Source organism: Triturus cristatus, chromosome 9 (genome assembly GCF_964204655.1).
Source record: "Triturus cristatus chromosome 9, aTriCri1.1, whole genome shotgun sequence".
Lineage (NCBI taxonomy): Eukaryota > Metazoa > Chordata > Amphibia > Caudata > Salamandridae > Triturus > Triturus cristatus.
Window position 1 is genome coordinate 913,591,839 of NC_140592.1, and position 975,175 is coordinate 914,567,013.

General features: G+C 44.1%; 1 protein-coding gene across 2 annotated transcripts; it reads left to right on the top strand.

The window, feature by feature from the left end:
* The first annotated feature begins 472,268 nt into the window (after nucleotides 1-472,268).
* Nucleotides 472,269-951,720, top strand: CLMN (calmin). 2 transcript variants are annotated; one of them, XM_085626456.1, is made up of 13 exons: nucleotides 472,269-473,655; nucleotides 702,740-702,801; nucleotides 724,694-724,789; nucleotides 728,470-728,553; nucleotides 809,224-809,316; nucleotides 853,321-853,511; nucleotides 862,541-862,734; nucleotides 893,186-893,268; nucleotides 894,924-896,315; nucleotides 922,991-923,166; nucleotides 932,848-932,908; nucleotides 935,287-935,351; nucleotides 946,171-951,720. In XM_085626456.1, exons 1-13 carry the CDS (start codon nucleotides 473,574-473,576, stop codon nucleotides 946,349-946,351), a joined length of 2,760 nt encoding a protein of 919 aa, XP_085482582.1. In that variant the 5' UTR covers nucleotides 472,269-473,573; the 3' UTR covers nucleotides 946,352-951,720. The 2 variants fall into 2 exon arrangements, with proteins under 2 accessions (XP_085482582.1, XP_085482583.1); XM_085626457.1 differs by lacking the exon at nucleotides 472,269-473,655 and adding an exon at nucleotides 558,101-558,289.
* Nucleotides 951,721-975,175: the final 23,455 nt, after the last annotated feature.

Sequence of the window (975,175 nt, forward strand, 5' to 3'; positions counted from 1 at the left end):
TCTCTCAGGGCCTAGTGGGCCTGAAGGGGTAGGCAGAGTGGGTGAAGCAGCAGTTGAGGGTGGACCTGGGGGTGGAATTCCCCCGGCCCAAACTCTGCTGCTGACCAGACTGATGACAATGATCAGGATCTGGTGACCACAGCTCAACTGGATGAGGATGATGAGGATGAGCCCAATGCTCCCCTCTTTGCCCCTCCAGGAAGAGTTGAAATTAGGGTTAGAAGGAATAGGTCTCTCTCAAGGGGGTCTGTTCAGTCTACCTCATCGGTAGGAACCTCTGTTTCTTCTCACAGAGGGAGGGAAATCTCCCAGGAGAGGAGAGAGAGACTGCTGAAGCATGAGCAAGATATGTTTAACCTCAGAAAGCAGCAGATGGCCCTAGATAGGGAAGTCCTAGAGCTCTGTAGAGCTAGCAAAAAGGAGGGACTAGAGTCCCTTGGTGGCAGCAATTTCCCTAGAGATAGGGAGAGGTCGTATGACCATAGAAACCTAAGTAAGATTGTCCCTCCCTACCAGAGTGGGGATGACATCCACAAATGGATAACTGCCTTGGAGATGGCCTGTAAAGTACAGAGGGCAGTGGGCAGCAATCTTATGACTCCTTTGCAGACAAAGGTAGAAATAAGCTCCTCACTGTAAGAGAAGAGGATGCTGATGATTACCAGGTCTTGAAAAGTGCACTGATAGATGGGTTTGGCCTAACCACTGAACACTACAGGTTAAAGTTCAGGGATACCCAAAAGGCACAAAATCAAGACTGGGTGGACTTTGTTGACTGTGCTGCTAAGGCTCTGGAAGGTTGGTTATTGGGCAGTAAAGTGTGTGACTTCATAGGATTGTACAATCTGATAATGATGGAGCAGATTCTTAATAACTGTCAAAATCAGCTGCTGCACCATTACCTGGTAGACTCTGATCTGACCTCTCCCCAAGAATTGGGAAAGAAGGCAGACAAATGGGTCAGAACCAGGGTGAGGCAGAAGGTACAAAACCAAGGTGGCGACCCAAAGAAGCAAGATTCTAAGAACTCTGACAAGGGTGGGGAAAAGGGTAAAGACCAGAAGTCTTAACAAGGTCCTCAAAAATCTTCTTCGGTGGGGATTCACAGGCTAACAAAGGAAAAGGCCTAAAGAAACCATGGTGCAAAGTCTGTAAGCAAAAGACACACTGGACCAGTGATTGCACCAAGTCCAAAGAGAATACTCCAGCCCCCACCAATGCCCCTAAGGCATCTGCTCCCCCTAGTGCAGTTACAATTGGTGGTGGGAATACACAAGCCAAGGGTTTAGTAGGGTTTAGTAGGGTTGACCCTGGGTACTGAGTTGGGCTCTGGCCTAGTCAGAGAAACCACTCAGGCTGTTCTTGTCTGTGATGGGGGCATGGATATGACCCCCTCTGTGAGTCCCAGTAACTTGGGCAAGTACAGGCAACAGCCTTTAATCAATGGAGTAGAGGCTTTGGCATTCAGGGACACAGGAGCAAGTGTCACTATGGTGACAAAAGATCTTGTGGATCCTGGGCAGATTATACTTGGTGAAATGTACCAAGTGACCAATGCTAGCAATGTCAGAACAGACCATTCTCTGGCAGTTGTTAACTTCTCCTTGGGAGGGGTAACTGGCCTTAAGAAGGTTGTGGTGAGTGCAGACCTACCAGTCGAATGCTTGCTTGGCAATGATCTAGAGACTTCAGCTTGGGCAGAAGTTGAGCTCAGGACTCATGCAGAAATGCTGGCCATCCCTGCAGATGTGTTTGCTGTGACAAGGTCAAAGGCCAAAATGTCTGACACGGAATAGGCCTTGGATTCTGGAATAGTGGCCCAAGTGCCATCCAAGAGGAGGAGCAGAAGGGTTCAGGCAGAGCCTTCCCCCCGACTCAGAAGGAGGATCAGTCTCTTGAGAGAGATGATCACAGTCCTGAAGGAGGAACTGTTCCAGAGGAGCTTGAGCCTGATCAGGTTGAGTTCTTAAGGACAGGGGGCCCTTCCAGGGCAGATCTGAGCCAGGAGCAGCAGAGCTGCCCCTCTCTTGAACCCCTCAGACAGCAAGCTGCTGCTGAGGCTGCTGGGAGTGCTAGTGGTACCCATAAGGTGTATTGGGATGATGGACTCCTGTACTCAGAGTATAGAGACCCCAAGTCTGGTGCCACCAGGAGGTTGGTTATACCTCTGAAGTTCAGGGGCTTCCTATTGGCCCTAGCCCATGATATCCCTTTAGCAGGTCACCTGGGCCAGAACAAGACTTGGGACAGACTTGTCCCTCACTTTTACTGGCCCCACATGTCTGAAGACACAAAGAAGTTTTGTTGCTCCTGTGTAACCTGCCAAGCCAGTGGCAAAGCAGGTGGCACTACAAAGGCCCCCCTGATACCACTACCTGTGGTAGGGGTGCCCTTTGAAAGGGTAGGGATTGACATTGTTGGTCCCATGGATCCCCAAACAGCATCTGGGCACAGGTTTATCCTGGTAATAGTGGATCATGCTACCAGGTACCCAGAAGCTATTCCCCTTAGGACCACTACAGCACCTGTGGTGGCAAGGACCCTGTTGGGAGTTTTCTCAAGAGTGGGTTTTCCTAAGGAGGTGGTATCAGACAGAGGGGCCAACTTCATGTCTGGTTACTTAAGGGCAATGTGGAAGGAGTGTGGAGTGATTTACAAATTCACCACACCCTATCACCCACAATGCAATGGTTTGGTTGAAAGGTTCAACAAAACCTTAAAGGGCTTGATTAAAGGGCTCCCAGAAAAGCTTAGGCTAAGATGGGACATTCTCTTGCCCTGCCTTTTGTTTGCATACAGGGAGGTGCCACAAAAGGGGGTTGGCTACAGCCACTTTGAACTTTTGTTTGGTCACCCTATCAGGGGTCCATTGTGTTTGGTGAAGGAAGGATGGGAGTTACCGCTCAAGCCCCCAAAGCAAGACATGATGGACTATGTACTTGGTCTCCGCTCCAGGATGGCTGAGTACATGAAAAAGGCAACTAAAAACCTTGAGGCTAGCCGGGAACTGCAAAAAGCCTGGCATGACCAAAAGGATGTACTGACTGTTTACCAGCCAGGACAGAAAGTGTGGGTATAGGAGCCTGTGGCCCCAGCAGCTCTCCAAGACAAGTGGCGTGGACCCCACACTATTGTTGAACAGAAGAGAGAGGTTACCCACTTAGTAGACCTAGGAACTCCCAGGAGTCCCCACAGGGTTCTCCATGTCAACAGGCTAAAGCCATATGTAGACAGGGCTGACGTGTGCTTGCTCATGGCTACTGATGAGGGACAGGAGGGCGAGAGTGACCCACTCCCTGACCTCCTCTCACAGAACCCTGATGATGGGTCAGTTGATGGTGTGTCCTTGGCAGGCAGCCTCACTGCCCAGCAGCAAACTGATTGCAGAGAGGTGCTCAATCAGTTCAGAAACATGTTTTCTCTGACTCCAAGTCAGACTACCTGGTGCACTCATGAAGTGGACACTGGGGACAGTCTGACTATTAAAAATAAGATTTATAGGCAACCTGACCATGGCAGGGACTGTATTCGGACAGAAGTCCAGAAAATGTTGGATTTGGGAGTTATTGAACCCTCAGATAGCCCTTGGGCTAGTTCAGTGGTCCTTGTGCCAAAACCTCACACCTGTGGTGGGAAAAGAGAGATGAGGTTTTGTGTGGACTTCAGGGGTCTCAATGCAGTCACTAGGATTGATGCCTATTCAATTCCAAGGGCAGATGAGGTTATAGATACTTTGGCCTCAGCCAAGTACCTTAGCACATTTGACTTGACAGCTGGCTACTGGCAGATCAGACTAGCTGATGATGCAAAGCCAAAAACAGCATTTTTGACCCCCCAGTGGGAACTACCAATTTGTGGTGATGCCCTTTGGTTTGAAGAATGCACCTGCCACTTACCAAAGGTTGGTGAATAAAGTTCTCACAGGTCTGGAAGCCTACAGTGCGGCTTATCGAGATGATATTGCTGTCTTTAGCTCCACCTGGCAGGATAACCTGGTCCACCTAAGGAATGATTCGGAGGCCCTGAAAAAGGCAGGCCTCACTATCAAGGCCACCAAGTGCCAGATAGGGCAGAGTCTGGTTGTGTACCTGGGCCACCTTGTAGGTGGGGGCCAGGTTCAACAACTGCAGAGCAAAATCCAGACCATCATGGACTGGGTTGCTCCAACTACCCAGACTCAGGTGAGAGCCTTCTTAATCCTGACTGGGTACTATAAGAGATTTGTCAAGGGGTATGGATCAATAGTGACACCCCCTGAATGACTTAACTTCTAAGAAAATGCCCAAAAAGGTTCAGTGGACAGCTAGATGTCAAAAGGCATTTGATGACCTGAAGCAGGCCATGTGCACTGCTCCCATTCTACGGAGTCCTGATTACTCCAAGAAGTTGATTGTCCAAACAGATGCATCTGAATTGGGGGTAGGGGCTGTACTGTCACAATTGAATGATGAAGGTCTGGATCAGCCAGTAGCTTTCATAAGCAGAAGGCTGACACCTAGAGAGAAACGTTGGTCAGCCATTGAGAGGGAGGCCTTTGCTGTGGTTTGGGTTCTGAAGAAGTTGAGGCCATACTTGTTTGGTACTCACTTCCTTGTTCAGACAGACCATAAGCCCCTCTTATGGCTAAAACAAATGAAGGGTGAAACCCCCAAACTGCTTAGGTGGTCCATTTTCCTACAGGGGATGGACTTTGCAGTGGAACATATACCTGGGAGTAACCATGCCAATGCAGATGGACTCTCTAGGTATTTCCACTTAGAACATGAAGACTCAACTAGTCAAAGTTAGTTTAATGTCCATGCGTTTGGGGGGGTGGGGGGGTTGTGTAGGAGAGTAGGATCTGCTTCACAAGGGTACCCCCACTTTTTGCTGGTGTTTCACTGTTTTTCGACCTTAGTCGGGCTGTGGCCCTGCTTATCAGGACCCCAGCCTACCTGTTTCCTCTCTAAAATGGTTTCCATGTCCATTAGGTACATTTCTAATTGGATTCTGGAGTGCCTTATAAGCCCCTAGTATATGGTATACTATGTACCTAGGGCATAGGTACCTTAGAGGCCTACCAAGGGCTGAAGCATGTATTATGCCACTCCTGGGAAGCACTCCAAAATGACACCACAGGTCTGCTACTGCAGCCTGGGTAAGGTGGTGCTTGCACCCCTTACTGTGTTATAGGCTACCTATATCACTACCGTTGCACACACATATAAAACCTATAAGTCATTCCTATAGCAGGGCTTAACAATTCTGAAGGCAGAGCGCTTGGTTTTTATGTGAGAGGTTGCCCCTGCATGAGCAGAGCCCCTCTGCAGCATTCGGAGTACCTCCTATGATGCTGTTTGTGGTGCAGCCTGACCATATACTCTTAAGTGCATTATAACCTCGCGGTAAATTCTAACTTTGGACTTGCTGCACGGAAACATGTTGTGTTTGGTGTCAAACGCTTTGGAATACTACACCCCCACCCAGTTCTGGCAGCGGGGGTAGCATTCCACCCTTCTAGAGGGAGAGACATGTTCACACTGGTCTACCTGGTATAGACTTTCTAAAGCCCTGGCATCACAAAATGGATGCCACTGCCACAGACACGGGTCTGGCCTCCTGCTGCTGCCCGAAACACCGACAGGGGAGGCCTGGACAATAGGTTTCCTGTCCCAGGGAGGTGTAACCACCTCCCCAGACAGGCAGATGTGTATTGGGGCTGGGCGGGAGCACTCTCTGGTGCTTTGAAGTCCTGCACTAGGGGCACACTTGGTGTCCCTGTGCATAGTCCAGTTCAAACCGGTTTCAGGAGCTACCTGCCCTAGCTCTGGCATGAAACTGGACGAAGGAAATGGGTGTAACCACCCCTCTTTCCAAACCCTCCCATAGGTGGGTCCCTAGAGTATGTCCAACCCCCAATCTTAGTATAAGTATGGGAACCCAGTCCTTGCGACTTTAGATTACCCTGGATGAAACGCTGCAACATATATCCTGGACCTTTGACTTTCTATTTCGACTAGAAGACGGAAGAAATCTCCCTTGGGGTCAAGGAGTGACTCCCCTGCTTGGCAGGCACCAAAGAAGCAACTGTCCGGTCTGCAATTCTGAAGTTCCCGCCGGATGCTAAAGTCTCTGCATCCCCAGATGTAGATTTCCAGACTTCCCCGAGGCTACCCTGAGTCCACAGCAAAGCTGAGGCCCGTGGCTATCGTGGGTGACATGGAACCGTGACCCCTGGACACCGTGATCTTTTGCTGATCCATCATCTTCCTGGTCTTCCTCGAAGTTGTGCTTTAGGCTGCAAGTAGCCCCAGCCTTGAGAACCTCCTGCTCTGAAGATTTCTGGCCTCCACTCCACGAGTGACCCGTGGGCCAGTTTCAAGTGTGACCGCTTGAGGCTCCTTCGCGATCACTAGCCCATTGGCTAGTGGGTCCCCACGAAGGCGACTCCTCTTTTGATTGGGCTTTCCTGTTTGCTCCAGATGTGCCCCGACTTACCCTCGCTGGGTGAGTCCCCCAGACCTTGCTGGTCTGCACCGACGTCCTTTTTCTATTTCCAAGTGACTTGCCATTGCCAAGGCTTGTTGGGTCCAATCTGGTCGCCAACACCGCAGCATCCTGACAGACTTCGTGTGACAGCTCGAATCCAGCTTCTGGTTGTCGTCGACACCTCCTGGACCTCGTGGCTGAAGAATCAAGACACCCGTCAACTCACCTGAAGCACCCAACATCTGTGGGCATTGGACTATCGGGCCCTTGGTCACTGGTAAGTGACCCAGACTCTGTCCCCTCTGCTTTCAGGTTCCTTCCCTCCTAGATCAAGGCTTGGATCTCTCCGGCACTTCTCCTCTTCCCGGCAGCAGCACTTCCTGAGCAGCTTCCATTGAAAACAGCGACGCAGCCCGACACCATTTGACACCTATGCACCCGGCTTCCCTGGGTAAGGTAACTCGAGTACTCCAGTGCTCCCATGGGTGTTGGCCCTAGACACCTCTAAGTCCAAAAGGGTTCATTCATAGTCATCCTCTAAGTGTCTTAAACTCTTAATTTCCAACTGCGACTTTCCCCATAGAAGTAAACTGCGATTCGTGGCTGTGTTCTCACACTGTACGCGTCCCCTGTGGGTCCCCTGTGTCACTACCTTGGGTGGTTCCTTGGGGTCCCAGCGATTCTACAGTCTCTATGCCTTGTGTCTCGTTCAGTCGTGGTTCTTATACCACTTTATTGGTATATGGTTTGGTACGCCCCTAGGGCCCAAACGTGTATTTGTGCTTTTACTGTTGAATACTGACTTGTAACTTAAGTACTTCGAACTCCAGTCTCATAAAGAGACTAGAGGGGGGTGTTTTATCTTAAATACATATATTTTAAATATATACCTGGTGTGGTTGTCCTTTCATTTGATTATTCAAGAGATTCTAGACTGGTAAAACAAGCTGCTTTACAGTCCTTCAAGACTTGGCCTGAAGGCTGCTCTCCATAGCTACAACTAGGATAGCTTTCAATAAAGGTTGTCTTTAACCTATCACCATAAGGGGTTGTTTGGACTGATACAAGGTGCCCACTATAACTAGTGGACAGCATATATCAGTCCAACTTCTCACATGGTCCGTCAAATTTTCGAGCGGTTGGTCACCCTATGTCCAAATATCTGTCAGACAAAACAGTGATGTTTCGGTAGGCCGGGCCGCAGGTCTAGTAACATGCATTAGGATTGTATTCTAAAATCTGTAGGCGTTAAAGCTGCCTGGAAATCATTAGCCCACTACCGATACCAGTAGAGTTGGCGAGTAGGCCTGTCTGGAGAGTGAAGCGGCCCCAGCTCTGTGCGTAGGTGGGCCCTGAAGTACAAGAAGCTGTACACACCGGTCAATCTGCTGGAACCCAGCGTGTTCGAAACATGTTCTGTGCCTGGCCAGATGTGGGGTACAGCAAGTCTGTGCGCAGGAGGCAGGGCTGCAACGTGACTGGCTTCCGTGCACAGAAAGCAGCTATTCACGAGGCTAAACCTACCCACAGTACGCATTAATATTAATAATATCTACCTTATGATTGTATCCGGGGCAAAAGTCACAAGGTAATTTCCTTTTATCTGGGACCAATATAATAAAACATAGTTTCTGTGGTGTCATCAAACGGTTAAAGATCATGTGATGTAATTTAATGTGATTACATCATTATCCAAATTGGTGGTTTTCAAACCAAAAAAATCCTACCTCTTTTTGATCACCAAGCATTGGCAAAAATGCGTCATACGTGCTTTCGAGGAATAGGCCCATATGTGTCACGAACTGAAAAGGAGGTCTTGCAATATATACACATCCCCGTCTGCTTTCTGTGCAGATGCTCTCATAAAGTGATTAGGCAACCCATTTTATTACCTCGTCTCAAGCTGCCCTTGGTACCGCACATAGTCTTCTATTCTGGGTTTTCCCAGCCTCAGCCTGGAGTGCTGTGCCTCCTAGCTGCTTGATCTGAAATTGTTCTAAAGTTGTGCATTCACACCTTTACGTGCTAGCACCATGCATACATGCATCATGAGCAAGCCATGCACCTTGTCTGGGAGCACGTGCACACCTCAGTGAGTGATGTGGATCCGAATCTGCTCTTGCAGTCTATTTCCTACCGCGGGGCCCAGTCATTTTTGCATTGTTTGTTCTTTGCTGCTATAAACTCCCGATCTCCTTTTCTGCAGCTTGAGTAGCTCTAATGAATGAATAAGTGCAGCTTAAATAGTTATTTGTTATACATACTGATAGATAGGACAGGAAAGTAAGAATCAGCGCAGTATTTGAATTCATTTGCGACTCCCCCCCACTCGGGGAAAGGGTGCGGCTGACTCCAACTGAAACCGACTGAATCCACAGCCAGTGTATCATTCAGTAGTATAGTGCAGAGACAGTTGAAGTCTACGAGCATTCACATGTTTATACACATGCAGTACAAATAAGCGGAGAGACTCTCCCTTAGCAGTACCGGGGTATGGTACCCTTACACCGTAACCCAGGGTCCTACGCCCAGGAAAGGAGGAATGGTAGCAGTAGGAGTGTGATTAGAATATCGCTCAGGAGAAGAAAAACAATGCAGGCCGGCGGTAATGTGCAACGTAACAGAAAAAATTAGAAGTCTGCTAACAAGTCAGGCATTGTATATTAACAACATGTCATTGATATCAAAGAAACAAATCTGGTAATGGCTCTAGGGAAGCACAGGTCCAATAGACACGAACGTGAGGAACAATAACAGGCACTAAGATATCAGTGAAATGAAAATAGCAAGAACAATATTATTGTAAACCAGGGGAATGACTGTGCTACTCTCGCGCCCTGCCCTGCACGAGAATTCCGCCCACCAAGTCCACGGTGAACCTCTGGGAGACAGACTGAGCGCGTGCACAACCGGAGCTTCCAGAACGGTGAGCGAGGGAAAGTAAGTGCACATCGCCTGCCCTCTGTGCACGCGTGCACATATCCTGTCCCCCTTCGGCAAAGAAACCAACAACAGTAGATCTCACCAAGACAAGCAGCGCATGCGCTGCGTCGCTAGGCGAGACCTAAAAATCACTACCAGAGGAGACAGTGCTTAATTTGTAAAAAATAAGTTCCGTGGTCCTTCTCAGAAGACCACTGCAGCCTGCGCCGCCCATACCCTGCCAGCGCTGCAAATGACAATCCCAACATAACACCTAACCATCGCACAAGTGTGAGCATTCAGACTATTCCAGGCCACACAAAGCTATGAGAATGGCATGAGAGGATGGTATTATTAACTTTCAATGTCTATTGACTTAATAAACACAGTTGTTGTGCTCATTACAAAATTAAAAAGACAACGCCACCATGTGGTGGACTGTTAATAGAGCTGTGCTGACAATTAAGTGCCGGTGCCCAGCACCAGAAACCACCGGCACAAATTAAGCACTAAGAGGAGGAGACATTGCCGGTGAGATGCCGGCCGAAGGTAGCCGATGGTGCGAACAGAGGAGAAGGGGCTTGAGGTGAAAGCGGATCTGCTGGATGCACACAGACTGCAAAGACGAGGCACATTTTGACCCTTTCAAATTCTCCCATGTCCTTCACCAGTAAACACGGGGGTTGGCTTTATTCCTTCCCGTGCTGGGGCAAACTGGGCAAGCAACTTCTATCCAGGGGTGCAGCAGGTTCAGAGGCATGGGCCCAGAAACCTGAGGGGGCCCATTGATCCCTATTTATTGCTGTATTTCTGAGTTCAAACATTGACCAGGAGGCCCATTTCCTTCCTCGCAGTAGGACCCATGAAACGCTGTCTATGCCACTGCTTCCACTGGATAAATGAAAGTGAGAACTCATCTAGTCAAAACAGGAAAGCACAGGATGCCACGTCGGCCAGTGTCAAACATGGACTGGTAAACCCTGTCCTATTGAAGGATGAGTTACTGGGGGCAGGCATTGATAAGGTGCATGACCCGCAGACAGAGGACAGGAGACTACAACCTTCAAATAGGTCTTTTCTTCTGAAACATGCAATACAGAGCACTAAATATCCTTTTACGAGGCTTGACATCCAGGATGCCTTTTTTCACCCCCCCCCCCCCATCCATTGCAGAAACTATTTGTTACAGACATAGTAACAAAGTATAGAGACAGCTCTATTAATCTAATTAAAGATAACCCATTTGGTCTGTCATGAGCTCTAAGTGTATCCACAAATCAGTTTTAATCGGTTGTAGGTCTACTGCTTGTAAGGTGTTTGCAAATATATCCATATGTGGGCAATAGCCCAATTTCTTTCCCTTCTTTTTCCGAGCAATACTCGGCCGATGAGCCCATAACATGGTCAAAACCAGTCCTGGGTTGCTAGTGTTCTGGTTAGGGAGGACCTGGCCTGGCAGTTCGGGTGGACTGTTCCCATTGGAGCAGAGTCTAGACTGGCTATCATATACCTGGTTCCAAACTGAGGTGACAAGGTGTGCAAAATAACAAAGGATTGGGATGAGTAATTAATTACCTGTGGCTGAGATTAGTACAACCATTCAATCCATCATTTGGTTTCCCAATCGGTAATTTGAGACCTCAACTAGTGGTTCATTCCTTAGAATCTCAAACAAGCATTGGTAAATGCATCAGGTTTCGCCTATGTGATTAGTAATAAGCTCTTTTTTTATTGTAAGTTGTAGCTTGCTGAGTAGTTGTACAATATAAGTTACATAAAGTCTGTTAAGGTGTTATGTATGACTTGTTTATGTGCAAAAAGGCAATATATTGTGCTGTTACTAGTGGTATAGTGCAGGTAAGTAATAGCAATATTTTGAAAAATGAAGTGAAAAAGAAATAATAGAATTTAATTGATGTAACAGCAATATTATGTGTTTAGAGGAGTTCTGAAAACTTCTAGGCCTAGGTCCTCTGCACCTGCTGCACCATTCAAACTATGCCCCTAGTGCCTGCAAGATAACTGCATTTGTGACTGCCTGTTTAGTTGTAAAATATAGCAATATTTGGTGTTTAGAGGAGTTATGACAACTTTTGGCCCCAGTGCCACTGCACCTACTGCACCATTCAACTCATGATCCTATTGCCTGGAAGGTAACTGCACTTCTGACTGCATTTATTTAAAATGTATTTGCCCCGTTAGACCCTCCAATATATGTACCCAGTGGACAACAGCCTCCATAGGTTTCCAATACTAATGATGTGGAAATAACCATTTTTATGGCTGTTGTTGTTTATTTTTGACTGGCTGTAAAAGGAATCCAAATTGTCTAATGTTACATTCGGTACTTAATGTATGTTTTGTTATACATGTTTGTTCTATTACTTGAGCAATTTTGTGTGTAAAGGTTAAATGTTGTAGGTAGTCTGTCTTTTTGAAGGACATGTTCTAATAATGCTTGGATATGCTAAAATAGATGAAAATAGAAGTAAAAAAAATACTTTAGACCAAATGAAGTAACAAAATGGTCTCAGTCTGTTTGAACAGTAAACAGCTTCATAGATTGGTGGTTAGGTACTTTTTTGTATAAAAATTTGTAGAGGCCCGACCTGACCTCCAGTAGGGCCAAACCCCTTGTCTGCTTAAAACTTGTCTACGCATGGTATTTTGCACAGGAAGGGTACAATTCTTGTAAAAAAAGCGCTATGGGGCTAAGGTGTGTGTGCGGTTCTCAGCAGCTGAAATCAGCGCTGGCACTAGGGAGAGGGGAGGAGAGCACCATATCTCTGAAAATATGGTGCTCTCCTGCTCCCTTCCTGTCACGCAACGTAGCAAAGCCTCTTTGGGTGCTGCACTGCGTTGCGTGTTTTTTTTAAATCTGCACCTTGGTGTTTAAAGGAGTTCTGGCTACTTTTGGCCCCAGCACCACTGCACCTGCAGCACCATTGAAATCATGGCCCTAGTGCCTGCTACATAACTGCACTTGTAACTGCCTGTTTAGTAGTAAATGTTTGCAATATTCAGCATTTAGTGGGGTCCCTAGAGCTTTTGGCCCTGGTGCCTCTTCTCCACCATTTAAAATATGACCCTGTTGTCTGCAAGGTAATTGGACTTGTAACTTCCTGTTTAGTAGTAAAGTATAGCAACATTAGGTGTTTAGTGGGGTGTCTAGAGCTTTTGGGCCGTGTGCTACTGCACCTGCTGCACCATTCACATCAAATTGTGACCCTATTGCCTGCTAGATAAATGCACTAGTGGCTGTCTTGTTTAGTAGTAAATGTTTGCAATAATCTCAGTTTAGTGGGGTCCCTAGAGCTTTTGGCCCTTGAGCCACTGCACCTGTAGCACCATCAAGTCCCTTTTAACTGCAAGGTAACAGCAACTGTGACTGCCTGTTTAGTAGTCAAATATAGCAATTTATGTGTATTACAGGATTTCTGACAACTTTTGGGCCCGGTTCTTACTGCACCTGCTGCACCATTCAAATCATGGCACTGTTGTCTGCAAGGTAACTGATTGCCTGTGTAAGAATAACATATAACAATATTAGGTGCTTGGTGGGGCGTGTGGAGCATTTGGTCCCAGTGCCACTGCACCTGCTGAAAATTGAAATCATGACCCTAGAGATTGCTAGATGACTACACTTGTGACTGCCTGTTTAGTCAATCCCCTTTTAACTGCAAGGTAACTGCAATTATGACTGCCTGTATAGTAGTAAAATATAGCAATAGTAGGTGTTTAGAGGAGTTCTGACAACGTTTGACCCCAGTGCCACTGCACCTACTACACTATTCAAATCATGACCCTATTGCCTGGAAGGTAACAGTACGTGTGACTGCCTGTTTAGTAGTAGAATATTGCAATATTTGGTGTTTAGAGGTGTTCCTAGAGCTTTGGGCCCCGGTGTCACTGCACCTGCTGCAGCATTGAAATCATGACCCTAGTGCCTGCAATGTAACTGCACTTGTGATTGCTTATTAAGTAGTTAAATATAGTGATGTTTGGGGGTAGATTTTGAAACATTTTGCTCTGGGTTAGGATCACAAAAGGGACGCTAACCAGCGCAATATTAATTTTTGGGAATTTACTCTTTAGCGCAAAACTTATTGATAACTGCACTTGTGACTGCCTGTTTAGTAATAAAATGTAGCAATATTCTGTGTTTAGTGGGGGTCCCTAGAGCTTTTGGCCCTGGTGCCACTGCACCTGCTGCCCCATTCAAATCATGACCCTGTTGTCTGCAAGGCAACTGCACCTGTTATTGCCTGTTTAGGAATAAAATATAATTATAGCAGGTGTTTATTGGGGCGCCTGAAGCATTTTGTCCCGGTGCCACTGCACCTGCTGCACCATTGAAATCATGACCCTAGCGCTTGCTAGATAACTGCACTTGTGACTGCCTGTTTAGTTTTAAAATATAGCAATATTAGGTGCTTAGAGGAGTTATGACAACTTTTGGGCCCTTTACCACTGCAACTGCTGCACCATTCAAATCATGATCCTGTTGTCTGCAAGGTAACTGCACTTGTGACCAGTGTTCCCTGAAATCTGCACGCACGCGCGCACACCTCTGTGCCGCCAAGCGCGCAGTGTCGAGTGTGAAGCCCGCACATCCTGGGTGAGCATTCGCGCCGCACGCTTTTAAATCGCGAGCGGCGCGAAAAACGGTAATTTGCTGATTGCGGGAAGCCTATGCCACATTTATTTATTAATGGAGCGCTGCTGAGGGCTCTTTGTGGGCCTTTGTGAAAATATTTGTTAATTTCAACACCGTCATGCATAACAAATATTTTCACAATGGCTCACAATCAGCCCCCAGCCGCGCATCTATTAAGAGAAGAAATGCAACAAGTTCAAAAGCACGACGTGTGCTTTACATGTCGTGCTTTTGGACTTGATGCATGTCTTGTCTTAATGAAACACGACTGCGGGCTGATTGTAGGCCATTGTGAAGGTCCCTTGCTTCCTGCCCAGACGAGACAAGGAAGGTGTCCGCTTCTGCACTGACGCTGGCAGCTGCGCCACCTCTTTCTTACTCTTATTCCCTCTCTGTCTGTCTAGCTCCTCCTCACTTACCGAAAACCGTGACTCAAGAAATGGTTCTCACTCTCTTTCTTCCTGTCGTTCATTTGTTCCCCTGTGAAATGGATGCAAAAAAGAAAACCACTTTTGCTGGAAATGCCGTTTTGACATTTTTCTATTCCAAAGTGCAGCCTCGGAAATAAAAGGTTCAAAATATGAAAAATCAATAACTAAACAAAGCAAGACGAAGTGTTCTTAAAGTGGCCAGATCGGTTTTATTCAAACCCCAAAAACATTAGCGTCACTTTACTGAGTTTGCCAGTCAAGTGCTGTTTTTCCCCGGTGGGGAAGTGCGCCAAACCTGGAGGTACTGTAATACCTGGTTGATGGGTGGATTCGAAAACAAAATGTGTACGGCGGCTTTGTGTTCACGAATGTGGTCTTTTTAAACCCTACTGCTTACGTTTTGTGAGCATATAAGCAGTGGACATTGAAATGGGTCCTTTCTGAGCCCTGTAGTTTTCAGGCAGAAGCACTCACTGATTTCTGAATAGTGAGTGTAAAAGCGTTAAATTCACCATGTTGTTCCTGCTTACATTTCGCATGCTTTATTTAATCTTTCATTCCCTATGAGTGTTTGCTTCTTCCAGGATGTTGTTACTTTTTCCTGTAGGGAGTATATAGCTCTTGCCTAGTGCGTAATTTGAATTGAGTCGCATCCAGTTGTTTATAGCAGGTCAAATTGGATTGTAGTTGAAGGCAGTGTGAATTTCTCTCAGTGGGGCAGTATGGTGTTCAGAGAGGGAGCGGATGTAGTACTGGGGGCAGAGCTGCCACATTTAGAACTGGGGAACTAGGTTCAGCCTTCATGAGCAGTCCCCCAGACCACTCTCCTGAGGGAGCACATTTCCATGCTAGACCTTAGAAGGCCCTGCAAATCCGGAAAAGCCCTGGTGTCTTAACACCAGCAGGTGGACCCTAGCTGTGGCAAGTGTGGGTTCACCTTGAAGGCTTACCCACCATAATCCATACTGAAGTTCACCTCCAGTCTTGCAGGCAGGCCTACGAAGTAGCGGACCCTAGAGCAACAGTGACTCTGTCACTGAGGTCACAGGATCCCCGGAGAAGAGTTGGCTCTAGGGCAGTGCGACCGGTGTGACTGCAACGGGTGCTGACTTTGAGTGGGGGCGTTGTATATTGTGGTTTTAAAAGCACTTGCTGCCTCCTTCCTGGCCTACAGCAATTTTCGGTAATAATAGAAATGTCATGATAACTCCGGTGAATAAAAGTCTTCCTAGAGCGAGTTCGGAGTTTTGTCTAGTGGAAGTTTTGACTCATGGAAAGATAGCGCAGAGGTTTTTTTAATTTTTTTAAATTAATTTATTTCAATTTCAGATTCAAAAAGAACACATATAGATGGTTATGCTGTAGCAATTGATGACACATTAACAGTTCGTACACTCGGGGTGGCAGGAGATATTGACAATGAATTAGATGACAATCGTAGACACACAAACACTTGATAGTAATCAATCAGGTATACAATGTGGCAGTAGAGGATTACAGTACATTAATGACATGAGCAATCAGACATCAGTGACAGTCAACAGGTATGCAGTTAGCGGGACCCAAATATCACGAGGTTTGGAAGTGCTAGGCAATTCCTCAGCATAGATAGCGCAGATGGTTAATGTGCCTGCTGCTAAGAACATGTACCATGCCCATCACAAAGTGCACATATTGTAAATAGGTCAGTGGGTTACTGCTTTTGTCAGTAAGATTATTTTGCTACTTGAAGTTTATAACTTAAAATCCTAACAAAGAACAGTGAGCTATTAACTTTCATCTTAGAGCTGCATACAGACTGCAAGGTATAACCTAGAGCTTTATGTTTTTTTTCCCTAAGCCTTTTATTATCCTAATGTTGCGAAAAGTGTTCATTTGGATAGAAATCAATAACGATTATTAAAATGACCCCCAATCATGGTATTAAGTTTTAAATTCTGAGTTTGTGTTTCTCCGGATCAATCACTATTAAACTATACTGCCTACTAATATGGTTGTCATGTGACTCCTACACCTTGTAGTCCTTTGTCTTATGTAACATTTCCCATACAGTGATTTACACACGTAAAATTGATTGTCTCTGTGTATATTGCTGACAACAGAAAATACATGGCTCGGAAACAAATGGCTTGTGCCTCCACGTTTAAGCATATTTGGGACATTCTGTGATTAGAAACATATCCCACTTTGTGAATTTATTTTAATGTCAATAACTCATATTAATCGTTAAATAATCAAGTGTATCCATTGGTTGAATTACATAGCATAATAAGCTGTAACTGGTCAGTGAAATGCCAAACAAATACTAAAGATTGGGATGTTTTGCAATCCTGGCCACACCTCTAACTCCACCCACTGATCCAATCATCAGGTTATTCCCGCCTTCTGATTCTCCGCCCACAGTTCCCCTACTTTTTTTTCCCCACTTCGACCACTGATCTGGATGCAATGACAGAAGAAGCAAAATATCAGTCGGGTGGCACACTATTCTAAGCACAGATTTTTCGCTTAATTGCTTTTAAGCCATGCCCTTAATTGCATCGGTCATGTCCCTTTGATAAACCCCCCTAGTTTTTTCATTCAACTTAAAGCCCGGGTCTACACGCTCGGTCGGGTTCTTGGCGCATATAACCTTGGCTGCAGCGCACAGAGACCTTACTCTGCCGCACATAGAGGAAATAAATTAGAGGGAACATTGCTTGTGACTACCTGTTTAGTAGTAGAATATAGCAATTTTAGGTGTTTAGTGGGGTGCCTAAAGCTTTTGGTCCTGGTGTCACTGTACCTGCTGCACCATAAAAAGCATTACCTGTTGTCTGAAAGGTAACTGCACTTGTGACTGCCTGTTTAGTTTTAAATGTTAGCAATAATCTAGGTTTAGTGAGGTCTCTAGAGCTTTTGGCCCCAGTGCTGCTGCACCATTCAAAACAAGTCTCTTTTAACTGCAAGGTAACTGCAATTGTGACTGCCTGTTTAGTAGTCAAATATAGCAATATTACGGACCCTATTCACAAAGGTAAACTGAGATGAAAGTCTAACTTTACGACTTTTGGTATTCACAAAGGGCATTTATGACTAGTAAATGCCCTTTGTGAATACCGAAAGTCGTAAAGTTAGACTTTCATTTCATATTACCTTTGTGAATTAGGTCCTATGTGTTTAGAGGAGTTCTGACAACTTTTGGGCCCGGTGATGCTGCACCTGATGCACCATTCAAATCATGACCCTGTTGTCTGCAAGGTAAATGGACTTGCGGCTGCCTGTTTAGTATTAAAATATAGCATACCTCTTGTATATTAACTTTATTTTTATCACACAATGTTTATTACAACATTTAGAATTTGATCATAGTGACCAAATAGATTAAGTTGAAAAAATCAATCCGATAATGCTTACAAAGTGAAAAGAAAGGTACTGAGGCATGAAGAGAAAATGCCAAAAACATTCTAAGGTTAAAGCATCTGCTTTACACAACTAAGTAATAACAAGCATTGGCATAGCCAATAGGTCTCGCATTTATACGAGTTTGAGCTATTGGCATTGTAAGTGACTATGCCTTTTATTTATGTTTTGGTTTTAAAAATATAAATAAAAGGCATTGTCATTTTCAATGCAAATAGCTTAAACTCTTGCAAAAGTCCAGGTGCAAGTAAGGACTGGGGAGGAGGGGAGACGACTTGCTAGAACATGCACTCTCATGGAGCACAACATCAATAAAATGTAAATTATCTCCCAAAGCCTTCACTGTGCTGTATAATGGCTATCACTTGTAGATGGGAGAATATTATTACTAGCGATCACTTGAGCTGAATCCTTTCTTGTACATATGACTGCAGAGTGGCCCAAGTAAACCTGCTTATATACTCTAGTTTGGGAAGAAGAGAAATAGATCGACCCCCTCCACTTGTCTCTTTGACACCGATTGCAACTTAATAAGGCACTTGCCACCTGTGCTGTTGTAAAAAATTATGTAACACACTTGGAAAAGCAAACCGTGTGCTGGAAGCAGTACAAACCTGGAGTTCTTATCAGAGAGGGCAGGTAGGTACCTGTCTGAATAACATGCTTGTCCATGAATTCGGACACAACAGATGCCCAGAGGATTGCGGTCCTTCCTGTACAAAGAATTCAAGTTTTTACTCGCGACATGGAGGCACCTATTTCAAAATACTCACATTTTCTTTACTTAGTAGAAACACACACCGTAATAAAGACCGATGCGGCACAATGACTTGCAGTGTCAGGTGTAAAAACCCATACATGTGGCGATATAAACGAGCAATAGACTATGCAAAAAAGATTAATGCACTCTTATAGCGATATAACAAATGGAAAACACCTATAACGTGAAAAAGAAAAGATGAATGACTAATTAATACGGGCGTATATTACTAACAGCCACACACACCTGTAAAATGCACACAAAAAAACAGTCCAAACAATTTGGCAAGTACAGGATATCGCAGAACTTCAAGGATGTGAGGATTAAGGGGAGTTACCTGCTGTTACTGTGCAATAAAGAAGCAAACAATAGGCAGCTCAGTGTGATGTTGTATAAGCACACATCACACCGCTGTGCTATCTTTGAAAGTCTATGGCTCCGAGTGTGCCGATACGGTTATTTGGGTTAAGGCTTTGGGAAGGTGTACCGCTCCCCGCTCTCGAGGCAGTTCACCTGTGATGTCCGTGCCCAGGGGTAGGTTTCTGTGCCTTCCTGCCTTTGCTGCACTCTGCCATTGCTAGAGTGAAGGCTCGCATTCCGAGTGGGGGGAGGGAGGGCTCCTAATGCGAAGCGGGAGGGGGGGAGTAAATTAACTTCAAGACGTATACCACGGTGTGCAAAAAAAATAGAGAGGGGGCTCTTAATGCGAAGCGGGGGGAGAAAAAACTTCAAGGAGCACGCCATGGCCTGCTAAAGTTTGTTGCACTCTGCCATTTCTAAAGTGATAGCGTGCATACAGAGTGGAGGGGAGATAAAAATGTACTGATCCCGAGGACGTTTACCTGCGATAACCGTGCCCAGGGGTAGGTTTCCACGCCGTCCTGCCTTTGTTGCACTCTGCCATTTGTACAGTGAAAGCACACATATGGGGGGCTCTTAATGCTAAGCCGGAGGTGAGGAAGCAAAAGAGCTCCAAGGAGCATGAGTGAGTGCTACTCATGACAGATATAGGAGCACCACTCCTGAGCCATGGGCAGTGAGTACTACTATTGAGACTGGGGCAGTGAATACCACTTCTGGGAGGGGCGCAGTGACAACCAACCCTGAGAGAAATAGGCAGTGACTACCACTCCTGAGAGAGACAGATGCAGTGGGTACCACTCATGAGAGAGAGAGAGACAGGGCAGTGAGTACCTCCTCTGACAGGGACACAGCAGCGGCGAGGACCACACGAGAGAAGGGCACGCGGGCAGTGGGTTTCACATCCGAAGAGAAGATGGCGTTTGCGTACCAAGCCAGAGGGAGATACAGCATCTATGAGTGCCACACCTGAAGGGACCCGGCGTGGGCAGTACCAGACTAGAGGTGAACACAGGCGCACTGATTTCCACACGAGAGGCACGCGGCTGTGAGCATCACATCTGAGAGGTGCGGTCGGTGAGAGCCAAGCCGGAGAGGAACACGGGGACAGAAAGCACCATACCAGTGAGGGAAAGAGAGACAGTCAGTATCTCACACCAAACGAAGGAAGGGGGTGACCACTCCAGGAAGGGACGCAAGGTCAGTGAAAACCACTCTTGTGAGAGACACAGGGGCACTGAGTTACATGCCGAGTACCTCACATCAAAGGATGCAATTTAGTAAGAGACAGCACCCGAGAGAGGCACAGGGGAAGTGAATATCAAAATTTAAGGTAGATACGGGGGCACTGAGTACCACACTTGAGAGAGACACGGGGACAGTGAGTGCCACTCATGAGAGAGACACAGAGGCAGTGAGTATCAGAAAAGGAAGTGAGAGAGACAGAGGCGGAGAGAATACAGATAAGAGCAGAGAGAAAGAGACAGGAAGAAGACATTCGCAGAGACAAAAGAAATAGAGAGGGAAAGTAAAAGAGGACGAGAGTGAGAGGGGTGAAACTGAAGCTCAGAGAGACAAGCGCGCGCGCCTCGCGCTGAAAGTTTAAACAAGCTAATTAAAACAAGTAGCAGGCGGCAGCGAAAGCGATTTTGCGATCGCTATTGTTGGTACTGGGGAGCCATGGACCAATCTCGGCGTCAGCTCAAAAGCCTGTGATTCTGGGCGAATCCCTTAATCTCCCAATGCCTAGAAATAACAAACACACGAAAAGAACAAGCGCGCACTGAAGCTGACGAAGTGGGAGGGGGAGTGGGGGCGGGCACGCAGGCTGCCAAATGGTGCGATGAATCACGGCTAAAGTGAAAGCAAACAAGTGGTTGCAGGACTCCAAATGGTGCGCGCGCCCGGACGGGTCACATGCACTGTAGTTGGAGGCCTGCAAAGCCACTGTTTGCACTTCCAAAACGCGCTTACTATAAGTCTCGCCAGAGCAGCGCTAAAGCGCTGGTCAGGCGAGACCTAAAAAGCAAGCATTCCAGCAAGGAAAGAGATCATATCTTGACAGTGAATGGGACTTAAACAGTTTGGACAGCTTTATTAGAAGTATCCTAAATGATTGCTGCCAGGGGAAGTTAACAAAAAAAAGAAGTTCCACACAAACACGAATGAACACAGTAATTTGGAAATGGGAACTGATAAGAGCCCCCTTTTAAGATATATTAAATACAAGAGATTTTACAAGCACAGCGCAAGCGCTGTGCAGGCAAAACCTAAAAAGAATCATCATTGCTTCATGTGATTCCCTTAATCCTAACAATGGATGGGCCCCTATGAAAGGGAAGGAGACAAAGGGGAGCTTGTTTTGATCAGATTCTCTTCAGTCTTCGAACTAGAGAGAGGTATTGGCAATTCCAGAGGGCTCTACAAATATTTTCCCACACACTGAAGGAAAGGCCTTGATTTCCTGATTTAATTTGACTAAAACAGAATACTGGCAAAGTAAACAATTTTTTGTTTTTACTGAGTGCCTGCAGAAAGTGGGTAAGCTTTTGTATATCCTCATATTGTAAGGACTGAGACAAGGAAGACGTGTGAAGGGGTAAGTACCTATTACTAATTGGTAATCTTATTAACTGATCCAGAGTCCTTACCATCATAGTTCTGGTTCCCTTCCTTCCCTCACTCACTCCATTTTCTTCATCACTCAATCTAGCTTGTCCGACTTGCAAGAGGTGGGAGATGTGGAAGGATGGAAGTTGGGTTTGTTATTGAAAATAGAAGTTACTTCTTTTTCTGTTTTTCTATCTAGAGCTTGGTAAACAACCTGTCTCAATGGGCAGGGCAACTAATATTATAAGGACTGTGACAGGGAGAGCCTGGGTCAGGGTAATCAAGATTACTCTTAAGTAATAGGTTATTTTCCCGCATTGAAATACATTCAAAACATTTTGGCATTACCTGTAATGCCACTTCCTGTGACAGCATTCATGCAGAGCCAGCATCCACTTACTTTGAGATTTATGCCATAAATCTGTCCGTCATTCCCAGTCCAGAAGATGTAGAAGTTGCTGCTCATGTTCATAACTTTAGGGCAGTCAATGACTGGTGACTGGAGGAGGGAAAATCTAGTCTTGTAAAGCAGAAAAAAACTGTTAGCATTATAGTGAATATTGTTTCGACCATTTTATTTATTTGATTTTTAAAAATATATTTATAAAGTATGCCGCTCCCGTTAAGTCTAGACCCAAGCGAAATTTTAATTATGCTGGTATAATCAGAGTAATTTGGGTAGTTGTGCATTACTCTTTGACGTGGACTTACTGACAATAATGCGATTCTGCTTGCTCTCAGAATTAAGAGTACTTTGAAGGAAAACAATCCTACCGAGAGAGATTATTTAGTGGCCAGGAGCGGCCGCTTATTATTTGTGTTCTGCTACATTTAGCTCTATTTCTCCATGCAAAATACATCCTCACATCCATTTTGGACATGAGGGTGAATTCGGCGCTAAAAAAATTGCGTTAGAAGCCGGAATTAAGTTGGAGGGAGAATTCTACACCAACAGCACATTAGGCAATATTTCTTCTTTTGGATACGAGAGGGGCATTGTATGATAAGAAAATAGCACTAAATGCAGGTTAGGTGAAAATCGTACCCCAAGAGCACATTGAGCTAGCGTGAGTGGTTGCTCGAGTTTTCTTTTCATGTTTTGTTGCATTTAGCACTATTTCTAAGGACAAAATGCATTCTCGCACCCATTTTTCTGCGTGATTTCTCTTCACTTGTGTTAGACCTGGCACCATTGGCGTGGGTCTCCCTTCCATCTTTCGCTTTTGTCTCCTCTCTGTTTGCTGGTGTTAGATGCTCTGGGCGCTGTGCCACTGCCATTCAGTGCCACAGCGCGCATGCTCCTTAGTATAAAATGACTGTCTCAATTGGTATTCCCCTAACCCTAGCTGACCCAGGGAACATGTTTGAAGAATCGAATTTGGTATGCCTGAGCTCAGAATATTAGAGTGTGTCTTTTGGTGGGGATCATTTTTATATTCGGTGTGTGGGAGTTCCACTTTTGAGAAGTGGGTATTTTCTTGCCTAAAGTCTTCCCGTGGGCTCTTCTGTTGTGTGTATTGGTTGTCTGGTTTTCGAGGGATTGAACAGAGAGATCTGCAGTTGGAGTATGGGGAGGGGTGACCCTTTGATCTGAGCAGGGCTGTGCCAGGCAAGGTGAATGATGGCTCCACCTCCCACTGTGCGTCTGATGGCAGACCCCCTCTTCCTGAAAGGCAGGATGCCACCTCGTAAACAACATGCTCCAGGACGACCCCGAATTGGTTCTGGCTGGGTTCAGTGACTTGTGACTTTTGAGAACAAAGACTTTTGGGGTATAAATATCTGTGCTAAAACCCCTACATAGTGTGTTACTTCAGGATGTCAAGAAGAACCTCTATCCGTGTAACTAGAGGAAAAGGACTTGGAATCTTTTATCTATCTTGCTGAAGCAACTACCCAAGGGTCTGATTTGAGCTTAGGAAGATGGTAGGCGTGGCGAAAGAGAAAAAGTGGATTACGACCAAGGAGGCAGAGTTCTTGGTCATTGACAAGCCAAGAACCCCTGCCTTCTACATTTTACCTAAAATCCACAAGCCACAGCGCCCCCCGCCTGGCCGACCCATTGTTTCAGGGATCCAGTCGGTGTTAGAGCCCCTTTCGCAATTCGCCGACTTTTTTCTGAGGGAGTCGGTTGTCAACCAGCAATCCTTTGTCAAAGACACAACAGACATCCTGAACATCTTGGAGGATTTTCATTTTGACTCAGGCAACGAACTTATGGTTACCATTGATATAGAGTCACTCTATACTTGCATACCACAAGATGCTGCGTTGGTGGCAGCAACGCATGCTCTTAAGGGACAAGAGTGGTTCTATGATGCTCCACAATCCTTCGTGCTACAGTGCATTGAACTCGCCCTGACACGGAATTATTTCTGTTATAAAGATAACATGTTCCTTCAAACTACAGGTACCTCAATGGGCGCGACGATGGCGCCCAGTCTGGCCTGCATCTATGTCGGCCAGTTTGAGGAACACGTCATATACCATCAGTCTAACCCCTTCCAGAGTAACATCCGCCTCTGGAAGAGGTACATAGATGACGTGTTTTGCATCTGGTCTGGACAAGAGGATGGGTTACTGGAGTTCCTTAACTGGCTCAACCATCAGGACCCTAGCCTCAGGTTCACATGGAATTACAGTAGCCAGACAGAAGTATATCTTGATCTAGATATCTATGAAGAAGGGGGCAGATTATGTTCCAGAGTACATCAAAAACCCACGGATAAGAATTCCCTCCTGTCCTACAACTCATATCACCCCAGAGCGCTCAGGGATAATTTACCCGTGGGACAGTTCCTTCGGTACCGTAGGAACTGTTCATCTACTACAACATTCTTGGACCAATCAGAAGAACTCTGTGCCAAACTTGAGATGAGGCAGTATCCTCTTAAGATCATTAGACAGGCTAAAAAAAGAGCAATGAACACCCCTCGGAGTGTTTTGCTTCAGAAAAATGAAAAAACAAGAGAAGACTGCCTACCTGTGGTTATGACGTTTGATCCTCTAGCCACACAGATTCGCCAGTCCATACGAAAACATTGGGTATTATTGTCTACCAAGGATTTCATCATGCCTCCCCCCTAGGTTTGCTTTTAAAAGATCTAGCAACCTGGGGGATAAACTTGTACACACACATGTAAAAATGGCACAGAGGCCGACAGAGTCGTCTATCCCTCCAGGACACTATCCATGTGGATGTTGCTCTGTGTGTGGATTGACTAAGAAAACCCAGAGTGTCTCCCTAAATTCAGGAAAAATCTGGTACTTGAAGTATTTTAGCAATTGCAATACCACGAATGTGGTCTACAGACTGACTTGCCAATGTAACCTTCAATATATAGGGCTTACAACGAGGAAGGTGAAGGTCAGAATGCAGGAACATCTTAGCACAATCAGAGCAGGCAAGCTTACGACTAAACTGGTACAACACTGTCATGATACCAAGCACACCTTCACGTGGGTGGTCCTTGAGAAAATAACGGGTACACCCCAAAATGTTGAAGATCTGCTGGCCTCAAAAGAAGCCAGATGTATTTTCCAGGAGAAGTCCGACCAATTTGGGCTAAATGACCAAATTGAGTGGGGGAAGGCAAGCTACTGAGTGGTTGTAAGATGGAACTAAACTTACTATTGGGTGATTTGTTACGGCCTTATCAACTCCTTCTGCCTATCCGTTGTCTGTTCTGACTAGGTCTGTAGGGGTGGAACTATGAGATAACATCTATTAGTTTGATAATCTCAATACCTCTACTCAATAAAAATAAATAATATTTCAACAGATGAACAAGACATATATCCTATAATGGTAGGGTTCATTTAGATCGGAGCTACACATTGAGGGATACACATACAAACCACAATAGATAAGAGTAGAAGAAATAAGTCAGAGGTGCATCCAATAGAGATTGAATACAGCACCATCAGATAGAACTCCCCTGAGAATGATAAGAGCGATGTAACAGGGACTTGAAAGCAGTAACTTCATTGGCTTGTAGAAAGTTAAGTCACTTATTTTACCAGTCAAAGATGGCGCCCATAGTGGTAAAAGTAAGGAATGGAGATATATGGGGAAGCGCATAGGTAGCATCCCACTAAGAATTACCAACGAGTCCTCCGGAGAGGAACCCCAGTGGGTATTTTCCATACCGTTGCCCAGGACATAACCATATGTAAGAAACACTGAATAGAGACTGTCATGTGTAAGTGCCTAATTTTTATCCGGAATTCACAACCTCCCCAATTTAAAATGGCCACCCTGAGAATGATAAAGGCGATGGAATAGGGACCTGAAACTAGTAACCTTATTGGCTTGTAGAAAGTTAAGTCACTTATTTTACCAGTCAAAGATGGCGCCCATAGTGGTAAAAGAAAAGTATGGAGACATGTAGGGAAGCGTACATGTAGCGACCCACTAAGAATCAGCAACGAGTCCTCCGGAGAGAAACCCCAGTGGGTATTTTCCAAACTGTTGGCCAGGATATAACCATATATATAAGAAATATTGAATAGAGACTGGCACGTGTAAGTGCTTAATATTGATCCTGTATTCACAATCCCCCCAATCCAAAATGGCGCGTGTAAGTGTTACGCAAGATGGTAGGCGTTCCCTGGATAGGAATATAATCAGATGCGGGAACAGAACACATCTGACCGGCGGAGAAAAGGAGCTCCGTGAGGCTTTGGGTGGTAAGGAGGTGTGAGTGAGAAGGAGGGGGCTCTATGTGATGCAGACTACTCCATTTACCTACGATCCTGTTTGTAAATGATTTATAAATACTTTCCATGGGTAAAACTGTGACCATACCTTTGAAAAAATGGGGGCGGAAGTACTACGGAACTGTGGCCGTTAGCCAGAGTTAAAAAAAAAAACCCTCTTAATGCCTGTGTGTTGTTGTACATATCGAAGTTTTGAGATAATTACAGGCCGCCAGGGAGTGTATAAATAAGGGTCCCCCCCTTGTTCCCAGTAGTGAGGGCGCTGTGTTTTACGAGTGAGAATACACCAGTCTGTATGAATGCATACCGGGCACTTTTAATTCCAGCGCTGATTAGTATGTAGTGAAACAACAAAAGGAGAGGGTTCCATAAGAGCAACAATAATAACAAGGGGCCCGCTGTATCCGTGAGAGGTCTTATGGTGCCGGTATGATTATGAAAACAAGAGAAATTTGACTATATCGAAATTGCCCCATCTATAGATTGGCATTACAGCTGAATGCTGAACCACCACAAGGACTCACACAAGGAGCTCGAGGGTGATCTATAGGAACGAGCTGGTACGCGAGGCCATGGCTCAATAAGGGTAATTGATGGATCCAAATGAGAGATATATATCCATCCATGTAGAATGGGATGTGGAAATGGTTGAGTGTTATGTGTCTTTTACTTTTGGCAGTCCCCGAATGAAACTCTAAGAAGTGTCCCTGACGTGTGCCAAGCGACTGTATTTGCCCTGACGAAATCGCTACAAACACATTTGGCGATGAAACATGTTGCCACTACATAATGGTATGCATATTAAGCAACCTTTTTAAGCTTTGAATTGGGTGCACATCTAAGGAAGAATAAAGTTTGAACCTATAGAGGGTGCATCTGCTTCATTTTTTACTTTCATTCTTTATCCTCACTATTCAGTCGTACTTTGGTATGTGATTTCTTCACCACTTACCTTCACATTTTTGGGTTTATCTTTGTGGACACTTTGTTTAATATTTTTTGGAGCGTGAGGGCAACCGATGATGACAAGAGTGGGCAGAGCTGATGAGTACCAATCAGCAGGCTCAATTGGTGTTGCGCATGTGAGGTGCCATCTCGCCTCGCTCACATTTTTTCTTACACACATTTTTTTCTTACACACATTTTTCCATAACTGGAAAAATACCCGGTGTATTTTACATGAGCCCTTACACCGTGAGGCTCATTGGGGAGACTGCCTGAAGTAAAATCCTTTATAAATCAAAAACTGAAGGTGGCTAGCTTGTTGGTGACTACCTCAAATTTAAAATACGGGGAGTACAAGATACCTAAAGTGATAGGGCTTGAACCACAGCTTATGGCCATTATACCTTCTAAGACCTAGGCCTGTGTAGATAAATATCTGATTTGAGCTTGCCTTCTGCCGAAGTCTCAGGGACATTAGACTTCACCCATCAGCCTTCTGAATTCCCATTGAGGGGGATTCTACTCGCAGCTGAGGTTTCTGTCGAGAATTCCAGAACCTCTGGGTCTACTGCGGGGAACGCGGGCTGAAAATCATCGCTATTGTCATTGTGGGCCCCTGCAGCTGAGGAGCTGTTGCCGCTGAGAGCCCGCATTTGCCTGTGGTACGAAATTATCGCTATCGCTATTGTGGGCTGCTGCAGCTGAGGAGCTGTTGCCGCTGAAAGCCCACATTTACCTGTGCTACGAAAATTATCGCTATCGCTATCGCTATTGTGAGCCGCTGCAGCTGAGGAGCTGTTGCCGCTGAGAGCCCACATGTGCCTGTGCTACGAACATCATCGCTATCGCTATTGTGGGCCGTTGCCGCTGAGGAGCTATTGCCGCTGAGATCCCGTCTTTGCCTGTGCTACGAGAATCATCGCTATCGCTATTGAGGGGCCGCTGCAGCTGAGGAGCTGTTGCCGCTGAGAGCCCGCATCTGTTTGTGCAACGAGAATCATCGCTATCACTATTGTGGGCCGCTGCAGCTGAGGAGCTGTGCCGCTGAGTGCCCACCTTTAATCCCCACCTCAGGATCATCGTGAGTGCACGCCGCGGACCGCCGCAGCTGGGAGCTGTGGCCGCTGCGAGTCCGCCTGTCAACCTCGCGGCTTCCTCACGAAGCTGCGTGCCGTGCCCCTTTCAACTTCTGGTACATTGTGTATCATGGGTCGCATAGACCCCGGCCACGAACTAAGTTTGTTTCACCCGCTTGTGATTGCTGTGATTGCTTTTTAAGTGATTCCATATTTAAGTGCATTGTGGCTCCTTGATCGCTTTTGAGCCGTGTTTTAAGCCTATATAAAGATTCTTATTTTTCCGATAACTACTTCTGTGGTGTCCCTTTGTAGTGTCTTCACTGCGTTATTGTGTATGGTCATAAACGCTTCACACACTGCCTCTGAGATAGGCCTGTCTGCTCGTGCTACGTTATCACAGGGTTGAGCAGGGGTTATCAAAGGATGTAGCCCCCTTACTCTGACTTAGGAAGAAGGGTCCCTATTTGGACATTGGTGCCAGCCACTGCCCACTAGAGATCCCCATTTATAACAACTGGATTATGCAATTTATGCTCCCCCAGTTAAGACTGTCTTTCTGCTGAAGAAGCTCAAGTCTGGCATGAACCAGTCTGCATGCCATATCCTGGTGGTAAAATCACACTATGCACATATGCACATCGGATGAGCATTCCAGTGTTTGGCTCCTAAAGAGGGAAAGAAACAGCTTCTTTGCCAGACTCTACAAATCCTAGGAACCGACAGGTACTGAAAAGAGGAAGAGCAAGTGTTCTGCTAGGAGCTTATTGAGTAAAAAGATTGTCATAGAAAAATAAAACCTTTGCCAAAGAAGTCTTACGATAGATGCAAAGACACTTAAACTATGAATACTTGACAACAGGGAGCCAGTGGAGCAAAGACGGTTAGGGAGTATATGGACTGAAGATCGCCATGGAAGGCTCCGTAGCAAACAAGACACTACATTCAGATATTATGCAAGCAATGAATAGGATGCAGTAAACCAGACATGACCCAATTGTCGCCTGGCTTACCAGAAAGTGACAAGCAAGTAGGGCAGGATTTACTTTATAATTCTCAGATCTAGAAGAAATGTCCTGAAACTTTAAGTACTTGAGGCATCTGATTGAAAATTAAGTCCATGTTAAGGAATGTGGCTTCTGATGTCAGTGCAGTGCCAAGGTTAAAAAAACACCCAGTAGTAGACTTGTTGGACATGGGTGGAGCCCACATTTAAAGCCTAAGACTTGTTAGAATTTAGTTTTAATGTGTTGCCATTCAGTTTTCAAGGCTGATCCCTGCAAGATTGTGATTGTCATCGTCTCAAGATAATCTGCACGTCATCTGCACATGTCATAAGTGAGAGTTCAAAGGTGTGAGTGGGAGAAGCTAGAGCACCAACGCATGAATTATACAGGGTCATACTAAGGGAGGAGCCCTGAGGAACTCCACAGTTCAATGGTAGAAAGGTGGACTGTTAAGGAGGGATTGTAAGTGCTTGGGGGTGGCTTGTAGGCGAAGAAGACACCCAGTTCAAGGCCAAAGATCTGACCCCTGCATCAACCAATGGAATAAGACACTGCGCCCCGGGCTGTAGAACGGTCCAATAGGATTGAGGCAGCCACGCCACACAGATCCGCAATGGTTCTTGGCTGGCCCAAACCAAAGACTAGTGCTACCTCGGTGCCATGGATGGTCCTGAACTTTGGTTCAGACGGATCAAGCTGCTGGTTAAAGCTGAAGGCGGGCAGCTGTCAGTTTATCTTCGGTCTGCTACTTTTACGGCGAAAGGAAGAAGTGAGATGGGATGACAGTTAATGAGAACTTTAGAGCTGGCTTTAAAAGAGAGACAACAACGGCTTCTTCCCACACTTTGGGAACTTGGGCACAATCTAATGACTGATTTCAATGCCTTTATTAACAAGCGCTAAAGAATTGGCACATGGTGCGTGACATTAGGGTGCCAAGGGTCCGAAGAGACCTGGGGGCATATTTACAAGCTGGCGGTAAAAAATTATCGCCGCTTTTACGGCCGTTTTCGGCCGAAAAGCGGCGATAATTTTATCGCTTAATTAGCAAGGCCACGCTAACGCGTGAAACCTTGCTTTAGCGTCAGGTTTCCTAACGCCCAACTTTGCATCTCTAATGAGATGCAAAGTGGGCGTTCCTGACCTAACATGACAGGAGAAATGTCGCTAAGCGACATTTCTCCTATCATCAAGCCCCACGCTATGAAGCATAGCGTTAGGAAAAGTAGCGATAACCCCTGTTATCGCTACTTTCCTTACGCCTGCTTCAGGACTGACTTAGCCATGATATCCTATGGAAGGTGGATATCATGGCTAAATTTGTGAGTCCCTATCAGCAAGCTAACGCCACACTACGTGAGATTATCGCTGGGTTTCCAGCGATAATCTCACGTTAGACAGTTAGCGTGAGGATTTTGATCGCTGAGGAGATAAGCGTTGCTAATAGCACGCTATCTCAGCGATAAAAATCCACGTTACCCGGTGATAATTATCCTCACGCTAAGAGCGCTGAGCGATAATTATCGCCGGGTGTTGCTGATATGCCCCCTGGATCCTTAAATACAGAAAAGCACTTCTCAATGATCTGATGTCACAAGTTAGACCCCCAGGAAGAGGCAGACTCTGCCTTCCATCCTACTGAGGTCGTTAAAATGTGCACCACTCATTTTGTAATAACTATTATTTACAGTGCTTGGAAATAGCAGAGTGTGGTATGAAGCGCTGCACATAAAATGAAGTTAATTTAAATTATTAATACTCCTCTGCTACAGCGTCTGAGCAATAACGTGCCAATGCGGGAACACGTGTGCCAGCTGCTCTGAAAGCATTTTAGGTGCAGTGACTAAACTCTTTGATGCCTTAATGTCCACAAGGAGAAAAGGAAACGGTCATTAAAAATGCATTTCGTGACAGAACGTGAAATCAGATTACGACATAGCCGCATTTTAATTGGATAGGATGCAATGGCCGTGGGCCAAATTTAAGACTTACTTAATAATATGCATCCCGACGGATGTTGCAATGAAGGGCACCATGCGGCGTGAGGTCAACACAGCCTCAGGACAGACTGAAAGGTGTGGAAATGGGCCCGCTTCATTTTTTTTAAAATAAAAACAGGTTGCCTCATTTTTGCTAAATCCCTTGATTCTGCCGGCTTCCAGAGACGGGACGCACACCCGATTACACAGGCAGACGCGCATTCTGCTGGGGCAGAGCCCAGCCCAAGTCTCATCCGTTCTTACTTCCGCATTTGCTCTGATTAAAGATGTTTTTCTAATCCTCTTCAGCAGATGACCCTAACAGATGCCACCGGGGATGCGCCGGCCCCGCCGTGGCCCTCCGATCCCTGCTCCCCACGCGCCGGTACAGTTAATAAATTGGGTTAATAGACTCGTCTCCGCGAACAGGAACGTTTATGGATTTGGTGTTGGAGAAATGTGGGATAAGCATTTCACAATGTGCGTTAGGAGCCCAGCTTTCACATCTGGAACAAATCAAGGGCCTAGTGAGGGTTTCATGCTTTTCACCCTGAAAACAAAAACAGAATTCGTCTTTATGTTCGAGGCTCCTTGACTGACATGATGGGCAAATAAACAAAGGGTTTTGCTAGCTTCTAAGCATGTTGTTCTTACAGTTGGGTCTTGAATGCATAAACGCGCTGTCTGTTCATTCTTGCATCTGTCTCTGACTCGGTCTCCCTCAGTTACTTACTTTGGGCACAGTGAACGCTTGTCAGCCCAAGCAGTGACCTAACGCAAAATAATGCCCCCTCCAGTGCAAAATGTAAACAGGAGCCCCTGAGTCTCCTAGACCTCACAGATATTTATGTATTTATTTATTTATTGGCCTTGACCTGAATGGCTCCCCACCCCTCAAAAGCAACCCCCCACCCATGTCGCAGGGCCTTGCGTTACATGTGCAAATGGCAAGATTTACCAGTTCAAGGTAAACAAAAAATGAAAGCTTTGGTGTCAAGGACATCAAACCTGGGCTTCTATTGGAGTTCTCTAGGGCATATTATCAAGACCCTTATCGCCGCTTTAGCGGCAGTTTCCTGCCGCTAAAGCGGCGATAATGTTTGTGCCGTGCTTGATAATATGGCCCTTAAATCCTTGTAATCATTCTCAGTATCACCCCGCAACCAGAGGTATTACAGAGGCCCATGTGGTACAGGGGCCATAAACTCTTCAGAGTGGCCCCAGTCAGTAACGGCTGGCAGGGAATGAGAGTGGAGGGGTGGGTACAAAATATTTTTAAAAAACACTTACCTACTTGCCGCATCTCGGGTCCTCAGTTGTCTCTCCACCGTCGTCCCTCGTCGTCTCTCTGTGGCCAGAACCACGAAGCACACAAGCTCCCTCAGCTAATCACAACGCTGCAATGCAGCAATTTTGAGTACAACACTGCAATGCAGCGCTGTGATTGGTCTGAGCGCCGTGGCTCTGCGCTCAGATGGGGAATGGAAGGCAGGGCATGTTCGCCACCAGGCTGTGTAAAGCAGCCTGGTGGGAAACATTCAAAGTGCGCAGGACTGTTTGCCCGGCCCAAGAGGGCTGGCGCAGCAGTCATGCGCACTTTGGAGTGAAGCAACCACTCCTCGTCCCGGACTTCACTGAAACCCAGCCCCGCGTCGCCCAACCTGGCTGATACTGAAAATAAAATGATAACATTTTATTTTGCTTTTACACTGCACCGAGAGCAGTGGGGCGACCCTCCTCTGTCTTAGCAGAAGATCCCCCACTGGCCCCAGTCCACCCGAGGCCAATGAATATCTGTGAGGTATGGGAGACTCTGGGGCCCCTTCACATTCTGAAGGAGGGGGGGCTCCATCATTTTACTTTAAGCCACTGCCCACAACGATGTAATATTGCACTTGAGTAAAGCCCGCTCATGGGGCAGGTTCGGGTAGATCCACAAAATGTGCAAGTTTGTGAATATTCTCCAATTTTTACTGACTTGTTACCACCATGGAAATGATTTCAGATTCATTTGCTCTCGAAAAAGGCACACTCTTTATAGTTGGAATGGAAAGCCCCCCCAAATCTGCAAAGGTGATGCGGGAGGGCTTTCTTCAAGGATAAAAATATTAGTGCACTATGTACAATTACACTAACGGAAATTACTCTGCATAGTGGTAACTGCTAATCCATAAAACGCTTTTCAAGAGCGCCCCAGAGACATGTGAATGCCCAGACCCAGCATGTGAGCTCTTAGACTCCGGGTGTAGATTCGCTCTTTTTTAAGAATCAAGCCTTTTATGTTATGCTGCAGTGGGAAATAAAGACACCTGAAGAAAATAGGCAGATCAGCCTTTTTAAGGAACACGTGTTGCTACTTTTATAAGAATGCATCACTTAACACGCAACCAGAGATTTTACATATATCTATTATGTTTCTTATGTTTGAAAAGCTTTATTAGCAAACAATAACATGAGTAACATACCAGCAATACATGGAAAAATTCAAAAACAGAAATATAACAAGAGAAGTGGCTGGCATTTGTAAGAGAATAATAAAAGCAATTTTGGGGATTTTATATAAGGAGGGAAGGAGGAGAGAGGGAGGCAAAGAAGGGGAAAGGGAAGGAGAGGGGAGGGAATACCAATATTATGATATAAAGAAATAAAACAGGGAGGCATATTGAATTGCATAATGTAGATAAATACATATGAGTTGTCAAATGGATAAATACTTATATCAACTCAAAAGGATGAAGAAAAAAAATAAAGAACAGAGATAATAACATTCAAGGGGGTTTAAAATTCTCAGAAGTTAGATCTGAGGGACTTTTTAGAGCAATTTGATCTAAATAGGTGATAAGAGGCAACCAAAAGAGATCTGTATTAATCGATGGTTTACAAGAGGAGGTGAAAGCCACATCAAGTCTATGAAAATGACAAAGGTAATTCCACCAATGTTGTATAGAAAGTTTCGTGAAAGTTTTCCAATTGAAGGAGATGTGTTGAAAGGCTAGAGCAAGCATGAGATCAAAAAGACCATGGTTATGTGAGGCAAGGTCTAAAGAGTCAGAGAGGCTACCAGCAAAGAGGAGGGGGATAGAATAAGGAATGGAAATTATAAATATTTGAGAGATGTATTACCAGACTTTCCCCCAAAAGTTGGAAACTGTAGGACATAGAAAGAGAAGATGAAGGAGGTCAGTATTAGAAGAACCCCAAGTCCAACAGTTAGAGTCAGCAGTGGACGAAAAACGTGCTAAAGAGGCAGGGGAGTGATAGAGTCTGTGATAAAGGAAAAACATAGATTGGGTAAGAGAAGCAGAACGAGAAATTTTTAAAGATCTAGACCAAAGTTTATCCCAAAAGATGATAGACCATTCGCATCCCAGGTCCGCTTCCCAAGAAAGTTCCAACTTAGTTTTAGTGTGGTCTGGATTGGGGGCTAAAATGAATTTGTATATGAGAGAGGCTATGGATCGACTGAGGAGTATATGGAGAAGAGAACTTTGGATGCCAGATGAGGGAGAAGAGGGGAGGGAATAGAAAATGTCAAGAATAATCGCCATAAGAGTAGTAAACTTCTGTAAAAAAGAACGAGGGCAATGGAATAAGGATTGAAATTGGGGAAAGGAGCAGGGTGTGAAACTCCATCAAAAAGATGTTTAACCCATAGAATACCTTTCAATCTCCACGCTTTCCAAAAAATAGGCCTATTATTGAGAAGGATAAGCGAATTATGTCAAATAGGGGAGTCTACAAAAGATTCATGGGAAATATTAGTAGAGTGGATCAAAGGCTTCAAGAGGGAGCAGTATGTTTAAATAAGGGAGGAGAAGTATGAGAGTGTTTGGCAGAAAAACGTATAGCTTCTATGAGAGAAAAGGGTAATAATAGAGTTTGTTCAATGGATAGCCAAATGGGAGAAAACGGGGAGGCATCTGACATGAGCCATTTTAAGGCATGACGAAGGGAAAAGGACTTATGATAACGACGAAAATCCGGGAAATTCACCCCACCATTAGACTTTGGTTTTCGAAGAGAAGATAAAGCAATTCTGGCTTTTTTATCTTTCCAAAGAAATTAAGACAAACATGAGTCAATACATTTAAAATGGATAGCGGGAATGTGAACGGAGAGTATGGGAAGTATATAAATTAAAATTGGAGCAATCATCATCTTAATCGAGTCCAACTGACCCCACCAAGAAAGAAAAAGAGGGTTCCAAGAAGAAAGTAATTTCTCAATTCGAGCTAAGGCTGCGGACATATTCAATTTAATTGAAGAGGTGATGGAATTGGAGAACCATATGTCTAAATATTTAATTTTGGAACTGTTCCAAGCAAACCCAGTAGAAGAGAAGGAATGGGGAAAACAGAATTTAGTGAGAGGGAGAATTTTAGTCTTATCTGAGTTAATTTTATAACCGGAGGCTTGTGAAAAGGATTCAAATTCAAGTAATAAAGGAGGAATGAAGGAGCAGAAATAAATAAAAGAATATCATCTGCATACGCAGAAAGCTTCAACTGATGATCACTATAAGGAAAGCCGGAAATAGTCATTGTTACGGATAGAAGACAAGAAGGGTTCAAGGGCTAGAACAAAAAGAAGAGGGGATAAAGGACAGCCTTGACGAACGCCACGTTGGAGAGAAAAATAAGATGAGACCCGACCATTAACTATGACAGAGGCTTTAGGAGCGGAATATAGTAAGGAGATAAGTGATATGAATTTAAGACCAAAACCATGTCAGTGTAACGACGCAAATAAAAAGGACCAGTTTACCCTATCGAAAGCTTTCTCTGCATCGACAGAGATAGCAGCCAAGGAAGTAGAGAGGGAGGGAACTTTATTTAAAACATTGAGAAAAAGACGAGAGTTATCAGAAGTTAGCCTTCCCTTCACAAAACCACACTGCTCTTTACAAATAAGATGAGGCATGAGAGGATCTAAACGTAAAGCAAGTAGCTTAGCAAACAATTTATAATCAACATTAACTAAAGAGAATGTCTGATAATTTTTACAGAATTTAGTATCATGACCCTCTTTAGGAATAAGGCAAATAGTGGCTTCCTGAAAGGTGCCCTCTGTCTTACCAACTAAATAAAATGAATGTAAAAGCGTTAAAAGTTTCGGGAGTAACAAATCAGAAAAATGTAAATAAAATTCCACAGGAAATCCATCTGGGCCAGGCGTTTTCCCTTTAGTGAGAGTATTTAAAGCAGTGGAGAGTTCATTAAGAGAAAGATCATTATCAAGGTCATGAAAATTAAGATTGGAAGTAGTGGGAGTGGGAAGTTTATCAAGATAAGTCTGAATGAGAGAAGAGGAGGGGGAGATTCTGGTGTGTATAGATTTTGATAAAAAAGTTTGAATTCATCGAGTAGTTCCTGATCTTTATGGAGAAGGGAGTTATTTGAAGAGTAAATAGAGTCTATAAGAGTGCGCTCTTTGCGTGTTTTGAGGTGATTTGCTAAAAGTTTCCCTGCTTTATTATGACCACCATAGTAACGGGTGCTACTACGAAGAAGTATTGATGACGCGTTGTCAGTAGTGGCTTTGTTGAAAGAAAGCTTAGCTCGTATCAATTCAGGTGAGATGGAATTTTTTGACGAACTATAAAACTCATGTTCCAGAAGTTTAATATGAGCCAAGGTAGATTTCCTTTGCTGCAGAAAGCTTTTCTTTTTCTTTGAAACAAAATCAATGATGTAACCTCTTGCCGTGGCTATAAAAGAGTCCCAGATGACATGGGGGAGGAGCTGGGGTCGCAGTTAAGTTCAAATAATTCGTTAACAAAAGAGTGAATGGAGGAGGAGAAGAGAGGATTGGTAAGAAGAGAGTTATTAAAACGCCATCGAGAGGATTTTGGATGTGGAGGGAGTAAATCAAGACTTGCTACAACTGGGGCATGATCAGAAATGACTATGGGTTCAATAGAGGAAGACAATAGATTTTGAGACAGGGACTGAGAAAAAAAGATATTGTCTAAACGAGAAAGAGAAGCATGAGGAGGAGAGGAAAAAGAGTAATCAAGAATATTGGGGTGAGAAAGTCTCCAAGAGTCAATGAGATGTGTCTGAGAGATGGTATCAAGGAATTATTTGTGAGTCTTATGTCGGACTGTAGACTTGCGATCAAGAAATGGATCTACAATTTGGTTGCAGTCACCACCTAAAATAAATAAATCATCACAAAATTGAATGCATTTTTGTGTAATCAATGGCCAAAAAGAACAACCAGGCTGTGTGGGACCATAAACATTAAAAACAGTTAGAGGAACATAATTAATTAACAATTTGGCTAGTATCCATCTACCTTCCGTGTCATTTTGTTGCGATAAAACTTTACATTTCAGTTTCTTATGGCATAGAATGATAACACAATTTTTCTTAATTTGCAGACGGAGGGAATAGAACCGTACCCATCCAGCTTCTTTTTAACTTAAGTGATTCAGTATCTGTGAGATGGGTCTCCTGTAGAAAAACTATATCTGGTTTGTACGAAGCAAGGTGGGAAAGGATTCTCTGTCTTTTAATAGGATTGATAAAATCCTTTACATTCCAGGAGATAACTCTGAATGTAAAAACATTAAATTTTCATACAGAACCAAATATGCAATTATAGAAAAATGAGAGAGTAAACAAACATAGAATAGGGAAAGGAAATTAGGGAAGAAAAAAGGGAAACAGAAGGCAAAGGAGAAACACAAGGAGAGACAGTACATGTCCATAAAGGACTACTGAAAGTAACATACCTGAGGGGAACGGAGACAAGAAAGGACTGGGGCAATGGCGACGAACGAAAGATGAGACGTCCGAACCAAGGAGTCCGGTCACACCAGAATGCACATGAGAATGCAGACGGATCAAACAACAATAAACATGACAAACGGAACCTGTATGAAGATAAAAGGGAATTAAGAGGGTATAAAGTTAATAAAGAATTAATGGAAGAAATATGTCAGACTAAACTGAGGAACACAGATAATAGATATGAGCTATGAAAATGAAAATTAGAATAAGAGAATAATATTGAAAAAGAAAATAAAGGAAGAGAGAGTAAATCATGAGAATTGAAACATGCAGAATAAACAAACAGGGAGAATTTAACAGAGAACAAATATGAGCATAAACATAAATGACTCATATATTAACAGTATGAAAGCGATGATAGTCCTGGTAATATTGACAGAACAAGTCAGCCCATGGGAGGGTTAGAAGTATCCATGTTGGACGAAGTATGGGAATGAATACATTTCTTAAGATCCACAGGGTCTTCAAAGGACAAAGTTCAATTTTGAAAATTCACTTTAAAGATACAAGGGTGAAAAAGGCCATAGCGAGCACCCATTGAACGAAGAGGAGGACGGAGATTAAGAAATTCTTTTAGTCTGGCTGCTGTAACATTGGAGACATCTTGAGAGAGAAAGACTTTCTGACCTAGCCAAGAGATTTGTCGTTTGGCTCTGGCTGCAGAAAGAACAGAGAGCAGATTGGTAAATTTCAGGAAGTGGATAATAACACCCCGGGGTCTGGCCGAAGGTGAGGAGAGTGAAGGACGTGGGCCAAGTCTATGAGCTCTCTGAATATTCGGCATTGTTCAAGTAGGCATATCAAGCAGTTTTGGTAGAAAGGAGGAGAAAAAGGTGACAGGGTCTTCTCCTTCCAAAGCCTCCGGTAATCCATAGATGCGTAGGTTATTCCTCCTGATACAGTTTTCCAAATCCTCAGTGTGATGTTGAAGTTTGCGAACTTCCTTTTCCAAAGATTAAAGTCTTTGAGAATCCTCCTGAACCGACGAGAGTTGCTGTTCCATTGCAGAGACCCTGTTCTCCATTGAAGATTATTTTTCTTCCAGAAATTGCATCTTGCTGTTTGTTTCTTCCACGAACAGGCGTAAGGCGCGGATTTCCTCTAATAACAATTCCAACGAGGTAGTAGGAGAAGACTTGTCAGGAGATGGAGGGTCCTGTTTCAGTCATTTAGGAGTGGAAGTAGGTGGATTTGACTTATGTGGCGTCGATTGTGATGCTTGAGAACGAGCAGAAGGTACTCCAGCCATATTTATAGTGGAGGTGGGAGTAGCAGATGTAGTGGAAAAAGAATGCGCAGGTGTCGCTGAGGAAGAAAATTTAGGCACAAAAACAAACTGTGGTTTACGTAATCTGCCCATAAATGAGTGACAGACCAATAAAAGAGGCTGTAATGTGACTAAAAATTATCACGAAGGAGAGTAATAGTCCATTGCAAACCTAGGCGCTGACACCAGGAAAAGTAACTTAAGTGTGCGCAACATTATGGAATATGAAGCCCACGGTGAAAAAGAGGCACATAACACGAACTAATAACGTTCAGTTAGGCAAATAACATTGAGAAACATGTCAGCGAGAGGAATATTGACATCTTGAAGAGAAAACATCCAAAAATCAAAGCAGCATTGTGGAAGACTAAGAGATTTTATCATAGGTTATGATAAAAATATATGTCCAATAATTGTTCAGTCAGGTAGAGTGATAATCAGCTACACTGAGGAAAGTGTAATGTCTAGGACATTTTTGAAAACTAGTCACTCAATTAAGAAAAAGAGCTTACTGAGTTGTGAAATGTCTTGAAAAAGTACACATGCTGCAGTTGCTAATGTGTCCAAAGCAAATTCATTGCAGGGTATAAGGCGAATTCGCTTCTACGTCATGGAGCGCTGACAGAAGTCGGTAGTGCAGCCTCAAAATGGCGGTCGTGTGAGGGAGAACTGCATACAAAAGAAATAATGAGAAGCGCGACGTGCTTATTCTTGTAAAACCCCTCACCCGACTCTCGGCATGTTCCGATTTGCGGTGTGCCAAATTCCGCTGGTGAGGAATGCGAGAAGACACACTCACGGCTTCTTTTGCGTCCCAGAGCGGCGGAGCTCCAAGCTCAGGCGGCCATCTTACGCGGCACCGAGACCACGCCCCCATCTATTATGTTTCTAATACTGTAAGATTGCATAGTGCAGAACTGGGCTTCGATGTATATATATTTGCAAAGTGAAAGAATATTTTACATGTATTATAGCCTATAGCCCACTGCCGAGAGTTCTACCAAAGACTCAGGTGACCCAGATGTGTCTAGCATAATATTATATAACAAGAGATACACTCTCCAGTACAACTTCCTATATGTGGATAACAAGGGGTCAGAAATGCAATACGTGTACTTTAGGGTACAGCACATATATTACACACAGGCATCACATGATATACTGCTTAACCCCTTGCTTTCATCTGCTGTTTCTTGGCATTAGGATGTGGAGAAAGATCACATTACTTTAGTTGACATGCTTTGTGTCAAAACCTATGGTTTATGCACTGGCGTACCCCAGACATACTCCCTATGCATATTTTACCAAGAGAAAGGTGCAAAAAGGTTTGGATGATGCACGTGGGTCAACATTTGGTGCAAAATAGCTTTTGTGTGTGAATGTTGATCTGTCGCTGCAGTTTGTGCTGATTTGCATCACACAAGTGCCAGCACAAATCTTTAGTATACACGGGCCCAGCTTTGGAATATAAACTGCTGGGTCTTGCATGCTGCAGACATGACAAAGGCGACAGGAATCACTGAGATTCTGCCCATAATTGTCTTGCATTAGCATTGTGTCCCCATGGGACCAGTCCTGGTGCCAGCAATTTCCTTTACTCTGCCAGAACCTCCAGGAGGATAGTATTTCTTGGAATTCCTTAACTACGGCTGAAGATCCAAGGTGACACACCAAACTTCAGTGTCTTATATAGTGGTTGACTGACTTGACCAGAATGCTAATGTATGTCAGACTGATTGCTCTGTATGAATGAATGAATCAATACAAATGAGAAATAGAAGCAACAGTTAAGTAAGATTTCCCAATAAAGTAAGAAATAAGCACCATTTATATTGACAAAAGAGATGCCCTCTTCCTTTATCAGGTCTTTCTTCAACGTGCAACATATTGATGCACTATGTACAATTACACTGATAGAAATGTTTTCACTGGATTAAGTGGTTCAAAAGTGAATACGTTTCTATAAATTTAAAAATAAAAGTTCCAGAAATTCAAGGTCGAAGTGACAGAACATTAAAAAATAATTTGGCATGATGGTTGATGTTAAAAATTGGGGGGCATATTTACGAGAGACATGCGTCATGCATGACGCAAAGCTTCAAGTCATATTCAGGAAGCCATGCAAAGCCACTTTGCTTGGCTTTGAATGGCTTCATAAATATGGAGTAATGCAACGTTATGCAAATTGCTGTATTGCATTACTCTGTGCAAGGTAGGCATACCATTGGCGTTGCGGTGGGTGTTCCCCTGCAAATCCCATGGCTTTTTGACACATTAAAATCTGGGAATGCGCCAAAAAGATGCACCTCCCCAGGTGAGGTGTAACAAGAAGAAATATATTTATTTCTCCTCATTTTTCATCTTTCTGTGATTGCTTTATTCTGCAGCACACATAGAAAGAGGATAGCACCTCTCAGGATTCTTTTGTGCAGGAAGCTGCCCCTTCTTGTACAAAAAACAATCCTGCCTAATGTAGGTGTGCTTGCCCAGTATCAATATCATGGGTACACCATGTAGTGAGCCCTGGGGTAAGGGAGAACAAAGAAGCAAACTGCCCCAGCAACTGGCAGCAGTCTCTCAGTTGATCTAGGGTCAGTGTAGGGGAGAGGCTGACAACCTCTACTAAGCAATCCTGCTCCTTGGAAGATAGGAGGTTGGGGAAAGGTTCACTCTCCTCTTCCCCCCTATCATCAGTAGCCAAGAGCATGGTAATCTTAGCCCGCTCAAAGTGGGGCTTGAGGCGGTTCAGATGCAGGAACCTCAAAGGTTTCCTAGGAGTCTTGAGGTCCACCAAGTAGGTGACATCACTCTTCACTCTTGGGCTTTTTCACCTCAACAGGACCAGACCAATGGTCTTGCAGTGCCTGGGGCTCTACTGGCTCTATTACCCATTTGTTTTTACCAGGTTGAAACTCAAACAGGTTGATATTCTGGTCATAACACAGTTTCATGTTCTCCTGGCCAGCTTCCAGCTTCTGCTGTGCAAGCTTGCAGAAGTGGGAACTCTGTTTGCAGAATGCCAGCATGTAGATAACTTCTAGGCCTGGGCGGTGAGCTCCTCTCAGTTCACAAAGTTTGTGGATTTTTCTGCACTCCGCGGCGCTTGTGAAGTGCAGAAAACTCCGCTGCAGTAGAGTTTTTCCCCTGCTTCCGCTTGCCATCAGTAAGTTGGCGAGTGTGAGCTGCCGCTCGAGTAGAATTTACACTCGAGCGGCAGGAAGATCAGAGTGAACTGCAGTTTTTTGTCACTACGCGGAACTCTGTGAACTCCGCCCAGACCTAATAACTACATCCTCGGGTGGCTTCTTGGGAGCTTGGGAGCTTGCTCCCAGCCTTGCTTAACCAAACTGAAAGGTCCTCTAACAGGGTGACCATATAGAAGTTCAAAAGGGATGAAGCTAACCTGCTTCTGTGGTATCTCCCTGTAGGCAAACAAAGGCATGGCAGGAGGAAGTCCCACTTTCTCCTCATGGGTTCGGGTAGACCCATAATCATGCCTTTAAGGGTATGGTTGAACCTTTCAACCAACCCATTGGCTTGGAGGTGGTAAGGGGTGGTGAACTTATAGGTCACCCACACTCCGTCCACATGGTATTCATGTAGTTGGACATGAAGTTAGTACCCCGGTCAGATACTACTTCCTTAGGGAAACCCACATGGGCAAAGATCCCCATCAGTGCCCTGCCCACAACAGGCTCAATCACTGTCCTCAAGGTGATAGCTTTCAGGTACCGGGTGGCATGGCCCACCAAGACCAGAACAAATCTGTTGCCGAAGACTGTCTTGGGATCCAGAGACCCCACAATGTTGATGCCACCCCTGATCAAAAGGGGTGCTAACAACATTAAAAGGTTGCAGGGGGGGGCTTGCATTTACCATCTGATTTGTCACTTGCCTGGCAGGTAGGACAGGACCTACAGAATGCATCTGAGGCCTTTCTCATTTGAGTCCAATAAAAGTGGGTGACAAGCATGTCAAAGGTCTTGTCTTGCCCCAAATGACCTGCCAGTGGCACATCATGAGCCAGACCCAGTAGGAAGGTCCCGAAGCACTGGAGTACGACCAACACATCTGTGGCACCAAGCTCAGGAGACCTAGGCTCACTGTACAGTAGATCCTTCTCCCAGTAAATTAGGTGCTTACCAGATGCATCACCAGCTGCCTGGGTCTCAGCCTGCTGCCGAAGACACACACAAGTATGGCACTCCTTTTGCTCCTTGCAGTACTCTTCCCTGGATGACCCCCAGTTGGTCAGCTCAGGCAGGTTCCCCAGTTCAGCCACATCTTCCCCACTAGGTACTGAAGCATCTTCCTCAGGTTCCGCTTCCTCCAAGACCGTGGAAATGTTGTGAACAGGTTTACTGTGCCCCTTGCCCTTCTTCTTTTTGGCAGGTACCTGCACCATTCTTCCAGGCTCCAGGTCCTTCTGACTATTCTCTCAAGCTGCCATGGACTGTGTGGTCAGGCACACCTACTCAGGCAATGCCATCATCTCCAAGTGTGACCTGTGCTCCACCTCCTTCCAGATGGTGTGCTCCAGGTCATTGCCCAGCAGACAATCCACAGGCATGGACAGACTCACAGTTACTTTAAGCAGACCTGAGACCCCCCCCCACCCCATTAAAAGGGAACCAGTGCCACTGAGTCGTGACTCTCACAGTTGTCAGCAGCAGCAACTTGGTGGAACGCATTAGGGATTACCTGCTCCAAAGACACCAGATGACACTTGACAGTGGTCATGCTGGCGCCTGTGTCTCTCAGAACTTCCACACTCTGCCCAGTGATTGACACCCAATGACTATTCTTCCTAGTATTGTCAGGCATGTGGGTTTTTTGTACCATCTCTCCATCACCCAGGGACACTAGGGTCAATGTTACACTCCCAAAATGATCTGGGACAATGTCCTCCCCAAGCGCTAGACTAGCCAACCCCAGTAACTGCCCACCGGTGGGGGGCTGAGACCACTTGGTATACCTGGCATCCCCTTTATAGTGCCCATCTTGCCAACAATCATAGCACTTCAAGGGAGCCTTCCCTGCAGATCTAATCTCAGGATCTATTTTCTTTTCTTATCAGCAGGGGGAAGGGAACCCTGACCCACATAAATAGTTTGGGGCCCTTTAGAGAACTCCTTGTTCTTTTTGTTCCCCCTCCTTCTTCTGATGAGGACCCTGCTCACCCTTGTGGTGATCACCCAGATACCTTCCTATGGACTCTGGTGCTGACCCAGCTGTCCACCTTCTTAGCAAGCTCTCTGGGGTCAGTGAGCTTACTATCAACAAGGTGTTGGCGCAGATCTGGAAAGCAAAGACCGAACATATGCTCTGTTGCAAACAAAATAAACAGTCCAATGTGATCTTTTACCTTACTGCCCTTCATCCAACCATCCAGTGCTTTGCAAAAGGAACCCACACAATCCACACAGGTCTTTTGGGAAAGTTTATGACTATCGCAAAAATGTTGTCTATATTTTTCTAGGGTCAAATCAAACTTCCTGATTAGGGCCTCCATCATGGGGGGATACCTCATCCTGTCACTCCCCTCACTAGAAATATGTCTCCAAAGACTAGCCTCCCAATCTGCCTAAGGACCTTGTGCATTTGGAGTGCAATTTGATAGGCCCTAAATCATCTGTCTATGTCGTCTCCCACCACAAAATCAGTCACCAGACCCTTGAGTATGTGGAACCTCCTGTCAGAAGGCACAGAAGAATTACTGCCAACATTACTTCTGGACTCGACCTGTCTGGCATTCATGTCAGAGCTCTCAGACACGACTCCTGAGCCGACATAATTTTCTTCTCCTCCATGGCCAATCTATTTCTTTGTTCCTCTATCCAGCCTTCTCTCATTTAAGTTTTTTTGACATGCATGTACCTCTGACACCATTGATCACAAAAAAATATTTTTCCTGCTAGCCTTTTTAATGACTGCGGTTTGAAAATATATTATTTTGCTTTCTTGTTATTTTCAAGGCTGAGTGAACACAACTTCAGTTTTCAAGACAATTGTTCTACATATAAAATTGTGACAAATATATACATTTATACAGTGACTTATAGATATTTTATACAAAAAACAAAGAAGAAAACAAACAAATGAGGAATTCTTGACAATAATAGGTTGTCCGATTTTCTATATCTCTAGATACTGAAGCAAATTAATTCCTCTAGTTCCTGAAATTAGTGAGGTCCTGGGCAGAGTCAAATGCTAGTGACACAGTAATTAAAGGGAGCACTAGACTTTTTTGATGTTTACTGTTGTTCACTTTTTTGGGGGGATCTCTCCCAATATTTTCTGGATCTCTGCCTGATAGCCAACGCGTTTCGACCTGTAGCTCCAGGGACCTATATTATGTTTGTGAGGTCGTCTTCAGGGCTGTTGTACGGTTAGGGTCGGACATCTATTCCTGTGTGGACAAGAATGTGACTGTTTTAGTGTTTGTACTTAAATAGGACGTTGTAAACACTGGGATATTGTAGGGACTTACGTGCACTCAGATGGTGGAGACTTGTCGACTTTGTCTTACAGTTCTTGGTTCCAGTTGACCAACTTTCTCAATGGGATTCGTCTTTGTTTTAAAGCGACTGGTTGTTCTCTATGGACCTGCAAAGGGGGGGGTGGGGGGAAGTTTTGAGTATGTAATCAAGGGTGACAGAGGGGTTTATTCCTGTTGTGACTGTCCTCGTGCAGTTATTTATTGATAACATTTCTAGTGAGATAGTGCCTTGTGGGGGCGTGGCTATGCCGTCTGTTGGAGACCCTCACTTGACTTGCAAGACTTAGTGCCCTGTGTTGGTTACTGAAAGTAATAACCGGTGGTGAAGCGGTGAACGCCTAGATTAAAGTGCCGGATGCTATACCCTTACGGATTGGTTCCTGGTGTAGTAACAAATCTCACGTGGTGACCGATTTTGTTACTGACGTCGGAGTTAAATAGTTGCGGGTTCTATAAAGCCCCGTGTTTGTTAGTAAATTGTGCACGTTTCGGTATCTCATACCTTTTCCTTGGTTGTTGAGTAACGAGCCGTCTTCTCGTGCGGTGTCGTTCTTTTTTCTTTTTCTTCTTCGGCGTCTTCCTTTCTTTACGGTTCCGGCATTTCTATGTGGCTCTGAGTCCCTTCTACGTGTTGGGAGGTTCTTAAGGGGTTTCCGGCGTGCTTGCGTAGGACGTCGTCATGGTGACAGGGTTGTTTATGTTTTTCCAGGAAGTCAAAGATTAAATAAAGCTTTAACGTATCGTTTCAGGGCAAGTTTTTCTTTGTTTTATGAGGAATTTCTCATTGGCCCACCTGTTGCCTTTTTCTGTCTTCGTGTTAAATTAAAAACGGGTTGCAGTTGTCACGTTCGCTTGGTGTTGGTATAGGCTTGTTGGTGGGGAGTTGTTGGAGGGGAAGGCTTGTGGACAAATCGGATGGTTCAACTGTTTTGAAGTGTGTTGCGAACTGGGGTTCCAGACGACACCTCACCTGAAGCTCATCAGTAGAAAGTCACTTTGTACCATCATCAAGTGACAACAATTGTGAGAAACACCCAAAAAAACCTCAGTGCTCCTCGCAACACACTTCAAAACAGTTGAACCAAAGAAAAACTTGCCCTGAAACGATACGTTAAAGCTTTATTTAATCTTTGACTTCCTGGAAAAACATAAACAACCCTGTCACCATGACGACGTCCTACGCAAGCACGCCGGAAACCCCTTAAGAACCTCCCAACACGTAGAAGGGACTCAGAGCCACATAGAAATGCCGGAACCGTAAAGAAAGGAAGACGCCGAAGAAGAAAAAGAAAAAAGAACGACACCGCACGAGAAGACGGCTCGTTACTCAACAACCAAGGAAAAGGTATGAGATACCGAAACGTGCACAATTTACTAACAAACACGGGGCTTTATAGAACCCGCAACTATTTAACTCCGACGTCAGTAACAAAATCGGTCACCACGTGAGATTTGTTACTACACCAGGAACCAATCCGTAAGGGTATAGCATCCGGCACTTTAATCTAGGCGTTCACCGCTTCACCACCGGTTATTACTTTCAGTAACCAACACAGGGCACTAAGTCTTGCAAGTCAAGTGAGGGTCTCCAACAGACGGCATAGCCACGCCCCCACAAGGCACTATCTCACTAGAAATGTTATCAATAAATAACTGCACGAGGACAGTCACGACAGGAATAAACCCCTCTGTCACCCTTGATTACATACTCAAAACTTCCCCCCACCCCCCCCTTTGCAGGTCCATAGAGAACAACCAGTCGCTTTAAAACAAAGACGAATCCCATTGAGAAAGTTGGTCAACTGGAACCAAGAACTGTAAGACAAAGTCGACAAGTCTCCACCATCTGAGTGCACGTAAGTCCCTACAATATCCCAGTGTTTACAACGTCCTATTTAAGTACAAACACTAAAACAGTCACATTCTTGTCCACACAGGAATAGATGTCCGACCCTAACCGTACAACAGCCCTGAAGACGACCTCACAAACATAATATAGGTCCCTGGAGCTACAGGTCGAAACGCGTTGGCTATCAGGCAGAGATCCAGAAAATATTGGGAGAGATCCCCCCCAAAAAAAGTGAACAACAGTAAACATCAAAAAAGTCTAGTGCTCCCTTTAATTACTGTGTCACTAGCATTTGACTCTGCCCAGGACCTCACTAATTTCAGGAACTAGAGGAATTAATTTGCTTCAGTTTCTAGAGATATAGAAAATCGGACAACCTATTATTGTCAAGAATTCCTCATTTGTTTGTTTTCTTCTTTGTTTTTTGTATAAAATATCTATAAGTCACTGTATAAATGTATATATTTGTCACAATTTTATATGTAGAACAATTGTCTTGAAAACTGAAGTTGTGTTCACTCAGCCTTGAAAATAACAAGAAAGCAAAATAATATATTTTCAAACCGCAGTCATTAAAAAGGCTAGCAGGAAAAATAATTTTTTGTGATCAATGGTGTCAGAGGTACATGCATGTCAAAAAAAGTTAATATAGATTCCAGCCTCTGATCACCTCATAGAATCCCCCCCAACTTTTGTTTACTCCTTCTCTCATTTAAGGCTCTTTCCACATCCAATGTGAGCTTAGCCAGCTCCAATTTTAATTTCCTCTCCTCCCTCCTGTCCTCCATCTCCTCTGGGGACAGGCCTTTGGATGATACTCTGCTATCTGCCCTGGAATGAATCACCACTCCTGGAAGTAGGTTGCCCTCCTCCTCCACAGACAGCGGTCAAAGGCCTCCTCTTACCAGTGCCTTTTGCAACTCCACCTTCCTGGTGGTGCTCTTTACAGGAAGCCCCAGTACTTGCAGAAATCCTTGAGCTGGGCCACAGTGTAACCCTCAGGTTTGGTCAGCTCAAACTCCATTCAGGGGCAAATGTAGAACCTACAATCAGAAACATGATGTTAGGAAAAAATGCCAGTGGGCATCAGAGACAATTGATTTGAATTGGTCAAGATGTGGGTAGTAGTGTACACAAAAATTATGTCATGTACTGCACAAACACCAGTCCCATCCTCACTGCCTATCACCAATGTTAGAAATTGGGTCGCTAATTGGGTGAGGTTTGCACCCTGACTAAGTAGGAAGCAGAATCCAAGTCAGGGTAAGTCGGACACACAACCTAAATTAACCTGCACTCACCCTCTGGTTGCTTGGCACCGAGCAGTTAGACTTAACTTAAGAAAAATACAGAGTATTTATCTGAGTTAAACAAGGCCAAAATGACAAAAAGTCAATATGTAGAACTCGAGATATGAATTTTTGAAGATTAAATTCCAAAATAGTTCTTAGAAGTCAATGGCTTGAGGTTGCGCTAGACCAGGGCAAATCCAAAGTTCAGGCAGACCACGATGGAGGACAGGCTGGCTACTGGACGCAAGCAGGCCACAAAAGCGAAATCTATTCACAGGGATAAACAGTAAACATGTTAAATAATTTTCGTGCTTTAAACTGAGATACACATATGGTCAAGTTGTAAAATAATAAGAATTTGGAATAGCTTTACACATTTAAACACAAAATAAAAGTCCCTGTGTGGCTCTGTTTTTATACTGGAGTGGAGTAGTGAATTGCCCAGAAATTAACCTAATTTTGTTTAAGAATAATAAATTCTACAGAAACTGGATCGCCAGTAAGTCATGTCGGAAGTGTTATGCTTCTTTTGCCGGTACAAAAAAACTAAGTTATGTAAGTGAAAGATACTGTAGTAACACTTCTCCAGTGGTCTTAGATAGGAATGTGGGCACCAACAATATATTGTTCTAAATCGTTTATGTTTTATCTTAAGGACACAGTCCATGAAGAAAGAGCAATCCAAACTGCTTATGCTCCACTATCACCGGAGGCAAATGGGCCAACATCTTCCTGTTTATACAAGATTATGCCTCCTCCTCTGCAGAGAACAAAGGGGCACATGCATCAAGCATTTTTGTATTCGCAAACGGGCCAATTTGCAGAATCGGTCTGTTTGTGAACATAAAAAATACTTTTTAGATACAGCAAACCCATTTTGCGATTCAGTAACCTGTGATTTTTGTAATTCCTGAGGTAGGTCATTTGCGATCCCGTAGGAATCGCAGAAAGTGTTCAACACACTTTCATGCGTGCTGTTTTGCAATTTCCTAATTGCGAATCGCAATGATTCGCAATTAGGGAATCACAAAATGGTGTGTTAATGCATCTGGCCCTAAATGCATATCCCAGCACAATCTATCTATCTATCTATCTATCTATCTATCTATCTATCTATCTATCTATCTATCTATCTATCTATCTATCTATCTATCTATCTATCTATCTATCTATCTATCTATCTATCTATCTATCTATCTATCTATCTATCTATCTATCTATCTATCTATCGATCGATCGATCGATCGATCAATCTATTCACTGAAACAACCTAAAGGTTAAAGTGACATTATAGTTAGGTATAAAGTTCAGTGACAATGTAATGTTTTAAACAAAAATAACCAACTGAAACCAATCAGTTATAGTTACTAGAGATAACTATATGATGTAATTTCAAATATTACAGTGATGTTGTCATGTCATGAACGGTCTAATATGTGGGAAATTTGCAGTGCATGGTTAGGGCATAAGTTATAGTTAACTTAGAGCCCAATTTATCAAGTCTTGAGATCATTATGACTGGTGAATTTCAGTGTTTTGTTTTAGTTTAAAACGTTACGTTGTCACTCAAAATTTTAACCTAACTATAATGTCACTTGAACCTTGGTTGTTTCCAGTTTATTACTAGGTTTCTTTTTAATGTAAAGTAATATTTTATTACCATCGGTAAAGCCAAATCGCCCACCGTGCATGGCCTTCGCCTTGCAGCTAGGCCCTGCAGCTAACCCCGCAGGAAGTAATTGCCATGCCGCGGACAGCTGTGAGCAGCATGGGATTGGGCGCACAGCTTGGTGTGTGCCCAGGTTCTGCGTCCAACCCATTGGAACAGCCCTCCTCCCTAAACTACTTCAGGACCCAGAGACCCCATCCGGGGCCTTTTTTCTAATTAAGGGGAGGGGGCACAATAGTGGCCCAGGTACCCCTTTCCTTGGGGTCAAAAGATATTTCTAAAGTGGAGGGGCATGCAAACACCTCCCCTAGCCATAAGGGGCTGCAGTGACTCTATCCCCTTGGGCCTTTAAGGGTCAGGAGGCACAGCCCCCTCCCTGATCCAATAGTGGGCCCGGAGACCTCACCCTCTGAGGAATTCTTTTTTATAAAAGAGGAGGGGGCCATGTGTCCTTCTCCCATAGCCTATAGTAACCCTTGGGAGCCCATCCATCGGGGTAAAAATATATTTCTAAAGTGAAGGGGGCATGCAGTCACCTCCCTGAGCCACAAGGAGCCCAGGAACCCCATGCCCTTGGGCCTTCTTTTTTTATAAAAGGGGAGAGGGCCGTGCAGCCCCCCTCCCCTAACTTATAGTGTCCCCAGGACCTCAGGTGCTTCTAGGAGGGTGCCTCTATGCCCACCCATGACACCAACCAACCAATATGTTGAGGGCCACGGCAGGAGCCCCAGGGCCCCCAGGCCCCAGCCGGCTCTCTTCTTGCATTCATCCTGGTTGCTGCGGGCGCCACCATTTCTCCCTCTTAGAAGACCAGCAATTTTTGTTTGCTCCTGCCCAAATTTTCTTTCCCGCAAATGAATTGGCAGGGAAAGAAAAGTCTACTCCCACCCAGTGGGAACATTTTTAAAAGTCTACTCTGAGTGGGAGCAGACATGCTTTATCTGCCCACGCTCTTGATGCTCATGAAACTGTGTCCGAGGGTTGGGATGCCAGTGGCCTTCACAGACTTGGGGAGAGGGGGCGTGTCTCCTACTCCCCTTTGGGGTCCTCGGAGTGTATTAAGAGCCAAGGAGGAGGGTCAGGTGCCACTCCCCTTTTTAATGATATTCGGCCCAAGGGGATGAAGTACCTGGAACCTTTTCAGGCTTGGGGAGAGAGGTGCCATAAGCCCAACCACCCATATTTTTTCCTATTCAGTCCCAGGGGATGGAGTCCCAGGGCCAGAACTGGCTCACGGAGGGGGACCCACTAACTCACACCCCCTCCCAAATATTATATGTGAAGAACCATGGACCCTGGCCTACCCCATGGGACCAAATACAGTATAAAACTCCAGTAGGCAGGAGTCCCACTGGATCGTGGCTTTTTGTTTAAAAAAAAAAGTTACTTCGGCACTATTTTGACTCCCCCACAAGGCCTTCGAGGTGGGGTATCTGTACTCAGCCCCACTTATGTTTTATTTAATGAAATGCAGGAAAGTGGATTAAGCCCCCGAGTCATGTAATGGCTGCCTGCAACATTTGTCTTCATGTTGCAGGCAGCCAATAAGAGTGCTCGCTCCCGTGAGAATGTGTCTCTCATGGGAAGAAATTGGTCCAAGGAAAACAAGCATTGGCATAGCCAATAGGTCTCGCCTTTGGGACCTTATCAGTGTTTAGCCATGCAACAGTTGCATAACTAAATATTTATAAGGTCCCAAAAGCGAGACCTATTGGCTGTGCGGCCGTGAAAGTGAAAGTGATCGCGATCAAACATCAAAGCGTGAAAGTAATTGCGGTTAAGCACGGTGTGCGCGCCCGCACACATGCACTGTGGGTCTAGGCTGGCCGGGTAGCACTTTTTGGAGCCCTCTCAATAAGTCTCTCCAGACCAGCGCATGCGCTGGGTCAGACGAGACCTAAAAATGCCCTTGCCCAATCAGAATTCTCTATTTTTTTAATTCTGTTCAAGGAACTCTTGCAAGAACAGTCCTGATATCCAAATATATTCGTACCTTAATTTCTCAGAAACTACTGAATCAGAAAATGCTTGACCAAGATCTAGCTTCCTACCAAATTTGGTGTAATTCCGCTTAGTAGTTTTTGTGGTAGTGCTGTTAAAAAAGTCTATGGATGGTGATTTTGCACTTTGAGACCCCCCTCACCATTTTTCTCAGGCCTGCTTGATGGATCAATACAAACTTTCCATGAAGTAGTTACAAAAGAGAATCTTTTTGACAATTTCTATTAAGATTCGTCATACAGCGCAATATTATTATGAAACCAAAAAAGGCATTTCCTATGGAAACGCAGAGCTAACTAAACTATAACTACCGCATGGCACACGTGGCCACAGGGTAATATATATATATATATATTACCTACTGGCGGTCGCCAGTAGGTAGTTATAGTTAGGACCACGTTTCCATAGGAAAACCTCAACATTCTATTTTGAATAACTTTGGCGCCGGTCGACGAATCCTCGCGAATTTCTCAAAATAGGTGGGGCGCTACGCTCCGCTCCTACCCTGAAAGTCTCGGGGGGATCCGTCAAGCGGGGGCTGAGATAAAAGGGGGGTCCCAAAACGCGTTTTTCCCATGCATTTTTCCATAGGACCTTTAGAACGAGCTACAGCCCGAACGGCTGAACAGAATTACTCAAAATTTGGCAGAGAGGTAGTCCCTAGGTCAAGGAAGTGCCTTTTGTAGGTTTGGTGTAAATCTGTTCAGTAGATTCTGAGAAAATAGCCTTTAAATCAATATATATATCTGAGCCCGCTTACGGTACGCTTACCGTACGCTTACCGTAAGCGTACGGTGGCGTGCGCGAGCGCGATTCTGATTGGCTCTTAGATCTTAGTAAACATTCGAATCGGCCAAAACCAGGAAGCGGCGGCCGCCATTTTCTGTGTTTCACTCTGAAAAAAAAAGAGTGAAAACAAGAAAAGGGGGCAAGGAGGAGAGTTACAGACCCCCTAACATTTGTAAGGGGGTCAAAGAAGGACAGAAAAGTACAAAAAAAACATTTATTGATTTTTTAAAAAATCACGGGGTACGCGTACGGTAAGCTTACGGTAAGCGTACGGTCAAAAAAAATAAAAATGAATAAATGAAATGACGAATTAAGAGTTTAGAAATTAGGGAGCTCTAAAAAGAGCTGTTGTGTTTATGAAGTCATTTTTTTAGTGGTACCTACAAGTAAGTACCGATGCAGAGTCTAAGGTTCAAGAGGAAGACTCTGTTCCCTTCATCATTGAAGTGCACACCATCTCCTCTATAAATGTCTTGCATGTCATAACGCAAGTTGTTGTGGTAAATGGCACCCATACCATAGTCACGGAGGAAAGCAGAAACAGATTTGTTGACGTGCTTTCTTGCTTTGTCAATCTGCGGACAGAAATGATTGGACCAGTTCCATTTTTGCCTTTGGCATATGTTGGAAAACACAAAGGCAGTTTTAGGGAAAAGTGTAAACAGTTGTGCAAAGGTGTCCTTCATAAGCATTTCCAGACCTACCCCAGTCAAAGTGCCTAGGTCATTGCCACCACAGTGCACTATTATGAGGTCAGGGTGTTGGATTTGAATGAAGGATTTCACCAATGGCATCAATTGGTGCCACTTTAACCCTCTCTGACCAATCCATTTAATGTCTACATTTGGCAAAGCAAGGTCTCTCACCATACCTGTTTTCTCTGCAAACTTTTCACTCCCGAAGACATAGCTGTGCCCTACAATCCACACTGTGAACATCTTCAAAGGAGAACTGGATGCACTCAGGAGGTGTCTTTCAGTAGAATGGCAATATGAAAAGAAAGACAGTTTGGAAATGGAGGCATACATATTTTTAACAAAACAAAAAGAACTGATTGGCTGTTTCATACCATTCTAGAAAAAAAACTAGGCTGTATGTGTAAATTAATAGAAGCATGTTTTGTATTGGTACAAAAAAATGTGTAACCAAAGAACAGTACTATGGATTTGCTGTAAGGTTTGAAAAGTCAAGCACTCTTGCTCTGTGGAATTGAAACATTGTGTGGCGAACTTCTGACCTAACTCCACACAGCAGTGTTCCATGAGCTGTTGCTATGGTAGCAGGCAGAAGTCAAGTTGGGGGAAGGGTACTAGGAAGAAGTCAAGTTGGGGGAAGGGTACTTTTGGAAAAGGGTTGGTTTTCAACCAATAGAAATGTGTGATTACATTTGAAAAAAAGGGGGAAGCACTGAGATTTGAAACTTACAAGTATATGTGTGGAAAAAAAGAGGGAAAGTTTGCCATTATCTGGTTCTGCTGAGAGGAGAGAGGTGAACACAACAGAGATCCTGGCTCTGATAATCTGCTGTTTGAGTGTCACATTTCTTTCACAACTAACTAATTTTAAAGGTGAGTTTACAGTTTGAGAGGGGATGTATGTGGTAACTTAAGAAATGAATAATAGAAATGGGAATTGTTTTTGTTGTAGTTACACATGGTGGTTTCATAATGTGTCAGTCTGTAAAAGTGATTTACACTTGCCCCGAAAAAAAAAAGAGCAGTAAGTGTGCTTTCAAATTGGCAAAGAAATTTCGTTTTGGGACTAATGTGAAAACATGACTCTGTGTGCATAGAGGAATTATAGGCAGAGATTTATTGCGTCTTGCTCTCGTGATTTCACAGTTGCATTAGATGGAAAGGGGGAGCGAATTTTTGGGGGAAGAAGCAGAGTCTTAGCACACACCCATGTGCTTGCCATGTATAGTCATGCACAGTATTTACAAGCGAGTGGGGTTTTCAGGTTTCAGTCTGTAATGCAAATACATTCAGCATCACTAAGGCTGGTTGCCCTTGCTGGAGTGTAGGCAGTCACCGAGAATACACATGGTGGTGGTCTGAAAAAACAGCTTGGACATGTGCATTGAAATAAATCAAAAAAAAAGGTTTCATAATGTGTCAGTCTGTAAAAGTGATTTCCAATTGTAAAAAGTGATTTTCACTTGCCCCGAAAAAAAAAAGAGCAGTAAGTGTGCTTTCAAATTGGCAAAGAAATTTCGTTTTGTGACTAATGTGAAAACATGACTCTGTGTGCATAGAGGAATTATAGGCAGAGATTTATTGCGTCTTGCTCTGGTGATTTCACAGTTGCATTAGATGGAAAGGGGGAGCGAATTTTTGGGGGAAGAAGCAGAGTCTTAGCACACACCCATGTGCTTGCCATGTATAGTCATGCACAGTATTTACAAGCGAGTGGGGTTTTCAGGTTTCAGTCTGTAATGCAAATACATTCAGCATCACTAAGGCTGGTTGCCCTTGCTGGAGTGTAGGCAGTCACCGAGAATACACATGGTGGTGGTCTGAAAAAACAGTTTGGACATGTGCATTTAAATAAATTAAAAAAAAAGGTTTCATAATGTGTCAGTCTGTAAAAGTGATTTTCACTTGGCCCGGAAAAAAAAAGAGCAGTAAGTGTGCTTTCAAATTGGCAAAGAAATTTCGTTTTGTGACTAATGTGAAAACATGACTCTGTGTGCATAGAGGAATTATAGGCAGAGATTTATTGCGTCTTGCTCTGGTGATTTCACAGTTGCATTAGATGGAAAGGGGGAGCGAATTTTTGGGGGAAGAAGCAGAGTCTTAGCACACACCCATGTGCTTGCCATGTATAGTCATGCACAGTATTTACAAGCGAGTGGGGTTTTCAGGTTTCAGTCTGTAATGCAAATACATTCAGCATCACTAAGGCTGGTTGCCCTTGCTGGAGTGTAGGCAGTCACCGAGAATACACATGGTGGTGGTCTGAAAAAACAGCTTGGACATGTGCATTTAAATAAATCAAAAAAAGTGGTTTCATAATGTGTCAGTCTGTAAAAGTGATTTCCAATTGTAAAAAGTGATTTTCACTTGCGCCGAAAAAAAAAAGAGCAGTAAGTGTGCTTTCAAATTGGCAAAGAAATTTCGTTTTGGGACTAATGTGAAAACATGACTCTGTGTGCATAGAGGAATTATAGGCAGAGATTTATTGCGTCTTGCTCTGGTGATTTCACAGTTGCATTAGATGGAAAGGGGGAGCGAATTTTTGGGGGAAGAAGCAGAGTCTTAGCACACACCCATGTGCTTGCCATGTATAGTCATGCACAGTATTTACAAGCGAGTGGGGTTTTCAGGTTTCAGTCTGTAATGCAAATACATTCAGCATCACTAAGGCTGGTTGCCCTTGCTGGAGTGTAGGCAGTCACCGAGAATACACATGGTGGTGGTCTGAAAAAACAGTTTGGACATGTGCATTTAAATAAATTAAAAAAAAAGGTTTCATAATGTGTCAGTCTGTAAAAGTGATTTTCACTTGGCCCGGAAAAAAAAAGAGCAGTAAGTGTGCTTTCAAATTGGCAAAGAAATTTCGTTTTGTGACTAATGTGAAAACATGACTCTGTGTGCATAGAGGAATTATAGGCAGAGATTTATTGCGTCTTGCTCTGGTGATTTCACAGTTGCATTAGATGGAAAGGGGGAGCGAATTTTTTGGGGAAGAAGCAGAGTCTTAGCACACACCCATGTGCTTGCCATGTATAGTCATGCACAGTATTTACAAGCGAGTGGGGTTTTCAGGTTTCAGTCTGTAATGCAAATACATTCAGCATCACTAAGGCTGGTTGCCCTTGCTGGAGTGTAGGCAGTCACCGAGAATACACATGGTGGTGGTCTGAAAAAACAGCTTGGACATGTGCATTTAAATAAATCAAAAAAAGTGGTTTCATAATGTGTCAGTCTGTAAAAGTGATTTCCAATTGTAAAAAGTGATTTTCACTTGCGCCGAAAAAAAAAAGAGCAGTAAGTGTGCTTTCAAATTGGCAAAGAAATTTCGTTTTGGGACTAATGTGAAAACATGACTCTGTGTGCATAGAGGAATTATAGGCAGAGATTTATTGCGTCTTGCTCTGGTGATTTCACAGTTGCATTAGATGGAAAGGGGGAGCGAATTTTTGGGGGAAGAAGCAGAGTCTTAGCACACACCCATGTGCTTGCCATGTATAGTCATGCACAGTATTTACAAGCGAGTGGGGTTTTCAGGTTTCAGTCTGTAATGCAAATACATTCAGCATCACTAAGGCTGGTTGCCCTTGCTGGAGTGTAGGCAGTCACCGAGAATACACATGGTGGTGGTCTGAAAAAACAGTTTGGACATGTGCATTTAAATAAATTAAAAAAAAAGGTTTCATAATGTGTCAGTCTGTAAAAGTGATTTTCACTTGGCCCGGAAAAAAAAAGAGCAGTAAGTGTGCTTTCAAATTGGCAAAGAAATTTCGTTTTGTGACTAATGTGAAAACATGACTCTGTGTGCATAGAGGAATTATAGGCAGAGATTTATTGCGTCTTGCTCTGGTGATTTCACAGTTGCATTAGATGGAAAGGGGGAGCGAATTTTTGGGGGAAGAAGCAGAGTCTTAGCACACACCCATGTGCTTGCCATGTATAGTCATGCACAGTATTTACAAGCGAGTGGGGTTTTCAGGTTTCAGTCTGTAATGCAAATACATTCAGCATCACTAAGGCTGGTTGCCCTTGCTGGAGTGTAGGCAGTCACCGAGAATACACATGGTGGTGGTCTGAAAAAACAGCTTGGACATGTGCATTTAAATAAATCAAAAAAAGTGGTTTCATAATGTGTCAGTCTGTAAAAGTGATTTCCAATTGTAAAAAGTGATTTTCACTTGCGCCGAAAAAAAAAAGAGCAGTAAGTGTGCTTTCAAATTGGCAAAGAAATTTCGTTTTGGGACTAATGTGAAAACATGACTCTGTGTGCATAGAGGAATTATAGGCAGAGATTTATTGCGTCTTGCTCTGGTGATTTCACAGTTGCATTAGATGGAAAGGGGGAGCGAATTTTTGGGGGAAGAAGCAGAGTCTTAGCACACACCCATGTGCTTGCCATGTATAGTCATGCACAGTATTTACAAGCGAGTGGGGTTTTCAGGTTTCAGTCTGTAATGCAAATACATTCAGCATCACTAAGGCTGGTTGCCCTTGCTGAAGTGTAGGCAGTCACCGAGAATACACATGGTGGTGGTCTGAAAAAACAGCTTGGACATGTGCATTTAAATAAATCAAAAAAAGTGGTTTCATAATGTGTCAGTCTGTAAAAGTGATTTCCAATTGTAAAAAGTGATTTTCACTTGCGCCAAAAAAAAAAAGAGCAGTAAGTGTGCTTTCAAATTGGCAAAGAAATTTCGTTTTGGGACTAATGTGAAAACATGACTCTGTGTGCATAGAGGAATTATAGGCAGAGATTTATTGCGTCTTGCTCTGGTGATTTCACAGTTGCATTAGATGGAAAGGGGGAGCGAATTTTGGGGGGAAGAAGCAGAGTCTTAGCACACACCCATGTGCTTGCCATGTATAGTCATGCACAGTATTTACAAGCGAGTGGGGTTTTCAGGTTTAAGTCTGTAATGCAAATACATTCAGCATCACTAAGGCTGGTTGCCCTTGCTGGAGTGTAGGCAGTCACCGAGAATACACATGGTGGTGGTCTGAAAAAACAGCTTGGACATGTGCATTTAAATAAATAAAAAAAAAAAGGTTTCATAATGTGTCAGTCTGTAAAAGTGATTTCCAATTGTAAAAAGTGATTTTCACTTGCCCCGAAAAAAAAAAGAGCAGTAAGTGTGCTTTCAAATTGGCAAAGAAATTTCGTTTTGGGACTAATGTGAAAACATGACTCTGTGTGCAGAGAGGAATTATAGGCAGAGATTTATTGCGTCTTGCTCTGGTGATTTCACAGTTGCATTAGATGGAAAGGGGGAGCGAATTTTTGGGGGAAGAAGCAGAGTCTTAGCACACACCCATGTGCTTGCCATGTATAGTCATGCACAGTATTTACAAGCGAGTGGGGTTTTCAGGTTTCAGTCTCTAATGCAAATACATTCAGCATCACTAAGGCTGGTTGCCCTTGCTGGAGTGTAGGCAGTCACCGAGAATACACATGGTGGTGGTCTGAAAAAACAGCTTGGACATGTGCATTTAAATAAATCAAAAAAAGTGGTTTCATAATGTGTCAGTCTGTAAAAGTGATTTCCAATTGTAAAAAGTGATTTTCACTTGCGCCGAAAAAAAAAAGAGCAGTAAGTGTGCTTTCAAATTGGCAAAGAAATTTCGTTTTGGGACTAATGTGAAAACATGACTCTGTGTGCATAGAGGAATTATAGGCAGAGATTTATTGCGCCTTGCTCTGGTGATTTCACAGTTGCATTAGATGGAAAGGGGGAGCGAATTTTTGGGGGAAGAAGCAGAGTCTTAGCACACACCCATGTGCTTGCCATGTATAGTCATGCACAGTATTTACAAGCGAGTGGGGTTTTCAGGTTTCAGTCTGTAATGCAAATACATTCAGCTTCACTAAGGCTGGTTGCCCTTGCTGGAGTGTAGCACTCTGGACATGGGCTTTTTAAAAAATCTGAAAAGTGGTTTCATAATGTGACAGTTTGTAAAAGTGATTTTCACTTGCCCAAAAAAAAGAGCAGTTTGTTTGCATTCAAATTGGCAAAGAAATTTCGTTTTGTGACTATTGTGAAAAGAAATGTAGTAATATATTTAAATACAATAAAGGATTTTTTTTTAGTTTTTTTCAGGTATTGCTGAAGAACAGTGAACAAAATTTAAGATGCCTACAAAATCTAGAGTTCAAAAAACGCTAAAAAAAAAACTATATTTGAAGACAACTGGAGGACCAAAGTTAGTAGAAGATGCTCATGTTGGGAAAAAGAAAAAATCTTCTGGTAAGCAGAAAAAACAATTTCTTAAAAAAATATTCAAAACAAAGAAAAATGTACAAAATGTCTGTCCTGGAAAGAATGTAACAAAACGAAGAGAACAGCAAAAAATTGAGAATTTAGTTAATGCAAATATACCTTCTGCAACTGAAAAGTTTTACATAAACAGAAAAACAGCGTTTAAAGAGATACGTAGAAAAATGTTTCAGAGAAGAGTTATGTCCAATTTGATAAAGGATGTGAAGAAATATAAGCAAAAGGCAAAATATTACAAGAGAAAAAAAGAAATTGAAGCCATTGCAGCAAAAGCATTAGAATTAAAAAGGAAACTATTCATATTAATTTTGAATAGGATGCGTACATTAGATAAAATGGTTAATGTACTGAAATCACAAAGCAAAAGCAAAAGAGTAGTGAACAGAACAAACTTTTGTAAAGTGTTTTTAGGAAAGTGGATGCATAGTTCAAGTAGTGAACCTTTTTTTAATGAAGAGAGCTATTTTCAAAGTAATAGTTTGCTGCATGCAGTTGACACCAGAGGTCGTTCATACGAAGTAAAAAATGGTTGCATAATGGAGAAGGAGATAATGGTTCCAAGAGATGAGGTACAAGTGATGGCAGATGAGGCAATGGGGAGACGTCCTAAAGCCCCAGTGTACACTTGGAATTGTAGTAGTATTTGCACTGTGCGTCAGGAATCTATTGACAGATTTCGAGAGTTTCTAAGAGAATATAGTAAAAAAAGTGTAAAACAGAAGATTAAGGTGCTTCAAAGTCTGGATCCATGCAGAGTGAGAGAGAATACTGGTTTGCAGGGTCATTCTCTGGCTTGTCTATCTAGAAAAGTGTGCAATAGTGTTTTCCATCATTTTAGGATGCTGGCTGTTCATCATACTGAAATGAGAAAGTTTGTGAGACGGTTGTATTTTGCCAAAAGTCCAGCAATAAAGTTAAATGAATTGAATAGGGCTCTGTTCCGAGGAACGGTATCAGATGTAGAGAAGGTTGTTGATGAAATTCAGTTTTGTTACTTTGGTCCTGAACAAAACAGTGCAGAGAAGGACACAGTAAATGAGGAAGAAGTGGAAGAGAATGTAGAACCTTCTGTAAGTAAGACATTTAATGATCACATAACAAAATTTGCAATAGTCTCTAATGAAAGACCAAATGTTACTTGTATTTGTTGCCGCAGAACTCATTATAGAAAACAAACTAGGAATGTTGATCTCTACAGAAAGAGTGAAAATGAAGATAATTATAAGTGGAAGGATTTTGCCACATATATATTTCTTGAAAATTGTTTTGAATTGGGTGAAGATCAGCGTATTTGTAAATACTGTTACAACAAGTTAGAGGAAAATAGAATGCCGACCATAGCTGTACATAATAATTTAGAATTGGATGCTATTCCTGCTGAACTTTCTGAATTAAATACATATGAGTCTATACTCATTCAATGTGTTCATCCGTTCCAGACCATAGTACGTATGGAGCCCAAAACTGGTAAATTACCTCCTTCAGATTTACTGAGAGGTTTAAAAGGTAGAGTGGTGTATTTGCCCTTGGATTTGAAAAAAAATATGGAAACTATTGATGCGGATACTTTGGAAACTGAACCATTAATTATTCTGGTTAATGGTGTACCTACAAAGAATAAGAAGATTTGGCAGGAGCTGGTAGATGTGCGGAAAGTACAAAGAGCAAATTTGTATTTGAAAAAAAATAACAAATGGTATGAACCAATTTATATAGAAGAAGAAGAAGAAGACGAAGATTTTCAAGAAGACACAGAAACACCAACTGGACAAATTGAAAAAGTGGACAAGACAAAGGAAGAAGAAATTTATGAACATTTTAGCATACATCCTCTTCATTCGAAAGAAGTTATGGGAGACAATATTGATCTCTTTCAGATGAAGAAAGCAAAAGGAACTCCCGTGAGTGTATGGGAGGAGAGCTTGGAAGCTCGATGTTTTCCCCAGCTGTTTCCTACGGGAAAAGGAGGACGATACGATGAACGTCCAGAACAGATTCCAGCTTCAGAGTATCGGACTACAAGACTATATGCTGAAGATCCCAGATTTCGACAAAGTATTCCTTATTTGTTCCATCTTTTATTTGAAAGCGACTTGTCTGCACTGTCTTATGCAGTAAATCACATTTTAAAAAGTGGAGTACATTTACAAAATGTGTCTGCTAAGGATTTTATGGAGAAAGTGCAGCACCGAGATGATCATTTGGAAACACAACTGATCAATCTGATGGCTTGTCAGCGTGGGACAAATGAATATTGGTACCGACGCCATGGTGAACTAAAATGCATGTTACGCAATTTAGGAACACCAACATGGTTCCTTACCCTAAGCTGTGCCGAGTACGCTTGGGATGATTTACTGGATTTTCTACGAGAGGCCAATTCAAACATTAAAAACATCGAATACAAGACAGCAGGAGAACTGTGCTCATTGGATCCGGTTAATGTTTGCAGATATTTCAATCATAGATTTGAGGCTATGATGTCCTTCATCTGCAATAAAAAAAATCCACCCCTTGGAGAAGTAGTGGATTTCTTTTGGAGAAAGAGAGTACCAGGCAAGAGGTGCTCCTCATATTCATATGCTGTTGTGGATCAAGGATGCCCCAAAGTTTGGAACAGATACTGATGAAGCAGTGTTATCTTACATTGAAGAATATGCAACATGTGGTATACCAAAAAGCACAGAAGAGAACAAGTTAAAGGAGCAAGTTTTACGTTTCCAAAGTCATCGGTGTGGAAAATACTGTCGACGGAAATACAAGAGCAAAGAAAAATACTACACTAAATGTCGATTTGGATTTCCTAGACCTGTTCTTTCAAATGGAAGAGTAAACAGTTTTATGTCAGCTGTGAGACATACTATCACAAGAAAATCACCTAAGAATACCTACAACCTTAAAAGAAAAGAAGAATCAAAAAATATAAATGACTACAACCCAGTCATTTTATCCATGTGGAACGCTAACATGGATATACAGTATGTAGCTGACAATTCCATTGCTGTTGCACGATATGTAACGTCTTACATTACGAAATCAGAAAAAACAGAATTGAAGGAAATGTGGGAAGAGATTTCTCACGAGAAGACTGTCAGTAAGAAGCTGTACAGTTTCAGTTTGAAGATGTTATCGCATCGAGAAATTGGATCCTACGAATGTTCAGATAGGTTATCTTCTGCAAGTCTCTACTCGAAGTCAAGAAGAATAATTTGGGCAAGTTTAGGCCTTGCAGCAATGAGAAATCGGGTACTGAAATCTGTTGGAGAAATTGAATATTTGGCCGAGAATGACCCAGAAAGTACAGATATATTGAAAACAAACATGTTGGACACATATTATCCCAAGAGAAGTCATCATCTGGAGAACATGTGTCTCTATGAAGTGTTGCAGAACTACATTTATTCACGGAAAGCTGCAGAAGACATTAATAATGGAAAATATAAAGTTGTTGGTGAAGAAGGATGTTTGGTGAAGCAAACCAAAGGAAGTTTGATAAATCACCGGAAGCTGAGTTGCGACACTACCGACAAGAAAGAATTTTACTACTTGGCTCTTTTACAGTTGTTTAAACCATGGCGTACAGAGGATGAACTACTGGGAGAATTTCAAAGCTATGAGGATTCATTTAATGCTTGCAAAGACAGCATACAATGCAATACATTCACAACTTATCTGCAAATGTTAAATGAAGAAATTGAACAGGAAACTACAATTGCAGCAGAAATAGCTAGAGACAGTTCTCAGGACAGCCAAAGTTCAGGAACACACAGTCAAGATCCCCTAGGACAACCAATCGTTGAAAATGAAGCATCAATAGCCATGAATGAAGTGGAAACGGCTATGAATCAAGCTCAAGAAGAATTTATAGACTTAGAAAATTTGGAAAGACAACTGAATCAAGAGCAGCAACAAATTTATGAAGAGATCAAAAACAAAATTGATCACGGATTTCTACATGTAAAAAAAGAGTGCTCATGCACATCATTTCATCCAATCAGGATGTATGTAAGCGGACAAGCTGGCACTGGAAAAAGTTTCCTAATTAAAGTCATCAGAAGCTACCTAAAGCAAAAAACGGATTCTACTTTGTCTTGTGTGGTTACTGCTCCAACTGGGTTAGCAGCATATAACATAAAAGGAATCACCTTACATCGTTTGCTAATGTTACCAGTGGAGCATGAGAACAAAATACAATTCAACAAGCTAACTGGAGAAGCATCCTTGGAAGTTTCACGAGTATTGAAGAAGATGCAAGTTCTCATTATTGATGAGGTGAGCATGGTATCAAACTTAATGCTTGCCTTTGTGCATTTAAGAATGCAGCAAATTTTGAAGACAGACTATGACGTGTTATTTGGTGGAAAACACGTCATAGTTTTTGGAGATCTTTTGCAACTTACTCCAGTTAAAGGACAACCAGTGTTTAATACTGTGACACATGAAGACACGAAGAAGTCATTGGGAAGCATCGGAAATACAAATATTTGGTCCTTCTTTGAGTACAAGGAACTTACAACTAATATGAGGCAAGCAAACGATGAAGAATATGGAAGTATTCTGAAAGATATCAGAATTGGACTACTCACAGAAGTTGGCAAAAAAGCATTACAGAGTCGGCTGCTACATAATTTATTTCCAAAGGAAGAAATAGTTGCAGAGAAAATATACAAGAATATTGCAGAAAACAAAAGTGTCATCTGCTTAATGCCAACTCTACGTGAATGCTCAATATTCAATGAGGAGCTTTTGAAATTGGAAAAGGAAGAGATCAGGAAATTGGAAGCAGTGGACAAAATTGAGGATGGAAGAATTACTGTCACAGTAACAGGCAAACTGAAAAATAAATTGGACTCACTAGAGAAGAACATCTCCAAAACAGCTGGATTAGAAAAAAATCTATATGTTTGCATGAACTGTAGAGTGTTTTTAAGGAGAAATTTGGATGTTGAGAAAGGTTTAGTTAATGGAGCGATGGGAAGAGTTGTGGGTTTTATTAATTATCAGAAAAAAGAAGGAATTGAATGTTTAAAAATAAAATTTGATCAGATAGATGAAGTTAAAGATATTTGTCGTTGTACAGTTCGTTTTATGCTTGTGAAAGACTTATATGTACGTAGGAAGCAGTTTCCATTTTCTCTAGCATATGCTGTAACTATTCACAAGTCTCAAGGATTGACTGTAGATTGTGCATTTGTGAACATTGGTTCAACTGTGTTCAAAGAAGGTATGGCATATGTTGCTTTGTCACGAGTCAAAACATTATCAGGTTTATTCATGATAGACTTTGAAGAATCAAAAGTTAGTGCTGATACAAATTGTGTAAAGGAGTATAATAGATTAAGAAGAAGCTATGCTCCTCATTTAGGTCAGTATCCTGTGTTGGAGAAACGTGTAGTTTCTCGTAAAAGGAAAAATGAGAATATCTGTAGTGAAGATGTAGAGAAGAGGAAAAAAAAGAGGAGTGATGTAATTGCAAGCAAAAAGAAAAAGGAAAATGAAGAACAGGTTGTAGGATGTCATTTTGAAAATAGCTCTGGTGTCAACTGCTACGCAAATGTAGTGCTGAATGTTGCATTTTATCTGGAAAGTTTGCAAGAGCAGATAATAGTAAATCAGGGAAAAAGATTCTGTTCAGAGCTGAGTCTCCTTTTTCAAAAGCTGAGTAAAGATAAAACTCAAATAGAAAGTGCTACTGACATTAGAAAACTTTTAGATGTATGTTCAGGACGAACACAGTTTTCTCAAAATGAACAGCAAGATGCACATGAATTTTTGATGTATTTTCTTCAGGTAGTGGAAGAAGAAGGAGTTCCCATTGACATTTTTTTTGGTCTCTCTTATAAATGGGAACATAGTTGTGATAATTGTTATAATATAAGTGGCTCTATTGTTGATAATGAAAGGTTTATTTATTTGACATTGCCAGAGAGTAAAACAGTCACTTTTGCAAAAATTAGTTAAAGATGCTAATCATAGCATGAAATGTGGTGAGTGTAATTCTGACATGTTTTCAACATTAATTTTAAAGGAATACGGACAGTATGTAATTTTAATGATGCAACGATGTAGAGCTGATGGTTCAAAATTGGATACTTTAATAAAGAAGTTTACAGGACAGCAATTATTTGCAATAATTTTCCATGATGGACCTACTGTTACTTCTGGACATTACACAGTTTATCTTAAATGTGAAAAAGGCTGGACACTGTGTAATGATTCTCAATTGATTTTCAAACAACGTTTGCCTTTTGATTTAGCAAATTCATATCTAATCTTCCTGAAACCTAAATTTTAGAGAGACTTGGCAAGATCTGGACAAAACAATTTTACCATTTTACTGGATTACCATTGCAATTTTGTAAAAAAAATTTTTTTTAAATTATCATTTGGCCTAATGGAAAGATAACCAATTGTAATGTGGACTTTTTTAATTTTTAATGAAATTTTGAAAAACCAATAATTTTGAGATTATCGGTAACTTCTGCACATTTTATATTTTGGAATGTTATTGGACTGCCATTGGAAATTTTTTCAAAAATGATTTAAAAAATTACTATTTGGCCATGTGGAAAAGTAACCAATTCTATTGTGGACTAAATAAATTAATCAAAAAATTTTCGTGATCCAAAATGTTACAGAGAATCTGTGAGATCTGGACAAATTAAACTTTAGAATTTTATTGGATTACCGTTGGTAATTTAATCCAAACAAAAATTTAAAATTACTATTTGGCCTAAAGGAAATGAAATCAGATGTTTTTTGGAGTTATTTGAGATATAATATTGTGATTATACTTCTGAAACAAACATATCAGACGGTATTTTAAAGGAATAAGTATTGGTATTATGCATTTCTATAATGTTAAGTTTAAGTAAAAAAAGAATCAGGGCTTTTTTAATACAATCTTTGTGATTGGTATTTTTTTTTGCCCGCTGTAAAATGATGAATGCAATTGCTTTCACAATTTATAGTGAAATGCAATATATTCTGAAAACAGCAAAAATAAGGCAAAAATATTTTTTGGGAAAAAATGTAAATATGTGTACTGTATTATAAAAAGTTTTAAAAATATTAATACTTTTTACTTTTTTTCCAGATAGATATAGAAAATTTACGAAAACTACAAACATTTTTAAAACTATTTTTTAAAAAAGAAATGAATAAATATTTTTTCAGTGAGTATGGTAAGTCAATAATAATAATTGTAGTCTCTCAAGGTCAATGTAATGTCATAAATGATTTTTAGTGTTTTTAAAAAAAAAAAAAAAAAGTACGCGCACCGTACGCGTATGGTAAAAAAAATAAAAAAAAGTTTTTAAAAACATATGTAAAAAAAAGATGAAAGATAAGGTTGGCTCTTAAAAGAACCGTTGTGTTCATGCAGGGACAGAGGAAAGAAAGATTGGGAATATTAGACGGTACGACAAGTGTGCTGATCTATTTTACTGTTCACCAGGGAAACACTGGTCTCCCTATAAGTAATTAGATCGTGACAAGTGGCGCACCGTACTTCAACCCTCGCAAACCGAGGGTTAATTTCCAGAGGGCCAGCAAAAGGAGATTCTCCCCCCACAGATGAAGTGCTCACCTGACCTGCAGAAGAAGGAGTCAGCCCTGCAGATGATGGTCCAGGCTGAGCTGCTGTGGATGTACTGGCTCGTCTTTCTGAAGAGTTACCTCCAAAAAGATGACCATGTGTCCTTCTGTGTACATCCTGGAGGTGTCTCTTCATGGTGTGATTCCCAAAGGAATACTTCCTGTCAGGATTACCTCTAGAAAGTACACGCTGACACAGCCTGCAAGTAACTAAGGGTGCATTCACCTTTTGCTGGCCTTCAGGAAAAGTAAAATAATCCCAAACATAAGAAGGCTCTATTTTTGAATGTGTGTATCAAAGGTTATATTAGGGTGAGAGGAGGTCTGCCACTCTATCACAAGGATGATGTCATCAGTGAGGTCATCATTGATGTCATTTGAGATGTCATCAGTGATGTCATGAGTGATGTCACTGACCATGTCATGAGTGATGTAATATGTGACGTCATCAGCAGTGCATTGCGGGCGCGCGAGTTATAGTTAGCTGAACTAACTATAACGGGGCAATTTCATTGGTTTTTTACGAGTAAAATGTCCAGCTAACTATAACATGTGTGAAACCTATGGTTTTTTCACTGAATTTCTAAGGTTTTTTAAATGCTAATTCCTAACTATAACGTGTGTGAAACCCATGGTTTTTTCAGTGAATATATATATATATATATATATATATATATATATATATATATATATATTCGTGTGTGTGTATAATATATATATATGTATATATATATTGTATATATATATCCATATATATATATATATTCACTGAAAAAACCATAGGTTTCACACATGTTATAGTTAGCGGAAATTTTACTGATAAAAAACCAATGAAATTCCCCCGTTATAGTTAGTGCAGGCAACTATAACTCACGCGACCGCAATCCTCTGCTGATGCTAATACTGTATTTAGACACTTATTTGCCCATGTCTTCTTCCATACATTTTTAGCTATACATATATTACAAATATTTTTTTTTCATAAAGACACATATGTCATCAGCAGAAGATTGCGGTCGCGTGAGTTATAGTTGCCTGCACTAACTATAACGGGGGAATTTCATTGGTTTTTTATCAGTAAAATTTCCGCTAACTATAACATGTGTGAAACCTATGGTTTTTTCAGTGAATTTGCAAGGTTTTTTAAATGCTAATTCCTAACTATAACGTGTGTGAAACTTATGGTTTTTTCAGTGAATTTGTACGGTTTTTTAAATGCTAAGTTACTTTACGCCATTCGTGGCGTGCGCGTCCACTTAACGCAGTTCGTTCCGTGCGCACACGGTGCGCTTCGCGCACCGCGCGCCCACTTTACGCAGTTAGTGCCGTGCACGCACGGTGGGCACGCGGTGCGCTACGCGCACCGCGTGCCCACGTTACGCACCGTGCGCACATGGAGGACATATTATGCACTTCCTTGTGATAGGTAATCTGTTAAATTTAATTTGTAAGTGATGACAATAATATGCCATGCACAGAGAGTGTTTTTTTTTTTTATTACAATTTTTAGCGTAAGCGCACCGTACGCGTACGGTAAGCGTAATCGGCGAAATTTTCAAAAAATAAAAATTTACCGTTTTTGGCCTTGGGGGATCTTTGAGGACTCAACTAACATGGCTATGTGCATGGGCGCTGTCTAAACAGCCCCTTTATATGTTTTTTGCCTTTGTTTACAGCCCCCCCCCTCAGAGTGCGAGAGAGAAAATGGCGGCCGCCGCTTCCTGGTTTCGACCGATTCGAATGTTTACTTAGATGTAACAGCCAATCAGAATCGCGCTCGCGCACGCCACCGTACGCGTACGGTAAGCTTACGGTAAGCGTACCGTAAGCTGGCTCAGATATATATATTCATTTAAAGGCTATTTTCTCAGAATCTACTGAACAGATTTACACCAAACCTACAAAAGGCACTTCCTTGACCTGAGGACTACCTCTCTGCCAAATTTCTAGTAATTCTGTTCAGCCGTTCGGGCTGTAGCCCTGTCTAAAGGTCCTATGGAAAAATGCATGGGAAAAACGCGTTTTGGGACCCCCTTTTATCTCAGCCCCCGCTTGACGAATCCCCCCGAGATTTTCAGGGTAGGAGCGGAGCGTAGCGCCCCACCTATTTTGAGAAATTCGCGAGGATTCGTCAACCGGCGCCAAAGTTATTCAAAATAGAATGTTGCGGATTTCCTATGGAAACAGGGTCCTAACTATAACTACCTACTGGCGACCGCCAGTAGGTAATATATATATATCCAGTTTTGCTGCTCACTTCGCTCCCCAATCCTCGAGATAACAAAGCAGGCGCGGACCACAGTTCTGTGCAGATAATTTTATTTTTCGCTAGTCGGCCATGACGCGTTTCGGTCCCTCCCGGACCTTGATCACATGACAACGCTTCTTGGCTTCAGCCGCCATTTTATAGTAATTCAAAGTGCAAGTGCAAGTGCAAAAAACGCAATAGAGAGCAACGAAATCCTCGATTTATCATAAACAGTAAAAAAATACTTAAATGATATTAACATGTTTGATCAGTAAAATGTGTTAAAATACTTTGTTTTTTCGCTAGACCTAGTGTAAATTATTCTAGAGTCAGGCTTTGATATAATAAAAGGCTAATGCCTAATATCACTCAATTTAAAAGCATTTAAAACCACATAAATGAATAATCGCATGAAGGTGCATAAAATTCGAATGTGCTTCAATAGCTCTAAGCAATTTTTTCTAATACAACAAAGATATATAATACACATTAATTATACTGGCGTGTCCCGTACAGTATTGCCGAATTTCAAACATAATTACATAAATGCATGATGACTTAGTTCTAAATTCAATACCTTGTACTTTGCACAGGAGCGTAAACTAGGAAATGTTGCTCAACTATTCATTGATGCTAATCTAAATGGTGCAATGTAACACACGTGTTAGCTATAATGACCAAAGAATGAAGAAATATATATGTATATATGGACTTGTAAAACATTAATTAAAGTGCTAGTGCATGTAGCCTATTTTAGCTGGTTTTTCTTTTATAGGTATAGGCAAAATCCAAGGTTTGTAAAAAATCCTATAAAAACTTTAAAATCTTTATAAAAATCTTTTCTTCCCCCAAAAGGATTTGTAAAAGCACCGGGCTTCAAGTTGCAGCAAGTATTTGGTCCCATTAAATACCTGTCTATCTTTTAGTTTGATTTACTAGAAACCAGGAGAAACATATTGCCTGGATCTGGATTGTTTATTGGCTTTGGGCAGAAATGTAATTCAATTGTCATACTTATTTGATCTGCCTTAACCAGTTAGATGCAGGTGTAAAGGTCCTCGGTGGCGTTCAGACCTCCTGGTATCTTGCTATCCAGATTTAAAATGTAGTGGGTCTCCAGTTTGCGTAATGCACCTTCTCTATCCCCTCCTCTTCTGTTTTTAGGTACCATATCAATAAGGTAATAGGATAGGTGCTTGGTGTCGCTATTGTGAAGTTCCTGAAAATGTCTAGCGACAGGGTAAGAGGGGTCCCTATTGGTGATGGCTCTGAGGTGTTGTAAGATTCTTTTATGTGGCGGGAGTTTTGTGCTGCCTACATATTTAAGGTTGCATGTACATTCTAAAATGTATATTACGTGGTCAGATTTGCAGTGTAGAGCTTGCTTTATTTCCACCTCTTTATCGCTAAATGGCATTTTATACATTTTCCTGCTTGTTCCATGAATGCATGCTTTGCAGTTTTTGCATGTTGTAAATCCCTTTCTCTGAGAGAGCCAATTACCAGAGTCCTGTACTTCAGTGCTACTGGTTACCAGACTATTGCTAACTGATGGAGCCCTTCTGAAGGTTAAGCCCAATCTTTTAGGCAATAGTGATCCTATTACTGGATCGTCAAGTACTATTGCCCAGTTCCGCTGCACTATGTTTCTAATGGTTTTGTGTTGTAGATTGTATGTGGTGATAAGTCGCAAGTCATAGATGGAGTCGTTTTTGGGTTTCGTATCTAAAAGTGGCTCTCTTTCTAGATTCAATGTTTTAGCGATTGCTGAATCAAGGATTTTTTCATTATACCCTCTCGCTAAAAATCTTGTTTTGCATTCTGATTGAGCCTTTTGCAGATCAAGAGCACAACTACAAATTCTTTTGATTCTTAGCATTTCCCCGTAGGGAATGCTATTAATCAAATGTCGTGGATGGAAACTTGACCAATGTAATAGTGAATTTCCTGCCGTTGGTTTTCTGAAAAGTTTTGTTTCCAGTCTACCATTCATAACAAACAGCTCTACATCTAGGAAATTGATCTTGAATTTATCTATTGTTGCTGTAAAGCTTAAGTTGATCTCATTGGTGTTTAAACTTTTAGCAAAATCATAAGCATCCTCTGAAAGGCCATCCCAAACTAAAAAAATATCATCAATGTATCTATAGAACAATTTTACATGTTTTTCCACCATCAAACTGTGTGTCACCCCGAGGACCAGCTCCTCCCACCAGCCCATGTGTAAACATGCATAGCTGGGAGAGAAGCTGGCCCCCATCGCAACACCACGCGTCTGCTGGTAGACAGTTTTATCAAATAGAAAAACATTGTTGTTCAAACAAAATTGAGTCAAATCACTTAGCATCATACTGTGTGCGGAAAGGCTTGGCTTCCCTTTACTGAGGAAATGTTCTAGTGCTCTTAAACCATCCCTGTGTTTTATACTCGTGTATAGGGATACCACGTCCAAAGTCATAAGCAGATAACTGTCTTGCCATTTGAAATTGTTGATTTTTTGCAAGAAATTGCTGGTATCCCTTATATACGTAGGCAATGCCTGTACCAGTTCCTGCAGAAAAAAATCTATGTACTGGCTTGCATTTTCCAATAGACTGTTCTGAGCCGAAATAATAGGTCGACCAGGTGGGTTCTTGGCATCCTTATGAATTTTGGGGATTAAATATATATTAGGTATAGTAGGATTTTCTTTGTACATAAATTTGTATTCATCCATGGTTAGTGTTCCCGCACTTTTCCAGGCCAATAATTTTGTATAAAAATCATTTTGTATTGCTTTTAGGGCGCCCCAATTGCTGGTTTTATAGCAGGTTCTGTCATTTAGATGTGATAATGCCTCCTTCATATATTGTGTCCTGCCCCATAAGACAATGTTGCCCCCTTTGTCCGCACTTCTTACAATCACATTTTTGTTGCTTTGTATTTTTGTCAGTAGTTGTTTGAGTTTCCTGTCTTTGGGATGCCATTTCGATTTGCTTTGCATGATCTTGTAATTTAATTTTATATATATATATATATATATATATATATATATATATATATATATATATATATATATATATTATCTACTGGCGGTCGCCAGTAGATAGTTATAGTTAGGACCGTGTTTCCGTAGGAAATCCGCAACATTCTATTTGGAATAACTTTGGCGCTGGTTGACGAATCCTCGCAAAATTTTCAGAATAGGTGGGGCGCTCCGCTCCTACTCTGAAAGTCTCGGGGTGATTCGTCAAGCGGGGGCCGAGAAAAAGGGGGTCCCAAAACATGTTTTCCCTAAGCATTTATCCATAGGGACCTTTAGTCCAAGGTACAGCCCGAACGGCTGAACAGAATTACTTGAAATTTGGCAGTCCTCAGGTCAGGGAAGTGCCTTTTGCAGGTCTGGTGTCAATCTGTTCAGTAGTTCCTGAGAAAATCAAAAGTAAAATCAGACTCAGGTGACCCAGATGTGTCTAGCATAATATTATATATATTATATTATATATTATATAACAAGAGATACACTCTCCAGTACAACTTCCTATATGTGGATAACAGGGGGTCAGAAATGCAATTAGCATTGTGTCCCCATGGGACCAGTCCTGGTGCCAGCAATATCCTTTACTCTGCCAGAACCTCCAGGAGGATAGTATTTCTTGGAATTCCTTAACTACGGCTGAAGATCCAAGGTGACTCACCAAACTTCAGTGTCTTATATAGTGGTTGACTGACTTGACCAGAATGCTAATGTATGTCAGACTGATTGCTCTGTATGAATGAATGAATCAATACAAATGAGAAATAGAAGCAACAGTTAAGTAAGATTTCCCAATAAAGTAAGAAATAAGCACCATTTATATTGACAAAAGAGATGCCCTCTTCCTTTATCAGGTCTTTCTTCAACGTGCAACATATTGATGCACTATGTACAATTACACTGATAGAAATGTTTTCACTGGATTAAGTGGTTCAAAAGTGAATACGTTTCTATAAATTTAAAAATAAAAGTTCCAGAAATTCAAGGTCGAAGTGACAGAACATTAAAAAATAATTTGGCATGATGGTTGATGTTAAAAATTGGGGGGCATATTTACGAGAGACATGCGTCATGCATGACGCAAAGCTTCAAGTCATATTCAGGAAGCCATGCAAAGCCACTTTGCTTGGCTTTGAATGGCTTTATAAATATGGAGTAATGCAACGTTATGCAAATTGCTGTATTGCATTACTCTGTGCAAGGTAGGCATACCATTGGCGTTGCGGTGGGTGTTCCCCTGCAAATCCCATGGCTTTTTGACACATTAAAACCTGGGAATGCGCCAAAAAGATGCACCTCCCCAGGTGAGGTGTAACAAGAAGAAATATATTTATTTCTCCTCATTTTTCATCTTTCTGTGATTGCTTTATTCTGCAGCACACATAGAAAGAGGATAGCACCTCTCAGGATTCTTTTGTGCAGGAAGCTGCCCCTTCTTGTACAAAAAACAATCCTGCCTAATGTAGGTGTGCTTGCCCAGTATCAATATCATGGGTACACCATGTAGTGAGCCCTGGGGTAAGGGAGAACAAAGAAGCAAACTGCCCCAGCAACTGGCAGCAGTCTCTCAGTTGATCTAGGGTCAGTGTAGGGGAGAGGCTGACAACCTCTACTAAGCAATCCTGCTCCTTGGAAGATAGGAGGTTGGGGAAAGGTTCACTCTCCTCTTCCCCCCTATCATCAGTAGCCAAGAGCATGGTAATCTTAGCCCGCTCAAAGTGGGGCTTGAGGCGGTTCAGATGCAGGAACCTCAAAGGTTTCCTAGGAGTCTTGAGGTCCACCAAGTAGGTGACATCACTCTTCACTCTTGGGCTTTTTCACCTCAACAGGACCAGACCAATGGTCTTGCAGTGCCTGGGGCTCTACTGGCTCTATTACCCATTTGTTTTTACCAGGTTGAAACTCAAACAGGTTGATATTCTGGTCATAACACAGTTTCATGTTCTCCTGGCCAGCTTCCAGCTTCTGCTGTGCAAGCTTGCAGAAGTGGGCACTCTGTTTGCAGAATGCCAGCATGTAGATAACTTCTAGGCCTGGGCGGTGAGCTCCTCTCAGTTCACAAAGTTTGTGGATTTTTCTGCACTCTGCGGCGCTTGTGAAGTGCAGAAAACTCCGCTGCAGTAGAGTTTTTCCCCTGCTTCCGCTTGCCATCAGTAAGTTGGCGAGTGTGAGCTGCCGCTCGAGTAGAATTTACACTCGAGCGGCAGGAAGATCAGAGTGAACTGCAGTTTTTTGTCACTACGCGGAACTCTGTGAACTCCGCCCAGACCTAATAACTACATCCTCGGGTGGCTTCTTGGGAGCTTGGGAGCTTGCTCCCAGCCTTGCTTAACCAAACTGAAAGGTCCTCTAACAGGGTGACCATATAGAAGTTCAAAAGGGATGAAGCTAACCTGCTTCTGTGGTATCTCCCTGTAGGCAAACAAAGGCATGGCAGGAGGAAGTCCCACTTTCTCCTCATGGGTTCGGGTAGACCCATAATCATGCCTTTAAGGGTATGGTTGAACCTTTCAACCAACCCATTGGCTTGGAGGTGGTAAGGGGTGGTGAACTTATAGGTCACCCACACTCCGTCCACATGGTATTCATGTAGTTGGACATGAAGTTAGTACCCCGGTCAGATACTACTTCCTTGGGGAAACCCACATGGGCAAAGATCCCCATCAGTGCCCTGCCCACAACAGGCTCAATCACTGTCCTCAAGGTGATAGCTTTCAGGTACCGGGTGGCATGGCCCACCAAGACCAGAACAAATCTGTTGCCGAAGACTGTCTTGGGATCCAGAGACCCCACAATGTTGATGCCACCCCTGATCAAAAGGGGTGCTAACAACATTAAAAGGTTGCAGGGGGGGGCTTGCATTTACCATCTGATTTGCCACTTGCCTGGCAGGTAGGACAGGACCTACAGAATGCATCTGAGGCCTTTCTCATTTGAGTCCAATAAAAGTGGGTGACAAGCATGTCAAAGGTCTTGTCTTGCCCCAAATGACCTGCCAGTGGCACATCATGAGCCAGAGCCAGTAGGAAGGTCCCGAAGCACTGGAGTACGACCAACACATCTGTGGCACCAAGCTCAGGAGACCTAGGCTCACTGTACAGTAGATCCTTCTCCCAGTAAATTAGGTGCTACCAGATGCATCACCAGCTGCCTGGGTCTCAGCCTGCTGCCGAAGACACACACAAGTATGGCACTCCTTTTGCTCCTTGCAGTACTCTTCCCTGGATGACCCCCAGTTGGTCAGCTCAGGCAGGTTCCCCAGTTCAGCCACATCTTCCCCACTAGGTACTGAAGCATCTTCCTCAGGTTCCGCTTCCTCCAAGACCGTGGAAATGTTGTGAACAGGTTTACTGTGCCCCTTGCCCTTCTTCTTTTTGGCAGGTACCTGCACCATTCTTCCAGGCTCCAGGTCCTTCTGACTATTCTCTCAAGCTGCCATGGACTGTGTGGTCAGGCACACCTACTCAGGCAATGCCATCATCTCCAAGTGTGACCTGTGCTCCACCTCCTTCCAGATGGTGTGCTCCAGGTCATTGCCCAGCAGACAATCCACAGGCATGGACAGACTCACAGTTACTTTAAGCAGACCTGAGACCCCCCCACCCCATTAAAAGGGAACCAGTGCCACTGAGTCGTGACTCTCACAGTTGTCAGCAGCAGCAACTTGGTGGAACGCATTAGGGATTACCTGCTCCAAAGACACCAGATGACACCTGACAGTTGTCATGCTGGCGCCTGTGTCTCTCAGAACTTCCACACTCTGCCCAGTGATTGACACCCAATGACTATTCTTCCTAGTATTGTCAGGCATGTGGGTTTTTTGTACCATCTCTCCATCACCCAGGGACACTAGGGTCAATGTTACACTCCCAAAATGATCTGGGACAATGTCCTACCCAAGCGCTAGACTAGCCAACCCCAGTAACTGCCCACCGGTGGGGGGCTGAGACCACTTGGTATACCTGGCATCCCCTTTATAGTGCCCATCTTGCCAACAATCATAGCACTTCAAGGGAGCCTTCCCTGCAGATCTAATCTCAGGATCTATTTTCTTTTCTTATCAGCAGGGGGAAGGGAACCCTGACCCACATAAATAGTTTGGGGCCCTTTAGAGAACTCCTTGTTCTTTTTGTTCCCCCTACTTCTTCTGATGAGGACCCTGCTCACCCTTGTGGTGATCACCCAGATACCTTCCTATGGACTCTGGTGCTGACCCAGCTGTCCACCTTCTTAGCAAGCTCTCTGGGGTCAGTGAGCTTACTATCAACAAGGTGTTGGCGCAGATCTGGAAAGCAAAGACCGAGCATATGCTCTGTTGCAAACAAAATAAACAGTCCAATGTGATCTTTTACCTTACTGCCCTTCATCCAACCATCCAGTGCTTTGCAAAAGGAACCCACACAATCCACACAGGTCTTTTGGGAAAGTTTATGACTATCGCAAAAATGTTGTCTATATTTTTCTAGGGTCAAATCAAACTTCCTGATTAGGGCCTCCATCATGGGGGGATACCTCATCCTGTCACTCCCCTCACTAGAAATATGTCTCCAAAGACTAGCCTCCCAATCTGCCTAAGGACCTTGTGCATTTGGAGTGCAATTTTATAGGCCCTAAATCATCTGTCTATGTCGTCTCCCACCACAAAATCAGTCACCAGACCCTTGAGTATGTGGAACCTCCTGTCAGAAGGCACAGAAGAATTACTGCCAACATTACTTCTGGACTTGACCTGTCTGGCATTCATGTCAGAGCTCTCAGACACGACTCCTGAGCCGACATAATTTTCTTCTCCTCCATGGCCAATCTATTTCTTTGTTCCTCTATCCAGCCTTCTCTCATTTAAGGCTCTTTCCACATCCAATGTGAGCTTAGCCAGCTCCAATTTTAATTTCCTCTCCTCCCTCCTGTCCTCCAGCTCCTCTGGGGACAGGCCTTTGGATGATACTCTGCTATCTGCCCTGGAATGAATCACCACTCCTGGAAGTAGGTTGCCCTCCTCCTCCACAGACAGCGGTCAAAGGCCTCCTCTTACCAGTGCCTTTTGCAACTCCACCTTCCTGGTGGTGCTCTTTACAGGAAGCCCCAGTACTTGCAGAAATCCTTGAGCTGGGCCACAGTGTAACCCTCAGGTAGGTTTGGTCAGCTCAAACTCCATTCAGGGGCAAATGTAGAACCTACAATCAGAAACATGATGTTAGGAAAAAATGCCAGTGGGCATCAGAGACAATTGATTTGAATTGGTCAAGATGTGGGTAGTAGTGTACACAAAAATTATGTCATGTACTGCACAAACACCAGTCCCATCCTCACTGCCTATCACCAATGTTAGAAATTGGGTCGCTAATTGGGTGAGGTTTGCACCCTGACTAAGTAGGAAGCAGAATCCTAGTCAGGGTAAGTCGGACACACAACCTAAATTAACCTGCACTCACCCTCTGGTTGCTTGGCACCGAGCAGTTAGACTTAACTTAAGAAAAATACAGAGTATTTATCTGAGTTAAACAAGGCCAAAATGACAAAAAGTCAATATGTAGAACTCGAGATATGAATTTTTGAAGATTAAATTCCAAAATAGTTCTTAGAAGTCAATGGCTTGAGGTTGCGCTAGACCAGGGCAAATCCAAAGTTCAGGCAGACCACGATGGAGGACAGGCTGGCTACTGGACGCAAGCAGGCCACAAAAGCGAAATCTATTCACAGGGATAAACAGTAAAACATGTTAAATAATTTTCGTGCCTTAAACTGAGATACACATATGGTCAAGTTGTAAAATAATAAGAATTTGGAATAGCTTTACACATTTAAACACAAAATAAAAGTCCCTGTGTGGCTCTGTTTTTATACTGGAGTGGAGTAGTGAATTGCCCAGAAATTAACCTAATTTTGTTTAAGAATAATAAATTCTACAGAAACTGGATCGCCAGTAAGTCATGTCGGAAGTGTTATGCTTCTTTTGCCGGTACAAAAAAACTAAGTTATGTAAGTGAAAGATACTGTAGTAACACTTCTCCAGTGGTCTTACATAGGAATGTGGGCACCAACAATATATTGTTCTAAATCGTTTATGTTTTATCTTAAGGACACAGTCCATGAAGAAAGAGCAATCCAAACTGCTTATGCTCCACTATCACCGGAGGCAAATGGGCCAACATCTTCCTGTTTATACAAGATTATGCCTCCTCCTCTGCAGAGAACAAAGGGGCACATGCATCAAGCATTTTTGTATTCGCAAATGGGCCAATTTGCAGAATCGGTCTGTTTGTGAACGTAAAAAATACTTTTTAGATACAGCAAACCCATTTTGCGATTCAGTAACCTGTGATTTTTGTAATTCCTGAGGTAGATCATTTGCGATCCCGTAGGAATCGCAGAAAGTGTTCAACACACTTTCATGCGTGCTGTTTTGCAATTTCCTAATTGCGAATCGCAATGATTCGCAATTAGGGAATCACAAAATGGTGTGTTAATGCATCTGGCCCTAAATGCATATCCCAGCACAATCTATCTATCTATCTATCTATCTATCTATCTATCTATCTATCTATCTATCTATCTATCTATCTATCTATCTATCTATCTATCTATCTATCTATCGATCGATCGATCGATCGATCAATCTATTCACTGAAACAACCTAAAGGTTAAAGTGATATTATAGTTAGGTATAAAGTTCAGTGACAATGTAATGTTTTAAACAAAAATAACCAACTGAAACCAATCAGTTATAGTTACTAGAGATAACTATATGATGTAATTTCAAATATTACAGTGATGTTGTCATGTCATGAACGGTCTAATATGTGGGAAATTTGCAGTGCATGGTGAGGGCATAAGTTATAGTTAACTTAGAGCCCAATTTATCAAGTCTTGAGATCATTATGACTGGTGAATTTCAGTGTTTTGTTTTAGTTTAAAACGTTACGTTGTCACACAAAATTTTAACCTAACTATAATGTCACTTGAACCTTTGTTGTTTCCAGTTTATTACTAGGTTTCTTTTTAATGTAAAGTAATATTTTATTACCATCGGTAAAGCCAAATCGCCCACCGTGCATGGCCTTCGCCTTGCAGCTAGGCCCTGCAGCTAACCCCGCAGGAAGTAATTGCCATGCCGCGGACAGCTGTGAGCAGCATGGGATTGGGCGCACAGCTTGGTGTGTGCCCAGGTTCTGCATCCAACCCATTGGAACAGCCCTCCTCCCTAAACTACTTCAGGACCCAGGGACCCCATCCGGGGCCTTTTTTCTAATTAAGGGGAGGGGGCACAATAGTGGCCCAGGTACCCCTTTCCTTGGGGTCAAAAGATATTTCTAAAGTGGAGGGGCATGCAAACACCTCCCCTAGCCATAAGGGGCTGCAGTGACTCTATCCCCTTGGGCCTTTAAGGGTCAGGAGGCACAGCCCCCTCCCTGATCCAATAGTGGGCCCGGAGACCTCACCCTCTGGGGAATTCTTTTTTATAAAAGAGGAGGGGGCCATGTGTCCTTCTCCCATAGCCTATAGTAACCCTGGGGAGCCCATCCATCGGGGTAAAAAGATATTTCTAAAGTGAAGGGGGCATGCAGTCACCTCCCTGAGCCACAAGGAGCCCAGGAACCCCATGCCCTTGGGCCTTCTTTTTTTATAAAAGGGGAGAGGGCCGTGCAGCCCCCCTCCCCTAACTTATAGTGTCCCCAGGACCTCAGGTGCTTCTAGGAGGGTGCCTCTATGCCCACCCATGACACCAACCAACCAATATGTTGAGGGCCACGGCAGGAGCCCCAGGGCCCCCAGGCCCCAGCCGGCTCTCTTCTTGCATTCATCCTGGTTGCTGCGGGCGCCACCATTTCTCCCTCTTAGAAGACCAGCAATTTTTGTTTGCTCCTGCCCAAATTTTCTTTCCCGCAAATGAATTGGCAGGGAAAGAAAAGTCTACTCCCACCCAGTGGGAACATTTTTAAAAGTCTACTCTGAGTGGGAGCAGACATGCTTTATCTGCCCACGCTCTTGATGCTCATGAAACTGTGTCCGAGGGTTGGGATGCCAGTGGCCTTCACAGACTTGGGGAGAGGGGGCGTGTCTCCTACTCCCCTTTGGGGTCCTCGGAGTGTATTAAGAGCCAAGGAGGAGGGTCAGATGCCACTCCCCTTTTTAATGATATTCGGCCCAAGGGGATGAAGTACCTGGAACCTTTTCAGGCTTGGGGAGAGAGGTGCCATAAGCCCAACCACCCATATTTTTTCCTATTCAGTCCCAGGGGATGGAGTCCCAGGGCCAGAACTGGCTCACGGAGGGGGACCCACTAACTCACACCCCCTCCCAAATATTATATGTGAAGAACCATGGACCCTGGCCTACCCCATGGGACCAAATAAAGTATAAAACTCCAGTAGGCAGGAGTCCCACTGGATCGTGGCTTTTTGTTTAAAAAAAAAGTTACTTCGGCACTATTTTGACTCCCCCACAAGGCCTTCGAGGTGGGGTATCTGTACTCAGCCCCACTTATGTTTTATTTAATGAAATGCAGGAAAGTGGATTAAGTCCCCGAGTCATGTAATGGCTGCCTGCAACATTTGTCTTCATGTTGCAGGCAGCCAATAAGAGTGCTCGCTCCCGTGAGAATGTGTCTCTCATGGGAAGAAATTGGTCCAAGGAAAACAAGCATTGGCATAGCCAATAGGTCTCGCCTTTGGGACCTTATCAGTGTTTAGCCATGCAACAGTTGCATAACTAAATATTTATAAGGTCCCAAAAGCGAGACCTATTGGCTATGCCTCGCGGCCGTGCGGCCGTGAAAGTGAAAGTGATCGCGATTAAACATCAAAGCGTGAAAGTAATTGCGGTTAAGCACGGTGTGCGTGCCCGCACACATGCACTGTGGGTCTAGGCTGGCCGGGTAGCACTTTTTGGAGCCCTCTCAATAAGTCTCTCCAGACCAGCGCATGCGCTGGGTCAGACGAGACCTAAAAATGCCCTTGCCCAATCAGAATTCTCTATTTTTTTAATTCTGTTCAAGGAACTCTTGCAAGAACTGTCCTGATATCCAAATATATTCGTACCTTAATTTCTCAGAAACTACTGAATCAGAAAATGCTTGACCAAGATCTAGCTTCCTACCAAATTTGGTGTAATTCCGCTTAGTAGTTTTTGTGGTAGTGCTGTTAAAAAAGTCTATGGATGGTGATTTTGCACTTTGAGACCCCCCTCACCATTTTTCTCAGGCCTGCTTGATGGATCAATACAAACTTTCCATGAAGTAGTTACAAAAGAGAATCTTTTTGACAATTTCTATTAAGATTCGTCATACAGCGCAATATTATTATGAAACCAAAAAAGGCATTTCCTATGGAAACGCAGAGCTAACTAAACTATAACTACCGCATGGCACACGTGGCCACGGGGTAATATATATATATATATATATATATATATATATATATATTCGTGTGTGTGTATAATATATATATATGTGTATATATATATATTGCATATATATATCCATATATATATATATATTCACTGAAAAAACCATAGGTTTCAGACATGTTATAGTTAGCGGAAATTTTACTGATAAAAAACCAATGAAATTCCCCCGTTATAGTTAGTGCAGGCAACTATAACTCACGCGACCGCAATCCTCTGCTGATGCTAATACTGTATTTAGACACTTATTTGCCCATGTCTTCTTCCATAAATTTTTAGCTATACATATATTACAAATATTTTTTTTTCATAAAGACACATATGTCATCAGCAGTTGATTGCGGTCGCGTGAGTTATAGTTGCCTGCACTAACTATAACGGGGGAATTTCATTGGTTTTTTATCAGTAAAATTTCCGCTAACTATAACATGTCTGAAACCTATGGTTTTTTCAGTGAATTTGCAAGGTTTTTTAAATGCTAATTCCTAACTATAACGTGTGTGAAACCTATGGTTTTTTCAGTGAATTTGTACGGTTTTTTAAATGCTAAGTTACTTTACGCCATTCGTGGCGTGCACGCCCACTTAACGCAGTTCGTTCCGTGCGCGCCATGCGTGCACAGTGAGCACGCGGTGCGCTTCGCGCACCGCGCGCCCACTTTACGCAGTTAGTGCCGTACACGCAAGGTGGGCACGCAGTGCGCTACGCGCACCGCGTGCCCACGTTACGCACCGTGCGCACATGGAGGACATATTATGCGCTTCCTTGTGATAGGTAATCTGTTAAATTTAATTTGTAAGTGATGACAATAATATGCCATGCACAGAGAGTGTTTTTTTTTTTTTATTAAAATTTTTAGCGTAAGCGCACCGTACGCGTACGGTAAGCGTAATCGGCGAAATTTTCAACAAAATTTTTTTTACCGTTTTTGGCCTTGGGGGATCTTTGAGGACTCAACTAACATGGCTATGTGCATGGGCGCTGTCTAAACAGCCCCTTTATATGTTTTTTGCCTTTGTTTACAGCCCCCCCCTCAGAGTGCGAGAGAGAAAATGGCGGCCGCCGCTTCCTGGTTTCGACCGATTCGAATGTTTACTTAGATGTAACAGCCAATCAGAATCGCGCTCGCGCACGCCACCGTACGCGTACGGTAAGCTTACGGTAAGCGTACCGTAAGCTGGCTCAGATATATATATTGATTTAAAGGCTATTTTCTCAGAATCTACTGAACAGATTTTCTCCAAACCTACAAAAGGCACTTCCTTGACCTGAGGACTACCTCTCTGCCAAATTTCTAGTAATTCTGTTCAGCCGTTCGGGCTGTAGCCCTGTCTAAAGGTCCTATGGAAAAATGCATGGGAAAAACGCGTTTTGGGACCCCCCTTTTATCTCAGCCCCCGCTTGACGAATGCCCCCGAGACTTTCAGGGTAGGAGCGGAGCATAGCACCCCACCTATTTTGAGAAATTCGCGAGGATTCGTCGACCGGCGCCAAAGTTATTCAAAATAGAATGTTGCGGATTTCCTATGGAAACAGGGTCCTAACTATAACTACCTACTGGCGACCGCCAGTAGGTAATAGATAGTTATTGTTAGGACCGTGTTTCCATAGGAAATCCGCAACATTCTATTTGGAATAACTTTGGGCCGGTTGACGAATCCTCGCAAAATTTTCAAAATAGGTGGGGCGCTCCGCTCCGCTCCTACTCTGAAAGTCTCGGGGTGATTCGTCAAGCGGGGGCCGAGAAAAAGGGGGTCCCAAAACATGTTTTCCCTATGCATTTTTCCATAGGGACCTTTAGTCCAAGGTACAGCCCGAACGGCTGAACAGAATTACTTGAAATTTGGCAGAGAGGTAGCCCTCAGGTCAGGGAAGTGCCTTTTGCAGGTCTGGTGTCAATCTGTTCAGTAGTTCCTGAGAAAATCAAAAGTAAAATCATATATATATGTGGGCGGAGCCTAATATATATATATATATATATATATATATATATATATATATATATATATATATATCACCTCACTCCGCATTACTTTGGAATTCACTCTCCCAGCACGGACATGGACCATCGTTTTGGTGCAAAATTAATTTATTGCAATGCTGCCATAACGTTTTGGCTCGTCTGAGCCTTGATCACATGACGTGACATGACCCCTCTTTCTACACCTCTTTTGCCTTTTTCTGTACCATTCTTATGTCTTTCTGCCCACCTGTTCCCTCTTTCTGCACCCCTTTTGCCTGTTTCTGTAACTCTCTTGCCTCTTTCTACAGTTCTCTTGCCTCATTCTGCACCTCACTTGCCTCTTTTTGCACCTCTGTTGGTTCTTTTGCACGGCTCTTGTTTCTTTCTGCACCTCTCTTGCAAATGTATGCACCTCTCTTGCCTCTTTCCACATCCCTTTTACCTGTTTCAGCACATTTCTTGCCTCTGTCTGCACCTCTGTTCCCTCTTTCTGTACCTCTTTTGCCTGTTTCTGCATCTCTCTTGCCTCTTTCTGCACGTTTCTTACCTCTTTCTGCACCCCTGTTGCTTCATTCTGCACTTTCCATGCTTCTTTCTGCATCTGTCTTTCTTCTTTCTGCACCCCTGTTGTCTCTTTCTGCACTCGTCTTCCCTTTTTCTGTACCTTTCTTGCCTGTTTCTGCATCTCACTTGCCTCTTTCTGCACTTTTCTTGTTTCTTTCTACACCTCTGTTGCTTCTTTCAGCAATTCTCTTGTATCTTTCTGCACTTCACTTGCTTGTTTCTGCACCTTAGTTGCCTCTTTCTGCACTTCACTTTCTTCTTTCTGCACCCTCTTGACTCTTTGGGCACCTCTGTTGCTTCTTTCTGCACCCCTCCTGCCTCTTTCTACACCCCTCTTCCCTCTTTGTGCAACTCTCTTGCCTCTTTCTACACATCTCTTCCCTCTTTCTGCAACACTCTTGCCTCTTTCAGCACCTCTTTTGCTTCTTTCTGCAAATCTCTTCCTTCTTTCTGCACCCCTCGTGCCTCCTTCTGCACCTTGGTTGCTTCTTTCTGCACTTCTCTTGGTTCTTTCTGCACTGCTCTTACCTCTTTCTGCATCCCTCTTGCCTCTTTGAGCACCTCTTTTGCTTCTTTTTGCACTTCCGTTTCCTCTTTCTGAACCCCTCTTGCCTCTTTGTGCACCTCTCCTACCTTTTTCTGCACCCCTCTTGCCTCTTTTTGTACCTCTGTTGGTTCTTTCTGCGCTGCTCTAGCTTCTTTCTGCAGCTCACTTGCCTCCTGCACTTCTCTTGCTTCTTTCTACAGCTCTGTTGCTTCTTTCAGCAATTCTCTTGCCTCTTTCTTCACTTCTCTTCCATCTTTCTGTACCCCTCCTGCCTCTTTCTGTACCTCTCTTGCCTCTCTACGCACCTCTCTTGCCTCTTTCTGCACTTCACTTGCTTCTTTCTGCACCTCTCTAGCCTCTTTCAGAACCTCTGTTACTTCTCTCTGCACTTCTCTTGCCTCTTTCTGCACCTCTGAGTTAGAGGTAGTTTTAATCCCCCTGCCCTATTATGTACTAGGGCATTACAGGGGAGGTCATGCCAGTCAGTGGGGTACCCCAACCCATAGTGTACCCTAGTGCATGTAGGTGTTTTCACTATATTCTAAGTGTCTTTCAGCATAGCACTGGCTCCAGGCCTGGTTAGTCACAGTCAGTTATCACCAGTACCAGTCAGCAAAAAGTTGGGGGCACAGGATGACCTTGCAACAAGGCCTCTTTCTGTACCACTGTTGGTTCTTTCTGCAGATCTCTTGCTTCTTTCTACACCTTTCTTTGTCCTTCTGGAGTTCTGTTGCCTCTTTCTGCATTTCTCTTGCTTTTTTCTGCGCCTTTCTTCCTTCTGCACATGTCCTACCTCTGTAGGCATAGTTAGAAATTAGCATTTAAAAAACCTTTGAAATTCACTGAAAAAACCATAGGTTTAAGGGACATTATAGTTACAAATTAGCGTTTAAAAAACCTTAGAAATTCACTGAAAAAATCATAGGTTTCAGGCACGTTATAGTTAGAAATTAGCATTTAAAAAACCTTAGAAATTCCCTCAAAAAACCATAGGTTTCAGGGTCATTATAGTTAAAAATTATCATTTAAAACACCTTTGAAATTCACTGAAAAAATATAGGTTTCAGGGACATTATAGTTAGAAATTAGCATTTAAAAACCATAGAAATTCACAGAAAAAACCACAGGTTTCAGGGACGTTATAGTTAGTTGGACATTTCACTCGTACAAAACCAGCTAAATTGGCCATTATAGTTAGTTGAGCTTAGTATAACTAGCGCCCCCACAATGCACTGCTGATGACATCACATATTACATCACTCATGCTCATGAGATGGTCACTCACATCACTGATGACATCACTGATGACATATCAATTGGCATCACTGATGAGATCATCCACTTGATCCTCTGATGCACCTCCTCACAGCCTAATATAACCTTTGATACACCCACTCTAAAATACAGACTGCCATTCTTGAAACCCTAGACACACCATTACCAGTTACTACATACCCACTCACTGATTCCTAGGTCTACACACACATCTACTCACTCACCCACACAGTCACTCATACAGGCAGTCACTCATCAATACAGCCACTATCATATGCACTCATATACCTATACGGACACTCACACACACCCACTCACCCATAGAGTTACTTACACAGCTAGTTAGCCATGCAAAGAATCAATCACACTCCCATTTACGCACCTATACAGTTATACACACACCACCTCACTTTTTCACACAGATACTAACACATACTTACTCTGTTATACAATCACTGACACAAGTACACGCTCATCCACACAGCCACTCTCACAATCACTCACTCTCACATATAGTCATTTATACACTCCAACACTCACATATACTGCCTTTGACATATGTAGTTACTCACACATATACCACTGAGACATCCATTCACTCACCAACACAGGCATACACACACTCACCCACCCATACAGCCCCTCACAGATGCACTCTTGAACCTATACACCCAGTAAATCACCCACTCACACATCCATGCAGTGAGTCACACATGCCCCACCCACCCACACAGACACTCAGGCACCCATACAGATACTCAGACAACAAATCAATAACCCATATAGACACTCATGTAGCTGCTCACCAACCCATGCAATGCTTACACACCAACAGACAGACTGATACATACATTCACACAGTTTAGTCACTAACCCATGCATTCAGTAGGATACATTTAATCACTCACTGATACAGTCAGTCACACACCTACCAAATCTTCCATTCAGAGAGTCATACACCCACTCATTCTTTAATACACCTTGGCCTATATATATATATATAAAACATATTTAAACTTTACAGAAACACACAGTCACTGGATGATGTCATCAGTGATGTCATTTGAAATGTCATCAGTGATGTCATCAGTGATGTCACTGACCATGTCATGAGTTATGTAATATGTGATGTCATCAGCAGTGCATTGCAGGGGCGCGAGTTAAACTTAGCTCAACTAACTATAGCAGCCAAATTTCTCTGGTTTTCTACGAGTGAAATGTCCAACTAACTATAACCTTCCTCAAACCTGTGTTTTTTTCAGTGAATATATATATATATATATGTGTGTGTGTGTGTGTGTGTGTGTGTGTGTGTATATATATATATATATATATTGTGGACAAATTGTGATTAACATTTGTGTTTCAACATATTTGCCCAAGGAGTATGTTTTCCATGTCTATTGTTTGTAAAACCATGTGCCGACTGTTTAAAAACATGGTAATTATTGGTGCCAAGGCAGTAGTCACTGCCGAGACATGTTACAGTCAAAAGAAATAAACGTTTGAGAAGAAATTACCTACCCTGCTGTGTCATTGTTCGGTCATTCATTTTTTAACTGGAATTAGTATATATATATATATATATGCTCTTCAATGCGGCTTGGATTCGGATCGCTCAGCAGCGGGTGCGAGTGTTGGGCCAAGCCAGTGGCCAAAAATCAATTTTAAAGCAAATGACACTCGCACTCAGGAACCTTGCAAATATTTATTCTTAACAGAGTTCCCTTCTGTTACACCGACGCGTTTCAGCCCTGTCGGCCTTGTTCACGGTAGGTGACACCATTTCCTGTTACATTTTAAAGCATTTCCTATACAACGTAGTGAGCCCCATAGAATTCTGGGAACTGAAGTTTTTTTTCAAATGTTGAAAATAAATTTAGGTAATCACCTCGTAACAGTGAGAAGCAAATTAATTGAGTTTCCCAAAACAACAAAAGGCATTTGGACAGTTGTTAGTAACTGCAACAGTATTGATTAATGGAAAATAATTTCACAATGCTTTTTTAGATAAACTATACTGCTCAAAGAATCTGTTTTTCAATGTATGAATGCTAAATGTTCCAGTTCTATAAGTAGCCTGGTTACAGAACATTTGAAATGGCAATGTATAGCAATTTGTAATAGGTGTTTCGTAAACTGGCATTAGTGGCCAGTTTAATGTTCCAGAGAGTATCTAAAATTTTGTGAGTAATCAGAGGATCTGCAAAAGCAATAAGTAGCTATTTTCAAAAAGATAGGGAAAGGGAGTTGCAAGGATGGATACGTATGCAAAGAATCCTTATATAGCACAGTCCAGCTAGAGGTGTACATAAAGTTCCTCGTCCAAGTTCATCCCTCTCGGGTGTTTGGTCCGAAGTCGGATTATGTATTTCGATTCGAGTTGTCTCTCAGTCTCAAGAATGTTCGCTATTTCTTTTGATTCCTTGGAATAATCCAATATTAATCGAATTGTTGTGTTTTCTGAGTGATTCACACTTCTGTTAGTTAATTTGTTAGTCTTTTGACGGTTCTCATCAAGGATGTCCTCTCTTCTTTTTTCATTAGCTCGTTTCCAACATCTTTGGATAGTTCCTTTTTGGTATCCTCGGTGCGTAAATCTATTGGCTGTGTTGTTGCTTTGTTTTTCCCATTCTCTTTCTTCCGAGCAAATTCTCCGTAAACGCAAAAATTCCCCGTATGGGATGTTGTTCTTAACCGAAGATTGGTGAAAACTAGTTGCATGCAATGTTGCATTTGTTGAAGTTTCTTTCCTATGCAGTGTGGTTTCTAATTTGTTGTCCACGAAGTAAATTTCCGTGTCTAAGAAGATTACTTTTTCTTTGCTGATATTGTATGTGAATCTTATGTTTGCTTCTGTGGAGTTAAGAATTTTGAAATATTCCTCAAATTCTGCTGTTGTCCCATCCCATATTATTAAAAGTTCATCGATGTATCTTAACCATTTCATCACTTTGTTGACATATTTATCATTTTGGGGGTGCCATGCTATTTCTTGCTCCCACCAACCCATGGTGAGGCAGGCATATCCGGGACTAAAAGAAAACCCCATTGCACATCCTTTGATTTGTAAAAAGATTTCTTCTCCAAAAAGGAAAGTATTCTGAGTGAGACACAAATGGATCATGTCCATTAACATCTGGTTGTGCTGTTTGAGTTTTATGTCGCGCTCTTTGAGAAAATAACGGCATGCTAGTAATCCAATGTCATGTTCAATGTTTGTATAAAGTGACGTGACGTCCATTGTAATTAGCATGTAGGATGGTTGCCATGGTAGTTCTTGTAGGTGTCTCAGTAGGTCAGTGGTGTCTTTCAAATATGAGCTTAGGTTGAAAACAAAAGGCATCAAAAAATGGTCGATGTAATTCGCTACTGGTTCCATAAGTGAGCCTTTGGCAGACACTATTGGTCGGCCTGGTGGTTTCAATGGGTTCTTATGTACTTTTGGTAAAAAATAAATTGTCGCCATTATGGGGTGTTCAGTGCTCAGGAATTTTCTTTCGTCGTCATCAATTAAATTCAGTTGTTGCCATCTTTGTATTTCCTTGTCTAGATGTTCCTTGAAGACTCGTGTTGGATTCCTATCTAGTTTCTTGTAGTATTCTTGGTTCTTAAGTTGTGAATGTGCCTCTGCCACATAGTCTGGGGTATCCATTATAACGATGTTTCCACCCTTATCTGCCATTTTAATGATTATCGATTTGTCTTCCATTAATTCTTTGAGGGCCAGTCTTTCTTCTTGTTTCAGGTTGTCTCGAAATTTTGTTCCTCTTATTTTATACATCTCCTGTACAACTGCTTCCTGGAAAATGTCGATTTTGTTGCCAGGGGGTAGTTGGGGATAGAAACGTGAAGGAGGTTTTTTCCCACTTAGGCCTGCTCCTATTTGTGGGCATGCTGTGGATTCTTCAATGATGTCTGTTTTTTCCATTATATCCAGGTTTACCAAGGTTAAAAGAGCCGGCATGTCCGTCGTTTTTAGGATTGGTTCTTCTATCTTAGATGGTGTTTTTGTTTTCCGTGTTGCAGTGTGTTTCATCAGATCTTGATTTTCTTTGAAGAGTTTTGCAAGTTTGATTTTCATTATGTATTTATATATATCAATCCGTGTTTGTGCTAAATCCATCGATTGAGTTGGGCAGAAATTAATCCCATGTTTTAGTAAGGATGTTTCATTGTTGGATAGAGAGCGTTTTGATAGATTCATAATGACTAACTCCTCTTTATCATCTGATTCATCTGTCCAATTTATTTTGATGTCTTCTGACGCATGCTTCTGGTTTTTGTCCCCATTTCTTCTGATCCAGTTTTTCCTTTTTCCTCTTCTTGTTGGTTTCTTGGTGTTGATACCGGTGTTCGTGGGGTCCATCTGCGACCTCTTCCCCTTCCGCGTGTGGTTCGGAACTAATTTTGATTTTGTTCCCACGATCTCTGTTGGAGAACTAATCTCATGTCTCCTAAAAATCTGCTTGTCGTTTGTTCTTCAGTTTGTTCCCCATCGTTGTCACTCGCGCCTGTTGAGGTTAATGACGTAAGACTTGAGGAGCTTGGTGCCTCCGTTGTTGTTCTACCCTGATTTTTAAATATGTCAAATTTTTTCGCATATGTGAATATGCGTCCTTGCGCATAATCTTCTTTATCCCTTTGGAATTTTGACTGTTTTCTCATTTTTACCACCTCCTCGTGTTTTTCTACATATTTTTCCAGGTCTTCTTTTAGTTTGATCATTTCAGTGTTCATTTCTACGGATGCTAGATCTTTTTCCAATCGTGATAGCTCCTCTTTGATTTTTAGTAACGCTACTTCAATGTGTTTGATCAAAATAGCAATGAGGCCTAGTGATGAATTCAACACAAACTCTCCCCATTCTTGTAATAATTCATTACTTGCGTCTTGTTGGCTGGGCATTAGTGATATTCTAAGTCCTCTTGGGACCCTCTGTACTTCCAGGTATTTTTTTTAAGTTGTCAACTCCCACCATTTATTGATCTCCTTTTTGCTCAACCTTTCCCACATCTTTAGTTTACTCCGTATATCCATTTTTTTGGGGTCACCATTCTTTTCCTTAGAGTTCCGACCCTGTGATGTTGTTTCCTGCTCAAAAAAGGAAGCCAGGTTTTCGTTCCGTTTTGCATCTCGTTTTTCCATAATTCTTCGTTAAATGACTGGAAATAATCCTGATTGAGTTTTAGTTCAGCTTTTGGGGATTATATAGACTGTCCCTGTAGAGAGCAACTCTGATTTGCTACTGATTATTATTCTCGCTGCTTCCCTTTTGGATGTTAGTATTGCGATTCTTATACCAGTGCCAATCTTAACTCTCAAACGGGGAATAACCAGCTTAAAGTCCGAACACGTCCTTGGATTCACGTGGTTTGCCCAGCCGAATGCCTAATGCGGTAGAGAAAAGCTTACCTTCACCCTCCGATGTCAGCTTGCAATCTCCACCACTTCGGCGTCACGGGCTGTACCGCAAATCCACTTCAGGACAGATAGCTGGCGTGCACCGGGTCCAACTTTCTGATATAAATCCAAAACAGCTCCGTTCGTAGGACCCCTGGCGCGACTTTATCCAGTGCAGTGCTGTGGCCGAGCCATGCCGTATTGTATCATCCAACGATTTACTTCGCAGTAAACCAATTAGCACGCACTCACAGTCTGTTAAAATTATCCCAAGTTCTTTATTTTCCTTTAGTAGGTCTCCAGTCTCAAAATCAACCAACGCGTTTCGCCATCCACCGATGGCTTGATCACGGTTAGCATTGTACATTTCATTTACCCAATAAGAACATTTGTTGTTAGTCATGTGGGTGTTGATGTCACACCTTCCTCAACATGGAATTCTGGTATATGTAGTTTTTCACCATACATTATTGACAATTCATTTGCTACTACAACCAATAGTTATGCGAGTTTTTAAGATTGACGCTTGTGTGGTAACCCATCATATTTTAGTCTGATCCACCATTGCGGTTGAGTTTTTTATATGTGAGTTATCCAAAGCGTGTTTTATTAAGCCATGTTTGATTGGTATATGTGTAAGTCACTTGTTCCATTTTATTATGCATTAGTGCCATTGGTATTAGTCACTTAGAGTTAATTCACATACGGTTTTAGGTCCCTTGCCGCTTTATATTTATAACAAAGAACCGGTTCTCAATTGGGTTTCACAGGGAACCCATTGTTTTATGAGTGAAGTTTCACTGATTAAATTCAAGGTCACCAAATCATATTAGTGTGATACCCTCTAGTGGGTTAATCCTCCCAATTTAATTTAAAGGTAATTTGGTTTATATCCCCTCTAGTGGGGAGAGACTCTCGCCGGTTGAATGCAAACTAGTTCTCACTAACTAGAAAAAATATATATTATGTCTGTATGGTGTCGACCCACACCCAAAGGGTGATTTTAATGTGTATTAATTACATATATGTGTTTTTTTGTATGTGTTTTTTTGTATAAGTGTGTGTGTTTTGTGTTTTTTCCTATAGATGTGACTATCAAAAGGTTAAAAAATCATTTGTGCCTTAAAACCGGCTTCCCTTCCTGTTCACAGGTATCCCAAAATTTTAAGCAACATAGTAACTCGCTGTTTCTACAAATGAACGTACAGTTCCTCACTTTGATTGAGGCCCCATGGCATAAAGGTCCTGAAATTTAGAATCTGGTATGATTCTCTCCGTCTTAAAGTTTTTTCCCGGTCACCCCCTCTTTCATGTAGGGGTATAGTTTCCAGGGCATAAAAACATAGGGATTTCCAATCTCCTCCGTGGTTGGTCTCCATATGTTTCGCCACTGCATTACTCCTATCTTTGTTGACTGTGGCTCTGACGTGTTCCAAGATTCTCTTTTTGAGTTCGCATTTCGTGCTTCCTATATACTTCAGTGAGCACGGACACTCGATTACATATACCACAAACTGTCAGATTGCCAAAAACATAACAGAAGTAAAATTACCAAACGAAAAGATGTGGCAGATAAAAGAATTAATCACATGCAAAAGCCAGTTTGTGGTATATGTAATCGAGTGTCCGTGCTCACTGAAGTATATAGGAAGCACGAAATGCGAACTCAAAAAGAGAATCTTGGAACACGTCAGAGCCACAGTCAACAAAGATAGGAGTAATGCAGTGGCGAAACATATGGAGACCAACCACGGAGGAGATTGGAAATCCCTATGTTTTTATGCCCTGGAAACTATACCCCTACATGAAAGAGGGGGTGACCGGGAAAAAACTTTAAGACGGAGAGAATCATACCAGATTCTAAATTTCAGGACCTTTATGCCATGGGGCCTCAATCAAAGTGAGGAACTGTATGTTCATTTGTAGAAACAGCGAGTTACTATGTTGCTTAAAATTTTGGGATACCTGTGAACAGGAAGGGAAGCCGGTTTTAAGGCACAAATGATTTTTTAACCTTTTGATAGTCACATCTATAGGAAAAAACACAAAACACACACACTTATACAAAAAAACACATACAAAAAAACACATATATGTAATTAATACACATTAAAATCACCCTTTGGGTGCGGGTCGACACCATACAGACATAATATATATTTTTTCTAGTTAGTGAGAACTAGTTTGCATTCAACCGGCGAGAGTCTCTCCCCACTAGAGGGGATATAAACCAAATTACCTTTAAATTAAATTGGGAGGATTAACCCACTAGAGGGTATCACACTAATATGATTTGGTGACCTTGAATTTAATCAGTGAAACTTCACTCATAAAACAATGGGTTCCCTGTGAAACCCAATTGAGAACCGGTTCTCTGTTATAAATATAAAGCGGCAAGGGACCTAAAACCGTATGTGAATTAACTCCAAGTGACTAATACCAATGGCACTAATGCATAATAAAATGGAACAAGTGACTTACACATATACCAATCAAACATGGCTTAATAAAACACGCTTTGGATAACTCACATATAAAAAACTCAACCGCAATGGTGGCTCAGACTAAAATATGATGGGTTACCACACAAGCGTCAATCTTAAAAACTCGCATAACTATTGGTTGTAGTAGCAAATGAATTGTCAATAATGTATGGTGAAAAACTACATATACCAGAATTCCATGTTGAGGAAGGTGTGACATCAACACCCACATGACTAACAACAAATGTTCTTATTGGGTAAATGAAATGTACAATGCTAACCGTGATCAAGCCATCGGTGGATGGCGAAACGCGTTGGTTGATTTTGAGACTGGAGACCTACTAAAGGAAAATAAAGAACTTGGGATAATTTGAACAGACTGTGAGTGCGTGCTAATTGGTTTACTGCGAAGTAAATCGTTGGATGATATATATATATATATATATGAATAAACAAATGCCCAAGCATATCCAGATGCACTCGTCTGCTGTTGATTTATCAAAAAAAGCGGACAGCCATTTCGCACCAGAAAGTTTTTGGAGCGCCCAACGCGTTTCAAAGTTCATTCAACTTCTTCATCAGGGGCATAGCATGAAAACATTAGGAGCGGCCAGCCTGCAATTATATATTGTCCCGCCCTGAGTGGGTGTGGCTTAGTGCCCAGGTGCACGCTGGATAGTGTAGTTACCCTCAGTGGGTTCCGTCTGTTTCATGGCAAGAGTAGAGATATACCTTGTTTAAGGCTCTGGATTGATCGCTGTCCTGTTAAAGCCACAACAGTAGCGCCGATACGAACGGGAAAGGTTTCCCTCGCAGCCTCTCTTCTGTTTGTCGAGATGGTGCAATCTGGCGCGGCAGGGCTGCCGCGTAGTAAATGAATAAACAAATGCCCAAGCATATCCAGATGCACTCGTCTGCTGTTGATTTATTAAAAAAGGCGGACAGCCATTTCGCACCAGAAAGTTTTTGGAGCACCCAACGCGTTTCAAAGTTCATTCAACTTCTTCATCAGGGTTGAAGAATAATGCTTGGGCATTTGTTTAAAAAAATATATATATATATGTATATATATCATTATATATCGACAAATACTTCCACGCCTCACAGTGAAAGAAATCCAGGACTCACAAAGGTGCTGTTTTGAAATTTTATTAAAGGCAAGGTAAAGTCTCAACGCGTTTCGCTAAAAGCTTGGTCATGGTTATGGCGAAAACTTTGTTCCGACCTCCTTTTATTGACATGCTTCTTTTAGTTAGAGAAACAGAAATAGGACTGTTGTTGAAAGCATGAAATTCATAATTACAGACAAGTGCCATTTTAGAGTAGTTGTTTGTAAATAAATAAATACAAATCACAAACTCATTCAATAAACAACCAAAAAATAAATTGTTGCAAATATTGTAATTGCCAAAATTATCAACTTCGTAACTATAAATTGGCAAATTTGGCGGCATGTTACATGATCGTAGTACCCCGCCCAAGTGGGCGATGCAATATAACTCTTCATTAACTTCATTCTTTTATCAGAAGAGAATATCAATTGTTACTGTTTCAACGCAATGAAGCAACATAATACATATATGCCTTAAAAAAATATAACTAGATAATCAGAAACGTCCCGCCCCAGTGGGCTAAGACAAATATATAGTCCTTGGCTTTTCAACCCAAAATCTATCTTACAGTAACGTTAGACGTTAATTCAAGAGCATGCCACAACTTAAAGCCTTTAGGCCTCTTGTATTCGTAGTCCTGGTCATCATCTTTCACTAATTCAATAAGCATAATCAATAAGGCCGGAGGTAACTGAAAAAGGAAAAAAAGAGAACATCTTGTATACTGTATGTTCTTAAATATAAAATCCAAAATCTAACAGAGTAGTTATTCTATAAGTGCACAGCCATCTCCCCAGCAATGAGTTGGTGCAGATTAACCAAGAAGTACAGATAGTAGCCTTATATGACAAACTCGAGAAGCTACATAAGAAAGAACTGGCAAAATGGTGGGAGGCTGAATCCCTCCAAAAGTATATCGATGTGGGCCATGTGCCGAGAGGGTTACGTATTTACATAGTTCCGACCTATGAAAACCCGGACCCAGAAATGTTGGAAGAGTGGGCGGGTAATTCAAAAGAATGCTCTGTGATTATGATGCAGATCATTATAAAATACGCCCTTAAAGATCGTGCTAAGATCTTCGAAGAAATTGATAAAATCTGTGAGGAGTTACATAAGCTGATCTCAAAAGAGGCATTTGAAGAATGTAACGTTAAGATCCAGCTGAAACTAGATAAACTGGAAGAAGAAATTACGAGCAAAAAACAAAGAAAATTCATTAGAGTCTTGAAAGACTGCCAGGCTGGAAGAACACTTACATTCCACAAAAAATATGATCATCTATTTTCAGAAAACGCAATGCCCAAAATGAGTGAGCCATCCAATATCACATCAAGGGGAGAGATTACTGAAGAAAGCGACGTTTCTGAAGTAATACATCCGATGTATCCGTGGAGACACTGGCTCAAAATGTGCCAACCACTGCCATGGGGAAGAGTAACTTTCTCAAACAATTTTAGATGATCACTAGAGCAAAACAAAATCAAGTACAAGGAGAACAGGATTTTTGTTGTGGCCGGGGACGCGGCACACGAGGAAAAACGAGAGGGCGAGGAGGAACCGCAGAAATAAAGAAGCATGGACAAGGAGACGAAAAAGGAGAGAACGGCAAGTCAGTGGCTTGGTCTACCAGAGCCAAGAGAGGTGCAAGATGACTGTAGTCAACTTATGGGACCGTAAGTTATCCTCCTCAGACATTGAATTACTTTCTTTAGGACTTTCTTTTTATCCTTCTAGACATCTAGACTATGTACAGACCCGCATCGATATATTTTGTTTTTTACAAAAACTTAAATTGAAGAAATGGTTTTCTACAAAGGCTTTAACTGGTGGGACAGTGGTACCTCACCAAGAGGCAGAGACACTTTGTATTTCTGATATCGATATGTTACATACTATGGCTGAACTCAATGAGAACGTTGCTCATCATGAAGACGCCCTTATTAATTTAGATGTACTGCAACTGCAGGTGGACACAATGGAGTCCAGTAAGTTTAATCCTAAATCTATATTCACACCAAACATTCACTGTGATGCAATAGAGGTGTTTGAAAAAAGTGTCACTCAGGATCTTAAAAAAATTGGGTATGAGATGGTAGGCAGAGCCAAGACAAATCTAAATAATGCAAAGCTTAAAGCTAGTCAAGATCTTAAGAATAATCAATCTATTATTATCAGATGTTCTGATAAAGGTGGAAATGTTGTTGTTTGGAGCAAAAATCAGTATGTAGAGGAAGGTATACGTCAGCTCAGTGATCCCCTGTGTTACATATTGAGTAATAAATCAGAGGTTCTGGCATCATACTCAAGGTACAATTAAATAGTAGTAGACTGGAAAAATCAGGGTTTACTAGAATGGAAGGAATTTCTGAGTCTGTATTGTAAACATCCAAAATTGCCCATTATGTATTTATTTCCGAAGCTACACAAAAACAAGGAGAAACCACCTGGGAGGCCTATTGTGTCATCAATGGGCTCTCAACTTGAAATAACTTCAAAATGTATTTATCATTACTTGAGACCATTTGTTTGTGCATTACCAGCTTACCTTAAAGATACAACTCACTTTTTGACACTCATAGATAGTGTGGTTTGGGAGGATTTTTTACTGTTTACACTTGACGTAACCAGTCTTTACACTAGTATCCCACATGACCGGGGGCTCCAGGCCATGAGATATTTTTTAAGAACAAGACCTATTTCACTACTTTTGCACACAGAAATGTTGTTAAACATGATTAGATACTGTTTAACCAACAATTATTTTCTTTTTAACAACAGCATCTTCAAACAGATACAAGGGACAGCAATGGGCACCTGCTTGGCCCCCAGCTATGCTAATTTTTTCATGGTCTGGTGGGAGGAGCAGGTGTCCCAAAGTTGGGAGATGCACGGTGACAAGATTGTGACATGGGCACGATTTACAGATGATATTTTCCTAATTTGGAAAGGGGATGAATCCTCAGTCAATCTATTTATAAAGGGGCTCAATACTAATGACAAGAATCTGACTTTCATCTCACATATCAGTAAGACACAGATAGTGTTTCTGGATGTTGAGGTACAAGTACAAGACAGAACATTAGTCACCAAATTACACAGAAAGAAAACTGCTGGTAACAGTCTCCTCAATGCACAAAGCGCACATCCATCTAGCTTAATACAGAGCATTCCGTATGGAGAGCTGTTAAGAGCAAAACGGAATTGCAGTACCCAAGGAGAATATGAAAAAGAAAAGTGAATTTCTAAGGTATTTTTTAAATTCTATTTCCTAACTATAACTTCCCTGTAACCTTTGTTTTTTGTGAATTTCTATAGTTTTCCAATGTTATTTCCTAGCTATGACATCCCTGTAACCTTTGATTTTTAGTGAATTTCAGTAATAGGATATCTCAAAAAAGAGTGGGGGTCTAAGGGATATGGTTTAAGGACTCAAACAGTTTGTAATCCCCAATTCAACATGTACATATAAGAAAAACTGTGAGTCAAAAATAGTTTTATGACCTTAACGCTACCACTCAGTGAATACTGATACAAATCTAACTGCTGTCAAAAATGTCCAAAATGTCCCAATGGGTATGTGTATGCATGAGAAAGATTCCCATCACCCACGACAAGTGGCTCGCTTCATCATTTGGGAACCTAGGAACTTCACCAGAGAACCATCCTCTACCAGATGAACGTAGATACTGGTTCAATGTGTGTCCCAAATGTATCTGTCAGTATATTGTCTGAATCGAGGGAGACCACGGTAAAGACGATAAGGGGTGATGTATGCAGTGCACGTGATAAGGAAAATGATGATTAAAATTGGTTATCAAGGCACAAATATGTTTTTATTAGAGTGCTCCCTTGATACCAAAATAAAATAAAACAGTGCTATGACAGTTTAAACAAATAACTGTGTTGGAAAAGACTGGTCTACATGTTTCAGCTCTCGGATAGATTATATCCCAGCTTTCGTCAGGACCAGAAAGCTACTGCAAAGTTGTGGTGTATTTAATACAAAAATCTCATAAATCATACAACCTGGACCTTGTTCCTGGTACAGGGAAAATACCCGAATACTTCTGGGTATGCGCCTCACCCCACCTGGCAACTGCTCAGGTTAGAAGGCACCGCTCTCTCCGTCAGTACCTCTCGCGGCTGCTGAGCGGGTATTTTCCCTGTACCAGGAACAAGGTCCAGGTTGTATGATTTATGAGATTTTTGTATTAAATACACCACAACTTTGCAGTAGCTTTCTGGTCCTGACGAAAGCTGGGATATAATCTATCCGAGAGCTGAAACATGTAGACCAGTCTTTTCCAACACAGTTATTTGTTTAACCTGTCATAGCACTGTTTTATTTTATTTTGGTATCAAGGTAGCACTCTAATAAAAACATATTTGTGCCTTGATAACCAATTTTAATCATCACTTTCCTTATCACGTGCACTGCATACATCACCCCTTATCATCTTTACCGTGGTCTCCCTCGATTCAGACAATATACCGACAGATACATTTGGGACACACATTGAACCAGTATCTACGTTCATCTGGTAGAGGATGGTTCTCTGGTGAAGTTCCTAGGTTCCCAAATGATGAAGCAAGCCACTTGTCGTGGGTGATGGGAATCTTTCTCATGCATACACATACCCATTGGGACACTTTGGACATTTTTGACAGCAGTTAGATTTGTATCAGTATTCACTGAGTGGTAGCGTTAAGGTCATAAAACTATTTTTGACTCACAGTTTTTCTTATATATACATATTTTAGTGAATTTCACCATTTTCTTTAATAGAAATTGTACTATAATTTCACCTATAAGTTCAATTAACTTTACTACTACATGTTATTTACATATTCACTCTTATAATACAGTTTAAAAGTAACGATTAACAAATCAAGGTAAGGTAACTTACATAGTTTTTCTAGAAATTCAATACCCCAAGGGATAGATTTTCCAACATTGTGTGCTGGGTCAGCATTACAAAAGTAACGCTAATCAGCACAAAATGATTTTCTAGTTCCTAGCACATCTTCCTCTTCAAGAGTGAAGAGGAAAACACACTAGGTACAAGATCTCTAGTACGGCGTGAGGGACTCTCAAAAGGATACTTGACAATGGACATTTGGACTATGGCTACTACCTCAAGTACGCTGATCCTTTTCTTTTAATGTTTGGTGTTATCATGCACAACCAGGATACAATCATTTCATTTCTGTAACTACAGCCCTGAAGAAGCCCTTGTTTATGGTCGAAACGCATTGGCTGTGCCTGTATGCCCGATAAAGAAGAATTTTGACTGTAAAAGAGAATAATAAATTATTCTGTTCAAACTGGGAACTGTGGACTCAAATTGTTGGAACTCAGATTCTTCACTGTCTGTGATTTGATTGCCTCTCATCATTTTTTGATATATTTGTCTCTGATCTATGGTCATGTTGCAGCTGGTCATTTGAGGTGGGCAATATAGAATTTGTTACTTGTGTGTGACTATACTTGGTGGTGCAGTAATTTGAACCTGGCTGCCATTCTGTGTTCTATATTTGAAAGCCTATCTGTGTTTCACAATATACTTATTTATTTTATGAGTTTGGCAATGCTACTCAGCCACCGCGATAACACCGTCGTTCCGCTGCGATGCCAGGAACACACCCAAAACTCAATATCTCATTGGATACAGTGGGGCAGATTTACAAGGAACTGACGCATCTACATAGATGGGTCAGTTTCCTAGCGCCACAATCAAATGTCCTTGCGCCTCCATGGATGCGCTGTATTTAAAATACAGTGCTCCATGACGCAAGATTTAACAGATGCGACAGACATTCTGACGCATCTGTTGCCCAAAAGCCACTCATTTCTGGAGTTGTGTCGCAAGCACGACGCAACTTCAGCAATGTATTTTGAGGCCTGTACTTACTGTACTGCGTCACTTCTCACGCCTGCTTTAGGCAGGTGTAAGGTTTTGACGCAGTGGCATCCTTAAAGTAACGCAGTTCAATCTTGTAGATTTCACTGCGTCACTTCTACGACGCATTCCTGCATGGTAACGCCCTCCCTGCATACATTATAGCTGATGCAGGTATAATGTGACGCAGGGCTTTACAATGTGACGCATCTCTCTAGATGCGTCACGTTGTAAATAGACCACATTGTGTGTACCGTCATTGCGTCAAAAAAGGTGATGCAATGGTGGCGCAAGGATGCGCAAGGGGCTTGTAAATCTGCCCCAGTAATTCTCCACCCATGCACATTGCAACCCACAACCTAAATTAGTTATTTGGGTTTCACATATCTCTGAAGACAGACTCAAAAGCACGGCTACATTACTTTTTTCAATTTCCTCCAAAAGAAAACAGTTGCAACATCATGATGTCTTCTGAAGAAGAAGGAAACGAAAAGAGGAATGAAATGAAAAGAGGATTTATTGAGAGCGATAGCTACCCTGACACGTCCCAGCGCTAACGGACAAGGCGTGTGGGTGAGAATTGCGACACTTAGTCTGGTTTATTAAAGAGCAAGGTTTTTAGCTGTTTACAAAAGGAGAGCAGGTTGGGCTCTGATCGGAGATGGAGGGGGAGGGCGTTCCATAGTTTGGCCGAGTTATAGGAGAATGAGCGGCCCCCACATCTAACTCTTTTGATCCTGGGGACAGTGGTAAGGAAAGAGGAGATTGATCTGAGTTGTCTGTTTGGTATGTAGGGGATGGCCAGTGATTGATTAATGAGAGCGCCGGTTTTCCAAAAGGCTCGATGGATGATGCATAGGCTCTTGAATTCAATTCTTTGCCTTACTGGTAGCCAATGAAGATTCTTCAGTCCAGATTTGATGGAGAGTCGACGAGGAATCTGGAGGAGGGTACGGGCTGCTCAATTTTGGATGACCTGGAGCTTGTGTAGAGTGGCCTGAGGGGCCCCCAGGTAAAGGGCATTCCCAAAGTCGAGGCGCGACAGGATTAGACCTTGGATCATAATTTGTGTTGCCTGGAAGGGTAAAAGAGGAAGGATTTTACGAATGAGCCTGAGCAGACCAAAGCACGTCGCTGAGAGTTTGGCTGCTTGGCAACTAAAGTTAAGAGATTTGTCCAGCCAGATGCCTAGGCTCTTGATTGTATCCTTGGTTGTAGGGGCGGATCCGAGGCAGGTGGGCCATAGGTGATCGATGGTAGGATTGGGGGAGTTACCTAGGGGCATCAGCTCGGTCTTGTCTCCATTCAATTTGAGACAAGACGATGTCATCCATGAGTATACTGCTTCCAAACAGTCCCTCAGATGGTTGGGTGCGGTGTGTAGTTGGTTAAGGGCCACCACTAGCTGAGTATCGTCCGCATAGGTGATTATTTTTATTTCAAAAGGACGGACAATCTCAGCTAGGGGGCTCATGTATATGTTGAAGAGCGTAGGGCTCAAGGAAGAGCCCTGCGGCACTCCGCAACCGAGAGGCTTACTAGGGAAGATGGTTTCGCCCTCGAAGACCCTAAATGAACGATCTGAAAGGAAAGACTCGAGCCAGGCAAAAGCGTTCTCGGAGACTCCTAGGCTCGCGAGTCTTTGCAGTAAGATGTTATGGTTTACAGTGTCGAAGGCGGCACTTAGGTCGAGGAGGATGATGGCGGCAGATCCTCCTTGATCCATGATCTTCTTTGCCCCTTCTGTAACTGCAATGAGGGCAGTTTCGGTCCCATGCATGGGACGCAATGCCGTCTGGGAGGGGTCGAGTAGGTGATTATTTTCTAGGAATTCAACCAGAGCGTTGTTGACGTGTTTTTCAAGGATCTTGCTTAGCCATGGTAGTAGGGAGATTGGTCGATAGTTCACTGGGTTGTCTGGGTCCAGGTTGGATTTTTTAAGGAGAGCTTTCACCATGGCCTGCTTCCAGGGGGGCGGGACAGTCCCAGTGGACAACGAGGCATTAAGCAAGTTGAGGATGGTAGGTAGAATGTGGTTGGTTATTGTCAGCAGATTGCATGGAGGTGCTGGGTCGTTGGGAAGCCGAATTTCACCTGACGCATGATGGTTTCTAGTGAGGTTGAATCAAAGTGTGGAAGGTTCCTGAGTGTTACTGGGGCACGAAGTCCCAGCTCACGCAGCTTGGTGGGTGGGATGGGGGGCTGGATGTGGGGGAAGGAGGTGTAGATGGTTTGTATTTTTTGAAAAAAATACTCAGCCAGGTTATTACAGCGGGTTTGTACATTGAGGGGGTTAAGGGGTTTGTCTGGTAGCTTAAGGAGGGTTTTCACGATTTGATATATTTCCTTAGGCTTAGAGGCAGCTGTATTGATTTTATTTTCGAAAAAGGTTGCTTGCGCGATCTGAATTTCATTTTTGTATGTTCTTATTGCGGCTCTGTAAGCTGTTTTCACGGAGGGAGAGAAATCCATTCGCCATTTCCTTTCGAGTTTTTAACAGAGGCGTTTCTTTTCCCGTAAGCCAGGGGAGTACCAGTGCTACGCTTGGATTCAGTGCGTATTAAGGGAAGCACGGAGTCAAGTGAATTTGAGATCCATTTATTATAATTTTCATTAGCTAGAGGGGGATCGGAGGTGTTGGGTGGTATGGAGGTCTCGAGACTCGTTACCCAATCAGACTGGGAAAGTTTTGGCCAGTTGCGTTTCGTGTGGATAACTGTAGTGGGGGGAGGGTGAGAGAGTGGATTTAGCCAGGAGAAGGGAATGAGGAAATGGTCTGTCCAGGGCAAGGGGAGAGGGGTTCCTACTGAGAGCTCTGTGCAGTTGCTGAAGATGGGATCAAGGAGATGCCCTTTGGCATGGGTGGGTTTTTGCACTAGCTGTTTAAGCTGAAGTGCAGAGAGGCTGATAGACAGTTTCAGGGCGGTGTGGTCCGTGGCATCATCAAGTTGGATGTTGAGATCTCCTAGGAGAGTAAAGTTAGTTGTGTTACAGGCTAGATTGGCTAGAGTATAAGGCAGGGAGTGTAGGAATTGACCCAAGGTCCCAGGAGGGCGGTATATAAGTATCCCTGAGAACGTGCTTGTGGGCGAAAAGTCTATGGAAAAGGAGAGGCTTTCACAGTCAGGTATAGGGTTAGTAGGGCTGCGGCACCCAAAGGAGTCTTTATAGATGACTGCTAGGCCGCCACCTCTTCCCGTTATGCGCTCTTCACGTAAGATTTTATATCCTTGAGGTAGAGCCTGAATAAGGTCAGGTTCCAAATCGGAATGAAGCCAGGTCTCGGTTAAAAATAAGATATCTGGTTTAAGTTCTTCTAGGAGCATGGATATCTCTGTAGTGTGCTTGGGGAGTGACCTGCAGTTCAGGAGGAACATGTTCCGCTGTGAGGTTTTGATTGGGGGGTCAGGGAGAGGCAGAAATCCACAGTGTGGGCAGACTGTGTATTTGTGTGCCGGATTCCAGGTAGAGAGGCAAGGAGTAGCTGTCTTTCCTCTTAGTTTCAGTAAGGAGTTGGGGCTGTAGCTTCTAGTGTGGGTAAATAACCAGGCAGGGGTCAAGGCCCCAGACCCCGGACGGCCGCGGACAGGCGCAGACGAGCGTGCCTTTGGCGCGCCGCCGGCGCGCCCGCTGCGCGTAGCGTATGGCATGAAGCTTTTATGCAGCTGACTATGAGAGTGCAGGATGTGACGTAGCGCCCTCCTCCCCTCTAGCCCGGAAGTTGTTGCTGTGACCGTGCCTCCCTCCACATCAATCGGGATGAATTCCCGTGGTGGACCGGGGAGAATGCCGGTGTCGGGTGTCCAAGGCTGCAGAAGTGCGAGTGAGTGGTTCAAATGGTTTTAAAACATTAGATTCTTGATAGTTTTTAAAAGCAGTTCAGCGATTATTTAAAAAGAGCAGCACATGAAATTTACAAAGAGGAAGGTACCGTGAATGAAACTAAATGAGTATTCTATCACAGCGCGCGTCCGCTGCGCGTAGCATATGGCATGAAGCTTTTATGCAGCTGACTATCAGAGTGCAGGATGTGACGTAGCGCCCTCCTCCCCTCTAGCCCGGAAGTTGTTGATGTGACCGCGCCTCCCTCCACATCAATCGGGATGAATTCCCGTGGTGGACCGGGGAGAATGCGGGTGTCGGGTGTCCAAGGGTGCAGAAGTGCGAGTAAGTGGTTCAAATGGTTTTAAAACATTAGATTCTTGACAGTTTTTAAAAGCAGTTCGGCGATTATTTAAAAAGAGCAGCACATGAAATTTACAAAGAGGAAGGTACCGTGAATGAAACTAAATGAGTATTCATTCTCACGAGGGGAAGAAGAAGAAGATCACTTTCCACCTCCAAAAAAAGCCTCTGACATATGGAAGCTCTTCTCCATCCCATTTGGAGAAAAGACAGTTGTCGCAAAATTGTGTAGTGCAACATATGCAACAAAAAACTGTCAAAAGGTAAAGGGAAGGAGTACTCACATGGTATGTCCTCCATGTGTAAACATCTTAAAACGTAAAACTATTCATGCAATGATGTAAAATAGAAAGATGCGAGAGAAGGGGACCATCTGTGGCACCTTTAGCACAGGACAAGTTGATTACTAACCCCACTGTGTCATGGAAACTCCCAGGCATGGCCACTCATTGTGGCAAATGCCATATGCCTGTGGGGCTGAAAATGTCATCTATTGCTGAGTTCATGGATTCTGCGAACAACCACAACACTTAATTCTTTTTCATCTCACTGTTCCACCTTCCATTCCTCTTAAAGACTGAAGCCAGCTGCTTCTTCCAAGTTGCCTACTTTTCCTTCTTTTACTTTTGTTCCGTAAAAAAAATCCCCCCAAAATATAAAACTTTTTATAAAAAAATTCAACCCACAAAAAGCAGTTCTTTTTAGAACCACTTCATCCGGTCAAAGAAAGAGCTGAATACATGTTTTATGTTTATTTTTGTACAACTCTGTGTTTAAGTGTGTGTGAGTTTTTCCTGTGTATATATCTATCATACACTGCATAAGTGAAAATCAAATTAGCACATCTAAGTATTTTAATTTTCACCAAGGGGAGTAAGCCTATACGTTATTAAAGATGACACCAGCAAACGTTTTGCAATGTCATCTAGAATACTAAAATACAAGTGGATTTGTAAATGGCTGTATTGGTGTCTCAGTGAATGTGTGGCAGATTAAATGGTTGTACCAGTACTTGTGTAAGTGACTCTCTGAGTGTGTGATTAGCTGTGTGGTTCTATCAATGGGTATGTAAATGGTGGCTGTGTGGGTGTGTGAATGAGTGTGTGAGTGTCTGCATGGTTGTATGAGTCTATGTGAGTAGATGTGTGCATGCGTAAATGGGTGTGAAACATTGGCAATGTGAGAGGATGTTTGTGAGGGGCTGTGTGGGTGCATCAGTGTCTGGGTGAGCGTCTTTATGGGTATGTTAGTGAGGATGTAAATGTCTATATAGATGTGTAAGTGGATGTGAGAGTGGTTGTGTTAGTGTGTAAGTGTGTGTGTGAGTGTGTGAGTGGGTGTGTAAGTGGCTGTGTGGGTCCATGAGTAAGTGTGTTACTGGTGGTATGTGTGTTCATGGGTGTGCAAGTGTGTGAATAGGTCTGTGAGTGCCTGTGTGGGTCTGTGAGTGGATGTGTGACTGCTTCTCTGGGTCTGTAAGTGGGTGTATGTGATGGGTGTGTTAGTGTTTGTGTGAGTCTCTGACTAGGTGGGTGAGTGGCTATATTGGTGCCTGAGTGGGTGTCCGAGTGGTTTCCTTGGTCTCTCAGTGGGTGTGTGAATGGCTGTATGGGAGTGTGTCAGTGGGTGTCCGAGTGGTTGTGCAAGTTTGTGTGTGTCAGTGTGTGGTTGGTGTGTAAATGGGTGTGTAAGTGGTTGAGTGGGTCTTGAGTATGTGTGTAACTAGCTATATAATTGTGTAAATGGGTGTGTGAGCTGGTGTGTGAGTGGTTGTGGCGGTCTGTGAGTGGATGTGTGACTCCTTCTCTCAGTCTGTAAGTGGGTGTGTGAGTGGCTGTATGAGTGTGTAAACCAGTGTGTGAGTAGTTTATGGGTCTCTGACTGGGTATGTGAGTGACTGTATGAGTGTCTGATTGGGTGTGTGACTGGGTTTCTCAGTCTCCGACTAGGTTTGTGAATGGCTGTACAGGTGTATGAGTGGGTGTGTGGATGTGTGAGTAGGTGTGTTTGTACAGGGGTGTGAGAGAGTGTGTGAGTGGGTCTTTGAGAGGGTGTTTTTTTAATTGGGGGCTGGATCTATGGATCCATCATGGATTTGAATCCAGGGATCCATTGCGGATTCACACATGGGCCACACTGAGCACCACAGTGGATCCAAACATTTTTAGGCAATGTCTTGCCCATGAAGGGTTCCTCACAGACCTCTCTAACAGTCCCATGGTGTCAGGATACCTCTACCTTGACCCCTTATATCCTATTTCTACTTTATCCCCCCAGCAACTTTTCTCTCAGGTTTCGGACAGCCAATCACGGCATTGCTATTGGTGCGTGAATACACGGATCCACTGCAGTGGATCCACATCTCTAGATATACATAAATATTTTTTCTCTAATAACTCCAAAACTACTGAACAGATTTACACGATATTACAAAGAGTGCTTTTTCTGGACCAAGATCTAGCTTTCTGCCAAATTTGGGGTAATTCTGTCCAGTGGTTCGGGTTGAAGTCATTTCTAATATCTCTAAGGTAAATTGAATGGGGAAAACACCCATCTACCTCTGTGTGCATTTACAGTACACCACTCACCTGCGGACACAGCTAATTGTCTGTATATAAGGGCAGCCAATAACCTCTGTACAGTAGAAATGCATTTCACCTTATATGTAGTTTTCCTCGTTCTAATACAAGGGCAGATTTCTAAGCCACTCATTGGGATAACCACTGCCTCCTCTACATGCAACTCTAAAAAAAGAAAACTATTCTGCTTGATTCTTTAGCAAGACAACAGGTTTGTAAGTACTGGGTAAAGAGATCTCTTCCCCAATTCTGAGTCTGGAAGTGGGCAATGAAACACACATATTTATTGCACATAATATCCAGTAACAGCACTAATCCTGTTTCAGGCGGTGTATGCTGTATGATTCGAATAATCCTGGAAATCTTTTGTTGAACAGTCCCATGATTCCCCTCCCCACCCTCATTCTAGATCTTAGATTCCTGCCCAATGAGACCTTTTTATGGTCTGGCATGACAGTGTAGATGTTGACCAGACAATTATGTGAGCATCATTAGAAAGGGGCTTTGGATTCACCCACATGTTGAAAGCCAGGAGTACATGTTTTTAATGGGCAGAAGTTGTGCGCTTCCAAAAAAATGTGCTTGCTCTAAAAACACAGCTGTGGTCATTTTGTTTATTTATTCAGCTGCCTGAGGTTGAATTTTCAGGGACACACACACAACACTGTTATGCTATTAAAGTATCTTAGATAACTTATGGTGCTTTCTGTGGCAGCAGCGCAGATGGGAGGAGAGCAGTCATTACCTTTCATGGATTTTTAGGTGTGTCTTGACATTGCATTCATAAGCCAGATCTATTGGCATTGCCAATGCTTGTTAGTAACAATAGGCCTGAATGTTCCCTTGATAGGCCTTGGATATGGAAGACAAGGAAGGACCAACAAATAAAAAAACAAAAAAACAGGATAACACCTTTAGCCAGTAGAAGACCACCTCATTGTTTTTCTGTACAACTAGACCGCGCCACTCACCTGCACATGTAGACAACGCCGCTTGCGTTTAACCCCTTGAGTGCCCCGCCCTTTCCACGCCCTGTGCCGGGCGTTTCATTAGCGGGCGGGGCTCATGACGAGATAGTCTCGTCATGGGCACAGCGCAACCGCGGCCCATGACGAGACCATCTCGTCATGGGCACTCAAGAGGTTAAGCACCGTTGTGTCTGGCTTGTTCAACACTTACTCATTGTGCTGGAACTGAAAGCCACATTTCTCCTTGCCCATCAGGATAGATGCTCTCTCCTCTCCTTGAAGCACTACTCCCTGTTGCGATGAGTAGTCTTTTACAAACTAATTGCCTCAATTTAGACTCAGTTGACAGCCCGGTATGCCGGTTTCATGTTGACATAAATTGATCCAAGATCACACATCAACGCTTCTCTCGAGATGTCTAATCCATTTGTAATTTTCCAAATCCTTGAGAGCCCTGGAAATAAGCGCAGCCCTTTATCTTAAATATGTGAAAGATGATCTGGATGATTTACGAATACAAGCTAGGGAACATGCACGTTTAAATCTGAAAAAAAACATATATTGTGGGGTCAGGAATGTTTGTCTCGAACACAAACCCATGTTGCTGCACATAACCGCCTCTGGAGACCTGTGGTTTTCCAGTGGATAGATGGAAATTGGGAAGAAGGTGAAAACTGTGTAGAAAAACTACAACACATGACTAAAATGATTTATATATTAGTCAGTTGTCATATTTGACGAATAAAGTGCGTGACACAGAACAAATAGAGGAGCCATGGCAACCGCATAAACACATTGAATCATTTAAGACTGATACATTACAATAAGTTGCAACAGAATCTTATCTGGTTTGAAGCTAAGCAGATGTTCCTCCCTGCCTAGACCAAACCTACTGTTATAAATTGTTTGGCTTGGAAGCAGTCTTCCTGCAGATCACACCGAGGTGTAAAGGGGAAGCTGGGCTCCACACAGAGGGAGATGTTTTGATGGGCTGCGATGATTGCTGTTCTCTTTCAGACTCGAAGTCCCAGTGCCAGGAGTGATTTTGCATAGCTGATTTGCATCCGACCAGAAGAAGAGGCCTTAAGGACAAATATTGACACTTTGCTTTTCTACTGAAATTACTGTGATGAGTCCAAGACCCCGACTGTTGGCAAAATAGCAGCAGATTAGCAGCATAGTCGTGAAATGCAGCGGGCGTACAAGGAGGCGCAGACGATTTGTAAATAAAAAACACACAAAGGCAAAGGGGGCTTCTTTTTCTTCATAGGAATTTTGGTTAGTGCTCTAGAAAGCTAAAATGAGGACACATTTTCTATTAGTTCTTAAATATCTTCCTCAACCATTTCAGTAAAACATTCTGACACGCAGAAGGAAACATGCACTTCCACCACCAGCTGTAGTCTGTCAGTTACCTCCCCAGTAACCAACTTCAGCATCACCACAAAGTTCTAATAAACAACAAGAGGTCGAAAATGTTATATACAAGACAAAAGTGAGGCACTCCTGAATGCCATTTTTTTAAAAATAGGAGAAGTTGAATATAAAGCCTTCCCTCAGGAGCAGGCTGAAGTAAATGAGAATGAAGAGGTTTGTGCAGGTATGAAACCAGCAAGTTACATTTTGAGTGGCAGAGTGGGTTTTAGTCATTTGAGGCATCATCTATTTTTAAAGGGGCTAAAGAGAGAAGCCTCTGCACAAGCAGCATCTCTTTTACACAACTGTTTTCTCGGCCTACCCATCTTCTCAGTGATTAACAGCTCCCTCATTTTAATCAAAGGTTTAACTTTAAATGAGATAAAAAATACAAAATGTTTGTGTAATTCCATGCAGCCAATATTTGTGCCTCTAGGAGATAATAATACTTAGGGAAACACATGGAGAATACCACTATTGACCCCCCCCCCCCCCCCACCCTCGCCCATCGTTCTTTGGCCCCAGCATGATGGACCTGCATGAAACTTGTGATGAGAAACGCAGCCTTGGATGTACTTTTGTTTGGTGCATATTCACCAACTAGCACCACAGTTATTGAAAAAAACTAAATATGCCTTTTCAATGGATAATCTGACCTATATCCATCTGTGTAATAGACATATTTGTGAATCAGACACGCAACTCGTTTCAGCTAAAACTCCAGGGGATGGGGTACCTGGGACACATAGGTAACTAGGGAAGGAGGGATACACGTACCCCTCCCCTTTAAAAAAAAACAATTGGCCACGTGGGATGGTGCCCCTAGGGCCTATAGAAGGTGCGGGGAGGCAGGGCTGTATGCCTCTCCCCAAAAAATAAATATCTGGCCCTGGGGCACAGGGTCCCCCGGGCCCATTCATTGTTTGGGAAGTGAAGCCACACATCAACTCCCCAGTAATAAAAATTGAGTTGGTCCTGGGGGTTGGGGTCCTCAGGGCCATGAAATGGCTTGGGAGGAGGGCCAGTTGCCCCCTCCCTAAAATTAAAAATAAAATAAAACACAAAAGGGAATGTGAAATGAGTGGAATAGCCGTTCAATTCACTTTCACTGCTCCAGCTGGGGAGCGCGCTATAATACCCTGCAAGGGCATGTTTAAAAAATATTTATTGGATCCTGGTGGTGCCCTTTCAAAGGGACAGGGGTGCCAACAAGTATTTTTAATAATGTTGTGAGGGGGCTGTAGGACAGTAGTATCTGCTTCTTATGGTTACCCCCACTTTTTGCTGATTTCACACTGTTTTTGGCCTAGTCTGACTGGGATCCTGCTATTCAGGACCCCAGTCTATTTGCTATCTCCTTTAAATTGATACGCATGTCATATAGGTACACTCCAGATTGGATTCTGGGCTACCCTTATCAGTCCCTAGTATATGGTTCCCCATGTACCCAGGGCATAGGTACCCCAGGGGCCCCCATGGGCTGAAGCCTGTATTATACCACCCCTGAGAGGCTATTCAAATTGACACAACCAGCCTACTACAGCAGACTGTGTAAGCTGGTGCTTGCACCACTTACTTAAGATATAGGTTCACTATATCTATCTAAATCACTACACTTAAGTACCTATCAGTCACCCCTATGGCAGGCCTTAACAATCCTGAAGGCAGGGTGCTGGGTTTTACGTGAGAGGGTGCCCCTGCATGAGCAGAGCCCCTCTGCAGCCTTTGGAGACCATTCTCCGGGGTTGTCTGTGATGCAGCCAGACATGTATGTTTAAGTGCTTTATAACCTCAAGGTAAATGCTAACTTTAAAACGGCTGCTTAGAAACATGACGTGTTTGGTGTCAAACACCTTAGAATCATACCTCCACACCAGTAACTGGTGTGGGGGGTATGATTCCACTCTTCCAAAGGAACATACATGGATCACCGGTCTACCTAGTACTAGCTTTCTCGACCTGGGCAGCACAAAATGGACGCTGCCAGCCACAGACATGATTCTGCTCTCTCTAGCTGCTGAGCCAAGCTTGAGCAGAGGAAGGCATGACAATAGGCATCCTGTCACAGGGAGGTGTGACCACCTCCCAGACAGGATTTAGTGTATTGGGGCTGGGTGGGTGCACTCTCGGAGTGCCTGAAAGTCTGCCCTGGGGGCACATTTAGTGTCCCTGTGCATAGTCCAGCTCAAACCAGTTCTGGGAGCCATTCGCTCCTGCTCTGGCGTGAAACTGGACGAAGGACATGGGTGTAGCCACCCCTCTGTTCTGCCCCTCCCCTATGAGGTTCCACAGAATCTTACCAACCCCTTCCCTAATTACCTCACATATTACATCACACATGATATGTTCTGTGACATCATTGATAATATCAATGCAACATTTGAAATTACATCATTGATGATAAGACTGTGCATGGCAATGGATTATAGAAGGTAGCATTGTCCTTGGGGATTCATTTAGGATCTAAGGATAGCCCTATTTGGTCACTACAAATTCTTAAATAGGGATAACGACAACCCCCCTATTGTCCTTGCTGTTTTGATCAGGACTAAAAACAGGACCTTCATGCTAAGAAATTTCTCAGAAATGGTATCCACGGGCTCAAGTGGCGCTACTTCAAGGCTTGATAACACAGATGGTAGAGCCCAAGGAGGAAATGGATTCTTAGCCTTTGGACGTAGAAGGGACTAAAGACTCAATTGTGGACCAATCATCCCAAGAACCATCACAAGATTTAATGGATGACCATTGCAATCTGATGGTGGTTTCAGACAACCCTTGTCAAAACCATCCTATAAGAATTGTAGAATGTCAGGAATTGAGTCCAGTATAGGTGATATGTCTCCAGAGGTACACCACTTATAGAAAGATGACCAGTGATGATTATAGGCCCTATTTCTAAATGCCCTCCTTGAGACCTGGAGAGATTTGGACACAGAACTGATATTTCTTCATTCATGTACCCCTTACTTTCAATTTCTAGACTGATAATTGTAGTCTGGTCAGTGCTCCTACAGAAAGAGAAGGATGGTTCAGAGAACATGGTGACAGTGGTAGAATCCATGCCTACTACAATGCTAACTGGAATAGTAAAGGCAATCAAATACTTTCTGTTGAATGTGAAAGAACAACTACTATCTACACCGTCTCCTTCTGCAACCTTGCTAATAACACGGGGATCAAAAGAATTGGTGGAGCCGCATAAAGACGTTTGTCCGGCCATAGATTAATTGAGCATCCACCCCTATTGCTCAAGTTTTCTGATATCTCAGATAATACTCTGGGGTCTAAGACTTGCCCTGGTTCACAAAAAGACCTAAGAGGGGAACTCTGCACCACCACCTGTGACATATCTCTTGAATTATGGTGTAAACAAGAAAGAATTCCATAGCAGAAGGGAAAACTCTGCTTAGGCAATCTGCCTGTGAATTAAAAGCCCCTTGATATATACAGCCATTAGGTACAGCAAATTGAGTTCACCCCAGAAACAAATTTGTCAGGTCAACTGATTCCGTGTGAAGTAGCCTGTGCTAAATTGGTGGTTTGAGTGGACATAGTCGCCATGTTGTCTGTCAATAATATGAAGGCCCTGCCCTGGAGTTGGAGAGAAAAATTATGAACAGCCATCCAAGAAACCATCATCTCCCTCAAATTAAATGCTCTCCAAAGACCTGAAAAGCCTGATTGCCCATGACAGCCCTCCAACCTAAATAGCTGTGTCAGATGTGATCACCACTGGGCTGGGATAACTGAACATAGTCCACTGTAATAGAGTAGATGGACACATCCACCACTACAGACACTGACTGAGTTGGCCACAGGAATTAGGTGTTCGTAATTCTGTAGGGTCCTAATAGTTCAGAATCTGAAGGCATGCCCAAAGAACGACGTCCAGAGTTGCTACCTAAAAACAAAGAAGTAAAGTATACAGAACTAAGTACAATATTAGGCGTCTGAGATCAAGGTAGTTAGAAGAGCAAAAAGAAACAATGAGGACAATATTCATCATGTCTCTCTGGACTCGCAACCACTGTCTCACTGGACTTAGGCCACAGGTCTGCTAGTCGATGCTGTGACTTCACCCTTCTGGCCTCTGGAAGGGAAACTACTCCGAGAGAGGTGTTGAATACTGCTCCTATGTAATTCAGGTTCTGGCACAGTGTTAAATGTGATTTTATCCAGTTGAACAAAAACCCCAAACTCTGAAGTAAATGCACTGTGGTATCATTATCTTTCAACGCCTGCTCCAGAGTTGGAGTCTGGAATAAGAGGTTGTCTAAGTAATGATGGACCATTTTTATTATAGAATGTAACAGTCCTATAACCAGAGTCAGCCCCTTTGTAAAGAACCTGGGAGATGTCTTTAGACCAAACAGCAAAACCCGAAGATGATAATGTTGGGGATTGAGAGCGAATGATTCCATTGTGAGGGATCAAGAGCGAATATGAGAAATCTCTAATGTAAGGGGTGAGATAGGGATGTGTAGAAATGCAACCTGAAGGTCTATTTTTGAGAAACAACTCCCTTTGGAAATCGGTGAAATCACCTGTGGAAGAGTATTCACTTTGAAGCGAGCATTTGGAATGAAGGTACTGGGAAACCTCAGATCTTTTATTATTCTGTAGTCCCCATTGGGTTTCTGTACTGGAATTACACAAGAGTAGCATTGCTTCCCCCTTTCCTTGTTTGGAACAGGAATGATTGCCTTCTTGCTGACTAGAAGAGAGATAATGCTGGCAAGAGATTTCATCACCTCCATGTCCCGAGGCCATAGGGTCCTTATAAAATGCAGTTTAGGGAAGAGAGTTAGTACCTCAATGGAATAACCTTCTGAAATGAATTGGCGAAACCACTTGTCCGTGATCACCTCTTTCCACCTGCCCTGGAAATGAAGCCGATGACCTCCAACCGGATCTCAGACATCTTAGCAGTCGGTTGCCTAATGCTGTACAATTATATTGCAGGCACATCAGCCATTTATAGATTTTACTTTCTGAGTCGGACTTGGGCCGGATGTAGTTCGCTCAATAGGTAAGATGGAGCTTTTTATATTGGCTGGAAGAACTGAGCTAGGCGCAGAGGGTCGTATTAATAAGATTATATGACTGGAGACCCAAGCCATGACAGGTCCGATGAAGGCGTGTCGTTATCTATTTATCTATTTTTGCTTAAGAACTGTTGGAACTACTGAATAAAAAATGATTGTATGCCCCTGGCAAACTGATTATTCTTTGTATCTTTCTCTTTTAACATTTTGCAGGCATAATTAGACTTAGTTAGTCTTTGCCTGCAGCTATTTCCAAAGAAAAGTGGTAGGTCACGGTGAATGACCAGTGGAGTACACTAGATGACCACGTATGCATATTTTGGTCACAAATTGGGAAACATCCAATCAGTTCGGTAGGTGCAACACTGTTGTAATATACGATGGGTTTGTTGCTAAACTTGTAAAACGATACATGATGTAATTTAGGTTTTGACCATTGGTTACTTTTTAGTAGGGAAAATGGGGAATGCTTTCTATAAATGCTCTGACGCTGACTCCTTTGCTTTAACAATGGGGATACAATGTATTAATCTTGCTTCTCCCGAAATGAACTGTGTCTAATTTATGGGTAACAATGCATTGATCATATAGAGGGTCCAAATCAGACATTAGTGATAATGTCATTAAGTAGTGACTATGCTATTTGGAAATGATATAAATACAACAAAAGTGAATGATGTTAAATCACTTTTAATAAGTTACAATTATCTGTGAGGTTTCTAGGCTAAAAATGAGAGCCCTGTCAATTTTTTGTTTTTATGCTATGTTATCAATCATATGTATATAATGAATTATATGTATTGAAATATGCATTTCATTACAGTGTATTATATATGTGTTTTTAAATGTTGTTTTACAGCCCTGATGAAGTTCTTGGCATAGAACGAAACGCGTTGGCTGTTTTGCTGTTTGCTGTACAATTGTCAACATTGTAATGAAGAATAAAGAAACTTTGATTTTTCTTAACACTGGTCGGACATTCGTATATTTACTCCTCTATGGATTCTTTTGTAAGGTGGTGCAACCTACAGTTGTTACAAGTGTATTTTTGGTTATTCTAACCGCCCCTAGAGGAACGGCAGAGGCAGTGGAGTTGCACACAGTGTGAGCATAAGGCTCTGTGTCTGGTTCAAACTTTTGGGGAGATTATATCAAGAGGTAGGTGCATCACAAAACCTGGGGAGTTTTTGTATAGGTTGGCTGTTCCCTTGCTGCTTTATAGTCAGTAATACTGCTTATGTGGGTCCTTACTTCCTAACTGACAAGAAGAGGTATTAGAATGTACACCCTTGGGTTGAAATCTTGAAAGATTGTGATAAAAATTATTTCTCTTCCTCCTGTAATCGTCATACCTCTTACTACCCCCTTTGCCAGATCTATGATTGTAAGGGAAAGCTGAGTGAGCTTTTGGAATTTTAGAAACATTCTGAACACCGCTTCCAATTCTTCACCAAACACTCTGGGGTATATTAACAAGAATTGCTGCTAACCAGATTTTGCCTTAGTTAGCGGCAATTTTCTTAACGCTGTCTATCGCTGAAAACGACCGCCCTGTTATCGACGTATTTATAATACATCACTACATGGCGATAGTATCAGCTAGCCGCAGCGAAAACTGCCACTAACACTAGTGTCAAGGCAATAAAAAATGTGACGTTAGCGAGAGAAATCTGTCGAATGGCCATTTAGCAGCAAAAAATTCATGTTAGTCAGCCCAACTTTTCAAGCCTCTAGAGGCAGAAATAGCCTATAAATACAGCTGTAATGAAAAAAATAAAATAAAACCAATGGAATGCAGAATGGAGCAGCCAGGGTCAAGTTCAGCACAGTTCAATAACCCCCCAAACCTCCTCAATAGCCAGGATGACCAGCCAGAGTTCCAGGGAAAGAGGAAATGCAGAATCAGGGCCTAATTTATGAAAAGTGGCGCTTTGCTGGGGAAAACCAGTGATTCAGCACTTTTCATAGCGCTATCCTTGCAACACCATGGCTGCCGATGCCTGGAAGTGCAGACAGTGTCCGGGGCCCAGAGGCCCCGCTGGGCCTGCGTCTGAGACCCAAAGTGGTAGGTGGCGGGCAGTGGAGTCGCTGCGGCTTGATGGTGGAAGCGGGCCGTGCCGGACCCAACCCTGTGGGCTGTGGTGGAAGACTTTGAGGCATCAGCGATCTCCCATACCTGGTGGCGAAGTCTAGCAGGTCGCATGGAGACACTTTGCTGACCTGTGTGAGAACATCGCCTGGCGCACCTTGGAATTCTGATTGGTAGAGGCGCTCCTGCGCACTGACGTAGGGAGCTCTGCATTTCATAATACGCACCACCACTACACCGGGATGCCCGGAGGAGTTTGCCAATGTTGGACCTTGCCTCTCTACATCACAGTCCGGAGGACGTGGTGCTGCTCGGACGCTGTGGAGGGTGGAACCCCTGAGCTGCACTGAACTTGTGTGGCGGGAGCGCTGCAATTTCCCACCTATGGGGGCCCTGTTTCATCACCTGCATCAGGAGGTTCCCCAGTGGACTTGGCGGCTACTGCTGTACCAAGGCCTCTTAAATCCCGCCTGGCTGAGGCTCCTGCTGGCTGGGTCACAGATACAGAGAGAGCGTGGCCGATTGAGCTCCAATGTCAATGTCCAGGTGAGGAGAAGGTGGGACACAGAGCAGAGGTGGCCCGGGGGTCGAGTCGGGCCCAGGCTTAGCGCCAGTGGGTGACGCACACCGTGTCCTGAGCAATCCCTTAACTGCGGCTGACCAACATCACTGAAGGCACCACACAAGACTGGTGGGGGACTCCACTAACTGGCTATAGTCGCTAATATCGGCCGTTGGTGGTGGCAGGTACCAGGGGCATGGGGTCGTTTCAGGACCAGGCCCTTGAGAGTGCCTCTTCATCTGCCATCACTCACTGGGGCGCTAGGGAACACGGAATCTGGTTGCCACTGTTAGATTGGAGGAGGCTACTGGGTGGTGCTGCCTTTTCTCGCCCCTTTGTAGTGAGCTCTTGGGTGTACAGGGGAATTCCTCGGTGCCGCCTAAACGAAGATTCCTGGCTTGCATACACCTGACTGGAGGAGAGGGGCCGGCTGACTACACTGCACTGCACTGCATGTTATACATAGTGCCTGGGCATCTGGCGTAATGATGGCCCGCATGCAGACGGGAGCTGCGTCAACATTTGGCCACTCCTCTGTGTCGGTGAACCAAGCGGCTGGGGATCGCTGGCTGCCGGGGCCGGTACCAGGGGACAGCTAGGACTCCAAACTAGACTCTGTACTCGCAGCGGGTACCTCCCTCAAACAGATAGACACTTCCTTTGAGGGCCGCATAGACAAAATCACAGTGGACAGCACCCTGGAATGCGCAGATCATCACAAGCTGACTTACAAGGAACACGACATTGAGCAAGAACTGGCCAAAGTCCATCTGAGTACCCGGAGTGCAGCTTTGGAGGTGTAGCAGCTAATGGCACAAGCTAAGTCACTTGAAAGAACAGTGGAGAATGTGGAGGGCCGCTCCCAGCGTAGCAACCTAATGGTGTTGGGTCTGCCTGAGGAAGCATAAGGGGCTGATGTAGTGGCATATACTGAGACATGGTTGTGTGACCTACTGCCAGCAGGTGCACTCTCCCCATTCCTTGTTGTGGAGCTGGCACATCGATTGCCGGCAAGCTACACTTTGCCAGGAAAGGTCCTAGACCCTTTCTCTTCCGCCTCCTACAGAGATCGTGACGATGTCCTGAGGTAGGTATGCAAGCTCAGGGAGGTGAAAGTGGATAACGCCACGTTTGTTTTCTTCCCTGACTATGCCACAGGGGTGCAGAGGCAGAGGGGCTCATCTCTAGGGGTTAAGCGATGCCTCCGAGAGTTGGACATCAAATACTCCCTCTTATACCCATAAAGGCTGCGAGTGATCTCAGATGTTGACACGCAAATCATTGACACCGCTAAACAGTGCTGGACCTGACTGCAATCTACTGGTTGCCAGGTGCTGCGGACAGGGAGTAAAGGGTCTGCGCAACAAGCTGTCAATCGTGGAACCAGTTGTACTTGGAGGCGTAGGCATCCCCACCACAACTACAAGCCACCCCCAATCTGCAGCAGGTTGTACAAGAGATGCGGAAGGAGCTGCATGCGGCGCAGGCGATGCGCAATCGCACTCAGAGACAGGATACCAACACTTCCCCCTTAATGCTCCCCCGTGATCATACATTACAGAGTCCGTGCAGCCCTCGGATGTGACTCCTCAGATGGCAGATAACCTAATTTAATGTTGACTGGTTGTGCATCTCTCCTTCTTCCACGGTTACAGACAGCTCCGGAGAGTCTCTGGCTTTCACCGCTCCTGGGTCACCAGCTTCCTGTTGCTGAAGTTCCGGTCTACTGAGGTCAGCACTTAGAGGGGATCAGGTCCAGTTTTCACCCAAAGGTAACGGAGCAGTTGTCCTGGTGAGCGATGCATGTCAGGGGTGGTGGAGGTGGTCTCCTTGGTGCTCCTAGCTGCAATGGCATGTGGTCCATGGCGCCGTTGACCTTGCCAAGGATGAATTGTGGGAGTTCTTCGATTATCCAAGGGCCTCATTTATTAGGCCCTAGGGGCCCACTTGCAACACTTTGACGTCACATGTTTGACGGTTGCACAATGTGCCACACCATATTTACAAGGCCATGCAGGGCCACTTTACGTGGCTTTTCATGGACTTGTAACATGTGCCCCTTTCACGCATTAAACAGTGTGAAAGGGGCGTTCCATGCAGTGGCGGCCGGCATGGCTCGCTGGTGGCAGGGTGGGTGGTCACGGGGAGGGTCTCCAGGGATTGCAGGGGGGGTTGCGATTGCGGGAATCATTGCATAATAAAAAATAAATGAAAAAACAAATATAACTTAGCTCGCCACCGGGTCCTAAGTCTCTGTTCCTGCTCTCCTCGAGGAACAGAAAGCACAGTCAGGCCCCACTGACCAATCACAACGCTGCAATGCAGCATTGTGATTTGTTTTGAGTGTCCTGGTTCGACGCTCAATCGGAGAATGGGGGCCTGGGCATATTCTCCACGCAGGCTGTAATGCAGCCTTCATGGAGAACAGGGAAAGTGCGCATGATTGGTTTGGGCGGCCCGAAAGTGCAGATCAAACAGTCATTGCACACTTAGGAGTGGGCAAACCACTCCTCCCCTGCCCTGCTCCGAGAGCAGAGCAGCCCCACCCCGCACGCAAAGCAGCGCATACATAAAATGATAATAACTGAAAGTTATTATCATTTTATGTTTCTACTTCTCGCACTGCTTGAAAGCAGTGGGGCGATGCTCCTCTGCCATGCCGGAGGAGCCGCCACTGGCTCAATGGGTGTTGCTGAGGGCATTCCCACGCCAACCCAATCGAATCTGAAGCATTCCCAGGTTAACGAGAAACCGTAAACCTTCGGAATGCGTCAGAATCTAATACCACCCTAAGGGTGACGTTTGTGAGGCACTATGAGGAGAAATGTTTTCCTTTCTCCTCTTTTTTTCACTTTTTCCATGTGTGCAGCATTCTGCAGCACACAGAGAAAGAGAAAATAACCTTGATTGATAGGTTTTGTGCAGGTAGGCGTCCCTTCCTGCACAATGTCAATCAACTCTGCAACATAGTCACCCTTGCACCTTGGCGCAAGGTTGCCTGCATTGGCGCATGGCAGCCATTGTGCATCAACGTAGGGGAAAAATACAGGGGGGCTTATTCATGAGCCCCTTCAGACAGCTTAACGCCACCAGTACGTCATTTTCTTGACGTATTTTCAGCATGAATTTTGCACCACGTTGCGCCGTATTTACAAAGTGACGCATCTAAGCATAAGCGTGACCTTGTAAAGCCCTGTGCCACATTATACCTGCATCAGGTATGATGTATGCAGGGTGTACATTCCCAGACAACAAAGCCTCGTAGGAGTGGCGCAGTGCAATATATCAGTTTATACTGTGACAATTCTAGGACGCCACTCTGTCAAAACCTTATGCCTGCCGCATAGCGTTGTGTCATGCTTGCGACACAACTGCAGCAATACATGACTTTAGCGTAGACAGATACGTCAGGATTCCAGACGCATCAGATATTGATTGTGACATGGAGAGCCGTACAGTAAATAAGGCACATCCATGGTGTAGCAAGAAGGGCGAAGTGAATAGTGTTGCAACGCTGTTTTGTTGCAGCGATGCAACAATTTTCATGAATGAGGCCCAGGAATGCACCCTATCTTATTGATAGGGTGCATTCTTGACCTTTTGTTCTGGCACAGGGCAGGGCAGCAATATTCCTTGCAGCACTGTCCAGCACACAAACATCTTATATGTTGCCTCTAATTGGACTTAGCGGACGTTTTTTTGGTTTGGCAACATACAAGGAATTCCTTGTAAATGACGTGTAGTGTGTTTAGCAGCAGTTTTTTCACAGGAACGCCTACCTAGCATCTAATTTTCAATAAGTCCCGCTAACAGAAGTGACGATCTTGAAAATTCCCGTGTACGCAGGAAAATTGCGGCAACTTGTAAATAAGGCGATAAAAAAGCTGCTGTAACGTCAAAAAATTGACGCTACTGTGGCGTTAATTTCTTGTAAATATGCCCCTCTATTACCAGAGTGGGGCATTCTTAATAGGCATCTCTTCTAGAAATCATCTGCTTTCCAACTTCTCAGATATAAATGATTCTTGGTAGCCATTGATCCCGCTTTTACTATAGGGTAAGCTCTCAGGTTATCGAACATTAAATCAGAGAGTTATTTGGCCGCAAGCTTGAGTGAAATCCTCTCCTTCTTGGATGGAGAAGAGAGAGTCTAAAAATACTTTAAAAAGATTGGGACATGTAAGGTATGTAGATATGTAAAAAGAATTTTGGTGGGAATTTGCTTTCCAGCACAGAACTTGCCCAGGTATGGTATTTTGTTTTTACAAAACCTATGCTAGACTCATGCACACACCCTAGTGCTATGGCGCTAAGGTGTGTGCATGGCGCTCAGCAGCTGAAATCAGCAGCGGCGCTAGGGAGAGGGGAGGAGAGAGCCATGTCTCTGAAGATATGGCAATCTCCTTCTCCCTCCCTGTCACGCAACGCAGCACAGCCTCTTTAGGTGCTGTGCTGCGTTGCGTTTATTTTTAAAAAATCTGCCCCAAGTGTTTCTGTTGGACTTGGTCCTTCTGGCAGGTTCATCCCTGAACTTTTTGCCCTCAGCTCTGACATATTGGTAGTGATTTTTGGCCTCTGCGCACTTTAGCACTGTGGCCCAGTGTAAAGTGCGTGCGCTCTCTGAGTGCGTGTGGTGAGATTGGCCTGCCCTCCCATAGGAATACATGGGGGATATGTGTGTCCATGGTAATTCCTGATGTGAGTGGAGTGCAGGGTCGAGTTTAGTATGTGTAAACTCGTGAGAAAAAATGCTGTGCGATGGTGTGCGCAGATTATTGTGACTAGTGGAGAAGTGCCACTTTTAGAAGTTGGCATTTCTGTGTGCAGTGTGTCTGCCTGCCTGATGTGGAGTACATGACTGGCTTGTGATTGACAGGTTCTGGATGGTGTGGGGAATTCCAGGAGCCAGGGTGAGTCAGCCCAGTGGTGAATGGAGAGATCTGCATGTAGATGAGAGGGAGGAGTTGCACCTGGGACCTGAATAGGACTGTGCCTTCCCTCCACAATGCTGGCTCCGTCCCCTGTGGTGCATCTGAGCACCTAGCCCCCACCTAACAAAGGAGAGAGGAGCTGAGCAAAACAAAGTGCTCCAAAGCTCCCCCAAACCAGTTGCATCTGGTTTCCCCCCAGCCCTGTGCTGTGTCACAAAGGAAATAGTGGTATAAATATAGGGGGCTGTGACCCCATGAAAATGTTCTGCTTTTGGATCCTGACAGAGGGGGGCTTGCTGCTGGTGGGGCCCAGGAGGGACCGCCATGGGGGCTGCCTCTCTGCTGGAGGACCCTGTGTGCTGGCCCCTGGGCCCTGCATTTCCCCCTGATGCCTAAAGGACTTCTTGGAACCCTTTTGCTTGTTTATTCTTTCCACAGGACCTTTTTGGTTGCTGTCCTAGCGCCCTGAGAGCGCTTTATTTCTATTACAGCAAAGCGCTGTGATTGTCCGAAGGAGGAGCGCTTTAATTGCATGGCCCCCAGGAAAAAGGAGCGCGAGGGCTCCGCAGCACAAAGCTGTGTGTGCAGGAGCGAATCCCCGGAATAGGGATTCCCCCGCGTTTTGCCTGCAATCACGGGTGCCCACCCCGCTTATTTTTATATTAAAAATTCCGGGTGCCCACCCTGCTTATGGAGCGCCATTGCGGGTGTCCACCCCACTTCTGCCGATATTTTTAGCCGAGGGAGCCTACCCCTCATTGCCGCCAAAGAACCCGAGCGTCAACGCCGTCTGCGGTCCGCCTGGTTGTGGGCGGGGCCTGGCGGACGGAAGCGGAAGAGGAGATGTCCAGGGAGGCGCCTGGTCTCGAGGAGCTACCGTGTGAAAAAGGAAGCCCCGCGCGCCGGCCTGGAGGAAAGTTGTCTGGAGCCTTGCGGGCTCCGGGAATGAAGTAAAAGTCCCGGGTCCCAGGAGGGGGTCCGGGTGAACAAGATAGGGTGGCAGAGGCCGCCGATAGCAGTGCGGGGCTCCCAGTAGTGAAGGGAAGCCCCGCGCCGCAGAAGAGGTACTGCCGTGTTGATGCCGGGTGAAGGAGGCAGACCGCCGCCTACGAGCAGAAAGAGCCGGTGAGTGGCCCTGGGGCTCTGGTGTGCTGGTGCCTGTTCCAGGCACGTTAACGGTACTGGGCGGCCCGTCTCGCAGAGGGCTGCCCCAGCGAGAGTGCAGAGTTTCTGTGGAGACTCGGTGTGGGGCCAGTGAGGGCCCTGTGTCAGTCAGAGCTGCCCCGTCTAGCAGCGGGCCGCTCCAACGTGGGGTACAATTGTTTTTAGAGCCTAGGTGGCTCCAACGATTGCACCATTATTTTATAGAGGGCCCAGAGGGGCCCAGGCTTCTCCCCGTGTGGGGGCCTCATTGAGTCCAGCGGCACAGTGGTGCCCGCGTTTTTGCTGATCCCAGCTGCCCTGCGAGAGTGCAGGCAACTGCAATGTTTTTGCGCAGTTATTTCAGAGTGTCCCTGAGAGGGACAGAAGTGGCACAGAGGTGCTAGGCCTTCACCATTATTTCCCAGCTGCCCAGCAAGTAGTGGGCAGCTGCACCGTTTAGGTGCACAGTTCTTTGGGGACATGGTTGAAGTTAGGAGTGAGATACACTCCTTTGCCCCTGACCTTCACAGCCGAGCAGCACTTAGTACCAGCTGCTACGTTGGGAGGAGGGTAGTCATTACCCAACATGGATTTTTAGGTGTGTCTTGACAGTGCCTTCATAAGCCAGACCTATTGGCATTGCCAATGGTTTTTAGTAACAATAGGCCTGAACGTTCCCTTGATAGGTCTTGGAGATGGTAGACAAGAGATGATCTAGGAAGGACCAACAAATAAAAACAGGATAACACCTTCAGCCAGTAGAAAACCACCTAATTTTTCTGTACAACTAGACCACAACACTCACCTGCAACATGGAGACAACGCTGCCTGTGTTTAAGCAGCAGAAGCACATTTTCTTGATATAAAAGACAGTTGTGTCTGGCTTGTTCAACACTTACTCATTGTGTTGGAACTGAAGGACACATTTCTCCTTGCCCATCAGGATAGATGCTCTCTCCTCTCCTTGAAGCACTACTACCTGTTGTGATGAGTAGTCTTTTACAAAACAAAAATGCCTCAATTTAGACTCAATTGACAGCCCGGTACACTGGTTTCATGTTGACATAAACAGATCCAAGATCACACATCAACGCTTCTCTCAAGGGGGCATATTTACAATGTCTGGCGCATCTCTGCAAATCAGCAGGGATGCGCCAGAATAGATGCGACATGCAATTCTCCCCTTGCGCCACAACGGATGCTTCGCATTTACAATGTGGCGCACCGTGGCGCAAGGATAGGCAGATGCGTGTCGCATCTTGTGGCGTAAGGGCGGCGCATTGCTGGAGTCATGTCGCAAGCGCGTCACAACTCCAGCAATGCACAGTGGGAGCCCATACTTAACGTGGTGCATCACTCCTTACGCCTGCTTGAAGCAGGCGTAAGGGTTTGACGCAGTGGAGTCGTAAATTCTTGTAGATTTCACTGTGTCAGTTTTACAAGGCTTTCCTGTAAGGGAACGCCCACCCTGCGACGGAACGCTAACATGAAACCTGACGCAGGTTTCATTTGGCGCAGTGCTTTACAACGTGACGCAACTGCCTAGATGTGTCACGTTGTAAATAAGTTGCAACGTGGCGCATGGTTTATGCCGCCACTGTGTCACAGAAGTGAAGCAACGGCGGTGCAAATGTGTCGCAAGGGGCGTGTAAATCCCCCCCAGATGTCTAATCCATTTGTTATTTTCCAAATCCTTCAGAGCCCTGGAAGTAAGTGCAGCCCACATGCAACCCTTTATCCAAAGTATGTGACAGATGATCTGGATGATTTATGAATACAAGCTAGGGAACATGCACGTTTAAATCTGAAAAAAAACATATATTGTGGGGTCAGGAATATTTGTCTCAAACACAAACTCATGTCGCAACACATAACGTCCTCTGGAGACCAGTGTTTTTCCAGACTATCAATGGATATTGGGAAGAAGGTGAAAACTGTGTAGAAAAAAACTGCAATACATTGACTAAAATATGATATATATATTATTCAATTGTCATATTTGGCAAATAAAGTGCCCGATACAGAAGAAATGGAGGAGCCATGGCAACCGTATAAACACATTGAATCATTTAAGACTGATACATTACAATAAGTTGCAACAGAATCTTATCTGGTTTGAAGCTAAGCAGATGTTCCTCCCTGCCTAGACCAAACCTACTGTTATAAATTGTTTGGCTTGGAAGCAGTCTTCCTGCAGATCACTCCGAGGTGTAAGGGGGAAGCTGGGCTCCACACAGAGGGAGATGTTTTGATGGGCTGTGATGATTGCTGTTCTCTTTCAGACTCGAAGTCCCAGTGCCAGGAGTGATTTTGCATAGCTGATTTGCATCCGACCAGAAGAAGAGGCCTTAAGGAAAAATATTGACACTTGGCATTTCTACTGAAATTACTGTGATGAGTCCAAGACCTCAGCTGTTGGAAGAATAGCAGCAGATCAGCAGCATAGTCTTGCAATACAGGGGGTTCACAGGGAGGAGTTGACCTTTTATCAATAAAAAAAAACAGAGGCAAAGGGGGCTTCTTTTTCTGCATAGAAATTATAGTTAGTGCTCTAGAAAGCTACAATGAGGACACATTTTCTATGCTTTCTCAAATATATTCCTCAGCCATTTCAGTAAAACATTTTGACACGCAGAATGAAATATGCACTTCCAACACCAGCTGTAGTCTGTCAGTTGCCTCCCTAGTAACCAACTAGAGTGTCACCACTGAGTTCAAATGAAAACAAGCTCTAAAATGGTATATTCAAAACAAAAGTGAGGCACTCCTGAATGAATTTTTTTTTAAGTAGGACAAGTTGAATTTATAGCCTTTTCTGAGAAGCAGGCTGAAGTAAATGAGCATAAAGATGTTTGTGCAGGTATGAAACCAGCAAGTTAAAAGTGTGAGTGTCGGAGTGGGTTTTAGTCATTTGAGGCATCATCTATTTTTAAAGGGGCTAAAGAGAGAAGCATCTGCACAAGCAGCATCTCCTTTGCACAACTGTTTACTCAGCCTACCCATCTTCTCAGTGATTAACAACTCCCTTATTTTTTATCAAAGGTTAAACTTTAACTACTAGTGGAGTAGTGTGGTTCACTGGTTAGAGGCAGCAGACCCGGAAGCAGAAGACGGCCCGGGACCAGGGTTCAATTCCCGACGCGGCAGGGTCTTGGACCAGGGCCAGCGGTCTCGATAATTCTCGCCTCGGTGCCTACTCTAACCAGGGATCACACTCGGCAACTCTGGGCATTAGCTTGCCTCATCTCCACAACGGCCCCCCACATTCGCCGGGGATGCCTGGTTTCACCTTGGAGATACCCATGAGGGACCATCTCACAGGGATAGCCAGGACGGGTTCCCCAGCGGTCTACAGCGCCACGACGCCTCGGCAGCAGTGCGCTTTACAAAAAACACATACATACATACATACTTAGGCTAAAAATCAAAACAGTTTGGGCCATATTCTCAAGGAGCTATCGCTGAGTTAACTGCACTTTATCACAGACAAAGTCACGATACATTTATTACCCATTCACAAGCTGGTGCCAACAGCCCATATCACCAGTTTACCTGCGATAAAGCCGCGACAACACCACTCCGCAACATTCTCAACGACCAGCCAGATCGGCGAAAAGACCATGAAACATGTGATAAGGTGCGTTAGCAGCAGAAAATTAACACTTGCTCTGACCTGGTGCCAAGTCGGACGGCAGCCTGCACCACAAAAGTGAGCACAGCCCAGAGCCACACCTGAAGAACAATAGATGCCATGGAGCCACTGAACACGCGTGCCAGACACCCAAGAGGGCCACAACATCCACCGCCCCCACCCCCAGGACCTCCCCCCCCCCCCCCCAGGGCCCCACCCCTGACACCCCCCAACTCCCCCGGACCAAGACACTGCACATCAAAGGCGTGAAAACATGAACAAAAGCACCTGCCTGATGTTGCACAATTGCAACAATCAACATACATGTGAGCACTGAAACCCTGATTCACACATTCACCATTGAAGGACCAAGCCAAACGGCACATCCTAATTTGTCACCAAACAACTATTTTGAAGAGTCATGGCGGGGCATCCCTTGACAATCTGTGACTCACAGCCTGCAAGACAATATCCAAGATAAGAAGGTGTGTCAGGCACTCATCAAAGGACAGGGAGAGAGAGAGAAAGAAAGAGAGAGACTAAACAAGGTGCACAAGGCCAATCGGGCTCTTGACCCATGCAAACATGCCAACAGCTGCGTGTGTCCAGAAATCTGTGCACCCCAGATCACAAGCCTGGCATCAAAGTCAGCGCGAATTCCACATTACATTTAGGAAATGCAGGCAGTAGCCAGACTGAAATCAGGAATGAAATCCCCTTTGTTCCACGGCACAAGGCTGAAGGTCAACCTCACCCCCCACCTTGGTCCTGAATGCGGCTAGCACACCCTGTGTGAGATACCATACCAGCCTCCGACGACTCCCACACCACGGACTGCACTAATGAAACACCAATGTGCCAATACCCCACACACACTCATCCCTGCATGACCTACAACTGCAAGGGATGCCCCTGACACATTGGCTAAAAACTACCCATACGTCCAAACGTTGCACACACATACGACTCATTGCCCAGAGCTGTGGCATATCGTCCACCACCCTTCTGCCGGTCTGAGGAGTGCCGGTGCCACGAGCCCAACAAACGCAATGGCAGGCATTCCCGGGCACATGCACATCCCCTGTCATGTGGAACTGTACCATGCAAGAATGCTGCATCTGTTGGGATCCCTGACACTGGCAGTGTTGCAAATCAGTTTCCGTCTGAGTTTCCGTCTTGCCTAAGTCACCTGCGTCCAGCCCTATTTCCACTGTCGATCATGCACATTCGAGTGTCCCATGGAGGTCTGCCTATCCAACGCACTGGTAGCTGAATTGGATTATGACCTGACAGTGCGCCCCCTGTTGGCCCACGACCAGGAGTGTCACCGTGATAGCCATACATGGGATGCACTGATCTCTGGCGTATGTGCTGGCAGTTGCGCATGGGAGATTACCCAAATCCTTGTGTGCAGTGACCACATTGAGGCGCTCCCCTATTGGGCTGTGTTGCAGATTGGGGAAACGGCGTGGACTGAGCACATCTGCCCAGACCAGTTAATGGATTGGCTGACCCTGGTGTTCCTAGAACCCGACAACGACGTTTTATTGGAACACATTGCACATGAAGCTGTGCTGGCATTCATGGACGAGTAACTACGTTCCTGCAGCCACATCGGATTGTCACCCACAGCACAGGTTCCAACACCTTGTTGCATCGTGGGGAATGCTCACATATCCCACCACAACAGAGGACATATCTGCATTTATCTGTACTCTGATGGCATGTGCGTGGAACTACGCATGTGTACACACACCAGTGCAAGGTGATGCAGTTCCATGATCGGAGCAGCACAGCGTCGTTTGGCAACGTTACCAATTCGGACACATAGCTGGGGGGAGAGCACACACATGGCAACACAGTGACCGTGTCCGAGTCCTGTTCAAGCACTTGAACAGGACCCGCTCCATCTCACCGGAAGGCTCGCATTCATTGCAATTCGATCGGACCAATTACAAAATCCGCCCGGCACCTGAATCCTTGAGGTCCCGGTAAAATGAATTAAGAACGTTTCTCAAGCCTCCTGCTATGACAAAGGGCCCCACTAGGATGCAGTAACTTGCACTTGAATCTCTCGTGATCAGTAAACTAAAATTCTACCTTATATCTACACTGACAATTATAGATGCTCATTTTTGTCCTGAAGATGAACTCAACTAACTGAGTTCGAAACGTCGTCGACCGCTCACAACATGAACCCCTCATATTAAGTTTAAAAGAAAGTGGTTCAACTCCTGTTGTCAATGCGATGTCTTCTTTTAAAGTTCACTTTCACTTTTTATGTCACGCTTACTGTCACTGAATATGTGAGCATCTGAATTTACTTCATTGTATAATAAATATCTGTTATACCTTGACCTTCTTGTCCCTGTTCTATATTAACTATCGCTCTCTCTTTTCAAAATTAATTTCAAAAAACCTTTATTTAAACGTTTACCTTTTTAAGGTTTTTCCTATCCTGGACCTTTTTAGGCCATTTAGAACCACTGTGTCTCTATTCAATTCATGAACATCTGCCTACGTTGGGGGGTTGTGAGATTGTTGTTAATGTGCAATGGGGACACAGCTAGTACTCACCTTCACAGTCATCCAATTGGCTATATGTCTCAGGGATAAACATGCGCATTGATATCATTCACAAGGGTGTACCTTCTTGTGCAATCATTGTCCCTACATCCAGCCATACTTTCATACATGAGTGAACATAGTCATGACACATCTGTGTGATTTTGAATGTTTTATTCACATTCTGGTGAATGACGGAGCTGGAGCTGTACATGGCCATCCAAGCCCACATTACATGGAAGCCCAGTGGTGGGCCAACAAGAGTCCTTTGGGGATTGATAGCTGATTTGGAAGAGGGAGAGTGCAGTCGGCAGCATGATTGCTGTGTAACTGTCAAGCAGTGAAGAAGTGGCAGTCCATGTCAGGATCTGGGTGGATGTCGCAGAGTGTTCTGGGGGTCAGTGGAAGGTGTTGTCCAAGGGCATGATGCATAGGGCAGAACCAGGCTGGGACAGGCCATCTGGCAATGATGGATGCTACTACCTCCTTCCTCACACATCAATTGCCATCCACGTCTTACTCCTCTGATACTTCTTCTGTGTCCAGTGTGTCTGGTGCGTGTGGCGGTGTAATGGCTGCATCACTGGGTGCCACTGACACATCTGGGTGCGAAGGTGATGGGGCTGCATCACTGTGTGCCACTGACACATCAGGGGTCGGAGCAGTGTGTGTCGAAGTTCCCTCTGCAGTTATCTGGGACTGGCTCAGTGGCAGCAATGGCAAGATGATGAACTGCAGGGCATGGAAGATCCCAGCTACTTCTCGCTGGTGTTTAGCCATGGCAGATGTACTTCCAGCCTGCATCTGCTCCATGGTCTCCATTGTCCTCTGCATCTGTGCCAACTCTGTGCTTTCATCGCTGGTGCCTGTCTGACTAGACAATTCCTGTATCCGAGTAATGGCCCCAGTGAGGTCAGCCAAGGATTGTCGGTGAGCATGGTGCGGACAGGGGGTGTCCGTTAGGGACTGTACGCGGTCCTTGAGGGGACTCAGACACCCACATATTGCATCAAGTTAGGCTGCCACGAGCTCGAAACCCACCCGCTGCTGATCAGCCAACTCCACCTGGCAACCCAACACACAGTGTTGAAATTCCATGCATTGTTCGTGGGGGTCCAGGGGCCAGCCGTGGTGGTGTGTATTTCCTGCTGTGTGGTCTGTGCAGGTGGTGGGGTCACCTTGAGGCAGCTGGCCTGCCTTGCTCCTGGGGGTGGGCTGCGGAGGCTGTCCATTATCCATTTGAGGGTGTCTTGACATATGTGCAGGTTGTCCTCTTCATCATCTATGATGGGGTTTGTGGTCTGCTCTGCAGTAAGTGTTGATTGTCCCTCTGCAATGTTAAGGAGAGATGCAGGTTGACAGAGTTTCCGAATTACGTTGACGCTTAGCAGATGTTTACATACAGACTGAATGACAAGGCACATTGTGACTGTTTTGGTGGAGCTGGCTATTTGTTGGCAGACAGTGGGATTTTCGACTACATGATAGATGTGTGGTAGTACCCGTACATTATCATCACACAGTGACAGGCAATGCCAGATGTGAGTGGACAGTTACTAGGCACACGCGGAACCTGTTGTGTCCTCTGTTCTGCAGTGTAGGTGTTGCACTTTGTACCACATTGTCATCGGATGTGCTGTTATTGCTATGTGTGCGTGCTGCAGTGTGCCACGGGGATGAGGGACATGTTCAACAGTCACTGTGCGTGTGCAGTGTGCTACACATGATTGTGCATGTGTGCCATTGGGCCCATCTCCCCCGTCCATCCAGTCCCTGGTCGTTACTCACTCTGTTGATGTTGGGTCAGGTCATATCGAGCTGTGTCCATGCCCCAACTCCTGCCACCATCTCCACGCTGATGACTGTGGCCACCATTTCCTCCAGCTCATCCAGCTCCTCCTGTGGCGCAGGACACCCACCTCCAGTCGCCCTTGCTGCCTTCCTGTTGGCACCGAGCTTCTCCTTGGTTTGGCTGTGCACTTCATGCCAGCGCCTCTTGACCTCCTCCATTGACCTACTCTACACTCCGACTGCATTGACGTTGTTGATGGTGGACTGCCATATTTCCGTTTGAGTTGCCAGTGCCGCAGTGGAGGTGATGAACAGTTGTTGATGGTGTTCTATCACCTCCGTGACAATGATCCAGTCTCCCCAAGGACTGAACCCCGTCTTCCTCTTCTCCTTGCCCTTCCCCGAATACGGGGTTCCAGGCTGGTCCTCCGTGGGGCTTGTGGAGTTCAGATTGTCCTCTGCACTCAGTCCGGGTGCATCCATGGTGCTATGCAGTTCGATTTTCTTTTTTTTTGGTGCTTTTATAGTGCATTTTCACATATGACGCATGGGAAGTGCAAGCCTGTTGCTGGTTATCGCTGATTTTGGTATCGCACTTTGGGGCATCACAACTTTGTGGGCGTTCTTGGTTCGCATTTTTGCGGAGTGGCCTTGATTTTGATGCAGCCATTTGACGAGCTGTCTGGTCACTATCACATAGTACCGTCGTGTTGTGAATACTTGGTTAACGAGGCGTAAATATCCCGCGGTTGACTACGATGTTGTAGGTTGCGTTAAGTTACTTTTGCGATGTTTATCACACGTTCTTGCGAATATGCCCCTTTGTGTAATTCCATGCAGCTATTATTTGTGCCTAAAGGAGAAAATAATACTTTGGGAAAAACATGGGGAACGCTGCTCCCCCCCCCCCGTTCTTTGGCCCTAGCATGATGGACCTTGAAACACACCTTAGATGTACTTTTGTTTGGTAAATTTCCTGCAGATTTACCAACTAGCGCCAAAGTTATTGAAAAAACAAAATAAGCCTTTTCAATGGATAATCTGACCTGTGTTATATGCATATTTGTGAATCAGACTGTCAACCTATTTCAGCTAAAACTCCAGGAGATGGGCTCCCTGAGACACATAGGTGGCTAGGGAAGGATGGATACACATATCCATCCCCTTTAAAAAAGAAATTGACCATGTGAGATGGTGTCCCTAGGGCCTATAGAAGGTGCAGGAGGAGGGCTGCATGCCTGTCCCCCAAAAATAAATGTCGGTCCCCAGGGCCCGTTTCATTGCTTGGGAAGTGGGGCCACACATCGACTCCCCAGTAATAAAAATGGAATCGGTCCTGTCGGTTGGGGTCCCCAGGACCATGAAATGACTTGAGTGGAGAGCACTTGCCCCCTCCGCAAATAGAAAATAAAGTAAAACATTTCACTTTCACTGCTCCAGCTGGGGAGCGCGCTATAATACCCTGCAAGGACATGTTTAAAAAATATTTATTCAATCCTGGTGGTGTCCTTAGAAGGGGCTGGGGTACTAACAAGTATTTTTTGAATGTTGTGGGCTGCTGTGAGTGCAGCAGCCCCCAAGCAACATTAAAAAAGCACAGCAAGTCTCTTGGGATATTGATTCCATGACCCCTGGGCAGCGTACTATATTTTTTTAAAGCGCTCCAAGCTGGAGCTGTATGCTCTTCAGCTGGAGAGCAGGGACACCTTTCTGTGGGTTCTAAGGTTGCCTTTCATGGCCTCAAAATGTTAACAAAGACTCAAAGACGTTGATTTTTTTTTATTTTTTAAATAAGGCCATATTAAAAATATTTTATGACAATCACTTTTGTTAACCATTGTAATGTGTGAATTTATAAAATATTCATTTGATTATCATTCTTGATGACTTTTTCAGAAAGACAATATGTCTTCTTTATATATGTTTATGTTCTGACCCCGTGATAAGGCCAGCAGTCCAGCTTTTTATATTATGGTGTTCTGACCCTTTAGCAAAGTCAGTAGGTCTGCCTTACTTTAAATGACACGCTTTATATTGTTACATCACATACTCAGTCATGTGCGCCCGTGGGTGTTGGGTGCAGGTCGGGCCCTGTGCTCAACCTCCAGCCCATGCACAGCCAGGGATTGGGTGCTAGCAGGGCATTGAGCGCTAGTCCTAGCCTTGGCCAGGCCCTTCGCCCAACTCCACACCACACATGGGGATGGACATCATACTTTATGTTAATAAAACAGAGAAATTCAATGAAAAAAACAAATGTTAAAGATGTGTTACAGTGAGATGAAAATCTGAATTAAACATACCAGTTTGAACGAACAAAACCACTGAAATTCACCAGTTATACTTATCTTAAATAACTGTAACTCATGCCCTTAAGTACCTATGGCCCATGCCCTTGCCAAGCACTGCTAATTACCTCACATATTACATCACTCATGATATGTTCTGGGACAATAATATCAATGCAACATCTGAAATGACATCATTGATGACAAGACTGTGCATGGCTTATAGAAGGTAGCATTGACCTTGGGGATACATTTGGGTTCTAAGGATAGCCCTCTTTGGTCACCACAAATTCTTAAATAGGGATAACAACAACTCCTCTATTGTCCTTTCTGTTGTGATCATGACCAAAAACATGACCTTCATGCTAAGACATTTCTCAAAAATGGTTTCCAAGGCCTCAAGTGGTGCTACCTCAAGGCTTGATAACACAAACGGTAGATCCCAAGGAGAAAAAGGATTCTTAAACTTTGGAAGTAGAAGGGAAACACCTCTAAACAGCTTTGAGACCAAAGACTCAATTGTGGGCAAATCATCCCAAGATCCTTCAAGAGATTTAATGGATGACCATTGCAATCTAATGATGGTCACAGACAACCCTTGTCAAAACCATCCTGTAAGAATTGTAGAATGTCAGGAGTTGAGTCCAGTATAGGTGATATGTCTCCAGAGGTACATCACTTATAGAAAGATGACCAGTGATGATTATAGGCCCTATTTATAAATACCCTCCTTGAGACCTGTGGAGATTTATTCATGTACCCCTTCCTTTAAATTTCTAGACTGATAATCTTAGTCTGATCAGGGCTACTACAGAAAGAGAAGGACGGCTCAGCAGACATGGTGACAGTGGTAGAATCCATGTCTACTACAATGCTAACTGGAATAGTAAAGGCAACCAAATCCTCCTCGTCAAACATGGAAGAACAACTATCACCTACACCGTCTCCTTCAGCAGCCTTGCTAATAACATGGAGATCAAAGGAATCAGTGGAAACGCATAAAGAAGTTCATCTAGCCATAGATGGAAAGTGCATCCACCCCTACTGCTCGAGTCTTCTGATATCTCAGGAAATACTCTGGGGTCTAAGAATTGCCCTGATTCACAAAAAGACCTAAATGGGGAACCCCTCACCCCACACCTGTGACATATCTCTTGAATAATGGTCTGAACCAGAAAGAATTACTATAGAAGAAGGAAAAACCCTGCTCAGATATCCTGCCTGTGAATTTAACATCCCCTTGATATATACAGCCATTAGATACAGCAAATTGAGGTTTGCCCCAGAAACATATTTGTTGGGTCAACTGATTCAGTGTGAAGTAACCTGTGCTAAATTGATGATTTAAGTGGACATAGTCACCATGCTGTCTGTCCTTAATATCAAGGCCCTGCCCTGGAGTTGGAGAGGGAAAGTATGAGCAGCCATCCAAATAGCCATCATCTCCCTCAAATTGAATGATCTCCAAAGACCTGAAAAGCCTGATCATCCATGAGAGCCCTCCAACCTAAACCGCTGTGTCAGATGTGGACTCCACTGGGTTGGGATAATTGAACATACTCCAGTGTAATAGAGTAGATGGACTCATTCACCACTGCAGACACTGACTGAGTCGGTCACAGTAATTAGGTCTTGCTGTACTTAGGCAACAGGTCTGCTAGTCGATGCTGTAACTTCACCCTTCTGGCCTCTGGTAGGGAAACTACTCCAAGAGAGGTGTTGAATACTGCTCCTATGTAATTCAGGTTCTGGCACTGTGTTAAATGGGATTTCATCCAGTTGAACAAAAACCCCAAACTCTGGAGTAAATGCATTTTGATATCAGTATCTTTCTATGCCTTCTCCAGAGTTGGAGTCTGGATTAAGAGGTTGTCTAAGTAAGGATGGGCCAATATTATTACAGAATGTAACAGTCTTATAACCAGACTCAGCTCCTTCGTAAAGAACCTGGGAAAGGTCTCGAGATCAAACAGCAAAAGCTTGAAATGCTAATTTTGGGACTCGAGAGCAAGTGATGCCAATGTTGGGGATCAAGAGCGAATATGAAAAATCTCTGATGTAAGGGCGAGATAGGGATGTGAAGTACACAACCTGGAGGTCTATTTCTGACCAACAGTTCCCTTTGCAAATTGGTGGAATCACCTGCAGAAGAGTATTCATTTTGAAGCAAACATTTGGAATAAAGGTATGGAGGAACTCCAGATCTATGATCATTCTATGGTCCCCAGTGGTTTTCTGTACTGGAAATAAACAAGAGTAGCATTGCTTCCCCCGTTCCTGGGCCGGAACAGGAATGATTGCCTTCTTGCTGACTAGAAGAGAGATAATGCTGGCAAGAGATTTAATCTTTTCCATATCCTGAGGCCATAGGGTCCTTACAAAATGCAGTTTAGGGAAGAGAGGAAACACTTCAATGGAATAACCTTCTGAAATGATTTGGCGAACCCAATTGTCCGTGATCACCTCTTTCCACCTGCACTGGAAATAAAGCAGATGGCCTCCAACCGGATCTGAGACATCTTGGCATAGTCAGGAATACTGCTTATGTGTGCCCTTAGTTCCTAACTGACAAGAAGAGGTATTAGAATGAGCGTCCTTGGGTTGAAATCTTGAAAGATTGTGATACAAATTAGTTTTCTTCCTACTGTAATTGTCATACCTCTTTCTACCCCCTCCTCCAGATCTCTGCTTGTTAGGGAACAGCTGAGTAAGCTTTTGGAATTTTTAAAGACATTCTTAATACCGCTTCCAATTCTTCACCAAACACTCTATTACCAGAGTAGGGCATTCTTAATAGGCAACTCTTCTAAGGTGCATCTGCCTTCTAACTTCTCAGATATAAATGACTCTTGTAGCCATTGCTCTCACATATACTATAGCGGAAGCTCTCAGGTTATCGAACATTAAATCAGGTAGGCATTTGGTCGGAATCTTGGTTATTCCCAGGAGTTGAGTGAAATCCTCTCCTTCTTGGATCATAGAAGAGAGAGTCTAAAAATGCTTAACAAGAGATTGGGACATTGTTCAAAAGTGGGTTATTAGTAGTGGTTAATATATGTCTACCACTGGCAATAAGACCACTAACACAATATAGGGCTCAGTATAGGTCTTAGAAAATTATTCCCATGCTCAACCCTTGGCAGCTTGGCTGCGAGCAGACAGGCTTAACTTAAAAGACAGGTATGTAAAGCATTTAAAAACACCAATTCAGTAAATAATTAGGACACAACACACAATAAAAACCCAAAAACAATTTATAAACATAGGAAATATTTGTATCTTTAACCCCTTGCGCGCTGCTCAAATTACCCCGTGGTGCGGGCAAATTAATGATTGGGCGGGGTTCAGCTGGCCCCCTGCCGTCCGCCGCTCACGCCCACTGTGACGTCGGACGGCCAGGGGCCGTCCAACACATGGAAGGAGTTAAAATGACACTAAAACTAAAACAATCCAATGTAGGGAACGGGAGATATGAATTTTTAAAGATTTAGCACCATATAGCACATAGAAACCTATAGCACCTTTTGGGACATCTGTCCATGCAAGGCTGGGACAAAGTTTCAGGCCGAGTCCGATGGAGCGTCTTGCACGTCTACCCCTCGCGGTAGGTCTCGGTCAAAGTTTTTTCCTTCTGACTTAGAAATGTTTCTGGAGCTTTACTTCCTGGGGTCCCTTGAAGCTCTCAGCCAGTCCGGATTAGGTGAGGGTTCGCCGGCTTGCCTTGCGAAGAGCTCCTGGTTAAACTTAAGTCAGACCTCCGGAGCTTTCCAGTGGGATGAACCATGGATCCAGGTCAGCTCGCGGTTAAAGGTGGGCTACTTGACTCTCGCAGTGTGTCCCGGTCACCTCTCCTATGTTCAGACTCAGAAACCTTTACTGAGCTTTTTCTTGCGGGGTCCCTCAATGCTCTTTACCAGGCTGGATTCGGTGAGGGTTCCCCCGGCTTGGGTTTCAGCCAACTTCCAGTCAAACTCTGGAAGTCAGACCTCTGGAGCTTTTCAGCTGGACAAACTTCTGCTGCAGGCCAGCTCACTGTTGAGGATACAAAACCCAGATCTGTTGACTGGGTGTGAGTGTTTGATTGGTTCTGATGCTCCGTCCATCACCACCCCCTTTTGTACCACTGTTGAGGATAACCAGCTTGGCTGGCCAGGTCGAGTCGGTCCACTTATTGAGCTTTTTTACAAAGTTGCTCCAAACTTCAGGAACTTCTTCCTGAAGTTCCTTTGTGGGTCCCAAAGTGTCCAAAACTTACTCCAAGGATCTGGAAGCTCCAAGATGGTCCTTGAAAGTTTGGGACTTACCTTCCCAACAATCCACTGGGACTGAACCCTTACAACTCCACTGTTAGTACTCCAGGCTGGGGATTCTTGGTGATAATGGTCCAGGTGAGCTCTGTTAACATGAATCTTGCCGGGAGTCCACTCTGTAGTCCTTTTGAAGCAGGTTTGATCCACAGGGCTGTAGTTCCAGATTGTGCAGCAGGCACAGTCAGTCAGAGGTTTTGGGCCTAGTTGGTACAAATCAAACTTCCAGCATGGATCCTTCTTCTTCCTTAAGTTTCAAGCAGCAGATCTAAGAGGCTCTGATCTCTCAGATACTTATTCCAAGTTTTCTGGGTCAAGCGGGAGGGCACTCCTGTTCAATGAGGTGTAGGACAACACCCCAGGGTATGACCGTATCCTCCAAAGTATGGCACAATAGTCTCCCAGAGAGCACCATTTCTACTAAAATTCAACATGGCTGATTTTCCAGTAGAGGGAGAAGAGCTCGCTAAACACACCTCCAGGACGGTTAATTTCCATAGTCTCTCCCCCTTGCATCTGGTCAATTCTTCCTTAATCTCACCATCTGGCTGAGTTCAAAGAATAGGGGTGTGAATTAAACTGGCCTCTCCTGCCTGTCTCCTCCTTCTATTGAAGAATATTTTTTACAACCCCTCCCCCAGGCTCTGGCATTCCTATGGCCAGCACCTTCTCCACCCAGAGGGGCTCCCTAACCCCAGGGATCATTTTTCACCTCTTCAAAGCAGCCTGGCTAATCCACTTAACTCTGGCCAACCAGGTCAGAGCACTGGAAGGCTGAATATTGTCTTACAGACAATAAAGTCTTATAACTTATTGTCAATACATTTTAGGATAAGTTCAACAATAGCATATTGTTGGATTTATCAATACCATTCTACTGAGTCCTTGAATGATATTTTTATGACCACCCTTTCTTTAGTTTTTAATCAATAAAGTCAAGTCAAAAGATACTTTATTTGGCCACTAAAAGCCATAAAAGCAACATTTAAAAAACAAAATTCACAGAAAAAGATCAAATGTAGTGTATCCTGCTCAGAAAAGTTGTCGCGAGGACATGGCTTTAAGGCACGAGGTTTCGCATAGCCTTTGGGAAAGGCTAATAGCCTAGTTACCCGGTTCAAATTGAATCTGGTTAACACGAAGAGATGGTGCACATTAGTAACCAGTGACAAGTAAGGCTGTTCATGTGGGCTCTGACTCAGTGTAATGAACCTTCTCACAGTGGGCTTGGCTAATTCCTTGCCCTCCCTTATTCCCTGCCACATGAACAGAAACTGATGTTTGATGTCGCTGATGGCTACTGGACCTAAGCGCCTGGGTTGGAATACTGGGCGGGGCAGCCTAACCACTTCATTTGCCCCATTATGTACTTTAGCCAAGGGATGGTTAAGGCCCCCCTCATGTGCAGTGCAATCTGCTACAACAAGTTGGGTTAAAGTAGGGGTGGGACAGGACCAGAATCTCAGCCAGCACAGCGGGGGCGCAACGGTAATAAGGTCAGAGATGTACCCCAAACCAAGCTCCTGGTGTAAAATAAACACCGACGTGGTGGGGGGGATGGCAAAAAGTTTGCAAATGAATTCATTTTCTGCCCCCTGAATGTCCCTTACATCTTTGTTACCGCAGACATTGCTCCCGTACATGGCCATGGGGATACATTTTTCTCTGTACACCTTAAGCAGGGCGGGCACGTGCTTTGACCCCAGCCTTTTTGCAAAATCCATAGTAGCCCCTGCTGCTCTTGCCAAGACATTCTTTTTGTGTAATCTTTGCGCAGCAGTGGTTCTTCGGTCATCAAACAACACCCCCAAAATAAGGGAAGCTTGACACTTTTGTTAATTCTGCCCCTTTACAAAAAAACGTGCACCTAGCAGCCTTTTGGGTACCTATCGTCATGGTATGGGATAAAAAAAATTAGTGGCCAGACCAAGTGAATCCATAAAATCTATAAAAACATGTTAAAGTTTTTGAAGACCTACAGCAGTTCTGGCGAATAGCACCGCGCCGTCCGTGTACAAGAGTGCAGGTATCAACTTAGAACCAGCTCTTGGGATGTCTTTGCAGCTGGATGATAGGAGGTCCCCTAGGTTATTGATATAAAGCGTAAAAAGCAGGGGGGCCAAAATGCACCCCTGCCGGACCCCTCTCCTAACCTCCCAGGAGTCCGGCACAGTGGTGTTATTGTGGGCGGCATGTAGGAAGGCCACCAGATCTGAGTCCAGACCCAGATCCCGGAGAGTCAGCCACAGCTTGGATCTGTTTACATGGTCAAATGCTGATGCTGGGTCCATGAAAGCCATATGCAAGGTATCCTTCTTAGCAATTGTATATTACCCGACCACCAGGTACAGGTCAATACATTGATCAAGTGTCACTTTTCCTTGCCTAAAACCATACTGCAGATGAGAAATAACATTAAAATTATCTAGCCACAGTGATAAACTATCCAAGATCACTTTTCCCATGATTTTGGCCGCTGAGTCTAAAAGTGGAATAGGTCGGTAACATGCGGGGTTATCCCTTGAGCCCTTTTTAAAAATAGGAATGATACTAGCCTTGGCCCAGGAAGAAGGGAAGCCATATGTATAGGCCGCATTGAAGACCCTTGCCAAAATCATAGCCCAAGCCACAGGGTCAGCCATATACAGGTCTGGAGTGACCCCATCCGGGCCCGAAGCTTTCCCCTCCGTCCATCACCACCCCCTTTTGTACCACTGTTGAGGATAACCAGCTTGGCTGGCCAGGTCGAGTCGGTCCACTTATTGAGCTTTTTTACAAAGTTGCTCCAAACTTCAGGAACTTCTTCCTGAAGTTCCTTTGTGGGTCCCAAAGTGTCCAAAACTTACTCCAAGGATCTGGAAGCTCCAAGATGGTCCTTGAAAGTTTGGGACTTACCTTCCCAACAATCCACTGGGACTGAACCCTTACAACTCCACTGTTAGTACTCCAGGCTGGGGATTCTTGGTGATAATGGTCCAGGTGAGCTCTGTTAACATGAATCTTGCCAGGAGTCCACTCTGTAGTCCTTTTGAAGCAGGTTTGATCCACAGGGCTGTAGTTCCAGATTGTGCAGCAGGCACAGTCAGTCAGAGGTTTTGGGCCTAGTTGGTACAAATCAAACTTCCAGCATGGATCCTTCTTCTTCCTTAAGTTTCACGCAGTAGATCTAAGAGGCTCTGATCTCTCAGATACTTATTCCAAGTTTTCTGGGTCAAGCGGGAGGGCACTCCTGTTCAATGAGGTGTAGGACAACACCCCAGGGTATGACCGTATCCTCCAAAGTATGGCACAATAGTCTCCCAGAGAGCACCATTTCTACTAAAATTCAACATGGCTGATTTTCCAGTAGAGGGAGAAGAGCTAGCTAAACACACCTCCAGGACGGTTAATTTCCATAGTCTCTCCCCCTTGCATCTGGTCATTTCTTCCTTAATCTCACCATCTGGCTGAGTTCAAAGAATAGGGGTGTGAATTAAACTGGCCTCTCCTGCCTGTCTCCTCCTTCTATTGAAGAATATTTTTTACAACCCCTCCCCCAGGCTCTGGCATTCCTATGTCCAACACCTTCTCCACCCAGAGGGGCTCCCTAACCCCAGGGATCATTTTTCACCTCTTCAAAGCAGCCTGGCTAATCCACTTAACTCTGGCCAACCAGGTCAGAGCACTGGAAGGCTGAATATTGTCTTACAGACAATAAAGTCTTATAACTTATTGTCAATACATTTTAGGATAAGTTCAACAATAGCATATTGTTGGATTTATCAATACCATTCTACTGAGTCCTTGAATGATATTTTTATGACCACCCTTTCTTTAGTTTTTAATCAATAAAGTCAAGTCAAAAGATACTTTATTTGGCCACTAAAAGCCATAAAAGCAACATTTAAAAAACATAAAATTCACAGAAAAAGATCAAATGTAGTGTATCCTGCTCAGAAAAGTTGTCGCGAGGACATGGCTTTAAGGCACGAGGTTTCGCATAGCCTTTGGGAAAGGCTAATAGCCTAGTTACCCGGTTCAAATTGAATCTGGTTAACACGAAGAGATGGTGCACATTAGTAACCAGTGACAAGTAAGGCTGTTCATGTGGGCTCTGACTCAGTGTAATGAACCTTCTCACAGTGGGCTTGGCTAATTCCTTGCCCTCCCTTATTCCCTGCCACATGAACAGAAACTGATGTTTGATGTCGCTGATGGCTACTGGACCTAAGCGCCTGGGTTGGAATACTGGGCGGGGCAGCCTAACCACTTCATTTGCCCCATTATGTACTTTAGCCAAGGGATGGTTAAGGCCCCCCTCATGTGCAGTGCAATCTGCTACAACAAGTTGGGTTAAAGTAGGGGTGGGACAGGACCAGAATCTCAGCCAGCACAGCGGGGGCGCAACGGTAATAAGGTCAGAGATGTACCCCAAACCAAGCTCCTGGTGTAAAATAAACACCGACGTGGTGGGGGGGATGGCAAAAAGTTTGCAAATGAATTCATTTTCTGCCCCCTGAATGTCCCTTACATCTTTGTTACCGCAGACATTGCTCCCGTACATGGCCATGGGGATACATTTTTCTCTGTACACCTTAAGCAGGGCGGGCACGTGCTTTGACCCCAGCCTTTTTGCAAAATCCATAGTAGCCCCTGCTGCTCTTGCCAAGACATTCTTTTTGTGTAATCTTTGCGCAGCAGTGGTTCTTCGGTCATCAAACAACACCCCCAAAATAAGGGAAGGTTGACACTTTTGTTAATTCTGCCCCTTTACAAAAAAACGTGCACCTAGCAGCCTTTTGGGTACCTATCGTCATGGTATGGGATAAAAAAAATTAGTGGCCAGACCAAGTGAATCCATAAAATCTATAAAAACATGTTAAAGTTTTTGAAGACCTACAGCAGTTCTGGCGAATAGCACCGCGCCGTCCGTGTACAAGAGTGCAGGTATCAACTTAGAACCAGCTCTTGGGATGTCTTTGCAGCTGGATGATAGGAGGTCCCCTAGGTTATTGATATAAAGCGTAAAAAGCAGGGGGGCCAAAATGCACCCCTGCCGGACCCCTCTCCTAACCTCCCAGGAGTCCGGCACAGTGGTGTTATTGTGGGCGGCATGTAGGAAGGCCACCAGATCTGAGTCCAGACCCAGATCCCGGAGAGTCAGCCACAGCTTGGATCTGTTTACATGGTCAAATGCTGATGCTGGGTCCATGAAAGCCATATGCAAGGTATCCTTCTTAGCAATTGTATATTACCCGACCACCAGGTACAGGTCAATACATTGATCAAGTGTCACTTTTCCTTGCCTAAAACCATACTGCAGATGAGAAATAACATTAAAATTATCTAGCCACAGTGATAAACTATCCAAGATCACTTTTCCCATGATTTTGGCCGCTGAGTCTAAAAGTGAAATAGGTCGGTAACATGCGGGGTTATCCCTTGAGCCCTTTTTAAAAATAGGAATGATACTAGCCTTGGCCCAGGAAGAAGGGAAGCCATATGTATAGGCCGCATTGAAGACCCTTGCCAAAATCATAGCCCAAGCCACAGGGTCAGCCATATACAGGTCTGGAGTGACCCCATCCGGGCCCGAAGCTTTCCCCCCAGATGTAGACAGAATAGCTTTATCAACCTCGTCTGTGCTAAAATGAAGTGATGCGCTAGCTGAGCCGGGATCCCATTGTACCTTAGGCCATTCTAGTCCGTCCCCACTGTAAATTCCTTCAAAATGCTTAACACAGCACGCCGCGGCTATAGTGCAGTCTGTGCTAGAGCAAGCTGTGTCGGAGAAGTGGGGGCTATTAACTACGGCCTAAAACATTGAGCTATCAGACAGCACACTTACTTCACCAAGAGCCTCCCAGGCCTGTTCCCTAATGAGCTTTTTCCTCTCCTGGACTGCAGACTTGTAGGAGAGCCTAAAAGTCCTGACCTCAGCCTCATCCCTCAGTACTAGTTTGAGTGCCGACAATAACTTACTATGAGCCTTAGTACAGGTGCTATCAAACCACCTCTCTTGCCCTTGGGCCTTTAGCCCTGTTCTTAGTAGTTAAACTGGTGGCTATCTGTTTGGTTAGCCTGTCAAAAGCATCTAAAACAGCTCTATCCTGTGTGTTAGTGTCCATACATAGTGACATCTCTGGGGCACACTCAGCATACAAATTACCCAGAAAGCTTTCCTGTATCACCTTCTCCCACGTCAGCCTACGTGCTTGATCTTTGGTGCCAATGTCCGCGTTTGAGACGCTCCTGCCTTCTGCTCCATATAAGGTGGAGGAGTATACCAGTTTCAGCGTAAGGAGATTATGATCACTATGGGTGCTCCAAGAAACGCTCAGTTTATCAACTGCCGGGACTAGGGGTGCAGAGAGCATTATAAAATCAATAGTGCTGGAGCAGCCCCTGTCTGAGTAAGTGGAAACAGGAGTGTTCGCCTCTGTTTGCTCTAAGCAACACAGATTGTTAGCCAAGAGGAGACTTTCCATGTAAGTGTCTGAGGCCGAGTGTTCAAAGTGTGTAGTCATTGGTAAGAAGTCACCCTGGTCCTTTGTGACAATACAATTGAGGTGACATTGGTGAATATTAAAGTCACCTAGGAGTATAAACTCATAATAAGAGTGTTTCCTCTCCCCAAAATGTTCGAGAAACCCCTTTAGAGCTGCTAAGTGTTCCGTCTCAGAAAATGACTACTAACAGGGGAGGATGATTCTTAAACAACAGCTCCGCTGCTAACAGATGGGGAGAATGACACTATATTAATCTAGTTTTACAGGGTTGGTCAAGTGAGACCAATAAAAGGAGACCCCTTTGCTCTTCCCAAGCTCTCAGTGGTGTCCCATGTTTCCTGTAAGGCAATTATGTGACAGGATAAGAGGGATCTCTGCCATAGCACATCATCTCTTTTCAACCCTAAGCCTACTATATTCCAGGACAGTATCTTCATACAAGAGGGAGCAGGGTTGTTAGGTGTTGACTTAGGTGTGGAGGCAGGCACTAACTTGGAAGGTGAAACAGATAGATTAATGACTGAAACAATAGACCTATTGCCCTGCGGCTCTGTCTGGACAGGTGTTAGTGAGTCGTTTTCGTCAAGCCCCTGTACACTTAACAAGGGTTCAAATCTATTAACCAGGGAGAGAACTGGTCCAGTGTTGCTGCCCTGGGCAGACTTAACTTGTCTAGGAACAGGTTACCAGAGATGGTTTGAAAAAAGCTGGTTAGGGGGGTAAAAATACGGAAGCGGGACAAACCTGATTGATGATTTAGAGCTACTCCTGAACTGACATTGAATGAGCGCTTTAGTTTGTGCAGGTTGTCTAACATTAATTATGACACAGTCCCCTTCCATGTTTTTCCCAATCCTACGACCTACCCATCCCGCTCTATATTGGGAGATAGATTTTGGCCATTAACCACATTTGTGTTGCACCAGTGAGTGACCTTATGCATGAGGTCCAAGGTGGATTCTGTCGAGCTTTGCGAAAGTTGAGGGACTTCAAATAAGACTACAGCCAAAGAAGCTGATCCTGGGCCAGGTCTAGTATACGTTGGCTACCAGATTGTGTCATGGCAGGTCTGTTTGAGATGGATATATCAGTTGAGCCCCCCCCCCCCCCCCAGATGGTCGAGCCCCTTGTATTTGCGCTCTCTGTAGTACAGGGGCCAAGTTGCTGATTGCACGGCAATTCCTGGGCCCATGAGTAGCCCCCGGCCGGTGACATTGCATTTTGTGTCGCCTGGTTCAGTCTACCAAGGCTACCAAGCATGGTTGGAGGTGCCTCGATGTCGGACAGCCGTGCTGGAACGGGCCTAGCACGGAAGAGAGTCCCTCCCCTTACAGGCTCCGTCCCAGTGGAAAGACAGGGTGCCCTTGGGAGAAGAGTGTCAAGCCTTGCCTCTACATCCTCCAGCTTTTGCCGTAAAGGTGCAATGAGTGTGTTGAACATGGATTCTAACCTGGGATAAAAAGTGTCTAAAAGTGGTTCAAAGTTGGTGCTAACTGGTGGTATTGTCTTATCCTGTAAAGTGTTCCGGGGGTGTTAGACCTGTCAGCCCTTTGGCTGTTCCCTCCTCATTTTTTTCCTTTACCCTCTAATTTTTCTGTCCACTCGTTTTGGGTGTTGACGTAGAGGCTCTGGGTGCCCCATTTTCACTAATTGAGGGTGAGGCGCAAGGTGCTTCTCTAAAATGGAGGGTGGATGGGGGCTTCTCCACAAAATGGTGGCCTAAACTGTCACCTCAGTTCCTGGGCCATAGGCTGTCATGAGGGGTTCCAGAACCTTCTGGATCACTCTGGCCAGTCAGGGCCCAGGCTATATATAGAGGTGAGGGGCGGCGGCCATTTTAGGTGTAGTAGGTGTAGTAGGTGTGAGGTGAGGTAGTCAGGAGCCAGGCACCTGAGTGGGGAGGTAGGTGCGCTAGAGGAGGGGAATTGACCGTACTTAGGGCATGCTTTTCACCCCTTGGATGACGCTGCCCCTACCTTGTGACCTAACCCTGCCTGTAGCCTCTGACCCTGGTACCACACCAACCTTATGGGCTCTATGCCTGGTCAGGACCCCTGAAGGGAATAGGGGAAGAGAGTTATCATCACTGGCCAAATCGTCTACATTCCTGCGGTTGTCCGGAGTCCTGTCAAACCCAGAACTAGTAACTGACAGCTGTTCTTTACTGAATAGGAATGTGACCAGCACCACAGATCCAGGAAATTTGCTGTCCGGGTTGACTGCCTCTGAGCTGCAGATCACCCCCTTAACTTTGGCCACCCCCGTTGGAGACCCCCCTAAGGAATCACTCACTGCTGTGGCCCAAGGCCCGTGGGAACGTCCCTCCTGTCGTTGGGGACTTGTGAGGAGGACTGGGGCCCCACCGCTACCGTTGTAGCTCTTGAAGCGCGGCCCGCTGTGAGGAGAAAGAGCCGCCGAAGTTCCCCGTAGGCCGCGCTAGGCCTGAGGCTCAGGAACTCAGATCACGTGACGGGGCGGACTGCGATACGCCGCCCCTGCCGCTGCGCGATTTGCTGACCGGGCCGTGCCCCCGCAGGTCGCGCTGCCATAGGCGACCGCGGGCGTGAACCCTGGAAGAGTGAAGGATGCGGAGCTACGTACCTCAGCCCCCCCTCAGCTGAACTGCGACTGTGGGCAAAGGCCCTCGGCCCGGACATCGCCGGGAGGCCAAAGAACGCTCGTGAAGGCCTAGGATAGGCCGAAGAATAAGGTAACCCCCAGGGGAGGGCGGGAGACTCGAGTGAGGTCCGGAGCATGCCCCTCCCCTGGGGGGGGGGGAAGAAACAGTACACCCTTCGTCTAGACTGCGGGGCAGGCACCGGAGTAGGGAAGGGTTTTGTGGAAGAAAGGGGTGAACTGGCCAAACCTGCTTCAGTCTGCCTAATATAATGACTGGAAGTTAATGCCCTCAGCCCAGGCTCAAGGGGAATGTAATGAGTGGCACTCCTATGAGGTCGGAAGTTTAGCGATCTAGGGAATCAGCCATTTGGTGCTTCACTACATTGTAAGAGTTAGCAGAGACATAAAATGCCAGGTTTCAGGCTTGAAGGTAATGCCATACATGTAGCACTGTGGAGTTGCTAAGTGCAGCGCTAGGTTGGACTGCCAATTCAAGCCACAATGAAATGTTTAATTTCTGATGTAAATTATATAAGTATTGATTGACTTCGCTTAAAAGAGTACTGCCAATTCAAGCCACAATTAAATGTTTAATTTCTGATGTGAATTATATAAGCACTAATTGACTTCGCTTAAAAGAGTACTGCCAATACTAGCCATAATGAAATGTTTTATATCTGATGTGAATATATAAGCACTGATTGAATCTGCTTGAAAGAAGAGAAGTACATGAAATAAAGAAAGATAAAGCTTTTCTAGCTTTTCTAACCATTTGGTGTAGCGTCATTTTTAGTGGTGGTACGCTGGAGTGTGAAGTGAGTGTGATGCAGGCACACCATGTTTCTCGGGCATAGGACTTTCCACTTTAGCCAAGCTACCCTAGGACGTTAGGTCCAACAAGTTGGTGTTCAGTGGTGGGATTCTGAGCTTGTGCTTGCGTCCACTCATTAGCAATTCAGTGTGCGCCACGCACCCTTCACCGGATTTTTGTTTTTATTGGAGTTTTCTCCAGGTTGTCTCCCTGATTGGATTTTTTGGATTTTCCAAAATTATCCCTGTCCTGTGGTGGGTTTTTATTCTTTTATTTAAAAAAAATTAGAAAAAAAGAAGGTTCATCTTACCCTCTGAGTCCTGTTCCACATTGTTTAGGGCCCCATCTGGCGGGATGGAGTTTGAGCTGGATAGGCTAGATGAGTATACTGTAACCCAGCTAAAGGAATTCTGCCAGGAGAGGGGGGTATTTTTCAAGCAGGGAGCAAAGAAGGTGGAGCTCCAGACTAGCTTGAGAGCCTGGGTGATGGCCCACCATAGCGGGGAACGGGAGGAGGAGGGACCGGAACCGGACACCACGGAAGGGACAGAATCACTGAGAGCAGCAATATGGATGCAGGACCCAGGGCCCCTTCAAGGGCCAGTAGTAGCGCTTCAGGGGGAAGCCTGTCTTTGGCTGATTTAGCCGACAGGAGGGAGGAGAGGCAATTCAGGATGGAATTAGCCCGCTTGGAGAAGGAGAGGGAAGAGCGGAGGTTCCTTCATGAGCTCCATTTGAAGGAATTGGATCTCAAGGCCCTTCAGTTCGGGGCCCCCAGTAGTCCTGTTGGTGGCAGCGTACAGAAAGAAGTCACCAGGGAACCTAGACCCCACTTGCCAAAGGATGTAGTTGCCAGCTACGGTTTTGGGGACGACATCGCCAAGTGGTTGGCTGCCTATGAGGTCTCCTTACGAGCCCATGGGATCCCGGAAGCTCAGTGGGGGGGTGGTCTGTACAGGTACATGCCTCCGGTGGGGAGGGATGCCCTTTTAGCCCTAGAACAACGGGAACAGACCAACTACCCCACCATGAAGGTTGCCTTGATTAGGAAATTTGGGCTGACCCCTGAGAAGTACAGACAGAGATTCTGGGGTAGCCAAAAGTTGGCCACCCAGAACTGGGTGGACTTCCTGGACTACGCCAAAAAGGCTTTGGAGGGCTGGGTGCAGGGCAGCGAGGTAAAAGACTAAGAGGGCTTTTATAACCTGATCTTGAGGGAGCACCTCCTCGAGAAAAGTTTTCTGGAGCTGCGTCAACACCTGGTGGACAGCAAGCTAACTAATCCTAGGAAGCTTGCAGAGGAGGCGGACATCTGGGCTAGTACCCGGGTGTCCTCAAAAGGGACTGGGGGAATTTCCAAGGGACTGGTCAGGGCGCCCCCCAGAAGAAAGAGGGGGGAGACAAAAAGAAGGAGTTCCCTAAAAGCCACCAAAAGAGTTTGCAGGGAAAGGGATCAGGATTCCCTCCTAAGGTTGGCCCCCACAAACCCCCTTATCCTGACTGTGGTCAGCAGCCTAGGGTTGTCCGTTGTTATGAGTGTGGCGAGATTGGGCACTACAAGGGGGACACCAAGTGTCCCAAGAGACCACACCCTCCCACTGGAGGAAAGACCCCTGGGGTGGCGAGTGTAGTGCTCGGGGAGGAGTTGCCCCTAGATAAGGGAGGTGAGTGGGCAGGGCTAACATTAGTATCCCTGGGAGATTGCGAGATGGTTCCTAAGACCCATGTGCCCTCGAATACTACCAAGTACAGGCAATGGGTCACCATCAATGCCCAGAGGGTGGAGGCTCTGAGGGACACAGGAGCCAGCATGACTATGGTAAGGAGTAAGCTGGTGTCCCCAGAGCAGGTGGTTCCCAACGTAGTCCGCTCGGTTGTGATGGCTGACAACCGAGAGGGTCACTATCCGGTGGCCCAGATTCCCTTTGAGTGGGGAGGGGTTGCGGGTCCTCTACGAGTTGCGGTAAGCCCTGCCATGCCGGTCGACTGTCTGTTGGGGAATGACCTTGAACATACGGCATGGAAGGAGGTCGAGTTCAAGGCTCATATGGAGATGTTGGGGTCGCCTGAGTGGACTTGTGCCAACACGCGGTCCGTGACTGCCCATAGGGGGAGTTCACAGAGGTTGGAGCCTGGGACAAAGGACCAACCAGCTGCCAGAAAGGGTAAACAGGGACAGGGGAAGCCTGCCCCGGCATCTGCACCTCAGAAGGTGGATGGGGCAACTGAGGTGGCCCCGGAGTCCACAGAGGGGGGTGTGACTTCCCTGGAGGGCTTACCTACCCCTGTAGAATGGCAGGTGGAGGGAGGACCTACCAGGGAGGAGTTTTGTCGGGCCCAGAAGGAGTGCCCCACCCTTGAGGGCTTACGGCGGCAGGCTGAAGCCCAGGCATCGGGTAACAATTCGGGGAACTTCCACATATATTGGGAAGATGGTCTCCTCTATAGCGAACCCAAGGCTCCGGTGCATGGATCATCCCGGGCCTTGGTGGTTCCCCAACGTTACCGAGCCTTCCTTTTGGAATTGGCTCATGAGATACCCTTGGCGGGACACCTGGGACAGGACAAGACCTTTTCTCGGCTTGTCCCTCACTTCTACTGGCCTCAGATGAGGATTACGTCCGACACTTTTTGTAGGACGTGTGTTACCTGCCAAGCTAGTGGGAAAACAGGGGTGAAGCTGAAGGCTCCCCTGGAACCACTGCCTGTCGTTGGCATCCACTTTGAAAGGGTGGGCATCGACATTGTTGGGCCATTGGATCCACCAACGTCTGCCGGGAACAGGTTTATCCTGGTTCTGGTGGATTATGCCACCCGGTACCCAGAGGCTATCCCTCTGAGGACCATTACTGCACCTGCGGTGGCACGGGCTCTGGTGGGGATTTTCACCCGGATGTGGTTCCCCAAGGAAGTTGTGTCGGACAGAGGTTCCAACTTCATGTCGGCATACATGCGGGCTATGTGGAAGGAGTGTGGAGTCACTTACCGGTTCTCCACCCCTTATCACCCCCAGGCCAATGGTCTGGTGGAGAGGTTTAACAAAACCTTAAAGGGCATGATCAGGAGTCTGCCCGAGAGCCTGCGGAGGAAATGGGACGTCCTTCTACCTTGTTTACTGTTTTCCTACAGGGAAGTACCGCAGAAGGGAGTGGGCTTCAGCCCCTTCGAGCTGTTGTATGGACACCCTGTTCGTGGACCCCTCAGCCTGGTGAAGGATGGATGGGAAAAGACTCCCAGAAAACTTCCCCCGGATGTAGTGAGCTACATGCTGGCCTTTTGTAGCCAAATGGCTAGGTTGTGGAAGCAAGCTTCCGAAAACCTAGAAGCCAGCCAGACGGTCATGAAGGAATGGTATGACCGAAATGCTCACCCGGTGGAGCTGAAGCCTGGCCAGAAGGTGTGGGTTATGGAACCTGGAGAGCTTAGCGCCCTCCAGGATCGCTGGTCAGGCCCCTTTGAGGTGATTGAGAAGAAGGGCAAGGTCACCTATGTGATGGATCTTAAGACCCCCAGGCAGCCCCATCGGGTGCTCCATGTCAACTGCCTCAAGACCCACCAAGAGAGATCAGAGGTCACTTTGATGATGGTGACTGATGGGTCAGAGGAAGAGGAAAGTGAACCTCTCCCTGATCTTTTTGCGTCCCAAGAGAAGGATGGGTCGGTAGAGGGAGTGATCCTCTCACCATCTCTAACTCCCGAACAGCGGAGAGACTGCCGCCAGGTTTTGGAGCAGTACCCTTCGCTGTTCTCACTTATCCCGGGAAGGACTCATCTGTGTACCCATGATGTGGACACAGGGGACAGCCCACCTGTGAAGTCCAAGTCCTACCGCTTGTCGGATAAGGTGAAGGCTAGCATCCATGGTGAAGTCACCAAGATGCTGGAGCTGGGAGTGATTGAACCTTCAAGCAGTCCCTGGTCCAGTCCGGTGGTACTGGTACCCAAAGCTGCCCCGCCGGGCACTACCCCAGAACTCCGGTTCTGTGTGGATTACAGGGGACTGAACTCTGTGACAAAGACCGATGCTCATCCTATCCCGAGGGCGGATGAGCTCATTGACCGGTTGGGAGCTGCCCAATATCTGAGTACCTTTGACCTTACATCTCGGTACTGGCAGATCTCCCTGACAGATGGAGCAAAGGAAAGGTCAGCCTTCTCCACACCTGAGGGTCACTACCAGTTCTGCGTGATGCCCTTCGGGCTCAAGAACGCCCCTGCCACTTTTCAGCGGCTGGTGAACCAGGTCCTCTCCGGGATGGAGGCTTTCTCGGTTGCTTACCTGGATGACATCGCCGTCTTCAGCAGCATCTGGGAGGACCATTTGTGTCACCTTCAGGCTGTCCTTCAGGCCCTGCAGCAGGCGGGGCTGACGATCAAGGCTAGTCAGTGCAAGATCGGGCAGGGGTCGGTAGTGTACCTCGGTCACTTGGTGGGTCGGGGCAAGGTGCAACCCCTCCAGGCCAAGATCGAAACCATCATGGCCTGGGAACCCCCCAAGACTCAGACGGAGGTCCGAGCCTTTCTGGGCCTCACCGGTTACTACCGACGCTTCGTCAAGGGGTATGGTACTATCGTGGCTCCCTTGACTGAGCTGACATCTAAGAAGCACCCTCGATGGGTAGTCTGGACCGAGGTGTGTCAACGAGCCTTTGACACCTTGAAACAAGCGATGTGTGCGGCACCTGTCCTCAGGGCCCCTGACTTCTCCAAAGAATTTATCGTCCAAACGGATGCGTCGGAGCATGGCATCGGGGCAGTGCTGTCGCAACTCAATGAGGAGGGTCTAGACCAACCTGTGGTCTTCCTATCTAGGAGACTACTCCCCCGGGAACAGAGGTGGAGTGCGATAGAGAGGGAGGCTTTTGCGGTGGTGTGGGCTCTGAAGAAGTTGCGGCCATACCTGTTTGGCTCGCACTTCCTGGTTCAGACAGACCACCGGCCCCTCAGGTGGCTGATGCAAATGAGGGGCGAGAATCCTAAGCTATTGAGGTGGTCCATCTCCCTACAGGGAATAGACTTTAGGGTGGAACATCGCCCAGGAGTGGACCACGCCAATGCTGACGGTCTCTCTAGGTATTTCCGCCTTAGTGAGGAGAACTCCCAAGGGATTGGGTAGCTTTCCCCACTTTCAGCTGGGGGGGATGCGTGTTAGACCTGTCAGCCCTTTGGCTGTTCCCTCCTCATTTTTTTCCTTTACCCTCTAATTTTTCTGTCCACTAGTTTTTTTTGGGTGTTGACGTAGAGGCTCTGGGTGCCCCATTTTCACTAATTGAGGGTGAGGCGCAAGGTGCTTCTCTAAAATGGAGGGTGGATGAGGGCTTCTCCACAAAATGGTGGCCTAAACTGTCACCTCAGTTCCTGGGCCATAGGCTGTCATGAGGGGTTCCAGAACCTTCTGGATCACTCTGGCCAGTAAGGGCCCAGGCTATATATAGAGGTGAGGGGCGGTCGCCATTTTAGGTGTAGTAGGTGTAGTAGGTGTAGTAGGTGTGAGGTGAGGTAGTCAGGAGCCAGGCACCTGAGTGGGGGGGGAGGTGCGCTAGAGGAGGGGAATTGACCGTACTTAGGGCCTGCTTTTCCCCCCTTGGATGACGCTGCCCTCTACCTTGTGACCTAACCCTGCCTGTAGCCTCTGACCCTGGAACCACACCAACCTTATGGGCTCTATGCCTGGTCAGGACCCCTGAAGGGAATAGGGGAAGAGAGTTATCATCACTGGCCAAATCGTCTACATTCCTGCGGTTGTCCGGAGTCATGTCAAACCCAGAACTAGTAACTGACAGCTGTTCTTTACTGAATAGGAATGTGACCAGCACCACAGATCCAGGAAATTTGCTGTCCGGGTTGACTGCCTCTGAGCTGCAGATCACCCCCTTAACTTTGGCCACCCCCGTTGGAGACCCCCCTAAGGAATCACTCACCGCTGTGGCCCGAGGCCCGTGGGAACGTCCCTCCTGTCGTTGGGGACTTGTGAGGAGGACTGGGGCCCCACCGCTACCGTTGTAGCTATTGAAGCGCGGCCCGCTGTGAGGAGAGAGAGCCGCCGAAGTTCCCCGTAGGCCGCGCTAGGCCTGAGGCTCAGGAACTCGGATCACGTGACGGGGGCGGACTGCGAAACGCCGCCCCCGCCGCTGCGCGATTTGCTGACCGGGCCGTGCCCCCGCAGGTCGCGCTGCCATAGGCGACCGCGGGCGTGAACCCTGGAAGAGTGAAGGAAGCGGAGCTCCGTACCTCAGCCCCCCCTCAGCTGAACTGCGACTGTGTGCAAAGGCCCTCGGCCCGGACATCGCCGGGAGGCCAAAGAACGCTCGTGAAGGCCTATGATAGGCCGAAGAATGAGGTAACCCCAGGGGAGGGCAGGAGACTAGAGTGAGGTCCGGAGCCCCTCCCCTGGGGGGGGGGGGGGAAAGAAACAGTACACCCTTCGTCTAGACTGCGGGGCAGGCACCGGAGTAGGGAAGGGTTTTGTGGAAGAAAGGGGTGAACTGGCCAACCCTGCTCCAGTCTGCCTAATATAATGACTGGAAGTTAATGCCCTCAGCCCAGGCTCAAAGGGAATGTAATGAGTGGCACTCCTATGAGGTCGGAAGTTTAGCGATCTAGGGAATCAGCCATTTGGTGCTTCACTACATTGTAAGAGTTAGCAGAGACATAAAATGCCAGGTTTCAGGCTTGAAGGTAATACCATACATGTAGCACTGTGGAGTCGCTAAGTGCAGCGCTAGGTTGGACTGCCAATTCAAGCCACAATGAAATGTTTTATTTCTGATGTAAATTATATAAGTATTGATTAACTTCGCTTAAAAGAGTACTGCCAATTCAAGCCACAATGAAATGTTTAATTTCTGATGTGAATTATATAAGCACTAATTGACTTCGCTTAAAAGAGTACTGCCAATACTAGCCATAATGAAATGTTTTATATCTGATGTGAATATATAAGCACTGATTGAATCTGCTTGAAAGAAGAGAAGTACATGAAATAAAGAAAGATAAAGCTTTTCTACCTTTTCTAACCATTTGGTGTAGCGTCATTTTTAGTGGTGGTACGCTGGAGTGTGAAGTGAATGTGATGCAGGCACAACATGTTTCTCGGGCATAGGCCTTTCCACTTTAGCCAAGCTACCCTAGGACGTTAGGTCCAACAGGGGGCTTTTTTGCAGCCAGTTCTCTTCCTCATAGTAGAGGGACTGTCCAGAACTGTGTAATCTCCCACTGTAAGCAAAGGCCGGCTCAGCGTAAGAAACCACCATGCGTGGGAGTGCAGGGGAGGATAGGGCCAGGCCAGGAGTTGCCCCTTCGGCTCCACCATTCTCCACTGCAGTTAAATCTTGGGCAATTTTCCCAGTCTCCAGAGAGAGCCTCCTTTCAGTCAGGGCTATCTCCTTTGATATAACATTAGCTTCCCTAGTTAGGAAGGAGTCAATGGTCGTTACTGTGTTAACCCCAGTGTTGCCCCCTGATGCCCCAACAGCTGTTTTCCTTTTAACCATAGTTAGTGAGCCTTAGATCACAAGCCCCAATAACAATCTATGCAAACGGACCAGAGAAGCAGGTTACACACTCACTTAGCTGTAATGGGCTTCAAACAAAGTAGCGGACTAGGGAATACTATTAAACAAAAGAAAAGAAAAAATAACAGTACCTTAGCCCTTGTGTCAGACCAGACAAAAAAGCCAAGGGACCTGGCCCAGCCCAGGCTCTGCAGGCCGGTGACAGATGCAGACGGGCCCGCTCTTGGCCCGGGCTTTGCCCGGGCAAGCACCCGGGCGCGTCCTGCTCTGCACAATCCCCTATCCGAATTTGTTGGTGCCTCCTGGCGCAAAGTGACTGGCGTTGCATTGGCGGTGTCAGCTGCCGCAAAGAGTGCTGGGCGTATGGGGCTGCCCCCTCCTCCAACAGTGTATGGCGTCCAGCGCTGTGGGAGCCCCAAGCCGAATTTGTAGGCGCCTCCTGGCACAAAGTGACTGGTGATGCGTTGGCGGCGTCAGCTGCAGCAAGGAGTGCTGAGGGTATGGTCCTGCCCCCTCCTTCAACAGTGTACAGGCATCCCTTGCTGCGGGAGACCCAAGATGAATTTGTAGGCGCCTCCTGGCGCAAAGTGACTGGGGTTTCGTTGGCGGTGCCAGCTGCTGCAAGGAGTGCTGGGCGTGTGGTCCTGCCCCCTCCTCCAACAGTGTATAGGCATCCCCATAGTCAATAACTTCTTGCCATGTTAACTTGGGTGGCTGGGGATCCGCAATGGGAAATTGAACCGGGCAATTTCTGTACCACCAGGGCTTCTAAAGCATCTTTTATAAGGACCCTGCCTATATCTACATGACCCCCACCCCTGCAACACCTAGGGGAGACTTTAGGGGTTCTGAATATGTACACATATTGCAGACCCTCACTCCACAATGCTCCTAGCATAAACGTTGATTTTGGGAATCACTTTACCAATGTGGAGAGTGAAATGTGCAATTTCCCTAAATCCACGGCATATAAAACTCATTTTATAAGGGTCCTATAATACCTGCCCCCACCACTGGGACACCTAAGGGAGACCCAGAAGGTGCCTAATATGCCAAAACATTGTAGTTTATTAATTTTGTAAGTGCCCCACACACCAAAGTCGAGTTTGGGCACAATTTGCATTTTAAAAGCAATCCTGCAACACAGGGCTGCTCTTAAACTGACCACAGGCCTCAGCTGTGCCCACATGCAAGTACAGACAGGGCAGCTGGCCTCTAAACTGCCATGCCCTATTATATACCAGGGACTTAAAGGTAGTTCTGATCCCACTGCCCTATTATTTACTAGGCCCTTATAGGGGCAGTCATGCCAATCATAAGGGTACCCTAACCCATAGTGTACCCCAGTGCATGTAGGTGTTTCCGCTGTATTAGAAGAGTCTTTGCAGCATAGCACTGGCCCTGGTTAGGCAGAGCACAGGCTTTGGAAGGCAATGCGCCCCCGTAAACAAAATACACATGTCATCAACAACGAAAATAACAGTTGAGAAAGAAAGCCTTGGCAAGGCCATAAAAAATGCAAATGTGGGCAGAAAAACCTAGTACACAGACAATATGAAGACTACCAAATAGAAAAACATGCGATGATGCTGATATTATCAATTTATTTATTAAATATATATTTTTTCTTTAGGAAACATTATTTGTTAATAAATATAAACAATTTTGTAAAAAACATTACATGTGTCGAAAAATATACAGAAAATATATTTTACCCGTTGTCACAAGTTTTCAGTGAATACAATTTTCAAACATCAATCCAAAAGTTTGTTTGATGATTTGTTTTTATCAATAAAGTCACATCTAGAGATTAGACAAACATATCGTGTGTAATATCCATTCAAGTTGTCATGATGAAATAGAACAACTGGCGGTATGTTGGCACTACGCTCGTTTAGGCGAAGCCTTCATCAGGGTTCCATCACAGTATACACTGAAAAAAAAAAACAACAGGACTAGATTTTAATGCCCACTGCCTATACATGATAAATATGTCTTTATACAGTTCAGTAAAACCAATAAATGAAACACTAGTCCATGCGTTTTGTGCCACATGAGCTTGCACATGATAAAGAACAGAATACCATATCCATATTGAAAAAAAGTATACACCCAAGTGCGCGTAAAGATTGTGCAAGTTTAAAAAGCTCTGAAGAAGAAGAATTAGGTAAAGATTGAACCCTTTCATGCTTTCATGCTGTCCCGCCTTCCAAGTGTTGTTTATATTCCACACTTTGTTTTGAAGATATGTAATGTAATGTGCGTTATAAAACTGAAATAGAAATCACATGTTTGAGCACATCAGAATGAGAATAAAGTACCGATATTATGATGGTTCCTCAAAACTAAAGAACACTTAATGTGATAGGGGGGATGTCATCCTAGGAAGGAACCTAATCCTATAAAGATACAAAATTGTAGATACATAATAAGGCCAAGAGCGAATTGCTTTGTGTCTATGGTTACTGAGATAGAGCGTGAAGCAGACCAAAAGACTAAGGTGATACTGTTATCTTAAGTTAATGGTTTGCTAGTTCTAATATTTGCTCCCTCTAGTCTTGCAAAAATTATGTTCCTTATGGTTCTGAGATATATAGGATCCAACGGACGAAGATACGGCCAAACGAGGTTCTAATGAACTACAGCGAATGAAAAAAGAACAATAAAAGTAAGAACTAATCTAGGCCGAAATGGACTATACATATTCACTATTCCTGATATGTCTATATCTCATTTACTACTTACCATCAATAGAAGAGGAACTGGTGAGAGATGAAAAGATATAGTACCCTAATGGGGGGGTGTTTTCACGATCATTGTCATGGACTGGAACGATATCAAATGTACCATTCAATAGATAGAATATACTATTAGTGGGTCAGATCACTAGATGTCATAGTACATATTTACCTGTAACTAATGCATATTAGACAACATATGCACTACTCCAATCAGTAATATATGATGTAATGATTACTGAGAACAAATCCTCAGTGTAGAATGGTGGCAGTACGTCCTGTCTTAGATGTAGTTGTACACTAAACAGAGATAGAAAGATGGAAAACACAATGAAAACACTAGATGTGCACTAGGAGCATGATAACCTGAGAGTAATATAAGACTGCTCTACAGGGTGATCAGGTGCTTAAATAAGGCAAAATGTGACCGGGCATGATGACCAATAAAAGGCCACACCAAGGCATAATTATGAATGGTATCATTAGTGCTCATGAAAGAGCCTTATTAAAAAGCCCTATAATACTCTAAAGGGATTCCTGACTAGTTTTTTATTCAAACCCTTTTTCCAATAAGGGAAACGACCTATGGAGTGCTTTGTCAATAAACTAGTCTATATAATTATAATGAGGTAATTAATCGGCCCCAAAGATATGTTTATTGAACGTCTTTTCCAGAGACCGCCACCTCTCTCTGTATTCTTATGACATCTGCAAGCGTTTGTTTTTAATTTTTTGTTTATTCACAGGACTTGGTTGTCTGTTCTTAGTCTTTAAAGTTCTTTCAATATTCTTTTCTTTTTTCGATTATTTTTCACTTTTTCCTTTTTTTTGGTTATTCCTTTGACATTTGTCTTTATTCACTCATTTATAAATTGAATTAGGTCAAATCTTCAAACCTTTGGGTTCTCAGATGAGGACTTTGCATCCATGGTTGGGGCCATAACTAGTTTTGGTCAAGAGACAGCAACCAATCTGGATAAGAATGATGACATTACAAAACTGTTAGCATTGAAAAATAAAATAAAACTTATCAAATTGCATCAACATTATATGTTAGAGTACTGAAGGGCAGGAGTGATCCCTCAGGGGCTGAGGGTTAAGAATGTGCCAGGCTTATTTGTCCAGATTAAACATTTTCTGGAGCATTGGTCGCAAATCGCTGCACCCAAGATCTCATGATGCTGATCGTGGAAACAGTAAAAATCATACAGCAGCTTACTTAGAGCTGGAGAGTAAGATTAAAATTACATTAGCTTCAGAGGAAGCTAAAAAGAAGCTAGAAGATATTGACCGAGATTTGAACTCCTACACGGAGTACCTAACAAAAAGAAAAACAGACTAATTGAAAAAAGATGTCCGTCTCTTCAGTAAGGAAAACACATACCCTTATTTGACTGAGAATTGCTATAATCAAACTGATCAAACACATAATGAACAATTCTCTAATAGGCAATATAATCGGAAAGTGGATACATTTTCGGACACTTCAGATTCCGATAATGAGAACCCAACTAATCAGTTTGACCAAAGAGGTAATCATTCTAATGCCAGAGCTCAACAATCTGCACAGCCTTTTTTAGGGAGAAGCTTCACAAGGAGAGGCAATTGGCGAACACAGTACCAGCCGAGATACCGGGGCAATCAGCAGATGGACTACAGCCAGTATCTAGTGACACGCAACGCACAGTACTGGAGCGAATAAAGACGATTCAGATCTTTAATCTCAGTACCTCTAGTCTTGCGCCAGCTACTCATACATTACTCTGCAAAGGTTTATCGTATGTCCCACACTCTGGATTGAATAAGTTTGAGCTGTTCACTAATTTGCTGGCCTTCTTTAAAAAGGTCCGTCTTAGAACCTTTTTCTCTCAGTGTGCCAACATAGTTACCCAGAATAATACTTCGGGTTTAGCATTAGCATCATCCTTTACTCCTTCAGTGGACATACTTCCACCAGAAGTAGCAGTCTACGAACAAGTAGTATAAGAGAAGATTGTTTCAGCAACTAAACATGTCCCCAAAACACCATACAATCTAAACCATGAGGAATATCAAGCCCTGGTGGATCTGAAACAGACTCCATCAATCACTATCAGGAACTGTGACAAAGGTGGGGGTATAGTGATCCTTGACACTTCTACATATATTACTAACATGGAAGATATGTTAGGTGATACTGTGTTCTACCAGCGGATCATACGTGACCCTACTATGTCACCAAAAATAAAATCCAAAGACTTACAAATAAGGCTTTAAAGGAAAATCACATATGCGAAAAAGAACTGGCATATTTGAATGTACAGAATCCCAAGATGGCAAGTATCTATGGAGTTCCTAAGATACACAAAAATGAAACAGATCCACCTTATAGACCCATTGTGACCACTATAGGTTTCATCACCGAACCATTATCCAAGTATATTGATGCTATGCTTTGCCCTCACATGCCCCAAACACCTTCCTATGTCCAAGAAACCAGGCATATTATCAATCTCATAGAAGAGACAACTTTCTATGCAAATTCCCAATTACTGGTCACCTTGGACATAGAAGCTCTGTATAGCAATATACATATCCAAGGAGCATTAGAGGCAGTGAGCTGGTTCATCATAATGGACATGAATTTTTCAGGTCCAAAACTTTTCATCTGGAATGACTACAAGTAGTACTAGAAGACAATGTCTTTGAATTCAATGGTCAACTTTACAAACAGAACAAAGGAGTCAGTATGGGGTCCTCTTGTGACCCCACAGTGGCTAATATATATATGGCCCAGTTTGAAAGAAGATTAATCTACAATGAAGTAGCACCATTCTTCGAATCAGTAACCAAATGGCCTCGATACATTAATGATATCTTCTTTATTTGGATAGAGACATCTGAGACATTGTTGGGATTTCTAGAATGGCTTAATCTTTGCGATAGCAACATTAATTTCACAGGTAACTCAAGCAGAACTCATGTACAATGTCTAGACATAATCATCAAAGACGTAGAAGGAACACTAGGAGTGGACCTTTACACTAAGCCGACAGCACGCAATACCTTGCAGCATTACACTAGCTTCCACCCACCAGCCCAATAAAACAGTATACCCTTTGGCCAATTTCTTTGCCTACACCGTAACTGTACCAGTATCAAAGATTTCGATCTTAAGTTGGTTACAATGAAGGAGAAATTCTTAGCGTGGGGTTACCCCAAAAAACTGGTGAGGGACTCAATGAAAAGAGCCATATACTATGACAGACAGCATCTACTTAACAATCGCACTGAAAAAACGAATTCCTCCATTGTATTAGTAACAAGACACTCTATGATCAATGAAAGGATTAGACAAGCAGTCTGTTCAAGCTGGCATATTCTCAACATCAATAAACAACAAAAAGACAAATCACCCAAATCACTATTTGCCTATCGCAGAAATAAAAATCTGAAAGACCATGTGGTCCATTCCAGAATGAAATGCAAAAATAACTTTGCACAAAGATCTATCGAAGGACCACAACCAGTCATTGGGAACTTTCGTTGTAGCATATGTAAAGCCTGTCCGCTTGCTATGGAAACATCTGAACTACAGTACAATAGTCATAACATAAAATCCATGGGACTGACTAATTGCATGACAAAAGATGTCATCTATCTACTGCTGTGCCCATGTAATTTGGGAAATTTGAGGAAACATCATGTTCTCTGAACCAAAATAACGGCTGCCCTATTGTCCAGCATTATATAGACAAGAACCAAACTCTACAAGATGTACAATGGTTAATATTAGAAAAGATCCTAAATAAACCAGGTGTCAACAATGAAGTGATCAAGAAACGTAGGGAAATTTATTGGATTTTTCTGCTTAAAACAACTAAACATGGACTTAATCAGGAGATTCCGTGGGATCAAGCCATCAAATGTAACAGTTGAACATATTTTACATGCATACAATACCTGTTGAGACCTCACGGTAATGCAGGCCTTTTAGGCGGGTATTCTGTTGATATCTTCAGGAGCCTCCCAGGTGGATACCTTTTTCCTATTTTGCTTTCATATTGGCCATGTTCTAACCCGATTTATCACTAATTTCTTGTTTTTGCAATTAACATACTATAGAGCACTGGTTGTCATTCTATTTTTTTGATTGGTGTCATATTAGCTACATCCAATTAAGTTTGCCCATTGATTACCATTGAGTAGTAGGGCATCTATGGACCATTCATATCGCTTTTAAAGAAAAAGGCTGAGGTTTCAACATTGTGGGTATCATTGTATTTATGGGTTTGGTCCCAACATACATGTTGGCTAGAAGATGTTTAACATGGCATGTCTTCTTATGGATAAACTGTGGACCATACTTCTAGAACTCTTTAGTGGTGTGGTCATCCACGTTTATTCAGTTGACACAGTTGTTTCTTATTTACAATTCATAATTCCTCAAATGGAGCTTGTCACTACTCAGCTTTGGACAACCACACAAATATACGCTGTACTTTCACATACACCTATGTGGATATAGCCCAGATGTTTTACTGAGGGTACAGTCTAGATATATCCCCTTGTTCTGCATAGTCATGCCCGTGTACATCATTACTAAATTGGTTGACATGCATTACCATTAAATCGGTTAACGTGAATTAGCTAACATATATCACCTTTGTATTCGTCACCATTAATGGTCAGAATATAAGGTATTGTAGTGCATCCGGCCCAATGTCAGAGTCTGGACTCCCTGGGCCTACAACGTGTATGTACTGTTGTGAATTTTTAGATTGTTGTATGGGTCTTCACTACATATTGCTTGACGTCCCCCATATAGACGCCGGGGCATTATACCACTAAGATGGCCGCCATGAGGGGTTCCCGCTTGACGTTTTCCACTTTCTAGATGGGCGGAGTGCGTAGAAGTATATCTGGGTCAATTCCGGTATTTAAACACTTACAGTAAATGGCAGGCGCAGAGGGAGACGTTACCTGTTTGATGACATGAATACCCAACGCTGGAGGATTGGTAGGTAATGTTGTTGCATGCCGACAATTATAGTTAGACTGCAGCCTCAGACCACTTTGAGCAAAGACTATATGGACAAGGATATCTGTTTGAAATTTATCATCTTGATGTCTGCCTTTATCGCACATTCTTCTGCTAATGCACAACAATGTCAGCGTACGAGCTGTACTATGTCTGTTGACAATACGCTTGCAGATGTCATAAGAATACAGAGAGATGTGGCGGTCTCTGGAAAAGAGGTTCAATAAACATATCTTTGGGGCCGATTGATAACCTTGTTATAATTATATAGACTATGGGGCCGATTCCGATCCGGGTCGGAAGGGCACCGAACGCGATCCAGCTGGAAAAACTACGAGCCGTATGTGTGTTTTCCGGCCGACTCGTACAGCTGTACGAGCGAGCAAGTACGATGCGAGCTACGTGAAATTCACCGACTGACTCGTTTCCGGGTCTGAACCGCTCCGTACGTTTCGGTCGTAAGCTAACCGTGACGTGCAATGGATGCGATTTACAACCGAGCCAGTACGATGCATGGGTGGGACAGCCTGTGCGAGCCGGAGTGTCCGGCATGCAAAAGCTCCTGGAGTCGGACTTCGGGGGTCCGTGTCAGACCCCCTGACACCCGCAGCCCTACGACTTGGACACAGGGGGAGACCTATGGGTCTCCCCAACACAGGCATGCACGGTGCGGATGGCACCGACGTGTACCCACTGTAGGGGGCGCACTTGTTTGAGACGTACCAATTCAATCAATGGGAGCGCATGTACACGTAGTACAACTGGCTCCCATTGACTTCTATGGGAGTCCGACAGAACCGAGTCCGACAGCATACGTGCGCATCGTACTCACTCGGTCGGACTGTAGGGGTCCGGCTTGGTAGGAAAACACTCCGGTTCCGACTCGGTCGGAGTGCTTTCCGACCCGGATCGTAATCGGCCCCTATATATTGACAAAGAACTACATAGATCATATATTACCGATTGGAGTAGTACATATGTCATCTAATATGCATTAGGAACAGGTAAATATGTACTATGTCATCTAGTGATCTGCCCCACTTATTGTATATTCTAACTATTGAATGGTTCATTTGATATCGTTCCAGGCCATGACAATAATCGTGAAAACACCCCCCTATTAGGGTACTACATCTTTTCATCTCTCACCAGTTCCTCCTCTATTGATGGTAAGTAGTAAATGAGATATAGACATATCAGGAATAGTGAATATGTATAGTCCATTTCGGCCTAGATTAGTTCTTACTTTTATTGTTCTGTTTTTCATTCGCCGTAGTTCATTAGAACCTCTTTTGGCCACATCTTCGTCCGTTGGATCCTATATATCTCGGAACCGTAAGGAACATCATTTTAGCATGACTAGAGACAGCAAATATTAGAACTAGCAAACCATTACCTTAAGGTAGCAGTTTCACCTTAGCATTTTAGTATGTGTCATGCTCTATCTCGGTAACCATAGACACAAAACAATTCGCTCTTGGGCTTATTATGTATCTGCAATTTTGTATCTTTATAGGATTTGATTCCTTCCTAGGATGACATCCCCCCCATCACATTAAGGGGTCGATTCCGATCCTGTATTTTCTTTTCCCGTACGACTCGTATCCGTATTTTTTTCCATACGAATCGTACAAGTCACGTCCGACCCGTGAAGTACGATCCGTACGGGAAAAAGTACATACGGATCGGCCCGATCCGTATGAATTGTAGCGGGAAAATTAGTACGAGACAGACCCGGACACTTCTCCGTACAAATCGTCAAAATGAAGTCCGACCGTACTAGTACGATCCGAACCGGCGTTACAATTTACGATTCGTACGGAAAACGTCCCGTACATGGGGAATGACTTTGGCCGCTATGAAGCGAAGTTTGTACGCACTGTACCCCCAGCGCGAATGTATGGTGCGTACCCCCAGCACGTAGGTATGCACCGTACCCCCAGCGCGTAGGCACGCACCGTACCGCCAGTGCGAATGTACGGTGCGTACACCCAGCGCGTATGTACGCACCGTACCGCCAGTGCGAATGTACGGTGCGTACCCCCAACATCGCGTATGTACGGTGGATGATGCGGGTATGCGATGTTGCGGGTACGCACCGTACATTTGCTATGGGGGTACGGTGCGTACATACCCGCTGGGGGTACGCACCATACATACGTGCTGGCGGTCTAAGCACCCACACTGTACAGAAGCAATGGGGTGTACGCACCATACATAGCAATGTCCGTGTACGCACCGTACATACACAGCGCATAGGGGTGTGTGGCTGTTCGACTCATACCTCTGTACCGTACAGAACCACGGACACTGTAAAACAGCACAAGGAGGGCCTATTCGACTCGCACAACACCACAAAACACGTCTACACTGCACAAAAAAAAGAAAAGGACTGACCTGGTCACATCCAAACAGGCAACCTCACAACCACCCCTTATAACACACCCACCAAAAATTGAAACTGAGCCCCACCCACAAATGGACCAATAAAAAGGGACCACACACACAAACCATGAGCCTTTGCAACAGACTCACCACTGCTACAGAGCACACACAAACCACTGCACCCATCCACCTAAACATATACACCTACACACACACCCCTTCACACACACACCCTCTCCACATTCACACACACACCGTCACAATCAGACCCACACACCCACAACAATCCACACCCTCACCCCACACCATGCCCACCAACAAGAATCCAAAGTTCACAAGGGAGAAGCTGGACATCCTTGTTAATGGAGTCATCAGAGTCGAGCCACAGCTCTTTGGAACATTGGTCAGACAGACCAGCATAGCTGAAAAATCACGCCTGTGGCAGAGGATCGTCGAGAGGGTGAATTCTGTCGCACCCATCAGAAGGACCAGGAATGAATGCCAAGCCAGGTGGTACGATCTGCGGAGGGCGGTCAAGAGAAAAATGAATGAAGAGCACGCCCAGACCAACATCACTGGAGGTGACACGCTCCGCAGACCAGTACATTACCATCCCTGGGAGGAGAAGGTGATGGCCATGTTTCCGCCGGTGGGAGTACATTGACTCCATGGACCTTCAGAGCCTGGTGAGTACACAAACCACTTACGCAACATGGGGGTAATGGCATCCACACCCCAACTACACCTAGTGCATGCAACTACCCCCAAGCCCTCACCCGCCAGAAGCACAGTCACAAACAACGCGAATGCCAATAACATGTGTATGCCCCATTGAGAAAGCAAGGCCATGCCATGTCCCATGCTACACGAAGCACCAACTCAAGAATGGATGTCCCGTATACTGGGAGGGTGGGTGCACCAAAACGCATGTTTGAATTCCAAATCAGACACAATTGCCCTCATCCCATATGGCCCAGCTACATAACCATGCACCATGCGCAATGCACAGGGATTGGGAAAGTACTGGCAAGATAGCTCACACTTGGCCCTGGTGTAGGCAGCACAAGGCCCTCCTGTGACCAGTGCAAACACAAACACCAACACAACAAGGTCAGATATCTAGGATAGGATCTCACACTCACTGTCATGGCAGCATGCTCCATGGGGGGACAGCTACATCACCTGGGAGCCCCAGGGCCAAATCACACTACACCCACCAGCAGGCCCTGTCACACACACCCCTTACACAATCACACACCACCAGGACAGGCAATGGATTTACCCACTGCCACAATGGACATGTAACACAACAACACCAATACATAGCCGAAGAAGCATCCAAGCCACAAATGGACATGTCAAAGACTCAGGCGAACATATCAATCTGTCCCCCGCAACATACCCATACACAAGTGAACATTGAGGAGAATGCTAGGCACATACAACTACCTGGATGAACTGTGCCAACTTGAATGTGTATGAAACATGCATGTTGCATTAAACAGCTTTAACATTGTCTCTCTCTCACACACAGGGCAATGTGATGAACATCCCCCCAACAATGGGGGGGAAGAATCACAGTCACAGGCTCGGGAGGAACCGGATCCCACCAGCAGCGACGCCTCTCAACACTCCGCGGATGACCCCGACCGACCTGGACCCTCTGGTGTCCAAGCCCCTGCAGCACCTGGTTCAGGAACATCTGTGCCAACCACCACCCCCATTCCTGCCACATCACAGGAGACACCCAGGAGCCCTGCCCGCAGTGAACAGAGCCAGTCTGGCCAGGAGGGACAAGGTGCGGCGGGCACCCAGGAGGAGGCAGACAACACCGCCACTGCCATCCCTCAGGGGTCCTGTCGACCCGATGTGCCCACAACGGCAGGCCCGGCTCGTGTGGGCAGGGGTGGCGGGAGTGGAGGCAGGCGGAGGCGAGAACCTGACCAGTCAGCTGAAGGGACCGGTATGTCACACATCCGCAACATCATGGAGGCATACCGGCGTGACACCAGGGAGATCAGCCAGGTAGTGGTGACCCTCACAGAGATCAAAAATCAGCAGACCGAGCAACACACCAGTCAACAACACCAAGGACGGATGGAGGCAAGACTGGCTGAGCTCCTGGTGGTGCACAGGGACATAAGCCATTCACCCCTTCGGATCGCCGACAACATGGGCAACCCTCCCTGTGACACCAGGCACAGATCAGCACCAGCCACAGGGAGGGAGGAGGAGGAGGATTCGTCCGACGGAGCGTCCCAAACATCGTCAAGGCCTGCATCTGAGGGTCCCCGGAGGAAGGTTGGTCGTCCACGGAAAAGACCGTGAGAGGCAGCGGGCCATCCAACACTCCCAGGTCACCTGGCCAGGCACCTGGCCTTCATGTGCGACCACATCACCCCATTGACTGACATCATCTGCCACATGGACTTGCTGGTCACAGTCTGACCAATGATGTCAAACACTGTGGGCTGGACTCTGATGACTTCAAATGCCAAGGATCCCATCTCCCCCTGTGAACTTTGGATTCTATGGTCCCTGCATTTCCCCTTTTTCTGTGCACAAATCACGCCCCAGAGTTCGAAATTAAAAATTTAATTATTGAAATTTCTTGTTGCTGTCATTTAGCATGAGTCCACAACCTACGTGTGGGGATATGTTAAAGTATGCCTGTGTGTGGAACTAACTCCAGCCATCCATACACTTGGATCTGAGTCTGGTGGAGGACACACATGGCTCACAATGTATCGCAAAATGCAGACATGGAGCCTAACACTCACCCGTGATGGCCTCAAGCTGCTGAGCGAGGGCTTGCTATATTGCTCTGACAGACAAATTTGGTAGAGTTACATGAAGGTGTAGAGGCTATGGGTCATGTTGATGTGCCCGGGGAGGGAGTACCAGGTCTGCTTTGCGAAGTGGGATAACTATCTCCTGCATGCAGAGGTTATGTGGATTTGATGAATGGTGGCCAGGGCAAGGTGGGCTGCATGGAGTAGGGCCAACGGGGTGTTGGATGACACACGTCCAAGGTCGATTTGGGTCAGGGGTTGTGGACTGCCTCCTGAGTGTGGTTGAGGAGTCTGAAGGTGATCCTGCAGCACACAGTGAGCCATTGTACCTATCTCAGGTGGACGGTGATGTGGCTGGGGCGGGGGATGTTGCAGATGAGGTGTGCGGATGCACCCTGGATGTGGATAAGTTCTGCTGCATATTTGCTGTTGTCCTCTGTAGAGGCCGGTGCTGTATTTGAGCCGGCTGGCGTCCTTGACCAGGGGGACGGTCTGTCTTGCCTTGGAGTGGATATATCTGGGGGCCATCAGCAGCATGTGGAGGGTGTTGCAGCATGAGGTACAGATGTTGGTGAGTTGCATGTTAATTGTGAGCGATGGGTCCATGATGAACACCAGCTTGCCTGCGTGGCCACTGGGTGCTGGTGCGGTGCACAGACCAGTGGTACACAAGGAGTTGACCCAGCCGTAAGGGGACAATCCTCAGATGATGACCTCTGTCACGTTCAAGTCCAGCCTCAGATGGCTGATGTTCAGCCATTCATCAACGGATCTCATGCCTTCGTGAAGTTTGGATCTGTCAATGGCTGGCTCTTTGGTGAGTTTGAGGAGCAGCTGGGTGTCAATGGCATACCAGATGATGATGAGGTTGTGTGTGCATGTGATGGTGGAGAGGGGGGTCATGGAGACATTGAAGATCGTCACGCTGAGGGAAGAGCCCTGTGGCATGGGCCAGATGCCCCCAGTGTACTACATGTTGCAGGGTGGAGGCAGACTCCCTGGGCCTTGCTGGTGAACTACTTCCTGAGTGAATCCTGGGCCCTCCTCTGGATACCACTGTTGGAGATGTGTGAGCTGACAGTGTGGTAGCACATGGTGTAGAATGGCGTTGAGAGGACAAGGGTTGTGGGCTCACCATTGGTGAGCAGGGCAAAGTAGTCGTTGGTGTTGGCAATGATGACGGTTGCAGTGGTGTGATTACTGTGTAAAACGGTCGGGTGCCAGTTGGCTGGAGCTGGTTGCATGTAGGAAATTGGACAGTTGCTAGTTGAGTGTCTTCCTGGTGACATTTGCTGGGTAGGGAAGTAGGCTGATGTACCAGGAGATCCTGCGGTACTGCCGTCCGTTGTTTAAGAAGGGCCTGGGGCTCTGCATGCCACCTGCAGCCATGGAATGTGGCTAGCTCAAATGAGAAATTCATGACGCGCAGGACGTGGGCTTCAAGGATGGCGAATGATGTAGTTGAGAAGTTGTGTGGGAAGGGGCCTGATGGAGAGCCAGAGTGGATGGTGCACATGATCCCGGTTGTGTACTTGCTGCTGATGGGAGTCCATGACCTGAGGGGGGTTTGTCCAGCGGAAAATAGTGCTGTCTGCCTCTGTGTGCCAAGGCTCTTGTCTATGGCCATGAGCTTGCAGTGGTACAAAGTAGCAAGGGATGGGATCTGCCTTGCAAGGGTGGGGTGTCTTGGATGGAGATCTGCTGTCAGTTCACTCACAATGCTGAAGAGCTCCTTGATGTTGCGTGTTTGGGTGTCTCGGCACTATCTGAAGGATCTCCACTTGTCCTTGCTGAAGATATGGTGATGGCTGTGTGTGGTGTTTTCCAGGGCTGTAAGGAAAATGATGGCTCTTTGTGTTGCAAGGTTCGCACAAGAGTCCGGGTAGGTCTGTAGGAGTCCAGTAGGTCTGCCTTGTCCCAGGTGCCTTAACTGTTGTTGTGCTCCACAGGAAAGTCCGTCAATGTGGCTAGATTGATGGATCAGTTGCTGATCCAGTGTGTGAGTTTGCAGGGTGTGGCGGTGGTGTTGTTTTGAGTGTCCCACACAGCTTTTCTGTGGCGACTTACATCTGGCATCTGTGAGGGATCGGTAGCGGGGTGAGTGGCACTGTGTTGCTTGTTGGAGACTTGGATTCAAATGTTGATGGACCAATGATGTATGGTGGTGTGTGTCCCCTCCAGCAAGAAGTTACTGGCCCCCAGCCACATGAAGCCTGTGGAGACGAGGGCCTGCGTGCAGATGTACGTGTTGATGGCTTAGCGGAATTGTGGATGTAGGCCTGCAGATCTGTAGATGAGTTTTACTCCGAGGGTTGCTAGGGAGTTGCTGCGAACCCGGACTTGTGACTCTGAGGGTGTACTTGTCAATAATTACCTATTCAGCCCCCGGGATTGGTGTTGGCATCCCTGCGGGTGATCTTGTATCCGTCTGAGATAGCAATGAAGACGTCTTGTGCTGAGGATGCTTTTGTCCAGGTTACTGTCATGAAGGTGATGTGTGGGGCTGTAGTGTTGAGGAGGTAACAGAGTCCAATGGCGTGCTGGTGGATGGAGCGGGTGTGGAGTAGGAGGCACCTAACCTGGATGGAATGACAGGGTCTGGGAGGCTGGGCAGCGCTGTGTAGGCAGTTGGAGTAGCACACTCAGCATGCGAAGGTGTCGTGTGTGTGCTTAGGGGTTGCCTGATGGCAGGAGGATGATTGTCACAAGGACATTGCTTGGAGAGTGGCTGCAGCATGAGCCTGTTGTGTGATGTGGGTCATGCAAAGACTAGAGGGTCGTGCACTGTGCATGTTGCAGACGGTCTGGCCTTTTGCACAGCGCTGGGGCTACAGTGGCACAGAAAAGCTGCTGGCTGCATTACAAATGGGTGGAAGGGGAAGGGCTGAGCATTTCTGAGGCATGGAGGTTGCAGAATCAGGGCACTTGGAGTGGCGGAGCTGCAGGTGAGGCAGCAGCAGGCGGAAGGGGTTAGAAATCATGCAAAAATCAACACACAAAGACAAGGAGGTCTGCAAGGCACAATGCAACAGGTGTATGTCAAGGAAGGAGTGTCAGCTCACTCATGGGTCACTCCCAGAAAGTGTATGATCAATCACCATAAATGACAGACACTGTGTCAGGCAACAAAATTCGGAGATGCGCAAAGGAGATACACCATCAGCAGGCATTCACGTCCCGTTGTGGGCAGCAACCTGCACAAATACATACATAACCAGGCACGTCATGCACAATAGAGATCATTAGCTATGAAGCACTGCATGCATGTTGCCAATGTACACATACACTCATATGCTCAATCTTTGTCAATTCTGCCATAGATGACGCATGCAAACTGGTAAGAGATCTGCAGTGACCGAGATGAGGCACTTTGGATTGTGCTGAACACCTTTATTCCACATACACACACAAAGTGATATGCCTCCATATTAACAGACTCACACGTCAGTTGACAGAACAAGTGGGACATACGCTGGACACCCCCTTCACAACACGGATGATGTCAATCCCAATGAACTGGCACACAAGGTAAGGGGATGAGCAGAACACATCCTGCTGCACACTGAGAGGCTGCAATTCCCCATAGAGCATGTTGTTGTGATGTCCCCCACTATGTCCACCCGTAGCCTCTGCAATGTTTCAGAGCCAAGGTACACACACATTGAAGCCTTCATAAGACGCCATATTCCACTACAGATGGCTGTCAAGAAGGCTGACTATCATGTCATGGGAGTGATGCTACATGTCATATGCTCCATGGTGAGAAGACATGTATGCATGGTACCACAACATGCACAGAAGCAGTCACCGCACATTCACAACCTGTATCACCACAAAAAAGCCTTGCTACAATACCTACCCAAACTGACATTTCCACATGTCCGTGCATGGAACGCTGATTCAGCACAGGTTGCAATACACACGAGGAATAGCAGGAGGACAACGATGACATAACCAGACAACAGGTGCCAAATACCTGGGAATGACAGACACACGAGAAGTCACCAAAAAAAGATTCTCAACGCACACATGGAAGTGTACAAAACAGCAACAATGTTGGACACATGTAAATTGCCAATCAAGTCTCTCTGCAAAACTGTGTTGCATGACATCATCACTCGAGTGACACATCAGAACACACATCCAAGTCACTGTGCATTCAGTCAGCTGGACACACACATTGCAACACATGCCACTCATCGCTACAAGCTTGCAGACTCATAGCCAGTGACTCACCATTATGAGAAGAAGTTGCGTATGAGCTGACTCCGGATATCATCCCCCTCCTCCTCATCATCACTAGCCTCGTGACCAAGCCCTTGATCCTCCACGGGTGGATGCTCCTGCTCATCTGGATCCAGGATGAGTGGCACTGCCTTCTCAACTGCCATGTTGTGCAGCATGCAGCACACAATGAAGATTTTGCAGACCTTCTCCGGGGCATAAGGGAGGGACCCGCCTGTCTTGTCCAGGCACCGGAATCGGCTCTTCAGGAGTCCAAACGTCCTCTCAATCACTCGCCTGGTCTGGCCGTGTGCATCGTTGTACCGGTGATCTGCAGCTGTTCTTGGGTTGCGGAGAGGTGCCAGCAGCCATGGCATGTTGGGATAGCCAGAGTCCCCTACATGGAAACACCATGTAAATAAGTTGGTTATGAGATGCCGTAAGAGACAAAGATACCGCAACACATAGGACAAAAAGACTATACCCACCAATAAGACATGCTTGTTCGTTGTGCAGCCGCAGCATCATTGGTGGCACCCTGCTACGCCTCATGATGTAGGCATTGTGCGCTGATCCTGGAAAACGTGCACAGACATGGGAAATCAGCATGTTAGCAAGACACACCACAAGGGCATTTATCGAGTGGCTTTGTTTGCGGTTGCGATAGGCTTGTTCCTGTGCGTGTGGTGGTACAAAAGCCACATGTGTACCATCAATGGACCCAATTACATGGGGCATCCCACCCAGGGCATAGAAATCCCCCTTGACATCCCTCAAACCCTCTGGACTTGGAAATTTGATGAATTCATCAAGGTGCTCCAACATGGCTGCTAAAACATCACTCAGGACACGGCTGAACATAGTCTGAGACATCCCACCCACATCAGCTATGGTCAATTGAAACGTACCTGTTGCAAAAAAATTTAAGGCTGCCATCACCTTCATCTTGGGGGTCAGCGCAGTAGGATACCTGTGTTGCTGTTGGAGGTGTGGTGCCAGCCTGTTTGTCAGGTCCTCAATCAACTGTTGAGTGAATCTGTAATGGCAGATGCAGGAACGTTCCATCATGACACCCAAGTCTGGCATTAGTCTTGGGACAGGTGGTGCCCTGCAAAACATAGTTTAGAGGAATGAAGATTGAGAGTCGGCAAACATCAATGTCAATGAACATAGCACATGCTACACTGCTAATACACATCAGGTAACTATGGAGTCGGGTGTGTAAAATACATCCAGGACACAGATGGCAGCTTGCTGGCAATCCTACAAAATGCATGATACACCTGTTGATTGTCAAGTCAACATGACATGCCCTGAAAAGATTTGGGGGCCAATCTGAGTGAAGAGCCACAGATATGACCGGAGTGACACACAACCACATAGCTGCATTTGAAGGATGTCATCTCATCTAGACAGCTGACTGCAAGGCACATGCACAGGTCACATGGAATGTCTGAATGTACATGTCAAACACAGTGCGATGAAGGGGTACACGTGACAACACAAAGACACTGCCATTGAGACGACAAACACATGTATGACTGAAAATATATGATGTCCCATGCACACAGACCCTACAGCCTTGGGAATCCACATGTGGCATGGTGTGCGTAGATGTGTTACATGCCCATCTCCACACAGACCCCTGTTGGATGCACCAACAGCAGATGCCATTGACGGGACACTGACATGAAGCTCATGGGAACACATGACACACAGCCGACATAGTCCCAAAGGGGCACGCTGATCGTGACAGGTCAGTTCATAAGTGTCCCTGTCCCTGGCATCAGGAGACAGGTGCGGGTGTTGATGACTGTGCCACCCACTGCTGCTATGCATGACACAGTTGGACTACAGACACACATGTGGCACGTGTCAAGGTGATGTGTGCCACATCATGCCCCATCACACATGACATGTGTCCACAGGTCAGAACACATCAATTGTGCACCGAGATGGAAGGACCTGTGCAAGATCACAGGCTAACACACCTAGGGCCTGCACCTGAAAGTATGCAATGATAAGTACTTGATGGACATCCATGTGCGACTCGTAGCCCTCCATTCCTGGAATGTGTACGGCTGTATCACCATTGTAAGCGTGTGAAATGCGTACACGTACGTGTAGGCACTGTTAGTACATGTACGTGTACAACTGGTGCATACACGGAAGTGTACAACTGGTGCGTACACGAACGTGTACAGGTACGTGTAGGCACTGGTAGTACACGTACGTGTACAACTGGTGCATACACGAACGTGCACAACTGTTGCGTACACATACGTGTACTACCAGTGCCTACACGTACTTGTACACGTACGTGTATGCACCAGTGGTACACGTACGTGTACTACCAGTGCCTACACATACATGTACACATACGTGTACGCACCAGTTGTACACGTATGTGTACAACTGGTGCGTACACGGACGTGTACAAGTACGTGTAGGCACTGGTAGTACACGTACATGTACAACTGGTGCGTACACGGACGTGTACAACTGGTGCTTACACGTACGTGTACTACCAGTGCCTACACGTACTTGTACACGTCCGTGTATGCACCAATTGTACATGTACGTGTACAACTGGTGCGTACACTTATGTGTACAGGTACGTGTAGGCACTGGTAGTACACGTACGTGTACCACTGGTGCGTACAGGGACGTGCACAAGTACGTGTAGGCACTGGTAGTACAAGTATGTGTACAACTGGTGCGTACACGTACGTGTACCACTGGTGCGTACACGTACGTGTACAAGTACGTGTAGGCACTGGTAGTACATGTACATGTACCACTGGTGTGTACACAGACGTGTACCACTGGTGCGTACACATACGTGTACAAATACATGTAGGCACTGGTAGTACACGTACGTGTACCACTGGTGCGTACACGGACGTGTACAAGTACGTGTAGGCACTGGTAGTACACGTACATGTACAACTGGTGCTTACACATGTGTACAACTGGTGCGTACACGGACGTGTACAGGTACGTCTAGGCACTGGTAGTACACGTACGTGTACCACTGGTGCGTACACGTACGTGTACTACCAGTGCCTACACGTACATGTACACGTACGTGTATGCACCAGTTGTACACGTACGTGTACGCACCAGTTGTACACGTACGTGTACTAACAGTGCCTACATGTACGTGTACTAACAGTGCCTACACATACGTGTCAAACGCACTGTGCAACTCGTGCCATAGGGGTACGTGTGAAACGCACCGTACCTGTGTGTGGCTTTCACATTTACATAGGGGACACATAAGGGACAGGTATTAGGCCCTAAATGCATGCAGGTTGCCATGGATACCAAGTTTTGTCTTCAAATTTTTCCATCAGGTGTCCTGGAAAAGTCAGTTGGCCACAATATACAATGTTGCAAAGTGGTTGTTGACTTGACATGATGCTCTAAATTTGAACGATGCAAATGCTGTCACTGGTGTATGTTTAAAGGGATTGGAGTAAACGTAAGATTCGAATGATTCAGTCCAATCACTATGTACTCCTCAAAATGAATGGCCCTCAGCAAGCCAGATATAAGGCAGCCAGAAGCCATGAGAGGGCACTTGCCTGCACAACTTTCCTGTCGACAACATTGCTGCTGTCTCTGCTTCCCTGGACCATGTCTCGTGCTGTGGAGAGGGCCCAGCCATTCACCCTGGAGGAGAATCAGGCCCTGCTGGATGTCCTCCTCCCACAGTACACCAGCCTGTATGGGAGACCAGGGGAGCAGGTGAGTTCTGAGTCCACTACCTTTGCCTATGCACCTGTTGTGTGACAGTCAATATTGTGTCCAGGTGGGACTGACATGCAATGTTGTTCAGAGTGTGTCCCGGGGGGGGGCATGCTTATGTCACTCATGCAGTGCATCATGTAGTTCCTGTGTGCACTCCTCACTTGCATGGTGCTTACAGTGACTTTCACTGCATAGTGCATGAGATATTCAGCCTGACTAATCCTTGGGGGCTTTTCTTCATGTTGTCCTGAGATGATTCAGTGTTCCCCCCGGTGTGACAGGTGACTGTACCCACAGATGTGTATGAGTTGGGTGGACCTGTGGTGAGAGTGTCAAAATGACGTGTACGACCTCATGGACATTAACGTGTGTGAATGTTCCTTGTCATGTGGGTGAGCGTCTATGTGAAGTGTTGCACCACAGCTGCATGTTGAAGGCTACTGATCTAACCATCTGATGTGACAAGTGAGCCGTGCTTTGTGTCTCCCCCCTGGCAAATGGCACATGTGCAGAGTGAGGGTTGTATCCGCTGTAGTCAATGACAGGCCAGTGCTCAGTGGCTGGGTGTGTCTGTCTAGTCTGCTGAGGGTGCGTCAGTGGAGTGGGACATGTGACTGCATGGCACTTGCTGCCCATCAGCCTGCTGTTGCATGTGCTGCACAGTGTGTGGCATTTTCATTGAGTGTTTTGCACCCCTCATGCCACCTGTAGACTTTCAATGCCATGTACTGCATTGGCACTTGCACACAGGATGTTAGACCTGGCACCATTGGCATGGGTCACCCTTCCATTTTTGTCTGTGCCTCAATGTATTTTTGTGCTGGTGTTAGCTGCTCAGGGCCCTGTGCCACTGCCATCCAGTGCCACAGGGCAAGTGCTCCCTATGGGAAAATGTATTATGTGAATTGACTTCCATGTTTGGCTATTTGGTTTACTATCAGTCCCTAGTAGGGGTGCACCAGGGGTGCCAAGGGCTTGTATATCCAAATGCTGCTAGTGGGCTTGCAGCACTGGCTGTGCCACCCACAGAAGCAGCCTGGTAAAATGTGTCTAAGGTCTGCCATTGCAGAACCTGCATGAAGTCTGGTACTGTCATGCTGACTGGGCAAGTGTCCCCACTTGCCAGTCTCTAAAACCTTCCCTTACCTTCATGTTAGTCACCTCTATGGTAGGCCCTAGGGCAGGGTGCATTGTAAGGATAAGGTAGGACATGCCCGGAGGTGTGTGGCATGTCCTAATAGTGAATTACAGCCATTTTTGTTTTTCACTATTGTAAGGCTACCTGCTCTCCATAGGCCAGAATGGGCTGCTAGATTATAACACTCTATAATCCTAGCAGGCTCAGGAAGCATGGTAGAAATTCATGTTTAGTTTGCCTGAACTCAGAATAATAAAATACATCTTTTAGCAAAGGTTATTTTAATATCCTGGGTTTGCAAATGCTACTTTTAGAAAGTTAGCCTTTGCGTGCCTAACCATTTCAGTCTGCCTCTGGAGGGGAGGGCTATCTTCTTTGTGTGTAGCTTGAGTGACAGGGCTGGGAAGTTCCAGGAGACAGGCTGGGGCTACCAGGTGGTGAATAGAGAGATTACACCAGGATGGGTGGGAGGAGTGCACCTTGACTCTGAATAGGGCATTGCTCTGCCACCACAATGCTGGCTCCACCCCCTGGGGAGCATCTGATGTCTCTGCCCTGCCTGCTGAAAGAAGAAGCCAGAGTCCCAACAACAAAGTGCTCCTCACTGAAAAGAACTGGACTGGGATTATGCAAAGGCCCCCCTGGCCTGTAAGGACAAAAGAAACTTGGTATAAATGTAGGAGCCCTGCTCCTAAGAAATCAGATCCTGATTGAACCACGAAGAAACTCTGCCTAACCAGACGGACCTGGAAGAAGCTGAAGGAGGAGTAAATTTCCCTGACCTGGGGATTGGCCTGCAGTTGGTGCCTTGCTGAGAAAGGAGAGGAAAGGACTAAGAGAGACTTTGCACTTTGTTTCAACAATCTCCAAGGGCTTGGAAGAAGAGCTTGCCCCCTGAACTGAGTCCCAGGACCATTGGACTCATCTGCCTTCCAAAACTGAGTTGCCTGGACAATTCTTGCTTGTTTACCGCTGGATTTGGCCCCAGTACGACTCGTACCCCATCCGCCGCGAAGCCGTGTCTTTGCCGCCCGGCACCGTGTGTCTACGCTGATCCAAAAGCGTTAGTACGCGCCGTATCCCTCCCGGCCGCATCACACCTAACCTTCCCCGCCGATTCGAGACGTACAACCCTGGCTGCCGGGGACCCTACAACACCAAGGTACTTTGTTCTGTTCGCACCGCAGCGTGCACGCCACAGACCCCGGAGTCCGCAACGATTGTTTGACTCGTACTTTCCTTGTTTTTAATGCCAACGAGTCGCACATCCAGGTACGAACCTTACAGAGCCTTGAACGAAGCGTAATTGACTAAAAGAAGCCTATTTTTGTATTTTAAGCCTTTTTACAAGAACATTGAACTTTAAAATAATACTGTGGTCATTTTATTCGTTATTCTGGTCTTGTGCTAAGCCTTATATAAAGAGAACTATTTTTGATACAACCTTGACTGGTGTCCATTTGTGGTGTGTCATTGCATTACTGCATGTGTTCACAAATGCTTAACCTATTACGCCCTGAGAATAGTCTTGACAGCTTGCGCCACACTACCTAAAGGGTGAGCAGGGGTTATTTGAAAGGGTGATCCCCTTACTCTGACTTAGAATTGAGAGTCCCTGCTTGTCGCAAGTGCATACCTGTGCCAACTAGAGATTCCCAATTCTAACATTGGTGGTCAGCGGTGAGGATTTAAATTTGCATTTGTGATTCATGTACAGTAATTGAGTGAACATCATGTAGTGAGTTCAGACCGATAACGCAGCCACACAGTATCGATTTTTGTTTTTGCTGAAGAATCTCCACTGTAAGAAACCATGCCTAGCTCAGTCAATGGAGGCAGGGTGACCTCTATATTCTCTGGGGTTGATGACATAGATTGGGAGGGGAAGGCACTGATGAGGTGCACAAGTGAAGTCTTGAAAGGATACCTCTCCAAGTACAGAATTAACCAAACTGGATTGAAAAACAAGGAGCAGTACACAAAGGCGCTGAGGGCCTGGTATGAATCAAAGTTCCCAGAGAATGTGCTGGAGGTGATACCCCCAGAAGGTGCTTCTGAGCCTGGCAGAGGCCTGTCGCCAGAGGAGATGGCCGACAGGATTGCTGCAAGAGCACATGAAGTGGAGATGGCAAAACTTCAAATGGAAATGGAAAGACAAAGGCTGGCCATGGAGCATGAGGTAAAAATGAGGGAGTTGGATCTCAAGGCCAAGAGTTTAGACCGCTCTCCCTCTGGTGGCAGCAATTTAACAGAGTCAAGGGTGCACATTCCTAAAGATGTAGTGAAAGAATATTATAAGCAGGATGATATTGGGCAGTGGTTTAGGGCCTATGAAGTAGCCATGTCCTCCCACCGGGTCCCTGAGAGAGATTGGGGAGCGGGGTTGTGGGGAAGGTTTCTGAGTGAGGGGCGGGACACACTGCTGGATCTCCCCTCTGATGTCACCACATCCTATCCACACATGAAGGAAGCTCTGATGACAAGGTATGGGTTAACTCCTGAATTGTACAGGCAGAGGTTTAGGGATTGCACCAAGAAACCTGGTACCACTTATGTAGAATATGGGACTTTTTTTTCCAGAGCGCTAGATGGTTGGGTGAAGGGTAGCAAAGTGAATGATTACCAAGGGCTGTTTGATCTAATTGCATGGGAGCACTTGTCTGATAATTGTTTTCCTGAGCTACGCCTGCACCTGATCGATAGCAAGCTGACTAACCCTAGGAAGCTTGCTGAGGAGGCGGACCGCTGGATCAGCACCAGGGTCCACAAGGGTCCCGTGGGAGGCCCTGCCAAAGGTGGTCAGGGTCCCCAGCAGAAGAGTGGGGGGGACAAGGGTAAACAGAGGGAGTTCTACAGAGGGCCCCAAAGTAATTCCCAGGGGAACCAAGGGAAAGGTTCTCAGCCACCCCCACCCCCGAAGCAGACCGGGGCCCCGACAGGTAACCCTGTTCAAAGAGGGCCCCCCCAGATGTTACAAGTGTAACAACCTGGGGCACTATTCCATGGATCCCAAGTGCCCCATGTTTGGTAAACCAGCACCCCCTGGTGCTCCACCCCCCAAGCAGGTGGCTAGTGTAGCCTTTGGGAGGGAGGTAGATGTCCAAGGGGAGGGGGATCCCGTACAGATGACCCTAGTCTCATTAGGAGACAGTGAGATGGTCGCTGAGGCCCAACTGCCCCCCAATACTCAAAAGTATGGGCAGTGGGTGACCATAAATGGCAAAAGGGTGGGAGCTCTTAGAGATACAGGAGCCAGTGTGCCTGCTGTCAAGCAACACCTGGTGTCTCAAGAGCAGGTGGTCCCACACGCATTCTGCCGTGTTGTCAACGCTGACAACACAGAGAGTCATTGTTCAATGGCTCAAGTTCCCTTTGAGTGGGGGGGGGGCTCTGGTACTCTGCAAGTCGCTGTGAGAACTGCCATGCCTGTTGATTGTCTCCTAGGGAATGATTTGGAGAGCTCCCTTTGGGAAAAGGTGGAGAAGACAACTCACCTGCGGATGGTGGGTTTACCTGATTGGGCGTGCGTGACCACCCGGTCGACGGCAGCCAGTAGGGGTGTTGAAGGGACCCTGGAGCCTGAAGGAGAGGCCCAGGAACCGGCCTTAGGGAGAGGGCGCAGGAGGCACAGGAAACCGGCTCCTACCGTTACAACACGGCCCAGGAGGAAGCAGACCTTGAGGGGGATGCCCTGGAGCCTACCGGGGAACAGATAGCCGAACTGGGGGACCTGCCTAAGCTGACCCATTGGCAGCAAGAAGGAGGCCCCACCATGGAGGAATTCTGCAGGGAGCAGAAAGAGTGCCCCTCTCTAGTGGGTATGCGGCAGCAGGCTGCAGCCCAGGCCAATGATTTTGTGAGACTCATTAGTTGTCGTTGATACAAACTAACGAGTGTCAAGACGTCCAGACCTCCGTGGGCCCATGTATATGTACTTTCTGCAACACAATCTATTTCTGACAGTGGCTCCTCCGAAAAGATGCCAGCTTCTTCAATGACAGTGTCAATGTACTTTTGTATGCACTGCCTTGTGCAACATCTTGCATGCAGGCACATCAGTGTTCTTTAAGCAAAATGGCCAATTGGCACATCCCAAACATGTAGATTGGTTGAAGTTGTGTGAGTCCCAAGGTACCAACATTTGTTAGTTTTGTGTTCCAAGGGACTTACAGGTCTCTGAGTGTGGTGACACCTTGAGTATTGAGGTGTGTTAGTTTACCTTGAGTGCACCACTCCTGTTTATTTCAGGGTACACAAGAGGTGTCATGACTTCATTGTATTGCTGTGCTCACCGGTTCACAGACACTAACTTCTCAGTGTATTGCTCATTCAAGTAGTGGCCTTTTGTGTATTGAGTTTCCTGGTGTAAAGTGGCATGGTGGGTCTACCAACTGGGCAGTACAGGGCTTACATATGTGCGGAGTAATCCAGCTGTTACTCATGATGCATTGCCTGATATGCACTGTGACCTATTGTTCTTGTGCTCATGTGTCAGATGTATACAGGTCACTGATGCTTTCTGGTTTCTTCTCCTTGCCCACAGCATCATCATCCACACGCGAGTGAGACAACGGCATGGACCTTGAGGAGGGACCCAGCGACAGTGCCACCAGTGCTGTGGAGTCAGCAGGAGACAGTGGCACGGAGGGCGAGGGGAGTCAGTCGGAGGACCTGTCCGGAGGCGAGAGCATGTACGACACCGACGGGTCCCAGGCTGACATCCTTGAGGAGGCGGAGGATGCAACAACATCTGGCAGCATCCCACCATCTGTACCCGCCTCCTCCATTGCCATCTCCGCCCTCCCAGTTGCTCCCGTCCCTTCTGTCTGTGCACGGTCCCACCGTGTCTCCTTCAGACCAGGCAACGCAGCCCCTGCCCCTGTCACCCCTGCTGCCCTCAGTGAAGAGTCTGTGGACATACTGCACCCGTTGCAGGTTGGTCAGGCATCGATGCTGCATGTCCTCCATGAACACACTAGACTGCTCACACAGTTGGTGTCGTTCGTGGAGGGCATGTCATCAACGATGACTGAGCAACGCAGGTTTCTGCGGTCCATGGACTCTTCACTGAAGGAAGCAGTGTCTTTCCTGTGGCGCTCCGTCCCCCCCTACCCCGGACCCATCCACACTGCCCTCTCCCATGCCTGTCCAAAGCACACACAGACAGTCACAGGCACACACCACAACAGACACATCCAGCACACCCCCAACTAAGGCACAGCGCACACCTCCTGGCACGCACACTCAGGGGGATGTAGTCACACCCACAGGGTCTGGGGGCAAACGGCAGACATGCAGCCACAGTCAGAGTCTGCAGTCCTCACGACCCACTTCCTCCAAATCCACTCCCCTTAGCTCCCCTGCAAAGACATCACCCAAAGTGATAGACAGGGCTAGTCAGTCTCTCAGCCCCACTGTGACACCACCCCGCAAGCGGTTGAGGAATTCTCCGGCCAGGGGAGTTAAGTCCCCCGATGTCCACCACCTCCTCCGAGAACGCTGCACCCCATCCCTCGGATACTCCCCCCTCCGTTGGCCCTGGTGTTCGTTCCGGTGCAGGGGTTCCTCTGGACGCCCTGGCTGCAGTGTGCAGCGAGCTGCTCACCACCACCTTTGGCGCTGCACCACCCCCTGTGGTGGATACGTCCAGCCCTGCACCCACCACACCTACCCAACCCACTCCTGTCCCTGCGGTGCCTGGTACTCCCACTGATGATGCCCCCCCCCCTGGGTCGACAACCCTTGAGGTGACTTTGTGCAGGCAAGGTAGGGGTGGTCACACTCGCATACGTCCACCTTTGGACTCAAACTATGGACTGGCCATTGGCCTTTGTAAATAGTGTTTTATTACAAGTTCTTTTTTTTGTGTGCTGAATAAAGCCTTTTCTTTTAGTTTCCACACTATTGCATTTCAGGTACTTGATGTTGGTGATGAGGCCCATGAAGTTGGTGTTCTGGTAATGTGTTAGGGTTCTGAGAAATGTTTTAGTATGATGGTCATGAGGTGGACCATGGTGTCTGTGTACCATCTCAATGTCTGTGAAAATATTAATTGGTAGTGTGTGTTCCTTTGGATTGTGAGACATTGTCCCAGGAAGTGTTCCTTCCTCTGTGGCACCTGACATGTTCCCTGCAAACAGTTGCACAATTGTTGTGCTGACCTATGTCAACATATCCTTTGTTGGTGACGGATCCCTTCACCAATGGCCATGCATGCTCACCGATGTCTCCTGCTAACTCGTCTGTGCCATCCTTGCCAGTCACTGTACTTGTGTTTTGTGTATGTAGGAATGGCATCAGGGAGCAATTGGCCCTTTTCAGCACTATGCATGTGTGTAATCACGGCCTAACACACAAATGGCACGTGTAATGCAGGGTATTTGGGAACCTGACTCACAATTGTGGGCATTGTATCGAGTGGCAGTGAACCCTATTCCTTACATGAGAGACATCATCTGGGTGGCTGGACCAGCACCTGGACATTCCTATCACTCCTGTGATGTGCGTGACAGTGTGTGTTCCCCTTGGCTAACTTATGTTAGTATGCATTTCCATGACTATACAGTCTGTTGGCATTAAATCCGGGTGTGTATTGTGGGGCATCCGCCATGGGTGGGTATACATGTGTTGTATGTCCTGACACCCACATGTGGTGTGTCATGCAGTGTGTGAATGACATCCATCCTCCTGGGAGTGGGGCACTGCTGGGAGTGATATGCACCCACCCCTCATATGTCTGGGCAATGCTGGGAGTCCTCTGCACCCACCACTCATATGTCTGGGCACTGCTGGGAGTGATATGCACCCACCCCTCATATGTCTGGGCACTGCTGAGAGGCCTCTGCACCCACCCCTCATATGTCTGGGCACTGCTGGGAGTCCTCTGCACCCACCCCTCATATGTCTGGGCACTGCTGGGAGTGATATGCACCCACCCCTCATATGTCTGGGCACTGCTGGGAGGCCTCTGCACCCACCCCTCATATGTCTGGGCACTGCTGGGAGTCCTCTGCACCCACCCCTCATATGTCTGTGCACTGCTGGGAGGCCTCTGCACCCACCCCGCATATGTCTGGGCACTGCTGGGAGCCCTCTGCACCCACCCCTCATATGTCTGGGCACTGCTGGGAGTGATATGCAACCACCCCTCATATGTCTGGGCACTGCTGGTAGTGATATACACCCACCCCTCATATGTCTGGGCACTGCTGGTAGTGATATGCACCCACCCCTCATATGTCTGGGCACTGCTGGTAATGATATACACCCACCCCTCATATGTCTGGGCACTGCTGGTAGTCCTCTGCACCCACCCCTCATATGTCTGGGCACTGCTGGGAGGCCTCTGCACCTACCCCTCATATGTCTGGGCACTGCTGGGAGTCCTCTGCACCCACCCCTCATATGTCTGGGTACTGCTGGGAGTCCTCTGCACCCACCCCTCATATGTCTGGGCACTGCTGGGAGTCCTCTGCACCCACCCCTCATATGTCTGGGCACTGCTGGGAGGCCTCGGCACCCACCCCTCATATGTCTGGGCACTGCTGGGAGGCCTCTGCACCCACCCCTCATATGTCTGGTCACTGCTGGGAGTCCTCTGCACCCACCCCTCATATGTCTGGGCACTGCTGGGAGTGATATGCACCCACCCCTCATATGTCTGGGCACTGCTGGGAGTATTATGCACCCACCCCTCATATGTCTGGGCACTGCTGGGAGGCCTCTGCACCCACCCCTCATATGTCTGGGCACTGCTGGGAGTCCTCTGCACCCACCCCTCATATGTCTGGGCACTGCTGGGAGGCCTCTGCACCCACCCCTCATATGTCTGGGCACTGCTGGGAGTGATATGCACCCACCCCTCATATGTCTGAGCACTGCTGGGAGTCCTCTGCACCCACCCCTCATATGTCTGGGCACTGCTGGGAGTGATATGCACTGACCCCTCATATGTCTGGGCACTGCTGGGAGTCCTCTGCACCCACCCCTCATATGTCTGGGCACTGCTGGGAGTGATATGCACCCACCCCTCATATGTCTGGGCACTGCTGGGAGTCCTCTGCACCCACCCCTCATATGTCTGGGCACTGCTGGGAGGCCTCTGCACCCACCTCTCATATGTCTGGGCACTGCTGGGAGTCCTCTGCACCCACCCCTCATATGTCTTGGCACTGCTGGGAGTGATATGCACCCACCCCTCATATGTCTGGGCACTGCTGGGAGTGATATGCACCCACCCCTCATATGTCTGGGCACTGCTGGGAGTATTATGCACCCACCCCTCATATGTCTGGGCACTGCTGGGAGGCCTCTGCACCCACCCCTCATATGTCTGGGCACTGCTGGGAGTCCTCTGCACCCACCCCTCATATGTCTGGGCACTGCTGGGAGTGATATGCACCCACCCCTCATATCTCTGGGCACTGCTGGGAGTCCTCTGCACCCACCCCTCATATGTCTGGACACTGCTGGGAGGCCTCTGCACCCACCCCTCATATGTCTGGGCACTGCTGGGAGGCCTCTGCACCCACCCCTCATATGTCTGGGCACTGCTGGGAGTCCTCTGCACCCACCCCTCATATGTCTGGGCACTGCTGGTAGTCCTCTGCACCGACCCACGCACCCCCTTGGACCTGTACACTGCTGGCCAGGACCTACACACACATCAATTTGTAGGTAACATGCTGGGCCAGTCCTCTACGCCCACATTCCTGGCATGTGTACGCCTCGTATCCAAATTTTCCTGCTGCCGTAACGGGGTACGTGTGGTACGGACCGTACCCACGCATGTATGCATGGGTACGGTCCATACCTGGTTAATCATGGGGCCGTAGGGGTACGCACCGTACCCACGTATTCATGCGTGGGTACAGTCTGTACCTGATTAATTATGGGGCCGTAGGGGTACGCACCGTACCCACGCATTCATGCGTGGGTACGGTCCGTACCTGAGTACTCATGGGGCCGTAGGGGTACGCACCGTACCCACGCATTCATGCGTGGGTACGGTCCGTACCTGAGGACTCATGGGGCCGTAGGGGTACGCACCGTACCCATGCATTCATGCATGGGTACGGTCCGTACCTGAGGACTCATGGGGCCGTAGGGGTACGCACCATACCCACGTATTCATGCGTGGGTACGGTCCGTCCCACTGTTGTCATGGCGCCATAGGGGTATGTGTGGTACGCATGTTGTTCTCACCTTCTGCGGCGTGTGCGTCGGGTGCGGTGCACCAGGTCGTAGGCCAAGAGGACCGGGATGACACGTACGATGGTGTCATGGCTGTACGTCGCGTACTGGGTCTCCGTGGCGTTGCCGTTCACGTCGGACTCTGCTTTTCCGGCTGTGTTTGGCTCCCGTAAACAAAGAGCCGTACGGAGTGACGTCGGTACGAATCGTACTAGCTGGGCCGGAAAACGCTGGGGAAATACGTACGGACGTCGCGTACAGGCATTTCCGGATCGGAGTCGTGGGTATTTTTTAGCTGTACGGTCTTTTGTACGATTCGTACAGAAAAAGGCTTTCTGTACGAATCGTACTTCCTAGGATGTGAAATGAGTTTACCTGGTACGAGTCGTATGGGGAAAACGCTCCGTATGACTATTCGTAGGGCCTTTTTACAGGATCGGAATCGACCCCCAAGTGTTCGCTAGTTTAGAGGAACCATCATAATATCGGTACTTTATTCTCATTCTTATGTGCTCTAGCATGTGATTTCTATTTCAGTTTTATAAAGCACCTCTTTCATATCTTCAAAAAAAAGTGTGGAATATAAACAACACTTGGAAGGTGGGACAGCATGAAAGGGTTCAATCTTTACCTAATTCTTCTTCTTCAGAGCTTTTTAAACTTGCACAATCTTTACGGGCACTTGGGTGTATACTTTTTTTAATATGGATATGGTATTCTGGTCTTTATCACATGCAATCTCATGTGGCACACAACGCATGGACTAGTGTTGCATGAATTGGTCTTACAGAACTGTATATAGACTTATTTATCATGTATAGGCAGTGGGCATTAAAATCTAGGCCTGTTGTTGCTTTTTGTTTTTCCAGTGTATACTATCATGGAACCCTGACGAAGGCTTCGCTGAAATGCGCGTAGTGCCAACATACCACCAGTTGTTCTATTTCATTATGACATCTTGAATATATATTACACAAGATATGGTTGTCTAACCTCTAGATGCGACTTTATTGATAAAAACAAATCATCAAACAAAATTTCGGATTGATGTATGAAAGTTGGATTCACTGAAAACTTGTGACAACGGGTAAAATATACTTTGTGGATATTTTGTGGATATTTTTCAACACATGTAATGTTGCTACAAAATTTGTATATTTATTAACAAATAATGTTTCCTCAGGTAAAAAATATATTTAATAAATAAATTGATAATATCAGCATCATCGCATGTTTTTCTATTTGGTACTCATTACATTGTCTGTGTCCTGGATTTTTCTGCCCCCATTTGCATTTTTTATCGCCCTGCCAAGGCTTTCTTTCTCAATAGGCAGAGCTCAGGTACAGTCAGAGTCAGTTACCACCGATACCTGTGATCATAAATGGGGGGGGAGGGGGGGTGCCCAGGGCACAAGGATGACTTTGCAACAGACATTTAATTTGTTGTTGTGGGAAGCTGCTTTTACCTGTCAGGAGGAGGAAGGGTGACTGTGTTGTGCATCACCCAGACACTGTGGGACGATATTTTTTCTCCTTATCCCCGGCATCGCTGGAGGTGCCATTTTGGTTTAGTGCGCACTCCAGCTATCAAGAGGGTGCATTATCGGCACTCAAAACCAGGACTGTGGCACAGACGCGCCGTCTTATGCGAGTTTTCATTTAGTTAGTGCCGTGCTTACTGGCTGTTTTAAAATAATTTTATCTGTCCTGTTATTAATTTGTTGTTGGAGGAAGCTACTTTTAACTGTCAGGAGGAGGGAGGGTGATTTTTTGGTGCTTTGCCCGCACACTGCGGGCCAACATTATTGCTCTTTCTCCCTGGCATACCTGGAGGTGCCATTTTGGTTTAGTGCGCACTCCAGCTGTCAAGGGGGCAGAACATCAGCACTCAAAACCAAAGGCAAGACACTCTGCGCCCATCAGCATCCCATTAGTGGCCAGCGCCAGCCACTATGCCCAAATTATGGTAGATCAGGGGAACCGTGTATGCTATACTTCAGATGCACTGGTCGCTCTACGTCCCAGGCCAGCTTCCATGCCGTGCCTGGGTGCAGACAATGTAATTTATTCCTTTGTCTGCTCTTCATGTGGCTGGGCTATAATGGATAGCTCTAGCGACATACAACTCCCTTTGCCAGTTGATAAATTGGATAAGACTTTTGTGGCCTCTCTTCTTAATGTACTCTCAGAAACATGCTATTAATATATTTGCTATATTGCATGATGACTCTCTTCCCCTATGCTGGCCATGGCCATTCCCCTGAATATTAAGTAAATTCCATTAACCTCCCACGTGGGAGGGGTGGAGGCATTGCTTTTAAACAGAAATATACTTGCTCAACTTTTGAGCTCAATGAATTGTTTGGTGCAGAAGCTTTAGACTTCTGCCTTACCTTAACTCCCCAGCAGTCTGTAGGTGCATTCCTCAACTCTTTAAGTGATACCCTCTCTCTCTGCGCTATAAAGTATTCTCACTTTCTGGTCATGGGACATTTTAACATTCATATGGACCATTTGACTAACAATGACATAATACGAGTACGGGAGACTTTTTTCTCCCTCAATTTGACTGACTTCATTAACCAACCTACCCATGATGGTGGTCACTCAATTGATTTGGTGTTTTCTAGCCAAAAGCTGTGTATGTGGGACCCTCTTCCTCTATCTTGAACAGACCATTGTTTGATTAAATTTAGTTGGCCAGTCTTTACTGTCAATGGCTTCTCTATATCTTTAATTAGAGCAGCTTTGCCTTTTAGGGCCTATAACAAAATTCAAAAAAGCATGCTTCTGGCTTTGCTTAGCACGTCCACACCCAAGTTAACTGGTAAAATAGAGGCTGATAATGGTAGGCTGGACTGTTGAATCTGTGAATCTGTTAATTTATATTCCCCTCATAAGATCAAAAAGCAGGTGAGAAATGGACCTTTTTCCCCCTGGTTTACTGAAGCACTGTCTGATGAAAAGAAACGTTGTAAAAAAGCCGAAACAGAGCGGCGCAAGGAGTAGAAGGAAATATCATTCCCTGCTTAAAACTACAAAATAAGAATACTTTGAGAGCATGATTGAAAAGGTAGGCAATATGTCTTGCAAAGTATTTAAGATCGTGAACAGCTTTACGTCCCCAACAGCTTGTTCAAGAGAAGGTCCTCGATCTCATGAATGGTACAATAAGCTGGTCTCCTTTTTTCAGGACAAAGTTATGAATCTCCAATTAAGCCTGGCTCGCCCCCTGTCAGAGCCTAGGGACTCCTTTCCCTATGGAGAGGCGACTAATGATGTGATGAGGTGCTCCCGTTCATCCTTTGCACCCTTTTCCGTTGAGGAATCCTTAGCTGCCATTTTACATCTTAAATCGGGCTCTCTCCCTGAGCCCTGCCCAATAGTGTTCTAGTTATGGCAGCAGAGGCAATTAATCTGTGGGTAAACATGTTATTGAATGAGTCACAGGCCACTGCGAAAGTCCCCAGAGACTGGAAACAGGTAAAGATCCTGCCGCTGCTGAAGAAGCATTCAGCTGACCCTAATTTGCCCAGCAACTGTAGGCTCATCTCCCTGCTGCCTGCAGTCTCCAAGACACTGGAAAAATCAATGAACAGGCAGCTTTCTGGATATTTGGAGAAGAATAACCTTCTATATTTGAGTCAATCAGGTTTTAGGAAGAACTTAAGCACCAAGACAACCTTATTAGAGGTGACTGAGGAAATTAAAGGTTCATTGGATGTGACAGGCAGGGCGGCGCTGATCCTGCTGGATATGTCTACCACCTTTGATACCCTCCACCCATTCTTTACTTCTAGACCTTCTCGCAAGGATTGGAGTGAAGAATCATACCCTTAACTGGCTTTCCTCATTTTTAGAGAATAGAGAACAGGAGGTTTGGCTGCTTCCGTTTGTCTCTGGCAACAGGTCTATTTCATTCGGGGTTCTGCAGGGCTGAGCCCATAGCCCTATGTTGTTTAATGTGTATCTTACCCCTCTTGCTTTAATTGTTGAGTCATTTGGTGCTAAGATTGTGTTTTATGTTGATGACATGCAGATTCTCATCTCCTTTGAGGAAGGGAAGGACCTGGCTCTTGAATCTATCAAATCTTGCCTTACAGCCGTTTTTGCCTGGCTACATCAGAATCAGCTGATGTACAATACTGATAAAACTGAAATTCTTTTTTTTTGGCACCTCAGTGCCCTCTAACTGGTCCCGTTGCTGGCCAGATAATTCCATCCCACCTGCGTCTTATACAGACACAGCCGGGAACCTGGGAGTTAAGTTTGACAGGTGCCTGCCTTTCTTACCCCCAGATCAGTGCAGTGACTGGCATGTGCTTTGGTACAGTAGGGTGTTGAAAAAATGTCAGCCTCTTCTGTCCTTCTCTGCCAGGAAAATTATTATCCAGGCTCTCATTTCAACTTGCCGTGAATATGCTAATGCCTTATATCTTGGCCAGTCATGATATGCCACCCATAGATTGCAAATGGTACAAAACGCTGCAGCGCGCCTCCAACTGAATCTATCGAAGAGAGCGAGGATCTCGAGTCATCGCTCCTCTCTGCACTGGCTCCCAGTAAAGAAGAGAATCTTGTTTAAAGCCTTGATACTGATTTTTTGTGCTCTCAATAACATTGGCCCAGGATATCTGGCTTTCCCTTTTCTGTTTTATACTGCTGCAAGGAGCCTACAGTCTTCTCAGCTGGACTTGGCCAAAGTGCGGAGAGTGAGACTGTCAAGGATCAGAGGTTGCTCCTTTTCCTTGCCAGGGCCATCTGCATGGAACTCTTTCCCGTTACATCTGAGACAGGAAACCTCAGAACCTGGTTTTAGGAAAGAATAAAAACCTGGTTATTCACTATGTAATCTGTCTTGCTCTTGGATTAGCACTGCTACACTCCTAGGTGCATCTGTGAGCTTAATAAATCTGTTTCATCATCATCATCATCATAAGATGTGTGTACTCTTAAGTGCATTCTTCAACTTTTTGTCTTCTGGGTCTGACAAGGCTTGGTCTTCTGGCAATGAGGACAGCTTACTGATAAGGCTAGCTAAGAGAGGGTCTACTGAATTTTTATGTGGTTCAGTTTCATCCTTATCCAGAGTATAAAGTCTACCCATGGACCTTGGAACAGAGACTCAGGGCCAAATTTATCAAAGAGTTGTGTCACCCATGTGCCACGCAATGGGGCGCAAGAGCGATGCAACCCTTAAATTAGATTTATCAAGCCTTCAAAGCCACCTTGCATGGCTCAGGGTGGCTTGATAAATCCGCAGTAACGCAAGGCAGCGCAAATCACTGCGTTGCATTACTGTGCCCCAGGGACGTGTTCCATGGGTGGAGCATGGGTTTTCCCACGCATCAACCCATGGACTTTGACACGTTCCTAGATTTACCGTTACTGGTAGATCTGAGAATGCACCAAAATGCTATGCATGCCAGGGAGAAATATATTTCTCCTCGGTTTTTCCTATTTCTATGTTGGCTGCATTCTGCAGAAAACATAGAAAGAGGAAAATGCCCCAGGGGACAGTTTTTGTGCATAAAAGTGTCCCTTCCTGCACAAAAACAATCCTGTTTACAGTGCAGGCACCCTTGAACCATGGTGCACGGGTACCTGCATTGAAGTTAGGCAGCTCGTTGTGAACCAACACAGGGTAAAGACAGGAATGAGCAGTATAATATTATGGCGAATTCTTGCCCTTTCCCTATCCCGCAGCCCAGCAAGGTGGCTTGCTGGGCTGCATGATTTTTTTATATATATGCCCCTCAATATTTTTCCTTCCACTCTCTCTTTAAAATGTTCATAATAGCTGGAATAATTTGGACCTTAGAAACTAGAGGGTTTTACAATTGACGAAAGAAATCACTGTTAGTTCCCTGTAACCCTTTCTCCGTGGGCAACTGTAAATTAGATGAAAGGTAAGGTGTTGTTGGCTTAAGGTCATCCTTCTGTATATACTTCCCCCTAGCAGTAAGAGATTCTTCCAAAATTCCTTTGCCACTTTATTGCAGTAAGGGGATGCCCAGGAAGAGACAGCTGTTGAAGAGGAGACAGAAAAAGCTGACCTCTCAGATGAAGCAGGAGAAACAGGAGAAGAAGAGAGTCTGTCCCGTTGCCAATTAAATGCCTCAGAAAGAGATTTAGCCAAGCTCTGCATCTCCTTCTTTTAGAGAAAATTAGTTTTCCTAGAGGCAACATGATGCAGATTCCCGCTGACCAGAAGGATCAGGAGAACTCTAACAACTCTTCAGCGCATTTACCCATTGTGACTATCACACACAGGAGAGGAGTATGAGAGCAAGCCCTACAAAGTCTACTAGGATCCTAAACCCTAGGTGGTTAACACACTACCAGAAAAGGAAATATAATGTTTTATTTTCATCCACTCTCCTAATAAACAAGCATTGGCAAAGCCAATAGGTTGCACCTCTGCAAGAGCTATTGGTTTAACCTATTTTAGCTGTGTAGTACAGCAGTGTGGTTGTACAGTTTTTATAACATTTTAATAAAAAGTGTTATGATATGGTGAGTATTGTTGCATTACTTATTAAGGCCGGATGGATGGTGTACAACCAAACCATCCTATAATCAGCAGTTGAAATGAAGAACAGATGACTGTAAGAATTAAGGACACCAACTTACAAATTAAAATGTAGTTGTGGCATTGAAGCATTTCCTGTAACCAACCTGTAAAGAAAATCTAAACTATGATGGATTGACACTTCAAAGATCCACAAATGTAATAAAACAATAACACACTGGCTACATAAGCAAACAGCAAAGTGTTCACCTTACACTAGCATAAACAGCTCCGTCAGATTCTTCAGCCTGATTGTCATTTTCTTTAAAGTTGCATGTGCAGAACATTTAGTGGTTTTACTGTCCAATGTTAGATTTCTTTTAACTTTGAGGGAATAAACATTGTTAATAAAAAACATAGCCACCAAATAAAAAAATAAAAAAATAACCATGATGTGTATTCATTGTGTAATTTACTGCCTTGCTCCTCTAAAATGTTCTTTGTGCTCTGCTGTGTTTTCCAGTTAGACATTCATGCACCGGTTACTTACCGGTTATCTTCATTACTCCGAGTCCAGGTCTTCCCCACCACAGTTTTCACTAGATCCACTAGCTGTACAATTGTTGAAATGTTTTTGTTGAAGAGGCCTAGACCAAAGGCTGCGCCACCATCATGGAACTTACCATTGGTTTTAAGAGCTCTACAAGGGCCACTGTTTGAACCTTTGGAGTCGGTGTTTTTGGTGGCTATTTCTTCAGTCAGGTGAATAGATGAGTTAGGTTTGTTCTTGAGGTTAGAAATGTTTTCGAGAGTACTGTCTGACAAAGTAATTTGGAAATCTAATTCTACTTTCATGCCTAAGGTGCCCTCTGACTTTCACAGGTCTGGGGCAGTGACTCTACCAGTGTTTTTCTCCAATCCAAAATCTAAGGAAGAAGCTTTGATGTATTTGTTAGATGTGAAGAAAGCATTGTTGATCTACCTTAACACAACAGAGAGTTTGAGAAAGGTCGACAGTTTGTTTGAGAAATTTGGTGCAGTAAGAAATGGATTGAAACACTCAAATTCTACATTGAGTGGATGGATTACGCAAGTAATTTTGTTCTGGGAGATCAACTAGGGCTTTGCCCACTTCCTGGGCTGCATTCAAATGTGTCTCAATAGCGGAGATTTGCAATGCAGCCACATGGTCATCTCCTCATACTCTCATGGAACGCTATCGGTTGGAAGTAGGAGGTGGGGTTTCTATGTCTTTTGATACTTCTGTATTGAATTCAAGTATAGTTTGATATGTATGTGATGGAACATATTTTGGTACATTAGATTATAAGCTAACTTGTGCAGGTAGTCTCCATGAGTAAGTGTTTGCTTTGGGGTAATTTATGAAGCCTATTCTAGCTCTTGGTATCAGCTCATTGACTAAATACTGGGACAAGGAAGACGGACGAGGAGGTATTGCCCCAGTAATCTTTCACAGTATGGTTTCCCATCCCTTCCAGCCCTGTATTGGGTGGCTTTTTTTTGTTTTATAGGCTTTTGGAAAAAGGATTTGTGTTGAAACAATTTCCTTCTTATGCAAGTGAGGGGGAAGAGGAAGTCGGTCGTCTTGGAGGGATCGGAAGATGGTATGACAACTTTGCTTTGGAGTTTTCTGTCATGGAGGCTAATGCTCATTGAGTAAATACTGGGACAAGGAAGACGGACGAAGAGGTAATGCCTAAATGCTCATAGGCGTGTAGCTATTTAGTTCATAATGTGCACAATTTAAGCAACCAACTCTTTAAGTTCAAGAAAAGTTTATTGATAAATATAAAGGTGTCTATGAAAAATACATAATAAGAACCTCATATCAGTACATTTAGAAGATGCTACAATGAGAAAATACGAATCAGACTTATAAATGACAACATATTGGATACAAGTAATACAAATAAAATCTGAGTATCAGTAAATTATATAAGATATTAGAAATGATTAGGGGATCAGGGGGGTTTAAGGACTTCTTGTTGTGCAGGTTGTAATTGAGAGAAACTCTTGGCACTTGTATCCAGAAAAGACGTGACCGGCGACCACAAATCCAAACGTTTCGTTGCCAAATTTATAGGATGAACAAAAGTAGTATCTAATCTATGATTGTGACAGACAGCAACCAACTCTTAACATGTGCACACGGAACCCGAGAATCAAGTTCAAGAGTGTTATTGCTTGGGCTGTTACATCATGAAATGGGGCTAGTAAAGCAGATGGTTCACGCCAAGCATGTTATTTTATTATTTGCTAACATGGTGCTCTATGCATTCCTTTGTGAGAGTTGAATGGGAGGCTGAGGAATAAAATATTGTCGCGGATTTTGACAGGCATCTGGACACTTTGAAGTGTGCGTATGGTCATTTGCATGCTAATAGTCTTGGGAAGCATGAGGCTCTGATTGTTTCCTGTAGCTATTGCAGCATCGTACAATACCAGACATTTTTTGAACTTCATTCCAGTTTCCAAAAATATGAATATTAAAACATCAAGTAGTATGTGACTTGGGGGCATATTATCAAGCCAGGCGATAAAATTATCGCCGCTTTAGCGGCAGAAAACTGCCGCTAAAACGGCGATAATGGGCTTGATAATATGCTCTATGGAATTCCAATTGAAGCCCATGTTCGATGTCCTTCACATCTAACATGGGCTTCAATTGGAATTCCATAGAGCATATTATCAAGCCCATTATCGCCGTTTTAGCGGCAGTTTTCTGGCGCTAAAGCGACGATAATTTTATCGCCTGGCTTGATAATATGCCCCCAAGGGAGACTGGAAGGAACATTCGGAAAAAAATCAGGAAGGAAAAGAAAGTTTACCCGATCAGTAAGTGTCCACAAGTACTTGTTTTCCGGGTTGCAAAAGCAAATAAATATGTATATTTAAATAATGTTTTCACTTTAAGTGTGCCCTGGAGGAATGCTGCAAGCAAGCATTACTAACAGTAAGGGATCGAAGCTGCGATCCAACCAGACGAAATGCTGAAGAGAGTCTGACAGTGCCTGTGAAGTAATTAAACAGGATCTGGTGGAAAGACGCTGCCAGCAACATAGAAAACGGGCTAGCAATGCAGCCACCAGGCAGCGCACATTAAGGAAGACTGTCATATGAGAACGATGGCGGTCATGATTTAAAGAGGAGCATCTCGTGCTGTTCGTGCATTTCTGTTACTAGGAAAATACAGAAAGCAAAGTATTAAATTACGCAAACACTGTAAACTGAATAGTGTTGTGACTTGTATTCTCATTATGCATCCTTTCCCTTAATGACCTGTTCCCTGCTGCTCCGCCAGTGTGGATGTGGTGTGTATGGAATGTTGGAACGCTTGATGAGGTAGTGGAATGCTGGAGTGCCTGGTGTGGGTGACAGAGAGACAGATGGAGTGTGTGGGCTTCCTGGTGGGGCTCAACTTTATATCTTCTACTTACCATCCAAACCTCCAACTAAGCTTAATAAGCCTCTTACTTATTAACTACTTCATGGCTACCTCTGGACTTCTTTTGGATTGTAACAAATAGCAATAGTATTACTAACCATGGTGCACATGCATCAACAAATCCAATAGCGATTCCTTAATAGCGATAAATAAGGAATCGTTATTAAGGAATCGCTTTTCAGGATGCATCAACAGATTCGGCAAAAATTAGCGATTCCTTAAAAATCGCAAATATTTACCGAATCAACAATAGCGAGTACAGCAAACACCAAAATAGCTATTAGCGATATCGGTAATAGCGAAATCGCTAATACCGATCCCGGTAATAGCGAAATCGGTAATAGCGAAATCGCAAATAGCGATTTCGCAAAAACGGGTCGCTCTGGGAACGATCTAATGACATCACAACCAGGAAGTACAGCAGCCCCACCCTCATTCACTCGGCAGAGGAGCAAACAGGAGCAGGAACTGGAGACAGCCTGAGCCCAGTGATACACCACTGACAGGACTACCACCCTACCCAACCAGGATGGAGAAAGAAGCACCAGCCAGCGCAGAATCTGCCAGAAAGAGAAAGCGCAAGTTCTCCGACCAGGAACTGGAGCACCTGATCGAGGGGGTGAGCAGCAAACACGATCAGCTGTTCGGGAAGCTGTCCCTAAAGGTGCCAGAGGCTGAAAAACGTCGCATATGGCTGCGCATCAGAGAGAGGGTCAATGCGGTGGGTGTGACGCCACGCAGCATCGACGATTTAAGAAAGAGGTGGTACGACCTCAGGAAGCGGGCCAAGGAGAGGATCGCTGAAAGGCTCCAGGAGGCTGGCAGAACAGGAGGGGGACCATCTACAGTGCCAGAAAACACTGCCCTGGAGGAGCTGGTAGAAGGGACCATTGAGCCAGAGGCCGTCGTGGGAGTCACACAGATGGACACCTCTGGCGCAGCCACAAGTGCCCAAGGTAAGATGCATGTCTGTGCCCATACTCAGCATTGCGTACAACCATTCCCAAACCCCCAGCACGATCACAGTGTGCATGCAGAATTGCCCCTCACATCTTCACTCATAACAATAGTGCATCATGGGAGTCGTAGTCATGTCAGGCCGGTGTGCATGTACTGGGAGAAAAAACATACTTTAGTCAAGAAATCCGTAGAAGCTAGAAATAGACTTTAATTAAGTGAATCATAGTAGGACATGTATGTAGCAAAAAACACCTTAGTAGTAACAATCCCACTAACCATGCACTGTTTCACACACAGATGCATCTCCTGGCGACTCCGACGACAGCGGCAGGCTCATCATATCAGAGACACCAGACGATTCGGACGTCGATACTCCGGCAGAGCCGCATTCACCTCCTCCTCCACCACCACCACCACCTGCTGATGCGCCAACTGCAACGAGACAGCGGAGACGCAGGTCACAAGTCCCACCCATGCAGGTGATGGATGCATGTCAGACACCTGCTACACCATCGGGCCAAAGTCCAGCATTCGTCACACTGCCTGCAGCACCACCAGCACGTATCCGACTCCCACTGCGCCGCAGGTCTCTGCGCAGTACGCCATATGTAGGCGAAGATGCAAGCTCCCCAAATGGTGGCATTGAAGAACAGATGCTGCGGATCCAGCGCCTACAGGGGAGACACATGGCTACCATCAGCAGTCACATAGCGCGCCTGGCAAAACAAATGCGCACCCTGACTGCGGCAGTGAGGGACATGACCACTGTGGTGGCAGAGGGTAATGGGAACCTGAGGGAGGACATACAGGAACTCACCCGTGCCATGAGAGCAGGGCATGACAGCGAGAGAAGGAGGCACCGGCAGAACTTGCTCCAGTCCGCAGCCTCTACAAAGGCCATCACTAGGCTGTGCAACAGCACAGCTGTTTTGTCATGCTGCTCAGTGTCACTGCAGGTGGACCTGGGCCATTATTGCGGTGATGTTGCCAAGGCCCTAGGCCAGGTGACCGCTGCAGTGGAACACCTGCAGAGCGGTACTTTCAGTGCTAGCGCATTGGGAGGGGAGGACGGCAGTGAGGCTGCCTCAAGTGTGAGCAGTGTTTCCGTGGCAGAGGCCAGCACCAGGAGGCGCAGTTCGCGCTGCTCCACAGCCACAGGGACAGGCCGTGGTGAGGTAGAGGGGACACCTGAAAGGAGGCTGGGCGTTCGTGGCAGGGTCCTCTCCTATTTGACACTTGCACACCCGTGACTACAACGGGCATGTTTTGTTACACTTGTTTTGGGGAGCTCTTATTTTGTATCATGTCTGCCCGCACATGCCTCAGTGCTCCTGTGCATTAAACAGTAGCGCCACAAATGCAATCGTCATTGTTCATTCTTACCTGGATCAGAAATGATGTTGCGTGATGTATGTCCGCCTCCTTTGCCCCTCAGCTGTGTTAGGGACGTGGGCCTGTCAGTGTTGTGCGGGTGGTTGGTCATCCCGGTAGCCATCATTCCTGTCCACCTCTATGGGTATACCCCTTCTGGTAGCGATGTTGTGCAGCATGGCACATACAGCTACAATCCTGCAGCAGGTGTCAGGTTTGTATTGCATGGCACCGCCAGTCTTGTGTAAGATTCTAAAGCGACTCTTCAGAATCCCAAAGGTCCTCTCTATTACATTCCTGGTGCTTATGTGGGCCGCGTTGTATCGTTGCTCCTGTGGTGTTGCTGGATTGATGTAGGGCGTGAGTATGTATTCCCGCAGGGCGTATGCACTGTCACCTAAAAGATGGAAGTAAAGGCTTAGCAACGGTGATGTATATACATGTGTGGTGATCATGTTTGGAAGAGGTATGTATACGTACCAAGCAGAAGTCCCTCTCCAAATTCTCCGTTGAGTAGGCGCCTGTGGATGCCACTGTGCCGGAATATGTAGGAGTCGTGTGTGCTCCCCGGAATTTGGGCCACTAGGTCCGTTATGATGTGCTTGGCATCGCACACAAACTGCACGTTGATTGAGTGGTATGACTTCCGGTTACGGAATATGTACTCATTGGCAGAGGGTGGACAGATGGGGACATGCGTGCAGTCGATGCATCCAATGACATGGGGGAAATGGGCCACCTGGTAGAATGCCTGTTTGTTGCGGTCCAACTGCCGTGGGGTTGTGGGGAAGCTGATGTGCGTGTGGATCATTGTCAGCATGGCATCTATGAATTTGTTGAAGAAGCGTGAGAGTGCGCTTTGCGATACGCCTCCGGCTACGGCGATGACCCCCTGGAAACTTCCTGAGGCCAGTAGGTGCAGGCTGCATAGGACCTGGACGTGCGCAGGTATTTCATTGGTCCGATGTGTCTGGTGCTGCAGTAGTGGCTGGAGGTCTGCAATTAGGCGCATGATCATGGCACGATTCAGTCGGTACTTGTCGTACACCTCATCCTCATTCTGTCCTAGCAATGTGATACGCACTCTGAAGACTCGCCCCTGGACCCTTCTCCTGCGCTGTCTTGCTGCATTGATTCGCATCCTCCTTGCTAGCATGTAGAGGGCTGCCATTTTGTGCAAGCCAACAGGGTCTCCAGGGACACTTTTAAGGGCTTACTGATTGGTGCCATCTGTGGCAAAAAAAAAATGTTTTCTCTCCTTTTTTTATTTTTTTGTAACTTTACCTCCAGGTTCTGATTCCCCTTAATCTGCTCTTGCAAAATAGCGATTTTGTTTTTTTTCGCTATTTGCGATTTTTGATGCATTGAGTAGCGATTCGTTATTAGCCATTGGCACTTGCCGGTAGCTAATGGTTGTTTCGGTGATAGCGATTTCGGTATTTTGCGAATTTTCGTTTTGCGGGTTGGTTATTAGCGATTCTTTATTTTTCCGGTAAATTATTTAGCGATTCTTTATTTTTTCCAGATTCGTGTTGATGCATTGGGATTCGGTTTTTGACACTCGCTAACGGCTGATTTTACCGATTCGCTATTTTACCAAATGGATTTTTGCTTGATGCATGTACCAGCATATTCTTTAATACTTTTCATTTTTTGTGCAGAATTTGCATTTAACATTAACATAAAAATTTCCCAAAATAGATGCATTTATGTAAACAACTATTCACATGGATTTTATAGAAAATGGAAAATCTATAATACCTATACTTGGTTTTCTCAAAAATCTCTTGTAACTAGATAATCAATAGCTTTGTTCCATGGGAGATATTGTAAAGCCCTTTTTCGATCTTTACAAATGAGCCAATTAAGGCAAATAAACACAATAAATCCAGGCACTAGCAAAACCAGCAAGAGGCAGCTGGGAATCATCAAAAATGGATCAGATTTATTTTTGCAGTAAAGTGAAAGCAAAAAATACAAGCATTGGCAACGAAGGCAGGGGTGACAAAGAGATAGTACCTCAATCAAAGCGCAAGTAGCGGAGGGACACTAATTAAGTGGAATCAATCTGTACTTGGGCCATGCTTCACAAAAAGAAACGGAAGTGATGCTTTGGCTGCATTGGGCCAATTAGGAGTCAGCAAATAAGAGTGACACTGATCCAACAAATGGTAAGCAATGGGCGGGCTCCAAGCTCTTTATTAAATAACAAATGTCTTGCAAGTGAGAGCGCATTCACTAAAACATGCTGACGCAGGCTCAACCTAAAAACTGTACCTAATAGAGAATATTGAGACAATTATTGTAGTCCACCCTGACAGCTTCAAATATGCAACAACATTGTCAATATATAAGAGGCAAGGTCCCCACAGCCGCTGTAACATCCAGAGAGAGAGAGAGAAGAACAAGTATGACCGGAGAATTTCCAGAAAGCTAACACTCCCCCATTCTCCACTTTAAGATCCGTAGAGAAGGTAGGGAGGAGCGGGCCTGTACACCCCTGAGAGAGAAGGCATGTTGAAGCAATGCGGATCTGGGAACAGGGGTTCTGTGAACCACTGAACCAGGGAAAGTGGGCAGGGATTAACAAAGCATGTTATTATTTGAGCAAGCCACATCGCAGTCATTCTACCATGTATCTTGCCATTAGGCAGAGCAATGAAGTAGAGTGATATGACTCATTATGCTCAAGAGTTTTATCTTTTTTGCAGAACATCGCAATACAGGCCTGGTTCTATGACTGTGGCAGGAGTCCCTGTAAGAAATTGGGCTATTGATTGAGGGGGGTGAAACCCTACCCAAGCAACAGCCGCAATCCTAGTCAGGGTGAACCACAAGTCACCAAATTAACCTGTGCGTAATCTTCTGCTAGCTTAGCACAAAAGCAGTCAGGCTTCAAGTAGAGGCAATGTGTAAAGCAGCACTCAAACAATCCTGAAATGAAAATGCAACTAAGGAAAAATCTCATCCCAATTTAGATAAATAGAGTAAAATTTAATAAAGTATTCAACACCAATATGACAAAAAACCCAATGGGTAGAACCAGAATCATGAATTGTTAACGTTTATAGTTCAATCCAGCGAATAAAAGGTCAAAGCACTAACCGTGGACCTCTAGACCATGGAAGTTGAAAGTTATGGCCGACCGCGATGGAGTGCAGTTCGGATAAAAGAAGAGGATTGGGCCCGGTCTTGGCTTACCTTTGGACTTAGAAACATTTCAAAGAAAAATGCCTGAGGAAGTAAAGTTCAATGGGGCAAGGCAGCTAGCGGTGTCCGAGGAGGAGGCATCATCATCGGGAAGCCACTGGTTGAAGTGATGGTGCAGATTTCTTAGTTTTTACTTAGTCTCAGTTTTGAAAGTCAAAGATCTCCAGCGGGATAAATCTGCAGGCTGTATCCCATGTGGGCTCCAGGAGGCCGGAAACCCACCCAGAAAGGAGCCCCTGCACAGGATTTGCTGCTGTGGAGCAGAACACAGTGGGAGGTACTGTGAAATTGGGCCGATCACCCACGCACCTTGGTGGATTGGCAAGCAGAAAGTCTGGGTCTCCTCTTGGTTCTCAGGGCCCTTGCTGGCTGAAAATATTCCCAGTCCCAAGTTTTGGTTTTTGGCTGTTTGCGCACCTTTAGCACCACTTCCAAGGGTCCTGGACTGGGTGGGCACCACTTGGAGGGTAGGACTCACTTCAGGCTGGGCCAAGGTGCACTTTGAAAGTTGCTGGCGGCCAGCAAACTAGCCCTTGTAGTCAGTCTGATGGTCCTTGGTTCTGGCAGAAAAGCAGCTCTCAAGCAGCAGGGCAGTCCTCTGAACTACTGTATTTTAGATGGAGACCTACAGTTAGATCCGGTTAGAAGAAAAAAGGATTTTTTCTTCCTATATAAGGGATGTTGTTAAAAGTTTTTAGTGGGCAAATTATAGCACTGTGGCTATATTTGTGTGAGGCCTGTTACAGGGTACCAAGGAGCACCAAGAAAATCTCTCTGCAATGAGGGTGAGTGAAAAGAAAAATGACATGTCAGGCCGCAAGTTATAGGTGCATAATTAGGCTTATGTCAAGATGGGCTTTCATTCTAATAGAACCTTTATCCTATCCCCTTTAAGTTTAGGGATGTTCCTCTGTGCACAGCTTAAAGGTGGCAATAAATTGGTTATTTCATTAATGCACAGTCTTTGAAAAAAATTGGATGTATAAACAAAATGTTCAAAACAAGTTGAAATAATAATTGTTTTATTTTTCATAGAATTATATTAAAGAGCTGAATTAAAAGAATTAGCAAATTCATGCATTTTGTTGTATTATTGTGGTACTCAAAACAATAATTATGCATATTCATAGTCCATGTTCAAAGTACCCACCTGCATTTTAGGTCCACATAGGTCCTTCATCCAGGGAAATTGTATTTCAGAGTGAACATTCTGTAAAGGAAAAACAAATGGTTACTGATAAAGAAATCAGTCATAAAATGCATGTAGTATGACTGAGGCTGGTAGAAGGTATGTGCACTGCTGGAGCAGAGTTTTCTTTTAGAAAATTCTGGGGCTTTTGAAGCTCTGGCATGTCTATGCGTTTTATTAATTTATTAATAATTAACAATTAATTATTTGTCTTGTGCAAGTGTGTTTTACTAATCAACCCGTTTGTCCTAACACAAGAGAAAGTTACATGAGGGTTAGCTTATTTGTGCTGTTTTGTATTTACAATAACGTGCAAGTTTTCATGTTTAAACGTTGCTGTGTGCTATTTATTTTGAGCACAAAACGCTGTCTGAATTAATGCTTTTTATGTCGCAAAGCTAGATAAATGCATACACATAAGGGTATTAGTGGGGTTTACACTGTTTAATCATTATGCTGTAGTAACGTTGTTTTTATTTCTTTTAATTGAGATGGTCTATTGTGGCCTATGGAGGCCTAATCCATGATGGCTAATTTTGAGAGCCTGGCCTCGAGTGAATATGTGAAAGACGTGACGAGAGAGACCCCTGCTGGAAAAAGGTCGAAGACAACTGACCATGGTCCTTCTATGAAATTTTCCATGAGGACGGCAGCAGCTTTGGGTGTTCTCCAAGAAAAGTGAAAGTGTCCTTGGCAATCTCGAAAGACAAAGGAGCCTTAGAGGGAAACTCTGAACTGTGGCTCGATGGCCGAGGAGAAACCGGATTAAATGTGTTACATGTTTTATTTTCTTGGTTCCTGTTCCGTAGTTCACGTCTTGTGACTTTTCCTGAGCGGAGATTTCCAGATGTAGCAATGATACATTTCTTCCTTCTCGTTCTGCTCAGTGATACAGTTTATTCAGCCAACTTTATGTGTGTTTCTATTGTATTTTTCACTATAAAAACTGTTAGTTTAGGGAGGGCTCTCCCCACTCTTTTGGCCACCTTCACGCGTTGCTGAGGATTGATGCTGAGGACTCTGTCTTGACAGACTTTACCGAGAGACTGGTCCTGACTCGTTCTGACACTTAGTTAGAATAGGTAACTATGAGAAATGATTTATTCTGATTTACTTTGACTAATTTTAGATAAAGCAATATAACTTTAAAACATGGTGTTGAATATTCTTTCTTGTCAATTATTGAGTATATTTTGATTATTGTTGTATAGATTGTATAGAGTATGATTAAGGATAACCACTATAATTAGGTCCTATCGTCCTAGATATAGATGCAGGGTTTTCTTCCCACAGGTCTTATGCTGGTAGAGTATTTGAGCGTATGTTAGTGTAATGGGCCCTAGCGTATGATGAATGTATGTGCGTGTAACTGTGAAATTACTCTATCCGTGGTAGTGGGTTTATTTTAGGTACCCTGATCTCTATCAATTTCTCTGGTAGCAGAGGATGGTTTAGATGGTTGTCTTGATCTGATAAGATAAGATTGCTTGTAAATTAGCTTATTGATTATTGATTTATTTTGATGTTGTTGGTATATGTACTAATACTATATGTTGGAGTCGTAATGTTGAGTTATATGTAGTGCTTCTGGAACTTGGAAGCTGGAAGCAGTTCCGTAGTAGGGCAGAGGAAGGTGTATATGCTGCTCTCGGGAAAGACGGGATTGTAAGGAATTACGTGTGACAATTGAAGTTGCGCGTTCACATTGTCTGGGTTCGGAATCAGTGACATCGTCGTATGTTACTATTAGAATATATTTCTAGTATATAAGGAGTGTGTATGATAGTGAAGGTTATCTATGAGACTCTGGTCTTAAGTCCCAGGGATCCGTAAGGATTGCCGTTAAAGCTTATCGCGGGAGGAATAATAGGTATTCTCTGAGCTTGTTTGAGGAACTGGGCAGAGGTAAGCTGCTTAGTTGTTGAGTTACAATTCTGTACAGAGACAGATTGTGCTGTTCTCGGGAAGCAGGATTCTGTGTGCATGTACTATATTTTTCTCGTGTGAATGTGCGTGAATGCATATACATTTATTGACTGTAAGACTCTTTGGATAAGTCCTAAAGGAAACAGTTATGCGATGTATGAAAGTTGTTGATTCTTGAGAAATAGACTCTCTTTTACTATTCTGTGGTTAGCGAAGGAGACAATGGAGATGTTTTTATATTGTAACTAATAGATTTTGTAGAAATTTTGACACACGAAGTCTACTAAGAGTTTTTTGTAAAGGAGGGGTAGACGAGTGACAGGGACAGGAGACAGAGACTGCAGCGACTGTTGACGTCAGAAGGTCCGCGCACTGATTGGATAGTGAATCAGAATAGGGTTCGCGCTGGGATTGGTGCGTTAGTGTGAGTCGTGCAGGGATTGGAAGAGCTGTTTTAGTGACGTAGACGCTCCAGGATTGGTGCGTTAGTGTGAGTCGCGCTGCTATTGGTTGAAGACGCGTATTGTATATTTATAATACGGAAAGAGTAGAGAGTTTTAGTAAGCGCTAAAATGTATTATCAAGAGGAGAAAAAGAAAAAGACGTTCTTTGGAAAAGTTAAAAAGTGGTTTAGCAAGGATAAAGAGGTTAAAACGAGAGAGGGTGAGTTGTTACCTCCAGCGAAAACACCTGCATCCTTCATGGCTGCGAAATATGGATTACATACCTGTATATGGTTGCAGAATTGGGTTAGGTATACTAAAGAAGATGGTGTTCTAGCATTTCCAGAACATGGTTCATTTAATTTGGCCGTGTTGAGAAATTTACGGGAAAAGAAGTTATGCTTAGACCCGAAGCCGAGACCTACGCAGTTCGAGGCTTTAGTGGAATGGGAAGAGGAAGTTCATGACCGAGAAAAGCAAAGGTCTGGAGGGTATTACAGGTACATGTTTGGGAGGAGACATGATCGTGAAACACATCATGATCGAATGAAAAGATGGCGAGATGCTAGTATGACAGAGGGATTATATCCAATGAGAACAGTTGAAGCTTCTGCTCCTTCGACAGAAAGAGTTTCTGAGTCAGATATGAGAAGATATGGAGAGTATGAGGATGAGGTCTTAAATGACATGATTTACAAGAGACCACCTCCATATAGACCAGAACCAGATGAGAGTACACCAGTTGTTTCTCCGATAAGAGATACAGTTGAGAAAGAAAAAATGACACCTGAATCAAGAGGTAGTAGTTCTTTCAGGGAGAGAGAGAATCGAGGTAGTGAGGAAAATGCTAGAAAATTAGCAAAGACGACAACAGAACTGACTGAGAAAATTAGGGAGTTAACGAAGAATCTGGAAGCTGTTACGGTGCCTGTAACAATAGGTCCAGTTATGCCTGTGTTTGATAAACAGAGAGCAGGTGAGAAAGGACTAGTAATTCCATATATTGCAAATGAATCGACAAATTCAGTTGGTCCTTCAGGAGATTCAGATAAAAGAACAGGGAGAAGTGACCTGAGACAAACCAGACATGATACATGTAGTGAACTATTGGATGTTAGTGAACCTAGTTGTTCAGGGATGCCGATTTTAGAACCGCAGAAAAAAGTGGTTCCAGTGAGAAAAACTGCTGAAATAACAGTTGATGATTTGAATGATTGGATGAAGGTTCTTCAGAAAAAGGACAAGGATTCACAAGTTATTGATGTGGTTAAGTTACGTATAGAATTAGAAGAGCTTGTGACAGGAACAGTTCCAACAGAAATCCTGAAGAGTCATCATGATGGTGAATTAATGTTTATGTGCAAGAGCATAACATGGAGAGCAAGAAATACTCATGATAGACTAAGAGCAATAGCAAATGAGCAAGGAGTTGACATTGATAGATTAAAGGCTTTGCAGAAAACGTACAGGATGGATTTCACAGAAAAGGACATAGAAAATTTGAATACTTCTGGTAGAACAGGACAGATTAAAGAAATGGTGGCATTATTGCGAAGATGGGGTGATGTAGAAAAGTGGAAGGATAGGTGGTATAAGAAAAGAGAGGAATCTGAAGATAGAACAACTTATTCAGCATTTCCAGTGAGAGAAAAAGAGAAACCAGTGGAGAATTATCCCATGAGAGAAATACCTGGAGGAGGATATGTACATGTTCCATGGACCAGACAGGATATTTTATCATTTACGAATGATTTCCCTCGATTGAGAGAAAAGCCCGTTGAGTGGTATAGGCAGGTAGATAGGTTTGTGAAGTTGTCAAAAGTGCTGTGGGTTGACCTGAATAGTCTGTTTGATATAATTGTTCCAGCAGACTTGTGGACTGAGTGTAAAATAGTTGTGAGTTGGCCTACTGAGGAGTATCCAAGAGATTCAAGAACAGGGGCACCAGATCCAGAGGTAATGAGGAAGTATGATCAGGTGATGGTATACCTGAAGAGTAAAGTTCCTCCAAAAGAGACAGACTGGGTTAAGATAGATCGAACACAACAGGAAGCAAAAGAATCAGTTCATGCTTTTTACGAGAGGCTAATACTGGCATTTAAACAATTCAGTGGAGATGAACATCTGGGTGACAAAGATTTGAGTCACTTTGTATACAGATTTGTATATGGCCTAAGACCTGAAATTGGTGAGAGAATTCGTGAACACACAGTGGATTGGCAGAGTAAAAAAGTAGATGAGATTCTGAGACATACAAAATACTTTAGTGATGAAATTGAAGCAAAACAAAGAAAGCTGAAAGAGAAAGCGATGTGGGCACAAGTGAAAGTTGCGGAAAGACAGGAAGCACAGTTGGTGGAACAGGCAAATAATCCAGGAAATAATGGAGGAAATAGACCGAGATTTGCAGGAAAAGGAAGGGGAAGTCTTGAGGAAGCCATAAAGAAGTTCCTTTGTCACAACTGTGGCCAGCTGGGACATTGGAGATCTGAATGTCCTAATCCACCATTAAATGAGGGTAAATCCTTAAATCAACAGGTGCAGAATGATGGGAATAACCAGCAGCAACAACAGCAGAAAGTTGTGAGACAGCAGAGTCAAGAGCCAAAACCGCCCTTACCGCAGAATAGAGGGGTACAAAAGTACAATCAGGACTCAGGATTCTTCAATGATGAGCAGGTAAACAAACCGAGACGTACTAACAAAGTACAGCAGTACTTGTTAAAAAGTGAAGGGAGTGAGTCTGAGGGTGATTATTGACGGTGCCGAGGAGAGGAAGAAGAGTGCATACTTGGTGCAACTCTAGAAATAGACCAGGCAGGACCATTTGTGGATGGGAAAATAAATGAGGAGGGTGTTACTTTTTTGGTAGACACAGGTGCAACAAGATCAACTGTCAGGTCAACAGATGTTAGAAATCTTCCTCTCTCGGATGAAGCAATCCAAGTAGTTGGTGTAGCCAATACACAAATCAGAACACGTCTTACTGAACTAGTAAGAGTACAGATAGGGAAATTTTCAGACATGCATAGATTTATTGTCTGTGACACGAGTCCAGTGAACTTGTTAGGTAGGGACTTATTGTGTAAAATGAATTGCACAATTTTTTGTACACCAGATGGAATAGCTTTTGAGACACCAGATGATGATGTTTTCTACCGAATGACTCTAGAAAATAGAGAAAATGAGTTAATTGGTGCATTTCCAGTGTTCAATCCGGAGGATTTGCCTCAAGTGCTGAGGGACACAGTGAAAAGAGCAGTTTGGGATTTTACAGGAGAGGATGTGGGATTGATGAATAATGTAGATCCAGTGAAAATTGCAGTGAAAGAGGGAATTACATATCCTAACATTCCTCAGTACAAAATGACACCAGAAATAATTGAAGGGATAACTCCTATAATTGAGAAAATGATTCAGCAAGGAGTCCTAAGAGAACTATTGAGTAGTCCGTGTAATTCACCGATAATGGGACTGAAAAAGCCCAATGGCAAGTTCAGGATCGTGCAGGATCTGAGAAAAGTTAATCAAATTGTGGTGGCATGTTGTCCCATTGTGCCAAATCCATCAGTGATTTTGTATCAAATTCCACATGATGCTGAGTGGTATACAGTGATTGATTTGTGTCATGCGTTCTTTTCAATTCCATTGCATCATGACAGCCAGCCGATTTTTGCATTTAGGTTTGGCCAGCGTATTTTAGCATGGTGTCGTATCCCACAGGGGTATACGGAGAGTCCTTCGATATTCAATCAATTATTGAAAAAATCGTTGGAAAGTCTAATCATGCCTGAGAGCTCAGTGCTAGTACAATATATTGATGACCTACTTGTGGCATCAAAGACACGTGAAGCTTGTGAAGTGGATACCATAGCTTTACTGAATCATCTGGCAGATGGAGGGTTAAAGGTATCTCCAGCCAAATTGCAATTTTGCAAGAAAGAGGTTCATTATCTTGGACATAATATTGAAAAAGGTCTGAGAAAAGTGACTACTGATAGAATCAGAATAATCAGAGAAATGAAAGCTCCAAAGACCCAGAGAGAAGTGAGAATGTTCCTGGGTATGGTGGGATATTGTCGTCAGTGGATAATTAATTTTTCCCTGATAGCTAAGCCATTGATTAAATTGACAAAAAGTGAAATGACAGATCTGTTGGATCTGGATGCAGAACAATTGGCAGCATTTGAAGAGCTCAAAACTAAAATGTGTGAGGCCCCAGCTTTGGGTATGCCTGACTACGAAAAAGAATTTGAATTGTACTGCAGTGAGAGAAATGGATGTGCACTTTCAGTGTTAATCCAGAAACATGGGCAATTGAGAAGGCCTATTGCATACTTCTCATCGACACTTGACACTGTAGCCGTGGGGTTACCAGGTTGTCTGAAAGCTGTGGCTGCGACATGCAGAAGCCTGGAACAGAGTGAGGGGATCATAATGGGGTATCCTGTAAGGGTATTCGTACCTCACAATGTGGCAATTCTTTTGACAAGAAGCAGAACTCAGCATATGTCACATAGTCGGCTGACTAAGTACGAAAAAGTGATTCTGGGAGCATCAAATGTGACTCTTGAGAGATGTGTGAATGTGAATCCAGCGACACTCTTGCCGGATATTGAAAATGTGGGTATAAAGATGGAAGATGATCATGATTGTTTGGATGTGCTTGAGTACTGTACAAAACCGAGACCAGACATAAGGGATCTTCCCTTACCTGAGAATGACCATGTGTTGTTTGTGGATGGATCATGCCTGAGAAATGATAATGGAGTGCTATGTGCAGCATATGCAGTGTGCAAAGTTTCAGAGGTTATGGAAGCATCACCATTGAAAGGAGTGAAATCTGCGCAAGTTGCTGAACTAGTGGCATTGACAAAAGCTTGTGAGATTGGGAAAGACTTGAGAACAACCGTGTTGACAGATAGTCAGTATGGATTTGGAGTGGTGCATGACTTTGGCCAACTGTGGCTACAAAGAGGTTTCTTGACATCGGGTGGAACTCCGATAAAGAATGCTGAGTTGATTGGAAAATTGCTTGAGGCGATACAGCTGCCTAAAGAGTTAGCGGTTGTAAAATGTGCTGCACATGGTTCAGGGGATGATTTTATCACTGTTGGTAACAGGTATGCCAACGATGTGGCGCAGTATTGCGCCAAAACAAACCAATCGATTAACAGGGATAGGATGGAAGAAATGTCTTTTCTTTCTGTGATGTTTACTAATGTCCTAGAAACGTGGGATGAAGTAAAGCAGTTACAAGATGAGGCAGGAGAGGAAGAGAAACAAGATTGGGTTAAGGCAGGATGTGCTCCAAGAGAAACAGACCATGTTTGGGTCTACAGAGATGGCAGACCAGTAATGCCAAACTCAATTTTGTCGTCAATGGCAAGGATGTATCATGGCCAGGGACATCTGGGGAGGGACGCGATGGTAAGGTCCTTTAAACAAACCTGGTACAATGCAAAGTTTAGGACAATTGCGGAGAGCATCTGTCAAAGGTGTTTGATTTGTCAGCAATTTAACACAGGGAAAAAGACAGTGGTAAGTCTAGGGACAATTGGTAGAGAAGGAGGTCCTTTTACAAGAATGCAGATTGATTTCATTGAAATGCCCCAAGTGAACAGACTGAGGTATGTTCTAGTGGTAGTCTGTTTGTTTTCAAGGTGGGTGGAAGCTTACCCGACTAGAAGAAATGATGGATTAACAGTGGCAAAATTGCTGTTGAGGGAATTGATTCCTAGGTACGGGTTTCCAGTTACAGTTGAGTCTGACAGAGGTAGACACTTTCAAAATGAACTCATAGGTTTGATTTGTGAAGCATTGAAAATACAGCAGAAGTTACATTGTGCATACCGACCAGAGGCTTCTGGTGTGGTTGAGCAGATCAATGGCACAATCAAGAATAGAATTGGAAAGATGTGTTTAGCCACTGGCATGAAATGGCCAGATGTGTTACCTCTAGTCCTGATGACAATGAGATCTACTCCAGATAGAACTACAGGTTTGAGCCCGCATGAAATAATTATGGGACGTGCAATGCACCATGCATTCGTGCCTGTAAATAAATTGGTGGCAATAACTGATGACATGATTTTGGATTACTGTAAAGGCCTGGCTGACGCAGTTCATTCTGTGTTTCACCAGATTGGAGAAGAAGCTACCACACTTGAGAAGAAACAAGCCCATGATCTGAGTCCAGGTGACTGGGTGAGGATTAAGGTGCACAGAAGAAGAAATTGCTTAATTCCAAGGTGGGGAAGGCCGAGACAAGTCATTCTGACTACAACGACTGCAGTAAAGTGTGCTGGAGTAAAGCACTGGGTACATGCAAGTCATACTCTGAGAGTTCCAAGCCCGAGAGAGGGAACTGGTGAAGAGTATTATGAAGAGTCAGATTCCAGTGATGGTGAAGATCCTGAAGATACGGAATCAGTGAGAAAAGAAGCAGAGAGAGCTTCAAGAGATTCACTGCGAGTATCAGAGGGAAAATCAAATTCTGTTACGGAGCCTGAAGTTTCGAGTAGCAGTGGAGAAAAAAGAAAAGAAAAGAGAAATCACACAGAGACTACTCCTGAATCAGAAGAGGAGGAGATTGAAGAACCACTTGAGATTATTCTTGAAGAAACAGGGTCAGAAGAAGATAGAGAGGGACAGATTGCGGAAGACTCCCGAGGAGGTGTAGGGAACATTGATGAGGAGCTAGGTGAAGGGACAAGTAGACAGCAAGAAGATTGTGTGTCGGAGACCCGAGGAGGGACAGAAGTAGGGAAGTCTCTAACAGTGGTGAAAAAATCTGTGGAGAAAAGAAAAGCTACTGGGAAACGGAAACAAGAGGCACTTGAAACAGATGATGAAGATGAACAAAGAGAAGGTCGAGTTCTGAGAAAGAGAACTTCAATTGGAGAGAAGAGTGTTAAAGAATTGAGGCCGAAAAAGGTTGTGAAAGGAGATCGTTGGCCTAACAACCGAGTGAAAAGGGTGAGATACAGAGTAATAAGAGCAAATTCATCAAAAGCTGAACAAGTGAATGAAGTATCAAGCCAAACTTCGAGAGCTGAAGAAAAAGAATCAAAGAAATCAAAAGAACGAGTAGAAATAAGAAGAGTTAAAAGACCCAACCAAAAGTACAGATCACCGGAATGGTCTTATGTGACACTGTCTGAAGAAGGAAAAGAAGAAACAGTGACTCGAGATAATCCGGAAGTGGTCTTGAGAAAAGTGGTTGAGGAAGATACTGGTGAAATTCTGAAAGTACTTTTGACTGACATTGGAGAAGAGTCGAGTACTGAGGATTCCGACGTTGGAGATCTGATACAATTTGATGTTGAAGAAATTGAGGTGAAGAATGACAAGTATCCAAACTGAGTGAAAGAAGGATTCACTTGGATCAAGTGAACGAAGAGATCATTTGGATAAACTGAAAGCTGAAGAATTGTTGGAGAATTGAAGAAGTTCGAACAGTAGTGGAGTAGTAGAGGCTAAACTAAAACTAAAATGGCTAACATAGAGGAAAATAGAAATAGATGTGCCTTTTTTAAGAGGTGGTGCAGAATGTGCTGCTGTTGTACTGGATTATTAATGCTTCTATGGGGTGTTTTAATTTTATTAGTAACTTTTAAGGTTGAATTTGGAATGGACACAGAAAACATGACTAATATAGAAAAGAATTCACAAAAAGTAGTTCCAATTAGAAGTAGTAGTTACATACACAAAGATAGGTCGATTAATAATTTTTCTAGTAACGTTTTTTCTAAACTGTTATATGAATATGTGAAGACGATGGAAGTGAGGGATTGCTATGTCTGCATGCAGTTACCTGCATCCGTTTCAGAGGGTGTTACTTATCACCATTTGCCAGCTACATATGGTATTTCTTGTAGTATTTTAAGTAGTGTTTTTTATTTGTTAGGGAAAATAGATTATAAGATGTCTAACAGAGATAGTATTTTTGGGCACTTGCCAATGAATAAGGAGCTGAATCCAGCTAAAGAAGCTAACACTTTTGGTGAGATTTTTATTGAAGAAAAAGGACTAACATTAGATTACATTTTTAAGAATAATTTAACTTGCAGTTTGAAAGGAGAGGAGAAAGCTTTCCTGGATATGGTTGAGGAAAGGAGAGTGAACATGCATGAAAAAGAGGGAAAATATGAAGTGAGTGAGACAATTTGGGACATTGAGATGGGAAAAGAGTTAAGGAATGGGGCTAGTCCAACTTTGGCTCTAGATGCACCGCAGAAGGGTAAACTATGCATTACCAGAAGGAAATCTCAATATGATACATATTTTGTGGGAACTAGTGAGTGCCATGATACATACTTCATTGCGACAGGTTGGGGTTTCAGAGATGGAGAAGATACGATTTTTCCAGGAGTGTACTATGTTTGTGGGAACAAGGCTTATTACAAGTTGCCTGACCATTGGTATGGCACATGTTATGTGGGCCTGGTTTTTCCTAAGATTTTTCATACAGATAAAGTAAAAGATGTAGAAGATATTAACTTATTAACACGTTTTAAGAGGGAAACTTGGTCTGAAATTGTGGGTGATATTTTTGGGGTTTTGATTCCAGCAGTGGGAATTTCTTTGAATGCTTATGGAATTCGGAAACTGTCCACAGTGGTTGATCGCTTATCGACAAATACCGCAGGAGGGTTTCTTTTGGTGAATACGGAATTAAGTGCCGTACGTGCCATGTCTATGCAAAATCGACTTGCCCTTGATATTCTTTTGGCCAAGGAGGGTGGAGTTTGTGGAATTTTGAAAGTTCAACATTGTTGCACTTACATTCCTGACGAAAGTAAAGACTTGAAGGTCTATATCAAAAATATTACTGATTTGCATGAAGAATTAGTACCACTTGAAACTGGGAGTTTATGGACTAAAATAGCTAATAAGATGATAGCTGTTAAGGATTTTATTGCTAAAATAGGTAGTACTATAATAGGTAGAGTATTGTTTCCTTTGTCTTGTAAAAAGGTCGAAGACAACTGACCATGGTCCTTCTATGAAATTTTCCATGAGGACGGCAGCAGCTTTGGGTGTTCTCCAAGAAAAGTGAAAGTGTCCTTGGCAATCTCGAAAGACAAAGGAGCCTTAGAGGGAAACTTTGAACTGTGGCTTGATGGCCGAGGAGAAACCGGATTAAATGTGTTACATGTTTTATTTTCTTGGTTCCTGTTCCGTAGTTCACGTCTTGTGACTTTTCCTGAGCGGAGATTTCCAGATGTAGCAATGATACATTTCTTCCTTCTCGTTCTGCTCAGTGATACAGTTTATTCAGCCAACTTTATGTGTGTTTCTATTGTATTTTTCACTATAAAAACTGTTAGTTTAGGGAGGGCTCTCCCCACTCTTTTGGCCACCTTCACGCGTTGCTGAGGATTGATGCTGAGGACTCTGTCTTGACAGACTTTACCGAGAGACTGGTCCTGACTCGTTCTGACACTTAGTTAGAATAGGTAACTATGAGAAATGATTTATTCTGATTTACTTTGACTAATTTTAGATAAAGCAATATAACTTTAAAACATGGTGTTGAATATTCTTTCTTGTCAATTATTGAGTATATTTTGATTATTGTTGTATAGATTGTATAGAGTATGATTAAGGATAACCACTATAATTAGGTCCTATCGTCCTAGATATAGATGCAGGGTTTTCTTCCCACAGGTCTTATGCTGGTAGAGTATTTGAGCGTATGTTAGTGTAATGGGCCCTAGCGTATGATGAATGTATGTGCGTGTAACTGTGAAATTACTCTATCCGTGGTAGTGGGTTTATTTTAGGTACCCTGATCTCTATCAGCACCGTAACAGAATGGATGAGAACTCGTTAAGTGCAGAAGTGCTAATAACAAGCATTAATTATGTACTCCATCTTTCAATTCTCTATTTTAAAAATCATTGAGTAAGCGACACGCGTAAATGTAAAGTATCTGTGGGGTGGAAGTATGCATTGCAAGTCCTTTTAATAAGCTTTGGAAACAGTGTTGTAATAGAATAGGAAAATATTTGAATACCTGAGGTATTGTGTAGAGGTACAGCGTCATATTGAAGCACACAGAATGTATAATATTGCAAACTCCCTCTTGACAATTGTGAATGTAAGAAAGACTTATTTGTGAACTCTGCATTGCCTGCACAATGTCCCTCCAATGTCAGCCACCCTGCACCTAAAACAACAAGCATTTGCAATGCAATAGTTCTCGCATTTGCGAGAGTCTAAGCTATTGGCATTGAAAATGCCACGCCTTTTTATGTATGTTTTAAAAACCAACAAATAAGTAAAACATCATTGCCATTTAGAATGCCAATAGCTTAAACTCTTGCAAATGTGAGACCTTATGCATTGCAAATGCTTGTTTTTTTCAGTTTTGTACAGCGCGATCTCGACCGAAGGTATTGGAGCACTTAACATGAGCACTAGTTACATTACCCAAGGACACATTCATTTTTATTAGGCACCATGAGATTACGTGATTTGCCCAGAATCCCAGGATGTTGAGCCGAAGCAGAGACTCGAACCTGGTTCCCCACCTCCAAAGTAGACAGATCTAGCCGTTACTCCACAGCGGTAGCACTTGATGATGGTGGAAGCCGTGCATCAGCCTTGCCCTTCTTAATACCCTGAAAATAGTTTCTCTCCATTATGCTCTTTGGAGAGCTGTGCCACCAACATCGTATCAAGCGCCACCTTTGCACCATAACCCCAACTGAACATCTTGTGTGAACCTTCCTATCCTCAGGTTTCACGTAGCTGCATATTTTGTGCTTCAGTTGGCTAAGCCATTGCCTACAAGTGTCCCTTGTCAGCACAGTTTATTTAGCAGAAGACACACTTTCCTTTGTGTACCACTCTGCCTACTCAGAAGGCAACAAAGAATAGAGAGTGCATCAGCCATCAAACGTTTCACCGACACCTGCATCACATCATTCATTACAGCTCCCCAAGCACTTCACCAGCTCCCTATGACTAAGTGATCATCCTCTAAAGCACTATGCATTGCCCACAGGGAGATCCATGAACTTGGACCACCAACGTTCCGTGATACATTAAAAAACAGAACCCCCACTTAATGCCTCTCCCTTAAAAGGATGCACATTGGTGGAACTTTGACCTCCATGCAGGGAGCAAAATTGTGGAACGCTTGCCTCACAAAGATAATACACACACATGACCATCTGTAATTCATGATGGCAATAAGGACCTGGGTGTTCCCTAATAGAGGAACTCACTAGAAGCACAGTCATTCACTACAGTATGAGCATACAAAAATAAGTCGCTCACTCATTTTTTATCGACATAGCAACATTGCAACACAATTAGTGCAACCCTCTGTTCAACATACGTGAAAATAAAACCCTGCCTTCCTACTGCAAAACATACACTCTACAAACCAAACTCAACAATGGTATGTATATAAGCGTCTCTATCTCTCAGTATTTTTCGCTTCATTCTACTATTCAGCGTTGCTACATATATATCACTTCAGGACTGGAGCACCCTGCATACTACCGCAGCTGACACCAATGTTTTTTCCACATAGGCTGCTCTATAAACCCAAAATCTTCCAACCAAGACTACCCAACATAAGAACATGCCACCTGTCTGCCAAGAATCACTTGGTGCACAGCCACCATTAAAGTTTTAAGCTATTTATTTATTGTTAGAAATGGGGGTCTCTAGTGGGCAGGGGTTTGCACCTTTGTCCAAGTAGGGACCCTTTTTCTAGTCAGGATAAGGGAGTTACACTCCTAAAATAACTCCTGCTCACCCCCTTGGTAGCTTGGCACAAGCAGTCAGGCTTATCTTAGAGGCAGTGTGGAAAGCCTTTGCACATAACCAACAGAAATACAGTGAAAACACTACAAAAGGACGCCACAGCTGTTTTAGAAAAATATCCAATATTTTACGTACTTAAAACAAGACCAAAGCGATAAAAATCCACAATACAGTACTTAAAAAGGTTTACTTTACAAAAATACTTGAAAAACACAGTTCGTACGAGTCGGTAGCTCCGTCCGAGGCTACCGTGAGCTGAAAACAACAGAGTCTAACACTTCCAGCTGACCGCGTCAGTACGGGCCAGCGAAAGCGTGAACAGACTCGGTAACAATACCTTTCTCGTTGCGGCTGACACATTGGTGCAAGGCGGTCGTGGCAACTATCGCGGTTGCGTTGCAAAATGGAAGCGGTGCAGGGTGCTGTGTCCTGTCAATGCAGTGCAGGCAGCGGCTCGGTGATGACCGTCCAGACGGCGGCGGTGAGACCAAGGCTTATGGTGCAGGGCGAGACGGTGCTCGATGCGGTGCTGGCAGGTTGTGGTGCAGACGACAGAGCCGGTTAGCAGGAGCTAGTGTCGGTCGGCCAAGACGGCTGTGTGGGGTGAGGCGGTGTGTCATGAAACTTACGAGCGGTGGCCCAGCCATGATGCGGTCACAGGTGTCGATGTCAGCAGCAGCGACGGAGTTGGTGAAACCAGGATGGCGAAGTAAAGCGAGGCGGTGCGGAGTGCGGTGCCCACAGGTTATGGTGCAATCAGCAGCTCGGTGGCGTTGGCATCGGTTGTCGGCGTCAGTGAGACCAGGGTTGCGGTGCGAGATGCGGTCAGTGCGATCTGTGGTTCCATCAAGACACAGGGCCAGTTAAGGAGTCAGTGACGGAGTCGGTTGCGTTTCCCTTCTCTGTGGCAGCTGAAACAGCGGTTCCAGAAGCGGTACCCAGAGGTTGGTGAAGTCTTTGCAGTCCCTGAGACTTCAGAACATGTGGTAAGCTCTATTTCAGGCCCTTGGAGATACTCAATAAAGGAGTTGCAGAAAGTTCAGTCCAGTCCTTTCACTGCCCAAGACAGAAGCAGCCACTGCAGCCCAACACAGCAAAACACTCAGCAAAGTGGTAGTTTCTCCTCACAGCTTCTCTAGCTCTTCTTCTTGGCAGTCTTCTTGGGTCCAAAAGAGTTCTAACGTTCTGGGGTCTGGGCTCCAATATTTATAACACACAATCCTTTGTTCCCTGGAGGCAGAGAGTGTCTTTGCCCGGCCAGAGCCAACTCTGTCCTCCCTGGTGCAGCTTCCTGGCAGGAGGTGGAGACAGCATTGTCAGAGGCAGACCAGCCCCATTCAGGTGAAAGGAAATCTCCTCCCCCTACTCGAAATGCAGCCCAGGTCTATTCAGCCCAGCCCTTACTCATCAGGTTCTCTGGAGCCACTGCTCCTCCCCAGTCCCTATTATCCAAAAGACAGACATGCAATACACAAACCTAGCAGAGGAACACTGGATGGCTAAGCAAGAAAACACCTACTTTCCAAAAGTGGTATTTTCAAACACAGAATGTAAAAATCACCCTCACTAAAAGATGCATTTTAACATTCTGAATTCAGGCATTCTAAAACTGTATTTTCTTACCTTGTTCTCAGGTGTATTTATGTTTATAAAATGTTATAAGCAAGCTCCCCATTCTGTCCTATAGTAACAGGTAGCTTTGCAATAGTCAAAGACAAAATTGGCAGTAGTTCACTATTAGGACATGCCACACACACCAGGACATGTCCTACCTTTCACATACACTGCACCCTGCCCACAGGGATACCTTGGGCCTACGTTAGGTGTGACTAATATGTAAGAAAAGGGAAGGGTATGGCCTGGCAAGTGGGTGCACTTTCCCAGTCGACATGGCAGTACTAAACTGCACACAGATACTGCAGTGGCAGATCTGAGTTATCTTTTCAGGGCTACTCATGTGGGTGGCACAATCAGTGCTGCTGGCCCACTAGTAGTATTTGATTTACAGGCCCTGGCACATTCAGTGCACTTTACTAGGGACTAGCTAGTAAATCGAATATGCCAATCATGGAAACACCAATCCATAATAACAATTTAGAATAGGCGCACTGGCACTTTAACCCTGAACAGTAGTGGGAAAGTGCACAGAGACACTAAACCAGCAAAAACAGAGTTAAAACCAGGAGGTCAGAAAGCAAAAAGACAGGGGAAACACAGCAAAAGATGCCAACTCTAACAAATGTCCCCTCCAGCTGAAATTAGGGGGAACTACCAAAACTCCTGGGAGTTCTCTTCACTAAGACGGAAGAACCTAGACAGACCATCTGCGTTCCCTGTAGGGAGATGGACCTCCTCAACCGTTTTGGGTTCTCACCCCTCATTTGCATCAACCATCTGAGGGGCCTATGGTCTGTCTGAACCTGGAAGTGAGTCCCAAACAGGTAAGGTCTTAGCTTCTTCAGCGCCCAGACCAGAGCAAAAGCTTCTCTTTCTATGGTACTCCGCCTCTGTTCCCTGGAGAGTAGCCTACAGGCTGGTCTAGGCCCCCTTTGTTTGTTAAGTTGTGAAAACACCGCTCCCACACCATGCTCTGAAGCGTCAGTCTTCACGACGAATTCCTTGGAGAAGTCAGGTGCCTTGAGCATGGGCGTCTCCTGCAATAATGCCACCTGAACATTCCACCTATCCAGGGATGCTAATACTGTACGAATCTTCTTTGGACAGTTAAGGCCGCGCTCATTCCAGGTTGTCGTGTGACCCAGCGAAGATAGACCAATTTGAGATCCGACCAACCCTTTACTCCCAGGCTCACATATAGTACAGTTCACAAGTGCCGACAACCTCCAACATACCCCCCCCCCCCAAACTCCCCACCCACTTTGGCATACCCAACTTGCCAAAGCCATCCCAATGTGAACAAAAAAGTCCCCAACATACAGAACCAAGATAATGCATAGAGTGGGGTGCTCCCATACAGGGAGGTACAAGAGGGCTACTGTCCTCCCACAAAGCAGGAGGTGGCTGATCAGGTCTAATAACTATGCAAAGATCAAACAATGACTACTACGTTTCAAAGCATCCTGCCGAAACACATATAAGGTGTTATCCCACTGCAGGCCATGCCCGTACAGTGACCAATAACTCAAACGGGAATATTACAATGAGGAGCTGCCACCACTGTGATGGCTGATAGAGAAGGCTTATTTTAACTGTCCCATTGCTAACATCATAGCTCCTCCTCTTCAGGACCGGACCTGCCCTCTTGTCGTCGCCATTTCAACTGTTTGGCGTACTCCATCGCCTGCCTTGGGGGAGGTGAAAACCTTGAAGTTCCCCTCCGGCTACACACGCAGGCGCGCAGGATACATAATCGCATAGGGGATGCTTTCAGACTGATGGAATTTTTTTACTGTTCCAAACTCCCGGCGCGCAGATTGAACTACGACAGTAAAATCTGGGAAAAATGACAGCGTGTTGCCCTGATGACAAATAGTGCCCTTATCCCTGACCAACCTCAGAATGGCATCTCGGTCCCGGTAGTTCAATACCCGGGCGCACTGCCAAGGACCGATGGGCACGCTCGATAATAAACATGGAGGACAGGTTCTCGGGGCCAAATATCTCCTTAATCAGACCCTTGACAAAGGACTCCATCCTGCCCGTATTCGTGGATTCGGGAAGACCTGTAATCCGAATGTTGTTTCGTTCTTGGCCTGAATGAGCGCCAATACCTTTTCCATATCTGGGGCCTCATGTAGGTAGCCAAATACCGGTCGGTAACGGCCGATTTTCGGTAAATATGCCGTTACCGACCGGTATTCAGACAAGTGAGATGTAGGAGTCCAAAAACCACTTTTCGGTAAATATGAGGCGGTAAATACCGATTCATATATTCCGAATTCTAAAATACCGATTCAAATTTACCGAATACAAAATTAACGAATCGGTAAACATGAAGTGGTAAATATGAAGTGGTAAAATTTTAAAATGACATGTAGGAGCACTCGGTAATTAAGAAATCCTGTAAATTCGTTAAATAAGAGTCGGTAATTAACACGGATGAAAAGCAGGTGGTAACCATCAACAATGGATAAATGCAAACCCAAAATGCTACAGCGTGGACAACATGGCCGCTATGTACGTCATTGCAAGGCGCCTACGTCTACAGGCAGCAGGACTGAGGGTGTGGCGACGGGAGGAACAAATCTACAGACAGCGCATCACACTATTCCAGCTGACTGATGCAGAGATACATGAGAGGTACAGGCTAGACCCCGAAACCATCATGGACTTAATCAGGGACCTACACCCACGCCTGGACCAGCCAATAAGAAGGGCGCACGCCATACCCCCACATGTGCAGGTGCTCTGCAGCCTACATCTGCTGGCATCCGGCAGTTATCAGGTGGTGATAGCTGCGGTGGGTGGGGTATCCCAGAGTTGCCTGTCACGTTTCTTCAGGAAGTTTCTGGATGCCATGATGCAGAGAATGCACCACTACATCAGCTTCCCCAACACACAGGCTGCACTGCAGAAAACAAAAACAGACTTTTATCACATGGCACAGTTCCCCCATGTCATCGGCTGTATTGATGGTACACACATCCCAATCTGTCCACCAGCTGATACAGAGCACATCTACAGGAACAGGAAGTCCACCCACTCCATCAATGTGCAGGTGATCTGTGATGCAGGGAACATCATCACAGATATTGTTGCAAAGTTTCCTGGGAGCACCCACGACTCTTACATCTTCCAGAATAGTGGGATATACACACGACTGAGTGCCGGAGAATTTGGAGAGGGATACCTGCTAGGTAAGTAACAGTGACGCCCCTTGAAACCTGCAAATCATAGTGTCATGAGGCATGTTACTGATGGTTCCCTTTCACTCATCCAGGCGACAGTGCATATGCATGCCGGTCATTCATCCTCACTCCCTACCTACACCCAGCAACCCAGAGTGAGAGACGATACAACGTGGCACACAAAACAACACGCAATGTGGTGGAGCGCACGTTTGGACTACTGAAGAGCAGGTTCCGCTGCCTGCACAAGAGCGGAGGCGCACGCCAGTACAAACCCATCACCTGCTGCAAGATTATTGCCACTTGTGCAATGCTGCACAACCTTGCCACGAAAAAAGGGACAGATGTGGAACTAACATATCATGAGGACAACGAGGATGAGTCAGGCCAGCCAGAGGGCAACGCAGCTAGAGTGCCAACTGCAATCGATGGGAGAGAGAGACGGGCAGAGATCACAGCCAACTATTTCTGAGTAAGTAAGGGGACACAGCGAGTTGTGAGAAGTCATGACGTAGTTTTAATGTGGCACCACGCCATGAACACATGAACAGGCCAATCTGGCAATATACCATCTATACAAGTAGTATGTCCAGGGTTACGTCACCCAATGGGAAGTGGCAAAGCAGGGCAACATCAATGTTTGCGCATACGCGCTGCAGTGGTGGGTTGCACGGCCTGTGCATCCTCACTAGAGCCAACCCCAAGCCGCCTGCTGCTCCTGCGTGCTTCTGGGACGGGGGGTGTGATGCTGCTGCTGGTGTCGATGCTCTCCGCAGCATCCCCTGCAGCAGTTGTCGACGCCTGACTAGGCAATAGCACCCCTAGTGCACTTGTCACCTGCACCATCCCCCGAGACAGGTCGCTGCAGCACTGTGTGAGGCCCTCCTGCATCGTCACAGAGCGCCGGCACAGTAGAGAAGTCGCAGTTGCCAGACGGTTGAGTGCCCTGCTGGTGGTGTCCCTTCTCTGGCGTTCCCGGCGCTGTGCTTCGATGTCAGCATCTAGTTTGCTGCACAACTGCTGGATAGACTGGGACATGTCCCGAATGCCCGCAGCCATGCCGCTAATGTTAGTGTCCATGTTGACTAATGTTGTCGTCATCACCCGCATGTGCCTCTGGACTGACATGACTGCCTTTGATTGCAGGCGCTGTTGCTTTAACATTTGGCCCTCGAGCCCCAAGAAGACACCATGGCCGTCAGTGGGTGCTGGTGGACTCTGGACACGCGACCTGCGGCGCCCTCTTGCTTCCGTCTGTGCTGCCTGTGAGGTGTGGGGCACAGTGGCATGGCTCCCTTCCTGGGGCCCGGTGCGGTCTTCTGGTCCCATGCTGTCGTCTGACGAGGTGTCTAAGGCTCGTAGCCTGGCTGCTGGACGCCTCCTCATTCTCACGCCTGCAAGCGGGGATGTGGCTGGTGATTCGAACATGAGTGGCGATGCTGGCTCTGGTGGTGGTGATGCTGGCTCTGGGTGAGGTGATGCTGGCTCTGTGTGCGGCGAGGCTGGCTGTGTAGGTGGTGCGGCTGCCAGTGGGCCTGCTCCCTGGTCTGAACATGTGCTGGCTTGCGGCGATATATGTGGCCGGTGTGCCGTCTCTCCTGCAGCATGCCCTGTCCTGCATGGTGTCACATCTGTGGACAGAAATACAACATTGGCTCAGTGTCCCCGAAGGGCTGCATTGCATGCGTCACAATAAATCATTTCACATTCCAATATGTCCCCTGTCTCCTTGTGCCTCGAGTGCGTGACATGCCTTGTTGCCCTGTAACATTTACGTCATGGTTAGTGTTGCCCTGACTACATCTCCCGGAATGCATTGCCTGTCTGCACTGACACGTGTGGACTGCAGTGTGATTCTCGATTCACAATTGGGGGATGTGGGATAGGGGTTGGGGGGGCTACATTGCTGTGCTTTCGTCTTACCTTGGTGTGTTGCGGCTCTGGCAGAGCTGTCGGCGTCCCCAAGTCCCACGACGCTCTCTTGCTCGATTGTGGCCGCCACCAGCTCCTCCAGTTCGGTGAGGGCAGGTGCCCTGTTGGTTCCACCTCCGGTCTGGCTGGCCTCCTTCTGGATGTCGCCCATCTTCCTCTTGGTTACAATCCGGAGGTCATACCAGCGCTTTTTGAGTACCTCAATGTCCCTGTGGGTCACTCCCACAGCATTGACCTGCGCCTGGATGGCCAGCCATATGTTGCGCTTTTCCACCTCAGGCACTTGCAGGGATTGCCTTCCGAACAGCTTGTGGTGCTGCTTCACCACCTCCTCCACCAGCACCTGGAGTTCCTTGGGGCTAAATTTCAGCTTCCTCCTCCTTTCCCCTCCGTCTTTCTGTGTTCTCTGGCTGGACATGCTGTTCGTTTACCCGCTCGCACATGCAACGGCTCCTTGCCTCTCCTCTGCACTCCAAGCCTCTCCAGGGTCGGCTGATTATGTACACCTGCCTGGGTGTGGCCACTTCGGCTAATTTTGTACACCTGCCTGGGTGTGGCCTGTTCCTTGTTGGGTGGGCTGTCGTTGCACTTGATTAGCTGTTTCGTCAAGTCATGTGATTTTCTTTACCGAATCCGTACATGCCGATTCGGTATTTTCCGATTCGGTATATACCACCTCGGTATTTTCCGAGTCGGTATATACCACCTCGGTATTTTCCGAGTCGGTATATACCACCTCGGTATTTTCCGATTCGGTATATACCACCTCGGTATTTACCGATTCGGTCATTTCCGATTCTTAATTACCGAATGTTACCGATTCGGTAACAGTTACCGAATTTTTACCTACATGTAACTTACCGATTCTTATTTACCGATTCGGTACGGCTCGGTATTTTAGAACCGGTAAAATTTATTTACCTACATGAGGCCCTTAGTGTCTTGTTGGCAACCTTACTCAGACCATCTTCTGTGGTGGAGACCCTCTGCTCCACCTCCCCCATTTGTGCGTTCTGATTCTCCAACTGCGCAGCCATATGGTCCAACCTGTTAGTGATGGTGGACATGCAACCCTTGATGGACTGGAGGCTCCTTTGCATGGCCAGTAATGTGGTTTTGATCTTAGTCGGGCCCTCCCCCTGAGCTTCCGCCTCAGAGTCCGACGCCGCCGCTCCTCCGTCAGGTTCTGGCCACCACCAGGCCCCCAGCGCACCAATTATGCCTTCGCCAGCAGTGGGGGGGGCGGTCACCCAAGGCATGGCGAGCAGTGCATGGTTAGTGATGCAGCGATTTGGTGCAGATATTGGTCGGATAGGGGATCACCCGGGCTGAGCAGTACTAATGTGCGGCCATCTTGCCTGGCGCCCTTAAGTGCCCCCCGTGCCAAGTCTTTTTGAACATCCAATTTCCTGTTTGTGGCCCATGGTTCTGTAACTAAAGGGAAAAGGTATTTCAACGACTACTCTGAGGAGGTGGGTAAGTCAGGCAATTGCTCAAGCCTATTTAGTGGAAGGTGAATCACTTCCTGGGAACATTCAGGGACACTCCACTAGATCAGTCTCTGCCTCTTGGGCGGAAGCTGGAGGTATTTCTTTGGTTGAAATATGTAGAGCTGCTGTGAGGTCATCATACCACACTTTCATCAAGCACTATATTGTTGATTTATACAGATCAGATAATATTTTTTGGTTCTGCTGTTCTGGCTTCTGCAATGAAGTAATTGGTGGCCAGAATAAAATGTGTCATGCATTTAAATGATGGTGCTTGTTTTTTTTTACTTGAGAGATCCTTATATTTAGTACTGGGACAAGGGGGACTCCATTAGGGAGTAATGAACCTTTTAATTACCAGTAATCTTCATTAACCCGATTAGGAGTCCTCTTCGTCCCAGTCTACTTCCCTCCCAGTGTTGCACCCCTATTCTTTACTTGCTATTGTGACAGGAGGAGGGTTGGGGGAAGGGTTTATATATATGAATACAGACAAAGAGGAAGGATTATTAAAAAGCACTAGCCTGCTTAAAAGTTTGTTTGTAGGGGGCGCTAGAGATTCAGCTAACAAGATGGCTGCACTCCCGTGAGGCTCTGTTAGCCCGGGAACATAATCCACCAAAATCCACCTTACTAAAGTGGCGAAAACTGCCCATAAGCACCAGATGCCCAATGTGACCATGCAAGCCATGATCATATCCCTGCTCAAACCGGGTAAAGACGCCAGCAACTGAGAGGCCTACAGACCCCTGTTGCTCATCAACTGTGTTGCCAAGATCCTAGCCAAAGTCGTTGCAAATAGGTTGACATTACTTATGGATGGCCTGGTCCTCCCAGACCAGGCAGGTTTCATACTCTGCAGGGCCACATCCCATAATCTGCGCACAGCATTTGCGTTACTGCACAACATTGACCCGGAGATTAGCGCAGAAGGAATTTTTTTGGATGCCTGAAGGTCTTTGACTCCCTGGAATGGGACTACATGTTCACAATCCTGGGCAGAATGGGGCTTCCCCAGCCATTCCTGGCATGGATAAGGCTGTTGTATGCCCAGCCTGAAGCTATTATATAGATTAACGGCCTGTGCTCCACTCCGACCCCATCATGCGAGGCACACGCCAGGGCTGCCCTTTGTCCTCATTGCTTTTCGCCCTCGCCATTGAACCCCTTGCGGCCAAAGTACTGAAACATCATAGGGAGTATGTCATACTATATCCCACACATCAGATACTAATATCACTGTATGCTGACGATGTCACTCTTTATTTACAAGAGCCACAGATTAGCCTCAACCTGATCCTGCGCGAGATTTCATCAGATTTGGTTCCCTCTCCTGGATAGAGATCAACTGGAGCAAATCACAGATTTTCCCACTCACACCCAACACTGGTCAATTTACCTCTTAACGCATGTGAACCTAAGCAGCAGTACGCTAGAAATTACATGCACATCCACATTACACATTTTCTATTTAGTCATTCACATCAGTTATAGGAATGCTTATTTCGCCTGATAATCCTATAGTGCTCTCAAACCAAGGTTCCCCCTCTGCTTTTAGGAGGAACAATCGACCCGTCGAAGAGCCCGAAGGGTATTCAACTAAGGTCACCACATTAGTAACAAATCAGTTGAGGCAGATTATAGGTATTAGTTAAACATATGTTTTATGTAATCAAAGTAGATAGAAATTTAAAGTCCACAAAAAGATCCAAGATGTTATTCGATTTTCATTATTTATTTTTCTTTCTTGTATTGTCCAAGTATCATTACAAAACATAACAGCCGACACGTGTTTCGTCCATCCGGACTTTTTCAAGGCTGTGAACAAATAGATACAAATATACAAATTACATCAAGAGTGTTCGCAATATGACTGTTTGGGATAGGGGTCCCCTGTGAGATACAGTAAAGGATCCACATGATTTATACCTAATTAATAATAGGGATGAAAATAACGTTTGGCTATGGTGGGTACTGATGGATAGATATTTTTGGCTAGGTATTACCTAGTGATATTTGACCACTGCATATAACTATTGGGACAACAGCCTTAGTATTATCAGGAAACGGGAATTTGGTTCCCAAGTGGTCCCACACTTGAGGCTATTTAATGATTGTTCAATTGGTAATGTCTGGGCCAAGTTTATGGCCATTGATATGGGAAGGAGATGACGTGATTCTTTTTAAACACACCGTGTGTCTTTTGATATACAGGTGTATTATTACCTGCTGGATACGGCGATAATTCGGCCGTTAAATAACCGATTACGACTGAGTGAACTGTTCAGCTTACAAGAAAGATATCCATCATAATGGGATTTTGACCTGCCTAACAATAAGACTTAACTAGTGAGAAAAGGAGTGACTGTACTTCTAATCCAACAAACACGTGGAGAAACACTGTTTTTTCAGCAAGGTTAGTCGTGGATTATGACTTTTTGAACACTTAGTGTTTTTATTAATTTGTGCAATATAGTTGAACCCCAACAAGATCAAGATGTTTTTTCTGGTGGTGGCTCTCTACTTCTCAATGCTAAACCTTTTCATCAGGATTGTAACCTTTTTAAACCAATACTTTGACACTAGCCCCTCATGCTAATTGAGTGTCAAGATAAAATAAATTGATATAATATAAATCTATGTTAATCGGTCTTTATGGAAGAGAATTTTATTGTTATTATTGCCTTTTTAATCATTAAATGCTGCACAATAAGTGTTTTTATGTGTTTTGTAATTTGTATATTTGTATCTATTTGTTCACAGCCTTGAAAAAGTCCGGATGGACGAAACACGTGTCGGCTGTTATGTTTTGTAATGATACTTGGACAATACAAGAAAGAAAAATAAATAATGAAAATCGAATAACATCTTGGTTCTTTTTGTGGACTTTAAATTTCTCTCTACTTTGATTACATAAAACATATGTTTAACTAATACCTATAATCTGCCTCAACTGATTTGTTACTACTGTTCAATTTACCCTTGACTTCCCATTGAAATGGTGGGTAAGGAAAATAAAATACCTAGGCATGATAATAACCAGAAATAAAGAAGAAACGCTCCGTGCAAACTATGGCACTGCTGTCGAAACCATCACCAACTGGGTGACTCAATGGAACGCAATGCCATTCTCCCTGGCTGGCAGGGTGGCCCTGATGAAAATGATCATACTACCTAAATTATTATATTTATTCACTAATATACCGTATAACCGGGGGCGCCCCTTCTTTGACACCCTTCGCTCACTACTCATCAGACTAGCATGGGGTGGGAAACAGCCCGAGTGGGATGGCGGACCATGACACAACAATTCTCCAATGGGGCTTTGAGGCCTCAGATATGGAGGTATATTTTCTGGTGGCTCCAGCCCATTACGCAATATATTGGCTTCACCCACCACCCTCTATGCCACATCTGGCCATTGATCAGGGATATAGGACTCTCACGCCCACAACCTCCTTTCTAGGAACACGCGTCCATAGTGAGGGGGTAGCGCACCACACAGTAACCTGTACCAACCACGCATGGGAACGCCTAGCTAGAATAGTGGGCAAACCGGTACAGTATTCCCCACTTTTGCCCCTCCCATATCTTGCGTGGGCACCAGTCATTCACGAGGCTATGTGCCGTGAGATGCTCCGTAGAAAAAACCTAAACTGCTGGGGCGACCTCTACCAGGAGGGGGTATTTGGGGAGCGGCCGGAACTACTGACCGGGGACAATGTCACCCCTCTGGAGATATTTCTATACATAAGACTGAAACACGATCTTAGAGCCAATGTCCCGGGATTCCCTCAGGAACCTCCCACTCTAGAAACACAGCATACCCTATTTAAAATGGCTGGACCGGCGCACGCAGTGTCCAGATTATATCGGGTCGCACTGCTTGAGAGAACACAGCTGAACCGCGGGGCCAGGGAGGCGTGGGATCTTGACCTGGAACTGCCTCTGACAAATGGACAGTGTACATACTGCTGCACACAGACGGAAGCTATCATAGCGAGCAGTCGCTTACGAATCATACATTTCAAATATCTACACCGAACTTATTATACACCCACGCAGCTGCACAAGTACAAATTGAGAAATGATGACCTATGTGGGATATGTCGACAGGCCGGGTCGGGTTTCTTACACCTTGCTTGGCAATGTCACAAAGTTCATGGGTATTGGTGCGAGGTGATCGCTGCTCTATCCCAACTGATAGACACCTCTCTTCCTGTGTCCCCCCTATTGGCACTTCTGGGCTACACGGCTGAAATACAAGCACCACACAGAAAAGGTGTAGCAATGGGACTATTACTGGCTAAACGGAGGGTGGCATGTAGATGGGGCAGAGGGCGGGCCCCCAAATATAAGGAATGATTAACGGATCTTGTTTATTGTAAGGACCAGTTAACGACCTGTGCAGAGCTCCTGCCAGCCTTGTCTCGCCAAAGAGACATCTGTAAGCCTCTGATGGATTATCTTAGGGTACACTTGATCTGAACCTGTGTGCTCTGGATTTGGGTGCCCGAACTGGACATTGAGGTGATGGCCCCTGCGGATGGGGAGAAACTCATGATAATTGTATTTTATCTAAACCAAAGGGGATGATGGATGGAGTGTTGAACAATGCAAGAACTCACCCCCAGTCAACAGCTCTGGGTTTAATCCATCATCATTATTTAGCTCACTCCTCCACCCCAGTTCAGACATGGCATATGCAAATCAGTCTGACCCTGTGCCTCATGGGAACAGTCCAGCCCGAACTGCCAAGCCATGTCTTCCCTGGACTGGAAACAAGCATCCTGGGACCGGTTTCTGGCTAATCAGCCGTCATCAGCCAGGCTAGCTTGAATCCAGTGGCAAAGTGAGCAAGGGACCCACGTCTGGGCATACCCTGCCAACTTAGGGCGAACAAAGCAAAACCAAAGGGGATGATGGACGGAGTGTTGAACAATGCAATAACTCACCCCCAGTCAACTGATCTGGGTTTAATCCATCATCATTCTTTAGCTCACTCCGCCACCCCAGTTCAGACATGACCATATGCAAATCAGTTTGACCCTGTGCCTCATGGGAACAGTCCAGCCTGAACTGCCAAGCCATGTCTTCCCTGGACCGGAAACAAGCATCCTGGGACCGGTTTCTGGCTAATCAGCCGTCATCAGCCAGGCTAGCTTGAATCCAGTGGCAAAGTGAGCAAGGGACCCACATCTGGGCATACCCTGCCAACTTAGGGCGAACAAAGCAAAACCAAAGGGGATGATGGACGGAGTGTTGAACAATGCAATAACTCACCCCTAGCCAACTGATCTGGGTTTAATCCATCATCATTCTTTAGCTCACTCCGCTATCCCAGTTCAGACATGACCATATGCAAATCAGTCTGACCCTGTGCCCCATGGGAACAGTCCAGCCCGAACTGCCAAGCCATGTCTTCCCTAGACCGGAAACAAGCATCCTGGGACCGGTTTCTGGCTAATCAGCCGTCATCAGCCAGGCTAGCTTGAATCCAGTGGCAAAGTGAGCAAGTGACCCACGTCTGGGCATACCCTGCCAACTTAGGGCGAACAAAGCAAAACCAAAGGGGATGATGGACGGAGTGTTGAACAATGCAAGAACTCACCCCCAGTCAACTGATCTGGGTTTAATCCATCATCATTCTTTAGCTCACTCCACCACCCCAGTTCAGACATGGCCATATGCTAATCAGTCTGACCCTGTGCCTCATGGGAACAGTCCAGCCCGAACTGCCATGCCATGTCTACCCTGGACCGGAAACAAGCATCCTGGGACTGGTTTCTGGCTAATCAGTCATCATCAGCCAGGCTACCTTGAATCCAGTGGCAAAGTGAGCAAGGGACCCACGTCTGGGCATACCCTGCCAACTTAGGTTTTGAATTGTATTTTATCTGCCTGCCTGTACAGCTTTAGGAGCCACCTGGGGATGCGGCACTGTCTCACAGAGCTGTGCCCATATTATAGTGAGGATCTGTGCCTCATCAACGAATCCTTGTCAAAATGATGTTGCGATCTGATGTAGATACTATACTGCAGTATGACCATTTGAAGTATATATTCTTATTGTCCGTGCTATGCATCTATATGTCGCATAGATGTATGTTTTTACATTTATGTAAGTTGGAAAACTTAATAAATAAAGGAATAAAAAAAACGTTTGTTTGTAGCATGTGTAGGGGGCTGCCAGGGAGGCAGAGCGCCTCATTTCCTAGTACGGGGATGAGGAGCACTCATAAGACAGGGAAACGCACTCACCCAGGGAAGAGGAAGCCCGCCCTGATGCTAGTCTGCTACTTTAAACAAACAGAGCCCCATAAACAATGGGAAAAGAGAAGAACACCCGAGGACCATGTAAAGCCGACAAGAAACCCGGGCCTGATGAACAGTGGTGACAATGAGGAAAAACCCAATGGCAGCTGAAAGAAGAAGCAGTGGCCTGGCAGAGACCAGTGAGGAGAGGACATCTCCTCGGAGAGAGAAGCCCCACCAGCAACAGCACTTGAGACGCTTCGCCGGAGCAAGGAAGAAGGCTAGGGGGACCCATCTCTCCGCGTACTGGACAATCAACAGCCCACAGAGGGGTTGTGACTCACCAGGTGTGCATCTGACTGGCATTGCTCTAATACTAAACCTTCCCCTACTCTTACATTTAACCCTGGGAAGCTTCCTGGAAAACAAAGGGAAGGTGAAGAAGAAAGCAGGTAAGAATACTGAGGGGTTGGTGACATCAAGGGGAACAAAGCAATCACATTTATAAAGCCACTTGAAGTAATCTGGTCTCTACATCACTGTAGCACACATTTGGTTTGCAATAACATTTTAAACCCAAAAGGGTAGAAGGAAACCTAGCTAAATCACACAGAAAGGGTAACAACAAACCCAGTAAGTTTTCTGTGGGAACTGCATATTGTTTGCCATGTGCCCCTTGGGGAGACTTGAAAGAGGTTGTCTAGCCCAGCTGCATAACAAACCTAGGAACGTACAGGAGTGTCATGTTTAGGTTGTTTCTTTTTTCTTTCTTTTGCTTTTCTTTCTCCCTCCAAACTACAAGAAGTGTAATCTGCCCCTAGAATTATTTTCCCTGAAGACAGGGTGGCAGCTCATATCCATTAGAGGTTAATCTATATTTAAAGAACCAACAGAAGACTTAAGTAGTAAAACACCTTCTGTTCTGGCTATATTTTTCCACTAATACCCACAGCGGGACTGGGAACAGCAATCAATCCTGGCACATAGCTGCTTCACCGGCCCCAGGAGCATTGGGTGCTAGTGAGTAGCACCGCTCCCACTTTTGTTACAGGGGGCCGGTATTGCAGCACTGCTGCAAAACCGACCTCCGGCCCATCGGGGAAACGCCCGGTGCCCTCTATGGCCAGTCTGGCCTTGCTGGAACCCACTATATACTTTTAGAGGTTTGTGGAAGGTGTGAAGGGCCTCCAGCTGACAGTTCACTCCAAAGACTTAGGAGAAGGGAGTAAAGAAAGAACGTTATCAGAGAAGCAATCCTACCCCGAGTCCGGCATACGGGGCACGTATTTACGTTCGCTGAGAAACAATAAAACAACACATATTTACCAGGCACACCAAGTTGCTCATCTTCTTTTGAACAACATTGCACGGTGAAAAAAACGAAGTGTACCTTTTTGTAGTGGTGGATGCAGACTGGAATAGGAGAGTAAAGTGCTGGACCCTTTTTAAAAACAAATGACAACAGTATTAGATGCAGCACTGAGCAGCTATCAGCAGGTAAATGGAAAAGTTAGAGTGTGACCCAGTGGTTAGTTTGTAAAAAAAATAAGTGCCAGGGCCCTCGTCAGGAGGTCACTTCTGCTTGCACCACCCATTGCCATTCTCTGACAATTACAGTAACAACCAACTACTAACCATCTCACTCGTACAAGTGTGACAATTCTGACTATAATTCAGGTATTAGTGATTTTTTATGTATATTGAACTAATAAACAACTGTTGGTTTGCTGGTCTCCAAATTAGACAAACAGCGCCACCATGTGCCAGACTGTAATAGCTGCCTGTGTTGGCTAAGAGCCAGTGCCGAGCACCAGAAACCACAGGCTCAAATTAAGCACTGGTGTGACCTAAGTAAAAAACATGGGCCAGCATGAAGTTCGGGAGTGTCTTTAACGATATTTACACATGTTTATGTAAACCCCTTCAGCGCTGCGCGGATTCCCCCGCGGTGCTGAAGGGTTCGAGCGCGGGCGGGGCCATGACGGAACGGTTCCGTCATGAGCACAGCTCAACCGATGCTCATGACGGAACCGTTCCATCATGAGCATGGAAGGGGTTAAAGGAAAGAGAGAGAAAGGAGGAAGTCCCTAATAATCAGGTGAAACAATAGGCACTATGTCTATAGAATGGGAATCACAGAAAGGCAAAAAAAACAAGCAATTCCAATGCAATAGGTCTCGCATTTACGAGAGTTTGAGCTATTGGCTTTGTAAACGACAATGGCTTTTATTTATGTCTTGGTTTTTTAAACATAAATAAAAGGCCTTGTAATTTACAATCAATAGCATAAACATTTGCAAATGCGAGACCTATTGCATTCCGAATGCTTGAAGGCACCCTGAGTTGCCCCTTTCTGTCTTCCATGGTCCCTGAAGATCTCCCAATTTGCTATGAGTTAAATAAACAAGCCGGTGGTCACAACTGTGCATAAGAGACCCTCGTGCAGTAAGACAAACTCATTGAAGAAAATAGTGCTTACATACTAAAGAAGATGTACCGTGTAACAACCGAAGTAAAGGTGCCAGTCGTCATGGGAGGTTACAAATGAAGACGAGGCGGTACTAAGGAGGGACTAACAAGCCTAATAATGAATCAGAAGTAAGCATTTAGGAAAGATAATGACACAAGCCAATGACAAATATGGGCGGAGAGTGGGCGGGGCTTCAAATACATACTCCAATACAGCACGTCTCGCAGAGCATCGCATGCACTGCCCAGGTTCGACCTAAAAAGGGTCAATTTGAGACCATCAAGCAATCATATTCAACATGAGAGAAGGAATAAACTATATAAGCACACAATAGCTTTGAATTATGCAATAAATCTCTGAAAATAAAATTTTATTTTAAGCCAAATGTATATATTGCAAAAGATGATTGCTGCAGATTGATAACAGAGTAGAAGCAAGTGCTATATACAAAATAAAATGTTTAAGGGCCAAATCTTACAATGGAGAACACAGCTCACTATAGGGATTTAGGGTTTCAAGGGGGTCCGAAAAAGATTCTGATGGGGTCGACCAATCACTTATAAGTCATAACCAGCTCGGTCAGATTGAAAAAGGAGGTTGAACTTGGCTTGTGGGAGGAAAACTGCGTCATGTCAATGAGAGGTTTGAGAAGCCCTACAATTAGCATTAGGTCAAATAAAAGCACAAGTGGAACTCCTGCAAGTGAAGCTCACTTAGAGAAAGGCCAGTCAGTGCATATTACAAATTGTTACTTTACTGAAATACAGAACTGCTTTCTGTTTCATCAAAGTGTGCATGCCGAAGTATATGACGACCTCTTGGAGATGCACTACCAGTCTCTTATACTGCTTTCACAGACCTCCCCGCTCACTCATTGCGAGTTAGACTTACACATTTAAAGGTAGGGTTGGGCTTAACTCACAGCAAACTAAGGGGCATATTTATCAAGCCAGGCGATAAAATTATCGCCGCTTTAGCAGAAGAAAACTGCCGCTAAAACGGCGATAATGGGCTTGATAATATGCTCAATGGAATTCCAATTGAAGCCCATGTTAGACGTCCTTCACATTTAACATGGGCTCCAATTGGAATTCCATTGAGCATATTATCAAGCCCATTATCGCCGTTTCAGCGGCAGTTTTCTGCTGCAAAGCGGCGATAATTTTATCGCCTGGCTTGATATTATGCCCCTAAATACTACATCTGGTCGAAGTGCTAAACCTGAACTCAAAATGGGTCTCTTTTCAGGCGGTCTGCTGTGTGCACTTACTCCTGGGAAATGTAAGGCTTTTACAAGCAATCCCATCTCAGGGAGCACTTTCCTACAGACCCCTTTGTTTGATGGGAGAAGCTGCTTTAGTTCCATCAGTTTGCTACGCTGCTATGTTTGTAAGCAATAAGACTACTTTAGCGAGATTTTTCTGCTATTCTTTTCATTCCACAGTTATTTAGATTTTTTTTTGCATTTCACCAATGTTACTTCTTGCCTTGTCAATACAACAAAAAAAAGCAGCCGCCATTGTTTCCATTAGTGTCAACAAACAAAATAGTGCTTACCCAGTAGATAAAGAAGACCATGTAACGAGCCAAGTAAAAGGTCCAGTCCTTATGGGCGGTAACAAATGGAGACAAGGCGGTACCAAGGAGGGACTAGCAAGCCAGCATTTACAAAAGGCAATTAAAAATATGGGCGGAGAGTGGGAGGGACTTCCACTGCATACCCTATTATAGCATGCCTCGCAGAGCGAGTAGTGCAAGCGCGCTGCCGCTAGGCTCAACCTAAAAAAACGATGGAAAACCCGTAATACTTACTAGTACATACAAAGTCCCTTTTTGTGTTTAGAAGAGAAAGGAGTAAAGCGCACCCCCTAATGATTCGGAGGAACAATGGGTGTCATGTTTTAAGAACGAAAATACTAGAAGGCAAGGGAAACAAGAAGGTAGAGATACTTTAGGTACGAAAATAGTTATATGTATATAAATTGCCACAGAGATAATAGATTTCACAAACAAGGGCAGTGTATACACGTATATAAATGTCCCTAACACTAAACTGGACGATATACCATAAATATATGAAAATTGAAACAGGAGTGGAGCATGTCTCCCAATGAATAAGAGGAATGGAATGCCTTATGGTGGAAGTATGAGAATCCCAGCAAGACCAAGGTAGGCTGCATATTTTAAAAATTAAACCAATACAACAAAGAGATTAAAATAAAAGAAAAGCTCACTTCAGTTCATATCCCAGCAGAGAGGTTTTGACTTAAATAAAAGAAATATTCAGTATTTGGGAGCCTCTGCAGAGAGGTCAAGATTTATGCATTGAAAAAAGCTGCATTTGACTCCTAGACGGGACAGGTAGCACCTCAGGAAAGGATTAGGTGAAGCTCCCTCAAGAGAGGAAAAACCTTCAGAAGCTCACGATACTATCAACAGGGGCACACAGAAGACTTCACTATTTGGGGCTGCTGTTAGACCTCCATGTTAAATCAATGGGGCGCTGCCAGGTAGTGATAGTGAAATTGACTTCACTTATTACTGTCTGACTTATAGCTTTGAGGAAAAAATGTGGCATAATGTGTGGTGACAATATTACCACACTTTTTTGCAAATGTTTCCACAACGTAATTGCAAGTTTTTTGATGGCGGTGATGTAACACATATTCCTCCATGCAAATGCTTTTATCACATGACATGAGGTAAACCTACATGTCAACACACCACTAATGGGAAAGTATTGATGAAATAGGATGCCACACAATTTTAATAATGAGAAAGTGAAGTCTCAATTGGAAGAGATATCTGCTATCCAATTGGATAATTGAATAATGAGCAAGTTCTTAAACATTTAAAACAGTTGGATAGCTAATTCTTTAGATGAGGTTGTACCCTCTAAAATAGATGCTACCTATTGGAAACTACCTTCGCTCCTTGGTATTCCCATGACTTGATTCTTGCCCAAAAATGTGTTTTTAAAAAGGTAAATATCATGGAGGTGCACACACTCTGAAGCTGAGAAAAAAGCCTATACACTTGAACTATACTTTGATTTATGACACCAGATGCAATTATTCCCAACCTAAAATTCTTTAGTCCAGCAGGTCTTTAAAAGCACTTTGTCGAGTATATAACTCCTTGATAAATCATAAATCTCCATAGCTAAAACCATCCCTAGGCAAACATTTTCAGAGCTTTCTGACCTTTTCTATGATAAAATAGCTGTACTTTTATCATTCTTTACACCAGTGACTTCTATAGAAGAAACTCACGTAAATGAAGCTCTCCCACTTAAGTTCTGGTCCAATTTTATACCTTTAACTAAGGAGGTTGTTATTGCTATAATTACACCAATTTAGTCTGGATCACTACTTGACCCTTAGCCTTCTAAGGTTTTTAAAGCACTAGGATCCACAAATGCTCCCAATAAAAACCATGATTTGCATTAAATTATTAAGGGACGGGGTTTTGTAAAACTGCATTTATAACTCTGCTCTTAAAGAAAGACAATCTTGATCCTGACACTCCTGCTAGTTGTCCCCATTAAGCTTTTACAGTTTTTTTTTTTACCATGATTCTGGAAAGTTACATAAACACTCACTTATCATGGTTTATCGAGGAACATAAAATACTTGGGGGCATATGTATGAAAGGAAAAATTAGTCGCAAACGCTGCGAATCGCAAAAAACAGCGTTTGCGACTGATTTTTCGCTATTTCATATGTATGACACAGTTCCACACAGAAAACCAAGAAATTGCTAAATTAGCGATTTCTTAGGCTGCGAAACATTGAAACTGCGATTTTACTTGCGAATACTTCATTTGCGATTTCTTAGCTTAGCGAAAATCGCAAACAAGAAATCAAAAACTAAGAAATCGCTAGCGCATGTAAGAAAAAATCGCTAATTGCGATTTCACGAAATTCACAATTTAAGAAATCGCAATTAACACCAATTGCTTGCAGGTGGTAAACTGGTGCAAGGTACATAAACCACCCCACAATGCAACAGACCCACCCACAATGGCAGCAATGTTCGTGATAGCCAGGAGGCTGCATATTCGGGCCCTTGCTCAGAGGAGAATGAGACAGGAACGCATATTCAGGCTGCACATCACCCTGTTCCAGCACACTGAAGAGGACATCTATGACAAGTACAGACTGCACCCACAGACCATAATGGACCTGATTGAGGAGCTGAAACCCTATGTCACGATCCGAGCGCACCGACCCCGCCACAAAGTACCCGGAAGAACTACAGGTCCCAGAGGCAACGCGGCCACCCGATCACGTAATCTCTTTTCGGCGAATAAAAGACCGCAGCCAACCCGGGGGCGTTGCCTATGATTCTTACATTCATCAACGGCTCCCCGACTGCCAGCCTTCGCGGTTTCCAGCCCGCCAACCTTTGCAGCAATCCGGAGCTTCTAGCGGCCCACGCGGCCTCTGCCTTCCTGTGCCGACGACATCGCCGACGCCTTCGCAGAGAGGGGTGTGTCTCAGGTTCCATCGTCAACCCTTGCAGATGCCTCTCTTCCAGATCCGCAATCCGCCGTAATCCTTACGGCCATCAACCAGACGGAATCCCTGCTCTCCCTCTACGCCCACGGATTTCCGGGCTCGCCCACTCCTCAGAGTGCGCTCCTCTGCTCACGTCAGTATCGTGAGTATTTGAGTAGCAGCGCGAACATCTCTGCCGGGAATCTCCCGCAACTCCTTCTGCTTTCTTTGCTTACTGTTTGTAAACCCCTCATAACAAACGGGTGAAATCCGAGCTGATCGCTCTACTTCCTCCCTCCAGGCGAAGGGTGAGGAGGAGAGAACCTTCCTGGCTGGCGCTCCTCCGCTCACGGAGTTCCGAGCGTGGAAGTAGTAGCGCCACTCCGTGACCCACGAGACCTCCGTCTACAGCGTGAAGGTACCAGGGTTGTTACCCTATCAGAGAGCTATCGGGAAGGGTACGGGGGGTCCTCGTTCCTCTTCTCACCCTGTGCTTCTTCTCTTCCAGGTCTCTCTTTCCCGGCTGTTCCTATCCCGTTTTCCCTCGCTCACCCGTCTCCCTAGTCCGCGTGTCTCATACATACTCCGGGCTGGGGACGGATGGGAGGGGGGCCTTACTTAGCATGAGTGCCATCCCGAGGAGGAGATCGCAGATACCTGTGACAGAATCATAGGCACACGAATTACCTCTCCTCTTGATAGCACTGATCACTTGCAATGGCCACGTTGGACGATGTGTTAGCTGCTTTAGCGCAAGTCCAGCTGGAGTTAGCAACATCACGAGCGGAAACCGCAGCCTTGCATACACGCCTGGACCGCCTCCAACGAAACCCGTTTGACGCGGGGCCTGTACTCCCGTCCTCGACCCCGCAAGTAGTGGTGGAAATGCCTTCTCACGTTCCGTTGGCCCCTCCGGAGAGATTCCAGGGAGATATCCAGAAGGTCCAAGTCTTCATGACCCAGGTGCTCTTGCACTTCCACTGCAAGCCCAAACTGTTCCTCACGAACCAGGCCAGAGTGGCGTTTCTGATTTCCTATTTGACGGGAGAAGCGGCGCAATGGGCTGTCCCCATCGTTCGCCGGGATGACGCACTCCTGTATGACTGGGACACTTTTCGTCAGGAGTTCGAGAAGACTTTCGACCGTCGGGCGGATACCTTCTCTGCGGATCGAGACCTCCTTGATCTACGCCAACATAGGATTTTTCTGGGGTACGTCAATAGCTTCCGACGATTAGTAGCGGAAACGGATTGGCCCGAACAGAAGCAGGCCGCTATCTTCTACCGCGGACTCACCGAGGACCTGAAGGACGTTATCGCACAGATAGACCCTCAGCCCAGCACATGCTCGGCCATGATCGAACTGGCCTCTCGATTGGAATACCGGCTCAGAGAAAGAAAAGGGGAAGACAAGCGCAAGGATAAAACACCTATGTCCTTAGAACACCCTCGCTTGCAGGAACCAGCCTCCCCGAGACCGGTTCCCATGGACATCGGAGCGGTGAGAGCTTCCCTTACCCTCAGCGAAAGGGACCACCGGCGCACACAGGGTCTCTGTTTGTATTGTGGCAAGAAAGGCCATTTCCTGAGGGAATGCCCCGTCCGCCCAAAGAACAGCCGACCTCGGGTGGGACAAGCCGCCACAGTAACCAGCAATGGACCGGTGGGAAACCTGAACGCTTGAAGGAGCAAGAAGGGGCCCCTTCAAGCTGTCATCACGTCCCTTCTCTGGAAGCAGACGCCTCCATAGAGCCAGACCACTTCTATCTAACCGTGCTCCTAGCCATAGGTCCAGAAACCCACCAAGTACGGGCCATGATCGACTCTGGAGCAACGGGCTGCTTCATGGATAACTATGAAGCCCACCGGTTGGGGATACCGCTGGTGGCGAAGGACACCCCTGAACTGGTCTATGCCGTGGACGGCAAGGAGCTGGAATCCGGTCCCATACGGTATACCACACCCACCTTAAGTGTGTCCATTGGAGAAGACCATAGCGAAAGACTCGCGTTCAACATCATCCAAGCGCCCCGATGCCATCTTATCCTTGGATTGCCTTGGTTACGTCGTCACGAGCCCCGGATACATTGGGCTACCAACTCTGTAACCTTCTGCTCCCTCTTTTGCCGCACGCGGTGTCAACGCCGTGAGGTTGCTCCGGTCCCTAACGAACCACAGGCCCACCACGTAGCTACAGCTGCAGAGAAGGACGTGGAACTCCCTCTATGTTACCACCACTACAAAGGAGTGTTTGATAAGCAGAAAGCCGAGGTTCTCCCTCCACATCGCGACTACGACTGTAGGATCGACCTCACCCCGGGAGCCGCTGTTCCGTGTAGCAGGGTGTACGCTCTCACAAGTCCAGAAACCAGTCATCTCCGGGACTATCTTGATACCTACCTTCGGTTGGGGTTCATTCGCCCTTCCAGATCGCCCGCAGCGTCCCCCCTCTTCTTTATACCGAAGGCCAATGGGGAACTACGCTGCTGCATAGACTATCGCGCCCTCAACGCCATGACCATAAAAAACCAATACCCGCTACCACTGATCACGGTTTTGTTGGAACAGGTGCGAGGTGCGCGAATATACACCAAGCTAGACCTCCAGGGGGCATACCACCTGGTGCGAATGCGAGAGGGGGATGAGTGGAAGACGGCTTTCAAAACAAGATTCGGCCTGTTCGAATATCTGGTGATGCCCTTCGGGCTCTGCAACGCCCCAGCCGCCTTCCAGTTCTTTTTGAACGAAGTATTGAGGGATTTTCTAGACCTCTATGTAGTGGTGTACATAGACGATATCCTCATCTTTTCATCCTCGGAAGAAGAACACGTGGGCCATGTAACATCGGTGTTGCAGGCCTTAGAAAGACACCACCTTTTTTGTAAACTTACGAAATGCGAATTCCATATCACCACGGTGGAGTTCCTTGGTGTCCTACTTACCCCCGATGGACAAGTCATGACTGACCGCAAGGTCCCGGCGGTAACCCGATGGCCCCCGCCGAAAACAGTGAAGGAGGTCCAAAGCTTTCTTGGCTTCTCAAACTTTTATCGGCGTTTTATACACCACTTCTCACAAATGGTGACACCACTCACGAAACTAACTCGGAAAGGAGTCCCCTTCCGCTGGTCGTCGGAAGCCCAGACAGCGTTTGACCGGCTCAAAGACGCCTTCACCACCGCTCCCATCTTGCGCCATGCGCAACCAGATCTTCCGTTCATAGTGGAAGCAGACGCATCAGATGAAGCAGTGGGAGCCATTCTTTCCCAACGCCACCCCAATACGGGTCAACTACACCCAGTGGCCTTTATGTCCAGGAAGTTGAATCCAGCGGAACGTAATTACACCGTCTCCGAGAAGGAATTACTTGCCATCAAAGACGCGTTCCTGGAATGGCGCCATTGGCTAATGGGGGCCCAACATCAGGTGACGGTGTTCACGGACCACCGCAACCTCCAGTTCCTGCGGTCAGCCCGACACCTCTCTCCCAGGCAGAAGTGATGGGTGCTCTTATTTGCGGAATACCACTTCGTGGTCACCTACCGACCAGGGACGCAGAACAAAAAGGCCGATGCCCTCTCAAGACAAACCCTCTCGCACCTCCCGTTAGCAACACCGGATCAGCCCATCCTGTCACCGGAACAAGTCATCGGCAACACGCACACCGAACCGTTCCTGCAAGGAGTGAAGCGAGGGATACGCACATGTGCATGGTCCACATGGCTGAAAGGACATAGAGAATGGCGAATGCACCACGGTCTCCCGATAAACGGTTCTCGGATACTGATTCCTACGCTCAAACTCCGCAAACTCGTCTTTTCCTGGTGTCACGACCTACCGTGTGCTGGTCATACGGGAGGCACCAAGACGCTGGAGAAAGTGATGCGACATTTCTGGTGGCCCTCCGTTCGACCAGACGTGTTGCAGTGGGTGAAGGAATGTGCTGTTTGCGCCCAGATGAAAAGCGACCACCAAAAGTCCCAAGGTCTTCTGATGCCACTACCCACTCCTCTGAACCCCTGGGAACGCATATCCATAGACTTTGTGGTGGGGCTACCGAAAGACCAAGGGTGCACAGCCATAATTGTAGTCGTCGACTATCTGACGAAGATGGGACATTTTATAGCCTGCAAACAGGTGCCCACGGCGGGAGCATTAGCGAAACTCCTCTTGCAACACGTGGTGAGACTTCACGGATTACCGACGGGGATTGTTTCCGACAGAGGGTCGCAGTTTACTGCACGGATTTGGAAGGTATGGTGTGAAGCGCTGGGTATTCACTCCTCCCTCTCTACGAGCTTCCACCCACAGACAGACGGGCAAACGGAGAAACTGAATCAGACACTCAAGCAGTACCTGCGATGCTACGCTGATCAAGCCGCAGACACCTGGGTGGACTTACTATGGGTGGCTGAGGTGGCATACAACAACGCACATCACTCCTCCACTCAGCAGTCTCCGTTCTTTCTCGCCACGGCGTTCCATCCCCGCTTCATCCCCTTCCTTCTCCCACGAGAAAACATCTGCCTTCCTGATCTCCAGAGCCGGCTTCACTCCATACGCTCGGCCCTGAAAAAAGCCCGTTCACATCTCCGGCTTGCCAAGGCCCGATACAAAGCACAGGCGGATAAACACCGCAGACCCCCGCCGGTGTACCGCAAGGGGGACAGGGTATGGCTGTCCACAAAGAACCTCCGGTTTCGGAAACCCAGTATATTCAACCCGAAATACATAGGACCCTACCCGGTAGTCAAACACATAAACCCCGTAGCGGTGCAACTACGGCTTCCAACACACATGCACATCCACCCGGTGTTCCACGTCTCTCTCCTCAAACCCTCGCGCTGTCCAGCGCGGAGGGCTCCTGCTCCGGTGTGGATCAACCATGATCGGGAGTACGTGGTTCGCCGAGTGCTGGACTCCAAACTGCTGAGGGGGAAGATATGGTACCTCTTGTCATGGAAGGGGTACGGTCCTGAAGAAGACTCTTGGGAGCCCGCATCCGCGGTGCACGCCGACCGTCTGGTGGCGGACTTTCACCGTCGCTGTCCAACCAAGCCCGGGGGCCCGGGGGCGGCGGTGACGGGGTAAAGGGGGATGTGCTGTCACGATCCGAGCGCACCGACCCCGCCACAAAGTACCCGGAAGAACTACAGGTCCCAGAGGCAACGCGGCCACCCGATCACGTAATCTCTTTTCGGCGAATAAAAGACCGCAGCCAACCCGGGGGCGTTGCCTATGATTCTTACATTCATCAACGGCTCCCCGACTGCCAGCCTTCGCGGTTTCCAGCCCGCCAACCTTTGCAGCAATCCGGAGCTTCTAGCGGCCCACGCGGCCTCTGCCTTCCTGTGCCGACGACATCGCCGACGCCTTCGCAGAGAGGGGTGTGTCTCAGGTTCCATCGTCAACCCTTGCAGACGCCTCTCTTCCAGATCCACAATCCGCCGTAATCCTTACGGCCATCAACCAGACGGAATCCCTGCTCTCCCTCTACGCCCACGGATTTCCGGGCTCGCCCACTCCTCAGAGTGCGCTCCTCTGCTCACGTCAGTATCGTGAGTATTTGAGTAGCAGCGCGAACATCTCTGCCGGGAATCTCCCGCAACTCCTTCTGCTTTCTTTGCTTACTGTTTGTAAACCCCTCATAACAAACGGGTGAAATCCGAGCTGATCGCTCTACTTCCTCCCTCCAGGCGAAGGGTGAGGAGGAGAGAACCTTCCTGGCTGGCGCTCCTCCGCTCACGGAGTTCCGAGCGTGGAAGTAGTAGCGCCACTCCGTGACCCACGAGACCTCCGTCTACAGCGTGAAGGTACCAGGGTTGTTACCCTATCAGAGAGCTATCGGGAAGGGTACGGGGGGTCCTCGTTCCTCTTCTCACCCTGTGCTTCTTCTCTTCCAGGTCTCTCTTTCCCGGCTGTTCCTATCCCGTTTTCCCTCGCTCACCCGTCTCCCTAGTCCGCGTGTCTCATACATACTCCGGGCTGGGGACGGATGGGAGGGGGGCCTTACTTAGCATCAGTGCCATCCCGAGGAGGAGATCGCAGATACCTGTGACACCCTATTTGAAGCACCCTACACGCAGGACACAAACAATTCCCACACATGTGCAGGTCCTGTGCTCCCTGCACCTCCTGGCGTCAGGGAGTTTTCAACGTGTAATAGCGGAGGTTGGTGGGGTGTCACAGAGTGCACTGTCGCGTTTCTTCCATGCCTTCCTAGATGCAATGCTGCAGAGGCTCTCACATCACATTTACTTCCCCACCACCCAACAGGCATTACAGCAAACAAAACTGGACTTCTTCCAGATTGCACGTTTCCCCCACGTCATTGGCTGCATTGACGGGACCCATGTGGCCATCACACCCCCAGCAGCAACTGAATATGTCTACAGGAATCGGAAATGCTACCATTCCCTCAATATACAGATTGTGTGCAACGCTAAGTATCTCATCACAGACATCGTACCCAAATACCCCGGCAGTACACATGACTCTTTCATCTTCAGACACAGTGGAATACACAGACGTCTGAGTGCTGGAGAGTTTGGGGAGGGGTACCTGCTAGGTAAATACATGGCACACAGCAATACATCCACTACATCACTTGAGGGGGGGGACATTGACTTACCTATTGTGTTTGTCCATGCAGGTGACAGTGCCTATGCAGTGCGCGACTTCATCCTGACCCCATATCTGGATCCTGCAAATGCTAGTGAGAGGAGCTACAACAGGGCACACAGATCTACACGCTGCGTCATTGAGCGAACCTTTGGAATCCTGAAGAGCCGCTTCAGGTGCCTGCATAAAAGTGGAGGCGCACTGCAATACAGCCCTGAGACCTGCTGTAAAATCGTTGCAAGCTGTGCAATGCTACATAACATGGCAATGAGGAAAGGCACCACAATTGATGTGACCGATACAGACACATCGGATGACGAGCGCCCTGCTCCCCCTGCCAGACCTGCAGCAGGAGTTGGGGCAGCTGCTGGACGCCAGAGACGGACAGAGATCACACAAAACTACTTCTAGGTGAGTAATGATGAAATGAGACAACAAAGCTTGATGAAGTGTCAAGTGTTTAATCACACTTCACATGTAAGAAATAGTAGCTGTCCCCAGCACATGGTGTGCACACAGTGCAGGTAAGGCACAAGTAATTGTGCAAACAGCATTTTCAGGTTAATGCACCCGTGTTGCAGTGAGTGTCCCCGCAGATGTTCACCTCCTTCGGTGACGTCCAGGCTGAGTGCCCCCCATGGTGTTCCCTTGGCCTGCACCCTGTCTGGCACTGCGGCGTCTCTCCCCTGGCAAGGTGGGAGTGAGGCTGCTGCGACTTGAGGTGTCCTCACTCTCGGAAGAGGCCATTAGTGCGCTGCCACCAGCATTGGCTGTCTGCAGCTGCTCCACAGCAGTGGTTACCTGCGCAAGCCCTCGGGCAATATCCTGGCAGCAATGTGCCATGTCGACCTGCATTGTTACGCTTCTGCGTGTGAGGGTGCTGGTGGTGGTGCAGAGGCGGTTCACGGCCTTTGTGTTATTGTGTAGGCGTGCATTTGCACGTCGGCCAGCCCTGTCATTTGCAGCTTGGGTGTGCCTCAAAGTGGCACAGAGCTCATGGATTGCCCCTGCCATGTTCTTCTGGTCCTTGTGTATGCGGCATAGCTGCCGATTAATTGACCGCAGTGCTTTGCTTTGCAGGCGCTGTTCCTGCAGCATGCTCTGTTCCAGGCCTGAGAACACGGACCCTTCTGCTTCAGTTGCAGTGCTGCTCCTGGGCCTTGATCTGGATGTCTCCTGTGGTCTTATCCTTGGCGTTTGTGTGTCATGACTGGGCATATGTGAAACACCCTGTCTCCCCCCTTTTCTCCTGTCGGTGTCATCCCCTGTGGCAGGTACTTTGTCCTCAAATGGAGGCAGTGGGGGCACATGTGCGCGCTTCCTGCGCTGGATTGGCTGCTGCTCTGTGTCATCGCTGGAGTCCGCAGGGTCTGCAGGCTCCTCTCCCTCTGCGCTGTCTTCTTGTGCCATGCCATGTGCTGTGGATGTTAAGGGGACTACATGAGTTTGTGTTATTGTCTGCATTTAGCAATCAATAAAGTTACTACTTTTTTTTGGCTAACCTCTGACACTGTATCATTCACTTATCCCCAACCCACATGTTGCATTTAATTTCGTTAGTGTCATGGACACACAGTCAGACACAGTACTACGAGTCCCATGATGCATTGCTGGGTGTGCTGTAAGACCTGGCCTGGATTTACATTTTGGGAGTTTACTATGTGCATTTGGGGAAGTGTGCAAGGGATGGGGAGGAGTGCAGATTGATTTTGTATGCATCTTACCTTGACTGCTGGATGCAGGGTCGGAGCTGTCTATGTCAGCCACACCACCAACGCTCTCAGGCAGGAGAGTAGACTCCACGAACTCCTCATGGGGGGTTGGCTGCTCTGCAGTGGATGGTCCTCCTCCAGTCTGATTGGCGTCCTTCAGTCTGGCTGCCACCCTCTCCTTGGACCTCTGGCGCATGTCGTACCACCGCTTGCGCAGCTCTTCAATGGTACGTGTGGTGACTCCCACTGCATTCACCTTACTCTGTATCTCTAGCCAGATTTTCTTCTTCCTGGCCTCTGGGACACGCAGTGCCTTCTTGCTGAAGAGGAGCTCATGGCTGCAGACCATCTCCTCAATGAGGACCTCCTGCTCCTTTTCAGAAAACTTATGTTTTCTCTTCCTTTTCTCTGCATCCTTGCCCTGCTGTTGTTTGGTGGAATCCATTGCTGGTTGCACTCTCCTGGGATGCCTCCTCACACTCCCCAAGCAGCCTCTGGGTGTGGCTCAGGTGAGCAGGTGCAGGAATTCACTCCAGTTTCCTGTTTGTGATGTCATCAGGCTGCACCTGGCTTGCAGATTCCCGTTTTTGCGATTTCTTAATTAGCGAATTTCGCTATTAAGAAATCGCAAAGCGGGTGTCTGAGAATTATTTGCGAGTTTTAAGGAATCGCAAATGATTAGCGATTAATTTTTTACATCCCGTTTAGCGAATCTGAATTTGCGAATCACAAAATATCGCAAATTAGGATTCGCTAAACGGGAGTTTGATACATATGCCCCTTAGTCATCATCAATCTGGTTTTAGACCCACTCTTTTCACTGAGCTTACAACGGTCTCAAATGATTTTTGTATGATTCTGGATGAGTGGAATTCAGTGGCTCTCATCCTTGATTTGTTGGCTGCATTCAACATGGCTGCACATGGTAATTTGTTGGAAAAGCTTAGTGCCATTGGCATTCAGGGTAACGTTTTAAGGTGGTTTGAATCTTTTTTGCAGAATCAAACACAGACATTGCAGCCGGCTTCCTATTATTACAATGTCAAAAATCTTTACTGCGCGGTCCCGCAAGGATCTGCACTTAGCCCCACCCTTTTTAATATGTATGTCACTCCAATAGCTGATCTTTGGTTTTTAGTTTCATGGGTATGCGGATGATCCCAAATAATAATTACAATGAAAGGAAACCTGAACCACCTAAAAAAAAAAAAAACATTGTTTTGTACAAGTGGCTACCTGGATGACAATTGTCTCCAACTTAATTCGGATAAAGCAGAAATATTATTGCTTGGTAATGCTTCTTGTTGGTCTACGGAGTGGTGCTCTGAATCAGGATTGTGCCCCAAGCAGACTATTGCTGCTCGGAATCTGGGGTTTGTGTTTGACTCCAAGTTGTCCTTTGAATAATAATAGTATAGAGGAAAGGTCATTAGTAACAAAAAAATGTATAAAATCACTTTCTAAGACTTCAATTGAAATGATATCATTTTTTATTTCTGTCATATCTTTACATAATACAACTAAATAATAATCCCTTCGAATGAGTCAATTTGTGTTTTGCCTTCTTTTTTACAGTTATAATGAGTGCTTGAAATGGAAGCATAGAAGTGCAGGTACTCCTTTTCCGAAACATCTGTTTGCTGCTGAGAAGTGTCTGTGCGCTCCGCACTCCCATTAAAAGCAGTGGAGCACTTCTGAGACGTGCCGGTACTATCCCTTTCAAATTAAAGAAGTACAGGTACTGAGTGCCTAATGATACCTGCGTATTTAAAGCACTGATTTTAGGGTCAGATGTATGAAGCATTTTACTGGTCGCCGTTTGCGACTGTTAAAATGCATTTCGCAAAGTACAGAAGGCAAAATGCAACTCGGTAACTTGTTACCAAACCGCATTTTGCTTCTGTGATTCGGTATTAGGAAGGGGGTTGTTTAGGGCGTCCCTTCCTAATACCGAATATTACTGGTATGTATGAATGTTTTGGGAATGCAGTCGCAAAACGTTCACAGTTACCACCAACTTCAAGTTTGTGGTAACCCATTCGCAAATGGGAAGGGGTTCCTAAGGGACTCCTTCCCCTTTATGAATGTGGACGCCCAAAAATTTTAAGAGCAAGCAGTGGTCCCACGGACCACTGCCTATTTTAAAAAAATGAAAAGGTAGCTTTTCATTTTTATTTTTGAAATGCATCCTATTTTCCTTTAAGGAAAACGCGCTGCATTACCAAAAACAAACTTGTTTTATTTAAAAAGCAATCACCGACATGGTGGTCTGCTGACCCTAGCAGGCCACCATACCTGTGATTGTAGCCATTCACAATGGGTCGTAAATTGTGACCTCCTCGTGAATATTGCGATGAGGCAGGTCCATTTGCGAGCCACTACAAATCACTAAAAGTATCAGACATTGTTGTACATCACAGTTTGCCATTTCCTACTAGCGAATCGCTAAAATTCGCTATTAGGAAATCGCGAATACGCAATTTCGTACATCTGGCCATTAGTGCCTTTAAAATCGTCTATGAGGTGTTCTCTTTGATTACAGATTTTCTCACTGTTTCTAGTGGAATGAAACAGTAAGGATCTTGGTACACACCTTCATGAAAGCTAATGAAAGTCTTACACAGGGGACCAGGAGCGACCTTCCGGAAATCCGGCCTAGCCAAGGAAAATATGTCAGAGCTCGTGACTGTGCCTGAAAAGGAACCAGATTTCTGTGGAAAAAACATGAAACCTCAGCCTCCGAAGAGCCGAGTCCGAGAGCATAGCGTCAATAAAATAAGCGAGGAAAACGTGCAGTAGACCTCCGAAGGCAATTACATTCACAAGCAATCCAATAAAGGCCCCAGAACAAACAGCCCAGAGGCCCTTAATGCATAAGCCGTGCTGCATTAAAACGCAAAGCCAGCCTGCGGGGAGGAGGTGAAACAAACACTAGACTCACAGGGAAAAAACGGAGCAAGCGCCCCTGTGCATCGAGAAGGGAAGGAGGCAGTAATGTGATAAAACAGCCGGGATACATACATAACTGGGCCACGCCAGGAAATCACCATTTGTGGCATGAAGAGATTCGCCTTCAGCGGGCAAGAAACGTAGGAAAGGATCCACGAGAGTGAAATGGCGGAGCACAGACCGTCAGTAGTAAAACATAAGGGAGAAACTGAACATAAAGGAACTGGACATGATCCTGGTAATTGATTAGACACAGGGACCTCGTATGTTATCCGTATATTAACACATCTGGTGGTTTGCAAGTCAAACTCTTTCTTTTAAGACTGATTTGAATTAACTCAAAATAATGCCCACCTGGCTTGAAGTAAGTGTTTATTAATGTAATCAATGGATTCCTATGCTCTCCCATGCTGCTCCCAAATGCTGGCAACTATACAGAATGAGAGTATTCCATAGGTGGTACCTTATGTCCCACAGCAGGAACTGCTTTGTGACAATGTAACCAAACCATGTTGCTATTAGGGCTCTGGCTAAGGGCAGGAAGAGCAGAACATCAGCATTAAAAGCAGCTCCCCCTCTTTCATTGTGAACATCCCTGTCCAATCTCCACCCCATACTAAATTTGTTGGCTTAAAAAAAAATAACCAGCTTTGAGAGCGAAGTTTATTACTTTACATTCTGTTGCTACGAAGTCATCAACCCTGCCCACCATAACTTCTCATAAAAATTCTGTAGCGTTATCCTCCCTTTCCAAACACTTTCAGGGTTCCCTCATCATTGTAAGATCGCAGATTCACCCTGTTGTAGGCCTTACATTTAGCCTCCATTTTGGCTTTCCGTTTTAACTTTGCATCTTTTTCTAAGAGTGGTTTTCACATATCTACCCCTGATATGAGAATGTGCCACACACACATTTATTCCTGTTAGGCATTGTAGCTCTGTAGTCTTCACAATTAGTTCCAGGGTCACAGAATTAGAAAATGATGCCTTTGATACATTTTTGTGCTGTAGGAGATGACTCTTGCTCCCCAGACTAACTAAATATGCTGTCCTGCACCTCTGACACAGTAAGATAAGGATGGTTTATTATTTAAACAGCATTCATGCTGAATTCAGTGAGAGACACTGCAAGCCAAAGTTATTATGGAAACTGCTGTGAGTTGTGACCTGCTAGCCCGACCTTCATCCTGAGAAGGAAGATAGCAGTGCGAGAGAAGTTTGCAGTCCTGCAAACTTAGGGGCATATTTATTAAAAAATCATGCAGTGCAGCTAGTCACCTTGCTGCACTGCGCTGAGTGATAGGGAAAGGGCAGGAATGCACCGTATGTAACATCATACAAAGCTTTTCACTCTTTTCCCTGAACTGGTGCACAATGTGTTGCCTATCATCAACGCAGGCACCCTTGCACCATCGTGCAAGAGTGCCTGTGTTGTTCGCAGGATTGTTTTTGTGCAGACATCTTCCTGCACAAAAAATTCCTCTGAGGCATTTTCCTCTCTCGATGTGTGCTGCAGAATGCAACACACTTAGAAAGAGAAAGTAATGAGGAGAAATAAAGATATTTCTCCTTGTTACAACTCACCTGGGGATGTGTAGCATTTGATGCATTAAGAGGTCCACCATTAATGGAAAATCTGAGAATGCACCAAAATCCATGGCGGATGCATGGGAACGCCCAAGCTCCACCCATGGAACACCTCCCTGGGGCAGAGTAACACAACACAGAGATTTTCGCTGTGTTGCATTACTCTGGATTTATCAAGGTACGCAAGACCACGCAAGGTGGCCTGGCATGGCTTGATAAATCTAACTTGAGAGTTGCAGCATTCTTGCGCCCTGTTGTGTGGCGCAAGGGTGATGTAACTCTTTAATTATTATGCCCCTTAGATGGGTGCATTTGTTAATGCATTGGGGTCTGCTTCCTGACACATAATATCAAGGTATGGATTTAGATCATTCCAACAGGTCTGGCATAAGGGTACTCCGGCTATGCTCTCTCTATATTAGATATATCAGTGAAACTTAGGAGTAACATTAGTAACAATTAACATGGTTGAATTGTTTGTGTTTTTCACCATTCTAATAATGCTCATAACAATTTTGTGTCTCATCTGTCTAATAATTGCAACTCATCTTTTATTTACAAGAATGAGAGCTTTTCAATAAGCATTTGAAAATGCAATATCGTTTCTTTTCCTCGTAAAACCTTGGGCATGCAAAAGTGTCAAATGAAAGGGTTAGATCTGTTTCCACAAATTCATTGGGAATCAGAGTGGTCATGTTCAAGTACCAGTAACATCTGTATCTTTGAAAGGTTAGGGGCTTAGATGTGGTAATGTGAGCTAACCCAAACCTACATTTACTGATGACATTAGTAGACTCAGTTTCTATATTGTGAAGTTTTGTTGACCTAATACACTGTCCTACTAAATGTGCTGAATCCATATAACTACCCCTTATCCTAAACAATAGCTACCTCTTCCTTGCCATCGTTGAGACATGATTCTATAACACTGCAGTGACTCCTAAAGCCAGTCTTCTCCCACTGCATTATAACATCTTGGCAAAACACAGAGATCAGGTTCCACGACTTTTGCTTGTTCTCGTCTATCTTAATTCACTCTCTCACACTCTCTTTCTCTTTCATGCTCTCCCTCTCTTAAAAAGCTGCAAGGACCTTCTTATAACCCATTTAAGCATCTGCTTAAATGCTTCTGGGTGAGACCAGCCACAATCCTAACCATGCCCATTGCTGTGTGGTTATCAACTGTCCCTGTCTAGCTACCTGCCAATGTGATCTCTGTGGCTCATTCAGCATGTTCTAACTTCTTTGTCAAGTTTTTATCTAGATGATTTAAACACTTTGGCTGGTTATCCAACTAATGCATGTAGCCAGACGATTATTGAAGAAATTGATTTATTTGGCCTTACACAATTGAACTAAGTCATGTGGAAGCCCCAATCTCTACTTATTATTCTTCATCATATCTTAGCTCCAGATCATTGAGCTCAATAGCTCTCTTAAATTGATCACTATCTAAGAAAATGTTACATTGATAATGAGCTGCACAGTAGACCTAAGAATTCCTCCAACATTGGCTAGCTCTTCATGGTAAATTTTCAATAATCATCAATTGAAATATTAAAGCAGAACATTAGAGAGACATTGGAACGAAACAGCATCATTATCCAATCATGTGGCCACCGTGCCCACTACAGTGGCTATGAATCTGCATGCGCCAAAGCAAAGCAAAAATGTTTCCAGGTCCACATTGCTAATTCTTCAAACACTGCCAGAGAACTGCTTGCCATCTATTAGTAGATGGTGTCTCTTAGTTCCTTCTCTAATATTTATCTTTAAAACGGCACCTTAAGGGCTTGCATTGCCATCACTTCTCCATGGGGCTTGGAGCACTGCTTTGGCCCTCATATAGCTTCCTGTACGAGCCCTTTCTGTGAGTCAATACCCAACTCTGAACTTGGCATGGGTAACAACTTGGTACCCTTCAAAAAATCCTTTCCTTCTTGCTAACGTCATCAATCTTGGAATCCTACCACTCCCAATGAGCATCACTATCCTAATCAGTAACCCCATTTTCAGTGCAGTCATGGGCCAGGCCCTTAAACATTCACTCTTTACACCCATACAAAAAATTAAATTGTAGACCCTGTCAATCTATCAAACTACAGACCTATTTCCAGCCTTTCTTTAGTTACAAAGACATTTGAAGCTGCTGTCGCCTCTAACTGTCCTCCCACCTGGAGTCAAATGGCCTCATAGTGAATTTTAGTCAAGCTTCACAGTCCTTAGGGTGCAGAGACACTCTCTTATACATCAGGGAAGACATTTATTCCAGGTCCAAGCCCAACATTTTGCTGTTATCCTTCTAGACCTATCAACCACATTTGATATCATTGACCATCAGGTGCTCATTGAAGAACAGCCTTTGTCAGCTTGCATTAGTGATATTGCATTTTCATGGTTTGATTCCTCCAAACCGTACTCATCAAGGCAATGTAAGCTCATTCATCTCCATAAAAGCTGATATCAAATGTTCATGCCTCAGGGCTCTGCCACGAATTTCAGCAAAAGAGGGTTCTCTAAAGGGCAACATTAAACCCTACATTATTGCATGCCTTCACTAATGAATTTGTCATTATTCAAGACTGTTACAGAAATAATTTACAAAGAAAACTTAATATAGATTATTGCAAAAAACAGCTCTTTAAGGCTACATTAGCACTATTCATTTATAAAGTGATGCCAAAGAACAAGGGGCCATACGAACAAATTTGAGGGATTGCGATGTCCTAATTGTGATCCTTTTGCGACGTGCAACTAGGAAATTGCAATTCATAATGTACAAAAACGTATAACTTGTAAATAGTGTTTCCTAATGAGGGTCGCAATAGACCTATCAATAATAATGAGTTAAGTTGCAATTTATGACCCATTAGGAATTGCAGCCATCATGGGCAAAGTGGCCTGCTGGGATCAGCAGACCACCATGTCTGTGATTGCTTTTTAATAAAGCAATCTTTTTGTTGTTTAAATGGATTTACTTGCTTTCAACAAGCATCCTTCACATTTAAGCAATGCATGCACTCACAATATATATATCCACCAGTAGTACATGCACATGCAGTATCCATTCACTTCATTGGTGGATAAAGAATCATAGGAGACGGGGAGAAAACTTTCTTAAAATAAAGAAGAGGCCAGTAGACTTCTCTTCAATGCAGGCAATAGGGAGAAGGCCTGCCTTGCACTATTATCTCTTTGCTGCTACCAATGTCAGTCATCTACAGCCCGGGCGATGACAGTAGTCACTCTCCTAATAAAGGAAGTCACACAAGAAGGACTAGAATGGCATTGCTACTACTTAGACTGGAAGTTTACTCTCCTTTCAACTCGCTGCTGCACAAAGAATCTCAGATAATATGTCATGCCTTGTCCTCTTGCTGCAAGTGGACTTATCTAATGCACCTCCTTAGTTGACCCATATTATGTTTGATATGGACACCAACTTATTCCTGGATTTTTAGTCAACAACACATGGCATTGTGGGGCTTATATTACAGCTTTTATCATTGCAAGTACCAGCTAAGAAATGCAAGAACGCGAAGCGTTAATCTGTAAAAAAAAATCAAGATTGGCTGCATGTGTCTTGCATGACACAGGGACACTTGCCAGCTAAGCTATGCTTTCTAAACAGTCTTAGAGTTACAACCTCATCTCAACTGCCAGGCGTGGGACAATAATCTGGGGAAGAATCAATTAGTTTGCAAGCGGGGTGCAGCCTGTAACTAATGTTAAAAGAGAGCTGACTAACTCTGTACAGAAGAAGTCAAGGATGTGAAGGGACTCAATGAGTTTATGTGATGACACAGGATATGACCTACATGGAGAGACGAAGAACGAGGTCAAAGGTCCATATGTGTGGCCATGCAGAAGCGGTATCAATGGCTGTGGGAGTGGGTGTCCCAGGATCACCCCAAAAAGAATTCCCATAAGTGGTCTTGTACAAAGAAGCAACAAAGTGGTGTGACAACCGCAAGAGGCCGTTTGGGCTGGACTGTTCCTATTTGTGCAGGAACAAGATTTTTCATATGGCCATGTATAATCTGAGGTGGAATGGTGACAAAAAGGACAATGGACTGGGATGTGCCGGAGTAATTACAGTGGCTGGGATTAATTCAAGCATTCCACCTATCACTTTTGTGTTTACTTCAGTGATAACCACAACTGGCAAACCAGTTGGGCTTTCAAAAACCTCCAAGTTCTGAAATATTCACAAGAATGTCTGAGGAGTCTCTACACTGTTATTGGAGAATGCACCTGTTTGGAAAGGGTGTTTCAGATTGGGCCAGAGGAAGACCCAAACGAGAAGATGTACACCTGCTCTTGCTCTCGGTCCACATGCGGACATCCAACTGACTAGTGCTGATGCTGCCCTCACCTACAGAAGGTTACAGGTGACACCCTAGCATGGGTTATGAACCCCATTGGCTGAGCCGAGGCCACCACAACAGCATCCCCACTGGGTTGGCCATTCAAGGCGGCAACCGATGACAGTGACACGCACTGGCAGTGCTTGTGGAAGGACTTCATGATCTCTACCGCCAGGACTTCTCCCTGAAAGGGAGGGGAAAAGTGTACTAGACTGGGGACCAATTGATTATTTGATTGGGGCCACCAATGACCAGAGCTGCAGGCAGGGTGATCAATTCTGGTTCCAGCAGTAAGGTTAGGCTCCTCTACACCAGTGGTAAACGACTCTGATTGACTCCATCTGAACCCTGCAACCCCTGGCTAACAGGTTGCTCCTGAAAAATTCCGTCATGGCTCTGTCCCCTTCTGCTGCTCTCTGTACTCAATGTTGCCAAGATATACAACTTTTCTAAGGGTCAACCAATAAGTCGACTATACCAACAGAATAAAGAGGAAGGGAGATGGAGAGTAGGAGAGAAGGTCGAGAGAAAGAAAGAGAGGTCCTATAGTCACGTGGCATTTGGAAATAATTTGTGCATGTAAGGCGGCATCCTTCAGAGCATACATTTACACTAGGGACATTTACCCTAAAGAAAGGCATACAATATAAACTAATACAATAAGAATATTCACAGACCCTAAGTTGTGATGGGATCTGGGGTAAGCTTTCTAGTGTAACAAAGGAGAGGCACCTAAAAATACAGTTGTCGATGGTATGATTTTTTTTTTATCCCTCAGAAGAATAGAAAAAAAATAAACATGGCAGCTCTTGGCGATGTAAACATGTGAGCGTAGAAAATCACCTGCTCTTTCCATACTTTAGAAAGGCAAATACAATTATTTTTTTCTCGAGAACATTCTTCCTTTGATCAAGAGGTGGCAGTGTTTGATAACAGCAATATATCTATTTTACTTTGTGAGTTCTGCATGACCTATTTATTCCCAGTGTGATGTTAAAGTGTCTGAGAAACATAACTTGAGCCGAAAATATTTTTTGGGGAAGATGCGTCGTTATAGCGCCTGGTTACCACAGAAGGGTGTGACGCTGCGCAAGAAATGCATAATATGCCATATTTTGTATAATTGTATGGCATAACATAAAGTATAACAAAATATCACACAGCATACATAACACAGAATAAGAAACGATGAAATAGAATAAGATTACTAAAGGTGGGTGAACCAGCAAATTAACAGGAGAGCCCCAAGAAGGGGCCAGATGTCTAAAACATGTTTCCAGTCACAAACACCCTGATTCGGAGTTAGTGACCGTACAAATGTTTTTTTAAATGTAATAATCCCATTTAAGAAACCTGTAAACTTTTACTGATTCATAAAATGGGATTGCAACCCCATACCGGTCCAGTATTTGGAAGGGATGTATTGTTTATGTCCCTTCGAAAGACTGTGGGGCTTATTTACAAGCCCCTTGCGCCGCTGGTGCGTCACTTTTTTGTGACCAATTTGACTGACTTCCGAGTTGGCACCTGGTTATGTATTCCCCAAACCCTTTCCCTTTCTGAATAAAGTTTGTTGGGGAGTAGGCAGTTGTTCAGGGGACCAGACCCAATTCTCAAACACTTAAAAATCAGAGAAAATGCTTACTTTATTGAAAGGCAATCACAGACATGGTGGTCTGCACTTCATTAATATCCATGAGGTGGGTTGGATTGTAACCCTCTCTTAATTGTAATTTAGGTAACCAACTTATTAGTACATAGGTTGGTTCGTAAAATTCTTTACAGGTTGCAAAAATGTGGCTGCAAATCGGAATCAGGTTTTTGCAACCAGTAATTAGTGCATTGGGTCCTAACAGCCCTATCTTGATCTGAACCAACAACACATTTGGCATGAATATTGTACAAGAAGCAGCATGTAAAAATACAATAAAGGCTTCTGAGTACAAAAAGTGTATTTGTAACACATGGATGCATTTCACTTTAGAGCAATAGATTGTACCACTTCAATAAGCAGCATACATGACAATTAGCATTTATGAAAAGTAATGGCTTCTTAACATGAACAAAGAAACAATCATGCCCCCCCCCCCCACCAGCACCCATAGGGCAATGACATTAGCGAAAAGGCAAGTCATTTTTCATGTGTAGCCTAAACGTGGCCAGGGTTGTTATTATACGTGAAGCAACATTAAAGTCTATTAAAACATTTACAGGAGAAATATTTGTTCAGCACACACCTTGAACTGGTGTATTTCAAGATGCTCTCAAATGTGATGATAAAGGAAAAAGAAGCACAGTCAAAGGTAATTGCCTATGATCACATAGTTTGGTCACGCAGGGCAGTGGCCACACAATTCTATCACGAGATGGGTGTTCCTATTTTTTGCCACCCATTTAATCCAAACTTAACGTGTTATCTTTCGTTCTTTAGAGAACTACATCTGTATGCTGTAATCAAATTAAAACCAGAAGACTTTCTATGAAAATATGATTTGGGGGAGGCAGAAACCACTCGAAGGCTTGGCTCAAGGTTCCAAGAGGACCTAGAGCGGAGCAAGGCATCTGACTCAAGTCTGCCTCATACTTTCAGTGGCTCACCAACTTCTAAACTTAACATAACATAACTAACATAACAAAAAACACATAATATAACATACCATAACAAACATAGCATAACATAACATAACATGGCATGTTTGTTGGATATATAAGGCTTGATAAGACAAAGATGGTGTTGTCTTCTACTGAATTGTATTAAAACATCTGTAGGACACAAAAGTGACATGGTTTGTGGTGATTAGAAAGAAACTAGAGAGGGCACTTACTAGTAATCATATTACTCTGAATACATTCTTCTTAATTCTAGTCACTACAAAAGGAGCTGAGTCCTTCCTCCCTGGACAGATACTCGATGCCCTTATCACTTTCAATAAAAATACTATCTCCATGGATAGGTGGATAAAGAACCACTGACCCAGAAGACATTATGAATTCGTAAGGTATAGTTAGACCTTAAAGTGATAATTTACACGTAGGGGCGTGGCTTGGCCGGCTGCAAGATGGCCGCACTCTGAGTGGGCTCTGCAGGCCAAGCTTCACAATCCAACAAAATCCTGCAGGCATCTTCACCTTACCTGCACTTTGATGCTGTTTCCTGACTCAGCTAAGTGAGAGGCACTGATTGATCCCATCGCTGCTCCTCGGCCGGGTCCTGCAGCCGAGAGGCACCGTCTGCAGCCGGCGCTGGGCCCACGCATCGGCTCCCGCGAGGGTCGGCCCTTCCCCCTCCGGGGCCATAAGGGGCTCCTGGTGCCACTTACTGCCGGTGGATGATCTGGGGACGGCGCTCTGCAACATCCAGTGAGTGGCGTCGCCTCTGCGGTTGATGCTGGGGGGTTGGGGGCCCGCGAGTTGTACTGCCCGGCCCGAGGCACCGCAGCTTAAGCGCCATTGTTTTTTCACCCCCCTTGGCCACATCCCACGGCGGTCACGGACACCCGGGCCCGGTGACAGGAGCGGTGGGCCCCCGCGTCTCCTTGATTGTGCGGCCCCAGCTTGGCGTGCGCCCGTTCTACCGTCCTCCTTCCAGCCCCGCTGAGTGGACTCTGTCTGCCGCCGAGCAGCCCTGCACCTGGTTCGCCTGGTGGCCTGTTGGGTCTGGGTTTCATCGCCCATGGTCCCAGACTCACCCCGCACGCTGTATAGCGGGGGTCGGACCTTGGGCACACAGAGGCGCTGACTTTGATGTTCCCTGGCGGGACCTTGCTGAGGAGGATTGATGCTGTGGCCTGGCGGGCCGACACTGATACCGGTGCTGTTTCTTGCTCTCGGCCATTGTGGCCTGTGCACGCGGCTCTCCGCGCGGAGTGCCTCTCTACCCCCACTGATGGTGCCTGGGGTTCTGTGTGTTCCTTAGGTAGCGCTGGCCCGGGGACTCACCTGCTTTTCCTCTCCACACCTAGCCCTGCTTACCCCTACTGGCCTGGCCGCCTGCAACTTGAGGAGCGTCATCAAGCCGTTTTGCCCTCACCACGTGGTGGCCTGGGCTTGCTGCCCGGCGCACGGTGAGCGCCCACCGTTAGTTCATCATCACGGCGTCAGCTCTTCCCCTCTTGCTCCGCACTGATCTGCCGTGGGGACGCACCGGCGGGGGTGGGTGTTCCCTCGTTAAGGACTACCTGCCTATCTGCCTCTCGCCCTACCTTGCCTCCTATGACCTTGTGGGGTGGACTACACGCCTAAGGTTTGCCTACCTGTTGTTGGCTGGGGCCCCTGCCGGCCTCCCTCATTTGCCCGCCGTCTAAAAGGGATGACGCTCTAGCGTGTCACTGTCTGCTCTGCCGCTCCACTGCCTTTGCGGTCCCTTGCACTTCATAACACCCTTGTGTTCACCTCCTCTGCAGGCTTACCAACCACTACAGCAGTCGGGAGGCGCATCCCCTACATCCTTCGCAGCTATCCTGATACAGAACCCCCACGTCCGCCCTGCCACTCAACATGGGGAAGACCGACCCAAAGCAGCCTAAGATCGCCTTTGACCTCCGTAGGTCCTCCCGACAGGACGGCACCAGTTCTGAGGGTGGCGACTCTGCTGCCACCATGGATGCGCCTCCCACTCGTGATGACGACCTCAAAGCAATCATGCTCGACGTAAAGTCAATGGTTACTGGAATCGTGACCCAGCTGGACCAACTCTCCGCCCGCCTGGACTCAGTAAAAGCCTGTATGGACTCCCATGATCATCGTCTACTCCATGTTGAGTCCAGGGTATCTGACATCGAGGATTCCGCTACTCAAGATCATCAAAAATTGCCCCAAATGGACAAAATCGTAGCTGTTATCCAGGAGAAAAATGAGGACTTGGAAGCGCGCTCCCGTCGGAGCAATCTCCGCATCACGGGTCTTCCGGAATCCACTAACATCTCCCGCATGGAGGACTTCGTGGAGCAGCTGGTTAAGGAACTCTTCGGTGACGTCCTCTCCCCAGTGTTCATTGTGGAGCGTGTTCATCGCTCTCTCAGCCCCCGTCCTGGTCCGGGCTGCCTCCACGTCCCATTATCGCAAAACTGTTAAATTACAGGGACCGGGATGCCATACTTTGCGCGGCACGAGAGAGGGGTACCATCACCCACCAAGGCAACTCACTCTCTTTTTATACAGATTATACCCTCAATGTCCAGGCGGCCCGGCGTGAATTCCTACCTGCTAAGCGAATTCTACAGAAACACAAGGTCTCCTATTCCCTGGCCTACCCGGCGAAATTGAGAGTCCGTCAGGGTGCAAAAACGCTTGTTTTTCCCGATCCCAGGGGGGCCCTGGCATTCGCCAAGAAACTCGAAAAATCGGCACGTTCGCCATCATCTAGATCTCTGCCAGATGCCGCTGATCGCCTTAGTGACAATGACTGAAGTGCTGTAACCTGTTCAATGTTTCTTTCTGGAAGATGTCTGTTGCTACTTTAGCTTGGCCACCCTGCTTTACTGCAGGGGAGTACGCCTAGCCCTGCCATGCCCCTACGGGATAATTCCCTATTGGCCTAGTTGTGGGTTCCCGGGGTGGGGTGGGTTGGAATCTCAGCCTGATTGGGGGGTTGGAGTGGGTGTGGGGTTGGGGGTCCTTCTGTTGTTCTTTTTTGGTTGAAGAATTCAGGGGGGTAGGCCCGGGGGGGATTGTTTATGTTCACATTTGGTCATCCCCTGCTCTGTCAAATCCTTTTTTTTTTCTTTTTTTAAATTTTTTTAAAGTTTTATTAAAATCAACATTGATAATTTCATAATTACATTCATAGAAATTTTAGTCAATACATAATCAATACATAAGGAATACCTCAGTCAAACCCAATTAATTATTGGGGCCCATAGTGCTAACCCAAATTTCTTTTTTCTTCTGCCTTTGAGTTTATACAAAGCAATTTCCAAGTTATACAAAGCTAACAATTTAGCCTTCCAAATAGAGAAAGACGGTGAATCCGGACTTAGCCATTGGGAGGTGATACATAAACGGAAGACAGCCATACATAAAAGCAAAAACCCCTTCTCAGGAGTTGAACGCTTCCTAATATTTACCCCAAACTCATATCCAAATAACACTAATTGAGGTGTAATATCAACAAGCACTCCCAGAGCTGAATTCAGAAAACATTTTACCTCCTTCAGCAAAGGGGCCAGTACAGGACATTCATAAAACATATGCACCGAATCAGCTGCTCTCGAGGCACATCGAGGACAAACAACCCCCGACTGTTCTCCCATTTAGCTATCTTCGCTGGGGAATAGTATAGATCGAAAATAGCCATATAACATTGGCTTTTGAAACTACCTGATAAAAGAACGGCATCCACCAGGCCCAGTACAAGCTGTAAGTCAATACCTACTACCCCCAACCTTCTATCCCAACGTTGCTCAAAGTGTATAAGGTCATCCTGCTGGGTTGCCATTATAAGTTTAGAAAGTTGAGAAATCTTACATCTCCCCTTTATAGACTCCAATATCAAGTTCTTTTCCAGACTAATACGCCCTCTTAAATTAAGTTTCTCTAAAAAACTTCGAATTTGAAAATATTTAAAGAAGTCCGAGCGTTGCAGCCCAAACTTCTCCTGAAGTTCATAAAACGACATCATTTGATTATTTAAAAAGAGGTCACCAATAGTTCTGATCCCCTGAATATTCCATCTCAGAATAGTTGAGTCGCAAAAGATTACAGGGAGCTTCCCTGTTATTCCTAGAGGCATATAACAATTATATTCCTTTAAAATAAAGTGTTTACAAACTTTGCGCCAGACTGCAGCTGCAGCCCCAAGAATCTTAAAACGGGTTCTTTTATAATAACTTGGCTCAAAAAACTTAGAAAATAAATACCTAGCTTCAGGCCCCATAATAAGCTCATATATAGAAGGAAAAACAGCTGGGTCTTTATACATCTGTGTACCAAAAAACAATATCCCCATATGCTGGAGCATCGCAGCCCAATAATAATAACGAAATTGGGGGATATCCAACCCCCCCCTTGCTCTTGGTAAATTGAGCCGATTAAAAGCTCTCCTTGTCCTCTTATAACCCCATATGAAACGAGAGCACATTCTTTCTAGCCTTATAAAGATTGAAGTGGGTAACAAAAGTGGGATCGTACGAAATAGATAAAGAAATTTAGGAAAAACAACCATCTTAATAACATTGCACCTGCCATAAAGAGACAGGTGCAAATAATCCAAATTCTCTAACATTTTATTGAACGAGGCTAATATTGGATCGAAATTTAAATTAACAATAGTTTGTACCTTTGAGGCAATTTTGATGCCCAAATAGACAGCCTCTGTCACTGTGTTAACACCTGTCAAAACCTCTGTACCCGTAAAAAGGACTTGTGTCTTTTGTAAGTTCAATTTGTAGCCTGACACGGCACCGAACTCCGAAGTCAAAATTTCGATACGTCTCATCATTTTGACCACGTCCCCTGTAACAACAGCCACATCATCTGCGTAAGCTAATACTTTAACAGATTCCTGCATAGGTTTAACTGACATAATCTCTGGGTCTTGCTCGATTTTGATCAACAGAGGCTCAATATAAAGAGCAAAAAGAAGGGGAGAGCAGGGGCAGCCCTGACGAGTGCCCCTGTAGATCTTAAACTCCTCAGAGTACTTCCCGGATATACGAACTGTCGCAGCAGGGCGGATATAAAGAGCTTGCGCTGCCTTGATAAAGGGTATTGGGAAACCTTTCCATAAGAGAACCGCCCATAAAAAGTCCCAGGAGACCCTGTTGAATGCCTTCTCGGCATTCAACAGGGCCACCCCTATTGAAGCTTCAGAAACCTGAGCCCAATCCAAAAGAGATATTATTCGGTGGACATGGTCAGTAGTGCCTCTCCCCGCTATAAACCCATGCTGACGTTGTGAGACTAGGGGTGCAATAACCTTCCCTAGCCTTCTAGCAATAAGCTTGGAAAAGATCTTGCTGTCTGAATTAATTAACGTAATTGGGCGATAGGAGGCCGGTTCAAGCGCATCCTTCCCTTTCTTTTTAAAGACTATTATGGTTGTCTTAGACCATCAATCCGGTATTAAACCATTAAATGCCTGCTGAAATAGAGAGAGCAACCCCTCGCGCAATTCAGCCTGAAAAATACTGTAAAACTCCAAGGGGATCATATCCGGCCCCATCGCTTTCCCCTGAGGTAAAGATGCCATCGCCAACTCAATTTCCTCCCAGATTATTGAAGTGGAGAGCATATCCTTCTGGGCCGGCCCTAAACATGAAGAGGGGATTTCCTCCAAATACTCCCCCGAGTCCATAGTATTATCGTTTTCATACAGCTTTTGATAGAAGTTTTTGAACACCTTCCGGACCCCAGCCTCCGTTTCTTGTAATGAACCATCTCTATCCTTGATTTTATCAATCTTAGTTTGCATCTGTTTTTGCCGTAATCTATTGGCCAACACCTTCCCCACCTGCTCCCCATATTCATAACATTCCCTTCGGAAAGTCTGATATTTAACAGCTGCTTCGTCAGCATAATGCTGAAAAATTAGAGACCTCCGTATAGCCACGTTATTTTGGGATACCGAAACGTCCGACCTATCCTTAATCTTTTGAGCTAGCTCACATTCCGCCATACTTAAATCTAGAATGCGTTGTTCCAGTATATGTTTCATAGTTTTACGCTTCTGTACCACAAATCTCAAGGTTTCCCCTCTTACACCGGCCTTAAATGTGTCCCAGACCACTGTGTCTGGGGCCGAATTTTTATTAACAAAAAAGAAACCTTGCAGCCAGAACTTGATATGATCCCGGTACTCCTGATCAAATAGTAGTTTCAAAGGTCCAATTGGACATCGGAGAAGGCGCAACAGAAATTTCAAATTTTAACACAAGGGGATTATGGTCCGAGATTAGTCTCGGCAGCAGAGTAATTGTGACTTTTTCCAATATTGCAGATGAGACCCATATATAGTCGAGCCAAAACTGTTTATTGTGGGGAGCAGAATAGAAAATATAGCCCAGCTGTCCTTTATTAAGCCTGCTCCAAGCGTCGTATAGACCCTGATTCCTAGCTAAGTTACACAGAGTCCTATAAACTCTTGGCTTTCTCCCCACATACGATAAACCTGAATTAATATCGACTGACTCATCCAAATGTATATTTAGATTCCCACATAGTATGACAGGTTGGGGCCACATAGAAAGTTCCAGATTAAGGAGGTCATACATTTCAGGTTCGTCCAGGTTTGGCCCATAAACTGAGCAAATAGTTAATACCTCCATATTTCCAAACATTGCCTCAATGATCACCCACCTACCCCACTTATCCTCCTTATATTTCTTACAGGACAGTACCCCCATCTTGCAAAGAATTGCCACACCCCTAGTATTAGTAGATTGTTTTGAGCACGCAATCAACTCCATCCCCAGTTTTTTAAGCCACGCCCTATTGGCCCAAGCAATGTGCGTCTCCTGGAGACAGAGAATATCCCAAGAAAGTCCTCTAGCTATCTTTGCCAAAACCTGCCTTTTTTTTAAATCGTTCAGTCCACAAATATTTAAAGTACAAAATGATATTGTTTTCATGTTGTTCTTTCAAATTTGAACATTTACCCCCAGCTACATATATGGACCTTGCCCCAGGTCCCCTACACCTATCTTAAAAAGTACAGACATAGCTATGTTGCTAATTATTTTATAAAGAAAAACCTCTTGTCTCAAACAAAATAACATCAAAAAATATATCAATGCTGATTTTTTTTTACACCCCATCACCACCCCATGCACGAACCCCCAACACCACCCATACCCCCACCCCTTCCAACTACCCCCTCCCATCCCACCCCTACCCATCCCATGAAGCACTAGGACAATAGTCCCGGTAGATGAAGAGTCGGGCTACCCACCTCCCCCCCTCGGCCCCCTCCTACAATGCTAGAAACCAATCCAATCTAATCGTATATCAACCAAAAAAAAAAGAAAAGAAGAACATTCTATATCTAAACTACGCAGTTTCAATATCCCAAGACATTATAGATGCTTAAATTAAAACCAAATACAATGTAGATTTTTGACAAGTCCTAAGTCCGTGAAAGAAGTAACTATAGATTGTGCAGAAATTCCTTAGCAGAGCATTCTTCCGTGAACACTGATGACAGTCCCTTGACGACGACTTTAAGCTTCGCCGGATTCTGTAAAAAAACCTGCGCTCCTTTTCCTTGGAACTTCGGGATGCCCTGTCGAAGTCTCCACCGGAGGTCCACCGTTGCCTGACAAAAGTCCGGGCGTACAAAGAATTCGCACCCCCTGGCCTGGGCTTTCTTAGTGGGACGGGCCATATCATAAAGAGCTTCTCGTGCCAAAAAATGATTTAATGAAATTAAAATAGCTCTTGGGAGGAGGTTTTCTTGACCCACCGGTTTCCTCTGATGGAATGGGAACCGGTGGGCCCTCTGGACCTCTGCCTTCCAGTCCCAGCTAGTGACCTCCGGAAAGGCCTCAGACAAAAGTTCGGCTACAAACTTCCGAGGGTCTGATCCCTCCTTCCCCTCAGGAACCCCAAGAATTCTAAGATTATTGCGCCTTAGCCTATTTTCAATGTCCGTGATTTTCCATAGGTAGTCATCCCTATGAGCATTCAAAGCTGCAATCTCTTTTTTTTGAGACACCACATCGTCCTCTAGTGTTGAAATCCGCGTCTCGGCTTCTCCAATTCTTATGGCAGTATCTGCGCATGACTTAGCAACCCTACGAAGGGAGTTCTGCACTTTCCTTAAAACATTCTGGGTGTGAAGACTTTCTGCCTGCGCCTCTGCTCTATGCGCCACAATAACATCATAGTTGGTGTCCAATGTAACTTTCCGATGCTCACGGCCGATAGGATCAGCAGTACCAGATAGCGGAGGCATTATAAAGGGCTGAGTATTAATTTGAGGGTTAGGCGAGTTTAAGTAGGCCCAGTTTGAGGAATCATCGGACCCTTGTAAACTCCCCATGGCGGATAACTTTCCTCGAACACCATCCTCAGACATTTGCTTAGCTTCAGCTGCCAATCCATCACCTGTCTCCTCTGTCCCTGAACTTCCTCCGTCTAACCAATCTTTCACCAGGCTTTCGACTGAAGAGCGGTCGGACAGCGAATAGAAGTCTTCTCCAATCGAGACTTTATCCAGAACTTCAGTGCCGCATCCCCCAGATTGCACGGCACCTAACGTCGGTCCAAAGTTCCCTAGAGACTCACCATGTTCTCTATCCTTCACTCGCTCGGTGGCCTTCGCACCCATAGAGATCTGATGTCCATCACCGGGATCCCCTTCACTTTGCAGGGTTATAGGAATCGTGCTCGTAGCCGTCTGAGCCTGCAACAGAACTACAGCTCCCAAAATGCCTTTTTCTGGGTTCTCAACAACAGGCTCCGCGCTCCGACAACTAGCCTCGGTTCCCGGTAGCACTCGCGTTAATGCCACTGGGACTGCACCTTTTTTTTTCTATTGTAATCTTCGTGGGGAGAGGGGTTGGGTTGGGGTGGGGGTATCAGGGGTTTTATTCCCTCCTCAAAGTTTTGGGTTCTGTTGGGCCATTTTTTGGTCAATTTTCATAGTCTTATTGTGTTCAGATTGCGACATTGCACTATGCTCCTTGCCTTCCTCTGCAATAAGTATGCCGATAACATTCTCCTATGTACACACTGTTCTTCTAGTCCCCCCCTCCGGTTGGACGCACTCACCTGGTCTTTGCTTTTTGGGAGTTTCTTCTGTCCATTGGCCTGTCCCGCTAGTCTGTTTCATATTAATTGCATCACTGACTGAGGACGCTTCCCTCGTTTTCCTGCCAGCTGACATTATCACCTTGCAACACACCATCTGCATCTGCCTGCGGTATCTCCCACTCGCGCTGCATACCACTATACTCAGATCCACTACGACATGACTGATACTATCTGCTGGACTTGGAATGTTCATGGATTGAATGACCACCGTAAGGCCAGGCTCATCCACTCTCACTTACAGCGTCATAGGGTGGACATATGTTTTTTACAAGAGATGCACCTCACGTCCGGGTCCCTCTCTAGACTCAAGGCCCGTTACTGGGGGGAATCACACTCCTCGTTTTACTCCTCATATGCAAGGGGGGTTTCCATTTTGATCCGCAGGGGCCTTCCCTGGCAGACTGTTCAGGCACTAACTGATCCCGATGGTAGATACGTAATTCTGCATGGTTCCCAGTTATCTCAACCCGTGACGATCGCTGCAGTCTATGGTCCAAATTCGGATGATCCAGACTTTTTTAATCACATATGGCACCTCATCTCCTCTTGCGGCCCAGCAGCCGTTCTCTGGGGGGGGGATTTTAACGTTACTTTTTCGGCGGCACTCAACCGGTCTGGTCTCCACTCTTCCCACCCGCGCACTACTTCAACTCTCACGTCCCTACTCGGGCAGAGAGTTGGTCCAGCTGGGTCGCGATTCCATTAGCATGGCGTCATATGCGGCCTGATGCCCGAGAGGGAACCTGTGTCACCGGAGCCAGGGGCTGCTGGTCGCTCATTGATTTTTGGTTACCCTCCCCAGATGTCCTCCTTTGTCTCATTGACGCGACTCATATGGCACGCACTTTTTCGGACCATGCACCGGTTCAGATTAGCATCCGCGTCCCCCACTCCCTACAGCGTGCATTCACATGGCGACTTCCTCTGAACACGCTCTGCAATACTGTCTTCTGTGTGGATATCCAAACTGCCATCACCAATTATTTTGAACAAAACGTGGGTTCCGTAGAGTCTGCTTCTGTACTCTGGGAAGGCTTCAAGACTGTCATACAGGGTGAGTGCATCTCCAAACAGGCCGGCGTCCTTCGTTCCATCCGCTCCACTCTTGCAAAGTTGGGGGCTGAAATTAAGGCATGGGACGCGGCCCAGGCCGCATGCCCCAGGCCCGAGACCCTCGCGCTTATACGACAGAAACACACAGAATTTTCTGAAGAAGCTGACAGAGAGCTTTCCTTTCTAGGCAGAGAGGGCCGAGCTCGTCGCTTCGGTGAGGGGGAACGTCCTGGACGGACTTTAGCAAACCTCTTACGCCCTCCTCATGCTGCATCGTATATTACGGCTCTCTGCGACGGGGGCTCCGCTAGAACCACTTCCCAGGAGGAGCTTAAGACCCGCTTCATGGATTTCTATTCGCAGCTCTACACTGCTGGCTACCCCCCCTCTCACGTGAGGCCTTCGAACAATACTTCGAGACCATCTTGTTGGTCTGGCTAGAAGACTATCATCGGGAATTTTTAGATGTGCCATTCACTAGGGAGGAGATACTCGCTGCCATTAGTAGCTTGCCCGGGGACAAGGCCCCTGGCCTGGACAGTCTTCCAGCCTCTTTTTACAAAACATACGCTTCCTTCTTAGAACCACACTTGGTGGGTATGTACAACGAATCCTTTGATAATGGCCTCTTCCCTCAGTCTCTTTGTGAGGCCATGATAACGCTGCTCCTTAAGCCTGATAAGTCAGCCGACTGCCGCGATTCCTATCGCCCCCTCTCTCTTATTAACACTGATAATAAAAATTTTACTTAATTGATCTCCTCTCGCCTTTTATTACTCATGCCCCTCATTGCCCTTCCGGACCAATCTGGCTTTATTCCCGGCAGAGCCACCTCGCACAACCTCCAAACAATTATTTCCGTTCTACACCAGATTAACCCCAGCCTCCCCGCCGTGGCTGCCCTGCTGGATGCTACAAAGGCGTTCGACACGCTTGAATGGCCTTTCTTATTCTTTTTCCTACCGCGCATGGGCTTCAGCAATATCTTTGTATGTAAGAGAATGTTTCTCTACACTAGCCCTTCGGCTCGTCTCCGAATTAATGGACAGATCTCCAACCCCAGCAGTATTGAACGCGGCACTCGGCAGGGGTGCCCTCTATCACCCATGCTTTTTGCTATTGCGATGGAGCCCCTTGCGGCCAGACTTCGGCAGCACCACACTCAGAGGGGCATAGGTTTTTCAGCCCGCTCCCTCTTTGTCTCCATGTACGCGGATGATATAACCTTGTATGCTCATCATCCCCAAGACAATCTTAGCCCTCTTGTCTGGGAAATCATACAATTTGGCGGACTGTCTGGTATACAAGTTAACTGGAGCAAGTCCGTGTTGTTCCCTCTTACTGATGCCACCAGCCCATTTATGCCGGACTTTCCCTTTGTGTGGGCCTCCGGTCCCACCCGCTATCTGGGCATCTGGCTGAGTAGGGATTTGGACGAACTCTGGAGATCCAACTTCGGGTGTGCAGTGGACTGGCTGGAGTCCAAGGTTCCGAATTGGAGTCGACTTCCGTTATCTTTTGCCGGTCGGATTGCTATTGCCAAGATGGTGGTTCTGCCGAAATTCCTCTATTTGTTCTTGAACATCCCTATCCTCCTTACATCTCATTTCTTTCGCAAACTGCGTTCCTTAATCATTTCACTCGTCTGGGCGGGTAAACAACCAAGAGTCGCATATGATATTCTCAATCTCCCTATGTCGGTCGGTAGTATGGGCGCTCCTGACTTCAAGCTTTATGCCTTATGCGCTCAGGCCAGCTTTCTGCACTTCTGGATCCATCCCTCTCCTTATCAGCCACACGTGGCTGTTGAGACGGATATTGCATCCCCCTGGCCGCTGACCACGGCATTATTTGCTCCGGCGGTGCGCCCGCGTGCGGAGGTGAACACGGTCGAGACACTGCACTGGGCCTGGTCTGGCCTGCGCCGGCTCTCCAATCTCTCGATGCTCTCTGCTAACGCCATGCCGATAGTGCATCACCCTGACTTTCCTCCTCTGCAGCCTTCTGGCATGTCCAGACATGCGTCGCGTTTGGGCTTGCTGACAGTAGCAGACTTATATCCATGGAACACGTTTTATTCTCTTCCCGATTCTTCTGGCCCGCTGGACACACTTTTGTTTTACCAGTTGCGTGCCATCTGCCAGGAGCTGCACTCTACATTCCCCCAGCCTCCGCCCACGATGCCGGCTCTGGATTTTATATACACATCCACGTCTCCACACAAAATAGTCACTAAATTATATGCCATCACGTTGTCGTCCACTTCCATCTCTACAGATCGAGCGCGCGATGCGTGGGGCGCGGACCTGGCATGGACATCGCGCAGGCTGACTGGCTCTATTGCTGCAATCAGACAAAGAAACTGTCACCAAACTACAGGCTTCGTCTGATACATTTTAAGTATTTACACAAACTGTACCGCACTCCAGCCCAGCTCCACAAACTCAGACTCATACCCAGTGACACTGTGCCGCCCTTTGCCGCGGACTTTGCTATTTTATCATGGTTATGCCCTATGGTGTCTGAGTATTGGCAGGCGGATCTCAGAAATTACTTGTGTGACGGTGCAGCCTGATCCCCCCGTGTCTGCTGGGCTTTGTCAAATTCTGTCCAGATGCTTCTCGCCGCTTGATTGCGATGCTGCTGGTCCTTGCCAGGCGTAGGGTGGCCATGTGCTGGGGTCGCAGACCTGCGCCAAGGGTTGACTGGCTGGAGGACGCCTCTAGGTGTCAGATCTTGCTGTTGGAATTTTGGGATTTACTGCCCGCGAGGTCCCGTCCTACTGACATATGGAGACCCTTAGTGACATACCTCCATTCCCGAGCCCCTCCCAGCGGCGCTGCCTCTCCCAAACTCCCCGCCGGCACCCCGCCCGCGGCAGCCGCCGTTGTTGGTCAGTAATCGCCTTCCTTTCCTTTTTTGCCCCCCCCAGTCCGCAGCACTGTTCACTAGCGCTGTAGCCGCACTCACGACCCCCTTGGGGGGAGGGACTTAATGGGTAATTTTGTTGTATTTCCAGTATCACAACGATTTTGCTTCTTGCAGGGAGGAGTGTCTTTACATTCATGATGCTTGACTTGGAACTTATTGTGTACATTGCTCTGAACTGTTGCACAATGTAATGTGTTTGTTTTGAATTTCCCTAATAAAGGTTTTGAAAATCAAAAAAAAAAAGTGATAATTTACACACCATCTACAAGCTACTATAACTCTCACACTTCCGAACACAGTGTTGTCAACTCGTTAGCCACACTATAATAACTAGAAAGAGTAAATCAAGTTATCCTAATTATAACTATGTTTTAACCTATGTTATTTCATGATATATATATATGTGTATGTGTATGTTAGAAATTGGGTCCCTAGTTGGCAGAGGTCTTCACCCTCTCCCAGTAAGAACCACAATTCTAGTCATGGTAAGCTAGATACACACTTTAAATTAACCCGTGCTCACCCTACGGTGGCTTAGCACAGAGCAAGCAGACTTAACTTAAGAGGCAATGTGTAGAGTATTTGTGCAACACACACACACAGACATATATACACACACAGTAACACAATGAAAACACCACAAAAAGAATCTACACAGGTTTAGAAAAGTTGAGAATATTTATTTCAGTAAAACAAGACCAAAATGACAAAGATCCAATCAGACCAAGTCAGGATATGAATTTTTAAAGAATGAATGTAAAAATAGTGCTTAGAAGACAATAGCGCTAAAAGGTTACTTGAAGTTGCTAGGGACCGGGGTAAATCCAAAGTTCAGGCCGACCACGATGGAGGGCAGGCCGGCTAAGAGAGTCACACGGGTGCGGCTGAAAAAGTACCTTGGATGGAGCAAAGCGTTCACGCAGAGGGTAAAACGTGTCAAACTTTTCCATGCAGTCAGGTCACTGGGTTGTTGTCGACCGACATTTAGTTGCGGGAAATGCTGCTTCGAGCATCGCAGAACGTCATCGAACCACACAGGTTGTGGAACCTCGGTCGTCAAACAGCCTCTGCGTCGGCATCGAAAGCCGATAAGTCAGTTCCGATCAGCGTAAAGTTAACAATGCATCAGTTTTGTAGCAGAACAGCTGGAGAACCCACTTCTGAGGCCCAAGACTGGAAGGGGCGCCTCAGGCAGGGTTGGACTCACAGATGGCAGAGCCCAGCAGCACTAGCAGGATTGTAGGAAGTCATTTGTCTCCCTGAGACTTCAAAATAAGAGGTAAGCCAGCAAGCACTTGGGGTCACTCTGGGTTCAATTGAGATGGGTCCACTCCTTATCATCAGCAGGGCAGAGATCAGCAGGCAGCAGGGCAGCTCAGCAAAGCACAGAAGTAGTTCCTCAGAGCAGTTAGCCAAGGCAAAGTGGCAATCCTTACAGCACAGCAGTCTTTACTGCAGCAGAATTTTTCCCTGGTACAGTAGTGTACTAATTTGGTAGGGTCAGAGTCCCAGTACTAATATCCAAATGTACCGTTGAAGTGGGGAATGACTTCAAAACAGCTCCTTGAAGTGCACAGGTTCCCTTTCATCCCAGCCCCACAAACTCACTGAATAACACAGTGTACAAACAGGGCCATTAGCCTGTTGTAATTGTTTTGTTGACTAGCTGTGCATGGCAGGTTGCAACGTTGTAAAGTGTGAACAGTCTGCACCACCATTGTTTCTTTTATAAATCAAGGACTGGTTAATTGTGTTTTGTCCTGTTTTGTCACTTCATTGCATATGCACTCGTCTAACGCCAAATTTGTTGTTGTTATTGATGTTTTTTTTAATCATTATATATACTGTTCTTCTTTGTGACATGAGGTTAATTTTGTCAGCGTATGTTTCAAAAGCAAATGAACAAAGAAAAGGTGTAATAAAGACACCAAAACCACTCTAGTTGTCAAAGTGTTTTTTGTTTAAATGTATTAATTTAAAGTGCACGCCCAAACAATTTTCTGTCCAAAATTATTGTTGAGGCCTAGTTTGGGTGTAGGTATAGGCCCAACCCCCCATCGTTTAAAAAGCAGGCCCACTAGTAGCATTCAGGTTACAGGCTCTGGGTATATGGTATACTGCTTTATAAGGTACTTATAAGTAAACTAAATATGCTAATCAGGTATATACTAATGTCACCAAGTTTAGGGGAGAAGCACATGCACTTTAGCATGGTTAGCGGTGGTAAATTGCTCAGAGTCCTAAGGCCAACAAACTGATACAGAATAAAGTGGAGATAAGCAGGCAAAACGTTGAAGAAAGACCACCCTAAGGATGACAGGCCTAAAAATATATATATATTAAAAAGCAACCCCAAATGTATATAAACATCCAAAGGGAAAGGGCACGGATTCCAAAAGTAAAGTGCTCCAATATTTATAGCTCAGTCATGTCTATGACGCGTTTCAGCCAGCACGAGTGGCCTTGATCACATATAACGCGCTGCGGCATTGTTAACCATTTAAACATTTCTAAATCCCACGTGATAAACCATGTAAACGGCATTGAGGAAAGCCTAACAAAGCAGTACCCTTTGCTTGTTGGAAAAGACAGACTACTAGCATTTCACAATTTCATACATAGAAGACATAATAAACGTTTATAATACATAACATATCTAAACTGAAGACCTTTGAAAATATAAAGAGCATAAATGCTCAGACTTCAAAGGAACACATATTGAACAAATATATCACAGTCTAAAATTTATAAGTATGAAATTGCCTCAAAGTTCCTGTTATATTAAATAAGCTTATTATGTTGTATAAAAGATCTCAGTATCAGTTTGCCAATAAGAAGTACATTGCTGGATATCTCTAAAAGGAGTAGCAGATGTAGAGCACCCATACTCAAAGATATGTTCAATGCAATTCATATGGTCTCATTCTACTAAGGCCTAATGCCTAAAATCTCAACATACATTTCTAAAATGTTAACCGTAAAAAGTGCGAAGTGCTTCCAACGTGCTAAGTGTAATACAGTACAGTGTAACTTGAAAGAAGGTTTAAGTAGATCAGAAATCTTAAACTTTCATATTTAAAAGTTCTTATAATACATAACAGTATACATATATATTCTCATAATCCAACAGCTCAAAATTCATCTGAAGAAAGGATCCTAATATTGCATTATCCAATTCAATAGAATTAGGTCTATAAATATGTAAGCATAACCTGTATAAATATATTAGTAGAAACATTTGTAAAAATATTCATAAAACACATTTATAAAAATGTATGCAAATCCTCACTGTTGTTAAGGCCATAAAGAGTTTTGGAATCCAACACTACAATGAATCGTGACTCCAGTCACGGGAGCATTTTTCCTCTGTTCCCGCCTCTTCTCTGAGGCGGCACTGCTCCAATCACATAATATTTTAGACAACTGAGGTCATTGTGTTTTAGTTTAAAATGCCTTGCTACTGGATATGTGGGGTCTGAATTTACTATAGCCATCAAATGCTGTAAAATCCTCATGTGCACCTGCAGCTTCATGCTGCCCACATAACGCAGCCCACAGGATCACTCAAAGATATACATTGCAAAATCAGTTCGGAAGTTGTAGACACCCTTCAATTCCGCTGGTTTTGGATTAAATGCTGTTGTATAATTCGAAGTGTTGACACAAAATCTGCAGGCCCTGTATGTACTACATTTGTAAAATCCTTTCTTTGCTGAAAGCTAATTTGTCTTGGCAACTAAATCAGGGCTGTTCTTAACCAGAGTACTTCTCATAGAAGGTGCTCGTCGGAAGGTAAGTGTAGGCTTATCAGGTAATCGTTGGCCGAAAACAGCATCAGTTAAAATGATAGGTCATTGGTTATTAATAATGGATCTTATCTTGCTTTCCTCCCTGCTGTAGGAGGTGATAAGTCTAACCTCAGACTCTTCACCCTTACTTGCTGATATATATGAATATATATATATATATATCTATACATCTATATCTATCTCTTTATATCTATATCTATATTTATATATATATACATATATATATATACACACAAAGGTAGTGCCTCCCAGCTGTGCCTCCATCTCCTTTGCTTGTGGCTGGCGTGTGTACAGGTGTAGGAAACCCGCAAACATCAAAATCCAGAACTTTGCCAATATCCAAAGAAATACATGCGCTCTCCAGACGTAGCTATCTTCATAACTATTTAATGTGCAGGCAGTGAACACTCGAGAACACAAGTTCCCTTGGTCATGAGTAATCCTCATTATGTGAAAGACCCATACATGTAGATTTTCATGAGTTCATAAAAACAAAGAAGGGACCACAATTAATGTAATTATCAGCAAAAGTGCAGGCGCCATCTTTGAATGGACATACATGCAATAGTTGTAACTTAAACATAATCACATTTAAATACCTCAAAGGAACACTATTGTACAGGGCTATTCCAAACCTTGTGCATGTGAAGTAAACAAATAAAATTTGCATGCCATAGCATAGATTAAAATGAAAATAAATTTAAAAGGTTAATTCAATATCCTCATGGGTCCATTACTCTCCCAATACATCTTAGAGAGAAGACCCAAACAGAGAGTAGAGAGTTACATCACCCTCCTAGCCAACCATTATGTCACTTATACCAATGTGATAAGCAGCTCAACATGCCCCAGTTGGCCAACAAATCCCTTTCTCATTTTGCCCCCTTTGGGGTCATGAGGCATCCTATGCTTCACCAACGAAGAATGCAATATAAATGTAGGGTAAGGCACTTTACAGTGCCTGACATTTACAACATGGCCCCCTGTAAGATCATACTGCGCCAAAGTAGGCAGGTGAGATATGTTTCAACGGACAACAAACCATATCTGCTATACATTATAATGTGCTGAGTGAACCCAATATAAGTCAAAGAAAATATATTACAACTTAATAACATTGGAAATCAAATCAGATGGGTTGGCACACATCTATTCAAATATCATATTCTGCTTCTCAGTTTTTATGTTCTCTCTCTAATCACATAGTACATACGGATGGCAGGACTCTGGTACACTGTCATTTTGGTTGTACCCTCTCTGAACCACAATCTTAGAGACAACCACCTTTGCTGAAATAGCTCTTGCATCCTTTATATAGTCCCTTTTCAGATCTTGCTGTAAAAATAGAACAGACTACATACCATCCTATGCCTGTACATAGATATAACTCAGAATTGATCATTGTGAGCTCTTCCCCCCATTTAACAGTAAACCCAACAGAAGTTCTAAGCAAAGAATAGGTGAATATAAACAAGATTGTTCTTGTTTAACTCATCCAGACGCTTATTTGACTCCATGGTTTCCCCACCAAAAACAGTACACCTGGGAATGAACATAAGAAAAACAATGGTTAAAAACAAATACAGAGAGAATACAAAGTTTTCTATAAATGTTCAGTCTAGAGAGATGCAGTGATTATGAAGACATATCGACTTGAAGCAAAACATTTCTGGTACAGAAACCCAAACTCATGAACAAACCCATTTACCCTAAATGCACTGCTAATTCCTCATCTGCGTTTAGACCCAGAGGTTGTTTGTATTAAACCCTATGATATACTGGGATTCCAAACTCCTTAGGGTATGAACTCTGTCAACCACCGGATGCTTGCAGGGACCTGGTCAAAGGCAAAATAGTGTATCAAATCTGCCCTCCTTTTGTAAAATTCTTTTAAATGTGTTGCCACTGGGTATTGCCTGTCGTTGTATGTGATTGTCAACATATCTTCTAAAATGAGTTTCCTGACCCTATGTATTGTGCTGTCAAAATAGTAAGGACTGCACAGGCATTTCAAAGCATAGACACAGAACTCAGAATTGCAGGTTAGGCCTTTGGAGACAGTAAACGTCTGGGGAATGCCATTCATCTTAAATGAGCGTACATCTACACTAGACCTACAAGCTCTGCAATTCCTGTATGTCACGAATCCTGCACTCCTTATGCTGACCCTAGATTCCCCTTGGTTAATGACCATATTACTGCAAAGTAGATCTTTAAAGGATTTGCTCTATCAGTATGTAACCTTTGGATGCAATGTTACATGTTTGGCAATGTTATCATCAGTGCAAAGGACATGCCAGTGCTTGTTAAGTACTTTTCTCACTTAATTGGCTTGTTTACTGAAAGTGGTAATGAACCTGATAGGTTCTACCGATCCTGCCGTAACCTCTTTTTTTGAGACAAGGAGCGCTTCCCTTTTCAGCAAATTTACTTTGCTCTCAGCATCTTTCAGTATATTAGCATCATATCCTCTCACATGGAATCTTCCCAACATGATCCCCTTCTCCTTTTCAAAGTCACCATCTTTACTGTAATTTCACCAGGCACAAATTGGCTGCCATAGGTCATACTGCTGATCAGATAGCTAGGATTAGAGTTGGAAGCATGCTGAATACTGTTGCCGGCTGTTTCTTTTCTAAATACTGCGGTCTCAATGCATGAATTTCTGATGGTTAATTTTAAATCAAGGAACTCTATATTGTCTCTGCTAATGTCGCTTGTGAGTCCGAGGTTTGCCATATTAGAATTTAATTCTTCAACAAACTGCAATGTAAGTTCTGTAGATCCCTGCCAAATGACAAAGGTATTGTCAATGTAGCAGGCCCAGAGCACTACGTGTTCATCGTATACATGGATGTTACGCATGGTTTTAATTAACTGTACAATACAATTGACTATGACTATGACTACTTAACCACTGCATACATTTCTCTCCCAGTTACTTTTGCCCAATTTCCATTTCACTCACAATTCCCTTTAGAGATATGTGTGTGCCGGTGGGTCCACAATAACCTTAGGAGTTAATCTTGGCCCTAGAGGTCTTGCTTCACGTAATTGAGCCAATCGGACTCACACACCGAACATCAATGACCTGTAAAACAAATCCCGGACCTGCAAACACGGGGTCCTACCTATATGATAGCAATCTGGCACAGGGATACAACTACCAGGACAAATTGAAACCTGCCATTTTCCCTAAACGTCTCAAACACTGTATATGTTCATTTATTGAAAGCACAACGTGATCGTCTAAAGTGAAAGGCGCACAACAGCATTACAAAGTCACATTTGAGTTGCCAGTGCACTAGAAAGACAAGTGTGTGGGCTTGCCATGTATAACAGCAGGCGCTTTGGAGTTTCAGTTTGGCACCACGTCCTAGCACACTGTTGATATACAACCACTTCCTTAGTTAATCCTGCTGCTTGCATATTATGGCTATGAAAAGAAAATATATTTAAGGTGACCGTACTAAAATTAAGTTGCCTATTATATAAAAAAAAGCACCACAGCATATGGACAAGATGTCTGGATGTCCATGGTAAGTATTGTATGTGACATTTGCTACTTACAGGTGAGATGTCTGGTAAAATGACACATTAAATTATATATCACATTACACAGGTGTTAGAAATGTGCCCTTTTTGCTGAACCCTATTTTTGCTGGCACTAGACCTCTGTGCAATGTGCCAATGCAAACCATTGTAAAGGGCTTGTGCTCCTCCTTTTAATATGGTAACACCTGATTTGTTAATTTAATTTTCCTGTAAGTCCCTAGTATATGGTACTAAGTGTACTCAGGACCTGTAAATTAAATGCTGCCAGAGGACTGGAGCACACATTGTGTCATCCACTGCAGTGGCACTGTAAAGCGTGTCTCTAGGTCTATCATTGTAGCCTAGCTGCGCAGTTTTAATCTGCAAATTTACCGGTCAAAATAACACCAATTGACAGGCCTAAACCTTCCTTTTAAATATTACCAGCAAACCTAAGCAGCCTTACTGCTGATAAGGTGGGGTGCATAGCATTTAAAAGTAGGACATGTAAAATTGTAATGTTCCACATGTCCCTACAGTGAAAAAGCCTAAATCTATTTCACTGTGGCAAGCCTGACTGCTTCCATAGGAAAGCACTGGATTACATTATGACAGTTTATAATGATAATTGTGGTTTGGTAGCAGCTAGAAAAATATTTCAAGGACTCTTTAATAGTTACATAAAATCCAATTTAATGATGACGTTGAATTTTACCTATTAAAGAAAAGATACCCTAGAAAGTTACTTGTTCCCTGCCTACAGCCTTAAAGGCTTCTCTGTGACTTCCCTCTGTCACCTGGCTGCTGATGGCTCCCCCACTGGGAGGTGTGAACTGCTCATAGAACAGGGACAATGGGCTATGAGTGTGGGGATATGTTGATTGACAGGTCTGCTGGGTTTATTCATATGACATTAGGAGTGCACTTCAAAGGAGTGAAACAAGATGCCAAAAACATTTGTGTGTATTTACTTTCTGAATGCTGAACTTTGTTCTACCACTGAGTTTGTTGGGACTGCTTTAAACTGTATTTTAGTGTTAGATTTGAGAGGACACTAGAATTACCATAGTACACTTTCCCCCCCACACACACACCCAGCCATCAGAGCACAAGTTTAGTGTTACCAAAGACTTTGGCCATCTTTAAAATGCCCAAACTGGTTAGGGTTTGTCCTGGGAACCTTTACTCCATTTGTTAGGGCGCCCTCAGGGGTCATTCCAACCCATTAGCTCGTGCCAGGCATAAATGTGGCATTGCAAGGCACCCATTTCTTTACACTCCTGGACCTGTCAATGATCAGAAGAGGACTGAACCTGCTGTCTGAGACCGGAGAACAGCCTGAAAGGCTGGATCTGCTCTCCCTCTTGTACCCAGAACAAAGAAGTGGACTCGAAGGGTCATAAGATTGACCTCAGGTTAAAGCTACACGGACACAACAAGCTATGAGAGGCCTTTTCCTGCAGCTGCCATGCTGACCAGTGGCAGCTGAATCTGGACTGGACCTTTCTATTGGCCTCTTCCTGATACTCTGTGAGTCTCTAAGGGCCTATTCTGAGGTCCTGGGGAGCTTTAGATGTGTACTCCTGTGGTGGATTGGGACTTAAAGTTAGAAGGTAAAATCTTTTGACCAGGACGAATCTGATTGCTGTATCCGCCTGCAATCACTTACGGTCAATGTCAAAGTGTGCATCGGTCCTGTTCTACTGAGACCATCAACTGTCATTGGCACATTGCACTTCTTAAATTTTTTTAAATTCATGTCTCTTGTTCCCCTTATCATATTTGTGTCATTTTGTTTATTACATTTTACTCTATTTTTCTAATTCATTTTGGGATTTTTGTTGTTTTGCATTTAGACTTTATTACTGTTTTAGTACTGCAAAAATATTTTACACATTGCCTCTAAGTTAAGGCTGCCTGCGCTGTGCCATAGCTACCAGTGGATTGAGCTCAAATAATTTTAGTGACTTTAAGGGTTCACCCGACAGGAACTATGATTATTAATTGAGGTGGGTACTTACCCTCCTCAACTAATAAACCAGTTTTTTTTACAACAGGCCTCATGCCAGATAAAATTACATTTTATCCTACATATTTTTCAAGCTCTCCCTTTTGGCTAGTCTGAGATACTTGAAACTGTATTGGCGTACCCACATTTTCAAGGCATTTCCAATTCTAAAACTAGTTAATTGAGATTTTGCATTAAATTACATGTTTGCCAGATAATTTAAACACTATTTTAGTTGAGTCCACTAAAGTTATGACAAATGTTGCTTAACTAGAGGTATCCACTTGCTAATTGGCTTGCCAGAGAAAACCCTAAGTGGAATTTCTTTCTTTGCCATACTCAGATGTCCTGAGTGGCGAGCCCATTGGATTTGTAGGAAGTAAATCTGACTGCTGATTCCAAGCCCTGCATGTGATGGCCTCCTAGCATTCTAGAAGCTTCCCTTCCAAAGTACAAAGAATAGAAGAACAAGGTAAGGGATGGCTCATGCCCTCAGGCAAAGACCATTGTCATTTTGGGAGTTAAGGGACATAGGCTTAGGGATTTGCACTGTCCGAAACAAACTTTCCTAGAACTTTATCATGTTACTGTGTAGGTAAAGTGGGTGCTGATTACCTCAGGGAAAGCTCATGATTGGTACACTTTAGGCTTAGGAATTGCACCAATTTAGGCAGGATTTTCCCAATATATTGCTAAGCTGGGCACGCTGAACCTTGAACAAGCTTTGCAGAAAGAGGACTTCTTTATGCCCTTTCTAAGAGAACGGGAAAAAAAATCATATATAGTGAGTCCTTGCTTACCTGAAGACGTGATGCCCACCAAGGACATAACACATCTTATCATGCTGCCAACGTGTATCAACAAAACAAGATAAAGATGATGAGATGGTCCTTCTTGAAATATCCACAAGATGCTCTTTAGAATAACCAGTTAGCCAGCTGCAGAACAGATATGTCCTGCTATGGGGTTTAAACAGAAAATGCTCGCACCCTGTTGAAACCCTGTGTTATGAAAGACAAACCTTCCAAACCTTGGTTCAGCAAAATGCAAGCATTACAATAGACATGAAGAAAAGAAATGGAGTTGCACACAGTTGCAAGAAGGCCTATCCTCTCTAAACATCTCTGTACCACTCAAAGGCAGCTCGCCACAGAGGTTAAGGCTGGCTCTGCAAGTGTGTCTTCAGTAAAACCTGCAACAGATACAGGATTATTCTCAAGATCATCAATCACTGTGAAAACATCACAACAAATGTCCATTCACTCCTCCCAGGCACCAACAACTTATTCAAATATATTTAAAATACACTTACTCCTGATATTTCCAAGTTGATCCCTCCTGGCAACATACACAAATAGGCTAATTCCAATAGCTGATGAACAGCATATTATAAGGGTGATATCATCTTGTCATTTGTTCGTGAAGGAGATAGCTGGAAAACCACTGACAGGGCTACTGAACATCATCAATGCATCCTTTGTCCCATGTACTTTACTCAACCTCAAACTTGGTTCCAGATATTCTCACAAACTATTACTATGTTATGCACTTACCATTTCTGAGAAAGATCACTAAGAAGTCCATTGCAGCCCAGATTCATGAAAATATCTAGTGCAACATCCTCTTGCAGTGCTACAGTCTAGCTTCAAGACACACTGCAGCATAGAGACCAGCATTTGTGTGGTTGACAATGCACTTCAGATCATAGATAACAGCAACCCTTGCCAACTCCTCCTACTTAACCTCATATCAGCCTTCAATACCCTTGCTCATCAGGTCCTTCTTGAGTCTTTAATCTTGATTTGGCTTTTAAGACAATTTCCTGAGATGGCTTAGGTGCTATTGAAGGGCCATATGGGTTCTTTTATGACTGATGCACAAAGCTATTTACTACAACACCCCCGTTTACCTGTCAAAACAAAATTATACTATCTGGTTTGAATCTGACCCTTAGAAGATCTAACACCCTCGTGTGAAACCTCCCAAATTTAAAAAGAAAAGAACCTACAATCGTGCATTCTCTGGTCTTGCACCAAGAATATGGAATGCTCTCCCTCCCGAGATCAGATCTAACCCTCTACCTCCTCATTCAAAAAAACAAGTCAAATGGTTACTCCTGAATAACCATCTACAGCAATAGTCCTGAAGCCAACATAGCAACTTTTATTTCTTGTTGATACTCTTTGACATCTCTTTCAATGTTGCATTTTTTGCTTCTGCACATTCTCCATAAGATTGGTTGCTCTTCTGCTCTTTACATGTCCCACAAGATGGGCTGTTGCTTTTGTTTTGTATTTGTGCTTGTTAAGGTCCTTCATAGTGTTGTGTTCATGCCTTGACCTCCTTTCGCTTCTGCTCCTTTGTACAGCGATCTGATACCTGTACGGGGTCATATTCGTGCTTTTGTAAAACTTTTCAAATAAATAAATGTATGAGCCCATCCCAATGATATGTGGTGCCCCAAAGGATGTGTCCAACTTGTCAGTGATCTTCAACTTATACTTGGAACCCTTGGTAGTCCTACTGGAAGAGGAATTCAAGTGCGTCAAGTGTGAAGGAGTTAGCCGGACTCTTAGACCAATTGCAGGGGGACGATTTTTCACTGGACAACTTGATTGTGCTAAGGGATTTTAACTGTCATTTATGTTCAAACATTGGGCAAAACACTGGGGTTACTTCCACATGTATGCAAGCAGAAGAATGGCACATGGAACACTTTGGGGAGGGTCAGGAACTAAAGGCTCTATTAAATAACTATGACCTAATGTTTACACTCCAAAAGCCCGTAATACCACCCATTAGTCTTTATCCGCCTACCGATAAAGGAAGGGGATGTACATCCAACAGTGACTACATTTTTGTGTCTTCAGCGTTGACACACATTATAACATCTTTTAGGACTATAGAAAGTCCTTTCAATGATCATAACCCTCTGGTTATGGGGATGCGGACTCAGTGACTGAAAATAGCCAATAGTTGGTGGGTGGAAGGGACATTAAAGTCAATGGACCAGGGGAGGCGTTTGCGATGGTCACAGGTGGATAGTAATGCTTGTTATATATCCCTTTTTAAAGAGAGGCAACAGGAGGTTCTGAAGTGCCTAGATATCTCACCATCAGAGGAGGATGTCCCCAGATCTTTTGACACCATAGCAAAGTCAGTGAGGATTTTTCTAACTGTCCCAGTAGTCACCTCTCATCCAGATAACCCAAGGTGGTTCGACAGGGAATACTCCCAAGCACTGAGGTCCCTTAAAGCGGCGCTGAAAGAGACACCCCGTAGCAGATCAAAGGTGGCTAATTGTCATAGTACTTATAAAAAAAGTTCTAAAGGAAAGGAGGTCAGTCTTACAAAAACAGGCTTGGGACGAAGTGGTCGAGGTTAGTGAGTTGAAAGATAGTTCTCTATATTGGAGTGTTATTAATAGACCCCGCTTCTCTGAACCTGACAAACCATTCATTTGTCATCACATCACACAAGATCGGTGGAAGAGCCACTTCCAATCAGTCTATAATTTTCATCTCTAAAGCTGTGTATGGGAGTGAAATTTGGGGCTATAAGGGTATGGGGGAGCTTCAGACGATGCACAATAAAGACCTGAGACAACTATTAAAGGTTCCTCAAGGTACCCCCGCATATTCACTCCACGAAGAACTCGGAGTGAGGCATGTGGCGGATTTAGTTGCAGTTAAACCCCTGCACTTTCGGCTGAATATTTGAGCAAAGGAGGAGGCCTCCCTTAACCATGAGATAATCCTGGATTGCCTCTCAGTGGAGCACTCCCTTAGAATACCGTGCCTAAGATATATTAACCCCTTAACCGCAGCGCAAATTCTCCCGCGGTGCGGGAGAAATAAAGAGCGGGCGAGGCTGCGACGGCCAACGGACGTGTGCAGCACCAGGGAGGTAGTGCTTGCGTCGGCCATTGGCCGACGCAAGCACCAAACGGGTTAAAGATACGTTGTGCAGTCTTGGAAGATCAGACATGTTTGCAAATTTTAGATCAGTGAAGAAAGGGGACAAAAAACTAATCAATGATCTTTTTTTAAAACATTTTTAGCATGGAACGAGAAGATAAGAAATTGCTAAAACCGTCAGTTAGAGTGCATGTGTTAGTGAAACCAGTGCAAGAAATAGAACACTATCTTAGTGTAATAACCAGTGCTTATAACCGCATTTTAGTCACTCGTTTTAGATTCAATATGTTCCATCATCTAGTGCCTGTCCCTATCGGAATTATAGCATGAACTGAAGATAGAGGACCCTGTGGCTACGACAATAGGTCTCCCCAGGACATTTTACATTTTGTTTTTTATGCAAATATTTAATGCATCCCTGGTGACTGTATCGTATATACCATATTTAAAAGACATGGGTTTTAGACAGGCTCGAATTGCGCTTTTGCACATGCAACATCTGCAGACTGAGCGCACTTTATTTGTGGTTACACACTTTTTAAGAGCAATGGTGAGATCCAGGAAATCTCAGAACGATTAGGATTAAGGGGTGTTTTCTGTAAATTGCAATATGTTTAAAATAGGCCTCCAGAAAAAACTGCGAGTTCTGAGATTTATGTATAAGTTAATATATTGTATCTTTAATGGCTGTATGCTATGCCGAATAAAGATTGTATTTATTATTATTATTATTATACTGGAAGACATGGATGTCAGCCTTCCTCATTACACAGATGATACCCAGCTCTCCTTGAGAGTCTCCTCTAGCTCGGCCGGCCCCCCGGGGCTTGGGGGTACCGCCGAGCTCTTTGCCAGGGCCGGTTTTCAGCCGATGTCACAGGGCCGATTTTGCAGCTATGCTGCAAAACGGCCCTGTAACAAAAACGGCCCCCAGGGGCTCAAAACCGGACCCCACCCGTGCGGCGCACCGGGGGATTGCCCGGTGCCCGCCACGGCCAGTCCGGCGCTGGCTCCTATTCATCAGAAGATGCTTAAGGCCTATGAAAAGCTGACACTACACAGGACAGAGGGACTGATTTATTGCTTGAGGACCACATGCCATCTGTCAGGGTGGCAGAACACTTCAAAGGGCTTTAAAAGTTGTGCAGAAGGAACACTGCCAGACTGGAATCCAGGAAATGAAAGAGGAAAACAGAGAAGTGCCAAGTGTTCTTCTGCTGTGCTCTGACCACATACAACTTCATCCACATTGAAGTCCGCCAAGCAAAATCTGTATTTCGATCAGAAAAGAGCACACAACTCTACCCTTCAAAGTAATACCTTATTACAAGGCCCACTGAAAGCCTGCCGCCGTGTCCTCTGCTGGAGCTCTAACCCCATTCCCAGCCCAGCACCCCTCCATGGGACCTTAGCCTATCCATCTCAGTTGTTGATTTGCCTGCTGCCCCTGTTCATCTCACCTCACCTTTCATTGCTGTAACCTGCCCAACATCGACCCCAAAACCTCCACCAAGAGAAGGTCAGGGTGTTCTACGCACCAGTAGTGGCTGGAAGGGAATGAGGGTGGAGGGGCGGGGGGAGACTGGGTGGCGGGGGTTGGGGGGGACAAAATAATAAAATAAAAATACCACTTACCTTTTCCGCCTAGCGCATCTCTCCTCTGCTTCTCCAGTGAGTCCCGGAACCAGGAAGCACCCAAGCTCCCCTAAGCCAATCACAACGCTGCAATGCAGTGTTGTGATTGGTCTATGTGCCATGGATCAGCGCTCAGATGGGGTCCTGGGGCCAGGGCATGTTCCCCACCAGTCTGTGTAATGCAGCCTAGGGGGGAACATGCAAAGTGTGCATGACTGTTTGGCCGGGCCAAGATGGCCGGCCAAGCAGTCTTGCGCACCTAGAGTGTGCAAACCACTTCTTCCCCTGTGCCTCCAGCCCTGTACCACCCTAACCCAGGCCAGACCCTGCAAAAAATAAAATTATAATAACAATGCTATTATCATTTTATTTTTCCATGCTCAAAGAGCAGTGGGGTGACGCTCCTCCGGCTTAGCGGGTGAGCCGCCCCTGCTTTTCACTCTTTATTAGGCATCGCTTTTTGCTTAAATTAGATCACGTGAGCTGTGTGAAACAGATTCCGTTTCATGAATTCGACGTGGCATGAAGAAGACAAAGAGGAGTAACAGTACTACTTAAGGAAGGATAATGTTAGAGCTATTTTAATTATTATTTTTTTTTTTGCGGATTTTTTATATCGCGCAAACTCAACCCGAAGGTTTTAGAGCGCTTTACACTAGCACCAGTTACATTACACAGGGCCACGTTCATAATTTTTAGACAGGGGGAAATAAGGAATTTGCCCAGAATGGATCACAGGCTGTTAAACCGACATTAAGTTTCGAACCTGGTTCTCTAGCTGCAAAGTTGGCAGCTCTGTGACTGTCCATAGTACCACATCCAAGGGCCGTAGCCACGGTGGGGCCCAGTAGGGCCCGGCACCCCCATCTTGATGCATTGTCCCCCCAAACGTTCCTGGCAGTGGACAGATAAGAAGGAGCACTCAGTAGCACCCAGGCATTTTTTGCATCTTGAGAAACAGTGTAAGCTAAAGTGTGCTCCAGTTAAGAATAAATACTTATTTAAAAAAAAAAGCTTATCATTCTTTTTTCTGATGATGAAAGAATCAGTTTTCCTCTTCCATTTAAACACTCCGATTTCAGACCGTCATGATTTGACTTTCAGTAAGTGGCTGGGAACTGTACAAATAACAAGTGTAATACATGCAATCTCGACTACAGTAAGACCAAGAAGTTCACATTGGTATGGTAGCTAGGAATTAAAATGCAGTTGTGCCTGGGAATCACTTTCAGGAATGCATGAACTGCGGATTAGAATTAAAAAAGCAATGCAGGGCTACATTAAATATGGGTTTGGGACACAATGTTAGAATTCATAAAATGTAGATTGGACTTTGGAAAACAATTGCATTGAATTGTACTGTTTTTTACGTTGCAAGGAGCCTGTCCCTCGCAGAGCCTAAAATCGCGTTTCTGGGTGGTTTGGTTTCATTATTTATACACAGCTTCATACCAGTGATAAGTATATTGAAGAATGCAATGTGTATCAATTGCTTGGTGCATGGTTGAAAGGGTGGTTCTGTGGTTTGACCTTTATTGGACATGTTAGGTGAAGGGTGTGAGGTATGATAGGAGAGGCTCAAAATCCTGTGATTCCGGGCAATTCACTTAATCTCTCTGTGCCTAAAATAAATACATAAATGTGACATTGTTAATGCAACTGGTGCTCATGTATAGCACTCCAATACCTTCGGGTTGAGTTTGTGAGATATAAAACTGCAAAAATTAAAGAATATTAAAAATAAAAAAATGAAAATATGATGACATAGTGGGCACATGTCACATGGAGTGTATCTGCACATAAGTGTTGCAGATGGTGTAAGAAAGACTCAGCCCCACCTGCATGTACTCTATATTGGAATCCACTGTTGATGAGCATCAGAAGAGTCCATTATGGTATATGGCGCTCACCAACTACCAACCGGAGACCATATGTATTTTTGAAGCATTTTTAAATCACCTAGTAGTATTATAAATGGGATAATGTTTCCCTGCCGTACATTATAAGGATATTGCAAGTCACCAAGGAGTCCATATAGAGGAGCAATGCCGAAGGACAAGTATATGATCGCCCTTCCTTCAAACATCTTAAATCCTTGGGCCCAGATAATCAAAAATGTTACACAATGAAGCATAGCAACCAAAGATGCTGCACTGTCTCACGTAACAAAGAGAAAGGAGAAAAGTGCCATATCTGCACAGATATGGGACTCTCCTCCCCTCTCCCTGGAAGGGCACCTTTCCAGTACAAAATACTATGCTTAGATTAACTTTAAAATCTTTCCCACTTTGGATGTATGCTGTGCAGTGCAGCACACATGCAAAGTGGGAAACATTAAGAGAAACAAAAGCATTTCTCAGTTTTAACGCCTGTTTCACAGGGGCATTATTTTTTGGCACATAACTCAGCCTACTATCATTAGTAGATAGGGTTTTACAGCAAAAAACATGGGTGGCTGCATGAGAACGCTCATATACAACCCATGCAATGCCCCCTTTACAGTACAGCACACATGTGAAGTGGGAACAGTTAGGAGAAATGAAAGTATTTCTCCTTTTTAACGCCTACAACCCATGCAACACCCCCCATTGCAAAGTAATGCAAAGCTAAGGGCTTCTTTGTGTTTCCTTGAAGAAACTCAAGTTTTGTGCTGGAAAGAAAATTTAAAAACTAAATTGTACAGGTTTGTGTCACTTTTGTGGCACAAAAGCAGAAGAGAGGAGTTGGCCTAACGGCTAGGGCGCTTGACCTCGGAACTGGGTTCGAGTCTCGGTAATGACACTGAACATCCTGTGATTCTGGGCAAATCACTTAATCTCCCCATGCCTAACAAAAAAATGAATGTGTCTTATGTAACGTAACTGGTGCTATGTAAAGCGCTCTGATACCTGATTGGATTCGGGTCAAGTTCGCTCTAGTATAAAACTCTGCAAAAAAAAAAATGTTTGGTTATCTTGGCTTTGGTGTCTTGCTCTTTCATGTTCATTACAGGTAAGAAGTATAAAAGCAGAATCTGTAGTGCGAAATTAAGCACACCAAATGCAAATATGATTGTTTTCAAAAATATAATAGAATCATTTTAATGCAAGTCAGGGTAAAAAGGCTGTGGATCAGATTGTGTGGAAACTTTTTTTATTTTATTATTGAGCAGAAAAAACAGGTCATACAGAAAAAAATCATACATAATTAATTAAAATATTGGTACAAGATTAAATAGCACTTCATACTAAATAGGCTTATATTTCATCTCACACTGAATAGCATAAATTCATATTACATATCCAACAATACCTATAGAAAAAGACAAATCACATACAAATAAGACCATCAAACATCGCTAAAAGCATTTTCTCTCACCTCTACAAAAGATATCCCATATCAATTTGCGTTAGCGGCCAGAGCGTAGTCCACCCATGTAGCCGTAAATCTACAGAGTGCCCCTACCCTCTTTGTGTATGGCTCTTCAAATTGATAGGTCCGATCCAACTTAGAGAGCCACTAACCCATTGTCGGCACCTTCAACGATCTCCAATTTAGCAACACCAGAGATCTAGCTACCGCTATTGCGAGGTAAATAAAGTATTGCCGAAATTTTGGCAGCTGCAATCCTTGTGAAAAACCATATCGAGCCAATGATGTTGATGGGGGAAATCACCATAGACATACAATGGCTAATAAACCTAAAGACCTCCTCCCAAAAGAACTGTAGTCTAGGACATGTAAAAAATGTATGTACCCATCCTCCCGCCCCCTCCATATTACATCTAAAACATTGGTTAGGAGTTGACGAGAACAATTTATGCAGCCTGAGAGGTGTATAGTATGCCAGCCATCTAGACAAAAAGGACATTCTCTTAAAATTGGACGCCCTCAAAGCTTTATTCCCAAACTCACATAATAACTGCCATTACTTGCTATTAAACCGACAATTCGTTCTTGCGCAATTTTTGGGAGCATCTCCACAATGAGGTTATTATTCGCACCCTGGCATAGTACCCGATACCAATTTCCAACAACGCACACGTTCTTCTCAAAGAATATTTTTAGAATTACTTTTACCGTCTTATTAATCATTGTTTAATTATTCTTAAGGAAGCCTGTGATTTGCATAAAGCTCAACCACAAGCCTCGACTTTGGGGTTCAAATTGCAGAGCAAATGATTCCCACATTATCAACTGGGTATAATTATAAAAAACGTCTAGCTTCCAGAACCCTAGATTGTTATAGGACTGTAACACTCATTGAGTAAGCTGTAAACCCCATATCTCACAATCTTGAGGTATATGCGTGACATATTGGAACATTATAAGCTTTATAGAATTACTGGGTACCTGTTGCAATTGAAAATATGACCCTATATCTTGTTTTCTTAAGTAATTTCATTGTGCGTAGAAAAACTGGTAGCTTAATTGCATTCTCTTTTAGCATATAGTTTAAGATAAAATTATCGAATTTCGGAGAAGGTGCAGCCAGTTGAGTTAGTAGACTAAGTAATGCGGCTCGGTAGTAGGTGGAAAAATGGGGTGATGCTAAACCCCCCTGCTCTGTATGTAATTGCAGAATGGCTAGTTTAACCCTTGGTTATTTTTTTGCCCATATAAACTCACGGATAGCTTTAGCCAACTCCTTAAAGTATGAAATTAGTATTTTCAAAGGAAGATTTAAAAACAGAAATACAAACAGAGAGAGTATTGACATTTTAACTAGGGAAACTCGTCCCACTTATGTCAAAGGAAGTATTGTCCATCTTTCTAAAAGCCTTTTTACCTTTGTAAGGGTATATCCATAATTTAATTGAAACAATTGAGAAAAGTCACCCGTAGCATATAATCCCAAATATTTTATAGGTCAGAATGGGAAGATTTGTAGCCCTGTTGGGAGTTCAGCCTCTGAAGAGTTAAACAAAAGAAGATCCGTTTTAGCCTGATTCACTTTATATTCCCCCAGAGCTGTAAACGCATGGATTTCCCTCAATGCAGCCTGAATATTAGCCTTCTGTGCCTTCAAATATAAAATCATATCATCAGCGAATAGCTTGAATTTTGCCATCCCCGTTATAGGGGCCAGGATTGATGCATTAGAGCGGTTTTTTACCGCAAGTGGCTCAATAAAAAGAGAGAATAAGAGGGGGATAGAAGGCAACCCTGTCTGGTGCCGCACCTAATCACCACCTCTCCCACCGGTTCTGCATTGATAATTATCTTTGCAACAGCCTCCTTATATATTTCCCCTAACATTGCTATCAAGCGGGCCGGAAAAACGAACTTCCCTAAAATAAAAGAAAGAGCCTGCCAGTCAACAAGATCGAATGCTTTTTCCGCATCCATCATTAAAATAGCCTCTTTATCATTCTTCACTGAAAAATAATCTATCGCCTGTATTAAAAAGAAGGTATTGGCTGCCATTGATCTACCAGGCAGGAATCATGTTGGATCCTCATGTATCACTTGTTGTGAACAGCACGAGATCCTGTTTGCCCAGATTTTCAATACAATCTTGTAGTCTACATTAAATAAACTTATCGGGGGATTGGAGCTTGGGTCGTTCGAGTCCTTATCTTTTTTTAAGAATTGTAATCACCACTGACTCCTTAAATCTATCAGAAATAGAAGTCCCTTCCTGCATTTGATTATACAAGCTCTTCTAAAAACATCTTATATACTTCCACCGAAATTCCATCATTGCCACTTTCCTTAGCGCTAGCCATCCCTTTTACCGTTTTGATCAGTTCTGAAAGTTCAATCGGTTTAATCAAGGCAGCGATAGTAATTTCAAGTACCTGGAATTCGGTGAAGTAGCTCTCCAGATACTGTGGCTCTACTATCTGGACTGCAGCATAAATATGCTTAAAATGGGATACAAATATTTCAGCAATCCTATCTTTGTCACCTACCAGATTTGCAGTGGTGGGGTCTCTTATTTGTGAGATGAATTGCCTACTCTGTTATGTTTTGGTAGACCATGCTGAAAATGTACCTATAAACTGACTGTTGAAACGCCTTACTCCCAGAGATCTCTACCAGGATAGAAGAAAAAATAATTGCTCTTTTTCTTTCAATAATTCCTGCTGTAACACCTTCTCATCGAGGTCTGTTAGGGGCAGAGAGTTAAGATCCGCCCTCGCTCGATCCACTGCTTTTTGTAGTGATTCTATCTCCCATTGCCTCTGCTTATATGTGTTAGCTTTATATGCAATCACTTGCCTCGAAAAGAGGCCTTAAAAGCTTCCCACACCATAAAACCTGGGGTTGTATTAATATTCATTTTAAAAAATCAAAGTGGCACCGGGTATTGATTCTTTGGGGGGGGGGGTACGTAGGCGTATCACCAAGGAAACTATAGAGTGGTCCGAAAAAGAGCTAGCAAACATTTTGGACTCCCCTCTATCGAATTGCTTATTTATCAAAAAGAAGTCAAGTCGTGCAGCTGTTTTAAACTTTGTGGAGTAACATGTAAAATGTGTACAACTTGGGTGATCTACCCGCCAGGGATCTATTAAAGCAAAACCTTCTTTCACGATTATTAATAATTTTGCAGTCCTTGGTTTTAGCTGCTGTTTAGCCTTATTTGAAGTGTCTAGACCTAAATCTTGTATAAAATGTAACCCCCCCCCCCCTAATTATAGGGCAGCGGGCTTTTATTATCATATCATATATCTGTTTTAAGGCATTGGTATCATAAAAAATTGGCCCATAATAATTTAGAAAAATGAAGCGAACCCCGGTGACCAAAACCTCAATCCAAATTCATCTTGCTTCATCATCCTGGATCACTTCTCTCACCACCCAATCCAGTCTAGATGAGAAAAAAATACCCACCCCGTGCTGCCCTATTGGCTGAGGCAAAGTATGCTTGAGAATTCTTCCTAGGGTATGATAAATTGGGGGTACTGGACTTAAGATGCATTTCCTGCAGAAAAATCACCTGAGGAGAAAACGAGCCCAGCTATTTTAACACTGCCCCCCTTTTACGAGCATTTAGAAGACCATTTACATTGCACAAAATTATCTTTCCCGTTTGGGACATTCTTTGAAATTAAGCATCATACAGATACTCATCACAGAAGTACTTGGTATTCCCCATTTCATGTAGCTGTGCTTGTTGGAGTAGGCTCAAACCCCTTGCTACCATATTTGTCCCAGCTAGCACCCTATCCCCTACTCTTATTCCAAACTTGTACCATGCCCATTTCTGACCTGCTGTTTTTCTGCTCTTTTTTTGCTGCTTCACCAAATGTCCCCTCACATCTCCCCTCGTCCACCACCCAAGACCCACCTGAAGAAGGGAATGGCCCTGAACTTCCTTCCTCAGCCCTCCCAGCAATCAATGGCGACTTGACCTGGTGCCTAACCACACGACTATACACCCTCCCCCTCCATGATACTTAACCTGCCTCTTTGACAACAACAACAAAAAAACACCCTCTGAAAAAAAAGTGCTGGAATTATAAAAAGAGAAAGTGATTGTGCTTCTTATACCTATACAGGCTAAAAGATAGCCATCTGTAGCTTATATTGTAATCCGAAATCTAATACTTTGTTGTATAGATAGAATAGAAACCCACTTAAAGAGATACAACCCGGCAAGATTGTATTTTATATAGCATGTTTGCACTACCTTGGGTCCAACCGAAGTTCATAAATCCTAAAAGAACCCTTATATACAATATCCTGCCAGAAAAAAAGTGTAATGTGCCAGTTCAGAGCATTATTATAAAACCTCTGCAGACCTGGAATACAATAAAACTTATACTATAAAACTACGTATTGGCCATAAAGAGAAATTGAGACAATATATAAAAAAAAAGAAAGTGCGAAGTGAAACGTGACTACAGTATATAAAGTGCAAAGTGCGAGGAATTGCACCTACTTAATTTTGCAGGAGATCATACATAAAAAGGACTTGATATGTTGAACTAATCTTCAAGTTCATACAGCTTTTTGCATCCCGCAACAAACTAACCCACCCCCATATATTTCTACTTTCCACTTGGTTGAGTTGCCTTTTGTAACATCGCTTGAACTTCCTCGAAAGTGGAGCAGAGATGGAACTGGCCTTTAAATAGAACTTTCATTTTAGATTGATAAACGATAGAGGCCTGTGTACCAGCACTCTTAAATTGGCCAATCAACCCCACAAAGTATCTCCGCCGCCGCGCTGCAAACGCTGACATATCAGAGAACACCCTCACCCTGGCCCCACCAGATAGAACAATATCCTTCTTTTGTATTGCCCTACTAAGAATGACCTCGCTAATGCGGAAGTCACAAAAACCTGTGATCATTGTTCTTGGGTATTTAGCCTCTGAGAGGGAACCCTGTGAGCCCTCATTATGGTAAGGTCCTCCGGTGCGTTCTCAAGTATGTGTTCTCTGATCAGCCTTTCCTATACAACAAGGAGTTGGACTGTCCTGTGGTATCCCTGTAAAGCACAGATTTGATAGCCTCACATAGTTCTCCATTTCGTCCATCCTCAGTTGTGGAGCCTGCAGCTTTTTCTGAAGAAAAGCAATATGGGAGTCACAGGTCAAAGAGTGGTCCTCAATATCTGATACTCGTTGCGCCAATCCTTTCATTCACTTTGTTGTACCATACTCTTGATTTTATCTAGCCTTTGATGTACTAAAGTAAGTCCCTGGGCCTGAGAGGTTTTACAATCTCGTATTTCCACTAGAAGAGTTTCAAAGAGCTGTTGCGTTTGGTGCATCAAAGCCATTGAGGACTGGCTATCCATCTCTCTCTCCCTAGGTTGCCCAGATGGCATCTCAACCATCTCCTGGTCTTTAGCCCTAGCCTCCATTGATAGACCCTTAGATACCTGAGTGAATGAGAGACACAAGCAACCTGATATTGCTACATCATAGGGACATTTCCCTGTTTCCCACTGCCCCCTTGGAGCAGGGTCACCGCCAGGCAAGATTTCAGGAGAGTGTAGCGCCAGAGAATCCCTAGATGATATTCCGCCTGGCATCTGGCCTATAGATTGTAAATTAGAGTCCTCATGTAGTGCTTTATGATTTTTTTTAAATAAATTGTAGTCCTTATGGGAGTCGTCCACCGCTTTCACTTTCTTCCTCTTGCCGAGTGCCTTTGGTGCGGCCTCTTGTGCGGCCACTGCATCACTTCTAGTATCCTAAGTCTCCTGCTGATTAATGGAGGGCTTTGGATCCTTCACCTCCCGTGACTTTGAAATACTCCCTGTGACCATGGCATTTTCTACACCAACAACCGCCTTGGTGGTAGCGAGCTCAGGAGGGGAAACTAGAAACGCCAATATCTGGTGAGAAAGACCAGGGGATATTTGCTCCATTTAATTATTTACAGCCCCACCTTTCTTCTGGGAATTTTTTTCTCTCCTTGCTGCGAGGACGTGTGATGGCGCTGCTTTCTTTTTAGCCCTCTGAGTTAGAGATGAGGAAATCGGGCTATGGGTCCTGCTCCTACTCCTGTACCCCTCAAGACCATTTGCTGCATAATTCACCATCCAGACCTAGTAATAGTTTATGCGTTATTCCTCCACCATATGGGCAAGCTGTCCTCTGGCTTTTACGAAATTTCCTTCCTTGTGCAAAACTGTTGCCCCCTTATCGCCAAGGCACTCCTAACAAAAGTGTGTTTTGCCTCAGAGACCCCAGCTGGGCAGGACAGGTCTGGTGGGGGGACTCCCCGACCAAGGAAGACCTCCTTACCTCAGCGCTGTGACAGGGAGATTCCTTTCTCTCATCTCAGAGCAACTCCCAACTTTTGGCTTCAAATCATCATTGCTCCCAGGTCCCAGGGACCGACATTGACGTTTTTTTTAATTTTCGTTGCAGGCTACTGCAACCGCCAGAACGTATAGCAGCCTCGTGGCTCCTGGCTGGTGTTCTAACCCAGAAGCAGCCTCTCACTGCGTACGTGCCATCTGAGAGGAGGGGGAGGAACTTGGCGTGCGCTCAGCAGCGAGGCATCGGGCTCTCCCTCGCCACCGGTGATTTAATTTTCAGATTGTCGGGAAACTTCATGACATTCTAACTTTCTTGCAATGACATACAGTGTGGAAAAAAATAAACGCCTTGGCATGAATATCTCTTCATTGCTGTGACCTTTTATTTTTAGAAAAATATATCAAAAGGAATAGCCAGCTCCCATTTTCATTGGTTGAACTGCCTTTCATACTGGCTGCTGGCAGCAGGCATTCTAATGGCGGAACTCAACTGTAGTAACTTATAGTTGAGCAGCTATGTTGTTTCTTTATTATAGATGACTAGATGCCTTCCAACTAAACAGTTATAAAGAAATTAGGCATGGGACTTTCTACAGGGATTGGAGGTTTCAATGTATTATGTGAAGTCTGTCTAGAAACATCAGGAAGAGACAGAAGAAAATCTAATTGGAGGTGTTGTTGAAACATCAAAAGAGTGGTGTATCATATTCACTCAGGAGAAACAAAGGAGTAAATCATTGGAGGGATTGTTAAACTACAAAGGAGTCTATCCATGTGTGACATAGAATCAACCACCAAAAACGTAGTGTATGGAGTTCATCCAGGGTGGAGTAGTTAGGGGCTTGGAGAATAAGAGAACAGAGATGGAAGGGAACCAAACTCTGGCTCAAGCCCTCACGTCTATCAGGCACAAACAGGGAACACAACACAGACAGACACTTTTATCCTTCTTTCTTTTAGTTGGATGCCCGAGATGGACATGTTGATGGGAGAGATAAAATAAGTGAGCTGAGCGACATTTACGAGGGGGAGGAAGGAGGGGCTGGTCTGCAGCAGGCTCAACGACTGCACCTGCAGGTCAATAGAAACTTTAAGAGACGAGCCCTTGAGGTGGAGGTCATCAGCTTAAGGCAGGGAGGAAACAAGGGGCTGCAGGGTATACATAGAGCCCAATAATTTGAACACAATGCTAGACACATGGAAGAAAAAACAACACAGAGCAGAAGAGGAAACATTTTGAACTTAAAGTACTGTAGATGCACAAGCACAACAAATGGATGCCTTTAAACTTTCTTTCTTTCTCGTACATAGGCGGGGTACCTAAGACTACTCACACATAACACCAAGAGTGGACAAGTCAAAAGTAAAACCTGAGGCTTCTATGAGATGAGTTCATCACATGGATAAAAGTTGTCTAATTGGAACAAGATAGCCTATCTTTTTCACACTTACTCCTAAATACCTATCATCTATCACCGTTGACATCTTCTGCCAGACCACTTTATAGCCAACAACACTTTACAATATACATACATTGTTTGGAAAAGTGAGTCTGCAAATCCTAGAATACCAAAAAGGTGTTAAAAAGACACAACTGGATGAAGTCAGCCTGCATTTTGGGGCCAGTTGGGAGCTCACTGAGCTGCAGACATTAGGCCACTGCATGAGGCCTATTTGTTTTCTGCCGCTGAAATCAATACTAAAGTTACCCACAAGGAGAGAGAACCCTAAGGAACAACAGTGAGCATTGTAAAATACCCTGTCCTCCTTCTTTCTTATGTTGCATTAAGATCTAAGGGGGGAAGGAACAGTTTCCCTATCTCTGTGAACCAAGACCAAAAAGAAGAGTGAAAATAATAGAAATCTGTTATGTGTATAACCCTCTGCATAGGACATTACTATGCAATTATTATTAGTAATTCATAAGAGAAACTGAGGGCCAGATGTACATGATTTACAACATATATTTTTGTGGCAGCTAAATTATTTGGTGAAGCGATCTATGTATTAATAGGCTGGTTTGCACAATAAGGATTTGGAATGAGGCGCAATCCAACCAACCCCATTAGTCTGTATTAATTAGGTAGCAAATTGTGACCTACTCCAATGGATGGCCATTAAAGGAATGGGGACCTGCTGTCAGCAAATAACCATGTCTGTGAACCCGTTATCAATATTTTTTATTTTAAATGCAGCCCTTTTGTCTTGAGAGAAACAGTGCTTCATTTAAATTTTTGTTTTTTAAAGTTCCACTGGACCACTTTCCACTCCAAACTTTTGTTTTACATTCACAACAGGGAAAATGTCTTAAGATGACCACTTTAGATTTCTGAATGGGCTACAACCACTTTTGAGGAGTTGGTAACCTAAAAATGGTTTGCGACCCAAATTATGGTTGTAGAGAATTGTTACATAGCATTTTGAAATGCAATTTAATAAGGATGCTGTACTCGCCCATTTCAAATTTCGATTTGTTATGCATTTCTAAACCCATTGTGTGATTTGGCAAAGGAGTGCTTTGAAATCTATTGTTTCTGTGATGGTTAAGAAAGATAAGGCCCTTGTGTTCACTAACTAAACCAAAAACCTTCTGTGAGCCCTTCCCACACTATCCCAAAATGTATAAATCTACTCTCACTGCATGTCCTGCTTCCAGCAGTCTTTACAATCTTACCAAAATATAAAAAACGTTAAACAATTCAACGAGAAAGCTTATTTTCCCATCTACTGAACCACTCTTGTGTTGCTGTCATTGCTCGGGGCCATGACCCCCCAAACAAATATTCCTGAATAATGCCTGCCGCATCCTCTCCCCAACATAATCAATGGGTGTCAGATTCCCTATTTCAAATAAAGTTGATTATTTTGTGCCAAGATGGAAAGGGCAGACTTGACGGGTCTGATATTCCTTATATGGTCATAAAATGTACTTTTATATTTGTATACTTTTTATTTTAGCTTTCTCTGACCACACCCTGCCATAAAATCAGAATTAGATTAAAGCACCCTCAAAAAGGAAGCAACAACGTCACAGCTTTTCGACAGAACACATTTCAATTGCGGCGATAATGTTTCCCATTCCAGGTAAATACAACTAAAACTCGGCGATATCTGCATCTGGTTATGATTTAACCTGTTTCACAACCACAAAGATCACATGGTGGACGTGACAGTTAGTAAACAACGTAATGTCTTATGGGACCACAGCCTTATCAGTGTACGACAAACTCTTTTATGAAGAGCTTAAGAGCGATTTGACCAGCCAACATGACAGAATGGTTTGCCTTTTATCAACAAAGAAAATTTAAACATCTAAATGTGCTTATTTCTAATGAGAATAAACTGGTTCTTTTCCAAACAAACTGTTGGAGAGGTAAGTGCGTCTGGCGGACCTTCTGTAGTTATTGCCACGTTAGTGTGGTTGTGGTCTTCACAACTGTAAATATTCTGTTTGAATGATGGAAATACCCTTCTGGAGTGCTGGTAGACCTTCTGAAACCATTAACGAGAAACAAACCTGATTTTATCACCATGTGTCCAAATCATGTCCAGGAAAGCACTTGTCCACATCCAAGCTGACTTTAAATGTTAATTTGCAGAAAACAATCTGCCTCCGTTGCCAGGAGCTACCAGATCACTTTTATTGGTAAAAGTCCAACATGCTATGGTGTTATTTGACATTACTCAGAATATTCTGCAACAGCTACAGTAGATATCTGCTGTAAGAATTTAAAGAGATGGTGTCAGATATTCCAGAAGAGAGTGAGATAATCTATGATGTTCTAACGGGAGATGAAACACATTCGAAGATATATCTTAAAAGCAGCGGCGCGAGATGAAAAGCACTGACAGCATCTGGTCAAGTTTCTTAAAAGGTAGGGCTCTTCTATCACAGGTGACCCCGACAAGCACCCCTTGGGAATAGAGTGATGCATCCACAACGAGCCAACATGTTTTGTAAGTTTTATGTTTTCAGAAATAGAGACGGTTGCTTCTTTGCTAGAGTCGGGGTTCCTGCTTAATGAATGACTTTCTAAAAAAAAAATTCTGCATTTCTTTTCTGCTGTGTTGGGCAGAAATGAAGGAAGTATGCCTCCAGCCACAGGGATCTGGTTCCCAAAGGGAGGTCCCAGTGGCGGCTGGTGACATTTGAAAGTGGTAGGGCGTAAAGTTTGTAATGCGTCTAAGCGAGTGCAGCAACAGTATGTCATAAGGGGGTTTCGGAGGGGGGGGTTCTCCCCCCAAGAAAATTTTGAAAAGAGAGTGGGCAATTGGTGCATTTTCAAGCATATTTGAGAAAGCAAGAGGGTTAATAAATAAAGAGGCTTCATATGATAATGACATAGGTAGGTGCTTATTCAGTATAACCACAGAACTTCATAATAAGATTACAATGCTGAGTACCGCACAGAAGTTAATTCATAGTATGCTGAGAACATCACATCAGAGAAAAATGATTGAAGAGGCTCCTTAGTGTTTGAATGTTGGCAAATACATGTTCGGCAACAATAACCCTGCTGGAGTTCAGGTGAAGCTGCAGGAAGGAGACCTTTAAATGTTGTCTTTATCTTGTCACTTGCACATGATTTGCTGGGGTTCAGAGGTGAAATGTCAGGCAGTGTCTTTTGACAAATTGATGCTCTTCTCTTCTGATTGACACTGATGTTTGCTCTGACTGCAAAGTGAGAGGATTTTGTAATGGGAACCAAATGTGTGACAATCTCTCTGCGTGTGCTAAAGGAGGTGTGAAACTGAGGAAAAGTCTGTATTATCAAAACAGATTTGTAGCAGAGTAAAATTTTATAAATTCCTTCAAATAAACTGTACATAGGTTTCAAAATATATTAACAGTTAGGAAAATAAATTCCACATATTGTAAGCTTTATCATTTTATCAGTAGACGCACTGCGCAACATAAATCTGCTCGCTACCGTCCTGGTCACAACATTGAAGGCACGGCTGAGATCGCAGGGGCATTCCTTGAGTGTGGGGCCTGCACATGGATCACTCTACCCCCCTCTCCTTTAGCGTGGGTGTATCTTCGTGCCCTGGATTGATAACTGGAAGCTTGAGGAAAGGCCACTCCAGGGAGGACCCATGTCCCCCCAGTATACGACTTACATGTGTGGCTGGATAATATGCCGCTTCTGCCTTCCTGACCTGATGGAAGCGCACAGCATGTCACTTTATGCTTTGCTTTTTCTCAAATTTCTCCGAGTGTTACCGGAGGGGAATTTTCACAGGAATGCAAGCACAATCTCTGCTAAACTCAAAGTAAAATTAAGTGCCACAAACACCGTTTCTGCTCAACTTCACCTTTGTTGCAGTACTTGGATGGGAATGTGTACTGCCCCTTTGTATTATCCTTCAACAAGCATGAACGTGTCATTAAACATTACCTTGGACGGTCTAAACTTGATTCTGGTAATCTAATGATCCGTTCAATTGACTGAAACATAGCAGATGCATGAGCAGTGTTTGCAAAGTGAGGCGCGAAATGTTTGCAAAGTGAGGCGCGCTTATCTTTGAACAACAGACACTATGTGAGAACCAAGCTAATCTAAAACGGAGCACCAAAACCAAAAAATGCAACCCAAAACAAGACGATCAAGAAATACCCGACTTTCTGGACTGTCTCGTAGTTACACTTCTAGCGAGTTACTGCCCCTCCCAGCCCTCAGATCAAGGCAAGAGGAAAATCCCAAACTGAAGGTTTCATGTGTTTAGAACTAGTCTTTCCGGATTTATGAATACAAACTATTGTAACCTTTTGATTTACCAATCAACCATGTGCCACAAAAGAATAAAGCCCTTCAATGAAAAACACGAACAACGTTACTATATGATGGTTTTATGCCTGGAATACCTGACTTTGTGCATTGTTATTACAACCACAGAAGGAGAATTGTAATTATGCAAAAGTCTAATAAAAGTTGCATTCATTATAACAGCTCTAATGACGCTCTTCACTGCCTGCCATCTAGACACACACTCGAATTTATTGCTAACCTCTGAATACCGCTCACAAACCAGCTGTATCACCGAACATCATTTACATTTCACACCGTAACCACATTAAGTTGTAAATGGGTCATAACAAGCTCTACTGCAGCGGCGGCCGGCATGCTCGAGGGAGGGGGTGGGGGCCGCGGGTGGGGATTAAAACAATTAAAAATAAAACATACGTAACGTACCTGAGTGTTGGGTACCTCACCGCCGGCGCCTCAGCTCCTGGCCGGTCACGCTGTACTGGTGCAGCGGCGGTTGGGTCCACGTGTTCCTGCTGCAGGAACAGGAAGTAGCCAGCAGGCAGCTTCCTCCTCATCGCAAGTCAATCGCTGCGCAGGCGCAGGTGCTGGAGCAGAGTTTTCTGTTTGAAAATTCGTTGGTTTTTGAAGCTCTGGTATGTCTATTTGTCATATTAATTTATTAATTACTAATAATTAATTATTTGTCTTGTGCAAGTGTGTTTATATTAATCAATCCGTTTGTTCTAATAAGAGAGAGTTACACGTGGGTACGCATAAATGTGCTGTTTAATAATAATGTGCGTGTTTTCATGTTTAAACGTTGCTATGTGCTGTTTATTTTTGAGCACAAAACGCTTTTCGAATTAATGCTTTTCTATGTTGCAAGTGCTAGATAGATACATACACATAAGGGTATTAGTGGGATTAGCACTGTTTAATCACTATGCTGTGGTAACGTTGTTTTTGTTTCTTTTAATTAAGATGGTCTATTGTGGCCTATGGTGGCCTAGACAAAGATGGCCGATTTTGTAAGCCTGGCCTCGATTTGAAAGTAGAAAACCGTGATGGGAGAGAGCCCTGCTGAATATGGTCCTGAAGTCAGCTGACCACAGTCCTTGCTTGCCTTGTTAAAATTTCCGTGAGGACAGCAGCAGCCTGGGTAATCTTCAAGTGAAATGGAACGTCCTTGGCAGCCTTGGGAAACAAAGGAGCCTTAGAGAAAGACTCTGAACTATGGTCTCATTGCCGAGGAGAAGTAGAACTAACAAGATACATTTATGTTTCTTGGTTCCTGTTCCGTAGTCTTTATTTTGTGATTTTTCCTGAGCGGAGATTTTCAAATGTAGCAATGTTACATCCTTTCCTTCTCGCTCTGCTCAGCGGTGCAGCGGACATTACAACTTTTCTATGTATCTTTCCTTTGTTCAATTTATTATAAAAATTGTTAGCCTAGAGAGAGTTTTTGCCACTTGCCACTTGCCATTTGCCTTTGCCGCGTACCGAATCTGCGTTGCTGAGGATTGATGCTGAAAGGACTTCGTCTTGAGAGACTTTACCGAGAGACTTGTCCTGACCCGTTCTGACATTTAGCTAGAATAGGTAACTATGAGAAAAATGATTTATTCTGATTGATTTCCATTTTGACTAATTTTAGATAAAGCAATATAATTTGAACATGGTGTTGGATATTATTTCTTGTCAATTATTGAGTATCCTATTTTGATTATTATTGTATAGATTGTTTAGATTATGTTTAAGGGCAGTCTCAATAACCAGGTCTTATCGACCTCGATATAGATGCAGGGTGACTAGGAGTTTTCTTTCCACAGGTTTATTGCTGGTAGAGTACTTGAGCGTATGTTAGTGAAATGGGCCCCAGCGTATGATGAATGTATGTGCGTGTAACTGTGAGATTACTCTATCTGTGGTAGTGGGAATATTATACACACCCTGATCTCTATCAATTTCCTGGTAGCAGAGGATGGTTATTGATGATTGTCTTGATCTGATAAGATTGCTTGTACATTAGCTTATTGATTATTGATTATTTGTTGATGTTGGTATATGTATTAATACTATATGTTGGAGTCGTAATGTTGAGTTATATGTAGTGCTTCTGGAACTTGGGAGCTGGTAGCAGTTCCGTAGTAGGGCAGAGGGAAGTATATGCTGCTCTCGGGAAAGACGGAATTGTAAGGAATAACGTGTGACAATTGAAGTTGCGCGTCACATTGTCTGGGTTCGGAATCAGTGACATTGTCGTATGTTACTATTAGATATTTCTGGTATATAAGGAGTGTGTATGATAGTGAAGGTTATCTGTGAAACTCTGGTCTTAAGTCCCAGGGATCCGTAAGGATTACCGTTAAAGCTTATCGCGGGAGAAGTAATAGGTATTCTCTGAGCTTGTTTGAGAAACTGGGCAGAGGAAAGCTGTTTAGTTGATGTATGTTATAATTCTGTAGTGGGACAGATTGTTCGCTGTTCTCGGGAAGCAGGATTCTGTGTGTATGTACTATATTTTTCTTGTATGAATGTGCGTAAATGTATATACATTTAATTGATTGTAAGACTCTTTGGACAAGTCCTAGAGGAAACAGTTAAGAGATGTATGAAAGTTTGTTGACTCTTGAGGAATAGACTCTCTTTTACTATTCTGTGGTTAGCGAAGCAGACAATGGAGATGTTTTTATGTTGTAACTAATAGATTTTGTAGAAATTTTGACACGAAGTCTACTGAGAAGATTTTGTAAAGGAGGGGTAGACGAGTGACAGAAGACAGGAGACAAGCGACTGCAGCGACTGTTGACGTCAGAAAGACCGCGCTCTGATTGGATAGTGGATCAGAATAGTGTTCGCGCTAGGATTGGTGCGTTGGTGTGAGCCGCGCAAGGATTGGAAGAGCTATTTAGTGACGTAGACGCTCCAGGATTGGTGTGTTGGTGTGAGTCGCGCTGTTATTGGTTGAAAATTCGTATTGTATATTTATAATACGGAAAGAGTAGAGAGTTTTTGGTAAACGCTAAAATGTATTACCAAGAAGAGAAAAAGAAGAAAACATTTTTGGGTAAAATTAAAAAGTGGTTTAACAAGGATAAAGATGTTAAAACGAGAGAGGGTGAGTTGTTACCTCCAACGAAAACACCTGCATCCTTCATGGCTGCGAAATATGGGTTTCATACCTGTATATGGTTGGAGAATTGGGTTAGGTATACTAAAGAAGATGGTGTTCTAGCATTTCCAGAACATGGTTCATTTAATCTGGCCGTGTTGAGAAATTTACGGGAAAAGATGTTATGTCTAGACCCGAAACCAAGACCTACACAGTTCGAGGCTTTAGTGGAATGGGAAGAGGAAGTACATGAGCGAGAAAAACAGAGATCTGGAGGGTACTACAGGTATATGTTTGGGAGGAGACATGATCGTGAGACTCATCATGATCGAATGAAAAGGTGGCGAGATGTTAGTATGTCAGAGGGATTATATCCGATGAGAACAGTTGAAGGAGGAGCAGAAAGGGTTCCTGAGTCAGAAATGAGAAAATATGGAGTTAATGAGTATGAGGATGAGGTCTTGAATGACATGATTTACAAGAGACCACCTCCATATAGACCAGAACCGGATAAGAGTACACCAGTTGTTTCTCCGATAAGAGATACAGTTTGTGTCAATGAGACAGAAAATGAGACACCTGAGTTAAGAAGTGATCACTACCTTGATGAGAATGCCAGACAATTAGCCAGAACTACAACAGAGTTGACTGAGAAGATTAGGGAGTTAACGAAGAATCTGGAAGCTGTTACGGTGCCTGTAACTATAGGTCCGGTTATGCCTGTGTTTGACAAACAGAGGACAGGTGAAAATGGACTGGTGATTCCATATGTTGGGAATAATTTGACAAATTCAGTTGGTCCTTCAGGAGATTCAGGCAAAAGAGCAGAAAGAACTGACCTGAGACAATCAAGACATGACATATGTAGTGAAATACTGGATGCTAGTGAAGCTAGTTGTTCAGGGATGCCAATTTTAGAACTGCAGAAGAGAGTGGTTCCAGTGAAAAAAACTGCTGAAATAACAGTTGAAGATTTGAATGATTGGATGAAAGTTCTACAGAAAAAGGATAAAGATTCACAAGTAATAGACGTGGCTAGGTTGCGTGTAGAACTAGAAGAGCTTGTTACAGGAACAGTTCCAACAGAAATTCTGAAGAGTCATCATGATGGTGAGTTAATGTTTATGTGCAAGAACATTACCTGGAGAGCAAGAAATACACATGACAGGCTAAGAGCAATAGCGAATGAGCAGGGAGTTGACATTGATAAAGTGAAAGCTTTACAAAAAACCTACAGGATGGATTTTACAGAGAAGGATATTGAAAATTTGAATGCTACTGGTAGAACAGGACAGATTAAGGAAATGGTAGCATTATTGCGAAGATGGGGTGATGTAGAAAAGTGGAAGGATAGGTGGTATAAGAAAAGAGAGGAAGCTGAAGATAGAACAACTTATTCAGCATTTCCAGTGAGAGAAAAAGAGAAACCGGTGGATAATTATCCTATGAGAGAAATACCTGGAGGAGGATATGTACATGTTCCATGGACCAGACAGGATATTTTATCATTTACGAATGATTTCCCTCGATTGAGAGAAAAGCCCGTCGAGTGGTATAGGCAGGTAGATAGGTTTGTGAAATTGTCAAAAGTGCTGTGGGTTGACCTGAATAGTCTGTTTGATATAATTGTTCCAGCAGACTTGTGGACTGAGTGTAAAATAGTTGTGAGTTGGCCTACTGAGGAATATCCAAGAGACTCAAGAACAGGGGCACCAGATCCAGAGGTAATGAGAAAGTATGATCAGGTGATGGTATACCTGAAGAGTAAAGTTCCTGCAAAAGAGACAGACTGGGTAAAAATAGATCGAACACAACAGGAAGCGAAAGAATCAGTTCATGCTTTTTACGAGAGGCTGATACTAGCATTTAAACAATTCAGTGGAGATGAACACCTGGGTGACAAAGATTTGAGTCATTTTGTATACAGATTTGTATATGGCCTTAGACCTGAAATTGGTGAGAGAATTCGTGAGCATACAGTGGATTGGCAGAGTAAGAAAGTAGATGAGATTCTGAGACATGTGAAATACTTTAGTGATGAAATTGAAGCAAAACAAAGAAAGCTGAAAGAGAAAGCAATGTGGGCACAAGTGAAAGTTGCGGAAAGACAGGAAGCACAGTTAGTGGAACAGGCGAATAATCCAGGAAACAATGCAGGGAATAGACCTAGATATGCAGGGAAAGGAAAAGGAAGTCTTGAGGAAGCGAAAAAAAAGTTTCCTTGTCACAACTGTGGCCAATTGGGGCATTGGAGATCAGAATGTCCTAATCCACCATTAGTGAGTAATGAGAATAAATCCTTAAATCAACAGGTGCAGAATGAAGGAAATAATCAACAGCAGCAACAACAGAAAGTTGTGAGACAGCAGAGTCAAGAGCCAAAACCGCCCTTGCCGCAGAATAGAGGGTTACAAAAGTATAATCAGGATTCAGGATTCTACAATGATGAACAGGTAAACAAACCAAGACGTTCAAACAAGGTACAACAGTACTTGTTAAAGAGTGAAGGGAGTGAATCTGAGGGTGATTATTGACGGTGCCGAGGAGAGGAAGAAGAGTGCATACTTGGTGCAACTCTAGAAATAGACCAGGCAGGACCATTTGTAGATGGGAAAATAAATGAGGAGAGTGTTACTTTTTTGGTAGACACAGGTGCGACAAGATCAACTGTCAGGTCAACAGATGTTAGAAATCTTCCTCTCTCGGATGAAGCAATCCAAGTAGTTGGTGTAGCCAATACGCAAATCAGAACACGTCTTACTGAACCAGTAAGAGTACAGATAGGGAAATTTTCAGACATGCACAGATTCATTGTCTGTGACACGAGTCCAGTGAACCTGTTAGGTAGGGACTTGTTGTGCAAGATGAACTGCACAATTTTTTGTACACCGGATGGAATAGCCTTTGAGACACCAGATGAGGATGTTTTGTACCGAGTGACTCTAGAGAATAGAGAAAGTGAGTTAATTGGTGCATTTGCTGTGTTTAATCCGGAGGATTTGCCTCGAGAGCTGAGAGACACAGTGAAAAGGACAGTTTGGGATTTTACTGGAGAGGATGTGGGATTGATGAATAATGTAGATCCAGTGAAAATTGCAGTAAAAGAGGGAATTACATATCCTAACATTCCTCAATACAAAATGACACCAGAAATAATTGAAGGAATAACTCCTATAATTGAGAAAATGATTCAGCAGGGAGTCCTGAGAGAACTACTGAGTAGTCCGTGTAATTCACCGATAATGGGACTAAAAAAGCCTAATGGGAAATTTAGGCTCGTACAGGATTTGAGAAAAGTTAATCAAATCGTGGTGGCATGTTGTCCTATCGTGCCAAATCCATCAGTGATCCTGTATCAAATTCCACATGATGCTGAGTGGTATACAGTAATTGATTTGTGTCATGCGTTCTTTTCAATTCCATTACATCATGATAGCCAGCCGATTTTTGCATTTAGGTTTGGCCAGCGTATTTTAGCATGGTGTCGTATCCCACAGGGGTATACGGAGAGTCCTTCGATATTCAATCAGTTATTGAAGAAATCGTTGGAGAGTTTGATCATGCCTGAGAGCTCAGTACTAGTGCAGTATATTGATGACCTACTTGTGGCATCAAAGACACGTGAAGCTTGTGAAGTAGATACCATAGCTTTACTGAATCATCTGGCAGATGGAGGGTTAAAGGTATCTCCAGCCAAATTGCAATTTTGCAAGAAAGAGGTGCATTATCTTGGACACAATATTGAAAAGGGTCTGAGAAAAGTGACGGATGACAGGATCAGAATAATCAGAGAAATGAAAGTCCCAAAAACTCAGAGAGAAGTGAGAATGTTCCTGGGTATGGTGAGTTATTGTCGTCAGTGGATAATTAATTTTTCTTTGATAGCAAAGCCACTGATTAAACTGACAAAAAGTGAGATGACAGACCCATTGGATCTAGATGTAGAACAAATGGCAGCATTTGAAGAGCTCAAAAGTAAAATGTGTGAGGCTCCAGCTTTGGGTATGCCAGACTACGAAAAGGAGTTTGAGTTCTACTGCAGTGAGAGAAATGGATGTGCACTTTCAGTGTTAATTCAGAAGCATGGATTACTGAGAAGGCCTATTGCGTACTTCTCATCGACACTTGACCCTGTGGCTGTGGGTTTACCAGGTTGTCTGAAATCTATGGCTGCAACATGCAGAAGTCTGGAACAAAGTGAGGGAATCATAATGGGATATCCTGTAAGGGTATTCGTACCTCACAATGTGGCAATTCTTTTGACAAGAAGCAGAACCCAGTACATGTCACATAGTCGGTTGACTAAATATGAAAAAGTGATTCTGGGAGCATCAAATGTGACTCTTGAAAGATGTGTGAATGTGAATCCAGCGACACTCTTGCCGGATATTGAAAATGTGGGTGTAAAGATGGAAGATGATCATGATTGTTTGGATGTGCTTGAGTACTGTACAAAACCGAGACCAGACATAAGGGATCTTCCCTTGCATGAGAGTGATCATGTGTTGTTTGTGGATGGATCATGCCTGAGAAATGATAATGGTGTGTTATGTGCAGCATATGCGGTGTGCAAAGTTTCAGAGGTCATGGAAGCATCACCATTGAAAGGAGTGAAATCTGCGCAAGTTGCTGAATTGATGGCATTGACAAAAGCTTGCGAAATTGGGAAAGATTTGAGGACAACTGTGATGACTGATAGTCAGTATGGATTTGGAGTTGTGCATGATTTTGGCCAGCTTTGGCTACAAAGAGGTTTCTTGACATCGAGTGGAACTCCGATAAAGAATGCTGAAATGATTGGTAAATTGCTTGAGGCGATACAGCTGCCTAAGGAGTTAGCAGTTGTAAAATGTGCTGCCCATGGACAAGGAGAAGATTTTATCACGGTTGGAAACCGTTACGCGAATGATGTTGCGCAATACTGCGCCAAAACAAATCAGTCCATTAATCGGGACCGAGAGGGGGAAATGTCTTTTCTCTCTGTGATGTTTACTAATGTCTTAGAAACATGGGATGAAGTGAAACAGTTGCAAGATGAGGCAGGAGAGGAAGAGAAAAAAGATTGGATTAAGGCAAGATGTGCTCCAAGAGAAACAGACCATGTTTGGGTTTACAGAGATGGCAGACCAGTAATGCCTAACTCCATTTTGTCGTCAATGGCAAGAATGTATCATGGCCAGGGACATTTGGGGAGGGATGCGATGGTTAGGTCATTTAAACAAACCTGGTACAATGCAAAGTTCAGGACAATTGCAGAAAGCATCTGTCAAAGGTGTTTGGTTTGTCAGCAATTTAACACTGGGAACAAGACAGTGGTGAGTCTGGGAACAATAGGCAGAGAAGGAGGTCCTTTTACAAGAATGCAGATTGATTTCATTGAAATGCCCCAAGTAAACAGACTGAGGTATGTTCTAGTGGTAGTCTGTTTGTTTTCAAGGTGGGTGGAAGCTTACCCGACTAGAAGAAATGATGGAATAACAGTGGCAAAGTTACTGTTAAGGGAGTTGATTCCTAGGTACGGGTTTCCAGTAACAGTTGAGTCTGATAGAGGTGGACACTTTCAAAATGAACTCATGAGTTTGATTTGTGAAGCATTGAAAATACAGCAGAAGCTACATTGTGCATACCGACCAGAGGCTTCTGGTGTGGTTGAGCAGATTAATGGCACAATCAAGAACAGGATTGGAAAAATGTGCTTAGCCACTGGCATGAAATGGCCAGATGTTTTACCTCTAGTGCTGATGACTATTAGATCTACTCCAGATAGAACTACTGGCTTGAGTCCGCACGAAATAATCATGGGACGTGCAATGCGCCATGTATTTGTGCCTGTCAATAAGTTGGTGACAATAACTGATGACATGATTTTGGATTACTGTAAAGGCCTGGCTGACGCAGTTCATTCTGTGTTTCACCAGGTTGGAGAAGAAGCTACCACACTTGAGAAGAAGCAAGCCCATGATCTGAGTCCAGGAGACTGGGTGAGGATTAAGGTACATAGAAGAAGAAATTGCTTGGTTCCAAGGTGGGGAAGGCCGAGACAAGTTATTCTGACTACGACAACTGCAGTAAAGTGTGCTGGAGTGAAACACTGGGTACATGCAAGTCATACTCTGAGAGTTCCAAACCCAAAAGAAGGGACTGGTAAAGAGTATTTTGAAGAGTCAGATTCCAGTGATGATGAAGATACAGAATCAGTGAGGAAAGAAGCAGGAAAAGCTTCAAATGAACCACTGCGAGTATCAGAGAAAAGATCAGATTCTGTAAGAAAGCCTGAAGTTTCAAAAAGCAGTGAAGGGAAAAGAAAAGAAAAGAGAAATTTCACAGAGACTACTCCTGAATCAGAAGAGGAGGAGATTGAGGAACCACTTGAGATTATACTTGAAGAAGTAGGGTCAGAAGAAGATAGAGAGGGAAAGATTGCGGAAGACCCCCGAGGAGGTGTAGGGAACATTCTTGATGAGCTAGGTGAAGGGACAAGTAGACAGCAAGAAGATTGCGTGTCGGAGACTCGAGGAGGGACAGAAATAGGGAAATCTCAAACAGTGGTGAAAGAATCTGTGGAAAAGAAGAAAACTGCTAGAAAAGGAAAACAGAAGGCACTTGAAACAGAATTGGATGATGAGAATGAACAAACAGAGGGTCGAGTTCTGAGAAAGAGAACTTGGATTGGAGAAAGAAGTAATAAAGAAATAAAGCCGAAAAAGGTGATAAAAGGAGATCGTTGGCCTAACAACAGAGTTAAGAGGCTGAGATACAGAATAATAAGAGCAAATACATCAAAAGCTGAACAAGTGAATGAAGTATCGAGTCAAAGTTCAAAAGCTGAAGGAGAAGAATCAAAGGAATCAAAAGAACCAGTAGAAATAAAAAGAGTAAGAAGACCCAACCAAAAGTACAGATCACCGGAATGGTCTTATGTGGCACTGTCTGAAGAAGGAAAAGAAGAAACAGTGACTCGAGATAATCCGGAAGAGATCTTGAGAGAAGTGGTTGAGGAAGATACTGGTGAAATCCTGAAAGTACTCTTGACTGACATTGGAGAAGAGTCAAATACTGAGGATTTTGATGTTGGAGATCTAATACAATTTGATGTTGAAGAAATTGAAGTGAAGAATGACAAGTATCCAAACTGAATAAAGGAAGGATTCACTTGGATTAAGTGAACGAAAGGATCATTTGGAAAGACTGAAGAAAAATTTGAAAAGAATTGTTGAAGAATTTAAGAGTTCCAATTTCAGTAGTGGAGTAGTAGAGCCTAAATTAAAGTAGTAAAATGGCTAACATAGAGGATAATCGAAATAGATGTGCCTTCTTTAAAAGGTGGTGTAGAATGTACTGCTGCTGTACTGGATTATTAATGCTTCTATGGGGTGTTTTAGTTTTATTAGTTACTTTTAAAGTTGAGTTTGAGATGCATACAGAGAATGTGACAAATGTAGAGAAGAATTCGCAAAAAGTAGTTCCGATCAGAATTAGTAATACTTACATACACAAAGATAGGTCAATTAATAACTTTTCTAGTAATGTTTTTTCAAAATTGTTATATGAATATGTGAAAACAATGGAAGTGAGGGATTGCTACGTTTGTATGCAATTACCTGCATCCGTTTCAGAGGGTGTTACTTATCATCATTTACCAGCTACATATGGTATTTCTTGTAGTATTTTAAGTAGTGTTTTTTATTTGTTAGGGAAAGTAGATTATAAGATGTCTAACAGAGATAGTATTTTTGGGCATTTGCCAATGAACAAAGAGCTGAATCCAGCTAAAGAAGCTAACACTTTTGGTGAAATTTTTATTGAAGAAAAAGGATTAACATTAGATTACATTTTTAAGAATAATTTAACTTGCAGTCTGAAAGGAGAGGAGAAAGCTTTCCTGGATATGGTAGAGGAAAGGAGATTGAACATGCAGGAGAAAGCAGGAAAATATAAAGTGAGTGAGGCAATTTGGGACATTGAGATGGGAAAAGAGTTGAAAAATGGGGTTAGTCCGACTTTAGCTCTAGATGCACCACAGAAAGGTAAACTTTGCATTACAAGAAGGAAATCCCAATATGATACATATTTTGTTGGGACTAGTGAGTGCCATGATACATACTTCATTGCAACAGGTTGGGGTTTCAGAGGTGGAGAAGATACAATTTTTCCAGGAGTATACTATGTTTGTGGGAACAAGGCTTATTACAAGTTGCCTGACCATTGGTATGGCACGTGTTATGTGGGCCTGGTTTTTCCAAAGATTTTTCATATAGATAAGATAAGAGATGTGGAACATATTAATTTACTAATGCGTTTTAAAAGAGAAACTTGGTCTGAAATAGTGGGTGATATTTTTGGAGTTTTGATTCCAGCAGTGGGAATTTCTTTGAATGCTTATGGAATTCGGAAACTGTCCACAGTGGTTGATCGCTTATCGACAAATACCGCTGGAGGGTTTCTTTTGGTGAATACGGAATTAAGTGCCGTACGTGCCATGTCTATGCAAAATCGACTTGCCCTTGATATTCTATTGGCCAAGGAGGGTGGAGTCTGTGGAATGCTGAAAGTTCAACATTGTTGCACTTACATTCCAGACGAAAGCAAAGACCTGAAGGTCTATATCAAAAATATTACTGATTTGCATGAAGAATTAGTACCACTTGAAGCTGAGAATTTATGGACTAAAATAGCTAATAAAATGATAGCTGTTAAGGATTTTATTGCAAAAATAGGTAGTACTATTATAGGTAGAATATTGTTTCCTTTAACTTGTATAATTGTTGCTTTATTGATACTGAGATTAGTGTGTGTGTGTTGTAAAAACAGGGGAGGGAAGAAGAAATTGAATAAAGAGAAGAAAAACAAGAGGTTGAAAAGAGAACCGCAAGAAATTGAATTGGAAGAATTGAGGGAGAGTGTTTACTTAGAGACAAAAAGGGATGATGAAAGAGTGACTGGTGTGTAATGTTGTGTAAGGGGAAAAAGACATTTCCGATTTCTCCTAAAATGGGACTAAATTTTCACTAATTTTTTTTGGGGGTTTATTTGGTAATAAAATCACCAAAGGGGGGATATTGCTGGAGCAGAGTTTTCTGTTTGAAAATTCTGGTTTTTGAAGCTCTGGTATGTCTATTTGTCATATTAATTTATTAATTACTAATAATTAATTATTTGTCTTGTGCAAGTGTGTTTATATTAATCAATCCGTTTGTTCTAATAAGAGAGAGTTACACATGGGTACGCATAAATGTGCTGTTTAATAATAATGTGCGTGTTTTCATGTTTAAACGTTGCTATGTGCTGTTTATTTTTGAGCACAAAACGCTTTTCGAATTAATGCTTTTCTATGTTGCAAGTGCTAGATAGATACATACACATAAGGGTATTAGTGGGATTAGCACTGTTTAATCACTATGCTGTGGTAACGTTGTTTTTGTTTCTTTTAATTAAGATGGTCTATTGTGGCCTATGGTGGCCTAGACAAAGATGGCCGATTTTGTAAGCCTGGCCTCGATTTGAAAGTAGAAAACCGTGATGGGAGAGAGCCCTGCTGAATATGGTCCTGAAGTCAGCTGACCACAGTCCTTGCTTGCCTTGTTAAAATTTCCGTGAGGACAGCAGCAGCCTGGGTAATCTTCAAGTGAAATGGAACGTCCTTGGCAGCCTTGGGAAACAAAGGAGCCTTAGAGAAAGACTCTGAACTATGGTCTCATTGCCGAGGAGAAGTAGAACTAACAAGATACATTTATGTTTCTTGGTTCCTGTTCCGTAGTCTTTATTTTGTGATTTTTCCTGAGCGGAGATTTTCAAATGTAGCAATGTTACATCCTTTCCTTCTCGCTCTGCTCAGCGGTCCAGCGGACATTACAACTTTTCTATGTATCTTTCCTTTGTTCAATTTATTATAAAAATTGTTAGCCTAGAGAGAGTTTTTGCCACTTGCCACTTGCCATTTGCCTTTGCCGCGTACCGAATCTGCGTTGCTGAGGATTGATGCTGAAAGGACTTCGTCTTGAGAGACTTTACCGAGAGACTTGTCCTGACCCGTTCTGACATTTAGCTAGAATAGGTAACTATGAGAAAAATGATTTATTCTGATTGATTTCCATTTTGACTAATTTTAGATAAAGCAATATAATTTGAACATGGTGTTGGATATTATTTCTTGTCAATTATTGAGTATCCTATTTTGATTATTATTGTATAGATTGTTTAGATTATGTTTAAGGGCAGTCTCAATAACCAGGTCTTATCGACCTCGATATAGATGCAGGGTGACTAGGAGTTTTCTTTCCACAGGTTTATTGCTGGTAGAGTACTTGAGCGTATGTTAGTGAAATGGGCCCCAGCGTATGATGAATGTATGTGCGTGTAACTGTGAGATTACTCTATCTGTGGTAGTGGGAATATTATACACACCCTGATCTCTATCACAGGCGCAGCAGGAGAGCGCCCCAGCCGGGACATTTTCTCTGCATAGAGAAATAGTGTGTGTGGGCGGTCCTATGCGAGGGCAGGGGGGAGTGGCTTACCCACACTGATGTGGGTACTGACTGTTTGGTCGGCTCAGGGCCGACGGCCAAACAGTCAGTATCTACAACAGTGGGTAAGCCACTCCCCCCCTGCCCTCGAGCACGACCGCCCACCCTCCCGCCCCCAACCAAGCACAGAGGCACTTCTGCTTTCTCGCAATGCGAGAAGGCAGAAACATAAATGGTCGTTTTTACCATTTATGTTTCTGCCTTCTCGCACCGCGAGAAAGCAGTGGGGCAACGCCCCAACGCCCTAATGGGGGAGCCGCCACTGGGAGGTCCTCTTCCAAATCTTGCGACCCCAGTGCAGGCAGATGTGCATAAATGTTGCAAGTATGAAACCTATCCAACTGTTGCCTGCCGCAAAGGCCATTTTATCTCTAGCAGGTGAACACAAATGTGGCTTTTACCTGCTTATTGGGTTCAAATGTCAATGGAAGTTTGCGCAGCATCGGGAAATATTATTGTATTTCAACCCAAATTATAACCACGTACCACAGCATAGTCACGAGGTTAGAGTAGGAGACTTGGTGTAACAAGGCTGCTGGGGCAATAATTATTAGCAAATGGCCCTCCTGCCAACCGGTTGTAATAGACAGACAAAACTGATGTACAGTGGACCCCTAGCATCCTTGAGCCTGGCACCTCCACACCCGCTGATCTAACTATAGCCACGTCCTTACTTCAGGTTTTAAACATAAGCGGATAAAAAGCTGTTAGCAGGTATTTCGTGTATGCAATCCTTTTCTCTAATAAATGAAATGTCCTTGAAAATATCAACACAAGGTCAAAAGTGCAATGCTTCATCAGGTTAATGTTTATGTTTTTATGTCTGTCTCAGTCTGTGGAAGAAGTCAACAGGCACTGGCCGGCAATAACCCAAACCTTGAATTCCAGGTCATGCCAGCCCTGTCTCTGCTTCCCAGGCTTTCAAGTGTATCTTTACTAGGTCACAGGTTCCCCTCTATGAATCTGGAGCAGATAACATGAAATCTTATAAAGCAAGAATATTCCCAAAAGTCCATGACGGGCGGACCCTGGTGGTGCAGTGATTGGACTCAGGTTAATTTCTTATTGCAGCTCGGTAATTTGCATTTAAAATCAATTAGATTTTGAGACATTAACATACTTCGCAAAAACTTGCCGGGCAAAGTACCTTTCACTTGCATGCTGTTCTGTTATAGAGGTTAATTGAATTTCTATTCATTTCCCATTCCGTTCTAGTCTGCCAAATGCTATCCAAGCCCATCTACGATAGTACAATAGATTGATTGATAATATTTGACTGTTTCAGTTATTTAATCCATATACAATATGCGATGGAATTAAAAACCTAGAATTAAATACGGCCACCCTCTTCAAGTTTAAAAAGATTAGAGAAAAAACATTGCAAATCATTCCTTTCATTCCAGCTGTCCGCGAATTTAAATCGTCAGAACTTTATCTTCCCAAGGCTTGATTGCTAAAGATAAAAATGTTAGTTCATTTCTTGATAAATGTTCTAAGTGATTCTTTGCTCATTGCGCAAACCTTGTGGCAATAGCAACCCCCTAAAGAGGGCAGGGTACCATCCCCTCACCTGGCGACTCCGCTTCAGACACCCGCCAGCACAAGTGTTTCCTATGGAGATGCCAGTTGAGCGTCGGCGGAAGGCCATTGCTTTTACAAGTCCTAAATGAAGAGGGGGATTAGAAAATTTTGTAGGATAGGGGCTCCTCCAATTTATGTTGGCGCTCATTCTCCCCAAACTCTAATTCAGGCTCTTAATCCGGTTCCTGTAATGTGTATGAATGTACAAAAACCTCTAGCAACTCAAATTTTTAATGTTAGCATCCTATCTGGGTAAAAAGGGCTCAGAACAACGTATGTATAGAGTGATTACAAAACAGATTTTTTATTGGTAGTGAACACAGGTAAAAAAATATAAAAGACATATAATATATCCAATATCCATATCTCACCATTCATATCCTCATACGTTCATCTCACCCAGACATAAAGACAACATACGTAAAGTAACATTACATTTTTTAACACAGTGTTCCATGATTGTATGCAAGAAATATAAATACAGGCATCCTAGTCATTTTTAGAAATACTTGAATTTGACGAATGCCTTGTTTTCAGTCTTCTGGTGGCTTTAGTCTACCCCTGTTTCCTGTAATGTGTATGACAGCCAGGACCTTCCCCTTCATGTGGTTCTCATGGTTTGTCATTACTTGGATGAGCAGTCCCGCAAGGCTTTGGTATTTTGTGGATGGCTACACTGTCCCACTTTTGTTCCCATTAGGTTTTGGTGAAGGGCCATCAAGTAGCCTTTTTTAGGCCGCAGATGTGACATAATATGTAGCTTGTTATTCAAAGGTAGTGTGTGTGCTTTGAATTATGCTCTGCAAGCATGATGACTTTTTCATAGCTGATTTGTGGTTGTTATACTGACCTAAAGATACAGTGCTATTCATAAATTAGACGTACATGTTCATTTTGTTTTACTGTGCTGCCATAATTACATATTTTTGTAGTTACATGTATTTCTTTACCATGTAAATGCATACAGCAAATAAGCTTCCTTAAAATGAGACAAAAATACTAAATTCCATGGCTATTGTCAGGCTGTTATTAAACAACCCATACAATTCTCTTCCTACCAATAACAACTAAATATTAATCACTAAACAAGCATTAAGGTTTGAAATTGGTTTATTTGTTTAAATGGGTGAGAGTTCTACTCAAGTAATAAACATAAAACTTGTCAGGGTGAACCACAAAGGTCACCAAATAAACCTGAGCTTAACTGTCTGGTAGCTTGACACGAAGCACTCAGGCTTAACTTAGAGGCTATGTGTAAAGTGTTTATGCAGCACCCAGACAGTAATAAAGTGAAAACTCACCACAAGAAAAAAATCTCAAATCAATAAAAAAAAATAGAGGTAATTTAGTAAATAAAATTACACCAAACCGGAGTTATGAGATTTAATGTTTAGAGAAATATAGCACCAAACAAGGGTGTGAAGCCCTAATTGCAGGTATCTGGTTGCTCCGGACTGGGACTTTAAGAAATTGAGTTACTGACTGATGGGGGTGAAGCCCTCCTCAAGCAGCAACCACAATTCTTTTCAGGGTGAAGCCACAAGCAAACCCTAAATTCACCCGTGCTCAACCCTCAGCTTGGCACAGAGCAGTCAGTCTTAACTAAAAGGCAATGTGTAATGTAATTGTGGAACATTCAAACAGCACCAGAGTGAAAACACACCACAAAAGAATCCCACACCAGTTTAGAAAAATAAAGTAATTTTTAAAAGGTAAAACAAGACCAAAAGGACAAAAATCCAATCTGTAGGACCCGAGATATGTAGGTTTAAAGATTTGATTAAATAGTGCCAAAAAGCACGAAATGGCAAATATCGATATCTGGTCATGCCAGACAGGACAAAGTCACAAGTTCAGGTTGACCGCAATGGAACATGGGAAGTCTGCAAGGACCCAGTTAGTCTTGCTGAACAGAGTACCTTAAATTCTGGTTTGTGGAGCATTGCGAGGATCCGCGTTAAAGATGTGTGACACAGCCAAGGTGATGGGTTGGTCATGAGGAGCTGTGCGGCTGTGATGCAGAGTCTGGCATCATCGTCAAGGCAGACATCAAGAAGGGCTTGTGCTAAGGATGCGTCCCGCAGCAGCGGTTCTGTTGAGGGTGTGTGCTGCTATGCGATGCAGGTCTTTGCGTTGGGTCTAATCCACGAAGTAGCAGTGTTGCGTTGTTCTGCTCTGCATTGCACTGCACTGCAGAGGAGATGGTTCTGTTCCGCTGGGTCCACAGAGGCTGGCAGAGCACCTTAGGCCCACTTCCAAGGATCCAGGACTGGGGAGGCACCACTTGGCAGGGTAGACTCACAGATGGCAGAGGCCATGTGCTGGCTCAAGGTTGTTGAAGCCTTCTTTCTCTGAGGTTATAGTCAGGAGGCCGAGCAACTAGCCCTTCAAGTCACTTTGGGGTCCTGCGTTCAACAGATGCAGGTCTGGTCCTTCTCACCCAGTCTAGAGAGCAGCCAGCAGCAGGTCAGCACAGTAGAGCAGCAGTCCTTCAGAGCAGCAGTCTAACAGAGTGACAGTCCTTTCAGCAGCACAGCAGTCCTTTCTACTGGCAGAGTATCCACAGTTCAGGAAGTGTACTGAAGAGGTGGTGTCTGAGGTCAAATAGTTATTCCTTGTACCCCCTAAACTCACTTTTTGGAAATGAGAGAAGCTTCTAAAGGTTTCCCCTTCAAGTTCCCAGGCATCCTTCTATCTGTGTCCTGGTGCCAGACTAACTACAGGGGGTAGCAGGACATAGCCTATGCAGGTGTGCGTGTAGGGCTTGGCCCAGCTCCGCCCTTCCATCCTGGCAGTGATTGGCCATCCAGACACACCTACGCTCTCTATTGTGCGTGTCTGTCTAGGAGAAAACACAAAGTCCAACGGCCAGCCACACCCAGTCATGTGACCCAGAGACATGCTACAGGTACTAGATGGTTAAGGCTGGAAAATGCCAACATTCTAAATGTGGCATTTTCAGACTTGTAATTTAAAACCCAACTTTATTATGAGTTAGGATTTTTCATTACAATTTTAAAGACAACAAACATGAACTGGTTAAATTACAGCAAATTAAATATAATATGGTAACTCCAATGTTATCCTATGGGAGAGTTAGGCCTTGCAGTAATAAAATATAAATGTAAGAGTTTCACTGTCAGGACATGTACAAATTAAAAGTACATGTCACACATTTTAAATACACTGCACCCTGCTCTCTGGACTGTCCAGGACCTACCTTAGTGGAGACTTATAAGTATTACAAATAAAGGTTTGGACCTTATAAAGGTTTATTTTGCCAGGTCAAAATGGCAGTTTAAAACTGCACACACACAGGCTGCAATGGCGGGTCTGAGACATGTTTAAAGGGCTACTTAAGTGGGTTTTACAATCAGTACTGCAGGTCCACTAGTATGATTTAATTTACAGGCCCTGGGCACGTGTAGTGCCACTTCACTAGGGTCTTATAAGTAAATTAAATATGACGATTGGGGTAAGCCAAAGTTGCCATGTTTTAATGAGTGAGCACATGCACATGGATAGAAGTGGTACAGTGAGCAGAGTTCTAAGGCCGCGCTAAAACGAGATCAGCAAAAATGGAGATGGAAGGCAAAAAGTTTGGGGGGAGACCACCCTAAGGCTGACAGGTCTAAGAGGGACAAAGTCATAAGCCTACCGCAATGGAGTACTGGCTGGATACAGGACTAAGTGCTGTCAGCTGGGAGTTACACCTTTTGTGTGGTGCAGGGGCTGTGAAGTGCTGTGATTAGAAGCTCTGTGTTGCACTGCTAGGGTTCTGGTGAAGCCACCGATCAGGAGTTGTGACGTGCTGCGGTGCAAGGTCCTGTTTTAGTCTGTATCTCACTACGTCACTTCCGGTAAAACTGCTAATCAGGTGTTGTGAGTTGCAGCAATGCAAGTTCTTGTGTCAGTCTGCTCTGCGCTACGTTGGTTGCATTAGAGCCACTGATCAGGAGCTGCAAGATGCTGTGATGTGAGGTCCTACATCTGTTTGCGCTGCGTCACGTCAATTCCGGTGGAGCAGCTGGTCCGTAGCTGCGAGGTACTGTGATGCGATGTTCTGTGTCTGTCTGTCCCATGCTACTTCATTTCCAGTGAACCCACTGATCAGGTGCAGCAAAGTGATGTGATGTGTGGTCTTGTGTCGGTCCGCACAATGCTGCATTGGTTCCAGAGTAGCCGCTGTACAGGAGCTGTGAGGTGCTGTAATGGCGAGGCCCTGCACTGTGTTGCACCAGAAATAGTTAAACCTTCTGTTGGGAAGGGTGGAGTATACTCTGACCGCCAAGGGTCCGGGACTTGAAGGACAGCACTTGGAGTGTCAGGACTCACTCCTACAGAGGTGAGCAGCGGGGACCAGATCAGATCTAGCGGGGTCAACTGGGAAGCAGGAGAGGACTCTGGAAGCTTGTTCTGCCACTGTAGCTCAAAAAGGGGTCAGCCAACTGATCCTTTCAGTCACTTCTGGGGACCTTCTCCTTTTTCTGGATCTGGTGAGATGCATTTATCAGTGTCAGGGCAGGCAGCCTTAGAAATCGGGAAGGGTGTGGGCATAGCCCCCAGGCTACCCTTTGAAGCTCAGGAAGGGCTGAGTACAACCCTACTGTTCAGGTGAGGAACACCGCGCCCCACACCCAAGGCACTTTTGTCCGCATGTCTGAAAGGAATACACAAAACACCACAGGAGAGCCATTCACAGTCATGTGACCATGGACACTGGCTAAAAGGTACATTTGGTTTAGGCAGACAAATACCCACTTTCTGAAAGAATCATTTCAGAATAGTAGCCTACAAGCTGACTTTACAGTTAAAGATGATTTTAAATTACAATTCAAATGAGAGGAATAAGCATTTCTTAGTATTTCTAAGTGTAATTATATACCCTGATGGTATTCTATGAGAGAGATAGCTTTGTTACATTCAAAAACAACTTTAGTAGTTTTACAGTGAAAAACGACTTTAGGAGTTTTTCACTGTCAGGATGTGTAAAGCATAAATACATATGTCCTACTTATTAAATACCATATGCCTTGCCCTATGAGCCTTTAGGGGTGACTTATAAATATTAAAAAGGAAGGTTTAGGCCTGGCAAAAGGTTCATATATCCTAGGTGAAATTATAGTTTAAAACTGCACTACAGGCTGCAGTGGCAGGCCCGAGACATGTTTTACAGTGCTACCTTAGTAGGAGGCACTGCAGCCCACTTGCAACACTTCTAGTATCACCCACTCTTAGCTTGGCACAAAACAGTCAGGCTTAAATTAGAGGCAATGTGTAATGTATTTATGCATTATTCAAACTGTAATAAGGTAAACACCCAACACAAGAAAAAATCTCAAACCAGCTTAGAAAAACAGAGTTAATTTTAATAAACAAAATGACACCCAAACAGAGTTCTGAGTATCAAAGTTTAAGGAAAAATAGCACCGAAAAAGGGCATGCAGTGCCATCTGCTGGTACCTGGTTGCCCTAGACCAGGACAAAGTCACAAGTTCAAGTAGACAGCAATGAAGCGCAGGAGTCATAGAGAACTTGGTCTTAGGTACAGGGCTGAGCAGTGCTGTGATGCAAGGTTCTGTGTAGCGCTGCACCTGCTCCAGTGAAGCTGCTGATTAGTAGTTGCAAGGTGTGGCGGAACCAGGTCCTGCATCAGTCTGCACCAGGGTGTGTCATTTTTGGTGAAGCTGCTGACCAGGTGCTGCAAGGTATTGCGATGAGAGGTCCTGTGTTGGTCTGCACTGCGCTACGTTGGTTGTGGTGGAGCTGCTGATCAGGAACTGCGAGATGCTGTGATCCGAGGTCCTGCATCAGACTGCAGCGCGCTGCATCAGTTCCAGTGAAGCCACTAGTCAGTAGCTGCGAGGTACTGCAATGCGAGGTCCTGTGTCGGTCCGCACCATGCTGCATCGTTTCGGGTGTAGCCAATGATGTGGTGCTAGATGTGCTATTGGGAAGCCTGTAATCTCGTTATAAAAGCTGGTCTTTAATTTCCTTATTACCGGTGACCTTTGGCATCTCTACTCACCTGTGATAAAGAAATGATATAGCTGCTGAACTGTAATAACTCATTACACTTGAGTTCAGACATCATAATGCCTGCTGTCAGAGCCAGCAGCCACTGTAAAAGGTAGGTCAAGGAGCATAATTGCCGCCACAGTTTAAATAAGTAAAATGTGACTACCTTTTCCTTCTTTTGAGATCCGTTTCTAAAAAAGAATATGATCGGCAGGAAGGAGCTATTTATGACAACTTGTTTAGAGTTTCCCATGACAGGCGTCATGGCAGGAAAGATTGAATCTCTGCATGTTTCATACAATCTGAGCCACAGCATTTTTTTTACCTGGCTTACGCTAAGCAAAAGTTACTAACTGCTTTTTGATGTGTTTAATTTCACAGTACAGATTCTGCTTTTATTCTTTTTGTCTGCAATGAACATGAAAGAGTAAGACTCCCAGGATTTAAGTGGTTTGTGCAGAGGGTGATGGTATGATCATGTATTAATTTACAGTACCCCTGCTGTACAGTATAAGGTTATTGCTAGTCATGTGATGGAAAGGGGCAGACACCTCATGTGTTGGTTCACTGATTCACTGCGCTCCCACACTATTCCACAGTTCCTCACTCTATGACTCTGGGAAGCAGACTTAACACGCCCTTGCACTGATAAGGAATGGGCCACCTTGTTGGAGGGCCCAAGACACGTACCGCACAATGCCCAGTTTTTGCTTATTCAGCTTTATATTGTGCACAGGGCTTCTCTCACACCTGCCAATGTAAATCGGTATTACCGCAGAGATAACGCAGCTTGCCCGCGCTGTGCCCACATAGACATTGACTTGATACATATGCTTTGGGCCTGCCTCTGCTTACATAACTACTGGACCAATGTCACATTACGTTGTCAGACGATAGCACTAACTACGTGGCAGGGGCCAGGACATGTAGACTAAGGCTGCTGGCTCATGCTAGTCGTCTTGTTCATCATGACGCCCCTCACGCACACACTTTCCATTAGCAGTGCTTTTTATCCCAAAGGTTGCCAGGCATCTCATTATATACACAGAGATGTACCTCTTGGACATGTGCCCCTATTGAGAGTTAAAATCCAGTGTTTATCCAATCACATTGGTTTGCTGGAGCTTTGTCACCACAACAACCCAACAGTATTATTGACATAACATGTTTAGCACAACATCTTTCTTGAATTATATGTAATTATGTCTTACAATGTATACTATGCTACCAGTCACTTGCATTATCTTGTGTAAATGAAAAACTTCAATAAACAGATTAAAACAAAAAAAAACATAAGGTTCTTGCAAGTCACCTCAGCGTTCCATGACAATATACAATATAATGGAACTCGTCACTCAACCTTGTTTCTCTATATTGGCATGGAACTCCTTGGTGACTTTCAGTATCCTCATAATGTACGGTAGGGTTAGTTTATCCCATAAATACCACACAAAAAAACATTATTTCAGGATCATCTTTTAGAAGCTTGTTATTTCCTTTTTATTTTTTGGGGTTTTCTCATGAAGCAATACTCACCAATTACCAAATTAGGTAATAATGTCCAGAAAAAAAAGGTTTGTGTTGAAACAACATTGTATACAGCATATTGACAATTGCCATAAGCAAAATAAATTGTTAGTAATACGAGGTTACTATCATTTGATTTCTTTGTGACATGCCAGATACTATCTTGCTGCCTGTTGCACAAAAATTAGTTGTTACACAGTGGGTAGTTACAACATAGTAGATTGCATCGCTGTAATTACATTGTGATTGCTCATACTTTGTTTATGTACTATCACACTGTACTTTACAGGGCATGGAAAGTAGCATTTATTGCAGACACACACCCAAACACACACACACACACACATATAATCACCGAAAAATAGGTAGCAGTGACACTGTAATTAGGCCTTGTAATAATACAAAAACGTTTGTTTTTAAACAATAAAAAACCTGAAATTCACTAGTTATAGTTTACTGAGCTAACTATAACTTGCACCTGTTATACACTACATATGACCTCACATATTACATCACTCATGACATGTTATATGACATCATTTATAAGATCACTGATGACATCTCAAATGACAGCATTGATGACATCACTGCTAGCACTATAGTCATATAGCACTGAGTTACAGAGTGAACGTGTGTGGATCCATAACTTGGAAACAGCATAAGCGCTGGAGGCAAGCATGATTGTGCATGATGAAGGCCATGTAGTGTACTGTTTACAAGTCACTAAAGTTTAAGATGCAAGCATTACTCCATTTTAAACAAAGTAAAGGCTGAGTGGTCCTGATGTACATTGCAGAGGTATGTTTCGAGGTAGTTTGTGGCTTAAAGATAAAAACTGTACCAACAAAGTGTACAAAAGTCCAAAGCTTCTCTTGACAATTAGCCACCATTGGATATCTGGCCATATGTCAATTTTGAATATTTGCAAAACAGTGCTATAGACAGGGACACGGGAATTACGGGATTCTGCAGCAGCATCTTTTTAGGATTATTATGGCTAATCCGTATATGTGTAATTGGCATTTTCTTCCTGCATAATTTAGTGAACTCTGCTGCATAATTTGGTGCTCCCATGCCGAATAATTCTAGTGGCACTGATTATAGACAAAGTCTATGTAGTAAAGGCATTTATATGGTGTGGATACAATGTAGATTGTTAAATAATGTAGATGTAGCACTGTCCCTGTTAGAGGTGGTTTATCTTACATTGGCATAGAAAGCACAGCTCTAAGTTTGTATGTCATTGTAACCATCGCAGGAATGTTTGTAGTGTGATTTACCAAACTATGGAGTGTTGTCCATAGGGACTGGAAAAAGGTGACTTTTCAGTGGCATACTTGTCAACCGCTGTATCTAAAATTGCAGGTCATGTAAAGCCCTTAAGAAGGTAATCCCATTAAGGTGAATAGAAAATTTGCATTAGATGCTACATGTTAAATTACGTCAAGTCCAACCAATAGGAAGCTACAACAATGACTGAATGTTCTCATCAGTGATGTCATCAATGATGTCATGTGAGGCGTCATTAAAGTTGTCATCAATCATGTTATTTAGCATGTCATGAGTTATGTTATATGATGTGTGATTTGATAAGCAGTGAATGGCAGGAGTACATTTCTGCTACTTCGACATCTAACTATAAAGTCACTTCAACCTTTTGTTTTTACATGAAATTTGAAGGTTTTTTTCAATGTAAGCTAAGATTTTATTACTATATCTAATTATAAAATATCTACTACAGCTTCACTTTAACCTTTTTTTAATGCCTGGATCGCTCTGGAGGGGGATGCTTATACAGTCCACCAATGTTCTGCAAAATTATTGTAATGTGTGCTACTCTGCATAACATTGCTAAGCAGCTTCATCAGAATTACATAGATTGAGATGAAGAAATTTAGAAATTATCAATTGGTTTGTCAGATGATGTTGATTAGGAAGACGTTATGGATTCAACTGAGGGACGTGTGTGGAGGAATTTATTAGTTTCAAATTATTGTAGCAATCATTGTTAGCATTGTTGCAAGCATCCAGGTTCTTCCTCTCTCCTTCAGCAGAAAAAGCTGGTGAAAGGGACGGTGCACAACAGGGGATCCAGGTGCAGTGGTGGGACAGCTACCTAGTTCCATCATTTTCGCCACAGACCAACTGTGGTTACTTCTCAACAGATTTGAGGGAAAAATCTATCCCTTGTTGAGATATTTGATCTAATTGTGGAGACTCCGGTGGATGAGGATGAGAAAAATAGTAAGGAATGCTCACATTTGCGGCATAAGCTTAAGGTAGAGAAGTCTTTGCCTAATTGGATCAGGGATTTTATAATTTTTCAGACTGTTCTAACATAAAAGTTACCGAAATTGGGCATTTGGTTTGTTACTCGAACAGGATTGTCTGTGCTTATGATGAAATTGATGGTACTTGTGGGACAACCAAATGTGACCAGCATTTTTTTCAAAGAAAGGTGGCACCCTACTCTCGTATCAGTCATTCAGTTAACCAAACACCTTCAGGTTACCTATTTTGCAGGTCTCGATGCTCACCCCAGAACACTCGCACATGTTTGTTATTTCTCTTTGGGCTCCATTCAAACAATTCCAATATAGGAAAAAGTTGAAGACACATCTTTTTAACCCTAATCTTTCTACGTGATGATCTTTGGAGACTATTGCCCTTATTATAAGTCACCCATTCTTTTGCAATCCCTGTGCAGATCAGAATTACAAGTTTTGTGGGAATTATCACATCTCTCAGAATTTTCCACAGGTACGTTTTAGCCAAATTATGTCAGAGGAAAATGCAGAGTAAACACCAGTACATGAGGGTTTTGGTGCTCAAGGCCCAAATTCAATGTTATGCTCCATTTTAAAGGACATAACTTGTAACAGGTGATATTTATTACACCTTTTAAATTCCGATCCCGCTCTGTCACATTTTAAAAGGTGTGATGATTATTACATCACCAGCCAGGCTCCGTATAATAAGGGCCGTAGTAACACTTTAGGGAGTACCCAGTGGTGGCTCCTCTGCTAAGGTGGAGGAGTGTTGCCCCACTGTTCCTTGAGCAGCGCAAAATATAAATAAAATTATAATAATAAGAAGTTATTATCATTTTAGTTTTTTTTCGCTCCAGCGAGGTTGGGAGGGGCTGGCTTGCCGCAGAGGGAGCAGGAGTGGTTTGCACTCCCTCACTATGTGCGCATGACAGCTTGACCGACCCTCTAGGGCCCGTCAAGCCGTCATGCGCACTTGGCATGTTCTCCATTGGGCTGTGTTGCACAGCCCCATGGGGAACATGACCAGCCTACCCAGGCACTGTCTGAGAGGCCAAACAGGCTGCTCAGACCAATCATGACACTGCTTAGGCAGCGTTTGTGATTGGCTGGGAGAGTCCAGAAGCCTGCATGCTTCCGGTGCTGCCAGCAGACGGCGGAAAAGCATGCCGGGGCGGGAGAGGCGTGCAGCGGCAGAGAAGGTAAGTTGATTTTGGGTTTTTTTCACATGGCACTGCCCCCTACCGCACCAGCCCCGTTTAGAGGCAGCCGACACTGGGTGTACCTTGTGCTTAACAAATGTTAAATTCGAAATAAATGAGTTCATCTACAAGCAAAAACCAGATATCACTCTGAGAACAAATATGAAATGCAGTTAATTTTCTGCTGACACCGCGTTTCATCATTGCTGCAATAAAATTGTAATTGTAAGGGGAGTATATACTTGTTTGAGTTTTCCCCAATACTAATAAGAAATAAAGTAGTTATAAGTAATTTAAAGAATCACGGTTTTTAACATCGCCCCAATTAAAAATACAGAGCCTGCCAGGTACACAAGAACATGAAGACATTGGGACTGGGAGACCCATATGCAGGAGTTCACAAACAACACAAACACACACTGACATAGGCGCAGGAAGTAGGGGTGCAGGGGGTGTTGCAGCACCCAAAAAATAAACATATTGGAGTTCAGAAGATGAATGAGCAAGAAAGAGGTCTTTAAATTTTGTTTTCAAAGATAGAGGACAACTGTCAGGTTTATTCTTTTACTTTGAGGATCAGTGTTTACTTTCCCTTCCCTTACTACTAAGTTAGAGGACTTTGTAAAGTGAACTATCTGACAATCTTTCTGGGTACAGACAGTGTGAAAGGAAAGGCTGTAGGGTGTCATTTTTTAACACACAACAACATTTAAATACCTGTAAAGGAACTATACAAATATTTCAGTGCATAGAAGTTGGGAAAGCACTAATTAAGTATATATATATGTTTTTAATTCTGATGAGTGATAGAAACATAGATTTTAATAGGACCAAAACGAACCAAGACACTTTGGGGCATATGTACCAGAAAATGACGGAGCATGGAGCTGCGCCAAATTAGGCAGCGCCACGCTCCGACATTTTCAAAACGCAGGGATGCGCCGTATTTACTACAATACGCTGCACCCCTGTGTTTTCCATAGCGCTGGTGCTAAAATTAGTTGCATAGCGCCGACGCAGGCACCCTTGCACCATAGTGCAAGGGTGCCTGAGTTGCAGGGAATTAATGTTTTTGTGCAGGAATGTGCAACTTTCCTACACATTAACAATCCATAATGACTAGTTGTAACTTCTATGTGTGCTGCATTTTGTAGCCTACATAGAAGTAGCAAATCATCATTATTTAATAATTGTTTATGTGCAGGAAGGGACACTTTCCTGACATAAACAATCATTAATGATCTTTTCCTCTTTCTATGTGTGCTGCAGAATGCAGCACACTTAGAAAAAGCAAAAACGGGGAGAAGAATAGCATTCCTCCTCGTGTGCCGTTCTAATGCCTGTTCTTGCATGGCGTTCGCTTTAGGTACTGCCACAGATTTACACCTCCTTGTAAATCTGGGGCAGCATCAAAAAGCAATGAGTGCTGTGGTGGAACACCCACAACAACACCCATTAGACGCCCCTTTCATGCAGATACCTGCCTGAAAAGGTAGACTATTTACAAAGCGGCGTTGCGCTACAAGAAGTGGCTTAATGCCACTTTGTAAATATGGTGCAGGGCATACCACTACCGGAGCATTCAAAAAATTGATGCTCCAGCTTGTGCTAGGGGCTTGTACATATGCCCCCTTATTTGGTGATGTGCAAATCATAGATATTTGCTGAGAGCCGATTGCCACACAATATCGTTTGTGTGAAATATTGTTATCAGTAAAACTATGTCAGTGCAAATGTTATGGCCACTACAACAGAAAATGTGCTGGCTGTAAAAGCCAGTACACTATCACACTATGCTTTATTAATATATTTCAGGCATGCATCACCATCTACATACCACACCCTTAGCACTCTCCTGCTGATTGGAGGGGCTCATTTGCTATACTTGCCCTTTGTGTGATTGGATTTTTCACAATCCCTATGACTTCAGCGATGTAACATTGATCTCAACACGCCCAGCACCCACACTTCGAAAATAGTTCCAGCACCACTGCACATGAACACGCAACCCTCGCTCCAAAGAATAACAGACATGAAAAAGGGAAAATGAAGACAGTCAAAGCAGCATTCTCCCGAGCCCACTGATCTTTTCATGAGTAACATCCAGGGTCGGACTGGGAACCAAAACCGGCCCTGGCAAAGTGCTCAGCCAGCCCTACCGGGGCTTGGGGGTGCCGCCGAGCTCTTTGCCAGGGCCGGTTTTCGGCGATTTTGTTACAGGGCCAATTTTGCGGCTATGCTGCAAAAACGGCCCTGTAACAAAAACGGCCCCCAGGGGCCCAAAACCGGCCCCCACCCGTGTGGCGCACCGGGGGATTGCCTGGTGCCCACTATGGCCAGTCTGGCCCTGGTAACATCGCCTCATGTGCCTGCTAGGGAGGTTGGGCACGATTGCAAGTAAAGTGTATGGGCACTCCTACACACAAAATCTTATTAAATAATTCCCTAGCGATGGGTCCTTGAACATTAGCTGTGTTCTCACGTTAATACTAAAAAAAAAAAAAACTGTCTCTTGATTCTTAGGTGGCACACTATGTACTCGAGTGCTGCTCAAAGTTCCCAGTGCACGTGGGAAACCAACTACTCCGTAAAAAGTTTCCTTTGTGACAAAAATTCTCTCACAGTCAGGGAGGAAAGAAATACATTGTTTACTCAACTGTTAAAGTTGCAATATCTCGAAAAGTGAATAGTGTAGAATAGCCTGTGCCAGGAGCACGTGACTTTGGTCCTGGTACCCAAGGATGAGCCCCTTCTTTGTCCTACGCCAGCACGGAAAGGGTTAGTTCGCCTCTTGTTGGCGCCTTGAGTGCATGCATTAACTCGAAATATCTCCGAGTTAGTGCACGTTTTTTATTAACAGCAGAGCTAAGAAGCACAAAAAGGAAATTATTACCTCGTGTTGCCGAGCTCTGCTATCAGCAAAACATACATTAACTCGGAGTTATTTGGAGTTAATGTATGCACTCAAGACACCAAAAAGAAGCACACAGGTCGCACTTGCGCTGAAACAGCACAGAAAATGATATATGGCCCCTCAGTGGTATGCGTGACAGGTAAAACGGTACAGACGTGCTATTTTCAGAAATTAAAAAAATATGATGCTTACTGGAAGTGAACAACACCTTTACTTAGCAGGGTAGTTTTAGCACACATGGCTTTCCACAGCTTCCTGGAGTTTCCACTTCACAATTTGACACTGTGCAAAACTTATATTCACGGAAATCAACAAAAAGGTCCGAGAACACCTGGACTAGGAGAGTTTGTCCAGGCTGTTGTCAGTTAATATTCTGATCAGCCGTGCTACAGAATACATCTTCTTAATCGTAGGAGATGAAGGGAGTATCGAGGGAAGAGCAGTTTCAAGGCATGAGCAAAGTAAACCATTTCCCATAGTTCCCATCTTCAAGAGGCCATTAACCTGCATGGATTGTTAGGTCTGCCTTAATAGTGCAACTGTCCCCGACCTTTTCACCTGCACCAATATTATTTTACAGTTTTTTGCTTCCTCACAAATAAACACACTCACTTGCAATCTACTTGTAATACTTCACATTCAATCAATCAATCAATCAATCAATCAATCAATCAAATAATTTGTAAAGCGCACTACATACCCGCAAGGGTTTCAAGGCGCTGAGGGTGGGGAGTGGGGGGGGGGGGTGCTGTTGCTACTGGTCGAACAGACAGGTCTTGAGTCGTCTCCTGAAGGTTAGAAGGTCTTCGGTTTGTTGTAGCTTGAGGGGGAGGGTGTTCCAGGTCTTGGCGGCGTGGTGGGAGAAGGATCTGCCTCCGGCTGTGGTTCAACGGATGCGTGGGACAGTAGCCAGGGAGAGGTCTGCGGAGCGGAGTTTCCTGTTGGGTACGTAGAAGGAGTGTCGACTGTTGAGATAGGCTGGGCCGGTCTTGTGGAGTGACTTGTGTGCGTGGATCAGGAGCTTGAAGGAGATTCTTTTGTCGACGGGGAGCCAGTGCAGGTGCCCCAGGTGGGGGGTGGTGTGGTCGCGGTGCGGGACATCGAGGATCAGGCATGCAGAGGCATTCTGGATTCTTTGCAGTCTGTCGATGAGCTTGGTCGGGACTCCGGCGTAGAGGGCGCTTCCGTAGTCGAGTCTGCTGCTGACTAGGGCCTGGGTGACTGTTTTCCTTGTGTCTGTCGGAATCCATCTGTAGAACTTGCGGAGCATTTGGAGGGTGTTGAAGCAGGTGGATGAGACAGCGTTGACTTGTTTGGTCATGGTGAGTTTTGAGTCGAGGATGACTCCCAGGTCGCGTGCGTGGTTGGTAGGTGCGGGGTGTGTCCCCAGCGATGCGTGCCACCAGGAGTCGTCCCATGCTGAGGGGTTGGGCCCGAGAATGAGGATCTACGTCTTGTCTGTGTTCAGCTTAAGGCGGCTATCCTCCATCCAGTCGGCGACGGCCTTCATTCCCTGGTGGAGGTTGGATTTGGCGGTGAGGGGGTCCTTGGTGAGGGAGAGGATCAGTTGCGTGTCGTCGGCGTAGGAGATTATGTTGAGGTCGTGATGTCGGGTGATGCGCGCGAGAGGCGCCATGTAGATTCTGAACAGCGTCGGGCTGAGGGAGGATCCCTGCGGGACACCGCAGATGATCTCGGAGGCTTCGGATCGGAACAGGGGGAGGTGGACTCTCCGTGTTCTACCGGAGAGGAAGGAGAGGAAGGAGGATCCCTGCGTCGTGGAGTCGTGTGCGTAGTGTGCGGTGGCAGACGGTGTCGAAGGCGGCGGAGAGGTCCAGAAGAATGAGGGCCGCCGTTTCACCGTTGTCCAGTAGGATCCTGATGTCGTCTGTGGCAGCGATGAGGGCGGTCTCGGTGCTGTGGTTGCTGCAGAATCCTGACTGGGAGGGGTCCAAGATGCTGTTGTCTTCGAGGTAGCGGGTGAGCTGGATGTTGACTATCTTCTCGATGACCTTAGCTGGGAACGGAAGCAGGGAGATGGGCCGGAAGTTTTTGAGTTCGCTCTGGTCCGCCTTGGGTTTCTTTAGTAGGGCGTGGATCTCGGCGTGTTTCCAGCTCTCAGGGAAGGTCGCGGTCTCGAAGGAGAGGTTGATGATGTAGCGCAGGTGGGGTGCGATGGAGCTGCCGGCTTTGTTGAAGATGTGGTGAGGAAAAGGGTCAGACAGCGAGCCGGAGTGGATTGTGCCCATGGTCTTGATTGTGTCTTCGATGTTCACGTTGGCCCAGGTTGTCAGGGGGTCGTGGTCAGTGGGGTGTGGTGGGTCCGGCGTGTTGGGGCCTGTTAGGGTCATCCGGGGGTTGAAGCCGTCGTGGATGTCGGCGATCTTGCGGTGGAAGAAGGTGGTGAGGGAGTCGCACAGGGCTTGCGACGGCGGGATGTTGTTGGAGCTGGGGTTGGAGAGTTCCTTTACGATGTTGAAGAGCTCCTTGCTGTAGTGTGCGTTGTTGTCGAGGCGTTCTTTGAAGGAGGTCCTCTTGGAGGTCCTGATGAGGTGGTGGTGGTTGCGGATGGCGTCTTTGTGGGCTGCACGGCTGCCCGGCGACTTCTCACTGTGCCATATGTTCTCCAACTTCCGGCAGGTGCGCTTTGACGCTAGGAGTTCCGGGGTGAACCAGTTGGCTCTCTTGCTGGTGTCTTTGAGGGTTTGTTTTTTCAGCGGGGATAAGGTGTTGGCGCAGTTGTCCATCCATCGTCTGAGGGTGTGCGCACCACGTCGGGGTTGGAGGGGTTGGTCGGTGGGTTGAGTGCGAGGTTTGTCTGTAGCTGTACTTCGGTGATTTTACCCCAGCAGCGGCGGGGGATCTGTAGGGTGCGGTGATGTGCGACGGGTTTCTGGAAGGTGAAGTGGATGCAGTGGTGGTCGGTCCAGGTGGGTCCGGAGACATGGCTGAAGGAGACGTGGGGGATTGAGGAGAAGATGGCGTCGAGCGTGTGTCCGGCGATGTGAGTCGGCGTGGTGACGAGCTGTCCCAGTCCGAGGTTGGCAAGGTTGTCTATCAGGGTGGAGGAGTTGCTGTCGTTGTTGTTCTCCAGATGGAAGTTCAGGTCTCCGAGGAGGATGTGCCCATTACCATATAACATTATTTTAAAGACAGACCTATTAGCATTGCCAATGCCTGTTTACGTTTGACAGCGGGGCATGCCATGCCTGCCCACATTTAACCCTCACGTTCTACGGCTGTTGGTGGCAATTACAATATTCAATTATGTTTCTGTCTCTCTCCTTGCTTGATCATAGCTCATCTACTTCACTTTGTCTCTTTCTGACAGTCTTTCTTTGCTCAACTCAGCATCTCTAAGGGGCATATTATCAAGGACGGCGTTAAAATTATCACCGCTTTAGCGGCAGGAAACTGCCGCTAAAGCGGCGTTAATGGGCTTGATAATATGCCACAGAGAATTCCAATAGAAGCCCAGGTTCACACCAGAACATGGGCTTCTATGGGAATTCTCTGCGGCATATTATCAAGCCCATTATCGCCGCTTTTAGCTGCAGTTTCCTGCCGCTAAAGCGGCGATAATTATAACGCCGTCCTTGATAATATGCCCCTAAGTGCCAACCTCCCTCTTTCTTGATCTCATTTCTCTCTACCTCACCTCTCTCTCAATACACCTCTCTCCAACCCACCTCTATCTCAGAACCTCACCTCTCACTTTACCACTCTCTGTTCCTACCTCTACTGCTGTACCTCAACTGTCCCTCACGTCTATCTTTCTTCCTCACTACTGTTTCCATTTCAAATATACATATCTCCCCTCCATCTGCTACACTTATCTCTCAAAACCATCTATACTTCTCTCTCATCCCTTTCTCAGTCTCACCATCTATCTCACCTCTCTGTACCTCAGTCCCTCTGTAATTCATACACCACTCACTATCTGACTTCTCAGTTTACATCACCACTTATGTGCTACTGCGTCTCTCCTCTCTCCCATTTTGCATTTTCATCTCTGTTCCCTCTACCTCACCTCTCTCATTCCTTTCCTTCTTTTTTACTATGTCTCTATCATTACCTTATATCTTTCTCATCGCTCTGCATCTCCTTCTCCGTTTCTACTCAGCCACCTCTACACCACCACTCTCTCGCTACTTTTCTAAGCCAGGCTTGCCTTTATTTCTCTCCCACACACTGTCTCTTTATTTCACCTCATCGCTCTTTCTACCCTTTACCTCCTTCTGCCTACCTCACTCTTTGATTCATTCTTCCTTTGCTCAACATGTCTTTCTACACTTCAACTGTTGTCCCTCTCTCTAACCCACGACTCACTCTACCTTGCATCTCTTTATTCTTCTCTCACTAAATCACCTCTCATCTGTCTTCCCCTACCTCTCTCTGTGTCTGTCTCTCTCTAACTCACCTCTCTTACTACCTTGCATCTTTTTCTCTCCCTCATCTCCTATACATTTCCTACTCCTTTACTCTAGTTTTGACTACCTCAGCCTAAAACCTTATGAATCTCTGTGTCTCTTGCTTCCCTTCTTCCACTTTCTACTATTTTGTATATTTTGTATCTTTCTTTCTGGCTACTTCCCATTTCTTTCTTTAGCTTATGTCTCTCCCCACTTCATCTTCCTCTCTTCCTTCTATTGTTACTGCTACATTCTTTTTACCTCTGTCCTTCCTCTTCTGCCCTCCTTCCAATTCTCTTATTCAACACGGTTGGAGCTCTAGCTAAATACAGATAAACATACAAAGAGGAGAGGAGAGGAGGGACAAGGCAGGGAAAGATAATTAGGGAGAAAATTATCAAATTTCACTAGATAGAATGGTGAATATCTTAGAAGCTGTGTTTTAATTTTCACTGTTGCAACGTAAATGTCAGTTGTCTATCCACCAACTAAAGTTACAATTTCCAGGCCTATGTGCATGTGTTTTATTATCAGTTTTGCAAGCATCCACTAAACATCTGCTGCAACCAAATCACTCTTACTGCGTCTTTCCTACAATTGGAGGAAAAGTTAGTTAGATACTAAAGGAACATATCTTTTTATCCAAGTACAAAAAGAGTGAGTTTTATTAATGATTGTTCAAATTTCTTTTGGCTGGAGGATGCCAGGCAGATTGAGCTTTTGAATGTTTTTCCTGCTCGTTTTTCATAGAAAGTTTAACATTTAATGTAATATTGTTTTAAATCACCGGGACTTGAATTAGCTGAAAATGGATAATGAATTTAAAATTGTTCCGGACAGGAAGCCCCAAAGTATGTTCAGGGCTAAAAAAATCCTTATGATGACACTGTCATGGGGTACACTTAAATTATATCGTGACATGACGTGGCACAACTCATCTATGGCAGCAACAGTTATTTAGAAGTAAGGAAAGACTTTGAAAGACAAATAAGAACACAGACAAAGAACTATTAAATCAAACGGGGAAACAAAAGACAGATGATGGAAAGAAGACGAAAGAAAACAGAGAGTATAGAAAGAGACAGTGAGAAAGGACTTCACGTTTCTTCAGGGAGGATTGCTGACAGAGGAGGACGCCATCTGAATAGCGAGGGAGGCACCACACGAGTGGCTAGATACCGGGAGTGAGAGAAAATGTGAACTCCTCACCACATAACAGGAAGTAAACTAGCCACTCCAGACATAGGAAAGAACCAGGACCAAAGCGGGAAGCACTGAAATACAAGGCAAAGACGGTAAGAGGCGTTTTATGGCATGGGCAAAGTGGACTATGCCCCAGGCCCCCAGCCTTTCAGGGGCAGCCTGATAGAGCCAGCTCTGTTCTGCAGAGTCTTACCCTGATGACCTTGAATAATTCTGAAACAGATTGTTTTAAATACTTTTTCACTTTCGTTTATTTTTAATGTGAGTGATATGTGCTAATCTCATTACAGACATTTTGCAGAGAAATGCTGGGTTTACGTTTCATGAAACATCCATAAAAAAAATTCTTTTACACCAAAAGAGAACTTACATATGAGAAATGGGAGAGTGTCACAGAAATTATTTTCAATAATATTAGTGAGTTTCTACTGTGTTACAATATTGAAAACACATTATATTGATCAGAAATTCAAAGCTGCTCCAAACAGGGTCCCCTAAATTACGTTCGAACCTGGGCCCTCAAAATCCTTAAGATGTCCCTGAAGAGGGTGAAGACCCAGAAAATATCTGGACAGAGAACTGATGGTCCCCTGGAACTCCTTCCAGTTAAAGTCTGCAACCCAACATTACTCAAGGATAAGACATGGCACAGATGAGTGAACGGGCTAATGGAGACAGGATTGAGAGGCGTAAGACCCTAAACTTCACAGAAGAATCGCCTTTTTTGCCTATAATAGTTAGAAGCTTAATGGTTGAGAAGTGCTTTAGTAAGATAGTGCTAGACCAGGATATGGCAATAGAACATATGTAGTGATAGAAACGATTAGCACTAAAATGGGAGAAAAAAAGCAGTAATTATTTTCCAGAACCTAAATAAGAACACAAAGCTTTTAATAGGGGAAGAGAGTGAAAGAGAAAATTAGTAAACAAATAGAATAATGATGTAGAACAAATCCTGACTCCCAAGACAAAACTAATGTTTAGTTGTTTGTTTATTTAATTTATTTTTTTAGATATATTTACTTACCTGTGTTCTTTTTGAGGATCATTCTGGTACAGAGAATGTTGTGCCCATCTAGGGTTATGGTCATCCTGGAACAAAGGAAGACAAGGACAATTTGAGAAATCACTTTGTTAAGACTGTTTGTGATGCATAAGGGTAAGACTGGAAAATTTACCAACTTCGACATCTCGGAAAAAGTAAACTCTTACTTATAGACTACCATCTGTAACTCAGTCTAGTGTTGTATTAGTTCCCATTCTTCAACAGTGAAAGAAAAGTGGAACCAAGCCAAAGGTTGTGCTGTTGGAATGAAAATGTTTTCATTATTTTGTCTGCGTATTATTCTATGTAAGTTAGCGTTCGCGGCACCATTTTATGTTCGGCCGCCATTTTGGACCATGGTCGAAACTAATTCTTATATTCTTCTTGAGAAACGGCCTGAGGTAATTTTCTCTCCTCCAAGGTTGGGCCTTGCTTTGCTAATGAATACACTGTTCTTATTAGCGCATACCTTTCCCACTAGATAGAGGCCTTCTCCATATAGTCTAGTGGCTGGCATGGCTAGAGTGGCCTTGGGTAGGAGATAGTGTGTGCCCGGCCTCAGAATCGAAACCTATCCTTCTGTACTTCTTTGTTTAACTGCATCTGCCTGGAAAATTACATTATGGCCCTGCCTTCATTGGTTCTGAATTGTACATAATGTATCTCCATGTTTGCTGAAGTCAGTCCCTCTGCAGCAATCTTTAGAGACTGGGCAGACTGGGCTCCGCTCAAGTGTATCTGAATAAATATATTGGTTTGTATTCTCTACTGTCTGACAGACTCTTCATTTGGATGGAAGGCTGATAGATGGTCATGAGTGATCCGGGTAACCCTAATCGGGTCACTTCCTTAAGTGTGCCGGTAATAACGTATCAGAATGTAATGTTTTACAAAATTCATAAACTGCACCACAGATCATAGGTTCTACAAATGAACATAAACCTTGTGCTCTCTTTTTGGGTCTTTGCTTCAGCTGTACCTGTTGTTGTTGAAGACCTATTGTAACAATAATATGCATAGAGTAGACTGGATGACTTTCTTGTTGGATTTGAAATGTATCTGCCCTTAACTATTTGGAACATAAAAAGGAGATCAGTACAGAGCTACCAGAAAGATTAAGAGCCCCCTTAGACAGAATATCTGCTATAAATCTAATATCATGCCAGAGAGTGCAGTACAGTTCTGGCTGACTGTTCTTAAAAAGAGAAAGCTCTGTGTCTGATGTAGACGGATGCCAAATATGTTGACCTTATTGCAAGAGCGTCCTAAAACCATATTGACCTGAGCATGTCTCCTGACTGCGGGCAAGTTCCAGTCAAGCATGACTGGGTGGTAGGAAAGTACCCGCAGATGTGATGTGCTTGTGAAAATATCGTTTCTCGCCCAGAGGTGCCTGCAGAAATTCTTTCTCTTGCTTGAAGATGCACCTGCACTTCAAAAGATGACATCATCATCTGTGTTTTATGATCTTTTTACTTGTACTAATTGGCACATTTTTTTTATTCTCTATTCCTGGTGGGTTGCATGTAGCCATTTATGCGGCTGCAAATATTAATTTGGCACTGCTACTTGATGCTTTGTCTCAAGGCGTGAACTTTGGAGCAAATAAAATCTAGTTGAGCACCTTGGGACTTCTTCCTGGTTGAGAGGAAGGATGTAGTGGAACAGGAGGACCCAGCAAACTACTGCCCCCCCCCCATTGTTAGAGGACACATGGTCCCTCCCGTTGTGAGATCAGTGAGTAAAATGAGAAGACTAACGAAGGAACCAAGCATCTCCACTGCTCTAAACTACTATAAAAAGCACTTTGCATACAGCAGAAAGGCTTGTGTGATGTGAGACCCAGAGATAGAACCCTACCCTGGAAGACCTCTCACTGTCCACACTGGACGCCCTTGGTGGAGAGCGATTGTTGTCCATCCCCAGGATCTCCTAGTTCAGACACATCACTGCCTCCTGGAGGAGCATGAGGACTCTTCTAACGTGGAGTGCACATGGCCTTCACCGGGTCTCCACTCCCTATGCTCTTGATCTGTGCACCATAGGAGATGCACAAAGCTGGTTCCGGACCACTCAGGATGAATCTGCAAATCATCTGCAACACTTTCCATATTGCTCATATAAAAAAACAACATGTCACTCAGAATAGTGGCGAGCTCCTGCTGGATGCTAGATAACAGAAATACTCTTACCTGGTTGGTTTACACTTACATCTAATCAACATCTTGCAGACCACAGCCTCGCCCATAGAATTATGTGCCCCACTGCCTGCCACAATGCCCTCGAAGGCTAGATGGAAATACGTTTCCCTTCGTCTGCCTCCTCGTATCAAGTAAAAGCAGGAAACGACTTTGCTATGTTGGATAATCGAGAAAACAAATCCCCCATCAGCTTAAATCAGACAAGCGTTATTTGCGTGGGTGGGAACTTGGCAGCAAATTACAAACATCTTTCACCATAACAGCGAGTTCTCATAAAATGTACATTTCTTTTTAATGGCTTTTCCTATCGCTTGCCTGCTCGGGCTCAGTGCTGTTTGTATAGAAAAACACACAGTGCGAGAAATAATATATTGTGTATTGTTAAAAAGCACTCAAGCCAGCCAAAGAATCTAAAACGTTATACCTTGCAACAAACAAAAAAAAAACTTCGACTTGGCTTCTACACTAAACTGCGGCATTCACGAGCAGGGTTTTATGCCTCACATTCGCAATCATATATGTTCTGGTCTCTATCAACATGACATACGTCATTAATGTTCTTCTGAAACAAATCACTCTTAAATATAGTTCTGTATTTTCATATCAAACGCATCAAATAAACTAAAGGTGTTCTATGTCAATAGATTCGTAGTATCAAGAAAGATGTAGCTGGTGATACCAGCTGCTATTTCTATAATGAAAATATACATTATTAATGAAGACTGGATTGTTTAGATATTTACTCTAATGTTCAAGGATCTATCACCGCGCGGACACCTATATCTCTTTGGTTCCAGAACAGGACAATTCGGCACTTATTATTAGCATCTGAATGGCCTACAGTGATTAGAGTGAGTTCCTTTACAGTTGTCTTGGATTTGTTTGAAAGTTTCAAAATGATCAGTTGTGCCGTCAAGTATAATAACCATCATAGCTTTCACTAAATGTGCCATTCAGCACCTTAGTTCGCAGTGTACTACAGTAGTGTGTTGGTGGTAAACTTGGCAAAAACCTTGCCCTGAAGTTCAGCAGAACACTTTACATTTCACCAGGGCTGCATACAGGGGTATAAGTTGCATATGTAGTATATTACATAGTGCATGGTGCATAAGAACATAGAGACTGGGGGTGGGAGTGTGGTAAGAAAGAAAAGAGTAAATAACTGCTGTGGTGTCACAGGGTCAAGACTGATTTGCATATGGCTGGGTCCAAACTGGAATGGCATGGTGAGCAAAAAAACGATGGATTTAGGCCCAGATCTCTGTACTGGGATGAATGTATGACATTGTTCTGCCATTCTGTCCATCAATAGTTCTTTTTGCAGTGGTGTCCAGGAAGGTGGACAGCAAGTGGGTTGGTACCTCTCTTCTGAAGACTTGCACTGTGCAAGAGAGTATGAAGGCCAGGAATGGCTCATTCCATAGACCTCGGTCACAGATTGAAAACGCTTCTACGTGCTTATCTTCCAATAGTGCTTTCTGAGTCTATGACCTCGCAACGTGCGTAGTGCAGAAGACTAGCAGCTGAAGATTGCAGGTTGTGTTGGTGTGCTTCCTCATAAAGCACTCATCTCATGCAAGCTAGAAGAGCCAGCTAGGAGACGCAGACAGAGGAGATATTGAAGGATGGGTTGTTGTGGTCGGATTTGTCTGGTTTATGATGAGCTAGGTGGCAGCCTGTAGATTTCAGCTGTGGCAGAATGACTTCATGCATGCCGGTGAGCAGAGGAGTCTCCTGATCTCTGTGAGGGAAGATCAAGGACTGGAGAGTGAAGGTGAAGGTGTGGCAAGGGTTTTAATCCACACAAGGTGGTAATTTCCAAAATAGGCTGTGTAGACCTTTTTCATTCACCTGTTCCTTGTGTGTAAGATTGCTATTTATTTGATGCTAGATTATCATACTCTGACTGGGGTGTAGGAAGCTACCATTAACAAGTTGAAACGATGTTTAAGGTAAACGGCGGACATCCATGATTTGCTAGTGTCGAGGTATGATTGCAGGCTAGATTCCATCAGCCGAAAACATTTTCAGATTGAAATGCCTGTCTTCAGGATATTGGTGTGGTGCAGGACTATCTTAGGAAGTAGATTCCCCATGATTTCCATATTCAGAATCAACATCATTGAGTGAGAATGAATGCTTAAGGAATGGTCCATGAGATCTGGAGGATGGGGATCCATTTAGATATTCTCTTGCTGTTCAGAGAGTAAAAGGTGAACCAGGCCGGGATGGTGTCAGAGATGTCCTAATGGACCACGAGGGTTGCCAACAAGGTGTTTTGATCAACAGTATCAAAGGATGCCCTCAGGTCTGTGAGCACTGGAGGGCAGAGATTGCTCCTGCCTGTGATCCACAGGAAGTGATCTACTGTCTGGTTGCTGTTTCTGCACTGCAGCAGCGAAGCCTTAACTGGTAGAACTTAAACAGCCAAGTGTGATCAATAGTTTGAGTTGGGGTTATTTTTCTTTAGTAGGGGTAGGATATGGAGTTTTTATATGATATGGCTGATTTTTGTGGAAACCTTGACCTTCACTAGTGGCGTAAACACCTGCAGGAGCCCCAGGAGTTATGTCCCTGAAGGAATCCTATGAGATTTATAGAGCACACTATCACCCGGGAGGATATCCTGATGGTGAGCAGGTGTGAGCCTAGCCAAACCTAGTACCCATACCACAGCTTGCCTGTTTCTGGGAGGAGGAGAGGAGGAATCACCAGAGGAGTCACCAGACTGGTTGTGCCGCACCACCAAGGTGCTGTTGAGCTGCTGCTACTGAGTCCCGCTGCACCGCTGTACCACTGCAGCTCCGAAAGGTGAAGCCCTGAAGTCCCGGAGATGAGCTAAGGGCCAGGACCATGGGGGTGGGAGGGCAGAGGCAGAAGCGCAACACAGGCAGAGTCTAGGAGGGAGCTCAGGCGGCCGGCAGCAAACTCCCAAAAATTCCAGCCAGCAACATGTCTGCCACAGTAGCGGCAGGTATCAGGAAAAAGTGGTGAAACAGTGCGGGGGGACAATAACAACAACAACAACAATTAACTTGCCTGCTGCCGGCCGCCTTGCCTCCCTTCTGCTCCTCTGCTAGTGCACAGGCTGAGGCTCCAAGACAGCCTTATGGCCAATCCAGAAGCTGCTCTCATGCTGGTAATACTATTACCCAGCATAAGAGAAGCACCGGGATTGGCCTGAGAATTATGGTTTTGCGCTCCCATGTGGGCTGGGAGCCTGTGTCTGCTGCTCTCCACACGGCAACACAGCTTGAGTTGGAGAGATATCAGTGCACGTGTTGGTTTAGCTGTCCTAATACAGCCGGGCAAACCGGCATGCTCACTTGCAGCAGTGCCCACCACTCCCCCTCCGGACTTGCTGTAGTGCTGGCGTTAAAGATGGCCCCACCTCCTGGACTCAGCTCTGAGAAAAAAAAATGAAATGATAATAAAACTGTTTTATTATCATTTTATTTTTCAAGTTTGCATCTACTGGCCGGGGCCGGGCGACACTCTTAATCCATAACGGAGGAGCCGCCGCTGGTCAGTCAGAGGTTACAGATTTGGCAGGGGTGGTAAGGGGAGAGCGGTGCTTTGTGACAGCAGTAGGCCGATGGCCAAAGGCACATGGTAACACGCTCCCCCTTGATTCTGCCCCTACACTATACATCCAGAATGCCCTCTTGCCCAGCTACAGAGCACCGAGCATGGGTTGTGCTTCACTGAGTGAAGCAGTGGTGGTGGTACGAGCCACCTTCGTGATTGCATGCAGGAGGTGCGGAGGCACCTGAGCTAGGTCTCAGTGTGGCTTGTGCTTGCCTGGTGTGCTCCCCAAGTTCCTCCCCTCATCACCACATCCCTACAGAGGACCATGGTGAATGCAGCTTCTCTGGCCAGGGTCGACCTCCCGCTTGCTCCCCTCTCGTTTCTTCGTCCACCAAGTTTCATCAGAGAAGGTTGAAGCCCGGCTGCAGAAGACTGAAAAGGGTGAGCAAATGGGTGTTGGGGAGCCAGTGTTGTTGTTACCGAGAGTAGCAACTACAACAATAATGAAACTAAGGAATAAGCAAGACGGCTCAGGCTGAAGACCTAAAGAGATTTGTAGGGGTTTAGGCTCCAGCCACAGCCAGCTCCAGCATTCCCAGGCAGTGGACTAAATAATCTACAAGGGCTGGCGAAGTAGAAGACTGTAAGTGTGTTTGTCTGAAATATGTACTGATTAAGGAACGAAAGGAGTCACAGGAATCCAAATCATATAATAATTAGAGAAATTAAATTAACTGAATGGGAAAGTGTTTTAATGCGATAGCGTGTGGAAACAAGCGGCAATGGGCCTAGGAAGCTTTCAAACATCCCATTGGCGGTGCGTCCATTGGGGGCGTTGGGGCGTTGCCCCACTAAGCACATGGACGACCGTCACAGTCTGAGTCATGCTAACATTAATACATTATGAAAAAAAATATTTTGAAAATCGATCGCATTCGCACTGACTCGCACTCGTGTCAACGGCACGCTCTAGCTCCCGGGACAAGCCCGACTCAATCTGGACGGCGCTGAGGGTGTGGGGGCGGGGCTGCTGCAGTGAGTGACACAGCGCGAAAATAGCGCAGCAGGCCAGCAGCAGCAGTGTGCGCATGTCAATTTTTGGGCTAGTCATGACTGGCCCGAACATGCGCACACGTGCTAGAGCAGAGTTTTCAGTTTGAAAATTAACTGGGTTTTGAAGCTCTGGCATGTCTATTTGTTATATTAATTTATTAATTATTAATTATTAATTATTTGTCTTGTGTAAGTGTTTATACTAATCAACTCGTTTGTTTTAACAAGAGAGAATTACACGTGGGAACGCATAAGTGTGCTGTTTAATAATAATGTGCGTGTTTACATGTTTAAAGATTGCTGAGTGCTGTTTATTTTTAAGCACAAAACGCTTTTTGAATTAATGCTTTTCTATGTTGCAAGAGCTAGATAATTACATACACATAAGGGTATTAGTGGGGTTAACACTGTTCAATCACTATGCTGTGGTAACGTTGTTTTTTGTCTCTTTTAATTAAGATGGTCTATTGTGGCCTATTGTGGCCTAAGTAAAGATGGCCGACATGTAGAGCCTGGCCTCGAGTAGAAAACTGTGACGAGAGAGAGCCTTGCTGAATATGGTCCTGAAGTCAGCTGACCACAGTCCTTGCTTTGCCTGGTTAAAACTTTCCGTGAGGACAGCAGCAGTTTTGGGCGATCTCCAAATGAAATGAAACGTCCTTGGCAGCTTTGGGAAACAAAGGAGCTTTAAAGAAAGACTCTGAACTATGATCTCATTGCCGAGGAAATGTGGAAACTACAAGATACAGTTGTATTTTTTGGTTCCTCTTCCGTTATGTTTATTTTGTGATTTTTCCTGAGCGGAGATTTTCAAATGTAGCGATACTACATCCTTTCCTTCTCGCTTTGCTCAGAGGTTCGACGGAAGAAGTCAATACAAAATGTGTCTTTCCTTTGTTTAATTCACTATAAGAATTGTTAGCCTAGAGAGGGCTTTTGCCACTTGCCATTTGCCTTTGCCGCGTTTCGAATCTGCGTTGGTGAGGATCGTTGCTGAGAGGACTTCGTCTTGAGAGACTTTACCGAGAGACTTGTCCTGACCCGTTCTGACATTTAGCTAGAATAGGTAACTATGAGAAAAAATGATTTATTCTGATTGATTTCCTTTGACTAATTTTAGATAAAGCAATATAATTTTGAATATGGTGTTGGTTATTATTTCTTGTCAATCATTGAGTATTATATTTTGATTATTATTGTATAGATTGTTTAGATTATGTTTAAGGGCAGTCACAATAACTAGATCTTATCGACCTGGATATAGATGCAGGGTGTTTAGGAGTTTTTCTTTCCACAGGTTATTGCTGGTGGAGTATTTGAGCGTATGTTAGTGAAATGGGCCCTAGTGTATGAAGAATGTATGTGCGTGTAACTGTGGGATTACTCTATCCGTGGAAGTAGGGATATTATATACACCCTGATCTCTATCAATTTCCTGGTAGCAGAGTAGGATGGTTATTGATGATTGTCTTGATCTGATTAGATTACATATTGATTATTGATTATTGATGTTGGTATATGTACTAATATTAAATGTTGGAGTTGTCATGTTGAGTTATATGTAGTGCTTCTGGAACTTGGAAGCTGGTAGCAGTTCCGTAGTAGGGCAGAGGGAAGTATATGCTGCTCTCGGGAAATACGGAATTGTAAGGAAAAACGTGTGACAATTGAAGTTGCGCGTCACATTGTCTGAAGTTCGGAATCAGTGACATTATTGTATGTTACTATTAAAATATATTTCTGGTATATAAGGAGTGTGTATGGTAGTGAAGGTTATCTGTGAAACTCTGGTCTTAAGTCCCAGGGATCCGTAAGGTTCACCGTTAAAGCTTATCGCGGGAGGAGTAATAGGTATTCTCTGAGCTTGTTTGAGGAACTGGGCAGGGGTAAGCTGCTTGGTTAACGTGTGTTATAATTCTGTAGTGGGACAGATTGTTCGCTGTTCTCGGGAAGCAGGATTCTGTGTGTATGTACTATATTTTCTTGTATGAATGTGCGTGAATGCATATACATTTAATTGATTGTAAGACTCTTTGGATAAGTCCTGGAGGAAACAGTTAAGAGATGTATGAAAGTTTGATGGTTCTTGTGAAATAGATTTCCTTTACTATTCTGTGGTTAGCGAAGCAGACAATGGAGATGTTTATATGTTGTAACTAATAGATTTTGTAGAAATTTTGACACGAAGTCTACTGAAAAGATTTTGTAAAGGAGGGGTAGACGAGTGACAGGAGACAGGAGACAAGCGACTGCAGCGACTGCTGACGTCAGGAAGACCGCGCTCTGATTGGATAATAGATCAGAATAGTGTTCGCGCTGGGATTGGTGCGTTGGTGTGAGCCGCGCAAGGATTGGAAGAGCTATTCTAGTGACGTAGACGCTCCAGGATTGGTGCGTTAGTGTGAGTCGCGCTGTTATTGGTTGAAAATTCGTATGGTATATTTGTAATACGGGAAAAGAGTAGAAGTTTTGGTAAAAGCTAAAATGTATTACCAAGAAGAGAAAAAGAAGAAAACATTCTTTGGAAAAATTAAAAAGTGGTTTAACAAGGATAAAGATGTTAAGACGAGAGAGGGTGAATTGTTACCTCCAACGAAAACACCTGCATCCTACATGGCTGCAAAATATGGATATCATACCTGTATATGGTTGGAGAATTGGGTTAGGTATACCAAAGAGGATGGTGTTCTAGCATTTCCAGAACATGGTTCATTTAATCTGGCCGTGTTGAGAAATTTACGGGAAAAGATGTTATGTCTAGACCCGAAACCAAGACCTACACAGTTTGAGGCTTTAGTGGAATGGGAAGAGGAAGTACATGAGCGAGAAAAACAGAGATCTGGAGGACAGTACAGGTACATGTTTGGGAGGAGCATGATCGTGAGACTCATCATGATCGAATGAAAAGGTGGCGAGATGCTAGTATGTCAGAGGGATTATATCCGATGAGAACAGTTGAAGGGGGAGCAGAGAGGGTTCCTGAGTCAGAAATGAGAAGATATGGAGTTAATGAATATGAGGATGAGGTCTTGAATGACATGATTTACAAAAGACCACCTCCATATAGACCAGAACCAGATGAGAGTACACCAGTTGTTTCTCTGATAAGAGATACAGTTTGTATCATTGAGACAGAAAATGTGACAACTGAATCAAGAAGTGGTAATTCTTTCAGGGAGAGAGGGAATCGAAGTAGTGACGAAAATGCAAGAGAACTAGCCAGAACTACAACAGAGCTGACCGAAAAGATTAGGGAGTTAACGAAGAATCTAGATGCTGTTACGGTGCCTGTAACCATAGGTCCGGTTATGCCTGTTTTTGATAAGCAGAGGAAGGGTGAAAATGGTTTGGTGATTCCATATGTTGGGAATAATTTGATAAGTTCAGTTGGTCCTTCAGGAGATTCAGGAAAAAGGACAGAAAGTAGTGACCTGAGACAATCCAGACATGACACATGTAGTGAAATATTGGATGCTAGTGAAGCTAGTTGTTCAGGGATGCCAATTTTAGAACCGCAAAAGAGAGTGGTTCCAGTGAGAAAAACTACTGGAATAACAGCTGAAGATTTGAATGATTGGATGAAAGTTCTTCAGAAAAAGGATAAAGATTCACAAGCAATTGATGTGGCTAGGTTACGTGTAGAATTAGAAGAGCTTGTTACAGGGACAGTTCCAACAGAAATTCTAAAGAGTCATCATGATGGTGAGTTAATGTTCATGTGCAAAAATATTACCTGGAGAGCGAGAAATACACATGACAGGTTAAGAGCAATAGCGGATGAGCAAGGAGTTGACATTGATAAAGTGAAAGCTTTGCAAAAAACCTACAGGATGGATTTTACAGAAAAGGATATTGAAAATTTGAATGCAACTGGTAGAACAGGACAGATTAAAGAAATGGTTGCGTTATTGCGAAGATGGGGAGATGTAGAAAAATGGAAGGATAGGTGGTATAAGAAAAGAGAAGAATCTGAAGATAGAACAACTTATTCAGCATTTCCAGTGAGAGAAAAAGAGAAACCAGTGGATAATTATCCTATGAGAGAAATACCTGGAGGAGGATATGTACATGTTCCATGGACCAGACAGGATATTTTATCATTTACGAATGATTTCCCTCGATTGAGAGAAAAGCCCGTCGAGTGGTATAGGCAGGTAGATAGGTTTGTGAAATTGTCAAAAGCGCTGTGAATTGACCTGAATAGTCTGTTTGATATAATTGTTCCAGCAGACTTGTGAACTGAGTGTAAAATAGTTGTGAGTTGGCCTACTGAGGAATATCCAAGAGATCCAAGAACAGGAGCACCAGATCCAGAGGTAATGAGAAAGTATGATCAGGTGATGGTATACCTGAAGAGTAAAGTACCTGCAAAAGAGACAGACTGGGTAAAAATAGATAGAACCCAACAGGAAGCAAAAGAATCAGTTCATGCTTTTTACGAGAGGCTGATACTGGCGTTTAAACAATTCAGTGGAGATGAACACCTGGGTGACAAAGATTTGAGTCATTTTGTATACAGATTTGTATATGGCCTGAGACCTGAAATTGGTGAAAGAATTCGTGAGCACACAGTGGATTGGCAGAGTAAGAAAATAGATGAGATTTTGAGACATGCGAAATACTTCAGTGATGAAATTGAAGCAAAACAAAGAAAGCTGAAAGAGAAAGCAATGTGGGCACAAGTGAAAGTTGCAGAAAGACAGGAAGCACAGTTGATGGAACAGGCAAATAGTCCAGGAAATAATGCAGGGAATAGACCTAGATATGCAGGGAAAGGAAAGGGGAATCTTGAGGAAGCAAAGAAGAAGTTTCCTTGTCACAACTGTGGCCAATTGGGGCATTGGAGATCAGAATGTACCAATCCACCATTAGCGAGTAATGAGAATAAACCCTTAAATCAACAGGTGCAGAGTGAAGGAAGTAATCAACAGCAGCAACAACAGAAAGTTGTGAGACAGCAGAGTCAAGAGCCAAAACCGCCCTTGCCGCAGAATAGAGGGTCACAAAAGTATAATCAGGATTCAGGATTCTACAATGATGAACAGGTAAACAAACCAAGGCGTTCTAATCAGGTACAACAGTACTTGTTAAAGAATGAAGGGAGTGAATCTGAGGGTGATTATTGACGGTGCCGAAGAGAGGAGGAAGAGTGCATACTTGGTGCAACTCTAGAAATAGACCAGGCAGGACCATTTGTAGATGGGAAAATAAATGAAGAGAGTGTTACTTTTTTGGTAGACACAGGTGCGACGAGATCAACTGTCAGGTCAACAGATGTTAGAAATCTTCCTCTCTCGGATGAAGCAATCCAAGTAGTTGGTGTAGCCAATACACAAATCAGGACACGTCTTACGGAACCAGTAAGAGTACAGATAGGGAAATTTTCAGACATGCACAGATTTATTGTCTGTGACACGAGTCCAGTGAACGTGTTAGGTAGGGACCTGTTGTGCAAGATGAACTGCACAATTTTCTGTACACCGGATGGAATAGCTTTTGAAACACCAGATGAGGATGTTTTGTACCGAGTGACTCTAGAAAATAGGGAAAGTGAGTTAATTGGTGCATTTGCTGTGTTTGATCCAGAGGATTTGCCTCGAGAGCTGAGGGATACAGTGAAAAGGACAGTTTGGGATTTTACTGGAGAGGATGTGGGATTGATGAATAATGTAGATCCAGTGAAAATTGAAGTGAAAGAGGGAATTACATATCCTAACATTCCTCAGTACAAAATGACACCCGAAATAATTGAAGGAATAACTCCTATAATTGAGAAAATGATTCAGCAGGGAGTCCTGAGAGAACTACTGAGTAGTCCGTGTAATTCACCGATAATGGGGCTAAAGAAGCCTAATGGGAAATTTAGGATCGTACAGGATCTGAGAAAAGTTAATCAAATTGTGGTGGCATGTTGTCCTATCGTGCCAAATCCATCAGAGAACCTGTATCAGATTCCACATGATGCTGAGTGGTATACAGTGATTGATTTGTGTCATGCGTTCTTTTCAATTCCATTGCATCATGACAGCCAGCCGATTTTTGCATTTAGGTTTGGCCAGCGTATTTTAGCATGGTGTCGTATCCCACAGGGGTATACAGAGAGTCCTTCGATATTCAATCAGTTGTTGAAAAAATCGTTGGAGAGTTTGATCATGCCTGAAAACTCAGTGCTAGTACAATATATTGATGACCTACTTGTGGCATCAAAGACACGTGAAGCTTGTGAAGTAGATACCATAGCTTTACTGAATCATCTGGCAGATGGAGGGTTAAAGGTATCTCCAGCCAAATTGCAATTTTGCAAGAAAGAGGTGCATTATCTTGGACACAATATTGAAAAAGGTCTGAGAAAAGTGACTGATGACAGAATCAGAATCATCAGGGAAATGAAAGCCCCAAAGACCCAGAGGGAAGTGAGAATGTTCCTGGGTATGGTGGGTTATTGTCGTCAGTGGATAATTAATTTTTCGCTGATAGCAAAGCCACTGATTAAACTGACAAAAAGTGAGATGACAGACCCATTGGAACTAGATGGAGAACAAATGGCAGCATTTGAAGAGCTCAAAAATAGAATGTGTGAGGCTCCAGCTTTGGGTATGCCTGACTACGAGAAGGAGTTTGAATTGTACTGCAGTGAGAGAAATGGATGTGCACTTTCAGTGTTAATTCAGAAGCATGGATTACTGAGAAGGCCTATTGCGTACTTCTCATCGACACTTGACCCTGTAGCTGTGGGTTTACCAGGTTGTCTAAAATCTGTGGCTGCAACATGCAGGAGTCTGGAACAGAGTGAGGGAATCATAATGGGATATCCTGTAAGGGTATTCGTACCTCACAATGTGGCAATTCTTTTGACAAGAAGCAGAACTCAGTACATGTCACATAGTCGGCTGACTAAATATGAGAAAGTGATTCTAGGAGCGTCGAATGTGACTCTTGAGAGATGTGTAAATGTGAATCCAGCGACACTTTTGCCGGCTATTGAAAATATAGGTGTGAAAACAGAAGATGATCACGATTGTTTGGATGTGCTTGATTACTGTACAAAACCGAGACCAGACATAAGGGATCTTCCCTTGCATGAGAGTGATCATGTGTTGTTTGTGGATGGTTCATGCCTGAGAAATGATGATGGTGTGCTATGTGCAGCATATGCGGTGTGCAAAGTTTCAGAGGTTATGGAAGCATCACCATTGAAAGGAGTGAAATCTGCACAAGTTGCTGAATTGGTGGCATTGACAAGAGCTTGTGAAATTGGGAAAGATTTTAGGACGACTGTGATGACTGATAGTCAGTATGGATTTGGAGTTGTGCATGATTTTGGCCAGCTTTGGCTACAAAGAGGTTTCTTGACATCGAGTGGAACTCCAATAAAGAATGCTGAAGTGATTGGGAAATTACTTGAGGCGATACAGCTGCCTAAGGAGTTAGCAGTTGTAAAGTGTGCTGCCCATGGACAAGGAGAGGATTTTGTAACGGTTGGAAACCGTTATGCCAATGACATTGCTCAATACTGTGCGAAGTACAATCAGTCTATTAATCGGGAACGAGAGGGTGAAATGTCTTTTTGCTCTGTGATGTTTACTAATATCTTAGAGACATGGGATGAAGTGAAACAGTTGCAGGATGAGGCAGGAGAGGAAGAGAAAAAAGATTGGATTAAGGCAGGATGTGCTCCAAGAGAAACAGACCATGTTTGGGTCTATAGGGGGGTCTATAGGGATGGCAGACCAGTAATGCCAAACTCCATTTTGTCGTCAATGGCAAGAATGTATCATGGCCAGGGACATTTGGGGAGGGATGCGATGATCAGGTCGTTCAAGCAAACCTGGTACAATGCAAAGTTTAGGACAATTGCAGAGAGCATCTGTCAAAGGTGTTTGATTTGTCAGCAATTTAACACTGGGAAAAAGACAGTGGTGAGTCTGGGAACAATAGGCAGAGAAGGAGGTCCTTTTACAAGAATGCAGATTGATTTCATTGAAATGCCCCAAGTGAACAGACTGAGGTATGTTCTAGTGGTAGTTTGTTTGTTTTCAAGATGGGTGGAAGCTTATCCGACTAGAAGAAATGATGGAGTAACAGTGGCAAAATTACTGTTAAGAGAGTTGATTCCTAGGTACGGATTTCCAGTAACGATTGAGTCTGATAGAGGTGGACATTTCTATAATGAACTCATGAGTTTGATTTGTGAAGCATTAAGCATACAGCAGAAGCTACATTGTGCATACAGACCAGAGGCTTCTGGTGTGGTTGAGCAGATAAACGGCACAATCAAGAACAGGATTGGTAAAATGTGCTTAGCCACTGGAATGAAATGGCCCGACGTCTTGCCTCTAGTGCTAATGACTATTAGATCTACTCCAGATAGAACTACTGGTTTAAGTCCGCACGAAATAATCATGGGACGTGCAATGCGCCATGCATTTGTACCTGTCAATAAGTTGATGACAATAACTGATGACATGATTTTGGATTACTGTAAAGGCCTGGCTGACGCAGTTCATTCTGTGTTTCACCAGGTTGGAGAAGAAGCTACCACACTTGAGAAGAAGCAAGCCCATGATCTGAGTCCAGGAGACTGGGTGAGGATTAAGGTGCACAGAAGAAGAAATTGCTTAGTTCCAAGGTGGGGAAGGCCGAGACAAGTCATTCTGACTACAACAACTGCAGTAAAGTGTGCTGGTGTGAAAAACTGGATACATGCAAGTCATACTCTGAGAGTTACAAACCCAAAAGAGGGAACTGGTAGAGAGTATTTTGAAGAATCGGATTCCAGTGATGATGAAGACCCAGAACCAGTGAGAAAAAATCAAGGTTCAGGAAAAGAAGCCTTTTCTACAACTTCAAGAGAACCATTGGGAGTCTCAGAAAGGAGATCAGATTCTGTAAGAGAGCCTGAAAATTCAAAAAGCAGTGAAGAAAAAAGAAAAGAGAAGAGCAATTCCACAGAGATTACTCCTGAATCAGAAGAGGAGGAGACTGAAGAACCACTTGAGATTATACCTGAAGAAGCAGGGTCAGAAGAAGATAGAGAGGGACAGATTGCGGAAGACCCCCGAGGAGGTGTAGGGAACATTCTTGACAAGCTAGGTGAAGGGACAAGTAGACAGCAAGAAGATTGCGTGTCGGAGACCCGAGGAGGGACAGGAGTAGGGAAGTCTCAAACAGTGGTGAAAGAAACTATGGAGAAAAAGAAAACTGCTAGAAAACGAAAACAGAAGGCACTTGAAACAGAATTGGATGAGAGTGAGAATGAACAAACAGAGGGTCGAGTTCTGAGAAAGAGAATTTGGATTGGAGAAAGAAATAATAAAGAGATTAGGCCGAAAAAGGTGATAAAAGGAGATCGTTGGCCTAACAACAGAGTAAAGAGATTGAGATACAGAGTAATAAGAGCAAATACATCAAAAGCTGAACAAGTGAATGAAGTATCGAGTCAAAATGAAGTAAAAAGAAAGGAGCAAGAGGAATCAAGAGAACCTGAGGAAATAAAAAGAATAAGAAGACCCAACCAAAAGTACAGATCACCGGAATGGTCTTATGTGGCACTGTCTGAAGAAGGAGAAGAAGAAACAGTGACTCGAGATAATCCGGAGGGGATCTTGAGAAAAGTGGTTGAGGAAAAAGAAGGAACTGTTGGAATCTTAAAAGTTATCCTGACTGACATTGGAGAAGAGTCAGATGCACAGGATGTTGTTGATGATCTGATACAATTTGATGTTACCGAAGAAGAAGGAGTGAAAACTGATGAATATCCAAATTGAGTGAACTGAGAAATCACTTGGAGAAAAAGTGAAAGGAGAAAGTCTGAAATTCAGTTGTCTGAAGTAATCCAAAGTTGGGAAATTACAGTAGTGGAGTAGTAGAGGCTAAGTCAAAAGACAAGGTCAAAGTAGTAAAATGGCTAACATAGAGGATAATCAAAGTAGATGTGCCTTCTTTAAAAGATGGTGTAGAATGTGCTGCTGCTGTACTGGATTATTAATGCTACTATGGGGAGTTTTAGTTTTATTAGTTACTTTTAAGGTTACATTTGAGATGCATACAGAAAATATGACAGATATAGAGAAGAATTCGCAAAAAGTAGTTCCGACTAGAATTAGTAATACTTACATACACAAAGATAGGTCAATTAATAATTTTTCTAGTAATGTTTTTTCGAAGTTGTTATACGAATATGTGAAAACAATGGAAGTTAGGGATTGCTATGTTTGTATGCAATTACCTGCATCCGTTTCAGAGGGTGTTACTTATCATCATTTGCCAGCTACATATGGTATTTCATGTAGTATATTAAGTAGTGTTTTCTATTTGTTAGGGAAAATAGATTATAAGATGTCTAACAGAGATAGTATTTTTGGGCATTTGCCAATGAACAAAGAGCTGAATCCAGCTAAAGAAGCTAACACTTTTGGTGAAATTTTTATTGAAGAGAAAGGATTAACATTAGATTACATTTTTAAGAATAATTTAACTTGCAGTCTGAAAGAAGAGGAGAAAGCTTTCCTGGATATGGTAGAGGAAAGGAGATTGAACATGCATGAGAAAGCAGGGAAACATAAAGTAAGTGAGACAATTTGGGACATTGAGATGGGAAAAGAATTGAGAAATGGGGCTAGTCCAACTTTAGCTCTAGATGCACCACAGAAGGGTAAGCTATGCATTACAAGGAGGAAATCCCAATATGATACATATTTTGTTGGGACTAGTGAGTGCCATGATACATACTTCATTGCAACAGGTTGGGGTTTCAGAGGTGGAGAAGATACAGTTTTCCCAGGAGTGTATTATGTTTGTGGGAACAAGGCTTATTACAAGTTGCCTGACCATTGGTATGGCACGTGTTATGTGGGCCTGGTCTTTCCAAAGATTTTCCATATAGATAAAATAAGAGATGTAGAACATATTAATTTACTAATGCGTTTCAAGAGAGAAACCTGGTCTGAAATAGTGGGTGATATTTTTGGGGTTTTAATTCCAGCAGTGGGAATTTCTTTAAATGCTTATGGAATTCGGAAACTGTCAACAGTGGTGGATCGCTTATCGACAAATACCGCTGGAGGGTTTCTTTTAGTGAATACGGAACTAAGTGCTGTACGTGCCATGTCAATGCAAAATCGACTTGCCCTTGATATTCTATTGGCCAAGGAGGGTGGAGTTTGTGGAATGCTGAAAGTTCAACATTGTTGCACTTACATTCCAGATGAAAGCAAAGACCTGAAGGTCTATATCAAAAATATTACTGATTTGCATGAAGAATTAGTACCACTTGAAGCTGAGAGTTTATGGACTAAAATAGCTAATAAGGTGATAGCTGTTAAAGATTTTATTGCAAAAATAGGTAGTACTATTATAGGTAGAATATTGTTTCCTTTAACTTGTATAATTGTTGCTTTATTGATACTGAGATTAGTGTGTGTGTGTGTTGTAAAAACAGGGGAGGGGAAAAGAAATTAAATAAAGAGAAGAAAAACAAAAGGTTGAAAAGAGAACCACAAGAAATTGAATTAGAAGAATTGAGGGAGAGTGTTTATTTAGAAACAAAAAGGGATGATGAAAGAGTGACTGGTGTGTAGTGTTGTGTAAGGAGAAAAAGACATTTCCGATTTCTCCTAAAATGGGACTAAATTTTCACAAATTTTTTTTGGGGTTTATTTGGTGATAAAATCACCAAAGGGGGGATTGCTAGAGCAGAGTTTTCAGTTTGAAAATTAACTGGGTTTTGAAGCTCTGGCATGTCTATTTGTTATATTAATTTATTAATTATTAATTATTAATTATTTGTCTTGTGTAAGTGTTTATACTAATCAACTCGTTTGTTTTAACAAGAGAGAATTACACGTGGGAACGCATAAGTGTGCTGTTTAATAATAATGTGCGTGTTTACATGTTTAAAGATTGCTGTGTGCTGTTTATTTTTAAGCACAAAACGCTTTTTGAATTAATGCTTTTCTATGTTGCAAGAGCTAGATAATTACATACACATAAGGGTATTAGTGGGGTTAACACTGTTCAATCACTATGCTGTGGTAACGTTGTTTTTTGTCTCTTTTAATTAAGATGGTCTATTGTGGCCTATTGTGGCCTAAGTAAAGATGGCCGACATGTAGAGCCTGGCCTCGAGTAGAAAACTGTGACGAGAGAGAGCCTTGCTGAATATGGTCCTGAAGTCAGCTGACCACAGTCCTTGCTTTGCCTGGTTAAAACTTTCCGTGAGGACAGCAGCAGTTTTGGGCGATCTCCAAATGAAATGAAACGTCCGTGGCAGCTTTGGGAAACAAAGGAGCTTTAAAGAAAGACTCTGAACTATGATCTCATTGCCGAGGAAATGTGGAAACTACAAGATACAGTTGTATTTTTTGGTTCCTGTTCCGTTATGTTTATTTTGTGATTTTTCCTGAGCGGAGATTTTCAAATGTAGCGATACTACATCCTTTCCTTCTCGCTTTGCTCAGAGGTTCGACGGAAGAAGTCAATACAAAATGTGTCTTTCCTTTGTTTAATTCACTATAAGAATTGTTAGCCTAGAGAGGGTTTTTGCCACTTGCCATTTGCCTTTGCCGCGTTTCGAATCTGCGTTGGTGAGGATCGTTGCTGAGAGGACTTCGTCTTGAGAGACTTTACCGAGAGACTTGTCCTGACCCGTTCTGACATTTAGCTAGAATAGGTAACTATGAGAAAAAATGATTTATTCTGATTGATTTCCTTTGACTAATTTTAGATAAAGCAATATAATTTTGAATATGGTGTTGGTTATTATTTCTTGTCAATCATTGAGTATTATATTTTGATTATTATTGTATAGATTGTTTAGATTATGTTTAAGGGCAGTCACAATAACTAGATCTTATCGACCTCGATATAGATGCAGGGTGTTTAGGAGTTTTTCTTTCCACAGGTTATTGCTGGTGGAGTATTTGAGCGTATGTTAGTGAAATGGGCCCTAGTGTATGAAGAATGTATGTGCGTGTAACTGTGGGATTACTCTATCCGTGGAAGTAGGGATATTATATACACCCTGATCTCTATCACACGCACACAATACCTTGACCTTCCCACCTCCCCTAGCGACTCACTCAGACAGTGTGTGGCGAGGCGAGGGACCCTTCATACCGCAGCCCCCGGGTCTCATTATGGGCAAGGAGTAACCCTGCTCTTAGCCAATCCTGTTGCAGTGCGCTGCAAATGCAGCGCCAGGATTGGCTAAGACACCGCAGCCTGCATGGTGCCGGCGCCGCGCGTGGGTGGTGGCAACTGCCCAGTGCCGCACTTGTATGGCCAATCACAGTGTGGCTGGCTTATGTGAAGCCAAGCCATGCAGTAGTGATTGGCCATTGATTTCCCGACCTCTACGCTGATACGCTCGCTGACTCGGCACGTGCCGCTCGTCCCCGCGCCAGTGCTGCCACATGACTCGAGTCACTCACGGAGTCAGTCACGAGTCGTCGTCGTCAGTCTATATTTGTCTAGTGCTGGCTGCTAGTGGTAAGTGAGGGTGCTGTTGAGTACCAATAGCTGACAGGAAAGAAAAGTGGCCAAATGTGAATGGGGACTGGGGAGAGGATGTGGTCCGTCCGTCGGCTACGCTGCTGACTTTGGTGCGGTTTGTTTCACTTTCAGGCAGTTTCCAGAGTTCGAGCCTCGAGGTCGCGTGACTCGCGTCCACAATCATGGCTGATCCAGTCCAGATAACTTATGTGTAGGGTTGAGTAGGGCAAAGTCAGTAAGACAACTTGGTAAAAACATCCATGGGGTGTAATCACAGCGTGAGGTTCAAGACATAGACACTCACAAATCAGAAACTCGGAGGTTGCAGCAGACACGGGGGAATGGGCAGAGTTTATGGCATCAACATCTTCAGTAAGTTTGATGAATCTAAATATAGATTCAATAATGCTAAGTGCTTGTGGGAAAATAAATCTGCAGTATCAGGCACTTAAAAGAAGGTCTTGTGGAGAACGTGCAGGGGTTACATGAAGACTGCTGATTTATTAGCTTTAACCGCAGCGCGGCATGGCCTGTAATTTATTAGCTTTAACCGCAGCGCGGCATGGCCTGTAATTTTCACGGCGATCGCTCGGAGAGCGGAATCCCACAGGTGGTTCTGGTTTCAGTACTCTATGGGAGAAACAGGATAGAAAAAACAGTGGAAGAGAAGTTGAAGGACATTTTGTTTGTAATAAATCATTTTTGGGATTTAAATTATGGGAAAAATATATTGGAGTTGCAAAATGATGATATGGTGTCTGTGTCCGCCATTTTGCCTGTCTGAGATGGATCTGTTTTCATTATCAATAAATATTGATATGCGTGAGGGAGTTTCAATGTCTTTCTGGATAAAATGAACATAGTCTGTAACTTTGAGAGATTTTTAGAGAGGTGTGCTGCGTATAAGAAGCATCTCGAGGAAGAGGTGGAATTGACAAAACAAAAGAGAGGAGACAGTGAGAGGTTTAAAAATAACTTGAAGGGACAGAGAGTGGAAGGGCGAATCGAACGAGAGAGAGATAATTTACCACAAGGGGGAGAAGAGACGAGGTATTACGTGCCCAGAGTTGCTTCTTTGGTGTGGCTTCTGTTGGCAGAAGTCCTTTCTTTGTCAAATGCAGGAAATCACCAGACTGTGCATTACCTCACCTCTGCGACGAGGACCACGGGAATGCAGCTTTTGTCCGATATATATATCGGGGCGTGAATCCTCCAACATCACCTACTCGTTCTTACTGTGGCAGAGGGGCAGAGCCGGCAGCAGGTCAGATATAGGCGGACTAGGCGACGGCGTAAGCTAGCATCTGGCAAGATCTGGGTACATAGATTTACAATATTAATTTGCATTGTGACTCCTGACTCACTCGGGCCCTAGAACGACAATATAGTACGTGAGCTTTTCCTATTGTGATTGATTGACGTGACGATAATAGTATACTGGTGGTCAGCTTTTTTGCCATTCTGCCTTGAATCCTTGATGCGTTATGCAATGGGCAAAAAGCAAATTATTTGCAAATTGCAATGTAAAACGTGATAATAATACTAATAGAGAAAATTCGAGTGTGTATTCACTGTATTTCAAGATCTCCACTTTCAACTTTGCAACACGCACGTAAACTAAAGAAACAGCCTACTCCTCCGCCGTCATTAATTGTCCCGCAGCCTCGTGCCACGCTCGCTTGGCCAGCTTCCCTCTGTCACATTAATAAGGGGGGCCACTTTGCCGATTTATTGCCCTCTTATCTCGCGGCGCACGTGCAGGATGCCTCGAGCTCGGCCTCGGTGCTTGTTTACCCAGCACCTTTCTTTGCCTGTTTAGTTGTTTGTTCAATAAAAAACACCTGTGAGGTACTCAGAAATGCATTATATCTCAAAGTCTGTTATGAAGCTCTGTGGTTATACTGAATAAGCAGCTACCTATGTTATATGACATGATCTCTTTATTACTGTAATAACTGCACTTTCTTCATTGCTTTATTAACCTTTCTGCTTTCTCAAATTTGCTTGCAAATGCACCATTTTTCCACTCTTTTTTCAAAATTTTCTCGGTGGGAGAACTCCCCCGAACCCCCCTTAGGTTGTTCGGGCTCGGGCGCTACGCGCGCTCGCTATGCTGAAGTATGCCAAACATTTTACGCCTCACCACTTTCAAATGTCACCGTCCGCCACTGAAACATCATGCATCTAGCTAGTTAAAGATCAAATCATCTCTAAAAGCAGTGGGATTCTAATTCTTTTTTAAACATCTTTAAACATCTTACACCTTTTAACATTCCACTCGAACAACGTGGTACCCCGGTTCATTCAAGAAAAGTTCAAACTTTTCTTATTTTTAAATGAATGTACCCCTGATAACCTTTTGGATTATAGGAATGTGTACAAGTAATTCCCATCTCTTTCAGGTGGGCTTTTACACCACAGTGCAAGCATCAAAGTCTCTGAAACGAAAAAAGGATTATTCCTTTACTCTAAGAGTTGCTTGTCAAAAGCAATCAGGATGCTCTGGGGGCTAAAAAGCATCCTCAAATGATCAACGGGAGGTGGAATCTCCGGGGCTCAAGATAAATAGACGAGGAAGCCTCACCATAAGGAACTTTTTCTCGTTCGATCAAGAAAGAAAGAGGTAAGGCCAGACATCAAAGGGTCTGGCGGAGAAAAGAAGAGATCTCTGAGCGAGGGGACTTTAACCAGTACTTCCCAGGGGGAGATTAGTCAAGTACTATTCATGAATCGCTCTGCAAGCCATGTCGCAATGCCCCAGGGGATGGTGTGATGGGACAAAAGGGGAGCAAATACCATCAATTGGGTAATGCCATGGATACCCTAGCCGAAGGCAAAGGGCTGTGCCAAACCCCACTGGCAGCTTCCCTATAACAAGTGATCATAATTAGAAACAATCCACCATACAGAAACAACTCCTACCTGAAAGACAAAGTGAACAAGGGTGGAAAAGCACTCTCTACAATTAAAGTAGCGGAGGAAAGAAGACCAGGTATTTGAAAAAGTGGCAGCAGAATATGAAAAGAAGAATGAGTGTGGCTTGGAGGAGCTCAGCAATGAAAGGAGGTGCAGCCCTAATAAAAACAATATCAGCCATCACAAATGGCAGTAGGCTTCGTGCAGATAAACTGAACATACAAATTGAGTTAAAATCTCTACCCACATTCACTGTGGCAATTGATGTCGAATTGGAGCAATTAAACCAGTTAATACGGCAGGCTCGAGACTTGGCCAAAGACAAGCCTGTGTGCTGTCAGTATGACCCTATTGTGAAAAAGATAGCTAGCCTGCTAAAAGTTGCTCACAACGTCTCAAGAAGAAGAAGAAGAACTGAATGCGAGGTATGAAGGGACACATGGTGGTCCTGAAAACTCTTTAGTGTCTGAATCACACGCTTGCTTACCTGGAGAAAAGGCATCCAGGAAAAGCACCAGCCGACAAGACACAGGATAGGCCAACTGAGGAAATGCGACTGCCCGCGGCTCACGCAGTGGGCCACCTAAAAGGGTGGCCACCTTAGTGCCAGTTAGGCACACCATAATCCCCTCTAGTCTAGGGGCGCAGTGGTGGAGCCCCACAGCCCGATGCACGGGTAGCGTCATATCCGGCGCCCAGAGGATTGGGGGAAGGTACTAGTGCCTTTATGGGCCAGACCACCAGGGCATAGGTAGGCCTAGTAGGAAGGCCGTGGTGCACTGCTCTGTGGCATACGCCCAAGATGTTCTCTCAATTGGGATGGGCCCATCTCTTCCAGGTGCTGTAGTTATGGTGCAGCTGGTGTGCGCCAGTAAGGGGGGTGCTTTTCATGAGCAGGTCCTTGCTCTCCCATGTGGGCATATGAAAGTATGCCAAATAGGGCAGTGCGTTTTCAAGCCACATGTTATGTGGGCCTTGGGCCATGTTTGGTGCTACGCACATAGATGTCTGGTCCAGCTAATTGTTTCTATTTTCAAACAGTGTTTCTGATGCCAGGAGGCCGGGTGCAACAGGTTTGGAAGCTCCATCGGAAATAGGACATAGTTGACTTTTCCATCCCTTCAGCACTGCGGTGGTGCCTCTATTGCCTCTCCCCCGTGCCCCTTGGGTGGGGCAGATACTTATTTTAACTGAGAGCAGGGGCTCGCTGGCATCCCAAGCGGTAGCCTTGGGGCTTTGCTCACACTGGAGCAGGCATGGATGCAAATTACAAACAAGTCTCCTAACCTCCACCATTTATATTACAGCTAGGTAGTGAGTACCCTCGGCTACACGCACGAGGCCCCACATCAATTGCGATCCAGAGTCACGAGGACATGCAGGGTAAGTTACGTTTCTGCAAGGGGGAGATTGGTAGGCCGGGGGGTGAGGATCCTGGCGCAAGTGCCCGGATCAGCGCATGTAAGCCTGACATACGTGATAACCGGTGCTTAACTTTTACACCTCAGAATCAGCAGAATCTGCATCAGCAGGCATCGTTGGTCTTGAATCAAGGGAGAAAGTGAGTATTGGCAGACATTGGGGCACAAGAGAGGCGTTCGGGGGCTGACTAGTTCCAGATCTCCTCAGATAAGCAGCGTAGTGGCGGTGAGGGTCTTCCTTTCAGGTTTCTCTTTCCTTGCAGGACCTGCCAAGAGGTTTCTGCATGACAGGTCAAGGGCATGGAGAACCAAGGATCACTCCCTATGTTTTACCAAATCTCCACGGTCGATGATTCCCAGCCAAGCACGTCGCAGGAGGCAGCTTGGGCGAGTTTTATGGAAATGGCAAAGGCGAAGGGACTCGAGTGGGCAAGAGGCCTACTCAACACGCAGGATCCAGAAGACTCAGGGGTAGTATTGGACTTACGAGGGGCATCCCAGCCAGGAGGCCGGAACTACCAGGCCCAAACGAACTTGCCGACCTACAATTAAGGATTTTCCTGCAGAGCCCACCCCACAGAAGGTGGGAGCCACTCCACCACCACCAGAAGCAGTGCCAGTGCTGGTTCCTGCAAGCTCAGTGAACACGGCAGCAGCTAGTGGTGATAACATTGACAAAATGGGTAAGATAATGGACTCAATGTTGAGCATTATTGTGGACTTTAGATCCTGTTTTGTTAACCCCGGGCCACCGTTCCCTCCTGTTGCCCCTGCCCTGGGGGCACAAGCATTTGCAAAGGTATGGGATGGTCAGGTCGGCGGTGCGCACACACAGGGTCTAGCTGGCTTATCTACCACCAAGGTAGCCCCAGCGTCATAGCCACCACCAGCTCAGGCTCCCATCTCCGCTACAGCAAGCAGCAGCGCCCCTACACCGACCGGGCAACCCAACGCAGCACCCACCACCCGGTCCTTCCAGCTGGTATTTCAGGCCCCAGTTCGCTAGGTGTTTCAACTAATTCCTGGGTTAATCCCCTGGAACTCCGCCAACCTTCCATTTTAATTGAGGCAGCCAAAGCAAAGCCTATAGCATCAGCGCTGCCACCTTTGATCACTGTTGCGCCCTTAATATTGGGCCGTTGCTCCCTTGCATGGCAGGTGCTATTAGCGGCTAAAGAGGGGATCTGGAGGCGGGGATTCGCGGACATCTTCACATTATTGATGCAGGGGTTGGATGGGCTGGACACAAGGAAGATGGGTGGTAAGGACAATGAGAAAAAAGTTAAATACCAGGCGTGGCCGGAGAAGACCATTGAGAACTAGTTGGAGGCTTTCTCCATACTCTCAGTGGTGGTAATGGAGAAATATCCAGAGCAGGGCCCCGCGCTGGTCCAATACTCCCGTTCTATGCACAATGAGGCCATAAAGTTTGGTGGGATTGGGTGGTACAATTTGCCATGTGTCCAGGGCTGGGAGGGGACCAGGAAGAGGTCCAGCTCTGGATGGAACACATGGGTAGCTTTACCCCGTACCAAAAGGACAATCCGACCAAGAGTCAGAAAAGGCAGGCAACTTTCAAGGGACAGGGCCAGTCAGGAAAGCGCTTCTTCAGACAGTCCTTTGTGGAGCACAGGGAGGTATTGGCCAGAAACGGGGTGGAAAACGGTTTAACGTTGGCACGTGCAATTTGTTTATTGCAGAATCTTGCTCCTGGGGGAAGGCATGCAAGTTTTCCTACAGCTGCAGAAAGTGCAGGGTTCATCACCCAGCAGTGTCTTGCAGTGTTAAGTGGGAGGGTCCCCTCACACCCTCCAGTAGACAGGACAGTTAGCCAGCATCACGTAGCCAGCCCATCCCTGCCCACCCTGTCTCCCCCCCTTGCAAACCATCATCCAACGGCCTGGGCCCACCTCCAGCCCCACTCCCTGATACTTCCCCAGCCAGGGATTTCGTTGCCAAAGGCCCCTCGCCAATAATCATTGACAACCTCCTCCCCTGCTCAGGACCTAACGCAATACTAAAGACAGCACGCTCTTGGCTGATGGATTCATTGAAGGATTCAGGATCCCATATCTAGGCCCGCTAGGTTGCAGGGATGCAGATAACCTCAGGTCAGCAAAGGCACTCCCTAAGGTGGTACAAGAGAAGGTTATGAAGGAAGCAGCCTTGGGTAGGGTGGCGGGCCTTTCGCCCAGCCCCCGCTTGATAACTTCTTGGTTTCCCCCTTAGGGGTGGTCTCTAAAAAAAATCCAAGGACTTTCCAATTGATCCACCACCTGTCATACCCGGAGGGCAATTCGGTGAACCACTGGATCGAGGACGGAACATGTTCCATTTCTTACTGTACATTTGATGTAGCGGTCAACATGGTGAGGAGAGCAGGTTGTCCAAGGCTGACAATGAGTCGGCCATTTACCTGCTGCGGGTCCACCCAGAGAGTCACCGCCTGCTGGGTTTTAAGTGGCAGGGATATTTTTTCTTCAACAGGTGTATGCCTATGGGTTGTACTGTGTCCTGCGCGTATTTTGAGGCCTTTAGGTCTTTTCTACAATGGGCACTCACTTGGTCACACAGCATAGGAGTAACTCACTACTTAGTTGATTTCCTATTCATTGGGGGAGCAGGGACGCAGGACTGCAGCAAGGCATTACGGTGCTTCCAGGAGTTAACCGGGCATCTAGGGGTTCCCTTGGCACTGGGAAGACTGAGGGTCCGGCGAAGGTTCTCACTTTTCTGGGCATTGAGCTGGACACGGTTGAGGGCATGTCCAGGCTTCCTGCGGAAAAGATGCGGGCCTTGTGCCAGGATATTCAGGCTGTCTTGGGTAAGGCAAGGTCCCCCTGGGTGTCATCCAGAGCCCCTTAGGTAAACTAAATTTCGCAGCTAGGGTGATCCCAGCAGGCAGAATTTTTGCAAGGAGACTAGCCAGAGCCACAGCAAATGTGAAGAAAAAGCATCACATGGTCAGACTGAGTAAAGGTTTGAGGAAGGACTTACCAATGTAGGACGAGTTTTTGTTGAATGTCAATGGCACTGTAATATGGAGGTCCCATTGGGTGGGTAGCCCAGAACTTTGCCTATTCACTGATTTGTCAGGCAGGGAGGGCTTTGGGGCAATAATGGGCAGTGAGTGGTGTGCCGAGAGGTGGCCAAATGCTTGGCACAAGAAGAAGATCACAGCGAATGTCACTGTACTTGAGTTGTTTCCGATAGTGGCTGCCCTGCACTTATGGCCTGAGGCTCTAGCATCCAGGAGGGTCCTATTCTGGTCAGACAATATGGCAGTGATGCAGGCCATCAACGGGCAGACAGCTAAGTGCCCCCTGGTTCTTTGTTTGCTAAGGGAGCTAGTCAAGGTTTGCCTGCGCTGCAATGTTGAGTTCAGGACGAGACACTTGAGGGGGTCAAGAACATGGCAGCTGACGCTCTCTCTCGTTTTCAGTGGCTCCGTTTCCGGGAGGCATGGCCACGAGTGAGAGCGGAGATGACCCCCTTCCCGGCACACATCTGGCATATTCTACGGTGGAACAGCGCCTAATGAAAATGGGTGAACTTTCCCTCGCACCTAGGATCAGGAATTGGCACAAGGCCTATGTCGCCACTTTTCTAAAAATAACTGGGGCGCAGGGGCAGGATTCGAGCCCCATGGAGCACAGAGTTCAATCTTTTGTACTATGGGCTAAGGAGCAGGGGAAGAGCCATTAGTGGGTCACAGGTAACTTAGCAGCTGTAAGTCACAATGCAAAACTCATGGGGTCGCAGGATCCACCAAGGCCTTTCTCATTTGGGCTGCTCTCAAGGGGTGGGCTAGAGAACAGATCAAGGTACCAGACAACAGGGCACCCATTGATTTCAACGCACTGCAGGGCATGTTAGAGGCTGTTGGCAAGGCCACCAATTTACACTTCGAGGCCAGTCTCTTTGCAGCGGCATTCTGCCTGGCATTTTTTGGGGCGTTTCAGATAAGCAAACTAGTAGCTAGATCCAAAAAGGATGCGTCAGGGGATGCCTTATGCAGCCAGGATGTCCAGCTGACAAGTCACACCCTAAAAATACACATTAGAAAGTCCAAAACTGACCAAGCAGGGCGAGGGACAGACTTAGTTTTACTCCCGCTGGAGGACAAACGGTACTGTTCGGTCGCTCGGATCAGCGATTATTTAGCTGTCCGCCCAAACACAACAGGCTATTTTGTTCAATCATGCTGATCTGGTGCCACTCACAAAATTCCAGGTGGACAGGATCATGATGGCTTGCTTGGCGTTGTCCAGCCAGGCGCATCCAGACTAGAAGTATTCCAGTCATTTGTTTAGAATTGGGGCAGCGACCTCGGCTTACAAGGTTGGCCTGTCATCGGAGCGCATGAAAAAGGTGGGACGCTGGGAGGAGTCACGTTGTTATGGGCACTACATCCACCCGTGAAGGGTTTCAACAGGCTCTCAGGGGTTGCCTATGGACCAACAGAAGGATAGGCTCCTTAGTATCATTAAGTTGCTTATGCATATTGTACAGTTTTGCATGCAGTGTGATATGGTTTGTTATGAGATTTGCAGTGTGTAATATGTAGCATCATTAAACAAGTGTGTGAAAATTTGCATCCATTTATTTTGCCAGGGTTCAAGGTGTGGGCGATCGGCCACTCGTGCGTCGCCAGGTTGGCACAATGGGCGGAGCACAGGACTTGGAAGCACGGATTTTCCCAGTCACAGATTGTCTGGTTGGGGTACCCTGGCATGAGATGGCACAGCAGCAGAAACTGGCAGGGGAGGAGGCTCCGCAGACATCTTGGTCATCCATCTTGGAGGCAACGATCTGACGGTTAGGGGCAGAGGGGCACTGTTGCAGGCAATGAAGGCAGATATGGGTGAAATCAGCAAATACATTGGGCAATGTGAGTTGTGGTGGTCTAAAATAGTCCAGCGTAGGGTCTGGCAAGGTGCCAGGTCATGTGCGGCAGTTGAATATTCCCGGAGAAGGATAAACAGCGCCATGCACAAGTTTACTGACCAAAGGGGTTTTGGCTTCATCAGGCACGGTCTAATTCAGGCCAACACCAAAGGTTATTTTGACGAGGACGGGGTGCACTTGTCACAGGTGGGCATGGATCTGTTCTTACTGGACATTAGTGAGGCCCTGGAAATAGCAGGTTGCAGGTGAGGAAATTGGCAGTCTTGGTGGGGGCTCTGGAGGCAACGGGGGCCACCTCCAGAGCTTTGGCGGAGTTACAGGGCGATCGGGAGACAGAAGGGTACCTCTTCAGGAGAACAATAGGGGTGCCAGTGCCAAATCCCAGAAGTCCCTATGGCAGGTCCCTGGAAGAAAATCATCGGTGCCCCGCAAGTCCTGGGGGTGGTGGTACGCCTGAACAACCGGGGGTTGGCCTTGCAATGCTCCGCCCAAAAGGGGCGTGAGTAATATGGTGGACCAGTGGTCCACGGGATCCAAGGGAGAGGGAACCCATTATAATTGGTAGCACTGATTGGATTGTCCACAGTGCAATTTGGCTCATCAGGAGGGCAGGGCAGCGTAGGTCAGTCACCGCTGCCTGCCCTTGGATCGCCCTTAAGATAACTCACCATGTTGCATACTTTTGTATGGAATAAACCTGCAGCAATCTTTTCCCAACCAAAAATTGTGTTGTGATTTATTTATTACATCATGCATGCTACTTGGCAAGGGGTGGGGAGTGTTGCCTTTATAGGCACTAGGGAAAAAGACAATGGCCACCACGGTAAATCGCAAAATGAACATGGTTGACCAAAGAGAAGGTCTATCAAGGACAAATATACTGCATATACAGACTAGAACAGTAGAGAAATTACAAAACACTAAGGGGCTTATTTACAAGTCCCTTGCGCCACTTTTGCATCATTTTTAACATGGGAAAAGTGACGCAAAAGTGGAGCAAGGGACTTGTAAATCTGCCCCTAAGATCTTATCCTGGAACATAGCCGGTCTTACTTCTAAACTGGAATTCCCGGATTGGGGAGACTACATAGATATACATGAGCTATGTCTTTTCCAGGAAACATGGTCAACGATAACATTGTATGGAGTAGGTTACGTTGCATATTGTATCCCAGCCATTCAGGGGCCCAGGGGGAGACCCTCAGGGGGCCTTTGTATCTGGGTTGGCATACACATGGGCTGCGCAATCAAGACGGTAGATACCCATTCTCCGGACATCTTATATCTTCTTCTTTCCTTTGACAACTCTCCAAAGATGGCTATTATTAACATTTATTCTCACCCAGTGAGGCAGGGACAAACCTCACAGACTTTAGACTGCTTGGCCTCCTTCCTTCCTACTCTACCTGAGTTCGCATATGTAATTATTGGAGGGGACTTCAATTGTCATTTTGAACCTCTTAATGGCATAACTACGACCATTACAACCGAGGAAGACTCGGCATGGGCAATACCAAAATGTAATGCTTATCCAATAAGGGGGTGGACCCCCCTTGTTCTCCAAATGAATTCTCTTATATTTAATCATCTGTTTAGGGCATGTAATGGTCGCTTCCCCTCCGACAGTCCAGGTAATCCTACATTTAATAAACTGGGCCAGACATCTATAATTGATTACATCCTGGTAGACGTTGAAATATGGTATAGAATATTGTACTTTTCGGTCCAATCTCGATGTGAAAGTGACCACAACCCATTGGTGTTAGATATAGCATGTTCCCAGCCCAAGATTGATCAGGGTATGTCATCACAATCTGTCCCAAATTTAATTGCAACTGAAGGAGGCAGGAGAGTACAATGGAGAACATTTATACAAGCACCCGAAAAAATGTCCTCCCTCTATCAAAAAATTATACAGTTTCTAGAAAACGCATTTGATATCTCAGAAAACAGCCGAGGCTATGAATCCCTGTTAGCGTTAGGTAAGAATCATCAGGACTTGTTTTTAAACTTGGCAGAGTTTTTCTACAATGGGAAAAATAACAATAAGTCTGACCCCAGACCGAAACACCCCTGGTATAACAAAGCATGTAAGGAAGCTAAATGTGCTTTGTTATCCGGGATTAATGATAAGGACAACCAATGTATCAAAGAAATTAGGGCGCACTACAAAAACACTTTAGCTGAAGCCAAAGCAGTGTGGGAGATTGAAAAATGGGAAGCAGTTAAGAAAGCTTTGGATGATAGAGATATGAGAGGCTTTTGGAACCTAGTAAAAACTGGCAAATCCGAAGGTAACTCAGCAATCGAACCAAATTTGGGGGAAGAAGCTTGGAGATCTCATTTTAAATCTTTATATTTAAGGCCTTTAGAAGGAGATGTAGTTGCAAGGGCACCAGTTATTGAACAAATTCCCCCAAACACTCCTCCTCCTCTCTGCACATTGACAGAGGTTTCTTTGGTGCTGGTTAAATTGCTACCAAACAAGGCACCAGGGCTGGAGAGAATCCCTGGCGATCTGTTTAGGAATGAACAAACAGTATGGGCACCCTATCTATGGATCCTATTCAATGCCATCCTTCAAGGTATGGCACCCCCACCAACTTGGGCTGGTGCAGAAATCATTCCTATATATAAGAAAGGCTCCCCCTCAACCCGGCAAATTATCGGCCAATAAGCCTCATTGATGTTACCCAAAATATATTTGCCCGGGTTCTCCTAGGTCGATTGCAATCATGGATGGATGAGATGAATATTTTAACTCCATTACAAGCCGGTTTTAGGTCAAAAACTTCGACCATTGACCAGAACTTCCGATTGCAATTGATATACTGGAAAACTATAATTTTGAAGGGTGGCAGTCTTTACCTAACCTTTGTGGATCTCAAATCCGCATTTGATATGGTGAACCGCGATTAGCTATGGGGCCTACTCCATGATATGGGAGTACCAGTATACCTTTGCCAACAGCTGAAGCGCTTACATGATGGCACCTATGCGAGGATAAGACATGTTAAGAAAGGGGAATTGACAGCTCCCTTCCCCATGGAGAAAGGGGTGAGACAAGGATGCGTTCTAGCGCCGACTCTGTTCTCCCTCTTTCTAAATGGTTTAATTGAGAGAGGGTGTCCATTTTTGATTATCTGGGCCTCACACTGAATGATAAAATGGATTGGGGGACCCAAATTAAGAAAGCCAACCTTAAATTAACACAGTCTATAGGGGGCATTTTAAAAGTACAAAGAAATTGCACCCAAAAGGTGGTGGGTCCTCCAGCCGAAATGTATAAGATCCAAGCAAGGGGAGCCTCAATTTATGGAGCTGTTGGGTCTTCCCAAATGTACTCCCTTAACCCCACTAAGGATGGATCTGGGCATTGGCCCCATTACCGACTTAATTGCCTCTCGTCCACTCCTATTCTGGCGTCGCTTATGGAGCACGCCCGAGTTAGAAACGTATAGGGAGGAATTGAAGGATGTTATGTCCATACTTGGGGCTGGGAACCTACCTTGGTTGTCTTATATTAGGAGTACATGCCACGCAATTGGGAGGGCAAACATGTGGCTAACACCAGAAGAGACCTGCCCCTCCGTCCCTAAAACATCCTTATCCCTCGCCTCGGAGTATTAAAATTACAATTATTTTTATAATGTATAAAGTTCTTGCACTATACAATTTAGCACCTTTGCATTGCGTAATAACAGATGAACTAATCCTGTGTTTGGGGTGATTATGATATTAAGGAAACTATGGGGAAACTGAAGGAGGGGGGGCGTATGCATTTGTTGGTTTTTGTAATAATTTGAGATAATTTAACATTTTCCTTTGGGAGACAAATAAACAGCCGCGGTGCGTCCATTGGGGCGTAGGGGCGTAGCCCCACCAGCCCTGGACCCGCGTTAAAGAAATAAAATAAATAAAGTTTTAAACTCGAAATAATTAATTACTTACCAGGCATTTACACGGCGCCGGGCAGCACCCGACTTTATCGGGAGTGTGCAGGGGGGGGGGGGGGGGCGGGCCGGGCTGGCTGGTGACGTCTGTGTTTTATCCCCGCATGTATGCTTCGGGCAGCAACTTGCCCGAGCATGCGCACCCAGGCCGGCCCCATTAGCTAGGGGGGGGGGGGTGCAGGACCTGCTGGCGGCAGCGCTGGCAGCAAAAGGGCGACAGGGCGAGGAGTCACTGTGCCCTCCAAGCCAATCCTGGTGCTGCATGCAGCGCCACTGCGCCAGGATTGGCCGGTCACCGCAGGGGCGGGCAATCCATATTGGATGCCGAGAGCGTGACGTAAGTAACGGTCGGGTTGGTTCACTAACTTCACTCTGTCTCCACTCTCGACAGGGACGGTGTGTGTGCTGTGGCTACTGCTTGCGCAGGACCTTCATTAGTTCGTTGAATCGTTCCCATAGGTAAGATACAAGTATTTAGTATAATACTATATTGCTGAGGGCCCCCGCACATTAATATTGCAGGAGATGAATATTTCAACATATCAGACTGACACGTGGCTCTTTCTCCAGTCTGTAATAGATTAGTATGTGCGCAGCACAAACCATCGCAATGACGTGACCTTTTTGAGTTTTAACTTTTAAAATGTCATTTTCTAATTCTATCTGCTCAGAGGGAGCCACTTGCGTCTTGCTGATGCGGCCCTGTCTGCCGCGGAAGCGGCGTCCAGTCCCGGTGCATTGTGGGGCCGTGGCGCGCGGGCAGACTGTGTGAATCCGTGGCACGGGCAGCCGCAGACTGTGTGAATCCCTGGCGCGGGGTGTGTCCTCAACCCGGTGCTGTCTGTGCACGGCTTGTTAGCATCAGACATGACCCCTTCATGCCTCACTCATGTTATCTGGCCTGGCAGTGACATTGCATGCTTGCGGGAACCCCCCCCCCTCCCGACCCTTTAAAGTGTGAGACGACGCCAATGTACAGGCGATTGCTTAAATACCAACCTGTAAAATTCCTTTATTAACTTTTATTATTCCACTGTGTAGCAGCCCTGATTCATAAAGTGTTTTTTTTTTTTTTTACAAGTAAGCATGTCTTGTTCGCGAGTAGGTCACGTGTGGGTCGGTAGGAAGCACGACTATCACATAACAACGCTGTCATTCCGGCATCAGAATTCAAGAGTACTCTGGGTCGAACTGAAAAAATAAAATCGGGCCTGCTAAAAAAAAAGTGTTCACCAAACCATGAGGACTTTACCAGACTAGGGCCATGGAAGCATGGTTAGAGCATGGCAACTTATTCTTCTCTAAAAACAACCCCGAGTCCTGCAGCCCACTGGTAAACGTCAGCATGGCAGAAGGCAGGCCCTGCCATTAAACCACTCTGTACCCAAGAGAGGCTTCCATGACTTCATACTCACAGAAAAAGTTTTTGTGTATCTGGCTCATAATTACTACCAGGTGGAAGGTATCCGATCTGGAAAGTAGTCCTTCTGGGTCAAAGGTCACTCCCACAGGGCAGAGTATCTCAAAGCCCAGAGTTAGCCCCTCATCGGGGTTATAGGGGGCACCGCCACCTACTGTTCCGTGCCAGTGTGGATAGAGCTCGTGGAACAGGTAGCCCCGAACTTTCTTATAACAACATAGAATGGACCATCAGTAGCGAGAGACCCCCAAGGTGGTTTTACCTCCCAGAAGCCCAACTGTTTGCAAAAACTAATATAGAAAAACACATGGTGTTCCTGAATAATCCTTTATAGTCTCAGTGAATAAACGCGCCACCAGGCATTTTAAAATGGGCCCTGCATACTATCTGGGATGGATCGGAGCCCTGAAGGTTGGTCGCTTCCCCCAGAATGAAGACCGGTTGGGTGTTCGGCTGCATGCAGCAGCTTTGTTTCGCTCATACTGCTTTATATTTCTGCATTGAAAGCAGTCTGGGGTCCTCACCAAACAGAAGGATAAGACAGGCTTGCATTTACAAGCGGAACTCAGAGGCAGACCATCACAATGACTGGTAGTGCGCAAGGCTTTTCTAAATATTGTCTGCAATTTCTATACTATGCCAAGCAAAGAACTGCACAGAACACAGAGATACAGCTTTCACTTTGTGACATGCAAACTGCAGCATTAGGTGAAAAATGAGATGGAAGGACAAAGGACAATCTCCTCAAATTCAGCATTCTTGTGTACTTGTACTTATGCAGTTTCCGCCAAGTGCGTAATCATCTTGCTGGAGGGCCAGCTGAACTTTGGTTGTAGTGCTTTTTGTGATTCCACCCCTATTTTACCTAAAGTGAGTGACACTTGTGTAAATCAGTGCAGGGGTAGTTTCTCCTTCTACCACTGAGCGACCATCCAGCTCCCCAGAGCTAGAGAGGAGCTATATATATGTGACATTAACAGTGTGGCATGACTTCGCACTGCTGTGAGATACTATTGACATTGTGAGAATATACAACATTGTACCTTTTAGACAAAAACATACCCTCCCCGTGTTTATGGAGGGTTTATTTCTAGCTGTAAGTCAACAACTAACTACCAGGCATAATTAATGATCACATCCTTACTGTTTATCAGTAGGATATGAGTATATTTTGGATTACCAATTTAGACTAAATGTGACATTGATTTAATTGCCATTACTGATTTGCGTTCCAAGAAATCAAGGCTCTTTCCAGACAGATCACATAATTTACTGCAGAACAATAGATCAGAAAAAAAGCATAATGTCGCGTTGTTACTGCTTAGTCCAAAACTTAAACAGAAAAGATGACTTTGCCCGAGTAATTGTTCCGGTGAAATTTGACTCACGCTCAAGTAACTTTGAATGTTTGATGTTATTGCTGATTAAGGGCACTACATGCTAATATTTTATTTTAATATGAATTGTGTGCGTCCTTCTTTCCTCCTGCCCCAATACAATAACCCAGATGCACACAGTAAAGTTCATTGTGTCCTCAGGAGGACTGGCCCTTTTACTTCTGTTGTTACACGGTATGTCTTATTTAGTCTGTAAGCACTATTTTCTTTAATGAATTTCACCTACTGCAGGCACGATATGCTTTCCTGCAACATTCAGCGCGCACTTTCCAAGCAGCCCGGGACAATGGCGTCCGTTTCTTTGAAATGCAATAGGTCTCGCATTTACAGGACTTTGAGTTATTGGCATTGTAAATGACAATGCCTTTTATGTGTTAATTATCAAAACAGATAAATAAAAGGCATTGTCATTTACAATGCCAATAGCTTATACTCTCGCAAATGCGAGACCTATTGCTTTGCAAATGCTAGTTAAGAAGGACTGTAAGTCTGTTATTTCATCAGTGTGATTGCTTCTGAGCTGCTGCCTTTGTCGTCATCCGCCATTTCAAACTGCCAATGAAATTGAAGCCAACAGTCCCTCCTATGCTTCTAACTCCTAAACACATTTTGTGATCATTTTTCGAAGATAACATTTGCCATAAGGAGACTTCCTTTGGATTTCCAATAGGAATCCAGAAAGTTTTAATAATAGGGCTTCTAAAGATTTCTTAGTACTTGGCATCACTCAAACTACAGATTACAAGATGGATCAGTGAGCTAAATACTAGATGCCATGTGGTATGACCTGCATTTTCTGAGTTTGAAACCTGAAAGAGCCAAATTGGCCCCTTATCCTTCTGACAGTGGCGTAACGCTAATTGAGGGAGCCCCCCTGCAAGGTATGTGGAGGGGCCCCCTCCGAACTCTATCAGGAGCTCCCCGACCGAAGTGTAGTGCTGAGGGGACCCCCTGGAGCTTGGGGCCCCCCGCACTGCAGGGGATGCGGGGGCCTGTGTTACGCCCCTGCCTTCTGAGGCTGTTAAATTTAGTGCCACTAAATAGGGTAAGAGCTTCACTTTTTATTTTCAACGTTTAGAAATGGCCAATCAGCAGTATTTAGTGCTGTATAAAAATCAAGGTTGGAATATTGCATTCCTAGTAGATTACACCACATATGTTTCTAACTTGTATCATGCAGCTTGCAAGCAGCTCTTTGATGACAGTTTATAGGTCACTGTGCTAGATTACGGTTGTCACTTATGAACTGCACAGTAACAAAAGAATCTGTGACTAAAGCAGTAACCCACTAACCTAGGCACATAAAAAATGTTTTTCAAAATGCATGGTACACGTTCTTTGCAGTAGGCATATTAACCCTCTGTGCTACATTAGATAAGTCAAAGCTGCCACTTGACACAACTCTCATCTCTCTCCAGCAGGTACATTAATCACCGACGTAATCTTGACACTTTTATTGTTGCTGGAAAACTGCTGATTCTACAAGGAACTTTTTTGTGCTTTTAAAATTACTGCCTGAGGACCCCCCTGGGAATGTGACCACAGTTTGGGAAACACTGCTTTATACCATTTATATTTGGGGTACTTGCGTGGACCTATGTGAAGTGTGTGTACAAAGTTCAGCTCAACCAGAATCACGGTAACAGCGCATTGCGCTGCCTCTTTTATATTCAGTATATTGTAAGACTGTTTTTCTTCCCCCGCCTTTCCTTGTTTTGTTTCCCTGTTTTCCCCTTGCTTGCCATTCGTTACTCTAGAGTCTTATTCAGTATGTTGTTTGTAAGACTGTTTTTCTTCCCCCGCCTTTCCTTGTTTTGTTTCCCTGTTTTCCCCTTGCGTGCCATTCGTTACTCTAGAGTCTAATAGAGTCGGAAGGCCGTAGGGGAAGACTGTGGACTTTTCTTCAAGTTCCTGACGCTCCTGCGGAACGAGCCTGGCAACCATTACACTGCTGTGCAACTTCTTCTACTCTTAGAGCTGAGATTTCCATGAGTCCTATAGTCTGAATTCAGCACCTGAGCATAATAGGACAGAATGTATGAAGCTCTGTGGTAATACTGAATAAGCAGCTACCTATGTTATGCCATCTATTAATGTAATAACTGCACTTTCACAATTGCTTTATTAACCTTCCTGCTTTCTCAAATTTGCTTGAAAATGCACGATTTTTCTTCTTTTTTTTCAAAATTTTCTTGGGGGGGGTTATCCCCCCAAACCCCCCTTTTGAGGTTCGGGCTCGCTCGCTGCGCTCGCTCGCTACGGTGCTGTATGCTAATTCGTTTGCGCCCCACCACTTTAAAATCTCACCCACCGCCCCTGCAAATAAATGCTGAGCTTAGCAAGGAAGCATTGAGGATGCTCAACTGTGACAAAGAATAAATATCCCAGAAGCCTTGGTCACCTAACACCTCTTGTTACCACCACAAGAGATGAAGAGACCTTGTGGAGCATTAGAGCAGGAAACCATTAGATATAGGTTCTACTGCTGCTGCCTGTTGCATAACTTGGAGCTCTATCAAGACTGCTGGCCTGATATCCTAACACTTGCCACAGAGCTGTTTGCTGCCAAGTGGTGCAGGAAAGTACTGAGAGTGGTCAACTACCACATATATATAATACCAAGAGGGATTGGTCCCTCAAAGTCATGTGTTTCTGTTAAAAACATAGCCTACAGAAGGGAGTAAGTGTGGATGATTTTAGGGAACCTAGACTAAGGATGCACCTGTCGTGTCATCCATGTTGCCTTGAATGGGGTGAGCTAGCCCAAAAACATTGGCTGTTCCACTCGACATTTACATCTTCAAGGTAACTTTTTCTCTTGGGCATGACTGATTCCTGGTTAGGACTTACTTTTCAGTCATAGAGTGTCATCTAGTGGTGACACTAAATTATTACAAAAGGCAAGAGAATGAATCTTTCCAATGTATGTGAAGCACTCAAGCAGGTAAAAAACTATTTTGGGGGGAGAAATTAAACTCTATACACCATTCCCGATCTGATGTTTATCATATGCCTTGCAATTTAGTTAATTAACTAATACTGTTAGTCTGCAGCTCTAAAGGGTGTACTATAACTGTTTATCTGCCTGGGCTGGTGGAGGGGATGTTTTGGACTTTAAGGGCCACATTTATCGTAGTGTCGCATTGCCCTTACGCCACGCAAGGAGGCGTAAGGGTGAAGCCTTGATAAATCTAAAGTCAGATTTATCAAGCCTCTGAGTGACTTTATAAATCTAGAGTAAGGCAACACAGCACAAATTGTGATGTTGCATAACTCTGCCACAGGGAGGCGTTCCATGGTTGGGGCGTGGGTGTTCCCACTCAACCACCCATGGATTTTGGCTCATTCCCAGATTTACCATTACAGGTAGACCTGGGAATGTTTCAAGATGCTACACCTCCCCTGGTGAGGCGTAAATATCTTTATTTTTCCTTATTTCTCCTCTTTCAATGTGTGTGGCATTTTGCAGCACACATAGAAAGAGAGAAATGCCTCAGAGGATTGTTTTTGTGCAAGAAGTTGTCCCTTCCTGCACAAAAACAAACCTGTTTACAGCGCAGGCACCCTTGCACCATGGTGCAAAGGTGCCAGGGTTGGCACAAGGCAGCACATTGTGTGTCAGCGCAAGGAAACAACATTCAGCGTAGCAAGGTGGCTTGCTGTACTGCGCTGCTTGAAATGTTGATAAACATGGCAATGTATTCTCCATAAAGTCAGCCATGTACTCATAGCCTCACATTTAATAGGTAATCTATTGTTAGTCTTTTTCCACATCATTGAGCTAAAACTGAAGTCTGCAGAGTGAAAACATAAAGGTTTAGATAAATATCCTCGCTGAAAGGAAGGTGATGAGGGTAGTAATTTGAAGAAACAAAGAAAACAATTGCTGAAAGGCCTGACAAACAAAAAGCGTTGTGGCAGCATTCCAAAATCTGCATATTTTATATTCCAGTTAATTTAACACAAAACAACCAAATGTTTCTGAGACGCCAACCCCACTGTGAATTTGAAGGCCTGCAATGATGTTTTAAATGTAATAAAAATTCAGAAGCATATTGGAGGAGAAAAGTACATGAGGCAATCAAGAAATGACTGTTGAGAGTTATGGTCAGCCTTTCTCAGCCATGCACCTCCCTAAAAACACCTTTGGCACTATGCCAAGCAGAAAAAGTGAAGCTACACTTTTCGATATGTGCAGGAAAAAAAATGTCATCCTTCACACATAGCACAGACGCAATTCAGCCCTTCATCAGCACCTTCCAGGGGCGGCCGGCACAGGTAGGTGCGATGGGGCGGGGCAGGGGCGGGGTGTGTCTCAGGGAAGTCAGCACATGATGAAATAGGTATAATTTAATATATAAAAAAAAAATCTTATTCTGTTGTCTGTCGACTTCCCCCCTGCCGCGCCCTGCCCCGCCCTGACCCGCCCCATCTATCTACCGCGCTTACCTGTGCCGGCCGCCACTGGCACTTTCCAGATCAAAGTGAATGAACTAGCAGAAAATGCAAGCATAAAGCCTTGCAAAGAGAAACAACACTTTGCTTCTATTAAAGGATTCCAAACTGAACTTCACTACAACATCAATATCTAGGAAAAGGTCTCTTTAAGCTTTACTCTTGTCCTTTCGAAGATGTGCAATGCCAAGGGAGGACCTTGATTCTGTGTTGTCACTTTTCGGGATGAGGCCACATGCCTTTTTGGATGAAGCTGGAGGGCAGCTAATACCTAGCTTCCTCAATATTATGGTGATAATGCAAAGACTTTATTAAAGGTGGTTTTGGAGGACAATGTAAACACGTGGCTGCCTTTCACACAAGCATTTATACGAAATAATTTAATAAAAACGTTAAACATATATAACATTAAAAAAGGCACATGTGTTAAAGTTTCTGCTATTGTCCTGAAAAGTTCTTTTGTCATGAAGCTGAACACCTGGTGGAGAGTTTCTAGCTGTGAGTCGACCAGAGGCTCAGGTTCTCAAAGTTCTTGACTGCCAAAGGTATGGCAACCCCTTTCAGTAGCGATGTTGCTGCCGACACAGAAAGCACCTAGGCAGAAAGTTCCTTCCGGAATTGACCCCAAGAAGGAGTATAAGCCTGAGGGCAAAAAGCCTCCAAGATGACTTCTGGGCACATTTGGAACTTTTAAGGCTGAGGACCCAACCAATAGGAGATAACTGGAGATTCCGGAAGGAGCCAAGGAAAGTTTGGAGTACTGGAATGGCTGGAGACAAACTGCAAATTAACAGGAGAAAATGGAAGATTCCTTGAGGAGCCAAGGAAGGACTGAGGTGCTGGAACACACCACAGGAGACCTGTAGTATTGAGACGCAAGGACAGAATGAAAAGCCTTTGCTTAAATAGCTCTAGGACATGAATTACATCACAGAAAGTTAGACATCATGGTAGATTAAAACATCCTATTGGAAGGAATGGAAAACACGCCATCTTCGAACAAGCAGTATTTCCTATCCCAGAAATCCTCTCCTGAAGATTGCATGAAGAAGAAGGAGAAGAAACATGCAGACCCCAAGGCTATCTCTCATCATGTCTACAAGGAGAGGATCGCCTCCCAAGAGAGGGCCGGTGAGCTGGCCGCCTTGAGGTAAGTGTGTTTAGGCCCTATGGTAGCCTGCCAATACCTCCGCCATCCCTCCAGCTCCTGCGGGAGCTCACATCATGCCCGCTGTCGAGAGCCAGCCGGGGTGCAGAAGTATGCCCCCCTCCAGAAGTTTTAGGTTTATCTGAATATATACGGAAGAAGCACCAAACCAAAACCGGAGCATGAACAGAAGAGGCATTTTCCCAAGACTGTTCACTAGGAGGGCATCCTTTCCAACGAATCAAAATATTTAGTTTTCCACAACAGATGACTCACACATCTCCTGTACCTTAAACTCAGGCACATCTCCAACCAAAACAGGAGGAGGCAGAGTAAACAATTGTTCAAAGGTAGCGATGCGGTAAGGTTTCAATTGGGAGACATGAACACAAGGATGGATTTTCCAATGGCAGTTGAATCGGGTAGGCTACTGGATTGCTGACAATGCAGGCTCTGCAGTTACCTCTGTCACCTCTGTCCTAGCTTTTTAGCGCGTCGCTGTTTAGCGCTGCTTTTTAACTACATGTCCTTCTGCTAGCGCTTTTTTATCCTGTGCTTTGCTGCTTGGCCTGGGGGCAAGGGTTTCCACTTACCTGCACTTAAAGTGTTGATGCACCGCCGTTTTGGCGGGTCCGGGTCCCGAGGGGGCATATCTCATCAACTTTGGCCGCCATTTTGGATTGGGGCTGTTGGCGCTTTTGCGGGCGCCATCTTAGAGCGTCTTGACGCTCGCTTCAGTCCAGGGGACGCCTATTTAAGGCGGACTCGTGGGGTTTGACGGCGGTCAGGCTCTGCAGTTACCTCTGTCACCTCTGTCCTAGCTTTTTAGCGCGTCGCTGTTTAGCGCTGCTTTTTAACTACATGTCCTTCTGCTAGCGCTTTTTTATCCTGTGCTTTGCTGCTTGGCCTGGGGGCAAGGGTTTCCACTTACCTGCACTTAAAGTGTTGATGCACCGCCGTTTTGGCGGGTCCGGGTCCCGAGGGGGCATATCTCATCAACTTTGGCCGCCATTTTGGATTGGGGCTGTTGGCGCTTTTGCGGGCGCCATCTTAGAGCGTCTTGACGCTCGCTTCAGTCCAGGGGACGCCTATTTAAGGCGGACTCGTGGGGTTTGACGGCGGTCAGGCTCTGCAGTTACCTCTGTCACCTCTGTCCTAGCTTTTTAGCGCGTCGCTGTTTAGCGCTGCTTTTTAACTACATGTCCTTCTGCTAGCGCTTTTTTATCCTGTGCTTTGCTGCTTGGCCTGGGGGCAAGGGTTTCCACTTACCTGCACTTAAAGTGTTGATGCACCGCCGTTTTGGCGGGTCCGGGTCCCGAGGGGGCATATCTCATCAACTTTGGCCGCCATTTTGGATTGGGGCTGTTGGCGCTTTTGCGGGCGCCATCTTAGAGTGTCTTGACGCTCGCTTCAGTCCAGGGGACGCCTATTTAAAGTCGTCCTCTCCGCGCAGCGGGAACGCGCAGCTGGGACGCCGTCGCGTGGCCGGAGTCGTGCCAGAGTCCTGCCCGTCTGCGCCCGTCCGCGCTAAGGACGCGCGGGACTCTGGCCAGGCCCGGCTGGTACGAGGAGCGGTTGGTTATTTCCAGCCATGTTGACATACTCTTGCGATACCCTGCGTGACCTGGGGCGCCGGACTGCTGGCTGTAGCTTACCCCTCCTACATCCATTGGACGGTCCCTATCATTGTGCTGGATGTCAGTGGTTTTTGGAGCAAGCTACTTCTATTGCCCCCACACGTCCGGTGGCAGCCGTTTGCTACACCTGCCCGGAGCATGTTCTCCGCATTTTTAGTTTTAATGCTAGGTCTCTGGTGTCACATTATCAGGCAGTATTTGACCTGTTGCAGGATGCAAGCCCGGACATCGTGGCTATCACCGAGACATGGCTGAAAGACGAGGACGCAGCCATTATTAATCTGGCATTCCCCCCTGACTATACAGTCCGTACCCTTAATCGATCTTCTAGGGGAGGGGGAATTGCCCTGGCTATTCGTTCTAGTCTTACTTGCTCCTGGACCGCACTGACCATTGCGGGATGTGAAAGTGCGCTGTTTAAGATTCTGGTCACTCCACACTTTTCACTCTCGGGGATGGTGGTCTATCGTCCCCCAGGGAGCGAGGCGGCGTTCCGCGCCGCTTTCCCGGATGTGGTCAGCTCCTTGGTGGTGGGGTGTCCCAATTTTTCGATTCTGGGGGACCTTAATCTCCATTTCGATAGACCTAACCTACCCGCGGTCAGTGGCATTCTCATGGATCTGGAGGCCTTACAGTTGTTGCAGCTTGTTCAGCAGCCCACCCACATCGGTGGCCACACGCTAGATCCCTTCTTCACTAATTTGTCTAATGCTTCTATCACTGCCGTCTCGCCCCTGGGTTGGACTGATCACTCTTTGGTCGCCATTAGTACCCCTTTGTCAGGTAGGACTGTCATCCCTCCTGCAAAGCTGATTGTAAGGCGGCACTGGGGCAAGTTACGGTTGGAAGATCTGCACCGTGTCCTCGCTGCAGAGCCATTAGATCCGTTTGTAACTGTTGATTCAGGTTACGATGGGTTCTGCGCGTGGATCTCTAAAGCACTAGATGCGCTCATTCCACTCACTGCCTGTAAGACCAGTGCCAGAGAATCTAGCCCATGGTACGATGGCGCCCTACGTGCGCTCAAGGGCAGTTGCAGGCGTGCAGAGAGGGCTTGGCGGAAGGCGTACGATTCGGGGAAAAAAGCTATCTATCTCGCCTCCGTCAAAGTATACCATCGGGCTGTGTGCCGTGCTCGGGCATTGTATTATACTGCCGAAGTCGGCAACAGCTCTAACCCCTCGAAAACTATTTTCAAATTGATGAAGGATCTTCTAGCTAAGCGCCCCGATGCCCCGACGACGGGCTCTACTGCTCATTGTGAGGCTCTCGCGGTGTTCTTTCAGGAAAAGGTCCAAAATATCTATACGACCTTTCCATCTACAGGACCCCCAGTTGAGTCTCCGATTTCCATCTGTGGAGACACAGCCCTGCACTCGCTTCCCCTGTTGACATTGGAAGGGTTTAACATCTTGGCAAAGCAGGTGAAATCTGGGTCCCCCGCCGACCCTCTCAGTTCGGCTCTCTTTAGAGATGAGTCGTTCGTGGGTCGGACCGTGATACACTCCCTGATTAACATCTCGTTGGAGTCGGGCACGGTCCCCCGTAGCTGGAAACGGGCGATGGTTTCCCTCATCCTTAAGAAGCCCTCATTGGACCCAGACAAGCCTGAAAACTATCGGCCTATCTCTTTGCTTCCCTGGCCTACCAAAGTAATGGAGGCCCATGTCAACAAAGTTCTCTCGGCCCACCTCATCCAGTTTAACATCTTGGATCCCACCCAAAATGGCTTCCGTGCTGGTCACAGCACGGAGTCTGCCCTTCTCTCCATGGCTGAACACCTACGCACAGTGATGGATGCGGGGCAGACAGCGGCGCTCGTTTTATTAGATCTGAGCGCCGCGTTCGACACCGTGTCCCATCCTATCCTGTTGCATCGCCTGGAGGAGGTCGGGCTGGGTGGCTCTGCCCTCCAGTGGTTTCGCTCTTTCCTAAACGATCGTTTCTTTAGCGTTGCGCTGCCACCGTACCAGTCCCAATTCCTTCCTCTGAGACAGGGGGTCCTGCAAGGCTCCTCGCTGAGCCCCACGCTCTTCAATCTGTATGTGAGACCGCTGGCTGAGATCGTCAAGCAATGGGACATGACTATGGTCTCGTATGCTGACGATACTCAGCTAGCGGTGACTATCAGCGGGGATGCGGATCGGGATGCCCCCAGGTTTCAGAGTGGACTCAGGGCGGTGGCAAGCTGGATGAAGAACAACTGTCTCCAGCTCAACGCGAAGAAAACCGAGATCATGATCGTTGGCAGGAAGGCGGAACTGTGGGGGGACAAGTGGTGGCCCATTGAACTGGGGCCGGCCCCTCTCCCGGTCACTGAACTTAGGAATCTGGGAGTGTGGATGGATCCCGCTCTCAGCTATGAGGTCCACTCGAAGAAAATCGCGGCCGGTTGTTTTGGCATCCTGCGGTCGCTGAGGCCCATTCTTAAGTTCTTTGACCGTGGTACCAGGCAGCTGATAGTCCAGGCCACGGTATTATCTCGCCTGGACTATGCCAGCTCGCTTTTGGTAGGGACCAATATGGCGGAGACTACCCGCCTTCAACGAGTGCAGAATGCCGCGGCTAGAGCCATTGTAGGCTTACCCCGAAGGAGCTCTGTCTCAGGTGTCTTGAGATCCTTGCATTGGCTCCCCATTAAATCACGCATCCAGTTTAAGGTGTTGTGTTTGGCGTTTAAGATCTTGAGAGGAGCAGGTCCGCCAATTCTTGCTGACCTCCTGTCGTGGTATGTCCCTCCCCGCGCTTTGAGATCGGGAGGCCAAGCGCTCGCGGTGGTCCCCCGATACAGGTTGTGTCGGGCTGGTGGTCGCTCTTTTAGGGTGAGGGCGGCTGAACTCTGGAATTCCCTCCCAGCGGACTTGCGGCTACTGACTGACCTCCTGGCCTTTCGCAAAGCTCTGAAAACGTTTCTTTTTTAAATAGATCTTTTATCTGTGTTGTGTTTCTGTTATCTGTTGCACATTGCCTGCCATGCGCCAGGACGCCCCTTAGCTGGGGCAGCTGTGCGCAATACAAAAGTGCTTAACTTAACTAACTTAACTTAACTTAAAAGGCCCATAGAATCTTGGCATGAATTTATTATGGGAGTGGTGAGACGCAAAGAGCTTGAAGAAAACCCAGTCCTGTAGAAAGGGGAAGAGATGGGGCGAGAATCTGCATAGAATTTCATCCGTTGTTTAAATGCATGAAGATAAAGTGAGATCTTCAGGTGAACAGCTTACAGCTGGATTCCAGAAAGGAAATCCCTAGGATGAAGGCCATGGATACAAAACAATTGTGAGGATTGAGTAGCTCTATTGACAGAATGATTTTAGGAAAACTTGGCCAAGGCAAAAGAATATGACCAGTCACTTTTAATGGAATTACAGAACCAGCAGGGGTACTGTTCTAACCCTTGGTTCAGTCATTTGGTTTAACCATTTGTCTTTGGTTAAAAACCAGAGAATAAGGCCACTTCAATTTGAAGAGATGTTCAAAAAGATTTGCAGAAGCGGGAAATGTATGGAGGACCATGATCAGAACAATAACCTGAGGCAGACCATGCAACCAAAACATTTCTTGTAAAAAGATTGGACCCAGAGATTTGGCAGAAGGCAACTTTTTGACGGAGAGGAAATAAGCCATTGTGGAGAAATAGTCAACAATGGCCATGAAGACCTGATTCCCTTCAGAAGGAGGTAGAGGCACTATGAGATCTGTAGAAATAGTATGCCACTGTCCTGGTGGAACAGGAAGGGGTTGCAGAAGTCCTGAATGATGGCAAAGAAGGATTTTCATGAGCGCCGCTTGGAAAGGAACTAACAGAGAGTTTGGTATCATGTCGGACAGTTAGCCACCAAAAAGAGTGAAGAATGAGCTCCAATGTATATTTAATTTCCTTATGTTCAGCAACAGGGGAGCTGGACATAACTCTCCGATCCTTAGATGGAATAAAAAGGGCCTTCCCCCGAAAGACAAGATTTCCCTTCTTACGGAGCTGGAAAAGGTTCCCATTCTTTCTTGGGAACTGAGGAGTGACAGGCTTGAGCTCTGTCAAGCAATGACTCTGCCACTCCAATGATCTTTTGAGGAGGTAGAACATATTGACCAAAAACTGAAGGGGCGTCAGAATATCTTTGGGAAAGGGCATCAGCCAGAATATTTCTGGAACCAGAAATATGCATGATAGTAAAGTCATGCTGATTAAAGACATAAGCCCATCAAGCTTGGTGACTATTCTGGCACTGCATATTCCAGGGATATTGGAGATTGTGGTGATCAGCTCAAATTTCAAAACGTTCTCGAGCTCTCATTAAGAAATGCCTCCATTCAGAGAAAGCCTTCCTCATAGCTAAAGGTTCTCATTCTAGAAGTGAATATTTTGTCTTAGAATCTGACAAACTATGGTAGAGATAGAATATAGGATGCTCTAATCCATTGTCTTCTTAGAGCTTAAGAATAACTGCTACAATAACTTAGTCAGAGACGTCAATCTCAACAATTAACTTTTTAGTTGGATCAGAGTGACGTAAGATTGGAGCTTAAGTAAAGGCTTGTTTTAGAAACTAGAGGGATTGCTCTTTGAAAGCCATGGCTGAGCATGTCTTTTTTAAGAACACAAGCAAAGTTGAGAGTTAACTAGGCAAACTTGTCGATGAACTGATGGTAGAAATTGGCTAGACCAAGAAAGCATTGGATTCCATTGACACTTGTAGGAGACGGCCAATCCAGAATGGCCGAAATCTTTCATGGATCCATGGAAATTCCAGTACTATTTATGCGTAAACCTAAGCACTCAACTTCAGACTAGTCGACTTCCCAATTTTCAAGCTTGCAATAGAGTTAATTTTGGCACAGCCTAGTTAGCACTTGTCTGACATGCTTGTGATGCAACTGAGGATCTTTTGAGAAGACAAGAATATCCTCAAGGTACACTATTGATTGAGCATGTCTGAGAAAAAGTGATTCATAAAATACTGTTATATGGATGATGTGTTGCTTAGGCTGAAGGGCATAACCCGATATTGAAAGTGACCTAATGGAGTTGCAAAGGCAGTCTTACATTTGTCTCCTTCCTTTATCCAGAGAAGGTGGTAAGCTCCTTGAAGATCTAGTTCAGTGAATGTTTTAGCACTCCTTATTGATTGTAAGATGTCCTTGATTAATGGAAGGGAAATCTGTACTTTATGGTGACCTTGTTCAAACCTCTAAAGTCAATGCATGGACTCAGCTCGTTGGATTTTTTTCAGGATCAAAGAAGAGTGATGCCCTAGCCGGAAAAATTAAGCGGGTTATAAGGTGGTTTTGTAGGATGTCTTGCAGATATTGCCTTCAGGTTTCTTTTTTAGATTCAGATAGAAAATACACTCTTCCAAAAGGAATGGTGTTTATACAAAATATTGGAGAAAAAATATCATGTCAAGAATATCAAGGATAAAATTATCGTGAAGGTAAGTTTCTAAAGGTAAGTAAAATTTTACTACAGATATGTACCTTGATGACATACATATCTTTAAGGTCCCTAGATGTGGAGTTAAGAATAGTAAATCTATACTTACCTATTTGCACTTGCCTTCTCGACATTTTGATCCTCAATATTTTTTCCACAATATTTTGTCCACATGATATTTTTGTTTCCGATATTCTATCAGAGATCCAAAAGGAACAGTTGCTGCAGGCTGAAAATGAGTAGCACAATCAAACTCTTGATGAGGAGGCAGGGATATTTATTTTGGTTTCTTAAAGAGGTCAGAATAAGAGCAGTATTGAGCGGAAATTTGGGAAAGGTTTATTATTCCAGAGTCTTATGCTGAAACCATTTCCATAGGAGTCCAGTAATCATCTGATAAATAGCGATTGTTATGACACAGTTGGAAAGATAAGGATAAAGTTCTGTGTTCCTAATTGATATATGGGTTATGGCGAGTCAACTAAGGAGTGCCCAGAATTGCTGTTTCCAGATGTTTTCCAAAGGTCATTCTTACTGGTACAGTCAACTCCTTGATTGGCTCAGAACTTAAGGGGGTGCCATTGAAGGTCTGGAACTGTTTCGGGGACTTCTTAGAAATTCTAGGACCAATCTTGTTCCTGGGCCAGCCATGATCTAGGTACAGGCCACTTGCACCACTCTTGCCATCAATTAGATCCAAAACCCTGGTAAAAGGAAAAGTTGAACTAGAGTACCACCTGACACTCCAACAAAAGAGGCTCGAGATATTCTTGTCCTTCTCCGTTTCATAAAGGATGGGACCTGGTGCTTCCCTAAGGCCTCGAAGGACATGCTGGACAATTGTGGATCAGACATTCAGGTGATCCACAATACAGACACAGGCTTTTCTTTCGGCAAGTTTCTCTTTCAGCCTCAGAATGAATGCCCCGGGAAAAGTTTATTTGCATAGGTTCTTCATTGGGATTTGAAGATGAGAATTATTCAGAAGAAACCTCTACCCTCTGACATGGAATATGAGATTGACTAAGGCCGAAAGAACCATTCGCCGTTCTGCCTTATGCTCACGTAGGCAGTGTTCGATCTGAAGAACATGGTCAATCAAGGCAGATAAGGAGTCTGAACGAGATAAGTGGACATGTTCATCCTTTATTTCCTACTTGAGGCCTTTACATAGAGGGTTATCAGTGTTCATTCGGCCAAAGTCTTTTCGACTGCCAGTTGACGAAAGCCGGTTATGTATGTTAAAACATTTTGATTTCACTGTTGGGCTTCACAGAGGGCTTCTTCCTCTGAATATTTCACATCTGGTCTTTCAAACATGAGCTTAAAGGCAGTCAAGAAGGTGGCATGGTTGGAGAGACTGGAATCTTCTGAAGCCACCAAAGGGGTCACCTAAGCTAGTGCTGATCTAGGCAAGGCACTGATCAAATATCCCACCTTAGCCCGATCTTGTGAAAACGGAGCAGGGTGAGAGTGGAAGAATACTGTCAAAGAATCAAGTAATCCTTTAATTTATTTGGGTCTCCAGAAAACTGTCAAATGGTTCCATGTTTTAGGGGCTAAGACTGGACTTTTGCCATTGCAACATGTCACAAAACTTTTGTCTGGTGGAGAGTCTTAGGCTGCGAGTCTGACCGGAAACCCAGGTTTTCACAGTTCTTGACTGCCAGAGGTATGGGTAACCCCTTTCAGTATCAACGTTGCTGCCAACACAGAAAGCGCCAAGGCAGAAAGTGCCTTCGGCAATCGGCCCCAGAAAGAAGGAACAAGCATTGGTATAGCCAATAGGTCTCGCCTTTGGGACCTTATGTGTTTAGCCAGAACTTTTGGCTATGTTGTAGAGCATTGTGACTGCTGCGCATCATGTTGAAAAGTTATAATAAAAAGTGTTAAGGATGTTTGTTACGTTTATACAAACCAAGACGACATTATATACAACTGAACAACCTGATTAAAAAAGATTTTAACATAAAAAATGTCTTCTAGTTTTTTTTGTACTTTCACTGCTGGCATCTTCTTCCTGCCTGTTCTCATGCTTGTTTGTTATACTTTTTTTGTCATGGGGGAGCGGGACATAAATAACAGGAGAGTGGAGGTTGGAAAACAATAATTTAATTAGAACACGAGCAGCGGATGCACACTAGGGGACAATCAACAGATTCCAGATTCCGAAGGCAGACTGACGTGATGCTTAGGTGATGTTTAGGTGATGCTTAGGTGGTGCGCTGACGCAAAATGGTGGTGGTGAGTGATGTTTGGTGCTCAGGTGGTGCTACTATATGGTGTGGATTGGAGGTACGTTGTGTGTTGTGGAGTTGAAATATGTTGTTTGGTGTGTAATTATGTGGTGTGTATTGGAAATGTGTGGAGTTGAACTGTGTGGCCTGGAACTGTGGAGTTGAGTTAAATTATGCTTAGCGAAATTGTATCATGGTGTGGAGTGCATTTATGTTGATTGGTGGTATGTGGCATAGAGTGCAATTATGTGGGGTGTATTTATGTTTCATTGAGTAGAGTGCAATTATGTGGCGTGTAATTATGTGGCCCTGATTGGTATTATGTGGAGTGTTTTATGTTGCATTGAGTAGAGTGTAATTATGTGGCGTGTAATTATGTGGTACTGAGTGGTATGTGGAGTGTATTTATAATGCATTGAGTAGAGTGTAATTATGTGGCATGTAACTATGTCGCACTGAGTGGTATTTTGTGCATTGTATTTATGTTGCATTGAGTAGTGTAATTATGTGGCGTGAGAGCTGTACAGGTGTAAAGGCATGCCCAGGACCAGGCCTGTCATTTCCTGCTCAGCTGCCTACAATGTTACCTTGGAGGTGGCGGGAGTGGCCTAGACACTCCCGCTGGGCATGGCGTGATCCCAAATGGGAAACATCATGGCAATCCTGGCGACGAGGCCAGAGCTGGGGCGACAAGTCACCTGCAGATCCTGTTACCACCAGCTAATAAAGATCGTGCAAAGCGCCATACCAGAGGGTTTAGTGTTTAGGTGCAAAGTGCAATGCCAGATGGTTTACGGTTTAGGTGCAAAGCGCCATACCAGAGGGTTGAGTGTTTAGGGGCAAAGCGCCATACCAGAGGGTTTAGTGTTTAGGTGCAAGCGCCATACCAAAGTGTTTAGTGTGGGTGTGGTGCATCGCTCAAAGTTTTAGGGTGGGTGCAGGGTGGTCAGCTCACAGAGGGACCACTGCGGATATACTGCACCACTTTGGAGGGTACAAATTGGGTCCAAGGCATCCCCTTTGAAATGTCAGTGCTGGTGCAGGTGCAGGGCATTCTCTGAAGGTCGCTCACCTGGATCGATTTGAGACAGCTACTTAACAAACATATCGTCGCAGCAAGTGCATTAACTCACTATGCTATCCTTTAACAATCCCTACTTGGAACATGCATAATGCACGCAGTTTATGCAGCAAGCGCATTAACCAACTGAGTTGTCTCATAGCTATGCAGAGTTTCAGTTATGCCCACATGTGTTAGGGTTTGGCCAGTGGCTCGCGCATTCCCATAACTTCTGTGTTGATGATGATGTGCCCTGGGAAGGGGGGACCCCAAAGGTTCACTCGTTGAGTGTACCCCCTGCCAGATGAGGTGGCGGGCTCCCGAGACTTCTCAAGGCAGTGAGAGCCGAAGCGCAGAAGCCTGTGTGAGGCTGGGAGGGGCGGCGATCACGTCCTCACACCAGAAGTTAAATGGGTCATGTGCAGTGACATGATTTGACATTTTCCATAACCAAAAGATAATGGAAAGATGAGGGGGTGGGGGAGGAGCCAGTCCATGTGATTCAGCTTGCACGAGCCCAGTCTTTGTGAAAAACACATGTGTTTGTCCTAAAATAATTAAAATCCCAGCCAGAGAGACAGGAGGAACCCAAAAAATACAGAGACAGCAAAACGGAGAGAGGAAGGAACCAGCGGGACACGGGATGCAGAAGTGGACCGCTGCAGGCGGTACCAGAGAGGCACATAGAGACATGCACAACACATGGGCAAACAGCTATGTGTAAGTGTGAGTGACAGGGAAATGCTGCTGCAAACGAACCCAGCGACATAGAGACATACATTAAGCACACAGCAGACAATACAAGTAAAAGCTAGTGCGCACTAACAGCCAATTTTAAACAGACACAGTGACTCACAGCGATACGGTGGGGGGCCTTTTGAACTGGCAGTAACATGAGCCACGATAAAACGATAAAGATAAGGAAGGAATGCAGCTGGTACAATGTGCGCTGCTGCTCACTCCCGAGACCCCTAGGCCATGGGAGTGAATGTTTTGAGAAAAGGCGGGACATGCACCCGTCTTTGGCCATTTGCGTGCTTTCAATATTGAAAGCCACACGCAAAGGCCAATTGAATGTGTGGGAAATCTAAAGCCACACGCAGAGTTTTAGGAAAGTCTGGAGTGATTCCAAGAGGCCCTCTCGTAGCGCAGTGCATGCGTGCTGCACTAGGCTGGACCTAAAAAGCCAGAGGGCAAAAAACATACAAAATGACTTATGAGCGCAGTTGGAACTTCGAGGCAAGAAACAAGGCTGAAGACCCAGCCAACAGGAGATGATTGGAGATTCCAGAAGGAGCCAAGGAAAGTCTGGAGCACTGGAGTGGCTGGAGACATACTGGAAATGCACAGGCAAAGACTGAAGTTTCCTGGGAAAGCCACAGAAAGACTGGAGTGCAGGAACACACCACGGGAGACCTGGAGTCTTGTAATGTAGGAGAGAATAGGAATCCCTTCCTTATATAGGTCCAGGAAAGAAATTACATCACAGGAACTTAGAACACCATGTTGTATTGGGAACAGCCCACTGGAAAGAATGGAGAAGGTGCCATCTTGGAACAGGCAGTATTTCCTATCCCGGTAATCATCTCCAGAGGATTCTGGGAAGAACGAAAAGAATCATGGATCGCCAAGGCTGTCTCCCAACATGTCCCCAAAGAGAGGACCACCACCCAAGAGAGCACTGGTGGGCTTGCTGCCTTAAAGTAAGAGTGTTTAAGGCCTGTGGCAGCCCGCAGGTACCTCCGTGGTCCCTCCGGCTCCAATTGTAGCTAATGTCTCCATCCACTGTCAAGAGCCAGACGCAGGTTGTGAAATGTTCTTATGTTTGTTCTCAGGATTTTAAGTTCCCGGAAGTTTTATCTGGATGGCCCAGCTTTTCCTCAAGTATAAGTCAGTTTGTTTTTTTGTGTGGCTCAAGATGTCACTTAAGAGGCAGAACATTTGTTCATCAGGGTTTTTATGCTGTTCTCTTTGCTACTGTGTTAGACCTGACCGTTTTTCACAAATTGCAATTGAATATGAAATGTTTCATTAATCTACTCTACATTACAGCTACTGCCATGTTATGCCATCTGTTAAAAGGATGACTGGACATATATCTGTTGAAGGAATGTCCTACCCAATTTATTTCCCCTATGCACACCAAATCTGACATCTGGCAAGGCACATTTGGTCACACTACCCTAATGCAACTGAATGAGCATGATGAGAGATTTACTCAGCTGTTGGGTGCACAAATATAGAACCTGTCACAAACAGACCTAAGGAACCTTTCAAGTCTGGCAGCATTTAAGGAAAAATAGAAACATTATCCCTTTAAGAAGGAATCCTAGCTCAAAATGGTGGGGACTAAAACCACTTTTCTACAAAATTGTCTGACGGAGTACAGAATGATCTCCAATGAAGAGTGATCCTGAAAAACCATCAGAAGATCCCTGTCCCACCACACACTTGGGTTCGCCTTGCAGTAGTAAGAGATTAGTTGAGTCTTGATCAGCCTCATGAGCTGCAGTGGTATTACAAAGGCGTTTGTGCCACATGCCAGCACTTTACATACCAAGCAAATAAATAAACAAATATCATGAATGTCTGGTTTCCAGAACAGATCAACCCATGCCAGAGTTTCAGGATATCACTTAAGAAAAATCTACAACCAATGCTACTTAAATATAACAATTTTTTTGTAGAGTTAGTTGTTATTTTGAGTTGCATGTCAGAATATTCTTAGCAACAATATCATCTGACAAAAATATTGTGTCCTAAATATAATTTACTAAATTATTGTGCCATGTGGTTTTATTATTCACTCCACTGGGATGATGTTTTTGTGAATGATGTTCAGAACGGGGAACAGCCATTACAACGCGGTCTTTACCACGCGCAGCCATTACATCGCATGCGTTACAACGCATGTGATGTTACAACGCAATGCCATTACAACGCAAGTCTTTACATCGACTTGCGCTAGATGGCGTGCTAACATTACAAAAAGTGTAGTTTACTATCCCAACACCTTCCCTACTGTTAAGTGGACTGGAGTTGGAATAGTAAATTACACTTTTCTAATGTTAGCACGCCATCTAGCGCAAGTCGATGTAAAGACTTGCGTTGTAATGGCATAGCGTTGTAACATCGCATGCGTTGTAACGCATGCGATGTAACTGCACGCGTTGTAATGACACGCGTTGTAATGTCATACATCCGTTAAGAACACAACATCAGATGTAATGATAATTGTCTTGGAGCTGGGTCACATGCTGTTCGGTATTCTAATACACTGACTTTTTTAACTGACCATGTGCACTCAACAGTAAAATACTTTGATTATTTTTGTCACTTTATCTGACCTACCTAGTGCATTCAGGCAGTGCTTGATTTGTAAAATAATACGTGCCGGTCACCAAAGCGCTGAACGGAAGTCCGTGGCTGATGCTATTCAATAAAGATCAGTGTGTTGAATACCAAGGCTGTGTAGTTATGTTTCCACCTCAGACCTCTGTAATACTTACAGAAATGTGCTTCCACTTTATCTCTCTGTTTTTCCCTTCTTAATCTTTTTTCATCTTTCTCTTCCTTCATCTTTCCGATCTGTGTGTTTTTCCCTCTCTTCCTCTCTGGAAATGTCTGATGAGGAAAAATCAGTGCTGTCAACTACCGTGTCAAATTAAACACTGCATTCAGGTGTATGTAGTGTTGTAGTTTATATTTCTATTTTCAATCACAGGAATTGAGCACAATATATGGGAGTAAACTTCTAACAAGTTTCATAGTCTTTATTTACTGATTATCAGAGGGGCTGGAATTTTCCTTTTCTGAGCTAGCTGCCGTCGTCCTTCATAATCAGTTTTGGTTTCGATACAACAAAGAAGAGTGGTATACTGCACACCAACCATTTTCAGGAGAACATGTGGAGACTTAAATGTTGCTTCAATGGACCACACTTCCTTGGTGTGCTTCAGTGCCTGGCTGATGTTTTTAGCCCAAATAGGACTAGGTAGGGTGAATTTGCAAAGCTTTCTAAATGAGGCAATCTAGTTACAGAAACAGAATCCTAAGGTGCACTGTTTCACTTCTTCCAGAAGTATTCATTACATTTAGCAACATGTTAGAAGAAGAAAGGGTGCATGCCTTTTGTGCAGCAAACAAAATGTTTACTTGTCCTACTTATTCTATTCATCTTGGAGACCAAAGGCAAACTTTAAGCTTTCATCTGCCTTGCATGGGTACTGGCAGCTGTTGAAAGATGTGTTGGAATTCTCTTTTTTCTACATGGGGCTAGTACTCACAAATAAGGAAAATGATTGGGGCCTGGGAGGAACTCTGCTATAGGAGGTCCTTTCCCCCTGCTTTGTTGGATTTTCTCTGCGCAAAAGGTCTCATCAATTCAAATATCCCTGCTGATGCCACTTTTCCCAATAACCACATAGATACTTAGAACAGGAAAGAAGAAGCTCTCAATCCAAGAATTGGCTTTTAGCATTGTACCGGAAAATTTCCTGATTGATCCCTAGAGACAAATAAGTGACCTGCTTAAGATGATGACTGTCCACAAGTAGCCTTTGTGTCTTTTGGAGTAGATTGATCTTGGGGTCCTTCCGTTCCCTATAAGGCACCTTTCCTGAGGACCCGCGTGTGTTGGAAGTAGCATAGAATACATGGGGGCATATTAGCAAGACCGGAGATAAAACTATTGCCGCTTTAGCGGCAGGAAACTACCACTAAAACGGCGATAATGGGCTTGCTAATATGCGTTATAGAATTCCAATAGAAACCCAGGTTAGATGTCCTGCACATCTAACCTGGGCTTCTATTGGAATTCTATAACGCATATTAGCAAGCCCATTATCGCCGTTAACTGCCGCTAAAACGGCGATAATGTTATCGCCGGTCTTGCTAATATGCCCCTAAGTATTGTTGGAAGGTCACAGATACTGATGGTTCTGCAGAACTAAGGAGCAGTGCGAAGTGTGCAGCAGGAAAAACAGCTGGCAAGAGCTTGCTGGCAGCATCAATCGATTCCCTGGGCCATACGGGAATCTTCATGGGCCTTCTACTAGAAAAAGATATTGCTAAGAACACTTAGATCTCTCAAACAGCTTTTTTGAATCTACCAATAAAAGTGGATCACCCATAAGATAAGTCAAGTGTATGTTATAAGTGAGGAATTTAGGGGCATATCAGCAACAACCGGCGATAAATATCGCTAAGCGCACTTAGTGCTAGGATAATTATCGCCGGCTAGCGTGGATTATTATCGCTGAGATAGCGTGCTATTAGCAACGCTTATCTCAAAAGCAATAAAAATCCTAGCGCTAACTGCCAAACTTCGTGGGATTATCGCTGGGTTTTCAGCGATAATCCCACGAAGTTTGGCGATAGCTTGCTGTTAGGGCCCTACATACTTAGCCATGATATCCACCTTCCATAGGATATCATGGCTAAGTCAGTTTCAAAGCAGGCGTAAGGAAAGTAGCGATAACAGAGGTTATCGCTACTTTTCTTGTCGTTATGCTGCTTTGCGTAAGGCTTGATAATAGGAGAAATGTCGCTTAGCGAAAATTCTCCCGTTATCCTGGGAAGGAACGCCCACTTTGCATCTCATTAGAGATGAAAAGATGGGCATTAGGAATTCAGGCGCTAAGGCAAGGTTTAACGCGATAGTGTGACCTTGCTGATATAGCGATAAAATTATCGCCGCTTTATGGCCGAAAATGGCCGCAAAAGTAGCGATAATTTTTTATCGCCGCCTTGTAGATATGCCCCTTAATTCTTTCAAAGAGGTGTTGACTGTAATCCTTGCTCTCCATTATCTAAGCTATGTGTGTGGATATTATCATGTAGGTACGATTATCATTGATTCCATTGATCAAGCCCTCACCATCATCCTCATGGAATTCTGCCTTGGGGCACATCTTGTCATAAGTTCACCACCCAACTTTCTAACTGCCCTCTTTATCAACTGCTTGCCTCTGCATGTGCACATCTCCTATGGTCGAGTAGGTGGTCCCTGAAGGCATCTCTGGCTAAGGCTGGGGCTCTCCTTAGACATTTGTTTAACCTTTTCTGCTTGTCTCAGATTTCCTGACCACATCTGCATCTCTAGTTTCTTTGCCCTCTACATGTCCTGTAACATAGCATTATAGCTGATTGTAGAGGGCTATAACAGCTGGTTAAGGCCCTTTACTCGAGTTATAGACAGGGCCACTAGGAATTATGTGATTATAAGGCTATGGAATTTTTCGCATAGTTATAGATTTGAAACATCTGACACATAATCCATCATCTGCTGCATATTCTGCACATTTTAACAAATACAATTGATCTAGCTCAAACGGTTCAAAGGTTACTAAAAACACAGCACACATGTTTCAGCGCAATGGCAGGCCCTTGGCATAGGTTTACTGGTCAACTTTCTGCTGCTTGTTGCTATATTTGGCTGTTAAACTGGTACTAATGAGGTGCAGACAATGCCCAAACAAAGTTAACAAGTTTAAAAATGATACAATAATTGAGTTATACTGTCACAAAATGTGCCCCATTACACCATATATTTTTTCTTATCTTGCTGAATAATTCTATCAATCCTGCCACATAATTTGGTCCGCTCCTACCACACAATTCCAGTAGCCCTGGTTACAGGCCTGAGCCACAGGTAGGGGCCTTCAAAGAGGACGTGTAACAACAGGTGTAGTTAGAGGCAGAAGGACTACAATGCTATTAGATAATTATACCCATTTAGGGTAGAATAATCAAAATTAAACAGGGAGAAGCAATAAGATAAACTTTGCAATGTAAGTGCTATTATTATCCCTTTGTCACCTCATTGTCTTCAATGGCACATACCACGCTCCAATGTGTTAAGAACAGGATAATGTTCCTGCCCTTGTTCTAAGTTTAGGCACTGAATGTCCCTACTGACCCTTATCAGGCAGATATAAGGATCTAGTGAATAAAACTAAATTAAAGTGTCACATGGCTGAGACTGAATATTCGCAAAAGTTTAAATATAGGTTCTGTTCATTGTTTTCATAATAACTTCTCTGAATTTTAAAATAGGTCCAAGCATCTTTGTGGAGTAGTAAATGAAATCAAGGGATTCGGTGCCATGCGCATCTCAAGTGGCGCGTGATGTGCTTGCACAGACAGGCTCATTGACAGCCTGCTTGGCAGATTGCTGGCACGCCTTGGAAATACTGCATATTTGAAAAGTCTTTAGGAAAGGTCAGATTGCCTAACAGACTGTCATGCCTTTGTATTTTTCTCAGAGTGCTGAGACAAGCATAAATTACTCCCAGTCCAAATATGCAAATATTGTCCTCTCAAGGACTTCCATTTGCAATCGTGTTCTTTTGAGAGCAGAAATGCACCCCTCGCTGCCAGGGCCCTATTGAACCCTGATAAGTGCTGTAGATTGCTACCAAAGTAGAAATCAAAGATGCCATTTCCCTTACTTGCACCAGGGCCCAGGGCATCTTTGACAAACTGTTGCCAATGGTACACAGACCAACCAAATTCCTTCCAGTGGAGGCATATATGCCCAGCAGGTTTGAAAACCGGGGCCTAAGTTTATTAGCAGTGTCGATCAGCTTTCCCATACAAAATATATCTTCTGCAGAAAAGTTGCCAAATGACTTTGAATCGCATAGTGCCAGACCTCTAATTATGAATTCATAGGCACCGTACCGGGGTTGGAGCTATAATAACACCTGAAGGATTCCACGCAACCCTTTTGTAATAAAAGAGCATGGCCTGGCACAGAGTGGAATTCTAGTACTCAGTGAGACCAGATGCCATCAATGGGCAAGTGGAATAATGTCTGATATCTGTAAAGTTATTCCGGCACAATTACACATTTCACTTGGCTTATACTTGGACAGTGGTACCTCGAGTACAAATGTCACACATGGTGCCGCTCTCTCGCCTTTGTACCATTGTGCAACACTTAAGGTCAAATGTATCAGTATTTCACGCAACACAGCAAGACACCTTGCTGCGCTGCTCTGTGTGAAAGGGAGTGGGCAAGAATGTGCCATATCTATCAAGATGTGGCACAATCCTGCCCTCTGCCTGCTGCTGCCTAGCACCAACACAGACACCCTTGCACCATGGGCGACCATGGGCGACTTGCGCTTTCTTGCGTGCCCAGATTTACCATGTCACACAGGGCTATGGAAGGTGACCTTAAGTGGATTGGTCAATATAATCCTAGGTTTTGCGTCACCCTTGCACTCCCTTGTGTGGTGCAAGGGGATGCAGAACTTTGATAAATATACCCCCTAATGTTGCTCTAAACATCAGTTTTTGCGCAGGTGGGCTATTGACTTTATTGGTGTATGACTCTTTGTCAATACGTCACAGCTCAGTTTTTTACAGTGATGTCACTTTGTGGTAATAAAAGATGCAGGATCTTTGAAGGAGAACTTTCCACTGGTGCGCTTAGGCTTAGAAAGAGTACCCACATAAACAAACCTATGTGACCTGTATGGGAAGTCATTTTGAATCTCTGCAGTGCCCTGTAGTGTGACTTCCTGTAGGCCCTTTTCATGTTGGTGGAGCTCTGCTCTTCCTTGAGGATCCAGCCCAGCCTGTTGTGGATAAGAAGCTCCACACCTCCTACCAAAAGAGAACTGGTTAAGTGAAGTCACTCACTGTATCTGGCATCTCTCATCAAGGATTGGCCGTCGAGGGACACCTTCCCTTGGCGCCACCTTTTTCGAACTTGTTCATTTTCTCTAAAGTGACCCGACCATTGTGTGGGAAGTTGAGGAATCTTCACCTAATGTAACCATGGGACCAATAGCTCTGACGCAATCTTTCCTACAGAATGTGTCTATGTCAGAATAATGCCCAGGTTTGCTTATTAAGTATCAACTAGCTGTTGTAATCTCTTTCCTGGTACATTCCTCTCCCCTGTTTCCCCCTTATCTGATCTATGGAATGTGCCATGACTGTTGGTGCTGAAGGTTCCACAGCTGACTCCAGCATTATTTGCGGGTATTTTAGTTGCAGAGATTCTGGTTGGCCTGAAATAATGATTCTGCCCTGTATAGCCACACCGAAATATGCAATTTAGGAGTTAATCTCAATGAGACAAGGAATAATTGTGTACAGCTGGCTTTCTGGGCAAAAATCCACATGGTTTCCTCACTTCTATAAGGATTAATGCCCACATTTACCACCTGCTCTGAGATGGTCTTATATATGAGTACACGGCTTGTGTATGGGATCGGAGTGGGGTGGAGGATAACCCCAGGTGGAGGTTGTAGGAGACTGGCAGAAGGAAAGGGAGGATATGGCCTGACTGGGTGGAAGCAATGCACCCACTTACAACCAAAGATTAAAAGCCATTTTACTGGCTGGATTTTCAGGCTATTAAAACTAGATGAGTGGAGACCAGGCCAAGCCTCCTGAGGCAGAGCGGCATGTCACCTGTTGACATCACTCTGCCTGACTCGTAATTGGAGCCTCAATGTAAATAATAGGAGCTATTCATTTTGGGGTACAAGGTACAGGTAGACCTTTAGGTACAAGATCTCCTGCCAGGAGAATTACATGCCCACTGCACAGCCTTTACACAGTTGCTTACTCAGATCCAGTACCAGACGGTGTGTCAGGCCTTGTAGAGCCTTCGACAAATGTGCCGTGGAACTCATCTCAGGGGTGTCGTTTTTGCACTGTAAAAGTGAGGACACCAGAACAAAAGTATAATACTAGTCTTATGCCACAAGTGAAGTATCAAGCTAAACTCTTGCTTTAAAAATTAGAAAGGTTTCTTGGTTTGATAAAAGTTACAGAGCTACCGAGTACAAGATGGAATGAATGTCAATGAATGTATTACTTCTCAATTTACTTCGTTTTTCACTTCGCATTTTACTTAGTTTCATCAACTTATTTTTTTATCACTTCAAGCCTTCACCCCCTTACTTATTTTGTATTCACCCTTTTTATGATTTTTTTTTGTCTTTTATAATTCTCAATTTTTTACGAGGTGACCACTCATGGTCCTTGTTTCTTCGTTCCCAATTTTTTCTATTTCACCTTTATTCCCACTGTCCCAGTCAGTTTTTTGTTATTTGTTTCTTTTGTTCTTACTGGACACCCCACAGACCTGCTCATATCGTCTTCCCTTCCCTTCCCTGCTCTCTCCTTTTTCACACTGAGTTACGACTTCATAATCCTTGATGCCCTAATTTTCAATTTCTTTAATTTTGTTGTTGAAATTTTGAAAAATTAGATTTTTCTAGTATAACTTTTCAAGTGTTGAATTGAGAAGTGATAAATATGAAATATAATAATGATAATATCACTCAATGGCCTGCCATAAGTAGCTCATTTCACCTGTATAGTCTTTCAAGGGGTTGACAAAATGGATGAACAGACATACACAGGGACAGCAAGGAATAATGCAAATGGAAAATCAGAAAAACATAGCTTAACTGAAGGATTGATTGAGAGGTTGGCGGCGGACAGGGCTCTCCACTACAAACAAGGCAGAATACCCCGTGCGCCAAACTGATGGTCTACCTGCCTTATGTAGAGTTGGCTCTGCTGCTGGAAACTCTACACAGAGGACCCAACAGAGCTGGGGCCATCGGTGTAGGTACATAAGACCATCCACCCTATTTTGAGTGAGCAGTCTGATATATCTGATATACATTTTCGGTTTGGGACCACCAGGAAAAGCATGGTGCTTCCGACAAGAAATAGTAAAGCACTATGCGCGAAAACTCCTCTGGTGTCCGGGTCTTTTATTTTTTGTTTTTCAAAAACCAACTCCTAGTTTGGGAGTTTGTTTGTGGAAAACAAAGTGTGGTTTGTGGCTGTCTGAAACATGATTAGTGTTCACCAAACTTTCTGTGACTTCAGTGGATGTGGCATAATGGGAGCTCCTATGAAGGTAGAGAGTTCTCCACAGAGCCAGCAGAGATCTCTTAATATGGTGGGCAGTAGTCCATCCACTGTGGCTGAGGAAAGACCTCCACCACCCTGCTGGATGGCAGGCAGCCCATCAAAGTATAATTCAGGCTTTAAGTCACAACAAGAAGTAGCGACACTATCGTATCCAAATCTCACAAAGTAGCAAGGTAACAAAATCTTTAGTAAAGGGTTGCTGGAACCTGAAAAATAGCACTCATGGTAACCAGTGGCTACACCTCTGTTAGGGCTGTGCAAAATCCTAATTATGGCTGTGTGAAATTTAAATCAGGCAAGCTTGTCAGGTGATGTGCTCCGCATATATACTTGTTCTTAGCCTATCCAAAATGTATACCAGAACTACAAACTCATAGTAATAATCTGAAACATACTAACATTACCAATTCTGGCCATACCCATCCTAGAGGCAATAAGATGTTCCCACAAGGAAAACCACACTATACCCTCATAAACAATGCACAGTGTGGATTTTACCTGAACAGCGGTGCATGCAAACTGCGACAGCATCCTCCTAAGCAGCTTATCCACATCGGCCTTTTCGGCACATGCTTTATGGACATTGAGGCCTCCTGAAAAATTCCTTCTGGACCAATCACTTTTAGAAGGCTGATAGAAAACATTGTGTGGAATGCGTGCACCATCTGCTGCATGCCACCGCATTCAGCACCCATTTGAACAGTCACAGCAAACCGGGTCACCCAGAGAACCTCGTGAGGAAAAGACCTTACTGTACCCAGAACATCGACCCCAGCTTCTGGTCTGCATGGATGCCTCCACTATGCAAACTCCAATGATGCCCACCCCAAGCACCTTAGCACACTGGAGTCTTCTGTTACAGTCCTCCTATTGCCTGTGTACTCCACCTTGCTCCTGATTCTGCCTAAAACTCTCTCAACATGCCAAAGGTTCCAGGAATGGTTTTTCCCTCCAGATTAGTACCTATCGGTTGACCTGACTGAAAATGTCTCCGGTTTCCTGAAGGTCCACAAGAGGATCTAGTCAATCAGGAGGCGGTCCCCTGGGCAATGCAGCAGGAGAGAAGTCAATTTTCTTATACCAAGATCAGACTAACATGTCAACAGAGTGAAGTGCTGATTCGCATGCGAAGACTCATAGAAGCCCTTTGCTGCAGAAAAAGAGCTCTTCATTAGATAGGATTATCCAGCACACAGTGTTCAGCAGTAAACCCGCAGTACCTATTCTGCCTCTACACTGGTTCTGCTTCACTTGCAGTACTGTTGTATACTGGCAATACCAGCATCCCCTATGTTGTACTTGTGCAGGAAGTGAGGAGAATAAAACCACTCGCACAAACACAGAAGAACAAGACCCAGAGTAACTTTGCCCATGTACCTAATTCTTTTTTCTCATAAGACTCCATGTACCCTTGAGATAGATCCCTTTTGGTCGGATGTCAAGAGTTGAGGGGTCGGTGTCCGTCGGAAGCACCAACAAGCCTTGGCAACTGCAACCAACATGGAAGTTGAAGAAGGTGCAGTGTCGGGACCAGCAAGGTCCGGGAGACTAACAACAAGCAGGGTAGTCAGGGCAGGCTGCAAGCAATCAGGGAGCCCAAAGAATTCAAAGATGACCCTCGAGAGGACCCACAGGCCAAAGGCACTGGAGTCGCTAGAGGAACTCAAGCAGCTCACCAAAGATGCAGGCCCACGATGCAAGTGATGTGGTGAGTATGAAGATCTTGGTCACTGGAGATGCTTGAGATTGAGGCTATTTGGAGCCTGAAGATCTTGGTGGGAGGAATCCAACAAGCCTTTGCAACTGCAAGTCAACTCACAGCACAGGGGTTCGGTTCCTGAGGTTCCGACAAGGGATACTGGCCTCAAACCTGGTGAGAGAGCAGGGCAGGCCATGAGAGATGAGAAGAACCACCACCTGTGTTGCTGAGCTTTTCAGCACCCGTGGGAGCCCAGGATCAGCAGACCGGTTAGCTTAGTTGCAGTGTCTGCAGATGCAGGGAAGTGACTCTTTCACTTCAAAGGAGATTCCTTCAGGTGTTTTGGATGCCCACAGGCCTTAGAAGTTTCCTGACTGGTGCACAGGCATCGATGTTGCAGCAGACGAGCAGGGCGACAAAATCAAGAGCAGTATGGGTCTTCCCGGCTGCAGCCTTGATGCCCGTAGCGAATTCCAGCAAAGTCCAGAGTGCCAATGGCTCCCTGAATTGGTTTGAACTGGACTATGCATGGAGGGCACCAAGTGTGCCCTGTATGCAGACTATGTGGTGCAGGCAAATGCTCCCACCCTGCCCCAGTACACTAAACCCTGTCTGGGAGGTGGTCACACCTCCCTGACAGGATACCTATTGTTATGCCTTCCACTGCCTGAGCTTTGCTCAGCAGCATGAGGGCAGGAACGTGTCTCTGGCCGGCAGCAGCCCTAGCTTGCTGTCCAGGTCTGGAAGACTGGTACCGGACCTCCCAGAGGAGCTTTACAGTGCATGGAATCATACCTCCCATGCCGTTTACAGTGTGGTGGTAGTGTGGGGGTATTATTCCAACATGTTTGATACCAAACACAATAGGATTTGTTACAGCCAGTTTTGAGATGGTCATTGCGTAATGACGCAGTGCCCCTCTCTATGTCATGTGGCTGTCTCACTTACAACCCAGTAGAATGGACTCCATGAGCTGTAGGGGTGTCCTGCTCATGCAGGGGCATCCTCCCACTTAGAATCAAGCACCCTGCCTTCAGAATTGTAAGGCCTGCCTTAGGGGTGACTTATAGGTTTTAAGTGTAGTGACCCTAGATACAGGGAACCTTTATCTTTCATAACTGATGCTAGCACCAGCTTACACAGGCTACAATGGCAGGTCTGTAGTTGCAAATTGAGTAGTCTCCCATGAGTAGCATAATGCATGCTTCAGCCCATGGGGGCCCCTGGTGAACCTATGCTCTGGGTACCTTAGTACCATATACTAAGGACTGATAAGGTTATACCAGTGTCCAATCTGGGATGTATCGAAGTACTTACCAAATCAATTTAGGGGAGTAAGTACAGAGACTGGGGTCCTGATTAGCAGGATCCCAGTCAGACTAGTCAGAAATAGCATTACATCAAGCAAAAAGTGGGGTTAACCATAAAAGCAGATCCCACTTTCCTAAAGGCAACAACTATAATTCTTGTCAGAGTGACGCACAAAAGTCACTAAATTAACCTGTGCTTAGCCCTCTGGTACATTGGCACAAAAGCAGTCAGGCTTAACTTAGAGGCAATGTATAAAGTATTTATGCAACACACAAACATTAATAAAGTGAAAACACAACACAAGAAAAATCCAAAACTGATTCAGAAAAACAGAGTACAATGCAAATAGGTTGGTTCTGATCTTGAGGATGGTTTGACTGTACAACAAAAGGTTTCAGCTAAAGCAAAGCAAGAAATGTTGTCCCTTAAAAACAAGCTTGAAGAATTATAAAATCATTCTTGCCGTTCTAATTTAAGATGCTTGGGCATGCCAGAAGAAAGAGAAAAACCAGATGGCCCAATTCAATTTATAGAAAATTTGATTAAAAAAAGGTCCTTCTTGATTGTCCTGCTGATCTATCAATAGAATGAGTGCTCATTGTGTTCAAACTCCATGAAGTTTAAATGCAAAATATCCACGCACTGCCTTAGTGATTTTATCTTATTACCGTATTAAGGAACTAATCTTTTTAAAAGCTATTCAACAATGGTCATTTGGTGCATCAGACAAGTTTGAGTTTCAGATATTTTCTGACATGACTCTTTTAAGATGCCTGGGATTCAGGCAACTCTTTTTATACAGTCAAACCCTAAAGTACTGTATAAAGGCTACTTTGGGTCCTTCTCTTCAGTGCCAGAGGCTTCTGAGTTGCTTAAGTAATGCAAAAGGCTTGATTAATAGAAATTATGGGGCTTTTTTACAAGCCCCTTGCGCTGCCGGTGCGTCACTTTTGATCACATAAAAAGTGAAGCACCGGTGGCACGAAGGGCTTGTAAATAAGCCCCTATGAGCCTTTTTTTCGAGCACTTTATACATCACTAAGGGGGATATTTACAAAAGATTGGCATAGAGCAGCACCACAAGTCATTTTGCTGCTCTGCCCTACGCCAATTCGAAAAGGCAGGAATGCATCGGATTTACAAGATGCAATGCATTCCTGTCCTTTCAGCCGGCGCACAATTAGCAGCCCTGTGTCATTGCAGACGCCCTTGCACCATGGCTCAAGGGTCTCAGTGTTGTTGGTATAATTGTTTTTGTGTAGAAAGGGGCACCTTCCAGCACATAAACAATCATTGGAGGTATTTTCCTCTTTCTATGTGTGCTGCAGAATGCAGCACACATGGAAAGAGGTAAAAACGAGGAGAAATAATGTTATTTCTCCTCGTTACGCCAGCCCTGGGGAGAGGCACGGTTTTACTGCATTCCCAGATTTATTACCATGTTGCAAATCTGGGAATGTGTCATAACCTATGGCTGTTGCGTGGGAACACCCACAGCAATGCCCATGGCACGCCTCCCCAATGCAGTGTGAGGCAACGCAGTTACTTGTGCTGCATTGCCTCACTCCATATCTACAAGGCCATAGCAGGCAGGTTGCCTTTACGTGGCCTTGTAGATATGGCTAAGCCCTGTGTGCCACCAGAATGTCACAAAAATAATGTTTAGCCGCGCACAGGGTTTGTTAATAAGCCCCTAGGTTTGAAGGGCTCCAGCACATATATTTTCAAATTAAGCCATGGGAACAGTGATGATCCCAGTGGCACAGCAGTTGGTTGTCCTGCAATCAGCAAGAACACCTTCCCCAGTGCTTGATATAGTGAAGCCACAAAAATGGTGCCGAACCACCTGCCCCATTTTATCATAATGATTCACAAACACTTTTTTTCATCTGTCTGTAGGATTCATTGTAAACCCTAGTCTTACACAGAAAGTCCTGCAAATGTCATGACATGCTTGACGAAATCTCCCACCATGCCAGGGACAAATATGAGAACCTGATACAGACTCCCTCAAGAGGGTACAACTTCAGCACAAAGCTTTGTGACATAAAATAATGGCGCCCTCCAGCAGAATGTGAAGAAGCACCCTGCAGTCTTGCATAACTCACAGGCATTCATTGGCCTTGGGTACAAAGGGGACCCCCTAAAAGGTTGGGGGCCGCTGAATTATTGGGGTCCCTCTGTGGTGCAGGATTTGCAGGGGACTTTGATATAGTTGTATGACAGAGGCATGCATGGGTGATCCATGCATGCCTCTACAATGCTGCCCGGACAACAAATGCGTCTTAACACTGCATTCCTTTACCATGCATGCCTTTACCATGCAATTTCGTGGTAAAGGTATGACTGCTAAAGGGATATGTGTGGTAAAGATCACACCCCAGCCCCTCTGCCCTGAGCACTAAAAACAACCCCGACTACCACTGAGCCCTGAAAACAACCTGACCCCCACAAGAACTAAAAAAAACAACTATACCCCCCCAGCACTAAAAAGCAACCACGACTGCCCGAGACCTAAAAACAACCCTGACCCCAACCCCAAAACCTAACAACAACCTCAACTCTCCCTGAGTCCTAAAAACAACCCTGCCCCCCCTTGAGCCCTGAAACCAACCCTGACCCCTCACCTGAGCCCTAAAAACGATCTCCTCCCCACCTCCCTAAATCCTGGCCCCAGCCCCAATTACCAGACCACATCCCAGAGCTCCCTCTCCTGATCCTTCCTCTTCCTGTGCCCACTCACCTGCGCATCTAGATCGAGATCTAGGATCTGCTTGCGGGGAAATGGCATGCGTGGATCGGCCCGTGTTCTCAAGGCCGCTTCCCCTATTGTATGCTCTTTTTATGTTGAAAATTCCAACATGGTGCCCACAAATAAGTGGAAATGATGTGGCAGAGTTTTTCCCCTGAGAAAGAGCTGCTAAGTAGGCCGAGGCTACTCTGGAGGTAGGGGTGGGTGGGGACACACACCACTGTGGCAGAAAACGTTAAATGCAGCAGACCCTTATCGATCAATTTGTCTAAGAAGATTCCTTTGCCTGCAATTTGTTCTAGTACACACTTTATATTACACACCCTGCGCACCACTCACAGGGCCCCCCGGAATCATTATCACACCTTCTCAAGAGCGAATAGGAGCAGACCTAGTTAGACCAAGCTGAGAGTACATATAAATTACATATTTGAGGCGCAATCACACAGGTAGGCTGTCTGAAAGTGAAAGTGTTCACAATTCGGGCATATTCCAGAACAAAGGCATATGAAGGTGATGTTTGAGCAGGATTGCATAATGTAGTTGAAGTGGGTGGGAGGTCAAGGTTGCATAATGTAGTTGAAGTGGAGGGGCTGAGAATAGAACTGGATTTCTTAATTCCACGTTCTACTACTTGATCACTCGATCACATCTCCTCATGTTGCACAGAGCGCCTTGTCACAGTACCTCCTCAGAGTCCAGCTCTTTGCAATCCCTTGGCATGCCTCCATTCTGGATCATTGCGATTACTTGTGGTCAGATGACCCCCTGAAAATGTTTGGAACTTCTCGCCCAACATGAAAGGAAACAATAGCAGGCCTGCTAGTTGGGTACCCGTGATATGCAAAGAAAGCATGTATTTTATGGCGCTGACATTAAGATGACATAATTAAATAAGATGTGTTGCTTTAAATGTTCTTTCCTCAAATATTTGACCACGCTTAGTAATTTAGCTTTTGGCATCAACTAATTTGAGAAGGTTGTGAGTACACTTTCAGAAACTATAGTTTCCATCCTCAGTTGTCTCATTTGTTAAGGTGGTAACTGATCAGAGCCTGTGGCCATGCCCTGCATCAATAGGGGGGGTGTGGGAGGGACCACAATGTAATTTAGCAACAGTCCCGAGGGGCGATGGTTTGCAACAGCCAACTAGTTCTCCTCTAGAATTGGGTGGAGTGTGGAGTAAAGAGGGGAGAGATGTCACTGAAAGACTCCTCTGTGAAAAGAACCAGATGACCCAAGAGTGTGAGGCGTTTATTGACAGCAAATGGGACAGTAAGGACAATGTCTCAGAAAACACTCTAAATTAAAACAAAACACAAAGTTAGATTCAACACAAGCAGGGGGACGAAGCTGCAAAGTTGCAATTCTCGTACTTTAGCAAATTTCTATTTGAAACGAATCCAGTTTCACAAACACTGACCCTGGAGAGGTCTAGAAAACCCGAAGGGGGGGGGTGGGGGAGGGGGGTGGGGCGGACACAAAAGGAGCCTATTCTGCTTTGGGGATTTTACCGCTGCCACTCATGAGGAGCGTGCACCTCTTAGGTGTGTTCAGTTGCACTGTGTGCCCTCTAATTTGCCCACTGCCCTAAGTCCTAGCTAAGGCCTTCTGGCAGCAGTAAAAGGAGGTTACGTTGCCAGGTAGCAGCTTTTGTGTTTTCCCTCCACAGCTCAGGTGGCAGCTGGGGAATATAAAACTCTGCCGCCAGATGTCTTGTCCATGTTTCACAGAAATGTCCCAACAACCTGAGGGGTAGGAAATCATTTGACCCCTACCTCCCCCCCCTCGACTAATGCAAGGTGAGGATAGAAGTGCTTTTGAAAGCAAATACGCAACAATGTTACCAGTTCCAAAGGAAAGCAATTGGTGGCTTACTCTCTGAACCACTTCACTCCAGGACCTAATTATGGGCAGAAAAAACATCACAGTGCAAATAACACCTCTCAAGGGTACCAAGGGTACCATGTGTGTTTTTTGCTCTAGATGAACATTTTGGGACGCAAAATGTGGGGTATCACACTCAAATGTTTTTGTACCCATTTTGCATTCATAGAAACATGATTTTTTTGTACTTGCCTCTCATTTAAAAGGGACCAGCTGTGGAACATGCAAAAACGTACAGTGAGCTAAGAGTCCACCAATTGCTTAGGTTTGCTTTATTGTCACTGTCATTTCTTTTACTTCACAAGTCTTCTGTGCCTTCCTTGTCTTGTGTGCTGTCTTTCCTTTGGATCATATCCACATTGCCATCCTTATGATTGGCTGACTTGTATTCCTCCACAGCTCACATTTAGGGAACTACTTTTTTCTTTTTTAAATACTTCATTTGTTTTCTATCTCTATTCCTCGTTTCCTGCTTCACCCAACAAATACCCACCCGATGCTCTGTATTGCTCTCGCCCCTGCTTGCTTTTTCCCTTGCAAGCTATTTTTCCCATTTGATACCCACTCCCCAACCACATTCACTCGTAGTGCTGCACCCTTCTCCCCCACTCCTGCTTATTTTTTATGATTGAATCCCTCACATGGCCTAAACTTGTCCGATGCTCCCCACCCACACCCCACTGCTTCACTTCACCTGCACGTCTACCCACTCCTCGAGTACTCCCACTACCTTCGACTTCCTTTGTTTACAAAAGAAAATTACTATTTTAATTATCCTAACTAGTCGCATGCACCATCCTAAATTGGTATCCAAAAAACATAAATTAAATGATACCCGCTTTATTTAGTAGGTACTCGTAGACATGGTGACTCACGCACATGCATACATTATCACACATCCACATGCCTACTAGATGACGTGGCCAAATGATGTCTTGATGTGTACACGCTCGTACACGCATTACTTCATCACTTTATTTTTCTTTTCTTTTTCGGCAAAAAGCATTTTTCTTAAAAAGCACTGGCAAAACGTAACCCATTGGCTTTGGCAATGCATGTTCATTTTGCAAAGACACAGCAGCAGTTAAAAGCTGGTGGTCAGTGCCTCGGTAAAACGGGAGCGAGTGCACGTTATGCCCAGCTCATGACAGCTGCTAGGGCTACAGTAAGAATAAATACCATTTGTGCATATTTTAGCACAAGGCCTCAGTTCGACATGAACTCAGAACAGTAACTTGTAGAGAGAGGTAACAAAACCGGTGACACATCCTCCGTGGTGCATCACTACAGCCATGCAGCGCGGGCCACTTCTCTCTAAGGTTCATTGTATGTACTTTCACAACTGACTGACTGAGATATTTATAAAGCGCACTATTGCCGCGGCGTCTTGGCACTAGGGAAATGTGAAAGGCGGAACAGCAAAATCAATTAGAGTTGCGTGAAGAGCCAGGTTTTTATATTTTTCCTCAACAGCGTACGGGAGGACTGAAGTCAAAGTTGGACGGTGAGGGAATTCCATAATTTAGCTGCTTGGAATGAAAATCGTTTTCCTCCCCATTTTACTCTTTTTGTACTCGGAGGATGTACCTGTCCAGTGTCAGTAGATCTTAGACGACGCGATGGAACATACCGAGGAAATAGAGTTTGCAAGTCCATTGCCCCTCCTCCATAAAGGGCTTTATGCACTAGGCAGAGGGCTTTAAACTCCACCCGCCGTCTCACTGGAAGCCAGTGAAGTTGCTCTATACTGGCAGAGGTGGGGTGGTGTTTAGGTAACCTAAACACAACAGTAGTACTAAAACAAAAAGTGCTTGAAGAACAAAAGGTCTCATACCCTTATGTAGAGTGTGCAGAAAACGGTCTTCAATTAAGTTTCTAACGAGACAATGGGAAATGTGTTCACAAAGTTTAGATAGGGTGATATTAGCCTTAACACTGCTACATATACGTTGTCTTTACATCAGGCACATCTTGGGCTGGATTAGGTAGAATGCACTAGAGCCAGAATCCAATATACATAGCTTGTTCTGCAATTAATACAGTTTTGTACCAGCAGTTTTCAATTTACGTAGCCCCTGTTCCTATGAGTTCCACTTTGCACCAGCATTTCTGATTTGTATAGCTTGTGCTGCTTTGAGTGCAACCTCAAATTACCTTTTGCAGGACCTGACAAGTGCAAAAATATGTGTACAGTATCACAAGATCAAAGACACATTTTCGCAAGGCTTGGTCCTGATGTTGCAGATATTTGATGACAATGACACCGGTGTCAAAGCAAACTATGTGAGTTGGCAATCATGTTCACACATCTTTGTTTAATACATTATGAGCAGAGTCTAAAAAACAGTAGCATTAAATAAAATGCTTGAATGCGATACAATGGGGAAAAGGTATACACATGCACTATTTCACCATACAACACACCTGCTTTGTTTCCTATTTAACTATAATAGGCTCCCAAATCCCCCAGATATACGGAAACTGCTGCCTGTGATTATTGATATTCTAAGGCATTCTGTCCCTATAAACCAGCCTCGGTGCCCCCCCCCCCCTCCCCCCTCAGCATTCAGAGCAGAGGCCGATCTAGGGCTCTTCTCATTTCCTTGGCAAATACATCCTGGCGATCGGTGTCGGATTATATACGCAATGGGCAGCAAAGATGAGAGAGGCTCAATTTCAACCCAGGGCAGTACACTTGATGCAGATACTCCTTCTTGGCGCGTGCAAGAGACGCATCACACAGTGCTGAAAAGATCGAGTACATCTCGTGCAGAGAGCAAGCTGAAATAAATTGTAGTTTTGGGCACATCGTCCGTGTTCAAATAATTCTTCCATGAGCAAGTCGCACTTCATGAAAGTCTGGAGTAAATCTCGGAGGCCACTACCAAAGGCCTTCTTTTTTTTTTATGTTTGAAAAGCTTTATTCAAGAAAGAATAAATACAGAGGCATCAGCCCAATATAAGAAACAAACAAATGGAATGATTTACAATAAACAAGCTGATGTCATTAAGAAAAATAGAACAAAGCAATTTATAAGTTTTTAAGGAAAGACGGGATAGGAAAAGGGGAAAGGGTGATCAGGAAAATAAAAGGGAAAAGGGAAGGGAAAAACATATTATAAATAAAAGATCCTAAAACCTTGCTGTAAAAAAGGAATGAAAGCTGTAGGTATTGCAACAATCAAAATGATACACAGCAAACCCAATAATGTCATAACCCAATCTGATATTTTAAAATAGAAGGAGGAGGGGTAACTCCCTCAAGGTGGCTTAAAGTTTTCCGAAGTGGTGATGGAAACATTCCTTGGGGCCATCCGATCTAAGTATGTGGTAAGAGGTAGCCAAAAAGGGTCCCTATTATGTGAAGGGTTACAGAGGGAAGCAAAGGCCGTATCTAGTCTGTGGAAGTGACACAAGGAATTCCACCAGTGACGAATGGAAAGGTTAGACAGGGTTTTCCAGTTAGAGGAAATGTGTTGAAAGGCGAGAGCGAGCATGAGGTCAAAAAGACCATGAGAGCCTAGAGGGAGATTCAAAGAGTCAGATAAACTGCCCAAAAAGAAAGTAGAAATAGAGTATGGAGAAGGGAGAGTGAAAATACGAGAGACATAGAGCCAGACAGATTTCCAGAATCGGGAGACAGAAGGACATAAAAACAAGAGATGACAAAGATTAGCATTGGGGGCAGAACAAGTCCAACATTTAGAATCAGAAGAGGAAGAAAACCGAGCTAGAGAGAGTGGGGAGAGATATAGTCTATGATATAAGAAGAATAAGGATTGAGTAAGAGAGGCCGAACGAGATATTTTCAAAGATCTAGACCAAAGCTTATCCCATAAGGTAACGGGCCAAGCACAACCCAAGTCTTCCTCCCAAGCAAGTTCTAACTTAGATTTAAGACGCTCTGGATTAGGGGATGAGAAGAATTTGTAAATGAGAGAAGCCTTGGGTAAGGTTAAGAGAATTTTAAGAAGAGGTGCTTGAGAGAGCGAAGAGGGGGAGGAGGGAAGAGAGTAGAAAACATCCAGAATAAGAGTCATTAGGACAGCAAACTTCTGGAAGAAGGAGCGTGGACAGCGAAAAGTTAGTTGAAACTGTGGAAAAGAGCAAGGGGAAGCTCCGTCAAAAAACTGGTTCACCCAAATGATGCCCATCGATCTCCAAGACTTCCAAAAGATGGGTCTGTTTTTTATTAGAATAAGGGAGTTATGCCAGACAGTAGAATTCAAGAAGGATTCTCGAGTAGTAGATGTAGGGTTGAAGAGTGGCTTTAGGAGAGAAGAAGTATGTTTAAACAAGGGAAGAGCCAAGTGTGAAACCTTAGCAGAAAAGTGAATAACCTCCTTAAAAGAGAAGGGAAGTAATAATGTGTGCTCGATGGAAAGCCAAAGAGGGGCAAGGGGAGAAGGGACAGGAGCAAGCCATCTAGAGGCCTGACGCAGGGAAAAAGATTTATGATACATACGAAAATCTGGAAAATTAACCCCACCATTGGCCTTTGATTTACGGAGTGAAGCCAAAGAGATTCTGGATCGTTTCTTGTTCCAAAGGAAGCGAGATAAACAGAAGTCTATACGTTTAAAGAAAGTTGCGGGGATATGGACAGGTAACATAGAAAGAACGTAAATTAAAATAGGAGCGATCATCATTTTGATGGAGTCCAATCTCCCCCACCAAGAAAGAAAAAGAGGATTCCAAGAAGAAAGTAAACGGTCAATGCGGGACAAAACCGCTGACATATTAAGAGTAATGGAAGAAGAAACATAATTAGAAAACAATACTCCTAGGTATTTGATTTTAGAACCATTCCAAGCAAAGCCCGTGGGGGCGAAAGCATGAGGAGTGCAAAATTTCGTAAGGGGAAGAATTTCGGTTTTATCGGAATTGATTTTGTAACCAGAAACCTGTGAGAAAGACTCGAATTCGGACAGCAACGGGGGAATAGATGTTTCTGGCACAGAGATGAAAAGAAGAATATCGTCTGCGTATGCAGAGAGTTTCAGTTGCTTGTCACTGTAAGGAAAACCAGTGATGGAATTATTACTCCGGATAGACGATAAAAAGGGTTCAAGGGCAAGAACAAAAAGCAAGGGGGATAGAGGACAACCTTGACGAACCCCGCGCTGAAGAGGGAAGTACGAGGAAACTTGACCATTGACCAGAACTGAAGCCTTAGGGGCAGAATATAATAAAGAAATAAGAGAGATGAAGCGAGGACCAAAGCCATGCCAGCGCAATGAGGCAAATAGGAAAGACCAGTCAACCCTATCAAAGGCTTTCTCTGCGTCAACCGAAATTGCCGCTAGAGGAATAGAAAGAGATGGAACCTTATTTAGTACATTAAGGAAGAGACGAGAATTATCGGATGTCAACCGACCCTTCACAAAGCCACACTGCTCCCTACCGATAAGATGGGGCATCAAGGGATCAAGACGTAGGGCTAACACTTTAGCAAACAACTTATAGTCAACATTCACTAAAGAAATCGGGCGGTAGTTTTTACAATATTTGGGGTCGCGGCCATCTTTAGGAATGAGGCAGATGGTAGCTTCTTGAAAAGTGCCCTCCGCCCTCCCCGATGAATGAAATGACTGAAAAAGAGACAGAAGTTTAGGAAGTAGGAGGTCAGAAAAATGCAAATAAAATTCAACTGAAAAACCATCAGGACCTGGAGTTTTGCCTTTGGTAAGAATAGCCAACGCCGTGGAGAGTTCATGTAAGGAAAGGTCAACTTCCAGATCCGGGAAATGAAGATGAGACGTCAAGGGCTTAGGAAGTTTATCTAGGTAGGCTTGGACAAGAGAGGGAGAGGGAGAAGACTCAGGTGTGTAAAGGGTACGATAAAATAATTGAAATTGTTCGAGGATATCCTGAGGTTTATGTAATAACGTATTGTCAGAGGAGTAAATGGAATCAATGAATGAGCGTTCTTTGCGTGATTTGAGATAATTGGCTAGAAGCTTCCCAGACTTGTTGCGACCACCATAAAACCGGGCAGAACTCCGAAGAAGCATTGACGAGGCATTATCGGTAGTTGCCTTGTTAAAATCTAGTTTGGCACGAATAAGTTCCGGAGGAACAGAATTCTTAGGGGAAGAATAGAACTGGCGCTCCAGAGACTTAATATGAGCTAATGTATCTTTCCGTTTCTGAAGAAAGCGCTTCTTTTTTTTGGAAACAAAATCGATGACAAATCCGCGCGCAGTGGCTTTAAAGGAGTCCCATAGGAGATGGGGAGAGATAGTAGGAGCATCGTTTAATAGAAAGAAATCAGTAGTAAAGGAGCGGAAGGAAGAGGAAAAAAGGGGGTCAGTAAGTAAAGAGTTGTTAAAGCGCCAACGAGAGGATCTGGGAGGGGGGGAGAGAAGGTCAAGGTCAGTTACGATAGGAGCATGGTCAGAGATAAGGATAGGTTCAATAGAAGACGACAGCAAATTTTGCGACAAGGAAAGGGAAAGAAAGATATAATCCAGACGAGAGAAAGAGGAGTGAGGAGAAGAAAAAAAGGAATAATCAAGTGTGTCAGGGTGTGAGAGTCTCCAAGAGTCAATGAGAGATGTTTGAGAAATGGTGTCAAGAAATTGTTTGTGGGGCTTGTGGGGAATGAAACGAACACTTGACTTACGATCAATAAAAGGGTCCACAATCTGGTTGCAATCGCCACCTAAAATGAAGAGGTCATCTTTATATTGAAAACATTTGCTAGTAATTGAAGGCCAAAAAAGTAAATCAGGTTGTGTAGGGCCATAAACATTAAACACAGTTAAAGGGATAGAATTAATTGACAATTGAGCAAGAATCCATCTACCATCAGAATCCGACTCTTGTGCTAAAACTTTACATACCAATTTTTTATGACATAGAATAGCTACACCATTCTTCTTGTTTGCAGAAGGAGAAAATAGAACCGTACCCACCCACCCACGCTTTAATTTGAGAGACTCAGTTTCCGAAAGGTGCGTCTCCTGTAAGAGAACTATGTCGGGATTGTAAGTGGCAAGGTGGGAAAGAATTCTCTGACGTTTGACAGGGTTAATAAAACCTTTCACATTCCAGGAAATTACTCTGAACTTAAACAGTAAATAACATTGTCAGGAACAATATCTACAGCAATGGGCAAAAAGAAAAACAATTGTAAAAGATAAACATAGAAAAGAATAGCTACAAGAAAAGAAAGTTCAAGCAAGGCAAGGGAAATGAAGACTAAAAAAAGTAAGAGTAAGAAAGGGAAGAGAGGGGAAAGGCAAAGAGAAGGAAAAACAAGAAGAGACAGTACAAATCCATAAAGGACGACTGAAAGTAACATACCTGAGGGGAACACTGAGAGGATGTCGGGGCAGTGGATGACGCAACAAAACAAGCATGACCTCCCGGCACCAGGAGGACAATCCGACCGCATCAGGACGAAATGGAAAACACAACTCACATGAGGGAGGAAGGGAATACCTTAGTCGATCTGGGCAAGGAAACAAATACAGAAATAGATGAATAAAAGCACCAATGCGGACAAAGGAGACGTAAATAGATGAATAAACAATATACAATGAAGTGCAGAAAACTCAAGAGTATGGGTAACAATGAAAATGGAGAACACAAAGGCTACGCAAAAAAAAAGAGCAGCCAGCAGGAATAGTCAAGACAATGAGCGAACCTATCAAAGAACTCTTAAGAGCAAAACAGTATGAGAAAAAAGAACATCATAACAAGGCATGGTAACGCAGAAACATTATCAGGGAACTCTGTAAAATAAAAGGAGAGGAACGTTCAGCCACTAGTAGAGGCGGAAGTATCCATGCCAACATTGGATTGTGTGTGAATAAAATTTTTCAGCTCCGCAGGATCTTGAAAAGTCCAAGTCTTATTCTGGTGAGTGACTTTGAAGGTACAAGGGTGGAAAAGACCAAATCTAGCACCAAGAGCACGTAAGGGTGCGCGAAGGTTCAAAAATTCCTTTCTTCTTGCTGCGGTGGCACTGGAAACATCCTGAGCAAGGAAAACTCTCTGGCCCAACCAAGAAACTTGGCGCTTGGCTCTAGCTGCGGAAAGGACAAGGAGCAGGTCAGTGAACTTCAGGAAGAGAATGATAACTCCTCGAGGTTTAGTCGCGGATGAAAGGCGAGGACCAAGTCTGTGCGCCCTCTGAATGGTGAGAGAGGTGGTAGGAGGCATGTCTAAAAGCTTCGGGAGGAAAGTAGAGAAGAACGAGACAGGGTCATCGCTCTCCAAGGATTCTGGCAGCCCGTAAATGCGTAAGTTGTTCCTCCTATTCCGATTTTCTAAATCCTCGGTGTGCTGCTGCAAGGCAAGAACAGACTTCTCCAAGGAGGTGATACGTTGGGAATGAGAGTGCATCTCCGAAGTTTGCAGTTCCACCACCGATACTCTGCTCTCAATAGTTGACCATCTCTCTTCAAAAAGTTGCATCTTGTTGTTGGTTTCCTCAATGAACGGACGCAAGGCCCGTATTTCCTCAAGAATTAATTCCATGGAGATAGGGGATGACGGGGGATCTGGAGGAGGAGAGTCTTGTTTTGAACGTTTAGTTGACGAAGCAGAGGAAGAGGCCTTGCCAGAGACTGACTGTGCCAATGAAGGACGACTGGACGACGTTGTCGCCATTGTATCTGCAAAATTGGAAGGAGGGTCACCTGATGAGGAGGAGGGAGGAAGCACCGCCGAAGATCCCTTTGAAGGCACAAAAACAAACTTTGGATTGCGAAGCTTGCCCATAGGTGCACTCCGAACAAAACCCCACAAGTATCACAGCTCGGGAGAGCGGCCAACGCCGTCAGCAGAGGTTGAAAGGCACCTTAACAGCACACAGCAGACCATTCAAAGACCCCACCGCCACCTGCACCTGTCACGCAGAAGAACCAAGGCATCCGAAGAAGATGGTGGAAAATAAAGAAGAAAGTCACTGAGAACGGCGTCTGACCATGCTCCTCAAAGTGCAGTCGGACCAAGGAGATAATAAAAATTGCGTGTCCTTAAAGATAAGCCATGGAGGGATAGAAGCAAAAAGAACAATAAGGCATTATAAAGTATCTACCTTGGCATGGTCCAAGAATCCAGTTTTCATGAGGAGAAATGTGGTTGCGTGGGAATCATCGCGCCGAAAAACAAAATGGCGGCCGTTATGAGGTGTTCAAAAAACGGCTTGAAACGAAGAGTAGAGGAGTCCCAGCGGAATTATTTTTAGCTCATCCTGAGCAGGACATGTTCCAATTACAGGAACCAGCAGGCGGCTTGTGAAACCATCGCGTAAATAAACGCGAGGCGGAGGAGGTCGTCCCGATGCGGCGGAGCTCCGGAGTCAGGCGGCCATCTTGAACGGCGCCCAAGCCACGCCCCCCCAAAGGCCTTCTTTTGCACGGGGCAGACGGGTCAGGGTAGGGTGAGGGGCAGTGGTCCAAGTGGGGGAAAAAAGTAGGGGAACTGTGGGCGGAGAATCAGAGGACGGGAATAACCCAAGGATTGGATCAGTGGGTGGAGCCAGAGGTGTGGCCAGATAGAGCAAATCATTCTAATTTTTAGTATTTCTTTAGCATTTCACTGCCCAGTTTAATCAACCACTGGATACACGTGATTATTTTTGGTTATAATGAGTTATTGACATTAAAATAAATTCACAAAGTGGGATGTGCTTCTAATCACAGAATGTCCCAAATACGATAAAATGTGGAAGCACAAGCCATTTGTCTCTGAGTCATGGAGTTTCTGTCATCAGCACTTCTACCTTTTTTTCCACAAGAGCAGTTCAAACATGAATAGCAAAATATCATAGTTTGCAAATGTTTTCTATATAATGATGGCTGTGCAATATTTGCCTCATTACGCAAGATCTGCTGCATGATCTGACCATTTAAACTAATAAATTGTTTGTAGCTCAAACGTATCAAAAGTTAATAAAAAATGTGACTTGTGTTGCTGCGGAGTGGACAGCTTATTGCAAAGGTTGACTGATCACCTTTCTCACTGCTGCATTTGTATGTTACACTGGTACTAATAATGCAAAATCTTTCCAGAGACTGTTAGCATGTGTACACATTTCAAAATAATAAAATATCAGAAAATATACTGCATTACGCTGCAGCCTTTTTTTAATGCATAATTTAGTCAACACTGCGGCATAATTTTGTCCTCCTTTTCTGCATAATTAATCCCAGTGGCCCAACAGCAGGCAGCACATGTTAAAAGTGCTTGTGCATGAAGCAGAGACACTGTGAAGTTTGCGAACTTAGTTTGGTGTGCGTGCAAATCCTGCATTGCCAATCCCTGGTGAGTTGCAGCTACTACTGCTGAAACAAGGCCAATGGAGGTACCTATGGGTGAGGCAGACTGGCCTCAAGGGCAGAGCCGGCTTTAGCAATAGTGGCGCCCTGTGCATTAATGTTTGTTAGTGCCCCCCAATGACCACCTCTGCCATGGATTCCCTCACTACCACCCTTTAACAGTGCCCCACAAGTCTCCATACCCACACTCTCTCTCAGATGCATTTAATTTGATTTACAGCTCCACTCATACCATTGCAGGGTGTCAGAGCACTTTACATCACACAGATTACACAGAGACAATCAATATGTGTGTAAATCACTGTATAGAAAATGTTACGTAAGACTAAGGACTACAAGGTGTAGGAGTCACATGACAACCATACTAGTAGGCCGTATAGTTTAATGGTGATTGGTCTGGAGAAACACAAACTCAGAATTAAAAAAGTAATACCATGGTTGGGGGTTCTCTTTAATGATCAGAATTGATTTCTATCCAAAAGAACACTTTTTGCAACATTAGGATATTCAAAGACAGGGGGAAAAAACATAACGCTCTAATTTATACTATGCAGTTTGTATGCAGCTCTTAGATGACAGTTAATAGCTCACCATTCTATGTTAGGATTTTAACTTATAAACTGCAAGTAACAAAAGGATCTCTCTGGTGAAAGCAGTAGCCCACTGACCGATTTACATTATGTGCACTTTGTGATCTGCATGGTACATGTTCTTTGCAGCAGGCACATTAACCCTCTGAGCTACCTTTCCACTAGTCAAAACTTCCACTAGACAAAACTCCATCTATCTCTAGGAAGAACATTAATCACCAGAGTCCTCATGGCATTTTTATTGTTGCCGAAAATTGCTGGAGGCCAGGAAGGAGGCAGCAAGCGCTTTTAAAACCATAATATACTTGCAAACATAATGCCTCTACCCAAAGTCATGGTCTACCCAAATGCCTCTACCCGACACCTTTTTTACCCCCTACCAGGTCACCGGCGCGAAAAAATACCAACTCAGTATTAAAAGGAGCAAGGAGCACTTCTCCAAGAGTGCACCCTCAAGACACAAAAACATTCTTCTCTGGACAAGAACCAAGGCACCCTGGTCATGCTTCGCCGGTTGCTCTACTGAACTGGAGGTCAATTCAACGTACCATCAACACAGTTGACTACACAAATTGACAAAGGGGAAGGAACTTTGATCATCCCTTGGAAAAGACCAGGCAAATCAGCGTATGTACTTGGAATATCAATGGCTTAGCTAGCAAAAGCAACGATCCAGAGTTTCTACAATATTTAAACTCATTCGATCTGCTACTGCTTCAAGAAGCCTGGGAGGAAAAGGCATTTGAGCTGCAAGGCTTCACATCTTGTTGTATTCCAGCAAACAAAAGCTCCACCTTTGGTCGTAGATAAGGGGGTCTAATGATTTTTGCCTTAATAGCAACAATAGGCAAGATTATGACAATAGAATCTCAAATAGCACCTCCAAGTGTAATACAGGTGGCAAAGATCTCACTCCGGTTAAATAACCAACTTCAAGATGTTATAATAATCAATACTTACATCCACCCCAAACAGAAACGACAAGCTGCCAACGAACTGATAAGCCTTGGGAAAAATGATGAACGATGAGGATACTGATTTACTCATCTTGGCAGGTGACTTTAACATGTTTCTCATCAGTTCGGATCCAGATGATGACCTTAATCAAGACCTTAGCGCTGCATGGGGAGTGCCAAGACAGGGCTCAGCAAAAATTAATAAACCTACAAATTGCTCAAAAAATCTACTTCGACAATTAGAACACCTTAATTTAAGAGCCTTAATGGGCGTTACGCCGAAGATGATCTACCGGTCGCAACTTTTCATTCTGACAAGCAATCTTCCCATCTGGACTACACATTTACAACTCTAAATAAGCTTGGCAGGGTAACGGCGTTCAAGATAGGGTGGAACGACCTCAGCGACCACCTGCCCCAAGAAGCTACAATAAAAGTCAACTCACTTCTTGAGACTGAACCACACACAGGTATTGACATTGAAGTGACTTCGAATCTAAGGCGGTTTCGGTGCAATCCCTGCAACATCGACTCCATAAGCCTTGCAGCGAAAACTCTTTTCACTCAAACTGCAAGCTCCACAACAAAGCTGTCAGAAGTATGGCAAAACTTTATCCTAGACATCAGCGTGAAATTGTTAAAAGGATCGCCAAACAGGACATGCCAAGGAAAGGGAACAGCAACCAAATTACACTCACTCCAGAAATGAAAACATAAAAACATTTAATAAACCGAACACTGAGACAGATGCGAAAAGATCCAACAAACTACGACTTGCAAACAATCCTACGGAAAGCGAAAAAATTGTTACAACGGAAGAAATGGGAAAAACAGAAACAAAAAAACGACGAGCTATGGGCGAAACTCCTCTATGAAGCAAAACATCAAAATAGCTCAAGGTTCTGGCAAATGATCAAAAGAATAAAGAACCCAGACCATCTCGGCCTAAACTCAAACATAACAGAGGAAGCATGGACAAAATACCTTTTCAGGCACTTTAACACCATAAAGGCTGCCAATGAGGACAGCCTTGAAGAGGTGGGGACAAAGAAGCTCAGCAAAGAAGCTCTGAGGGAAAAAATAGACAATTACTATACAACGGCCATGACCCAAGAAACAGCCACTAATGGAGCCAGGCTACCATCTCAAGTGGAGAAATTAATGCCTGACCCAAGTTCTTCTTTACACACCGAGTCTGGACATCTGGCCACCACACCAGTCGATGTCAAAAGGCAAATAGCTAGGGGCAGACCGACAGGTGCCCCCAGACCAAACGGCATTCCACCAATGCTGTACAAATCAGACGAGGGATTTTGGAGCGTAGTACTAACACCGATATTCAACAACATAAAGAACACCCAGACTCTTCCGGAGTCCTGGCATGGGTCAGTAATCAGCCCAATCTTCAAACATGGCAATGGGAAACATCCAAATAATTATCGGCTTATTGCCCTCATAGATGTGGAGGCTAAGTATTTTGCACGAACCATACTGGAGGAGCTAACGACATGGGCATATGAAAACTCAGTAATCCCGACCAATCAAACTGGTTTCTGCAGGGGTCAAGGGACTACAACTAACATCATGGCACTGACCCTGCTGATGGACGCAGCAAAAGAGACCAAATCTCCCCTTTTCCTCTCCTTCATTGATTACACTGCTGCATTCGACCACGTGGATCGCAATAAACTCTGGCAGAAACTGGACAACTGGGGAATACCCAAACATCTTCTAGACGTTTTGATATTACTCCACTCAAACACCTGGATTAAAGTTAAACTTGGAGCGGGTACACACCTCTCTAAACCCATTCCGGCAACAAAAGGATTAAAACAGGGTTGTGTGTTAGCATTGATCTTATTTAACCTTTTTCTTGCTGACTTAACAGGGGAATTCGATAAATGCCTCTGTCATGCACCGAAACTAGGTAAAATTCCACTGTCCAATTTGCTTTACGCGGACGACTTGGTGCTGATAAGCCGGACACCAATAGGCCTCCAGCACCTTCTAAACGTAGCCCACTCCTTTTCAGAAAGGAACGCCCTGCAAATAAACTTCAACAAATCCAAGGTTATGGCAGTGAACTACAAAAGAAAAAGGAAAATCAATTGGCATGTAAACGGACAAGGGCTGGACTTGGTAACCACCTACAAATATTTGGGAGTAATTCTGGACCCAAAGAACTCGTTCAAACCTCAATTGGACTCCTTACGAGAAAAGGGAACCGTGACTTACCTGGCGATAAAATCTTTAAAAGCCAAACTCCCCGACCTAACGCTCAACCCTCTTCTTCAGGTTTTGCACCAAAGTTACAGCCGACTCTCACATACGGGAGTAAATCCACTCAAGGGAAGGACGCCGCATTACTGGACATAGTAATAGCTAACTCATACAGGGCTATCTTTAACCTGCCAAGATACGTCTCGCCTGCACAAATCCGGTTAGAATTCGGTATTCTGAAACAAACACTAGAAAGGCGGAGTGCGTACGTTACCAGCTGGCACAAGATTTGCAGCGCTGAGGTTGGTTCTCTAAACTCCAATGTATGGGAAGAGCTTCTCCGACATCGTAAATCTTCAGTTAGAGATTATCTATTTGATTCACTTCAAGTCCGTTGGTCTGTCAGACCTTTCGGGCACTCCAACAGATCTCTTGTCTTTCAAAAAAGTCGCTAAAAAATAAGCACGAATCATCTCTTCTATTGAGGACAAGGAGGCATTAACAAAAAGAGCGCGTGGTTGGATCACGCTCAGTGACTACGGAAGAATGCAGCCACAAGCATATCTCAACATTGGAATGAATCGAAAAATGAAAGAAAAGTTCTTAAAATTACGCCTCGGCATAATCCCGGTAACTCCGCATTTACCACCCTGGGTGAGAAAAAACTTCTCGCAGCAGTGCCGCCTGTGTAAAGCTGACAAGGAAGACATCGTCCTTATCATGTGCATTTGTCCTAAACTAAAGGATTTGAGGTATAATTTATTACGTCCCTCCTTCAAATTACATGGCGTCCGGACATGCAGGCAGGCTGTTAAACTGTGTTTTAACCCCACTAAAACAAAATTAAATTGTCGGGTCGTAAAGTTTTTTGATTTAGCAGAAAAAAGACACAAGAGGTTTGATGACCGGTGAAACATTTTATTTACAATTATGAACTGATATAAACCAAACTTGTAAAACTGAGGAAATCGCGCATAATGAACTTTTAACAACTTTTAGCAATGTTTTTATTGTTTTGTAAAGATTTTAATTAATCATGTACAAATAAATAAATTACTTACTTACTTACTTACCCAAAGTCAGCAGCTGGTGCGGTCACACCGGTTGCACCGCCCTAGAGATGGCCCTTCTCAAGGGTCCTGTGACCTCAGTGACAGTCACTGTTGTTCTAGGGTGTGTTGCTTCATAGGCCTGCCCACAAGACTGGAGGTGAACTTCAGTATGGATTGTGGTGGACAAGCCTTGAAGGTTAAACTACACTTGTCTTGCTAGGGTCCAGGGCTTCTAAGGTCTTGCGAAGCCGTCTAATGTCTAGCATGGGATTGTGCTCCCTCAGGAGAGTGTTTTGGTGGAAGGATTATTAAGGCAGAACCTGGTTCCTCAGTTCCAAATTCAGCAGCTATGGCCATAGTGCCAAATCCTCTTCCCCACTGAACACCATACTGTCTCACTAAGAAAAACTCACACTGCCTTCAAATACAACCCAATTGTTGCCAGCTATAAACACCTGGATGCGTTTCAATTTAAATTAGGCACTAGACAAGAGCAATATGCGGCCTACAAATAAAAAGTAACAACATCCTGGAAAAAGCAAACACTCATAGGTAATGCAAAATTTTGCAAACCATATGAAATGTAAGGAGGAACAACATGGTTAACTTAACGCTTTTACGCTAACTATTCAGAAATCAGTGAGTGCTTTTGCCTAAAAAGTTAAGGACATGACTACAGGGCCCGGAAGGCACCCATTTCAATGTCCATTGCTTATGGCCTTAACGTAAGCAGTATGGTAAAAAGACCAAATCCCTGAACACAGAGCAGCAGTACACATTTTGTTTTCCAATCCACGCATTGCAGTACCTCCAGGATTGTTGCACTAGTTCCAAGGGGAAAACAAAGACAAGAAAACAAATCTAGCGCTTCAATGGCAAACTCTAAAAGTGGCGCTAATGTGTTTGGGTGTGAATAAAATCAATCTGGCCAGTTTGCTACCACTCTGTCTTACTTTATTTAGTTATTTCTTTATTTTTAACATTTTAACCTTTTAATTCCGATGCTGCACTTTGGATTAAAATGTCAGAAAGATAGGACATTTCCAGCAAAAGTGTTTTTCTTTTTTGGGTCCATTTCACCAGGGAGCAAAAAACGAAAGGAGAGGAAAGAGAGTGAAAGCAGTTTCTTGAAGTCATGGTTTTCAGTAAGAGAAGAGCTGCTAGACAGAAAGAGCGGGAAGAAGCAAAGAGTGGAGGAGGGCAGCTGAAGCAGCAGAGCAGAAGTGGACACTGTCTTTATCTTCTCTGGGAAAGAAGGAAAAGACCTTAAGTCCTGTTACCTCTCTGCCGGCCCGCCCCTCACGAACCACGAGCTTTATCTATAGGCCATAGTGATTTCTTGCATCCTGGGACGCATTTTCAAAATAGAAAAGTAGGGGAACGGAATCTTTGGAATTAAGGAAGTAGGGGCATGCCGTGCCCTGCCGATCCCGTCCACTTCGACCACTGGTGAGGGGCAGAGGTCACTGTTTGCCTGTTGCTCTATTTGATTCCACGCCAGTCTGAGGGCGATCTCTTGCTGAGCATAGAGCCGCCTCCATGGCAGGTCCCTTGATAGCACTGAAGTGGGAGCCATGTTTAAGGGAAGAGGTGTGATGCAGCAGTCAGGGCGGCTGACTCTGGGACACGGGGCTCACGGTTTGATCCCCAGCGCCGGCGGCAGGTCAGCCGAGCACCTTGTGACTCTGGGCAATACCTCGCTCAATCTTCCCGAGGGCCCCCAGCGCTGCGACACATCGCCTGAGGTAGCTGCGTGCTTTACAAATGCTGATATTTATAAAGCGCCTGTGTGGCAAACGTTTTTCTTTAAAGAAACAAACTTCCAAAGTAATTGTCCAGACGCACAGGGAGCTTTTTAGAATTTTCCCTGCCCGTTCCTGTGGGCAGATAAACTTAGTGTCTTAGTCTCACCCAGGGCCGGACTGGCCCTACCGGGCATTGGGCTTTTTTCCTGGAGACTGGAATGATGGGGGCCGGTTTTGCAGAGGCGGGGACCGCTTCTGTTACAGGGTGGCCGGTTTTGCAGCATTACTGCAATATTGCCCCCTAGTAAAAAAAGCAGTAGTGCTTCACACTTGCCCCCTCAAAGGGGGGGGGGGGGGGGGGCTGGTCCGACAAAATTGCCGGAGCTGCTTTGAGTTCCCAGTCCGCCCGGTCCGCGTCAGATAAATGTGACACCCGTCACTGTGACCTAGGGGGTTCTGTGGCTGACTGGTTGCTAGGTCAGAGGTTACCATCGATGGAATCAGCAGAGGCGCCACTGTAGACATCACAGTGCTCCGCTTGACTCCAAACAGAGAGTGGGAAGCATGGGTTTGGCGAAATGGGAGGACTGCGACTTTAGAGCGTTCCACCCTAAATGAGTCCCGAAGACACAATTAGTCAGAGTAAAAAGTTTGCAAAGCACGACTATGTTTTCATTGTAAAACATACTTGGAAAAGTCAACGTGCTTGTAATGCTGCCAGCATTTAAATGCAATGGAATTTGCATATCCACATGTCCACATGCATAGTAGATGATGTTGCCAGTGCAGGGAGGGAATTTCATGAACTACATGATGTATATTGACTTGGAATAGCTAACATTGCCTCTTTAACTCCTGATGAGGCAGGTCTGTCTGGTACAGGCAAGCACTCCTGCACAACAATCCAGAATGAAAAGCATAGGCCCACTGTCAGAAATGCAGTAATTAACTCAATAAACCCAATCTAGTGAGGACAAAACACAGTTCTATGAGAAACTGCTCAGCTCCTGGTAGCTATGGCATATGCATTAGACACTCCACAAATATTTGTGTGCTAAATTCAAGCAGTCATAAACAACTTCAAAATAAATAACACAGTAAAATTCCTAATTCAATTTAGAAGCCTAGAGGCAAATGTAATTAGCAAAAATACACCAAAATCATCAAAATAGTGTAAGGGGCACCAGAGATATGATTTTTTTAAAGTCTTGAGGCAAACAGTGCCTAGAAAAAGTTAAAAACTATGAAAAAACATCAGTTCATGGTGGACTAGGACCTAGGCACAATATCAGGCCGATCGCACTGGAGTGGTGTTTGGATACACCAAGGAGGTTTTCCCAGCCAAAGGTTTTACCTTTAGACTTAATTCCTGACTGCTGGGAAATATTCTTCTGGTCAGTCCTGCAGCCCCCGCATTCCCTGGTCAGGCTCACAGGCACCAAGCCTCTGTCAAGCCAGGTCTCCTGCCTGTTCTAGTCCTTATTAGTCAGATGGGCCCTCTTCAGGAATCCTTCTGCTTTTTGTGTCCCGGAAACAGGTAAACAGAAGGCCAACCTCTTAAGCCTTGAGATCAGTTCCAATTCCTTGGTGCCAGCAGGATTCAGGACTCCTTCAGTCTTTGAGTGCTTGGTTGAGTACCCTTCTTGTGGCAGGAGTCACAAGTGAGGATACTTCTTCCTGCAGGGCATTCTTCTTCAGATGAAGTGTTCCCAGGTCCAGGAATGTTCTGAGGAGGTGGCGGATTTATACTGCATACTAACCAGTGATTGGAGAAATTATAGCACTTAATCCTAACACTTTCTCACAGCCCCCCACCATAATTCTTAAAAGTACTTTGTCTTTGCCTTACTGTAAAATTACACAGGAGCACTGTTTGTGGATGGCGGGATCCCGCTGCAACCAGACAGGGCTATTCTTGTTCTTCTAGGCCACTCCCCTATCTGACAGGGTCAGAACTGACTTTCACTCCTAATATGGCTGTAGCCTGACAATATAGTAGGGTCCTACGGATGAACTGGAGAATCCCTCCATGTTATTTTCTAGTCTAAAGAGATACTTCGAAAGCTGCCCTTTGTTCTGCCAACTGTTCCTGTCTACGCACAGAAAGCTAATCCCGGCTTCATGGTCAGCAATTAACAGCAAGGGGCAATTCATTGTTCTTTGAGCTAGAGTCATCATAATTATTCAGCTTTATTCAGCTTTGAAGCCATAAATGTGAAGTGTAGAGTACGGGCTTTGTGGGGCTGGCAAGATGGTGGCTGTGTGATTACTGCTGAAGCCGTTCGGCCAGCTCTCCACAATGGATTAAAACCTCCACCAAAACCTCCACTCTAGATGGATAAACTGAGCTGGATTTTCTTCGCAACTGTCATTAAACGTGGTCTGACAGGGAAGCTCTAGACAAAAAGCTTTTCCCGACTTACTTGGCTGTTTGCTTGTACACATTTGAGGGCGGTCCTGAAGATGTCTGCTGCGTTGGTGGTCACGTAATCAGCCGGTGAAGGATGCCGATCTCGACTCTGTGACATGCTGCCAAAACAACCAAAGCTCCCGCGGGATCGCGGTGAGAAAAGCGCCACGACTGGTGGTGTAACAGAGGCGGCAGGAGGGTACGCTGGTCTGCTGGCTCCACAGAAGCCCCTGAGCGGAAGAAAGACCGGGGACGCTACTCCTGTCACAGGAACGAAGGAGAAGCAGCAAAGTCCAAGACGCGTGAGCAGCGTCCTACTGAAATGAGTGGTGCCGGCTCTGTTAAACAGTGGGTGATTCCCGGGATATTTTCTGGATTGGGCAAACCTGCAGCAAAATCAAAGAGCGCTGGTAAGGAGCTACTCCCAGTACTATCTAAAGGGCTACTAGGGGAATTAGAGACCCGAGAGACAATGGAGGACACTGTGAGTACCAATAGTATTAGTAATAAAGACAATATCAGTGTGGTAGATTTAGGGGACTCTTGCTCAGCACAGGGAGATGTGGGAGATCTTGAAACCTTGGTCAACAGTGGGGCGGCTGGTATCACTGATAAGGATAAGGATGAAAACGTGGGTGGAACTGTGCATATGGAAGGGAATTCAGTTTTACTCTCTAACTCTTTGCCTATTTCTACACTAGAGGAGTGTCCTCGCACACCGGAATATGGAGAGAAATTTCTTTCTCTTAATGAAGTCTCAGAATTGTCAAATACTAGTGACCTAACTGATCTTGATAACTCAGGGACAGACTCCGACATTCCTCTCTCTACCCCCAGCACACAAAAGCGACTCCCTTCTTTAATCAAACGCAGGAAAAAACTAAAAATGGCGGAGTATTGCAAGAGTCTGGGCAATCGGGCTCGGATCATAGCCAGCTCAAATGGGATTACTCAACCACCCAACTTTTGAGTGAGAATGGCGGACTAGATAACCATGACACTGGTAGCGGAGTTATAAAACCGACCGATAAGCTTGAAAATGCAATAGAGCCCCACCCTCAATGACTTGCGACCCTTAAACAGATACAAGGTGAAGCAAGACAAGAACACAAGCGTGCCCATCTCGCAATAAAGAAGCTTCAAGGAGCAATACGGAAAGTAAATAAATCCTGTGCTGAAATCTCAGTGAGAACGGCCGCCTTGGAAGAGCGAGTGGTAGCACTAGAGACTGGTGCAGAGAGCTCAGCCCGACAGGTTTCCTCAAACACATCCCGTATGATGAACATTATGTGGAAACTTGAAGATTTTGAAAATCACCAGTGCCGCAACAATTTAAGACTTCTTGGTATCCCTGAAAATGTGGAGGGGGCGACATTAGAGGCTTTGTGCTGCGCCTGCTGAAAGGGGGCTTTCCTGAGCTTGGGCAGTTGGATTGGGAAAAGGAGATTCAGCAGGTTCATCGCTTCCCTCTCACGCTTAAAAAGAAACACGACCCTAATAACTCTAGTGATAAACCGAGAGCTATATTAATCTTTTTTGGCAATATTCTTCTGCGCCAGGCAGTGTTTGACAAAGCTAGACCTGAGGCACGACGGTCGGCGGAGGGTCTCTCCTTCTTTGTGAGACCGGACTTCTGCCATATTACGGTAGAGAGAAGGTGGAGGCTCCGACAACTAATCTCGCCTTTTTAAAAGATAGGAGCAAAGGCTTTTTTACTTAGTCCAGCAAGACTCAAAATTATTTATAAGTGCACCATTAGGATATTCACATCAGAAATCCAAGCCCAAGGTTACCTGCATGACATCTCGGAGACTAGGGTCTCCAAGGGGCCTGAGGGATAACTGAGGGATAATTGAGGGATAACTGTGAGCTATTTGACTAGATAAAAGCTACTTCTTCCTTTTTCCCCCTTTTTCTTTTCTCTTCTTGTGTTGTGTTTTCTTTTCGGGAAGGGGAGGTGCTCTACTAGACTAACTATTCTAGTTGCTCAAATCTTTTGTGGGGGTTCTTTTTCTGGGGTTTTTACTTTGGTTCTCTGGTGGGGTAAGCTGGATGGGCGGCAGGGGGTGCAGCTTCATGCAGGAGGCATCACAAGGGTCTTCGGACCTTTCTTGCCTAGGTATAGAGGGTAGGGGGAAGATACGGGGTGGGTGTGGCGACCAGATGTCAGATATGGTAGTTTTAATGTTGGTTCTAGAGGTAAACAGGAAGAAGAGCAGAATGGACATGTTATATACTAAAAAATGGTGTTAAATAAATTAAGGATAGCCTCAATTAATATATGTGGCCAGAATAAACCCCTGAAAAAACGTAGGATTAACGTGGATGTGCAATATCTGAAAGCAGACATAATCTATCTCCAAGAGACTCATATCAAGGCCAGTAGACTCAAGATTAACAAACTAGAAGGATATCATTTGGTTTCTGCTACTACGCAGGGGACCCGCACTAGAGGGGTTGCAGTTATGGCAAAGAAGAACACAGGTTTAAGGTTCTCACATTCCAAATCCGATCAAAACGGCAGATGGGTTATTACTCAATGCCTCACCGAGGGCTACACTTTTATTTTATGCTCCCTTTATGGTTCGATACTCGATGACCTGACCTTATTTGATTGGTTGAGTGTTGAGCTGGTGGGCTGGCCCCTTCCCGTAATCATCTGTGTGGATGCCAATATAAATGTATGTGGTCAAACTGGGGAAATAGGTGAAAGCTCATATGTTGGACGAAAACCTAAAGTCTTTAAGCACTTTCTAATTTATGTAAGATCCACAGCCTCTCTGATACATGGCCCATACTCAAAACTCAGGATGTGGGATATACCTTTTTCTCTGCCCCACATCAGACCCATGCAAGGCTTGATTATTTTTTTGTATCTCAAGAAATATTAACAAAATCCAACATACAGAAATACCCTCGTGTGATGTCTGATCACAATCCACTAGTGTTGGAGATCTCATTACAGACAAGAAAACCCCTATTTCTCACTGGGCCATTAATAGAGCATTATTATGAGGACGACTATGTGCAACATATGAGGGAGTGGATTCCTCGATTTTTGGAAGAAAACAGGAAAAGTGCGCAGGTTGAGATAATCTGGGATACACTGAAAGCCGGGATCAGAGGGCAAACAACCGGATATGGCTGGGCTGCACAAACAAAGGAGAAAAATCTTCTTCGGGAACAATATCAGAAGCTGAGTGCAGCTGAAACTCAATTGCAACAGGCTATTACCAACAATCGAGAAGTAGAACAGGCACAAACCAGGGTTGCTGCTGCCAAATCCTCCATCACAGAAGCATCAGCGACCAAAGCAGCAGGGAAATATGCTGCTTGGCGTTCTAGATTGTATGAATGTGGGGAAAAGGCGGGCCATGTGCTGGGGATGCGGGCGAGACAACGTACAACCCAAGGAGGCATTTCATCAATAGAGAATCCGGGGATAGGACTGGTTACAGAACCTAGCGAAATTTGCGCTGCCTTTCACTGTTTCTATCAGAAACTTTACAGCGAGGATATTAGCAATGATGAGGAGATAATGTTACATTTTTTGGATGGAGCTCCAGTGGAGAAACTAACTTCAGAAGAGCTAATAGCCTTAGAAACTCCAGTAACAACAGAGGAGATCCACGATGCTATCTGCTCATTGGTAAGTGGCAAGGCAGCAGGACCAGACGCTATACCTGACGGGTTTTATAAATTCTTTGCCTCATCCTTACAAGAAATAATGAAGTACGTGTTTTTGAACGCCCAGATTGGCCATGGGGTCCCGAACTCTTGGGAAACAGCTAATATAGTTGTCTTTCCTAAAAAAGGAAAACCACCTAATGAAATGGGGTCATATTGCCCTATTACCTTAATAAACAGTGACATTACACTATACGCCAAGATTTTCGCTGCTCGCCTTGCAGTCTACATTAAGAGATTAGTTTCCCCAACCCAACATGGGTTTGTACCTCGACGCAGTATAATAGATCATATCCAGAGGGTTATCACTCTTTTTGATGCAGAAAAGGCCTTCGATAGGGTCTCCTGGTCTTTTTTATGGGCAATTTTAAAGGTTAGAGGAGTAGGGGACAAATTCATCATGGCTGTGAAATCAATGTATAGAAATCCGATGGCACAAATTTCAATCATGGGGGAGATGTCGGACCCAATATTTATTAGAAGAGGGACCCGGCAGGGGTGTCATTACTCATCCCTATTGTTTGCTCTCTATATAGATCCGCTGGTTAGAAGGATAGAAGCTAACAATTGATTGCTGGAGTGCGGAACACTGGGGGGAATACAAAAATATTGGCATATGCCGATGATCTTGTCATAATCACTTCAAATCCCGTGAATGCTCTAATTGAGATCGAGAAAGAAGCAGATTCCTTTGGGAAACTATCTGGCTATTGACTGAATCAGAATAAAACTCAGATCTTGACCGGTAATGGTCTTCAGATAAGTGACATACGAGTGGTTCAGAAAGCAGTCTATTTGGGTGTAGAAATCACGGCAGATGTCTCTAAAATCATGGAAAACAATTTAAACCCCTTAATTTTTAAATTTAAAACCGAATTTCCCCGTCTAGAGAACTTAAAGCTTACGATGGTGGGGAGATGCAATATCATCAAAATGATTTTTTTTGCCAAAGATTTGATCTTTTTTAAGGGCCATTCCCCTGTCCATCCGTAATGCCTGGTTTATTACAATGAATCAACTTTTTCCAAATTTATTTGGGCTAACTGCCGCCCTCGCAGAGCATTTAGACTACTAACTTTGCCTAGAGATAGAGGAGAGTGTGCAGTACCCAATCTTCAATTATATCATTGGGCAGAGCTGTTACAGAAAATGGGGATATTGCTTAACAAAAAAGACGATTTAATGAGGGTAGGCTCTTCTGTCTCCATTTTTGAGATGATTAGGAACTGAAGCTAAAGGGGGCCTTTTACGGCACATTGACTTTAACTACTTTAAACGGGTGAAGTTTAAAACTCTAATCTGTGCTTTTAAGGTCTGGACTTCGGTCCGTAAAAATCTTGGGCTTGGACGTTTTAAGGCTGATACTCCACTATACAGGAATAATTGTTTTCCACGTATCTTCAATGATCACGATCACTGTGTGATGCACTTGTTTCCAAACCATTACCAGAATACCATGACATATATCTTTAATATTATTCTGTCTTTATTTTTCAGGTTGTGTGTTTTTTTGATTTACAGGTACCACACTTTTCTTGGGTGCTGTAAGGGTGGTCACCTGTCTACTTCATTTAACTAATGACTACCACCATTAAAGTGTAGGTAGATCCCTTTGGTCCTGACGAATTGCCATCTAATTGATTTATGAGCAAGAAACATGTTGACCTACTGACAAACGCATAGACTTCACATCCTTAGAGTGGAGATACGCGCTTTGTGTTATTATATTTAACTAGGGTAGGGGCCACGTTCATTAAAAGTTTTCTTAAGTGGACCTTCTCCCCTATTTTACTCCTTTTTCCCTACACATCACTATCACCTACACTGTTTTAGGGCCCTCACACGCACTTCACCCAACGGCATATGGAATAAAGATCTCCGCCAGGAAGGCCCCTCATCGGGTGCCGATCGGGGATTGCAGCGCCGCCCCGATAAGGAGCAGACCCGATGATGAAGCAAGACACCTAGCTGGCTGGGTGTGTGAGGGTCTTTTTCCAAGAGGAGAAGTCTCTTCTCCCAAACTTGTGCGACTAAACCTTCCGTATGGAGCCCATCATATTGAAACACATTTCAACCTGCTTTTATATGAGGAACTGCATACCATTTTTGTATAGAGTTTAATTAACGGATATGTATGCTGGACCTGGATAAACAACAGTCCGTTTTTCCCTCCCTTTGAATTTCCCCCCATTTATGCTCATATTCTCTTTGTTCTCTGAAGGCAGAGAGGCCTTTGCCTAGTCCAAACCAGTTCTGGTCAGTCCTGGAGCACTTTGTTGACAAGACTCCTTCTTTCCTTTCACAGTGCAGGCCAGGGACATCAGACGCACCACAGGAGGTGGAGCCAGCATTGTGGTGGGAAGGCACAGCCCTATTCAGGTCCCAGGTGCAACTCCTCCCACCCATCTACATGCAGATCTTTCTATTCAGCCCTGTGCTGACTCACCCTTTCTCCTGGAATCCCCCGGCCCCTGTCACTCAAACTCCAGACAAGGAATACACAACCTAGCAGAGGCAGGCTTGGATGGTTAGATAAGAAAATACCTACTTTCTAAAAGTGGTATTTTCAAACACAGAATGTTAAAACCAACTTCACTAAAAGATGTATTTTATCATTCTGAGTTCAGGCATACTAAACTCGAATTTCTACCTAGTTCCCTGAATCAGTTAGGATTATAGGATGTAATAATCCAAATGCCCATTCTGGCCTATGGGGAGGGAACAGGTAGCCTTGCAATAGTGAGAAACGAAAATTGCTGTAAATCACTATCAGGACATGCCACACACACCAGGGCATGTCCTACCTTATACTTGCAATGCACCTTGCCCTTGGGCCTACCATAGGGGTGTCTGATATGAAGAAAAGGGAAGGTTTAGGGACTGGCAATTGGGTGCACTTGCCCAGTCAGCTTGGCAGTACCAGACTGCACACAGGCTCTGAAATGGCAGACCTGAGACACACTTTTACAGGCTGCTTCTGTGGGTGGCACAACCAGTGCTGCAAGCCCCCTAGCAGCATTTGATTTACAAGCCCTGGTCACCCGTAGTGCCTTGTTCTAGGGTCTGACAAGTAAACCAAACCAGCCAAACATGGAGTCACTAATCGATACATCAATTTATAATAGGGATGGCATATGCACTTTAGCACTGATCAGCAGTGGTAAAGTGCCCAGAGTCATAAAACAGCCAACAACAGGTCAGAAAAAATACAGGTGGAAGGCAAAAAGTTCGGGGATGACCCTGCAAAAAAGGCCAAGTCTAACACCTATCAATTGTGGCCTTAACAACATTAGTTAGTATTGGAGCCCAAAAGGCAACACTTTCTTTATGTAGGTCTAATGGTATTCAATTGAGGCCAGGGGTCTTACCAGGGGGACTCAGATTCATAGCAACAATTACATCCTAACAGTTACAGTTTTAATAAATTGGGTGATGGCTTCACAATTGCATGGTGTTACTTTCCTGTTACCTAGAGTGGCATCCTTGTTGTCTATGTCAAAAATGTCAATGAAATGATCCACCCAAGCTTGAGCAGGTATATTGGACTCCATTAAAGGCTCTTCATACTCGGCGAAAAAAGGATGCACTATCTTTCAGCATAACTTCCATTTCTAACTTCACCCAAATCTCCATTCTAAGCTTGTTTTTCCAAGCCTCAAGGTTCTCTTTATTGAAGTTCCTGGCACACTGTTAGAAACTGGGTTTCTGGTTGGTAAAGGTATGCTCTCTGTCAAAGCAGAAGCCACAATCCTAACCACGGTAAACTAGATACACACTTAAAGATAACCTGTGCTCACCCTCTGCTAGCTTGGCACAGAGCAATCAGGCTTATCTAAAGAGGCAATGTGTAAAGTATTTGTGCAACACACACACACACACAGTAACACAATGAATACGCCACAAAATACTCCACACAGGTTTAGAAAAATATATTCTTATATTCTGAACAAAACAAACCAAAACGACAAAGATCTAATATATAGAAGTTGAGATATTGCATTTTAAAAGAATAAATGCAGTAAAAGCACTTAAAAGCAAGTATCGCTAAAAGGTTACTTTAGGTCAATCTGGACCGGGGCAAAGTCAAAGTTCTGGCTGACCTTTTGGAAGCACAGGCCTGCTACAGGTCCCACTCAGGCCCCAGTGAACAAAGTACCTTTCCTGGTTGCAAGCAATGAGATGCGGCAATCTTCTCAACGCAGTGAAGGCGATGCGTCGATTCAGAAGACGTGCTCCGGAGTAGAGAGGCGTCGAGCAATGCGCTGGATTCTGCCATGCAGCTATGGGGCAGTTAATACATCGATCTCACCAAGCTGCAGCGGTGGTCAATTTTACTCTCGCAACCAGGTCAATGCACCTGTTCTATTACACACAGACAGTAGACGTCAAAATTCATGTTGCAAGTATCTGGGCTACTTCTAGTGAGCCAGGCACAGGAGCATAAGTAGAGACTTTGACTTCCCTGAGTCTCAAGCAACAGGAGGCAAGCCAACAAGTCCTTGGAGCTCACTTAGAGAGAAGGCAAAGTCCAGCTCTCCTTCAGCAGATTCAGAGAGCAGCAGACAGCAGGGCAACACAAGAGAAAAGCAGGCCTTTCAAGTCTGCAGTCCAAAGATGAGTACTTTAAGCAGCACAGCAGTTCTTCTGACAGAGGATCCGCTCAAGATCCAGAAGTGTCTCATTTTAGGGGGTCAAAGACACTGTGCTTATACCAAAAGTGCCTTTGATGTAGGGGGTGACTTTAAAGCAGCTCTCTGAAGTGCACAGATACACCTTTCAGCCCAGTCCTATCTGCCAGGCTGTCATGATCTGCTCTGAAGCAGATCCGTGTGCCGTATGTGTTGAGTCCGTTCCATGTTTTGCGGACATTCCCCTTGGACAGCAGGTCGCATTAGCGGTGCAGCTTCCCTGGACTGGAAACGCACCGGGTCAACTGCCATGCACTGCCGGGTGAGACCGCATAAAGATCGGCGGTGCTCAACCCGACAGTGCTTCAAGTACTGTTGCTAGAGCTAGCTGACGTCTGCAGAATCACTGTTTGTTTCCGCAAACAGGATTTCCTGGTTCGCATTCTACACTTGCGCTGGTGCGCACGTTTCTAGCTGTTTCCTATTAAAGTGCAGGATGCGCTTTAATCACTTCTCAGTAACACGCGCTGGAGTGCAGTGTTGCAGTTCCTTCCTTGCAGTCTAAAACCCAGGAGCGCTTTTCATTGCCACAGTGACACGCGCTGGAGCGTGGTGTCGCTTTCCTTATTTTTGCATATTTAAGAGCAGGAGCGCTTTCAATTAGTGGCACAGCGACATGTGCCGGAGCGCGGTGTCGCTTTCATCTCTTTTGTATATTCATGCGCCGGAGCACTTTTCATCATTGTCACAGCGACACGCGCTGGAGAGCTGGTGTTGCTTTTCTGTCATTCCTCTACCGTGGTAAAAGCGCAGGAGCGCTTTTCATTGATTTCACTCCTGGAGCGTGGTGTCGTATTTCATTCCTTTTGTCTACCGAAGTGCAGGAGCTCTTATCATTCCTTTCACCGCGACACACGCGGGAGGGCGGTGTCACGTTTCATTTCCTTTGCGCACAAAAGCGCAGGAGTGCTTTAATTTGCTTTCATTGTGACACGCGCAGGAGCGCGTTGTTGTACTTACATTAACCGGTCACGCAGGAGTGCCTTCGTTTTGTTTCCCCTTGCGGCATGCGCAGGTGCGCTTTGCCAGCACCCTGAAGACCTCTCCATCCTGCTGATCATCACATCTATAGGTGACTATAAAGTCCTTGACAAGGCCCTTGATGTTGATGTGTATGATGTATGTGTGATCCTGGGGAATAGGGAAGGGCAGACACACTAACAATATGGTTCATCCGTTATCTAGCTTGTGACCCAGTAAGAGTTCCCCAACACGGATAGGAGCATCCCACCAGGTCTTCACGTTGACATCTCTCTTTTAGGAGTCCTTCTCCCAATCCCATCCTTGTTCTTGTCAGTATACTTTTCCTACTAGGAAAAGGCAGAGGACGGTGGAGGTTGTTCATGTCGTCTCTGCGAGATTACTCCCCAAGCATACCAGGTAAGACTTGTGGGGTCCTGACACAGGCTATCTATGAGGGGGTAAGTCAGTCCTTTGTGTGGAGACAGGACACTACCTATACAAGTGAAGTGTTAGCCCCTCCCTTCCATCCTGTCCAAGCAAGGCCATTAGAATGCAGATATGTTTAGATAGGTACTCAGACACACCTATCTTCCCTATGTTGTGGCTGTTTAGAGGGAATGCACAAAGTGTAGCTGTCACCCACCCCAGACAGGTACTGGATCCAGGCTGTCAGGCACACGGAGCAGTAGGTCCAGAGAAATTTCCACTTTCTAAAAGTGGCATTTCTATAATCGTAATTTTATATTCAACTTCACCAGTAAGTGGGATTTATCAATACCATTCCAAACATATGAAACCTTACAGAGCTACTCCTCCTGCTTAAAAGTGTATTAAGGAATTACCAATGCTGACCTATGAGAGGAGTAGGCCTCACAGTAGTGAAAAACAAAATAGGCTTTTTGTCACTACCAGGACATGCAAAACATAAAAGTACATGTTCTACCTTTCACTTACATAGCACCCTGCCCTTAGGGCTAACTAGGACCATCCTTAGGGGTGATTTATATTTAATAAAAGGAGAGCTTAAAGCTTGGCAAGTAGTTTTAAATGCCAAGTCGAAGTTGCAGTGAACCGCACACACAGGCACTGCAGTGGCAGGCCTGAGAAAGGTTTGCAAGGCTACTTCTGTGGGTGGTACAATCAGTGCTGTAGTCCACTCCTAGCATTTAACTTACAGGCTCTGGATATATGATATGTCACCGTACAAGGGACTTACAAGTAAATTAAATAGGTCAATCAGGTATACATCAAGTACACACCATTTTAGGAAAGAAGCACATACCCTTTAGCACTGATTAGAAGTGGTGAAGTGCTCAGAGTAAGGCCAATAAAAAGATTCGGCTAAACGTGGAGGCAAAAGGCAAAAAGACTGGGGAAAGACCACCCTTAGGCTGACTTGTCTAACATGCACTAAATGTCTTTCTTTGAATGCAGGCTTTTAAATAATGCTAGCTTTAATTGTTCTAAGGGCAGCTGTGCATGCATGGTCAAACCAACCCTGCGGGGGACTTTTTAGAAGCATTGTTTTGAAATGCAAAGCAAATTAAAAGCTGGTAGGATATTCTCAGGAGATTCATCAGGGGAAGTTATTGCTCTTTGAGCCAGAGTCATTAACTCTCCCAGCCGAGGATGTATATTCTCTCTATGGCATCTATGAGTCTAAAGAGGTAGTGCTAAGGCTGCCCTTTGTTCTGCCAACTGTTCCTGTCTACTCCCAGATAGCTACTCCCTGCTATGTGGTCAGCAGTTAACAGCAAGAGGCAAGGCATTGTTATTTGAGGCAGAGTCATGAACTCTGCCACCCAAGGATATGTATTCCACTCTTTGAGGTGTGATATGTTGCAGAAATAGTTTTTCCTCCTCGTACTGTGACTCTAGCCTGGCAGTCTAGAAGGGTCCTGCAAATGAATAGGAGAGGCTCCCAAAAGCATCTCTGAGTCAAAAGAGGTACTGCTAAAGCTGACTTTTGTTCTTTCAGCTGTTTCTGTTTACTCCCAGATAGCTAAGCTCTGAGTGGTAAGCAGTTAATACCCATTTGCCATTCCTGATATCAGTATTGCAGGAAACAGTGGTCCCTGAAACCAAACGATAGAGCAAAAAATGAATATAGTCAAAATTGGAACTATATTATAGCCAATGTCCAGCCGGGCATGGCAACTTTAATAAGTAGAAATTCTTGACAGTAAACAAGGAAATGTAAGTAGAAATTCGGTGGGACACAAGCCTGTATCCTCTGACTTACATACCAAGTAGACAGAAAATGACAAAACACATTCAGGCAATTAAAGTGATGTTTCTTTGAGAAATAATGAATAGCGAAACATCTGATATTCAGATTGCCACCTTCACACTATATTACATACAGCAATATTTAAGGTGTAGGGTGGGCAAAAGAGTCGACGGCGTTTCGATCCTTATGAGAAAGATACAGGATCATCATCAGGACTAATTTAGTTAAATTGCCCTTATTTTGAATGCCTCATGTTGCCATGGAGGCAACGGAAAAGATGCCGATTCACGAAAAGGTAACGTTGAGTTAAGGTTTACGGTAGGACAATGCCTACGCACAATTCTTCCGGGAGGAAGGACACGGATAGGTCTCAATCAACTTGCAGAAATGGGTTCCGTGGCCATGCAGTGTGTACGGACGATGCCGGCATCGTCCGTACACACTGCATGGCCACGGAACCCATTTCTGCAAGTTGATTGAGACCTATCCGTGTCCTTCCTCCCGGAAGAATTGTGCGTAGGCATTGTCCTACCGTAAACCTTAACTCAACGTTACCTTTTCGTGAATCGGCATCTTTTCCGTTGCCTCCATGGCAACATGAGGCATTCAAAATAAGGGCAATTTAACTAAATTAGTCCTGATGATGATCCTGTATCTTTCTCATAAGGATCGAAACGCCGTCGACTCTTTTGCCCACCCTACACCTTAAATATTGCTGTATGTAATATAGTGTGAAGGTGGCAATCTGAATATCAGATGTTTCGCTATTCATTATTTCTCAAAGAAACATCACTTTAATTGCCTGAATGTGTTTTGTCATTTTCTGTCTACTTGGTATGTAAGTCAGAGGATACAGGCTTGTGTCCCACCGAATTTCTACTTACATTTCCTTGTTTACTGTCAAGAATTTCTACTTATTAAAGTTGCCATGCCCGGCTGGACATTGGCTATAATATAGTTCCAATTTTGACTATATTCATTTTTTGCTCTATCGTTTGGTTTCAGGGACCACTGTTTCCTGCAATACGTATCTACCCAAGGTCCCTGTCTAATTCCTTTGGGTGCCCTTGTTCCTCCTTTGATATTCCTGATATCAGAGCCAGAGTTGTTAACTCTCCCAGCCAAGGGTATAGATTCCAGTTCTCGAAGTATGTTGAGTGGCAGGACTGGTGTAAACCAGTTCCGGCTCACGCAGCCTAAAGTATATTTTTACAAGGTTTCCTTTTCTGCTTAAAGTATAAAATAAATTATTTCATCCTTGGGTCAGATTTGGAAAACTAAGCTGAAAATAACTTTGAAGCATTTTTCTAGCCATTTCCTAGTGGAGGTGGAAAATAAAGATTTTAATCCTACCTAGCCCTACTAAAGTACAGATTAGACAGACTTACAGAATGTGATAGCTTTTGTTTTTTTCTCACTGTGAGGACACCTAACCCCAATATGTAGTGTGTCTAGTTTCTATATTAAGCGGTACAAAAGGGGGTGGTGATGGACGGAGCATCAGAACCAATCAAACACTCACACCCAGTCAACAGATCTGGATTTGATCCATCACCGTTCTTTAGCCCACTCTGCCACCCCAGTTCAGACATGGCCATATGCAAATCAGTCTGATCCTGTACCTCATGGGAACAGTCCAGCCCGAACTGCCAAGCCATGTCTTCCCTGGACCGGAAACAAGCTTCCTAGGACCGGTTTCTGGCATTTCAGCCGTCTTCAGCCAGGCTTGCTTGAATCCAGTGGCAAAGTGAGCAAGGGACTCATGTCTGAGCATACCCTGCCAACTTATGGCGCACAAAGCGGTACAAAAGGGGGTGGTGATGGACGGAGCATCAGATCCAATCAAACACTCACACCCAGTCAACAGATCTGGGTTTGATCCATCACCGTTCTTTAGCCCACTCTGCCACCCCAGTTCAGACATGGCCAAATGCAAATCAGTCTGACCCTGTGCCTCATGGGAACAGTCCAGCCCGAACTGCCAAGCCATGTCTGTGTGAGTTTTTGATTGATTCTGATGCTCCGTCCATCACCACCCCCTTTTGTACCGCCTAGTTTCTATATTAAGCACCCCGTCCTGTGGCTTACAAGGCATACTTTAAGTGTACGTTATGAATATATAAAATATCCTTTTTCTACACAGCAAAGGCATTTTTTTCCTGTCATGTATCACTGTAGTGCAGTTAAACTGCAGCCTAGCCAGAGCACAGTGGTGCTTCTGGTTGAAATATATTTTTGTCATTTATGTGGGTGGTGTAAATACACACTGCAACCCACATATGACATTTAACTTTCTATACCATGGGTGCACTTAAGGCACCATTTAAAAGCAGTGGCGGTGCGTCCATTGTGGGCGTTGGGGCGTTGCCCCCCCGCCCGCGCCCGCGCCCGCACCTGCACCCGCACCGTAACTCCTATTGAAGTTCAGCCGCAGCCCGCAGCGGCTCCGAGGGAGAACTGACATTGACAATCATGACTGTCAGTCAGCATGAGTCAGACGTCGGACCGCCCACCTCCTTCAGAGTCTGAAGGGGGTGGGCGGTCTCCGGTCTGGCGTCATGTTGACTGACAGTTATGATTGTCAGGGGCAGGCAGCAGGCAAGCACAAGCACAAGTGCGCATGAGTGGGGATGGTGGCGAATTTTTGCACCGTGCCCAGTCATGCGCACTGGTGCCTGCTCAGGCTGGCGCATGCCCATTAGGAGAGCGAACCTCGGTCTCCTAATGGGCAGGCGGGCAAAGCGTAACATTGCCCTACGCCTGCTCTGATTGGCTTAGAAGGGTTTGAATTGCGACTTAGTTCCCAGCAGTGATGCGGCTGTTCCACTGTTGGCGCCAGAACGGACACGAGGCCGGCAGCGCAGACCTGGTCAGGTAGGATTGATTTGAATTATTTTAAAACTCCCTCCCCCGCGCGACACCCCCTCTTCTCCCCTCGTGAGCCGCGACTGCCGCGGTATCCCGCCAGAAAGGCGGTTACTCTGACTATAGTGCAGTCTCCCGCTGCAAATCAGCCGTGCTCCAGAGGCTGGTCGTTTGTGGGGTCCACGGTGAATACACTGGTGCTGGTTGAGGCTGTTTGTTGCATTAACATATATATGCGTCATATGTGGTGGCTGTAGATGTTTCGAAAGTGAACTGACGTCCCTTGTGTGCGAGTGTTTGATATTTGGGTTCACAAAATGCAAATTGAAAAAAAAATGTCATGAAATCTGCGTGTCACGCGAAATACATGAATTTTGTGGTCTGCATAGATAAAATTTCAGCCGGATTTAAGAAGGCCCGGATGTCCCAAAATGCCCGCAGCCTCGCGTTCACGTAGGCGTGCCTCCCTCAAAACAGACCGACGCCTGGTAAGAAAAGGTGAACTCTCGCAGCGCTCACATAAATATCTTTGCTAATAGGAGGCTCCATCTGTTTACAGCGTTGTTGTGCCCCGTGTCCCCTGCAAGTGCGCATACTTTATCCAGTCTGTTTAATTTACCTCAAGGAGCCGTCCCTCGGTGGGTGCAGCCTCCCACAGGCGACAGCACTGTTTGCATTCTTAAGAGGCTCCATTTGCGCGAAGAGGTTTAAAATCAAAGTGCATGAGAAGAAACGTGTTCTTTAATGTAACTCAGCGCGCGCTGTACTTGTTAAATAAATAATTGATAGAAGGAAAGGCGTGGAGGGAAGGTTCAAGCTTGTACAGTACAGTATCGCTCTCAAGGGGAGTTGCGATGTATTTTGGGCGCCTCGCAGCAAGGAAGGGGTTGAACAGTTTTATGCCCTGTCGAAGCACAGGCATGATGTGGGTGAAGTGCTCAGTGGAGCGATGGTTGTTTGTCTCATCCACCAGAGCATCTAGATAGACCAAGCTAGATCTGCCAGAGTGTGGTGTCGGGCCGTCGGCATCCGGGCATGATCACTCAGGTTTGAAGAGGATGTATACATCTCAACTGGAAGGCTAGTTGAGTCAAACCCCAGAACCACACATTTTTGTCAGGCTGATTTACTTCCTTTTGGTCGAGAGCATAAACATCGTGTTGTGGGGAGCATCGCTCCCACCCCTGTGTCATCACTAGAGCATTGACAGGCTTCGAGGCTCTGCTCGTCTGTGTTTAAAAATGTCAACCTTTACAGTCTGGCAACTTTTATTTATCGCATGTCCCCCTTTTTCTATTGCACCATAAGCAGCAGGAAAAGGTGGCTGCTGGGCAGATCCCGTGCAGTAGTTTGAGGGCAGCCTGTTATTTAATGTCTACAGAAAGACGGGACACCACATCAGTTTTTTTCGGGAGGCAGAGAGCTCTTTTGGATATGGCTTAGCTGATGTATTTAGTGGAAAAGGAATCGACACTTCAGGAGGCACTGCATACTAGTGTGTCACTTCTGTTTAAACGTGTCATTCAAAGAGGCGTACGTACAAATATAGCATGTATCGTGCCCAGGATGGCCTCTGGCACACAAGGCAGGACTCTGGAGTATTAATCAAAGGCTGTGGCTACTGTGCTGCGTAGGGCATCACATTGTACACTACTATAGTTGTAGCCAAAAATTGCGTGCCTATTAAATATGATATTGAAAAAACAGACTAAACACGTGTTAAAGGTTTTAAATCTCTGCCTGAGTGTGAGCAGAAGAGTGCCTAGCGCAGGCCTTTGTATGAAAAACACACCACTCACACCTCGTCTTTGAGTCTCTCAATCTCTGCCGGCGTGTGCACAAGAGAGCACCTAGTGCAAGGATCCGTAACCAGTACTGTCCGTAACTCCCCTGAAACTCCCTTTATCGCACCCTAAGTCGCATGTTTACTACAACAGACATCGTACTGGTGGATTTGACATTTGTGAGTGATAAACCCAGCTAGCCCCGATTCTGTGACTTGTTCAGCCTGTGAATCTTTCTTTGAATGCCGCTGAGTCTGTGCCTCAACCCTCCCGAACCCTCCTTAAGTTGTTCAGAATTGCTCGCTACGCTCGCTTGCCATAGTGCAGTCCGGAAATCATTTTTCGCCCCACCACTTTCAAATGTCACCAGCCGCCACTGTTTAAAAGAGACTTATAAGAAGTTAAATTGACCAAATAGGGAGTTCCAATGTATAGCACCTGATTTAGAGGGGATGCACAGGCAGTTTACCACAGTTTAGCAGTGATATAGTGCACAGAGTTCTAAATCCATAAAAAGTAGGATCCAGAAAAATACTGACAACTCTGAGGTGTACTCCCACCCTAACTTCAATAGGCACAAAATAGGACCCCCAGCACATCCTGTTGTGTGTGTGTCTTGCAGATGGACAGTAATCCTACAACAGGATTACTTACTCGGAAGAGATATAAGCTGAGTACAAATAAGAAATACATAATTTTGCATAAAATCATATACACAAATGACTTTGTACATAATCTTGCAATCACGCCGGCTTTTTCCTTTTGCATTGTGGTCTGACATATAGATCCTCTGGCAGGTTTCCACCCAAGGAGAAAGCACTCCCTCCTCCCACCGCAGAATATTTTGTCACTCTGTTAAGATTCCAGATTTTATTTTGATTAGTTTTCACTACATTCTTAAGCAATTCAATACTTAGAATGGTTGACTGAATTTCGTAGTCTTTCCACCATTTTTTCTCAGAGATTTGAGTGTAATCCATTCCCCCACACGCACCACAGTCTTTTTGACCACTTTACGCATGTCACACTGTTCCTTCCCTTCTAATTTTTATTTCTTCCCGTTCTCTCCATGCTTCCAATCTGCCAACTTGATCATCCAGCTCCTTGAGTTTTTCATTCACCCATCCAGGACCCATCACACTATTAGGGATTCTTCCTTTAAACAACTGAAACGGTGATACATCTGTGGTGGAGCGTCGTGTAAGGCAATATTCTCTTACTTTTCTTCTCATACTATCTTCCCAACTCACTCCACACACCAAGGATTGATGTAAATTTTCCTTTAAAACCTTAATAAAGCATTCCACAACACCATTCATTTCTGGGTAATAGAGTGCCGCTTTCTTGTGCTTGATCCTTCTCATTCTCAATAATTCCTCTACAATTTCTGAGGTAAGTTGAACCCCATTATCGATGAGAATGGTGGAAGGAAAACTTTCCCTTTCAAACAATTCTTCTAAAAAGCAAATGATATCCTTAGATTATACAGAGTTCACTACTTTAATTTCTGGCCAGCACGAATACATATTTATGCTCACAAGAACATAACTACCAAAGGTTTTCACCTTCACAGTCCCAAGAATGTTGAATGCGATATCCATCCATGGGCCTGCAGCTTGCTCTCTTAACACCATGAGCTGTGTCCTGTATTTTAATACTTTGTCACTTTGCATACCCTCAACACAATTTCTTACCTCTCTTTCCACCGCCAAGTCCAATGCTGGCAACCAGTATCCTTCCCTAATTCTGTTGTTTGTCTTAGATAAGCTCATATGACTTGCATGGGCATCATCAATCAGTGTTTTTCTTAACTTTTGAGGTGGTTCTAATTTGCTACCTCTTAGCAATAACCCATCACCGTCATCCGTTCATATCTCACCTGCCAAAATCCTGCAACATCATCACCAGCCTTGTTTCTGTTGACCCACCCAACCCCAAGTCATCCTCTTAATGACCTTCTGTATGCACTCATCCTCCTGAAGTTCCTTCTTTCACTCATCTTCTTGTATTACTCCTTCTGTAATCAAACCCATTCACTTCTTCATCAAACTGTTCACCTCTAAAACATTAGCCCGAGAGATAATGATCTCCTTCCTGCCTCAGACACATCCTTGAAAGGCAATCCGATTGCCAGTTGCTTGCCCCAGGCACATTTAACAATTAAAACTCAAACTCCTGGAGGGCAAGCACCCACTTACGAATTCAATTGGAAATCTGGTCTATACCTTTCTTTGGAAAAAACTCTTTGAGCAGCTGGTGCTCTGTCTTGATTTGAAACTTACACCCCAAAGAAACTCCCTTATTTCCTTACTGCCCAGGAAAAAACCTAGGTACTTCTTCTCAATAACTGAATAATTTGTTTGAGCACCTCTCAAACCATGTGACACAAACAAAAAATGTATATACACTCCCCCTTAACTTTGTATTAAGATGGGTCCGAAACCTTTGGAGCTGGCATCAGTCATGACAATAGTCTCAACTTTCATGTCAAAACTTCCCAGATCCGCAGTATTTTCCAAACTAAATTTCACATCATCAAATTCCTTCTGGCATGTCCAACACCTTAGAAACTCATTGCTATAGGGAAGATGGCACTTCGATATAAGGTAAGATGGTTTTATTCAGGATGCAGGTTACAAGGGAGAGCCCAGATGCAGGTCCTAAGCAGAGGACAATCTTTCCCAACTTACCACTACGCTAGATTCCACTCTGGAACTAAGCTGTGTAGCATCCTATGTCATAATACTTATGACACTAGGATACCACACTTGCCTTCCTTTAGAAGCAATCTCATACATTCAGTTCTTTCCGTAAACGTGGGTGTTAAACTTGGCCCTTTTTGCAGGGTCATCCCTGAACTTTTTGCCTTCCTCCTGGTTTTTGTTCTGACCTGGTGTTGGTGGTTTTAGGACTCTGGGCACTTTATCACTGCTGTCCAGTGTAAAGTGCATGTGTTCTCTATGGTAAACGTGGTAAGATTGGTCTACACCTGTTTGCTATATTTAATTTACCTATCGGTTCCTTGTAAAGTGGTATCTCATATACCTGGGGCCAGTAAATTAAATGCTTCTGGTGGGCTTGCAGCGTTACTTGCGCCTCCCACCAAAGTGCCTTAACTGTGTGGCATGTCCTGGTAGTGACAAACAGCCATTTTGGTTTCTCACTACTGTGAGGCTGCCCTCTCATAGGAATGCATTGGGGGTTCCCGGATATGTGTTTCAGTGGTAATTCCTTACATGAGAGCAATAGCATGGTCAAGTTTGGTATGTTTGGAATAGTGGTAACAAATGCTGGGTAATGGTGTTCGCAGATTTATTATCACTATTTTAGAAATGCCACGTTTAGAAGTAGGCATTTCTGTTTGCTATGTGTCTTTGTGCCTGCTTGTTGTGTATTGCATGTCTGGCTCTGGATGACAGGGGCTGGGGAGGTGCAGTGGCTCTAGAGGGGCTGGGTGAGTCAGCGCTAGGCTGAATAGGCAAATCTGCATTCGGAGTAGTGGGAGGAGTAGCTCCTGGACCTGAATAGGACTGTGCCTGCCTTACACAATGCTGGCTCCACCCCCCTGTGGTGTGTCTGGGGCCAGAGCCTACACTAACAAAGGAGGTTGTTGTGCACTGTCAACATGTTTTCAAGTGCCCCCGAGAACTGGTTTAGACCAGGCAGAGAGCCCTGTGCCAGGGCAGAACAAAGACTTCCATGAATAGAAGTAATGGGGCTGTGACTGCATGAAGGTGTGCTTGTGGAACTTTGTGCTTACTGGCAGAAAGGTCTGTTGGACGGCATGGAGGAACCGTCGTGGTACCCAACTGCTATCTCCTGGGGGTCCCTACTTGCTGGCCTGCCTGTGCCCAGCTCTGCCTTTGGAACTGCTGGAGACTGGTGGAGCGCTTCATTTTTGCCTCTAACACTTGCTGGGCTAAAATGTCACCCTTCTACCAGGAAGGATCACTGCCTCCTTGCCATGTAACGTAGGCAGCACAGAGCTCTTCTTTGTTGCCGGGGAGCTGAGCTGGGAGAGGTGCTCAACGACGAAGCCCGTGAAGAAATGGGAAGCCAGGCTGAAGCTGTGCCTGGCTGTGGGCGGGACTCTCATGAGAACGAGGCGAGCCCTGTGTATCCCCTTGAAGCCCGACGGGGGCTCCAGCTTGCAAGCACATCGTGAGCGCTTCATCCTTTGCTCCCCACCCTTTAGCACGAGAAGGGGGCTCCTGCAGTGGGAACGGCGAAAACAGCCACACCACAAAACAGAAGTCAGGCAGCAGTTGCCTGGTTGTGGGCGGGGCTCCCGTGAGGAGAGGAGAGCCCCGCGTGATCACCAAGCATGGCCAGAGGCGTGGCCGCAATCCAGGGGAGACCGGAGAGGAACTCAGCTGACGAGCTGGAGAAAGGCGGAGCCGACGAGGAAGATCGTGACTCATCCCGCAATGAAGGAAGCAGCCTGACCGGACAAGGGATATCGTTCCAGCGGGCCTGCAGCTCTGTGGTGAGCCAGCTGGTGGTTGTTGCCGGTGGAGGGGAGATCGAGTGAGTGTCTCCCCTCGCCCTACCTTAAAGGAGCAGGCATTCTTGGAGGAAGATAAGGGTGAGTTGCACCCCCGCCCCCTCTTTGTATCACGGGTATTCCTGACAGTTTCTTGGCAGCTGCGCTACATGGTCACGGGCAGCTGCAAGCTTATCCACTCATGGGAGGTAGAGACTGGGTGTGTGTACAGCCCACCCCTGTATTTGGTGTGCCGATTGTACACTACTGTTGGGAGCATTGTTTTGGCTGAATCGGCAGCTGGGCGGGCAGTTTGGAGTCCTAGTGGAGAAAGGAGCATTTTTGGGGGCGAGCCGAGGATGGGACCCTGGACACCCCTGTGTATCAGCTCGCACCTTATGGGGACTTTATGAATGTGAGCCCTTTACAAGTGCTTACTTTGGTGCACTGCTTCTGATGCCATGGCATAAAGTGTTGGGCTGAGTACCCATGTGTGCCCTGATCACTGTGGTGCACTGTTATTATGATGCATGCATAATGCTTTGTACCAGATTGCACTGATGATTAGGATGAATGCCTAATGTGTATATGCTAAGTACAGTTCCTACCAGTGGTTACTGGTTGCCTTCACTGACTGTGAGATATGTGAAGTTATGACAGTGGCCCGATTGGCCCTGTCATGTATATAGTCCCATGTAAAGCCACATTGTATAGATGTGATTACTTTCTAATGTGTTTTATGAGTAATACAAAAGCTAATTTTGCTATAACCTTTTGTGGAGTTTCTTGTGTAGTGTGCCTAGTGTGTCACTGCTGTGTGAGTGTGTTGCGCAAATGCTTTACACATTGCCTCTGGGATAAGCCTGACTGCTCTGCTAAGTTACCCAGTGGGTAAGCAGGGGTTATCTTCAGCGTGTAACTCCCTTGCCTTGAGCAGAGTGGTGGTTTCTGCCTGGCTTAGGTGCATACCAACCAGAAATCCCATTTCTAACAGTGAGAATGAACTTATTGTAAAACTCTGCCATCCTCAGCAATTGTACTAACTCCTATTAACACTCTAGAGACTGTAAGTTCTTAATTGTCTCCACCAAGCTAGCTTTGGGCATAAATACCAGTGACGGTTATCAAATGCCCCAAGTACTCAAGAATATTAAACTTTTCTGCCATTTCAAAGTCAAATCACTTTTCTGCAATCCCTCCAAAACACTGTGCAATCTTCCATTGTGTTCACCTTTGTTAGATCCAATTACCAGCACATCGTTCTGATACACTCCCACCCCTTCTATTGACTTCCCTTCTACTCCCTTTAACAATCTTTCCATAGTTTTCTGAAAAACAAAGGCCACAGATATTAGTCTGAACGGCACCCTTAAAGATGTATATGTGCCAAAGGGAGTAACAAAAGTTGTTAAATCTTGTGAGGCTGAATCAAGATCAATCTGATGGCATTTTGAACTCAAATCCAAAGACAAAAAATGTTTGGCACCATTAGGAGAACTCAACATTTCATTGATATTTGGCAGTGGCTAGGTGTACACCACCACAGACTTGTTGAGTTCTCTCAAGTCCACACACAGTCTAGCCTCACCATTGGCTTTGTGTGCCATCACAACAGGCGCAAGCCATTCAGAGGCTTCCACCTCTTGTATAATGCCATTAATTATCAATCAACTTATTTACTTTTTTCCTCATACTCTCCTTGACAGGCTAGGGTGCATTCATAACTTTGGCAATCTTTGATTGGGCCTCTGCCTTAAGTTTGATTACATGTGCATAATTTTTTAGACTACCCAAGTCCCCTTTAAATACTTTGTGAAACTCATTTCTTAATCTATCACCGCCATCTGATATACCTCTAATTATTGGTATATCTCTCACCTTTACTGCAGGATTTTCATTGGGATCAAGATAGACATAAAGATCTTGTTGGTGGAACCAGCTTATAAGGGACTAACCGTTAACTGAAAAGTAACTTTTTTCTGGTATGATACAGTCCTTGATCTCAATTATCCCCCAAAAGTATACTAAAAACTTGGTAGGCTGCCCCCATATCCTCCAGGTCTTACATACGGCTTCATCAGCTTTACCTTTTTTTTTGTTTTTGTTCATAGAAAACCTTAGTTATCAAAGGTATTTTGGCACCATAGTCAGATAAATGTTTTACCGATTCAACATTAATCTGCACAGTCTCAAGGGGCCCTTCAGATGTGCATTGTTTAGTTTAGTAGTAGTTTGTAAAACTACTACTTCATCTACTACGTCATCATCATCATCTTCAGTCTATCTCTCTGACTTTCTTCAAGCTGCAGGATGATTTGCAGCACTTTGAGAAATGACCTATCTTGCCACAATTCTTGCATATTGTTTTCGAGCCTGGGCACTCCTTGTAATTTGCCTTGTGGCCCACATTGCCACATCAAAAACACCTACCCGAAAATGACTTAACAGCATTGCTGTGTGTAACCACTACATCTTGAGTTACTTTACCAGCCAATGTCTTATCTTGCATTGTCTTGTCAGCATTTGACTTATCTCATATCAGCTTAACCTCTATCTCTTCACTTTTAGTTACTCATGATATGCAATTATGATCTCTACACACGCCTTTGAATGTTCGTTAGTCTTTGCCATAGTTAAAACTTCCTGCAAAGAAGGATTATCTTTTAGCCACATAGACTCTTTAGCTTTTTCCAACATACAACCTAACATAAACTGATCCCTTAGTTGGTCTTCAGTGGATCCAGCAAATCCACAGGTGAAAGCTAACCTGCATGATTCAGTTATGTATTGCTCATCTCTTTCCCCCTGACATTGCATCCTCTTCCCAAAATGATAGTGTTCAATAATTGTACTCACCTTAGGGAGATAATTCAAGTCAGGTTTCTTGAGACATATTTCGTATTTGTTCAGATTTGCTAAATCACCGTCTAAAAAGTTGTGCAGATGCTTGAGAACATATTGCCTATCAGGGCCAAGACAGTGTAGCAACAGCGTCATCTTTCTTTCAGCACTAAGTGAAGTGCCACACACGCTCACAAAATGCATGAATACCTTCTTTCATTTAATCAATGGTATGGGTGGATCACCAGATGTTACCAGAAAAAACGGTGGAGAAGTAACTTTCTGCATGATTCAAGAGTACTTTTCTGTGCATAATATATTATATCTACACTTTGAGGAATGTTTCACAGTTGATGACCACCACTGAAAGGTAAGGAGAATGATCACCACTAATAAAGAGCAAGTAAATGCTAGTAAGGTGATGCAAACACAGTAAACAAAGAATGTGCATGAACCTCACTTCATAATTATTGTCACGCTCCTTGCTGCTCCACGACTTACCAGTACCTAGTAGCAGGAATGTGTGCATATCACAGTAGGATGCCACCACAGTGATGCACGCGTTTATCCAATCTGCCCATTAAGGATCTCCTTATGTATGTCACCGAAGTGCACCTCATTATCAGCATGTGTGCATATGTTAGAAACATTTATCGAAGGTCACAGCGCTGCCTCCATAATTTTGTGGGCAGGTGGAAACAGCACTTGTGCACAAGTGACTGAGGAATTAACCGTCACCAGATAAGCGATTCCCGGTTCCATTCTACAGCAACCTTGATCATTCAGCATCAAGTAGCTTCCATTCGAGGGCAGTTTGAAACCCATACATATCACAGCAGCTGGGGAACCCTTCAGATAACAGGACAAGTTCCCAACAGATGCATTGCATGCCCCATGAAGAGAGATGTCTTTGCAAACTAAGGACCCGCTTAAGGCTTCCTCACTGTCGGAACTACTAAGAAAAACTTACATGTCCTCTTTCCTGCACTTAAACCTGAATGGGAGTTCCCAATACTCATGCACATAACCTTTCCCTAGTGCTTCGTATCTGCCTACCTGTTGGTATTGGAGGCAATATTGGAACTAGAAAGTCGTGACCAGTAGGGTGATATAACCATGGCTAATCCAGTCTGTGTGTGGTGTCTCTGCCATGGTAAAATGTATTTGGTCTAATTTTTCAATGTGCAACATGGTGTATTTCGCATCTCTGGTGCCATAGTTATCTGTCTTTCCGTCAGATCATATTCAGAAAACAGGCTGGTAGTGTTGATATAACGTCACCGCACGTGGACAGAACGTAGTGTTTGCAAAGTCCAGATCAGTATTATTATGGCACGTAATTGTGACTGTCCATGATGTAAAATAGACATGTCCTGCGGAATTATGTTGATTGCAGGAGACAAAATGTTGCCCAGTGAATACATTCTGGATGATAAAGTGTTCATACCATTGTCAACCTTTTCCATATTTACCCTGTTGAGCTCGGGTAATCTCTCTGCAGCTTCCTACTGAGAAATCTTCCATGGCTCGTTGTATATTCCATACAAGAAGCACTTTTGATGTGGGTTTCTAGGTCATCAGAAAGAAGGGACAAGTCTTGTTTCACCTGGGAAAGTGTTGAGGTCTTTAGCCAATCTAGGGATAACTTCCCAACACTATATGATGTCACCACCCCTGCATGTTCTGTTTTTACATACCGTAGGTCAAGCCTGTTGACCTTAAACCCTCCTGTGTTACCCAGGAATCTAGACTGACATTTATTTGTGTCTAGCAGCCAAACTAACCTACCATGCTGATCAGGGTCAGATGTATTGTATGATCTATTGCAGTGCATTGCATCTAATGTATCCTCACTGTACTTAGTGTATTGTTGCCAATGTTCAAAGCGTGCAAATGAGGGAATGCAAGGTATGTTCAAATCTTTTGCCTTAGCTAAACCAAGACAAGAAGTGTGTTGCACTGTTTTATTCAGGAAATTCATTTGATGTGGTATGAGGCATGCGCTAAATAAGCAAGCATCTTTTCCCTGAACCTGCCAATCTTTTGTTCCCCAGACAGATTTTGTGTCTATTGGGCCCTTCCAAAAGTCGAAACCCTGTATAGACAGTTGAGAAATAAAGGAAGCAGAGTAAATCAGCTTGGTGGGTGTGAGCATATACTTCTTTGTAGGTGTAGGTGCAAGCTTTTTGTAATAAGAGGCTGGGTCTGATGTGTCAAAACCAGAAATATTTGCAAACTTTGTGCAAATGTTTTTGAACTACCTTTTGGTGGTGTTGCGCAGTGTTCCCATTGGGTGTAATTGTACACAGCAAGTGAGATACTAGCTTTGTGTAACAAATGTTGACCGTAATGTTGATAACAGAACATATCACCGAAATTAATTGTACCAACATACAATTCATCATTAGAAAATGCAGCTGATTGCTCTAGATCTGAAAGCAAATTATGCACAGTTTCAATGTCCCAATCATCAGCAAATGTACTAGAGGTGATGATATCATTTAAAGAAATTTTAAACAAATATGGAATTTTCAAAACTTCATTGGGACCATACACATCATACCATACCTTGTCCCAAACTATTCCAGCAGGAACTGGAACAGCTGTAATGTTCACCAGGGACAAGTCCCTCAGTTCACGGTGCAATGATGCATGTGGTTTCAGTACCAAGTTCACATGTTGGACTGCAGAGCGTTTTGGGAGATAATGTCCATTCAGAAGTAGAAAAAAGACAGTCACCAAACCAATCCAGAGTACCAGGAAAAGTAATCCAATTGTAACCCAGAGAAGTATCCAGGGAGCAACAAGGTATATCTTTTCCAGCCAAAGTTAGAGAGAATAAACTTGTAGCTTGAAATGGAGTGGCGGTGTTGGCAGTTCAGGTTCACTTGAATCTGAAATGTTGTCATAATGCACGAAGTAGCCAGGTGCCGTCCTGTCTATTTTTGGCAGCTCAGCAGGTTTTGTAGAACTGGGAGATGACACGATCTGTGGCATGTTGGGATAGACATCGTCAATTTTTCGAATTGAAATTTCTGTACATGTTGACTGTACAACAGTCATAGTTGTTTCAATAGGGAGGAGTATCATTTCATTGTTGTTCACTGCTTCTCTATGGAAAGTGGAGTCTTCATTTGATATTAAAGCTTCCACTTGAACTTCCTGTACGATAGTGAGAGGAGAGAAGATCAGTGGCTACCCTGGAGCCCATGCGGCCTACTATTGAGAATCGGCCACATAGTGTGGTTTGATCAGATCGATGAAGACAAACCTTTTGTCTCTGCGACTGGCAACAGGCGGAAGAAGTACAGTTCTGGTACCTTCAACTGCCAGGACAGGTACAGGCCCATATTCTTTCTTGTCCACTTGATTTACTCTGACCAGATCCCCACTCTTTGGGACCTAGGCAGGTCTTGCTGATACTGCTTTCACTTCTCCAGTGGTGGTGGTTTCACTTGGACGTTTCTCTGTAAAGCTCTATATTCTTTTAAGTCCTGTAAAACATCCAAACGATCACTGATGTCAAATGGAGTTTCAGCCACCACTGCGCTGACACTATCGAGGTCTGGTACCCACATTCTCACCCCAAACAGGATCTGATAGGGTATACCCAGGGAATTTCTTGGCATGTTATTAAGTGCCCTCTGGATCCTGTATAGGTGATTGACCCATCTACCACCGAGCCTAGTACCCTAGCTGTTAAGGATTGCTTTAAGTCCCGGTTCTTCCTCTCAATGACCAAATTTCCCTTGGGGTCGTAGGGGGAGGAGTACCGCAAGGCCACACCCAAACTTCCCATCCCTTTTTCGTAAGCCCAAGAGCTAAACGCCGGTCCCTGGTCGGAAATTAGTGTGCCAATTGCATATGTCACGATAAAGACTCACAAATCCTTTTAAACAGTTCGGGCATCAGTCGAGCCCTGGGGCCAAACCCACAGGAATTTAGAGCATGAATCTACTGCCACCAAGATGTACTTATAAGCCCCATCAGAGTGTAAGGGGCCACATTGATCCAAATAGACACATGCGAGAGGTGTGTCTGAGATCAATAAAGGTGTTTGTGGTGGAGGTTCTACGGTGGAGTCTTTCATCTGCTGGCAGATGTCTCATTTGAGGACAAAGTCCTTGGTCTGCTGAGTGAGGCCTGGCCACCAGTAGCACTGCTTCGGTAATGAAACTGTAGCAGCAATCCCTGCAGGTTCTGAACCCAAACCCTCATGTGCAGCTAGTATCAATCCCAATCCGTGATCAGTGTTTGGTAAGGATCTATCCCCCACTCCTGGAATTTGAGCATACATAATTTTTTGAGCATCTAACTTGTAGAAGTACTTCAGTGGAAAACCTTTCAGGGGTTCAGAGCTGTTGTGTGTGGCATTGACAGCTATCCTAGTTGTTCTATCTATCCTCGTACTAGAACGAGTGATTGCAGTAATGGCAGCAGTTCACACTGTTGCCTTGGCAGCTTTATCAGCCATTGAATTCTCAATGCGAGCACCAACACGCTGATGACTCAATGTATGAATCACATGAGCCCATGGCAGGCCTTCTTTCAGCTTTGCCACTTGTTCCCAAAGCAACTTGTGCATTGATTGCACAACCCTTATCCTCTCGAAACCCACTTTGGCCCCAACAGTGAAGTTATTCGTTGTAAGACTGGACACAGTAAAATGAATCACACACAATAAGTGTGGGGAATTCGCGATTCATATTTTGTAGCGCCAGTATCAGGGCTTTAAGTTCTGCCAGCTGCGCTGTGTGGTCTCCTAGGGACTTCGTGTGTGTTATTCCGAGAAGAAACTTTCTGTCTCGCATGCACCCTTTCACTATTGCGTATGCCACGGAATATTGCTATTTCGATCCTACGGCAGGCTGAGCAGATCCATTGGTATAAATGATGCATTCAGATCGATCTAGAGGCATAATTTCATTCGGCAGAGGATATTCTTGTTCGTTCTGCAGGAATGCTTGTGTTTGGAATCTAGCATCAAATCTGTAATCTACATCAGTGCAATGAGAGAGTTAACCCATTGAATCCATCTTGGATGTAGAGTTTTAGCATTTGGAATGCTTGCTTTAGTAACCACCTCTAGGGTTGGTACTGGGGTGAAGACAATGATGTGTTTTCTCTGTGTCAGGGCTCTTTCTCATTACAGCAGTCTGTACAGCTGTGAGAAGTTTCTCAGTTGGTGCAAAACGCATTTTAGCGTTTGTGTACAGATGTGATTTGTATGCTATAGGTACCGTATCACCTTCATTGAAAGTGATATAGGTGTACCTGAAAGGTCCAGCGACTACGAGGATCACTATGTTCGTTGGGGGGGTAAGTGAGTACCTCCTCCTCCTTTTTTCAGTTCATTTGGGGTGAAGAAATGCTTTCTGAATCCTAGTTCTGGTTCCACATGTGTTTATTTTTCCAATATTCATTGCATATTGAAACAGAAAGAGCATTTTAAAACAGCCAACATGTGTTTCACCCTTTCACAGTCATTCGGACCAGGGCTTCTTCAGGGCTGTAAACAAAATAAACGAGACAGTGTGTGTTCCTCCAGTAATAGTAATGCATATCCTCCACCAGGTGCTTTCCAGATGGGGGTGAGTTGTTACCTCCACCAGGTGTTTAGCAGCAGGGATTGAGTTGTGAAAGTGATTTGACCATTTTTTTTTCACTGTCACCAGAGCGGTTTTAAATCCATACCGCTGGTGCGCTGGTTTTAATCCTTGGAAAGGGTGTATATGAATAAATGCCTGATTGTACAACTCTTATCCAGTTTTAATTAACACTGTTGCATTTATATATTATTTGCGCTGCGCCTTCATTCACACCTCTGTTTTTCACATGAGGATTTAGGATATCCTAGTCAATATTCAAAACATCCCTGTGCTCCTCTCTCTAGCTGAGAGGGTTGTAGCCCTCCAAGGAACTAGGGTTTTCCTTGGAGAGGAGAATCCCCATGATGAAGCATGTCACCTTCGTGGTGAGTGAGGGATTTGGTCCTAATAAGGGAGATGCCCTGTGGCGCCTTTAGGTGGGCATTTAGTGACTGTCTGAATAGATTAAATTTCATCTGCTTGTAGCTTTTATAGCACACTTTTTCTAGTTTTTGCTTTAGACCCATGGATTTCGTACTGTTTGTTAAAGTGATTTATCGGTCATACATTATGTGTGCATGAAGTGATATTGCTACGGGACAGAGTGTAATGATTTGTGAAGGGGTGGTGAGTGGTACAAGGTGTTATTGTAAAATGTAGCTATTTTTTACATGCTCAGTTCTGGTGCTGGCGCTCACATTGTGGAAGAATGTTTGGGATAATAAAGTTCAACAATTAGTGTTTTAATCGCGGTTGTGAATAAACCTTATTTGGTGTAGGTATGGGCCAATCATGCAAGTCCATGAGGATTAGTTAGTGACATTTATTCGCGTGAGCCACAGGTAATCTATAGTTTTTGAGTCAGGATTAAAAAGGTTACAAGTTTGTGCTCTTGGTTATGGCAGCGTTAACATAGTGTGGTTCTATACTTTTGTATATACCTTTTTTCTGTTCATATCAGCAATTGTGGTTTCAATTAGCATTACAGTAATTCTCTCGCAGCGTTAATCTAGAAATTAAATAAACATTTCTCTGTATTTCGTCAAAAGGTATTGCTGAAAAAGACATAATTCATCAAGTGGTAACTCTAACATTTCGATTCATATATGCAGTCAAGCCATAAAGTGTCTTACTATTAAATATGTGCGTAACATATTGACCATTTCCAATGTTGATCGTGAACACAGAGTTGCAGTTTGTTTTTTACACATATATTTTGATGCTTGAAGCTTAAAAATGTAGTTAGATCGTAAAACATAGGCTGCGGCCGGATGTGTCTGAGTCTGTTAGCGTTTTAAAAGCTGCTTTGGCATAGTAATAAAGTTATATGCATGGACTCAAGTTTTAACGCATAGGATAACAAAATCGTGAAGGGCATCATCGGACGTGGCTAGAGTCAGTTAGAGTGCCTCCCAGAAGGCCTCAGTGTGGCAAACTTATAAAAAGAATTTAATTTTTTTTTTTTCGTGTGAGGCAAGAACTAGGGAAATCTCGTCGAACTTACCGAATTGCGGTCTGTCGGCAAACATAGTTAATGTTGCTAGCTCAAATAGCATCTGCACGCCGTGTGTGATATCTAGTGTTGTTTTGTTATTCATCAGTGCGGCACTGTGTGCATTCTGTACTGCAAATGTGCATGTGGATGCATTTAAATGTCTATAATCTAAGACTAAACTATATGAATTGTCGGGTTTCATTATGGGAAACAAACGATTATTCATAGATACGGTGTAATTCTCTATTACACCCTGGTACTCAAGTTAATTTAGGTTCTCTCAAACTTGTTTCTTTGCTTCATGTTTGATTGGGTACTGTCTCTGTGGATGAAGGCTCATTTTAAATGGGATCCCGTGATGAGGAGACTCATCCTCCCACCCAACATGTTTGCGGTATTGAGACGGCACTAAAGCTGACACACACCCCTGCACATATACATTTTAACTGATTCTGCTACTAGGTTGGGAAAAGCCGGTAAAATTAATTTTTCCCCCTTTTGGGAATCTATTATGAACTCAGGTGGCCAATCCTTTTCAGCCAATAGAATGTCGTAACCATGCATCAGGTCTTCCCAAAAGAGACCCTTGACCTGTCTTTGTATGTCCACCTCTTTTTGAAGCGTTATATTGTGTAAACGATGTAGGACACTTACTCTTGTATCAGGTATTTCCACCGTGATTTACTCACTCAGCTCTACTACTTCCAAAAAATCCATCATGTTCTGGTGAGCTAATGTGACTTCCCCTGTGCTGTCCATCATCATCACTGCCCATTCCCCATTCAGAAGCAGTGTCCTCAGCAGCCTGGGTATTTCCGATCTTAATCCCTGCTACTTTTTTATTTTTGAATTTAGGTTTCGTTGATTTCAGTTTATCTTCTTGTTTGATGATGTAGTCTGAAGTGCGATGTGTCTCCCTTTTCGGCTTGACTCGCTCTTCTGATCTTTGATCTGACCATTCTCCTCTTTCCGAGCGTTTCTCAGATTGATCCTGAAAGGAACAAGACGAACGTGTATCATTATCTTGATACCTGTCAGGTTTTCTAATGTTATCACGGTTTCTGAGATTGTATAGCTTTTCAGTGTGCTCCTGTTTAGGAGACCCACTCTGTGACTGTTGTCTATTTTGTTTATTATTTTTTGGTTTATTATCCCATTTCTTTTTAGAAGAATCAGGTGCTTGCTTAGAATGATCCTTTTCAGACTTACCCTTAACCACCGGTTTCCCAGGTCTGGCTCCCAGATTATCTCTTCCCAGGGAAGCGTATGTTTCTGCAATAATCTTAGGAAACTCCCACTCCTGTTGTGTAGGAGTGAATTCCCTCAGACGTTGGGGTATAGGCATCGTGGCTGCATTCCCTTTTATGTTGCTTAAGATATTTGCAGAAACTTGGGGTAAATTGCCTATTAGTTTAATCTCTAAGTCCAGGGCAGGTTCTGCCCCGTACTCATTCTGTATTTGTTTCAATACTTCTGGTGTTACCGCTATTGAAGGGGTACCATAAGTTCTGGTGTAAACGGTAGCAAAGATTGTACCCCAAGTGGCACAATCTTCGATCGGGGAGCCATCACCAGTGGCAAGCAAATTGTTAAAATTCTGTGTTTTTCCTGTGGGCCAGTATGTGGAAAAAACTGCTTCAAGCTGTGATATTTTTTGTGCTAGAATGGTATTTGTTCTCGACTGGTAGGAATTCTTTCCATTAAAGCATTCAGTATTTGAGGGCTGATACCCATAGTAGCCAACTGAGGTTGTGCAGCCTGAGCAGCCCTCACAGGTTGAACTATAAGTGTTTGCATTATGTACCGTGTAAGATTTCTGTACATTTTCACTAAATCTTTGCATAGTGTGTGCATTTCTACTGCTGGTAACCTTTGAATGTCGGGGTGTGGGGTATGAAGCTAAGACCGGCCAGGTCGTTCCTTCTTTACTGAGCGGACTGTCTCTCACATTTTCTACGGTGTGGAAGGAAGGCACCTTTAAACCAATTTATATACTCTTGGTAAGTTAATGGGACTTCTATGTCCATGTATGGAAAGTATTCACCTGGTGTGTCATCTTCAATGTAAGTGTGAAACAATTGAGTGAATGCGTCTGCAGCTGGGAATGTAACCCAAGAATAAAATACCTCTGTCCTGAATGCTTCGTGTGTCTTAGCCACGAAGGTAACATCTCCACCCGTTGCCATGAGGCCATGTTGTGATAAAATAACTGCCAGTCTGCAATTTTCTGAAATATTTAGAGTAGCTTCTTGTACTTCAACGTCCTCTCCATGTTCGGTCATTGTAAAAAACTAAATGTATGTAATGAAAAAAGGAATTTATTGAGATTCTGTTTGTACAATATGGGAGTATTTTTTAATCCTTCAAGTTTGATAAAACATACAGCCAATAGAGGAAGGTGGGGCCGGCATTGGCCCCGCCGCCATTATGGTGGTCGGCCGTGCCCCCGTCTCTCGCCCGTCCCGGTGCCCCCGCATTGGTCGGGGGCCGTGCCCCGGAAGTGATTGGATCACGTCCGGGTCATGGAAGGCTCCTCCACGCCCCGGAAGTGGTCCGATCACTTCCGGGTCGCGGGTGACCCTTTGCCGGAAACCAGTTCCAGCTGGTGACTGGGCGATCCTTTAAAACCGGGGGGAGCGCGAAGTGCAGTCTCTTTGCACTCCGCTCCCCTCGGTAGCACACCCGTCGCGTGTGCCCCCTCCCTCGGGAGGATCTCTAACCTTTTTACCCCACCCACCATCCCTGAGATAGATGTTTGTTTGGAAGCAAAGTAAGGTTAATGTGTTTTCCCCCGGGTGTCAATTATGAAGATGAGTTGAATGTAGTGAATATAAATGCCTTTTTTTTGTCGTGTTTTTAGGCGGTGTTTTGAGTCAGGCGGTAAGGTCATCGGTTGGACAGACTAAATTTACTAATCTTTTGGGGCGCCTTATTAAGTGGGGCGCCCAGAGGGGAGGGACATGTGGCTCTCACCAGACTCCAGGGGCAGTTACAACCGGTTGGTTGGAACGGTGCAGGGCCAAAGGGGGGTTACGCTTTCCATTGGCTGGTTGGCCACCCCGCACGCGGGCGTAAGTAAGCTGCGCTGTCTGCATGGCCCCTTTATGGAGTAAGTCTTGAACGTATGGGGGTTGCCTGGTGGGAAGTACTTCCGGGTCAGCTGGGCCCCCTGCGCATGCGCACTCTGGTTATGGGGCGCGGGACAATTTGGAGTAAAGGGGGAGGGGCCAGCGTGTTGACCTTGCCGTAGGCCCAAAGGAATACGCAGAAATGTGATTAGCAATATGCTTAGACTAGGATAGGAACATTATGTATTAGAGTTTAGTTAAAGCTAGGAATGAATCAAATGTACCGAATCCTGTCTTGCCATTTCTGCGTAATTGTGTATTTGTTTGCATATATGTGTGTTTTGTTAATAAATATGATCGGGGGTCTATGACCCCCTATTCCAAACAAAGGTTTAAGTTGATTTCTGTCACAGCAGAGGGGAGGAGGGGGCGGTAGGCCGTACCGGACCATACATAAGGCGTACCTACTCAGCCTAGGCGTACTCCCTTTTCCCACTACAGATGTCTGCGGTTTAATGTGAGTAGGGGTCTCTAAGAAAGCACAACTGAACTACACAGATTTGACTGTTAAATAAGTGCCTAACCGACTTTGGCAGCGCCATGTCATGTAGTTCTTACTAATCTGTATGATCTGCGCATTGGTTGCACAACATAAACTGAGGGCTTGGTGTCAAGACTGATTCCGTACACCCCCGCAGGATATGTTGGCCTATTGCCCACCTAGCTCACAGTGCTCCCATAAGCCCTCCTAACCTTACCAGGGAAAGAATGGACTTTGGCAACCACTGAACTTGACAACTCGAATTCCTCAGGAATCGTGGAAACAGTACAGAGCTTTTCGCTCAGTTGCTCGTGCTCATTCATTCTCAGAGAAGTATACAGAATACACTGTGGGACATTCTCAATATATTTATTGAACCGTTAATCTTGTATAAAATATATATGCAGCAATGATTAGGAGACAGAAGCAAATAAAAGAGATTACAAGCCCCGAAAGAGTGAACAGTAGATACATTTCTACCATGGTCCAGAAGCAATGAATATATGCAGGCATATATGCAAAATATGGTAATCTAACATACTCCTACGATGCGGACCCGACTCTGAGTGTACCTAGAGTGTGTATGGGTGTAGAGCCAAGAATCCCCCCAAGGGACGATCAAATCCCATTACCTGATCGGATAGAGTGAAGTACCCCATCTTGTTCTTGAGTTGGACACCCCTCACGGAATGTCAGACCAGTGTGTAGTGGATTCTCAGCATGCACGGACCCTGAGTGTCAGCAGAAGTGCCTCCTCTACCAATCTATCAAGATGCCTATTATTAATAATAAAAAGCAGCCTTGTGCACGCTGGATTAGTGGCGTTATGGATATGTAGATAGCATTGTCGCCCCGTGGATGAAGATAGGACGACTTTTGTACCTACTGCGTAGAGAGAGGCTTTGTACATGACGTTCAACGCATTGTGATAATGTTGTGCGAAGCTGCATTTGTAAACAAAGTAGTTTCAGATAAACTAATCCAACATTGTTGTGCATGTAAATGTGTGCAAACGTTCACTGCTGAAATGTTATTTTCTAGGACAATGTAAGGAATAAGCTGCCTCACTATAAGGGCCTAAAGAGGGAATATAACAAATATAGAAGTACGGCATTATCTCAAGCTTCAGCCATTTGCAGATTATACAAGTGTTGAGGGCAAAGCATTTTGCCCATGTTTTGGCGGTTTATAAGATTAAAATTCTGCCTTCATTGAGCTATGCCTGTGAAGTAATGGAAGAGTGATATTGGTCCTTTTTCAGGAAAGCTGAAGGACATATTTGGCGCCAAATCTGGAAACTGAGTTTTCAGCTGTACCTCTGGCTTTCTGGCTTGAACGAGGGCTCCTCTCTATGAATGTTTCCCATGGCTGCTGCTCTAAGGTGGGAGAATAACATACTGAATAGTGACTCAGGATCCATCCAGGCTGCATTAAAATATGATTTTTGTATTGCTTGAAGGGAAGAAGTGCAGTCTTTTCAAATTATATGAAAGCTTTTGATATGTTTGAAATTGGTCAGTTTGAAGTGGCACCCCTCCCAAAGCTTATCTTGAATAATCTGATTAAAAAAATCAATCTATGAAGTGAGTTGGAAAAGGGACATTGTACTGTGTGCTCAGCATTCCCGGAATGAAATAGTAGTGAAGACTTTCATTTGTAATAAACCACAACTGTATGTTATGTGGAACCTTCCTCATGGTGTGAACGGGAACTATTTTGTTATTAAGGTTGAATTTGCTTCTGTTACGAATTATCACTGGCTCCTAGGAAGGATTATCTAGGGAGGAGAGGCTTTGTGATCTTTGTGGGAATTATGTTCAAGATTTAAATCATGTGATATTTGTTTGTCCTCTCCTACATTCATTACGACAGTAATTGCTAAGACCATTTTTCTTAAAGTACAACATAACTTTGGTAGCGGAGGCTCTGGAATGTCTCTTTGCACCGCCATCAGGAATAGTTTGTGCAAAAAAAGTTACATTTTTCAAAACGTTTTAATATTTTTGAGATATGTTTGTACGTTGTAATTCTATATAAACTATTGCATATGTGGAATAAGGCATTTTAGGCCTTAAATATCTTGCACAGTGTAAATAGAATTACCATGTTAGCATTGCTTTGTAAAGCTGAATGTATTGCTCAAATATAAGTACTTTATTAGTGTTGCACTATAAAGCATTTTGCACCACATATTTGCTGCATTTATTAAGCTTTTATAGTTTCCTGATTCGTCCCAGTACTGTATTACAATTAATTGATTGAATTGGGCATTTGCACTTTTTCTGTCTGTGGGGATTTTTTACCTTTTACTTCATGGCTTCCTTTTCTCATGTAGAATTCTGTATATTTTATACTGGATTAATTGTCTTTTTAATTTTTTTTTTAATTTATGTGGACCTCATCGAGTGCCAAATCATAACAAAATATTTGATTTTTGGGGATTGGAGTGGGGCAGATTATTTTGGATTGGAGTGGGGTGGATTGGGGAGGGAGTGGGATGGATTGCAGAGGAGTTAGGGTGGATTGGGGTGAGGTGGATTGGAGTGTGGTAGATTGGATTGGGCTGGATTGGGGTAGATGGATTGGAGTGGGTGGATTGGATTGGAGTGGGGTGGATTGTGGTGGATTTTAGTGGGGTGAATTGGGATGAGCGGGTGGATTGGAGTCGGGCAAATTGGAGTGGGTGGATTAGAGCCGATTGCAGTGGGCAGATTGTTTTCGATTGAGAGGGGCTGATTGGAGTGGGGCAGACTGGAGTGGAAATAGACTAGATTGGAGTGGGGCAGATTGTTTTGGATTGGAGTGGGGCAGATTGGAGTGGGGTGGATTAGAGTTGGGCAGAATGGAGTGGGATAGATTGTTTTAGAATGGAGTGGGGTAGATTAGAGTTGGGCAGACTGCAGTGGGGCAGATTGTTTTGGATTAAGTGGGGCAGAATGTTTTGGATTGGAGTGGGGCAGATTGTTTTGTTTTGGAGTGGGCAGATTGGTTTGAATTGAGTGAAACCAAAGGAAATTATGGACGGAGTGTTGAACATTGCAAGCACTCACCCTCAGTCAACTGATCTGGGTTTAATCCATCACCGTTCTTTAGCCCACTCTGCCACCCCAGTTCAGACATGGCCATATGCAAATCAGTTTGACCCTGTGCCTCATGGGAACAGTCCAGCCCGAACTGCCAAGCCATGTCTTCCCTGGACCGGAAACTGGCCTTTCAGCCGTCTTCAGCCAGGCTTGCTTTAATCCAGTGGCAAAGTGAGCAAGGGACTCATGTCTGAGAATACCCTGCCAACTTATGGCGAACAAAGCAAAACCAAAGGAAATGATGGACGGAGTGTTGAACATTGCAAGCAGTCACCCCCAGTCAACTGATCTGGGTTTAATCCATCACCGTTCTTTAGCCCACTCTGCCAAACCCAGTTCAGACATGGCCATATGCAAATCAGTCTGACCCTGTGCCTCATGGGAACAGTCCAGCCTGAACTGCCAAGCCATGTCTTCCCTGGACCGGAAACAAGCTTCCTAGGACCGGTTTCTGGCATTTCAGCCGTCTTCAGCCAGGCTTGCTTGAATCCAGTGGCAAAGTGAGCAAGGGACTCACGTCTGAGCATACCCTGCCAACTTATGGCGAACAAAGCAAAACCAAAGGAAATGATGGACGGAGTGTTGAACATTGCAAGCACTCACCCCCAGTCAACTAATCTGGGTTTAATCCATCACCGTTCTTTAGCCCACTCTGCCACCCCAGTTCAGACATGGCCATATGCAAATCAGTCTGACCCTGTGCCTCATGGGAACAGTCCAGCCCGAACTGCCAAGCCATGTTTTCCCTGGACCGGAAACATCAAATAAGCGTGACTTACATACACGTTATAGTTTAAGAACACAGGTTCTTAAATCCAGAAGTGATAGATGTCTCTGTCATTTAAACCGAGTAAAAACACGTCTATGGAAAGAAGAGAGTGTACACATTCAATACATAGTAAGAAGAACTAGTTTAATTAAAATATGAGTTTCCTCATATTCAATACTAATGTTAAAATAGTGAAAATATCTATGTCTAGTTAAAAGAGCACTTACGCAATCACCAGCAAGCTATATAAGCTCTGTTATTCTTCAAGTATCCCGTAAGTTCTGCTAAGGAACCATGATAAGGTCCTAAAGTTCAAAAATATAAAAGTCACAATCACTAATGTTTCCAGTCCAATATGTAACTGGTGGTTGCAAGTTTAAGTCATTTTTAAAACAGAAAAAGATGGATACTAAGTCTTTGGCCATCCTTAGAGCTACGCTATCCAGTTAAAGCATTTAAGGCAAAATATCTCTGCTTACGAGTGTAACGACTATTGACCACCAACACGGACCTCCCGTCACACACCACATTGTCCACTACATTTACCTTCAGTCTGTGAATTGTGACGTCCTTGGAATCCTCCCGTCCGTAGCCTTCCTGCATCAGATAGTCCCGCCCGAGGTCTGGTTTAAAAACCAATTATGTCCCGGAAGTGTTCCCTGCATTGTCACGAGTGAGCGAGCAAGCACGCAAGTTAAAAAAGGAGTATCGTTCATCGAGATGTGCGCCATATTGGAATGGGGTAACTAGAGAGAAATGAATTCTGTTTAATCATTCCTGAGCCATATGTTAAGGTCACCACTGAACCGGTATTCTAAGTCGTAAGATGTCAAAAAAGTAGTGAAAGAAAGAAGTGGAAGAGATGTGGTGCATGAGATTGATTTAGATTAATTAGAGTTGGCATGAAAGCATAAACCTCAAATGTCACCAAAAGATAAAGTTTCAAAAAAAGAGGAAGGAGAGGGGAGTGCAGAAAAATTCGGAGGGGAGTGCAAAAAGACCCCCATCCACCTTGATTTTAAAGTTCAATAGGCCATTCAACCGGTTTACACCTGTACATTTTCTGATAAGGCCATTTAGGAAATGCTGTAGACAAAGAACAGAGCAATCATCACAATTCGTGCAGTAACGGTATTGACTTATTCATGGTAACCGTCTAGTACAACATAGCACATGTATGCAGAGGGAAGACTCAGTTATTAGGCCAACACTTAGATTAATGATGTTATAATCCCTAATTCCAGTGTCGAGCACAAGAGATAGAGAACAAACACACCTACAACAGGCGAGTTAGACTAGAAGACACCAATGTGATCATTGCGTATAGAATTGTTTAGATCCAGTCTCCGTTAGTGTGTCAACATAGACAAAAACATTTGAATCATACTTCTACAGAAATGTCAACATGAGTATACAACATAGGATCACATTGTACATCACAGTAACTCTCTTGGTTTTGATCACATGATATAGAAACAGGTTATAGTATTCTTTCTTAGATAGAGAGTACCTCTGTGACACAAGCTAAGGATGTGGGTGATCACTCAGACAGGAAAACATGTAGTTCCTTATCAAAATTTAAGCCCTGTTCTACCGCTCTCAATTTAATGATCCATTGTGTTTCAGTTCTACGTAACCTTAAGACCCGGTCACCCCCTCTTTGCTGCGCTTTAATTTGAGTGATACCATGAAACCGGATATCTTTCATATTCGCTAACAAGTGTGAATCATTAAAGTGGACCGCAAATGGATACTCTCTGTTGTTGTTCCTGACTGCTCTGATATGTTCCTGTATTCGCTCTTTAAGGGGACGCAGTGTACTACCCACATAGATAAGCCCACAGATACATACTAGGCAATAAACCACATAGCAAGTGTTGCAATTTATGAATTCACGCACCGAATACTTGACTTGGGTGTTGTATTTGAAGTCCATTCATTTGTTCAGTGCAAAGGGGCAAACATTGCATTGTGTGCATTTAAAGAAACCCTTCGGTTTGTTTGGAAGCCAAGTAGTACTTTGACCTTTGGGGGGCAAATAGCTGGGACATAAGATGTTACGTAAAGTAATACCCCTCCTATGTGCAACCATTGGTTTCTTGGTGATGTGTTTAGCTAAAGATTTGTGTAGATGTAATAGATGCCAATGTTTTAATAAGATTTTGTATACAACATTACTGTGTGTGTGGAAATTAGTCACAAGTGCAAGCTTGTCACATCTTTTCCCTTTCTTCCTATGTGTGTTGTGTAACAGCGATTCTCTCGAGGTCTTGAGTATTTTAGTTTTAGCCTTCTTCAGAACAGTTTGTGAGTATCCTCTCTGTACAAAACGTTCTTCCAAGATGTTTAGTTCCGAGGCAAAAACTGAAGGGTCTGAACAGTTTCTTCTAATCCTAGTCATTTCCCCCCGAGGGATTGCATTGATCTGTGAGCTAGGGTGTGCACTGTTCGTATGTAGGACTGAGTTGCAAGATGTTTCCTTCCTATACAGTTTAGATAGAATCTTGTTGTCCTCTACATATAAAACTACATCCAAGAAGTCTATTCTGGTTCGATGAGCTTTATGTGTAAAACTCAGGTTGTACGTATTGGCATTGAGATGATTCACCAATTTCAGAAGATCTCTTTCGTTACCTGATCATATCATAAAGATGTCGTCTATATATCTGGACCAGTAAATGATATGTTCAGTCACTTCCGGTGGGCCTTCACGCCAAAGGTGTCTCTGCTCAAAGTTCCCCATATACCGGTTTCTGGCATTTCAGCCGTCTTCAGCCAGGCTTGCTTGAATCCAGTGGCAAAGTGAGCAAGGGACTCACGTCTGAGCATACCCTGCCAACTTATGGCAAACAAAGCAAAACCAAAGGGGATGATGGACGGAGTGTTGAACAATGCAAGCACTCACCCCCAGTCAACTGATCTGGGCTTAATCCATCATCATTCTTTAGCTCACTCCGCCACCCCAGTTCAGACATGACCATATGCAAATCAGTCTGGCCCTGTGCCTCATGGGAAGAGTGCAGACAGAACTGCCAAGCCATGTCTTCCCTGGACCGAAAACAAACATCCTGGGACCGGTTTCGGGTTCATAACCCTCCTCAGCCAGGCTATCTTGAATTCAGTGGCAAAGTGAGCAAGGGACCCACGTCTGGGCATACCCTGCCAACTTAGGGCAAACAAAGCAAAACCAAAGGGGATGATGGACGGGGTGTTGAACAATGCAAGCACTCACCCCCAGTCAACTGATGTGGGTTTAATCCATCATCATTCTTTAGCTCACTCCGCCACCCCAGTTCAGACATGGCCATATGCAAATCAGTCTGACCCTGTGCCTCATGGGAACAGTGCAGCCCGAACTGCCAAGCCATGTCTTCCCTGGACCGGAAACAAGCATCCTGGGACCGGTTTCGGGTTCATAACCCTCCTCAGCTAGGCTATCTTGAATCCAGTGGCAAAGTGAGCAAGGGACCCACGTCTGGGCATACCCTGCCAACTTAGGGCGAACAAAGCAAAACCAAAGGGGATGATGGATGGAGTGTTGAACAATGCAAGCACTCACCCCCAGTCAACTGAACTGATAAAAGAAGAGTGCCACACAAGCCAACAAATGGTAAGTAATGGGCAGGCTCCAGGCCCTTTTGGTATCAACACTGTCTCACAAGCGAGACGCATGCACTAGTGCATGCTCTTTGAGGCTTGACCCTTAAAAAATTACAAAATAATGAAGTCGTATTAGGACGAAACGTGCTGAAAAATTTGGTTTTTCTTGCAGCATTAATTTACTCAAGCTTGTTGCATATTTGGCCCTCTCACGCAGGATAATTCCAGTGGCTCTGGTTATAAGTGGTGTAATATGAAATGGTATAAACAGTGCATGGGGGGAAGGCACGAGTTATAGTTCATTTAGTGGTTAGCAAGTTCACCACACGGTGTACGAAATTGTGCGAGTTATAGCACGTTTTGGGTGAGGTGCAAATTATAACAGTTATAACTATAACTTTTGAATTTGTATGGGAGGTTAAGTTAGTTATGTATTCAAATATTAAGTTTTACTAACTAAAACTAATCTTAAACCTTTCTTTTTTTCATTGAATATGTGTGTGCGTGTGTAGCGTTTCTACACTCGTCTACTTCCTATGGCAAAGCCTGTCATTCCAATAAAATAAGTTGTACTTCATGTCTTAGCTCTGTTGTGAGTAAAAGGGTTGTCTGCTCTAAGCGAAGAGAGTGCTGCTGTGCTAGCCTAGGAAGCGTCTGGTGTCTGTGAAGACAGTTTCTGTTACCTATGCGAGAGGCTGTGGTCAGTAAATGGAGTTTCTGTTGTATGTGGGAGTGTTTGCTGGCCATAACGAGAGGGCCTGTTGACTGGGAATGGTATGTTTACTGTATGAGAAAGTCCTCTGTCAAAGACGACAGCATCGTGCCTTTGGGGCGGGGGTTCTGGTGCCTGTACGGGGAGTGCCTATGTCTGCGTGGTGTGACTGCTGTCTGCGAGGGGTGTGTCTGTAGCGTCTCTCAATGAATTTGCTTTGTTTTCATCACAGACACGTTCACCAGGTGTCTGCGATCTTCGGCCCCGACTGGAATTCTTGTAAACAGGGAGTTGCGTCAGCAGCAGGTGCGCAGGTCACAAGAGGCATCACAATGTGCGTGGAAGACTCAAGTCCCCCACAGGAATCGGTGCTCGGCCGCCAGACTGCATCTTTGGCCTCTGGAGCTGCACTGATACTGACCCGTGTATACTACATGGGCTAATTAGCATTTACCTCGCCCTGACTGCGACAGAGGCGGTGCACTACCGCACTTCCCCCCCCTGTCCCACTACCGCCCTCGGCGCTTCCTGCCTCTGAAGAGGGTACCCCTTTCTTCCCGCGTCGTGCTGAGGAAGCTCGTTCAGCCTGTCCTCAACCATGGAGAGGACTTTTCTCTCTTTACGCTCACTCACTCCACGCACCCTCCGGTCTGGAGTGGAATAACCCTACTCCATTTATTGATAATGGCCCACTACCAGTGCCCTATTCTATTCCTCTCCCAACTTGGAGCTGCCCTCGGCTGTTTTTTTCTCCCTTGTAGCTGTCACTTTCTCTAGCTTGCCCTGTCCCTGCCCCGTCGGGTGCCAGGGTGCGGGAACACCCCCCCGCGCGCATTAAATCCGCCACCTCCTTTACTGAATCAAAATAGCCCTCAGTGCTCACGAAGCTCGAGAGCTTGCCTCTCACTGCCCCAGCCTAATGCCATGTGCCTCCCTGCGCGCCTTGAACGGCCCCTCTGCCCTACCCTGTCTTTCCCCTCCCACGGAAGCAAAACATCACGTTCTCACAACCCCAATCTTGAGCTTGCTCTCTCTTTCCAGTTTTTATTCCCTCCCTCCTCCGTGCCCCCTCTCTCGTTGAGGATCCTGCAGCTTTTTGGCTCTCTATAAGCAAACCCACGCTGCCCTGCCAGGGAGCCGACAACCCCTCTCTCCTGAGCAGGTACTTTCCGCTGCTTTTGCCGACTGGTCCCTCCACCCCCCTCCAGGCTCGTGCCCTCTCCCTGCTCCTGGTTATAGCGTCCTTCCCATACTCTCGCCCTCCCATCACTGCTCCACTGTGTCACTCCTTGCTCCCTCCTCTCCGGTCCCGGGAGATGGCCGAGGGCAGCTCCTGCGCGCGCTGGACGCCCCCCTCCCGCTCTTCTCCCTGAGCTGGGAAGCGGCCGCCCTCCGCCCACCTCCCCCCGGCACAGGAACAGGACCCCGCTGGCGCCACGCTCTCTTTGAACCGTTTGGTGTGTGTTTCCAGCATTTATCATTTCACCCTGGATAGCCCCCATGGCCGGGCACGAATGGGACTGGTTCCAGCGGGAGGAGCTGATTGGACAGATAAGCGACATTCGAGTCCAGAATCTGCAAGGTAAAGGAAAAAACATGTTTTCTCCAGAGCCTGTTTCTCATTCCTCATCTTCTGTGCTGATATGTGGGTTGCGCTACCCCAGCAACAGCTAGCTGTGGCTGCTTTTACCGAGTACAGATCACAGCCAGATTGCTGAAAATGTTATCTATCATGTTTTTCGCTTTGCCAAGATAACGCCGGTCTTCCTCAAAGCACGCCAGTTGCAGCGGCGCGTGTGTGGGTTGTATTGCATTATTTATATCTGATTTGTTTGTGTGTGCGTTGCTTTTATGACGTCCCTCCACCCATCAGGCTACAGGATTTTGTAGGGATAAGGACGTGCTGGGGGGCTTGGTCGTCGTGGACGCAGCACGAGCCTCAGATGATTTCCGCTCATCTTTTCCGAGTGTTTGCTGCTGTTAGTACTTTGCACATTTTGTGTGGGCTGTTTCAGTGTGATTGATGTGCGTCTTTGCCACTCCGAGGCAGCGGGGCAATGAACGGCGAACGCCTCCATCAGAGTCAACAAAACAGCGTGTGTTGGACTTAACACCCCTTTGGCGCACTCTGGCAGTCCTGGTGCGCGAGGGAGACTGTAGCCAATCAGGAGGGCTCTCAGAAGTTCAGCAAGAGTTTTAGCAAAAGCAGACTCAGCTGGGTGGTCCTCCCCTCATATTAGTATAATTAACTCGGAAGAGAAGTGTGGCCGCTGGAACTGACTCTCAATCCAAAATCACTAATTTCAGAACATGGCTGGCATGATGTGACAGAGAACTTCAAATGCCAATAGCTTGCATGCGGCTTCACTTAGTTTCAAACAAACACATCATTTAACTGCTGATAGATGTAGGGTGACCAGCTGGCTCCATGTCACAGGGACGCCGCTTTTCCTTTCTTGTACTTTAATTTTTACATATCAGAGCATTCTGGGAGTTGTAGTCTTACAACAATCAGGCACACAACGCCCATTGGGCTCACCGGGCTTCACCCACCCCCCCTCCCCCCCTCGTGTGTGTCAGCCCGGGCTGAGACAGCTTCGCGGGCTGACGTCCGTCTAATTGCAGCCGCACCTGAGTACTTCACAGGTCTTTAAAAGACCATTTACTTGTAAATGAGGCTTTTGTTGTGTTTCCACCCCTTCTCAGGGCCACTCTGCCTATGGCTGTTAGAATTAACCCCCCCCCCCCCCCCAAGCGAAATCTTTTTCAGCCTCCCTCGAAATGTGGCTCTAGTTGCCCGCCTGACAACAATGATATGTAAAAGCACATTTCAGGAATGGTTTAAAGTGATGTTCCTGTGATGTGGAGCCACCTGGAGATCCTAACTATCTGTGAAGAAGGGATCTGTCTTTCCACACTCTAATGTATGCCATGTGACAACTTTATCTAGTCATGAATTGTAGCTAATAGCTCACTGTATTCTGGGACTCGAAGTTTTTCTTTAAAACTGTACATATGAGTTCGCCCACCCCAGCATGCAGAGTGCTGTTTACTTTTACAATTAGCATTGCCCGTAAAAGGGTGCCCTATTTATCACACCCGATATTCCGACAGTGGACGAATGTTAATGTATTGGGTGCTATAAATAGCACCCAATTACTATAAGTGCCCCAAAAATTGGGATAATGTGTGGATGTTGGTGCTTAATGCACCAAAGCGTCCTATTATTTACTGGCTTATCTATGCCCTTGTACATTTCAACAGGTTTTACCTTCTGACATTTAATAGGAGAACATGCGTGCGGTGTGATGCTTATCACACAAATTGTAATTGGGATGTGCGTGGTAATAGAATTTACTGTTTGCACTAAATGAGACCCAGTTACAAATGAGGCATAACATACAGATTTTGGCGTTACCATATCCTGGTATGTACGAGGCATTTCTCTCCAGGTAAATTGTGGCAGTTTTGACTTAGCAACATATACCTGGGGAGAAGTGCGGCGGCTGTAGTGCTTGTCTCACAATTTGTCTCTGCCACGTGTGCTGTAATTAAGTAAACATGCTACAAAAATAGCTCAGCACACACAAAACTGGTTTTACAAACAATGTATGCTGCTCTTCAGCAAAGACCAGAGGTCACAGGCAGACAAACGGAGCGAGGCCCGGTGAGGGGCGGAAGTATTTTCCGTGGGTGCTAAAGAGGCCGAGACAAGTGTAACTTTAGCATTCTGTTTCCATAAAAGCCTCTTTCTTTTTCCTGCACCCCAGGCAAGGAAGAGCCTTACTGTAGTATGTCACTGCTCAGAAGCGGGCATTTTGAAGAAATGATCAGTATTTGCTTATTTTCCTTAAATGAGGCGCTGACTTCTATGTGGTAACAAATTAACTCAAAATAACGGCAAAAGACAATTTTGTTTGCTGTGTACGCTCTGGAGATGTTGTTAGCCACAAAACAAATCTAAATGCCTGAAAAAACTTTGTGTCGAGAGCCAAGGCCAGCAGAAGATCCTATATTACAAAGTATCAATAAAGGGCATATTGTGTTCACAGCCACTGAAATTATACAGCAATAGAGGACATAAAAATGCGGCAGTGTTGACTAAATTGTGCTGCAAGGCGAGGCAAGTTATGTGGCACATTCTGTGGCCATGTTATTGCACTATTTTGTGGTGTTACTACACTAATGGAAACACTTTTACCTCTGTAGTACTTGTTTAAAAGTTAAAACTGGACAAAGCAACACGCAATTGAAAGGTGACCAGTTACATATGTACAGGGTTTAGTGTCACTATGCGGCACTGTGTGTGGCATTGTTTCAGTGATTTTTGATCCATTTGCGCACCAAACATTATTTTGTTAAAATCAGCAAATTCCGTATCAGATAACAGATGTTAATGTGGTAAGTCTGGTAAATCTATCTGTAAGTGGAGGATGACACAGCCAGAGATAATCGTATGATGCTAGTGGCCCTAACTATGTTAACTCTGAACACGAGGAAGGTCTGAGCGGAAACAGTGGAAAAGAAACATGGGCAGTGTAAAATGAAGTAATCTGACTTAAAGGCTCAGGTTGTAAACACACAGTCACAAAGAGGTGTTGCACTTGTTTTCATATGTTGGTATTTTATGGCTCCTTGCAAACTGGCTAAAAACAGTAGAAATATGTCTTCCAGGTGAGTGCTTGGTTGATGCAAGGCCCTAAACCTAAACCAAGGCCCTAAAGTTGATGCAAGGCCCTAAACCGCATGGGCTGTTTGGGTTAGATGAAATTGCTTTGAATTGTGGGTAGCGTAATGAAACATCAGTAGCCAAAGATGCAGTAAGGCTTCTGATTGTGTCATTATTTTCTTATGGTTGCCATGACATAGAGTAAGAATGATTCCTTTTTTTGTATGAAGGATATCTATATGTTTTCTTCAAATTATCTTCATCGATTACCTCTGCCTAACAGCTTAAAACAATTCAAATTCTTTCCATATCCCTTCTGCTCTCAGTAAATCTGTTCCGCATGAGTTCAAACATGTCCCAATTCAACACAACATTCACTAAGCCTCTCCTGGATAGCAAACCAGTGGTATGACATTGATGCTTGATTGATATGGTACTCTAGAATATTTCACACCATCAGGTAATTCCCTCTCCACCCCACCAACTCTGATTCTCTTTCTTTTTTGCTACTTCCTTTTTCCTGTAAGAGTTTGATATACTTGGAAATACTCCTGGCTTAAGAAACAAATCTATCACCGAGTGGAATTTAGTTGCCACCTTCTCTAAACAGAGAATATTCATCTGCCTTGTACTCTAGTTGTTATTTATCCTTCTTCTTTTACTTAGCTAATGTTGCTTATCTTCTTTCACAGCCTCCACTGTAACTCTTACTAATTTTTTTATACATAATTCTGAGCTCGCTCCTCCCTGAAGGTACCATATCATGATCCATCTGGCCTCCTAAATGCACATCCTTCTCACTCTTACTTCTCTCACTCTTTCGCAGGTCGCTTGTTATCCTGATTTTTAGTCTCTACTCTCCCCCTTAAATTTGTTTTTTAATCTAACTACATAGAAACTGCCTTCCTGTCTGCCACAAAGAACCTCTATATACCTGTCCCTCTAAACTCATCGTTCGGGATGATTGCACAGTGCCGGATGCTTGTCCACACTGTGCAATCATTGAAAACGGCATCTCGCACAGTGCGAGCTGTTGTTTTCTGCCGCTCAAGTAGATTTTTACTCGAGCGGCAGCTTTCTCAAAGCGGACTGGTAGTTTCTCATCGCAAGCGGTCGCGAGCATACGTGACCACTCGCAATGAGAAACCTGACCTCCCCGCGTTGAGAATCTCGCCGGGAGGTTTATTTTCCACGCTCGCGATCGGCAACTTGATGTTGCTGATCGTGAACAAGGAAAAAGTCTCACCGGATGTCTTTTTGCTCGCTCGCGACGTTGAGGACCGCGAGCGAGCAAAAAATGCCAACTACGCTACGTGTTTTTGCACTGTGCTACGTGCAATTCGCGTAGCGCGAAGTAGCACAAACTACGCGAGCGTAGCGTAGTTGGCCGCCCAGGGTTAATCTATACACACCCACTGTAGCATACATCATGGGGTACAGAGGCGTCCACCTTCAGCCACTGGCTTCTCTTTCTGTGAGTGACCACATTCTGCTTTTGCACAATGGCCACTTACAGTAGTCCCCTGGAACAGTTTTACAAAAATAAATTGGCAAAAACATATGTTGGCAGCCACGCCAGCGTACTGAATTTTGTTATGCTTGTTTTCTGTAGCATTCATTTTTCAGATGCTGTGGTCTGTGCTTTCTCTACAGTACACAAAAAAGCACTGCCAAAGCCATGACCATGCAATACATACTTCAAACCTACTGGCTTTGCCTATGCTTGTTTAACTCTTTGTTACCTCTCAAAGTCATATTTAATGCTCCTTCACCTTCTGAAGTCCGGCACTCTTTTTTTTGGGGTACCACAGCCCCTCCACCTGCCCCCCGCACCTCTACTTCCAGCACCTATGATTATAAAGCCTCGTATGCCATAAGTTGAAATGCATTCTAAGGAATATAAATCAGAAAATATAACGTTGCATCAGTCTTACTATGATTAAAGATGTCACACACAGCCACACCAACATACAATTACAAATGGTTTTCACTCCACTTTGGGTAACAAAATCTGTGACCCGTGCCCACTTTCTGCTAGATTTACTGAGTTTTTTCACATACTAAATTGTCCATTTGAGCCCATTAGCAACGGGATCATAGTCTTATCTCATTCTGTCATAGTCTGTTTTTCCTCATTTGTTTTGGCCTGCTAAAACCATAATTATTTTCTGTGGGTCAGAATCCAAGTTTACTACTGTATGCATGGACATCAGTTCACCAAAATGTCAGGAGTAGTGGAAGTGACATCACACGCCATTTGATATTTTCATTCACTCAAACACACATGCTTACACATACACACACATTCACTCATATACACACACTCACTCTTACATATGCACACTCTGAGCTGCAAGCACGCACAGAACATGGATTTAAAAGCATTTTTTGCTCACCTCAGATGCCAGATAGGGTCATTTTCCAGCAAACTGTACTCCATTTTTGTACTACACTAGTAGTGAATAAGATATTATTATTCACTATTAGTGTAAAATAAAAATTGACTGAAAACAAAGAAAGTGGTGACTCAACCAACATCCATCAGGACGAGCTGCCCTTGTGTTCCTGGTACTGACTTTGCCTCCTCTGAGGTCAGGCGTTGCTTAGGCAATGCCTGGGGTCTCAAAGGGCAAGCCAGAGGTCGCAGCTGGAATCCGTAAATGATGTCCATGACTGTATGATTTTTAGGTGATTAAAGTCTTGGTGTGTTTTGTGATTGCTTTTTGTCAGTTTCTCAGCAGCCATTTTTTAAGCCTCCATCCTTGCTCACAGGCTTCTAAAAAAGGAGGACAAATGCCAGATGTGTTGAAGTGTACTTTACCCATTGAAGCATTCTCTATGGCACTATTGTTCCATTGATTGGAATTGGTAAATAAAGCCACAATAAGAGAACAGAGCCCCGACTGTTTCTGAAGACAGCCGTGATCTCACAATCCTACCCCGTAGAACAACAATATTATTATGGGCTTAGCGCCTTGTCCTACATTTAGGGTGGCATCTCAGCTGTGTAGGACACTATGACCTTTAGATTTTTTTTGTGCTGCTCATTATTTTAACAGGCTTTTATTTCCTACATGTAATTAAAGACGTAGGAGGCCATTTATAGTTTGGTGGACAGTAGGGCGACATTCATTTGCACAGCAGCCTACCCATCAAATGTACGGCTCCTCAGTGGTAGCATATCAGAACTGGGATGCCTAAGGGTAGCTATGTGCTATATAAGTGCTACAAAGAATAGAATATTTGGTCTTTATGAGTGCCGGCCACGCAACCATATCATGGCGGCACAGTCGGTGTTCTTTGTTTTCTGAAAAAAAACCTTCAGTGTTGTGGTTTGTTTTGGACAGTAAAAAGCAAAACCCCTGACGCTCAGAATTTGCTTACCATACATCATGGACATTTCTGTTTTTTCCTGTTTGCATGAGCCATGGGTGAAACATGGAGTAGTTGGATTCAAAAGGCTCATTCTAATTAGTACAGGTTTCCGACACAACACACCTGTGGCCCTGTTCCATATGGGCCACTGGTAATGAGAACCGTGAGCTTCTGCAGGAAATTCGGTAGTTTCTGACCATTAATTGCGACGGGGAACCACAAGGTGGGCAGAACGGGAAATCCGCTAATTTATGTCCAGTATCTCGCCTCTGGATGGACCCACTCTACAGCTCTGACTGGACGCAGAGTTTATCGTGGGTGAGTAATGTCATGCTAAATTTGAGTTCAAAACCCAGTAACACTTTGTGGAGTAATCCTCGACTTCTTTGCCTAGTTACATTTTGAAGAGACAAGTATACAAGTTGTGTAAAGTGGTTATCCATTTGGTGTGCAATAGTACCCAAGGGCGCGGGACTCAGGAAATTAATGAAGTTGTCCACCACAGATACACAGGGACTGAGAAGTAACCACTGACTGCTGTAGGGCCGGCAGAACAGGCCTGAGAGTGCCACTTGCAAACTCCAAAGAATATTATGAGCATCTCTATTGCCCTGTACAGAACTTTAAGAACTCTGAATTTGTTTTTGGGTAGACCATCTCACTCTATTACTGAGAGCATACTGTGTAGACCTATCTTTAGCCGAGTCTGGTGGCTTAGTGGACTAATGCGTCCACTATAGGAACCAGTGTTCGACCTCATGGTCACAGGTTCATAATCCCGGTGGGCCCACTCAGCCTTTAATCCTTCTGAGGTTGATACAATGAGTACAATTGAGTTGGGTAACAATAAACATCTGTTATTCAGCACCAAGTGGCCTATCTGTGAATTTGTTATTTACAAATATACATGTTATGTTATGTTATCTTTAGCTGTGTTGCAGACACCCAGACAGACCTACGTTTCTGGATCTGGAAGCATGACAAATAATACAAATATCCCTCGCTGCCAGTTTTGAGATCACACAACATGGTAGAACAATTCTGCCAGCTCTATTCTATGCTAGCTTTAGGAGACCAACTTGTGTATTGGAGATCTTGTTGTGTGACGGCCATTGCTTTAAGTGGAAATATAGAGTTGTCAGTTCTCTCTATTTCGAGTATCTATTTGCTCCTAAGAAGGGTCTGTTCTCTCCCATTAAATGTATTGCAGCAGTGCTGAGAAGTGGAGGAGCTCTCCATTTAAATTTAAAGAAGTGCAGGTACTCGGTACCTGGCAGTATTTGCCCATTTGAAACACTGGGCTGTGAATTCTGGGATATTGACTTCTCAATTGACAATGGGAGACTTGTAGGATCCGGATGTAGAAGCTGATGGGATCAGAGGTGAGTCCCTCCACTGGTTGTTGCGAGGTAGTGTGACTCTGGTCTACATTTGTCAGCCTCTTACTATTGGGGAAAGTAGGCTCATGCCACTGTTTTCAATATTTCTGCCTACTATATGGCATTGATGCTCACTTCTGTAGGTGAGAGGCAGGTCATTCAAGTGCTCTTCATAGCAGGGTGATAGATGGATTTTCAATCCAGAGAATGGAAAACAAAAGTGACTTTCATAGAGGTAGTTTTAAAGGTACTGTGCGCATTTCAGAGTGGCAAAATCATACTGGAACGTATATATTAATCAAGTCTCTTTTAATTAAGAAACCTGCTGTAGTCTGTTTATTTTATGCTAAAATTGTTATGGCTTTAATTAACTAAACAATAAAATTACCTTACCTCACTGGGGAGTATAGTTGAGCTGTTGAACAGAACAGTAAGAGATATGGGTTTAAAATAACTTGTTGACATTTTGATAGGCAAGCACTATTTTTAAATAGTCGGGCATCACAGGAACCGACCCCTGTGACACTGACCCCGCCCCCACCACATTTGTTCTCTAAGTAAGGTGCATTTCTTGCACTGGTCCAGCTCTGTGCCTCGTCCAAACCACAGCAAATGATCTTTGTACCATACAGTTGTACCTTGTTCTGTGCTGGGCTAAATGCTGGATAGAGAACTGGTTCAAAAGTTAACAAAGAGAGAAACAATGTTGGTAAATGCCACAGCAATGCGTAACATACCCAAAGCGAAACATTAACTACTTGCAAGGAACGGATATTTGCTTTCCAAACAAATGATTTACAGATTGCTACTTCAAGCGTACGGGTGACTGCACCCACAGCAGATAAGGACTAGGCCGGAATAACTCCTGTGCGCAGCTCCGAGCAAAACTCCTAATCACAAAACACTGTCTTGGCCGGTGGAGAAGCTATCCAGCCAATGGCTTTATGATCACTAAGCACTGCTAAGATTTGCTAAATTACATTAGCCTTATTCACACATTCATTCTTGTGGCTCTTATGTGATTAGGGACGATCTCATAGTTGGGAATCAGCATCGTAACAGTGCTATGCTGTCCATATAGGTGCTTATACTAAGTACAGGTGCCCAGCTGCTCGGAAATGTATGAAGTTGGAAGAACATTCCAATCTCAAACTCCAATAAATACCTGTCTTGCCAGTTCAATAACTTTCTAACATGGCGGACCTTTGCTAGAGGCCTCTTCTGGTGCTAAGGTCTCATTACTCAAGTGTGTCTCAACGCATCCAAGTGTCAAACCTTTGGACAGGGGATACAGTGACTCCAACAGCTATCGACTTGTCATCCCAGGGAGCTATTATTTTTGTTTTTAGATATCCAAGGTGCTTTGAAAACAGCCCATTGACTTTTTTGGGCGAAATGCAGGCACCATGTGTTAGGGGGTAGAAACATCCACTGTGATACAAATGTGTTGGGTCCAACCTTCCAACCGTATGGAGTACGAGATCGGGCCAACTTTAAAAACCAAAATGGCCTCAAGATGGGAGCCCTTCCACAAGACATGCTAGTGTTACCAATGGAGGGTCCACTGTCTGCTGACAGAATAATTCCAAGGTAAAATAGCTGATGATGGGGTCAATGATCTCACGAAATTAAGGGTGTGGGTGTTACTGGCAAGTTGTAATGTTTATAGTTGTAAAGATAGTTTTGAATGTAGTTAGTTGAAAAATGATCCAGTTTAATTGGCTTAGTTAAGGAGAATGCAAATACATTTGAGTGTAAGTTAGAAGTGTAATCATTTTCTAAAGGAAATTTAAGCCTAAAAAAAAAAGTTGACAGTGCAGATAGTTTTGCTTATCTGTAGTACATACAGATAATGCAACATGCCTACAGATATCAGTTCAAGTTGAGACAAACACATTTATAGTCAGATATGCACACAGACGAGCAAAAGCAGACACACGGGTGTCTGTGCCCATAGACGAATAGGCATCCATGCACATAGAGCTACTGACACACAGGCGGCTACTGTCAAATGAAAGTGGTTGGGCAGCACAGGGAAGAATACATTTTTTTTAAAAAAGTGTAATTACCTGCCGGCCGCCTGCCTCAGTGCTCTTCTCCCGACAGTCCATGAGCTGGTGCCCAGACTTAGTGAACTCCCCTATGCAAACCCAGACTCTGCTTTCATGCTGGTAATACTATTACCCAGCATGAGAGAAGCTCCAGGATTGGTTGGAGTGGGCTTGTTTGCTGCTCATTCAGGGTCCGGGAGCCTATGCCTGTTCTCCACCCAGCTGTGCAGCATAGCTCTGGTTGGAGAGATCTAAGTGCACAAGTCATGCTGGCCGTCGTAAGACAACCAGCCAAACCAATGTGCACTTGCAGTGCCCACCACTACTCCTCCTCCCTCCTGCAGTTGCTGTCCAGGAAGCAATGCACGGTTACTTTCCGGTAATTTTCATTACTCTGAGTCCATGTCTTCCTCTAACACTCCTTAGTTTATCTCCATTTCTGCAGAACCTAATTACCAAACTTGACTTTTCCTCCTCAATCCAAAATGACCAGCATCTAAAGTGTTCCAAATACCTCACTTCCTGGGGAGGACTTCCTGAAATAATAAAGCCTAGAAAGAAATCAGTTGAACAACAGGGAGAGACGGGACTGGGACTGGGATGAGAAAGACATGGACTCGGAGTAATGAAAAGTACCGGTAAGTAACTGGACATTACCTCCTTAACGATCTTCCTCTCACAGTCCTTACATATGAGTAGTTACTCAAGCCATGAAACTTATTTTGAAATAGAGCACACCACAAGTATAGCAAACCAGAGCATTTAAAGCAATGACCCAACAAAGATTACACTGCAGGTGGACATACAGAACTCATATCGGCAGCACCAAAAATAGAGCATACATCTCCACCCAATCGCAAACGGTAATGGGTCATAAACGTGTGAAGCAGACCACAAGAGGCAGCAAAGCAAATGTCTCAAATTGAAACCCCCTTAAATGCTGCCCAGGACCCCAAGTAGATCTCCCATGGAAAGACTCAGGGACAGGTTGGCCAGCCAAGGAATATGAATGAGAAATGGCCAACTTAATCCAATGGGACAAGGCAGAGAGCGAAGACTTGCAACCCCTCTTTGCCAGACCATTGGAGACAAACACGGCATCCAACTTGTGGAACACAGCGGTGCATTGCAAATACACAGAAAGAGCATGATGTACATCTAGGGAATGTAAACGCTCCTCATCGTCAGGCCGGGAGACAGATAAAAGGTAGGTTAAACAATATCAGAATCCAAATGAAAAGAGGACACCACCTTGGGGAGAAAGGCTGGACTAGGACAAAGCACCACCTTGTCTGGAAAAAAAAACAAATGAATGGAGGGGAGGACAACAATGCTCCATTATCTCCAAGCCAGCTCCCAGAGGAAATGGTCACTAGAAAAACAACCTTGGCCAAAACAAACTTGACATCAGCGGATTCCAAAGGTTCAAATTGATCACCCTGCAAACCCTGCAGTACCAGAGGCAAGTCCCAAAGTGGAACTGGGGTATGCACAACAGGATGCCGAAAAAAAACAACTCTGCAGCAAACAAGCCAGCAGAGGGGCAACAGAGAAAACACCTGCCCCACGAAAAGCTTGAACAGCAGCCCACCTACTACGGAGAGTACAGACAGCCAAACCCAGATGAAAACCATCTCAAAGGTACTCCAACTCAGGCGTAGGATCACAAGAGAAAGACGACAACCTCTTATCCTGACACCAGACGGAGAAATTTCACTAGTACCTGCCATAAACATTAAGGTTAGAAGACTGCCAGTAGTGCTGGATCAGCGTAGCAGCATTCCATCACACCCCTGTTCTAAGAGGGACAGCCTCTAAAGTGCCAGACTGGAGGCCTCAACCTGTGAAGAGTGTCCAGCGGAAGAAGCAGCTGATGCAGGAGGTACAGATGGATCAGCAACACACAATGGGGCCTGACAGACTTATGGAAAAGGCAAGGGAACCAAGGGTGCCTCATCCAAGCCGGGGCAGTCAACCGAATCTCTGCCTAGTCCTGTACCACCTTCTGAGTCACCTGAGGAAGAAAAGGGATGGGCAGAAAACAATAAAGGAGACCCATGGGCAAGGAAAAAGCCAGAGCATCCACTGCCCAATCTCCTGAGGATGGAAATTGAAAACCAAAGTGGGGAAGAAGGGTATTGTTGGCGGCAAACAAATTTAGCCACGGGTGACCGAACTGACAACGATTGGACTGAAAGATCCACATATCCAGACACATCAGCACAGAGGATGGAAACCTCCAACTCAGAGCATCAGCAGACCCATTCTCTCTCCCCAGAGGATAGCCTGTCGAAAGAGACAGGAGATGGGATTAAGTCCAACCAAAGGAGAAACCGGGAGTGACACATGCCACCCTGTCGGTTAAGATTTGAGAGGACAATTTGATTGTCTGTCTGCACACACCCCAAAGTGTGCAACAGCAGGAAATGGAAAAACAACAAGGCCTTCAGGACTGCCACTAGCTCCTTCCAATTCGAATACTGAAGAGCCTCCATCTTATTCCATCTCCACTGAGTTGGGGGAATCCCCCAGAGTAGCACTCCATCCACTCCCAATGGCAACGGTCATGAGAAACAGAACAGGAAGAGGAACCAAAGAAAAACCCCTGCTCAGATGAGCGAGGTCCAGCCTCCACTGGGCAACTAGGTTCCAATGCCTCAGGAGATGGGGATACAGGTGCAACCTCCCCCAAGGAACCAGGTCCAACATAGAGGACATCTCCATCTGACTGCAAAGCCATGTTCTTGCAGATGCTGATAGACGAAGGAGAGAGAAAAATGGTAGCAGAGATGAACACAGTGCTTCTCTGACACCAAGACCTCCCCCACGTCCATCCTGAAGCAGGCTCCAATGAAGAGTAGATCTTGGGAAGACTGTACCTGGGGCTTCTTCCAGTTGATCAAGAAGCCGTAGTCCTGCATAAGCGTGGTCCCATGGAGAACCTCCATCTGGGCCTTGGAAAAAGAACATGAGGCAATCATCTAGTCATCCAGATACGGAAAAAGCTGGATACCGTCAGAATGTAAAATACCCACAAACGGTGCTAAAAGCTTTGTGAACATCATTGGTGCATATGCCAGCCTGAAAGACAGGACCCGGAACTGGTAGTGGTTGCCCTGGACAATGAACCAGGGGAACCTCTGCTGAGATGGATGCACCAGGACATGGAGGTACGCATCCATGAGATCGATGGATGTCAGGAGCTTGCCCTTCCGCAAGTGAGTCAGAATCAGCTGGAGAGGCACCATCTTGAAAGATACATGAGTGATATTCTGATTGACCCCCCCCCCCCCCCCCCTTGCGGTCCAGCACTGTGCCGAACTCCCCTGACGCCTTCTGCACCAGGAAAAGCAGGGAATAATAACCATGTAAAATCTCCCCTAGAGGAACTGGAATGATGGCCGCCTTCTGGAGCAGCCACTTATTACCCTGTAGTGGAGCAGCCAACTTCTCCAGGGAGCGAGGAGCAGGAGTCGTGAAAAAATGGTAAGGAGAGGCACTTAAAGTTACCCTCTATCCGTCTAAGACCACTTGGACAGACCATGCCTCTGCAATTGTGCAGGTCCAAATGTCCTGAAATTACTGCAGATGACTCCCCTCCCCCATCTGAAGAAACCTGGACTAGTCATGCCTTGGGAGGGGTGGGAGAGGATGGGGCAGCTGAAGAGTATTGGGATTTGTCAGCATTAGGGGTGCCCGGCCACTACCCCTGCTTTACAAGGGTTGATGTTGCAGAGCCTTACCTATAGTGGGAAAAGCCAGTTATTGGCAGAAAGGTCTGCTCTTGGTGACTGGACTAACAGGAGTAAGCTGCTTCCTAGTTTCAGCTGGCTTCTTAATCAGCTCCTCCAGATTACTGCCAAAAATCTTGGAACCTGTAAAAGGAAGTTTCAAAAGAACTGCCTTCTGAGCAGTATCCGCCTTCCAAGAACGCATTCAGATGTTGCTCTGGGCCACAATGTCAGAGCTTGAACCTGTCGCAGATGCACACAGATTGTCAAATGTGATGTTAGAGAGAAATTGCACCTGCTATTCCATTAATGCTACGAGGGCAAAAAGTCTGCACCCTACTGCACCTTTTCCAGCCAAAGAATGGAAGTCCTTAAGGAGGAACTGAATGGCACGAGTAGAGTAGGCATTAGCACGGACCTTAAAGGTTGAAGCCACATAGACCTATTTCACCACCCCTCCACCTTCTTATACACAGCGTCAGATGGCAGAGCATTCTCATACACCACCGCCCTTAGGGTGGACAATCCAGCTATAATGTTAGCACCTTTGACAGAGGTCAGAAATTCCTCCAAAAACGTATCTAGGGGATAAGGCTTCAGCAAGAAACAAGGTAAAGACTGCTTATCAACATCCTTCCATTCATTCGTAAGCACACAGTAAATGGAAGTATGCAAGGGCAAAGAACCAGGCTCAGCACACTGATATTGCGCGAAAAGTCATCATCAGCTGGTGGCTGGCCTGAATCAGCGAATCCCAACTTGTCCCAAACATGCGGCATGATTCCAGCCAAATCTGCACTTTGCACGAAATGGCCATTAAGGTCCTTATCTTCCCCCCTCCACAGAAGGATCCATCCTTGGAACCGTAGCACGAGTCACCCCTTCCCTGGCATGAAGTGCAGCTTGAACAGCTTCAGCAATAATGGCCTGGAGATCAGGAGTTACAGCAACAGCAGCATATGGGCCAGACACCACAGGAGGTTCCTCTGCATCACTCATAGCGCTGAAAAACCCAACGCGCCAGTAGAACCAAGCTACCAGCAAAGTGTCCAAAGCAGCAACCGATCTCTGGCTTCAGCGAGGCAACTGCAAGAACAGAAACTAGATCGGCACAGGAATAGCCTCCTTATAAAGCCGGGTGGTTTCTAAGGTAGCGCTGCTCTTGCCGCAGCACACTCCCCATGTGCTGCAAAGGGCCAGCCAGAAGTGCCCAGACGTGCCCCCTGGCTAGAGCAGAGGTGCCATTTTGGAATCAGACAGATGCCACGTTACTGTCGATTCCACTGAAACTGCCCCTTCCCGAAGCAGCAAGGGTGCCGCACACCTTCCCACATCGGGGGTGGTGACATAAAACAATGGGGATACAAAAATATACTTTAAAGTAAAAGAAAAACAATTTAAAACCTATTTCTGTTTTCATAACACAACAAAGGCCGTTATCAAGTATATATATGTTAACAACACATGAATCACGCATTAGGCCATAAATCAGTACATCATATGCTCACTAATAAATGCCGTATGGGCACCATACTTTAAAGTAAAATGTAACACATTTAAATCAATATCCCAGAAGCTGTCACAGGCTGCCCAGCAAGCCACAGACTCCCCCTATGATCCTGTATGCACCGCATACAAGCATTATCACAAAAATTACAATCAGAAAAAACACCAAAGCCGGTTTAACCAAAAAAAGATAAAACAGGCATACTGGTAGCCAAGATGATAATCGGTTGCAGAAAAAAAAGAAACAGGAAGTCCACTCCAGGAAGTGAGGTATTTGTATTCCCTTTAGATGGGGGCCACCATAGATTAGGGAGTAAAAGTCAAGTTTGGTAATCGGGTTCTGCAGGAATGGAGATAAAGTCAGACGGATTGTGAGAGGAACACGGACAAGGAGGTAATGGCCCCGCTCCGCCCTAAGCCTGCAGGAAGGAAAATAAAATCATAATACAATGTTTTATTACCATTTTATTTTGTATGATTGACTCTGCTGGGCTGAAAGCAGTGGGGAGTAATAAGTTGGTTGCATGCAAAGCACCTTCTGCTGCTCTATGGCGAAATCCAATCACAGAATGTGACTCTTGGGTGGAGAAGAGGAGAAAAGGAAGAGAGAGAGAGAGAGAGAGAGAGAGAGAGGGCGAGAGAGGGCGAGAGAGAAAGAGAATGAGGAAGAGAGACATGTGAATGGATGGTCTTCCTTAAAACAAAGCTGTAGTCTTTATCTGACAATAGGTGCCTCGGTCTTTATATAGATGGACAATCTTTCCAGAAAAGAGAGAGCACTCTCGCCAATGCAGGTGCAACTCTGGCAGTTCACGGCTGTGCTGGCAGAGAGCAGATCAGTGAAAGACAAAGTTGTGGTTTAAAAATGTCTCTATATTTCTCCAGAGCCAGTCCCATTCACCCTTTCAAGAGGGGACAAGGATTCCCCTCAGATGGGTGCAGTGAAAGACTGCACACAACTTTGTGGGGGTGGGTGGGAAGTTGTAGAAGGAGGGACCCTTGTACCCTCATACACCCCTCCCAAAGGTGCTATTGGGAAGCACACTGATTGCTGAAGCTTTTGTTCTTGAGTAATCAAGAGTATTTACTCAAATTGGAAAGGTTCCACTTGATAGCAAAAATGTATGTGTTTTAAGAAACTAACAATCTGATCCTTAGGGCCTCATGTAGGTAGCCAAATACCGGTCGGTAACGGCCGATTTTCGGTAATTATACCGTTACCGACCGGTATTTTGGCTATTGGTATGTAGGGGGACAAGTTTTGGCTTCGGAATTTACCGAATCGGTAAAATTACCGATTCGGTAATAATACCGAATCGGTAATGTTACCGAATCGGTAACTTTTCCGAATCGGTAATTTTACCGATTCGGTAAATTCCGAAGCCAAAATCGAGATGTAGGGGGAGTGTGTGGGTGTGTTTTAGAGTCGGTATTTACCACCAACTTATAGTTGGTGGTAAATAATTAATGTATGTGTTTAAGCGTTTTTACGCGCGTAGCAGTGTGCAATGTGGCATACATACATGCCCTTAGGGCATGTATGTGTGCCACATGTGCACACATGGCCGAATCAGGGGTGCAACAGGGTGTCAATGTGACACCCTGCCACCCTTTCATGTGTTCCCCCCCATTACCGAATCGGTATTTACCGATTCGGTAATGAGGCATACCTTCCCATCAATGGGAAGGTATGCCTCATTACCGAATCGGTAAATACCGATTCGGTAATTACCGAATTGTAACGAATCGGTAAAAAATACCGACTCATTACCTACATACGAGTTACCACTTCTAAAATACCGATTCGGTATCGTTCGGTATTTTAGAAGTGGTAACTGGTATGCTACCTACATGAGGCCCTTAGAGAGGAAATTTGCTATTTCCCAAATTTATTTATAGGTATTTAACTATTAATTTATGCTGAGTTTAATTAACTTAATTCCTGATGTTGGATCCTAGGTGTCAGCGGCCACTTGCTGCTATTGCTGTCATTCCATGAATTCTGTAGAGGTATTTGTTTTCTGCATTGGTCAAGCTTGTTACGGTGACACCCCTTCTGAAGGCTGAGACCAGAACTTATAAGATTGATCTAACTTTCCTGAGGCATGATCCTGGAAGGTCTCTGTAACATAAGCATTAGTATTGCCATTTAAGTTTGAAAGATGTATCTAGCCCTCCTGTTTATGGTCTGTGATTGTGAGATTTTTGTTTTTTTTGTCAAGAGCTTGTGTTGGAGGGGAGGCAGGGCGATTCTTTATGAGGTGTGAACATGGCTTACAACTTCCTTTATCAAGTTCTAAATCGAGAATGGAGACTAGATTAGAGAAATAAGGGAAACAGGTTGAAGACAACTTAAGCTCCCCAGAAGAAAAACAAGCATTTACAATGCAATGGTCTCTGCATTGTTAAAGTTAGAGCTATTGGCATTGCTCATGACATTATTTTTGTTTATGTTTTTGTTTTTAAAACATTTAAAGAAACGGCATTGTTATTTACAATGTCAATAGCTTAATCATTCTCAAATGCGAGACCTATTGCATTTGCACCCACACAGCCACACACAAAGCCACCCACACACACAGAGCCACCCACAGAGCCACTCACATAGAGCAACCCACACACAAATAGAGCCACCCACAGAGCCACCTACACACACACACACGCAGTAGCCCACTAAGTCTTACTGTAAAATCCTCAGAGGACTGTGTCAAACTCTTATCTACTCACACCACATCGTTTTAACAAGATGTCTACTTAATTCACAAACATGTACCACTTGCAACTGCTTTTGTGGAAAGATCTTATTCGTTGCAGATTTATTCTGCCTGAATGTCAGGGTAATGTAGCCAGTACATTGGTTTCACTCAAAGTGGTATAACGAAAAATACATTGTGCAAAAGAGATTATTGTTCATAAAAACATTCAGTAACACAATGTTATTCAATAAAAGCACACTGTTCAACAGATGACAGCCAAGTGGCTACATGCCTGTTATTGTTCATAAAAAAATTGGGCCACATGGTGTAATTTGGCCAAAAGAAGTGAGTGAGTGTGTGTGTGTGTGTGTGTTTTCCCAAGTGCTATTGAGCACAAAGCAGGAACACGGACTCTCAATATGGCTGATGCCAGAATGAATTTATTTAATGCAGTGATTTCTTGTGGTGCTGGGAGATATATATATATATATATATATATATATATATATTCACTGAAAAAACCATAGGTTTCACACATGTTATAGTTAGCTGGACATTTCACTCGTACAAAACCATTGAAATTCCCCCGTTATAGTTAGTTCAGCTAACTATAACTCGCGCGCCCGCAATCCACTGCTGATGGCGTCACATATTACATCACTCATGACCTGGTCAGTGACATCACTCATGACCTCACTGATGACATCTCAAATGACATCACTGATGACATCATCCATTGAGTATGTGTTTCTGAACAAATTTAATATGTTTAATATATATAGGGAAAGGCCTGTTGAAGAATGAGTGGGTGTACAAGTGTGTAAATGGATGATTTTCTGTGGTGCGTAAATGACTCTATAAGTGAGTCATTAAATGTATCTTACTGCAGACTAGTGACTAAACTGTGTAAATGTTTGTATGTGTCTGTATGTTGGTGTATAAGTGGCTGCATGGTTTTGTGAATACCTATATGTGTCTATATGAGTTATTGATTGCTTGTCTCAGTATCTGTATGGGTTCCTGAGTGTTTGTGTGGGTAGGGTGTGTGTGACTCTATGCATAGATGTGTGAGTGGGTGATTCTATGGGTGCATGGTTTTAAGAGTGCATCTGTGATGGACTGTATGGTTGAGTGAGTGTATGTATGGTTGTGTTAGGGATTGAATGTATATCTCAGTGGTACATTTGTGACTAACTACATATGTGAAAGGCAGTATATATGCGTTTAAGAGTATATAAGTGGGTAGATGTGAGAGTGTGTGATTGTGAGAGTTTCTGTATGGATGAGTGTGTGCTTGTATCAATGATTCTATAAGAGCGTAAGAATGTGATACTATTTTTATGAGTAAGTGAACTTGAGTGTGTATAACCGCATAGGTGAGTAAATGGGAGTGTGATTATTTGCATGACTGACTAGGTGTGAGAGTACCTCTATGGATGATTGGTAGTGTGTGAGTGTCTATATAGGTGTATAAATGCATATGATAGTTTTGTATGGAGTGACTGTAAGTATGAGTGACTGTACAGGTGAATGAGTGGAGGTGTATGTAGACCGAAAAGTTAATAAGTGGGTATGTAGATATTGGTATTGCAGTATGTATGGTTTTGAGAATGGAACTCTGAAATTTTGAGTCGGTGTATCAAAGGTTATATTAGAGTGTGAGAAGATGTGGTAATTTATCACATGGATGATGTCATCAGTGATGTCATCAGTGATGTCATCAGTGATGTCATCAGAGATGTCATTTGAGATGTCATTTGAGATGTCATCAGTGATGTCCCTGACCATGTCATGAGTGATGTAATATGTGACGTCATCAGCAGTGGATTGCGGGCGCGCGAGTTATAGTTAGCTGAACTAACTATAACGGGGGAATTTCAATGGTTTTGTACGAGTGAAATGTCCAGCTAACTATAACGTGTGTGAAACCTATGGTTTTTTCAGTGAATTTGCAAGGTTTTTTAAATGCTAATTCCTAACTATAACGTGTGTGGAACCTATGGTTTTTTAAGTGAATTTGCAAGGTTTTTTAAATGCTAATTTATGAATGTATTATTATATTTTTTAAATATTTATTTTACAATAAGCTACCTATATATATAGTTATAGATTAACTTTATCCTGCGATATGGAATGGCTCAGTTTTTTTAAGGGTTTTTGACCGTGCGCGCACGGTGCACGCATGCGTACGTGCTCCACGTGCGCATGTGTACATCGTGCGTGCTCCGTACACGCGTGCTCCGTACACGCATGTGTGCCCGCTCCTTGCACGCACCTTGCGCGTACGGCAAGTCATGTGATTTATAAACAACACTTTTCATTGGTTTATAGTAGTTTCAGTTCCAGAAACTTCCAACACCACACCCACTCCCCTCATTATTACTTCTGATTCCCTGGGAGAAGGAGCTGAGCAGCTTTTCCAGTACTCCAGTACTTGAGAATGGCAGAGCAGCAGTCCTCTTCTGGGAGTGAGCAGGAGACCCTTGTGCCACTGAAGCAGAGGAAACAGAAAAACTCTTTTATATGGCAATTTTTAACTTTTGCAGAGGGGCAGAAGAAGGTGAATGCTCCAAAAGTCACCTGCATTATTTGTGGCGGTGTCTTATCAAGAGGAGATCCTAAAAGCAGCTCAGCCGAGCACATCCGCAGCAGCTCAGCCGAGCACATCATCGGCAGCTCAGCCGAGCACTTCATCTGCGGCAGCAGCTTCACCTGCTTCTGTTCCTCTGGATATACACCCTCTGTTTAAGAGGGTGTATATACGGTGCAATGCTCTTCTCTCTTATGGGGACACCAGCATTCCCCTAATAGAGAGCAAGATACAGCAGCACACATGCGGCACCCTATAATTATTTAATTTTTTTGTTCCTCTGTTCCTCAATTAACACGACGGCTCTTTTTAGAGCCACCTAACATCTAAACACTTAAATTTGATTTTTTTTATGTTTTTTTTTCCTCCGTGCGTGCACCTCGTGACGGAGCACCCCGCGATTTTTCACCCTTCATGGTCTTTCAGGAACCCCCTGACAAAAGCTAGGGGGTCAGGAACTCTGTACCCTGCCCCCTTTTCACATTCTCCACCTTTCTTTTTCACTGTCACACACAAAATGGCGGACAACACTTCCTGATTTCGACTGATTCGAATGTTGACTGACATGTAACCACCAATCACAATTACGCTCGCGCACGCTATGGTGCGCGCACGGTGCGCGCATATAGATATTTATGTACTTATGTACTTTTAACTGCAATTTTCTCAGGAACTACTGAACAGATTGACACCATATATGCAAAAGGCACATCCCTGACCTGAGGACTACCTCTTTGCCAAATTTCAAGTAATTCTGTTCAGCCGTTCGGGCTGTACCTTCGACTAAAGGTCCTATGGGAAAATGCATGGGGAAAACGCGTTTTGGGACCCCCCTTTTTTCTCAGCCCCCGCTTGACGAATCACCCCGAGACTTCAAGGGTAGGAGCAAGCACATAAAATTAGAGAAAATACTACCCCCTTCGAGTGAAATACATCGTTATGTGTTTGTAATCGCTGCTTGCAAACCCGTAAATTTCGGAACTATAAAATCATTTAAAATGTCAACAGTAGCCCTTGCAGTATTTTTAAAGTGCAGTGGTGATATTAATTTCTTTTCAGTACTTGGGTGCCATTAATTCATGAGACTCTCACAAACAGTACATTTTTCTATCGTCGTCGTTTAAATGCCAAGATTTACAAAGCGTGCAGCCCTTAGCCTCTAAAAATACTAATTGTTCAACATTTTCTTCAAATTAAACTGGAGAAGCAATGTCTGCTTACAAGCCATTATTATCTCTTTCACTGTAGGTTCTTTTAGCGCTGCGTCTTGACATAAAAAACAAACCTGGGTGCTTCCTCTGGTTTTGTCAATTCTAAAATAAGCCGATAAGTCTCACAGTCCAACTAACAGCGGGCTGCCATTCTCGCAGGGGATTCTTATGACTGCAGTACAGACACGTCACGGTTGTTCGCTCTGTTGCATATCCTCAGTGGTATGCTGACCTTTCACCTTTGTACAGCAGCGCAGACCATCAGGAATGAGATTCATGGGAACCACTGCTGGTGAATGCCTCCAGCCGTGCCCGACCCCAATCCCTGTCATAAATCCGATGTCTGGGCTTCCTGCAGAGCTCCAGTCCCCGCCAAGGGTAGCCTCTCATACATATATTACAAAATACCCCATGCCACACTCCCACAAAGACTCCTCAGGGGAACAGTTCAGATCACCAGTTCAATAATATGGGCGAGGGAACCACACAAACCGCACTGAGGACACTCCAGACATCAACTTATGAAGGGGCACTGCACTGCCTCATATGAGGCAGAATCGCTTCATATAGTGAATGACTCGGCATACACACAAAGCAAGGAACCGCCATTCACAACAGATCACCACACACCTGGACCACAAGGAAAGGCGCATGCACTCTAAGAGCAAGCCGCCACCACACACCGATCCAGCCACCAAAATAGTAACCACGCTGTGGAACAAACTTCAGCAGAACAGGCTAACAGGTTGACTCCTAAAATCCCACTGTATGTAGGCAGGCAACTAAATGTTGTAGGGCACTTGCCCGGATTCAGGAAATAGGATGATATTGGTATGTCAATCCTTAACAAGATATGTGCCGAACACGGGAGCCGAGAGCAGGGGGAGAGGACGCCAATAACACCACCGCCTTTCTCCGAGGTCAAGCAGAAATGCCTCGGAGAAACGCAGCGGCGTTTTCGGATTCGGGAGCGTGTTTTTCTTTCTCTCCTCTTGCCATTGGCTGGAATGTTTACATTCCAGAGGAGAGAAAGAAAGTAAAAAACACGCCCCCGAATCCGAAAAAGACGGGGCTTGTTTGGAGAGACAATGCTCTTCTCCAATGGCTGACCAGTATTTCAGAGGCCAGCCAATGGAGAAGAGGTAAAAAAAAGGGGCGGGTTAAAGCCCCACTCCTAACATTAAATCTCGGAGCGAGACTGTGCAAGCGCAGACTTCGAGCCGAGACCTAAAAAGTGAAGAACAGAAAAACCTCTTGAGGACTGAGGCAGAGCAAGAAAATCTTGACTCAAGAGAAATAGCTGATAAAACTGCAGGAAAAATCCTCTAGAGCAAGCAACAACCTAGAACATGCAAAGTTGTGATACATCAAAGTGATCCAACAGTCTCCTTTTTATATATGCGAATTCGGATTGGTCAAGGAGAATTAAAGGTAGTAAAACCAAGTTTCCTTTTTCCCAAATTATAATGTGGAAACAGCAATAGTTCCTATGATATGAAGCATCTGAATTTAGGAAAAAATACTATTACAGGATGGTCAACAGCAAGAACACCCAAAAGCCATGCTGTGTAACATGCCTTCAAGAGCCTGCTATCAGAAATCTGTGACACTAACACTTCAGAAGTGCAAGTAATGTTCAGCAGAACTCGGCCTTGGTGCAGGCAAAATTCAGCAAAAACCCAGAGCGATTCAGCCACAGCGGCGCAGAGTTAGGAACTAACAATGTTTGATTTTTCATCGTGCACATTCCAAGTAGATCGACTGATACTTTATTTGAATGGGTACGATGGAAAAATTAAAGGGAGTAAAATGTGGATGTACATAGAGAAATTGACAGACCTTCTGAAATTGCACACTCACATTATTGCAACTACCTCTACTAAACACAGCAATGAGCCCAATTTGTAATGATTTTGTACTTAAAAAGGCATAGATTTACCTCTATAGTTTAAACATTTTCTTAAAGAGGGTGAAAATCAAACAAACCGAGGGAGGATCAAGTTTACTTGGCACACCACGAAAATATTAGAATATTTCATTAGCTTCCTTCCAGAACCCATGTATTTTAAGCCAATTTATTTGATTAATATTCTGTAAAATGCATGGCTTGGCTATGTTCTTTCAAAGTGTTACTTGGGGGAGAAATTTGCTTGGATCTCTCAGTGCAATTCGAGGCAAATGTTTACACTCCATTATTTTTCCAGGACTCCGTGATAGGCGCCTCTGGATGAGGAATGAAATAAGAAAGGCAAGATCAGATTAGAACATCTTCATCCGGGTGAAACAGACGTCCATGAAAGTTATTTAACAATCCATAACAGTGAAAGAAAACACATACAGCAATTCATCAAATATAAATGTCCTACATAGCAGCAATCAAATAACATCCCTACATAAGACAATATTAGCAGCATAATTATGAAATCATTGAACTGCTGTCTTGACTGCAGATCTCAGGAACGGGCCAACATGCTTGATAGTTGCATCATCGGATAATTGTAATAAAAAGATAAAAGCTGGTCTAAAATGCCCAATATCGCGACATTTCTTTTTTTAAAGCAGGATTAAAAAATGTTTTGTATCTCTTACATGACATTTGCAAACAAGTGCAAAGTGCAGCATGGATTGCATAGACTTGCCATCACAGGGAGTTTTATCAAAGTTCTTCATGTAGCCTAATGGGAAACAGAACACAAAATTTACTATGTCGGCTCTAAGAACGAAATAATGAGTGTTCCCAACACCCCCGTGCACACCATAGAAAATAAGTGGGGCAGTTTAGTAAGGTGAAACTCTGCTAAACTATAATCGTGGGCTTCCTCCCTTCCATGTGGGATCTATGGGTGCTCTCGTAATAATACAGAGCTTGTTGGACGTGCTTTTTGCTTACAGATTTCTGACTCTGCATAAGCGCCCTGCAGTCTACTTTTAGAATATTCTGATATCACATAAGCTAGCCAGGGAATAGCAGACAGTTCAAAATAATGTCTCTTGTTAAGCTGGCTCAGATACAATCTTCAAGATAGGACAAGTCCAACTCTTTGTTACAGATTGAATTAGAAGCTGATATGGGAGCTGAGAGGAGTCTCATACAAAAGGGATTTTCTTCACGCTGGATGGCCTCAAATTTCAAAATGCCCCGCACCTCCGCCTATACATTGCAATAGAAATATATTGGGACTTATGGATTTGCAGTAACGGGACGAGTGAGCCCCTGCCTGTTGGTTGCGGGAGACTACAAAAAGAACCAATTGCACTTGCTAATTTTGCTCTACGCTGCGTGATATTGGGTACCCATGATCCTGTGGCAGAAAAGGTGATCCCCAAATATGAGAAAGTGCTTGTGCCGTTCAGGTGATTAGTGCCAACAGACTGGGTTGAAAGCTGTTTGCACTTCGGGCTGCCCAGCATATTGTGTGGTTTTGTATAGAGTTTGTAAATCTAAGGCGGCCATAAAATCCCCAAAGCAGGCACCAAGAGACGCAGACCCATTGGTGTTTGTGCCATAAACCCTGCGTCATCCGCATATAAGAGTGTGGGTAACCACTAACCTTTAATTTTGGATACATCAGCGGTGCTGAAAATTTAAAAAAGGATAAAGCTCATTAATTTATAAAATATATAAGAGGGGGGCCAGTACACACCCCATCGAATATCTATATCACCAGATACCTCATCCCGAGTGCTAATTATTGCCTTCAAATCTTTGTGCAATAAGCTAAAAAGTGCACTAGTACTTAATCCAGGCTGTGAGAAACAAGCTTTTGCCAATGCTTGGAGTGATTGGCACTGTCAAATGCTAAGGCCAAGTCCATGAATGCCAAATAAAGTGAAGCTTGTTTACCATCCGTATATTTACTGATACCAGATTCAAATTTAAACATTGTTTGGTCATCCCCACTTTATTTCTAAACCCATACTGGCATGGTATAGGACTGACTCCTCTTGAATCCACTCCATAAGCCTCCCTAGGATTTTGACCGTGGTGTCAATCAATAAAATAGGCCTGTAGGATACAGGTAGGGTCCGAACAACTTTTAAAAATATGGGTACTATAATAGATGTAGACCATGGAGTAGGCACCAGGAAATGGATAAGAGTGTTAAAAACGTTAGTAATGGCACTCCTCAAATTCCTCTCGTCCCAGCACCTCAGGTGGGCTGCTGATCTTTACGAGCACACTCCTCTGCACAGTGTGATGAGGGTGTACGTCAGGACGGTCCTTGTCCCAACCGATGATCATTTCCACCCGTTTTCACTGCACCCTGTGTGGTCCTTACGATCCAGTGGAAACGGGAGATCCTTTGTGTCCCTAGGATCTCGTGGACATGAGGCCAGCCGACTGGCCCTTGGAGAGTACTTAGGGACCCTGGTCATGACAATTGACACTTAGCTGCATGTCGTCAACATCCAGGCACAATCCACCAAGTAATAGTCCCCTTCTTGGAGCACGATGGCTCTAGGCCATCACAAGTCTGCGGATAGTTGCTATGCAGTCACTCCTGCCCTAATGATTCCTCGTGTTGCTGTCCCAGCGTCGAACCAGCGTAGCATGGTTCCAAATTCAAAAGCGTCTCTAACTACAGAGGCCCAAACCCCAGTAATAAAACCCACAATGACCTTTGAAGATACGACCAGTTAAAAAGTCCACCTTTGAAATGCACAGGCCCTCTCTAAAGTTTGTCCTGTCTGCTATACTATCTTGGGAGGTTTGATCACTATCTTTATTGGGACCAAGACCCTGCTCCTTGGAATGCAGCTGCCAATTCCACCCACCGTGTAACCGTCTCAGAAAGACCCCTCAGAGTCAGAGGTCTGCAGTTTCCCTTGAGCCCCTAGCTTATGGCCCTCTATCACAAATGCACTATGTTCGGGGGACAGAATGTAGCTGTACCTCCAGCACCCAAATGTGAATTAGGAGACAGGCTGACAGACACACAGAGACACGAGCATTGAAATGATCACTTTGTCAAAGTGACATTTCCACACATGTAATGTCGGATCCACTTGCACTACCGGAGAGGATTTGCTATTACGAACTCATCGATATCAAACACCATACTGCTACTATTCTTCAAGTAAGAAATACTTCTTAATAGCCTTTTCCTACATTCCCCCATGCTAATCCATTGCAAAAAGCAGGCCCCATTGTATCGAAGACACCACCCTTGTATGTAACGCGCCGGCGCACATGCCCTACCTCTTCCCGACACCGCACCCTGTCCCCAGGGAGAGCTCCAATATAGCAAGAGACATGCAGAACCTTGGCACATAGCTTTTTAGATGCCAAGCTGAGTAACCGTAACCTGTGTACACATGCCCCACCAAGGCAAACCTCTGGCACGATCAATGAGCTACCTCAGTGGATGGCACAACCAGTGCCGCAGGCCCATGGAGGAGCATTTGAGGTTCATGCCCTGGATATATGCCTTACCCCTAGACAAGGGACTTACAGTTAACTCGAATCAGCCAATCAGGAATATACCAATCACAAGTACGTGTATGACAAGCATAGCGCATTGGCACTGAATGGGAGTATAAAACTTGCTCAAAGTTCTAGGGCTACCACTTAGATCAGCGGAAACCTTTACCATGGTGATCAAAAGTTGAGGGAAAACACACTAGAAAGTACCATTTCCAACACTTACCCAGATGGCTAAATCCCCCGTTGCTCGACCATGACAAGAAGGTGTAACAAGGACATTATAACACTAAAGGCCATGAACAATGGAGGGCATGATGTCCCAGGTCACTTGGAACATAACAACATCATATCCCTTTATAAAGATTAACCATTCAGGAAAGCTAACTTTCGGCCGAATCCCTGCAATGTTCCGACTCTGTATTTTCAAAGCAGAATTTCGTGAGGTGGTTGAGACATCAATGAAACGGGTAGTACTGAGTTAGAATGGAGACATTACATTGTTAAATGCTAAATCCTGATGAATAGACGTCTCCCCGTGCAGTCATTCTTTCTCTGCATCGGACAGAAGTAAAAACTATTTAAGTAGGGGTGTCTGAACTAGAGGGGCCCATTTGCATAGATGGGATGGTATTGGCCTATAGAAATATCCTAGGGGGAGTGCAATAATTCTGGATTCAGTATGGCAGCTACATTCATTCTTTTTCAGTATATTTCGAACACAAGGAGGATTCTGGATGTTTATCACAATGCATTCGCCCTCAATATCTTTTTTTAGACCCTTCTCACCATAATAACCTAACTAAAGGCCCTTGCATTTAAGTGTTTATGCTTACTCAGCCAATGAACAGTTCTGTTGCGGAGCTGGTCCTATGTTTCATGGACCTAAGAGGGGAACTCCCACTAAGATTAGGACATATGGGCAGGCTGGTGGTAGTAGACTCAATAAGTCCTCATTCGAGCTGTGATTGTGCCCACGGGATCCTCTGGTGGTTGTAGTTTTCTCTTTTATCCGAGTGCCAACAGTCGTAGCTTGATCAGTGACGTTCATATCCATTGACTGAGGGGCACCCCCTGATCTGACATTTCTATTTAATGCGAGATTGCTTGTATCAGCTTAGGTCATTACAGGACTCTTAACTTTGGCCTCCTTAAAAACATCAAATATGACCTAAATTGACAGGAGATTGATATGGGTGAGATATTTAGGTTTGGTTATAAAAATTTCACTTTTCCTGGGACATCAATTATATTTGCACCAGCTGCTGCATTTAGCAGACAGAACGCCCCAATTATTTAAGTAGGGTGTGGCGTCGCGGGTAAGAATACCTTGTCCTAGGCACGCTAGAGTTTGTCAGTGAATGTGCAGGCATGTTTACCTATCTTGGGTCTAATGCTTGTTTCACTGACTTTAACGGAATACAACATATTCAATTCCATCAAACCTACTCTTGTTTTATTTTGTCTATGATAACATTTAGTACATCTGTTTTTGTACCTTTTTAACTCCTTTTGTTTTACTCATTGAAAACATCCCTTTCTTCATTACATCTTTCATTGTTCTGTTCTTTTGGTTAGTAACGTTAAATACTGAACACACCTCTAACTAAAATGTCCAGCTTTCTGTCATGTTTTGATTCTGTCACAGATTTGTGACAGAGATTCATCAAGTTGCCAGGGATTGCTCAACATTTTGAGGAGGTGGACAAATCTCTACCTGAGAGCAGCATCAACCAGATCTTCCGCTCCTTGTTTTGGTGGCGAAGAAAGGTTTCATTTGTAAGAATCCTTTTATCCCTCACATCTGGTAGGTCTTAAGTGGCTAACTCAGTTGGTTGTGCAAGACCTGCTGCTGTGTAGAATCAATAGCAATAAAATATGGCTTCTTATCACCAAGAACGCATAATTTGACCTTCCTAAACACAAGATTTTGGGGTGCTCTATCGTGGCATCATATTCAGGAGCTTAAGGGTTGGCATAAATAAGGCTATTCTGTATTTATTTAATACGGACAATGTTTGGTCAAAGGGCTTTCTAAAATGTCCAATTCTGCCTATTAATAGTCTTTAGAGAGCTGAGCTCTCAAGCAACATGAGAGGTAAGAAGAGCAATTGAACGTCTAAGCTGCTAGCTATGGAAAGAGGACAGCATTTTAAATCCTAGCTTCTCCACTTGATCACATTGTGTGATGACTCGGCAAATACATTCATTTCACTGTGATTCACTTTCCCCAGCCACCAAACAAGTGAGTGTTGCTAATTGGTTATATCCTAGTGCTATGTAAAAATTAATATTTATATTTATAATAATTACGTGCTCATAGATTGCGATTTTAACATTTTTCAGTGAGCTTTCCTACTTGACAGAGTGTCAAAAGCCTCTCATTATTGCTCCGGCCCATTTGGGTATCTCGCAATTATCTACTGGAACCCACTCTGGTCAGATGGACCTTTTTACTTGCCCAATAGCGTGGAGGGAAAAACACAATTATCAAAATTACTGTCCGCAATTTGCCATAATCAAGGACTCGAGGCTTAATCTCTTGGCTCTCGGGTTTTTATTATCAGCATGAAGATTTGCAGATACAAAGTCCTCAATACGAGGCACAACAAGTACATAGGCACTAACACAAATGCTACTCTACGGAGAATCCGCATACGGCTAAAAATAACTAAGAGTACAATCTCTAAAAGCATGAGGTAGAACACCACCAAGCAAATGTCGATACTAGGGACACTGAACCATACCATCTCTGTCCCTACTCTGCACTAGATGACATCCCTACTTAGCAATCCCTTGAGACCCTCATCGAATAAAAGGTGTCAGAGTGAAACTTCATAAGAAGACTTCACTTAGAGAGCTGGTCTAAGTTGCCCCCTCTATCTCTTCGCCTAGCCTTCCTCTGCTCAGGGCTGCTCTGATCTGCCTCCACCCTCGGGGCGCTGTCCCTAATACAGAACCCCAAATCCCAGAACACGCCCTTTGCGCCTCCTCTTCTCCGGGGTCGTCTTTCAGTAAATTTCCACAGAGCGCTGTCCAGTTCCATCGTCCATCGCTTGGCCTTGAGTCCCAGACGCCATCCGCACTAGGAGTTACGATTGGCACATTCCAATACACTCCCATGTCTGGCTTTTACTACATAAGTCAATTTGTGAACAAAGAGCTTCTCTACTAACGAGCAACTGTCCTTGCACCTGGGGTGAGATCATGCAAAGCAGACATTCTTCACATCTTTTAAGTTGCAATTTACTACAGCCTAAAACCTCTACTGGAATAAATCCTTTTTGGCCTATTGCCCTTGGCTAACATAAGAAAATACCAGGCCTTTCGCCTCAACGATATATGCGAATTCTGGCCACTACTTCGGTTACACGAGCAGGTTTCAATCACAGTATTGACATTTACGTCTCTTTCATGTGTGGTCAAGCTAAACAAACTACAGACACGGAGTCTAGGGTGCACATTTCTAACACCACATTACATTTCACATAACTAAACTCTATACATTTCTCCAATACGTTTACAATGGGCTTGTACATAGCTAGCACTTCTATTAAAATCGATATAGGTTATACAATTCGTAATACATTGCACACAAGATACCTGGATACACATTTGATTATATGCGGGTGCCGACTAACAGTGAGTATAATGCACCCCTACAATTTTCAAACTTTTAAGCGCTACATCAGTTCCCCCCTTTGATGACATCCGTCATCACACCATTACATTTCTCTTCTTTAGAACTGATTTAAACCGCGCTAGTCATAACTTTGCCATGTCGAACTCCCTCTAGTTTCTTAAGACTCTCATATTGCTGCTCCTGGAGCTTCGCCATCCTTTTCTCGTTTGCCTTAAGAGCCCTCTCAACCTTGCCTCCTTGATACCACTTCCATGCCTTCACGCATCCCCACAAACAAATCACGCAAACCACAGCAATGATAATTGGCTTCAACACTGATCCCAGAAATCCTCTTCCCAAATTCGCAAACCAGGTTCCCACTCTTCCAAATCCTAATCCAATCTTCTCCCACACATTCTCCTCCGTCAAATCCATAATCTCCTTGTGAATAGTCGTGATGTTATCTATGTACTTCCCTATCTCCTTCGTGTTGTCTGGAATATATGTGCAGCATTCCTGAACCTTCAATAATTTGCAGACTCCGCCCTCTTTGGCTAATAACACGTCTAAAGCAAGGCGATTCTGCATAACCATATTCCGTATCGACAACATCTCTCCAGCCACCAACAACGAAGATCTCGCCGTGTTCATAGACAACTCATCAACCACAATCGCCAACCTCCTGATCTTCACATCATTCAACACCACACCCATACTAGGTATCATTGCTCCGTATATGTCCCCAATCACTGCACCAGCGTTCGTAGCCCTACGTTTCCTAGACTGTCGCTTCGTCTCTAACAACTCCAAGTCCTCGGTGTGATAGATCTTCGGGAATATAATGGCCAAATAGCATATGCCATACCAATTCGCAGGTAGCCTGACATAAGCATTCTTCCCACATACATAATATACTGTCGGAATTACCTCTACTGGACCTACCATAAAATTCTTAGCAGAAGCTTCCACTGTGAAAGTCTGAGAACAAGTGCTATGTCCTACTGCGACCTTATCCGTATCGGATTGAGGCCGCCCAATACACAAATTCCCTCTCTGTACCTCATCTAACGCTATTGGTCCATAACTTCCCTTGGATCTGTGAGCCCTCTCCTCGTCTGTCCAATCTACTGGGCTATCTCCGGTGTGTCGTGTCTGGGTCAACCGTCTGTATCTGTCCTCTACCTGGTCTATGAATTTCTTCTCTATCTCAGATAACGCACATGTCAGGTTATTCCTGTGAGCATGCGCCGTATCCAACTTCATAGTCGGTCTAAAATACTTCAGGAGTCTGTCCTCTTTCTTATTAGAATCATATTTGTTCAAATGCTTGATTGCTGGAACTTCAGGAAGTACCGTATCAAAATTTGAAAAGAAATACTCGAACTGTCTCCTGTCATAAAATAAACTGAGTAATAAACTACAAGAAATCCCATATGTCAATGGGAGATGATGATACTTGATACCCTCATCCACTGAAGCAGGCAACTGCATGCACACATAGCAGTCCTTCACATCCATCGCATCAACATACTCATACAGCAGCCTTGCATACGCATTAAGCTTAAAATCACCCCTCGATAAATCCATGTGGAGTCTGCGATCATCCCTCAACTTCGATATTTCCTGTTCTCTGATACTGACACCTCTCTGCCCTGGGGTAATAGGTGTGGGTGCTCCCTGAACCTTCCCCTCTTGCCTGTGAGCCACCATGTATGAACTTATCACTACCGCAAATATGGTGACTATCACAACTCCTACCAATGTGCCTATTATCAATTTAGCCCTACGATGTGGGTTTGCAGGATCTGCCATCTTCGGAATGTACTCAGTGTCCAATACAGTCTCTGAAAGGGTAAGTCTCTTTCTCATCAGTGTCTCTTTCGGAACTTAGGCAAACCTCCCTAACTTTTCTTCGTTCTATAACGGAAAAATCCCTAATTTTGTTCTTCTTCCGCTCGGATCTAGGTTATCTTCTTCTCTGCTTGCAACCTTCTCAAATCAATCTAACATAAGCGCTGGTCCCAACAGCTCCAAGACTCCCTGCAATATTTCGAGCTTAAGAATGATCAGTTCTTGTGGATCTGGCACAGTCGTGAACGTCGGGAACTCCAAATTGTCCAAGATCATACCTCGAATGACACTTAGGAATGGCGGACTCGGAATATGAATCGTCAAAATTCCTTCGATCTCCAATCCCGGAACCTTCAGCAACACTTCCACCCTCTGGAGCGGGACACTGTTGACCAATGTCATCGACCTCAACCTTCCCGTGCTCGGTAATCCTGGCATCAGTCACTTGATATGCCCACTCGGGTGAAGCGTACTTCCGACTTGGCACTCTTGTTCTCTTTGATCTTCTCACACCTTGAGGATTCTCCTCATCCCCTGATTCTTCTTCTGGTTCTTCCGAAACTGGTGCAAGGTCTGTGTCCGGAGCCAACCTCAGGTTTACCCGGTTCTGTCTTGCGGGCCAAACCCTTTCTGCTTCGGTGGCACCTCCGGTCTTCTCCCCGATACCCTGTGCACTGACTTCCTCTTCTTCGCCCGAACTCGATTCTGTACTACCCACTGCACCTCTTGCTCTTTCGCCGGTTTCTGGGTCAGTACTTCTTTCACGTTCTTCCTCAACTCGATTCAGTGCACCATCAGCCGCTTCAGCAACCCTTACAGCTTGACTGGCCCTCTCAGGAGGCTCTGTCGGCTCACTGGGATCTTTGTTCTCGAGAGGGGCTGTATCTTCCAAGGGTGCTGGAACTCTACGGGTATGAGAAGCATGCACCCAGTTCGGTAAACCTCCACACTTGACAGCGGTGTTCGTGACAAGGATCACTTGGAAAGGGCCGCGCCACCTAGCATCCAAACAACTCTTCCTCACGTGCTTTCGGACTAGGACCCAATCGCCTGGGTCCAAGTCGTGGCACCGGTCACTCGCAGCTGGAACCGTTGCTGTCTGCACCTGCTGAGACACAGAACGGACCACGTCAGCAAGGCCTTTACAATAGTCCAGGATCATATCATCAGTGATATTTATCAGAGCAGTAGCAGGTATTGCAGGCAAACGCATCGCTCTTCCCATGAGGATTTCATGGGGCGACAACCCAGTCCTTCTATCAGGCACACTTCGGAGGCTCATAAGGACCAAAGGTAATGCATCAGGCCATTTCAGAGACGTAGACGAACACACTTTCGCCATCCGAGCCTTCAGAGTTCCATTCACCTGCTCCACTATCCCTGAAGCTTCTGGTCTATAGCTACAGTGTAACTTCTGATCTATATTCAAAGCAGCACAAAGCAACTTCATAACTTCGCTGTGGAAATGAGTTCCTCTGTCCGATTCAAAGGACGTCGGGAACCCGTACCTTGGAATGAGTTCTCTCAATAATAGTTTCGCTACGGTGAGTGTGTCACATCTGCGTGTAGGGTACGCCTCCACCCACCTGGAAAAGACACATACTATCACTAATATGTACCTCAACCCATTACACTTCGGCATTTCGACAAAATCCAGCTGCATCCTATTGAAAGGTCCCCCTGACCTCCCTATGTGGCTCAACGTCACAGCAGTTCTTTTCCCTACATTCATCTGTTGACAAGTGACACACCTCTGGCACACAGTTTCAGCCACTGCACGAAACTTCGGATTGTACCAAGTCTGACGAAACACTCTCATCATGGCATCCCTACCAAGATGTACAGCACCATGTATCAACCTCGCCATGGGATTCAACAAACTTTCCGGCAACACGGCTCGTCCATCATTCGAGACCCATATATCCACATCTCCCTTCTCGTATCCAGCTGTCTCGTTCCTGATCCGAGACCCCTTCCTGAAGCTGTTTCAGTTCCTCCCATGAGTCTGCCATTGCTAACATCTGACCGTACACCACCTCCTCCCCAGTTTCCTCGACGTGGGTCTCAGTGAAGTTGCATCCCTGTTCTGCACAAAATCGGGCTACTTCATCAGCGTAGTTATTTCCCAACGAGACGAAATCATTTCCCTTTGTGTGGGCAGCACATTTAACAACAGCAATTTCATCAGGACCTTGCAATGCCTTTAACAGTTTCCGTACATGTTCACCATTTCTTATAGGAGAACCTGAAGACGTCATAAACCCTCTCTGGGACCATAGCTGTCCGAAGTCATGAACCACACCAAACCCATACTGGCTGTCCGTGTAAATCGTTACACGGATCTTGTCGGCTGCCAAACAGGCACGAGTCAAGGCAATGAGCTCAGCCACCTGCGCGGAGTGTACTCCTTCTAAACAAGCGGCTTCAACCACACCCGTGATGGTGCATACAGCAAACGCTGCTCTCAATCGACCGACACTGTCTCTTAAACATGAACCGTCCACAAAGAAAATCTCATCTGACTCTGGGAGTGGTTCATCGACAATGTCAGGTCTCGGTTTGGTGCATAGTTCCGTAACGTCGAGACAATCATGGTCCTCACAATCTTCATTATCATCTATAATTGGAACAGGTAACAATGTAGCAGGATTTAAAACAGCACACCTCTTCAGTGTCACATTATCGGCTGCAAGGATAACTTGCTCATAACGAGTCAGCCTATTATTCGTGAGGTGCTGCGTTTTAGTCCTAGTCATCAACAGTTCAACAGAATGTGGCACATGTACAGTAAGAGGATGACCCATCACAATGCTCTCACATCTCTCGATGCTGACACCTGTTGCCGCAACGGATCTGAGACATCCGGGCAACGCAGAAGCTACTGGATCTAAAGTAGCTGAGAAATAAGCAACTGGTCTACGGACACCTCCATGATTCTGGGTTAACACTGCTAATGCGCAACCTTCTCTTTCGCAGCAGAACAATGCAAATGCCTTGTTGTAATCCGGCATTCCCAACGCAGGAGCGCTACATAAGGCTTCTCTCAGCCTCAGAAATGATTTCAAACAGTCGTCGTCCCATGGTACCGGATCACTTACATCCTTTCGCGTCAGCCGCTGTAAAGGCTTCGCTTCAAAGGAAAAGTTTGGGATCCACTGGCGGCAATAACCCACCATTCCCAAAAACATTCTAACTTCCCTCTGCGTCGAGGGAACTGGCATTCTTAGAATCGCATCAATGCGATCTGGAGACACCTTCCTTTTACCCTTCTCAATTCTGTGCCCCAAATACTGTACCTCAGGTAAACAGTATTGCAGCTTGTTTGGAGACACCTTGTGACCGTTCTCTCCCAGGAAGTTCAACAATGCAATGGTATCGACCTTGCAAGCGTCTTCTGTCTCTGACGCAACAAGCAGGTCGTCAATGTATTGCACCAAAACAGAGTTTTTCGGCAACACAAGACCTTCAAGATTCTTCTTTAAGAGCTGATTAAAAATTGACGGGCTCTCCGTATACCCCTGTGGGATACGACACCACGTTAATATACGATTCTCTAGCCTAAATGCAAAAAGAAATCTACTCTCTTCGTGTAGGGGAATCAAAAAGAATGCCTGACACAAGTCAATCACTGTGAACCATCCAGCTTCTCATGGGATCTGGAACAGTATCACAGATGGATTCGGTACCACTGGACAACATGGAACAACTATGTCATTTATTTTCCGCAGGTCTTGCACTATCCTGAACTTCCCACTTGGTTTCTGCAGTCCCATAATGGGTGAATTACATGGACTACCCATGATCTCCACCATTATTCCCTGCCTAATCATAGACTCAATCACAGGTTTGATCCCAGCAATCGTTTCAGGCGACAGTTTATACTGGGGTGTTCTCGGGAATTCCGCGTTTGGCTTAACCTGTATCTTCACTGGTTCCACTCCCCTGACTAAACCGATCTCCTCTCCGCTTAAATCCCACACGTCAGACGACACTGACTCCCTCAAATCCTGTGGAAGCTCCTCCATTGTCAAAGCCGGGTACATTTCCACGCACACCCGCTGATTTGCAACCTTAAAGGTCGCATCATCATCCCTTGTCTGTACCTCTACTCCTTTCGGGGTACAGTAGATTGTGCAATTGAGCTTACACAATAAATCTCTTCCCAACAGACAAACAGGACTAGAATCGCACACCACGAACTGATGTCGATCCCTAAAGTTTCCTATCCTGACTGGAATCGGTTCCGTTAAGGGGCTCACTAGCCTCTTGTTCGCCACTCCAACCACTTGTATGCATTCCCCCGAAAGGGCTACCCCCGGAACTACTGCTGATCTTATAGTTGACCTGGTAGCCCCCGTATCTACCAAAAAGGTAGTAGGGTGTCCATCGAGTTCTGCTTCCACAAAGGGTCCTCTCTGATCTACCTCTAGAATAGCCCTAAGTATGCAATCATCATCCTGACCTAAACTTAGCTGCGCCAGCAAGTCTGCATCCCTCTCCTCTCCTACTTCGAACATGGGCATCTGCAAATAAGTCCGAGCTCCCTGCTGTATGTTCTGCATCCGGGGTGGCTGGGGAACCTGCACCTGCGAGACGCCGGTCCCCCCTTGCATCATTCTCGGTACAGTCACCGTCTGTACCTGTTCCGCCCCAGGGACCTGACCCATTCCTCCCTCCATCTGCGGCTGATTATAGGGGTTCAAGGGACACTCGCGCCTCCAATGTCCCACCTGGTGACACTGGTGACAAGCAGTCGTCTTCTTCAAGATCGCTACATCTATGCCTGTCCTAGGGTCAACGGGCCTCGGCCTTCCCTGACCCTGCGCGTTCTGATTCCCTGTCTGATAATTTCCCTGTCTCCGCACCACTGGACCCCCATTCGGCGGTCCCTGAGCAGCTTGCATCTGAATGAGCAATAAGTTATCCTTCATCTTCTTGTGCTTGGACTCAATCTCATCCGTGCAGTACCTGGCGTACCGCAAGATCTCATCTACAGGCTTATTCTGCCAACAGATCAGATGCTGCTGTATCATAAGACTGACCTCGGGCTTCAAACCCAGCACGAACTTAGACACAAACTGTCCCATGTCCTTCGTTTCCAGCTCATCTAAACCACTGTACTGCTTAAAAGCCTTCAAAAGTCTCTCATAAAATTCATGTACTGTCTCCTTTGGCTCCTGCACTGTCCTGTCTATCTTCACCCAATCGATGTCTTGGGGTGAAACCTTCGATTTCAACCAGGTAATTACCTTATCGTACAGCCTCATTACCACGGGCGACGGACCATTTGTAACTATGTTCCTATCAGGCTCATAGTCCGGCCAATCAACAGCAATTTTACATGCGTTCCACAGATCTCCCGGAACCACGATATCGAATAAGGTGTTCAGATCTATCCACAACACCTTCGAAATCTTAACGAAACGCTCAACTTGCTTGTACCACTCTGCAGGCTTCTCCCTGAGCCTGGGAAAATCATTCGTAAATGATGCCAAATCCCCCCTGCTCCATGGTACATGCACATATCCTCCATTCGCCACCTCTCTCAAGGGAAGGATCTTTACCTCCTGCAAATCTCCTTCAGAGCTCCCTCCTTTCGCTCCTCTAGAATTCTTTTTCCTAGCCCATTTCTCTTGCCATTTGTCAAGCATCAGCCATATTCTCATAGCTACAATCAGTTCCCTAGTATGTGTCCTTAGACCAACAACTCTTTTCTCTTCCAATTCCCGCTCGGTACAATGCATCCTATGGTTCCCTTGTAGTGCTCTAGTCTTGGATAGATCCACCCCATATTCTCTAGCCAAACCCGCCAGTTTCTCATGTGCCACTCGTGCTTTCCGAGTCACATCTTTTGCTACAAAAAGCAACTCATCTGGAGTATATGTCACTACTCTCTCAAGAGGTAGATTCCCATATATTATTTCATCCGCCTCTGCTTTAAGTCTTACTACATCTATCATTCCTGCCTTCAAGGCTCCTTTCAACACCTGACAACTTGCTCCACGTCCCTCATCATACTCGCATTCCGGTTCCTGCTCTCTCCTTTCTTCTGGTAGTTCTATGGGAGCAGAATGGCTCGTAAAGGCAACTGGGGTTGTCCCCGCTCGGCCCATATTCCAGCTCATTTGCTTCTTTGGCGGTACCCATGACCCTGAATCTGATCTCGACTCCATCAGAGTCCTCGGCCTCACCGGTCTCTCGTCCTCTTCGCCCCTAGATGTGTCCGACACCGCTGCTAATGGTGTACTCCATTGTACAGGGCTTGGAGGTCGGGCCGTTGCCCCTTCCAACTCACTTTCCCCGCTTTCTCTCCTCGTTCTTTCTGCCACTCGTTCTGACCTCTCTCTTTCCTCTGATTCCGGACTGTATATCGACACAATCGGTCCAATGGTGACCGGTACCCTCAAGGCATCCGGTAACCTCATCTCTCTTCCAATCCTTCCACTGGTCTCCGACTGACCCTGTGAACTCGCTGTTTCAAACGAAACCAACCCTTCCACTCGGGTCTCAGGCTGGATTGTTACCCTCCTAGAGTCTCCCCTCTCACCCCACCTATCATCCTCTTCATCTGGATTATAAGGGGGTGGTCTCTCGTCTAGCAATCTTTGCAATACCCCATCATCAGAATCACTATCTTCCTCTTTCTGTGCTTTCCCATGCCTTATCCCAGTCTCCTCCATTAGCGCGGGATACAGTTTCGCTTCCTCAATTGTCTGCACTCTCCATCTTTTCTCCGCTGCGTCCCACTTGGCATCCTGAAATGCCCTAATCGACTTCCTCATTCTCTCCTGACTTCTTCCCTTTTCCTTATCATGCGCTGCTCTAATCCACGCATGTAATGCTTCAAACTGTGCTGGTCTTGGCAAGGGTTTTAAGGACCCCATCACCGTCTTCAGTTGGTACAGCACCGCTAATCTAAATGAGCCGTACCTCGGGAAAGCTAATTCCCCTTCACCTTGTGTAACCTTGTGCCAGTTCTCGATCCAAACTATAGTATGTAACCCCACATTCTGTGCCATGTAATGTGCCGGGGTATCCTCGGGAGGGGCTTCTTCTCCCCCACGAACCACCACATGCTTATCGCCTCTACACAACTCTCGCAAAGCCCTAAGGCACTTCATAATGAGCAAATTCGATCTCGCGCTCTATTTACTTCTTGTTCTCGAATCCTCCAATAACAGCGCGACTCACACCAACCGGCCTATCACAGCGCGACACCCTCTGACGTCACCTTCCTTCGTCCGCAGCAGTTCCCTTCTCCAGACTCGTTTCCCGCTTACTCACGTCCCATTCACACACTGAAATAACCAATTAAGTTACTTCTCTGGCTGTCCGTCCACAGCCTCTGACTGTTCGTCCACAGTCTCTCGACCTTGTTGACCTCAATTGGCGCCCGTCTGCCCCCGTCCGGCCAGACAGATCGCCTCTGATAGGTTACTAACACTCCGATCTGCACACAACAACCCACGACCAGCGTTAAGTTGCCATACACACACACGTTCGCTCCCCCTATCTCGGTCCAGGTGATCGATGGTACCTCACGATCTCCTTTGGGTGGTCAACAAAATCTATCTCAGGTGTCTTCTACACCACAATTCCCGGGCTGCGCGCGCTCACAGCCTGATCTCGCAATCACACGACATACACAACAACTCCGCAAGACATCACACAACAAATCAACACCGCAATCTACAACATCTCATTTTCATACTCACTCCTGGAACTGCTGCTTTCTGCCGCGCTGCTACTCGCCGTCGATGCTCATCTGCTGCCGTCTGCTGCTCGCCATCTGATGATTCAGCATCACTTATCGTCTCTTGGGCCTCAAGGGTCACTTATCCTTATCTAATCTTCCCTCGCTATCAGTAAGAAACCATCCTCGTTTGCTACCAACTGCTCCGGCCCATTTGGGTATCTCGCAATTATCTACTGGAACCCACTCTGGTCAGATGGACCTTTTTACTTGCCCAATAGCGTGGAGGGAAAAACACAATTATCAAAATTACTGTCCGCAATTTGCCATAATCAAGGACTCGAGGCTTAATCTCTTGGCTCTCGGGTTTTTATTATCAGCATGAAGATTTGCAGATACAAAGTCCTCAATACGAGGCACAACAAGTACATAGGCACTAACACAAATGCTACTCTACGGAGAATCCGCATACGGCTAAAAATAACTAAGAGTACAATCTCTAAAAGCATGAGGTAGAACACCACCAAGCAAATGTCGATACTAGGGACACTGAACCATACCATCTCTGTCCCTACTCTGCACTAGATGACATCCCTACTTAGCAATCCCTTGAGACCCTCATCGAATAAAAGGTGTCAGAGTGAAACTTCATAAGAAGACTTCACTTAGAGAGCTGGTCTAAGTTGCCCCCTCTATCTCTTCGCCTAGCCTTCCTCTGCTCAGGGCTGCTCTGATCTGCCTCCACCCTCGGGGCGCTGTCCCTAATACAGAACCCCAAATCCCAGAACACGCCCTTTGCGCCTCCTCTTCTCCGGGGTCGTCTTTCAGTAAATTTCCACAGAGCGCTGTCCAGTTCCATCGTCCATCGCTTGGCCTTGAGTCCCAGACGCCATCCGCACTAGGAGTTACGATTGGCACATTCCAATACACTCCCATGTCTGGCTTTTACTACATAAGTCAATTTGTGAACAAAGAGCTTCTCTACTAACGAGCAACTGTCCTTGCACCTGGGGTGAGATCATGCAAAGCAGACATTCTTCACATCTTTTAAGTTGCAATTTACTACAGCCTAAAACCTCTACTGGAATAAATCCTTTTTGGCCTATTGCCCTTGGCTAACATAAGAAAATACCAGGCCTTTCGCCTCAACGATATATGCGAATTCTGGCCACTACTTCGGTTACACGAGCAGGTTTCAATCACAGTATTGACATTTACGTCTTTCTTTCATGTGTGGTCAAGCTAAACAAACTACAGACACGGAGTCTAGGGTGCACATTTCTAACACCACATTACATTTCACATAACTAAACTCTATACATTTCTCCAATACGTTTACAATGGGCTTGTACATAGCTAGCACTTCTATTAAAATCGATATAGGTTATACAATTCGTAATACATTGCACACAAGATACCTGGATACACATTTGATTATATGCGGGTGCCGACTAACAGTGAGTATAATGCACCCCTACAATTTTCAAACTTTTAAGCGCTACATCATTATCCAGATCTGTTTCAGAACCACAGCACAACTTTGTTCCCACGTTTTTAATGACACTGGATATAGAAATGTCTATTCATTTACAGTTACTTCTTGGATGGGCACTGGGTTCAGTTTTCTGCCTGGGCTATAATCATGAGCCTAGAAGGATCACGAGAGAGTAGTGCTTTCTGCATTCCTCACTTAAAATATTGGTAATTTTGCTTTTTTGCCAATCCGAGGTGTGAATTTTTCTGCCACATCACTTGTGTATTAACTCTGTAGAACCCTCTTGCACTTGTGGTGAAGGGCAGCGCAGGGCAACACCCCCATCCTTCAATTCTCCCCACTTCCTTCAGGATCTCAGGGAAAGCTGCTTGTGTCACCCACAAAAACCACTCTATATTAGACTAGTAAAATTCTAGGCAAATGTTGATTCTTTTCTCCATCATACTGCTAACATTAAAATCTGGCAAGTGGCATCAGATGGAGTGTCCTTTTTGCATTGGTACATTGGCATGCCATTGAACATCCCCCGAGGAGACCAAATCTTGTTGGTATGTTCTGTCTGGAGGGTTTCTCCAATCTCCAGTGATAGACCGCAACACATTTCTGCCCACCAGTGTATAATAAGCTGTACAGTAATGGTCGTAGTATTATATAGCGCGAAGTGAAGGCCTATGACTTTAATGTCTTTTGAAGTATTTTCACATTGCATCCTTTATTTTCACCAATAACTTCCATGGGGATCCGTGTCTAGCAACACCTCATTTCCTGTACACCCAGGTGATCCTGGATATCTTCAATAGTGATTGATAACCAAGTTTTACTCTTGCCTTCCATGTTAGGCCCTCTTAAGAGAGCTAGTATTTTGCTTTGCAAAATGTAAATTTTATACTTTTGTCATTTCTTGACTGTATGCCTGATGGACGCCTTATGAGAAAGCTCAAGCAAAATACAGTAGGACTGAATTGGTTATGACAAGCCAATGATAACCAATCATACCTGTATCTGTTCCATACAAACTGATATTTCACATGCCAGAGGCCTGATTTGCATATTATGAAACGTGACAATAAAGGTTATAATAGTCTTGACATGTTGATTGTAAAATGCCTACGTTAAAGTCAATGTGCATTTACGGGTGGATTGTTTCTTTGTATTAAAGCCTACAGATAGCAAATTTGTGACATGAAATATTACAGTTTACATTTGTAAGCAAGGATTTTGGTGTTACAGTCTTCGACAAACCTTAGGGGTAGAAGATTTCCACTGTAATAATTCTTGTCAGACTCTGTTCAGAAGCTCTGATAGGCTTAGCTGCCTGTCAGGATCTTCTAATAAAAAATCATTTATATATATTGTATGTATGTGTGTGTATGTATATATATATATATATATATATATATATATATATATATATATATATATATTCACTTAAAAAACCATAGGTTTCACACATGTTATAGTTAGCTGGACATATCACTCGTAAAAAAACAATGAAATTCCCCCGTTATAGTTACTGCAGGCAACTATAACTCACGCGACCGCAATCCTCTGCTGATGACGTCAGATATTACATCACTGTATTTAGACACTTATTTACCCATGTCTTCTTCCATTAATCTTTAGCTATACATATATTACAAATATTTATTTTTCATAAAGACACATATGTGATCAGTGATGTAATATCTGACGTCATCAGCAGAGGATTGCGGTCGCGTGAGTTATAGTTGCCTGCAGTAACTATAACGGGGGAATTTCATTGGCTTTTTACGAGTGAAATGTCCAGCTAACTATAACATGTGTGAAACCTATGGTTTTTTAAGTGAATTTGCAAGGTTTTTTAAATGCTAATTCGTAACTATAACGTGTGTGAAACCTATGTTTTTTTCAGTGAATTTGTACGGTTTTTTAAATGCTAAGTTATGTATTTATTAATAAAAAATTTTTTCAGGTTTTTCACCGTGCGCGCACCGTGATTTTATTATTATTTTTTTTTAATCACGAGGTGCGCGCACCGTGCGCGTGCGGTGGGCACACGGGGCGCTTCGCGCACCCAGCTCCCACGGTTCGCAGTTTGTGCCGTGCGCGCAGGTTGCGCGCACCTCGCGATTTTTAAAAAATAAAAAAGATTGTTTTTTTCTCCCTTGGGGGTCCTTCTGTGACCCCCTGACCAAGGCTAGGGGGTCAGGAACTGTCCACTCTGCCCCCTTTTCACATTCTCCACCTTTTTTTTTTACCCCCTCAGACTGCGAGAGACAAAATGGCGGCCGACACTTCCTGGATTCGACCGATTCGAATGTTTACCGACATCTAACAACCAATCAGAATTGCGCACGGCAGGGTACGCGCACAGTGTGCGCACGGTGCACGCGTATAGATATTGATATGCTTTTAAATGCTATGTTCTCAGGAAATACTGAACAGATTTACACCAGACCTGCAAAAGGCACTTCCTTGACCTTATGGCTACCTCTCTGCCAAATTTCACGTAATTCTGTTCAGCCGTTCGGGCTGTAGCTGTGTCTAAAGGTCCTACGGAAAATAACATGGGGAAAACGCGTTTTGGGACCCCCCTTTTTTCTCGGCCCCCGCTTGACGAATCACCCCGAGACTTTCAGGGTAGGAGCTGAGCGGAGCATCCCATTAGTTTTGAAAATTTTGCGAGGATTCGTCAACCGGCGCCAAAGTTATTCAAAATAGAATTTTGAGATTTCCTATGGAAACTAGGTTGTAACTATAACTATCTACTGGCGACCGCCAGTAGATAATATATATATATATTACTGGATCATGGGTCCACAGCAGTCATTGGCTCTTGAACTGTGAATGGTGGCCTTTTCTGATTACATGTGTACATCTACCAGAAAATTAGTGTGCTTTAGTGTCAGGGCTGTTTGGCTAGTCGATTCGTTTTCAATTTTCTTCTTTTATAGTTCTGCCTTATTTTTCTTGTGAGGCTACTATAGCTCCCCCAGGCAGTGATAATGGGTCTCTTGCTGCCCGCTCATTTAATCTATTGTGCATCACATCTCATGTTCCTACTTTGTCTAAACCAGGAGAATATTGTGAAATGTTGTTGTTTATAATGTATCATTGTTTTACTATTCCAAGATGGGCAACATTTTGGAGGCCACCCTGGTACTTTAAAACGGCAGTACACCATATACCATAACCGTGCTAGAAAGACACCTGTCCTTATTTTAGCATGGTTATTGCATAACTACCACGTTTAAACCGCAGCAAATTTTCTTTTTAGGTTGCAGCCTACCAGACAGAGCAACTCTCTGTTTTGCTAAAGTCATGTTAGGAGTTTCAGAAAGTTGACCTGGGAATGCATTCCATCTCTTTGGCTTTGTCCTTTGTAACTCATATTTTCTGGATTTCTATTTGCTGCCTTTATTTTCTTTAGGCTCTCCAGGTTCACTTCGTCCCTCCCATTGCAAAAGCCATGTTCACTGGATTCTTCAACCAACTTGCTTTCTGTGAATTGGCCTTCAAATCTTATTTGTATCTTGTCACATTTGCTGTGCATTCAAAGACCGAGGTCAAATGTCAAGTTGTGTCTTCAAGGGAGCTTGCTGTGTACTTTTCTTTTGGCTTACTTCAAAGTGGGAGCATTAACAGGAAAGAGGAATGCAGATTATTTTCCCCATGGAGACTGCTTGTTCTTTTTTAGACACACCTTTTGAGATGGCTTTCTCATTTTCCAGCTGCACAAAACATTTGTCTTTCTTTCTTGGGACATGAAGTTACTGCATAGGTAACAGGACGAAGGAATGCAAAAGATTATCTTGTTCTGTTTGGTTCTTCTCCCGCATGGGTGCTTCCTCCATCGTCCACTTGCTCTGTTGTTGCTTCGATCATTTGTCTTGACACTTTGCCCCATGTCCCATGGGGTTTGTTGCTTGCCCTCCCCCCTATTTTCCATTGATCATTGCTTGCTTCTCAAACATTTTTGTTGCGTGAACCCAGTTAATTGCTGCTTACAGCGACGTCCCACATTCTATTTTTGCTGTGGCCTCTACCATGACTGGAATCTCACACCAGTGATCATAAGGGGAACTGCCACGACTGTGCCATGTGGCTGAGTGGATCATTATTGCTAACATCTCAAGCAGTTTCCATCTCACATGCTGAATAACAGGCTCTGTGGCTGAAAATCCTCCACAAGACTTCTCACAACACAATGACATCCATTTTGTGTTTACATCAATAATAAAAACTGTCTGTTCTTACCGCAGTGTCCGAGCAACTTTGGCTGATGCCCGGTGGAGCTGTCATATGCAGCTCTAGAGGAGTTTGGCTCTGGTTCACCCCTCGGCCTCACCCAGCCGGACATCGGACATCATTTCCCTCGCCTCCCCGTTGTCTTTTCCTACCTGCATTTCCTACCCCCGTTTACCACTCCCCCTCTACCTCTTCACTCCCCATAAGCCTCATGTAAAGCGCTCTTCTGATACCTCCGGGTCTGGCCAGCGCTATATACAACTTTGCATATAATACCGCGGTGCCCGAGCTACTTTGGCTGATGCCCGGTGGAGCTGTCATATGCAGCTATAGAGGAGTTTGACTTTGGTTCATCCTTCAGCCGGCACCTAACCAGCCGGACATCGTTTTCCTCGCCTCCCCGTTGTGTTTTCCTACCTGCATTCCCTACCCCCATTTACCATTCCCCTTCTACCTCTTGACTCCCCATAAGACGTGTGTACGCGCTAATTATCTCACATTATTGTATAACCTCATGTTTTTTTTCTTTTTCCGATGTCTATACTTGTCTATGCAACCTGTAACTCACTGATCCTCATGTAAAGCGCTCTGATACCTATATATATAGTGCTATATAAAACTTTGCAAATAAAATAAATTAAATAAAAATCACTCCAATACCTTGAGGTCGAGTTCACGCTAGCTAAAAAATCCCTGGGTAGTGGCAGCTCTTCACCAGAATCTGTCAGCGAAACTCTAACACTGCAGCACTGTTGCAGCTGTTACCTCATTCGTTAATAGTGAGAGAGCTCATGGGGCCTGTGATCACACTGCAGAGATCCGTGGATATGCAGTGCAGTGACTGAGGACAACTCCTACCTGGAGATTACCAGCAAAATTGTAACACCCCGTACCTAATTCATTACTAGTGAGATAGCTCCAGGGTCCATGACCCTGCTGCAGAGATCGATGTGCTTTTAGTGAAAGAGAGCAGCTCCTCCTTGGTAACGTGTCAGAGAAACACTAAGACTGCAGCAGCAGCCGTTTCCCCCCCTCAGCTCATTCAATGCTAGAGAGAGAGGTCTTAGGAAGAGGATGTAGCCTAACAGAGCTGCTGACTTTGTAACTAGGTATCCAGGTTCAATTCTCGGCGTCGGCTCAACATCCTGTGATTCTGGACAACTCACTTAATCTCCTTGTGCCTAACAAACATGCATTGGCAAAGCCAAAAGCTTCAGTGCAGCATGGCTGAAAGTAAAAAAAAAGTGCTATGACGCGGTTAATGCTGGCTGTGTTATACAGCTTTTTTTCTTTACCTTCAGTCATGTTGCAACATAGCTAGAAAACATTGGCAAAGCCATCAGATCTCACATAGGTGATACCTATTGGCTTTGCCAATGCTTTTTTCTACTTGGACTCGTTTAATTTATCTAGCATATGTTGTTGAGCTTTTGTGTGTTTTTATCTCCGTTGTATCAGACGGTGAATGCAAGAATGAGTCAGAGTGACAGAGTGCATGTATGATGACTTATTGACTGCCTACACCAATGAATGACACAAAAGACACTTTCATTCACAATCCAAACCTATTGGCATTGCTGCTTGTTTTTCTGCTGATCAGATACGGGAGCCAAACCACGCGCCTTGCTGCTTGGCAAAGACTTCCACAGGCTGTTTCTAAATAGGCTTTTCTATTTCCCTTTCCCAATAGCATCTTTTTTTTCAAATTTTTGTCGCTTGCCTGTTGGTCATGTGCTATTTTTGATAACTGTGTTCAGTTTTCAGAGGCAACGTTTACAATTTTACAAAACAAATCGGCATTGAGAAATAAACAGTTACCAGAAAACCATACATTAGTATGAAGTCAAAGTTTCTATAATGACTAGCTCTTAGTCAAAAGTGGCACCAGTTTGTTTTTTGTCACGTCAAAGTATGCATTTTACACAATATCGTAATGCTAGCTAGGACACACCAGACATGGTAATGTAATGTGTGAGGCTTAGCATTTTCCCTTTGTTGTTGCAACATGATTATACAGTAGACAGACAACCAGAGTTGCCTGTAATTACTAGTTTTTGCCAGTACTGCATGTCACGTCTGCAGCTTTCTGAATGGGAGGAGGTAAGACCATATGTTTGCAGCAATGAGTTGAGTCGAGCACTGTGCCTTGCTATTTTAGGTATAGGCCGTATAGCCTAGAGACTGCTTTAATTTCTCACCAGACTCACGTTTTCCAATGAAATCATGCTTAAAATTATAGGGCCCTTTGACCGGGCCTCTTCATTCATTGGTCTGTTCAGGTGCCTTTCACATTCTGCTTCCGCGCCATGGCATACAGCATGGGTCAATGAGTTAGCCCAAATTATCCATTTTATGTCTTCACTGTGAGTGACGGCATTTTCTTCTGCACCTATACACATCTGCTTGTGGGAGTCAACTTGAGTGCCAGGCTGGTTGAAAAACCTCTGCTTTCATTTCATTTATTTATTTGGTCAATAAGTAATGATATTCTTTTATTTTATTAAATATATGCTCCGCTTTTAGACTGCAACATTTTCACTTTTAATACATATTAAGTGCAGGTTTGTCTAGGCCAATGGCTTTGCTAATGCTTGTTGTCTCTTTGGAGGCCACTCCCCGTGCACGTGTAACATGTAAACAGAGAAAATAGAAGCTGTGGAAGACTCAGTAATAAAGTCATTCATTTTGAAATATATTTTAGTGGGTTAAATCTTTTGATGCTTTAGAAGTAACTAAAATACTATATTTTATCAAACTAATGTTACTGTCGTGCAACAAAAACAGGACTCCAGCATACATCTAATCGAATGTTCGTGTGTTAATTATGTTTAACAAACCTACTGAGTTCGAGTCTTGAATGGTCTCATTGATTAAGAGCCAGAGGGCTGATTGGAGCACATGCAAATCAACTGCATCCCTTGTAAAAAGAAGAGAACATGAAAATGTAAAAGCAGCAGATATATGGCGTCAGTGATGTAACACAAAATGCCTTTTTAAGTTCTTTAAAGGCCTATAATTTATCTTGTTTACCTAGAAAGCCATTCCAATGATTAGTGAAAAGTGAGGCAACACTCTAGTATATGTAAGAAGGTACCAATTCAGTACTCCAGTGTCAGCAGACACTGAACTTCTTAAATGAACCCTAGTCAGGCATGGCACCATAAGGCCTACTATGAATAAAATTAGTGATTGAGTATTCATTTATAAAAATGTTACTTGGTGTGACCATGACCCATGAGGATATCTGTGCGCTTTACAAATTGTCTTGTGGAACAATACAATTAAAGCAAACAATACCAATTTGAATAGGATGTAGAATCGCCTAGGGTGCAGGAAGATGCCGTCGCAAGGCCCAAGGTGACTGATATACATACAAGATAGTAACGGTCAAGTGAAAACAGGTATGAAAATATTGCATCAAAACAGTGCTCAGGGAGTAGGGTCCTTGAGATTCAAGAGTAGAGATTTGTTCATCAATAATATTTTAACTTCTTTTCTGAATGATGCAGTTGAAGGGTTCAGACTGATTGCAGGGAGCAAGGTGTTCTAAATCCGCAGAACAATATCCGAGAAGGCTCAGTTGTAGCCTAATTTCTTTGAAATTTCTATGGTTTCAACAATAAAGTGCTGGTGCTTTTAGAGGATCAGCAGCCACCCGAAAGCTCCAGTTTTTGTGCAAGATATCTCGGGGTGTTGAAGTGTAGGTCTTTATGGGTCTTGCACACAATTTGTAATTGTATCCTTGCCTCATATGGGAGCCATTTTAGAGATTTTAGGACAGAAGAGATGTGGTTGTTTCTTTTAGATCCTCATCAGCCTTGCGGCACAGTTGTGAGAACTTTTTAATAAAGCCAGCTTAGATATGAATAAGTCGCAGAGGGCTGCGTTTACATAATCCAGCCTGGAAATCATTAGAGCTTGAACAGCTGACTTGAATTAATGGGGTGAGGGGTGCTGGGGAGGAGGAGGAAGCGCTGTATGTTCCTTAGGATGTTTCTTTGGAAATGTGCACCTTTGATAACTCTACTGATGTGCTTCTACATAGTCAGATTCTTGTCAAGTGTTCTTCCCAGTGATCTTGTGGAGTTTATTATGTGTGAGTTTATAATGTGTGGGAGGCTTTTAAGAGCCGTTAGTTACTTCATCCAATCTTCAATGTCATGTGACTGTTTGAGAGGGGAGTTTAAGAGGAATTCGGTTTATAGGGCATTGAGTTTGAGGTGGTGCAGGGCAGCCATTTTTGAATTTTATGTGGGATTGTGTTGAGAGATATGATATTCTCGGAAGAGGTTTTCAAGTATATCTGAGTGTCATCAGCATACATGTGATAGTGGATGATAGATCATTTTAGACTTTCAGTTAGAGGTTTCTTGACTAGGTTGAAGAGAGTGGGTGAGAGAGAAGACCCCTGGGGGACGCCTAGTATGACCTGTGTGGTATTGAACAGTGATTGATTAACCTTGATCCTTCGAGTTCTAATGTGAAAAAACAAGGCGAAACATTTTAGGACGGGCCCTGATAGCTCCAACCTATGTTCAGTAGTTCTTGGAGGCTGTTATGTTTGACCGTATCAAAAGCTGACGAGAGGTCTAGGAGGATTGGAAGGCAGTATTTGTTCTGATCCACCATTTTTAGTGCATTGTCAACTATGTGTGTTAGAGCAGATGTGGCCTTGAAGGAAACCGGATTGGAATTGGTGTAGGAGTCAACATTGATTTATGTGGTTGCATAGTTGGAAATGGACACATTTCTCCAGGAGCTATGCCAGAGTCGGGATGTCTAGTTGGTTTCTGACTAAATTTGCTTTCAAGCTTCTGATGTGCTTGTTGTACAGGCTTCTCAGTGATCTCAAGCGCTTGAGGTGTTCGAAGGACGGTGAGAATCTCCATAATCATCCAGCTTGTCTCAGATTGTCTTTCTGCATTTAGACTACCATTGTACCATGTTTTGGTGTCTTTGGAGGATAATCATTTAAGCTGCAAGGGTGTAAATGAGTCTAGAATGTTCTTCCTGGAATTATTGCGGTGATCTTTAAGGTCTTGGACTTCTGACAAGTCCTCTGGAAGAGGCAAGTTATTACTGAAGGATGTCGGTTCATTCAGGTTTATGTTTCGTAGGCTTCTTTTCCAGTGTCTGGGTTTCTTTAGTTGAGCCTTTTAGTTCTAACCGATTCCATAAGGAGGAAGGTGATGTGGTGGTGGTCAGTACAGTTGCATGGGATGATAGATTTGAGGTGAATGAAGTTGGCTTTAGCAATGATTAGATCCTAAGTTGCACCCAAGTTGTGGCTATGACTGTCACAGATTTGTGATAGGTTGGGGTCTGTTAGGAAGGGTTTTAGGCTGTTTACGGCTTGGTCATTTGGGTCCTTCTGGAGGTTGAAATCTCCAAGGAAGGTCTGGGTGTAGTGTTGTCTTAAGTTAGTTGAGATGATTTCCATAATTTGTTCTATGAATGTGAGGGTGTCTCCCAGGGTCTGACCGATCTTGTATAGTTTGAATAATGGCTTATTGTTAATCATAATATCGATGCATAGGTATTCACATAAGGAAAGATCAACATTTTGTGATTGTTTCCATAAGAGATGGTTATGGTGTATGTAGGCGATACCTCCACCTGGTCTGGTGGATCTATCTAATCTTATGATGTTGTAGTTGGGTGGGACTAGTACGTCAACGATTGGTGCTGAAGAATCATTTAGCCATGTTTCAGTTAAGATTAGGAGGTTGAGTTCTTGTGCAAGGATGAGGTCAGCGATGCCTGCTGCTTGTCTCACCACCAATCTGCAGTTGAGTAACATAAATTTCAGGTGTGGTTTAGTGTCCCCAGAGGAAGTCTGGGTGATGGGAACTTGCAAAACGTTGGACTATTAATGGCTCTGGGGTTGAGTCTAGGTTCTCTTTGTGGGTTTACAGGAATTGTTTGTATATAACCCAGATTGTCAGGATTACTGAGGTTTGTAGGATTATATGAGAGGAGGAGGGAGTAAAGGACGCTAACGGCTAGTGGATCTTTGAGCCTATCGGGCCGAGAGGAGAAGTTGGGATAGGGTATAGTTCTCCATCTCAAGTGTGGTGACATTGAGATTAGTGGGATCCATTCGTTGAGTGGTGAGATGGCAGCCTTGTGTAGTATTTGTTAGGTTTGGAGGTAATGTGTCTATTTTTTCCAGGACCCCTGTTGGGCCACCAACTGTTTGCCAACTCTGCAGTGATGCATGATAGATTTTGTATGTTTGCCTTAATTTGTTGCAAATCTTAAGTAATTTTGCCTAGTCTGGAATCTAATGATGTGTGGGAATAAAGGAGTGTGGATTGGGTTGAGGGGGTTAAGTGGAGGGGGGTGCTCAGGACTATGTTGATCAAGTGTTGTTGGTCTGAGAGAACGTGTGAGGGAGGTTGGGCTGGAGATGGAGTTGAGCTTGAGGGGAGAAGGTGAGGGACTCAAGTGGGATAGATAGGGGCCCTGGAGACGTATGAGTCATGGTGCTCGTCGGGTTTGGGAGCTCGTATTTCAAGAGCCTCATCCTTTGGGCCATGGGGAGTACCATAGGCGAGCTATTAGTATCCACAAGGGTGTGGATGGATGATGATGGTAGGATTGGGGATATATATATATATATATATATATATATAGAGAGAGAGACGTCTATGAGATAGAGAAAGATGAAGGTATATAGAGATGCTTGCATTTATTGTGAGTCTAGAGAAAATGTTCCTTTTAGATATTTGAGTCATTACCTAAAATATTAGGTCTGTGAGTTTACTGAAGGCCAAATTTTACATGGTGAATTTATTGTTTTCACCATGGACGTAAGCTTTTGGAACCACTTTACTAGCCACTTCCCTGCCATTCTTCCTGGAAGCAGGAGTCTGTGACACTTAACTCCAGTCCCAGTCTCATCCCTACCCCTTGTCTGTGGCTCTGCTTCTGGGTTCCTTACGCTGTCTAGGGAGTAGCGGTTGTGCCTTTGTGGTAAGGACTGCAGGTCAAGGCACTGCAATAGGCATTCCCTCTCACCTTTGCCCGCTCCTCTCTCCCATCTTTCCTCTTCCCTTCCATTGTCCCACTCATTGTCCCACTCATTGTCCCTCCCATTGTCCCACTCATTGTCCCTCCCATTGTCCCTGGTTGGATCCATACCTGTCATGGGAATTAGGCCCACCCACACAAGTGGGCCAGTGTTTTTATTGACAAAAGTGGGGGAACGCTGGGTGGTAGGAATTTTGTGGATCCCTGCAGTTTCTGAAAGTTTCCATCACAGAAATGTAGCTAAATGTGTGCTTGTAGGCAAAGTTTGAGGTTTGCAGGGAATTGTGGGTAAGAAAATGTTGTGGATCCACACAAATCACACCACACTGGACTACGTCATGTACAAGTTTCACAGCCACCTACATTCCAGAAAAAGTGTCCGTTTTGAGTGGAAAATTTTGATCTCTCCATGTTGCATTTAAGGTCCCTTCCTGTTACAGGTGCTAGGCCCACCCACACAAGTGGGTACCATTTTTATCAGGAGACATGTGGGAATGTTGGGTAATCGAACATTTGTGGATCACCACAGATTCTGGAACTTCCCATCACAGAAATATGTGGAAACTGTGTGCCTAATTTTCAGACATTTTTGTATTTGGTAGGTTTCCCTGAGTGTCGGCCAAGCTCCGGCCCAAAATCCACAGCTGCCCGCATTCAAAAAACATGATCCCCATTTTTCTCAACAAAATCAAAATTTTGATTTATTTTAACTATTTTCACAGTTACCTCCAAGAGAATCTTGAAACCCTAGGTACCTTTACAATCCTCAAGAACGCTGGAAAAAAGGAATGCAGATTTGTCATAGGTACCATTTGTGGGAAAAAAGTTAAGGTTTAAACCCAAGCTAGCCCAAACATCCGAAACAGGGCTTAGCCAAGTGGTAGGGGGGAGATGAGGGGATCCCTAGCAGTCTAGTGGTTTATGTTGCCATGGGCAACAGTGTGAAGCTCCTTACACAGCCATCTATGATCCTGTTTATGAAATCATAGCTATGTGAAGAAATCTGAAAGGCTGCAAAAAATGTTGGCATTTTGTGTATTGTAACATTGTTGTAGAGAGCAAGGCACACTTACAAGCAGCATCAGTTAGATTCTCTGCAGAATCGGTTTCATATCCATAGCGCTGGTTGAACATTAGGTTGTTAGGATTCTTTTTTTGTGCCTAAATCCAGGCTGATTCATGCAGTTCTGTATGGGAGAGCACAGATGGGGAGTGGGTGACAAGGGAAGGATTGTGCAACATCTTTTTTTAATGTTACCATATGTTTGTTAGTGCCTCATGATCCCAAAGGGCTTGTCTTAGGGAACATAAGAAAGTCTGATGTTTAAGTGAAGCATGGTTGTCTACTCTGCCCTCCGAATCCATCCGACAGGGTATTTTGCATGTCTTAATCTCCCAGCATTACTGGTTTACAACTGAGATTACTGTACACAATAGTGTGCAAGCTGCTCGTATGCGAGCTTTTTGTCATGCACATATTGGCTCCAGCCAGCACAATTTTGCAACATTGATCCCAGGCTTCTAAGTGATATATGTATTAGATCAAAGTGGAGAGCTAGGTGACCTATTTGGTGGAATAGTTCTTTTGGTGAGTGGGTGTATGTGCCAGAGTTCCAGATCTAAATATTTACCAGCATTATTTTCGACCCGTTTGTTGGATACTTAGTGTTGACTGAATAGCCTTAATCATCATTTGATTACCATAGCATTAATAATTTCAGCACCAGAAAAGTCCTACCCCCACGATCTGAGCACGCTTAGGAGCATATAGGTACTACCATCTACGCATTCAAAGCATGATTTGACCACTATGTGTGGGTGAGGCTCCCCAGTATCATGTGAGCGCCTCCAGCATTTGCTAAGTTTTCTTGCTGCTTTCTGAGGTTTTCTGGCATCAGGTGTACTTCCCTAGCTTCAGATGAAGCCCTCTCAAATGGGACAAAAATATACCGCCATTGGTAACCCGGTGAAGTCTGCCAAACCAGCATTGCCTCAGATCCTTCTGACCACTGTAGAAGTAGACTGTGCTTCGAAAATCATAATCCTTGGAAAGTTCCTGCTGACTGGGATCACTGTAAATGCAGACTCCTAATGGACCATAAGGTTGCTTACTCTTAACATAGCCGCTTAGCAGATGGCTGCAGTTGTATGGTCCAGTTGTACTTTCCCACAGACAAGGTACCAGGAGAGAATCTCCAGGGATGGTGAGAAGCAGGGAAACACTGACTGAAAGGAATGGGCGGTATTTACCCCAGTTAGGCTAGGGATGCAGCCCCTCAGAAGTCCTCTGTTGGATAATGGTCTGTCGTAAATGAGATGGGATTCCTATCCTATCCTGGAAAGAGATATGGAAAGAAAGAAGGAGCCTAGGGGTGGTGTTCATTGTAAATAAGAGATAACTAGTCACTCTTGGGTTGGTCATGTATGGAGGCAGATGAGGTCGGACAACACAAGGCATCCATATGTCGTATGAGGGTCTCTCTTACCCTGGAGATGGGGGAGAAAACAATGATGGGGCAGAGGAAAAGGGGACAAATGAGGGAGAAGAGGAGAAAGTAGGGAAAATAAGTGGATAAAAAAATTACCGGTGTAAAGAAGGAAGAATTGGAAAGGGGACCAAGGGAAATAATGAGACAGATGTAGAAAAGGTGGTAGTGTGAAAAAGTGAGGAGAGGAAAAGAAGGCATTAGGACTGGAGAGAGATGGAAGAAGCGGCTGATTGGGAATAAATGGGTGTGAGCAGAAGTAAGGAGAAAGTGGACAAAAGGGAGGTTTGTTGATGTATGTGGAATGTTGGCAAAAGAGAGCAGAAGGAGAGTGTGAGAAATTGAATGAGAAAATAGTAGATGAGGGAAAATAGGAAGACAAAAGAATGGATGTAAGGGTGAATGAGGGAAAGAGGGAAAATGAAGCATAGGGGTTGGGAGAAAGAGTGAAAGACTGGGATGGGGGAGAACCAATGTGGGGCAAATCAGAGTAATAAGAAGAGAGCAAAAGAAGGAGATACTGGAAAATTTGGAATGAGAGCAAATGAAGAACTGAGGAGGAGACGCTATGAGGGGGAAGGAAAGAAATGATAGGTAAGAGGTTCCCAGAAGACTTGAGGGTCGGGCAGTAACAGGAAGGGGGAGAGAACACAGAGTGCATGTAAATGGGGGTTTGAAAAAGCAGTCGTGGTAGTTGGTGAAACTGAGCAACGTGTGTTTACTGTTGCATTTGGAAACTGGATTCTTTTTAGGGGTGAAGGTGCACTAATTGTCCCACGCATTTCCTACCTAACATATGCACCACTGACATTTAAAGCCAACCAGGATGGCGGATTGAAGGTACGGGGCATAATAAATGCAATTCCAATGAGCCCAGTCTGTGACTCATTTCCTATGGCTTTCCTTGCATAATACTTCATGGGTCAAATATGGGCATTCACATCTGCCATCCTTCCAAGCTTCTTTGAAACTGTAGAGACTGGAAGGTAGATGGCAGACGTTGACTAAAGGCAGTTTAAGAGGTGATGGTGAAAACTGTCTGGGCATGGGATTAGGTCCCTGTAGGTAGTATTTGCAATAGGACCTGGGTGCAGAACCGATAATTAGGGCTTACATTAAAATGCCCAGTCACTCGTGTTCAGTAACTATATATTTACTGCATGAATATAAGCATGTTTGCTTCCGCTTCACTTTTTAATTACTTTCCAGGAGCAGTGTATGCTGCCTTAGTGAGCAGGGAAAATATTGTTTTTTTATTAAATTAGGGCCTGAATGGGGAGAAATGGAATATGCACATTGGAGGAATAGATGAACATTTTGAGATCAAAATGACTAAGGTAATTCATTTGAATCAACAAGATGGAAAATAAAAGAAATTAATATTAGACAAAAAGTTGCACATTAGAAAATACTGATTTTTTTGTTTTTAATGCACTAAAATTAACAAAACACCATAGGTTAAGAAGATTGAAACAAAGGCAAACCCAGCTTTGGACAAGAAGTAGGCGGATTCTAGGGTTTATGCAGGAGGTGGTTGGTTGGGGAGGTATTACTCTATGGCATGTTTAGTCAAAGAGGACTGGATTTGGATGGAGAGAATCCCAAGAAGAGGCGTGGGGGGGGGGGGGGCAAAGCCAACAGGTATAGCTTTTCTAATGATTATTTTTTCTAAATATTTACTTTTAGGTTCTGAAATTGCTTTTGGGAATGTTGGAATTGTAAATTTGGAGCCAACATTGCTACGAGTATGTTGCGTTGGCCATTTAAAAATGATAATGGTCCCACTTCGTTATTGGGGGCATTTTGAATTTGGAGCTGCTGCCGCCCCAGGAGGGGCCGTGTCCGTGGCTGTTTTTCTGTGTTGCTGCTGCGGAGGGGGAAGGTCGACACACGGGACTCCAGTGCCCAGGAGTCCGTGCGTACCACCAGCTGTGCTGCGGCCCGCCCACCCGCCCACAAACACTTCAAAACTGCTCGCGGAACCCGCTGGCATGGGTCCCGCTTCGTTATTGGGGGCATTTTGAATTTGGAGCTGCTGCCGCCCCAGGAGGGGCCGTGTCCGTGGCTGTGTTTCTGTGTTGCTGCTGCGGAGGGGGAAGGTCGACACACGGGACTCCAGTGCCCAGGAGTCCGTGCGTACCACCAGCTGTGCTGCAGCCCGCCCACCCGCCTATTGGCTCACGCCCCCTTAATACATCATCACTAACCGCTGCACGGGACGCGCGCGGGACGCACCGGACGAAGCCCGGACAAAGGGCGGACAGTCTGTGACAGTCCGGGACAGGAGGGGGCAGGTGGAGGCTGGGCTGGGCCTAGGATTTTCCGTGTCGATCCAAGGTGTTCATCTACCCAGGTTGCTATATTAAGATTGTATTCCTCCCACTGCGTCTTTAAAATTGTGATTTTCACCGGGAAGCCAAATAGCGAAAGAGGGGAAGTGGGATTGTGTTACATGCCACTGTTAGGATTTCTGTTATTTTCGTTCGTCGATCTAGATTATAAGCTCACTAAGGTCAACTGGTTTTGTTTATAATGTCCCAAAGTCAAAAATGCCCCAGTGACCGCCACCTTGGACAATTATTTGGTCAAGATGGTGGATAAAATTAATCAAGAACGACGAAAGTCCCTGGGGCGGGCGGGTCCCCTTGACCCAATCTATCTATCTCCTTGTCTACCCCTCATCAGGATGTTAGTAATTACCCTAACCACCTGGACAGCCCTATCTCGGCGGTGCTCATAGACCTAGACCGCTCCGATAGTTTAATACCTGTGGCTCTTATAGACTTAGAATCTAGTCAGGCTGCCCCTCTAGATCCACTGATACAATGCCCGACGGCCCAGAGATCTCAGAGAGCACTGCGTTCATGTAGGAATAACAGTAAAAACGTCCAATTAAAGCGGGGGGGAGCCGCTTGAACAAGAGAGCAGATCCCCCATTAATCAGTGCTGTCTGTGACCCCAAATTAGCACTGGATAGTGCCTCGGTCATAATAGACAGCGAGCAATTCGACTTCCTAATCAGTACTATAGACGCTAAGTTTGATCTGATTGTTAAACCTTTATTGATCAAACTTGATACGATCACTGCCGAAGTAGTCAGACTGGGAGGTCTGTTGGGATCACAAATTAACACCAGCATAGGTCCCCAAGTCAAGGACAAGGATCTTGGAGGTAGTAAAGTAATCTCTAAGACCTTTAGTGAGGTTATATCTACGGCTATGTCCAATACTCCCAAGCCATCTCCCGGGGGCCTTTGTGAGAAGGTAACTATTGCATCTAACCCCCCGCAGACAACAGGTCGAAACCCTTTATCCGACTCAGCCTCAGGGATTCAGGTAGGACTTAGCACAGGGAAAACCAAAAGTTACGTTAACCCACAGTTTGATTTACCACCAGACTGTGCACCTTTTGTGGCAGTCTTAACCAATGTCCCCCCAGCCAGAGGGTCTGGACACAATAACATTCACAGAGAATCTCATGACTCCCTGAAGAACAAGACCGTGGCTTGGCTTCACAGGGAGTGTGGTTTCCCAGTAGCTTTAGCAGATGAAATCCTAAGTACTAGAAGAACCAACTGGATAGGCAGCTCACGCAAGAATTGTAGTGGCGACTGCATCGTTGTTAATTTTAGAAATCCACAACTCGCCACCACCGCCTTGCTAAGAGCTACTTCACTCCCCTATCGAGATCAAGGGATCTCTCTTCGTTCCTTAGGATATTTCTATAGGCACTTAAACAATCAGCCTAATGCTGATCATACCAGGGGGGGGGGGATAGAGGTGTGAATTTGTACTCTGACTTTAATATTGCCACGTCTAACAGATTCCAATCTCTGAGTGGTCTTGACTCCAATGATTGACTGGAATCTGTCTTGACGAAATCAGGGGATGCAGCTGTTTCTTCAGGAGGTGGGGGGGCGATGTGACATCGGGGTACACAGATTTTGTGGGTATAAGTGGTAATCGCAGATCCAAAGCTAATCCCAATAACGACTCCAGAGGTTGTAGAGATCCGAGGTTGGTCTTTGATGGCCAGGGTGGGGACCTCTCCCCTAAGAACGTATCCAATGGTCATAGTAGACCAATATCCTTGACCAACATGCCCATTAAAAGCTTTAACCCCCGGACATGTTCAATCGCAAGCTGGAACGTTGCAGGACTTTCATCAAAGGATGCCTGCCTGGGCTGGCTTGAGTTTATTAATGCTTTTAATATAATTTGTTTCCAAGAAACATGGTGTAAGGACCCAATTAATTACAATGGCTTTGCTTCATATCAATTACCGGCTGTGGCCTCCCCTTCGGGTAGGGCAAAGGGAGGGCTCCTGGTTTTGATTTCTGTGGCACTTCCTATTATCATTAAAAAACATGTTTTGGTTGGGGTTCATTCCCAGATTTTATGGCTTTATCAGGAGCAAGGTAGAAACATTCTTTTAATCAATTTTTATAACAATATATTCGACAGTACTAGGCATCAGGTTGTGTCTGCACTTGAGACCGCTTTGGCTGACATAATGGTGTTTGATGTTAATCTTGAGTTTTTTCTGGGTGGGGGATTTTAACACTGCTGCGTGTTCCCTTTCCGACCAAAGGGTCTGTGGACTTACTAATTGTTTTGGGGATGTTGATCTTCACTTCCCCCATAATATTTATGGGGACTCATTGAATAAAATCTTGGCCACCTATGACTTGGAAATTTTGGTTGTTGCGAAAAATGCTTCTGGTGAAATCATTCCCACGTTCACGGGAAGGAATGCAAATACTGTAATAGATTTTATTTGCATGTCCTCTAGCCTTAGCCCGTGGTGTATGGCCCCTGTGGTCGTGGATAATTTGCTTAGTGATCATAATTGCATCACTATTGAGGCCATACTTTGGAAGGAGAAACATGTTTCTAAAATTTGTACCATTGTTAACATAGAGCCGCACCGATCGAATGGAACCAGAATCAGATGGAAAGGGGACAAAGCGGACATAATGTCAAATTCTATTGTTAAAAGCTGTTTAACTGAAATCACTACCATCTTAGAGAGTGAGGAGGTTACCGATGAAATTGTGTGTAATTTTATTAATATCAATCTCACAATAGATAGTAAATTCACCAAATTTGGTAAGGGCAAGATACATCTACAAAAGGGGTGGTTTTATCACGCAAGTACTATCGCGCTCAAGGGGCTCAAAGCGGCATTGGCAGCCAAGCCAAGAGATAATAGTGTGGTTAGGGAGCTTAGATCCACCTAGCAGGCTGCAGTTAAACGTAGGAAGACCGAATTAAGGCAAGAGGCCTGGCATAAATTAGACCAGGCAGCCGTAACTTCGGACTCCTCTTTATTTTGGGCCACAGTCAACTGGCCGTTTCTAAAGGACGATAAGATGCCCGAATTGACGGCCAACGTGAGTGTGGAAAACTGGGTTGTCCACTTCTCTTCGATTTTTGATTCGGATAGACCGATGGGTGTGCATGAAGACCGTTGGCCTATCGTTCCTCTGGACATTTCCATCGTTGAAGTTCAGGGAAGTATTACCTCCAGCAATGGTGGGAAGGCCCAGGGGCCCAACGGGGTGCCCATCGATGTGTATAAATTAGTACCGGAGTTGTGGGGCCCGTTGTTAACTAACGTTTTTAATGCTGCTGTATGCAAGGGTGTCCCACCTACTTGGGAGGAATCCATCATCATTCCCATCTATAAGAAGGGAGACCGGGGGGGATGTGAAGAACTATCGCCCAATCTCCTTGCTTGATTCCTCAGTGAAAATTATGAGCAGGGTGCTTTTGGTTAGGCTGGAAGAATGGGCCGAATCCAAAAGCATTCTGGCCAATATGGCTTTAGAAAGGGACGAGGGACTATTGAACAATGTCTTAACCTTGAACTCTTAATTGGGAAATATACGCAGGCTAAGAAAGGCTCTCTCTATCTCGGCTTCGCAGATTTGAGCAGTGCCTTCGACATGGTGGACCATAGCATTTTATGGGCTAAATTGCTAGAAATGGGGGCACCTGAGGACATTGTCTATTTTCTGGCCCGACTCTATGCCAATCTAAGCACCAGTGTTCGTTATGGTCCGGGTGGGGAGCGCACCCCAAAGTTTAAGATCAGGCGTGGTATAAGACAAGGGTGCGTTCTTGCCCCCCTCCTCTTTACCCTTTTTATTAACGAAGTTGATTCCGTCCTAAAGACGGTTGCGGCAGATGTCCCTAAAATCAATGATCTTAACGTCCCTGTACTACTCTACGCGGACGATGCCGTGATCTTGTCCAGGACCCCCATAGGCTTACAATGCCTCATAGACAGGTTTTCACTGTTCATCAAGGATAGAAAGCTGATGATTAATAAATCCAAAACTTACATCATGGAATGTGGTATGGGGCGGAAAAAACCCCATTCCTACTTTATCGATGGGCATAAGGGGCAAACGGTGGATACCTTTAGCTATCTTGGCATTACATTTTCTAAGAACTGTAGCTGGACTAGTGAGCTTATCAATGTCCGGGCCAAGATGGCGAAATGCGCCCATGGGGTGTTCAAGTTTGCTACCAAATTAGGGGACAAACGGATTAAAGACATGTTAAAAATCTATCAAATGAGATGTCTTTCAATTGCCCTCTATGGTGCAGGGGTTTGGGGACACGTCACGGCAGGGAGCCTACAAGTGGAGGAAAATCTCTTTTTAAAGAGACTCCTGTGTCTGCCCAAATCAGCCTCTAACGACCTGGTGCACAGAGAGCTTGGGATTCAACATCTTTCAGACCTGATTACCCTAAGACCATTAATGTTGTGGCGTGCTATTTGGTCGAAGGAAGAGACTTCCTTAAATAGAGCCATCATTAGAGATTGTCTTTCTACTGATAACCATTTAAAGATCCCTTGGATTAAATTTGTTATCAATAGTTTTTTAGAGATTTATGATATCGATATAAGAGAGGATAGCTATGTTGCTTCTAGTCTGTCTAAACTCGAGATGAAGACTGCCTTCATGAGCTATAAGTCAGAGAGGCGGGGGAGGGACGGTGGCAATCTTACTACATGTATGCTCTACGGAAGATATTGTGAGAATGTGGGCTTTCAACCGTATTTGAGTTATGTCACCAGAGCTTCCCACCAGTTTGTCTTAACGAGACTAAGGTTCGGGATCGTGCACCACCTGGTGGCCTTCCCCTGCAATAAAAAACATCCGACTGGTCCGTGCCCATGCGACAATATTTCAGCACAAAGCACTATGCACTTTCTATTGCTGTGTAAACTTTACGGTAACTTTCGTTCAGCCTTTTTAAAACCTATATTCATGAAGTATGGAGTCAGAAATGTACATGATACCATGAAGTTGTTTTTTAATATGCCCCACCCTGACGTTTTTTTTTTTTTACCGCTACCTTCCTTCTTCAAGCTATTAAAGCAAGGACTAGTATGTTTTTTTAATTGTCTTTTTAATCATGTATTCTGTACTGTATTTTCTACCGTGGTTTTTATTGATTACTGTATATGTAATGTAAATGTATGTGCTTTTATGGACTTTGTATTTAAGCTCCGAATAAAGCCTTATGAAATGAAAAAAAAATGAATGAAATGATAAGGTAAAAATAAATAAGGGCTGGGGAGTGTGAAAAATCGTAGGAGGCAGCCCAGTAGTACCATGAAAAAATAAATAACAGTGGGCAGAATGGGGATGGGTGAGGACTACTGGTGAGCAACGAATAGGTGGAGTTGTGAGCAGTGAGAGATAGTGTCTGGTGGGTTATGGTAAAGGGATTTAACATTAGTGTATGTGTGGAACTACTTTTGTAGGAAGTTTACATTCATGAATTGATGTAGACTGATACCAATGTGATTGATAAACCTATTGGCCACTACCTAAAGCTATCTGAATCAAAGTAAACAAATGCTGAAAGGAGCTGCCCACAAGCCCCTTTCTGTAGCTGGATTTGTGTATATGAGTATGTATGTGTTTTGTGGGATTGTGTGAGTTGTCTGTTGACAATAGCGCTCACCAGACAGCTACAGCTTTTTGTAAGTAAGACCTAAAAATGGATTTAATGACTTTGGAGTGAGAACAGAAGATGGAGAGTGGCAGAGTGATGGGTATATGGTGGTTTATCCGTGATATCCAGTGTACATTATTGAGCCTATCAAAAAGATAAGATTTTTTCTTGTAGGACATATCTTTAAGTTTAAGTGCAGTGCTTGGAGCACAGTGATTTTGAATAAAAAGGCTACTACAATGTATTTCAAAAGAATGTATGCCATTAGACAATTACTTTTTTACTTTTGTAAAACATATAAATGTATATGTAAATGATTAAAGAATTTTTTTGTTTGAGATTTCGAATTGATGGTCGCTTATTGTTATTTCACTTAACACTAATAAATGCTTTTCGAGTGTATTCATTGATGCGCATTCATTCAGTTATTAAGCAGTAGAAATTCACAGGTGGGGTAAAAACGATCAGGGAGTGGAAAAGGGAGATCTACACACAGGGTAGATGCAAATTGAAATCCACATACGTCAAGATAGATGTTAGAAAGCTGTTTGGGATGGAGGGACAAGGATGCATGCTTCAGGTAAGGTGAGCAAAACTTAATTGGATGCTGATACTTGAAAGAAGGGAAACCCAAACATGCGGCAAAGGGTGAAAATGCATCATCTCATGAGGAGCACATAAAAAACATGCATGGGGAAAGAGTAGCGCACCAGAGAGAACACTTGTATCTGGGATGTCCAGAGTAGAGATGTGCATGGCCAGATGTAGGGGGAACAGGTCTGTGTATGTAGAGAGGGAGGAGAGAGAGTAGACAAACTTATGGGATGATGGAAGAGGATGCCTGTGTATGTGGTGGATGCAAGAGGGAGAACTACGATGTGCCCAAGTGGAGAATGAGAAAGGAGACAAGACACTGAGAAAGGGGAAGATTGGATCACATAACAATGGGAGGGAATTGTGTAGAGAGAAGACCCACATGTAAGGGGAGGAGACCAATGCTCAAGGAGAAAGACTGGAGGAGATGACCCATGAATTATAGTGGAAAGGGGAGATTAAGGCCCTCAAAATAGTTTGAAGTCAGATTCAGAACATTTAAAAAGTCGGAAAGCATTCTCCTTTCTGCGGTATTGCAGAGGCAGTATGAACCTCCCGTTCCCCTGTTATCATCTGATAGATACTGCAGATTTTGGAAATCAGGTCCACCCGATGAGACCCAAGGGAAGGAGGTTTGGGAACAAACAACAAACTAAAAAAATGAACTAAACTGAAAATAAATCACAAACAAACAGTAAAGGAGTGCCTTCGTATCTGTGGAGAGAAAAAAACACCAAGGTCACCACTCCAGGTCTAATTGATTAATATGGAATAAACAAGTCTACAAGTCCCAGAGTTCAAAGAAATCTCCTGGAATGGAGCAGCACATCACGCATAGGCCTGGGAAACTTGGCAGGGATCACTTTGGTTGCCATATTGTCAAGGCTGGATGTTAAACTTTTAATTTTCTCATTGCTTTTAGCACAATTCAGACCGTCTAAAGTTGCAACCTTACCCTGAGGGCTCAAGACTCTCAGAACACAGCTAGCCAGCCAATTGCCGTGTGCAAACATTTGAATTTGACTGAGCAATGGGTTGGCCAAAGGGCATGCATCTGCAGGATGATTATGCTTTTCCTCAATCGGCTTGGATCTGTCTGGGGGTCAGGAGCTTTGTCAGGAAGTTATCACACTCCAGGAAGTTTCAATGTGTTGCATCAAGACCTCCAGGTGCGTGGTTTAAATAGCATCAGCCATTCAAGTTGGCCGTCTAGATTTCAGGTGTCTTGTAAGACTAGCAAGAATACCTCAGCCATTAGGGACCTGCAAAAGGAAGAACAATGCTGTCACAGCCGCTAAGGGCTGTAAAACACTGTTCGATGCATCCCCAGCTGCTAAGCACACGAGGGCCATTTTTCATAAAATGTAGAAGACTCTTTCTCCCAGCGGGTCTGCAGGATTCAATATAGTAAGGAAAGACAATTATGTACTCATTACTGCAACATGATCCGTATACATCTGTCCCAGATAAGTGCCAGAGTACTGACCAAAAAGGACTTGCACAAACCCTATTCGTGCAGATCCCTAATCTGTGGACAGACCATCGATGATTCCTGACAGACGAAGTCGGAGCACAGCCATGCACCTGCATTGCTCTTGTCCCACCAAACCTGCAATCGCCTCCTTTATCAAAACACTGGATAATCGCTGTGTTTACACTGACAGACCCTGTGCTGATTCCATAAGTATAAACTGTGAGTACAAGCCTCTCAACAGGCCGCTTTTCCACCAAAGGACTCCCATGTCACAGTGACGGATATCCTACTTTAACAAGGGCAGGGCGACCATCACCCATTTTTCCTGCTCATGTTCATCATGTGAAGAATTTTAGACACAAGCAGGGAAAATGTGGAATATCCCGTCTTCAAGGGAGAATAGAACCACTTTTGGAGTCTATTTTCTCAATACAAAGTTTGACGCTTGGGCACTTTGAGCATGGTACCTGCTCAGCAAACTTTCAGTGTTGGGAAAGGAGTCACCACAGCAGTAATTCCATTCACAGCCTACAGAGCCAGGCAGGTGGGGATCTCTCAGTAAGGTAGGCAGTAGTCTGCCCCATTACCAGTCTGATTTGGTCATCTGCCAAGGTTTAAATGACCACCTAAGTCTCCTTCTGAGTGGGAAGTGATGGTGAGGCTAAATGGGCATGTAGAAGTATGAAGGGGATGCATGCGTGAGGAGGATAGATAAGACTGCATGGGAAAATGACTGTTGGGGGAAGATGCATGCATAAAACCTGAGTAGGGAAAATTGAAGACATTCACTGAGAGTGGAAACAGTTTGCTATAGAGATCTGAGGATAACACGGGGAGGCAAGATCAGTTTCACAAAAGGGGAGAGTTGGAAAAGAAATGAGAAGCATTTGTGTGTTTGTGAGGAAAAGCCCATGCATAATTACATCGAGCGGAGACCAGTGTTTGTGGAGAGAGCAAAGGAGACTTGCACATGGACTGGAAAGAGTTTACCTATGCATGTGGAGAGAGGAAAGGAAAGGCAAAAAAGAGCATGGTGAAGAGGAGAAAAGGCTCTTAAATCACAAGAGGTAGGAGATGAAAGGGAGATTTTGGAGGAAGACTATCAAATAAATGACTTGAGACGAAGCTCTTTAAAGCATAGTGAGGAAGATGGAGAGAGAATCCTCTTTCATGGTATAGGGAAGGGGTATAAAGTACCCATGCTTGTGGAGAAGGTAGGTATGCTATACATTTGGATAGAGTGATGGCAGGAAGACCTGTATACATTGGAACAAAGTAGAGGTAAAGGACACTGTAAAGGGAAAGGAAGCACAAGAGCATCTTTCTATTAGGAGAAGATCATGCCCAAGAAAAGTGGTCCGTGAATATAGAAGGAGTGAGCCATCCTAAATGCGTGGACAGAAGACCAATTATGGGGTAAGTTGAACGTGGGGAGGCAGATGGGAGGGAAAGCCATTAGCTGCCTATATGTAGCAGATAAAATGTAATGGAGAGTAGAATAGTGCACAAAGACTGAAATGACTGACCACAGTGAGGTCAGAGAGAGGAACGGCATGGAAGAGAAGAGAAAGGCTTGTGGAAGCCACATGCTTTAGACAAACCAAGCCAATTGGGATGGCATTGTGAAAAGATCATTGCTTTTTAATTTGCAAGCATTTGCTGTATTGTAAAACGAATTCTGAAACATATAAAAATATTTTATAAAAGGAGCGGCTCAATAGATCAAGTACGCCAGACAGGGCACTGAATTGTACTCCTTTTCAGGGGGCTGCGTACTTGTGAGCAGGAAAAATGCCATCACTCACACTACAAGAGAGCTAACGGATAAAGTGGGCTGATCCATTGTCCCAAGTCAAGTGCTTTGATGAGTGGAAACAAAATGTGAATGACACTTGTGCATACCAATGGATGAAGAGAGCTGACTTAACGCCCCGTGTATATATATCAGTAGCAGTTGCTACCAAATGGGGTTGGGGACGGGAAGCGCAGGGGGGAGCAGAGGGAATAACAAATTAAAAAAAAAACACTTATCTGGATACCGCCGCCGGCCGCTGCCTCTCCTCCGTCCTCTTCTCTTCTCCCGGGCAACAGGAACCAGGAAGCACACAGCCTCCTAGACTCCCCTGACCAATCACAACGCTGCTTTACCGCAGCATTGTGATTGGTCTGAGCGCCGTGGTTCAGCGCTCAGACAGGGGCTAGGAGGATGTGCACGTTCTCCGCCCGTCAGCCTGGGCTGAGAGCATGCAAAGTACACATGACTGATTGGCCGGCCTGAGAGGGCCGGCCAAAATGTCATGCGCACTTAGGAAGTGCCTACTATTCCTCCCACAGCTCTAAACAGGCCAGCCCCGCCCCCTAACCAACTGAGCCAGAATGGTTAAATATAATAGTAATAACATGGCGTTATCATTTTATTTTTCCATTTTGAATTGCTCAGCGGGCGATGCTCCTTCCCCTTGGCGGAGTAGCTGCCACTGATATATGTATGTATTTTTATTATTAATTATTTTGGGAACACGAGACCATCTAAAGATGTGCTTAAATCAGACTTAAGGAGTATGGAAATACACCTGCACGTAAGGAGAGCGAGGGAGAGAAGAAAGGATCATAGAGAGCAAGTGTCTTTTGTTCTCTGGTAATATTTTTTCATCTCCTTTAAACACACACATCCCCAGAATATATATAAATAGGTAGAATTTATAACAAGTGATATGTATATTTAAAATGCTATTAAAAACTGAAGAAATATACAGACAATTGCTTTCTGTTGAAAAACTGTGCATGTTTCCTCATTTACATTGACATTAAAGGACTTAAAACGTTTTCTTTGTTCTCATTGTGAGTTGTGAGTGGCTTGGCCTACTATGCTATTATCCTACAATAGACTAAAATAGAATAATAGCTCTGCACCGAGGGTTCCCTCCTGCTGCTGTTGAGGAATTCTGGCTTAGCTTGCTTCATTTCAGTTTTTTGCTGGTTTACATTTCATCAAACTTGCTTCAAAGCACACAAAATCAAACCAACTGTGTGCTAGTGGCAGGGCCAGCATGCCTTTTATACCAGTGGGCATTTCCCCAGTGGGCTGATGGCCCTTAAGGCCTGGTTTGAAAGCCTAAGGTCGCCCATGGTCTCTCTGCCACTTTCCCCAGCTCCCCGAGGATAATTGCAGCAGGCATGGGGAGGTTTCAAGAGAGAGCGTGAAGGAGGGAGAGAAGGGGACGGTCGAGAGAAAGCTATCAGAAAAGGAGAAGAGAGAAGGGATGGATTGAAAGTGAGCAATAGTTGCTATTGGCTCCCCAGCCCGGCCCTGTATATTTTCTTTTGAAAGTTTATCTAAAGGGAGGAAACAGGATCGCCTCATTTGGAGCTCCTCTTTGAATCAGCACAGGATCCCTTGGCTGTAGCTATCGGAGTAAGGTGGTGGATTTGAGGGTTCATAATGCCCTGTGCCATCTGTTCAGGATGGCACAGGGAATTATGCTCAATTTTATTAATGCATAAACAAATGCTTACAGATTGAAACTGACTCTTGATATGTGTTTGAGACACTGAAATTCACAGGGAAAGTCATGTGAATGATTTCCCTACATTGTGCTAAATAAACGTTATATTTTGGGCACCTCTTACCAAAAGTATATAACTGTTTGAACACCTCAGATGTTATGTTTTAGCTGAGAAGAAAGAGGATATGTCTTCTTGGATTCCCAATTGAGGTTTATGGATATGGCGGGTCAATAGATTCTGGGTCCCATCTACCTCTTGGCAATCTGTGAGCAGAAGCCACTCTCGGTCAGACAAGCAGTCCATCTCCTAGCTTCCATGCATCCATACCATTTTGCACACAACCTGGAGAGAGCTCTTTACCACAATTGTACACCGCAGCTGATCTTAAAATGTAGGCAATGACAGCTAATGCTCAAATCCATATTTAACAGTCCCTTATAGTGAGTGGGTGAGACTCCATTAGGGTGACTTATGCACAGCGAAGGTCCAAAAGCCAAAGGTCCACGCGTGACTATCTTGGTGTTCCTTGGGTCAATCTGCCTCCCTACAATCCATGCTCATGAGCTGATGAAAAAATCATGTTTTGAGCTATATCGAAAAGCCTAAATAAGTTCCCTGTATCCCTAGTCGCTACTAAATCTCGGTCTTGATGTAGGTGAAGTAAGCAGACAATTAACATGAGGTTGTTCTAGATGGGATTAAAAAAGGCACCTCTCAACCACAAAAGACTTTGAATGTGAAACTTCCTGGATCTACCTGGTAACACCAGGTTTATGTCTAGCACTGATTTGGGTGAACCTCTTAGCACTATCCTATATGAACTAAGCAACAAATACTTTAGGCATGTGAGGGGAAATTCAGGCAACAGACTTAAGTCATGTGGAGTTTGCATGACTTATAGCCCTCGTCGAAAAGAAGTTGAACATTGAGTGATGAACATTGGGTACTTCAACAAAGTGCTTAATGAGTAACAGCGTGGACATTTTAGGCTTAAAAGCATAACTTATTACACTAGTATGGAGAAAATAAGACATTAACTATTATTTCTTTCATACACAGTCCAAGATGTGGGTTACAATTTTTATTATTAAGCACATTGAACTCCGTTTTGACTGTATTTAATTTCAGAAAATTACTAATTCATCCATTTCTTGATTCTTCGAGGCAGAATTTAAGAAGTTGAGTAACCGAGTGAGACAAAACCCGAAGGTACCGCTGTATATCATTGGTATAATTTGTAGACTCAGGTTAGCAACTTCTGAGAGGATGGATTAAGGCCCTTGTGGGGGTGATTCTAGTAGTTGTTTGCCTGTGCCTAGTCTTCTATCCAGGGGCGGCTGGTGACATTTGAAAGTGGCGGGGCGTAAAATGATTGCAAAGAAAGAAAACGTACGTGTGAGCAGTCGCGAGGGGGGGGTCACGCGCGGGGGGGGTCGCACGGGAGTATAAGCAAATGAACGTGTGAGCAGTCGTGAGGGGGGTCACACGCGGGGGCATGGTTGCACGGGAGAATACTATGAAAAGGAAAACTTACCGGACCGCCTCTGCTCCTGGTCCGCGCTGGCGCCTCTGCCCTCTTCAAACTGGATGGAACAGCACGTCACGTCAGCACTGTAGTGGCAACCCCTCAGCCAATCCTGGCGCTGCTGCAGCGCCAGGATTGGCTGAGGGCACAGCCTACTCCTCGCCCGCTGCCTGCCCATTAGGAGACCGAGGGGCTCCTAATGGGCATGCGCAAATCCAAGAAAACACAAGTGCGCATGACTGGTCACGGGCTAAAAACTAGCTCACCATGCTCACTCATGCGCACTTGTGCTGCAGTGCTGCCTGGTCTGACAATGCATGTCAGTCAACATGACGCCGGACCGCCCACGGTCCGACGTCATGCTGACTGACATGCATTGTCAGTTCTCCCCACCCTCGGCGTCTCTGAACTTAAGTAAACTAAGTTCAGAGACACCGAGGGAGCTGCGGGCGCGGGCGGGTGCGCGGGGGCGGGGGGGGGGGGCAACGCCCCCACGCCCCAATGGACGCACTGCGCCTGCTTCTATCACTGGGGGTCTAAACTTAATTGTGATGTTTTCTGGAAGGCAGATGAGTAGTCAAAGGGGCAGGAATCTTGATAAACATGTACTCCCTCATTTCCACTGTTTCTTTCCTGGCTACACTGAACATCAGCAGCAACTTAGTACCGTTTTGTGGTTGTAGGAATTCGTCTTTGGGGGGGAAGGAAAGGTTTTCTTGGAATTCAGCTGCTGTTATTGGTGCAAATCTGCTGTTTCTTTGGTCTGAAACTTTGTCGCCTCTCTTACTTGATAGGGCACAGTTGCTTTGCAACAGTATCTTATCGTGTGATGTCTGACATGGACAGCAGTAGTGTAAATCTAAGTTTGTTGCAAATTTACCTTTGCATAATGATGATTTGTTTCTCAAATCCGTATGCGCTATAATCCAATATTTTTCCGAGCTGATTTACCTCTGCCGTTTTACGATACCCAAGAAGGTATCCAGAAATCAGGGTCCCTAGAATTATGTTGCAGAGATAAATCAATTTATGTGGCAGGGTTTACTAAATTACATATAACAAACTCTATACAACATTATAGTACGTTTCATATGTGCTATGTACGTTTATCACTAGGATGGATTCAAGATATGGGACTCTAGGGGGAGATTCAACATGTGTGTCATGCTTCTAAAGTCTGGGCGACCTGTTGAAATACCAGTAGCTTTGGGAATAGTATCTGTGGGGAGAACATGAATTTTTCGAACTAGCAAAAAGGAAAAACATCATGAAAAAGAAGGAATCCTACCTGCCCTGTTTGAAGTGTTTAAATATTTAGTTTTTTCTGCTGCCGACAAAAGCATTTGCCGCAGGCCATCATATGGGGATGTTTACATCATCTGAGCAACATTGTCACCTTTAAGTACCTGATTACAGTAAGCAACAGTAACCATTTCATGTGTGTAGAATATCTGTGGCTGCATTGCTCTCCATGTGTAGCAATTTTAAGAACATGTAACCCGTTTGAGCTAGAAGAATGTGTTTATTTCACTAGACTTTGCTCTACTGTCAGCCTCGCCCACCAGGGGGCGCGTGAGGTCAAGGACAATGATGAAGGTCGCCATGATTGAAAAGTACTGCCTTGGACTGCGCAGTGACTTCCACGCCAGCAAGCAGAGGTGTGTGAGGAGGCTGCCACCCTCCCCAGCAGGAAGCTCGGCAACTAAACTGCATGTCATGTCAGCTACTTGCTGAAGCGTATCCAGACAGGCCCAGGCAGAGGCCTCTCCATCATGGGAGGAATGAGGAAAAAGAGTGGTAAACTTTGTCCTAAAGGTCTCGGCCCTTGACCGGAAGGTCATTCAAGTCTGTTCTCTCTTGAAATACCGAGACTGAAGGATTATGGAGTCTCTCCAAACTGCAGATCACACAGCCAAGAGCAGGGGTGAAATTAACTTCGAACAGCACAGATGAGATGTTTAAAGCCATATCTTTGTGGTGGTCTTTCAGATACAGTTGTGTGCAGTGCCCTAACCCAAAACAATTATCCAAGCGATGCAGCAGATGATGGTTTATGGGGCGAGTGTGTGAAATAATATTTATGCAGAAAACACCATAGTCGCAGAGTTATGATTTGCCAGTGGAACAAACGACCTATAAAATGCTTCGCCAGTCTCTTCTACTTATTAGTGTTTCGTATTGATTAGCACCCACCTCAGACAACATGAGGGGTGTGCCAGGCTGCAGCATTTCATAATAAGGGAGCTACGAGATTCCAGACATCTGTTTCCCTCTACACAGGTCGTTGGCCAATAGGGTTGTTGTCTTTTTTTCCTTCTGTTTTGAAGGATACTCGCAGAATTAGAGTCTAATCTAACATACAATTGCATGCATTTATTTGTCAAAATGGCAGCTGGATGACACAATTGTCCAACAGCCAATTATGTACTGAAGTAAATAATGATCATTTATCCGTTTTTTCGTTAATTATATTTCAGTATCATCAGAAGTGGAAATTCCTTTAATGTCCAAAACATCAAGGTACCCAAAGTGAATGATGGGATGTTGCATGAACACAATAGTTGCATTTGAATCAGGTTCATGATGCGAAAATTGCTGAACAATGAATGAATGATGGATTTATAGAGCACAACTACTACCCAGCAGGGCATTCTGGCACTAGTGGGATCAACGTCCAATCATAAGAGAAATAATCCACTTTAAGTAGTTAAAATTGAGCAAAGAGTCCGGCTTTAAGGGATTGGCTAAAGAGGATCTATGTAGGTGTACTGTGCAAGACAAGGGAGAGAGTTTGAGTATATTTAGCACCAAGAAAAGAAAAAGCTCCTGATCAACAACGTCTAATGCGAGGAATCTGAATGAAGTTCATGACTGGATGAGCGAAGACCGCACGAAGGACAGTGAATGTGCAGTCTGTTTTTAAGGCTGGCAGGACCAATGTTATGAATAGCCTTATAAACCAAGCAGAGCGCTTTGAAGGGTGAGTTCTTGAGAATTGGGAGCCAAATAAAAGTATTAAAATGGCTTGAGTAGGAGTGTTATGGAGGAAGATTGAGAAATAAGTGGGTGGCTGTATTTTGTGCCACCTGCAGTTGACTGTTTGAGGATTCAGACAAGCCTAGATAGTTATTGTAGTTCAAATAGGAAATTACAAGATACTTAATGTTAGTCTTCTGGGTAGCAGTAGGTAGAAATGGAAAAAAATTCCTTAGCATATTTTGGTGGTTCTGTACAGCAGAAGCTCTCTGTCAATGGCCCAGGGCTGGATTGGCACCCCTTGGAAGGGCAGGACTCGCAGATGGCAGAGTCCAGGTGCTGTTTCAGAGTTGGAGGAAGTCTTTGATGGCCCTGAGACTTCAGAACTGGGGGCTACCCAAAAAGCCCCTGGAGTCAGTCTGGGTTCAAGTGAAATGGGTCCAGCCCTTGTCCTCAGCAGAGCAGAGATCAGCAGGCAGCAGGGCAGCACAGCAAAGCAAAAAAGCAGTTCTTCAGGAGCAGTAGTCCAGCATAGTGGCAATCCTTGAAGCACACCAGTCTTTACTCCTGGCAGAGTTCTTCACATGTCCAGTAGTGTAATGTCTTTGTAGGGTCAGAGCCCCAGGACTTATACCCAGTTGTGCCTTTGTAGTGGGGTTGGATTCAAAGCAGGCCCTTGAAGTGCACAGATCCCCCTTTCTTCTCAGCCCTGGCTATCAGTAGGGGGTAATCGGGAACCGGACACTGCTTATTCAGGTGTAAGTGTCAGCTCCCCTCTCTCTTTCTGCCCAGGAAGAGCTATCAGAATGTATATGAATGCAAATGAGTTCTCTGTCACACCCACCCGTCTTATGTTTGTGGCTGTATAGAGGGGATGCACAAAGTGTAGCTGTCACCCACCCATATGTGTTTTGGAGACACACAGAGTAGTAAGAACAGAGAAATGCCCTTTTTCTAAATGGAGCATTTCTAAAATAGTAATGTTAAATCCAACTTTACCATTAAAGAGGATTTATCATTACCAATTCAAAGATATAAAACATGATGCAGCTACTCTTTTCTGATCAGGAATTACAGCTTAAGGGTGTGGTAAGGAATTCCCAATGTTAGCCTACGGGAGGAGTAGTCCTCACATTAATGAAAAACAAATTTAGCTGTTTGTCACCACTTGGACATGCAAAACATAAAAGTAAATGTCCTACCTTTTACTTACACAGCACCCTGCCTTTAGGGCTACCTTAGGGTTGACTTATGTGTAATAAAAGGGAAGTTGAAGGCTTGGCCCGTAGTTTTAAATGCCAAGTCGAACAGGCAGTAAACTGCACACACAGGCTCTGAAATGGCAGGCCTGAGATAGGTTTGAAAGGCTACTTGTGTGGTTGGCACAATCAGTGCTGCAGGCCCACTAGTAGCATTTAAGTTACAAGCAATGGGTATATGGTATACCACTTTACAAGGGACTTACAAGTAAACTAAATACGTAAATTGTGTATGACCAATTATACCATGTTTCGAGGAGAGAGCACGTGCACTTTAGCACTGGTCAGCAGTGGTAAAGTCCTCAGAGTCCCAAGGCCAACAAAAATAATTCAGCAAAAAAGAGGAGCAGGAAGGCCAAAAAGTAGAGCGTTACAGCGCCACACTCGCCATATACAGCTCCACCAGGTGTGCACCTCTCTCCCTGATCAACGTCCATGAGCAGGAAAGGGAAGGACTCCCTTCCTGTTCAATGGACACCAATACAACCAATCCTGGAGCTGCTCTCACTCTGAGAGCAGATCCAGGATTGTTGGGAGCAGGCTAACCCAGCGCTTATTTTGAGGCTGGGGGCCTGTGCCAGCAATCCCTTGTCTGTTTCACAGCCAGGGAATTATTGGATTTACAGTGTCTCTGTCATGCTGGCCGTAGCAATAGAGCCGGCCAACCCTACATGCGCACTGCAGGGGCGGATATAATCCTGCAATTGCAGGATTCTGCACCACCCCCTGCACTCCACTGCAGTGTTTAAGTAAAATTGCATTGACATGCCATTTTACTTACTTGTGTGTGCCTGCTGCTGTCACAGTAGGTGGGGCGGTGCTCCTCTGCTCTGCAAGTTTGGGGTCTAAAGAATTGTAATTTAAAACCCCCTGAAAGGTAAAGTTGGAGTTTGTACAATTCTAAAAATGTCACTATTAGGATGTTGCCATTTTCTTGTAACCATTTGGTGCCTGCAGCCTCTATCCTGGGTCACATGAATTGGTGTAGCTGGCAGTTGGTCTTTGTGCATTTGCTCCCAGGCAGTGAGACAAAGGGGAAAAGGTGTTGGCAGGATGGGCCATCCTGACGTTATAGGAGGGAGGAGTTGTCACCTATCACACTAGCACATCACAATGTCTCTGCCTCAGCACACTGACAAAGAGAATGAAGCTAGTTGGTTATGCCCTCAAATAAGCCGGGTCCAGGGCATGGAGGCAGAAAATTCCAAGCACTTCTGCGGTGGAAGTCTCTAGAAACCTCTACTTCAATGTGGGCACCAGGTATAAATATTGGACCCCCAGATCCAACTGTTCAGTTCACCATTGGATCTGTGGAAGATCAAAAGAGCTGCTGTGCTGTTCTGCAGGACGGACTGCTACTCTGCTGCCTGAGTGAGAAGGACTGAACCTGTATCTTGAACCCAGGACTACCAGAGTGAGTCCAAGGTCTAGTTGGCAGGACTTCTGATCAGAACCTTGGGGACAGAAAAGGCTCCAATCACCTTGAATCAAGCATCTGGATTCTTCCTGCTGTGAGTCTTGCCCTCCAAAGTGGTGCCGCCCCAGTCCTGGATCCTTGTAATTGTGATTGAAGGTGCTCTGTCTTTCGAGCTGTATTCCTACCAGAACTGACACTGCGCAACGCATTGCCCCACAGCTCCTCAGAACCGCAGCTGCGTGACACATCTCGGTGCTGGACCTCGCATTGCCGACTTGGAGCTTATTGAAATTGCCTCTGCACAATGCATCTCGACGCAGAACCTCGCATTGCAGGTCCGCAGCCCTTCAGAATCGCTGCTGGGTGACACATCCTCTGTGTGGGATCTCACAATGCTTCGCATCCTGGATTTAAGGTACTTTGTTCAGCGTACTATGGAGCACGGGTCCCTGTACCTGGCCCATGCTCCATAGTGGTCAGCCTACACTTGTGATTTTGTCCCGGTCTGGTGTGACCATATAACCACAGTTAGAGCATGATGTATCAAAAAAGCATTTTGTGATTCTTAAAAAGCGATTTTTTTACTGAATTGCTATTTGGGAATAGCAAAATGCTATATATGATCAAATTCGCCAAAAAATAGAGAATCGATAAAATTCGCAATCGCAAAAACTGATTACCAATTTGCGATTCGCAAAACAACAATTCGCCATTAGGTAATAGCAAATCTGCTATTTTGGTGCAGCATGATGACCTTGCAAGCAGGAAGTGAGGCATGCCATGCTGTTACCTGTGTTCTGAGTAATAGGAGGAGTCAGACTGCAGGAGCACAGCACCTGGGAGCCTGTTTGGAGAGCTGAGCCAGTGGATTACAACAAGCATGATTGCTGAAGACAGTGGGAAGGAAGCAGCACTGCGCAAATGTAAAATCAAGTTCAGTGATAAAGAGCTTGAAGTCCTGACTAAGGAAATGGTTAAGAACCACACAAAAAAAAATTGGAAAAAATGTACTTCATGTCCCGAAATGTGAGGAGAGAAAAATTTGTCAGGACATCCAAATTAAAATAAATGCAGTGGGGGTCACACAGCGCTCCATGGAGGAACTTCGTAAGCGCTGGTACGATCTGCTCAGCAGGGCAAAGGAAAAGGTTGCTGCAAGGCTTGCAGAGGCACAGAAGACCGGAGGAGGCCCACCCACACAATCTGGGTCCACACCCTTGAACTTGGTGGAGTCTGTCTTCAGGCTGAAGCTGCCAAAGGAGTGACACAGACACCTCAGCGGGGCCTAGTACCACCCAAGGTAAGATGCATGTACATTTACATGTGCATGGTGTGTGTAACTAGTTCCTCATTTTGGTAGAGCAGGCAGAACGCTGCTAATACTTCTCCAGTTCACATTTTAGCTGCAACCCAGCAATGCATTATGGGAGTAGTAGGTAGTAAACACAAGAGGGAAGGCAAGGCGGTATAACCAAGCAGCCTAGGTGCATTAAAGTAATACAAGCAAGTAACATTTACACACACTGGGTGATGCTAAATACTTTTTTATTTTACAAAACAATGTGAAATGTGACACAAGTTAAAAAAATTAAACTAAACGAGTACTGTTTAATGTCACAGATACCCCAGTGCAAGAGCCAGAAGAAAGGGAATTCAATGACCCTGTGGAGCCTCAGGAACGGTCAGGAGATGAGAACACAGTGGCCCTCTCACCACCAACAACTGCACCTACAAGAACGCAGGTAGCCAGTGGCACCACTACCTAACTTTCAAATGGAAGGAATGGAGAGCCAACCCAACCTGCCCACAACACAGGCAGAGCATACATTCCCATTCTCCCAAGAGCCCAGGTCCACATGCAGCGACACAACATCCTGTGCGGGGACGCAGGGCAATGGCTCAGTTGAAGAGGAGGAAGGTGACAACTCTTCAGTCTTTGGTGGCCTGGAGACAGCTATGTTGAAGGTGCAGCGCCTGAAATGCTCACTACGCCACTGGAGTCAAGCTATCCTGGCTGATGACGGCTGATAGTCAGAAACCGGTCCTAGGATGCTTGATTCCGGTCCAGGGAAGACATGGCTTGGCAGTTCGGGCTGGACTGTTCCCATGAGGCACAGGGTCAAGACTGATTTGCATATGGCCATGTCTAAACTGGGGTGGTGTAGTGGGCAAAAGAACGATGGATTTAACCCAGATCTCTTGACTGGGGGAGAATGTCTGCATTGTCAGCATTCCGTCCATCAATTGTTTGTTGTAGCGCCTGAAATGCAAGCACATGCGTTCAAAGCATGAAGGAATGGAAGCAGCCGCCAGGTGGATAAAGAACAGCTGCCTACCACTCTACACGGACAAAACCAAATTACTCATCATGGGCCCACACCCGACGCCTGAAACGACACCTGGTGGCCCCCTGCCCTCGGGAGCCCCCACGGACCACGTACGCAACCTTGGAATTATCCTACACTCCGAACTCAAAATGGACCACCAGGTAACTGTCACCTCTTCCTTCTACCACACCCTCCGCCTCCTCCGAAAGACCCTCAACTGGATTCCCCTCGAACACAGAAAAATCGTCACCCACACCCTCATCAGCAGCAGACTGGACTACGGCAACACACTCTACGCCGGTATCAATAAGAACCTCACCCACAAACTCCAGAACATCCAGAACACCACCGCCAAACTAGTCCTCAACCTACTGCGCCACTGCCACATCAGTCAACACATCTGAACGCTACACTGGCTCCCCGTTGAGAAGAGAATCACCTTCAAGCTCCTAACCCACGCCCACAAAGCCCTCCACAACACCGGACCAGCCTACATGAACAACTGCCTCTTGTTCCACACACCCCAAAGATCCCTCCGCTCAGCCCAGCTCTGTCTTGCAACAGTATCCCGCATCAAGACCAGAACTGGAGTCGGCTCCTTCTGCTTCCTCGCGGCCAAGGCATAGCACACCCTCCCTTTCCATCTCCGGCAGACGCCAACACTCTCCAAGTTCTTGAAGGACCTGAAGATCTGGCTTTGCGACAAATCACTGTGAACATCCAGGAGCTGCTCCCCCACCCGCCCCCAGCGCCTTGAGACCCTTTCGGGTGAGTAGTTGCGCTTCATAATCCCGTGATTGATTGATTGAAAGCAGGCACAGTTTGTTTCCATCAAATATGACATTTCAGAGAAGAAGGACAGCATTACACAGCTCTGTACAGCAGTGGTGGAAGGGAAGAGAGAAAGTTCCGGCAACTTCAGGCACATGACATATGCCATCAGGGAACTCTGCTCTGCAGTGTCCTGAAGGAAGACCATGTGTCCCACCGCAGACTGCATCTCCAATTACTTGGCCGTTTAGATGGCTGCACTAGGGCCATCAACCACCTGAAAAACACTATAGCACTTGTGTCTCGACGCGCAGTGGCCATGCAAGTAAAAATGGCATATTGTAGCGGTGATGTGGCCAGGGGTTTTATTCGGGTCACAAATGCTGTAGAGCATTTGCAAACTGCTAGAGTTGGTGGTGGTAATGTATTGGGTGGGTGGGATAGTGAGGAGGCCTCAAGCCTAAGTAGCATCTTAGCACCAGTGGCAAAGTGCAGAAGGCACAGTTTCAGACATGCCTCTGTCTCAGAGGCCTCCTCAAGGGAGACAACAGAGCACACAGACCTGCAATTTGGTGATGTAACCTGTAGCATTCAGTTGTCAGGGCAAACAGTGAAGCACTATGGAAATATTTTTTTCTGCATCATTACCTTCTCAATTCAAATGTTTTCCTTTGAATGTGTCCTTGTACACTACCTGGATTCAGGGATTAATAAAGCACATTAACAGTTGAACTTCTGTAGTGCATTGTCTCATCATTACTCACCGTAAAAAATAATTGTGTTATTTTGGCACATCTGTCTGCCATCTGCTGCCCTTGCACCATCTGCTGCTCTGCGAGGTTGACATGGCTCATCCTCTTCATCAGACTCAGAATCTGTCAGGTCCACGAGTATGTCTTTGGTAGTTGGTAGGTTGTGCAACATGGCACAAGTGGCCACAATTTTGCAACAGATCTCCGGTCTGTACTGCAGAACCTACTCTTCAGTAGGACGAAGGTCCGCTCTATCACATTGTGTGTCAACTTATGCTCAGAATTGGATCTCCTTTCACTTTGGGTTGCAGGATTCAGGTATGGGGTGAGTATGAAAGAGCGCATGGCATATGCACTGTCATCTACGGGAAAAAGGCAATAGATCACTCACTGTACTGTTTCACCAGATCTAGAGAGTCTGCCAGACTGTGTTACATACATTTACCTAGCAGGTAACCTTCACCAAATTCACCCTAAGGAGACGTGTGTGTATATACCACTGTGTCTGAAAATAAAAGAATTGTGTGTACTGCCAGGAAATGTTGCCACTATGTCAGCTATTGTGTGTGAGGCATTACATATGGCCTGGATATTTCTTGGATGAAAGGATTTCCATTTCCTGAACACGTGCTCATTACCTGAGGGGGGGACAAATGGCTATGTGCGTCCCATCAAAGCACCAAATTACATGGGGGGAATTGGGCTATCTGGTAGAAAACTAATTTGGTTTGCTGCAACTCCTGTGGTGTAGTGAGGAATCTAATGTCATGGTGCATCCGCCGCACCATAGCATCCAAAACTGCATTGAAAAAGCACAACAGCGCACTTTAGGAGACCCCTCCTGCTGCTGCTATCACTCCCTGGTAGCTCCCTGAAGCTAAGAGGCGTAGTGTACAGAGGGCCTGGACATGTGTGGGAATGGCATTGGTTTTGCTAGTCTGATGCTGCAGTAGTGGATGCAATTCAGCTATCAGGTCTTGGATTGAAGCTGAGTCTAATCTATATTTGTTATAGATTTCTTCCTCTGTCTGCTGAAACCATGTTAGGCGCACTCTAAAAATCCATTCTTGTCTCCTCCTTCTCTGTGCTGCTGCTTGAATCCTCATTCTCCTTGCTATGATGTACAGCATTGCCATTGTGGAACATTCCTAGGCCCTCTGGCCCTGTTAAAATTGTTTGCACCTGGTTACCACCTGATTGGAAATGGTGGTAATTTGCACGTGCAAAATTGAGATTTTTGGCTCATTCACAATTTGTGAATGGTTCCTACATAGGTCTGCGATTTACCAATTTGCGAATTTCAATTAGGGATTCGCAAAATAGGTAATCGCAAAATAACGATTCACAATGTTTGCAATTACCACGATTTGCGAATACAAAGGCTTTCATACATAAGGAAAGGCCATTTTACATACGCAAATGGACGAATTTTGCTGTTCGCGCAGTTTGCGAGCGCAAAATAGTTTCATACGTCTGGCCCTTAGCACTTTGTGCTTCTAAGCACTGTTTTTACTGAAATCTTCAAAATTGCATATCTTCGGTTCCAGTGATTGGATTGTTGTTGTTTTGGTTACGTTTTGCTCTCTTTTTCTAAATTGGTGTGGAATTTTTCTTGTATTGTGTTTTCACTTTACACATTGCCTCTAAGTTAAACCTGACTGCCTTTGTGCAAAGCTACCAGAGTGTTAAACACAGGTTAATTTGAGGTTTGGTTGTGTTTCACACCAACAAAAGTTGTGGTTGCTGCTTGAGTCGGGGTTTCAACCCGCGCAACCAGTAACTCAATTTCCTACAGTATTGTAATAGGGTGCTTCCAATTCGGAGGGACTTTAGCAGTTGATAAAGATGCATCCTCTCTTAACTAAATAGCCTGCCATATAGCGGCGGTGTGGCCAATGCTGACACACTAAAGTGCTCTTCTCGAGCGAGGCTTTTGAGGAAACAAAAGATGGGGCAAAGTAATACCAGAGACTGGAGTCGAACTGCTCCTGGTCAGAGCGACAGACTTGATTGTCCCTTGAAGTTTCTGGGAAAAGAAATGATGTAAAAATAAATGTGCGAAAAATAAAATCATAAAGTTTAAAAAAAAGAATCCTTAACCATATCAAGATGGTATCATGGTAACGCCATGGGAAGGGAGTGATGGAGCCAGGCACCACATGTAATACAAGAAAAGTAAAGGCCCAAATTCATATCAAAGTCGCTGGCAACAGTAGGATAGTTTTAGTTCATTGGAAAGGATGAGATCACGGATGATGGTTGGATCAGTTAGATGACGATGTGTAACATTCTGGGGTTTTGATGTCAGAATCAGTAGGACGATGGATGGCAGGTAAATCAGTGGTACAACATGTGAACTGGATGTACGATTGCAGTTGAGTTGCTGGGAAGATTAACAGTTAAATTGATGTTACAGCGATACCTGAGCAAGCTAAAAATGACTGGTGAGTCAGAGAACACAACTGGTGAATCAGTAGCACAATTAAAGTTCAATAGGTCAAGTGATGACAATTGAACCAATTAGGGCAGAGTTACTCAAAGTACGGCCCTGGGGCCGCATGTGGCCCTCCTGACCTTTAATTGCAGCCTCCTGGTGATCAGCAGCACTGGGCTGCTGTTCGCTTGACAGAGCAGGAACATTCAGAAAGCTGAGAAACAAACTTAAATACTTTATTTACACATTAACTAAAGTAACGGTAAAGAAGAAAAGAAGGTGTCCTAGACAACTTATTTTTAGGAACACCTTTACTTTTAAGGATATCTTGCACTAAACATGTAAAAACATGATAAACTCTCTGCAAACTTCAAAATGTGCATTTTGTTGACATGCATGAGCGTTTTACCTTAGTACATCAGATTATATCACTGCATTGAGAGGCATTTATTAGCAGTGATAGTTTTCAAACACAATCTTGGAAACATTCATGCCGCCCCCATTATGAAAACAATGCCATTAGTGAACCAAAAGGCAAGTCATTTGTCAGGTGCACCTTGTGTGTAGCCTTGGTTGTTAAACGATTGGACCTACATTATAGCTTATTAGATAAAACATAAGAGAAGGTTTTGTACAGCACGCATTCTGAGATGTATCTTTTAAAGGACTCACATATGTGGTAATGAAGAAAAAGAGGCAAAGTGAGATTAACCAATTGCCTAGGATCACACAATTTCGTCAAGTGGGGAAGGCAGGACTGATCGGGTTTCTGGTTTCACATTTTGTAATTCCGTCACCAGATCAGTGTCTCTTTCCCTCTCACATTTCACATTAGAAGTTAATGCTTTGATTCCAATTCTTGGTGCATGAGAATAGAGCTTTGTTGGCAGACAGAAGTCACGTGAAGGCTTGGTTTGCCGTGCACAACATGCATCTGCTTTGCGTCCCCCTACGCTCACCTTTCATCACCCTGACCCTCGCATTGCTGGCATCGGTGTGGCCCGCGGGTATTCCACAGACAGTACTTTACACCCTTTGGGGAAATGTTTGTGAGTATCCATGAGTTAGGGCAATGATGTGTGAATCCGTGGATCAATGATGTGTGATTCGGGTAGGGCAGTGATATTGATATGTGGTCCAGATAGCTCAGTGATGTGTGAATTGAGCATAGCTGCAAATCCACACGGTGCCACCGTGTGACACACCATAACGGCTCCCATCACATGGTCTCCCGGTGAGTAACCAATCTCACACAATGGCAGGGAAAACGAGCTGAAAAACATGTTTTCCAAGGTTTTGAACTGCCTACGTCCATTAAGGGGTGTGAAAACACCCCAGGACATTGCACCAGCCTCAGCAAGCTTTGGGTTTTTTTGGGCGGAGGAGGGGGCTTGGGGTCGTGGTGGGGTTTAAAAGTGCCTCGTAGGCACTTCTCGGCAAGGGGCCTCCTCCTCACACGGTGAGATTGTTCTTAAAGTTGGCAGGTATGATTAGGTATGATGTGTGACTTACGCAGGGCAATGATGAGGGCCTCAGATGGGTTAGTGATGCACAATTAAGGCGTGGCACTAATAAGAGATCATGTTTGGCAAAAAGGGCGAATTGGGTCGGACAAAGATTTGTGATTTGGGTAGGCCTATGACCTGTGAGCCAAGTGGAGGGAGCTGCTGGGGAGCAAACCCATACCCCTGAACATTTTATATGCACGTAAATAATAAAAAAATAGTTTTGAACTTATTTGTTTTTTCTGGTTCAAAGAAAATATGAACGTTTCTGTTGGTTCGTGGTAACTATCATATTGCACAGTCGCAGTGCAGTCTGGGAACACAACCCAGCCTTGGTGATGTGTCGTCAGTATCGTGTGAAACCAAGACTTCGTGTGCCGGTGAGTGAATAATGCATGCGCCTCTCCTGCAGGTCTGCTCGGCCGGTCTCTGGGTGTGGGCCGTTCCACTCTGCACACAGCAGGTATACACACACTGGCATATGGGCAGGGTTCCATCAGCCCTGCGTTTACAGGTGGACGTCAATATCGAACACACCTTTTATTTACATTCAGGCCGGTGACAACTTGACTTCGGGCAGGTCCGTCTTTAATTCCGGAGTTTATTGCCAGCCTCGGCGACATTCCCACAGCAGCGCCATGGAGCACAGGAAAGAACTACTGGGTAGGACGTTTTCTTTCTTTTTTCAATTTACTAAACCAAACAATCGAGTTGAAACGCTGTTGAGTGTTCCTGTTCAGCAGAACTTAACGTGAACGTTTGCAGAAGACAAATAGTGAATTGTTATGTCAGGCAGCAGCTGTTTCTTTGTAGCTGCGCTTTTAACGACGAGGACAGCAGGCTGTGTTGTTGATGTGTAAATTTACGCCATCTTGTAAATAAATACTGGGTGGTGGGTTACGCTTAGTATTTGGGCCATTGCGGCCTTTGACAGCTGTTGTTTTCACTTAATATTTAACACCTTGTGTTCTATTCTTTCTACAAAAAAGTATATCGTTCAAGCGACGAGAAAAATGTACAGAGCAGGGGAAAATATCGTTTATGATATTAGCTGTCGGGGCAGATTTCAGATGCAGGCTTTATTGCGCATAAACCTTGTTCTTTCAACCCCGAGATGCGTTACTTGTTTGCATGTAGGACTGCCGGCCCACTGGCTACTTCAGTGTTGTCACAAAGGTTGCGTACAGAAAATCATTTTGCCAGAGCCCTCTAACTCAGTAATATTACCAAACTTGGAAGGTTGAAAAACCGAGTGGACCGTTCAGAATTCTAATCTGAGATTCACAGGTTGCACACAAATATATGCAGAGCTTTGAGTGGGATTAAAACAGTGGGTGGTCTCTTAAGGGGGCGTTGCCTATGTAATTAGGGGCGTGATTTAGAAAGGTAAATTTAAATCCCTTACTTCCCATAGCATGTCGCCTGACGGGGTTTTGATGCTTTTCTGTGATCTTTCTCTTATTGTAAACATACATATCGCACAATTACAAACAGGCAGGTAAACCAAGCCAGACCTACTGGCTTTGCCAATGCTTATTAGCCATATCAGATAATGGAGCGATAGCAATGATTTTGTTTTGAATAATTAGAATTTAAAATATTTCAATTCTGAAAATATGAGACTTCATTACTCATCTGTGGATGGAGTGGTGGTCTTCAGAAGGCCTCAATCACTCACATTTCTTCCTTCACACCTTTTTCATCTGCAATATTTCACTGGAACACAGTTATTCTCGCCGTTATCTTTCAGAAATCCTACATTTCTATATCTAACACCTCCTCTTTTTGCTCTTCAGCACCCTCTTTTCATCCTCTCCAGCATGTAATGCCTTTCAACGTCTCCTTCACTTCACCATTCACAGTGCACACAACATCCACTCACCAGTAACCTCTGCATTTTCATTTACTTTTGCTCTATCAACAGCTTTTTACCGGATTCACACTCTTTCACACAGAATCACAATTGCAATTGGCGCAAAAGGCTACTGCTCTATGTGCTCCACCGAGAGGCCAAGGATTGGAGGAGCATCTGTTCTGATCACCTCTATGATCCACTCGTAGGAACTATTAGAATCGTGCATTACCTTAAGCCTCAACTGCCGAGTCTCCATCATAGCTGATTATAAACACACACTCACATCCTAAAACTCGCATTAGTGGACTCAGTTCACAGTAGCGCTGAACAAGAGTTATAAGCTGCATGCAAAAAATCAGACGCACAGCATCCTGGAAAAAACACACTCTCATGGAATGGAAGAGTAAGTAAAATATGTGCAATGTGCACAGGAACTTTATCGCTGACAATGTTTAACTCCATGGGTTTTACAGTCATTGTTCATAAATCAATTATCTTGTTTCAGTAAAGCTAAGAACATGAATATAGGACCTAATAGGGACCATTTTCATGGTCCAGTTTCAATTACCGCCAGGTCTGAGACACTACTCACTGGCATTCGCCATTGTGTAGTTATAGTTTGTGTAGCATCCTTCCCAGTCTGGGTACTCACCAATGAATATGCCGCAAATGGAGCTTAGTACAACACCTCTGTATTCTTCTCCGTGTAACCACAAACTCAACATTCTAAACCTGCATTCAATTCACTATGCTCTAATGCTTACATCCCGGTTCTAAGGAGTTTAACAGGAGCCATAATGGTTCCGTCATTCCAAACTCACACAACACTTTATGTACACCTCAGTTCAATAAAAAATTCAAATTTCTTTTTACAAATATATACAATTGGACCTCTTCAATGAGTCTTCGTGGCACTTGGATCACACGTCCCGACCATGTCTTCGGAAACTGGGGGCAGGAAGTAGAAATGTCCTTGATTGGCATTGATGATGGAGAAACAGCAACAGTCAGGGATTCCTCACTTGTCTTTTCAGATCCAGTCTCTACAATGACATCAGTGCCTGACAAGCCACATGCCAGAAGTGTGAGGAGTCTCGCATAATGGACATCCCAGAACGTTGGCCAGTCACCATGTGTCCTTTGCTGATCACAACATGAAATGGTTCAACATGGAAAGAAGCATCAAACTTTCATTTTCTATGCTGATGAACAAGCACTCGATCTCGGCTAGTGAACGTGACATCTTTTGCATGTCAACGCTTGTCTGCATAGGCCTTCATTTTCCTCTTACGATCCAAGTATGTCAGGCGTGTCTCTTCCTCAGTATATGCTCTTCTGTTGCTCCATTAAGGTAACTTGGCTGTCATGGCTCTCCCGAATATCAAGGTTGCAGGGCTTCCCCCTTTAGTCGAGTGAGGGGTTGATCAGTAAGATTGAAGAGTGGAATTTAAGACAGCTTTGAGGTCGAGCTTTTCTAGTACAGCACGTTGGACGGTCATCTTTGGAGTACTCATGAACCGTTCAGCAGGGCCATTGGCCTGTGGCCAAAGAGAGGTGCTATTCTGATGCTTCACATTAAGATGATTTAGAAAGTCTCTGAATTCTCGACTATTGAAAGGTAGGGCGTTGTCAGACTTTAAGATTGCAGGAACACTTTCTTGAGTGATAGTGAGAGATCTTTGATCAATGGAAAATTAGCAACACTGGAAAACGTTTATTTGAATGTATTTACTACTGTAGCATTCTCATAAGGATTAAAATAATTCACTGCTCTGGAGCAAGCAGTTTAAAATGGCACCTGAAAATCAGATGCACAAATTGTACTCTAGGAATGTTTTGGCATGCGTAGCGTCGTAGAACAAGTTATAATGTGCCCATAATGCTAAAAAATAAAACCTGCATGTGGCATGGAATCATCAGTCAACTGGAAACAAATCTCCTTTACACACCAATAGTTGTAGAGTTTTTTTTTTTTTTAAAACCTGCAAAAGTACACATGCAATGTCATTACTTCATCCCAGTGGCAAGCGAAAAGCTACAGAAATGTAACTGCTGCCATAAAGAAAAACCATGCATGCATAATTTGCTTTCCAGTTAGCTATATTAATATCAAACGTGCAGTGCAGACCAAAGTATTTGTGAGGCCTAACAGCATAGGGAAGTAAATCAAGGCCGTCTAAGTTCATATTGCACAGAGTGTCGAGGGCGATCAGAAACTACGTTTAATGTTGCAATACATGATGTAGCAAATATTTAGGGAACAACAGGTACATGTAAAAGTATAGTCAATCATTAATAACTGTTCAGGACAGATTCAGAATATATATTGGTGTATTGAAAAGTTTACAAAAACCATTGTGTCTTCTCTGGAAATTAACTATTTGAAACCATGCACAGAGTAAGAAGAAAATACATTAGCCACACCAAAATGTAAATACTGACGGGACTGGGGATATAAAGGTATTTGTATTTGCACCAAAAGATGCAATAAACTGAATTGTTACATGTACGGTGTTATCATTGTTCATCAAGTGTGTGTGTGTGTGTGTGTTTGTTTGTTTGCTTGTTTGTTTGTTCTCCTAGCCCTATGCTTAAAGACTTTGATAGAAAAGAAGACATTTGAGGTGAGCGGATCTAGAGTGTCGCTGGTGTTGAGAGTGCTCTATATAGGAGCTGCTTTCCACCTAAACTTGAGAACTGCCCAGAGTTCTTTGCTTCTTATTTGCATAATGTATGAGTCACTCTATGCCTGAAAGGGTATTCTTTTGACTTATACTGGTTGCTCCCTTGTGTCTGGACAAAGCTATACCTCTCTGATGAGCCCTAAGTAGAGCGAAACACTGTGTCAGTGGTTGCTTTTACTCATTTCAGGTTGGCTTGGTTGGTATTTTACCAATTCAAAGATGAAATACTGTGCCTGGAGTGGTAAATGGCTTTTGTCATTTTACAGCTCGGCCTGGACAGCACTGTGCTAGTCCTATGCTTAAAGACTTTGCTGTAGAAATGGCAAAATACTTTGTCCCTTTCCATCTTGGCATGGATGGCACTGTGCTAATCCTATGTTAAAAGATTTTGATAGAAAAGCAGACATTTGAGGTGAGCGGATCTAGGGTGTTGCTGGTGTTGAGTGCTCCATACAGGAGCTGCTTTCCACCTAAACTTGAGAACTACACAGAGTTCTCCGTTTTTGTTTTGCATAAATATATATATATGTGATCAAGGGCACTGCGTTGCCCGAAACGCGTCATGGCGGTGGTGCAGGGTGTCCACGAAATAAAGTAAATTTGCACCAGTAACGGGTCTGCACTCGCATCCTTTGGCAGAAAATTCTACTTGGCGAAGTAAGATAGATATAGAGATATATATATATTTTCACCATACGACTCCCACCTCAAACTCCGAACTCTATATATATATCCAGTGGTGGTTGCCACTTGGTAGTTATAGTTAGGTCACTGTTTCAATAGGAAATGCAATTTTTGTTTTGTTAATAACGTTGGTGCCGTGTGATGAATTTTCATGAAACAGTCCAGAAAAGTACGACTTTTTGTCACGTTTGTGCATGGAAGGTTTTGTGGTGATACATCAAGCGGGGGCCAAGAAAAAAGGGGGTCCCAAACCACAAAATCCCATTGCATTTTCCATAGACTTTTTTTGAAAGCGCTACCGAAAAACTGCTGAGCAGAATTACACAAAATTTGTCAGAAAGCTAGGTCTTTGTCCAGAAGTCATGCTTTTTTGTGATGTGGTATAAATCTGTTCAGTAGTTTTAGAGATAATAAGGGACAAACCTATTTGTATATCTGGACGGTTGGGTTTGAGGGACTCTTGCAAGAGTGGGCACTGGGCCTTGCCTTCGGCGGTGTACCGTGGGGATCTGGCTTGCCCACATATTACAACACTCATGACATGGTTAATGACATCATTGATAACATTTCTGCAATGTCTTAAATGACATATTTTTTTATAACTCTTTTTATTAATGTTATTACAGCTACATCCCACATTTCACATTTACAAATGAAGGACTGTACAATACAATCTTTAAGGGTTATACGGAATTCCACCTTTGTTGGTTTCGATGAGAATGTATTCATCAGAGTTTTTAGGAGCCTCTAATTCATCAAGGGAAGAGGGAGGCAGAAGGAGAGGTGGGGTACAAACATTCCCTCTTTATGTGTTCCATTTGCCCCATGCTTGTATTCTTTTTTTCAGGCATCCCCTGGATATATACACTGTTTTTTCCCCTGAACATGCACGATTCCATGTATTTCTTCCAAACACCTATTCTTGGAACCTCCTGTGTCCCCCATAATCTGGCAAGATTTTTTTTTGTGACCATCTGGCCCAGTGTCACCCATATTTTCTCTTTGGAGTCTAAATCCGTTGGTTCCCAGATATTTAGCAGGCATCGTTTAACCTCAGGGGTCAATCCCTGTCCCAGAGTTTCCTCCATACTTCGGAGCACCCCCACCCAATATCTCCTGATGGATGGGCACTCCCACAGCACATGGAGGAAGGTAGCCTCGTGGCCACATTGTCGCCTACAGCTAGAGTCCGTCCTGTAGCTCATTTTAACTAATGCTGGCCTGGAGTGATATATTCTGTGCAGTATTTTTAATTGTACCAGTTTGAGTCTGGACGAGATTGCAACCTCCCTGGGTGAGTCTAGTTCCGCTAAGTCCATCTCCCATTTCTTATGTAGTTGCGTAAGGGGATCAGGAGTGTGATTAATCAATTTACGGTAAGTCAGTGATATTGCTTTTTTGGGCATGTGTTCGTCAAGGAGTCTGTCCTCCAACGGTGTGGGTTCGGGGAATGTCTCTCCCACTGGGATGTTTGCTTGTGGGGCGTGCTGCACCTGCAGATATCTAAATTTTTCTAAATTTGCCAAGTCATATTCCTGCTGCAATTGGGAAAATGCTATTACTTCTCCCCCTTTCCACAGGTCTCCCAACCACGACAGTCCTATAGTGTCCCAATTGTCGAATCCCTTTGTCTTTCGTAAGTTACCCAATTGTTCTGTGAAATTACATCTTTGATGACAAGACTTTCCATGGCGGAGGTGCCAGTTATAGTAACTTAGGGCACAAGCTTTAGTTATTAGAGATAAATTTAGTTAGTAGAGATAAATATATCTGCTGAATTTCAGTGTTTTTTTAAAGTTTAAAACCTTACATTGCCACTGGAATTTTCACCTAGATATAATATCCCTTTAACTTTACAATGGAATGTATTACATTTAATAATATAGTTGTGGGAGAAATTTAGGATTCTAATCATAAAACATATCATGGTGGACTTAACATTTTATTTTGTGAGTTTGAAACTGGTTTTATGATACATTTGATCCTACTTAATCTTTTCCTGAATAGAAACAGCACTAACCCCATCTATTCTGTGGAGTTACTAGTTAATGTTGAGGTGGTTTGCATCCAATAAATGCAGTCCATTATGAATAAGGTTTTTCAATTCCATGAACGTGGGCCAAAAGTGGTAGCCTAAACTAATGGAATGTTGCCTTGATGAGCGGTGAGTTCAAATAGGTGATATCAATTAGTGAGCCATGCTTATTTTTATAGATTTTTCAGTGACCTCTTCTGAATACCATCGGTAATTGACTTATACCTGGGATCTGCTGAGTGCAAAAAATGTTCTCTTGTTTGTTAGAGCTGCTACGATGGCTTCAAACTGATCATATAGCATATTGTCTCGTGGCTCAAAAGGTGAAAACCTTTAGGCTGCTAGTATGTTTCTAGATATTGTTTATTACATATACTAAGAGGGTTATAACCTGAACACCGTGAATACTGTGTGAGTTTCTATTTTATTAGATTAATAGTTTTCCTAATGGCGCAAACCCTGTTACCCTGACCAGCTCCTGTCAGGTAAATAAATCAAAATAACATGAGACCACAAAACTGTTGCATGAATACAAGGTGCGCTTTTCACCAACCCAAGAGTTGGTGCTATATAATTGCAACAATTTGTACAAAAATTGTTTTCATAACATAACACATAAAGTTTCCAAATGATAAATTGTTCACGTCAGAATGCACATTTTCAAGAACTAATCTCAGAATTATTCCTGTAAACAGAGATTACACAAAAGTAGTAATAATCATACAACATCATATTAATTGAACAATGAATCAAAATGTAGATTCTTTCTTCGAGTCTCAAACTCCAGGCAGTGTTTACATATCCTGATGCATTTCGGGAAGACCCTTCATCAGGGGAATACTAAAAATAATAAAATAAGTTCTTGAATCAGAAAACAGTGTATGACGTATCACATTATTTCGCACTGCAGGCTTTGTCAAAGACAGTCCCGTGTCCCACAGGCAAACTGTATTTGTATTTAAGAAAAATATATATATATTTTGGATTTGTTCAAGCTTATCACGTGAAGAATGTGAAAAAATCATAAGAGGTGTGCAACGCAGAAGATAAATAAAGCTGCGCGGTGCATTGAAAACCCTATGCTCAACCAGCATGTTGTGTGGAAATAGAACTTCACCTTATAACCCAGAGTCTTCAAAATTCGGAGATTAGTTCTTGAAAATTTGCATTCTGATGTGAACAATTTTTCATTTGGAACCTTTGTGTTATGTTATGAAAACAATTTTTGTACAAATCGTTGCAATTATATAGCACCAAGGCTTGGGCTGGTGAAAAGCGCACCTTGTATTCATGCAACAGTTTTGTGGTCTCATGTTATTTTGATTTATTACATAGACTGACATTCAAAGTTTTTCCATCAACTGTTATCATTGGGTCAAAGAACAGTGTCATGTTTTTAAAGTTCGGTGTGAAATTGAGATCAGAGTTCTGTGATTGTGGCAATCATGTAAGGAATTGAGCACACAATGCCTCATGAAAAATCCACCATTGATGTATTGGTGCCAAATCAGCATTTGGTTAGGTGTTGGTCAAGTTGACTATCCATTTGTCTTCAAATGCTGACATAAATCTGTTTCCCAGGGTGGGGTGGGATGAAAGAAGCAACCATTGCCATCTGCTTAGTATGTAAATGTTCTGTTTTTAAAAGTGAGAAACTATTTTCAGGGTGAGTGTTACTAATTGATTAATGAAAATAGTAGGTACCCACTGTTTCCTTGGTTTTGTGTTTGGCAGTGTCTCACTAATTGCTAGTGACTCGTCCTGGGCATGTTACATAAAGTGCTTTATTGTCGAAGGTAACTAAGAGTATCCTCTATCATTTTGGCCTGACTCCACTATTTATTGGAATGCATATTCCAAAGTATTTTTTTAATAATTTTGAGATCGAACAAAACAGAGAATCGGTCAAAAAGAAAGATGCAAACCTTCAAACACATTGAGATTTCTTGAGAAAGCAGATCATGTCCTAATTGTAAAAAAACATCAGACATATTGGTTAGTATCAGTAAGAGAGGGAAATATTGAAAATAAGTGAATGAATTCCGGATTGATGTGTATGACCATAGAGGTTCTATGGCTTAGTCTCTAACTTTAATTGAATAATTTATATTCTGTCAAATGCATTCACTACATACATACTTCGAAGGACAACTCGGTAATTAAAATAGTTATCTAGCAAAAAGTGTTGTTAGTTTTGATCAAAATCATAGGGTAGGCCAGGCCTCATAAATGAGTTGGCAGAAGTTTTCAGCTTGACTTGGGGCTAGCAATATTGCCCTGGGATTTGAGAAGCCAGAACTGAGTCATTCCTGTTGAATGTATGCTGAGCTTGGAAGCAGAACATTCGCCGACGTCATTGCATTACACTTCATAAGCAATTAAAATTCCGATCCTGATGTGACTGCGCTTGATTTGGTGTTTTAATGATGCTGCGTAAAACATGTATTTTCATTTTTGCTTTAGTGATGGCTCTCTCACTGCCTTAACTCAGACAAGACGGAAGTCTTTACTTTTGGCAGTCCTATTTGGTCTCCTACGTGATGACCTCTTATTTTGAGCGCCTGTTCGGTACCGGGTACCACGGCTAGAAATTTAGGAATGTTATTTGATAGTAGGCTCTCTTTTGAGCCACAGATCAATAAGCTGATGTCTACTTGCTATCTTCTTTTGAGACAATGTAGAAAGACCATTCAGGTTCTGCTTTAAGATTCAAGGCAATTGTTGGTGCAAACTTTGGTGCTAAGTAGACTGGACTACCATCAATCAATCAATCAAGCATTTATATAGCGCACTACTCACCCAGAGGGTCTCAAGGCGCTGGGGGAGGGGGGTCCGCTACTGCTCGAACAGCCAGGTCTTGAGCTGCTTCCTGAAGGCGAGGTGGTCCTGGGTCAGGCGGAGGTGGGTCGGGAGGGAGTTCCATGTCTTGGCGGCGAGGTAGGAGAAGGACCGTCCCCCTGTGGTGGCTCTTCAGATGCGGGGGACGGCGGCAAGGGCGTGGCCGGTCGATCGAAGCTGGCGTTTGGGTGCGTAGAAGTTGAGGCGGCTGTTGAGGTATTCTGGGCCTTGGTTGTGTAGGGCTTTGTGTGCGTGGGTGAGGAGTCGGAAGGTGATCCTCTTGTTGACCGGGAGCCAGTGCAGGTCTCCCAGGTGTCCGGAGATGTGGCCGCGACGGGGGATGTCCAGGATGAGTCGTGCTGAGGCGTTCTGGATCCGCTGGAGTCTCTTCTGGAGTTTGGCGGTGGTTCCGGCGTAGAGGGAGTTGCCGTAGTCCAGACGGCTGGTGACGAGGGCCTGGGTGACCGTCTTCCTGGTCTCGGTGGGGATCCACCGGAAGATCTTACGTAGCATGCGCAGGATGTTGAAGCACGACGAGGAGACGGCGTTGACTTGTCCGGTCATGGAGAGGGAGGAGTCCAGGATGAAGCCCAGGTTGCGTGCGTGGTCTGTTGGTTTGGGTGCGCTGCCTAGGGCGGGGGGCCACCCCGAGTCGACCCAGGCGGAGGGTGAGGATCCCAGGATGATGACTTCCGTCTTGTCCGAGTTCAGTTTCAGGCGGCTGTTCTTCATCCATTCGGCTACCTCTTATGCCTTATACTACTACTGCAATGCCTTATACTTTGGGCTTCCTGATTATCTGACTAAAAGGACACAACTCATACAGAATGCAATAGCGAGGCAGATTTTTGATAACAGGAAATTTGACAGTGTTTCCCCCTTTCTTAGACAGCTCCACTGGTTCCTTAACAAGAAGTGACGCCAGTTGTATGGCTCATAAAAAACTGTACCCTGCAACTCAGGGTTCATACATTTTTGATATGCTCAAATAATACTCTCCGGCTAGAACTTTTCGCTCATCATCTGTTGGCCTGGTTACAATTCCAAAGATTCACAGAGCACGCCTAGGGGGTAAGGCTTTCTCTGTAGTTATGTGCAGGCCTGGAACAAATTGCCTTTTGCCTTTAGACGTGAGCCGGATTTGCTCAAATATCTAGAATGTCGCAGAGTATTAAAATCCTTCCTATTTATTTAATTTGGGTCTTAATTTACTTTCTTTGGTATGCAGAAGTTACTTTTTGGCTAAGCGCCAGGATACCCGTTGGGTAATTGCACGCTCACCACCTAATTAATAATTAACAAGTACTATGGTATGATCTTGCCCCTCTGGGAGTGAAGCCTCTGGCCTAATGATTTTACACATAACGCTCTAGTAGAGAAATTAATAATTGAACAATTGAACTATTCTACCACTGCAGTCAGTCAGATGAGCATTATGTAATAACCGTTCGCTGCTTTGCTCAGATTGACCGGTTGGTTACGTTTACTTGCTAGCCCTTGTGGTTGTTCATTGCACAGCAAAAAAATTTGCTCATTACGTGATTTTCTCTTTTTTTTATGTTGTGCATTTTACAAAATTATAATGTTGTAGTAAGGCAGCTCTAGTCTTGACCCAAGCCTCGGAAATTCGACTGAAATACTGAAACTGGCAGGGGACAGTTGCAAATAACTCTCTCTGACTCCTATTCCAAAGTTTGCAACAACTTTATCTATTCCTGACAGCGAACGGCACCGTTTTAGCTCCATATACCTATTTGCCTGCATGAGTACGAAACTGTTTCTACGGATGACATTACCGACACCTCTCGCGCCTGATGACAGGATGTTGCGTTGCGGCCAGCGCTTCCGAATTTGAAAGTGGGCAACCAGGAACGAGTCTCGGCGTCGGGTCAACATCCTATCATTGTGGTTAAATCATTTAATGTCCCGGGCCTAAAAGAATCCCGGGCCTAAATGAAGAACGTGACCTCTGTTATGTAACTGATGCTCATGTAAAGCGCTCCCGGTCGAGTTCGCACACATTAAGCTAAAAAATAAAATACATGCGCTCATATGTCTGGAAATGCTGACTGTATTATTTACTACAAATATGTTGAAAAAGTCGACGCACGGTCGGTTTTGTACTCAACCTGTGTAATAGGGAATGTTTTGAATCTGCCACTGAAGTTGTTCAGAACTAATCAGTTTGAGGTAGAGGGGGCTATCAGTGGAACTAAAGCTGAACCTGTTTGCAGTGAGAGCTTCCTTTTACACATCCAGACAACAAGCTTCCATTGCTCTGTCCTGGATGAAGCCCCCCCCCCCTCCCCCCCCGCTTCAAGGTGAGTGAAAACATCTCAGTTCTGTCTGAGAATCAGACTGTATTATGAGACTAACGAAATTCAAGAAAACTAAACGAACAGAGTAAAATCAGAGCTTCCATCGGTTAAATCTGCTAAGGCCTGTGTTTCCTGACAGGGCGTCAAAAAATGTGGCACCAGAGACATTCATTGCACGCAGGAAAGGATGTTTACAACTCAGGTGAAGAAATAGAAACCAGGCGTGTGAGTTCAAGGTAGATTTCTTTTTTCCTGTGGACTGTTGTAAGACGTGTTTAAAATTAGTCAACATCCGGATGTGGCGGCAGGTACAGCCTGTTTTTCTGTATCCGGGTATTATTAATGAGCTCTAAGGGCTATGCCAAAAACCTGTGCGTTGAGCCAGCCTTTGAGTAGGAACAGACTGACACAAACTTTACTGCACGCCGACATGCGTTTGTGGGTGAGTGGGCCGTGCCGTGACTCATTGGATTTTATTTTAAATTATAGCCCTTATTTTAGAAGCTTTTATATCCCGGTTAGAGCGCAAACGGTAGTTTGTACTCGAATCAGCTTTCAGCGTTTGAGGTAAATACCACACATCCGCCATTTTCCTTGGATACATTCTGGCAAGAAAAACCTGGTAAGAGCTATCCGAATAAAAACAGCGGGAAAGAGATAACTCGTGCACGAATTTGGCATGCAAAATACCAGAAGCTATGCCATACCCCGACCTGCAGAACTCGGAATTGGCGGGAAATACCACAGAAGGTAAATACTTCACATGTATTTACCAGAAGTGGTATTACCACCCAAAATACCAGGGCAGTCGCAATGATACCCTAAGATGGCACAAACAATGTTGAGTTTAATTTTTGAAGCCGGTTTGTGGGTCATATAAAATTAATTGTTAGTCTCTCTCTTATGATATCCAGTGGGAATGAGTGTACTTCACAGGGACGGTCAGTAAGTTAGCTGTTAGGTGAGCTACAGTGAAATGGAAATTCGGTGGGAAAAGCCTCCAGAAGCAGTGGTTAAGTAAACACAAAAGTGATGGGAGGGATGCTTGGATTAATCGCAGTCACTGTTAATTACTCAGACCACACACATCCCAGTCCGTTATTTTTTTGCCCACATGCCACTTCAGATTGGACCCAAACATATGCAAATCAGGCTTGACCCAGCTCCAACAGGAGCAGTCTATGCCGAAGTGAGAAGCCAGGTCCTCTGTGAACCAGCACACAATCAACCCAAGACTGGTTTCACCCTAGTTTCAGCTCTTCAGTTGGGTGCAGCTTGGTTCCAGTGGCAAAGTGAGCACAGGACCCACGTCTGGGCATACCTGTCGCATTTAGGGCGTCGTACTGAAGTAAAGAAAAAAGTGATGGTAGAGATGCTTGGAATAATCACAATCACTGGTAATGCCTTGTGGCGCATCCCAATCCATTGTTTTTTTTGCCCACAATCCCACCTCAGATTACACCCAGTTATATGCAAATCAGGCTTGATCCTGCTCCAATAGAAATAGTCCATCTCAAACTGCCAAGCGAGGTCTTCTGTGAACAGGAACACAAGCAACCCAGGGCTGGTTTTGCCCTAGTTTGGGCTCTTCAGTCGGGTGCAGCTTGACTCCAGTGGCAAGGTGAGCACAAGACTCACGTCTGGGTAGACCTGTTGCAGTTAGGGTGACACACTGAAGCATATAAAGAGGCAAAACTGGTCTGGGGGGGGGGGGGTGACAAGAGGTGGCATTGGTGGCCCTGGATAGATTATTGGGGGGAAATTTAAAAGTAATTTTAAAAATTCATGTATTGCTCCTAATTGAATCAATGTTTGAATGCATTTTTACTGTTTTTTTGTCTCAATTTCTGTTTAATTCCTGGTGCACTACAGTTTCCAGGTTAAACCAGCTGTTTTCATTGTTCTTTTTATCGTGTCTCTTGGTCCAGGAACAGTTTTTCTCAGTTTCTAGTTGAACGGGCCTGGCCTTTCAGTACAGAGGAAAAAACTGTTCTCTTTTCCCAGTCCTATATCTCTAAAACTCCAAAGCAATAAGCATTCTAGACTATTTGTTCCTTTGATGTCAGCTGCAGCTGCATTGTGACAACATTCACAGGATGGCCCCTGTAATTATTTTAAGGTCGGTGTTTTGACAACACAGCTGTCAAGCAGGCCTATTGTGTGTGCTTTCAATGGGCTTTGGGCCAACAGTGTTGAAGTTCTTCTTGATTAAGAAGTTTGATTTCGGAAACGGTGTAACTGTTGGGTCCATGGGGAGGGCTACATGGTCCATGATTACTGCACTGGTTTCCTTGCGTCACAATAACGTTTTTCACCAGTATTATAGGTACCAATGTGTTAGCTGTTTATAGGGTACATTTCCAAAAGGGATTTAAATGCAACTTTAGCATCTTGGCTGTGACCAGTGGATGCATAATCCAGAGCAGAAGGAGAAGATGACAACAGGAGGTAGTGGGGTTAAGTGGGCATTCCCAAGAGTTCATAAGTTACTTTTCTCACTTTACTCCACCCAAAATGTCCCTTGCACCTTACCTTTCTTTCCACCATTGTCTCTAATCTCTATTTCATCCATACCACATGCCCTGAGGGCTGGGCCCAAACTAAGAAAATATGTGTGCCTGTTGATAGCACGTGAAGGGCCACCAGATCAGGATCTGCTAGCAAGACCGGACCGTATGGCATCCAATCAGTGTAGTAAAATTAAATCTCAGTGCACCCTGGCTATAAGCCATGCCCTAGGGTACCGTCCTTCCTCCATCAGTTTCCCAAATTAGATTAAGCAGCACAGCAACTAGTATATTCTCTCTCCGTCATTGTGCTCGGACAAGGATATCCTTGCGGATTATAGCACACTTTAGAAGTACATATAACATAACATATATCCTCCTCCTTCCTCACTCCTTCCACTCGTGTCCCTTGTGGTTATCCATCAGAGTAACCTCAAGGGACACAAATATCCTACTAGTGGCAGGAGTGCTACATAAGAGGGACACATAACCTCTGTTCCATTCTTAGTTTCTCCATTTATGTCCCTCATATGTCCCATCCTGTCCTGTTCTCCCTAAGCACTTTGAACCTGTGTTAGGGTAGTATACGCACAAAAAGAACATCACAAGATTACTAACTATGCATTTATTGATCCTTAATCAAGCCATGTTTATTGAGTTAACTACATGGTTATCAACCTATTGGAAAATAAATCAGTAGTACAAGCTTACTGATCTCACATTGATTATTTGTAATGTTTTGTAGGATAATATTCTGCTGTCAATGAGATATCTATGCTCTATCAATGATATCAAGGTTTTGTCCTTTGCAAACTTGTTTGTCTGTATAGTATGTGAGTCAGAGGTTGTAGTTACTTAGTTATGTTGCTTATTAGTCTGGTAATCTAATGTATGTTGCTTTTTGGGAGATTTTAGGGGGCACTGGTATTTAATGGCTTCGACAGAAATGTTTTTGTGCATGGATGCCAGATTGCATCATTTAAAAAAAATAATAATTGATCCCACAACAAGGAAGGGCTGCCATCTGAACCAAGACTGATTTGCATATGGTTGGTCTACTTGTGTAATAGAACAAAGGGGCTAAGGCACTATGAGTAATTACATGTGCTCAGATTAATTAAAGCATTTCCGTCTATCCCCTCTTTCTGTTTAAATGAGGTGCCTAAATCATATGTCTATGCACTAGGCCTGGGCGGAGTTCGAGGAGTTCCACGTAGTGACCAAAAAACTGTGCCAAGATACGTTGAGTTCCACAAGTGGCGGAGTGCATTAAGTTGCTCTGTTCGTGCTAATTTTTACCGCTGGGTGTATGTCCCGCACTGGAAAATCATCTCAAATGGCAGCATGCGCAGCCCAAGAGGGCGCTGATTCTGCCTCTCGAGTAGATGTTGTACTCGAGTGGCAGCTTCCTTAACGCAAACGGAAGGTTTCTCAATGTGAGCCGAAGAGACCATCCTCGACCGCCTGCATTGAGAAATCTTGCTGGGAGGTGGTCTAGCGTTGGATTTTTTCAGCTCGCGCTCGCCAACATAAGTGGGGAAAAAAGCTTTGCTTTGCAGAGCGGAGTTTTTTGGAAATCTGCAGAGTGTGGAGTGAGGAAAACTCCACAAACAGAGCAGAGTTCACCGCCCAGGCCTAACCTGCATAGCTGTGTGTCCTGAGTTCACTATGCCTATTATTTAATACACTTCTATAGCACACCTAGACTGTATTAGAGCACTTAACTTAAAACTGCTTTTTGCATATTGTAGGCAACAGAGCAAGAAATGTTAACAAGCACAGGACAGTAAGATGGAGACAGCAAGCAGTCACATCTGTAACAGAAAATTACATATGTGCTTAAAGAAGAGTTTAAAATTAGAAAGACTTAATTTAGGAATTGGGGAAAAAGATGTGCTCTGAAAGTGAAAAGCGTGGTTTTCTTACTGTCATTGAGGGTGGGGAGTTCTAGGCAGCACTGGCGGAAGATTGCTTCAGGACTGTTATTTTCTTGAATTTGCTTACTTCAAATTGGAAGGCATGTCTGCTTCTAAGGCCATTAGGCACCAGAATTGGGAGGAATTCTGTGAGGTTTAGAAGATTGTTGACAGAGGAGGACCACTGGAAAGCATGTAATATGGGTGGATGTCATAAAGTGTGTCTGAGGTCGTGACAAACATGGCTGATGAATGGAGTAGTGCTTTAAATGGAGGAATGCATGACTAGGGTGTGCCTGCAAGTATAGCATTCACATAATCCAGCCTAGAGATAATGAAGGCATTTATTCAATTTTTAAGTGGTTTGAAGGCAATAGGGGCCAAATTGTTTGAAGGTCTCAAGATTGAAATTTGTGGGCTTTGCCACCGTGTTAATGTGCGGAGTAATGCCATGTATAAAATCATGAGTGAATCCAAGGGCTCCTACTATGGGTGAGAGTAAGAAAAGAACTCAACGAATTTTAAAAATTCCAGAAGAGAGCTCTGACTAGGTCCTGTGAGAAGACATGTATAGAAGGGCCTTCGTTTATCATTGGAAAATTCTCTAACCACCAATTCAGAAATCTTTTGTCCAGATGTCCACATTGTCAAATTTAATTGAGTGCCATCAACAAATTGTTGTACACTGCAAGGCAACCCTGCTTTATCTACGGGATCGTTCCCAATCCTCACCAGTTGGTATCTGTCGGTGAGAAATTAGGTGAATCCACTCCGACTCAGAGCTCAAAAGGCCATACTGTGTTCTTATGTTAATAGAAACCTGTCAAAGAGACTCCTGCTGCACCTCATTAATGGGATCCAACAAGCTGAAAATGTGTCTGGCATTGCTTGTGTTCCCATCGAGAGATGATGTAGTCAACCAATGAAGGGGATTGGGATAAGTGAAGGAAAAAGTAACTAATTAAGTGGCTAATGGTAAAGGGAGGATATTAACAGGAGACTGTGCAGTTTGAGGAATTTGAGGAGAATGGCAGTGGCAGGAGAGGTAAGCATGATCCTCATGTGAGATTGCCTTTAACTGCAGCAGAGGCCTTTTTGCGCATTGATACAAGAGAGGTTATTGATTTGTAGGAACATCACAGACCAGAATAAACACTGCATTTGTTTCCAGCATTGCTCTGCAAACCAGTAAGAAGTATGAACTCACTTGTGTGGGTTTCTGTTAGCAACGGAGAGCGGGCAACTACTTCTCTCTCCTAAATTGAACACCATCAGAGGAAATTAACTCTAGTGACTCAGAAATGAAGTACCTTGTTATGGCACCGAGGGCACAAGAAGTACCTCCCTATTTTAACCTATTATTTTGGCACTGATTTGTTTGAAAGCCATTTATCTAAATTACATTTGAAATAGGACCAAATTGATCGATTGCTTTGAATATTTCCAAGTGTTTGTGTTGTCTGCTCAGAACCATACGACCCTTTGACTGCTCATTCCCTGCTCATGGCATTTTCACAAAGGCCTGCTTATGACTCTTCCCTCTCTACTTGACCCTGATCCACCTCTCTCTCCTCATGCAACCGGGTGCCTTTTGAACTGGTGACTAAAGAAAGGCCCTTCGCCATGGTCGGTGAGACCTATCCCTGGTATAACTGCATTTTATTAGGACCCTGTATACTGCAATTTCGAAGATACAACTTCAGAGCAAATTGAATGCAATGAAATGGACTAAAATACACCTTCGTCAGCCTACTCAGTGCTGTCAGAATTGAATTAATCAGAATCAATAAGTTAAAAGTGATTTGTTAGAAAGCCATATACACAAATTACTGTTAAATTAATTATTATTAGTACTATTACAATTAGTAATAATAATAGCTAAAATTTCAAAAGTGTGCCCTTAGAGCGCTTTAAATTTCTATGTGGATAGGACACATGTCCAAAACAACTCTCCTGTTTACCTGTTTTTCTTCCTATTGATCCTATCACTCCCTCTAATGATCCCTGAGCACATCCACCAACAGTATTAGTCACTTCTCTCATCACTGCTCTACTGGCCTAAGACCACCCTAGTCTATTTGGGACCATAAGCCCACTTTATATCCTCCTCCCCTTTCCCTCCATAATTCTCTTCTCTCAGTCCAACCCAGCAAATAATTGTATAATGCGGGGCATTTTTCTTCGAATCGTCACTTAAACTCCAGTGAGCTCTAGATGTTCATTATGGGTGTCCCCACGTCACCCTTGCAGAACTACTCTGATATTACACTTTGTGAGTCTCAAAGCTGCACTCTCTTAAGGGACGCTCACCAGTTATCCTGAGTAGAATCAATACATATACTTAGTGTGGTTCTGTAATGCGTAATTTTGCTGGTTTCTCCTGGCTGCTCCTGGATTACCTCTTTAAAGCACATACAATGGCTGATGTAATGGTTGCTCCTCTGTTGCTTTTAGGTGGACTTCGTAGAGCACATATTATACCTGGTTGTGTAATATTTCATTCCTATGGGTTGTTTCAGGCCACATCAGGGCGAACTCATCAAAGTATATATAAAATAACTGTTCGATTCAAGCCCAGTCCTATGGGTTTCTCCCTGCAGCGCCCAAGTAGGCTTCTCAGAGCATATAAAGCCTGGAGGCAGAGATCACCCTTTCACGATGGGCATTATACCAGAAGGGGTACGAGTGCTGTAGCAACTAAAGACAATAGACTTAAATAATGGAATAGCGACATTTGCAGAGAGAGCGCCTAGAGATGAGAGCGGAGAGCTGCTGTAGCTTTCTCACCATCAATACTGGGTCGGCACAAGCTTGAAATCCTAAAGTTAAAGAAGTAATTGACGATGTATATCTTTAAAATGGTGCTGCAATGGTGATATGAGCTTCATTAGAACTTTCAGTAAAGGCTCTTTGATGTGCCCACCCTGCCTCAGCATCACTGCTGTACAGGGAGAGATGCCTGGTAGGAGGGGTTGTTACTTGCTTTGTAAAATGTAACCTGCTTAAAGAATTAAGGTTGCAAACAAAACAAGCATTGGCATAGCCAATAGGTCTCGCCTTTGGGACCTTATAAGTGTTTAGCCATGCAACAGTTGCATAACTAAATACTTATAAGGTCCCAAAAAAGAGACCTATTGGCTATGCAAATCGGCCTTGCGGCAGCGAAAGTAAAAGTGATCACGATCAAACATCAAAGCGGACGTGCGGCCGCTAAAGTGAAAGTAATCGCGGTAAAGCGCAGCGCGCGCGTGCCCGCACACATGCACTGTAGCTCCAGGCTGGCCTGGTAGCACTTTTTGGAGCCCTCTCAATAAGTCTCGCCAGATCAGAGCATGCGCTGGGTCAGGCGAGACCTAAAAACAGATAGGACAGTATGCAACCTACCATTGTATATTCCCTGCGTGCCTCTATGCATAGTCCCTGTTCATGTGTGGTGTTAATGTTTTCTTCCTGTGTGTGGTTTGCAAGCCAGCAGTCCCTATTGCCTCTGTTCATGCTTGTTTAAAAGACTCCCTTGGAGGTCAGTTGAAATAGGACAGTCTCATTATACAAAACTCCCAGTGACGCATTTTGGAAGAACATGTCCTGGTTAAAAGACCCAGTACCTTGAGCTGTTAAATACATCGTTTGAATGGCCATTATTTTGTACCAGAAAGTGATGGTTAAAGACAAGACACAGCGCGTCCAATAATTGCCAGCCTACCTTATTTTAGTGGCTCTAGAAAACCATGCCATTTAAGCATTTCGCAAGCCTTCAATTACAGATGTGTTGTGCTGTGTGCTGCTCGCTCGCCTACCTTGAGCATTTAGTGCTGCACAACAGGAGTACACGAAGGTCATTTATTACCAGGAGGCGAAGAACAGGAGTAGTTGTGAGCCCAGGGAGATGGGTGCGAGGATCCTGGCACGTCTCAGCGTTTGAGGCTAACACAGTGTGGTTAGTGTGAAATTTGTAGACTGTTTGTGGTGTTTGTTAATCAGGCTTGATGGGCAGAATGAAGCTGGTCGTTTGAAGGTAGTAAGTGGATGTTAGCTAGTCATGCCTGCTCTCTCCATTGTCCCCCTTTACCATTCACTGTCACTCAATTAGCGTCACTCGTGATTGCAATTATCAGTGAGATTTAGGTTGTAGCTGGTGCCTGTCACCTGTGTATTTTGTATGGAGCCCAATGTAAGAAGGCGGCCATCTAGGTGACTTATTTTAAAACCAGTTTGTCTGCCTGCCCTGCCCAGCTGTGATTGATGGGAGACCGGTTTATTTATTGTCGCAGAGAATTTCTCAATTAGAAGACTAGAGGTGCCATTTTAATAGGGGGCATTTCTACTACAAAGGAACACCTGTGAGACTTTAGTAATGTACTCATGGCATGACCTTCATGTAACACAATTCAACAGCGTTTACACGTTCCTAATGTATAAATAAAAAAACATAAGTAAAGGGGGCAATTGTTTTTCTTACGAGTCCTCTGCTCGTGACGTATCCCAAGACTGCCTGGACGAGAGTTAATTCGAATGCACGTCTTTCTCTCCCACCCCAATACACTTACTGTTTCTTTATCTCAATCTTGTAGGTCCTCTCCCCTTTGTCTCTGTTATGCTTTCGTCTTACCTGGTCTTTCTCCCTTTTCTTCCGTTATCTCTTTTACCTTTGTCATGTACTGGCGATGAAAAATAATACTCGGTCCAAAAAATGAGCGCCCAGTGCTCACTAATGGCAACAACCAGCTCAAATTATGCACTGTGTTTACATCCATTTTACAGAGATTGTAGCTGTGCTTAATTTGAGCCAGTGGTTTCTGGTGCTCAGCACTTAATCATGAACACCGGCACTTTTTTTGAGCACCAGTTAAAGGACACATTCATTTAGGTGAAGATTAAGGGATTTGCACAGAATCACAGGATGTTGAGCCGACCCCGAGACTCGAACCTAGTACCCTAGCTCTGAAGTCGGCAGCTCTGGACATTACACCACATCTTCCCCCCACTTTCATGGTTAGTAGTTGGTTCTGATTTAGGGGGTGCTAACAGGAGAAATGGGCTAGTGCAAGCTGCCGTCTGACGAAAGACCTGCACTTAATGTTTTTTACCACGCGCAACCTAAAAAGCAGGCACTAGTTTGTAAATATGTTTATATACTTGATACATATTACTGTCCAGGGGCGCACTGCCCATATTTGCGCCACAGGGCACCCTCAAATTGCTGTGCCGGTTGCACACCGGGACAGTGCTCCCTATTATTGAAAATATGCTGCCCCCAGGACAGATGGAACGTTCTGGCTGCCCTGGGAGCAGCGCATTAGGGAAAGATGGAGCTGCTCAGCGTCTCAGTTTGCAGGTGGCACCCATCTACACTTTAAAGGGAAGGGGCAGAGATGCCCCTCCCTGTGGGTGCAGAACGTGACTGTACCCCCTGCAGGAGGATGTTTGGGGGCTCAATGGGACTGTTACCTCCTTTCAGATGACTGCTTTCAAGGGGCGCTGAATGTCCACTCCCTTTTGAGGTGCACAGTGGGTGCCTCTTTGCCTGTGTGGCCATGTCCATAATTCGGCTCAAGCAAAGTGTTTCTCTCTTTTGCATGAGGACTCCCCCTCCCGCCGCCCCCATGCAAATGTAGGAACGCTTTCCATGGACACATAAATAAAAGTGGTCTTTGGTCAAGAGAGCCTCCTGCGGGTCACAGTAGCTTTAAAGTTTAAACTATGTGCTGCTGTGAAAAGAGTTTTGTTACATGAATCTCGACTATGATGGAGGCAAAAGAAACACACTCGACCCCACATTTTGATTGCATTCTAGGCAAGGGAGTACTGCTTTAAATTAATAAGCCTTTGGGAGAGTCTTGCACAGTGTCTTCTCCATTTCAATTTCTTAGGCTACATTTTAGCTTTGCATTTCTCTGATCACAAAGTGTTCAGAGCTTGATTTATATCTAGGCTTTGCTTGGAATGTTATGGATGCGGGGGACGAGCATTTAAGTACTCAAGACCAAGCCTTGCAAATGTCGTAGTCATTAAAAAATGATATTGTTATAATAAAACCTCCCATTCTTGTTGTTTTCTAGCCCTCCATCTATTCTTAGCTATCTTAGTCAAATTATGTTGTTTCTTATTTCATCTAGCACTGGGTTTACAATGGGGTTGCCGTTTACATAAATCAGTTGATAGTCACACTTGCAACAAAGGTTGGCTTGCAGCGTTCTGGAACAGCGTTTTTGAACAATGAGCAAAAGGGGTTATGCTGAGTAATCTGTCAGGCAAGGTGTGTTTATTTCAAGAAATGATCCTAAAACATGCGGAAGCACAAATACATGGAACCAGAAGTGTGTGTGTGTGTGTGTGTATATATATGATTACTTTAATAGGCCACTGGTAAATACACATCAATCACATTGCATGCATGCAGCCAGTGTGAGTGGTTGTCAGGGTGGCACCTTGCCAATCCGAAGGGCATGAGGAGGACAGTGAAATAAATGCTTGACCAGAGATGAGAGATGGCCTTGCTTTAGAACACTTGCTGTTCCGATTGTCCTTGCTTGTGGCTTTCACCTTGTAGCCGAATCCTGGTATGACCTTAAGAATACAGTGTTTCAACCAGAGGTAAGTCCTTCCTTCTTTCCCATGGTTGATATTTAAACCATAACTTGGACTCTTTCAACCAGTCAGTGAAGCAACCAAAATGCTGCCCATTTTAATCTATTTTCGACGTCTAGGACAAGAAAAACAACGCACAGCTCCCCCCACTTTGGAAATCCATCTGGTCTCGTTGGTGATTTTTTTTTTCTTCTTTTATTTGTGTTAGAGATGTTCTGAGCAGATAGGGCCACCCTTGCTTCCCGTGCAAACCGCAGTGATGACAGGCCATCCTAGCTGGTAAAATAAGATAGTTGGTGTAGCTGGACATGCCACCCACATTGAATGTTCTTTCAAACTCTGGTCTGGCATCCCTCCAGCCTTAAAGCTAATGGAAGTTTTCGGGAGGATCATGTTTCCCCATCACATGATAAAAAAGTGTTAGTCCCCTCTTCTGGTTATAACAATGGTGTTCACATCGGAAGCACCATCGCCCAGTAGGAGAAAGTGAGAGGACGCGTCCTGTGCTCCAGCTGTATCTTGTCCACCTTTACGATAACAGGTTATTAGTACATAGAATCATACCACGCTGTTGCATAGGCTCTCATTTTGTCATCACAGGTGGGGGGATTTACAGGGGGGGTGTGTGTGTGTGTGTGTGTGTGTGTGTGTGTGTGTGTAAAATCTTAAACCTTTGTTTTTTTCAGTGAAAGAAAAAAAGACTAAGTAAAATTATAGTTGGGTGTGATTAAAAGATCTGTTTTTGTTAAAAAAAAAAAAAAAAAAACCTTCGGTATTTCCCCCCCAAAAATTAAGTAACTTTATAGTTTAGGTATTCTGACAGTGACAACAGTAACATTTTTAACTCGAAAACCACAGTAGAGCTAACTATTATGACATCACTGATGACATCTCAAATGATTTTTCAGTAAATCTCTAGTTTTTTTTTTTACATAAAGTAATATTTTATTACCATACGTAAACCCAACCTGCATCATGTATGGCCTTTGGCTGTCCCCATTGGGAGGTTTCCCCACAGACAGTCAAACCTGTGCTGCGCACGGCCTTTGTCCTTGCACAGCAGGGGATTGACCAACCCACCCAGAGGCAGCCAACACCACGCTGCACACAACCTTTCATCGTCACGTGCAGCATGGGGTTGGCTGCAGGTCCTGGTTTGTAGCCAAGCCCTGCATCTAACTCATCACAGGCAGCCACTCGGAGGCAGCCAACCCCATGCCTCACAAGGCCTTTGGTCTTGTGTGGTGTGAGGTTAGCTGTCAGGCCTGTCTTACTGCAAGGCCCTGCTTCCAACTCCATGCTGCACATGTAATCACAAGGACGTGAGCACTAGACTTGACCTGCAGCTAGGCCCTGTGGCCAAACCCTCTGCAAGCTTCTAACCCCACACCGTGCACAGCCTTTGGCATGCGCAGCATAGGGTTGGCCTTTGGGCCCTAGGGACCCCATCCCCTGGGGCAAAATATAATTATTTTGGGGAAGGGGCGTGCAGAGCCCTGGCCGACCGTTAATTGGCCCCAGGGATCCCAACCTCGAGGCCAGTTTCAATAAAAAGGGAGGAGGGGCTGTGTGGCTTCCCTTGCCAAGCCTTGAAGTGCCCCCAGGCCAAATACAATTAATCTGGGGAGGAGGACGTGCAGCCCTCCTGAGCCTTAATAGGTTCTGGTGACCCTATCCTCTGGGCCAAAATCTAAGGGAACTGGGCGTGCAGCCCCTCTCTCCAAGCCCATTAGGCCCTAGTAACCCCATCCCCTGGGAGCCTTCATTTTTTTTTTTTAAGGGCAGGGAGGCTGCACGGCACCCCTTCCCAGGCCTTCTCAGGCCTGTGCAGAAGGGGTGTCACACAGCCCCTGCCTGAGCCTCCTTTATCCCTGGTAACCTGATCCCCTGGGGGCAGAGAAAATAGTAAAAAAAAGTAGCACCTTTTAGGAAAGTTTTGTGGACATTAGTCAAACAGGGCCAAAGTTATTAGCAAAACAAATAGGGCATTTCCTATGGAAATGCTGACCTAATTATAACTACCCAGTGGAGGCCGCCAATGGGTAATATATACATTATAGTTAACAGTTGCAGTTTACAGTTTTCTCATGCAAAAGTTGTAGTGATATTATCAATGATGTCATAGAAGATGCCATGAGCGATGTAATGTGTGGGGTAATTAGCAGTGTATGGCAAGGGCATGAGTTATAGCTTCCTTAGGGCACAAGACATGGTTACTTGAGATAACTATAACTGCTGACTTTCTCTGGTTTTGTGTGTGTACAATCTGAACCTAACTATAACGTCCCTGCAACTTAGATTTTTTCCAGTGAATTTCCAGTTTTTAAAAACTTAAAGTATTATTTAATTGCCATCCAACTGCTGTTGAGCACATCCTTTGGCCATGCATGGCGGGGGGATGGTAGCAGGGCCTGGCCTGCAGTCAAACCTTCACATGCAGCCAACCCCACTCCATGCATAGCCTTTGGCCATAAGCGGGGGGGTTGGCCACAGGACCTGGCCTGCGGCCAACCCTGCATGCAGCCAACCCCCCACCATGCCTGGCTTTTGGCTGTGAGCAGTGGGGGGTTGGCCACAAGGCCCGACCTGCAGCCAACCCCGGAACGGGACACACAGCTCTCCCTCTCTGGGCCAATATTGGCCACAGGGACCCATTCCCCTGGTACCCACTAATTACCAAACGGGAGGGGCCAATTTCGATCCCTGGGACCCCATTGCTCAGGCCCAACAAATTAGTAAATAGGGAGGAGTGCCATGCAGCCCCCTCCCCATCCCAATTTCGGCCCTGAGTATCTCACCCCCAGGAGCCCGGCCAACAAAGGGCACCCATCATATCCTAGTTGACGGCTGCTGGGGGAGCCCCAAGGCCCCGTGGCCCCATGGCCCCAGCCAGTTCCCCGCATGCTGCTGGAGCTCGCATTGTTCCCGCCCACAGGGAGCAGTTAAAAATGTTCAGATCTGTTTTTTTTCTCTCATCACTGCGGGCAGGGATACAGATCTGAAGTCCGCTGGCGGAAGTATTTTTAAAGTTCCCACCAGCTGGGAGTGGACTTCATGTTGGCTCTCGCTTGGCGAGGGCTTAGACTTTGCACCTCGCCAAGCGAGAGGAAACACAAGTTTCCCGGCATTCGCCATTGTGGGCAGGGAAACTGCTATGTCCCGGGAGTAAGCACCCCAGGACATAGCAGGAACCGTCCTGGGGGATGGGGTCCCCATGGCTACTAATGGCTCTGGGAGGAGGTCCGCATATCCCCCTGTCCCCTTTGCTATTCCACAAGGCTCCAGGGGATGGGGTTCCTGGGCTGAAATCAACCACGGGGATGAGGTTGCATGCCCTCTCACCCTTTTTTTTTACTTTGGCCGGGCCCCAGGGGATGACTTCTCCGGGGCCAAGATCAGCCCCCTTCCCAGCAATAACAAGGCCAGGCCCCATGGGATGGAGTCTCAGGCTGAAATCTACAAGGAAGGGAGCTGCGTGCCCTCTCCCCCTTTTCTTTTTTTTACTGTGACTGGGCCCCAGGGGATGGGGTCCCCGGGTCCGAAATTGGCCCGGGGAAGTCTTATGAACCCCTCTCCTTCTCAATTTCAGCCGAGGGATGAGGTTCCCGGGGCTGAAATTGACCTGGGGAGGTGGGGCCGCATGACCCCCCCCTTCTCAATTTTTGGCAGGTTTCAGGGGATAGGGTCCCTGAGGCCGAAATTGGCCTGAGAGGAGGTTGTGTGACTCTGTTCCAGTTATAGAAATACCAGGCCCCAGAGGAGATGAGGTACCCAGAGCCAAAATCGGCCTAGGGAGGGGGTCCTTGTGTACCCACCTCCCCCATATGTATAATAATAATTCCCCCCAGGACCTGGGAAACTGCGCTTGTTTTAAAAAAAAACGTTTTTGGCCCCTGCCGGGGTCCCTGTGGGACCCCACCACCAAGCCAAGGGGGGTCAGGGTATTCCTACCTGCCCCTTGTTTGTTTTTATTTTAAAAAATGTCTTCAGACTTGGGCGGGTTGCGAGTCATAAGATGGCTGTCAACACTTCCTGTTTGAAATTGTGGCAGCCAATCAGATCTCAGCTGAGAACTGTTGGATCCGCGGAGGATTCGTGCTCTTAGATATCCATAAATCTTTTTTCTTTAGCTTCTTATATGCATTGTTGATACTGAAACTGCTCTGCATGGGTGCGAACACACCTCTTCTTCCCGTTGAATTTGTAGCTTTTCTGTGATTGAGCATTACCAGCTGGATTGGTTAAAAGGCCTTGTTCTGAAAAGAGCTAATCAAGGTCAGAAATGGTGTTCAGGTCATCACAGGGAAAAGGTAAGCCAATGTTGAGTAAAATGCAGGTTTAAAGGCAGTGGCGGCTGGCAGGGAACGGGGTGGCGAGGCGGGGCAATTACTATTTTTTTTTTAAACATCCTTAAACATCCTTTGCTGGCCGCCGTCTCTCCTCAGATTGGGTCCCTGACCACACCCCATTCTCCTCAGCTTCAGCAGAAGCAGGGAGCACACAGACTCTCTCCCCTAAGCCAATCACAAAGCTTTAATGCAGCATTGTGATTGGTCTGAGTGCCATGGTTCAGCGCTCAGACTGGGACAGGGAGCCTGGGCATGTACCCCACCAGGCTGTGTAATGCAGCCTGGTGGGGAACATGCAAAGTGCGCATAAATGTTTGGCTGGCCTAAGACGGACGGCCAAACAGTCATGCGCACTGAGAGGGTGCTACAACTCCTCCCCCTGTTACCTCAGCCACGCCCGCCCTATCTTAGCCCCGTAGTGAGAAATGAAATTATAATAACAGGGTTATTATCATTTTATTTTTCCTTTCTCCTGCTCTGACAGCAGTGGGGCGACACTCCTCTGCCTTAGCGAAGGAGCCACCCCTGCTTGAAGGTGACCACATTACTTTATGTGGATGTAGTTGCATGTGTGCAGCACATAAAGTAACAAAGTAACAAGTGCCTCTCTTCCACTTGAAAAGAGTACGAGAATGGCAATGAGGGAGAAACATGGAGGCGGACAAGTGTTAATTAACATTTCAGCTGGTAAAGTTGGTAAAAAGTAACAGAATTTGGACTGGACATAACAAAATGAGTATATGATTTGTTGATTCTTTTATTTTGGTTTAGTCAAAGTCCAAAATAAAGTTTTGTGTTTTCCCTTCAAGGCGCCAATCAGACTGTTTGTTTTTAGGTCTGGCTTAGACACAGCTTGAATTATCTCACCGGCCACGTGTTTTTTCCAAAAATATTCTTAATAAAAAAACATACATATTTTTATACATAATGGGGCATTCGGTCAATCTTTATCTATTCATTTGTTGATATCCACATTTTGATTCTGCTCACCACAGCATATAGCATGGGGCTATTGGTCAACCCACTTAAGTCATTGGGTCGCTCCAATGTATGTGACAGCATTTTGCTGGTATACCTGTGCACTTCCACCTAAAAGATACCCAACGCCTTCTTAGATGGCAGCATTTTTACTTTGCATTACTTCTAAACTTTTAATTCCCATTTCATATGTTTGCGGAACATAGTTTGTTAGAATAATTGGCTTTGCCAGTGCTTGTTGAGTCTGCAATGAAGTACGAGTCTGCTTAGAGAAGCAGTCACTCAACATGTGAAACTCAGTTGCATTTGCTCTGTCAGCTCTCCAAATAAGACGCGACTGTCCCTTTAAAAGCCAAGTCAGCAAACACACCCCTAAAATAAATATTACTATATTTCACGTTTACTAATTTAACTTTGACAAATACAAGTCTATAGAACAATGCAGGAAAACCTACATGCACATCAAATGGTCTCTTTTGTCCTTGTGCTTCAAGAAAAAAGCAAAACAGGTGAAAGAGCAAGTCGAGAAAGCAGTGCATACACAAAGAAAACTAAGGCAGCCCAGGAACCCCATCCCCTGGAGCCTTGTGGAATAGCAAAGGGGACAGGGGGATATGCGGACCTCCTCCCAGAGCCATTAGTAGCCAAAACTACTGAATGGATTTACACCAAAATACAAAAAGCACTCTTTCTGGGCCAAGATCTAAGTTTCTGCCAAATTAGGTGTAATTCCTTTTAGTGGTTCAGGCTGTAGTCATGTTCAAAATCCTATGGAAAATTGGATGAGGAAATTGTGTTTTTGGACCCCCTTTTTTTTTAGCCCCCGCATGTCCAATTGTCCTGAAATGTTCCAGCCAGCAGCTGAAGTGAGTGGCAAACTAGTTTTGAAAAGTTCATTAAGCCTCATCAAGTGTCGCCAAAGTTATTAGCAAAACAAAATGGGCTTTTTCTATGGAAATTTGGTCCTAACTATAACTATCCACTGGTGATAGTTGAACTCATGCGCAAATTGTATACCTGTTAGTTTGCAAATCCTAATCAATCTCAAATTAGGAGGTGTGCAGTGTGCACCTGACTTTTGTGGCCTAGTCATAATCAGGCCTTTAGTATGAGCATCCAAGATGAAAAGGTGATTTTTTTTGTTTTTGTTTTTTGAGATATCTTTGTCGTTTATATTTTGTGACCTATGATATTATTCACTCTGCACATAATTCAGAGCAACAGGAAATAAGTGAATTTTCTATCTAATCTATATGGGATCCATTCATTTATTTGTCTTGAACCTTGGACTCTAAGCATTGTCTTTTTACAAACATTAAGCAGTCAGGATCTCCTTGCTTACACAGTTCGCATTCAGAAAATGGCACCCCTTCACTTTCAAACAGAAAGCCCTCTGCTTCGGTGCAGTGTGCAAATCTCGGGCACGACAGCGGTCAGCGAGTGAGGCAGTATGCAAACAAACATGAGAGCAAATTGTTGTCCTTTGAATTGAAGGTCACAATACACAAATGAAGCCTTGTTAGGAAGCATGAGTTTTGTATTTGCCTTTCAGAAATTTGCTTGTGGCTGCAGGCATTCCTGATCTTCCGTGTTATTTACACAGCAGTGGATGTAAGCAATGCGTGCCTTCGTTTTCTTTGTGTATGCACTGCTTTCTCGACTTGCTCTTTCACCTGTTTTGCTTTTTTCTTGAAGCACAAGGACAAAAGAGACCATTTGATGTGCATGTAGGTTTTCCTGCATTGTTCTATAGACTTGTATTTGTCAAAGTTAAATTAGTAAACGTGAAATATAGTAATATTTATTTTAGGCGTGTGTTTGCTGACTTGGCTTTTAAAGGGACAGTCGCGTCTTATTTGGAGAGCTGACAGAGCAAATGCAACTGAGTTTCACATGTTGAGTGACTGCTTCTCTAAGCAGACTCGTACTTCATTGCAGACTCAACAAGCACTGGCAAAGCCAATTATTCTAACAAACTATGTTCCGCAAACATATGAAATGGGAATTAAAAGTTTAGAAGTAATGCAAAGTAAAAATGCTGCCATCTAAGAAGGCGTTGGGTATCTTTTAGGTGGAAGTGCACAGGTATACCAGCAAAATGCTGTCACATACATTGGAGCGACCCAATGACTTAAGTGGGTTGACCAATAGCCCCATGCTATATGCTGTGGTGAGCAGAATCAAAATGTGGATATCAACAAATGAATAGATAAAGATTGACCGAATGCCCCATTATGTATAAAAATATGTATGTTTTTTTATTAAGAATATTTTTGGAAAAAACACGTGGCCGGTGAGATAATTCAAGCTGTGTCTAAGCCAGACCTAAAAACAAACAGTCTGATTGGCGCCTTGAAGGGAAAACACAAAACTTTATTTTGGACTTTGACTAAACCAAAATAAAAGAATCAACAAATCATATACTCATTTTGTTATGTCCAGTCCAAATTCTGTTACTTTCTACCAACTTTACCAGCTGAAATGTTAATTAACACTTGTCCGCCTCCATGTTTCTCCCTCATTGCCATTCTCGTACTCTTTTCAAGTGGAAGAGAGGCACTTGTTACTTTGTTACTTTATGTGCTGCACACATGCAACTACATCCACATAAAGTAATGTGGTCACCTTCAAGCAGGGGTGGCTCCTTCGCTAAGGCAGAGGAGTGTCGCCCCACTGCTGTCAGAGCAGGAGAAAGGAAAAATAAAATGATAATAACCCTGTTATTATAATTTCATTTCTCACTACGGGGCTAAGATAGGGCGGGCGTGGCTGAGGTAACAGGGGGAGGAGTTGTAGCACCCTCTCAGTGCGCATGACTGTTTGGCCGTCCGTCTTAGGCCAGCCAAACATTTATGCGCACTTTGCATGTTCCCTACCAGGCTGCATTACACAGCCTGGTGGGGTACATGCCCAGGCTCCCTGTCCCAGTCTGAGCGCTGAACCATGGCACTCAGACCAATCACAATGCTGCATTAAAGCTTTGTGATTGGCTTAGGGGAGAGAGTCTGTGTGCTCCCTGCTTCTGCTGAAGCTGAGGAGAATGGGGTGTGGTCAGGGACCCAATCTGAGGAGAGACGGCGGCCAGCAAAGGATGTTTAAGGATGTTTAAAAAAAAAAATAGTAATTGCCCCGCCTCGCCACCCCGTTCCCTGCCAGCCGCCACTGCCTTTAAACCTGCATTTTACTCAACATTGGCTTACCTTTTCCCTGTGATGACCTGAACACCATTTCTGACCTTGATTAGCTCTTTTCAGAACAAGGCCTTTTAACCAATCCAGCTGGTAATGCTCAATCACAGAAAAGCTACAAATTCAACGGGAAGAAGAGGTGTGTTCGCACCCATGCAGAGCAGTTTCAGTATCAACAATGCATATAAGAAGCTAAAGAAAAAAGATTTATGGATATCTAAGAGCACGAATCCTCCGCGGATCCAACAGTTCTCAGCTGAGATCTGATTGGCTGCCACAATTTCAAACAGGAAGAGGTGTGTTCGCACCCATGCAGAGCAGTTTCAGTATCAACAATGCATATAAGAAGCTAAAGAACAGAATTACTGCTGTTCTTCTCATAACAGACAAGTGTTTACTGGAAACACAGCTCATCCCTATCCACAAGTACACGGGAGGAGGGAGAGGAGTTGTGTAAGGCGAGAAGGAACTAATCTCTGAAAAAAAAATAGGAAAGTTCAGGAGGGATGGTCAAAAAAAAAATGAGAAACAAATTATATTTCACAATGTTTTGCTAAGGAAATTCACCCGGTTGATTTTGTCAATTAGGTGACTAACATTAATGGAATAAAATAGTAGTGGAAACTTTTTTTGAGAAAAAGGAGGTCATTAGTACTAGATTTAGCAAGTTTCATTTTTGTCACTTACACTCAGAACCTGCAGTAGATGTCCAAACTCGTATGGGGTTAGTAACTCCTGTTCCCAGTCCCCAAATAACTAACAGGTCACTCATAGAAGGGACCAAAACTGGTTACAACTTACTCCATAACATAAATACTGTCTTCAAGTGTCACATGCTCATGGAACAGAACTTTAATTTTCCCAATTTATAAATAAGGTCCATGTAGTTATTCATCATCTTATAGTTATTGCTTGATCTCTGTGTTAGACTGGTCAGTAGGTTCTGCCCAACTCTGCATGCACTTTGGGACAGGGGTCGTGCTAGAGTTTGAGGAGGGGAAATTACAGCTCTGCCACTGCTGAGTCTTGCAGGAGAAGAGATGCAGAGCAAGGTACAAACATAGACTCAGAATTTGAGAGTGCTCATAAACAGGGGGCCTGGAACCGAGAGATAAACCGCAACATACGTATGTGAGTGTGTGTGCATGTGTGAGAGAGCATTTGTGTCCTCTGTGTGTGTGCCTACCTGCTTGTGCGTTTGTATGTGATTGGTTGGTGAGTGGCTCAGAGTAGTCAAACACTTGCTGTACTGACATATTATAGGTCCATCTATACTATGTGCCTTCTTGCAACATTCTGGCTATGAGAGGCATAAAGGGGCCCATTGATGAGATCTTGTGGGCCTTCTTGAGACATTCCGGCTATTAGAAATATCAATACAAAAAGAGTATGCAGTTCCTGATTGAATAAAAAACAGGTTGTGTAGGAGAGCAGCCACTCTCTTGATATCTGGAAAGAGGAGGGGAATTCCTCTTGTTGGGATTAAGGCCCTCACACACCCAGCCAGCTAGGTGTCATGCTTCATCATTGGGTCTGCTCCTCGTCGGGTCGGCGCTGCAATACCCGACAGGCACCCATGAAGGGGCTCTTTGGCGGAGATCTTTAATTCCTTGCCGTAAGGTGCAGTGCCTGTAAGGGGCCTAATGAGAGTAGATGTAAAGGAAGGTGAGGGTAAAACAGGAGGAGGGGGTCCCGTCCGAACTAATTTAATGAGTATGGCCCCTCTCCTGATTAAAACTAAGTGTGGCGCACCCCTGCAGTAATGTTACAGGGTACCACGCTCTAAGGTCGACATGTTTCTTGCCGATTTGTCAAGTAGACGGCAATTCTTCAGGACCAGTGGTAGGATCTATCTACCCTATTGAAGGATCTTGCTTCTGCATATGGGTATGGGAGAGTAGGAAGCAAACACAAGGAGATGATGGACGGAGTGCTAAAACTTTTCAGACACCCACTCCCAGTCACAGATCTGGGTTGAATCCATCATCGTTCTTTAGCTCACTTCGCCACCTCAGTTCAGACACAGCCATATGCAAATCAGTTTTGACCCTGTGCCTCATGGGAACAGTCCAGCCCAAACTGCCAAGCCATGTCTTTCCTGGACCGGAAACAAGCATCCTGAGAGCGGTTTTGGGCTAACAGCCCTCATCAGCCAGGCTAGCTTGAATCCAGTGGCAAAGTGAGCAAGGGACCCACGTCTGGGCATACCCTGCTAACTTAACTTAGGGTGAACAGAGAAAACACAAGGAAATGATGGATGGAGCGCTAAAACTTTTCAGACACTCACCCCCAGTCACAGATCTGGGTTGAATCCATCATCGTTCTTTAGCTCACTTCGCCACCTCAGTTCAGACACAGTCGTATGCAAATCTGTCTTTACCCTGTGCCTCATGGCAACAGTCCAGCCCGAACTGCCAAGCCATGTCTTCCCTGGACTGGGAGAGTAGGGCCAGTTTGTCTGTAAAGTCCAGGTCTTCAAGCTCCATCCAAGGTTTCCACTGGATCCCATTTCGTCTCTTGCTGTGGTAATGTTCATGATTCAGTCTTTAGCCAGCAGGAAGAGAAAAGGTGAGAGCCAACAACCCTGGTGGACTCTGGTCTTCCCTTTTAAAGGCTACCGTGAGTTGTACTCCTGGGACTATCTTGCGGGTCATTCCCTCCTAAGAATGCCCGTTTTTTTCTTATGAGTTTATCTGGCACACCCTAGTAGCGGAGGAGTTTCCAAAGGGTCTCTCTATCTATGCTTTTGTATGCCTTCTTATAGTTGATGAAGTTGACATAGAAGAGGGAGTTACATTCCATCAATGGCTCAATAATGATGCGCTGTGTTGCGTATCTGGTCTGTTTGGGATCTATCTTGGCGGAAGCCAGCTTGCTGGTGTTGCAACTGAGCGTTGACTTGTTCCTTCATTCTGTTCAGGGTGACTCTGTTGAACACTTTGCCTGGGGTGGTAGACAAGTTATCCCTTTGTAGTTTGAACAGTTACTCAGGTCACCTTTCTTAGGGATCTTGATGAGATATCCCTCCTTTCAGTCTGATGACACCTTTTCCCTTTCCCAGATCCTTCCAGACTTGGGGAATCATATGAGGTCATGGTTTAGTCCAGGTCAGTCAATATCTTTCTTGTCCTGTAAATGATGTCATTTTCTGATCACATGTGCACATCACCTGAAAATGAGAATGCCTCAGTGTCAGGGCTGGTTGGCCAGGCCTTTAGTTTGTTTTAAATGTCCTCATTTTATTGTTCCTCTTTCATTGCTTTGCTTCTCTTTTTTTTTTTTTTTTTTTTTTAATTAATTTTTATTCAGAGGATCCTACAGCTCCCCAGGCAATGCTAATGGAGCTGTTGCTTGCTACTCATTTCACCTGCAGAGCGCCGGCCACTTTTTCCAAACTAAGTGACCTTTATGGTGTGCTGTTGTCCACAGTGTATCATTGTTTTACCATTCTTTGATGGCCAATGCATCAGTTGTAAATGTAAAAACAACAGCTGATGGATAGAATGCAGGATAATGTCATACATTCACCCCAGCACAGAGATCTGGGCTTAAATCCATCGTTTTTTTGCTCACCATGCCATTCCAGTTTGAACCCAGCCATATGCAAATCAGTCTTGACCCTGTGCCACATGGGAACAGTCCAGCCCGAACTGCCAAGCCAGGTCCTCCCTGGACTGGAAACAAGCATCCTAGGGCCGGTATCGGGGTTTCACCCCCTCTTCAGCCAGGATAGCTTGATTCCAGTGGCATGGAGAGCACGGGACCCACGTCTGGGCATACCCGTCCCACTTGGGGTGACAAATACAAAAACAACAGTTGATGGACAGAATGCAGAACAATCGTACATTCACCCCATCACAGTGTGTCTTTCAGTTGTAAATGTGGCGGCCATGCTGGAACTTTAAAAGAATTATAGACTACGCCCAGTACCACGGCAAATAGACACCTGCTGCTATGTTTTGTTTTATTACTACAAGCAAGTTCCTGTTTTGTTCAGACAGCAGCGTGTTTTCTTCTTTCTACTTGTAGTCTTTTAATTTAGCTTCCTTATGTTGTTTTTTAGCTGTGTGTTTTATTATAGTCACGTGAGAGGGTGAATGCTGGAATGAGTCAGCTGATGGAAGAATGAGTGCAAAGATGTTTGACAGAGTGCATATATGATGACTTATTGAGTGCCCAAGCCCATCGATTACACAAGTCATTTACAATCATTAGCCAAAACTATTGGCAAGACCTATTGATTTTGCCAATGCTTATTTTTGTATTGGCACGTAAGATGTATACTTGGAGTATAATAGAAGAAGATTGCTTTAAAGTTGATGTTTAAAATGCTGTTAGCTTCCATTCTATTTGTCCAAAAAAGCCAGTGACTGACTTTTCTCCAGATTCTGGTTATGGTTACTTAATCTGTTTATGGTGATTTAATTCAATTCTGAGGAAAGTAAAACATCTAAACACACATTGTTTGTCAGCAGCGCCCATAGATTGGCCACATTACACTGCCACTCGTAAGTACTTTAAGCCAGTAAAACTGTTGGCACGTTTTGAATGGTAAAAAGATATCTGCAGGCTCTAGGGGAACAATGGAGGCCTTCTTAGGGTTGCAATCAGATCTGGTACAATCAGGAAATACGCCCTAGCCCTTTCAGCCGTCATTAAAGACCAATACTGAGAGACATGAAGAAACTGGACAAGATGGTCTAAGTATGCATTGCATACATTCTATTAGACAATGAACTTCTATTTCAGTTGCAGCCAATCAAACGCCAGTCAGTTTATATTTCGGCCTTACATTATCAGATATATACATACACGTGTATGCTTTGTGTTTACCAGAGAGAGAGAGAGTGTGTGTTTGTTTGCTTGTTTGTTTGTTTTATAGAGGCTGGAATCATGCCTCTTTATTTGAGGGTAACACAACCATCCTTTTGAAAACCCATTTATGCACTGCTAGCAACTTTCCCCCACACCCCTTTCAGCAATATGTACACTTTGATTAAATAAAGTTGGAGTCTCCTGTTCTGCCAAATTTAGTTGACTGGTCAAGATGGGGAGGATATAAAAAGAGGGGGCCCAAAACATGTTTTCAAGTTAGAACACGACTAAATGAAAATAAACTCAGTTGTTGTAATGCATTTCTCCGCTTTGGTGTATTTATGTTCAGCGTTTCAAATAAAAAGCTAAGTGGTCATTGCTCATGCGAATGTTATGATTTACATCCATTAATGTTCACAAACATTGTAAACATTTAAAAAATGCTACCGGCGCTCTGGTTTGTTCCATTTTCCCAGTGCTCTCAGTCATGAGAGGAAGTAGCTGTCAATCATGTTTCATTTGCTTTTTCTCACAGATGGTTTGCTTAGATCTCAAAAAAAGCATTCTGCACAATTGGAAGATGGTGCCGATGCTTTAGCTCGTCCTTTACGCGAGTGTATAACAAACATTTGAAAAAAGATGGTAGCGAACACATAATGAAAATAAGACACCACAACGGGACAGCTGATGTTGTGTTATGCGTAACTGGGAAGACCTTGGGGGGGAAAAACAAGCAGGGATATAAACACACCCTAACTTTGCCCATGGCCGGGGAGTGGTCAAATAATGTCCCTAGACCTTGCCAGTTTGGCAGAGGGGGCTTGCTCTGTCCCCACTCCCATAGGCTTCCCTCTACTTTGCCCATGGACTGCGGAGGCTTACTACGGCCCTTCAATATGACCCCACATTAATAAATACCGCAGGTTCATGGATAGATGCCCCTAGTCGTGAATTCTTACACATAGAATACCCCGAGCCTTGTCTAAGGGATGAGGTGGGATCTGCTCCCTTCGTTGCCCCCTTCCTTGCTCAAGGGCAGGAAAGCTTGCCGGCACCACCTCTCCCCTCAAGATACCCCTGTAATGTTGTCCAAGTGTTGGCATGAATGCCATTGTGCCCTATGAGGTCTTTTTGTGACCCGTAAGCTATAAATCCTTCCGCAGAAAGCCCCTCAATTTTCCACAGGGGCTGAGGAAGGTGTCCCCGAGTGAATTCTTCTGAGCCAGGTCTTACCTGACCTAGCCTTTCCTAATCAGCATATTTGTGACGGTAAAAGAGAACTGTGACCGCTTCGCCAGTGCCCAGAGCGGTGTAGTTCAGCATTTTTTATTTTATGTTTTTTAATCTCTCCTGGTGTTCGGGCACCCTGACAGAGCACAGAAAACAGCCATGCTTGTAAACATTCTATTTTGTTACACCTCTAATGCTCTGTCTAGACCAGAAACCTCACAGAGCAAACAATTGCCTTTTGTTTGTGAAAAAACTATTGGCGACTGATCCCATTAATGCCTAAGGCCTTTAATAATCATTGCTGCCTGTGGACATTGATGCTCTCTACCGCTGCCTGGGGCCATTTGTGTTTATTGTTTAAAGAAGATGCATCTTGAAGATGTATATGTCAAATAACCCAGAGTGGATACAGTAAAGTGCACCTCCCCACTCAGACGAGAATGTCAGGGGGTTTGATGGACGGATTGAAACAAAGTAAAGACTTGTAACACCCCCTTTGCTTTATGTCCTAGATTTCTAGTGAGAAAGTTTGATTGATCAGCACATAATATTTTCATTTACACTCTGCTGTCCGTGCCAGTTCATTCATCCTGTCCTTTCGCCTACCACCCCACAGTATCGTCTTTCCAATAAATTCGATTTTTGGGGTTTACCTTTAATGAAGTTCTGATTCTGCCTTTTTGTCTTCTCTCTTTTCCGCCCATCGGCAGTGGCAGGTGTTTGCAGCTTTAAATTCCGCTACCTGAAAGGTTATTTATTTAATTGGCATGCCCATGCTGGCGTCCCGCAGCTATAAATCTGCTTTTGTGAGTCGAACTGCCTCGGCTGTGATTATTCTGAGCACTCCTGCGGCATAAAGTAGGTCACAGGAGAGCCCATGTGAATTGCAGCCTGACTGTTCGGAACAGATTGCCAGAACTGCAGTGTGAGCCACACAAATCCATGATTAATTCATTTTGGCTTTTGACCAAATAATTGAAAATTCATTATGTGACTATTGTAGGGACTATGGAGAACGGACTAATGGATGTTCTACTTAGTAAGGCGCGGTCAGTCCATTTATATACAACATGTTAGTGCATGATTTACTTTTTTCACAAATATAAAGTTTCCACTTTATCCGCATAATATGCTTGCCACCGTCTTCTGAGTGAAAATTGCATTCTTTTGCAAATGCTCATCACCTTCAAACATAACTTTCTTACCGATTCACACACCAGTTACTACCGCTGAAATGTCACTTCCATTTTTATCACCTATTTTCTACCACATATTCCAGAAACTTCTCAGCTGAACTTAATTTCATCTAATTTGAGAACAAGAAATTGTTTTGGCTTAGTTGTACAAAGCACAATGCTTTTACGTTTTCATATACTAAGTGTATTTCCAATTCGTTATAGGGCTCGTATCACACTTCCACCTTCTCTAAGGGATATAAAGAGGTGGTATTGGTCATCCAACAGCCTTGCTAGGATTCAAACTGATGTTCAACTCACTGAGTTATCCTGTTTGCCATTATGCAACTCACAGACTGGAAAACAAACAGTATTTTAAAAAATATCAAAGGAATTATGGGCATCAGCACATTATGCAGAAGGCTCTAAAAGCGGTCACGAAAAATATATTTTTTTAAATGGTACTTAAGGATTCTTTCTTTTTGCAGTTTCCAGGCCTGTTGGCAACCAAGCCATAGGCTTCACATGTAGCACACAGGGGCATTATTTATCATATCAAAAGCAAATCCTGTCTATGCCCATAAGAAATTGGATGCCACTCACCCCGCCCCCGACTACGCTCAGGTTTCAGTGGGCGGATGATTCTTCAGTCCATGCAGCGCCTGAAAGAAGCCACTTTACTCACAACCAACCATAGGGTGTCCGTGTATCCTGTTTGAAAGTCGAGTCTTTGTCGTACGATTAAAAGACCTTTTGCTTCTCAGTTGCAAGCACAACACACTCTGTTCCTGGATAGTCGTGTTGCATATAGGACATACGAGCCTAAATTGTCCCATACCTTGTGAATATTCCAGAAATGTTATGGATTCACATCTTGCTAAAATGGTGTCAGGGTGACTGCACTACCTAAAAAGGGTAAACATATGCGTAGTGCATGTGTATGAATCTAGGCTCCTGAATCCACTGGCTGTCTGTGGGAATACCAAGGGAAACCCTTGTAATACATTTAGATATATATATGGGGTAGGTAACCATGTTATAAGGTCCAGTATTGCCATTGAGAGGTTCTGGTGACATAAACCACAAGGCCAATAGCTGATTGTGTTGTAATCGTCATCAGAACCCCGACATGGCAATATAGGACCATATTACTCACATTTCCCGTTATATATTTTTTATATTGTATGTTCATTGTGGAGTAGCTGGCTTGACTATACTGGTTTCTTCAAAGTGCAGCTAACAGTGGGCCATGATTGGAAATAACATTTTTAGGTTTACCTTTCATGCATAAACTGTTGCTTAAACAATGGTGAGGGCAAGTGAGTTTATGTGGTTCCATTACTGCAGCCTTTACCACTTCATTTTGGATTTACAAAGTTTGCCAAATAATTTGCCACATAATTTGGAGATTTCACAGAAAGTTGTTTCTAGCTCAATCAGATGAAAATAATACTACCAGAGAAGAAGATGCAGTTTTAAGTACATCTTCGGTTTCTCTCTATTCAATCCATACAACACTTACTGGGCTTTTGGTCCGAAGCGCTTCTGAGTCTTCTGGCCTAGTTGTAGGTTTTTCTCCAAAATCCACATAGTAAAAATGAATGTATGACGTTACAATGCATACATTTACAACGCATGCCTTTACAACATGGTTTTTACATCGCAACATCCTTTACAACGCATACATTTATATTGAATGCCACTACAACACATTTTTTAAAACTACATTTACAATGCAATCCATTACATCGGATCATACCTTTACAACACATACCATTACAACGCATACCATTACATTGCATTTAAGGTAAAAGTTGGATAGTGTAGGGGTAAAAATTACTATTCTAACTCAAGGGAGTGCAACAGGTGGGTAAGTGTTGGATAGTGTAGGGGTACTATGCGTTGTAATGACATGCGATGTAATGCCTGCGTTGTAGTGACATGCGTTGTAGTGTCATGCGTTGTAGTGACATGCAATGTAATGGCTGCGTTGTAGTGACATACGTTGTAAAGGATGTTGCGATGTAATGACTGCGTTGTAAATGTAGTGCGATGTAATGGCTGCGTTGTAAAGGTTGTTTCCCAGAGAAAACAGAACAAGCAAATGGAGATAGATATACTGGTGGTGGGGTGCAAGTACAAACTGGAATTAAGGGTTCATCTCTTTCTGGCATCTTTGCAGGAATGTGATGTAAATGTGACTTGTAACCGGCCATTCGTAAAAGAAATGTATTTCCTGGACAATCTTATTGTTTCTGGAAACGCTACTGTTTGTTGATATGTCCAGGGATATGGCTCTGTCTGAAAAGTTACTGGTGAAAAAATCTTTATATTCAGGGTAAAGGTTCTCTCAGCCCTTCATCACAGCTGGGTCACGTTTGTCACTCTGCTTTAGATTGTCAATCAATGGAGAGAATGTGTCACAGAAAAGAGAGATAAGGTGTCCAGCCCATGCCAATATTTCTACCCGTCATTATATATGGAGTCATAAGACCATATATATTGGGATGGAGCAGCTGTTATTATTTTAGGGGTGAAAGACAGAAACAGTGGTGTCCTGGCTATAGTACATTTTTATCTAAAGCTTTGGCACTTGCTGTTGAATGGCATTAAATTAAAGATAATGGTTTGATGGTGAATTCCTATTGAGGGGGAAAAAAACTATTTTATGGGGGAATGCAACGTTTTCTTTTTACCCACTGTCCCTAGTCAGCTTAGTCTTGTAGTTTTTGTTTCAGGCTAATAGTACCAAACTTTTCACATACTGAAGGTAACAAAAATGTAACAAAGAAATAAAGTCACACTGTTTTACTTAAACAAATATTTGTTCAGAAATATTGAGGGACCTGGTTTGCCAATCAGAAATCTCATTGTACAGGGAAGAGTTCGACCTTTGCCTATGTGCGAGTGCACCCATTATACAGGCTCCAGTTCATACATGTAGTCCACGTGTTAGAGGAGATGCAGGTTGATAGTCCAAGTATTAAAGACTGGCCCTCCATGAATGCTAAAGCAGCAATCTTCATGACCCACCTGGTTGGTGGGATAGAGGGCATGCATAAGTCTATTCGCATCTACCACCCTGAGACCAAATCAGTTGTTTTTCAAGTACAGACTCGATGAGGTGTTTACTCATAACGTCAGACGCATCACTCTCCTCTTCATTGAATTTGCTGGTTTTATTTGTATGTTTCTGTCCTGGAGTTCCTGCTCTTCCATTTAGTCATACTTAACTGTGTACAAATGTCTTTGTATGATCTGGCTCAACTGTGCAGCTGTTGCCTGACAGTTAAATCAGCACCACTAGAGAGGGGCCTTGACGCCACCCACATGTTGGGAGACAGGAGTTCATGTATTGATTGGGCAGAAGTTGTGTTCTTCCTCAAAAAAACGCTTGCCATCTGTTAGAAATGGGGTCTCCAGCTGGCAGAGGGCCCGCTACCCTAGTCAGGGTAAGTCTGATAAACACCTTAAATTAACCTGTGCTCACCCTATGGTAGCTTGGCACAGAGCAGTCAGGGTTAACATAAGAGGCAATGTTGAAAGTATTTGTACAGCATTTACAATTTAGTAACTCAATGACAAACACCACAAAAAGACTCCACACTGTTTCAGAATAATCCAAGTGACAACAATCAGTAGAAGTTGAGATATCAATTTTTAAAGATTAAATGTGAAAACAGTGCTTAGAAGTCACTAGCGGTCAAAAGGTTACTTGAGGTCGGGAGGGACCGGTGCAAAGTCAAAGTTCAGGCCAGCTACAGGACCCAGACAGGTCCCACTGAAGAAATACCTTGGATGGAACTTTAGTCAACGGGGAAGACGTGAGGCGCGGCGGTGCCAATCCAAACTTTCTATGGAAGCTTCAGTGTCCAACCTCTTTGTAATGCAGGCGCTGCGTCAATGTCGAGCTGCGCTGTCCATCGGCCTCAAGCCGCACCAGCTATAGAATTGCTGTGAACCAATGGCTGCTGCTTCGGCGTTAAGGCGATGCGTCAGTTTCGGTCAGTGCAAAGTCACTGCTGCATTGACATCAAGGTAGGAAAAAGCTGCAGAAACCGACTTCTGAGGCACAGGACTGGAGGGGCACCTCAGGAAAGGGTAAGACTCACAGATTACAGAGCCCAGTAGCTCCAGCAGGATTGCTGGACATCTTTTGTGTCCCTGAGACTTCAGAAAACATGAGGCAAGCCAGCAAACCCTTGGAGTCACTGGGCTCAAGTGAGATCAGTCTAGTCATTGTCCTTAGCAGATCAGAGATCAGCAGGCCAGCTCAGCAAAGCAGAGAAGCAGTTCCTCGGAACAGTCAGTCACAGCAAAATGGCAATCCTTACAACACAGCAGTCTTTTCCCCAGCAGAGTTCTTCCCAGATCCAGTAGTGTACTGATTTGATAGGGCCAGAGCACTGGTACTTGTGTCCAAAAGTGCCTTTGATGTAGGGGTGACTTCAAAGAAACTCTCTGAAGTGCATGATGATCCTTTTCAGACCAGCCCTGGCTCCAGACTACCAGTAAGGGGTAAATGAGTCCTTTGTGTGAGGGCAGATCACAACCTATTCGGATGCAAGTGTGAGTCACCTCTCTACCTTACTGCCCAGGAAGGCTATCGGTATGCAGATTAATACAGATGTATTCCCTGTCACACCCAGCCCTTCCTGTTTTGTGGCTGTCTAGAGGGAATGCACAAAGTGCAACTGTCACCCAGCCCAGATATGTATCGGAGATAGTCTGCGAGCACACAGAGCAAAGTTAAGAGCAGAGAAATGTCCACTTTCTAAAAGACTCTAGGGAGGTGACCGTTTGTTCTGCATGATCCACTGAAAGCTTCTGAAAAGATGGTTGGAGACCTCAACAGGCTCGATAATGAAATGAAACACGGCTTTAAAATGTAATTGATCTCAGCCTGCTTCATGCTTACATGGAAACAACCACAACAAATTCCTGCAGAATAGATATGCATCAAAGAAGAAGTCCGAGCACATGTGATTGAAGCTGATTTGTAAGCACTTCCCGGTCTGAGGAGAACCCATAACTTGGTCCATGTTAGAAACGCATCAACAGCAGAGCACGCCAGGGAGATTGCGGCCAAAAAGCAAAACGTTTTGCATGACACGGAACAACATAAGAGCAATTTCATGGCCCCTGTTGTCTGTCTTTGCTGGCACTTGCTGCTTCTATCCCCCTGGTTTGTCCATTAAATAGGGGGCCCCACTTGTTTTTAAATTACACATAGGCTCCTTTGGTGTTAAAATTGAAAACGGCAATATATTTTTGTTCATGTTTATTCCAAGTGCATGTGCCCCAATTTCTGTTCATTTACTGTTTAATGTATTGGGTTGTTTGCTTTTATGTCACATAGACTACAACTAGTATACTGTTAAGTTAAAAAAATGTGTTTGCTTGTTCCTACATCTATGACAGATACCTAAAAAATTAATTGAGTTCCATGGTCACGAACATACATTTTTTTTGGTGTAAAGCAACATCCGTACTGGCTCTTGTTATGTATTTGACACTTTCTAAAAGTGACATTTCTAAAATGATAATGTCAAACCCAACTTTACCATTAAAGAGGATTTATCACTACCATTCCAAACAAATTAAAAATGAAATAGCTACTACTTTCCAATAAGGAATCACAGATTAAATGGTGTTTTAAGGAATCCCAGTGCTAGTCTGTGGAAGGAGTAGACCTCATAGCAGTAAAAAAAACCAATTTAGGTGTTTATCACTGCCAGGACATGCAAAAGTTAAAAGTACATGTCCTGCCTTTTCATTACACTGCACCCTGTCCTTAGGGTCACTTAGGGCCTACCTTAGGAATTATGTATGTGTAATAAAAGTTACGTTGAAGGCTTGGCAAGTGGTTTTAAATGACAAGTCGAGGTGGCAGTAAACTGCACATACAGGCCCTCCAATGACAGGCCTGAGATAGGTTTGAAAGGCTACTTATGCGGGTGGCACAATCAGTGCTGCAGGCCTACTAGTAGGACTTTTTTTACAGGCCCTGGGTACATGATGTACCACGTTACAAGGGACTTACAGGTAAACTAAATATGGCAATCCAGTATATACCAATGTCACCATGTTTAGGGGAGAAGCAAGTTAGCACTGGTAGCAGTGGTAAAGTGCTCAGAGTCCTAAGGCCAACAAAAAGATACAGCAAAAAGTGAAGGGAAGCGGGCACACATTTGGGGGAAGACGACCCTAAGGATGACAGGTCTAACATCATCCACACTGCTGTGATCATTTTGTTAATTTATCCAGCTGCCTAAGCTTGAAAATATATGGGCGCACACATTACATTGGAATGCTATTAAGTGTCCTAGATAACTAGATAAATGATGTTGTTTTGATCTGGCAGCAACACAGATGGGAGGAGGGCAGTCATTAACAGATGTGGAGGTCTAGGTCTGGGTTGACCCTGTAACTGTCACCTGACCTTTTAAACTACACCAATATTAACAGCTCTTTGCTTCCACACAAATGCATATCTATTCCAATGTTCTTTTTGTGTAATGCTTCACATTGTCATACAACATTCCTTTAATACCAGATCTTTTGGCATTGGCAATGCTTGCTAACTGGGGGAAGCCCAATGGGCCCCCATTCTGTTTGCTTTGTTCACTCCGATGCCTCCGTCTCTCGGCTATCCCTTCTGTCTCTACTCTCATAGTCTATCTGTGTCTCCCTCTTCCCCTTTTTTTATCTAATCTGCCTGCTTCTCCTCACCTCTTGTCCTCCTTTCAAGCGTCTTTTCCTGGGACTGCACACTTGCTTTCGCTTTATTCTGTTTCCCGTCTCTATGTATTCCTCTACTGTTCATGCTTTCTGTGTAGGACCCATTTCCCTTGGAAAAAGATTTTCTACTTCTTTTTTGCTAACTCGATTAGTGAGTTTCTTCTGCAATGGGATACATTCGATGATTGTGTTACTCTTTGTGTCAGTGCTCATGGGGGGTGGTACAAATTGAGTGCACCCTTAGGCCTTCTACTCAAGTGAGTCAGTGATTGCTTTTTCACGCACAGACCTTAAAAGGGTCAATAGAGAGAAATGTGAAGGATTCCATTGCTAACCTTAATTAGGGGTAGGAATTGAATGTTTTACAACAAGTCTAATGGCCTGCAGGTTACGATTTGCCTAGGGGAAGAGAGAGCAGGAAGAGAGTAGACACTAGCTTATCGGTCAGTGACTGATGAATGCACACTGTGTGGGCATCTACGCTTGTTCAACCCCATCCACAAATTTTGCACTGCCCTATCTGCATTTGCACTGATTAATTGACACAGAAAAATCATTTTGCCCAGTTGCCTTTGCATTTTTTGAATGTTGCCATGTGTAACATTTCCTTTATGCCCAATCATCGTAGTGCCTATTGGAAAAACAAACATTAGTGAATCCGGCCCTTTCATATTCCTATTCATTTTTCATTGAGCAGTGACGATGCCTAACGTGCATTCTGATTGGTGATAAGGCGCATTACATACTGTCACAATTAATTGATCGTGATGTTTCAAAGTTATATTTGCTTCATGCTTTTCATGGGAGAGTGGCTATTTGGGTCACCTAATGAAATGTGAAAGGGAAGCAAAAGGAATTTGCTTATCTAGTACTTGAGGTCACTTAAGGAAACTGATCTGCGAACAAGAGCTCAAATAAGGTAATCGTTTGGAAAAATCCTATTTTAATCTCTGTTTTCAATAGCTTTCTGTTCATTGGTGAGAATTTGGCAGGCACCTTTAGGGTCATGGATAGATTACTTTTTAGTAATCTTCAGTACTCTGAGCCTTATTCGTCTTTGTCACAGTCTTTACATACATGGGATGAGAGCCCACTTTACGTGTGTAAGGACCTCGAGGAGGAAGACGAGCAAGGAGGTAATGTCCTTTTTTCACGACTTTTGAACCAACCCAATATACTGCTTAAGTGCCAAACATCAGACCTTTTACTTCCCTCAACCAACAAAATCCTGACCTAGTATTAGAATGTGACATCTAAATAATGGCCTTATCCACAAAAGGTTTCACAGCTGTGTTTGCAGTATATTTTCAAAGTTTGTTTAACGCATAAAAAAATGCAGGAGTTCTCTCTGGAAACTCAGTGATTTGGTAACTCAGTCCCTCACGTAATGAGAAAATCGAAGGCCTAATCACATGCAAAAGAAAGTATTCTCCATTACAGAGATCCATAAAGGAGTTACACCTTGTAATTGTATACATTTAAAAGAGAACTGCAGCATAGTAAGTATCTTTATTTATTATTACTTTGCTTCAAATTCAGCATATCCAATGCACTACCCTCTATCTCACCCAATATATTCTCTTACCTTCACTCTGACTCATCTCAAACCTCATTCTTCTACTTTATCCAATGCATTACCCTATTTCTCAACCTATACCACTCTAAGTATATCCTCTACTCTCTCATTCATCCCAAACCCCATACCACTACTATGATCCCAGAAATAACCCTTTCTAGATGCTTCCCCCTACCCCTCCTTGCATCATCTCATACCCTTTTTACTATTCATATCTCCCAAACAAGCCTTTCTAAACCTTATCCTCTGACTCCTCCCCTCCACCCCTCCTTTACTCATCCCAAACCCCCTGCTACTGCTATGAACTCCCCCCCCCCAAAAACAAAACACAATCCCTATACTAATTCCCCACTAATCGTGTTTGGGTTCTGGAGTATTGTGCTATCCACCAAAAAGTGCTTCAACACCTCATCAGGGGTAGCAAGCGCTATATAAATGCAAACCCTTCCCTCTGCCATCCTTCCCCTATCATTTTCAGTCATATAACAGACTAACATGTCCACCACCCAAATTTCATATTCCCCCAGACTAATTCACCACTAATGCTATTTGGTTCCAGAGTAACATTCTGCTCGCCTAGAAGTGCTTCGACGCCTCATCGGGGTTGACAAACACTATATAAATGTAAACCTTTCCCCTCCTCTATCCCTCCACTATCCTTCTCAATCCAAATAATAGACTAACATATCCACAGCTCAAATTAATTTCATATTTCGCTATACTAATTTCACCAATAATCCTTTATGGGTTACAGAGTAACATGTTACTTGCCAAAAAAGCACTTTGACGCCTCGTCAATGGTAGTAAGCGCTATATAAATGCAATTACAATACAATACAATAGCGAGGGTGTAGTCCTAAAGTACGTCTCCTCCTTAAAAATAGGAGATGGGTTATTTCTACATTCAGACAGAGAAAATAACTATGTTCATATCAACCAACGACAAAAGGCACCAGGATTTAAGATGTCTTAAGACTTTGAGGAAGGTTGGACATTAAATTCCTGGCCTGACTCACTTCTATAAACTACTGAATATTTTAAAGCTTCATCCCAGCAAGATCAGACTAATCACCTTCAAAACCACTGCCACCACTTGTCCGGAAACCTCTGGCCATCGGAACCTTGTGCAACCATGCAGTAATCAAAACGTATGCCGGCATTATTTGTGATTCCATATTGACCATTCTATTCCATATATCCTCGAAATTCTGCAGGTTCTGCTTCAAGAGGCTAACACAGACGCTCTCTTCCTGTTTTTGTCCATATTTGGTCATACCAACTGTCCTCATTTTGACCTCCATGTCTAAGCTATCAATAGAATGCCACAATTGCAAAACACTGAAAGACATGCCTGCTGGTTCACTGCTGAATGGTGCCCACACCACTTCTGCCATGCACTCCCTGCACTGTCCCCAAGTTTGTTCAGTATATTCCTGCCTTATTACTTCAAGCACTGCAAATCTAGGGCACCAAGCAGTTAGTTATCTCTCGGGTATAAATGCGACCTTACACAGCTGTGCTTTCCTTGCCCAGCCCGATCAACTCACATTTACAACAGATTTCACTGTCTGTCAGTCTGTGAATATCTGAGTTTCAGAAGTGCCCTAAAATCATATCTTTTTACTGATGCTCATCTGTTTCACATGTGACACAAAGCTTCAAGATGAACATTCAGTCCCAGCACTTTGTGTTCTGTAACCACAAGTCTTAGAGGGCCCTATGTACGAACACATTTTCCCATAGACACAGAATGGGTAAAACCCTTTGATACATCTGGCCTTGAATCCTTTCCCAAGGATAATATAAAACGTATATGTGTAGTTATGAACTAAAGAGCATTTACAATAGGCGCCATCTTGCCTCATGCTCTACTCCAAATAAAAAGACCCACTACATTCTTGAGATTTGGCAAACTAATCAGATGGATGATTGTACGAGCACCTGCCCACTCCCCTCTGCACTGAACCCTGCTAAGGATTCAAGTATCCGCTGAGCGGTCACCAGAACGTAATGATTGTTGGCCAATGTAGACCCGGCTCTGGATTGAACCCGTGACCTGGATGTGAAAGGTTTTGCTAACACTCTTCCACACCCTTTGATCTTTATAGTCTCCAGATTGCTGCTTAAGTTTTGATTACTTTTGTGCACGCAGGTGGAAGTCTGTGCATGTAAAAAATTAGCTTCATCTTGCGATGAGCTGATTACGCCAGCATAACTTCATTAGTCTTTCCTAAGTGGCTCGCAGTCATTCAAAATGTGCAGGTTTTGTTTAACTTATTTAATCAGATTATTGTATTTCAAACATTCCTCCAATTTGTAAACTGTTTATCTCAGCCTCCATTTCTAGAATCAGTTTTGGAATGTTTCTGACAGGACTCTTAAAACATTCGGTCAAGGATCATCTAAAATCAGGCATTAGCTGTTTAAGCAACTCTTCCAAATAGAACATACTTTTTGATTAACATACTTTTTCTCATTGATGTCCTCACAAAATAGGATTCTATAACATCTGTTATAAGGCAGAGAAAATTGTAATCTAATTATAGTGCTTTGAAACATACTGCTGTTAAAAATAATGGTCATTACTGCTTGGTTTGTTTAAAAAAATACTTCAGGTGATTGGAAAAAAATTGTTTATTTCCTTTGATCTACTGAAGAATTCAACATAATAAACCAACCCTTAGTTGAGAGGTTTTAGAAGTATTTTAGCAGTGACTTCACAGTGCTGTGAAAATGGTTGGCTTGTATGTGAATTATAATCTATTAGCAATAACATGGGTGTTTTTACAACTTCTATACAACCAGTGCCCATCAGAAGCTGTCATGTTTTCATTCAATAACGAGCATTGGGAATGCCAGTAGGTCAGGCTTTAAAGGAATGTTGTATGGTAATGTGAAGCTTTACATGTATATAGCATGGGAATAGATATGTATTTGTGTGGAATCAAAGAACCATAGAATAATATTGGTGCAGGTTAAAAGACCAGATGAAGGTTGCACTGTCAAGCCAGACCTAAAAATCCATGTAGGTTAATGCATTGCAATAGACCGACCCATTGGAGGGCGGATTGGTACACTAAAAACATATTCAAATTAGATCAGGGGTTTATACTCCTCTGAAAAACGCGGCCGCCTACTTCATTTTGTAGGCAGACATATCATGTATGCACACTCGTGCAATGAGTTGGTTACTTGTTTTCTTTTTAGTTTCCAATCAGAGTTGGATCAGCAACTAAAAAGAAAAGAGAATGCACAAAAGTGTTATTCCTGCTTTTCAAAGTGGATGGACGGAGGAGCAGAGGCAACACAGGGAAGGGTAGGGCTTAGCATCAAAGTACCATGAGGGTTGGCATGGGGAATGGGAGAACACAAGGGACAGGGGTGCCAAAGCAACACAAGAGGGTATGTGAATGCAAAGGTGGAGGAAAGCTCTTAATGGTGAAAGGGAATTTGTAGTCCCTTTCTCCCATAGTTTCCTTAGAAAGATTGAAACTTGATTAAATGAAATGTTACTTTACAAACCTAAGGTTTATAAAGTTGCTCTAAGTCTGAGCAACAGCGAACTGAGCTATTTTTCTAAACGTCAGTCACAAGTTAAATGTATATTTTTCTTCATATATGGTATTAACACAAAGATGATAGAGGCCTAACATACATCTTGATCAGTTTATCAAAATAAGTAACATTAAGTAGACGAGGGGGTTGATGGAGAACAACCCAAGTAGACATTAAGGTACATTCTGCACCAATCTTTTGCTAAGATTTATATAGAGGATATCAATTTCGGGTTGAGCCTTGGATCATCTGGTAGTAGGTTCCACAGTCTTGGTGCTAGGACGGAGAATGACCGATACAGTGATATTTCACCAACGCGTCACATTTGATATTTTCAACCGGTCCAAGATTCAAGGTGATGACATACAACGGAGTTGAGTGAAATAAACTTTATTTCCTTTTGCAGTAAGTGAATGTTAAGGAATTACATCTTATCTGGTAGCCTATCACAAGAGGCACTCATTCAGCTACTTCAGATGAAGAAAGGAAGTCACTGGTCAGCATGAGTATGCGGGCTCTCTGGTAAGGCACATGTTCAGGTTGATAGGTAGGGTCCTGTGCGAGTTAACCTCTCTGTGCAGGAGGTTTGGAATGTGAGTGAAAGCCTGTTCAGATGTCTCTTTACCACTGGTAATGGAAGAGACGTTCATCTTTTCTTCTTGACAGCTGTAAAAAAAAGGTAATTGTAAATATCACAAGAAATTTACCTAATCTTTATCTGTATTTAGTGTATAAGTGGATAATTTTAAGAGTTGGGCTGACAAGTTTTGTTTCAGATACTTTTGCAATGTAATTGGTTTTAGGAAAGTAACACCTTTCTCATGTTCCCCAAAATCTATTGCTTTTCAAATCAATTGAATTCAACGTATGATATGACTTTCAGCCTACAACAGGGTTTCACAAGCCGGGCAGCACTTTATGTCCGCCTAACATACCTTTTCAACTGGAGAAATGCCTACTGTGCAGCATTAGAATGCCTTAGCCTCATCTTATTGCTGATAATGTCTTGGTGGCAGCTGAAGTGAGTGTAAAAACACTACACATCCCAGGCACGCTTTTTAAGGCTAACCGAAAGCATGTGGCTTACTTTATTGGCCAATAAACTAGCAACATGCTTCCTAGCAAGTCTTCAAACTGACAGTGTTCACTAGTGTATGACAAATGTTTGAATACATTTACATCAAACTTAGTTGAGGTTATCCAGAATTGAATTTATTTCCTTAGTAACTGAGTGACATAGTTCATGTGGAGAGGTTGTTGTGTTATGGCCTAAGATACTGACTTTGGGACTGGGGAACCAGGTTCGATTCTTACCATCGGCTCAAGATGCTAAGATTCTGGGCAAATCACTCCATCTCCCCATCCCTAAAAATTAATGTGACTTTGTGGAATGTAATGTAACTTGTGCTCATGTAAAGCGCTCCAGTATCTCCGGGTCGATTTCACACTATATAAAACTACAAAACAAAAACTGAGAGCAGAAGGGAGAGGATGTCCTATTACAGCCAGAGCTGCAAACTTTGGAACTGAGAAACCAGTTTCAGTTGAGGAACCATCGGCTCAACATCCTGAGATTCTGAGGAAATCACATAATCTCCCCATGCCTAACCTTGTATATTGCAACTTATCCTCATGTAAGGCGTTCCAATGCCCTTGGGCCATGTTTACGCTATATGAAACTGAAACGAAGACTCACTAGCGGAAAGACCGTTTGATCTGTCAGGTGGTGAATTGGGCTGATGTCATTAAATATTGTCTCGTGAGAGGGGACTCAATCAAGTGATGGTGGTTCTCTTGTGATGCGAAGGTTTGTTCAAACAGCATGGGAAGAAAGCAATGGGAGTGCCAATGCATTTCAAATTTGCCACTCACCATATGTAAAGCTGGAAAAGCACACTGTCGTCCACCATACCAATTCTAATATGCCACTCTTTCAGGTAAACAAGAGCAGACAACTGGACAAGTCAGATTATTGGTTCTTAGTTTTTACTTGGGGCAGAAAAAAGTATTGCAGACTTTCCTCAAAAGAACTCAAAATGCATCTAATTTCTCGAACCACCCTTGCTGTTCCATGTGTATTAGGTGCACCCCGAGAGCCCTAATAACAGAGCATCACGTTCTCAATTCTGGTGAAAAGTTCAAAGTTCCTGTTTGTGTGCTATTTTATGGTCTGCTTATGTTTTTCTACTCTAAAAAAAATAGTTTTAATTTGTTTTGCTCAAATGCACTTTCAGGTTCGTCCGACGATTTCGGTGTAAAAGAACCCCTGTGCCTCAGCATGAGTTAATTGCATTGTTAGGTCTGGCTTGACAGCTTAGTTATCAGCATGGCGAATTTTCATCATTTCGTCATAATATACATGAATTGTGGTTTGGCTTCATTACTCTCTCACCTTCCAACTCCTCCGAAGAGCCTGCTTCGTCAGCATGAGGGACATTCATCCAAATTCAATCCCTTTTTATATTTTCTTTATTGCAGTAAGATGTTTAGGTTTTTTGTCATGTCTCTTTCACGAGTCATCACCACAACCATCACCACCACTCAATTACTGCCACTGTTAACACCATTACCAATTTCATCATGACCATTTCATTCACCAGCACAGCCTTTCGGAGTGCCTGTTTGTGCATGTTTTCCTACATGGAACCAGACCTATTGGCATTGCCAGTGCTTGTTATGATTTGAGTAGGGGATGCCTAGCTCTTGTCTAGGGGCTGGTTTTAAATATATTTTTGTCCACATTTGAAAATTAGTGGCTAACTTTGTTGTGGACCTGTGAGAAATATGTCTGAATTAAACTAAATATCACGAATTTACTGAACAGACCGACCATGGAGCTCCCTCACAAGGCATAAAAAGCTGGAATAACAGGGCCTTTTTCGTGGTATTGAGTAACTGAATGTCTCTTCTGCATTGGGATGAATTATCGGATGATGATTGCCCCTCATATGCCTGCTATTTTCAAAGTAAACAGCAAGATCTTGTTATCATAATATCGTAAGCGTTTTTGGTTACCTCAAATGTTGCTTTAATTATTGATAATATTTCCTTTTAATTAACAACCAGCGAATTCATATCCTATTACGTAGGGGGATCCTGTTTTTGCAAGACGGTCCGTTAAACTAGAATAGGAGTTGGGAATCCTGTTTTTCCAAGCAACATCATTTGGATCTATAGATATGCATTATAGCTTGCTCGATGCCTGAACAGAACAGAAATGAAGACCCCTTTCACAATCTTTTATAAGTTTATATATCAGCTTGTTTATACATTTATATGTGTATGTGCTGGAATACGAATCCATTCAAAATTGAAATAAAAAAGCAAAAATGAGAACACACCACTTCTGCTTTCGTCAGTAAGACCCGTTAAAGTAATTGTGAAAGCTTATTATGAAAGGGGAGACACGATGGCAGCCAGCTAGTAGCTGCTTTAGAGTTAACTGTGATCCTACCATCCCACAGCCCTCATTCGAGATTCAATGCTTTGTTGCTGCGCCTTAGATAAGGGGCATACCTGCCAGTTGTGCAGCCGATGCAATGCACCGGGGTCCAGAGGTGGGAAGGGGCCCAATACGTTCAAGACAGAATGGGGTCACTCCCAGAGTAGTGACCTCGGTGCAGAGGACTTAGTTTGTGGATGTGGGCATCTCACAAAATGTGACGGACTGGTCTCACACACCACCTGGTGTCATGCTTCATCATTGACAAGTCATCGACCTCCAGAAACTCGGATTGGTGGAGGGCGGGCTTACACCTGACGACAGGGATGCACTTCTAAACTAAGTGGGGGCACGTGAAGAGTGAGTGAGACTTAAAAACCATTATAGTTACCACATTAATTTTAATGTGGCAGGCAGCTATATGGTATTAAAAACAAGTGAACGGTGCAATGGGGAAACTACTGTCCCTTCACCGTTGTAGGTGCGGTCGACATGTTTCTGCCGTGTGGCCCGAAAGGGTCTGTGGCATTCATCAGGACCTAAGAGAAAAGAAAATGAAGGGCTCCGTTCTTACCAACCTCGTGAGCATTGCTTGTTTCATTTTATGCTAAATAAAATGCACCGGTAACATTAAACAACTTCTTGGGTGGTTAATGCACAGTTCTTCCTTATTAAAACAAGAAATATGAATAGTTATCCTTCTGCTACCCATGTAAACCAAGCAGAATCTTGAAAACAAGATGTTGCTCCCCAGAGGAAGATACTGAGAGCAGCATACCTGTGTGCTTGTGAGTGCAGGACTGCCACTATATTTTGAGAGTGCATTTTGAGGGAAGTACCTGTGTGAATAAACGATAAACATTGTGCTTAGGGTTTGCAGGGTAAGTGGTCTACAGGTTGAAGTTTGAGTGAAATGTGAGTAAAGAGTGAGTCATAGGCCTGTGTGAGTGCAGCATGAGGGATGTACCTAAGTGAGGGCAGCAGTGTGAGTATAGGGTCCCTGCATGGTGTGTCTTTGTGTACATGCACTTTACACTGGCTTTTTAGGTTTTGACTTTCAGAAATGCAGTGCAGGGAGTGGAAATACAATAGTGTGTGCCTAACAATCGTAGCAAGTTTTGATATGGCCGATGCAAATGCCAAAGAAGATTGAGGAATGTCAGGGGCAGCGGACAGACTGAGATGTCACCACAGTCAGGGAGTCCCAGTTAATTTGCTTGCACTGGGGCCCATTGCAACCTAGCTACGCCACTGCCTAAGAGAGGCTTGTAGTATGCAGAACTGAGGAAATAGTAATCTGGTACCCTGCGACAAAGCCTTAAATGACATTGCGTTGTGACTTTCTGGCTCCTCTTTGATGAAGATCCTCACCTGGATTCTCACCAAAGCTAGGGAGTGTGGGAGGGATACTGAAGCACTCTGCAGCTTTCGAGTAGTATGGACACAACTCTGTAACGTGCACCCCTGAGTACATTGCCCCTTACAGCTCTGAGGTCATACAGCCTCAAATAGTGGGGCTCAAGGCTGTGAGGGTCTGGGCAGGAAAGGTGCAGTGATACCACTGGTCAGGTTGACCTGGCAGAGAACTAGACCCGCCGCACTGTGCACTATGATAACGGGCATTGCAAATTCAAAGAATACCTTCACAACAAACGTCCAACATTTGTACCATGACAGGGATAACAAAGTTACTGTGGTGAAGCTCCTCTATTGTCCTCCCAATCTAGGCTGGGCTGAAGGAAGCGAGGGGAAAAGATATTCCCTGAAGTCAAAACCTGGATCCAGTTTCTGATTCGCTTTTGCAAGAGGGCACTCTCCGCACCAAAATAGCTGCCGGCGGACTGCAAGTGTACATCTCAGTGGTTAGGAATCCTGGGAACTCTGTAGTGCAAGTCATCTGAGAATAACAACTATGCAGTGGACTCTAGTGGATTCAAGACTGCTGACCCAGACTCAGACAAAGAAGATGCTAATTATACAGAGAGAATAGAACTCCAAGTAGAGCTATAAACAGATGAGGAGCAAGGAGAAAGGAAAGATGCGGAGAACATAGAGATGCAAAATGTCCAGGTCCATGTGCAAGCACTGCAAATTATTACCTCTGCAATCACATCGGCTAAAGCAAGTAATGCTTTTCCCCCGATTGAATAGCCCTCCTTTCCCACAAATAAGACCGATTCAGCATATACCCAGAAGTAGGGGCATTAAATATAAGAGAAAAAGAAATTAGGGCATGCCTCAAGAATAACAAATCTGGCACAATTCCTGATGCATGAAATAAACGTGGGAGCTAATTACACACAAGGCACACTTTTGTGCCACATCGCTCCTTTTAATAGGTATGCCATATGCAAACAGGGAAAGTGCACCCAATTACCTCAGGACAGCTGCAAACTGGTGCTGCCCTAGTGGCAGTGCATTCAAGTGGAATATGGAGTGGCTGCTTCAAAGCTGCTCCGTGTTTTTCAGGCAGTGGGTGACAGCACCCAGCTGTAGGGGATGTCTCAGGTGGGGTCCACAGGACACCCTGTCCCCTCCTCTAGAGATCTGCCCTCAGGGGGTGCACTGACCGTGCGCATCCTGACGTCTTCTTTGTTTTTGTGCCTGCGTCCATATTAAGGTGTGGGTGCAGAGACAAAGAGATTACCTCGTTTACATGCCCCCATGCACATGAATGAATGTCCTCTTGACATAGCGCCGGTGCTACATGTGCTCCAGCACTATCAAAATTACAGATGGGGCCGCACAAGCATCTGCGGCCCCTTCAAGCATCTACAGCCCCTTCTATAATTCAAAGTTACCCCGGGGGAGCACAAACTGGGTGCACATGCCTGTAGCATCCCCCCTGGGCACATTCAATAATACAGCCACTAGTCCCAGTGCTGGTAGTATGGCTATTAGGGATAAAAAATGCACGTCTTATTTTCAAAGGGAAACATGAAGGCGGGGTATAGTTGGCATTACAGAAGATTAAGAACGCTCCCCCGCCAGGGATGCTCCCATCAGAAGAAGCCTCTTCTGAAGACTTACAAGAAGCATGCCTTTCATTTACAGACACTGCAGATGACCTCTCAGATTCTCGTCTTGATGAGGAAATAGCTATCCATAAGAATGCACTAGCTATAAACCCATGGGGAGAAGTAATGGAAAAGACTTAAAAATAGGTGCTGTGGACTTGCAATCAGAGAGTAAAAAAAGGAGGTATTGCCATAGAACAATATGACTAATAAATTCAAGTTAATTCTATATTTAACTATCACAATGCAAGCTGGAGACATCGGAGGTTCTACCTTAGCTTGAGCCTCCAATATGAATGATAGGAAGCCAACGGTGCTAATCAATGATCTTTGTAGCGAACCAATATTTATTGCTATCTTTGAGCTAATCTCAGCACAATGCAAAGATACTGGAAAAGATCATTTAGCAATTAAAGCAGAGAACTTGAAAACGAAGGCGGCACCAGGAACGTCTCCAAACTGGTGTGTCCACTTGCACAAGGCTAATGGAGGTGGAACAAAGAACTGAGCTCTTGGAAGAAACCATGACTGAGAAGAATATTGTTTTGTTGAGCAAGAAAATAGGTAATCGATCTGGAATGAAAGCTGAAGGACATGTCAAATTTATTTCCAAAATATGAATGAGGCGAAAAAGGCTTTATTGTTCAGTTGTCCGAAAGACCTGTAAAAACTCAGCAGACTGGGACATGGATAGTCAGATCCAAAGGGCAAATTCCTATTCTTTTTGGAAAGCCCAGGAATCTTAAACCTAGAGGAAACTCAGAGCAATATTAATTCATGTTGGTAACTTTTTACTTTGCTGGCTCATATACAATCATGCACAGCCTGCTAATCACCCCTTGATTGGAGAAATTACATTTTATTTGCACACAAATTCCTTTAATGGCACAGGGTAGCATTGGTGGAAATTGTGGCAGATGACTAGTCCCCTGCAGGAACTTTATGCCACGGTGTACCTACAAGAGCCTCAACATTGAAAATAATTGATTGTGGGTATACCATATTTTGCACCTCTGAATTCCAAGCACAGGAAGTGATTATTAACTGCAAGATTGGGGGTATTCCTGGTGAATAGTTGCACAATAGTTTGGTGATTTGGGATAAGGTTGTGAAAAGCAAGAAGAAAATATGAGATTTAGGACGTTAATGCGGTTTGTACAAATGGTTAAATTATGAAAGTTAATGGGGGAGTCATTGTTAAGTACTGTAGTTTACTTGGGCCTATTATTTTTTACTTTTCTCCCTATTTTTCTGAATTAATAATGTGGTATAGCCATAGTATAAGGCAGTACACCCTTCTTGACTGAGTACTTTGAGGAGAGTCTACCTCCAATCGCTGTTGTTGACAACAAGGATTGTGGGTGATTTTTCCTGGAGTGGCGGAGGGAACCCTAACTTACAACTGGGACTGGGAGGATGGTGTAAGGGGAAAGAGGAGGTTTGGCATGGACAAAAAAAAAGGAAACACAGAAGCTAGCCATCTCAAGCAGCAAGTCAAGAGAGATTGTCTTCGGATCCTAACCTTCAATATTAATGGACTGGATGCAATGACTAAGATAAGGGATGTAAGCATTTGAGACAATGATAGGGGTTGATGGATTGTAGTTGAATTAAAGCCTGAGAAACAACACTGAATAATTTGTTTAGTCTATAGCCCTAATAGAGACTAACGTGAGATATTATTGCGCTACTGCTGGAATTAGTGGAATGGAAAGGTCCATTAATATTCTGTGTAGACTTCACTGTACCATCAACAACTGATATGACAAGTAAAAAAGGAGTGGAAACAAATGCATTGGATACTGGCAGCTATAAACCATTGTAACGAGTCTTTAATCTAAATGACAGCTGAAAAGTTGGAAAGGGAGATACACTAGATATGCATTCTAGTCCGATCCACACAGGCAATACTCCAGAATAGATGCTTTGTATGGGCGGATATTGTCAGGTACTGAGTACTTGCACTTGAGAGGGAGGGTACCAGCACTTCTCAGCAGTGGTACAATACTTTTAACTGCAGAGGAAGAGGATCAGCAATTCTCAGAAGCATTTCAAGCACTGGTAATATACACAGTGGATATCTGAGGGGCAAGCCCTGTACTCGGGATGTGCTCTTTGCCCTTCTATGGGGCTGGCATAGGGTATAGACGAACACAATGTCCTATGTGAGCTGCATAATAGGAATGGCTACAGACTGTCCACTGTGTGCCATGTGTGAAGCACGGGTAATAGCATATTTGATAACAGAAGTGGTGTTCTAGATGTAATCTATGAACATCAAAGCTATGATGTCCATCGTTGATTGGACACTAACTCAAACCCTACTGCCCTTTGTTTAGACTTTTACACCCAATGGACCTCTGAAGGCGCCAGAAAAGGCAGCACATAGCGCTCTACAAAACTCCTAAAAAAAAAAAAAAGCAAATCTAAGTAAGTGGTCCTTGGTTGGGGGTGGGTGTCTGGTATGATTTAGTAGCTAACCACAACTAGAGATTGTCATTCATGTGTAGGCATCAATTCAGTACTTTAACGCCCCTTTAATCGAAGTTGTTTTCAAGAAATTTGCAAGTTTTTTCCCCAATCTGTCAAAATCAAAATCTGCCCCTTGCTGGGCTCAGAAAACCCTGCGCATGCCAATTAATCCGAGGTCCTAATCTGGTCTCGTGAGCACTTTCAGAACTCGTTTAACACTCATTAAGAGGGGGAGAACGTGCCAAGTGTGCTTGGTTTCCTGGTAGGGAAGGGCACAGTTGCTCTGCAGTGATCGAGGGACGCTGGATATTGCAGTTGTTACACAGCTCCAGGATGTCACATTGTTTTCAGTCACTACAGCAACAGCCGTGCATTTGCCTGCGCCTCTCCCTGAGGTGTTTCGCCTCAGGGGCCTCCTTGACGCAGCGTAGGCTTTCGCATTCTATTTATAGCGGGACTATTTGATAATACAGACCAACCAACCACAGCCACTCAACCTAATCTCCGCCTTCGGTTTTCAATAAATGCTCAATTGAAGGAAGGAAAATGGCGACTTAATTTAGACAATTCTTGATTTGGAAAAGGACCTTTGACAAAAACAAGGATTCCTTCCAAAGCCGGCTGTAAAGGCCGTGGACTGTGAGGAAAAAATTAATTTAAAAGCCGTGCTTTCTTTTTGTAGAAAGAACACGGTGTTCATTTAAGGGTTTGTTGCAAAAGTTCAGGAGCTCTTTTAAATCTTGGACTACCTTGAAAAACAGGACATTTCGGGAGCGGTCTGCACCTCTCTGGAACAGGGCAGGGTTCCATTCATGACGTCATTGAGAGAGATTTTATCAGTAGCTATGGGGGAAGGATTAACGCTCTACGGTTGAGTGCGACCAGGGGACATTATTTGCCATTCCTGAACCTAAATCTCAACATTTCTTTTTTCCTGCGCTTTGAATGTGTCTTTCGGAAATTTCAGCAGCACATCTCAAGTCGCAGGTGATCCACGGGTTGTCAAACTAAAAACTTTTTGAACAAGGCAGGCCACTTTTATACTATAGGTGGGCGAGCCAGCAGATTAACAGGGAGAGCCGAGCCAAGGGTCTGGCTAGGATCTTAGAGCCCGTGCAGGAACTGAGCCATGAAAATATTTTTTTTATGTAAATCCTACAAGAAACATGGCGTAGAATATGATAGTCTCTTCAAAGTTCAAAAAAGTGTATTTAACATGTGGAAGCTTTGACACTAATAGGCACATTAGTACAAATTACACATGCATGTGTACTTTTGTTTACTGTGCATTAAGCATGGAGGGTTAGCAGTTAATTTGCCTCTTTGTTTACTTTGTAGAATTGATGAATGACCCCTGATGAAGGGTCTGGAATAGACCCGAAATGCATTGGGTTCTAATGAATTAATGTTATTCATGGATGTTTCACGAATGTTATCGAACATCATTGGATTTCGCATAAATCAATGTTGCATGGAATTAATGCAATAAATTTTCAAACAATAAACATTGTTCTACAATTGTCCTTCACTAATTGAGCAAGAACATTTTGATGAATTGGTTGATAGCAATTGTATTTGCTGCGATAACAGTGCTCACACCAGCAGAAGTGTTTTCACTTCATGCACTTTCGACTGGACATTATAGTATTGCACTGAGAAGTACGTATTAAAAGTGATATTTTTACATAACTGAAAGTCTGATCTCACATCAGGGCCAGACTTGGATCGCAAACCAGCCCTGGCAATTACGTCCGACCGGCCCCCGGGGAGGTGGGTGGGGGCGGATGTAATTGCCAGGGCTCGAACACTGCTGCTGCACTGCACCTGCGCTTTAGTTACAAGGGGCCAAAAACCGGCCTACAGCAACAAAAACCGGCGCCCACCCTTCCGGCCCAGCAGGGAAATGCCCGGTGCCCGTTACGGCCAGTCCGGCCCTGTCTCACTTATTTGGAAGTGCTTTCATACCTGACCATGAAGAAAGCCGCGATTTTGTCCAGGTTTTTGGGTTCACTTCGTACAAATCATCCACTCAACTGGCATCTATTTGTCCTTCCATATGTTAAGACTTATGCATTTTCAGCAGTTTTAAAAAACTGCACAAACATGAGCCTAAGGATTATTTAAGCGCTTTACAACGGCACCAGTTACATTACACACGGTAACATGCATTGTTTATAGGCATGAGGAGATTAAGTGATGTGCCCAGAATCACAGGGTGACGATCAATGCTGAGACTCGAACCGGGCTGCCCAGGTCCACAGTCAGTAGTTCTGACCATAACATTGCATCCTGCGTAGAGGGAGGCAGGCAGAAGCCATATGAAAGCTCGGCTCGTATGGGCTCGAGGTTCCAACAGGAATTCGAGCTGAGCCGAAACCAGGCTTCAGGCTCGAGTACGGTTTGAGCTTTCAGTGGCGCGCCCACCTCTGCAATTTACCAAGAATTTTGCTTCTTAACGGGGTCTGATACGGACTACCAAAATACTGTGAAACATACGTTTCAAGACCTGTAAACGTAATGTATTGAGATGTTACGGTTAGTTCTCGAAACTGTTTTACTAGGATACATTACAAAGTTGTATTAACGGAATTTGACTGTGAAAGTCTTTGTAGTTATGTGCTCAAGTTATAAACAGAAAGATATCGGCACATAACATGTGGAGTGGAAAATGAAATTGTAAGATGGAGTTTGGAAATGGAATAAATGATACTGCATTCATAGAAGTCAATTTTAACAAATGTCAGAGGTAGTGGAGGGGAAATCATGCTGGGTGTAGCTACCATTGGTGTAGATGGTGCAGCGCCTTGAGGGGCCCTTTGAACCTTGATAATCGATGTATTTTACTACTCCAACAACTGTCAAAGGGGCCATTTTTCTTGCTTGTAGCAGGGCCCATTGCATCCTTGTTAGTCTCCTGTGCACTTTTAGCACCACCCAACATGCCTTTATTTGCAGACCAAGAGGCAGGGGAGAAGGGCCATTAACTAAATTACTAAATGTGAATGTAATGTTGCTACTAGAAGCCTCTTTTCCTTCTCTTCCTGCACTGCACCATGACCCCTGAGGCTTAAAATAGTAAAGGGCAGTGCCAGGGATACTAAAGGACAAGCCAGCTATAGATTCTCTTACCCCTGGCTGCTACTGGTGCCCTCATTATAAGTGGCTCAGAAAATGGCACAGATTTTCCTCACTCAGAGTTACCGATTTCGGGGAATTGATTCAAGGTATGGGAAAATTTGGATGATTATAAGTTGGACCCCAAGAGTCACCATATAAATTGTGAATTACTGGCTAAGATAGTAAGTAAAATGTTTAAATCACGACTATTTGTAAGTACCTCTGTGGATTCTCCGTGTTCTGTGCCCACTCAGAGATGGGGTCTCCAAATGCCTACCTACTTCTTTGCATCTCATGACTTTCTGGTTTTTACAGGCATACATGCATTACTCCCATGAAATACCTTTACATTTACAGAAGGTTTTAAAATGTTAAATTTGACATTTTGCTTCTTTAACTATATATACTTTATCAATGTGTTAAGATTATTTAATTTTTAAGCCATCACAGACCCCCTGAGTAGGCTTCATGGACCCCAGGGATCCCCATACCATAGGTTAGGAGCCACTGGTTTAGGGTTCACACGGAATGCCAATTTTCCTTTGCACACTACTCCATCCCAATAAGGAATATTCTGCCAACCACCTCAAGCTAGTCTCTACAGTGCACCACAAATGGCAATAACCCAACCATAGGTCATTGGGAGTGCAGAGTTCCAGACTCTTGAATGCTGTAGACCCATGCCCAAGGTCAGAAGAACCAAACCATCTGCAAATCAGAAAGCACATTGAAAACAGCTAGACAGACCTAAACTGAAGTAATGTCCTGACTCAGTACTTGGGGAATGCTGAATAGGAATCCCCTTACTTCTGACTGCTCTCTGAAAGACTGCATTCATCATCTTAACCTCTCTATCACTGCATAATTTGGCAGACCAATGTAAGTGTAAGGCGACCTCCACAAATAATGCACGATTCGATTGGTCCAGTTAATGGGGCCAGCGGAAACAGGTGAATCTGCTGAGCATCCCAGTTAACACTTCCACGTTCTGAAGGGGCAGAATTCAGGAGAAAATATTGGAGGAAACCAGGTGAACAGGTAAGCTTAATGTAAAAGTGGAGTCGTACTAGCAGAGTGAAGACTGATTCAAAAATCCACTTTTAGAGTAAGGTACTCTGGTGTAAGAACCAATGAGAGACTTTGTTCCAGATGCACTGAGGAAGCAGATTTGATCGTGTGTGTGTGTTTTAATATATGCATGGAAATATGAGCCTGTTTTTCATGTTTTGCCTTGACTGTAGTCATTGACATTGTTCTACATGGGACAGCTTACTCTCCAAATCAGATGCCACCGCAGGAAACTCATTCCTTTTCGGGATCCAGCAAGAGCACCTTATGACTGAGGGAACCACTGTCATTGACCCTGATCCCTCCTAAGCAGGTCCTCAGAGTACAACCCCAACTCCATGACTCCCCACACTCTCCATGAGGTAGTGGGTTGTTCATGCTTTGGAAGGGCATATGTTAATCTGTGTCCTGAATGGAGTCGCTGTGGAAGGTGTGCTACGTGTACTTCATTCTGTATCTCTGAGAGAGCAGAGTTGATTTAATGGGTCTCTGAGTATTCGGATTTCTGATATGGAGGGAATCTTAGCAGAAGCAGGAGTGCAATCCTAGAGCAGTGTCGAGATGTGACATTTGACGGATGTGCCCAATCAACTTTTTGAGATGGACGTGATTCTCTGTAAATGGCTATTGTTCCTTCTTAAATCTCTTTATCAAGTACTGAGAGGAATATTTGACAAAATCCGGCAAGATGATCCTCCATGAGGCTCTCAATTATTCTCCGTAGACTACAAATGCAGTACATCTAGAAGTAGTAGTCAATCTAAAAGTAGAGGCAGTGATATCTCTGCTACAAGAACCTGGTGCTGTATCATGCGAAGTCCATGACAGGCACGTGCACTGGCTTTTTAACTCCTCTGGGACACTTTGGTGTTACAGAAAGAGCCTCAGACGCACCACCCCTTCGTAATGTGGATTGGCTGGTGCTGATCTCAGGGGGGTGTTGCGCGTACCCCATGTAAAAATAGGGAATCATTCACCGCTTTGCACAAACCATGGACTGTCTGGAGGTTCTGCATTTGTTGTGCATTATGTCTTAACGCTTAAGCTTTTCGTGCAAATGAAAAGATGTCCTGCATGGAAAGAAAATGTCTTATCAGATTTTTTAAACCACTTCCTGAGTACATTTTCTTGCTAGGGGGCTATTTCGTAATCACGCTGCATTTTTCTGTTTTCTTGTACTAAAGGTCGTGTTTTTGAAACGCTCTAATTAGGTTTCGTTCCCTTACACTGCTTTGGAATATTCCCAAAAGGACAGTTGTTCGTATGTATGACCCCTAGATAGTGTGAAAGTTAAACAGACAGACCACAAAACACATAGATGAACTCTGCTGATAGTCTAAAAAACAATGATTTCTGGAATTGTTGCCTTTTTGAAGGACTACATTATTCTTAAAGATCATATATTTCCTTTTATTCTTAAAGATTCTTTTCTTTATTATTCTTAAAGAGCCTTTATTTTCCTTTGTTTGTGCGGATAGGGATCCATTTTTACTGCCACACTTCCTGGTTGAATCTTGCCACATACCGCACCGCCATTTTTGGAGGTTGGCGGTCTAGTCTGAGGACTTGGCAATGCCTCTATTAGGCGAATGCCATGGTGGACGTGCAGTGGACATGCTCAGCGGGCGTGCCACCGGCGCGCAAAAAGCAAGCCCTTCTGCGTCAGTCCTCGGCCGCACTGCACCCTGCGCCAGGACCCATGTCTGTTTTCCACCCAAGTATATTCAAAGGAAATGCTTCTGGAGCTCGGCAACAAAGGTAGGAACAATCCCTGCAAACCTTCTCAACCCAGTTTTAATACTGACTGTTTTAGCTGTAAAAACTGTAACTTTACATTCATGTCAAACAATGCTTCATGAATGGTGGCGTGCACTATGTTGCATTCCCTTCCATTAACCCCTAAATCCACTCCACTGTCTGACTCACTTACTTGTATTCTCCTTAATATGCTTTCTCTCATTAAAAATAAATATGAATTCTCTGAGTTTGTGCACTATTAATCTGTACTAGGCTGATCCTACTTCAGAACAACCAATCAAAAAGATTTACCTGCCACAATTGTTTATAGAGGCCCTTGGGGAGGGTCCTGATATTAACAATTCACACACCGGTGCAGACAAAAATAGCTATAAGAAAGAGCCAATCATGAGGTTGTTTTGATCAAGCTGAGTCATCATTTTTATTTTTCATATTATCAAAATCATTTTATTAAATAGATGCAAGGTACATATATAATAAAACAAAATTCATCATCGAATAGATTCAAACACCAAATCCCACAGCCTCATTCAGAACACACAATCATACTGTCACACATACCAAATGACATCTTATTTATTTTGAAGGTTTTATATAGCGCTGGCTAGACCCAGAGGTATCAGAGCGCTTTACAAGATAAGGATAATATAAGGCACATAGGGTATAAAAGCATATGAAAGGTAGTGCAATAGAAATTTGAAATATACAAAATACAAACAACATGAGCATTATACAAAACCAGATAAATAAACAGGGGCAGGAGCTATACATTTAAGTAATTAGGTAAATGGTGAACAGGAGAACAGGGTAGATAATTACTGAACAAATATAGTATGATAGATAAGAAATCATGAGTAGGACACAGGTTAGGAACCCCAATAATAATTGAGGAGGTGGGTCTTGAGGTCTTTTTTTAAACTAGAATAGGAGGGATTACAGCGCAGGTTTTTTGGGAAGGCATTCCAGATAATAGGGACATTGCCAGAGAAGGAGCGAGACTGTGTAGATTTCTTTTTATGCAGAGGTGGGATTAGGAGTAGGGTGTTGGTGCTTCTCAGAGGTCGAGTGGAGCCCGCAGAGTGGAGTTTCTTTGAGAGGTAATGCGGAGTGTTTTGGTGGAGGACTTTATGAGTAATGCAGGCGGTTTTGTAGGCAGATCTTCCTTCGATAGGGAGCCATTTAAGAGATTTGAGAGCCGGGGATATATGATCGAAGCGTTTGCAGTCCGTGATGAGCCTGGCAGCAAGGTTGAGCACAGCTTTGATTGGAGCTAGGTGTACCTTGGGGATTCCATTGAGGATGGCATTACCATAATCAATACGTGACAGAACAAGCGACTGAACTACGAGTTTGAAATCATCGGTGGGTATGAATGGTTTGATTTTCTTGAGGTGACGGAGAGTGAATAGTGCTCCTTTGGCAGAGTTTTTGATGTGAACATTAAGGGTTAGGGTGTTGTCGATAGTGATGCCAAGAGATTTGACGGAGTTGGACAGGGTGAGTGAGCAATTGAGTGCATTGAGGTCAGGGATCCATGATTGAATGGGTAGAGGGTTATTTTGGGGGGAGAAGAGAATGATTTCGGTTTTGTTAGGCTTGAGTTTGAGATGATTGGAATGGAACCAGGTTTGGATCTTGGTAAGGGTGTTGTTCAGGTGTAAGATGTCAGCATGAGTTTTAATCTTGTAATAGATTTGGGTGTCATCGGCGTAGAGGTGGTAATTTATGCCTGCTTGGTTAAGAATGAGGGTGAGGGGTTAAAGAGGTTAAAGAGGGAGGGAGAGAGAATAGATCCTTGGGGGACTCCAAGGGAGACAGGAGTGGGGGTAGAGAGACAGTTTTGAATCATCATTTATACCACACACAATATATTTGTACACTTCAACAATATCTATCACGATGGTACAATTGCCACATAGAAATTGGAAAACCGGTTCACAGAATATATATGGGTGGGGATGGTCCAACTACCCAGCAGCAATGAAAATGCCAACGCGCGTTTCGGTGTCTAGCCCCAGCCGGGGCTACACCTTCATCAGGGTGAAGATGGACAAGCGATGTGGGACAGACACACCTGGTAGTATAACACGTAGGGCAAATCAAATACAATCCAGAAACTTCCTAGGCTCCGGGATGGAGAAATAATCTCCAAAGTATAGCATTCAAAATCCAATTAGGTCAAGGCCAATGAGAGCATATAGCCAGGGTCCACGGAGGAAAAAGAATAGTCAGGACTGTCGCATCAAGGGATAAGGTCCAGGTACTATGCTCGATTTCCGAGAACAACAAGTACAGGGTAGTGTGAACCTTTCCTCATCCGAAATAGATTATCCGTATTCACAGATATTAGTCCCATATACCGGTACCAAGCCCTGATCGCTATCCGTAGTACCTGGACCTTATCCCTTGATGCGACAGTCCTGACTATTCTTTTTCCTCCGTGGACCCTGGCTATACGCTCTCATTAGCCTTGACCACATTTGAGAATAACATTGGAACAGCTACCACTAGTTTTACGGACTGGATTGACTCTGCAGTCTCTCAACTGGCCCCTATAAAGACAATCAAAAACCACAGAAGGTAGCCTTGAATGCAAACACCTCCTCTGCAATAGTCCTTGATTATAGCAGAAAAATCCAGACACTTTACGGATAAATGTAACACTGCAAAAAACTCTTCTAAAGAGTTATTTAAAACAGGGAAAACTCTGGCCAACTGTAATGCTAACACAAGAGTACCTGACCAAACCCTGTGCAATAAATTAGCTGTTTTCTTTCAGTCAAAGGTTAATGTCGGCTTTAATGAATTCACCTCCACTCTGAATGGCAAGTCCACTGAGTCCAGGAATGTAATACCTAATGTAACATCCAATGTTTTTTCAGCTTTTACTCCTTTCACCAGTGAAAAGGTTCCCAAACTCCTCAAGGTCACTAAATCAGGTGCCCCACTGACCCATGCCCCCCTAATATTCTTCACAGCGTCTCAGGGACCATAGAAGTTCATCTATCGGAACTGCTAAACAAGGTTATGATCTCAGGGCGCTTTCCTTCAGCCGGGAAGATGACATTGGTTCTTCCACTACTCAAAAAACCCTCCCTTGACTCCATAGCAATGAAAAATTGTCAGCCCATCTCACACCTTCCTTTGCCAGCCAAGAGTCTTGAGAAAGTCATGAATGTGGATCTCATGGCCTTCCTTGGCGAACACCATCTCCTAGACTGCTCTCAGTACAGTTTTAGGCCCCATCACGGTACTGAATCAGCCCTAGTGGCTGCTATGGAAGAAATTGGATCCACAGTTGACAAGGGCAGTACGGAGGCTCGGATTCTTCTGGAATTATCAGCCGTGTTTGATACCATCAACCACTCGCTGTTAGTCGACCCGCTGGAGTCCATTGGCATCAGGGAATCTGCCCATTCTGTTTTAAGCTCATTCGTATATGCTGATAGAGAGCAAGTGGTATCTTTGGGCAATTTTACCTCAGAGTTTTAAGGTAGCTGCAAACAACCTCTCCGTGCGCCGTCCAAGCACTGGCGGCTGAACACTCGCAGCAAACCTTGAGAAATGAGGTGTTTTGCACAAAATATAAGAGACACTGCAAACCAAATATCCAGACCCCACCCAAACATTTCATGAGCAAAGGAGAGCAGGGATTAACATTGCAGTGGAAGCCAATAAGCTCCGATCGTTTTAAACTGAATACAAGTAAACCAGGTTATTTAATTTTAAGGCCAAAGTTATTATATTAAACTCAATTTTCCCATAAATCCGACAACGATTGCCAGCAGCGAAAAGTTGTCTAGAGGCATGAAGGCCAGCCATATACTAAGAGGTGGGTGCAGCTACCAGTGATCTGTCTGCGTCCGAGGCCAATGGAGTCCACAGGCAGCAGGTACGATACACTCACATGGGCATAAAGTATGTGCCCGCCCACATATATTTAAATGTCTTAGTGTGCAAATGTGTGTTAATAACATGTGCGAATGTATTATGTACTCACAAGTATATCTATACATATATCTAAATCAGTGTGTGTAATATGTGTCTCTGCCTCATTATGAATATGCATAACCATTCCACTGATGTTTCCCAGGGGTTCTGGGATGATTGGTCGATGCAGGGATGGGAAGTGTGGGGTCCTAGAGTGGGTACTAGGGTGTGGGAATCCCAAAGTTGTCTTTGCTTCATAACGTTTGTAGGACTTTTATAGTCATAGAAGTTTGGAACTAAAACTGGCAAACCAATGTTCCCCCATACCATACACATTATGGTAGCTCTTTAGTTAAAAACGGTCATTCTTATAACATCCAACCCTCTTTCTTTCCCTCTTTCCCTCTCCCTGATTCTCTTACTACCCCTTTTTTCTCTCTTTCCGTCTCGCTCACTTGCCTCTACCTTTCACTCTCTCACTTCTTTGGCTCGCCACTGCCCCCTAGTTGCTGCCCCCGTTTCGTTCTCCCCTTTTCTTCCGTATTTCACCTGTAGTTTATCTCTCGCAATCGCTTGCTCTTTCTCAGCTTCCACATCTTCCACTATTTCCAAGTTCTTTGGATCCTTTGAAAATCAGGTCTGGTTATGTTGGCACAGGTGAGGAGAGGGGAGCATTGGTGGAGGAGGGGGTTGCTTTTGTTTTCAACTTGCTTCTTCCTTGCAGCATCGTTTGCTTCTTCCTTGCAGCATCGTCAACCTCTGAATCTCAAGCGGAATTTAAGATATTTTCTAAAGCAGCAATGAATGCATCTGCAGGGTGGCTGTGCCACAGAGTTATCATTGCCCATAGTGTTAAAAAACGATACTCGATTATTGATTTAAACACTGCCTTCCTAGCCTGACACGAGTTCTCTTTATTATTCTGTGTTTGAGCAGGGCCTTTGCCAAATCCTGATCTATTGACGTTGTGAAACTTAGATGAGCAAATCACTTTTTTTCTCATATGAGTTGAAGCCCAATTTTTTAAGGTACTTGTAGTTCCAGTCCGCCTTTTCTAATATGTTTTCATTATATCTTTAGTTTCAAGTTGCAAAAGTAAGAAAATATTGTACATGCAGCATAAAAAGATACTGTTCATGCAGTCTCTCCGTCATTAAAACCACAATTAGTAGAAAAACATATTTGAAACAACAAATGTGTTTCTAAAACTATCTAATGCAGTGAAATAAGACTTGCCGTGGATTCTTTAACATTTTACAATACCATCCCAGCCCCCCCTTCCCAAACCTATATAAAACATGATGCTTCTTCTCTGTTTCTGGTCAAATTCGTTGCCAGAGAATCTCCCAGCTCATTCTTGGTTTTGTTTGGTATATAAACTCCAGCTTTCATTTGGGATGCTGTGTTCATGTATGCTCGTGGTTACGCAAAGAAGTAATGGCGCATCAGGTGCGGGCTCTTGGGCGCTGCATCTGACTGGGAAACACTTATCATCTGAGGCACAATGACATTGACAAAAAGCCAATAGCGCTTGAATTGCTGAGACCGATTGGCGTTGCCAATGTTTGTTTCCGCTTCCTTCTCCTTTTCTCACTCTTTCGGGTTGTTTCTCATCCCTCCTTTCTTTGTTTTATCAGTTTTCCTTTCTCTCGTCCTCCTCCATAGTTTTGGGTTTCCCCTAAGTCAAATCTGATTGTAAAAAAAAAGTCCTGGTTACCTAAGGTGCGTGGGGTGACCACCTGCATCCTAGGGTGCAAATGATGCACAGTGGCAAGTCTATACTCTGCTATGGATGAGTGCAAGGGCGTTGTTGTGCTGTCGCCTTTATGTCACGTAAGAGGATTGGTAGCATGCTCAAGTCGAGTTCTTGCAGACTTGTAACAGCGCAGTATTGCATGGCGAATGTCGTGATTGACTGTGAGAGATACCACACAGTCAACATATGTGAAGCACTTTTTCGAGCGTTCAAACTGGGATGCTGTCAAAATACTTGTGTTCACGGGTGGGTTTAAGTTAGAGCACAGACGTTTTAAAATAGGTCTCTCAAAAACAGTCAAAGTTAAGGCTGAGGCAGAATGTTGCCTTGGACGATGAACATTTATTTTAGTTGGAATAAACATTTAAACTTGGAAAAAGTTCATTTTCCGTAGACCTTCCCCGCTGTGCTGACTGATGGGGACACAACCCAGAACCAGGCGGCCATTTCCTGTTAGATTAATACATAAACAGTACAAAACAGCACACATTTTTTAAATGCTGCTTCAGTGTAGATTAACAAGCATGAAATAAATGGCGGTCTTGTTCCCTCTCAGAACTCAATAGGTTTGTTTGTTGCATGTTTGTTTTTGTATGAACACTTGCATCAGTCTCTTCTTTCCTGCATGAGGTAGGTGTTGGAAGCTGGCTCTGTATATACAATACCAAAGTGAGGTATATTGTGCACAGAGTCCAGTGGAACCCCAAAGGTAGGCAGAGGTAAAGTTAGATAGCACCTCACTCTCTATTTGTGGTAGTGTGGGTGAGCAGTAAGGCAGTATCAGAGGACAGTGTTAAGCATTTGTTGTACACACTCAGTCAGCAAATGAATTCACACACTCAAAGACTGAACTTCAGACCAATTATTTTTGTATAAAAATATTCTTTTAGTCATTTTATTTTCTAGAAGCAAGCAAGCCTTGCACAGGTATGTGATAAGTACTTTGCAGTAAATATACAGTTATAATACAGTTTGGATTTGTAATAGTAAATGCACTTTGTTTTGACTTACAATACGGTTTCAGAGAAATGCAATACTTTACGAATACTGTACATACACTTGAATGGGCTTTTCAGAAAAATTACAGGTAAGTTACTTTTGAGATTAGTTTTCTTACTCAGAGTAGTATACCTGGATACTACTCTGGGACATTTCCTGCAAACAGGTAAGTAAAAACGTTTTTGTTGGTTAGTGCAATTTTAAAGAATTTCCTTAGGTTTTCAAACTCCACACTTAGACAATTGTCCAAGAAAAACAGTCATTGTTATCCTATGGAGGAAAATAGTGTTATCAGTTTTATGGTAAGTATTTGGTAGTGGGAGTTGAGGTTCTGGGGGTAGGCTCAAGGGTCCCCCAGGGTCAAGGATGCCCTCTTGTTACACCCTCAGAGGCACTAGGGTAGCCTGGTGGAGAGTGCTGAGGCCCAATGTTATTCAATGGGGGATAGGTGGCCTCCGGTCAGTGGCTTCTGGCAAGCAGGCCACTTGGTTGTGGGAGCAAAGCTCCAGGACTTTAGCTCAGGGCAAATGGGGAAACAATTTAGCACCAAAGGTGCACCCCCAGCGGCACTAGGGCGGCCGGGTGCAGGGTGCTGTTTCGACGTCGGGTGCCCTGTTTTCAATGGAGAACCTCCGGTTTGTAAAGACACTGCAGGCTTGGGGACGAAGGTCTTCTGGGTGCGACCACCACTTCGAGAGGTAAGTTGGGAAGTTAGGGGTTGGTTTGGGCACACAAGGCTCTGGGGAGTCGGGTGCAGGGGTGCCTTTTGGGGTCGGATCTTCTTATCAGCTCCTGGTCGCGGTTAGGTAGGCCTTTAGACTGCAGGCATCGGCTGGAGGCTTGAGGCAGGTCAGGGGTGGCCGGATCTCGGGTCAGGATCGCCGGGGTGACCTCCTCGTGGTGTTTGCCCACTCGAGCTCGGGCCGTGGACGGCGGGTGCAGAGTGGTGCGGATTTGTGGTTTCCGGCCAAGGCCAGAGGTTGCAGATGAACAAATCCGGTGTTCACAGGAGATAAAGTCTCTGTAGTTGAAGGCAGGCAGGTCCTTTGAGGTTTTCGAGGTTGCTGGCTGCAGGACACACCGGGATTTTGCAGGAGCAGGTTCGTGGGGGAGACAGGCCGGTAGGGCTGAGGCCAAGTCAGTGGGCATCTTCCTCTTGTTAGCTGCTACACGGCTGTAGGGTCCTTCTTCTTTTTCTTCTTGTAGTTTCTTCTTGTCTCAGGAAGCAAGGTTCAGGGGTGCCCCTAAATACTAGATTTAGGGGCGTTACAGTTAGGTAAAAGGTAGGAACCAAAGGGTCCCTTCCCTGGGGTGGGTACACCCCCTTTTATGCCACCCTACAGTGGGAGGGGGGCATGAGCCTGTCCCTGAGTGGCTGAGTCCCCCATCTGCAAGATGGGGGGACTGAGAGTTGTGAGGGGTGGAGTTGGCAGAGGTGGGCATACCTCTCTTCCTCACTTGTTTTTCCTGCCAGTTCTCCCTCCCAAAGTGGGGAGCAGTTGCTGAAAGCAGAAAGTGGTCTGGGGAAGCTCACAAAGGCGGCAAGCCTTTGAAGCTTCCCCTTCGTGAACCCTGCCCATCCTGGGGGAGGATGCTTGGCACCTCGTCCCAGGATGTGCATTGTTTCAGGCTCTCGACCCAGGGGTCCATAAACATGTCTGGTGGTGGCAGCTGAAAGCAGCCACTCAGCCTGGACACTAGTGGTAGGTTAGTTTTCAGGGGGCATCTCTAAAATGCCCTCTGTGTGCATTTTTCATTAAATCCCACACTGGCATCAGTAAGGGTTTAATGTGCTGAGAAGTTTGATACCAAACTTCTCAGTTTTCAGTGTAGCCATTATGGTGCTGTGCAGTTCGTAATGACAAACTCACAGCACCATATACTATTAATGGCAGCACTGCACTTACACTGTCTAAGAATGGACTTAGACACTGTAGGGGTACTGGGCTCATGCACCTGTACCCTCACCACTGGTATAGTGCACCGAGCTGGAGGGTTGTCTGACATATGCCAGGGCAGTGAGTTGTAGGCAGGGCACACAGAGGTGTGCCATGTCCACTCTTCACTTTGTTCTGCACCAAAACACGCAGACTGCAAAAGGGGGGGGGGTGCGCATAGGTGTGTGTGTGTGTGTGTGTGTTTGTGTGTGTGTGTGTGTGTGTGTGTATATATATATATATATATATATATATATATATATATATATATATATATTCACTGAAAAAAACATAGGTTTCAGGGGCGTTGTAGTTAGCTGGACATTTCCCTCATACGAAATCCTAGAAATTCCCCCGTTGTAGTTAGTTCAGCTAACTATAACTCGCGCCCCCGCAATGCACTGCTGATGACGTCACATATTACATCACTCATGACATGGTCAGTGACATCACTCATGACATCACTGTTGACATCTGAAATCTTTGGCTCCAGGAGGGGGGGCCGCGCAGCCCCCCTCCCACTTAATTTTAAGCCCCGGGGGTGGTGGTCCCCGGGGCTTGCGGGTCCGTAATGGACCCTCTATTTTAAATAATTAGTGCCCCGGGGAGGTGGCGGTCCACAGGGTGTGTGGGGGGGGGCTTGAGCCCCCCACACAGTTTTTTTTTTTTTTTTTTTTAAACAAACAAGCCCCGGGGGATGGCGGTCCCCGGGGCTGCGGAGGGGCCATGAGCCCCCCGCATACATTAAATTAAAGCCCCTCTGGGCCCCCCATTATGATAAAGATATTGCCCCCGGGACTTGGCCCCCCGGGGGCTAAATAAAAACGAAGCGCGGGAGCCCGCGCTTCGTTTTTTTTTTCGTCAGCGTGATGCGCGGACTCTACGCGCATCCCGCGATTTAAAAAAAAAAAAACTATTTGGGGGGCCTTGAGGGTCCTTCTGGGACACCCTGAGCAGTCCTAGGGGGTCAGGGTGTTTCTACCCTGCCCCCTTGTCGCGTTTTGCGCCTTTTTTTCGGTTTTCTTGTGCCTCGGTTCTACCGAGGCACAAGATGGCTGCCAACACTTCCTGATTCAGAGTGTTGGCAGCCAATTAGCATTCAGCTCGTGCTCGGGTGGGTGCGGGGAGGGTGCGCGGATCCTCCCCGGCCATAGATATCACTATTTTTTACCCTAATTTTCTCAGGAACTACTGAACGGATTTACACCATTTAAGCAAAAGGCACGAGTCTGAACTGAGGACTATAGCTGCGACAACAGATCCTATGGGAAATTGCATGGGGAAAACGCGTTTTGGGACCCCCCTTTTTTTCTAGGCTCCCGCTTGACGAATCACCACGAAACTTTCAGAGTAGGAGTGGAGCGGAGCTGGCCAAAAGTTTGGAAAATTTCACGAAGATTCGTCAATCGGCGCCAGGCTTATTGGGAATAGACTGTTGCAGATTTCCTATGGGAAATAGGTCCTAACTATAACTATCTACTGGCGACCGTCAGTAGATAAAAAAAATATATATATATATATATAGTAGATAGTTATAGTTATAGTTATAGTTAGGACCGTGTTTCCTTAGGAAATCCGCAACTTTCTATTTGGAATAACTTTTGCGTCGATTGACGAATCCTCACGAAATTTTCAAAATAGGTGGGGCGCTCCGCTCCGCTCCTTCCCTGAAAGTCTCGGGTGAATTCGTCAAGCGGGGGCTGAGAAAAAGGGGGGGGTCCCAAAACGCGTTTTCCCCATGCATTTTCCCATAGGACCTTTAGTCCGCGCTACAGCCCGAACGGCTGAACAGAAAACCTTGAAATTTGGCAGAGAGGTAGTCCTCAGGTCAGGGATGTGCCTTTTGCAGGTCTGGTGTAAATCTGTTCAGTATTTTCTGAGAAAATAGCATTTAAAAGCATATATATATCTATAGGCGCGCACCGTGCGCGTACGGTAAGCGCACCCTGCCGTGCGCGAGCGCAATTCTGATTGGTTGTTAGATCTTAGTAAACATTCGAATCGGCCGAAACCAGGAAGTGTCGGCCGCCATTTTGTCTCTCGCAGTCCGAGGGAGGTGAAAAATAAAGGTGGAGAACATGAAAAGGGGGCAGGGTGGACAGTTCCTGACCCCCTAGCCATTGTCAGGGGGTCCCCAAAGGACCCCCAAGGGCCATAAATGTTTTTAATATTTTTACGAAAAATCGCGGAGTGCGCTCACCGTGCGCGCACGGTAGAAACGGGAAAATTACGCGAACGGCGTAACGTGGGCCCACGGTGCGCGAAGCGCACCGTGGGCCCACAGAGCGCGCACGGTGCGCGATGCGCACCGTGCGCGATGCGCACCGTGCGCGCACGGTACGCGCACGGTAAAAAACCTTAAAAAAAATAAATAAATACATAACTTAGCATTTAAAAAACCGTACAAATTCACTGAAAAAACCATAGGTTTCACACATGTTATAGTTAGGAATTAGCATTTAAAAAACCTTGCAAATTCACTTAAAAAACCATAGGTTTCACACATGTTATAGTTAGCTGGACATTTCCCTCGTAAAAAACCAATGAAATTCCCCCGTTATAGTTAGTAAAGGGAACTATAACTCACGCGACCGCAATCCACTGCTGATGACGTCAGATATTACATCACTGATGACATATGTGTCTTTCTGTAAAATAAATATTTATTAAATATGTATAGCTAAAGGTTAAAGGAAATAAAAATGGGTAAATAAGTGAATATTTATTTATTTCTTTATTTCGGCCAATTTGGCCATAAAAGACACATGTATATAAAAAAAAAAAAAAAAACAGAGAATCATAATAGCATACATGCAGCAACACTTTAAAATAATAAGTTTAAAAATGTAATACAGGAATAAATTTTCATCTCCTCAATTTAAAACACATTTCATTTTAGGAACAGATTTTTATAAGCATATACGGAGGTCCTACTCAGAGTATCTGACCAAGTTTCCTGCGAATAATATACACAGAGTAAAGGAACCTGCTTATGCTAAATACAATAAACTGGGTTGTATTGCTTTTTATAATCCTGTATGCTGTAGAACAGGATCTGGTTCCTAGGAGAGTACACATGGGTTTTAGCCATTTCTTTCGAGCCTTCAGGTAGGCACTACAACCAAACAACATGTGAACCTCATTCTCCGTACAGGAGTTTAAGCACATAGGACAACACCCGCTTTTGTCATTCAGGCCTCCCAGTCTTTTCTGTGACCAGCGGTCTGTATTATAGTTCAGCATAAGGATCCCATATCTAAACTTCAAGTAAAGGGACTTTGCAATAGGTGGCTCAATTTCATCCAAAAAGGATTCGAAACGGGGTTCGTCCTTAAAGGATAAAAAACCTTGAATTAGAGACCCAACTCTACTTTCATGTACGAGCCTGTCACTCATGTAGGACCAAAAGGCTCGTTTTACTATAGATTTAGAAAAGGCCGGTAAATTGTCAGGATTCTCCCACATTGAGTACAATCCCAGAAGCATGAACCATTTTTTAATATGCACAAGCCACTGAATAGAGTTAAAAGAATCAAGAATCAACAATTCTTGAAGGCCATTTCTGTATTCGAGCAGTTCTGGGGTAGACCATAACCTAACCCAAAACATTAATGGTCTTATAATGGCAAAATAATCTGTTCTTTTAAAATTCAAATCGAGCTGGAGGGGTATTAAAGGTGTACTATTCGGGACCCTAACAATAGCTCTCATGAATTTATTATCCAAGCCCTGAAAGCTGTCTCTGGCCCAAGGTCCCCATATCTCTGCTCCATACAACACAGCAGATTGAATTTTAAATTTAAAAAGCTCTAAGACAGGGGTTACACTCTTGCTTGTGCTAGCGTTCAGTCTACGTATAATAGGTTTAACGTTGTGGGCATATGATACCTTACTTTTCTCAACTTGGGCCTTCCAACTTAGTTTTGAATCAATTGCAACGCCCAAATAGGAAAAGTTTTCCACAGTTCCTAATTTCTGGCCATTCACAGTCAAAAACCCTCTGTCCGGTTTGCTGGGGTTTAATGCCATACATTTCGTTTTATCAGCGTTTATTTCCAGACCCTTGGTCATGCAATAACAGCTAAAGGAGTTTAAGAGTGCCTGGAGTCCTTTCTTGGTCTGGGATATAAGAATGGTGTCGTCCGCAAAGAGCAACGCAGGCACCCTCTCTCCATTAAGCTGCGGGGAATCATTAGTACAACCATTCAAATAGTTGGGAGCATCATTAACAAACAAGGAAAACAAGGTAGGGGCCAAGACACACCCTTGGCGAACCCCACGTTCAATGGGGATGTTACGTGTCAGTTCACCATTTGGACCCCACCTGATGTTTGCATAATTTCCAGCATGCAGCTCAACTATTTGAGCCAAAAGACACCCTGGCAAGCCTACTTCACTTAAGGTCCTCCAGAGCAAGTTGCGAGGGACAAGGTCGAATGCGGCTCTCAGATCTACGAAAGCTACATACAAATGACCTTTCCTAATATGCACGTACTTCCAGATCAAACAGAATCTGAATATTTGATCTATGGTACTAGTCTTGCTCCTAAAGCCGGCTTGAAATTTAGAGATTATTTTTGAGTCCTCCAGCCAATCATTAATCCGAAACAGTAAGTGTTTGGCATAGAGTTTTTGCAGGGTGTCCATTAGACTAATTGGTCTATAGTTTGAAGGTACCGATCTGTTCCCCTTTTTAAAGATTAACACAACTTCCGCTGCACGCCAACTATCTGGAAAGCAACAGCTTGTAGACAGAACATTAAATAAACGATTTACATAAGGAGCCCATACTTCGATGTCGTGTTTATAAAGATCCCCCGGTATTTTGTCAGGGCCTGGTGCTTTGCTATTTTTTAGTTCATTAATCGCCCTTATTGTTTCCTCCAGTGTGAAGTCAAGGGGTTCAATAGGAGGGGGGCACCATAATATCTTGTTGTCATCACCATCATATTGTTTATAAAGGGATGTGAAATGGGTCACCCATGTCATTTCATCCAAAAACGTGTCTTTTACAGCTCTGCCTGCATGCCCCTCATTTGCCACCAACCTCCAAAACCCAACATTATCATTAGTGTTTGCAGCAACTAGCATTTCTGACCAAATCGACTCTTCCCATAGTTTTTTTGATGTTTTTTGGGCACACTTATATGCCTCCCTTGCAAGTTTGACTCCTTCTTTTGATTTGCTTTTAATAGCAAGCAAGAGGTTTCTCTTGGCCAACCTGCATGAGTGATCGTACCATAGTTTTCCGTGACTTCCCACTCTTATATTTTGTTGCTTTTTCCTTGGCATTTTTGACAAGCAAGTTTTTAGTTCACTGAAGAAAACATTGTGTAGTTCGATAAAGTGATCAAAGTGGACAGGTAGAAAAGATTGTCCAGCTATAGGTCCAAACATTTCCCCAAAGAGAGAGTACACCGATGCTAGGGCCTTGCCATCAGACAAAATATAGGGCCATTTTACTGCACGTCTATTATTATTTATGTGTACATCCTCACACATTTTGCCATTGGTGGTCTCAGATGATAGAGTAGCTAGGTTGGTAGTAATATCACTAAACATTTGCACATCAATGTAAAGTTCTAAAGGGTAGTGATCACTTTCCTCCCTACTTGCCACTTTTAAATCAATCAAATAATGCCAAAGGTTAAGTGAAACAAGTATGAAATCTAGATTACTATTGGATTTCGCAAAAGTTGGTTGTTTTGTCAGGTCCGAAGGAAGGCGGCCGTTACATGCTCTTAGACCATGATCTGCCGTTAGCCTAAGCAATTGAACGGCCAAAGTGGAACACTTAACAAAGTTTGAGGTTTCAAGCTGGGGAATTTTTTACACCTCGTCCTCATCCTCAAAGACGTCATTAATACCAGAAACCGGTTCGAAATTACAGTTTAGGTCGCCTCCCAAAATTACCGGGGTATCTCCAACTACCTTTTTCAAAAAGAGATCCAGTGTTTCCAAAGTAGGTGAGACCTTGGAATGGGCAAGTGGTCTATTATAGACGTTGACAATGTAACATTCATTTCCATTTGGGGGTACAATTTTTAGGGCCAGAATATCGGGTGTTCCTGTCTCTATAATTTCAACCCTCACAACCAAGGTGATTTTAAGCCATATGATCAACCCCCCTGACGGTCTCCCCCTTTCAGACTGAACTGCCTCAGTGCCATAGGTTTTGTATCCGACTCTATGAGGAACATCTATTGCCCATGTTTCTTGCAATAAACAAAGGTCACTAGTATCAACATAATCAGCCCATTCAGGATCCTTAAGATTTTTACCAACACCAGCAATGTTCCAAGACAAAATGAGAAAACGTGGGGTCAGTCTATTACTGGAACAGGTTTGATCATCAAAAGCCGGCATAAGTACCGGCTGATGATGAACATTACCTAACTGTATATCAGCAGTTTGATTCTCTGTCTCAATGACCACATCTCTTACTATAGTATTGGTTCCCCCATCTAGGCAACCCACATCCAGATCGTGACATACTTTATCAGCTGCTAGAGACCTTTCCTTGCTCTGGTGGTAATAAGACTTATTACCTAGTGTACAGTAGGTGTCATATAACTTGGGAATACAATCTGGCATAGTCCCAAGTCAATCGACAGCATCTAGACAACTGAACCTGTTAAAGGTGGGAATACCAGACCACATATTTCGATCTGCCTGTCTAGCCAAGTTGGGTACATAGCCGTGACACTGTTTGACAGTGTTCCAATTGGACCCATATTGTATGGGCCTAGGTGGGGGGTAAAAAAACGATAGAGGCCTGGCTTCAATGGGTGGTGTATCTCCATATGATTTCCATTTGCAAATCTGTTCAACACTATGGGGTTCCTCAAAAGAAATGACTATGCAGTCACCCATAATTGATTTAGCCATGGGTCCTACCCACGGCACCCTACGAACCATGAGGATTTTACTTTTCATATGATTCGGAATGGGTTTATTCGAATTTAACCAATAGATCACTTTATTTTTTAGAGATTGAAAGTTCTCCTCATATTGGTTTTCTAATTCAGGTACCCCTGTAAGAACAATTACAAATGGGCTTGCGTCAGGTGGTAAATCTATATACCCTCCTTTAAAGTTGTTATAAGCATGGCCAGATTGATTGTTTGGCTTATTAGGAACATTGGCAAAAGATCTATCAGTCAAGGATTTATTGCTGACAGGTAGATTAGATGTGGATTTCTGTGGAACAGGGGTGTTGGGGATAGCAGAATGGGTAGTAGCAACATTTGGTAATTGAGGCGTTTTGCTTTGAACATGACCCTTCAGCAGAGATTTGTTAGAGGTATTTGCAGATGACGAGGTCGAGGGAATTATATTTGATGTAACTAATGTATTTGTTATCGATGTTTTATTTGTTCTTTTAACTATTTCCTCTTTTTGCTGCTGTATGCTAGTTGGATTTTTACTCAGAGGTATCACAGGAGCAGTAGCTGGTGCTTGCATAGACACTATGGGTACATCAGTGCAATTGAGACTTAAGCTAGATAGTGTAATAACACTTTTTTCTACCTCAAGCAACTGATTGTCAATGCCAGTTAACCTCACTTCTAATGGCCTGAGTAGTTTCTTAAGCGTATCCCATACCAGTTTTAAAAACTCTTCCCTTCCCTCTTCCTGTCCTACCATGTTCAAAGAATTTCTCTGGCCCTCATTGACAGAGTGGTCAGTCATTATGACCGAGTTTTGCTCATCTGTACTAGCATTGACGCTTTGAACAATTAGAGGCGCTTGGTCAGACATATTATTAGCAATACTTACATTGAGTGTTTGCGGGGCCCCCCCTATAATATTTTGGCTAAAGGCTACCTTCGCCTTTTTTCTAGCATACGCAGATATATGTTTCCGTTTTCTCTTATGTTTTAATGATGTCTTAACAGGCACCTGGCTTTTAATCGGGTCTGTTTCCACCAATACCTTTTGCTTCTCACCATTTTTACTACCCACGATATTCCCTATCAGTGGGTCCGAAGATGGAAAGCTTTCAGATACAACACTGACAGAGGGGCCCGAGGGAACAAAGTCTTGATTAATAGAGGGAGTTGTTTCCTCAGCAGTAGAGTGAACCTCGACCAAGGTGATAATTGGTGTGGGGCCAGTAGTGCGCTCAGGGGTTTTTGAGGAGGCAATACTACCTAGAGAGGATTTTTTCCCTAATACTAGTTCGGTAGAGAGCCTCCTTGCAGACTCCAGCTCCAAGGATACTCTGTGCTGGAGTTTAGTAATCTCATTATCAATTGAAAGGGTAGTCCTTGTGATAAAATCATCCAGGGTCCCTGTAGCCTTTTTCACGGATTTGGTAGACTTACTCCTAGTTTCACGGACAGACATTATTTAAACTATAGGTTGTTTAAAATTAAAACACAAGCGCAACTAAACAACGCAAATAAAAAAAAATATATAACCAAGAGGGATGGCCCGGTCCGGTCTTAATCGGTCTATAACGGCCTAAAACGGCCCTGTCTTTGCCCAGTCTTAGCCCCGGTCTTTGCCCCGCGCGCGTCCCGCGTGCGCATTGCTATCACTGATTATCAGGGAGAAGGAACAGGTGGAGGGGGCGGGAAGAGGACCAGCTGCGGCCGATCAGCGCCGCTGAGCACGCTGGTCCTCGCAGTCCCGCCTCTGTCCTTGATGTCAGCTGTAATGTCCCTGAAGGCGCGTTGGTGCTCCAATGCACGAGTGAAAACCAAGGGCTGGATCCCCAACAAGGTCTCTTGCCTGCGAGCGGCTCCCGCGAAGCGGGGGCCGCGAGGCGTGGCGAAGTGGCCAGAAAACGGACAGGCAAACAGGAGCAGCACTCCCAGCAAGGTCAGTGAAGTTACCCAAGCAGCTCCCACTCCGCGGTGATTTTAACAGGTGGAGGGGGCGGGAAGAGGACCAGCTGCGGCCGATCAGCGCCGCTGAGCACGCTGGTCCTCGCAGTCCCGCCTCTGTCCTTGATGTCAGCTGTAATGTCCCTGAAGGCGCGTTGGTGCTCCAATGCACGAGTGAAAACCAAGGGCTGGATCCCCAACAAGGTCTCTTGCCTGCGAGCGGCTCCCGCGAAGCGGGGGCCGCGAGGCGTGGCGAAGTGGCCAGAAAACGGACAGGCAAACAGGAGCAGCACTCACAGCAAGGTCAGTGAATAAATACAGTGATGTAATATCTGACGTCATCAGCAGTGGATTGCGGTCGCGTGAGTTATAGTTCCCTTTATTAACTATAACGGGGGAATTTCATTGGTTTTTTACGAGGGAAATGTCGAGCTAACTATAACATGTGTGAAACCTATGGTTTTTTAAGTGAATATATATATATATACACACACATACATACATACACAGGGCCTCTAAGGGTGGCACAATAAGTGCTGCAGCCCTAAGAAGTCTTCCCTGGTCACAGTGCCGTGAGTACCTGTGGTACCATTTACCAGTGGCTAACCTGTGGCTAGAGATGCAAATTGGCATAGTTTTGGGGAAAGAACACAGACCCTGGGAACCTGATTGGCAGGGACCCAGGGCACATGAAGTCAAAATGCTTCAGTAGTCTGTCAAAAAGTGCGGTGGCTTATTGCAACAGAAACCCACTTTCCTACAGTAGGGATGTTTGTTTGATTTGGAATTGTTGGATGGGTGTAAGGTTTTTTAGGGTCTAGTGCTGATTTTGTTTTGCTTTGTCCACTTCCTCCTCATGCATACCCCTCCCATCTCTTCCTTCCAAGAACCCCACCCCCTTTAGACCTTTATTATGATTATTTTTCTCCAGCATCTTCTCCCACTTTTTAGCTTGAAACCTACCAAACAGCACAGTTCTCTGGTTTTCTAAAGACATCTTGGGGACATTCAGAAAGCTGACCTAGGAATACATTCTGCCCATTACTTACCATTGGCTTTGTGGTTTGTAACTCACATTTTCGGGCTTTCTGTTTTCTGGCGTTATATGCTTTAGACTGTCCAGCTTGAGTGTGTCCCAAACTTTGTTTACTGTATTCTTCCACGAACTCGCCTTCTGTAAACAGGCCTTTAAATCTTGTTCTTATCATGTCACATTTTCTGTCCATTCAAAGACAGAGGTCAAATGTCAAGCTCAGTCTTCCATGGAGCTTAGTGTTTATTTTCCATTCTCTGACTTCAAACTGAGAACATTTATGTGACAATCCTGCTGAGTATTCAATTCAGAGGAAAAGGTGTAGGGTGTTTATTTTTCTAGCACACAACATGAAAAAATTAACTGTGCTGATGTTTCAGAATATATCAGAATTAGTACAAAAACAAAACACCTTTTTTCTAATTCTGAATTGTGGTGGAAACAAATATTTGAATGTAATCAAAACACTTCAATACACTTGTTCATGACATTATCGTTTGTGTGCAGTAAAACCATATTTGGTGCAAATGCAATGGTCATTTCAATTGAAAATGTGTTGTCTGTAATGGCAGTGCGCTACCACACCATGCATACTCCACAATACACAACTTCACTCCACTCTATGCCCTTCCACTCCATGCTACGCCACTCCATTCTACAACACTCCACTCCACGGCATTCCACTCCACTCTACGCCCCTCCACTTTAATCAATCAATCAAAGTACTTGTAAAGCGCACTACTTACCCGTGAGGGTCTCAAGGTGCTGAGGGGGGGTGCCGCTACTGCTCGAAGAGCCAGGTATTGAGGAGTCTTCTGAAGGTGAGTAGGTCTTGGGTCTGCCGTAGGTGGGTCGGGAGGGTGTTCCAGGTCTTGGCGGCGAGGTAGGAGAACGATCTGCCACCGAAGGTCGTTCGTTGGATGCGGGGGACAGCGGCGAGGGCGAGGCTGGCGGAACGGAGCCGGCGGGTGGGGGTGTAGAAGCTGAGTCTGCTGTTCAGGTAGGCTGATCCGGCGTTGTGGAGTGCTTTGTGTGCGTGGGTGAGAAGCTTGAAGGTGATCCTCTTGTCGACGGGGAGCCAGTGTAGGTCTCTCAGGTGGGGGGTGATGTGGCTGCGGCGGGGGACGTTGAGGGTCAGTCGGGCGGAGGCGTTTTGGATACGTTGTAGTCGACACAGGTGTTTGGCTGGGATTCCTGCATAGAGTGCGTTGCCGTAGTCCAGCCTGCTGCTGACGAGGGCCTGTGTCACTGTTCTTCTTGTTTTGGTCAGGATCCACTTGTAGATCCTGCGGAGCATGCGGAGGGTGTTGTAGCAGGAGGAGGAGAGGGCGCTGACCTGCTTCGACATGGAGAGGGAGGAGTCGAGGATGAATCCTAGGTTGCGGCGTGGTCTGTGGATGTCGGTGCTGTTCCCAGCGTGGTCGGCCACCAGGAGTCGTTCCAGGCTGAGGGGGGGTCCGAGGATGAGGACCTCCGTCTTGTCCGAGTTCCGCTTAAAGCGGCTGCTCCTCATCCAGTCGGCGTTGGCCTTCATTCCCTCGTGGAGGTTGGTTTTGGCGGTGTGCGGGTCCTTGGTGAGGGAGAGGATGAGCTGGGTGTTGTCGGCATAGGAGATGATGTTGAGGTCATGTTGGTGGGCCATTTGTGCGAGGGGGGCCATGTAGACGTTGAACAGCGTCGGGTTGAGGGATGAGCCCTGGGGGACACCGCAGATGATGTCGGTGGCTTCGGATCGGAAGGGTGGGAGGCGGACGCCCTGGGTTCTGCCGGAGAGGAAGGACGTGGTCCAGTCAAGGGCCTTCTCTTGGATTCCGGCTTCTTGGAGGTGTGTCTTTAGAGTGCGGTGGCAGACCGTGTCGAAGGCGGCTGACAGGTCCAGGAGGATGAGGGCTGATGTTTAGCCATTGTCTAGTTGGCGCCTGATGTCGTCTGTGGCGGCGATAAGGGCTGTCTCAGTGCTGTGGTTTCTTCTGAATCCGGACTGGGAGGGGTCTAAGATGTTGTTGTCTTCGAGGTGGCAGGCCAGTTGCATGTTGACTATTTTTTCGATGACCTTTGCCGGGAACGGGAGTAGGGAGATGGCCCGGAAGTTCTTGAGTTCCTAGGGGTCCGCCTTGGGCTTCTTGAGGAGGGCGTTGATTTCAGCGTGCTTCCAGCTTTCCGGGAATCTCGCTGTTTCAAAGGAGGTATTGATGACCTTTCGTAGTTGGGGTGCGATGGCTGCTTGTGGTGGGGGCACGGGTCTGACGGAGATCCTGAGTGGATGGAGTTCATGACCTTGCGTGTCTCTTTGTCGTTGACGTTGGCCAAGGAGGTCAGGCGGATGGTGTGGGTGGTGTTCGCAGGGGGGTGGATTCTGGCGTAGTCGAGGCGGTCGTGGTGTTGAAGCTGTCGTGGATGTCAGCGATCTTGCGGTGGAAGAAGGTGGCCAGTGAGTCGCACAGTTCTTGTGAGGGCGGGATGTCATTGGTGTTGGCGCTGGGATTGGAGAGTTCATTCACGATACTGAAGAACTCTTTGCTGTCGTGTGCGTTGGTCTACAGCCAGTCTTTGAAGGAAGATCTCTTGGCTAATCTGATGAGGTGGTGATGTCTGCGGGTGGCGTCCTTGTGGGCTGCGTGGCTGTCCGGTTTGTGTTCGTGGAGCCATTTCTTCTCCAGGTTCCGGCATGCGCGTTTGGAGGTCTGGAGCTCGTCGGTGAACCAGGTGGCTTTCTTGCTGGTGTGACTGTTGGAGGGTTTCTTGAGCGGTGCCAGGGTGTTGGCGCAGTCGTTGATCCACTGTCTGAGGTTGCGGGTGGCAGCGTCTGGGTTGGTAGGGTTGGTGGGTGAGTTTTGGGCGAGGGTGGTGGTCAGCTGGTCTTCGGTGACTTTGCTCCAGCAGCAGCGGGGCAGCAGTTGGGTGTGGTGGTGCGTGGTTGGTTTCTTAAAGGTGAATTGGATGCAGCGGTGGTCGGTTCAGTGGAGCTCGGTGGTGTGGTGGTAGGCGACGTGGGTGCTTGTGGAGAAGATGGGGTCCAGTGTGTGTCCGGCGGTGTGGGTGGGTGCAGTGACAAGTTGTCTGAGGCCGAGGTTGGCGAGCTTGTCGATCAGGGTGGCGGAGTTGGCGTTGTTGTTGTTCTCAAGGTGGAAGTTCAGGTCCCCGAGGAGGATGTAGTCCGTGGAGGCCAGTGCGTGGGTGCTGGCGAGGTCGGCGATGGAGTCGCTGAACTGTGCCCGGAGTCCGGGTGGGGTCTGTAGATGAGTGTTCCTCTGAGGGTGGTTTTGGGGTCGGTGTGGATCCGGACGTGCAGGTGTTCGGCGGTGTTGAGGGTGTCGTCCGCGTGGGTTGAGACCTTGAGGGTGGACTTGTGGTTGATGGCTATTCCTCCTCCGATTCCGTTGGCACGATCCCTGCGGGTGATCTTGTAGCCGTCCGGGATGGCTATGGCGATGTCGGGTGCCGAGGAGTTGTTCCACCAGGTCTCAGTCAGGAAGGCGACGTCTGGGGCGGAGGTGTCGAGCAAGTCCCAGAGCTCAACGGTGTATTTGCGTGCGGAGCGGGTGTTGAGGAGTATGCAGCGAAGGTGGTTGGGTCCGGTCTTGGGAGGTTTGGTGGCTCTGTCGCAGGTGAAGCTGCGGGTGTGGCAGGAGAAAGGTCCGTGGGTGCGTTTTGGGGCGGCCTGGAAGCAGCGGTGGTCTCGGCCGGCGTTGAGAGCGTGGAGGGTGCTGGTGTCGTAGCGGAGTCTGGTGGCGTGGTGGTTGCGGGGTTCTGGCGCTGGGCGCGGTCCAGGCGCGTACGGGCACAGACTGGCTTGCCTCTGGCGCGCCAACTGCACGGCCACACACCGGCCGCCATTTAAGGCGAGATGGGAGGGAGGAGCAGCTGGGAGGCGGGAGCGGGGCGGCGAGTGGGATACAGAAGGCAAAAATGGGGCGGGCCGCAGGGGAGCAGTGGCGGGAGCAGGGACAATGGCGAGGGGTACAGAAGGCAAAGGGGGGATACTGGAAAAACAGGGGGCACAAAAGGAACAGTCCAAGGGCAATGATAAAGTTACAGTACAAATACAAATACCACAAAAACCACAAGTATGGCAGGGACAACGAACCAGCAGAGCTGCTCAGCGCAGTACAGCAGCGGCGAGCTCACGAGGCAGGAGGCAGCAGGGGGGAAGGCACGGGCACAACTGGTGGAGCTGTGCTGCGTGGGGAGCGACCTGGCCTGCAGGCAGGGTCAGGGGTCGCTCTCGCCACCGTGCAGCAGCCGCCATTTAAGGTGAGGCGGGAGCGGGGCGGCGAGTGGGGATACAGAAGGCAAAAAGGGGGCGGGCCACAGGGGAGCAGCGGCGGGAGCGGGGACAATGGCAAGGGGCACAGAAGGCAAACGGGGGATACTGGAAAAACAGGGGGCACAGAAGGCAAAGGGGGATACTGGAAAAACAGGGGGCACAAAAGGAACAGTCAAAGGGCAGTGATACAGTTACAATACAAATACCACAAAAACCACAAGTATGGCAGAGACAACGAACCAGCAGAGCTGCTCAGCGCAGCACAGCAGCGGCGAGCTCACGAGACAGGAGGCAGCAGGGGGGAAGGCACGGGCACAACTGGTGGAGCTGTGCGGCTTGGGGAGCCACTTGGCCTGCAGGCAGGGTCAGGGGTCGCTCCCTACACTCTACAACATGCAGCTCGACTCTACGGCACTCCATTCTATGCCACTGGCTCCACAGTACAACACAGCACTTCACTCTACCCCCTCCACACCACTTACCCCACTCTAATCTACCCCACTCCACTCCAATGTACACCAATCTACCCCATCCCACACTGCTACAATCTACCCCTATCTACTCCATTCCAATCTATCCTGCTCCATCCAAGCTACCCCACTCCACTCCACCCCAACACAATTTATTTACCCCACTCACCCCACCCTAATCTACCACACCTCAGTCAAATGTACTCCACTTCAATCTACCCCACTCTAACCCAATCTGCTCCACTCCAATCTACCGTAATTCACTCCACTAGGATCCAATCTACCCCACTCCACTCCAATCTACCCCACTCCACTCCCAAATCTACCCCACTCCAACCTACTCCACTTCTGTCTACCATACTCCACTCAAATCTACCCCACTCTGCTCCAATCTACCCCAGTCTACCACCCTCCACTCTAATCAAATCAACCCCACTCCAATCTTCCCCTCTCCAATGTATCCCAATCCAACCCACTCCACTCCAATCTACCCGATTCCACTTCAATCTACCCCACTCCAATCTACCCCAGTCTAATTTACCCCACTCCAACCTCCATTGTTATCTATCCATATCCACTCTAATCTACCCCACTCCACTCTAATTTACCCCACCCAACTATAATCTACCCCACTCCAACCTACCACAATCTACCCCACATCAATCTATCACAATCGACCCCACTCCAATCTACCACACTCCGATTCACACAATGTACCCCACGCCACTCTAATCTATCCCACCCCACTCAACCACACGCCGCTCTACCCAAATGTACCCCACTCCACATCTTCCAATCTACCCCACTCTAATCTGCCACACTCTACTCAAATCTACCCCACCCCAATAGACCCCACTCCAATCTATCCAACTCCATTATACCCCATCTACTCTGCTCTACTCCACTCCAATCTACCCAACTTGCAAAACCAGTGTTAGAGAGTTGAGGTTCTTAATTTGTGCAACTTCCTGAAGACTTACATTGATTGCAGTGGGAAAGCGCCACATTGCACGTTTGGAACAATGCATTTACAAGTGCCATTGTGCTTTAAGAACATCTGCAGGAAATCCATGCTCAAATCCATAATATTTTAGAATGTTTTGTGGCACAACCATTCCATCGGATAAAACGCTAATTTAGGAGAAATACAAAGACACTTTAATTCGTTACCTAGGTGATGCAGAACAAAGGTTTTGCTTCAGCAGGTCTAGAGTGCTTTATGCGAAGCCCTTATCTATTCTTTGTGCAATGTAATTAAGTCCTAAAAAGGATGGGGTGTTGGCAGTCATGATTAGACACCTGTCAGCTGTCACTCCTCAAAAGTGACATTTGTTCATCAGTCGGATGGTTTGTGCCGTACGTCAGTGGGAGAGAAAGCAGTGAGTACAAGATACATTTTCCCTCGGCGGATCTTACTCGCTGGAAATGCAACAGAGCCGGTAGGGCCAAAGATAATGATTATTTGATGCGACAAGTTACACTTTCATCTGCAACTGTTTACCGTCTCCAGAATTAATTGGTACCATAGCTGGCAGCTTACATGCGCGAGAGCAGGGATTCTAGTGCTGTGGATAAAGGGTCAGTGCTCTCACCTCAAGCTAGACTCTGATGGAAATGGATGAGGCAAATTCACTTTGGAGGTAGCCTGTCAATCACCGGACATCACTCGGGGCAGTGGTGCAGAGGAGCGAACAATGTGACCTATGGTTTGCTTGGCCAGGATCACTGTTTTCATGCTAAATAAAAAGTAAGCCTTTTTGTGCAGTACATTAAAAGAGAAAACTGTTGACTGCCATCGTTTGTTTTTCCTGTGGGAAAAGATTCTCAGAAGAGACATTTAAATTAAGCGAATTCCTCCCTTCTCTGATCACTGGTGCAGATGGCTTTTATTCTCATGCAATTAAATTTTGGAACTCAAGAAAACTGGAAAGTTAAGTCAAAAATAGCTCCATTCCCCTGTGAAGATAATGGGTTGCTTGATTTTAAGTAGGTTAATTAAACGGTTCGTGCTTGAGTTTATGGCATTTGAATCAAAAGACCACTTTCTCTTTCACGGGCTAATCCTAATGTGTTGATCTGGCCTAAAGACAGCATTATCTGCATCGCTAGCCTCATCCGATCAATACAAATCTATAAATAAATAATACATACATATGTACATAAATATATGGGCTTTGCTTAGCCCTCTTCTTCTATTGGTCTGTTCAGCTGTCATTCACATTTTGGTTCCACTCATCACAGCATATGGCATTGGGGGTATGGGTCAGCCCTGTTCATCCATTGGCTTGCTCGCATGGCGAGTCTGGACTTTTTCTGATCACGCGTGCATATTCAACTTAAAGGAGTGAACTTCAGTGCACAGCTGGTAGAAATAAACTTTACTTTGCCAGTGCTTTTTTCTATTCTCTGCGTTTTTTTATTTTTGAGTCAACTTTGTGTTTTAACTATGCCTTCCAATTACAGTAATTCAAAGCAAATGGTCCCTTTCCTTGACCCCAATAAGAATCCTATTTTCCAGTGATGCATTATAACTAAAAAGGATAACCATTCCTGCTCTACTCACATCTGCCTCCCAGGAATATAACACACTGTTCTATTAAATATGTTTCAATGACCATTGGAGTAATCAGAGAGCCAGAGAGAGAGATAGGCAGAGAAATGTGGCTTACCATCTTCATGTCAGTGAGTACACGGGTTCAACAGAGCTGCTTCATATGTATGGGGCGGGGCGTGCTGGGGGTGCTCTGTCAGTTGATATTCATTCGTTTTTTTGGGGGGGTGGTTGGAGAAGGTAGTAAACGAGATGAGCTCTTGAGAGCATTTTAAGACTGCGCAAATGCAAACCTCTGGCATAGTATTTCTGTTACATAATATGAACCTCACCAAGCACCATAAAGACGTAGGTGTCTAGTGGCTCATGCCATGTGTGACTAATTCACAGAGTCCTACCTTTTAAAACAATACCACTTTGCATTGTGGGACTTCTGTTTCTCTCATACCCTCATAAATATATGGTTACAGTTTCAACTTAGTCAGTGCTTTTGACCAAAGAGCTGGGAGTGTGCCAAGATGTCACACAAGCCATTGGGCTACTACCCTGCAGCAATGCGCAGGTTTTCTTTGTTCCCAGCCATTTCTGGATGCCCTCAAACACGGGCCGGCCGCTGGGAGCCTTTTTGTGCAGCCCTCCTACCTCTGATGACAGTGTCCAGAGATGTCTACCAGGGCTTAGGTTGTACGGTGATTAACCTCTTAGGGAAGGAACTGAGCGAAGAGACAAAGGAGGGGAGGAGGGGTAAGAGAGGAAGGAAGAAAGGGATAAAAGGATATGAATAGAAAGGGATTGAAAATGATATGCAAAGAGAAGGAAATGGGGAGAGAATGAGGGAAAGAGACAGAGAGACAGCTAGGATATAGAGAGTTGTACAGAAAGAAGAAAGCCGAAGCGGTAAACAGAGAACCACAAAGAGAGAGAGCTGGAGTTAGAGAAATTGGGAGAGAGAGTGAGCACAAATGGGCCAAAAGAGACTGAAATGGGAAAGGAAGGAGAGAGAAATAGGACATGGGTAAAATAAACATAGGACACGAGAGAGAGGACAGAAGAAGCAGTTTAGAGACAAAAGAAGATAGCTAGGCAAGAGTAGTGTGAATGTGGGGTCTATGCTCTAGGCGCACGTCTTCAATTTGATGGAGTGGAGGAAACGATGGCCCCTGTAGTCCCTCTCAAAATGAACAATGGCTATCAATGAAATAGGATTTACGAAGTGCTTACTCGCACACACAATCGTGTTGCATTTAAACACTGTTCTAGACTGCTTTTCTCTTTCAGCAAGTGGACAATGTTTCTTTCATTGTAATTTGAGGGTGGTAGTTGACTGCTATCCTTTCCCTACTTGCTGGTTAGTGTTGCCCCTTGTATTTGTGTTGGTGGTGGTTGTGTTTGCTAATACGTAACTATATTCTTAAAACAATCATATGAATAATTTTACATCTATTTCTCTTATGTCACTTCCTACAGCACTTTGAGGGCCAAAGGTTGCAGGATATCACTTCCTGTGATGTCATAGGATATAAAGGGCATGAGATGTCACTTCTGCTACTCCGGCCATTTTGGTGTTTGTTGACTTGAGGTGCCTGGAGTTAAAATAAATGTCCAAGCAATACCACCTTAACATTTCTTTTTAATTTGGGTTCCTAGCGCATTACGCCGTATTTGAGCTATGACACTCACGCGCCTCGAGACCGACACAGGTCCAAACTTAACATGTTGGTGATATTACAATCGATCCGATCTTGACATGGTCATACACCAAGACAAGGTGTTGCAATACCATCAGCACCCCTCACAAGTGAAATGTTAGACCGGGCACTCTAGCAGAACTATCAGATTTCTCTACATTTATTGGGCATCACGTTGCAACACTATTAGTCTCTTGAAATATCCAGTCTACATGAGCGCAATTACCCTGACAAGCCCTGAAGAAGCCTTTGCTTTACGACAAAATGCATTGGCTACATCAAAATTCAGAGAAGACAAGTTTTATAAAAAAAGAATAAGAAGATTGTGAAGAAAGAAAACCCTTTTAAAGAAAAGCTTTGATGGAGTCTGTGCACTATGTCATTCAAATTGTTCTTATACCTTTTATGAGGACTGGTAGGTGCTGAATAATTTTCTTGTAATTAATCTATGGAGTTTTACTCCTGTATGGAAGATCAAGTGACTGGTCTTCCAGATCCGTGCACCACTCTCTTTGTATTTGGATAATCACCTAGAAGTGATAAGTGCGGTTGTATTTGCCTTAGTCTCTTCTGGTAAATCACAACCTTAACATGTGTTGCTGCTGGCGCAGCTTTGTTCACCTTCCCTGCTCTTGCTTTTTATGTTGGGTAGTAGGTATGTTTTGGAGATTGAAAATAGGCCTGGATCACATTTTTTGATCCACCAGCATAGTCTTGCTTAACTCCTCTTTCATGTTACCCAAAATGTGTGTGATTTCTGCCCGAAGGATACTGGTTGAAGCCACAAATGCCTTACTAAATGGCATTTAGCAAGACATTTGCTCCTCAAACTAGTCTCTTGCTGGTCTCTTGCATGACTTCACTAAGGCAAGTTACTTCAGATTTTTGAAATACCCGTGAAATGTATTTTGTGGAACATGTTTAATTTCAAGAAGAATTATGCATATTTTGAAAAAAACTGCAAATTTCACACAAGTTTAAGTTTAGTTAAAGTTTAAGGCAAGTTTAGGACCTGGGCAGGGCTTTATCATGCTACATGACTGGTTTCCACAGTCCTGCAGAAGCCCTTAACCATGTCACAATAAATTCTGAGCATGACAAGCCAGTAAATATTTCTTGCAGACTGTGCACTGTTGTTGGGTAACCTCATCACTTTGATCTGCTTGGAGACTACAACATTTAAGTCCTAAATTTGCAGGAAATTATCTTCCACCTGTCCACTCCTAAAATTCCCAAATGTCAGGGTACAAATGTTAGAATAATTAACTCATTTAATAGTGAGGCACCAACACAACCACTGTCTTCAACCAAGGCCCATCCAGAATCCTCTCTGCTAGTTTGTCTCCAAGATGTCCTCTTGTTGTTTATCGCCACTTCACTGTGCCAGCTTACCTTACCCTTCAGAATCATCTCCAAAGCTTGTCTTCAAGAAAATACACATAGAAGTTCTCCTTCCTTCCTCAGACAGAGCAATTACTTCTTATCTTCTTGAGATCCAGTAGTGTTCTGATTTTCAGTTAGAGATTCCCTAATTTATTATAGTAGTATTGCAGCAGAAGCTTCTTTTTGATTTTCTATTACTGAGTCTATACAGATGTTATACTAAACTTAGTAATTTCACTCATATTCTATACTTAACCCACAGAGGCATCGGTCCTTAAATGGAACTTTCTTCATCGTAGTAAGGGGTGAGAAATCAGGATGTCGAACTGTTGGCCACCCAATGAGGACCAATAATTGGTTGCCAACTCAGAAACTAGAGATCAGGTTCAAGTACAATACTCTCAGAGCCATGTTATAGAAATAGAGTATTGCAATGGGAAGACCCAACCTTCTAAAGATGTGCAATCTAACATAAATTATACAAACCAGAAGCTCAGCTTTGGCCACACAGAAAAAGAGCACAAGGCCCTGATGTTCTGAAAACAATCTATGATTCTCACTATACTGAATTTAGAAATCAGATAGTTGTAAGCACAGTTTCTGCAGAAAAAACATTAAGCCACAATAAAAGACGCAGACAATTTGGGTATTGTATTAATGATCCAAAATCAATGCATAGAAATAACATTTTAAGTAACTCTGTCATGAGTCTTCCAGCTTGCAGTATTAATCTACTCATTTAGTCAAAGTAAATCTATTGCTAAATAAATGAATCCATAAGGAGGATGGTTAAGGTTAGAGATTCCTTCCACCGACAAAGGGCAAGAGAATGGTTCAGAAGAGTTCTCTTAGCATGGGCAGAGGGATCAAGTTAGAGGCCACTAGGGAAAAGTCCATGAGAAGGGGAGTGGAGCAATAATCAGGAAAATTCAGACCTGGCTTCCCACCAGACAGCGCCAAATCATTCAACGGGTAAGTTCATCAGCAATGGAAAAAACAAGGCAAGGGGCATGTAAAGATAGTCCAGCAAGCAGTTGCCGATGAAGGAAAAATGAAATGAAGGGGCTGTTTCTTCCTCCTAGGAGGCTCACTTTTAATACTCCAAATCATCCATCAGTTTTCACCATTCAATGGTCTGACAGTCATGTAATTATTCTTCCGTTTACCAGGTACAACATTGATTTTCCAACATATTTTCCCATGTTGCTCATGCGAAACGACTGTGCATTCCGTCCTCACAGGTCAGTTGACATAGAGATTATTTACTTTGTTTTCTTCATGGATTAAGTCAAGAGGTTGTGTTTCCATCAATTCACACACAAAGAAGTACTGGAAAAGTGTCTTGTTGATTAAAAAATGTTGCATAAACAGAACAGATAAAGCAACATTTATGGAAATGTAACAAAGTTCCATTACAGCAGGCTATGAAATAATGCAGCCTTAGGAAAAAGGCAATTCAATGTAGTTTTAAAGTTTAAAATGTTCAACTCTAATTATGGCCTACTATCAACTTTTAGAAGTACCTACATGCAAACTATTCCTTAAGTCATTAAAATAAAATTGTTTTAAGACCTATAAAATCCTAATATTGTCAAACATTTATACTGAAAGTTTCAGTAATATAGCACATTGCATAAATCTTTTGCACCGCTTTTCATTTTATGGTGCATTAGAATGAAGGCAATAAAAAGGTAAGTTTCATCATTAATTTTTCATAACGACTTTGATAAAAATATAAGGTAATATATTAATAAATATGTTAAATTCTGTATTTTATTAATCCTGCTATTTCCACATATCCAAGCAATCTTTTACAATGCTGGTACCTAAACGTTTCTCAGTTTCAGCGTTCTTTTCTAGACGTGTGCAAAGTGCACATTAGAGTTTCGCTGTCATAATCAGTTTTTGTATTGTGTAAGGAATAATCCGCTTTTACGCTGTAACAGTAGTAGTAGTTGTTGAGGGCCTTGCATCTATTCTCAAAAAGTCATCATGCTTGTCCTCCCAGCATTTGAGCACTTCCTTTCACCTGTGTCTAAAACTATCCAAGCACTATTCTCAGTATTTTCCAAAATGAGGGCTAAATCAGCTCTTAGTTCCCCAAATATCCCCAGGGCTTTCAATGTTGAAATGATGCATTTTCCACACCCCATCAGAGGAAAACCTATTCAAACCGGTCACTTGCTATGGTACCCTGGGTGGAGGGAGCTAGTGAGTCTAGACGAAGGCCTGCGTAGAAAGACCAGCACACACAGCTATGCTTATGACATTTGTAATTATTTTTTATGCCATTTGCTGTGCACTGTTGTCTGAACGTCTACTCTTCTCACATTTCTCTTATACATGCAGGGTAGTGATCACTGGGCGCGAGACAAATTGTAGTTATATTTCTTTTGTCCTGCTGAAGGAGAGCTGGCAGCAGGGTTGCTGCGCCAGATGGACTAGTGTCCTCCAGGCACAAGTAACTTTCCCTACTTTGCATGTTTTCTGGTCAAAACTCTGCTGGAGGAAATCTAATTACAGTCAGTTCAGGAAGTGGGAGCCAGGGAGAACCAGAGGTTGCTAGGGCTTAGTCACAGATCAACTACTCTTCTGAATGTCATCGTGTTGGCCTTTCTGCTATAAATCTAACTTTAGCAATTAATTAGATTTCCTCTATTTAATAAAATGCCACAAGGATGAAGGGCCCTAGGGATCATAACCCAAGTTGCATATTTTAGGCGGCGTTCTAAACATAAAGCAGTCTTCATCTGTGGTAAATCGGTAAGCATCTACTATAAAATAGCACATTTCAGAGTCTGTTACTGTAAAAATATTTATGTTAGCATACTTTCTCACGTCTAAGCAGCATGCACTCATCTTTTACGGGTTCAATGCACATTTACAGGGAACTTTTTACATCTCAGAAGCAGGCTTTAAGCATGTCAAACTGGTTTAGTCTGACATGTGAAGTTTAAAGTTTGTATGCAGCCATTCTAGGCTTTTTGGCAGCCCTGGTGCCATATTTTTAAATTCTCCTATGGGGGAGGTTCAAGACCTCATTGCAACCACATGCAACATCTGACATTTATGTAATTTGCGTAGTTTGTGCACAATTCTATCATAGCCTTACCTTATAGTCAATAAGTCAAATGGAGGTAGCCCATTAATTGCCACGTTTGGGTAGGACACATACAATGGAAGGTATTCAGCAGCATACCAGATTCAGAATCCAAAAATACCAGCAAATTAGAAAAAGAAAAAAACTGGGGAGAAATCACATACAAAGGTGCCCTTTATTGCATTCAATGAGCGGCCAGCACTCATCGGGGATGGCGGGGCGGGGGAGGGAGGTAATTAATTTGGTGTAAAAAAATAAAAAATAAAAAAATTATACTCCCTCGCCGCGCCTCTCCGCTGTCGTCCTGCCGTCTTCTCTCCTGGCCGGTGTTTCTAACAGGGAGCACCCAGGCTGAGGCTCCCCTGAGCCAATCACAACATTGCAATGCAGCGTTGTGAATGGTTCCCCTAAGCCAATCACAAGGTTGCAATGCAGCCTTGTGATTGGTCGTAGCGCTGTGGTTTGGCGCTGAGACAGGGGCTGGGGGCCTGGACATGTTCTAAACTCAGGATATAATGCAGACTGGGTGAAGAACATGCAAAGTGCGCATGACGGTTTGGCCAGTCTGAAAGGGACGGCCAAGCAGTCATGCACACTTGGAGTGGGCAAACCCCTCTTTCCCTGCTCCTCTGGCCTTAGAGCAGCCCCGCCCTACCCACACAGCTGACGGCAGCAGGGGAAAAAAACAATAATCCTGAGTTATCATTTACTTTTTCCTTTCTTTCACTGCTGCAAAGAAGAGGGCAAAAACCCTCCGCCTTAGTTCTTAGCTCTGTTCTCTGAGGCATGCTTGTTGTACCTCTGTCAGATCTACTGCCAAGCACAACACAGGGCTGCAACACGCCGTGGAGAGGTTGGGTGATGATAATACAATGTCGGCTGCCATTCCCCTCCCTGCCTCGTGTCTGTGGAAACCTGACATATAGTTGACCACCTATTTTGGGGTTCTAGAGGCCTGGTAAGCTGCGGGATCGGTGCCCATGTTTCACATGCTTTCCTTTGGGTGTTTGAAGACCAAAGCGATGTAAGGGAATACTGCGGGAAGCTACCTCACTCTGACATGGACAGCAAAAAACGAGCTGCGATATCCACTGTTAATTCATTATCGCTCCTTACAATGCGGGCTTGATTCACCAAGCTAGTTGTACACTTAATTTCAGCAAGGGGCACAAATAGCTTGATTTTTCAGTGCAAAGCCACATTTACAATTTACAAAACATTAATTTACATGTGTACATTTGTTGCCTCACATACAATATTACACACAAGGTATAATATCGCATAGTAGTAAACCAGCTCCTAGGGGCAGAAAATGGGTTTTCCAATCGTGAATTCCATTGGAATTTAGTGACCTTGTAATCTCAAACGAATCATGAGCCTGTTCCCAGTCTGGATATGGAAGGAGATTTACTGCTATGGTGAATAAGTGTTTGGAATGGAGAGTGAACACCCTTATGATTGTTGGTAGTTTAAAGGAAGAGGTTTCTTCATGGGGAATATATCTTCCATGTGGAAGGGAAAAAAAAGGCATTTGCTAATCCGCTTTTGATATACATTTACACATGCTAAAAAGTACTCCTTGTACAGCTGTCCTCTTGTAAATATGTGCATACATGAACACTCTATTAAAGCTGCATCTATTGCAGATTCCCACGCGTACTCAGAACTTTTTGAGGGTTCCAAAAATGTGGCCACAGATTTTGAATCTTCTGTTTTGCCTGTTGGCTTTCTGTGGAATTCATAATTCACGGTAGGACAATAATACACACTCATTGCTAAATATGCAATTGAAACTCCTAGAAAATCTCCCAAGGTGCCATATTTTCACAAAATGACTTTGGACTCTTTGCCCCTTCGAATTAGAAGATTTGTGGGCACTCAATTTCATTTTGTCCCCTGGCTTTCTCGGTCAAAGGGATAGCTCTGATCATTTGACAATCACTTTATGGCCATAAAAAAAATAACACTAAATGATATTGCTGGTGCTTAATCTGTGCTGGTGGTTTCAAGTGGTGGGCGCTGGCAGTCATTTGTAGGTACCAGGGCTTCTTTTTCATCGTCAAACTCTGAACCAGAGTAAGAGAGACAAAGGCAGAAAATGAACAGAAAAGAAAAAGTGAAGGGAAATGAACAGTAGGAATGAAAAACAACCTGTAAGAGTGAGGTGAAAAAATGAATTGTAGAACTGTAGGGTGGTAGGGTGGTAGAAGGGAGAGGCAGGAGGTGGAATCAAGGACAGGCAGTCTTGATGTTCACTAAGCCTGGCATTTGGACCACGTTAGACCAATGCATTTACATTTTTTACACATACAATATGGGTTATTGTACCATATTGCTCTGCAATAGGACAATGACCCGTGGAAAACACAGGCCAGATTTTCCCTGAAAATTCGAATGTAAAGCTAGTAGCACAATTCGAGGAGTGGACATGCTGTGCTACCATAACCACTCCAAACGTATGCTTCTCTTTTCCAAATTCAATTGTGTCGGGCCTTGGCGTGTTGGTGAAATGGTATATTTTTTTTAAAAAACGTTTTGTTCCGAGCCTACATAAAAATAAGAACAAATATGATGCCATATAAATGTGGCCATCATGTATTTGCAATAAAAAATGTAAATATAACAAATCATTCACTGGTGTGACTTGCTTTACTGGCATTTGTTTTTGTAAATAAGAAACTGCTTAGTTTTGCTATGCATTTTTAATGTGCCGGGGACAAGAGCAAGCTCTCATGTCACAGGCAGCTACAATGTTACTATCCATGTTGAAATCTTTATAAGAGCAGCTTTAAAAAAGAATTCGGAGCCTTTTTGTATATTTTTGAAATGTCAATTAAAGATTTAAACCATAAAAAAGAAGTCGGGAAAAAACCCACCATCTAACTAAGGTCCTAAAGTGCAGGCAAAACGAATAGTGAGTATTTCAAGATAGCATTAAAAAAGTAAAACTAAAAAGTAGGCTTTGTCACCATAGAGAAAGGAGTTATTTTAGAGTGGATGTGGACAGTGGGCCCAAGCTTTGTGCAGTCACTTAAAGTGAAGGAAGCCAATGGGTAAAGTGGTCTATCCTGTTGTCCCAAGCTGTGTGCTGTGGTGGTGGAACAACATGCGAGTAAACATGTACCTTACCAATGGATGCAGCTTGCTCATAAACAGCCCGTGTATGATGCATATTATTTATGATTTTGCTTAGATAAACAATAGCCTGGTGTGACAGCTAAAGCTTTCTCAAAGGGCCGACCTTGAAAGGAGAGTCAAGCTTAATGGTAGAGAAACAGGTGAAAGCACACCACAAGACTTATGATCCTGGCGCCCACCTGGGGAAGAGTAGCTGTGCACCCCTGTGTCCGGAATGAGTTTGAAAATCTGCATCTGTGAACAGGAGTGCTCCAGCTGTGCCAAGATCCTGTCATTCCAGGGCTTTTGTGAACTTTGCTCCACCACTCTACTACTGTTCTAAAGGTCGATGTTCCTTTTAACCAGCAAATCGCATTGTTTAGGAAATGGGAGAACAGCAGCATAAACCGAAATATCCATGGTTCATATTTAGGCCGATAGATAAAAGACATTACATTGGTAAATTTTAACACCTGTTATTTACACCACCTAAGAGATGAAAAAAGTGCAGTATAAAGCACTAAAAAAGTTGTTTGTGCGCTGTAAAAACGCTAATTAACTAAACAGATTATGAGAAATCAATGGAACTTTAATACACCTCAGTCTGTCTTTTTCCTCCCATTTGAACTATTTACGTGGTCATAAAATATGAATTAGGGAGCGCGGCCAAGAAGGCGGACGGGTAGGACGCGCTTTTTCATCTCTCCGTTCCTGCTTCCAGCCCCGTGGGCAATTTACCCGGCTGCTCTCTGAAGATCGCCAAGCACCGTCCCTATTCCATGACATGGGCCTCTGCTGCAGATCTGCTTGTCAGCTCGGCCATCTAGATCCATCAGCAGAGGGCTGGGTTTGGTCTTCGTGGCACTCGATGCCCACTAAAAGACGGCAACAAAGTGAGCCCAAGTACTCCTAGCCTGCCATATTTGCACCTACCACATGGTGCCTTCGCCTGATGGCCTTGTCTGGATTCTCCTCTGCCACGGCCTGAACATTTGCTGCTGCCTGCTCACCTTCTTTGAACTCAAGCTGTCAGAGACATGGGCGAGAGCTGGTCTGCGCAGCCATCCAATACCTCCTACAGGACCATACTAGGGATGGGCCAGGCCACCAATACCCGCAACCTCCTCAAGCGGTCCATGGCCTGGGCAGCGATCATCAAGGGAAAGTCCCTGGGTGTGGCAGCATCCCCAACACAGACAGTCTACTATAAGGACTTCACCCTCTACGGCAGGCCCACTGCTGCTGTCATTCCAGGGCCCTGGGGGACCCACAATTCACATGTAGCTGTGAAGCCATAACAAAATTGAAGTAAGTCAGCGCACAACGAGAAGGTAAAACATGAAAAAATCTTTTTTTCTGCAAATTTCACAAATCTCAACTAAAGATTACATTTATGCGTGCAAACCGGAAAAGGCAGCCAACCTCTGTCACAATCTAAAGCAGCAGATGCAACAGCATCTGAATACCGGATGCACAGCTTGGGGAATTGAAGAAAACACTTGACTAGTTTTTATCGTTCACCTAAGTAACTTGTTTACATTAGACAATTAATCATCACAAATTTAATCAAACAAAATGCTCTTTTAATTATTGAGCTGTCATATTCATGAAACTAAAAACTAGTCAAGTGTTTTCTTCAATTCCCCAAGCTGTGCATCCGGTATTCAGATGCTGTTGCATCTGCTGTGAAGCCATAGCCATACTGGGCCTCGGAGGGGCTCCATGACATGCAGGACTCGTTCAACTCTGCTGTTGCACACCAGATTAGCAGATGGGGTTGGTAAGGAGATGCTGGAATGGTCGCGTCTGCACCTGCCCCCCCCTGTGGATGCTGTCATAGCCGCAGTCACCTATATTTTCCACCCCCATGGAGATTGAAAGCAAAAGCCCCAACACCTACTCACACCGCCAGATGGTCCTACTGCCCAGTACCTCAAGATTAATAAGCTTTCCATATGATAATCGCCCATTGAAGCGGCCCTCTTGACACAGTCAGAGAGGCACGCCAGGACCAACCCAGAGTTCACACGGAGCACACTTTAAGCTACCAGGTAAGCCAAATTAGCAGAAACCCCTGTGGCAGAGGGAGAGCAAGACATTTTTCCTACCACACAATGAGTTTACTTTCCCGGCTATTCGCTGGTACATATCAGTGATTCCCCGGATCATTACCGTGACACCCGATGGAACCTACCCACTACAGAGAGCGACACTGTCATAAACTGGTGCGGGAGCACAACCTTGGGGCTCTTCTCTGAACCCTGAGAGATATGGCATCAGCCCGGGCAGAGAAGGACCGCAACCTGAAAGGCAAACTAACTAAACCTCTTGGAATCCCAGCGGGGGAGCGTCCATCGACATCGGGCCTGGGCTATCTACCCAATGGCAATGACCCAGAGGGACCAGTAACTCGCTCCTTTCTTGAGGCCCTGTTCGCATCTCTTTGGGAAGATCTGCAAGCACTCAAACAAGATCTATCAAATGACCTTAAAGAAGTGCATCCTGACTTTGAGGCCGTCGGAGACCGGGTCTCAGACATTAAAGACCATGAAACCAGCTGCGATGAGGAAGTGGAACAGCTACAAAAGGGGGTCATCCACATCCAGGAGCAACAGATTGACTTGATCTCTTCCTCCACATATTAGAGGCTTCACTGTACAAGTAGAACAATTTTGAATGAGTGCATAGAGTGGGCATGCCAAAACCAGAGTCTGTCCCCCAACTGAAATCCTGGTTTGCATTCATGACTTCCATTTAAAAGAAAGCATCCTACTAATGGTCCAAATCTATATTGTACCAAAACTTGGCAGACGTAACTTTGCAAAAATGCTGCGACTTTTGCCCAGTGACCTCTCACCTGCGGAGCATTAGCATCTCTTATTCCTGGTGCCACCGGTTCCAGCTCAACCTCTGTCCAGATGACAAGATGCACCAACTATGATCGCTGGCGGTGGCATGTCGGATACTCTGCATTGAAGACCCTGCTGCCAGAGACCAACAATCTGGCCCGTGAGACCGAGGCACCCGCAGACACCCACAATGGCAGAGACATAAGATGCCAGCTGGTGGACTGAGGCCTCAACAGAGACCATAGCAATGGAAAGAAAGGCAGTGCTGGAGTCACTGTCCAGAGACCCGGACAAGGCAGAAGCTACGTGATGCCACTGGGTCTGCAACGACTGCTTCTCCTCTTGGGGTGGCAGAGTGGGAAACCGGGACGGGGACCCAGGGGCCTTGAGCCACTATTTGGGCCCATTGATATTACCTCCCAAAGGGACAGTACGTTCACTCATGAAGCTTTGACTCTGAGGATAATGTGTTCTATGTTGTTGTTTTTCCATGTTGCTGTTTTTCCATGTTGCTGTTTTTGGGGAAAGTACTCACCATATGAGATGACACGCTACATTCTTGACATATCCACACAGGGGCTCAGCTTTAGTTGGAGAGGGCACGTGGGAACAATTTGGTGACCAGGTTTGAGAGTAGCCGTTGCCTATCCCGTGTTCACATGACTCACGCTACCTTAAAGGTCCTCACCCTAAATGTGATGGGCCTCAATTGTCCTGTCAAATGCCGGGCTATTTTATCCTACCTTGACTAACCTGGGGCAGATATCTGCCTCCTGCAGGAGACAAACTTGGTGACTAATGACTGGCACCAACTCAGGTCCCGGGCCTTCCCTCAGCAATTGCTCTCCTCTGCTTCCTCCAAGACAGCTGGTATAACCATATTGGTGTCCCACTCACTCTGTGGCAATGTGGGGGTCCAAGTTCTAGAAATAAAGGGTAGACTCCTAGCACAGACTGTAACTACAGGTGACTGCACTTTCATATTAGGTTCCATATACGCCCCAATTGAAGGCCAGGAAAGCTTTTTACGCAGGGTAGAAGTATTGTCCACGACAGAACAGCTGATACTCTTGAGTGGATGGGGGGGGGACATCATCGTGGTATTCAACTATGATTTAGACAGATCAGCGTTAAAGTCACACTGGGGCCTTATCACCGGGAGGAACACAGTGGCTCCAAGCGATTGGATCTTTGGCGAGAACACCACCCACACACACAGAATTATACCTTTTACTCTCACAAAACGTGCCCCTTTTTTGACTATTTCCTAGGGATGAAGGACCTACACACTTTAACAATAGTGTCAGAGATAGAACCACGTGCCTTATCAGATCACGCAGCAGTGTCCCTTACCATTGCGCTTCCCACAGTAGAAAAAGACACACAATTGATGGACGGAATGCAGAACAAATCAAAACATTCGCCCCCAGTCAAGAGATATGGGTTAAATCCATCATACTTTTGCTCACCATGCCACCCCAGTTTTGACCTGGCCATATGCAAATCAGTCTTGACCCTGTGCCTCGTGGGAACAGTCCAGCCCGAACTGCCAAGCCAGGTCCTCCCTGGACAGGAAACCAGCATCCTAGGACCGGTTTCAGGGTTTCACCGATCTTCAGCCAGGATAGCTTGAATCCAGTGGCACAGTGAGCCCGGGACCTACGTCTAGGCATACCCAGCGCACTTAGGGCGAGAAAGCAAAAGACACACAATTGATGGACGGAATGCAGAACAAATCAAAACATTCTCCCCCCATTTTCACCCTAAGTGGGAAGGGTATACGCAGACGTGGGTCCCGTGCTCACTACGCCACTGGAGTGAAGCTATCCTGGCTGAGGAGGGCTGAAAGCTTCCCATCTCTTTTTCACAAAGCATATTGTCATGTCCTAGCTCCAATTCTGAAATGGCTATTTAACTCAATTACGGGCCTTGAGTTGATTCCCTCTTCGATGTTGACAGCGACTTTGTTGGTTATTCTTAAGCCAGAGAAGGGTAAACAACATTGCAGCTCCTACCGCCCAATATCCCTTCTTAACGTAGATATTAAACTTTTTACCTGAATTCATGCCAAACCTAATCGACCCAGACCAAGCGGGGTTTAAACCTAATAGACAGTGTAGCAATAATACTAAGCGCGTCCTGCACCTAATAGATAAAGCCAAACATGCGAGCATGGAGATAATGCTCTTGCCGATCGACACCGAGATGGCCTTCGATCGAGGGCACTGGTCATATCTTGAGGCAACATGCCTCTACTTTGGCTTCGGTGAGAGATTCGGGCATGGGTCCTAAGCAACTATAGCATTCCTTGTGTGGCATTCAGAATAAACGGATGAGGTTCGGCGCCCTTTCCCATAGGCAGAGGCACATGGCAGAGGTGCCTACTCTCACCCCTGTTGTTTGCCCTATACATGGAATCGATGGCCCAGCCGGATCGTGACAATCCCGACATCACTGGGGTTGCATTTGGCGTGGAACAACATGCCATCAGCCTGAATGCAGATGACGTTTTGGTGGCACTAGATAATGTTATCATGGCCCTCCTAGCCTTTCAGGCTGAACTGGAGACCTTCGGCCCGGCGGCGGGGTTCTGTGTTAACTTGGGTAAATCCAAGGCTCTTAAACTATCTGCATCTCAGGCGACGGTGGTACAACTCGCAACATAATATCTGATACAATGGGAACCCATATCCATCCCATACTTGGGGGTCCAACTAGTCTCCTCTGTACAGACGACCACTGCCCTAAACTACAGGTCCTTGCTCCATCACCTTAAAGAAGACTTGACCCGATGGAGGCACTATCTGCTCTCCTGGCTTGGGCAGGTGGCTGCCCTTAAAATGACTGCTTTGCTCAAGATCCCATTTCTATTCTAGACCCTCCCGGTGACACCCCCTAAAAGGATGATCCAAGACTTACAGGGAGAAATTAACCACTTTTTTTGGGTGGACAGCTGACCCCGAATGTGAAAGAAGCAATTACCGACCCACTAATGAAGGGGGGGCCTAGGTCCTCCTAACTTCCTACAATACTATCAAGCGACACAGCCATGGTACCTGGTGGAATGGAGTAGGGAAGAATCAGAGAAGTGCTGGTTGTTTCAAGATAGAGCGATAGCAGGGCAGCACAGATGGAAGGTTCCCTTCTTGAAGAGGCCACACCACCCGAGGAGCCTCTACTTATCTCCCATTACCAGGGCTATTTTGGAGGTCTGGGATCAGGTGGGACTAGGTAAGGGCCTCTCGTCATTCCCCTCCCCACTGCCACCAATCCTGGGTAATGCCGGCTTCACCCCGTGCAATGATCAGTTAGCGTTCTTACCATGGCAGCGTGTGAGATGCCGCTCGGTGGGTCATTTGTTCAATGAGAAGGAGATGTTATCATTTGCCCGACTGCGCACTGAGTATGCACTGCCAGAATCGGATGCACGATTGCAGGTGCGTCATTGGCTGCTGTACCTGCCTAAGCACCTTGGGGCCCAGAGATACCTTGCACCTTTTGAGAAATTACTAGTAATCAAAACCTCGGATAAATAGCATTTTGCACCAACCTTTAAAACGTGAGCCAGAGGAGGTGGGAGACCGAATTAGGGAGGCAATTGACACCAAAACAAAGGGGAGAGGTGTATTATAGCGTGACACACTGCACACAATGCAGCCAACATTGAAACTGCCACCAAGACAGCCACATATTCGTACCTCGCGCAAGTACGCCTACGCAATGGGAACCCAAAACGGAGTCAGGATTGATTGAGGGGCTGCGGCTCCCCCGGAATGCTGCTACACTTACTAAGAGATTGCCCCAAAGTGTCAGAGTACTGGACCACGATTATAGATGATATCGATTCACATCTAGACGCACAACTTCCCAGATTCCCTGCTTACACGATTCTAGGGCTACCTAACCCACTTACTTTCCCATTAAAATCCCGTCGGGGAAGACAGATAGGGTTGGCACTGGGAGCTGCACTCCAGAACATACTAACGCATTGGGGCACAGGACGTACTCCAACACACCAGGGGTAGCTCCACTGCCATAAACTGGGGATGGAAAATATTATTACTCTCTCTCACTGCCCAGAGGGCCTCATATGGTGAGCTCTGGCGCCCGTTCATGGCGCTACTCTCGGTGGAATTCCGGGAGCTTACTTGTCCCAAATACTTGAGCCTATTCCATCTGACTAACATTGCTCCCCCCGCACCTCAGGTAGACCCGAGGTAAACAGAATCCTGTAGAGGTCTGTAGAGTCACACTTATTATATTCCATCACATTGAGTACCAAGGGGTGGGTGGTGGTGGGGAGGTATTTTTAGGGAAGGTTTTATTTTTTGTTGTTATCAATGCAATATATAACATAAGCAGTGTCCTGCAACACTCTATCTGTGTAGTGTATTGTGTTACGTTGGTGCAGCTAGCGTGGTTTGTTCCACGCTTGAGCCACAATCTGTCGCTACATTTGATATGAAAATGCAAATAAAGAGATTTAAACCATAAACTATGAATTAATGGTGACAATGGCAGAGGTGGGATGATATTTGTGGGACAAAAACCCTATCCTTGCCATTGCCATTCTGAAGATTGTTCAAGGTTGACGTCTTTTCACTAGTGGATGCCCACTTTGAACATACAAATAGACAAGTGAAAATCTACCTGTTTACATTAGGAGAAACAACTAGATCGCCCCATTTCCCACCACATCAGTCCCACAAAATCGTGCAACATTGATTGTAACAAACTCGTTGAACTCTGCTTGATTTCTGAAGATATACAACTTACAAACTGTTGCATCTCCTTAGGTCTTTGCATAATTTTAGATTGATGCAGTTGTTAAGTGGAAAAGCACTTCGTTTGAGGATATCATCTAGTTTTTAGAAGAGACAAATTTAGATTTTTCATAACAAGTTCGAGAGAACTCTGTTGCTTTTGCAATCACAACTCTTCTGGTAACCATAGAACACAAGAGTTGAAATATGGTTGTTTTCTTTAGACCTTTGATGATCCGATTGGCTCCATTTTGCATTGGTAGTAATTTACTGATGGCTTTTCGGGGGAGGGTAAGTGTATTGTTATATATCTTGCAGTCTAGATAGAACGATTGCCTGGATCAGAAGCCTTCAATATTATATACTAAGTTTTGTGAAGTGCCTTTGGAATGTTTGGATGGGACAGTTGAAAATATTCATCTCCTACTATGGTTTTCCCCCTCCACCCCATTCAAGAAGAAAAAAAACAGGCCAAACATATTTTTGGAACATTTGTTGTGCATCAGTCAGCCGTGTGTACTTTAAAGACAATCTGAAGGCCTGGCAGGTTTCAAGGCTCGCTGGACTTTAAGGCCCACTGTTTGTGCTTCTTTTTACTCGGTTGATGGATTCAGTAGTGTGTGGCTGAGTTTGAGGACTGATTTTTAATTTTTTTTTAAACTTTTTTTGTTTCATGCGACCACGGGTGCAAATGAAGTCTCTTAAAATGTGCATGACAGCTAAGCCTTGCACAATGCAGAATACGCAAATAAAACATTTGGTCATGACCTTTAATAGGAAGGTAGATTGTTTTATCCATAAGCTTTACCACTGATTCAACAGTCTTGGGAGCTCAAGTTCCTGTTGCCTGACCTGTTACTTTGATTATAATCTTCTTTCCCCTGGATCCTCTAGTCTACTCCTCTGACTGCTCCTACTCCTTGCACTGTGAAGGTGGAGCTTTCATCAGTTCCTACTTTATGATCTGCTGCATCTGAAATGTGGTGTCAGTTGGTGTCTCTTCTGGATAACCTAACTCTGGTCTTCTGCATGTTAAACTTTTACACAAAGTTGTCCTACAGAGACCCAATGTGTCAAGGCCTGCACCTAAACAAAGAGGTTTTTCCTCCCAGTGGGGCCGCGGCCGCGACACCCCCCGTCGCGACAGTGCTCTATTGTTGCTGTCCAGCCCCATTGCCATGAAGGCAGCCTGAACAAAACCGCACTTGATAAAAACTGGAGAACTACTATTACTGCATTCCTTTCATTCCTGGTTTAATTGAAAGTCTAGAAAAACCACCTAGGTGAACTCCTTCCCGCATTCATGCCAATTCTTTCTTTTGTCTTTGTCTGGTGTAACTTGAAAACAGGGTGTGCTGAAGAACTAAAAAGGCCTGCGGATGTACTGTTGCCCAACACAGACTTTAGCTGTGGCACCTTATTATTTTTGGACTTCAGTGCAAAGATGGTGTCTTTTATCATCAACAATGCTTTGACTAGTGAGGCGGTAAATACCTTTTAAGTTCGCCTATGAACCACACATTTGTTAGACAGGCCCAGCAGTCGTAACTCCTTCGCACACATGGGCCTTTCTTCTCCCTCAGTGTGATAACACCCTCTTGTGGACCTTGCCCAGTTCACATAGTGTGCTGACAGCATGCTACACCAGCCCCAGCTGAAAACACAGCTGCAGTACAGCCTCGTGCCCTCCCTCATTCATTCTGTACGAAAAATGAAAGCTGCCAATGTCTCACAAGGGACAGCTGTCAACTACAGCACGAGACAGTGCAGCTTGGAGACACGAGACACGTGGATTGGTCACCATCTCAACCCGCAGAGGGAAATACGGATGGGACTCCTAATCTCCTATAATATCTTTACCACTCGTAAAAACTTTGAAAACCCTATTTTTGTTTCTTTCCCAGAATATTTGGTGGTCTGCAAGTGCCTTGTTTACAGTATAGTTATGAAGCACTCTTCTGATGTATGCTTTAGTTACCCATTTCTCTGTAGTGATGTAATGTGATGAAGAGCCCCCATATATTTTAAGAAGAGGTTTAACACAACCTTTAACCTGCAGAATTCAGATTTAAAACATACTTGATCAGTACACCTGCATTCCTACACAGCTATGTTTACTACACAGAGAGGCCACCTTTCCTTGTGACATGGAGCACTTGTGCCACCAGCGCGCTTAGTCCTGAGGTACCACCTTTGGGAACTTGGGTCGCGGGACAGCACCCTTGTGCTGCACTCCCAACTCCTTACCCTTTCGTACTTGACCGGATGGGGGCGCATTAAGGGGTGCCACCCCAAAACTTTCGATATTTTCTAACATTAACAGGGCAGACTTGAACGGGTTTCATTTACATGAGATCACTCGTGAATGAGGACACTGAGGGATCTGCTCCGTCGCTCACATACATCTGGCCAGCTCACTCTTAAGGGTAGAGGTCAGAGGTGTCACTGCCAAAGCTCAAAGAATGAGAGACCCTGGCAGCCTCTGCCTTGTGTCCCTCCTAGAGCCATCAAGGAAGCTGGGATGCATTCATCTGTCTGAATCTGAGAAATGGGTCTACAGTAAAAAAAGTTGAAACTATGTAATGAGTGATAGCCGGAAATAAATTACCAGCAGTAAACGGAACAAATACTCTCTAAGTGTTACAAGTCCAGCTGGAGCCATAGTTATTGTCAGAGTCCAAATTATAAAGGTTCATAGCTAAAATTATACTCACACTCTCTGTATCCGGGTTGATTATAGAAAATAACCTGTAACAGATGCTCAATGCAAACAAAATTCTTTATTGTGCAACAACCTATTTATGAGCGACTCTCTGATTGTAGAACGCTCCCCTGCCTCATGCTCATCCATGCACACTCTGCCCATATCTGAGCAGAATCCCAATATAATTCTGTGGGAACATCATGACTGATTAGACTATATCCTTTATTGAGTTCCACAACGGGACCGTCAGTCTCGGGAACCCTGAGAATGTCCATATCAACAAGCAATAATTGCTTCATGTCGGCTCCCTGAATGGTGTCAATGTTGTGCTCAATGTCAGATGAAGGTGGGTGTCGACAGTGCTGCTTAGAACTGGAACACTTTAACAAGTGGCCATCCTCACCCTGGATGGCCAAAATACTTCTGCCTCCAGCACCACCAATGAATAGTTAGGCTGATCTTAAGCACATGATACCCAAACTTCCTGTAGTTGAAGACGCTGTGAATGATTGCTCTTCTTGCCCAGCAGTTTCTCATGCACCATTGGGTGACCAATCATCTGTTACTCTAAATTGGCAATCTGTCACTCCTATACCTTCATCCTGCACATTATGCTCTTCTGAAATCTGAAGGGAGCCCTAGACGAACGCCCTCACCACAAAAATAAATGCTCTCAATCCAGTTATGACAATTAAGAGTCAAAAGACTATCATTTTTCTTGCTGCTTCTTACAAACCACATCCTGAATGGTCTGAAGCCTCATCCTCCACCGGGTGACAGCACTCGCTTGCATCCATTATCAGGTTGCGTATCAAGGGGGAATCATTAGACTGTGTGCTCCTGGTATCTAGCTGTGCTGATTCTAAGAAGTAGTCTCCCATCCATCAGCAAATAATCTAATCTAGCATATACATCCTGCATCTTTAAGTAATGAGTATTCTCTTAGGCACCATGTGGATCTCTCCATAAATCAAGCCGCTCTCTTTTGCTCATTATGTCGCTCAGGGTGCTGGAGGCATTTGATGCCCTGCCTGTGCTCAGGCAAAGCCTGCCTGGTCCCGAGTCAATTATTCAATTAACGTATCCCCCACAAACCCTCCCTCTTCCAAAGTTGAGCTGTCTTCACCCAAAGGTTGGGAAAACTGTTTGCAGTATTTACCTTGACTATGCACATCACCCTTCTTTTTCTAGTCCAGATTTAGAATAATAAATCGCATACCTTCATCTGTGATGACCCTCCCCTTTGCAGTGAATTTCCACTGAGATTTCCACTGCAAACCCATACTGTGACCCTAAAACCATATGAGCATGAAGCCAGTAAAACGTGCCCCTTCCATCTGTTTCCAAATGTAGCCTCCTGCTCTTTGTTTGCATTCATTTCCTGAAGCAATGCTACATGCATCCTTTTCCTTGTGAGGAATTCACTTTCCTTTTGTCATTTTGAAGAGTTATTCATGGATCTAATATTCCAAGTAATCAATGTGTATGCACCATAAACTACTCCAGTTTCTGATGAAAGGACCCACTGATACACACCGTTAACTTTCTTTCCCGTAGGCCATCCCCAAAGCTGTTGTACTGATTTATTCTCCAGCTTCTGACAACTTCAATGTACCCTGGTGGTAGGTAACTAACAGCCCACTACTATGAGTGGCAGTGCCTAGCCCGGTTCTCCTCTCCCTTTGACAGCGCACCGATTGACAACCCAACATTCCAGCTCTAATACCCTTTAAATCTAAAATCAGACTTGTGTGTGCTTCTTGTGCTACCTCTGAGAGCAAGAATAGTGCTAAGGTCTGAATCAATGGACGTGGCATCCCCTAATGTGAGCTTTAATACTCTCCATCCAAGGCTATGTTGAGGCCCGTATAGTGCCAGCTACATAAATATATGTTTTGAAATCAATGAATCCATCTCACCACATTTAACTACTAGCATCTTTTTCTGGGGCAATATTGAAGTAGTCAAGTGAGCCAAATTGCAAGTCCCCGTCCTAATGGCTTCTCGTCCTTCGCACACAGACTTACCTGTTTCCCGTTTGAAACAATTCTTACAAGCAGTTTGTCGCAAGCCTCTGAATCTCAGGATAGCTTCTTCTGCAAGCTAAACTTTTGTTTCTTGTCATGTGACCATGTCTGAATCCGGGTGACCCTACACTGCCTCTGAACCCCTCTGCTGTTTTTCTTCAGCCTGGGTTTCCAATTATCTCTCAACTGCTAGCTAGTCTTTTATTCAAGTGCTTACTCCTTTCCCTTGCCCGCGTCCGTCATCCACTCCACTCTATCCAATCCTAGGACTCTTGTGGAGTATCAAATAACTTTTCACCCTAGCGTGCTATGACTTCAGTTTGTTCAGGATAATCCACATCTACATCGGGTAGGCAAGGCAGGTCTTCAGTTGGACTCCCATGTATGATTGATGTATATTGATTACAGCATATGGTAGTCGTACCTGAAATAATGGCTTTGCCCTAAGCAACACTCGTTCGTTAATGCTTTTCACAGCACCCTCTGCTTTAGAGGGATTTTTGAGTACGCGCTAATAAATAGAGTATGTTTGGTGTAAATACATGCATTAATTACTGAAAATAATAGCATGCTTCTAAATGGTTTGAAATGGTTGACCTCAGTAGTGTAAAAGTATCTAAAACATCTTGGTGCATGGGGTGGGGCTTTCTGAAAGGATGCTAAATTCCAGTGCTCGTCTAAACGCTCCATTAGGGCACTTAACTAGAATAGACCAAATTACTGTCCAGCACTGACTTGGGAACAGCCTCTCACGTTCTCATGCCTGCTCCAGCCAGTCATACTTCTTTTCACCTGGAACACCTCCCAAGCAACACTTCCTTCCTGGTCTTAACACAGAATGTAATGTATATTCGCCAATAGGTATCCTACCAATTCTGTGTGCTGGGCTCATGTTGTGTTTTATTTTATGTTTGTGATGTCTCATGCATTATACATGAAAATGCAGAAAAATGTTTAGATAATCATGAAGAAAAATATATTTTGATAAATAAATGAACTAAAAATTATTTTATAAAAATACTTTTGGTCTGTGGGTGTTCCTAATTTAATGGACTTATTGCCAACATTAGATGAATAAGTGTGAGGGAAGTTTTGTGTTTTTTGATGACCGCTAGTCTTGCCTCTGCTGATGTATTTGCCTTAACCTTCTGAAAGATCCAGCTCAAAAATGATGCAGTGGCATATACACAAACACAGCAATATTTTCCTTTGTGAGCCCTGGTACAATTTCATGCTGTCTCCAGATCCAGCTCATAAGTGCACAATCTCTGGCCTGTGAAGTATTATTAGACCAGGTGCCCAAACTTCCAAAGGGTGTGCGGACATTGTGTAAAGTTTCCACGCCCTTGCCTATTTCTTGAAACCATCCATCTTAACCGAGAAAGAGCACCAGCAAACAATTTTGCCACCTGGCTCACAGCTTGCATTGAAATTTATGATTTGTTTTTGGCAATTCATAATCAAAAGCCCTTAATAGCTTCGGCTGACACCCTTCCAATATGTTTATTCATCACCTGTACTACAAATCAGCCATCACAAAAGACCATCTTACTACGATTTGCCAATCTGTCGCCCTATACCTTTATTATATTATTGGCAGGGATAACACCAAAAAGTTGATGGTGATTAGTGAGTTGTCTTTCCGGCCGAGCTGGCCCTCCATTGCACACCCCTCAGTTCCTGGGTGCATCTACATTCAAATACAGATCAGACCTTCTTTTCGTGTCTTCACTCAACATCAACAACCAAATACAACTGCTCAGAAACCTGTTCCATACCTGTAGGGTAAGTTTGTTGTCTCTTGCAAGCCTCATGAACAAGCATTTGCAATGCAATAGGTCTCGCATTTACACAAGTTTGAACTATTGGCATTGCAAATAACAATGCATTTTATTTTTGTTTTCATTATAAAAACATACATAAAAGGTATTGTCATTTACAATGCCAATAGCTTAAACTCGCGTAAATGCGAGACCTATTGCATTGAAAATGCTGTTCACTGTCAAGCAACTTAAAAGCAAAATAAACACCAGGCGCTCAAGAAAACACAACTTGACATTTTACCTCTGTCCGTGGATGCTCAGCAAATGTGACGAGATAAGATTTAAAGGCCTTTTATTACAGAAAACGAGTTCGTGCAAGAATACTGACGTGAGCTAGAAACCACAAAGCCAATAGCAAGCCATGGGCGGAATTGAATCACCAGGTCAACTTTCTGAAAGTTACCAATATGTCTTTCGCATAGCCAGCCAGTCAGCTGTGCTGTCTGATAAACGGCGACCTTTGTGGGAAACAACATCCTATATAGAATACACGGCCATGATCTAATAAAAATCAAAAGATGATCGAGACATTCAACAGCCCAACAGTAACATTAGTCAAAAGCCCACCAGTAACAGTAGTCACCGGCACAAGAAAATTGCTACATTCAAAAAGTAATCGATTATTGTTGTTTGTGAGCTAGGAATGTAACTTAAATAAAAATGAACCCTCGCTAAAAGCATAAAAATTCAGCATTTTGTAGATGCCGGTGCCTTAAACTCTGCATCATCTTTGAAACTGATTAAAGTGAGATGTGTGAGCCTTGTAGTGTAGATTCTGCAGCAACTATGACAGTATTGTCCAGAAACAACTCTGCTTTTAAAATATGCAAGTTCAGACCAGCAGTGCGCAACAACGTTAACTCCGGTCAATAGATTTCACGCTAACAAAATGTTAAGAGGAAAGCCGAGTGCAAATAGTTTCTGAACCTATTACACATTTGGGTAGTTTGCCCTGACCCGTGTATTTCAGTTGGGCCCGGGGTTGACTGACGTCTGTGTCCTTTTCCCATTCAACAGACATGTAATGGGTGTGAAAACAGATGCAATACTAGGCGCTAACTAAATAGTGGAACACCACAGCACTAACGAGCATTTGCAATGCAATAGGTTCAATTGCATTGCAAATAAAACTGAGCGTGGCACCGCATGAAGGACACTGCGCTCGTTTTTTTTTTTTTTACTTTACACTGAACGAGGTGTCCTTGAAGCGGGCGCTGCGCTTAGTGTTAAAGTTAAAAAAATATATATAAAAAAACCGAGCGCAATGTCTCAAACAGCGCCGCGCTTAGTTTTAAAGTAAAAAACAAAAAAAAACCAAAAAAACAAAAAAAACAGGAGCGCAGTGTCCCTGAAGTGGACGCCGTGCACGTGCACACAAGCAGCGGAATTCAGCGTTCTGAAAGCTGTTCGACTGTTACATATAGCATAAGCACCCAAATACTGATGTGCACGCTGCACGGCAGAGCAGCGCTAATGCGGAAGTCAGGGGGAGCCGTGAAACATATCTCCATTCTTCCCTCAATAAAAACAAGGCGCCAAAAATTCACGTGCACAATGCACGGCAGAGCAGCGCTAATGCGAGCCGGCGTACGGGGCAGGGAGAGCTTGACGCTCCAGGCTAACAGAGACTGGTTGCTTTAACATATTAAACATTTTCTGGTGTTTTATAAACATCAAATGTGCCTGTACACACCAAGCACGGACACTAACCACAAGGCTATAAAAAAACAATACAAGCCCGCCAGAATAGACAAAGACGAAATAGAAAGTAGAACAGGAGATGGTAAACAAGACAAGCCCGGCGGAGCGTGGCGCGCGCGCTTGGGGGTGGGGGAGCGCATTCCAGGCGGGGGAGCGGACCCTTTGAAGTGCGATGCCTAACGGATTGCATGGCGGCACGATGCGCGTGATTGTGCGCGTGCTAGCCATGCAATCCGCTTTTTGGGAGCACTTTTAAAACCCCCTTACAATAGTCTCGCTTTGCGATCACTTACGCGATAGCAAGGCGAGACCTAAAAAAGAGATGTGTACCTTAAACATACTGTGGCTTGAGTAATGCGCTTTGAGAAGCCCTGCCACGTGGGATTACTTTGGTTGCCAAGTTTTCTTGGACATCGAGTGACACAGAAAAGGCTTCAAGATAACGTTCTTGGCTGACTTACAGTAAATTGCATTTTCCTTGAAAGTTTTATTTGTGTGAGCAGAAAAACTAGAATTCTGCTTTACAATGTTGCCCTTTCAGTCTGTGAAGGACAGAGAGTTGTCCATGACCGTTCCTGGCACTCAGCCTTTCTACAATAACCTAAAACATACTCATCAGAATTTCATGCTTCTTTGACCCCTTCTTCCCAGTGATCAAAAAATCCAAGTAATGCACCTTGCTTTGTAATACATTATTCTCAACTCGGAGCCATTCTAATCCTGTGTGGAAACACTCGAGCATAGTAAACAATACCCCTGCCTCATGAAACCATGGACATGACTCTGTCCGAAACTTCTACCTCAAGTAATTGTTTGAAGGATTCACCTCTGGGTATAACCAGAAGTGAATCTTCCAGAACTCCCCCAAAACATTCTTGGGAGACACTCTCACAGGGATACTGTCATTTACCTAAATTGCATATCTTAAAATGCGCCCACTCCCCTACTCGGTGATCTCTCCTTCTCAGGTTGGCCATAGAATGTTTGGGATTTTGGAAGCTAGTTTCACATTGTTCACCACAAAAGACTATGACTGCCATGCAGAAGGGATCCCGCCACAAAACCTTGATGTAGAAGAACTATTTCCCACTGTCCTTCACATCTTTCAATGATTTTTTATCAGCTCACTCCTCCTGGCTGGTGAAGAAAGCAAATCACCAGACCCATCCCTATGCCCTTATCACATTCCCGGGTTACGTTTAGGCCTCTTGTACATACCCTCTCCTATTCACCCCCTCACTCTTGTAGAGGTTTAACTGTGTGTTCGAGGACTGTTAAAAAACAGAATAATCGTGGGTGAGACTGCAAGTGTCCTGTATTAATTTACCTGCTTGCCTTTTTTTAGTTTTTGCATGTCTGAGATGTGCTCTGCTTGCACCACTTTAAGGGCATGCTGAGCCTCTTCCTCACATCCATCCAGTGCTCAGGATGTCTCTTTCCCCAGCATAGTGCTCTGTGTTTTTCTTGGTCATTCCTGAACTGTTAATCTTAAACGCACAGCCCATCTTTGTTTGGATTTGGAGGTATACAGCTCCTTGCATTCTTCGGCATTCAACAATCCAGGGAAGGCCTTTCCTCCACAATATTATCTCATGGCTGCCAGCCCAGAATGCAGGTTATAAAAATGTCTCTGCACCTAGCACTGCAGAGGTTTCCTCATCCAGTCCACACAGATGTTCCGAGACTAGGATGTGCACTTCTACCAATCACCTGTTAACAGTGCAAATGTGATCTATACTCCACTATATTCTGATAACCATCAGGCAGCCCAACCACTGCGGACTCTGCCTTGCTTTCTGTTTCAAACTGAAGTCATACACAGCCTCTTACTTAAAGATGGCAAGAAAGACAGTATGGGTGGCACAACTCTAAGCCCATATCTGAACCTTTCACCATCTTTTCTTGTTATTGTTCTTTTCTTTAGCTTCCTAATCCTTTAACCGCCATTACTACCATGCACCTTCTAGTGGTGGCTGGTGATGTTTGCGAGTGGTGAGGCTGGGCTTGGTCCGATGGGTAGGGGGCGGTGAGGGGGGGGGGAAGGTTCACATTAGGGGTGCTCGGCATATTTGGGGGAGGTTAGTCACCATTAATGGACACATCTGTTACGTTTCTTCTAGCACAAGTCCTTCTCTATCCCCTGCTGCTTCTAAAAGTCACCCAATAACTCTCCAAGGCACCTTTTGAGGCCTTGTTACATGGCCCAGACAATGCATGCACAAATGTCCACAGTCTGTAACTGGCACTTGTGATCAGTGCCCTCATTAATTACTCCAGGATTTAATGCACATATGCAGTGGCTCAAGGACACGTGTTTGTCAAAAAACAGTTGCCCCTTGTTTAGCTGCCCCTACCACATCACCAGCTTCTCTGCTAGCGCTTTTACTTCCTGGCTTCCCAAAGGACAATGCTATGTGGCTATGTTTAGGAAGGAGCAAAAGCATACAATAACATGCATAAATAATATGCCAGGCATTTCTATAACAAAATGTTTAAGTGAAAAGAAGGAAGAGATGACTTTGTATATGATAATCTCACTGCACAGTCTTGGATTTAAAAACACAAGCATTTCAAATGAATTTGAGCACCCCCATTGGAGGCGTAAAAAATACATGAGCACACCAAACAGGTCAGTCACTGACCCTCAATGAGACACATCTGAGAAGAGCCACCAAGCTGCAGACTGTAGACACACCTTGACACACTTGTAGTTGCAGTGCATGTCTCATGCAGAAAAGCATGTGTTTTGCTTTATCTAAGTCGTTCTTCTCCCCCCTTGACACTTTTTCGTTAACGAGGAGATTCACTCTTTTGTTTGACAAACTGCTTAAAGGAGGGAAGGGCAGAGTCTGGCATGCTGGGCTCGGCGATGGTTTGTCAGCCCCAGATCCCAGCTAGACACCTGGCGAGAGCCAGGTGGGTGCTTTGCTTAATGTGCTCGTCTGTGAGTTATATCCTTCAGCCAGTGGCGGCTGGCATGGATCGAGGGTGGAGTAGGGGGGATCGGTTGGGTGTGCATAAAAACAAACTTGCCTGCCCACGGCGTCTCTCCTCGACCTTTCCGGGCCGGAAGCATCCAGGCTCCCCTAAACCAATCACAACGCTGCAATGCAGTGTTGTGTTTGATCTGAGCACCTTGGTTCGGATGACGGTCAGCCAAACTGTCATGCCCACCACTCCTTCCCCGGTTCCTCTGTCAGCAGAGCAGCCCCGCCCCACCAAACTGACTCAGCAGCGAAAAATAAAATGGTATTAACATTGAGTCATCATTTTATTTTTCCTTTTATTACACTGCTGAAAAGCAGTGGGGCGACGCTCCTCCCCCTTAGCGGAGGAGCCACCACTGCCCTCTTCTTCTTTTTCTCAGGAACAAAAATTAAGGCTATTGTCAAGTGATTCAAAGAAACTCGTATTTGCCCTTTCGGGACCTGTTATAATGACATGGTCTGTGTCATTAGAATAAAACTCTTCCTGGGATTATCTGAAACAATTATAGTATGAGACGTCAGTGAGATGTATTGTTCACGGGATCTGAAATGAACATTGTTAAACTGTGCTGAATATTTTGGCTGCTAATCTTTAATCTGTGTTTCTGCATTTGACTTCTAGCATGTAGTGGGGACTCATCAATTTTGTTTTGGTATCTTGGGTAGGTCCTGTTAGTAATAGTCCTTCCAATGAGTTTTCTCCTTTTTACTGCTCATATTAATTCCTTAGTGACCGGTATTTCACGTTGTGCACATGCATAAATCTAATGACTGTCAATAGTTCCTGTATTTAGTGGTGTATTCTTTTGCAAAATACTCTAGATTTTAAAATAAGGCATTTGGCTTTCACCAAAACACATTTTCAATGACCCAGTCAACAAATCAGTACTTCATTTTATTCCTGGAGTCCCCGGGTTATGTAATGACAGCCACAACATTTTTGTTCAAGTTTTCAATAGCCAATCAGAGAGCTTTGGGTTTACGAAACCAGAGTGGAAGACAGAGAAAAAAACTCTTCCAAACATATTTGTTTTGTTTTTCAAATCTAGGTCGGTGAATTGATCCCCGACCTCAGATTTGTGCACTGTTCGTGGATTAACAGTCCACATATCTCTGCCTTTCTAAGTTTGTTGGACGAGTCAGCTCAATTGCAGGCCTACAAAAACAACTTTATTAATGCTAATTTCTCAAATTGTAAATGTCACCCTTTTGACCTGCCTTTTGTTTTTTATGTTACTTCCCTTCGCCATGCTCTACCCAAATCCGATGAGCATTTGTTTTGGAAAGTTTCATACAGATTTGTCAAACGTCGATAAATTTATGAGCAAAGCAAAAACAAAACTTTTCTATAGAAAGTTAGACCTAAACATAACTACAGAGGTGCCATCACTGCCTCAGTAAAATATATATGTAGAGTATTTTGTCTATATAGCTATGTGACAAACTATTTACCTGTTCGCGTGTGCTTTATTTACTAAATTGTAGTCATTATATGATGCTGATTAGAATAAATGTTTGTGAAAATCATTGTACAGTCACATTTGTATGTACGGAGATGTGGTCGTATCACACAATGTAGTCTATATTTCTTTCTGCTTAAAATATGGTTCCACATGACTTCAAAGTCAAATTTTATTTAGATAAAAAAATAAATTTTCATCTTCTGAAACAGTTGAGGCTGTTTGTGTAAATACTTTTGGAATCAATAGTAGCATCTGCAAGCAATTACTATGAAAACAAAGAAAACAGGCCACAGGTACAATGAATGTAGTTTACATACAGATATATGAGGCACTGTCTTTACACCGTTAACACCACAAACAAAAATTAACATTCAAATTAAGAAATTGGAGAGAATCCTTCATATCACTTTTTTACAGGGGAGCCTCGACGCAAATCTTGGTAGAATCGTCATGCAGAGGGAACCCTAGACAAACTCTTGGAGTGGGGAAAGTGGAAAGATTTGTTGGAATCTGTGAATCTGTCATCAGCATTGCGGGATACAAGATACAGTGAGCACAATGGGAAAGGGAGCATATAGGAATATTCTTAGAACAGGTTGCATTGTGGAGGGGCCTTATTAAAGTTGTTCTGGATTTCAGGTAGGAACATATATGCCATTTATCCCTAATGAAGTATAGCGGTACATACGAAGTACTGATATTGATATCAGTTAGGTAAGAGCATGCGAATAATAATAGTGTAGCACACAGTACGTGCCTAGAAAGAAAATGGTGGTGCATGAACGATTTAATAACAAATACATCTAAATACAGCTAAGAAAAATGATGACCCAGAAAGTTATGTCATGAGGATTTGCAGAGCGTGCTATAACCTGGTAGGGTAGCCTGACGCTGAGCAGGTGGTGTTGCCTCACCTAGGGTGGCTGGAGGGACTAATAAAAGCCAGATCTTCAGCTTCTTGCAGAACTCAAGAATTGAGGAGGAGGCTGTGATGCGTAACAGCAGGTCCTTCCATGCTTTAGGAGCAATGGAAGAGCAGGCCTGCCTGTCCTGGTTCCGTGTACTGTTAGGAGACCAGATGATCGGAGGCATCTGGTGGGTTTCTGAAAGGAGATGCTGCGATTGAGGTATGCATCACCAGCGTTATGTAGAGCTTTGTTGGTGTGAGTGAGGAGTTTGAACTGGGCTGCTTTGTGTATAGAGAGCCAGTGGAGCTCTGTCAGCAGCAGGAGAGGTTCAGGGTGAATTTGGCATCAGAGTTCTAAAGGGTTTGTAGTCTTCTGGTGAGTTGTTTGCTGATTCTGGCATATATGGTGTTCACATAGTCCAGCTTGCTTGCGACGAGGGCATGAGCAACGGTTTTGCGAGTGTTGTTCGGGAGCCATTTATAGGTGTTCCTCAGCGTTGTCAGAGTGTGAAGGCAGGAGGCTGTTGGGGCGTTGGCCCATGGAGTCATGTCAAGTTTGCTGCCGATGATGGTCACAGGGCGCTTGGCGTGGGTGGCGAGGGGGTGGGGGGGATGCAGACTGCAAAATGAAAGCCTTGCAAAAATACATAGAGGCAAATATTTCACCATGTTTAAAACTACCAGATGCAGCCACATTCTCTCTGGGAGGCTGAGTTACATTACCATTCTGCTCCAGGTCAATCATGTCTGAGGGGATGTGCTTTTTTGTAGTGTTGGGTGCATATTTATATTTAGCAGGAGGATATTTCTGTGTCCTCCTTTATTTTTGTGACACTTTTAAATCATTTCTGTCGTTTTTGTTTGCGCATGTGAGCGATAGATTGTATATTCTAATACTGAGGCCTTTTGCTATACCTAGTTAAATATGACTCAAATATGATATTTGGCATCTGAAGCGGCTGGTGAGGGGCAGGGAGGGCGTTATAGTCATCGGGGAGATAGTCACTTGTGTAGGGGAACACCTTACATGGGTCCAGGGGTTTGTCAGAGGCATTAGCAGAAAGGTGGAGTAACACATCACAATTACAACTGTATTTTCAAATGTCAGGATAAATACGTGTTTTACAGTTTCAAATCTGAAGCGGTTGCATTTAGGATGTTTCAAGAACTTTTGAATCTGGAAGTTTGCTATATTTGTGCATTTCATTGAAGCAAATTTCTTTCTTAAGTTGACATGCGTCCTTCCCCGGTGTTTTAGTTCTCAGTATCATCACGGCCCATCGTTGCTCTGTTTCCAAAGAGAGCAGCTGTTTACCTACGCCTTATGTCATTATCTCTTGCGGGTGGTCGTGCTGTGCCGGATGAAAGCCTGGTCTCCGCCCTTGCACCCTTTGAAGTACTTACAGGAAGCACTTACAGGAAGCTGTGTCACAACAGCTAACCAAGGCCTTTGGAAATGAAGCATCCCATGCAGGCTGCATTTTGTGTGAACATATGGGTTATTAACACTTCCCACATAAACTATGATCGGTCCCACGTTGTGTACATTTCAAGCAAACCTATATTTTGTTTTAATTGAAGGAGTTCAAATGTTATTAAAATGCTGCCCGTGCGATGCCAACGCCCCATCAGAAACGTTCCACAAGCTGGCTGGCAACCTTGTAGCTGCTGATTTCTGAAAGCAGACCTCAGGGGGGTTCAGTTTTAATATCTCTGACTTGAGTGAAAAGGTCCTTTGTCTGCAGGAGAAAACAAACAACGGTACATACTTAAATGTTATTGATTATTTACCATTAATAAAATAATAATTAGTTAAGCCAGTTCATGTGTACATCTGGCATTACTGTACTGGAAGAATAGTTATTTCAAGAGAACACACAAGGGTTAGAAGACCCCCAAACATGCCACATCTCTTTTGGAAGAGCCCCAAACATGTTGCATATCTAAGTATGACGGCTTCAATGTTCAGTTTCCCAATAATGAGACACATACATATTAAATGAGTATGTACATAGCTTCTGCACTGGGCCGTTTCTTAACGGCCTAAGGTACTTGCAAGAGGCCGGCAGTATAAAAGCTGAACTCGTGGTCAAGTTTGAAGGGTAACCAGAATGATCATAATTAGATAATTCCACCTTTTTATTATAGAAAGGGTGTATGCTTAGCCTAGACTTCTCCTGTGAGTGCAATGTTTTATGCTTTGCACAAGCTATTTTACTCTAGGCAGTATTTTTCTTTTTTTAAAAAAATATTTTATGTCCTCATTTAACAAAAATATGCTCTGAAATCAAGAAAAGATTTCTCTGACCCCTTCAGGCTTTCAAAGGCAAGTTTTTACTGGTCTGGTCACACTCCCAAAGGAGAGGAGGATACCATGTATCTCCAGAACCGTTCCTTCTACTACCTGAGATGGTCCCAAACCTTAATCATGAAGTCTTGATAGATCACTGTTTCTCTCTTTTTAGAGGGAACAGACAATCCCATCCTGGGACTCTATCCAAGGCATATTTTTAATCATTGGACCCGAAAAAAAAAAAAAAAAAAAAAAAATATATATATATATATATATATATAATAACAAATAACACCACATAACCCCCTTTTTCTAAAAGACCTGGTGGAGGGACAGAACTTATTTCATAGAACACTACATATGACTATATATGACTCGAGCCAGACTGCACCCACTTATCCCAAATTTTCCAATATTTTGACTTTCCAGTGGATTTACCGGATTGATCTAAAGAGATATCCTCTGAATGGAATGAATCCATTCTTCTTCTGTGGGTGGACATGGCAAAATCCATTTAATACAAAGCTCCCTTCGGGCTAGTAATATCAAAGTAAAAAACAGAGCTTTATAAATTTTATTTAATATCCCCTCATCAATCTCCCTAGGTGGAAGCCCAAAGATTATCGACAAAGTTGTCAAATTTATATCCACCCCCACAATGTGTGATATGGTCTTACCCACATTTTTCCAGTATACATGTATTGCCGGACATTTCCAGAACATGTGGACCTCGTTTGCTCTATCTTCTCCACATTTAGGGCACTTCTTGATTTCTCGGTTTCCCATTTTTGATAATTTCTGGGGGGTCCAATAGGCCTTGTGAACTGTAAAGAGGTGATTCTTTTTTAAAAAGGCAGCATTTACACAGGACCATAATGAAGACATCGATACTTGCCCAATATTTTCAAGATCTTCATCTGGCAGATCTTTCTTCCATGTCTCCGTAAATGAGGCCTGTTCTTCTTCCTGATTTTGGACAAGTAGCTAGTACCACTCTGCCACTTCTTTTACTCTAGGCAGTATAAAGGAGACTGCTCATAAAATTGTGTTTTGTGCTTTTAAGCAAGGCATTCATTCATTGGTGGTAAATACTATTTTGATTAAGCTCTACATATTGTGTACAGTGCTCTTTCTTAAGAAAACTTAAAATTTGCTTTAACAATGGGTTCCCATTTGCACTGTTGCAGATTCTCAGGAGCATTTGCATGAACATTCACTTATACGGTTGTAAACGAATGTGTGTTGTTATCCCGCATTCTTTTTCCCCGCAGGGAATCACAACGCGGTCGTTACAACGACCGCGTTGTGATTACGCATACCATTACTCCACAAGTCGGAACAATGACTTGCGGAGGGGGGGGCGCTGGATGTTGGAATAGTATAATTTACTATTCCAACTCCAGTCTGTGCGGACAATAGGGAAGGTGTTGGATTGTTCCGACTTGCGGAGTAATGGTATGCGGAATCACAACGCGGTCGTTGTAACAACCGCGTTGTGATTCCCTGCGGGGAAAAAGATTTGTGGTAAACGTTGTTTACCTTGTAAACCCTTTAATCCCATCAGTTGTTGGTGTAGCCCTTATAGTTCAGGACCTTGAACTATTGTGTACCCCTTTAATAATAATTCCTATTTCTAAAGCGGGAACATATCACGTTTCATGGCGCTGGGGGCCGTCTGGGAGATTAGGTGAGTTATTTCCTAGAGTCATATGGTGCTGAGCTGAGCTGCCGCCGGTGCCAGGAATCGAACCCTGATCCCTGCACTCTGGAGTCAGCCGCTCTGGCCGCTGCACCACATCTCTCCCTGCACTCTGGAGTCAGCCGGTCTGGCCGCTGCACCACACCTCTCCCTGCGCTCCGGAGTCAGCCGCTGTGGCCGCTGCACCACACCTCTCCCCTTTACTTGCCATGAGTAATTCTATGACCGTCTTCAATGTAGAAAAATACATACAAAATATTTGTGGGTGTTACTAACTTTTGCAGGATTGTGTGCGCGTGTGTGAGGGCCACAATCCAACTATTCCCTATTCTGGGAGTATTGTGTCCTAACTGTTGTCGGTGCATAAATTAATTTGTGAATGGTGCCCAATGTTCTTCCAGCCCTTGTGATCTTCCTGATGAGCACATGCTTCACTTCAGAAAGTACATTCTTAGCCCAGATTAACTTTGGTGAAATACCAGAAAACTTGCATGCCAGTCCTTGTGATGTCTATTTAATCTTGTAGCTTGCCTTTTTTGGTCCAATGCCAGAGTCCATGCCTGCGTGACATATTTATATCTGTTTATTTGGGTTTGCAGATCACCCACTGTGCAGTGCAATGGCCTTTTGAACTGCAAGGCATTTGTATTTTTAGACACAACAGGCAAGCAGGAAAAGAAAAAAAACTGCTTTTAGCCAAACTTAATTAAATTGGGCATTACAGGAATGCATGTCAATTATTAAATCAACTGACATGGTGGGTCAGTTTCAAGGTTAGTGTGCCTATTGAATATTCCTTTTCATATTAGCCACATGGTTCGTGTTTCTGTGGAGGGTGCTTTTAAGATCTCAACATATCACTTGTTATTCGGTTTAATCGCACGAGTACATAGAAGGACTTGAATTAAGCCATTGTGTGCCGAGTATAGGATAAAGTACAGGCAAGAGCGCAATTAGACCACGATTTATTCAAAGCTATTTTAATTGTGTTTTTCAACATCCTTCCTTTACCAAGCGAGTAAACTGCGACAGCTTGGACATTAACTGTACTTAATGCCCTCTCAAGAAGATAACTGCTACTAATTCCCCTCCTCGCCAATTTAAGCTGGTCCTGGAAGCGCATAATTAAGCAAAGGAAATTAACAGCTAATTAACCCAACCACATGCGGGCATTTTGGCTTTAACACGAAATGTAAACAAGTGTATGCACAAGGACATATCTAGTCTAATGCATACAGTACATGCCTGTTTGAATGTAACCAAACTGTCGGTAATAGAACAAAGCAATTTAAGCTTATTTCAATATCTTGCAACTGCTGGCCTTTTCTTTACACATGGCCACTGGACTTATGTGCCAGAGGAGGGCTAAATTATGTGCCAATGAAAGGCACACTATACAGCAAGGAAAGGCAAAGTATACAGGGCCAGATGTAGGTAAAAGCAGTTTTGCGAGTCCTTAATGGCGAATATAAGGGAATTGCTATTAAGGACTCGCAAAATGCCATGTAGGTAGGAATCGCAATATTTTTTGCGATTTCTTAATTGCCGAATTGCAAATTGGGATTCACAATCAAGGAATACCTTCCGATTCATTCATATGGGCCAAGAGGCCCATAGGAATGAAAGGGAATTGCGCAAGCAATTTGCGAGTACCCAATAGGTACTCCAAATTGCGTGCGCAATTTCAAGGGTGCAAGGGTTCCAGAGGGACACCCTGTTGCACCCCTGAAATGTGCATGTGTGCACATGTGGTGCACATACATGCCCTGAGCGCATGAATGTGTGCCACATGGCACTTTAAAAAAAGCAAAGAAGTGTTTTTTTAAAGGAAATCGCAAATTACCACCAACTTGAAGTTGGTGGTAATTTGCGATTCCTTAAGGCCAAATTCCACTTTCTTTGTTGCTTCTTACATTGCATTTAAGGAATCACAATTTGCGATTCCTTAAATGCAATCGCAAGATAGGGAATCGCACATTTTGAGATTCCTTATTTTGCAAGGGGGGTTTTGTGTGCTACATTGTACACTGCTAATTTGAGATTGCAAACGCTTAATTCTGCGAATGTCAGCGTTTGCGATCGCAAATTGGCTTCCTACATCTGGCCCTTAATGTGTTAGACGAGTAAAGACAAATGATACAACAATTTCTGAGACATTAGCCTCTAAATATTTTGTCGTTCACAGGATAATTAAAAAAAAAAAAAAATATGTACTGCTATATAAATACAGATGTTTCTTCAAAAAACAAACTTCTATTTAGAGGGGACTCCAGCGAAGAGAAAAGCACAGCTTATTTACCCAGTCCAACATCACTATCAATAACCCACATGAGTTTTGAGACATATTGTGGCCAGTAGGGGCTGGTGTTGATCAAGAATGGCGGGGTGGGAGGAGTGAAGGAGTCAGGGAAGACAAAATATATATATATTTTTTTAAATCTTACCTGCAGCCGGCCGCATTGTGCTCTTCTGCTCCTCTCCTCCAGGTATAGGCTCCCAGACTTCACTGCAGCCAATCCTGATGCTGCTCACATGCTGCTGGTGGGAGCATGAAAGCAGTGTCAGGATTTGCCTGAGCACCACAAATTTGCACTCCCAGTGAGACTGGGAGCCTGTGCCTGCTGTCGCCAACCAGACAACGCAGCTCTGGTTGGAGACTGCTTCAGTGCGCTTGACGGTTTGGCCAGCCTGAGATGGCCGGCTAAACCGTCATCCTCACTGACAACTGTCTTGCCCACCACTCCTCCTGCAGCCTGTCCTCCTCCCGGCCCTGCCCCCAAAGACTCATCAGGAAAGGAAAAATAAAACAATAATAAAAAGTGTGTATTATCGTTTTATTTTCCCTTTCCTGCTGTTTTAAGGTAACTGGCGGGGGTGGAGCTCCATAGCGGATGAGCGTTTGCTGATTGTGTCATAAAACAAAGTTAGATTTGAAAATATGCAAAAAACTCTGCAGCTGTAAGGTGGTTGGACAAATTAATGTGTGCAACAAGGTGCAGCGTCTGGCAGTTGAGACCTGAAAACCAGACTGTGCAAGCTGCCTGCTGGCAAAAATACCTGTTGTCTGCTTACAGTGAACTTAGAGACCACCAATTGTTTACCATTGGTTAACTTTATTGTCACTCTTATTTGCTTCCTTGTTATCCGTCGGTTTGTGTGGGTTTTACTTCTTCTCCTTGTGGTTGTCCCTCCCATGGAAGCATTACTTGTGTCCTCCCACTGCTCTCTTTTCAAGTGCTACTTTTTTCCTTTTGGCTAAGCACTCTATGGAAGTGCATGTGTTTTCCAGATGTCTCCCTTGTGTATTGTTCCTGTCTTCTCCATCGTGCGGTGTGTTGCTCTCTCGCCTGTGTGCTTCTCCCCCACCTACCTCCATGTTGCAGTTGCTGTTTTGTGCTTTCTCCTCCGTGTTGGTTTCTCACCCGTGTGCCTCCCCCCCACATTCCTCTCTCCAATACAACTCGAGCTGGTAAATAATATTTTTTTTAAAAGCACCAGGGTAATTTTGTAAGTGTGCACGTGTGTTACACAGTCCTACAAAATACAGTAGTTAAAAAAATAAAATCTTTAGCCATAGTGCTCAGCATCGGGGAGGCGATACATAATTGCTAAATAATATTGGCAATGCCAATAAATCCTCAAGGTAAGACCTGTTAGCTTTTCCAATGATTGTTTTTTCTGTGTTGCGTCATGCTGCATTCAACAGCTGTCGTGGTGCAATCCAAAAGTGGCAGTACAAATAGGGCCAGGGACCAGGCCCCATAAGTCCCTCCATGGAAATTTCAGTGGATCCATCAGTTGGAAATGTCTAGCTATCTTTGCTAATTTGTCACCTCTGTTAATCATCTTAATATAGCAATTAACAGTTGGTAGGTGACAAATTAACTTTTGCAACTGCTCAGCCGCCGAGTTGTGCCCTCGTGCTTTTAATCACTGTTGATCCATTTAAACTAGAAACAAAGATCTTTTTTTAGTTAGAAAAAAAAGAACTTTGTTTCCATCTCAAATGGATCAACAGTCGATCAACAGTGATTCAAATCTGCAAGCTATGCACTTTATGGTAGATTGATTAGCAAGTGTATCATATTCATGTTTACACAGAAAAAGCAGCAGGATCAAGTTGTCTCTGTTTTTTTATCAGACCCCCAAATGGACACACATCACATCTGCTTTACAGTTTGTTATTTTGTCAGGAATCAAACAGCTTGAAAAATTCATTTTTTACACTACAAAAATTCTGGAATTATGTTTTGATTTGGGAACTCACTGGACTTTGGTGTCAGGGGTCATCTTTGGGTTTTACCTTGTCTGGCGAAGAGGCGCAGGCATTTATTTTCAAGGTTTATTCTTCTACATTTCTTAAAGGGGTCATTTCTCGGTCATTGGAATTTGGGTTCCCAGGGATAGAATATCATGCGTGACTTTGGACAGTAAGTACAGGGGCCTCTCCACTCCCTACCAGAGTTTCGGCACTCCCAGTCTCTTGTTTGCTACAAATGAATCAATCATCTCCATGCCCAGTAGCAAGGAATGATACCTGACACAGTACATAACATCCACCCCTTCCAATTTCATTGTTGGGATGTGGCAGGTTGCCCTTCCACAGGTTGTTTAAAACTATGTATAATACAGCTGTAAAGGTTTCTGAAACGCACTGCAATGCCCAGAAGACGTCATCCATTCCTACTGAATTTCGAAATTAAAGAAATAAATCTTACATTCTTTGCATTACTCATTTGTTAAAGAAAAACACATGCACACAATTGTCATCAAGCTTTTATAAGTTTGACGTCAATGTGTCTAAATTTTAGTGGCTGTAAATGGCACTTATAGGAGAAATTCATGACTGATTGGGATGCCCAGAACTTCTTGTGAGAACTTGTAATTCAACTTGAATCGCTCAGGAAGATTCCCTACCAAATGTCTATGCGCATCATCAGTCCAATTTTGGACTAGAGGCAAGTGCAATGTAGTGTCAGATTAAATATTTATTTTTGTGTGCTACGTAGTCAATTTTAATTTTCCATGTTCTCATGCCTTAAGTTATCCTGCAATGATTGTGATATGAGCAGCTTTGTTTGTGGCACTGGGAGCATAGGTTGTCCGCCAGCCATGGATGGGCTTTCTATTTGTACATGAGAAGCTGAAGCGAGTGGGTACCAGCAAAAGCACGACAATTTGGAAACATTGAGACTTTTTGTTACAGCCAGAAGTCCCATTCTAACCAGATGACACCTCGTCCTTTGACAATACCCAATTCTTTAGAATTTGGGGTTATGGTGGTCGCCTAGGACAACGCATTTTCCTACTTCAAAGTTGGAGATCACTTTCATTTTTTTCATAGCCGAGAGCATTCCTCATTGGAGCTCTAACAGGATTGCCTGTAGAAGCAACTCAGATTTTGTAGTAAAACTCTGTCTTACTCCCTTCATTGCAACAAGAACAACACACGCTTTTAAGGACTTCTTAAAAGTACAACACCTCAGGTGAAGAACTCTGAAGACAAGATTAAGTATTGTCCATGGCAGATCTGAAAGAACTTAGTCGATCTTCGGTGGCTTTGGTGGAGATCTTCATCCCCATCCTGAAATGATGTCTCTCAGTATGGTCCTCTTTCAGCACAGACACCTAGATTAAATGGGTCTGTCAATCATTCAGAGATGTTGTGCCTGGAAATAGGGAAAAGAATGCTAGTGCATCTTACTCCAATTGGTAGAACAAATGGAGTTTCCATTTTAGCAAGTTCCTGGGCATTTATGACCTGGTCCACTTATGGAACTTTGACAGTGCTTACCCCATTTCTCTCTTCCCACTCAAGGGGATCATTCTATGGTTTTAAAAGGGCTCTCACCCACTGGGATTCCATTTTATTTTCAAAGGATCCTGATGAAAGCAAACTATCCCAGTGAGACGTTGGTGTGATGTCTGAAACATGTTGACCCAGAGATTGAGAGAATTCTAAATTCCTTTATGCACCCCCACCTGTTGTGAACTCCTTCTGGGTGCCATTTCAACATAAAATTAACCCTCTGGACACCCTAGACTATTTTAAATATAGGAGACCACCCAATAACGAAAGAGCTCCCTTGGCTACCAAGGTTGAGCTCATCCAGGTACACTGGGTATCTGGACGAGGACTCTACGATGAAGCATTCCACTTGGAATCCCAGTGGGGGAGAGTCCTTTTAACACCATAGGATGATCCCCTTGGGCGGATCTAGAGAGATAGGCTAAGCACAGTAAGGGTTCCCACCTATTTTTTATGAATGGTTAGGTGTTTGGAAAGGTGGGAAACCCCTGTATCACTTCACATTCCCTCCTTCTTGGAATATATTGGTACTGGTCAATTTATGACTACATTCAACCATGAACTGTTTTTTTAATATGTTCATCAGGGATGACCCATATCTAATATCGAGAAAAAAGCATTCAGAACTTGCCTTCATTGAGTTTTTACTTTACAGTTTTTAATGACCTGTCCAAAGAGTAATTTTCCAAATCCAGGAACTTTGCTGTTGCACACCATTTTATATGAATAAAGATATGTGACTGTTGCGGGTTAGTAATAAGGGATCGGAAACAATATTGAGATAAAGTGGGTTTTATTGTTCCAACACCACGTCTCCTACGTGAGGTCAGTCTGTCATCTTGAACGTCTGGGATAACAGTCTTATAGTTGGCTTTTAACACCCGTCTTCCTCCGTTGTTTATCGTTGGGCTGTAGATGAGGTGGATTCCCGGTCTCCGGCATGAAAAGAGAAGACAAGGAGAACGCGGTGAGGACGCTATATATTGCTGATAGTGAAGGGAGGGGAGTGAAGGATCACCACAAAAAGAAACCGTGACACACTTCTAGGGAATAAGATTAAAAATAAAAGAAATGTGCACAGGTCAGGGCGCAGGCAGGAGCATAATGGAGGGAACCGGATTACTTCCTGCGGTTCTCCCTCCTCCCGACTCACCCTGAAAACCGCTCTGGTTCCTGAGATAGCCACGCTCCTCCAGGCTTCCGGCTTCTCTGGTCCTCCTGTCGTCTCTTCCACCCGACTCGTCTCTCCTCGGAACAGCGTTCTTCCTCCTTTGATGGCCCAGCATACCTCAACAGACGCCTCAGCTTCTACACCCCCACCCGCCAGTTCCGCTCCGCCGACCTCGCCCTCGCCACAGTCCCCTGCATCCGAAGAACACCCGCCGGCGGAAGATCCTTCTCCCACCTCGCCGCCAAGACCTCGAACACCCTCCCCACCAACCTACGGCAGACCCAAGACCTACTGGCCTTCAGAAGACTCCTCAAGACCTGTTTTATCGATCAGTAGCAGCACCCCCTCCCCCCGCAGCGCCTTGAGACCCTCATGGGTATGTAGTGCACTTTATAAATATCTTGATTGATTGATTGATGGCGTTTCCCGGATCTCCTGCTTCCTCCTCGTAGCTAATGTCACACACCGACGTAGGTGAGGTCCTCCACCTTATTGGGCCTGGTCCATCCATGTCATCAGGAGGGTGGTCCTCTCGTGGAGGGCTTCCCCAGTTAAAGGCACCGCTGTGGAAACATGCCACGGTTTCCAGTGTGGGAGGGGACGACGTAGTCCATTCGTCTTGTTGTAAGGAAACAAGAAGGGTGGGGCGTGGTGTCACAGACCACCGGTCAGTGTTCAGTTTATCTTCCGACCCCGACGATCCCTCTTTATTACAGTGACCTAGTAGGGCATAGTCTCATCAGCCTCAGCTTAATACTCCATATGTAGCACAAGTCAGGTGCTGATATGTGTCTCTCCCCTGCTCAACAATGAGGCTCATAATGCTGCCAAGTGTAATCATCAAATCTTGATCAGGTCATTAAACTTCCTTGTCGAGCTATCAATACAGCACATTCATGCCTCAGTACATGATGTAACCTATTATTGTAAATCAATGGTGCCTACCTACGTAATCAAATATTAACCCAAAATGTTTTTATATTCCTCCACTGCATTTGGGGTAAAAAGCCATGTGTCATGGGCTCACACAAACCAGTTTCTATAGTATACCTATTAGATCTTGGGTCACTGACTCGACAAAGAAGTTTAACAACCTGACAAAATTTTGTTGTAACACTTGCCAGCTTTATGAGCCTTATTGCTGTGCTTGGGGAGACTCATATAAGCATCCAACACCTGACATTTCAGAGCAAGTTAAGTAGGATAAGCCACCCAGAATGTTGACTATGCTTCCTGTTAGACTAGCAAAAGACACACAATTGATGGATGGAATGCAGAACAAATCAAAACATTCACCCCCAGTCAAGAGATCTGGGTTAAATCCATCATTCTTTTGCTCACCATGCCACCCCAGTTTAGGCCTGGCTATATGCAAATCAGTCTTGACCCTGTGCCTCATGGGAACAGTCCAGCCCGAACTGCCAAGCCAGGTTCTCCCTGGACCGGAAACAAGCATCCTAGGACCGCTTTCAGGGTTTCACCCCTCTTCAGCCAGGATAGCTTGATTCCAGTGGCACAGTGAGCCCAGGACTCACGTCTGAGCAATCCTGGCGCACTTAGGGCGTGATAGCAAAAGACACACAATGGATGTACGGAATGCAGAACAAATCAAAACATTCACCCCCAGTCAAGAGATCTGGGTTAAATCCATCATTCTTTTGCTCACCATGCCACCCCAGTTTAGACTTGGCTATATGCAAATCAGTCTTGACCCTGTGCCTCATCGGAAAAGTCCAGCCTGAACTGCCAAGCCAGGTCCTCCCTGGACTGGAAACAAGCATCCTAGGACTGGTTTCGGGGTTTCACCCCTCTTCAGCCAGGACAGCTTGATTCCAGTGGCACAGTGAGCCCAAGACTCACGGCTGTTCCCATGAGGCACAGGGTCAAGACTGATTTGCATATGGCTGGGTTCAAACTGGAACGGCATGGTGAGCAAAAACACGATGGATTTAGGCCCAGATCTCTGTACAGGGGTGAATGTATGACATAGTTCTGCATTCTGTCCATCAACTGTTGTTTTTGCATTTGTCACCCAGAGTGGGAAGGGTATGCCCAGACGTGTGTCCCGTGCTCTCCATGCCACTGGAATAAAGCTATCCTGGCTGAAGAGGGGTGAAACCCTGAAACCGGTCCTAGGATGCTTGTTTCCAGTCCAGGGAGGACCTGGCTTGGCAGTTCGGGCTGGACTGTTCCCATGAGGCACAGGGTCAAGACTGATTTGCATATGGCTGTGTTCAAACTGGAACGACATGGTGAGCAAAAACACGATGGATTTAGGCCCAGATCTCTGTACAGGGGTGAATGTATGACATTGTTCTACATTCTGTCCATCAACTGTTGTTTTTGCTCCTTTTAGACTAGAGCGCCCTTGAAAGTTCATGCCTCTTGTTTCTTCTGGAACCCTCTGCACTTATTCAATTACTGTATATATTCAAAGTTATGTTCAACTCTTAGGGCCTCATGTAGGTAGCATACCAGTTACCACTTCTAAAATACCGAACGATACCGAATCGGTATTTTAGAAGTGGTAACTGGTATGTAGGTAATGAGTCGGTATTTTTTACCGAATCGTTACTAGTCGGTAATTACCGAATCGGTATTTACCGATTCGGTAATGAGGCATACCTTCCCATTGATGGGAAGGTATGCCTCATTACCGAATCGGTAAATACCGATTCGGTAATGGGGGGAACACATACAAGGGTGGCAGGGTGTCACATTGACACCCTGTTGCACCCCTGATTCGGCCATGTGTGCACATGTGGCACACATACATGCCCTAAGGGCATGTATGTATGCCACATTGCACACTGCTACGCGCGTAAAAATGCATTTACACATACATTCATTATTTACCACCAACTATAAGTTGGTGGTAAATACCGACTCTTAAACACACACACACACTCCCCCTACATCTCGATTTTGCTTTCGGAATTTACCGAATCGGTAAAATTACCGATTCGGAAAATTTACCGATTCGGTAACATTACCGATTCGGTATTATTACCGAATCGGTAATTTTACCGATTCGGTAAATTCCGAAAGCAAAGTTTGTCCCCCTACATACCAATGGCCAAAATACCGGTCGGTAACGGTATAATTACCGAAAATCGGCCGTTACCGACCGGTATTTGGCTTCCTACATGAGGCCCTGAGTGCCTAAGTATACAGATAAAACAAGACCAAGTCACTGACCATAGAAAGTCCTTTTGGATTTGAGGGAGATCACCAGCCCATATTCTTGCACATCTAAACAATTCTGTTTTGAGAAGTTGACAGCATAGCAAGTAGTTTGACACTGCGACTAAGTGTAGGTCAAGAGCATTCCAGGTTCTGAGGCCATGCGCCCTTACTGATCCTCTGCCTTGCTTGTGATATCTGAAGGATCTTTGAAGGATCAGGTGTGAGGTGACAGTTCTAAGATGCCTGGTGGCCAACTATTGCAGACATACAATGAATTTCCTCCCGTAGGCCACGTGCGTGATGGAGAATTGAATGAGTGTTGAATGTGATCCTGGAGCTCCACCAATCGTCAATGCAGTAGATTTAGGGTTGATTTAACATAGTTCTGTTTCTGTTCCAGAATATTCCCTCAACCTGATTTTGAGATCTTTGGATCCTGGGTGTGAGCTTTTTGGTCTGGTCTGTTAGCACGGTTGAGGTGGTTCATGATGAATTATCTTATGCTGCAGAACAGGGGACAAAAATAAACAGATATGTCACTTTTTTATTTTTTTCTATTTTTCTGTGGTTGTTGAAAAATATTTTTGACAAAGAAGGGGAGGGTCTAACAGTTAGTGGCAACATATGGCTTCTGATCAGAAAACTTCTGGTACGGGGTAGAAAGGTTCTGTTTTTCGAGCACCCACACTTTAGATTGGGAGCAGATGAGGGAGGGAGCTGGGATGCTAGCCACTGGGATAAGACACGTTGCAGGAGCAAGGAATTTGCAGCCAGAGAATGCTCCATTTGCAGGCACGCAGGCACGGAAGAATAGGTATTGCCCACAAGGTAAGCATTCTGGTTGGCTGGCTACCCCCAACATTCTATACCCCAATAGCGAAGTCACTGTGATAATTTCCATAAGCTTGCGCGATGACTGACAGTAACTATTTATCAACCCCTACATCTTTTTGGATACATTTTTTGAGGCATACCTCTACAATTATGACCTTCTGTAAGAAATAAGATCTATTTATATTACACAGTATAAAAAAAGTATAATAGCTGGTTATTACAGTTTCCATTAACTGTGATCCCTTCAAACTCGTATGTGCTTTAACAGTTATTTGCCAGTGCCTATCGGGGTTATTCTATTAGGCAATGGTTCCACATTGGATAGCAATTTAATGTTTATACGTCTGTTTCAAGACCATCAAAAGGGGCGGGACTGCAGAGGAAGTTCTATGTATCTCACACTGTACATTCCATGACCCCCTCTCCTGCAGCAATATTTATTTATAGTTTTTTTTTAATTGAAAACGAGCCTGCCGTCCTTGTTATTAACAAAGCTACTTGCGTGGCCACCTCACCTGGTGGTGCTGTTTTTGCTTTCCCTGAAGTACATTTTCTTAACATTAGAAACAGGTACTGCGTATCGCACCTAGCCAAACAGAACAACCAATGAGAGGGCCCCATATTACATTTTGACCCCATATCTCGTACTAACTTCTCAAAGTATATTGTTTCAATAGTTTTGTTTAAACCTCTGATTTTTTTTAGGCTTTTTGTTATTATTTATCGTTTGTTTCTTCTCTATATGTTTCTATACCATTTTGTTTCATTTAGGTATGTGCTGAGCTTGTTTTCTGTGCTATAAGTGCAACTTCGATGGTTGTCTTTTGACAGCTTTCTCTGCAGCTTTTTGTGAAGGTTGTGGAAACCATGGAGAAAGAATGCGGCCATGAGGCTCGTGGCAAACCTTTACAATTTAATTGTAAGCAGCACGCGTGATCACGCTCGTGATGTACACACATCATCAGTGGTGTGATCACATGCGTGCAAACATAACATACACGTACCGGAAGCACTCTACACTTTTTTTCCTAACTCATTGTGACATCACACCAGGAGCGGTGCTGGCCCGGGACCATTGAGGCAACATTGTGCCATTAACAAAATGAGTCCTACGGAATTTATAACAAATGTTAAATCTCCATGGTTAGTTGGAAGGTAAATAATGAGAAAAGACAAATGCACAGTAATAAATTAAAAAAATGTTTACAGAAATAGTGACTAGGTATTAGAATTTATGATTTCGGGAAAGACCAAATCATAAATTCGTGAAAAACTTTTTTCAAAAGTTTTTTTTCTGTTGATTCTTTTCAGTTTGTTGTTTCTCTTTAGGTTTGTCCACCGTTTGTTTCTTTTATACTTACCAGCTTGTTCTCAGTGCTTTAGTAGAAATAAGAGCAGCTTCGTTGGTTGTTTTTATTCCAACAGCTTTCTCTGCTGCCTTTCTTCCTGATTCAAGGTGACATCAAACTGGGTGGTGGCCGGCCCTGTACCATTGAGAAGATGGGTGAAACAAATCAGTCATACTATCTTAGAACAAAGGTTAAATGTCCCTGTCCAGTTTGAGGAAAAGAGATGCATTGAATAATGAATGCCGAAAAATACACGGTATAACTATCTAAAATTTGTATACAGAAATTGTAACCACCTGGTAAGAGAGAACCCTAGATTGACACAACAAATATGGTTGTCTGTTATTGATTCTGTGTCAAGGACTATTGTACACTGTATTATGCAGCCTTAAAGTGATTTCTGTATTATCATCCCATGTCACTAATTCCCTATCTGCTGCCATCTGCTTAATCCCACCTACCCTATGGTTTTATTAAATTGTTTTTTTATCACAATAAATTACACCGCTTCAATAATCCAGTCGGCAGTCCTTTGTGACATGGTTTCCGTTCTTCCCAAGGTCTGTCCAGTTGTCAGACTTGCTGAGTTTAGCGCCAGCTGTTCAACAGCTGCCGGGAAGGGATCAAGGATATCGAAATTAGGTCAAAGCTCGTAAAATGGATCCGATTTACTTGGAACAGGAAACAGTTTTAATTGCGGGGCTGCTTTTGAAGGAAATGAATAAAGCATATCTTAATCCATAAACTTAGTTGCTATTCAGTACTTTGTGCTTTGTTCTTGGTTTTAGTAAAGGCACCGGTTAATCATAATATTTCTATGTATTTATATTGAGGGAATTAAAGTGATTTCAACTTAATATATGAATGTTGAATAATAGAATGCAACACTACAGTGCCGATGCAAACATTAAACTGTTTTTTATCGCCAATAACTTTGGTCCATTTGATGAATGTGAATAAAACTATACACTAAATATATTAACATAGATTCAGATTCCCTTTGGACTGTTATTGTGGCGAGACATCTGGAAGAACTGCTGGACACAAAGGCACCAGACACCACTTGGCAAGCAGACAAAGGTCACGCTTTTGTAAATTGGCCAACATTTCCCAACTGTTTTTGAAATCTTGTTAAATAAACGAATTATAGCTATGTGACCGACTGATTCTAGAGTCTGCTTTTGACATTTTGTCTGATTTGGAAGAACAAAAATCAGTTTGTTTGACTAGTGAATCCACAGAGCTGACTCATGAGTCAAAGGCATGTGCTGCAAATTTTCTTTTTAAATTATAGGGGCGAACCCCAAGCAAACTAACCCCAATCTGGATCAGAGCATATTCAATAATGGTAGACCATATTGTCTTATTAAAAATATAGAAGGATGAAAAAGGGCCTTCTCTTTTTAGGTCTGTCTGCGGGCATCAGAACTTGAGTCAACAAAACACGCAGAATGAGATTTGGGTCCGCCCCTTTTAGCCGTTGCGTGTTTGCAGTGCCTTTGACATATTTTGGATCAGCCCAGCGAAGTATTGTGCAGATTGGTATTTGAAAAGAAGCCTGTCTCAGAGGGCAATTGCTCTTTGCATCTAGCCAGCGCTCCATGCAGAAGCATCTCTTCATGCAGCCATCACTACATGCTGTGCTCACAGCTACTCTATGTATGGACACAATAGGTACACAAAACAGGGTGGATGCTTGAATGAATCTCAGCCACTGGTAATCCCTCGGGCCGCATCCCAATCCATCATTATTTTACATACCATGTCACCTCAGCTTGGACCCAGCTATATGCAAATCAGTCTTGACTGTGCTCCAGTAGAAACAGTCCAGCCTGAACTGCCAAGGCAGGTCTTACCGGAACCTGAACCAGAACACAAGCAACCCAGGACCGGTTTTACCCTAGTTATAGGCTCATCAGCCGAGTATAGCTTGGTATGGACACAGGACACAAGCTGCCCTTGTCATGATGCCAGTGCTTCATGCTGTGCTTGCAGCTGCTTGTCACACTCCATGCTTAATGCAAGATATGACTCCAGTTTCAGATATCAGGAGCTGCTAATGTCTATTAATATTAGGGTGTCTTCACCTTTTTATTTATTTATAACGTTTTATAAAGCGTGAACTGGACCCATGAGAGTATCGGAGCGCTTTACAAATATTACATCAAAAGAAAAAAGTGAGAACTAGGCACATAGAAATGAGTAGCTAACAGGAGATCGTAAATGTTGTCTGTACTCATTGTAGGTCCGGAGGTATGCAGGAGTTCGTTAGCCATTCTCGCTTAGAGTTCATCGCGGTTCCTGGTTGGTGAGCTGCATATGGTTGGTACCCAACTCACACCAGAACTGGGATGAAGGGATAGTTTTATTCATTAGAAGTAGTTTGACTTCTTTTTTTTAAGTCCGTAGTAGAGGGGTTCATTCTGATTGCTAGGGGCAGGGCGTTCCAGATCCTAGGTGCTAGGCCAGAGAAGGTGTGGTTGTAGGTTTTCTTTTTCTGACATTTTTGCAGTTTAAATAGGAACGTGTTCGTGCTTCTCATAGTTCTGCTACCGCCTGATAATTCCAGTTTATTGGCTAGATACTTTGGTGTGTTGAAGTGCAGGGCTTTGTGTGTGAAGCAGGCACATTTTAGCTGTGATCTTGCCTCCTAAGGGAGCCAGTTCAGCGCCCTTAGATCAGGGGTGATATGGTTGTTCTTTTTGAAGCCGGTGATGAGTCTGGCAGCCAAGTTGAGTGAGGCACTTAGTGGATCCACTCTGGATCTCGGCAAGCCACGTAAGGTTGTGTTCCCATAGTCTATTCTGGGTATCACTAGATCTTGTACTGCTGTTTTTAAGTCGTCGTTGTTGAGGAAGGATTTTGCTTTTCTAAGAATGTTCATATGAAAGTTTGCTCCTCTGGTGGCTGTGCTGATGTGTTCCTGCATGGTGAGATTCTTGTTGAGTGTTATTCCCAGTGATCTTGTGGAATCAATGATGTGTGGTGTGCAGTTGAAGGCTGTTAAGTGTTTGATCCAGTTTTCTATGTCGCCATGTCCTTGTTGTGGGGAGATTAGGAACAAGTCTGTTTTGAGCGCATCTTCTTCCCAAACTTAAGAAAGGTGGTCAGAGCAGAGATAACAACTTTCACCATCATAACTCAGCTCTGGCATTATAGTCCAGCATAAAGCACTGGACTAGCCAATGAGAATACTCAAATTTAGGCACTGAAGATATGCTCTCTATAAAACTGATGTGCTGAAAAGCACAGATGAGTTTTTTTGCCATTGTTCATTTCCACTTTCAACAGAAGAAGTTATTCAAGGGAGAATTCTCTAGTCCTAATTCTATGGTATCTGGAGTTTAAGGACACACAGGGGCTAAGTTTAAATGAGCATCTTGGGACTACTAATAATGGCCTATGTTTCTGCAGTCCTATATCACAAGTACTTGTGTTTGATTCGAGAGACATCTAGTAACAGCTTGTGGTACTGCATCATTGTGAAAGATTATTTAAGGATTGGTTTTTGACTGAAATGAAACTCATAGCAATGCCTTGAGGTACTGCCCTTTTGTGGAACTATTTAGCATACGGTTTGGGTAGCCGGTGTAATGTCTCATGTTTGAAACATTGAATCATCATAACAAAAATTGAAATTGGAAAACTGTATTTCAGACATTGTTTGGTGGAGCCATCACAATTCAAATGAACAGACATGAGTGCAGAAAAGAAAAAAATAGCCCTTGCTTGCTTTATATTGCATGGGAATACATACAATTAAATGTACTACACATTTGCATTGATGTGTACATTCAAGCCAGATAATTAAAAGGTAGCAAACATGAGAATCCATGATGGCACAGAAAATGCAGGTATAAATGTAAAAGGAAATGAAACTGTATTACTTCACTTTAAAGTAATTTTAAAGGTGCTTTATAGTGAATGGGAGCTGTAGCTAAACTCTAAATTACTTCTCCAGTAATTCTGCATCTTTAAACCCAGGTTCCCAGACAATATCACATCTGTTCCCATAGATAAAGTAAACGGTATTGTAAGTGAGAATATGTGAAAATTGTTCCAATTGATTATTAAACGTCTATGAAGCCAAACTTGCCCAGCAGGAGACACTTCAATTCATCCACGAAAAAACAATCTGAAAACTAAGCAACATCTCCACATTGATCTTTAGCAGAGTTGTCAGTACAGTTAAATTTAAAGACGTCTGTCAAGACTAATGCCTCAAATTAACCCGTGTGTCTGTGGTGGACTCCTTCAGCAGACTCAGATGAAGTTGAACCTTGCCTTCCCTGATGTACATGCAAATGGCTACACATGCTCATATTTACTTGACATATTTGGTATTCTTATCCACTGTGCTTTTTGGTTGTGTATCTGCCTTACTTCCATTCACAAGATGAGCTAACCTTTGTATTTACTTATTGATATTAGGCTATACAGCACTTTCAACATAATCCTGTCTTTGATGTAACATGCGATTCTTCGTTTGCTCTTTCTTATTGCTTGGGTGTTTATCCCAACAGGCATTTTAGAAAGATACAGGAGACATGAATGGGTGGGTGATGGCAAAGGTATCAAAAACACTACTATTGACAGGTTCTTTTGGAACTGATCTAATCCAGCACAAATCTTTCATTTGAGCACTTCTGTGTGGTAAAAGTACAATGAAAAAGGATTTTATTAAGGGCATACTGCTTTTATTAAGTTTATTCTCAAGTCCCACAGCGAGAGAGCCCTATTCGCTTGGGAGCAAACAGATTGGTCAAATAGGAAAGTCTGTACTTGACCTCCCTTACAGAGAGAAGGGAGTAACCTGGATATTCAATTAGAAGTGGGCAGGAGTTGAGTTCCTGACACACCAGTAGTATACAACAGGTTCCACAAAAGACACCACCTAGAAGCCACTGGTTGCTGTAGGACCCCTGAGAAAAATGTTCTTTTAATGTATTGCATGATTTGTGCTTTACACAGTTGCTGTTCTGGTTATACGACTACACATTTATGGCATTATATTTAGCAAAAGTAGCACATCATAAAGATTGTTTTCTTCACAAGTAGTGGATTTCTGTGGGTTTTTATGTATTTTGACCAAGAATGTGCTTTGTGCAAATACAGCTCCATTGGCCTTATGGTGGCATGGAGGGGATTCTGCAGCAGAGCCGGCTTTAAGACAATGCAACCGGTGCGGCCGCACTGGGCACTTACCTAAGGGGATGGGGGGTGCTGTGTTTAGCATAATTTAAGATTTAAAATCACCTGCTGTAGAGTTCCTTGGGCGTCCAGCTTTCAGACATCAATAAAAATGTCAAGATAACTCTTGTGATTAATGTTCCTGCTTGAGAGAGAGATCAAAGTTTTGTCTAGTGGCAATTTAGACTTACCATAAAGTAGCCTAGAGGGTTAATATGCCTGCTGTAAAGAACAGGTCTGTATTGCATGTGGAGTTGAGTGGATTAGCAAAGCCAGCCTTTACCAACGCTTTCAAACCAATGAAATGTATGCAAGAGAGGGGCTATAGAGAGATGAGGGGCACTTTTGCAGGGTGATAGTGAGGGAATCCGAGGAGGAGTTCGGGGGGGCGCCAAAAAGATTCTCACCATGCGCCCACCAGCACTAAAGCTGGCCCTGTGCTGCAGCAGGATGTCCTATATCTGCTTCCTTTTCCTCCTGCATGCAACCTCAATCTTATGCTAGTCATTTTGGTTCGGTGCACCTATGTATTTTGCTCAGTGCCTACTGAGAGACGCATGTGGCTATTACGTGCATTTGTCTGCAGGGCTTTTTGCCAACTTGCACGGATTGACCTTCAAGTTTAGCAATGTAGCCTAGAAAAGTGGTGATTGACGTGCTAGTTTGACAGCTGACCCATTCACAGATCTATATAATATCCTTTAGGGGTATCAATTAATTAAACTGAGGTGGGCCACCTGGCATAACGCCATTATGCCAGAAAGAGCACTTCCAATATACTGGCAGAGGCCGGGCCACCAAATTTAAACTGGTTCATCATAATTGTGAAAACCTTTGCCCATGGAAATGTCTCCCACATCCGCGGTGGGAGCCACTATGTAGATAAATAATCTGTGGCAGCAGGGACGCCATACTGTGCCTGACGTCACTTTCTTAAGCTAGCCCCCCAAAGTGGAGGTTCATCCTCAAGTATCACATGTCTAATGCCCACCAGATACTTTGAGTCTTCTTCCAGCTTGTTGAGGGATATTTTAAGAGTTTTTTTGCCTGGGATCGCGATAGTATTAATGGTTTCAGTGGTGGTCCTTAACAAAAAAAAGTCTGTCTGTTGCGCATGACTTCGAAGGGCACTCCCTTAATTGGACAGCATCAGGGTCACACTTCCAACATCAGAGCTTTGGACTCCTCTCGTGTATCTCCATTCTCGAAATGAGAATTTAAATGCAGACGTGGTTGGACTGCACCAATTGTTACCAGATGTCCCATTACTCACCTGTTAATGATGCCCTTAGACATGTACTAAATGAAGTTGTATTCGTATTAATTGAATATATCTCTCAAATGTTACTTGGCTTTATATTTTAAATATATTTTGTCTCTTTCGTTCTAGTTGAAAGAGAAAATATCCAGAAGAGGACGTTCACCAGGTGGATCAATTTACATCTGGAGAAAGTAAGTAACTTCAGTTATTCTCACCCTATTTTATTAATTCACATTATTTCATTAATGCACACCGTATTTTAGCAATTCACATAAAATCTCCTGGTTACTTGTAATGCTGAACAGGAGTCAGTCCATTGAAAAGTTAGTGCAGCTGGTTAGCCAGTGATTATGCCGTGTGCTGCACTTTTGTGCATTTGGGTGTAGCATCTTCAAAAACAAGAGGCTCCAAGATCCCTGTACTAACAAGTGCATTTAAAGCCCAGGGCAATCTTTGAAAAGTAGAAAAAACCCAGAACAAGTTGGAAATGAAGAAAGAAAATCGAAGGACCGAATAACACACATCTCATTGTTCAATCACACAGCCCTCTATTGTATTGCAAGACAACAGCACTCGTGCTTACGAGCTGCAATGTAATTGACTTTTAAATGTACCAGAGATTACAGTGCACAACCCAGACCATCCGATGTGTCCTAAGTATTACACTGGTAACGTTTTATGGGCTGAGCTTGCTGAAAATTTGAGTCAGTACACAACAATATTGTAGGAGTAAACCACAGAGATGTACATTTTGGTGTAAATTGAGGTTTATACAAGGTTTGAGGTGCCAAAGAACAAATGATGGAAGGAATACTGAACAGATCAAACAATCACCCCCACTCACAGTCACAGATCTGGGTTTAATCCACTGTTTCTCTGCTCACCACGCCACCCCAATTTGGACCCAGCCATATGCAAATCATTCTTGACCCTGCTCCTTATTGGAACAGTCCAGCCTGAACTGCCAGTTCAGTTCCTCCCTGGACTGAAAACGTGCATCCTGCAACAAGTTTCGGGGTATCACCCCTCATCAGCTAGGCTAGCTTGAATTCAGTGGCACAGTGAGCACGGGACCCACGTCTGAGCACACCCTTCCATCTTAGGGCGACAAAAGCAAAAAGAACAAATGATGAATGGAATGCTGAACAAATGAAACATTCACCCCCAGACACAGATTTGGGTTTAACCCATCATATGTTTTGCTCACAGCGCCACCGCAGTTTGGACCCAGCCATGTGCAAATCGGTCTTGACCCTGCTCCCCATGGGAAGAGTTCAGCCCGAACTGCCATGCCAGGTCCTCCCTGAACCAGAAACAAGCCTTCTGGGACTGGTTTCTGGAAATCGCTCTTCATCCCAGTCTGACTTGGCTATGGAGTTGCAAAATGAATATTGCTGGGCTGTTTTCGTTTTAGAACAGCCAGTTTCCAAAAGGTCTTATGATCTGTAGAGTGCATGTTGTCAAGCATAGTTCTACTACTGTTGTATGAACGCTTTCTATCTTCATTTGTTTTTTTATAATTCTATTCAAGCAACACATTTGGGAGTTAGGATATCAAAAATCATTTTGTTTTGCCAACATAAATTTATTATTTGGATTTGATAACTATCTAAAAACATTGAGACGGTTTTGAGCAAATCAGCTATAGCAAGTTTTGTGCTTCAAACTATTATAACTATATGTCTGACCAAGGTTGCACATCGCTCCATTGTGTGTATATGGAATTCAAAGGCCGGCCTTATATTTTCATAAAAAATACACTATATAACGTAATTTCTTTAAAATATATTGCTTCACCTTTTGAATTCACTTTTCTCTTGTGAATACGTGTGGCATTAGTGACGTTCCTTGTCTCCTTGTATATATTATCAGCCAATATGTGTTTTGCCCTCTGGACTTTCTCAAGGCTGCGAGTATATCATGGAATAGTTAATCATGCCAATATGACAAGGACTTCAGTATTGTTGTTATTCATATAAAGACTGAACCTCAAGGCATCCTCAATGAAGCTTCTAGCTTTAACTCGTGTCTCTTTCCTTGTAGTAAATCAAAATAAGGGACAGTAGTTGTGTTATGTATTTTCAACACCATGGGCTGCATATGATTTATTCTTTAGATGTGTTATTCTATTGTGCAGTGAGAAGGACCACCCGCTCATCCATGTGAAGAATGGTATATACGGGAGCTTTAGTTTTTTTGGCGGTGCTTTTCCACTGCCTCATTGATGACACCAACAATAATTGATGCCATCAAATGTTTTTTGCCATAGGGCCTCAATACGAGTTGGCTGGAGTAATGGTATCCAGGGCGGTGATGGGGGGTGGGGGGGTTAGGGGAAGGGGAGGAAATACTGTTCTGGACAACTATATGTTTTCTGGGTTTTTCTGGCTGCTTAATGATTGGGTCATCTAATTCTAGACCCTAAAATTTCAGTTCCGGATGACTCCAAGCTCGAAACCATCTGCAGAGCTGTAGGGGCTGCAGAAAGCTGCTATGCCAAGCCCGCTCACCTGCATATTTCAGCACGGGGGAACTGAAGATGCCCTCCCCGCCTCCCAGTTGAAGAGGAAATAATTATTTCCTCCCTCTAGCCCCTACCCCCCTTTCATCCACACTACAAAAAGCCCCCTGAAACATTTGCCACCTTCTCTAAGCAGATGGTAAGTGTTTGCAAGTTCGTACCTGTTATTTGACGAGGATGGGAGAAAAAAATACAAAACTTGGGCCTGGTATTACCGGGCTCACCTGTTATTCTCTATTCTAGTGGCAATAACTCATAATTCCTGTAAACTCTAGGAGAGATACCGGCTGAATCGCCCTGGTGCCTCCATGCCTCCATGGCATTAACAAGGGCTCAGAACGAGGCAGTCGGCAGTGTTTGCCTTTAGAATTATGATCCTTTAGCAAAAACTTAAGAATTTGATGTGTTCTTTGATCATAACTTTAACTTTATTGAATTATCGTTACCACAACTTCCCAATACAAATCATGTAAATCACCTCACAGAGCAGGTTCCGACAAATATTGGCAAAGATCTGTCTTACTGGCTTCTACCACACTGGACTAACTTAGTCAGCCCCCCCTGCCCCTCCCCCCCCAAGCAAGAGGTAGTCGCGACTGCCTGAACATTGGCCAATGATTCCTTTACTCAAGTATCCATCGGCAGATGTGGGTGATGTCAGTAATTTACATCCTGCTTCAAGTTTTTTCGTCACCCACCCCAAGCAAGAGGTAGTCGCGACTGCCTGAACATTGGCCAAGGATTCCTTTACTCAAATATCCATCGGCAGATGTGGGTGATGTCAGTAATTTACATCCTGCTTCAAGTTTTATCGTCTGTTCAAAAGTTATTGAAAGTTTTGCCACCTAGTGCAACTTACACATCATGTCTCTGATAATGACCTTTTTAATGAGTTTCAATAAGCTTCAGACAGGGCAGCAGCACCAAAACAAGCCTGCTTTCAATGGCCACTGATGCCCTTTGCATTCTTGATTCTGCACATTCCTGTCTTGTGGTCCTTCTTGACCCAGCTGCTGCCTTTGATACAGAGGATAATTATCACATGGACATCGATACACTTGTTCTCAAGTAGTTTGTCTCCTAGCTGACAAATCAGTTGAAGATCGTACTTGGTAATTGCTCTTCCACATGTGTCACCTTGACCCAAAACATTGCCCATGGTTCCAAACAACATGCAGTCTGGTTTAAGAATTCAGGAATCTTCTATCATCCATATGCTAACAATATGCATTTATATGTTAAGATTTTTTCCCCTAACAATGTTGTATATCATGCCCAAAGCTTACAAATGCCGCAAGGCTGGATGACCTCACACCACTTGAAACTCAGTCCATCAAAAGACAAGTTTGTCTTTATTTTATCTTTACATTTGACTTTACTTTTCAAATCCTGGATTGACTTATATGTCGTTCTCGGTTTGTAAAACTGCTGTTATTGACAACACATAATGGAATTCATTATCGATAAGACTCAACATTCAATCATAAATTAATGTATTGGTCAAGAGAGAGCTCATCCTTGAACAAGAGCCTTGCCTTGTCCAAACGTGTGGGTTTTGTGTTGTGTTTTGTGTGACTACAGTAACTCTTTTCTGACTGGGCTTCCTAAATCACACGTTCCCCTCTGAAGGCAGCGTTCGATGCAGCAGTGCGCTTAGTCACAGAAACTAAAAAACATAAGACCATATAACCCGACCTTAAGAAACCCTTAATTGCTTTTCTTGTGTGTTATCTCAATCTACAAGATGACTTGTTTCACTAACCAGGTCCTAAACAGGTTCTAAACACATCTGGTCCTCAGGCATTGGTATGTAAGTTGAAACTGTACAGCTAAGATCGCTACTAGTACATAATCCTTTCTCCTTGAACCTCCAGCTTTTAAAGAGGAATGCACAAAGGACAAACCCCTCTTTTTTAAGATTCTAGAATTTCAAATTCATTTAATCTAGCATTGCATATCACCTCCTTCCTGATAACCTTCAAGAAACCTCTTTCTTTCTTCTTTTACAGAGGCACTTCCTTACAGGGCCCAGTTAATGGTGTCTGCTCCTTGTTCTTCATTTTTCTTCAACTCTTCTCCCCATTCTTGTATGACTTTGCGCTCTCTGCTCCCTCTCTTGTAGACAAATGCTCGCATTGCCCAAGGAGGGTCGTCTCCTTTCAGGGATACACCCTTTAGTCGCCAGGTAAGGCCTCAAGGTGGGGAGTGGCCTCCCAGGTACAGCCAATTGCTCCTCTGCCCACCGCAGAGCTATGAAGTCTTTCTGCCACCCTGTGAACGACCAATCTGTCCACACCTATGGGGCAGACAGCCCACTAGACATCTCTGAAAGCTAATTTCATAAAGAGTGGGATTGGGCTAGCCTATCCTGGCATCGGGATACACCACCACCCTTAAAATCCAAACAGGAATTTTTCGCCCTTCAGGTGAGTGATGGGGGTTTACCCCAATCTGCAACCCCAGGGGGAGGGAAGATTTGGGGATTTACCCCAATATGCCCTTCCCATGGAAGTAGAAAGCCCACTGGTCCTCAGGGGTCAGTATTTTAGAATACTTATCAGGCTATACGCCACCCATTGCCCTCCTGATGAGGAAGATTTGACGATTACCCACAGTCCGAATCGTGATAGTCCTGTTTTTCCTGTTATCACCTCAACTCCTACCCCTAGATTGCAGCAGTCTTTCCACCCCCTGGGGTTTTAGAATGAAGGATTTGCCTCCAATATGACTTTCCCAAAGGGGTAGAAAGCACACCAGACACAATGGCCATATTACAGAAAGTGTCCTGCTGCACAATGGGTATCTGTGCCTGCTCCTTGAGCCCCTGAGGCATTTTGGCATTGTAGAGGTGGCTGCAGATGTTTGGTTGGGCCTTCTACAAAATGGATTATGCAGTGTACATCTTATGCAGCATATTCACAGGGGTGCATTTCCTCATTTGCATGGGGGTGTTGGACTATGTGAAGGAGGAAAGGCTTGGCCTTTTAATCTGTGCCTTCTCACAGATGCAGCTGCAGACGCAAAAACCTGTTGCGAGGCCTACTGACTGCACAGCACCTTAGAGGTTGCTCACAGTCAGTGCATCTCCTGAAGACACTCCCTGGGAGGGGGCACTGGGGTCCCAGGGATTCCTCACTTTAAAGAGAGGCTGATCTGCTACTAGAGGAAAGTGAAGCTTTGACTTCATCCCACTGCCCACTTTCCCCACCAATACCCTCTCCTCAGGGCAGACATAAACTGCACTGAGGACAGCTTTTTTATTTATTAATAAGACGCACTGTTCTGGTCCGCACAAGGTGCACATAATTAAGGGTGCACCACAGTTCAAACAGGGACATTGCCTCGATGTATAATGTGGATCCAAGGTACTTAAAAAAGATGGGATGGGAATAGGTTCATCCTGGTATCAGGCAACAACAACCATTCCTAGATGCCTAAAAAGCGTTTCTGCTCCCTCAGGGGCCAAAGGCTGATATACCACGGCCATTGCCAAGTGAGAGGAAATTTGGATTCCTTTGGCATAATCCTGTCACATGTGCTGGCAGAGCGGGTAACCCCCCCCCCCCCGCCCCCCCTCCCCATTCTGCCTCCAACAGTTGTTAGGACCACCATCAGGTGCCCCGGGAGTAGTGTCTGATACACAAAGAGAGGGACGGGGAGCTAAGAAAAGAGGTCCAGTACCCGTGCTCCCAAGGTAATACTTCTTAATCACTAGAGAGTAACTGTTCCTATGAGAAAGTGCTAGCCCATTCAGTAGCATAGAGTATGGGTTAAGAGCAAGAGTAGTTGACTAAACGCCTATCTTCATCAATGAGTAAAGGCTGGATGCAGTGGAAAACCTCCAATTTGGAGAGTAGCCCTTACACACCCGTAAAGGTGTCATGCTTCATCATTGGGCGTTATGCTCCTCATGGGGGTGGTGCTCTGGGAGTAGCCAATGCCAAAACAGGCCAACACCCCACACAATTTTGCGCACCAATCCCAGGTATCTAGTTGCTTTTGGCCCCCTGGGGAAGGATGATAGGAGGTGAACCCTCAAATCCTCCCCTTTAGGGGGTGAGAAGATTGTCTGATGGTGGGACTTTTGTCCAGCGTCAAGATGGCACACCCCACACCCCATTCTGTTTCTTTTTTCCCAGATGGTCTAGTGGAAGTTTTGACCACCGCCCCACCTCCCACCCACTGGGATGGGCAGATTTGTGGTACATACTTCCGAGGGAGGCAGAAAACACAACAGAATACCAAGAAAAAGGTGAGAAAAGAAATGGGGTGAGATCCTGGACCTTGGCATCAGACCCCACGCCTATCCACCAGACCGTATTCTGCTTCCAGGTGGATGCAGAGAGGAGGGATTACCCGTGCTCTGCTAGCCAGCGGTTGAAGCACATAAAAGGTATGGTACTGTGATTCTGAGTGCCATGGGGCAGGTCAGTGAGTGTGGCGGCAGAGTCAAAGACACTGCTAAAAAGGAAAAAATATTCTGTGACTATCTTGTTGATCTTTCACCTTCAGGTAACTACATATAAAATAGCACACCTATCTTAAATGAAAGTTAAACTAATTATTGGGAAAGGCACTCTTTTAAGTAATGAAAGCTCAATTGGCTAATGCAATCACTGCAGATGTCTGTGTGTATACACAGACAGTCACAGAACTGAATCCTGGTTGGTGCAGTGAGGAATAATGTATTGGGTATTTCTAATGCTTAGAGCTTTCTGTCATAGGCTGGGAGATCTCAGTCAATATATGACCGAATTCTAAAATGGTATTACAAACAGTACAAGATAGTCTGACACAAAATGTGTAAAATGATTTAATGTTTAAAATAACATATATATTTAGTAATAAGCAATCAGACTGTTACTAGTGCAAACCTTTTTTATAAATATCCATTAAAATGACCCTTTCCACAACTCAGATGATAATGATAAAACCCTTATATTGCCTCTTAAAAATAATGCTTCAAGTGGCTTAATCAAATAAATGTTTGCTGGCTCCCAAGCAGCCTTTCTATTAGATGACTAAGCAATCACCCTGGTGAGAAGGCTTGTATTTTCTTCTTTAGCTCTGTGTTCCCCACCCACTTGACTGTTCAGCACAGAATACCTCACTTATGCTCGCTTTCAGCTGGAAGCACTTGACGTTTGGTATTAACTGTCCAGGGACAGGTTTTCTTTAACAAAATATATGGGGACTGTATTTGTAAAATATTTTTTTGTAAATTTTAGGTAAATCGTTCCCCATCGATAGTGTCTACTTCAATCTCTGCTGCAAGTCCATCTGTCAAAACTACGCCTGAATAAATCCCAGTTTCTTCTGACTTGCCATGCACTATGGCTGCAGTATTCAGGTCTGGGTCAGCCAGCACTGAGGGACCTCAATTAACTGTGGCCATTTCTTAAACCTAGAGACATAAGGGAATCCAGGGGGGTGTGGCTTTCATAGATCGCAGCATATTTTCTTATACCCATAGTGTCCATTAAATGTCAAAAATATCCCTAGGGGTGGGCGAACTTGCGGAGTTTCACTCTGAGGAATTCCACAGAGTTCCATAAAAACTCTGTAAGATTCTGCCAACAAGTGGAAAATATGCACGTTGCACTGCAATTTAGCACCAATAGTGCTAGGAGCACTGACAAATGAGCAAAAATGGCACCGTGTGGTGTGCAAGAACGTGCAGATATTCGAGTTCATCTTGCTGCTGCTCGAGTAGAAAATCTACTTGAGTGGCAGCAAATCTACTCAAGGAGCAGCCCTCTGACCACAAATGCCCACGTTTGAAAATCAAGCAAGGGGATGCCAAATCTCACTCACCCTTGCATTTCTGGAGCCTCGCGGGAAAATATTCCGCCACGCGGTGATTGGCGGAATTTAGCCAGAGCTCCACGTTACAAGACTAACACTGAATCGCCAAATTCTGCAGACAGGATTAAACTTTCCAACCACCCCTACTTAAAAGCACACAATTCCAATTATCTTTCCACTGTCTTGGCATTAATATTTTGCCCCACAGTAGGCCGGCACCAAGGGAGTCCAATACAAGCAACCCTGGCAAACTGGGTAAGAAAACGTGATGTGATCCAGATAAACCACACTCAAGTCCACCCTCGTATTTAGTTTTCAAACAAGAATAGGGGGGCTTTTTTGGAATCTGGCTGTCACTGGCCCCAAATACTTCAGCTACCCACATCCCCAGAAAGATTACAATTCATTTACAAATCATGATCTCTCTACGTTGCATTTTTGGGCTTTTCCTATCATAGGTGGTAGGCCCACCCACACAATTGGGGTGCTCTTTTTATCAGTCGTAGCGTGGTAATACTAGGTGGAAGTGCTTTTGTCTTTCCTTACAGATTCCAGAACTTTTTCTCTCAGAAATGTTAGGAAATAATGTCATTTTAGCCAAAGTTTGATGTTTGCAGGGCATTCTGGACAAGAAACATTATTGAAATCTGCGCAAATTGCCCCAAATATTGGGATTAAGGGATTAAATAATACATATATCTAAGGCCAGTATGGTGACAGTATTGAAGTCATTGTATTGGTTGTGTTTGAATTATTATCAAAGTATTCATTCTTCATGTATTTGGGAAATTGAATCATTTTTATTTGAAGGACAGGGCAGCCATCTGTTCTGAAATGTAATGACCCATTTCAAACCTCCTATACACCACCAGATATAAGATAGATTTATGGGGGCAGATGTCAGTTCACAGTGGTACTGTGCACACATGCAGTGAGTGCTTGTATTTGGCTTTCAAGTTCCAAGTTTGGTGGTGTTAATTATAACATAACCTCAAAGTTGTGAAGTTTCTAACTGGTATGAACAACATGAGTTATCACCCAACTTAATGATAATCAGCTTATTGACCTACGAATGATGAAAGAGGTATGTTTGCCATACCAACATTTAAACACTTGACTGCATTTAACACACAAATGGACCGCTTACCTTGTCGATCCACCTAGTAGGACATCTGTTGAGGTGATTCAAGTCCAAAATGTTAGGCACAACTTGGCATAGCTGGCAGCCGCTCCATGTGAGATGCCTTTTTGTAGACATCAGTTTTTGGCCAGTAGCACTTCTCGAACTGTGCATCTATGCAACAATATGGGAAAACGAAGGGGTGAGCCCCTTCATGCCAAGTACTGTTGGCTAAGCAATGCCTATGTTGCCACACATGGCATGAATCCACTACACAGCTAGGTCTCCGACATGCACTGGTGAGAAAATCCTCAAATATGAACCTAAACTTCTTCCTACTGCTTTGTAGCAACTGATACTTTTGTTCTAAATGTACTTTCTTTCTTAGGGTTACATATAACATGGTCAATTCAGTGCTTAATTTGTGCCGGTGTTTGCTGGTACACAGCACTTGAAATCTATTTCTAAACACCTGCACTTATTATTTAGAGTCTACCACATGGTAATGATGTCTACCTTATGTTTTTTAGATGAACACTTTAGTAGCATATTAAACGTTTGAATAAACTTTTAAATATATGGTAGAACTAGCACTCCCAGACCTTTCATGGTGATTGAGCTGACCTGGAATAGTCTAAATTGTTACACTTGTAGGAGTGTGGTGTTTAGAATGCTAATGCTGGCACTGGCATTCAGCAGCAGAGGCAGGAGCTGTGCTGGTGCCAGCTGCTGTGGACTCTTGTGTAATACCTTGGCACTTGACTTTTACAACTTAAGCAGTGTTTTTTCCACAGGTTTCTGTAAACATGCACCTGGATAAAGTTCATCCAAACATGAAAACCCGGATCACAGAAGGAAAGACACATGGCAATAAATGTCACGTGTGCTGTGGTGGCGCTGCTACTTTAATGGGACCTAAAGAGTGCGTCCTGTGTAGAGTGGATGTATTAGCTTAACTTTGGCCCGGTTTCACTTTGCTTCAAAGGTTATGCAGCTGTTTACTCTGAGCCAAAAATATCTCTGTTTGTGGCTGTGCATGTGAAGTCCATGAGTCCTGTGTGACGTGTAATCCCTCGGCGACTTGAATACCAGGACTGGAAATTAACTGAGGCCGACATCTGTCAAAGGGGGTCATTAAGGAGTTGGCTTCTGAAAAAAAGTTATTTAATTTTCAAATCCAGTGAGATCATAGAACCGTCTGCAGACCGGTGTTCGCTCTGGTACCAGGCACACACAGTCTTGGCAACACTCCGAAGGCACAAGGGGTGTTTTGTCTCAGATGCGTTGCCGTGTGTATTTTACAGGCACACGGCGCTGTGCTCTTTGACCGAAGTCGTTAGTTGCAATGATGTCCTGTGTGAATTGCCAAATAAAATATTTTAGTAAGGTATTCGTTTGCGCACACTGGGACTGCCGTTTTACAGCGGATATGTTTCCAGGTGGGGCAGGTAATACATGTTTGTGACAATGTCTCGGTGAGTTATCGTGGGATAGTTAGTTGCACATGGGGAATGTGGACAATTGGTAATAGTTCATGAGAACGTCATATTTCCAGTCTTGGACTTTTGCTTTACACATTTTTTGTATGTTTTGTATAAATGACTTTATTGATCTTCGAGAAAGGCAATAATGCTAGTGTTGCAGTTTTCTCTCCTTATATGCTCCTGCCTGCTTCTTACTCCTAGATATTGGGTGAAGGGCAATTACGCACATTTCTGCCTGACTTTGTAGTCTTTTATAAAACTTTATTTGAGAAGCTATAGAAAACTCCACATAAAATCAGTTCGAAAAGCTGACTTCTTGAGGGGCTATCGGTCATGTACCTTTACGCAGGTTTTCTTAGTTAATGTGAATACGTTTTAGTTAATGTGAATCACTGCTTAATTTGTGAACAAATAAGTGCCAGGGCCCTCGTCAGAAGGCCACTTCTGCCTGCTCCCACTGCCTCTGTTAGTTCTGCCAATTAAAGTAACACCCAACTACTAACCATCACATGTGACAATTCTGACTATTAGGCAGGTATTAGTGATTTTTTTTTTTTTTTTTTTTTTGTGAAAAACCTTTATTGACATTTCAACCAATAACAAGTATGGGCCTACAACCCCCGGGGCCGGCCGCTAAGCAGTCAGAGTAACAGAAGTCAATATTTATCACAGGCAGCACCTCGGGGAGCAGAATCTCCATGCTGGTATACTCTCGGCCACTGAACAGCCCAAGTAGGAGACCAGGATACAAAAGGTTCTCATTTTATAATAAGGGAGGATGGAAGGATCAGGTGCCAAACCGTTTCCCGGCAGCAAGAAATGGCAGGCAGAATAATAAACGTCAACAATAAACAGCAATTTATCTAGTCAATGGCGCTGAAACAAGAAGTTCAGGATGTGGAGGAATATCGCGGCCATTTGCGCCTGCAGTCCCCTGCCCTAAAACCCAGAAAACACCACGGAAATTGTGGCACACATGAAAACGCAGCGATTAACGACGAAGGAGTTCTCCCATGCTGATCCCAGAAAAGAAAGACAAAGAAGTATAAGAGAAGAAAAAGGAGGCCATGGAAAAAAAGGGTTAAAGACTAAAGGATCCCCTCCCCCAACCCCCCACCCTGCACCTCTGCAGATGAGTACGGCCCCCCCCCCCCCAGCAGCGTGCCTGTCGCCCCGGAACCAGACCCGAAATATAGAAGAAACAGAGAAAGAGGAGTAAGAAAAGAAACCCCACCAGACGGGGGGGGTAGAGAGAATATTAATAAACTGGAGGAGGGCCTTCAAAACATGCCCCCGGCTTCTCCCTCCCGCACAATTTGTTTTCCCCCAAAGCAAACAATAAGCAACACAGAATCGACCAAATCAAAGAAGAATGGGGAGCATTATGCGCCTATTACACTAACAGTTATGCCGTGAGAGCACGCAACCCCTGAGCCCGCCCGCCTATTAGATGACCACCTCTGAAGGATCAGCCTTATCCTTGGCCACTCTTTGCGAATCTACCCATGCATACCCATCGACCCAGTGCCATGTCCAATGCTACAAAGAAGAGGAGCGTCCAAAAAAGAACAGGAAGCGACACACACAGGTAGGGTGGAAGTCTCTGATCACCAACACAGTCAGCAGTATGGAGAGTCGTCTTTCCCAGTGCTGCCCCAGGATCTGCACTGCACACAAGGTCCAAGAAGGCGAAATCAGCCAGAGCAGGCGACCGTTGCTGGAATGTTGCCTGGGTTGCCGGAGGCCGCGCACGGGACAAGGCCACCACCCCCCACTCAGGTCCAAGACCTCCGGAACAGACCAGACCCACAGCCAGCCGATCACACGTTAAGATACTGTCCGGAGTTTCCAGCTGGTCACTATCCACAGGGGCGGCCACGGCACTGTCCTCCTGTGTGCGGTGTAGGAAGTCCCCGTGTACCTGGGGACAGGCAGGCAGCAACTGTTCCGACGCTGATGCCACCCCATCAAGCTTACTCCCCAATACCCAGGCGCCGTGAACCAAGGTGGAATGAAGGGCACCGAGAGCCTCGAGAAGATCACCATACCCCAGCACAGCTCTCGGCGCTCGCTCCGCTACGCTCCTCATAGTCGCACACTTCCAATCGTGCTGCGACCCAGTGTACAGGATGGTAGACTTCGTCCTGTCAAGATGGCCGCTGGGTAGGTCCAACCCAGATTGGGACCAGGACTCAGGGACAAGCGCCTCAGGTTCCATGTCACTGGAATCAGGGTTTCGGGGGCAGGCAAAAAATATACCCGGTGTGTGGTCACGGGCAACAGTCATCCCCACCACGGACCTGCGCCCGCGAAAATCCGGGAGCAGTCCGCAAGAATCAGGGCGAGTTGCGGGCGGCGGCCGGGCAGCTCACCGGCGAAGGCTGAGGCAATCACCAGGGAATCTTGGATTAGCCACCTCGGGCATGCACTCGTTCCGCTACGCTTAGTGGTAGGAACGACCACGGCGAAATGTAGGCCGATATTCTCACCGCTCCGGTTAGTCCGACTCCACCCAGTCACCAAAGGCCGCTGTTGTTGAACTGCCGCCCGGCCATGTTATCCACTCGAGGTCCCGGTTCCAGGGTTGCACAGGCCGCAAACTTTAAATGGACATTTCTCCGGCGATACCGCCGCCAGAAACTTCGGAGTCACACGATCGGTTGCCGCTCTCATTCACCAACACGGGCATATAGCGCAGGCTAAGGATCTCATGCAGGATATCTGTGCGGGATGCGGAGGTTCACGGAGCCGGGAGCCTACGCTGCCGTCCCGGTCGCCATCTTGGCTCCTCCTCCCCGGTATTAGTGATTTTTAATGTATATTGAATTAATAAACAACTGTAAGTTTGCGCATCTCCGAATTAGACAAACAGTGCCACCATGTGGCAAACTGTCATAGGTACCTGTTTTGGCAATCAAGTGTCGGTGCCGAGCACCGGGAGCCACCCGCTCAAATTAAGTACTGATGTGAATATCTATTATTCCAATAGAAATATATACGAGTAGACATGTATATAAATAATTAATAAACACAAAGCCAAATTCAAATCCACATTCATTCCTTAATTAAACCTGGGTGTTAATGTAGGACATAATACCTTCTCTCGCAACTGCACCCCTCTGTTTATGAGTTCTACTTGAAAAGTTTACTACTGCAGCAACCACTACTGGTTGAGCAGTAGGAAAATATGTGTTATGTATAGCTCTTACTGTGAACCACTAGTGTAACCTTACATTTGGGTGACCATGCCAGGGGTGTTTGGACAAAATATTGTTTTAAAAATATCCGGAGACAGAAATATCGTGTTAGAGAAATATTGTTGACAGTTTTTGAGGTGAGTAATATCATCGTAAATAATATTGATGTTTTTAATATCGTTCTCACTTATATAGTAGCTCAAATATAATTTTGTAATTCTTTTAATGTTTTTGTTGAAATATACATTTTGTGTTTCTATTGTTTATAAAAAATGTTGTTTTTTAAATATAGCTTGTGTATTAAGTGATTTAGAATTTTTTATCAATTTTTATTAATATAGTGTCACAGTGGGTTGTTGAGTTTATTGATGGATAGGTTGGGAAGGTAATTAGGTAATAATTAAAGAATGATTTAAGAAACTTTAATTATATGATTGCTATTTGGTATGTAATTTATCAAATACTGATTTACTTTCATTATATGGTATTTACAGGAAGTTAGGTTTGGAGGGGTATACAGGCACATGCATCAACCACAAAACCGGTCGCAAACGGGCAGATTCTCAGAATCTGCCCCTTTGCGACCAGTATTTTTGCATTTGGGATGCATCATCCCAAATGCACAACTCGCAATTTAAGGAATCTCAAAATAGCGATTCCTTAAATAGCGATTGCATTTAAGGAATCCCTAATTGAGATTCCTTAAATGCAATGCATTAAAGTTTAAAAAATAGCGATTTCGCTATTAGCGGGAGCAAATTACCATGAGGCTGGACTTCGTGGTAATTAGCTAAAACTTAGAAAAATGCACTTATTTGCATGTTTCCAAGTTTCATGTTGCGCACACACATGCCCTTAGAGCATGTGTGTATGCGACATGTGTGCAGAGTTCAAATACATGGGTGCAATAGGGTGTCATTTTGACACCCTTGCACCCTAGAAATTGCGGTAGCAATTTTCGAGTACCTACTGGTACTCGCAAATTGGTCCCGCAATCTCCAATGCATTCCTATGGGCCTGGAGGCCCATAGGAATAAATGGGAAGCCATTCATTAATTGCGACTCGCAATTTGTGAATTGCAATTAATGAATGTTAAGGAATCGCTATTTTAATAGCGATTCCTACATGCATAGGCTTTTGCGAGTCCTTAATTGCGATTCCTTAATATTCGCAATTAAGGACTCACAAAAGCTTTTCTTGATGCATGTGCCAGTAAGTGTAGAAAGTTAAGTAATAATTGACAATTATTGATTGATAATTATTTAATTGAGTTTTAATTGTGTAATTTTTAGCAAATACTTACTTAGTTTACTTATATATTAGTTGCGGGCTGCTAGGTTTGTTGGGGTTTAGGGTAGGAAGTCAATTAAGTAATTAATCAACTATCAATTATTATTTGTAAATTCAGTGTTTAATTGAATATTAAAAATGTATAGTGCAGAATGCTCATTTATTTTAGTTGTGGGATGCTAGGTTTGTAGGAGTCTAGGATGGGAAGTTAATTAAGTAATAATTAACAAATATTCATGTAATTTATTTTGAATATGTAAGTTATGGAATAGCTATTTTTTTGTTATATTTTAGGCGTGGACTGCTAGATTTGCAGGGGTACAGGGTGGTAAGTTGATAATTGAATAACAATTAGGTATTAATTGATAATTTATTCTTATATGGAATAATAGCTATGTAAATAGATTCATTGTTTTTAGTTTTTAAATATTTATCTATACATATATGATCAAGCGCGCAAGAGCGTGCAAAACGCGTCATGGCCGGCACTATGCTCGAATATCCTTGGATGTAATTTCGAAAAGGACAATAAACTTTGCACTTTTCACTGCAACATTTGTGTTGTTTGAATTTGCTATGGGGATTCAAGAGGTCCGTGCCTGGCGGTCCTGTGAACGAGTTAACAGGGCAGGAATGCTGTTGTGAGATATATATATATATATATATATATTTTACCTACTGGCGGTTGCCAGTAGGTAATTATGTTACTATATATATATAATATACATATATATATATAATATAATGGATCCTGAGCAACTGGACCAAGTATCCCTTCTGCACTTGACTCTCTCAGTGTCCAGTCAAATACTTATTATCATATGAAAAATAAGTATTTTATATCTGACTCTACACATTCAAAGAACTAATGGCATTTGTAAGCAACAACACAATCCCCTTGATGTCAGGGCTCTATTGTTTCACTGGCAAATCCCTGTCCCTCCCTCTTCCCTGCAAGTGGTTTGGGGTTATTTCCCATTTACTGGGGGCTGCATCCAGGGATTTCTCACCAGTAGGCCTTTCTCAAGAGTTTCCCTGTGACTCTTAGGATTTAGCGAGGCCTCCAGGGCCCAACAGGCCCGATTCAAGTCTTGCATACCCCTGCAGCACAGAAGCGTTTAGCGTTTCAGTGAGTGGCACAATCCCCGACACCTGCAAGTTCTGTTTTTTTTCAGAGAAGTGGTGCTGCTCACGTTATACATGGCAGCACCCGGTAGGAGCAGGCTCTCTCACTTGTCTGCTGCTAACTTTTCCCAGTAATCTGAGATGCTCATAGCCTCCATGGACACACTAAGTCTGTCTTCCCCACAAGGGGTGAGTGGGTTATTCTTCAACTCCGGACCGAAGCCCAGAGATGGTGAGACGTCCTCCTCAGGGCAGGGGCGGTTACTCCATGTGGGCGGAGGAGCATTGCCTCATTGCTTTCTCGCAGTGCAAGAAGCATTTTATGTTTCTGCATCTAGCACTGCGAGAAAGCAGAAGGGTTTGGTTGGGGGCAGGCATGTGGGCGAGCCTGCTTGAGGGCAGAGGTGGAGTGGCTAGCTCAATGCTGTGGGCCCTGACTGTTTGATCCTACATGGAGAAAATGGCCTCCCCCATAGACGCCTATGCGGTCGGCATCCCAGCCAATGACAACGCTGCCCTTGCAGCGTTGTCATTGGCTAAGGGGAGGGGAGGGAAGCTGCCTGCTTCCTGTTGCAGAGGACGATGTGGGACCGGGCTGGCTAAGGTAAGTTATTTATTTTAAATTAAACCTTCCACCCGCACAACCACCTCCCTGTGCATTTCCCCCCCCCCCCCCCCTCCCTACCCACGAGTCATGCCGGCCCGGACTGCCTCATGGTCCTCCAAAAGTATTTGTGTTCAGTTAGGGTGCAGATCTCGATGAGCAGACTTAACCCTCCGGGCACAGCTCCTATTCTTCCCAGCCAATGGCCTGGCTTTTGGCAAGCACAGTATCGGCAGCTTCGCCTGGCATACTTGAGGGCAGAGTGCAGACTCCTCTGCTGAAATCCCCCTCACCATGGCAGCCCCTTTTGGCACATGGGGCCACCACTAAGGCAGGCACTAGTCATGGCAGCCTTGTCAGTAAAATCAGGGCAACGATGGCCCTCTCCGGCATTCAGAGTGACTGCAAAGAGTCTGTACAGGCTTGGTACTCGATGCACGGCACTCGATGTACGTCTCAGTTCATGGCAACCCTCTAATGGAATACAAGGGCCACTGAATCACTTCTGTACACGGGCAGTGACCTGATCAGTGCACAGCTGCATCCTCACACCTTGCACAGGGAGTTCTATCAGTAGGACCTTACTGGACCTCGCTTCCTCCAATGCTTTCCACTTCCTTAAAGGGCACCCTGGTCTTTGCAAGCAGGCAGGCGCTAGTGCTCCAGGGCAGGTGGTGTTGGTTCCTCTGGGTGATGTCCCTTAACCCAGTAGGGAGGCTTGTAGGCCTTGGCCCCCAGTAATGGTCACAGGCAGACATCTTGCAGAGCTTCCCCTCACTTGCAGATCCTCCCTTACACAGCTGTCTGGCTTCTTGGGGTCTCAGCCTCCTCTTCAAATAGTCGATTTCCTAATACCAAATGTGATTTAGCGTCTCAGTCTTTGACGTTTTGCTTTGGGGTTCTGCATCTTTTGAAGTGTACACTTTTCCCTCTATTCTTTCCTCTTTGAAGCTGTTTATCACAGCAGGAGAGACTCCGAAGCTTATGTTCCCAAAACATAGGTGATGGCCTCCCCCATGGACGCCTGTGCGGTCGGCATCCCAGCCAATGACAACGCTGCCCCTGCAGCGTTGTCATTGGCTAAGGGGAGGGGAGGGAGGCTGCCTGCTTCCTGTTGCAGAGGACGACATGGGACAGGGCCGGCTAAGGTAAGTTATTTATTTTAAATTAAACCTCTTCCCCCCCCCCCCCCCCCGCACAACCACCTCCCTGTCCATTTCCTCCCCCTCCCACCCCCTGCCCACGAGTCATGCCAGCCGGGAATGCCTCATGGTCCTCCAAAAGTATTTGTGTTCAGTTAGGGTGCAGATCTTTATGAGCAGACTTGACCCTCCGGCACAGCTCCTATTCTTCCCAGCCAATGGCCTGAACTTTTGGCAAGCACAGTATCGGCAGCTTCGCCTGGCATACTTGAGTGCAGACTCCTCCGCTGCAATCACCCTAACCATGACAGCCCCTCCTGGCACATGGGGCCACCACTAAGGCAGACACTAGTCTTAGCAGCCTTGTCAGTAAAATCATGCCAACGGTGGCCCTCTCTGGCATACAGGGTGACTTCAAAGAGGCTGTACAGGCTTGGTACTCGATGCACGGCACTCAATGTACGGCTCAGTTCATGGCTGCCCTCTAATGGAATACAAGGGCCACCAAATCACTTCTGTACACGGGCAGTGACCTGATCAGTGCACAGTTGCATCCTCACACCTTGCACAGGGAGTTCTATCAGTTGGACCTTACTGGACCTTGCTTCCTCCAATGCTTTTCACTTCCTTAAAGGGCACCCTGGTCTTTGCAAGCAGGCAGGCGCTAGTGCTCCAGGGCAGGTGGTGTTGGGTCCTCTGGGTGATGTCCCCTCACCCAGCTGGGAGGCTTGTAGGCCTTGGCCCCCAGTCCTGGTCACAGGCAGACATCTTGCAGAGCTTCCCCTCACTTGCAGAACCTCCCTTACACAGCTCTCTGGCTTCTTGGGGTCTCAGCCTCCTCTTCATATAGTCGATTTCCTGACACCAAATGTGATTTTGCATCTCTGTCTTTGATGTTTTGCATTGGGGTTCTGCATCTTTTGAAGTGTACAATTTTCTCTCTATTCTTTCCTCTTGGAAGGCTGTTTATCACAGCAGAAGAGACTCCGAAGCATATGTTCCCAAAACATAGGTCATGGGAGTGACTAGAATTCGCACCACAGTGATATGTGCATCAAAAGGTTAATCCTGGGCTCACAGCCCCGCTATATATGGTCTTCTTCTTCCTCCTGTTTTTCCCTTTATGATTCCCATCTGCTTTCTGAGATGTGGCCTGGCCCCTTCCTTGTGATCTCTCACTGAATCAAAGAGGACCTTTTGAAGTGTAAAGGGAGTTTCTCTCACCCTTTCTCCAGTGTGTCCCACCCAACTCACAGTAATGCTACAGTACACAAATCTGTCTGGGGTATTCCTCTACTCCTCATGTCTTCACGAGGCAGGCGTGGGCTTCCCAAAATGGAACACAAGGTCCTCCATGTCATGTACCATTGCAGGCACACTTGCACTCAGTGTACATATGCAGCACACACACAGTCACTTCCATGTATTGTGCCACTTAAGGTATAAGCACATCCAGTGCACACATTCACTGGATGTGCACTACACAGTGCTCTACCCTTTCTGTACTGTGCCGTGGTGTGCTATTTTCAAACACACACACTGCTAGCACACACACTCACCATGTGCGCACTGCACAACTTTTCACTCTTCATATATTGTACTCATGCAAGCACACATCACTCAGCATATTCTTTCATTGCGCACGCACTGCACAGCACTATATTTGTCCTATAATGTATTCCTCACTGGATACATACACCCAGTACAAGCACTCACCATACATGTACTGCACAGTACTTCTCTATCCCTATACTGTACCCTTCCCAGGCACGCATACATCCAGCTCAGAGTCAATACTCCTGCGCTGCACAGCACTCTTCATCCACCTAGTTTAGGCCAAGGGTGAGGTAGCCACAGAGCAGCTGAACTTTTAAAAAAGGTGAGTGAGAATGTAGGCCTCACTCCATTGAAACAGGGTAAAAAGGACCTGTTCTTTCCTACTGATCGCTACACTGTACGCTGCTACTATTGCACTCATGCCGTTTAATTTTTCCTGAAGGCGGTAGCCTTCCACCACTATGAGGGTAGTGCTTTGGGCACACCTCCTGGTCCATCAAAACTACAATGCCTGAGACAGTCACATGTCATGGTGCACATGCATGATCTGTTTGCTTATGACAACAAAAATCAGCCTCAGGGATCCAGACAACTGTACAGTTGGGCACTCAGGGCAGAGGTACATACGTATTTTACTTTGTAGAGTCTGTTCCAGCATCTACAAACCACAATTTTACATGTGGGAAAGTTGGGAACACGGCACAACTTTGCATGTGGATTGGTAATTTTGCAGGGCACGGTCTGAAGCCTGCTGTTATATAGTTTAGGTTTACTTGGAGTAATATTCATATTGCAGATGCTTACATTCAATATAGGTCATTTATATCGTCCTCAATGCTATATTTGAAGCCAGAATTTCAAGCTAGTTACCTCTAAAAGTTATTTTGCCTTAAACAAGGCTTCCAGGAATCTTTCTGTGAAAATGGATCTCAGTGTGTGGGACTCCAGTCACCCCAAGGTTTTGTATTTTAATTTAGGCGGGCTATAGCCTATGAAGTACCTTTTATGCTCCAAGATGTCTTAGAATGCAGGATGCAGTGGTGCTGAATTGGGAATTAGCCTGATTCTAATCCAAATCAATGGATGATTGATCTCTGTTTGACTGCAAATAATAGAACAGGGCGCAACAGTCCCTCCTTCACTTCTTTATCTGAGACATCTTCATCCCAAGGTAAGAGTGATGTCTTTCTGTATCTGCTGTACCAATTGATGGTTTTGGAACAGCAATCAAAAAGTATCCCCAAAAAGAAATCCCTTCTGATAGAAGAAAAAGCCACAGGCGTATAAAACCTCCAGGAATTATCAGGCCAAGAAAAAAATGGATGGATGAAGAGAGACAATGGCCACAGAGCAGCAGTAAGGCAGAATGGAAGGAACCCAAACAAGAGGTGTGGAACAGAAGCCTCACTAATGTAAAACTAGAGCAAAAATCACATGGACCATACACAGAATCAGTGGACAATGGCTCCACTAGCTAAAAAGGAACCTGAAGCATTTCATTGTATCTTTTAAATTGGAGGTGGACCAGGAAGAGAGTCCGCCATTTTATTTTGGCTGATACTACCCACCTTTGAAAGGGAAGCACCATCTTAGATTGGACAGAACAAGTATGCCCTATCTCCAAGTTGGCGCTAGCCAAATTTCGAGTCTTATTCCCAGGCTGTGGCAGTGGACACCAATCACCTTTACCTCCAACATGCCCACTCCGATAGGATATCCAGAGAAGAGTCCCTTAGATCCTAAACCTTCCTCCCACCTTCAGCAGGAAAGACATGGAGCAAACCATGTTGCAATGTCGACTCTCCTCAGCAGGAGATGGCCTCAAGTGACGTCTGTCTCTGGAGGTCCCACTTGTCTCCATGGAACCCAGCACAGCCCTCCGGGCAGAACAAGGTAAGTATAATGCTGAAAGGTGACACTGTGACACCCACGCGCTGCATTTCTGCTAAAAGCTCGGGAGTGAAGAAATGCAGGCCATGTGGATTGTGGATCCAACAATAATATTAAGTCCTGCTTTAGCTCTAAATTGCTATTGAGGTTACATCCTATGAGACCCCAGAAGCATGGACATGATCACACTTAATCCAAATTCTTGAATTCTTCTTGACCTGGGAGTATTATATTTTTTAATAGAGTAATATTGCTTTGGTAACTGGAATGAATAAATATGTTCCAATTACACAACTACTTATTTCTAGTAAAATACATGTTCCTTCTTGTGTTTTCTCTCTTCTTAGTGCGAGCCTCCTCTGGAAGTGCACGATTTGTTTCTGGATATACAAGATGGAAAGGTTCTGATGGCTTTATTAGAGGTCATGTCAGGTCAAAGGCTGGTAAGTTGGCAGATGCGTGAATTAGGTTATTTTGTTTGTGTAAATAGCTTGTTTTTCAATAGTGTGATTCGTGCAGCACATTTTCCATCCCTAAGCAACTTTAGGCCGTACTGTTGTCAAATTGAATGCTACTCAAGTTGCTATCCTTAGGCATATGGAAGATTAAGTTGACCTTTCTCGGACTCAAGCTTGTGACCTGTAGGTCAGAGCAGATGCCAGCAACATTCATTTAAGTCATCCTCCTTGAAAGAATATTGTTGAATATCAGCCTTCTGTCAACACATTGGCTCTGCCATACGTAAAGGTTAATTTGAATTATTTTTTACCAGAATAGTGATAAACTTGGTGGTGTTTTTTCCTCCAACCTTCTTAAAAAAACTTTTTTGTCAAAGAACTCCTTTCATTTTGTAGATTCATATGGTATTGTTTTATTGTTTTTCCTGCTCATTAATATTATTATTTCTAGTAAACTTTAGAGAAGTAAGTGAGATAAATTGGCATTGTTTACAATTATTATTCAATTTAAAATATAAATAAAATGAGAGCAGGGTTGGCGGTGTGGATATAGTTTCTTGATGTGAGAAGGTAATTTCTGCACTTTTTAGCACCAGTGGTTCACCTAGCCATAGTCTTACTGCATTTAAGGCCCAATATAGCCAATCAGAGATCTCCAAGAACTCCTCTGCAGGGCTGACCATTTTAAGCATTATATAACCAATTGGACGTGTATGCCCTTAAACATGAATAATTTATGTCCTAACAAATTGACAAATTCCCCTGCCTCCTAAAAGAATAGTGGCAAACTGTTACTTCTTCTTATAGCTAATGTCCTCTGGTGTAGACGATGCATTGAAGATATCCTTGGATTTCTCTCAGTGAACCCCATTCCTTCAGAATGAAAGTGATGATGATCATATAAAGTAGTAGACTACAAATAACACTGTAAGAGAAAAGTAGCTGAGAGATGAGAGACGAGGAAAGGGGGCCTGCGATACCAAAGAAGCTAAATGCAAAGCCAGATAGAACAAAAATGATGAACATGAAAAAGAACCAGAAATGAGACCGACAAATGAAGTGAGTGTAAGAGAAAGATAGGATGAGTGAATACGACAAGGGATGAAAGAAAGGATGATAGAATGAAAGGCAAGAAAGATTAAAGAAATTCTGAAAGCAAAAAGGAAGGAAAGATGAAAAGAAAAGTGAAACAGGTTGAAAGAAAGACAATATGAAAGGATGATAGGATGGACGAAACAATAGATGGAAGAAAGAATGAAAGGAGTGAAACTAAAAAATAAGGAAGACGGAAGAGGGGATGTGCTAAAAAGATGAAGGGTTACAGATGAAAGAAAAAGTTAAAGGATGAATGAAAGAAAGAATGAAAAGGGTCAAAATGCAACACGTTAAGAAACTATAAAATAAGCAGAGATAAATTAAACTAAGTTGTAAGAAGGAAAACAAGGTAGAAACAGATGGAAGGAAACATGAAAATCCCTAACGTAAGACATTCTAAAAGAAGTAAAGAAACCTGGACAGAAGAAAAGGTAAAAATGAAAGGACTGAAGAGAAAGACAAAAAAAGAAAGGTAGAAAACAAATCGAAGATAGTATACGAAAAAGCAAAGGTAACGAGGGAAATAATTAAAGATAAAGAAACTAATATTGAAAAGAAGGACAAGAAAAGAGAAAAGAATTGTAGGAAAGAAACAGTGAAAAAAGGTAAGAAATGCAAAGGTGAAAACAAGAAAGAAAAAACAAGTTAGAAAGCTCAACATGGAAAGAAAGTTTGAGGTGAAAAGAAGAACTAAGAATGAAACATACAAAGAAAGTGGGATCAAGAACAAATAAAGATAAAGTAAGAAAAAAGAAAAGAAAGTGGAAAGAAAAAGATGGGTTGTTATAAAAAGCTCAGAAGAATAAACAAGGAAAATAATAACAAGTAGGTGAAATGGGAGGATTTAAAGAACCGTGGAGAATAAAAGAGGAAACAATGGACAAAACAAAAAACAAGCTTTTGCAATGCAGTAGGTCTCGCATTTACGAGAGTTTGAGCAATGGCAATAGCTTAAACTCTCGCAAATGTGAGACCTATTGCATTGCAAATGCCATTTTTTTTAAAGTGCCCCATGCCGCGCTTTCAAGTTAATGGCGGCCACGTCCTTTCGTTAGACCCGGCTCGTCTAAAGAAAGGGGGGTGGCCACCATTAAAGTGAAAGCACTGTATGGGGCGCTTTTACAAAAAAAGCATCTGTTTGTTAAGTTGACAAACAAAAACTTTTTTTTGTAAGAGCGCCCCATGCTGCAGTTTCACTTTAATAGTGGCCAAGCCGCTTTCTTTAGACGAGCCGTGTCTAAAGAAAGGTGCGCGGTTGCCATTAACATGAAAGCGCGGTATGAGCCGCATGTAAACAAAACAAGTAGATTCCTTTAAATAAAACAGCGCCTCTTCCTGGGCGTCTGTGCAGCGGGGGAGGTGGGGGGGGGAACGGGGCGCATTTAAAAGTTATTGCATGACACCCATTAAGCGGGCTCTGCACTGAGTTACTAAAACACGACGTAGCGGCAAAGAGTTTGGCAAGCTGCGCATACCCACGAGGCCCCCACTGTAAATAAATTAAAAGTAAATAAATAGAAAAAAATAAAAGTAGTGCAGTGAGCTGCAAATAAAACAAGAAATGCAAATGAAAAATCTGCTAGGAAGCAGACGGCATTACTGAAGCTTGCGTCACGTGAGTGCTATTATTTAAGTAAATAGTTTTTGGAAGTGCTAATGAACGCTCCCCAGTTAGGACACATTTAAGGGGCCAGTCCTCATGGGAGGTAACAGAACACAGGGAGGTACTAAGGAGGGACTAATAAGCCTATCAACAAATCAGAAGCCAATATTTACGAAGCACAATGACATAAGCCAATTAAAAATATAGGCGGAGAGTGGGTGGAGCTTCAAGTACATACCTGAAGACAGCATGCCTTGCAGGGCAGCGCATGCGCTGTCCAGGCTTGACCTGAAAATAGCAGACCTGCAAAAGGGAAAAAAAAGAAACAGTGAAAAAATCAATGCAAAATAATAGTGAAAGAAGGCAAAAAGAAAGAATGAAGGTGTTCTAATCTAACATTCTTTCGTTTGTTTCTGTGACATTATTAAAATATTTATTTATCCTTAATATCCTTGTGGTATGTTCCCTGTTACCAGTGGTATGCACCCTCTCTTCCAACCCCTCCTATTCCTTGGTTCAACCTAATTGGCAGTTTAGAATGTTGTGCTGGAAGTTAATTTCCCCCATGTGAGGATAGCTTGGAGATTAAAATAAAGCCTATCTTCCGTATTACTGTGTGTGTACCAGATCAATTCAGGAAAAAAGATGAAGAAACAGAAAGAATCATGGATGAAGGTAAGAGTTGAGCAAAATAAGCAGCCGAGGAAAAGGGATGGAGGTTGGAATAAGGGTTGCCAGGGAGGTGGAAGGCTGGATCATAAAGAGATGAGAAGGGTGGGGAGGTCAGTTAAAATGCAATAACCCTATAAAAAGATGGAGGATATATAGTAGGAGTGAAGGCGTCAGTCATAGTTCGAAGAGGCACTGTTCTCTGCAGTTAAAGAACTTACAAATTAACCCAGACTTGAGTGACACTTTTGTTGAAACCATGTTCTCACATTTCAAACAAATACCTTTTATTTTGCAGCTCCATGAATATAAATCTTCATCGCATCGCATATTTCGGTTGAACAACATTGCGAAATCACTGAAGTTTCTGGAGGAGAGCAATGTAAGTGTTCTTAAGATTACTCCCTAAAGAGATCTAGGATTTGCAGAGCACTGTTGTCATTTTAGTATGGTGTGAGTACTACCTAAAGAGATATAGGGTTTGCAGTGCACTGTTGTGATTTTAGTATGGTGTGAGTACTCCCCAAAGAGATATGGGGTTTGCAGTGCACTGTTGTCATTTTAGTATGGTGTGAGTACTACCTAAAGAGATATAGGGTTTGCAGTGCACTGTTGTGATTTTAGTATGGCGTGTGAGTACTCCCTAAAGAGATATGGGATTTGCAGAGCACTGTTGTGATTTTAGTATGGTGTGTGAGTACTCCCTAAAGAGATATGGGATTTGCAGAGCACTGTTGTGATTTTAGTATGGTGTGTGAGTACTCCCTAAAGAGATATGGGATTTGCAGAGCACTCTTGTGACTTTAGTATGGTGTGTGATTTCACTTTACATTTATGTTAATTTCCCATATCTGTGTACCAATTAATTCATTTTCTCTACATCGTACTACAGAGATGTTCACAAATAACCCATTAGACTCGCCACAATAATCTGTAAACAGCATTAGAAGCACTCAACAGATAAGAATCCTGCTCGATTTCTGCTGGTTGTGTCTCGTGCATGTTTTCTTTGAAATATCTCGTCTAGATGTTTTCATGCTTCTTTGAAAAATAAAATCCCTAACCAAAAAATAGCACTAATAGGACTCTACAACCTGTCCTCTGTCTCAAGATGTGTTTGTTTTATATTTAATTATCATATAATATTGTATTTTTATAGTCCTGGGTTTTCAATGGCGTTATTGTACAAATTATCAATAATTGCCAACATAAAGCTTTTAACACTTATTATGTTAACCTCTGATTGCAGATGTGAAAGGGAGATTATAGCCACGAATGAGATTTAGGGCTTGATTTAGAGTTTGGTGAACGGGTTATTCCGTCACAAACGTGATCGATATCCCCGCCCAACTTATGACAGGTGTGTGATATCCTATGTCACCTGTAATAAGGTACGCTGAAAATTAATCAGGCTTGTGACGGAGTACCTGTCCACCAAACTCACAATGAGGTCCAAAGTTTTGAAAGGAAAGTTTTTAACTTACAAAAAATGTGGCTGTGAAGAAAATTACTAAATGAAAGTTCCGTTGTCTACTCTTGACAATAATATAAACAAACATTTGAGGCTTCCAGCTACCAGTCTGAGCGAGTAGCATAATTATATCACACGTGTAAAGTTCGTTTAGTACTAAGATCTATCCATAATGCGGATATATTCACGGATATATACACATGAGTGCACCCAGGTGTGCAAAGAGTATAAATGCCGCATTTCCTGTTTTGAAAGCCGCAACCTGCAAGTGCACTGCATAATGTGCGTTACAAAGACAGCATGCGTTCTCTAGTGCTCAAATTAAAGTGTACAACTTGAGTATTATCAAGAAAGTGTAGAACCCAAGATTAAATTGATTTTTGTAACACCTATTGTAGAGGACGCTCCACTATTCCCAATGTTCTCCTTTCTGCTTGTCTAAGGCACCAAAAGTCCAGGGATGGGGGAAGTGGCATCAAATGCCCTTTGACCTGCACTTTGATTCATATGCTTACACATACAGCCACATTCAGACATAGACACACTCACACTCTTATTCACATAAACCCACTCTCACTCGCAAGAACGCACAGAACATACATTTAAAATCTTTTTTTTCACTTACCACAGCTGCCGGGTAAGGTCATATTCCAGCTAATGGTACTCCATTTTTTTTACACTAATAGTGAGTAATCTAAGATTATTCACTTTTAGTGTAATTACAAATGATCGAAAAGAAGGGAGTGAAGCCAAAACTGACATCTAAAGAGACGAGATGCTGCTGTATTCCAGACACTGATTTTGATTCCTCTGAGGCCAGGGGTTGCAAATGGAGCGGCAGGGGTTGCAAGAAGCGGGCCCTGGGTCGCAGTTGCGACTCCCGGTGACTAGGGGTGGGCAGAACTCAGAGTTTCATTCTGCGGAATTCAATTGAGTTACATAGAAACTCAGCGAGATTCCACTGAGTTTCGTGAGCAAGCGGAAACAGCACGTCACGCTGATTTTTAGCGCCGGGAGCCTGTTCTGCGACACAAAATTAGCACGAACTCTTGCCTCCTTTTACGGCCATTCTTCCTTCTTTTTCTTACACAGGGCATAAAGAATGTCACTTCTCTAGGAGAATGACAGAACATAGTTGCTTATTGTGAACAGTCATTCCGACATATCTCACTGTGCCCTAGCCGGAAAATTCTTTAATGCGGTTTTGCACACTAGGTACCTCTCAATTTACTGTGTTTCACCAAACTTGCCAGAAAATTGAGCTTAGCCAAAAGAGATTCTTTGGAAAGTCATGTTTAACTGGTGGCTGAACTGTACTCTGCAAATAATTGCATTTTTTAGGAAGATGATGCTACATATCCTTAGTTTTGTTTAGTTATCTTGCATTCATCTTAAAGTATATTCTTTTCCTGATTTCTGAACCTTTCCTTAAATCGCTACACTTAACTCCTTCATTATTCTCAGATTTGAGCAGTGTTTTACATTTAATGTTGTGGTTGTCCGAAATATATTTGGGCCATTAGATAAATATATTGCAAAAATGTGACACTAAAGTAAAAAAGTAAAGACACTGTGATTGGCTTGACTCAGTGAATTCCACGATGTGCAAAATATTTCTAGTACTTAATTTGTAAGTCAAAATGAAAGCATTGTAGATTATGAAGTCCGATTTAATTACAGTGATGCGAATTTCAGTGTTCTATGAGGTGAAGAGGTTCATTTACTTGTCTTGGATTAGTGTGATGGTTTGTGACCCCCACAGGATGGATACAAAACATTAGCCATGATTCACTTTTAATGGTCCATCTGGTGAATGATGTCCCAATATGTATCAAAACCCTACCTGACTTCACCCAACAGAGGAACATTCTGGAGTGCTTATTGTTGGTAATTGTGAGTTAATCAGGGCATCATAAAGAAACTGTTCTTTTGGTCTCACTGGATGGCCCCTTTAAGTCCAGTCGTTGACACAGTTGAACCTTGTGGTGTATCTGTGGCTGTCTGTTAGGGCATCTTGTAAAATGATTGTGGATTTTAAAAGAAAGAAGATAACATCAGGGTCCCAGTGTGACTGAGAACGTTCGTTCTTGTAATACAGACCCGTGGGTTCCTAAAGCCCAAAGCAATCACAAATGAGAGATTTTACGTTTAGAAAAATATTTGTATTGTGCAGGTACACAATTTATTTCTATCCTGCTGAAATCTATCATTCTCTTTTAGCACTGAGGAGTGTTGAAAGTTGGCCGAGTGCCTTAACTTTTATGTCTGCAAGGCTGGGCACTCATTAACCATCGGGCGCGGTCTGTTTCTAATTGACAATTTGAAAAGGATGGGTGTGCTTCAGAGATGTATCAGATGTAGTCTTCAGTCATACGTGTGTCACTTGTAGGAATAAAGCACTGCCCTGCTACACCCTTCACTAAAATAGAAACAACATTCACTTGACCTAACCAGGACACATTGTTTATTTAAAAAGGACTGTATGAAGGACATACCAGCCAACAAATCCATAAGAAGTTTGTTTACTGTTGGACGGCACAATATTTACATTTTTTAATCAAAACAACATTTAGAGAAATGTGCAACGGGTGCCTTCGTGTTTGATTCCATAGCAAACAGGAGCATTAATGGATGCACCCATTGGTCGCCATGGGCTCTTGCCAGATCAGTTTTACCTCTCCTACCAGTCATTTTCACCTGTACTTACGGGTGGAAATGTGGATGAATGGATGGGTGGAAGGAAGGGTAGGAGAAGGAATGCATAGATAGGTATAAGGGTGAACAAAACTTTTTGAGGAAGGGCTGGACTTACTTATTTCACGCACTTAGTGTATTTGGCTTAAGCCTGCAGGAATACCCATGGTTACCTTTATCAGAGACTCTTTAGCACGTCACTGATGGGGGAGGTACTGATGCATGGCATGGCTTCGATTTTACCAGCCCTGGACAGTGTCTCCGATGGCTGGTGCCAGTGCTTCCATGTGCAAAAAGAACTATTGATGGACAGAATGCAGAACAATGTCATACATTCACCCCAGTACAGAGATCTGGGCCTAAATCCATCGTTTTTTTGCTCATACTAGATATACTGCGCCATTTATGTGGTAAATAATTTAATTACCGGGACTTAATTTGGTACAGAAACATAATGAAATAGCTCAGTAAATAAGAGGCAGAATCCGTGGTATTAGAGGTTCGGAATGGGCTTTATTCCAGAGGTCGATTATAATCGGTTGCTCCAGGTTCCATCACCACGAAGGTTCAGGAAGTGAAGTACATACGTTATTGATAATCAATTACTTTTATACAATAAGCATTACAGTGAGGCCAATACAAAAGGCGTAACAATTGATAGTGGAGATAATATATTCATACGTGGCAAAGATAGGCGTAACTGGGTGTGTTTACAGAACGTCATCAGATGTGATGTCATAAGAGGGTGGTTACATGAAAGAATTTCGCAATGTCAGCAGAAATACTTGGCAGAAATGCGTGCGCAGCAGCATGACGTGTGATTGACGTGCAACTAGGGGGTGAAGGGGACTTGACATTTAGCTCTACATGTGGCGACAGAAGTCTGGAGGGTCAAGTCAACCTAATCCCAAATCATATCTAACATCCTATGTTTAAAGAACTATGTTATCCAAAAGAGAGACCTTCTTGGAGTAGAATCTTATTCTATACTGACTATACTGACTGTTAGTGCGTGTACAAGCGTCTAAGTGTCTACACTAGATGCGAGGGCAGGAATCTTCCATGGTAACAGTGCTATGAATTACTTGCATAAAGACAGAGAAGCCGGGCCTTTGCCTGGTAGCTGGTAGAATGTTTACTTAAGCTACTAGACAGGAATGCGTTGGGCAGGGAGCGGAGCAGATAATTTTCGAAGGTGAAATACAGTTTTTGGCAGGCAGCAGGCTGATGTCAGGCTTCGTGAGCCGCGCAGAGAATGAGACAAAGTTCATGGTCACAGATGCAGGCTCAGACTGGAGCTTCAGAGACAGAAAGCAAGAAAAGCTTGATGACAGAATCAGGGCCTACTTGCCTGGACTGAAAAATGGCATAAGTGAACCATATAAAGGCGGTGGCCTTTCGTACTTAGGAATGGAATATCCGGCCCATTCATGGCGGATCAGCAGAGGACATGTTAACGGTGGACGCACATGTATTTGCGTCTTCATAACTGGAACTGGAGGGAACATACATGTACTTGTAACATGCACATAGAACCGTTGGGGTCCAAGATAGGGGACATAACTGACCAGAAAAATCCATATTTCCACATTCCCTCCTTGTCCCCTACTTGCCCTTCAAGAGATATCAATCTTCATTAATCCATTGATCTGTTCATATAGCATCATTTGTTCTTCTTTCTTCTTCCGGGATCTTGAATGAAAATCTTGATGTGGAATGCACGATGTTGCACACAGACCACAAATCGCTGGTCCACATTGCAGACATAGACAGCAACTGAATAGTATGAGAAGGCCAATACCTAGGAAGGATAGAACTCTCCATCCCCAGGCTGATAACACGCTCCAAAACCAACCGGACCAAGTCCAGGTGCCTGGATCCTGGTGTATCTGGCTTACAATCTTATGAAGGCGGGTTATGGCCTTATATACAGATGGCGAATTTTCTGGTATGAAAATGCAACAGCTTGATCTGATGACCCTACAAGCTCCGCCCCTATCAGCCAGGATGACGTCAAGGACAAGACGATTTTGAAGCACAACAATCCGCATAGCAGACTGCTCTTCTGTTAAATTGCCTAAGGCGGAAATAGTTTCGTTCACTACTGCTTCAAGGGTTCTAGTTAATCTACGTATCAGCTTACTATTAGTAACGGTACCTATATAGGGAAAGAGACCTTTATTGAAATCTGTGTATTTTTCCCATGCTGTTTCAGTGTAGTCGACTATTGGGAGATCTCTCCTTACTCTATTATATACTAAATGAATATTTCTGTGATAATCAGGAGGAGCTAGAAAAACAGGTGGCAAAAGGAATCCAATGTAGCAAGTACCATCCCAATCTAGAGGCAAACGTACATATGCCGTCTGACCACATATGAAATAGGAATGGCGGGAAGCTCTAAATGTAGACTTGCCTTGATCACTAAATTCTACTACAGTGGTGCATTTACTATGGCCCATGTGTATGGAACCATTCTTTCTTATACATAATTCACCTTTTACTGGAAGTATTGACATAGCGGGCAAAATTGAAGTAGCTTCGGATTCGACATTCAAGATCAGGAGATTAAGCGTAAAGTTACCTAATCCATATACTTCATTTTCTAGATCAGTTCCTGTTCCTTTGGGAAGTCCCTCCTTGTTGGGGTGGCAGACCTTAAGTAAAACTAAGTTCAGATTTCCCCATACCCCATAGTCTTGATAAACTGCAGATTTCGAATCTTGGAAATTAATTAAACTAAACCATGCTCCACAGGAGCCGTTGTGTGTGAACGGATATGGAAAAAGAGGTAGAATTCCTTTATAATTCTGATAGGGAGGGAGTCGGCCACATATCCAACAATTTGTAGCATTGCTAACCTGATGGGAATGATGTAACATATTAATAAAAGTGTTATTGCGCAGCGCAAATCTGTATGACAACTCAAGCGGAGGTAATTTACTAAAAGAATGTTCAGCAGTAACATTGTAAACATGTCTAGAAATAGGATAATATATGTGCAACAATATACTTGCAGTAATTATTAAAAGACTTAAGAAAAACAAGATTAATAATGTCACTATGCAGTGACTACGCAGTGATTTACAGTACGCCTGTCGTTTCAACATTTTCCGGGTGTTTTCTCTATTCAGGTCCAAGGGATACATGTCAGAGACAATTCAACCGCTTCACCTTGCAGAGGACTTAAACAATCAAATTGCTCGACTGATTGGGCCTAAGCTTTAGTTTATAGTGTTCAGAGTCACTTTTTTCCACAAAAGGAAGTTTTGAGTCAATGGGTGAAGACACACAAGGTGAGGTATTCACATCTGATTTTAGTCCATGAAATTTCTTGATATGACTTGAATGAATCCATCCCTTTCTGCCTTCGATCTTCACGGCTGTTCTTGTGGTGAGCAACACCAGCTGAGGTGACCTCCACCTAGGTTCCAGCTGAGTTTTGCGGTCAAAGTTCCTCACGAGGACCAGGTCCCCCGGAACCACGTCATGGGGTTTCACCTCAGTGTTGTCAGGAAAAGCTGCAGCTACCTTTGAATGACAATATTGTAGTGCAGACATCAAGGAAGCCAAGTAATCTGTCAGCATATTACAGTCAATATCAGTTATTTTGCGTGGTATAGGCGTCCCCCACATATTTGGTGGTCTGCCGAAGATCACTTCATACGGGGATAGCCCTGTTCGAGAGTGTGCTACCATTCTTGTGTAAAAGAGTGCAACTGGTAATGCTACTACCCAGTCGACACCTTTCTCTCTGCATATTTTGGATAATCTTATTTTCAGGGTCTGATTATGTCTTTCTACGAGACCTGCTGCTTCGGGGTGTCGGACACAGTGGAATTTCCACTGATAGCCTAACAAAAGTGAAACGTGTTTCATTAATTCGGATGAGAACGGCTGGCCGTTATCTGAGTGAACAACACGTGGTAAACCGTATCGTGGGAAGAATTCTCGAACCAACTGTTTGGCAGTAGTCGGGGCAGTGTAATCTGAAACCGGGTATGCCTCCGTCCAACGGGAAAGAGCACACACAACTACGAGAACATATTTGAATCCTCTGCATCGTTCCATCTGGATATAATCCATCTGGAGGACTTCAAAAGGGTGATCAGGAGGCTGAAATCCACCCTGTTCTACGGGAACGCTTTTTCCTGGGTTGAACTGGCAACAGATCATGCAGGTACGAACTTTTTGTTTCGCTGCTGCTCGTAAATGTTTGTTGAACCAAAGATGTTGAATGCTATCTAGCATAGCTTTTTCTCCTAGATGGGCAGGACTATGTACAGTGTTAATTATAACTTGGACCATTGAATCAGGAAGGAACCACACAGATTTTTCCTTCATCAACCATCCTTGATCCGTTTGGATCCCTCCTAATTCCGTCCATTTCTTTATTTCTTCTGGTGTAGCATGTGTCTGTATATCAATTACATCAAGAGCGGGATCCTTAACCATCATACAATGTGTCAGCGTCGGAACTATTGTCTTTGTCATGTCGGATTTTTGAGTTTGAGCGGTCTGTTTAGCTGTTCTGTCAGCTAGATCATTGCCTTGAGAAATGATATCAGTAATTTTCGTATGAGCTTTACATTTCATAATTGATATTGCAGTGGGTAGATGTATCGCATCTAATAAGGCATAAATGAGGGGTCCGTGCTGAATGTGGGCACCGTGAGAAGTTAAATAACCTCTCTCTCGCCACAGCACGCCGAAGTCATGTACGACTCCGAATGCATAACGTGAATCAGTGTATATGTTGACTTTTTTATTTGCGGCTTGAATACAGGCTTGTGTCAGAGCGACGAGCTCTGCTGCTTGAGCGGACAAGGTATTTATACACTTGGTCTCAATAATTTCAGTGTCTGTGGTGACTGCGTAAGCGGCCACTAACTCTCCCGTACTTGTTCTCATACATGAACCATCTACATACAACGTCAGGTCTGGATCTGACAATGGAACATCTGTCAAGTCTTGTCTGGGTTTCGTCGTGATTGTAATAACATCAATACAGTCATGGGCTAGTGGGTCTGTTCCATTTACCGGTAAAAGTGTGGCAGTATTCAATGTGTTACAACGTCTGATTTCTATATGTGGCTGAAACAGTGTTAGTTCGTACCCTGTAAGTCTTGCTATAGTCAATTGTTGTGTTTGTGTTCGGTTCACAAGAACCTCTACTGCGTGTGGTACTTGTACTGTCAATGGATGTCCTAACACTATGGCATCGCTTTGTCTGATTGCTAAAGCTGTCGCTGCCACTGATTTTAGGCACGCAGGCAGAGCCTGAGCTACGGGATCTAATGTACTAGAAAAATAAGCACATGGTTTGTGTGCTCCTGCTTGTTCCTGTGTGAGTACTGACAAGGCAGTACCTTCTCGTTCTGTAATAAAGAGTGTAAAATGTTTTCTGTAACATGGTGTTGCTAAAACAGGTGCTTGACATAAAGCTTTCTTTAAGCTTTCAAAAGCGTGTGTGTGTTCCTGAGTCCAAGGGAGAACAGTCGATGTGGCTGCCTCCTGTGTTGTCAACTGAATGAGTGGTTTTGCTAGAAATGCATACTGAGAGATCCACTGTCTACAATATGAAGTGAGGCCTATGAAAGCCCGCACCTCCTTTTGCGTCTTGGGTATTGGCATGTTAGCTATTAACTGAATGCGGTCGGGTGTAAGCTGCCTTCCCTCCTTGGACAGCGAGTGACCAAGGTAAATAACTCGCTGGACACAGAATTGCAGCTTAGAAGGGGACACCTTGTGCCCCTTTTCGGCTAGAAATTGTAGAACCGTCAGTGATGCTTTTTCACATTCAGGTTCGCTTCGGGCGGTGATCAGCAGATCATCGACATATTGAAGCAAAGCAGTGTTAACTGGCATGTGGATACTGTCAAGTTCTCGTTTCAGTGCTTGGCTATAGATGCTGGGGCTTTCTGTAAATCCTTGAGGTGCGCGTGAGAATTTAAAGCTACGTCCATTTAAACTAAATCCGAACAAATATTGGCTTTCCGGATCTATTGGGACGCTGAAAAAGGCATTTTTGAGATCAATTACAGTAAAGAATGCTGCTTCGGAATCAATAGCTGTCAGTAATGATGAGATATCGGGGACCACAGGGAATTGTGGCACAATGCACTTGTTTAATTCGCGCAGATCAATAATCAATCGATATACTGGCGGGGCCTTCGGATCTGTTCGTTTGAGAATCGGAATTATCGGTGAGTTACATACATTGGAGTCTGTTTCTACAACCACTCCTTGGGCAATAAGCTCGTCAATGATTTGTAGTAAAGCCACTACAGCATCTGGTGGTAACTTGTATTGTCGCATTCGTGGTAGTACCACTCCTGCCTTTAGTGTAACTCGATATGGTGTAATATTCATGCAACCAACATCAGTAGGGCCTTGTGCCCATAGATGCGTAGGTAAAGTCTGCAATCGGGGATCCATGTCTCTAGACACATAATGACCTTTAAAATCACGTAAAAACAATCTTACTCCCTCCGGAGAACAACATATTATAGCTCCTAGAGCCTTCAGTGTTTTTATTCCTAACAGGTTTTCTGGACATGATTTAGTAAGCAATAAATCTGTAGTTCGGGTCAAAGGTCCTATCGTAAGTGGAAGAGGTTGTGACACTTCATTAACAATAGGTTTTCCTGAAAAACCAAGGGAAATATTCTGTGAGCCTGAGAGGGGTGCCCCTGGAACTTCACTACGTTTTATGGTTGTTCGACTTGCCCCTGTATCGAGTAAAAATTTTCTGTCTTGGCCTAATAATTCACTATGTACATAAGGTCCTTCTTGATCTACAGGGATCTCGATAAGGGGTAAGTCAACTTCCCTCTCTAGGCTTGTTCATGCATATCGTTGATAATCAGGATAGTCATACTGTGCGGTCTGGTACAGTTGTCGTGTCGTGGTTTGTGTGGCAGCAGCTGGCAATGCTGGTGCGGCTGGCACAAACTGTATAGACTGTTGTGGAGCTGGCATGGACTGTGCATGCTGCAAAGCTCCTTGTTCATTCTGATCCTGTCTAAGTGGCCGTGGTCTTTCTTTTGTAATACCCGTGGCGATATTATGCTTCAGGACTGGACAATCGTGTACATGATGACCTAGTTGTTTACAATAGTTGCATGTCCCTTTTACAGGTCCTGCTAAATCGCCAGAATGTGTCGTACCCTTTTTATGTCCTTCAGCTGGAACTGTCTGGGAGACTAGCATTTTCATTTTCGTGTCTTTCATGCGTCTTTGTTCATGATCTTGTTCCTCTCTAATTCTATTGTGATGATACTGTAACATTTGTAACATTTGTGATGGAGTGTTACCTTGCCATGTACTCTCGAATTTTAATACTCTATTCTTCACTTGGGGCAAGGAATTTTCAACTAATTTTGTCACAAACAGATGTGGGTATGATTCGCTACTTGCTTTTATGCCACTATTTATACCAAAACATTTTTCAAATCGTGCATAGAAATCACTAGTGTCTTCATCTTGCTTTTGTTTACAGGCTGAAATTGCACCCCAGTCTTCCTTTTTCGTGGTTAATAAACGTGGCAGTACCTGTACTAGTAAACCTGGTAGTGCTTTAGTTTTGTCCCCAAGCCCCGAACCTGGACCTCGGGCCTTTTCTTCTGCTTCTAGTGCTGTCCAATCTATCTTTTGGTCTCCTACCTCCCACTCTTTTTCCTTGAGTTTCTCATAAATGCCAGCAGGCATTAATACCTTTAATATAGTCATAATGTCGGGATAGGTATACTCTCCCATGAGTAACATGTCTTTAATTTCTCGGTGGAAACCCGCTGGGTCTTTGTCATGACTGGGTACCACTTTCTTCATTTCTAACAATTCTATTTTTGATATGGGCGTATACACATATACACGTTTAAACTGATTGTCCTCGCCCTTTATTGGGTGCACTTCTCGTAAGGGATTCTGTCTGTCCATGTAATACATGGTTCTTTCCTTGATGGGCAGTGAGACATGTTCTGGGCATATAAAAAGAATGTACTGCTTTCTTGATTCTAGTATTTCTTTAATTAGCTTAGTACCTGAACCTCTCCATCTATTCGTGAGTAATTCGGTCAATATATCAGGTAAGGGACCAGGATCTGAATGTTGGCTTTTATATAGTATAAGAAGTTGTTGAATCATATAAATCCCAGCTAAACGCTGTTCATCTGGGGTGAGATTCAAAAATGTGTGTGCTACTGTGTCATCACTATACTTCCCGGGACTGTCAACCCAATGAACGGCTGACCTGGCTAATTCTTGTTCATCCATAGAATCGAGAAAATGATAACCCCTTCGTTCTCGGAGTAATTTATCTGCTGCTTGGAATGAATGCTCGTTAGACCTTATATTTATTATTGTTGTTTGAAATTTCCTGTTATTTTCTAGACACATCGGACGTATCGGATCAGTAAGACATCTAGTACTATTACAATATTTTCTTCTACCTACATAGGCTATAGTTTCTGACTGTCCTGTGGACAGTCCTGATGCTTCTTCCTCGCTTTGTTCGAACTGGTCTACCGCTAATCTTTCTTCGTGTAGGCGTTCTATTTCTTTACGGATCTTTCTGCACATGGCTATTATACATTTTTGCTTATCATGTCTCCCTTCTGATATATTCTGGCTCCATCGGATAAGAGTTTGCATTGCTTCCGGGTCTACCCCCGGTCGGTCTTGATTTCTGATCACACAATTTATGAGGAAACGCAACAGTTCCCCCTGTATTTCCACTTTCTGGTATTCCATAGCTCTGTTAATACATTCAGAATCTCGCCCGGTTTGGACAAAATGATATATATTATCTAGATGTGCAGTCATTCCCGGTAATTTCCCTAAATACACTGCGGCTCGTCTGATACGTAATGATGCTAGGGTCATTTCGTCCTCTTTTCCGGGCACTGGGTCATATCTACAATCTATAAGAAGTTCCTTAAGCGTACGGGCATTTATGAGTTTGGGGGTACGTGAATGTGCTGACTCTTGAAAAGTAAGTTTATTTATTCTAGGTGGCGTAGAAAAGATATTGGTAGCACCTCCGGTAGCCCCATCTGGGGTATCGGGTGTGAAAGGATTCGTTGAACGTGATACAGCAACTATAGGTGTGGATACAGCTATAGAAGTAGCTGTAGGGACAGATGCAGAAACAGATGTGCTTGCCGGAACTTGTGTCAGAACTTGATGCTGTAAGGTTACAGGTACTGGATCTTGGCGTTGAACCTCCCCGGCCAACGGTCTATGTGGGGCGGGGTTAGCATACTCGGGAGCTGCGTCATCTAAATATGAGGAGAGAAAAACATCTTCTGCGGTTCTAGGATGCCCCTTAGGATGTACCTTTATTGGAAATAATGGGGTTGGCAAGTCTTTTGGTATCCCTGGAGTAGCCTTAGGTAATCCTTCAGCCAGAAGGGGATACATACCATTCATAAGGGCATTTCTTTGTCTGTCTACTTGTTCTGATTTCACTCGTGCACCTTCTTTAATTACTAGATTTTCTCGGACTTCATTTGAATTTTCTTTACTCTTCTCTTCCTGTCTACGTGCTTTTTCTGTACGTCTATACGATTCTTTACGCCATAATTCAATGGCGTCTTTCTGTGATTGTCTAGCTTTCTTTTTCCATAATTCTTCCTCTACTTTCACGATGCACTCTGCATCCCAGGTCCCCGCTGCGGGCCACCTCTGACTTTCTGGTAATTCCTTAGTATAGTCTACCCATAGATCAAGAAATAATATGCCATAATAGGCCATGTTTATGATACATGAAGTACCCTGGAGTGTCCCTAGGAGGAATGGGAACAGCTTCTTCGAGTACCCCTTTTCTAGTTGTGATCTGTCTTAGTTTCGAAAAGAGCGGCATATTGAGAACTGATCTGATACTTGATCTTAAACAAACTTAATACAGTAATCACAATAATGAACAGTCATTCATACCACAATATGCAGAACGTACTATAAACATTTAACATTTAACATTTAACTGAGCAACAGTGATGATGACGATGATCTAAGAAAAACTTAATCATTAAACATGATACTCGACTTGAACTGAATTATTCTGAATTTTTATACTTGATATACTAGATATAGTGGAAATATGGATTTTTCTGGTCAGTTATGTCCCCTATCTTGGACCCCAACGGTTCTATGTGCATGTTACAAGTACATGTATGTTCCCTCCAGTTCCAGTTATGAAGACGCAAATACATGTGCGTCCACCGTTAACATGTCCTCTGCTGATCCGCCATGAATGGGCCGGATATTCCATTCCTAAGTACGAAAGGCCACCGCCTTTATATGGTTCACTTATGCCATTTTTCAGTCCAGGCAAGTAGGCCCTGATTCTGTCATCAAGCTTTTCTTGCTTTCTGTCTCTGAAGCTCCAGTCTGAGCCTGCATCTGTGACCATGAACTTTGTCTCATTCTCTGCGCGGCTCACGAAGCCTGACATCAGCCTGCTGCCTGCCAAAAACTGTATTTCACCTTCGAAAATTATCTGCTCCGCTCCCTGCCCAACGCATTCCTGTCTAGTAGCTTAAGTAAACATTCTACCAGCTACCAGGCAAAGGCCCGGCTTCTCTGTCTTTATGCAAGTAATTCATAGCACTGTTACCATGGAAGATTCCTGCCCTCGCATCTAGTGTAGACACTTAGACGCTTGTACACGCACTAACAGTCAGTATAGTCAGTATAGAATAAGATTCTACTCCAAGAAGGTCTCTCTTTTGGATAACATAGTTCTTTAAACATAGGATGTTAGATATGATTTGGGATTAGGTTGACTTGACCCTCCAGACTTCTGTCGCCACATGTAGAGCTAAATGTCAAGTCCCCTTCACCCCCTAGTTGCACGTCAATCACACGTCATGCTGCTGCGCACGCATTTCTGCCAAGTATTTCTGCTGACATTGCGAAATTCTTTCATGTAACCACCCTCTTATGACATCACATCTGATGACGTTCTGTAAACACACCCAGTTACGCCTATCTTTGCCACGTATGAATATATTATCTCCACTATCAATTGTTACGCCTTTTGTATTGGCCTCACTGTAATGCTTATTGTATAAAAGTAATTGATTATCAATAACGTATGTACTTCACTTCCTGAACCTTCGTGGCGATGGAACCTGGAGCAACCGATTATAATCGACCTCTGGAATAAAGCCCATTCCGAACCTCTAATACCACGGATTCTGCCTCTTATTTACTGAGCTATTTCATTATGTTTCTGTACCAAATTAAGTCCCGGTAATTAAATTATTTACCACATAAATGGTGCCCGAACAGGGACACTTTCTCATCTCACGCGCCGGCGGTGCGTTGCAGGCCCGGTCTCCTGCCACAGCTGGACGGACAACAACGCGTACCAGCAGGATTTCCTGTATCTCCCTCCGGTCAAGCGGGGGCGACTGAGGCTGCGATCAACACCCAGACGAGGCGGTGAGAAGTGCGAAGTATCCCGACCAGAGCCTAGCTGAGAGAGCAAGATCCGAGGTATACAGAGGCCCACCAGTTTCCGAAGTCCCAAGTCGAGTCCAGTCTCCGCAGTGTTCGAGTCCAGTCCAGTCCGGTTCAAGTTCAGTCGAGTTTCTGAGGCCTTCCGTTTCCGAGCTACCCGGTGAGTACCATTGCTGGGGAGGCGTTCTGGCGTGCACATAAGTTGTGCCGATCCAGACGGGTTTGGGTACACAAATCCGGTCTGCACTGTTTCAGCAGTGTATCTGTACTGTTTAGCAGTATATCTAGTATATCAAGTATAAAAATTCAGAATAATTCAGTTCAAGTCGAGTATCATGTTTAATGATTAAGTTTTTTCTTAGATCATCGTCATCATTACTGTTGCTCAGTTAAATGTTAAATGTTTATAGTACGTTCTGCATATTGTGGTATGAATGACTGTTCATTATTGTGATTACTGTATTAAGTTTGTTTAAGATCAAGTATCAGATCAGTTCTCAATATGCCGCTCTTTTCGAAACTAAGACAGATCACAACTAGAAAAGGGGTACTCGAAGAAGCTGTTCCCATTCCTCCTAGGGACACTCCAGGGTACTTCATGTATCATAAACATGGCCATAGACGCCATATTATTTCTTGATCTATGGGTAGACTATACTAAGGAATTACCAGAAAGTCAGAGGTGGCCCGCAGCGGGGACCTGGGATGCAGAGTGCATCGTGAAAGTAGAGGAAGAATTATGGAAAAAGAAAGCTAGACAATCACAGAAAGACGCCATTGAATTATGGCGTAAAGAATCGTATAGACGTACAGAAAAAGCACGTAGACAGGAAGAGAAGAGTAAAGAAAATTCAAATGAAGTCCGAGAAAATCTATTAATTAAAGAAGGTGCACGAGTGAAATCAGAACAAGTAGACAGACAAAGAAATGCCCTTATGAATGGTATGTATCCCCTTCTGGCTGAAGGATTACCTAAGGCTACTCCAGGGATACCAAAAGACTTGCCAACCCCATTATTTCCAATAAAGGTACATCCTAAGGGGCATCCTAGAACCGCAGAAGATGTTTTTCTTTCCTCATATTTAGATGACGCAGCTCCCGAGTATGCTAACCCCGCCCCACATAGACCGTTGGCCGGGGAGGTTCAACGCCAAGATCCAGTACCTGTAACCTTACAGCATCAAGTTCTGACACAAGTTCCGGCAAGCACATCTGTTTCTGCATCTGTCCCTACAGCTACTTCTATAGCTGTATCCACACCTATAGTTGCTGTATCACGTTCAACGAATCCTTTCACACCCGATACCCCAGATGGGGCTACCGGAGGTGCTACCAATATCTTTTCTACGCCACCTAGAATAAATAAACTTACTTTTCAAGAGTCAGCACATTCACGTACCCCCAAACTCATAAATGCCCGTACGCTTAAGGAACTTCTTATAGATTGTAGATATGACCCAGTGCCCGGAAAAGAGGACGAAATGACCCTAGCATCATTACGTATCAGACGAGCCGCAGTGTATTTAGGGAAATTACCGGGAATGACTGCACATCTAGATAATATATATCATTTTGTCCAAACCGGGCGAGATTCTGAATGTATTAACAGAGCTATGGAATACCAGAAAGTGGAAATACAGGGGGAACTGTTGCGTTTCCTCATAAATTGTGTGATCAGAAATCAAGACCGACCGGGGGTAGACCCGGAAGCAATGCAAACTCTTATCCGATGGAGCCAGAATATATCAGAAGGGAGACATGATAAGCAAAAATGTATAATAGCCATGTGCAGAAAGATCCGTAAAGAAATAGAACGCCTACACGAAGAAAGATTAGCGGTAGACCAGTTCGAACAAAGCGAGGAAGAAGCATCAGGACTGTCCACAGGACAGTCAGAAACTATAGCCTATGTAGGTAGAAGAAAATATTGTAATAGTACTAGATGTCTTACTGATCCGATACGTCCGATGTGTCTAGAAAATAACAGGAAATTTCAAACACCAATAATAAATATAAGGTCTAACGAGCATTCATTCCAAGCAGCAGATAAATTACTCCGAGAACGAAGGGGTTATCATTTTCTCGATTCTATGGATGAACAAGAATTAGCCAGGTCAGCCGTTCATTGGGTTGACAGTCCCGGGAAGTATAGTGATGACACAGTAGCACACACATTTTTGAATCTCACCCCAGATGAACAGCGTTTAGCTGGGATTTATATGATTCAACAACTTCTTATACTATATAAAAGCCAACATTCAGATCCTGGTCCCTTACCTGATATATTGACCGAATTACTCACGAATAGATGGAGAGGTTCAGGTACTAAGCTAATTAAAGAAATACTAGAATCAAGAAAGCAGTACATTCTTTTTATATGCCCAGAACATGTCTCACTGCCCATCAAGGAAAGAACCATGTATTACATGGACAGACAGAATCCCTTACGAGAAGTGCACCCAATAAAGGGCGAGGACAATCAGTTTAAACGTGTATATGTGTATACGCCCATATCAAAAATAGAATTGTTAGAAATGAAGAAAGTGGTACCCAGTCATGACAAAGACCCAGCGGGTTTCCACCGAGAAATTAAAGACATGTTACTCATGGGAGAGTATACCTATCCCGACATTATGACTATATTAAAGGTATTAATGCCTGCTGGCATTTATGAGAAACTCAAGGAAAAAGAGTGGGAGGTAGGAGACCAAAAGATAGATTGGACAGCACTAGAAGCAGAAGAAAAGGCCCGAGGTCCAGGTTCGGGGCTTGGGGACAAAACTAAAGCACTACCAGGTTTACTAGTACAGGTACTGCCACGTTTATTAACCACGAAAAAGGAAGACTGGGGTGCAATTTCAGCCTGTAAACAAAAGCAAGATGAAGACACTAGTGATTTCTATGCACGATTTGAAAAATGTTTTGGTATAAATAGTGGCATAAAAGCAAGTAGCGAATCATACCCACATCTGTTTGTGACAAAATTAGTTGAAAATTCCTTGCCCCAAGTGAAGAATAGAGTATTAAAATTCGAGAGTACATGGCAAGGTAACACTCCATCACAAATGTTACAAATGTTACAGTATCATCACAATAGAATTAGAGAGGAACAAGATCATGAACAAAGACGCATGAAAGACACGAAAATGAAAATGCTAGTCTCCCAGACAGTTCCAGCTGAAGGACATAAAAAGGGTACGACACATTCTGGCGATTTAGCAGGACCTGTAAAAGGGACATGCAACTATTGTAAACAACTAGGTCATCATGTACACGATTGTCCAGTCCTGAAGCATAATATCGCCACGGGTATTACAAAAGAAAGACCACGGCCACTTAGACAGGATCAGAATGAACAAGGAGCTTTGCAGCATGCACAGTCCATGCCAGCTCCACAACAGTCTATACAGTTTGTGCCAGCCGCACCAGCATTGCCAGCTGCTGCCACACAAACCACGACACGACAACTGTACCAGACCGCACAGTATGACTATCCTGATTATCAACGATATGCATGAACAAGCCTAGAGAGGGAAGTTGACTTACCCCTTATCGAGATCCCTGTAGATCAAGAAGGACCTTATGTACATAGTGAATTATTAGGCCAAGACAGAAAATTTTTACTCGATACAGGGGCAAGTCGAACAACCATAAAACGTAGTGAAGTTCCAGGGGCACCCCTCTCAGGCTCACAGAATATTTCCCTTGGTTTTTCAGGAAAACCTATTGTTAATGAAGTGTCACAACCTCTTCCACTTACGATAGGACCTTTGACCCGAACTACAGATTTATTGCTTACTAAATCATGTCCAGAAAACCTGTTAGGAATAAAAACACTGAAGGCTCTAGGAGCTATAATATGTTGTTCTCCGGAGGGAGTAAGATTGTTTTTACGTGATTTTAAAGGTCATTATGTGTCTAGAGACATGGATCCCCGATTGCAGACTTTACCTACGCATCTATGGGCACAAGGCCCTACTGATGTTGGTTGCATGAATATTACACCATATCGAGTTACACTAAAGGCAGGAGTGGTACTACCACGAATGCGACAATACAAGTTACCACCAGATGCTGTAGTGGCTTTACTACAAATCATTGACTAGCTTATTGCCCAAGGAGTGGTTGTAGAAACAGACTCCCATGTATGTAACTCACCGATAATTCCGATTCTCAAACGAACAGATCCGAAGGCCCCGCCAATATATCGATTGATTATTGATCTACGCGAATTAAACAAGTGCATTGTGCCACAATTCCCTGTGGTCCCCGATATCACATCATTACTGACAGCTATTGATTCCGAAGCAACATTCTTTACTGTAATTGATCTCAAAAATGCCTTTTTCAGCGTCCCAATAGATCCGGAAAGCCAATATTTGTTCGGATTTAGTTTAAATGGACGTAGCTTTAAATTCTCACGCGCACCTCAAGGATTTACAGAAAGCCCCAGCATCTATAGCCAAGCACTGAAACGAGAACTTGACAGTATCCACATGCCAGTTAACACTGCTTTGCTTCAATATGTCGATGATCTGCTGATCACCGCCCGAAGCGAACCTGAATGTGAAAAAGCATCACTGACGGTTTTACAATTTCTAGCCGAAAAGGGGCACAAGGTGTCCCCTTCTAAGCTGCAATTCTGTGTCCAGCGAGTTATTTACCTTGGTCACTCGCTGTCCAAGGAGGGAAGGCAGCTTACACCCGACCGCATTCAGTTAATAGCTAACATGCCAATACCCAAGACGCAAAAGGAGGTGCGGGCTTTCATAGGCCTCACTTCATATTGTAGACAGTGGATCCCTCAGTATGCATTTCTGGCAAAACCACTCATTCAGTTGACAACACAGGAGGCAGCCACATCGACTGTTCTCCCTTGGACTCAGGAACACACACACGCTTTTGAAAGCTTAAAGAAAGCTTTATGTCAAGCACCTGTTTTAGCAACACCATGTTACAGAAAACAGTTTACACTCTTTATTACAGAACGAGAAGGTACTGCCTTGTCAGTACTCACACAGGAACAAGCAGGAGCACACAAACCATGTGCTTATTTTTCTAGTACATTAGATCCCGTAGCTCAGGCTCTGCCTGCGTGCCTAAAATCAGTGGCAGCGACAGCTTTAGCAATCAGACAAAGCGATGCCATAGTGTTAGGACATCCATTGACAGTACAAGTACCACACGCAGTAGAGGTTCTTGTGAACCGAACACAAACACAACACTTGACTATAGCAAGACTTACAGGGTACGAACTAACACTGTTTCAGCCACATATAGAAATCAGACGTTGTAACACATTGAATCCTGCCACACTTTTACCGGTAAATGGAACAGACCCATTAGCCCACGATTGTATTGATGTTATTACAATCACGACGAAACCCAGACAAGACTTGACAGATGTTCCATTGTCAGATCCAGACCTGACGTTGTATGTAGATGGTTCATGTATGAGAACAAGTACGGGAGAGTTAGTGGCCGCTTACGCAGTCACCACAGACACTGAAATTATTGAGACCAAGTGTATAAATACCTTGTCCGCTCAAGCAGCAGAGCTCGTCGCTCTGACACAAGCCTGTATTCAAGCCGCAAATAAAAAAATCAACATATACACTGATTCACGTTATGCATTCGGAGTCGTACATGACTTCGGCGTGCTGTGGCGAGAGAGAGGTTATTTAACTTCTCACGGTGCCCACATTCAGCACGGACCCCTCATTCATGCCTTATTAGATGCGATACATCTACCCACTGCAATATCAATTATGAAATGTAAAGCTCATACGAAAATTACTGATATCATTTCTCAAGGCAATGATCTAGCTGACAGAACAGCTAAACAGACCGCTCAAACTCAAAAATCCGACATGACAAAGACAATAGTTCCGACGCTGACACATTGTATGATGGTTAAGGATCCCGCTCTTGATGTAATTGATATACAGACACATGCTACACCAGAAGAAATAAAGAAATGGACGGAATTAGGAGGGATCCAAACGGATCAAGGATGGTTGATGAAGGAAAAATCTGTGTGGTTCCTTCCTGATTCAATGGTCCAAGTTATAATTAACACTGTACATAGTCCTGCCCATCTAGGAGAAAAAGCTATGCTAGATAGCATTCAACATCTTTGGTTCAACAAACATTTACGAGCAGCAGCGAAACAAAAAGTTCGTACCTGCATGATCTGTTGCCAGTTCAACCCAGGAAAAAGCGTTCCCGTAGAACAGCGTGGATTTCAGCCTCCTGATCACCCTTTTGAAGTCCTCCAGATGGATTATATCCAGATGGAACGATGCAGAGGATTCAAATATGTTCTCGTAGTTGTGTGTGCTCTTTCCCGTTGGACGGAGGCATACCCGGTTTCAGATTACACTGCCCCGACTACTGCCAAACAGTTGGTTCGAGAATTCTTCCCACGATACGGTTTACCACGTGTTGTTCACTCAGATAACGGCCAGCCGTTCTCATCCGAATTAATGAAACACGTTTCACTTTTGTTAGGCTATCAGTGGAAATTCCACTGTGTCCGACACCCCGAAGCAGCAGGTCTCGTAGAAAGACATAATCAGACCCTGAAAATAAGATTATCCAAAATATGCAGAGAGAAAGGTGTCGACTGGGTAGTAGCATTACCAGTTGCACTCTTTTACACAAGAATGGTAGCACACTCTCGAACAGGGCTATCCCCGTATGAAGTGATCTTCGGCAGACCACCAAATATGTGGGGGACGCCTATACCACGCAAAATAACTGATATTGACTGTAATATGCTGACAGATTACTTGGCTTCCTTGATGTCTGCACTACAATCTTGTCGTTCACAGGTAGCTGCAGCTTTTCCTGACAACACTGAGGTGAAACCCCATGACGTGGTTCCGGGGGACCTGGTCCTCGTGAGGAACTTTGACCGCAAAACTCAGCTGGAACCTAGGTGGAGGTCACCTCAGCTGGTGTTGCTCACCACAAGAACAGCCGTGAAGATCGAAGGCAGAAAGGGATGGATTCATTCAAGTCATATCAAGAAATTTCATGGACTAAAATCAGATGTGAATACCTCACCTTGTGTGTCTTCACCCATTGACTCAAAACTTCCTTTTGTGGAAAAAAGTGACTCTGAACACTATAAACTAAAGCTTAGGCCCAATCAGTCGAGCAATTTGATTGTTTAAGTCCTCTCCAAGGTGAAGCGGTTGAATTGTCTCTGACATGTATCCCTTGGACCTGAATAGAGAAAACACCCGGAAAATGTTGAAACGACAGGCGTACTGTAAATCACTGCGTAGTCACTGCATAGTGACATTATTAATCTTGTTTTTCTTAAGTCTTTTAATAATTACTGCAAGTATATTGTTGCACATATATTATCCTATTTCTAGACATGTTTACAATGTTACTGCTGAAGATTCTTTTAGTAAATTACCTCCGCTTGAGTTGTCATACAGATTTGCGCTGCGCAATAACACTTTTATTAATATGTTACATCATTCCCATCAGGTTAGCAATGCTACAAATTGTTGGATATGTGGCCGACTCCCTCCCTATCAGAATTATAAAGGAATTCTACCTCTTTTTCCATATCCGTTCACACACAACGGCTCCTGTGGAGCATGGTTTAGTTTAATTAATTTCCAAGATTCGAAATCTGCAGTTTATCAAGACTATGGGGTATGGGGAAATCTGAACTTAGTTTTACTTAAGGTCTGCCACCCCAACAAGGAGGGACTTCCCAAAGGAACAGGAACTGATCTAGAAAATGAAGTATATGGATTAGGTAACTTTACGCTTAATCTCCTGATCTTGAATGTCGAATCCGAAGCTACTTCAATTTTGCCCGCTATGTCAATACTTCCAGTAAAAGGTGAATTATGTATAAGAAAGAATGGTTCCATACACATGGGCCATAGTAAATGCACCACTGTAGTAGAATTTAGTGATCAAGGCAAGTCTACATTTAGAGCTTCCCGCCATTCCTATTTCATATGTGGTCAGACGGCATATGTACGTTTGCCTCTAGATTGGGATGGTACTTGCTACATTGGATTCCTTTTGCCACCTGTTTTTCTAGCTCCTCCTGATTATCACAGAAATATTCATTTAGTATATAATAGAGTAAGGAGAGATCTCCCAATAGTCGACTACACTGAAACAGCATGGGAAAAATACACAGATTTCAATAAAGGTCTCTTTCCCTATATAGGTACCGTTACTAATAGTAAGATGATACGTAGATTAACTAGAACCCTTGAAGCAGTAGTGAACGAAACTATTTCCGCCTTAGGCAATTTAACAGAAGAGCAGTCTGCTATGCGGATTGTTGTGCTTCAAAATCGTCTTGTCCTTGACGTCATCCTGGCTGATAGGGGCGGAGCTTGTAGGGTCATCAGATCAAGCTGTTGCATTTTCATACCAGAAAATTCGCCATCTGTATATAAGGCCATAACCCGCCTTCATAAGATTGTAAGCCAGATACACCAGGATCCAGGCACCTGGACTTGGTCCGGTTGGTTTTGGAGCGTGTTATCAGCCTGGGGATGGAGAGTTCTATCCTTCCTAGGTATTGGCCTTCTCATACTATTCAGTTGCTGTCTATGTCTGCAATGTGGACCAGCGATTTGTGGTCTGTGTGCCACATCGTGCATTCCACATCAAGATTTTCATTCAAGATCCCGGAAGAAGAAAGAAGAACAAATGATGCTATATGAACAGATCAATGGATTAATGAAGATTGATATCTCTTGAAGGGCAAGTAGGGGACAAGGAGGGAATGTGGAAATATTGATTTTTCTGGTCAGTTATGTCCCCTATCTTGGACCCCAACGGTTCTATGTGCATGTTACAAGTACATGTATGTTCCCTCCAGTTCCAGTTATGAAGACGCAAATACATGTGCGTCCACCGTTAACATGTCCTCTGCTGATCCGCCATGAATGGGCCGGATATTCCATTCCTAAGTACGAAAGGCCACCGCCTTTATATGGTTCACTTATGCCATTTTTCAGTCCAGGCAAGTAGGCCCTGATTCTGTCATCAAGCTTTTCTTGCTTTCTGTCTCTGAAGCTCCAGTCTGAGCCTGCATCTGTGACCATGAACTTTGTCTCATTCTCTGCGCGGCTCACGAAGCCTGACATCAGCCTGCTGCCTGCCAAAAACTGTATTTCACCTTCGAAAATTATCTGCTCCGCTCCCTGCCCAATGCATTCCTGTCTAGTAGCTTAAGTAAACATTCTACCAGCTACCAGGCAAAGGCCCGGCTTCTCTGTCTTTATGCAAGTAATTCATAGCACTGTTACCATGGAAGATTCCTGCCCTCGCATCTAGTGTAGACACTTAGACGCTTGTACACGCACTAACAGTCAGTATAGTCAGTATAGAATAAGATTCTACTCCAAGAAGGTCTCTCTTTTGGATAACATAGTTCTTTAAACATAGGATGTTAGATATGATTTGGGATTAGGTTGACTTGACCCTCCAGACTTCTGTCGCCACATGTAGAGCTAAATGTCAAGTCCCCTTCACCCCCTAGTTGCACGTCAATCACACGTCATGCTGCTGCGCACGCATTTCTGCCAAGTATTTCTGCTGACATTGCGAAATTCTTTCATGTAACCACCCTCTTATGACATCACATCTGACGTTCTGTAAACACACCCAGTTACGCCTATCTTTGCCACGTATGAATATATTATCTCCACTATCAATTGTTACGCCTTTTGTATTGGCCTCACTGTAATGCTTATTGTATAAAAGTAATTGATTATCAATAACGTATGTACTTCACTTCCTGAACCTTCGTGGCGATGGAACCTGGAGCAACCGATTATAATCGACCTCTGGAATAAAGCCCATTCCGAACCTCTAATACCACGGATTCTGCCTCTTATTTACTGAGCTATTTCATTATGTTTCTGTACCAAATTAAGTCCCGGTAATTAAATTATTTACCACAATACCATGCTGGTGCTTCCATGTGGCTGCACCAGCCATCAAACAGTGTGACTAGCTACCTCATCCTATTGCTGGACTTCAAGTAGGCCAACATTTTTGTAGTGATACCAACAGTGAATAATAGATTACAGTCAACTATTCGTATAATACAATTGGCCAGAGAACAAGTAGGTTGTAGCCCTGTAGCCAATAAGGGGGTAGTCACCACTGTGCCACCCATTAACCCCTCCCAATCCAATTTTCTTCATCTGTTTGCAGGTACTAGGCCACTGTTGAACAAGTTTAGTAGGGAAGTTACCATGTAATCCAATTAGCTTTACAACCCTTCCCTAGCTAACAACCTGGCATGCACGCCACTTCCATGAATCTCCCTCTACGCCTGTGTGTTGTAGGCCGAAGTTATACCTCGGTCAATTACAGCGCCATATTTTCCTACCTGTCAGATCAGTCCCTGGTTTCACTCTTTTCTGTTTATGGTACCCACCTACTGAATCTCACCATCTGCAGACAAGCTGATGATTCACAAATCTATCACTCATGCAGATCTCGGGAATGCAAAACTGCATATCCTCAATCACAGTTCTTTCATATTAAGTTCAGTAAGTTAATCAGTGGTATGTAGACCTGCTTTAAAAGAACAGTCTTGTGGTTCTTTTCAAAGATGCAAAGGTTTGGCATGGCTCTCGGGTGATTCCACAGGAGCTAAATGCTTACGACAATCCCTCTGTGTTGGTTCTGACCAAGTTTGTCTCAGCAGATTTTCGTGCTACGGATAGGAATCACTCGGAAGTAGATATGAGACAAACACTCTGTGCTTTTGTTATGATTCTCTCCTGAGGCCTAATTTCCTATTAAAGGGATAACTGTGATGTTGCTTGTGCACACGTAAAATTGGAATTGAAGTTATTATATTATTTAAGTAACAAGCTCAATGAATAGGTTAAAGAAGCAGCTATATGGAAGTTACCACAAGTGATGAGATTTGAAGATGTTACGAAGGATCCAGTTTTCATCTGCAGGCTGCAGTGGGAGTTGAAAGATCACATCTAATGCCATAGCCATACTTAAAACCACATTCTATTTTTGCAAGTGTTCGAAAAGGATCTTCGTTTATGTATACAAGCTGAACATGGTATTTATTGTATGACACATTTGGCACAGAATGGGTGTATACATGCACATTTGGCTTATTGATTAATTTTTTTTATATGATATTGTGTCTTGATGTATTCATCCTCAATTTGAGTTCAATTTAAGATATATTGGGTCAGAATAAAATTATATCCCCATGCGAGAACTACTCCAGTACCATCAGTTACTCTTTTATTGGGAGAAATCTTACCCTCTGGCTACAGTTTTCTTCAGAATAGGATGCGACTCTCAAGAGTTAGTTATCTTTCTTCTTTGATGTGATATTTGGTGTGATACATTGCTTTACACCTTCTCTTCAATGCTACTCATGTCTGTGGGCATTTGTACCTTGAAGAGGAACTACAACTAAGTGTTTGTGGAACTAGTTTTTTTGTTCTCTCTGGACATTGCTCATTTCTTCTTGCGTGTGGCTTCATGACCGGTTTAGCTGTCTTGCCAGCCTCATGTTTTCCCATAGAGAGACTTTTGTTGAGCTCTTTTAATCTATTTGTCTGTTCAAGTGTCATTCACTTTCTGCTTCTACCCACTATAGCCTACAGAGTGCAGCAATGAGTCAACCCACTTCAGCCATTGTCTCTCACCTGTGCCAGGGCTGGTAGGCCAACCTTTGCTTTCATTTCCGCTTTCATGGTATTTTAATGTATTTTTGGAATGAGACATTTCTTTACTTACTCCTTTTTTTGCCAACATGTGCATATCACTTTTAGATGGCAGCCTTTTTACTTTTTACTAAGTGTGCTTTTCTAATATCTATTGCAATTTGCAAAAGGAATGAAGAAGCATGCCTGTGTAGGCCAGCACTATTGACTTTTTTGACACCTATTCGTTTTGCAATAGCAATATTTAATTAAGCTTTGGCAAAGTCAATAGGTCTGGCATTGGCCACCAGCTTTTCAACTTTTAATGCTTGCTTTGTCATGTTTGTGTAAAACTAAGGAACTTTTAGCCAATGTAAAAAAAATAAGGCATTGACTAAAGGCAAAAATACTTTTCTAGTCTTACAAAACACACTTTGTCATAACAGTCTCTAGTAGTGAAGAAATCTGCTTTGTGTGGATGTGATCTGTGTGAAAGTTCAGAATGTCGACACTCCCAGTAAAGTTAGGCAATGGCCGAAGTGGGCTGATCCATGGTCCCATGTTATAAATATAAATATATATCCTACTGGTAATAGCCAGTAGGTAGTTATAGTTAGGACTAACTTTTCCCATAGACAAAGCGTTTTTTGTTTTGCCAATAACTTTGGTGCTGTTTGACAGTATGTCAGGAAGAACACACCTTGGACCCTGAGTTAACAGAAAACGATGACTAATACAGGTGTGTACCTCACTGAGTCAACCCTCTTCTTTATTTGTAGCATATTCATGGAGCAGTAGAGAGTGGAGAACCATGCTTGAGCCCATCAACTTCTGACATTTAGATGACATGGCTCCTTTAACTGGAGAAATCCCCGGGATTGCACAACCTCCAAATAAGATATCAGCAAGGAGCTGCAGCCAATAGGAGATGTGGACGGCATGTTGGAGGAGAATGTGGAGATTGACGAAACGGGACATGCCGAAGTGAAAGGAGACACATAAACTGGCGAGACAACACCGACAGGAGAGGAACCCCCACCCTGAACTGTCCGAAGAAGAGGGAAGAGACGTCAGCACTGACAAGGACGCCTAGGGACCGGGAACAACCACCAGGATGCCAGGAGGCCAACAACCCCACAAATTCTCTGCCACGCTCCGCACAGGCATTGGTCCTCACAAACTGCAGGACGCCGAAAGGACCTAAAGAAGAAGAAACGAGAAGAATTGTGATGATTTAGCTAGAAGAAAAAGAAATATATGTGGAATGAAATAAAGATCAAAAAAATTAGTTTTCTTGAGTCAGACTGTTGTATCACCAAATCCTCTGACACACATCTTCACAAAACAGTCCAAAAAAAGTGCCCTACTTTGCATAGTTCTGCATGGAAAGTTTTGGGGTGAAAAACACACCCACTTACGCACCATACCCCCCCCACTCATGGACCAAAGCCGTGCTCAGCGTGGGGTTGGGTGCATGCGGACTACCCCTGCCACTCTTGTCCTTGTATTAACATGCAGTAATTATATATTACTTTATGTTTAAAAAAAAAATGAAATTCACGTTTTACCCACACAAAACCATAGAAATGTGCCTATTCTAGTTATACTTATAGTTATACTTATCTGAAGAAATTACAACTCTGGCGTTAAGTAACTTTAGGACACGTGTTATAGTGTCTTAACATAAATTAGCTATAAGTATAACTATAACTGACGAATTTCTATGGTTTTGTGTGGGTAAATTTGAACCTAACTATAACGTCCCTGTAACCTTTGTTTTTTTCAGTGAATTTATATGTATAATGTGATCAAGGCCCTTCGGGGTTGAAACGCGTCATGCTGGTGGTTATTTTTTGATGAAATAAATTAATTAATCTGCACCTACTTTGTGGTCTGTGCTCCTGTCTTGAGAATATGGGGAGAAGGTCGGAGTTTCAAGGATATATATATATAATATATGAGAGAGAGAGAGACACACAGACAGAGACAGAGAGAGAGAGAGAGACAGAGAGAGAGAGAGAGAGAGAATTGATTGCAAAAATCAATTGAAATCATTGTTCCTGGCAAAACATCTAATTATGGGGTGGTGGCAGCCCAATACCGGGGGAGCAGAGGCTGATCATGCTGTGCACTGCCAAGGCCTCATTGAGGCTCTAGTTTCTGTGCTTTGTGTACAATACCTGTTGGGGGTCATGCTTTACTGGCCCCATGTTGCCTACTGATTCTTTGGCCTCCATCTTGGGCCTCCTTGCCTTCAATCTAATGCACGAGAACAGAGGCATAGCTAGAGAGATGAACCATTGATATGCTTTTCCTTAATGTAACTTCTTTAAAAAGCTTTTTCAAATTTCTGAAAACCCCTGGGACCATTCTATTCACCCATGCAGTAACTAACATATCTAGAATAGCAGTATTTGATAGAATAGTACAAGTATAATGTACTCCTGTATGGTCACACTCCAGGTTACAAATATTATAAAACTAAAATTACTAGTTCAGAAAGGTGTTCATGCTTGTTGCCAGTTGAAAGCCACATAAATCGGAGAAATGGATGGCCAACCCCCACAATTTGGGGAACAATGAATTTGTGCACCAAATAGAAGGAAATTGCTTGTACTGGGGAACACCCCACTTGTGAAGTGAGTGTTGGTTTAAATTACCATTAATTACATAATAGTTAGCACACTAAATTTTAGAAGGGTCTCTAAACACATCTTAATTAATTTTAAACCCTGAACGCACATTATTTCATTCAAACATTACTTGCGACTGGACACCTATTTCCAAATAACTTGTTTGGTTATCGTTCTACCCCATTTTGCATGTAGAGTACAAGAAATGACACTTCAAGATCACCCTCAAACTTCTTTTTCAGCAGACATTTTCCATAAAATTGTCTGGGGAAGGTGATATAAATTGTTAAATGGTAATATGGCTCACTTTTTTACTTCAAGGTAATTGGCATTCTGGGTCCATGTTGTTTTATGACACAACTGCTGGATCCCATATTATTTCAATATCAATGTTTGATATCTTTGCTTAGCATTGCTCGTTTTCTTCACAGCGGTAACACACAAAATGTTCCAAAAGTTTTAATATAACAGTGCACTGCCCAAGAACTACTTACAATTACACCATGTGTTGCTCTTTGACTAAGATAAACATATCCAGGTAAATGGCATTTATTGTTAAAAAAATGTGGGAAAAGATGCCGTCTGCAGATATTTGAAGGCAGCTTTACCCTGAACTGCATAGTAACATACTCATTTATCTGGAAGAATTTACATCCTATGTCTAGATGTTCTAATAAACACACTTTCGTATACAACAGCAGACCTGAAATGTGCTTTGCAATGTACCACCTGTATGTGTATGAAAGGATAGAGACACCAACTTAGAACCGTGGATACCAGAGCATTAGGCCTGAAAGAGTTTACTAGGCCAGTAGCCCCTGTGTCATCTTCAACAACCTCAACAAATATCTGATGCCATACTACTGTACAAAACATGGGAGCCTGTAATTCTTGTATTATAGCTCATCTCTAAAAATCGAGTTGCAGTTAACTTGAATCATCTCTAATCACCTGTAAGAACGAAATAACATAGCTGCTCAACTGTAATAAGTTATTACACATAGATCTGACGTCACACTGCCTGCTGCCAGCAGCTAATGTTAAAGGCAGGTCAGAGAGTATCAGCACTGTAAACAAGTAAAAAAGGAAGAAAATCTGATCATAGAAAGGGGATATTTACTGCAACATGTTAATTTTTTCCATGCTGTAGGTCATTGCCATAAGGACATTTCTGCATGCTTCTACTCATTCCGAGCCACTGCATTTTTTAAATCAATTTACTTTGTTTTTTTATTTGAAGAAACACCTATGGTTGCCCAGCGAACACTATCCTATTTTATGGCCATTTCTTTTGAACATATTCTGCTATGTGTTATGAGTATTGTGATATGGGCATATTTTTCTTTAGGTGGCTGTCATATACATTGAGCAGTGGTTCAATGGTTTAGCTTAAAGTGTTATTGTCTAGCAACATTGTCAATTACCACTTTTAGGTTAAAATATATGGCTATTTCCTGGTGGATGGAAAAAAGGTGTATGTGTGTGTGTGTGTGTCTGTGTTTGGATATCTCTGTGTGTGTCCTAATGTATGGCACATTAGGGTCATGTTGGAAATTTGGTAAAACCTGGGTACCACGTATTCCATTAATGTTAGTGTTTGGCATATCGCACTGTTGTTGATAGCCTGGAAAATAACTAGGCTTTCCTGTTTTCAGTTTCTATTTTTGGTAAATTCTGGTGTTTTGTTTCTGTGTTTTCAATACCTTAAACAGTGGTTATCAGTGGTTACACATTTTCGCTCCATTAAAAACAACAGAAACAGTGTTTTTCAGGTGTTTCTGGAATGTTTTGCTTTCAATTATTGCTTGCTTTCTGCACTGATAGTGCATGTGTATAGACAGCATGTGTACATGGTATATGAGGTCCAAATACATTTTACCAATCAAACTTATTGTAGTACACCATACAATGCTTCTTAAGTGAGTCTTTGGTCATGCACGCTCGCTCTTTCCTTCCTATCTAAACGTTTATCTGTGAAAAGTCCCTCTCAACATTGGCACTTGAGAATGGCAATGCCAAAACAGCCAGTACACAATTTGCTAACTCTGGCCAATGACATAGCTTTCCATGCCAATACTGTTGCACCTGAAGATTGTGATTCTCTAGGACATGTTGTGCAACATATGCGTTGATTTGGACGTATATGCCCTCAGTTATTGAAGTGGTAAAAAATAAAGCAGTACTTTTCAAAGTCTAGAGAAAATTCAGAAGAGATCTAGAACTTGTTCAGAGTACCTCAGTGAGGCTTTATTAACTTCACATGCCATGGTTGGTGAAGGGACATTTCTATGCATCATTGCAAGCCATTTCCCATAGATTATAAAATAAAGTTTGTGAATTGCTCCTCAACATTTATTTGCTTACCAAGTGGCAAGAATTCTAACATGGAGCTTTCTGCAGTGTCAAAGTCACTAAAAGTGTCACCCAGCTTACTCTCAAGGAGATATTTCACTTCTACACCAATTACGCTGAATACTTAGTAGACAAGGGTGTTTTCAGACTCTAGTAATTTGATTGTGTCCACTACAGCAGTCATGTTTTCCTGTAAAAACCTAAGCATGCAGTAGGCTGTACTTTTTTCACATCACTATCAATATGTGACCAAAGATCATCAAATTCCTTGCCTTTGGCATCACCACTAAGCAAAAATTCTGTAAACGGTCACCACATGGATAATATAGGATTCACAGCTTCTAGGACTAAGAACCACCGGCTAATTGACACAGTTAGGATGACTCTTTCTTTGATGCCACACAAAGCACAAAATTAGAAATATTTGCATTGTAGTTCCTGCGCATAATGAAACAGTGCACCAGAATGGACTATAAAGTCAATAGCATTCTTCATGAACTCTGAAGATTGTAAAGATGCTTTCAGCATACCATCTAGCAAGTGACGAGGATCTCTTTCAGGGAAGCACTTCAGCTCAGGTATCAATTTTGACAGGTCATCATACAACTTTTTCATATACGTAGCTGAATTACTGCAAAATACAAACAATATCACTCCAATCTTTATTGAACTTGATTGGAACTTTTTGCAGCAGCATTCCAAGTGACACTGCGTTCCATGTTTACCAAATGTCTGGTATCATGTTTTCACCACTATCTCAGATGCTAGGTGACAACACTCTTTTCACATATACCTGTAACTACACCTTGCATTAAGTGTTTAAAGCCTGGGGTGTTTGTCAATTCACTTACCAGCAATACTGACTCTCTAGAAAAGGGGTCTGAAGTATCAAAGGATTTCACTCATTCTCTGTCTATGGGTAAATGTGATGGTACATATTGGAAAAGCAGCCATTTTACCTATCAGTGAAATCAATTGTAGCCAAAATACCAAATATGATTTTGATATTTCCTGATTCTCTACAGTTTATAAAATAACTAAATAAGACCTAAAACATGTTTCTAAACACTGCATCTTCAGACCAAAGACCACAAAACTGAAACAAGCAGAAGGAGGAGGAAACAATATTTTAGTGACATCCCTAAATAACAAAACTCAGACAGAATAATATTAGCGCAGTTTTTCTTGCTGCTGCCTCGTATAACAGAGTTACATTGTATTGGCCCCTTCAGGAAGAAATAAAAACGACTCTTTCACTCATCTTTTCCTTTCTTTGAATGGCACTTAATTTGTGGTTGTGAATGTGTTTTTTCAATGTTTATATGGTTACACTGGTGATGGCTATTTTCCTTTTGGTGTGGTTTTATCAGTTATTATAGGTTTAAACCTAAAACCAGATAGCCTAAAAATAACTTACCCGGGATGTACTTGCTTATGAAAGATGTTCTGTTGTTCTGCTCCGTCAAAACATTCTCTAGCCGCTATATTATGAAAAGTGTTTTAAAAAAAAGAAACCTAGACATGGAATCTACCCACCTCTATCTTTTGACAAGAAATCCTTCAAAATGGTTCTAGTTAGCCTATGTTTTCCCCAAGGTACCGACCCATAACAATAGGTGTTTAAAGTATTGCCTTTCTGTCCCTTATACCGGAAGAGACCATCTCTGAGGGATGTTCTGTGGTTACATTCATGGTATGGCCTGCTGTGCATTTCACTGTTTGCAGCTTGCCAAATGTGCTACCTTCTTTCACCCTTTAACAAGGCAGCTTAAAAAAATATTGGTCTCAATGTGTCTCTCTGTTGAACATCATGTACACTAGCGTGTTGCAGAGTGAAGCCTGTATTTTTTAAATGGGAAATCTAGTTTATGTAGTATCGTTTCTGATTATAACTGGTGGAAAGCTTTATTAATTTTACTTGTATCTTCTTCTCACACGTCCAAGTGAAAAAGTGCATGAAGTGTTTTGTCCATGTTGGTAAGCCCTGCACAGTTCTTGGATGCTCTGCGTAAATATAATAGACTTGTCAGACCAAGCTACGGGTGGAACATGAAAACACGTGTTGTCGTATCTAAACCACCTAATGAGCATGTAAGGAATAGAGGAAGGGACATTACACATACCGTGACTCCAGTGATGTCACTAAGTTGACCCCTTGTTAACAGTCTTCTATTTGGAATTAAGAAACTCGAGAGCGGGGCTGACAAGAGCAGTATCAGTGGTAGCAAAGAGCATGGCAGGGGTGCCTTCGCATACCTCTGTTGCACTTAAATACTGTCTCTGGTGCTGAGGTGAGCAGCTGGCCACCTAGTCCTTTCGCTTTCAGACTTTGATCTGCCATATCGTCCACTCAGGTTATGCATCTCATATATGCGGTGTTGGATTCGGATCTGCCCAAGAGCACACAGTGTAATACGCCAACCAATAACATTCTGCCTTCAATAAGCACACTTTGGGCGCCTGCGCGAACCGTCAAATCCAATATTTGATTTTGCTTCTGCATGGCAGTCCAAACATAAAGTACAAAGTGAAATTGATGTAGAGGAAGTGTTCGCCTCTCTCGGAAATGAATTTCAGAATAGATAGTGTTTAACACTAACAGCAGCCAGTGCGCGGAGTGGCGGCTACAGTAAATATCTCACCCTCATCACTAAGCAAGCCTCTGCCCCTATTCAAGCGCGGTGATAAATAAGCACAGCAGAGTGCCATTACAAACAAGCGGTAGTTCTCTTACCTGTTAGTCTGCATATGTAACGGGTCCCTGGACCCAGAGCCCTCCCCACCTGGGACAGGAGCTACATGAGCCCGAGAGGGGTAGGGGCTCTTGAACGAAAACCTTCCCTAACCAGCCTCATCATTCATATTAGGTTTTATCTTCTTTGAGGAAAATTCCAATATATTAACAAACAGTGGCATTCCGCCACACGTGGAACTCTGCGGAATTTCACAGAGTTTTCAAATAACTCCGCAGAATTCTGCGGAGTAGAACTCCACGACTTCTGCCATAGTCTCTAGTCAATGCAGCACAATTTTTCCAAGATTTTAACCATGGAATCCTGCAGGGAAATTGGTCTATAACAAGCTGGTTGTGTTTGGATCCCATTTTGTAAATAGGTACTATAATCTCCTTAGACCATGAGCTAAGCAATCTATGTATAATTGTCACATAAAAACATTTGTCAATAGCGGCACCACCCACAGGAATATTTACCTTGGTCAATCCAATTTTCCGATGGTATTTAATTTTCCACCTTTGGTTAAGTTTCTTCTGCAAAATACAGTGTTAAGACCTTCCAACTCTCTACCGTGGTCCCTAGTCTCACTCGCCCTTACAAGAGCCTCTCAGGCTTCAATTCTAATATTCTGATGGCTTGCTACCAAAGTAAATTTATACAATATCCTGATAACTGAGAACTGCATCTTTTTTTAAGGCCACTAGGAGGCTATGATGTGCATGTAAGCAAGACTGGTCAAAATACTTGTGTGAAATTTCCTGACCCGGCTGGGAAACAATGGGGCAGCCCTGACCAGGCCACCAACAGTTTCAAATGAGCTATAAAGTTTCTTGGGTTTGGCCACTTCTACAAGCATTCAATTCCCGGACCCCCTAAAAGGTTATTAAACACCACTATGACACTAGCCTGACCAAACTTTGACAATTTCCTTATCACACCTTTCCACTTAAAGAATTCAAGGTCTTCTCCAGTTTAATGGCAGGTGTATGTCTTTCTCCCAACTCAAAAACATCAGTTAATGGATTATGGTCGCTAATACAATTAGATAACACCTTTTAGGATGAACATGCAACCTAAGTTCAAATGATAACACAATATGATCTATAACACTGTTAGTCATGTCATCCTTATGGGGGTCTTCCCCCAAACGTTTGCCTGCTTACCTCCTCTTTTTGCTGTATTCTTTTGTTGACCTTGGACTCTGAGCATTTAACCACCGCTATCCAGTGCTAAAGTGCATATGCTTCTCCCTTAAACATGGTGACATTGGTGTATACATGATAGGCATATTTAGTATACGTATACGTCACTTGTAAAGGGCTATAGCTTATACCCAGGGCTTGTAACCTAAATGTTACTAGTGGGCCTGCAGCGCTGGTTGTGCCACTCACACAAGTAACCTTTGAAACCTGTCTCAGGCCTGCCAATGCAAGGAGTGTGTGTGCAGTTTACTTCCACTTCGACTTGGTATTTAAAACAACTTGCCAAGCCTTAAACTCCCCTTTTAGTACACAAAGGTCACACAAAAGGTTGACCCTAGGCAGTCCTATGGACAGGGTGCAGTGTAACTAAAAGGTAGGACATGTACTTTTAAGTTTTACATGTCCTGGTAGTGACAAACATCTGAATTCGTTTTCACTGCTCTGAGGCCTACTCCTCTCTTCGGCTAGCATTGGAAATTCCTTAAAACACTTTTAAGCTGTAATTCCTGATTAAAAAGGAGTACCTTCATCAAGTTTCATATCTTTGGAATGGTAATGATAAATCCTCTTTACTGGTAAATTTAGATTCAACTTTACTCTTTTAGAAATGCCACTTTTATAAAGTGGACATTTATCTGCTCTTACTACTCTGTGTGCCTTGCAGCCTGTCTTCAATACACGTCTGGGATGGGTGACAGCTACACTTTGTGTGTTCCTTCTAGACAGCCACAAACAAAGGAAGGGTGGGTGTGATGGAGAACTTATCTGCATTAATCTCCATTATGATAGCTCTTCCTGGGCAGGAAGAGGGATGGGGAACTGACCACCATGACAAGGTTGTCGGAAAGGGACAGCCTAATCCTTACGGCGGTGCCTGCATAGGCACCGCATCCATTGTAGGGATAGGATTCCGACCGCCGCTCCGACTGGATCTTCCCCCCCAACCTCTGTACTCTGACTGCCAGGATTGTAGTCCGGCAGTTGGACCCATGGCTTGGATGCTGGGTGGACCACCACCGATGAACTGTTGGTGGCGGTCCGCCCGACATTGTAATGAAGCCCAGAGTTCTTGATCTGAAAAGTTTCATGAGAGGGAACATGAAAATGTTGAAACCGTATTTCGGGGCGTGAGAAAGACTGGTCTGAGCTCCTCTTGATTTGACAGCGAGGGTTAACTTGATCCCCAGGCACAAGCCAATGGGCCTACCTTCAGGGCCTCAATTGGATTTAATTTGCCTGGAAGGGCCTACACATTTAATGCATACCACAATTGTCATTGTTATGTGATAAGAAACAGCCTTTGTACTGTAATTCACTTGTGTCAGACAGTGCGTCCTTTGTTTCTGTGTAAAACAATGCAACGTCAGTTGTTAAACATAGCCATAAAGCCGGACATTGAGTGGCAGAAGTCAACATAGTGTATTCCTCTCGTGACAGTGCATTATCACGGCGAGATTTAACTCTGAAAACAATGTTTCTTTAAATCCAGTTCCTACATTTCATCTCTTGATGTCTCTTTAAATATCTGCGCACAGTTTTAAAGAGGCAAGTTTCCATTTAATTATAGAGGATCAAGATTAGAATCAGATGAAAACGTTTGGGAATACAGAAAGTCTGAGTGGAAGAATGAAGCTATGCTTTTATGTCCCATTTAGGCTTTAAATATCAATTTCTTCTGGGAATTTGTGTTTCCAATAAAAATAGCTGGGGGTTAGTTTAAAGAGATCAAGATCTCCCCTGTGCCATCACGCTGGCTATTTTTCTGAAACGTCTATTCTTTTCTTTAAAAAGTGGAAAATTGCCATTGTCCCTTAGCTCTGGTTCATTTATTGTTTAGCTGAGCTTGCGAAATCTTATTCAACTGCAATAGGTTCCTATCCTAGGTTATTAATACTCCACAGTGATGTTGTTTTCCAAAGACGGGGACTCATGATCAGTCTAGCAAATCCATCCTGTTTTTTTCTATCTTCCTACTTCGCGGTTAGGATACTCTTTGGTTCTTTCAGCCACTGGACAGCTATTGACTTTTTGTATTCATCTCAAATTGCTGGCAGAACAGGTGGTATGAGTCCTGCTGTGGCATAGGTTATCACCATCTAGACTTGACCAGCTTGGCTGCAGGAAAAAGGGGTTTTCCTTAGGCTGAAATGCAACTGTACGTTTTTAATTTTGGCATATTAAGAGATACAACGTATTGGTAAAGCCATTGTTCTGACTTTTGTATTGTACATGTGTACAGACACTTAAGGCCCTATTTAGAGTTTGGCAGATGGAATACTCCCTCACAAATGTGGCTAGTGTATCGTGTATTATCCACCATATTACGAGGTCATTGTAGATGGCGGACAAGGTATGTGTCACATTTTGACAGCATATCCCATCCACCACACTCTAAATAATGCACTTAATATCCATACTTACAGTGACCTAAATCAAGCATCATGTGCAAAGGCGGCAGAGCAATATAGCCAACGTAATCCATGTAAACAGACCAACATCCTCCAAGCACATGAACCAGCTTACAGTCAAATATGTACATAAAGGCCATGTAGTAATGAGCCTCATTGGCTGCAAACATCAATGTGCATCAGTGATGCAAGGCAATTATGCTCATCAATGGTGCAAGCAGTAATGAACCTTAATTGCCCAGAAACTAATTAGAACCAATTGCCTCATATACTAATGATCATCCAAGGAGGTCCATCGAATAACAATTATCCATGGTCCAGGTAGGAATGAACACCAAAGGCCCCAGACAACTTAGGCATCAATAGCCCTAGGCTTTAATGACAATATATAACCTCAGTAATTAACATCAATGTGCCCACACAGTAATAAACATTAACAACCTAAGTGAGTAATGAATATCAGTGATCCAGGCAATAATGAGTCTTGTAGAGGCTTGAGGAGCACAACTTTAACCTGCAGAGAGCCACTCTACATCCATTTAAGGAAAATGGCACCACATTTCTGATTCTCATTAAAAGTGAATGATATCACTTAAGATGTTGCAGGGATGTTATCACTGATGTCATAGAACATGCTGTGAGTGATATAATATGTGAGGTAATTAGCATGACAAGGGCCCGGGTTATAGTTACTTTAGGGCACAAGTTATAGTTACTTGAAGATTTAGAATTTATTTGTTAATTTTACAATTATTAACGATCATTACTATGACATATTACAAATACCTAACATTGAGCATACAGATGCACCTGAGGTTAAACTTAAGTATTCTTCTAAATATAAACAATGTTAAAATATCAAATTGTATGGGTAACACTGTCCCCCAGTACTCAAATGGCGGACTTCTGCCCCCTCAAATAACACACTGTATAGAAGGGACCGGCTGAAGGAAGAAAAAAGACATGAAATGCTGCAATAGAAGATGCGATAAAACAGATACCAAGCTAAAAAGGGGTACCCCCTTAAAATTCTAAATTGTGATCATTTAAAATGCTGTTGGTGCAATACAGTACATTAGCTAAGCGGGAGCGCACATGAGGGCACTATTAAAACAATTTAACGTGCTATGAGTGCAAACCATGTGGAAAGGAATGCAACTTACTGATTGTGGGCAAAGATAACTTTAACTGGTGAAGTAAAGTAAGATGCCCATCATCATGTGCAGCGTGGGGTTGGGCGCAGGGTCTGGTTTGAGGTCAGGCCCTACACCCAACACACCGCAGGCAACCACCACCAGGCAGTGCGCTGCTGTCTAAGTCATTTAACTGTATACAATGCATCATTTTACGCAAGGAAGACCAACTGACTTTGTCACAGGATCAAAATATAAAAAATATAGAAAGTGGCAGGCTTGTTTGCTTTATCAAGGGGTCAGCACATCAACATATATAAAACAGACCTATTGACTTTGTCAAAAAGTCACTAATAACTTTAAACAAATTTAAATTTCCTAAATCACACATTACAATGTTTAATAATAGTGATAGTAACAAAAACACCAATAAGTCACTTTTTAAAATAAAACATTAAACATGTCTGAGTTTTATTTCTCTTAAAAACAATTTTTCAGGCCACAAGGTCAGTCATAGAACCAACCACAAGGAGTCCCTGAACTCCAGCTGAAGAGCATACAGCTTCAAGTCAGATACTTTAAAACATATGATAACTTATTACCCTTGTCAAATCCCAAATGTTTACTTCTGTATCACTTACTGTGCTTGTAAATCCATATTCCAATCATTGTCATTTAGACTCTTTGAAAAGCTCTGGGCACTCTTCAAGACTCCCTCCAGATGAAAATAATGGCATCCATGTAGTTTAGCTAGAGCATTACAAGTTGTGTGTAATAAATTGAATTCTGAGGACTTGAGGAAGCCAACAGTAGGGAATACAGTTCTACATGCAAGTAGCTTGCATCTAGAAAATTTGAAAAGGAACATACCTTATGGAGAAAACGTACAGTTGAGAAGAAACTGTAGTGAACTTGAGGAAAGAAATCTAGCAAAAACAGAACTCACAAACAGATTTTTACAGAGAGGACACTCACAAAAATTATTTGAGGCTTCTAGACAAAGGGCCAATTAAAAAAAGGGAAGATATGCTATTCAGTAGACAAAATAAGAAGAGAGACATAATTCCAGGGAGTAGGTTTATTACAAAATACTGCACAGAATGGAAAGAAATAAGAATAATTAGTAAACTTTGGCATCTAATATGAAATGATCCAATAATTGGGAACTAGTACTTAAAAACCGGCCATAACACATAAAAGAGTAACATATATGAAAGATGAATTAGTGAAATCTAGTCCTGAGATGAGTAGTAAAACTCACTGGTCAGAGAAAAGCAGAGGGTTTATCGTATGTTATAAATGCAAAGCTTGTCAGTATGGTATGAATAAGACTGAGTTTTCTTCTCCATTTTGAAGCCAGCCGATGAAGATATTGGTTATCTAAAATTGGTGAACAGATTCTGCTGTTGAAAATTTGAACATGCTCATGCTCCCTGTTTTATGTGGGAAGTACTATACACCAGGTTCATAAGCATATTTTAAAGCGGGGCTGCGAAAAAGGGATGCCCCAAAACACGTTTTCCCCATGCAATTTCCCATAGGGATTTTAGACACGACTACAGTCTGTATGCCAAATTTGGCAGAAATCTAGCTCTTGGTCGAGAAAGAGCCATTTTTGTAAATTGGTGTAAATGCATTCAGTAGTTTTGCAGTTGTTAAAGAAAAAAGAAATCTGTATAGCTAGGGACATGGATCCTTCATGGATCCATTGCTGTGAATCCACGCGTCAACAGCAATGCTGTTATTGGCTGGCCGCAACCTGACTGGAAAGTTGCAACCTCCATTTTATGTATCGGGACATGGTGTTAATCACAGAAGGACCCCTGAAGTGCAAGAAATGTCCCTAAAGGCTCTGCGCTCAGCATGGCCCTCCGTGTTAATTTGCAACAGATCCACAGATACAGCCCCAATGGAAAAAAAATACACATACTCCCAGAACCATACCACCACTCACACAGCCATACAGCCACCCACACAGCCACTCACACCCAGTCACTAACCCATACCACCACTCACACACCCACTCACACAACTATACAGCCGCTCACACACCCACTCACATACCCATACTGCCACTCACAAACCCACTCACACAGCCATACAGTCACTCACACACCCACTGACTCATAGACCCATACAGCCACTCATACACCCAATCACAGACCCATACAGTCACTTACACACCCACCCACAGACCCATACAGTCGCACTCATTGTCTTAAATGGGTTTTTGTTTTTAATTGAAAGTGTGCTCTTGGTTGAGAACTGGTCCATCACGGATCCACCTGCTATATAGCAGGCATCCCCTTATTTGGTTGAGGATCCACAGCAGATCCATTAAATAATTTGAAAAAGATATAGAAAACTTGTTTTATTGCATTTACAAAAACAGTAACTATATTACATTTCCTGTAATTGTGAATTTTTACTTTTAAAATGTATAAAGAAATTGTAGAATTAAATGAGTCTCTATAGTGGTAAAAATAGTATTACTAAATTAAACTTGTAGATGAAATTGTAGTACATTATATACTTTAAAAAAAACTAGAAATTCACTGAAAAAAACAAAGTTTACAGGGATGTTATAGTTAGGAAATAGAATTTAAAAAAACCTTAGAAATTCATTAAAAACCAAAGGTTACCGGAAGTTATAGTTAGGTTCAGATTTTACACACACAAAACCATGGAAATTCAGCAGTTACAGTCACCTCAGCTAACTATAACTTATGACCCCGCAACGCACTGCTTATAACTTCACATTTTTCATCACTCATGACATGGTCAGTGACATCACTGATGACCTCATCCTCCAACATAAGCTTCAATATATTTGATTAAATACCATTAACATGTTTTTAAAAACAATAATAAAAGAAGGATGACAGACATACAGCACAAGCCTGTATCCTTTAAAACTACTGCCCTCAGCTTAACAACTACTGCACTCAACCGTGGCAGAGAGGAAAAAATGGGGGCCTCCTGGTGCCTCACACCCTGTGGATGCACACAGGGGGGCACAAAATGTGCCCCCCTGTGTGCATGCACACCAGTTCCTGCAGTGTATTGACTTTACAGTCTATGCAGTGCAGGAACTATTTCTAGTGGGCCTATTGCAGTGCCCTTTTTCAGGGCCCCGCTGTTCCAATGTCAAAAACAAAGCCCGCCAGACAGGAGGAAACTCCTAATCTGGCGGGCGGTCTGACCATGGCTTTTGCGGTGCGGCTGCAGGGTGGACCTGGCACTGCACTGCTAAAGTCGAATCAGGCCCATAGTCACAAAGCACTGGTAAAATCATTCTTGATCCTACAGAAACGTGTGAGCAAAGAGGTAAGTCTGTTAAAAAAGTCTACTACACTAAGGTGCCACTCTACAGAAAGGTCTTAGTAATTAAATGAATTTGGAATAAACTACTAGTACAGTCATTCATCACAAAGGAAACAGGCCTAAGAAAACTGTGCAGTATGTCATATGTCATAAAACAAAACTATACTAAGCCACCACTATAAAGTGAATTCTTAATTAACAGATTAGACTGCCGCAATGTACAACCATAGGCATAGATCACCAGGAGGGGACACATGTCGGCGTGCAGTCTAGTCCACTTATAAATACTACACACCCTTAAAAGCAGAATTATACTATATATACTAGATGTGAAAAATACTACAATTCATTAATAGTACACAAAAAATATTAATTTAATTATACAGTACCTCAGTCAATATTATTCAGTGTGAAAACATTTTACAAAACACTCACTGGATGATGTCATCTGTGATATCTTCTGAGATGTCATCAGTGAGATCACTGACCATGGTATGAGTGATGTAATATGGGAGGTCATAAGCAGTGCATTGTGTGGGCATACGATTTATAGTTAACTGACATAACTGTAACTGATGAATTTCTATGTTTTTGTGTGTGTAAAATCTGCACCTAACTATAACGTCTATGTAACCATCTTTTTTTAGTGAATTGCTAAGGTTTTTAAAATTCTATTTCCTAACTATAATGTCCCTGTAACCCTTGATTTTTCATATATGTGTGTGTGTTAATCTATATATATATATATACACACACACACACACACGTTTCCATTCCCTAAAAAAAAAATATATATATATACACACTGAAAAATACCAAAGCTTACAAGGACGTTATAGTTCGGAAATGGAATTAAAAAACCTTTGAAATTCACTGAAAAAACCAAAGGTTACAGGGACGTTATAGTTCGGAAATGGGATTAAAAAAACCTCCGAAATTCATTGGAAACAACCAAAGGTTACATGGAGGTTACAGTTAAGCTCAGGTTTCACTCGTACAAAACCAGTGAAATTCAGCAGTTATAGTTGGCTGAGCTAATTGTAACATCTCAAGTGACAACACTCATGACATCATCCAATGACTGAGTGTTTAAAAAAAGTTTGAGTGTTAAATATATGTACCAAGGTGTATTGGTGAATCAGTGGTTGTACGATGCCTGCATGGATGATTCAGTGGGTGCATGACTGACTGTATAAATGAGTGATTAGGTGTCTCAGTGAATGTATAGGTGAGTGACTGGTTGGGTGAATAATTGTATTAGTCTGTCAGTTGGTGTCTAAGTGGCTGTATGGGTATGTTAGTGGGTACTTGAGTGGCTGTATGGGTGAATGATTGGTTGTCTTAGTACCTGTATGATTGTCTGAGTGAGAGGAATATGTGACTGCCTGTATGGATGAGTGAGTGGGTGAGTCAGTAACTGTATGGGGTAGTGAATGCATGTGAGAGTGGCTGTATGGGTGAGTGTGTGCTTGTGTCAGTGACTGTATAGGTGAGTGAGTATGTGTTAGTATCTGTATGAGTAAGTGAGTGGGTGTGTGATTGACTGTATGGGTGAGTGACTAGGTGTGTGTGTAGCTCTAAGGGTGATTGTCTCAGTGTGTGAGTGGATGAATAGGTGTATGAGTGGATAGGTCAGTGGCTGTAATATTGAGAGAGTGGGTATATGAGGGGCTTTATGGGTAAGTGGATATGTGTGTGGATTTATGAATCAGTAAGTGGGTGTGTAATTACTGGCATGGGTCTGTGAATGGGTTTGTGAATGGTTGTGAGGGAGTGGGTGTATGAAAGGTACTATGGGGCTGTAAGTGCGTGCATCAGTAATTCTATGGATGTTGTCATGAGTGATGTCATCAGCGACCATGCCGTGAGTGATGTAATATGCAAGGTCATAAGCAGTGCATTGCAGGGGGCACAAGTTATGGTTAGCTTAACTAACTATAACTGCTGAATTTAACTGGTTTTGTATGAGTGAAACCTGAGCCTAACTATAATATAAATCTTAGGTTTTTTTCAATGATTTTCTAAGGTTTTTTTATTCAATTTCCGAACTATAGCATCCCTGTAACCTTTCTTTTTTTCAGTGAATTTCAAAGGTTTTTTAAATGCTAATTCCTAACTATAACATCCCTGTAACCTTTGTTTTTTTCAGTTAATTTTTATGTTTTTTTTTACTAATAGTCACATTTGCAGTGAGGTGGAGAAAGGGGGCAGGACCTCCTACCAGTTCTCAGCAATCCCGCTTTCTGGGACTTTCTGGAGGTAACAGAAGAGGTTCCTGGCCCCCAAGGACCCTCAACATCCAAGTCGACTTCAGCCCCCAACCAGCAATGTTGGTTGGGGGCTGAAGACGTGTTTGGATAGTGGCTTGCATAGTAGTGGAAAAAGGGGGCATGGCCTCTGACAACCTCTCAGCAATCCTGCTGTGCGAGAGTTACTGGAGATAACAGGAGTGGTAGTTGGCCCCCAAGGACCCTCAGCAGCCAAGGGGACTTCACCCCCCAACCAACAGTGCACCAGGAGGCACGATTGCAGAGTGGTGGAGAAAGGGGGCATGACCTCTGAAGACCTCATCAATCCTGCTGTGTGGGACGGGACATCCTGGAGGTACCAGGAGGATGTGTTGGCCCCCAAGGTCCCTCTGGGTCCAAGGGGACTTCATCCCCCAACCAGCAGCACACCAGTAGGCATGTTTGCAGAGTGGTAGAAAAAGGGGGCATGGCTTCCAAAGACCTCTCAGCAATCCTGCTGTGTGGGACTTTCTGGAGGTAACAGGAGGGCTTGTTGGCCCCCAAGGACCCTCAGCATCCCAGGAAACTTTATCCTTCAACCAACCAGCAGTGTGCCAGGAGGCGTGTTTGCAGAGTGGTGGAGAAAGGGGGGTGGCCTCCAAAGACCTCTCAGCAATCGGGACTTTCTGGAGTCAACAGGAGGGCTTTTTGGCCCCCAAGGACCCTTTGGAGAGAAGGGAACTTCATCACCCACTAGCAGTGTGCCTGGAGGCATGCTTGCAGAGTGGTGCAGAAAAGAGGTGGAGCCTCCGGCAACCTGTCTGTCTTTGTTAATTTATTTATTTGTTTATAAACCGGGAGCCAATTATGGCCCTGGGGACCCCATCTCCCAGGACCAGCCTATAGTGAATGGGGGAGTGGGCCAGGCATCCCGCGTCCCTGTGCCCATTTTGGCCCCAGGGACCTCATCTCTCCGGGCCTGGCCCTTTAAAAAATGTTTTACATAAATACTAGGGGCCCTGGAGACCCATTCCCCTGGGGCCTGGTCATTTACAGATGGGGAGGGGGGCTGTGCCGCCCCCCAGCCCGAAATGGGCCCTGGGGACCTCATCCACCAGAGTCTGGCAATTTAAAATGGGTGCCTCTAGGGCGCCCACTCACCACTGGGACTGAAGGTTGCCTCAAGGACCCCTGATCCCTGCCCATTCCCTGTGTCCTGCAGGAGCCGGCGAGCTGCTGAACATGCAGCTCCCTCTATCCAAAAGCAATTCTGCTCCATTTTCAGCAAGTGAGAGCATATTTAATACTCTTGCTTGTTGAAAGCGGAGCAGCATTTGAAATGGCTTTGCGGAAGCGGTGAAGTTCCCACCAAGCCATAGCAAACTGCAATGTCCTGGGGGTGGGCACCCCAGGACGTTGCAGGATCGGGCCCTGGGGGTGGCGGTCCCCAGGGTCTTTATTAGCTGTGTGGCCCCCCTCCCTTTTTTGACATTTGCCCCAGGGAGGAGGTGGTCCCTAGGGCTGTGGGGGCCATGCAGCCACCCACATTCAAATTTGGAAGAGCCTCTGGAAGGTGGCCATCCTCGGGGCTGCAGGGGGGTCCTCGTGGCCCCCTGCTACTTTTCAAAATTAAATCCTGATGAGAGGGGGTCCACGGGGCCCCTCTCATTCTTTCAAGAAAACCCAGGGGAGGGGGTGCTCCCCGGGGCTGGGGGAGTCCAAGAGGACCCCCCCTTAGTAATATTTAGGAAGGGCCTGGGAGGTGGAGGTCCCGGGGCAGCGGGGGAGTATGTATGGGCCTCCCCCACATTAATCAGTAAAGAAGCCCCAGGGAGGTGGTGGTCCCCGTGGCATAATAAGCCCCAGGAGGGGGGCTCATGAACCCACTCCTTTATTTACACAATGTCCCTGTCCCTCCCAGGAGCCAAATAATAATGATAAACTGGAGCTCGAGCTTCGTTTTTTTTGTGTTCGGCGGGATTCTCAGATCCTGCATGGCTCCCACCGAAATTGTTTTTAAAAATGCTTTTAACCACTGGCAGGGTCACTGTTGGACGCCCCCCCCCCCATATCTGGGGTATCAGGGTATTCCTACCCTGCCCCCTTTTCATTATTTGTAACCTTTTTTTGAGGGACTGGGCTTCAAGCCTAGTCCCAAGATAGCTGCCAAGACATCCTGGTTGAAGTGTTGGCAGCCAATAAAGTTTCAGTAGGATTTTTGGATCCCAGATATCTATATTTTTTTAACTTAAATATCTTTGAAACTACTGAATGGATTTTACACCAGCTGTTCAGGCTGTAGTAATGTTCAAAAAATGAATAATCCCAATAGACATAACATGGGGAAAACGTGTTTTGGGACCCCCTATTTTCCTCGGCCCTCGCTTGATGGATCACCCCGAACACAGCAGCTGAACAAAAAAGGGGATGTTTTTTAAAATGTTGTCAAGATTCATCAAGCAATGCCAAAGTTATTGGCAAAACAGGAAATGCTCTTCCTATGGAAACTTTGGTCCTAACTATAACTACCTACAGGCAGTCGCCAGTAGGTAGTTATAGTCAGGACCTATTTTTCATAGGAAATCCCCAACATTCTATTTGGAATAACGTTGGCGTCGATTGATGACTCTTCGCTAAATTTTCCAAACTTTTGGCCAGCTCTGGTCCGCTCCTATCCTGAAAATTTCACGGTGATTCGTCAAGCGGGGGCCGAGAAAAAAGGGGGGTCCCAAAACGCGTTTTCCCCATGCATTTTCCCATAGGACCTGTTGATTACACCAAATTTGGCAAAGAGGTAGTCCTCAGTTCAGACTTAAATGGTGTAAATCCGTTCAGTAGTTCCTGAGAAAATCAAAAGTAAAATCACATATATATCTGGGCGGAGCCTAACCACACATCTCATTGTGAGATCTGATTGGCTGTCAGCACTTCATCCAAGAAGTGTTGGCAGCCATCTTGGGACCAATATACATGATAGCACCTCTTTAAAAAGCATTGCAGTTAATAGAAGGTTTTAAGACTTTAGTTACTTTATAAATCATTTGTTGATGGTACCATACTCATTTTAGGAATTGTGAAAAAGCTTTCTGCTGTGATATCATGAATCATGTTTGAGAGAAAACTATTTTCTCATGCTTTTCCCACAGAGGTTTGGAAGGTGATCTATAAGCTAAACTGAGAGCATATTTTCTGTAAATTCACATTATCTTTCTCAGTCATGTGAGAATGAAGTCTGACATTCTCAGTAAAACATGTACATCCAACAAGGGCAGAGACTGTCAGTTGATTCCTTTGTGTTCTACTGCAGCTTCCCAGAGTGTTCTAAAGAACAACTAGAGCGCTAACAGTCCTACTTATGACAAACGTATGGCACACCTGAAGCCATCTTGGTTGGAATAAAGTGGTAACTCTTAAAACATTTAATTAAAAAAGGAACAAAATGAGGGGGTTATTTTTGCCATAGAAAGTATGATTAGTGCTGCAGAAAGAAAAATTAGGGCACATTTTGAGTGACTTCTCAAATCCTCTTCTATTTCATTAAAAAATTCTGACATGCAGACTGAAACATGCACTTTCAATACCAGCAGCAGACTTCCCTGGTGAGCAGTAGCTTTACTACAGTGATTTAATAAGCAACTAGAGTGCTAAAATTCTGAATTTATGGCAAATTTGTGACACATCTGAATGCCTTCTTGATGGAATCAAAGTAAAAAACTGAAAGTATTTCCTACTGAGGAGACTGTAGTAAATGAGGAAATTAGGAAACATCAGAGCAAATAAGTCTCCCAAAATGGCCACCAGGACAAAAGAGCCCAAATGTAGCCCAAATATCACCCAGATGTAGCCCAAGTATAGCCCAATGACAGAATGTCCCAGAGTGTTCTAACGAACAACTAGAGCGCTAATAGTTTTTACTTATGACAAAAGTATGGCACACCTGAAGCCATCTTGAATGGAATAAAGTGGTAACACCTAAAACATTTAATTTACAAAGGAACAAAATGAGGGGGTTCATTTTGCCATAGAAATTATGATTAGTGCTGCAGAAAGAAAAATTAGGGCACATTTTGACTTTTCAAATCCTCTTCTATTTCATAAAAAAATTCTGACATGCAGACTGAAACATGCACTTTGAATACCAGCAGCAGACTTCCCTGGTGAGCAGTAGCTTTACTACAGTGATCTAATGAGCAACTAGAGTGCTAACATTCAGAATTTATGGCAAATGTGTGACATATCTGAATACCTTCTTGATGGAATCAAAGTAAAAAACTGAAAGCATTTCCTACTAAGGAGACTGCAGTAAATGAGGGAATTAGGAAACTTCATAACAAATAAATCTCCCAAGATGGCCAACAGAGACAAAAGAGCCCAAATGTAGCACAAATATCACCCAGATGTAGCCCACATGTAGCCCAATGACAGAAGTGTGCAAAACACTTATTTTTTGTGTATTTGCAGCTTTATATAGTGCAGACTTGTCAGGTATTGGAGTGCTTTACATGAGCATTGGTTACATCACACAAGATCAAATTCATTTTGGTTGTAGACATGGGGAGATTAAGTTATTTGACCAGAATCACAGAATGTTGAGCTGAAGCAGAAACTCCAACCTGGTTCCCCAGTTGCAAAGTCTGCAGCTCTGGAAGTAATACCACATCCTCTCCCCTAGGTGCAACATTTAATCAAGTGGTCAACTGGATAAAAAAACATAAAGATTACAAATAATTTAAAAGTTCTTTGTCGCTATTTGAAAACTCAGAACATATGTCCTCATTTTAGTTGTTTAGAGCACTAACCATAATTTTGATGCAAATAAGACCCTCTCATATATGTAATTTCTAAAGGAAATACTCTAGGTATTACAGTTTTGATTACATCAAGATGACGTCAGGCGTTCCACACTTTTGTAATAAATATAGAATGTTAGCAATCTAGTTGTTCATTGGGATACTGTTGAGAGGCCGAGGCCAGGGGCACGGACTCTGAAAATTGAAGGCAGGTAGGAGAGTGCAGAGGCAACAATTTGACCACACTGGGCAGGCAGGAAGGGCAGTGGCAGCACAACAGACTATGGAGGGCAGTGGAAATGGGGCAAGGGGCAACAAACCAACAATACAGGACTGGCAAGAGAGGCTGTGGCAATATAATAGACCATTGTGGGCAGAAGGAAGAGGCAGTGGTAGTACAACCATACATGCCAACAGACCCGTTTCAGCCAGGAAACGTCCAATGTTTTTAAGCTCAAATGGGCTTTATTTGATCTGTCTCCTGTCTACAATCTCCTCTTTTTCAATGTAACTCAAAGGGGAAAATCAATACCCCAGTTTTTTTTCAAAATCTCCCTCTTACCAAGTTCAAAATGTTTGCAAGTATGGTACATTGGATCATGGTAGGCAGGAGGAATTGGGGTAGGGACATGGACTCGGATAACAGAGGACAGGAGGGACATGGAGAGGTGTACCAAATTGACCCTACAGGGCAGGCATCAGGGTTTGCAGCAGCACAATACACCACACAGCGCATGCGGGACGGGAGTGCAGCACAACAATCCATAGAAAGCAATAGGGAGGGGACAGGACCATGCACATGGACAACAGAGAACAGAGGGGAAAGAGGCAATGGTAGCTAGCTGACCATAATGGACAGACAGGAGAAAAAGCTGCAGCATAACAGACCATAAAGGGCAGGAGGGACGGATCAGGGGCATTACAATGGAACAGACAAGCCAGGGGGGAGGGAATAGGGGTCTGCACATGGAAACAGAGGGCTGGGGGCAAGGGGGCAGGGCAGGAGCAGCAAGTTGACCATGGAGGTCAGGCAGGATGGGCACTAGAAACAAGACACACCATGGAGAGCAACAATGAGACCATGGTGGCATACACACAGACCATGGAGGGAAGGTGGGAGGGGGTCAGGGGCAGCTAGCTGACCACACAGGGAAGGTGGGAGGGGCCATGGCAGCACAGAAGACCATGCATGGCAAGCGGGAGGGTTAGTGGCAGCACAATGGCTATGATGGGCAAGAAAGAGGGTGCAGGGGCATGCACAAAGGACCATGGAGGATAGAAGGGAGGGTCAGGACCTGGGCACAGACAAGAGAGTTCAGGGGAAGGGGCCTCACAACAGACCACACGGGGCAGGCAGGAGGAGCAGTTGCAGCACAACAGACCAGGGAGGGCAGAAGGGTGTGGCAGTAAAATGGACCATGGAGGACAGGAGGAAGGGGATAGGGGCATGGCATGTGGACAGGCAGGGTGGAGGTGGCAGGGACAGGTTACAGTCATCTGACAATGCTAGGCAGGTGGGAGGGGAGTGGCAGCTCAACAGAACACTCAGAGTAGATTGGAGTGGCAGGTCCATGGAACATGGTGGGCAAAAAGGATGGAGCAGGGGCATGCACAAAGACATCGGAGGGCAGGGGGAAGGAGAATTGGGGCAGCAAGCTAAGCACAGAGGCGAAGCAGGAGGTCAATGATGGGCCATAGAATTGGGCAATGGAGGGCAGGAGGAGTGGACTGGTACATCATGCTAAATGGAGGGCAGTGGCAGCACATCAGACCATGCATGGCAGGAGGGAGGAGGCTAGTCCATGGATTCAGACAACAGAGGATAGGGAGGAGGTGGATGGGGCAGCAAGCTAACTGTTCAGAGAAGGTGGGTATTAGGAACTTTATTGTTTTTAAAATGTGTGTCTGTGCGAACTACTTAAAATATGAACAAGTATGCAGCATAATCTCACTTTTATTCAGGAAGATTTGTGACTGTGACTCCGGGCTCACTTGGCAGAAACACCCCCTGACCCTCCACCCCCCATCGCAAATTGTAATGCCTGTGAAAAGTGTAGGTGGACGCAGTGTTATATAGAGCATAGTCCTGAGAGCACGATTGAAAATGAAAACTAGATATAGTATATGGTATAAACTATGCACCAAAAAGTGTGATCTAAGATGAACCGGGGCGTGAAATATGATATGCAATACATTGTGCGCAATGACAGATTCATTGGAGAGCGCGAGATAGCACAGGCACTAGCGCGTGCTATGCGATATGCGCCTTGGAGTGTAATATGCACAGGGCAGTGTTGTGTAACCTAACTAGTCTCTAAAGTTGTAATATAAAATATGTGCTGGGGAGTGTAACGTTGCATATGCACTGTGACAAAGATATGGATCCCAGATTGTAATATGTATGGCATAGCACTGTGCGTTATATCATAGGCATCGAGGAAGGCACGTTAGATGGGGCAATATAACCCGTGCGAAGGCAAGTGTGGCATGACATATTCACGGGGTGGTGTTACAGTGCACATGGGCTAGAGAGTGTCATAGCATACGCACTAGCTGGTGGAATACAGCACAGAGGTGTGAGGCACTCGGCGGGCACTGGTGGGTGTAATACAGCATTGGGCTCAGCCAGGAGCACGCTGTGACTCCCAAGTGAGGTTCGTATCCTTTCCAGAGAGTAAAATAAAAAGTATTACACATCCGGCGGTGGATGTGTGTTTTATTAACCGTGAGGGGGGTTTCTTGCATAGTTTGGTCGAATTTTTGTCGAACCCCCTTTGAATGGCTTGGTGTGCGTGTATATTAAATGTGCCCATGTTTGTATAAATAAAGGACAAGGGTGTCTACTTGGAGAGTACCCACCGGCGGGGGCGCTGGGATTAGGCACGGTAGGGCGTCAGACACGTCAGAGCTTCACTTGCGATGTAAATACATTCCATGTGGATTCATTCTATGCATAGTCACCTTTTAATGAATATCACGCAAATCGTCATGGTGATAGGTACATACGGTTTGTCCAGCATGTCCTAGGTGTTTCTATAAATATATATTTTTTTAAAATAATAAAAACCAAAGGCCAGCCCCGGGGTATGGGGTCCCCGGGGCCATAAGTGGCCTGAGGAGGGGGGCAACGCAGCCCCCTCATAAAGAATAAAAAAAAAAAAAACATGACCCGGGGGTTGGGGTCCCCGGGGCCGATTAAGGCCTTGGAAGGGCCAAATTTATTTTTTTTCAACAAAAAAAAATTAGGGTGCAGGCCCTGGGGGATGGGATCCCCAGGGCCAGTAAATTAGAAAAAGAAGGGGGGCCACACAGCCCTTCTTCTTAAAAAAAATTAAAATGAATAAAAGACCGGCATCGCGCTGGAGGCCACGCCCCTCATGCAGCACTCTGCAAACGCGCCCCCTGGCCAGTTGTAAGTTGGGGAATTAATTCCCCTTCAATACTGAGGGTCCCTGAGGGCCAACTAGCCCAACAGGTATCTCCAGTATGCGCCAGGAAGCTGCGTTGCAGACAGGTGTTCTGAGGCCATGCCCCTTTTTACACCTCTATGCAATGCAGCTCTGTGGCACTTACTGGAGGTACCTAGTGGGCTAGTTTGACCCTAGGGACCCTTAGGATTCAAGGGGACTTAATCTCTCAACTTAGAACGGCCACAGGGCGCGTTTACACAGTGGTGAAGGGAGGCGACGGGGTCTGAGGTGACGTGTGCAAACACGCCCTATGGCGCGTTTTAAGGTGGGGAAATAATTCCCTTTCAATCCTGAGGGACCCTGGGGGCCAACTAGCCCACCAGGTGCTTCCAGTAAGCACCACTGCTCTGTGTTGCAGAGAGGTGATGCAGGCCGTGCCCCTTTTTACACCTCTCTGAAATGGCGCTTACTGGACGTACCTAGTGGGCTATTTTGCCCCTAGGGATCCTCAGGATTCAAGGGGACTTAATCTCCCAACTTAAAAAACGGCCACAGGGTGTGTTTACACACTGGGGAAGGGAGGGGACGGGGCCTGAGGTGACGTGTGCAAACACGCCCATGGCGCGTTTTAAGGTGGGGAAATAATTCCCCTTCAATCCTAAGGGCCCCTGGGGGCTAACTAGCCCACCAGGTGCTTCCAGTAAGCGCCACTGAGCTGTGTTGCAGAGAGGTGGTCCAGGCCGTGCCCCTTTTTACACCTCTCTGAAATTGCGCTTACTGGACGTACCTAGTGGGCTAGTTGGACCCTAGGGACCCTCAGGATTCAAGGGGACTTAATCTCCTAACTTAAAATGGCCACAGGGCGTGTTTACACAGTGGGGAAGTGAGGGGACGGGGCCTGAGGTGACGTGTGCAAACACGCCCTGTGGCGCGTTTTAAGAGGTAGTTTTAATCCCCTGCCCTATTATATACTAGGGGATTACAGAGGAGGTCATGCTGATCACAAGGGGACCCCAACGCATAGTGTTCCCTAGTGTATGTAGGTGTTTTCACTGTATTCTGAGTGTCTTTTAACATAGCACTGGCTCTAGGACTGGTTAGTCAGACTCAGTTACCACCAGTATCCGTCTGAAAAAGTTGAGGGTACAGAATGATTTTGCAACAAGGCTTCTTTCTGCTCTTCTGTTTGCTCTTTCTGCACGGATCCTTCTTCCTGCACTTTTCTTCGTCTTTGAGGACTTCTGTTGCTTCTTTCTGCATTTCTTTTTTTTCTTTCTGTGCGTTTTTTCTTCTTTCTTCACATGTCCTATCTCTGTAGGCATAGTTAGAAATTAGCATTTAAAAAACCTTTGAAATTCACTGAAAAAAACATAGGTTTCAGGCACGTTATAGTTAGGAATTGGCATTTAAAAAACCTTAGAAATTCACTGAAAAAACCATAGGTTTCAGGGGCGTTATAGTTAGCTGGACTTTTCACTCGTACAAAACCATTGAAATTTCCCCGTTATAGTTAGTTCAGCTAACTATAACTCGCGTGCCCGCAATGCACTGCTGATGAGGTCATATATTACATCACTCATGACATGGTCAGTGACATCACTGATGACATCTCAAATGACATCACTGATGACATCATCCTTGTGATAGAGTGGCAGACCTCCTCTCCCCCTAATATAACCTTTGATACACACATTCAAAAATAGAAACTAAAAATTTCAAAACAATGGGCATACCAATATCAGTTACAACAACCTATTCAGTAATTCTAAGATCCACATACACATCCACTCATTCACCACAGTCCTATACAGTCACTCATACATGTACTCACTCATCATGTGTACTCATACACCTATACATCCTGTTACACAACGCCACTCATCCATAGAGTTACTCACACACCTAGTCACTCATGCTAATAAGAATCAAACATCCATTTACTTGCATATACAGTTATACACACACCACCACACTTACTTCTACAGAAACTTACACATACTTAGTCTTTTAAACAATCACTTATAGAAAAACATACTTATTCATACAGGAACTCTTTCAATCTCTTACTCTCACATATACTCACATAGGTTTTTTAAATGCTAATTCCTAACTATAACGTGCCTGAAACCTATGGTTTTTTTCAGTGAATATATATATATATATATATATATATATATATATATATATATATATATATATATATATATATATATATATATATATATATTTCACTTAAAAAACCATAGGTTTCACACATGTTATAGTTAGGTGGACATTTCACTCGTAAAAAACCAATGAAATTCCCCCGTTATAGTTAGTTCAGATAACTATAACTCGCGCGTCCGCAATCCACGGCTCATGACGTCACATATTACATCACTCATGACATGGTCAGTGGCATCACTCATGACATCATCCTTTTGATAGAGTGGCAGTCGCGCGAGTTATAGTTATCTGAACTAACTATAAAGGGGGCATTTCATTGGTTTTTTACGAGTGAAATGTCCACCTAACTATAACGTGTGAAACCTATGGTTTTTTAAGTGAATTTGCAAGGTTTTTTAAATGCTAATTCCTAACTATAACGTGTGTGAGACCTATGGTTTTTTCAGTGAATTTGTACGTTTTTTTAAATGCTAAGTTATGTATTTATTATTATATTTTTTATATATTTATTTTACAATAAGTGAGTGCACCCCGCGATTTAAAAAAAAAAAAATTAAAATGTTTTTTTCTGCCTTCGTGGTCCTTCAGGGACCCCCTGACAAAGGCTAGGGGGTCAGGAACTCTCTACCCTGCCCCCTTTTCACGTTCGCCACCTTCCTTTTTCACTCTCGCACTCAAAACAAACAAAATGGCGGCCGACACTTCCTGATTTCGACCGATTCGAACGTTGACTGACATGTAACCACCAATCAGAATGACGCTTGCGCACGTTAGCGTGCGCGCACCGTGCGCGCACGGTGCGCGGCTATAGATATTTATGTACTTTAACTGCAATTTTCTCAGGAACTACTGAACAGCTTGACTCCATATATGCAAAAGGCACATCCCTGACCTGAGGACTACCTCTTTGCCAAATTTCAAGTAATTCTGTTCAGCCGTTCGGGCTGTACCTTCGACTAAAGGTCCTATGGGAAAATGCATGGGGAAAACGCGTTTTGGGACCCCCCTTTTTTCTCGGCCCCCGCTTGACGAATCCCCCCGAGACTTTCAGGGTAGGAGCTGAGCGGAGCGCCCCATTAGTTTTGAAAATTTCGCGAGGATTCGTCAATCGACGCCAAAGTTATTCAAAATAGAATTTTGAGATTTCCTATGGAAACACGGTCCCAACTATAACTATCTACTGGTGACCGCCAGTAGATAATATATATATATATATCAGCTCAGACTTCAACTCCAACCGGAAAGAAGTTACCGCACTCTCGGGTGAAGGATTTCATCCATTTATTAATCACAGAACGGCGGGACGCGTTTTGGCTTGCGCCTCCCTCTGCCACACATTACCGGCATCAAGCGCCATTTTATCATACTTTCACACATGAGCAAATGCATTTAAACATAGACATGAAAAGCGGCATGCAAAGCTAAGTTTTTTTAAAAATAAATCTTTTTTTTTAAATGATATGTCAGTCCCTTTTCTTAAATATTGCAGTGTGTGAATTTATAAAAATATACATTTGAATACAATTATTGGTGACATTCTGACAAAAACATTAGGCCGGCTTTATATATATTGATGTGCTGACCCCTTGATAAAGCTAATAGGCCCTCTTTTTATATTTTGGCGTTTTGACCATTTGGCAAAGTCAGTACCTCTGCCTTACTTAAAATGACACCATTTATATTGCTAATCACCTCAGATATTACATCACTCATGACATGTCATTGATAACATCACTGATGACATCTGAAATTACATAATTATTGACATCACTTTCCCCGCCAAGTCCACAAGTTATAGTTACTTCAGTTAACTATAACTGGTTAGAGGGGGGCATGGCCGGCAGCCGAACATGCCGGTCGTCTTTTAGACGAGCTCCGGACCTGGGCGAATTATATCCTGCTTTACACCCGCCAACCGCCGCTGGGCAGCCTCCGCAGACGGTGGGAAGTGCTGCGGAGAGGCGCGGAGGGACTCGGAGCGGTCGGGGCATTGGAGGGGCCGAGATCAGCAGAGGTCCCGTCCTCGGAGGCCCGGAGGCCGGGCGGAGCGCAGAGAGGCCGGGTGCGGTGAGCTGTGTGGCGGAGCCGGACTGAGACTGGTGGGGCTGCCGCGCTTCCCGGTAAGGTGAGGCGAGACCAAGTGGCCTCGTGAGCTTACCCGTGCAAGCGAGACACGAAAGGAGAAGAAGAGGCGGCGACGGCCGACACCCGAGAGATACGCGGGAGGCGGAAGCCGACCTGTGGGGACAGACATCACGCGAGGCCGGGGATTTGGGCGGCCTGCTGTCTCGAGGCGCTGGTGCACGGTTAATCGAAACTCGGCTGGGACGCGGCAGGATCGGCCAAGCGCCCTGCAGTGAGACGCCGGCCCGAAGGCGGGGTGCTGGGAGTGAACCGGCATGTCAATGACGTAACGAACACTACCTCCCAAAGGATGGCACATAAGGCCCTGGCACGGCAGAGAGAGCATCTGGGGCACCGCTAAGTACGGATGTGCGCAACCTTGGCCTGTGGTGAGGGCAGAGGACAAGAAATAAAAACATTCGGGGCAGATTCCTGATTACAGAGCGACAACGCCACAACCCGGTCGGTGCTTAGAGATTGAGCAAGGGCGGTGAGGCACAGACCGGTAAGAGACTGTATGTGGAGAGATACACGGCGTGTATTGGATGACAGCTTTATGCTTGGAAACTGTGGCAAAGGCGGAGCGTGACCACTGTGCCGGCGCCTTGCCTGGATCGCCACGAGGAATCAGGCACCCTCCACTGTCGTGTGGCGAAGAACGCCGACTTGGGGCCCACTAGTCTGTGGGAGTGACGGCAAGGCGTGCAGGAGACGCGCGGGAGTGGGGGACAAGTGTTTTCACCTGGCCTGTGAGACGAAGCTGGTGCTGGGCCCACGTGGCTGCACCAACGCTACAGTGGAACGCTATGCGGGAGGTTGCGGAGTGAGCTGGCACCGCAGAGAAAACACGCCGAAGCGCGGAATCGCGGACAATTTACCTACCTGCTGCTGCATCGATCTGCAAGAAGGGGCGCAAGGGAACGCGGCAGCATGATCAGGGCGGACCGGATTATGTCCCAGAAACGGCGGATCCCACTGGTAACAAAACCGGACCTGGGAGTGCGGTGCCGCCGGTGATGCCCGGCCCAGTGGATAAACTAGATCTCATCCTGCAAAAAGTGCGAGACTCCAGAAAGGCGCTAGAGCTGCAAATAGGAACACTGTCTACTGGCCTTGGCTTGCTTCAGGCGGATCATCATAAACTGGCAGACACGGTGAAGACACACTCTGCGACACTGGAAGATGTCGTGCCACGACAAGCCCAAAACGAAGCTAAAGTCACGCAGCTGCAGGCACAAGTGGCCACCCTGCTGGATCGAGTGGAGGATGCGGAGGGAAGGGCCCGGAGGAACAATATATGCCGGAAAAAAGTGAAGGGGACTACGCGTCAACATATATGGAACAGTGGTTCAGGGACCATGTCACCAATGAAGGACTCTCCACGCAATACTGTATAGAGCGCGCGCACAGAATACCCATGGGGCGCCCAAAACCGGGAGCTACACCTCGACCGCTAATAGTGAAACTGCTGAACTTTCGGGATAGGGACCTTCTATTGCAGAAAGCCCGTGAATCAACCCCGATCACTTTTGAAAACACAAAAATCTCACTATACCCGGACTACACAATGTTGGTGCAGAGGCAACGCTTCTCCTTTCTGACCGTCAAGAAAAAACTTAGAGAACTGGCTATGAAATATGCGCTGCTATTCCCGGCGAGGTTAAAAATCCTGCATGACCAAAAATCCTATTTTTTTGAAAGCCCGGGAGACGTAGAAGACTGGCTGGAAGTGATGGAATTAATGAGGGCCGCACCGAATGGATCACAGATATCGGCAAAAAGCGGGACCAGCGCGGCGACCCCAACCGGGAAAAGACGGAGAAGAGTTGATAGAGCTCCTGTAAGACAGTACATCACGAAACAACAGATGGAGCAGACTAAAGTGTGGGCAATGGTGGCTGCGGCCGCCCTCACGAGCAGCCCGGAGGCTGCGGCCCGGCTCTCCTCGGAGGGGGAAGACCACGCATGGGTCGGACTCTGAGAGCAGCGTTGCACTTTTCCAGTCTGTGACCTCGCAAGTCATCAAAGACCTATATGGCTGATTGTACCTGCAAGTATATATTCTCTTGTAACTGTGGAACGGTTACTGTAATACGCCCGCGAAGTTGGCGGGACTATTCACAGTATCCTCTAAACAGCTAGCCCAGGTTCCGTAGTAAGCTTATCAATATTACTGTACGAGAGTACGCCACATGTGAAGCGCTAGCGATGTCCCCCATATGGCAAAGGCGCTATGCACGACCACTTACTTTTCTTTTCTGTTTCAGTTAAGTTGTATGGTCCGGTAAAGTTGGACGACCAGACCGAATATTGGGTTGACAGGGGGGGTGGGACGGTCACACGGTACGGGAAAAATTGTGTAGGCTGTTGCATTTGAGAGCTGTGTTAATCCCCCCGTAGGCACAAGGGTATCAAAATGGCATCGCAAGGTAATTACACTATAATAACGTGGAACATAAGGGGCATGGGTACAGTGCAGAAGAGGCAAAGAATACATGCGCAGCTACAACGACGCAAAGCACAAATAGTGTACCTGCAAGAATCCCATATGACGGATAGCGAAGCGGTAAAGCTACGCAAAAAATGGAGGGGACAAATCTTCTCCACTTCCTATTCCAGCTATGCCAGAGGAACCACGATATGGGTGAGGCACGGAGTACCATTTCTAGCTCTGGAGCAAAGGTTAGACAAACTAGGCAGATAAATATTTGTGAAAGGCACGCTAGACTGTCAATCAGTAGTGCTAGGCCCAATGTACACTCCGAATATGGAGCAAGACAAATACTGGGATGTGGTGAGTGGAGTGCTGATGGGCTGGGAATCATAGCCTTGGTTGCTAGGGGGAGACTGTAATGCGGTGATGGATGTGGAACTGGATAGGTCGCATCCACCGCTACATGGAGCAGGTGTGTTTAAGCAAGCTGAGGCACTGGACAGATGGGCAAGGGGCTGGGAACTGTGTGATGTGTGGAGAATGAGGCACCCCACACACCGAGAATACTCCTATTACTCCGCAGTACACAACTTGCACACGAGAATAGACAGGATATACTGCTCCACCAGAATAGCAATGCAGACACTTCATGCCACACACTTACCCAAAACCTTCTCGGACCATAATCCATTAGAGATCACGATAGCCTGGGGCAAGGTACCCACGCCAGTCCCCACATGGCGGCTATGGTCGCAGATGCTAGAGGACCAGGTGTTCCGCAGTGACCTTTCTGGGACCATTGACAACTACTTTGCGACCAACAGAAACACGGTGTCAAGCAGATTGATAGAATGGGATGCTTTTAAAACGGTGATAAAGGGGAAAGCAACCCGCTCAACAGTGGGGGTCAGGCAGGAAATAAATAAGAAACTAAAGGAGGTAGAATATGTAATGGGAAGGCTGGAGCAAGAAGCAGTCACGTGCGCCGACCGTAAGGACCTGCTGCAAGAAGCGAGAATAACACACACAGAAACACTAGAGACATTGCGGGTCATCGACTACCAGACATATACGAAGAGGGCCCATGCGGAAGCGGACAGGTCAGGTGCGTTGCTAGCCAAGCTGATCCGGGATGCCCCCCCGGCAGTGGTTATACACGAGCTAGTGACGTTGGGGGAAAATAAGGTACATACCCAAGCGGACATTAATGCAGCCTTCTGTCATTATTCCACTGCACTATACAGCGTCACCAACCGCGACCTGGGGTCCCGCACAGCAGACTTCCTCTCCAATCTGACATACCCACAGCTCACAGCGGAGGCGCAGAAAGGCCTCACCGGACCCATTACACAAGCCGAGATAAGGACTGCCATGAAGAGCCTCCCACGAAACAAAACCCCTGGTATGGACGGGCTCCCAATAGAGTTTTATACTACATATGTGGATTCCCTAGTCCCACATCTGGAACTGTTGTACAAAGCTGTGTGGACAGAGAGAGCCCTAACACCCACAACAGCGCAAGCGCTAGTTATATCACTTCCAAAGGTGGGAAGGGACTCTACAGCTATGGCAAACTATCGGCCACTGTCCCTACTAAACTCGGAATACAAGATCTTAAGCAAAGTGCTGGCTAATAGGCTACTGCCCTCCCTGCCTAAGCTCATAAACATGGATCAAACTGGGTTTTTACCATCCCGTAGTACATCCTTGAATATCAGGAAATTGCATCACCTGATGTCGGAAGCCCCGGGCCAATATCCACACGCGGGCTGTCTCTCGCTTGACCTCAAACAAGCTTTTGACTCCATAAACTGGGAATACATGTTCCAAGCCCTTGGGAGGTTCGGGATACCGGAGGGATACATTGCGTGGCTACGTTTACTATATAAGGCCCCTGTGGCTAGAGCCCGCACGGGTAACCACATCTCAAAAGAATACAAGATACACAAGGGGACCAGGCAGGGCTGTCCTTTGTCGCCTCTTATATTCATACTAGCTTTGGAACCACTGGCCATGACTCTGCGGGAGAAATTCCTAACATGCGGCATATTACTGGGGCGCACACAACACCTCTTTTCGGCATACGCAGACGACATTCTTCAATACCTGCACGACTTTAACATGCCTCTAACTGCAAAAGACGACTCGTTCCATCGCTTCACCATGGTTTCAGGGTTAGTTATGAACATAAGGAAATCACACGCATTCTTTTTTACAGAGCATGCGGGGACCACAACCGTGGCCTATGATGACACGCACATAGAAGTAGCCCCGGACACCTTCAAGTACCTAGGCATACAAATATATAGAACGCATGCAAATATGCTAGACGGTAACCTGCACAAGGCAATTCGCGCCCTGCGTTCCAGCATTGAGTTCTGGACGGCATTGCCGTTGTCTGTGATGGGAAGGGTGGCCCTTGCAAAAATGGTGGTCTTACCGAGACTTCTATACTATTTTGCTAACTTACCGCTAGCAGTGCCGCATACCACATTCAAACTATTGAATACGATGCTCATTGACCTAGTCTGGGGTAATGGTAGACGCCGCATTAGCCTAAAAAAGTTGCAGGTGGGTACACGTATGGGAGGACTGGGGATCCCTGACCTGCGAGCCTACTACTACGCCTGTCAATTGCAATGGCTGTCTTACTGTACGGCGAGCCGAAACTTACAGGAGATTGGGTACACAGAGGCAGACATAGAGAGCGGTAAACTACATGCACTGCTGCTGCCAGACACTAGTCCCCGAGAGACCCCCCCCCCGTTATTGGCCACATCACTTAGATGCTGGAAGGCGGCTCTGCAATACACACAACCGACTAAGGCATACGCAGGTAATATCCCTTTAGTGGGGATCCCCCTGCCGTGCGGTAGACTTACGAAGCGCAGACTGTTGCCGTGGATCAACGAGGGGATCACTACGGTGTCGGATTTGTTTAGGGAAGGGATCCTATTAGATCACGACACATTCGTCAACGAAACCGGGGCGCTGACACAGTTGTACCTAGTGCATGCTGCACTGATACAATACGTTAAAAGGCACTGGGCCCCGGATAGACAGGAGCCCCCCACTAACTGTGGAAATATGGATTTTTATGGTCGGTTATGTCCCCTATCTTGGACCCCAACGGTTTCATGTATAAATCACAAGTACATGTATGTTCCCTCCAGTTCCAGTTATGAAGACGCAAACACATGTGCGTCCACCGTCAACATGTCCTCTTTCAGATCCGCCATGAATGGGCCGGATATTCTATTTCCAAGTATGAAAGGCCACCGGCTTTATATGGTTCATTTATCCCATTTTATAGTCCAGGCGAGTAGGCCCGGATTCTGCCACCAAGCCTTTTCTGCCTTCTGCCTCTGAAAGCTCCAGTCTGAGCCTGCATCTGTGACCATGAACTTTGTCTTACTCCCTGCGCGGCTAACGGTGCCTGACTCGGCCTGTCTGCCTGCCAAAAACTGTATTTCACCTTCAAGATTATCTGCTCTGCTCCGCTCCTCATCCGATGCATTCCTGTCTAGCAGTTTAGGTAAACATTCCTCCAGCTACCGTGCAAAGGGCCAGGCCTCGCTGCCCTCATGCAAGTAATTCATAGCCCTGTTACCATGGAATATTCCTACCCCCTCGCATCTAGTGTAGACACTTAGACGCTTGTACACGCACTAACAGTCAGTATAGTCAGTATAGAATAAGATTCTATCCTAAGAGACCTCTCTTTTTGGATAACACAGTTCTTTAAACATAGGATATTAGATATGATTTGGGATTAGGTTGACATAACCCCAGACTTCTGTCTCCACATGTAGAGCTAAATGTCAAATCCCCTTCACCCTCTAGTTACACGTCAATCACACGTCATGCTGCTGCGCGCGCATCTCTGCCAAGTATTTTTGCTGACATTGCGAAATTCTTTCATGGAACCACCCATTTATGACATCATATCTAATGACGTTCTTTAGTTACGCCTAGTTACACCCATTTTAGTTACGCATGTATGCTTTTATCTCTGATATCAACTGTTACGCCTCCTGCATCTGTTTCACTGTAATGCCTTTTCTATAAAAATGATTACCTGTCAATAATGTGTTGTTCCTTCCTTCCTGAACTTTCGTGGTGATGGAATAGAAGGCCCATAATTCGAATTATGTTCCTTTGTATAGGAATAAAGCCCGTTCTGAATCTCTAATACCACGGATTCTGCCTCTTATTTTACTGAGCTATTATTATAGATTTTCCGCATCAAATTAAGTCCCGGTAATTAAATTATTTACCACATATATGGCGCCCGAACAGGGACACTTTCTCATCTCACGCGCCGGAGGTGCGTTGCAGGCCCGGTCTCCTGTCACAGCTGGACGGACAACAACGCGTACCCACAGGATTTCCTGTATCTCCCTCCTGCCGAGCGGGGGTAACTGAGGCTGCAATCAACACCCAGACGAGGCGGTGAGAAGTGCGAAGTATCCCGACCAGAGCCTAGCTGAGAGAGCAAGATCCGAGGTATACAGAGGCCCACCAGGTTCCGAAGTTCCGAAGTTTCGAGTCGAGTCCAGTCTGGTCCGAGTCCAGTTCAGTTCAGTTCCGAGGCCTTCCGTTCCGAGCTACCCGGTGAGTACCATTGTCGGGGAGGCGTTCTGACGTGCACATAGGTTGTGCCGGTCAAGACTGGTTTGGGTACACAAATCCGGTCTGCACTGTTTCAGCAGTGTATCTGTACTGTTCAGCAGTATATCAAGTATGTCTAGTATATAATTCAGAATTACCTAGTTAGTGTCGAGTATCATGCTTAGCGACTAGTTCCCTAAATGGCCATCATTGTTGTTCATTAAATGTTAAATGTTTTAAATACGTTCTGCATATTGTGGTGTGAATGACTGTTCATTATTGTGTTTTGTTGTATTAAACGTGTTCAGAATAAGGTATCCGATCAGTTTTCAATATGCCGCTCTTTTCGAAATTAAGACAGATCAAAACTAGAAAAGGGGTACTCGAAGAAGCTGTTCCCATTCCTCCTAGGGACACTCCAGGGTACTTCATGTATCATAAACATGGCCTAGACGCCATATTATTTCTTGATTTATGGGTAGACTACACCAAGGAATTACCAGAAAGTCAGAGGTGGCCCGCAGCTGGGACCTGGGATGCAGATTGCATCATGAAAGTAGAGGAAGAATTATGGAAAAAGAAAGCTAGACAATCACAGAAAGATGCCATTGAATTATGGCGTAAAGAATCGTATAGACGTACAGAAAAAGCACGTAGACAGGAAGAGAAGAGTAAGGAGAATTCAAATAAAGTCCGAGAAAATCTATTAATTGAAGAAGGTACTCGAGTAAAATCAGAACAAGTAGACAGACAAAGAAATGCCCTTATGAATGGTATGTATCCTCTTCTGGCCGAAGGGTTACCTAAGGCTACTCTGGAGATACCAAAAGACTTGCCACCTCCGTTGTTTCCGATAAAAGCACATCCCAAAGGGCATCCCAGAACCGCAGAAGATGTTTTCCTTTCCTCTTATTTAGACGACGCAGCTCCCGAGTATGCTAATACTGCACCACATAGACCGCCTGCCGAGGGGGTTCAACGCCAAGACCCTCCATCTGTACCTCCGCAACAACAAACTCCGACACAAGTTCCGGCAAGCACATCTGTTTCTACAGCTGTACCCACACCTATGGTTGCTATATCACGTTCAACGAATCCTTTCACATCCAGCACCCCAGGCGGTGCTACAGGAGGTACAACAAACATTTTTTCCACGCCACCCAGAGTAAATAAACTTTCCTTTCAAGAATTAGCTCACCAACGTACGCCCAAACTAGTAACTCCCGACACGCTTAAGGAACTTCTAGTAGATTGTAGATATGACCCTGTGCCCGGCAAAAAGGATGAAATGCTGCTGGCCTCATTACGTATCCGACGAGCTGCAATATATTTATGGAGGCTACCAGGAATGACTACACATTTAGAAAATATATATCATTTTGTCCAGTCAGGGCGAGATTCTGAAAGTATTAATAGAGCCATGGAGTACCAGAAAGTGGAGATACAGGGAGAACTGTTACGTTTCCTCATAAATTGTGTGGTCAGAAATCAAGACCGACCAGGGGTAAATCCGGAAGAAATGCAAATTCTTACCACATGGAGTCGGAATATATCAGAAGGGAGACATGATAAACGATTAAGTATAATAGCTATGTGCCGAAAAATCCGCAAAGAAGTAGAACGAATACACGAAGAAAGATTAGCAGTAGACCAGCCTGAACAAACCGAAGAGGAGGAAGAATTAGAACTGCCCACAGGACAGTTAGAAACAATGGCCTATGTAGGTAGAGGAAGATCTTGCAATAATACTAGATGCTTTACTGATCCGATACGTCCGATACGTCCAGATAATAACAGAAATTTCCAAACACCTATAATAAATATAAGGTCCCCCGAACATTCGTTCCAAGCCGCTGACAAATTACTCCGAGAACGAAGGGGTTATCATATACTCGATTCTATGGACGAACAAGAATTAGCCAGGTCAGCCGTTCACTGGGTTGACAGTCCCGGAAAATATAGTGATGATACACTAGCACACACGTTTTTGAACCTCAACCCAGATGAACAGCGTTTAGCTGGTATCTACATGATTCAACAACTCCTTACATTATATAAAAGCCAACACTCCGATCCTGGTCCCTTACCTGATATATTGACTGAATTACTCACGAATAAATGGAGAGGTTCAGGTACTGAGTTAATTAGAGAAATACTAGAATCCAGAAAGCAGTACATTCTTTTTGTATGCCCCGAACATGTCTCACTGCCCATCAAGGAAAGAACGACGTATTATATGGATAGACAGAATCCCTTACGCGAAGTCCACCCGATAAAAGGTGATGACAATCAGTTTAAACGTGTGTTTGTATACACACCCATATCTAAAATGGAACTATTAGAAATGAAGAAAGTGGTACCCAGTCATGACAAAGACCCAGCGGGTTTCCACCGTGAAATTAAAGACATGTTGCTCATGGGAGAGTATACCTATCCCGACATTATGAAAATATTAAAGGTATTAATGCCTGCGGGCATTTATGAAAAACTGAAAGAAAAGGATTGGGAGGTGGGAGACCAAAAGATAGATTGGACAGCATTAGAAAACGAAGAAACAGCTCGAGGTCCAGGTTTAGGGCTTGGGGAAAAGACCAAAATACTACCAGGTTTACTAGTACAGGTACTGCCACGTTTATTAACTACGAAAAAGGAAGACTGGGGTGCAATCTCAGCCTGTAAACAAAAGCAAGATGAAGACACTAGTGACTTTTATGCCCGATTCGAAAAATGTTTTGGTATAAATAGTGGAATAAAAGCAAGTAGCGAATCTTATCCACATCTGTTTGTGACAAAATTAGTTGAAAATGCCCTGCCCCAAGTTAAGAATAGAGTATTGAAATTCGAGAGTACCTGGCAAGGTAACACTCCGTCACAAATGTTACAAATGCTACAGTACCATCACAATAGAATTAGAGAGGAACAAGAACATGAACAAAGACGCATGAAAGACACGAAAATGAAAATGCTAGTTTCCCAGACAGTTCCAGCTGACGGTCATAAAAAGGGTATGACACAGTCCAGTGTTTCAGCAGGTACTGTAAAGGGGACATGCAACTATTGTAAACAGCCAGGTCATTATGTACACGATTGTCCAGTTTTAAAACATAATATCGCCATAGGTAATACAAAAGAAAGACCACGGCCACTTAGACAGGATCAGAACCAACAAGGAGCTCCGCAGCATGCACAGGCCATGCCAGCTCCGCAACAGTCTATGCCAGCTCCACCACCGCAGCCTATTGCTGCTACACCGACAACGACACGACAGATGTACCAGACTGCACAGTATGACTATCCTGATTATCAACGATACTCATGAAACAGCCTAGAGAGGGAAGTTGGCTTACCCCTTTTTGAGGTCCCTGTAGATCAAGAAGGACCTTATGTACACAGTGAACTATTAGGCCAAGATAGAAAATTTTTACTTGATACAGGGGCAAGCCGAACAACCATAAAACGTAGTGAAGTTCCAGGGGCACCCCTCTCAGGCTCACAGAATATTTCCCTTGGTTTTTCAGGAAAACCTATCATTAACGAGGTATCACAGCCTCTTCCACTTACGATTGGTCCCTTGACACGAACTACAGATTTATTGCTTACTAAATCATGTCCAGAAAACCTGTTAGGTATAAAAACATTGAAAGCTCTAGGAGCTATAATATGTTGTTCTCCGGAAGGAGTAAGATTGTTTTTACGTGATTTCAAAGGGCACTATGTGTCCCGAGACATGGATCACCGACTGCAGACTTTACCCGCACATTTATGGGCACAAGGCCCTACAGATGTTGGTTGCATGAACATTACACCATATCGAGTCACACTAAAGACAGGAGTGGTACTACCACGAATGCGACAATACAAGTTACCACCAGATGCTGTATTGGCTTTACTGCAAATCATTGACGAGCTTATTACCCAAGGAGTGGTTGTGGAAACCGACTCCAATGTATGTAATTCCCCGATAATTCCGATTCTTAAACGAACTGATCCTAAAGCCCCGCCAGTATATCGATTGGTTATTGATCTGCGCGAATTAAATAAATGTATTGTACCACAATACCCCGTAGTTCCAGACATTTCTTCATTACTGACAGCCATTGATTCCGAAGCAACATTCTTTACTGTAATTGATCTCAAGAATGCCTTTTTCAGCGTCCCAATAGATCCGGAAAGCCAATACTTGTTCGGATTTAGTTTAAATGGACGAAGCTTTAAATTCACACGCGCACCTCAAGGATTCACAGAAAGCCCCAGCATCTATAGCCAAGCACTGAAACGAGAACTGGACAGTATCCACATGCCAGTCAACACTGCCCTGCTTCAATATGTCGATGATCTGCTGATCACCGCTAGAAGCGAACCTGAATGTGAAAAAGCTTCACTGACGGTTTTACAATTTTTGGCCGAAAAGGGGCACAAGGTGTCCCCTACTAAGCTGCAATTCTGTGTCCAGCGAGTTGTTTACCTTGGGCACTCGCTGTCCAAGGAGGGAAGGCAGCTTACACCCGACCGCATCCAGTTAATTGCTAACATGCCACCACCCAAGACACAAAAGGAGGTGCGGGCTTTTATAGGCCTCACTTCATATTGTAGGCAGTGGATCCCTCAGTATGCATTTCTAGCAAAACCACTCATTCAGTTGACAACACAGGAGGCAGCCACATCGACTGTCCTCCCTTGGACCCAAGAACATACACACGCCTTTGAAAGTTTAAAGAAAGCTTTATGTCAAACACCTGTCCTAGCAACACCATGTTACAGTAAACAGTTTACACTCTTTGTTACAGAACGCGAAGGTACTGCCTTGTCAGTACTCACACAGGAACAAGCAGGATCACACAAACCATGTGCTTATTTTTCTAGTACATTAGATCCCGTAGCTCAGGCTCTGCCTGCGTGCCTGAAATCAGTGGCAGCGACAGCTTTAGCAATCAGACAAAGCGATGCCATAGTGTTAGGACATCCATTGACAGTACAAGTACCACACGCAGTAGAAGTTCTCTTGAACCGCACACAGACACAACACTTGACTATAGCAAGACTCACCGGTTACGAATTAACATTGTTTCAGCCACACATAGAAATCAGACGTTGTAGTACATTGAATCCTGCCACACTTTTGCCAGTAAACGGAACAGACCCACTAGCACATGATTGTATTGAAGTTATTACTATCACGACGAAACCCAGACAAGACTTGACAGACGTCCCATTGACAGATCCAGACCTGACGTTGTATGTAGATGGTTCATGTATGAGAACAAGTACAGGAGAGCTAGTGGCCGCGTATGCAGTCACAACAGACACTGAAATTATTGAAACAAATTGTATCGATACCTTGTCAGCTCAAGCAGCAGAGCTCATCGCTCTGACACAAGCCTGTATTCAAGCCACAAATAAGAAAGTCAACATATACACTGATTCACGTTATGCATTCGGAGTTGTACATGACTTCGGCGTGCTGTGGCGAGAGAGAGGTTATTTAACTTCTCACGGTGCCCACATTCAGCACGGACCCCTCATTCATGCCTTATTAGATGCAATACATCTACCCACTGCAATATCAATTATGAAATGTAAAGCTCATACGAAAGTTACTGATATCATTTCCCAAGGCAATGATCTAGCTGACAGAACAGCTAAACAGACTGCTCAAACTCACACATCTGACATGACAAAGACAATAGTTCCTACACCAACACATTGCATGATGGTTAAGGATCCCGCTCTTGACGTAATTGACATACAGACACATGCTACACCAGAAGAAATAAAGAAATGGATTGAATTAGGAGGGATCCAAACCGATCAGGGATGGATGACGAAGGAAAAATCTATATGGTTTCTTCCCGACTCAATGGTCCAAGTTATCATTAATACAATACATAGTCCAGCCCACCTAGGAGAAAAAGCTATGCTAGACAGCATTCAACACATTTGGTTCAACAAACATTTACGAGCAGCAGCTAAACAAAAAGTTCGTACCTGTATGATCTGTTGTCAGTTTAACCCAGGTAAAAGCATTCCCGTAGAACAGGGTGGATTTCAGCCTCCTGATCACCCTTTTGAAGTCCTCCAGATGGATTATATCCAGATGGAACGATGTCGAGGATTCAAATATGTTCTTGTAGTTGTTTGTGCTCTTTCCCGTTGGACAGAGGCATACCCGGTTTCAGATTACACTGCCCCGACTACTGCCAAACAGTTGGTTCGAGAATTCTTCCCACGGTACGGTTTACCACGTGCTGTCTACTCAGATAACGGCCAGCCGTTCTCATCCGAACTAATGAAACACGTTTCACTTTTGTTAGGTTATCAATGGAGATTTCACTGTGTCCGACACCCCGAGGCAGCAGGTCTCGTGGAACGACATAATCAAACTCTGAAAATTAGATTGTCCAAAATATGTAAACAGAAAGGTGTCGATTGGGTAGTAGCCTTACCAGTTGCACTCTTTTACATGAGAATGGTAGCGCACTCTCGAACAGGGCTATCCCCGTATGAGGTGATCTTCGGTAGACCACCAAATATGTGGGGGACGCCTATACCTCGTAAAATAACTGACGTTGACTGTAATATGCTGACAGATTACCTGGCTTCCTTGATGTCTGCACTACAATCTTGTCGTTCACAGGTAGCTGCAGCCTTTCCCGACAACACCGAGGTGAAACCCCACGACGTAGTTCCCGGGGACTTGGTGTTAGTGCGGAATTTTGACCGGAAGACTCAGCTGGATCCGAGGTGGAAATCGCCTCAACTTGTACTGCTCACCACGAGGACAGCCGTGAAGATCGAAGGTCGCAAAGGTTGGATACATTCAAGTCATATCAAGAAATTTCATGGACTACCATCCGATATAGAGACTAAACCCTGTATTTCCTCAAAGACAGACTCAAAGCTCCCTTTGGTTGAGCAAACGAACTCAGAACTATATAGACTAAAATTGAGGTCCAATAAGTCAGACAATTTGATTGTTTAAGTCCTCTCCAAGGTGAATCGATTGAATTTGTCTTTGACATGTATCCTCTGGACCGGAATAGAGAAAGAAATAATCAAATGCAGTTGAAAAAACATGCGTACTGTAAATCACTGCGTAGTCATTGCACAGTGACGTTATTAATTTCGTTTTTCTTATGTCTTTTAATAATCGCTGCAAGTATATTGTTGCACATATATTATCCTATTTCTAAACATGTTTACAATGTTACTGCTGAACATTCTTTTAGTGAATTACCCCCGCATGAGTTGTCCTATAGATTTGCGCTGCGCAACAACACTTTTATTAGTATGTTACATCATTCCCATCAGACTAGCAATGCTACAAATTGTTGGATATGTGGCCGACTCCCTCCCTATCAGAACTATAAGGGAGTTTTGCCCCTCTTTCCATATCCGTTCACACACAATGGCTCCTGTGGAGCATGGTTTAGTTTAATTAATTCCTTAGATACAAACTCAGCAGTTTATCAAGACAACTGGGTATGGGGAAACCTGAACTTAGTTTTGCTTAAAGTCTGCTACCCTAACAAGGAGGGACTTCCCAAAAGAACAGGAACTGATCTAGAAAATGAGGTATATGGATTAGGTAATTTTACACTTAACCTCATGATCCTGAACGTTGAATATGAAGCTACACCAATCTTGTCCGCCATGTCCGTATTCCCAGTTAAAGGGGAACTATGCATAAGAAAGAATGGCTCCATACACATGGGCCATAGTAAATGCACCACTGTGATAAAATTCAGTGATCAAGGCAAGTCTACATTTAGAGCTTCTCGCCATTCCTACTTTATATGTGGCCAGACCGCATATATACGCCTACCTTTAGATTGGGATGGTACCTGTTACATAGCATTCCTTCTGCCACCTGTTTTCCTAGCTCCTCCTGATTATCATAGAAATACTCATTTAGTACACAATAGACAGCAGAGAGATCTCCCAATCGTCGATTACACTGAAACAGCATGGGAAAAATACACAGATTTCAATAAAGGTTTCTTTCCTTATATAGGTACAGTCACTAATAGTAAGCTGATACGTAGATTAACCAGAACCCTTGAAGCAGTAGTGAACGAAACTATTTCCGCCTTAGGCAATTTAACAGAAGAGCAGTCTGCTATGCGGATTGTTGTGCTTCAAAATCGTCTTGTCCTTGACGTCATCCTGGCCGATAGGGGCGGAGCTTGTAGGGTCATCGGATCAAGTTGTTGCATTTTCATACCAGAAAATTCGCCGTCAGTATATAAAGCCATAACCCGCCTTCATAAGATTGTAAGCCAGATACACCAGAGTCCAGGCACCTGGACTTGGTCCGGTTGGTTCTGGGACGTGTTATCAGCCTGGGGATGGAGAATCCTATCCTTCCTAGGTATTGGCTTTCTCATACTATTCAGTTGCTGCTTATGTCTACAATGTGGGCCAGCGATTTGTGGTCTATGTGCCACCTCGTGTATCCCACATCCAAGTTTTCATTCAAGATCCCGGAAGAAGAAAGAAGAACAAATGATGTTATATGAACAGATCAACGGATTGATGAAGATTGATATCTCCTAAGGGCAAGTAGGGGACAAGGAGGGAATGTGGAAATATGGATTTTTATGGTCGGTTATGTCCCCTATCTTGGACCCCAACGGTTTCATGTATAAATCACAAGTACATGTATGTTCCCTCCAGTTCCAGTTATGAAGACGCAAACACATGTGCGTCCACCGTCAACATGTCCTCTTTCAGATCCGCCATGAATGGGCCGGATATTCTATTTCCAAGTATGAAAGGCCACCGGCTTTATATGGTACATTTATCCCATTTTATAGTCCAGGCGAGTAGGCCCGGATTCTGCCACCAAGCCTTTTCTGCCTTCTGCCTCTGAAAGCTCCAGTCTGAGCCTGCATCTGTGACCATGAACTTTGTCTTACTCCCTGCGCGGCTAACGGTGCCTGACTCGGCCTGTCTGCCTGCCAAAAACTGTATTTCACCTTCAAGATTATCTGCTCTGCTCCGCTCCTCATCCGATGCATTCCTGTCTAGCAGTTTAGGTAAACATTCCTCCAGCTACCGTGCAAAGGGCCAGGCCTCGCTGCCCTCATGCAAGTAATTCATAGCCCTGTTACCATGGAATATTCCTACCCCCTCGCATCTAGTGTAGACACTTAGACGCCTGTACACGCACTAACAGTCAGTATAGTCAGTATAGAATAAGATTCTATCCTAAGAGACCTCTCTTTTTGGATAACACAGTTCTTTAAACATAGGATATTAGATATGATTTGGGATTAGGTTGACATAACCCCAGACTTCTGTCTCCACATGTAGAGCTAAATGTCAAATCCCCTTCACCCTCTAGTTACACGTCAATCACACGTCCTGCTGCTGCGCGCGCATCTCTGCCAAGTATTTTTGCTGACATTGCGAAATTCTTTCATGGAACCACCCATTTATGACATCATATCTAATGACGTTCTTTAGTTACGCCTAGTTACACCCATTTTAGTTACGCATGTATGCTTTTATCTCTGATATCAACTGTTACGCCTCCTGCATCTGTTTCACTGTAATGCCTTTTCTATAAAAATGATTACCTGTCAATAATGTGTTGTTCCTTCCTTCCTGAACTTTCGTGGTGATGGAATAGAAGGCCCATAATTCGAATTATGTTCCTTTGTATAGGAATAAAGCCCGTTCTGAATCTCTAATACCACGGATTCTGCCTCTTATTTTACTGAGCTATTATTATAGATTTTCCGCATCAAATTAAGTCCCGGTAATTAAATTATTTACCACATATATGGCGCCCGAACAGGGACACTTTCTCATCTCACGCGCCGGAGGTGCGTTGCAGGCCCGGTCTCCTGTCACAGCTGGACGGACAACAACGCGTACCCACAGGATTTCCTGTATCTCCCTCCTGCCGAGCGGGGGTAACTGAGGCTGCAATCAACACCCAGACGAGGCGGTGAGAAGTGAGAAGTATCCCGACCAGAGCCTAGCTGAGAGAGCAAGATCCGAGGTATACAGAGGCCCACCAGGTTCCGAAGTTCCGAAGTTTCGAGTCGAGTCCAGTCTGGTCCGAGTCCAGTTCAGTTCAGTTCCGAGGCCTTCCGTTCCGAGCTACCCGGTGAGTACCATTGTCGGGGAGGCGTTCTGACGTGCACATAGGTTGTGCCGGTCAAGACGGGTTTGGGTACACAAATCCGGTCTGCACTGTTTCAGCAGTGTATCTGTACTGTTCAGCAGTATATCAAGTATGTCTAGTATATAATTCAGAATTACCTAGTTAGTGTCGAGTATCATGCTTAGCGACTAGTTCCCTAAATGGCCATCATTGTTGTTCATTAAATGTTAAATGTTTTAAATACGTTCTGCATATTGTGGTGTGAATGACTGTTCATTATTGTGTTTTGTTGTATTAAACGTGTTCAGAATAAGGTATCAGATCAGTTTTCAATATGCCGCTCTTTTCGAAATTAAGACAGATCAAAACTGTTATTTTACTGAGCTATTATTATAGATTTTCCGCATCAAATTAAGTCCCGGTAATTAAATTATTTACCACATATACATGGGCAGAGGTCGGCACCTTATTAGATGGCTCTACACAGGCATAAGCACGCACACTGCGGCCCCTTCGGCCGCGCTGAAGCCTACATGGGAGAGGGATACAGGCAGGAACCTCACAGAAAAAGAATGGATAAGGGTATTAGAACACCCAAGGAAGACATCGAGGAATACGAAATTTAAATTTATACAGACCATGGTATTGCACAGAGCCTACCTCACTCCACACAGACTAGACCGAATGTTCCCCCAAACACAGCATCATTGCCCGAGATGTTTGTTAGAAGGCGCTGACTTAATATATATGTTGTGGGCCTGCCCCAGACTACGGGCATACTGGGACACCATAAGGCATAGGATAGGGGAGGCGGGACACCGTGAGGTGAAGGATACAGTAGAGGAGTGCATATTAGGGCTACATGCAGGAACGTCCAAATACAAAGTGCAACACCGTTTTATGGATTTAGCACTTACATTAGCTATACGAAATATTACAATGAGATGGAAGTCGCGGAGACCCCTGGATGTACTGACATGGCATACGGAAATAATACGCTGGGGCACCGCAAAGAGTGCAGCATTGTGCAGGGAAGAGCTTAAAGGGTTACGGAAAATGCCAATAGCACTAGAATGGGACGCTCTGCTGGAAGCTATAAAATCCATAGCCAATGACAAAGCCCCGCCTTAAATGCTATCAACTAGTACACAAAAGGATAACCATGCCCTGCTGACGAAGCGTACGCGGGAGGTACTGAAACACATACCATTAAATATACACTCAGCCTAGATGGATCCTTACACATACAAGGCTGGAAAGAGCAGTACGCGTGAGACCGGGGTGGGAGGGGAGCGGGGAGTTGGGGAAAGTTAGAAATATTATCGTGGAAATGTGAATATCGTAAATGTGCATGCTCATTTAGTTCCTTAACAACCGATTCAACAGCTGTATTATGATGTCATATGTACGTGGGCTGCAGTGGAGTACTGCAGCGGACTTATGTGTTCATATTTGGGTGTTAACAATGTTGCAAGCTGTGCAGATCATAATGTTGTAAATGAAAAATAAGAAACCCAATAAAATAGGTTTTAAAAAAAAATTATAACTGGTTAGAGTTAATCAAAAAATGCAATGGTAAAATATTGTTACAAAGGAATGACTGTTTGACTTTAACATACCAATCTAATAAAAATACTTGTGAGTTAGACTCTACACTAACAGAGTAAAGTCTATAAATGTACAGGAATGTAGATTGACACTGGGACTGCCCTGAGTCCAGAAATTGGCATTATCCATTATGATTGTGTTGTTGGACCGAAGAATGAGAGGAGCAGTGGTTTAACTAAATCTCAGGAAGGCAATAAACTAACTGAATGTTAAGTGAGAAAGTAGGGGAAAAAAATGTTAACATTTAGAAATGTTTGGCAGTCATAAGTGTGAGTTGGGAGTAAAACCACAAATAAGATGGCTGAGCTAAATATTTATAATCACAAAGGTTTCCTTTGGACTCCACCATACAGCCAACCATATATACTATATCCAGAAAGAGTCTTCCCCCATATCACTCAATCCAATTCATTCCAGTCAAGATTGGAGAATAAATCTGTATACCCAAAGCTACTAGTAAATGCAAAACTAATGGCAAAAATTTAAAAGATTTTATTCAAACTAAAGCACACAATGCTACACAAAAAATGGCACTGTGTCATGAGATAAGAGAAACTATTCAAATTCATAACATTTCATTTAAAAATTATAAACATGTCATGCGACATAGATTTTAAAATATGCGCGTGAGTACAAAAAGCAGACAAAAAACGTTGTCTTAGATTGATCACATCCGTGACACTTAGGTAAATATTGCCAACTCTCCCCACACACAGTAGGGAGAGTCAAAGTGAGAGAATTTATAGTAGTCAGGCATTAAAGAACTATGATGGGGCCAGAAGTATCCTTAAGCCGAGACATATCGGATGCAGTGACTTGAAGATACAACCCCTGCAGAAGGCTATGGCATTAAATAATCAGTTTTGAGTCAAAGTTCTTTGTATTTCAACTGAGTGATCTCGTAATGTAGTCTCTAAACGCAGAACACACATTTTCATCAGAAGCCATCTAAGGCCAGCTTGGCCATATCATCCAATGTCCACTCTCCTTGTAGCAACCTGCTCCTTAAACATAAGCTGTTGGGGAGGTGAGGTTGCTGGGTCAGTCCTGAGCAGGTCCCATCGACTGTCATATCGGGCCTTTCAACAGCCCTTACAGACTAGACTTGGCTCTGATCTTTTTTTTTGCCAGAAGGAGCATGTTTTACACCTTCTTCTCAAAGGCGTGGAAAGAGTCCGTTTCAGATGAATGTGCCATGACCATTATCTCCAGAGTCTCCATCCATCAAAATGTCTTTGGATTCTTATTCAATTATAAATTCCTCGCCTAAACATCCAGGTAAAAAAGGCCCTCTTACTTTTCCATATGTTCCTAGCAGCAGGACTAGTCATAGCCCATACCTGGAAGGTTCTTAATTCAGCCCCAAACGCTTTTTTGTGGTTGATAATGTGAAATATAAACTCGGTGGAAAAATTAACAGCGACCAACAAAATGGGTAAACATGAGACAATATGGGGTCAATTTTACACAAATGTTTAGAGGAGTGTAAGTTTTCTCGATAACAGTAAATATCCGTCAACGCCAATCAATTGAAGTTGTGCCAAATGTCCTTCTCTTCATGCGCCACTGCATTTGTGGATCGATCTGTTAATTAAAAGACCCTGCCAGGTCTCTTATTTTTGTCATTGTTTGGCTAACAATTGTTGAAACGAAGAAAGAACATGGTGAATAATTTTTGTGATGTACCCTTAGATATTTTTCAGGCAGTGAAAAGCGACATTTGTACTTGTACTTGATTTAATGGTGGGAGTAGCTAAAAAGCACTTTCTAAAATGGTAGGTGAAAATAGCATTTAACTATCGGTTCAAAGAAAAAAAACACATCAGTCTAACATACATAAGAAAGACCAGAGTTTCTCCTTGTGATAATTGCCTTCTATCTTCCACCTTATAGCTGGGATAACCTCCCGATCTCTATTCGCTCGGCTCCTGCCCTTTCTGATTTCAAGAAACCCTTAAAGGAACTCCTGTTAACCGTAGCTGAGTAGGCTATGCAGTAGTATATTTAACTATTTTTCAGTAATGCATTGTACCTTTATATTTTCTGCATGTAAAGAGCCTTGGATAATGAATGACAACAATAAATCAATAAAATACAAATAAACTGCTTAAGAGTAAAAAGAGTGGTGTTGGTCTGTGTGAAATTGAACCTCTGTGCCAGAACAGTGAGCCTGATTCTTTTATGGAACTTCAGAACTCGGTGAGGTTCTGTTCTTTGTCATCTGGATCCTTGGTGATGTTCTGCGACATACTAGGATAGCTGACTGGTGTACAGGACATCTGGGTTGTAACTTGGATTAAAGCTCCTTACTTCATCCCTGTGGCTCACAACCTCATCAACACGTAGTACTGATGACTTCTGGATTTGAGGAGTAAGCATGATGCCAAAAGAGCGTGTCGCACGTGCACATACCAACTTCTTTGTAAACTGGGCCGTGAAAGAGTTCTCATAGATTGTTTCAAGTAACCCTTACTTTGATTCATCCAGGAAAGATCCTATCTTTCTTGAGCCTTAAAATGTTTAATTTAACATCCCATCTTCCAACCATGTAAACAATTTCCATGTTTTGTGGTCAAGACCAACACTTTCCTTTCTTGGTTATGACCTTCGACCCTAAGTAAGCTCCAATGGGGGTTAAGAAATGCTCTGGAATAGAACTGGCTTTACTAGTTACCACAGTCACTGTGCACAATGTTGTCGTTTACCCTCATGAACACCATTTGCTCTTTCCTACCGGGTAGTGCGAATAACATGTTTGTTCATAGTATGTTGATTGTTATTTCTCTACGGAATGAGCATTATTATTCCCAGATCTTTCTTCCTTAGGTCCTCTACGAGGTCCAAATGCCACCTTATGGCCTACACTGAAGATCTGTGCCACAAGGTCAGGTACACAAGCATCAAACACCGGGGTGGGTATCCTGGTACAAACTCTCCTGGTAGCACACACCAATGGGAACAACTTAAGGAATTTGGGGGCCCTGGGCCGAACGTATATTGGGGGCCACTGTTCGAAACAATTTTAAATTTATGATCCAAATTCAGCTATTTCATACCCTCTCTGTCCAGGTCACTGACAGCGCACCTGCACACTCGTCCAAATTCTAAATGTGTTTACATCTAATATTCAGAAATAGTGACCTGTGTTCTCAACATTGTAACACAGCAGCAGCTCACTAATATTACTGAAAATAACCTCTGTGACCTTCTCCCATTTGTCATATGTCAGGTCCCGGTTTGATCTGAATGAAACTTTTTTTATGCATGCTGCATGAAACAAACAAAAGATGTCCCTGCAAAATGCCTGTAATAGACTCTCAGACATCACCGACATTAAAAATAAATTAATGGAAACGGTATTTGAAACAACCTATTTAAGAGAATTATTCAAGGTCATCAGGGCTAGACTCTGCAGAACAAAGTTGACTCTATCAGAGGCCCCCTGAACGGCGGGGGCCCTGGGCCAGAGACCACTTTACCCATGCCTTAAGACGTCTCTGCACATCGGTCAAACTCCTTTCCACTCCCCACTGAGGTCGGTGGGCAGCTTTCCTGCAAGTTGCAATACCCCATCAGAGAGCTTGTGAAGAAGAGGAGTACATGAGTAGGATTTTAAAGCTGCAACAGTCACAGGTTCGTGGAGGTGCGCCTTGAATTCTCATGCAAAATCAGCTTGACATGTATCCATGCAGATTTTGCACATTTACTCATGCATAAATGAAATACTGAGGCGCCATTACACTTTAAGCATATTTCTTTTCCCATGGAAACGTGTATTTTTACCCTTGTGGAAACCTCTTCCCCTGCATCCCCTCAGATTTTGATGGTTGTTTCCTTTCACATTTTCCCCCTGGAACGTATATATTCCTTCCCTGGAGAGATGAGTACATTAGTGACTGTTTCCAGGGCGGGAAAGGGCCATTTAGTAGTTTGTTAATGCCCAAAACCATACATGTTTGTGGGTGCTCCGAAACCATCAAGAGCATTCCTACCCTTGAACGACCTCTCCCACCTCCTGGGAGACTATTTACTCCCACCAAAATGTATTTGTGAGTAAATTGTTTTATGAGTGTGAATTGTGTAGCCCAGCTCTGTATTTCCCCTCTTAAAAAAAAGTGATTTACGATTTTAAGTTCAATTTCCACGTGCAAATTGCTTTTTGAATTCTATAATGAAGGCACGTTTTGCCAGGTCACCTTAAACAGGAAATCCCACTGACTTTGAGATTTTAAAGTATGCTGACGTTCTGTTATTGTGCAATGGTTTAACCTAAGTATGTAATTAGACAGGTAAACAAACCAGCACTGAGTATGTTTGGTAGCATCCCATTTGAGACTTCAGTTGATTACACGCCACATGTGTCTTATTCTCACTGCAGATGTATTGTGACATCACCGGCCATCTGTGATGCTCTGAGAGTCTCATCAGGGAAGAAAATGCTGCACTGCTCTAACAATGTCCTCTTTTTTAGGTGAAACTGGTCAGCATTGACGCTGCAGAGATAGCTGATGGAAACCCATCTATGGTCCTTGGCTTGATATGGAACATCATCTTGTTTCTCCAGGTGAGCAGATTTCCGATCTCGTTAACTGTCTGGCTGCTCCTCATGTACTTGAAGTTAATTTTCAAAAGTGCTCACAATAATGTCGTGGTGTTTGCTTCCTGTGAAGTATTTATCTCAGACCTTCTCAATGTGATGAAAAGCCAACAAGGAGTGACACACTTCGCATATAGATGTTTAGTTTGCGATTTTTAAGTATAGATTGTCCCAGATTGTTGGGGCTACCAGTCACAGTCAGGACTTGGGCTCTGCACCAGCGCCCCCAGAAACCATAGCGAACCCCAGTAACTTTAGATTCCAGTCTGGAACTATACGCAGAAGAGTTGCCTGTGTCTTCCAGGCCGAAGGATATCTGGGGTCCGCTCAAACATATCCTTGCGGGAGCACCATCTATGGATGCTGATTGACATTTTAGCACCATTTATATTGCTGCTGCTGTTGATACGCGAATGTACTCCCTGCGTGGTTACCGCAGGATCTGCACTGTATCTGTGTTATATACTCTGGCTTTTGTGAAATTATCTGGAACTGTACTGCAGTTGTAATGTGATGTTCATTATAGTTATGCTGCTAAGGATGGCGGCATGATGTATTGTATTTCAAAATAATAAACAGATTAAAAAATAAAAAATAAAACAAAAACTTTAGATTCCAGTGCTACATTTACAGTGTCACCATAATTGCTGGTGAAGCTGCCAGTACCTCCCATCAACATCCAGTTACCATCAAAGTTGGTGACTCCATCCACTATCATTCTCCGCAGTCATTATCTGCACTCCCTTGATCTCTTTATGCCCATTCACTAGTAATCACTCGCTCTCAATGCTCCCAGTCAGCACCAGTACTCCCTGTAGCTTTCAGTTGTATTGTTTACATTGATGTCACCTCAAGTCATTGTTAGTCCAAGAAAGAGTGATTTGACCATTAGTGTGAAACCCCCTGTGAATGCCACACACTGATATTCCACAGTCCTTATCCATTCTAATGTCCGCGCCTTGAGTCTCCATCGCCATAGAGCTTCCAGACCGATTCAGTACAACAGCAATTGTCTTCAGCCGCCATTTGTAATAGAACTTCCAAAGCCAGTGCCTCCAGTTACCGGCAATGTCTGTCAAAGGTACCAGGGAGTCAATTACGCCTTAATGCCAATATTACCACAGCCACTAATCATCACTAGTGTTGGTTCTCCAAGTACTTCTGGTCACTATCAGTTTTAATATTCTCATTCACTATCAGTCAAACACCCATTGCGCCCATCAATTATTATTACTTAGCAGGCAAATATTTGGAAAATGATGAGGGCAGTGTCGCCCTTAAATTCTGCCCATGGTTTACTACTAAGCATTGTGCTAGATGTTAGCCCTCCATGTGAATAGTGTTCCATTTCACATGGTCCGTTACAGTTTGTGCTCTCTGTAGGGAATGTGGAATGAATGAAAATCTAACATTTCGAATACATCAATGTGTCACACTTGAAAAGGACTACCAAACATGTTTCTCTCTCTCTCCCGCACCCCCACTGGATCTTGGGGGTTATTAAGTCTCAATGTAAATCATCTTTCCAATAACCTTTTATCTACGTTTCCGTTATCCTCCTCCCAAACAGCCTTCTTGCTTAATGCCTCCCACTTAAGAGCACACCCAGGCCAGCATTATCTCCTAAACTCTAGAAAGCTGAGAAAGTTAGTGATTATTCAAATTATTAACTCCCCAGATATTCCATCCTTTCTGGAACTCAAGGTCTTGTATGGTAATGAAGTTTATGAATGTTTCATTAAACATAGATCTTTACTTCCTATTGAGATGTATACCTCATTATTTTTCCTCCTGGTCCGCCTGCTTCTCTTATGTGCGGGGCATTCATAAGCCTTTGAGGAGTCTGTTAAAACAAGGAATGATGCGCAGGCATGTCTTGTAAGTAAAGGTAGTAGATTTATTCTTTAAGTTACATCACAGGTTCTAGGTTACAGGAAGATGTTCTGATCCATAAAAGTGCCCCACCAGGAGCAGCCTCCTCGCTGCTCAGCCCTTCCACACCAACGGATTCTCCCTTCAATCCAAACCCACTGAACATTCTATATGACCTCATCATAGGATGAGCAGCAAGGCAGGGAACCACTGTAGGGAGAGTGCATTGGGTAATTAGTACATCACAACAGAGTCCTAAGCTATTTCCTCTAGTTCCTATTATTAATAGTATTGTATGTGCTGTTCCTCCAAGAATACTACTGTGCCAGCAGTATCTGATAAACTCCCCTGTGCTCTCAAAAAGTACTGGGCGATCATTGGTTATACTATTAAAGAAGCTGAGCCTGGCAGTTGCCATTTTTGGCTAAATATGATTTGTTTGTTGGCCATATCGTTGACATCTGGATAATTGTTATGTCAGTTTTGAGGATTTATTCTGGATTTTTGACTAAAAATGCTTAGTTTTGTCACTGGTTCTAAAGGGTGGCACAACAATCCTGTGTGTTTCAATGTTGCCTAGTTTATTTCTGTCCTGAGCTGTTTCTAAAAAAGGCATGGTTGACTCTGGTGGATGCAATGTATCAGATTTGAAAATGCCAGATAAGCCTCATGCGTTGTTTTGGCTCTTTCTTTTGATCAATGCCGCAAATATTTCTTGGATAAGATCTGCCCGCCGAGCCATGGGACTGAAAAAGCAAATTTATTTTGTCAGGTGTGATTTTTATTTCCAATAACCGATAATCACCTGTGCTCCATGGGATACCCCCGGCCACTATCCGATCCTTGCTAGGCCTTGTATACTCCTTAAGGAGCCAATAGAAAACGTGCATTCTGGTTGCTTTCAACTTCCTAAAGCAAACCTTCAAATTCACCCAGTGATGTGGAATCCATGCACACTCACACTAGACTCCACCCCATTCAGAGACTATATCATTAACTATTGTCATCTGAGGCTCATGTTTCATTTTTTTTTTTAAACTTCTAGATTTGTCAACGCTTCTCTCTGTTTCCAAAAAAGCTAACCTCTGTATGGCACAACATCAAAAATGTTTACACAGTACAAATCTATTGCCAAGACTGAAAAAATACAGAATACGTATATGAAACTACCATGTAACCACTAACTCTGCTTTCCCTGATCAACCAATAGGAGTGGAATAAGCAATTCTAAGAGAGAGCATGGCAAGTGGTTATGGCATGGTTGCTTTGGAGTTAACCCTTGAAAATCATGTGAATTTGAAGGGTTGGGGTGGCTGACAAACACTTCAAAGAACAGGACCCACAGCTATAACCAGTTCCTCAGGAGAAAGCCCAGAACATCTGACCTTTCTTCTAGAAACTAGAGATATGTGCCAGAATGCAACATACTACATAATAGGGAAACAAGAACATAGAAGAAATGCATGACACACTAAAATAATTACACCAGTGTTAAACAGAACACTACAGAAATACTCTTAAATCTACATTGAACAGGCCACACTCTACAAATGCTTTCCTGTGTATACAGTCATTCTTTTAATCCATAACATCTGAGAAAGTGTTTTAAGGCCTGGATCTGTAAACACTGCCTCTGGGGGAAGTGATGTGCATTATTCTATGAACAGAATGAATGGCCCATTAGACTTCCAAATAATTAAATGACAATCTCAACCATCCTTAAGTTGCCTTAACAGATGGAAGCACATATAATCAGTTGCAGGTTGTACTGTGGAAGGAGACTGCAATTGCATTATGTACTGATTACACAACTACACTGTTTTTTACCTATGGCAAGTGCAGTATGTCCTGCAGGTAATGCCTTAGTGCACCTTATGATCTGAAGATGAGCTCAAATATGTAGGGATGTGTGATCTGCAGCTTGAGTTGTGGTCTGAAGCTATGCAGTAGAGTTCAAAAAGCTAAATCTTCACCACATTTGAAGGCGAGTCTTTGGGAAATTCCTTGTTGACTACCAAGTGTTCTTGGGCATGACTGCATAAATGAATAAACGTTGCCAAAGATGGCTCTAACTGACTGATTGAATTGGTTACAAAGTATGCGGATAACCCATACTTCCAATATGTGAATCAGTTGCAAACGATGTGTGAGTTGCTTCAGCGACAGTACAAAAAGCACATACCAACTACATAGGACACACAGTCAACAATCCCCTGTACCCTACAGAGAATAAGACCAATTAACCCAAACCATCTTAACCCTAAATTGGGACAGAAGTGCTGTTTCTAACATACGTTACCCTTTTTGTTGTTCTAGAAATAAATACTCAGCTGGTTATTTTGACAAACAGCTCCTATATCCACATCTATAATAATTCACCTTTATCTGATATTTAGCATTATAACATCCCATTCACTGGGCTCATGCCACCGTGTAACTGGATACATCTAGTTCAAAAAGTCTACCCCTCCCTAAGCCTATAACATTTTTGCAATTGCCAATTTGGATTTGCATTGGTTTTGCAAATGCTGTTTTACAAGCATTAGAGAAGAAGAAATAACACAAAACTAGTATCAGAAAAAATGCCATTATGCTGTAATACACCACCAAGGTTACAAGTATTTAAATATGGAGAACCTGCTAACTAAATTACAACAGGTTTAACATCCAGTTTAAGGTATGTTGTGCAATCCAATATAACGCCTCAAAATGCAGAGTGTCAAGAAATTAAAAAAAACTCTACTTAGTTTGAATTTACCACTACACTAAAGATGCCATTTAGTGTGTGGTACCCTCACCTTGTACAGAAAGTGGTTGGATGTCAAATGCCCATTGAGCGATTCATTGCAGATTTATCTCATACTCTTATAGACCCCTGAAGAGACCAAAACATTTTCGTTTAAAGATACAGCTTTATAGGTTATTTGTTATTCATAAATGTAAATCCAGGAGTAACTCTACTCTTTATCCTGTTAACAGAAAGTTTTCGTGGTAGGAAACCTGTTACGATCTAAATGTATTGGGTGTGGATTGGTAGCCAATATGTGTCTCGTTTGGGAATGTGTCAATTAATAAACTTGAACAGAGATGTCCAACAAGTATAGAGTTGAAAAACATGCTTTGAGAAAATTACAGATTTCCAAATAACTCATGAAAAATGTTTGAGGCAGGAACCATATAATGAACTAATAGTATCTGCAGGAACTAATATGTAGTGTTTAGCATAGTTTTCACATGAAGTCAATGCAGGGAAAATGTCTGTCTGTCTGCCTACATGTGTGCATGTGTGTGCATGTCTCTGTTTGTATGTCCCTACAAGTGTTTGATATTGGCATTATTGCTGATGCAAGCTGATGGTCACTATTGCTATTCTTGCCTAATGGTTTTCTTTGTGGTTCTTGCCATTATAGTGTTATTTCTGTTTTGCTTGCATGTCCTTATTGCCATCCCTGTCTGGTGGTTTTTATTGCCTCGCTTTCCTGTTAGTTTCTTTATTACTTATTTTGCCAGCTATTCTCCTTAATGTGTGTTTTGCATGATATTATTATTGTGACTTATTGTACCTAATTTGGTCATTGTTATTTATCCGTGATCCTGCATGATTGTATTTGTGTATTGAACTGTATAATCTTGACTGGCAAGTGTTGCATGATATGTTTATTATGTTCAATTCTGTCTTAGTGGGTGTTTGAGAGTGTTACATCATTTATTTAATTTACCTAAGTCACAGAAAAGCAGTTCATATGTGGAACAAGGCAGAACACGTATGGCAGCAGCTCAGGCATCAAACTCCTTGCATTGGTCTTGCCTTGGATCCTCCATGGTCTCAATATCAAATAATTTGTATCTGGTATCTGTGCTTCCTGGGTCAGAAGCAGTTGAACCAAACGTGGCTATTTCTACACGAGGTGGTACAAAAGGGGGTAGTGATGGACGGAGCATCAGAACCAATCAAACACTCACACCCAGTCAACAGATCTGGGTTTGATCCATCACCGTTCTTTAGCCCACTCTGCCACCCCAGTTCAGACATGGCCATATGCAAATCAGTATGACCCTGTGCCTCATGGGAACAGTCCAGCCCGAACTGCCAAGCCATGCCTTCCCTGGACCAGAAACAGGCTTCCTAGGACCGGTTTCTGGCATTTCAGCCGTCTTCAGCCAGGCTTGCTTGAATCCCATGGCAAAGTGAGCAAGGGACTCACGTCTGAGCATACCCTGCCAACTTATGGCGAACAAAGCGGTTCAAATAGGGGGTGGAGATGGACGGAGCATCAGAACCAATCAAACACTCACACCCAGTCAACAGATCTGGGTTTGATCCATCACTGTTCTTTAGCCCACTCTGCCACCCCAGTTCAGACATGGCCATATGCAAATCAGTCTGACCCTGTGCCTCATGGCAACAGTCCAGCCCGAACTGCCAAGCCATGCCTTCCCTGGACCGGAAACAAGCTTCCTAGGACCGGTTTCTGGCATTTCAGCCGTCTTCAGCCAGTCTTGCTAGAATCCAGTGTCAAAGTGAGCAAGGGACTCACGTCTGAGCATACCCTGCCAACTTATGGCGAACAAAGCGGTACAAAAGGGGGTGGTGATGGACGGAGCATCAGAACCAATCAAACACTCACACCCAGTCAACAGATCTGGGTTTGATCCATCACCGTTCTTTAGCCCACTCTGCCACCCCAGTTCAGACATGGCCATATGCAAATCAGTCTGACCCTGTGCCTCATGGGAACAGTCCAGCCCAAACTGCCAAGCAATGCCTTCCCTGGACCGGAAACAAGCTTCCTAGGACCGGTTTCTGGCATTTCAGCCGTCTTCAGCCAGGCTTGCTTGAATCCAGTGGCAAAGTGAGAAGGGACTCACGTCTGAGCATACCCTGCTAACTTATGGCGAACAAAGCGGTACAAAAGGGGGTGGTGATGGACGGAGCATCAGAACCAATCAAACTCTCACACCCAGTCAACAGATCTGGGTTTGATCCATCACCGTTCTTTAGCCCACTCTGCCACACCAGTTCAGACATGGCCATATGCAAATCAGTCTGACCCTGTGCCTCATGGGAACAGTCCAGCCCGAACTGCCAAGCCATGCCTTCCCTGGACCGGAAACAAGCTTCCTAGGACCGGTTTCTGGCATTTCAGCCGTCTTCAGCCAGGCTTGCTTGAATCCAGTGGCAAAGTGAGCAAGGGACTCACTTCTGAGCATACCCTGCCAACTTATGTCAAACAAAGCGGTACAAAAGGGGGTGGTGATGCACGGAGCATCAGAACCAATCAAACACTCACACCCAGTCAACAGATCAGGGTTTGATCCATCACCGTTCTTTAGCCCACTCTACCACCCCAGTTCAGACATGGCCATATGCAAATCAGTCTGACCCTGTGCCTCATGGGAACAGTCCATCCCGAACTGCCAAGCCATGCTTTCCCTGGACCGGAAACAAGCTTCCTAGGACCGGTTTCTGGCATTTCAGCCGTCTTCAGGCAGGCTTGTTTGAATCCAGTGGCAAAGTGAGCAAGGGACTCACGTCTGAGCATACCCTGCCAACTTATGGCGAAAAAAGCGGTACAAAAAGGGGTGGTGATGGACGGAGCATCAGAACCAATCAAACACTCACACCCAGTCAACAGATCTGGGTTTGATCCATCACCGTTCTTTAGCCCACTCTGCCACCCCAGTTCAGACATGGCCATATGCAAATCAGTCTGACCCTGTGCCTCATGGGAACAGTCCAGCCCGAACTGCCAAGCCATGCCTTCCCTGGACCGGAAACAAGCTTCCGAGGACCGGTTTCTGGCATTTCAGCCGTCTTCAGCCAGGCTTGCTTGAATCCAGTGGCAAAGTGAGAAGGGACTCCCGTCTGAGCATACCCTGCCAACTTATGGCGAACAAAGCGGTACAAAAGGGGGTGGTGATGGACGGAGCATCAGAACCAATCAAACTCTCAAAACCAGTCAACAGATCTGGGTTTGATCCATCACCGTTCTTTAGCCCACTCTGCCACCCCAGTTCAGACATGGCCATATGCAAATCAGTCTGACCCTGTGCCTCATGGGAACAGTCCAGCCCGAACTGCCAAGCCATGCCTTCCCTGGACCGGAAACAATCTTCCGAGGACCAGTTTCTGGCATTTCAGCCGTCTTCAGCCAGGCTTGCTTGAATCCAGTGGCAAAGTGAGAAGGGACTCACGTCTGAGCATACCCTGCCAACTTATGGCGAACAAAGCGGTACAAAAGGGGGTGGTGATGGACGGAGCTCAGAACCAATCAAACTCTCACACCCAGTCAACAGATCTGGGTTTGATCCATCACCGTTCTTTAGCCCACTCTGCCACCCCAGTTCAGACATGGCCTGTGCCTCATGGGAACAGTCCAGCCCGAACTGCCAAGCCATGCCTTCCCTGGACCGGAAACAAGCTTCCTAGGACCGGTTTCTGGCATTTCAGCCGTCTTCAGCCAGGCTTGCTTGAATCCAGTGGCAAAGTGAGCAAGGGACTCACTTCTGAGCATACCCTGCCAACTTATGTCAAACAAAGCGGTACAAAAGGGGGTGGTGATGCACGGAGCATCAGAACCAATCAAACACTCACACCCAGTCAACAGATCTGGGTTTGATCCATCACCGTTCTTTAGCCCACTCTGCCACCCCAGTTCAGACATGGCCATATGCAAATCAGTCTGACCCTGTGCCTCATGGGAACAGTCCAGCCCGAACTGCCAAGCCATGCCTTCCCTGGACCGGAAACAATCTTCCGAGGACCAGTTTCTGGCATTTCAGCCGTCTTCAGCCAGGCTTGCTTGAATCCAGTGGCAAAGTGAGAAGGGACTCACGTCTGAGCATACCCTGCCAACTTATGGCGAACAAAGCGGTACAAAAGGGGGTGGTGATGGACGGAGCATCAGAACCAATCAAACTCTCACACCCAGTCAACAGATCTGGGTTTGATCCATCACCGTTCTTTAGCCCACTCTGCCACCCCAGTTCAGACATGGCCATATGCAAATCAGTCTGACCCTGTGCCTCATGGGAACAGTCCAGCCCGAACTGCCAAGCCATGCCTTCCCTGGACCTGAAACAAGCTTCCTAGGACCGGTTTCTGGCATTTCAGCCGTCTTCAGCCAGGCTTGCTTGAATCCAGGGGCAAAGTGAGCAAGGGACTCACGTCTGACCATACCCTGCCAACTTATGTCGAACAAAGCGGTACAAAAGGGGGTGGTGATGGACGGAGCTTCTGAACCAATCAAACACTCACACCCAGTCAACAGATCAGGGTTTGATCCATCACCGTTCTTTAGCCCACTCTACCACCCCAGTTCAGACATGGCCATATGCAAATCAGTCTGACCCTGTGCCTCATGGGAACAGTCCATCCCGAACTGCCAAGCCATGCTTTCCCTGGACCGGAAACAAGCTTCCTAGGACCGGTTTCTGGCATTTCAGCCGTCTTCAGCCAGGCTTGTTTGAATCCAGTGGCAAAGTGAGCAAGGGACTCACGTCTGAGCATACCCTGCCAACTTATGGCGAACAAAGCGATACAAAACGGGGTGGTGATGGACGGAGCATCAGAACCAATCGAACACTCACACCCAGTCACCCGTCCCGGGTTTGACCCATCACCGTTCTTTAGCCCACTCTGCCACCCCAGTTCAGACATGGCCATATGCAAATCAGTCTGACCCTGTGCCTCATGGGAACAGTCCAGCCCGAACTGCCAAGCCATGCCTTCCCTGGACCTGAAACAAGCTTCCTAGGACCGGTTTCTGGCATTTCAGCCGTCTTCAGCCAGGCTTGCTTGAATCCAGTGGCAAAGTGAGCAAGGGACTCACGTCTAAGCATACCCTGCCAACTTATGGCGAACAAAGCGGTACAAAAGGGGGTGGTGATGGACGGAGCATCAGAACCAATCAAACACTCACACCCAGTCAACAGATCTGGGTTTGATCCATCACTGTTCTTTAGCCCACTCTGCCACCCCAGTCCAGACATGGCCATATGCAAATCAGTCTGACCCTGTGCCTCATGGGAACAGTCCAGCCCGAACTGCCAAGCCATGCCTTCCCTGGACCGGAAACAAGCTTCCTAGGACCGGTTTCTGGCATTTCAGCCTTCTTCAGCCAGGCTTGCTTGAATCCAGTGGCAAAGTGAGCAAGGGACTCACGTCTGAGCATACCCTGCCAACTTATGGCGAACAAAGCGGTACAAAAGTGGGCGAGATGGACGGAGCATCAGAACCAATCAAATCCTCACACCCAGTGAACAGATCTGGGTTTGATCCATCACCGTTCTTTAGCCCACTCTGCCACCCCAGTTCAGACATGGCCATATGCAAATCAGTCTGACCCTGTGCCTCATGGGAACAGTCCAGCCCGAACTGCCAAGCCATGCCTTCCCTGGACCAGAAACAAGCTTCCTAGGACCGGTTTCTGGCATTTCAGCCGTCTTCAGCCAGGCTTGCTTGAATCCAGTGGCAAAGTGAGCAAGGGACCCAAGTCTGAGCATACCCTGCCAACTTATGGCGAACAAAGCGGTACAAAAGGGGGTGGTGATGGACGGAGCATCAGAACCAATCAAACACTCACACCCAGTGAACAGATCTTGGTTTGATCTATCACCGTTCTTTAGCCCACTCTGCCACCCCAGTTCAGACATGGCCATATGCAAATCAGTCTGACCCTGTGCCTCATGGGAACAGTCCAGCCCGAACTGCCAAGCCTTGCCTTCCCTGGACCGGAAACAAGCTTCCTTGGACCGGTTTCTGGCATTTCAGCCGTCTTCAGCCAGGCTTGCTTGAATCCAGTGGCAAAGTGAGCAAGGGACTCACGTCTGAGCATACCCTGCCAACTTATGGCGAACAAAGCGGTACAAAAGGGGGTGGTGATGGACGGAGCATCAGAACCAATAAAACACTCACACCCAGTCAACAGATCTGGGTTTGATACATCACCGTTGTTTGGCCCACTCTGACACCCCAGTTCAGACATGGCCATATTTCTACACGAAGTTCACAAAAGGTCCATCACACATAGGCATTGAGGAAAGTTTTAAAACCGACCTTTTACCATAACCGATACAAGAACCTGTTTCAGACAAGCCCTTTTCCTGTAAAAACAAGAAACATCAGTAAAGAAGAGTTAATTGGGAACGTGAATCATTAAATGAATCTCCTTACTTGGGTTTCAATCAATTACTGACAGTTCGATTCCAAGAATGGCTTTTCCAGTCAAAGAAGTTGTGCCCCCGACTCCTATACTAGCCATTTGTGAGTCATTTCATATTTTTGAATGAGGTAAAGACGTCAATTCATCCCCTATATCTTATTCTAACACATTTGTCAACTCGTTTTTTGTTGTTGTTTTTTTTAATAACTCACAACCCATCTTTCTTTTATCTTGCATATCATATAATACAGCACATAGGAAGGGTATTGACACCCTGTACCTCAATGCCTAGGCTGAATTCTTGAAATCGGACTCTATATTAAATGTTTTGGTGAATCTTGCTGTATCTGAACAGAATTTAATTCCTGAAGATTTTGATCTGCCTGCCAGAAGACAATAGCATCTTCCCATGAGGTCACAGAAAGTACAATTGTAAATGAAAATGAGAACAGGGGAGACAAATGTAGATTTTCCACAGCCTTGATGGGTAGAAAATCTGGATTTTATCAAAGACACAGAGGCAAATATTATATGCAATATTCCTTTATTGCCGCCACCACCACAGCAGCATATTCAAAGCGTCTAGAACTGAAGAACTTAGAACACACAAAACAATCCAAAAAGCATAAAACCCCCCAGCAACCTGTCCACTTCCTTCTTTATTGACCTGCAAACATAGGAAGTAAGAAAAAGTCAATTTTAAAATTTCCTTATGAGATACAAAAACAGCATGAAATCCCCAAGAACAACCACGAAAACATCCAACGACTATCTCCGAGACTCCTTAGACTTGTCCATCTGTGAAAAGATAAAACGTCAGGGCAGGGAAAAAAATCTGGGTGGTATAATATTAGCCTCCATGTCTTTAATAAAATCCAGATTTTCTGCCCATCAAGGTTATGGAAAATCTACATTTTATGTCAAGACCGGAGGCTAATATTATGCAAGTTTAAAGCCTATTAATCAAACAAGAAGCAGCATTATCAATCTGTTTGAAATAAAAACGTCTGAACACAGAATCAGAAGACCAATCGGCACAATGTAAAATGCCCTGAATACCACCCCCAACCAGACACGCCTTAGAAGCAGCAGCACCTCTCACAGAATGTGCACCAAACATTCTCACATCCACCCCACATTTAACCAATATTTCCTTCACCCATCTAGCCAAGGTGGGAGAAGAGACAGCTTTGTGGGGATGCCCAAAAGAGATCAACATACTGATCAACCCCAGAGGACCTAACAAGCAAAGTTCTCTTTTCATAATCCTTAACAGAACCAACACACGCACAGCTTCCTTCTCTCATCGAAATAAGGATAGAAAATTGTAGACAAATTTGTCTTAGTCCTCTGTCTAATACTGAAACAAATTCCCTCAGGGGTATAAGATCTAAAAGACACTTCCAAAACCTTAACATCAGAAACCCTGCGGTAAGAAATCAGACATAACAAAATAGTCAATTTAATTGATAAATCCCTTAGACTCCAATCACAATTATCACTCAAGAATCCAAGAACAACAAAACACTTGAAACATCCCACAGAACCGAATACCTTGTCCCAGGGGGTTTAGCAATTCTAATGCTTCTCATCAACCTTCTTACCAAAATATCTTGTCCTACTGAAAAACCGCTAACTAGAACATGACCTTCAGAAATTGCAGACCTATACAAATTCACAGTTCTATAACATAGACCTTTAGAATATAACCCAGACAAAAATTCAAAATCTGAACTAAATCTGCTAAAACGGGATCAAAACCCCTCTCAGCACACCAGCGATCCTACTTTCCCCGGGCCAATCTATAAGCCTTCCTAGTTCCTGGGGCCCATGGCTCCTCAATAAGTCTTGAAGCTTCCTTAGAAAGTCCTGGCTTTTCTCAAACTCTCCTGAAAGTTTCCAAGCCACTAACTGAAGCTGGCCTGCTACCACAAGACTGTGAACCTCGCCTTAAGGTCTGTGAAGAATCCCTTGAAAAACTGGTAACAAAATTGGAAGATCTACACTCATCTCCAACATGGTCGGGTACCAAGCTTGCGAGGCCCACAACGGAGTCACAGCAACCACTGTCTCCTTCCATTTGCAAATCATCCCTGAAACTCTGCTTATCATTGCAAAAGGAGGAAACGCATCAGCTTGAAGATTCCGCCAATCCTGCAGGAAAGCATCTATCCCTGCTGCATCGGGATCCGGTTGCCAACTGAAAAATCTCTCCACCTGACGGTACACCCTGTTTACAAAAAGGTCCACCTGAAACGGACCCCACAAATGATTCAACCTCTTGAACACACCTCTGTCCAGCATCCAGTCGCTCAAATTCCTGAAAGTTCTCGAACCAGTCCGCAACAGAGTCCGACAAACCCAGAATATGTTCGGCCTGAACAGAGAGACCTCTCTCCAAACTATACTCCCAAAAGATTTTTGTAACATCCACCAGTCCCTCTGAACGAGGACCACCCAACCTGTTGACATAACGAACTGCCAACACATTGTCCATCCTTAAAATCACTGAACATTTCACACTCTCCTCTGCAAAACACCTTATTGCAAAAGAACCTGCTAACAACTCCAAACAATTTATATGCAAGCTCTTTTCCAGATCTGTCGAGTGTCCACCAGTTCTCAAACAACCACAACTTGCACCCCAGCCTTCCAAGCTTGCATCCGATTCTATTATAAGATCTGCATTCTCTCCAGAAATTGCACACCCATTCCAAGCCTCCATATTTCTCAACCACCAATTCAATTCCAGTCTTGCTTCCAAAGAAAGACAAACTTTCTCTGAGACCCTCAAACCATTCCTTAAGTGACACGCTTTCAGCCTTTGTAATGCCCGATAATGTAAAGGGCCCGGAAAAATTAGATAAATAGTAGAAGAAAGTAGTCCAACAATACGGGCTAACATTCTCAATGAAACACAATCTAACTTCAGAGTATTCTTACTTATCCTATTCAACTTTTCCTTTGGTAACCTCAAAAAACCTCCCACAGTGTCTATCACAAAACCCAAGAACTGCGTTTACTGATTTGGCACAAATTGAGACTTTGTTTTGTTCACAACAAAACCCCAAAATTCCAACAGATTCACAGCCAGATCCATGTGATGAATCAAAGCAGATTTGTCTTGATCAATAATCAATATGCTGTCTAGATAAATAATCAAACGTACGCCCGTCTCTGTCTCAGATAAACTGCCACTGGGTGAAGAACCTTTGTAAAGCACCAAGAAGCCAAGGATAGGCCGAAAGGTAAACACACAAACTTCCACAAGCTCTCCTTCCACTTGAATCTCAGAAACTTCTGAGGTTCCTTCCAAATCGGAATTGTCTTAAGTCCAGACGAGTCATCCAATCTCCCTTCTGCAAAGCATCCTTTAATAAATGGATCACTTCCCTCTTGAAGTGATGATACACCACCCAATCGTTTAGCTCTCTCAAATTTATGACAGAACGCATACCCTTGCCTTTCTTCTCGACCAGAAATATATTGCTCACAAACTCAGTTGTCATATCCAACTCTCTCACAACAGCCCCTTTTGCGATCAACTCTTGAATCTCTAAATCTGTCAACTTTTCTTGATCCCTCTGAAATACCAACCTCTTGGGCCACCTTGTCTGCACTGGAAAGCCAATAAACTCTATTCAAAAAACCTGGACAGTTTCGAACACCCAAGGATCCCTTGTAATCACCAACCAATTTTTCTGAAATTGGGCAAGTCTGCCGCCCAATTTTAAGGGGATACCAGAAATGCCTTTACTTACCAACTGAGCCTCTGCCTCTTCTTTCCCCACAAAAGTTTCTTCCCCGAAACATACTCCTCTGCGGAAAGAATCCGCCTCCACGGTAGGATTGTTGTCCTTGAAAAGCTTTGTATCCATGAGTGATTTCCTGACCACGGCTGGGGAACTGACTCTTCGTTCGCCTGGCCTGACCAAAATCCCGATCCTGAAAAACCCTCTTAATATCCTTCTGGGACTTCTGCAGGGAACTAAAAACACCAACATATCTCGAAAGATCTTTAATAAAAGAATCACCTAATAAAAGGCCATTAGCTAAAGCTAAAGCTAAAGCTTCTTTCCCTGACAATTCTGCTAATTTAGGGTAAATTTCTAATAAAATACCCTTCTCTCAATGAATAGCGCTGTGTTGGCATTACCCAGAAGACAAATCGCCCTCTGAATCCATTGGCGTAATTCCTCAGCGTCAACATTTTTCTTATTTACATAGGCTTCCTCAGCCAAATCAAAAACCTTAGCTAAAGGACCCACAACATCCAAGAGTCTGTCTTGACAAGACCTAAAACCTTTATCTAGGCCCTTCCTAGGGTCGCGCCCCCCTTTGGCAATAAAAGCAATCATTTTTGCTTCCAAATCCGGTGTGGCAACCACCTTATTATCAAGAGAGGGTCTTGGACATTCAGATCTTAATCTGACTCGCACCTCTTTGGGAATTTCTCTCCTGATACAATGCTCAATATACTGAGCTACATGCTAAGAGGGAGACCATTCGGGCAACAAAGGATGTTTTATCAGGAGTGGGTCAAACTTAGAGTGACCAAAAGGATCCAACATCTTTTTCCAAATTTCTCTCCTTTGCCAAGTCCACATCAGCAAAATCCTCCTCCTCTGAATCAAAATCCGAGGAGCAACTGAGTTCCACCCCATCACTAGCTGAGGACTCGTCACAAAGCACCACTTTGTGCTTACAACCTTTCAATCTCTTAGAAGTACCACTTTGCCGGCCTTCATTTCACCCCTCATGGATGCCCTCAGCATCGTCCATATGGCTGTCTCTACAGCAAACATGTTCTACCTACCTTTGTAGACATCATTCTTTTAGACAAGCCATCATAGCTTGTAACATGCTTCCTTTTGCGTGAAGCTTTTTTGACTGATCTTTTGGCCACCTCAGCCTCAGTAGACGACCAGAACTGTTCTTCCTCAGGAACATTAGACTTTTTGGCAAGAAGTTCCAACTTCTTCTCCATTCTCAAAGATACCTCACAAGTAATTTTTTCAGTAGCTCTGTTCAGTTTCTCCTCCAGAGAAATCTCAGCGGTGCCCTCTCCTTTATCCATTTCCTCAAAATTTGAAAAACACCAATAAAAAATAGGGCTCTTCACAGACTCTAATCACCACAAAATAGTCCAATAAAAATAAAGAATACCATAAGATAAGAATGTAAGGCGATAAACTAGCAACAACAAAACTACCTAAATAAAGTGATGATATCACCCACAAAAATCAAAACTAGAATCCTTTAAAAGAAACAGTAAGCGTATAAAAGACATTCCAAATAAAGAAACTCTCACGCAATGAAAGCCGCAAAATGCCACAAGTAAATTTCCTCATAACCAAACGCTTTAATGGAAGCGCCTGCTATGGAAAACCCAGAGACTCAATATTCTTAGTATCACAACAGTGTGCACTGGCTCGCGAATAAGACAAGCGTCACCATGGCAATACTTGGAAGCACCCACTACGGAAAATCAATCCACTTAAAAATCCTCAATCTTAAAAGCGTGCGCCTACACAAGCACACGCTCGAGAAGGATCACATGCACCAGGGAGCCATGCAGAGGACAAACATAGAAACATGGTGAGCATCTCCACAGAAACGTCTCCTCGAGCCATACCGTTATAAATGAACGGTTACGGCTCGCGTAGACGAAACCATATGACCACACTGAAAAATTATTAACGTTGAACCATAACCAAACGGGCAATTAAAACGCGGCAAAAGAAAACAAATAAGTTCTCAAAATCGCTAACGCACCATAAACAAATTAGAGTACACTAAAAGCTCTTAAACGTAATTTGATTCAACAATATAAAACAAAACACACAAAACCATTCAATCTTAAACCCCCAAACAGAGAATAAAGTGCAAGCTCCCCAAAGGATAAACAACAAAGCTCATTCACATAAAACTATTTAAATTATAAAGAACGGTACTTATCTCTGTGAGCAGCAGCAATAAAAGAAGGACGTGGACTGGATGCTTGGGGGTTTTATGCTTTTTGGAATGTTTTGTGTCTTCTAAGTTTTTCAGTTCTAGAAGCTTTGGATATGCTGCTGTGGTGGAGGCAATAAAAGAATATTCCATAAAATAGAGAGATAGAAGGATGCATTTCATGGGTTAGTGGACTAATTAATATTTGAGATTATTAGTAGTGTGATTAGATGAACTCGAGAACATTTTTGTAAGATTTGTAGTTCTTCTAGAGGAGAAGATTTCTGTTATATAACAGGAATGTGGAGAAAGACGTTATGTGCTGCTACTTAATTGTGTAGCATGCTGTACTCTATGAACTAGGCACACAACCCTTGGAACCAGAGCAAAAGTGTCAAGATAAGTGTAGGAAAGTAGGATCTGCTTTTAAGGTTATCCCTACTTTTTGCCTGGTGCTAAGCTGTTTTTGACTAGTCTGACTGGGATCCTGCTAATCAGGACCCCAGTCTCTCAGCTTTCTCCCTTACATTGTTGTATCAGTACATCCCATAACTGAGGTACCCTTATCAGTCCCTAGTATATGGTACTAAGGTACCCAGGGCATTGGTACCCCAGAGGTCTCCCATGGGCTGAAGCATACATTATGCCACCTATGGTAGACCATTCAAAATGCAACTACAGGCCTGCCATTGCAGCCTGTGTAAGCTGGTGCTAGCACCTCTTACGATAGATATAGGTTTCCTATATCTAGGGTCACTGCACTTAAAACCTATGTCACCCCTATAGCAGGCCTTATCAATCCTAAAGGCAGGGTGCTTAGATCTACATGTGAGGTATCCCTGCATGAGCAGGACACCCCTACAGCCAACGGAGTCCATTCTCCCAGGTTGTAAGTGAAGCAGCCATATACCATATAGAAGGGCACCATGTAATTAAGCGATGACCATCTCGAAATCGGCTGCAATGAATCCTATCATGTTTGGTATTAAACATGTTGGAATCATACCCACACACCATAAATGGTGTGGAAGGTATGATTCCAAGCACTGGAAGAGCCCTCCATTAGGCTTTCAGTGCTCCCAGTACCAGTCTTCTAGACCCGGACAACACAACATGGCTACCGCCAACCAGAGACACGATTCTGCCCTCCTACTGCCGAGCCAAGCTTGAGCGGGGGAAGGCAAAACAATAGGTATCCTGTCACAGGGAGATGTGACCACCTCTCAGACAGGATTTAGTGTATTGGGGTGGGTGCGCTTGCCAGCGCCTGTCAAGTACCTTAGCAGCTTCAACGGATTCCACAGGAGCAGATGCTGGATCTCCACTCCTCCACTCCGCTACCGCCAGCTAATAGCTCACGAGCAGCAGAGCGGGGGAAAGGGGAATTGGACAGAAAAGAGAGACTGCACTGTGTCTTCTTTCTTGGACTGGATTCGGAGCTTCTTCCTCCCGACTCCTGCAAAGAGAGTTACTCAACAACTGTTCTACTGTTAATTACTCTATTAGTTGTGGTACTTTTACTCACTATACCTGTCCTGACACAGTGGGTTGCTACTCTCTGGTTTTGTTCGACTGATGTCTTCTAAGGAGCAGTGGAGTTGAACAGGTGGTATGTGAAACCCTGCAAATAGAATCACATGTAAACCCAATTACCTTCTACCTTGTTCCCCTCCCTTCACCTTGTCTTCTTATACCTGTCTTTCCCTTAGAAGAACCTTGTCCATTTACTGAATGCTCAATAGTTCCAACTTGCAGCCAAACCTCTTGCTGGATTCAGAACCAAACAGGTGTTGTCCGTTGGTAGAAACCTTATATATATATATATATATAATTGCATCTACATGGAGATACAGGAAAGTCTTTAAACACTTCAATTTTTATTCTGTACACAGTCTTGCTGATGGAAGCCTTTACTGCTGTTACTTCTTAAAATGAATATCTTATTCATGAGACTCTCACTCGCTCAAATTTCAGTTCAAGCCTTTGAATTTAAATCCTTGTCCTTCAATAATACTGTCTCTGGAAGCTTTTGCAGAGCGCTGGCAATTCCACGAAAATTTAGATATAATTGAACTTACTTCTCAAGAAGAATGTTCGCCAGCCTTACTTCTTGTTTACCTCTCAACTAGGGCGCTGTGAGGCACAGGTGAGTCCTTAGTTCTTCCACACTCTTGTGGACTACGCCAAACTTGCAGAATGAATAGGAACTCTGAAGAACCCTGGAAACTCTGGATTAAATGGGTACCAAAGGAGCCCTAAACCCCTTGAAGACACTCTGACTGGAACCTTAACAGAAGGAAGCGCGGAGCTCTGAGAGAACACCGCCTTCACAGAAAATTCGACGGTTGAAGTGCGCCACGCTCAGAGCGAGCGCGCGCCACATCAACCCAGGATGCCTGCACCGCTGCCAGAGTGAGACTGAGGAGAAAGACTGACATAGCAGCGGCCATCTTGGGAGAGGGAAAAAGACTACGCTCGTAACGAACGGAGGAAGGCAGAGAGCGATCTCACAGAAACCACTCTTCGCCTCCCCCCCAGGCGCCAAGACCGACCCCCGGGCCGCACACCCAACCCGGGAAATCCAAACCCAGACTCTCCAGTCCTGACAGTACCCCCCACCAAAACCCCCCTCCTCTCCTCTTTGGGCTTGGTGGGGTGAGTGCGATGAAACTCTCGGAGCAAACGTGGAGCATGGATATTGCATTGTGGCTCCCAGGACCTGTCCTCTGGCCCACAACCCTTCCAATCTACCAGATAGAAGATCTGCCCTCCTTGTGGCCTAGAATCTAGAATTCTTTTTATCTCAAATTCCTCCCTTCCTTGCACCAAAACTGGGGAGGGGGAATTACCAGCCCTCAAACCCTCTGGACTACGCTGAAGTAGTGAAACATGGAAAACTGGATGTATCTTTAGCCGGGGAGGAAGCCTAACCCTTACACTGACTGGGTTTACCATTCGCTCTACCTGAAAGGGACCCACAAACCTTGGCTGAAACTTCCGATTTCCCTTCAGTCGTAAATTCTTTGTAGAAACCCAGACCTGATCTCCCCTTTTATAGACTGGATTTGGGCGTCTCTTTTTGTCTGCCTGCTTCTTATAGGAAAACTTAGCCTTAGACAAATTCCTAGCAGCTAACCGAAAGGCCTCATGTAGATCTTGTACTATCGTTTCCACTGCAGGTACATTGCTGTTTTCTTTATCTACTAGAGTGTTGGGATGACGACCAGAATTTAAATAGAATGGGGAGTAACCAGTAGAAGCATGCTGAGCATTATTATAGGCAAATTCTGCTGCCCAAATCAAGTCTGGCCACTCTCCCTCCTGATCCATCAAGAATAGACGCAAGTATTGCTCCAAATCCTGATTTACTCTTTCCGTCTGTCCATCAGTCTCTGGATGGAAGCTAGTGGACAGACGGGAGTCTACACCCAACCTCTTCAAGAAGGATCTCCAAAAACGAGAGACAAACTGTGGGCCCCTATCTGAGATGACAATCTTTGGAATACCATGAGCCCTTACTATGTGCTGAGTGAACAGTTTGGACAACTGTGTAGCGTTAGGGAGAGCCTTTAGAGGGATAAAATGGCTCATCTTGGAGAAATGGTCCACAACCACCCATATGACTGAATAACCACTACTGGACGGGAGTTCTACAATGAAATCCATGGAAATGGTATGCCATGGGTATGGGGCTAAGGGCAGGGGCTGTAATAGACCTTGTGGAGCCCTTCTGGGAGTCTTCCCCTTGATACACATCTCGCAAGTGGCTACATACTGCCGCACCTGAGCTTCCATCGCCGGCCACCAGAACTCTCTTCGAATCAGCTCCAAAGTCTTCTTCACCCCTTTATGCCCAGCCAATGGCTCGTCATGGAAATGTTCAATGATTTGTCTTTGTAGTTCCAGATCGGACACAAACAACTTGTCTAGGTAGACGGGTCTCCCTTTCTTGACTTGAAATTCTTTCCCTTTAGCCGTCCAATCCCTCTCCTCTTCCGGGGACAACAAACTTGGGAGCTTCTTTTCAATGTCTGTGGAAGTGAGTGTTCCGATTATTCGATCCACTGGAATAATTACACCTTTTTCTGCCGTTGGGACATCGGTGCTCACATGTAGACGAGATAAGGCATCCGCCTTTCCGTTTGCCGAGCCAGGTTTGTACGTTAAGACAAAGTCATAATCCGCAAAAAATAGGGACCATCTCAATTGACGAGGGGTAAGAGTTCGGGCAGACTTCAAAAACTGGAGATTCCGATGATCAGTAAAAACAGTGACCACATGCTTGGCCCCCAGTAAGTAATGCCTCCATTCTGAGAACGCATCCTTGACTGCCAATAGTTCCTTATCCGCAATAGGGTAATTTATTTCTGCCGCAGTTAATTTCCTTGAACGAAATGCTACTGGATGTAACTGGCCCGTCTGCTTATGGCGCTGAGACAAAATCCCACCAATGGCCAAGTTGGAAGCGTCTGCTTCTACAAAGAATGGGTCATCCGGATCTGGATGGAGTAGCACAGGAGATGACACAAAAATTCTCTTGAGCTCATTAAACGCTGCTTCAGTTTCCGCGTTCCACTCAAACTTGATCTTCTTTCTCAGTAGTCTGGTGAGTGGACCCACTCGCTCAGAAAAGTTGATGATGAAACGTCTATAAAAATTGGCGAAGCCAAGAAAACTCTGAACTTCTTTCACTGAACGTGGAGAGGGCCACTCCTTGATTGCCTGCACCTTAGATTCATCCATCGAGACACCATTTGGAGACAGAACAAATCCCAAAAACTCTACTTGCGTGGAATGGAACACACACTTCTCTAATTTTACGAAAAGTTGATTCTCCAACAACCTCTTCAAGATGGATCTGACGTGCTGGATATGTTCCTCTAAACTGGCCGAAAAAATGAGGATGTCATCAATGTAAACCACTGCAAATCGGTCCAGAAATTCTCTCAAAACATCATTGACAAAATGTTGGAAGGCTGCCGGCGCGTTGCATAAACCAAATGGCATGACCTGATATTCGAATAATCCAAAACGTGTACGAAAGGCCGTCTTCCACTCTTCTCCCTCGGCCATGCGTACCAAATGATACGCACCTCTCAAATCCAGTTTTGTGTATACCTTCGCTCCCTTGACTTGGTCCAAAAGTTCCGAAATCAAGGGTAGCGGATATCGATTCTTCTTGGTTACCAGATTGAGGGCGCGGTAGTCGATACAAGTCCTCAGTTGGCCATCTTTTTTAGGAATAAAAAAGAGTGGAGACGAGACTGGTGACTGTGACGGGCGGATGAAACCATTGGCCATATATTTGCTCAGGTATTCTTTGAGATGGACATTCTCAGCTTCCGACAGCGCGTAAATTCGGCTACAGGGCAGGGAGGCACCAGGCTCCAGCTCGATTCGGCAATCATACTCTCGATGGGGAGGTAGACGTTCTGCCTCTTTTTCATCAAACACCGAGGCGAGATCTTCATACTCTGGTGGAATCTCTTGGGTGTCTACGGCACAAATGGTCTTTGGAAAGCTTGCCAAGAGTTGGGATTGCGAAGCTTCCGATGGTTCTGGATTAGAATGAAAGCAATGATGCATACAGTAATCTGAATTCATACGAATTGATCGTTTTGCCCAATCAATTAGAGGATTATGCTCCGTGAGCCAAGGCAGACCCAAGATTAATTGAAATTGTGGAGCATCAATTAAGCTGAATTGCAAAGAACTAAGATGTTGTCCGGGTCCACACAATAAAATCTCCTCGGAATCAAAAACAATCGGCCCAGAGGACAGACTAGTTCCGTCCACAGCTCGTACTGGCTCTGGCCGCTCTTTCCTCAAAAAGGTAATTCCAAGTGACTTGGCAAATCCTATGTCACAAAAATTCCCCGTGGCCCCTGAATCAATCATGACCGAAATTCCTTCCTTGACCTTCCCTCCAAACCTTATTTGGACAGATAGAATTAAATGTGGAGCCGATGATTGCAGGGTGTTAGCCACTAATTTCGGATCTGGAGTTGACTGTTCCTTCGCTTCCACCAGGGCAACCCCTTCTACTGGTGGAGCCGATCTTTTACCCAGGAAGGGTTCTTTGGCTTCTTAGGACATTCCTTCACGAAATGACTGGAGTTCCCACAGTACATGCACAACTTGCCCAAACGTCTCTTCTCTCTTTCTTCCTTAGACAACGGTCCTCTGACCGAACCAATCTGCATAGGCTCATCCTCTGTACACGACTCCTTAGATTTGGGTCCCTCTGATTTCATTCTGTCGAAACGGGGTGGTATATATCTAGTTTCCTTTCTCCTCTCGTTCTTCCTCTCACTTTGACGCTGATCAATCTGAAGAACCAAGTCAATTAATTCTGAGACCTCAGTGGGACGTTTTGGGATCTGTGATAACCCATCCTTCAACTCATCCTTTAATCCACGATAAAATATGGCAGCTCGTTTCTCCTCTGGCCAACTTGTTTCCACAATTAGCTTGTTAAATTGAGCCAGGTAGGCCACTAGTTCACGATTCCCCTGCTTTAGATCTAATAACTCATTATCTGTGGATTGAGAGATGGACCGTCTGTCGAATATCCGTAAAAATTCTCTCTTGAACCCTTCGAATTCATACAAAATGGGATCATTGTTGTTCACCAAAGGCATGGACCAAGCGGCGGCATCTCCACTCAGGTACGACAGCATGAACGCCACCTTTGACTGGTCTTCCTTAAAAATGATTGGCCGACAAAGATAATGTAAAGAACATTGCGTGAGGAAAATTTGGGCCTTGTGTGGGTCCCCACTATACCTTTCTGGAGCGGCCAGTGGAATTGTAGGAGAGATTGCGTGAATCACCTGCGTAGTGAGTTCTGCCGCAGAGGGGGCAGGGGCAAAAGAGGGCGTCTTTTCCTCCTTTACTGCAGAACGAGAACCCCCAGAAAACTCTTCAAACTGTTGACGCAAATAACTAGCATCTTGGGCAGACTTCCTGACCTCCTCTCTAAGGGACTTGTTTTCCTCCATAGTATCACTTAACTGCTTTTGTATGCTATCTAAAACTGTGGCCAAGGCCTTTACATCAATTCCTTCAGCCATCGTGCTCAGGTGGAATTAAATTGCGGTCACTTCAATCTGTCAAGTACCTTAGCAGCTTCAACGGATTCCACAGGAGCAGATGCTGGATCTCCACTCCTCCACTCCGCTACCGCCAGCTAATAGCTCACGAGCAGCAGAGCGGGGGAAAGGGGAATTGGACAGAAAAGAGAGACTGCACTGTGTCTTCTTTCTTGGACTGGATTCGGAGCTTCTTCCTCCCGACTCCTGCAAAGAGAGTTACTCAACAACTGTTCTACTGTTAATTACTCTATTAGTTGTGGTACTTTTACTCACTATACCTGTCCTGACACAGTGGGTTGCTACTCTCTGGTTTTGTTCGACTGATGTCTTCTAAGGAGCAGTGGAGTTGAACAGGTGGTATGTGAAACCCTGCAAATAGAATCACATGTAAACCCAATTACCTTCTACCTTGTTCCCCTCCCTTCACCTTGTCTTCTTATACCTGTCTTTCCCTTAGAAGAACCTTGTCCATTTACTGAATGCTCAATAGTTCCAACTTGCAGCCAAACCTCTTGCTGGATTCAGAACCAAACAGGTGTTGTCCGTTGGTAGAAACCTTATATATATATATATATATAATTGCATCTACATGGAGATACAGGAAAGTCTTTAAACACTTCAATTTTTATTCTGTACACAGTCTTGCTGATGGAAGCCTTTACTGCTGTTACTTCTTAAAATGAATATCTTATTCATGAGACTCTCACTCGCTCAAATTTCAGTTCAAGCCTTTGAATTTAAATCCTTGTCCTTCAATAATACTGTCTCTGGAAGCTTTTGCAGAGCGCTGGCAATTCCACGAAAATTTAGATATAATTGAACTTACTTCTCAAGAAGAATGTTCGCCAGCCTTACTTCTTGTTTACCTCTCAACTAGGGCGCTGTGAGGCACAGGTGAGTCCTTAGTTCTTCCACACTCTTGTGGACTACGCCAAACTTGCAGAATGAATAGGAACTCTGAAGAACCCTGGAAACTCTGGATTAAATGGGTACCAAAGGAGCCCTAAACCCCTTGAAGACACTCTGACTGGAACCTTAACAGAAGGAAGCGCGGAGCTCTGAGAGAACACCGCCTTCACAGAAAATTCGACGGTTGAAGTGCGCCACGCTCAGAGCGAGCGCGCGCCACATCAACCCAGGATGCCTGCACCGCTGCCAGAGTGAGACTGAGGAGAAAGACTGACATAGCAGCGGCCATCTTGGGAGAGGGAAAAAGACTACGCTCGTAACGAACGGAGGAAGGCAGAGAGCGATCTCACAGAAACCACTCTTCGCCTCCCCCCCAGGCGCCAAGACCGACCCCCGGGCCGCACACCCAACCCGGGAAATCCAAACCCAGACTCTCCAGTCCTGACAGCGCCACTCCGACTGCATGAGGGGCACATTTGGTGCCTCCTTGCATAGTCCAGTTCAAAGCACGCTCTGGCACGAAACTGGACAAAGGACATGGGAGTAATTTCCTCCTGCCAAACCCTCCCCTGGGAGGGTCCCCTGAATTGTCCCAACCCTTTCTCTAGTGTACTTAAGGGGTTACCTGAGTGTAGGTCCCTAGATTCGTCGTGGGACACGTTTCAATTCAGACACCACTTCAACTTTTACCGTCTGGGCTTTCTGGACTTCGTTTGGGCTCGACTTCATCCCCCTTTCAGTCTGCTGCATCATCTTTGAGTGAAAGAGTCACTTCCCTGCATCTGCAGGCACCGCAACTAAGCTGACCGGTCTGCTGATCCTGAGCTCCTATGGACTCTGAAAGGGTCAGCAACACAGGTGGTGTTCTCCTGGATCTCGAGGCCTGCCCTGCCTTCTCATCAATTTTAAGGCCAGTATCCATGATGGGAGCCTGCTGGAACCGAACCCCTGTGCACCGCGTCGACTTGTGTTGCAACAGCTTGTTGGCTTCCTTCCACCAAGATCTTTGGGCTCCAAGTAGTCCCAACCTCAAGCATCTCCAGTGACCAGAATAGTTGTCCACAACACATTGTTTGCACCGTGGCCTGCATCTTTTGGTGAGCTGTTCGAGGTCCTCTTGCAACTCCAGTGCCTCCGGCCTGTGGTTCCTGTTGAGGGTCACCTTTTTTCTTTTGGGCTCCCCTGACTGCTCGGGCATGCCTTGACTCCCCTGCTTGTGGTGAGTCCCCTGGATCTTGCTGGTCCCAACATTGCACCTTCTTCGACTTATACGTTGTTTGCAGTTGCCAAGGCTTGTTGGCGCTCCCGACTGACACCGACCCCTCAACTCTTGACATCCGACGTGGGACAGCTCGTGGACGGCTCCTTGTCTTCCTCAGCGTCGCCTGGTCCTCACAGCTGCACCAGCAACTCTCCTGCAACACCCGACATCGGTGGGCATTTGTCTTCCAGGTCTCTGGGTCACCCCTGAGTGACATAGACTCTGTTCCCTCTGCTTGCAGGTACTTATCATCCTGAATCCATCTTCAGATTCCACCGGACATTTTCTCCTTCTCCAGCAGCTGCACTTTCCTGAAGTCCTCCATTGATTTCGACTACAGTTTCCGACACTACTTCACACCTTAGCGCCAAGACACCTCTGGGTATTTGTGCGCTTTTATAAATCTCATTAACATAACATAACTTAACCTATGCACACAGGTTCCCTGGTGTAGGTAACATGGGTGATAGGGTATCCACGGCTGGGGTGGCTCTCCAACCTTCTGTCTTCCATGGGGTTTCTTCAGGGTCCACTGGGAAGAGTCCTTAATTTTTAAAATTGCAACCGCAATTTACATGTTGATTTGTACAGAAAACGCGGTCGTGTTCCCACACTGCACACGATCTCCGTGGGGCTCCTAGTCTCTCATATTGGGTGGTTCCTTGAGTCTCTAGCACTTCTGCGTCCTCTGGACATTGTCTTGACATGAATCTTGGTTCTTATACCACTTTCTTAGTATATGGTTTTGTCCCCCCCCCCCCGGGGTCCACTGTGCATTCTGTGCTATTTACTTGATTTCTATGCAAATTATTGTGTGCATTGTGTATATCTCCGGGTAGGAGATATTTGTACGTATTAGTGAGTGTTATATAATAAATACATATTTTTTTATAAATACATTGTGTGGTTCTTTTTCACTCAATCTATACATATATGATTGCATCCTGGTAAAACAAGCTGCTTTACACTCCTTCTGGACTAAACCTGAAGGCTGCTCTCCACAGCTGCCACATAGAGAGATTTCTAAGGTTGTCTAAGTTCTCTTAAATCCCCAAAAGGGTTGTCTGTGCTGGTGCAGGGTGCCCACTTACATTAGTGGACATCATATACCAGGCTAGCCTCTCACAATAAGTTATGGAGCATCACCATGCTAATCAGTAAGATCACCTACTTAAATCAATCTATGTGATAGGTGCATCATAAATTCAGACATTATTAGTCATAAATTAAGTCACTCTGATCTGAACGTGGTCGTGATTTGACTTGAATTAACTCTAATTCCTAGCCTACCTGCAACATGTTTTTGGGTTTGCACATTAATGCTTGCCAAAAATATTTGCTCTAAGGGTCCACTTTGACATCAGCAACCATATTTGTAACGTACCAAAGTTAATAATTCTCTTTTTTTCCAGAGTCCAAACAGTGAGTTAGGGAGCACTTCATCCCAGCTTAGGACAGAAGTGAGGTGTTTGGATCTGAGCAATACAGGTCAGGAAATGCTGAAACAGAAGCATTCTTCCATTGATGAGGTAAGCAGAGGCATATAGATAAAATGTTCGAAAAAACTATTGATTCCTGGAGCATAGAGTGCTCATTCAGCTCAATGGCTAGAAAGTGTTAGGGCAGCAATTGATTAAGTCATATTTACAAGTGGAAAAGCAAATTCAGCAGAAATAATAAGATACGATTGCAGGGTAGCTCAGTAGGTTGAACGTTCACCCGCAAGACTGATATTTAATCGTCAGGGAGGTAACTCAAATTGTAGCAGCGTGACACAGCTTTTTATTCTTCTGAATTTAGGTTTTGATGAGTTATTTACAAATAGTAAGTATCCTTTTTAAAAGGAAGCGGGGGGAGTTCTTCAGGCTTACAATCAACTATGTTCAGTTGCCCTTAGGTAGTGTCTTGGTGAAATGTATCACTTCTTCTGGCTTCTCAAAAAGTTTGAAGTCTCCTTGCCATACTACTTTCAAACTCATCAGGGCCACCATAGAAGAAGTGATTCCCAATATTTTTAGGTCAGTTTGGTAATTTCTCATTTCTCTTAGTTTTTTGCCCAAGGTGAAAGAGTAGTTAGAATAAATTGAAAATGAGTATCCTGTTGCTGTCGAGATTCTCTGCCTGGTTCTTCCCTTGTGTTAATACCCTGTCTTTGATCACAAAGTCTAGAAAAAAATTGGACAATTAATCTTGGCAAGGCTCCCTGCTTGGGAGGCATATGAGGAATTCTATGTGCTACGGCACTGGTTAGCTGCTCTTAAAGATTGATTGTCTTTTTCTACTTCCAAGATCTCATCTGTTAAGAGGTGTGCAATCCACATATTAAAGACGGATAATCAGATGAGAGCTCAGTTCTTTCGGAGATGTCAACTATCCGAATATTGTTTAGTCTACATAGATTTTCCATCTCTTAGCATTTGTGTTCTAGATTACGGAACCAAATATGTCTAGTCTTGGCCTTTAGAAATTGAGTTTTTTAACCAACCTAGGCCTCTATCTGGATAACAAAGTCTCTAATAAAGCTAATTTTTTCTGTTCGACAAGCCATCTTTTCATTTAGTTGCTCTAAATTCTCAGTATACTCCCTCTGAGTTGTTTTAATCTCAGTTACCTCCTTGAGCATGAGTTTGAGCATGCCGTTTGCTGTTGTGATATCTGGGTCATGTTCATCTAATTTGGTACCACAGAGGTTTGGGTTTGGCTGTATTGATTTGCTCTGCTGCTTGTTAGCCTTCAGATAGTTACAGGTTTTACTAGACTGCTTGTTCAGAGCCGATTTACTCCTCTATTTCACGGTGCAGATGAAGTCTCTCAATTGATACAGTGGACTGTACCTTGAGCTTGCTTGGAGCACAAAGGTTGCATAATGAATTGTTTTTGTTGAATGGGCTTTCAAAATTATTGGAAAAGTAACATGGCACATCTGTGGATCTGGTCATTGATTTATCTACCTGATCAATCTGAAGCATTGAGGGTGTTTGATCTGACTACTGAGAGTATTGGCTACTTCCATTATCAGGCTAGCCACACAGTTAAATATTCTTTATTATTCTGAAGACCGTAGGGGGTATTGGGTGTGTCATACGAGAGCAGATGGTGTTTCAGGAGTTGAGTTGATCAGCTCCATTGTCATTGATGTTAATCTGGCAGAAGGAATTATAATTTCCAAGTGCATGTTGCAGCTTTTGTGGGAAGGTTGGCAGAATGGGCTAGCTCAGACCTGGTTCTTGTGGAGGACCTGTTGACTCAGTTGCCTTATCTGTTTTGATAGGGACAAGGGCATGAACATGAAAACGTGTAAATGAAATACCCTCTGATGCCCCCACATCAGTTTTTTTAGCAGGAGTCTAATCTTTAGTGTATTGTTTTCTAAACAAGGAAATGCTGAAACTCTTTTGGTATCCCACTGTAGGCCTGTGACATAAGCTTTGGAGGGATGAGTTGAAGACCGGCTTAGAGGTTTCAGTTCTGACTTACCCACAGCAGAATAAAGATGCATACAACTACTCTCGGTCAGTGGTTAGGTTCTTGACGAGTGCCGGGGCTGGTAGGATGCTACAACTAGCGAGGAGATAGGGGATACGAAGCCCATACACTGAAATCACTTTTACAAAGAGTTTGTTGTGGTCCAGAAAACTGCTCGTGTGTTCCGCAGTAAAAGTGCAGAATTGACACTGGCATTGGTTGACAGCCTGTGTGAACTCTTGAAGATAAAGAAAGCGACATTGAAAGTCTACATGTCGGTGGCCAGGATCTGAATGAAACGGCCTCAATAAAAATGTTCTGCACCATTACGCAAATGAATGCCATAATATGATAGAACGAAATAAGAACGCTATTGGTGAATAAACCAGGTTACAAAAGCAGCTAACAGCAATAGTTCAGTACAGATTAAACTGAAATGCATGTGCTATGAAGCAGAGAGTAGCCAGATGTTTGTGACAAAACATTTAAGCATGAAGCCGGCGAAATATCATAACATTCGCTGCTTTCATAGACTAGTGGTATACAAGGTTTATCTAGTTACCGAAACCATTAACCAATCATTGTTGTACGACATGCTGTGGAGCGACCCCAGAAGGAGTGTCACAGAGGTTATGTTTGACAGCTGCGCGACACACCACCAAAGCTGTTGTGTAGGGGCCCAGAACAACTCCCTAGACCGCCTTCAAGCAAGGAGCTCCGATGGAGGGCCAGGGGGAGATCCAAGCTCCAAAAGTAAATAAAGCTGATCCTAAAGCGCGCCCATTACAGTGTGCTAGAGAAGCTCTGCCTGATTGAGTTCCACAAGAAGCACATGAGATACCACTACTGTTCACCAACCTGTATACTGCTGCTGTAATCTTGAAACTGCCATCTGCAATTGATACTGCCATGAAAAACAATATTTGCAATAGATAGACTGCATGGATAGAGCTTTTTGAAGATTTTCATAGATGCAATAGATGAAAAAGATCATAAAAAGATCCTAAAGAATCTGAAGAACATGGCTAGTAAAGGAGCGAAAGAAGGCATGAAAATGATACCACTAGAAGGTGAAGTGACATATGTCTTGAGTGCCAAATGTGGATTATGAAAGATACATATTCAGCCAAGAATGCCAGAGACCAGGTGAAACCATCGATGAGATTGTTGAGAGACTAGATGCTCTGATGAGGCACTGCAGATGCAATGACTTTAATGATGAGAAAGTTACCCATCTCAGAGTAATCGATGGATGTCTGTTAGATTCCTTTTAAATATGAATGCGGAAGGAAACTCTGAGGTTACAACAAGTCCTCTAGGCTGCTCATGCTGAAGAGCGTGCTGATCGTCAAGCGACTGACATGGAGGCCGGAGTCATTTCCACACAAAGGCAAATGTCCTGCATTCTGACAAATATGCATTGGCTGTAAAAAAGCAAACAATTTCATGATGAATTGCAAGGCGAAGAAAACAGTAAGTGCGTCATAGCTTGAAGACAAAATGACCGACCAAATGCTACCTCAGCGACGTTCGACGCGCTCCCACAAGGCCAAACGGTCACACTAACTGAGGCAAATCTCCACCAAATGAAGTCGATCATCATCTAAATCATCGACAAAGGGTTCCTCAGTATCAGTTTCTAGTAAAAGTGACAATGACAATTGTGCAAATGTCAATGTTTATTTCAGAAAAATCCCAAGTGAAGAAAAATCGACATGAAAAGGCACCACAAACATTCAAACATTGTCCGAAGATCGCTCTAAAGATAAATGGGTGTTCGATACCATTCATAATTGACAGGGGTGCATTGATAAATATCATGCCTGAGGAGAAGTATCAAGAGTTATCTCCGTTACCTTAACTTAGAAATCAAAGTTAAGGTATACACATGGGCTGCCTCAAGGCCCTTAAGAGTTAAGGCTCATTTGTAGCTACTATGAAACATAAAATAACTGTGGTACAAGCACCTATTCAAATACTTCAAGGAATAGCCTTAAGTGCGGAGTTTTAACACACCAGCTGATATGGGACTGATATCAGTGAACTATAATATGAATGCCCATCATGAAATAATGCGTCAATTTCCTTCATTATTTCACGGGTTAGGAAAACTCAAAACAATGAAAGTAAAGTTGCATATAAATGAGGATGTTCGTCCTGTTGCACACAGATGAATTGAATTTCACGTGCAAGAGGTTGTGTAAAGCAAACTTAATTCATTGCTTAACCATGACATAATTGAACGCTCCACTGGTCCAATGCCATCGGTTTCTCCCATTGCAGTACTGCCTAAAATAGACAGTGAAGGAGCTGTAAACATATGCGTTGACACGCATCAGGCCAACAAGGTGCTTGAGCGACAGGAACATCCAGGTCCGCACATTACTGATATTATAACTCCACTTAATGGTGTGAAGTTCTTCTCTTGACTCAACTTAAATAAAGGATACCACCAATTGGAGCTTGAAGAGAAATCCAGGTACATTACAACCTTTTCTAAGCATATTGGTCTGTTTCACTACAAGCGATGGAGGTTTGGCATATCCTTTGCTGCAGAACCTTTCCAAGACATCATATGACATATCATACAGCCTGTAGTAAATGCATTTAACTATAGCAATGACATCTTACTTTTCGGAGCCACACAGAACAAGCATAGCAGATTTCTTATACAAGCTCGTCGGGAGCCGGGGCCAGTCATGCTGCCCTACTTGGGGTCGCTGATTCCCGCTTCCGGTCCTACTCCAGTGAGTATCTTAAACAGCTGCGCGGGTCGTGCTGTAACTCTCTTGCCTCCCCTAACTTGTACGGGGCTTTGAACTTTGTGTGTGGGGAATGTGGTTTTAAACTAGAGTTGGGTCCTACACCTAGCGCTAAATCGCTTACTGCCTCCACTATTTCGGCAGCGCTGCTTAACGTACGCTCTCTGAAAAAGTATCATGCAGAGGTTTTCGAGCTTCTTGAGGACAACTCTTTGGACTTTTTTTTTGTCACGGAAACTTGGCTCGACAACACCTCTGATCCTATTGTACCTCTGGCTATCCCATTAAGGGAATAAAATCTACAGGTTAGATCAGACTACAGGGAGAGGAGGAGGGCTGGCGGTTATCTTTAAAGAGCTGTGGGAGGTGGTTGAGTGCTCTCTCGGTATGTGGGACGGCTGTGAAGTTTTGGATTTTAGTATCCGCTGCTCTGCCCATTTTTCTTTGGGGGGTTCTCTGATCTATCGCCCGCCAGGCACGGCTCATACTTTCCTTCAGGCCTGTGTGGAGGCGGTTTCTTTGAGAACCCTGCATTTCTCCCACTATATGATCCTAGGTGACCTTAACATTCATTTTGACCTTATGAACTCAAGGGACACATGTTAGTTTCTCTATCTGCCAATCCGCACAGCTCTCACAGTGGACCAATCAGGCTACCCATCTTGGGGGCCATATTCTCAATCCTATCCTTTCTAACTCTCCTATTTCAATCAAAGCCCCGCTTCCGGTCTCGTGGTCCGACCATTATTTAATTGGTTTTTCATGGGCAGTGTCCTCACCCTGTAATAGACCTAGCATCGGTTTAAAGCCAGCGTTTAAGAAGGCTGACCCTATCCTTTATGCCAGGGCGTTGGAGGACAACAGGCCATTCCTGCCTCAAGACCTTGATCGGTGTCTGGTTGCTTTTTCCAACTGGCTTCTGTGTTCTTTGGCGGCAATTGCCATACCGACCTCTGCTAGACAGTCACAGACTTCCAAACCGTGGTTCTCGGAGGATCTGCGCCATCTTAAGCAGGGTTGCAAGAAATTGGAGCGCTCTTGGCGTCTCAGCAACTACTGCCCGGCAGCTAAGGCGCAGCTCAGGCAGGCTCAGAAGAGTTATTATAAAGCTATCTCCTCTGCTAAAAGGGCGTTCTTTGCCACCCGGATTGATCTGGCTCAGAACAATTCCAAGGAGATCTTCTCTATTGTCCAAAGTTTTATGTCCCCGGTTGCGCAGAGCAGCATCCTGCCGGCCACTGCGGATTGGTGTGAGACGCTCTCTGCATTCTTTCGGGACAAGATTCTTAAGATACAAAGCTGCTTCCCCCGCCCGGTCGGTGCTGATGGGCCCGCCGTTTCCCTGGACTCATCGGTTATTGGTCCGGTAGCTCTGCCCCCTAATCACTCCCTCTCTAAATTCTCCCCCGTGGATTTGTCCTGAACCCTGAGAATCCTTCAAGGTCTTAAATCCGGCTCTCCGGACGATCCGTGCTCGGCAAGACTTTTGGCCTCGGTGGCTGAGACGGTGAATGTGGAGGTCAACTACATTATTAACCTGTCCTTGCAGGAAGCCAGGGTTCCCAGCTGTTGGAAGCAGGCTAAAATTCTTCCTCTATTGAAGAAACCTACCCTTGACCCTTCCATCCCAGGCAACTACAGACCTATTTATCTCCTTCCTGGCTTGTCTAAGGTTTGTGAGAAAATAGTGAATAGACAGCTGTCGGAGTTTGTCGAGAGTGGGGGTCTTCTTCACCCTGCCCAATCTGGCTTCCGACCCTCCTTTAGCACGGAAGGTGCTCTTGTGGAGGTCTCAGAATCTATCTGAGAGTGTCTTGACGCCGGCGGGAAGGCAGCCTTAGTGCTGCTTGACCTGTCGGCGGCCTTTGACACTGTCCCCCACTCACTGTTGCTTGACAGACTGACATAGATTGGGGTGTCTGGCCTGGCCTGGGGCTGGATTAAATCCTTCTTGGATGCCCGGCTCCAGCAAGTCTGGATACCACCGGTGGCCTCTTCACCCAGTCAAGTAGGCACGGGGGTCCCTCAGGGTTCCTCCCTTAGCCCCCTCCTGTTCAACATCTACCTCACTCCTCTCGTTTACCTAGCGGAGGGGTTGGGGGCTAAGGTCATTGCTTATGCCGATGACACTCAACTTCTGTTCACTTGGGATAAGCAGGGGTCCTTGGTGGTGTGAGGTTCTGATGTTCGGTAATGTCCCCTCAGGGTTTAGAGAGTCCATTTGGACTCCCGAGTTCCCACCACCTGCTTCTAACAGCCAGACCGTGAAGAATCTGGGAGTCTATTTCGATTGCAATCTCTCTTTCTCCAGTCAGGTCAAGCATTTTTCAGGTTGCTGTTTCGGCCTACTCAGAGTTCTGAGAAGATTTTTGCCGCTTCTCCCTCAAGCGGCCAGGGAATCGGTGGTTCGGGCGCTTATTCTGTCCCGTTTTGGACTACGCTAATGCCCTCTATGCTGGGATTCCAGCTTATGCTCTCAACAAGCTTCAAGTGACCCAGAATGCGGCTGTTCGCTTGCTGGGTGGGCTGGGTCCTAGGCAGAACGTTCATGGTTATCGTCGCTCCCTTCATTGGCTTCCGGTTAAGGCTCGTGTGGCCTTTAAAACCCTCACCATAGCCCATCGTGCTCTGCATGGGCAAGGCCCCGGTTACCTACAGAAACGCTTTTCGTTCTACGTGCCGGGTCGATCTTTGAGGTCCTCTTCTCTTAGGCTAATGAAGATTCCTGGTTTTCAGCGTCACCGGTTAGGCGGCGCCTCTCTGGTCGTGGCTGCAGGCCGCGCTGGGAACGCGCTCCCCCTTTCACTACGTTCTGTTGAAGATCTGGAGGTCTTTAAAAAACTGTTAAAAACGTACCTCTTTTCTTAAACTCCACTTTTAATTTGGTTCTTCCCTGACCGCGCCGGGACACTCTTTGAGTATCTGTGCGCGTAATAAATGCACATAACATAACATAAGAAGTATGTAGTTTGCGGAACGATGCAGGTTTTACTCTAGATGCAGGCAAATGTGAATTCCACAAGAAAAGCTGGACATTTGTTGGCCATGTATTTTCTGATGGGGGTATGAAACCTGATCCAGCTAAAGAGCAAGCGTTATCTACTGCCAGTCCCCCAAAGGACATTTCTATGTTACGCTAATTTCTTGGAATGGCCAGTTACTGTTCTAGATATATACAAGACTTTGCTACAGTCAGTGCACCGTTAGGAGAACTGATGAAAAAGAATGTGTCTTTTCATTGGCCACGTGAATGTGAGAAGAGTTTCCAAAAAATCACACAATTTGTTGAGAATGCCACTGAAATGGCTTACTTTCATCCCAAACTTCATACAGAGGTTGCAGTTTACACTAGCCCCATTGAGTTAGGTGCAGTCCTGACACAGCACAGTGGACAGCCTAATGCTCGGAGACATATTGTGGCCTGTCACAAACAGATCTTGCCTGCTCGCAACCTGAGAAAGAAAGTTTGGCAGTGGTCTGGGAGTGCGAATATTTCCATGTGTCTTTATATGGAAAGCCTTTCACAGTAGTGACTGTACATAAAGCATTGTTGATGATATTTGGCAATCCTAAAGCCAAAATGCCTCCTCAAATTGAATGTTGGTGTTTGAGGTTGCAAGAATATAACTAGAAAATTCTCCAACTTCTGGGGAAAAATCAGATCCGGCTGATTATTTTTTAAGAGTGCCTTTGCAGTGTCTTGGTACCTCATCTGAGACAACGTAGTCTTGCATCAATTTTATTGTGAAATCGATTAAACCAGATGACTTGTCTTTAGAACAAATTGTCACTGTCATGCGTCAAGATAGTGACATTAAAATCAAAAGACATTATTGTTCATCACTCATGGGACCAACACTCTAGTCCTCTCACTAATGACAGTGAATACTTGAAGTTCAAAATGTAAGAGATGAACTTTCGGTGACACAAGAAGGCTTCATTTTGTGAGGTACATGAATTGTGATTCCCAAGAGTCAACAGCAAGAAGAGATTGACATTAGCCATGAGGGTCATAGAGGAATAGTTGACACCAAGAAAGCGCAGCCGTGTTTGGTTTCTATATCTCGTCGAAAGGGTCGAAAAAGAACTAAGGACTTTACATATATGCAACTGTCTTTTGTCTCAAGTCATTCAGCACCCTTTAAATATGTCCGTGCCACATCATTCGTGGGAGAGAATTGCTATTGATTTCTTTGATCCTCGTGAGAATGGACAATATCTTCTCATCATTGTTGATAAATACTCCCTTTTACCATTGGTAGAAGGCCTTTCATCCTCTACACATGAAAAGGTTATTCAAAAGTTAGATGGCATCTTTGCCACATGGGGTGTATCAGCAATCTTAAAGTCTGACAACGGCCCACCTTTTAATTGTCGAGAATTCAAAGACTTTCCAAATCACCTCAATGTAGAGCATCAAAAACGCACTCCTCTGTGGTCCAGCCCACTGGTCTGGTGGAATGTTCAGGAGTACTCTAAAAAAAGCTGCATTGGAGAAGCTTCAAATGTGTTTTGAACACTACTCTTGAGCTTACCATTTGACCGCTCACTCAATGACAGAGGAAAGCCATGCAACTCATAGGTTTGGAAGAGCCATGACGACCAAGCGGCCCCAAGGGAGCAATCTCAGAACCAAGAATGAGGGAGACATTCACACTATGGACTTTGCTCACAAACAGAAGATGAAAATACATGTTGACGGGCGACATCACGTGAAAGACGTCATCTTTTCAAGAAGAGATCGAGTGCTTGTCAAACAACACAGAAAAAGAAAGTCTGATGCTTTTTTTGAGGCTGAGCCATTTCTCGTCACTAATACTAAAGGACACATGGTGGCAGCCTAGCAAGAGACTCCTCTCTCTTTCTTAATGTGGCCCATCACTCCCCAATCATCAATGTCAATGTAGAGACAGGGTCGAGACAGACTGTTGATAACTCTGTGTCAGCTGATGATTCCACCTCAACTGTGCAGATCAACGACACTTCGACTGCCAGTTCCTGGTTTCCAGTGACCCATTCAGGATGTGTGATTCAGGTGCCACGGCGATTCATTGAAGAATCATAATTGCCTTTATATCTATAATCATCTGTGTATTTATTCATGTATTTGTTTGTGTATTAATTCATTTATTTAGTTGTATGTCTATTTTGAAAAGTTATAACTTTCTATTTAACAAAGCAGCAGATGTAGTGTCTTGTAGATAAAGAAACAATGGAACGCTTTTGGTTCCTACTGTACATCGTAGGCCTGTGAAGTAAGGGTTCAAGGGATGAGTTGAAGACATGCTTAGAATGTTGAATTCTGACTTACACACAGCAGAATAAAGATGTGTACAACTTCGCTCTCTCTGTGGTTTGGTTATTATCAAATACCAGGGCTGGTAGGACGCTATATTTAGTATCTCCATGAGGCAAACATGCTGGCTGGTCCCTGGCCTTAGGATTATCATAAGCCAGCATACGTAGGCGAGGCAGAAATGTCTGAGGGGTTCTGGGACATTTCCTTTTGCTCAAGGGTTTCAAAAAGTGGCTCAACAAGCCTGAGTAGATGTGAGATTTTCATTTGCTTCTTCTTCACCGCCCCAGCCCTTGCTCTCTGCCACCTTCCTTGGCAGGCTTCACCTTGGTACGTATCATTTTCACTTTGGGGTAAACCATGAAATTATATTTTCTAGTTCCTAGCTGTCCTGCCTGTCTTATGCTTACTCATCTTAAATTACCCCCCTCATGTGCTCTAGCTTACTGCCTCTAATTAGTAGCATCTCACCTTCCTCTCCTCATTCTAATTAAGCTTTCTTTTCTCCTCCCCCTTTCATCGTTCTTTCTTGTTCTTTCTCCTCTCTCCCTAAGCTCCTCTACTCTACTTGCCTGTTCTTTCCTGTATTTGTTCTCCTCCTTCCTCCTTTTCTTCCCCCTTTTTCTTCCACCTCCTCCTCACGTCCTTACCTGCTCACTTCACCCTCTTCTTACCTTCCCATATCTTTCTTTCCTTCCCCTCACTTCCCTTCTTTGCGCTCTACCCCTTCTATTTCCTCTCCTAGCCCCCTTCCACCTTTTTACCCTTTTCTCACTTCTTCGACTCCTTCATCCTGCTTCCCACCCTCTCTTAGTCAGTGTCCCTTCATGTCCATTTTGTTCTTTGGCGTCCCACCTTCCCAGCCTCCTTCTTTCTTCCTCTCCTGTAGTTCATTTTCTTTTTCCTTTTCCTTCCCCCACTGCCCCCTTTCTTTCCTTCTCTTACTTAATTTTTTGTCTCCCTCTCCTTTTGCCTTTGCTGGCAACTACTTGAAGGAGAGGTACCAGATCTTTATATTAAGTGTCTTAAGAAATGAGTAACAGAACAAGTGGATACAGTGCCCCCTTTCTTGTCAGCTGTCACACTGCAGGAAAAGAACCATGAAGCTAGCCTGTCACAAGACACAGTCTCACTGCCAATCTCACCACCAGAGCACTGGATGAGAATGTCTTTCACATAAATAATAGAACACTGGATACAATATAGTCTTACTTGTCAGTCAAATCATTGCAGGTAGCTTCCATTACTTCTGAAGAGTATAAGACAACAGTTCATTATGACTAAACAGGGATTCATGTCTGCCAAAGCGGGCTGTAATCCAACATCACAGGAAAGATCATACGAGAAGGCCACACCACAGGGTTCCAGTATTGTACAACTATATTCCATGAGAACAAACCTTGTAGTCTCTTGGTCCCTTACTCCTGGTTGTTTATCTCTATTGAGAGTAGGGGCGTTCAGTAGCTTTAGTCAGGTCGGCCTATACCTCTGCAGACAATACCCTGCATGTAGACCTCCTGTGTATTTTTTTACCTTCCAACACAGACACAGACAGTTAGTGACAAGCCACCGGAAATCAGCAAAGCAACCAGACATCTTCTAGAGCTACCAAGAGGGAGATGATTCCGACAGGCAGTGGCAAGATGTTTTGTGGGTAACAGACATGTCTGGAAAACCTCCAAAAGAATCACCAGAAACAACCAGCCCAAGTAACGTTCTCTTTAGCCATCATGGGACAGAAGGAATAGTGCCATAAGTGAGGAGTGTCTACAGCAGCAAGCATGCTGCCTCTCAGAGTATCTAGTGCCTAACTTCATACATCACACTCTTAAGCAGCATCAAGCAGAATACTCTGAGTAGAAAAGCTATTAGGAGGGCATATTACATTCCAGTTAAAATCGCTATATAGTGTGAAGGCCAGCCAGCAAGCCAGACTCAGTCTATTTTTTTCTAAGTACGGAGTGGGCAACAAAGCAGCGGCTTTCCTAGCAGGCCAAGAGCGAGAATATGTCACCTCTCAAAGTAAAAGGGAAGTGCAGGACTTGGATTGAAATCTGTTCTTAACCATACATAGCCAGTATTCCGAATGCTTTTCACTTATCCTACCTGCATCTCTGCAGTTCACAGTTAGTTGATACAAAACAATCTGAAGAAATTAAACAATATCTTGATACAATAGCATTGCTCTTTCTATCGCCTTCCCAAGCCAGGATGTTATGCATCTCAGTTACAATAATAGAGCTATGAGAGGTGATTAAATCTATTCCAACTGGTACTGCAGTGGGGCCTGATTCCCTTCCAAGTAAGATATATAAAATTGTTATATAGGCAGTGACTCCCCTTTTTCTCCAATTAATTAATTCCATATAAAAAGATGCCTCTCCTCCTTCATCATGGATTATGACCCGTAGAGCTTTTTTTCTTAAAAAGAATTAATCTTTGATATTATTGAACTCTTACCATCCCATCACCTTATTATGCGCTGATTATAAAATATATACTCGCCCAGCTGTGCCACTAGGATAAATCCAGTACTTTTGCATTTGGTAATTTTTTCTTTGTTTCAGCTATGCTATGCTATTTTTTGGTAATGCTATGGCAACATGGCTTTATCCATGAAAGAGATACTCTAGGACATATTGATACTGCAGTTGCATAAATAGATTTTACTGATTCAGAAAAGGCGTTAAACTGTGTCAAATGGCCCTTTCAATGGGATCGTCTAAAAAAAGAAAATACCAGCTTCAGCCCACCTTTCATTGCTGTGATTCAGAAGACATATAGTACTCTTCAGGTAAGGTTATCCATTAATGGGAAAATATCTCACCCAATCAACATCAGCTGTGGCCCACGGCAAGGGTGTCCCATGTCTTGTGTGCTTTATGCATCGACATCGAGCCACTTCTACGTCAGTTGAAGGCTCAGCTAATCAAACCAGTCAACTTACCTTCAGAGGATATTAAGGTTATACACCAACGATGTTTCAGTTATCACACCTCAACTTCTACTAGCACTCTCAAGCATTAAGTCTGTAGCAGCACAATTTGGAAAAGTATATGGCTATAAATTGAATAACAAAAAAGCTCAGATAATTCCGCTTAGTTCACACTCCTTACACCAATTCATACAGAGTCAACCGAATGAAGTATCTTTTAGTTTGGCTCACATCCATATCAATAGATATTAAAGCTACAAACTACACCCCTTTGTTTAAAGAAACTATACAATTACTAAATGAATGGGACCAACTTCCAATCACCATGCTAGAGTGGACAAATCTTTTCAAAATAATTGTTTTACACAAATTTCTTTACCTGTTCTGCTCACTACCAATCCTTGGAGCCACTAATATCTGTCTTTATTTGAGGGCATAAATGACTCAAAAGAGCTTGCTGATTTTTACAATTACCATTAACTATAAGAGGACGAGTTCTCATCAGTTTTCTTTTATAAAACTGGGAGGCATTAGCTTACGAACACGACCAAACTAATCCAATATATCCAGCTTGTGTTTTCACTTTAATGTTTTACTTCTCTGCTCCCCCTTTCTGTTACATATTTCATTTCTGCAATGTATGACATCATACAAAACATGTTAAATACAGAAATCATTTAGGCATATGCAACTGTATGACAACAGATCAGTAAACATTATAAAATCTTAGCACTTCATGGCTATCAACCCATCCAGAATAACCGACCACTCAAGAGCTTATAGAAAACCGTTGAATCCCACATAGGCTATAAAAAACCTGACATCTTTGGTGTGGTCTTCCCCAACTTTTTGCCTTCTCCCCTCCTGTCTTCTGAAATTCAATTTTTTACATTAGGACTCTGTGCACTTTACTACTACTAACCAGCGCTAAAGTGCTTGTGCTGTATCCCTACAACATGGTAAAATTGGCCGGCACCTGATTGGTACATTTAATTTACCAGTTCCTAGGAAAGTGATACATTGGACCTGTAAATTAAATGCTGCTACTGGGTCCAAACTGGCAGAGCAAAATAACGATGGATTTAGGCCCAGGTCTTTGTACTGGGGTGAATGTATGACATTGTTATGCATTCTGTCCATCAGTTGTTCTTTTTGCTACTGGGCCTGCAGCACTTATTGTGCCACTTACTAAAGCATCCCTTTGAAAAATGTCTCTGGTCTGTCACTGACACAGCAAAATAAATATTTTTCCAGGCCTATGCTTCCTTTTTTTAATACATATGTCATCCCTAAAGTAGGCCCTAAGCAACCTATAGGGCATGATGCATTGTATTTACAATGTAGTACATGTGTCTTTAAGTTTTACATGTCCTGGTAGTGAACAACTCCCATCTTTGTATTTCACTACTGTGAGGCCTATCTCTCCCATTGGATAACATTGGATTACATTATTACATTTAATAAGTGCTAAACTTTGATTGCGAACCTCTATTGATTAAATAGTCTCTGCCATTCTCATTGTGAGATTAAAGCTAGGTTGAGCGGTCTTCTGGTTCCTCTAAATCTATACGCAGTGAAGTATTTATCTTAGTACCTGCTAGTAGTAGTAGTATCCTGTGGAAGTTTAAAAAGTTCTCTTGAAATGTAAAATATTCAAATGCATAATCACCCTCTGCTCCCTCCAGCAGGACATACACCCTTTGATTATTACAATTGCTTCTGTTTGCTGTTTTCAAAAGAAGATCTACAGCGCAGAATGTTCTTAAATATTGAATTTGGTGAGCTTGAAGATTGCTAGATACACTGAGAAAGTGAAGCTGCATATGCTGTCCATTTAATTTTCTTTGTGCCATCTTCTTTTGCAATGTATGATTGAATGCAAGACATTTTATTATTATAGCTATGATGGTAATCAACAAAGATTTTTTTTTAAAAACCATGATGCTGAGCGTTAGAATGACCAATATGAACTTCAGCAAACAATAATCCATGTCCTTCTCTCTCATAGCCGTATTACACCAGAAGCTAGCTTGCTTTGATTCATGATAAACCAACACAAAGCTAATTTAAGTATGTTTCAGTGAGGAAGCCCAACAAAAGTAATAAACTATAAATTGGAAATCTAGGAACTTACCTTTATCAACAAAAAGTCTTCCATTGTTAAATTTGAAGGCTGACTTTACCATTCAGGAGTAGCTTTGGTTGAAAGACTAAGGTTGTGGGCCTTTAGGATGTATCAATCTTGTATGTCCAAAGACTAAAAGAAGGAGTGAAATCATTACATTTTCTTGTTGCCCCATCCTCTCACGCCAGATAGTAATGCTGCACCCTCTCCCTAGGGAGCATTTATCGGTAAGATCTTTAAATAAAGGGACAGATATTGAGGGTGACACAGTTCCTTAAATAAAGGTACAGGTATTGAGGGTGACGCAGTTCCTTAAATAAACGGGACAGGTATTGAGGGGGACGCAGTTCCTTAAATAAAGGGACAGATATTGAGGGTGAAACAGTTGCAGGTACGGTTAACAAACGAATCAACTAAAGTAGAAGTGTTCATTGACTACATGAAAGTTGGTCAGACATGGTGTTAATACTATGACTTTGCATTGGTAAACGTTTCTGCACACAATTGTGTACTCAAGAAATTCGAATGATCTAAATTGTTGCATTTCCTACTGAAAACGTCTCTTTATTGTTGGTAATGCCAATAACGTTGGTTTGAAAAAAAGAATGTGGAACCAGACCTCGCTCACCAAATTGAATAATAGCCTTTAGGTGGATTTCAGTCTTGCCTGAGCTAAATCTGAAGGCTTTATTTGGAGAATACATACTTCACTCAGAAACTCTTTTGAAACCACCTGCGTATAATAGCAACACGAAATGGAATAGGCAACACTCTTTTACAAGACTACTCCTAAGGAAACTGGCCAGACCTTTGCTCAGGGCAACACCTAGGTGAAGGCATGGTCACTGCCAACATCCCTAGTGATCTTCATGGCCCACACACCACTCTCCATAATCCCTTCCTCCCCACTACGCAGAAACATGTCTGGATGATGGGATTTTGCAGACACATCAGTGAAAAGCATCACGTCCTATTGGCTGGTAGTAAGTATACTTTGAAGCAGTAGTAGAGGGTGTTTCAAAATGTAACGATTTGCTTCCCTGATCCTACCTTACTTTTCTTTGTGGCTACTTGTGAATGACACTGCTGCATCATAGTAGTAGTTAAATGTGTCCTTATATTTCCCTCTCTTACAGATCAAAGAACTTACAGGAAACCTCAATCATATGTCCTCGTCTTCCAGTCTGTCATCGTTTCCCAGTGGAACGGACTCCGATACATCCCACCCAAGCACTCCGAACACAGAAAGAAACATGTCTCTTACTATAAAAGACCAGAGAAAAGCAATTAGAGCCCTTTTGCACTGGGTTCAACAAAGAACAAGAAAGTAAGCATTTTAGATTTTATTTATAGACAAAACCTTGGTTAATGGACTAAGATCAGCAACTCAACAACATTGCAAATAAGGCATTGGCAACGCTAGTAGGTCTGGCTTTAGATTTGTCAATGCTTAAGTTGCTCACACGAGCAACCAATGGTCACCAATAAATAATTTCAATAGCACTGAAAATGCCAATCCATGTACTCATGCGTGGGTGGCCAAATTAGAATTTGTTAGAAATACTTTATCATTATTTACCATTTGAAGGTGACCTACTCATTGAAAGGATGTCACCCATCTTAGAACCATAAAGAATGATAAAGAAATGGAAAAATATTTAGAGAGGAATAAATGTGCATGCACACACATGGGCGTCCATTTTGAAATGATTATTGTTAAACTTGTGGGACTCCATTCAAAGATATCTGCCCATGTGTGTACATATAAATGCAAACCTTTATCCCTCTTCTATCACTCCACTATCCTTTTCAATCCAAATAACTGACTAACATATCCACCACTCAAATTACTTTAATATTTCACTATACTAACTCACCACTAATCCTTTACGGGTTCCGGAGTAGCATGCTACACACAGAAAAAGCACCTTGTCAGGGGTAGTACGCGCTATTTAAATGCAATTACTATGCAATACACTACATGCTCCCATATTAGTGGGCATTTTAGATTTTGTTTGTTATACTTACAGCAAAAACTTTTAAAAAATGGCTGCCGTCACATACTCGCACATGCATTCAGGGGCGGACATCTGTGAATGGTTTAAAATAGTTTTTTCGTGGACTTTATTATTATTTTATCATGCCAAAATGGCAGTCAGACAATTTAGAAAGATAAAATAATAACTAAGTATGTGCGCACATCAGGACACGCAAGCTTCACGGCAACGGTGTGCATTAATTGCTGGGCCCTTGCAAAAACAAAAAGCAATAGAAATTGTAAAAAAAAAAGTGAAATAAATTATTCTCCGACTACCTCTAGCGTTGAAGTGCACTAATTTATGTAAGGAGGACGGCTAATTGCATCTGCAGAGACAGGAGATAAGGGCTGAAGTGAGCTGAAACATTTGCCCAGTGCCATATGCTGTGCTTGGGGATCTAAGTGTGATCATTGTTCAAACAGCTGAGAATGAGAAAGTGACAAAAATATCACAGAGCTCGCAAATGTTTTAAACACTCTCCTCCCAAACGTGAACCGGCATTGTCACTCCGTCTTCATGTCTCCCATTGGCCAGGCCTTTGACTCTCTGTTGCAGTGTCTGCTTCTCTCTGCCGCAGTGCCCCCCTCTCTCTCTGCTGGTGTCCATGTCCACCTGGGTGCCTGTTCACGCTCCTGAATTGTCGGTGTTTTTCTGCCTCTCCTTCTAAAGTGTATTGGCCTCTTTGTACTTTCCTCCTGAAGTCTGTGCCACCCTGTCTTATTTTGTTTACGTAAATAACACTGAGCATAGACGTGAGATGGACTGCAGTGCTAAATGTAATGGAAGTCTTGTTGTGAGTGCTTGCGATCGATGTAAACAAGCCGGTGCCATCATGCATTACTGTGAGCAGTCCACAGTAAGTCTGTTTTTAGGCGACGTAGGAGTCTGTCTTCAGTCTTTATCATGCAATAGAATGAGGTTTCACTTTAGTTGACCTTATCCATCCCATTGTAGAGGTTGCTTGTCTGCTCGTCTAGTTGTTGATCTAATTTGATTACTGTTTCCTACCTCACTATTCCCTACTTTTACATTGTTCTTATCGTGTTGAGTGAAATGTTTCATGTGTCTTGTTTTTTATTCATCATAAATATAAACCTTAGACTTTAATGTATATTTGATGTCACCAGATTGGGCCTGAAATTTATTATGAAATTGATTTGCCACATACATATTTGTTTGCTTATTGTAGTGACACTCCGGTTACTCATTGAATGACTGAATAGATTGTGCACGTATGCTAAGAGGAACTATGGTTCCTGGATTCCAAAATTGCATTTTCCCCTTGCTGTAACTTTTGATGACAGCCCTAATCTGAGAAATCGCTCTTTATAGTTGGGAGGGGAATCCTACTGCCAGCTCCACACTGATTGTCAAGCAAGTGGCATTGCACAAGAGGTGTGTGAGGGTGTTTCCCTGGATCCAAGAGCACTGCCTCTTCAAGAATTGGCAAGGCTGAGCTCTCAAGGCCAATTTTAGTAATGGTGGCAGATGGCCTGGAACTCACGTGCATATTTTTTCTATTTTGAGGAGGGGTGTTTCCAGGTTTCCGATGGCGTAACCTTAGCTGTCTCCGCCATTGAAAACATGTCAACCAGTGGCCTGTCCTTCACAGAGCAAGTGGTGGTAGCCCCGCCCAATTAATTGAGTGTTAAACTAAATGTGCAAAAAAAACCTATGGACTGGCAGATGGAGTGCAGTGGTACAGGAGAATGATTGGACAAAGGCACTAAAATCTCCAATCATAGACATACTGAAAAAGTTAAGTATTGAACAAAAGTTCTCATAAAGTACCCAGAGGTATGTTTGTGTTGCCTGTGAGTTAATTATGCGATGGCCTACTGGACTGTTCACCACAGTACGGTTTTGTAAGTCGTGGAAACTCACTTTCCTGCTGACAGCATCCTTCTACTGGAACAGAACAATGGATTAGAAACTCACATAAGTATGCAAACTATGGCCTCTGCTGCTTTTCTGATGGCTCCAGGAGTAGAATCCCTGGCTTAGCCTCTGCTAGAATCTCAGGGCCTTTGGCCAACCAGCAGTTGGGACATATCCAGGGAAAGCTAATTCAAGAAGACCTTTCCCGTGGCGTTTTTCCCTATGTTTGTAGCAGGCCTATAGGAAAGGGTGGCAGGACGGTCATTTATTACCCTTTCCCCACTTAAAGGCCCAAGCCCCAGCTGAGGGCACATGAGAATTGCCTGGTAATTAACAACTGTTATTGCCTTGCCCGTAAAGGTTGCAGGGCTAATTGCACTACCCTGCCACCTCCACCCAAAAGAGGGAGCACTGCAAAAGCTGCCTCGCACCTGAATGATGGGGTGAAAAACCGGCTGCATTCTCCCTCAGCTTCTTCTGAAGTAGTCAATCAATCAATCAATCACTTTATTCGATCTAAAAGGACATAGGTCATAAAAGTACAGTACAATCTAAATTGTCTGTTTCCAAAAATATCAGTGCAAAGTACAAAGTTAATAACCGAACGGTATCATGTCTCGCCACTCCCCACCCCATTATGTCGATAATACGTTAAAATCTGGAAAAAGATTGCAAAAACCTCAATAAAGGGTCCGCTAAGTGCTCCTATTTCCCTAGCTATGACTTCCGTAAAGCTAACATTCTTTCTTTAATTATCTCTCTCATTCAGTGGGTTTTATGAATGATATACCTAAGCGCCATCAATAGAACATTAAAAAGAATAGTCACGATGTCATGTATTATATAATTAAAAAACTAAAAGCTTATTAAAAAGAAATGAGAGAAGGAAAATGTATATATCAAATTGCCATCCCCATAACAATCATAAATTCCATTATTTCATTCCTACGGTTGAGTTCTTCCACTCATTAATGAAAGACAAAGGTAAGATAACAAACAATAGCATACAAAATGGTCAGGCAACATCTGTAAAAAATATAGTGCTGGAAAACATTGCCTAAATTTATATTTCCACATGAGGGGTAGAATAAATCTTTTACGAGGCGCCACATAAAATTTACTGAAAAAGATAACATGCATGGTATAAGGGTTATTCGAAACATTATTAAAATAAATCGGTGTCGAGGATTTGTTACAAACGTTAGATAGGAATTAACATCAAAGTTAATATTAAGAGCCTTCAGATATAGTGACACCATAAATTTGTTGCAATTGTTTTCCAATCTCTCTCTAGTGATCTTAGTTAAGAACATTATTTTTAATTTGCGTTTTAGAAATGGTCAGGCAATTGGCTGTATTCACAAACAATGACTGCAAACCCATAAAACTTAAAGTGTTTTTAACATATTGAAGCCAGTGGACCTTACGCACATAGTCGAGGCTTAAGCAGTCCCTCATAATACTTTGAGTCAATTTAACAGTTTCCCTTCTCCGCAGTGAGTGCCAAAGTTGAATAGGCGGACAATGTCTGATATATATAGTACATCCAGCTCAGTATGACAGTTAATGTTTGAACAGCTTTTGGGAAGGGCTCAGAGTTTCTTCAGAAAGTTATCCTCAATGCTTTGGAGGGCATCTTCTTTCACCATACCGTGCACGCCTGTCCCATATATGGCTACAGAAACAGCCTTTGCCATATAGATCTTTTTAATTACCTCCAGTGGCTTAGACCCCAGATTTTTGATAAAGGAAAATATGGCCATGATACTTTTTTCCAATAAGAGGCTTCTGTCAGCTACCATATTTGACCAAGTGTTCATTCTATTAAACACAACCCCTGAATAAGAAAAGGTTTCTGTCACTTCTACTTTGCGTCCCGCAACGTGGAAGAGTGGAAGTTTCTTTGGCCGTTGCCCTGTCACTAAAATGAAAGATTTTGTTTCATTGACTTGAAGTTCCAGATTTTTCATAAATTTCACATACTCCTCTATGAGTTTCTGCAGTGCCATGCCAGTCCGGGCTATGAGCACTGCGTCATCTGCATAGAGGAGTATAGGGACACTGACCAAGGTCACCGTGGGAACAGCTGAGGTAGAGTCTAATAAGGCGGCTTCCACACCATTTGTATAAATTGAGAACAGGGTGGGTGTGAGAACGCATCCCTGCCTGACTCCCCTGTTAATGGGAAACTGCCTCATGCATTCCCCCTGGTTTCCATGCCAAAAACATGCTGAGGTTTAGGAGTACAACTTTTGTATGAATAATATCATTGCTGCATCTATGCCCATCTCCTCCATAACTCTCAAAAGCTGTGAATGGGAGACGCAATCAAAGGCTGCTGATAAGTCCATGAACTCCTTATAGACCTTTCCTTTTTTGACTGGGGTATATTTTACTATAATCATGTTCAGATTTAAGCATTGATTCAATGTCCCTTTCTCCTTCTTAAAGCCATACTGTGCTGGTATTTTGATATTTTCTCTTTAGCCCACTTCTCTAATCCATATAGAAGTAGTCATCCCATTAATTTGGCTGTACCATCCAATAAAGATATGGATCTATATTTTTTTGGCAGTGATTTGTCCCCTTGTTTATGAATGGGGATTATAATTGTCTTTTTCCGGGATTCTAGTGGCCCCACCTTAGCTGTCACATTAAAAACATTGGTTAATAACGGTACCCAGAGGTCAGAGTTTTCAAAGAAGAACTCAATGGTGGCTCAATCAGGGCCAGGGGCCTTAACAGCGCTGCACTACATCAGCCCATGTCTGACCTCTGCCATATTAAAAATCATGATAGGTTTAAGGTCTGTCATTGCGTAATTCAGGAAAGGTTCACTACCCTCTTGTGAGAGCCCAAATATTTTGGAAAAATATGCCTCCTAAGTATATTTGTCCACATGGACGTCTAGATTAGGGTCTGTGCCCAAAAGTCCCTTGAATTGTTTGAGATCACGGCCTGATGGAGATTTTCCCAGGGCTCCTCCGTTAGAGTTTTAAGTCTAACCTTCCGTTCTTCTTTATATAAGTGTTGCAAGAGCCTAACTCAGTCCTTATCTCTAGGGTTTGACTTGAGGGCTGTGTGTAAGTTAGTTAGTGTCTTCGTGCAGGCTGAATCGAACTAGTGAGCTACTAAGGTACTGTGGGGAGACAGTGTACGTGTTAGGTTGCATCTTACTTCACCCAGTATAGTTTCAAAGGCTATAACTGCACTGCTTGGGTCTATGTATGGGTCAAGGCAAGCCATTATCTCGACAATCAAAGGGATGAATTCCTCCTTTTTAATCTTGCTACATTTCAGGACTATTCCATCCTTTCTCGCAATATGGAGTTTTGGTACTCTCTTCAGCAAAGGTTTATGTCTTCCTTCTCATTTCAATAGGCAGGATATGGCTGCATAGTCACTAAAAACTGAAAAGTTTGTTTCAGTGTTGGTAAAAAGGGCTTTTTGGGGAGAAGGTACAAATATAAAATCAATTGTAGAACCCTAGGAACTTGTACCAAATGTATTCTCTAAAAGACCTGTGCAAGTGTCAGCTGGGTTAATCATTTCTAAGTTCCTTATTGTAAGGAGTCTATTAATGGAATCACCATAGGCATTAAGTGAGAAATGTGGTGTTAATTCCCCCTCCTCAGCAGTTAGGCCACACACTGGTTTGGCCATCTTACCACAGCTGTGCGCATTAAAATCTCCCATCCATAGGATATTGAGGTTATTATGATGAGCTGTGACGATTGATGCAATCGCCTTCTCAAGTGAATCTGCCACCCATGACATCGCGCCAACAAAATTATTGTTGTAATAATTAATTTGAAGCAGATCGCTTCCCCGAAATCCTTCACACACAGGTGGTAGTTAGGGGACTCATTATAAAAACCAAAAACCTTAAGTCTTAATGTATTTCTAATCAAGGTCAGGATACCCCCTCTTTCTCTGCCTGCTCTTGAAGGGATCGCTGCTGTACAAAAAAAACTAAATCCGTCTATATGGGTTGTGCCTATTTTCCAAGTTTCCTGTAAGCATATTAGGTCATAACAAGTTATAAGCCTGACCATTTCTAAATCGCCCAATTATGGCCTTAGCCGCGCTATGTTCCAGGTGATTATTTTTAAGGAATCATTACCCATCTCATTTACAGTTAGAATCTTCGGGGAGTTGTTGGCACAGCTCCTGCATGCTTGTGGAGTCACCCTGTCTTCCCCATGTCAATCACATTCGTCAAGACCTTCTAATGGGGCAAATTGGTTGCTTATATATATTGGAAAGCTAGCTAATTTCTTGTCGGACTGTGATGAAAAAGGGGAGGGTAGTAGAACTTCCATGTCTCTGTCCCGTTATATTTTGACTTAAGGGTCTGTAAAAAAAAGCCTAATGGGACTTCATAGATCTCTGTTTCGGGTGAAGGTTGAATGAGGAGTGTAGTCAGCAAGTTCCTCACCAGATGATGGTCATTGAAGTTAACCACTATACAGTCTCCTCTTTCATCTTTGGTGGTATGACCCACCCATGCCACTCTCCATGGTGTGCCAAGCGACTGAAGTCTGACAGTCCCCATGGGTTCACCCAATTATGTTTTTAAAATGTCCTATGGGTGCCACCTTATGTAAAAAATTACCTATATTGCTAGGACCAGCATTTTGCCATGGTGGCCCTTTTTGCCCAAACATTACATACAATATACCAGTGCCTGATTGTTTCTAACACTGCTTCACGTGCACTACGGAGGTCCCTTATGTCAAAGGTTATGTCTAATATGTCAAGGGCCACATTTTGTAATGGATGGCCCCATGACCTTGCCACAGTTGTCCTTTGATATGCAAGAATTTCCTCCAATGTGCCATCACCAGCAATTTGTCACAGGTGCCAACTATCCCAAGAATTTCCTCCAGGAGGCCAGCACTGGCATTTTTTAATGGGTGCTCCATGTAAAAATTTACCTACAGAGTGCTAGCAGTAGGATTTTGCCGACGTATCTCATATGGAAGCATTGACTCCAGTACTCCAGTACCAACATTTTGTCAAGGGTGCTTCTATAAGTCAAGAAGCATGCCAGGTCCAACTTTGGATCTGCAAGCATACCAATACATGCTCACTTACATTCACTTATGCACACTCATTCTATCATTAGCACTGAATTGCATTCATTCATATTCACCTAATCTTGTTTACTCACTCTCACCCTGAATCACTCATTCTCTCACTCACTCTGACTCATGTATACTTACTCACTCATTTTGACACTCACACACTCACACATCCACAATACCATATACAAACATACAAGCTCACACATGTACACTCTGTTACCCAAACTCACTCTCACCCACATGCACGCACACAACGTACATTAAAACCATTTAATTCTTCTGATCTAAGATGCCAGTGACTGTCCAGATGTTGCAGCTTTATTTATTTATTTATTTATTTATTGACATTTGTAAAGCGCGAAACGAAGGCCCGTGGGCATCTCGGCGCTAAGTATCTGCAATGTTTAGCCAACAAGGGGACTGGGAGATCAATGATTAAAAAGCCAGGTTTTGAGGTTTTTTCGGAAAGACGAGAGGGACGTGCTGGTCTTGATGGGATGAGGCAGTGTGTTCCATAATTTTGGAGCAGCCACAAAAAATCTTCTGTCACCCCAGTTGACAGATTTAGTTCGGGGGATCACCAGGTCCAGGGAGCTGGAAGAGCGCAGTGCTCTGGATGGACAGTAGGGGGTAAGGTTCTGAGTGAAAAATGCTGGGACAGCGTTGTGTAAAGCCTTGTATACCAGGCACAAGGTTTTGAACATAATCCTCTTCCTCACCGGAAGCTCCACTTTTTATTACACTGATAGTGAATAATAACCTATTATGCAATATTAATGTAATAAAAATGGGCAGAAAACAAAGTTAGATACTGACTCTGATAATGCGAGGCACCCCTGTGTTCTTGGCAGTGATTTTGCCACCTCTAAGGCAGTGCCAGGTGTAGCAAGGGGCAAGCTAGGGGTAACAACTGCGACCCCTATATGACGTCCATGCTAATGATTGTGATTGGGAACATTTTCAGCCAATCCTTATCAGCTGCTTCTAAATGTTCCGAGTATTCATTTTGCAGTCGTACGGAACCAAACACCTTGGTGTGGCATTTCTCAAGAGCAGTTATTCATTCATACTAGATTTCTTATATTGCTAAATGTGAAATATTTTCCTTTTTTTGATGCAAGGGAAAAAACACTTGTTACATTACTGTTTTGTTTACTCCAAGAAGTCATTCTCGAGCCCTTTGTTAGTAATGGAGGCTAAAATTCATAGTAGCATGAATCCCTACATTGACTATAAGATAAAGGATTTCCTTATTTGACTCATGTACATTTGATAGTGGAGCTACAAAACGAACATATGACTACTTTTAATTGGTTTTCTGATACACTGTAAAACACCTCTTTTGTTTCCAGGTATGGTGTTGCAGTGCAAGACTTTGCCACCAGTTGGCGGAGTGGTCTTGCTTTCTTGGCCATCATCAAAGCAGTCGATTCCAGTTTGGTAGATATGAAGGACGCCTTGGATAGATCACCTCGGGAAAATTTGGAGAATGCCTTCAGGATAGCCTTTCAAAGTCTTAACATTCCAAGACTTCTGGAGCCAGAAGGTGATTGTGGCATCTGTGATACTGATCTACGTTGAAACCGGAATATTATAGAGGTTCAAGGGTGAAATTAATGAAGAAAACTGTTGTTAAGAGGTTCAATATTAATGGTTTGGGGCTTCCTGGAAATAGCACATCCTTGACCTGTAGCACAAACCTCTAGTATGTTTAAGTCTAGGATGGGCACTTACTTTTTATTAAGGGAATCCGTTTAATGTACATGTAGAAGATTGATTAAGAAGAGGGATGAATTACGGGGTTTGACACATGACCAGGTTTACATTCTGGTAAGTAGTACAGTGGCTGTACAGAATCTGGGGCCAGATGTTGAAAACGTTTTTGTGGTTGCAAATACTCTGATTCAGAGATTGCGAGTGCAAAAGTTGTTAGACCATTTACTAATCCAATTTTAAGAAGTGGTAATGTTTTACTGACTCCTAAAATAGAATGGCGACTACTTACTGATTGTGGGTCCCCCTTTCAAATACCAAACTGGTACTAAATGTATCAGTGTGTCCAAATTTAGGGTGGTAATAATCGCAAAAGGAGAAGGTGTCCCTGTTCAGCCCAAACCCCTTTGTGAATTGTAGAAAATGTTTCAGGTTGAGTAGGGATTGGTCCCAACACTGCCAGAAATCTTTTTATTTCATATTTTAAAAAGCAATCACAAAATGCTGCTCTATTGACCCAGTCAGGTACCCCTCCCTGTGATTGCCACCAATCGGAGAGAGTCACAATTGACGTCCTACCTTACACCTTTAATTAGTATGTACACTAATCATATTGAAACATCATTAGTGACAAGTGAAGTCTAAGTTTACTGATGATTTGTGACAAGATAATTAATTATCAGTCTTTCATTATTCATCAAACACTCTCCTCTCATTCCCCAAGGGTATCAGTGTATGTTCTAAAATCAGACATGCCACTATATAAAAAGGTAATCCCCGATTACTTTAAGGTTCAAGAGGGGGGAAAGAGTCAAAAATATTGAAATATGGACCTCTTAACCAACCTATCTTATTTACTTATGTAGAAAAATCTCTAAATCTATGTAACAAACCCCCCAGTGTTCCACATAAATATACTGTCTTCACAACATAGGTGCTTTTTCTTTGTTTTTATTATTCAATCAAAAATAAAACATGATTTTTTTGTATATATTCTTATAACGTTTTCAATTTTGCTTTTTTGTTTTGTGATTTACATAAGTTGACATAAAACATACATGTGCATAATCAAACAGTGTAAACAGTAATTTAATCGATGCCTGAAGCAAAAATACTGCTAAATGGTTGACAGTGCCCCTCACAGAACAACAAAAGAAATTATAAACATAAAAGTTTAACTGCCTAATCTCACATACCAACATCCATACCACATACTACATAATATACACAAAAGGGATTGTAAAACATATGTTTAACAACTGGAAATGTTTTTCTTTTAATTATTATCTATCAGTGTATTCTGTTGACATTTTTCTCAAAGTGACTTTTCCTTTATTTCATCGGTTTTTAAGTTGATCCATATGAATTTATTTTCCAGCTGTCAAAACAGTCGGTCTGGTCTACGCACGTTTCGGTGATAGAGATCACCTTCCTCAGGACCATCAAAGAGTTAAAACCATGGAGGGGCTACTTTTGTTCTGAAAAAGCAAGACCACTGTGTGTCAGATATGGGGAACATGAGGGTATTTAATGTATCACTTAAAACATTTTTTATTCAAAATTACTTCAAATATGCTGGTTCATGCAAGTCTCAGGTGGACAGAAGAAAGAGAGCTGTTAGAGTGAGAAAATTGAGGATTATATATAGCCCTTCTCCAAAATGACAAGAAATGCGATTAGTTGTGGAAATGACCTAGGAGAGAGTTTATAATGTGCCTATGGATTGAAACAAAACATAGAACCCTTCTCCCGGTGCTCAACACAAGATAACACGATTTCATCTAGAATACCTGTTTCAACACAGATTGTGTAGTTGGATCGCTAGGCTGGCGCCTATGTGGTGACTATATAATGAAACAATAGTCCTTGTTTCGTGCACACTGCACGAAGCTAGAAAGGCAATGAGAAAGACTAGTCGAAAAGGCGATTGATTAAAACACGCAATTATTGCTCAAATAGGAGTAAGTAAAGTTTCTTACACTGACTGCTTGAGTATATACAGGGTCAGAGATTCTTGTAGTAGTTAAAATATGTTCTTTTTTGTTGCTTGTATTAGCTTTTTGCCATAAGACTCTTCTTGCATAGCAATGTATCTATAAGTTGAAGACACATATAGGAGAAATGTGATATGTATCTTAAAATATAGCATGGTTGTGTGTAGAGAAATCTGATGTAGGTCTTACCTTTAAGCAAATTGCAAAGCGCCAGACAAGAGGGTTGTCTATTTCGAATTTGAATGCTTGCGGTTCATGTTTAACTTATATATGGTGTTCCAGGTATTGGTTCTGGAAGGCAGATGCGATAGTATTAGGCATATTTTAGTATTTCTACCTAATTATTACAGCAACAAACCTATAAGTTAAATATTACATTTTTTAGAAATTTATCTAGAGTGGAGCTATTCGTGTGAGTTTGTCAAATTCTCAACTAGCCTTACTCTTTACCGATTTTTTCGTGACGGTTCTATTAAATTATCATTTATTTTTTGTAGATCGACCAGTATTTTAGTCAAACGGGATGGTAATTGGCGACAAACGGGCGGATTACACAAGAAGACTGACCTTAATGGATATATGGTTGAGGACCAAATATTACCTAGAAATGGAAGCACTACGACTAGTAAATTCAGATGGGTCTAGCTCTGAACAGGCCAAAAAACTCCTTATACCATAGTTATATGAGAATTCAAGCTGACAAAGATACGTCTATACTTAAGACCGGGGACTTGACAGACTTGTTTGTCTGTATGTCGTTTAGAGCGTAGTCTCGCGATGATAGGTGCGTGACCAGTGTTATGCTACTAAAGACCCGGTAGCAGAAGCGACATATTGGAATAGGTATGGATCATACAAAAGCGCGAGAAATCCCCTTGTTCTATTTGATTTATAACACTATAGAAGTATAATCATTAGAGCAAAGGCTTTCTAAATCCAAGATGTAATTTGATGATTAACCACAAAGAAAAAGGGCAAGTACTCGCTGTATCTACAAAGATGGGTCAGAATTGAGGGAGAGTCTAAGTTGTTCTAATTAGATGAACAGAAAGACAGGCGAACAGATGGTGACAGCGGCATTGATATATTCTTACCTCCCGTACTCCAGTTCAGCGTGTCCCTCTTGTTGCTCGATGTTATTCGAATGGTAGCGAGAAACAAGCAGCTTTAAATCTCTGCTGATTATTGCGTGATCTCGCGATATTGTCGGCCTGATTGGTACCGTAACTCTAAGCAATAGCTTAGTCTGGGTGACATTTTGAAGAGGGTCAAAGTCAAATATAAATAGCAAAAAGTAAATTCTACCGCACCTTGTCCTACATCCAATTGGATAAAGGTATATTGGTATTTAGGTGTTACATCTTTTATGAAAATAAATCGGACATAACTAAAAAGAAAATTATTGTATAACTGCGTGTTTATAATGATAAAGAACCAGTAGGTAATTGAAATCGGGAGGTTAGTTGCCGAAATTTCAGTTTTTCAGAAAACGGCAAAGGGCATACATTACAGATGTTAGAGATGTTTGTCTCACGAGAAATTATGGATATACATGTCAAGGTTGTGATTAGGCAACGCGGGCGCCATCTTAGAGTGGTGAAAAGTGCCTATTACAATGGTGGAATGAATTGGTATATTACAATAAAAAGTTTGTAATATACACTCTAATGTATAGTTGGGCAAAAACTATGGTTAGTAGTAGTCCAGGGTTGCTTCTGAGTATTACTAGGTGTGAAGTTGTTTACATTAGCCTAGACACCACTCCAAAAGGCTATGGTCCATGAAGGAGACCGTTGGTGGTCTCCTAAAATGAATCACAATAAATGGAGTATCCCATTTATTCAAGAGGAGGCATGTATAGTGCGCTGTATATAGGTACCACACTATTGTTGCTTACTGATGGGGCCTAACAAGGCATTTGACCAAGTGAACAGCTATCAGTATGGGCAGTAGTGTCAAGGATTCAAGAGGTCACTAGCCATGTTATGTCTTCATTAAGACCTTGATCTACTGTATCTAGTGAGAAGATCCAAAATGTTTCGCGTTGTTTGCGAATTTTAGTTGGGTCTTTCCCTGATATTTGTCTTACTTTCTCTAGAATGAGCCAACGAAGGTCTGTTTCTGTATGTTGGTTTTCCATGAAGTGTCTGACTAGTGGTGCCTGTAGTTTGCCCGTTCTTATGGCAGATTTGTGTTCTGACAGGCGTATACGAAATTCTCTGGATGTTTCGCCTACATAGGCTAGATCACAGGGACATATTATCATATAGATTACGTTGGAGCTCCTGCAGTTGGTCATACTTTTTAGACTCCCTTTTCTTGTTCTATAAGACCAGGTCTTAGTGGTGATCGCTGATGCGCATGCATGACAATTTCCACAACTGTAGTTGCCTGTAGGTGGCGGTAAGCCATCAATCGTGGTTTGTGTGATTTTCACCTGAGGATGTTCTCTGCTGTGTACTAATTTATCTCTCAGGTTAGGGTTTCTTCTAAATGCCACCAGCGGTTTATGTGTGGGTTCTTCATCACTAGTATTGAGAATTTTCCAGTTTTTTTCTAAGACCTGTTTGATCTTGTAGTTAAAGTTGGAGTGGTCTATGACACAAACTAACTTATCCTGTGCTGGTTTTGGTTCCTTATTGAAGAGAGCATCTCTGTTATAATACTTAGCTCTCTTAAGTGATTGTTTTATAAGTCTTTTAGGATAGCCACGAAGGAGGAGGCGACCTTGTAGCTGTTCCGCATGTATCATATAGTCCTTCATGTTGGTACAGTTCCTCCTAATTCTCAGGAATTCTCCGAATGGACTCGAATCTTTTTGGCATGGCGGATGGTAACTGCTGTGATCTAAAATTGTATTTTTAGCTGTTGGTTTCCTATACAGGCTAACTGCTAGCTGTCCTTCTCTACCCATGATCCATATGTCCAGGAATTCTACTTTGTCTGATGAATAATGACAAGTGAATCTAAGATTATTGTCACTAGAATTCAACCAGGATATGAATTCTAATAAATCCGGTTCTGTGCCTGTCCAGATGAAAAAAATATTGTCTATGAATCGTCGCCACTGAGTGACGTTCTCAAAAAATGGTGCTGCCTCATTGTAGATACGTTTCCTCTCATACTCCCCCATGTAGATATTGGCTACACTGGGGGCACAAGAAGCCCCCATGCTGGTCCCTTTGATTTGGTGGAAAATGTCTTGTTTAAATTCAAAATAGTTATGTTGTAATACTATTTGTAAGCACTCTATGATGAACCCATCTGGTCTTGTCCCAGGTACTCTAGCTAGAAGCGCTGCCACAGCCTCTATTGCTTGGTCCTGGGGGATGTTGGTGTAAAGAGATTCTATGTCTAGAGTTACTAGGAATTGTGTTTTCTGGTCAAAGGGTGTGTTTTCTAGTGTTGATATCATATGCCCTGTGTCTTTAATGTATGACGCATACTGGGTGGTGAGAGGGCAGAGAAAAGTGTCAACATATTGCGATAAGGGCTCTGTGCAGGAGTTGATAGAGGAAACTATTGGTCTTAAGGGGGGGTCTGAGATATTTTTATGGGTCTTTGGTATCCCATATAAGGCAGGTGTGACTGTATTTGTTCTATTCAGAAAGTCGAATTCTTTTTGGCAGATATAGCCATCTATGAAGGCTTTAGTTGTAATATCATTGATCTTATCTTTAAGACAAATGATCGCTCTCATATTAGATGGCTGATAGTGTTCAGATACTGCTAGCATGGATTTGACTTTGTCAGTATAGAGAGTGGTGTCCATGATGACTATTCCTCCTGCTTTATCACACGGTTTAATGGTGATATGTGAGTTGTTCTGTAAGGATTTGCAGGCCTCTCTTTCTTTGGGGGTTAGATTAGGTGCCGGTTTGGGGATATATTTGGTTATTCTCTTTATCTCCTTAACGACTGTTTTTTCAAAAATAGCCACTTCTGGGCCAACCATGTCTAGAGTTGGGGTAAAGTTGGACGGAGGTTTACAACCTGAATAGTTATTTTCTTGTTCGTCTAGAGTTACTGTGGAAAAATATTTTTTCAATCTTATTTTTCGAAAGAACGAAAAAATATCTTTATTCAGTCTGAACGTATTAAGTTGTGTACTAGGTACGAACGAGAGACCTTTGCTGAGAAGTTTGGTTTCTTCTATGGACAGCTCATGCTTGGACAAATTAAAGATGGGAATTTGTTCATTAAGGGAATACGATGTCATTTCCAATATTGATTGTTCCTGGTCCTCATATATGGCTGCTGATGTGGACGGTCTAATGGTTGGTAATAATTTCTCGTTGGTCTTGAGAATCTTGTCCTTGTCCTGCCTCTGCCTCTCGATAAAAAAGGAGACGATTGTTGGCCTCTATGTTGTTGTTCAGACGGATGGCCTCTTTGATTTCTGTCAGTGAAGTTGGGGTCTTCGCCTCCATTATATGCCTCCAAGTCTGAATCAGATGAGTTGGTGTCTTCAAATGTCACAATTTTATTCCTTCTATCAGGTCTTGGATTGTATTGGCCTGGTTGTTGCATGCCTTCTTGGTAATAGTTACTCAAGAGGTAAGGATATATTTTCTCGTGTGAAAACCACCTAATGTCTTTTTTCAGTTTATTTGTTTTTTTCTTTATAAGATAATCATCAAACTCCTGCATTTCTTGAATGATATTATCTAACTTAGTCTTCGCATCATCTAAAGCTGAGCTGGTTTTTAGCTTTTCTTCTAAATCCAAAATTTCTTGTTTTAGTGGGCTTATCATTTCTCTTACAGTTTCAATGATAAGGAGCATCCAGTCTTAAAGGTAAGACCTACATCAGATTTCTCTACACACAACCATGCTATATTTTAAGATACATATCACATTTCTCCTATATGTGTCTTCAACTTATAGATACATTGCTATGCAAGAAGAGTCTTATGGCAAAAAGCTAATACAAGCAACAAAAAAGAACATATTTTAACTACTACAAGAATCTCTGACCCTGTATATACTCAAGCAGTCAGTGTAAGAAACTTTACTTACTCCTATTTGAGCAATAATTGCGTGTTTTAATCAATCGCCTTTTCAACTAGTCTTTCTCATTGCCTTTCTAGCTTCGTGCAGTGTGCACAAAACAAGGACTATTGTTTCATTATATAGTCACCACATAGGCGCCAGCCTAGCGATCCAACTACACAATCTGTGTTGAAACAGGTATTCTAGATGAAATCGTGTTATCTTGTGTTGAGCACCGGGAGAAGGGTTCTATGTTTTGTTTCAATCCATAGGCACATTATAAACTCTCTCCTAGGTCATTTCCACAACTAATCGCATTTCTTGTCATTTTGGAGAAGGGCTATATATAATCCTCAATTTTCTCACTCTAACAGCTCTCTTTCTTCTGTCCACCTGAGACTTGCATGAACCAGCATATTTGAAGTAATTTTGAATAAAAATTTTTTTAAGTGATACATTAAATACCCTCATGTTCCCCATATCTGACACACAGTGGTCTTGCTTTTTCAGAACAAAAGTAGCCCCTCCATGGTTTTAACTCTTTGATGGTCCTGAGGAAGGTGATCTCTATCACCGAAACGTGCGTAGACCAGACCGACTGTTTTGACAGCTGGAAAATAAATTCATATGGATCAACTTAAAAACCGATGAAATAAAGGAAAAGTCACTTTGAGAAAAATGTCAACAGAATACACTGATAGATAATAATTAAAAGAAAAACATTTCCAGTTGTTAAACATATGTTTTACAATCCCTTTTGTGTATATTATGTAGTATGTGGTATGGATGTTGGTATGTGAGATTAGGCAGTTAAACTTTTATGTTTATAATTTCTTTTGTTGTTCTGTGAGGGGCACTGTCAACCATTTAGCAGTATTTTTGCTTCAGGCATCGATTAAATTACTGTTTACACTGTTTGATTATGCACACGTATGTTTTATGTCAACTTATGTAAATCACAAAACAAAAAAGCAAAATTGAAAACGTTATAAGAATATATACAAAACAATCATGTTTTATTTTTGATTGAATAATAAAAACAAAGAAAAAGCACCTATGTTGTGAAGACAGTATATTTATGTGGAACACTGGGGGGTTTGTTACATAGATTTAGAGATTTTTCTACATAAGTAAATAAGATAGGTTGGTTAAGAGGTCCATATTTCAATATTTCTAAAATCAGACATGGACAGAAATATCGGCATAATTATTTATTCAAAATCTGAGCAATGGAGCATAAATCCTGGAAGTGGATTGAAAAGTCTACTAGAGCATCACTTCTAAAGCTAATAGTTAGCATTTACAACGTTTTAACCCCTTTACTGCTAGGCCTCCCCACCTCCCCCCGCCCCCGGTGCCTAGCCTTTTTTTGGCTATTTGGGGTAGTTCACGCTTAGGCCCCTGTAACATTTTGACCATATAAGGTATCCACGCCAAATTTGCATCCTTTTCTTCCAACACCATGGGGATTGTAACGGTACCCAGGGTTTGTTGATTTCCTTGGAGGGGACCCAGAAATTAGCCAAAATACAGCCAAATTTGGTTTTTTTTGGGGAAAAAATGTAAAAAAGTGCTGCAGATGAAAGTGTCTGTTTTTCCCCCTGCAAATGGTATCAACAAAGGGTTTGTGGTGCTGAAATCACCATCTTCCCAGGTTTCAGGGACAGACTGACTTTTGTTGGAAAACCAAAATCTTTTACATAGTTTTGGCATTATACTGGGACATAGCCCATTTTTGCTATTTTTTGTGCTTTCAACCTCCTTCCAGTTAATCTTAGAAATGGGTATGAAAGCAATAATAGATCCTGGAAAGCTATACATTTGAAAAAAGTAGACAAAATTCTGAATTCAGCAAGGTGTCTTTTGTGTAGATCATTCAAGGTTTTTTTTTATAGAAACTAACAGTTGAAAATAGGAAAACTGAAAAATGATTTGAAAAAAAAGCCATTTATGCCCACGTTTTCACCTGTAAATTCTTCTAAGTATGACAGATGTTTTAAAGCAATATACATTGTTACATTTGCTGGACCCTTCTGGTTGTGGTGATATATAGGACTTGTAGGTTCACCAAGAATCCAACGAACCCAGAGCCAATAACTGAGCAGCGTCTTGCAATGGTTTTTTATTGTACACCGGGTATATACCAATTCATTTGGGAAAATATGAACAGTGAAAAATTGTTATGAAAGACACCCATGTAGTTCTGAAACAGTAGCTATTTGCACATCTCAAAAATTGTGGGTACCCATACTAGCAAGTGAATTATAGGACATTTTTCACAGTGATTTCTTTTTTACACATTGTCTTACATTTGGAAGGCAGAAATGCATCGAAAGACAATAGGTACTAACAATTCTGTGTTCCCCTAAGTCTCCTGATAAAAATGGTACCTCACTTGTGTGGGTAGGCCTAGTGCCCACGATAGGAAATGGCCCAAAACGCAACATGGATACACCAGATTTTTATAGTGAAAACTGACCCTTTCTTGGCTAAGTGCCTAGCTGTAGATTTTGAACCCTAGATCTGCCGGCACCTAGGGAAACCTAGCAAACCTATACATTTTTAAAAACTAGACACCCAGAGGAATCCAGGAAGGGGTGACTTGTGTGGTTCTCACCAGGTTCTCTTACCCAGAATCCCTTGCAAACCTCAAACTTTGTAAAAAAAAAAAAAACACATTTTCCTCCTAATTTTTGTAATGGAAAGTTCTGTAATCTGCATGGATCCACAAAATTCCACCCACCCCGCATTCCCCAAAGTCTTCCGATAAATACCCGCAACAGGCAAGGGCCCAAAACGTACTGTGGAGACATCAAAATTACCTATCACAAAACGATCTGCTTTTGCAAGGGGGTCACATGAGTTTTTGGTCCCGGGCTTGGCGGCCATCTAGGGAAACCTTCCAAACCCACACATTTCTGAAAAGTATACACCCTGTGGAGTCCAGGGAGGTATATCATGTGTGGATCTTCCAACGTTTCCCTGCCCAGAATCCCCAGCAAACCTCAAACTTAGCTGAAAAAATTACATTTTCCTCACTTTTCTGTGTGGAAATGTTGTGGGATCACCGGGCTGACACAAATTTCCTACCACCTAGTGTTCCCCCAGGTCTCCCGATAACAATGGTACCTCACATGTGTAGGAAGGCATAGTGGCTGCAACAAGAAATGGCCCAAATTGTACTGTGGAGACTTCAAAATTCTCTGTGATGAAACTTCCTGGTTTTGCAGGGGGGGGCTGTTTTTATTGGACATGGGCTCGCGGCCATCTAGGGAAACCTACCCAACCCACACATTTCTGAAAACTAGACACCTTGGGGCGTCCAGTGAGGTATGGCTTGGGTTGATCCCCCAATGTTTTCTTACCCAGAGTCCCCTGCAAACCTCAAATTTAGCTATAAAAATAACTTTTTCCTCACATTTGTGTGTGGTATCACTGTGCTGGCACAAATGTCCTACCACCTAGCGTTCCTCTTGGTCTCCCGAATAAAATGATACCTCATTTGTGTGGCTGTCCAATGCAGAATCGGCTAAAAACGAAATCTTTTGAAAATATAGCACTTAGAATTCACGGTGCTATACCTTTAATCCCTATGTTTTTGGCTCTACCCAGTTACAGGCCTTTGGCCCACCCACACAAGTGAGGTATCATTTTACTCAGGAGAACAAGGGGAACGCTGGGTAGTATATAAAAAAAATCCCTGGTGCCTTGTGGGCGGATCACGTGCTACTGCCCCCATCTGCCTCCTGGGGAGGGCAGAAAGACTGGCATTATTTTGGGGGGAGGTTGGGCATTAGCATGCTCATTCTGGGTAGCCACCGCCCAAACTTGTGAAAAAAAATCCCTGGTGCCTACTGGGCTTTCTGCCCCTCGGGGGAAGGCTATTGCCCCATCTGCCTCCCGGGGGGCAGAAAGACTGCAGCATTTTTGGGGGTTTGGGGGCATTGGCATGGCCATTATGGGCAGCCCCCACCCCTACGTATATATAAAAAAAATCCTTTGAGCCAAGTGGGATTTCTGCCCCCGGCAGATCAGGGGCTATTGCCTCCATCTGCCTCCAGGGGGTGCAGAAAGTCTTATGCCTTCTTTGGCGGGGTAGGGTGGGGGCATTGGCATGCCCATTCTGGGTAGCCCCCCACCCCAGGCCTATAAAAAAAATCCCTGGTGTCTAGGGTGCTTTCTGCCCCCCGGGGGGCATAGTGGGGACTACTGCCTCCATCCGCCCAGGCAGAAAGGCTGTCTGGCAAAATGTAATGGCCCTTGCCCAAGGGGCCGCACCCTGCTCCCTGGTGGCTAGTGGGTGGATCCCTGCTTGGGGATTGCCCTCCTTGAGAGTGTAAATATGATTGGTTTGGATGTGTCTGATTTTAGTAGATGTAAAGCCACCCTGCACTGGTTCATGCCCAAGTTACAACATAACAGGAGAATCCATCTTCATCTTGGAATTTTATACTTGTGACAAAATAATAGGGGCATTCACCTGCACCTTCTCCTGACCATTCCCACTTGGCTGCAAAAGCATTAAGAAGCAGCATGCCAAGTCTGAAGCAAATGTACAAAGTCTTTGCCTCAGAGGGAGTAATTCTGTCAAGAAATGATTAAAATTGCACTCTACATTTATTTTTTTGGAACTTGTCAGTCAGGCCGACAGTCCTCACCTCACTCAATACCTTCTGGAGAATATAGTTCCAGTAAATTACTTTGAATCCAATTAGCTTTGTTATTCCTCATCTTATTAGGACCTACCCACACTCCCTCTAGCTTTAGGTGGCTACACAAGGCCTTCACAGCGTTCTGCCAAGGAGTAATACAGCACTTATATAAAGTAATTAACTCCTCCAGTGCAGCTCTGCATGGGACTAATTCAGATGTTGTCCAAATTCTGACCCTGTAAATCTCAATCTCAATCTTTAGCTTTATTTCACACTTCAATAAAATACATAAAAGTTCACATATAAAAAGATTTCATAGAATATTGTGTTAAAATTAGACATGCAATGGATTAGAAATTTAAACGCAATACTGAGCCCACAATAATAGCCTTTACATAAAATAGATTAGATCTAAAAATACATTCACAAAATATAAAAGGCAGAATATGACGGTAAAAGAATTAATGTTAAAGTGCTATAAGTGAAGTGCTAGAGGCCTTAGGAGTTCTTAAAGCAGCCAGTAAAAAGGAGGTTTGTGCAAAACAAACCAATGGGGTACCTAATGAATAGAATAAAAAAAGACCTGAGGCTACAGTTCACGTTGAGAATGTTCTTAAAAGCGGAGCAATGAAAACCTTCCTCTCTTTTAATTATAATGGGCAAAAAAGGAGGAGTTGTAAAGTTGTTTGGGCTGTCTTTTTGTCACAAGGGCAAGGCGGTAAATTCTTAAGAACAAATTGATTGTTTGGATAACCAAGCATTAACGGAATAAGGCTCAGTCTGAATCTAGTCAGGATGAATCAATGCTGGTTATTCTCAACTATCCGTAAGTATGAGTGCGAATGATTTAATATCTGTGGTATGTGTTCATACAACTTTACGGTTTGTTTCCCTTTATGGGTATTCCACCTATCCTGAGTGACTTGATTTAGAAAGTTTGCCTTTAGTCTTGATTTAAGGAAATGTTTGCAAAGGTGTGGGGTATTATACAAAAAAACCAAGACCCAAAGAAGTAAGGGTTTCTCTGACATATGATATCCTAGGGATTCTGTGGGCATAGTCCAAATTCAGGACATCTTTAAAGATTTTTTGGTTTAAACCCACAGCGTCCCTTTTCCAAACGGATATCCAGAGAGAAAGTGGCGCTAATCTTATGGCCTCCGTAATAAAAGGCATACCAGCTTCTTTATGTGTTATAAAATTATTGCTTGATTATGGAATTGACAACAGTCTTTTAATGAATTTATCTTCTTGTACTTGGAGTGGTGCTACATCACGGTAGACATTTCCAGTATCGGCTTATGGCCTAATTTTTTAGAAAATCTAAATAAGGCTGCGATACTTTGAATCATTAAATTAGCTCGATTTTGCATCATCTCCTTCAAAGATTGTTTGTTATCAAAAACAACCCCTAAATAATTAAAACCCTGTAAAACACAATTTAAAGTGGGCAATATGGGTAATCCTTTATAAATTCAAATCCCACCTTAAAGGTATTAATGATGTGCTGACTAAGACATTCAAGAGAGAGCTCACAGATTTATTTTCGGTAATATTCAATTGCATACTGTCCCCATAGCACCAGATTTTTGCCCCATACAGTGCTCCTCAGTGAGCCACAGCTTTGTATACCTTAATGGTTGAGGAAACTGCCCTACTAGTTATTAGTTTGCCAGTCACTTCAGATGCTGTCTGGAACGTTTTGGGGTGTTCCGTCAAGCAGGGGCCGAGAAAAAGGGGGTGGGTCCAAAACGTGATTTCCCCATAGGGATTTTAGACACAACTTAGCTGGAACCGCTCAACACAATTACACTAAATTTGGCAGAAAGCTAAATCTTGGTCTAGAAAGAGTGTTTTTTGTAAGTTGGTGTAAATCTGTTCAGTAGTTTTTGAGCTATTAAAGTAAAAAGATGTATGTATTTCTTGAAAAGCGGATCCACTGAGTTGGAGCCATGCGCCAATGCCATGATTGCCTGGCCAAAACCTCAGAGTAAAGTCGCGGCTGCCATTTTGTGCACTGGGACTCGGTTACTAGGGGGGGGGAATAACATTTAAAAGTGATAAAAGGGGTTAAGGTAGAGGTACCCTGAGCCCATGGGATGGATGGAGGGGTCTGTGAGGAACCCCTTATCAGCACGAAATTGTCTAAAAACATTTTTAAGGGTGTACACCAATCCAATGCCGTGCTCAGCGTGACCCCCTGTGTGCTCTGATGCGGAACTGCAGATCCAGATCTTAATTAAAAATTACATACACCAACACACCTATTACATCTCCCGCAATGCACTGCTTATGACCTCACATATTACATCACTTATGACCTGGTCAGTGACATTACTGATGAAATCACTAATGACGTATAAAATGAAATCATTGATGACATCATCCAGCAAAGTAAACTTCAATATTCTTCATAAAATACCATTAAACAAAATTTCAAATAAGAAAAGGAGACAGGTGAGAGATGTACATCCTAGAGCTCACTATAATCTTATCAACTACTACACTCACTTATCACTCAGAAGAGAGTTTTCAACAGATAGTCCTGTCTCTTCTAAACAACTACCCTAAATATTAATGAGCAAGTAAGACATCTAATCGTAGAGGCCAGTCTATTGCAAACCCCAACAACACCATTTGTCAACCTGGAAAGAGGTTTTAGTGCAGATGACAGTTTTACACAAACCACTACAACACACGTCCAGTAGAGAGGTCCTACCGGACAGGCCAGTGTGTCACAAACCACTAATAAAATGATTCTTCATCCTGGAGAAAGGTGTCAGCAGCGAGGTCAGTCTGTTGCAAACTACTACTACACTGAGTCATCACCCTAGAGAGAGATCTTCATGAACAGATGAATTTATTGCAAGCTACTACTACACTCATTCATCACAAAGGAGAGAAATGTAAGAAAAGTGGTCAATATGTCATAAAATACACCTATACTCAGCCATCAATGTGAAGTGGAGTCTCAATGAACAGCTTAGAATGTCGTAAAGCACTACCATGCACATGCACCCGCAGGGAACATGTGTCTTCGTAATGGGCTAGCACATTCAAAAATAGTACACCCACTATAAAAATGGGATTATAATTTAGATGATATATGTTAGAAATACTAACACTCAGTAGTACAGAAAGAATAGTAATACAGGATATATTTTTCAGCGTAAGAAACATTTATTATATTTGCATATAAGGGGAGGGGGGCCATGTACCCCCTCCCGCAGCCATTAGAGGCCCGGGAGCACACACCCCGGGCCAAAAATTTTAAAATGGGGAGGGGACTAGCGGACCCCTCACTGAGCAATTTAGGCCCTCAGAATCCCACTCCTGGGGACAACATTTTTCAATATGGGGAAGGGGCACACAATCACCCTCCCCAAGCCTCTAGAGGCCCTGGAGAGCCCACCCCCTGAGCTACAATTTCTAAAAATGGGGAGGGGGCCATGTGGCCCCCTCAAGCCATGACAGGCCCCGGGTAGCCCACCCTGGGGGCCCCCATTTTTTAAAATCGGGAGGAAACCGAGTGGTCACCCCCCAGGTCATTAAAAGCCCAGGGGGCCAACCCTGGGCCGATAATTAAGGTAGGGGGGGCCATGCAGACCCCCTCCCTGAGCCATTAATAGCCTCAGGGACCCCATCCACTGGGACCAGCTCACTAGCTATATCCCAGAGACCCCACCCCAGGACATAGCAGTTTCCCTTTCCACACCAGCACGGGCAAAGAAACCTATGTTTGCTCACACTTGGTGAAAGCATTTTTTAATCTCCCACCACGTGGAAGAAAACACAGATTAGGAGCAGACTTTTGATTTGTTTCCCTGATGTGTGCAGGGAAACCGATCAAAATATTGCTCCCGCCCAGAGGGAGCAGCATTAGTTGCTGCTCCCTGCAGGTGGGAGCAATGCTGGCTCCCACAGCATGTGGGGAGGCGACTGGGGCCGCAGGGACCTTGGGGCTTCCCCTGAGGGGCCAAAGAGTATATGGAAAATAATGTGGGCCACAGGAGATGGAGTCCCCTGGGGGCCGCACGGCACCCCTCCCTCTTAATTTTCATAGTGGCCCTGAGGGTTGAAGTCCCCAGGGCCTAATAAGGCTTGTGGGAAAGGGGCATGCTGCCTTATCCCCTTTAATTAAAAACAAAAAAAACAGCCTGGGGAATGGGGTCCCCAGGGTCTAATAATGCTCAGAGAAGGGTGTCATGCGACCCCCACCCCTTTATTTAAAATAAATGGGTCCCTTGTGATAGGGTCCCCTGGACCTATTATGGCTCAGGGAGGGGGGTCATGCAGCCTTCCTCCCCTTTAATTAAAAAGAAAGGCCCTGGGGGATGGGGTCCCCAGCTCCAATAAGGTGCGGGGAGTGGGGCATGTGGACCCTCTCTCCTTTCAGGACCTGCGGGATGGAGTCCCCAGGGCCTAAAAAGGCTTGGGGAAGGGAGCATGTGGACCCATCACCTTTAAAAATAACATTAGGTCCTGTGGTGGTAACCACTGGGTAGTTATAGTTAGGATCGTGTTTCCATAGGAAATGCATATCTTGTGTTGCTGATAACTTTGGCCCCGATTGACAAATCTCCAAAGAACTTTCTCTACCTCTGTATAGCTAAGGACAGAGAACCTCCCTGGATCCCGAAGGATCTCCTGCTGAGATCTGATTGGCTGCTACCACCTCAACCAGGAAGGTGTGGCAGCCATCTTAGAATAATAAGAAATACAAAATAACCTAACTAGAAAATATATAAATTTAGCAAAAAGAAAAAGAAAGAAAACTAACATAAATAATAAACAATAAAAGAAGAAGAGAGAAGAAAAGAAAATTCCCAGGTGCTATTTGGACACACGATACCCATGTATAAGTTATTTAATTATATAGAAAATGTATTGACAAACAAACAATCAAAGGTGATCCTAAGACAATAATGGCGCTTATGAAGTTACACAAACAATACTGAAAATGCAAATAATACAGTGTGTAATCAGACAAAGTAGCTGAGGAAAAAGATTTACAAAAAAGGGGTTCAGGACAAAACAGAAACAAAATCCTGCAAAGAATGCGTCCCTTTCAGTTAGGGCCACATGTAGGTGTCGACGGCGTTTAGACCATAATAGCTTAAGAAGGTCATCATCAGGACAGAACAATAAACATCGGAGCGTCCAAGAAAATTCAGTAAAACATCTAAAAGGGAATATATTCATGGGTACCAGAAAAATAAAATGTATAAAGAATCATATCATAGCATCAGCTGAGCCAAAAACCAATTAAATAAGTGAATAGGGAATGGGAAAGAAATTAGTTGGTGGGCAAAAGACAAGAAGACCCACAACCACCACTCAAAAATCCAGAGTTTAGGAGAAGTTGGAGTGCAAGTGCCTTAGCCATGTGAAAAAGAAAAAGTTGAGTAAAGGAGGTACAATTACTCAAAAGGAAAAAGATATTTTCCATAACCGAAAGAAAAGTTAGATAAATGCAACCCATAATCAGCTGTGTAAAGGAATGGGTCCTCAGTAATATAATAAAAAAACTCCAATCACAGGAGGTGCAAGACTACACTGCACAATGGAGATGTCACACTCTGTTAGTGTGCTAGAGGACAAGATTAATCAACCCTGTCTGACAATCTAAATCCACCAAGTTGTCACCTAAAGATTACATACATCCAATATACTATGTCTCACATCAAGGAACTTATGTGGATGTATGGCAAGCAGAGGGAGTAGCAGAGAGTTACCACCAAACCGTTGGAAATTAAAAGATATATGGAACTTCACCATGCATGAGGCAGTCCCCACTTAGAATATGCCAAAGGACCAAAAAGAGTACTGTACTCAAAGATTAAATAGATGGTCTGACTAAGATATATACTTACAGCCCCACAACTGAAGTACTGGGTATTTTAGACCCAGCGGTGCAGGGGCACACACCCTATGACTTCTGGGTTCACCCTGTTCCGGACCTACAGAAACACAGAGTCTTCTGGGTGAAGTCAAAGATTCGTTTATTGGCTGCAGACCAATTACAGGTATCCTAGAAGTACAACAGCGTGTATGTTCTCAGGAGACTGCTGAAAATCATAGGAACGGACTTCTCCTTAAGTACAAAATATCATGCTCCAGGCACACATTCTTTGGTTTACGATATGGCCATTATAAGTATACATTACAAACGAAAAAGCAGAGTCATGATGACCATCCCACATTCCAGTTCGGCCAGCCCACAATGATTTACACAGTAAGGTTCAGATCCCACATCGTATGTCAATAGACCCCCCAATAAACATGAGCATCTCCTGTTTTGGGAAACAAGTCATAAAGCAGGAACAAGCAGGTGTGGAAGAGATTAGCCGGGGGATTGTGTAGAATGAAAGGGTTTTATGACGGGTCAAGCCCTGATGCTAATCACAGGTGGACGGAGGAAGGGGAGCTCGTGAGACCGGTTTGACCCGGGGCAGCAGAGCCAGCTGCCCAGGTCACAGAGAAGTCAGAGGGAAAGCCCATGTACTGTGAGGCCCGTATTTACTCCATTATAGCCTATGTGAGGGCAATGACAAGATGGCCACTGCTTCCAAAATGGAACCCGCGTAGTGGAGCAGAATAACGTGTACACAGTGCATTCATAGCTAGAACGATATATAAAGCACTCGTACATGCCGCATTTACCATTTGTGGTTCGCTAATACCAAGATAGACAGGGGTAGGGCCCTGTCCCCTACGCGGTCCCGAATATTAAAGTACGACAGACCCTCCTTTTGCCCTTACATAGGCAATCACTATACTCATCTTAATCCGAGTCTAGGTCAATGTTCACGAAGTCATGGAGATGTTGCTGTAGCATCATCCTATTACTTAGCTCGTCCCTCGATACAGGTTTCCTTACACATAAGGTAGTACAGAGACCACATATCGCGGGAGCACACTGTATACACAGGCAGAACAGGAAAAGAATGGCTAAGATCATTCCAATGACCATCAGAACTTTCCAACCCCAGGCAGATATCAATTCCCAGAACCACCCCACCAGTGACCAATCTCCCTTATCCACGTGTATGGCTTCAGATATTTTATGGAGTTTGGAGATGGCTTGATACACTGTTGGAGCATTATCTGGTATGAAAATGCAGCAACTGGATTGGATGACCTTGCATACCCCACCGCGGTCTGCAAGAATAACGTCTAGAACCATGCGGTTCTGCAGAGTCATAAGGCGATCCGCTTGGAGCTCAGCTGTCAGATTACTAAGGGCACCAGCCGTTACATTGACAGTGGATTCAACCACACTTGTCAGCTGTCTCAGGTTCCTACTATTGACCATAGGTCCCCAAAACGGCAGGAAACCCAAGAAGAAGTCTCCTGCTTCCTGACCCGCAGTATCCTCCTTACTAATCACACCTCTCACAACTCTGGTCTTGTGATAGTCAGAGGCAGCAGTAAATGTCGGCGGTAGCAAGTTCGCAATATAACATGTGCCCGAGAAATCAGGGGGCAGCCATGTATATGCTCGGTCATTACAGATGAAATATGTGCCCTTAGCAGCCAAAAACGCAGGGGAAAACTGTGACGGGAAGGTGTACGTTTCAGTACAGTCACTTCTTCCCAGTTGAGCTCTAGGATTCTGACCATTACCCTGTAAGCAGAACCGACCCATGTGGGGTACGACCCAGATTGGAGATGATATTTTTCGCTGTCTTTCACCCAGACTAATACTATACCCCGTCGCGTTCCATCCTACATAAGGTCTCAACTCTTCTTTGGGAATGGATGAGTATGCATCAATATCTCTACTCATATCGGCAACTCCTTTCATCAAAGCCTTATTATTGGTGATAGGTCTGATGGAACGCGGTTGGCGAGGGGAATAGGTATCTAGAGCATAGAGAAACATGGTTTGGAATGCCCATGACGATCCATTGTAACTGTACGGCAGCACCAGGTAGGGAATACCCTTGTTAATGGTATGTGGCATTAACCCACACACCCAGCAATTGGTCGTATTCATTACCAGTTGGTGCTGGTGCAAGAGCTGGATAAACGAGTTATTTACTAACTCTGATCGTCTGGTCTGTTCGTGCTCAGGCAAAGGGTGAAAAGAGTGAGAGGAGGCAGTAGAAAGAGGTATAGGCTGTTGAGTGGGTGCAATGGGCTTTTGAGCGGAGAAGAACACAAATCCTACAATAAACATTATGATACTACACAGTGTAAAAAGGCACAAAAAGACAAAACATTTACTTTTCATAATTTTACACATCCTTGCGTTAAAGTTCATTTCCTCAATTGGTCTCTCCATCTTAAAAAACTCCATCCTCTACTCGGGCCGCTCGCGGTGGATGAGTTTCTTCTGCTAAGGGGTACGCCTGTCAGTCCAGGGAAACGCCCTAGACCAACCAGAACCGTCGACCTAGCGTCTTCGGCCTGTACCCCAAAGTCTTGGCACCGCGACCCTGCGGCAGAACCCGGATGGTGGTTCGAAAAACAAAAATCAAGAAAGTCCTTCAGATGGGAGAGCAAAAAATGTCAAAAGGGAAAATAGTGAGGAAATCTTTATTTGTCCATGGGCCTAGGTCTCAAATTATAGCGGAGACGGCCAGGTGCTGTTTGGTCTTGAAACAAAAGTTCAGGCTCAGTGGTGTCCAGTCGACTTGATGGTGGCACAGCTTCCTGCAGAATATTGTCACTCTCTTGGTCTGAAACTGTGCCTTTTATGCGTGCGTCACTGAATGGTACAACACGAGGTACAATGTTTGTCTCTGAGTCGGCGATACCCTCCTTGACCCACTGGTCATATGGCAGAGGCAAGGGGACTACTTTGCAGTGGGTACCATGAATCCAGTGCTTCTTCCCTTTCACTCGCACTGCTGATCTTGTCGAAAGAAGAACAAGATGAGGGCCGATCCAGCGAGGCTCGTCGTTGCTCTTGCGCTGGAAATTTCGGACTAGCACCCACGTACCAGGGTTGATAGGGTGTCTAGGAGGTTCAGAGGCTTGGGGAAGAGTATCATGTACCTGTTGGTGCAAAACACGCAGTTTAACAGTCAAATCATACAGGTAATCGAGCAGTACTGGATGTTCTATCTCACTAAATTTCGCCGGTCTTGGCACGCCCCATACATTAGCCGGGCGGCCAAAGACGACCTCATAAGGGCTAAGTCCCACTCGTGAGTGTATGGTCATTCTGGTGGACAGGAGTGCTAAAGGCAGAGCGTCAGGCCATTTAAGACCGGTGCTCGCCTGGATTTTGGCCAGCTTGAGCTTTAAGGCTCCATTGTAGCGTTCTACTAATCCAGCTGATTGGGGGTGATTTGCAGCATGGAACTTCTGCTTTATCCCTAGCCCTTCACATACATTCTTCATCACTTTACCCACAAACTCACTTCCGTTATCACACCACACCATTCTTGGCATCCCAAACCTAGGGAAAAACTCCTTCACAAGGGCTTTGGCTGTGGATAGGGCAGTGTTATCTTTCAGAGGATAAGCCTCTATCCATTTTGAGAAAGCACAAAAAACCACCAGTACATATTTCAGGTTGTTGCATCTTTCCATGTGAATAAAGTCCAGCTGCAAAACTTCAAATGGACATGATGGGGGTGCAAAGTGACCAGCCGGAGTTGGGGTTCCCCTACCAGGGTTGTACTTCAAGCATACTATGCAATTCTTGACCACGTTCTCTGCACACTTGGGAATCCCAGCATTCTGCCATACTGGAGCCAACAACTTGCATATACCTTTCGTACTGATATGTGCCATTCCATGTGCCATAGTAACCACTGGAAGCACATATGCATCAGGCAACAACCATCGCCTATGTTCTGTCAGATCAATCCAACAACCATTCTCATCCAACTTACCCATACTTTCTCTCCACTTGCTTAACTCTTCCTCTGTGGCTTCAGCTTGAAGCGACTTCACACTCTCTATTGTGTTCTCACACATTCCCACATCATTAACCCATCTTGCGGGACCTGCAACATACATTCTGGTCTTCACATTCTGTGCTGTTTCTTTCGCGGTCTCATCAGCAAACGCATTCCCACGTCCAACATCATCTGTGACTTTCCTGTGCACACTGCATTTCATGATCGCAACTTGCAACGGTAGGGTCAGTGACTCAAGGAGATCATTCACCAACTTGCCATTCTGAATTTTAGCTCCATGCGACGTCAGGAACCCACGCTCTTTCCACAAACGCCCAAAATTATGAGCCACGCCAAAGGCGTACTGGCTATCTGTGTATATGTTCACTCTCATTCCTTCAGACAGCACACATGCTCTCGTGAGGGCGATTAATTCTGCTGCTTGGGCCGAATTATGTGGCACTCGTGCAGTTTCCACGACCGTGTGCAAAGTCGTGATAGCATATGCAGCAGTCGTGTCACCATTAGGGAGCTTGAAACATGACCCATCTACCCATAAAGTGCCATCACACTCAGTCAGGGGAGTATCTTTTAGATCTACTCTCCCTTTCGTCTCTTCTTCTGTTCTGAACAGACAGTCATGTTGCTCAATCTCATCTGAGTCTGCTGGAATTGGCAACAATGTGGCTGGATTCAGCGTATTGCATCTTTTTATGTGTATGTGATTAGCTAACAGTGTAAGTTCATAACCTGATAGCCGCGCACTAGTCAAGTGTTGTGTCTTGGTCCTATTTAATAATGTGTCTACAGCGTGTGGAACCATAACAATCAATGTGTTGTCCATTACCAAACCAGCAGATTGTCGGATAGACATCGCTGCAGCAGCTGTCGCTCTCAGACAGCTTGGCAATGCCCTTGCTACAGGGTCCAAGGTTGATGAAAAATATGCGCATGGGCGCGGTCTGTCACCAAAAGGCTGTGTTAACACTGACAACGCACATCCATCTTTCTCGTGAACATACAATGTAAAGGGCTTACTGTAGTCAGGGGTACCCAACACAGGTGCTGAACATAATGCATTACGCAATTCCACAAAACTTTTCTGGCACTCTTCAGACCATGGGATAGGATTCGGTGTGTCTTTGCATGTTAAGGCTAACAAAGGTTTTGCCAATAAAGAAAAACTAGGGATCCAATGCCTACAGTATGAAGTGATGCCCAAGAAAGCACGTACTTCTCTCTGTGTTTTCGGCACACTCAACTGTGCAATGGCTTGAATTCTTTCTGGGGTCAGTTTCCTTCCCTCCTTCGATAAGAGATGACCTAAGTAGGTCACTTCTTGTCGACAATATTGCAGCTTAGAGAGAGACACTTTGTGATGGAAAGCGGATAAATGGCGCAACAGTGACAATGTGGCTTCTTTACAAATCTTCTCAGTATCCGCAGCGATCAGTAAATCGTCCACGTACTGAATCAGGATAGCGCCACTAGGTAAAACAAGTGCATCAAGCTGCGCTTTCAAAGCCTGACTGTATATGGATGGACTCTCACAGTAGCCCTGGGGAGCGCGTTTGAAGCGGAAGCTTCTGCCTCCCAGACTAAAACCAAAAATGTCTCTGCTCTCTTCTGCAATTGGGATACTAAAGAAAGCATTCTTTAAATCGATCACTGAAAACCATGCAGCAGAGGCTGGAATCATTGTTAACAGGGCAGTTATATCAGGGACAACCGGAAACTGTGGCACAACAATCTTATTATCCTCTCTAAGATCGATCACAAATCTGTAAACAGGTGGCTGTGAAGGATCCGTTCGTTTTAAGACAGGTAAAATCGGACTATTGCAAACATTGCCTCTTGTCTCTTCAATCACACCCTTATTAATCAAGTCGCTGACAATGTCTAACAATGCTTTCTGCCCTTCATTAGAGATCTTGTACTGGGGAATACGTGGCAGTCTGACATTAGCCTTTAAAGTCACCACATATGGCGGTATCTCCAAGAGGCCCACATCATTGGGACCAGTAGCCCAAAGGGCATCCGGAAGGGATGACAATTCAGGTGGCATTGTGTTTTTAGACAAATACATTGGGGAAACCACTTTCTTGCCTAATGTAAGTTGTACTCCTGAAGGAGAACAATACAGTGTAGCGTGCAATCTTTTCAACAAATCTAATCCCAGCAAATTCTCACCACAACCTGTTGTCAGGATCAGGGGTGCTTTCAGCTCGCAAGGTCCAACAGAAAGTGACATGGGACTAGAAATCGGGTTCCTAACTGGGGCGCCAGAAAAACCTACTGAAACATTTATATCGCCAGACAAAGGTGCGCCAGGGAGTTTTGAATGCATGATTGAACTCTTTGCAGCACCAGTGTCTAGCAGAAAAGGCTCCGTTACATTTGCTGTAGTCACCTCAACATACGGTCCACTCTGATCCACTGGCACTGAAACAACTCCCTCTCTCTGTCTACGGCTGTCCTAGTAATCATTATTCTCTGCATCACCGTCCTCTGCATAATAATCATTATTATAATACTGGGCCGTATTACTAATCGCGTTAACTTGCTGGTCAAAGCTATTGATGGTACTTTGAGGCGGCAGAGGACGCGCGTTCTGGGGAACACTTCCACGCCCTCTGCCTCTAGGAGCTTGCTGACCACCCCTACCTCTTGCGCCATACATATTACCGTTCCGCTGCATTAATTTAGGGCAACTATATTTAAAATGACCTTCCTCTTTACAGTATGAACATTGGTTGGGACCTACAGGGACACGTGGTTGATAATACCCATTCATTTGCTGGTTGTTCTGAAACTGTTGGGGTTGGTGATAGACACCTTGGGGTTGCCTATAATTATTCTGACCTCCACGTTGCGGATAGCCCTGCTGTAAAAGGACCTTTGTCTTCAGTTCCTTCGTTTTTTTCTCTGTTCTATCTTTCTCGTCCTTATCTCTGTTTTCATAATACTGTGCAGTAGCCAGTATTTGCGCTGAAGAAGAAACAGCCCAAGAACTTTCTGAATCTTTTAACTTTTTACACAGGTCAGGAAGTAAATTCTGCACAAACTTATCCACAAACAGCCGTTGGCCACCCTCAGTACTCATATCTTGCCCACTGTGATCAATAAACGTTTCTTCAAACCTAGTAAAGAAGTCTGACACTGTCTCATCTTTCTTCTGCTTGCATGCAGATAACTTGTCCCAATTTACGCGCATCGCAGGCATTATTGTCTTCATATACGTAATGATTCTACCAGGCAATTCAGCTACTAAAGGTTCTGGTTTCGCACCACCAGTTTGTCTAGCATCAGCAGCGACAATGTTAGCCCATGTATCCCCTAGTTCTGCATTGTGATCTACATTACGAATTGATCCCCATAGAGGCTGTGGAACAACATTACCAAACAACATGTCTATGTCGGCCAGATTCATAATGCATGACCCTGCCGTCTGTGACAACTCTTTATAATAACCTGCTGGGTTTTTACGGGGATCAGGCAAGGACTGCTTAAGCGCTAACACCTCAGAGCGCTTCCATGGAACATGCACCCAAACACGCTGGAAATGCGCTGCCACAGCGGGGTTACCACCGGCAGCTGCAACCGCTTCCTTCCATACCGGGGGAACTTCTCTCATAGGGTATTGTCGCGCTTTTGCCTTTTTCCCCACAAGGACATCTTGTTCAAACAATGATTGCTGGCAATCATCATTCCTAAAGGACAATACAACCGCAACTGCTTTATCTACTTCGCGGTCCACAATTATACCAGTTCCAAAATCGAACCTCACTCTACACAATTCCTGCGGGTTTGGATTTTTACCACTATCCTCCAATTCTTCACAGAGAATTTCGCACATTTTCTCAAACACATATCTCTGTTTCGGGGCATCCCATTGATGGAAAACGTTGACAACTGATTCTACATTATACAGTGAAGGAAAAACAATCCATCTACGCGCCATGTTATCTATTACCTTTTTCTCATCGGGGTTAGGCAATTGGCTGCGCAACTGCTTACGCTGTAAACCAGGAGTCGCACCAGATGACTCAAAGAGAGGAGACATTAATGTAGTAACCACATTAGCTAAGCGCTGTCGCGCTGAAGGAGAAGCTGAGGCGAGAACAGGGGGAAAAACAGAGGGAAGAAAAGAGGATGTAGAGACAGGTACTGGAGTGGTGGAAGGAAGAGTGTTAGGGGAGGCAGTTACTGGATTAGGCAAAGTCGCAGGAAGTGCGGGGGCAGTTGGAAGCACAACTGGCGGCGCTTGAGAGGGCTGCGCTACAGGAATAGGAACTGGCTGCAAAGCAACTGGCGGTTGCGGCAAGGCTTGCAGTATATGCACTGGAGGCGGCATATTTACAAGCTGGGGAGGCGCCGTGGCAGTTTGAGCATACGGGGGTGGCGAACTCAACAAATGTGACATCAGGGGATCTTTCTCCTTTTCTTCGGACTCAATCTGCTTAGAATGTGGCAAGGCTGGGTAACATTTGTCAATCCCTAACTTACGCTGCCTGTGCAATTGCTCATTCATTTGCTCCTCTTCATTGTCTTTAAATTGTACAGCTGCTTGCATTACTGACATACCTCTCTCTCTTGTTCTTTTTTGCTAGCTTAATTTCCTTTTGTTTGGCTTCCTTTCGCCATAAGCGGAAAGAGTCAAACATCGCCGGCCGGGCTTTCTTCTTAAACAATTTAATTTCTAAATTATCTAAAATATCGGTATCAAAACTACCATTTTGGGGCCATTTTAAAACACCATCTTTCCTGGTGTAGTGGATCCACACTTCGTTATATGCAATGGGGCCTACGCCATGTTTTACATAGAGCTCATAAGTTGGAGTTCCAACCGGAGGAACCGGACATGATTCCTCTAGCTGGAAATCTTTTCCACAACCCAAACAGAATATTCTACCAAATAGTCCAGAACCAGGCATCTTTGCTCACTAGTCTAGATCCAAACGTCAAAGGATTATCGAATACGATATTCTCGTGAATACACGAGTCCTCTGGTTTTGGCGTTTGCAAACTCCAAAGTACCAAATTACCAAATCAAACGATCCCGAAGGATACCAAAAACAAATAGGAGACGCTCCACTTATACTTAACTGAATATTGCTGATCGATGGCGTCACCAGAAGACTCTCTCGATTGTTTCGCTCTCTCAAAACTCGTCAAGGGTCCAAAACAGGTCGATTAATCAGGGCAGCAGTCCTTCGTAGCCGTCGGGACGCGGAGAACCTCGCAGAAAAGACTTTCGGACCACGTCGACATGCAGGGGTCGATGAAGTGGCGGCCTTCCTCCGGAATTTCCACACGAAGCTCCTCACGAACCTCTGGCTTGGACTGGTACCGCTGAAATCGCCCCACGTTGGCCGCCAAACTGAAGTACTGGGTATTTTAGACCCAGCGGTGCAGGGGCACACACCCTATGACTTCTGGGTTCACCCTGTTCCGGACCTACAGAAACACAGAGTCTTCTGGGTGAAGTCAAAGATTCGTTTATTGGCTGCAGACCAATTACAGGTATCCTAGAAGTACAACAGCGTGTATGTTCTCAGGAGACTGCTGAAAATCATAGGAACGGACTTCTCCTTAAGTACAAAATATCATGCTCCAGGCACACATTCCTTGGTTTACGATATGGCCATTATAAGTATACATTACAAACGAAAAAGCAGAGTCATGATGACCATCCCACATTCCAGTTCGGCCAGCCCACAATGATTTACACAGTAAGGTTCAGATCCCACATCGTATGTCAATAGACCCCCCAATAAACATGAGCATCTCCTGTTTTGGGAAACAAGTCATAAAGCAGGAACAAGCAGGTGTGGAAGAGATTAGCCGGGGGATTGTGTAGAATGAAAGGGTTTTATGACGGGTCAAGCCCTGATGCTAATCACAGGTGGACGGAGGAAGGGGAGCTCGTGAGACCGGTTTGACCCGGGGCAGCAGAGCCAGCTGCCCAGGTCACAGAGAAGTCAGAGGGAAAGCCCATGTACTGTGAGGCCCGTATTTACTCCATTATAGCCTATGTGAGGGCAATGACAAGATGGCCACTGCTTCCAAAATGGAACCCGCGTAGTGGAGCAGAATAACGTGTACACAGTGCATTCATAGCTAGAACGATATATAAAGCACTCGTACATGCCGCATTTACCATTTGTGGTTCGCTAATACCAAGATAGACAGGGGTAGGGCCCTGTCCCCTACGCGGTCCCGAATATTAAAGTACGACACCAGTTTATGGAAGTTCAAGGGACCCATAGATGTATACCAGTCCAACAGGATCAGGAAACAATATATACTGCCTCCAAGCAATTGGGCAAAATTAACTGTTATCCAATTTGGCCAAAGCTACAAGGAAAAAAAAAATAATGAAAAAAGAATACTCAGACTGTTTGGTGCCTCGTACTAAATACTCCTAAATGAACGGGCAATTCATACTATACCTACTTGTGAAAAGTCAGACTGAGTAGTGCAAATGCGGACCATGCTGGTAATCAAAGTCCTAGTCGGTAGGCTCACCTTAGGTCAATCAATTCTCTACATAATGAAATAATTTATGCATGGGTATCATGTGTCTAAATAGCATCTGGGCATTTTCTTTTCTTCTCTCTTCTTCTTTTATTGTTCATTATTCATTATGTTAGTTTTCTTTCTTTTTCCTTTTGCTAAATTTATATATTTTCTGGGTAGGTTATTTTGTATTTTTTATTATTCCAAGTATTAGACTTGAACGTTTGCAATAATATATATTGGCAGCCTAAAACCATCTGCTCCAATTGACTAGCAATTTGGATAAGAATTATTTATTTTCTTATTTTGCAGTCTTTTAAAGATCAACATTCTATTGTGTTAAGCGCTGTACGAAGAACAGCTATAGACATGGCGACCTCTTTACAAAGAATTGAAAAGGGAACAGCCAATAAACCATATAAAACAAAGAAGGATAATGCTCAGCAGGAAAATATCAATGGTCAGCAGCTAAGGGACAGTGATGTGGATATAAGAGAAAGAAGGATAGTTTGTTCCCAGATAGTGAAAGTGGAGCAATATGACTAAGGGGCAGGTTAGAGTAGGGATAATACAAGATAAGTGAGGCAGGGGAGAGAATGAGAAGAAAGAATTGGAATGGTTAAATCTACTGTGGAGGGACATGAGGAGGAATTGAGGAAAAGGAATAGAATAAAGGGTATAGTGGAAGAAATAAAGATTAATTACTTGTCCAGAAACGTAAAACTTATACATGGGTTTTTTGCACTTTACGGAATTCGATTAAGGATTTCAAACAAAGCAGTTCTTCAAGCAAATGGATGGGGCCACTCTGGAGAAGAACTGAGTTGCAGCCTCATGATGTTTGAATGTTTGAGTGAAACTAAAGTTGTATAACTACTCTACAAATTTATGCCATAATGCAGGCCTGCATCTGCCTCAAAACAGCTCCATCATTTACAAATCCATAACAACCAGCACCTCTGCTTACTGTGCAGACATGCTCACCATCTCGGCACACTCCAGCCAAGTCACCATCAGACTAAAGAACGGGAAATGTCAAAAAAGAGCAAAAGAGAAAAAAGAAGGTATAAGGCATTTCCCATCTACACACTCAGGATCTGGTACAACATCTCCATATCCACCAGGACTACCCCAGTGTTGCTTCAACTTAGAAAAGTGTTCTTTAAAGAACACCACATCATAATACTTAAATGTGTCACAAAACAGCTATGCCCCCTGTCACTCTATGACAATATGCTGGTCTTCGACCCTGTACACAACTCTGCTACATTTTGGCTAGGTTCACAATATAGAAAACAGCATACACACATACCCTGACTAAACAAATTAATCCTTGCTGCTCGTATGCAGTCTATCTTCACTCTATTGAAAGTTAAAATGCAATACAAATGATCTAGTATGTTCTCATGGTGAGGTGGTATTCCAAAGGCACCATTATTTGCATATCTCGTGAACTTTAATTATTGCATTATCTATATTTTTTAGGAAGGGTCAATTAAAATTGTTTTGTTGGGATTTTCTTTAAATAGAAGGGTTTTGAGCTGTTTGTGAGGTGATTGGAAAGGTTAAATGGCTTGTTGTCTTAATTTCAGAATTTGAAGCTGGAGCTTCTCAGTGATGCAGTGAACCCACTTGCTACTTAACTGAGATGAGAAATGAGACAGATGACCTTTGATAGGTCTGTTGAAAATACACCATGCTTCTAATTGAAACTAGTGGAGAGAGCTAGGTTGGTTGGTTGGTGGGTTCCTAAGACCGATCATGCTTCAGCGTGTCACACACCATTTGCACGCAAGCCACCTTGTCGAGTAACCTTGCCGAAGATCAATCCTCGGCCCAATCTGTACATTTCTGGTGTGTTTTATGGTACACAGACCAGTTGTGATGCTATATTTAACTTTCACAAGCCGATAATGAATCTTGCCACTTAGGTGGGTGACGATTTAAAATCCTAACTTTGGGATGGCCATAACAATTAGGTTTGGTACAGATTACGACAACGTGCAGGACACCTCTTACTTGAGCTTCACTTGACTATTAGGCTATGGGCAATACTGGGGAGCGTACATTTTTTTGATTTCATTATGTATTGAGTGGCAGGATAAGCGACGGATCAATCTAAATCTCCCAGCCTGTTCTTGTTGTCTAAGACATGCCACATTGACGCCTGAGAAGTTCACTTTTGCAGCTGCAAGCTCACAGCTACGAAAGTGAAACCTGAGTCACTTTTCTCCTTTAAATTGCCTAACTATGAATTGTGTTTTTCTTTATAGACATTATGGTGGATTCTCCCGATGAGCAATCAATCATGACTTATGTGGCACAGTTCCTTGAACATTTCCCAGATCTGGAAGGTGTAAGTTCTCTTTTAAGGCGTACTCTTATATGTTTTTCAAATGTTCTAATTGTTTCCGAAAAATAAAACATTAAAGATAGTGACTTTTCTATTTAGTATGAAAATATTTTGCTTGAATTCTAAATTGTCTACTATTTACTTATACATCCCAGACCAATGCTCAGTTTAAGTTCTATTATTCCCCTTTTTACTGTGCAAGTAATATTTTATTTGGCAGGTACTTAAAACCATTACAAAATAAATATATAGGAGATATCAACATCATTATAATAGATAGGCTTAGATATATATCGCAATAGGAAAAAACAGCGATAAACAGACTTGGGTTATCATTCAAAAATTGTTAGGCATTGGCATCATAATTGGTACCGTGGTTTGTCCATGACGTCATGGGCTTTGGCAACAGGGCGGTGTAGACAACCATTTTATATTAAATAGGCCTGAATATATGTCCTAGTAATACAATACAATAGGAACATACTTTTGAAAAACTCATATATCTTTTTAAGCAGGCAGTATTGGCATCAGAGTTATTATCGTCTAGTTTGTCTGTGGTGTCAAAGACTTTGGCCATGAATTTAACAAATCTGGTGGGAGAGACGATTTAAGGCATGTTCAAAGGGCCCCCATCTTCGCATTGGATTGGGAACATTCTCTCTCTATCTCATCTCTGTCTGTTTCTCTATCTCAACCTAATATATATATTTCATTAATGATTGGCATCATGAGACTTGATTTACCAGAAAATTGGATAATAAGATAAAAAGGTGGCTCAAATAGGGGCCTCTAAAATATGTCTAGTCCGGGGCACTTAGAATCCTTAAGATAACTCAGTCCTGGAGGTTAGCTTGCCATCTTTGAGTTTGAAACATATATAGTAGATGTGCCGTTTAATGGTCATTCCCTGGAAGTGTGGCACAAGAAGTTTCTTTTTTCCCAGGCGAAAGCAGGGCACACACAGAGGACATGCATAAACGACTCTTTAAAGTGAATAGAAAAGATTGGTAGCCTATGCACACTGACTTGTGAATGAGGCAAGAAGGCCATTTTGTGAATCAATACCCCGTCCCTCATGGTAAACCATGTGAATAGATCTCATTAAACATTAGGGATTTTGATGAAAGGATATTGTCTGATTTATTTGTGTTCATCTGCAGCTCACACATTGGGGTTTTGCTCTTGAAACAAGTATAAATCCACCCCTTGTGTGCTTTCTTTATTTCTCTCTCCTGTCAGGTGTATATTAGAAGTTATGTTCCTACACATGCAATGAGTCTGCAGACTCTACAAAGTGAAACTTGGTGGGTTTCATGTAAAATACCCAATAGCCGGCTGTGACAGAGCACTGTACATTGAGGAACACATAGAATGGGTGGGCAAATGCATGCATAAAAAGTCGAAGCACAACATAAAAGTGGAGTAAGAGAAACATTGTCTATAGCAGTGCATGCAATCGCCCTGTCATTGTGACCTTACTACGCACAATCTTGCTCCCAGAGATGGGGATTAATTAGAGGGACGTGGAAGAAGGGCTCAGTATCGGCGATTACATTCTTAATATGAATATTCATTAATCATAATAAATTTTTATTAATTTTCAAATGCCACACATTGCTACTCCAAGTATTTCAATGTTTCCACTTTATACCTTACAGGACGATCTTTCAGAGGCCGACTCACCAGTTGAAAGCACATACGTTCATTATAAAGATGGGCCAGTAGAAGAGGAAGGCAAAGTTGTCATTTTTAATCAGAATCAAGAATATGCATACACTGTGAACCATGAAACCTTTCAGCCACCTCCTCCGAAGGTCTTTGTTTGCTCTATGCCGGACACTACATTGGCTAGCACACCAGAAATTCCCCATGAAGCCTTAAACAATAGGCTATCTTCAGCTTTAAATGATAAAACACAGCCACAGCAAGAAGAATTACAACCTGCAGAGTCCCATAAGGCTGTGCAGAATGCACAACTTTTGCTTGGTGATGTTGATCCAGCACTGGACTTAATCACTGATAGTTTAACCTCATTACACCTGACCCCATCAAAGCTCCATAATGCACAGAAAAACAGGACTGAGGATTCACAACTTGATTTATTAATTGAAAACAATGTTGCTGACACTGTTGATTGTTCAAAGTATTCAAAAATGTCCCCTTCCAAAAAGTTAACAGAATCTCAATTTTGTGCAGAGGACCACATTGATACAACTTCATCCCCGTTTTCTACTTTGAATCCATTATTGGGGACCTCAAAAGACAGTCCCTACAAAGTAGCTGATAAATTGTTTTTTGAAAAACCATTTTATTCCATTGAGCAGACAGGATCGGAAAATTCAAATGTTCCACTGCGAAGTGTATCTCCAGTAACACCCACAGATGAGGAAGATGCTTATAAATACATTTTACATCTTCAGGATGATGTACAAAAGAAATCACCCTTACCATTGGGATATGACCATCCAAGCCAGATGAGTGCTTTCAAAGAAGCAACAATAAGCACTGTCTTAGTGGAAGATGCACATAGAGGTCATCCAGACCTGTTTAGGTCAACTAGGTCAGAAGGTGCAGTCCAATCACACACTCCAATCCAAGAGTCTCTAAACATTCGTACAGGTGATGGAACTGATCCTAAAATGTCACCGGGACCAGCTAAAGTGTCCGTAATTCCACATGACCTTTTCTACTACCCACACTACAGTGTGCCCATAGCAGATGTCTTGGATGCATTTGTGGAGTTTGGCGCAGAGGAGTCTGAAAAAAACAAGTCACAGAGTGAGCCTCCATTACGTGTTTCCCCGGAACATTCAGTGCGAAAGACTAGCATTGATGTATCACATAATAAAGAAAGTGAAGCACTCTCTGAAACCTTCTTGAATGAGAATCATTCCATAACCAGTCCAGGGATCTCAATCATCTCTTCCAGTGTTGCTAACATCAACCAGATGGGGCCGACAAATGCAAATAGTGACATTGATAGCCATACCACAAAGAACAAAGAAGACTCTATGTGCAATGGAGAAGCAAGAATTCCTCCCTATCTGAAGGTACTTGTATATGTTATGTTTATTTACTTATGCTAAATCTACTTTATTATGCTATTAATTCTCTGTTGTGTGAGAGGTTTTGACACAACCATGCATACGCTAGCAGAGCAATGTTCTGTCGAAATCTTTTCTCCATTCTGTCTACTACAAATGTGATCATTGTCTTGATTGCTAGCAGTCAAACAGAAGGCTATATTTGGTTCAATTAATGAGTAGCACAGACACTTTTGTACAGCTAGGTATGTCTGCGTTCTTCAATTCATTGACTCTTATACTTCATTCCCCTGCCTTGGTGTCTCAGAGACCTCTCCGATCAGGGACCTATATTCAGCACAGGGGATCAATAGTTATTACCACTCTTGCTTCTCCTCTTTTTCACAGATCAGTGGGTTAAGATTGTGCAGTTCTTCTTTGTGTGCCCTAGGCAATGTGTAGTTTAGACATCTGGGGGCAATTTAGAATTTTGTTTGTATTACGACGAGTATGTTTCTTTAACTCTCCTCTGCTTAGTGTCCTTTCCCCTTTTGTTTGTTTTTCTTTTTTTTGTACAGCACTTGTGGAGGTGAACGGTTGCTTCAGAGTGTTCATGGGGTGTTGGGAAGGGATATTGTGACAGGGCAGCTGGACTGCTAATATCAAACAGCTTTGGGAAAAATGCACTAAGAAAAACATGGCTGCAAGCAGCTCTCTTTCATTCGTATCCACACATTACTATTTTGGTTAAAGTTCAACATTTGTGTAGACCTTTCAACAACAAGGTTTCTTCTTTCTGCCTCTGTTTAAATAAATCTTTGATACTCTCCTTTAATTTTGGCTTATTGAATGTGATAGTGATATTTTTTTCTTGGCAAAGGTTTTTTAGACATAAAGGACTAGAAGCATGCTGTGTGGAATTCTAGACTTTGCAATTAAATACGTATGGGTGCAGCTACTAATTTAAATGGTTGTATTAAAAATAAGCCCTGTGTTCAGATAAACATTATTCGTGCCTCCGATATGTCTGAACAGCATCTAGAAGTAGCACTGTACTTCAAGGCTTCGAAACGTGAAATGTCCTCAAGTTCAGTCATTCAGTAGATCTTTCTAGTACTGCTAAGTCACCCACTAGAAAAACTTTTGAAAATATATATATATATATATATATATATATATATATATATATATATATATATATATATAATCAGCTCAGACTTCCACTCCAACCGGAAAGACGTTACCGCACTCTCGGGCGAAGGATTTCATCCATTTATTAATCACAGAATGGCGGGACGCGTTTTGGCTTGCGCCTTCCTCTGCCACACATTGTTACCGGCATCAAGCGTCATTTTATCATACTTTCACACATGAGCAAGTGCTTTTAAACATAGACATGAAAAGCGGCATGCAAAGTTAATTCCTTCAACTGACATTGAGCGCCATTTTGGAGTGGGTTTCCCAACTCTTTTGACTTTACGTCATTAATCCCAGTACATTTCATTGAAGTCATTTAAAAAAAATAATAGCACTAAATACGGAAATGATATCTTTTTATATATATATATATATATATATATATATATATATATATATATATATATTAATGACAAAGTTTAATAACTACATGCACCATACGCTGTTTGTGTCCCAATCTTGGGTTTTTGAGCTACAGTACTGTAAAATCCCAACTGGAAACAGAAAAGTGGGAATGAAAATGAAAAAAGTGTAATTATCCACATCATAAATATTAAAAATATGTTTGTCTAGAAAATATAACCTGGTATAAAGTTCATATTTGCAGATTAGAATTCTAATCATGTGCACAAGTGCATGAAATGCATATTTACTTTGTAGTTTTACAGAAAGTATAAGCCCTCTACTGTATATCACCATATGCCTCTTGCTGCACATCGCCGTATGCCCCCTACTTACCATAATCATGTGTGCTCCCTGATGCACATCATCCTGTTTCTACTGCTGCACGGTTATATATGAGCTTGGATCTGTGTGATTGCTTGCCTTTTTATCTCTTTGCCTGTGTACATGGGTGCCTTTCGCTCTGCTCGTACGGCGGGCATGAATGATTGTATATCTGTTGGTCTGTTTAGATGACTGCCTTTATGGTTGTTGGTGTATGTGAATGGCATCTGTAGGTTTGTTGATCTGTACATGTATTCAGTGTGCATGTTCTTTCATTTTTGTGTGTGTTTGTTACTGATGTAGCGGAAATTCCATTTTATTTGTAGGGGTGCATTATAATCACATGTGCAGAGCGCACCTGCATATAATCTTTTGATGTATTAACATGAAGTGTTAGAATTTCGAAATGTAATAACATGAATATTAACATGGAGAAGAAACATAAAAAGTGGATGTTACTAGCGCTAAACATTATCGTGATGAGCTTGTGTTGTGCAACTGACAATCATTCACTTATTAAATGTGTTTATTAATAATGTTGTTTACGTGTAGGTAAAAGTATTAATTGAATGTGCTTTATTTTCTATGCAAATTCGTAAAGCACACATGCCATTTTCTTATGTTAGCTGAATTTTGTAGGCCTGAAAGGCATTTTCCCTGGGAGCTCATGTGTGCTGTGGAATTTGTTTTTTCTCACGTTTGTGATGCAGGCGAAAGAAGCATTCTTGTTAGCTAGAATAATTTCTTTGTTTTACTAGTCAGGCAAGGAGAGAAAAAGTTACATTGTATGGGTTGAATCGATAAAGGAAGGTCGTTGTCCTTTACAAAGGAACCAAGGACAAACTGCTGTGAGAAGAAGAATACTGTTGTCCCATGGAAACCTACCTTTAGGACAGTACCCAGAGTGGATGGCGTGTCCTGAAAAGGATCTTGGGAAAGCTACCTTCAATATTGTGTTGTGGGAAGTAGGGAAAGTGCCCAATTCTCCTTCTGCCTTCAGAGAGAGAGAGCAATTTGGAACAAGCTCTGCCTTGGTAACATTATGCTTCTGACCCATTGATGTTAGAGAGACTTCTTAGGAAGACTCCACATGCTGACACCTTTTTGTCTTTATCCTTTGGAGACTCTTATGTAGGGATATCACATTAGTTGTAGAGTAGGGTTAGATCAATGCTTTATGCTCATCAACCCTCGATGCAGGGAAATTTGGACTCCTGCTTTTCGATCCTCTGCATTCTATTTCTTGAATTGCTTGTCTTACGTATGCTACACTCTCTTAACTGGATATGCAGATTTGGCTTTATACTAATTCTGATGTATTTCTATACTCTCATCTTGAGGTGTCTTTATGTTCAGTTATTTTTGGCTTTGTAATAAATCAACTAACCTTACGTAGTTGCCTGTGGTTACTAAGAATGTAAAGAATTTCTCGTTTAATTGATTGACAATATATATATTTTTTTAAACATTTTTCTTAAGGTTAACAATGGTTCACAGCCAGATACAATTAAGTAGGTCATACTTTAAGACAGTACAATTGTTTTCCAGTTCCTTTGTCACAAAGGGCTCTCCACATATACAAATAATCTTACCATTTGTCTCAGCCCCTTAAACCGTAAAGATGTGGTGTGCTGTCCCTCAATGCTCTTCCAACGCTTTTTAGTCGCTCAGGTCCGGATTTGAGTCCTCTGGTGGAGGAGCACGTATATTCCCATGAAATTCGTTCCATCTGCCCCATACCCTCTTCCATTTTTGAGGACAGCCTCTATTAATAAAGACTGCTTTTTCTGCCACCATGGCGCCGTCTAGATCAGAGAACCATTGTTTGTGAGAGGGGGCCGTCTGAGCCCCCCACTGTCGAGCAAATGTTTAGTTTGGCAAATGCCATACCCATGGTCGCCCAGTTTTGCTCTGCGTGGTTCAAGTCTGTTGGGTCCCACACATTGATTAGGCATTTCCTTGGTTCGAGGGGGATCTCATGACCACCAACCCTGGTGAGTGTGTCGAGTATCGCCCTCCAATAGGTAGCAATGTGGGGACAGTCCCAGAGTGTGTGGTAAAAGGTACCCTCAGCCCCACAGTCTCTAAGGCAAAGCGGAGACTCTGCGCTTCCTATCTTATAGAGTGTGGTCCTGGTGTAGTAAGTTCTGTGCAATATTTTAAGTTGCACTAATTTTAGCCTTGAAGGAATTGCTACCTCTCGCGGGGAAGCGAGGGCTACCTGCCAGTCTTGTTCGTCCATTTCGCCCATCTCAGCTTGCCATTTCTCCCTAAGAGTCTGGGTAGGGTCTGTTTGGTTATGGATCAATTTACGATATGTTAGGGAGGTCGCTTTTTTGGTGAGGTGGTCAGTCAGTAGTCGGTCCTCTAGCGACGAGGCGTCGGGGAGGTCAGTTCCCCGGGGGTACAGCTTTTGTGAGTGCGTGCTTTATTTGTATGTATCTGAAGTACTCAGTCCCGACCATTTGATATGTTGCTTGTAGCTGGGCGAACGTCACAACTTCCCCTTTTTTCCACAGGTCCCCGACCATGGAGATGCCTATTTGGTCCCACCGGGAAAATCTTTTACTGGTGCGTAGTGTACCCAACTTGTGGGAGTCCCAGAGTGGTGTATGTTTTGTCATCACTCCCTCCCAACCTAACGCCCGCTGTGCCACTGACCAGACATGTACAGTGTGTGCTGTAGGACCCCTCAGTCCCTGCTTCCGTTTGTTGTCATATAGGGCTCCCATAATCCCATCTGTAACTAGAGTGTGCCTGTCCATACGTAATGCAGGTTCGTCTTGTGGGGCGTGGAGCCATTGATTAATCACAATGAGTTGGGAGGCCCAGTAATAGAACGTAATGTTGGGAAGGGCTATACCCCCGTCATACCAACTCCGAATTAGCTTACGCTGCGCTATCAGTGGGGGCTTTCCCTCCCATAGGAGGTATCCCACTTCCGCTTCAATTGATTTGAAGTAGGAGTCCGGAACAGGTGATGGGGTGTTATGTAGAGCATATAATAATCTGGGCAGAGCCATCATTTCGAACAGGGCTGCTCTCCCGAGTAGTGTCAGTGGGAGGGAGTGCCACCATCTCACATCACTGCGGAGTCTCTTCAGTGCGGGCAGGAGATTATGGTCGTAGAACTGTGTGGGGTGCGAAGTGATGTATATACCGAGATATTTAAATCCCTCCGTTGCCAGAGATATTTCTACGCCTAGGGGGAGACGCGGGGGGACCTTTAAGCATGTACAATACCGACTTTGCTCAGTTAATCGTATAGCCGGAAACTCTACCGTATGATGCGCAGATGCCCAGCAGGCAGATAATGGACTTTCGGGGGTTTGCCATGTAAAGCAGGATGTCATCTGCATAGAGGGATATTCTATCTTCCCACCCCTCAGTCCAGCACAGTCCCCGTATTGCCGGGTCCCACCTAAACCATGCCGCCAGTGGCTCCAGTATCAGAGCAAACAACAACGGGGACAGGGGGCACCCCTGTCTGGTGCCACGCCCTAAGGGGAACTCCTCCGACAGTCGCCCGTTGACCACCACCTATGCCAATGGTTTAGTGTATAGCAACTGGGTCCAGGCACAAAAATTTGGCCCAAAGCCGAGGTGTTGCAGAACTGCGAAAAGAAAGGGCCATTTGACCCGGTCGAAGGCCATACTTGCATCCAGAGAAAGGATGACTGCCTCTTCCTGTATGGTAGGTGCCCTAGCTAGCACCCCATGGAGTCGTCACAAATTCATTGCTGTGTTTCAGCCTGGCATGAAGCCAGATTGGTCGGGGTGTATTAAGGTCGCGAGATGAGGTTGTAGCCTGGTGGCTAACACTTTGGCAAGTATTTTCGCCTCTGCGTTGAGGAGTGAGATTGGACGGTAAGAGGAACAGTCCTGTGGAGGTTTGCCTGGTTTCGGGATTGCAATGAGAGTGGCCAACCGTTGGTCCCTAGGGAGTATCCCTTCCTCTAGGCTAGTCTTTAACATGTTCAATAAGTGAGGCGCCAGCATGTTGGACTCTTTCTTATAGAGTTCTATTGGGATACCGTTGGGACCCAAGGCTTTCCCGGACTGCAGCCCTTTAATGGCAGCAGTGATTTCCTCCAACGTGAGGCCCACCTCCAATGCCTGAGTATCTTGCGGTGCCAGTTTTTGCATAGGTATGTCTTTGATGTATGCTAGGCTGTCCTCTTCTGAGGTTGTTGCTATGGGGTAGTATACTGCTTCAAAGTCTTGTGCGAATGCGGTGACTATGTCATTAGGGTCCCTCAGCAATTCTCCCGAGGGAAGACGAATCTGTGCCACACAGCGACTGGCCCGTTCTTTTTTTTCCAACCAGGCCAGCAGCCTACCCGCTTTGTAGATGGTGTGTTGCGTTTTTGCGATCTTCCCCTTGGCGTGTTCCTGTGTGAAGTCACCGTAGGCTTGTTGCGCCAGTTGAAGGAAGCGGGTCGTATGGTCTGTGGGATCTGCCGCATGTATGCTCTCAGCTAGGCTAACTGCCCGCTCCAGCTCCCCATTCTGGTGATTTTGTTCCCGTTTGTGGGCAGTGATCAGTGAAATGGCTTGCCCGAGGAGGACTGTTTTATAGGCTTCCCATAGGATGACAGGTGAGACCACCGAGTGCATGTTGTCTTGGAAATAGTGTTTAGAGGTCTTGTGGAGGGTTTTCCAAATTTTAGGATCTTTAAGGTATCCCGGGTGTAGTGGATATGTGTGTCTCCGTCCCATGAGGTGAGACGTATATGTCATACGTACGGGTCCGTGATCTGAGATACCCCTTGGAAGGTGTTCAATTTCACTTATTCCCTCTACGCTGGCCGGGGAGGTAAATATATAATCAATACGGGATAGGCTGTTATGTACCCCTGAGTGGAAGGTGTATTGTAGTGTTTCAGTATGTTGCGTGCGCCACGCATCCACTAGCCCCATTGCATCTAAGAATTCCCGGAGGTGAGAGGAAGCAGCCCCCTGATCTCTGTGTGGGTATCTGTCAATGGCAGCATCCCCTGTGGCATTAAAGTCATCTCCCATAATTAATTCCCCGGGGGGGAAGTGTCAACAGGAATTTACCTAGGGCAGGGAAGGCGAGGCTGTGAAGTGCTGGGGGAATGTAAACTGTCACTATGTTGTACAGTCGCCCCTCCCACTGACAGGATAGTGCCGCAAAACGCCCTTGATCGTTCGTCCAAGTCCCGGTTACTATTAGTGGGCAGCTTTTCTTCAAGAGGATCCTAACTCCTCTTGAACCCGATGTAACTCATCATGGATCGCCATACGAAATCCCCATCTGTCCAACGCCTTGGTCGCTGTACCGACCAGAGGTGATTCCTGTATTAGGACTACGGATGGGGCATGCCTTTTAAGATATTGTAGCACTAATCCCCTCTTTATTTTGTTACCCAGGCTATTCACATTCCAGGATATAACCATTAGGCGGGCCCCCCGTGTGTGCGGGTCATAGGGCTGTAACTGGGAGGGGTTGTGTATTCCGGATCTTAGCGTCTGTGAGCGGTCAATCGACATAGGAACATTTGTTTCTTTGTGGGTTCGAGAGGCCCCTTTCCAGTGACAAGGTGTTTTGGCTGCGAATATTCTTTTGAAACTACCTTTGAATCAATAAACGACAACTTAAACAACACCCCTCCATCCTCCCCCCTCCCTGCTCCCCTGCAAGACGGATTCCCAACTACCCGCCCACCAAACATTGCAGAGTGCTTCAACCCCTTAAACAGTACTTGCGTGCGGGAGATGAAGTCCGAGATGTCCCTCGGGGCTCCCCATTGACCCCAACTTAGCCGATTATGGTATTGTATTAGTGTCGCGTCGGCCCCTGCGGAGTCTCTAATTAGTCCGGCGCCAGCCGACCCTGTCCAGCCGTGTCAGTCCATCTTCTCAGTGCTGCAGTGCTCGCTGGTATCTACCAGCCTGTCCTGCGGTTGTTGAGTAGTCGTTTCGATCTGTGGGATCCTTGACCTCATCTTCCAGCCTCCCCCTATGTGGCGTTTATGGTATTTCCGCCATTCTTATCGCTTGAAGAATGCTCCTGCGGTGAACGCCGTTGATGTTGACTCGCTGGTCTATCTGTATGTCTCACTTGCCTCCATCCCTCCAGCCAGTCATAGGCTTCCTCCGGCGCCTCAAAGAACCAGGTTTTGCCCTCTGCCACAACCCTTAATCTTGCTGGAAACAACATAGAGTATGCGATTTCTCTGCGTCATAGTTCTTTTTTCACCTCTAGGAAGTTCCGCCTTCTCTTGGTGACTGCAGATGTATAATCCGGGAAAAAGGAGACCACTGAGTTCATGATGCGCAATGGCGGGGCCACCCGTGCCGTCTGCAGAATGGCGTCGCGGTCCCGGAAGTTGAAGATGCGGGCCAACACCGGTCGTGGGGGGGCTCCCGGTTTAGGTTTACCTCCTGGTACTCTATGCGCCCTTTCGACAGAGAAGAAACTAGATAGTCCCCTCGGCTGGAGTCTCGTCTTGATTAGCTCTTCAAGGTACAGGTCCATTGCTGGTCCCCCCTCACTCTCCGGAATACCCGTGATCCTGACGTTGTTGCGTCGGGAGCGCCCTTCCTGGTCATCCAGCTTCTACGCCATGAACTTATTTTCGGCCTCTAGTTGTTTGACCTTCTGTTGCAAGATGGTGGTGTCTTTGACCAGAGAAGACGTTACATCCTCCACTTCCTTCACTCTCGCGGCCATTTTGTGGAAGTCCACGTATAAAAATGAAACATCCGCTGAAATTGACCCTACCGTTGTTTGCACATTTGTAAGTGCGCCCATAATATCCTGCAGTGTTACTACATGCTGGCCGTACTGTGTGGGGGGTTGTTCCTTGGTGGCTGTTTTATCTGGCAGCGCCGGAGCGTCCTTGGAGTAGGCAAATTTGTCCAGTTTCAGCTGTTGCGGCGCCCGCTGGCCCTTACTCCTCATTACGATACTGTGCGTGGCAGAAAGTGCCCACTTTAGATATGGCTCAGTATTCGTCGCCACCTCCCGCACGGGTGGACTCCGTGCTCGGCCTGTCGGTTTTCCTGCTTTGGCGGGGACACCGTCCCTGTAGAGGGGGTGGGTATGCTGTGTCGCTGTTGCGTCTGGAGGGGTACTTGAGGGGTCGTGTCAAATTGGTTGACAATATTAATGATTTTTCTCCCCCTCTATGTTTACATGCTGCTAAAAAGAACCATTGGATTGTGAATCTAGAATAGGTCCAGAACTTATGGGCCCAGCCCTTTCACTACGTAAAACCAGAATACATGTTATTTATTCTAGTGGTTTTAAAACAATCAGCTTTGGATCTTTCATCACCTTTGTTCTATAATATAGGACATTTTATACCTTTTTCTTCTTTTTCTTCCCAAAAGTTTAGAATCCTTTAGTAATGATAAGTCATCTCCTCCAATTCACTGTGGGCTTTCTTAAGGATCATTCCTCTACCCTCTTCTTTGTACATGTTAGCTCCCATGCACTTGTGACAGAGTTCTGACATCATTGAAATTGCCATTGCTTTGTTTTTGGCGTTGTGCTGCCACACAGCGTCTTTCTCTTTTTAGGCTGCACTGCTTTGCACATTGAGTGTCCTGAGTGAGTTTGCTTCCCTAGTGGCAGAGTTTCAGTTGCATGCCTTGAGGCTGCTGTTACCAGCAGCTTCTCTGTAAAACTGCAGGCATGGCACATGAGAGCTTAATAATTTAGTCGTCCATGTCAGAATCCTTTCTTTGGTTAAGGTCTCGTTTTTCAAGTCTTTAGTTTTTGAATTGCCCAAGGTAAGATAGTTTGTCTTTTTCTGACTGTGATTATTATTTAAAGTGGTTTCTGCCCCACTTCAACTAGTACTTTCAATTTTGTACAAGGTTTACTTCCTGTTTTGAACTATAAAACGGAATCCAAACCAGTGCCAACTCACATCGCTGGACTTGCTGGTAAAAGAGCTGCCCTTCACAGTATACCATTTGTCTTGTCAAATTGGCAAACCCTCTTTTTTATTTATGATTTTAATATATTTTACTCAAGTATTTATCTTTTCTTCTTTTTCAGGCAAACTAGGTACTCAATTTGCTTTCTAGTAGGAGAGCTTTGCTGTATCACCCGGTGGTACTCCTCTTGGGGTTCCCTTTCTCCCTTCCTATACCATATCTACATCTGACACCTGTGATAATGGCTTTTGATTGAATCAATCCCTAAACTAGTATGTTTTTTTTCTTCTTTCTTTTTTTGTTTTCATTAATATGTCCATTTTGATGGTGGCAAATGGAAAAAATAAGCAGCTAATTTGACCTCGATTTTCTTATGAACTGTTTCCATAATTTAGATAAGAGCTAAGGCTTTCCCTTCCCTATAATTGGCCATGTAATCCTTTTTTTCTATTGCTGCATGTGCTGGCCCAATTCCCACCTTTTGTTTTATGTGGTTTTATGGAGATCAAAACACATTAAGGATGAACAACATCCTTAATTATCTTGACTTTTAGTGAACAAATGTTTGTTCTTTAGCTCAACAGGAAAGAAAATAAATTAGTATATGCTTCAGTCTTGTGAGAGACATTTGACTGTCTCTTTATCAAGCCTAAGATTAATATATTCTAATCATAAGAATTGCTCAACATCAGGGATAGTGACAGAGAGATTACTTAGGATAGGTTGATAGGATGAGGACCTTCTTTTTGTTTTTACATAGGTTGTTTATTGGCAATGGTCCTTTCGAATTTCAGGAAATGGGATTTCTGGTGCTTTAAAAATGCATTTTAGATTAAGCTTTTAAAGAAAATAAATCTCTTGCATGTGCACATTTGAATCTGTTCTTTAATAAAGCCTCTGCACTTGCACTTTATCAGAACTCTGTTTGTGGCTGGATCGAGAGAGGAGTGCTCGTTGTTCCTGGCCACCCTTTTCCACATCAATCAATCATTTGAAAAGCGCACTAATCACCCATGAGGGTCTCAAGGTGCTGAGGGGGGTGGGGGGGGTGAAGCTACTGCTCGAACTGCCAGGTTTTGAGAAGTCTCCTGAAGGTCAGCAGGTCCTGGGTCTGCCTCAGCTGTGTGGGTAGTGTGTTCCATGTCTTGGCGGCGAGGTAGGAGAAGGATCTGCCGCCAGTGGTGGTCCTGTGGATGCATGGGACTGTGGTGAGGGTGAGGTCTGCGGAGAAAAGTTGGTGGTTCAGGGTGTAGAAGGTGAGACGATTGTTGAGGTATGCTGGTCCGGCATTGTGGAGTGCTTCGTGAGCGTGGGTGAGGAGCTTGAAAGTCCTCTTGTTGACTGGGAGCCAGTGGAGGTCTTTCAGGTGGGCGGTGATATGGGTGTGGTAGGTCCTGCTCTCGTCTGGCTGGATGGCACAGTCCCCTTTAAACCCTTGATTAACTCTGTTGCTTCCCTAATGATTGAATCATTAGCTGCTTTTGGTTTACTGCAATTGCTTTCTGGATCCACTCATACTGGAGGGCATTTGTTGGATTTAATGTTGGCCTCCCCATATATGATAAATTGTGATTTTGCTATATCTCAAGTATAGATTACCCACTGTCTATCTCCGTTCAAAATTAAGTTTCCTATCCCACAACCCAAAGTGTCCCTTCCTGCTGATAAGGCTATTGCTAAGCCCTCCTGGTCTTGGGTGGATTTTGAAGTTCTTGGGAAGGTTTTAGAGAACCAGAATCACTCTTATTTCAGCATGGAAAAGAAGCAACTCTCCCTGTGGAAAGAGGTAAGAAGATTTAATAGCTGGTAAAATTATGCATTCCAAATGAATCCTCCATCCTCTGTTTTCCTCTCTCATTAAGAGACCTACCTGCTGCTGGTACATAACAGAGTTAAAGTTGGTGGAAGTGGCCTACAAAAAAATGAGCGACTCTGCAAAATAAATATGACCCTGTGGCAGGAAGCTGTTTAAAGATACTCTTAGAGTGTATAAAAAAAGTAATGTCAGCTAAAGGCAATTACTATGCTAATAGCATTCCAATAGGCCAAAAATCAACTAGAGACGTTTTTACCATCCCATCACCATTCAATGATCCTGAAACTGTGACCTCACCCTTGTAAACTTCCCAAATGCTCTGTAATAACCTCTCTGGGATTTTTGAGGATACAATCAAAACTACTTGAGAGGCCTTCTCTACTGAAGCTGTGATCCTGGGTAAAGACGAGGCTGCTTTTTCAGATTGTCCAGGGGAACCTCAATAAAAGCCAGCCGACTTCATGCCTATGAATGTGGCTAATCTGGCTATACTACTGGACATGATTGGTATAGGCTCTCCTCTTGATATTTACCCCATGCCCCCTTCTCCCCCTACCCAAATTACATTTAAAGTCCCCAGCATGGTCCATCAAGCACATCTGGAGTTCTGCAAAAAGTCCTTAGAGTTGGCATTAGTATGAAAAATTTGAAACGGGCAGTTTTGATACCTCTGCTAAAAAAGGCTAATGCTGACGCATGGGTGATGGAAAATTTTAAGGCCATATTCTGCCTGCCATTACACATAAAAGTCCTTAAGAAGCCTTTGAATATGTACATTTCATCCATTTGAAACAAATTGAGTTTTGACGAGGCTTAGTCAGGCTATCAGCCTGACCACCGTACAGAGACAACTTTAGTCTCTCTTCTGGATGATCTCAGACGGCTGGCCGACCAGGTCATTTCAACTCTGGAGACACTGGAGCTCTCTGCATCGTTTGACACCATCTCTCACAGGCAGTTACTGAAGCAGCAGGAGAAGACCAGCGAAAAGCACACTACACTCACTTATTTGAGCTCTCACCCAACGGAGAGGCCCCCGGCATGTTAACTGGGAGCTTTCAAATCTGGCTTCAAGGCAGTCCGCCCTAAATTTAGTTTGTATGTTCAATGACTTGCGGGTTGAATCTGCACCTTTGATGTGAAATTTTCCTGTTACTCCAATGATACTCAACTGTTGATTTCAGTTGATCAGAGACATGGAGATTCAGTGAGGGCTTTCAGTAACAGTATGGTGGACCAACTGAAAGCATAGTACTTTGTTAAAATTAAATTCAGAGAAACCGAGTTATTGATGATTGTAGTGAAACACTTCCCCCCGTCCCCCGCACCCAAAAAAATACTTGCTGCCTGTATTTTGGCCTGAACAAATGGGCCCTCCTCCTTCCCTGGTCCCTGCTGTTCAGAATCTGGATGTTCAAACCAGTCAACAGTTGACCCTGGCCAGTTATGTAAGTAAGGTATCCACTACCTGCATCAATTTAATGAGTGTTCTACAGACTATACTGGCCTTCCTACTAGCACAGACTAGACATTTGGTAGTGAGACCCACTATTCTGCAATTATGACTGTTTCTGGCATCCCCCGCCATTCTACTACAGCACCTACAGTGAATTTAAAATGCCTTAGCTAATTTGGCTTTGGGTTTATATAAACCTTGGCCTTGCAAATGCTCAAAGCTCTTCATGGGCTCCCTAAATAAAGTGGATTGAAGTCAAGGCCATGTGCCTGGTTTGCAGGACCTTCCACTGAACAGGACCTCAGTACCTGCAAGATAAATTCCATCTTGATTTAATTGTTTAAGATGGGATGATGCTTGCCTTTTGTTGTTCCTTAGAGTTTGACAGACACGGATGTGAGGCAGAGAGTTTGCAGTGACAGCTGCCATGCTGTGGAACGCTCTATCCTGGACTTAAGGCTACAAACACTCTGCCTGGATTCTTTAAGACTTTATAGTCCTGGCTTTCCCCAAGTAAAGAGCATTCGCCCTTTTTGTTAGTAGGTCTAGAAAGTCCGAGAATATTGTTTGGTATTTGTTGCGCTGTACAAATGGCTATTAACTTCCATTACATTAAATCATGTTGCTTTCTTTCTCCAAATGTGTTGATACAGGTGCCTTCATAGCAAAGTTGCTTCCAACAGATTTGTTTTTTAACAAACATCTTAACTTCATCAACCATTTCATTTCCTTCCCTGATTCCAAGAAAGACTTGCATTGTTTTAGTCCACTCTAGTGTATGCCCTTGTTTATCTCTTCCTGACTGTTTCTAGAATCCTTACAATTGATTAGTTGCAATTGTAGATCCATTGTTCATATTTCTATCTTTGCTTAAAGCCTATCCTTTTTATATCAATTCAAAGTCAAGTTATGGAGGGTTCTTACTTATATTCTGTGTTGCTTCTCAAACCATTTGTTAGATCTACAGTGGCAAGCGGTTTGCTGTATGTTAATTCCTGCATCTTTTGTGTGGGAAGCAAAGCTTTACTTCACAATCGCTGCTTAATTTTACTTAATATCTGTTTCATTCTAAATTTCCTTTTATAGTACACTGTCACTTGTGGCTGTCTATAACAGGAGCAACATATACTGAGTCCAAATGAAATAAATGTGGGCTTGCTTGATTCTTTTAGTACCTCACATTTATTAATTAAAACTTAAGTTCTAGAGATGTGAGGATCATTCTTGCTTTTTTGTAATCTATATACAATTTGTCATATTGAAACAAAGTCTAGTTAGTTGGTTTGCTCAATTTCTTTGTCTTCAAGGCGTTGGAAACAACTTGAGCAGTCTCATCAACTGTATTGTATATTAAAATGACTTATTTTCTAGAACTAAACTGTGCTTTTGCAAAAGGACCATATAAAAATGATATCTCAACAAGAAGGATTCTTGTGCTCCTAGAACTGTAAATACTAATTTCAAGCACGTATTAAGAACTTTATGGTGCAAACCCTGAATCTGGTTGCTTCAGTTGCTGAGCCTTAGAGACTTTCTTATGCCTTATTCTTCCTCTATGCACTGTGGAACCTTCTGCTATTTCTTCAGCATCTTCTATTGAATACTAAACATTTGTGTAACATTAGACCATTTCACTGTCCTTATTTAAGACTTGCCTAAACCTGTTTATTAATCTTCTTCTGAATCTAGAATACCTTAGGTACCCTAATACAATTTCAATCTGATTATTCTCACGTCTACAGAATCAACTGAATGTTGGGTTTATCCATAAGAGATATGCCTAGGTCTAAACGGAGAAGGCGAAATCTGAACGTTATAAAGAGATTCATTTCCTTAGTTTGCATGGATCTAAAGTAATGCTCTCTTCCCTCCATAGTTAAATACATGATCCCACCATGGCACTATAGCCAACATACTTCAAGTTGTTATGCTTCATCCACACCGGTAGCCTGTTTAAATACTTGTTTTAAAGGCCATCATATTCTCTCAGGAGTATTCCTGAAACCCTCTTGACTAATAGCCACTAAAGTCTTTCAGTAAAAAAATCCTTCCAAAATTCAGTTTCCATACTGGCTTTCACGTGTGCCAGACCAAGTTGTAGTTCAGAAGAGTACAGATCTCAATTTCTGAAAATTGTTCTGTGCCTCCATATTTGTATTGGCACCTTGAGTTTGAGACCTGTCTCTTAGACATTTATGCATGTTTCATACATTAACTCTTATATTCCCATATATATTATTATTTTATTTTATTCACTTTGGTTATATTCCTATAGATCTTATTTCCTTCTTGTCCTTGCTATACTCTCATAAATTGTTGTGCCAGCTTGTAAAAATGTCTGAATCACGTTCCTAAAATCCATTCATCAAATAAATATAAGTAATATGTCAGTCACTTAAGACCAGCCCCAGTTTCTACCTCTATACGTAGCTATGATGAATTATTAGGGATCTGGACTTGGGATGTATAGCACTACTAATCCACTGGCTACAGTGCATTTGGTTCCACTTACCGCAGGACTGTATATGGCTGGGCTGATTGCTGTGGCTTGATCTGCTTAGCTCGCTGGTTCTACAACGTTCTACCTATTTTAGAAAGTGCCCATACAAGGCAACTCTTTTCTAACTGTGGGACGTATCACATATTTGAAGCAAAAACCATTCTTAGAATATCAAATGTCTTTAACTTTTCAATCACACTGTTTTCATCAATTACAGCATGCATATCTATGCAACTGTCTTAATGGATACTGTGTGTACTGTGTCCAAATGATATGTATAGTGTGTTGCCAACTGCAGTATAGTAAACACTGTCAGTGAGTCCCTTTTACTATTGCACAGCCTGTAATGAGGACGTTGGGCTCAGAATGTGTGCTTTGTCGTTTATTTCTGTCAAACCTTCAGAACATCCTCTGGTGGTATCAAGCACTGTTGAACCTGGAAAATGGTAGAACCTTGTAGGATGTCACATGCTGTAATGGGCATGGGAGAGAGCACCGAAACCACTAGTCTTGGCTGACTAAGGTCGACAGGCCAAAAGGCATGTGTTTAAAGACATAAAAGAGGATTATATTAATATCAGAAATACTTGTAGAGTGGAAATAATCAGCCAGAGTTTGAAGGGAGGCCATATGAATGGAATCAGAGTAGAACTCTACCTTAGGACTCACACAAAGTGGCTTCTAACAGATTGCCCGACTTGTGATTTGAAACATGTTTTGCCGGGCACTAGAGAAACTTGGTGTCTTATCGCAGACTCAGTAAAATATCAAAAGGGGTGTGCCTCTACAAGTGAAGTCAAGTCCTATGAAACTCCAGCAGGAAATGCCTAATCTTAACAGAACCAAACCCACTAGTGCATAAAGCACTACATGCCACAATCAAGACAAAGGAAAGAACAATCAATGTCTAAAGGAATCCTGGATCCAATACTGATATGTGAACACTACAGGCAAACTGTCATAGTTGGCAAACAACTAAAGGAAATTAAGTAAGGAGGCTAACACACTAAAATGAAGAGCAAGGCAAGTAAGCAGAACGAATCACCAATCTAAGGCACCCAGATGCAGGCTGAAGAATATGTTGTGCAAAAGCCAAATTCACCAAGGAAATGGAAGCAGGGAGTTTCAGAGTACAGACAAGAACTGGAAAATAGACATGGACAAAACACTTGATAGTGGTACCAAATAAGAGGCGAATGCACTGCAGTCTGAAAACAGAAGATGTAAAACAAAGCAATGAAAATAGATAAACTGCAAGTAAAAGATCAACAAACAGAAGTGCACTGAAGAGACTCAAGACAAAGAAAATGGTTGTACAGAATGAAGAGCATCACAAGCAGCTATGGAATATAGCCATTTACAAGAGACAATGTGAGGGCTGGAAAAGCTGAGAAAATTATGAAGTGAAGGAAAAAGTCAAGACTGAAAGCTTAATGGACCGAGATATGAAAAGCAACTGTGAACCAGAGAAAGCAGCATGCTCAGACCGTTAGCACAGGAATGAAAGCTTTAACAAGGATCCAACCGTGTCGTTTCCAGCTCAGTCAATACATGAACAAGAATCAGAAACAGATATAAAACTGCAGGAAAAGAAACAATGAGAAATTGAGCTACTGAAGTGCAAGAAATGTAGGTCAAAGACTGAAGAGAAGTTGTAGACAGTAGTGAGCAGCATAAGCAGCTGTGAAATAGAACTATCAGCAAGACTCATGCAAGACTCCTGCAAGATGAGAGTTTGCAAAAACAGAAAAGCATGGAAAGGGAAAACAAACCCAGACTGAAAGATGCATGGGAGGGATGGTCAAAAGAAGAGCAGCAGATAGAAATATGCACTGACTGATTGCACACACTACCACAGTTCTACATTACCTTCTGGGTACTTTGTTGTGGTCACATATTTTCCTATCACTTGGGGGCTTTGACTTTCCGATTAAGAATTATTTGAAACACCTCAGGATTATCTAATTTATACTATTCGTTCCACCATAAATATATTCCCTCTATTCATAGGCTTCTTTCTTTTTGTAAATCCGTTTCCAAAATAATGGGTGTGCACCCAGAATATTAAACCCAGAATATCGATCGGACACAATATCAAGGAATAAACAATAATAAATAGATAAGTAGATCTAGATTTTCTATACCCAACTCCAAATATATGTACGTACATGGTACACATATATTAAAGGTATGGAGATGTGGAGCTTGGAATAATAGATCTATACTTCCTTTTATGCAATTACCTTTTATATATTGTCCCTCAATACTTTGTTCTTGATATTGTTCTTTCACGATATTCTGTGGGTCTATATTCAGTAGTATAATCATACGCATGCTACTTTGGCACATCATCAGGGGGTGTGACACAATCTATAACTTCCTTACTCCGCTCTTACGTATGCTTCCCATCCTTGCTTTTGTCCAACTGTCCTGTGTTTGAAGATATTCTTGGATTACCTCTCCATAATCTGTAAAAATACCACCCTAAGGGCCATATGTAGGTAGCCTAATACCGGTCGGTAACGGCCGATTTTCGGTAAAAATCCCGTTACCGACCGGTATTCAGGCTTTTGGTATGTAGGGGGGACATTTCAGGATTCGGTAATTTACCGGATCGGTAAAATTACCGAATCGGTAATTTTACCGATTCGGTAAATACCGAATCCTGAAATGAGATGTAGGGGGACTGTGTGTGTTGTGTGGATTCGTTATTTACCACCAACTAAAAGTTGGTGGTAAATGACGAATGGCTTAGAAAAAGCATTTTTTGGCACTTAGAAGTGTGCAATGTGGCAGACATACATGCCCTTAGGGCATGTATGTGTGCCACATGTGCACACATGCAGGAATCAGGGGTGCAACAGGGTGTCACTGTGACACCCTGCCACCCTTGATTGTGCTCCCCCCATTACCGAATCAGTATTTACCGATTCGGTAATGGTAACTGGCTTCCCATTGATTCCTATGGGCCTCCTGGCCCATAGGAATCAATGGGAAGCCAGTTACCATTACCGAATCGGTAAATACCGATTCTAAATTACCGACCAATTCCGATTCGGTAATTTTTACCGACTGATTACCGACATAGCATTTACCACTTCATAAATACCGAATCGGTAAAATTCGGTATTTATGAAGTGGTAAATGTTAAGCCACCTACATAAGGCCCTAAATGTCCTATGTGTCTACATCGGAATTTCGACTTCTTCCACGTAGCTCTTTCCCAGTGGAAACCAGTAGCATTTTCTTTCCCCATTGACTGGAGCATTAGGGGAGGAAAACTAAATCTCAAGGAGATTTAAAACCACGATTTCCTGCTTGCGGTGTTTCCCAATTAATTGTGAAATGTGTACTCTACTGGGAAACTTGCAAAGCAATTTGTAACTTATTCTGAATTAAAACTGTGACAGATTACCACTGTCTCTGTGAAATTATATGCTTCAATCCCAGTAGTTAGTTGCCTTTGAGTGTAGATTTCATTCCACACTTAGCACCACTGTTATTTTATTGCTAAATAACAAAAACTGTGATAGTGAGGTAAAGTGACAGAGAGCTAAAGAGTAAAGGCTGGGCACATAAGGAAAGTAGGTGCATGGACTTCTATGGTGATTTATATCGTTTCCGCCTAGACCTTCTGCACCTGTGCTTAATTCTTTAGACTGTTGACTGGCTTTTTACCTTATGCTTTCTCTTTCTGGGGTTTGTCATCCTCATCAGGTAGGGCTGGAGGTGTTGTGAGACATAAAAAATCTATTTGTCCATCTTTCTGGATGTTGTCAAGGCATTTAGTTTTCTCTCTTGCTGGCAACTTTTTTTTCTTAGCCTGATATCTCTTTAAAGTGGCGGGGCTTCAAAGCTCTACTCTAGGGCTTTTGTTTTGAGTCCAAGCCATGAGACGTCCTGTTTCCAGGACAGTGTGTATTTCGATTAAAGGGACAGGTGAGAGTGCTCTTCGCATGGTTTTTCATCAAGTTGATTTTGGTTAGACTTAAAACGTTTCAGCACATATTTTGTGGGTGAAAGTCTGCATCTATCATGTGCTAAGGTTATTGCTGACATATGTTTCCAGTGCCATATTGGCGAAGCCAAGCAGAAGCATGAGAAGTGTCTTCAAGCACTTCCTCTAGTGTGGTCAGATTTTGGTTACACTTTTATTCAGGCTCCTGAGTTTGGCTCCATAGGCTATATGCATTCCTACTTTTGCCTTTAACACTTTGTGTATGTGTGGTGAGAATTTTTTATCACACAAGTTAGGGTGAGACAGAGGATGGCATTCAGTGATGCCTCTAATTTCTGAATGGCAAATTTAATGTGAGCATCCCATTTAATTTTGCTGGTCAAGTCTATGCTTAGGCAGGTGAAAATGCTGAACACCTTGAGTTTGGTGCCCCCAAGAAAGAGAATGTTGCCTATGCATTGGTGTTTCCTGAAAGTCATTGTCTTTGTCGTCTGTGTATTTTTTCAGTCCGTTTGCATCGCAATATTTTTCCATGGCTGTCAACTGTTCTTGTAACCCTTTTGATGTGCTTACTATGCGGGAAGAGTCACTGGCATAGAGAAGAGCTAGCATCTAGAGGTTTTCAATGGTAGCCACATCTGGGGTAGTGGGCAGAACCTCATTGTACAGTGAAAACAGAAGTGGTGCAAGTAGACAACATCATGTTACTCTGCCAGATGTAGGGAAATACCTGCTTATCATTGCTCTTTTCTTCACCCTTACTAGAGAAGTTGCTCCTGTGTACAGCATCCGTTCTACAGATTGGTGGTTGGTTTGTACGCCAGAGATCGCCAATTTGTTCCATAATGTGTTCCTTCACACCAGATCCTGATGACATTTCCAAAAATTTGGGGGAATTGTATTTACCAGACAGTATTTGCGGGTAATGCAGTGGAAAATGAAGATGTGGTCTACGATCGAGAGACCTTGCCTAAAGCCATCTTGCAGTGGGTTAAGAATGTTTTGGACATCTTCCATTCTTGCATTGCCAGTAGGACCCGCTTGGAGCAGAGTTTGCAGTGTACATTGATCAGACTCATTAGTCTGTTTGATTTTGGGAGTTCTTGTGGTCTTTTTTATTGTCTGGCTCTGCTTTCCTGGTCTGGTTTTGCCATCCTCTTTAAGTAAATTTGTAGTCTGTAATCCATTACCCTATGCTTGATCATCAGTGGCCCATGCAAGTATGTGACAGGAGACCTTGAGAGCAAAATGCATAGGACTACAGAGAACCTAGGCTTCTTTACAGCTTAACTGAGAATAAGCAGACATTAATTAACCTTATGAGTAAATGATTTGGCCACTATAAGTACTTAATCGAGCCACACCAAGGATTCTCAAAATGTTTGTTAGGGAAACTCTCCAAACAAAGAAAAAACTGAAGTATTTCCCCTAAAGGTACACAGTATCCCCTATGTTCTAGGACAATTCGGTCTGAAATGGCAAGAAAAAGCAATCAAATGCCTTGGCATCAGGTTTGCATATAATCTAAATGAATCCCTCTCTATGAACGGAGAGAAGACACTTAATAAAATCAAGGAACTTCTCCTAGCGTGGTCCCCCACGCACATATCATGGTGGGGAAACCATCAAAATGATGATAGCCCTGCTAGTTAATTTTCCAACGAGTATACTCCCACTTATCCTCAGAAAAGCCTTCCTTCAATCAATCGGCAACTTAACAATTTCATTGATAATGATAAAAAGGCATGTACATCCCTAGAAAAACTTAAGATAAATAAAAAGAAAGCGGGCCTGAACCTACCAGACTTTGCAAAGTACTATACTGCCTACCTGGCTGCAGAATGGTCAAGGTGGTTCTGCAGGGATGGCTTTTGACTTCCATGATAGGTGCATGTAGAAAAACAACTATTACATCCCCAGCTCCTTCAGTCCCTCTTGACTTTAGACCTCTATTACATCCAGTAGCGGCTACTCCACTAAGGCAGGGGAGTGTTGCCCCACTGCTGTGCAGCAGCGAAATACAGGAAAAATGAAAGGATAATAACTCAAGGTTACTATCATTTTATTTTGTCCTTCTGCTGCAGCTTTGCAGGATGGACGGGGCTGCTCTGACACACGAGCTGGGAGAGTGGTGAGCACACTTTGCTAGTATGCATGAATGTTTGGCCGGCCGTCTGGGGCCGGACAGACATTCATGCACACTTACCATGTTCTCCACCCAGGCTGCATTACAGCCTGGGTGGAGAACATGCACAGGCTCCCATTCCCTGGCTTGAGCACCGAATCGCGGCGCTCAGACCAATCACAATGCTGCATTGAAGAGTTGTGATTGGCTTAGGAAGTCTGGTTGTGCTTCCTGCTCTGTTCCGGTGGTGCTGAGCGATGAAAAAGAGAGATCGGAGGAGAGACACGGCGGTATAGTGTGTTTATTTTTAATTATTTTCATTCTCCTTAAATTCTCCCTGCCCCGCCACCCCCCATCGGTGCCAGCCGTGACTGCTTACACCCACGAATATTCCTCACTCTCTACCCATAATTAATAGTACAATACACGCCCTGAAATACTTAGACAGGATCCTCGAGAATCAACTCTCTCATCTCTCTGGTTCAACAGCCACATTAAAATACTTACCACACCACACCATTCTGGAAACATTGGGCTCAAATGATATTAAAACAATCTAAGATTTAGGCCCACCTGATAACCCACTACCCTTCTCGGTGAATAAAGACAAATTTAGAGTACAAAACATAGACTTCTATAACTATCTGAGACTAAAACACGCTGTCAGGAGAATGGGTCAGCCACATCAGCCCGATCTCTACCCCTCTCACATTACTATCACATTTCAGGAAAACAGTTCCTTCTGTGCCCAAAATATCAGATATCTATTTTTCCTGATTCCTCGAAGAAAAGCTTCTGGCAAAACATCTTACAATCACATTACTCAGAGAAAATGTCTCCGGCCCTCATACAAACCTGCTTCTGGACTATCCACCAACTACAATGGACACCCACCAACCTCCACAAAATAAGCCTTATCTGATCTAACACATGCTGGGATCTGATGAAACACCAGGCAATCTGGAGCACATTACTCAAGTGCAGACATGTGGCTCCTCTATGGGGAAATATCATAAATCTGATCCATAAGATAACAAATGTTCACCTTATCTTAGATCTCCCGACGATCACTCTGGGTATCATGTCCTATTATCACCCCACACTATGTGCCAATCACAATTTACAACTCATTGATCTTCTACTTACCCTGGGTATTAAAACCGTTCTCTCAGAGTGGAAATCCAAAACCACTACTTCCCATAAAAAATGGTGGGAACTATGCTACACCAGGAGTGCTGACAATACTATATACACTAAAGCGCACTCACATCATAGCCCAATAAACTTTGGGCCAATCTAGATATACATCTGCAAAACGTAAACCTCCATAACACACTAACTAATCCTACTGTCTTCCCACACACAACTGGAGCTACACGTCCCCACCTAACTCTACATGCATAAGAATGAAGTGTGGACCACATGGCTGGGATACACCCCTCCCCCCCCCCCATTTCTCCACCTCCCCACTTCGTTCGTATTTTCTGTAGATTTCTTTTCTTTACTTTTGATTTTGCTAGATGTTGGTTCATCTCATTAGGCTTATCCAACACCCGTATTCCCAAAAGCAAGAAATATGACTATACAAAGGACTCTTGAGCTTTGCAAGCTACTTCATACCTTGCTGTTCCTAGCTGATTGTACATGTTTATCTACGGCGGTGTACAATTACTATATGTTTACAACCATATACTAAGATTTGTAAATTGCCTTTGCAATTTTTGATATTTTGAGTTTACTCTCATGCGACTGATGTTGGAATATCTCATCACATTTCCTTTTACTTTCTGTACATGGAATTATTTCCCTATAAAATAACAATGAACATTTCTGAACAACAACAAAAATGTCTGTCAGGTAAAATATTGTGATATTAAGTTCTAAACAAATTCTTTGATAGGCAGGCAGGCACCAGAACCTTCAACCTACCTATATTAATTCAGAAAATAACCACGAGAATATGGAATTCCACCAATGTTCAGGGCAGGTTTAATGTCTGTCCATAGTTTTGAGAAAAACAGTACTATGGTTCTACCTTTGCAACTCTCAGCATGAAATCATCTTAGCAGCCTCCTTATGATTTACTCTGCTGTTCTAAAGAAGAGAGAGGTGACAGCCTTCTGTATCCTGTTGTGCAGAGTGGAGATCCCCTGAAAACCTATGGTATCTCTTGTCAAAAGCATTCACGGATTCTCAGGTCTTCTACTACTGACTTGTGTTTCTCTGTCTAGGGGAACTGCATAACCGAGCGCATCAAAGGCATGTGAGGTGTTTAAATTGACCCAATTTAACAAAGAGTTAGCTATTCAAGCGCACTATCAATTGACTCATAGGTAGCTTCACTTATCTTTTCTATAAATAGGAAAGCTGGAGCTAGGATGGAATTTACAAATTCTAATTTATCCAAATGTGGTCCTCCATTTGCTTTACTAGCTGCCTGAAAATGGTAGATGTGTAGGAAACAGTATCTACTAGCCTAGCAAAGAAATAAATAGTAAAAGCTTATATTAAGGAGGTTATGCTCTGCAGTTAGTCACAGATATACCTACCTAGATATAATGATACATACAGATTTACAGAGACTATAGCTAGGTGATTGGATTTGCTCAAAGTGTTGTAATATTGCTAAATGTACCACAGCCGTCTTGTTCAGAGGGTAAGGGGCTCGGGTACTGCCCTTCCGGGAGAGATTCATAGATTGTCCCTTCAAGAAATGGTATCTTACTATTAGCACTGAGATATGTTCTCCCCCATAATACTGTGGGTAGTGTGTGGCTCAGAGCAGCTATCCTTACTGCACTGAGACACTGTACCCAGACACATGAAACCTCTAGGTTTGGTACAACCAGGCTATAAGTGGTGCACAGTCAGGAAATAACTGCTTTTGCTTTTATAAACTCAACATTGCATACCAAATCTCACCACCACTCTCCACTCAGTACTGTGCATCAAAGACTAGCCTGGCCCTTCATGTCTCAAGTGCCACATAAAGTTGCCCCCACCACCACCACAGTCTGCCACCTAGCTGCATTTCTTTCAGCCATTAACACCGAAGGGATGAGTATTTGTACATTTCCATCCCTGTAACACAAGACTCTCTTGGAACTACTAAGAGTGAAATCATGTCTTCAAATCACTTGAATAGAAGTTTGACATCTTGGGTGTGGTTCACCTATTAGAAAATCAAGGCAAGTCACCATAAAAAGTAAAGACTACTTTTTCGACAAAATAAGGCACATAGAAGGCAGAACCATTATTAATCTAATAATGAATTTTTTAAAATTATCTTGTATTCAAGATTAGTGGTCCACTGCTTCCACCTATTTTCCTGCAGAAACAATACAGCCATATACATCTCACAGCCCCGCCAAAGGTACCCCAGTAATGGCTATGTTAATGCCTCGTATGCAGGATTGGCCTAATACTAAATTAACTAACTCCAGAAGGCCCACAAAACAACAGTTCTCCTGCTCATTTGGCTTAAGATAGAGACTGTGCCCCAGCTTTTTAAAATGGCATCACTTCTTTGTCATAAGAGCAAAACAAATATTTTAAAACTTGTGGGCTGGAACTGCATCTCTGTTACCAAGAGACTGAATTGAAACCCGTCAAATCCAATAGGCTGTTCCTCCCCGCCATGCAGCTCTGAACTCTCTATTGCTACTTATCATTTGTTGGAAGTGGCGTCTATGTGTCGGCCTCTACCTCTCAAACAAGGTAGTTAAGCAGCTTACTTCACACTAACTTCAGCTTCAAAAATTCCACTAATGTCCATCTCTTTCATTAGCATCACTCACACCATGTCCTAATCTGCCCTTGACTTGGTTCTATCCTTGTACCTAAGGAAGATTCTGTATTTCAGGCATCTGCTGCTAGACACATAGTAAATGTGGACTTCGAAGCTCACTCCTTGTTTTACCTGATTTTTCATTTGGTCATCAGTGGTAGCTCCCCAGGACAGAATATAAACACAAAGGGCCTGATTATGATGTTGGTCAGCCCAACCGACATCGGCCCCTGCGTTCCTCCCGCCGCCTTATGATGTGGCGGTCGAAGGCAGCATGCACCGGGACCAACTGCTGCTGTTCTCACTGGCTCAAGCAGCCTGTCAGCCCAGCGGTCGGAATGTAATCCCTCCAATAAAGGCAGTGCCTTCCTAGGCACTGCCGTAAGGATTACGATGTCCCTTTTGGTCTGTCTTTCTATGGGGGGGGGCCCTGTCCCTCCGCAGCCTGCACTATGGGGTATAGGTATGGGTGACCCCTTAAACATCTATGCAACGTGTGGCAGGCATCGCATGGTGCTTGCCACACAGACCCCTTAAACATCTATGCAACGTGTGGCAGGCATCGCATGGTGCTTGCCACACAGACCCCTTAAACATCTATGCAACGTGTGACAGGCATCGCATGGTGCCTGCCACACAGACCCCTTGAACATCTATGCAACGTGTGGCAGGCATCGCATGGTGCCTGCCACACAGTGCATGGATGTTTTAAATGTGCATATTTTCTATTGAGGCTGGTGCTGCGACCTGCAAGACAAGCCTCAATAGAAAATATACACTTTCCGACCACCATGAAGGCGGTCTCATAATAATAGTTGAAGCAGGACCGCTGACTCCTTGTCAGGTGGTCCCGTTTCTGCTACAATGTCAGTAATTGGGGCCATAATGTCGAAAGCCCTGCCATTGCCATACAGCAATTTCAGGGTTGAAAGTTCCTGGCACAGTAGAACGGCGCTGCCGTGCTCAATGTTTAATGGTTGGTGACATTGTGCTCACCTCACTTGATCAGAACAGGTTGCGTGGTCTGCCCTTGGCCTGTGAGGAAACATTAACTTCACAAGACCGCGGCCAAAATCATGAGCACCACCGGAACACAAAAGGTGTAGTCAATCCCTAAGATATCCCATATATGGTGAATAAGCCATCATTCCTAAGGAAAACTTGAAAGACTACTACAGCATAATGTAAGCAGGACAATAATAAAAACATCATTTTTATACCCACAGGTCGATGAAAATCACTTCGACGATGCAACGGAAAGAACAATGGGTCATGAACTGAATGATACAAAGAAGAATCCAGGAAAACCCATATCCTTGGGCAAGAAAGGTGTTACGAATAATGGTCGTTTTCCAGTCCTTCGTCTAGAGAAGGAAAACAATGGTGGTCTGTCTTCTTCAAGGTATTGGATAAAATGAGCTTATGGGACTGATGCATGTTTAAAATGGGCTTAATTTGACACCATTTTATAATATTTACAGAAATGCAAGTACAAATGCTAAAGGTGCATTGCAGTTATTTTACCTAATACATTACTGAATCACGAATGCCTCTGCTGTTCACCTTCCAAAAATCAAGTTTCCTGAAACTCATTTTTAAAAGCATAATTTCCGAGAAAATTATATTTGGACTCTGTTTTATGGATGTGATTTCTACGAATAATGCGTATATTTTGAGAGTACATATTTTCTGATTCTGCAGACACTGGTTGGCTGGGGCATGAAGGCCTCAGAAAAATGTTTTTGGCACACAGGCATTTCCAAGAACACCAAATTACTGCTCTTGCTCCTTTACAAAGGAGCGTGTCACTGGGCGGAACCCCTGCATTCCTCCAGTTCCTCCATGTAGAAAGATCCAGACCTGCATGTTACACTTAAACTGTCTTTTAGTGACACCCAGACCGTGCTTAATTTGAGCAGGTGGTTTTCCGTGCTTGGCGGTCGCTGACACTTATTTGTCAACACCGGTGCTGGTGACAGTCTGCCACAAGGTGGCGATGTCTGACTAATTTAGAGATGATCACAACAACAGTTAATTAATAATTCAATATACATTAAAAATGACAATTACTTGCCGCCCAAGCGATTCTTATAGCTTCGGAGGCCTGAAATAGACTGAACTGTCACACTTGTAAGAGTGTGAAGGTTAGTACTTGTGTTGCTATATCATTGGCAGCATGCCCGGGGCAAGCTGCAATGGCCTCCTGACATGAGCCCTGCCAGTTATTTATTTTTTACAAATCAAGCACTTCACCAGCTTCAACTCTATACTGTAAATTAGCAAAACAAACGTTTTCATGAATTTGTAGCACATGGAAAAATATGTCTGAAAAAATGTTTTAAGCTGCCCACTCTTCTATGAGTAGGATTCCCCTCTATATGTGTACGTATAGTTGTGCTCCCAGGCAAAATTATAGCTTTTATTTCACCATCATGACATTTGAGAACACAGTAAAATAAATGAGTTCAGGTTGTGAGACTTACAAAAACCTGGCGTGTTTATGGTATAGACTATAATGTAAGCACCTCAACAAAAACGCCCTATGCAACAAACATGGTGCCTATGAACAATGATTTACCCTTTGGTTCACTAGTGGCATCGTGGTACAGGCGATGGGGAGTATGAAAATGTACATTTTCATGTTTAATAAAAACATGTTAAGAAACTCTCATTCCCAATAACACTTCTGCATGTTGAAGGAAAAACGCACATTTGATGCCATTCATGACGCGTGTTGCAATAATAATATATATAAAATATGTAGATGACTTGGCTCGTGTAGTGAAGCCAGCAATTCATCCATAAGGCGAAATAAACAAAACGAATCCTCACTTCCATCCAGTGGCACCTGTTCCACTCCTTGTGCCATCTCTTGGGTATAAGAGGGAAGCAAGACTCGCCTGGTAAGTTTTCGAAGACATTTCAGTGAAAAGGTAAAGCAGCATTCTGAAACCACTTACCTTTTCAATATGTGATACTTCGGTCCCCACCGCAGGAAGTAAGGAAGAAAAACTCAACTTCCTGATTCTACATGCCCAACAAAAAAAACAGGAGCCTGCAGACTGGCATTCTTCCAGGTTTCAGAGCCATTCGTGGAAGCAGTCCTCGTACTGGGGACACTGAGGTGCAGCAGCCTAAAATACAAGAAAACCACATCTTTACAAAAAGATGTGGTTTGCAGTGGCGCCTGGTTACATATGAAAGTTGGGGGCATGAAAGTTTGGTATGAATTTTATGTAGTGAGCGCCACGGGCAAGCTTAATGGACAAACGTGGGGTCCAGTCTGGATCCTCCTCCAGAGAAAAAAAAATAATAATTGGGAAATGGTGCATTTTAAAGCAAATTAATTTACCAACGCTTATAAACCAATGGGAGCGTATCGTTTTGAAAATTAAACACATAAAAACTGCCCTATCATCTTACTGCATTCATATGTTCAACAGTTACTGTAATGTGCAAATTGTACAAACCAACAACTTCAGCCTTTTAAAGTGTGTGCGTGCCCGGTGTCTTGCACTGCATGCAGCATCAACTTTGGAAGAAAATGCTCTAACCAGGCTTCGGCGAGGACCCACAGCTGCTGATTGCAATCAGTCATATAGAAATATGGGAAGACAGGTCTTTAAGCAGGATGAAAAATGTGTTGACTCTCAAATAGGGGAAACGTAAAAAACAGAATCTGTGATTCCCATTGCTACCCGATCGGTATTTTGGTTTCTCTCTGAGATGTAATTGCATCCAGAGATACAACACAACAACTGACCTACACCTAAAACCGATTGGCTATGTTAATGGTTGTTAGCTGTTTAACATAAATGAGGAACAACAAGGATTTGTTATAAATAATTAACCTTAGAAAACATTTCAGTTCTGAAATTTCAATATTATTGAGGCCTGTGAAAGGAGTTTTGGCTTTCAATTGTGTGTGCTTTATGTTGGATATATATATATTACCTACTGGCGGTCGCCAGTAGGTAGTTATAGTTAGGACCCCTTTTCCATAGGAAATCCGCAACATTCTATTTTGAATAACTTTGGCGCCGGTCGACGAATCCTCGCGAGTTTCTCAAAATAGGTGGGGCGCTACGCACCGCTCCTACCCTGAAAGTCTCGGGGGGATTCGTCAAGCGGGGGCTGAGATAAAAGGGGGGTCCCAAAACGTGTTTTTCCCATGCATTTTTCCATAGGACCTTTAGACAGGGCTACAGCCCGAACGGCTGAACAGAATTACTAGAAATTTGGCAGAGAGGTAGTCCTCAGGTCAAGGAAGTGCCTTTTGTAGGTTTGGTGTAAATCTGTTCAGTAGATTCTGAGAAAATAGCCTTTAAATCAATATATATATCTGAGCCAGCTTACGGTACGCTTACCGTAAGCTTACCGTACGCGTACGGTGGCGTGCGCGAGCGCGATTCTGATTGGCTCTTAGATCTTAGTAAACATTCCAAACAGCCGAAACCAGGAAGCGGCGGCCGCCATTTTCTCTCTCGCACTGAGAGCTAGGTTGTTAAATAAAACCAATAAACATGTAAAGGGGCTGTTTAGACAGCTCCCACACCCATAGCCATGTTGAGGGAGTCCCCAAAGACCCCCCAAGGCCAAAAATGCAATTTTTATTTTTTCGCTAATTTCGCCGATTACGCTTACCGTACGCGTACGGTAAAAAATGTAAAAAAAAAACTCTATCCACACTCACCCCACCCCCTGGGCTTTTGGTGGCCGCAGGCCACCAAATGTGCTGGGCTTATTAGAGGTGTGAAAAACCACAATATTTTAAACAAAAATAATAAAAGAAAAAATTAACAACACTCTCTCCACCCCACTTATAAAAATTACGAAAAATTAAAATATTACCTTTCAAAACGAAGTGCATCATATGTCCTCCATGTGCGCACAGTGCGCGAAGCGCATCGTGCGTACATGGCCCATCTAGCGTAACGTGGGCACGCGGTGCGCGTAGCGCACCGCGTGCCCACCGTGCGTGCATGGCACTAACTGCGTAAAGTGGGCGCGCGGTGCGCGAAGCGCACCGCGTGCTTACTGTGCGCGCACGGTGCGCGAAGCGCACCGTGCGCGCACGGAACAAACTGCGTTAAGTGGGCGCGCACGCCACGAATGGCGTAAAGTAACTTAGCATTTAAAAAACCGTACAAATTCACTGAAAAAACCATAGGTTTCACACACGTTATAGTTAGGAATTAGCATTTAAAAAACCTTGCAAATTCACTGAAAAAACCATAGGTTTCACACATGTTATAGTTAGCGGAAATTTTACTGATAAAAAACCAGTGAAATTCCCCCGTTATAGTTAGTGTAGGCAACTATAACTCACGCGACCGCAATCTTCTGCTGATGACATATGTGTCTTTATGAAAAAAAAATATTTGAAATATATGTATAGCTAAAAATGTATGGAAGAAGACATGGGCAAATAAGTGTCTAAATACAGTATTAGCATCAGCAGAGGATTGCGGTCGCGTGAGTTATAGTTGCCTACACTAACTATAACGGGGGAATTTCACTGGTTTTTTATCAGTAACATTTCCGCTAACTATAACATGTGTGAAACCTATGGTTTTTTCAGTGAATTTGCAAGGTTTTTTAAATGCTAATTCCTAACTATAACGTGTGTGAAACCTATGGTTTTTTCAGTGATATATATATATATATATATATATGTCCTTTTTCTCTGCACAGCTTGTCCATCTGCACATCTTCAATCACCTCTTTCCTCTTCAGCACCCTCTTTTCAATCTTCCCCAAATGCACTTTCTTGCATCTGCCTCACTTCACCACTTCCAAACATACTGCACTTGCTCACATGTAAGTAATTTATTTAATTTTGGTTTTGTCCTGTAAATGTTTTGCCATCTGTGCCCCCCGTTCACACATATTTTCACAAAATTGCCATTACAACTGGAATACATGACCATTGTCCTGTGTGCTCTGCAGAGAGGCCAATCCACTGACAGGCCCTTCAGAGCTTTCAATCAAAGCTCCTCATAAACACCTGCACATCTCAAGGTATACATGGAATAAAATACAAAAAGAAATACAACATGATTAAATAACTCATTTTGAGGGAGGCAAGATTAAGTAAAACTTGAAATAGGAGAGGAACTAATTTGCTAACATGCATTGCCTTAACGTTTTTAACACTCATTGTTCGTAAATCAATCCATGTTTTTGGCATTAATGTTGTTAAGGGCATGTCACTGGCATGCAAGACTGTGGTAATGCGGGCTGGAGGGCCATGGTTCGGACTACTATGATCGCTAATGTCCACCTTTAACTTGTAAATCAAATTTTAAAAACTACACACAATGCTTTTCTTTTCAGAGTATCATTTCATCAAACTTTGGGAACATAAAACTGTGCCATTAATACCATGTTATTGTTAAAGTCTACATTGCATGCTCTCATTCCGGATACTAAGCAGCTTGGCCATGCACCTGCAGGGATGTAGTGCTTGCAGTGAGGCATGCAGACCGCATTAGAACTGCAATGCATTTATATCAAATGAGCCAACAAAGCTCAGCAGGACTGGAGAGGCGCAAAGCATGTATTTCTCTGCAGCACTCAGTACTCAGGGGCAAGTTTAATGTCATACAGCAGCTAACTGTCTACTGTAATCACATTTTTCTCTCTTTATGTTTGACTTGGATCGGATTTTTGGATAAACTTCACAAGGGAACAAGAACCCTGGCCTGCTCATCTTATTGATCCATTTTGTGGGGGAGCTAATGCAGCAGCTCCACTTCCAATGGGGCCAGCGACCTGCGACCAGAGCCTGGGGGTGTCACAGTGGGGGAGTTTAACATGGCGAGGGGTCTCAGCACAATATTTATAACAGAAGATTAGCATTCTAACACTTACCATTACAGAGAACAAGGTACTAAAACACATATGCTTGCATCCACTCCTACGTCTGATGGTTGAGAAAGGGTGGGATCTATGCCTGGGAATGACAGACGGCCACTCTCACACAGGGACGGAGACTCTGTCGCCTGAAACCATGACACTGAAAGCGTCACTGCCCTATAGAAAATACTGCCATAGACTACAACGGCAATGATTCATTATGAAGCGCTTTAGAACAGTAAGCCCTGCGTTGTGTGTCACAGTGCAGAAAGTTGATATTCTGCCTGGCTTCAGTCTCCTGCTTCAGAGCAATGGGGGGGAAGGCAGCCTAGGACACACAGCCCAGACTTAAATACATTGATTTGTTTAGAGATACAATCTTATCTCTAAATAAATCAATCTATTTAATATTTGTACAGGAGTGTGAAGGATTATCAGGGGGGTGCAGCTCCAGAGCCCTGATGGAGAATCCGCCCCTGGCGGTTTGACTTAAAAATTGTACAGACCGAATATCCACTTCTGTGGAAAAATTAAAACCACATCAGCAAATAATGTGCTTGAAAAGAGCGGTCAGTGCAAAATGTATAGATGAGGCTAACCACTGTAAGATATTTCATCTTCACGCATGTACGGCTGAGAATTGCCAAATGTTCTTATCAGGCAGCCAAGCAATGACGATGTTTAATCATGGGAGATCAAGGGGGTGCCAGTCACTTAATTTGTCAAAAAGGCAACTGTTTACATGGTTACTAGCATTCTTTTTACTTTATGTTCTATGGTCCAATGTACATGAAATTAATCACATGCTGTACTTTTATAGTTGTTTACATTTATTTACATTGTCATGAGTTTAATTACTTAGACACAATAAAGATTTGGTTAATTCATTCAATAATTCATTCATTCATTTCCATCTGCGCTCAACCATGCCATCTATGTATATAACTCTTTGTGGTTGGTGACACATTTTTATGGACCACCACCCTAACCATATAAAACACCTCAATAGCTCATTGTTTTACAATATCAATGCGCAGTTCCCACAATAATAAGATTGGGATGTAAGATTTTTGTTTGTGGAGGATATGAAATAATGGTATTGATTTAAGTATTGATTTAAGAGCAGCAATGGTATGTACCGTGGTGGGGATTCAACCAAGATGAAGATGTGTCACTGCTTTTGTCAAGGTCAGTTTAGCTGGTAAGTCTACGGGAAGAGCTCTATTTGAGAGTAGAGATCAAGGTGGTCATCTTGTTTGGTCTAGCATCGGAGTTTGAGTGTTACTGTTGGTAAGAAACCCTCCCCACCCTTTCTGCAACCTTCAAGGAGGAAAACACATCCTGGTGTTTATTCCAGCTTCTGGGACAGTGTCTTTTACTTTACCATATAAATCTGAAGGTATATTTTACACTGCATGAGGCGCTGTCTGATAGAAGTTAATACTTGCCCTTTGCATTCCAACAACCTAGCTTAAAAGTGACTAGTGCAACTAGGACTCCATGATCCATCCTGCAAGTATGCACAGTTTGCGTTTATAAATTAAGAAACTTTAACTGATTTATCACAAGTAAGACACTCCAGTGAAACAATCAAAACCACTTTTACCAGCAAACTAGAATCCCAGTTATTATGTGGAAGGATGCGTCCTGCCTGGAAGTCATGAAGGCATCATAGGACTCCAAGGACTCTTGCTGAGGTAGCTGAATAAAATTATGACCACAACAGGAGCCCTCAGGAGGGCTGGGAATAAGATACTAAACTGCTTTAACTAATACATATGCACCCCCACACACAAACAGACACACACTACATCTGCTTTGGTTCAGAATGGTAAGGCAGGGCAAGATCATTCTTCAGAGGTTAAAATGGAGCAAGTAAGCAAAAGTGACTACGACAATATACAAGGCAATTGACAGAGCAGCATCTAACATGACTCCGAGTACTGACTACATCTATATAGTCATGGTAAACCCTCTACTCCTGAGGCTAAATGGTTGGACCCCACTACCAGTAAAAATCATAGTCTCAGTTTTTTCTTATTTAAGATTAAGCCAGTTGATGCCCATTCAGTCATAAACTGCCACCATGCATTCATGAAATCAACCTGGATTGGTACTCGGGTGTCATTAGCATTCATCCATAAATGTCGAATTCAGCACTATAACAGCCAGGCAAGCAGCTAAAGGTACATCTTAAAAAGACAAGATGACAATCAGGAACATTGACGAGCATCAGAGGTATGACTCCTGGTCTCAGAAGTTAATGGGATGGATGGGAAGAGCCTGACATCAATTTTTCACAAAAGGAAAAAAAGGGCACAACTCACTCATCACCACCTGAATCAACCCAAAGAAGGGCAGGAGATATACTAGGTGGCCCTGATTTTAAAACACAGTGCTTTGGACTATACCATTTCCCACTGAAAGGCAATATTTCTCTCCATGTGTTCCCATGCCTGGTGTGTCACGCAGTTTGGGGCTTACTTTCCCTCCATGTTAAAGAACAGTAGATGTTTCAGCACCCAGGCTAATGTGCTGCATAGCTAAATACATATAAGGTCCCAAAGGCGAGCTTTTGAATGGAAAAAGAGAAATAACATTTTCCATGGCACTTGCCCCTTTCTTGAAACCTTCTAGTTTCTCAGGGTTGTATGTGGCCTACACTTCCTAAGTATCCTACAGTGAATTTATAGAGGTTCAGTGTAGCCATAGTGATAGTGATACTGAAAGGGAGCTGAGGGAATATGATCAGGTTTCCTTCCGATTCCTGGCTCCATCAAATTCTATTCTATCTACTTATTGTTAAACCTCAGGGTTGTGCTTGGGATTGATCAAGGCAATGGAGATGTTGATGGGAGATTGACTAATGTAACAATTGCAACGTCAATAATGGAAGAAGGTTTTGTAACTTTGGTCCAGTTGCCCCCCTTGCTCTATTAGAATGTCCCTCTCTTTGTGCTGACCATGAACGCTCTGATTTTTACCAGAAATCTTAATTATATTGAGTACTACGCTTCCTCATCACAGTCCCTGCGTAAAGAGCGAACCTACGACTGGCACAAGAAAAAAGAGAGGTTGAGTGCTGAAGCTTTGATTATATAAATGTAATATTCAGTACATCAGTTCTACTTTTCATTGTCACGCCTTGGTGCTCTCAAAATGTAAGGTCTGTGACGAGGAAGAATGGCGAACTAGCCATCACCTAATCCTTATATTAATATTTTGTTGTTAATTCCACACTCTGTGTCCAGTATGTTGTGCGCAGAACAGATATGCTTCTGAATACAAATTGATCTTCATGTCATGTATTGACTTGAAAAACATCAAAGGTGTCCACCGGGTGATCAAAAGTAACTATGTTGTCTTTGAATTTGCATAGAAACAATATTAAATTTTTTCCAAATCAAGACGTTTTTGGTCAGCCCTCACTCCAAATGTAATGATAGTGGCAGTAACATTTCTGCTAAACATCACTGAAAGTGATACACCCTTCTTCAGAATATTTAGATATCCTTCTCCAATTGAGAAACTCAATTTGTTGCCACGAGAGGAGAGGGCACCTGGACTGTCAAAGTCTGATAACAAACTTCCCAATGGTTACTTAGTGGGGAATGAATAAAAGCTAGCAGAACTACAAGATTTTAAGATACTGTTTAAAATGGCCTTGCATTAGTCATGCGGTCTTTCATTAGTTAGATCTAGGGTAATCTTTTTTTCTTGGTTGTCAATTTCCTAAATACATGTGCAATATTATCCATGGTTAAGGAGTGTGCATGTTACACAAAACTTAATCAATTCATCAATCATATTACCAAAAACAGATTATGCCTTGGTAAATATTTTCAACTGTGTTGAGATTAAATACTCAACGCTTTTCTGGTGCATATGTAAGTAAATAAGGAACAGCTCATCTTAAAAGCACTGTTGTGGGTCTGTCTTTAGATTTTAACTAAGACATGCATCCAGTGTTTTGTGATGGTGGCTCAGTTCTATGTAAAGTAGTTCTATTTACTTGCTATTAAATGCAATTCACAAAACTATGCATGGAGCGCTCCACCTACCGTTCTCCTCTTTCGGTATATTCTTATAGGAGGTGCCGTGTTGGTTTACCTTTTTGTCTAAGGGGAAAAAGTAATGTGTCCAATTATTTGCAGAGTTAAAATATGTATGACTACACTGTTATATTTAGATATGTGAACTGAAGATATTTTGGTCTACTTTTCAGGACAAGTCAGAGTGACACCAGCATTCATTATCGACGACATGACCATATAGCAGATGGAAAGGTAAGCACTGAGATGTTTATAAATGCTTGAGAATTCACATCAGCAACAACATTAAGGTGATAGATGGAATGTTTGAATTAATCTAAGCTACTGCCAATTGCTCAGGCTGCATTCCAATCCATTTGTTTTCGCCCACTATGCCATATCAGTTTGGACACAGGCATACGCAAATCAATATAAATGTAAATGTCAAGGTACTTATAGAGCGCACTGTCACCAGACGGACACCTTGCGGTGTCACCTTTGCGGTTTCCTGGCGCTGATACTCATACCGCTGTGGAACCCCTCCTGGCTTTCCCTGTGAAGTGTCCACTCCTGGGCACCCCCAGGGTGAAGCCAGGCATCCTTAGCGCTGTTGGGGCCGGTGTGGAGGCTAAGCAAGCTATTGCCCAGAGTTGCAGCGTGGGGCCCGTGATTAGAATAGGCACCGAGGCGAGAATAGACAGGTCCGAGGAAATTGAGCCCGAGCCCCGCCGAGGCGGGAATCGAACCCTGGTCCCTGGCCAGAACTCTGCTTCAGGGTCTGCCGCTCTAACCATTGAGCCACACTCCTCCCTGAACCGGTCCTCCCTGAACCGATAAACAAGCAACTTGTGACATGTTTTGCCCTTATTATGTCCTTATCATCCAGGATCGCTTGATTCTAGTGGCATAGTGAGCACGGGACCCATGTCTGGCCATACCCATCGCACTTAGGGCAGCAAATTCAACAACAAGGTGATGGAAGGAATGCTTGAATTAATTCAAGCCACTGGCAATTATTGCCCAGGGCCGCACTACACTCCATCATTGTTCATCCACCATGCCACGTTAGTTTGGACCCAGCCATATGGAAATCAGCCTTGACCCTGCTCCAATAGGAACAGTCCTGCCCAAACTGCCAGGCCAGGTCCTCCCTGAATGGGAAAACAAACAACCCAGAACCAGTTTCGCCCATAGTATGGGCTTATCAGCCAGGTATAGCTTGATTTGAGTGGCAGGGTGAGCTGGATTGGGATGCAGCCCAAGTAATTACCAATTAATTGAAGCATTCTATCCATAACTTTTTTATATCCTTTAGTGTGTCACTCTAAGTGGAATTGGTATGCCAGATGTGGATCCCATGCACACTCTTTCACTGGAACCAAGCTGTACCCAGCTGAGGAGCCCATAACTAGGGTCACAGTGGTCCTGGGTTGCTTGTATCCTGGTTCAAGGAGGACCTGGCTTGGCAGTTCGTGCTGGACTGTTCCAATTGGAGCAGGGTCAAGACTGATTTGCATACAGCTGGGTCCAAACTGAGGGGACATGGTGTACAAAAGAATGATTGATTCGGATTAGGTCTGAGTAATTACCAGTTGCTGCGATTAATTCAAGCATTCAAGACATCACTTTTTTTGTATACTTGAGAATTCACATCATCATAAAAAAGTCATATAGTATTTCCAAAATAGCCAAACTGTGCTTATTTTATGTTTGGTGAAATAGGTCGAATTAAAGTATGCTATACATTGAGGGTTCATAGTCTCTGATAGTCACCACTTACTATTACATGGAAAACACAGACTTCTCTCCCGCCGCCTCTTCTCTTCCTTCCACACAGTCAATCTTTGGTAGTGTGTTTAACTTGAATCCTATATTCCTTGACCACCAACACAACATGTTAAATGCCCACAGAGAGTAGGTTAACTTCAATGTTTAATAATGAGTCTTTTTCTTGTTCTGTCTCATCTTTGTTTTTGTGCATGTCTAAAATTGATAACTTCTCCAGTGGTTTGCAGGCCATTTTGGAACCATACAGATGTCAGTCTCTGGAAGCAGTATGGAATCTGGGTCTTTTCCCTTTCTACATTTTATGGGGAGCAAGCCTTGCATTAACACTCCTAGCCCTCAACTGAAATATAACAGGGGCCCAGTCTTCTAACTCTCTTACACTGCAATATAATGCAGAGCAGCTCCGATATCCTATGGGAAATATAAACAAACAATAAATATATTTAATGTTGGCTTGCTTTCCGAGTTGTACATTTGATTTGAAGTAGTTCACATCTGGTAGAATATGCCTCTAAACTATTCTCTAGATATGAAGAAAAAAAGAAGACTCAAGACAGTGTAGTACTTGTTTTAATGAGCTGCTTTTTAGGTCTTGCCTAGCCTGTTGCGAGACATATTGTTAACTTACAGTATCCCTAAAGCTTTTTGATTGCTTACCATTAGTTGACTTCATTGTCACACCATTTTCTTGCTTCTCATTTGTTAGTGCGTCTGGGCTTTCTTTCCTCTTCTTTTGTTTTTCCCTCCCCAGCAGTATAGGTGCATTATTTGTGTCTAATTGAGATATTCCTTAAGCCTATCATTTCTGATCTATTCACTTACAAGCTAATTCTTTTGAATTGCAGGATACAGTTCATTGGTTGAAACATGAGAAGAGTGAATTAGTAGAAGGAGTCAACACTCAAGTGAGGTGAGTGACCATAACTGCACTGTTGACTGTTTTCAGAGGTAAACGGGTTTAGGAAGAACATGTATTTTAAATGTGTACCAGGTCATTGCAGACATGGGCCTATGTTGCATCCCATTTTGAACTTTTTTTCGAGTTGAGAATCCTACCAAAGTGAATGCAAAGGTTACTGGCTGTATCATGCAAAAGAAGAAGACACGGTCTATTGATTATGCTCCAGCCCTGAATTATAAAACCAAAGAGTTAATCTGTGCTTCTTATGTTCACAAAGTTATCAACACCACTTCTGATGTCATAGTAAATGAAAAGGGTAATTCAAAAAGCATTTGAGGAACCACAAGTATGCAGTTTGTGCAAACTCAAATTGTAGGAATGTACAGCCTGCATTTATGGCTTGGCAGTTCGGGCTGGACTGTTCCCATGAGGCACAGGGTCAGACTGATTTGCATATGGCCATGTCTGAACTGGGGTGGCAGAGTGGGCTAAAGATCGGTGATGGATCAAACCCAGATCTGTTGACTGGGTGTGAGTGTTTGATTGGTTCTGATGCTCCGTCCATCACCACCCCCTTTTGTACCGCTTTGTTCGCCATAAGTTGGCAGGGTATGCTCAGACGTGATTCCCTTGCTCACTTTGCCACTGGATTCAAGCAAGCCTGGCTGAAGACGGCTGAAATGCCAGAAACCGGTCCTAGGAAGCTTGTTTCCGGTCCAGGGAAGGCATGGCTTGGCAGTTCGGGCTGGACTGTTTCCATGAGGGACAGGGTCAGACTGATTTGCATATGGCCATGTCTGAACTGGGGTGGCAGAGTGGGCTAAAGAACGGTGATGGATCAAACCCAGATCTGTTGACTGGGTGTGAGTGTTTGATTGGTTCTGATGCTCCGTCCATCACCACCCCCTTTTGTACCGCTTTGTTCGCCATAAGTTGGCAGGGTATGCTCAGACGTGAGTCCCTTGCTCACTTTGCCACTGGATTCAAGCAAGCCTGGCTGAAGATGGCTGAAATGCCAGAAACCGGTCCTAGGAAGCTTGTTTCCGGTCCAGGGAAGGCATGGCTTGGCAGTTCGGGCTGGACTGTTCCCATGAGGCACAGGGTCAGACTGATTTGCATATGGCCATGTCTGAACTGGGGTGGCAGAGTGGGCTAAAGAACGGTGATGGATTAAACCCAGATCTGTTGACTGGGTGTGAGTGTTTGATTGGTTCTGATGCTCCGTCCATCACCACCCCTTTTTGTACCGCTTTGTTCGCCATAAGTTGGCAGGGTATGCTCAGACGTGAGTCCCTTGCTCACTTTGCCACTGGATTCAAGCAAGCCTGGCTGAAGACGGCTGAAATGCCAGAAACTGGTCCTAGGAAGCTTGTTTCCGGTCCAGGGAAGGCATGGCTTGGCAGTTCGGGCTGGACTATTCCCATGAGGCACAGGGTCAGACTGATTTGCATATGGCCATGTCTGAAGTGGGGTGGCAGAGTGGGCTAAAGAACGGTGATGGATCAAACCCAGATCTGTTGACTGGGTGTGAGTGTTTGATTGGTTCTGATGCTCCGTCCATCACCACCCCCTTTTGTAATGCATTTGTGGTTGGGCATCTTTGAGTATTTGCCTCTGCAAATATGAAACTTTGTACACCTGTGCAAATAGGAGCTGAATGCAGATGAAGTCTGACCAAGTCAGGAAATTTGTGATTCAAAAAGGGCATCGTAATGACTACATGCATACTTATAACGGAAATAAGCTTTTATTAACTTCCCTATGGTGCTAGTCAATGTCTCCTATGTATATACCTCCGCCAAGGGCACCTCATCTTCAGCAATAATGAGGTTTGTAAAAATATTACTTCACACCTTTCAAAGCTTTAAAAGTAAGTACAGACCATGTGCGAGGCCCATACTAATGATGATTGCCTCCAAGACTGAGGAACCTGTTGGACAACTAGCTGTTCCTAGTAGATAGACCTCGCCCCCGATTCCAAATGGTCATGGAGTGCCAATGAAAATGCAAGCGCTAACCCGGCAACCACCTTTTACCTTTGAAAAGGACTGGTTCCAAACCTCCATTTATCGTAGCAGACTTAACCCACATGCACAGAACTTATGTATGAGTAATGTCGCATGTAAGAAATAAAATATTTAAATACAATGCACAAAAATACCTGCAGGCTTCAATGTTCTTGTTTTATCTGTAAAAGTGTTTTAAAGACTAGTGATTTGAGTTTTACTTGGTTATTAGAAATTAATGAATGGCAGCGTATGGGGTGGAACGCTAAACTAGTGAGAATTTGTGCCAATTTTGGAATAAACAGAGACTGGTCAGAGGTCTACATATACTACTTCCCTGGTATGGAATGAAAGATCATCATCTTCTATCAGTTTCAAGTGCTACGTCTTATTATGCTCCTACAGTCCTTATTTTCTCTCCTGCAAAAGACATATTTCAATAGATGTGGGCAGGTTAGAAAATTCATATACAGAGCTGAGCCAGTGCTGAGCTAATGGTCTAATTTTGCTTTAAGAGATTGTAGACCACCCTAGTCATCAAAAAAATTATGTATTTCACAGAAATGCATTGTTTCTATAATATTAGGACATTTAAGAAAGAATAAACTGACATGTTTGTGGGTATGCCGAAAAAATTGTATTTACAATTTTCAGTTTGTAAATGTGCAGTATATTTTATATTTTGGGCAGCACTATAATATTTGCTATATAAATGGAAAAAGATTTCAAATACGGAGCAAAATTTCAATGTGCTATGCCTTACATACCTGACTTTGTATATATCTCACCCTAGAGTCAACCATTTCAAATCAATTCATTTTAATGTGTTGAGTGTACAAGTACTCAGGTGGGAGTCCTAGAATTGATGACTAATTTTTCATGAAAGATATGTATTTACTGATTAAACTATTTCCCAGATTTCTATGTCCTTGGACAACACCGTCACCGTTTGTTCTTGCTTCTCCGTTTTCATTTCTGAATTCCTGTTTCCCAGAAAACTTTGTTTTTTCTTTCCTTGCTGCCTGCTGGAAGCAATAGTCTCTTTGCAGACAGCATTCCAGTCTTCCCCTCATGGATTCAAGGCATTGTCCATTGATATCCAGGTACTGGCTCTCCACTTTCATTCAAATTCATGCAGTTAACTTCCCTCTGATGCTGTGGTTCATGTGGACAAGAATCACATTCGCTTCAAACAAAAATCGTATGTGTCAAGAGGATGCAGAATTTCCAACTTATTTCTCCTTATCTGACCCCAGACTAGACCAACGGGAATCAAAAGACCCCTTGGTTCTGGAATCATAGCTCAACAGATGGCAACAGAGCAACATAGAGGGATTGCTCATAGAACAGTTACCACTCGCTGTTGGGTTGGAAGGTTGCAAGATCTGGTACACCGCATCAAACTCCACCACAGAGAAAACTCTCACCATAAAACCTAAGTAACCCACATACTTGGTACAGAGCAAATTTGCCCATGCTACACACATCACAAATATGTCCCAATTTCATAACATGCATATTTGAATGTGCACTTAGCACATGTGTGGTCTAACAATATTAAAATAAGTGTTGCGCTTGACATTATTTCTAAAGTGCATTTACTGTAGGATTAGTGAATGTACTCTTTTTGGGTGTTATAACCATATCAACAGAGATATTCCTTGAAGTCTTGCTGAATAAACCATCCTTACTTCATTGACATGTACTCACTATAAAGTGAATTCGACTTGCATGTTATTTACTATGTAGATGTTTCAGGAGAAACAAAACCATCCTCACATTATGAAATATCATTTATGTTAAAAACGAGTTGGGTTTATGTAATGTGCTCACAAATGTATCATATATTGCATTAACAATTTAGTTCCTAGACATACTTACATGTATACATTTCAGATTTTACTGTATGCACCATATAATATGAATCTAAAGTAATTAGAGACTTGTATTTGTTGGTGTTTAAATGTGCACATGCAAATTAAATGTGAACCATTGAGTTAATACTTTAAGTTGTCCTTAGTAGGCCTGCTTGCTGTGCTGCATACAATATTGATTTCCAATTTCTGCTAACATGACATTATTTGACACAGGGAGATTAAGTGATTTGCCCAGAATCATAGGATGTTGAGCGTCCCTGCTGAGACTCAAACCCAGTTTCCCAGCTTCGAGGTCGCCCACTATAGCCGTTAGGCCACACCCTGTACACACATTACTGTAATAGTGGTAGAAGGAGAGAGCCTGAGAAGACAAATTTTGACGAAAAAACATGGAGAGCCATAGCTTTAACTGGAAGGCTTATTCAGCAATGTTGCAACCTAGTCTGTGTGTAAGAAGACAATGTTGTTCCCAAGTCCAGTGTGGGATACTTTGTGAATGTTTCAGTCTGCAACATGAGAATAGAAGAGGATAATAGATTCCTGATGATGCGTACAGAGCGGTGTTGCCCAAGAGACTCTTGTGCATTACAACTTAGTGTTCACACAGTCTGAGATCAGATCTCTTTTCAAAATGACCCCAGAACAGTTTTTCATAACTTGTCCTGACCCTTTACTATACTTTCCTTTCGACTCTGAGAGGTTTAGATTTCTAAACTTCCTTTTGGTTCTTTCCTGAGTGGGGCTTAGGCTAACACTTATCACCTGACCCTAGAAGACTCTTGACGGAGCTTCTGAAATGCCGACACATTCCTACTTAATTTTTCATTGCCTTGTTCATATTTCCTTTATTGAATTTCCCTGATCTTTGAGATTCTTTATGATTGTAAGAACCATGCTCTTAGCTTGGACTCTGACTGAGAAGATTTAAATTTACTAGTGTATTAACGGGAAACCCTGAGACTCTTCTTTGAACATCAAATCCTTGTATTACTCTTTTGTATTGCTCTCACTGAACGTCTTTGTTTCCTGATATTGGTCCACCTCAATTTATTCCGGAGTTTGGGCTTTCTCATTGTTATTCTGTAGCTTTATAGCATAGTACTAAGAATCATGACCTTGATTGTTAATTTGTAATAAACCTTCTCAACTATAGTTACCAATTCCTGGTCCTTATTGTGTAGCCAAATGGGGTTACACTGTTAATTGATATTGATTGATGAAATTCTAACTCTCCTTTCCTGTCAGTGCGGATAGAAGTGTCCAACGGAGGAAGATAAATGGTAAGAGAGTAGGCCAAATATGCTGCATCAATGTGTCTGGGAAGCACCCTTTGCACCACTTCTTACAGGAAGTTGTCAGTCACAGAAAGAGGTCTACTTAAAAAAACAAGGAAATCGTGAACACTTTGTTGCACAAAAACACATAACCTAACATAACGTGTTCATGGCAGTGGCTTTAGTCAGTACCGTAAAACTGTCTTTATTGTAATTCACTGATAATATTTTCTCATTAGGAAAGGGCTATGAAAATCAAGGGATTGTAATGGATCAACAACTTAGCAGTGGTCTCAATTACACTGAGTAGTATTATCCCAGTCCTTTAAAACCTGCACCTCCCCTGAGTCATCTTGCTACTGCCCAGTCCAGGGGTAACTGCTTTGGTAGGTACTAAAGGTGTGTTGAGTAGTGATGTTCCTATTTACAGAGGATTTTAGAGGTGAGCAGTTTGTTTAGAACAAATATATTGATGCTTTTACAGCTCAACATTGACATGGTCTTAGAACTAGGCAAAATGTATCTCACCTGATAATTTTAAATAGCCTTTTTTCACAAAAACACTTTCTCCCATTGGCTAAACCTATTTTAACTCCATGTTAACTTGTTGATTGTAGGTTTGGATTAAAGGCTGTAACAGAATCCGTAAAATGTGCCCATCTCTCTGCAAAAACACAGTTAACCGTGGACACTGTAAACATTAAAAAAACATGGCTGGCCCAATTAGAAAAGCAACTTGCATGTGTATGGCTCATATATACTTCCAAATAACTTATTCCTTGTGTTACGCTACAAAGATTGGTATCACTGGAAAAAATAAATATGATTCTAATTGTTTGAAAACAGTTCGTTTGGTTGTGTGATATAATCTATTCAGTCTATTTAAAAGTCGAACATTTGGTTCAAATGTTGATTCACATGCGTACATCCATTTGCTCTCAATTGCTGCTACCTGTATGTTTTTATTGGAACTATTTTCAGAGTGAACTGCCAGGCAATAGTTGGTACTATTTTCGGTCAGTTTTGGCTACTTTAGGTTTATTTATTGTGAATTTTTATTTTTAACATATTAGCTTACTTTTGAGCATGGAATAACAGAGAAGATGTAAGATCGCTATACACTGGACATTATGAGCCTATATGTTTTTTAATTTGTTAAAATATCACATTTTGTGCAATATACACTTGTACATCTGTTAATGCTTTGTGTATTAAGAAAGATCCTGGACGCAGTTCCATGGATTCCTTGAAATGTCTATCAAGTGATATTGAGTGCTGTAAACAAAAAAAAAGTGGCAACAAAAAATTATTCTCTTTTGCACTCCAGGTGAAGGTGATCATGTGGACGAGGTCTGCATTTTTGGTTTAAAATATGCGGTGAACAGAATATGATAATAAGAGAGCAATGAGACCCATCCTTTTCACCGTTTCCATCTCTGCTGCACCAGTCCACAAACAACTGATATTTTTTCACATGGTTTATCTTACACAATACCACTCACGCTTCGGTTTATGGGTCTCATAATGGAAAGGAGGCAGGAATAAGCTCTAAAGAGGACTAAATGGGTGTAACAAAAGATTTGTGCATACATTTTAATTGTTGATTTATTACATTTATTGACTTAATTGGTATGCATCTTTACTGGTTGTAAATATTGTAGGCCTCTATCAAGACATTGACAGGTGGAGGACTAAACATTGCTTGATCAGGTTTGTTGCTACAAAGCAATTTAGAGGTTCTGTGGGAGTTACCCTGCTTAACTTATGGAGCTGGTATCACCACTTTCATCCTCATTCTCTCACGACTTCTAAACTATGTGTTAGAATTGCTACCCAATAACGTAGAAGTAGATGAACTTTCAGCCTGCCAAATTTAGCGTGGCAGATTTCCTCCATGGTAACCCTTCTTTTGTCATGCATGTGTGATTGGCAGGGGACATCCCAAGGCAGCTGGGTGGCAGCAGCCAACTTAGTTTTCACTGCTAGACTAGGCTGTCCAGGGGTAGCAAGGAGTTTTACCAGACAGAATCATTTCTACCTTGTACATCTACATAGTTTGGTAATCTTGGTATCCCTGTGTCAAAATAAGACTTTAATCTCTCTTTCCTGACCTGGCCTTTTAGCAGGAGGCCGAGCAGAAATCTAGTGAGGGCTCAGTGCCATCCTGGGGCCGTATTATGCATTGTCATTATTTGTGCCCGGAGCACCTTTTATTAGATGCGCCGGGTGCAAAAATGACAATGCGCCCTATTAGGATGTATGCGCTGCCCCCAGGGCAGCCGCAAACTCGCACTGCCCCCCAGGGCAGCGCATTCATGTGAAAACATGGAGCAGCTGCTCTTTTCACAGTGCAGGCGACACCCGCCTGCACTTTTACAGGGGAATACACATCCCCTTGTAGGCGGGTCCAGTCAGTGACTGTGCCGCCTGCAAGGGGATGGCTGGGGGGTCCATGGGACCCCTTTACCCCCTGCAAAGGGCTGCTCTCAGGAGGTGCTACCTTTTTTATTTTTAAACAAATTTTATTCGTCAAAATCACACATATAATGCAGATCTCTGAATCCCAGAGACAACTGCCGCATGTATCATACAAAAGATATCGACTTTGACCATTTTACTCGTTTAAACAGGAGAATATGAAAGGCGATACATATAAAATCAACCCCTGCAAACACCCAATATCCCTCCCTCCCCACCCCCCAATGCACCGTCTCCTCACTCTGGAAAAACAAATCTTTAAACCAAACTGCCACTGCTCTACATACAAACCCAATGTTAGAATATTAGCTCCTGGCATGGAAATAGGAGCAACCCATGAAAGAATAATGAGAGAGAAGGCCAACAGGTCACTCCAGATCCCTGGCCCGGCCCCCCGCGGCGGCTCCAATTCCAAACAGCGATAATCTGCCCAGCGCCTCCAGATCTTATAGTGCTTACGGGGACACCCCCTAGCTTCAAAGATGGGAATCTAAAGACCCATACAAAAGTCCAAACCTCTTTTCCAGCCCGAGACCGAGTGAGCCACCACCGCCTTTCCGGGTCAGCCTATTCCACCAGCCCATCCTCCGCAGAGCCTGCCTCCACAACTGAAACATGCTCCGCGTGACTGACGGCAGGGGGTGCCTCATCGGGGCAGAATAAAGGAGAGTATGCAGGGACCGGTCACCCATGCAGTACCATGCAGTACCCTCCACGGCATAGGCTGGGTCCGTTCTTTCCCCATACCACCATTTATTTAAAACAAGTAGATGTGATGCAACATAGTAGGACTAGATATCGGAGGTAGCCACCCCCCACAATACATTGATAGGAAGCACGTTCGTACCGCCACTCTCACCACACCCCCATCCCAAAGAAACTGACCTAGGGCAGAGTTCACCTGCCGGAACCACCGCGGGGGTGATTTTGCAATTGATACAATAGTCGCGGGAGCGACACCATCTTGAAAATGGCGGACCAACTGTATATAGACAGGGGCATATGGGTCCATGGGTCCAGGTCTTGATATCCTCACGCACACGCTCCCAAAAAGGTGCAATATTGTACTCCCAGGCCGTAGCGGGAGAATCTGACAAGTACACGCCCAAATATTTCATACCTCCATACACCACCTTGACCGACGACGCCCAGTGACTGAGCTCACCCCGCCCTCCCAATACCCACAAGATGGACTTTCAAGGGTTCATATATAGACCTGAAGTTTCCCCCAAAATCTGCATGATCCGCATCAATCGGGGGCCCGTGCGTTCCAGATTGGTCAGGAAAAACAACACATCGTCAGCATACAGAGCGATGCGATCAGAAAGCCCATGTGCCCATTCAAAGCCAGACACCTGAGCGTCCATCCGCACCCAAGCAGCCAGGGGTTCCATTGCTAAAGCAAAGAGATACGGGGAAAGCGGACACCCCTGCCTAGTGCCCCGCCCAATGGGAAAGCCAGAGGAAGCGAATCCCGCCACCGGCACCAAGGCCATCAAGTCAGTGTACAACGAGGTTAGATAGGACAAGAAATGCGGTCCGAAATTCAGCTGCCGCAGGAGCGCAAATAAATAGACCCAACTCAGGGAGTCAAAGGCCCTGTCCATATCCGCCAGCAGAAGCAAGCGCAGTCCTCTTCCCCAGTCAGTCCCTGGACCGTCGCGACCGCCACATGAGCCCCCCGAATATTATGACGAGTGGCGCGCTGGGGCATGAACCCAGCCTAGTCCGGATGCACAAGTAGAGCTCTATGCGGGCGGAGGCGGTTCGCCAATACCTTAGCTAGTATCTTAGCTTCCACATTCAGGAGGGAAATAGGGCGACATGAGGAGTGATGCTCCGGCGGTCTGCCGGGCTTGTGGAAGACCACTATCTCCGCGTGCCTCCCGTCCCTGGGCAGACATCCCTTGTCCCTGGCTTCCTCCACCACCCTGCGGTAATGGGGCCCCAGCTGTCGGAAGTAGTTCTTTAAAAATTTGCAGGGAAAGCCATTAGGGCCGGGGGCCCTGCCCGAGTTGAGCTCCCCCAGGGCCACCCCCAGCTCCTCATCAGTAAGGGGTCCTCCAGTTCCTCCTGCACCCCATCTGGGAGTGCCTTCGGCGGAAGGTCGTCCAAGAAGCGATCAATAACTTCCTCCTGGAGGCACTCTGTGGGGGTATATAACTGAGCATAATATTCCGCAAAGCTGCATGCAATATCCAACTCGCCAGATATAGGTAACCCATCTGACCCTACGATACCCAGGAGAGCCTGGGGGCGAAACGACCCCTGGCACAGCCGATGCAGCATTTTGCTAGATTTGTCGCCCCACTGGTAGATCCTACTGCGGGTAGCCAGCCAGGCCTGACAAGCCTCATCTAAAAGAATACGAGAATATTCCTGCTGTGCCAGAAGTAGCTGATGTCGAGCCAATCACCATCTCTCTTCCCCGCCGCGTGCCTCCAACTCCAGAATATTAGCTTCCGCCCGGACCAGTGCCTTTCTACGCAGACGTCGAGCCGCAGTGCAAAATGAGATGTCTACCCCCCGAATCGTGGGTTTCAAGGCCTCCCAAAGAATATCAGCACCCAGGACCGCAGTGCGCTACCTTTTAAATGGCGCACTGTCAGTACGCCTCCTGAGGGCTTATTTGCCTCTGCACCTGCATCTGTAATATGGCACGGGCGCAGTGTCAAAGGAATTTCCTCATTTACATACGGCATACCCCTATGCAAATGAGGGAACACCCTCTGAAGGTAGCGATTGCGCTTTAAGTGCGCCATCGCTATCGGTATTAGTGAAGGGGATGCACAAGCGTCTGCACCTCCTTCTATAATACCAAAGTGCCCTGGGGGTGTGCAAAGCGGGTGCAAACGCTCGTTGCGCCCCCAGGTCACTTATTGTGATACGGCCCCTGGAATTCTAAGCACATGCTGCAGCATTTCTTAAGTACCTTTTAGTGAGCAAAGTATTTCCTTCTTTTCCCTAGACATGCATGCAACAACCTCATGATTACATTTAATTGCAGTCTATTACAAAATATACATTTTCTAATAAAGAAGTGCTCTCTCGGTTATTGCAGATCATTTCAATAAAATCCTGTTTCAAGGCATTGAAAGTGTGATGGTCCACAACATCTGTCGACTTGCATGTTTCATGCTGTGCGCAGCAAGTAAAGCTGATGTTCATGTCTATATTTCCTTCTGTTTTGCAGGTTGTTACAAGAGGGTTTGATAACAGTAAGTGCCACTTCAAGCTACAACTACCCCCTCAGAAGGCACCAGACCATAGATTTCCTGTACTTTTTTATCTTCCTCTGGATGGTGGTCTACAGCATAATGATTCTTCCGGAACTGGATATTGAAAAAGTTACTTTTTTTTCACCTGATCAATAAAGACTTCGATGTGACCACTGTGTCCAACTAAGCACAAGAAAATGTACTTCAAGCTAATGCATGATACGTTTCCCTTACCCAGCGTTTGGAGTTGCAAAGCAGTTTCAGCTTTTCAAACTGGAAGAAATGGCAACAGGAGAGGCATAACAGGATTATGTAGATTTGTGCCTTGAAGTTTTTTAAAATATAGCAAAAACATGTATTTTTAAATACCTACTCAATTCTAATGTGTGCTCCACTTGCTTGCTACATTTACTTATCTCCACCAATATTAAATTGATGGCATTCCGTAGTGTTGACCTTGTTTGCTCCTAAAGGATATATTTTAGTGGCTTATCCAGTATCTATGTCTTGTAAGAGTTATTTGGGATTAACGTAATTTTAAGAGTACCATAGTCAAGCAAATGTCTAGACAGGCTTAAAATGATTCAGACTCCTGATTGAGCATGAAACTTCAAAAGCAGATGAGTAAAACATTTTCAAATTAGGATTTTTTTCAGAAAGCCACAATCCTTTTGCAATTTCTAACTCAGGCATGTCAACAATGAATATTGGGGGGAGGAAAGGTGGGCAGTACCAATATCCACCTTTTAGTGATCAGTGTCCATTTTCATTCACACCTGTGCAAGAGCACCTCTGTTATGCTGTAGTGGTCGATCGGTATTACACAGCATATTTTTATACTGGCAGGTCTTGTATCTAAAATATTAGGCTTTCTTCTTAAACTGTTGTTGCATATTAGATCATGTTGCTACTCCTGCATCTATTTGCTTCTTTGGTTAACTTGATAAGAAAGAAGTAGTTTAGCTACTAACAAAACTATGAGTCTGCATATCACGTTTGAGAAAACCTTCATTTATCCATGTTACTCCTACATTGGTGGAACCGCATGCTACATTCCTTCAGAAGCCTTCACAGCGGTAAATGGCTGAATCTCACATGTATATGGTAATGGCATATACTAAAATATATGTTGCAGTCTGTACCTTGGTCAGCTGTTCTCCATGAAAACCTGCAGTGTGGCTGAACATTTAATTAAACAACGGGGAAGCAAGTAGGGGAAATCACAGGTTTATTTATTCTAATGCAATGCAGGCTAACAGTGCTCCTCCAACATTCGAAAGGCACATTGTTTTCAGAATGATAGGAAGGTTAATCATGACAAAGCAATGGCAATGAGTGGTAGCTCATATTTAGATGCTGTGTTTTATGAATACAAATATGGATGTATACTAAAAGAATGGCACACTTTTCATTTGAAAATGAATGTGCGTTCATATGAGAGAGGAGTATACAATGGTCATGTTCCATCATTTAAATGCCTGTGGTGTTTGGTATTCCCATTATTATCATTACTGGCATCCTTTTTTGTATACTTTGGATAGTTATTGGTACTGGCCGGTTCTCATATGGCATTGACATCTACTTTTGGAGTTTGATTTTGAATTTCATCTTTGTCTGAAGAACTGTGTAGACAGTAATGTAGAATCTGAAAATGTAATTGTGTAATTTAGTCTAGATTTTGGCACCATTCTTTGATGAGGGCATGCTATTGTGACGCAACCACAGAGGACACACTTTACAAGCTAAAAAAAGATTCATTCTGCAAAAGAAATTAGGTAGCAATTAATCACATTTGGCATAGCTCAAGCTGTACGGCATGTAGTCAAAATATTGTTAGCATAAGTGCCGCTACAACTACTTAAGTTTATGAAAAGTAAATTAAAACAATTTTGATTACAAAGATTGAACAAAAGATTAAATATTGTCTTGGTATAATGGGTTTGCTTCTAAGGTAGCTTAGATCCACTGGTAGTCGGCTGCGATGAATGCAGACTGTTTGAATGGAAATGCCATCATTTTAAGTATGATTTTACTAAGAAATAGCAAACAGTGCCCTATGATTTACTGTTAAATCCTTATTTCTTTATAAAATGCAAGGCATGCCTTGCACAGATATGAAAATATTTCATGGTAGAGAAGAAAAAGTTATCCTCCTTATTTGTCTTAGGATACTATTTGATGCTTATGTGTTGTATTTGTATGTTAACTCTAGCTTTGGATTATTCCAATTAACTGCTGTTAAACTTTTTAAACAAATTTGAAGCTATTTTGTAGAATAATAATTTATTTTGAGTATTTGATATAAATACATGTAGAAATATAAAAACAGCATAGAACAGATGTCTGGAATAATGGGTGTTCATCCCCAAATGCACATATTTATTTTGGTTATGAGAGATGCATATTTTGCCATAAAGAAATATTTGTGTATGTTTCTAAATATTGAGGAAACCACCTTTCCGAAAGTGTGGGTTCTCTCACAAAGTCAAATGTCTATGTATATTTACAGTGGGAAGTTAACATGTAACATTTGTTTTACTGTGCTTAATTATATTTACATTATGGTTGATTCTTTCAAGCATAATTTGTTTTTCACGAGTTAGTAATAATTTTATCGAATTATTTGTATAGCTGTTTAATGACCAAAATACCAGAAGTAGGGGAACTGACATCATGGATATTTTGTTCCCAAATGATATTACAGGTATTGGCATGTGTCCCACCATTAGCATGTTAACGGACTCTGGGTCTGATGCTAAGTGCCGCTAGTGAAAAAACAAGGCCATGGAAACTACAAAACATAAATGGACCCTGAGAAGCATATTTAGTTTAGATTTCTGCTACTGTTTCATGACCTCTGGATCCAGGATGAGCACTGATGGAGCTAGGGAAACTAAAAGGCAAGCCATAAGTAGCTCTACCATTAAAGTGATGACCAGGATCACTTGTGTAATTTACCAGTTACCAACATCATATGTGCATGCTATTCATTTTTGTTATTTTTTGTACAGTAACCAAATCGTTAACTGCCAAAGATTGTCAAAGTGAAAGGCTGGAACCTTTGAATTATGTACTGAAATTATACACCTTGGACAAATTAAATGTTCCCCTGGTGTACTTTTTAATTATATATGTCAATTTAGCTCATTTGTAAGGTCACAATAATAACTTGCAGTTCTACCGGCACATATTATACACATTATTTAGTGTGCCTTCGACAAAATTTCGTCTTTTTGATCATATCATCGTCAAATAATATTCCTTTTTTACTATAGGTTATTATACACATGATTCCCAGTTCAAACGTTCATTATTGATTCTCTGTGTATAATATACCTGCCCGAATTTGTATTTCTATTATCATTGTTTATTTGTTTGAATCATCACATAATTAAGTCCTAACAATGTGGGTACTTTAACTGCAGCAGATACAATTGTGTTCCTCTTTTAAAAAGTGCACAACCATATAGTGAACGTATTTGTGGTAGCACTTTATAGAGCGTCTCCCAAACAGTCAGGGTGTCAGTATTTCATAACTGTCAGCAAAAAGGTAATCTACAATTCAAGAATATTTGGAGGTGGAGGAAGGCTACCTAGAAAATGGAGTTACCTAGTGTTACATTATAATCTGAGTGTTTTAGGTCTCATAGTTGTGGATACTAGTCCATTTTGTGATGAAGGTGGCTACTGTGTACCTTTCACACTGGCATTTAAAATATATAAGTAATCTGTTAATACTGCAAGTAGTCCTCTACCAAATCATGTAAATAAATTATAAGAGAAAGGCACTTCCTAAGTCCTATTTTCTTGTTATCTGATTATGTCAACACAACTGAACTAAAAATGTAGGGTGCCAAGCTACGTCAATCCCCAAAGAAGCTAGCATAAAGCATCTGGTTAAAAACAGAATAGTTTGAGAAATATTCAACAATTCCTTTTAAATGTATGCTTTCTCAATTGTGTTAAACCTTTGATTTGCTCTGAACCAAATGAAAAAGAATCCCTCTCTGACAAGTGTTTAATCATTTTATAATCATGTGGCACAAGAAATGTAAGGCTATACTGCACAATATTAAAATCTAATGGCATATTTCTGAAAACAGTTAATTTCATTATCGTAAACTACATTTAGTTGTTCTCTATTGGTTATTAATGTAAGTCTGTCCGTTTATGCTAATTAGTTTGGCTTTTGTTTTCTGCCAATGTGTCAGCATTCTAAATAACACAATATGTAACCCATGCATAATAGACCGTTGTATCAGTTAGATCTTAATTGCAAGACATTGACTAAACAAAGCTAGATTGTATTTGCTGAACTTCTAAAGTATTTACGCATGTAATGAAAAGAAATGCAGGGAATAATTCACATTCCAAGGCTGCTATGGACCACAATTTCCAAAATATATATAATAATACGTTGCAATACATTATGAGATCTAAAATATGTTAGCAATGTCAGTGACATTAACAATCAATCAGTCAATAGTCTTTATTCGGCTATAATAATGACCATAAAAACACAAGTTTAAAAAAACATACATTGTACATCATATAAAAGAAAAAAGAGTAAAAATTAATCTAACCTCACCTAAAACATAATTGAAAATATACATCATGAGAAATGATGTAAAATAGTAAAAGGTTATATCATAATATGATCAAACACAAATTAACAGCCATTTCAAACACATAAGAAGCCTCGAAAATCTTTCAAATGTGATATAACAATCTTGCATAGATTAAGACAACAAAATAATAAGTAGTATACCTTTTCCTCAATTTAATTGCATCCAAAATATAATTAAGAACAATATTTCCAAAATAGATAAACTAATACAGTGCTATACATTATGAGATCCAAATCATGTTAGCAATCTCACTGACATAAATATAACTCATTGATTCGATGTGTACTTATTATTCCATTTTATTTTTTTCTTCCCACAAAAACTCCTAAAGTGACATTTGAATAGTGGAGAACCTAGTTTATCTGTTTTTCCGCAGCAGCTAGTATTACTGCTCATTTCTACAGTGGACACATTGGTTTTACTATCAATATTGAGACGATGACAGTTGTTTGAATTTAGGTTGGTTTAGGACCAAAGCCATTGCTAAAAAAAGTTTTAAATTGTTTTTGTTGACAGTAATGTATTCAGACCAGATTAATTGTGTTGATTTTATGTCCAGAAGTGCACAGGTCGTTAAAGCAAACAATGATTTAAGTTATTTATATCAATAGATGTCGTCAGGTCCTCCCATTGTTATTTCTAGGCACTGATTATTTGCACTTTGTTCAAAAATATAATGTTTGGTAAAGTTATTAATTATATCCATTTGTCCATTTTTTTTTAAAAAACACATTTTGATTTTTTGCAAGCTGCATTATAGTTACATTGATAAGTTAGGAAGAAGGTTGAAAAGGGTATAAAACGTACGTACTTCTGCAAAACTGTCAATGTTTTTCTTTAAACTTGTTAAATGTTACTTTCCTCATGTCAATAAATATAAACCTGTTTAAATACTAAGTGGCATGTATATTCTTCACAGCTGCTGCTAACTCTGAAAAAATAAAAACAGATGAGAGGCCTAACATTATCAATACACTCGCAAAGCTATAAAGGCCTATTACAAACAAAAAAAGGTGTTTTGAAAACATTTTGGTGAAAAGTATTTCAATGTTGAACATTTTAGTGTCCACAGACAAGAGCTTAATAATTCTAAACGTTAATGTATCTCATACTTTACACTTTATATAATGAATGTAAACCTGAAATTATATTTGTTTAATTTTTGTAGACATCTGCAGGAAATCCATCAAAAAGATGCATCTCAAAACTATCTTTTTCAAAGCTGCTTTCATGTAGAATATTTTAGCATTAAAACCTTAAAAAGCGAAATAACTCTACATGAGTTTTTTAAACCATAGTTTGGAAATTGATCTGGTGTTTCCTTGTTTAATTATTTTATTTGCTTACTTTGTGCCTCACACCACCCTATGACAACTCCAGCGTTCTTGAGACTGTACATGATCACAAACTCAAAAAGGGCCCTATTCATTAAACTTTTCCTAGGTATGTGGATTTTCATATTAAAAATGCCTTTCCCCGCTTATCTGCGCTCCTATTTTGCTACCAAAATCGTGTAATGCAGAAAGGGTGAGAAAGTATATGTGTAGTCTGTTTTCCTTGGTGGGTTTAGAAAGGAGATTTGCTATAGGAACAGGATCCCATGTGTAGAAAATATGATTTAAAGAAAGTACCAATTTTCATACCTCTTTGAATATTGATTCGCCTGAAAGTATAGACTCAAGACCCATACAGACAAACTACAAATGTAAGCCCATGCATATGTTTTGGAAGAGAGGGAACATACATTTGTGTGAGTTTTGTGAATGTTTCTAAATCTCTGCTATGAGTAGCGGTACTCCACAAATAGCAAAATGTGTGGCTGAATTTGGATGTTGAAACAGCTTATGTAACGTAAACCAACATATTATTACATGTATATAACCATTTATATTTAATAATGGTGTAACCAGTGGTTTGTATTGCTTAAGGCATTTGTGTAGTGATAATAATTAGACTGCGGGCTGTAGCTTGTATATTTTCCAAATCAGATTGCTAATATGATGGCTATTGACAGCATCTTGAAGACTGTAAACCAGATTCAACAAGATGATAGACGGACTGCTGAAACTTTTCAACCACTCAACCACAGACACAGATCTGGGTTTAATCCATTTAATCCATTGTTCTTTTGCTCACTATGCCATCCCAGTTTTACCCAAGTTACTCATGGGAACAGCCTAGCCCGAACTGCCAGGCCAGCTTCCCCATGGACCGGAAGCAAGCATCCTGGGACGGGAAACAGAGTTTACAACGCTGTCTCCACAACGCGGTACCTTTACAACGTGGTCGTTACAACAACCGCGTTGTTACCATGCGTACCGTTATATCACAAGTTGTTACAACAACTTGCTGTAGGGGGTGCGCTGGTGTTGGATATACATTCCAACACCATCCCTGCTGTTGCACAATCTGGAGTAGGAATAGTAAATAATACTATTCCTAAGTCCAGCGTGCCCCCTACAGCAAGTCGTTGTAATGACTTGCGATGTAATGGTACACGTGGTAATAACGCGGTATGCAATGTATTTACATGCGTTGTAAACAGCCATATTCTCCTGGGACCGGTTTTGGGGTATTACCACTCATCAGCCAGGCTAGCTTGAATCCAGTGGCATAGCGAGCAAGGGAACCACGTCGGGGTACTTAGGGCGAACATAGAAAACACAACAAGATGATAAACGAAGTGCTGAAACTTTTCAACCACTCATCCCAGTCACAGATCTGGGTTTAATTAATCGGTCTTTTGCTCACTTTGCCACCTCTGTTTGGACCCAGCCATATGCAAATCAGTCTTGACCTTGTTCCTCATGGGAACAGTCCAGCCCAAACTGCCAGGCCAGGTACTCCCTGGGCCAGAAACAAGCATCCTGGTACCGGTTTGATGAGCTTGAAAAGCTTATGAAACATCTCCCTGACCAATATAAAAAGAAAGCTAACAACCGTATACAGGACGGTAAGTTAATAACTAATACATCTATCAAATGCGCCCTCGACGCAGCTGATACCGCATCTTGTGCTATTAATACCAGCGTTTTATTACGCAGGCATGCTTGGCTTCGAATCTCTGGATTCAAGCAAGAGTTGCAATCCACTATTCTTAATCAGCCTTTTGACCAAGAGCATCTCTGTGGGCCCACAGTCAATACATCCCAAGAACAGATGAAAAAGGATACTGAGACTGCCAAGTCCATGGGGGCCTTGCAATTACCTTCCTCTAGAGGGTCATTTTGTCACCCCTTTTACAGGGCCGGCTCTAAAACCACTGGCTCAGAGCATCTCTCTACCTCCTACAAAAGTCCCAATCAAACTACCTCCCCCAGAGGATATTTTCAAGGAGGGTACAGGGGTAACAACGGTAAGGGAAGAGGTTGTGTTAGCAACACCCACAACTCCCCTACCACCAAGCAGTGACTTCCCTTCACTTCTTGCCGATCATTCCACTCCTGTCGGGGGACGTCTCTCACAGTTCCTACCTATCTGGAATTCCATCACAACAGACAGGTGGGTAAGACAATTTATCCAGTATGGTTATTGCCTGGAACTCACCTCTACTCCCCCCAATATCCCTCCCAGACAACGTCCAATGTCTTCGGAACATCTGACTCTTTTCAAGCAAGAAGTTCTCTCGCTATTACAAAAACATGCAATAGAACCAGTCCCCTTGCCTCATCAAGGCACAGGGGTTTACTCCCTCTATTTCCTAATCCCAAAGAAGGACGGCTCTCTCAGACAAATACTGGACCTCAGACCGCTGAACCTCTACATTCAGTCAGATCACTTCCACATGGTCACTCTCCAACAGGTGCTCCCACTGCTTCAGCGAGGCGACATCCTCTCCATTCTGGAGTTAAAGGACGCTTATTTTCATATTCCCATTCGCCCCGCTCACAAGAAATATCTCAGGTTCGTGGCAGACGGACAACACTACCAATTCAAAGTCCTCCCATTCAGGGTGACTACAGCACCCAGAGTCTTCACTAAGTGCCTCGTAGTTGTGACGGCTCACTTAAGAAGACAGCATATTCAGGTGTTCCCTTATCTGGATGACTGGCTCATAAAAGCCAAGTCACACAGCAGCTGTGTGCACCACACACACACAAAACAATCCAGCTGCTTCACGATTTGGGATTAACGGTGAATTTCACCAAATCCCACCTCCAACCGTTCAGCACACAACAATACCTAGGAGCTACAATAGACACTTCAAAAGCTCTAGCATACCCTAATTCAGTCAGGATAAGCAACATGCAAGCTCTCATAACAAAATTTCAGCCTCAACATTCTTTGCCAGCTCGAGTGTTCATGCAGCTAATCGGGATGATGGCCTCTTGCATTCTCATTGTTCCTTATGCTAGAGTCCAAATGCATCCCTTACAGGAGTGTTTGGCACGTCAGTAGAACCAGGCTCAAGGTCAGCTAATAGATCTGGTGTTGGTGGACAGCTGCACGCATCGCTCTCTGCAGTGGTAGAACATGCGAAACCTTTCCAAAGGGCTACCATTCCTCGACCCTGTTCCACAGATAGTGCTAACAGGCGCATCGCTCAACGGCTGGGGAGCTCATCTTCAGAATCATACCATGCAGGGCATCTGGACATCTCAGCAAAAACAACTCCACATAAATTACCTGGAATTGTTGGCAATTTTTCTAGCGTTAAAATCCCTTCAACTCCATCTCGTAGGCAAAGCTGTCCTGGTCCGTAAAGACAACGTGACAGCTATGTATGACATACAAAAACAGGGACACACACACTCTCTGCAGCTTTCACACCTAGCTCAAAGCATATGGCCATGGGCCATTCCACAAAACATATATCTCCTTGCAGAACACCTACCAGGAGTACACAATCAAATTGCAGATCTGCTCAATAGTCAAAGACAGCAGATCCACGAATGGGAACTTCATCCTGAAGTTTTTCTTCCATTCTTTCACATGTGGGGACACCCAGAAATAGATCTGTTAGTCACACACCTAAATGCAAAATGCCCAAGCTTCACGTCCAGGCATCCACACCCATTGTCGAAAGGCAATGCACTATGGATGAACTGGTCAGGCAAATTTGCTTACGCTTTTCCGCCTCTCCCGCTCATTCCGTTAGTGGTTCAGAAAATCCAACCGCATTCCCTCACAATGATCCTGGTTGCTCCAACATGGGCCCGACAACCATGGTTCACAACCTTCTTGGAACTATCAGTAGTTCCACATCAAAAGCTACACCTCTCACCCAAGCTTTTTACTCAGAACCATGGAGAGATCAGGCATCCAGATCCCAACCAACTCAACCTTGCGATCTGGCACCTGAAATCTTAGAGTTTGGCTACCTCAATCTCTTGCCAGACAGCATGAACATCATGAAAGAAGCTAGACGTCCAACCCCCAGATCATGTTATGCAGCGAAGTGGAAATGATTTGTGATTTATTGCACAAATAAAAAATTGATCCAATAGTTGCTTCGTATCAGAACATTATCTGTTCTCTCTTGCACCTACAACAATGTAACCTAGAATATACATCTATCAGACTACATCTCGCTGCAATAGCAGCTTATCTCCAAAACGAACATTTGTCTTTATTTCGGGTACCCGCTATTAAGGCATTTATGGAAGGACTTAAAAGAATAATTCCACCCAGAGTTCCACCCTCTCCAGCGTGGAACCTAAATGTGGTCCTCACCAGACTCATGGGTCCCCCATTTGAACCTCTGCATAAATTCGAATTACAGTTCCTCACTTGGAAAGTTGCCATTCTGGTTGCTATCTCATCTCTTAGAAGAGTTAGTGAACTCCAGGCATTAACCATACAAGAACTATTTTTGCAGATACATATAACAAAGTGGTTCTTAGAACTAACCCTACATTTTTACCCAACGTCCTCTCTGCCTTCCACCTTAACCAGTCTGTTGAACTCCCGTTTATATTCCCTCAACCAGACTCAGTGGCAGAAAGGGCTCTCCGCACGTTAGACCTTAAAAGAGCAATACCCTACTATCTTGCGAGAACAAAATCCTTTAGAAAGACTAAACAACTCTTTGTGGCTTTTTCCCCACCTCATAAGGGCAATCCCATTTCAAAGGCAGGAATTGCAAGGTGGATTGTAAAATGCATCCAAATATGCTATATCAAAGCCAAACGCACATTAACCATTCCCCCTAGAGCTCATTCAACACGCAAACTAGGTGCTTCTATGGCATTCTTGGGGAACATTCCCCTAGATGACATCTGCAAAGCAGCATCTTGGTCTACAACACACACTTTCACAAAACACTATTGTGTAGATGTGCAAGCAAAACAACAAGCTAGTGTGGGCCAGGCTGTACTAAGAACACTTATTCAGACCACTGCAATAGATACAGGTAGCCACCGCTAAGGAGGTAACTGCTGTACAGTCTATGCACAAGTAAATGATGTGCAGCTCATATGACTCAAACGGAAAATGCTACTTGCCAGTATGCATCTGTTCTTGGCATGTAGAGCTGCAGATTCATATACGCCCACCCACCTCCCCGGATACCTCTATCTGTTCCAGTACTATCTTACTTAGATACATCACACATGGACATCCTTTTTCTATTTCTTACTAACCTCATCATAACCCTTTATGGCGAAAACAATCTAAAGATGGAGTAGATGCCCATGCGCACTATCACCCTAGGGAGGAGTCACCTATCTTGTGACTACAGAGACTTCTTCCAAAGACAAAAACAAAGTGCAAACATCCGAGCCCAACACCAGATGGCGATCTATGCACAAGTATATGAATCTGCAGCTCTACATGCCAAGAACAGATGCATACTGGTAAGTAGCATTTTCCTTCCTCCTTACTATCAACTCACTAGACAACTGCAAGCCCAATCGGCTTTGCATTAAGAACAAATGAATCTGCAGCTCTACATGCCAAGAACAGATGCATACTGGTAAGTAGCATTTTCCTTCCTCCTTACTATCAACTCACTAGACAACTGCAAGCCCAATCGGCTTTGCATTAAGAACAAAAGACTATAAATGCATGCTCATGAATGTTAGTTCTGTATATAAAAATACATGTTGCATACATTACATAATCAAGGAGAAGAGTCTGGATTTTCTCGATAATTGTAACGTAGCTAGCTGATTCCTTACAGTGCATTAAACAATACAGATACTAAAAACAATACACCAGGAGTATGTTTTGACCCACTTCAACAGCACTGGCAACATAACTACTTTTTAATCTTTACTCCTGACATAGATCATTGATCTAGCCATTTCTTTCAGCAATAGTGTCTAAATCAACACAACTCCTGACAGCAACCTCCTCCAAGAATACAAGAGTATACCACAATGCACTGGATGAAAAGACTGCCCACTGAATCCCTTTTGAATTTTTTATTGTCCTCCTACAGTTAAAAGTGTTTACGATGTCTAGGTGCATTTTCCAATTTAATTTGTATTCAAAATCATACCTAATTACCTAATGAGGGTGATCAATCATGTCCTCAATCAACCAAGTAAAAGATTTACTCTGTTTCCTAATCATCAAATTTTTGTTTTCCCCATGTTTATTGATGAATAATTTGAGGCTCAATAAATCTTGAAGGTATTCAGTTAACTTTGGAGTCCAACGGTCATCATATCCTCAAAAGCTAGATCATGGTACAGTAAGCACAGGAAGTGCCCTTCAAATCATCCTTACCATCACTCACTAGACAACTGCAAACTCAATCAGCTTTGCTTTAAGAACAAAAGACTATAAATGCATGCTCATGAATGCATGGTCTGTATCTAAAAACAGAATTGATAACTGTAACCTGGCTAGCTGATAAATTATCACCTACAGTGCACAAAACAATACTACAGAGAGTATATTTTGACACACACTTGAAACAAACATCAACAACACTGGCAACATAACTACTTTTGAATCTTTACTCCTGATGTAGAGCATCCATCTTGCCATTGCTTCCAGCTTTGGTGTTCAAAGCATCTCAACTCTAAATTGCAAGAACTCAGTAGTATGCCAGGGTGAAGTTGAAACGGAACATCTAGAAATCTCTGCTGACAATAGCAAAGCCTCTTCTGAGACCTTAAGGTTCATGGCATCAATAATTCCAAAATTCAGCAAATGGCTGTCAGTAGCCTTTAAAGGTATCATCTCATGGAGCGAAAAAATACAGTCTACTCACACCACATTTGTGTAATCTCTCACCAAAGAGCTTGAAACACTTAAAGCCACCAGCAGAACACTTGAACACATAGAGGAAAACACTAGACCAAGACAGTAGAGGTTGATGTAATGTAAGGGAATGGTTCCATCTCAAGAAATCTGTGATGCTTTGGTCTCGCGTTTCACAGGAAAAGGTGAATGATCCAGACTCCCTTCTCAGTGTAAATGTAAGAAGAAAGAATAGGCACTACCAACAAGAAACACATATCCAAACAACCAAAAGCAGCATCTTAAGTACATTCTCCCCCTTATCAGATCAATCTTTTAAAGAACTAGTTTGATCCAACAAAAAAAATCTGAATCACTGACAGACCATATTCCCAGCAATTTTCAAGGAAAACGATCCATCTGACTGGTCCATCTACTATCGATAGTATGTGACAATGCCACACTAGTGGCAGTTGTAAAGTATAAACATGCCAAGTAATACATCATGTTTATATTGTGTTGTGATTTAGCTATCTGCTGCCTGCTTTTGCATAGGTAATTGTATTTCAGGCAAGTTGGTGTTCTCTGGGATGCATCAAATGGCCATGCTTTCTAGGCATTTGAGAAAAGGGGAACGGATAGTCAAGCTTGCTGTCATGATTCAAGTGAGCAGTAAGTGAAGTCAGATGCTTGTCCTAAACCTCCAAACAGGAGGTTGCCTAAGCAATGTAACATAGCAAGCATTCCTGAAACTGTATCTGTAGGGAAGGGAGGAGGTATGGAGGATAACAGTGACAGAGACTGATTGATGGCATTTCGTTCGATATAAGCTCGCACAGGCAATGTCTCCACCCAACAGGTACTACCTGTGAATAGTGTGACTGTGATCAAATAGATATATCCACTAAGTTACATGAATCCCACAGGTAAGATAAGTAGAATGCCAAATTATCTCTAAGGTCTTACCAGTTTTTCCAGTTTAATGACTGTGATGATCACTGGAGCAACCAGGAAATGCCTAGACGCAAAGGAGTAGGAAGCACAGCCTCCTGGGAGCAAACACAGGAGAGTGGACTAAACCCTATCATATGGAGAAGGGAAAGATTTAACAAACTAGCCAATGGCTAAGTTCCATCTATCATAAGCAAGATCCTTACAACACAATGTTGCCAGACAATGTGACTTCCTTTTGACTCTGCTATATCGACTTGGAAGCACACTTCAGACCTTCATTAGTTCGTAGTCCCACCCTGCCAGAGTGCCTCGGCTGCCTCAGCTGCCTCAGGCCCAGTCTCCAGTAGTAAGAGTAAATAAAGTTGTTTATTAAAACCACAGTCTTTTAATCAGAAACATGCTTTTCCACACATTAAAGTTTAAAATCACATAAAATCTTTCTGTGCCATCATAGGCAATAAGAACCTACCCACCACACAAATTACATCAAAACATTGCATGCCATATAAAAACTTTATTGCATCCACCCTGGCGTTTATCCCATATTTAGTAACATCAGGTTTTTAAAATGTGATGCCTTAAAATTATATATGCAATTAATCAATTCATGTATTTTGGAGCAACAAACCTTTAACCCACAACCACAGTTTGCCTTTACATTTCAAGGAAATTTTACTTCATCACTACATGTGTACACTGGTTTTAATCCTTGTCATAATTTAAGTAAAACAGTATGCATGGAGGGGTTAGGGAGTTTTACAAGATAAAGATACACATCAGAATCCTATTGAGTCTCTCTTAAATGGACCCTAGATCGCTTCCTAGCCAGTTCCACCATAAAGCGCTTTGCAAGCATGTAGCTCAAGTCACTCAACCTGGAATCCCATGAGATTCTATTTTTTAGTTCCATCTTAGACAAGCATTTGCAATGCAATAGGTCTCGCATTTACGCAAGTTTGAGCTATTGGCATTGTAAATGACAATGCCTTTTATTTATGTTTTGGTTTCTAAAACATAAATAAAAGACATTGTCATTTACAATGCCGATAGTTTCAACTCACGTAAATGAGGGCCTATTGCATTGCAAATGCTTGTTTCATTCCAGCTACTTGGCGCTGCCCAGCACGGGAATTCCTAACTGGAGAATGACAATGCTGTCCAGAACTACCCATTCCTTCCTGACTTGAGTGGCCTAGCATGGCCTCCACTTTTACCCTTACTTTATCAGTACCACAGAATCAGTACTTCGAGGTATATTTTTTGCCCAAATATTCTTCTAGGGAACAGTTCCATGGATATACAACACAGTCAGTAAATCAAGGCCATTACACTACAAGTCTTTGCTCATAGGCAGGACCACTGGAATGGCGCAATATTGTGGCCGCCATGTTCTTGGAGTATTTACATATTTTCCACACTTGCCGCATAATTCAGATCTTCTGTATCAGTTGCAAACATTGATTCTATCTCAGATGGATCAAAAGAGGCTGTAAAAAGCATCAGCCGTGGCCCCCGGTGGGAAAGACACTTTGCAAAGATGAACTGTCACCATTTCGTTGCTGACGGCTGTATTTGGGTGTTAGAGTACTGTTAATGAGGAGAAACGTTTGCGAAGACAGTACTACTGTGTTGTAAAATGACAAAATAGCAAAATATTGCGACAGACTGTGCCATATTATGCTGCATCATTGCACCTTTTCTGTGTCTAATTACAATTGTAGCTCTCCAGTCCCTGCAGCACCTGTTCTGACCTGCGTCTCAGGCTCTACAACAGCTCTGCTGACCTTGTTCTCTGGCTCTACAGCAGATCTGCTGTCTTGGTTCTCTGGCTCTACAGCAGCTCTGCAGACCTGGTTCTCTGGATCTACAGCAGCTCTGCTGACCTGGTTCTCTGGCTCTACAAAAGCTCTGCTGACCTGGTTCTCAGGCTCTAGAGTGGCTCTGCTGACCTGGTTTTCTGGCTCTACAGCATCTATTCTGACCTGGATCTCTGGCTCTATAGCAACTCTGCTGACCTGGTTCTCAGGCTTTGCAGCAGCTTGCTGGCCTGGTTCTCTGGCTCTAGAGCGGCTCTGCTGACTTGGTTCTCTGGTTGTAGAGCGGCTCTGCTGACCTGGTTCTCTGGCTTTACAGCGGCTCTGCTGACCTGGTTCTCTGGCTCTACAGCAGCTCTGCTGGCCTGGTTCTCTGGCTCTAGAGCGGCTTTGCTGACCTGGTTCTCTAGCTCTAGAGCGGCTCTGCTTACCCGATTCTCTGGCTCTAGAGGGGCTCTGCTGACCTGGTTCTCTGGCTCTACAGCAACTCTGCTGACCTGGTTCTCTGGCTCTACAGCAACTCTGCTGACCTGGTTCTCAGGCTCTAGAGCGACTCTGCTGACCTGGTTCTCAGGCTCTACAGCAGCTTGCTGACCTGGTTCTCTGGCTCTACAGCAGCTCTGCTGACCTGGTTCTCAGGTTCTACAGCAGCTCTGCTGACCTTGTTTACTTGCTCTAGAGCGGCTCGGCTGACCAGGTTCTCCGGCTCTAGAGCGGCTCGGCTGACCAGGTTCTCTGGCTCTACAACGGCTCTGCTGACCTGGTTCTCTGGATCTACAGCAGCTCTACTGACCTGGTTCTCTGGCTTTACAGCAGCTCTGCTGACCTGGTGCTCTGGGTCTACAACGGCTCTGCTGACCTGGTTCTCAGGCTCTACAGCAGCTCTGCTGACTTGGTTCTCTGGCTCTAAGGCAGCTCTGCTGACCTGGTTCTCAGGCTCTAGAGCGGTCTGCTGACCTGGTTCTCTGGCTCTACAGCGGCTCTGCTGACCTGGTTCTCTGGCTCTACAGCACCTCTGCTGACCTGGTTCTCAGGCTCTAGAGCGGCTCTGCTGACCTGATTCTCTGGCTCTACAGCAACTCTGCTGACCTGGTTCTCTGGCTCTACAGAAGCACTGCTGACCTGGTTCTCTGGCTCTACAATGGCTCTGCTGACCTGGTTCTCAGGCTCTACAGCAGCTTGCTGACCTGTTTCTCTGGCTCTACAGCAGTTCTGTTGACCTTGTTCTCTGGCTCTAGAGCAGCTCTGCTGACCTGGTCTCTGGCTCTAGAGCAGGTCTGCTGACCTGGTTCTCAGGCTCTATGGCGGCTCTGCTGACCTGGTTCTCTGACTCTACAGCAGCTCTGATGACCTGCTTCTCTGGCTCTATAGCGGCTCTGCTGGCCTGGTTCTCAGGCTCTAGAGCGGCTCTGCTGACCAGGTTCTCAGGCTCTACAGCAGCTTGCTGACCTGGTTCTCTGGCTCTACAGCAGCTCTGCTGACCTGGTTCTCAGGCTCTACAGAAGCACTGCTGACCTGGTTCTCTGGCTCTACAATGGCTCTGCTGCCCTGGTTCTCAGGCTCTACAGCAGCTTGCTGACCTGCTTCTCTGGCTCTACAGCAGTTCTGTTGACCTTGTTCTCTGGCTCTAGAGCGGCTCTGGTGACCAGGTTCTCTGGCTCTAGAGTAGCTCTGCTGGCCTGGTTCTCTGGCTCTAGAGCAGCTCGGCTGTCCTGGTTCTCTGTCTCTACAGTAGCTCTGCTGACCTGGTTCTCAGGCTCTACAGCAGCTTGCTGACCTGCTTCTCTGGCTCTACAAAAGCTCTGCTGACCTGGTTCTCAGGCTCTAGAGTGGCTCTGCTGACCTGGTTTTCTGGCTCTACAGCATCTATTCTGACCTGGATCTCTGGCTCTAAAGCAACTCTGCTGACCTGGTTCTCAGGCTTTGCAGCAGCTTGCTGGCCTGGTTCTCTGGCTCTAGAGCGGCTCTGCTGACTTGGTTCTCTGGTTGTAGAGCGGCTCTGCTGACCTGGTTCTCTGGCTTTACAGCGGCTCTGCTGACCTGGTTCTCTGGCTCTAGAGCGGCTCTGCTGACCTGGTTCTCTAGCTCTAGAGCGGCTCTGCTTACCCGATTCTCTGGCTCTAGAGGAGCTCTGCTGACCTGGTTCTCTGGCTCTACAGCAACTCTGCTGACCTGGTTCTCTGGCTCTACAGCAACTCTGCTGACCTGGTTCTCAGGCTCTAGAGCGACTCTGCTGACCTGGTTCTCAGGCTCTACAGCCGCTTGCTGACCTGGTTCTCTGGCTCTACAGCAGCTCTGCTGACCTGGTTCTCAGGTTCTACAGCAGCTCTGCTGACCTTGTTTACTTGCTCTAGAGCGGCTCGGCTGACCAGGTTCTCTGGCTCTAGAGCGGCTCGGCTGACCAGGTTCTCTGGCTCTACAACGGCTCTGCTGACCTGGTTCTCTGGATCTACAGCAGCTCTACTGACCTGGTTCTCTGGCTTTACAGCAGCTCTGCTGACCTGGTGCTCTGGGTCTACAACGGCTCTGCTGACCTGGTTCTCAGGCTCTACAGCAGCTCTGCTGACTTGGTTCTCTGGCTCTAAGGCAGCTCTGCTGACCTGGTTCTCAGGCTCTAGAGCGGTCTGCTGACCTGGTTCTCTGGCTCTACAGCGGCTCTGCTGACCTGGTTCTCTGGCTCTACAGCACCTCTGCTGACCTGGTTCTCAGGCTCTAGAGCGGCTCTGCTGACCTGATTCTCTGGCTCTACAGCAACTCTGCTGACCTGGTTCTCTGGCTCTACAGAAGCACTGCTGACCTGGTTCTCTGGCTCTACAATGGCTCTGCTGACCTGGTTCTCAGGCTCTACAGCAGCTTGCTGACCTGTTTCTCTGGCTCTACAGCAGTTCTGTTGACCTTGTTCTCTGGCTCTAGAGCAGCTCTGCTGACCTGGTCTCTGGCTCTAGAGCAGGTCTGCTGACCTGGTTCTCAGGCTCTATGGCGGCTCTGCTGACCTGGTTCTCTGACTCTACAGCAGCTCTGATGACCTGCTTCTCTGGCTCTATAGCGGCTCTGCTGGCCTGGTTCTCAGGCTCTAGAGCGGCTCTGCTGACCAGGTTCTCAGGCTCTACAGCAGCTTGCTGACCTGGTTCTCTGGCTCTACAGCAGCTCTGCTGACCTGGTTCTCAGGCTCTACAGAAGCACTGCTGACCTGGTTCTCTGGCTCTACAATGGCTCTGCTGCCCTGGTTCTCAGGCTCTACAGCAGCTTGCTGACCTGCTTCTCTGGCTCTACAGCAGTTCTGTTGACCTTGTTCTCTGGCTCTAGAGCGGCTCTGGTGACCAGGTTCTCTGGCTCTAGAGTAGCTCTGCTGGCCTGGTTCTCTGGCTCTAGAGCAGCTCGGCTGTCCTGGTTCTCTGTCTCTACAGTAGCTCTGCTGACCTGGTTCTCAGGCTCTACAGCAGCTTGCTGACCTGCTTCTCTGGCTCTACAGTAGTTCTGTTGACCTTGTTCTCTGGCTCTAGAGCGGCTCTGGTGACCAGGTTCTCTGGCTCTAGAGTAGCTCTGCTGACCTGGTTCTCTGGCTCTACTTCTCTGGCTCAGGAGCAGCTCTGCTGACCTGGTTCTCTGGCTCTAGAGTGGCTCTGCTGACCTGGTTCTCTGGCTCTACAGCGGCTCTGCTGACCTGGATCTCTGGGTCTAGAGCGGCTCTGCAGACCTGGTTCTCTGGCTCTAGAGCGGTTCTGCAGACCTTGTTCTCTGGCTCTAGAGCGGCTCTGCTGACCTGGTTCTCTGGCTCTACAGCGGCTCTGCTGACCTTGTTCTCTGGCTCTACAGCGGCTCTGCTGACCTAGTTCTCTGGCTTTAGAGTGACTCTGCTGACCTTGTTCTCTGGCTCTACAGCAGCTCTGCTGACCTGTTTCCCTGGCTCTAGAGCATCTCTGCTGACCTGGTTCTCCGGCTCTAGAGCAGCTTTGCCAACCTGGTTCTCTGGCTCCAGAGCAGCTCTGCTGACCAGGTTCTCTGGCTCTAGAGCAGCTCTGCTGACCTGGGTTTCTGGCTCTACAGCAGCTCTACTTGCCTGGTTCTCTGGCTCTAAAGCAGCTCTGCTGACCTGGTTCGCTTGCTCTACAGCAGACCTGCTGACCGGTTTCCCTGGCTCTAGAGCAGCTCTGCTGACCTGGTTCTGCGGCTCTAGAGCAGCTTTGCTGACCTAGTTCTCTGGCTCTAGAGCAGCTCTGCTGACCTAGTTCTCTGGCTCTAGAGCAGCTCTGCTGACCTGGTTCTCAGGCTCTATGGCGGCTCTGCTGGCCTGGTTCTCTGACTCTACAACGGCTCTGCTGACCTGGTTCTCTGGATCTACAGCAGCTCTGCTGACCTGGTTCTCTGGATCTACAGCAGCTCTGCTGACCTGGTTATCTGGCTCTACAGCAGCTCTGCTGACCTGGTTCTCTGGCTTTACAGCAGTTCTGCTGACCTGGTTCTCAGGCTCTAGAGCGGTCTGCTGACCTGGTTCTCTGGCTCTACAGCGGCTCTGCTGACTTGGTTCTCTGGCTCTACAGCAGCTCTGCTGACCTGGTTCTCAGGCTCTAGAGCGGTCTGCTGACCTGGTTCTCTGGCTCTACAGCGGCTCTGCTGACCTGGTTTTCTGGCTCTACAGCACCTCTGCTGACCTGATTCTCTGGCTCTACAGAAGCACTGCTGACCTGGTTCTCTGGTTCTACAGCAGCTCTGCTGACCTGGTTCTCTGGCTCTACAATGGCTCTGCTGACCTGGTTCTCAGGCTCTACAGCAGCTTGCTGACCTGCTTCTTTGGCTCTTCAGCAGTTCTGTTGACCTTGTTCTCTGGCTCTAGAGCGGCTCTGGTGACCAGGTTCTCTGGCTCTGGAGCAGCTCTGCTGTCCTGGTACTCTGGCTCTACAGTAGCTTTGCTGACCTGGTTCTCTGGCTCTAGAGCGGCTCTGCTGACCTGGTTCTCTGGCTCTACAGCAGCTCTGCTGACCTGGCTCTACTTCTCTGGCTCAGGAGCAGCTCTGCTGACCTGGTTCTCTGGCTCTACAGCAGCTCTGCTGACCTGGATCTCTGGCTCTAGAGCGGCTCTGCAGACCTGGTTCTCTGGCTCTAGAGCGGATCTGCTGACCTGGTTCTCTGGCTCTAGAGCACCTCTGCTGACCTGGTTCTCAGGCTCTAGAGCGGCTCTGCTGACCTGGTGCTCTGGGTCTACAACAGCTGTGCTGACCTGGTTCTCTGGCTCTACAGCAGCTCTGCTGACCTGGTTCTCAGGCTCTAGAGCGGTCTGCTGACCTGGTTCTCTGGCTCTACAGCGGCTCTGCTGACCTGGTTCTCTGGCTCTACAGCACCTCTGCTGACCTGGTTCTCAGGCTCTAGAGCGGCTCTGCTGACCTGGTTCTCTGGTTCTACAGCAGCTCTGCTGACCTGGTTCTCTGGCTCTATAATGGCTCTGCTGACCTGGTTCTCAGGCTCTACAGCAGCTTGCTGACCTGCTTCTCTGGCTCTACAGCAGTTCTGTTGACCTTGTTCTCTGGCTCTAGAGCGGCTCTGGTGACCAGGTTCTCTGGCTCTAGAGCAGCTCTGCTGTCCTGGTTCTCTGGCTCTACAGTAGCTCTGCTGACCTGGTTCTCTGGCTCTAGGGCGCCTCTGCTGACCTGGTTCTCTGGCTCTACAGTAGCACTGCTGGCCTGGTTCTCTGGCTCTACTTCTCTGGCTCAGGAGCAGCTCTGCTGACCTGGTTCTCTGGCTCTAGAGTGGCTCTGCTGACCTGGTTCTCTGGCTCTACAGCGGCTCTGCTGACCTGGATCTCTGGCTCTAGAGCGGCTCTGCAGAACTGGTTCTCTGGCTCTAGAGCGGCTCCGCTGACCTGGTTCTCTGGCTTTAGAGTGACTCTGCTGACCTGGTTCTCTGGCTCTACAGCAGCTCTGCTGACCTGTTTCCCTGGCTCTAGAGCATCTCTGCTGACCTGGTTCTCCGGCTCTAGAGCAGCTTTGCCAACCTGGTTCTCTGGCTCTAGAGCAGCTCTACTGACCTGGTTCTCTGGCTCTAGAGCAGCTCTGCTGACCTGGGTGTCTGGCTCTACAGCAGCTCTACTTACCTGGTTCTCTGGCTCTAAAGCAGCTCTGCTGACCTGGTTCGCTGGCTCTAAAGCAGATCTGCTGACCTGTTTCCCTGGCTCTAGAGCAGCTCTGCTGACCTGGTTCTCCGGCTCAAGAGCAGCTTTGCTGACCTAGTTCTCTGGCTCTAGTGCAGCTCTGCTGACCTGGTTTTCTGGCTCTACAGCACATCTGCTGACCTGGTTGTCAGGCTCTAGAGCGGCTCTGCTGACCTAATTCTCTGGCTCTACAGAAGCACTGCTGACCTGGTTCTCTGGTTCTACAGCAGCTCTGCTGACCTGGTTCTCTGGCTCTACAATGGCTCTGCTGACCTGGGTCTCAGGCTCTACAGCAGCTTGCTGACCTGCTTCTTTGGCTCTTCAGCAGTTCTGTTGACCTTGTTCTCTGGCTCTAGAGCGGCTCTGGTGACCAGGTTCTCTGGCTCTAGAGCAGCTCTGCTGTCCTGGTTCTCTGGCTCTACAGTAGCTCTGCTGACCTGGTTCTCTGGCTCTAGAGCGGCTCTGCTGACCTGGTTCTCTGGCTCTACTTCTCTGGCTCAGGAGCAGCTCTGCTGACCTGGTTCTCTGGCTCTACAGCAGCTCTGCTGACCTGGATCTCTGGCTCTAGAGCGGCTCTGCAGACCTGGTTCTCTGGCTCTAGAGCAGATCTGCTGACCTGGTTCTCTGGCTCTAGAGCACCTCTGCTGAACTGGTTCTCAGGCTCTAGAGCGGCTCTGCTGACCTGGTGCTCTGGGTCTACAACGGCTCTGCTGACCTGGTTCTCTGGCTCTACAGCAGCTCTGCTGACCTGGCTCTCAGGCTCTAGAGCGGTCTGCTGACCTGGTTCTCTCGCTCTACAGCGGCTCTGCTGACCTGGTTCTCTGGCTCTACAGCACCTCTGCTGACCTGGTTCTCAGGCTCTAGAGCGGCTCTGCTGACCTAGTTCTCTGGTTCTACAGCAGCTCTGCTGACCTGGTTCTCTGGCTCTATAATGGCTCTGCTGACCTGGTTCTCAGGCTCTACAGCAGCTTGCTGACCTGCTTCTCTGGCTCTACAGCAGTTCTGTTGACCTTGTTCTCTGGCTCTAGAGCGGCTCTGGTGACCAGGTTCTCTGGCTCTAGAGCAGCTCTGCTGTCCTGGTTCTCTGGCTCTACGGTAGCTCTGCTGACCTGGTTCTCTGGCTCTAGAGCGGCTCTGCTGACCTGGTTCTCTGGCTCTACAGTAGCTCTGCTGGCCTGGTTCTCTGGCTCTACTTCTCTGGCTCAGGAGCAGCTCTGCTGACCTGGTTCTCTGGCTCTAGAGTGGCTCTGCTGACCTGGTTCTCTGGCTCTACAGCGGCTCTGCTGACCTGGATCTCTGGCTCTAGAGCGGCTCTGCAGAACTGGTTCTCTGGCTCTAGAGCAGATCTGCTGACCTGGTTCTCTGGCTCTAGAGCGGCTCTGCTGACCTGGTTCTCTGGCTCTACAGAGGCTCTGCTGACCTGGTTCGCTGGCTCTACAGTAGCTCTGCTGACCTGGTTCTCTGGCTTTAGAGTGACTCTGCTGACCTTGTTCTCTGGCTCTACAGCAGCTCTGCTGACCTGTTTCCCTGGCTCTAGAGCATCTCTGCTGACCTGGTTCTCCGGCTCTAGAGCAGCTTTGCCAACCTGGTTCTCTGGCTCTAGAGCAGCTCTGCTGACCTGGTTCTCTGGCTCAAGAGCAGCTCTGCTGACCTGGGTGTCTGGCTCTACAGCAGCTCTACTTACCTGGTTCTCTGGCTCTAAAGCAGCTCTGCTGACCTGGTTCGCTGGCTCTACAGCAGATCTGCTGACCTGTTTCCCTGGCTCTAGAGCAGCTCTGCTGACCTGGTTCTCCGGCTCTAGAGCAGCTCTGCTGACCTAGTTCTCTGGCTCTAGAGCAGCTCTGCTGACCTGGTTCTCTGGCTCTAGAGTAGCTCTGCTGACCTGGTTCTCAGGCTCTATGGCGGCTCTGCTGGCCTGGTTCTCTGGCTCTTCAGCAGCTCTGCTGACCTGGTTCTCAGGCTCTAGAGCGGTCTGCTGACCTGGTTCTCTGGCTCTACAGCAGCTCTGCTGACCTGGTTCTCTGGCTCTACAGCACCTCTGCTGACCTGGTTCTCTGGCTCTACAGCACCTCTGCTGACCTGGTTCTCTGGTTCTACAGCAGCTCTGCTGACCTGGTTCTCTGGCTCTATAATGGCTCTGCTGACCTGGTTCTCAGGCTCTACAGCAGCTTGCTGACCTGCTTCTCTGGCTCTACAGCAGTTCTGTTGACCTTGTTCTCTGGCTCTAGAGCGGCTCTGGTGACCAGGTTCTCTGGCTCTAGAGCAGCTCTGCTGTCCTGGTTCTCTGTCTCTACAGTAGCTCTGCTGACCTGGTTCTCTGGCTCTAGAGCGGCTCTGCTGACCTGATTCTCTGGCTCTACAGTAGCTCTGCTGGCCTGGTTCTCTGGCTCTACTTCTCTGGCTCAGGAGCAGCTCTGCTGACCTGGTTCTCTGGCTCTAGAGTGGCTCTGCTGACCTGGTTCTCTGGCTCTACAGCGGCTCTGCTGACCTGGATCTCTGGCTCTAGAGCGGCTCTACAGAACTGGTTCTCTGGCTCTAGAGCGGATCTGCTGACCTGGTTCCCTGGCTCTACAGAGGCTCTGCTGACCTGGTTCGCTGGCTCTACAGTAGCTCTGCTGACCTGGTTCTCTGGCTTTAGAGTGACTCTGCTGACCTTGTTCTCTGGCTCTAGAGCATCTCTGCTGACCTGGTTCTCCGGCTCTAGAGCAGCTTTGCCAACCTGGTTCTCAGGCTCTAGAGCAGCTCTGCTGACCTAGTTCTCTGGCTCTAGAGCAGCTCTGCTGACCTGGTTCTCTGGCTCTAGAGCAGCTCTGCTGACCTGGTTCTCCGGCTCTATGGCGGCTCTGCTGGCCTGGTTCTCTGGCTCTACAGCAGCTCTGCTGACCTGCTTCTTTGGCTCTAGAGCGGCTCTGCTGGCCTGGTTCTCTGGCTCTAGAGCAGCTATGCTGGCCTGCTTCTCTGGCTCTAGAGCGGCTCTGCTGACCTGGTTCTCTGGCTCTAGAGCGGCTCTGCTGACCTGGTTCTCTGGCTCTACAGCAGCTCTGCTGACCTGGTTCGCTGGCTCTACAGCAGCTCTGCTGACCTGGTTCTCTGGCTTTAGAGTGACTCTGCTGACCTTGTTCTCTGGCTCTACAGCAGCTCTGCTGACCTGTTTCCCTGGCTCTAGAGCATCTCTGCTGACCTGGTTCTCCGGCTCTAGAGCAGCTTTGCCAACCTGGTTCTCTGGCTCTAGAGCAGCTCTGCTGACCTGGTTCTCTGGCTCTAGAGCAGCTCTGCTGACCTGGGTGTCTGGCTCTACAGCAGCTCTACTTACCTGGTTCTCTGGCTCTAAAGCAGCTCTGCTGACCTGGTTCACTGGCACTGCAGCAGATCTGCTGACCTGTTTCCCTGGCTCTAGAGCAGATCTGCTGACCTGGTTCTCCGGCTCAAGAGCAGCTTTGCTGACCTAGTTCTCTGGCTCTAGAGCAGCTCTGCTTACCTGGTTCTCAGGCTCTATGGCGGCTCTGCTGGCCTGGTTCTCTGGCTCTACAGCAGCTCTGCTGACCTGCTTCTTTGGCTCTAGAGCAGCTCTGCTGGCCTGGTTCTCTGGCTCTAGAGCAGCTCTGCTGGTCTGGTTCTCTGGCTCTAGAGCGGCTCTGCTGACCTGGTTCTCTGGCTCTAGAGCGGCTCTGCTGACCTGGGTCTCAGGCTCTACAACGGCTCTGCTGAACTGGTTCTCTGGCTCTACAGTGGCTTGCTGACCTGGTTTTCTGGTTCTACAGCAGCTCTGCTGACCTGGTTCTCTGGCTCTAGAGCGGCTCTGCTGACCTCATTCTCTGGCTCCACAGCAGCTCTGCTGACCTGGGTCTCAGGCTCTACTACAGCTCTGCTGATCTGGCTCTACAGTAGCTTGATGACATGGTTCTCGGGCTCTACAACACCTCTGCTGACCTGGTTCGCTGAACTGGTTCGCTGGCCCAGTAACCAAATCCGTTAAAGTCCAGCATGCAAACTGCTCTACCTAAATTACGAAAAGTGCCCCTTTCTAAAAAGGCGACCAAGAAATGGAATGCTTGGTGTAAGTTTCACTTCAGAAAAATGCGCCCTCGGTTTAAAGCCTTTCCATAAAAAAAATAAAAAAAAAAAAAACAACCCCCATTACAAAAATGTGGCTTGGTTTGCAGTGAATTACCATAAAAGTGCACGGAGACTGTTGCCGAACTAAAATACCTCTGCTGAATTTTTATTATATTCTACAGAGATGGCAGCCGAACATAAATACGTCCGATAATGTAGCAAACAAAATTCATTATAAAAATGCCCCCTTGGTTTGTATTATAATTGCTCTCTGGTGAACTTGAACTGTGAAATCACCAGAGCAATACGTATTATAATAAGCAAAGATCGCAGCAAAACGTTAATCCCTTAGTTGTATTGGCTTTAAAGTAAACACAGATTTCAATTAAACGTAAAGTTCTTCGAACAAAAAAAGTAAAACAACCCCTGTTACAAATATACGGCTGGTTTTGCACTAAATTACACAAAAATGTGCCCTCTGTTTGCATCATAGCAAATAATTAATCCCTTAGCTAGATTTGCTTTAAAGTAATCAAACATCTTAGCTGAACGTAAAGCCGTTCAATAAAAAAAACAAAAACAAATCTTATCACCAAAATGCGTGCTCGGTTTGCATTAAATAATCCGAAGAAGTACATCCAGTTTGCGGCGAAACTAAAATACCTTCCCTGGATTTACATAAAAGTAAACAGCAGTCACCGATAATAACGAAATGTAAAAAAAAATCCCATTCCTAAAATGCGTGCTCGGTTTGCATTAAATTATCAGAAAAAGTACATCCAGTTTGCAGCTAAACTAAAATACCTTTGCTGGATTAATATTAAAATAAACAAAGGTCACGGCTAATAACGAAATCCATAAGGAAAGTGGAACGTAAAGCCCTTCGCTAAAAAACAAAAAAAAACAAATACCATCCCCAAAATGTGCGCTCGGTTGTATTACCTTCGCTGGATTCACATTACAGTAAACAGAGCTCGCCACTAATAACAAAATCCATAAAGAAAGTAAAAAGCAAACAACGTGACAATGTGTCTCCAAAAAGGACAAGAAATGCATTGCCTTCGGAAACCAACCAAAACAAAGCCTGAAAAAAAGTTCAACAACGCAACCGTATCTCTTCAAACCACGAAGTAATACGAGTGAAGGGGCCAATAGCTCTAGGCGTGAACAATCTCTAAAAGGAGGGACTTTATGACTGATTGCACCAACCACAACTCGTACGGAACTCGGACGGTTTAAGTGACACACAAACAAATAAATAGAAAGTCCGAGGAAAAAAGAAGAGGAAGAGGCCTGTTCAGTCTAACACCCTAACCCTGTGGTGGAGACAGGGTGTCTCCCACTGTGGGATTTGGGGCCCTCACACACCTGGCTGGGTGGCATGCTTCATCATAGGTCATGCTCCTCGTTAGGCCGGTGCTCTAATGCCTGACTGACACCCTATGAGGGGCTCTTTATCGGAGATCTTTTCATTTCAAGCCGTTAAGTGCAGTGTGGGTATGGGGCCTTGTAGTGTAGATGTGAGTGCAAGGTGTGAGGGAGATGTGCAGAAATGGCTAAAATGGGGCCCTGTTGTCCTCCAAATCACTTTAATCAGCGAGACCACTGATCCCAATTAAAATCAGAAAGGTGTGTCATCACTGAGATAATGGACAGTGGTGGCTACGGAATAGTGGTCGACATGTTTCTTGCCTAATGTGTCTGGAGGAACAAGTGGCAATTCTTCAGGACCAAATGTATACGATCTACACAGTGGTTGGTTCCAGTGTTAGTGTCAAGTGTAAATCAAGCACTTAAGCAACCTAGCAATGAGGTACCTTATTAGTAGACCATCCTAAAACATAAAAATAGAAACGAAACAACATAAATCATAAGGAACAACATTAAGAGCAGCCGCTGGAGAGATAACATGCAAATCTATCTGCTCAGGTGGTTAGTAGAACTCCTAAGTGGTACGCTCTGTGAAAAGGAAGAAACAATGTGGCAAACGTGTGGCACATGTAAGAACTGAGATAAAAACAGTGATAAAACAACCACAGTGGTTAGTTTGCAGCAAAACACTCACCCAATTCGGGGGGTCACTAGCTCATTTAAGAGACTGGCGGACGGTACGTTAATATTATTAACGTCCCAGGTTTGGCATAAAGTCACATCATTAAATTATTACAGGAGACATGTTGTCCCAGCGTAATAGAACCGGCGTGGGAAATTAGCACGGGGGCACCAAGTGGCGTCCTCGTGGAGTGAAAAGTTACCAGAGTACTCGCAGTTCAGCAGCCACTGGTTTGCTGGAAGACCTACTCCCTATCTCCGCCTGCTTGGGAGAGTGTGGAGGGGGAGTATCGGGGTTAGAGGTGTCAAAGATAACTCTTTTCTCAAAGGCCGCCATATAGAACCTAAGAAACACAACAGATACCCTTACGTGTGTCTCCACATACACACCTGACTCTAACAGAATCAGGAAGATCATTAACAAACATTGGAACATCTTGCAAACAGGCGAACTCGCATTACCACCACTTAGGTTCAAGTTCAAACGCACCAGGAACCTGAAAGACATCATTGTCCACACGAGACCACCACACAGCACCCAAGCTGACCAACGACCGTTGTGGGGTCTTCCTCCAGTGACGGGCCATTTGCTGTGTGGGTCATGCACCGTATGTGCCCTGACACAGCCGACCAAGGACATCCAGTTATCCCCCACGGTCAAATGGGTACAAAAAAGGCACACAAATTGCTACACAAGCAACTGCATTTATACTTTAACATGTCCTTGCAACCTATGCTATATAGGTATGACCACTAGGATGGCCAAAACACGAATCATGGAACATCGTAGCAACATCTGCTGCCATAAGCTCAGCACTAAGATTTGTTCACATTTTTCAGAGAGTGGCCACACACCACACAGCCTCAAATGGACAATCAGAGAGGCACACCCACCTATGAGCAGACAAGCCCTCTTTAGAAAGGAACAATACTGGATTTTTCGCCTCTCCTGTGATAAGGATGGTCTGAATGAAAATATCCCCTAGAACGAAGTGAATAGATAGTACATTACCTACACACATGTACTATCATGAGCAAGGGTGTTTTCCACACCGCTCCTGTCTTCCTGAGTGGGCCCTTTAAGGCTAGGATAACACTTGCTTGAGGGGGATTTAGTTCCCCTTCTCTCTCCTGCGCCTGGCCCTACCTAACATGTGACAGAACTCTGTACCTACTTAGTGGACCCTTTGAGGCTAGGATG

Coding starts and splice junctions, on each gene's coding strand:
- CLMN (XM_085626456.1), top strand. CDS start 473,574: ATGGCCGGGCACGAATGGGACTGGTTCCAGCGGGAGGAGCTGATTGGA. Junction 809,317..853,320: donor ACATCATCTTGTTTCTCCAG/GTGAGCAGATTT, acceptor CCTCTCTTACAG/ATCAAAGAACTTACAGGAAA. Junction 935,352..946,170: donor GGAGTCAACACTCAAGTGAG/GTGAGTGACCAT, acceptor TCTGTTTTGCAG/GTTGTTACAAGAGGGTTTGA.